Source organism: Xylocopa sonorina, chromosome 5, assembly GCF_050948175.1.
Source record: "Xylocopa sonorina isolate GNS202 chromosome 5, iyXylSono1_principal, whole genome shotgun sequence".
NCBI lineage: Eukaryota > Metazoa > Arthropoda > Insecta > Hymenoptera > Apidae > Xylocopa > Xylocopa sonorina.
The window spans coordinates 7125511-8164886 of NC_135197.1; the positions used below are offsets into that span (position 1 = coordinate 7125511).

The following is a 1039376-nucleotide window of genomic DNA, read 5'->3' on the forward strand; positions in this document are numbered from 1 at the left end:
TGCTCTTATGCTTGCCAGACATTAACAACAACCACGCCGGGCTCTTGCTGCGCGGGCCTCGTGACTCGAAACGTCACACAGGTGATTCGAGATTAAATTCAAATCCAGAATCTATTTCGATCTTCGTACGCTAAACGACTCGAGGTGAAAAGTGGTGGGGATTGGTGCGAATTTTTGGACACGGACACTTCGCCTGATGATTTTTACTCGCGAGCACAGTGATCTACGATACCTGATGGTGAATCGAAACGGTTCGCGAGCAACATCTGAGAAGTTACTCGTCAGTTGACAATTCGTCGCAAGAATATAATACACATAGACGGTAATCGAGAAGTGATATTTGGTGGAGAACCGATTCGTTGCGTCTGATCATCAATGTGAGGTTCGCGATTCCACTGGTGAACGTAGTATCATTAGAGGAAGAGTAATCGTTAGAAGAGTACTCGAAGTACCTCGAGTTCGAGGATCGATGTGGAAGAATGCGGAGGAAAGAAGTTTGATCGACGTTTGGAACTTTGTTGGACAGTCGCGGAGGTTGTCGGGATCGAGAGAACGATGACGATCGACGATTGAGGCAACTCTCGTGAGAATTCTGTGCCGGGTGATCGAGGGCTCGTTTCAGGGGGGGTTGTGGATATTATGTTAGCAAAGGGATTATGTGTGCTTCTGACGGTGCTGGCGCTGGCGGGAAGCGTCTCGGCGCTTCTGCCAGAAGACTTCGAAGATCGATCTACTCCTGCCAACCTCCAAGAGGAATGCGCTTCGAAATGCCCGGAACTCGACTTGAATCAGGTCAGAATCTTGCTATTCGTAACGTACATATCAAATTCTTGACGAACACGGAAGTGTAAAGTTCGCTTATCGTGTACGATACTTCTGCATAAGTCGCTAAACGAAATCTTGTCGATTGAACATTTCTAAACTCGCGTCCGAGACTTCGAAAGACGTAAGAAAGGAGCAGAAATACGTTCTCTGTCCACTCGATTTCCCATTTTGAATGCTACGTAACAAATTGTCTGGCCATTTGTCTCGAACGCGTTACCTGTTGCGTCTTCGATGCTTTACTCCGTTCGGGAAAGATGTCTTCCAGCGAGTGAAGCTGTAAAACAAGATGAACGACTTGGAAATCTAGGTAGAATTACGGCGAAAGGGAATAGATCGTTTCTGTAGATCTCGCACATGTGTATAAAATCGTGGTACTAAGTATTACAAGACGCTTGAAAAAATAACGCTATCTTTTCCGTCTCCTTTTTTGTTTTGAATATTTTCGTGTCGTTTATCAGCATCCCGCGCGATTACTGGTGGTATTATTGTACGCTCTTCTTGTTATGAAAGTGGCAGCAGATGAAAGTCACGAAGACTGTCGCGTGTCCGTTACGTCCGTTCCGTTACGTACGCTGAAACATGAAAAGTTCTCTAATACGCATGTTGGTTTGCTAAATCGTGCGTGAAATAAACGGACGTTTTTTCCATTCTATATTTTCACAGCACGGGTGCACTCCGCGCGAACAATACTGTTTATAGCAATAAATAATCGCAATCGCGGGAAAAATTAGTTTATCGTGCGCGATTCCATAGCGAAGAGGTCAGTACAGACGCGAAGTTCATGCTTGGCGCAACGGAACGAAACGAGACGAGACGAGAGGAGACAGAAATCGAACCGTGATCATCGCGTTACCCTTTCGATAGTTTTTTTCGCGAGGGGTGTTGATTATTTTCGTCCGCTGATGACGTCTTCCGACGTGTGCGCCTGTGCGTATACACGGGATTTTCTCGTCGTTTTTTCGCTCTCACGGTTCGCGGAGATATCGAAGTTCGTCTCGAGAAAGAAAGTAACGCAACTTCTTCAACGAGAAGGATACAGAAATGCAGACGAGGCAGAAAGATAGAGAAAATAGTCGATTCGTTGGAACCGCGAGAAGCGTTCTCGGAGCGAGGCGAGCGTAGCACAAAAATGGCTCCGCACGAAGGACGTATCAATTTAAGTCCACTCTCCATCCCGACTGTACCATTCATTAATTAACTTAACTACACGACGCGGCGCATCATCGCAGTCCATAAGCACGGTCTCGAGGATGAAAGACGAGTTGTAACAGATACAGGAGCTTCTAATCATTTTTCTCTTCTCTATTTCTCCCTTTACGCCTTTCCGTAAAACGTCGCTGAACTTTTGGTCGTCTCACGGGACGCGAGTACGAATCCGTTCAACCTCGAAGATCTTTGGAGCGAATCACGCGAAAGCGTACCTTTCTTGTCCGTTTTTTTTTTTTCTCATCTCGTCTCTTTCGGCTTCTACAAAGGGCGATTGAGACGATTGAAAGGATGCATCAGGAGTGATAAATGTAACAAAAGGCGGTCTGGAGGAATGATTAAACCGATCCTTTCGTGGAGAGTTTAATTGATAATTGCTGGCAATTTCGTTCACGCCAATTGCCGAAGACAGTGATTACCAGCTTTTTACCGGGAGCCTGTTCACACGAGAACCGCGAGAACTCTGTTCGACGGAGTTCTCGGAGCATCGTGGGTACCAGGAGACGGATTAGGTTAATTTCAACAGGGCGAGCGCGTTCATCGATATCTCCTCGAACGGGGAAACGTTCCTCGAAACGGTGCATTTCAATTACCCGCCGCCAGATAAAAGAAATCAACTTCTCGATCCCTTATCTTCCCTTCGTTCTCCGCTCGATCTTGCCCCTCCGTTTTTTCCTCGTCGATTTTCGTCATCACGAGACTCGAGAGAGGCAACCGTCGATACGAACGATAAGGAGGCTTCGGATCGTGGTTAGAGTTGGGCGAAAAAACGCGGCGCAATTTACAAGAATCGATTTCGATTAACACCCGTGTTTGTGCTGCATCGCGCACGGATGGCGCCCATGTTTCTAAACACCAGTAGTAACAACGACGACGTCGGGTTATCGTATCTCGAGGTGATGCCTAGGATGACCTTACCACGCTTGCATAACCCCGGGACTCGATTAGCTTTCTAAACTCGGGCGCGTCACGATTTCGACGTGGACCGTCACAGGCCGCTGGCTAATCCCGTCGTTTCTCACACCGTTTGCGCGAAACAATTTCGTGCGCTTCAATAACCCAGGTAAATTGACGTAATCGCTGGTTCGCGCGCTCGACTCAGTCCGCTCGATGTTGCCCGCTGGAATTCCTCAATTTCGAGGACGCGCCGCGCTGAATTTCTTCCCGTTTAATTGAAAAATAATTAGTTAAACGGCCCGTGCAATGGATCCCAGCCCACGCGTTAACCTACATACGATTTCTCGACGAGCGAAACGCGAGCGTACCGCGTCGCGATTCAACGGGCTGGCGATCTATGCACGAGGATCGTAAGCGAGCGCAGAGGCAATCCAGGCTACGATTTGTCGCTGACACGAAACTACGTAGAATCCGCAGGATCGTTCGACGTGCAACATTATATGTGTAGCCGTACACAATGAACTTCCTGCCGGCCACATCCTCTCACGTACAACGCGTGCCTCGTTACTTGCTACGGATTCACCGCCGAGTGCATCGATAATCGTGCGAAATTTTCGAATCGCTCCGTACGAATCTGTCGCGATCCTCGATTCTATTCCAGTTTCTCTTCTACTCCTTCATTTCGCGACGTACGATCGAAAAGAGGACGAAAGCTTCGCGTGGATGCAGACACAGTGTTCTGAACTCGAGTTTCGCTAATCACCGTCACAGCGTAAGCAGACGAATCCAGTTGGTAAAAGAAACAGGCTTTGTCAACTGCGAAGTGAAATCTCGTGTAATCGAGCCGCGATTAGGCAAGATTTATTTCAAAACGATATTGGAAGTTGAAGGATCGGATGATGAATGATATCGTAGGGAAGATTGATATCCGATTTGGGATTGTTCGAAGCGACAATGGCATTTCTATGTTCCACGCGTATATCCGTAGAATTCCTCATTTTTGTTGTTGTTTAGTTGAAACTGAATTTATCGAGGGAAAGTCTACACGGTAGGGGACGAGGAAAAGCCCTTCGCGCGGTTTTACGGTGGAATTCGGCGTTAGGCACGTAGGTATACGGGCGAGAGGCCCACATCTATTGAGATTTCGTGAATTCGAGGGAGTTTCGTTTCCAAAGCGCGATGGATACGGTTGATACTCTCTCACGATCAACGAATTAGTGATCCGTCCTACAAAGCGGTCGTAAATGGGTGAATTTCGAATCGTGGGGCTCGCTCGGGAAATATTGTCATTCATTTTAATAACGATCGAGGATCCCTGGAAACAGGAACATCGTGGAATGTTGTTCGTGGATCTAAGCAACAGATGGATCCTGGGAAGCTAAGCTTCGGCTCCTTTACATGACGTCATATCAATTAAAACGCATGCACGTTCCACGCAGACGTACACAGTACACCAGCGCGGTGTACATCAGTTTGAGGATCGTAACGAGTGGCAGCTGATGGCGGTTGTTTTTAATTCGTCCCATGGTCTTGAAGGTAATTAACGAAATTAAACGGCGACTGCGCGCTCGATCGCCTCGACGTGACTTTGTGATAGAACAAAAACTCGACCGCGCGTTCCATGATTTCTTCCAAACGATGGGAGGTTTCAGTTCGTCGCGTCAAGTTTTTAATAAAAGGTGTACGAGGTACGAAGAACTACGCTTTCGACTGGAACGAAGTTATACAATCGTCCATTCCACTGCGTTGAGCTTTGATGAGTTAGAGCCCGAAGAACTATTACGCAACTGTTATGCTTAGGAGCAAGACGTGGAAATGGTCTTCCACCGTAAACATCGGGACGGAAAATGCTTCCTGTTCTCCGTGGTAACGAGTGCAAAGTGAACCAGGCGAGGTGATGCGTATCTTTTTAATTCGTCCCGTAACGCGAGAATAATTGGCGAGGCTCGTAGACGAACGCAATATTTGCGTGCGGCCAAACGTTGGAACGTTGACTGCATCGCTCTTCAAACGGTCGGCGAAAGGTAAAGGGAGTGAGAGAAGAAGGGAGAGAAAGGGACACCGTTAAGGTGTTTGCCAAAGACAAACCTTAGACTTCAAAGGTAGATGTTCCATCCGAGTGGACACCGTCCGGTATACATTCAACACCGTGCGACCGTGGCTTATTCCAGACCGCACGAAAAAACTTGATACCCTTTACCTTCGACTTGAAACACCCCAGGACGCTTTCAGCGTGTCAAAGGCCTGCGAGCCGTATTGCTAGATGTTTGAGTTAGATTTCGATGAATTTTTCAGCTGTTTGCCCGGTGTTCACGGCTGAAGAAGATTAGCGCGAGCAAACATGCGATTCGAACTGGGCAACGCAACGATCGTCCACTCGAAGCGTAACGAATTAAAGTTCGATGGAAATCTGTTTGCGCGAGCGTTGGAATCGGAGGGAAGAACCGGTGGTCGGTCATTAGACCCAATCATGAACGTCGATGGCTCCACTTTGGGGGCGAGGTGCAACAGTTGGCGAACGCTTCGAAGCGTGACAAAGACGTTGAACATGACGGAAGGACGTACGGAAGGACGAGCAGCCGCACATTAGACGATTACCTCGGATCAGATAAAACAGCTCTTTACTGGTTGATTTCCGTGCTTGGAACCTGGTGCACCTTTTAGTGGGAACAGGAAGCTTGGATAGAACCGGCGCAATAAAACGGAGTGACTGTTTGAAATCCACTGACACGATAATTCGAAGCGATTCTCGAAACGATCGAGGAAGGAAACGGCCAGGCGCGCGGCTGGGCATGCTAGCGGAAAAGTACCAACGAAAAAATCAACCGTACAAGATTTCAATTACGCCGTGGAATGTAACGGCGAAGAATGTTCTAGCGAGCAGGATGGTAATGTCGCAGGGGTACTTGGTTTCATATGGTGTGGCAGTCTAGGCGGTTTGATTAATCGGGTGCAAAGTTAAACGAGCGTCGTGTCAGTCGAAGAGGCAAGGAACGGACAACGAGATTCCTCGACAATGGAAAGGAGAGATAGAAAAAAATTCATCGTAAAATTGATACATCCACGCCGAGAGGCGATAGTCGCGAAAACACTGCACCGTCTCTCCGGCCTTTCGTTATCACGCGACTCCGTCACCGATCGTGCTTTCTGTTCTTCCACTGGGAAAACAGAACACCCGTGCACGGTTCACGTTCATGCATGTTACGCGAATTTTAGCTTCCAAGTTTCGAGTACCAGATACAGCGAGTACTGATAAAAGGGCGCGGTCGAAGGCGTTCACCAGAGCTGCTCTCGCGAACGTTTGGCGAACGCTGGTGAACGCGCGTTGGAAAAAAGTTGGGATTCGAACGACGATAACGGCAGCGTGCGTGCAGGGGCCGCAGAAAATAAATTGAATCGCTTGCCAGCTTTAAAAGATAGTAAATTGTCTCATCCGGTTCAATTGACACCCCCGGTACACCTAGTCTGTCGCGAATGAATCGCCGAATAATCGTGCCAAGTCGCAGAGTCCTGGCCTACCGTTTCGGATAACGCGGTCGTTACACCGTTCGCACCTGTACGTTGCTCCGCTTCCGGTATACAGGTGCGCGTCCGGTTTTTAATGGAAACGATGGCAAATTGTTAAAAAGAGAGGAAAAGTTTTACGGAACGCGTACCAGGAGCCGAGTGGACGCGAGGGTTGCTGGCGAACAATTCCGGGGCTGATAACAAGGGTGTGAAGCCATGCGTACCGCCATGGGAATTTCGGGAGTCGACAAGTTCCTATGCATACGTAATTACCTTAAGGATCATATTTATTCAAGAGCAGCGCTCGTGTCACCTGTTGGTTCATGAATTTCAATCATCGCATGCTAAGTTGACGATGGATCGCAATCAGGAACCAACTGCGTAGCGTTTCGTCATATTCCGCGTGTAACGACAAATACTACCGCCTATAAAATTACCGTCAAATAATGTTTATTTTATTCTCTGGTTCCCAGAATCGAACGGACGACTCCAGCTCGAAATTGGGTTGCGGCGTGCGATGCAAGATCGACCAGGTGAGTGAACCAGAATTGCAATTTCTCGAGCGTGCGTTTAACAAATATACTCGACCATGGCTCGTGCGATTTCTTCGTCTCGCCTTTCGCTCGGGTAGCTTCGAATTTCGATAATTCACGCGAGAGAGACTCGAACTTCCGGAACTGTTCTCCGATCGCCTTCGCCAGGTCTGCAGCCGCCACGGGGACGGTTCTCGCGTCGGCTGTAGCGGGAATTTAAAGTTCGTCGGGGAGCATCGTCGAACGTTTATTAACATAGTCGAACGTCGGAGACGAAAATAAAGGGACGCCGGTCCCCTGGCACAATGAAAGTACTTCCGCTGCCGTCCCCGGGGTGCCTGTTCACTGGCTCGCTAGTAGATAGACGGTAAACGGCAAATAAAAACAAAGTCAGGTCCTCCGTCTCCCTTTCTCCTGGCTCTTTCTCCCGCGCCACGTTCGAGCGTACGCGGCCAAAGCCAATGAATGGATGAACGTGTATACGTATTACGCGTACGAATGAAAGAATGGCCGGGCTTGTACGGCTTCGTGACTTTAAATTGGATCGCGTACAAGTGCGTCCTATGGCGGATGTCGCCAAATTGCCGTGTGACTCCGGATTCACTCTCTCTGCTCGCTTGTCTCTTTCCGCACTTCAGTTACACGCTCTCTCTTTCTCTCTCTCTTTTCCCTCTTTCGCCCCGTCGCGGAAGTCCGTCGGGGAAATCCGCAGAAAAACGTCACCGCGACGATATCTCCGTGGAATGTTGATGTTTCCGCGTAAACTCCAGCTGAAACTCGCAGTGGAAGAAGCTAGAAATTGATCATCTCCCACGACTTTAACGAAATCACGGAGGATCGTTAACACGTTCCGACGAGCGCAAAGGGAAGAGACCTTCTGGGAAGGGAGACATGGATAGGGATGGGCGATGAAACGGAGAAAGGACCCCTAACGCGACCGGAAGGATATCCAGCAACGCGTGTCTCCAGGGTAGGAAACGAGGACCGCAATTAATGCTACGAAAAGGACAAAAGGGCCTGCGATACACTTAATTATCGCGTGACATCCAAAAAAAAAGGGAATAAAAGAGAGGAACGCGATTATTAAGTCTGGTCCCTGACGAGGATGTCATATTTTAATAGACGCTCTCTGGATCGTCCGATCGCGTGCGTATTAACCAACCTTGCGGCGCCGTGGTTCGCGTGTTCGGCTCGTAAAAGCCTCGAATGCCACGAGTCGCGGTGCGTGAATCGCTCTCGAAACGATTTCCTCCCTCGCCTCGTTTCACGGTTCGTACGTTCTAGTAACGCGCACGAATAACGGTCGGCTCAAGCGCTCGACACGATCCAAAAGGAAGATGCTCTACTTTTTGCTAAACGCAACCCTAATTGCCTTCCTCCTGTTAAACGGACGATTTTAACCGACGCGCGTCGCTAAACTCTGTCTCGTTTTACACGGTGTCCCCCTTTTTTGCAATTTCATAGATGGAAAACGAGAGTAACCAATCGCACGGCCGTATGAACTCTCGCCGTGCAAGTTCGATCGGGCGAGTTCGCGTAAGCTCGATGGTTCAGCTTTGATGCCTCTTCCGGTAATTTCACGGTTCGATAGCGGCCAACCGATAGCCATGGAATTCCTTTTGTACGTATATACGAAATATTGCGCTGCGCGTACCATTCTCGCGCAGAAACGAAAAATGCATCCGTGCTTGGTCCACGCGGAGACACAAGCATCCCGTTTCGAATGCATATCGCTGCGAACCAAAGTATACAAACGAGAGCGAAGTAAACGTTTCGGAAGCATCTTTGGCGAAAACGAATCTGGCAGACCTACTCCAGTTACTCGAGTACGCTTCTAAAGTGGCGGACCGTTAGCATCAAGGATCTCCGTGACAAACGCGGCTACTTGACATTGGCTACCAGAAGCTACTCCATTTTGTGCTTCCTGCAAACGATGCTTTCAAGACCATCCATGCTATTTGAAACTGTAACCCTCCTATTATATGTTTATACTAGTAGGCAGCGAAAATTGATGGCCCGTCAGTAGCGCACGAGGACTACCCTTCCACTTTCGAAATCGGACAATTAATGGACACGGTTCGTCGAGGCGCGTTGCCCCTTCGAGGCGTCTCATCGCTCACGTCTTGTCCAGTCGGAGCCCAGGGCAGAATCGGTGAACGGGGTACTGAAGCGAATCGTCGAGAGAACAGATAGATCCTCGTCCGTGGTAGGATGAAGATCTACGATCTACGGGGAGTCGAGTAGAGCGAGGGCCAGGCTGGGGCGTAATGTGTGTTGAGGTTTTAATGAGGAAGTGAGAAATTAGCGGGCGCAACGTCGAGCCGCTGCGCTTCAGCTGTTTTCCACCGTCTGATGGTTTTGTCAACCCCCATCGCGCGATCGGGACGTTCTCGAAACGGAGAAAATTACGGCCGTTTAACGAGCCGGGCCGAATCCGGCCGTACGGATTCGAGCGAGCGATGAAACGCTGCGTTTCGTGGCAACTAATTGAAAAAAGGGGATGGCGCTTGATACAGGCACGAAGCAACGAAGTGTCGCAAGGAGAATGATTAATTAAGACGTTATAAAAATTATCTTCGTCTAGGGTCGTTAGAGTGGCCGTTTTAACTATCGTGCATTCCCAAGATAAATGCCCGGTCGACGCTTCTTATTGCGCGCGCCACGATTCCCTTCTGTCGTATCTACTTTTTCTCCTCCCACCCGGTTCAAAATGATAAAGAAGATGGTTATATTTTTAACACACGGGATCTCTCCAAATAATTCTTCGTAACGAGCGTTTCTCCTCCCATTTCGTAGATCTGTCGCTGTAAATGCACTCAATTCACTCGAATCCTCTCTCTGTGCGTATCAAGCCTGTTCGTGTTCCAACCGCTCCGTAGCCGTAAAATCGAACCGTCACAAAATGTTTATTAATAACCTATTTATCTAACGTGCCGGTGGTCCCTTTCTTTCCAGACTTTTCAGAACAGTTGACCTATGCGATACCCTCGAATGCCATCGCACGCGTACATAATAATTATTGGACAGTCGCGTAAGACCAGATTTAATCAGGACTTCGAACGGCCGCTGTCCCGTTTATTCTGAGACCTTCGAGTTTAAGGCGGGAAAAAAGTTCGTGCTATCAAATTAATCGCGAGAAAAGCATTTCGACGCTCGACATGCTTGTCTATATATTCTAAAGCGACGCGTCTTTACCATCTCCTCGAATAGGAGGGAGATAAGTGTAACGTTATAAAAGACGTCGCGTATCATAGCATAAAGGCTATGGTTGACGCAGGTGGTGCGCTAATCCAGCCGAATTAAGCTTTCGATGGCGAGCTTATTATTCTAGAATGTCGAGCGTAGTATCATTTATGTGCGGCGCCTCTCGAACGCGGCAGAGTGTCGATCAGCCCGACAATTGGTAAATGGCTCTCTTGGATCTCGGTATACGACGCTGGAATAGCGATTTTACTAGGCACAGCTGTCCGCGAACGACGCGGAGCAACGTAACGAGGACTTCCATAACGGGGCTCTCGATCTTCATCGAGAACAGGATTAAACGTCAATTATCGCCTGTTACCGGGCAAAATTGGAGATTGGAACAGGAAACACGGCCGAAACGTATGGATTCATCTCGTAGAACACCGGAGAATGACACTTGAAAAGATGGAACGAGTTATATACGTAACATACAGCATAGTAACATATACATACAGCAGTCGAAACGCAGTACTTCAAGCCATCGAGCCTGCGGTATCACTTTTGTGTATTTACGTTTCGCCAAGCAGGGCTTCGCTTCGAGACGCTCACGAAGAACAGACCCATGGGTTTGCAACGTATCTTTCGTTCCCGCGTCCGTTCGTTTAGCTACCGAATTTCGATGTTTACCTTGCAACCATGGACGATCTCTGGTGCTTCTTTCCGAGTCGATTCTTCGCGTCGAGACGCGGCAACGTAAACCGTTTCAGTTTCATTTATTGAGAATTGTTTATTAGTAAGCGATCGGGGTAACACAATTTTTCCGTACGATAACATTGCTGATCTCACGGCACGGTTATCGAGAATTGAGAGGAGGCTAGAACCAAGCAACGCATCATAGGTCTTGTCTGGACATAAAAGTTCCAGTACGTAAACGATCGCGATCTTCATCGGAAAACAAACGCAGACGCACACGTGCTCATCGTTCGTTCGTCTTCTTCCTCGTCCTCTTCTCCTTCGGCTCACTTGTTGTAGCCGACAAATGCCCACATCCTCTCGTGCAGAAAGTTAATGCGTTAAACTTCGGTTCGCAAATCCATGCTTGGCACGAACCGACCGGCTGCCTTATGAACGTGGGCGTTACTTGAAGGCACGTGCCTCGTATATACGTTTCTCGTACATCTTTCGAATACGATTTCGCCTTACAGACGTTCCAGTTACTTCAATGCCAAAATGATGCAGCGCGCCTCGTTCCTTGCGCCAAGCGATTGGTCGTCTCGATTCAATCGTGCGCGTTTCATAAGTACTGTATCGAGGGAACGGAACGTTTCATTTTTAATGTCGAATGTTGTATAAACTATACAATTGCAAGGTTACAAATTTACAACAAACATAGCATAACGCAGGATCTCACACTCATTTCTTTTTGCGTCTGTTACAGTGCAGAAAAGGATGTGGAGCGTGGCAACGAGCACTCGACACGAGCTGTCAAGCAGTCTGCGTTAGTACATTGAAACAGTATTACTTCCTATCCTAATGTTAAACATCGCGTTTCTTTCCTTTTTCGTTACTTTTCTATTACTCGCATCAAGCGTGATCTTTATCAAATATTAACCCAGCTTGTATTGTTTATAGAATGGAACGCAAGAATTGCTGCCTCCCAAAGAATTATACTGTGTTCTGGGTTGTCACGACGCGCTGAATCGTTACTTTCAGCAACTGAAAGGTAATACACACTCTACTCGCAACAGTGAACCCCTTACAGCGTGCACATTTCTCTATGCACATAGCTTTATCATTGAACGTTACGATCAAACCTCGTTAGAACTTCGCAAACTCTTTAGCAAAACGATCAACCGTGTCCACTCTCAGCTGTTGCTCCTCGTAATGTTCGAAATTGCTGGTGTCATCCGGCGACGAGCATTTCGGTATGAAGCTGGGCTGAACTTTCTGATGATAGATCTCGTTCCAATCGATCGTCTGGAACCACCTGTGCTCTTTGATGTCTATGGGGCCGCCTTTCAGGTTCCCGTACCTCCTGGTCAGATCGACTTGCAGCATGTTCTTCACGATGTCCCTCAGCTCCTCGCCAAAGTGGTGAGGGAACTTGTACTTGCCAGCGACGATCTTCTCGTAAATCTTCATTGGGTCCCGCGAGTAGAACGGCGGGTATCCAGCGTTCATCTCGTAAATCAGAACACCGAAACTCCACCAGTCGACGGCTGTGCCGTAGCCCTTCGACAGGATCACTTCTGGCGCGAGGTACTCCGGTGTGCCGCATAGCGTCCACGTTCTACCGTCGATCATCTTGCAGAATCCGAGGTCCGTCACTCGGATGTAACCCGTGCTTTGGATCAAAATGTTCTCCGGCTTCAAGTCCCTGTAAATGAGGCTGCAATGATGAAGGTACTCGAGAGCCAGCGCAACCTGGGCGGCGTAGAAACGCGCCAGAGGCTCGTCGAACTTTCCCATTCGTCTCAGGTGCGTGAACATCTCGCCACCGTTTATATACGGCAACACCATGTACACGTAGGAGTTATCTTGGAAACAGAACTCCATGTAGACGACGAACGGGAACCTGACGCACTGTAGTATCCTCTTCTCGTTGTACGTGTGATCGACTTGCTTCATCTTCACGATCTTGGCTTTGTCGAGGACCTTCATGGCGTACGGCAGGGAGTTCGCTTTATACTTGACAAGTATAACTCGTCCGAACGCACCGGTCCCGACCGTTCGATATCGCTCGAAGTCATTCAGAGACACGTTGTCGGGTTTGTTAACCTTCCATCTTTCGTAGAACGTCGCTCTCAGCTCGTCGAGGATCTTCTTGTATTCAGCGAAGGCTCGTTGTCGATCCGTGGTCATCGCGTGTAATCGAGGACGACGCAGGCTTTGAGTTAAAAGTTGATCATCGCTTGATACGCGGAAAATGATGTCACGAACTTTACGACTAGCGACTTAGAGGCTTTCAGCATAAATAGTAGGGTTATGGCGGGCTGACGTTTGCGAGTGGAGGACACCTCTCGCAGTGTCTTTTGCCGCGATCGACTTTTGTCGATTGTTTGAACGTTCATGCGACAACGTACTGATAGTCATCGATGTGAATTATCAGCGGAAATAGGTACTCCACCGGCACCAGCACTGGTCGCGGATTCGTTGACCGCGACTTCCCTGCGCCTCGAATGGAAGGGAATAGACATCGAAAGACGTGGCGGAGGCATATCGTACTTAGTGCAATGGAGGTACGAGGAACTGGCTGAGACCTGGCAATACTGTAGGAATCAATCGTGGGGAGAGGATGATCAGATTCTGGTCGAGAATCTGCAACCGTACACGAAATACAGGGTAAGTTTCCTCTTGCAGATGACGAAGTGCTATTTGTGTATAGAAATCTTATGTCTCTTTGTCTTTGGTTGCAGTTTCGCGTAGCGTTGCTCCTAAAATCGTCACAGCACAATCCTGAACCTATCGTCTCCGCTCCAAGCGTCGTGATACGAACGCTGGCGGCTGGTTTACCAACCTCAGCACCGGTAATTGTAAGAGCGGTGGCGGTAGACAGCTGCCGCGCCTCTGTGTCTTGGGAACCGGGCCCTTTCCCGAATGGGCCACTTTTGTCTTATGTCCTGCGTCTGCAAGGGGCTGATCACTCCCAGCTTAAGGTATACGCCACGCCAGAACTTCAATAATGCCAACGATACTCTCGACGTTCGTTCGTCCTCCTGTGCTCTTATTATTGTTAGCCATTGCGTGTACATAGCTATTATTTTTTTTTTTCACTTCAGCGAGACGCAACGTTCCTCTCGAACGCGTTTCAACGTCTCAGCACACGTATTCTTTAAGCTATTGTCACTGTTTAGCGGCACACATCGACACGTTCGTTGATGCAAAGTCGATTACGCTTCTCTGTTCTTTCTAACTGTTGTAACAATCGACACTCTGTGAAGCAGCAACTGGTTCTGCAAGATTGTCCACCCTTTCCTATTCGGTAATAATGTTCGTTAATTGATAAAAGGGGATGAGTATGCTTGGGTTAAAAATGCACGACTTTTGAAAGCTGTTAGAATCTTTAGTAATCGTTCTGCATGCTAATGCGACTGCAATATGTAGCTAGCAACGATTTCTGATAAATATCTGCTTTAAACATTGCATCTAATTGATCGAGTTACTTTTTGCCCCACTAATATCAGCTTGTTAACTTGTAAGAACCAGATCTCTCACGAAATATGTTTCTGGCATGGCGTTTCTCTTCCTATTCGCATACCAATCGTGTACTTAGCGAGGGATCGAAATGGGCGGACACATTAACAGTCGGTTTAACACGTTTTACAATCAATCCACAGGATATACCAGTCTCCGAAAATACAGATCACTACATGTTCCAAAATCTCGAGCCGAACAAGAATTACTCCATAAGCGTAACCATGAGGAACGGAGTTGGCGAAGGTCCCCCTGCTGTAGTTTATGTCACGACTACTCCAGAACCGGCTGGTGTGTTTCATTGTCACGAGAATTAACAATTCGACGAGTTATCCATATTATTCGAAGAATACAATTTCAAACAAAATTCTTAACATTCCAGTGAAGGATACGCAAGAACCAATCTTGATTCTTGGCGGCCAACATGTGGTTATGAAGCAGGATGCGGACATGTTGGACGATCCCAGCGTGATTTACAAGAACACGAGCATAATTCGTGGAGTCGCGATTCACATAGCGTCTGCACAGCTGTTCATTTCTGACTCCCTGGGATACGTGTACAGAACGTCGATCACGAAACCCACTCAGCCCACGGTGATACTCAGCCCCAGTCAAGCAAACTTCAAGCCCCTCAGCCTGTCGGTCGACTGGTTGAACCTTCACTTGTACATCTTGGGCGAGGTGAAACACGCGACCACTGTCTGGCAGATAGCTAGATGCAATCTGGACGGAAGAGGTTTGACGGTGGCTGTGGCAGGTTTCTTAACGCGACCCACGCATATCGAGGTTGATCCTTACAATGGTTACTTGTTCTGGGTCACCAGGGGTGGTTTGTACCGTCTGGATCTGGCTGACATAAGTAACGGGGTGAAGCACGAGGTACGTTACGAATAATACCCTTACAGGGCTGCTTGCAATTTTTCACTAGTCTTCATTATCGAATATTCAATGTAAAATCATATATCAGATCCATCGTAAGTGTTCTCGCATCGATTCTTATAGGTTCAGCCATACTTAATTCTAGAAGACCCCGATCTGGGTGCCTTCACTGTCGATCACACGAATTTCCGTCTACTGGTACCTCATCACATCCAGAACACCGTGATATCAGTCTCCCTGGATGGTCGCGAAGTGTTGAATCTTCGTGGCAACACGCAACAACCGAAATTCAAGAACGTGGTCTCCCTGGCTATGGCGAACGGTCTATTTTATTGGACGAATGGGGAGGAAGTACTGATAGAGGGTTACCATTCCGGGCAGAATAGATACTTCCACAATGCATACCCCGATAGGTGGGGTTGCTCATTCTTATGCGAGCAACGTGGATGTCGATACAGTTGCCTCAATAAAAGCGTCCCTTTCAGGTCGAACGGTTCATTTGTCAGCGTCAATGTACTCATGGACGCGAGCCAGCCGGTTCCTGTACCGGTGAACCCGCCGACGGGCGTGCAAGCTGTCCTCGGGGTGGAGAGGGCCAAAGTTTCTTGGCAGGCGCCTCACCTTTTGGGCGGTCAGGGCAAAGGCGCCTGGCAGAATTGGTCCTACGAGCTGGAGATTAAAGACGAGTCCACAGGGGAGACGATCCGTCAGAAAGATATCGCTGGCTCGTCTCACACGGTGCACAAGCTTCGAGAGAAATCGGAGTACTCGATCAAAGCTGCAGCTTACACTAGCGCTGGCAGAGGACCTTGGTCCACTGAGTTCAGGGGCAGAACGTTGAGGTAAATTGTACACTGCTTTAAGCAACAAGGATAGGGATGTAGATCGTATAAAATCATTTTTTTTATCACTTTTCAGGTACGGATCGCACGCGTCTATTTTGTGGTCCGCAAACGAAGGTCTCTTAAGAAGCGATGTAACTGGAGAGAATATCGATACCTTGATCTATAAAACAAGCTTGAAGGAGACGGAGGTTGATTATCACATCGTTGACGTCAGCTGGTACAAGGACGTGCTGTACATCGTGGGCAACAATTCTGCATTGTATCGATACAATATCACAAACCATCAAAAATCAAAAATGAACATTCACTCGGTTGGGAGCGTTGCTGTCGACTGGATATCGAAGAAGTTGTACTGGGCTAACCCAAAGCAACAAATTGTAAGTAACGTGACATTCGCCTCGACTGATTCGATTAGTTTAAACGCTTCAATCGATATCAATATATCTTCCTATAATTTTCATTCAGATAACGAGAGCGAATTTAAATGGATCACACCAAGAACCCATGTCGATTCTGGCCATCGTTAAGGAACTGATGATCGACTCTTTGGAGGCGTATCTGTATTGGTCCACGGGTCACGCTGTTGAAGTGGCACGTTTAAACGGCCAAGACAGAAGATACTACCATTCGGATGAAATATTTAACGGGAAACAAGTGATGGGCTTAACGTTGGACACGGAAAACAGATACGTTTATTGGATCGTTCGAAGCTACGAGAGTGGGTCCATTGTTTATCGAGCACCAACATCCGAAAGGATTCCGATGAGTCGCAAGATCGTGCCTGAAAAGGTATGTCCCGCCAAATTTTCCAATAAAAATGGTTTTCCTCAATAATCTGGTTTCAGGTTTCAGCTTTGCAACATCCAAATATGCAAGGCCCCCTATGCTACTTCTCGGAACACCTTCTGTGGCTCCAAGACGACCGGAACGCGGTGATAGGTGATCTGTTTGGCCAGAACACGGCCATAATAAATGGTATCACTTTGTCTGGCCTTAATATGGTGGCAATCATGGATCCAGCGCTTCATCAGTATCCCAAGAACCTCACGTCGGAAACCGTGGTGGTGTTGCCAAACGCGGTGAGCTATAACAGTATTAGAGTGAAAGGGACCTGGCGGAACTTCAACATATCATGGGATCCAGTGGAGAACATCAATTACGGGACCGTATTCTACGAAGTGAAATTCGCCGATTACATCAACACCAACTCGAACCCGGAAATAACAACGGAGACCTCGATGCCTTACAATAATTCAGAGCAGATCTTGCCCTATTCGATTCTGGAGGTGACTGTGAAAGCGTTTACGTATTGGGAGACCGCGCACCATACCAGGAAGATACTCAGGTCACCGCAGAGTGTACCGAGCCAGCCAACGAATCCTAGAGCGTTCATAGAGTTTCACAAGGAACCACTTAGCGAAAATGTTGAAATATTTGCGATATTTAGGTAAGGAAAAGTAAAAGAATCATGTGGAGGATATTGTATTTTTAGAATTACTCTTTTGAAATGATCGATGGTTTTCTTACAGATGGGACCAGCCAGAATTCACGAACGGTCTGATCACCGGATACACGGTGCAGTGTTGGTTTAAAGAGAATAACCTGGAGCTACAGATATGCGGCCAGTCCTTGATCCCGTCTACGTTGCTGGAGCATACGGTCCAGGACCTCTTGCCAAATACGACCTACTACTTTCAAGTTCGAGCACACACGGAGATTGGCGCCGGACCATACACCGACGTGATCAACGTTTCAACGATATACGAGAATCCGGTACCGCAATTGCTGGTAGCCACGCTGGACGCGGTCAGAATATCCGATTTAGACCAGGAAGTGAACTACACCATCACGCGACACGTCGCGGTCGAGGTAACCTACCTGGCCGCGGAGAGTAACGTTTATTGGATCAACGAGATGCAGGAATTGGTAACCTCCGATTTGAACGGTGCGAACGTCACTAAAATGTTAACTCTGAACAATACCGCGCTCAGCATAACCGCTGATTGGGTTGCGAGGCATCTGTACTGGTCTGAGTCGAGTTATCGAGAAATCGGTGGTAAAATCATGAAGTTGGACCTGACCATGTGGCAAGCTGGAATTCTTAAGTACGAAAACATCGCTAACGCGAGCAGACGTATCGTGAATTTGGATATATTGCCATCCACAGGGTACTTAATAATTGCTTAAACAATTCCTTCTCCTAAACGTATTATAAACTTATCATGTAACCTGATTCAATTTGTTACAGGTCCTTGTATTGGATAGAACTGACTAAAAAAGACGGCGGAGTAATAATGCAGTCAGATTTGAACGGAAAAGCTCTTCAACCGTTCTTCAATCATAAGAATGATTGTTCCTGTCCGTTCAGACCGTCCGTGGTCCCTGTGATGACAATCGACAGTACGAATTATCAGAAACCAGTGATGTACTGGATTTCGATGGAAGGGCACCTGAACATCGCTGACATCGACGGATGCGAATGTAGTTTGATCGCTAGCGCTGGTTTCAACAAAGGATTGCCACCTACGTCGTTGACCGTCGACAAGATGAACATCTATTGGTCGAACACGACGGAGGACCAGATTTACTTTATAAACAAAAAGTATCCCGATGACGGAGATATCAAGCACTTCTATCTACCATCCGTACGAAGCATCAAAGCGCTAGGGAAATCTCTGCAAACTTATCCGATCGCGAACTGTCTAATCCCTCGCCAAGTGTCTTACAACGTGGAAGAAAAGAACAAAACGGCGAGCAGCATCACCGTCCGATTTCCGCAGCCTGTCCCTCAGTTTGGCTGCGAGGTGTACAGCTTGCCCACGACGCTGTACACCGTGTACGTCTCTCAATGCTTGGAGAACGACCCCAACATGTGCGAGGATAGTGACAGAACGAAGCTGCAAACTTACGAAACGACATACGAAGTAAAGGATCTGAAGCCATTCACGAAGTACAGATTGAAACTGGCGTTAAGTAATTACTACGCCGACTTAGAGTCGATGAGCTTGGAGTTCGGTTCGGGTGTCGTGTTGAGAACCGAGGCAGGCACTCCAACGGCTCCGGAAAACGTAACCGTCGAGGCTCTGACGCCAACTTCGGCCATCGTGTACTGGATGCCGCCAAAGGTGTTAAATGCCGCGGCGGTACGATACGAAGTACATTGGAGACTGGACAATGTGATTAATGGCGCACGGCAGAAGGGGGAACAGTTTATAAAGGGTAACGAACGCACAGCTGATGGGAGATTCTTCACTATATTGGAACCATGGCTGCCCGATCAAAAGTACATTGTGTTCGTTCGCGCTTATCCAGCTCACGGCAACGACAATTACAGCGTGAGTCTTGGGCAAGAAGTCATGATGTACCCGGAGCCGAATAATTTAACGGTAGCCGGAGTCAGCGTGAACAGTATGAACGTATCTTGGGTACCAACCATCGGCTTGATGGTCAGGTACACGTTGGAGTACAAGGACGTCGCCGTGGAGGATTGGCAAGTGGCGAACGATTCCAAGATGGAGGATGACAAAGTGACGTACTTCATCAAGAAATTGCAACCGCGAACTCTGTACAAATTCCGTCTGCTATTGAGATACCCGAATTATAAGAAGGACTTCGTGTGGCCATCCGATGGAAGGTTCACGTTTCAAACGCTAGGTAATCAACTTGACACGCGCTATAACGTTTAAATTGATCCTCGTTTCTTTTCTTGAATCGTGTAAACGGATCGTTTCGAATTATTTGTGAAATAGGTGATGTACCAAGTGCTCCAGGAATGCCTACGGTGACTAAACTCCGCAATTCCGTTTACCAATTGAACTGGGAGCCTGCGCAAGCTCACGGCTCGCAGATCACGTTGTACCGCGTTGGGGGTATGAAGATCAGCGAGATGAACGGGCAAATAGACTTCAACGAGAACGCAAGCTGGAAGTTGTACTACAACGGGACGGACAACTATTGGATAATCACTGGAGAGATGAACGACAAGTATCGGTTTCGTGTTCAAGCAAAAAATGCGTACGGATTCGGGGCTTGGAGCAGATCGAGCCCGATCATTGACTTAACGGAAGCTACCGGAGGAATACTGGCTGCACAGCAGCACCTCGGCTTAGTCTTGGGACTCAGCGTCCCCGTTATCATTATTATGCTCATTTGCTTCTGTTATTTCCTTTGCCGTAAGTGTATAACGATTCTAAATAAAGTGCGCTTTTTAAACGTTTAAAATAACTCTTGTCTACGCGGATGCGCTCGAAGCGCAGCTGATAGAAGTATAAAGGATACGTTTTATAATCCAGCAGTGTACCGGCAACGCAAAGAGGACAAAAAGGCGGTGTTACCTCCGTTAGTGAGCGACGTTGAGCTAGCGACTCTCCGTGAAATACCACGGGGGAATTTTGTTCAGTCCAACGCGTTATACGCTTCCACCTTGCAAAATGACCCGGATGACTCTACGCTTCCTAAAATCAGAAGGGAACAGATCACGTTAGCGAAGTTTTTGGGTAGCGGAGCATTTGGAGAAGTAAGTGGCAACGATAAAAGCATGGAAAACTCAGTTATTACAAATGAAAAATCTTTTAGGTATTTCAAGGGAACGCAAAGGATTTAGAGAGGCCAGGAGTAACGCCAGTTGCAATAAAAACGCTTCGAAAGGGAGCCTCGGCTCAGGAAAAGACAGAGTTCCTTCAGGAGGCTCGATTGATGAGCCATTTCCGACATAAACACGTGCTCAGACTTCTGGGAGTTTGCTTAGACACAGACCCACCCCTGTTGGTATTGGAACTGATGGAAGCAGGAGATTTGCTGAGCTATCTAAGAGCAAGTCGATCTTTACAACCGTTGGATCCACACGCTTTACGTCTACAAGATTTACTCGCTATGTGCGAGGACGTGGCGAGAGGATGTCGTTACTTGGAGGAGCTCCACTTTGTACATAGAGATCTCGCGTGCAGAAACTGTCTGGTGTCTGCCAGAGATCGAGAGAATCGTGTCGTTAAGATCGGTGATTTTGGACTTGCCAGAGACATATACAAAAACGATTACTATCGAAAAGTGAGTATCTCTCTGATCCACTAACTGATAACTGTGTCAGAAAATACAGAAATTGTTGGACTTTTCATTGCAGGAAGGGGAGGGATTACTGCCGGTTAGGTGGATGGCGCCTGAGTCCTTAGTTGATGGCGTGTTTACCTCGCAGAGCGATGTATGGGCGTTTGGTGTGCTAATGTGGGAAATTACGTCTTTGGGTCAGCAACCATATCCTGCCAGAACGAATATTGAAGTGTTGCACCACGTGCGAGCAGGTGGAAGACTGCCTCAACCTCTAAACTGTCCACCAGCCTTACATCAGCTGATGTTGCGTTGTTGGAGCGCTGCTGATTCGAGGCCAAGCTTTAAAGCTTGCCTTGAGAATATAGTTAGTCTTCGAAGTACAATAGAAGACGCGCCGTTGAGTCCAGTTCACGCTGGCCATTACTTGGCCAGAAGAGGTAAGTTCGGCTCGTACACCAATGTCTGCATTACAAGAATCTTTGGCATGGACCACACAAATTTTCGAACATCCATGACTAAAAGCCATCTTGTACCTTCTGTATATATAATTACGTGACCACGCGATTTTCACAATTCTTTGGATACAATTGAAATTCTAAACTAGCAAGCTATAGCTGCTTTATCATCTAATAGAAAAGTGATTAATATATAAATGTAACAATCCGCTTAAGTACATATTTATCATTGCATGGCTCATGCTTGCAGGCGTGTCTAACATGGCTTACTTTGCTGACGAGAATCAAAATCATAATACCTCAGGTAGGTTGCCTTTCTAAAAATCATCTACGTACACCGCTTCATCTATCGATATCTCTTTCTTTCTCACTTCAGCTCATGATAGATTTATTAATCAAGAATGGATGTAACATGCAATCGGTTGATTTTCCCAGGAAATTCATGGAAATCCAGCAGCTCGGAAAGCAGTCGAGATATGCAACCGTTCCTCCAGAATTCCCATAACGCAGCGCTTACGTCACAATCGGGTGAAGTACCGAAATATCTAGAGTTATTAGCGGATAACGAGGACATTATTCCAAGGGAGAATTCAACGAACGGATACGAAGTGCCACGGTCGGTTCATATCTCTGATCAAAATTTATCTAATCTGAATAAAGCTAGCTTAAACGCAGATGCGAAGAACAATTTGCATTCTGATGCATCGCAAGAGCAAAAGGATGCTTCGATCGATGCTAAAGAGCAGACGGAGAGAAAGTGTGATAAGAGATCGTCGATATCCAGTTTGAATTTGCCAGAACGTAAAAGAGCATCGATCGCAAGTATGACTGAAAAATGTAACACTTTAGATAGCTCGAAGTTAACTAATCCCACTATCAAGGCGATCTTGAAGAGAGATTCCTTTACGTCATTGACTGATCATCGAAAGAATAAAAGAAACATGTCCGAACGACGAGGATCCGAAATAAGCTTAGAAGGTAGAAGTTCTAGTTCTTTAAGCTCGAACATTAGTTTAGCTCCACCCACTCGACCTAGTTCATCGTTAATTAGTTCACAAAATGTTCTTCCGTTAAAGAACAGCGTTATTGGAGGGACCGGAGAATCAAACGACAATAACGTTACGAAGAGCTCGTTGCCAAAAATTCAAAGGACTCATTCCAACTTACAAAATGGTAAAGCTAATATTCCTTTGGTGATAAACAGTGCGCTATTGAATTTATTGAGGCAAACTCCGGTTGTTGAAGATAGTAATAATATAGTTACGTATACGAATATCAATACAGATGCTGTTAGAGTAAATGGATCGTGAAGATGTTGTCAGAAATCGAGGGGATTAAATCACTTGACGAGTCATTATACTATAATAACTATATCGTAACTGAAGATACGCGTGAAGTTCCATAGCTTTAAACTGCCATATATTAATATATGTACATATTTAAATTTTATTATCTGACATTTTAGACGAATTGTGGCAGAAAGTTTTTAATTGTAATTGTATTAGTTTTAGTTGACAATCAGAGCTGTTGCATAGCATCTCAGAAATGAGAACAGCTAGAGAGTATTAATCTGCGATAATTTTATACTTGTTACCGCAACCAATGTATTTATTTAATGTCACGAAAGAGAGTATGATTAAATTCTCACCGTTCATTGTACAAATTTCATATTTGGTGATAGTATATAATATAGTATGGAAATTGATATTCATGTTACGTAAGGATTTGTTAAGTTTTACGTGTATATTTAGTGGTCCTTTTAAAAATAGTACAATTAAGAATTAAGAATTTATACGACTGAATATTTCGCGAGCAATAAAATTCGAGGATAGAGACGAGATGAGAAATACTGTAAATAAATTTGATATTTTTTTAAATTTCAAACACTTTTGAAGTATTAAAATAATATTGTAAGTATCCATTCCCAGAGAATTAACGAGTTAGCATAGTAGTAATAGGAACGAAACCTGGATATGTACTTTCTGAAAATAATATTTTGGTAAATTAGTGTATTAAAAGGATAAGCGTTTAAAAGAGTCAAGGTCATTAAAATGTATACATTACAGCAACAGATACGTAATAATGTATAAACATGAAATGGATCCAATATCTGTGACTATTGATCAATAAAATAGTCCGATAAATTTCGCGAAACTTTTGGTAATCGTTCTATTTAAAAACCACCCTTCTATAATCTATATATTGTTAGTTCCTTACAAAGTATGTAAGTTTTAGATAGTAATAAGTTAATTCCTATAAATACCTTTAAAGAATATATTGCTAAGGAAACAATTATTGTATGAATTTTGTATATTTTATATATACATACATGTTTGTATCAACATGCCGGTGATGTTACAAGTTGCATATAACATATAAAATTTATTGTCTAGGTTTTGGGTGAATAAAGTTTTAAATGTAAATGAATAAATTATAATGTATTTCAAAAGTGATTTATTACAATCAATTTTTGTTTCTAATTACACAAAATGTAAAACTTGTGTACCAACAATTTGTTTTGCGAAGTTGGAAATTTCATTAGAACAAATATTGTAGTCATAAATACCCTATATAAGAATTGTACTAACTTTGTTCACGATAGTACTCTTTAAAGAAAAATCATAAACTAGTCCTAATAGGTAATATTATATTCTGTTAATGTATGTATTTAAAATATCATAATGTTTTAAATATTTTACAATACCCTGGAATATAGAATGTAAGAAAAATTAAATGTAAAAAAATTAGGTTTAGTAAGTATTAGAAATTGTAAAACGTAATGTTACCTATGTAGTGGTAGTAACAGTAGTTGTAGTTGTGGTACTTAAGGGAACATCATCATCTAAAGAATCGTCTTTGCTATGTTCATGTAGTAGAACATACTCTCTAGAGCTGAATCCAAAACGTACCACATCCCTTTCCAATAATTCATGATATCTTCTTGGTTCTAATTTTACATTATTTACAAACGTACCATTCGCAGACTCTAAATCTATCAGATATGGGCGAATTCGTCTGCCTTCTCCACCACCCTCTTTTTGAAAAGATACTAAACGATACTGTAAGACAGCATGTTGCTTAGAACACGATGGATGATCTAAAGGTATATCAGCAATTTTGCGATCTCTACCCATTAAGTATGCTGATTGTCTATGGACAAACAATGTAGGTAAAGCTTTTTCTCCTTTGAATGGATACAACCTCCATCTGCGCTTAGGTTTTCTTGCATCCGAAGGTTCAGCATACTTAATGACTATACCATTTACAGTGTTTGTATCTTCTGTTAATTTTCCAGATAATTCAAAATTTGGCTTCTCTTTCTCTTGTGGCTTTGGTTTAGATTCTGTTTTCACAGCTGGTTTACCCCATTCTGGTGAAGGATGATCCTTTCTCATTTTTGCATCCTCAAAATTATTTCTTCTTTCTTTATTAAAGTCAACGTGTCTCTTGTTATATTCTGTAGGCTCTCTGTGTTTCCTATTTTTCTCTTCGTAATCTCTGTATCTTGGTCGAGGTTCATCCCTTCTCTGAGGTGATCTATCGTACCTTCTTCTATCGTACTGCCTCTCATCTTCCCTCCTTAGATGCTCATGTCGGCTATCCCTATATTCCCTATCCCGTTCGCGTTGTGATCTATCACGATGCACATCATTATTTTCTCTTCTTACGTCTCTGCTAAATTTGTGGACGTCCCTACCTTCTCTACTGTCTTTGTAACTTTTACTCTTGCTGCCCGATTCCTTTCTGCTCGATCGTCTGTCTTGGTTAGGGCTCTCGTCGCGTCTGTGTTTATGGCTTTTCCGCGACTTTTCGTGACGGCTATCGTCACTACTTTCAGAGCTACTGCTGGACATTTTTATATTTTCATCAATAGAATTCTTTGAAAAAGGTATTCGCGTAAATCACTCTCTCAATATTTTCATTTGGAACGATGTGGAGCGAGCTAACCTATACTGGTGATAAATACACTTGTTACAAACACTGTGCTTAAAATATCTAAATTACCTCAATATAGGATTATCATAATTATTGTATTTTATGCTTACTGTGTCCTAGTTAATGTCAGAATGTTATTTATATTTCAATTTTTTTACTAAAACACCAACCTACTTCACTCGATTGCACTAAACGATATACGAACCTCCGCCATGAGTACCAACTTAAAAGATACTTGACATTATTAAGTATGCCAAATGTACCTAGACATTTGCACATTTACTGCTTACATTTTGTTAAACGATAATCATTGCAAAACATTTTGATGCAGTAAAAATGAAGGCATATTATTCTGCAGATATTTTTGTACTTAAACATATCATTCCACAATTTTTTAGTGGAATATTCGCACGTTTAAAGAAGAGTGTTGTGGGTCTTAAAGATGTTAATAAATCCATTATTATTAATTTCTAATATTACTACTGCCGATAGGATTATTACAAAAGTGTGTTCAATTGTAATTTCACGTAAATGAAATTTGAAAGGCACAAAAACAGATGCCTCTAACAGACTGCTAACAATGCATGTAAATTGCATGTGTTCAACTTAATTAAAGTTGCAATTAAATTCTGGATGTGCAAATTACTTTGAGCTGAATCGAGTCAACTAAAACTTTGTAATTACAGCTATAGATTGCAACAAAATTCAAATTATCATAGAGTAAATCCAAGCTTACGAAGTTTGTAAGCGTTACGCGAGGCAGAAGGGTGATCGATTTACACGTAAAAAAAAATTGCGTTTTATTTTGTATAAAAAAAAATATAAAATCAATATATACATAATAATACATAGTTAAAATATCTACAAGAATACTTGTATTTTTATGTCCTTTACCGTTCTTGAACCTTGTTCTGGTTTCATTGTAATCTTAAGATAACATGCGAGATGACAGAAGAATTCATTGTGTCATTTTCGGACTTGGCACGCTAAACCTTGTTCGTTTTCCATTTCCATATTAAGTGAGTTTCTACCGTGGTAAATACCACGGCGCTCATTTGTGTATCACTTAATATGATGGAAAACTTTAATCGCGAAAGGAATCAGTGTGATCGGAGTTACTTTCGGCAGCATCTACGAACGCTGTGGACAAGTCTCCATCCAGTTTGCTGACAGTTTGCGAGCCCACGTCGTACATGAAGATCTCCTTCTCAGCCTGCTCCGCGTCTTTTGGCCTGCAACACCGTCGCAAGGATATGTATTTATGAAAGCCGAAAGAAAGTGAAGCTCGGCGATCGCGATCGTTATTGCCAGGAGATGAATGTTCACGGAAGCGGATCAATAGGAGCGTTCATGGAAGATCTCGATGGAAGTGGATATGGCTCGTTAAAGAGTAATTGCCCATCGCCGTTTGAAGCGAAGAGGACGGAGTTAACGAAGGCAAACGGGTAGGTAAGCGTGATTAGTTATGGCATCGAACGCTCGCCTACCAACTTACATGGTCACCAACAGTACCACCGACTGTTTCTGCGGGTCCGTACGACTCTCTTGTTCCAACCACTTCTTGTAGTTCTCCGCGGTTGGCTTTTTCACCAGTTGCTTCAGAGTGTCGCCGGCGAGAAACTTGACCGCCTGCGCATCGCTGACCCGCCTGCCTTGCCTTGACTCGATCTCCTTCTCCTCTTGAAAGTTATAGTCGACGGGTGCTAATACGACAACGCTGGAGATCTTCCGACCATTGAGCTGTGGCACGTCCGGGATAGGGAACGAGGCACCACTCACTTTGAGCGGCAGATAACGATTGTATTGGGACTCGTCTCTCGGTCCCACGGTTACGGGATCCAACCTGGTAGCGTCATCGCGTATGTGCTGATCCGCGAGCGCCTGGCCTTGCTCCGTATTCGGATCGAAGCGTACTACTTTCATCTCCACTCCACCTGGCCGTAAAGTGGCCTGCTCGAACTTAGTCGAGTTACCAGCGGCCGTCTTCGTCGCCAAAACTGCCGAGGAAGTGGAAGACGCGTTCTCTGCCGTTTTCGGCTTCTTGACGATCGACGGAACCGGTTCGCTTGCAGCCACCGCGGAAGCGCCTCCGGCGCCGTAGAAATTCGCCAGGGCCTCTGGCGGTAGTTTCTCTATCGGTATGTCGCCGACCTTGTCGTAATCCAGTATTTGTATGTCGGCGTTACCCAAAATACCAGAACTCAACAGCTGCTCTCTGATATCATCCGGCACCTCGTCCGGTAGATTCGCAATGTTCTCTTTAATTTTTTCTTCGTTCTTTGGCGAAGGTGTGGTGGTTGTTGGCGCTTCTGTCGTTGTCGTTGTCGTCGTGGTCGTGGTGGGTGGTGTAGTGCTCGAAATGAACGATCTGACAGTCGAGACAGAGTTGAAATCCTCCGAGGGACTGACCGGTGTCGCGTAAATCTTTTGAGAAGGACTAGCATTGTTCCCAGAGAACGACGGGCGTCCCCAGATAGAAGGACGTTGAGGAGATGCTGGGAATCGTGGTTGTTGCTGTTGCTGTTGCTGATGATTCTGCGAGAAAAATCCTTGCTGTTGACTCTGAATGATTTGCTGTTTGGTGCTCAGACGTTGCTGTTGATCGTTTATAAACTCGTTCGGTGGATTTCTCAGGATGTCTGGCGGCGAACTCGGCGGTTGAGCGGAAACGTATTGATTCTGTGACGTGTCCGCGAATCCAGTTGGCTGAACCACAGGATTAGGTGGGAAGGGACCGGGGTGAAGTGGATTCTCTCGAATGGCATAATGCTGTTCGAGTTTCGGAACAGCTTTGAAAATCTCACCTTCTGGATTCTGATTTTGTGGCGGAATAGGTACTTGAGGCACATTTGGCACCGGTTGCGGTTGATTGTATTTTAACTGCGAACGATATTGTTGCTCCTGCAACAATTTCTGCTCCTGTTCCTGCTTTCTTCTGCGTTGTTCGTATAATCTCTGTTGTTCTTGCAATCTCTGTTGATCTTGTATCCTCTGTTGATCCTGAATCCTTTGCTGATCTTGAATCCTCTGCTGATCTTGTATCCTCTGTTGCTCCTGTATCCTTTGCTGTTCCTGTATCCTCTGTTGCTCTTGCAATCGTTGACGTTGATCTTGTTGTCTCAGTTGTTCTTGCTGTCGCTGCTGCTCCAGCAATTTCTGTTGCTCCACCTGTCTCTGTTGTTCCAAAAATCGTTGGTGCTCTTGAAGTCTTTGCTGCTCGTGTTGCCTTTGATGCTCGCGATGCTTTAAGAGTTCCTGTTGACGGCGCTGCTCGTGGTATCGTTGCTTTTCCAATTCCTGTTGCTTATATTGGGGCAAAGGCTGCGGCTGCGGTTGTTGCTCCACGTTGAACTGGTTACCTTGATTGTGTGGCAAAGGTTGATTTTGAATCTGCACGTTCTGATGAGAAACCGAGAGCGCAGGTGGGAAACCAGCTTGCTGGGGATGATTAATGTTGACACGATGAGGCGGTCCGAAATTGTTAAACGATGTCCGTTGTTGCACTTCTGGTAGACCTTGAATCGTAATGGGCAATCGTTGTGGTCTTTGCAACGGACTCCTCGGTTGCGACTGCGCGGCAAACGGTGGCTGTTGTTGCAAGAAATTCAGGGGCGGCTGTTGCTGAAGCGGCTGATGGAGCGGCTGTTGCTGCGGAAAAGAGTTGGCGATCCTCTGTTGCGGGAACGCTGGTGGCACACCTCTTTGATGCACCGGTTGAATCGGTTGGTACGGGCCGTGTTGCCTTTTAGGAGATCCCGGAGGCGTAGAGGTTGGCTTGGCCTGCTGTTGGGTAGGCGGTGTTTCTAGATCGCTTCGCTTATTGTGATTGTTCGGTGGCACTTGTTCGGTGCCAAAGGTGACGCGAATACCGCTAGAACCAGAGTGGTACACTTCACTGTCCGGTCGAATGATCGTCCTCAAAGTCGTAGAAGGCTCTGACGGTGCAGGTGTCGCCGTATGAACAGGTTCCTCCGGATAAGGTGCCGGGTTATCGGGTTTGATCTCCTCGTGTTCCTCGACAGGCGTCAACGCTGGGACAGGTGGGTCGTAAACGACGCGAGACTTCTCCCCGTAACCCTTTTTCTTCTCGTATTTTACGTAGAACACCTGTATAGGCTCTTTCGTCGGCCTTGGCGACGGTGGCGGTGGCGGAGGTACCGGTGTTGGCAAAGAGTCGTTCGATTCTTTGATGATAATTTCAATGATCGGCTCCGGTTCGGTTGGGAAGTAATTCAACGGTGCCTCCTCATAGAGATCGTCGCTCTTTGAGCTCGCTAGGGGATTGTAGAGCGGATCTCTCTGGGAATATTGAACGATCGGTTCCATCTGGACCGCATAGGGTGGCGGTCTGGCCCCTCTCCTTGGATAGAAGGCAACCTGTTGTCTTTTATCGCGGCCTTTCGAGGATTCATCTTTGGCAAAGGTCGCGACGATGAAGATCGCTACCACTACGACAATCTGGAAAGGTGAATCGGAATCTCTACTGTGTGGAGTATCGAATCGGGCGGATTCAATGGGAAGTGCGTATCTTAGCGCGAACGTGGAACGCGTTTGTGGAAACAACGCGCCTGTGTAACCGAGTGACCCGATTAATAAACGAGAAGAAGCATCCTGCAAGGCCTTAAGAGGCCAATCGATTGGTATTCTAGCGTCGCCGAATGGACAGTTACTGCTACCCTGATAAGCGATTCCCAACCGCGATCGTGTTCCCGATATGGCTAGGCCGAGTTACAGCACGTATCGGATATAGGATGTTTCTCGGGTTTAAATTGTACGAATAGAACAGAAATTCTTGCCGCTTCGTTCTTTACATGGCCATCGAGAGAAAGAAGGAGAGAAAATTTAGGTTTTAGATTCACGACGTGCGCGTTTCACCTCGAGAATTCGGTGACTCTCCTAAAGCGGGGAACTTCTTAATATTCCTCGAACAAAAAGGAAACCCGTCCCAAGCGTACGCGAACGAAATGAAATTTGTTTATCGGATTTTCGTGCTAACCATCGAATGAGTATCGCGCGACAATTCGGTTGGTCTTATTGGGGCGCAAATCTTATTAAAAAGTTTGCATACAATTTAAAATCCCTCGAGGCTGTAGCAAAAAATCAGGATGTGTTCCGAACTATTAACTAAACATACATAGACGCGGCGCTAATCCAATATACTTTCCCTTGCAAAGTAGCCAAAGGCGATACGCTGACTGATTACAAATGATAGAATCGCGTCGAACGTTTCCCGTAACCATGAAACGAGGCCTGGTTATTACGATGAAAGTACAAGCGGGCGCGTTCTCTTAAATGAGCTATCTACCCTATTAACGCGACACTCTCGGGAAAGAGTTTCTCTTGTTCCCGGGAACACTCTCGAAAGACACGCTCATTTGTGCAATTACCAGTTTGAGGGACCTCATGGCGTGTCCGAATCTGTCGCAGGTCGGGCCCTTTTTTTTTTTTTTAGATGTCGAGGTCACACTTCACCGACTTCACGTGTTAACTTTTGACGAAGAGCGGCTAACTCGCGATAGGCAACATGTTATCCGTAGGACCGGGCATGTACTGAACGATATTGAATGGAGCTTCGTATGGGTACTGAGGACAGATTGGGCCCAGAGGCCCGTTTCTCCCTACCTGATGCCACCACCACCTGAACTCTTCAAGAAGCTCCTCTCTAATATCGAATACGGTGGGGCACCTTTCTCTGACTCTGGTGGCTACGTACACTTCGTGCGACTAGTGTAAAGCAGCATTTCAAGCGTTCGCGTGCAGAACATACAGACGTGATTCGAGACAAAAAAAAAAGAAGGTTCGAGCACGAAGAGATAGCGTATGGGAAGGGGGAACGGGCTTAGCCGTTGTCGACTTTCTTTAAATCCGTCTACCGATCGAAAGGAAAGGAAGATGATTATATTAAACGAGCGTCACTTTTCCGTCGACCTCCAAGGCCTATCGAAACCGAAACCAACCTTTCTTCTAGGAGAAGGCCGTGAGTCCGTGGTTGCCCTGGTACAGGCCAAATTATTTGGTGGAAGACTACCGTCTTGGACCTTCGTAGCTTACACATTCACTCACTCACATATGTATGCACGTTTGTATGCACATGTACACTTTATCATTACTTTCGCTAAACGCTCGAAGCGGTTCCGAGTGAACGGTTTCAAATCATTTCCTGTATGTGTCTAACGATCTTTCTTTCACGACGATAAGCAAATTCCCGAGATCACTTTTGCCGTGTAATAGCGATCGTTTGACTCTCGATGTAGCTAATTCTGCACTTTTGCAATTTCACGCACGCATTGCTCGAGCATTACTAATAAATTCTATTCGGAAGTGCTGCGAGAATGCACGTTAAAATCTATTTAATTATACTTGCTATCGAGTTGAATTACATCGCACATAATCCCTCCATATTTAGATTACAATCCATTCTTGCATCTCTTATCCGTCTGTCCTGGCTCGATTGCGTATCTTTTCTCTTAGCAACAGGAACAGTCGGAGATTTTCCAACGAGCGTATCCCATGTGAAAAGATCGTGTACACTCTTTTCCGTAAATCGCGTTTCAGTTGATGTGAAAGGCAAGAATCTGGAATACCAGTTAAATGGGGATGACCTGGTAAAACCCTTCGTTGCAAAAGCTTCGATGATGCAAAGTTCTCACACTTGCGTAACACGCATTCCCGATCGATCTATCACGCAGCCTGCGAGATGGATCCTTTTCAAACGTTTCCCTATGGTCGTCCAGATCCCCTCTTTGGGGGGTCGGATCTGAACTTTAACCATTCGAGGAACAACGGAAAGAAACCGTTTTCTCTCCGTAGTCGAAAGTTTGTTCATAGATTGTAAAATTAGGTAACAGGTACGTTGACATTTAACGATTTCGATGGACCAACGTACAACGATGACCGACGGAGATGAGTATTCAACGAATATTCACGCACCGTCAGGATTCGACATCTCGTCCGTCCTACTTGGAAACTTTCACTTACGTTGGCGTAAGAGGTCCGAACAACGACCAAGAGATGCGAGCCGAACGGACAGAGAATCGAATGGTCAGTGATTTCGAACCGTGCAGGGAATATATTTCCTAAAAGAATCAATGAACTCTCTCGTTTAGGGGTAACATCGTTTATAGCTAGCTTTTCGCCAAGAGTACGATGTTACGATAAACTTGCTCGTAAATTGCGAAATTTACGAACTGTGCAAATGCTGCTCAGAATTATTCGAAGTTAATTGATTGTTTTCGAAACGATCAAGATCGAATGGATAAAGTAAGTGTAAAAAGGCAGTTTTATTATGGCGTTTGGCAATAATTGCAACAGCAGTTTGTGAAACAGTATTTAATAGAGGATTGCACGAATCTTAGTCCCCCAGTTCTCATGAAAGTCCAGAGATATATAGAGTGGCAGATGATACGGTTCTCCTTCTACGCTCGTACAGTTCGCAGATATATAGTTCTCGGAGAGCAGTGCGCTCATGAGCAATAACGTAACGTTGAAGAGTGAAAGTGCCGTAAAGTGGGACATGGCAAGAATAGCTTCGGATCCCTTAATTAATAAATAAAGCAAACAAACGGTTCTCATTTTTCCTGGCTTTTGTATTGAAACAACGGAAGATGTTCGTCGTTTCATAAGACCTTGGCTGAAATACCAAAATTTCATGCGGCTTTGTGGGAAAATTGCTTTCGACCTGATCGTTTCCTGAGCACGTTTGCCTGACGTAGGTGTCTTGGTCGAAGGCAAAAACCTAAACTGATTAGCTCAGAATTTTTTACATCCGGCAGTTTGCCGTTTTTCTTTTTATTGTTGACTTTCCTTTCGGTGGACTTTATTACACAGGCTGTATCAGTGGAGTTTATATGCTCATAAGTACGTTATATAATTAGATAGCATGCATGGTGTTAAACAAAAAGTATCTTTAGTCGGTGTTATGTCCACTGCACTTTCTATTTCCTACATAAAGAGTTGATTTTCAAACTTTGCATAACGCAAGATATCGTGAATAAACATTAAGAATGGATACTTCTAATAATGTTAAACGAACAAGATTCGCGTAGGTCCTACGTTAATTCTATGTGCACATATGACGTAAAGTATCGTTTGTGAATTGAATGTTTGCAGATGAATGAGGACAGATATTACCAGGCACATTTTAGAAATAGTAATTTAACCACAGAATTAGAACCACGTGGAGGGATCAGTTAAATTTCCGCGGTCGTTTCATAGCAGCGATGGCCGCATCTACAGACATTCGGTGCACATGTAGAGCTTGTACCAGAATTCGTGTCACAATTGATCAAATATTTTGCGTTCTAGATGTATACGGTTGGTTACTGAACTCTTACGTCGTGGTACGTAACATAAAAAATAAATCTTGCACCTGGCTCTCGTATTGAGCGACTACGGTGCACTTTCTCGGGATAGTTCGATATAACTACCGATGTGTGTTGTCTAATCGTAATGTGTGTCGTTAATCTCAACGAGTGATATGTTCGACAAACTATATAAGTTCTTTTTTTTTGTTAATACACAGGACTTTTTTGAAGAGAAATTATGGGAGAAATTGCCTAGAAGTTGGAGATTTGCATTACAAGATACATCTCCTCAAGAATTTGGTAAATGGTTATCAGGAGACATCTCGTGGTAGGTTTTCGTACTATATTATTCGAATTTAATTTCCTACTTATATTGTTATATGAAATTCTTTTTTTCAATTATTTGCATTTGCAGTACACGTGTATGGCCGTTAACATTGCTCGCACTTCGACAAGTGACTAACATTTTACAAGTCAATAGAAATAATGAAGATCCAAAAAGTATTATAGCTTGTGAATTCAATAAAATAAAAATAAATAATAATAATAATGAAACATTCAAGAGCCATAGAAATGATGTATTCAATGAACTGTATTCCAAGGATCACAAATTTAATAACTTGTTCTCAAAACACGTAAAAAAGAAAAAGAAATATGAAATACAAGAAATAGCTCAAGTAATATATTATTTCTTATTTCTATACTTATTTGTATGTAGCTTATATACTGTTAATATTTACAGGTGTGTGCAGGCTGTGCCTACAAAGCTAATTGTAAATGTATTGTTGATATCGGATCTGGAATGGGTCACTTAGCTCGTATTCTAGCTTTTCAGTATGGATTAAATGTTACTTGTATCGAACAAGATTGTACATTGTTGCAACAAGCTAGGTATGTAGCTTACTAGGAACAAACATGTTGTAGTTTATACTAATAATGATTTTGTTGTAGGAAATGGGATCAAGAATTGTCGGTGTCTATAAGGAAGCATATACCCAATTTCTACCAGAAATGTCCTCAACATTTTACAGCCAAATTGGAATCATCAAATTTAGTTGAATCAGAATTAGTTAGTCAATTAAAAGGATTATTTCAGAAGGAGTTTGATTTAACCGAGGCTGAAACTAAATTTGGCCTTATAGGTCTCCACCCTTGCGGAGATTTAGCTCCGATACTATTAAAACTTTACTCATCCAGAAGTGAAGCTAAATTTATATGTATCGTTGGATGTTGTTATATGAAATTAACGATACAGTTTGTATAATTTATTGAAAGTATTACTGTTAACATTGTTACGTTGTATAATACTATCAATTTTTAGTTCAGAAATAAGTGGATTAAAGGGTTATCCACTTAGCAAGTACCTGCTATTACGAAAGAATCATTCCTTAACTTATACGTCATTAGAAGTAGCGTGTCATGCTATTGAAAAGTATTGCGACAAATTAAAGAATGGAAATTATGAAGATTTGATAGTTAAGTCAATTGATAAATATAATCATAGTGGATCATGTACTATTAACCGAATTATTTGTTTCAGGTTCATACTTATAGAGCAGCATTAGAAATTATTTTAATTAAAAAATGTGAAAAATTACGCCACAGTCAATTGAGAAATGTTAAAGTATCAAGGGGAATGTCATTCGAACAGTTAAGTCACTGACATTTTCTAGTTAAAATTTAAACGTTTGGTAAGGCAAATGTAATAATAATAATACATCGAAATGTTTTCTCTACCTTTTAGGTATTGTAAAACAGCCACTTCACACTTTGACACGTGTTGGCAACCACAAGATTCCGATATAAATAATACAGAAATAACCGGTTTCTTAAATCGATGGCAACAAGTTATAACATTTGGATCACTTCGAATGCTGTTGGCGCCATTGGTGGAAACCATTGTTCTTTATGATAGATTTTTGTATCTGTCTGAGCAACACTTGACGCCAACATTGAAACCAGTGTTTGATAGTAGACTATCACCGCGAAATTTAGTGTTAATGTCTAGGAAAAATAACTAACCTACTTACAGTTTTGAATTATTTTCCTACAAAATCCTCGAATTTCTCCACACTTCGCAGCCGTAGCGTTCCTCGCAGTTTGTAATTCCCACGGTCACGAATCAAAGGTGTTTCAGATTACGATGTGCCTCTGATTGGACGACGTCGTACGATCGACGAGAAACGCGTTTCAATCACCGTTTGTTCGCACGATACTTTCGAACTTAAACAAATTCTACTAAAAATCTCAGCAGACTCGATAACCGTTCTTTTTGACTCGTTATTTAATAGCAATTTCATAATACGAAGACGATACGCGAGCAACGAGAGACGAGCCAATCGTGGAGTGGGGCAACCGCGTGACGCGCATGCGCGCGGTTCCGCCTTAAAGGTTCGCGAGCATTCGCTTAGTTGCGTCGGCAGAGTGCGCCGCGGTGGCCGGCTACTTCGTTTGGGGCAGAGACGTTCCTCTCCAGCAATATCGAGATCCAGTTTCCCTTAAGCCGCTCTCGCGCGTTTGTCTGTTCTCGTCGCGTTCGCGTCGTGTCCTACCGATTATTTTCTCCTTCCTCCCCCCTCCCCCGCCCGCGCACGAGATCGTCGACACGATAGAGAGCCGCGCGGTATACACACGGACGTGTCGTCGTAGCACCGAGTGCCCCGCTTTAAAAAGTAATTCGCCCGGTGCCGAGCCCCAGGATGGCGTTCAACGGAGACGGACCGCACTCCAAGAGGCAGCGACTCGAGGAATCTGGTCACAGGGTGAGTACTTTATGTGTATTTGTCTCGTTCGCGGTGGTGTTTCCCGGCGAGAACGGAGCCGAGCCCTTTGTCAGACGGCATTTATCGTTCCGGGAAACGTTTGCGAAACGTGCACGGTGAACGCGTGCGTTTCGGCGTGTCGCGTGAGATTTACAACCCGTGCGAGGCGGTCGGTACAAGCGGAGGGGGGAAAGTCGCCATTTATCCGGTCGCTTTTACCCATATCACCGCCACCGCGTCGAAACAATGGGCGATGCGCGCGCTCACCAAGGAGATTGTCTCGTGTGTCGTGGTCGTGTCTTGTATTATACGAAACGCACGTTAGCCTGATACGTAAGCTCGTGTTTCGACGGCAACCTGTTATCTCCGGTACTGTGTGCTCGCATTTTCGTTCGTTTCGAGGCCGATCCGGGAACGTCGAACGACGCCGTCGCCATCGTCGCGGAAAGGCTTGCCTGTTCCTATCGTCGTTATTGGCGACGGCTGTGCGCGAGGATGCACGTTCAAAACAAACCCCCGTCGGTGAACCGGGGTCGATAATTTCCATCGCGTTATCACCGCGAGACGAGGCGTTGTCGCGATGCTCGCTGTCTGCGGTTATCTTGAAGGGCAGTCTCGTCTTTATACCGTGACCTATGAGATACTGCGAGAAACAGAGGCCAGATAATATAGGCGACACTGTGCTCGTACGCGTTGTTTGTGGACTTGTAGGAGTCTTACGGCCGACGGCTCCTATGTTTCTATCAAACTGTTTGTTTGGAGCTACGTTCTCGTTCTGGAAATCGATCCGTGGTCATTCCGTTAACGTTATATTAACCGAATGTATCCGGCGAGGGTTTCGAAGGTACGACAATACACATCGATGCGCCCGTATCGATGATTATTTTTAAAAAATGTCCTTTCCTTCTCGTCTAATGTGTTTCATTGTTCTTTCGTACGTCGAAATGTATAGACATCCGAAAACACTTCCGTCTCTGCTCCGAACGCGTGTACACGTGTTTTCATTGAATAGTCTAGCAGATCTCGAGCGTTATTTCCGTCGGTAACGATACATATTCTTACTTTCAAATCAAGGAAATGTTTTCGGAATAGCTAATTTTAGCTATAGATCACGATATCGTAGATACCATGAATAATGTGTAATGCAAAACGAATAAACCGTGATCGTATGAATCACATTTATAAATCCACTTTATAAGCGATACATGGTCGTTAAACTGTCCACGGGCAGCAACGGAAGTGAAGTATGTACAGTCATTTGCGAATAAAATTATAGTAATGCATTCCATCATTATTCGTGATATATGCGAGCGATGAAAATGCTTTCGACGAATTATTAAAAATACGATTCTGCTTTCTCAATTTGTTCCTCGTTGTTCACACTTTATCGTCCCCGCTCCGATAATTTTTATCCCCCTTATCAGGCTTTTATGAATACTCGATTAAAGCCCGATAGGAAGTAAAAAATGAGACGAGCCAACCCAACAAAGACGGAAAAGGTCATTGTCACCACGATGCTATTCGGTGACCTTCGTTTCACGGTTGCTAGCACTGCATGCTGCTGAGAACACATGCCACAGATGATGTAACGGTAGGCGTAATGCGTTACATATGCATGTATGCCAATCATATCTTCACACGATGTTCGTCGGCGCACCTTGATCGGGATATTGAACTTTTATGGTTTTATTTCATGTAAACATTTGTCTTATCATTCTTTACACACACGTATCCCACTTGACACTGTACCTGTGTTATCAATCTACTACTCGAAACAGCTGTTGTTCTCTTGTTTCGTCTAAGAAATAAAATACGACGGTTTAAACGGTAAATTAGTTACGTGGAACGTGCTCTCAAATTAATTGAAGTTTCGTTGTCGACGCGCATACCACGTATACCCGGTAACTGCTTTCAACGTGGCCGATATTATTCTAATCTCATCAGAAGTTCGAGCACTTAGATACAGTAATGCTTGTTAGGTATGTTATCTATTGCTCTAATCACTTTTTGAAAGTTTCGAATAGTTCTAATCGCGAAATCTCGTTTGGATCTCTCAATAGAATGCGGGTATCGAGCATGTATGAAAATAGTACGCTCCGATTTTACTAGCTTCGTCATTCCACTCTGAACAGATCCGACAGTCGTTACGGAGTTAAAATAATGCTGTAACGATGGTCTTTCCGTTCCATTTGCGAGAAATCGATCTGCGAAAGGTCAACGGTATAGTGACTCGCACGTATTCCATGATAACAGAAGCAATCATTGCAGGCAGTTCTATAGGTCAGCATTTAAATATGTATCGATACATTTCCCTTCCCAGGTATATCGTATTCTCGTGGGACGAGCAAAAGTTGCTATCAAAAATTAGTCGCAAAGTATAACCCTTTTGAATACAGTCATAAAATTTTTGCATCGCTTCTGTTTCATAATTAAATCTGCATCGTACTGGCACGAATATTGCAAATATAATATCGCAGTAAAAACTAATTATGTCCAGAGTCTTTTGTAGTGAGAAATAAATTCACTCGCGCATGGGCGGATATTAAGCGGTTAGTAAGCTCGTAGCTGCCAAACATGATTCATATTAGCAACGTAAAATACAACACGAGAAGAGGAGAACGTATTTAATTATTTATTTTTTATACCAGCAGTAGTGGAAACGCTTCCGTATCCGAAAGAGTTAACCAGGAATGATATCTATTTATATACCCCGACCTGCCACGTGCATGTCTTCCTCGTTCGCGAGGGTGGACTGTGTTTTAATTTCCCACCCTTCGACGAAAAAAGTATCGTCGTACATCCACATACCTGGAATATCAATGTGATCACCTTTGCTTCTGCTCTGCGCTCCCTCGCAACCGCGTTCCATAATGCATACAGATGCCACTCGATTTCTCGGTTTCAGTCCTATATAGTCGTGTGCATGTCGGATCGATGCAATTCATCGTATGTTTTCCAGGGGAAAAGGTATGAAAAAAATGTGTATCACTGTCTTTACCGTCGTTGACAGTCGGAAATGTTTGAGGATCAAAGAGTTCGCTTCCTCTTCATGAAATATTCAACAGGAGTGAAAGAAAAAAAAATTGATATACAATATGTACGTATATAGACGTACGAGAGACGCTGTCTCGCGTTTACACGCGATTAAATCTTTATCGTACTCGATTATGCGAGTTTCGTAAGTTTATCTTGCTTTTGGTGTCTTTGTTTGAAATTCAAACACGATCTCGCGGAGCACAGATAGATAATCGCCGATGACAGAATGGAATTTGGACAGAGGCAGGCTTCAAGGTTATCTCTATCTTTTGTCAGGATCGATCATTGATACGACTCTTTGACGGGGAATAAGAATCGTCGTTAATCTCGTAGCTGGTCGTAATCCGTGACACGAATCTCGTGAAATTCATTCGAACTTTTCTTTCGGAGCGGAATGCTCGGTATTGCTAGTTGCAACCAACGACGGAAGCTACCTCGAATCGATATCGTTAATGCTAGACCACCGAAGTGTTATTTCGCGTTGGATAGGTTCGAGCGAGCGACTCGATCAATGTGCCATACACGTTTCATATTTCCACGAAAGCAACTGTGCGATGTACACCCCCGCTGAAAATTGTTAGGACACTTGTCATACGTATTTACAGGTCACGTCTTCGCCTTTCGGAAAATTGATGCGTGCAATCAGCGAAAGGCACGGAGGAATGTTATTTCGTTCGTATCTGTATAAGTGCATACGTAGATTTAGCACGCTCGCCACCTGCAGTAGAAAAACTTTCATTAAATCGTTACATTGTACCCAGTGTCTCGCGTCGTTTCACATTCGCTTACACAGAATGTGCCAACTGACCATGTTGCACAGTGTATCGTTCTTGCTTGAGGCTTAACGAAATAAAAAGATAGGAAAAGTTGTGAAATAACTAATTCGTGCGCGTCAGATAGATGTGGAATATTAATTTTAACACGTTCACAGGCATGTGTCATAAATATGTGACATTGGATTCTTAGAGTAGCAACTGTGCGTCACACTCGTCGTTGCTCATTTGCTACAGTAACGACACAGCTCTAAACTTGTCGTTCTCGAGTTAATTTTATACCTTATAGTAGCAATTTTTGTCAACGCCCACTTCTAATGATGAAAATCGCTCTTTCTAGAATAAATTGTACTTGAAAGATGCCTATCGTGTCTTGTTCCATGAGTTCCATCGCTAATTATAATTCCGTGGCGCATATAGGCTCGGTTAGCGTATTTGCACGTTTCAGGAGCAAAGCGAAAGGCTCCTGTGTTCGTAAATTAAAATCCGTTCGTTTGAACATTGCCAACGCGAAGTCAAGCCGTCTCTCAAACCCAGCGACACTGTCCGTTCGGATCTCGCTGTGTCACATCGACCGAAATATCTTCACCTCTCCTTCGGTATCCTTTGCTAGATAACTCGTGCACGTGCTCCTTTTAAAATCGGAATGTTTCTCAAAGTAACTCAGCCACCTCTGATACGATGATCCGACTGTGATAAAAAAAGGCGATCGATACGACTATCTGTCGACCGTGCACTCACATCGAGGTTGTATCGAACCGAATGAAATTCATGATCGTCGCTCGAGCGACACACGTCGTTTTATGGTCAGCAACTGGCTGCAATGACCCGATATCTTATGAAAGTTTAATACCACCAGTGACTCTATCGTTTTAACGCTCTTTGCGTTGGTGATCCGTTCGATTTTCATCCTTGGTTCTAGAAGTTTTACGGATGATTAACAATTTAATTGGTGAACACTCCGATGAAGAGAGTTTCTGCGCACCTAAATTTATGCGAATTCAGAACCACGATAGGTTCAAGCAGGAAACTTTCATTCGATTCTTAATGTTTTAATTAAAGAGCCGATGGTACGCCACGCGCTCCAAAAGTGCACGACGTCGAGTGGGTGCTCCAGAAATCCCCGGAGTAGGACAGCCGGTTCACGTTATACCGTGACACGTTCTTGACGTACCTTCGTATCTACGTTTTATTAAAATAAGCTAACGCAGGGATAAAGGCACAATCTAGCTTATGAAATTTATAATAATATTGAAATTGACGCGAGAACCTTCGGTGGTATTAGATAAATTTCAGCAATTATTTTCTTTAACTTCTCGTCGTTAAGTCTGACAACGTTTCTATAATACTCTATAGGAAATTGGTTTCATGACACTTAACGAAATTACTCGTTTCGTTAGAAGCACACTTTGTCCGCGAATCGTGGAATGCGGTATACTCCGTGCATCATCGAAATTGCTTTCGATATTATATGTATAATGGAATAATGCCTGGCTCCGATTGATAAGAGTGCACCGAATGCACAATAAATTGTCATCGATCTCGATATCATTGTTTCATCAATTCCGATTATTATTCGTGACACGAAAATAAACCGTCACACGATGCGCCGTAATGGCGTTGAAAGGACCATTGTTCGGACGCGTTGCAATTTTCGTTATTACACCTCTCGCGCGTGCCGATCGCGATTGCGCAGCCCACGCCCTCGAATCAAATTTCATTTCGTGCACCGCTTCGTCTCCCGTTCGACGATTAAAATTCTATTCGAGCGATCGCGACGTTTCAGCTCGACCGGGTACGGCCAAATTGAGAGTTAAAGTTCCCGAAAACGTTCCCGCAGCTCGTCTGGCAAATTGTTCCTCCTTAAGCCGCGAAATTTATGGATCGCTCGCGCGCGGAGAGTCCGGGGTGAAACGCCACGTGACGATTGCAAGGGGGTGAAATTCCAGTTGGCGCAAGTACGAGTTCCGGGATTGCGAATCAATCGTGATCGATCGTCGCGAGAGTCGGAGCTCGAATCGTTTCCACCCCTGAAACTGGTTATTTCCAGAAGGAAGCCCGCGTTCTTTTTACCCCCATGTCCTACGCTTGTCCGGTATTTTTGTACCCGCCTCCCGAAATAACCGTACCGAAATAAAGGCTTGTTCTCGTTAGCGTGAAATTTCTTTGTAGAGCGAACCTGTCAAGTGTTATTACGCAATCTCACGTTCCCGTTCTTAACAAAGGGAACGACTTTCGATCGCGTGACGATCTTTGGGCTGGTGAATTCGAGGCTTCAGCCGCGGACACTTTTCGTTCTTGATTAATCGTAAATTCGAACTTCCTTTACGTATCTCTGCGTATTCGTGTTTTATTGGAATAAGCTAACGCGTGCAGACACGATCCAGCTTATGAAATTCATGATAATATTGTGATTCACGCGAGAAGTTGCGGTAATATTAGATAAATCGACGCACGAGTTAATGTCAGTTGCCACGTCAAGAGGTCAATATCGTATTAGCAATTCTTTTCTTGAACCTCTCGTTGTCAGTCTGACAATGTCTCGCGTCACAATATACATATGCCCACGTATACGGTCGTACACGGAATGAGATTTCCAGGAGCGTATCGGGAAAATCATAGAACGCGCCGCGGGTACGGATGAGATTGCGAATAGAACGGCTCGGTGGGACATCATTCATTCGCGATTTCCGGCAGCGAATACGTTGAGTAGGATGTTCGAGTTAAAGTAGTCGTAGCCGGGGAAAATTTATTGGACCGTCCGTGGTCCTGGGACGTGTGATTATTTGCTCGAGGCGGCGAATTTGTCGGTCTCGACGTGACAGGGAGGAAGAATATCAATCGCCCGAAGGAATTCACCGTGGTACCTCCTTGGAAACTTACTCTTCCGCTTCTCAGCGTCCCGGTGGCGGCGGCTGCGTCGGCTGTAGCCACGCGTCAGGATCTCCGCAAGTTCCCCGGTGCCCACGTCGAAAAGTTATCGAGCTCGATTTTCCTCGACGATGCTCTCGACGTACTCGAGAGTCGGATTCGTTGCGCGGTCGATTATTATGATTAATCAGATTGGAGGAGTTCCGTCGCGGAGAATAATTAGAACAGTCAGGCGATTGTTCAATTTTCTGACGGGCGGCCTCCGGCATTGATTGCGATTATCGGCCGGCTATCGATTCAGCATAATTAATAGACGACTGCTAAGTGCCGCGCGGTGCAGAGAATTCTAATTACGCGAACGGAGGAACGCGCAGTGGCGTTGCAATTAGGCGTTCGGTCGGAATACATCTCGAAACAATTTCGTCTTCGCCTTGTGGCTGATCCGCGCTCAAGCTTGCTCTGGTGTTACACTGAAGCGCGAAGTAACGATACAGATCGATGTTTCAGCCATTAGCGAGTTCCGTTTAAAATTACATATATGCGCATGCATGTCCTAGACACGTCGTTGAATTCTCGAGGGTTTTAATCGCGTAAAAGGCATGTTTTTCATATGTAAATTGCTCGGGATACACGATACGCGAATGCTAGCCAGAAATGAGCGGCGCCAGGGTTTTGTTTCACTCCCTGTCTGTGAACAGACGTCGATTTTCAATATATTTTCCCACGTACTGGCCCCCATCTTCGCCCTCCTGTGCTTTTCAATTATCGAGCTCTCGTATGAAAGGTTCGCTTTGCACGTGCAGTAGAAAGCATCGTTCCATTTCTTGAGAATTCGCGCGTCACAGTTGCATCGCTTTTTAATAGATGCTCTCGCGTGTGTGCACGCGGTCGATCTTGGACCGCACGATTCACAAAGAGATCGAAATTACATGCCCGAGGGAACGAAGATTCTTTGCGTTCGAAAAATTCAGTAATGTAGTCCAGAACTTCGTATACGTAAAGTTTCCCCTGAAACCGATAGCGGATGTTATGCAAACCTTCTATTAGACTCCATATCGAGCAATTTACCCGGTCCTCGTTGCTTTCCGCGGGTGGAGGCTTTATCGAAGAAAGTCTCGAACTCCACCATAGCGGTATCTCATTAACGCCTGTTTACACCGAGCGCTGTCGAAGGTTCGCGGGTCGCGCGTGCACGCCAGTCCCCGTTGGAAACTCGCGCGAAAATTCACAGCGGCGAGTTAAGCGGGATTAAGGTCGTCGAGGAGTTAGTAAGGTGAGCAAAATGAAATTAGAACAGGCGGAAGTTCGTCGATAGACGTCGGTGGTCTCGCGACGCTTTCCGTTTCCCTTCCTGTTTCCCGTTTTCAGCAGTTTTGCCCCGTTTGTAATGAGGCTCGTTGTCAGAATCGTACGGCGAGACGGGAACGAGGGTGGAGGGTGATTCCTCCTTGAAAATGACCGGAGCCGGTTGGAAACGGAAATAATGAAGAGGTCATTATTTCTCGCGCAGTGCGGTTCCATCGATTTCCAGGGAAATTTCGCTCGTTATTCTCATATGCAAATGCGGATACGAGAACCGCGCGAGAAATGCGACAGTCAGTCGTTCGCGATCGCCTCTGACGCGTAACTTGGAGATCGTGGGTGGGATAAGGCTACGAAAAATACGAAAATACGCGGTTTCGAACGGAAATCGTAACGCCGTTCCGACCTCTGTTTGCGGAGGCGCAGATTAGGTTGTACGCCGGGAATTCTTGTGCCAGCTGATGCACAGTGCGTCGCGTCGACACTTTGGCTCGGTTCGAGTAAATATTTAGGTTGACGTGTTGGAGATCTTAACACTGCGTTGTGTGCGATCGATTAGTATGGTGTTTTACTCCTGTTCTGTTGACACTACACATTACACGAACCTCCGAGCTAAAACGGTTCCCTTACAAATTTTCATACATCTCCAACACTTTGCGACACCCTGAATGTTTATCGCGATCTCGATTTTCCGAGGTTACTTTTACGTGTAACTTTGTTCATCTCCATTCGTCGACTTACGACATCTGCGCTCGATATTCGCATTTTATTTTCATATCGTTACATCGTTTCATCTCCTCGTAATCCAACGATAACCTCTCGTTCGCATCTGCGTTTCACGAACACATCCAGCCAGGCGAAATAGCTGTTCCCTGTTGGCCGGACAGGCCCATGCGTTCGATACATGGATGTTTCGCGTTCAACTAATGATCACGCGTTTATCTTCGGCTCTTGGTGGTATAAATCTAGCCTTAGACTCGCCAATGGGTGGCCGAACGCGTCGAATTCCGCTAAAACAGAGACGACGATTCGCACGTCACAGATCGAGCGAAACGGGGAATTAAGTCGAAGCATTCCGTCGCGTGCTCGTCCGGTTCTGGTCTGGTAGAACTTTCGAAATTGATTTGACTACGGCCAAAGGATACGTGCCAGGCTCATTCTTATTTGGAGACCGACGACCTGACAATGGTCACCGTGGCCGACCTTTACAACCGATTGGAATGCGGCGAACCGACGAAAATGGGGAAACGATGGCGACCAGTTAAGTTTACGGCATCTTCAAGTGGAGTCCATCGACTTACCTGGAACCATACAAATTGGCGAGCAGTAAAAGGCATTATCGGTTGAGGTCAACAGTTGTATGAAACCCTTGGTATTCCTGAGCGTTGCCCAGTGTACCTAATCGATCTTGTTGTCAGCTTCCAAAACTTTTTACGACGGTATATAAATCAAGGTTTTTCCCTCGTTCCGTGTAATTAAATTGCTGGTTGTTGTAATCTATAGATTTATGTGTATCGACTCGTGCGGTTAGTTTTAGACATTCCATTTCGTAACGTTCTCCAGGAACGTAATCCGTGGTAGAAAGTTCGCAGGATATTAAATTAGTGTACGTCAAACTCGAAATACAGCTAGGCGAGTTGGATTCCTCCCCAAGCGGGTCGTTCAACGGTGTATGATTCCGGTTTTCCTCTTTTTATTTTAGAAAGGCATAGTTGGAAAGCGCGAAAAATCCCTGGCCAATATCCCCGCCGTCGGCGCTGTTCCTCGCGGATTCCACGGGTTCGCAGTCGAGACCAAGAGAATGTCGTTGACCGAATAACGCTTCCTCTTAATATCGAACCACTCGTTATTTCGCGTTCAGTCGGTGGCGAGCGAACGAAGCTGCCCGCGCGCGGCGTGTTGGCGGCGAGCATTGTTCTGCTCTAATAATTGCGTTCACGTTCAATTGGACGGAACGAAAAGGTTCTGCCACGCCGACAATGATTTAGGATCGACTGGATAGCTGACTCATTGGCTAGAGTTGGCTGTGCATCGACCAAACGTAATGAGGTGACAGGTTCGCGCCGTCACGATATCGCGTTGTCCAAAACGGTTTGACGGTGATCGACTGCGACTCGAAAAGTTTTCCTAGCAACACCTCTCTCTCTCTGTGCGAGGAACGTTGCTGTGCTCGAATTTCTCTGACAGACTCGCCTCGCCGCTGTCTTATTTGAAGCAGCGTCGTCGAGTTCCGCGCGAAAGGAGGTCACCGAAAAAGTTCTGCTAATCATGTAGCTTCGTTTCTGCAATCTAATCGCTGGGAGATATTAGAAAATATCGAACGGGCTGCTGAATTTTTCCTCCGAAACGATATGCCGTTCGCTGGGTATTAATATTTGAAAACGTGCACCGAATAATTCCTTGGGATCCTCTGGTATTACGAATACCATGTCGTGGACCGATATTCTAACTTTTTTTGTCGTGGAAAAAAGGACGTCTTTCTCGTACTCCTCCAGAGCCCTTTAATATCCATTCGTATGCTCGCGTCAGTTGGAACGAGATAAATTTTCTACTCCCAACTAGTTACGTTCTGAAGTTCTATTTTTTTGTTATAACACCTTGCTGCAACGGTATGCTCGTTATTTCGTGAAAGTTCCTTTGCTCCGACTAATTTTATCCTAGTTTCTTTACTCTCTGAACTTCAGTTTTTTACTGCATGACCCAATAAACGGTAGTAAAAGAAATTAACGGTATTTTATTACACGACCTGTTATCCTAGTCGTCGCGTTCTCCAGTAGATTCAAACAAATCGACAGCTAACTACTCGACTCCAACGGAGCAGAATCGATAAACAGACTTTATTAACCAATCGCCAGGCGGCGAATATGCATATTCTACATTCTGAACAGCTGCTGCACGGCTGGATCCGTTAATCCGAAGTGACGAGGCTAATCTCTGCTATTAACGCTGTTATACTACACCAGACTCCTTGTTCGTATCTTTCGCCGTGCAGGAATCCAACCGACGCGTGTGCATGTGCGGACAGTTTGGCGAAATTGTAGCATAATCAAATGGGTCGTGTAAAATTCATAGGCGAGGGGGTTAAACGTTGAGAGCGATCCTCGGCGTACGTCTCGCGTTCTGCGTGCACGCGCGCGCGCTAACCCACCCTTTGCTTGCGTCTGCGGCGGCGGAATTGCGGCGTCCCAATTATCTTGTCTGCTATGAATTACGCACAGTCTTGCGCCTACATGCATCTCGGGTATCGCGAAATATTCCGTGTATTTCGCCTTGATTCCCCTGGCGTTTGGAAAAAGCGTGGGACTCGGCACTCGCTACGCCTCGGCGCGTTGTTCACCGGAAAATTTCCACCCCTGCGCGAACGTATAGAACGAAGCTGGTAAAAAGTCGCACGATGTTCGGTTCTCGTGTCGTCGAAGGCGGATAATACGCTCGCTGGTTGGCAGCACGCTGGGGAATTCTACTGGGAATTAGCGGCTCATAAAATCGAACCTTGGCGCGGGTCGAGCGACTAGAAAATCGAAGGATGGAATAACACTTCCGCCGTTCGAACGATGATTCGTCGGGGGTGGTCGAACGGGGAGACGTCGTTTCGACGGTGAGACCGAGTCATTACCAAGCGTAACTATTGTTCTTGCGGTTAATCTCTTTATCAACGCGTGGCTGGCAACGGGCCAATCAAGTTTTTCGTAGACTCCGCGACGAGTTACGACGCCCTCGGCTTGTTTTGATTCCCCTTGTTTCTGGTTCGATGATTCCGTCCATTCCGATGAGTCAGGGTGTTTCTTTACCTCGATGTAGTGTGCCTGGCTATGAAATTCTTATTTAGATCGCGATTTTTTTTCTTTGGAACAACTGCACTCTCCGTAGCCGGTATTCTTGGACGACAAGAATGATGCGAGCGAGATTCTCGGTAGTCAAGCGGAAGTACGCTGGCAGCCAAAAATTGTTGATCACAGGAAATATATTTCGCGGTTGATTCAATATGCCATTATTCTTCCGTGCCTATTTGTCGTACAAATACACGTATTTTACGGATATTTCCCCCGTTGTTTATATGTCCACCGAGTTCATTTCTATTCAACGACGGCACAATTGTTGAATTTATATTTCTCCAAATGCTACAAGATTTACATACAATATTTGTGCTGTGAACCAACCAACCGACGTGGCATTCGGATCGCGCGCGTCCGGGGTCCCACACGTTTACAATTGGCATCGCGCATTAACTTGTCTCCGAATAAATTGAATTTCCAGCGGATATAAAATTTTGATCGCGATTTCATTCATATAATAAACATAAAGTATCATCGTGCATCGTTGTGCGGTGGCGAAACGAGCAGCCCGATTGAAGTGGCGTCTGTTTGCCTGTTCCGGAAATGAATTCGTGACCGCGAACCGTTTAATATATGGATCGCGTTTTGCATGACGGAACAAGTCCACTCTGAAAACAATGCTGAGAAAATGGCTTTAAAATTTAATGGTTCTAATTAATCCCAAACCATCGTGTCGCGAATGAATATACCGAAACGGTACTCTTCGAATAGCTACTGTTGCGCTATCAATCATGGTCGGACATACTGTTTTCCGCGACGATCGTCCTGATGGATTGGTTCTCTCGCGCGAGACAAGAAAACAGAAATTTCGCAATGCTAACGATTTGTCTTTAATTCGGCGAAAGAGTGAGACGGGAGCGAAGCTACTTGATCGAACGGATCAGCATTCAGAGTGCAGCAGAAAAAGCAATAGAACGGTCATATCCATCTCTGTGAATTATGCAATGGCCGTGTGACGTTTCGCGGAAATTCATCGGGAGCGCGGTGCATTGACGGTGATATTTTTTTTCGTGCGGTCGGTGCGATCCATTGAGCGTGAAACCACGTGGTTGGCGTAAGGCCAATGCCGAGTTATGTTTATAACAACGTATTACAGATTCTACGTGGGATTCACCGCGCTTCGTAACGGCGATACTATGCGGCCTGTACGACGTTGCGACGCGCCGCCAAAAATCTTGGACCGGATTCCCGCCGATTCCCTGTTAGCTTCCTTTTTACCCCTTGTCGATGAGACTTCGCTTGGCCACCTGCCCGCGTCAACTCTTTTTACGTTTTATTCCGCCTTGTTTTTCGAGAGTATTTGGAAACGTTTCGCGAACGCTCCCGACGTATCTGTCTATAGACTTTTGTGTCGGTGGACTTTTGTGTTCAACGGTAGCGTAAGGGACAAAACGACGCGTTTCGAAACAAGGTTATCGCGGCCGTAGGATCGATCGAGGAACACGGTGGACGCTACCGATTAGGTTATTCCGTTTGGCTCGTAGCGTTCGATTCGTCGGCTACGTTAGTATATTCCCCGCGGTATAATCCGCGAAATGCGCTTAAAGTTCACCAGGGCGGGTTGGAGCGTTAATCCTATTAGAAAGGGACTGTTCTCTTAATGTTTCACCTTTCGAATACTTGGCACGGCCCGCGCCTGACTCACGATGCATCGAGGCACGAACGAAAAGTTGAGAGAATTCCCGGGTCCTTCGGCTCGATGCAAATTCGAGTGGATCCATTAATTTTCGAAAAAATAGTCGCCAGAGCCACGATGGAATTTAAACAGGGCTGGGCTTGTTGCGACGCTTTAAAAATAGATCGGCAAAACAACGCCGCTCTGCAAAAGTTCGAATGGAAATTTAAGTGGCGCTTATAGGCCGTCTTTGAATGCAAAAGAACGGCTAATTGCCGCGACTCCGTTGGCGGACAATGAATGTTAATTTCTAACAGTGGCTCGTTATTCAATCGCCACGGTCGTTTCACTCTCCACGAATCATTCGGTGTCGATTCGCCACTAGGTGAGATTTTTTCCGGCCATCAGGGTCCGATGTCGTAAAATCGATCCGATTACTTCCGGTTAAACGACGATTAGGCAGACGTTGCCGTTAAATTTCGTTCCATTGGGATTCTCGTTTGATAGCGCTGGAAAGTTTTGGTCGAATACGATTCTTCATTTTCGTTCGATAATGAGAAGCAGCTAATTGTGGAAGATTGATAATCGACTGGTCCGGTGTTAGTATAAAGATAAAAGATCGTAGTCAAGCACGATTCATCGGTCTTATCCGAAAATTAAATAGCTGATAATCGATCTAAGTAGACACTGTTGATGCCAGAAGGTGCATAAGATAAGACTTAAATAATATACGAGTGTGTAATTTTCAAGTCGTAGGACGTAATGCCACGATATACATTGTTTGTATCGAGTATACGCCGTTAACTGAGATCGTAAATTATGGAAATGAAACGACTTTCGCAAGACTATCAGGCTGCGCCTGGTGATATCGTTTATTACCAGAAATTTGCATCAGAATATGGATGCTCCTTCGATTTTCTCGAGCGTTCATAACGCTAATTTCATCCGATTATATTTTGATTTATCGCAGCTGCAGCGTAGAAAAATTTCGCTCCGATAAAATTGCGTCTCTACTCTTCTATCACGCGGATATTTCATTTACTGAAACGTGACTCAGGCGTATTGTACCAAACAAGAACAGTCCCAATTTTGTGAACAAAATACCACCAAAGAGCGACTTCACTCTTACATTAATCGTTTCTACGTAGAATATACTAACCGTTTTACTGGAATTCCTGAAAAGTTTGCCAAGATTGGTGCTTAACCGGAGCTTAGTGCTCGACTATTACAGAAAGCAAGCTATTAACTTTCATGGACTGGATTAGCCGGGCTTCTGCGCGGCTAGTATATTACTCCACGTGTCAGGCGTATCCTCGATTCCTCTTAAATCGTCCACAAAGCACCGTGGGCTCACCGCGTTACATCCCGATAATCGATCGACGCGATGCCTCGCATACGCTTTAAGGGTTTACCCAGGATATCGTGCACCCGAACGCCTGCCGCCCCTAAACTGTCCCGCTGCACTATTTCCGTCGCTTTCGATGCCGTCGTAAAAAGACGCGTGGACGTTTATTAATAGATGGTCCGAGTACGCATCCCTGGTGACATCGCGTACCATCGAAATTCAGCCAAAACCGCACCGCGAATTTCTCTTACGCAACCGACCCGACCGATGCACCAGCAACGACGCGACGCGTCTCAGGAGTTTACGCGGAAGGCGAACCGCGACTGTCGCCGATATCAGCTGCGTGGAAATGTCGCGGTGCGATCAGGGATTTCTGGAGCATAAACTCTCGTCCCGTCTTCGAGCTAAGCGGGACGAGCGCACTGCATTTTTCTTCCCTCGTGCTCGAGCGGGCACACTTCGACTTTCCTACGTCATTTCTTGGAAATATAAGAGGCACCTTGAGTTTTTTAAACAGCTTGGCATAATTTTTTGGCCATTGCCTTGCTGCGCGTAAAAATACGAATTCAACGGTATATAAGAAAGTGGTCTCGCGCGGACCTTGAGTTTGTGTTAACAGTAGCGCAGCTTGTCTCAAGGATTTTTCTTTAGTTGTTGCGCAGCATTGAAAGAACACGTGTAGTATCCAAGCTTGCGTAAGTGCGAACAAAATGTGTCTCTTTTTGCAATTTTTTTTACCGCAACACGGCATCAAGGAAAATATGTGCGGCACTACTTGGAAAAGTAGAAGATTTCCTTGAATGTCGCACAAGATGTGCACCAGTAAAACTGCATACATATATCCATTATTCATGAAATGTAATGTATTTCAAAAATAAAATATTTTCTGATACGATTATTAAAATGAGTTACTCCAACGAGTAAATTTACCTGATTACACCGTAGTTTGAATTTGTTATTCGAGTTGTTCGTGCATATTCAGCATTAATACTTGGTTGGAATTTTACTGAAACATTGAATCGTGTTTGTTTCAGAATCACGAGTATGGCGGGTACGGAGACGAGCCGCGACGTAAAAGGTACGTATGCAAAGTTGTTAATTAATTTCTAGATTTGCAATATCCGATGGAAATTTGATGAGCGCACAAATCCTGAACTACATTTAACATTGTATCAATTATAATGGCGTGCATTCTTTCCCACTGACCTCATTCGACGATTGTTATAATATCGCGTGGCGTTACGCTTATAAGAACGTGAAATTAATAGTGATTTCTGTTGAACGCGAACCAACTTTGTCATAGATTCAAGCACTTGCGCGTACAGACACAACGGATCGAAGTAGTTTGACCAAAATTTCGATTCGCCTCTGACTCGACTAATCACGTTGCATCCGGAAAGACGCTGCGAATATGTTTCGGATGTTCTCCACCGAACGAAAGTCCCCGCGATTTCCATAGAGAGACAGATATCGCTTGATATCGAATTCCTGCCGCTCTGAATCACACTTAACGCTCGAGTTAACTTCTTATTATTAGACTTGGCCGGAGCCAAGGCAGTTCGGATCAGTCTGAAACTTCGCTGACCGTCCGCGACGTTTTAATTAATTTCGACGCGTACGCGGTGATCCGCTCCCCTCGTTATCACCCCGGCCAATTCCGCGCGCAGCTCGCGGGGCTCTCGACGTTCAAACCGACCGAGTCATCTTCGTCGACGACGGTTCGTTGCTACGCGGAGCAAAAACGACACACGACCGCTTGGCCACGCTCGAATGTGCCGGCGTTGCCCGCGGGAAAAAAAGGCTAAGATGAGGTTTTTCACGCGGACAAAGTTCCCGATCGATCGCAAAAACAGAAGTCCGTTTTTCCCGCCACGTTCCCTCGTTTCTTCTCTTCATTTGCCAGTTAGGGATTTCCCGCGGCGCGAGGAGTCGAAAGTTTAATCATTTAGAGTAGGAGCAACAGATTCGCCTGAGAATCGGCCGCTTTGAATTGCAGAACGGCCCCGCGCGCTCTCCTCTTTCCCGCTGGAAAAATGGTAGGCAGTTGAATTTCCAATTGGTCACGGAACCGGGATCAAGTGCGGCCCAGGGTGAAACAGAGCGGCGGCGGAGAACGAGGCGGAATACATTGATGCCGGGGCATGAAAAATGTATAGCCGAGCTATCCATCAATGGCTGGCTTCCGTTTCGTTGTAACGCGATGGGCGTTGAATCTCGGAAGGAAATTACCAGCGCGATTTTTCCTTCGTTTCTCTTGTAATCGAATACTCCTGGGTTGAACTCTACGGCCGGGGCCGGTCGCTCGCCCCGCCAGCTCTGATTTAATAAAAAATTTCGCCAACTGTGCACTTCCACGATGTAATTTGACTGCGATTCAACGGCGTCGCCGCTTCGCCATCTCTGTCGCAGGGAATTGCACGATTTTTTTGCGATCGCGAGCTACGGGCAACGATTGCGTGGCACTGTGTGCAACGGAGTTATATCGAGTTAGCCCGCCTTGCCCACGATTAAATTGTTACCATTATTCAATCGGTTGATCATAAGGAAAATTTACGCTCGCGTAGGTACGCACGATAAATGGAACGACGCGATGCGATTATTTATAGCGTTATTAGTCTTAACGGCGCCAAATGTATACGCGTACTTGGAATTGTTGAAGCATTTTAAGCGAACCTCTCCGGAATGCTGCGCGGGCCGATGTGCTAATGTTTCGTTTCCTTTCTTTCTGTTTCAGAGAAGACAATAATAAACCAAATCACGTTCTCCTCTTCACAATTATCAACCCAGTCTACCCCATCACTGTGGTAAGTGTTCCTTTGAAACTTTCGTGGTACGCTCGTGTATACTTGCGCCAGGCTCAGCCCGTTCAAGTACGCTTGTTCCTCGAGTGTGATTAAACACGTTCCCGCCGCTTTGAACTCTCTCTCGTGCCGATCGTATTTTGCCGCGTGATCTCAGCCAGTCGATGTTCCGTGATTCACCCGGGTGCGTGCGTTTTCGGCGAGACCCGCGCAAAACGCGACGTTTCGCGTATCGTGCTTATTCCGCGGACACGCTGTTCTCGATGGATGTAAAAACAGATCGAAAGGACGATCGAGAAGGGTGTTTCGCGCGCTCTCGGTCACGAGTGCCGTTGGACAGCTACCGAGCACTTGACAATTGACATTATCGATAACGCGAAGCGAGAGGAAGAGAGAGAGGGATGGGGGTGGAGAAAAATACGATGAAATATGAATCGAAGCCGGGGAGAAAAAAAAACAAGTGGGACGGGGAATAGTTGAAACGAAAAACCTAAAAGTATTGAAAACGAATGGCGGGACAAAAGTTGTTGGCACAACGCGAGCACCATACGTTTCACAGGCCGTCGCACTGCATTTTATTTCTGTTTTGCGCCAATAATAGATGAGCCCTGTCGCTGTTTCTGTCTCTCGAATGGTCGATGCCTGCGCGATCTGGCATTGTTCGCACTCCATCCATTCGCGGGTTCGCGCATAGCTCTCCGGTCACAATGCTTATTTTGCCCGCGTTTCCTTTTCCTTTTTCTTCGCCTCCCTTTTTACCCGTTTTGCGTCCGTCGTTATCTCCACAACAGACGCGCTAATTAAAGGGCCTCTAAACCGATCTCTTGTACGCGGGCTCCTCTCTCCTTCAGCGCGCGCCACCGTTTATCGTACCACTGTCACACATAGGCCCACCTAACAGAACCGGCATCAGTTTTATTTTAATTATCCTTGCCAATTACCGAGCTCGTGGAGCATCTGAAATTTTCATCTCGCTGTAATATATGCGAGCTCGATTGCCTCGATTCACACGAGCTTTGTACCAGAGGCCAGAGGATGGTTTCATCACGGAGGCGTCTCTTGTGCGGGGCGAACTCCTCCGTTCCCGAATAACCCTTCACTGTGCCTCGCGTTGGAACGATTTAACGATGCGGAAACAGGAAGACGTTCAATCCATCGAGAGATCCGAATTTCACCATTTTTCTCGCGGAATTGTCAGCGCGACAATAGAGCTCGCTTCATCCCCTTAATTTAATTAAACGCTCTTCGCCAAGGAAAAACAGACCGTTCCACGAAACCGAAGTTTCTCAATCTCGCATTGTACTCGCTATTCTGTTCGTGACACTCGAGCTTTTTAGAGTTCCGTTCGAACGCTTCGATTCGAATCGGGAGTGTCTGAAAGGGGTAGTATTCCGTTCCTTGGTCGCAAGGTAGATATCGTCAAGACTCTCAGAGACGTGAAACATCCGGAATCGTTTATTAAAACTTTCCTTGAAGATTCCAATCGCGTGCGTCAGCTGTATGGAAAAGCAACACCGCCAAGAGGATCTTAGCCGCAGGATCCTCGAAGATGGGAATACGGCGGCCGCGATAGCCTATCGGTATTTTCTCACGTAGCCGGCTAATGTCGAGGGAATTCGATTTCTTGCATTCGGCTCAGCAAACACGGTATGCAAATTGTTTCCAATAATTTCGTGAGGTTTAGCGGCGCGTGTTGCTGGTCTGATAAACGCCAGGCTGCATCAGGCCCCGTAAATCGCGCTCCTAAACACCTCATTCTCCGTGTCTCGAGTTTCGAGCAATTTTGCTCTATTTCGTTGCCAGTCACGCGATTCGATAAACAGCCTCGTATTGTACGAGAGGAAACGTATGGAAAGGCGAGCGCATCAGCTAGCGGGAGTGCCGCGCGACATGCATCATCATAACGCGAGGAATTTATTGGAACGGGTGTAGAACGCGCGTACGCTCGCGGTTAAGCCCATCGCGCACTTTGGAGAACGCGTGTCAAACGGAGAACACCGGGGCGTTCGTGTTCGCGCCTCGTTCCGAGCAGTCGGGTCAGTTGAATTCAAGCAAATTGCACGAACGGTCATTCGCTTGGCTCGGTGTACTTTTGCGAACTTCGAAGTCGAGGTTCGTTCAACTTCTTCCTTGGCTTAGCGTAGGTATGTTTCGCGGGGCGTGAAGCTAGTTCAGAGTCGTGAAAAGCGACTGTTACGAGCGAGCGGTATCGAAACGACATCGGAACGAGTAATTTTAAGTCAACCCGCTCGAATTCAACAAGCGACCGGAATTCTAGTGACATGATTAATCTGGACGAGGCGTTAGCGTACAATGAATCGCGTACCCGGAATTTCTTGGTGCGTAGACGCGGCGCATCTCGACGTATTTTCGGCGCAATTAGAATAAGCCGATACATCATCGTATTACGCGGAATTTAGTTAAGCGTCGGGAATTTGGCGAAGCTGCAGGTTAAGTTCATCACGTACTCGACAGAACTAACTGGCGAGCGCGATGAGTCAGTTCGAGGACCGTGCTTACGCTAGCAACGCTCGGTAAATATCCGGAGCTTTGCTTGATTTGTGTAGTAACACGTGAGTGCTATTGAAACACGTAAACCAGTGACAAATCGTGCACTTTTACCGCCGTTTTTCCCCTGCATCTCGATAAATCCACGTAATATATTCCGCGGAATTAAATTATTCGCTGGCACGTTGATAATTTACACGCGCTCTAAGAGGAATACCTTGGCCAGCGAGCAGATACATGTTTCACGGCTCGAATCGCGTACACGCGGCCACTGGGCCTAGACTTTTCCGAATTCGCAGTCAAGGATTCGAAGTGACAAATTTGGAAGGCACGTATGGAATAAGCCGATGGCAAAGGCACCCGACGAGCGTCGTTGAAAAGAGCGGCGCCATCAATCACGCGGCTCACGCTGCGTGTACGCGAGTCGAATACAGCGTTCGGCTCTGGTACTATTCGGCGATGGTTGGATATGTTCTATACGCAGGTGTCCTTATTCGTTATGTACGTTGGCTGAACCGAAAAGCTCGCGCCTGGCCACTCCGCTCCACCATGAATTTTCCCGCGATAACTCATCCACCGAGCCTCCCTCGAAGTCAGCGGATTAAGATTAACACCTTCGCCGTCCAGCGCGGAACTCCGTTCAGCCGGGTCTCACTCCCGTTGTGACGTGCTTTTATTTCAAATACCGAACTATATTACTTCAGGCCGGGATAGGTGTTATTTTAGAATGGCGGCGCTTCGTCGAATTTATACCCCGCTCTGTTTGCTGTTCGCGCGTCACCGATATCTCACACGGTTGCTCGAACGAAAATATTTTAATTGGCCCCGAGGCGATCTCACAGCTTCCTCCTCTCCGTCCCCACCGTCCGTCACTTGACTAAATATGAATTTGTTGACGATAGCCGCGTCGAAGTATGCCATGGTAAACCCGCGCGGCTGTGTTCCTCCTCGCGTCCCACGATTTCCAATCGAGAAACCAGCTGGCACGCTTTAACGCTCGCCGTAACACGGTAGTAACAGCTATTGCCGATCATAATTTTATTTGCTGGGTATATCTATTTAACGGCCTGTATCCCCGTAACGACCGAGCGTATACGAACGTTCTCCCAGCCGTTAAGTTATGTCGCGATGCGAGTATATTACCCGAATCATTAAATTCGTCCCCCCGCGACGGCGTTCAATTTACTCCGCCATAATTTGCCCGGCGAAATGAAGTTCGAAACGTAGGTGGAGGACGGGGACGTTACGTATATCCGTAAGCCACGGGCCTTCTCCTCCCGTGCCAAAGTGACACGTAGCCAGGAATTATATTCCCATACGCGGTGGCTAGGCGTTCGCCACGCGGTTTACGTACAACAGCGGCCTGCGCAAAACCGGCCGACGTTGTTTAATGCCCACGACCTACTTCTCCCTTTCTCGTTAGGGAGGAGAAAGGTTGCCCCGCGGATTCCCATTTCTTACGCCGCTCGCCGGCGATTCCGGATCCGAAGCTTGCCGGGACAGAACCGTCCGAGTGTCTCGCTGCACTAGCTGCCACGTTTCCCGTCTCCACGCCCCCGTGAAAAGCTTTGAATTTCGCCGCGGGCTACCGACTGCGCTGAAAGGGTGAATTTTCCCGTTGCGGTCAAAGAATCGGGCGAAACGAAATTTTAACTAATGACACGCCCTTTGACGTGCGTTCTGACCATTTCGTTTCATTATGCGCGGTACAGCGTATAGGGAAATGACACGATTCGCGATGGTATCCCACTGTAATCGAAACCTGGACTGTGAAATTGGAATTTACGAAGATTTTTCTGTATCGTTGGATTTCCGTTAGAAAATCTAGAGTCTCTAATTGAGAATTCCTCGACCTGTATTGTACGATTTCTATTTGTACCCTCGACATAGATCGTGTCAGAGTCGCACGACAATTTCCGATGAACAGATGATTTTGTTCGAGGTTAACAATTTTTACGTCGATATCGGAGTCGTTCAATTCGTCGCGATCGTTGTTGCATCCCATCTAGCGCAACCCTTAAAACGACTATCGTTTCACTTGATCTTCCACGTTCCCCTTGCTCTCCGTATTGAGAGTTCAAGTAAGTTAACGTGTTGTCTGGTTTATTACCAGGAATTGTTTCACTCTCGCGGCTGAAATCTATCCCCCTCGAGGGAAAACATGCAATTTCCCTGGACCGCATAACACGAAACTGGATTAAAGTGTTCCTGCTTACGCTCGCAGCTGTAGATTCCTTTCATTCTTTTCGGACAGCTCCGAAAATGGGATCTCATTTCGGACACGTATCACGCGTCCAAGGATGTACCTGTTCGCGATTTCAATTACGCCCCTCCATTGTCACGATTGCACGAACAGTCAGTGAATACGAGCAAAGATTCGTAGAGACGATTTATATGAACCATGTCGACAGAGCATCATTTTTAATCTCCCTCTAACGTCGCTTCGAAATAGTAACTCTAGACTGTGTTCTCATATTCATTTATTATTTCTTTTCCAATGAACTCGAGGTGTATAAATTGAACGTAATATATACATAGCAGAGAGTAAATATGATTAACGGGCATTCTTCTTTTCCGACAGAAAAATGGTTCCCGTCCAGCAGTTAATCAAGATTACGCGATGTTTAATTTCCCTCGAGTTTACTTTAGAGCGACGTACCGAACCGAACAAGAATGTTAGCCAGGTTACGTTCAACAAACGACCGGCTTCTATCTCCCGGTAGCCAGACGAATAATTAAGCGCGTACAATTAAACCAGACGCACGGTACACGGTGAACGTCGAAGATAAGGAAAGCACGGTAACAGGTAGCAACACGGGACCTTCGGCTGTTGAATTAAATTACCGCTTCAGCTTAGTTAGTTCGCGTTCACGCGGTCTAAAGTTCCGCCGCTTTTCATTTTTCCAGCCCTCCATTCTTACGCGAGAGCGGTTGGTCGCCGGAGGAAGCCGCCATTTTGGTCCCGTTCCCCGCGGTTGGTCGATTGCTTGTTTCGTTTCAACGAAACGCATTGTTTCTGTGCGATGAAGTACAGTGTTTGACGAAAAGGCGAGGTCCCACTGGGTGCGGCTAGACCGTGACTGAATGGCGCATATACGTATATATATATATTTAACAAGACGTTCTCCAGGTACAGATCCCATTGCGTCACATCTGCAGATACCTTCCATGGGAAACGCGTGGTTACCGTCTGCAGGGATTGACCTCTGGGCGGGGTGGGAATAGTTGGGTCAAACATACGGGTCGGGTTTACCAGTGACTGGTTCCAGCTTCTGTCTGTCTAAGCGGCGAGAAGTACGCCGCGACGAGAACGTTTTCTACAATTTAAATAGAAACCTACCAACGGGATCTGGTTACCGTGGCGTATGTAACCTTATCGGCCCGTTTCAATGCTCGTTGCAGAGTTGTCCGAGCACGACTAAAGTACTCGCAGAATCTCGCTCCGGCCGTGCCGTTACCCGAGTCTGGTTTGCGTCTAACCGCCCCGGCCGCCTTTGCTGTTTCTGATCGCGGTGTTTGCGCAACTTTCAACGAGCGCACGCTGAATCTAGGATGACACGGAGGTGAAAAAATGTCGAATCCGCTTCGTCTTCGGGAACGGCGGTTTCGCGTTGACAGTGGAAATCAGAGGAGAGAAATTGTAGGATCGAACGCTACGCGACATTCGATACGACGCGGACTCTGCGCGTTTCGAAATATGATTACGCGGAATTAGCGACTCGTTGGCGATTAAAAAGCGTGTGGAATCGTTTGCGAGATGTTGGGACGGTCGTATCGGGCCTGGTTCGGAACCATCGGGGAATCCGCTTTGTCGAAATGTACCCACGGTCGATTGCAATTTAAAAGGGAACGCGCCACGGTATTGTGGAGGAGGATCGAGAGGCGTTCTCGTGGACTTTGAAAGAATTGAACTTTTGAGGAGAGACTCGTGGAGCACTTTAAGAATGTTCCGGGCAAATAAAAAGGGGGAAGAAGGCTTCCGATGTTAGGCTCTTCTGCTCCCTTTATTCTCACTTGTTTTCTGCTCATAAGCTACTTCCTGAAGGCCGATTCTTTTATCCGGTGAACTGTTAACGCCCTGGTCGAAGTCCGGTTCTTTACGGAACGGAGGGAAATCGTATTAAACACTGAAATTATTCAATACCGTGAACAGTTATATTAGACGCTCGTGCATTCCGTGAATTCCAAATGTCATGCGGTTTAATTGCATCAATCTTCGTAATAATAGATCCAGTTAGATCGCCAATTAAATTATAGTACATGACTCAACGAGAAACGCATAACTGATTCGCCTCAGTTTCATAGAGAAATACCAGTCGTTTTCTTTATACATTTTTATTCACGATTAAGCGCCGCTACCGATTAGCATTTGACGTTAATTCGAACGAACGACTCCGCTACCACCCGTAACGGGTGGCTGTCCATCCGTAACCCGATGAAAGGGTTAAACCACGATATATCGCGTCGAGTCGTAAACGACAATTTGCCAATCAGCGTGATAGACTTCAGAGCGACATTTTGCGCTGTACACGAATTCACGAGCGGTGGTAACGCGGCTCGCGATCAAGATGGATCATCGTCGAGACGCGTCGCGTACGTCCAGAAGACTGGGACCTCTTGGGGGGAGGTGTCGTCGAGACGTATCTCGACTCGTGACGCCACCCGATCTTCCTCTTGGCGTAGATAGGCGGGATAATTAGGGACGGTTGGCGTTATTTTAGCGGCGCTGTCCCATCGCGACTGGAAACATTGCGATAAATTGTCGGGACGATAAAATAAACGAGACTCTCCCGAAATAATGAAAACCTGGGGGACACGGGCGCGCCTTCTGACGCGTCGCGAATTTATTACGGCCGCGATAATGAATTTCCGCAACGTGCTCAGCTCCGCTGTTCGCCAAGCGTTTTCCTCGACAAAGGGCAGCGTATTGTTGCGTCGCAGCGTTGGACACGGTCTCCGTTCTCCTTCTGGTTTAAATATTTCCGCAAGACGGAACTTTTTATTTATCATCGCAGACTGTCGCCTGCGTTTTCGTTCGCGAACGACAACAAATCGACGAGTACGCGTGGCGATGCGTCTTCGCGCGACAAAATTCAATTGCGATCGGTCACGCGAATCGCGAATCGTGCCTTGGGAACGCGAGAGCCAGACGCGGTGCGCAGGCAGGTCGGGTCACTCGCGATTGTCAATCGACGAACGAAACGAGGCTCGCGAATTGGAGCTCGATCGAATCGCGGCGTCCGTTTCGAATTGAACGATGAATTATTCCCGATCGAGCGTAATTGATACACCATACGGAACGATTGCCCGTCAGGGAGAGAACAGCGTGGTTCGTCCCGCGGACCGGCTCTCCGATGTAATAATCGCAGCGCGAGCCACGGTTCTCTGCGAGATCGATTAAAAGTAAACCGTGCCGTGCCACTCGGCGGCATCGAGCGTTGCATTAATGGTTTGTATCCGATGCCTGGCATTGTTGCCTCTGTTCTATTAGCCGGCCGTTTTGATTAATGTTCCTGTGGGCGTATCATAATGCATACACCGCGAGAAGATCCTTCGCATTAGTCGACTGCAGATTATTAGCTTGTTCGATAGCCAGAGAGGCCGCGGAGTACGTGTAGAGTACGTTCGTGGGACGCGATCGATTTTCATCAGCGTCTCGCCGTGGAAACGTGTCCGGGCGTCGTGTCAATATTTTTCGAAAAATCATCGAGGTATCGGAAAAATACGGAGGAGTAGAATCTCGGTGGAAATCTGGGAAAATCACGAGCATCACGCGGACGGGGGTGGAGGCAGGGGTATTGTAAAATTTGACGCTCGCTGGATAACCCAGTAATAACAAGAACACCAGCAGCGGTCGGTGTCGGGCGCGTTTACGATTTTCAGGAAGCGTGGAAATTTTCCTGGCCGCTTCTCTCTACGCTCTCTACCGCGCACACACTCGATAGCGTTCCATTTTAACGACTCTCGAACGGTGACCGTGGTAGGGTGTGGTTGAAGTAGTCGGGAAAAGTGGTAGGCCGTGTTTGAATCCATCAAGCCGTGCTCTTTTTCCGGCTCTAGTCGATAATCGATAGGAAGCCCACCCTGTCCTCCCCTCGCCCACGTTCTCTTGTCTCTCCTACTGTCTTTTCGCAGCACACCTCGAGGCGGATGGGCGTGGAGAGACAGAGATCTGCCCACACGTGCGCGCTCGTAGTCGTGAGTGCACCCTTCACCCCTCGTGAATCGCCCGTAAATCGAGGTGTCGCGATCGCGACCACGACGACCGTATCGCCCCCACGTTTTCGCGGGGGTGGACGCGGACCAGGCACCGTTCGACTGTCCCTCGGAAATTGTGATTCATCGCGGTCGACGCGGTTCTTGTTCTCCTCCGTCGAATCGACCCTACGCGACCTCTTTCCGTCCCTCTCGCGATAGACATCGGTACCTATCCCTTGACCCACTGCGGGTACACGTCGAGCGTTCAACAGCGGGTCATAGACGAAAAGAGAAAGACCACTTTCGAAAGTCGTTGAACAGAGTTTTCGTTAAATAGACACGGAGCCTCGTTTGTACTCGTCAAAGCTCGATTTCGCGAGCTAACTCGACAGTCGACGACGATGCTGAATCGGACCTGCCACCGAAATAGACCTGGAATGGTTGTCTGGTGGGGGCAGTTGACACCGTGTGCCATAAATATTGATTTTTCCGCATAGCGGGCCGAAAGTTCGCGACATATAATGGTGTGGAATTTCTGAACGCGCTACGGGTACGGTCGAAGGAACTAGAGCCACGACCTAGCCAGGCCAAAGAGAGAGATGGAGAGAGAGAAAGGGTTCACCTTTGGGGAGATATATAATCGTTTGAAATTTAGGAGACGTTCGTGTTGTGACAGCACACCGACCGAAATCATGTATCACAGAGTCTCCTGGGTCGTCGAGGTCTAAGCTCGTTACATTATCGCCGCGTGCCTACGCTTGATCGCTCGCAATCGCTCCAGCGGTTCGCGCACGAGGATTCGCACGCGAGACATATGGCGTGCATTAGACTGACTGGCGTTGCCCGATAGCCCGGCTCTGTTTCGTATTTCGCTGTTTAGCGGCGCGATATCGAACTGGCAACAAATGTCCCGTGAACGTGGATCGCGAAATTATATCTGCCCTCTGCGAGCAAAATGCAATTTTCTGCTCCGATAGTATCGGTGATTTATCCGACTGCGAACCGGCCTGCGCACTCCATCGAAGCCGCGGATTTAAACTCCGCCGATTTAAATGCCCCGGACGTTTTTCCGACGCGGACACGAAGGAGATTGTCCGGCGAGTGTCGAGCGTGGGGCAGAGTTGTAAATTTTAGAGCGCATTCGAGGATCGCGAGCGCGAATAGGACGCGCTGCGAGTACTCGATAAAAGCTTTAAATCCTCGAATAACTTTTATATTTATGCACGGGAACGACTTGTTCGTGATTCCATTTGCATCGTAAAATTAACAGCTACGCACAATTTCAGCCGGTCATTACGAGGCGCATCAAACAGCACGGAACGTGTGCAATTACAAAGTCCTCGACCGTATAGCTTTATAGCGTAATAATGCTTGCTCGCGCCTTCTTAGGGCTCTCTATATTTACGTCTGTTCGCGAGTAAATGTCACTCTCGCCCAGTGTTTCTGGCTCGGCCCGATGCGTTGTGTTCCCTTTTTGCCTGTACCTTTAAGGCGAGTAGCGCCGACGCCGGGTGGCGGAGCTCGAATTATATCGAGTGCCCCCGTACGCGTAGTTAAAGTCCGCGTTTCTATTCCCGGCTGTCGTAACGAAATTGGTCTTCGTTAGGAACTTCCGCTAGAGTTGCCGCCCACGATCGCGGACGTGAATCCGTTTATGTAAATCGCCACTCTTTCTTCGAGGGGGTGGCACCGGTCTAATACGCTCGGCGGATTCAATCCTGGAAGGTCGCGTCCTTTGAACGTTTCGAAATAAACGAACGTTCCTTTAGCGCCGCCTCCCAGCAAAGAACTCTTCGATTCGCGTTACTTCTGCCGGTGGCAACCGTCGGCCACGATTTCCATATAGATTAGTTGCGGAGTTGGTGAACTTGATACGGCCAATTTGAATGGTTAGAACCTGGTAGGTGTGACGCTCAGATTTATAGGATCGCCTGGAATTATGTAATGTGACGAGTGAAAGGGCTTAGAAGTCAAGGAATTTTGATAGAGGACGATTTAGGAACATCAACGACTTCGTAAATTATGCAGGGGATCGTAGAAGTCCGAAGGTACTCAAGATTCCGTGGCTTTAGGAGTTCACGGGTAGTCTTGCATGCTGTGGGACATTTAACGACCCCTAGGATTTCAGAATCCGAAACCCATCGGTGTGATTCTCTATCTCGGAACTTGCCAAGTCAGAGATTATAGCGTAAAGGTGCTTCGATGTTGGCCTCGTAACGTTCAACTGCTCCGTATTTTTATACGGTTTTTTAGTATTATTTTTTGTCAAATTTCATGACTCAGGAATTGTCACGAGGAAGTTTTACCGCTACACGACCGTTTGCGTCGAAATCGCTGACTTTAGTCTCGTTCCACGAAACCGGAATATCCAGTACCGAGTTCTCCAAGTCCCACAATCGTCTGCATTGTGTTCTCCAGGTTCTCCACCACGCGTGTCGTCACGCACACTCAGCGCGCACACTGTCTCTCCCGTCTCGAACACGTTTCCTCTATTTCGAACGCGCTTCCCATTGTTTCGACATTTTTTTTTTTTCACCCATCCACACGCGTTGCCCACTTTCCCTGGTCTACTCGCAGTCAGAGAAACGCAGCCCCCCTTTTTTCGTCCCACAATCTACCTACCGTCGCGATCCTCCGGCGTCTCTTCACCTGTCAACCCCTCGCAGCGTTTTCACGCCCCTGTTGCCGTCGTCCCCTGCCCTCGCTTCCATTTCTGTCCCGGCACGGACGGGGAAAAAAGGCGTAACGACGCATTTAGCAGCCGCCACACCTTTCGCTTCTAATTTTATCGCCAAGCATGCACCAGCGTCTGATTCGCGTCTGGATTGCGCCCGCCGCGTATTTAAACGCGCGTGCACCGCTTGCGTGACTGCATACAGATGCGTTCCTCGCTTGTTGCGTACGAGCCTACCGGCTTCGACGGTTGAATTCGCGAGCACGGAAAACGCGCGACACCGTGAATGGCCTGTGCAGCCCCCATGACCGTGGTTCATTTTTATCGGACGTGTCACGTTCGTGTTTACCTTCGATTAACTCGCCGGTGGACAGATTTAATTGATACGTCCCGTTTTTAGCCAGCTCACGTCGGTGAGACGAAGGCTCAGGATCGAACTACCTTGTCGACTCGACGAGTTCAACCCCATTCAGGGGCTGGTACGACCTGTCGATCGGATGATCGATGACGCGACGAATGCGTCACCAATAGTTGTAGGGGTAGCGGTTGGAGAGTGTAGTCACTCGAGAATGCAAACAACGAATAGATTATGGGGATAGTCTATTTTACCGGTGTTCAATTTATGAGCTTTGTGCCTTCCTTTCATAAATTGAGAGAGATATCGGAAATTTCAACCGCATGTTTTCCGGAGCACCTCGTGTATATTTATTCGTCGGAACCCAAGGTACAATTTTTCAAGATAGACTGCTGTATACGATACGTATGTATATTTATATCGATCCTTAAAGAAGCACTGTACTCGTCGAAGACGATCGTCGATCGCCTCTGCGCCTCCTCTAGAATTACGAACCCGCCGTCGTTATACGTGAAATTGATTTTAGCCTAAGGAACCAGGACACCCAACAGGACGCAGCTCGCATATCAACTCGTGTACCTGCTCGCAAAAAACGCGCTATCAAAGACGGTAAATTTAAGTTCCACGAGAGAGAGAGGGAGAGAGAGACAGAGAAAGAGCAAGACCTTTCAGTCCTTCTCTAAAAGACTGGTTCTCCGCTGAACGTCTACTTTAGCCGAACGAATCGATTACGAGATGACGCTGTAATTTATCCTGTCCATCATCCCCTGCTAATGCCAGGCCGGGTAATGCCGCGGTAAGGCACTACTTATGGCTCGCACCATGGCACTAACACGACACTATCTGATACACGCGACCGTAACAGTAGCCAGACACGATTCTTTCCTTTCCCGCCCGTTTCCAGCCTGCGAGCGTTCGTATTTCCGGTCGTGCGTGTCCACGAATATAGCCGCTCGGCTGAATTAACTGGCGCGCGCGCGGAAAAATTTATTCGCCATTCATAGGCCAGATGTTTTCACGCGGCGTTCAAATAAGCGGTCGAAGGTTGCTGAGAGGAGCCGTGTTGCGCGGCTAAATATATGTGTCGGATCGGCCGCGTAATGGATATCGGAACAAATGTTTTTATCCAGGCACCCCCGCCGCGAAAAGTGTCTCTAAATAAAGGCTTGGCCTGCACCTCGCTTCCGTGTACAAGCGCCGTTTGGTCAAGTCCATTCTGTTTGCCATTCCTCCACGATAGACGAGTGTTTCGTCGGTGTTCTCTCTCAGTTTCGTTCAACATCTGGTTGACGACAAGTGTCTCGAGAGATTCGATTTTTCACCAAATCATCGTACTCGTCTCTTGTCCTCGCCTTCACGCCAGCGGTGCGGATAATTCGCTTGATCACACGTCAGGAACGTCACGTAATGAACTTTGTTTCCTCACTCGCGTGTTGTTTTACACCAACTATTATCTTATCGCGCAGCGCGGCGTTGTATTTTATTATTATAACCGTGCACTGTGCGCCGGTACAAAGTGCCAAGCCGAGAAATTGTATCTAATGAATTGCAATTCTTTTCGCGAATAATTGCGAGAGGTTAATTCAGTTCGTTCGATTCCCCGGTTCGTTGCACAGAAGAGCTATTGTGTTCTCTGTGTAGCGGTTATTAAGAAAATTTGATTTTGCATCCGATATTACACAAGCCCCGGTAACGTGCCACGGTTACCATAATTTTGCTCGATCCCCAGTTTTCCATTTGCGATAACTCTTACTTTCGACAGTTCCACCGTGCTGTCCATTGCGGGCACAAAGGGCTCCCGTATCGGGCATCCATTATCAAATATTAATTGCGTTATTCTCCAACACACTCCGACAATTTATCTCCGGTAATTGCGCCATTCTTGTTTCGTTTGTGTCGCGAAAGATCTCGTTTGTGGCAACTTATAGGTACTGGAAATCTTATCTCCCGTACACCGCTAGTTACGTACTTTATGTTTGACGCTATAAAAATCGTACGACCTCGCACATAAAACTTCATATTCGACGGATTTTATGTCAGCCGTCGTTTCCCCGTTAACTTTAAGAGTCATTGTTTTCGAGTAAAGAGTCACGATTTGGCCGAGGAAAGAAGCAGAAGAACTTTGGCAGTAGGTGGTCCACACCTGCTCCTAAATCTCCACGGATCCAACGGTCTCGTTAACGGTTCGAAACTGCCTCGTTAAAGCCCCGGAAAATCGTCGAAGTCTGAACGGTATCCGATACAGCCCGCTTGTCAGTTGGTTTCCCGTTCCGTTTTCCCTTCTAACGAGCGCGCGTCCATCGCGGTGGTCGATAATAAATTTCCCTTCCGCCGGGACGATGGCACGCGCTTATCGCGTCGCCTTATTAACGGCCTTATTTCATCCGGGAGGAATGCCGCGACGGCGTCGTCGGGCTGCTCCCGCTGATTTATTCGCGATGCGCGATCCGTCAAAGCGCTGGCTGGAGATTATTACGGTTGGAACGGGACCGTTCGCGTCCGACCATTAACGTTGAATCATTTGCCGAAGCGAGAGGTACGATCCACCCGGATGGCATCGACCTCGACGTCGACGCCGCGCCGCTTCGTGCGTCATCCGCTCGGCGAGTACCGAGCGTTCTTCTTCCCGCGCGAGATACCCGTTACGTGCCGCAGCTTCTTAAATAGACGCGCGATAAATTCAGCGTCCATCGAACGCGGCCACTTCGCAACTGCGGCTTAACCCTTCCGCCGTGGCGGGTTTTAGTATGTGCCGCGCGGATCCAGAGACTTGGCTAGCAACGAGACACTGCGCGGGGGGGTTAAAGAGGTCGTGTACGTGTCGTACCTTGGTTCAAAGGTGTGTTGGGACACTCGCCGAGGTGCTGCTTAACAAATGCTCGCGAAAGTTGAGTCAGCCTGGGAAAACCTATGCTCGGGTTTCCTGAAATCTTATTCCATTCCCGAGCGCTGCGAATGGACGCCAGCTTTAGAGTTCCATTCCGGCTGACATTGATGGGACACGTATCGACGATGGAAATACTTGCTGCCTTTGAGCAGTGGCGAAATACACGCGCTCTCTAAGCTCTAGGCTAGACGGTCCTGAGTTTGAATGATTTTGACGCCCGTTAAGGCACCGCTTTGATCTGCTATCATAAAACGTTCGCCTTTCTAGCTCGTTAAAATGGCGATTATTCAATGTCCGCATATATTTACGCGCAACGTCGTCCCACCGGACGCGGAATTCTAGCGGAGACTGCTTTCGTCGGCACCCGGTGGTGGCTTTCAGACTCGCGTGTCGCGAGCAGAGAGGGTTGCCGAACGTGGAACAGGCCGCTGTTGCTTCGGCTTATCAACCGTACTTTAATTATCGCACTCACCTCCCGGCGAAGTTTAATCTTTCAGCACGAGACACCCGATAAATTCGTTTCAAGCATGCTCTGAATATGCAACACCTGACTGAGATTTGAATATTTTAACGTGCCCCCACGGAGCAAGAGTAACCCGACGTCGCGCGGGACCACCCTCCCTGGCGTCTAGGGGACTCAACTTGCAGCGAACTCCAATATCGTTCAAGTGTAAACAAAGATCCGATCGGGGTTGATTCGATCGGCCCCGACAGGTGATAAGATTCCGAGCGGGAGAATCGAGATCGTCTCTCCTTCGACGGATAGAATCTTGGGAAAGCGTCGTAGCAAGAATCGCCGCGTACCAAGCCACCCCCGGCGCTTCTCCAGTTTTATTCAACCGGATGCGCCTCGGGGGCTGGAAGGCGTTCAGGAATACATAGAAGCCACTCGACGCTCGCTGCTCCTCGGTCCCGGATATGCGACACTCCGTTAGCCTTGAACTAGTACGCCGGCAGTTTTCGCGGATCTCGCAAATTGCCCGCCGCGAGAAACCTCGTCCATGACTGCGCAACTATTTTTTTTTCACCTAGCTGGACGTCGATGAAGTCACGCGTATATTTTACGCCAGGTGGTTCGTTCGCGGTGAATCTCGTTTGCACGCGAGGCGTGCAACGATTCGTCATCTCGCGTGAAAAATTCGACGTCCGACCGACTGACTCCGAAGTTTAAACACGCTTGAGGTTGGTGTTCGATGGAACTTTGGATAGATATGCTGTTTAGTTTTTCTTTTTTTTTTTTTGCTTTTTACGAGATACTCTCTGCCCTGATGCGTTACAATAAACGCGCACGACAAACGTATGCATTGCAACCGTGAAAATCGCGCTGACACGAGAGATCAGTGAGTCACTTGGAGGTCTATTCAAGTTCGCTGAATCATTGGTTAATAATCGACTAATTTCAATGATCGGATATCTCAGTGTCCGCACGAGGGACGACTGTTTGCAGTGAACATTTCTCCCGAGCAAAAATTTCGCAACTCCCGTCGATTATTCATTCAGCGACTACGGAATTATTGACTCGCGATATCGCGGAGGAAATGGGATTGGACGATATTGCAGAGCCGCGCGCGGATATACGGACAGCGGGCGCACGCGAAAGTTGGATAGCTTGTTTGTCTGGCAAATAATCCGGCAATACTTTTGCCTCTCGTCGGAACCGGGTTCCTCTCAAACAGCTTCCAGAGCCGAGGAAAAGTTCGCCCGCCGGTTCTCGCGGGCTAACACGTCTTCCGAGTAATTCAAGGGCTGCCCCCGTTCTTTGTCTTTGCAGTCACTTTTTGCTCCGTTAGCCCGGGCCCGTGTTGACGAAAGCATGAATACATTACGCGTCCCTCTGCCCGTTGGATTTACGAACAGCCTGTAATTAATTCCGGACACAAGCGCTCCGGGCTAATAACGTGAATGCCCCGGAGGAGCCACCGCGCGCTCCGGTTTTACAGCCTCGAAACCATCGCCTCGTTTCAATTCCTTTCAATCCCTTGTCCCTCGCGCGACAACGATCGCCGAGTTGTTCGCGTCGAGTTAATTCGAACGAATGTTCCGACCATCGGGATGGACGTCCTTTTGGTACAATTAAACGAGCACCGTCGACATGGACCAGCGAGTCGTCTCTCCTATAGACAATTAATGGAGCAACCGATCCGAGCAGTCTCTCTCTCTTTCTTGCACCGTGTCTTCTATCTTCTCCCTGTTCCACGGCAAAGTTTCATGTCAGAGACTACGTCAGTCGCGTTGTTTTTATCAATATCTGCTCTCTTGGGCTATTATTATCCGCGAAGTCTTCAATGGGAAATTTCCATGAAGACACGACTTCCTGTGTATCCTCTGGTGTAATCTTCGTGCAAGTTAGATGCATTATAAAGCATGAGAAGATAACGCTTGTGTTTCTTATGACGGCATCGACGAACGTCGAACCGGGCAAGAGGGAACTTTTATCTTGCCCGCGATTCGAACGCGTCGATCTTTCTTCGATGTTCATCTGGTCGTCAGGGTGGTCGTTTGCTACGAGCAAGTTTGTTTTAACAGACCTCGTTTTTGTCTGTTAGCCGATGGTTCGTATTGACTCTTTTCGACACCATTCTTGTTTCACGGATCTTTCGAGGAAGCTGCACCATCGATGCGAATATTGTAACAAGAGAGTCGAGATTTAATTATCTCTTGCACCGCGATAATATTAAAGCATTCCTTCTAGCCTGCGACGTACGATGAAAGAGTCGAAGCAGACAAGAGTATAAGGACGTTACCTACTTGGAAAGTTCATATTCCTCCCGTGGCAGAATATGTCCTCGATAACGGCGAAAGGGTTAACTGACAAACTACTTCCTATCGCGTCGTAGCCGTTATCGAGCGTGGCCAAAAGCGCGTCCCTCGTGGATTTCTATTCCATCGCGAGTAACGCCGATGACGTTGTTATATCGTGGCACGGGTACCGCCCTCGGGCGACAATCGATATTTGTCGCAAAACCGTCTAAGCGCTCTCTGCGTCGGAGCACTCAAGCCGGCGGATTAGGTTGGATGAGTTCGAAATCCGGATTTAGGATAGACCTTTCCGCGCGGCACGGGTCCGCGAACGTTAAGTCCACACCGACACGCCCGCCCAGTTTCCGCTTTGCCCGCCGTGCTCTCTGCTCGTAACCAGTCGCAGCGGCACCATTTTATGGTCCCGCACGTTCGCCGCGCGTTGATGAGTTTCTACGCCCCGTAACGACTCCGCGGCCTGTTGCGACTCGCTGTTGAACAATGTCAGCCGCCGCGAATTGTTCGCTCGCCCGGCGGATTCACTTTTCGAACGTTGACATTAATTGTCACTGCGTCGTAAATTGTTGGCCGCTTTGTACGGTCGCATTCTTGGCTCGGCCGCTGCGCGATTCGTCCCGTGGAATACACCCCGTTTCGCGAGCGGATCGAGCTTTCGGACTATTAATATCGTTTATAGACGCAGGCTGGACAAACCGATTCTCTCATCGTTCCGCCTCCGAGTTGTTTCTATCCGGCCAGCTTCGAGCACACTCCACCGGTTATTAGATTCCGCCGCACGTATCGACGCGTTCCACGTGCGTCCCGGAGTATGTGTACAGCTGTTGCTTCCAGATGACGCGTTTTGCTCGCGCGAAACTCGCGGCACTGCTCGCGAGGCTTACGCTAGGCCGTTCGAAACAGGAGCTTTGCATTCGAACAAATATTGATTTTTGCAAGTTGCTCGCAACTGCGGGGAATGATGGTTTCACGTGGAATGGGCGAAGTCGTCCGAACAGAGGGAAATCGCGTTAATTCTCCTCCGCGTCGGTTCTCGTACCTCGCTTCTCACCCCAGCGATGGCTTTATTTAAAATTGGATCAGCCGACGCTCCGCGCTGTCGTTTATTAGGATCGAGCGCGATTCAATTGCGGTGGTTCTCGTCGACTCGCCGCTAAATTCGATACCTGCCACCGTGAGACTCGCATTTAACGCGACCAGCACGACCTTGCCATCCTCCGTACTGGTTCTATTCGCGATAAGCTAATGTCCGCTTCGAAATCTGTAACAAGCTCTCAGATAAGCTTGCGTGTACGCCTATAACCAGCCGCGAGTACTGTGTATTTGGTATTGTCGTTGGGCATAGAGAGCTGTTCGTTCGAGGATGGCATTGTCGCCCAAATGCCAGACAAGTATGGGACCAGCACCAAGCTTTTCTTGTCAAACCTTCTGATCACTCTACATAACCGAGTCGTCCTCATCGTCGTCGACTCGTTACGATTCGACGCGTTCAGTCCAAGTTTCTTTGGATCCCTGCTGAATGCCTCGAGAAGGCGCAAAGTATACGGTGCTCGAGTTAATTAGAGGATCGAGATTCCGGACCATTCGAGACCATGGCATTCTTGCGTCGAATATCCACCAGCATCGAGAACCGTGTATCGAAACTTTTAATGAAACTGACGAAACTTTCTCAACGCGATTGAATCGTTCGTGCACGATACGCGTTCTATCCTGATAACCATCTATGCACTCGCGTATATATATCGCGTGAACGTTTCTCTCGCGATATAGCATCGGTCGGTCGGTTAAGCAGAAGCACGGGCATAAACGCGGCACGATGCGCGAGCTTTCATCCGATCGAAAGTATTCAATCTTTCGCAGCGTTTTCGCGTACGAGCGAACGAAGAGCGGGGATACGAGGGACGTAGACGGCCATAAATCGGGGGCAGGCTCGAAACAATATAAAACGGGTACGTGATCACGGTCGCAATACTCGAGCGATCTCGGACCCATTGTAAATAAGCCACGAGAGAGTGGGTGCCCGCGACCAAGCCTCGTGGTCGTCGATTCGAGTCACGCGTTCGCATCGCAGATTTAAAAGTTTCCCTCCCTGTGATTACATTTCCGTTCGATTCCTTGGGTACCGTCTGGTCTCGCCCAGATACGTGTTCACGGACCAGGTGGTCACTTCGACCGACGAACCTTGTTACGCTCGTTCTCTACAGGGTATTAGTTTTCACTGGCCATACTGGAGAACGATAGATGATGTTACAGAAATAGTGGAGCGACACCTTCGCGTCTATCGTTATCATTATTGTACATCGAACGTCCCGCGAGATTTCATTGTATCCAGTTGAAACGGACACCCAGTATGTCTTTATATCGTCGGAGGGATCCTTTATCGCGTTTCCCTGGAAGGTAACCAGCCGTTGGCGATCGACTTCTTCGCCAGCCAGCCAGCCATCGTGCTCTCGGCGCACCCACACACAGGGCAACGATTAAGGTCAACCAGCACCCACCTCTACGGTCGTAGAAGCGGAACGATCTCCCTGCAGGGGTCTCGATGGAATTAGGGGAAAACCGTGCCGTAGAAACGGCGGTTTTCGACGACAGTCGAGGCGGTCGAGGGGTCCTCCGCGTCTTCCTCTGAAAGTCAGAGGCCCACGGGTTACGTCGTTCCACGGCTGGTTAGGACAATGAGGGGATAAATTCATCGTCCGGCTGTGCGGCGGCCGCAGCCACGGGTCAAACTGCCGGCGTAGCCTTCTCCTCTGAATGGTAATGAGCAGCGCTGCAAAGAACACCGGCTTTTTCCCTACCTTTCCCCGTGCGCCTTTTCTCTCGTGTCGGCCGAACAATTTTTTTCAAACGAATTACACGTACCCCAGCTGGGTCAAGATGAGCTTGGTTTCGTACCAAGAGGCTTTTCAAGGCGACGGAATTCGTATTCTCGTTTAGTCGAGGCGCGTGTGTATATCAAGGGATAAAAGTGAGCCGCTCGAAGGTTACTGGTTTCTTTCAAGCATTCGAGATGTCAGAGATCGATATTTATTGTAATTCAATGAATTCTGCCTTCGTTAGATCGTAGTTATAGAAATGTGATTAAAATGCCGCGGTCACGAGCTGTAATCACTTCTTATGTCGATCGTGCCACGATTTCAGCTTCCGTACTTTCCATCGTTCGCTCGTTTAATGATGATCGCGCGAACGGCCACGCCTGTGCGCGCTTTTCAGTTCCCCTGCGCACCGCGTAGACTTTCGGGGCGGAAGTTTCCCGGGAATTGAAGAGGACACGCCGCAGCTTTCGGTGCGCCGAGTTTCCCTTCGGAAAGTTGGTCACCGCGGTCGAATCCGCACGATTTCTGCGCGAGGTGAAAACGGGTGGAGGAGGTTTCGTTCGAAGCGGGTTGGGTCGCAGGAAAGTATCGAGTTAAAAATATCCAACCGCGCGGAAGCTTCCGCCCGCGACCACTTTAATTTCTTCTGTGTTGCCCCGCGAAACTTCGTAGCCGTTTCCATCGATCAGATGAGATGAAAGAGCACCTTGTGCTCGCGTGTGTGGGCAACTTGCGCCTCGTTACTAAATATCACGAAGCCCCGATTCAATTCCCTCTTTCTTCTTTTCTCTGATACTTACACTGGTTGGAGCGGCTCTTGGACGCGTTAGCGTGCAGTGTCGTCCCAACGTTACAAAGTGATTCGAACGGGGCCAACTAATTGATACAAGGCCGAAGGTTCAATTACGAACTTTTCCACCGGTGATTTATCCTAGCGTCCATGATATCTACCCTAGTTCTACTTCTTCCTCCTTTCATTCCTCCTCATTGATGTAGCCAAGAAGACGCACGGTCTCTCTAGTTTGAGAATGGCAGGCTGGATGATTAAAGAGTTGAGAGGAATTATGAGGGGTCCAGTTGTCGCGGTTTTCACAGCTGCGCCGTGGGTGTGTACGCGCGCGTTCACCCTTTGATCCTACCACCCGCCACTGTCTCTCTCCTCTCTAAAGTTAACCTACCAGTTGCGTTTATATCAGTCACACGGACGCACGGAGAGGAAGATGAAGGGAGGCTGAAGGTGACTGGTACGTGAGGTAGGTCAAACTCGTGGCAACCGCGTGGCGCGGAATAGAAATGAGGTACGTAGCCGAGGATCTCTCGAGCACCGATTACTTACCTTCAGCATTCTCGAGACCGGCCATTGTGAGAGGTTTCTTAAAAGCTGGAGCACCTTCTGCCCGGAGGAAAATAGAGAGATTTGCCGGAGTCTCTCTGCTACTTCACAGGCTGAGCTTTTTTTTATTAATCACACCGTACACTTACATGATTGTGGAGACCCACCCTTTGCGTCCGTGCGTTGGGTGCCTGACTATAGTACTTCAATTTTGGTCGAACTCTATCCAAAGTATATACCCTAAACCGTATTCAGATTCTTTATTATCGTTCTTGATTATTCTTTATTTCGTAGAAAAATGTTTCACGCGCGTTATATTCCTCGAAAAAACGTGGAATTATTTTCAGACGTTTGTGTTTCCTCCCAATACCCGCAGCGTACCGAGAATCTCTTCCTCTTTCTTTTTCGAGAGTGGAAACCGGCGCGACGTCCCGAGATAATTTGTCGCCGGTATTTATATCTAGGCGAGAAAGAAGCGAAAGAAAAATGCGAGAGAACGGTCGGGACCGCGATGAGGTAGGTCAGCCACAGAATCAAGGGTAGAAAAGAGAGCGAACGTCCGAAATGGAGCGTCGTTACTCCATCTGTTTCGTTCCGCGTTTCCTCGCGCCTACGCTCGCGGAACATTTTCCTCCTTCCTCGTTCCACGCGTCTTTCCTCGCCTCGTAATTGACGCAGTGAGCTCACCAGCGAACGCGTGCGACTGTTTTTCGTCAATTATGAAAATTTCAACGGACCAATCTTCTCGGCAGTGGCGAAGAAACAGCCAGACGCGCTCGGCTCTTCTCCGCGTATCGCGGCCACTCGTCGATGCCGGTTCCTATGCTCGCCGCCGTTGAAATTTCCCTCGAGAAATAAAAGGAGAATACGGAAATCCTTCTTGAAAGCCTCCCCGTTCTCCCGTGCCGGTCTAAACAGCCTTTATTCCCGTATTTCCATACTGGTACGGTAGATGTGTACATAATGGAGTCAAACGAAAAAATCTATAAACCCCAGAGTCGTCTGGTTCCAGTTTTAATCGAATGAACACGGTTGCCTTTCAATGCGTTGCACAATACGCTAAAAGTGTACAACGATGCGATACACGCGGAAGTTGAGCAACTTCGGAAATCAATTTTTTCACCGCGCAAACACTTTTGGTAGATGACGCGCGGCTATAAGTACGTCTTCGAGAACGTAGGCGTCGTAACGTCCTGTCCAGCTTCGATTAGTCCTTTCAATTGGACGTCTCGCAGACGCGAGCGTGTCACACTTATTATTTGTCGATCCTCGTCAACACCTCCGGCTTTTCCAGCATCGCGCGGACGAGGCTGAATGCGTGCTCGGTTTCGTACGCGCTTGGTACCTCCAGCAGGAGCGTACTCGAGGGAAATACGTAGGTTTCCAGTTATTCTCAGCGCACAGTGTCTTTGTAGAGGGGGCGGGCCGTTTCTCAGACCGTGTCGTGGCAAATTGACGTGGTAATTGTGGCGCTTCATCACTTTTTCACGCGCCTCGCCGCCGGTTGAATGGGATCCGGATGAGATTCCGGGACGGAATCGAGGAGCGCGGCCCCTAATAATAGAAAAGGCTTGCCGGGGGCCATCACTCGACGAAGGCGCTCGCCGCCGCGAAAAAGCCCGGGGTTCTTATTTAATTCATCAGCCGTGGCTCACGACGGCTTAACGCGATTAATCTTGGGTCATTTATAAAACTCGATCAATAGCGGGCAGAGAACGGCGCAGTATAAATCGGAGTAAACAGCGGCCTGGCACTCTTTTGTCGCGAGGACCCTATACCAGCTGCTGTCTTACTTCCTGCTCACGGATAGGTAGACTACAGTGTTTGTCTTGCATTCTGATGGATGAAGACAATTCAGCGATGGAACTTTACGTGGATTATTTTCTCGCGTCTCATTCAACATTTCATCGAATCGAAACTTCATCGCGTTTAGAGGTGGTGAGTTGCATCGAGGTTTCCAGGGGTCGTGTAAGTAGGTTTTAAAGAGCTTCGAACGGCGAGATTCAATTTAGACAGTTCACGATTCGCGGGGAACCTATTTCGGCGACCCTCGATTCGTGGGATCCAACTGTTACCACACTCGGATCCTCGAACCTAATCCCAGCAATCCCGAACGGGTGGGATCTAATCCCGGCGATACAGAGCCGCGTAGACTCGAGACAGTGGAACCAGTGATAGGTCGAGTTCATTCGCAACACAGCGGTTGCCTCGTCGCCTTGATAATCGCGAACTTCATCTTCCGCCACCCTAGTGATCTTTCGAACTACCCTGCGGACCGGGGCATATTTTTTCCTCGCGGGGAGTAATCTCAGCCTTGTCTCCCTCTCTCACTGATAAAGAAATACACGTATTACCTTAATTTCAGCCACTACTCAAACAACCACGAGGTTTCATTAAAGTCCTCGCTCCTTTCACGTCTTCTTCCACTCTAATCGTCCATCTTTCTGATTAGACCACTTTGAACGCCGTCCTCCTACCGTCTTCTTTTCTACTTGGCCCTTTTCTTCGCGGCCGTCCCGTTTCTCGGTCGTCCGTGGATTTTATTAAACCGCCTCGCGATACAGATTCCATTAGCATATCTGTCCAGCCGATATCCAACCGCGCGCGTTGTTCCCTGGCGACGAAATACGTCTTCCGGCGGAACAAAGAAACGGTCGAGGGATTACCTATATTCTTATCGCGATTCGTCGGCTCTCGCCTCCACCTCGTCGTATCGTTTAAGGCTCTCTCGCCACGGCGTGGGCGAGGCCTTTGTTAAAGATCGACGGGACGGGAGTGAAACGGTCGGGCGGGAAGGAAACGCGCTGCTCCACGGACGTAGACGCAACAAAAGCTCTTCTCATTCGCGTTTCGGACCAGCGCACAAAGGAGGTCTTACTTTCTTCGCCCCAGATGGAGAACGCCCTCGGATAATTAAGTCGGAGCCAGCGCTGTCGGACGCGTCTGCGTCTCGAGATGCAAACATCGCGCGTTACGCGGCTGGTTTGTTTGTCCTGGAACGTCTCTGCGAGCAGCGGATACTTCCGCGAGGTGTCGACCGCCTCGATTAACTCTTCTTCCTTCGCGAACGATCTCGAGTCTCAATGGATTTAAATCAGGATCTGGGGTTATTAACACTCTCGCTCCAGCTGGAGATCGAGGGATTTTAAAGCCGGTGGTTGGTCGCAGCGGCCTCCGCGGGGTGGTAACGTTCAGATCGCTGAAACTTTTCGATGCCTTTGCAATTCAAACGGCACTTTCGTCCGTGGACAACTCAGAATCGCGCTCGCGATATTTTCACTCCCTGAAACGTCATTCTCCTCCCCCGTTTGATGCTATTTCTTGTCCCGCTTCGCGCTGCGCGTTTTGTTGCTCCTATCGCCGCTATTCCCCGGCGCTCTTTCATTGTTCCCTCTGTCGCTGCAATTTTGTCCGGTCCGCTCGCGTTTCTCCTTTTTAATCGTCGAAATCCTTTTTTGGATCCTTTTGCATCGTCCCTTTATTTCTCCCGACTCTCGTCTCGCTCGCTTTTCCATCGCGTCTCCTCTTCTCTAAATATTGAAATTCCCCTTTTCTTGCCTCTCTTCTGGAACTTCTGTGTCTCTTTACGCGAGCCATTGTCATCCATTTCTTTAACCTCCCCTTCGACTCGCGAGATCCCTCTTCTCACGGTTAAACTCACCGGTTCCAATTGAATCTAACGGCTGTCCGTTTTCCCTACGCTGACGAGCGTAGTTACCATTCGAGGGGCGCGATTCAGCGGAAACGCGAATAATAAATGCGCGACAGCCTCCCCCCAGCGAGGTCCCGTGAAACGAGGGAGGAAAATAGACCCTGGCTGAGAGTTATCTTCGAGCCGCGGATGGGAATTGATGACGGGCACGATTCGAAGTTTGTCAGCCGTCCCGGCTGGGACGGGATCCGGATCTCGAGTAGTTTTTCCGGTTAAAGGGGATCATCGTTGGCCGCGATCGCTCTTCTCGTTCGCTGCGCCACCCCCTGAGCGTCGAGGACGCGAGGCGTCCCCGCGGAAGGAGTCGCGGGTTAAAAGTGGGCTTGGCAAGCAGCCACGCTGCGTCACCGCTCGTATCGCCGGGTACCCGGAGTTTACTGGCGCGAAGCTACAGGTAAACATCCACCTGACTCTAAAGCGTTTCCAATTATCGGTTCGCTTTCGGTGGAAGTGAACGCGGTGGTTTCATTCACCGTTCCCGGTGTCCTGTTTCGCGTTCGAGCGCCGGAATGCCGTGGCTCTGCTGGGGCTATCGCGTCTCGTAATGCCGGTTGCGCTGACGCGGACATTCCTCCTGGCAACTCTGAATTGCGCCGGCATGACCGGTCATAAATTTTGTCGGTTAATCGATTCTGGTACAGGTAAACGGCGAAACGCCGCGCGTTTCCTTTTTGTTCCCGCGCACGAGGCTCGTAAATTTTTCACCATGGATTCTCTTTTTACGGACGTCGAGATGTTCGTTCGCTTCGAATGCGAAGTGGTAAACGAGACTCCTTTTCTCCGTTCTTCTCCTTTTATTCCGAGCTTCCTTCTTTTTTTTTTTTTTTTTCCCCGTTTTATTTAGCATTTTCGCGAGGTTAGCTCGCGCGAACGGTCTCCGATGATTAAAATCTAGAAGCCGCGGAAGAAATTGTTGAACCTACCTCGCAAATGTACGCGCGTTCTTTTTCATCCCGCCCGTTGTCTCCGCTGGAAGGAAATTCGAAGACCAACGGGCGGTCGTAACACGAAACACTTTGCCACGCCAGTCACTTCGTTCGCGAATAGAGAAAAAGTTGATGAAGTGGTCGCGAGCGAAAAAATGACCCGGTTTCCGCCGAACGAGCGAAATAAGTCCTCGAGCCTTTTTTCCAACGGGCGCTCCATTATTCTCAACTATGCCCCACCGTGATGCTTATTACAAGAACGGAAAATTTAGTGCCGGTACTAAACATCGTTGAAAATTCAAGCCAGTCCAGCTCTCAAACCGGAAAGTACATCGCGAACAATTTTCAATACGATTTTCTCCGTTCCGTCGTCAGCTACACTCCGTATCGCGTATCATTGATCAGGCGAATTACCAAACGCTTGGTTTTCGCTGTCAAACAAACCGCAGTTTACGAAGAGATCGGCACGGTCTTGAGAAATTCAACGGAAACGAGATCGTTCTATATTCATATTGAACGCATATAGAACCTCGAGACTCGCCTTCGTGTTTATTGCTCTTCTGATCAACGGAGATTTACATTAAAATTCATAAACGTTTAGGTTATTCGAACGTATGCATAATTGTGGCGCAACTTTAACACTCCGCGTATACGTTGCACGCCCACTTTTCCATGAAACTTTGCTATTACGATTAGATCTTTCGTAAACATTCGATCGAAGTGGTAAATCAACGCGTTCTGTTTATTTAGATCTATTCCATTAAAATTCCTATCACTCTATACAAGATATGCCAGAGATAATACAGGTTGCCGCGGCTTTCAACTCGTTCGCAGTCAAAGAAAATTTCTCGTCGACGTTGTATCAATATTTGCATCTATTAGAACGTTTCATCCGCGATTTCACCTCTCGCTCTCTATTCGATTCGAAGCCGTCGCGTACGCGAAACGGCGAATTTACCGATTATTTTATGGGACACGTAGCCGACTGAAGGAAACACGCGCGCGAGGATGGCTTGCGAGGGTTTTTAGAGCCACCTTATTCCAGATGCGAGCGAGATCCGCGCGATGGGAACGTCGGATTTGAATTTGAGATACGACGCGAGAAATATTTCACGCGCAGCCTCGACCACTTTTACGTGACGCGTATATACCCTTTATTATTTTAGACGGCGGAATTTGTCTCGCGAACGCGTGCAACGCCGATTTCGCGATACCGCGCGCCATCGAGGACAGCCTCCTCTGATATATCTGTTTCTGTTCTCTGTTACAGGAAGTATTGCACACGATCAGCGCGCCCAGCGGGCAAGTCCAGCGCATCGTTATTTTCAAGAAGAACGGCGTTCAAGCGATGGTGGAATATCCTTTGCAATACAAGCGGCCTCGCGTTTCACACGTGCTTCGCCACACGAGCTTCCCGAGGCTCGACAAGCTCGCTTAAAGCTCGACAGGATCTCTTCATCGTGGCACACTTTAGTTTCCACCTCTTTTATTCTCCCGTGGCTTTTTTTTTCACCCCACAAAGCGACCAGGCGAAGTTTGTCGGTCACGTGCCACCGTTAGAACGCAACGAAGATTTATAAGGGGAACTCGCGGGTGACACGGTCGCAGGACCTTCCGGTGTCGGCGTCAGTTACACTAAGCCCTCTGATACCTCGGGCTTGAACATCGACCAGTAACTTGCGACGAACCGGATAAGCGTGCCTCGTTACAACCTTGTTTCCTTCTTTTCAGAAGTTGTCAAGGCAGCCTCTGGCATTCGAAATTCTCTCTGTCTTCCGTTCTGATTCGATGATCTCAAAGAAATTTGCAGAATTCGTGGTGGCTGCGCGTGTCGGTTTTTGGACCGTGGTCGATCGCAAAGATAAAAATTCCGTTTGATCCACGCGTAGACGGTTTTTATTAATTTTCTCCGTTGCTTTGAACTGAAATATGGACGGCTAACTCGTGGCATGTGCGATGAACATGTGCCCCGATATAGGCGTCCTCGCTCTTTGAGAAACTTCACATGGAAACATTGAAAAGTTTTCAAAACGTTCCCTCCAATTCTACGGTTATCGTTACAATTTTTCCGATACTCCACGCGCTGTACTCTCCATCGATCGAAATTCGAGCGAATTCACGCGAACGAATCGCGCGAACTCCTCTGAAAGCGTGTGCCACGTTGAATCGATGGAAATCTTGGTTGATCGAAACGCAAGCTTCAGGGGGATTTCTCAGAATGTCTCTTCTAGTAATTAGAAAAAAAAGAACGCGTCTATTGTAATCCTTAACCGAATCCTTCGACAACCACGTTCGACTCGGTGGAATCGGCAACGAGAGCGAAGGAGACACTTCACGGAGCAGACATATATTCCGGTTGCTGCACACTGAAGATTGACTTCGCGAAGGTGAGTGCACAAAATCGACGGCGTGTGTAAAAAGAACAAAATTGATTCCCTCCCCTAATCGCTGGCGTTCTGCGTCTCTCCGAACGAAGGTTGAAAAAGTGGCTCTCGCGCATAGAGTCTGGGCTCGGAACGTTGGAGGCCTTATTACGGGACGCTGGACGACCCTACGGTAAAGTGTATGGGGGAAAAAAAAGGGAAGAAAGGAAGGGGGAGAAAAAAGTAAGCCTCTTTAGGTTCACCGTTAATATTCATGAGAAAGAATCCGACGGAGAAATGCTGCGCAAATAATGGAAACGCTCTAGATCCACGGCTCTCTTACGTAACGGCGGAAAGGTGGGCCCTCCGTACTTATGGTACCGTAAAACTCGAGGAAATTCGCCGGTTTTCATTCATTTTACGTGCTCGTTACATATTCCAATTATCCGTGTACGAGCGCCGCGGCTTCCGCACCGACGACATTCTTTTCAATATTTCATCTGGCGTCTAATTAGCAAATCCAACAAATACAACTCGAGAACGCTCCTTTGGTAGGTGGAACGCGTTCCTCGCCGCCTATTCTCGCGGGCGTACTTTAGAAACCGGCGTACGTGCACCGTACGTATATATGTATATATATATACACGTACACCTTTCAGAGCGGGTATCTCTTGTACCGCGTTTCGAGCGATATCTTTCCACTGGCGTTTCCATACAACAACGGTAGGCGCAACTGTAAGCGGCGTTTATTGGAGTAAGCGAAACACAGCGCGTTTAGAAATTCTCCGGGCGAACGTATTATAATTCAAGTGCGATCGACGATTTTCAAGCTCTCGTTTGTTGCCGTAATTACAAATGCTCGCCTCTTGTCGGTACGGCTGTTTGCCCGAGCTCCCGTTCCTCGGCTAACCCTTCTGTCGCGTGAAAAGGATCCCAGTGCAAACACAGCGACTAGCTCCGCTCCGGAGGGAGTGAAAAGAAAATCACGCGCATTAACGTTAGGCCCGCGGCAACGAGGTCTTCCGTGTCGTTTCAAAGCGGGGGAAAAAAAGAGTGATTCGTATAGCAGTGACGCGAGCGTGAAAGCTGCTCGTTCTCGACTAACGAGTCAGATCTTGTTTCAGCTAGGTGAATCGTTGAATCGATCGCAACACCTCTTACAAAACGATACCAGACGTTTTCCTCGCGTTCCTGGTTGTACTTTACGCACATCACTTCTTTTCGCTAATAATTATCAAACCGAGCGATACACGAGCAAATAATCGAGAAGCCCTCGCAGACGCGTGTCTCGTTCTTGCGTTTCATGTTGAAACGCGTCAGGGCCTCGCACGCGAACCAATTTTTCCCCGCATCATTTTCGAAGCAAACGCCGTTTCATTTACCTGGGTGCACGCGTGTACACCGTTAACGCCGTTCCACGTCCGTTCCGCACCTAATTACCGATAATTGCTCGCCTCGCGTATCGCCTCTAATAATTAAATAGCCGGTAATGGTTGTTCGCGGTTCACGGTCCAAAGAGTCAACCGTGGCCGCACGTGATACGAGCGAATTTGTTTGCAACCCTCCCGCGATTCCACCCCTGGCATCGAAGCTCGAGCCTCCGCGTCGTACACAGCCCCGTGCGGGGATGATTCACGCTGGTAAACGCGCGTGTCGCAGACGTTCGCGAGAGCATCTCCGCGACCCTCGCGTGCACGCGAAACGTTATTTGGCAGATCTTTCCATTGGCAATAGTCGCGCGAAGGGTGGGATCGCGCGGCCGCGCAAGCTCCGCCTCGAAGTCCAATTTTGAACTTTGGGCAGCGGCATAGCCTCTATTTTCATTAGAAGGCGAACACTCGTTTTGGCAAATGCCTCCGGTCACCGTGGCCAGAACGTTCCCGTTCGAACGCGAAGCACCAGCCGATCGATGTCGAGCCGCGTTCCATCGATACCCCGTAAATCCTCCCGCTTTTTAATTCTCGAACAGCCTTCGGTTATGTAACGCGTTCGATGAGAGCGTTTTCATCCAGCCGCGCCGTAGCATCCGCCGATGTAACATGTGAGCGCAATTAAAGGGAAATTTCCTTGGGATTAGAGGAGGGATCGATCGATCGAACGCGACTAAACAGACGCACGGGGATTATATTTAATTCTCAGCGGCGCGCTCTTCTGCACGGTGAATAGAAACGTATCCGCGAGCACCGGTCGGAAAGCCATATCCGTTGCGGGGTTTAATCTGTTTCTCAATACGAATCGAGTCCCGATAACCGCTTATAGGCCACGGTGTTCGAAACTCTCCGCGACCAACAACTTCCTACCGTGCGCGTCGTCCCTGGAAATTCGCCGGATTCTGTTGCTTTTATAGTTGGAAAGTTTAAAAATCGAACGATCCAAACTTGCCGCTGAACGATTCCATAATTGAAATCTGCTAGCCCCCTACGGTCCCAACTTTCTAGTAACGCTGGCGATTACTGTAACGTTCGTTCGCGCACGAATGCGCGTTCGCGGATATCAAAAATATAAATCGATCGATCTCCTCGAGTGAGAAACGTTTGGAAATTCGTTCCGTTTTCATAGCGGTCGGGCCAATTTAACGAGCGTGCTCCGCGCGGATCCTCCGTTTAACTGGAAACGTCCATCATCGATAATGACGCGCTCGCAGTCGGCCAATGTACACCCGGGACGATGCGAATCGTTCGTGTTCGATAAATTTCCAACGGCTGCCCCCGCGGCCGCGAGAACGCCGAACGATGAGCGGGGCACGTAGCTACCCCTTTGTCAACCTGTCCACGCTCTCCTTGCGATAGTTTCCGAACGAAGTTCCCGCAAACGCCCAGCCCAACAATGTACACGTACCCTCCGCTCCTCGTTTCCCCGCGTAAATACCATTTTTTTCTTCTACCCATCGTTTCTCTACCCCATATTCTCTCTGTCCCTCGACGAACTTCCAAATAAATCTCGCCAGAGGACGACGCGTTTGATAGCGAGGAGAAGTAACCGCGTTAAACGGCTCGATCGCTTTGATATCGTCCTCGTAGCGGTAAAAACAGCCAGCGAATGAAGTGGCCGACCGCGAACTTTCGAAAGGCAATTATGGGAAATTTTCTGTCGGACGGGAGCCACTCGATGGACGCGACAGCGACGCGGGCGAGTTTCGACCGCGGCTTGTTTGCTCGCTCGAGAGGAGGGCCCGTGATTTATCGGAACTTTATAACGAAACGCAATTGTTGACGGTGGCTATTTTGGTATATTAGGCTCGAGGGTCGGGGAAATGCATTGTTGGCTTACTCGCGATCCGGTTGGTCGAGCGAGCATTTCATAAGCGAGGGATATTTGGATTCGGATCCTGCCTCGCGACGTGGAATCTTTTTTCGACGACGTTCTTTCCTGGGAAACGAAACGAGTCAGAATCCCCGTAACGCAGGATCGCCTGGACGAAGTTGCTACTCGTCCAATAACCACGGACAGCTCGCTGCGTCCCTTCGCCTCGAGTTCGAACCCTTTACCAACTCTGCGAAGTCGTGGCCATCGAGGGTGCCGAGCGACTCTTCCGTCGATGTTTGACGCGGTCGTCAGGAGAAACGTTACAAGAATCACGCAGGTCTCGGTGTATCGATCGGCTGGCGAATCTACGAGCCAGTTGTGCGAACTGATTAACTAGCGTATTAACGTATCGGGCAGTAACTGGTCCTCCGTTTCCCGCGTGTGCGTCGTTCGTCTCGCGAGCCATTTTGGCAGCCGCGTAGCTAATGATCGAGTTACCTCGGCTCCGGCTGTCTCTATAATTATACCTTACTTTGAACCCAATATTCGCATCAACCGAACGGTGACAATGAAAAACGGCCTGGCAATTATTTTCTCCCCATTCCCGGTCGCGTTCGCCCTGTCTCGTTGATCGTTTTATCGCTCCGCGTCCGTTTCGCCCCTCTGTACCGGCGTGCACCACGGCCGCATTCGAATCCCCGTTGATTCGACCTTTATTGCTTGTCCCGTGCAAACGCGATACGCTTCCTTTTGTCCCGATACCGTCGCGCTGCTTGACGAGAGAAAATTAAGAGCGCCTGTTAATTAGAACGCCGTTATCTGTGACGTTTTCGGGGCGACAGAGCGGGACACATCGGGGGTGCACAGCTAGGAGGGGGTAAAAAAAAAGGAAAAAGAGAAAAAGAGATTCTCGACAGTTGCCCGATGGACCGTTCCCGCAGATTAAAAGGGACGCGGCGCGAAGTAAACAGGAAATTAGTTTGGGACTCGGCTGTGTAACGACGTTTCATTAGTTCCTCGTCCACCCCCTTCGATGGTAACCCCTTACTGTCTCCGTTTTTTCTTCACCCTTTACTACTCGCGTTTTTCCTCGTTATCGTGTAATTACATCGATACGCTGTCTCCGTTTGCGTTTGACGCGTGCACTGCAGGCGAAATGGCACTGGGATCGAAAGAATCGGTGTCTTGCGAACCGGTCGAGTGTAATTCCAGATTTCTAATTCGAACTGCAGCATCGCGTTATTGGTATGCGATAGGGCGTATCGCGATATTCACGGCTCGCGCGAGCCGTGAACATTCTGCGTTTCGTCGCACAATCTGAAAGCTGTCGCTTTGATACGCGATAGACCGGAATTCAGACGATTGACGCCTGGGCAGAGCGGTTCGAGTATCGGCTCCGCCAGCCACCAGGCCCACTCGTCCCTCAAAGAAGAAGTATCGCCGCGTAAGATTTACCAGACACGGTCGATCGAGCCGCGCCGATTTCCGTCGCTCGATCCACTGAAACGGTTCCGCGCGCGAATAGTGCGGCCATTAACACGCGGATCACTCGATCGAGCCGTCGTTTCGTTCGATTAAGCGAACCGCTCGACGCGGACGGTAATTGCGTGAAACGGCACACCATCAAGATCGTTGGCTGCGCGCTAAATCGGCTCGCGAGCGTGTATCATGCTCGATCGGCGTCGTTATTAGACGCGTTGTTTCAACGAGAGGTGCTCCAACCTGCTGCTACTCTTTCTCTTTCCCTCTCTGCGTTTCTTTTTCGCGGCCAAGTTAATTGAATTCGTTATTCCGCGAGCTGGGAAAAAATGCCACGCGCGGACTTCGCGCGCCCGTTAATTGGCCAACACGCTTTCAGATCCACGCGATACACTCCGCTGTTAATTCTGTTAATTACCAGCCAGACCTCGGGTGCAAACACCTTTCCCAGAAAATTGCATCGCGACTAATTCTTCTTTCAGGTAATTAACTGTAGGAGATCGATGTTCCGCAAGAGGAACCGTGAACTTCGTCTGAAAGTCGCGAGAAACGTTCCTTTTATCAACTCTGATGTCGCGTTCGATCGAATTTACGATACCAATGAAAGCGTAACGATATGCGCGTATGATTGGACGATTTGTGAAATGGAAAACAGGGACTTGGCCAATGTTCTCGTTTCCGTTCGTGAATGGAGAATACGCCCCTTCGGAGATACGCAATCGGATCGTGGATTTTTATTATTCAATCTGATTATATCCCGCTAGGCTCGCGAGCGCGAGTATTATCCTTCTGACAGGATTCATACACGGCCCACCAGAGGATCCTGGAGCCATTTCCTGCGTATATTATTTACCAGCCGGAACACGGTGGCTAGATGTACGGTAGATATCGCGAGAATAGCACCGCGCCGTATTTCCTACGTACTCCGTATTCCATTTTCGAACGGAACGTACCTCGACGCTGGTGCTAACACCGTTAACCCTCTTCGCGGATCGACTTACTTTTTTAGTCTCGCATCTAGAAGGCCAGCCTCGCGCGAGTTCCTCTCGCCGTCGGTTCTCGACTTTCAAGAAAATTCGTCGCGCGATCCAATTAGTCGTCCGCGACAAATGCGTCGAGTCGCGGAGAGTGTCGTTCGAGAGAAATTACAGAGGGAATTTTCGTTTGTGCGATCGACGACCCAGTTTCCTCGCAGCTGTGTACAACTTTTCCACGGAAACGTCCATTCCGACGCCGATCCAATGAACTTTCCCCCGTTACACCAGAGGTGGTCCGTATTATAATCCGACATCGAGTCGCGTTACAAGTCATCGCGGCTAAGTTCATGAAATTTCTGGCATCTGCCAGTCACACGGTGCCAGCGTTCTGGCGTTGGTGCTCGCGCGGGAAATTCTCCGGCTGCTCATTTGAATTGCAAATCGAAGGGGGTAACAGAGAGAGAGAGGGAGAGAGAATGCGATTTCACCCCGTCCGACCGGATGAAGCTTTTCCGCGAAACGCTGCTGGAAGTTGCCGGTGCGCGCGCGTCTCGCCTTGTAATTAGACGTTCTCACGCTTGAAACGTTCGAAGCTGCGCGCTGCGAGCTTTGTTAGGCTGGCTCCGTTTTCGTCCGCGACTTAAGAGAGACGGGGGATTATGTCCCTGTCTTTGGTCTACATTGAACGAGGATTGCCGCTGCGATTTCCGCGGCAATTATATCGCGTAATTGTTCAATTACTGGAAGGGGCGAGCCTCGAGGCAGGGGAACTCGCGGAAGAATCGCTCATCTTTCGGAAGAACTCATTAACGCGGTCGTTACGCGGCCAAATGAATTTCCGACGGGGGAGGCTCCTGCGCTCGGGGAAGATGGAGACGGTTGAAGACGTTCAGCGTCTGTTTCTACCTTGGGGGTTGTTCCGTGCTCGCGGCTTGGAAGATGCAGCCTTTAGTCGCATTTTCTTTCGCTTTTCATTTCGACGTTCACCAAAATATTCTGCTGTAATACTAATAATAGTAACAAATATCGTCATAATCGCTTCAGGAATCGAATTATCGTATTCAATTATCATGTCGTATCGAATTCGATCGATTATCGTATTCAATTATCAATCGTATCGAATTATCGTGGACAAATGAGAAGTGGTTCAAGTTGAAACATATATTGAACATATTTTTCTTGATGTACTTGTTACGAACCGTCCAGAAATAGAGAGTGGTCGTATTGGTTGGGTTCGTATTGGCTTTTAGGTAGAATGAATGTTTTATGAGAGACCATGATTCGATCGGACGTAACATTACGAGACTATTCGAAGTGGAATGTGTGCCTGGGTATATTGGTTGCCACCTATTTTTACGAGTTTATTAATGCCACTTTGAGCGACTGTTGTTCCCGACTGTTTTTGGCCGAGCGTTAATACGCTTCGAGAGGTAAAACCAGGATAATGCCATCGGTGATTCATTGATATTGTACAAAGGATTACGCGCTGAGAGCGTTGCGATTCGACGCGATCGACGCAGAATCGTGAGAGCATCGATCGCGTCACTTAACGATCGCGAATTGGCATGGTGATCGTATGAGACATCGTGGTATCATTCTCACTATATCATATATCGACGCGTCATTAGTTCGATCTTTTGAAAGAAACTTCACAATCTTCTGCTACTTTACCACATCGAGGTATCCGTTCAACGTTATCGTTCTCCACTAAACAATATGTATTACGCTGAAACGAATCCTCGAGTCACGAACATCCATTCCACTGAAAACGTTCACCAGCGGATTAATCGATATACTTGATCAGCCTTCGAACCACCATGGCTGCGGGGCACCCCGAATTTCAACCCCTAATACGCGCGAAACGACTCTGCCACGGCGATTTACCCGCTCGATCGGAATGGTAAGCAAAATCCGCGGGATTTTACGATACCGTTCAGGTAAATACCAACCAGTCGGCTGGACTACTACCGTGTTTATACTCGAGCCGGACCGCGGTTTCGGAATCAAGTGGTTTCCGAATAATGCCGCGATTCACGAGCAGGAAATTAACGCACACGAACACACAGGGGCCACTGGTGCCCGCTCGGGCGTGGCGAATGGTCGCACGTTCGAATAAAGAGTGAACGGTCGATCGCAGGCTAGGTCGCGTTTCTACCCGTGAGCGATCACGAACGAAGCTTTCGTCGAACACACGCGCGTGCGAGTTACGCAAGCGACGGGCCGCGTTCCCAGGATTTTTCTGCGTCCTGGCCACGTTCCTTTCGCGGGGCAGCCGGCAGGAATACCTGCCGGAACGACACGCCGCGACCACTTTTTCCGCCCCCAGCCTCTCTCCAAGTCGTTCTCCTTCGTCGCAAAGAAACCACCGCGCGAGACCGTCGAACGCGTCGGTTCGGAGACACGCGTTTCTTCTGGAGATCGCTGGCTGCCGATATCTATTCATATTACCTCAGTCGAGAGTCGTAGCCGGTAAACTTGGAAACGACTCGCGAACCGTGAATTGCGCAATGATTTACGACCGTGTTCGCGTTCAGTTGCCACGCACCGCTTTTGCGAGCTCGTTTTCCCTCAACTTTCCATCCACGGCGCGAACCCTCGTGGCCCGATTCGAGGACGCGACTTTTACGCGCGAAGAAGTTCACCCCAGCGTCCCCATTCGAACTAACATCCTGCGAGAGCAAAATCGTAGAGGCAGCGATCAGAAATTGATACGCTATCCGACTGGTCGATCGTTCCAGTCGGTTCTCGCTGATCAGTGAACTCGAAACCGTCTTCTCGACTAATTCTCGAGCGCGTTCCTCGACAAGCTCCTCATCGATCGAACCCAGGTTGGTTCCTTGTTCTCGGTTGTATCCCAGCGAGAATGCATTCGCGAACATGGTCTACGAACTCGCGTCTCTCTTGACCGAAGACACGGTTCAGTTTTCAACCCGCGGAACAAAAGCAGTATCCATTCTCGTCACGTCGTTCATGTACGTCTTCGTTCTAAAGTATTGGGTCACTCTCATTCATTGTAATAAATGTCGTGAACAAAAGTGGGATATTGCACATATATCGAACAGGTCAAGTTGATAAAAGTCGAACCGTGCTTTTAAGGAAAGCCAGGATCCTTGTCTCGCGTGTTCGCGCGAGTCTGAAATATGTAATGGAAGTTCGCGAACGGGGGCGTCCAGGGAAGACCTTTGACCAGGTTCGAGTCGCAAATTCGAAGCGGTCGTTTCGGGGCCAGCGAGTCGGCCCGCTTAACTCGCGTCTCGAAGCCAACCCTCAGTTTCCGGACGCACCGCAATTTGGCACCGTTTTCGACAACTCGAGCAAACATTCGGCAAACATTCGCGATATCAGGGGCTGGAACATGTCGCCATTAGCCCTAGGAAGGTAAACGCGAGTTCGTGGAACCAGTTTGTTACGTAGTGGAGGGGGAGGGGCGATGTTTTAATTAGCAAGCAGCGCGGAAAATTCGAGCGGGAAATCGCGGCTGAGGGCCTGCGAGAGATCGGTCGCGCGTTAACCGGCTAAACAAACGACTGTACGGTGAGGATTGTTCAGTGGGCCGGTTACTTTCGACCGATTTACTTTTTCCGCTTAAAGAATCTTCGCGTCGGGGATCAAGAACGATCTATCAGCCTCGCCGTTTCTTTGTCAGCAGTTTTTCCGCGTTGCTATCCCCGTGCCCTCGATATCGCGCGTATTTAACCATTCAGGAGTTAAATACCTGCCTGGTTCGAAGTCGCGGTGGAATGCTTTTCTTTTATACTGGCTCTCTGGCCGACATTTCCCCACAGGTTTTATTCTTCGTAGCGAAACAGTACAGGATTCTTATCGTATCTCGCGGGTTGCTTAATTATCCTGCGCGTTACATAAACTCGCGTGAAAGTTGTTCGTCCCCGCGGTGCCCGCTCGCTGTCAATCGAAACGAGCGAATTCGCTCGATAAACGATCGAGGCGTATCGCGCGCGGCCACGTCCCTCTCATAATGCACCTCGCGCACGGGGGATGTTTAATTACGCACGGTTATTAACTGGGCGTATTTATACACGCGCGACGATGGCGTTCCGTCGAGCTCTGGGAACGCGCGAGAGCAACCTCGCGTATCCGATTTAACCGCGTTTCGTCAGTGAAACACCGAAACACCTTGATTACTGTCTGAGCCCGCGGCGGCTCCTTTGAGGCGTCCCTATTTTTAGAACGACCCCTCTTTTAATGACTTTTCCCCCTTTGAACAACCACTCCGTCGAAGAGCTCTTTCCCCTGCGTTGATCTTGCGACCCGAGCGTTACTGACGCTCGACCTACGACTCTGCTCGATCGATACGCCGCGATGCGAGCTAGCGTACGTTCTTCCTCGCTGAGATCACGAAACGTTTCACGTATTCGTGATTTGTGTGCTTTCCACCGTTGGTCCACCGTTGGACGGTTATTGCTGTCCGCAACTTTGCGCTATATCGTGCGCCCTGTCTTCACTGGAGAGAATTATCTAAACGCCTCGTATGACCTGGATTCGAAGATATTCGACGCAAAGAGAACGATTAAAATTCATATTGGGACATTTAAGCGACGGACCCTAGCTTCGACGGATGAACGTGGCTCTGTTGAAAATGAGAGGACAGGGGTTGCGTTGATAGCACGGGCGGAATATGACCGAATCCGTGGAAACAAAAGGCGCTCTAGTTATGTAAATGTTGGTCAGAGTGGAACGGTACCCTCGAAGGGTATTATGGCTCACGGAAGCTGCTCGTAAGTTGGAGACCGTCCGGTGGAGAGATTGAGACGGATCGCTCGAGATACTCGCTCGGGTAGAGGGTAAACAAGGGGTGGAATAATGAGGAATTATGCCAGTGGTGGCTTTGGTACACGCAGAGACATTAACTTGGCGCGCTGAAATGTATCCTCCGTTGAAACTCGCGGTAAGAGGTATTAAAAAAAAAAAAAGTATGGACGATACATAGGAATAGACGGCATAACTTCGAGGCTATGCTGGTTCCCTCTTTCCTCAATAAAATCCACCGCTGGAAGTAGCCAGGTAGAGGGCAAGACAAGCTCGCGGCACGTTCGCCAATTCTTCAAGCTGACTTTTCGACGAGTTCGAACTTAAATCCAGCTGATGGGACACGTGGAGCGCAACGAGGGAGCGAAGTTGCCCGGTGGCTGGCTCGTTCCCGAACCCAATCACGTACGTGTATCGACCAGCGCAGACGGAGGCGGGCGTCTCCTTTTTATCCTAAACGTGCCTCCGCGTTGACCTCGTTCGTCCCGGCTGAATTCGAGAAAAGAGCCGGTTAATTTGAATACCTGTTGCCGTGCGACGTGTGTCCAATCCTCGAGGATAAGAGATCGTCGACGAAAGCGTCCTGTTGTTTCGCGTCATAACCCCCCTGTAACAACATCCGGAGCTACTACTTTGTCAAGGTGGATCGAGTGTCACCGTTGCGAGATTAAACTGGCAGATTGAACCTCGATGGAGGCGGAGGAAGATTGCCTAGAACTCGTGCAACATGTGAACTGGGACCATTTCGAGAACGAAGGGGAAAAATTGCAAACAGAGACGTAAGAAAACTCCTTCAGCTGGGAGATATCCAAGGGAAACGCGGTAGGGTTTGCGAAATCCGAGTCGAAACTGGAAAATCTGCTTCTCTGCTGACACGCGAGGCCTTCATCGACTTGTGCATCACGCGCGGGATCTGTAATCGAACTGGAGCCCATACGTGCAAGATGATCGTAGCAGGTTGCAGAGATTCCGACCAGTGCTTCGCAGCTTCTCTTACTCGCTTACTTTGTGCGGGTGCTGAAACGACGGCTGGAAGCGTGGTGGGTTCAGAATAAATAGAAGCGATCCGTGGTATCATTAAAAGGATCGCAACCTTCCGGATTCTTTGCGAGGAAGTCTTCCAGTAATAACGGCACGATCGTTATCTAACCTTCAACCAAGAGAGACAGAGAGCAGAAATTGAAACCGCGAATTCACCATTGTCTCCGCGTTCGGAAGCTCGAGAACCGATTGGCCCGTGAAAGCAACCGAACCCACTAATGAAATTCACGGATCGTGGAACGCGATAACGCCGTTACCACGATCTATATACCCCGCGGAAATGTATTCACCTACATCGAGGCGCGTACGATCCGCGCGAACGTAATCCAAGAGCGATCCGGTGATCCAGGGACGAGTGTTAAACCTCGTCTGCGTTCTTAGCGGTCGCGATCATTCGGGAGAATTTAACGAAGAAACATTGACGATCGAATTTAACGAGCTTCCGGTTTACTGGCTTCCGCGGGTCGATCGTCGCGTGTAAATGGGTCGCGACTAGAGCGTAGCCGAGGTCAAGCGTTCCCGAATCAATGGCGGACACCGGGTGGAGGATGGAAACCGGTGCTCGTTCGGTCTTCCTCGCTCTCTGCTAAGCTCTCTGCATGCAAAGACGCGGAGAAAGCACCGGTTCCTCGCGTACCCACCTTTGTTCTCGCTGCTCGAACCGAGCCAAGCGAAGGAGGGCCGATTGGGAAACGCTGGTCTACACGCGAAAACGAACAGGGGACCCTGCGAACTGTTCAACCGGCCATTGAACGCGAGCTCGACTTCAAAGACCGCTAACATCCCGTCCGGAACGAGACGCGCTCTCTTAATCGCCGATAATGCCACGAGAGTCCGAGGTACGTGCGTTGGAATCCACGAATCGCTGTTATCGAGGCGAATCGAAGGTATCGAACGACCATTTACTTCGTATTCGAAGCGACTCCATTTCCTTTCTTCGTGCGCATCCACTGTCTTCAAGGATTTTTATCCTGGGTCTGTTAATTCCTTAGAAAATCAGTGGAACGAGATGATTAGCTGGACGAAACGTGCAACGTGCCAAGCGGCTAGCGTGTCAGCTGGTGACTACTGTGTCACGGGTGTCCGCGTTAGGGGGTTAATAGGCTAACTCGAGAGCAAAACACGTGCAAGCGTTGCGAAATTCTTCCCGGTTGCACGTAAGCATTCCATGCACGGCGGCTGGAATCGAAATGGCTAGTTTCGTTTACAATGGAACGCGGCGAAGAAAATCGCTCGTTGCGCACCGCGCGCACGAGCGGTGATTGTCCTCGGACACGGGCTGTTTTACCTCCCTTCGGCGCTTTCGACCGGCAGATGGAATAATTTCCAACGACCATGCGGTGGAAAAAGAAGTTTCGCCTGGGTTTCGCGTGACTCCGCGGCTCCCCTTTCAAAGTCGCGTGCCGTGACATCTCGTCGAGTTATCCGAGTAGATTATACGCAATTACCCTTGCCACGAGTCGTCGGTGTTCTCGAGTCGCTGGGAACTCCTCTATGTTAATTACATCACCTTACATCGCGTTGCTCCTATTTCACTCCTCGCTTCTCGTTCTTTCCTTCGCCTTCCTCCCCTTTCTCCTCTAAGTTGAGATTCAACGAAAAAACTTACTCGACGGTTAATATACCTCTGGCTGCCCCCGTTAATCCATTCATCGTCGACCACAATGGCGGTGAGTAGCGTGACGCGGCTGGGTAACGACGATTCGACTTCATTCCCGTAATGGCCGATTTTCTGGCTGCACGCGATACGATTTTCTCTGCCCGCGATCCATTTCTGTCCCGTGCGCCCCGGGACACGTGACCCATTAGCGGGTTGCGCTTTTCCACGGCTGAAAATAGTCGACGAGGAGCCGGTGAACGCCGCGCTGGGAAATGTCGGCTGTTGATAACGCCGAAGGGACGCGATACGTGACGTTCCAGTCACGTATAATCGCGATGTCCCGCGCCCAGGCCCACCCTAGGGATTTTTGGTTTATCGCGACCCGATAATGCGGTAATTTATTGCGCGAAAAGAAAAAAAAGAAAACGCGAGGTGGACACACCCTCTGATTTATTCGTTCCGGCTAATCGACTGTTATCGTTTTTATTAGCGGATCCGACGACGGTCCGCGCGTTCCCGTTTCGCTCGTCAGGGACTGGCTCTCGAACAGTTGTACACTTATCAGATGAAAGTTGGAATTGTTCGCGTTCGGGAGTTTAATAAATGCAGTCCTTGATCCGAATGTAAAAACGTTGTTTCTGCTTTCGATGAAAGCCGCGATACCGCCGCGCGCGATGTGTAATGGCCGTGTCGGTGTCTTCTTGATAATATCTAGACTCTCCTGTAATTACTCGTTCAAAGTTCAGCGTTTCGCGATACCAGAATTACACCGCGATACAGACGCGCTCTTTTTCTAATACCGCTCGCAGCCGAACTCACGATCCTCCTGTTCTTTACGCCTAACATTTCGCGATACCACAGTTCTCGTTATTGCTTCGAAAGTTCAATCGAACCCCACGATCTCCGCGCTCTTCGAATTCGACATGTTACGGTATCCAAGTCCCGCTAGGAACGACCGTATTTTTATGTACCGTTTCTCCAGCCCAATTAAACTCGATCGTTTCGCATACACGAACGTCAACATCTCGCAATACCAGGATTACACCGCGATCCAACCCATTCCCATTATTGTTTCCGCGTCCCAGCTAGAGCTCGCGATCACGTTACGCGAGTCACAACCGAGGCGAACCAGAACAGAGTTCCAACACCGACGTACAACCCATTACTTGGTTCCGCGAACCCACCAACGTCGCGTCGCGATTTCAGTCGACATCGCTGGAAGGGTTGAACGCGGAACCGGACAGAGGCAAAGCTCTTTCTGGTTCGATATCGGCGACCAACCGATGCCTACGTCAGCCAGGGTGAATTTTACGTCCAACTTGGTATCGCGCGAAACACGTGGACGCGCGGCCATTCTGCACGCGATTACCCCCGAAGCCGCCACATCCGCCGCGGAAGTGCACGTGCTACTGACAGCACTGACGTCAACCAATTGAAATAACGAACGGGCTCTCGCGGTGCTTGTTCCGTCGACATTATGCACCGCTATTTGCTCGCTACCCGTTTTTCTCCCACCCTCGTCCACCACCACCGCCACCCCCCTCGCATTCTTCGTTCTATCGCTATTTCGGACATCGCCGCCGCTGCGCTGACCGAATCTATTCGGAATTCGTCTGCGAACCCCGCGAACCGATCGATCAAAACGATGCTCGCGGCTGTTCAGCCTCGCGGAGGACGCGCCACGTCGAACAGGAATAAATAGAATCGAATTTCACGTCGTTAGGACGCTCTTGCGGGGTTTCTTGCCGCTTCGGTTAATGTCGTTTCTTGCTGGACGGTTCCTCGAATCGATGGGCTACTTGGCGAATTGATCGCGCAACTTTCTTTGACCGATTCCGAGGAGGACCGTAGCGCGAAGAAATATGACAAGAAGAAAGCCAATTAGACGGACAAATGGTTATTCGAGGCTTGCTGTAGCTGTTTCAGCGGAACGGCAATTAGAACGTCGAATCGATACCAAACGCTCCACTATTTCGCACCCTTCGCGAACAGGCGACCTCGCGGAGTTAGTGGTGGCTGAAATTGTACGTAACGTCGATAGCATTATGGTCATAGATATATCGAAGAATCACGTGTTTTCTCATATTTTTTGCACCTAAATTGCATCGTATCTGTGCGCCCCGATGGAGCTTGGATAAATCGCGTTTAGGCTACAGAGGGTTGGCGTTGATGGAAAATTCTCTCCCCTTCGACAATCTTCATCTTTCTCGACGCTCTGTCGCGTGCACGAATAATCGAGTGAATTAGAAAAATAGAGCGGATCGGATTTTCGTCGCGTCGAGAAGCGCTCGCGAAAGGGGTGGCTATCGCGAGATTTTAGAACAGCTCGCGAATAATCTTCCCCTTGATCGATGGTGCGAGGCGACGGATGAGCTGGAAGTCCGCCGAAAAAAAGAGGAGCTGCCAAGTGACGAATTGCCCCCCGATACCAACCCTCTTAGCTCTTCCAGGGGAGGAACGTCGACTCACCGTTACCCTTTCACCTCCCTTATTCACCTTGAACACTGTATCGAGACGGGAGACGTTCCATCTTCTTCACCGTCCGCTGGTATCCTCGGCTGTAAACAGTGTTGCAACAAGCAGATTTATCGGATCACCAGACGAGATGAAATTCCATTATTTATCGTGGCTAGCCACGAACCGACCGCGTCGAGTTTTCTCGCTTATTCCATCGCAAACAGTCGAACGTTTACGTTATCGCCGCGGGAAATAAGCTGGATCGATTGGATCCACGGTGTGTTCCTTTCGACGGAGAAAACACTGAAGCACCTCGCAATATGTGCACTGGCAATATGAAATAGGATTTCAAAGTCAATCTCGTATCTTCTTTAATTAAATACATACTCATATTACAATCACAACCTACTTAAGTACAGGCCACCTATTCGTACTGCACACTTTAATTATCTGGAGCGCAAAATTTATGCGTTTACCAGGAAGTCTCTAGTTTTCTACTAGTTTAACTGTAAAATAATTATTCCACGTCTCCACGAAGTGTACTCGCTGGTTCGAGTAAAAGAAAAACACACGATACGTATCCGTCGCAGCCGCGATTCCAACGAAACCCCGCTTCTCCTACATTTCCTCCGGCTGAATCGATTCGACGCTCCTCGTCATCGTCCACGTTGGTGTCGCCGCACAAGATTTCGAAGGCATCGCCCGAGGCGGCCGTAAATTCTTCCCGGAACGGTTGCAACTTTTCCCCGGCCACGTTCTCTCTCGTAAGGCCGCGTAAAACCGCGCTCCTTTTGTCCCGTCCTTTATGTCGGTGGTGCGCTGTCTGGTTCGCCTCGACGAAGGTAGCAGCCGAGAAGACCGGTTGCCGGTGCTCGCGGATGAAATTCCGTTATTTATTGCTCGTGACAGGGGGTCTCTCGCACGGTTCACTCGATAGCCGAGCTTCCGTGTCCATTGTGGGGGCCGCGTGTCGACTCCCGCGATTGAACGACCGCCCGATGCTCGAGTGGACGTCGATCTTGGAGTCGTTCGCGTTGATTAATCCCGGTCACACCCAGTCAGCGTTCCCAGCGTCCGGTCAGTCTTCCCTGGACTCGTTGGCCTCCACAGTTTTTCGCTCTACTCGATCTTATCCACGTTTTCACCGCTCCTAATCTTCCTAATCTATCCGCCAGTCCCTCCTTTCTTCCTTCCACCGTTCCCTCTATTCTTCTTGGTTTTTCCTGGGCCAGTGTTTCTGGTTTCATCCGTTCCCACCGGTCCACCCCCGTGCGAAATGCTAATCTCGAGGATAGCCGCTGCTGATCCTCGACGGAATTACACGAGCACGGGTTCGTCGAGCGTTATCTGGATAAAACCTGTGGGGCGACCTCGCGTCGACGCGAGTTAAGATCCGAGCTCGCGCTCGGCTGGACCATACCCCGTGGGCAGAGCGCGAACGGGGGTAAAACGAACTCGATTCGGTACCAGTGGACGGTCGCGCGTGTCGTTGGCTGACGGATATAGCCCGAGTATTTCAGAAACGTGACGTTGATGTGACAGCGTCTGACCGCGCGCTTGTTGCTCCCTGTTTATACAGTGCATTGGCCAGCAATTAATTCGTGGTATTTGAGTACGCAGGATGGCCGCGTTCTCGCGGGCACTTTAATCGCGGCGCAGGAAACGGTTCAGCTTGTCCGAGTCCCGGGGTATTAGCGTTTCTCGTCCGCGGCTTTAAATCGTGTTTGGTTTGGAAACAATCCACACAGCTCTAATAGACCGCGATCCTTTCCTCGTGGGCGGTTTTGTAAACGGTGGAACGGCTTGTTGTTCCGCGGTGGTTCGTTAAGAAAATCACCCCCGATGCCGTTCATTTCGCGGTATAATACCTCCTCGTGGACGGTCTAATTAATCGGCCGCGGTGGTAGCCCACCAATCCTCGCGTCCTCTAATTAAACACGACGTTGAATTACTCGACGAAGCCGTCCTCTCGACTGAAGTTGCTCGTATTTCTTCGCGAACCTCCAAGTCGGACGAACGGGGACGACGATCTTTCCTGATTTTCACACTTCTCACGCAGTCTTTGTTTCTTCTGTTCGCCCACTTCTTCGTCCCACTCTGCTTCAACCCTCCCTTTCTTTCCTCTCGGACCCGAGGGGACGCGTCGACGTAGAGCGGATGGAACAAAAACGACGCGCGCTGGAAGCTCAGGGAGAGACGTTGGGAAATACGGAGCAGTGACAGACGTAATGTCAATCGAGCGACGGAATGAAGCTGATCGAGGGGATTTAGAAATTTCCAGGACGACCTATATCGCGGGAGCGAGTCGACACCTGACGATCCATCGGTTCGCACCGGTTACGCGGACTGGCCCAAAGCCAGGCGAATCCCAGCCCCTTCTCGATACGAAAGACCGACTGTTTCTGGTTCTGGACGGACATCAAAGGAGCAGGAGAGATAATAGGATTGTTTAAGTAACGCTTCCTCTGCTTTTGAGCACGAGTCGTAGTCCGATGTCGCTACTAATTGGTCGCGAAGCTATTTCTTACTCGGCTCCGCGGTCCGACGTTTATTTAGAACCTGCCTGCCGTTGATATCGCCGCGCGTTCCGTCTGAGCGATTTCAATTTTACGAAACTACGAAGAAAATAAATAGGAAACGCGTCCACATTAATTAGAGGGTAATTTCGCGTGATTCTTTCTTCGTTACACGTTCGTATCGAGAAAGCGAACGCGGCGTAATTACATCCTTCGCAAGCACGAAGCGCTCGCGATTTCGCGCCGACACGTTTCGCCCACGAAGGAATCACGCGCGCGAAACGAATTATCGTGGGATCGAAAATATGCAAATCGGATTGCCGCTTAAGATACGCGAGGCGGGGTGGAGTCGGATTACGTAAGGATTGCCGGAAAACAATCTCTTTTGCCCTCTCGATCGGTTCGTTACGGCTTTAGGCGCGCCCGTGTGGAGTCGACTTGGCTTTCGTGATAACAAATATCGCTGGATAGAAAGCGCGCGACCGCCGATACTTTCTCGCGGGCGCGTAACCGAGCCGATAGTCCCGTCGTTTCCGCGTCCATTAATCCTCGTCTCGCGTTGCTCGTGTATTAGAAATCACGTGAAATCGATCGATCGCGATAACGCGCTCGTACCTCGATCAGAAGCCGGACGCGAACGCAAACGGACAGGAAAAAATTGCGGCGAAACGATAATTAATTTAGTAATGCAACCGGCATGCAAACGAGAGAGCCGCTTAACAATTCAAATGGTGCCGCCGTTCGTTTCGAATTCTCCGGGAAAATTGTGTTATCGACCTCGGTCACCGTGTTCGATTAACATTTTCGAGGCACCTGCCCCGGCTAGTTAAAACTGTAGTTACTCATTTCCGGACGTGCCGTTAACGAGATTCCCATCGTTTTAATCGCGTTCGACGCTGAGAGTCGCAAGTATTCCGCTAAAAACTTTGTCATTCTTCTCGCCCGTATCGAACGTGGAAAAGTTTCGCGGGGAACGAAAAATGGCACCCAAGCTTCGACCTCGACGGCAATTAACGTTCGCTCGAAAATACGCGTAGTATTTTTATCACGTCGATACGTACACGTAGCCCGTCCAAAGGCATACTACGATAGCGTTAAACAATTATACGTGTCAACGTCATCTTGCCATCGTAGGACAAGCTCGCGTCGATATTCAATCTCTCTGAACCCGTCGCGTTCGTAATAACCAAAAATTGTAGTCGCAGAGTCCTCGGTTTTCGTTCGAAATCAACTCGCGTCGCCTCGAAGAGGCAGCCTCTTCGACGGCGGTTGGAAAATATCCGAGAATTTCCCGCGAGAGCGTCCGACGAAAGCCGACGGGTTCGACGAAATTGCGGAAGCTTTATCGACGAGCGGCGTGCCACTTACGGCAGCCGCTTTTTTCCTCCTCCTCGAGCTGGCGGAGAATATTTCACGAAGCATCGAGTCGAACCACTGCCGCATCGTTCGTCGTCGTGTCGATACGAGCGACAGCATCTATTTCGCCGGCCAACGAAATTTACGGCCCCCGATCTCTTCGCAGCCACGCACGGCCGTCGACCGATCAATTTTTCTCCTCCGAACCGCGGAGGAATCGGCACCAACCAACCACTTTAGCCACGTTCCACGCGCGTACCAGTTACATAAATCCCGTTTATGGCGTCGTGAACTTGCCGCGTCCCTTTCGCAAGGGAAATTTTCGGGAATTATTGAACGTCCAGATTGTGAATCGTCCCGCGGAGCACAAAAGGATGGAGCCGATAGGGACGCTCGCTTTCGGGCGAATTTTCCGCTTCATCGAGCGAATTTTTATGCAAAACACTTTCCGCTGCTGCGATTCAGATGGAAAGAGGTCGATTCTTTTTTTTTTCACTTTCGGGGAACGAAGGTCGGCCTGTTATTTGCATAAAATTTATCGAGCAGGAAGCGGTGCTAATCTAGTTACACCACTTTGTGCTCCCTCGCGAAATCAAGAAAATATTCACGAAACTTTCTCTCTCTCTCTCTCTCGACGGAGTCTTGGCGGCTGTTCCGAACTAATGAAACGGTGCAATTACGCGGGACCGTCGTCTACTTTTTCCGATCTCTTCCGCGTCATCAGTCGCGGATCCCGGACGGAAGCTGGCGCGGAACGGTAACTCGCGTAGGCAGTAAATCAATTATCGTGCCATTTCTATGAATCAGGCCAGGAAGGTTTCTGCAAATCTTCGTTAGCCCCATTGTTCGTCCCCTGTATGTGGGTTAATCACCGTTCGACGAACTTCGTGGCCGTGTCGCCGCACCAAGTGTCCCGGCCACGGTCGGAACTCGTCCGTCCCGCCACCAGTTGCTGTTCGAATCGAATTCGAGTCCCGGTCGTCAACTCGCTCGAGTTGACACCGATCGAGCTTCCTCTCTTCCTTTTTCTCTCTCCCTCTCTCGATTCTCCGACACTTTCTCGTTTCACGGTTCCGTTTTCTCTTCGTTTTTCCCACCAGCAGCTTCCCTGCCGGGTCGTGACGAATTTCACGCGCGTCACGTTTCCACGACGAGGAGCACTGATCGCGGACCGCTCGAATTCGGACGTGTAATAAAATCGGTTTTAATCCCGCCACGGGACACGTTTCACTGTCTCTAACGCGTCGAACCGATTCGTACGCGACGTTTCGTTACTTTTCGAAGTCGATTGAAAATGATGGTCGCCGGTATTTCAATAGCGTTTTCGTTCGAAATCTGCGAGTAGACATCTAGCAGTCAGTTTCCACGTAATATCCTCGACGCGCGCTTTTCAGAGGCACATTTACTCGATGGTTGGAAAAAAACCGGTAACACAGATGGTTTAAGACATTTGCACGGTACTTTTCGACACGGTTACGCTCCACGAGATACTTGTTACCCCCTGGGACGACGGTTTCCTCTCGAACTTGTCCGTTCGAGGTACCTCGCCAGTCCCCGGGAATGGAGTTTTTATTCGACACGATTTTATTGCCCTCGAACGATGCAGCTCGCGCGCACCTTCGCCAGGGTAGCGAAAAATGTTTCGTGTCGCTTCCGAAATTGAAAAATTTGAATAAGAAGCGAAAACGCGATTTCGCGGACGAGCACGGGAATTCAATTTTCGTAACGTCAGTCAGAGATTGAGTTTATAATTGGCCCCGCGGCGTCACCGCCTCGAATCGATTAACCCGCGCTTCGTTAAAATGTTCAGCAGCATGTTTTCATTATCGTCGCGAAAGTCTCGAGCCCGTTTTTATTTCTTTTTTTCCCTAGCAAACGATACGATTCGCAAAAATTCGCTAGCCAGAGATGTTGCTGGCTCGGATGCCTCGAAGCGCGAACATCGCGATGTCTGTTTCCGACAAATTTTGTTATTCCTGTCAACTGCACGTCGAGGTGTTCTCCCTCCCTCTATTTCTCTCTCTCTAATAATCTTAATACGACAAATACAAGTTCGTCGGAACTCGCGAATATCGAATCGCGAGTATGCTCGCGGTCCTTCCAGTGAATTCTTGGCGAACGAATTAGCGTTGTAAAAAAGTGATAAGAAGCAGTGAAAGGAGTGGAAGACGCAAAAACGGCTGGCATAGTAACGACGAAACAATAGGTGGTCCCATGAAAGGGGAGCTCGTTAAATATGGTAACAAGCGCAAAAGTTTCTGTTAGCTCTTCCAGATTCGACGGTTCGCGGCGCAGAGGGGAGGTTGGCGGCCGGCAACTTCTTAAAACTTATTTCGCAGAGCTCGCGAAATATAGAGAAGCGGGACAATGTTAAACGTCGGTGCTCGCGTCGCGCGGAACTTCTAACGACACGACAATTCAACGAGCACCTCGCCACCCTTTTGTTGCTCCTGTCCTCCTTATTTTCGGCCCCTCCCATTCAGTGACACGTGTTTACACGCCGAGTTTACGAACTGTGAACAGCGCCGCGGTCAGGGGAAAAAAAAGGCACCTCGACGAAATCTCTAATGGGCCCTCGAGCGCGTGGGTGGTATTAGCTTTAGGCGCGAATCTTGGCGAACGCAAGTCTATTTCGAATGCACGCTGATAGGTACGCCACGGCTGTTACGCGCTCCTGCTATTTTTGCGAATTCTCGAACGTCGCCACTGAGAAAATTCAATTCGCCTCGCACCTCGTCTCCTCTCTCTGAGCGGCGTTTTCGCGAGAACGCCGGGACGCTCGATCGTTAACGAACTCGAAACTCGTAGCCGTTTGCAACTTTCGCGGAATATCACACTCAGCTGAAGGATTACAGGCGGCATCGAGTGGGTATCTCGAATCGGGACCAAGCGCGGCGAGCGACGCGAACTCGGGACCGGTTCTTCCCTTTCGAGCGTAGTTGAACGAGCTTCCAGATCCTTATTTGAAATTCGCTTCAATCAGAAACTTGGTTCCGCAACTTGTTAACCGACGGCTCGCGTTGGATCCGGTTCAGCCGGTGAAAATATAAACAGCTTCGTTATTATTCGCGCGTTTGCGGCGAAGTCCGGCCGCGGCTGCTGCAACTTTAAATCCATTTATATCTCGTAAACGACGCTGGGACACTTGGCTACATAAATTCCCAGTCAACGACAGCGCAGTCGAGTTACCGTCGCCGTAAACCCGCGCGATAACGATAACGGGGATATCGTTAAAGCGAATAATAACGAATACCCGCGAACGATTTCGATACGGTACACTTTTCATTTTCCAGCAGCGAGTCGCGCAGCAGTTAACAGTTAACCGTATTAAGCGCCCAGGCGGTTCGTTCGCCGCTGGAAAGAATTAAGTTGCCTGGTGGAAGATATCGTTCTCGCGACTACCGTGGGCGCCTCGATCTTTCACTATTCTTCTCCAGCGAATTTGGCAGTATGTCAACGTCCGCTGTGATACAGAGGTAACATCTGTTAGGTAGCCACGGTGTGAATTTGTTGGCTCTAACCGAGCGTTCAGTTTAAATTTATGTATCGTTGGTTTCCGCGCAGCCCGGAGAACACGAGAAAGCTAAACCTGTTCGCGGTGGAGGAGATTGCCCACATTTCGTTTCCCTTCGTTTCAGTCCGAAATACGTATCTTATCGCGTGTTTTTTTAACGCTTCGATATAGACTATCTGAAATCTTGATATCTGGGTAGCGCTGATCGAAAACGTTCGATCATAATCGTTCTGTCGCGAAATTCGACGTGTTCCATCGGAAGCAACGCGAGAAAAGCATTGGTTGGAACCGATTGGCGAGGGGAGAATCGATGCGGTGGACAATTTGCAGTGCAAGCGCAACAATTAGCTCGCGTGTACGCGAGTGCCCGCGCGCGGTTAAAGGCCAAGTGGAGAAGCCTGTCCGTCGTTCGATCGGCGGTATCTGGATAGAAGAACCGTGGCGGTGACGGTGGTACGCGTGACGCAGCGATTTTCACCGATACACGTCACAGCCGACGTAGTATTGACGTAATTAGTTGCGCGGTGCGGTTCACGGCGTGGTAAACGGAAATCGTAGAAATTAATGCATCGGTCCGCTAATGCTCGAACGGTTAACCGCGCCGCATAGCTGCGCGGACGCGGGCCGTGGCCCCCGTCCTTTGAAACGGCGTTGAATCGCGTTATAAATCACGGGCTCTACGAGGATCACCGGCCGGCTTTCAGGGTCTAATGAATTCCTGTTTGTCCGAAAGTAATTCAACGGATCGAGATTAACGGTCTTCGTGACGAGGCGTCGCGTAACGCGAGCTCGATAACGGCGAGCGCAATTAGAGGATAGGGTTGCCCGCTTTTCTTCCCCTGGTTAGTTTTCACGGTCTTCTTGCAGCAATCATTTGTTACCCGCTGTTCATCCTCGAGCTGTTGCTTTTTCCTCCGTGTCTATTCTTATTGCCTGGACCCACTGTTCTCCGCTGCGAAACTATCTCATCGTCTCCTTGTCATCTTCTCTAATGGCTCCCTCGGGTTGAAACGAAAGTTTTTACAGCTGTTCGGAAAATGTCCTCTCGCCGGGGCTGTTCTTCGCACCGTTTCGAGCCGAAAAGTTTATCGAGTTCCGAATGACCAGGTTTACGTTCTCTGGCACGCGTTAAACACAGCGGGCAGCGAAGGGACAACGCGTTCGATCGGTTCACAGGTGTGCCAGCCGCGTTCTACCGCGAGATGGTATAATTGCCGTGTTAATATTCATCCTGAGAGCACGCGCGGATTCCCCGCGTATTTGTGCTGCGCCGAAATTAGCTACCGGGTAAATTTGAACAAGCCCCGGTTTCTCTGAAACGGGCGGAGGATTTACGAGGATCCGAGGAGCAGCTTTCGCCTTGCGCGTACCCGCTCGCATCCGGCGACAATTAATGCGAACAGTCGGTTGGATCGACGGTTTCATTCATCGAATAAACACCGCGTCGAGGACCACGCGTCGTCGTCGTCGTCGACGACGACGGCCGCGATGGAGCCGAGGGCGTCGAAATAAATCTGGCCGACGTTGCGACAGCTCCGCGCGGAGCCAGCGTGGGCGATTTAATTTTCGCGATACGCTAGCGACCGGCCGACTCGGTTGATTCACGGCTGAATCATCGGCTCGCGACGCGCGCTTGTTGGCCTGGCTGCTCCCAGAAAATGATCGAACGCAGTCGCGCACAGGTGCATACGGCGGATGCAACGGCGGACGCAACGGCGGACGCAATGGCTGGCGTCTCCCACGCGTCGAAGGTACAGGGTAGGAGGGCGGTGGTAGCAAGGACAGCGGACCCGCGCCAAGTGGCTTCCGTCGCTCGAGCCGCGGCGTCGTCTCGTGGAACATCGCGCGACGCGCATGGAAAAGTTGCGGAGGATTGCGGCGTTTGCGCGCGTCGCATCGAGATATGGATTATTGATGCCGTATCGCGAGAGGCTGTATTAGGGACTGCTTCGATTGCTCAATCGAATCGATGGACGGTTGTGCGTATAGGATAGAAGAGTCTCTCGAGCGAACCGACGTAATACGAGTTCGTAGCGTGGATCAGTGAATCAGAGGACTGTACTGTGTACGCGAGGAGCGTGATTGCTTGATCGAATTAACGATTCTTCGTCTGAACGATGGAATCATTTGGGATGATATATATGGGCGATATAATTCACGTTTCGTTGTGTCGGCTATTAAAACTCGCCTTGTCTATACGAGCGAGAATTATTATAGTCGATGAAGTATATAGCTTCTCAGCTTGTTTAAAAGACTACACAGGAGCTGCTAATAATCGTTATGAATAGCCTGGTTGATACGAGAGGAACGGTGCGCAGCCATGAAATGCTTTGGTTCTTAAAAGAAAAAAAAAAACAAAGGGAGATTTACGACTGAAAAACCGTAGAGACTCGAGAGTATAAGTTCGAAGCCGCAGGTGTTACGGTCGCTTAATGCAGTAAAGAATCATTAAGGTAGATTTTTGCGGCGTTTCTTCGAGCGAAACTTTTCGACTCTCGAAGTTTGTGCACAGGGTGTAATTCTATTTCGCGCGGGGCGCACTTAAACTAATACTCGCGAGTCAATTCTCTTTATATACGTGCTCGGATGTGTGCTATTATGCATTCCGCGCGAGCATGCGCGCACCTCGTTCGTGCAAGATTAAACTGTTTCAAGATTGAAACTACTCGAACATTTAGATGGAACGTCGTTCTTCGCGAACTACCAGAGCTCTCTGTACAAGCGGACTTATAGTAGGCGATCGTGAAAGTCTGCGACGCGTATGGCCAAGTACCGTGGAACAGATGCCGCATGCGCTTGATTCGCGATACGTTCGAAACCTGTACCACGCGATTTTACGATTTTCTTTGACAATTTTTGTGTCGTACTCCCGTGGAAAATTTATCTTCAGTTACACACTCGAATTGCCTCGACAATGTCTGCCGCGTTCGCAGATTCTTGTTATCGATCGCCAGGGACTGTCGCAAGTCGGAGTACACTGCGCGAGACAGGATCTAATTAATTGAATATATTCGCCGTTTAATTAAAATTAATGAAACGGAGATCGAACGGAGCGGCGATCGTCGAAATTACGAGGCATCGCCCGTCATATTAATCTTCTCGGTCCTCTTTTTACGCTAATTGCGCACGGGTTGCGGTTTCGATTTTATCGAGTCGAATGAACAATTAGGAACTGATGCGATTCGCGATCAGCGAGCCCGGTTCCCAGTAATAACGATTGACGAGAAAAACGCGGGTTTATATTAACAGCTCGAAGTTACATATTCGTCGAATTGTATCGCGATCATTTCATGCGAATGAATAAAATTAAAGCGAGAATCTCGTTCGTTCGAGGGTGAAAAGTAAAAGGGAGAATGTTACGTCGTGAGAGGCGGTTCGTTTCGATAGCATTGCGCAACAGTTTCGGAAACGTAGACGGAGAAATAGATTTTTTTTTGCCGCGGTTTCCGTCGTTCACGAAAACAGGAACGAAACAGCTCGTTGGACTTTTCGTAGGTCGAGTGTGCGCGCACCTTTACCATTTTATCGTGGACAAATAGCAGCGGAACGTGTATCGAGCGCTACACTCTCGGATATTCCGCGATACAACGAGGCCGATAACAAGGATTATTCCGATAGGGACACTCGATTTCGTTCTCGCTTCGCGAGTGTATTTAGATCGGTCCGATAGGCGCAGATAGTACGTTATCGGGTCCGAACAACCGCGAACATGCCTAGCTGGGTCCCCTTCGGTCGCGATTTTTGTACAGAATTTTCTGTTTCGACGAAACGACTTGGTAACGAGGCATCGATGTAAAACAGAAATGGTCCACGCGCGAAGATTAAATGAATCGATTTCACTTGCCGTAATATCAGCAGCGATGTTTACAAAAACCAGCAAAGCAGACATTAAAACGAGCAAAGAACATCGACCGCCCCCTTGGTCGTTTTTTATGCGTCGCCTCCCGTCGAACGGAATTAATTGCACGCCCCTTGGTTGTTCATAAATCCTCGAGCAACCCCCGCGCGCGTCGGCCATGTCGTTTTGTCGGGCACGTCGGAAGAACTCTGAGCGGAAGCGCGATTCGAATCGGCGGAGAACCGAGGGATTGTCCGGCGGGACTGGCTGACGGGAATTAAACGAGAACAATCCACCCTTCCTAGCCAAAGCGCGAGATCATAAATCCATAATTCACCGTCGCGTTCGAGGACAGATAAGATCGGACGGTATTACGGTTGTACGCGACGCGAAACTTCTACCCCGTTTTTCGTCGCTTTTCATTTACTAAAATATTTTCACATCCTCCTGAAAGCCATAAAATCGCCTTTCATTCAGCCCACGTATTTCTTCGACGTCCACGAGTTTCTGCAACAATGGCTCGTCATTCTCTGTACGTTCTACTGAAAGCTGGAGAAGCCTCGACGTATTCTATCGGGGTATGCGCTTTTCACGGGATTCGGGGTTCCAGTGGTTGGATTTAAAAATATTTCACGTCGATCTGACTCGTTCGATTTGTAACTTCACTGCTTTGCGATCGGATTAGCTCGCTTGATATTCTAAAAAGACCTAGTTGTCGTATCGTCTCGCACTATCGTTCGAATAGTAATGATCAACGCCTGTTAACAGCGCACGGCCTCGCGAATCGAGAGAGCTTTTCAGAATCAAAGCAACGCGGGCTGACCTAGAAGCAGCACTAACAAAATGAGCGGCGTTGTCGCATATTCCCCGTGTCCCTCTTCTTGCGAGCCTCCGCTGCCGCTTTTGCCACCCTCGAAGCGGCGACTTTTCATTAAAAACGTAAAAACAAAAAAACCGCCGTGAAACGACGTCGAGAAGAAGGCAAACAGAGCCCTTTCTTCGCTAATGCGACCACCTTTATTTCCCGTCCTTTTTCCCAAATGGAAAAAAAGCCACCGTGGAGAGTCCTGTTCACACCCCCTCGTATCTGTCGCCCGTTTAACGTCACGACGCGCTCCGCGTTCTCCGTCTCGCCTGTTCGCAACCTCTTCGACCTTTGGCCGCGTAACGCGCTCGGAATCCCGGATCTTTAATTCAACTTTCGCCGGAAAATCCAATAAGGAGCTCGTTGCCGCTCGAGCCAGAAATTAGAGTATCCTACGGCCTCTGTCTCGAGCCACGTTCTCCATCTTGCGAGCGCGAAATTAGCGTTTCCCACCGACCGAGTATTTCCACGCCGCGGGAGAAAAGCGACCCGCCTAACCGGTTAGCCTTATCTCGCCGCTTTAATCATTTTCCCAGGCAGCCCGCAATTACGTTCCCGTGTTGTAACCCACGTGCCTCCCGGTACGTCCACCGTCTTCCTGTATTCCTCTCTATCCGTCTCTTTCACCCCTTTCCGCGCCCTTCCACGCGTTCTCGTTCATCGTTCGAGCTTACCAACGCGTTTCGCCGCGATATTTATACATCGCGCACGCGATTACCCGTAATCTCTCTTTCGAGCCGCGAAACGAGTCACGGTACGGACGTAGCAATTTCCCACCAGGTATTACGCGATCCGCGAATTCCACGAAGGTCGTCGAGCGGATACGCTTGGCGCATAAACGCGGATCGAGCGGAGAGGGTGGATCCCACGCGCGAGAATGGAATTGGCAACGAAACGGTTTTGGAAAGGTAGTTTAGGGACTGAAAAAGGATCAACCTTTTTTCGTAGATGAAATACGTGGGATAGGTCCTCATTTTCGTCAGCCACGGAGGTTAAGGCGATTTGAACGTCGACTTTATTTTGAGGCTGCTCGGAATTCCTGTAGGTACAGTGATTCATTGTATCGTCCAGAGTCTTCTCGAGTATACTCGTTACAAACGCGTCCCTGTAAACGTATAAAGATACCGTCGCCGTTTGGACGTAAAGTGGAGTATTCACGGTCTACGTCGAGCCAGCCCATGGTCGTGCCTCTCGTTCCAAGTGATTCGAAGTGACTCGTGGGCGAGAAAGAAAGCAACGAGGCTGACGAGTGCGAGGCTGAAATTCGGTTCGATCGGTTCATCGCGTTCAGCCAGCCAGGTTCTTTGAACCTGCGCGCGCGTGCAAGGCGAAAGAACAGTTTAATTCATACGAAAGTACGGTCTGCTGGTTTCAACCTTCACAAATCACCGCGTTCGAGGAACCGGGCAGGAAAGTTTCAGCAAAAATAGAAGCCTCGCGCATCGCGGCGTTGGAAATCTTTCGCAAAAGTTTTTAGCGCGTCGCGCCAACTATTTTCGCCCCATATTTTCACTCTGCTTCTGCCTCAACCTCCCTCAACCCTCGCCTATCTTTGCCTCTTTTTCTCTTTATTTCCCTCTCCGATATTTTTTTCCCTTCGTTTTCGATTCCCAGTTCATGGCAACAGCCCGAAATTTTTATCCGGTAAAAAAGTGTCCCGACAAAAGTGCAAGAGCTCGTTCCTTTTTTTTTTCTCTCTCTCTCTCTCGTTTCCCTTCCGCCAACCGGCACCGCGATAAATCACGCGAAATACCGCCGCGGAAAATGCATAGTCCCGCCAGGACGTATCAACTCGCGAGCAGTCGAGAGGCATGGCTGACAAGGGAGACGAGGGTGCCACGGGAGACAGAGAGGGTAATTACGGTTATTGTCGGCTCGTAGTTCACAGCTACGAAGTGGACAAATATCTGTATTTTCTTACGCCCGTCCACCTCGCGACGTTTCCACGGCGATGATGTTCGTAACGCTGCGGAAAGCTGTTACAGCTCGACGACCGCTTCTTTTTATCCCGCCCCCGTCCGGCTGCACAGTCGGCGGAAGGCATTCGTTCGAAAAGATGAAAGCGGGACGAGATCATTTGTTTTTTCTATCCCATCGAAATGGACGCGCGCATATTTTCTGCTTCGTTGACGAACGATCTCCCTCTGTGTGTTTGTTCACATGCAGGAGAGAAAGCTGGATCCGGGGAGGGTGAGTCTCTTATTTTGGGGGACGATTTTATTATCGAGCGGACGCGCGCCCGTCGTTGCTCTCCGACGGGGACGATCTTGCAGCGGAATAAATATTCAGAGCGATATCGATGTAAATTCTGGCGTTATCGCACGGTAGTTTTGACAGCTTTTTATTTTTTTCGACTGGCGCAGACTTGCAACGCGAATTGGAAGTTACCGTTGCGCGAAATTTCGCGATGCGTTGTTTCGCGTTGCACATTTCCAGCTGTTCGACACTTTTCTTTGTAAAATTCACCAGTTCGTTCTCGGATTTATCGTATCGAAACATATCGCACGTCCAAATGGAATTCCATTGACCACTCATTTTGATTGTACTTCTTTCTCGTGAATGCGCGAATCATCAGGCGTCACGAGCAGACTCCACGAAACGGTTATTCCAACGAAAAGTCCCGTTCGAGAAACGTTTCAGCGCTCCGTTTATCCCCGAGAAAGAACACCCTTTCGCCAAGTCGGCGGTAGTGAATTCATGGAAAGTAAGACGGAAAGGGATATTGTTCCACGGACGATGCGATCTACTTGCCTTTCGGATAAAGCGAATCGTCTTTTTCCAAAGAATCTTTGTGAATAGCCGAGCAAAGTAGCTGGTCCACCGCGAGCACCCTTAAAATACGATTATTCATAAGAAATTGCGACGCGCAGGCTACGTTAACTCCACCAGAGTCCATTTTGCCCTCGAACCAGGTTGTTCGACGGGAAATACGTTCCTCGCGAATTTATCGCTGCGACTAATCTCACGTTTTCCAAGATTTTATTGACCAGGCCTAGTCAACGAACGGAAAGGCGATAAAACGTTTCCCTGTTCGAGATTCGTTTCGTTTTAACAGCTCCACAGCGACTGCGAGCCATTCGAAACCGGCTTAGAGCGAGAAAATTGTGCTCGCCATCCTTTCCTCCCTTCTTCCACCACCCCCGTCGTACGTTTTCGTTTCTCCGCGTCAGTTTTCCGGCGAACAGCGAGCCGTTGATAAACGCAGACCCGTGTCTCGCTCACAGTATCCGCTCCCTTCACTTCATCTGGCCGTTTTGCTCTCCCCCGTCGTCCGTCGACGGAATTATTCTTATGAGAAATAAGGGGAGCCCGCCGGGCATTTGTTAAGCGGCGAGCGCCGCTGGACGTTTTTACGATCGTTGAAAACGCGGCCGGAGAGCACATCGGAGATTTACGGGAACGTTTCACGGGCAACGCGACGCGAGCCGGGAAATTTCACGCGCGAATCGGCTGAACGAAGTTAATCGCCAGACTCCGACCATTTACAGTCCATTCTTCAACGCGTTCGCGACGAGCAAGCCTCACCTTTATCTTCTTATCTCGGACCCTTTAGAGTCGTCGATGATACGTTCACTTCGAACTCGATTGTACTTGCAGATTTCTAATTCGTTAAGTTGATTCGAGGCTAGCTTCTATGCTTGAGAGTTAAGAATTGAATCTTCAAAGTGTAGCTGTTCGATTTGAAAGATTCCTGGAGAAGAGAAAAGATATAGTACCGTGTTGCGAGGTTCTAAATAATTTCGATCCGTCCCTCTGTACCTCTTTAGAAGATCCTTGGCGTTGTTGGCTCGATCAGTCGTTGAAAACGAGGGGAACAGTCAGGGGAAAGGAGGTAGAGTGAAAAACGAACAACATCCCACAGGGTACACGGAGATCAAGAATGAAATTTTTTTTCCCGACCAGCAGAGAGGAGAGAAATTTCAGCTCTGAGAGAAGACAGAAGGGGAGGTCGAGCGACGCGAGGGTGGATAAAAGGGAGGAAAAATGTTTCCCGAACCCTGGAGAGAACACAGTTTTGCGTGGCTGCGTCAAAGGCATCCGCGTATATAAAAGTGACGTGTAATACCGTGGAGTTGATTGAAATTGAATAGAACGCCCCGGAATACAGAGATCACGGTGATGCGTTTCATCGAGGGGGATGAAACAAACAATTTAACGACACTGATGCCAAAACGATTTCCGCCACGACGGGCTGATTCTCTCGAGTAATTCGTGCGAACAATTACCAGAGCGATCCAACGCTGTTCCACCCCATTCGACAAATCGTCATCCCCTCGACGCATTAAATTCGAAATTAATTTTTATCCACCGTACAAGTCGCGACGTTTCGCGAGACTCGACGAATCACTGGTCGCAGCGCGTGAGAAGGACGCCGATGGCCAGTCGGGGGTATTTACAACTCGTCATCAACGACACAGGCCACAAACTACTCTAGTCCCTCGCAGCAACCGGCTGGCTCTGCTCGTGTACTCGTATAATTCATTTTGCAACGGTACATGCATAGCTAATCGGGGATTTATGGTAGCGCGGGCGAGCGTAGCTGAGCCGCGTTAAATTCCCGTATTAATAATTCCGGGCACGATCGGCGAATGCTACTGCACGGAATGTGTTAAATTTCGCCGTGTGTCCAGCTTGAAATTACGAGGACTTAACTTCAGATGGTCCCTACGTGGACGCTAATTTCGATCGGATGATCTTGGAACACGCTGATGCTCGCTGATGAATTATTGGCACGTGTTCCTTGGTGCAGTCGTGGTCCGCGCAGAGGCGTGCTTATCGGAGCGTCCGACGCGAGCTGAATCGCGAACTCAGGTCCGACGCGGAATTTTCGTATCGCGCATTTAACTGGAGCAATAATTTTATCGACGTCGGTTAATGGATCGACCGTTGTACGGACGATCGAACGTTTTTACCGCTCTCTTTTTACGTCAGACCGTGGCGAACTGTTCCGCGTTCTAGCCACCGTGTATTTCTCGAGAAGCTCGGCTTCTCACGAATTCGCGTGTCGTAAAAAACGCGTAAAAAGCTCGCGCGTAAAGAGGAACGATACCCGTCGGACCGACGCGCGATGTCTAAGTAAACGCAACGGGTACCAGCGTGGAACACCCCCAGCCAGGAGGATTTCATCGCACGCTCCGTTAAGCACAATTTGTAGAAACTAGTCTCTCTTTTTAGTTGTCGCTGGAAACCTCGTCTCACCGTGTGTTCTCGTCTTTTTTCTGTTTCCAGCCCACCAAACTGAACGTGTACAAGAACGACGCGGAGAGCTGGGACTACACGACGCCGACGTTGGGTGAGTTCCCACCCTCGATTTCTTCTACCCCTCTCTATCTCTCCATTCTGTCTCATTTGTTTATCTATTTTTGTTGTCGGCTCGTACCTCGAGAACGAGCGTTCTCGTGCGTTTCAATCATCGGGTGTCACGTAGCGCAGGGGCTGCGTTATACACGCGTACACGGAATTCCCACGCGGACCGTAATCGTTCCTCTTTCAACCCCCATCGCCAGACCCAACGCTCGCCTCTGTTCCGGATTCGAAGCAGCGCGCGAGAAATTCGCGAGAAATTCGCGAGTTTTCCCTCCTCTAATTTCGCGGCTGTTTCGAACGGCCTCCTCTCTCGGCTTCTTCCATTTTCTTGGCGCCCTTGCTTGTCGGACATACGCGCGCCACGACCACGGTAATTGGATAAAACGTAGCCCGGATATACGACGAGCTTGGAGGGTTTCCATAAAACGCGTCCCTCGTTTAATGGCCGCGTAAGTTCGCCAGCTAGACGACACGCGGATACGTCGTTCGAATCGTTGAACAATCGTCGAGAGATTTCGACGGTCAAACGACGTTCTTTCGTCTGTTTCGCGGGGACAGATTAGACGTGAAAGCGCGTGCGGTCCATTGTTCGAAGTTTTCAAAGCGCACCGCGAAACTTGCTTCTTGAGAAATTGGCTGAACAATCGAATCTAAGTTCCGCGCCGGTTCCATTGAATTTCTTACTCTACCGTGAGAGTCGCAACTTTACAAGCGTTTTTCAATTTTATTTTCTTCGATCCGCTAGAATCCATCCAATAGTTGAACTCTCAGTGGTAATGTTTGTCTGGACTAATTTCCCGAGCAGAGGCCCGAAGAAACGAGGAACGATTCGAGTCCCGTTCCGCACACGAACAAATCATTCTCGTACATCGCCACCCGCATATCCACTCGAAACACCCGCACGGACGAACGCGTTGGAAAACGATTCACGCAACGAGACACCCGCTGGCCGCGTCGTATTTAAACAGGAAATCGACACGGAAACACAGAAATACCCACGGTGGCAACGGTCCCCGGGGTAAAAGTCGTGGGACGAGCGGCGTATCGACGCGGGTTGCGATCCATTCCAGCGAGACGATAAAGGCACTCGTTAGAGGGGCCGTGTTTCCGATATTTTTCCGTTTTAAATCACAATTACCCGACGGCAATTTATTTCGCTCGTCGTTCGCCGTCGCAAATTGGCGTCCGTTACGCGAGCATCGAACGGGGTGCGTCCGCCACCCCAATCGCGTCCAACGGAATTATCGTTTCGAAAATTCAGCCCGACCCAGTTCTCGTCGCTCGTAGCCGACGCGAGTCCAGTTTCCTCGGCGTAGCTGCGCGAAACGTTAGTTGCACGCGAGTTCTTCACGCTCGTTACCCTCAGACGATGCCCTACGATGCTCGTGGATTTCGTCCGCGATACTTGGACGGGTACGAATACGCCGCGATCGTTGCGCGTGCAATTTGAAACTGTCGAAGATTCAGAGCAGAAAATGCCACGGAGGCTCTGCGCCTGGCATAATGGCAGGGAAAATTAGCTCGCTTAGATGGGGCTGTTCCTGGGGGAGATTGCGCGTTTCTTTCAGACGCCCAGCATCTTTGTCATTTTAATTCTGTTTGCTCGTCGAGTTGAAGGGGAAAGCCAGCCGGAATACTTTGGCGATTGTAATTGCCTCGCGGAATCCGAACGGGTGAACCGACTACGTTCCCGTCCGCGTGCTGTCGTATTTTAAACGATGTTTGAATCGCTCGAAATCCTGCGATTAATCTAACCGAGAGTTCTCTCGCGAACGACCGAGGTTCTTGCGAGCCGATCGTAAGTACGATCTAATTAGAATTAATTCCAGAAAAATTCACGGAACTCCCCAGAGAGAACTTCCTCGGGTGTAATTATTAATGGAGTTTACGGATTCGACGGCTCGTCGTTCAATTACGGTAACCAATTCGGTGGCGAACGATTTGGCTCCGGATGGAGAGGAGTGGCTCGTTAATTTTCAATAAAATGCCTTCCGGAAATATTGGATCGTCGAAAAGTGGATTAAGAGGATTTCGACACTGACATCTGCAATCGCTCGATTGATCGTTCCGACGATTTCCAGAATCCATCGAAGGGTTTCGCAGGATATTTGCATTCTGGAAATAGATCATCGTCCTTCGACTTGGCGACGTTCAACGTTTACCTTATCGATGGTGAAAATAGATCGTCGGATCGTTTGGTAGACGATCATTTTAGCGGAGGATGACGGACTCGGTTGAAAGAAGAATTACTGGTCTCTTATTATCCGAACGACCCAGTTACCCGACCCGCCCTCATCCCCTCGCAGGTCCAAGTAAATGGAGTTCCACTGTAAACGTAACACAACTTAAACATCCATCACATACAGCCCAGCTTCGCTGTAATCAATCTTAATGCTACCTTTAATGAGTCCCCCCAATCTCTGTTAGACGCCTTCTCCTGCTCTGATCGCAGAACACTCGCGCTTATTCCGTTCTCCACCAAGCGGAACGATCATCGAAGCAATTAAACGCGTAACAACCGCAAGAAGTCGAGAATACCGCGTGGGCGCAACGGTCCCGCGAATCGTTCGCCAGATACGATGCACCGGGTGCGATTACGCGCGAACCCGTGGAATTCGGTCCAATTACACGCAGCCTGACGCCGCGTCGCTCATACGCCCTGGCGAGTACTTTCGAATCGCTCGAAATCTCGACTCTCGTGCCGTCTCGAAGAGCCAGTCGAGCTCGCCTGGTAATTGGTTCGTCGAGACTCGACGACTCTTCGATCGTCCGTTTATCCGAAGTACGGAAGGGTGAGACGCGGAGGCGATCGCAGGGAGGCTGCAATGGCGGATCGTTCGACGCGATTCGTCCAGCCGGACGATTTCTAGCGACGGTGTTCCTTTTTCCGTGTCCCTTGATCGAAGACGTAAAGGAAAAGTTTTTGAATCCGTTCCGTTGGACGTGCCAGATGGAATTGTCTCCGAACGGAAGGAAAGTTCTAACGCGAGTTGTTCGACACGTGCTCGCTGACGGAATCTTTTAATACGCGCATTATTTCAGCTCGGATTTGTTTGGATTTTTTTGCGATTTCGAACGCGTGTACCTCGCGATGGAATTCGAAGCGTTATATTAAGATCGGCTTTCAAAGACGGTCGTCCTTTAAGTAATCCGAGAAAAGCATAAGCCGAACCTGCTGAGGGCGCGTCTAATAAAATACGGCGAATAACTTAATTACTCAGACGCGACTTAGACAGATTTAGTACGTCAAATTGAATTCCCCCTCGGAATTGTTGGCAACGGGATTGGTTCACAGATCATTTCGCACTCTGTGCCTCCTCGCATTCCTCGCTCTGTCACGTGTACCCGCAAGCGGCTAACAAACAATTAACACTTGACAATAGCCTACTAATTCGCTTCTGCTCTGAAACGAGCCGAGTATTCCCAAGAAATTTGTCGTTTCTACTCGCTGCGCCCGTCTCGAGCGTGCAGACCCAAGGAAATGAACTCGAGCGTCGAGTAGGAAGCCACCGCGTTTAATTCGAGAGCCTCGTCGTTGGAAAAAAAGAAAAAACAGGAAAGAAAGAAACGATCCAGAGAAACCAATTTTCCTTGCGATAGATCTCACGAGTGGTAGCCTGTAAACTTTTCACGAGGAGCGAGACGAGGAGCGGATCGCTGGACCAATTAAGCAGAGGGAGAGGATAGGTCAGGTCAGCCGACTGCACTCCTAACCTTTTGCCCCCGACCATCCGAATCGCGTGAATGTTTTATTAGATTTCAGCGAAAGAAACACATGCGACGCCTTCGCGAACGTGTTCCCGTAATTCACCAGGCGTTCCTCGTGATACCAGCGCCCGTTTTGCCGCACGACATCAATTCGCCGCCCCGTACGGTTAAATCGAGAGTCGGCCAGAGGTCTCCCGTGGATTCTTGTTTGGACAACGAAATGAGTTTCGCCTGATAACGCCGGGATCGCGTCGCACAGACCACCCCGTCGTTCGAATCAGATTTTCCGTCCCATTTGTCGGCGAATTTAAACGCGGACTAAACGGTTCGAGCTGCTTTTTTCCCCTCCCTCGATCCTATCGTCGATTTCTTTAATGAGAACGACAATCGCTCGGACGTAGTTGGCTAGAATCGGTTCCTGTTCGCTCGTGAAATTGGGAAGCGACGATCGGTGGCGGACGTTGTCCAGCATTTTTCACGTTTCAGCGCTCGAGGAGTTTCGAATCAATCCGTGGATGTGCGACACTGAAACTGTGAAACAAGGAATTGCTTCGACGCTGTATCTCCGCTCCATTCGATTAATGTAGGTGTCATTAATGTGCAAACCGGTCTATTTTCGGTGCAACGCTGCGAGGGCGTTTATCGAGGGAGATATTATTACACGAGAGCGTTTATGTTTAATCGTTGCGTGTAAATGGTGGAGTACCATAGAAACAGGTAAAATTGCGCGAACGTTTTCGAATTGTTTCTGGTATCAATGAGGTAACGAGGTAAATGAATAGGGGTTCTAGAATCGTTAAGTAGACTCTCGAAATTGTCGGACAACGGTCCATTATCGTGTGGTATTTTTAATCTCGTTACGTGGCTGGTTGATGCGCGCGAGGGGGTTGGTTCACCAGAGAAATAAGGCAACGCGGAGGCGCGATTCGAACGCGTAACACGTGTCTGACAATTCGGATCCGCAATTGTAGATTACCCGCATGTAAACGTCAGCCAGGTAAACGTGGGAATATAAATAGAGAGGATACTCGAGAGCCATTTGTCACGTGCTCGAATATATTTAAGTTCGCCCCGTTGTTCGTTGCGGCGCAACTAGATAAAGCCGCGGGACCGATATACTTTTATGCAACTCCGGATACTTCCTGTTTTCGCGCCGCGTCTCTCTTTCGCGGTCGCAAATTCTGTTGCGACTCTGCCAGTAACGGAAAATCCCCCCGTCGTTTCTATCCTGATGGACGACGCCTTTTTATCATCGATATCGAAAGGAAACGGAGAACCGTTGCGCGAGGACGATACGTTACAAGTAAATTGTTTCATCGATGCCTGAAATAGAAAATGCGATATTTACGAGCCTTCGATTTATAAACCACCTTTCGCACTCTACATTTCATATATCTCTCCGCGTCACGCGATGCAATTACGATGTTTTTTCCACCTGATTACAGTACTTCCACTTCGATCAAGTCGTAAATCAAATATCTATCAACGAGTCTACTACTCGTGGCGATTAATAATCAATAGCATATTGGAAATACGTTGATAATTAAATACGATGATTCTAAGAAAGCAACAACAACGGTCAAAAGGTGGCTACGCGGGAACTAATTTATGTAGCCTTACGTGTCCGTCGGCTCGACGATGGTAACGGACTTAATGAATCCGTTGAACAGGAATGGTTTCGCATAAACCACAAACGTACGTCGTCACTCGAGACGCGCAGAGAGAGAGTACCATTACTTACACCGTATCGCGACTAGGATGGAATCGTCGTAGGAACATTACGAATCGAGCGGATAGGTAGACACTCTGCCTGCTGTCTGATCCACGTTAGTGCCGTCGGAGCGTAGCACGTAACCCCTCGAGGAAAGGTTGCGTCGCTTCGAGACGATCGCCACGACGAACCCTCCAAGAATAGCGGCTTTTAACGAGGCTAGTTAATCTTCCGATCGCGCGTTACCCACAATTTTCCGTCGTCACCGATCCTCCCGTTGTGTTTCGCGTTGGCACGACGATTGGCCGCCTCATCTGCCCCTCTTAAGTACGTATAAATGTCGCAGACCGCGGGAAGGGACCTCGATGTGGACGCGAACAAAGCCAACCTACCAGCCATCGAGATCTACTGGGTGTCTTATTCCGCGGATGAAGATATATCGAAGCAACGAGGCCTAAATCTAACGGGAACCGTTCGAGATCGCGTGTATAAATCTCGAGGCGGAAGTGGTTCGAGTTTCGCTTACGAGTATCGAACGACCAGCGCCACGACAAAGAGATGGCTGCCACGACGATGGCGAAACGAGTATAAACTCGATTGTCTACGAGACGCGAAGGACACGCGGGGAGGGTCGACGCGGCGTCGCGCGGGCACGCCACGATTGTGATCGATGCTTTTGCATAAAACTTTATGCCGCTGTCCGGGGATCGAACGATGGCGCGGGTTCCTCGAGATAAATGGCGCGAAAAATCGAGGCGAGAGAGGATCGAGGGTGGAGAACGGGGTCGTCGCGTTTCGCGCGAGCCGAAGAAGCTGCCGCTGGTTAACTCGCACGCTGCCGCGGTATTTTATCGCAGATCGCGGCCAAACGGGGCCTATATACGCGCAATAAAATCGTATCCCCGGGAGATCAACGGAGAAGGTTAATAAACTATCGATTACCGGGCCAACTGAAGCTTGTTCCGGTGGATCGTGGATTTAGCCAGTGACTGTGGTACCGCCACCCCCATATAGCTTCGCGTTCGATACCAGGGAACCGTTCTAATCCTAGTCGAAGACGATTGGACGCGTGCCCGTGTTGATCCTGTATAATAAAATATTCAGATCGAACGAGGGTGTGCTGCTCGCGGGGGTAAAGGGGGTTGGAAGAACCTGGCCGATATCGTTGCGCGAAATGAAATTCCGTCTGAAGACACCGGAGGCTCTCTTTACCCTTTGTCGAATTCAATATCCACGGCTGTGGAAATTCCTGCTCCGATAAGCTGCCAATTTAATGACACTCTAACGGCGGAATAATACGATCGCGCGGTGCGCTGAATTTGTTCGTCGCGAGGCGGTTGGCATACCTATGCATGGAATATTCAGACCTTTGAATATGCAGCGCAATATCGCGGATTCATGGCTCGCGTGGCCGCGGCGTTTTTTCACCGGCTTTTATTTTTCGAGAGGACTGCGAATGTTTTCATCCACCACGTCGCCGGGAACTCATTAATCTGAAGCAGGGATTTTTGCGCGGCGACTTCGCGTTTTCAAGGGGTCCCCGCCGAATATCTGGCATGCAAATACACTCGGCCGGACGTAACAGCGTTCGTCCGTCATGACAACGTTCGCCGCGTGTCTTATTGCGTTCCCGCGCGTCGCTTTCGGACGCCGTTCAGTTGGAAATCGGACGTTTCCGGTGTTTGTGTCCCGGTTTCGCGGGGAAAATGGGATGCTGGTTACCATGAATATTCGTTCTGTCGTCGCGGCTGCTTCGCGCGCGGAGGAGCCGCGAAGATTTTAATGGAAATAAGGCCGCAAATGCGAGCGACGTTAGAGAAATGTGTTCGGAACATCAGAGGTGATTCAGTGAAAGACACATCCATTTTCCTATTAGCCGTTGGCACGCTGAATCTGGAAGTGTCAATCACGCTCGAGCGTATGTAATCGCAGCGAGAGCACCGTTGGCTTATTTCGCCTGGCGAGACCGACGATTTCGTGATCGATTCGATCGCGAACCCATGCGTCTTTGTCAAAAATTTCGTACCCCCCCGTTAATCCAGCAAGCACCAACACGCTCGCGATGCAATTGAAAAAGTAAATTGAACGAATCGCGGAAATTCACTGACGTCTCGCCGCAGAAAAGGATTCAACCGCCGTTGAATGGAACCGGTTGTTTCGTTTCCAATACCCATTTCAATCAGTTGAGTCGCTCGCAATAGACTTCAGCGCCGATCGTTCCGCCCAAGCTCCAGCAGCCTGAAGCGCATAAATCCCTTCATATCCCGATCCTCCCACCAAGATCTTCGATTAACGACTCCATTCCGTCCTCAATACGGGAACTCATCCTAATTACCGTCAAACACCGGATAATTCAGCCGTATATCTTCCGACGAACATTCATTCTTAGCTTAATTTTCCTTAATCACCCTCCATAAACTTATCTCTACACGGCGTTATATCGCGACCGATCTAGCAAACTTGCGCCGCTTCAATTTCAGTAGATCCAAGATAACCATGTGCGTTCGGTTGTTTCGCGTTAACCGTTCGATGGACAGACACGTGTGCGAATTCTGTACGCGAACATCCTCGACACAGTCGCGCAGACGTCCCAGCTGATTCATCACTCTCTCTCTCTCTCTGTAAACTCCGAACGAAACTATTTTCAAAAACCGCCGTCATCGTTCACAGTTGGAAACTGGCAACAGGTGTCCAGCCAGCCTTTTTTCTCTCCTGTCCACCATCTGCGAGACGAGCGACTAATTAATTCATTCATCAGCTGAGAGACTCCAACGATGCTCGCCGCTGCTTCGACGTCGTACGCGAAACACGACGAGGGCGATATTTCCGGTATGTTCCACTGAACCGTGGTCGCGTTTTCCGCGTAACAGCGTCGACGTTAGGTAGCCATCGAGTCGAATTAGGGTTCGTCGGATGGAGATGGCGGGTTTCACGCAAGATTTGCCGCAACCCGCCCGCTCGGTGGCTGCGCGAGTGCATCGTCGCGCGGAAGCGTTAGAAACGCGGGTCAAAGTCGAGGGAATGGCAAAGAGAGGAGCAGAAACGCTCGAGGAACGGTCACGGCTGCGAAATGAATTTTTTAAATCTTCCATGGTCGTTTGCGAGCCCGTATCCCGTTGCCAGCCGCTCTTCGCTCGCGATATTACCTCTCCGGACGGAAGACGAATAAGTTCTCGGGAGCGAGTTTTGTTGTGCGTGAAAAATGCCCCCTCGCTAAATTTCCTGAGCCCGTTCTTTAATTGTCCGACGCCATTCAAGATGATGGAAGAGCTCGGAATTCAGTATGGGGAAGGAAGTTTCTTCGGTTCCTAGGTTTTTGCGAGCTTCTTTGTAAGTCAGTTGGACGGGTTCGTTTCTTGCGGTCCTCTTTATCGATCATTGGTTGGTCCCGCCATAGAACGAGAGCTCTGATTCTTCGATTGAGTCCGCAGGACGCGTACGAATCCTGTCGAACGAAACGTAAATGACTGAGCCACGTTTTCTGGCGTTGGAATTTTTCCATTTTACGCAACAAGAACGATTAAAACGTTTCCATTCCGCGGATAAATTGCTAGAGCGCCAAGCGACTGTAAACGGATCGATAACGAACCGGCGAAGGATCCGCTGGAAAGGGAGACCGTGTCAGCGTGACCATTTCCAAACGCGCCGGATTTACAGATGGAAATTTAACGTTTCCACCAGGCGTTTCGTCGCGTTCTTTGCTTTCTCGATTGCGACGATCGCGCGACAGGATAAACGGCGAGGAATTTCGCGAAGCCAGGAAACGAATCGGACGGAACGTAACGCGAGGAACATCGATCGATGTCTGTGGACACAACGATCGAGATTTTAGATAGCAAGCTGTTAATTCTGACAATTGCGTCTGCTTCAGAAGTTTCTTTTAGGAAGCAAGAAAATCTTGACGAGTACAATTTCGAATCTCTGATCATTATCCGAAGAAGTTCTCACTTTAAGATAATTCCTCCTACGCTTCCTATTCTCGTGAGTTTTTCTCTCGTTATCTCTTCAATTTGTCTGGTTCGCAACGTTTGCCTCGAAGCAAGTTGCAACTATTCGCGGCATCGGGCAACCGGAAAAGTCCGCGTTTCTTCCTGCAAAACTGTTTCTACCCTCTGTTCATTTAGCTCGAAGGCCATTGCTTCCGCAAACTTGCCAGGAACTGCTGTTCCTCCCTCTCGGAACCGCCTTCGACGGTCACGCTTTATCGCGCTGTAATATTCAATGACAAATCCTCCTGGAAACGTTCTATGCGACAAGTTTAACCCTTTCGCCGCGAACGTGCGCTACATTTAATCTATCTCTGTACAGGAACGACAACTATAATGGGCCACCCAGCAGCGCCCAGTTCACTCGTGCAAATACCATATTTTCTCCCCTCGACTATAAATAATCTCTCCACCAACGTCGGATATATTTCTGTACCACGAACAACGCTTTCGACAATTGCAAAAATTCATTTTCAAAGCGATAATTCCAGAAATCTCGAGTGAATCAGTTCTTCTCCTTCTTTCCTTCCAGGAGCGTCCGAAGGACATTACACGAATCGCTCTCATAACGACCTATTCAATTAAACCCCTGGAAGCTATCAAGTTTTTCAGTATCCAATCCCAGGAAAGTACACGCAATTCAGGCTTCCGTCGAGAGATAACACGTTCGAGGCAAGTTCGCCGTGGCGAACCGGTTAATCGTAGAATTTTTACCTGTTACGTAATTCCCTCGTTCGTTAGGAACGTGCCAGTCACGGTTGCTGCTGATACGTCCCGTCGACGACAACTCTCGTCCTCGACGTAATAACCCGCCGCTGGTTAGGTAATCTCAGGTATATTTTTCAGTAATTGGATCGTTTACCACCCCGGGGTCGCGTTCGCGCCCTCAGGTCCTCCGCGTCGACCCCTAATGCTCTATTACTGGCCGCTGGACGTTTTCGTGAAGCTGATATCACGAACGGTCGGATCGTGGCTCGACGGAAGCCTCGAGCAACCAACGTCGCCGAGTTATACGTCCGTTTTCCTGCTGAACGCGGAGAACGTGCCGCGGGGAGATAAGGAGGCAGGAGAAAAACATAACTTGGGCCGTTACCCACCTTCGCGAGCCTCCGCTCACTTGGCCCCCGAGTAATCAACCACTGGGACGATTTAATTAAATTCGATTCGTCCCTCCACGCTTCTGCGCCTGTCCGCTACCCGCTATCACCTCCCTCCGTAACCTTTCGAGGGTTTATATTCGTTACACGAATGAGGTTTACGGCGAGGACGTGATCCTTTCGGTGTTTCTGCAATTTTACAGCTAGCGCCGTCGCTCTGATTTTATTCGATAGCCACGGGAGAGAAACTGTGCCTCGAATTGATACGCACGTTCTGAATGGAAATTTTAGAAGCTTCCAGGGTGGACGATTTTTTTTCGAGATTTCGATCGAGTATTCGTGAACCTGGGCACAGGAAATTTCCGTGCGTCGCGTAATGTCGTTCAGCGACCCCCATGCGTGACCATCCTTTCCTTTGCCGTTATCGCAGCTATCCGTGTAACATCCTCGTTGCTGCGTAAAGCATTAGTCACGTAGCTGAGAAGTAAAGCGCTGTTTCAGCCGAGATCGAGGAAAAAGTAACGCGCGTCTCGACGCTCAGAATATCCTCGCGTGATGAACGGTGCATAATATCGGTTCGCTGGCAGATTGGAAAGACGAAGTTGAACAGGAAGCGGAGGAGCGACTCGGCCGACGCGCGGCTTCCGCGAGTGATAACGCGACAAATTTACACGGGCAGCGACTGTATATTTATCGGTAGGTGCGCGACACGGAATAGGCGGTCCGTAATTTTCGACCGTCAGGCTATTACCTGCTGGGCCAATCCGCGGGCCCCCTAGACCCGGTCTGATGCTGGCAAATTGCTAATTTGTCTGAAAGTTCGCCGGATAGGCGGACGGGGTTGCGGCAGATGGAGGGAGCGCGCTGCTCTCGTGGTCGCTGATGGGAAACTGGCTCGAAGATAGGGCTCGATCTTCTCCTCGTCGTAGCCAAGTTAAAACGGCGAACGAATTGCCCTTTTCCTTTTTTCTTCGTATTTTCACCCTTTACTTGCAACTACAAAACAGTTTGGCAGAGATTCAACGCAACGATGTTGCGAAAAGAGTCCCTCTATAGTAAACCTTTGAATGTAAAGTGGATGGAATACAAAAATTTCTAATTAAGATAGCCTCGTAGGCGGTTTTATTAGAAATCTCTACCTGCAATTGCTCCGGAAGTTTGAACAATACGGTTCGTCAAATGAATTTCCCTCGGTTGTGAACAATCCCTCCCAGCGAAGGAGCCAACCACGTCAGAGCTTGTGACTTGTCGCGGTACAATTTAAATAATGCGAGCGAGAGCACTCGAGGGTCTTTCGCGCGAACGAAGACGGAAATCCGCTGGTTCGACTTGGTCCCGTTTAGAGTCACACTGTCCTGCGTTCCTCTTTTGTACGGAGAGGCCACGTTTCCACGGTGTTTGTTCAACAGCGAACAATGGCGAGGTCGCCCAACGGTCGACGCGGCGTTCGCCAGCAGATTTCGTTAATTTATTTTTCAATTGTCCGAAACAAAGGAAACCAGCGGAGTCGTTCCGGTAATTTGCGAGAGTAATTCGATCGAACTGCAACAGAATTGGCGCACGTCGTCGAACCGTCGAGAGTACGTTCGATCGGTGGCTGGGCTCTGGAAATTTTTGTTCGCGCCAGCCTCGAGAGAGAAGCTCGAGGGACCGAATAAGCCAGAGACTAGGAATACTCGCGCTTCAAGATGGCAACGTGTAACACGTATCATCTCCGTCGGCTGTAAAAGCCAACAGCCGTCGCGCGACGCTCGATTTCAGTATCTCTTCGGTGGCCAGCTTCGACGCGACCCTCCCCATTTATTTGTGCGTGGAATCCATTTATCTGTGCCGTTCCATCTGGGGCGAACCTCACGGGAACGAGCGACCGTACGGCTCGTCGCAAATTTCCCATGAAGACAATTCGGCTTGTTGGTTCGACGGACACGGCACGCTCTCTGTTGCCTCGAGAGCCGTTTAACTCGCCCAGGCTCGGTTTCCAACGAAAGATTCAAGGCTGGCGTTATCCGCGCGGCCGGCACATGTGTCGCGAATTTATTAAATCCGATCCGAAACGGTTCTCCCGTTCGTCGTCGCTAACGGAAAACTAACTAGCTCGAGCAGAGCGAGACTCGCCACGGTTTTCATCGCGAACATTCTCTCTTCTACATCATCTCTATCTCCCTCTCTTTCTGTCCCTCGCGAGCTTTGCCGTTGGTCTCGCCAGTCCGCTTTCGGATCAGCTCCCCGGGCTTTCCTTTGCTTGTTTTCCCGGCGACGAGTGCAGCGCGGGCTTCATGCTCCGTCGGAGGCTTCCTCGAACGAAACAAACGAACCCCCTCGCGAATAACGGGCCGGTTATTTCGAACAGAACGTTCGACGTGCTCGATCATCCGGCGTCGCGAGGGAGCCGGGCTTCTCTCCTCATCGCGCGGCTATTTGCATGAAAGGTCGCCGCTGGAAATGGGTCAATGCAGTCTCGCGATCGAATTAAAGCCTCTTTCTACCCACTTTCGCGGTAACGAACGACCTTTGTGCCCGCGTACTTCCCGCGACGTTGACCCCCTTTTCTCAACCCCCGCTTTTCTTCCGCCCCACGCGCTCTGCCGGTCGCCGCGACGCTTTTCCGGAGGAACGCGGTCCGCTCCGACCAGCCGCGACGGTTTTAAACCAATGATGCGTCCACCCGGCTGCGAGGCGCGCGACAGTTTCGAATCCTCGTAAATAACGCTGACGTATCGCCGGTTTTATTGCGAGCGAAGTCGCGCGGCCGTTTTGGAACGCGATGCCCGGCGCGATTTTCAGCCGCGCACGGACGATCGATCGATCGATCGGACAGGCCGTCGAAACGACTGCAGCCCGCCTTTCTGTTACGGCTCGTTAGCTTTGTTTCGCACGCTCGTTTCACGGAAGTGTTATTCGTCATCGCGGCCGGTTCATTTTCTGGACCCCGCGGTGCCCCGAGGAGAATTTTCCGAGACAAAAGGAGATTCGGGTAAATTGAGGTACCACCGGAGTAGTTGCCACTGGAAAACATCGGGGTTAAAAGCTTTTGGAACGTCAAAGTGCGTCAGAACTCTGGACACTTGCGCCGCTGGTTCGAAGTTTGGAATCACAGTGTACACCCTGGTGAATGCTATAGAATTAAGGTTGCTCGCGGAAAAAGTAAACATTGCATCGTTGGATCGTTTACCAAACTGTAGAAGAACTTTATTCGTCCTCGTATAGAGAATGAACTATGTCGGAATCGTTCGATTGTCCACGATGAGACGTTTCAGCTAAGAAGCGCGGAGGAACAGGGTTCTTGCTGGTAGGTCGCGCCTAATTAACACCAGAACCGTCCTCGCATTCCATTCGTACTTATCACTGGAAGGCTGTCACCGCGGCGAATTCACCGCTGAATGGAATCTAATCGCGACCGAACGCCGGCCCACGAGCCTGCTTCCTCTCGTTCCGCGATGAATGCGAATCGAGTTCCGATTATCAGGCTGAGCAGACTATCAGCCGTGCTTCGGACACGCTTCTCGCCTGCTCGACGAGATCGACGATTCCGCTGGAAGTGAGCACACGCGCGCCTCTCTTCGCACACAGAGCCACCGGGTACGGTTGTGTGTACAGGTACACAAGCGGACGGCTAGGAAATTGCGAGCGGTAAATGGAGCGGGCGCGTCTGCCAAGCGCGCCTCTTCTTCCTCGAGCGCGTCTTCGAGCTCGCTCGCGGGAGCGCGCGTTTGACGCCAGCGGGGCCGGTAATTGAAACCGCCACCATCTCTTGAACCGCGGTTTCCCGAACAACGCCTCTTGTTCCCTCGTCCAAAGGCATTCTTTCATCCCCCGCCCTGTCCGCTCGCGCGGCTGCAAGGAAATCATTTTTTTCCATCCCTCTCGCGCATTTCCAGCCAACTCGCTTAACGAACCGCTTCCCTCGGCTCTCGACGTCCCTCATCCCCGTTGGATTACTCCGCCTCCGCGAGCTTACCTTCTCGTTAGTATTTTCCTAATTTCGGCTCGAGGATAAATAATCCTGGTAATATTTTTATATTATTTACGGTCTCCTCGTTCCGCTGGAACGCGCAAGGGTTGCGCTCCAGGTCTCTTGCGCTCCTGGAGAACGTTTTCCGTGACCAACCGCGTGGAGATACGCTGTTGAATTTCTTGAAGCATTATTTGTCACCGCGCTTACTCTTCGCGATGGTAGCCTGTGGTAGTTTATTCCTAACGAAACAACTTCTTAGATCCTCGTGTTTTCCACGAGCGAAAAAATTTGTTCTAAGAACGAGTGAGTTATTTTCAACTCGCCAGCGGAACGTAAATCACACTGCGGCGTCTCCGCGTTCTTTTAACTATCCGCTGAACTGCTTTTTACGACTCGAAGAATTAACAATAATGAATGTTCGCGAGCCAGATCCGTTCTACCGTGAACTTTCAAGTAGACCAAAGTATATACACAGTATACACACAATTCTCTCTCTCCCGCTCCCTCTCATCAGATCAAAACCAGCAAAAACGAGAAGCTCCGCTTCAGTCTACATTTACATCTACATTTACACACGTCACAGTTGTCAAATAAATGCGAGCTACAAAATAGAATCGGGTCGTCGAGAAGAAAGCAGGTTTTTACGGTTCTATATAGGATTTCCTTTTAAAGACTGGGCTGTCCTCTAAGGATACGTGTCCCAAAGACAGCTCGTCGAAGACAGCCGAAAACAGGGGCAAACGAGAAGGCACGGGTACGGTTTTCCCTCGTACGCGGTAGAAAAGGATTGGTTCGAGCGTATTTTTAGTGGAGCACCGCCAATCAGCGTCGCTGGCTGCGTGGATCCGTCCGTAGGACTATCGATCTCTCATACGCCGATTATTCCCGACCCATTTCCCGATACACTTCTCCCTGCGATGTGTTTCCCACGTTCGTGGACTATGTACACGTCTCTGATCCTCGCCAACCCCTCGCTCGCTCACCCTCTCCACGATTTTGGACGACGTCGAAGGTGTTCCACGATAGGAAAACCTCGGGCCGTTCGAAGGAAATCGCTTATCGGAACTCCTGGGAACTTTTATTTTCCTCTTTTTTTTTCTCTTCTTCAGGCCCTACCCTCCCCCTTTCTCTCTACCATCTTCGTTCACCCTACAGTTTCGAGGCAAAGGGTGCGCTCTCGAAGTTACTGCCGATTCGGGAAGTTTTCACGTCGACCGGAACCGATCGCTGGCTTCCGTTTCCAAGACGTTTGACCTACCCGCGGATAACGCATCGCGGCCACTGATGTATCGAGCGAGCCAGGAATGAATTGTTCCGTGGCAATGCATCGTTGATTCTTCCTTCTACTCCGTTGCTTTTTCAGGAACGTATAACGTTCGCAGTCGAGGTATTCGGGTGCAGTTTCGATGGGAATTTATTGGATCTTGTTGGTAAGTTTGAGGCGTCTGGCTTGGGTTCATTCAATTAACGAAGATCTATCGTTGAAAGTAAATTCTGTTTCCTGGATCGTGTTTGATGGCACTCGAATGAACCTGAAGGAATACTTTGGATTTTATACCGGTTAGAGGTCGACCTTTTTGTGTTTCAGTGAATTGTCGCGATAACGATTCTTCATTCGATTGGATTAGTTGTCGCAGGTTTTTTAAGGATTCGAATAGCGCAGACGCGAGAATGAAACGCTATTCGCCTCGTTCCCCATAGCAGTGTTGGTGAATTTGCTCACACTGGCGATGAAAGATTTACGAGTGCTCGCGATGACTGTTCTTAGCGCTTGTTCGACGACAGCTTGTGACGTTTCGACACCTGCTAACGATAGAATAAAAGTGTGAAAACGTGTCGAGATATCGCTCGAACTGTTCTACGATGATCCTCTGCACCACGTAAAACCACCGTCGAACCGCGAGTTCGATGAACAGGCTCACTGAAGATCACTGAGCACGTAATGATCTATGAAACGGTAGTCATCCGATGACACCGTGCGTCGTCTGAATATTGGATTTCATAAAGTGTCTGACTAATGGATCGCAATCGTTGATACGTCGTCGACAGCGTGTTTACACAGCGTACAAATATCCCTGCGCGATATAAATCCAAAGCTTAAAGAAGAGCAAAGAAAGAAACAGTCGCGACTGTGACGTTCCTGTTTGCCACGAGGATTAATCGCGACGCGGTGAATTACGCGGAGTTTGTTAGCAAAAAAAAAAAAACTCTCGTCGCTTCCGTATTATCGAGGAGTCGGAATGTTTGCTCGCGCGTTGATTCGACGAGACAAAATGGACAAAGAACACAGAGGAATAAAATCTGTTACTCGGTCGTGTTACGAATGTTCGCGCGACGAAGTAATCGACGTAGCCCGCTGTCCGCGGGATTTCATTCCGTTCTTTCTGCATGACACCGGCCCAGTTCTGCAGTTCCAAACCCCTTTCCGCTTGATCTCGCGTCGCATCTGCTCGTTTCATGCCGCCCTTAAAACGCGACAGGGACGCGCGGCGCGGTTCCACGAGAGAGGGAAAAAAATAAAACCGCGCGTACTCTCGAGCCTCTCGCCAAGAAACCACATAACGACACGTTACCAATCGACGACGTTCCGTTTTACGAGCACGCATTCTCGTCCGCGAAGTTCGCGTCGCGCGTGTTACATTATGGATGCCCTTTGTGCGTTCGCTGCGAAGTCGACTCGTTTCTCGAATGAAAACCCCGTGGAAACAATCACTTCCATTTAACAAGCAATCGTTTCGACCAATTTCAAAAAAGCATTCGAACGACGTACCTCAGTTTGGAACCAAACTCGTTCAAGGGGGTTGTTTTTGAAACTGTATATCAGAATGGAACTTTTCAGCTGACCAAACGAACGCACAACCGGCGATACGTGTCTCCCTGTCTTCCCTCCGAGTTTATCCAATGTCCGCCCTCTGAATGCCACACATTTTGTTACTCATACTCATTTAGGTAAGCGCGCTCAACGAACCACAGAATACGCAGGTTACATAAAAAGTCACGAAATAATACCACCACTCGCGACCATTCACGACTTTAATTTGAACCGGTGGCAACGGTTCGCCCCCGTGCACCGTGGCCAGAGAGGCGTGCTGGCAGCGAAAAATTTATTCGAGCACGCACACCCACGAATCCGCTGGCCCGTTTTGTTCCCGTCCCCGCTCCCCGTACTTTCTGTTTGATTTCGCGGGTAATATCGTAAACGACGCAACCCCCCGGCGAGCGCGTTTACCCGTTGACGCGAAAAACTGGAAGGCTCGTTCAGCGGTGAACTGTTTGCGTCTGACCGTAAAGGGTGTGCACTACTGAAAGGCGAATTGCACTCGACTCACAGCGGGCGAAAGTAAAATGGTTAAGTCATAACAGCTGTGTAATTAACCGAGGGTGGCTCGTAATTACACCGGGCCGAGTAAGCTGGGAAACGAGTCTGGCTACGTAAATTCCTGCGAAAATACCTTTTTTTCCTGTTTTTTTTTTTTTTTTTTTTTTTTTTTTTCGAAGTTATGATTCCGTAAAACGTCCAACGCGAGAGAACCGAATCTCGTTTCGCGCGGGACGCTGAAAATAAATTTATGTCCCACCGGTATTTTAACGACAGCGGAACTTCATTACTCGAACGGGACTGTTTAATCGAACGTTCGATTAACAATCCCGGCACGGTATCGGGCAATTAGAAAGTTACAGTAGTTGGTAACGCGGCGAATCGCGTTACGAACTGCCGTAAAAGTTCGCCAAGCTGCGTGAAAGCTATTAAACCTTTGCACCCTGATATATTAACGCAATAAACGATAATTCACCGGGCGAAATGTCGATGGTGGGACAACAGGTCGCTCGATCGCCGCCCCTGTGTGCAAGAAGAAATCGAGCAGCCATATTTATCGCCAAGGGAGACACACGCGGGGTATTATTCGCGGCTCGGATCCAAGAGAACCCGTGTCTAGCTGGTTGCACCCTTTGATGTCGCCAGTCGCGCCCTGTCTCGCGTTCTCAACGAGACTGCTGCACGACGGACACGTCACAGGGACGATAACGATTGAAACATCGACGTTAAACAGTTCATCGCGCGGTCTTTTCACCAGGCGAACGTCTCTGACGCGAATCACGAGCCGCGCGCTGATCCGTCCTGGATCCGAGGCGCGTACGAGCGAGCAGAGTCGTCAGAGTTACGAAATATCGCCGTCAATCAGTCCGCCTATTACCAGTGTCCTTCTATCTGGCGTGTGCTGTGGCACGAGCCCCGTAAAACGATGGAAATATCGGTGGCCAGGAGCTGTGCGCGTCTGTCAGCCTTTTGCTCGTCGCTTCGTCGAATAATCGACCGGCCAGAGAGGCAGGGAGGAACTGTAAAGATGGGAGGTAACTCGTCGCCGTTTAATTTATCGCGACAGTGAACGACCATCGGGAAAGTGAACGTTCCAATGTCTGTGCCGCAAGATTGTCGACGCTGGCTACGCCACGGGGTGATCCGCCATCGATATTTCGAGAGTACGCGGAAGAGACGTCTAGAGCCATTGTAACCTCTGTAAATTAGCGGCTGTGACGACTGCTCACTGTTGCTCGTGCCATTCCTACTCTGACCTTTGACCCTTTCGCTACCCAGGCCACGTATGCCCGGTATTCCTGCGCGAGGACCTGCAGAATCGAACGCTGAATTTGTTTCGCGTCCCCTTGAAGAGCTGCGGAGGGTGGCGTCGGTTATACTCGAGGATTTTTATTTGCTCGAATTATATATTGACATGTGCCAGTCTTTACGCATTTTTAGAATGTAATACGCGCTGTTTGTATAGCGAAAGGGTTAATTGCCAGAAACTACCATCGAGTAGTGAAAACAAGGGGTAGCTGGATGAGTAACGCGAAGATACGCGAAAGGGTTTCGGGTGTTTGAATTGTAAATTAGCGAGGTAGAGAGCGTATTGTAATAGCTTAGTTGAAGCAATGATTTTAGTACGTTTCTGATGTTGAAGATATTTGTTATAATCCGCCAGAGGAGGATTGAAGCTTCGCAGCAAGGCTAAGGGTAGAAAGAAGTTACAGCTTCACGTTTCTTGCTCGTACGCGTACAATGTCTCGAGTAGTTGGCTAAGAAGACGAATTTGCAAAATTCTATTAACCGATGCGACAAAAAAAGCAGCTCGATTTTAACTTCACCGAGTCGGTCGTATTGTTTAACGGAAAATGAACCGCGTTATTTCGCCTGGCTCGCGCGACCCGTTAGAGAGAGCTGTGTTCTCTCGAAACAAAAGTTGCCAGCCTTAACTCGCGAAAACATTTACTGGCTGCTCTCTCGCTAATGACGCCCCCTCTGAATAAAACACCTGTACAGCGTCCCCGGTTTTCCTCTCTGAAACGAGGACATTAAAATGTAATTTGTCATCGCGGCTATTTTTCAACCGGTCCCGCGTCCCGCGAGACTCTCCTCATCGACGTCTCCTATCGGGTCGCAAGAAGCCGCGCATTGTTCCCACCCAAAATAAATTACCTCGCGTCGAAATCGAGGATATTCTAGCCAATAACAGACCCGCACGCATTCATCATCGCGCGTCGCGCCAGGTACAATGACCAATACAGTTGGTCGTGATAGAGAGGGGCGGCGGGGACGCGTTACTCATCCAGGATTAAAGTCGCCGGGGTTGGTAGCGATATAATGGTATAAATCAGCGGCCGCGCGAATCGCGGATTAAAATTTTAACGTTGCCACAGCGTTCGACGACGATAAAAGCGGCGTTCGCGGCCACCGCGGTTGTTATTCATTTAAAACAATAACCCGTCGGACGACGAGCCGACGTGTTCCGCGAGACGAGTGACGGGGCAGACGCGCGAGAAGCCACGCGTCGACCTACATTTCCGGTTCCCGCGTTCCTTACGTCTCCTCGCGCGCGATACTTTGCACCCCCTTCTGGTCTGATCCGGGCGGGTTCGCGTGTGCGACACACCGACAGACACCGCGACAACGACACACCACAGTGACACGCAAACCGTCCCCGGAATACTTAATATTTTCACTTTCCCCGGTCCCGCTCGTCAGCATTCGCCCCGTATTCAGTGCATCGTGTTCAAGTGACAATTTACTGTGCCTCGAGGTTCTCCGTTCATCCACGTGTAAAGCATCACACCGAGCGACCAGCACGAGACACAAAACATCGCCCTCGAAGCATCAACAGTTAAATAAATAAATAAATATATATATATATATGTATATGCATTCGTACAAAAATCACCACGTGAATCACAACCAAGCACGAGACAAGACAACAACGGCACCCGCTCGTAACGGGTTAGACAACATTCATCGACATTGTTTGTAAATAAAACAAATATATAAAAGATATTCGACAAAACCAACATACACTGAGATGATCGATCCACACACGATCTACACGTCGACTAAAAGCGTATACGTTGTATGCGTATAAAAAAAAAAGTATACATGAAAAGTTAAAGGATTCTCCAAGCACATCACCACAGAGAGCCAAGCACTCGGCTGGCGCCACATCAACCGGTAACAACAACATGAATTATCTAACAGACATTGTGCGGAATCACCGTAACCGATCTATAAAATCACATCGACACAACAACCACCGACAAGACCTCAGAAACATCGAAACAGCCATATCATGTATTATAGAAACGAATCGACAGGACGGTATCGGTCCATCGACGTCGCATCGCCAAGAAGAGTACACAAAACGTTCCATCGCATTAATTGTCCCATTGCATCAAGATAACGTCTGCGTAATAGAGAAGGTACGTTTAAACGTACCTGCGTGTTCGATGATCGAGAAAGTAAGCGGTCAACCAGACGGGATCGAACGTGCGTCGATACGATCTCCATCGCTTTTCCATCGACGTTCCTGATGCGTGAATTTCCCTTTCTCATTTTCATATCCACGGAGGGAGAGAGAGAGAGAGAGTGAGAAAGAGAGAGCTCGTTTCATTTATACGACAGGAATTAAAAACAGCGCGATTATGCGATACACTCGATATTCGTTCTCGCGATAACAACGTGGCACAAAGTAACGGAGAAAATTGCTTCTCCGTATCTTCCAGTACCTCGTGTGTATAACAGTCGTTTCGAAAACATCTCCCATTAAAGGTAAAGAAGACGATTTTCTCGCAAACGTTTCGCAAATGAAATGGCTGCAGTCGCGAATAAGAGATCGCGATTATTTAATTCACAAAGGATCACAACCGCGCGTTTTTCTCCCCTCGAGTAGCACGAGAGCGTGCTTTCCACCGTTCAAAGGAAAGATTTCACTTCCGCGTAGCGTCCGTTCGAAGAAAATCGTATTTCATGCGTGACGATCAAACGTTTCCATCTCTAAATGCAACCAGTCCGCTCCTCGACGCTCGTGCAAACGTTGAAAACAACAAAATCGGAAAATTCTGTTCCATTGCACAGGCTGCACGAGGGCCATCGAAACTCGTGTGCTCGTTCGCGTAATTTATTCAGCGCGTTTTAATGCGACCGCCCCGGTTAGGTACAATAGTCCGTCTCCGCACGTGTGTGTGTGTGTGTATCGCATGAAACGTCGAGAAGTGGCCGTTCAATCGAGGAAAGCAGTTTATCCTACTTTTCCAACGAAACTAGATATCGAACAGGTTCTTGTTCCTCTTCCTCTTCCCCTCTCTCTCTCTCTCAATCTCTTTTTTCTCTTTCTCTTCACTCGCCTCGTTCACGTTTCATTCGTACTTCATCGGTGGCGTACACTAACGATACCCGGCTACAGACCGGGCAAGTCACATTTTATTTTTCCTTCGCGTGGATCCGTACCGAGGATTAGTGCCTCGTGTAATCCGGACGGCTAGCTTTTCCCCTTCGAACGATTTTATTTCCGACCGTGCAGCGAAATAAAATTCACGATCGTCCGGAGAAACGTCTAAGCGCGCTTTTAAGCGGAGCATAAAGGGGAGGCTTTCCGGGAGAGTGGTACCACTTGACAGAAGGTTGTTGCGGATAATGCACGCGAAGATGACTCGAGAGTATTCGATCAAATTCTCTCGATTCGACCTCTCAGCATTTCCGACGGCTAACAAATTCTACAAATTCGTTTGGAATCGGTGCTCGAAGAATTTTTCTGTACAAGTTAATTAACGATCCGAGGAGTAAAATTGCGGACACTCGCGGAAACTTATCGCTGCGCGCGGAACAAATTACTCGTCAACGTACCACCACCCATTCTAGGGCAGTTTAAGTGTACCTCTGTTCACCCTTCCGTGTCGTTATTCCACGGTGGAACGTAAGAAGAGATATTTTTCGTTCCGTTTCTCGGTCCACGATTCTGGTCACCCTTCCAAGCGCCCTTTTATCATCGCTTTCACCATACAACGCTCGTTTTATTCGTGGCTACATGCGCACGTGGTGTTCCGCTTCAGCTTTTTTCCGCCATAACTGTGAGAACGAAGTAGACGCGTTCCTCGGATACTCGCTTTCTGCAATGTACGATTCTTAGAAAGATCGGGAACGAGCTTGTCGTTGCGTACTTGCGACATGTATCGCGTTATTTCTTTGTTAAAATCGTTATATTTTTTTCCCCAACATCGATCCGCGAGCTTTTTCATGCGGCCGAGGCGAAGTTTAGCTGCTGTGGACTTAGATTAGTGTAATTGGATGGTTTCTTTTGTGCGCAGTATGTCCGGACTGGTCGCTTTTTGGGCTGCAGAGGGTGGACGGAAGCGATTCGCGCGGAAAAATAACGCGACGGTGGAATTGACCGTCTTCCATACTTCCCAAAGACGAAACTTTCCTCTTTCGATCAAACTTGGCACACAAAGATCAATTCCACTATCGCAGTAAATTCTTTCCGAGCGAAACAGTCCGGACGCGCGTTCGATCGATCCGAGGAACCGACAAAATATGTGCATCCGAGCGAAACTATTTTATCCGGTGACTTTTCAAAATCTTCCTCGAACCGTCCATCGAAACGCGAGAGAACGAAATTGGAAAAAAGCGACTCGCCTCGTAACGCCTCGTACGAAAACATCGATAAATTTCTATCGAGTCCCGGTGAATCGATTAATTCACTTTCGCCAGTGACGCACGCACCGGGGTCGGACGTACCGTGCGGCCACGGGGGTTGTTTTTCCGGTTCCTGTCCGCGCGGCGCGGGTCTCGCGAGCCCCAGCAGGCTGCGCAGAATGGCAATTAAGCCAGTCGAACGGCGGGGCTTCAATTATCGGGTGCATTGGTAAGGAAAGCGCCTGTGTATCGCGTTATAGAGATAGATACCAGAGTGTTACCATCGGAGGCGCGTTGCTGCCGTAATTGAAAGTCCCACCAGCAGCTTTTCCCGGTGTCGTCGGTCTTAATTGCGCGGAATCGATCGGAATTGCGCGCGAACCCTTCGGAATTTCCTCATCGACGACGACGACGACGACGACGCCCGTTTCCTTTCCATCGTCGAGGGTCCGCGTTTCGCGTCGTTCGATCTCTTCGATCCCCAGGACCGTGGTTCGCGATGGAGTCGATCGTTTCATTTCTACTGGTCCGATCGTTCGGGACTTAACGTTTTGCAACGCTACGCGAGGTTTACAATGGGATTGGGAAACGTTTTTTGTTTGCTTTTTAAAATGTTCTGGTTTTCCTCTTTTTTCGAGAAGAATATAGGGATTAACGGAATAAAATCGCGGGATTTCTGTGTTCTGCTTTTTATTTTCGATGGCTGGGATTTGTCCGCGTCGAACGATACCTTCTATGTCGGTTTACAGTTTATCGATACATACGAATTCCAAAGAAATGAACGGGAATTGAATGGGATATCCTCTTCGCGATATCCTCCTCGAGGTAGCTTGAAATATAACGGAGCGTAACGAAGGGTTGAGGGAACCAGACGCTGGCGAACCGCGGAAACTCGCGCGGCAAAGCGATTTAGGGAATTGGAAGCGTTAATATCCAAAATTAGACGCGGCGAATCGAATTGAGAATTATGCGCTAAGCCGTGCGCCTTCTCTCGATGGGATTCGCGGGGCTCGCTGGTGCGCCGCTCGGATCGATGCGTTTGAACGGGCAAACTGAAACCGTACAAACGTTTAGACAAGCCCCGTCCCGACGACGTTGACGCGTGGCTGTGACAGCGAAAGCTTCACACGCGTTCTTTCATCCCCCTCGGCCACGCCAGCTGCGAGCATCTGCGAATGCAACGTAGAGAGGAGAAAAAACATGGCCGCGACCAAGCGCGGCCGTGCAGTAGTAGAACCCTAGCATTGGGACGACACTCGCCCGTCTATTTTCACTTCTCGCGCCAGAGCCCACGGTGCTACAGTTTCTGTCCTCGCAATTCGACTTTCCTTTTTAAAGCCACCCCTGAATCGTGACCACTGCGACGGGAGCGTTAACGCGCGAATTCATACCTCGAGAGAACCACTTTTCTATTAGCAACCCCCATTAAGCAGCGGCGTTCGCGTCCATGTAACGTCTCGCTCGCGATTCTTCGTCTCGACCAATTTAATTGTGACGGTATTCCACGTACCAAGGTTCTAAGATTCGGATATAATGGCAGGTTGCGACAATGGAAGAAAAACTAGTCGAATAATTAGGGAACAATGGCGGGTCGGAACGGTGCGTTTCCATTTCACCCGGTTTCACGCGCGCGTTCCAATTAAATCAGCACAATGCACCGTTGGCATCGATTCCGTGGGAGGCACCGAGCGATCCGAAATGTTCGACGCCAGGTAGTAGTCGTCGCAGGCGGAGTCCTTTCTTCGCCGACGTAATACGCGCGCGAACTTCGCTTCCGTCGACTTGTCAAAGTTAATCAAGACGGAGATGCCTTGAAAAATCCAGGTTGCCGGAGGGCCTCGGGTTCCTTCTCTCTTCCTCGCACACGGGAAATGAATTTCGTTATCGGCGAGAAGGTTTTTAAGGCTTTCGCGATATCGCCCCGCTCTTTCTCTTTCATCCCCGTTCCCCATCCCTTATCGTATCCTCCACCTACCTCGTAGCTCGCCTCCGTGTCCTCCGTGAGGCATCGTCGTCGATTCTGGCATCGCGATAACCTTTCCTCGTCGTCTCTGATACGATCCCCTATCCCAACCGACGAGAAGTCAACCCCCTCCCATTTCTGTTAGCGAGGAGAATCCCTAATATTCCGTCGTTCGCTTGTCGTTAATCGACAATCGATATCGTCGATCCGGGGAAGGCTCACGCATCCCGTTTCACACTTCACGACACTACAGGAGAGACGTTGGAAAAGCGATAAACCGCCACAGAGACGAACACAGTGGGAGAAAGAGAGAACGTGTTGGAAACGATGGGACAGAAAACATCATGTACAACAGTCACATGAACAGCAACAACAACATGAACAATCTAGATAACATGTAGTAACAATATAACATAGTAACAACAACAGTAACAACAACAGGCAAGACAACGAACATGCACCACAATGTAGATATGCGATATATACCACACATTACGCCGTAGATCTGCCGGACCCTTCACCAATCATCGGGACGCAATTAAAAAAAAAATAATAATAATAATAATAATAATAATTTTCTACATATCACCACCGAAAATACAACAAATGCGCCCGATAGAGAGTAAAAAAAAAAATATATGTTTACCAACAATATAATAATATTATACAATGCAACGTCGAGAGGGTAACACGCTCTCGATCATAGCAAAGTATAGCTTGTGCCAAAAATACGACTCAGAGTCAACCCTCCAGTATATATCTATATTAAATGCTCACCACCACAACGTTTCGCAAAGGCTACAAGTGCACTCACAGACAAACATTCGATCGACCACTGTTACCGTCTAGAAATAAAGTAAAAAATAAAAATCAGGAAAAAATGTTTACGATGTAAAGTCGAACAAAACCAAAAAAAAAAAAGTAAAAAGTCAAATAAAATGTGTAACGTCCACGTCGAGATATCGTGGCTCTCAAAAGAGAACCACCCACCTTTGGTCACAACCAAGAGAAATCAGATTACAAAAACGACCACCCCTTTGTCGTCTACCCGTTCGGAAAAAAAAAATATATATATATATATTTCTTTTTCTCTCAACACATCTTTGTACGTGTACATATGCATCTATGTATACCTCTGTCCGTACACACATACCTGGTATGCGTATGTACATAGTCTTACGCACACAATCTCTAGTCGATCTGTCCTTCTCTTTGTCGCTTGTGTTATATCGTGTATGCACATCACAAAAATTCAGATAGCAAGAAAAATATATATATATATGTTCACACGAGAAACGGGATATATCGACCTCTACTATATATAATAATATAAAACTAACCCTCAGAAAGAAAGGAAAAGACACACATGTTTATATATATATATAGACGTCTACCTCTAATACGTACCCCGTTACGTAGACGGATTCCGAGACAGAACAGAAAACAACAGTAACAACAACAACAACATCAACAACAACAAAAGTATTAACAGTAATCAAAAAAAAAAAGTATATATAATAATACCGTGTACACGGGACGACCGGAGAGGCCCGAAACGATGTGTTGCCGCAGGAAAAAAAAAATACCAAACAAACAAAAATAAAAAAAAATAAAAATCAGTATATATGTATATATATATATATACACACCAAATAATAACTATACGATATATAGTGCCGACAATCGAGCGGAAGGAGAATCCGAAAGGAATTGTGGAAACACGAGAACATGGGGGTTGTTATGTTGGAATGTTTGTCTGTGTGCAGATGCAGCCTACTCGTTGTTCACTTGACGGTGATGATGGATTCACGTGGAACCGAGTCAGGGCCCGGTGATGAGAGAATGTGGGGCTTAGGCAGGTCTACGGCTCTTACACCCCTCTCCCCCTACTACTGTCTAAGAAGAGTCAGAGTGCATAGCATCGGTCTCGGTGAGAACGCGGACGCCGCACCCCTCGTCCGTGCGTCTCGAGTTCGAGTCGGACGGAACGGGGTGAACCGAGAGAACACGCGGGGTTAATCACGGTAAGTCAGTTCATAAAACAGTGTCTTGTTCATAAAACCAGTTTACCAGAAGAGTGTCTCTTTCTCTCTTTCTCTCTTTCAGTGTTTCTCTATCTCTCTCTATCTATCTCTCTCTCTCTCTTTCTCTCACTTTCTCTCTTTTTCTCTTTGTCTTTCCTTGATTATATATCTCTCTTTCTGTCTTTCTGTCTTTCTCTCTGTTCACCGTTCGCTGGAATGGGTATAATTCCGTTTGAAACGGTTTCGTCCGTTCTCACGCGAGCCCCGTTGGAACTTGGCGAGCTCTCGTGCGCGGACTTGGATGAGAAGCGAGTCCCGGGTCTATTCGAACCCGGAGTGGTTGACCGCAAAAATGCATGCGGCACCGGCGTATCGGAAAGTCGGGAAGCACGTTTCAATTTAGCGCTTTCTAAGTCGACCCGCAGAAGTTGATCGCGTTGATATTAACGGTAATAACTCGGCGTTTTACGAGCGACAGTTTTTTTTTTTCACCGGCCGTAACTGTTTGATAGCAAACAACGATCCCCGTGGAAAGTGTACGGGAATAATCGTGCGCGCGATATCGCTGGAACTCGATAAAAGAGTTCCGTTCCGATTTATCGCGAACAATACCGGGCGAATTCGAAATTCAGCGCTTTTCTTTCCTTCCTTTTTTTTTTTCCAAATCGTTTCGAGAAATAATTCATCGCGCGAAAAGTGCCACGGAACGCTCCATTTATCGCTTTCTGTTAATTCAACAGCGTCAATCATCCGAACAATAGCGCGCGGTACAACAGGTTAAATGGAAAAGAAAGAATTTCCGGGATTGCGCGACGGTGGAACGCGTGGCGAACATAGGACGTGACATTTCGGGGGTGGAAACCGCGCGACCATTCCCGCGACTCTACTTCCGCGTTTTTCAACGCGAGAACTGTCTGTACCCTGCGCGTTTAGTTAATGCAGTGAGATCCATCGCGCGCGATGCGATGCGTTCGATTTGAAGCAAGGAATTTCCGAAATTAAGCGACGCGGAAGACGCGACGCGACGCTTCGGAGGGTCGAGTCTGAGGAAGAGTTTCAGCGATCGATTAGTGGCAACAGGAGCAACGGGACGCGGTAAAGTTTGCGTTGCACGTTGCCATTCGATAAGCATCGCCAGGACCGATCACCAGTTTTTACTGCAGGCTGTATTATCGGAAACACGGTGATCGATGGCTTGTCAGTTCGTTTGGAAGAACGATGGCCGCAGCGCACCGCCGCGGAGATTAAAACCTCGGAATGAAGAAAGTTCGATCACTTTTGTGAGCGTTTGGAGAGCTTTTTTAAGGATCTCTGGGAATCGTTGGCTTCCATCGACAACAATCGGACGACGATCACCAAAAGTGCTTTATAACGACTGGTCAGAGTTCTTCAAACTAGATTCCGTCTTCCGATTGATTGAACGCGCAAAGGCATTTTTTCTCCAGCGCGAAAGTACTCGAAATCGTTCAGAGGCAGAGAGGTCAAACGTTCACGGAACATCTGCAATAAATTAGCGCATATGCACACGCGTAATATTATTAATTAATCGTAGGAATGGTGATTGGTCGTATTGTGTAAACGACCGTTCGAAATGACCATATCGCGTTTCTAATTACACGTTCGCCTACGCATAAAACGATGAACGATCGATTGGTTAGCGAGAATATGCGAATCGGCTGAAATAAAAGCCGGGGTTCTTTCTTTTTTTCTCTACTTCATTACGTAAAGCGACCCCTCCGTGGTACGCGTTTAATTATCGCCAGAGACATTCCATCTAACTCGCAGCCGCGTTTTAAAACAGAATTTTATCGGGCGACCTTTCACCTTTCCGTAGCTGCATCCTTCTGACATTCTGCTCCACGTTTATGAGCCTTTTCCCCAATTCGATTTAAGCCACGTTACACAGCTACGAGTTACGCGTCTCCACGACTCACGTATCTGCCCACAATCGTCAGAAACGAGATACGAAACGTCACTTTTGCCTCTCTCGTCTACTACTTTTCTCGCGAAACAAAGGCGTCTGCCTGCAAAAAACGGAAACAAGTTTTAGCTAAAATTGTAAAAGAAAAAACATCCCCGCGCAGATCTTTTACCGCGTTAAAAGTACGTCCTCGTGTTGCTCTAAACGACCAGGAAATTAAATACTTCACCCGAAGCACCGCCAAGGGAGGAAAATTTTCGTTTCTCCCATTTGAACCTGTTGCTCTCCCTCTTTCTCTCGGTGCTGCGACGGAAAACTGCGTGGCGCGTCGCCTCCTGGGAACGTGTGACCGGCCAGAGTTATTTTACGATTATCGCACTGCTCGCGACACTCTTGAAAGCTCCCCGGAAGCTAATCGCGAGGACGCTGGGCGCTAGATTCAACGCTGATTACGCGGACGGGCCGGCGAAGAAGCAATTACGAGCGCGTTAAGTTCCACGATGCGCCCGTTGTTAAGCAGCGACCCCAATTTTGCCTGTCATAACTCGCAGGACTGTGTCGCCGGCGATAATTCACCGTCCCTTTTGCAAGCTCGCGAAATTGTTACTTTTATCGCGCTAGTTTCCACGAGGAGATTGTTTCCACCCCCGCGAGGACGGGACGCGTAACGAACGGCTCGCGCGGAGTTCCGCGAGATATTGTTTCGAGTTTCACTTTTAATCTCCCGTGCGAGGCATCGCGAACGACGAACACCAGCCACGGTTAATCGAAGAGGCAGCAACGACGCGTATAAATACGAGCAAAATTAAACGTCAACGGTTTATCGAGTCCCCAGGCGGCTAATCAGCTGTTCCGCGATCGGCGAGCAGAACGTCAAACATCGCGCAACAACATTTGCGCTGCGCAAAATAAATTGATACGCCAAATGGACGGCGAACTGATAACATTCGGGACTCGATGGAGCATCGCGCGGCGAGTCGAATAACAACGATAATAATCCAACGAAATTGCTGATTTTACCCAAGATGCTTCGATACCGTTGGATCCGCTAATTAATACACAGGGACTATTATCGTCATTAAACCAGAGTTCGGTTAATTAGTACCAGAACGTTCTCTGTGCCTGCCTTATTAAAAATAATGATCATCGTTATCGATGAATCGCGACAAAGGCTTAGGACACTTCTTCCCTCCCACGCGATTATCACGGGACCGTGTATTGACACAGCCGAGAGTAACCAACCAAAACCACCATCGACGTAATTAGCAGCCGCGTACAGTCGATCACTCGCGATCATCCAATCCACTTATGGCGAGCGTTCACGGTGTCCCAACGCTCGGCTAACAGCCACCCATGCGGTCGCCGCGTGTTGTCTCTGGCGGGGCAATTTTATGGGGGTGCGCGTTGCCAGTCTGCACGGCGGCGGTGCAGGGTCGATACAGGAAGCGAGGCTGCGAGTGTCTACCAGTGACGCAAACCCCCTCGCAGTACGCAACAGGGTTGGCTCGTATATAATTGGGCTCTCGCTGAACCAGCCTTGGAAACGTTTTCCCCATTACGCGTGGGCGTGACCGTTCTCCACGACGTCGAGACGCGTCTGTCTATCATAGGTGATCGAAACCGGTCGAAAAATAGGATTTCGTCCCGCGAGCCGTGTCCACCAGGGAGACGAAACACCCTCGAGCGTTGTTTGCGGGAGGAAAAAGTGCCGCTCCAGTTTGTCCAAGTTTTTTTTCCCCGGAGATACGGTCGCGCGCTGTTAGAGACGCGGCTTTTTGCGAGGCCCTTTTTTTGTGCACTTTTGCTTCTGCGATCGTGACGTGGGTGTTTTGGGTATTTTTTATCGCTCGTGAAACGGGAGGACAAATGTTGCAGCTCGTTTAAATTCGTTCCCCGTTGGGAGCTCCGCGCGCGATTCTTGGGACTGAAAATTTTACGACGCAACGTCTAGTGCATTTTTCATTCGTCAACGTTCATCGTTAATGGCGCGCGAAGGGGTGTTTCTCGTTTGAGGGATTGTATTTCAAGAAATATTCTCGAGATAATCGTGAGAGCGTCGATGTATCGCGCGGATTATGGTACGCGGTCGAGTCGCACGCGTGGACTTTTTTAGATGGTTAAAAAAAGCAATCGATTTTTCATCGCTTCCGGTCCAACGTTTCCCATTAAACCCCTCGAGTAATGTAGTCGTCGCGGGCGTATGTCAGAATTTCGTTAACCTACCTGAGAAGCCATCGGTTCCAATATCCGATTTTAATGGTCTCCGAAGGGTCTGCGTAGGGCAATTTATAAAGTTACAGGCCACGTTATAGAAGGTAATGGATCGTTAGTATCATGGTGGATGAAGCAATCATGTGGAACGATGACGTTTATGCGGTTCGAACTACGTTCAAATTCCACGAACGCTCCTTTGTCCCGGAATCCTTTGACGGAACAATTAGCAAAAACCTACGGATCTCCAACAATTTCATTTTCGAGTTCACTTTTTGCGCTCGATGTTTCGCAACTCGAGCGGCTGAATTTACGTTAAATTTCGTTATCTCCAGTTGATAGAAGCGAAGTATTGGTTCGAGAATAGGTCCTTAAGGCTGTTTATGTGTTCGCTTGGAAAGTGACATTGTGACGTCAAATAGAGATTAAGATAAAGTTCGTCTACGACCGTGGTCCTGACATTGAATACGCGTCTAGCGTTAGTACAGTCTCGACGACCGTAGCGAGCACACGTGTCGCGAAATTTTGCGCCATTCGTTTTAAAGTTAGTCGTTTTAAGGCGAGTTTGATTTCGAATCGATCAGAAACTTATCTATACACAATGAAATTGGTGGTAGAGCAAGTGTAAACAGTGATGATGTATCGAGTGCGAGAAATAGAAAAATTAGAGTAATTGACAGTGAATCTGGAAGCAGCAGCGATGACGCACAAGACTCTGGTAATTCAGAATGCCTTGGTAAGTGATTTTTAAAATATCACATGAAACGCTACTACAGATCTTGAACCGTCCCACCTGAAAAAGTTGTCGAGCGCAGAGGGTTAATAATTTTTGCTGCAGAATTTTAGAAATTTAATTTACTTTCTCGTTCGTAGAGAGAGGAAGAGAAAGAGAGAGAGAAAGAGGAATGTGAAAAGGACAAAGGGTTTAAAAGGGTCGTTCAAAAATGTACTAGGGCGGCAACACGAGCCCACGCGTGTTCTCAATTGAAAAGCAGGGACGTGGGCGAAGCTTGTCGATCGAGGCAATAGCGAAACGTTTGTCCGTCGGACACGATATCCAAAATCGCAATCTCCAAGGTCCTCTGCAAGTCCTACAAGTGCCAATATCGAATTTCATAGACTTGTACGGGCCTCTACATGACCCGGATGTGCCGTTCTATCCCGTGGCTCGCTTAAATTTCCCGCGATGTTACCGTACCTCCGTTATTAAAATGTGTCTGCCTCTCTCTGACGTAGATTTCGACTGTCGACGTCCTCGCGGAATTTCTCTCGTACCCGGTCGCAACACGTTCGTGAAAAGAAACGGACTTAATGAAAAAAGTAATACACGAATGTCCCCCGGGGTGCGAGAAATTACACGCCCCACCGTCAGCGTGCAGGCTTGGAACGGTTTTCATAGAAAAACCAAGCCAAACGATGTGATTTTTACCAGCTAAAATCGAATGGAAAGCTAGAGTAACGACGTTACGTTCCCAGAGAAAAATGACTGCGAATATCCATCGCGGGTATGCGTGCGCTAGTGATAAGAGCCCGTTACTGGTGCGACGGGTGACGGAAATAATGTGTGGCTGCGGGCAAAATGGGCTCTCGCCAGTGACGCGCGTGTAGGGATTTTCAAAGTCGATTTTCTCGAAAACGACGCCACGATCGCGATTTTATTATTCTTCGTCCTCGCCTTATTCCAGCCCGCGGAATCCCTCTTACAATTTCCCATCGACGACGAAGCGCCGTGTTCCGTCTAGAAATTGGAAATGTCTGCGCGTGCAGAAATTAATATCTACGTTCTAGATGGATCCTTGCGCCTTGTACAGGCGGTTCTCGTTTATTATTCACGGTAACGGTCGTCTTGGAAACTACCGGTGCAACGGCTCTGACCTTTCGCAAAATCATTCATTAAACTCGGGGATCACTCGTTCGAACTTCACCCGTAGCTTCGCCACGCCGCTATCTTCCATCCGACAGCGAAGTTAAATAACCGCCTTCGTCGTCAATAAACTTCGCTCGTAGCCGAGGCTCGTAAATTATACGAAACAGGCTCTGGCCTCGGTTTTTACCCGTGCGATGCGTCGATTTCATCCGCGGGGCCCGCGTAAACGCGCGCGCGTCCCAACTTTCACGGATCCGCGGAAGTTATTCCGGCCAGTGTCCGTGACGCGTCCCAGCCGAAACTTCCGCTGGGAAGAGGGATCGATACTCCGTCGCACAGACGCGCGAGTACGCGTGCAACGTACGCTTGGCGCGACAATAGCGTCCTTAAATCGACGGAGTCGATCGTTTCGCGAGATAACTTGCCGCACGCGGAGGAGGCCAAGGGGTTGGCGTCGAAACGAGGAAGAGGAATCTTTATTTAGACCCGTGCGCGTCGGAATATTTCCGGGCGTAGCTGCTACCTCGACGTGGTTCGTCGGGGAATACGTGGATTTCGAGGAACCGTGATCGACGAGTACGCTTGTCCCGGGATCGTAAATCAAACGGGAACGCGGGAGACCGATCGATCTTAATATCGGTCTTCGTATGATCGGTGGACCCCTGATTTTCTACCCCGTCCGCTCGTACCCGGGGATGGACGAACGGTGTTCCGGAACAGTCCGCCAGCAGCCTGACGTCATTTATCGATCATTTGCCACGCGAGTGATGGTTTGTTTTCGCTTGTTGATAATCGAAATTCTTGCCGCGTGTTTTTTATTCTCGGCCTGTTAGTGTTTCGCGAATTTATTACAGCGGAACTGGGGTTGGGGGCGGGGGGGCTGTATTTACGGGCGCTCGTCCACTGTGGTTTCTGCTTCTTCGAGAGTTTATGAAGGTCTTGGTTATGTTAAGTGCGAGATAAACTCTCGCGGGAACGGAGCAGGCATGTGTAACGGTTATGGTTCCGTGAATTTAGTCTGTTATAATGTTCTACGCGGATGGGTAATTCGGTGGATTATCAGGGTTGGCTGGATGTTACCTGTTAATTTTTATAGGCCATTTACATAAGTTAATGAAAAGGTCCAGAACCCTTCGTACACTTTACACGCTTCTATAAAATAATAGACTGTGACGATAAACAGTGTCTGTAAAAATTAAAGCAGATCGAGAGGCAAAGCAAACAGTCGCAATTGTAACGATCAGTACCTGGGCATTAGCGTCAGAGTCGGACTCGATGAAACGCTGCTTCAACAACGACGCGTCGAATTGAAAGTCGCGTCGTAAAGGGAAGAAAAATGGTCGAGAGGAAGCGTGCCGCGGGGCGGCAGTTTAACGGGCGGAAGCACGCTGCTTCTTCCCGTCCGGGGGGCAATCAAATCAGCGCGGCAGGACGCCTCGCGACGCGCATACAGAGCCGGATCTATCCCAATGAAGATGCATCGTTCTCGACGGGGCCGTGCATCGATGCGTCGAGTGTGTCTGCACGCGATATCGAATATTCGAAATCAATATAGGTTACGAGAATCCGGCGCTCCCTGTGCACCAGCTCGCGGTCCTCGCGCGCATCCACGTGCCCAAGCTGTGTACGTAATGCGGTTTAATATAGACCAATTGTATACGCTCGGTTTCGGCGGAGGGACCCGTGAGATTGCATCTCCGGGCGACATGCGACAGCAGGTCGAAGGAAAACATTTGACAGGAACGGTGGCGGGGCTGGCATCGTTCGACGGGGGTGTAATCAGGAAACGGCGCGCCATTGTAGGCCGTTGGACGCGATCGAAACTCCAATATTTGTTACTTCAAGTGTTTCTTGATTCGCGTGCGGATGTATATTCATGGGCTGTAATTATTGAAAGCTGTCGAGCTCTTAAGGGTTCGTTTATGAATAATTGATCCCTCTGTAATCAAATATTTATCGATGGAGGAGCCATTAACAAATTTGTGGCCCCGACGAGCCGAGAGCCGTCGCGAGTTGCAGGCAATTTGAGGTTTACAGGATTGCGAGAATTAAACGGTTCTGCCCTTCCGTAAACGAAATTGGGGTCCCGCGGAAACTTTCTAACTACCGTTGCGACAGTACCCTCGGAGACTATAACTTCCTGCCATAAAGCCCCCGGGGACCGCAAGTTTCTTCCAGTTTTTCGAGCTGCGAAACCTAACCCTCGACAATCGCGGCTCCGCCCTGATCTTTCGCAACCACGGATCCCTTCTAATTCCTCGGGGACCGCCACTGTCGTAACGCTCGAAATCTGCGGAACAACCCCGGAACTGGGACTCGAGCGGATCTCTCGGATCCCTGACTATCCAATTTGAAATCGGTCGAGTTTCGCGAAACTGAAGTTGACAGCGTCGCATTCTGATGCCGCACGGCTGGTTCCTTGTCCCGCGAATCACCGACAACCTGACATCGCCAAAAGGGAATCGTCGCGCTCCGTGGAAATTGATTAACCCGTGGGCCGCGCGATGTGGAAGCGGGTCGTCGTCGTCGTCCGTGTGTCCGCGTTAGCTCCGATAACTTATTCAAGATTCGTTCGTGTGCCGTGTCACGGTGGGTAGAGGATCAATCGTAGATTCAATTTCGCGCAATTCCAACGTAGAAACGGATCGCTGCGATGCACCAGAGGCGTCGACGTCGAGAATAAATGCGTCCTCTAATTGTTGCTCGACACTCGGCAGGGAGAGAGTAAAGAGCCGTAGGGCTCGATACAACGACTGGTCGGCTCCATTTCTTGGCGAGCATCGATTTTTCATGTGGATGTAACGTTTTATTGAAACTGTCATTGCTACCTGTGATATGTACAAGCGTTCTGAATTTTGATAACACGGGATCGTACGAACAATGCGATTTTTGCGTACTCGACTGGTTATCATAGAAAATGTTACATACTCGACTTCGTTAAACAGTTCTTTTTTTTTTTAACATGGTAAATTTTCCAAAATTTCAAATAATAGAACAACCCAGTGTTTGCGCCGCGTGCTCTCATTTCGTTTTAAGAACCACGAAATGTTCAATTTTCTTTTTTTTTTTTACTTTTATCGTCGTGAAAAGAGAACATTGGAGTTATAATTGCGAACTTTTTTTTTTGCTGTTATAGGATCGAGTGCACACAAAAACGACGCGACAGGAAATGGAAGGCCGGCTCCCCTTTTGGCGGAACCCAGATACGGCGCCGCGCCCCAGCCGTACGGTAAGTGTCTCAGCAACACCCCCGCGCGCGCCCCTTTGCTCGTCGCGTTTCTCTCCTCGATAGTAAAATTAAACGAACTAATCGAGAAAACGGACGACGGGCCATCGAACGGGACCCCGGCTGCATTCGCGATACCTTCTCCTCGAGTACGCGCGAAAACGCTGAATTCGCGGTAATTGCGCGCTGGCTGGTATCGGTGGAAGTTTTTCCCAGCTGTAATTCTCATTTTACTAGTCAGAACGAACTGGCTCGTGAATAGCCTCGTTATCGGAATTATTAGCCCAGAAAAATGTGTCGTAATGGCCGTGCACGCTTCTCTTTCCTCTTTCTTCTCCTTTTTTTTTCGAACGACACAGTTGGTTCGAGAGTTCGATCGTTTACACGAGGCTCCACCGTCGCTTTTCTCCCGTAGACCGGAAACGAGGCGATATAAAAACTGAATGAAAAACGATTTCGCGCGAAACCAACCGATTTTTAGATATCGTTACGGATCGCTTTACGACGCGCCGTGGGAATTATTACGCTGGGCGTGAATCGCGTAATTTACTGGGCCCATCGCGGAGCGACACGATTCCGTTACGGTCCCCGTCGAAGTTACTGCCGCGAGTCGGATGGAAGAAGCAACGAGAATTGCGCCGGAGTTATGTCGCGATCGGGCCATCGGAACCATAACCGTGGGCGAAACTCAATCTCAGGAATCGTGACGTTCGTTTAAAGAATGGCGACCAGCAGGAGGAACTTTGATAGCGAACGATTCCTGGGCTCCATAGTTCAGATGCTCGCCAACGGAAATCGATTGCGTTACTCTTCCGCCCGACCACGTTACTCGCATTGCAATTTTCGTTGCAACTCCATCGAGGGGGGGGGGGGGGGGGGCGTATCGAACGTTCGCGAGAATCAAGTTATAATATCTCTAACCGCAATCACGATTGCGCAAAACGGTTATCAATCGTGCAGAATTCGTGGCATAGAAATTACGTGTCCCGAGAGCAGAGTGCGAGCGCGATAAGCGGCGTGGCGTAAAAAGCTCGGTTAGCCCCGTCCGTTTGGCCGTCAGTGCGTTAAACGAGCATTCGCCGGGAACGATTAATATTTCCTCCTGCCGCGTGATTAATAGGGACGCAACAGTCGCGCGATTTCCATAATTAGCGCGCACAGAATCCGCGACGGTGCACACGCGGAATGAAACCGTTGCCCGGAGCCGGGACAATGGAGGACACAGATGGCCCCGCTTCCTCATCCACGCGGTGTCTGGCTTTTGTTCGCAGGATCCACGCCACAGGTAACTTTCCCGCCGGGCGCCGGTCACGATCGTTACGAGGAGAATTTCAATGGACCAGCAACGTACGCGGAGCCGTACGTCGAGCGTTATGGCATCAAGAGCGATTTCAGCGGCCGAGAGCCGTTGCATCCCACGCCACCGCGGCCCGGCTACGTGCCCACCTTGGGACAGACGCCGCCTTCGAGCACGCAAGGCTCCGTCATGATGGTCTACGGACTTCAGCCGGACAAAGTCAACACCGACAAGCTGTTCAACTTGTTCTGCCTCTACGGGAACGTAACGAAGGTACGTCGAGCTTTTTCTTCCACCTGCTGTCCGGATTTTTGGTTGTTAGCTGGTGACGAGGGAAAGTTAGTTGGTGGTCGCGAAGAGAGACTCTCGTTCCACGAAAAGAACTTTCACGGTCGGAGCTTATACTTTGGTTGCACTACTCGGCTGGGGTTTTCAACCCCTCGAGCCGCTTTCAACGTTCCGCTCCCTGTGATTCGCGTTTAAGCTGCTTTCCTCGTATTACGCCGCCCAGTCGTTAGATCCCAAACGAAGCTCGCGAACACCCGTGTTTTCTGCGGCGCAGGTGAAGTTCTTGAAGACGAAGGAGGGCTGCGCCATGATCCAGATGGGCGACAGCATAGCCGTGGAACGGTGTTTACAGAATCTGAACAACGTGACGATCGGTACGGACGGAAGGTTGCAGCTCGGCTTCTCGAAGCAGGCTTTCCTCTCGGACGTCACCAACCCGTACATTCTGCCCGACAAGACAGCGAGCTTCAAGGATTTCACAGGAAGCAAGAATAACAGGTAAAGTTAAACAATCGTGTCTGCTAAAATATTCTAGTCCCCTCTCTTTCGAGAGGACTGTTCCACTTTTCATCGCGATCCTATTCTCGGATAGCCTCCGCGGCTGACGTTTTCTCAAACACCCCGACCTCGTTTAAGTTTTCACCCCTGACCGTCTCTGATTCGACCATTCCGCTGGACAGCTGTGGTTTCGTCGTATGATCGGATTGTTCGCGTCGAACTTGCTCGTCGGACTATCGAAGTGTCCAGCGTGATTCTAATCAGAGTTCGGTCTTTCATCGATGTTTGAATGAACGTTAACGAGAGAAAGAGAGAGAGAGAGAGAAGAGGGAAACTGTATAGCGGGTGGAGAACTAAAGGGAATGTTTCGCATTGACGAACGTGTTTCCTGTGGAACGAAACAGCGGTACGGCGCGCAATTAACGCCGTTCCCACTTCCGGAGATCTCGAGTCCCACTTCTCTGGCGGATTTAATATTTACTTGGTGAAAACTTAATTGCAACAGGGTGGTTTTGAATGCTCCTGTTCCGCAGCAACCATCCCGGGGCGTTGGTTACACCGATCGCGATAAAATTAATTGCGAGTCTCCCGGAAGCTCCAAGTGCCAGAATCTATGCCGGAAACACGTTCAGTCCATTGGGAATTGGATCGCACGATTCATCTGTCCCCGATGATACACCGCGCGGTGTTGTTATTTCCACGAGTTATAATTTATTGTACCCGTTGACCGGGAAAGCGTAACTTTTAAACGCGACTCGTTCGTTTCTGCGTTTCACACGCGCCTCGATTCTAATCGACGAAACTTGAGCGAGACCTGTTACTCTCGAACGTGGTACAGAAATTTTAATCGCATGGTGCGCGTTTCTGATTTCAGGTTCCTAAATCCAGCAATGGCCAATAAGAATAGAATACAGCCACCCTCGAAGATAGTCCACTTTTTCAACACACCCCCGGATTTAACCGAAGAGACCGTGCATCGTGTGTTCGTGGAACGCGGCATCGAGGCGCCGACGACAGTGAAACTGTTCCCTCTCAAATCGGAACGATCGTCGTCCGGCCTCATCGAGTTCAGCAGCGTCGGCATCGCGGTAGCCGCCATCATGGAATGCAATCACACAGCGCTGGAGAACAGCAGTAAGTACTGAACCCCTTACGAGCACGCGAATATCTTTCCATAACAAAATCAAGAGAACCGACCCTGACTCAACCCTCGAATTCTATTCTTCTTTTCGCAGACGGCAAGTTCCCGTACATCATGAAGCTCTGTTTCTCGTCGTCGCGCACCATACCCACGAGTTTCCCGCCAAGCAGCGGCAGCACGTCGAGCAATTCCGCCGGTAATGGCCACGCCAAAATGCAGCAGGACTCGGAATAGAACGGCGAGGTCCAGGGCCAGCAGCGTCAGCGTCAGCGCCAGCGTCCCTCTCTCGCCCTGCACCCGTTGTGTGCCCCGACGGGCACGGCCCTGCACCCAGCCGCAGCGATTACACTCTCCCCGGTCTTACCGCCGCCCGTGCCGCCGCCCTTGCCGCCCACCTGCGTCTTGATCGCCACGCCAACGCTCTATCCGACTGTACCACCGCCGCCACCGCCACCGCTGCCTACGTTCTGGCCGTACTGATGAGAGGAGCAGCGGGCCTACTACGCCGGACGTGGCAGCGACACACCAGACCTAGGAGAACACAAATCACCACCACCACCACCACCACTACTACCATCACCACAACTACTACCACCACCAGCATCACCACGTACGCGTATCCCCTGTTTCGTCTGCCGCTTTCCATCGCAGCCGCCGCCGCCGCCGCCGCCACCGCAGCTACTTGTACTCCAAATCGTCGCGCGGTGACCACCTGGCAAGGTATCAGACGCTGGTCGCTGGAAGAATCGGTTCCGTTTCGAGGGTCAGCAAAGAGGAGCGGTGTCTCAGTCTCGAGTGTCGTGGCAAAGAAGAAATGGATGCTCGCCAGGGTGAAGTCGACAGGGTGGAACACGTGGCATGGGTGAGCTGTTAGACGAAGGTCATCGAGGATCGTTCGCGTAGCCGGAAGTGGAACAGTCGAGAGGCGAAACACCGAGAGGCAACGATGTTCTTCTTTTTCTTTTTATCCAACCACCCCCCTCCGCCCCGTAATTACTGTTACGATCATATCGTACCCCATACTCTGTGCTGTTCTTTTCTCTATTTTTTCTTCTTTTCTTTTCAACTTCTTTTCTTACCTTTTCTTCGTTTCTTCCGAGTCTTCGCTCTACCTGTTCTTCTGTCTCGTTTCACCGTTTACTTTTCACCTTTTTAACTTCGTTCTTCTTTTCGTTCCTTGCGTTGCTTTGGCGAGGTCCGGGTATACGTGCTTAGTCCGTAGCGCGGAGGTATATACCGTATGATATGTACAGAAAGTGTGTCAGTATTAATGTCGGAACGGATCCTCTCACTCTGTCGGTGGGAATTCGTTGGAAGACAAGACAAGTGGATAGAAAGAACGGGAGAAAGGGTGATTAGGGAGTGGATTCGATTCGATCGGTCGTAAGGGATTGTCTTGTACATATAGAAAGCTCGCGAGTGACTCGCAGCGTCTAATGAGAGTCTGCCGTGGCCGACACGGATTACATATCAAGGTCTGGGGAAGGGAGACGAGTAGGTTTCGCGAGCAGCTGTCGAGGGTCGTCGCGAAAGCGTTTCAAACAGAGCAAGAAAAAAAGGAAACAGTGGATATTGAGAAAACCGACGGTTCCTCGCGAAGCGAACGGACCAGAACGCAACAGAATCGCCTCGACATTGGCCCAGCCATCCCGTGTCTTACTTCGCTGTTCGGTTCTGCGACACGCGCGTTTTCGCAACAACTGACTGTGGTTCGTGGCACGCCTGCGAACTGTTGCGAATCGATTTCACGTGGTGCACGCGTCACAAAAAGACAGGGAAGAACGGGGTAAACCGTAAGGGGAAGACCGCCGCCTCCACTCGATCTCGAAGCAGAGTACACCGCGTTCCTCGTTGACCATTTCTCCATGGGATCCAACTAAATCGGAGGTTCCTTATTCGACCATTAGAAGCTACGCACCGGACACGATGTCCCGTGCAGTGTTCAGAGGATCTGGATCAATCGTGCACGCGAGTAAATCCGTCTACGCGAGTAGCGAGAGGTCGCATCGCTCCGTTACCACCATCGACGATAGAACAAGTGAAAAAGATGGAAGACAGATAAAAAGTAAATTGAATCGAAACAAACGCATTCGACTCGCGAGAATCTTTTTTCGCTGTACAGCAAAAGAAACAAGAGAGCAAAAGGAAAAACAAAACGCTGGGAACGGGAGGCAAAGTCTCGTCGTTCTCCAATTCTGATAGCTCTGTCTGTCGTTGTTTTATGTACTCTGTACGTGTATATATATATTATATATTATATATATATATTGATATCCATACATGCGCTTCGAACAAATATCTATTTATGTTTTCATGTTGTTCAGATTTTATTTACAACGCTTGGAATTGTGCTCGCGGGAGGGAGAGAGAAAGAGAGAGAGAAAGTGAGGGAGAGAAAGGGGTTCTGTATAGATAAAACGTTCGAGAAGAAGCGTTTGCTTTCGCTCGCCGAATCTCGAACTCTTTAGATCCGTGATGTTTTGATTGTGCGTTAAGGGGTCGCCGAAAATTCGATGGTAGACGGGGTAAAAGGTCGAGGAAAGATGGATGCTCGCGGTTCGTCTCGAATACAATCGCTTCTTCTTTTCGCGTCGCACAGGGAAGCTTCTCGCGAGTCTCGATTTTCAGAGAAACGAAAAAGAAAGAAGGAAAACGATTAAAGGAAGAATGGAAAAAGGAAAGGAAATGGAAAAGTAGAAAAGCCGGAAAAAGGAAAAGATAAAGATCGTCTGGACTATTCGCGTTTATCGGGGGAACGGAGAATCGTTTATTGTCCCCTGCTTCTTCGATGAAACGGGAGAAAGATAGGGGTAGATGGAGGGGGAAACGAGAAACCGGATGTTCCCCCAAGCTGTGGTGTTCAGGTTGCGACGACGACTCCGGTACCCGTGCTTTGCTAAAGGACGAAAGGAAAAACGAGAAAAGAAGGGGAAAAAAGTAGAACAGAACCAGAATGAACGAGAAGGAAAAAAAAGAACCGATAAAAGGAAAGAAGGAGAGGAAAAACCGCAAGCAGACAAGCGACGGAAAGGTCGTGTTCTCTTCAAAGCGCTCGTAACACTATTGATCAGATCGCGGACTGTGAATTGAATTTTATATGAAGACAATGAAGTCGACGACACACACACACACAATATATTAGTGGTCCTACGGCAATATTTTGTCGGGCCGGGGGACGTTTTTATAAAGAAAGGTTTTAGATCTCCGATTTAAGAAATAAGAGTAAACAAAAAATGAATAAACGAAAAAAAAATGCCAAAAAAAACCGTACGGTTAACGTTAAAGTAAATAATATTAATAATGATAAAAGCATAAAGGTAATAAGTTGTGTTTTCGAAAGCGAACCAAATGACTACTCTAAATAAATGTAAAAAATGAAAGAAAACAAGAAAAAATAGAGACTTGACTCGGCCATACGTAACGTAAGATAATAAGAAACAAAAAATACAAACCAGTAGGGGGGAAAAAAAAGGGCTAAACATTGTCGGTTACCCCCTTTTTAAAGGATGCGTGAGAGAGTGAGCGAGAGAGAGAGAGAGAGAAAGTGAAAACGAGCGAGAGCGAGAGTGAAAGGGAGTGAAGATTTCCGCCACTTTTTGTCCATTGATCATGAGAGAGAGACCTAACTTACGCAAACGAAGAAAAAAAAATAATAATCAGAATTATAAACTTAAATAAGGGAATAAAAAAAAAAGTGTTTATATTCGAGGCAATATTTGTTACAATACAACTAGAAGATAAGTTGTATACCATTTTAAGGGGCTCAGTACACAAAAGCGAGGATCCTTGTTGATTGCCGAAATAAACGAGAGAAGAATGCGACGCAAAAAGATATTAGAGAAGAAAGGAAGGGATAAATTAGGAGAGATAACGATTAAAAACCATTGAGTAAAAGGGAGGAGGAGAGACGTAACGCACCACTTGCTGGTTGACGAGGGTGTCTCACTTTGAAGTCGAATAAAAATTGCTTATCAATCGTAGGGTGATATATGTGTACGTGTATATCGATGCGAGAGAGAGAGAAAGAGAGAGAGCGAGATTGAGAAAGAGTAACAAAGGTACTAAGCTAAGGAATTAAGGAAAAATGGAGAAAGACAAAGGACAATTAATTAAAAGAATATAATAATAAAGATGCACTATAGTTATATGCAGACGTGCTTGATGATCGTTGCGTTGATGATAATGATTGTTCGTTTGTTGTTTCTCGATTCCTGTTCACGATATTGTGTTCTGTTCCACGATTTATAGATATTACATTTTTTTTTCTTTTTCTTTTTTCTGTTTTTTTTTTTTTTTTAGGCGTCCGCGTCTAGAAGGACTGTAAAATTGTTTCTACATCACATTCTCGTACTTTTTATTACCAAGTATATAGTAGAATGGTTACTGTTATTATTATTACTTTTATTAATATTATTACTATTATTATGATTATTATTATTATTATTATTATTAATATTACTATTAATATTATTACGATTATTACTGCTACTATTATTATTAATCGTCGCTATTGTGTAATTATATATACATATACGATTACAAGGGAATAGGTTTCACCGTAGTGTAAAACAGTTGTATCACGATTTTATTCGACGAAAGAGGAAAGAAAGATATTTAGAATATTACGTTCTCAAAATATAGTGAGCAGGACCTAACGCATAAGGTAAAGTGGAAAAAAGAAAAAAGAAGTAGTTACTAAGCAGCTAGGACTTGTAATCATATCATAATATTTTGTAGATATATGTATATATATATTATACACACACACAACGTATATATATATACATATTAAATGTGATCTGCGGAGTACGGCGTATTTAAATCAAGAGTGTATCGTTTCGTAAATTCGTGCGACGACACGAGTGCTGTGCTACTAGAAAAGAAGCAAAGAACTTTTGTAATGCGAAACTAACTGCATAGCGTTTCGAATCTCGAGCTCGGTCTCGAACTTTAGACGATTAGGCGAGGGATTTCACGGTAATTCTTCGAGAACGAATCTGCACCGTAGAGAAAGACATTCGACCTACCACGGTCTTCTCCCCTATTTTCACTTCGACGTGTTCGCGATACGTTGCATTACTCATTCCTGATCGCATATTCCACGGTAGCGATGAGAAACGAGCACGCAGCGGGTAGAAAGGCAAATCGTTCGAAATCTCGCTGACGAACGGAGAAAAGAATCGAACGCGAGTCAGAGAGACTCGCGTTTAGAAAAAGTGGCGAACACCGTAATTGAATCAGATGCATCTTCGTTTTTGAGGAATTGCGTTTAGACGTCGCTTAGTTTCCTCTCTCTTAGGGAATTTAAACGAAAAACTAACAAAAAAAATAAATAAATAAATTCATAAGTAAAGGGAAGAATAGTTTGGCCGAACGATGCCCTCCTGATGAAAATCCCGCTCCGATGTGATGTACTTTAGGTACACGTTTTTGCAAGAGCAAAAGAACATTAAGACAGATTTAAAGAAGAAAAAAAAAAGGTTGAAATTAAGGAGCAAAAAAAAAGGGAAAACCACGAAAATACACAAGTAAAATATAAAAACGCGTATCGTATTTGAGAGGTCAAGCACGCATGCCAGACTGTCGCTTATTTTCTGACACTTTACCTGTACATGATGAGCGTGTGTGGTAAAGTACATTTTACGCTAGTATACACATTTAACACAACGAACACTTGGTAAAAGAAGAAGCAAAAAAAAAAAAGGAAACAAAAATTTGCGAAACCACACGTTTCTTCCCGTGCTGTGTATATTTCTATGTGTAACCACTGGACAGATGCAAGCAAGCAAGCAACAATCTCAGTGAAACAATCCCCCGCGAACATCCCCCACGTTCTTGTTCTTTTTTTCGTTTCTGTTCCTCTCTTCATACGTCTCGCGACGAACGGAGGTTCACTCTACTATATTAACATTAAACTACTGCTGCTACTGCTACTACTATTACTACCACTTTACATTTAGCTCTTCCCACCGTCGCGCGTAAATACTCTTCATCGATTAGACCGCATGGCACCTAAATTGCATCTCGTACGATCCCATCCCCCGCGAAGGGCATCGCGTGGAACTCTTCGTGCAAACGCTCGCGCGTAGAACGAGTTTAGAGGCGGGCACGCGGAGAATCTTCGTAATAAGAGGAAAAAATAAAAAGACGCTAACCAAAAGCCGCGATTGCATTCGAGCCGCGTAATAGGCAAACAACGGTTTCTAAAGCGGTAGCTGCTTGTCTCTCGACAGACGTCTCGCCTAGATCGACCGACGGCGGAAGGGTTAAATTTAAAGACACACACACATACACACATACGATTGCGCTGTTCCATCGGAGGACGACGATCTTCCACGAGCGAGGAATCCTCTTCGTTTCTTCGTCTCTTGGAAGCTCGACGAAAGACACTCGTGCACCGATCGCGTTCTTGGACGACGAGAAAAAAAAACAGAAGTACATACAAAAGAGATCGCGCGCCGCTAGAAAATGTTCGCGTTCGCAAAGACTTTCTTTCGGCCCAACTTGTACATAGCTTCTTAATAACTTCGCTCTGTGTGTGAACGCTGATCGCGCGACGCGAAAAACAGTGGAAAACGAGGAAAAGCGCACGTAGCAGCACGCTGCCAATCGATATCGCCTCGCTTTATTCGAGGGAATGACAAAAGTTGTACAAAGTGAAGAGGAAGCGCGCGGGTCGTCCGAAACGTTGCTCGCGTGTACGTGTATCGTTATACATATATAAATATATACATACACACACATATATATACATATATTTGTGTGTGCGTGGGTACGCGTGCGTGCCTCGTCCTCCGACGTCGAATAATCCCGATTGGAACAGATAGAGATTCTTCTGTATGTACAAAAAAATCAAATTGTAATTGTAGCACGTAGAGAGTCTGTAACGATACAGTATTCCAGGTAGCGTATCTAAATAGCACTGTGTAAACATACATACACACACTCACAAACACCCGACTATAAAAATGAGGAGAAACATGCACTCGGATGATTTAAAAAGAAAAAGTAAAAAAAGAAAAAAAAGAAAAATTGAAACTCTTATGAGGTTGTAAAGCGAGAGAGAGGGAGAGAAAGAAAGAGTGAAAGAGTGAGAGTGAGAGAGAGAGAGAAAGGGAGAGTAAAGCCATCCGTGTCGATAATTAATTATTGGGAGAGAAAAAAAAAAGAGGAGAGATGAATGAAAGATAGGGAAAAGAAAGTGATGAACACGTTCGTTTGAGTCTTAAAACACGAAAATACATATCCCATCTGTATGTATATATTTGCAGTTCGTATGAGAATTTCAATTATATATCGACGATTGATTGTGTAATTATGATTGATTAGTATTATTGCGACGATGATGATAATGATGACGACGATGATTATTATTAATTAATTAATTATTAATTATTATTTATGGTTCCGATTTTGTGAAAGTCGGAACGGGTTAAGTAATGTTACGACGATCGATATTGCGTTTAAAAGCGTTAGGTTTAATGTTTGTAGTTAGGTAATGTTAGGTAGATCGGAGAGTAGGTACATATCGTTAATATTGTTATTAATTAATAGTATTGCGAGAAAAGGTATTACTGCCGGGTGCGCTTTGATTTCTTTTGTGCGGATGATTAGGAACAACGGCTCTCGTTGCTCTCGTCAGCTGTGATGTTTGAGATTCGCGAGATCGCGCCGACCAGCCCTGCTCATTATTGCAATATTCCCACGCTGCTGATACGAAAGGATAAAAATGTCGAAGAAACGAAACGAATGAAATAGAACAAGTACCTGTGCTATACTAATAATCGTCGATCTGTCGAATCGGTCTCGAAGAAAGCGGTCGTTCCGATCTCGCGTCTACAGTCTGAAATAATTATATTTTTGTGCAATTAATCGGATGCGTCGATGCCACGGGTACTCGAGGCGTACCTGAACACGGGGATCCCGAGCACGAAGCAGAAAAAAGAAGAAAAATAGAACGCGAATACATCGTTCGCATGTTTCGTGAATTTCCTTTATTTTCTTTGGTACTCGCTGTTTGTTTAAAACTGTTCTAAACACGTTTAAAACATCGCTGCCCGTGCGTTTCTTTGCTACACTTCGCGGAACAGCCCCGAGTACCATAAAGCATCGAATAATCACGTTCTTTCTTAGTGGAAGACCGGAAAACGCTGGGCCAAACAAAATAAACCAAAGCGCAGTAACCTTTTTAGCGATCCCTCCTTCCCCCCTCTAAGTATTACCAAGTAACATATACCTGCCCCACATATCAGAGTCTTACGTATCCCGAAAGCACCACCATGCGTCATATCAGTGTTTCTAAGCGTTTAGTCCTAATGTGTCCTTTTTAACGATCACGTTTGTTTCGAAATTTTAGGCTGTTACCAATTTAAACCCTCGTCCCAACCCTTTTCGTCCCCCACGCCCCTCTCCCCGTCCCCTTCTATAGGAACAAGGAGGACGAGAAAAATCAACCCCCGTCACAAGAACCTTCTTGATCCTCCCTCTTCGTCGTCCCTTCTCATTCCCCTCGATCCCTGATAAACTGATCCACCTCGTTATTGTACATCTGAGCCAAGAAGGGTCTCTATGCTCTGTCTTCCCATCGCTGCGTCAAAAGACAAACTAGATGTAATAAGATTTGTTGACTGTATACATTATTATACATTGATTGTACACGCATCAGCAACATCATACATTCGATATACAATATATATAGAGGTATATATGTATATTGTACTCTCGACATCGCTACACCCACCACATGGACACTCACCACCACCACCACCTCTACACAGACACAACACACACACCATCGCACACCAAGAACCAACAGACAGCTCCTAAGCACTGCGTCAAGATAGTCCAAGATGGATCGGTAATGCTAACTCGTTCGCCGTTGGATCGTCGGCGATTTCAGGATCGATACAGAAGGGGGAAGCGATGGCGTCGAGTTCTTCCTCTCGCTGTCGAGGATCCTCACGGTGTACACAGCGACCGGAGTATTTTTTAAGTTCCGTTCAATTGAGATTTTCTTACCCTTTCTTACCCGAGACGCTTCGAATTCTGACCTGTTCACGAATTGTTTTCGCAATTGTTGTTACTTGGGACTGCTGGCTTTAAGTATCGTTGGAGATATTAGTCGGGAAGCGTATCGTTTCAGGTGTCTCTGAGCGATTCTAGTTGAATTCCACGTGGAATCGTAGCTATATCGATCTGGAATCGTTAAAGGCGATCCTATCTATTTTCTTTTGGGAGCCTCTAAAAGAGCATTAACTATCCATAATTAGTCTGTGATGTCGCAGCGCGCGTTCATTCGGGACATTTAAACATCCGATACAACACGTAGAAACGATCGTAGACATTAAAACACACACACCGTGTCCACACTGAACGGAGAAGTTAACACGGTCCACACAACGGCCAAGGAACAGAAGACACAGTCAGACACACTCCAATATATGATTACTCTTTAAATGAAAACAAAAGGATAAAAAAAAAATAATAATAATAATTAATGATGTAATGTGTATATTAATACTTGTATGTCGTACGCTCTAATGTTGTTTGAAGAGTTATTTGCGAGTCAATTATCTGTGCCTAGCAGCCCTGTGCACCCTATCAAATGTACCACCGTTCAGATGAAAAATTAAAAATAATAATGGGAAAAAAAAAGTAAAAGAAAGATACTGATTGAACCAAAAAATAAATAAATAAATAATTATAAAACAAGCATTAAACGAAAACAACAAGCAAACAAATAAAAATATAATACGAAACGAACGAAAATTAAACACTCTCACATACACACATACGAGAAACTAAAGATGAAACAGCATATGTATATAGATATACATAGTTTCGAGCTAAACCATTGAACGTACGCGCACGTGTGTTTCTCGCGACGACAGCTACAACAAAACCAACAGCAACCACAACATTAACAAAAAAGCAAATGAAACAAAAAGAAAACGACAACAGCAAAAAAAAAACGTATAAGTGGAAAAGGAAGATGATTAAAGAACAAAAAACTTGCACCCTGTATACATAGTTCGCACAATGATCTGTTCCTATTTTGGAATCAGTTTTTTCGGATTTGCCAAGAATGTATATCTACAGATTCTATATGAAAAAAAAAGAGATGAAAATATATATAGAAAAACTGATTATGAAATATAAGTAATTGAAATCCTATAGTTCTGGAATTGTTACCCTTTTCGACCGAATTGTCCGTAATCGTATGTGCCCAGCCGCGTCGTCTCCCCCTCGCCCCAAACCCATCAACCCGTGTACGAATAAACGAACGGAATATTAAAATCAATTAAAACGGGGACGCAAATCGAAAATAAAACAAAGAGTGAGAGAAACCAAACAATCGTAAAACCCTAGAGAGAGAGAGAGAGAGAGAGAGAAAAGAAAATGTATAAACACTAAAAAACGCAACGTGTATCGTTCGTGATTCGCTTTTCAGCGCTAACTAGCAGCCTAATTAGAACGCGAGTTATATACGTCCTGTTCGTTTTCGTGCAATCCTCCAGTAGTCGCGCTCGCTCATCGAGATCATCGTTACAATCGTGCTCGAATACCGCTAGAACGGTTGTGCTTTCTAATCGTGCACGAAGAAATATCACGAGACCAATAAATATCAAATTAACATAAAAGTGATGAACGTAACTCGGTGAAATTATTTAAGAAAATAAAAATGGGGGTCAGATACACGCAAGGGTGTAACAGCTCGTTTCTAGTAGCACTTTTCGATGAACTTTGTGCCCGTTATTTTTCACTTTCGTTTTTCTTTCCCGCGCGACACCGAGACTCCCCTTGCAGGGTATACATCACTTAGTGAGACGTTAGTTAAGCAAGGCATTAAGGGCATCCGTGAAACGCGAGACCCTCGAGAAACGACGCGACTGCGTCTCTTTTTTTCCTTTCTTTTTCCTCAGGGTAGAATGGCACACGGAGGAGAGTATCGTAGCGCGAACGATCGACGGGGTGAACCAGACGACGAACGCGATTTTTAACGTCTTTCACGCCAACGTCTTTAATCAGGACAAATCGTTGAAACTCGAGCGAAACGCGAGGACGTTCGTTCGAGCTCGAGCGAACACGCGAGTCTCGCGGTTTCCGGCTCGCTGAGAAATTATATACACGTACGTATATATATATGTGTATAAATTTTAAGAGTAACGACAAATGAAAACCCAGCAAAACAAATGATAAGCAAGAACGGAGTAAAACAGTTAATTAATACGTAGACCGTCACACACTGAACACAACAGCACAACCACCACGATCCACGCACATCCATGTTTATATACGATTATTATGTATGTGTATGTGTACAAAAAAAAAAAAGAAATCACTCATTCATTTCTTTGTGCGACCATCGCGCGATCCACACTCCACACTGTTTGACCACCCCTACACCACAGTCCTAAGGGTATGTGGGACGCTTGTACACGTGTGTCTATAACGAGAAACAGAGAAACAAAAATCATGAAAGAAAAAAGGGAAAACAAGAAAATACACGCGAGAAATCGATGTCTGCTTCGAGCTCTCTGTTCACGAAATGCGAACGAAACCACTTTTCGCAGTCTGCTTCCGGGAGTCACCCTTTTAACATTCGTCTCCTTCTCTCTTGTCGAGTACCTTTACCGCTGAGAGTTAAATCGCAGAACGAAAGATAGAAACACCGTGTACGTTTAAGAGCATTAAAATTGCGAGGAGGATGGTGTCCCGTTCTTAAATTACTCGCGATTCGTACGAGAATCGCTCGCGTACTCAGCACGGTACTCGAGGGATTCCTCGATCGAACGTTCCTTCGGTCGTCGACGGGATCGAGGGAGTTACGTGCTCGCGTTGGGGGACCGGAAACGCGAGGGAGCGCATCGATCGGGCGAGCGAAAAGAAGGCGAAAGCGAAGGTGGACAGAGACGTGACAAGCAGCCAGTGCGAATCGGTTGATGTTTGTAGAAGCGACAGGTTGCAAGGGACACGATAAAAAGGCAGTGAGACGAACAGGAAACAAAAGAGTGTGTTTAGGCAGAGAACAACATGAGTACGAAAGGAACATCGAGCACAGAGGAGTAACGATTACACGTAGAGAAAGTTTGAGAGGAAGAATGCGAGAGTGGGAGAGAAAGGGAGAGAGAGAAAGGTTGAGAGAATTTTGAGAAACAAAAAAAAAAAAAGAAAATACAGAAAGAGAGAGAGAGAGAGAGAGAGAGAGAGAGAGAGAGGGAAAGAGTGAAAGGAATACTAAAAAGAAAAAAAAGAGCACACTCACTGAGCGCCGCTAGTAAAAGACATGGTAGGCTATTATTATCGCTAAATAGTCGCTAGCCGATAGTGATGTAGTTTACCCTTTAGAGTTATTTTAAGTTCTTAATTATAATATGGTTACTATTAAATTTATTATCGTATCACATTACACACTGTAACACTTCTATTATATAATAACAAGAAATATTTACCTGTGCATATTGACATATTAATGGAGTCACATCATTAAACATATACTACTCAATATATTCAGCGTCAACGACTCGATTCATTGACACCCACACCATATACCATGCATATATATAATACCTTTACTATACTCAAAAATACATTTATTTTTCTCCCCTCAGAAGTCGCCAATGCGCGGTATCGTGTGCCAAGTCACCACCACCCTTTAATCACGACTACGATTGGTTCACGTTTACTTTTCGTACTCCTGTTTCCAACACCCACGTAACCACTTTTTTCTCTATTGTTTTTTTTTCTTATCTTTTTCTTTTCATCGACGATTAAAATTGAATCGATCGTTTCCAGCGACACGATGGTTTCTCGATGCGAAGCGCATCGGTTCCTATATGGTGATCGTGAATTCTATTCAAATGATCGATTCAATCGTATATTAAGTTTCGATGCGTCGAGTTCCTAGTTCCTTTGTTTTGTCGAATAACGATAGACTTGTACATTAAGTTTGAACGTGATTGAATTTGGTCAGATGGTTTTATTTTACTTTCACAAATAACTATGGAAACGAATGCGTTCAGTTGAAATGAATATGTGCAAGTTCTGAGTACTTAATCTTGGGCATCTTGTTAGAATTGTGTTTAGTTAAAATGTACATAGACATGTTTAATTTAAATTCCACGCGCAGATCCACGTACTTTTCCGACAAATTTCGTTTCGACGTTAATTAAAAGACATTATTTACAAGCCACTTTTTTGCGTTCCAAAAATGTGATTGCATGTTTGTCGTTCGTTGATTATTTGCAACCGAAAATCGGTATGCGAATGGCGTTGTTTTGTTACGTAATTCCGTTGAATGAATGACCCTGCTGTACCTATTATCGACGAGTACAAATATTTGTTTCGTCCGTTATTTGTTGAGAGAGAACGCGACATTTTAGTTCTATTCTTCTCTGTTGTACTTTATTTCCCCACGCTACATGCAATGCCTTCCAACCCCCCCAAAAAAAAAATAATAAAAGTCCTTCGAAACTGATACTCCTGATCGATCATGAAAAGGCCAAATAGCGTTTCCGCACGAACAAAACCCAAATCGTCGTTCATCTTTATTTTTCCTTGGAGAATTTCGACAGTATTTCGACCATCTCATTCTTGTCACAAAATCACTACTAGCAGACAAAGGGATACATTCAACGCGCCTCGCATATTTCTCAGCTCCTCGAGTTAAGCGTGAAAGGGAGGCAAGTCGCGGAAATATCGTGTAGTTTAACTTTCGCGAAATTCCGCCGCTCGAACAACGCGATAACACGTTCTCGTGCAATTTTCCCGCGGGAATGCGCGACAAATCTGGACATTTTATTGCGCAGAATGCCGTCGTAAATTGCATCGAATTTCCATACGATCGCGTGTGACGTCCGCGAAGCAATGTTGGCCAAAGGAAATTACAGACTTGTTCATTATTTAAAAAATATATCTTTAATCTCATTACTTTCTACAAACACCGCACAATATATTGAAATTCACATCACAGAATCGTTGAACCTCAATTTAGCTTTGAAACAAAACCTTTTATTCCCCAATTATCCCAAACGAGATCCCAAGAAGATCAATCATATTATAAAATGATGTGTAAACTTAAGAATATTGTTTCCCACACTTTTACCGTACAATACCGTAGTAATTTTTCCAAATTTCACCCTACGGTTCGAAAGACGTTCGCAACGTGATTAACATTTTCACGTTGGGAACGACAGAGCCCAGGCGTATCCTCATTATCCAACGCGCATAAAACGTTAGTAAGAAGCTAGGCTGAGTCCTTCGATAAAGCGAAAATAACGTATCTTGATAAGGGCTGCCTGAAATAGAGCTGCTTGAGCATGCAATCGATTCGAGCGAGCTTTTATTAGTAGTTATTCCTTAGATCCCTGGCCGCAAGCATGCGCACGCTTTGAATCCTCGCCCGTCTTCTGTCTTGTTTCCCTCGATGTGCACGGGAACCGGCCATGCACTTCCGCCGGATGCTTCGTCGCAGGTATTGCTACCGCATGCGGTGACTGCGCACAGTTGATCATCGAGATTTCGGACTCGAGAACGGTGCAATTCCGTGGTGTTACGACGAGGATCGACGTAGCGCGAGCGTGGCTTCGTATGGAAATGTCCTATCGAATTTATGTAAATAGAAGAGCCTGTGTATACCGCATCCTTGAGGAAAAATAATAAAATATTCGATGCCCGAGATATTCGGCTGCGAGCTTCCGAAGCGAACGACTTGGAAACGATCGAAACGCGGAACAAAATTTCCGTATAGACTCGACACCATGGAATTGAAGTTACCAAATTCGTGAGAAATGGTATCTCCGTTTCAATGACAAACGATCGCACGTCTTTTCTTGATGAATTATACGACACAGGACTTTTGACCACTACACGCGACACTCTCAACGGATGTATCAGACAAAACGTAACACAGGGTTACTATAATCCCATGGCATCTCTATGCAACTTAGGGTCCATTTATACTCTTCTAACTCTTCCAACGCTTTTGCTAAAACGTTTTTATCGAGCAAACGATTCAGACGACAAAATCAACCATCACTGAATCCCATGACACTCAATGTATATTTAGAGAGGCTTGCATAGTAATTGAACGAAACATTCACTGCGACAATAAATGTTACCGTGTTAAGCTATGTGCAGTATACATATATATATATAGGTAACTTTAGGTGAGAGTAATAAAAAAAAAAACAATATACCAAACGAGTCCTCTTTAGATTGCGATTAGGGGATGTTAAGGAGGGTACAATTCCAGAAGCAGCGATTAGATTAAAAACCGATGTAAGTAATATATTTTCATATTTACAAGGACTTTTAGTTGTAAGTTGAATAAGAGTCGTATAGTTGAATATATGGATGTATGTATACATATAATATGTGTTGCGCTTGTAAAAATATAAAGTGCGTTTTTTCAAAACGTATTTATTCCATCGACGTCGAGAAGAAGAACACCTATTGTCATCGGCGAGGGAGCGAGATGCGAGAGAGAGAGAGAGAGAGAGAGAGAGAGAGAGAGAGAGAGAGAGAGAGAGAGAGCGAGGATGAGGAAAGGAAGGGAAAACAGAAACGCAAACTATGACCCTTTTCTTTGATTTCCACGGCGAAACGTTCCATCGACGTTCTCATTGAAAACACAGTGGGGAAAAAACGAGCACTGAAACCAGTTTTACCGCTGTGGACAACGGGAAAAAGGAAGAGCGAGAATAAAAAGCAATTTCCGTTCGACGCAATGAGTACATTTTGAAAGAACGCCACGAATAGGAATGCTTTCACTGAAAGCGATTAATTTCCAAGAACTTCGTTTCGTATCCTCGACCATGAACCACAATAACATCGTTTTATATTCCTTTCTCGAATACATTTTTCTTCTCCCCGTGTGCACGAAGTAATTTATCAACGATCGAGTTCCCTCGAATTTTGTTCACCGCGAAACGAAGCGATCGTTCGATGCCTTTTGCTCGATTAGGTAGAAAAATTTCACGGATCGAGGAGATGCTACATGTTTCTTTCCCAACGGAGCTCTAGCGCGGGGTGTGCGCCAAACGAAAAGTTCCATTTTCTGCTCGTAGCTATCGAGAAGGCACGTAGTGAAGAATCGCTAAGGCGAGCAATATAAAAACGTTCCGACGGAGTCTGGACGAGGAGGAAAGATCATGTTCGTTGCTTCGATTATCGCGCCCGTTCCATCCCTCTCAACGCTTGACTCGGTACTCCCGGTGGTAGGTTCGCTGGTTCTCCGCCCCTCGCTTCCGGATCGTTGCTGGCTGCTTCGGAAGCCTTGAATCTCTTGTACTTCCCTGAAACGGTTCATCGATTGACCTTGCCGTTTTCAAAGCGAGACGATAACGAGGATCGTCGCCGGGAAAGGGTGCGAAATGGAAAACGAGAATAAAATCGACGATTTAAATGGCGGACGCGTGAAATGTGTCGCGAGCTTTAGTTACAGAACTTTCATTCTCCCTTATCGTGATAAGTGGTTGTTCGTTTTAGAAGGAACGAGGTTAATTCCATTTTTACCCGCGGAATATTACTTTTTCGGTTTGAATTATTGCTCGTTAGGGGAGCACGGAATCCCCCCTTGATATCTGGCACAAACAATCGAGCCGATTTCGGATCGATGATTAATATTACTTACTCGCTAAACGGACCAAAGTGACGCCCCACCAAATGCTCCAGCCCCACCCAACCAGGCAGAATAAAACGGTGAATAATTGGCCCACACCGACCACCAGGTTAACCACGAACGCGCCCAGCCTCGATTTCACGCCAGCCACCGCTGAGAATCTCGGTTGGCCTGTGCACAAGTTGAAAATACCACTCCAGACGGTGCCTGAAAGGAGAAGTACAATTAAGTTTCGATCCGAGCTTTCCTCTAAGAAAGGAGATGGCTGAATAAACAATTGTTTTACCAGAACCAGGCAGTAGAACATTCCACACCAGACAGAACCAGGCGAGAGGAACAGGTAGACACGGAATAGCGCCACGCATTAAGGAATTGTGCTCAACCAGGACATCGGGTATCTTAGGCTTCGGCTCCTATCATTCAAAGAGAACAAATCAATTGAAATAAAATAACAACCGGAGTAAACGATCGATTGGATCTTCTAATTCATAATTTACCTCCGATAATGGTGGCGGTGCAACGCTGGTAAGACTGTGCTTGGCACGTATGCTTCTTGTGCGTTCTGCTTCAACGTTTCGCTTGCATTTGCAATTGCCGAACAGACGGCGACAAATGGCGCCGAACCTTCTCTCCGGGGGACAGCAAACGGTGGCCTCCGCGGGCGCGATCCTCGATCTTCTTGAGCAACATTTTATTTCCCTGAGGCGTTTGCACCTGACACGAACAAACATATCTCATTGATAAATTGCGCAAAGATATCGTACTCTTCGAAGCAGTTAGAAAGCGATAATATCCATCGTATCGAAAGAGAGTTTATCCCTTTTAAGTATACTAACGAGCAAAGAAATAAAATCAATCTCTCAATGGTACATGCCTAGAAAGCATAACCATGAATACTAACTGGATGGTTCAATGGAACATCCAACCGTGACAAGAGTCATTAAGCTTCGTGCTCGTCTGAACTCTCCGGTGAAAGCCAGTATCCTTTGGAGATTCCACATCCATTCAGAATCGAAAACCATTTACCTGCATCTGTTCTTGAGCTTTGGCCAGCAACCAGCGGGCGCGTTGTCCGTGGCTGGCGGCTGCTCGTTTCTGCTGACCATCGCCGGGGTCCTGGCGTGGTGCCTGGGCCACGTGAACCCCTTTGGATCCGTGCGACAAGCCAGACACCTCATGCTTGGACAACAATCGCAGCAACGACTCAGGGACCTCCTCCAACGCGTGAAAAGCCTGTCGGACGGTTGCTCGCCGACGCCGTTCGCGGCTGCCAGCACCCTGCAATCGAAGGGCGGCCGCGCCCCGTGCTGTTAGCATTATTAAAAACGCCAGCTCGATCGATTGGCCGCGATAAAGGAGCCTTCGGCGTCGATTAAGACGAGAATGACAGGCGTCGATGGAGCGTGGCGCGGTCAGAGGAACCGGCGTTGCTTTCGCGCTGGTAGCCATTGGATTTCCTCAAGGAGACGCGCGAGGGTGAATCTGGGTCGAGGTGAAGTCGAGTCTGGGAGGGTGGGATTGGTTTATCGTGGAATTGGAGGGTGACTGATTTTAGAATTAAAGGGTTTCTTCGCGTGTTAGCAGTCTTGGATGATTAGTCAGCATTGGGGTATTATTTATTCCTATATTTGTATTAACTTGTATTATAGATTACAGACGTGCGTCGTGTTTTACAGTGGTTTTATAAGAAGGACTTCGTTACCTTTCTTTTGTATTCTAGTATATCGAAGTAATTATATTCGTGGCTGATAGAGTTAGGTTCGAAGTATGTACGTTCCCGTTCGCCTGACGTCGAGTGTTTCCCAGTGAATATGCACCGCGTTGGTCAGACACGTCCGACTGCACGCGGAGCGCGCGGCGGAAGTTTCTAGGAATTCGATTCGTTTCGCCTACAATTTCTTTCTTCCACTCACAGTCAATAACGAGCAGAATTACTTAGAACTAACATCAAGGTTCCTTATCTACATTTTTCCAATTACCAAAGTTCAATGACACCACGATTCGAAATATCAAAAATATCGCGCACAGTGGTACCGGAAATTAAGCGGCCATCAAGCGCCATCCAATCAGGCCTCCGTCGATTAATCAGCGACCCAATCACCACCCTTCACGCGACCCCCAAAATCGAATATCGTCGCACGACGATCGTGCACCAATTAAATCGCATCAATCTCCGGCCGTCCTACGCCCCCATTAATTCGCACTACAAGACATCACGCCTACGCTGGTACACACAAGTTTCACGTAGGATTCCTATCGATCGGCGGAAGCACAACGTGCACTAAATTCCCACGTGTTGCCACGAGCACCTACCGTTTCCTGTACGACTATCTTCCCAAGCCCACCCCCTCGAACCCGATCGTGAAACCGTTGAACCTTCGCGCGAGCGAAACCTTACTCTACTCTACTTACTTACTGCTACTCGCGGACTTTGTCGAGGCGTGAGATCTCGAGGGACCTCGCGATCGATGCTCAAGCGGAAACGCCGCTACTCACGGCGAACGGAAGTCGAGATGACCGAGGATGCTTCTCGCGAGCGATAGATCGATTCGCAGGGACCGTGTGAACGCGCGAAGGGAGTCGCAGGCCCTGTGAGGCTCTGCTGGCGAACGAGCATCGCGACAACCCGCTCGTGTGTCGCACGGTGATTGCGGGTACCGCAGTCCTCGGGGGTTGGGCCGCGCCTCAGGTGGACGAAGGGCGGCGGAACGAAGAGGGTGGACAGGCCGTGGTGTGCCTGCTGGCCAGCGAGCCCGTCACGCGAAGATTTTCTCCTTCGACCGCCTGCATTAAACGTAGCAGAGACCAACACCATCGCGCGACTTCCTTCGGTTGACCGCGAAATCGATACCGGGCACGGTGAAGTTCTTTACCTTAACACAGACGCTTTTTCAAGGCGCCCACGCGTCAACTGACCATCCCCCCTACTTTCAAGATAGGATTTTTTTCTTCCCTTTAACCCTGCCGTTGTCGTGACTCGATCGGTTCTCCGTTTGCCTTCGTCTTTGCTCAACTTTCCTCGATTCCAGCAAATATCGTGATATTGGTTATTGTTTTTCTATATTTTTTTTTATAATTCATGTCAAACGTTTCTTTGTAATTCCTAGATGTTCGATGCGAGACCACGAGAGGAGATTTATGATTTCAGTCGCGTGGAAAGAGATCGCCCGATTAGAAAAAGGAAAACGTACGGTCGGGTTTCTGAGCGACGTACGCACATGGAAAGTGAACGCACAGACCCGTAACGAACGTTTCAATGATACGAAGTTTTTTTAACTGCCTGCTCACTTCGACTCGCGGGCTACCCTCGCGAAATGTGTGCGTGCGGGTGTCGGTTCGCTCGCGAGACCCTGAAGAACTCTACGCGAACTTTCCCCTTTACCGCGTTTCAAAGTGTTATAAAAGTCGTGCTTTCCATTCGAGATGAATGAAGAACTCGTAACTCGGTATTGTAAAAGGAAAGGAACTAGCGTTAATAGAAATTAGAAGTCCATATCGTATACGCCAGCATTTTTCTCGGTCACGGCATCTGAAAACTGTCTTTTCCCGCGAAAGTGTTTTAAACGTACCGTTCGCCGACACGGTTGAACCATTCAGATGCGATCTTTATTTCAAGGCTTTCTTTATCTGAAAAAGTGGAGTCCCAGGAAAAATTCTCACAGTCGTAAAAGTGGAACGGATGATAACAGCGTCTCGTAACGCTGTCGTAGGACCGTGACGTAAGAAAACATATCATTATGCGGTTCCAGAGAATTATGCGAAATGTGGTGTAACGGTGTTCTGCGTGTACTGATATACTGCGCTTAGTCACGTGGCGTCATGGGAATTGTAGATACAACCCCTTTTAGAGCTCGAACAATTTTCTTCCCCTCCTTGGAAATCTACAGAAGTATCGTTGGACGTTGATAAGAAGAAAAAGGCAACGTTATACAGTAGAAAACGTTGTTAACGCACAGACGACAGAATAAAGTATCTCGACAGCTATTTTCCGGTGCAATGCATGCGAATTGCACTTGAGATTGTTGCGAATGCAAAGTTTATCGCGACGGTTGAACTTCGTGCACCCCGTTCTTCGTTGCTGTGAAGTATGGATACTAAAGCTCGATACTCAATAGTACGCGAGGTCCATCGATGTTTCAATTACTTTCGCAGAAGAATCGTCTCGCTGACAACGCGATGGGACGCGTGCACACGAGTATCCGGCCATGGGCAAGCGGCGCGTTAAACAAAACCATTAAAAGTTGGCGCAGAACCAGGCAGAAAGTTCGTACCGTGGACGTGCTACGATTTTCACGGCGATTATGGCATGTAGCCGCCAAAATCGTGCAGTTAAAAGTTTAGACGGTGCGCGGACCGCGGCGTCATTAACCCTTCAGGAGAGCGAAGGAACTTTCAGCGTCGTTATTACCTTGTTATTACTTTCACTTGCTCGCGAGCCGAAAGTCGTTGATGGCGCTTAAGGAAATCATCTTGTCCTATAAATCACGCGTCCGATCATCGATCCTACGTTTCGAAATTTCTAGCAGAACTCGCGATAACGTTGGAACACCGAACGAACGTGAGACTTTGCGTGGCTTCAGGCGTCGGTCGGTCTAAAAATCTCCAACAGACAACTGATTATGTAAATTTGCGGTTTTTAGCATCTCTCACCTTCGCATAAATTAGTTTGAACGTGAAAACAATGGAGCGCGTGATTCCAGGCGTCGACGTTTACAGAAATTTCGTAAAACCAGCAGGAGCATTTTCTCTTCCGCAATTATGTACGTGCTTAACTGGGTCAGTCGGTTTACGGTAACGCGGACACACTAATCGCAGCAGGAGTTACGTGGAGAATCAAAAGTGAAGAGAGAAAGAGAGAAAAGAAGCGGGGGAGAAACGCTCGTGATGTGCAATATTAAGAAACAGAGGAGACCCTATGTAACTTTTTAATTGCTCTTTTCCTTTACGAACTTCGCACAGCTGTGACTAACCAGACACAATACGCGCGATCCTTGATTCTCTGTTTTCCAAAGGATCTAGAGCGAAATTAAAAAAGTTCGTGACAAAGGAACGTAATGAATTTATCTCGCCGAAAGTGGTACCTCCTCTAACAAGCCATTTTAAGGGGAAAAAATGTCCGCGCCTTTTACAATCATAATATAGTATTACTATAAAGGAAAAAATGGAAGCAGTAAAATTACACGTGCCATGGTTACGGTGCGATGCTTGACACGAGAGCCAGGCGAATTAACATAAACAAGGGCTAAGACCTAATCGCATTGCAAATTCGACTAAGTAATCGATGACTCTGCGGTTTCGCGTACCGAACGCTCGTTTCCATTCATTCTCTGTTCGATATTTGATCCTCGCGTATGAATCACGGGGCGGAAACGATAAAATAATATGTGGCGCCGTTTCGCTAAAAAATTGGAGCAAACCGCGCGTGATTTCACGGATTCGACAAATTACGCGATTTCTCGGAATTGTTCTGGCGATGCTCGATGGAAAGGGAGGGTGAAAAGAGAGCGATTTAAACGATGGCGTGTGTGTATGTGTCACGGAGTGAAATTTGGATAAACCTGATAATTATAAATATATCCTTGACTCTCGTAATATCTTCGCGTCATGTCGAGAATAACGTGACGTTCTTATCGATGTGTTATCACCACGTAAATTTATTTAGAAGCTATTATTTAAAGCGAATTTCTGCATAAATAATTTTTCGACGGGCGTTAAGATCATGATATTATTCGCACGTTGTTTATTTCTCTATCACTGGATATCTATTTTATTTCAAAGCAGCATGGAAATATAAACTCTACAGCAGTATAGAAAAGAATCCACGACGATAGCGATCTAGGTAATTAAAAACAAAAATCTAATGGTTCTTTTTACATATCTCTTAATTGATCATTAATATCATACCTGCTCGGTCTAGTTATGGTTTGGAATTACAAATTAGATCAATAAACAATCTACTTTGCCCTCGTTCAGTTAAATTTAGACCCTAGTCGCTGCTTCGTTGCAAGTACATTACAGAATTTTAATTGATGCATATATTATACGTCGTGCACAACTATCCTTTTCGAATCCCAATGAAATGGAACCAATTTACAACGGCATACCCTTCCTGCATTCCATAATAAAGAAACAGTAACGTGCTTTCCCTCATAACCATTCCCTGATACACCGTTTAGGTATATTAACCCACTGCCCACGTTACAGAACTGAAACTGCCCGACGTCCCACACGCCAAACCATAAAACCGCGAAATGCAGAAGCACGCCTGAAAATTAACAATGTTCCAACCACAAAAAAACTAATGGAATATTCGCGATATTTTTAGCCGTCCAATTAGCATTGTCAACAAATAGAAGCAGCAGGTAAACGGAATCATAAACGTCCGAACGGTCTGACGTCAATGTCGCACGAAACTGGGCCAAACACGAAGGGCTAGTTCATCCCCAGCCACTTGGGCCCCCGTCACGCAACCGTCGCGCTACCCTTTGGATCTCGTCGTGTCCAAAAATCGCGGCTGATACCACGCGTACCTCCTGGGGAATGATGAACACCCGGATGCAGGATACGTGCGGACGAAGGAACCGTTCGGAGACCGTCCGAAAGGGCTGAAAGCTGTGAGTGAAATACATTGGGGGTGGTTGAGTCCCGACCTTGGCCGCACGCGACGCTTGACGGCTCCTCGGTCAGTTCGCGTAGCTGCGTTGTGTCGATTTTCGGTTGTACCGACTGTACACACATACATTCACACTCTAATTATCCGCCATGACGATCTTGCATTAGGTACGTTGATGACTGAATGATTGGTGGCGTGTAGCCATCGGTCATTTCGTTGCATTAGGTTACGTTTCGTCGCTCAATTCATGGAAATCTACGCGTTACATTTTGCTGCCCGACAAGTTCTTTAACAGTAAAGAATTTCTCGTGCAAGAACGTGGAGGAATAAATAGAGGGCGAATAAGGGTTGGAAAATAATAGAAAGGACTGAAGTTTTGTATTGTTATAGTGAAAGTTGAGGAGGTAAGGTTGAAGTTTTTTAATCCTGTCTTTATTGTGGTGTAACGATGCCTCTAGTGGAACTGCGAGGCAAATTGTGTCAACTGTGGAAAGGGTAGGGGTCGGAAAATGGTGGCTGAGAAGAGGAAATTGCCTGGAGCTTATTAAATGGGCGCCCTGGGCGCGCGCACTTGTTATCGTCGCGATAATTCGCATTAGATGAATAGTGTGCAGTTGCTTTAATAGCAGAAAACGCTAGCTTCTACGCTAGATTTTCCATAGACTACTTACTGCGCGTTTTCTTTCTCGTACGATTTTCCTATGCTTTTACGAAGGAAACATTCGTACGCCTCCACGTGTTACAAAAGATCGCGTTATTTAAACATTCTCCTACATTATTTACAAGATTTGTATACCGATTGCGAAATATTGATCCTCTTTACGTTGAAAGTGTGAAATGTCAGGGCATAAAACATTTGTTCCGTTCACGTTTCGCCTTGTCTCCGTCTTTGGCTTACGCGATGCGGTGCGCTCTTTCAACTGCCGCGAGAACAATCACGCTGCAGTGATTAAGTGCAATATGCACGAGGCGTTACTTTGCATTTTAAAGGAAATGTGGAACGAAGCCGCTTAATAACACGACTCTGTCCCATTCGCATGCACGCGTTCGTTAAACGACCGTAAACGACTATATTGCCTATTCAAACAAATACAAATCATTACCATATACACTTGGCGGAACAGATCCTCACCGCCCTATCGCGATTACATAGCGAACATTCCATCTCTCGACAGCAAATAATAGAAACTGAACACTTTCTAAGTTTCACCGAATCTAAGCATTTTCTCTCGTTTATCAAAAATTCCATGCGTACCATCGCCGCTCTGGGAACTCGACGGCAAGAGGTCGTCGTGCTATTTCGGAGCAACTCCCAAAGGAGAAATTTGCCCTCCAAAAACGGAGCGCTGCAGAAAAGTGGCACGCACAACGTCCAAGAATTCTCCGCTAGAACGTCGCGTGTTCGAGTGTCCCACATAAGAGAACACTTTGTCCCTTAAACGATCCAGAGTTCCTCAAAGTAACGCGTCTTTCGGTAGGCCGATGGAATCTTAATGATTTCGGAGAGCCGAGAGAAACTGGTTGCCAGTGACAAAGCAACCTGCTTGTACGCGGGACAACGCTGACGTACGACACCAATGTTTAATTAGTCGATGGAGGTTTCAGCGTTATAAACGATTAAACAGAGAAATTACCAGGGAAATATGTACGCGTGACAGAACAGTGGTTCGACGAAATTCAAACGGGTAACGAAACGGGAGGAAATCGATGCCGCGAACTGGCCTGCGTTTACGTTCAACAGGCCGGAAATGGCGTGCACGTGTAACCGTGTTTTTAGAGGAATCCCGTTCGCCCAGCGGACGATCGACTAATAATAGACGTGATAATATTTGCTCGACCCGTACGGGGGCTGTTCGTTGCTTAAACGAGACGATTGTGCGCGTCGCACATTTGGCGAAGATTATTTTCAGCGCCCCGAGGATTGGTACCTCGCCGTTAATTCGGTCTCCCCCCAATAATGGCAACGAAAGACGATCGACTTCGGTCGGCGAATCGATCGTTTTTTCGTTGCCGTGGAAAATGGGACTCGAGGATTTAGAATGACAATAAGAAAGGAGCAGTCGAACATTGTGGACGGAGAGACCGTAATTACAAGATTGGGAGCTCCCTCATTCGGGGCTGTAATTGAAAGAGATTAAATGAAATTGGAAGATTGTCTTCGCGATGGTAATTAATGGCCACTCGTTAAAGTCTCAACGTTAGTTACAATTTTAACTGAAATTTTCTATTACACGCGAAATTACAAGGCACTTCTTGTTGAATTTGTAATATCTTCATGAATTCTCTTCGCTCGAAATATTAAAGGGAAATTGTAATTATGCTTTAAGCCTCCCACTTATTAATCGGGTTACTTGTGCAAGTTACTTAATTTCGAGCAGCTTGAATTCGAGTTGCGTTACGATCCGCACTGGTGAAGCGGTCTCGGGTGACGAGAGCTCGAGTAATTTGCCAAATGAAAACGAGGCCTCGCAATTCCCGTTTTCAACCAGCGATCGGGAAAGAACAAACACCCGCATACGAACGATCGCAGCGTCCTGTTTAAATTCGAAAATTCAGTTCCCCGTTTTGCTGTGTTTAATTCAATGAATAGAAAGCTGTACGTCGGAAGAGCCTCGATGAATTATTCAATGTGTCGCTCGTCGTCGACTCGTACGTTTTTACGGGGGAGACCATTGCGATTCTGGGTTGGTACACAATCGTATTTAAAGAGACGTTACAGTATTCGCTCGCGATTATACGCAGCATCGTCACGCTATTGCGGTTCTCTGAGTCACTTTTTAACGTGGCCGGGTGTAATAAAATCTCGCGGAACGATTGCAGTCCCCGTGGGGCATGCCGCGTAAAAAGAATTTAATCTCGTTACAATTACGTTAATAACGGACCACCCTGGGCAATATCGATACGCGACGGAGTCACGAAAATGATGGAATTTAACTATAGCGAAAGATCGACGATATTTGGATTTGCTTGAGAGTCTGCGTATAAAAACATTAGAGAAAGCTGGTACAAAAAATTGCGAAACATTTTTAACGCGCGTAAAGTTGACGACGTTTCCTGTGCCGTGTAAAAAGTTGGCAAGTTGTTAAGATTCTATACGCAGAAATTTAATGCTGGCTTTATCCGTAATATTCATAAAGTGTAAAATCAATGTAAAACGCTGCATTGTTTTTGCCGTTGTAAGTTGTACATTTTTGTCACGACTCGGGTGGCAACTTGGTGTAAGTTTCGTAACAAGAAAAGACTACCGTGCAGTAGTCGTTAGAATTGACCGAGAAGAATGATGAAGTGAGAGAAAAAAAAAAACCCGCGAACTTCTTACATTCAATGTCCAGCGGTGTCATTAGACCAGCAGAGAGCAAAAGAAACGAGCAGTCGAAGGGAAGAAAAACTGGAATCGCAGATTAGAAGCGTGAATGATGGACACGGTCTAACAGCCTCGTGCTTTCGTTGTTCTCCTTTTTTTTCGCCTCCATCCTTTCCTTCCTCCTCTGGCCTCCGATTCGAGTTAATTAGTGACGCTCGTATAACGAGGCGATTCGAAATTCTGATTTATAATCCCCTTGAGCTAGGCCGTGGCGATGTAAATCTCCGCGGGATCGATAAACCCAGCTCGGTTGCATCGACCACTGGCAAGGGTGGTGCTTTACAACTAGCCGGGGTGAAGGAACTCTGTGGATCTTACGATGGGCCAAGTTTCCCTCGCGACCCTGTTGTCTACGACGCCAGTCTAGTAAGTGGAAGTTGTAGAACAATTTAATCACGACTCGCTTTCGTAACGATATCTGCACTCGCCACTCTACTAAACAACATCGTCCGAAATATTTGGAATACGGAAACTCCTTGCGTAAATACTGACTCGAGCATTCTTTTAAAACTGGTGGAGATGAAGAGCGAAGAACGAAGCCAAATGCGAAAGCGAATTAACAGAGCAAATAACAGAGAACATCCTATTTTTCTCACAACCGTAGATTTAGCTTAACCCACCTACCCCTGGGATATACGTGTAGAACAATTAATATTCGCTTAGGGAAAACACAAATGATCAAGAGTGGATTATGAGGGTTAACTGCGTGCTGGAAGAGACGCAGCAGTAAATAACTGCTCGGTAATGTACCCGTTTCGCGATCTTGCCCGCGATACTACGAGCTTAATGAAGCGCCGCCACTTCATATCGCTGATATTCCCGAATAAATCTCGGGGCATTCACTGGGCTGATTGCAGCGGTGGTTGGTAATTGATAAAGTGGAAGCTCGCGGGCAATTTCGTGGAAAAAATAGGCCTCGATGCGCGCGGACAGGCGAACGGCATATCTCCCAGGAAGACGGCCGTTTTAGGGTTTCATAATTCTCCCGCCGGAAGCCGTCGGCGATTCTTCTCGTTTGCCATGCTGCTCATCACGAAAGTGATTCGTTTTAATTGAGACTGATGCCTGGGTTTCGTGTCAGCTATCCCCCATTCTGATTCCATTTTCCGATCCGACGCACTCAGCTTCGTCCCAACCACCCTCTACCTCCTCCATATCGGACACGCGTGTCCTTTAACACGCATCCGCATCGGATCCGCGACCATTTATCGTCACTTCCGACTGGCATAAATTGCCCTCGAACGCTGTGTATCTTTCCTGATTAACATCTATCCCAGCCACTCGGTACAAAATGTGATGCCGTGAGAGTGGATGTCCGAAGTCGGAATTTTACGATCTGACAAGGGGTGATGCAAGGTAGTGTTCGATTTTAAGACAGTGAGGATATTCTACGCGATCACTCGTGAATTCAATACGATCAAATCTTCGAATTTTCCATACAGGACCACAAGAATATATATACAACGCAACGAGAGGAAATAGAAGTGGAGAAATGATACTCACGTAGGGTCTCCGTTTTGCTCCAAGTGCACCACGTTCCCGCTTAGCGTTTCGATCTCCTGCGGTCGTTTCACCACGTGCATCCCAGTTTTTTCTCTAGGCGAGGACACCCCTCTAACGGTGTCCACGCTCACCCCAGTGTCCGTGGACCGCGCGCTCTCGATCGAATCGACGGACACCCCCGCGGACGATTTCAGCGACGTACCACTTCCGTGATTGCTCATCCGCGCCTTCGTCCCAGCGCTGTTCACGTTTTTCGTATCGTTACTCCTCACTGCACCAACCACGCTGGACACGTTGTTCGCCCTCGAGCTAGTCGTGGACTGATCGGAACCGGACGTGTTCTTCGCGGTTCTCGTGGTTGCGTTCGCCACAGTCTTCGCCTCGGAGCCGTTCGTCGGCTTCGAAACCGTCCTCGCGTCCTCCTGTTTCATCGAAGCACTCGCGGCGGAAGTCATTGTCCTTTGAGTCTCGGTACTCGAGGAATTTCTGGTGGAACCGTTCGTTGGCTGCATCTCGTTCGCTTTGACCGAGTTGCTCGCCGACGAGGGTTGCAACGGAGTCGATTCCTCGATCTTCTGATCGTTCTTCCTCGTGTTCTGTTCGTTCATCGCGTTCTGGACCCTGTTCATACGCTGCGTCGCTGAGCCAGTTGTAACATTACTCGTAACGACACTGTTCACCTTGCTTGCACTTTTCACTGATTGACTGATACTATTGTTCTTCGAATGACCGCCGACTGTCTCGTGCGTTGGAACAGGCGACTCGTTTCTGCTGTCCGTTCCACTTCTCGTTTTGTTATAGTTAGCGTTAACTTTATTGGACTTTGACATCTGCGAGTTCGTTTGACGATGATCTTCACCGTTCACGACTTGAGAGTTTTGCGTCTGTCTAGTGGCAGAGTCATCGTTCGACGAGTTGGATGATTTGCTGTTGGAAAACTCTTGCTGACTCTTCGCCTTCTCCGAGTTATTCTTCCTCTCGCTGATCTCCTTCTCCAGAAGAATCGCGTTGGCGTCGATGTGCAACGGTTGAACAGCCGTGGTGGCAGTCGTGCTCACCACGCTGGAAGTACCCTTGGCGCCAGACGTCTGTCTCAGAAGATCCAGCAAATCCAAATCGACTCGATCGGAGTTGGAACCTTTCTCGCTCACGTGAGACTCTTTCGATCCTGCCTCGGACTGTTTGCTACCCTGACTGGACTCGTTCGTCTGTTCATTACTCGCACGAGATTCCTTGGACCCTTTATCGACCCTAGTTTTATCCTTGTCGTTCGTCTGATTAGAGATGTTGATGAACCTGGCCGGATTCAAGGAATTCGAGCTAGCCCTGTTCGTCTTCAACGGAATCTTCGACGGGGACGTAAGTCGTTCCTTGCTAGACACTCTGCCAGCGCCGGTAGTCTTCTCCTGGTTTTGTTTCTTCGCGTTCCAGGCATTCCTCGACGGGGACGGGGCAAATTTCTGCTGTTTCGACGGCGAGGGCCTCGTGGATTCCTTCGGACGGTCCCTTTTCGCGAACTTTGGCGTTCTTTCCGGTTTCGTCGGCGTCCCCTGGATGGGGGACAGCTTGCTGGGCGTCTTCGGGACCTGTCGACGCGTGGCGAGGTTCGTGACGCTGTTGCTGTTTCCGGAGGCGTTCAAGCGATTTCTGGAATCTGCTGCATTTAAGCGGCTCCGCGAGTCCACGCGTCGACCGAGCTTTGGCGAGGAGAGACGTTCCGTGGACTTGCTGAGGGACGTCGAACGATGCCTGGTTGGTTGTGGGATCAGACTTCTCCTTGGACTGTTGTGCTGTGATACTGAAACTGATATTAACGAAAGGAACGATGATTTCTTAATAATCGTACGCGAAGAATATGCTTCAGTATACAGTCGTTTTTCGAAACCGCCAACTTTACGGAAACGTGTCATAGATTTTAATACACAAGCGTTACCTCTCCGATCGAGTCTGCCCCTCCTTCGAGGATCCCCAGCCTCTGGTGACTGCGGTCTCGATTTGGATCGTGGCGGCGCTCCTTTGAAACCGCGTCCTCGAAAGGGAGAGACTCGCCCGGTAGCCAACGTCGGCGACGGACTCCTCCTTTCCGGTGAAACTGGCCTCGAGTCCGCGATGATCACGAAACTGGACCGCCTGTGCGCCCTCGAGGAAGACGTGGCGGAGGGCGCGATCTTGTACGGCTCAGGTGCACGCGGCGGCGGCGGCATCGCGTTGGGCGACAGGTAATTCCCGTCGGGTGCAGCGAGCACCCTGAACGGTGGCGGTCGTTGTGCATGGCCGTCGTCGAGCCGCCTCATCCTTTCGAGGCCCCGAAGCTGCAACGCGAGAATCACCACTGTTGGATTTTCCGAGAGCTTCCCGTTCTAACGAGCTATCTGCTTCGCGTACACCCTACTCTCAGCTGTCCTTATCTTTCCCAATTCTAAAACGTACACGCGGTTTCCTTGTTTGCATTCTGTCTACGCTGTTAAAACGCAATTTGCTTAACTATGATTCAGTGTTCCCTAAACAGGTCAACGGACGCTGTATCTGTTTTCATTCTCAGCTTCATAATTCTAGCTACGCTATACACCCTGTACAATATTTGCCATGATATCGCGCTATCGCTAGCTTGCTGACGCAGGCCAAACTTTCCAGTCCCTTTTACTTTGAAGCACGTTTGTCCGAGGAAAGTTCTACACGATACTGGGCGCGTTAATAACAACCCAGGCCCCATTAAACAACCGCCACTTATTAAGTGAATAGTGATCCAGGGGCTTGATCGAGATGGTTCAGACTAATTGCTAAGATAACGACGATCGTGTGAATGCGGAGAAAGCTGTGGTACCTCGAGTCCTTCATGCAGACGACCAAGATGCGGAGGACGCCAAAATCTGTTGTCGCTCTCACCTGGAACACACAAGAATCTTCCTTGAGTATTAGAAAGCCGTAGAATCAGCTTTCGAGAGTACCTGCATTCTTTAAAAGCAGGTACGATAATCGCATTAGATCCACGAGAAATTTTCAACGCCCTCCCGTTCTGCGCGGTTACGCGAGGATAAAAACGCATCTCTTGGTCCCGGAAGTGAGCGCAAAAAAACATTCCTTAAAATATTCAGCCCGTCTGCGCGTTCCTAACGAGCATACGGTGGAGTCTCTAAGGGCTCCCAGTTGCTTCTGGCCACTTCCTCTTCCTCTCTGCGTTACGTCTTCCGCTCGCGGAACATTTTCGAGCGTGGCCTAGCAATTAGCGATGCCGCGTGCAACATTCGTGATTATTCGTCGACTGTTGCGATTATTCACTCTAGTTGCAACGGGCCCTGTCGAGCGTACATCGGTCTCTACGCATTCTATTCACGCTCTCATACGCGGGAATGGTCGACTCGATCGCCTCGGTCTCGCTAGCTCGCAAGCACTATGCTTATTACCGCGATACCGTGACGCTGTTGATCTACATTCTCTATGCGCAATCCTGTAAGCTATTCTTCTACTTTTTTTCTAATTTTTAACGACGTAAGATGAATCTTCGTTGCGAAGAATTCTTGCTGAGAAAGTTGTGACGTTGGGAGGGACTTCCTGGAGGTGTGCGCGTAGAGGGCTTTTACCTTGCCTTTCTTGTTTGAAAAGTTTTCTTTGGGAATTTGGACCATGTTTCCTTTCCCAGTGAGTTTCATGTTTGGCTCGCGTTATTCTTGCGTTTCGTTCGTGGATTCTTCGCATATCTTTAGTTTCTTCGTCCATTAACGTAATACTCGGAGATAACAGATCGAAAAGCGTTCTATAGAAATCTTGATCCTTTCTATTTTTGATTGCGATCGAACGATAAAAGAGAGACTTGCAGGACTGCACAACCCGTAACGAATGATTCTAGACAGGCTTCTCTTTGCTACGAATTCTTTTCAATCTTGTTACATTGATATAGAGGAGTATGTAAAAAAAGCTTATTAAAAGAGCAGTTTTACGATCGGAATGTATTATGCATTCCGTGCAAATGATTCTGAACAAAGCGTACTAACATATAGGTCAATGGAATCATTCGAAGCGGTCATACGGTGTGCGTTATTATCGCGACCAATCTTATTACGGAATTTCGCTGTGTGCCGCTGTGTTTATTCATTCTGTTACAACTAACTGCATTAACCAAACGCCGTGTGTAATTCGTTACCTTGGGAAATCCGAAACGCATCCATAAAACGCGATTTCACTTAATTACCATTGGTTTATCGCAACGCGATATTTCGCCTCTAAACGCAGAGTTAAACGCTACAACCTGTTCCGATCGACCACCCACGCACGATCGATTCGCGAATCCCAAATACCACACCACTGACAGATACCAAATTCCACTTCCTTCGAATTCGACTTTCGAATAGAATTTAATTACCGCTGTATATCATTTCGCAACACTTATTAACAACCGTCAGAGAAAGAATAGAAGATAATCACAGCGGTAGCGGTGATCCAGGCGCCATCCGGATGAGACGTAGCCGACGCAACGCGAGGACGTTCTCCATGCAGGTGGTCCCCAAAGAATCTGCATCGTGTCCAATGACATTCCTCGAATCGCCACGGGACGACACCGGTCAGCATGAAGAATCGGCCGCGAACGAGCAGGAACGACCTCGTGGCCGAAATGTGAATCACGATTGCCCGCGTCGCGTTGATTTACGGCGGCCGCACTGTTTCGAATTAATGGAGAGGCCAATGGTGCCGCGATTTGCGAGCCGCGAACCCCGTACGAGTACGTTCCCCGGGAATTATTGCACGCTTTCTAGAAATCTGTCTCCCGTGAATCGCAGAAGCCATCTCCGGCCAACTGCGCTTCTGCTCTGACGGGCACCGATGCGGGAGAAAATGATGGAAGTGGAAATCGAGCGATTTTCTTCAGGAAAACTTCTCCATCTCCTTGCGGAAAATACTGGGCCGTCCGGTGGAAAGTATTTCTGTCTTCTCGTGGAAAACATTTTGACGGAGAATCTTCTCAGAAGAGAATCTTCGGTTCTTCCGTACTATTGTAGTCGACTGAAGACAATATCGATCGTTTCGAATGTGGAAAGTTGATTCGACGCAAGTTTTAGACGCGTGGAAGCAAAAGGAATGGTTGCACCGTAGCGATCGTGTCGTAAAGCACGGCTCGACTGTTCGAGAAACATTGGCGAGTAAACGAGGTGGTTTCCGGTAATTAGGTTGCTTAAATTGTTAATGGAGAACCCGCTGGACGCGTCTAGACACACGACTCAGGCGAGTGTGGCTATATAAAAATCGTGCGAAACGGGAAATGCTTAAGAACCGCTTTAGAAACAGTTTAGGAACGGTTTATCGTATCATGTTTTTCACATGAGTTATATTAAGCAGAAATATGTGGAATGAAAGAAATGTGCCAGCGTTTGGAATGGAATCTGATAATATTATAAATACGTTTACGATTTGAATATACAAATTAACACGATTAGTATGGAATGATATCATGTAACTCTGGGAATCGCTCTGAAAAAGCTTCGAGTCTGACCTTGGCGCCATGAAAACTGCACGTGAGATACGAATAGAGAAACCTGTGGTGTGATCGACGATTTTCCAGGCGCATTTGTATGCACAGTGCACTCTATCTAATTGCAATCGAGAATCGGAAATTACAGCGAACGCGTAAAGGGTTGAATACTGCGGCATTACGTTTTATAAAGTCACCTGACGACAATTATTAACGCCTCGCGATTGAAAAACGAATTGAGGCACTGAAATCCACCGGAAACGTATAAAATCGAGCGATCCATAAATCACCTCGTTATCCAAACATCTTTCAACCCACTTTCGAAATCTCAACAAACAAAACCGGCTTCATCCCATAACGCGATTAATCTCTCAATTACCTACACAGGGACCCTTGTACGACTCTCTCGCCGGTGTCCAAAAGGGAGAAACAAAGTTCGTCACCGATTACTCAATCAATTAGCCCCGTGACCGGAGGCGGCGGTAACTGGTCGCCTCTCCGCTCGGATTCGCCTCAATTTCGCGGCAACTTAACGGCTCGGCTACCTAATGAGGCTCGTTTAACGAGGCTCAGGCGAAACATCTCCCATGATCGACGTTATAAATAACGATTTAGCGGCGATGAGGCGTGGCGGAGCGACGTGCATCTCTTTTAATTAGCAACCGTTGCGCAACGTTTCGATTAACAGACTCTGACGCGGCTCCTCTTTCTTCCGCGCGTACAGAATCGTAAATCGTGCGCCGCGACCGCGGGACAACGGGGTGAGAAATGGTAAATCAACGCCGCCGTTAACGCCGACGGAAAACTGCTCGAATCGGCCTCCAGCGAGGGATCAACGACCCCTCGTTACTCCCGCGTTCTATGTCTACCCGCGTGTATTCCACTGGCCAAGGAAGTGCCGCGCGGCGTAACGATCATGTAACAGCCGATTATTTCGCGAGGCAGTCGAGCAAGGACCGGCGAATTAATTGTTACGCGAGTACGGACAACTGCGCGTTCCGTTCCTCTCGCGGGCGTTCGCAACGGGGCGCATCATTGTTGCCGGAGTTTCGTAACACTTTTATCGTTTACAAAAGTCCGTTCCATTTTTGCCGGGAAAGAGGAAGGGACCGTGAATGGATCTGTTGTGCTCTGGGGATAATAGGACGGGACAATGGGAAATGTTCGCAATAGCATAAGCTATTTGTATGATACAGTGTTTGTCGGAATAAGAAAATGAAAAGGATAAAGTAAAAGAGAGGAGCAGGTAGAGTAGCGCGAGAAAACTTCTCGCGTGCGACTTCGCGCCGCTGCTTTAACTCAAACGGGCCTCAGCGACACGTTTCTGTCGCAAGCGTTGTGTCCGTTGACAATCGTCATCGATCAAATGTGAAAATACAAGCGTGTGCATACATATTAATTCCGCGGTACCTTGGTCACGACAAAAAGCGATGCATTATAGAGGGATCGCTCCTCTGTCTGGATTCGGTTACATGCTTGGAACGCGGAAAAACGGAAGGTCAAGACTGTGTTCGAACTTTGATCGACTTCGTTAATCACTGTTCGAGAGGAAAATACTCCTCGATTCTTTCTTATTTTATTTTTCCCGTTTTACCGTATTATAGTTCAGTCAAGAATATAGGAAATACCTAGCTGAATTTTTCCTGGGTAAATGGAACGGTCGGACTTTTATCGATCTGATTCGAATCCGTTCGCGAAGACCGCCACGAGGGAGGCGCGCGACTTTTTCCTCTCTCAAGAAGAACCGTAAACGTTTCATAAACCTTTCACGCAGCGATTCCACTCGTCGATCTACCATATTGCAAATGCATCTTAAACATGCAAATTGGAAGTGAATTGAAGATTCATATATTCAAGGAGAAATAAGAAATCAGTTTAGAGGAAGAACCGCAACAAGTAACGATACGATCGCATCAAAGCACTCGCAATGAACGATCAACGCGAGCCAAGGTGGCCGTTATAATAATCACGCTGGCTTCGCGGCAGATGTTATCCGGCTAGGCCAAAAAAGGCATTACCCATGAAATTTCAAGTACGACCTCGTGCGCCAGTCACGAGAGTGGCTACGCGCCTTGCGAATTCCACCAATGCGTCAGCGTTTCGTAACAATTACCCCGTTACTCGAAAACTACCCCCGCAAACACTTCACCGCCAAAATCATCATCAACAACTAACAGTCAACTAGAAAACAAAATTCCAAAAAATTACTCGCTCGACGAACAACAAATAAACAGTTGCTCCTTAAGAAAAATTCCACGAGCCTCCACCTTGCATAGATCTGCAGTTAACTGCAAAAACACTTTGTCTTTCAACTTGATCCTCACTGTATCAACGCTCACGAAATGTTCCACCTCGCTCGCACACGAACCGATCCAAGCAACCCTCTCGCGTTGCGCTTGGTCAACGGTAACATCCGCAACGATCCAGCTCGATCCCCGAAACGAAAACGGAACGCTTCGCCAGAAGTTGGCCGGTGTTCACCGGGGCCTTACCTGGCTATCAGGTGGATAGCGGAGCGGTGTCGCCGCGCAGGGTGCATTTACGAGGATGGAAGCCTCGAGGAAGCGTCGGTGGTCGGCATCGACGTGCCGCGGCGTCGGTCCGCGTCTTCGCGTGAGCACGAACGCGTCCTTACTGCCGCGGGGTTGGCCGGCTCGTCTGTTCGTCGAGAAAGCGCGAGGGTACAAGCTGGTCACTCGGGAGGCGCTGGCGCGATGACCAGGCGTCGTGGAAGCGTGGCCTGTTATCAGACCACTCGAACGTCCAGAATATACCTGGCTGATAGCAGGATGGAATCTGAACTGTACCGGGCTGTGCATTGGGAAGTGTGCTCCGCGATGGAGGTTCTTGGAGGGAGTTCTGTTGCAGATTTCGAGGCTCAGGAATGTGTCTTGTTCGAGGGCTACGAGGCAGTGGCTCTAGGCAATGGCATGCGACCAACGGTTGGGTGAGATAAGTGTCTAGTTGTATGCTTGATAATATAATTAGCCGTAGCTGGCAAACGGCGGGACGAGGGTTGATCCGAGTACGTATTGGAAAATGTCCTCTGTGGTGGAGATTCTTGCACCGTTATAGAATGCTTTATTGTTTTATCTACATATATGGATAGATAATAGAATTTGATATTGCAAGTATGCTTTGTTGGTATAGGTAGCATAGTGTTGTATTCATTTGAACAGTTATCGGTGATTAATGGCGGATAGTTTGGAGATGTTGAAGTAATCTCAGGTTTATGTTCTTTATTGTGTATTCTTTACAGAGTATGTGTTTCCTCTATAGTAGTTTATTAGACGTAGAGTGTAGTGGTTAATGTGACACTTGAATTGTAAAGGATGGAAATACTGTTGTGTAACATGTCGCGGTAAATACCTAAAAATAGTCCAATATTATAAAGAAGCTCGTTCACTTCGATCTAAAGAGTTTGCCATTTTATTTATTCCTAATGCACGTTGAACTGTGTACATTCGAAGGTATAATCGAAAATAAACGGTAAAAAACAGGGTTAATCCTAATGTTCTTACACGACATCGATCGTCGAACAAAGTGCAGCCACTTGTCCACCCACGCACCGGATCGGGTACGCTGCGGGGAGTGTTACACCATCGATGATGGTTACAACGTAAGTATGTTGTACATCGCTCGAATACGCGTTGCACGGGAGAGTATTCTGTAACACGGTGCGGCAGGCGAGGCCGTTCATTCATTCATTTGCTAGAGCTAGGTCTGCTGGATCCAAATTATTGGAACATTAGCTTGATTGAAGCGAGCTGGGCACGGCCCGGGATCGTACGATCGATTTTATGCACGTGTGTGTTCTCCGCGGCCCTTGAAACCTGCCGCGGCGATTAAAAGCCGCTGAAATTTACATTAAAATCAAATTTACCGAGTCCATCCGAAGCGGATACGTCAACATCTATCAATTCGAATCGTGGCGCAGGGAATACATCGGAACTCGACGAACGATGTTAATTTCACGGTCCAATTACGAATGCAGTTCAGAAAGGAACCAGATTTTTAAATGCGACGCGATTTCTCTGGATGCGAAGACTGATTGTTCTCCAAGGGTAAAATCGATCGAGCTCCTTTTAAACACGTTTTATTCGATCGTATATGTACAGTTTACATGATCATCGTCGCCACGTTACATATGGTACATCCGACCGCGGATTCAAATGGGTAACTTTCTGCTATGAGGAATAATTTTCTATGGGATCCAAAGCGAGCAGTCCTCACTCGTTAGCGTCGAATTCAAACTTCATGCTTGGTCCTTCCGATTCTTTTACGATTCTTTTCCTTCGCCAAAGTCCACGGGATGTAACGAGGTAGTTCAGAAAATCAGTAACATCCCATTCGTCTCCCAACAGTTTTGCGATGTTGTCTGTCATTCGCCAAGTAAATCGAGGCGAGCCACACGTGCTCGTGCGAGCAAAACCGTGACGAACGATGCAATCTTCAACAGACGAATCGATAAAACTCGGTGGACCTACGCTTATTTGAATCGCACCTACGCATTGTTGGAACTTGATGCTGAACTTTACTGGTGGCTCTTCGTGGAAGTGGTTCTATACCGAACAAGCCAGATTAATGCGAAGTTCGTATCATAAGAAGCGGTGTTTCAGGAATTCATAACTGAGTATATAAATTCATTAAAATGTAAATTCATGCAATTAACGCTCAATTAATCAGGGAAAGCAGAAAATGTCTAAATGACTTTGAGATAGCTGATTCGCTAGTTTAAATTGAAAAATAATTGTACGAGCACCGCGAGCTTATTAATTCCTGAAGCACCGTTCATTCGTCTAACGATTTAATAACTCATTCACCAATTGCTTTCGTGGGCGCCACCTTGAGGAGACGCTTCGCCCAAGGAAAATTGAAATCGACGGAAATATACTTGGCGACGTGTTCTCGATCGATATTTTTCATTGCTCTTTGTATATTCAGTACTCGAGCACCGATATAAGCCGGTGACTCATGCACCATCCTTAATTAATGGTCGTTAACACAAAACGCGTTGCGCTCGACGTAGCCGCGATAAAAATCAAACGGTTTCGGGGAAACGCCCTGGTGTTTCGTACGAATTTCATCGCCTCTGGACTTTTCTGCATAGCTGAACAGCCGAAGAATTCGCAATCCTCTCGAGGTTCCGCTCGAACGCGAGGGACTTGCTTCTCCTCCGCTGTATGCGTGTACGTGGTGTATAATGCCTATGTATTTACAATTTCGCGTAAGTCTACAACTTTAACGTGTTGCCTACGACACGAATCGTTACTTTTGATTGATTTCCATTAGACGCATATATCTTCGATCACTGCGTTACTCCACGTAACTTTCTATTCCACGCAATATATTCTTTCTTATGTAATATCGAAAAAATTTGGAGAAACATCGTTCTGCGATTGCTTGTAACATTTTCGTTCGCAACGAAATTTAATACTGTCTCACTTTTTTTTTTGGTGAAATGCTTAAGCCACATGATCGGTTACTTTATTTAACCTTTAGACACTGCGGAACTTATTGAGATGTGTAATTATTAAAGTGGCCTCTAAACGATTCTCGTAAAGCCACTGATGATTAGAATTTTCTTTTTTTCTTTTTTTTTTGCTTTTTTAAGTTATATTTATAACACTGATGAATTCATTATTAGTCGTAATCATTTGTAAAAGTACAGTATAGAGAATGACTTCGAAGTAATTCGCTTTATCGGCATAGAAGAACGTTAAAATGCTCGTAAAGTAAGTGAAGAGTTTACATCTTTCCCGTCCTCATCTATCGGACTATCTTTTCACCTCGCATTTTTCTTCTATGAGATCGATCGTTGTTCGATCAAAGTACAGCGAGTTTGGATTAACATTGAAATCAAGTAGTGATCCAGTCCGATCAGTTTACTTCAGTTACATGATTGTGGTGTTAGAACTTGTTATTCTTCCCGCATATATTGACTTCTTTCAGATAGGCATTCTTTAAAAATAAACTTGTAACAAGACATGCAAACGAAAGGGGACCATTATGCTATCACACATTAATTCAAACGATACATTAAATAAGTACTAAACATATTAATTTCTCGACTTTGGTACCGTGATTACTCTTTTAACGCAGACGATAATCTTTGCGCGAAATAAACCTTTATTACACGTTCCTCGTGATCTTAATATCGTAAAACATCTCACGAGTATACCTTATAATAATTAATTCAACCGTAATATTGTCGTTACTATGTTCTGCCGTATCTGTACGAATATACAAGGAAAACATATATTTTTATATATTAATATCGTTCGATCATTCTCGACGATTATGAAAGAAAACTTGGAAATGTACGCGTTAACGTCGTCAAATACTAATCGTCCTCTCAATGTTTTCCTCGTATTAAATGAATTTTAAATGACATCTTAGCCTCAGGACGTAAAATCATCGCGTCGTTCGATTCTAATTACTGGAAGTAGCACACGCTAATGCACCGCACTATGGACATGATGTTCCGACGTTCTGACAACGAATTTTCTTGTTAAATATTGTCTGGTTTCAATACACGTGAACGCAACTCGTCCTATAATATTTTAATCGCAGTAACAAGAATAAAAGTTTTGTCGTCTAATTTAGTCGAGCTATGTTTCCGATCTAGATCGATCCTATACAAAACTGTAGAGAAAGTAGAAAGAAAAATGTAAAAGAAGAAAGAGGAAAAGCGACGCGACAGCATCATCTGTTGCACGCATCTTGCAAAAGCACTTACATATCGTTTAGATGTGGAAAGGATTTTAACAGAAACCTAAACGATTTCTAACTAGTTCGAATTAAAATACACACATTAACTAGAAATGAATTGACTAACGTAATCTCTAAACAATCGTGTACGCAGCAATGTCTCATGATTGCCGTGAAACTGAGCATTCATTTACCAGGCAATTATATTGGCAACTATACAAATTAAATAAATATAATTCTATATCTGCAGTGGTGTATAGAATGTTTTCACCTATGCTACTGATCTTGGTACAGCCTTAGTTTCACGTAGTTACAAAAAATAATGCTCTGTTATCTTTAAAGGAACTCCCTGCTGAAATAGTAATAGCTTCTCTTTTTTATCATTTTTTTTTCAAATATTTCGCTGGAATACTTTACATTTTTGATCCCATCTTATCGTGGCTCTTTTGAAACCTCTTATGAGCTTTCCTATACTTCTCGATCGTCAAGTCCGCCTTCTCCGTGCTCGACAAGCTTAACGCGACAGGATCTAAACTCGCTGCAAGCTTCAAGTAAGTCTCTTCCATTTCTTTAGTGATCTTCACTTCGTAACCGAAATCCGCAGAATCTGCTCTCTTCAAAGATTTAGGCAAAACTTTCTCCTCTTCGGATGGAACATCGAAAGATATTAAATCTTTCTCTTTCTCCGAATCAGCGTTATTTACAGACGATGAAAAATTATCTACACTATCATTCAAGTTCCCGTTTCCCAACTCTTGGCTATACATCACCGCGTTTTTACATTTGTTACTTTCCGGAGGATATTCGTACAGTTCACGACTATTCTCGATCGACTTAGACTTTTGCGATTGCTGTTCGTTCAAGTACATCAATGGAGGGTTTTTGTCCATTATGTTTTCGTTAGGCTTTAATCCTGTGTAATTCGACCCAGAATTATCCATGTGAGCCGACGATTGAACCCATTCGGCCACTCTTTGCAATTGATTATTGTCGTGCAGCAACATCGGGGAATTTTCTTCGCTACTCGTCGAGATCGACCGTTCAGAACCGGATCGAGACAATTTCTTTGAATGCACTAAAGCGGTATTTGGTTTGTTATTTCCACTAGTGTATAATACAGTTTTATAATGTCCAGCATTATCTAGGAGAATATTTTTCGATCCAGGCGTGACTCTAACGAGACAGTTCCTTGGACCAGATATTCTGCTTTGATTATTGGCTTTGGCGTTGCCAGTGTTATGCAAACGCATTCCAGTCGATTGAACGACGTCGCTAGAACTACTGGAAGGATCGGAAGTTGAAATTATTATACTATCGCTACTAAAACTTGGACTAGTCGCCACTTCCATTTGCCTAGAATCATTCTGGTGCGTAACGCTCTCAATGTTCTTGACCTCTATCAGGGTCAACTGCGTCGGATGATTGGTCTCTTGGGTTGCTCTATCGTTCTTCCAAGCCCTGTCATTAATTATATCGATCTCGATGTCACTGTTCGCTTTGTCTTTATTTTCTTTCGTATTAGACTGCGTTTTTAATTTCGTCCATTCGTTCTTCCATAACCTATCGTTAATAATATCAATACGACTCTGTTCCTTTCCACCGAAGTAATTTTTAGAATTCTCAGGAACTATGTTACTACAATTGGAGGATTTCTTTTCCGCTTTGTTCCAAGAGTTTGAATTGAATTTACTATCGGCTTGTAACTCGGATTTTTTACTCAATTTCGTCTGCTTTCCTTTTTCAGAATTCATTTTACTGTTAACACATGTATCGTTAATTTTATGAGGTATTGCCTGTTTAGTCGTGTTTTCGTTCTGATGTTGAAATATACTCTGAGATTGTGAATCGTTACGACGGATTGAATTTTTTTTATTCGTTTTTATATTAACATTTACACGGCTGTCCTCTTTCAGGTTCTCTACAGATTTCCCATTTCTACATATAAATTTATCTCTCGCGCATAGCGGTTGCTGGTTACTATACTTTGTACAATTATTCTGGTATTGCATTTTGCTACTAACGTTTTCATTTACTTCGTGATAAGCCAAGTGCACCAAAGAGTTCTGGCTTTCTTTATTTTGGCCATTTCTATCAGTATTTTTCATGTTATCAGAATGCTTCTCCATATTCTGTGCATACTTCATCGTACAATCATTGCAAGGGAATACATCTGGCGTGTTGGTTTGAGTTTCCGCGTCGATCATTAAAATACTTCTATGACAAGTACACGTGTCGCAATGCTTGCCAAATACCCGTTCCTTTTCTCGATCTTCCAAAACTTTCGCCATTATCGCCGCTGATACGATATCGACCGGTGGCTTCGATTCATCCGAGTCGTCATCGCTATTCTTTTCACCTGCAGGCTTAGTTACATTGTACACCATTGCTGTCGGAGGAAACGTCGATATTGGTACCGTAATACTTTTCACGTCGGGTGGTGTAGTATCACTTGAACGCTTCTTTTGTGCAATATATGTTCTAACTTTGGCTTGTACCTCGGTAGGTAACTGAAACGAATAGTTATTGCGATTTCGAATATTTGTTCAATGCTGAGAGAATTATTTTAGAATTTTGTATTTAATCAAACGCAAGAAACTTACAGAATCATATTTTTGTCCAACAAAATTAGAAGGTTTACATTGGAGAAGTTGTATTGCCAAGTTCACGTCATTTCTATATTTTTCCTAAAATGAAAGAAAGTATTTATAAATGTTACATTTAAAATGTGATTAAACATAATTATCACAATTGTACATCCAAAACATACATTATCTTGAGTCAAACGATGTATAGTATAATTTGCATCTGCTAATCTATGAGATAAGGTTGCAATATCTTTAGTGAAAGCACTTTTCTCAGTTTCGCATTTATCTACAATCTTCAATAATTTATCCTCAAGATTTTGATTTACTTTTTGAACACGTTTATGAGCTTCATGCAGTCTCGAAAACTTTTCTTGCCAGATTAATAACTCCTCTTTCATGAAAGCCAACTCTCCATTTGGAAACTTATCAGCTTCATTTAGAAACTGTGTCTCCATCGTTACAATATGATTATCTCTTTCCATTAGACATTGGCGTAAATTCTCTATTTCTACATGCAAGTGCATATCTCCATGTTGCTGATCATTTTGATTGCAACTCACACATTTGCAGCCACATTCCTGAAATATATACATACGTGTCTGGGTAAAGAACATTCGCATATGGTAGCTGATAATATAGGTACACGAAAGAGATCAAAGGTCAATTAAACGTAATAACGACACGTTTCTCCAAAAACAATTACTCCATTAATTGTTGCTCGATTAATTAAAATATTTATCATTTCTTTAGTACTTAATTGTTTGACAAGTTTTATAGAGAAATATTAATTCCTAATTATGTATAATCTTTGGATTTTATTTAAACACGTACCTTACATTTTTCAGCCATCGTGTAAGACGCAAATTATATTAAAAACACCGAAAAAATATTTACGAACAACGAGACTTCGAAATTGGAGCCTCATAACCCTGTTGTTCGATTCGAGTGAAAATCTGGATAGCTTATACGCGTTTCAACGCAATCTATTTTTTCAAAACATCATCAACTATGATATTCTATGCAGTAAAGGTTGTTTTTATGAGATTACTAACGTTTCAGGGAATATTATTCCGATAAGCTTTAAAATGACAGATTGTAAAGTTTCCTGTCGTCTGCCATGCAATAAGCTTCTCCGAGTAACTCAATCGTTAACTTAAGATTTCGTCCCGACATTTTTAACACTCTTTTTTCCCAAGCCCCATTAGATTGCTTCCGCAACTTTTTGCGATGCGACATGGGTTTGTACAAAGAGGAAAACAATTGTTAAATGAAAACTTGAAAATAAATTTTCAATAATGGAAATTGTACTTAATACAGCACTCGAAAGGAACCAATGAAACGGCTTAAAAATACGGTCGTAGTTCCTATTGGGCATCGACGGATAGCCATGTTGTCGGTCGAGTTAACGCGTAAAAACAGTGGGAATCAATGCTGCGTTTGAAATGCTGCGGATGCTGACGTTGCTGGAGAATTTGCGGGAATATCCATTAAGTATCTATTATATCTTGCATACATAATATTTATAATTAGAAAGTTATTAATGACGTTTAGAAAGCAATAATTATTTCGAGTACAATGCTTGCCGAAGCGACAAACTTTGCACAAATTCCATTTCACCTGAAAGAATGTAGATAGGATCGTGAATTAACGGCAACGAATTGCAGTAAAATTTCAATTTATTTTCATACATTCGGGGACAATATAATATGAAATGAAAGAACAACAATTAATTTGCAATCAATAATATGGTTTTATTATGATTTCACCATTTTTTAGTACAGATATGAATCTTCCTATTTAGTTGGTTTAAAATTTGACTGGTGATTAGAATTATTAGTAGTTCCACAAATTTTGATTATAACACTATAAATAAAGAGGTTGTACAATTAATGATTTATAATTATTTTGCTTGAATGTGTAATATAGTTTTTATTGGATAACACGAAACAAAGTATTGAACAGAGATATATATTTGAAGTTATGAAAAAATGCGAAGATCAGTATGGTTGTAGAACAAGATTATAGTTATTGCATAATTATGCAAGAAGTATTCTTATAACATATGACACAGCAGTGGTAGAATATATGTATATGTTTATATAGTGCCTTACCCTACAATCGAAATGATCCAAACGTTAATGCTTAATATCAAATACGTTTTCTCGGATATATTGTTTTTACACGATTATAAAGTACAGTCTTACACGATATATAAGAAAATGTACAATAATGAAGTATTAAAACTTTTTTCCCTACGTATCGATTACAGGAAAAAATGTGACATTTTGTACGGGAAACTAAAATCTTGGAGATTTATCTTTTAATACTGTAAAGCTTTTCCTTTTGAAAATGATCTAAAAGCCCTCAATTTTTTTGTACGCCAAAGCACTTTATTTCGTTTGTAAATGTATTAACGTCTAGCTATCGTGTATTTAATAAGAGTTATAGATATAAAAGAATTTCTTATATAAAAGGGAATATATTTGTTTCGCCCAAAATGTATGTAATTTTCTTTCTTGTAGAGAATGCAAATGTACATTAATACTACGTGTCTTATCACATGAATTATTTGAATATAGACTTCTTATAAAAAAATTGTTTCTGAACATTTCCGTATTATTTGAAAATGTTACTGTATGGAGCATAAAGTATTTCTTTCTCATTTTTCTTTTTCTTTTCTTTGTTTTTCTTTACAGATGAACACAATTAAAAAGTTTGGAACATTTCAAATGTTGAGCATTGTATATATTAATAAAAGAATATGTCCGAATGCAACATTGCTTAAATCTACATATACATTATAATATCTATATTCATATAGAATTTTCATATCTTTCATAACAACAAAATGACTTTTTCTGAATAAGTTTCAACAAATTGAACACAAAAATCACCTACAATAGAGCAAATTTCATGCGTATATTAAACAATACTAAATATGAAACATGAAAATTGCAAAACTTTATACTACATATTTGATTAAATTTTTCTCCAATACAATCTGTTTCATAGTATTTACGTTGTATCTGGTTATATTTTTAGAAACTTATCTAACCACACTAAATATATTTAGCGACAATACTCCAATTTCTGTCATCAATTAGATAGATTCATATTATGTAACAGATAGTAACACCTATACTATTTAATTTTTTATTTCTCACATCGCCATTAATTTTGGCGCTTCGGGGTGTTAACGAATATTTCTTAAAATGGTTGAACCACATAAATTAATAATATACCAATAAAATACACTTGCATACGGCATTTTACGTATTCCATGAAGATGTACACGTTACGCGCCAGTGAATTAACAATAAACCCGCACAAACGTAATTCTTAAAAGTAACTCTCGCAATAAAATCTCACACACAAAGCGTGAAAGTTACCTTTACGAATAATTTTGTGTAACAACATAGATTGTCAAAAAATTGCACATTTTAAGCACTAACGATTAATAAAACGTGCATGTGTGAAAGGTTCAAAAACCAAACAGTGTAAAACATTTAAATATAAAGAAGAGAGAATGCGACATTTTTGTTTGAATACTTAAATATGATATGTACAGTTACGCAAACATATTTGAACGGTAATTATAAGGGTAAATAATATGTGACAATGCTAGGGAAATTAACTATTGTAACGCTCGAAATACTGTACGAAGTGGCAATTAAAAGACTAAATTATTTCACTTGGTTTTTGAGTCCTTCATACATCGATAGATTCCAAATAAAAAAATTCTGCATATATTTTATGCTGTGTTAACAAAGCAAGAGAAAATATAGTTTAAGTAGGTATAAATTACTATGGTGTTTGTTACGAATTCTCTACAATATACAAGATTGAATGTACACAACATTAGCATTAGTACGATAGAATTAAAGTTTCAACTGCAATAAGCTATAGATCTACCAACATCGATGATGTATATTTCTTAAGTGCTAAATTTTTATTAGTTTCACTTAAAAACCATAAGCTCAATTTATACCCGCGTTGAGCGTAATTAAAATAAAAATTCGTTTTTTCGTAAACAGTACGTTAATCTTGAAGATCATGCGCGTGTTAATAATCTTCTAACGTAAGTGATTATTAATAGAATCTCTACTGGAGGCAGTATGTTTACATAACAGGTATGGTATGCTTTCTGAAGCAAAAATATTCGAAATTTCTTTGCCACCACAAACCTGTAAAATCAAAGGACATATCGTTTTGTCTGTTCGTTAGCACGATATAATAACACGTATATACGGTAAAAGATAAGGTTGTTGATTTGAACTTATTAAACATCATTGTCAAATCAGTGTTACTAGAATCTCAAAGTTTGCGCGGTTCGTCAATATCGTTATAGGGCATCGCTATCTAAACAAGATGGTACATTATATGTCTCTAAGTTCTCCGTTTTTGCGCCATAACAATACTGACAAATGAAGCGTGCTTTAAAACTCCAGTGGTTGGGAATACACTACATATATATATATACATTAAAGAAACAGTTCTTTGAAACTCTTTCTTCCTATTACGTGACGGAATTTGATACAAGAAATATTTATTTAACAAACTGAGATCGCCTATACAAGGCCCCCCGTTCAAAATTTATTACATACAATTTAATATGAGAAATTGTATCCAATTTTGAAAACCCGCTTAAAATCAATACTGCTCCCTTTTGAAATACCTACGATCTATATATTCTGTTGAATCATTCCTTCGAGGATGAATCAGACAAATGAGCGTCATAAATGATATGACATTTATCATCTTTTTTTTTGTCTTACACATCAATGACTTAATTCATTCTAATTAAATTCTCTCTAATCTAATATTTTACAAGCAACCTTGCATCCGGAATTAAACATCTATCATCCAATTAATTATTTATATATAACATGTAATAATGCAACATTTCTCGTCATAAAAAATCGTAAGCCTTAGTCGTAGTTCGAAGAAGGTCATTTGTAATTACAGAATAGGTAATTTTCGTCACTGAAATGTTAATAAACCTGTTCCTAAATCTAAAGGCGTTCGCGTCCAATCTTTTAAGAATACAATGTAAGTAATAGTATTAATAATAATTATAATAATTTTTGCGCAGTACTATTATATAAATGTCACAATATATATATGTGTGTTATGCATTAAAATATAAAATTTTTTAAATTGACGAAACAATTTTGTAATCTCATTTATAAAAAGGAACAGATTTCTTAACTACTTTCACAAAAGGAGGGACTGTTTACACTTTAAGAGTAGCTTTAGGAGACCAATGGTGGAAACGAGCAGGTCCTGTAGGGTAGGAGGGTGGGTGAATCCACTTATTTCCTCTATGCCCCACGAAAGGAGGTGGAGATGGACCACCCAAAAAGTGAGGAGGCATAATGTTATACCACGGTTGACTTATTGGATGAGGACCATAGCCCATACTGAAGGAGTGACCGAACCAGGAACGATTTCTGTTTACGTGTAGCCTTGGGCTGTTCAAATTACGTTTCCTACCTGTACCGTTATTGCTATGCTGTTGATTTTGATTAGCAGAGCTTAATGGTTTTGATTTTTGTTGCTGATCTGTGTTAGCGGTCAAAGGGGATTTCTGCGGAAGACGAAAAATTTGTTATCGTTAGATCTAATACTTCCATAATAGCAATAGTTTTTTTTAACAAAAACCAAGAAGACCGAATATGAATATGTGCAGAATAAAATATATACCAACCTGTATCTTAGGCGGCCCCTCAGATTGTTTGTTCTCTTTCTCCAAACCGTCATTGTGTCCTTGAAAGATTGGTACAGTATTTTCCTTATCATCAAACGATGCCAATGTACAGTATGATCCTTTGCTCTCTCCAAATCGGCAGCAAACTTCATTAGGATCAACCCAAAGTGTTAACTCTACTGGTAAAGATAGATCTTCGTATTTAACTCCAGCAGCAATGGCAGCACTCTCCAAAGTTGCATCCCTCCGATTGTGACCATTTACACGAATACAACGATAACCTTGGCCTTTAAACGGTTTGTCGGGAAACCAATGATTTTTAAAACGTTCCGTCAACAATTCCACCAAACGTCGTTTAAAACACTCCAATTGATCGGGACTAAATTTTTCGTTTTTTTCGATCAGCTGTACTAAGAATAGTACTGCTGCAGTAATCTCGTTTCGCATGTTGCCTCTGTCGTACACCAAGTTTACAATTTGCTGATGAAATCCTCCTTTGATGCTTTGATACAATATTCTTGAAAACTAAAGTACCATTCGTCAAAGCCGATGTGGAGCACATAGAGCCCTTCTGCGTAGTAGCAATGCTCAAATCTTTTATGATCTATGATGTTTCTCGTTTTCAGTTTTTTGTTTTCGTTTAGAAAATAGCTTCTGCTATGCTACTTTACTCCTTTTTTGGCATTCACAATTTATTCCAATTGTCCCTACTGTTTTTAACCTGCAATTAGACGAAAAGTATGATCACTATTACAAACCAGAAATTTAATGTCTTATTACTTTACAATCGTCCAAACAACTTGCACAAAATAATATTAATGCTCGAATCAAGAGTACCAAATAAAAAGTTTTAATTATCACTTCACATATGTATCAGTAAAGACCTTGTTTATTTTCAATGTTGCCTGTTTATTTAATGACGAAATTGGATGAAATATTCAGAAGAATGAGAAATCAATTTATGATTGTATCATGTACACACGACTTGTTGCATTACGTTATTGATATATACGTAGACACGTTGAACGATTGATTTCATTTCACAGTGGAAGTACACAACAATATGTTATGGGTATTAATTAGGTTATAAACCATAATAACTCAGGTTAGGAAAAACGTTTAAAGAAGGAGGATCGACGATTTGCATCGTGTTCACGGTGATTAGTAATCAGGAACAAGGCAAACGGCACCATCGTAATGCAGATTAAATATCAAGGAACGATCGCTTTGAAATAATGAGCACAACGAATTATGCCAGCTCATTCTTGTCGTACCAGGTCGTGCCGTGAGCGATTGTTCCTGAAATATCACAACTCACAGTCTTGATGATTATTCATTTATCGTAACGTTTTATCGTCCTCGCGATTGTATTTCCTGCCCGTATGTTTAAAAACTTAATACTAATATTAAATTGACCTTACGAATCAGTGACGAAAATTCCGTGTTTCTGGTGAAACTACTACGTCTTCTCTCTCTTTAAATAAACGTACTCGACCCAACACGTGTTACGTTGCATGAATGTCCATGAAGTATGTAGGAAAATATAGACCCCCGACAGTTACTTTTTTTATCACTTTTTACGTGCAGTTTTATCAGCGGAGGGAAAGTGACTTGTTGCAAAATAACTTTTAGAATCATCAACGCGACAACTTTTCGTTACTTTAACTAATGTAGAACGACGGATCTGTATTTTAGAAAATATCTAAATTATATAAGAAATACAGTACTAAACGGTGTACAGATTTGAAATAACCAATTTCGGTTTCGTAGCATTTTACGTAAAAATTACATAATTAAAGAAGTTCGTTTTAAAATGAATATAAAATTTCTGCGATTAATACGTAAACGTGTACGGCACAACACAAACACACATTAAAGACTGTTAATTAAAATCGGGGAATTTTTTTCAACATTCTTAAATCCATTAAAATGTAACTTATTGCTTACTTCTCATTCCACTGGTATCGCGTTGAAAATAAGTTATAGCGCCCTCGCGCACAAGTCGCTTAAACGTGTGTAGTAAACCTCTTAAAAAACCTGTTATTTTTTTTTAGCAATGTTTACGACACGTGATTAATTTTTATATTAAAGTAAGCAAACAATTGAATTGTTTGAAGATGATCAACATGAACAGAAACTCTCCAAACATTTTAGTCACAGGTAAACTTAATGAGTTATCTTTTTATAATAATGTTCAGAATTAATCGCTTTCCAATTTTCACCTTTACAAATAAAATTATTTATCTACACTTCACTTATAAATCCTACGATTTTAGGCACACCTGGAGTAGGAAAGAGTTTAATGTCTCGCATTTTATCTGAAAAAACTGGGTTAACCTGGATCGATGTTAGTAAATTTGCCATCGAAAAAGAATGTTTAGAGGAGTACGATGAAGTGTATCAATGCCCTATTTTAGACGAGGATAAGGTAGGAGAAGTACTTAATTGAATATTTATTTTATCTGTAAATAATATACATTTTCCAATCACAGTTATTGGATGAAATGGAAGGTCTTATGTGTGAGGGTGGAAAGATTGTTGACTATCACGGAGCCGATTTCTTTCCAGAGAGATGGTTCGACATTGTTTTCGTTTTAAGAACAGACAATACTATTTTGTACGATCGTTTAAGGGACAGGGGTTATACGGGGAAAAAGTTAGAAGATAACATAGATTGTGAGATATTTCAAACAATTCTTGAAGAAGCGAAGTTAGCTTACAGAGAAGAAATAGTTCACGAATTGACAAGTAATAACGTAAATCAAGTTACGGATAATGTAAATAGAATATGCCAATGGATCGAACAATGGAAAATAGATAATCAACAATAATTTAATTCTTTGGAGTCTTGTCATTTTTTTTTCTATTTCATATGATCACGTCTTTGCTTCATATGTATAATATTGCTTTAAAAAGCGTATAACACCTGAGATAAAAAAATGAAAAGGAACTAACAAAGGTAAGATGTTAAGAGATTGTACAAAGTGTAAGATAGAAATCATAGGTTTTATTTGTAAGTAATAAATATATTACAACATATAGTTTTCATATGTACAGTAACAATTTACATTTATACATAAAAATTGATGTATATATTACAGATATTTTGTACACTACTAAAAAACTATGTTTACTCTACTATACCTAGGTCGTGTTTTAATTTCTTCAATCTATTATTTATTGTATCATAATATTTCATTCGTATAAGAAGGAACTCTGCTTCCTTAATATCGTTTTGCCTAAATGCATCTGCTACCTTCCTATATAAAAGAACACACTTATTAGAATAAAGTGTACTAATCAATTTAGTAAAAGTAACATTACCTTATTAGGTCATTTAACACAGCTCTATTCTCTTCTGCTAACTTCTTTATTTTTTCTTCATCATCCGCAGCGTCGTCTACTTCTTCATTCTTTTCCATAATTTCCATTAAAAATTCTGCGTTCACATTGTCTGTTTCTTCTGATATTGTTATGTTATTCAATTCTAACATGTATAATCCTCGTTTCAATGGATTCGATAACGTGCTATAGGCTTTATTAACCAGTGATGATAAGATCTCTGAGAGTTCCTTTTCTTTCTGTAAAAATGAAAAGAGGTAGTCATATCAATTTACCACTAATTCTATTTCATTCCACCCTATTTCATTCTATTACATTAGATTTGGCACCAAATTTATCCGGATGTAATTGCTTTTGAAGTTCCTTGTATTTATTTTGAATCTCAGCAACTTTCACATCGTAACTTGCTGGTATGCCCATTAAATCGAAATAAGTTACATTTTCCGGTGGTTCTTGAAGTACTTTGCACTTTGAGCAAAATAAATCGGACTTATACATAAAATTGCAGTTCCAACACTTCAATGCACTGTCGTTAGAGTATTGCAATGCATTCGTTAAAATCTGCGAAGGATTGTAATTTCTCTCTACATTATGGAAATACACGTACTGTTGCTGTTGCACGAGAACCAAACATGAAATATTATACTTCTTTCTGAGATTGAAAAGTACTCTCCTGAGGTACATGCTTTCAGTACGAGGTTTGTCATAACCTCATTTCACGTACATTTCAAGTCAGCTTCTATAGCTGTGCAGTTTTTAATTAGACGCGAAAATTACATGCGCCAATTGTCAATGACTCTGTTGTTAAAATAAGCGCGATATATTTAACTAATTAAGAGATATCGTGATCAATAGGAATATGAGACAGCTCGTAAGATAAGCGGTATACCCGTGTACATACACGTGTACCCACTACTACAAGTAAACGTCACACTTATTACACAATTACCCGTGGTGCCTATGTAAAGTAGTTTACTTCGCTGTCGATAATTGTGTGCGACCAGTTTGAGCACTTTTCACAGAGATGGCGCCACTAGAGCGTCACATACAAAGTTCTACAGAACGGGAGGTCCGTTTGTGTACATCGTCGCTTGTGATATAATTAATTTATTTTAAAGAAAAATATCGCATAAACATGCCAACCTACGAAATGCCATTATTGTTACGTATTTCAAGCAAGGTAATGACGGTAACAAGTTTCAATATTTAATGTATTCTGTGGAAGATGTTTGGGCTAACCTATTTGTGAACTCTAAATATACATGTTTCGCATTACTGTTAATAACAAAGTAATGATTTGTAAACTTTGTTACTGACGAAGAAATTGTATTTGCAGGCAGAGTATTTAAATATTTTGAGGAACGTAGCCGATTCGATATTCGCAACAGGTGGTTTTATTAGAAAGATCGAAAATTGGGGTGAAAAAGAACTTCCATGCAAAGCCGTTGCTCATGGTAAAATGAATACACATGCTGCGTAAGTGTCGATTAACAATTTCTTTTACAAATTGGTTTTACTCTATTTGTTATATCTAGTCTATTACAATGCGTATGTTGCAATTATTTGTTATGGTTTTCAGGCATTTTATGATTTGTTTCGATATTCCACCACGTGAAATGGAGAACGTTCAAGACAACTGTAGAAGAAACTTAAGCATTATCAGATCACAGATATTCAAACAAAATGAACCTGACACTGAAATTAAATGTACATTGGAAGAAGAAATGCTACCTCCATCCTATAGGTATTTGCCTATTTTAACCAGCATTTTCTTTCAATTCTAATAGATATCTCATACATTTCTTTATATTTCAGGCCTAGCGTTCAAAAGCTTCTAGAAGTAGCTAAAAGAGATAGGAGCAAAAAGTTCAAATACAACTCTGGTTTGGATTATTATCCTTTCTTGAAATAAAATGTGTTAATCGTTACTGTTTATTGTAGAATGTATGATTTGGGAATAAAGTGTATGTAATGTGCATGTTAAGAGGACTAAGACATCAGGATTTGAGTAACAGGCTAACTTTTCATAGACAGTGGATCATTTTTGTGTATCTACGTGTAGATCATTTATTAACTCATATTTTATCAATACATTATGAAAAATTATTTTTATAATCATCAAAAAATATTTGTACAAAATACTTAATATAATTATATATCATTTATCATTATACAATAATTATAATAGAGCTATCGTCTCACGTGCAACATGAATTTTTTTTTAAAGTATATAATTTGGTTACACTGTAACTCGTAAATGGTTCCGCAGTAACAGTAACGGAGCAGCTAATAGCACCGGCTGCTCCGTTTTATAATTTATATCTGTAACATGTAACAAATACGGTGCCACCAATATCCAATTGTGTCCAGTGGCATAATATACTTTTTTATTTCTTACATATTGGGGATAGACCGTTCTCTCGTCGAAGACTGAATTTTTTCCAACAGTTTGCGATACATTGACAATGTACGTATTATCGTCCAAAGTATATTTATTCAGTTTTTACAGACCGAGCACAGATGCGCATAATACACCCCTGTCCGTGACTCATCGAACGTTTCATGGAATAAACAGAAAGTTTACGTTACAATTAGAGAACGAAGTTTGCCACTCGTCGATCGCTCGTATAGTAGAGAACATAAAGAAAAGGATGCTACTCTTTTAAGATTCAGTTTGTTCAAAGCTTTACAATCGTTCAATGAATGACGGGGGTGTACAGTGCAGCCTCGAGATCGCTCGTTCCTCTGGGATGAAACGGCGTAGAAAAATTTTATACTGCATCCCACTATCTCCTAGGTTTAAATGCGTAGAAAGTCTGGCACGCGCGAGGATGCGTTTTGTGCACCGTTTAGAATTAACTTGGACCGCGACAGGAAACATTATTGTACCAACGAAATTTTCTCCGTAAGTCTAGCGATTCGTAAGGATAAAATAATAGACGCGAATGATGAGACTGGAATTATTTCGATCGACGTTCAGACGTACGAGGAGTTTACATATGTCTGGTGTTCCCGAAATTAATGCCGCTCTGATTAGCACCCTTGTTGCTGCCGTACTGCAGACTGATTACACCCTGTCCAGCCCTCAATTGTTCCTCAGTGAAGTTGCGTACATTCTTGTCCGCTTCTTTTGGTCCGATGCTTGGTTTCCCATAATTACCCGCCTGAAAATGAACATTCCCAGTCAGAACATTATCGATTCGACATTAGAGAAACGCTTCGCGATATTAATATTTATTTATATTTTGTGAAACAAATGTCTGCATCGCGCATTCCAGGTGTAACGAGAAGCGCGAACAGTACGCCTCGACTGTAAGTATGAATTACAACAATCTGGACCGTCTGAGGAAGATAAGATGGTTACTCGTGTACCTTTCTGCCGAGGGACTGCAAGCAAATTACGACCGAATTCAGATTTTGTCTCTCCCAAAGATCAACAGTCTGGAAGGTCTCTTGGGCTGGGACGCCCAAGTTCTTCGCGGCCTCGAGGAACGCGTTTATGTTCTCCATGCATTTGAAGGCCAAGCTGGTCTTGTTGATCTTTTTCACTGAGCCTTCCTTGATGTCGTTCACCAGCCTGCGAACAAGAAACGATGGTTAGTTATCGGAAAACCGGAGGGACACTTGATCGATATCGTTTCGCCAAGTGTATGTACTTGCAAAGAAGGACCCCGTCTTTCAGTATCTCATAGAAATTGTCCATGTCCCCATTGGTGCTTATATTCTCGCCAGTGATCGTCTTGATCCATTCTAAACATTCCTGCGCCAGCTCTTCGCTGTATTTACTGTTAATCTGGAACAGAAATTCATTCGCCATCGTTAGACAAATACTACTCGACGCGTCGAGAATTTTAACAGTTTTAAAAACAGTATATTTCCCCTTTTTCTTTTTTTTTTAGCAATCGTTCTTGTATAATTCGCGTTTCATTGCGAGCAGAGATTTGAGGAGAGAGCCTGGCGAATCTTTCAGGCCCGAAGGGGCACGAGTCACTGGCGACAGGCTTGTTATTAATTATGCGATGTGCCAGTGATCCAAGTAACACATCCTGTAGGGTCTGCGACACGAGCGTGGCCGGAGTCACTGACCCAACTTGTTTCAACACTTCGCTCGTTGTTTCTTCGAGGTGCCTCGCAAATCTTCCACGTGAACGCAAGCCATCGTTCCGGAGAAAGTTCTCTGCGTTGCTTAAGCAGATCGGGAACGCGTTCCCACCTACTCTCGGACTCTTCGAGAAGCTTTTCAGCGGCAGACTTTGCTCTTGAATACCGTATCGGGAAGCAAACGGATCAGCTGTAGGAAAATTTGATCCTACGATCCCTTTTTGAGGAAACCAAACGCAAAGTGTGTACAATTTGGTACCAAACTCGAGGAGTTTTTAGAAAGTGGAATCGATTGGTCAGATTCTCCTGGTATTTAAATGAATAATGATTTTAAAATGAATTTGAGGAATCTCTAATCGTTTTTGTAACTTCACTTTTCAGGATGTCAGAGAAGACGCAACGAAGGAGCCACGGATAACAGTTTTGGCGGGGGTTCAGCGAGTATCCTGAGAGGACCGCGAGGAGCCGTGGAGAACGCGTAATGGGCGCACAGTTATCCACGTAAAGGCTACCTAAAAAGGAGAGGTTCGCAGGCATGGACCGCGTCGGCATTCATCCCGGTGCAGTATGCATATTCCGTTAGCCATACGGTGTCTCGATCGTGATGTATTTCACGTGCCCCTGTCGTAAAACGAGCAGTCTCGTGATCGTGCGCATGCAATTAGAATAATATACCAAGCTTTACCACCGTCTGGTACCGGCCAGGTACGGTTTAGAAACCGCCTCCGCCATTAGGAATTGTAAATTTCCCGTTTCCCTTTTACATCCTCGAACGTGTCCAAATCAAGCTCGTGTTTTTCCTATTCTCTCCTGGGTTTTTCTATTCCGACGTTTCAAGAGAAGCCACGAAAAGGCGCGCGTCGTTTCTTTCTCGCAACGATTCTTGTAAAATCAATTTTCCAAGTGCAAATTGGGAAGCTAAACAACGGGTAGGTCTCGTGTAAAGAAATTTCACGGTGGATGTGTGTTCACTTTCACCAAACGCTTCGTTCAGCTCGTTGAAATTGCGCCTTCCTCGCGAGGTAAGAATATGCATGAGCAATTACGATACGCTATCAACGATGCCAGCGACGACTGGTAAATTCGAAGCGTCCGGGCTTTCACGGGAGAGGAGTTTGTTAGCTCGTTTTATTTTTATTATTTTGCTATTCCGTCAGCTATCTTGTTATTGCTGCTCACCTCTGTCCACGAAACGTTAACAGGCACCGTGTAATACATTTGTGTACAAACGAACGAACCTTTTACCGTGTCTAAGCCCGTGTTGTTTCAGCATACGATATCATTTGCCAACGTTGGCTCTATGTTTGAACTCTAGTAGTTTCTCATGTCTTCGTTATTTGTTAACGTCAACTCTGTTATCACGGAATCACACGGCGTTATCTTATAATGACTCGATCACCGTGTCTTAGATAGTCGTTATGTTTGAGCAAGCGAGTATTACGTTATTGGTAGACAAAAATTATCTGTTTCCAGTCTTTCCTTTTTCATATAACTCCCTTATCGAGTAATCCAAATTCTTGTTAAGCAACAACCTTTTGGCAATCTAATACGGTAGAAACTCGAAAAGAATAGTAAGCAGGTTGCCAAATATTTCATACAATTGGTAACAGAAACGAGAGAAACTTCAAAAATAAAAATAAAATGGTATCTTCAATAATTCTTTTCACTTTTCAGCGGTGTAACAAGAAGGGTTGAAGCATGAGAATAGGAAAGCTGTCGACAAATGTGTTCAATCATCTGTGTCCATTTTCTGGTACCCGGTGATAACACGGGGATCGTTCCAGCGTCCAGTTCGCTATCACCGTGATAGGAGCGGACGGTGTCGAGGCACGACGCGAATTCTATATTTAGATATTAGGTAAGCGGACGATAATTTCATTAACGGGAAAAGAGTGACGTCTGACACGAGTAAAAGATAATGGCAGTTTAGAGCGGCCGGGTGGAACGAGGTGTACGCGCCTTCGAGCATCTCTGCCCGTCCAGCTTATGAAAGCACCTTTCAGATTACTTAATACACGGTTTATTCCGATTCCTTCAAGTTCGCAGATCCATCCTGGGCAATTTGCATAAACCCGCGCCGTCCTCGTTCGTTTTTCCGGCTCGTCGACGCGCTCAGCCACGCGGATGCATCGTCGTCGCGTTTCCCGTGGCCGGACGAACGGAAGAGGCAACCAGGGCTCGCGATAAAAGTTTCGTCTCGCTAAAATTAGAGATATCTTAGAAATAATCCGGTAAACCAAAGGAACGGACGAATTTAAGGAATACACAAGCAACGATCGCGCGTTGCGCGCCGGCGTCGAGTTATTTTATCGCGCGTAAAATAAATATAACTCATCCTTACACGAGATTCCACGAAGGCCGCGTTTAGGCCTTATGAAAGCCTCCGTGGTAAAACGAAAAGTTTAGGGACAGGGTGTGACGTCTACTACACGCTCGCACATATATGTATATACAGGATCCGTTGCATACCGGGCGATCTTCAGGTCTGGTCTCCTCGAGCAGCCATCGAAAGTTCGAAGGGTGTGGTGCAGTCCATTGTGTTGGAAATTATGAGGGGGTTGTGCAGGTCGAACCCTCGTCCCTCGTATCGTTTCCCTTGATTCTTTCTACGAGTGATACCTCCGAAAAGCGCACTTGAGCTTCTTGCAAAGACGCCATCGTCATTCAATTAAACGGGACAGGAAGAATAGTATTATACGCGATCATGGCAGACTTTACTAAGTCGAAACATAGGTTTGATTGTTCGAATCGTGCGTCGTATCGCGATCAAATAATAAAAGTTTTTTTTTAAGGAAAATAGATCAGATAGATTATTACGTTAGATAATACTACTTGATCGTTGCACTTCGCGATTAGATATCGCGTACGTGCTTAGAGAACGTTGATATCATGCTACTAATTAATAAAAATAATATATAAATTTCGTTTACTTTAGCTGGACGATTAGGAAAGGAATTACGATCGGAGTTAGTATTAAGTTAGCACCACTTTCTAAGTTTTAATTGTGTAAGATGTATTGTATATGAGTTTATACAAGTAATTTATAAAAATTAGCTTATAAGTCTTAGCTTGTAAGTTTTAGTTGTATAAGATGTATTGTATATGAGTTTATACAAGTAATTTATAAAAATTAGCTTATAAGTCTTAGCTTGTAAGTTTTAGTTGTATAAGATGTATTGTACATGAGTTTATACAAGTAATTTATAAAAATTAGCTTATAAGTCTTAGCTTGTAAGTGTTAGTCTTATAAGATGTATTGTAAATAGACTTATAACTAAAAATTAGCTCGTAAGAATACTTTTGTAGTTTGTAAATTGTTTCTAAGTTACAATAAATGATTCAATTGTTGTTAATTAATAGTTTAATCATTTAAATACCTGTCCAGCACTCCTAAAATGACCAATTCCAATCCTTAAACGAGAAGGTACTCGTAAAAAATAGCCCCAAACCCAAATAAATTAGTCGGAACTTTGAATCTTGGCGCCTGGAGTCCCAGTATGTCCAGAATTCCTGGAAAATGACGTCACTACCAGGAATCGCCGAAATTCCTGGAATTTTCGATGACGTCATTTCCAAGAAGTGGCACTATTCGGATACCTCCTATGACGTCATGTTCTCCTGATACATTGCCGATTTTTCGACCAAAATTTCCAAAAATCGACTTTGTATCAGGAGAACATGACGTCATAGGAGGTATGCTTGCCACTTCTAGGAAAATGACGTCACTTCCAAGAATCGCCAAAATTCCAGGAATTTTCGATGACGTCATTTCCAAGAAGTGGCACTATTCGGATACCTCCTATGACGTCATGTTCTCCTGATACATTGCCGATTTTTCGACCAACAATTTGAGAATCCAAGTTTGATGACGTCATAGGGGTTCTCAGTAATTCCAGGAATTCTTGATGACGTCATTTCCAAGAAGTGGCACTATTCGGATACCTCCTATGACGTCATGTTCTCCTGATACATTGCCGATTTTTCGAACAAAATCTTGAAAATCCGACTTTGTATCAGGAGAACATGACGTCATAGGAGGTATCCGAATAGTGCCATTTCTTGGAAATGACGTCATCGAGAATTCCAGGAATTTCGGCGATTCTTGGAAGTGACGTCATTTTCCTAGAAGTGGCACGCATACCTCTTCATATGTTATGTTCTCCTGATACTTTGCCGATTTTTCGACCAAAATCTTGAAAATTCGACTTTGTAACAGGAGAATATAAGTGGCGAGGAGGTATTCCTGCCACTTCTAGGAAAATGACGTCACTTCCAAGAATCGCCGAAATTCCTGGAATTTCTGATGACGTCATTTCCAAGAAATGGCACTATTCGGATACCTCCTATGACGTCATGTTCTCCTGATACAAAGTCGGATTTTCAAGATTTTGTTCGAAAAATCGGCAATGTATCAGGAGAACATGACGTCATAGGAGGTATCCGAATAGTGCCACTTCTTGGAAATGACGTCATCAAGAATTCCTGGAATTTCGGCGATTCTTGGAAGTGACGTCATTTTCCTAGAAGTGGCAAGCATACCTCCTATGACGTCATGTTCTCCTGATACAAAGTCGATTTTTGGAAATTTCGGTCGAAAAATCGGCAATGTATCAGGAGAACATGACGTCATAGGAGGTATCCGAATAGTGCCACTTCCAGGAAATGACGTCATCGAAAATTCCTGGAATTTCGGCGATTCCTGGTAGTGACGTCATTTTCCAGGAATTCTGGACATACTGGGACTCCAGGCGCCAAGATTCAAAGTTCCGACTAATTTATTTGGGTTCGGGACTATTTTTTACGAGTCCCTTCTCGTTTAAGGATTGGAATTGGTCATTCTAGGAGTGCTGGACAGGTATTTAAATGATTAAACTATTAATTAACAGCAATTGATTTATTTATTGTATATTAAAGACAATTTACAAACTACAAAAGTGTTCTTACGAGCTAATTTGTAGTTATAAATCCATTTACAATACATCACTTACAAGCTAAGATTTATAAGCTATTTTTTATAAATTACTTGTATAAACTCATATACAATACATCTTATACAACTAAAACTTACAAGCTAAGACTTATAAGCTAATTTTTATAAATTACTTGTATAAACCCATATACAATACATCTTATATATCTAAGATTTATATAAATTTGTAAGGGGTACACTATCTTCTGAAATTCTTCTTTATTCTTGATGCAAAAAGGATGTGGTAAGCACTGCGTGTTGGATTGTTTCAATATGTCAGCGTGTTAAGAAATAGAATCCTGGAAATGAATACTGAAGTGGAGGAGGGCTATCGATTCCAGCGGACCTCCAACGCAAAGGTAAGTTTGGTTGCGAGATCGTTGCAGAAAGTATGTAGATGAGTGCGTCAGTCGACGATGCAAGTGTCTGCAATTAAAGGATCGCCTCGTGTTTTCCAGGCAAGTTGCGACAACGACGCTTTTAATGGTGCTCTAGCTCGTTCACGGTCATGAAATTGGGTCAGAGGCCTGACCATCAATGAACCAGTGGGTAAATTGAAGGAATTGCTATCCTCGAACGTACGAGACCAGCATTGGCAAGATCGTTTCCCTCGTTACACCGTGGCTCGGTTAGATTAATTTACTGGCCGTGGAATTAACGTTGTTAACCAACTTAACGATTGGGGAAAGAAGTCTCTTAAGTAAAAGCTTGAAATCAATGGAAAACTTTGTATACGATCCATCGAGCGATGAGGAACTTATGCGATTGGCAGTTTTCTATAATTGCTCTCCAGCTATCGATTAAAGATAATTGTACTTTGTTAGAGATAAGAGTCGCGAACAGATATCGCACAGGATATTTTAGTAGCCACGGTGCTGCGGTTAATTGCGATTCAGTTGCCGTCTAAACGATAAGAATCATCGAATTGAACCGCAAAGCGATTTTTAACGAGCTATTATCAATTGGAATTGGTATCGAGTAAACGTCGTACAGATATCGAGGCGATATTGTGGCAATCGTATCAAGTTTGTACCGACTGGAAGCAGGAATTCATAATACGCTAATTATACGTAATAAACGCGGCGTTTTGCTTGATTAAAATGCAATCTCGCGCGACTTTTATTTTCACCAGGAACGAGTTCAGCTGGATGAAAATCGCGAGGTGGGTCCAGAATTCCGTTTCGCTAGTCGAAAAAGAAAAAGAGGGAACCTCGCGTCGATTACATCGATTCACCTTGATCGCGAACGCAAGGAGAACCGCATTTAAAGAAGGTCCCCCTCTTCGATCGACCAGTTTCCATATCGGTGCAAAACTCGCGCCGATGACGGAGGATTTGCTCCTGAAACGATCGAGCTTAACGATCTCTCGCGGATGGTGGACCACCATTAAGGGCGATTCGATTTGTCGTAGATCGATTCGATAGGGACGACCCACTTTCTAACACTCAACAATGTCATTCTCCATTAGAATACGTGTAAAAGTGTCCAACAAAATCGTGCGCAATTGAAACAAACTAATTAACATCGCGCAGTTCCAATGCCACGCTGTTACCACTCATCGCGTTAATTCGCTTACGTATAGAATGTCAAAATGCATTCCTCGATCGTTGAAATTTGCAATTGTTGATGAGCTCACCGAGAAAAAGCGCAATCCAGATTCAGAAAAATCGTTGACCCACTTCGCGACGGCTCACCATTGCGTAATTCCGTGGCACAGTAGCACGCGCGTGCATACTGCCGCGCGTTTTCAAACGTGAGCCTTCTCGAAGGTTGGCTGCTTCTCGTAGGCCATATAAGGACCTCTAAACGAGATGAAGCCCGAGCGGGTAAGGCGTCATCGTTTCGTGTCGGACATTCGCCGCGTGGAACTTTGCTAATTGAACAACGTCGCTCTTAAACACGTCACACGATTATACAATCGCCACGGAGGATTGCTCTAATCCGTTTCGCCGCTCCGTTCGCCATTTTCGTTGCGCGGCCTACGCTTTTCTTTTCGTTATTTCGACCCTACGATTTCGATCTTCTTGGCTTCTGGATGCATTCCAAATAATTAAGATCACGTTCGTTCAATTCCAAGTTCTAAAATGGGGACACAAACGCGAGACTTCGACCGATAGAAACCGCGTTCGAGATGCAACGAGAAGTTCACGGTAGTCCCTCGACCGTGAAACCCACCCTAGCACTCGTGGGAATTCAAGACTGTTAATTTGTAAGAACGCAAGGCCACGAAGGGGAGACCGTGTCGAGGCTGCTCTTGAGGGTCCCTGTAACTCGGTCATTTTTCGCGTGTCGCGTACTCTTAATTAATTAATTACTTTCTCAGCTACTTCGAACTGGTTCGGATAATTGCTTTCTCGCATGCCAATAGTAATCACCTCGAGCACGAATTCTACGACGTTTAACCTCGCGGAGAAGGAGGACGCTGCACTTAGGATCGAAATTCTATTCAATTCTCATCGAATCTCCTCGCGCACGAAGTAAAGTTTCGTGGCTGCAGGATCGTACGCGTATAATTAGAGGCATTCTAACGCGTCGCGATTAAGTAAGAAACCATTGACACGAACGATCGGTAATTGAAGTTGAGTTAAGTTGATGGATATATAATAGCTGGCGTGTTTATGACATAAGGAAGAAGCTATGTTCGAGTGACTCACGAGCAAGAGAAAGTTCCCTTGGACTCGTGCACTTAACTTTATCGCGACACTCTACTACGAAGAGCCAAGGGACTTGACGATTATGGTTCCCGTGGTAATTTCTTCTAAACAGCGTCCTCCTTCGACCGCCACCAGATGGTGATCAAATTTTAAATACCACGAGTGCATTCCGCGCACTTGAGCCGAGTACTTTCAATGATTAAGCATTGCTCGAGCGAGAAAACGAATGATAAATTCCGTACGCATTGAAATTAATATTTTATGGTAATTACTATTAAACGTTGCGCCGTTCAACGATTTTAAAAGAGCCATTAATCCTAGCGACTCGAACAGGAAGCATCGCTTCCTCGTACATAACTCAACGATTAGTCCGCGTACCGATGATCATTTTCGTCGACGATAAATCAAGCTAACGGGGCTCTACCAATGCGTTTTCATCGAGAACTCTTCGCGTTAGACTTCCGTCGAGGTGTCTCGATGAATCAGAGTCGCGGGGAACGTCCGCGGGCGTCCATTCTCGCGAAAAAGAGAACCGTCGAGAAGCTCATCGTCGATGTTGGATACGTTATTCCACGGGCTCGTATCCGAGACACGAGCAGCAGAATTTGTATTACACGCACGTTGTCCTTCGGCTCTATTGCCATGCTCAGCCTCGCGCGTCAACTAATGATTTGTGTCTATACAGATTTCCGTTGCTAACACGATGTTCTTCGTACTCGGATTCCACGACTTCGGATTGCAAACCGCGAGAAACCTAACCACCAGAGATTCTATCCACCGCGATAACGGAAATTCGATGAATTCCCACACTCTTCCCCGTTTAAAACGAACGGACAAATCCAAAAAAAATTCAGCTGCCAGGACACGTCGATCGTTCACCAAAATATAATTTGTAATTTCGTAATTTACGAAGAATTTTCGTTCGCGAATGGAGAGCGGTTCGCACGCGAAGATTCGAGAAGCGGAAGGGAACGGAGGATAGGGGACGTGAGAAATCAACGGAAGGCGGATGCAACAGCCTGAAGATCCCACCGTTAATCCGGCATCAGCGATCGGGCTTGCGAACGAAAATAGTAAGGAGCGAGTGTTTCTCCGTGTACGCCTTCAGCTATTCGTACCTAAAACGGAAACCACTTTATAGTGTTTCCGGTGGTTAATACAGATATCCTCCCCATGGGGATGAAGCACGCCTATATTTAGACCCGCAGCATAATGCCGCGCATTCATACCGGTCTACGTTCACGGAAACACGTGGCTATAATTGTTATCTCTATTTTGTAACGCAACATCGTGTATACACTACAACCGTATGGTGTGCCACGGGGAACGATCGCCAGTTGGGCAAAATTCGTGTAACGATCCACGAAAATAGTGCCCACAGATCAGGAGGGCGGAGCGTGTTTTAAACTGGGGTGCGATAAATAATTGTGGTATCCGATTTTAAGTTGATCGTTGGTATCGCGAGCGAATGGCGAACGGCTACGAAGAAAAACAAAAGAAAAAAAGATGCATTCCGTGGAAACACGCGCGTGTTTTACGTTTTAGTAACACTCGCACGTTCCTTGCCGATCGCGAAACGAGAATTTTCAATAGAGACGTTTCGTTCGAGATGATTTACAGAGAGTTTTCGATGCAGGAACGTCGAGTTGTACCTCTGGGCACCGATGACAATGTACGTTACGATAACAGTTACTTTAGAGCACACGCGGTACAACAGGTTTCGAAGGCTAGGCTGACTTGACGAATTTTTTCCCTCGAACTATCTGCCTCGATCGCGCGTGTGTGTACTACAATATATACCGTGGCGAGAATGATTTTATCCTTTGGTTGCTATGCGTGCCTACGGATTACTTGGACTCCATTGTGGTGTGTGAGTAATAATTTTAAGGGTGAATCATATTTTTGTGAAATAGCTTATCGAGTGATTAGTCAACGTGCGGTAATTCTGTGAGTTGTAATTTTCTGTTATCACCAGTTACTTTCCTCTGAAAAGAAGCGGACAAATCTTTCCTTGAAGAAGATCGTTGCACCGATTGACCCAGTAATGGAAAAATGATAATGGTTCGTGAAGCGAGCCTCAAGCCACCGATAACAATGCTATCGTTGACCTTTCGCCGCTCTGAAATTACCGTGGCACGTATGCGCATGCATGCATATTTATTAGCGGCAATTTTCATAAAATTTCTAAATAATTGCGTGAGCCTGTAGCGTTACAGTAATTACAACGATTCGTCGAGTCATACTCGAAAAATGGCGATTCTTAATCGCTGGATAAACATCGCTGTATCAGCAGAGAAATCGGCAAAAATATAAAAGAACCAGTTTACGAACCGCTGCATTCCAATGGCGATAAGAGTATCTTCGTAACGAACGTACGTTCCTCCGCGGGTGCCATAACGAGCGTCCTTCGCGCAAGCTACCCGCGGATTGTTTCACGAAAAAAGAAAAAAAAGAACGAGCTTGATGCCGTTGCACAACGAACCCCTTGTGCTGCGCCCTATTTTCCCCTTTTGTTTCATCGAAATCTTCAATATAACGTCTTCTTTCTTTTTCATCACAGTGTTCTTCGATTCGAAACCACGGTATTTTCCGCTACACAAGTGTACACAGTTTCTATCAAAACTTTCTATCAAATAGAGAATAGCGAATCAGAGACAAGAGTATTAAAACTTTAATTATTTTCACTCAAAATACCTGGCAGGAGGAAGCAGCCTCTTAAAAATCATGAATGAACTCACGCAAACCAGACGCTGCTACGTGTTCTGCTATTGTTTAGACTTGCGAAAGAGTAACGCGTAAACGTAACATCCTCAGGGTTGTATCATACGGGCCTGGAAATATTGGGGAGGCAAAAGGTGAGTAGGCAGGCGAAAGAAAGAAGAAGTGTACCATGGCCAGCGGGTTTCGTCGAGGGACGCTCCCTTCTTTGGCAACTGGGTCTCATTTTAATTCCCCGTGGCAGAGGAAGGCTCGGCTGGCAGCTGTTGCCCCGAGGGGCAAGGCGTGCACACGAACCGTGCGCTTACTTCCTAGGTAAATTCGATGGAAGAGCGTTGCTACCTCAGGTGTAACGAAGGGGACGGACGCGTCTTTTCACGGTATCGGAACCACGATAATCTTCCCGTAAACCCTCTTGCTCGCGCTCGACTTATCTGCGCTTACGTGACGGTTTACCATTTCCATCCGCATAAATGTGCTGATATATGTCACTTTGAAATTGCTCAGACCGTTTGTATCTTATTCCTTTTTATTTGCGGAACGATAAACGTTTCATTTTAAAAGTGGTACAACTTTCGAAAAATATCCCCCATTTAATGGTAAATTGAGGGACGTTTCTGTGAAAGATTGCGATTGTGTCGAGCAGTCGAGTATAAGAAAATAATCGTCAAATATATAGAATACTCTAACCAATTAGACGTGAAGTATAGCCTTCTGAATCGTTGCAAGGAAGGTTGCATTTTGGAGCGATTATCGGAGCGGAAAATTTGTCCGGTTTCCGCGACCTTTGTGGCTTTCTTATCGTAGAGGAATTGAATAAATAAATGAAGACTCATTCTTCTATCTTTAGTCTGTAAGAAAAGAAACTGAACGAAACGAAACTTGTGTTAACATACTCATAAATCAATTAATTCCAGAGAAGGTATGATTAGGAAATAACTCGATCACTTCGTCGTCGAGAATCGTGTTTTCGAGCCTTGAAGACGCGTCACGATATTACTATGGCCAGCAGCGTTCTTTCACTAATTACCTATGGGATTACTCCCCGATAGGCGTCGTGGAATACCTCTGATACACGCGTCTACTCTAATCTACAGACACAACTGATTGGAACGTACACAGAGCTCCAAAGCAAACAGGTAAATTGTCCCAATGTTTTTCCAGCTAGCAATAAAGTGGCACAATATTTACCAAATACAAATTCCTGTTTGATCATCCAAACGAAGAACGCGGCGGATAAAAGTAAAACGTAAATCCTATCGTATTTCGATAATGACCATTTCCTACTCGTTGCAATTGTAAATCATTTATCTCTCAGAAGACAGATGCAACGAACCCTGAGCATCGCGCGTGCGCGACCACCCTCAGTAGGTCGAGTACCTGGAGGGATGGTCTCGAAGTAGGTCACGAAGTACCGAACGAAAACAAGAAAAAAAAAGGGAAAGAAGAATAAAAAACAAAAGCAGAGAGATACGCGTTCGAAGGAAGAAGTTCGACGCTTACCTTTCTCTGCGCTTCCGCCGCGAATCCAGACTTGGTAGCCCTGTTGTTGGCCATCCTGGTCACCCTCGATTCGTTTCACTGAAAAAGAGACGCACAAACAGAACGAGGATCGAGAACGTTACGATCACCAGTACAACGACCTTTGCCGTTCGACGGTTGCGGTTCGACTGACGCGCCTTCGGGACCGTATGCCGATCGGCGGGAGTCCTTCCGACGCCTATTGGCTGCCGTGGGACTGGCCGAGTATTGAGTTTTCGTCTGACGCCACGACACGTGACCTCCGTTCTCCAGTCTGCCACAAGGGTGACGTCAGACGCCGTCTCTGACGAATTCCTGGAGCCGTTTTCGTGCCGAAAAATCTCTACACGAGTACATTCAGGAGGTATACTTAAGTCTTAACCGTGGTACCAGCGATTGCTCGTGTTTTACTCGCGGTACCAAAATGGATTGTCCTCTGGTTGCGCTGCGAACGAATAGAAACGGGTGGACAGTTTGAAAAGTAAAGATATTATATTGTATGTCAATTATTTTGTATACGAAAAGTATACCATGGTATAATAAAGGTGTTCGTAATTGGTTAAGTATCACTATTTATCCATGCAAGCGTTTAGTTGTCTAAGTATTATCGTTATTTTGTATATGAAACGCGAGACTTGTCAATTTTATCGAAGTCAAATGAAGGATTAATGGAAAAGGCGGAAATCTAGGTCGAAACTGACGGTGTCAGTTTTAAGTCTGTATATGGATAAGTGGGTTATCGAGGGCCAAGTTTTTTTTTTTACAAACGCTGCTTTGTTAATTTTGTACCATGTGACCAGAGTACGGTTGAATTGTGTGTACCGATGACGTCAGCTCCAGATGTAGACGGGCGAGTTCTTTGAATGGCACTCGCTACGTTTCGAAAGTATCAGAAATTTAAGATATGATAATGTTATCGTAGTTGGTTTTAGTCATCGACGAAACATTTCCAGTCAACAGAATTAACAAATACCTACTATCTGTCAATAGATTTTTTAAATTACATTTATATGAGTTTTTCAATGTTATTTTTAACGTTCATCGAACGTAATTTACGTCTAAGAAGAGAACTTAGGTAATATTTAATAGTTTTCTGGAAATAGTCACGAAAATGATCGTCGAGGTGAAAGAATACCAGTCAGGTCATAGAACCTACGATGAATACTGCACGATCCTTCGACTACCTTTATCCTGACCACTTTCTCGAGCCCCTCTGTTGCTTTAGGACGCTGCGACGAGAACTCGTTCTGGAAACGGAACTGGCAATAACACGACAAAGAATTTTTTACGCGTGCATCTCGGTTCGTTCCCTCTCTTCAAATAAATCCGAACTTTCCAGTTACTGCACGCACCTTCCACCTTTCCTATTCACTCTTGTAATACAAACTTCTTTTACAAACAATTCTGAGTAAAAAGAAAAAAATAAAAGAAAGTTAAGAATACTGTATATCGCGACAGACATTTAAAGCATGTTGCACGATTATTAACACTACAAATAATATTCCGTGCTACGATTAGGTGATGAGTTGTTCTGTCATGCGGGGCATTAGTTTACATAGCTTTGCATTTCTAATTTGTTCCTCTTCGGAAGTCGACGTTGGCCTTTACATCATCGATGAGTCAGTGAGACTTTTAGACGAAAGATTCAAGTCGATTTTCACTTGGATACTACAACAGGAGTCCTACGATATATTTCCTCGGCAAGCCGCATACGATGTGACCGTGTACATCGGTTTGCTCGCGTCTCCACTGTATCCTAAGGACGTTCAGTGCCCCGTGAGAAAAGCATTGCCGTAACCGAAGAAATGCATGGAATTCAGTTAATAACGAGGCTCTACGCCGTGCGACGCGCAGCTTTTGAAACAATCTATGCAAAGCATCTTCTTGCCGCGTCTCGTTAATTTCGTTTGCATAGGACAATTTATTGGAATCCATGTCGTAACGTGGAATCCGGCTAATTTCGGTGGTAACGATTACGAACGAATGGAACTTAATTTCGAGTAAGACTGACCTCGGTTATCATAATAGATTCCGATTGGTAATAGGTGTTTAATGGAAACATGCTATAATAGGAAACAGTTACACTCGACCTTCTCCAATCCTAACGTACACTAAAGTTTCTGCTTACGTATTTTCGTATACGTGTCACGTATCGATGACTCAATCGACTGTACTCGAAGCCCGACGAATGTATGATTTGTAGAAGCGCATCGAGCCCACTGATTCCCGTTCTACAGTCTTTATCTCTAATGGGATTTCTGAAATCATTGACAATCAATGACATCCTTATTCTGATATTAAAGGAAGACTGACGGTCTACTGAAATATTTGTAGATTCGAATATAGTGCATGGTATCTAAGAAATACACATTGCCTGCTATAGAAGAAGGCATCTGTTGCTAGGAGACATTCTGTTCGCCTAACAGGACGTTCAGCTCTTCTAATATAGACACGAGAGGCTCTATTACTATACTATAATTCTATTCAAGTAATTCCAAAAAATCATGATCACTGAAGTAAACTCAAGAATCCTCGCGTTCCACGAAACTATTTCAACTTTCACAGAATTCCAATTAATGGACAATGAATTCAAACTGGATTGAATTTAATTGCGCGGGAAGGGTCGCGGTTCGAATAGTAAATATGCGAGCGTACACGATTTCCCTCGTCGAGGAACGCGATCAGGTAAAAAATTCGAGCCTCACCTGGGCGTTACGCCACTGCGTGGGACGATGCACGGTGCAGTCGAGCGATGCACCAAGGTCGAGGCCACCAATACCAGTATCCGAGGAGAGTGCATCTTGGCTCGCGTGCATACGTGTGCGAGAGCAAACACGCGTCGGGTGCTCACGTTAGCCGCACGCGAACCTGTGTTAAGTGCAAGGACCTATCCTCGCGTGTCACGGGAATACTCGGTAAGGACCTTATTCAAAAACCATATGTTTTGTGCTCTTTAAGCTACAATTAACTACATTCTGCTAGCGTTTCGATCAGATACGGTTGGGATAGATTTTAAATCGCTAAAACATGCAAAGGGGAGAGGGGGGTTTTTACCTATTTTAGGCAAAACTCGTGGTAAACTTTTAACGGGGTTCCAGCGACAAAAGATGCGCCACAGAACGCTGTTTAAGCTGCAATTGGTTTTATTGCTCTAGCGCAATAATGCAATTTTTGGTGCAGGACTCTCGAATCGCTAGCTACGTTCTTTGACGAGCGCGACCCAGCACGGTTTACCATGTAATCTTCGCGAGGAAATAACTGTTTTATTTCCATTACTTCTCGCCTTACCTGGGAAAAGAAATTTTACATGGTATATGATAAGGATTGCGTCCGACAAAAGAGCAATACTCGTAAGCTGTTGCATTCGTAAATACATAAACATCCACCGGTTAGAACGGTAGGATATTACGTTTAAACACGTTTTCTTCGACTTCGTTTTTCCGCTCGGAGTCTCTAATCTGACAGTCATTCGTTTCAACACAATCTATATCTTATTTGTCGAACAAGCACGTTGGAGGAACGTTGCGCAAACCGGCCAGAAAATGTTAATGACTCTACTGGAATTTGATCCAAGGGAATGTTGCTTGCAAGGCTCGAAGACGTTCCGACGTAGCCGTTTTATTTGTTCGATTGTGATTCAGCCAATATATGTGGGTATTTTTGTGTTGTTTCCTTTCAGCACGATAAGATATTCTTGTTTTTGTACTATTTTCAACCAGATATCGATGTTACTATGCTGATTAATTCTATGCCCGGAGGTTCGCTTCTTTCTTCCTTGTCGTTTCACTTACGGTTTCCATCGAGGGGTGATTAAAAACCGGATCGAACGGCGTCCAGTCAAGGTAACGTCCTTGCGATCCGGATGGCCTGCTGGCGAAGAAAGCGTGGCCCTCCTGCGGTTTCGCGAGGGCTCATCGATCAAACTGCCGATAATTAATTGTCTGTGATCTCATTCGAGCTTTAATTATCGTTATCAAAGCCTCCCATTGTACCACGTACCCTTCAATAATGAAGAATTAACTTTTTTCCTTCTAATTTTCCCTCCTTGCTATAGTCTTCTACCATGTATCGAAGTACCTCTCCTTTATCGCGATAAGAGATGTTCAGCGCTAAAAAAGACATGCAATCACAATTACAATTTAAGTGGAGATACAGAGAGCGAGGTGATTATTTTCTAGACAACTTTATTACATATCAGAATACAGCCTACAGTTTGTAAATTAGATACTTATCGATATACTCTTAAATATAAGTAACATCCGGGCAGGCTTAAATAAGAGACATTGCCATCTAAAATCCATGATAAAAAATATGAAAAAACGATCGTAACCGGATTAAAAAATAAATTTGAAAGTCATTATAATGCACATTGCTTTGCCTTTGTTTTTATTATCGATTACAAAAAGTCCTCAGCGTGTACGTGTCCATCGTAACATGTGTGTTTGTGTTTCTCATGTATCCACGTATATTTATATATATATATTTATTTATTTATTTATTTATTCATTTATTTATATATGTATATGTATATAATGATATGCATGTACGTGTTTTCGTGTGTGAACGTGTGTCATCCATGTGTCGATGCAAACTTCCGTATTCACAAGGGTACGGAAAAGATGCCAGGTCTATATGTGAATTTCTCTTTCATACCTTCTGCTCTCTCTCCTCGTCTTTCCTTTCGCCCAGTTGTCACTCTTTTCATTATTTAACGCGCCGCCTAGAGTCATGTAACATGTACATCGGTATATGCTATTCAATGTCGAGGAAGAGCCCGTGGCAGTGAACAGAATGGGTATGTAAATATAGCCTACGATCTAGAATAGAGTACGTGATTTGATACATTGCTTTTGCATGCACTGTTAATGATATCTCCCTCTGTGTAATTTATCTTATAATCGTTACGTCTTCGTAATCATCTTCGACTCATCATCTCTTCCGTAATAAGTTTTCTTTTAACTACTAAGCATATAACAATTGATTCAATCTCTTCTCCATCGTATTTCGCGTGCGATTACGCTTTACGCATTTTTCTCTTTTTCTTCTTTTCTTTAATGATATGACGTGTCAATATGTAGTAATGTTACTTCCCAAGGAGCCGCCATAGTTAAACCATAATCGTCTTATTCGATACAATTTAGACTATACAACGGTGTATGTATATCAAAACTTATAAAATACCCAAAACCACTGTGGCGGCCACCCTGACCCTGCATGCTTTGTGTGATATTCTTCTTCCATTGATATGCGTTTAGAGCCAGGCTTCTTACGTTTGGTCAATTAAAACATCTCGAAACATCCGCGGGATCTCGCGCGCGCGCGCGCGCGCGTGTGTCGTGTGTATATGGCGCGGGATCGATCGGAAATCGATTTCGTTTTAGGTTCGTTTCGTTTCGTTTCGCGACGCTTGCCTCGATTTCGTTGAAATGTAAGACAGTACCCCTCGGAATGAGTTAATCGGCCGGTGATAACCGTTATTTGAAAGCCGGTGGTGGCGCCCTTTGCCCGTTCGTTTTCGACGTGTCCTCGCTGGTCATCACTGTCACCAGTTCACCGACTGCTTTCCCTAAGTCTCCTAAAAGAGAAGTATTTTAGGTCTACTTTCGATCTCGATCGAACCGAGCGTTCTCTACCGTTCGCTAGTGTTACACAAAAGTATTCACACGAAGATCGGCTACACTTGAACACAGGAGGACATTGTTATCTCACGTTTAAACGTTAATGCGTTTCAGTAGGTATATGTCATGCAGGTATACGTGGATGACGGATACAGTGCGTGGCGGATAAGTAGTTGAAATGGGGGAGCTCGTGACCGTAAGCACGTAGAGACGAAAGCGACGAGCAGACGAGATAAAAGTGTGTATAGGTAAATATTAATTGATATCGACCGATTCTCGAGTTTTGAATGCGACGAGAATAGCCTAGTCGGCACAAACACTGCGTACAAGAAGAATCGGCAGGAAAGAAGCAATGATAGTCTCACCTTACATCCATTCTGTGGCGTGAAAAACAGGAAAAGCATTGTTATTGTTAAGCAGAGACGAGGTCGTGCATGAGAGACGTTCGACATAGCAAATTCTGTTTTTATATAAATATGCTACATATACAGAAATTGATCGTACTAATTTAGTACACGATGAATGGAACGAACCTGCCATGTGCAAGAGATTGCCCACGTTATGGGCAACGCTGTGAGAATGCGGTGGCGGTGGTGGCCTCTCTAAACTGCTCACTCTTCCCTCGTTCGAGCCTCCACCACCTACGTCCATACACCCATACCAATAAGCTTTATGCTAATCTCCTCGGCACGTTATGAAACGCTCATTAATATGCGGTTAGTATCTAGCGCCAGAAATACCCTGCGCCCACTTATTTTTGAATAATGACCGTGATTCCATGGCTGGCGTGCATTTATGCCAGTATTGAAAATCGTTTACGCCCATGTGCGATGGGTGCGGAAGAGGATTTCGTTTTGCGTGAAATGGTTGTTTGGATCGAAATAAAAATTAACCCGAGGAATGGAGGTTCTAATTGTGGCGAGTATTGTTTGCGTAAATAACGATAGAAATTTGATTTTGTTCGCGATTAGGAAATCAAGGATTGCTCTTATGAAATTTTAATTCAACGCAAAGTCGACGTTCGGGTTTTCGCGTAACATACCTGGGGAATCGTGGTAGTGTCCGTTCATTTTAGCAGGCGAATCGGTTGCCAGTTGAGAAGCTGTTACGCTTCGCGTCTGCAGCGTGCCGGTCTTCGAAGGCGAGGAAGCGTTCGGCTGCGAAGCAACGAAAACGACAAGTTTTCAAATTTTCTGGAAACTCAAAATCGTCGCGACGAATAGAAATGTGTTGAACCAACCTCGTCCAAAAGTTGTCTGAGTCTCTGCAGTTGCGCTTCCAGCTGACGATTATGATCCTCCAGTATCTGCATGCGCGCTTCTAATCTGCCCTTGTGCTGTCTCAACAATTTCGCCTCGGCGATCATGTCGCAGTCAGGCTGTCTGTTGCCGTGGCCGTCCTCAGGCGTGGAGCCTGGCGTCTGTTTCGAGCGTAATCGTTCGTATTCCGCTTGCAGCGTCGCGTTCTCTTCCTCCAGCTCGCGGATCATCGCCTCGAGTTCCTCCCTTTGTTCAGCGTCGATCGCTTGCATCACCTGCACCGGACTCCTTGGCACGTTCACATTGTCGCCGCCGTTCAGGCTCTGGCAATAGTGCGCGATCAGCTGGTGCTCGTCGTCGCTATCCGGCGTCGAGTTGCTCCTTGTGCGCGACAGCTCGACCTCCGCCAGCCGGGACGCGTACATCTCCAATCGGGAGTGCATGTCCTGGCTGAGAGAGCTGTGCTGCGGCGACGGAGCGGGGCTCTCGAGCGCGTCGCCCTCCAACACGGTTTGCACCGGCAGATAACCGACCCTTGGGTGTTTCTTGAAGTATCTCTTCGACTTGAATTTGTTACGGAGCGCCCTCGTGAAGTCGCGCACGTCCTCGCCAGACGTGGTCTGTAAAACGAATAGTCGCGTGGTTACTGGTTTGCATTACGTCACTCTGCCTCGCATCGAAACGTCCATTTGCGAAATTTTCATTGCTCGCATATTGAAATTTTATTACATACAAGTTTTGACGTTCTACACGCTTACCGCAGTGCAATATTCTTGCATGGGATGAGTCAACTTGTGGTTCTTCGCCTTCCGGCCTGAGAAGAAGCAGTTCTGGCACATGTCGAAGTTGAAGCATTTCAAGCAACGATATCTGCGATCGAAAGAGGAGGATATTGAGTTGAAAACCTGAGTCGGTTATCGAGGCTTGAAAGTTTATGTACAATCTTTTTGCGGGAGTAAAAAAAAGTCGTACCTGAATCCAGTGATGGGATACTCCTTGCATATGTTACACTTCGCTTGATGCTTCGCGCTCTCTGCGGCGGAGAGTCTATGGAGCACAGGCAGCCAGACCATGCTCTGCGGCTCTTGTTGCAGCCAGCTCAAAAAGTGCACCGCCTCTATCTCATTTTTGTCCTTTCCAGCCTTCTCGAAGCAGCTGCGAACGCTTGGCTCGATGTTCGATCCGCCGAACGCCGCCACTTCTCCTAACTGCCTTGGCACTTGGATGCAGTCGTGCAATAATAAACCGAGTTTCCGTTGATCCACCAGTCTGTTCGGATCAGCGATTAGCCGGAATAGATCTGGAATAGAGCGGGAGGAACGTTGCAAAAAGAATTCACTGTTCGAAACAAGAGCGTGGAAAATGGAACGGATGGGAACTCACATCGATATTTCTCTTCCAAGTGTCCTTTGCACAACAGGACCAGACCAACCTTGAAGGAGAGCACGCGAATCTGACCGGTTCGTTGACTGCAAAAGAGAGCAACGATTTCAACGTGAATGTCATTTCGTCGGACGGGCAAAGAGGATCGGGGAAGCGCGATTTATTTAATTAATTGAATAAATGATGGGTCTGGCATCGGTTCGCGCTCACCTATCGTACACGTTGAGAAGCCAGTTGATGGCCAAATCGATGCACAACGGGACAGACACCTGCGTCGGATTGTCCGCCGTTATCACTTCGTACAGAGACGTCAGGACTGTCACCATGTCGGGAATGTCGATTAGTTTGTCGTTTTGCGCCCGGAGCCCGTGCGAATCGAACTGCTCTAATGCGGTGGAAAGGCTCAACATGTCCACTGCAACCGAAGAAATGAACGATGAACAAACGAATTAAATTATTCAACGCGAAAGCTATTTTAAAGCGTATTATATCTCAAACGAGACTGCAAAAACCGAAATGTATTTAAATCCACTGATAACCATGAGAATATTTCGTACTGTTTCCCGATGCAAGAGATCAGATCCATCAACAGCGACTTAATGAGTCATCGCAGCTGAGACACGCGATTAATTAAGAGAATTACAGCAATTAATGAATATAACTGGCAACGTAGCTGCCCGCAATAGGGCAAGAGTTCGAAGAATACTCACGGCACAATCGTTTTTGAACGGTGCGCAGCTTCATCGCCGTCCTGTACGCGGAAAATCGTACTTCGTTCAGATCCGCCAGCGAGGACATCAGCTCTATCATTTTCGGATGATCCCAGTGGGTGGTCTCCGACTGATGGCTGCAAAACGTTCCATTGGAATTAGTCCCAAGCCCGATCTCGCGGATTAAAAGATCCACGAAAATTTCCGTACAACACCCGCCGTGATCCAGCGCGGGGAAACTTGGCAAAGTCGAGGGAAGAACTTTGTTTAATCCTTATTAAATCCGGCCACGATTCTTGGCTCGAGTCGCCAACTGACGATTTTAAGAATTTATCTACGAGCCGAGTTTGAGGAATCATCTGAATATCGGAGCGAACCGAGATCAGCTTCAACCGTCGACTGAAGCGGACAAGATGGAGCTCGAGCGACTCGTACTGTTCTTTTTCATTAATGCATATTAATTAAACGGCACGGCTCGGATTACAACACACGGTAAACTCGATTATCTTTTGTTCCATGGAGATTAAACATTTCCCTCCCTCCAGCTACCATCCTTCGAGTACTGGTTACGCAATCAATATTCCAGAGCACCTCAGCTCGAGAGTTCAAAGCCGATCACTGATCTAAATTGGAATTTCTATCGTTTCATCACCATTTGCAAGCACTACCGACTAAATATTCGCGTCGTGAATACTCCGCGGACGACGCGGCAGCGTCCGCGCGAACTTCATGTCGCCTCGAGGCTCGATTATTCGTTTGTTCGCGTTTCAAGATCGCCACCAGCTGGATCACGCTGGGTGGCCACCCCCTAAAATCGAACGGGGCGAGAGGGCGCGGCGGGTGTTCGCTCGTGCGAAAGAGGAAGATCGATTACTTGATATAGTAAGGCACTTTGGCGGGTGTGAGGGCTCTCTCCCATGGTGGTTCCACGCTGCTCGCGAGGAAAGCCTGACTACCCGGAGTGCTGCCATCCTTTCCAAATCCGCTTAGCAACTTGTAACGCTCGTCAACCGCCACTTGCAGCACCTTCCACCTGCGAAAACACGCGAAAAACTTAGCGCCATCCACGACCGGAAGACAAAACGACGGAGCTTGGATCTTTCGCGAGCGAACTCTCTCGATGGGTGGTTCTTGAACGCGTGGCTGGAAACGTAGACGGTGAACTGGGAAATGGATCTTGTTGCCTGATCTTCGTATCGAGCAAAGGTATCGAGAGATGTGTTATTTAGGTAACTGGAGCGATAAGCAATGCCCCACGTCGTATGCAAATGGATTGTGTTGCGTGGAAAGAATGCGGGTCTTCTGGGCTCGTTTAACGGTTAGGGGAATATGTTAACGGGAACAAACGAGGCCTAGGTAGTTTAAAGAACTAGGTTAAACGCGGGGGCACGAGGATTTTGAGAAATTGGAGTGAACGTTAGTTCTGTTAGACTTGAACACCTTGTGAGTACTACGAAGATCCTCTCCATCGTCTTGCAGGTAAAGTTACCGTGCTGTAACGTGTTACAATGGCCACTGAACTGTTCGAACTCTGAGAGTAGTCGATATCGTGTTTATTATCATGTATAAGCACAGGATATCTCGCTCAATATTTAATTTCTGATGTCGCTACTGCACGATTGCAACATGAAAATCGCGTACCTTCGGACATTCAATACTTTTTAGCAAGTTCTTCTTACATTCTTCTCAGTTTAAAAAATTCTGAACGATTACTCGCGCGCGGTAGCCAGATTTCTCAGAGGCAGAAAGATCATCCGTACGTATCACGTTAGCGTAATGGATTTCAGCAAAACGAACCGTCATTCGCGGAATAAGAGTATTCAAGCGGCTGGGACGTACCTGGTGTTGAGATCTTCGAGTTTCGCCAGCAAAGCGTGAGAAACGATGACGCTGCTCGAGGCGAAGACGCTCGCCTGATCGTTCGCGTACTCGATGCTCCTCTGGATGGGCAGGAGTCGTTCCCCGAATTTCTCCAATTGCTTCAGCAATTCCGTCGCCTCGTTCGCGTCGCTCGGATTTTGCCAGCCGCTTTGGATCGCCTCGGCACCGGCCATCCGCGACGAGAGATCCTCCAGAGTTTTTTGGAAGACGCATATTTTCTGCAACGCAGAATCATCGAAATTTTATTCGCGCCACGGTCGCGACTGGTGCCCAACACGATAACACTTGGGACAAAGTTGGAAGCCAGGCAGGAGGCTACTTTCGCGAGCTGAGCATCGAAAGTTTCGCCGGTTTAAACGTTTTTCCTCGTCGCAGCGCGATTTTAGTGGAACGTTAAACGCCTTAACTGCATAACACAAGCGATAATTTCTGTCGCTGGTTCTCCTCCTTTTATCCTATCAGAGTCGCGCACCGGGAGAAAAATCTGCGTTTAATCTGTGCGCGCGGTTTTGTGCAGTTTCGAGCAGTTGGTAGAATTAATTTATCGGAGTTGCATTGGTTTGTTTAAAAAAAGAACGGTGCAACTGTAAGCTGCAGCTGGTGCATCGTTACGTCTCTGGAAAAAAGGGGTCGTGCAAAGTTGCAGAACGTTTTAAACGATTGAGTTCCCTTTTTTTTATGACTTTTCCAATTTAAATGCCTCTTGTATTGCTTTTTTTTCACTAAATTAATTGTGTACATATGTCGTACGTGTTAGAGTGGAAGATCTATTTCTCGCATTCCTTTGAGAAAAAATGATTGAGAAAATAACTTGAAACGACGAAGATTGGACACGTTTTTATCGACGAATGTAATCTCCACGCGCAGATACAGTTTAATCTTATCGTCCATTATCGGGGGTATGTCACCCGTTCAAAAAAGTATGTTTTGCAGGAAAGGTAAACCCGTGTCCCCGTTACAGCTTACTAGAATCTTTGAATTAAATAAAAATTCATTTTTACTATAAATTTCCTTCGACTTTTCTTATTAACTCGTCGTTTTTTAGTACGATTACCTTTTTCTAGGTTCGAATAAACAGCTTATACGTGTGTATTTTCCATCTACCATAATTCTCTTCGACTCGAAGTATCTTCCAAGTAAAGATATCCACCAACCAAGGTTTCCAAGAAACGTTTATCGGAGAAGGTTGGATAAAGGCGAGGGAAATTCGAACAAGGATGGCGAGCAGTTTCCGTGGTCGGGACCGAAAATAGCGTTTCCCGAACGAGCGGACGTCGTTCGTCGCGCGAACGAAAAGAAAGTTCCACGCGTGATTGTCGGCAGGTCAGAAGTTTATGATCATGAAAACCACATTTATGGTTTACCAGGATTTCGCGCGGCCCCCATCGTATACAGGTCAGCCGGTGAGTAATCGTTGCTATTAAAATTCGTAATAAATCGCGGTGGTGTCGCTCGTACCTCACCCAAGTTGGTGAAAAGGCTACAGCTGCGCACCGATAGAGACGCTAATGGGGGTGCGATGAAAGCGTCTTGTCCCACGATAAAAAGACGATGCAACGATGTTTAGAATACCAACGGAGAAGATCTCGTGCGTTGATCCTTCGGCGCGCGTCACATCCGTGAGATAATTGATTTTCTAATAGGCGTTTGAGATTAAAATGTTTTAAAGAACATCGCCTCGCGTTATCCCAGGTGCTTCGTTAAAGCGAGACAATGGAATTCCATTTCTGTTAGCCAGCTTCTTTTCTGACTGGAATTATCAAAGAAAAGGAGAAAGATCCGGACGAGAAATACATTGAAACAATTAAATTTCCTCGGTTTCGTTTTGTCAACCAGTTGTAATGTTGTTAGAAAATCGCCGGAGTTTTAATTAAACTAATTCGGTTAAATTGGATCGCCCCTCCCAAGGGTTGTTTAAACGAGACCCGAACGCGAAGCAACAAGTTAATAAATGGCTAATTGAAGAAAACTGCTGGAAATAATACCTCTATCTCGCTGTTTTACAACATTTGTATAGCGCCTGTTAATATATGTACAAACAATCCATCTGTACAATTTGTTCGAAAAGTTATTTTTTACGTTTCCAGTAAATATTCTCATTTCGTTGGATATTAAACTGGCAGCAATGTTTTTGCTACCGACGGGAAATAAATGCCGATATACAGACGCGAGTTACATTTAATAAACACGAAGCACATTCGTTTATGCTAAAGATATTTTACGAACGTATTGTCCGTTACAATTCAACACAGTTCGCGATATTGCATTTCCTCGAGCAGTTACGAGGGGGTAAGGAGATTCAGAATAACCCCCAATTTAACCCCGAAATTCGGCGGGGCAAAAGAGCTAACCTCGCGATTCTCCGGTCGACGCGCTACGATAAAAGCGCCACGGCGGCGACCGCCGAGATAACGCGCCCTTTTTCCGCTCCGATAAATTACATTCGACGCAGACTGGCTCTCGCGAACCGACGGGACAAAAGGGCCGCAACAATAACCCTTAAACAACACCTAGCATCCCTTTCAGCCTGGGTCCTGACGACGCGGAGCCATCCAGTCGCGCTTTCCATTCATTCGATTGCCCCCCATTCAAGCGCCGCGCACCCTTCCATCGACCACCCCTTCTTTCTCTCCGGTTAAGTCGCGCTGCCTCTTCGCGGTCGAGAACCACCCCGCGTCGAAAACACCCGTTTCCACTCGTTACGAGCGGTGGCAAGACGCCTCGCGCGCCTTCTTCTCCCTTTGATTACACGTTCCAACGGTTCGTTCAGTTGTTTTTAATTATGAGACGAAGGGAAACGTGTTCGTCGAGGAACGAAAAGAGTGTACGCATTTATTATGAATCAGCTGGAACGAATTAGGATTTTTTATCAAACGTTCGAGCGATTAATCATTCAACTGTTCTGTTGTCTGAAAATTTTGCCAAGAAGAACGCTTCAACGAGTTGACCCACGGAACCGGAGCTTTAGGGATCAGAAGGTGCTGCGCGTGTAGGCCTCGCAAAATTCGAAAATAACGCATTGAGAGAAGGGGTGAAACTAGCAGGGGATTAAAGAACCGAGAGAAAGGGTGAACAATATAGGGGGGACGAATGACGGAGGAGAGAGCAAAGCGACGAAGAGAACACGGAGTGGTAGCGTGGTACAGTGGAAGGAATGGCGGGAAAAACGAGAGAGGAGAACGAAAAGGAGAGGAACAGGGAGGGTGGGGGACGAGTAAAGGGCTGGTTGCGGAAAGAGCAACGGGGAAAACGAAAGTAGGAGGACCCGAGAGAGGCGAACAGTGGAAGAAGGGTTGGGGGAAGTCTGCATTTGCATTCCAAATAAACGTCGACGACGGACGCTAAATCGCTCTAATTAGTCGTCCCGCTATGAAAGTACTTTAAGCGCCGCTTGTTCGGCATCCAGTGCGCGTTCTTAAAGCGGAAAAGCGAAGAAAAAGCGGCGGAAGGGGCGCCGATCCAGCGGAAGCCGGTTCGTGTCGTTGACCACGCGGAAAGTGACGCCATCGGGAAGTCGATAGAGAGATTCATTGAACGGGACGGTGGCTCGTGCTTTTTATTCGTGTTCCGTTCGATTGGGGAATGCGTTGCGGGAGTGGACGGCGGTAAATCATTTCAATTGACAGCCGGAAACAACGAGACAAGCTCGAGGAACGGGGACTCGTAGACATCGGAGTAAAATAAAAGAAAGTAGCGAAGAAACTAATCGGATTGGCACTCGCCGTTGAAAGCGAGTCAGATCGCGCGATCGCAATATCTCGGCTCGTCTCAAGAATGCACAACTTCCAGATCCTATCTTGACTGCAATTTCGTACGGCCGTAAATTATAGACATTCCCTGATCGAGGTGAGAATAGAGAAAGGCGTGCCGATTGGTAGCCAGTTTTACTCGCGTGGGACACCGGCGAGAATTTAATTCCGGTAATAAATCCTGGCGGAAGGATCGTACCAGCGTCGCAAGTGACGCGTCGAAGATGAATGTATCGCTGAAAATAAGATTACACAGCCATCAATACGTCCCGGTTTCCTGAGGCTTCGACGCAGAGATCGTTCCAGCGAGCAGGCCGAACGAAAGCGGAACGAAGAGGTCGGAGAACGTAGCCGGCGAACGGATAAAGGGTTGGAGGAGCGTAGGAGGCGGAGGACGAAACAATTTTTCCTCCGCTTGGCCGTCTGCAATGTCATTTATTATGTAGCCAACCGGGCAATTAAAGTTAACTCGGCCGTGCTTTCCTTCTCCCCTCCTTTCCCTCTGTTCTCTCTCTCTCTCTCTCTCTCTCTCTCTCTCTCTCTCTCTCTCTCTCTCTCTCTCTCTTTCTCGCTCTTTTTCTATCACTCTTACTACAACTGCTCGTTCCCGTGTCGCGTCCTGGCGAACTTCTTCGCGGAATTTACCAAGCTAATTGTCTGGCGCCGTCCGATACTCCGTTCGCCGTGGCGAGAGCCATTCGATAATTAGCGTCGCGCAATTTCCTCGGGGAGGTCCCGCGGAAACGAATTGCGGGATCGCGTTTGGCATGGGTAACTGTCTGGCATGGCTGGCGGGTTTCTTGAGAATTAGAAACTCGGTAGAAAACAGTTGTTCCGTTTTCTGACTTCTAACGAGAGGTGTGCTCGAGCGAATTCCTCGTGTAATTAAGAACGATGTAGACATCGGGAGGACACTCGAACCAGTAACGATCGCCACATTGGCAAGAATGAATCGAGGAAAATTTCGGGCAATTGTTTCTTCAGCTTGCGCGAAAGTGAAACGTGTAACGAGTCTTTCGTCGAAATGGTCGACCGTGTTGTCATAATGTATCAGTGTCTGGGTAAATATAGCTATCAAAGTAACCCTTGGTCATTCGTGGAAAGAGACGGGAAAGGAGCAAAAGAGGGAAGTGGCAGAGCAAGGAGCAGTATGCTAAGATGATCACCGAATTCCTTCGTAAATATTCAGTTTTCAGTGGTCGTTTCTGTTATTTATTACGTAGACGAGCAGCTGGACAAAGAGAAGTCCTAACAGGGGTGACTAAAGCGGCAATATCGTGGCGCCTTGTCGTTGGCAGCACGCCACGTGCATCTACTATAAATCTGGCCTCGTAGCCCCGTCGAAGCACCCTAGACCTTCACCTTACCGCGTCTTCGCCGTGATTCTGACCCGCGTTCCATCGATTGTCCGGATAAAACGCTCCTCGATGCCAGACCTGGCCCGGAGGACCCTTCGATCTTTCATTTCTCACATGTTCCGAATCGCGCGAGCCGTTCATCAACCCGTTCTCCATGGATCTCTGACGACAATACGCTCGCGAGTAGGCAGAGCCGTAGAACGATCGAAAGTGAAATCGTACCTCGCTACCTCTACTATATCCTCAGGTTCGTTATTAAATTTCCCGACATTTATTAGTCGCACGCTTGTTTCTCGCTGTCTCTCGAGAATTACGATTAAAAGTTGAAAAAAATAGCGGTAATTAAAAAGTTAGAGATCTCCAGCGAGTGTAACAAGCCGGGTGACCTACTTTAAAATAGTTAGCAGCATAAAATTTCCCGAAAATATTACCCGCCGGCGTTTATACCTCGAATCGAAGAGAATTATCGAGGGGTATATTTCAGCCGCATATATGTACTGTCGCGGGACGCGAGATAAATTCATTACACCTGCTCCAGCATAGATAAATTCGCCTGGTATAATTAGCGCGGAAGTTCGCGCAACAAATGAATAATTTCTCCGCGTAATTATTCGACGATTTATCGTGATTATTTGCATGCGCTATCGCGAGCACGCCGGGCCATTAAAAGCAAAAAAGAATCGAACTGATCGATGACCGTTGATGAGACTCCATTCATCACTATCGCGTTTAATAAATGCTATGCTCGGAAGACGATCGGTTCGCCGAAGTTGAATGGACAGAGGGCCGCGAGGGAGCTCGAGACACGGTCGTGACCGGCCTGTAACGTGCTACACGCGTGCCAGGAATCTTAAAATCGCCCCAGCCATCGAGAGGGTTAGAGCCTCCTCTCCGCTGTTTGTCTTCTCGTTGGTCTTGAGGATCGCGAACGGGGAAAGTGAGCGTCCGTGAAAACGCCGATAAAAATAACATCGGCAAACGAAAATACACTTCGATTCGCAGAACTCTTCGCGGCTATCGTGCACGCCACGCGCGAGGTTTCGAGTATTGTTTCACCGTTTGTAGAATTCGAGAAAGGAATTAAAACGCGGTATAACGTTGCGTGCCTGGCAGTGTCGCTGTATTTTTGAAAAATTTTAATTGCAAATTCTGATATCAACTACAAATCACCAACAATCCTATATCAAAAGTTCCGCGGGAACAATATCGGGCGTATGAATGGACGAGTTGCCAGATTCAACCTAAAAAAAATATAACCAGTAGCTCGTATAGAGTCGTACTGTTGGAATCTCTACGAGAAAAAAAAAAAAAAAAAATGCGAAAAAGTTGGCAATATCGAAGCGAGCTACGTTATAGCTAGCAAAAATACTAGAGTGGATCTCGTATTTTGCAAGGGAGATACCGTTGTTGTGTAACCGCGTCAGTTTGGGGGTGGCGGTGGTCGGTTCGTCTGGAAACGCGCTAGGCATCGAAAAAAGGATCATCGATTGGCTTCATTTGCAGCAAGTCATTAAACAGGCCCTGCTGACGGTGTTGAAATATTCGTGTGTCGCGGACACGCTTCGATTGGCAGAAAGGTTTCGCGGGTCCCGAGTGCACCTCCGCCGGAAACGGCGAGCGGTGGACGCGTTTTACGCGCGGCCGCCATGTGTATTCCTGCTCGTTCGCCCGCGAAATCCCATTGTGCCAGCAGATGCTCTTAAAACGGTTGGATCCGTTTCGAATATGTTTCCCTTGAATAGGGGTTCGAGACGGGATCGAAGCGCTGTCACTCGATACCGCTGCCTTCCATCCCTCTTCATCCTGCTCGCTTCCTCGAGCTTTCAGTATCTCTTTGCGAATAGGAAACGCATTTCTTGCTCGCGGCGGAGTGCGATATGCATCCTGAAAACTCGCCCCACGCGAGTCTATTCGTCTTGATTTTTATCTTCCTCGATACTCACGGGTTTAAATTTGAAAATAAATTCTGAGAGACTCTTGAATACGGCAGAATTGATTTAATTTGCCCTATTAGAGAGTTGTTTCAGGTAAATCGCGGCGATGGTATTCCAATACATCGCTGTTTGTACATTATCCGATGTTGAACAATGTGTTTGCTCACCGCGGGATTAATTATGCTTTTGATGGGATTTGATTTACCGTTAAACGCGCTTAATAATTCCGTCGAGTACACGATACGTTTATTAATAATAATACGAACGGAAAGAATACGAGCAGCGTACGAGCGAGGGGAATCGCGTTCAATAGGAAGATTGAATTCGTATTCAATTTATAAATGGATACATCTCGAAAAGCACGTTGATCTAAAAGCGTCGACTGTGCACGCCGGCTAAATGGTTATTAGAATTTCATAGAGAAAGATCAATAGACAGAGGCGTTATGTGGACGTTTCATTGGCAATTTCGTTCTATTTTAAATGAATATCTCTCGCCGTCAAAAAGCTTCAGACTGTCGAACGAGCCGGTAACTTGTTATAAAAACATTTTGATACACATTATATAATTACTCTTCTTGCGTTCGATATTGGAGTATTCGTTCCTACAAACTCTGGTCCCAATTCAAGTTAGTTGGATAACATGGAGGATACCTATGCATCCGGACATTTTGATCGACTCATTTTTATTTATCGCGTCACGGTTGATCGAAAAATCGAGACATTTCATTCGTCGAAACGAAAACGGCCCGGTCACAGAATCGATAGAAGTATCGGGGAGGGGGAGAAAGGATGTATCTTTAATTGGATTTACTGTTCGACGCGACGACCGCGGAATAAGATTCTCCGGGCAAAGTAAATCGATTAGCGAGTACAAAATTAGCTCTGCAAATAACAGAGACGTAGCTGTACGAATCCTGGCTACGGTTTCGAGTGCACCCCAAGCCAGGAGGATCCGGTTTGAAGTCGTGAAAAATTCAATTCGCGCGAGTTGGTGGTACCAATTGAGTTTTATGTTGCTGCTACGGCAACGTACTGAAGTATTTAGTTCGAGGTGGAACAATCTCGAGGAGAGTGAAAGAGATTTGAAAATTCTGCGATCAGAGAATTAAGAAACCGGTGTGCTCGAGAATCGCGGCATTCGAAAGCGAGAGAATTATAAAACAGAATTTTACCGCGTGAGTAATTGAAGAATTAATTATTAAGGGATAGGCGATGATCAACGGGTTGGAGACAGAGGGGCGCTCAGAGATACGACATCCAACGACGATAAACACGATTCCTTGGTGTAATCACGGGTCTGGGGGATGCCTGTCGCAATATCAGAGCGTTATGAGGATCGTTTTCTCCTTTAATGTCCATGGTTGACGCCAGTCCGGCGACGCCATGCTGACGATCTTAATATCGCCTCTTGGAAGCAATAAATGCGTATTAACATTTATTACGCCTGGTCGATACATTCTTCCACTTAGAAATTATACGCGCACTTTTATTCCGTCCAGTAATGCTCCGTCATTACATTTTATCAACGAAACCGTGTTACTGTGCAATTCGAAGTTACGCGGTGCTACGTTTGCACGTTTTCTCTCTATGCCCTCAATTGCTGTCATCCACTCGCGCAAAACGACTGTCAGAAATGTAAAGACTGTACCAGTTTTTACTCGGCGAATTAATGCGGAACGTTACACTGGAACTTTCACTGCCATTATCTCGATCGACGGTGTTCCGACACGGCCGGCGAAGACAATAATCGCGGGGAATTGAAGCTGGCAAACGGCACTTATTGAATTTCGAAACAAGCCTCACATTCGAGGAACTTCGACGCAAAGAAAACGCGCCTGCCAAGTACGAAGACACTAGGTATTCCAATAAAACAGCAACCGTAGTTTCAACGAGTCGAAGTGGCAACAAAATAATCCGATTCAAAGACTGGGTGCATGAACGAGTTACGTTACAATCGTGAACTTCCAACTAAACTAAGTTTAAAGGTAATCTATCTGCACTTTAACCGGCACGCAACGCACGCCTCACGCCAAATAAAATTAAACAAGCTACTTTATGAAAGATGATCTCGTACAAACTCGACTCGCAACGATAACTCACTTTCCAAGGCTTACAGCCAACTAAACCCTTCAATTATCCCCAACGTTTGCAAGCCTTCGCAGGCACGCGAGACACCAAAATTTCACCCCTTTCGCAGCGCTTCGCGCACTGTTTCGAGCGGTCGCTGAGCAAAGAGGACTTCCGTTCGTTCGATGGGACCAGCCACCCCCGGGGCGGAGGATTGTCCCACGGAGCAGCGTTTCCTGTGCCGCATCATGTTCCCTTATCGCGATCCGGTCATCTATTCCTTATCTCGAATCAGTCATCTGGACTTAGCCGCGGCGGCTGCCACGAGGCTGCATGGAGAACGTTGCTACACGGGAATCGGATTAACAGTCGGCGAGACGGTAAGAGCAATTTCCGTAATTGTATCTCCCCAACAGCGGCGGGCGGAAAAGGGGGTTGCTCGAGGGGGTGGGAATACTGATACGCCCCCGCGTAGTGGCTTGTTTCCCGACGACGCCGTGCGCCGTGGTGTTAATTACGCCCGATTGTCTGTTAAACTGACTCGTCCGCATCCGATTAAGTGCGCCGCCGAACTTAACGTCCCGAGGCTTTCGGTTAATTAATTCGTCGCCGGTGTCCATCCCCCGTCGACTTTGTTCGTCCGACGTCCCGAGCGACTGTTGGATTAGCGGCAGCGAATTGAAATAGGGCGGCGGGCCGGATAAGTATCTCTCAGCGTGGCTACCTTAATCGTCAGACGTCTTCTTCCATGGTGTTAATTGTCCCCAGACCGCGGAACGTTGTTTCTAATTTCCGTTTAACGAATGGTAGGTGCGTGAGCATCTGCGCGAGGGCCTGCGAATTCATCAGCGTAACTCGAGAGAGAGAGCCCTTGGTGTAACCCCTTTTCATTGTTCGGCCATCTGCCTCTCTAAATCTCGGCTACGCCATGTGTAGCCTGCGCTAATCTGAATCTAACCGGTACGGATTCCATTTCACGGTGATTCAAAGCTATTCTGAAAACTGTTCTAAGCGCAGTGCGAGTTAACACGGTTTCGATGAACACAGTGATTTTCATAGCGAATTCGGTAACGAACAACTACCTTTGAACTTAAAGCCGCGTAGGCAGGCGAAATCAAAGTGCGATCGGATGTCGAGGCAGCTGAGTGGCGTTTTACCGAAATTAGCTAATTGTACTCTCTGCTCGGAGTCATAATACCCACAGGGGGTGATGCGTCCCGATCTTAGACGCGGCTGTTTCACCCTCTCCGCGGATCCACCCTCGACGGCAATCGGATTAGAGGAGACGGCGAAACGGTAAGTGCAATTTCCGCGATACCATCTACGGACCAGAGGCGATGGCACCACTCACAGCCACCGATACGGCTGGTTCGTCCTGCAACGACGACGTCCATCCGGTTGGTGTTAATTACGCGCAATTGTCTACGAGATCGCCGGCCCAATCCTCGCCCCTTAGATCGGTGAAGCTTATAACAAGCCCAGCAGGCGTACAGTAACAATAATTATCACGCTCGTGTTCTCACGCAACGCTGTGATTACAGGAGAGGCCGGACGTCGTCCCGTTGCTCACCCCTTGGGCTCGTTTTACGATCTCGATGACCGTGGCGATCATCGAATGGGCTCGTAACACTTTTAATTGTGACCGGTCCTGGAACTTCTTTAATGGTCGATTTGGAAGATTACGAATACGCGCCAAGGTTTTATCGCTCCTTTTTATGGATGAATTAAAAGCGGAAGGTTCGGTTGGGAGATCTGTTCGAGTCGTATAAGGCGAGGCTCGACGAAGGGTGTACAGTTTGAAGTTTCGAATAAAAGCTATACGATAGAGACGAATACTTTCTACTTCAGATAATTACTTTGTGGAGAACGCGATGCTTTTTCAGAAATATTTAGAGTGTTCATTTTATATAATAAATTGCACGCATGAAAAGTCTTTGACCCAACGCTTTGCGCGAGGTTTAAGAATAAAAACTGCAAAAAGTCCAGCAGAGAAAGGGGAGAAAAAAAGAATCACAAGTTCGCCCTCTCCCACATAATTAGCTCCAACCCTACGGCCATCTATGAATTTCCAAGCGGCACACGTACACGTTGTACGCGCGTGCACGCTCGCATCAGGCGCGTGTGTGCACGCGGAAGGTTTCTTGCTTCCAGGGCGTGCCTTTTCAAGAAAACTGGGACCGGAGGCGCGGACGTGAAAAGGGTCAAGATGGATGTGGAACAGGCGGGAAGAGGAGGGCGAACGGAGAACGAGCGAGATGTGCGTACACACGGCCGGCTCGGAAAACAGCCGAGAATATAAAGAAATGTTCGGTGTCGTCGCGAGGGCGGACGCTGGCGCGCGTCTTTTACGGGCCGACGTAGGCGGGGAACTTAATTACTCGGAGGGTGCACGCGTGTTGGTGCGAGCGTACGCGATCATTACCAAACGTAATTAAAATCTCGTGTCGTCCAGCGAATTAATTTCACGGCTAACGGGTTCCGTGTCGGCCGCGGAGAACCGCTCGACCGGAAAGTTTCGCAGCCTGCGCGACATCGATTAATCGTTAATTTATTTTTGCAGAATTGTGAAATAACGCGGAAAATCGGTAACGAGCTCCGCCGTCTCTGGCGAGTTGATACTGGAAGAGTGAAAAAGAGAGGAAGAGAGAGTGGGAGAGAGGGTCGATTGATCAACACGAGATATTAAAGCTACCTTTCCGGGTTCGTGTTGAGAATAGCAGCGGTAGAATTTGCTCTTCCGGCTGGCTCCTTCGGTAAATCGATGTAAAAGCAATTGAACTTTAGGATAAGAAGAGATTTTCTTTTCATTGTCTATGGAAGATGAAAATCAGCGACGATCGAACGCGTTTAATAATTAGTCCTCCTGCTTCGAGTTCTTTTCTATTCGAAAGCTTATGCGTTCAGGGGGTGGAAAAATTACGGAATATAAAAATGATCGTAGGAATATAAAAATTAATTAAAACAAGCTACCAGACCACGCAACAACGGCTAAAAATAAAGTTGCAAAATTTCTCGGTAAAATTACCCACGTAGAGATCGTACCGCAAACAACAAAGAGCACCAGGGGTAGAGTAAAGGGTTGGCGAAACAGAGGGGGAAGAAATTATTTTACACGGGGACATAGTCGCGCTGCATGACAATTGGCGACGTTATGCGGCGCGTTTAATTAAAGATTCAGCCCAAATGAGTTTCGCACGCCCCTCGTAATTTCACTCTCGGCCGTTTATTCGATTCGCATGGGCGTCGACCGGGCTCCCTTTCTCTGGCGTCTCTATAACTAGCGGAAAATCCGAACGAAATTGAAACGAACCGGCGAAAATCACTTTTTTCCACCGCGAAGAACGCGATTACCACGGTTATCGTTGGACGAATTCCCGAGGAAACAACGGGAACGGCCGACAACGGCGATAAAAAGTCGCGAAAATGGAAAACCGTAATTGCTGTTATATTAATTTGCACCGTGCACGCCGCTGCTCCAAACTTTTCTCCTTTTCCATCCTTTTTCCTCTCTGGTTTTTTCTCTTCTTTTTCTCTTGTTTTATTTTTTTATCAAACTAGGAAGGGGGAAAGAGAGAGAGCGAGTAGCGCGCAAAGCTCGCGATCCCGCGATTTACCTCGTCGAGAAATTCAGCCGCTACGAAATGTGCGCTTCTCACGCGTGCACGTCGAGCCCACGTAGGTACCTCGTGGAAGTCCAACTACACCGGTGTGTAAAGGGAAAAAGGGCAGCAGGTCTGGGTTAGCAGATACGTGTAACTTTGACAAAGCCACGTGCATGTCTAACTGGCCTCGATTCATCAAACTTTCGCCACGGATTCCGCTTAACTTTTTGTTGCCCCGTACTTTTCCTTTGCGCGGAAAAATTGGGCCGACCTTTATTGTCGTGTACTGCAGAATCCATTTAATCCTCCGCTGCCGAAATTACACGCGATTTTAATTGTCAACAATTCAAGTTACATACAGAGGTAGTTGAGAATTTATAAATGTTACAAATGCTCCCTTTCGTTCTTCTTTAACTAAAAAATCGTACGCGAAAGGACGTATCTTCCTCGCTACAAAACACTGCGGTGTATCGTTAAGTCATTGTAATCCAAAAGGTGCAAATTGGTAATCGCACGCCCACGACTATCCAGCACAGGAGTAAGACACTCGAACAAAGGACGAAAGATGAATGAAAAGGGGAAAAAACGAGGCACGACAATACAGGCCAGAAAATCAACACACAAACGCGGCTAATGGAAAATGTACACCCGCCTACGCGCGTACCCATTTTCGCGCGACTTGGCGCGTTCCACACTTGAACCCTGTGGTCTCACCCACTTCTCTCCCTCGCTTGTTCGCGACGTCCTTTTTCTTCCCGCGGATAACAGCGCGACGCAGGACGAGATTGCGCTGGTACTTAATGGGCCTTTAACCTCACCGCTCGCCCCAAGACTTCCGGTACAATTTTCCCATTGAGGAGAGCAGCCCTGCTGCCCCATTAAAATTCCCACCCTCCTCCGTTCTAGGCCGCGGCGGGGTCCAGGAGCCGCGGTTTCCCCGACTGCCTCTTGTTTTCTCGTTAGACCCCCGACTTCCTCTCGGATGAGCGCGATGAATGCCGGAGAACGGAAGGGAACCGGCGAGGTCGCGACGAGGAAATCGGAATCAAGGGATTTGCACCTTGCTACTCCGTCTTTTGTGGTGGAAATGTCGCGGGTTCCATGGCGAGGCAACGAATCAGCAGAAATCCAATGTTTCAACGAGCTGGGAAACTGGTGCCTTTTAAAGGTAATACCCTCGCAACGTGAACTGCATCGATGAAACGGCTATCGCACGGATAATAATAAAGAGTGTAAATCTTTAGAAAAACTGACCGAACCGTATCCGTTTCGCTGCAATTGCTGCAATATTTCAACCCCTTCTACGACAAATTGCACGTAAAAGTTTAATCGTCGTTCATCTTCCCTGGTAATTTCGCACGAGACACCGCTGTAAATTGAGTTTGTCAAAAGGTAAATTGGACGCGAAACGCCACGGCATGTTGTACGAGTGGCGCGGGGCGGTATCTCTGTTTTGCTTGGATGTTAAAAGAGAAATTGGAAAAGTACGACGAATAATTTTATTTGGAAACGCAACGCAACAACACTCTTGCTCCACTTCGACCGTAAAAATTTGCTCGCGAGCATTTTTGCGGCGTGAATCTGGAGCAAACTGCTTGGCTCTCTCGTGTAATACTAGTTGGAAGGACTTTTGAAATCGGAGACACCCAACATGACTGTCTACCCGTGTTGCTTCTGACCGCTTAACCACCGTGTAACCACCGTCGCCTTAGAAAGAACGTGTAACGCTTACGACCGTTGCGATTCGCTGACTCAACCATCTAACCAGCGAAGTGGAAGTCGATAATTAAATATTTAACGAAGACACAAATTTAATACGACTCTTCGCAGGTGTTTATCGAACGAAGTCAAAGGAAACAATAGGAAACTCCACGCTATCATTTTTCTCTATCGCGTATCGGTACTAACGACGCTCGTGATGAATCGTGATTTCACAGAAGATCGATTCTTACACCTTCTTCGATAAAATTGAAATGTTCAATTTTTGTGGACGATCTTCCCTCGGTAGATATACGTAGAAAGGACTTAACACACCAACAGAAACCACTGTACGCACTCCTCGATAACCGCAAACCGCACACGTTCTCACCTATCGGCCGTGAATAACAATTTCACCATCGCAAGCTCAAGTGTATCGTTCACGGTCGAAGATATACCAGCAACTTATAAAGAATTCCTGGGGACGAAAATAACCAAGAACGTCAATGCCTGAAATAGTTCTGCCAGGCCACGCCGCGACAATGATACGTCCACGCTTCCATCCAGACGCTCGCAGCGAAACGGGCCGGCTATCAAAAGGTTCTGCCTCGATTTGAAAGCCTGACCCGTGGCCACGAGTTTCTACGAACGATGACAGACGCGGCGGCCGCGAATTAAACGCGTACGCGCCGCGAACGTTTACGAGCTCGACAGCCGGTTATATACTTCACGGTTACCAAACCGTTCCAACAGGTTTCGAAGCGTGAACGCGAAGCAGTCAGGAACCGCGTTGCACTTGTCGAGCGCCGCGACAATGCTGATATTTCGCCGGGGGACGTCGAGGGGGAGAGAAAGTATTCGCAATATTTTAGCACTTAAACCAGAGCCGCGGAGATTCCGCGGCGGCAATAAAACGCGTAACATCTCGCCGAGATATTGAAACATTCTCCATTTTACCTACGTCGAGCACTTTCTAAGGGAGTAATAATAAACGGCCGGATATCTGGCTGGAAACGCGTCGAGAATGGCCGCGTTCAGGGTGCTTGCGAGTTTTATGCCGCGCGGATCAACGGTTCCGAGTGTTTCGAGGAAATTTTAGCAGCACCGTGGCGCAGGGTTCGACTGGAACCCTTCAACATCCAACGTATCCAACGTACGTGGTTTTCAACATTTTTAAAGAAATCGTCAAGAGTTCGTTAATACGACTCTTCAGCTTGTGCGACGAGGAGGAAATGATACGCGTTCGAAGCACCGCTATTCCAATAATATATATCCAAGACTAACACGCTCGACTGCTCAACAGCCGTAATTTCGTTTAAAATTCACTGCCACTTCGGGAACGGAGAAATTTTCGAGCACTTTAATCAGCGCGTTGCGCCGACTTTCGGCAAACACTCGATTTTCCCAGCGAACGATTATATTAACAACGACGATGCTCGTTCTCGCAACAATGCCCGGGACGCATTTAATCCCGGCAATTGCGCGACTTCGAGGGCTCGTTCTCGCTTCCGCGTGTTTCGCGCTGGCAGCGCGAAATTGCTCGAACCGGGACCAGACTAGGGGGCGAACAAAAAGGCGCGGGGGTGGAAGTGACGCGAGAGGAAGAGCGAGCTGAATAAAGAGAGAGAGAGCGAGAGGACAGACCGATCCATTGCGAACGAAATAAATTATTCATTGTTTACGAGCGAGTGCTCGAAAAGGTGAATACATCGACAGGGCTCGCAACTAACTCCCTACCGCCTCGTCCCTCTTGTTTCAGATCATTAAAATCGCGAAGGGAACAATTACGCTCGGACCGGTTCAACCCTCCGCGCCTCCTCCATTTTCGCTCGAGTCGTCTCGCAGCTGTTGCTGGACGATCGTCAAAACTATGAATAATGGCGATCGTCTCGGATTTGTTGCTGGGATCGTGACCCGGGAGCGTTTTCAGAGGTGCTCGAGCGAGGAGCCGATTAATTTACAGTCGATTACACGGGCAACTCGGTAGAGCCTACGTGAAAGTCGATGAACCCCTTGCTTGGCGTCGCGATACTCTCGCGCTACCCTTTACACGTGTTTGTTTCGCGTTGACAAATGAATAAATATGAAAATCTGCTTTGGTTACGTGGAATTCGAACAGTGGACCGTATGGTAGGCGTGACATGGTAAAAGGGGTGACCTCGTTTTGGGTGTAACTTGGTCGAGTTAAAGCCTCATGGTCTAATGATAGGTTGCGCGAATTATTCATGAATTATTATCTGTCTATTCACACTTTCGCAACAACGAGCCAGTCCCATTTTACACGGTTCCTCTTACTTGTTCTCCATGACAAAGACACTGGCTCGACCTCTTTCGTTCCTCTAGATTTTCAGAGCTTTCCTCAACGTGTACGTACAACAAATTGATAAGAAAATAGAGGAGGATATTACCGGGTGGTGACATCAAACTTTCCGCCAGTAATGTACGTGTTCTTCCAAAGAAAATAATCCTCTTAAGAGCGTTTCCATTTCGCGGTCCTCCCGCGACACTTTAATCAAAACTTATTTCCAGCGTGTAACACGCTCATGGCCCTCCTTAGCTTGGAGCTCGAGAATTTCACGACTTTCCGGTGGCAAAGCAACGCGAGCCACTCGAGGTGCATCGATTCCCGCGGACGTTCGAGGATCGCGAAGGGTTGTAACTCGCGCGAACACGAGGAGCAACGAAATCCATCGTCTAATTACCGCAAGACACGGCTTCGCTCGTTATTCTGATTACACGACCGCATCGTTTATCCTGCCCGCGTCGCGTAACATCGCGTCGAGGATAAAAAGGGCCGCGGGCGCAGGGAGGACGAAGAAGTCGATGACCTTATGAAACCTTAAGAGCCTGACGAGATCGTCGTCGCGCGGCGCAAAAGTGTGCATTGGCCCTATTACCGCCTCGTAATTAATTCTGATGTTAAACGGCCGGGAAGAACGGGCTGAAAGAAGCCCACTCTCCTCCTCGCGAAGAAAGCACCTTAAATCGCTCGCAAGAAAGATTCCTCTCCGCCTTCTCTACCCTCTGGCCGTCTCCGTCCCGTTGCACCCCTTTTCGCTCCACGTCGTCCTCGCGACGCCCTGCGATCGAGCAATTTGTGTCCCCGCGACGTTCCACGCGATAAGACGTCCGTTCGTTCGTTGAACAAGCCGGCAAAAAGGCGTGCACCAACCAACCACGCGCGATAATTTACGCTCCCCGCGCCGATACGGATAAATTGTAGCCTTCGAAGATCGAACATCGACCGCCTCTTTCGCTGGGGGTGATTTAGGTGAACGGTACACCTTCAGCCGAGCCTGTGGATCTCTAATTTTTGTTTAACCGTCGAATCTCCTGTGTACCTCGCGAACCGTGCACGTGCGCGTGCACGTTTTCTTATACGGGGATAAACAATTTCGCGCGACTCCAAGACCAATAAAACGTTTCCTAACTCGAAACGTTGACACGAACCGTTCCGCGTAGCGAATTTCAACTTCATCGAGGGAAGTAGGGTGGCAACGCTTGCGGACCGAAACCGATCATTAATCGTGAAACTCGGTAACAAGTTCCCAGCGGCGTCCAACAAGCTCTGTCGTGGACTTCCGGACCACGAGCGTGCAGAACCGGCGCCGGTAACGATTCCCCGCATATTATACACACGCGTCGTATCGAGCGTTCCGCCCGTGAAAGACTAATCGACGCGGTGCAGACGAATACGCGAACGATACAGGCCTGTTTCGAGCCGCCGCGCTGTGTAATTATCCGCGGATAATTTATCGCGGCTCGTCAGGAAACGGCCGTAGCCAGCGTTTTCGAGGGCCCTCGATGACCGATCGCGCGAAATTCGCGACCGTCGCCGCTTGTTAACACGCGGTCGTCCCTTAAACGCGCGCGTCGCGTCACGAAAACGCGGCCAGGTTTCGTAAACGAGCACGCGATGCGGCACGGGACGATGTTTATTCCGGTTGGTGAAATATCGACGTAATCTCGCGCAAGACGATAATGCCTGGCGTACATTATCGAGATACCGCAGCGGGCGGAGTGATGCTCGAAGAGCGTTTATGTAATTTCTTGCGGGGCAACATGAGTAATGCGGCTCGTTCTGGCTAGCATGGCTGCGAATAGCGCTCGTCTTTCACTCAGAGTCGAAATAATTGCTATGCTAATGAACGAAAGGATGGAAATGCGTTTATTTTTCTGGCGGAACGGTGAAACACACCGTGGGGATGATTTAAGGCGCCCCGCGATTGTGTTTGGCGCCCGCTTATAGACCGTTCTGGTTAGCATAATTAAAAATTGCTCGCGTCTCACAGCTTTTGCTGTTTAACGAACGGCGAGGCGAGATCTGTTGAAACACAGAAATCTAGTATCGAACCAGGAGGTTCTCGCATTAACATAAAATCATTTAAATCTCGCGAGATCGTGGTCGATGACAGGTTATTTCCGATGTTGGCGTCAGATGAAAAGAACAAGGGGAAAGAATTAAATACAGGAAGGGAGGAAATCCGATTTCCGGCGAGGGAACCTTCTTCCGTGCTTTCCACATGAATACACAAAATTTCTAGAATGGATCGTCCTCCCTATTCACCGAACGTGTCGACCCACCACCGCTACCCTGCCTCCCGGAAACTTCGCACGATTCCCCCCTTCGTTTCCAAGTCAAATCTATACCTACCTGAAAGGAATCTACCATTTTTATTCCTCGTCTAAACCTCACGATACACAACGTCCTCTTGTGGGACAAAAATCGCCCAATATCGCTCTCGAGGCGTGCATCGAACCTCACCCCGACAAATCATCCCCTCGATCAATCGAGAGATCGTTCAGCTACGCTCGAGGGCCTCCAGCCATTCGAATAATTCGTGGCAACTTCTAAAAATCGCAACGGAAGATCCTCCGCGTTTGTTCGCCGTCGAGAAAAAAGGGGGAAATAAACGGTGCACCTCTAAAGGGATCAGCGACATGATTAACAGACGCGTTGCGCTCACGGAGACCCGAGGAGAACGACAAGGGTACTAATTATTACAATTATCCGCGGACAATTACGACGTTAAATTACATTCCTGCCAGTAACGCTGGCCCCAGGGAATGCCTCGGGGAGAATCCGTTGTCCGTGCATCTGGAGCTGCACAGGGGGAAAGGCTGCGAGACGCAGATTGCTGCTGCTGTTGTGCTGTCTACGACCTACACGAGGAGAGAGAGAGAGAGAGGTAGGTCAGCTTATGCATACGAAACTCGGGACACTAGCACAGCCATTGGCCTAATGTCTTGCATTAGTTGACGGATGTTTACCGCGGCTTTTATCCGCGTTGCAGTGGTTGCTGCCTGGAAATTTTACTTAAGTTGCGAGGAATGGGTTCTCTGTGATTTTTTAGCGACAACGTAACGCTCGAGTCGCAAATCTGAGTTCTCTCTTACGGTAGACAAGATTCTGTATAATTGGAAGAGACACGGTTCCATCTAGTCCCGTTTGGGAGCCGTTTGTGGAACACCGTGGAGTTTATGGAAAGTTCAGCACGCGATGATCCGCGTTTTTAATCGAGAGGAAACAGTGCCAGAGCTGGGTGTGCGCTGGTCGTGACACAGAAATCGTTGTCCCACAATCTGTCCGGTGAACACGACGAAAGTCGGCGCATGATAATGCATCGAACGGTAGAATAGGTTGGCTGCGTTGCCTTGCACATTCCTCGCGTACCTGCGCGTCCCATCGTCGAATGCCAGGCCACATTTCAAGCTTTTCATCGGGCCCGGCTAATTAAGATCGCGTCGCGCCTCGATTCCGACTTCGCACGGGACTATCGGCTTCAACTTTTCGCGTTTCATCGAGCTTCGAACGTCGGAGGCGTTAAATATCGCATTGAAATTTTACGATTATCGAATGGGAATCGCGGATCGATCCGAGAATCTGTAGATGCGCGATGGAGTCCCTACGCTGAAATACCTCCGCGAATTCCATTTTATGGAACGTAATAACGTTCGAAACGTCGGGGGTGGTAAAAATGTTACATCGAACTTTTACTGCGGAATCGATCCAAAAATCTAGAGCGGCGACACAAATATCCCCGCAAATTCCAACGATTCTCACCTCCGGATCCATGAATAATTATTTCCGTAATAAAAACATACCGTACGTCGGTGGGGAGAGTGAAATGCGGAAAATTGCTGCGACGAACGTAGCAGAGAAGACCGCGGGCAATCAAATCAAAGGCTGTCGCGCGTAACGAATGAACAAGGGACCCTGCTCATTTTGAAACACGCCGAGACGACAATAAATAATTCAACCAGTCAAATTAGGATCATGCTTTACAGCTGGTACTGCGGGACGCGAGAGGGCCGAGCGTTTCCAACTGGCAGACAATTTAGTGGGCGTTCGTGTACTTGTATTTAAAGCGATAATCCTTACAGCAGTCGCGTTGCTGGTAACATTAGTTATTGCGTCCTTTTATCAGGCAACTCGTTCGCCTTGAAATCTAGTCGCTCATCCGACAGCGGTTCGTGAACCGAACGAACCGAACGATCAGCCAGAGACGGCCAGCCACGAATCGCTAATCATAGATAAACGGCCTCGAAACGCTCGCCAGGCATCCTTAGCCCTTAAACGGCGTAGCAACTCGTCGATACGATATTTTACGACATAGCGAACGCACAAATAATAAAAGAGTTGCCTCTCTCGAAATAAAGGAACGTATTCAATTGATGAATTTCATAAAAATTCATATTACAATAACCTGAGAAAATTGGCGACTGGATCCTTAACGTTTCGCAAATATCTTCTCTGAGCACAGATATGCCACTGTTCTTGAATTAATTACCCCTTAATTTTCTCTATTAGGGGACGCGTAAAATATAGAGTTAATTGAACGTTGTTTCTCGTTGTCGGTTAACGTTGCTTAATTGGTGTCAATTACATACCGCTTCTCTATTCTTAGACTAATCGCGAATTGGCTCAATCATTTTTAAGTAATCCACCTTTTATTGCCAAGATCGACTGGAGGGTCCGATCCGTTCGCAGGGGGTACGAAAAGAGGGAACGTGTCTCCGAAGGCCAAATCAATTCTCCCGCGATCCTATCCGTAACTGGCGGTAAAAGAACGGACCGAAAACAAGACTTTAATCCGAACGAAATAAGGCTTAGGAGAAGCAATCGCTGGCATGGACAGAGCAAATCGATCGAACCGGGGCGTCGAACAATCCTGGTAGCTGTAAACCGAAGCATCAAAGCCAGAGAGAGGAGAGCTGCTCCTGGCTCTTCTCCTCGGGCCCGGAATTACCGATACTGGCTTTAAACAGTTCCCAACTTCAAACTCTGGGACAATTCTAACATACTCCAGCGCCACGTGTACCATCCGTGGTTCAGGATAGTTCGCGAATGCTAAACTTTCGTTTGTCGTGCAAAAATACGCGTTTACCGTATGAATTAGCCTTCGTTCGATAACGTACGATTAACAGATACGATGCAAGTATAAACTTGACGAAGTGATTCTTGTGTAATCATCGCATCGCAGAGATTGTGTCGCGTCTGTAGCTATCGAAAGGTAATTATAATTAAGGAAGATTGAAGTGTGATTGCAATATTTTGCTCTCGAATGTAGACGAATCTCTCTCAGCCTGAAAGGAGTTAACCAAGGGTGGACCCAGACTTCCGAGACGCCGACGCGATATTCTCTCTTTCTCTGTGTTTCTCGTGACGCAATGACACGCGCGTACGTATGTAAGTACGCTCGTCAGATTAGCAATCAGAATGGAATGGTACATTAAAAGGCGTGTCAACGCGTGCACATATGTATGAATGCGTGTGTGCGTGTGTGTGTGTGTATACCTCTTCCTGTTCGAACGACGAGATCACTTCGTAGTAGAACTGCTCGGCCATCGAGAGATCGATCTTCAAAGAGGCGCGATCGCTCTCGTCTGGTTGCTCCTCTTCTTCCTCCTCGCCATTCTCGATATCGTAGTCCTTTATCACCACGCTCCTTCGAGACAGGATCTCGATCGCGTTGCTCTTTACTAGCTCCATTTCCCTTTTCTCTTCCCTTTCGCGTCGATTTCCCGATCTGCTTCGAGCGTGGCTCTACGCTTCGAACATTCGCGAGGGGACGCGCGAGCCTCGACTCCTGCGCGGATACACCACGATAGACGAGCACGTTTAAAGAGGGTTAAGTAGAGTAGAAGAAGCACTTGACACACGTTTCAACACGGTTACGTAACTTATCACAGCTGATTCACTTTTGGCTTACTTTCACTGTCTTCTCGCGTTTCGCCGCGTATCACATGTTACAATAATTATTTAAATCACACCGTTCGCGAGCAACAGTGACGACAACAGGAACTATACGTGGTCCTCCTCCCTTCGAATCGAACACCCTCGTACATATATCCTTCTATCGACAATTTTCATTAGATACTCCGATACACGTGAACGCGCACAGCCATCGTTCGATCTCGAAGACACCAGGTTTTGCCCCGCTCAACGAAACACTGTGCGATCCTCCTCCCTTCGCGGCGCGTTTCCTCATCCTGCGATCTGCTCGTTCTCTAAAATAAGAAGCTCCGCGAGTGAACGCACGCTCGGAGGGACGCTGAGGAAAGCTCGACGGCGCGAGCCGCGCGTGAAGCCAGCACGCTCGCGAGTGAACTGAGCCGAAGCAACGAAAGAGCACGTATAATGCAGCTTGTGTCGGCACCACGGTGTCAACCAACACCGACGCTAGATAAGCCCTACCAGCCGTGGCGACGTTCACCAGGCGAAAAAGAGATCGGCTTAGAGGCGCGCGCGCGAGACCTCTTGAAAACCGTGACTTACGTTAAGCTCGTCCCGATTATCGTCGTGATTTGTTTTATTGCGACGCTGGGATATCGCGGTGTCCGCGCTGGTGCACTTCGTAATCAGTTTCAACGATGATCTACGTAAGTACATACCGTACACAGCGACTGGACGATGCATTAACCCGTGTACCGCGCATTCCTTCGCTTCTTACTCGATCCTCATTCCTTTATTATTCATTAATTTTGTATTTTTATCAGGACACCTCCTGCGCGGATACATTTAACGTCTCGCACGTTTCTCATTTCCATCAGCTGGCTGAAAATATTGCACAATGCGTGCAGCTTCCATGGTATCTAATTAAAGAAGAATACCTCGATTTCTCTTTTTATTTACCTTACACGACGGATAAAGCGACGGAGAACAGTTTGCTTGTCCAACGAGAGTCTTATTTACGCCGATCGACGTTCAACAGGGACGGTGTTAACGCCCGGCAATAATTCTAAAACGATTACACCATCGAGCAGCGAGAGCCAATATACAAACTCTGACCGTGAGTGTTTTAAATCACTCACGCGTGCGCGAGTAAAGATTCGCGGGACCGTAGCGAGCGCTGGCATCTGGGAAATGGCCGCGATTCGTGAAGACGTTGGCAATTATACACGGTTGAATGCTAAAAACAAACGCTGAGGAGGCTCTCCAGATTCCGTATTGTCGGGGAATTCGACGAATGCGCGCGAGGATACAGCCGGCGGAACGATAACAGGAAACGGGAGAAGCAAGTGAAACGGTCCAGACCCGCGAAAACGGATACAGGGCGGGGGAAGTAATGGCGGAAGGAACGGAAGAACGGCGATGGCCGCGAGGAACGAAGGGATGTGAGTAACGAGCGAATCGCCGCGGCAGGATATGGCTGACGGTGTTTCCACGTCGATTGCACCGACCTGGTAGGATGCTGGTTTTTAACGGGGAAACGCGGAAACGTACGGTGCTTCGTGTAACGACGATTACGAGCGAACGTTTGGGAATTTCCGGTAAATGTAACCTCTGCAATTCATCGTGACGAGGGCTCTTTTTACCTGACTCGCTCGTGTTCGTATCTAATTGATCATACATTTCAAACTACCAATCGCAAAGTGCAAGATGGTACATCGAGTCTAATTCGATGTCCAGCTGCGAACTGGTTAATTCGATACAGACTTTTACCACGATATTCACGAGCAATCCGATGGAAAGGCTTAGAAGACCCTAATATAGTTGGGAAGCCTCTTGGTCGGTCACACGACACCGTCGACGAGAATCTAAGCGCTGTCTGGTCCGCGCTCTGCGACTTTTTTTGCAGTCGTTCACTGTCTACCGATTTCCTTTCTGCCACGCACACGCGTGGCGGTTAAAAACGTGCTCGCGACGTTAATTGACGGCCGATAAGGCGACTCGCGGACTCCGCGGAACGACCGGGAAGTACCGTTTAAAGATAGACGCAGGCTGCGCTCGAAAAATCGTGTCGATAGAAAGTGCTCGACGTCGTTTAATGAAACGTCCGATCTCGAAGCCTCGTTAACACTTTCCCCGGCGATAACACGCGGTTTTATACCCTTTTATTTGACCCCCTCCTCTCGCGGACGTGTTCCACTATCCGATAAGGCGAGGAGGAAATGGTCGACGTTACGTTACGCTCAATCGTTCGCGATTAATAACATCGATATACGTGCACACGGCGGATCTGTTACGCACCAGAGTTGAAAGGGGGCAATGAGGAAAAGTATTGGACTCTTTGAGCGAAAGAAAAATCGGAACGCGTTTTACGCGAGTAATCTTCGCGCGTATAGCATCGCGATTTCTCTCTGACTGTATTTTATTATAGGAACGCGCGACAGTCGCGGGTTTACGTCGTTCCCTGAGAAACATTGAAATTGAAACGCGGAAAATTGCGATTCTCATTTATGACGTGGAAAGAGGCGCGGTGAGATGAGAAAAAAATAAGGGGGGAAAAGAATGGGAATCGACGCGACCGCGAGGAGCGCGTATCGTCGGTGTCGTAAAACCGTATCGTCGAGTGGGCGCGTTTTCTCGCAGGAAATGCAGCGGGCAACGCGGAGGAGAGGAAGGAAAAAAAGGAAAAAAGAAGAAAAAACGCAAACGACCACGGTTGGAGGAGAACGGAGGTGGAGGAGCGATAAAACAGCGACGGAGTCGGCCGTTCGCTGCACCTTACATCGCGATAAAGCGTTTTCGAGGAGGTACGAGCTCGCGAGAGCGAAACAGGTGATCTTCGCGGGAGAAAACGCGAGGCGAACCTCCGGGTTTTAACCAATCGATGGGATCTGAGTCGAAGTTCCGTTCGATTTGACGTTTCCGTCGACTCCCCCTCGATTTATCGCTCGAACTTTCTCCCCTGCAAAAATGACGTTTCCTTTGAGAGAAGAGCCAACGAGATAGTATAAAGAGAGCAACGCGCGTGATTCGTGTGATTTAATCGTTCTGATGTCGATATTTTATATCGTCTGGACTTTTCGTCCAACTCCTCGAGCCCTTTAACTTCATGGTCGAGGCGTTAAATTCTGATTTTAATTATACCGGATTACGGGTTCGCGATATACGAATTCCGTGGTCGCGCAGCGTCATATATACCATTACACGGCCCGCGCATTACATTATGCGCCAGCTGCGTGGCTATTTTGTAGCTTGGATTTGGAATTTTGTCGCCAGCCGCTGAGTTTTTGGTGGCGAAAATCCGCGCGTCGCTTGGTGCTCGGAAAAAGCCGATCGATTGGAGTATAATCAGCGTTCTAAAAAATATTTCGCCGCGATATAGCGTACAAGATTAATTTTAATCCGAATACTTGAATAAATCGATGGGGGGAGCCAATGTTTGGCGCGACGAAGTTAGAAGCGAAGCTCTTTAACCGCATCACTGCGCCATTCGATCAATTCCCCGGGGGAATCTCGAGGATCTATAGAATCGAAGAGTGGGCCAAGCGCAAGTTAGAGTCGTTGATCAATAAGCGAAGAGGACTCGAGGATGCGAGCGGCCAAAGGCGAAGTAAAACGTCGATAGCATCTGCGAAACATCGCTGACAGACTGATCTTACATTGACTGCGCCACGGCCAATTAATTTCGAAAATGAAGCCGACTTTGTCGCGCAGAGCAAACGGGGACGGTTCAGGCTCTGTTAGCTTTATTATATTCGAGCGTAGCGGGTGAGTCTAGAGTGGGGCCCCGGGAAGTTCTGCAATTAGGTTATGGTACACGGTATGCTGGCTGAATCGAGCTAATAAGATGAATGGCGCGCGATTGTCCGGCTGCTTTTAATTAGCCTGGAACGTGTCTAGCTGAGAAATCACGCGCCAGCAGCTGGAAAATCGCTCGGCGAATGGGGGAGGGCGATGAAAAGAAAATTTAATAGCCGCTAGTTGAAACAATTAACAAGCGAGCTGATAGGTACGTGTGAACATTCTGGGGGAATTGTTTCATTCAATTCCACCGCTTTCAACGCCAACACGTTTTCACAAGGTGCATACTGGACAAATTACTATTACAGACATCTCTGGATTTTTATACCTGAACCGTTTGGACAAATTTTGGGACCGTCTCGAAAAATTGAGGACATCTGGTCACCACGATGGCACGCAGGGACTGCGTGTCATAAATTAAGATTTAAGGGTGGCAGGTACGACGACGAGGGAGCAGTCCTTTCCGTTCTCGAGGACAGGAAAAATGAAGTTTCTAAAAACTGAACGATGGGGAAAAGCATTAGAAGGACGGTGACGAGAAGTACTAGTCGATGGGTTTACGATGGGGTAATTTACCTCGAAGGATTATGGAATGCTTCCTGGACGCACTTGCTGCGTAAGAACGTGGGTTTTTCACAAAACAACGTGTATTCCCTTTAAAATCCTGACTGGTCGAAGTAAAATTAATTACGCGCCTGGCAAGGCTAGTGTCCCTATTATAAACCTGAATCCGTAAAGCTTGCTTCGACAACCATGCCTCCATAGGTCCGCTGAATAATAGCAACCCCTTAAAATATCGAGTAGGCACAATTTTCAACGTTCGAACGTGTACAAAATGTCGTTTTAATTACGATTAGGGCAATATAAAATGAGGCAATGAACGAACGATTAAGATAATCGAGTTAAGCATTTAATACGGCCCAAGATGGCATCCCAAAGACCAGTTATTAGATGACCACTTTCAGCGGAGGACAAAGGCTCATTGTCGCACAGGTTTAATCCTCGGCTGCCATAAAGAGTAACGGTAGGTACGTCATGGTGGCTGGATGGCCTCGTATTTCTAACCAGCTGTGCGTTTCACCGTGAAACAATTCTCGCGGTGTACAAGACAAATGGAGAGAGAGAGAGAGAGAGAGAGAGAGAGAGAGATGGGGTGTACACCAACTGTCATCGACGCAACTTTCGCGAGCCGCGGACGTCGAATAAAACCGTCGAGCGTAAAAAGGCTTTTACTGCTTCCTTGAAACTTTGATGGGGGATCGTCTCGTAAGAAATCAGCGATAACCAACCAAGGACAAGGAAACTCCAGATGCGTGACCTCACGAGAAAACCACATAAGGTGCCGCGTTTCGTTTTTAATCAAACACTTGAGTCATTCCACGACTTATGGAATTTTTTATGACCAAGCATCGTGCTCATGCTCAGTCGGAACACTCCTACGAAGATAACAATTCCTGACAGCTGGCATTCGTATCCGCAGAGATATTATTCTGCTCGAATAAAGAGTTGCGGTGTACTTTATCCGCACACGATCGCGAACATCGTGCATTCGTGCCCAAGTAAAAGTCAAGTTAGATTAGAAACCGCGTGCAGAGTTCACGCATTCTATTGCATCGTAGTTGCGTTAAATCAGTCGAGGCTGAGCGGAAATTCGCAGATTATACAGAGTTGGCCGACGTTCGAGCTTAGCTGCACGGGGGGGCGCGCCTCAGGAACGGCCCCGTAGAAAACCATTTGATTCTCGCGGGCCAATTCCGCTCGAATCCCCCAGCATTCCGCGGGCCGTTATCCCGGATTTGCTGAAATCTCGCGTACACGTGTTTCCGTTCGCGCGTCGCGACGTGCCTTTATCTGTTATCGCGCTGCTAGCTGGCTTGGTGCGCGCCCCAACGATGATCGTCGCCAGCCGATACGACGACCGTGCGAGCAGATACGAACGAGTCGAACAGTTGGGTGTATCTGGGCCCTTTTAACGAGCGGTGACGTTTAATCGGATATCTGGTACCGCAGCCTAGCCGAGTCGACGAACGAACCGGAGGATCGCGATCCTTCTCGTATCAGGGCATCGCGAAGTAGCCGCTCGAACGAGTACCGAACGGAGTCGATTGCGTTCCCATTGTACCTACGACTTTGCGTGGGTTTAATTGACGAGCCCGCCGCGTTCCAGGGAACGATACCGGTTCATTTTTTCCCAATTGCACCCGAGGAAACGTGGTATGACGAGTTGGAGCGTTTGAGAGCCGCGCAGGAGGGTTCGCGAGAGCAACGCAAAGGGGTGGAATCGTACGAGGTTCGCGCTGTAAGTACGAAGGCTTACTGCTGGATGCTTGGTAGTTTTATCGTTCGTACGCGAAGTACACGGACATTTTTGTGACTCCAAAAAAAAAATGAAAATGAAGGATAAGCAGCAACGCGTTAAAGGGGAAAAAAGATTCGTAGAGGGTAGGGAAACAGTGCGCGGAGGAACGCGACGGAGCAGCAGGTCGAATTTCAAAGTGGCACTCCCGCTGCGCGGGCCTCGCGTAAGTGATAAATATGTAAAACTAAACAGGAAGTCGTTTCGCATGGGGGCTCGCGTTAAACACAGGTTCGTACGGGAAATTATGTACCTGGAAGAATGAATACGCCCGCGTAAAAGGACCAGCAAGAGTGAAACGTGACACTGACGGGGGCCTGGCCGTGTCCCGCAAGGGTTTAAGGGTCAATTCCGAGCGTGCGCGTAGATAGAGTATCACGGAAACTATAAAACGATAGGGGGGGAAGGAGAGAACTTCGTTACCATCCCCCTCATGCCCCACGTCGACGATGTTACACGGTTATGACAGCCACGGGGATCGTTTCTAGCCGCTTGATCAAAAATACAAATTCACCGGGAATTTGATATTTCGCGCGGGCACAGGGAAACGTGTAACGAAACTATTCGCGCCGCGCGGTGCTGAATAACTGGTCGCGGAAAAATTCCGCGATACATTCGCGGATATATTGAAACAAATTGCACGCGTATCGGCGTATGTATTCATTAAGCGGACGTGTAACCCGCGTGGCATTACATCGTGTTAATCAGACTGCTCGATGCGTCCCGAAAAAAAAAGTAAGAAAAGAAATCCGGCGTTCGTTCGCGGATTCCAAAGCGCGAAACGACTTTCCATTTTTCTCAATCCGAAAACAACGCGCCATTATCGTACATTTTACTATCCGCGTGCATTTTACGCACGACCGTTCGTTGCCAAAAGTAATTCAGGGAAGAGGAATTCGCGCGTGGAATTTTACGAATAACGTTCGAGAAAAACCGTGTTCGTACTATTTACTGTTGGCCAATTAGGCACGTTCGAATTTCGATCACGCACGATTTACGCGATTTCCGCGAACACCACGGTTTTTCAGCCAGGTCTGGAAAGTTCGCGTTCGTAACGAAACCGTGGCGAACGCGGAGGAAGGCTGGCTGGCGTGCGAGACTTTCCAGCCAGTTCCACGATCGCGGTTCCATCCTCGTTCTGTTCTTAATCAGACACACGACGATGACAACGGCGCATCAGCCGCTGTGAATGGACTGTAACGTAATTAAGATTCCGCTGGACGACTGGGCGCGCGTGTCTTCGTCGTTTCATCGTGGAAACGACGATCGACGCAGGGGCGAAAGAGAAGGGAACCAGAAGAAGCCTTTTGGCACAGCCGCGTCCTTTGTCTCGCGATACGATACGCGCAAGAACCGCTATCGGTGGAATTACGCAGCATCCGATTAAACCGCGAGAATTCGACCGCGTTTAATGTATTCATTGTGCTGAGACAACGGACGAATTGAAACGCTCAAGTGTCTCTTTAACTGGTCCACGGTTTGGTGTTATTCGTTTGCCAGGTAACGCGACTCGCCAGAGTTTCGTATAGGCAGATGAATATTAATTATTACCATCGATGTTGGATGGTACGCGTTCGAGTTACGAAGAGGAGAGAAAATATCGCATAGCTGAACGGTGAATAGCTAATGCAGTATCGTTTCAACGAAGTAGGGAACACTTTTATCACCGCTTCCGGAACTCCTGCAAGTCACCGTGAGTCACGGCGAGGCATTCGGAATTTTAAGCGACGACGAGCTAAACGCGATCGTGTATTCCTGTCAGAGTTCTTTATCGGTTCGTCGAAAAACCACCCCGCGCTTCTTTTTACAGTAGTTCTACTAAATATCAATCCACCTCGGCTGCGCGAAGAATCTCGATATTTAAGATCCCTGAGGCTTGGAAAACGAACCTCCGTGTTCGTCTCGCGACGATCATTCCGCGAGCGTAGCCGCGAACGTGAAGCAGCGCGAGAGGGATAGACACAGAGGAGCCAGAAATAACCCAGAGGCTTACCACTTTCAAATAAAATTAAGAAAAAAGAAAGAGAGAGAGAGAGGGAGAGGGAGAGAGAGAGAGAAAAGGGAAGAAATGGAAAGGAAAGACGAAATCTCGTCGACTTCTCCCTTGTTGGGCGACCGCTTCCTTCGTGCTCTCCTCTTTTCTCTTCTCACCCGCTGACGAGTTTCTCGTCTGAGCACGCGGTGCACACCCTTTCCTCTCTTCCAGAGCTCTCTCTTTAGCCAGACACGGCCAGAATGCTGGCGAAGCGCCGGCAGAAGTGTCTGCGAGGATGTATTCATAATGGCACGGGTCAAAACAATTCGTGGGACGTGTTTCGACAAAGGAGCGGAGTAACCGGCCGTTTTTGACACCCAGACGAATCGTTTCGACGATCAAACACAGCCTGTACCGATGTGCCAAAGGGGTCGTTGGGCGGAAAGACATTCGAAAAATGGCAGAGCGAGCCTAGAATCTTGAGGATAGATTCTGAGTAAAAAATCGAGACAAGTTTCTGACAAGATCTTCCGTTTCGAGTCTGCGTGGTTTCATACTTTGAACGAGAGTATGGAATAATAATCAGTAGTTTAGAAACTTACGGAAGACTACTGCACGCAGTACATTCGTAACGTTACTATTTATAACGCGCGTGCATAAAACTGTCGCTACAAGAGATACACAAGCTACAGGCGTCCCGCGAAATTATCATACCCGGTTATTACAATTATAAACTGATTATTATGCAGCGCGCCGAGAATATAAGTAACCGATAAACGCGTACCATTTCGTTGCCGCGATAATTCCTATTTTACTGTTCGATTGTTCAAACGAACGGTATTAGCCACTGAACCGCTTCTCGATCGAGCATCAGTCGAGCGAAGAAATCGCCAGCATTATCGAGCGGAAAAGAAGAGACTGATAAATTTCTTCTCTCGATACGGAACGCAGCGATGGTCAATGGCTGGGGGGGGATTCGAAAGTCGAGACGGAAGGAAGCAACGGCGCGATCCGCGCGATTTCATGGCAAGTGAAACAGACGGTCGTAACGCGAGGCACAAAAGACCGTTATGCTGGCGAAGGCATTGCGAAACGACGGGACGAAGAAATGGGTCAAACGATTCAACTGTCGGCCGGCTCGCCGCGGCTCGAAGACGAAGAGGTCGGTGCAACGGCGTCCGATGCGTTCGCAGCGTCGTTCTCGAGGGGGCTAGGCGACCGATTCGAGCCGAAACGGAGCACGACGAGAGAGCGTGGCCATCGTAACAACGCGTTCACTTTCGATCGCGTCGAAGAATGTCCTTTCTTGCGCGAGGGGAGAAAGGACGCGTGCAAGGACCTTTCGGTACTTTCATCTTCGCCACGTGAATCTGCACGTTGCGGTAAGTGCTGGTATAAGAGCGTAGGAGGGTGGTGTTTCTTGGGGAGACAGGTTTCCGTCCATTTTTTAAATAAATTCTAACATGGAGAGAGAGAGAGAGAGAGAAAGAGAGAGAGAAATGAGACGAAGAGTGCGCAATTTTGAATGTAACATCGATCGGAAATCGGTAAAGCGCGAGGACACGAACGGAGCCGTGCGTTGGCGGCGAGCTTTTAGCGATGAATAATGCGTTTCGACAGCTTTTCCTCGGAGCTCGTAAAACGACACCGTCCTCTCCTCTCCCTGTGGGCCCATTTCATCGCAAATTGATAGCTACTGTTGGCCGTTCGCGGCCACGTTCGGTTATATTTTTCTCGAAAAACATTCTAATGGAAAGGTGGATACGTATATACGGAGATCGTCTGTAGGCTTTCGATGCTCGTACAAATTTTATACCTTTACAGCACGCTGCTGAAGCAATGGTACCCGAGCACAAACGAATATCGGACGGTGACCGATAATCTGAAAGGGAATGGGACAAAAAATTTGTCCTTTATTCCATCCCCATTTAAACAACGAAGGTCAATTCTCGTATAATCGAAATAAGTGAAATGCCTGCCCTCGGAAAGGGAGAGAGAAAATTGAAACGCGCATAGTTACGTGCCACGTTTTACGTCGCTTGCATAATTAGGTAATTAACGTTCCACGGCCGAGCTTTCAATAATCCAGGTCCGCGTCATTGTTTCCCTTCGATTATAAATTCCATGGAAATACCGGTGTGGATATTTACCTTATAACAAGAGCCTTCGTTACGTTAGACGGCAGAGAACTTCGTTAATCCGGACTAATTGGAAGTGAGAGGTAGTTGGAACTGCAGCCAAGTCAGAATTAACGTGGGCCACTGTTAAACAACCTTTCACCGATCATTACAGTTCATTTTGTGCCGTATTTTTCGTTATTAATCTGCTTGCGCCATTTAAAAAAAGAGAGATGGAGGGGGAAGAAAAAAGAATCGCGTGGAAAATATTTCTAGACTGCAGAAATTCGTTTGGAAATGTATCTGGCTTTCTCTCGAGCGTGAGGAAGGGAAAAAAGAGGGCCGAACCGGTGGGGGAGAAGAAACGGAAACGTGCGGAAGGCAAGGCGTTGCTTGAAATGTAAGAAGGCGAGCTCAAAGATGGGGAACAGACGCAAGTTAATTGTGAAAATTAGATTTCACCGGTGCGCCAAAAGAGCTGGGTGGAAAAAGTTGCTTCATCAAGCCGGTAGGATAGTTTCTGAATTATAAATACACTCTACCTCGTGGCTTACAGTGCCGTGAGTTCATTTAAAAGCGCTAGGAGAACTATCAATAGCTGCAACTATTATAAAGCAAGACAATAGCGCAACGATACGGAAACGAGATTGATCATGGTCAAGAGTTACAGAAACTTAAAGGTGCTCCATTTTTTATGCGTCCAGTGCTCCAGAATTCGTCGATAAGTAAACTAGAACGAGCGCAATTCCGCGCTTTTGTTCGCCGGACATTCGGCATTGATCCGCGGCGATATCAGCACTTCGCGTTTCCTAAGTGTCGGCCATTAAAGCGGAATTCAAGTACCACCGGCGAGCTCGAGGGAAAAAAACGACGCTCGCGCGGACATTTACGAGTTGTAAAGAGATCCATTTCGTCGAGTGCATTTGAACGTCGACAAATACTACCTTGAAGCGGCAGGAGGAACCTGAAGGAGGAGTAAACTCTTAACGCGGAGGCTGGAAGCCTTGAAACCTTCCCTTTCTCCCTGTCCCCGTCTCGTGGCGCACGTGAAACTGACTTTGACCAGCCGACGTATCTAACTGAATTATTGTCATCCCTGGATGACGCTGATACCGTCAACAGCTTCGACAGGAACGCGAACCCTTTTCCGCGTGCGCCGCTGACATTTTGGTACCGCCATCGATGGACAGATCTGCATAATTACAATTTTCACACCGCGTGAACACGCGCGGATCGCGTCCCAAATTCTAATCAAAGGCGAATCAACCATCCAGGAAAATCTGATTACGCGGCCGTTCATCATCGAATTATCATCACTCTGGTTCTCGCTAATAAAAACTAACGAAGCACAAACAGAGCGGCTTTTGATCGGCCGCGCTGGGAGCAGAGCGAGTGGAAAGGGTTAGGGGAGGCGATGGGACAGAGGGAAGAGGAGGGAAAGGGACGAGGACCAGGCCCAGTAACCGAGGAGGAAGGGTTAGTTTCGTATCGAAACCGGTCGTTTTCGCTGGCCAATTTCGTCGACGTATCTCTTCGCCGCGTCCGTGTACGACCATGACGTTCTTTGATCGTCGTCCTAATTAGCGACTACGCGGACGCGTCGAGAGCAATACTGTGCCCTTACCTAGCGATACGTCTCGTACCTCGTTTCAACCGTGCCTCAGAGAAAATTCAAGTACCGTAGGATTCGAGATAACTCTATCTCGTAGTTTTCTTTTGCCGTCTCGAACATATACGGCGCAACCCACAGCGGGACGTCAATTTTTATTTCGAAGCAAATTAGTAATTCGACGAGTGGATGACTCGAGGAAATATTAGCTTCCTAATATTCGTGGTAACGAACAGGGTCACTGTTTTAATGGTAGATCGAATCGTTGTCGGAAGCAGGCGACGCACCGCCATTCGCGTTGTCTGCCATTGCAATTAACATTAAATCCCTGCTGTGGCACACGCATTTTATTAGTCGCAGCCTCGATCTGTGGATTTACGGCGAGGTCTGCCTAACCGGAGTCAGCATCTGCGTCTTGTTTTAATGGCGCATTCATCGCGCTATAAAATCATCGATTTATGCATGGGGTCCATGCCGCGGTCCCATCCCCCGCGTCGAGACGGGACCGCGCTGGTTCTGTCGCGAGAAAACGAGAAACAGGAACGTTTTCCACGAATATTAATCATTATTTACATATACCAATTAATCCTGCACGAACGTTAATCCCTCTGTTTCGCGTCAGCGATTAATTTTAATTAGGTATCGTGCTCATTTATCGTTTCTTCGGCTCAGTTTGGCGATATTTCGAATAAATATCGTGCGCGCCGCTTCAATTTTATACTCGATCGTCGGTCGAGGTTCCACCACCGCGACACGGCCGTTCACAAAGCGAGCTCGACAAATAGACGAGGGGACAATAGACAGGGGAAATAAACAAGAACAAGTGATTACAGTCGAAAATAGAATAGGAACAGCTGTTTACATGATTCACGGTGCACTCCTTTCGTCTTGGTTCTTCGTGTCCTTCGAAGAGCCCCGTCGAAATCCCGGCCAACGACACTAAATCGGTATAAAAGAACACTCACCGTATCGCGCGAGACACTAATCCTGCATTTCTATGGGAACTTTTTCTTTTCTTTTTTTTTTTTTTCTACGCCTGACCTCCGCTCCACATATGTACACAGACACACACACACACACGTACGTACACAAACACACGGAGGGAAAGAGAAAGAAAACGCGCAGGCGCGATCGGCAGCGGCTAAAATCGCAGCGTTTCTCCCCCTCCGGCCGCTACTGTCACATTTTTCGATTCCAACACTCTCTCACGTGTGCACCAACTCTCGCGCTGGTTGTTTCGCCACTTTTGCCACTGGATCGGATCGGGACGGCGAATTCACCGATCACGCAACGCCGTCCACCGACGCACCGATAACCTTTTCGCGGAAAAGAAAAGACCCGAAGGCGGACCGTCGAGGACGGAAAAAAGGAAAGCAAAAAAAAGTAGGAGCAATACGCGAGAACAAGCTCCGCCGTTCGCGCCGGTCGAAGCGGAAGCCGGCTTATGGAGCTCGCTAGAGTCCCCTCGTGTATAGTCGTCGGCTGTTCGGCCGATCTCGGATACACTCGGCTCAGCTCGGTTCTGATTGCTTTCGTCACCGGGTATCGTGTTGGTAACAAGGTAATCGTCTTTACCTCTTGTAGGTTTGCTCTCGATCGAATTGAACGTTAATTGCGAGTTTAATGCGCGAGATCGTTTTTTAATCAACCCAGAACGAGGGGTCTGTAACGTGGAAAAATGAAAGGCCTCGATAAGATCAGGCCAGGCCAGCGTCAAAGCTGAGAGAAAGCGGGCGAACGCGTACGTTACGAGGCTAATCGATAATTAATTAAAGGTCGATCGAACCTAAACTGGTTGCTAAAGTAATAAAGATTTAATTAACTAGTAATTGGCCAACCACGGGCGGAGCAATTAGCGGTATTTTATCGCGAGGCACGCAGCTGCGGCGGCGCGGAGGTCCGATACGCGTTTCCTGCTCGCCAGTTTCGAGATATCGAACGGGCAGCGATATTTTTTTCGAAACTTCTCTCCCGCCTTTTCCTTCGAACGCGCACGCCGTTATTAATCCGAAGCCTGGTTGCACCGTGGAATGGCTGGGACACACGGATGTGTGCGAGCCAAGCCGACAGGAACGGCCGATGAGTAATGGTTCATTCGTCAATTATAAATACGATTTCAGCCCGTTGCGCAGCAAAGTTTAGTATTAACAGCCCTGTTCATTTATCTTCGCCAGTTTATTTTATATACACACAAGCATGATGCATCGGTCGTTTTATCCATTGTTGAAATTAATCCCTCGTTTATTACTGCGACTGCTTATCGCCGCGCTCGCGCTCGATCCTGCACGATTATACACCAACCTGGCGAATTCTATTGAACGCAGGGGTATTCCAGCCTTTCACCGTTTCCCGTCGTTCATCGTCGACGCTATTATTAACTCCTCTTTACGATCCGCCGTGTTTTTCCTGTTACGTGCCGCGTAAACTTTGAATAAATTAAAGAAGCGATTGTCCGCGTTGGATACACGCGTAGCGCAGGCATATGAATGGAAACGCCAGCCATAGCACTTTCGAGGATGACGTAAACCTCGTTGAGGATAGTCGCTGATGGTTGATTTTTCTTCTCTTTGCGCCCTGAGATCATCAGCCCTTTTTCCGAGTTAATCACGTGCTCAGCATGCCACTCGACAAAAAATATTACTTCTCGCGTCGTTGCTTTTTGCTTGAACCCTTCCACAGTCACGGCCACTCGGGACGTAACATTTATCATAGCTGTTCCTTTCAAAATACACATTCGTTCTTCGATTAAACGAACTTCTTCGAGCGAGAACGCATCGAGCTGCATTCTCGCGCCCAGCGTTGCTTCCCACCAGCTATTAGACGATTCCATCCGAGGCTGGAACAAATCGTTGTCGGCGTTTTCGTCATCAGTCCAGTGTCAGTTCCACGCGCAGCCGTAATCCTGTCTACATTTTCAAACGCGACAGAGAAACCGAAACGTGAGATGGATCCAGTTCACAGCATTATGGAGCATGTATCGTGACATCGTCCAGAGTTATTGCGATCTGGTCGTTCGCGAGAGCTGTACCCAGCGATCGGGTGCGATCGGTCCATTCGCACGAGCCAAGAGCATTCGCTGATCCGTTTATTCAGCCGTGCTGAAGGTAATCGCGACACGAGATAAGCGAACGATGCTGTCCTCGATAAAAGAAGACGATCCTGTCTCATTGAACGAGAAACTTCTCGCGTCTGCTTTCCGCCAGTTTCCTTCGGCGCATTCGATCTGATAAACTTTCACGCGATCGTTACGCGGCGAACAAGCCGTCGAACAGAACTAATTGGTGCTAATAAACGGTTGTCGTACGGTTTCAAGGAGGAAGGCTGGCTTCGAAGGCTCCGCTGTTTCAACTCCGATACCGTCGTGGCCCATTCAATAATTGGTCACATGAACATAATGTAAATTTAACAGCGTCGCGGTTCTGTATAGAGAGCACAATGCCGACATATAACTCATGTTTAATGCAACAGTCAGAGGCGTCAGCGCGCGATATTACAATACCGAGGCCGATTCCCTGATTTCCGACGGTGTTTTCGAACGGTCGTTCAATGCCGTCGCATCCTGCCTCTAAATCGAATCTCGAGTGCTGGAACATTGCTGGGCCCCCGTCGAGCCGTTTGTTGTAATTTAACAGCCGCTACCGTCGATACCGCAAACACAGCCGAACTTAATACCAGACGCGATATCGAATCATCCCTTAACGATTGACCAACCAACTCTACCTGCGGTACCAGAACTTGGAATGCAACGTTTCGATACCGATCAACTATATCTACCGATCGAATATAAAATAATTTTCGTCATTTTTCCAGGAACGAGCACGAAACGCGCAAGATTGACACGTCGATCACGTTGGAGCGTGAAGTGCACCGAGAATACAAGCATATCGACACGATCGTTGAATCGGGAGCAAGCTGGCGGTCACGTTGACCGCCGTTGTCAGCGGGTCTGGTGTCACGGGCGGTCATAACGACCGCCATTGCCCTCAAAGTGTTAAATTACAACGGCAATATCTGCATGCGTTCATCCACCGCCAGGGGGGGAGACCGCCGCGAAATCACTTAGACTCGACGACAAAGCCTGATGGAACGCGTATCCCCGCGATCGAGATAAACCCCAGCGCGCGTATATAATCAGCTGTTAATTGCGCCATTTCGACGCGGATTCCTCGCACCTCCTCGCTCGTTCGGATCGCGATCTCGAAGTTGTTCCACGGATGCCGCGACCGTGTTGGAATGCGACTTATCTAGTTATCAACGGCGAGGATCGGGCGGTGTGATACGATGGACGCCGCTGCGGGCGAGGGTGCGTTGAACTTGAAAGACGCGGTGGCCCCAGCCAGGTATATATTTGGACGCGAGACACGAGGAGAATTTAACGCGCGACTGAGCCAGCAACGCGGATAATAGGTCGTAAGTGTTTGCTTCCGGTCGTGGTTTTAATTCAACCAGTCAGGGGCGAAGGGATTCCCCCCGTGAATTCGACGATTGCTCCCGAACGACCGCCGCGTCATCCTGTCGAACCGGAAGCTCTGACGGTCGAGGTCTTCGCACGCGGTTCGAGGACAACGCGAACACGTGGACGAAACGAATTTTACGAGAGAACGCGAACTCCACCGCTACTTTCCTCTTCAATCTCGACGAGCAGCTTCTAAATTCTTTTTTCGTTCGAGGAAACAGGGATTTAAGATACTGGTTTATGCAAAGATACCAGCTGTCTTCTTCTTGAGGCTTCATTATGCCACGCGGCTCGGGATGACTCGAGCGAACTCACCCAATTCTTCATATTCTTGTGTACTACATTATTCATAAGAGTATGCCATCTTTTACGCATTTCTTTATACGCTCAACGAAGAGCTTCCACAAAGGATTATATAATCTCACAGCAGTCTGTTTTATTCATATTTTTATCGAATAGTTAGCAATTCTGAAAGTTGTTTCGAACGGAAGGTATTACGTAGGTCTTTTATACACCCGCCTAAAATTTCATATATTAAAGGGATCTTGTTCTGACCAGTTTGTCTCTTGTGTCTCTATTTTTAGATCTCGCGAACATGGGACGACCGCGAAGCTATGATACCACCCAGTATCCTTGAATTCGCGCGAGTTGACCCGTAACAGAAGAAGAATGACGGCGCTGGGCACGTTTTTCCTTCGATCGAGCACTCCGATCGACCAGCAGCGGGCTGTACGAGCCGTTGGCACGCGTATCTAACCGAACGCGAACTGGTTCATTATGTCGTAGCGGCCGTAGATCAGCCGGATAAATACATTTGTGTCTTAATGCCTGGACAAGCGAGGCCGTCCGCGTACCTTTCACCTCCCCCATATTCGTGATATACACGCATAAACGTGCGTGTCCCCGATGGCGCAACGCTATGCTAGCTACAAATTTGCCTGGTAATTAACCAATTAGCGGAACACTGCTAATTGACTGATTAAGTACCTACTCGTCGGGTACTAGATTGATACTGATGCGTACGATGCCCGGCTGCATTACCATCCCTGGATGGCTCCTCTATCCGCTTTGCGAATCCAAATTCGTACGCGTTGGTGTTTTCATGAAGAAAAAAGGAGGCAAAAAAATCTCTCCACAGCTGAGACGGAAATAAAGAAACAGGAATTTCAATATTTCGATCGAAAGATCTGCGCGCCAGTCAATTTCGAACGACTCTGCTCGCTGAATCGTTCCTGCGATACTTGTCCAACGCCGCGGCGGGTTTACTTTAAATATCCAAAAAACACATTCCGCCATCGTCGATTCGACGGGGTCCACCCTTTCCATTTCCCCGCGTCCTAATCTCGATGGCCATCGCGGCGATAACAGAACGCAATTTCAAGTGAAAGAGGGTCGAACAAAAGCGATCGATCGCAGTCCGGCTATTTTTCTATCATTTTCGCGCGCGCGCCCCGGTTCCTGCCGTTCGCGAGCGGAGGGCGCGACTCGCGACCCCGCGAAAATCGATTTCAGCGTTTCCGGTGCACCAGGCGGTCCCGCCTGAATTCGAGCGCGGCACTGGTTCCGACCCTCCGCCATCGCATCGACGCGACCAGCGCCGGAATATCTCGAATAATTCCAAGGATAATCCGATAGCTCGGTTATAATTCGAAAGATGGTGTGTTTGAGTTTCCATCGGGGTTCGCGAGTACGCGTGCATGTATATGCATTCGTTCACTCGTCCCAACTGCGAGGCACGCGTAACGTACATCGGCCAACGTGCGCCCCGCGTGTTTGGTTAGAACCACCGTCTGCTATATCCTCTGATTAGGGCTGGCCAAGCTTCGCGTTGCCTTGCCTGCTGCTTTGCATACCTAACTACGACGAAGGCGAACGCACTGGGATCGCGTTCCGTTCAGCCTAATTCCGTGTATAAATCGAGTTATCGCGCGATCGTACGACTGTCTGCGCTTTTTGATTAGCTTCCGCGCTCGCGCGAGCTCGCGAGGGTAGACACCCTTAAACGAGTATCGCCATTCGACTGACATCTTTTCTTCGGATCGATTTAACGCGTGGAGTAACTCGTGAATCGCGAGCTGTGGGTAACCTCGAATTCTCGCGGCATTCCTCCCTTTGCCTCGTTTTCGACGAAAGCTTTTCCCGTGGTTTAGGAGAGCGCGAGTGTTGCAGAAAGTATTTGCACGCTTCTCCACGGTCAGTGCTGTTGAACGTTGTTTGAACGTTTCTCATGAAGTTCTTGTCATTCCCCAAGTGGCGAGGAGAGCTTTCGATGATATTTTAGTCGACAGAGGAAGCGGAGCCACTGACCTCGCCGTGGAGAATCCGCGGGGCTGAGTCCTCGGAAAAATACGGGGCTGCTTTTAAAGGAAACAGTGGCTGGTCGAATATCGAGAAAACAGCAACACCATTAGACGTGCCTTCGTGCCGCGCCTTTAACTCCGTCCTCCTTGAACAAATTCCATTTCGCAACGGTTGAACGTGTCACGGCGACGCGCAATGATATCAACTGATGAATCGATAATTGTCGACTTCGACGCATGCTTAATACGCGTCGGATAAAAAAAAATGAAAGTAACCAGGAAGTTGTGCACCAATTGCTAGAAGGAGTTTGTATCGTCTCGCTATACCCAGCTTCTCGAACCAGAAAAACCAGATCGCAGACATACGAGGCATACGCGGTGGCAGTTTCAGTTTCGTTAGTCACAGGATAGACTCGTGTCGTAAGATTAAATCTTCAAGCCGTAAAAGAAAGTTCGTTCTCTCACGACTGTCCACGGACGGTGTGGTACACTGTTGCGAAACTGTCGCACGCGGTGCACCAGAAACGGTAACGCGGCGAAACGTCCCGAAACCTGTTACCATTTCATTTGCCCCGCTAACATGGGGCACAGGTTTACACACGGCGATTCTGGATGATTAGAAACTCCACGAGAATTACACGCGTGACAAAATCCAAACTTTCGTATCCCCCTCGACGATCTTAGACACGCGTGAACGCGTGCACGGGGCGCTTGTCGTGGCTGTCCCGGTGCCGTGTCAACGTCTGCTAGCTTCCGTGTCCTGTTATCAGATCGAGCTAAGCTCGTGCCGTGACCGTGCATTCGAACCACGGATTAGAATCGCTTTTTGTAGAAATCTCGCGATTAGCTTTCCTGCCTTCGACCCCGCTCGTGTCGCGGGTCGAATTAAGAACACAGAGTGAAGAGGAACAGCGGCTATCCTCGAAGACTGTTCGAAAGGTGAACACACGGAAGTAACAACGAACAGACTGTTCGTTATCATGGCACGCGACGGCAAAAGTCGATCGACTATTTCGAACGATCAGAGTATCGCGTTTTCTGGTGCGCTCGACTGACGCCGCTCGATTGGGGGAAACGGCGAAGGTGTCGCTCGTAATTATCGGATAGCCGATAATTAAGGCGCGGCGACCGGAGCACGTGGAATTTAAAAGTTAAATTGTGTTTCGCTCATGAATTATGCATCTGCGGCCAGAGCCCGCTGATTGCGCGGGAACTTTGATCTCCCGACTATATCGCGTCCCGGTCAAACGATCGTAAAGAGATCGTTCATTCGATGCACTTTTAATTGCTCGCCGGTGTTCCACCGGACGAGACATCTCGCGCGACTTGCTTCCACCCCCGGAACCCTGTTCCCCTCCCTCTCTGCTCGAGTGTCGTTTCAATTCCGAATATTAATTGCGAGCATACGTGTCCACTCGAGGGCGAAATTACCGTGAGATGCTTTCGAGAGTCTAATTTACCAGCGCGCGTGTATACGCGCCCGCCTCTTATGAACGTCCGCGTTGGTAAATTTATCTCGTTTCGCTCGTGTATCGATCGAATAATCCCGTACTTGAAACGAATTTCACATTTAATTCCTATATCGACGGGATCGTTGACAACAACGCGCGAGTAATTTAAACGCTCTATAAATTATACATTCGACGGACGCGTTTGGCAAATAATTTCGGACAGTGTAACCGCCCCGTTCTGCGAACAGATTTCGTACATTAGAGGGACACTTTTTAATTAAAATATCCTCGAAGCTACCTAAAGTCTGCTATTGACTCGCGTAGCGAGTGATGCGAAATGTCTCTCAGTTTTAATTATAAATCCATTGGGGGCTCGATTCGCGTACAAGTGCCAGGAGATTGATCTCGAGGAACAGCGCCATTTTCGTCTCAATTAGGACGGGAACGTCTCCTCGTGTATGCACGGGGAGTCGACAAAGGTTCCGTATTAGGAAGAATGAAGTTTCGCGAGAAAGGAAGTGGCCAGGTCCGGTCGGACGATGGAAGAAATCGCGGTTTCGAGTGACTCTCCGCAGGCTCGACGTGGAACCGTCGTCAAAGGGAGCCGAGTGTACGCGAAACGGATTTCGAGGGAAAAAGCGGACAAGCTCGCTGGAGAGCGCCGGTGCCCACTCGAATTATATTAAGACGAATTCCTCCGTCAGTCAGGCTCGATGTTATTTTAAGCACCGTTGAAAAGAAGTTATTACCTTCTTCGTCGAACTCGTTAAGTTCTGGGTTAAGCGGCCGACCTTTCGACGCGACCCAGCTCGCTTTGCCGTTCCGCCATGTTGGAAATAATGCGTTCGAATCTTCTCGGTGGCCCTTCGCAGCACTGGTTCCCCACGGTGAACCCACGCTCGCGTAGCTATATTACGACCTCTCGAGGAAGAATCAAACGATTACTTACGCGATACCGCCGCCGTTTCGACTTTGAACAACCCTCGTCAAACTTTTGACTAACCCTTTCCATCTGAACGATCGCTTACATCTTACCATCGTCGGGGATTAAGTCCCTTTATTCGTCTACGCGCGAGGAGGCAAGTTTATACAAGGATTATGAGAAACTTTAGAAACATCGCGAGTTCGATCTCATCCTGTGCCATCCCAGCGCGGAATCATAAATATATAAGACTATGCAAAACAACGCGTGCTGCACAAAGCTGTACAAAGCTTCCACCGGTTCTTTGAATCAAAATTCAGCGCGTAGAGCGCACTCGTATCCCCTGGTACGACAAAGAAGCAGCGACAATTACAGCTGCGTGTCAGAGGGCCCCCGTTTCGGCGCACTATCGATATCATCCACGTACCATAAAGAGGACTGTATTACGTACACGCATCACGAGTTCCATTGTACCAGGCACGATGTCGCGAAACCTGGCGACATCCGATCGTCGATGGTGTGTCTGTACATTCTACCGACAGGCGAGATGCAAATCGAAAAGCCGCTTATGAAATCAGAATTGAACGTAGCGACGAGGAGAGGAAGGAGAAACGAAAAGGTTTACGGAGCTGTGAAAAATGCATTCCGCGCAGACCCGATTTACGCCTCCCGGTTCTCGATACCGCTGGACGCGAGCAGATGAATCGGACGCGATTATCGATGCATCGCGGATGCTGCCTCTGTTGCTTAGTCATGGCTCGAAACGAGATTCACGAAGCCACCGCGCCAACCGTTCCTCGATACCTCGTACAGTCTCTACTTTGTTATTAGAAATTGCTGAATTTAATCTCTTGCTCGCGCACGAACTCTCAAAGCGTATTTCACCCTCCACTCCCGTATCCATTAACGATCACGATTACACGTCCAGACGAATTCGAATTGAGTGTTACAGATAAATTAACGCGACCAGGCTGTATTTACACCATAAACGCGAAACGCAATTACACCTGAAAGTACGAGAGAATATCCGCGAGAATCGTGGGAGAGAGGCAACGATAAGCGAGCGCGTCGATAATCACCCGACTTGTCGCGCTGACGAAGGCAATAACGCATTTTCCCCGGCCCCTATTAAACCTGGATAGCGACGGAACGAAGGTAATTCCGGTGTATCGCGGAAGAAGGAGACCCTGGCAGTGGACGGGGGTGGTACCGCAGGAATTTCGACGTCGTTACGCGTCCCAGAAGCCGGGTCCTTCCGTTGGAACGCGAGCCAACGAAAAATCGCCTTTACCACCACCCCAGCCAGTTTTCCCTCCAGGGCAGGAAGTCGTTCCGACAAATGGAACGTCCGCGCGATAGAGAAAATTGTACCGGCAATAATAAAGCGATACGACAGACCTTGGCGCTGGGGGGATGAATTGAACCGCGTCGCGCGACCAACCCCTTCGCCGCGCGATCCGCCAACCCCCGCTGTTTTCGCGTCGCCTGCTGATACCACCGATAAGTCCGAATGTTACCGTCCACTTGTTTATCCTTCGAGATGTACCGTTTAATCTGATTGTATTTTTTACAGGAAGGGGGCTGGAGGCGTTCGAGAATTATCGCCAGCCATTGTTTTCCCTCGATCAGTGCCACGGTCGCGCAGAAATATTTTTCTTTCCACGTTGCTCCACGGTATCGAGCTCGCGGGGTTGTTTCGTTGCTCCTGGCTCGGGGTTTTCGATAGCGAGAGATTTTTGTTTCAACTTTTTTCTGTTTACTTCTCTGTTTACGAAATCGAAATAGGACGACGCGATAAGGGCGACGCGAATCGGTGGAAAATTATTTCGCGTTGCGAGTGTATTCTTGCGGCACCAAGGTTCGCGCTGATGAAGCGAAATAGCTTGAACAACATTCCACTGCAACCTATTGCAATAATACTCCATCGTTGGAACGAAGTTCCGACTGTAGCGTTTCTGGGAACTACAATGTTAATAAATTCGCGGTCCGCCAAGTGAGCAATTCAAACTTCCCACTGCCGGATACTATTTAACTGAAAATTTGAATTGCCACGCCGGTTCGACGTCGCGGGGCGTTAAGTACAGCGTCGGGATCGCGAATAATTTCCACGGAAGTCTTCGTAAGAGCAGATCCAGCGGCTGTAAACGAAGACGCCTCGATTCAGCGTAATTATAAACGAAATGGCGATAGTCGTTGCTCGCAGTCGCGACTGCATTAGCTACTGCCAAGTAGAAAAACCTCAAAACAACAATAAAAAAAACCGTAAATCATTCGTACTGCTCGTATGTGAACAGTGCGCGTAACAGTAAGTGCATTTGATAAAAAGTAAAGGCATCGTTTCTATCGATGTTCCGTTGCAAACGCAGTCGCTCGTGAAATTCTGGAATAATATCCACGAAACGAGAGTGCATTACCATCGATGCTTAGAATTCTTTGGCAAACATTACGTTTCTAATTAAAAACCGTGGCATTATCGATTCTACGCTCGCGACAGGAAATTTCGATGGTTCTCGTCGGAAGGAATATTCGTTGGGGTAGCGAGGGGGGTAGCGCGTGAAAATGTGGGGTAATTTCCACGGAACGAGGGAGGGAGAGGAGCACGGTCGTCGATGGTTAAAACCGAGCCGTTCTTCTCGATGGCTCTAACCGCCCAACAGCTTTTGACGGAATCAAAATATTTGTATTCATATCGGGTAGTGCGGTTCTGGGCTAAGTGGCTTTCTGTGTTGGCAAAAGGAGGGTAAAGTACTCACGTTAGCGGTGTCGTCGAGTTTCCGCTTCCACGCATCGCTACGTTCGATTAGGGCGTTCCACTGCTCTGAAAGTTTGTTCACTTCCCGGCGAATGCTGCGCGTCAATTCGCGTGCCTGCTCCTCCGCGCTTCTGTAGCCCCTCGAATCACCATCCAATTCTCTTCCGGCTGAAATAGAACGACAAAGACGTGAGTCTGATATCCGCCAGCTTCGAGTCAATATTAAATGTCCGGACCCCACGCGACAGATGCGCTCGCTTCGAGCGAACTTTCGTTTCTCTTAACTGTTACACCGATTTATTTTCACTCCACCTGCTGGTAACATTCGAGATCTCGCAGCGAGGTCCAGCATTCGAAAGCAAAATCCGATGTTCGTCGTAGGACGCGAAAACCGCGTATTTTTTTTTTTTTTTCCATCGCGGGTGGTAACGGCGCGCGTAACGAACCGTAGAAACGTCGTTCACCGCGGTTGTATCCGTGTACGCGGCCTGGCGTTCGCCTAGGCCGTTCCATCGCCGGGAATTAATTGTCCTATGAATCACGCATCGTATCACGCTCGCGGTACGGTTTTTATGCGCATGTTTAGCATTGATAACGCCTACACCGACTCTACCTGCCCCGTTGCCTCCCTATCTGCCGCGTGTTATGATGATTTATGATTATGGTCCCGCCCTTTATCCCCGTGTGTCACTCGGTTCCGCGGTTACTCCCTCGATCCCCGGATTCGTAGATCGATGCATTCGCGCGTACGCTGGTAAATGGGAAAAACTAGCCGCCACGCTACGTGTCGTGTGTCACATCCCCTTTCGCGCTTGTTGCCCATTCCGCGACGAAGGGGGTGGAGAATCGCGCGGTCGGATACGACGAAAGCGGGAAGATCTTCGTCAGCGATACGTGAGAATTATTACTTCGTGTCGTGGGCAGCGATCGGTTCTGTTTGGGCGGGGGGAAGAGTCGTTTCACGCGGTTCTTTCTGATCGAAACACGGTAAGCGACGCGAGCGTGGAATTAATCTAGCGCATGATCGTTCGAATCGACGATGCAATCGTGTCACATCGAACGCTGCGTGCTGCTCCCGCGATCGTCCCTTTGGAAGTGCTCCAAACCATCTGTTCAGAGACACTGGTGGCGCATAGTAAAAGCGTAGCCCGCGACGTACGCCGCGACAGGTGGCTAGGAAATCGTATTCGTGAAACGCGATTGCGAAGTCGGGACAGGTAGGCGCGTCCGTCTAAACCGGGACGATCGTGTGGGACACGTCACGATTACGCGTGGAAAACACCTAAAAACTATTTCCACCGAATCGAATTAGGCGGTCGTGTTTTTCATCGGCAAGCCATCCATTCAACAGTTGCCGCATTCGATTTCCAGTCACGTACACCCCGGCTCTTCGCGCTCCTTTCTTTTTACCATCCACCGAGTCGTTTTCCCTCCTTCGCCTTTCATCCCCCTAGTTCCTTTCGCCTCAGCCTCCCTTTGCTGGGGCTCTCGCTTTAGAAACTGACCACGGAATCTGTGTAACCTCTATTTTCCCCCTGAATAATTCGCTACCCTCTTACGCGATGATTGATACGCTTATCGATATTACCATATCACATTACTTTGTTTAATGCTCTTCTCAGAATGTTGCTTGCAAACGAACATCAATTATTTATCCAAAATACTTATTACAAAATACAATTCTTCCACTGTTTTAAAAGAAACCAAATCCACCAACTTGAAGCATACAGTTCTCGCAGAACGCGATACAACAGCCAAGAGTGGACTCCACAAATCGTTCCAGAAGAACCATCTATCAAACACCGTTCCCAGGCACGCGCAATCAGTTCAGCGCCTTCGACTCCCGCGACGAACGACCGGAAAATTCTCGATCCATCAATCGGAGGGGCGAACAGATCGAGCGATTCGTTCAGGGCGTTATTACGTTACGCACGGTCGGTACCACTCGCAGGAAGTACGTACGATCTCGCGTTCGATGCAAGATAATCAACGTGAAGTGCATCGAGGGTGGGAGAGAGGCTGTCGAAGTGGAAGAAAGGCGACGCGGAGGGCGCGTCGCGGGACCAGAGGGTCCTGGGAGTTCGCTGGTAGGCGTCAGGGGCCTCCAGCGCGAAGACAACCGGCGCTCGATGGGTGCACGATTTCAGTCACTCGACAGGGAGTCACGTTCGATGAAACGTGCACGGCATCCAGCCAGTCCCGGGCGTTGTCGCAACGTCAATAAATTTCAACCGATATAACACGCGCCGCATCGCAGCACGCCGGCACCCAGATCGTGCAACGGCACCCTCCTATCGAGCCAGCTGCTCGGATTTGGCCCGTGAAATCGAATCGAATCGATTCGATTCGCGCCGTATCGGACCCAGCTCTGTCCACTCAAAATCGTGCCCACCCATTCTCTCGCAATTTGTAACTGGCTATCGGCAGCCAGCACGTGGTGCCATCGATGACTTCGACGATCGCCACAGAGGGTAGAAATAGTCGGAAAAGATCGAAAGTTCGAATCTGGATTCAGGAGACCGGGAGTAGGTCCCGATGAAACGCAATGCTCGATATTTCGGTCAATTCGTCAATTAGAAAATTGTTACCCTGTAATACATTCATCACCTTCGAATTGGTACCTTTTTTATTGCACCAGGCTTCGCTACATTGAGAAGTAATGAAGTTACTCTGAACAGCAACTATAGTGTTGCATCTTAACAAATGTTTGTCGAGCGTGTTTTCTTTACAAACGAAAGGCGAGGAGATGAAAGGAATGGAAGAAACGAGTATCGATATTAGAGCGAACATTCTCCCTGTGAAACTTTGCCAAGTTTTCGGATCGAATCTCGAGCATCCTACGGGACGTCTGCTCGGAACCTCACAAGCTGCTCGTCTCCGTTTACTTCGATACTCGTAACTCGATTGATTTGTGCTTCGTAGTTCCTGGTGTGGCTTTCGTTAGCATTGACCACTGAACCTCTTGTTGCTCTGTCGAAACATCGACGAACTGCATCGTTCGTTGTCTAATTGTATTTTAAGGCAGCAAGATGCTCTTAACCCAGAAAGGACGAATTTATTCTTAACGAGTATTATAGAAAGCGAGGAAATTTAAGGGAGATCTTCTCTCTTATCCACTTTACAGTTTCGATCTGACAGTCACCTCGTCCCAGAGCTGTCCAGGAATTACGTACGAGTGACAAACGTGTATTCATAAATTGCGAACTTTTCGTTTCTATTGGAACTTTCTGCACCGAAGCGGCGCAAAATTAAAACCACCTTCCTCGCGATAATTTATGGGCAGACTGCGGATGTTTATGCAAATTCCAATTTTCATAAGCATAACTAAAAAGAACTCGCGTGTGTCCGAAAAACCGTGTATTTCGCTTGGAAATATTCTGTATATTTCTGCATACCGTATGCACTCAATACATTATCGTGCATTATTACAGAGACTCGTAAACGCGTGAACATCCGTTCGTTTCTAAGCATCCAGTAAAAGGTTTCGATACGAGATTCGTGATCAGCGACGTGGGTCGACGTCGCGCGGAACAAAATGCATTTATCAATAGCAGAAGTTCGCGGTGCACGGGCCTCTATTTTCATCCGTCGCGGTTACATTTTTCATGACGTGAGAGGGGAAAACGAGATGGATGCATCGGAGGCACGGTCCTCTATCGTTCCAACCGGAATAAAAACGAGAGACGTCGGCTTTTGTCCGGCGAGCAGCAGGACCGTTTGTTTCTTCGCTTAATAGACGAGCCCGTTTTCTGGCAAGAACCCTCCCGGAGAATCCTTCTTGGTCAAATAACCATAAATTCCGTGTTTCACGTTTCTTAATAATCCCCCTTTCGAGAGGACGGAATTATCTAAATGAAATATTCAAGAGGGGCCGCGGTTACACGTCCGCCGCGGTTATTGTACGCGAGAGCCGGTGACAAGAACGAATGAAGCTCGTTTCCAGGGGCTCCTCTTGTTCCCGTTGGCTTAAGTAAAAGGGGGGGAACAAAAAAACCGTACCAAGCGAAAGAGAAAACTTCTCGTATTTTATCAGTCCACTTAACAATCCCCCTTCATTCTGCCGCGACAAACTCCCGCGAGGCGCCCACCCTTTGAAACTACAACTTTAATCAATCTTGCCTCCTCTGCTTTCAATCCTGAACGTTGACCCCGAATCAGCGAGGACGGGGTAACCAACCCCGCCTGGTCCCTGCCTCCGTCGAAAGGGAACTTAATATTCGACAATTTTCACTTTTTCCCCCCCGATTCTTCGTCGAAGACTCGACGTGGAAATTACTTTGTCAGGCTGGAAACTTTACGAGATCATTTAAGGAACTTCGGCTGGCAATTAATAACTACTCGATACCTATTCTTATATCCACTTGAAAATCGGAGGTACAATTTTCCAAGCCACGGGTCAATGTACCCTGAGACGAACGTTTCTTAATATTCCAAAGGCTTCTTTCCCCGTTTGTTATTCAAGAACTTCCGACGGGAATTTCTGAATTCTTCGTAGCGATCGGTTCGCCCCGTTTTCCGCGTCTAATTGGCACCAGAAATCGCGGAGGGAAGAATGCCGCGAATTACCGGAATCGAAAGCTCTACCAACGCCGCTTAATTACCAGGCCTCCGCGTTATTAACGAATTCAGGTAGCGCGTCGAGAATGGAAATTAACGAATATAGTCTCGATCGACTTTCTGCACCCTTTTGCGGGAGCTCTTGGTTAGCGAATTTCTGAACGCGTCACCGTGGAATTTGGGATTGTAAAAAGTTCATGAAAATAACAGCAGTGGTTTAAAGTTAGGAAGACCTGCGAGACGTTTCGCTGAAAAGTGATTTCAAACTTTCAGCCGGCACTGTTAAGTGGTATACTGTATTCGTTCTCTTTCTCTTTTTGAGGTCTCCGCGCGATTCTTCCTGCGTCCACAAAGAAAAAGACGGATTGTTTTACCTCAACAATTAACTCTATTTACTGAACCTTCAATTTAAATCGGAAACTGGGCTCGTTAAACTCGGCTTCGCAAAGCTTCACTCAGCTCCGCGAAGTCTTTAAAACAGCTTTAAGAGCTTCGAACTTGGTTATTTCTTCGGGGGGCGGTCATAAAGCGTGCAAACATGTTTCTTTGGGGGTTCAATTTTAATTAGAAGCAAAACTATTGTTTTTTTCCGACCGCTTCGCGAGGACTTTGATATTTCGATGTGTGCTCGTGAATTCCTTGGCCCGTGCTTCGCTTACAACTCGAGCATACGTACTTCCGTCCACTTCGAACTAATTAGCTTTGACATTTTTCAGAGACGCGTATACGTATGTTCCTCGTCTAGAATCTCTGAGATGATCCTCTTTCTCGTACGTGTAATCGACATCGTACGACGAACGTGTCAAGCATTATAACGTGTCAAGCAAACTAACAGATTAAGTGCTGTAAACATTAAACAGTTCTAAAATTCAACAACGGAATTCCCCGTTCTCAAACAGTTCCAGCCCCTTGGCACACGAGACCGAACAACTCAAATACCGCGAGCTCACCTTCGGAATCCGACGTGTCGGAGAGCGGCGGCTCGTTGGCGATGTACTGGCGTCCGCTCAGCAGGTTGTTCTCCACGATCGGTCGTTTGTCCTCGAGCTGCCTCCTGAAGCCGCGATGATCGTCCTGCGCACAAGAACACATCCACGTCAGGGACCACCAAGTGAAATTAAAATAAAAACGTAAGAAGCACAAGAAAACAACAACAAAAAAAAAAGAAATATATTCGAGCCACTTCAGCTCTGCACCCGCTCTCGTACACGCTCGCTGGAATAAGTAGGCTAATTCGCGAAGCTTTTTAAACCGCGACGTTGACGACGGTGCAGAGCCATCGACGTCGTCTCCATCTTGACGCGTGCATCCGTAATTTCGTTTGACAAGACATCGCCGTGACGCGAACGGCCGTACGTCGACACGAGTGGTTGACGAAAGGTTGGAAGAAAAGAAGAAAGGGGAAGAAAAACGCGCAGTTTTCACGATATCGCGTCGCCTGACGACTCAGCGTTAACGGAATTATCTCTTCCCCCCGGTTCTCGCGAGTCTTCAGAAAATTTAGACACCCCGGGACACACTTTTTAGCCCACGCTTCTTCGCTCGTCTCGAGCTCGTCGAGAAGAACGATTTCTTTTTTCGCTTCTTCTTATTTCCCTCCTCCCTCCGTCGAGGCACAGCCTCTTCTCCTTCTTTTTACTCCCGTCGCTCTGTATTCCCATGTTTTTGCCCCGTTCGCCGGACCAGCAACGCCACTGGGTGACGCGGGTCGGGGTGCCTTTCCCAGACGCGCGCGCGCGAAATCCTTTCAAACGGCCCGGAATAATTCACCTAGTTTCGTTGTTGCGACCACCGAGCGCACAGAGCTCTTCACCTTACGCGAGACTGGCGATGAAAACGGCGCGTTATTAGCGCTGGCTTAAGCCGACGTGTTCTCGCCTGACCTCCCCCGCGCAATTATTTTGGCTACGCGTTGGCCACCCCCGCTTTTTCTTCCCGACCTTTTTCTTCTGTTCCTTTCTTTCGCCAGTTAAACACGTTGAATAACCGTCGCAAATTTCCCTTCCACCGCCCGATGATTCAGCGCGACGACGAACAGTTACTTCTCGCCCTCTCTTGTTCCGCCACCCCCAAGGAAAATGAGATACCAGGCTGAACAGCGGATGAAGCGTTACTTCGCGAAACAAGGCTGATTTATCGACGACGAAATTGAGAGTGACTAAACCGTCGTTCATTCAATTGAACAGCTAGACGTTTTGTAATTGGCCGCGTCGAGATAATCGTCTTATCGAATTGGTTATCGGGATGACGGGTTAATTATGGCGCGCTGCTAGTATTGACGTGTACAGAGAGGGGCGCGTGGCTGCTCAACGCGGAGGATCCTCGTCGTTAGAGCTCGCGTTATCCGCTGTATCGTTAAAAAACCGTGGACGTTCGGTTCGTTTCTGCGGTGACCAATTTATGCGCCTCGATCTCTGGCGGAGATCCCGCGGATAGCGGTAGGAAATGGGCCAACGTTATTGCCACTTAAACTTGTTTCCAGCGCCCTGAGCGATGATCGTGACGCACAGATATAGCTTGCTGTCGTTCTCGTGCTATTTTACTAAATATTGGACCACGTCTCGGAATTATTAACAGATTCCACTCATGAAGATTGCAGACTGATTCCAAGAGAATGCAATTTACACAAGTTTGCGATAGAAATAAATACCATTTCACGAGGACGTCTGAAATGGATCTGGACGAGGAAAAAATCGCTGAAGCGCGGTCTAATTAATGGCGATAATTCTGTGAGTATCGGTAATCGAAGGAAGCCTAATTCGCCGGGACGGCGAGGCGTGCAGCGCGCCTCCATTGTCGCGTGCACGATCGAAACGCTCGTTGAAATCAATTCGCAGGCACGATAATCGCCGTTTCCTGGCCGTGCCTCGTCGCGGCTGTTCCTTTTTGCCCCGCGTGCTGGTCGAGTGCGTGCGCGTTCGATCGATTTCGCGTTAAGCCGCGCGCGATTTGCAGCCGAATATCGTCGCGTCGAGCGGCGACGAGCCGTTTACGACGAAACCGCGTTTTACGTATGCAACGCTCGCGCGAGCCGTTTCGACTTCGCGCGATAAAACCAACCGTGGAGACCTGGTCCGCGCGATAGTCTCGTCGGGTTCGACGACCATCGGTTAAGTCGAACGAGCTCGTGAAACTCCAAATGAATTCTGACACCGTGGTCGAACGATTTTTCCTTTTACGCATCGACTCTATTTAGTTGTCGTTCCTGCTGATTCTCGACAATGAATTGCAGCGTATGAAGTATTTAGAGCTGGTTAGCGCACGGTGCATAATGTATAGAGCATTATGCGCTGCGGTTAATGGATACGACGTGATGAATTCTGATGGTGCATTATATAGGACGTATTTTGCCGGGTACAGCCTGGCATTTTGTAGCGTGCGTAGCGCAGGGTGCGATGAAGAGAGTGCAACAGCGCAGGGTGGATCGTATGGGCTGCACTGTACAGGCTGCGTAGTTGTCTGTCCGTACAGGGTGCAGCTGTGCAGGGTTGCGCTGTACAAGGCATAGAGTGCACACGTGGCTCGAAATAAGTACTTCGATAATCAGATTGCGCTATGAAGCAGTGAATAAATCGTGAAGTACGAAATTTATCGTAATCTACAAAGCAAATACTTTGATAGGCGTTCTGTAGATCGAGCTACGTTTCCTATTCGCGTTTCAAACGAGGCGCAGGGGGGTGCAACATGGAGGTGCAAAGTGAGAACAAGATATTCGCGGTGCCACAAAGTCTTACACCGGGTAGTCGCGGCAGGTGACGCCTCATAATTTGCATAAATTATTGCGTCGCATCGCTCGTTTATGCGCAATTATTTGCGTGCGAATTAGAACCCCATTCGCGGAGCCATTCCGCGGGAATTCCAGCATTACGTTGCCCACTATATTGTTAAACTACTATCCAGCCGCGGAGAGTTCTGCTGGATTTACTCCTGGCACGGTCATTAGTCCGTTGCATTCGCGTCCCCCTTGGGTTTTCTCGTCCCTGCGTTAGTTCGGAACTTAAAATTATGCGTCCCGTATACATGCCCGCGCGTGAGATACTCGAATAGTACAAAACTCAACGATCCAACGACGACCACCTGATCCACTTTCTGGCTCACCCTTGAACGCCCATTCGGACCCAACGAACGGTAATCAGAGAGGTCTAATTGGATCTTGAAACGACACCTACGAACGAGGACAAGAACTTCGATCGTCCTGGTAAACAATTATATCCGAACGTTGCGCACAATGAGATTTCCTTGTTTTGCGACGCGACAACTGCTCGCACAACGTCCCACTGTTTCGAGCGTTGCGGTTCGCGCGCGCGTTGCAGCTGCGCGTCTTTGTGCAGTTTGCAAATACGATTCCAGCGGAAGAACTGGCGAATAGTTCGCATCAGGCAACGATATTTACAGCTCTGTAGAAATCGCGATATACGCGTTGCTAGTTTAAAACATTGCCGATCTAAAACCCGACGACTCGAACGTAGAAATTTTCAATTTCGAAGCAGAAATTGTTAAAACCTTTTGAAACGAAGATAGACGATATCGTAGCGGTGATTCTGTTGAATATTTCATGCATCGCGAATGCAACATCGTTGCACGCTCGTCTATTGTCGATACCACCTGTACCGCGATCTTTTCTCTCACCCCCGCGTTATCATCCCTGTGTACAGGCTAAACTATCCGATATCGAGCAGGAATACATTGCGCTTCGAAATCGTTCGTATAACCCCATAGTTATCCTCGCTTTCGCATGCATGGAATTTTCTGAATCTCCACCCCATCGTATTTCGATGACACGCGAAAATGTTCGTCCTCGATTCAACGCGAAAAACAACATTCTATACTATCACATCAAAATTACATGCTTTTTTACAATCTCAATGCGCGACGCTACACCCACCATATCCACTAATCACCATCGGAAACCACTCGAGACAATGATTCTCGCATCTCGTATCGACAGCGGAAATCCAAAGTCAACAACCCCCATCCAACACTGAGCGTCCCACTGGGCATCAATCTCAAAACAGATGCTCATCAATCAGCTCTGACTTCCCTCGACTCGGTCCCACGCTCAGGCACTGTCCTCCCGGAATGATCCCGCCGTCTGACTTACTTTATCGTCCACGGTAATTAGCAATTCCCGCCGTCCCGCAGGGTGTCGCGGCGAATCGATACCCTGTCTCGGCTCGAGCTTATTTATTCGTCCGCGTAATCGGTCGACCTCGTTAAGCCCGAGTGTAACCGTCGATTGAAAACGCTAGGCGGCTCGGGGCCAGGAGTGGGCCGATGCTCTTGTCCCCGATTAATATCCGCTCGATTAGGGGCCGGCTCGCGATAAGTACCCGGGGGCGCAGGTGTCGTCTGTCGATGAGCGTTCTCTGATCGGGATCGCGCGGTAGGTACATGCACCTTATCATCCCTGTACACTCGCAGCTCGGCAACATGCACGTTCTAATCTGGATTAGTCCGAGCTAGTCCGTCTTTGTGCGTGGAAACTGGGCCGTTGGGGGTTGCGCGCTTGGATCCAGCGATCCCTCCGGGTGACGCGTGCCCCTGCATGCCCGGTATTCGCGCGCTCCCACACAGCGCGAGTCCTAATTGCGTCATTTTCGTGTAATCCAGTCCATTCCAGTAGGTTACGGGGCACGCTTCAAGGTACACGAGCCCATTCGCCCTGGACAAGCTAGCGCGCTGTGGTCCCAGGGGTTGAATCCCAAGGTGACGACCACGATAATGTTTTAACCGATTCAGGGAATCGATTCCGCGCGTCGCTTCCGATGGAAACGTTCATTCTCTAAGGCTAATTGCGCGTGGATCGGTTCTTCGTATCTCACCTCTTGTTTCTGTAAGGCGGCTACGTCCCCGCAGACAGGCCCCAAACCGGTGAGCTCGGTGTCTTTTCTGATCACCCACTCGATCAGCTCGCGAAGCGACAATAGAAGAGCGTTCCAGTGTTCCGTGTTGCTCTCCAGCCGATTCCTGCGGAAAAGAAGGCGAAACGTTAATTAGAATTGCGTCCTGTTCAAGGAAGAAATTGTTCGATGGTAAAAGGAACGTAGAGCACCGCGGAGGGTTGCGTGGCGGCGGCTGTGAAAACGACGCGGGGGTGTGCACGCGTACGTCTGCTCGTAAATACTGATAAGGGACGGGCGGGCGCGCGCCGCGTCACGGGGCAAAGGGATATTTATTCTCCGGAGAAAGTGAAAGGCGGCGAGGAAATGAAAGAAGCTGGTGATGAATGGGGGAGAAGGGGGAGGGACGTACGCGTGGACGCAAAGCGAGAAACGCGAGGCGGGCCGGACGGGGTGGTTGATGAAAGGTGGAGATATTCAAGGTGAGCTGTGCGTACAAAGGAAAAAACCGGAACAATGAATGAAAGACAGACGGAAGAGTCGTGAAAACGGCTTTCGAAAAAGAAAAAAAAAAATAAAGAAAAAAGATAAGAACAATAGGAGGAACACAATTAACCCCTTGGAGGGCTACGAACTCGTATAACGAGTCTGCGAACAGCCATTCATAATGTCGCAACGACAAAAACGGCCCAGCGACTAATTGTTTTTATATTCTGTACTTGACGGACGTCCGTTTCGTCGGAATAATAACTAATTTCCCAACAATCTCGGACAAACTCGACGCACTTTGCATCGAAAGTAAAATGTTACCGTAACTGTCATCCTAGCGTACAAGCAGAGTGCATCGTTACTAGTCGTACAAAGTCTAGCCCTTAAAGCGTCAAGGAAGAATAAAGCACTGAGAACGAACCTTTCGCGCGAATCGCAAAACAGATAACCCAGACGCGAAGAAGACTTCGAGTGAGCCTTAACAGGAGTTAAACGACGGAAGGGATTTATCGGATCGCGAAAGTTGCATCTGAGGGGGTCGCAGCGAGAAAAATGAACGTCAACATAAGTATACAAGAAACAGAAGGCGGCGGTCGCTGTAGCTGACAGCGGTAAAGGGATGAGCGGAATAGGCAGGCGAGATGAATAAGAAGAGGAAACAAGAAATAGAAGGGATTGAAAGAAGCGAAGATCGAGGCGCGAGGGATAGCCAGCGCGAGGGGGTTGCTAGGAGGATGACGGCCTGGATTTAGATTTATATTCCGCCATTGTTGCGCCATCGTCGACGGGAGCAGCCCCCTCGCACCCTCGACGTCCAACTCCTGTCTTCCCATCCCCTGGCGTGTACAACCTTCCTTTTCATCCAAGAAAGCCGCGGACCCGTCGCCGTCTGGTATCGCGAAGGAACAGCCCCGCGCGGCCGGATATATTGCAGTTATTGTAACGTCGATGAAAAGTCCTGCGGAATTCCGCGGGGTAGCTCTGTACTTCCGACGGTTTGGCTGTCTCTACGTATACTACGTACGCTTACACGCAGACAGACAGACATTGGTATACTTGCGACGTCTTCTTCCTTCGCGAGATAAGGAGGGCCAAGATATATCGTGCGGATCGCGGTGAATACCCCTAAGAAGGATAGTTGGACTGCGTTTCTTTCTCTAAGCGGCTAAGAGGGATCGCGAACAGAAATTTGACCGATGCGAATTTATCTCGACGTCGGAGGGGATGTTGTCGAAAGGTAGCTATTATTTTGGGATCGATGGTTTCAGTTCGTTGGTCGGTACTTCTCTTTGTCCCCCCCTCTCGTCTTTATCGATATCACGTTGATCGGATTTGTATCGAGGATAAAAGGGTTCCTTGTTTGTCCATCCAAGTTAAATCGAGTTGGGGCTAGCCGCGATCAATATTATTTCTTCCAGCAGTAACGTCTCTTTTGTTCGCTAATTTCTGAGAACGTTCCGAATCTAATTGAACCACGCCGCCGATTCGAAGATCTCATTAGCTATTCCGATCTCAAACCCCGCCCCGTTCTCTCTGATCCTCTCTAAACAAACCGACCGCTGGATCTTCCAACCGCTCGAGCGATGGCTCCGCCAGCAGGAAAGCAGTTGGGGGTTCGTAAAAACGAGGGTGTTGATTTGCCCCGGACGATCCTCTCGCCGGAAACAAATGGCCTCGCGCTCGATCGATAGCGACGATGTCGGCTATTTAATCGATGCGGTCGTCGAACGATTAATTACTCCAAGTTCAGAGCAGCCTGATTACAGCGCGGCGGACGAGCAGGAGCCAGAGAGAAATAGGGAGATGGATAGATAGAGATAGACAGATAGATGGATAGATAGAGCGAGGTAGGAGGAAAGCAACGGACGTCTCTCTGGGTTAATGGAACATCAACGTAATCCGTGTTTGCGTTAGGGCATTGCAGTCACGAAAAATAGTTCCGAGGAACGTCCATTTGCCCGCTCGTCTTGCGACTGCTAGGAACAGAGGAGACCTTTAACACAGACGGTATACTTCGAGTTCGTGCGATCGCATTTCAATTGGATGGCTCGAGACGAACATCGGGCCAAGGAGTCCAGCCCAGCTCCCGTGGAAACGTTGAATACACTCCTTCTACTCGATCTTTACGACGTACCGACCTAATGTAACATAAATCACTGAGAAATTCCGCCGTTGAACACTGGCTGGGCAAGAAAACGTTTTCTATTCCGACCAGAAGCGAGCGAGATTTCTTCGAGGGATCAATTGTACGCGCGCGATAATTTACCTTTCAATCTCTGGTGAAATATTCGCGAGACCACCACAATTTGCCAACTCGAATCAGAATTTTGCTTGCTACTAATCGAAACAACATCTCGATTGATCGTTTGAACGCAATCTGATGCGCACGAAGCCAAAGTTCGTGGAAACGACAGTATTCGAGTAAATTTGGGTGAAAATAGTTTCCTGGTGATTAAAAAAAATTATGTGCAGGCCGGAAACGAGGAGAAAATATCGACGTCAGAGGGAAACTCGGTACGGACGGCAGAGGAACAAGGGGATAAAGAGTCTGATCGGATTAAGGGAACTTGGAACGATAACGCGGCACGGAGGGCGAAACTTTTGATTACGGCTCGATGTTGCGCGCGAGCGGACATTCGGAATAATTAAAACGACGAAACGGACGCGGGGTGGCAACAAAATGTCCACGCGGAGGCACGGACGCGGCCATCGGGGCCGATTTCAGATAAGCTGGCTTCCACCGTCGAGGCGTCGAATTTTCATTTTTTTTTCCTCCGTCGTTTTTTCCCTTTATTCCTCTCCCTCGTATTTATTTTACTCGTTTCTTCTTTTTTTTTTTTTCTTTTACCGGGGACCATCAGCTGAAACTGTCGCCCCTAATCTCTCGAATTAACGAACCCTATTAAAAGTAAATTTCTGCCATCCCCGCGCGTTCTCCCTAAATCTGCGAGTCATATTTTTACGCGAGCGGACAATGTTCGTCCTCCTTACAGCTTAACGAAGAGCTAATTCGCGAAAGGATGAAAGAGCCGGGGAAAAAGAGAGGGGTGGCGGAAATCGATGCGAGGTCGAAGACACTTTTCGGCCGGTGGACACGTTATTAAAAAGTTTATCATGCACAGGATGTCCGGGTTGAATGTATCCACAGAATTTTGGGAACCAGTGGGTGTCTATGGGTCTTTTACAGGCGAGTGGATGGCGAGAGAATCTTGTAGAGGAAACTGATTCACGGTTTAATGAAGTGCATCCTGCTTTCACCGTAATATTTTCGTAAATGAAGGTGCAACGTGCTATTGGATATTTTATTTAATAAGGTATTCTCATTCGAGGTTATTTTATGCACAGGAATATTACTTGGAGGAAATAAAAAATGTTAAATAAATTTCGATATATTCTTTGGAATAATTTTTCATCGCTTCCAGGAGAAAATTTAATTCTAGAATTTACAGAAGTTCGTCGATTCAATTAAATTCGTGAGAACAAGTTAAAACGTGCCATCAAATGAGCGTACTGGTTTACGATGCGTTTGGAATGGCTGCGGAAATTAACGATATTTCAGTACCATTTACAATACGAGGTAAAAGTTGGCATGGTTTTGTTGGATGGAATCGTACAAAGGAACTGCGTTACCTTGTTTCTCTATCAGCAAGTATTTTCGTTTAAATCAAGCTTTCAATGAAAGCAGAGCTGCCAGATAACAGCGATAATGAATTTAGAGGAAATTAATTGAGCCTCGTAAAAAATGTGCGATGGCTCGCAGATGGAATGGGCAGACAAGAAACTGATTCGATTACCTTGCAGTTCCGTTTAATCTTCGACCAAATTATTCTCATATCGCGTTCGATTTTTAAATTCCTTCGCCAATCTATTCTTCGCCGGAACTTTCCGAACGATCTCTACCCGCGAAATTTCTAACAAATTTCAGAACCTCATACATCTCCTACTCCCACCACCTTCCACCTCTGCATATCTCTCAACTTCACTTTCCATTCAATTTTCTCCCTTTCTCGTTTCACATTCAACCTCTAAAATTCATTCGATATATAATTCCTCCTTTCGGTTTATTTCCTCGATTTTTAGCCCCGATTCTGTAGTGAAATGGTGAAGTGGGTTAAATAGAAAAAAAGAACAAGAGATTTGTACATTTCCTACCCTCTTCCTTCACATATAACCCTTCTGATCGAATTAAACTCTGCGTGACCAAAAAAAAAAAATCGTTCCACGATTAATTCGCAGATCGATCTCCAAACTACCAACGGAAACTCGTACGGAAATAAAAAAAAACTCCCATCGCGAAGAAAGAGCCCACTGATTTTTACCAATTTTTCCCTCGACCCTCTTTCCCATTACACCGCTGAATTTCGTACATACCCACGAACGAGACCATCTCGTGCACTCGGAGGAAGAGAGGGTTGGTTCGCCAGCGCGATCTCTCGAACCCATTGACGAGACCACGGACCCAGACGTCCTGGTAATCGACTCTTCTCGCAGAGAAGCAGAAGAGGCGACGAGAGAGGAGAAAGAGAGGAGGAGAGAGAGAAGGAGAGAGAGAGAAGCAAGGCTCGACAAAGCCTTTTGATCTATCACCTCGTCGCTGCCGGGTTCTTCCCCGGCGTTTTCCGTCGAGCCCCCTCGGCGGTCTGGTACTCGTTCTACCGGTTAACGCAATAAAGTCGGCAAATGGAATTGCCGCGAACGGGCGGAGCGTTATAATTCAACTCCGGGGGACAATTTACCGGCACAATTCCAATCCGGGCAAGGTCGGCCCCGGGTACCGCGCAAAACCGATCCAAACTTGCGCGATAAACAACAAGGAGTGCCACTGTTCCTGTATCTCTGCACCGCGCGAACGCTCGCCTTCCGGTTACTCCGGGGACCACCCGCGGACTTCCTTTAACCGCGGTGATCTTGTGCAGGTTAGTTCCAGCAGCGATGAAATTTCGTCCCGATTTAACCTTGCTTTCTGGTTACCAAGTATTCCGCTTGTTAAACTTCCTGCGCTTTTTCTTTTATTTCTTCTTCTTGCATCCTCGTCGACAAAATGGAAACAGTTGTGCCACCACGTGCGCAGGATATAACTGCATCGATGATCGAGGGCTTCGAAAATTGATGGCTGCACACAGCCTCTGCAGCTATATATTTCTATTTAATCTTTAACCGCGATACCAACAGTTTTTCCAATTCCTCGTATCGGTGGCGAGTTTATTCTTCGAGCCAAGTTTCCTCGCGTAGCAGCGAGTTTCTTTTCATGGTCGAACTGTTGGGAACGAGAGAGAGAGAGAGAGAGACTGAACGCGATCGAGTGTACAGGTTCAACAGGCGCAGTCGAGCGAAGTTTAAATAAAATTAACCCTCGCGCGAGCCCCGTGGACCGCTCGCGAGCGCTCGCAATGGCGACGCGGTCGTGCCGTTTTATGGCGTGTGACGTTACGCGCCCCCGATAAACTTCCGCCTCCGCGGCGAGATCCGCACGGTTTACGCGGCCCTTCGATTTAATAACTGGCCTCCTTTACGAATCAGCCGCCCTGCCATCCGGCTGGCAAATTAAACGGATTAAGCAGCCTCGATAAATGGAATTTCCGGAACGGGCTTAACGGCCACGAATAGACCTTTACGATCGACGATACGCGAACGACGGGGGCCTCGATTGCGGTTGCGTAAAATTATATTTCGCCGGATGCGTCCGGGCCGCGTGAAAGTAATGGAATGATTTAATCGAGGGCTCCGTGAAAATGGTAAAATTAAATCGTCATTTCGTAATCAGATAGAATTACATTTACATTTTGAGTAAACAGGGAACACGCATCGATACAGCTCGCAGGTTTTTAATAAAAATCGGCAATATGCTAACGCATTGCGGTTTTCCTTTTTTTGTTTTTTTTGAATTGAAATATTTTGAAGGGAGTGAAAAGTATGGATCATCGATAGAATTCTCTGCGGGGATATTTCCACGTTTCTAGAGGGTTAATCTATTTTAGCCACAAAAAAGCGATACTATTGTTACCGCAAATCAAACAGCAATGTACCGGTTTCGTTGGTCGTATATCACATGGGCGTCCCAATGGAATTAGCGGAGTGTACGTTTCGCCAGACTTTGTTCTGGGTTCAATGGAACCCAATAAGCTTTCATTGCGATCGTAGTCGTGAGCCGTGAACCACCGATGAATATCCAAATCTTCTCGGACGCTGTCGAAATAACATGCAAATCCTGCAGGAATCTACTGTATGCCGAAATTCGCGCGTCTTCGTTGATCGAATTGAAAGGGGAACTTTCGATCGATCGAAAAACGTCGAAATACGATTCTAAATTCTACGATACCTTAAGTAAAAATCGCTTGGAAGAACAAATTCTCGCATCGATTTTCGATTATTCGAAGCGATCAAGCGGGCTCGAGCGCCGTGGTACCAAGTCGAAAGTCAACACGCTCACTCACAATTAATCCTCCGATCCCTATTCTCATTAGCGTGCGCATCTGTACCGATATTCCGCCTTGAAGTGCGCTTCCTGGTCGAACAACTGGCATTAGCAGGGTGTTATCGATTATATGGTGGTCGACGGAAATCGATCCGCGCGCTTCGACTGCTGTCAGGCGGGCCGTCGAAATCGCTCCGATCGGTTTGCGGTGTTTTTTGATGAGAATGCAAATAGACCTATTTACAGACGTCCCTTCTGTCCGCGTTTAAACTCGTCGCTACGGATAATTTGCCTTTCCACGATCGTCATTGACTGCGCCGATTTGTAACGGCGACACAGTCGATAATGACGACGAGTCGGTCCATCTGATCGGCGTTTCGTGTCGTCTGGTCGCGCTCGTTGTATTTATAATCTGATCAATTTATTGGAAGTCGTTCAATCGGACGATCAATGTATTTAACCCGCGCGCACCTCTGCTCGTCCTTTTCTCCCTTAGTTTTCCTCCCTTTTTATAGACTCGATGGCTAATTCGATGATCGAACGGGTGCCGATTTATTTCGATGGAACGGTTGATCAGCCGCGTGGGATCGCTATTACAGCATCCGTAATGAAGATTCATACGCTGGATCAGCTTAATTTGGCTTAATCTCTTGACAATGAAATTAATGACTAAAATCCCGCGCCATAGTCGATAGTCCATAAAGATGTCAAATTATTTGCTCTCGATCCACTTGTAAGATTCCCTGTACAACGAGATGCGAGTAAATTGCATTTGTCCAGTGCGACGAACTGCGAAAACCACGATTACAGTCCTCTCGTTCACCTTCGAGCGTCGGACGGGACGAGTGGCGGAGGCACAAGACGACGGAGAGCAACCCTTTCTCCCAGGGGCTGGCTTTTCGCGAGACGTTTTGAATATTGGATTAAAATCGCGACATCTCGACGACCCAGTGACCGAACGTTGCTCCGGCCCCGGTGGCGCGAACGAACCCTTTGTTCCGAGAGAAACTCATTTCAGATCTCCCTTTGAGCCATCGAGACCTCACCTCCAGGCAGCGAGCCATTCTTTCATTTTTTATCAACGCCCGCCTGGTGCTCCCCTTTTCAAAGCCGCGCGCATCCTCCTCTCAAGGGCTGAGACGCGCCACCGCCGCCATTTTCTCGATATCAGATTCTACCCTCTGGTCAACCGCGCGAAAAATACCTCGAGGTAACGTCCTCGACGTGACCACGAACGCCCCCAATCGCAGCGTCCCCAGGAGACCGCCGAGCGTATCCCTCATCCAGGAAATAGGGACAATTTCGGGGGATTCCGGTGTCCTTACGATCCTCCATCATGCCTCTAGCTTCGAACAAACCGGAACACACCGTCCCTTGGACCGCCATTTCCCTTGGACCCCGGTCTCCCAGACTGTCCTCTCTGTTTCGTCGCAGAACCTCGACTTTCTTCGATTTCACTTTGAACACCGGAGATTTCAGCCTGTAGGAAACAGGCCTTCCACGTTTTTCTAGCTTCCACCCGCGTTCTTTCGTTCACGATCAGTTCCACGGGTGAACGAGAATCTTTTGGACGATGGCGTCAATCGTGGTCACAACGGAAATTAGAAATTTCGGGACGGTCGTCTGAAACGTGACGCGTTTCACCTCTCGCAAGCGTCTTGCGCAGGGTTACAATGTCCTTTGCTTAACGCGAGGTATAACAGCGATTTCGCAAGTTTAATTAACTGAATAGCTCGCGGGAGCCGCGTTATTCCACCGCGTATAATCCGGGAAGCCAACCGATAAGCCATCTAACAAATATAATATCGAGCTACTACGCCACTCTAACGGTACACTGATAATTTGAAATCGACGTCGGCCCAGAAGAGACCCAATTCATCGGCGGTCAGATTTGATTACAGATCGAATTAATCTATGCAGATTAAACGCTTACCGGCGGGCTCCGGCTGCGAAACGCTTTTCCCCCCAACGGTACGACTCGAGCAGCCAGTTCGATTAAACGTACCAACCCCACGCGGGAGTTACCGTTCCGTTTCGAACGCGCAACGAGTACCTTAAATCGGAATTAATATAACCGATTTATTAAGGAGACGCCAGGCGCCGCGCTGGTTCGAAACGCCCGCGATAAATCGACGCGCCGCCACGCGAAATCCCTCGTTCGCCTGCTGTGCGAACCAAGCCAGGATTTAGACTGGTTAAGTAAACCGCGGTGCCTGTACAATTCTAAGGAAACGAGACGTCTCTGGGTATAATACCTGGGAATCCACGCACACCACCCTCTGCTACACAAAGTAAAAAAAAAAAAAAAACATTCTCAATGCTTCCAAAGATGAAACGAAGACTTCCCTGTCAACCCTTAAAAGTTCCACGTAACATCGAGACATCCTTACAGTAAATATTGAATTCCAAAGTCGATCACGAAGGAGACCGTAACGCGAGGTAGCCGAAAAAATGCATCGAGATCAGCAGAAAATACATCTGCCTGCGATCTTCTCGGGTTTACGAGCCCGTTCTCGTAAATTTCGATCGATTTCCGCGCGGTGGGAGGGTCGAAGTGTAGCTCGAGGTTGCTGTCCCTCGTCGAGGAACTCCGGAGACGGAGGGCGCGCGACGGTTAAGTAGACCGGTCGGGACGCATCTGGCTCGAACGGGACGTAATGCCCCGGGAATATAGACGTGGATACGCGTGGATACGGTTAGCCAAGGAGGAAGGCGCATTTAGCGAGCAGGGAGCTGGCGGCGCGGGAAAACCGACAGCTCTTCCGGAGATTAACGTTAAGCCACACCTTATCATACTTTAAGCTGCCGCTGGTATCGCGCGTCCGATACACCGCTGGAAACACGTAGCGGCACGGTGCCCCGTAATGAGTTACGACTGCTCCCGGGACCGGAAGGAAGGAAGCTTCGGCCTGAGCGACAACTTGATTTCGCTGCGCCGGTGCATCGTTGTTCGAGCTGCGCGCAGGGGTGCCTCGCGCGTTCACGGAACGCGTGAATGTTGCATTCGCCACTCTTGCGTTCGCTTTTCGCGGCATTGTTTTTGGTTAATTAACTGCGGGTGTTCGTTCGAGTGCTGCACACGCGCAGAGAGCCTTGCGGTTGCTTTCGAGCACCGTTTTCGGTTGCTAAACGTAGCTGGTAGAGTTCTTGGATAATTAACTGGAATGTTTTATTAAATGTTACGGTATATTCTTGTGTCTTGGTTAATTGGTTTGTGGTTCTTTTTCTTGTTTCGTTAGGGGACGATTAATTGAGTGTCGAAGATGATGGAATCTCTGGGAGACTTTGGCTTGAATGTACGAATTTAACAGGTGACTCGGACAGATATTTCTTCCCCTTTAAGTTAAGTTACATATTTGAAATGGTAATTGCTTGCTCCACTTTGGCTCGAGTTAAATTTTTATTTATCCTTTGGTTACTCTTAAATAATTCATAAAGTAAAGGTAACGAAGAACGATGGCTTTGTACATAAAGGGAGACCATTAGTTTCTCGCGGCGACTAAGGTGGTATCGGGCCTCCGTTCATGACCTAACCTACGTTAATTAAAATAAATGGAACGCGAGCTATCCGTGCAACAACATTCCATTTTTCTCTTTCTCGTCAAATCGAATCCACCCTCGACGTAAACGCATCGAGGATCCAAAGAATTACGTCATGATTCTCTCATAAATTCGTGTCGCTTTATAAATAACTACCCGATTCGTTCGACGGAGGGGTGGGACCAAAGAACACCGTGTCCTGGTGGCGCAAAAGCGCTGTACGCGACAGATTCAGGCGTGCTCGCGAAACCACGGCAAAAGGAGGAGGACAGGACGCAGAGAAACGGCTGATAAGGCCCTGGCCTTGGTGATTCATCACGATCCACGATTATCTACCTGTCACTTCCGGTTCGTCTACCGCGAGCGCGACGAATCAACGATCGCCCGTTCCTCGACATCGCCGCGCCCACCATTTTTCCCCCAGGCCCCGCTTCCGCGCGCGCCTTTCGAAATTGTCGACAGTTCAATGCCAGCTTCCTTCGACCGGGCTTTTAGACCCGTTGCCTCGCGGTATATAATTCAAGCTGACAGCCATTTCTCTCTTTTTTTCGCCGATTCTCCCGTCCCGACGTCCTTTGTTCCCTAATGCGTAATATATCGACTTCAACTGTGTCGTAATATACGCGGCAACTTTGACACCCATTGTCAACGGAACACGGACTCTAACTAGGGAGACTGAAGTATTTCTTCCGTGAATGTTCAATGGCGCGCGATCGAATTCCGCGTTTCTGTCCGTCGCGAGAGTCCTCTTTCTCTGGCCACTGGATTCCAGCTTCCATTGTTGGTGTTCGCTTGTGCGATCTGTCAACTGAGGACCCACGAATTCTCTAGCTAATCAGGTGTTTCATTTCTCTAGCAAATAACTGGATCAAAATCACGACGCGATGCGAGGTTCGACCGAAACGTCGCTTCGTTTCTGACGCGGTGAGAGCTTCCGCGAGGAAAGTCGCGGAGTTCGTATGCGAGAACAATTTTCAGCGACGAGCTGCATTTAATGGGGACGCAGTGAACGCAGGAGGACGAGCTTTGAAGTCTTTTCCACGGCGAATCACGATCCGAGCACGTCGCTGCTCCGCGTGTTTTATACTTCCAATGATTCGACGCGCGCGTCAGCTACACGATACTCGACGTATATATACGTGAACGCACGAGCGCGCTAATCGCACGGCGAGTAATGGCGTTGGCGTGCTCGCGTAGTATCTTTAATTATTCCTCCCGAACCGTGCTCTCGACTAACAACCCCGCCTCGTCTTTAGAGAGCGGCCGCCGTACGGCTGGGGCTGCGACGTCTCATCGTGTGTTTGCGCAATAAACCACTCTTTCTCTCCTACCGGTTTGTTCCTCTCATTTGGATTGGTCGAGATACTTTCCCAGTTTCCATTGCTGTTCCTGGGTAAAAACATTTGTAGTTGTCGCGTGTAAATACTGTGCGGTTATGCGTTATTCATTCGTTAACTGTCGTTAATTGTTCTTATAATTGAATTGCTCTATGATTGTATAAGCGTAGAATGTTGAACCAGGCACATCAATAATTAAATGCGAACTCTTAGTATGAAAATCGTAGGTGGATCGATCATACAAGATAAACTTCCATGAAAACTACCCCATACAACTCTTATTTAACGTACACGAGTATAGTCTCTGTCACGTGCTAAAAAATACCTGATATTCACTAGACATAATCAATACATAGACCCTCGAATCGATGGCGTCTGCGAGACATATAAAGTTTCCCTTCGAATCATCCTCTAACCGTTCCAACCCCCGCGGTACAAATTCTCGTGCAGCTCGAGGGAGGCTGTTTTTCTTTTTTTTTTTTTTTATTTTGCGCTAGCCGATTTGTACGGCGGGTGCACGTGGCTCTGTAAAAAAAAAAAAACGCGGCAGTCCCGGATGTTGAACAAGTCCGAAAGGTCCGCGTATCCGACTGCCGGATGCAGCTCCTGCCCCTTTCGCGTGCGTGCCACGGTAACTAATTGCCGCCGCTATTGATTTTGCCCGCCGCCAGGTATCTTGTTTGCGCGAGATCCGTCGTTCCTAGCCGTAGACGAAAAGTTGCCGATTTTTATCTCCGCCAGGCTTGCCTCGTTGTAAATCTCCGTCCGCCATCGGCGGCAGGGGGTGGTTTCCCGCGGCGCGCGGCAAGAATAAAATTTCCCGCGGCTTTTATTGTAGCCGCGCGAGTTTATACGCGCTGATACGCCCGCGGCTATAATTTATTTCGATGGTCAACGGTCCCGCTTCTTTGTTTCCCGTCCCTCTGGGGCGTAAAAAAAAATTTCACGCCGAGAGAAAGACGGATGCATATTAATTTCGAGTTAATTACGGGTCGCGGAAGTATGGCGCGGAATAAATGACCGGGGCCATTTTGATATTTCATTTATGCACGGAGAGATTGGACGCGCGCGTCGACGAGACCCGTCGCGGATGGTGAAACGTATAATTAATCTGAAATGTAACGTCGCGAACGAGGGGGATCCGAATTTCCGACGCGCGGTCCCGATCGAAACGTAATATCTCCAAGGAAGACAAAAGGACGCTCGCTGGTTGACGAGTTGCTCGCCGTTAGACTGGGAAGGAGAAAGGACTCGGGCTACCAATTCTTTGTTTGTTCGCGACAATGTAGTTTGCTTCCGAGTTACCCTTCCCTCTCCGTCCGTTGTTCTCCTGCAAACCTTCTCGAAATACTCGAGTTTCTCCGCGAGAGAGGAGAAGGATCGTGTAATTCGTACGGCAAACAGCAACGACGGGCAGCTGTTGCACGGCTGGTAAAAAGACCACGCCGCCTGCGTGGAACGAAAGCAGTACAAGTCGAGATTAGACTGGACTGTTCTTTCCAATAGAAATCGAATGATCGTTCTTTGATCCGTCGAATGTTTCTCTGTTGGAAGTAGGCCAGATCTCGTAAATTGTTCTTTCGATTCAAGCGACTTCTTTGGAACGAGCTTTTGAAAAGTATATCTTCAACGATCATTCGACAGCTCTGTGTCGAAACGCATTCAATTTTCTACATCCATACAACTTGAACAACCCCAGATCAGCATCGAGAGGTAACGAGAGGCAGATCGATCTAACGTCCTACCGATTAATCAGAAAACTGTTAACAGGAGCCTGGAAAAACATGGATGGGAATCGTTCCATGTACTTTTAGTACATCATCGAGAATCCACCGCGACGTTCTATTAAAAAGCCAATCCTCGATCGACGAGGTCGAACAAAGGCGAGAGGATACCATCCGCGGTACCATTCGCCTCTCCGCCCTTCTGGGAAAGCTGGTCGTCGCTTGTTCGGAACTTTTGCCACTGCGATATGACATATCGGTGGGATATCGGTGTTTCCGACTTGCTTGAAACCGGTGCCAGAAACGATCGTCGAATTATCAGGATCAGCGTTTCCAGAGCCGGTATTCGCGGTCTGATTGCGAGCTGACCTCGACGCTGCTCGTCTCCGTTCGCTGGCTGAAGATTCGGTTGCTGTCGATAAATATGGCGGACGATTCGTAGGGGAGAAAAGGGGTTGAAAAGGTTGGATGGAAAATGAACGAAATCGGGGGGAACAAGACTGCGGGAGAAAAAGGCGAATCGGTAGAGTGGGAAGGAAGGGTGGAGAAAGGAAGCCTCTGGTTCCGTTCGTAGCCATCGTTGCCCCCTGTCCTAGCACGAACACGCTCCCTTCCGGTAATCAAGCTCCGCGAGCTTCAGCCACGGACTAATTAATGGAGACTGATTGCTCGACTCTATCCGGGTTAACCTGGTGCTGACTCCGCTTTATCGGTGCTACTTAAATTTTCGGGTCCTTCCCCGCGTACCACGGAACGATTTCAACCCTTTACGTGAATACTTTAAGCCCTGGGAAGGGATTGAAATTAATTTCTCGACGGAGAAAGGAAAGCTGTCCCGTTACAGGGATCCGTGGGACTCTCTCTTTCATACTATCTTTCCGCTCGAGGATTGCAAACTGCGTTTAATAAAAAGATAATAATCCCTGCGATACCCTTTCGATACTCTCCGGCTGTGTAATTATTTTTTCACGGCGGTAGGATTTTATTGAGATAAGCGAAACAGTCTGAGAAAGAAACATGTCAAAGGGAGCCAACCGCCTTAGGCGAGATTTTGATTCCAGGGAGCACCGTCAAGTTATGATCTTACAAAGTGAACGGTTCAAAACCGCAGCAACTTCGAGAACGCTCAAATATTAAACCGCGCTCCCCCAGAGCGCGGCGTCTAATATCACTCGAGAGTACACAATCTCAGACGATATCAATAAGCAACTATCCGCAGGTATTCTTTAATAAAGTACAAACGTTTGCCAGCCCGTTTCGCTCCCGGAGAAATATTGCGGCGGGGCGATTAGTCGGTCCTCTCTCTATGCAGAAATCAACCATCCGGCGCGGGTTTACCGTTCCCCAAACAGAGAGCCTGGATCTTTATTAAACCTCGCGAACGACGAGCATTGTGCGTCGCGAACGTGCCACGAAACCGGCAAGACACACAACCACCCCCACGTTTCACGTCATGGAGGGTGCATCGAGAAAATTTCCCTTCGGCTGGTCACCGTCAAAGCGTTCAACTTCCGTCGAAAATTTCCGCCCCGCGTATCCGCATAGTTCGCCCGACTAGACGGAAGTTTACTGAGGGAACCACCCCGAAGTCTGGAATGAACGCCGCCATGAACTTCCCCCCGCGACACGGAATCCGATTATGTGCATTCGCGGCGAGCGTGTCACCAAAATTCCCCTGCGTGGAGGACCATTTTCTCGGTCGTGGTAGCGAAATAGAACGCGTGTAGCCAGGATTGGCGAGGAAGCGACGTGGGGCCCTAAATCTTCGTTACGCCTCGCAAAAATAAGCGGAATAGGGTGGCTCTTGCTGGACTCTTGCTTCACTGTGTCATATATTTTAAGCTGTTTCGAGAGTCGTACAAGATATCAGTAATGAAAAGGCTATTGAAAACTGGATCCTTTGAAAGTGACGCAGACTATCGTGTGGGTTGACTATAAGGGTGTTATTCTACTTGTCGTCTACGAATTCAAGTTGCGGTGTACTGCGTTATTACGGTTGATTTCACGAGACACATGGGAGGAGTACGTGTGTCGCATTAATTGAGGTTTGTTCTACTTATCATCTACTCTACACAGTATTACAGTTTACATAGTACTAACTAGAAACGATTAGAAACCCTGGCAATCTCAAGTGATAGGAAAAATCGTTGATTTTTACTTTGTACGTTTGCAAGGATTATTGTTGGCGTTCGCAACCTTTAATTTTCTTCGAGAAAACAGTTCGCCAGGAAAGGAAAGCGATCGAGATCGGTGCGTGACGCGGCGGTCGCACGCGAAGGAAACAATGGTTCGCAACTTCCACGGATGAAGATTTCAATACGTGGCAACGGTAATCCGTTTGAGCGCAGCCACGGAACGGCGATCGACACGGAAACTCGCGGACGAAACTTATTCCCGGGGAGATTTGCCAACTTCCTCGTGAAAGAAATCCTCGCAGGATTTATAATAAACCGGTTGATGCAAATCGAGCCGCCGGCTGGTCCCCGGTCGGATTTGGGTCGCGTTCTTTCGCCACGTCCACCTTCGCGAACGATAAAAATGGGAAATTGATTAAGCGAAACGGGAATAATAAATGAACATTGACTTTAGAATTTTCTTCCGCGCCGTGTCTCGCTCTCTTTACCCGCCCCGCTCGCCCCGCAGGTCTCATTCACCGGTTTCGCGTTTCAGGTCACCATGGTAATTTTTCATCGACGAATTTCAAAGAACTGGCAACGCTCTCTTTTCATCCTTTCGCGGGGAAATTTGAAGATGAATGGAGTTTTTCACCGGCGAACGGTGAAAAAACACCGTCGGCAATTTTTCACCCACGAAATCCACAAACCGGCGAACGCGCGCGCCCCTTTCGGTTTTATTCTCCTAAAAGGAGTACAGCGCGGGTAAGGTAAACAGAGAAACAGGGTGTGTTTAACCCGTGCGTTCAACCATACTCCTTGCTGAAATTTCGAAATTCAATTATTCCTCGCGCGATCTCGCGCCCGTTGCTGGACCAACCAAAGTTTCGCTGCCTTCTCGCGAACAAACCAAATTACAAAGCAGAAAAGACAGAGATATACAAAGATTCGAAGCCTGTATTGCGTCGACGAATCGAAGATCGTCCAAACGAAAGCAAAGAAGACCCACGATTACCCTCGCGTATATTCCAAAGACGTTTTCAACGTAGAAATCTGAGAATTACCAGGAACCATAATCCGTGCAACGCGCATCTAACATTGAACCGCTAAAATCAATATGCCCTTCGATAATCGAACCAGACACGGGTACACGTGATCAGAGGCGAGGCTTTCGGTGCCGTCGATGTCAAAGCAGCCCACGCTCGCGGCTTCAAAGATTCAGAGGGTGTCCTGCGAGGGTTTCATCACGACGACGATCGAGAGGGTAGATCACGGGGGTTGGAGGCACACGACGGTGCTCTTTCGCTCGCGACAATTTCTGCTTACGTATTACCGCGCGACGCATAACTGGTACGTTATCAAAGGAGAATGGCGCCCGGAGAATTTCCGGCTTCATAGTTAACCTACTGCGTGAGCGCGGGGCCGCTGACCCGGCGCCCGGCTTTGGAAATCTTTGGAATTGCTCGCGCGTCAAAAGCCATTGTTCCGGCAACGTTGTCACGAGAATAATTCTCGGTTTGTTGTTCAGCGGATTCTTTTTCCAAGATCCACCGCGATTTTATCCCACCCTGAACAGTTTCAACCTTTCCTCGGTTTCGTACAATTTCTCGTCGCGTCGATCGATGCGTTGATGTTTAAAATCACGCGTTCCTCGGTTTCAGGCGGTTCGTAATTTTTTGCCTGGGGTCCGTTGAAATTCTTTTGTCAGAGCAGAGGTGAAAATGATCCATCTCGTTGGGAGGAAAAGTTTCGCAGGAAATTTGGATCGCGTTCGAAGGTCGGTGTAACAGCATTCGCGTAAACGAAACGTTCTCCATTGTCGCGCGAGCGGTTTGACACCCGTTTAATACGTTTTCCAAATACGCGACGGATTAATAAATCGAGGGGCGGACGTGTTTGCGAAATGGAATCCGAAATCAAGTTTTTCGAAAGTGAACGGTCACCAGAAGTGACACAAGCGAAAAAGGAGAAAAATGGATAGGGAGAGAGGGGGGGGGGGGGGGGAGGGGGATGAAAAAATATTCGCGTTGTTTTCGGACGAGTCGGGAAATTTCTGCGTGACAGCGAAGAAAAATGCATCGACTCACAAATTTGTTTTTGTCGCTTGCTGCGAAATCGTTCCCGCGTGAACTTAACGCGCGCGGAAACAAATACTCGGGGAAGAGTGGATGGCAGGAAAATAGTGTGAAAAAGCTAGAGTTAAACGGCACTGTCAAACTGCGGAGGAAAGTACGCCGTAGCGAAAGGGAAATTACGAGAATGTACGACGCGATGAACTCGATACATCGCATGAATCTTACATAGCCGCGGGCGTTCGTTAGAGCCCGGTAATATTTTTAAATCAAAGTCCCTCCTTCTTTCCTTCCTTTTTCCACCACATTTCATCCCCTTTTTTACCTCGAAAATCTGTCCATTACACCGTCCTTTTTCTCCTACCTCTTTCGTATCCTCTTCTTTATGAACGCCGTACCTCTCGTTTCCGTTTCTACCCTCTTCCCCGTTCGTTAAGCCAGATACGTGCGTGTACAGATCTGATTTTATTATATGATTTAATGCACTTAATCTATTCCATTGTTCTGCTTAATTTGACGTACTGACAAAACACAGCGCACTGCTCTCGTGGAAATCTACCCTTGCACTCCTTTCCTCAGCCCCAGTTGTACTTTCAACAAATCATTCATCTTTCTTCTCGCTTCGCACAATTTTTTCTACGCTTCTATTTCGTTCTAAAATTTCATACGGATTTCTTTCACAATTTTTAACCCAAGTCTCCACCCGTCTCGTTTCGCCCCCTCCCTCGAAACTTATATCACAGAGCCGTCACGTTTCAAGCAATTCCGTGTAATTCATTCTTTCGTCCGCGCGACCTTCTTGCGCTGAATTCTCCGCGTCTCGACGGGCAGATTTCCGCGTACACGCAAAATGGAACGTCTGTCTAGAAAATGGCACATCTGGTACCGAGCGCGCAATAGGGCTGGGAACGCCGCTGTTACCACCTGTCATCGTTCTCACCGCTAATTGGATCGGTAGGAGTAGCGACGCGAAGAGAGAGAGGAAGAAAAATGGCGCGCGAACGAGACGAAGAATCGCGAGACTCACCTTATCGCCATGCTCTTCGCTTTCAGATGGTGCCATCGCTGGTTCATCTCGTCCAGTCGTCGTTGCAGCATAACCGCGTCATCCTGGCTGGCTAGGGAGCTCAACAGCTTCCGGCCCGTGCCGTTCAGGGACGCGTACACGTCCCGGTGCGTCTCGATTTCCGATTGGAGGTCCTGTAACGGAGAACCAAGTTATTCCACGTCGAACTACGAAACGGCGGATGATGGAATTATTTCGAATTACCCATCACTGAGTATAACTATTCAGGAACGAGATTCAGGGGATGCTTAAAATGTCTCGCGATCGTCGAACGCTGGTATTATCGAGAGAACGTTCGCGCTAGCTAGGAGCACGTTTGAACGTGGAAAATTTCAAGAATTTCCGCGATATCACTCGCGAATTTTCTCGATGGTAACTCGACGCGGAGACACGCTTCTCACGTGTATCACTGGCGAACGCTTGGCCAGAACTGATTAATGCTGGGTTGCTGCGTTACGTCCGAGCCACCTCTGATGTTGACGCGCGACGACACGAGCCAATGAAAATAAATCGAGGCGAGTGAATTACGAAATGTTTATTCACCCGAGGCAGTTCGTTTCTCGTTACTTCCGCGAAGTTCGCTTCGCGGAAACTGGATTCTTGGACTCGCTGAAGACGAAGTATTGTTTCATTTTTGTAAACGCGCGATGATCGACCACGTGTACAGGCAACACATTGTATCGTTTTCGCGCGCATTTTGATGAAAATCGCACAATACCGTTTGTATCGTTGCTGTTATTAATTCCTGCATCTAGGATTTACGTAGAATCGAATTACCTACACAGAAAAATCTTACGACCGAGTTTCGCACAAAAGAATTCCATAGAAAACCGCGCGCCATTGTGAGCGAGCACAATTCAAACAGGAACCGTACCATCAAAGAATGATTCTCCAACTATTACACAATAACGCCCGGTGAAAAGCCACCGCACGAAACATCCAGCCGTGCGATTCTAAACCGCGGACGTCCCTCGAAATCCAGAGGAACCTCTCTATTCAGAACCGCTACCCCCTCCATGAATTCACCATCGCGATAAAACTCGCCTAATCGCACCCTTATCGTACAGCGAGACCTGTCGCGGTGGATGATTAAACAGACGGCGGTATGTGTCCTACCAGCCATCAGGAATTCAGGTCGCAGCGGAGTTAAGGAGAATCAATGAATATCCAGAAGCAAGCTGTAACCGCGGCCACGGGTATTTTCCCTTGAAAAGAGGGCCGCCCGTACGTTCTTGCTTGGCGAGGGTGGTTTCCCGCCACCGGGGAGGTCGGACAATAATTCAACGGTCTTTCTTCTCCGGCAAGAGATGTTATCTTCTATAATTCAGGGTGGCACGGATTGAAAGTCGTTCTCGGATTGAATGCGCGTCGTTCAGCGCATCTTGTGTCCTCCTGCGATACGTGGCCATTTGAAATTAACCCCAGCGACCCGAAATAATCGATCGAGCGATTTATAATTTTATACTTTCCTAATTGTTGATCAGGCCCTCCAATTTTATTTATATTCATAGTAGTTTCCAGGATAGTGGGATACAAGGGTTGGGCTCAATAGAGATCGCTGGTTTTCCAACTTGGAATTTCAAACGATTCCTCCCTGACTTCTTGGGTGTCGATTTTTATTCGGATTCCTCTGGTGGTGCGAACGATATATTCCTTAACCGCGGTTCCCTCGAATCGAGTGATGCGTGTGACACGCGTACAGTTTGCGTCATAAAATGCAGACGAGCAGTTGGAGAGCATACCAGGACTGATGAACAGCCGTGGCAGAATTTATGCGGTCGATAACATTTTTGGCGAGACGGGACATCTGTCATTCGGGATGGAAGGCTGTTGCCGAATGGACCGTGTTGTTTTGCAAATCGTTTGTTTGTAAAAGGGGTTAAATCGATTTGAAATATTCACTGCGAAGGAGTACACGCGTTGACTGTTTCGAACTTTCGAAATGGAGCTTCCCTTCGACGTTTGCTCCTTTTTGTTAGATTATTCAGAGAAGGGACGATTGAAATAACCTGTACGATGAAAGGTAGCGATTTCTGAAAGGATTACAGTCGTAAAAATGATAGATAGGGACGTGCAGAATTAATTGTCACAGCAGAACAGCTGGTACGAGCGGCTCTTTCCCTCTCTCTCTCTTTTTTTTTAGCGTCGCTACGTGCCCAACTCGACGAAGTTACGTCCACAATTTATGATGGGACCTGTACACGCGAAAAAGTCCAGCAAATAAAGGCGGCAAATATTGTGCCGCACGGTGTGCAACGGTGCAAGGAAGCTGTCCGAAAAGCGTCAGGCTGCATCCATCAAAATGCTTTTCGTCGAAAGTGCTCGTCGAAAGCTCGGATCGGTGACGTTTAATTGGGACACTGGATATCTGTGACCGAACCGTGATCGCTACCGTCGGATTAAACGTCGAACGAATTTACAGGGACGTCCGCGCTTTTTTAAAAGCACCTGGAAATTCGTTCGAATTATATCGCTTTAACGCGACGACGCTAATGGCGACCGCGGTTTTTGGGATCGACGATCCTTCTCGCGGCTGATCAATTCTCTTTCTTGTTACCTCTGAAAACAATGATCTTTCCATTATTTCCAAGGCAGTCGAACAAGCATCCCCGGCGCTATTAAATTCCATTGAAGGAGAATTTCCAAAGCTGAACGCTCCTTTCGTGCTAGCCGACGTGAAGTATCATATCGTGGGAATACCGATCGATCTCGAACAGGATCGAGGCTGCGATACGCCGTCTTAACGGCGCACTTTCAATGCAGATTAAATTTCCCGGGTAATGGGCGTCTATAAAGTGACCCAGGCGAACCGGGCCAGCGGGAAAAGGAGCGTTTAGGGGAAATTCGATGGGTCGATGGGCTGGAAAATGCGCGAAATGTAAAGCGTTTTTAGCCAGTCGTCGACGACGGTGCTTCTTATCGCGGCAACCGCCGTGCAATTACGTGAATGGCGCGTTATCGATAATGCGTCACGGTCGATAAAAATCGTTGCTTTCCTTTTTTCCGCTATTTCTACAAAAAATTCCACCTCCCTCTCGCGGAGATAGCACGGACAGCCGTGAGAGAGCTTTGCGCCTGATTTCGTCCACGATTCGGTTGCACGCGCCCCGCTGAATTAACTGTTCGGTCGCTCGAACGCATTTGCAGGGACGATAACGAAACGAGCGAGTTGTAATAATCGCGCGACATCGGATGGGAGGCTGTTTTGGGTTCGCAGAACGCTTCGCGACGTTCTTCGAAGTTGTTGCAATTTTTGTAAACGCCACAGCACGCTCGTGGACGCTTCGCGACACTGTACGGACACTTGAGAAACTTTTACGACGCGCACGGGAGGGTGAGCTGTGTCTCGCAACATTGTTGCATTTTTTAAGTCGCTGAGAAAGGATTGGGAACGCGTGGCGATGTTCGCGCGACCCTCGAGAAGCTCGAGGACCTGCTTTTACCTGGTCGTCCGCGCGCAGCCAGATTTGCAACATTGCCGACAATTTTTCTAAGCACCCCTCGACACTTGCGTATAATTTACAGCCACATTGTGGCGCTTGGATACCAATGGAATACTACTACAGAGCTGTAATATCGCACGCGTTGCAAATTTGAAAAATGGAAAGGTACGTAAAGGAATTTTGAAATTTCAATCATTCCACTTTGTGTTACAAACATCGTTTCCACTTATTGACACGCTTGGATCGCCTATCATTTCGGCATGCTATCCAGACAGGATCTCCAAACAATTTCCAAACACGTTGCATCGTTATCAATAAAAATGGGGGGAATGAAAAAGAGCCAAAAAAAACGGAAAAAACAAAAAAAAAAAAACACGGATCGCAGCGGTTCTGAAACGAATTCAATTGTTCGATTATCCCCATGACGGTCTGCGCAAACATCGCTAATTAAAGCAATTCCGTGGGCGCCCGTGCGGTGGCCTCGATTCAATTAGAACCGCGGATCCTTACGCTCGAGTCGAAGTTCAGGTTTGCCCGCGGCGAGACGAGACGACGTGCATATTAGCTGTTTTGATGCTGAGCTAAGGACGTAATATTACGTCCCCAGGACGAGGCTGCTTTATTGCCTGGGCTCTCTGCGCGGCACCAGATAATATACCAAGCACATGGTGTGCACGAGTAATTGCCAAAAGGAAACGCGGTTACACCGCCGTCTCGCGAATGATATCCACTTTTCAATTTATCTCGTCACACGCGCCGCAAGATTGATGCGCGCTGCAAGATAATTCCACCGAGATACCACCCTCGAACGACGCTTGTAACGATCGCCACGCGATCGCGAATCGATACTCTCGGAATTGGTCATTAAAAATTCCACGAGACTCGAGACGCGCGGCTAATAAATGGACAGAAAATAGACATCTCTAAGACGTTCCGTGGTATCCCGCTGGAAGACGCTCCGTTCCGCTAATGGCGGAGGATCGCGCATAATTCAAGGGGCTTCGCCTTTCGAAGCAGCCTCGTCTGTTCCGCGTGACGTATTTAATCGACGGTGTCAGGATTAATCAATGTCTGACACTTAGGGCGGCCGTAGCCGGCGACGCGCATACCAGCGAGGATTTCTAATGAGGAATTGCCGATTACCCACCGGTACACCGAGATTCCACGACGATTCCGGGGCTCCCTGATCGAGGGAGAGAGTGAGAGAGGGAGGGAGGGAGCTCGTTCTCCTTCGAGGCGCCTACCCCCTCAGGGGACAAAGCCTGCGAATTTACGTGATCGATGGAAGATACCAGGCAAATGGGATTCCCTTGGAACCAGGAGCTTCTTAGCGGTTTGTCATGTCTCTGATTCGTTATTCGCGAACGAGCCGGGAGCCGGTGAAAAATCGTCGCTGCATTTATGAATCTCTGCCAGGGGCGCAGAAACTTCTCTGCGCGAACTAGCTCGTACGTAGGCGACGATTACGTCTTCAAATTATTATTTCAACTCGGTAATCGTATTTTTCTGTGATTCTTTAGGATATCGTTGGAGCGCGTGGAAGTTGCCAGCCGTCGATCCTTTTTGTTTGATTGGCGACGGTATGAATTTTTAAAATCGGTTAATTTTAGATGAAAATTGACTGTATCCTACAGGGGACGGGATACATTTCGCTGTCGAATTATTCATGGTTCCATTTGGATCTCGATTCCCAATTTTTCCAGCGATTCATATTTTTTTCATTTAATTAACGGTGACACGTGCGGCGGCCGCGAAAATTACCGAATCCGCATGAAAATCCGCCGAAGGAACTGTCTCTCCTTTTAATGGATTTTCAGATGAAATTTAATCTCTCCAACCAGTACCAATATAAAAAGTCTAACGTCGATATTACTTCTACACGTCCATCTTCCTATTTATACACTTCCTTTTTCTTTAATAAAATCGCAACAGCAATAATGACAATTCTTACCACCTTTCTCATTTATCACTTTAAGCTCGGACGACGTCATAAGACCAGGCAAACCCTGGGCTCAGATTATGTCTTAAGATCTCGCAGACATCATAGTAACGCTACAAGCAACGCATCTGACGCTTGACGTCTTAAGCTGCAGACATCGCGGCTAGAAAACCAGTGCAGCAATCTTCCCTCGCCACGAATTTCCAAAGAATGTCGCTCGACGTTACAGATCAATCTCGCCAAACAGTTACATTCTCGCAATCGAAAAGAGTTATTATAGCTGCAAAAAATGTGCGCGTCACGCACGATCGTGGCGCATGGTTTACCTGTTCGAAGAGATGCAGCTCCGCCAGCAGCGTGTAGGAAATGTAGATGTACCTCGCGTCGTCCGGTCTCTTTCTGCCGCGCGCACCCCAAGGGTGGTTCCCCTGTAGGGTGGCACGCCCGCCGGGCCAGGTGCCCCCTTTGCGCGCACTTTCACGATAATCCACCGTAATTACGTACCCGGACGTCCCACCCTCATCACCACACCTGTCCAACCCGCCCCTTCGACGATCTTCCACGTCCTCTACCTGTTCACCCTCTTCGATTTCGTCGTCGCGACACTCGACGAATTTACACGCGCACCTCCGCCACTGCTCCCACACATCCCTCGCCCTCTGGCACACCGCGTCACCGCGCCAACCATTTTTGCCCTTCGTGGTTCCAGCGTTCTCGTTCTACGCGCACAGTTGCGCGATCAACGCGCAGTTCTCGAGCGTGATCGCGATGGCAGCTGATGCACGCGAATTCCTCGACATTTGCGGCAATTATCGATCACCATTAAACGTTTGCAACCCGTGGGAATCGCGGGACGCGTTTGCTCGCGACACCTGCGTCGACACCTGTCGCTATTCACCGGTTATTTCGAAGGAAAGCTGTGATTCTCTGTCGCTTGAGTTCACGGCAAGGGTTGATCCGCGGGTGGAGCGAGGAAAAAGTCGAGCGAACGTTCCAAGGACGTGGCGTACTCGCGCGGATTCGTGTCGCGCAATGAAATAAGGGGCGTTAAGTACTTCGCGAGGAAATTGCCTCGAGATAACGCGGATACTTTGGCTTTTGTAAATTTGCACGTTTAACGAAGTCTCGGCTTGCTTTGGATTATGTTCGATTAACTTAAACGAAAGCGTCACTCATTCGGTAAACTCCGTGGCACAGCGAAACGTTTCAGACACTTTTCAGTCCAGCGGTTTTACTCTCCTCGCCTCGTCTCAGTCACTTCGAGTCCTTCGTTTAACCAGCGGTCTCAGTTCTATCAGGATTTCAACAGACAACATTCCACGCGTTCTTATCTAAGCAGAAAAACGTTTGGCTCGATCTACAAGCGCCATCGAATATATCACAGCGCAGAGGGTTACGTCGACTGCCATTGTTGGGAAGAATCGAATTCCTTCGAGAAAAATTGCTCTAATATCCCTCGAGAGATCGAACAAATGATAGTCAGTCATACGTGCATTATTCCTTTCCTCACAGAAGATCCCTCGCTTAGAGAACGTTAATGAGAGCCATATATAAAATCAACCCTAACGCAGGTAACGTTATTTCTATACTCGATCTCCATCGAAAATTCCTCGGATATTTAACAAGTTCAGAGCATAGAAAAGTATATTTTTAAATGCGAAACTCGTGCAACTCGCAGAGCCATCAAACATCTTGATAAAACCGACAGCCGTGCGTCAAGAAATTTCCACTCCTGCTCGAGAAACGATTAGTTTCTGCGAGCAACCATCACGTCAGGCGCACACGTTTCAGTCCATTGTTACACGGAATCCAATTCCCCCTGAGAAAAATTATCCCTCCGCTACGGAAGGGGCTCGATGGAACGCCGCTTCGAACCGGGTTGCTCGTTCCCTATCTTGTTACGAAATCAATGACGCGTGTCCATCCTCTACTTCCGCGCAGTGGCCGGATAAAACGTCGAGGGGGTTGACGGGGGTGGCGCATTCCGTCGGATTAGAAAGCGAGCCATCGCTCTGGACCCCGATTCGAACGAGGCTGCGGGTCTGCTCGCGATGGAAATAAAATATACGAGGCGCGGAAACGGGCCACGGGGATGAATAATGCATGGGGCGAGGCAGCTTGTGGTAAGTAACGAGGCGGATTTGTAAAACACCAGCCTCACCTCGTCACGACGTCCTCGATGAATCGCAAATAATTTAGCCGCGTTCCATCGCGACGCGGAAGAGGACTCGCCTAATTTCCGTCCCAGATCGATACGCCTGGACGCAGCTGTGATCTTTCGAAGGGGTAGTTTTCCGATAACAAACGCGATTATCATTTTTTATCAGCTGATTGCGCTCGAACGTTTCAAGCATCGTTAAGTGGATTCAGTCGAGTGTCGAATTTGAAAGATTTGTTCGACGAGTGTTAAAAGGTGGTGCGTAGAAACCGAGCGAAGTGTTCGACGTTGGAAGAATGAATGTTTTCCAACTTCGTTTCCTATTCAGTTAGTGTTTCGCGTATTCTTCCACCTTCTTCGTGAAATTTTCTGAAATTGATTGCATTTTCGCGAATCGCCAGCGAGTAACCCGCGACAATAATTCGATTCGAGATTAGCGCGTCGTTTCGCGTCAGAATCGAATGATATTCGCTGGGAACGAGGTTCCCAGAGATTTGAGAAAATTTTCGCGAGCATACGCCACGACCCTCCTCTGGATTGATAACAATTTCCTGAATGAAATGCAAAGTGAATGTCGTACTTCCAAACGAGTTCGAAGGAAACCCAGCTGTCTCTCTTTCGCTTGGGCCTCGACGAGGGGTTGGTCTCTCCTTTTTTCTCCCCTCTCCCGTCAGGTGAAGAAGAACGAAAAGTTGCCGAGGAATAACTCGAGTTCCATGCTCTTCAACGATGCAGATTTCTTCGTTGTTCCGACTAACTGTAACAATCGCGTCGAACTCGCGGCATATTTCTCGAGGAAAATCGCGCGGCAGTTTCTGCGATTGATTAAAAAAAATTGCAGTCACGCAGCGAAGAAACTCGCTGAACTTCGTTCTGCTTGACATTCGATAACCTCGCCAATTCCACGCGATATCCGATTTTCTAGAATTTCCCTACTTCGACAATCAACAATTTTTAAAATCATGATTCACGCCTGGCGATAGATGTTTAAAAAAAAACTATCGTCTTCAATCGATTCTTGAAATTTTGCTATGAAATACTCGTTCGACATTAGATCTCGACGTAAGACGGTTCTGAAATATTAATTCCGTATCAGAGCCAGCTAATACATCAGTCTTCGGGTTCTCGAGTGATCGACTGCTTTTCTAACGACTGTCAAAAGCTCGCGTCGTTCATTCCCTCATCACCGTCGACGAAACCCATTAACGGCGTCCACGGTTCGACACTCACCCCCGTTTCACTCTTCCCCGCGTTCGTCTCGACTCGTTTCGACGAGAAGAGCGAGCCTGCCAGCGTGGGCCATGCGTCAAAAACTGAAACCGTACCCTCTCCTCTCTCTCACCAGTGGAGAACGTGGCAAACGGGAGGAGCAGCGGGGAAAATTTCATTTTAATATCAACCAAATGTCACGACGGGGGGGAGGACTAGAAACGCGCGTTGACGGGGGTGGCGGCCGCCTGCGACCGGAAGAAGCGCCGCTGTCGTTTGTCTTCTGTCGAGAACACGTGGTCGAACTTTCGCGACTACTGCCAGAGAAACGAACGAGCGGATGAGGGCCACTTTGTTTGTCCGATTTCAACGTCATCTCGAGGAATAAGAAAATTATCGCTCGACTTTCTTCTCTTCGTTTCTTTCGGATACCTGCGATTCGATTCGGTTTGCAAACGAACAATCGCAGGAAACGAGGTTACTCGTGGGTGCGCAAGAGTCAGCTACGATCTTAGCTCGTCAACGATGATCTTGGCTCGACGTACGCGAAAAGATCGTGACGGATGTATTATGCTGACGGTTCAGGGTCTGATGGAGAAATTGGTGTACCAACCACCGACGTAATGTTACCGAAAGAGGCTGATGGGAGGGGCGGGTTTGGTTAAGCGGCTTGCGGGCGATTAGAGAGCGCCGCAGCAGCCATCGTCGCTCCAGCTTCATCCTCATTGGCGATCAAAACCCAACTACCCCGTGATTCGGTTAAATACAAAGTACCGTGAACTGGTCCCTGGTCCCTGCCTGGTTTTTCGTTCATCAGCGACCGGGATTTCCAAACAGGTTCACCGAGGACCAACTTCGTAGCTTTCGTTTCCTTGTGTTTCAACGTGCTTCAATTTCGAATGCGATATACTTTCCCTCTGCTGTACGCAAAACCCTCAAAGAGCAGCGTATCGCGTTCATTCTATCTTGGCGATCAACCTGAATTATTTAAAAGAATTTGATAACACGATCCCCTCTTTAATATAGATTTCTCTAAGGTCTGCTGGTTTTATTATGCTGGTTTATTTGGCGACAGATTAATTATTTGATAGTCTTCAGAAGTATCCTTCTTGCAGGTCTATTTTCGCTGGGTATTAGAAGCGGATTGCACGATTTCGATAAGAAATTTCGGTCGCAGTTACCTCAGAGATCGATTCCCAGACGAGCAAAAAGCGTTCACGCGAAACATGTCCATATCGGATATGAAACTTCCCTTGGCTGATGGAACGCGGGATACCGTCTACCATCGACCGTACACAGAGGGTGTATCTCAGGATTCGTAGCCAAGGTCCTTGGTAGGAGTTTCACGAAAGAACGCCGACAAAGCTCGCGGAAATGTCGGCTAAAGCCCGGTCAAGTGACTCGGGAAACTACCGTGGGCATGCCTTCGAAATCAAATTTCCTGTTCTCTGAGAGAGAAGCTTCTCGAGCGGGTTGCTTCCACCATCGAACGCGCGAAGCACTATCCAGTGTCGAAACAATTTTTCAAAATCGTACGCGTAGCTTTTCTCGAATCGTTTCCAGAAGAAATTAGAAGGGTGAATCGTACGCGTAGTTTTTTTCGAATCGTTTCCAGAAGAAATTAGAGGGACGAACAGTTTAAAAAGGAACGAGTCGGTGGTATAAAACAGAGACGGATCCGACAGCAGCGTACATCGTCGCGTTCGAAACCCGGGTTATCGGTCGCGTTACGATTTCGTACTTCCGGATTACGATCGTTCTGGTCGCGTACCGGTACGTACGCCTAGTTTACAAGCCTGTGACGAGGCGTATCACTGCTCGAGCTTTTAGCCTGTCGTAAACGTTTATTCGAAGATTTGTTACGCCCGCCGTGTGCACGCGTTACCTCGTTCGCGCTCGCAGTTTTCGAGGGGATTCAGGATCGATCCGTGACGCGCGTGGATCGCAAAATCAACCGTGGGAATTTACAGATTTCTAATTCTATTTGTCACGCGCGGATCGATTGGTACACAGACGCGACGAGCGTTTCCAGAGGCGCGAAGTGAAACTAAAAAAGCTGCCTGGTGCTCGCTAATATTTTACCAGGGGAAGCGAGCCGTTTACAGGCGGTTGTAACGCGGTAAGGGCGCGGTAAAGCAAGCAAGGGACGCGCGGCGGAATTCAGGGGTGGCAATTGTCGACAGAAGCCGCGCGTCGCTCGAGAGGGAATTTCAGCGGTGGAATTTTGAAATTTGACAGCGATTAACGGGTCGGTGATCCGGCGGTGTTCTTGTTTCGCGTACAATCGTCACGATTGAGCGACGTTAACGACGTCACCACGAGGTACACGACGGAGCAGCCGACGAATCAACGCCCTATTGATGTCCGCGTAGGAACAGCCTAAACGCGAATCAACGATCTGACGCTGTTTGTTCGCAGGAACCGCCGCGACGATGCAACGCGCGTGTTCGCGATCGCGTTCACCGTTGTTCATTCACCAGCAGGCTATTATTAACGCGATCGTTTGGAAAAACGCCGATGATTAGTCGCGCGAAACGAGTTCGACTGAACGACGAATCCGTCCGTAAAATTGATACGATTAAACTGTTGGCTCGTTCGTTCATTCTTCTATCGTGTAATCTTGTTGAAACGCGCGCGTCAAAAATCTCACGTGCTTCACTTCGACCTTTGTGTGCCTGAAATTTGAGTTTGCGTAGCAAGATTGATTAAGTTTCCAGTAATTATAATAGACAGTGTATACGGGTACAGGGTTCGATAAGTAAACTCGTTCGAGGGTAGCTGGAAACGAATCGACCCCGTGAAGCGGTCCTCGTTCCGTTTTTCACTCGGATAGTTAGCAAATAAATGAAAATCCGCGACGGTGATAGGCCTCGATCGCATTACCGTGTGCTCGAGCAGAATAAATAGTGACTAAAACGGGCAAGCGTCGAGGGGGGTGAATCGAATCGAGCCCAGCCGCCGTGTAAAAGCCGACGTACCTGTCAGCGTCAGCGAGTGTTCGTGCGTTTTCCGCGCGGAACAGCTCGCGTACTACCTACGTGGCTCTACGTGTACGCGCGTCCAACCCTTTTCCACCCACCTACCACAGTCACGACTCGAAACCTGTACGTGATGTTTATCAATAATTCAGGTCGATCAGAACTTCGATTCTTCGAGTTTGGTATCTCGAACGGCGAGGGTTCAAAATGTCTGGAACTTCTGCTTGGAAACCATTTGAGGATCTCGAAAAGTTAATTTCGACTTTTCCGACCCAGTGCCGCGAAGATGCTCTCGCGAAGAAGCGAGAGAAAGAGGCGAGCCAGGAAGTTCGCTTGGATTTTTGGCCTGGGCAGATTTAACGCCACTTACTCGCGCTACAATTTATCACTTTCGCGGAACGTTTTCATTTTCTCCGAGGTGAGGCTGGGACGGACTCTGCGCGAATTTCATTTCGCTGGCAGGGTGCAGGTAAGTGGAACTTTCCCGCTGTAACGATAGAGTTCCGCGGCGTTGGTCGCTCGCGGGGTTTCGCACTTTTCCATCGCGATATCGCGCGATATCTTGCTCAGTTTTTTTTCTCAACCGTAGAGAGAAAACCGTAGGATGATAGGCTGCGCGGAATCACAGCGGTTTCTCTCTTGCGCGGCAAATTTCGTGTCATCGCGTTGCGATAAAAGATGACAAATTTCGAGAATCCGTTCCCATCGAGATCGTCTCGCGACTTGTCCGAAACGCTTGCGAGCAACGTCTTCCTTTGAAAGATGGCACGTGATATCGTTGATACATATCCCATTCTGCGATTAGACTTGAAAACGTCCCGACACATTGTGTACCTCAAACTTCTCAATTTCCTCGACGGCACCCCGCAGCAAGAGCATCCGAGGCTTTATAACACGGCGCATCCATCCCTGCAACATTTCCCAGCTCCGCCACAATTTCTACGAGCTTAACTTCTCGCAATTCATGGAATTTACAACCCTATCAAATACCTCGACTAGCTGAGAGACCCCCTGAACTTGCCCTTCATTCGTAACTGCTGTGTTTCTCTACTTTACAAGAAGATCGACCAGTGCTTTCGAACGTAACGCGCACGATTGGAACGCTTATCTTCTGTAAAAGTATTTCACCATGAAATCGAACGATGACAACAATAATTTCCACTTCTATTAAACAATACATCAAGAAGACTTGCGAATCTTTTAACAACTAATAGCTGAGGAGATAGCAGGAAGTGTCTCGAGTATAATGCTTTTTGTTTCATCGCGATATCTCAAGCGGTTCCGGAGATATAGGCATTTAAAGATTGAGCCCTTTAAACGCATGGAGTTATGAATGGCGGTCGGCCATCTTGGCGCCGCCGTGACCCACTTCTTTTCCTGGAAATGCGTACGCGAAATAGTAATAGTAAAAATCCCGTTATGTCGTCATCGTTCATTGACCAGCGCGCAGCTGATCGGCTTGGGATAGGTCAGTGAAGAGTGTGCGAGCGAGACTTCCGAGTGCGCGACAAGGACGACAATAGAAAACTATTAGAAAACACCTTTGTCTTCGCACGACGATATCTCGGGAACGGGAGGAGATATCGACACGAAACAAAAACCATTTTACAGACGAAGGTTCTCTGCTTCCAACGAGACTGGTTTCATTCAAAAATAATTCCTAACATAGGAGCAGTGGTTCTCCAAAATTTCTTAAATTTAATCCATATTTTAGATACGTTTCAGGATGTATTAATGAAAAAATGTGAAAGTTTTAGGCAAATATAGTTTATAATAATTATATCAGTTACCATCAACGTTGAATAAGAGACTAACAAGGGCTACAAAAGGCTTTGCAAGTCTGAAATTGATCAACAGAAGTTAATAAACGATCTTCAATTCCGACAAAAAATTTCTCCAACTAAATTCCCGTTCTATCCTACAATTTAAATGACAATTTACTAGCTTCATTTCTATTAAAAGTCATCGTACGTCGAAATTCATCCCAACACCCGTTCAATCTTTCCTACGAATGAGAAAAAAAGACTTGGACCCGATGACTCCGTGAAAATGATACGTAATCGCGCCAAATCGTACGCTCGAGTGTTGATACCTTCGTGCCTCGCGTTTCATCCCTCGTCTCGTCGAACGCGCGACACGCGATCGACCCATCGTCTCTCGTTCGCGATCTCTGACCCGCTCGAGCGCAAGCGCGCACGCGATGCTCGAGAAGCAGGTGCAGAATCAGCAGAGCATTAGCCGGTGCCGTGGGTGTGCATCAGCACCGGTGGCCACCGTAACCGGCGAACGCGTCGGCTCCTCGTCACGTATTCACCCACCTTGTCCCTGTTCGTAGCCGCCTCGAGTAAGTAAACGCGGGTGCGCACCGCCGCGGGACCGAGAAAGATAGCGTCGAGCGAGGCATGACCGGTGCGCGCCCATGAATATTTATCGCCGTCACTCAGTGGCACGGCACACTTCTCGTCGACGCCGCGGCGCACGATGACGTACAGGGTGCTCGAAAAGTATCGTTTCATCCTGGACGAGCGGGGTGAACGACCGCGACAAGCCCACCCCCCCCGCTCTTCGACGACTGTCGCCCAGGAATCCGCCGATCGAACGCCGGATTTATGTTGGAATTATAATTAGCGGCGATAGCTTTGGCCACGGTTAATTGAATTGTTACGTGGTTTCACGGGGGGCTGATTGATGGATCGACCTGTCGAGGCGACGCCGTGCGCCCGCCGTTTTCGATCGCGCGAACGACGCCAACGGGGTTCTCGATTGTCCGTGTACTGGATTAGACGAGCAGTTTTCTGTATTTACAGAGACATCTCGAATATTCATTACGTTTTATAGGCTGTTCTATTTTCTTCATCAGTTTCGTTTTCTAATTATTTGTAAATACGACTGAAAATTTTAATTGTGTCTTAATAAATATGACAGTGAACAGAGAATGAGTGAATAACAACTATCATCCGATTCGAACAGCGAGAAAACCATGGCGTTGTCGCACAAGATACAATTCCGCAAGTAGTACGAGTCAACCATTGGTCGGACATTCACATCAGACGAACGTTCTACGTTTCTCTTCTCGACAAAATGAAACGTATCGCGTATTAGAAGCCATGCGAACAGAAAAAGTCGAACAGAAGCCATGCGTAATCTATGAAAAAGAAGAAGGTTGGTCACTTTTCGTTTAAGCATCGATGTGGATACCAGAGACGGGGGTGCATTTTCGTAATTCCGCGCTCGCGCGCGGCTGACGAGGGTGGAACGGGGTGTTTTATAAAACAGGAAAAGCGGAACGCGCTCGTGCAACTTTTAATCTGTATTCATGCTCTTCATTGCACCCGTAATTAGCTGCAACGGTGTTTCTCTGTCCCGTGAGACCGTTGGCTGAAATAGAATAACTACGCGGAGAGAAGCCACGCGTCGTCGAGCCAAGCAAGATTGGATCCGCGCCGGCCACCCGTTCGAGGGACAGCCAGCGAGAGTTCGCGTAAATCCTTCCAGCGAGCTTTTTACTCGCTTAACCCGGCCATCAGCTTGTTAATAATCGTAACGCTCGAAAATTGCGCGCTGTTTAATCGTGAACAGTGAACGCGACGCTGGAATAATCTGGATTAATTTACGAACAACCTGGCAGGCTTTAATGTCGGTTAATCATAATCAGTTACACTTGCGTTTAATCCTCTCGAGGGTTTTTAAAAGCGTTAGCATTTTTATTAGAGTCGATTAATCGACGGACCAACGCGAGCACCTAACATCTCGAGTATAAGATATCTCGAAGCCAGAAAATTCTGATATTTTCGTCTCTGCGTGGACTCAGGCTTCCCAGCGACGTATCGCGGATACGACGTCGTTTCGAACGACCCGTACACGTCTTACTTCGCAGAGTCAACACGTTTCCCGTGATATAAAAATAACGGTGAACGAAATCGAAGAACACGAGACAGCTTCTGTTGACTCCTGAACGATAGCAACGGTGGAACAGACGTATGTAAATAATGTAAAGGGAAAGGGTCAGTAATGCGCCGCGGAGATGCAGTTGCAGTGCATCAACGGGGGAAGCTGCGCGAGCCAAGAACCGAGAGCAGTTTCTTTTACCAAATACATCCGAGCATCGAATATTCAGCGATATTTCCAAGGATTTACGATCGCCCAGAAAAAAAAAGAGATAAAATACCAAGGAAAACCCTGGCCTCGCAATAAAATTTCCTGCAGATCCTGTTACCAAACGGGAATCAGGTTTTATCGGACGTTCAGATCGAGAAATAATAATCACTCGACTCGTTACAACGGATCGACGAAAAGATTTTTCGTCCCACGATCTTTACACATTCGAACCAGATAGAGAACAGTGGAGAAACGGAGCGAGGAGAGACGTAGAAACGACGAGGAATCGAAGACCTGTGTAAATAACGATAAAAAGACCGTCAGAGGAACGCCATGGTGGAATCTTCCCGATACGATCGCCATCCATCATATCGTTGCTCTCTTTTCACCGATCCATTTTGCGGCGCAATAACGTCAAGCTTTAAGCCCGCTGTAACATTTTCAGACGAGCACAAGACTCTCTCTCGTACACTTAATTAATTACTGCCTGGGCTCCGTCCCTTCTCTGTTCTCTCTCGTCTCGTACCAAAGGGCCAGCGCGGGCGCCATCGTCGAAACGCGGACCGGTACCACCCGCGAACGGGCCGTGAGCGCGGCGGACGAACGTGTACAATCATTCATTGCGATAACGGGCGATCCATTCCAGAAAAAGGCTTTTAATTAACGCCCGGACGGGCTGGAAATTCATTAAACTTTCCGCAAAATGGAACACCGCCGAGCACACCCCCAAACCCACCCCCGTCGCTTCTGGCGAACTCTAAAGAATAGCTATCGCGTCGGATACTTAGCGTTTAATATCTTGCTAGCCAGATTCGCCAACTTTCCCGTTTAAAAGCTGATCGCTCGCGGATCTGTCGTTGGCCTTCGATAGGGATTACTCGCGGTTCAGGAAAATACGGTCCATTGAATTCACCCGCGAGGGGATGGCGCGTACGAAACGCGGGACCATCGGGGTGGTGGTTTGTCATCCGACGCGTTGTCACCGTCCAAAGGGAATTTGTGTAACGGAGTGACGATTTAATACCGTCCGTCCGGGTCCCCTTTCTGTGTGGGATTATTTCGAGATCGGAAAACCGAGACGGTGCGAAGATTAAGGCTGAAAAGGCGGTAAAGCTCGGAAATCGGGGACAATCCACGGTGGCTTGAAAGCGCGAAAGTTCAAGGTACAAGATCAATAGCATCAGCTTAGGGACGGCTGAAAGGTTAAAAGGTAGAAACTCCAAGAGCTCACGTGTTGCCAAGTTTTTCACCACGTCTCCCCTCCCTCTATCAAACGAGCACTTTCTTCTTTAAACGTCACCTACGTTCGAGCACCCATTCTCCCTTTTCTACCGGTAGTTACGGGACGATCGATGAAAACACGCTCGTGTTCGCGTTTTACAATCGTCTGATGCTATCGATGCAACGTTTCAAGTGTACTTAATAGAGTTATCGAGTGGCAGAAATTTAAATTCATTTATTAAAGAGATTTTTCATAGACGATTTAACGTTTTATATTTCGCGACGATTAAATTTTTCTACCCTGCACGAAGAACGACCAGACGAAACCGATTTACCGACCCCGACGATGCGGTCGTATTAGATTATAATTTTCTAATTTCGCCCTGTCAGCGTGTCTAGCGTTTAACAACATTAGATTACTACGCCATAATTGCCAGCCAGCCGCTGTAATACCTTTAGCGCCCCTCACGACGTACTCTTTCGTTTTCCACCCCTTTGCTATCCTCCTACCCCCTCGTTTCATCCTCAAAGATAGTCACCCCCCAGTGGCGGCCAGACGCTTCAATTAGCGTCCATTTTACGAGCCGAAAACACGGGGAATATCGCTGTCGACGGGGGGTTTCTTTAATAATCGCGGCGTCTATTCTAATTTCCCGCGATTCAGTTTGCGTTCCGCGGTAAATTCAAAATTAATAGCCCTGGTCGGCGGTAAAAGCGTCGTTCGGGTGAACCTCTGGCCACCATAAAACACTGTGGTCTAGTCCGTAAAAAGGAAACTAGCATGATCATATCGTTAAACGGCGCGCAGTACGAAAGTCTCGATTGGGCATAAAAACCGCGATAAATCAGCGGCCGCGCCGCTGGCGCGGAAACGCAATTAAGCCAGCCGCTGGAACGGAGAAAGTTCGGCTGGCCGGATTGCCTGAAAGAGCTTTCGCTATTAGCGAAGATGACCAATGCCAGAGATCATTCTTGGCCCGCCGCCAGAACGGTGGCTTCCGTGGCGAAGATATCGTAAAAACCGACGATTGTTATATCCCAACGGAGCAGGGGTAGGGTGGTGGTGAAATATCGGCCAATCGAAGGTCGCTACGTTCGTGGAATTCGGTGGTAAAATTCATCGAGAACTGCGAAGTTCAAGTTCGTGGACGGGGAAGTTGGGAGCAGCCGCAATCTTTTTGATCTTCAAGCGCCAAGCTGGAATTATAGCGGTCGATGTGTGTTTTGCGATTGAAAGCTTGATTAAAAACTTGATTGAAAGCCCGCCAAAGAGTTGTGTGATTAAAAATTCGAAGGCTGAAAACCTAGACGAAGCTCCAAAGATAGGCTGAAGGAAATTTCAAGTAGACAAACTGTATCTAAATACTGGACGACAGGTTGATGTTAATAAGAAATGAATTTTAGTAGGTCACAAAAGTAGATTAATTTCGTAACTACGATGTATAATTTAGCCTGTATTTTATAGGTCGTTAATTCTTTAGGTAAATAGGAAGTCGATCAAATTGACGCCAATACGGGCGTCAATAAAATCGCCGATGAAACGATTACGATCGTTATATCGCGCTTTAAATGAAACGCTCTTATTGCGCCCCGGGCGACCGAAACACGTCCGCCATTGGCTCTAATCGTTAAAAATATTCAATTCTTAATTGCCACGCGAAATGAACAATTAAACCGAGATTCATGGACGCGGTCGAGCGCGGCGCGTGCGATCGCATAAACAAAAAAAGAATTCGATTATGCAAACACGGCCGCGGATCGTTGTTCGCTTTGAAAGCGTCGAATAAACCCAAGCCACGAGTTTCCAATTTTGTCCAATCAATAAATTCCGCATCTAATATCTCGTATCTTCCTCGTCCGCTCGCGACGGGGGTGGCCGTGGAACGATGCTGGCCATTTGGCTCGCGTTTCCATGAAATCGGCCGCGTTTTTAACGCCGCGAGACAAACGATACGGAGCTTTCGATCCTTGGAAATTACCCGTAATCGCAGCTGCGAGTAATCGTTTTGTTCCGCAGTCGAAGGGGGATGCACCGTCGATGTTGCGGCACGATACAGCGCAGCAGTCGCCTCGTTGCTGAACGATCCTGTAATTTTCTTCTACCTTTGCCCGTGCGTATCAATTGGAAATTAATCTCCGCTTCGAAATCGTATTTCTCCAGACGAACCACTGTTCTCCATGAGTGGCGAAAATGCTTCAAACGTATATCTTCGAAACAGCGCATTAACTAATTAAACGAGAACTTGTGCGAAAGTTGTACAACCAGATTTTCGAATCCATAGAAAGAAACAGCAGACCATGGCGCGTGAATAATATTCCGCGCGAGCGGTTCGTCCACGAATTAATCGTAAGCAATATTGCTCCCGGCGCGACGGTACGATAACGGCATTAACACGGGGCGCGCAGTAAACAGCGCAATTAAAATCGCTAACGAAATTGCGAGCCACGCGACGCATCGTACGACTGCTACGCCGCGTTTCAATAAATTTCATACGCGTGGCACACGGCGAACACGAACGTAGGGCGTCGCGCGTAGGGGTGGTCGGTGGTAATCGAGACGCGGAGGGACAGGGAGAATCGTAGAGATCATCGTTGTCGCCGGAAATTCATTGCCGCGCGTTAAGTGAACGCGAAACTCGGCATCGTTCTTCCCGCGTCGTTAATCGTGATCTCGCGATCGATCGCGACGCGTGTCCCCTGGTTTTCCAGACAATGAACGCGCCCAACCCCTGAACCTGGAGTTGGTTCACGCAGGTCGATATAAAGCACGATCGATTCTCGATTTATCAATACTATTATCTCAACATTTCTCCTGGCGCAGTTCCCGTCAGAGCTGGCTCGATGATGCATCGCCTCGGGCAGGTGCAATTCCTCGGTGCATAATTGCAACTGCATCGTTGCATCCGAGCGCGTCTATGCCCTATCGGTTCGCGGCGCAAACGATCGTGAGCGGTTCTCGCTGGCTGGCGCGCGCGCACGCTCGCCTCTGGGTTAGGGGCAAACATAGACCCGGCGTTTGGTCCACGGTGCATCAATCATCCTTGATATCTGCGACTATGTGGGTATACGGGGCTGTAATTTGTAGGAGATCCGTGTCTAACGTTCGATAAGGGAACCACCGGAGCAAGAAAGATGCTTCCCAGACGGGGACGTATCTTGGAAATTGTTCTATGGAATGATGGAGGAGATTTTCTTCGAGGGCTTCTGTCGGCTGGATTTGTAAATTCGTTCGAGGGAAGATGGAAACGTCTATTTTATCCGCGTTAAGTGTTCTCCGCTGAAAAGAATCGAGAACGATATCAGAACTAAGATTTTGAATCGTACCGATTTTTCGAAGGTAGTAAAATTAATGATCGATGAGAGTAGCTCTGTTATTTTTGGACGTTTCAGCTGGTAGGTATGTCGAGATTGAAATAGATTTCTAAAATACACATTCTTCGGTTGGCTACAGGGTGGGAGGCTGGAAAAAATACTCGAGCACCAGGCGCAGCTTAATTTCGCTCGCATGCGGAGTTTCGAGTGACCCTTGTGCTTTGTTGCTTTTTTTTTTTGCTTCTTTTTCGCCCACAGCGTGGGTCGCGCGCTGCTGGTTGAAAGAGTCGCGGGCGAATTAATTTATTTCGAGGGTATCGAGGGCAAGGTGGATTCCAGACGAGTGTATTTACAGAGAGTTCATAACTCGCTGGAGGAGTTCGTAATTAGCGATACATTCTCCCGGCTCGATGCGACGGGTGCGTTCCGTTAACGACCTAAATTAAGCTTACAATGACTCACTTTATTCCGCGCTGTTTCAATCACCGAAATTCGCCAATTTCATTCCAGAGTAACTTCAACAAGAACGAACATTACAGCCGTACGAGGACGTAGTTATCGTTGCGCAACACAAATGAGCTGCATAATCTAGAAGCTCGCGGATCAATCACCGTGCTGACAGAACGATAACCAACCAGCTACTGCATCCCTTAAAACTAGAACAGTTGAGAACGTGCAGAAACACGTACAGTCACACCTCTAATGTAACGCGATAAAAACACGAATTACTCGAACAGGAACGCCGCAGCATCGCCTAATCAAAGGGTTAATTACCGCAACTACAATCTCGATTCAACCCCTCAGATTCCGTCGTACGTCAAAGTACAAAACACAGAGAAAAACCACCACCGTCCATCCCACCCCATCCACCGATCCGTCAACCGTCGAAGATTCATCACCGTTGGCAATTTCTCGACGCATAATTGCAATCGTAGCCCGGACGCGGCGGCACTGTATCGGTTCGAAGTGCAGGCGACCGCATGCGCTTCAGGCGGCCTCTCCGAGAGAGGATCTCAACCCCTATTAACAGCCGGTTCGGATAGTCAAGCCGGAGGGTTGCCAGGGGGTGGGGATTTGGCAGCGCCAAGAGGCGGCTGCAATCGAGCCCTCCATCGAAGGGATGAGAGAGAGAGAGAGAGAGGGAGAAGGGGATGGAAGGGGTGGAAAGGGGTGGAAAGGGGTGCGCGTCCATTCCGACACCGCAAATGATTACATTGCGGCCGTCCACTAACTGGCCAGCGACCCTCCGCGGCCGACGTATCTGTCGATCAACAGGGGGATACCGAGCGAGGTGTTGATGTCCGTGGTTGGAGTTAGTCAACCCTGTCACCCCTATGGCCGCGCGATCGTTGCGGTCTTTCGACTTTTCGCCCGTGGTCGAGTTCGCCCCGATTGCCCTGGCCAGAGTGGAGATTGTTGTTTGGCTCGACTGTTCTTTTTGGCACTTGACTGGGGTTTTCGGTTTGTCTGGCCTGGGTGTTGATACGAGAGCATTCGCCAGGGATATGGATGAGTCAGTCAGTTCAGGTTCCTCGAAAGCCAACGGAGATTATGAGCGAAATGAACTATAAGACTGTTCCTCGGATCATTCGAGTAACTCGCAGAGTTTAACGAGAATCGACGTGAACAGAGTTTGTTCCTATCGGTTCATAAATTCTCAGCACAGTATTTGGAGTCACTGCGATATTAATTATTCTCGTCGAGTTCGATGAAAACTTCGTGGCAAGATCGAAGAGGAAATAAGAAAGATCGCGAAACGATAACGAGCTATTTGACCGTGGAGGAGTAAATCGAGGAATAATTAAAAAGCTCTGGCGAAGGGGTGGCTTCCGCGCGATCGAGCAACCCCGCGGCGTATTTCCCAACGCGACACGCGCAACGACCCGGGGATATAATCAGATCGTATTTCGTCTTTATTAAAAATAATCCGCAAGACACGAGAAGTTTGATGGGAGGCGATATAGCTGGAGGCAGAGGGGGAGGGGAGACTCGTCGGACGCGATTCGATTCAGGAACTTTTAAATCAAGTTCCCGAACTTCACGCGGCGGTTAAATTGACGGCGCGTCCGCGATTCAGAATTTTAATACGACCTCGATTAACCGCGAGTTACAAGCGGGATAATCCCTCGCGTCACGCGGACCGAGTTATTCGCGATCGTAATCCGCGATCGCGCTCAATCTGCTCCCACGTAATTCCATATTAATCGCGTGGGACGAGAGGAGAAAGGTAGCCACATTAGTGACACTGATAGAATTCAATCACTGACTACGATTCAAGGTTTCTCGAATCTATACCGTCATTTCGTACCTTCGACCTCTTATTCGACAAATTTCCAATTACGAGGACGTTTATCGTCCTCGCGAAAAAAGGGGCGCTACTTTCTCTCTCTCTCGACCGTCTCTACGGATTTTCGTCCGATCGTTCCACTGATTTCCCACGACCGCAGACCGCGACCGCAAACTGGCGACGTCCACTCCCAAGGGTCGCGTTTACGGTTTCAATAACCGCCTCTGACTCGGCTCGAATCAAGACGGCAAGGTCGTAAACCCGGTCGTTAGCCATTGTGAGGCATCGTTCCGCGTGTCTGTGCGCGACGCGCGGTATCCGGCCGCGGAACTGGCTGTGAATCGACTACCGGGTGCTCGCAGGGACGCGTCGATTATTAATAAACCGCGCGTATAGAATCGTGACGGCGATATCTGAAAGCGAATCGATGTTCGAAAGGCGAACGGGGAAGAATCGCAGGCTGATGGATCGGACGTCGAGACTGTGCGCGACCAGGAACGCGCGCTGGCAACGGGGAGGAGATGATGGATGGGAGACGACGGCCGGCTAATTCGTAAGGAGCCGCTTATTGTGGCTCTGTTCCGAGTTCTGACGTGGCGCTTCCGGCGAGCGTGTGCAACGCGATAGTACAACACGATAGGAGAGAAAAAAGGAGGACGCTGGGGGAACTGGTTAGGCTGATGCTGGGCAATTTGAGTGGGAAGAAAGATCCTGGGCAGAGAGCGTGTGCGGGATCGTAGCAATTATGGCGTCGCGGAATCACGAGCTGCAAGTGCACCTCGCTGTGGGAGGAGAAAATGGTAATGCACCGTTCTTGCTTCTCAGGGAGTTATATCGAGGATATTGTGTCTTGGAGCCTTTCAGTGGTTCGAGCGCGAGAGTTACTGTGGATATCGTCGAACCAGTTGTATCCGATGCTCTCACGCGTCGCTGGGTATCGCGTGTTATTACGAAATTGTTATCTAAGAATAATTTCAAGGGAATGATTCGATGAATCGTATGTTGATTAGCGTATGGAAAACTTGTGTGGTATCTCCTTAGCCATTCGCGCGGGCAATTAACGGTTCACGGAAGCGCTCGCGAGTATCTCGAGAGCAATTTTCCAGACAAGCTAGCCCTGAAAAGGCGCGCGATATCGCGCGCATGCATCGCACGCGAATGGTAAATTAAGTTCGCACACTTGGATTGCATCAGACCAGAGCGAGGTTTCTTTAATCGTCAACTGCATCTGTTTGTCAGTCCCGGCGAAACGGGCCACAGGCGGTCCCCGGGACACGTAACAAGCGTAGCGCGAGGGGCATTCATGATTCATGGCGTTACGCAACCACGATATCTCGCTCTGGAAGACGTAACGCGAGTCTCGAACAATATTCTATCCCGCGGCCGTTCCTCGCGAACGGCGACCGGGATGGAACCCGCGAGGAGACGTTGCTCGCGAAAAGCAACAAGCAAGAAAGAAGAAAAATGGCCCTTGTTATTTCCCGTTCCTCGCGTCGTCCTGTTTATCCATCAAGGCTGCCGGCTTTTACATAACCATCCGGGGATCACAGCTATTTTTCACCGTTATTACGATCAGCCGCGAGGCGATCGTTTCAAGAAAACCCACAGGGTCCGTTTCAAGCCTGGCGAATCGACGAACGGACAGCACCACGAGTGAACGTTGGGAACGTTAGCAGCGGCCGATTTTCTCGGATTACAAATGTCACGGCGGTTCCAGCGGCGAACGGAGATTAAAACCGAGCTGCCAGCTCGTGGATATAAATCAGCCGGATACGCAGGTGCGTCGCATCGATCAACCGAAATAACGCTGTTGGCCTGGCTAATCTGGCCGTGAAACGTGGTCCAGGAGCTGCGATCTGATGCTGGATGAAGGGGAAAGACTGTGGCTCAAGTCGTGTGGCGTCGATGTTCATCGAACGTTGATACATCGCGTTACAAAAGTATCTTTGGTACCAGTTCATCCTTTAAAGCCCAGAATTCTTTTTTTTTCTTTGCTACAACTTTTACGTACATGCGTGACTTTTATCTCCAAGGCGCTTGGTAAGTCGAGATCGATGATTGCACGCGTGCAGCGTAGTTCGACGCGAACAAGAAACAGCTGAAAAGCAACGTTTAACGACCCACGAGCGAATGCAAGATTCAAGACGGGGTGAGAGACACAGGATGGAAATGCATAGCCGTGCGCGGAGTCCCTGGTTTCTTTCAGGGATCGTTTCGTACTTAGGGAGATGGAAAAACATCTAGAAGGGCGGGGGACGCTGACGCGGTTCGTTGGAAAAGTATAGCAGGTAAATTAAGAGATGAAAGGGAAGGGGACGGCTTTTAGCTGATACGATTCGATATTTCTCTTTTCCCCGCGAGAATGCTTCTCCGTGTAACCCAGCTCTCGAGCCGCGTATTCCTCGAACCGTCCCTTCTACCTCCACCTTTTGCACGGCGGAATCATCAACGATCGAACGCGAGAATGATCGAGGATCACGCGTGATGTATTTGAACAAATCCCCGCAGCTGATCTCGCTCGATCGCGCTCGTAGCCTCGATTGAGTCGAATAAACTCGGCTGGAAAATTGAAACGTCCATCAGAGAGGGCCGACGCCTTCGTTTCCGGCGAGCAGAAGGCCTTGGGGTTGAGACGGAGATTGATGACGCGAGACGCAGCCGAGCGAACCAGTTCGAATTCGCGGAGGACTCGACGGTGGAAAAGAAGCCTGCGGCTTGGCCCGGCTCTTCGCTCGAGATTCCAGAGGAACAAGCAACCGTGTCGTTTCGAAACTCGCCCAACCTCGACTCGTAACAATGTTTGCCGAGGCTGCTTCCACGTGCCTCCATCAACGAATCCACCCCTTTGTCTGGCCTCGACCACGAGGCGCACGCTAAAGTGCTCTCGTTAATTGCCGTTGCTGAAATATCTGACCTCGCGAGTCTTCAGCTCGTCGGAGAGGATGGCGCAAAATCGTTGCGGTCGCGTGCGTCTCGCGGAATCGAGGGATGGATCGCTTGTGGTCATTCGACAAGTGGAAGAACGCAACTCTTCGGATACCAGTGTCGAGAGATAAGTTCGAATCGATGTAGAAGGGTCGATCGAGACCGTGAAACGTGAGCGTCAACGAACTCTCGTCCCATCCGGGCTTCCTTCCTAAACGGCAGACTTAAATCCCGAACAAACGAGCATCGAACTCCACCCACGCGTCACCCGAAAGAGGGGCTTTGGCTGCAGCGAGAGGTCTGGTATAAAAAGGCAGCCACTCCTCTCGCGATAAAATTCCCTCCGCGGCAGGGCGAACGACCGGCAACGAGCGGAAAACTGCGGGCTCCGCGAACTCGTAACCTGGCAGAGAGAGTGGAAGAGAGAGAGAGGGGCCTCGGATGTGGCGGCCAGTCAGCACCAGAGTCCCGACGTTATCGCGCGCGGGAGACGCGCGTACGCAAACATTTTCGTTTAATGCAAATGTAAAACAGGCAAGCAGATATAATGAAGAAGATTACGCGGCATGTGGTCAGCATAGATAACGATGCCACGAGTTGGTAGTCGGTCTCGCGTGACCGCACACGCGTGTGCGCCAAAGGGTTAGGTGTGGGCGTTGCGACTATGTTAATGCAGCTATAACCTTCCGCATTATCATATTCGATGCCACCAGCGGGACCATTCGGCATGCGCGCGAAAGTGTCGCGAGAGTTAATAAAAACCGCGGCTAGACAAGAATCGTTGGTGGAAAAATCGATAGCGTACGGCGGTTGGTAGCAGCGATCGCGGAGGTCGGTGGACGAGGAAGGTTTGCTCGCGATTTGTCAGGGACGTTTAATAGGATTTTATAGCTTACTCGAGGGCAGACGACGCGTTTCTGTTGGTTATAGACGCGTCCCAGGCACCGTTTCGATATCCGTTACGCGTCCGCCCCGCAAGGGGTTGATTATTTACGAATTTCGCAGCCTGTCGTGTTTAAGAGGCACGATCACGCGTGTTAATTTTATTAGCCGGACCTGTTAACGACGCGGGATAAATTTTCGTACACGGCAGGCACACGGGACCGGGCCAGATGTTCTCTTTGAACGCTGCCACCTGGCTCGCTGCATCGACGTTTTTACGATCGCGTTAATGCCCGGGCACGTTTATGCGCGCAACGATTAATCGCGAACGGTTAAGAGCCTCGACGGGTTGTTCCAGGTTTATAGTAGTGGATGTTAAAGTGCCCCACGCCGGAAACGGATCGAGCTGGTAGCGTGATTTGTTTTTCTGCCCCTGTTCTCTTCTCGATCTCGACGATCAGATAGGTTTCGTCGAACTTTAACCAAAGAGCAGCTACGAATACCACAAAGAAGCAAATCAAACGATTTAATCCTCGTTGCAAGTATCCATAGTTATATATCGACACGTTAGAAATTTCGTTTGGAAACATTTTATCATGGAAGCATCTCAGTGAAGACTTAAGGGGTGCACGAGCAACGATCGAGCTCGAAGACAACTCCAGTAAAAAGCTCCCGCGCATCGTTCATTATCCCCTTTCTCGACGCGAACAACTAGAGATTCCACGCCGTCGAGTTTCATAATGCGATTTGTAATTAATGAACCAACGATCCCATTGCCTGGCCGCTATCGTGCCCTATCCGGAAACGATAGCGAGCCAGCGCCAATATCCAGCAGGAATTTCTTGAAATTTTCCTGCTGGTGGCCACCAGCGTTACGATCGTAGCTGCTACCCATTCCCCAATAAGTTGCATTGCGAGAGCAAGTAAAAGTCGCGTGTGTCACACGTTCTCTATAACCACACGGTATTTCGATGGTAATAACGGGTGTCGAACGAGGAGTTAGTGTCTACCGTATTCTCTCGTTTATCACGGAGGGCGGCCATTATGAAAGAGGACACCCCTCCGTGAATATAAACGGAAACATTGAAATAAAAGGGGTTGGAGAAAAGGAGCCGCTTACGGTACGTTAACTGTACAGAATGAAACGGTATTATAGACACTGCCAGTGCGATATCAATGTGTATTAATTCGCTTGTTAATCGCTTTCCGGTCCATAAAAACCGCGATAAATAAGAACCGCAGCGATATAACTGTCGAGAACAACGGGCCAGCGGGTGGTACGGTTTCGAACCGCCGTAACTTCGACACGGTTAACCGCAAAAGTACAACTGCAACCCTAACGTCTACTCGGTTTACGTCAGAGCGCAGACCTTTTTCCTCCGTTCGCCACTCGCAACACGCGCCACCCCACATGCCATCGACCGGAAACCTCGCGAGAAATGCGTTCTCCACTCGCTGTTCCGCGGAATGGCCTCCGCCGTTAATACGTTTCAACTTTACTGGAAAATACGTTTCCAGAGGATCGACGACGCGAAACGATAATCGAGAGGCGAGAACTGCCAGAGGGGTGGTCCGGATCGACGCGATCTCGCGCGGACGCGCTAATGGGATACGCGTTGACGTCGTAAATTCGCTGGAAAAATAACGCGAAACAATATGGCCGCCGTCAGGGTTGCCATCGACCATTCCTCGAGCCAGGGTACCAGCCTGTCGCTGTATTTTCATGATCGAACGGGCATACGGGATATCGCGGCGCGGTATGGTCTTTAATCGGCCGTTATTCAACCGGCTGCAGTTAATTCGCTGAATTAATCGATCGTAAAGATATAACGAGACATCGCCGGCCGCTGTCTACGGAATATGAAATTTTTCGTTCTATATCGTTGGCTCGCGAAGCTTCCATATTCATTGGAAACGCTGGCTTGGCTTGACATTTCAATCGATTAACACCACCCCATTACGGTGCGCGTAGTCACGTGTGTACTTCGAGGAAGAGACGTTTCGCTGGGAGTTTTGATTAATGATTGCTCTGATGCGAGATCGGGTGTCGTTTATTCGGTTAAATACACAGGAAGAATGTGCGCGTTACGGAGGAACGAGCGGTGGGTCGCGTTTCGAGAGTTCCGATTGGGGGTGCGAGTGCAAAGGGGGCGCGTGAGAATCGATTCGCGACGTAACGTTAGCGATACTCGCGGAATTACGGGGGTAGTCGGAGAGTTATCTTCCATAATTGCGATTCGCCCCGCCTCCTTTTTGGCCCCTTAACCAATACGCGTAGCAAGTTCTTACCTGATATACATTCGCGCAGCGGAACGCAATTATCATTAAATGAATTACACAAAAGCAATTACACGAAAGTTAACGAAACAGGAAGCGTTTAAATTACGATTCCCAGGGAAAGCGTTTAAATCAAACGGAATATTTAATTCTCCCCGTTGATTGAATAAGGATTTTTCACGATCCCGAGGAATCCTCGGAAGAGCGAAAGGCGAAAACGCGAGGGATAAAAACGAGGAAAGGATTTCGCTCAACCCGATTACCGGTGCGAGTACAGATTAAACGAGGGCCACGAGAGACGGTGGGCTCTCTCTCTCGTTGTTCGAAAAATTTAACTCCCGTCCAAACTAGCTACCGTCCTCCCGGAAATCCTGATACGATTTCCAGTCGCGGAGCCATGAATCAGGGGCTGGTATCGGTGTTATCGAGTTCGGATTTCGCAAACGACCGCGAGAGTCAACGTTAACTTTCCCCTCGTAATATAATGCGCGATAACGACGCTGAAGCATAATTAAACGTTCATTTGCGGTTACTTTTTTTTTTTTGTTTTAAACGTCGCTGAGAGAGATCCAGGCAGAGAGATTGTAGAGAAAAATTACCCGCTAGCGACGAGTGACCAGCGCGGAAAAGAGGGGGCTGAAAAAAATGCGAGGGGAGGGAAATTCGAGCGTGGATTAATTAAACGGATGTAACAACTTTCGAACGTACAAATGTGGAGTCGTCAAAAGCGCTAAACGGTTGGGCAACGTGCACGTTAATCTCGCGGAGTTTCCGCTCGCTCTACAAGCGGAAAGTACATTTCCGTACGCGCGTTACGTGTCTCGCGAGAGGGGAAGACCGTGGAACTCCTACGAGTGTATTTCCTTTATCGAACGAGCCCCGTTTCAGGCGACCGCTTTATCCGCGGACCGCTTTTCTATCATTCGAAAAATGCTCCGGGCACGAGCGCGTAACGGGAACGTTAACGAAAACTCGCGAATAAAACCGCGCAAACTTTCTTCTCGCCGTTTGAAATATTGCTCGCGCGACGGCTCGCTTTGCGACGGCCGCTACAGGACAATTAAAACCACGCTTTCTGTCAAACGACATTTTATTACGGGACGCGCTCCACATACTCGTGCATGAACCTCCCTTAAGAGAAAGTTCACACGCTCGATGAAATATGGAAGGGACTGTAACCAGGCGACGAGCTCGTACCAGTAAATACCTGACAAGTTTTCTAACGCAACCGGAAAACGTGCTATTCAAATACGTCCTATTCAAAAATTCCATTCGCCACCGAGAGCGTCGTCTGTATATGCTCTAAGGTGGAGGAACAGCTGACCTTGAATGCCAATTTCATCCCTTGGCACTCGAGGGGGTGGTATCTTCCGTATAAATTAAACAGTTGGCGACGCCATTATTCTTCCTACACCTGAGCAGCTCGCGTGGACCAACACGGGGGCCTGAAAGGGCACGCTGACTCGTCTGGCGAACGCTTCGCCGTCGTATTTTTCACGTCGCCGCGCGCGATTTACCGTGAACACATGCCGGCGGGGGGAGTCGCGCCTTTTTTGCGACGGGAAACGTGTACGCGCGTGTCGAGCGCGAAACAGTGGGGCAAATATTTCGTCGAGGCACGGAAATCTGTTTGCGTTACCCGTTTCCGGGGACGTCGTGACAAATGCAAAACGAATACACGCCACGCGGTAATTCGCGAGCGTTATCTTTCCGATTCTGTTTGGCCGGGCGCGCGTCGATCGGTTTGCACGTTGGTTGTCGGTCTGTTTGCTGTCTTATTCCACTGTTCGCACGCTGAGATATTACTACTGATGCGTGGGATCATAGCACGAACGCAGAAGCGATTTCTCGTAGCTATCGTTTCCATTTTACTCGTAGATCTGCTCTCGATGTACCGTCGATGAAACAGTTTCGAGATAAAAGCGGATTTTCTTGTGCCCGCAACAGAAATCCAGGCCAATTAACATAACTCCCCGAACGTGCAACGAACAAAACGAATTGGACGAGTTCAACCATCCGAAAACTCTCTTTCAATCGTCGATTCCGAGATTCGAGCCAAGTTGGGGTCGCAATTTCACCGATCGCGTCCCTCTGTCCAGTCGTCAATTTAAATCGGACGCGACAAAACGCGGCCACGTGTGTGCGAGGTACTGAAGGGGGACACGAGAGGGTTGGGCGGGGTGGAAACTGGCTCAGATCGTAAAGCATCGAATCGGGACGATCGGCTGGATTCCAGGAAACGGTTCCCGGTCAGTGAACTTTCATTTCGTAGGTAACGCAAACGAAATCAGCCGGTAGCATCGCGTTTGCATGACTAAACAACCGGTTCAATTTCCTTTCAATAGCGTTGCGCAACAAGAAGGACCGCCCTCCCCACACCCCCTTCGCCGTTCCTTCCCTTGTCCACAAACTTTTTTCACAAACCCCGAACGACAAAAGATCGCTAAAGCCCCGCTCGCACAATCCCGCTCTGCGACTTTCGATCGTGCCCACCATTTTTCTGCAACCCCTTGTTCCCTCCTCCGCATACCGCCCTTATTTAGAGCGAATTTCACAACGATTTTGCTGTTCCACACTGAACTTTTCTAGACTGATGCTTAATGGTGATATATGCTTCGCGAATTTCCATTTTGTACAGATGTGAACGACAATTCCGTGAGGTTTTTAATGTCAACTATGTTAGAACATTGTTGGCTTGATTGGCAGATTAAAGTGCAAATTAGACGCGACTGACATTGATCACGGAACGTATCGGAGAAATATGTCAATTTCGTATCGGTTATCGACAGTTCTACAGGAACACAAAAACGCGATACCGCCTGGAACTGAAAAACGTAGAACCTGAAAGTACGCGTACATGCCAATACTTTTTACAGTAGACCCACGACGAGTTGGTAGATAAACAGTACGCAACAATCGACTAGATTTACCTACATCTCCCGTTATATGGTATCTAGAAGCGGTTTATTCGAGAAGCGACTCGGACAAGTCGAACTCGACCAAAGAAAGCGAAGAAGCCACGTCGAATTCGCTCGCGTATCGACCTGGTCCGCTTCGAGGGAAGCACTGTGCAAACATTTATCGTCGATTCGTCGGTCTCATTCCGAGGGAAAATATTATTTAATATTTTCCCGTCGCGGTAACGTTTAGTCCCGCGCGACAGACGAAAACCAGGCGGAGGATCCTGTCGAAGCCGCGTGGAAACGTTTCTTGGAGGATCGATCGAGTCTTCTTACCCGGGCGAAGGAGTCGAGCGACCGCGGAAGACACGAGCCATTGGCAAAGCTTGGAATCATCGATACAGCCGGCGGCGTCGACCGCGATAAAGCCTCTCTCCCTCTTCTTCTCTTCGTTATTTGAACGACGCCTCCTCTCGCTGCGAGCTGATAGAGGACCGCAGTGTTCCACGGGGTTGTTGCACACGCGACCCGCCCCCTCGAGCGCGCAAGAGGAGGATCGTCGACGCGTGGCAGGGATTCCTTTCGAACCTACGTCGCCTGCACCCTTCGAGACGGTCGATCGAGGCGAATCGGAGTGCTCGATCACCGCCGGCTATTCACCCAATTGGCCGCGAATCATTCGCATCCACGGATTCCTTTTTCCGCTCTAAATCACGTCTCTTTGGTCCCGGAGAAACTTTTCTTCTGGACCAGAGAACGCGAACACGGAGATGCATCTATAGATTAATAGATAAATCGCTGAACTTCTGCGTGGTGCAGTTTCAAACAGCCCCTTAGCGTTATATTCCACGTACGCTGTACGAGATTACAATGGTGTTTATTTTGTTACACGTTGCCAAGAAGGGCTACTTAGCGGCCGGTTAATGGAGGCACGAAATACGACCGGTGGCTCGCTGCAGATTGTTGGTAATTGGTTTAACTCTGTCCTTGGAGCAGCATTGCGCGAAGATAGTGCTTAAGGGACGCTGGATCGTGACTGCCTGGCTTTTACTCCGCGCCTAGCCGAGGGTGGGTTCCTTCCACGCTCGAGAGCTGCTTAAATTACCCGCGTTTTTATTTCCAATATAAATCGCAGGCATAAATCTCCATTCGTTTGCGCGAAAACATTTTTTTTCAATGAGACTGGCGCGCTTAAAATTTCGTTCAACACTCGTTAATCATTTTGCTCCGGTCCGTTTCATCAGAACTTGCTCTCGCGGTAATATATCAATTACAGCGATGATTATTGCGCGCAGCGTTTCCGGAAGCATCCGCGGATACGGATAGTCGATGGGGATTAAAGCGAGGGAGGTGTGAAAAATGTCGAAGGTAATTTACGCAGACCGCGGTCAGGGAATATCGCGTTGGCGTGGATTGGTTTCCTTTAATCCTCGAGATGTTTTCAATCGAGCAGTCGGGGTGGAGAAAAGCAGCCGGAAGTTGCGCGGCTCGGTCATCGACTCCGACGACACCCGTGCACGCGAGTCCAACCCCCTCGCGTCTATACGTATCGAGCTGACGCCTTTGAATTTTTCACCGACAACCCTCTCTACGGTTAGCCCCCGGGAACTTTCCAACTTTCGCTGTAATTTAAACAGAAATTCTCATTTAATTACCCCCACCGGCTGTTTGAAACTGTATCACGGCGTCACGTAGCGGGCGCAATGAATTGATTCCCCAAAAGTTACCGAAACACGCGGCTCCTCGGAGAGCTTTGGGACCGCCGAGTCGTTTCAGCCGTCCATTGTTAACCGTCGATGTGCAAAGTGCCGCGATTGTACGTAACCAAGTCACGACTCGAGGATTCTCGACTCGTTTCGAGAGTTAAACGCTAGGTCTCGCGTAGAAGCGTACGATTTTTTTCGAACGACGAGAAGTCCGTTCCACGAGAGGATCGATATTGGGGATAAATAGCGAAGAGGATCTCCGGTTACTATCCTTATAACGAAGATCCTGCGGATGATGCTGGCTTTCTCGTCTGACCAAAAATCCCAGAAAGCGATAGCGGTGGGTGTCAAATGCACGACTGTGGGCGAAACTCGAAGACGTTCCCTCTCATACCCTGCGTGGCGGCATCGAAACTTCGATCGTGGGATACGTCAGTGGTAACCGATGGTTAGGCAAACAAACGGGATTAGAACAGTCTTCTAACATAAATTAAAGAGAGAACGCGTTCGATCCTTTCAAGTAAACTCGATTCACCGTAGAATTCTAATAAAATACTCCCTATTACGTGTCTGGAACGACAATACGAGAGATCGTTCCTTTTGATATAAACCGCTATTATCTTCCTTTGCCGCGCAGAGATTGAACGATGGCCCGCCGTTTCTGATACCGATACGATTCAAATACGCGATTCCGCTCTGATTAATAGCCGAAATAAATCGGTGAAAAGTTCCGCGAGATCTAAAAGAGAACACCTTACAGTGTTTTCTAAATCATTGTACTCAGCAGAGAGCCGTAGAGCTACATAAATATATATATATATACACGTTCTTTGGAACGTTTCACAGTATCGCAACTCACGGCGATGGAGCACGGGTAGAGCGTCGAACAATGAACAAACGATGCGGCTAACACGGCGCAGATAAGCTTAATCGGTAACCGGTAGCTATCGGTTTTCGTTTCGCCGTGGCTCCTGCGAGGACTTCTCCCCGTTGCATCGAAACAAAACGCGGAACAGCGTGGATAAATGCGAGGAAATAGGGCAAAGGGGCTCGATACCCAACGGCGAGGACGAAGCCGCAACCGGCCGCGTCCCATTTGCCCGGAGAACGCCAATCACAACGGGGAGGGAAACACGTAGCCGTGTACCTTCCGCGCGATCGATCATTCCCACTGGAGGGAAGTCGGCTCGACGGCGAGCGAGAGGAGTGTTCCTGCCAGGTGTACTGGAAATTCCTCGAGACTACGTGACAGCTTGATCTCGATCAAAAATAGAAACAGCCCAACCCCGTCCTCGATACCTTACTCTCGACTCGACCCACCCCCTTCCTTCGAGGGTTCTTTTCTACTCTCTCACCGTGGTCCTACGTGGTGATCCTCGGATGCTTGCGAGCGAACGCGCTCGATGTCAGCGTATTTCGGGAGCGTCCTCGAGCGAGGATGATTCGAGATAAGGCTATCGTCGCTTCGAGTTTTCCTCGGAAGTGTACCCTCTATCTTTTCGAACGAACGTCAAGAGCAGGCAGCGTCGAACGAGTTTTAATGAAGACTAATCGGCTGTCTAACTTCAGACTTCCCACCGGACTAACCGAAATTCCACGGTGATTCGTGTCGTAAATTAGACGCGTATCGAAGGTGGTAGACCACCGCGCGACAATTGGATCACCGTCGAAGAGGGAGAGACGCGGCGAGGGTTAAATTACGCGATCAAGTGGCCATCTACTTGCGCGCTGCCCCGCGTCTGGAGAGGACCAAGAGTCGCGGACGAATTGCGGCCTGGCCGAAGGCGTAATTGCACGAGCACGAATACAATGGAGCTGGGCTACGAGCAACGGGAGACGGATCGGCACCGCGCGGATTAATAACTTCCTTCCTCCGGGCGAAGTTAGAGGGCCGTTGACTAAATAACACCGCGGAGAAAGAAAGTTCTTTGTGAAACATTTACCGGGCTCGCGAGCCCCGTCCCAACCCCCGCACACCAACCCCCGTCCACTCTCGAAGCGCGAAACTTATTTTCGATCCACTCGAGCCTCCTCCGCCGGGACGGAAGTTATGAGGATGCTGTTTACCGTCGACCTCGAAGACAGCCTGCGTTGATCCTTTCTCCATGGCGGGCGAGGCCTGAGCCTAGCATCTGATCCACCACGATTTTTAGACGCTCACTAGTATATACTTGACGAACAGGAGGTTAATTATAAAATCACTCGTTGCTTCGTAGAACTTCGTGAACAGTGATTTTCGCGCGAGAGAAAATTGTTTCTCGAACGAAGGGAGTCGAGGGTGGAAATCAGAGCGACGATCACGTTGATCGAACGAAGAATTTGTACGATGGCGCGAGATAAAATTCTATGCATGTGAAACGATCCGTTGAGGCGGATTATAAAGGCGAAGCAGGTTTATTGCGCGATTTTTCTAGAGACTCTTTCATTGGTGGGTAACGGTCGCGTGGGTCTTCATTCGTTCCAAGATTGTGGGGAAATCGAGTCGAGTTGAAACCGCGACTGGCTCCGTTTTAATTACCGACAGGTCCTTCGCTCGACTCCCCGATTTCCTGGCGAATTTAGCATTCTCAGTGAACCAGCATTTGTCCGCCACGCGGTTGTTTCCGTCACCGTGAATTCGCATTAACGCGGTCGACAAAATTGAAATACAGTCCGCTTGATTTCCATCTTCCCGACGACACGAGTACGAACGATCGCTACTTCATTGTAATAAACGAGGAATAATTAACGAGCGATCGAGCCTGGCTATTTCCGGCAATTAAAATTCAATTAAAGGGGCCCTGGATCCGGCTGCCGTTTCGACTGGCCGCGATTCCTCCGCGCATCCGCGATCCAATACCCGATTCCTCGGATCCGTTCAATTCACGCGTGTAACGCGAACACCGCATAAATCCAGGAAGAGCAATGGCCCCGCCCAGAAACTGCGGCCGCGATAACTCCTAACCGAGGCTGGAGACTTAATAAGAAAGTTATCGGTTATCGAGCTCACTAAATCCAGCAGTTAGCGAGTGTCACGGCCCATATTGGCTCGTTTATCTTACATGGTCGACTGTCTCCCCGATATCGGGTCTATTTGATATTCTGGCCCACGAGTGCGAGGCGTCGCTGGCCGTGCCTGCGACTTCCGGAATGTTTCAAGAGAATCCCCCTCGACTCCGCCATTATGTTCCACTGAATCGACCGCGTGAATCATTCCATTCGCAATCAATATTTTCCCGATCTCTCAATTCCCTCGCACGCTCGCGGTTTAATTAAAACGTTCGCGATCGAAATTACAAATCGCGTCTAAAGGGTGAAAAAATAACGGAGCGCGAACAGATTCGCTACGCGCTCGTTGCATCGAACTGGAAACCTACCTGCGATCATCGCGGTACACGCGAGTATCGAAGTGGATTTAATTAATATCGCGGTAGGCAGAGGCGTCGAGTCATCTCTAATTAAGCGCCACGCCAAGGGGTTAAACGGGGAATCGTTCGCCGAATATTTATGGCGCCGAGCGGGGCTCTTCGTGCGCTTACAGTTACCGCAAACATCTTCCCAATTGCAATTACCAAAGCTGCAACAACACCCCGGCCACCGTTCGAGCTAACTGGAATTCATTCAATTCCCGCGAATTCCGCTTTACAATTCAAAGAGACTGGGGAACTAATATACATTCTAAGAATATCCGCGTTCCACGGGATTCCAGCGATTCTATTCCACCGCGACGAGCTACGGGAGCCGGGCGAGAGGGTGAAAGCGAGGGAGAGAGAGAGAGAGGACCGCAAAGAGGTGGTAGTCAAAGCCCCGTCAGCTTGCCGCGAACAAGCGTTAATTCAACGAGCCATCGACCGTAGCCGGTGCTTGTCACCCGGTATACCACTTTTTCGCAGCTCGTCTGATCCTGGCGATAAATCCGCGAGGAGATCGGTCGAACGAAGAATCCACGGCTGCGCCTATAAATACACCGTCTCGCCGAGTGCCGTTCCCTGTTCTTCACCCTCGCGTACAACGTGTCACCACGCACCGAGATCGAGACGGTTCGTGTCCGCTCACGTCTACGAGTACAGAATTCTGATCGAGCATCGGGTATTCTCGATCGTTTCCATCGATTTCTTCAGCTTGGATTACGGAAAATTAAACGAATAAAAAAAAAATGCACAAGAAAAGGCAACGATGAAGATCGCGAAGCAAGCTACTCTCGTAACGAAGCTCAGTTTACGCCTACAAAGCGATAGTTTTTGCTGGTAGGTCTTGTCAGGATTAGACATGGCGTCGCTCAGGACGACGCCAGACACTTTTTAGGGTCCGCGCGCGGCGGTGAGTTTCGTTAGCGAACAAAACAGTCGAGAGGGAGGAGGAACAAGGCGCAAGGAGATGCATGGTAACGAGAGCACACCGCGCGACAAGACTGGTACCAGACGAGACGTGTTAGGGCAAAGCGATCTAAGCTGTAGCGACAGCTGCGTGATACACGGCTGGTGTGCACGGGCGACGACAAAACTGTTGGCGACAAGAAACTGGTCAATACCGCGCATCCAGCTGTAACAGACTGACGTACCAAACGGTTCGTCGATCAAGAATCCATTGCTCGACGCAGCATACGCGTCGCGATTCATTCCTCTCCAAATCGTTCTAAATCCATGCTCACGAGTTTCGAACAATCGCGAGATCCGTCAGCTACGAATCCATTTACGCGTTCTTCGCGTGCGCACGCTGCATCGAGAATATGCTCGCGTCCCTTTAAACGCAATCGCAAGCCGTCACGAGAAGTTTTAAGTGAAAAGTTACCCGGTCCAGCGGTGGTTTTATCGTAACAAGCTGCGTATGATACACGCGTGTCATCTCGCCAGCGCTCACGGCGATAAAATGCACAGGCGCTCTCCTGAATATTTATGAGCAACAGATTAAACGTCTCACGCCCACCTTATCGATTCGATACCGAGTGTTTCTGGCGTACGATAAAAATAGACGGCGCGATAAAGAAACGCAGAGCTGTCGGGAAGATCTACCTGGCTTTTCGAATAATTAACCGTCTCGAGACAGATATCGCGGTCGCATGTCGATCCGCGACCGATTACAGGCTGACGGAAAATTTCCACGCCACCGGATCGGCCTCTAATTATTCCCGCTAATTAGTCGAGCTCGCAGGGGCCACCTATCTCGCTCTCTCCCTTGATCCTTCGAAACCACTTCCCTTGATACCCTTCTTATCGAGGATCGTCGATTATTCTCTCGACTTCTGGGCCGTTGCACGCGTCGTCTAAGGATCGCGGCGCGTAATTACACGGCCGCAGGGCGAGCAGCCAGTGGCCATGAACGGGGCTACAGGGCAGGGCGACTTAAACTTAATCGACTATCGATGTTGCCTGTAATCCGACGAGAAGCGCACAGAGAGAGCGAGAGAGAGAGAGAGAAAGGCGAACTCTCCTACCTTCCTACGGCTGCTCTCTCTCTCTCTCGCTCGCGATCCTGCTCTAAAACCGAGGCGGACGAAATTATACGCGGCCATGTATGGGGCCGTCATTAATTAAAACACGCGCGGCGAGCACTTGCTTGGAATGCCTTAATAGTTCCCTGTATTATACGGACAGTCCTCCAGGCAAGATGTATTACTTCGCGAGGGTCTATTATGCGGCTACGAGCTGGACAGGAAGTCCACGGGTACCGTGTGGCTCTGGGGCGGACGATTTTTCCCTTCCTCCCTTTCAGCGGTTGCCATGGGACTCGGGGGCTTCGCCACTTCGCGCAGGGATTTCGAGAAGACCGTCGAGGAGGTCTGAACGTTGGTCCTTTTCAAATTTCCACGGTGGATTCGCGTGGTTTCACGAAGACACGCGAGGGGCAGGGTGGAAATTTTAATAAGCTGGAACTGTATCAGGAATAATTAGTTATTAATGAATGAAGTTCTATGCCGCGCCAAGTGTTTCAATACTCGAGATCTTAAACGAGAATCGCGCGGAGGCATCGCGCGTTACACCGCGAATGCTGAACTTACGAGTGATAAGAATTTATTCAAAACGGGCTCGCTCGTTTTTGTCAACGGGCCGCCTCCTTTGCAGCGGAGCACTTTCAGCTACGAGCGAGTGAATTTGAAGATAAGCTCCGGTGGAACGCGCATTCAACGCGGGATATAGGGTGCCCGGTGAAATCGGCTTAGTTAGCAAGTTACACCGAATACTTGCAATAGTAATTACGAACGAGTCCCTGAATCAAAGCAACTATTCTGAACCCCTTCCATCTCGACTGTCGTGAGGATTAGAAACGAACTTCGTCAAAATAGCCCAACGAATCTCTGTCACACTTAAAAACATTTCCATTCGACCGCGAGAAGCATAAACTGCTGCGTCTCCTGAAATGTTTCGCGACGAGAGCATGGAAATCGAACTTGGCGAACGGAAAAGAAAAAAGGAGCGAGAGAAGAACGTCTAATTCGAAAATTCATTTCCCTCGGTTGGTCGCAGTTAACGCGGTGATTGCGTAGCGACAGTCTCCAACTCCGTGGAAATAATTCCGCGGAAATGGAAATAACACGACGCGTCGATGAGAGACGAATGGCGCGGAATAATAACGTTTCGTTTCGCTGTGGCTCGGTCTGACACGTTATAAACCGCGTCTACTTCCAGTTTCGAGTTAGCAGGCTGGCTGGCGGCGCGTCATCGCATATTAAACGGGCGGTGAAAATGACGACGACGACGACGACGACGACGCCAGGACGCGGGACACACCGTTACCTGGCCCGCGATAGAACGCGGATAGAGAAGCATTCCGTCGATTCCGCTCGAAACGCTTCGCTGGCAGCGCGAGTACACGTACCACGGGAGACTGTCGTCGGGTTCATCTCCGCAAATCCCGTGGATTAACGTGCGCCGTCGTCGATACGCGATACTTTAATGCCTCGAATTTTTCCGAGCCACCCTGGCTTAACTTCTCTCCCTCCGCCCTTCGCTACTTTTTTCCATCGCTCGCCTGCTTGTGTTCCAACTCTTTTTTATTCCAACACAGTGGAGAACACAAACGTAATGAACATTTCCCGCGGATTAACCCTCGAGTACCGTTGGAATTACCAAGCGCCACGTTCAAATTACCAACGATGGTACCAAAAGAAAGAAAATTTCGTTCGCCAGATGAGACGTACCTCGCAAGAAACGAAAATTAACCGAAACTCCATCCAATACGAATCAAACACCATCCTCCCATCTTAAAACTCACGAAACGAAGGACGCTCGGGTTACCATTTTCACCCATCTTACCCAAATCGAACACTAACTCAGCCCCATACAGTTACCATTCAAGCGTCACCCGTCAGAATCCCATTCACTGATCACCAATCGATCGTACGGACCGAAAAACGAACCACTTTGAAACAGTGTACCAGAAGCCTGCTGCCATCACTGCACTATCTAATTACCGTCTGAATGCGGCGGCCGTTCGTCTCGATATCGTGAGTACTCGATAGTCTCGGCACGCACACGGAGGGACGAGCCGCAGTTGAAGCCGGACTGTGCTAGATGATGCTGCGCCCGACGCCGGTGTGGCGTCGTTAACGAGAGGTAGGGCCATTGTTTGCGGCCTAGTTCTGCCCATCCGCCAACGGCTTTCCACGCCGGAGGCCCCGCTCTCTGTGTCTGTCGATACTGCCACGCGGCACGTGCACGCAATTTAAGTATTACCTCATTACGTCACGTCCCCAGGCCGCCTCCAATCGGGTGCAACTTGCAGGGCGGCGCGCAGACCGGCTAATGGACAGCGCGTCGAGACGCGGGGTACGCGTCTACTTATTTGTTATGCCTGAGGACGCGTTTCCACCGTTGGCCAAAAGGGGAGAGAGAGAGAGAGAGAGAGAGAAAGAGAGACGGTGTTAAAATGCAGGGAGCAACGGCGTATCGGAACTTGGCTGCCTGCTAGATGGACGAGGCGGTGGTACGATTTTTTCTTCCATTTATGGAGCCACCCTGCGGACACTCTTCCGGATGTGGCGAACGGGGTGATCGCTCTTGCGCTGCCAGGGATAAGCGAGTGGTCTTCGAGAGGGGTGAGATGGGAAGTTGGTATCGTCGACTCGCGATGAGGGAATATTGATATTGTTAATGAGCGTGGAGTATATCAGAGGAGCCAATGTATCTGCGAGCAAATGAATTTAATATCACGAGCGTACGGTATTCTGCAACTGAGGATGGAAAGTTGTTGTATGGGGCTGTCGTTCAGAATCTAGCCTCGGACGCATCATCATCCCTTCTTTAATCAGGCTCTCGTCGAATCGAGGCCGCCACTAACTACAACGCAACTTCGCGCCTTTCAGTCGTGGAATGAAATCCACCGCGCACCATCGATTTCTCTCCTCCGCAACGCGCGTCGACTTGACACGCGTCAAGCTCGAGCTCGCGCAGCCAGTCTCAAGCGCGTATAAAAGGAACATTCCGCGGGCTCAGTGCGTGAAGAGCCATTTCCTCGCGCCTCCAACTCCATAATCCGCCACGTCCTTCTTTTTTTCTTTTTTTTTTTTCACCCCGTCCTACCTAGAGAACCGGCTCCCCAAGGAAACGCGGCCTGTGTCGAGCCGTGAAATGTTTGTTACGCGGACCAACGACTCCGCTCGCTCATAACAGGCGGCAAGATTGAATTCCAAGCCGGGTAATCCTTGAAGCGGCCGTGCCTCGTGGCGGAAACTGTTCGGAAACGACAGGGCCGCGTCTCGAGAGTAGTCTCGTCTCGAGACGGGTGCCCGTTCCTCCCACGGGAAGCTACGATTTCCTCGGTTTTATTTGGTCTCAAAACACTCTTCGCCGCGCTGGCTCTCCCGACCCTCTTTGCATTCCCATCGTGAACCCTGGCGCTACTCCTCTCCTACTTTTCTAGCCCCAGCTTCGAGCCACGGCCCCTTTCCGGTGCCCAGCTCACTCCAACGGGTAACAAGTTACACGTCGCTCGTGTGTCTTCCTTTGTGCCGCGAATTTATGCATTTCGGAGCCAGGCGAGCTTTCGCCGCGGCAGCTGCCGGCTACGACCCGGCCTGCTCCGATTCTTCGTCCCCGCGTGTGTTACGTTGGTAACAGGCAAATGGAGCGCGACGGCTATGGCCGCCAAGCAACCGCGACGGTGTTCCTAACGTCGCTAACGACGCCTACGGGACGCGTATCTCGTTTTGTCCAATGTTCCGGACGTTTTTCTCCGAATGGCGTCAGTATTCTCGGCTCGGGTGAATAATTCTCTGTCGTTACGCGGTACCACGGAAGTGTGACGTTGCAGATAGCTAGAGTACCGTGATACTGAACCAGAATTTTCTATCCGATATGCTATACCGCGAGTGTTTAATGGTAGAGCGTATTGTAAGCAACGGGCGCACAGTGGGGAAATTTTGCATGAAACACGGCTCGCCAGTCCCGTCAGGTTTGGGACGATGAATACGCAATGTGTTCGAGGACTATGAAAAGCCGTGGCGCGAAGTCAATCTTCTTAAAAAATTGGTACAGGGTCCCACGAGCTGGCCTGGGACGGTATTACAGCGCGATGTCCCTGGAATCACTGAGGAACGTGTTCAGTGAAAGAGAATGGGTAAGATCCGGGGGAAACGAACGAGTTCTGTCGGCGAGATACCGAAGAAGAATGTGTTTAGTCATCTTCAAGCTTGAGGGAAATTCTGCTCCCGGGAGTTTCAGAGACGACGGTGGATGTTGCCTGAGACGGCGAGCCAGAAGAATGGCGGCACGTGTTTTTCAAATAATTTACCTACCGCGAAATGTTATTCCCGCCATCCCTTAGGTCTCTCCCCTGCCTCCCACCATTGTCCCCAGACAAAGTGAAACGTCGTGTTCGGTTAAAAAAATTATTTGCAAATATTTGCGGCAACCGTTGTCGAACGATAGACAAAGCGACGAGTGGTACGAACGTTAATTAACCGAGTAATTGCGCCGGTCCACACCGGATGGGCCAACTATGCACGCATTTTATTTACACCGGCCCAGCTATTTACAAACTGTCGATCGCATCGAAGAGCAAACATTGCACTTTGCTCCATGTTATTTATGACACCGCAAAGCGTGTCCAATTACGAGGTCGCTGGCGATTTAAATATTTGACTGGACAACCGATTGATTAAACCTGCTCCCCTCCCCCTTGGTTCAGAACGCGTCATACTATTTCACGTATTTTTCCTCTGCCAACATTTTGCTCGCGAAAAGTCGAACGGTGTTACAAAGTTACACAATTAAAAGCGATTTACTTAAATTTCTAACTTACATTAGGTTTCTTAACTTGTACCTAAGAACGCAGTTCTCGAAACTGATTTAACCTTTCCTGCGAAAGATATGGTGGCGATAAAACGTTTCTCGGCCATGGAATAGTGCGTGGGCTTCACCAGTGCTCGTGTATCGCAGATTCTCACGTTCACGCAGAGCGATACACACACACACACACACAGCAGACGATCGTTAAACGAAAGTGAATATCGAACGAGGCCGTGATATCGTGCTAGGAAACTAACGGCTAACGAATTCTGAAATACAACGCGAAGGTTGCGGTCTCGTTTCATCCCCCACCGTTCAACCCCTTCCTTCCATCTTCCTCTACTCTCGATTCTCTTTTTTTTTTTTATCGACTCGACGGATCGAGTCTAAATCAATTTTTATGCAAATCAGGGCTCCCTGAAACCCGCAGTTGCCAAGGATTTGCCGTTCATTGATTTACAACCGTTTACACACGCTTAAAGCCGCAACTGGCGTCGGTTCCCGTTGATTTTTCGCCCCGGAATCCACGCGGGAATCGCGGCGCTCGTTACCCGCATACGTATCGTTAAACCGGCGGCTGGGTATTGATTTAATTTCGACAAATACCGCGCGCCCGCTACCTTCCCAGGCCGACGATTTATTCGCATGCCTTTCCTCTTTTACGCCGGCTGCGCGACACGTCCCCGCCATCTGTCTTTGTTACGGGATTATAAATTGTGGTTGCGTAAAGAACACACGCGATTGTCTCGTAACAGGTGGCGCGGCCATTGTGCGACGACGCGACGGAGAACGCGGGGACCGAGAATTCGCGGACATTCTCGGGTGGTATCACGTGGAATTGCGTGATGTCATTTCTGAACGCGATGCTCGAGCGGAAGTCGATAGTACGAGCGATACAAGCCGCAGTTCGAGGAACACTGGCAGGCTTGGCGCGTTCATTTTTGATGATCGTTCGCCATACGACTCTGCTCTCTGCCGATGCGTTACGTATTCAACGTCGTTCAGTGTCGTCGTGGCTGAAGGTTTCAGAAATTTGCGACACTGAGGAAAATCGTCTCGCACGAACGTGACAGATAGACGACGTTATCGATCTCGCTTTGAAAGATAAAAATTACGACGCGCGGAGGACATTTTGGAGAACGCACAGACTCTAAATAATAACTCGCTGCTCTAGAAAAGCTTCCAATCGACGATCAATATTATTTTTCATCAACGAATCTTCCTTTTTGTTTGAAAAAAAATCGAAGGATAGGTCGTAATCCAAGGTCATTACCGAGGTGGAATCCCATCGAGATCCCCAGCATCTTTCACGCCCCCGTCCCTTTCGTTTTCAGACGCGGTCGCTTATTGGAACGAGAATATACGGGCATTTCCGGCAGTCCGGACAGGCAACCTCGGTACACTGACCAGCGGTCTATCGCGAAACGATTACTATGGCTGGGGCCCCGCGCGGTACAATGGCTTTTGTTATAATGGAACGTTTGTTTCGCGCATTCGAGCGCCGCGCGCTGTGGGAGGAGAGGAACTTGGATTTTTCGCCGGCCATAATTCATCGCGGCCCACGCGGGGATTCTTTTAAAGGAGAGATCTACGGCCGGCGCGAGAGCCAGCCAGGCGACCGACCCCGGTGCACAACGTTCCCAACCGTTACAATTTGTTGCGGATCGCTTTTTCGTCGCGCACCCCCCGCGCTCGCGCGCGTACCACCAACGGTGGACGGTGGATGGCCAATTTACGGCTGGGTTCGACTGCCTTTCTAATGAATGCCCGGGAATTTCGTGGTAACTCGATGGAGGACGGGTACCAACGGAGGCAAGGATATGCTGTTTACTTAGCGACTTGAAATCTCTGATTCACGTTCGTATCCTGCACGCTAAAACTGGCGAACGTTAGAACGATAGGGACGAGCGTTAATCAGTTTTACGCGAACAGTTTGTTAAACAGTACCGCTGCTGGAGACGATCGCAGAGTACACGCTGTTCTGAAACTTCGTACACGAAAATGGTCGTCGGTCGTAAAGTTCGATTATGGGTGTTCATAGTTTCGAGTTAGTTTCGAGCGGTTACGTTTATAGTTTTATAGCGGTGCATTTAGCACGATTCGAAAGAGGTTCGACGGTTTCGTGCTCGAAACGAATACGTTTCGACTGGTCTTCGATGACAGAGAACCTCTTCGGTTGGAAACTCTTGGAGACCGTCTCGCGGAAGAATCGAGGCTCGCTCGTGGAAACCGCGGTGTAAAATGTTTCTCGTTGCATCGCGCATCTACCTTAGAGAGTCCAATTCCAACGAGTAATACTCATCCCCGTCTGACTCGCGTCTGAGTCTACTGTGTATCGACCAAATATTTTTAGAAGCACTTCGCGAGAGATGAAACGTTCGACGCGCCTGCGAATCAACCGTGCACCGACTGGCGCACTTTTAGCATCAGCAGAACAGCCTGCTGAAAACGACAGCGACAGCAACCCTGGTGAAATAAAAAAGTTTCGTCCTCGCGGGGAAACGATAATCGTCACCGATCACCTGTACCGTTATCGAGTCTTCGGTGGGTTACGTCTTACTCCCTCCCATCCGAATGTCGTCGACGAGGACACCAGACACTGTAAACGCAATTACGCTCGTTTACGGTTTTGTCACGGCCATTCATCCAGGGATTGCAGAGCAATGAGTTGACGAGCACCGCGTATTCGCAGCAGGCAATGATTTCTCATGGGAGGCGAACCTCAACGACGAGCTATCCCGTGCCTCTGCGTCCCGCTTCCCGTCCATCCGACAGGGTTTCTCGTGTCCCCGCGGGGGCCTCGCGTACCGAGACCTCCTCGTATACGAATCAAGTTCAAACCACCGCGTGTACCAGAAGGGATTTCGCTCTGCTCTACTTGTCGAATTAATACACGCAGGGCCAAGCGAACAACGTGGAAACGCGCTCGATTATCCGCCAGGCGTCCTCCTCGAACCTGGTGATCGGTAAAAAAATTCTCCAGCGCTGCGTATCGTCGCGTCCGCCTGGTTACCATTCTTCGTGGCTCGCTGTCTCGCGATTAATATCCCTGCGAACGCGGAAAACCGTAAAACGGGAGGAAGAGTCACGGAGGCCAGCCTCTTTTTCCCGTCCACCCGAGCAGGCTCGAGTGTCTGCGGGTATAACGCAGTATCGAGTGTCCCTGTGTCTGTCCTCGTACCTACGTACGCGTCCACCATCAAACCGATACGACGCGGTGTTGGATTTCTCGATTCCACAGCCGAGCAGGAAAACTCGTCCTCGACGAGTTTTCCAACCTCCTTGTCGACCACGTCCAATGGCCAACTCGGTGGAAGAGATAACGGAGAGTTTCGAGATAAAGCGAGCTGTTTCACGGTAAAAGTAACCCTCGTTCCGGATATGATAGCACTCGATAACGACGCAATTCCCGGGGATATCGTCCGGACACTTGGCTGAGGAATAGAATTCGAAGGGTGGTGGGATCGGTAAAGGGTGTACCTGGAGTCACGTGTCACGGTGTAACCGCGCCTCTTCTTTCTCTTCTTCGCCCTGGCGATGAAACACTGCTATGAAAATAAAATTTGAATGAAAAGAGATATCCTAGCTCTCTCACGAGTCCTTTATCATCCTGCCATCATATTTCCAGACACCAAACTGTCATCACCATCCCCCAAACCTTCTTCTTATCCTCTCCAGAATCGTTCTCCATTTCGACTCGAAATTAATAATCAAACGAGAGGAGTCTTCGTCCACGACGGGGATGTTCAGAAATTCGAGTCGTTTCTCACGTTTCCTGGGGGCGACTCCAGCGGCATTGTCGCCGGAACAAACGATCGTCTTCTTGCGTCACGCGTCGCCGTCGTCCGCCGTTTCGCGAGCAGACTCCTTTTTATTTATCCCAGGACAAACGACCGGCAGACAGCTGACGTGGGCGGACAAAGACGCCGGACAAGTTCGCCCGTTCCGCATAAAAGGGATACACGGATCGCCGGAGCGCGACTCGGTTTGCCCTTCGCCCTCGTCGGATCCTCGCCCTCCCGCTGCGATGCTGGACAACGCGCCACGAGATAAGGACGGCGAACGCCGTATAAAGGGGCTCGCCGTGGAGGATCCGTCCCTGTTTCTGGTTCCGCGGTACGCGCACCAAATTGTTCAGAGGCTGCCCCATTCACGACGCTGTTTGCTCTCTCCTCGGCTTCTGCGTTTCATTAACCGTGCCTCCGAGAACTCGATTGTTAGCTCCTCGAGGGTTACCGCACGATTTCCGTGTTCGAAGGACGACCGATGGACGTGCTCGTTCGTCAATTATGATATTTGTGCAGGAGCCTGCTCGCGAGCGGGTAACAGGTTCAGTTCGACGACCTGGGGATTTTATGAGACCTCTGACGAACGACATCGAATGCGCGCAGCCCTGGCTCGCGTTTGAAATCGCTGCACGCGCGCTTCAGACGAATGCATTAACATCCGGTTCGAAAGGCGCTGCGACTATTACTCTTAAACACGCGTTGTCTAGACGCGTCGCTATTGACAGCGGCCGTAACTAACGATGAATAATTTATGGCCACCGTGCGTAATAAGGGCCGTTACACCGCGAACGGATGCATTGGTGTAAGCAGTGGATATTCAGCTGTGATTTCGCGTCGTTAATAGCATCGAGTCGTACGCGTAAAAATAAATTAGCTACGCGAGGAGACGTGGAAAGACGACAACGTGATGGAGGCCAGGTTGCGAGTAAACGTCGAGGCTTCGAGGGAGATGTTTAACCTTCTCGAGTGAGACGTTAAAATCGCGCGTTATTTCGCGAGACGCGGAACGGTCGATTGCCTTGTACAAATTGTTCTCCGTCGAACGACCGTGAGAATAACGCAATTATCCGCACGAGCATCGCTGCGGCCTGCGTGACTGGTTTCTTCATTACGAAACGTAGGTCGTGGTAGGGATTACGTAAACGCGAGTAACCACGTGTGATGTAATTCAGTGGTACGAAAACATCTTGAGTTATCGTGTTCCAACAGAATTTTAGTTGTTTCGACGTGCGTCGATGACATTTTGGGATTCGTTCTAGCGTCGATAGAATCTAACTGCAGATGTAATTGCGAGCGACGATTGGACAATGACGGAGTGCTCGATATTTCTAGCGGCGATTAAATGGAAATCGAGACGACAATTCGATGCTTCCGAGGATTGATAGAGATTTATCGGATGACAATTGACCGCGGGTATTGTCGCGTATAATTTGATCGATGGATCGTCTGGTTGGTTTCGTGACGTTCGCCAATTCATTTTCCAAGACGCAGGTATCAGCGCGCGCCGCGGCGGATACGGAAATTGTTGCGTGCCATTCATCCTGACGCAACGTCTTCCCTCCCGGGCTGAGGGATTCCGTTCGCAGCGGGAACTTTTTGTATTACCGCGTCTGGCCGCGTGAAATATGGGCCGGGTAAAATCTCGACGGAACACGGGTGAAAATCACGCAAGAAAATGTCGGGCAGATTATTACCAGCTGTATGATTTGTGCCCGCGGTAATGGCGGCGGTCGTTACGACTTGTGTTCATCAGCGAATTATACACTGGTGCATCATCGGTTGCATGGAACCGTTTCCATGAAACCAGCGATGCGATCGCGAATTAATCGCGCGTTACCATCGTTTCTTCGAGGCCCGACAAGTGGAGTTACGAAACAGGACGATGTCAAAGAGAACAGCTTAAAAAAGGTTAAGACGACTAAATTCCCAAGTACGTTTGGCTGTGCCAAAATGTATCTCCCGAAAAACGAGCCAATTTTATTCCAGCCAACGGTGAATATCCTCTCCAAGAAGAGGAAGAAGAATTCATATTTCACCGAGGTGTTCGTAGCTCCGCGAGATTCTTCTTCCGGTTCCCAAGGCCGATTTACACGCTACATATTCAATCCCCAAATAATACACGTTTATACAGTCTGGCAACTCGCTGCGTGGCAAAGAGACGCTTTCCCGTTGATCTCGTTCCACGCGAGCACGTATCCGGTATTCGCATCGCTCGCTCGCCCCGTCTATTTGGTTTCCAATCTTTATCGCGCGGCTTCAACCCCCGCGGTCGCTGCCAGCAAGTTTCGACGTTCACCAGGCTCGCTCGCGGTGTATCCGCTCGTCGAGCTTTCTCCCTTTAAAATACAAAAAGCTCGCCGTCGCGTGCGCGGAGCCAGCCGGCTCCACTCGCTCGCACGCTTACTCTTCTCTCGCGGAGGGTTGCACGGCTGCATTCTGCCACGGTGCACGAAATATCGATCGAGTTCTTTTTAGACCGCAACGAGTCGACACTCTACCTTTCCCTCTACCTTTGTCTCCCTTCGGTACCCTCGCGCCACCCTCGTTCCTCCTTCGTTCTTTTTTTTTCTCTCTCTCTCCTCTTGCACCCTAACGCTTGCCCGCTTCTGTCCCTCTCGCGCGTCTTCGTTTCACTCAGCCACCGTTGCGTCCTCTTCTTTCAACCTTTTCTGTTTATATCTCCAACTTCCTGCCATTCCTCTCTCTCTCTCTTTCTCTCTCTTTCACTCTCCGTTCCTTTCCCTAGCCCTTCCAGAATATCTGGCTCTCTCATCCCCGGCAAGGGTGAACCCTCCCGGTGCGACGCGCACGTGGTTTCCACATCAAAGAAAGCTATTTGTTAATGAGGCATAATTATCCCCCGTTCACAATGCCAGACGGCGACACGCTGTCACGTTCTGTTCGAGGGGCGGACAGGGGTGAGAACAAGCCGAGAGAGGGAAAGAAGGAGATTTGGACGGAACGGGGTGCCGCAGGCACCGGTTAACGGAGCGAAAAAAACAGCCAGACGATTTCTTAACGATCACCACCGCCGTCGTCGTCGTCGTCGACGTCGGTGGCGAGTCTCATCCCCCTCGACTCACCCCATTCGAGGGCTAACTACGCGGATGAACTTGAATCCGCGAGTCATTGTGCGCCTCCTTGCTACGGAAGTTCAACGGGGGATGGCGATAAAAAGTGAGAACAGTCTTCATCTGAGGGCTGTTTTCTATGGTTTCGGGGGAAACTCGAGGGAATTGAGAAAACTCCGGGTCTAGTGGTCGTTTAGTTGACGAGTGTCAGGTAGTTTTTCTACGGACAATTGAAACTCTATCCTCGATATTCCTTTTCTCTCGATATCGCTGGTCAGATCGAGAGCTGTGTTAGAAAACTTGTACTTTATTTAGGCAATTAACGCGCCGCTGAATTATCTACACGAAACACATTGGGAATAATCGAAAGGGCGAAGAGCAGTGGGGGGCAAGCGGGAATACCAGGGTCGAACTGACCGATCGAAGGGCGTTGCGGCGCGTTATATAATAACGAGAATGTCAGGTTGGCTCGGGCCGCAGGTGATCATCACGCGATAATAGTATTAATACATCATCGCCGTGAATAGTATGCCTCGCCGCTCTCTGATTGCGCGGCAAGCTTCGCTGCAATATGCGTTTTATCAACGGCGAGCCAGAGGCCGATAAATAAACGCCATTAGCGGAGAACGGGCGACGCCGATCGGAAGATTAAGATATTACCATTTGTGACAGCGCGATCATCGCGAGCGATAAATGACACGGCAACGGGTCGCCAAGTTTTCTAACGATACGTAACGATTGTTATTTTTTATCGTCAAATCGTTGAGGAAAAAGGAAAAAAAATGGCTCTTTCCCGATCGACCTTCGCGATCCTCCCCAACGGGGTTAACGATTTTTACGTAACGCAGTTAGTAGTGTCCGGTACGTTACGTCACTATTCCGCGACAATCCACCGATCCAATTGGACGGATTTGTATTATCAACGACTTTAATTGACACGTCGGATTAGCAGTAACAACCAACGGCCCGTTTATGAACCGCTCGATGCGAAAATATCGAAATAACGCAGGTTACGCGGTCGTGTAATTGGCTTATAAAGTTGCCATTATCGCGGGATTACGATGCGAGTCGGGGCGGACACTCGTCGCGAGGAGCCTTTCAAACCGACGGACGATCATTAAAATAAAAACGACAGTCGTCGCGAGTACCGGTTGCGTAATTTTCATCTAAGAGGGAGGAACAGAACGGAGGATGTCGTGCCAGTTTTAAACGATACAAATTTCGCAAATACCAATTAGCAACGCCGTTAATAATTCGATCACTTGATAGGACCGTGTAGTAATTGCAATTTTCATCGTTCATGCGAATCGAAAACGGTATAAGGAGTAAGACAAAATTACAGTTGAAGAACTCCATCGCGTTGCAATAACGATCATAGTCCACTGGCGGGGCTTGATTGGGATCCATTTAAATGCCACTCGACGCTTTCAGTGAACGAGTTCCGGTGGCGTTCCATCGTTTTAAAGCGGCGCTTAAATAGGTGTCTCGTAGGGGAGTCACGAGCCCCTGGTTACCCAATTCGGGTCATAAATTAACCGTAACGATCCATAACTTCGTGACGATTCAATCAACGCGCGACACGATCGCTCCGAAACTATCGAGAAATTATCCGTGGGTCCGTGGGAATTCCTTCGATCTCGCAGCTTAATCCAGCGTGGACACCCGGTGCATTTCAGCGGGTGCACGTCGCGGTTATCGCGGTTGGATGGACAGTATCGCGTTTGATACCGCGAAGAGGCGTAGCGAAGCAACAAAACCTGTCGCCAGGACCTGGTATCTCTCCCCTGCCCTCCTGAGGAGATTCCTCGGCTAACCTTTTCTCGACGCCTTTTCCACGCCATTATTCCGCTCTGAGATACTTGGACACGGACCAGCGACGACATTGGCAGCGTTTTTTGAACCGGAACCAAGCAACCTTGCGGCTGACAACGGTTGTTTTCGAATAGCCAGATTGAAGGGGGAAAACAAGATTGCCAGAACGAGATTAAGCGACGAGAGAAATCAGTTTCCGTGGACTGCTCGAGTGGCGATCAAAAACTGCGACAGCCAGTTCTTCTCGCGATGAATCTGAGTAAAATTGGAACAAAACAGATCGAAACGACGCTAAAGGACTCGTGTCTGATTAGACATTATCGAGTTAAGATTCCGCGCGTTCCACGTTGACGATTATATCGAACAAGGTTCCATTGATCGCCAGATGATTCGATATTCCGATTGGGTGGCGCGTTCGTGTCCGTACGAGGGACTATCCGCGTTACAGATCGTACGACGATCGTCCCACGCCCACGCGGACCGGTTACGAAGCAGCTCTGGGAAAAGCGGCGGCCATAATTTCCATCAGTCCGTTCGATCGTTATTTGTTAACGTCGTTCGTTTCAGTCGACGCCTCTACGAACGAACCGCGGTTTTAAAATGGAACGATCGCGTTCAGCCGCTCTTTCCACTACCGATTTCCATCCTCCTGTTGTTAATAGCGATCTCGCACGAGCGGCTACCGACACGAATCGAGTTAGACAGTACGATCAGTTTCCTGTGAAACGTTTAACCGATTTAACGTAATCGGAGCGTCGCTCAGAATAATTTTCATTCAACCGAACAGGGGGACCGTTTCGTTCTGTCACTCGAAGAAACTAATTTGCGACGCGCGAAACGAACGAGCAGGTGCGACGGAGACCTCCGCGAGACTCGCTAATGAATTGTCAGGAATGAGTTAATTCCGTTAAGGAGAATCCTTCGTTCGAATATAATTAATCTTGAGTACTGTTCGGAGTGACTCGGAACATCGTCCTCTGCGCCAGGCGAAGAATCTTCCCGCGAGAAGAAATCTAATCTCTTCCGAGCCAACTTCGCGCGTATAACAAACGAGGGAATAAAAAAATTTCCATGCTTCCCTGAAGGAAGACAGGTACTCGACTCGGATTATGTCATTTTCCAGGTTAGTCAGTTCGAGAGCGCGAAAGGAAAACCGGTAACAATTCGATTTTAAATTCAAATATCAAGTCAGGGGAACTCAGTGAGCAAACAAGTCGTAGGATAAAGCCTTTGCTTGTTCCTCGAAGGATATCAACTTCCAATGGACACACGCAATCTCCTATCAACCGCTGTTCCGTGCAAATTTGTTATTCTAGAACCAGCGTGTCGCAACGGACTGGTAACTTCGCACAGCTTCAAGGCTGCGTACTCTCGTCACCATCCAAACGAGCGACTCGTTCAATGGACTTCTTTTTCCTCATGCGTTACACGATCGTTGGATGGTTATTTGATCAGCACGGCTGAAAATGCCTGAGGATTAGCCTGGACAGAAGTGCGCGTCTATTTCCGGACGCATCGAGCCTCGAGTAGATTAGAGAGTCAGTGGAAGAGGTCTGGTCGATGTCAGACACGAGCGAGACGATCAGCAGACGCGAAAAATCGGATCTATCTTTATGGGATCGGCGAACTTGCTCTCTCTTACTCGTGGTCACGAGTGTAGCTTCGATAAGCTTCATTCGCGATCGTTCGTTATTTTTAATGCACCGTGGAACGTCGCTTCGCGACTTTTCGACCCGAGTTCATCATCCGTTTCGAATGATGGCCAGATATGCAAATCGTTGGAAAATTGCGCGCTCCGTTATTGCGCGACATTGTACGGATTTAAACAAAACAAAAAAAAAGGAAAGAGAGGAATAAAATAAATTCGTGGCAGCCAGTTAGAGGATTAAAATATCGTTCGTGCGATTGCGCCGCCCTTGGTATGCATACACTGTCCGGGGTTTATTTAAATTTTACAGGAGGCTAGATTGCTGTTTAATTCTCCGTCGTTCGGCCGCAAAAATGTAACGCCATTGTTGGCCGGGATCGAGGGATTGCCGTTCGCACGGGGAATTTTTTGAAAACGGCTCGCACAAAACAGGCGAAATTCTCGCTCGACGGGGGAGCCATATTTAGATCGAGTTAATTCCCAGAATCGGCTGAACATTTCGCACGCCTCGAAGCATAATACGGATAATTGGACGGCAATTTCGACCGTTTAATTCCATTCGTGCCGCGCAGAAAAAAAGTCGATCGAATCGAACGAGCATCGCTTATGTTTCCCATCCTCGCCTCTTTCTCTCGGAGTCGAATTCAATAACAGCTGCCAATTCTTACGCGTTTGCCCGTCGAACGACGAGTGTAACGAGCGATTCTAAACACGAGAGAGAGACCTCGCAATTTTTACGTTACGACATTTCGTTTCGATTACCCGTTCTCCGTTACGTGGATCGAGCGAGACGAGAACAATGTCGCGAAACAAATCGCGTCGAAAGTAAAATTTCACCAAGGGAGTCGAACGATGGAGAAGTTTCCCAGCCGCGCCATTGTTAACGAATCGAATCAACGGGTAACTCTAGCTCACGTCGAGATCCCGTTCAATTCCGCCTCCTCCTCCTCCTTCGAAGCTGATTATCGATTAAAAAGTAAAAGGAAGAAAAAATAACCGAGTTGGCCATAAAGTTTCTGCTGGCTAGTACCAACGTCCTCGGGAAACCAGATTTCAACCGTGTTCCGGATTATCGACCGGCCATTCGGAAGAGTTTCTAAGTCGCCTCTAACAAGGCTGCTTCTCGTGTAAAGAAAGCCGTGGGAGGGACGAAGGGGAGAAAGGATAAGGATAAAGAGAACTTGCAGCCGGAACGGGGCCTTTCGAGCTTCGAAAAAAATCCCTGGTAGTTCGTAAAAAGAACGAAAGGGGTGGAAGAGGAAGAGTTTATCGATAAGAATTCATCCGCGGAGCGAGTCGCTTCCAGTGTATCGTAGCGACTGCTCAACTTCGGAAGAAGAACAATATCCCAGAGTGCTCTCCTCTGAAAGAGTATCCTCCCCTGTCGATCATCCTCGATTAAAAGGATACAGCGAGCGATTAATCAAGCTCAGTGAAAGTGAAACAGCCATTAATAAATTACAATAATCGCGTTACAACACCCTGCGCGGTGCGATGACTTATGCAAATACGCGTTTTAATATAAAACGCGATCCACTGTTCCCCATCGACTCTCGAAATTACATTTTCTCAGATATCCCAGATATTAATATTTGCTTGGAACTTGTATTTAGTTACGGCGCATCGTTCGAATCGCAGCTTCACTCGACACACAGCGTAACGGAACGAGTAAACGCGATTAAATCCGCTTTTTCGTCGATACTTACGTTTCGAAATAACGAAACGAGCGACGGAAAGTTGGAAGAATCGAGGGAAAACCGAGCTGCGAGGCAACGGGTTCGACAGAGATTCGCACCGGGGCTATTCGAAAAATTCGAGACGCCGGAAGAATCTCTGGTTCCGTGGGAAAGTTTCGAGGGTGGCCCCAGCCGATGTGTATCGTCCAGGAGAGCCGAGAACCGTTCGATTACGGTGTACCGAGCCGTAACCATCGTCGAGACGAAGTTTGGCTTCGCCGATCACTAATTGCGTGGGCGACTGTTGATTACTCTCGTCCGCGGTCTCTGGCCGCGCAATCGATTGCGAAACTTTAATTAAACCCCGCACCGTGACCGAAACGACGAAAGCCCGATAGCGCCGCTCCTTCTGCACGCGTCTCCCAGGCTCGCGTGGCCCACGGTGTGCTTTCGCCACCGGAACGCCACGCTCGAAAGCGACAGTATCCGATTGTCGCGATGCGATACTTTCGCTCGTGCCATTTGTTCAGCGGAGTTTGAACAGCATCGCGATGGAAACACGGGGCAAAACGAGCCGCGAATCTGATTATCGATATATCTGACGTAACGATTCGCCACGCGATTCCATGTGACAACGTCGAGAAACTCTGGAACGATATTTTTCGATCTCAATGGTCATCGTACAAATGAGATCGCAGTTATACTCTGCAATTAAGTAATTACAAGCCACCGCGTTCAATGTATTGTTAACACTATGACGTCGTTGGTGCCATGCGAAAACTATCGGTTAAGTGCCAATGGCACCACGTTGGTACCATGCGAAAACTATCGGTTAAGGGTTGGTGCCACCACGTTGGTGCCATGCAAAAAATTATCGAGCAAGTTTCGATGACTCCACGATGGTGCCACGCAAAAATTATCGGGTAAGTGCCGCTGGCTGTATTGTATGAAACGTATTCAGTATTCAAAACTGAACGAACAACAGAACGAAAGTTAATATTGCGTGTTCTGTTTAACTAACACTAAATTATGAAAGTCAATACCACCGACGCGACACGAAAAAATCTGGATTAGACGTGCGAATGGCACAGTGTTGAGGCAAGACGATTGCGGATCTGATTATCGACATGCCTGACGTAACAATTCGCCACGCGATTCCATGTGACAACGAACGTCGACTTCGAGAAACCCTGGAACGATATTTTCCGATCGCAGACTGTTTGGTCATCGTAGAAATGAAATCGCAGTTATACTCCGCAATATCGTAATTACAAGCCACCGCGTTCAATGTATTGTTAACGTTTGAACAGTATCTGCGAGTTTTTACTCCAGTTCCGGACGATGTTCGACGGCGCGAGATCGGACGAGGGATTTTTCCTGTCCGGAATACTTGTTTCCTCCCTTCAGCCGTTTCCTACGGTCCCGTTTCTTGTTTTTAACGAACGGCTGGCTCGATTTCGCTCGCGTTTCACCAGGCTGGCCGGGTTTCGTAAAATCGTATCTCCGCGATCCAGGTCGGACCAATTATAACGTTTCCCCGCGCGGCGCGGAAACCTGTTCTTTATTACGAGAGAGATCCCAAGTAATTTCGGCTGAATGTGAACTACATCGCGCGTAATGTTACTGAATACGTATTGTTAACGATCCCCCATCGTTGAATTAATAATTGAAGCTACCATCGACTCTGGGCGAGCGTTTAGCTTTTTTATAATTAATAGCCGCGACAGGGTTTTTAGGTAATTTTTCCGAATCGAATCGCGCTCTTTTGTTACGTCGCCTGGCATTGTAGCGCCGCATAATTGTACGCGTCGAGAGGCGGGTAGGTTTATTCTAATAGAGGCCCGAAATAATTCCGCGTTAAATGCAAATCGTGTCGCGCAACGTGCAATTAACATTCCCGTGTTTAATTCCTATTGGGCGTAAAGGTTCGCGCGGACCGTGCCTGCGAGCGGACAAAAATCGTCCCCCACCCTTCAGCTCTTTCCAAAACCATTGTCGTAATATTAATCTGCGAGTTTTGAAAATTGTTTCAGGTAAAGCGTGTCGAAGGTCTGTCGTCTCGTCATTGAATACCTCGTCCCCGTTTCTTACACGTGGAATTCGCTAACCGTGCACTCGTAATTGCGAACAGTTTTCTGTATGGAGCGTGAAATGCGACGTACATTGTTGCAAGGACGAACTGGAAAAATAAAAATTGCATTCGTGAATGGAAGTGGCGAGACAACGCGTACGACACTGGCTGCGGCGATACGCGCACAGTTGCAACTTTTAACAAGTGTTTCGAGTCTAATAAAATTTTCAACCTGGTGCGTATCGCGATACTAATTAACTGTCGCACGTAACACGCTTGTACTCGATGACCATGGAAACGTTAGATGAGAGAAGGATCGAGGAGCGAGCAACGAAGACAGGGGTGAAGAATCGAGAGGCACGGATGGGGATTTCTCGAATTAATTATCGAGATTTCGTTTTCGTTGAAAATTCTATTTGCACGAGCACGGGGCGGAGAATGCGTCCGCTCTTTCTCTGTTGGTTCTCGGCTCCGCGAGAAGGTAGCAAGTTATACCGAAAACTTTTCATCTGAAAGTTTCATCGGCTTCTTAGCCACCTCTTCAGCCCCGTCTACCCTCTCTTCATCCGTTTTTCGTGCTCCCTCGTTCGCAGACCTTCTTTACTATTAACTAGCTCGTCGGACGTAAACTTTAATAGGTGATTAGTAATAATGAAGACAAATCCCCGTGAAACCGACCGGTTTACCGGGCAACTTTTACGCTAATGCACGAAAACTTTCGCCGATTCGACGCTCCCAGGCGAAGAATAACCGTTCCCGCCATCAAATTTTTAACAAAGCCTCTCTAATTAAACGATTTTCGTTCCTAATTCAACGTTAGTACGCGTACCTTCTAATCCGAGCCGGCCATCTCGTTTTCAACGAGCCGCGCGAGCGAGCCGGAGGAACCCATCTTCCGGTCTCGTTCGAATTAAGACGCGAGCGAGCCCCACGGTGCTTTTCAGCTCTGCGAATTGCACTTTAAAATGGATAACCGTGATCTACACTTTTATCGCCCCATCCCCTCTTCAACTCTAACTGGAACATTGTAAATAAAAGTTCGAAATTTTATTGTATTATTAAAAAGACGGGAGTAGCTCCAGTGAGTTAATTAGATATTCGAGAGTAGCGAAACGAGAAGTTCGCGTTGAGGCCAGGGTGCTTCTCAATTTTTTAATTATTTCCAGCACGTTTGGAGCCTCGTTTTATTCCTCCCTTTTACAACTGCACTGTTACAGTCTCGCGTCTCCGTCGTAAAGCTGGCTAATCGCACTTTCGAAATGAATACGTGGGAAAAGAAACGAAGCACGGACGCCAAGTGTTCTAACTCGAAGTTCCACCCATCCAGCGCAAGAAGCGAGTAACGAGGGTTACGATATCCACTCGCACGGGAGTAGATTTTTCATCGACGAACAGGTACAGTCGCGGTGTCGAGTTCTTGCGCAACGCGAGAGACGTTATAGTCGCCTTTTTAATCGTCGACGATAACGTAACGGGGCCCGCTGCAACTCGCAGACTCGTAATCTAATGAACGTAAGCACCTGTGGCGCGATTAACCCTGGCGGAAAGACCCGACATCGCCGCTACCATTCGCGATCCGCGTGTCGATAAAACGTCACGCGTTTCCGCGCCGTCGTCCGCGATTCCACGTGCCGTCGATCAACCAGCGCCGTTTGGTTTCGCGTGTTCTTTTTATTTATACAGCGTGTGGCAATCGCGAAACGAGCCGTGCTCGTTGATTAAATATCGCCACGCGAATATTGATTTCTCCCTCTATTTTCCTGCATCGCGTCGAATAAACGATGCCACGCGATCCATGGCGATTAGAAATGTTAACAGTGAAGTCAACGGTATCGTCGAATCGTATAATCGAGGGATACGTTTCTCTGCTTATCGTCGTACGTTTAGAGAATGCAGGGATGTATAGAGATACGCGTAAGAACGGATGTTCGCTTTCGAATCGATAGAAAGACGAACCAATTCGACCAGCACGGCCAGTTAATTCGCACGGAATTAACGGAACGTTGAATCTGCGGCGAATGATTAATGGACCGATGGAGAGCGAAGGGAAAAGTTTCCATCGAGTGACCGTGGCGGCGGGTGTAGAAAGAAAAGCGTGCGGTTTAAGGGAAGTTAGACGTCCGGGAACAAAAAGGGGTGAAACGATATGAGCCGTCGAAGGGTATCGATCGAAACGGATTCCGATAGCCGAGGATACGGGGTTAATAAACCCCCATACGCGCGGTCATCGCGCTGATCCAGAACGCGCGCTGCTCGCGCGAGTGCCGACGCAGGAAATAGAGACCCGGCGGATTTTCAAGATCCTTCGATCCCCTTGCAATCTCCCAACGCAACGGTGTTGTTCAACGTCGATCGGTATATTACAACGAAACGAACGCTGCCGCTCGCTGATGAAAGAAGTCATTGTGTCTATCCGCACGGTAATTGCCCCGTTAACTAGCAACGAGCAAAAGAACGGGCCCGTCCCTCGTATTTCATTAGAGCGTACGCTCGAATCAGTCGCGAACGAGGTTTCAATGTTGGTCGCCGCTGGTTGCAGACGCGAGCCAATCGCGACTCGCTCCGAGAGGATCGTCTGATAATCCTGTGAACTAATCTCGAAAAGTTCTGTCAGTTTTGTTCAGAATTTTTGTTACATTTGTAGAAATGGAGGCTTTAAAGTTGAGACGTCTACGTGGTCGTTGATAGATGATGTTAGATTCCCTATCGACATAGAAAACGTTCGCGAACGGCGAGCTTAATAGATCCAGTATAGATCAGAAATTGATATTAATCGTTGGAAAGGAGAGGATCGCGCGTTCGAAAGTGATCGACTATCGTGGGAAGAATTTTGAAATCGAACGATTGCTACAGGTTTCAAGGGAGGTGGCAGAAACGATATAAATCCGTTCATGAGAACCGTGGCAGGTTTTAAGATCGGCCGATACGCCGCGTTAACTTAATGACCGCGACGTCTACCAAGACGAATGGCTTTCCCGGTATCTGGAAGATTCTTGAATGCAGGTACCTGCCTGCCGACTAAATAGCTCGCGAGCCATCGCTAATTCCGGCTCCGTTCCCCATTTTCCCGATTAATCGGGACCGATCCGAGCCGGGTGCGCCGTGATTACCTTCAATCGACTAGATTGCACGTAGATCGCTGGCACGCGTGTCAGCTGGGACCCTCTCAAATCGCTGTTAACCAAGATCGTTACGAACTATCGTCGCGTTTCCCTCTGAATAACTTTCTCGACGAGCTACCTTGACTCCACTGCTAAACTCGATCAGAAGAAGCCTTGAAACGAGTCAAATTTTTCGTAGATCTCGAAACGTCACGTAGATGAGAAGATTAAGAAAATCAAGGAAATCTGAAGCGAGTAAAATCTCGAAAGGTGATACGAAACTTTTGACTAGCATTGTACATTATCCCTTACAACGAAGCCCAATTACAGACCCTATCAAAAGCACCAGATTACTATGTAGAACATATTTAACCCCAAGCTGAGGGCCTCGTCGCAAAACTTCGTAACGCGTCGTTCCCAGCGGTTGAAATCGGGAAAGCGCGTCTCCTCTATCTTGAATCGTAGCTGTGCAATACTTTACCGATCAGAGGAAGCAATCGCGAGTGAGATTCACAGAGAAATATCCATCACGGAGAGGCACAGATCACAAAAACGACGGGTAGCGCGAGCACAGGAGGAACGTTTCACGCGCGAACCAACGCGAGCGTCCGAGGTTCGCGGGGGTCGTTCTCGCGGTCGCAGGAGCGCAAGGATCGAGCACGCAAGCGCGCGGGACGTCGTTCGAAAACTGGCGGCATCCGGCGGCTTCCTAGCCGCTCGACGGCTCGAGACAGTCCCGTCGTTGTCCGTCCAGTGTCGGATTTCATTTTTGCAAGAACGACTCCGAAGACACTGGCCAGGCTGTGTTCGATGTTGCCCGCGGGGTCGGCAATTAACGAGCGGCCGCGCGTGCGCCACCCGGTTTTTCGACGTCTCCCGACCGGTACGCGACTCGCGCGTCGCTTTTTCCCCGCGACACGGACATTTCGACTAACACTCGTCCGCGCGGAGGAACTCGTCTGCCTAGTCCACGTCCCCCACCCATTTGCTCGCGTCTTCCGGCACTCTGCATTGTAGGAAGTGTGCGCGCGTACGAGCGCGCCCTTCGACTCGCGCGCACACGCTCGTCGCCTCGAGTGAGCACGAGTTCCCCGCGCGAGCGTGCAATCGCCTGTATTCTCATTGATGCCGCCACTTTTCGAGCGTTCTCCTTCCGTCTCCGACGAGAGCTGATCCTACGCGCCAACGACGTTCACGAATACCGATCGGTCCCAACTGCGAGCCGTATTTTTGCGATAACCAGTTAACAGCTTCGTCGACGTCTCGAATACTCTCAGTCCTGGCAACCAGTCCGCGGTTAAACGCGACTCGGTCGTGCAACGTCGCAAGAAATCCCATCCGGAACTTCGTATCCACAGATCGAGGTTAAATCATCGTAACTGCGCACTGCACTCTCCAAGAGGCGAACCGGAAAGCACCGTCGAGGCACGGGTATATCCAGGGCTTCGCGTAATCAGCTTCTTCACCGCAACAAGAAACCCACTCCCGCGTTGCGCCAGTGTTCCTCTCCAGACCCACTCTCTTCTCTCAACCACCCTCGCCAATGTCACCAATTCCCGAGAGAGATCCTTCGCGCGCCCCGTAACACGCCAGCCGCGCATCCGACGCGAGTGATACACGCGCGAGTGCAGTATCCCACGCTCGACGATTTTTCGAACGATCAGCTGATCCAACGAACGATCCTCCCAAGAGGATAAGTAAATCGTAACGAGCGCGACGAGCGAAAGGGGCTGTTCTCGAGACGAGTCGAAATGTTCGTTCCTGTTAAACGGACCGTCCGATGAATACCCAGTTCCAGGGACAAGGTTCTCCTAGAGATCCTTGATTCCTCGACGACGACGAGGAGGAGGACGAGGTACGACAAGTCGAAGGCGGCGCGCGTTGCGGAGGAACGGAGATGCCTGGTGGCGATCTATCGCGAGAGAACGCAAGGCATGAGTGCGGAACGTTGTGGTGTGTACGCGGCACTGTCGTCCGTAACCCTCGGCTCCGTTGGCTCCACGCTCGAGCCACCGTGGCTCGACTGCTCCGCGTACACGTGTAACTGTCCGCGTGCGTCTGTGCTCGTGTCCACGAAGCGCGTTCGTGCGCGCCGCTTGCACACCCACGTAGGCGTGTTCCTCTGTTCAGGAAGAGAGCGAGCGAGCGCGAGAGAGAGAGAGAGAGAGAGGAAGGGGAGAACGAAAGGGGAGATCCGGAGGAGACAGGTAAATGGCGAGAGAGAAAAAGAGAGAGATCGTGGAGCGGAAAGTGGACGGGAGGGTAACGCGAGAGAGATTGTCTGAGAGGGAAATTAGAGGGAGAGAAAGAGAGATCGTACGAAGGAGGTGAATTGATCTCTGATCGTTCAGAGCCGTCGAGCGCCTCCTTCGAATTGCGAACGGTAGCGATTTAAATCGATCGAGACAATCGGGTTTTGGTAACGATAACCAGGACAGGGTGCTGCGAGTATTTTCGAGACAAGTGTCTATTGACGTAGTTGGACGTTTTAGTTATGTATGCAGGGGCGCGTGCTCCGCTGGCCCGCTTCCGTCTACGCTTAGGAGGGTTCTGTTTGGCGGACTCGATACAATGGCCTGTAATAATTGTTTATTCGGCGAAACTGAACAATCGGACGTGTATTGAACCGTGACGGATTCATTCAGGGCGAATCGAATGCAACTGGCTCGCAATGGCCCCGTCGAGATCGGCCTAGATCACGGCGTATCGTAACAGTTCGATTACGGGTCGAACCGTACCGAACTAATCGGAGCGAGCTGACTACGCCCGAGTCGAGCAACTCTGAAACGGAATTATTCGATCCTTCGAAGCTTCCTTCGAGCGAGATCGAATCGAAACGTGGATAGATAAAAGGCAAACACAGTTCCTCGATTCGATTCGATGGGGGTTTCGCCTACGAAGCGAGGCGAGGCGAGTTCGCCTGGGGCGTGATTGCGTTGCGTCAAACGGCGTCACGCGATAAGTAATTGCATGAAAACGTCGGTGGCGTTTCGCGCGATTGAAAACCCATTGTTCTGCCCCGCGATATTTAAGATAAGCACTGAGATAAACTCGCGAGAGGAGCGAGCGACGGAAAGCAGGGACGTAAGAAAACGCGAGGCGAATCGGCGGTGGGATCGGGTGGAACGGGACGAAGGAACGTTGATAGCGGGCAGAATACAGAAGGATCACCGTGGTGAACCGCGGAATGCAAAAGGACGAAGAGGAAGGAAGGATATGCACCGAGCAACTCTGGTCTCGCGTGCTCGAAGCGATCTTGCGAATCAAGAACCGATTCTTCTCTTTGAATCGTAGCACTCGAAGAAGAGAGAGAGAGCGTTCTCCGATTTTACGACGCATCGCGTGGGTTTCGTCCTCTGAGCATTCCATTGAAAACCAATTTTCTTCCTCGTTCGAGTATCACGCGAACGGAAATAATAATTATTTTTATTAAACGGAGGATAAGAACGATTCGATGCGAGGCTACTCGTCGATAAATATCCTTGATCGTTAAACGATATCCGAGAGCGTCAAAGAAACGATTCCATCGGGGATTCCGTGTCGATTTCGATCAAAGCGGAAGTCACAGAGGCGCAATTTCGCGGCTGCAAACAATTTTCAATTACATTCGAGCCCTGAGCGGCGCGCACCGGTTCTTCTGCAATTAACGCGCACCCGAACGCAATAAGCGGTTTACGAGATCAATGACTCGCTGATCGAATTACGCGCCCGCATTAACTGACATAGGGAATTAGAAGATCATTGAGGTATTATGTAACGTTGAATTAAAGCCCATTAAATCCCTACGATCGCTCAAATCTGCTCCTCTGTTGTCCGAATCAAATCGTTCGTCGCGTTTCCTTTCGTCTCCCTCGTTCATTAAATTATTTCCATTATCGACACCGTCTGGGAAATGAACCCGCGCTTTCGCCCACCTCTCTCTCTCTCTCGCACTCTCGTTTCGACCCTTCTTTTTTTCCAGCGTCCGCGGTCCGTCCGCCCGGAAGTAACACGATGAAAGTATTACCAACACCGCGCACGAGCGGCCCGCAAACGTGATTAATTAATAGACACGAATTTCGAAACTGCTCGTCGAGATGAATTATTCAAACCGCGTCCCTTTACGCGCAAACTTTTCGAACAATTCGGTGAATTCTATTTACCGGAAAGAATCTCGCGGCAAACATTTTGCTCGAGTTTGATATCGCCGCAGTTTTCGATATCTTCGCTTCGAACCTGCTTCGCGTTAAATTTCGCACGTATATCGGGATTTAGATCATTTTCTCGCGTGCAAAACTAGGCTTAAGCATCGCAATTACAAAATTTCCCTAGGAATCAACAATTCAGATGGAAAGGTGCGCAGCAGACGCGTGCACAACGAACGACACACATCCAACGGCACTTCGTCGTCGTGTGCTTGCTTGGCTGGTGCATTTGCAACAAAAATGCAAATGCGCGGGATGATAACGAGGCGAGCGAGCACCTACCGAGAATCTCGTCGCAAAGGAGGCTGCGGCTTCCATCCCTCGGGGTTTCGCCTCCTTCTCGCGGTGGTGCTCGTCCGAAACGTGGCTGAGGGTCGCGCGCGCCTCGCCGGTTCGAAAAAAGGAACGGAGACAAAAGAAGGATTCCTCGCTGGAGGGTCGAGAAGGACCCAGTCGAAATAATAAAGCCCCCGCGTCGCGTGAAAATGTATTCTTTCTACCGGTGGCTGCCGTCGTCGCGAGAGAAAGAAGAAAAGGAAAACACGCGCGCACACACGCGCGCGCGCAACCTTGCAATTTCTCTTTCGCTTCGACCAACCCTCGCCTACCCGTCCTTTCCACCCCTTTCGCCCAGGCTTCCTATCCGCCGCGCACGCATTATCTACCGTACCTCGCCTCTCCATTAATTGGCGGGTTAAACACCGGAGTTATCGCGTTGGAAATTAACCGCGCGGTTCTCTTTTGTGGCCTCTGTGTAACGTAGAGTGAAATCAGAAGCGTCTAGGGGGTTTCAAAGGTGGACGACCGGGGTCTTTGCCGTGTTTTTTCAGCTCTCGCATTTTTACCGCTGCGTATAAACGCTAATAATTCGTGGATCGTCTCGCAGAGAGTTCGCTGTAACGAGAATCCTTGGATCTTGCGAGTCGACTTAATGCCTCATCTCGAGTGGTGAAAAATGCGAGGACACCTCGTCATCGTTACGCCGTGCTGTCGCCTCTAGCAGCTACGTACACCTCCGGGTATTAGCATTTTTATCGAACTAATCTCCGCCACCGGCCATCCTCGCGGCACGTGGCAAATGAAATTCATAAAACGTGTAAAACAAGATTATCAACGGACAAATATTCACCGACGAGGGACGCTGGCGATAAATTGTCCGGATAATCGGAACGAACCGGGGGATTTTTGCGGACCCACTCCGGTGTGGATTAATTCCTAAACGATAAGTGGAGTTCGGGATAACTGCTTTATTATCTGAACGGCTGCCGCCGCTGGCTAAAAAGGCTTCACGAAAATGGCTGGGAACATTCCTTTTTAATCTTATCTACGCCGACGATCCCGCCGCTGAACCCTGCCGTTATAGTTTAGATTCCCCGCTGATCTCGCGTCCGAACGAGCCTCGTTCAAACAACCGTTTCAAGCCAAACGATTTTCCCAGCAGCGTGTACGGAAAAATCGAGGAACAAAAATGACAGATACTTTTCTTCTAATCCGCTCAGAGCGTCATTAGTTCGCCAACGAAGATCCCAAACAACGCTACACGAACTTGCACCCCCTGAAACCGCCCCAACTCGTTCGACCTGGGATGACTGCAATTTACAGCGACAAACAGTCTGGAGAACGACAAAGGGAAGTTCGCCACGACCGGAACAACGCGCTATTCCGATTCGAGGTTTCGCGAACGCGTCTGCGAGCCATCGAACCGGTTTAAAGGTCCTGAACTTCCTCGATGCGTCGCAAACCAACCCTTCGCAGCGTCGTGAACGACGAACGCGAGCATAACTAGGCGAGAAAGTTCGCCACGCGCATCGACAGACGGAAATAAAATTACAGCCGGCATCGAGGGTGCTCGGAGAGGGCGCGGGCGCGCACGAGGACCGCCAAATATTGGATTTCGCGTGCCGCAAGCCCACTTAAAGCATTTACGCTCGCATGAAATATCGCGGCGGGACGGTCTCCCAGCGACGCGCCATCGACCAGGATCGAATGAAAATTCCTATTTTTTTCTCTCCTTTTTTTATTCGCCACGCGATCGTCCGTGTATCGACGCTTTCGAGGGAACTGTGTCAGCGCAAATATCAAGAGAAATGGCGAATATTAACGCGTCGCATCGATCCGCGTCCACCACGGTAGGTACAGTCTCACGCGCGAGGATTTCGCGTCAAAAAGTGCGACGCGTGCTTAGAATCGTGCGCGAACCGAACATTTTCCAGCGATATTTTCCTTTTTTTTTTTTTTGGAACGTTCGCGTCTGTACAAGTAGGCAACTTTTTCATCGGCAACAACAGTTAAAACCAGAGAATTACCGCGCTGGGGAACAGGCGTCTGTGATACGCCCCGATGGACAGACTGAGGGTGCTTATGCATTCATGGGAAATTTAAATGTGCGAGCAAGTGCGCGGGATTCGTACGACGCGGAAAAATGTAGAATATATTCGAATTAAACCACTGGTTATAATACTTAAAGGGTGAAACAACTCTCTGGTTCGGGTATCGTCTCGTTGGTTGAATTTGTAAAAATACGAGTTCGCGCGAACATCACTGCGCTACTAACGAGATATAAAGGCACATCGTGGATAACGAAACGTAATGCGCTCTTTGATTCCGTGCACGCGAACCCACCGCGAAAGGCTCTAGTCCTTTCGCGCATCGAAATTTGTAGTTGGTAGTTCGCGTGTTACGTTAGCATACGAATCACAGAGGAACCGTGGGATATTTCACGGATACCCCAGGAAATTAACGATCGTCCGTTGATTATAAAAACAATTAAACCGAATGAGGAAGTTTGCAGAGGACACTGGTAAACAGGATGCATTAAATAATGCAATTTACGACGCGCGGGGGCAAGAAGCATGGCCGTTCATTGAATATGATAATGTTATTTCGCTCTGCTTTCGAGTTACGCCAATAAAAATGATCGCATAAATTACTTACTCGATGCTGGGTCGAGAAAGTGTGTCACCAGTTTACATACCTGAAACAATAAAACGACCAGCGTTAGATACAAGCTAATTCACTTTCGCGAACGTTAACCGATAAGTTCTCTCAACGTTTAAAGCAACACTGAGGACTGTCGAAAAGATCGACGCGAGCGAGAAGAAACGTAACGTAAAAAATTGATGATCACGATTTACGTTCTTCTTGTCGTTTGGAAATAATCTGGTTTCCCGTTAACTTCGCAGAAGGCATCCGTTTCATTGACTTTTTACCCCTCCTCGACGGTCCTCGCGTTTAATCCTCTATTTTCATCGCCTTTTTCCGCCTCTTTTATTCCCGCCAACGATCGCCGTCGTCGTTCACGAGCCGAAAAGTCGATCGATAATGAACTCACCGTCGCTGCGACCCGATCGAGACATTTGAGCGACCAGGGAGAACGTCGCGCTGTAATTTCAACGAGCCAATCGAAGCCAGACTCCTTTTTCACAGGTTGGCTCCCGTCGAGAAATGAAAATTCCATGGGAGAAATTAAACTAAAAATTAACCACTGCCCTCGAGCTTACGCTTATTAATTCCTTACTCTCTACGCTCGCCAATTTTCTGTATTTACGAGAGCACAAATTTGAAGGGGAAAGATCGTTACACTACCGAGAAGTAACGATTATGAGAAATTACGATTATGTCAGCGGCACAATATCATAGAATTTCATACCGATCCTCGCAACTTGGTGAAGAGGATTTAATAAGTTTGCCCAGCAGTTGCGTCGGGTCTAAGCATCCCCAGAATTGGATAGTTTCCGGCGGATCTGCTCAGCTTTACCGAACTCCGTATACGCGAATGCGTGTATTCAAGAGGGATCAACGTGTATTTGCATAGAGAAACGCGGCGATCGGATCGGTCAGACGTCCCGCGGAAACATTAAAATCTGTTTAACGGACAGTATCGTCGCGCGAAGTGCCGCCCCCGTGCAATTTCAACTGTCAGAAGCAAACGAAATTCCAGCTAGAAACGGTTGACACCAGCCGGGCAAATCCACTGATCACCCTTCAGCCACACCAGGGCTGGTTTCGAGCAAGATATAATCCACTTAACAGGTTACGACAGCTTCCTTCGAGGAGCACACCAGCCGTCCGAGCGAAACGAATCGATCCCAAGCATTACACCGTCAACTCCAGCCCCATTGTTGTTTCACCAGGCGACTCTTTCGCCCAATTGCGCTTTCCGCCTCTCCTCCGCCATTCGAGCCGTTCGAAACTCTTTCTCTTTGTAATCATCCGATCCCTCTGATTCCTGCAGCCCGATTAAATTCTCGACCGGACCTCTTTACAACCCCCTCCCCGTTCGATCCGCCCGTTTAATCAACCCAGAATATGCTCGCGTCTATCAGTGGTTCTTAATCTTTTCAACGTCCCCTTTTTCCGTCCCTTTTATCTTTACGCGCCCTCTTTTTCGTCCTGCTAAAAGTACGAATGGTACCAATGTCTTTTTCGCCAACTGTGTCGTTTGAAAGATACCTTTATCGCCTCTCGCACGCATACGACACGCGTACATCAAAAATGGCAATCTTTTGAAAAGTCGTGGACAGTGGCAAGGCTACGATTCACCCCCCAAAAGGGGTGGCTATGCACGGGACCAGATCTCTTTCACCTCTCGCACGCATACGACACGCGTACATCCTAACTGGCGATCTTTCTAAAAAGTCGCGGACAGTGGCAAGGCTACGATTCACCCCTCAAAAGGGGTGGCTATGCACGGGTCCAGATCTCTTTCGCCTCTCGCACGCATACGACGCGCGTACATCCTAACTGGCGATCTTTCTAAAAAGTCGCGGACAGTGGCAAGGCCACGATTCACCCCCCAAAAGGGGTGGCTATGCACCGGTTAAGAACCACTGGTCCAGATCCTTCGAGTCACCGGAGTAACTGGCTGGCTTAATTGAAGATCCAACCTCCGGCTACGAGGCGAGAATTCATGGGTACACGCTTTCACGCGGACTTTATCAAAGGAACCGACCGCCAGGCGAGTATCGCGTCAGCGAGCGCACCAGCCGCGCCGGCCAGGACAATGCGGGCTGGTTTTCACCCCCGTCTTTTCTTCCTGCGCGCATCGCCGCGTCGCGCTATTTTCGCGGTCGTAACAAAGGGTGGCGCGCGCCTCTCTGCGAGGGCCGACCAAGAAAGAAAGCCAGGAAATGGGACTGGGTCAGGCCAGAGTCTCTGATTAAAAGCACGCCGACCCGGCCAAGACATCCGGAAGGAAACGGCAGCACCTCGAGAGGCTTCGACGGTGGCTCCTTTTCACTCGCGGTCTGCTGCTCGCGGTTTATACGATTGGTCTCGTGTTTCCATTGAAATTTCACAGAAAACGGATCTTCGTTCCTTTTGCTGGGATCGATGGAAATATTTAATTCGACGCGACGCTGCTTATGTTATCGGAGTTTCCAAACGAATTTAAAGGGACCTTAAGAGTCGAAGCATCGATATAAAAATTATTCCAGTGCGTACGAATGGTTTATTCAAGAGCTTAATATCGTCGGGCACTTCATTCGCGAAATCAATTTGCAGCCAGAACCTCGCATCGCAGATCGGGAATATTAATTGTATAGTAGAAAAAGTGCATCGAGTAAATACTATCGGTGCAGGAGAGGCATTTAATTAACCTCTCGTGGTCGTCTCGTACCCAGCGTCGTCGACGTCGAGCCGTTTTCGTCGTTCAGAAAAAGAAGGAAAAAAAAGAGAAACCACGAGGACGTAGAACCTCATTAAATTTATGTACATCCCAAGTTCTTCCATCCATTATCATTCTCTTTCCAAATATCTCTTCCACCTTTTCCACCAACAATTTAAGAGCAGATAAACCATTAAAGGGAGAGGAAAAACCTCCCGATTATCTCAACGTACGTCGACTTAACGCTTTCAAATCCGCGGGAGCTTTGTTTTAGGTGGCGACGATTTTTAGACGTAACCGTGGCTCGTTACGGCGGGTTTCTCGAATTCGTGCCACGACCGACTCTTTCTTTTTCCTCGAGGAATGCGGAACTCGCGTGATGGCGAGTGGGGGACGAAAAAAAGTGGAAAAAATAGAAGAAAAAAAAAAGAAAACATAAAGAGAACCGACGAGGGGAAAAAAAAAGGGAAAAGCCGGAGCCATTACCACTTGACTCGAATTGCAAAGAACTCCTTCGTTACTCGGGATTCCACTTGACCTAGTAACGAAAGGTAACGATCCCCGATTCCTTGCCCACGAGCTCGACCACGTTTTTCTTCGCGTTTATTCAATATTCATCCGAGTTCTCGGTACCATACGCGAGCTTGCACATTCTCGCTCAAACGCGTGGATCACCTTCGAAATATTTTCAGAAGAATTTTAGTTATTCCGCCTCCATCGATTAACGTGGAAACATTGGATGGAAACATTGTGGAACGATCGCCAGGTGAACAATCGCACGCTGTCTGTCGATCGCGCCGCGAGAAACGGGGGACGCGAACGTCGAATGGCGAACAAAGTTCCGTGACGTTTGTCGAAAGCGTCATGAAAAATGGAGCGGCCAGTTATCGGTTATTTCGACGTGAAACTTGGCGAGCGTGGCGACAGAAACGCGGTTGGGATCTCCCGATCCGTGGAAGATTACTCGAACACGCCAGACTCGATTCGAACCGCGAGGAATCTGACTGAGAGTACCTCGATGTAACCAGAATCGAACGTGCCTGGTTAACCATTTGCGCTCGACGGCTTTTTCAGTTGGACGCTGGTGCATCCGAAACGATCTCGCGCGTAAACGAATTTATATACAAATTAGCATACGAAAGTATTATATTTTAATATATTATTTATGTGTACATTTTGAGAAACACAATTATCGGTTCTGAAAGTGCGTTTAATGTGGTATTCTGGAAAACACTTACCCAAGGCATTCTGAATTGCCAGAATCTTGTGGGTCGTTGCTGCTACTTCTGTATTCACTGTGTATTACTCTAATTTTTCTATTCCTCACACTCGATACGTCATCACTATTTACACTTGCTTTACCACCAATCGCATCACAGATAGAGAACTTTTTGATCAAATCAAAATCACACTCGCCTTAAAACGACTAGCTTTAAAACGAGGGGTGCAAAATTTCGCGACACGTGTGCTCGCTACGATCGTCGAGACTGTACTAACGCTCGACACGCATTCAATGTCAGGATCACGGCGTAGACGAACATTATCTTAATCTCCATTTGACGTCACAATGTCACTTTCCAACCGAAGACATAAACAGCCTAAGGACCTATTCTCGAACCAATACTTTGCTTCTATCGACTGGAGATAACGAAATTCAACATAAATACAGCCACTCGAGTTGCCACGCAAAACATGGCCAATGAGAGTCGCTGTTCGAGCGCAAAAGGTTCAAAGAAAAAGACACCAGCTGCGTAATGATCCCAACATTTCCCTCGCTGCTACTTTCCACCCCTTTTGACCAACCTTCAAATTAAGAGATCTCTCTTAAGAAGAAGAGGAGATCGCAATCGCCTCGAGACGTGTAAAATCCAGGAGGAACTGCGCGAAAGAATAACCGCGAGGGTGGACGGATCCTGGAGGAACACAATGAGACGACAGAAAGAAGAATGGATGGAGATACACTTCCAAGACAGCCGCTCTGAAAACAAAACTCGTGCACTGCGCGCGAGTTCGACGATGAAATTTCAGGTGAACGTCGCGCGAGTACAAAAGGTCCTCCACAAACGGCTGGCTCGCAAAACCATGGTAGTTACCTCGATTCGAGGCAGGTAATTCGTCCGCAGGTAAGCATCCGGCTGCAAATATCGATTCTCTCTCTCACTCTCTCTCTCTCTCTCTCTCTCCATCTCTCGTCTGGTGTTTACGCCTTCTTTTTACGCGACAGCGACGGAGGAGGCAAAGGGGTGAGGAGAAAGAGTCGAGTCGAACTCTCTGTTTCCTTTTATATCTGCCCCGTGGTCCGTTCCCGGTTCTGTTTTATGCAATTTTCCATCTCGCGGGTTCGGCGAGTATCTCCATTGGGACCTCGAGACATTAATTAATCCGCGAAGAGCGTCGACGAACGACAGACGACGGACTCGTGGATCCGTCTGCGGTGCCACGACGGATCGGATGGTACGCGAAGCAGCGTGACGCGCGTGTCGCCGCGCAACGGCAATTAATTAGGGACGAAATAATGATCCCAGCCAGCGGGCAAGGTGAATGACTGATCGAGTTTACAATTGGGTCGAGAGACGCGGGGCGACGAGGGCGGGACACGCGGTTTCCATGGGACGTGGCCGAGTGTGACGGCGTTGATCGATTCTTTCGGTGTTTGCGGAAGCGCGAAACGACCGGGAACGAAACGCAGCGATTCCTTTTTCTCGTGGCTCCCGGTGATCCCTGTCCAAGCCAGAGGAAAGGGTTTCGCGTTCGACGGGGGTGGCGAGGGTGCGATGTGGGTGCTCGCGAACGGACGCGCTTTTGTGTAGCCCCGGGTGAATACACGGGTGAATTAAAAGTGTTTTGTCTTTAGATATCGCGCGCGTTTTTCCATCTCGTCCAACCCCGCGTGATTTATTTCGCCGCAACCGTTTCGCAGGCGGGGATAGAATGGCGAGCAGGATTTGGCGATTGAAAAAATATGCGATTCCGCGAGTTTTCGCGGATGAATGGGGCTCGGCTGGAGATTGTGCTCTGTGCGGACATCGAGGCTGAAATAGCGGGGTGAGATTGCCGCTCGAAAGAATTTATGGACGTATCTTTTGTGGATGAATATTTTACTTTAGAGATTGCGTTCCCCGTACATTGATAATAAAATGAAGATAAAGAGAGACAGAGAGAAGGAGACAGAGAGGGGGATACAGAGAAGTTTCAGAACTCATTTGTATCGATTTATCAGGAAATAACTTCTGCGATTCGTCTTCCATAACTCAGACGATACAAATGATACAAGTTTCGAAGAATGGACAGCACGCAGAGTGTTTAACTTTAGGGAGCGATCAATTATTCCGTGGCAGCGTGAGTCGAACGGCTGAGCAACGAAATATTTATGGGGATCTGTCGTGTTTGCTCGTTCAGCAAACGGGGAGGATATTTCCGATTAAGTAGTATAAAAAGCCAGCCGGCGGTGGAAATAGAACGACGTGTCAAGTGTTTAATGGAGAATCAATAAATCGAGAAGTCTGAAATTCCCGGAACGGGAGGGGAAATTGATCCGTGAGTAGCGCTTCTTTGAGGAAACAGACAGAATTGCATTAATATGGAACAGCTGGTTTGAAGCAATTTAACCCGGAGGATGCACTTTGCATACCAATTCTCGGCACACAAAACGGGTTACCCGTACCCTAAATTGGCAAACGTGTATCCGTAGCGGAATTAAAACGTTCCACCAACCGAAAGCCACTTTCAAACTTCTGATAATCAACCGTCGAGCATCTTCCCACCGCATCCAACGATCTATCTCGAAATTTCTTCGCGTTCCTACCGCTAATCCGCACTCCGTGGCTCAAAGCGAAACCGGCCACCGGATATAGCACGCGAACGGATTAACGGTGGCCACGAAAAAAAAAAAAGAAAGAGAAAATCGTCGACTCTCGGGTTAGGCAGCGGCTCGAAGAAAACCACCGTTGCACGAGCGTGTTTGAAAATCGTGGACAGAGAGAAAGAGAGAGAGAGTGAAGCCACGAAGATAAACGGGAACACGGGTTGGCCCAGTCCCGTGCAAACGAATCCCTCCTGTACACTCCGCTCGCCATCGATATTCGTCGTTAATAAGTTTCCCGTTGCACCGTGGCCAGGTATCCAAACAGGTAGCTCGAACGCGCGCTCCTGTATACGCGTGCACCACCACCCCCTTGACTAAAGGGGTTCATTACAATATATGAATATTCAGTGGTAAGCCCGCCCTCGGTTGTTTCTCGTTTCTTGTTTTTTTTTTCTTTTTTTTTTCCTCCACCCTGTTCATTCTTCGTCTCCTTTCAAACGACAGAGTCTGGCCTGGCCTAACTACGTAGCCGCTCATCGGACGGAGAAGTTTTCGCGAGCCAGCTTTAATTAATTCCTATAGACGTAAAAATCTTCGTTAACGCCGGTTTTGCGTTAATTAAGACAAATTAAGGAGGCCCTGGAGCACGCGGTTTCTTCTTCCTCTTTTGTCTGCCCCCGTCTGCGATTGTTCTTGATTATTTTCGGTCTCGAGTGGCCAGCAATTATTCCTGGACCACTTGAAGACGTTGCATGGAGCCTCGTCTTCCTGGCCAGGTCGAGACTCGAGTCGCTGTCGCGATTATCATCGCGATGACTCGCTCTTCGTGGCAGGTGCACCAGCTGGACCGCGTTTCACGCAGGATACGCGGCGCTCGTAAAGTCGTCGTTCGATTCGCTTGCGTTTGGTATCATCGAACGCGTCGTCGTTCGAGAGACGAGGAGGAAGGCTCGAGACAGAGGTGCGTCGACGGGGACGTAAAACGTTAAATAGTATCGGTCGCGTGCGTCGTAAAGCGTTATTGAAACGGCGAGCTGAACGCGGTGTACGGCAATTTATTTGCGGGACGAGTGCCCGCGATTGTCCGCCGGGCGTATGCAACGCGGATCGCGTATGGCTTGTCTGATTTCATTGGCCATACCAGTCACGTACCGTCTCCTCGTGTTCTTATAGGATTAAGTTTACGACACGGTTTCGTTTATCGTCTCACGGACGGGGGGTAACTGGGAATTCTAATTAAAACAGAGAAAGCACTGAACCTCCTCCTTGTTCTCCACTGTAATTGAAAGAGTACCTTTCTAAACTTTGATTTCTTCATTTCGAGGCTCGATTCTCCTTTCGTGGTTCAAATAAATTTACAGAAAAATGTATCCGCTCTACCTGTGATATTCAGTGCATCTCTGTTTGTACGAATCAACATTAAACAAGCACCGCGTTATACACGGGAGACGCCAGCAAACATTGGTATCCCGGAATCCTCCGCTCGAAGAACGTTCGCAACCCCAATATAAAATCCCTCGCGATTCCATTCCCCGTGCGGATAAAACACGAAGACCCAGCTGTATCCCTCGACCCGTACCCAAGCCGCCATATGCAGGATCGTAAGAATTCGCGTGGCAAAAAAATCCGAACCATCCCTCGGACGACGGTATAAAATTCTTTCCACCCACGCTCGGTTCGTCATCCGCGACGCTTGGCCAACGGCGCAAGAAATCGCGCGCGATGGCCGAGCGGAAGCTCGCCCCACGGGAATTCTCGAAATAATTCCGCGACAGAGGGGCCAAGCTGGAATCTCTGTGGCGGCGTACCGGTTTTCTGCTCGAAACATGTTGCGTGTGCACGGGGGAACGCGGGGCGCAGCCCAAACACGGAAGTATGCCGACCGACAAACGGAAGTTCGAAATTCAATCAAGCTTTGACGACGGGCGGCGGGGGTGGACCACCGTTTGGCGAACCTTTGACCAGCCGGTTTACGTAACCGGCCAGGATGCGCGCGTAAACGATTCACGGATGGTAAATTCATGGCGGACGACCGGATGCAGTTTGCGCTTGCACGTGCAGTCGATCGGGGGTCGAAGAAAGAGGAAGACGACGACGACGATTCGGACGTTCGAATGCAATTTAATCGGGTTTGGCGAACGGATGGGTAGCTTGGGGGGGTGCTGGGATTGTGTACGAGATGAGATTTCCTGCTGGGCCAATCGATGCCCGTACCTTTGAGTTTTGTCGGATGTTTTACCAATGATGGCTTTATAAGCGTTGAAAGAAGGTCTGGACCAGTTGGTTGGTCTGCTACTTGAATCGAAACGGTAGTTTCTTTCAATCGTGAACTCCTGTCGATCGATGTGCCGTTGTAAATGGTAAACGGCACACGTTCGTGGATGTTTACGCGTTTAAAGGGAATTGAAATATGCTAAAAAGCGTGGGTGCCGCACGATATGTAAAATTATGCTAAATATTCGAAGTAACGCTCGCGTTATGACATTTAGAGGGTGGCATATATTCCTGTGCGTGCAGGTTGCGCGCATTTTCATAGTTCTGTTTAGAGAAATATGAATTTACTTTCATCAAATTTTTGCAGGCTACTCGTAAGGGTTTGGAAGATCGCATTAAAGAAATTCTATTAAACTGCGTGAAGATAGAATGTGTATTAGCGGCATAAATTTAGGACGATCGAATGTGAAAGCCACTAACGCGGATTAATAATAAATATTAGAAGTAGAGGACGATTAAAAATGAGGGTGAAGCGAGTTCTCTCATCAACGATTCATCGAGCGATTGTTTCAAATATTAACAACAGGCGCTCTATAAATTACCAGCCCGCAAACTCGCGAGAGGCAGAAAAAGTGGTGAAAATCAACGAATTAACCTGATTTAAACGTTTCAGGGGTGGAGATAACCGAGTGGAGCTGTGTATCAAGGTTTTTATCGGGATCATATTTTTCGGAGTGGCCGTCAACGCGCATTATCGGCCGCGAGCAAAGCGCGCCGTACAAATTTAACAAAGTGCAATTCACCCGGTCTGTCCGCTCGTAGGACAGCCGATTTCGCGGCTGAAAAAGAGACAGAGCGATGCGGGGCGAGGGCTGGGAGGGTGGCTAACACGCGTCGAACGCGGCTTGATTACATTGCGACAATTAACGTGCCAGATCCGAAAGTGAGTTATCGAAAATCGTGCTTGACCCGTGGCCGATGTCGCTTTAAAAATTCCCGCCAATTTTCACCCCCCTGCGCCCTCGGCCCCGGTATAATCGATTTGACTTCCGTCAAATTGATTTTGTTGGCACGGAACGGGAAATCGACGAGCCTCGATGTTGCTCGATTTTCTCGTCGATATCTATTAACAATCGTTAGACCGTCGCTTTATCGAGTCGCTGGTTGAATTGATAATTTCGAAATGCGGCTATTGCCTTTCGATGGGAGTGCTCTCTGTGAAACTCTGTTCCTCGTCGATCGTGTCACGCGATGGGGCTGTTAATGACCAATGTATTAAGCGACGCGTAAATTTCCTTTACAAATCGCTCGAACAAAATTAAGATAACAACGTAACCACACACTCCACCTACGAAAAATAATCTAAGACAGCGACAAGAAAAAGGGGGTGGATCCTATATCATTTACAGGCACATCCACTCGACCCAAAACCGCGAACAACCCCTCGAATCACCGGCACCCAAACAATTATCCACCATCCCATATCCACATCTCAACAACGAGAACCACTAGCCACCCTCGATCTTCACCCCCTCTGGTACCACCGCCTTACCATTCATCGCTCGACCTTTCTCCTCCGTCCCAAAACTCGAGAGTCTGACGTGCATAGAAGCACTCGCTGGATAAAAGCTCGCGGAGGCGAGCGACGAAGTCATAATTCGAAGCTCGTGACCGGACTGGCGCACGGGATAAAGGGACGAAGAAGGAGAAGAAAGAGGGAGAACGCGAGAGAGGAGCGCGGTGGCGTAGCCGGGTCAGGCCGATGCGGATTCGAGGCCCTTTGATTGCCTTGGCTTCAACTCTGTCGGGCCATGTGTGCTCATTTGCATAGGTCGGGATCTGGCTCGTTCGTTTTCAGCGCGCAGACTTCCGCCTCGCGTCGATGCGCATTAGCCTGCGACCGCTTCCGGTCCTCCCCCCCCGTTCAGCGCAGGGTCCCCAAGTTGGGCGCGGGTTATCGGGCGGCGGGGATTTAACATTCCCGAAGCGTTTATCGGGAACGCGGCGCCCGGTGGCCGGTTACAGGGAACGCGAGCGTATAAAGGTAATCAAAGGTCGAGAATCCGGCGTCGAAGCGATTGATTGCATTCCAGGTGCGGGCCCCGCCGGTGCGCCTGGATATTTCAGAGTTCGTTATTGGAAATCACTGTCCGTCGTCTCGTGCCCGGCCTCGTCGACGCCGCCTCCTCGCCGCCGCGCCAGCCCCTGTTTTATTGCGCTACCGCCCGAAACAATCGCCTGGTTTAATCTGTTGTTCGAAACGGCGTCGGGAAATAATGGCTGTGAAAACACGGAACGCAACCGTCCGTGTTCGCCTCTGTTTGCGAAACGTGTTGAGGATCGGTGGGAAAAATATTGAAAGGGATGAGCGTGATGCCGTTGGGTGGGCCCGTGGGGGTGAGGGATGAAGAAGTTCGGTTGAATGGAGAGAACGCGGGGTGGTAGATGAACGTGTCATAACTACGGACGGAGTGGGAAGATTGGAAAGAATGGGTGAGGGAATTGCGTTACGGAACGATGCTCTGTTGGATAGAGACTGGGCTTGGGGGTGGTTAGAGTTCCTCTGACGATGAAAGGGTGCTGCGAACGTGTCTACGTAGGGCTGCTAAGGAAATGTTTTCTTACCTTCGTACCGTTCGCTCGGGGAATTTATATTATATCCCGCCGGAAGCAGAAACGAGCTTTCTCGTAATCGATTAATATTACCAACGCTGATAAGCACGCGGACATATCGTTGAAGCATGATTCTTAATAAATGTCACGCGACGTTGATGAGTTGCCGGCAGGCACTATCGATCGGTTTACCGGCGACATTTATCCCGGCGATCAAACGTAAGCACGTGTATCGATCTGCAGCGCAAACAGCGCACGAATTGCAACCGTTAATTCGATACCAACAACTGACGTCCCCGATTTATCTCCCTTCCGTTTCGTTACAGCGTGGCCACAATTTTTACCTGCTATCTCCGAATGTGAAATTCGTCTCATCGCAGATTTTCCCTAAATCGTGACACTGCTATTTACGAGACCATCCACGATTCAAGTTAAATCGTGCATAAACTAAACCACCCCTCGCGACTATTGTTGCCATCCAGGATCCTTTACACCTAACCGTCTGCTATCGAGCAGAGATATCATCGTCCCGCGATAACACGCGTAACATCCGACTTAAACTCCGCGCACGGGACTTTTCCGTTCGAAGACGCGCGAATATCGGATTCTGCGATTTCAGAATTGCCCGGACGGTATTCCAAGCGTAGGGGGTTCGACTTCGCGACAGGTAGGTTCGCTGTATCGGGTGCTACGGTCTACCGGATATCAGCCCCGGATTCCACGACTCGGAGATTTCCGATATTGGGTGCTACGACTTAACACGACCATGGTCGCGGTGTCCTACGGATCGGGAACCGATATTGGGCTCGCTGATTTGCGAGTCGTTTCTCCACTGAAACTTGGAAGATGTGGCTATCTGTTCTCGCGATCTGACGATTATTAAGTGGGTCAATGTGCCAGCCGTCCAGCGTGGTTTCCACCTCCTCGATAATATTAACGGAACGCTGATTACACTCAAGTATCGAACGTGTATTTGATATAAGAATGATCTGACTTAAATAAAGAAGAATTCAATTGTCCGATCTCCACGATCTTTCTTTTCATCCAATCCATTCGAGGGCAATCTCGCCCGCAGACTGTTCCAAGTGAAGAACCACCCTTGTCCGCGAGATTTCGGATTTCCACGTCGCCGGAGCGGCTGGCGAACCGGGAGCCATGCTGAATCATGCACGAGCGGAGGTGCAAAACGAACGAGAGTGCCAGGGACAATATCGAGGGAGCCAGAGGACGTCCGAAGGAAATAAAACCGCGCACGCTGGCCCAGGACGCGGTGGACACGGTCAACAGCGAGAAATAGTGACCCCCGTGGGTCCTGCTGGAGAACGATACACTCTCAGGAAAGCGTTCAATGAAAAAGAACGAACCACCGCCGGTAACCAGCTCCGTTTACGCCTGCTGAACGATCCGCCTCTAATTGCAGAAACCTGGAACCTAAGAGGACCCAGCCGCGATTCATTCCCCGAGGATACCCGAGAAAACACGAGAAAGAACGCGAACGGAGCGCAAAGAATAGAATAATGATCGCGTGAAACGAGCAGAAGGGGCCCGGGTAATGGTTCGATGGTCGAAGCGTGGAAGGAGCGCGCGAACAGAAATAAGGGATGGCGGGTCGGCAAGAAAAGATGCGCCCTGGCGCGATTCGATGTGTGGTGGCCAACGGAAGATTGAAGAGGGCATCGAAGGGGGAACACGGAAGCTCTGTTTTTACGACGCAGAACTGCTGCCACGTTTAGTGTACCCTGCGGTGTTTTAGGTGGATCGAAGTTTCGCGACGAGGGACGCGAGGGACGCGGCGAACGCGGAGGAAAAGAGGACGCGAGGAAAGTATCGCGAGTTTCTTTTTGCCTGCAAGATATCGCGTGGCGACAGACTCGCGTGACAGCGTCGTAAAGACCCAGGATGCGGATGTAAAAAGTGTCCGATGACAAATCAGGGGATACGCGGGGATAAACTCGCGCGTCGACGTTCCCCAGATTCCTCGAGAAAAACGTACGCGTCGAAACCTACACCGGAGAGGGAGAGAGGAAATTTGATTTCTTACCGCAGCAATTCCGATACCTGCAGTACACACGCTCGTGGAAAGCAGCTGCTGCGCGAGTCCAGCAAGAAATCACAATTAAGCTCGGACAGTTGACTAACGGCGTCGATAGGTGGGACACGAGCGGCCGTATAAAAGGGGACAAAACTGCGGATACCAAGACTCGAAAGCCGGACGAACGGTCAACAAAGGGTCCAGCGAACAATTCTCGACGTAACGATACACCCCCTCTAAATTCGAGAGGGGTTAGGGGAGCAGCTGGAAGGACAGCCGAGGACGAGGATAGAAAGAGGGTTCACTCTTCGCGGCTGGCTGCCAGAAGAAGGGAATTCGCTCGAGTGTCCTGCCGGTGGAAGGAAATAAATCAAGATCCAACGGTCCACCTATCTCGGTCCCAAGCTAAACAAGATGATATATCGCTGCGTGCGACGACCGCTTAAAAATCGATCTTGTGTGTCTCCCGAGGAACAGTGTCCTTTACGGGAGAATGATTGGAGCTATGAAGGGTGGGGGCGAAAGGTGTAACACGAACGAATTGCTCGAGCAAACAACAGTGTTTCGATGCTTGTTCCATTGTCTTTTACTTAAGCGTTTATTCAACCATCCATCAGTACCAGGAAGAAAAAGATTCGAAAAATGGTCCCAAATTTGTTCGATACGAGGCACATAGGTGCAATGAATTTATCAAATATTCCAGCTGGTCTGAAAGCATCGAATCGAGCACGTGCGACAGAACAGAGCGACGATGGAGAACAGGTTGTCCGACGAATTCGCGGCTGTTCCCCCTTGTATCACCCAGTTTCCCGCAACCGCGGCTCTCCATAATGACGGGTATCCGATTTCTAATTGTAAGCGCACGGTGCTTGAATAATCAATAACGCGTGATGTTTTAACGACGTAGTGATTCAATTAGAACGCGGCGGTCGGCGAGGATGCTTATTACAGTTAACTGTTCCCAGAGTGCAGAAGTGTCCGTCTGGAGCGGCGAACGAGCTCGTTGGGGGTGGTAGCGGAGATCGCCAACACGACTACCGCCCCTCTCTTTTGATACCCCTAACGAATGCCTGGCTGTTCGAAACTTTATCCGGAACGTAACAATGCGAGAGTATAACGAGAGCGAAGGCGGATATCTGCGGCTGTTGAATCGATGCCGATTGTTCTAGAAAGTAGAACCGGAGGGCTGAAAAGTTTCGCGGCTGTCGGGCGAGCGATGCTGGCCTAATTCGCCGTTTTTCTTTTTAATCAACCGACGCATCAATGCGGTTACGCGGTTACTCGAAACGATATTTAAAAGATCGAAAACGAAGCGCGCGCAAATTTCGATTCAACCAGCGGTTCGTCGAGTACGAACGTATCAATCTCGCTGTTAGCGGGCGTACACTTAATCGAGCGATCGAATCGCGCCAGGCGAGCTTATTATTTCCCGTGACAAGGTAATTTTTCCAATTAATAGTTGGGATAATTTGTCAGCGGTCGGGGCGAGCAGCCGCGACAGCCCCGGAGAAAAATTGCGGTTCGAGCTTTATCGCGCGCGCGTTAATGGGACTTATTACTGCTCGATCGAGGTGCATTAATTACGGCCACGGTGGCCGTGATTTAATCAATCAATTACGTAACTCTGTAATCGAGGACGGGGCGGAGCGCGGTGCCCCGTGGTGGCCGCCGCGAAGATGTATCGCACGCTTTTGCGAACGAGCCCGCGATCCGATTAGACCGCGTCGCCCCCTCTCGTTTAAACTGCGCCGCTCCAGTGATCGTAAATCGAGTTAAAAATATGAAAACGGTTACCTCGTCGCTCGATACACGCTCCCGCTAACCAGAACCTGGCGCGGAACTTAGCGAATTCGATACGGTGGTGATTTAGAGCGATCGAAAGCCGCCAAAAGCGCACGGATGAATGGACGCGAATAAAAATCCTCGAGATCCATTCTCTCCGTCAACGCGTCCGCCTATTGCCGGGTGAAATAATTAAAAAAAATCACCGCCAGCTGTGAATAGCGGGACGTCCACGGGACCGCGAACGGAGGGGTCATTATTCTTGATTCGATATTTTCGCGGCGCACAATGGGCCGCGTTGAATGCTCGAAAATTGGTAATATTATATTTTCGGGGGTGTGCGTGCGCGCAACGCCGCGGCGAATGAAGGGTGGACGCGACGCGGACCGACGCGTTGTCGACGTTAATCAGGAAGAATACGGGCTGGAAATGTCACGCGGAAAATCCTGGACGATCCAGCTAGCACCGCACCGGACACCCATCCCGTCCAGTGATTTGATTAACAGAATATTTACGCGAGAACTTATACTGTCCTCGAAATTGCTACGCCCCCGTGGAAAAGGAAGAAACAAATATTTGGATGGCAAAATTAAAAAATAAAAGTGAAAAAAAAACTACGCTTGAAATTCGAACAATCTGTCCGTTTTTCTCGCAGGTTTCCGGCTGCGCGAAGGTATATCCGTCCGGACGACTTCACACACAGGCGTCAGCCCGCAACGCGTCGAAATAACGTCGGTGTAAATCAACGAGCGTTCAGCCGTGTCGCGATTGCATTATAAAATGCGGGTAAATTAATTTCAAAGGTGGGAGCGAAACGGAGGGTGGCAGGGTGGTTGGCGAACGAAAGTCAAGGGACACGGCGATTGATCCCCGCGCGCGCGCGCACCCGCCGCTCGAGCGCGGGCATCGAAATAGAAATTTATGGGTAACGCCGTGGCTGCATCGGCGGACGCTTCGAACGATATTTAATGGGTTTCCTGCGACGCAAAGCGCGGCCTGGTTTTCATTAAATTTCATGGGAATGCGCGCCGCGGGGAACTCGTCGCGGTTATTTTTCGAAGACGCTTTGAACTTGCGTTTGCTCGACATGCCACTTTTGCTTCCATCCCCAGCTTTTTTTCCCACGTGGTTTCAACGCGCGATTAAAGAGACCGCGTTTGCACGCGCGATTGGTACGCGGTGGAAATTTTCGCCGATTTTTATCGCGAAAGATTCACGGCCCAGCAATTCTCCAACGCTCTCCTCCTCCGTGTCATAGAGCAGAGGAGATAGAAACTTGCTTTTCCGATTTATGGCCTCGACTCTAATTGGAAAATATTTGATCGATACCTGGGGTGGTCGTATATCCGACGGTTCATTCTACGGGAGGCTGCCAGTTAATTCCAAAGCGCGGGGGGCAATAAAATAATCATCGGCTCGGAACGCGACGGCGGCAGCTTTCCCACGGAGCGCATTAAAGGATGATATTCCGTGTAACGCTGTCCGCGGCGGCATAATCCCGCGAAATTACGAGCGCAGGTACTCGGCTTCGGCTAGGCAAAGATTATGGGCTCTGCAAGTTCCCAAGCGTCGGCCAATTAGAATCGCGTAATTCCTCCGAGCTCGTGTAACAACGTTAGCTCGAGACTGGCGCCCGCGCGAAAAACACCGACGCTCGATCGGTGGATACAACCGCGACCGTGAACGCGAGAGGAAGCTGGAACGGCGAGAGGGTGATTCAATATTAGCGCAGAGGGATAAAGAGGGGCGGACCGGGGCAGGGGAGAAAAAAGGGTTTCCTTTCGTGGAAATCGTAGCGATTATTAGCAAGCAGCGCCTCGCAACGTGTTCCATATAACCGAACCACTTAAATCACGAGTGGTTCATTAACTTTGCGCCGGTTACCGGGCATAGATCGCCTGGCCCTCGAGCCGCCAGCCACGGGAGAGCCCAATTAAAATTCTGTAATTTCAATAAAGTATCACCGCTGAGAATTCATCCGCGGAACCGATCCATGGTCCCTGGAGTTTTTTCAGCGTTCCACGACCTCGTTGGGATTCGATGTCTATGGAGACACGTTTCATCGCTGGTTTCGTGAAATATTTCACGTTTCATTCGATCGATATTGCGCTTGCTAGTCTAGTAATTAGATGGAGCGTAACTTCTTGTTTTTGGTCTACGAAATTTGGAGCATTTAACCTTTCTAGAGTGAAAAGTGTTCTCCATAAAACAGCCCATCGTTTTCCACCATTTTGGATAAATACGAATACTTTCTGTACGCGTGAGATTCCATTGAACTTGAGAGAGACTTTGTTTAAACCTTGAGAAGGAATCGTTAGGCTCGTTCGCTTGGTAGCTTTCCTTCGATCACGTGCTGACTCTCGTGAACCCTCGCGGAAGGAAACGCGGGCTTCGCGAACCAAAGATTTCCATCGACAGCTACCAACGAAAATAAAAAGGATCGAGAGAGTGGTCGAGTGGGACCACTCGAACGATGTAATTCGTAGCTGGTGGCGCGGCCATTAATTCGCGAAATTAGCTGGATAAATCGAAGACGAAGCTGGAGGAAGCCTCCCACCGTTGCCTGGCTAATGGCGAGACCCGAGTAGCAAACGAGACGCGCCATTATTGCTTCCGCGTTCGACGAACTGCTGGATCATCGCGCTTTTTGCCGATCCAGGGATGGAAGCTTATTTTTCCCTTCAATTTCTTCGCCGTAGAAAAAACGAGTGTACCTCGACGTAATGGAGCAATCGTGGGATCTTTGATCCCTAATTGGCTCGCTGAGTGATCGATCGATCGGAGATGGGCCCCGCGATCAGCTCGCCCGTCCATTCTGAATACCCACTCGTGCCTTCCCGCGCGATGGACCTTATTTTTTGTCTGATTTCAACGGATACCCGTTCGTTTACCTGCGACGTCGGTAAATGATTCGAGAAAGAAAATGGCCAACCCAGTTACACCTAATTGGTAGCGACCAGGCTTCTGAAAGCGAACAATCTGCGTACATACGATCTTTGGGTGATCAATCAAGTTCAGATTTCTATAGGGTGGAGGAATCGATCAGACGAAGCTCGCGGGGTTGCAAACACAGCCGGATAATTATTGAGCGACCTGCTATCATCGATTAGCGGAAAACACGGGACGAAACGATGTGGACGGTGATGGCGAACGAAACAGGGTGTACCAAGGAAGTCTCTGTTGTTTATGCTCTTCGTTGTAACGACCTACGAAACGGTAGGCTATAAAGGAATTCCAGTGGAATTTTAAGGTGATCGTAAAGCTAGTTTATTAGAAGCTACATCCGCGTGTAGATCGTAATTCCGTGCGCGTTATCGCCGTCGTTATGGCTCGAAATAATTTCTGGCGGGCTACAACTATTTATCGATCGATAGACTGACGCGAGACAAACCGACAGTTCGGTTCGCGAGTCGTCAGGGAAAGTGTAACGTTCGAGTTTGGAAATGAGAGAGAGAGAAAAAGAGCACTCGTTGGTCGAAAATAGTTCTTCCACCCCTCCCCAGGGAACAAAACGGGCACATCCTCCGCGAACGAAATACTTGAAATAATTCCGAGGCACGAACTGCTTGAACGCACGGATTAAAGTCCAGACTGTATACAGCGGAACGGGCAGGCGTTTCGACGAATAAGTTATAACATAGTTCGTGAATAGTTGCGGCGTTATTCCGCGCTGTAGCGTGCACGGTTCCCGCGTTACCTCGATAACAATTTAATGGGCTACCCTGTAGAACTGAAGAGGAATTTCTTTGTTAACAATATTCGCGCGCTGTTAAATACCTCTCAGCAAAAGCTAGCATTATTTTAAACGATCCTTACAAACGATACTAAATACTCTGTTAACTATTTTCATCCCCTAAATGTAGACGATTGACCAGGCAAAAATATACCAGTCGAACGTACGTGTATTGGCGAACCTGGTTCTCGTCTAAATCCGAGGGAAATCGACGCGCGTGCCAGTCGCACCCGACACGTATCCCCCGCGCGAGAATGGAGGAAGAATTCGAAGGAGACACGAATTCGCGCGATTCCTCAGCCCTCGGCTTATAAGGCGTGACTGGCCTACATATCGGTGGCCTTAATATTTTATCGACGCTATCCCGGATTCCGGCGCGGAAAACAGCCGGTTGGGGATGGGGCGTGCATTGTCGTCGAGTGGCGGCTGGGGCTAGACGGACAGGGTTGGAACAGGTGAGTCGCACGGGAAGAGGGGACCGCCTGGAGGGTGAAGTGCGCGCGTTTGAAAGGTGCGCGATATCTCGACCGGTCGTTCGAGTACCATCGACCCCTCGTCTTGCTAAAAGGTGATACGACACGCCACCTCCGTTGCATTTAACAATCGGCCATCTCGCGGACGCGATCGTTCCTCGTCCTTCCCCCTGGCGAAACTCCTCGACCGGTTTTTGTGAAAACGCTCGTCGTTATTGAATATTACAGATATTTTATAATCAGACGGGAAACGTCCTTTCTCTCTTTAAAGGAGGGACTAGATTTAGCGTCGAGGACGAGCGAGGGTACGAGTGGAGGCATTATCATCCGGATAGAGCGGGTGAAGTGCATTCCAATCCGACAACGCGATACGGAAGAGGCGGACGAGTGGCGGAACGTAAAACAGAGAGGCGAATAAAATGTGCAGGCAACGATTGGAACGCTAAAGTTCCATTCAATTTGATTCGAGTGTTTCTCACGCCTTGAGCACCTCTTTCGCTAAAAGTATCGGAATGGGCCGGGCTCGTTAGATTAACTACGCCGAGTCATTGCAAAAATGGACTTACCGATACCGCGACGGGTAAAAAGGGAATGACTCCCGGATACACGTACCTGCAACAGAAGAATGGAAAAAGAAAAACCGTTAGAACGTCTCGTAGGAAGGAATGATCGAGAAGAATGTTTCCAAGATATGAAGTACGCGGCGATGTCGAGAAGTTGAATATCGTAGCGATGTTCGCGAGGGCGAAACAGAGAAATTCGTCCCGCATGCTACGAATGTTTTCATGACGCACACTTTCGCATATTCGACAGAAAGGAATGTCACGAATTTTTATACGAAAACTAAAAAAGAATCGGGGAAACGACACGGACGTGTGTGTCCCGTCGTTGCTAAATAAAAGCAAATTTCTCTCCGATTTCAGTATCGGAAATATTATCGAGAATGATTGATAAAACTCATCACAGGACAGGGAACGGTGGGTGTTACGTAAATGACGGGAGGGACGCAAACTTTTACTAATCACGCCGCCTATAGAATTAATCAAAGCCCATAATCCGCGCAGCAAATGAGAACGGCGATCGCTGTTTCGCTAAGCGGACGTGATCCACGGTGAACAGTTCGGCCGGCTCGCAACACGTCGTTGCCTCGTTGTTTAATGGTCGTTGGATCCGGTTGCAATAATAATGCCCACGGGTTCACTAACCTAACGCGATTCGTCTCCTAACTCGGCCAGGTAGGCGCGTTTTAAAGGTGAGCTAGCATCACTGCTGCTACCTTTAACCGCGCTCTTTTTCTCTCTTGCCATTTCCAAAAATAATCCCTTCGTCTTCATTCGACATTTTCACCAGTCGTTCCGAGAATATTCTAAAAAGAAAATCGAGAGAGTGACAGAGAGAGAGAAAAAAGTGGCGCACGGATATCGATCGTTCTCGAAACCAGCACCGCTAATCCCGCAACACGACCAGGCAGAGACAGAGAAATCGGGGGTTGGTTCAGTCCGAGGGGGGTGCGTTATCAGGCCAGCCACGGTGACGCTTCGGTTATGGTGGTAATGGCACCGTTTAGGGACGAGTTAAGTCACGGACGGCGGTTTCGAGAGCTTTTACAGAAACCGAGAGTAAAATCGTGCGCTCGCGCGCGCGTACGTGTGACCGATCGTACACACGTACGCGCGACAGAGTCGAGCGGAGCGCGAGAAATTGTCGTGGCGGGCTGCCGCTCTTCTGCCAGCAGCCTCGCCAAGTGGATCCTGAAATATGCAACGGACTATCATAGTCATATACCACTTCCAAGCTCAAATCCCGTGACTCTCCGTCCCGCCTCTGTCCCTTGCAGAAACGACCATGCGTCCTGGCTCTTCCTCTCTATTTTCGACCGTACTTCTTTCTCCGTCCCGCTCTATCGTCACGACGAAGCGTACCGCTTACGATACGCCCGTACAATGAACAGGGGAGGAAAAGTGGACCGACGGAAGATGATGTTAGAGTAAAGTGGCCGCGATACCGAATTCCAGCGGACGCAATATGCGCCAGCGAGTGTTTCCGTCGACGGATCGCGGGGGTGGAGATTTTTTGATCGCGGTTCCTCGAGGCTCGCTGAACGATTTCGACTAACGATCTCGCGTCTTTTTCCTTCACCTCGACTCCTTTAATGGTAGAAATGGATTAATGGTAGAATACGAATTTTTAGGGTAACTTTCAGGGGACATTTAGCCACGAAAATTCAAGGAGCTCGAGAACATTACGGGGCAGTTCCAAGTTAAGAAATCTGCTTTTCTTCGAAGCTACTCTCTGAGAGTCCTGAGCCGCGGTCTGAGTTTATTGTGTGGCGTACCGGTTGGTCCCAAGAGTGTGTAATAAAGTAGACTTGTTTCCGTGGCGCACTCTCTCGGGTGCGACGCAGCTTTAAGGCTCTTACTTCGTAGGATTTCAGCACACTGGGTCATTACTTATTATAGACTGCGTCCCATAGACTCGCGTAAACATCCACCCCCTTCCTGCCTTGGATCTATCTCCAGCGATTTAATCGTTACTGATCAAAATTGTACCTAAACACGAATCCCACTAATGTTCATGGGAATATCAGTTTGCGTTTCCGATTGGCGCGCGGATTAACTCGAAATTGTATGGAAACGAATACAAGTCCGCCAGGCTATCGTCGACTTGCTGCGCGCTTTGGAGCTGGTCCAACGACGAGCGCGCGCGCGGCCATCGAGGCGCGTCGCCTAACCCTATCGAAGCCTACCCCGATGGCATTAATTTCAGCGTCGATTCGCCGGAAGCTAGCGTAATGTTTCGAGGGACGGAAGCTAATCTCACGCTCATCGACGATCGAGACCCCCTTCCCGAAAGTTCGTTGAATTTCATCGCCTCGAATTACCATTAACGATTGATAACAAGTCTGACGCGAGTCCTGGTTCGCGCAGGACCGAAGAGGACAGAGCGTGTGCGCACGACGTCGATCGAATAAGAACGACGAGATCGAGAGGACACGATCGACAGGACGACGTAAGAAGGATTTAGTATTCCGAGCACGAGATTTATTGGATCTTGACCCTCGAACGGTTACGTGTCCTCTTTGAGATGACCTGGAAGCTCGAATTCTTCGCGCTCCACCCTCCTAGCGATATTCGTGGCGAGAACCGGGGAAGATTTAATGAATCGAATGACTCTACCATTCCACCAGCGAGTTCATTCAACGAGTCAAACGAACTTTCACGCCAGCTACGAACCCGGCAGAGAAGTTCCGTTTAAAGCAAAACCCATCGAGAAGCTTTTAACTCGCGAGTGGATGTTATACAATTACCGCGATCCGGCGAGAACGTGACAATCGCGTCTTCGTCGTCGATTCGTGCAAGGAAGAACAATACACGGAGAGCTCGCGGGACGGAAGAAAGCAGAAGAGAAAGACTCGCGATAGAAACGAACGTTGAGAATAGCACGCCGTGAGAACGTTAGGGTAATGGAAAAAGGAGCTGCGTCCATTTCGTTAACAACCCCCCACAGCTTCGCCTTCTCCTATTAAAATTATATCGAGCCTCGTTTAATTCGATTAGCCGAGTCGCTTTGATACAGATTCGCTTCGAGTCCACCGTCTAGGCACTGGCTGGTAATGCGATAAAAATCCTTGCTCCGCGCTCTCACCTCGAAAGAACTATCCGGGGGCTAATAAGATCGGGGCGCATTTGCAAGGGCAGCGGGTCTACCTTTGTCTGAGGCCGCAGTGACGCTTGTAACATTATTGCGAGCATTCCAGGGCGAGGTGGAATCGTCTAATGGCACGGGCACCATCGTTGCGTCTGCGAAGCAACGACTCTGAGAAGAGTCGCGCGACAGAATGGGGTGGGCGGACGTGGGCGCACGGGGGTGGCGGTGCTTTAAACGTAAGCCACCCTCCCAGAAGGCGGCAGGAGATAGGTGCGCCGGCACTTAAGATGAGAAAACCGTCGTTTCAAAGGCTCACGCGAGCTTTCGCCGACTCTCGCGTGATGCAGAAATTCTTCGCGTCTCCATGCGCTCCTCTGATAGGGGTGCAGTACGTGGGACGACGGCTCTGGGGGTGTCGCGGGGTGCTGCGCGCATCAGTTCGAGACAACCACGTGGAAATGGATCCGTTTTGTTTCCGTAATTCAATTCGAGGTTCAATTCGAGGTGTCAGGTTTACCAGCGAGCTTTTTGCGGTTCCACGCTATCGAGATGGATGCCGGGATGGAACGAAAAGGGTTGGAACTATTGATCAGTTTCCCGGCACTTGAAAGACAGATAGTTTGAAATTTTAAATTAGAAGGATGGAATCGAAGGAGGGATCGGTTGGTCTTCTATTTTTTGAATTTAAATTGACAATTTCTTCTTTTATATAAATTCGGTTGTTCCATGAAACTCCTTTCGACGCGTAATTCGGAATCCCAGTGAAACGTGATCCTCGAAAGCCATCAAATTCGACAGGAAAAAAAACCCAGGTCCATGAACTCTGTTCGCAAGCCTGCTCCTCTTTGAAAACCTCGTCTCGAATATACATTTTTCGGGCGTTTTCATTGCGATCCGCCGGCGGCGCGGAACGAGTCGAGACGAAAGAGTTAAACGGGCGAGAAGAAACAGGAAGAGCCCACTCTTTGAACGGGCTAGACAGAAACAAAGCGGCGATGTCATCAGCCGGGTTCCACAAACGCCGACGGAATTCGAAATTCAGCCGGGAGCCGGCGACGTTAGGACGTTAGCGTAATGCATCTGTTGCGTTCTTTCGTTCCATTTTCGAGCCAGGCGAATGCATTTCCCATGCGGACTCGCGTCCTCAGTTTTACGCCTCTAATAAATCACGTCGACGATGAAATACGAAATTTACGAATCGCGTATCAAAATTCCACGTAAATAGAAAACAGCTGACGCAGTCCTCAGCGGTTTACGCGTGCTTAAACGCGAAATACGAGACACTCGCCAACCTTTAAAGTTCTTCAATTCTTCTAGACAAGGATTAAGGGATTAAGCGTTCGAAATGTTCCATCCGCTCCATCCTCGCACTCGACGGCTCTCTCATTCGCGACGAACTTCCCTCAGACGCGTTTCTCTATATAGCAAACGCGGCGATGCTCGCCACAGTGAAAAGGCACGCGGAGAATCCTCTCCGCGGTTTTAACCCGCTGTCTGCCGGGGTATCCCGGCTCCAGCGGGCCGAGATCCGCTCCTCGCGAGCCACGCGTGAAGTCTCGAGGATCTCTTCCGTTGCGGGAAACGCCGAACACCGGACGGTCGAGAGAGGAAGCGTGGGAAACCGAGGCAGAAAATTGCATTCGCTCGCAGCTGGCGGCGGCGGACGCAAGCGTTGCCGTCGCGGCGAACCGCGTGTATGCGCGGGCTCAGCCAACCGTTTAAAGGGCCGACCGGTCTTCCCTGCGACCGGCGATTTAATCAAGTTCACCCGTGGAAAAATATTACCCGGCTGACTTTCAATCTGAACGTCGCGACGAATAGTTCGTCGACGACGACGACGACGGGATCACGCGATTCGTTCATTGTGAATTCGTGACGCGTTCGTCGGAGCCACGGAGAGGCCACGAGCGCTGTTACGCGTCGAAAAAGGAACGCGAGAGAACAATTGAAAAGGCGGATCGTTCTTATTCACGCCACGTTTGCCACGTGTAACCTCTCTCACGGCAAATATTTGGAATCGCGTAGTCGAATCGTCTTACTTGCTCGCTGAAATCGAGACTAATCGATTGCCCCGATCGAGCTGTTTGAATGGAACCCTCCGAATTCCATGCGAGCTTTTCCATTGGGAGATCCATCGAGTGCGAAGATTCGCAGTGGACAGTAACAATCATTGAAAATATGTATGTCGATGGTAACGAGCACTCATGAAATGGCTCTCGATCATGGTACCTCGCACGAGCGATGCACGAAGGAGGAAAGTTAAGGGAGAAGATTCACCTTATATCGCTCGAGAAAGTTCGAAGCACCACTCTTGGTAGTGGGTTCGATTGTCTCATGCATTGTACAGCGGCGAGGCATCGGGAATGCCACGGGAAATTGATATTGGCTGCTACGTCCGACTTTCACGACCTCGTCGAATTCGCCCAAGAATTTTCCAGCAGCTACTTCCAAACCCCAACACTTCTAGTATTTAAAATCATCAATTTAATTCAAAATCGATCCTCTTAATTAAGATGTATGATCAGAAGTGTGAAACCTTTCAATCAGTTATCAATGCAATGACTGCAAGTATCGAGATGTACTCGCAAAGAACACGAATGGTAGAAATCGATCCGGTTGAGCTCGTTGGTTCGAACAGAAGGTTTCCATGAAGGCGTCCAAGCCTCGTTGATTCCTTGTTTTCAACGAAACGCTTCGTCTCGTTAAAATTTTCCGGGTCGAAGAGACTCTTTCGGCGTGAACAGCGTTTCCGTCGCTCGTCGACGCGGGAAAGCAAGACGCGGCCCTCCCGCCGCCCTGTCCCTCTTCCTTTCGTCGCGGATGAACTCGTCAACCGGGTTAAGCACGCCTTTCACGAGATTCTTTCACGTGCTCCTTTCGATCTGTCGCGAAACGAACCTACCCCCTGGGCGTATGCTCGGATTCAGACCCGCGATGCGATCGTGAATGATCCCTAATTGGTGTAGTAGCTTAATTGGTTCAAGTTGCTGGACACTCGAGCGTTTTATGTATTTTTTCTTCTTTTTTTTTTTTGCCAGAAATTTCTACGCGAAATCGATGGAAATGAGAAGCAGAGGCGAAATCGAGGAAAATCGTCGTGTCCAATTACTATCATCTCCTTATTCCTTTTTCCTTCATCTTTTTAGAAAATTACTACGCGCTCGAGGATCTCTTCACATTTAATTAAACGTCATCCTTTAAAGATAATTTTATACATCGTCCCGCCGACGAGATTCACCTCGTCGACTATGAAATCTGGCTCGCGTGCGCGAACGTACGCCCAGCGCCCTTTGTCGAATATTCCGCAATTTTCTTTATCAATCTCTCCCCATTTGATGGAGCCAGCGCGAGCAGACCGGGTGCAACACTACCATCTCTCCCCGTCTCAATTTTTCCCTCTTGTTCCCTCATTGAATTTCAAGTCCTCCTGAGAGGGCGCGCGCACACCTCCTATAACGGGCGTAACGAATCGGTGGTACAGCGTGCAAGAGACTCGAGGCAGCGCGCGCGACCGGTGAATTCGCAACGAAAGTAAGTCTGAAGGGTGAAAAATCGCAGTAGTGACTAATGATTTCTCGCTTGACCTGGTTTCCGTTTCGCCCGCCCTTTGAGCGCCGCGTACGCGCGTTTTGTGTCCGCGCGCTTGTTCGTTTCTACGTTCCAACTACGGGGTCGTGGAAGGGGGTGGCTGGGTGGATGGTGCGAGCGTGGGAGAATGGGACGAAGGGGATGATTATTTTTCGCGCCACGCTCTTTGTCAGCCGTGAACATTCAATTCCACGGTGCGAAACAGCCGGTGACAGTAAAGACAGGGACGACAGTTGAATTGACTTTTTTCGTTCGATAGATTTGCGGACGGACAAATTTCGAAGCCGTGCACCGAATAAACGCGCGAAAGGTGGCAAGATGAACGAATTATTTCGTGAATTAGTACCCTCTCTCGAGGTGAACCGCGAGCAATCTACTCTCGAGAAAGAACTGCTTCAAAGGATAAAAAAAATACTTACAGACGCCAACAATGGCACACTTTACCGCGTCTCTGCCAGTCTAGAACGAGAATAAAATCGAGTTCCTCCGCGAAACCACCCCCAGCAGACACGCGTCTAAGGCTCGCGTCTAATGAACGTCTGTTATATCTGCAATTAGTCAAACTCTCGATTCTTCTCCGTACAGAACCACGATATCCGAAGATCGTGTATCACGAGCACTTAAACGCGTGTAAGCAGAGTTGTATCACAACTGTGTAATGAACGTAGCTACATCCCAGTCGCGTCATTAATAATGTACGAACGCGTCAAGCACCCCTTGAACTTACCCAAACTCCAGAACCCCCAAAACGCAACAACCCGGCAACGTATCTCCTCCGAAGAAACTCGACTCGATTGAATTCACACGGAAACCAACGGTTGGTTCTTTTAATCCACCGGCCACGTTCGATCGAACGAGCGCGCCAAGAAAGGCGAAATCAGATACGATCCACGCGATTCCGCTCGCGTCGTCGCGAGCCATTCGTCATAGCAGTTGGCTGAGGCCCAAATCCCAACCGATAAGGAGGCACTTAAGTGCGAACACAAGGAATCAATTTGCACGCTCTCCACCCACCCCTCGCACCGTTCTCTGCGTCCTTTTCTCCTTCGCTGGGAGAACGAACGTAGAAGAAGGAGAAACGGTTGGAAAACTGGAGACGATCGTCGCACCACGCGACTGGTCCAAGGATCTCGCGACGGTGTTTCCTCGAGCGACTCGTCGTCGCTCTGGATTATCGATCAACCACCATCCTGGCGGTGCTCGTTGAAAAATGAACGCGCGGAGAAGGGAATTCGCATGCACTCGCGCTCAGCATCGTCCAAGAATTTCCGTCGCGAGTCACACCTTCTGCTCGCGCGATGCACGTTTTCACCGTGGATTTCGTCGATTCCTCGAGTGCCTCCATATCGATGTGGCTGGTGATTCATGGAGGGTGAGATACTCTTCGATCGCTGGGGAATCGATTGTTCGCCTGGTCTCCTCTTTTCGTCAACAGGCAAATGGCCCGCGTAGCTGTCGTTCCCGATCGTTTCGCGCGTTCAACGGTTTATTCGAGGGGCGATGGTGGTAAAGATTTTACGATTGCCCTGATTCCTCTGACGAGGCTCGTTTCTGCCTCCTTTTTATGCGGCTGACGGATAAGTAGACGACCTCTCTGTGGATTCGAAACGCGAATAGCCTCGACAGCACGCGTCACTCGAATTGATTTTAGACTCCGGATGCTGAGGTCGCTACAATCGGAAATAAACGCTTCGATTTTGTATGAATTACCGCTATAAACCGACGCGATAGAAATAGAGCGTCAACTCCTGAAGCTTCTTTTCGAATCCAGTTCGATTTAACTTTACGTTTCACCTTGGATTCAGTGGTTTGATGGTGCATTTCGCAGACTCTCGAGATGTCCATAAAAAGAATACGATCCCTTCAAGACTCGTCGCTGATTGCCTAAGTAGAGTTGCATACTGATCGTTCGATCGCGTTCGTTAATCGTCGTAAAACGAAACAGTGGCAGTTTCGAGGAGGTTTGCGCTCTTCTCGACCAGCGCGGCAATGGAATATCGCTGCTGGCGGCCATGGAAAAGTACACGATGCTGCGAACTATACACGCCCTTTGTCCCAGTGAACTCTATTATGTTCCACGACGGCTCGTACGGATTTCTTTCAACAGCGTCCCACTTTTTATTCTGAACCCTAGCCGCGTCTCGCAGGCGACTCGTTACTGGAAATGGCCCCAGTTCACGTATATTCGGCAAATTTCCGGCGCGCTGGCCGATAACCGTCGCTGGGAGAATGAAAAAGCATTTGTCAGGGACAGGAAGGAAATACTTTCTTTCTCCTCGCAGTATTTATTCCCAAGCATCCTCGCCACTGTATCCCACGCGAATCTAACTGTTAACACAACGTAAAACCCGGCTTGAATTACTTTTATTCGTGTCGTGGGATTCGAACGATTACTCAAAGGGACAAAGTAATTGCTCTCTCCAATAGCATTCGCGTTGCGCACACTGTCCATCCTTTGGTGCAACGTTCGCGTCGACGATCGACGGATCCGGACGCCGAAAGAAGACCTCAGCCTAAGCTCGATTCGCTTTGAAACGAAAGCTGGAATCAGCGGCGCCTCGATCAAAGCGAGAACGACGCTCGAGAGCCCCGTTTGTCTTGTCTGACCGCCTGCTAGCCAGATCGATGTAGTATATCCGCAACACGTGGCCCGTGAATCGGACGACAGCAGAAACTTGCGCCCGAAGAAGTTGCTCGCGCTTCGTTGCCCAGCTCCGTGGGCAACTCCCTAGACTTCCTGTCTCTCCATGCTCGTCTCGCTCGCCCCTTTCACGGTAGAGGAAACTCGTTCGACGATAGACGAATCTTCGACGTGCATTTCGAGAAATGAATTCGAAATAAAGCGCCTCGACAACGGATGCGAGTTAAGATTTCAGCAAAGGCTTCTTCTTCTCGTCTCGCGAAAAAATGTAGGACAACTGGTCGAAGAGATTGAAGTAGGCGGTGGAAGAGGGAGGAAATAGAGCGAGACGTTGATACGAATCGTGTTTGGTTAGTTAATAATATAGAGAAACGACGAACGAAGTTGCGTCGGGCGATAAATGAGAAAGAGTAACAGAGAATCGCGAGAAGAAAGAAAAGACAACGCGAGAGGACTCGAAACGAATCGACATCGTAGTCTTGGCTCGAGGAAAAGTTTTCGCGAAGCGAAGGCGCGAGAACTTGAAACCGATTCGTAGACAGAAGCGGCTGTATTCGGGTCGCGTTTTCGAAACCTTTCCTGGGATTTGATTCGTTCGAATAATTTATAAGTTGCCGGTGCTCGCGGCTGTGGATACATTTTAAATCCCAACTGCGAGGAACAATGATAACCGTGCGCCCGTGGCGGGAGTTATAATCCTCGCTCGGATGAAATCCAGCCTCGTTACGCGGCGGAAAACCGAATATTCTCGCGGAACTTATTGAAAGAAAAGAGGATTACCGCGAGCCGCTCGAGTAACGAGTAATAAGATATAAGTCGTCGGATACCGACGGTCATGAATAAGAATCCTTGCATAATTGTGATTTTAATTTTCCTCGTCTCCGTCGGTTCGCCGTGCGATCTCTCGACGCTCTGACGAGGGCTTAATCCGAATCTATGCCTACGAAAGACGAGAACTCTATTACACCGAGTGGAGATAGTTCTCACTGAAAAATCCCGCCAACTTTTAATAACCAATGGCCCACACCGTACAGTTTCCCCGATATTCCGATATTCGATAATTGGATTACACCGAAACTGCTCGACGAAACCTTCCAAACATTCTTCGACGGCTGCTCGAGCGAAAATTCCATCTTCCGGACGGTGAAAACGGCGAGGTAGCTATTTTGCTAGCCAGCAGAATTCTCTGGCGCAGGGGGCTAACAGTGACTCGCGAGCCGAAAATGATCGGCGCGAATCGGGGCGGGCCGCGCGTCAGCCGATATTCCGCGATCATGAATATATCAGAGGGGAAGCGCCAGAGCCCGTGGTCCGTTCGCCCGTCAGGTGGAACGAGCGTCTTCCATTAAGCTTATTGGCTAATCCCGTGGCAGCTCGCTGCGCATCGCAGTTCGCAAATTGTTCAAGGATGGCAGAACCCAGTGACCAGCGCCGGATGGGCCGCATCAATGCGGGGGAGGCTCGTTTCGCTTTGCGCCCGTGCGTGTATCGTGTCCTCCGTGGATATAGGCTTGCTCGTCCGGATAAGGACCGTTTCCTGTTTCCCTCTCGTGTCTATCCGGACGCTAATGACGCCGCTGCTCATTCTCCCTTCGCGAGCTCCTCCAACCCTCCGCAGGGTCCCTCTTTGCGCTTCATCCAGCTCCGCGTTCCTCTGGCGACCCTCTCAGAAACCGAGCCGAGTCTCTCGACCCGGCCTCCGCATCTCGTTGCACGCGTATCCGGACTTCATTTCGACCGGAAGCACGAGAACCGATGGAAAGTTTCTTAATATCGGATGGAGCTGGCACGACCTCGTGCAAAAGTTCGCCAAGCCAGCCATCGTCGATGATCCATTGGCCCACTGGCAACTGGGATCCTCGAGGTGAACGCTCACCGTTGGGATAATTTTTCGATATTAAATCACGTGGCGACAGGAAGGGAATGGAAAGAGGGTCGACGCTTTCGTATCGTTTCGTAACCTGTTTTTAACGCGACTGGTCGACGAAGCTCGATCTTTTCGAGCGATCGAAAGCTGAAACGTGGCGCGCATCTCTGGATAAGGCACGCGTCCCTCTGGCGTCTACGCTCTTCGTTACTGACACTGCGGAATCTCTCAGCCTTGACGAAGGGAACGGAAACAGCGACCAAGCAAGGGCCACGGATCCTGCTGGAACGTAAATTGGTTTCGTTGGGGAACCGCCGGAAATTCTTGCTCCGCGGCTTCGATTAAACCGCAACCCTCGTTGCTGACCCTCCACCCGGCACTTTTCGGTCGTTTAATTGCGCCCTGCGTTTAATTCTTCTTCGTTGTCTTGGACCTTTCGACGAGTCGTCTTTATGAACGTCGAACTTCCGAAAACGAACGCGTTCACCGAAAATTAGCTCGTCGACGACAATCCGATAAGGAAGGGGAGGAAATAAGGCGAGGAAGCAGGACGCGCGAGCTCCGGCTGGGTGCATTATTTAGCTACCCACGGCGAAAGATTGCAGTCATAAAAAATGTGTACGCGTCCAGGGAGGAGAATTTTTCAGAGTCATTATATAAGGGGAATATTCATTGCGTCCATAACTCTTCCGTAACGTTGCATTTTAATAATACACGAAAAGACTCTCAGAGAATTGAAAAATCGCGCCACTTAACTCCATCGCCTGAGCCGGATGGGCCGAACCTACCCCCTTTTGCCACCCTCTTGCGCTTCTGTATCGTCTCGCGATATTTAGGAAATCATGTTCTCGACACTTTTCAAACACGCTCCCAATATTTTACCGCAATTTTCATTGATTTCGATTATTCCAGGGATTGTCGCGTAACATCCCTCTAAAGGAGCGGATACGAGATACTTTTCTCTCTCTGAGCGCAGACAGGTTACAGTTGTTCGGTGTAAACGGGTCTAACGTCATCTGCTAAGGTCTCACCGTGTGTATTTATGTCCTATACTCGTTAGTCATACGGGATTAAGTTGCGAAACGCGTAGGTTCAAGCGACCCGCTTACCGTGTACACAAGCTTGCAATACTCCACTAATTTGCATAATTTCCTCGCGTTAAAACGAGTATCGTTAAACCGTTAAACGAACGCGAACGCAAAGGCGTGTCCTCCGCGCGGCGTTTCAGCGAGTAAATACATTAGCCACTATATTTGTCGGGGAGTTTTTCGCGCGGTTCGCTGCCAATAGTTCTGTGGGGCGAAAAAACGAGACCGATTGGCTTTTACCAGTTCGCGACAGTTCCATTTGTGGCTTACCGTTCAGAAAATGTTACGAATCACGCATTTGAACGGCACGCTCGCCAGACTACTTTGCCAGGAGAAATATTTTCGATACGCCAGAGTTATTCGAGGTCCACGGAGGTATAAAGAGGAACGTTTCGTCTCTGACTGTTGCATTTCGCGCTCGCGGAGAAATCAAACGGATAGCGCGCGAAATTGTTAATCTACGGTGAAAATAAAAATCGATCGATTTCTAAACGACTACGAAACGCGAGTTTTCGAAATAGAGCAGAGAAGGATCGATCAAAACTCGTACGAAGTGAAACGGTAACTGCAATTACAGAAAGTTTCCCCAGTCAGCAAATAATCCTGACGCTCCTAACCTGAAGATACACGTACAAGTGCGCTCGAGAACTGGCGACATTAAACGTAACGCAATAACATTGACATACTTCCGGTAAATACCGGCAAATTCGCGTTCACGGATATTACCTAGATATCGAAACGTTTCCTACCGGCTCGATAAACACGGCGAAAGCAAGTAAATAAACGTCAAATAGCATTGATGTAACATCGCACTGTAAATTACGTTTTAAGCCCGGCCGCCTCGCGCGTCAATGTGCCGCGCATTAATAAAGCAGCCGCAAACCCATGAAAGGGTTAACCTCAGGGGTTTATCGACCTCTGTAAACCTATCAATAGCCGTGCGCGTAGTGTCAATCGTCGAACGACAAGCAAAATCCATCCCGGTTACGTCTGATCAACGACTATCAGTTTCTACTTGGAGCACACGACTGACACGTGTCAAACGATCTCCCTTAAGCTCCCATCGACCGAAGAATTCACCATCCGTGGGTGAACGTTAAATCTTCCGTTTTAATATCGATCTTTTCTCGAAGCAATTTCCAGATTGTTCGCAAGAAAAAGGTCGCATAAAAAGATTCCAAGGATAATAATAAAAAAAACTAAATAAATCTGTCAACGAAACGTGGGAGATCCAGGACTTTCGAGACGTCTCCTCTCTGTCGAGAGTTAAAATCGTACGAATCTCTCGATTCGATGGTACGGCTCGCGCAGAGGGAAAGCCCTGAAGAACGTCTAGTACTTGGACGCCGTCGTCCCAAATACGCTTCTTTGCGAGATTGAAAAGGACCAGGGGTCCGCGATGCGTCGGGGCAAGTAGCTTTTACCAGCGCGTCCGACCATATCCGGGGCTATTCTACTTAAAGCAAGGAACGCGCAGAAAAGCAGCGTGCACCGGCCTGCGACGTGTTCCCGGGGAGAAAGTACCGGAGAGCACCCCAGAAGGGTGTGTGTGCGCGCGCGAGAGAGAATGGTAACCGGCGAAAGAGCGAAAGGAAGAGGAAGAGGGATGTAGGTCAGTCTTCTCAGGCCACCTCTCGTATATGGGTAGGCGGCTCGAAATAATTTAGTGGCGATCGATGCCACCTTGCTGAAAATAGAGCCGCCTGCTCGCGAGGGATGTAATACCACGTGACAATCCACCCCTGCCCCACAGGCGGCGTGCACACGTTACTAATGGCAATCTCCCTTTCTCTCGCGCCAACGCTCATCCCTCCGTGTCCAATTATGTTGACATCTAGCGCCCGCATTCTCTTCTATCTGACATCGCGTGTACACGCAAATACGTGGGTGCAAACATCCTGATCGTGTACAGCGGTCTAGTTTTAGCTACATCCGAGTCAGCGATCGTTTATCGCGATTTACCGGATAACAGGGTGCGAAGATACGCGTTGAAGGCACAACTTTTTCCAACCCCCTCGCTGTTCCGTTTAATACGATCGCTGTGCTGTCGTTTCTGATGCACAGGTGATTACACACCGCGAGCGCGATTTTTAAGAAATTCGCGAACCGGCGCGCGACCATTTAAACTCGCGAGCGAAACTTTCCGTCGAAGCTAACAGCGAGACGGCACGGAGGACGTGGCCTGGTAGGCGGGCGCGTTCAGACGCAGCAACCGAGCCCTGAACTTTCACCTACCGAGCTTCTGGCTGTTTCGAAAATTGAGTTTGCCATGGATCGCCGCAACCCTCGCGACACACGCGATGTTAGGAGCGATGTTCCACGCCGCGGCGAGGATCTCGTTTCCGGGCCGCTGTCCGCCGGATTTTACAACTAACACCGAATATATACACACTTGCACCTGCGTAACAGGGCTTAGGGGCGAGTTTAACGAAATTTCGAGTCGCCGCTGCAAACTACGCCGGATGGGTTTCACGGATTTTCTGCGTGATGAATATCCCTGGCCATCCGACGTGCCACTCTCCTTTCGAGACGGAGGGAACGTTTAGAGTAACTGTGACAATCCACACACGGTAAGACGGAAATGTTTGATCGAGCCAGTTCGTAAATAACACGTAACGTCTACTCGAGCATCAGTGATACGATTTAAAATAAGGACGGCAATAAAAGAATCGATCGCGAAGGCTCTCTTATCGAGGCTCGCGAATTCTCGATCACATATCTATCCGAAAATCGTCGCGAGTCACGTTTTTCTTCGAGGCCATCGAGCGTCCACTCCGTCTCTTGACCTTTAATTTTTGTGTCAAACTTAGCTCGCGTCGACGAGGGTAGACGCGCGACTCTCTCGCGTATCTTTCGCTGATAATCGAGCGATACATCAACTGCAACGTGACAAGGGTATCCAACCCTTTCCAATTGAAGGAAACTCGTCATCTGGAACGAACGCGTCGAGCCACGGCCGGAACCAGGCTACAAGTGCTATTGAATATTCATCAATGGCAGCTTATTACGATGCAGTCGCCGGCTCGGTTATAACGAACGCACTAACGTCATCATTACCGTCATAACAATGCACGTGGGCTCGCGGTTTATCAATTGCGGCTACATCGGTCTACGCCTACGTCCGGGTAACTCGTTCGCTGGCGCAAAAGAATCGCGATCGTCTCTCTCTCTCTCTCTCTCTCTTTCCTGCGTCGACGACGATGTAATTCATACGCGTATAAATTACAGCCGTTAAACGGGTTTGATTACGTGCGCCAATTAACCGGGACGCGGGCAGCTCGCGGAGGCGGAAAATTCGCGAGAATTTAAACGAGCGTACCGACAACGCCCTTCGCAGGCGTTTCGTTTATTCGTATATCCGTTGGTAATCCAAATTCCGCCATTCTCTTTCTGCCTTTGGAAAAAATTCGTTCGAGAACTCTGCGCGCGCGCGCGCGCGTTTCGTGCCGCGCGACAGCGACCTTAATCCTTTCAGCAAGTATACGTAATGAGTATCGATTCGGTCGAATGGTAACCTGAATACTAAATATTGATCGAAAATCTAAGAATAAATTGTACATGTTCCTTTTTATTCCATTCTCGATGGAGGTTTTGTACGATGTGATAAATAGAAAAAAAAAAAAAAAAAAGAAATGGGGAGACTGATGATTCGTGCTGTGGGTTTCTTCTATGTTTCGTGTGGGATGCGAGGATCCGGTGAGTTCCGTAGAAGTGTGCAATGGTGTCGCTGGTCTATTGCGAACGATGAAGGGAGGATGATGAAGGGGACAAGATGAGTTTGAAGATGACTTTAACCTTGGGAAATAGTTCAATTAATTAGAGCAGCAAAGGGACGAACCAAGCGTTGACGTTACAGTGAATGTGTAATACACGCGGGCGAATCTAGCCACATTCACCGTGCTAACTAGCAATTGTCCATTAGCATGAAATTATAGAAATATGTTATAGCTTCCAATTAAAACGGACGGTCGAACGTGTTCTGTTCTAAATCCAATTTGCGTTCGGTTCCAATTTGAACGAAAACATTTTGCTCGGCTAACGTCGATTTGAACGGTGAAAGCGTACACAGAAAAATAATTATTCTCGCTCCAAGACTTTAGAAGAATATTAAAAACAAACAAAAAAAAAAGAGAGAAAAAAAGTGTATTATCTGAACGCACGAGATAAATGATTCCTTCAACGCTCTTCAACATCACACGAAACAAGTTCATCCACGCTAACGATGTACGGCAACGTTGAAATCAGAGAGTCATCCAGAATCATCAATCATCCACTAGCCGTGGCACACATGCCCCGATTCTCAGCGAATTCCACACACAATTAACATCGTCTGCCTTTTACATCCTTCGACGACCCCTCCATCGCGTGCACCAGGCTCGATTTTTGGCCAATTATCGTGCCACCTTCGCCAACAGCCACTCCTACGAAACTTCTAACGATCGAACCGATCCAACTAATCTACCAGACGAATAGATCTCATCTTCCTACGATACCCACGATCCTTCAGAAATTTCCCAGCCAAGCCCTTCCAAACTTTCTCTCAACTGCTTCAACTTCACAATCGCGATCATGCAATCCACTGTCGTACAATTCGCGCACATACGCCTCCCATTCACATAATTCACAATCTCCATCGGACGAATCCCCGCTCGTCACAAGAATCGCTAATTATCCCAAGATCACTGTTAATACCACACACGAGTCGCAGAAAATTACGAAGGGACCGCCTAAAACAATGGACGGCGATTGTTCGCCAAAGCGCCGCGCAAGAACGACGAGCCAACCACCAACCACCCTCCGCGTGGTACCTCGTCTGACGCGGAACTTCCAGGACGGGAAATGCAGTCTTAACAGGCGATGTCCAAGTTACCAGGGCGGATAGATGGAGAGGAAATCCTGGAGAGGTACGATGGTGCAGGGCTAATCTCCCGTTAATTAAATGAACCGCGGTGGAGCGGTACGACTGCGCTCGAAATGGCTCGGAGCGTCGTCTAATGAATCGAAGACGCTGGACGAAAATATTCGCCTGGGCCCTGGGCTGGGGGTTGTGTCTCGTCCAAACGGACCAAGAGTCGAACAGGGATCCCCGTGGATCGTAATTAAGAGGGAAACTCGACGATTTAGCGGCGGTCGGTGCTCCGCCCTCCGTCGACCAACTGCGAGAGACACTTTAAGGACCCTCTTAATGCACCCCCGCTAAGAAGGCTCGTCGTTCACCAGGCTCTGCCGTTACGCAGTATTGTCGTTTTGGCAACGGCAGTGGGACAAGTTCAGGGAGGTGAGAAACCGCCAAACTGTTCGTGGGAAATTTCGAGGAAGACGCTGATGAATGGTTAATGAAGAACGAGGAACCGTGAGACCGTTCTCCGCGGACCTGCGGAAGAATTTCCTGGGAGGCGTCTCCGTTTTATACGAGGGATTACGGTGAAATATGCCTCGAGTAATTAGCCCACGTCGAATCCATTGGAATTGTCGAATGATACGAGAGCTAGTGGAGAGAAGAATCTGTTCGCGAGTCATCGTTCTGCTGTCCTCCTGGCAATTCCACTCTTGCCAAAGGCGAGGAGAAAATACGATATTAAGAAGAGTTCGAGCGTATAATCGGCGAGCAACCGAGTCGAAATAAACACGGAACGCATTTCAGACGATGCGTTCCACGCGTGCACTTAGGAGGCATTCTTTATTCAAGGAAACGCTTCCGGGCCAATATTCATTCTTGTCTACGTTGTTCTGGCAGGCATCCAGTTGCTCTCGGAGCAAGGTTACTCATGGAAGTCGCTCGAGATTTATGCAGCTATTATTCCCACCGAAATGCACCGGCTCTCCCCCTCTAAACACGAGCGAGCACACTTCATAACCATTCGTTCCTACCGTCGCCTATCTTCGTCGCTAATAATGCGCCATTAACGCAGCGTTTCGATGCTAACCGTTCTCGATGTGGCCATCCAGCGAGGACATTAGTGGAAACCAATTTTTATCTAACGGGCAACCGTAAACTTGAAATAAGTTGGCTTCGATCGACCATTCGAGTCTCCATCGAAGGTCTAATCAGATTAATCTGAAGGGGGTTTCGAGAAGTCACGTGGGTCGTGGCAGCGAAAAAACTGCCCGATCGCAGAAGATCCCCGCGAAAATTACCCCGGCTTGTTTGATAGGAAGACTCTATCCCCTGATACCGAGTTTCTCGTTGATTTATTCGAGCAAGGAAATTGCGAGGTTCGATGCACGCGAGCGCGAGAGATTTGTGGAGAACCGGAGGCACCGGCCGCGTATTTCATGCAGAAACGTTCCACATTTCGGAACACAATCAATTTTCCACGGTTCCTTCTTTTTAGTAATTGAGCTCGACGCGGAAGAGGGATGGCTGGAATTCCGTTGAATGTTTAATTACGCGCGAGAAGAGGGTTTCCGGATATCAACCCTCGACGAATATCGGATGGTTCTCGAATTTTCGAACGCACCCAACCATATCGGTACCAAAAAAATGTTCCATCGCTACGAATGACGAGAGGATACGAACACAAGAGTTAAGAGGGCGAAACAAGTCGGAAATGAAGCCAACGAAGGGGGTGGTGAGAAAAGGGGAAGTATACGAGTACACAGATGGATGGGAAAAGCCAATTGGCGTGGTCGTGGAAGAGGAACGATCCGACGAGTCGCGCGGACGAATTAATTCGCGGAACACCCTCGTCGGAGACACTCGACCGCGTTTTCCACCGCGACTCACCCCCGACTAAGCCTAGGCGTTCCGAAAAGTGGCAAGTTCGACGTGCGTCGCGACATGCCCGGCGAAACTTTCAGCCCCTTTGGGAATTCCCGACGAATCCAACCGCTCGCGGGGGCGGAAACAGAGCGTGAGGGGGGCGAAGAAGGATCGAGGGTGGAACTCGTTAAGTAGCGGCAATATTTGTAACGGCACCGCGGAAGATTTACCGTGAAACGACGCACCTGTAACGGCGCCAACCAGTCTCGCGGTGACTGAGCTTTAATCTATGGAAATGGCTTCGAAGTTCGGCCGCGTTCGCCGATCGATCGCGATTAAGTGCCTGCGGTCGGCTCCTCGCGAAAGCGCGGCTCCCAGCCGGGGCGATCGATTCGAATTCGCCTGGGAAATGACGAACTCTGGTATTTTTTCGCGAATCAACTGACAGGGGAGCGACGTGTGAAACTTCGTTCCGATCGATTGCAATGAAACCTCGAAAGGATTAATAAATGAACGCGGAGACGTTTTAAGACTGGTCGGGTCGAAGGACGCGAAGGAGGATCGAAAGATACGTTCGCCAAATGAACGTTCGAAGACGCGAATGAACGAAACATCGAGGCAGAGAACGCGTTAAAAAGCAGTATACCTATAAACCCAAAACGAAGAGACATTTGTCAACAAAAGTCGCAAAACGCAGGTAGCGTCGAGCGTAAAACGGAAGAGCGGCGATATTAATAACCAACCGACTATCCGGTGATAATAAAAGGCGAATTTTGGAACTGTTCGTCACTGGGTAGTTGAGTTAACGATATTATTAACGTGTAGCGCGGGTACACGGATACGAGAGCGATGGAGGAGGGGAAGCGTAGTAAAGCCGATAGAGGAAAGCACTAAAAGCGCGCGGCCCTTCGAGTTTCGAGAGCGGAAACTGCCTCGCGCTCGTCGAGGGTATCTCGAAAATAATAAGACCATTTCACGCGAAGCCGTGCGCATTCTCTCTTTCCCGTCACGGCCCGTCCGTACCCGAGGCGCATCGGTTACCGCGTTCAATTGTTCCCGATCACAAAATAACGTACGCGCGCAGCCGGCTAATGAAGCCGTATTATTGCTAATTGCCTGCGCATAATAAAGCGCGGGGTGGCTACCGTCCCGCGCCGTGATCTACATAAATTTCGCGTAAACAGAGCGACGCCCGGTGTGTACTTAATAAAATATCGCGATTGATGGACAATTTCGATACGCGGGATTCTCGCGCGCGTCGAAACGCGGCTGGGCTGCGAATACCAGCGAGGTATTCGAGGCGATCGTTCAATTTCTGGACGCCGTTTAAACGAGATCCAACGGGCCCGTCCAAACACGCGAAACCTCAACTTCGTTCGTCGCAGTGAACCAACTCGCTGCAATTTCGAATCGCTTCGATTCCAACGAATTACAACCCCCAAGGAAGAAAAATCGACCAGCGAGCAATAATCTTCGCCAACAGATAGAAAAGCAAGTCGAGGCGAAATCTCTAATCGAGACGCGCGCGAAGAGGTTGCTCAGATTTTCACGGTTCATTCGCGAAACCGAAAGTCCTTCTCCTCGACTTCCCCCTGCTGCGCGAGTCGAGGGGTTTCGACGGATCTCACGGTCCCACGGGAATTCTGATTACTGATTTACGAGGTCCCTGAGAAGGACCGATCCCAGCTTGAGACGGCAGACAGAGCCAGGCGCAGATGCCACGAATGCGCTCCGGGATAGGTAAATCCTATCAGAAGTACTTAGAGTTCGGCATCGCCACTCTCCTGCTCCGTGGCTCGTCGTCCGTAACTGGCAGCGGTTCCGGCCTGGTTAACTCCCTCGGCTCGTCCTTTATCTCTCCCTATCGGGGCTTGATTGGCCTATGACCGGGAATTAACTCGCCGGATACCGCCTCGCGAGGAGACAGCTATAATTGAAGCCTGAATCCGTGAGCGACGCGTATCGATCCGCGACCCGATGTTACTTCGCTCCGCCGTTTAAACGACGATCCTCGAAACGATGTATCGCTGTTTTTTATTTGTCGATCGAGGGACGACGCTTTCTCGAAACGATCTTTTCGTTCGATCATTCTACTCGCGAGACTATCGACCGCGAACGATTGCGTATTAATGAGAATATTAAATATACAAGGAACTATCGAGCATGAGACTGTATGAGAGAATCTATCGGATATTCATAGTGAAATACGTGTTATAATATTCATAAAGTGAAACGAATTTTCAGGTACAAATTTTCTACTTCTTTGGTGGTGGCTTTGCAATCGATTCTTTGAAAAATTCTTACTGCAATCGCCGGTATCTAAATTCTCATGAACGAGGGTGGTAACGAAACGCTTTTCAACAGCTCAAGATCGTGAACTCTGGTTCAAGGGTCACAGTGGCTCCAGTAACTTCAGCGAATACAGTTTAAACTTTGGCTCGCGTTTTAAAACACTGCTGGCCGTGGTTCGGCTAAATTATTGCTTATGCCTCGAGAGTACGGTTATCAAGATTCGCGTTCGAACTTCGACTCTGCCCTGAGCATCGTCCCACCCCTAAATAGAAACGCCCAGCTACGAAGAAATAGTGGAAACGAAACTTACGAATCCCGTGATTAACAAAATCGCTGCCACCTTTTCTCCACTCGCGTCGAGGATGCTGAGATCCGACGAGGAAACGGTTTATTTATAACCGTGACGCTAACCGCCTTCATTGTCGCTGCTTTTTACTACGCCAGTTGCGGTTAACAGCGGACGAGGCCAAAAAGCGTGGAGAGTTAAAAAAAAAAAACAAGGGGGAGACAAGCTATTTTATTGTCCACGGGAACGAGGGGAGGGAACGTTGAAGAAGCGAGCTCGTTTATCTCGCGGGTAGAGCCGCACGGTCCACGGTGACCATCTTATGGCCACGCTGTGAACGCTCGGCTATGAATGGCCAACTGTGTACGCGTTAGCTCGACGAAAGAACGGAAACGCGCGCGAAGACGTGGAGCGGATGAGGGGCGAAGAAACGAGCAAACGTTGCACCGTGTCACTTGGCTTTTAACGGGAATTAATAAATGTTACAGCCGCCAGGACAAACGCTGCGCGACTTGCTCGCGAAGGAACGCAAAGCCTGCCGCGGACTCGTGAGATTAAAAAGAATTCGCGCGTCGTGCGACGCTCGCGTTCAGAACACGCCAGAGAAGAACAACGCTGGCCAGACGGAGTTGGGTAGCTAACAGAGATCGAGTTGGTGACAGAAATTCTTGCGAAAGTAACTTTGCCGTCGCGAGGGCGACTTTTGCGCGGAATCGTCGGACTCTCTGTAAATTGTGTTTCGCGCTGGGTACTCGCTAGGAATGCGTTCGCGTTCTTGATTAAACAAACACAATTTTCCGAAAGCGCAGCTACACAGCTGACTAATGGGATATGAAAGTTGGCCCCTTCGTGACTCGAATCTCGTTCCCCCTTGGAGGGAAAAATTCCAGTCGATCTCGCGCGCGATAAGAAAATTGCAAAATTCGTACAATTAATTCTGCGCTGGAAATCGCGAATACTGAGAGACTGAGAAACGCGGACGAATGTTTTCGCAGGAGAATTCCTCGCGGTGAATTAGTCTATCGTGGTGTAAAATCGCGGTACGTGCCGCAGCGGCGGACGCGAGGAACCGCTTCCTTGGACCCGCGCGTTCCAAGTAAAATATTGCGACAACCCCAGGCCACGGGGCGGGGAAAGTTTTCGCCGGGCAAACGGAAACGCGGAAAGTTTCACGGTAACGCGTGGAAACCTCGTTTCCGTCGCGCGAAACGCCACGGTCAACTACTTAACGTTATTTGCAATTTAACGACGAAACAGTACCGTCGCCCGCGGGTCTGACGGGACGCGCGTCCCACGGTGTGACAGACGAAACGATATATCGAGGACAGCGTCGAAGACGTAACGCCAGGACACGCGTGCACTCGTTACACTTCGTTCGTTGCTGGTGACACGCGCTGCGAGCTACATTTTCGCGTACCTGTCGACAAAACCGAGCGTGATGCATCGCGGATGCATCGACGTGACACGTCGCGAGTATCTAATGCGCGATGGAAAGAACCCAGCTGTTGGAGAGTGCGCTTCGAACCTGTGCCTCCAGACGACGTGTTGAGAAACGACTTGTGTTTGACGATGATCGGATTGAAAATCTTTTGCTTCTCGAAACGCGTCGTTCGTGTTCGAAAATTCGTTGTTTATTACACTCGAAGAGAGATAAATCTATTGTTTGCTTTTGCGTTAATATTAATTGAAAAAACTGGAATAAAGTGAATGCTGACGAGGAACAAAAAGCGTTGCGCCTCGTGGAAAACATTTGAAGCCCCCAGAAAAACGATCCCCGGTGTGCGTAAGTGAAAAAGAGGGGCACGTATGGCGCGCTCGAACCAGCGGGTATTTGTCAACGCGTTTAAAACACGCGCCTCAAGTCTCGGCAGTGCAATTGCCCCTAATTTCCCGCGGGCGTCGTTCGTCGGCTGATTTTACAATTGCGTCGAAAACTCTGAATTACTTTCGAAAGTGACGCATAATTCAGTCTTAATCGATCGACTGGGCTTTCGCGGCAATTCCTGGGGACGTTGAAATTGTTTAATTAAATCGACGCCGCCCCCCGGAAGCTGCGATCGAACCGACCCGATATTTTCGCGGAATTCAATTCGAAGTTTCGCGGTTCCGCGCGGCAACGAAACGAGAATCAATTCTCCGCGGCGCGCTCGGATCGGTACCATGAATTCTGATGGGGTGAAAAACGCGGGGGATGATGCAGAGGGGGCGGAAGGGCGCGAATGAACCGCGCGTATTATTGAATCTGGAATCTGGAACAGTCTTTCGCGTTTCCGGATGGAACGTTCTCTCCCTATCGGTTGAATCGCTCGGATGATATGCAAATTCCACCGCCAACCCCTGGCAACGACGAAATGGCTACCATGTGCTTACCTCTATTAGCTAGCCAACTTTATTTCGTCTGTTATACGCTGATTTCTTCGCGTGTCGGAAATATCTCGACCTCTGACTGACTCCTCTCTTTTCGGATATCTCCAATTACGTTTGAAACGTTGAGAATTTAATTAAATTTTAATACTCAAAGGTTTAAATATTCTCTGGGTCGGCATCACAGAGATATGTACAGAATTAAGGTAGATCGACTGGCACTGAAAAAGAGCACAATGCGAAAGGAAGGAATAATTTTCCGAGATTGGAGATGTTGAAGGGATAAAAGAGACTCCCGTGAATTCTTTCCACGAGGGGAGTGGAAAGAATGGAATTCCAGGGAATCGCCGATTAATTAAACAGTCAGGAATGCCGTGGTTACATGTGCTCGTTGGCAACGGATATTTGTGGCCACGGACCAGAAGACTTCACGTGGCCCGTGTAAATGCGGTCGACCAATTAGTACGCTATTTTCGGCTGGATTATCGCGTACCGATACATTATAATTATCTCTCTTCGTATAAGCGTATTTTTCTTGTCTGAACCATCGCGATGCATTACAACGTACACCGCTTTAAATGATCGTATTATGCAAACCGCCAGTGACACTCGTTGCTCGTGATATTTAAAGTAACTAACCGTAACTCAAAGCTTGCTCGATTTATCATCTATCGTCCTCTCGTCGACCCAAATTCAAAATGCGATACTTCGCGCGGTGTTAAAACTCCAGATGAAATTCGAACGCGAGCCGGGTGAATGAAAAAATGATTCGATACAGAGAGAGCCCCGGCGAGTTCCCACGATCGAAACACGGCTATCGAGGGTGGAAATGAAATTTCATTTCAAGCTCGCCTTTTTAATATCGTCGGAATCGAACTATCGAGGTGCCGCGCGGCCGTCAAACAACGCGGCGCTAACCGCAACACGGATTCCTCTCTGCTGACATCGCTCGCGCGACGAAAAGGGGTGAGACCAGAGAAGGGTTGGCGTAAGAGGCGAGTGATACTATCTAGCTAGCTTTATCCACGTAACTCATAAGCCTTCGACTGCTGTATCGAGGGCCTCGATGTATCGGTAATTTCAGCGCGTTGCGGTCTCGCAGGGGGTGCGCGCAGCTTTCCACCCTATTATCGGGGTACGCCGGAAAAACGATAGCAGCGTGCCGTTAGCGCTGCTGATAACGATTATTTAAGAGAGCTCCTCCCAGTGCTGGAGGAAACTGGCTTTTATTTAACGCGGAAGAAAAGGTTTCGAATAAAGATCAATCGGAAATGCCAGCGGGGGATGAACCCGCTAGAAACACCAACCGACTAACCGGGAACGTTATAGCGGCGAGTGAAATACGACTGTCGACATTTTACACGAACAGAGCGGATTATTAGACTGGAACAAATGAAAATACATTATCCGTTCCATTTTTCCTTTGGTTTTCCATTTTTTTTCTTCGACGATTTTTTTCTCGCTTCCTCCGCGCATTCTTTTTTTCGCCTCGCTCGTTCACGTTCGAAGAAGAACCGCGTGGAACCTGGACGAGCGCCGTAGATCAAACGAATGTACGGCTGTCGATACGGCTCCACCGTGTCTTCGGACGTTTGTAACGCTTAAACGAGATTCGCGCGCATTTTGAGGAGGGGATCGTCCGCGTTTCAGACAATCGACAGCGATACCTGGAACGGGATAGGCGCTTGCACATCCGTGCGCTCAAAATACACCCCATCGAGTTATCAACGTTAATAGATCACGCGTACGACGCTGTTTGATATAGTCTTTCTCGCGGTGATTTACGATCGTATCGCGTCTGTGATTCATTCGCAGTTTTTACATACGAATAGCACAAAACGGAGAACAACAAGCGATGAGAAAAAATTCTGTTCTCTTCCAACCAGCCATTTACCCCTTATATATCGTTCCTTAGCCAAGTTCATCGACCGTACTCATCAGACAGAAACTCCAATCGATCTATTAACTCTAATTGTGTAGTCACGCGGAAAGTACGTCTCGACAAAACGTGCCTGGCGTTATTTAAATGGCGGTAGACGATGTTTCGCAGTTCGACGTCCGTTCTCGACAGGTTTCAACGCGACTCTTATTCAAAGCAACGATTTCAGCGCGGAGTTTAAAAGGTTTCGAACAGGAGGACACCTGCGTTCGGTACACCAGCGGCGTTCATCGTAGCTCGTGATCGCGACGCACTCGAAAGCGAACGGAGCAATTTGCCAGCGGGGGCGGCGAGGGTGCGCGAGCGTCGCGGATGGCGCAGGTGCGGCGCGCCGCAACACACGCCCGCTTGAATTAATCACCCTGATAAATAATAACAAGTGGCGGCGTCCTCGCGCCTAGTTAGTTCGTTATTAATACGCAATTCATATTAAACGAACCCTTCGCGCGGCCATAACGACGGGCGAGCGCGTCCGAGCGCACCCCCTTTCCGCCTTCCGGCAGACGACGCCCTTTCCTCGTCAAATCTGCTCGCGTACGCCCGTACCAGGCCGCAAACTCGCTGCCAGCGGGCAAGTATCGCGCGTGTTCCCATAGCTAATGTCTCGTAATTAATCGATGGCTGATACTTGGTGCTGTGTCACCGTGTCGAGGGGGTTGAAACGGCTGGCTCGTAATGGGCTTCGCTGCTTGAATTTTGCACGCCTTTTCAAGGAGCGCTCGCTGGCGGAAGGCTCGCTAAGGAAGTTGGCAAGCTTCGAGTTTGATCGAGAACTTGAAGCTGCGCTGCTGGTTACTACGGACGAGTGTCTTGGGCAGCATTCTAATTACGGTACAATTAGCAGAGTCGCGGTAATAGCGATTCGAAATGAATTTGGGACCCCCTGGTACGAGTAATCCACGGTACACCTGAATAAATACGTAATCCATAGTGTACATTTTGCATCCTCTACCCGCGGACCCTCTAATTCCTTCTAACGACTTTGAACATCCACGCGGAAGGAAACCAACCGAACTGTAAAACAGTGTAAAACGCGAAGGTGAAAAACGGCGAATTTCAAGGGGTGGGCGACAACAGCCCAACGTTAAGGGACTCGCGTTTTCGTCGAAACGACGGACAACACGCGATGCTAAGTAAGAAGTCGGCTGACGAACAAACAATGGCGCGAAATCAACGTTCAAGCAATTACCACCCGGCAACACCGTCGCCGGTGTTGATAATTCCGCGACGAGACAATGGCTGGGGCTCAGGCAACACGCTGCGCGAAGCGCAGTCGGTTCCTTGCGAGCACCTACCCCGCCCAGCGCCAGAAAGGGCGGCGAGAGATAAGCTTTTAATTTTCCCGAGGCCACGACAATGCCGCCAAATTAAAGCGCCCCTTTCCCGCGGAGCGTGCAACCTCGGCTAGACGTCGCGTTTTGCATAATCATTTTACGAGCCGGCGAAATCCGCGGGAATTCCAGATGATTTTTTTCTCCTTTTTTGCCCTCCCACGACGACGAGACGCCAGCGTTATCGAACACGCGCGGGGAAATCTCCAAGAACGAGGTCGCCGCTGCATTCGCTCGATTTGCTCCATTTTATGCTCGATCTAGCTGATTCGGCTCCGACAAACTCCGCCATTAACGGGTACTCATGATTTACTGAATACGTCGCGATCGCTTTTTTTCTCTCCTCTCGTTTTTTTTTTCTGTTTCCAGCGCCAGACAGGAAACCGCATTCGAGTGGAAAGTTGGATTGATTATAGGTCGTGGGTCCGATGCAGAATTTCAGGTAATTTGCGGGAGCGAACGGGTCCCTTGAATGACTGCTGGCTGATCTGGTTTTGCTCGCGAGCTTTCGATACGATCGCGAGTTCGCGATGGAAACTTGAGGAAAGCGTTCGACCCTTCCGTTCTGTCACATAAATTGATTCGTCCGCGTTTACAACCGCGCGAAGAATTGTTTGAACGTAACGCTTGTTTGAACGGCTACACCGAAGATACACGGTGCATTTTCCGTTCAAAGTGGAACACAGGCAGAGAGGCAAAGCGCGACACTCGGCGCCCGGTAAAACGAACGCGGGGAACGAAATTCCTATTTAGACTTCCGGCACAACGAGTAGTGCCTTTAAACCAGACTATGATGGTTTGCCGTAGGACAGCCAGGCGAGGGAGAACGGACACGTAACGAGTTAACAAAGATAAAAGGCAGCGAACAGAAAAGCCTCTATTTTTTTCCTCGACTCGCGACGACAATGGACTGGAATTAAAAGCGCGGCGGCGAGGCTCGCGTAATTGTTTTACGAGCGGATAAAATTCATGAACGTCCACGCGATAGTGTATTTTCCTTCGAATCGATGGTCTCGAGAAAACCGTGTCCCATCGTCATCGATCGCCGCGTCTGTCGAACAGAATTCCCTCGCAGAATTTTCTCACTCGCGCTACGAAATACCTGCTCTTCTTCGTTTTTACTCACCGTGGCTAATTAAAAGCGCAAAAAAGTCCCCCTCAACGCGTATATAACGCGCACTAATTACGATTTACGGTAGCTCTCGGCTGTTCCCGCGACTTTGTTGCGTTTACCAACGAAGATGAAACATCAGCGCGGCCTCCTCGTCGTTGATTCGATGGGACCATTCGAGGGATCGACTTCCGTGCGCCAAAGTCGAAGATCGATAGACCGCGGAGAACCGCGTGGTCGCAAAATTTCATTTACTCCTTTGATTAAAGCTAGCCCCCTCTGTCCGCTCTCGCGAAAATTTCCCAGAGAACGAAATTGCATCGCGCACTTTCGAAATGACTTACGGCGACCAAAATTCGCGCCACTTGGGAAAATTGTTCTTCGATCCCTGACATACGTGCCCGCTGCAATGCGCCCGTTTAACGAGGGATTTATCGCGTTGAAATCACGGAAAGGTAACAACTAACCCCGCGAACAGTTATTCTTTAGCCCGCGGTCCAGTGCACCGTGCGTCTGACTAAATACGGTGTAATATCCCTTGCATTGGCCAGCAAACTTTCCCCTTACTGGAGACTGAAATTTCCGTCCAATTATTTACGTTACCAAGAAAAATAGCCAAGGATAGAACGCGAAACGTATTGCGATTAACTTCCTACAGTCAACCACCGCTAAATTTTTAGCAGAAATTAGTTGGCATCCGTTATATCGCAAGAGAAGCATATAATCTACTTCTCGCCTTCGCATCATCCCACTTTACATCGTAACGATGATTCCAAATCACCAGCAAACTTCCCAGCAATTGCTGTTTCCTCAAACGGTTGCTCAAACAAAAAACGCACTTTCAACCCTTACAATTCGACCTCGCCAAAAATGACACCTAATCGAATCTCACCCAACCTTCTCTCAACCGAGCGCCACTTCTCGCAGCGCCCAGTAAATCACCCCTTCGAATAACGAAACGCCATCAGAACTCAGAGCCATCAAACGCTTCATCATAACCGTCGACCAATAACGCGCCGCTTCCGAACTCGAAATTTGACCGACACGCCTGTCACCAAGATTTATGAGTGGAACGGAAGCCGTGCCACCCCCGCCGCCGTCCATCCCTCGGTGGTTCGAGGCCTCCCTTCGTGGCTGGTAACATCGTAATGATATAGTGTCGCGGCGGTGAAGTTAACGTTAATGGGACGAACGGGGGAGGGTGGGGCTCTCTCTCTCCTTGGGTAAAATGTGTCCGAAGTTTGGACGTCACCGGGGCGGCTTTAAGAAGTTGTCCCGCCGACGCTCCGTCGGGATAGGATCCATTGTGCGCGGAGAAGGTCGGCTGCTAGCTGGTCCGTGGGATGAAGCTGAGGCGGATGTCAGGAAGGAGAAGAACGCGGGTGAGAGGGGCCAAGTAAGGAGGAGGAGGATGAATTCGAGGGGTGAAAAAGGGGGTGGAAACGAGGTGTATAGGCTTTTGTCGGGAACTTCCCTTCCGGTCGGAGTTCGGCGAGTATATTGGCTTAGTTTTCGAGCGACGCGCTCGGATACACGGGTTAAATATATTCGTGGACAGCTTCGTCTGGGCAATAACACACCCCCTTGGTTAGATTCGCCGTGGCAAGTTTGCTGCGCGTCGTTGGAGGAATTGTTTTTTCGCAGCGTCGATCGCGAGTTTAATTCGCGACTCGCGAACGGTGGTTCGAATGTTGTTACGAGTTACTAGAAGCGCGCTGGGTGGTGTTCGAGGGACTGTTGGCGAGCGTCGAGGATCGTTGGAGCGCATCGACGCGGAAATTTCGAAGAGGGCAGTTGCGCATTGAATGTTAACGTCGAACAGGGAGGATCGTCGAGCGAGGGGTGTAAGTGAGACGATTTGTCTCGATTGGTGTGACGAATGGTGCGAAGTGATTTATAAAACAGTCGAGGGTTTTAATGACGAGAATTCGCAGAACGTTTCCACGGGATGTGGAAAGGTTCGCGGCAAAGTCGGCGGATGTTGATCACTGGAATATTAACTGGCGTAAGTAAACTTGACTCCGTTAAAAGTCGGACGGGTCTGGCATTAAAAAGAGGGACGCGAACTCTGTCCGCGAGAAGTGCTAAAAATTTCATTCGGATGCATTTTGCATGGGCCAGGTTTGACGCCATCCCCACAGCGGCAGAGAGCATATCAGCTGCTCGCGACTGCTAATTTCCTTCCTGTCCGACTGCCTGGTAGACGTCCGCTTATTGATCTCAATAGGATTACCATCGAACCGAGTCTGTTGTTAGAGCACATTACCTGTTCACCGTTCGTCTCGCTGACGTCTACCTTTCTCTGATCGCGCTCAGCCCTCGAACAACGCCGTTTCCCACGCGTTCATTTCACTGGTATCGCTCGAAAAGAGAATAAAGAGAACCTCGCGTCACGTCGAGAATAATTACCTTTAAATTACCATCGCCATGCACGATAGAAAGAAGAAGAGAAATTTTTACTCTTTACGACGCAATGCTAATTTTATATGACCAAGGAGCACGAGCCACCGCGAATCGATCCATCGTAGCAAAGTGTGTCTTAGAGAGACAAGAAGAACTGAAACAAGATGGCGAACTGGATAATCATTAGCGCCAAAGTATAATCCTCGAAAAATGAACGGGTGGCAAACGTTGTTTGTAAACTTTTAACGCTACACCAACGTATCCTGGGCCATACTCCAGGTTATACAGGCCTTTAATCCAGCCGCGACTTAGACGCATCCAGCTGCGCGGAAGCGCCAGTCCGGGATATACATATTTAATAAGAGAAATGCATAACAACGAGCACGGCTCTGGATACCGTGAGAGGCGTGCTTCTTCGCTACCTCTCGACACTCGCCGCCCACACACCCCTTCACCTTCCCGCGTCTTGATCCTTTCCACGTAAATTACTTCTCTCCCCCGACGACGGAGCTTCCTCTCTTCCTTTTGATCGCCTCCTAACGTCTTAACTTCCCATCGACTCGCCTTTTGTCATCCACGCGCCGGCACGTCACGCGGCGACGAGTCGAGCGGGCGAAAACGGCGAACGCGATATTGCGATTAACGAGGGGAAGGTCTGCATAATTACAATCGCGTATCACAGAATTCAAAGAGGATATACTTGATGCGAGGAATATCGAAGATATTGAAAAATAAGTCAGGCTGCGATTGACGTTTATGATAAACTGGAACGCATCGAGTTTCTTGGCGTTCATTGTGTTACGAAGTAAACAGTCGAAACGGGGTAGAAAAGGGGTGACTCGAGGTAGCTGAGGCACGAGTTCATTAACAAGCGAGTTAGGAGGATTGCGACGCTGTGATCAACGATTCCGTGTGTTCCCTAATCGATGGAGCGCTGGGAGTTGGTTCGCGATGACCGATTAACGTCGTTAAAGGGTAGCTTTGTGCGCCGTCCGTGGTTCCTTCGATCGTTCCGGTTCTTCCCGATAGTTTTACCAACATCGATAACGGCCAGTGGTTATATTTCGCGACCACCAGCTATCTGGAGATCGCTTTAACGGCAGAGCGTCTGGATTGAAATTTGCCAGGAATTTCCATTACTAGCCGTGCCTGATTTCGTGCCTGGCATAACATCCCCGACGGAGGCCCGTTGTATCGCGTTAACTCCGCAACTGCACCGGCCAGAACTTTCCTTCGGCCAATAACAGGCGACAGAATTCGGAAGTGCGCCACGAACGAACCGGAAGAGCTTCCGTCGAGCGGGGCGTCGTCTCGTTAAAATAACGAGCCGATTCGTTTGCTGGCGATCGCGAAAATCCTGCGGAAAATCTCGCACGTGGACGGATCGATCGATGAGAATCGACGCCAAACAATTCTTTCACCCCCTACGTGACTGACCGTTTCCTTCGACCCTGAGGAAACCATCTCTCAATCGCTGAGACCCTTCGTCTCAGAGTTTCGTCGAGAATTCGTTCGCAGGCTTTTCGAGCTTTTCGCGAAACACCCAAGTTACACTTTTCGATCGATCTACTGACGGGACAATAACGCCACTGTCTCTCTCCCTCCTTCTGGGAAAGTGTCGCGTGACAGGGCGCACATCGTGCTTTTAATAAATTTACATAAACCCCGCAGTTCGACCATCTGGCTGTGGAGACGCGACAACGAAAAGACTTTGCTCCGACAACAAAGCAGGAATCTCTGAATTTCTTCGACAGTCGATCTCGCGAAAAATCTTGTTTATCATTACGCTTAATAATTGAGAGCAAATACATATTAAACGTGCCAGTATATTACCCCTATTTTTTATTTAACGAATCGATCAGAATAGGGTTAATATTCATAACCATAAATGAGAACCTATTCATACAACAGTCAACTCGATGCATTGTTTCAAACGTTTAACGAATCGTATATGCGGATGTCACATTGTATGAAGGATATTCCATAAAGTGGTTCTTTCAATTCTCCGTAACGCGATAAATCAGCAAGGAAACGAAACAAATGAAAATCCTCCTCGTTCGACCATCCGTGGAACGCGTCGCTTTTTTCAACCCCCGCGAATTGAATCGGAAACACTGGGTTGGAGTTCTTGCGCGTCTCGCGATCTATTACAGTCTCGTTAATTCGGTACAAGCGATGACAGCCACCAGCTCGAGGTAAAAACCTAGAGAGTCCGAATTTCGCTCGTCTTTGTCGACACGCGACGGTTCTCGAACCGCGTCTGTCGCACGCGCAGAGGCAAAGCGCAAGGAACTCGCTCGCGAGCGTTCCCAGCGGTTGTCGCACGGCCGATCCCAGCAGTTGATCGACTATTCATGCTTTGAGACGTGATATTAAGGCTTCAATTAAACGCGACCGCAGCCGACTTGGAAACTAATATGCCATTGGGTAACTTTGAAGGATTCAAAACCGAGGCAACCAAGGCCTGCGAAACGGCGTAGACGAGGAATCGACGAAGGGCGGTCGGGGGATGAAACGGTTCCTCCTCTTTCTCGCATGATCAACGCCGCGTCTCATCGGATTGATGCAGGAACCGGGCATCGTGCGGCTTCCTGCGATGTGTATCCTTTGAGATCGCGAGACTGGTAAACGCGAACGCAACCCCCTCGCGAAAGAAACGAAAGGGTTGGCGAAACGACGGAAAATGATGCGAGCCCTTGTGAATTTCAAGAAATTTCGATCCAGCCTCGTCGTTATTCGATTAGTTAATTAACGGGAGTCGAAGCGCGCGAGAACGCGTTTCGAAATGTGATTAGAACATCAAAGTACAGGCACGGGTGATACTTTGCAGCAGCAGTTGCTGGAATGAAATTGTCGTACTCGGTTGCGTATTGAGATCGCCGCTCGGCGAGGTATCTTTTGAGAGAGCATCTGAATAGACAAAAGGAATACCTATGTAAGTATATATGTATTATATACACGGAATCAGGGCATCATTTTTTCTTCCGCATCCATTGTGAGCGCGATTCGTTTAATATAACATTCCGTGCCGCGAGACGGCGGAGCAATTGAAAGGAGAATCGTGAGAACGATGAAGTTTTAATGATATCCGCCTGCTTCCGGTTTTCACGTTCAACGTTCCTCTCTCCTGGCGTTGTAGACGAAACAGAGGAAAAGGGAAAAAAAATACGGGCGAACTTCGAACATTTCCCACGTAGCTCGAAATCGATCGATAATGGCGGCAGGAATTTCGCGTTACTCGCAGCTCGTCTATACAGATGTTACAGACACGTAGCGGCGGGGAAGGGAAAAAAAATGCGCAAACCGAGGTGCCTGCGAAAAATAATTCCAGAAACAAACAGTAAAAAAGTAGCAGGTATGCAAAGCACGCCGTTTGTCACGGTGATCTCGTGGAAACTTTTCCTCCGAGTCCCTTTACAAGATTTTAATGCCATTTACATACTTTTCTAAATGAAAGCGCGTATTTTAACCAGAACATACACAACTCGCTAAACAACCCTTTTTCCGTGCCATTTTTCCTCATCCACGACATTCATTTTCCACAGCAGTTCACCTCGTAAACACAGCTGACGAGAACTGAGAATCGATCGATCCAAGATGATACGAACGGCAACCAAAACGAAAGTCGTCGACCAAATTGCTCGACGCTCTACTCTTTACCCTTGCGAATCATTCTCGAAGCTACGCGCGCCCCAAAATCTCCACTTCTCTGTCTCTGGCGTAACTAAAACCATTAGGAGGCATCAATCTCGAAACAATGGTCCGGCCGTGGAACGGAAAACACGGTTCTGGGTGTGTGTTTCGCGAATCGGCCAGCCTCGCCGCGAATGGACTTCCCACGTAAACGTGCCAACTTCCTGGTGCATTATGCAGAGGCGCAGAGACGCGTGTGCGCGCCGCGGAAGTGGCGGCAAGTCGGGATCCGAGGCCCCTTTTAAGCCGTCGCGTGTAAATAATATCGCGCAACACCGCCGCGAGATCATAAACTCAGGCCAGAAACGAGAAGTTGCGGCTGGCTGGTTTTTCTCGACCTCGCCAGGGTTGGTTTCCCACCCCCCCGCTTGTCCCTCGATCGACCCGTCGAAGCGGAGCCCCATCGAACAAGAAGAAGAGGAGGAAGAAGCCTCGAGAGCAGAGGCGAACGCGGTAGCGACGCATTTATTTTTCAAGGCCGAAATTTATGTACAACGCCCGCGCGATGGATGCCACGGCGAAGATGGGATTCGTGCTCATCGTCGGCCGTTATCGATTTAAAGCGAGTGGCGGTACGAATCCCTTCGAAATTCTGACGGAAGTGTGACGGGCATCGACGTCGATCGAAACCCGGATTCGAGACTCCTGGAGATTCCGTGCGTCGCGCGAAGAGGACGGAGACGAATACGATCCGTTCCCCGTTCGAACGTAGAGCGACGAAGAGCAAAAGAGGAGTTCAACGTTGGTGCCTAGCGTGGAAGAGTAAACCAAGATGAGAGAGACACGATGAACACGAATCTTGAGAAACCGAGTTACGATACGTGATCGCTCGTAAACGGAAATTTCCGCAGAAAGAAACATTCGATTCGAGACTGTTGAGCCTGAATTGGTCCCAGGCGAGGAGGAACGAACGAGAACCTTAGCGAGCGAACGAGAACGACAGCAGACACCCCGGAAAGATCGTACACCGCGAAACGTCCGATCGGCTGCTCGATTCATTCCGCTAACACTCTCAACCAGACCCGAGCGTTCGAGAGGGCCTCTCTCTCTCTCCATTCGTTCCTTGTCGAAAATAAGACGAGGACGACGAGAACAACGACCGTCTTCGGAATCTTAATTGAACACGCGCCAGAAGGGGCGAGAAGCTCGGCACGAGGATCGATCTAAAAATACGAGAGAGAGGGCATGCAACACGGGCGCGGGTTCGTTCCTTTGCCACTGACCTTGGCGAACCTCTCCTGCGTGTCGAGGATCTCGATGAACAGCGATACCTTGTCGTCGACTATCTTGAAACCGTTCCTAGGCTGGGCGAGCAGCTGTTGTATCGCCTGGGAGGTTGTCAACGGCGTCGCAGGGCTGGTAGCAGGCGTGGAACTTCTGGTCCCGGAACTACCCGAACCGCCTGAGCTGCTGTTGTGCAGATGGGTGCATCCGAGGAAGATTGGGTTCCCGTTGGGCGAGACGCCGCAGTTAAACGGTCGGAAGGGTAACCCGTGGAACGTGGGACTCGGTCTTGGCGCGGTAACGCGAAGCAACGACTGTGCGGAGGGCAACGAGAGACGTCGCGTGGCCGAGTGGTTCTGATGGTGTTGCTGTCCCTGCTGCGTCTGCTGTTGCGACCGCGACGGCGACTTCAGGATCTGATAGTCGCTGGCGGCGGACGGCAGTGATCGATAGCCGGAATCGGAAGGCGATGCCGGCGGCATCGGAGCGGTCTGCGGGGTGGTGGCGATGCTATGAGGCCTGGATCGAAGTGCCGCGCCAGGTGTCCACGTGTTCGAATTACCGGGATTCGTTAGAATGCTCAGAGCGGGCCCTTGTGACGTGGGCGTGGGTGGTTGGGGATGTGGCAGGGTCGAAGCGTACGCCCTGCGAGGTATGGGTTGGTGCAGCACCATTCCAGAGGAGCCCCACTGTATAGGCTCGGCTGTTGCACGAGCGGACGATGGTACGCTGTTTGGTGTTGATGTTGCTGGAGCTGGTGAAGGCATGCCTGCTGGAGTTGTAACGGGTGTCGAGGCGATGCTGTGAGGCCGCCTAGGTACGGGTTGCTGTAGCTGCCCGTTCCATAAAGACTGGGGTGGTATAACGCTGCGAGTCGTGGGTCCCACTGTGCCGTTGACGGATGATGCTGGTGCACCGTTGTTGCCCCGTGGCTCCTGTTGACCGTTGACACCATTGACGACGCCGCTGCCGCTGCCGCCGCAGCCGCCATTGTTGTTACCACCGCAGGTGGGTACAGATACTGGAGTACCGGCGACCGAATGGGCACGCCGTTGTACCAGCCCTGATACAGAGGAAGCTGCGCCTGCTGCGCCTGTGCTTGGGCCAATGCTGCCCCACGATGACGATGCTGTTGGTCCTGGTGCGCCTGTTGATACGCTTGTTGCTGCTGCTGCTGCTGCTGCTGCTGGTGATGGTAGTGTTGACGTTGCGTTTGCTCTGCCACCGAGCTGACCAAGGGAGTGGTGGACATTTGAGACATGGTGGTATGGTGGAGCGGCAATACTATGAGGACGCCTCGGTGCTGCTGGCTGGGGTAGACCGTTGGGAGTAGAGCGAACTTTATTTGCGCCGGATGCTGGTATCGGGGCTGGTGGGGTGTACAATGGGAATCCGTGACCATTGTGACTCGGGCTACGGGTGGACAGCTGGTTGATCGGGGACGATTGTACGCTGTTGTTGCGTTGCTGTTGCTGTTGCTGGTGGTGGTGGTCGTTGACGATGTTGGTTGAGGTCGATCGAGGCGTGGTCGCAGGGTGTGTTGGGGCCGGTGGGGGCGGGGGTTCCAGCAAATTTTCAAGTTCTGCAGACAACGACCACGCTGGAGGTAGTGCTGATAATGGTGGTACTGTTGGTAGAGCTGGTAGCTGGACGGCGCCGGTTGCTGAATTGCCACCGGACTCGGAATTGTTGACTGCTGCGCCGCCGGCAGGGCTTGGCGAAGCGGACTTGTTGACGCGTGCGGCGCGTTCACCGCCGACGACAGCGGTGACGTGCTGTAGATGACGATCATTCAGGCCCGCGCGTCCGTTGACATTGCGATAGAAACCGGGACCCGGCGCTAGATTCAGGCTGGTCGGCTTCTGTTTCACGCCGCCGTTTGGCTGCGGAGACGAGGCGGGTTTCGGTTCGCCCATTTGGTTATTAGCGGCGTCAGGACACGACCGATTAGGTGCCCAGCTGCACGATCATCGTCGTGTCTCCTCTTGCCAGAAATCAGTCCGTCGATATCCGCTTTGACGCCTACCTCTCTCACTCTCTATTTTTCTCTTCTTTTTTCGTTTCTTTCTCTGTCTCTCTATCGATAGAGACACGCGCTTCCTTTATCCTAGGTTCTCTCACAGATTCCACGCGATCCAACTGAAACGCATACCCCGTTCGATTCTCGCGTTATAAACGAACGAGAAGCGGTAACATCGAGACGGTTAACGCGTCCTACACCAGACAGCGTCCAAGACGAATTCCCGACATTCGACGTGGTGATCGTCGCCCTGTGGTTCCCAGGTGGTACGCGAAGCAGCTTGTGCACATTTCGCGCGCGACATGTTGGCCCACGCGTGAGCAAATCGATAAGCTTCTCGTTGCTCGTCGTCTGCCGTCCGGGTTTAAGCGTTTCCTCTTTCGTTCGCGTCCCAAAGTCGACGATCGATCTCCATTTTCGTTCCCTCCTTTGATCGGGACGAATATTCCGAGCGACAAATTCCCTTTTTTCCCGCTTCGACCGCGTGGGAAGCGCTCGAGAACGCTGTTCCGTTCCCTCCCGCCGCAGCTCGTTATTTAGGCTCGATATTTATTCGTTCGTTGCATCGGTCGATAGGCCGATGAAGCTTTGTCCCGCCTCTGCCAGAGATCATATAATATTTCCCAATAACATTTGATTAATCGTACGCGGACGAACGTTAATTCAACGCTCGGAATTCTCGCGCGAATCGATCGTTATTAATTACTCGTCGATTGTTACTCGGATTAAAGTGCGAACTCATGACCATTATTATATTTAGAGTGCTGGCTCGTTAGCCAAACGATGCACCGATAGAAATTCAATCTTCTCGGTTTTGCGAATATTCCACTGCACTCACACCCTCTTCCTCGAGCCCTTTTCCTCTTTTTCTCTCTCCCCTCTCTCGTTTCATTCGATAAATCTCTTTCAACCGACTTTACGCTGACCGTGAACAACGGTATAAATCTCTCAAATATATTATATATATAGATATATCTATGTAATATATCGAAGATTTCTCGTACAATAAATTTTCACTATAACGACAACGATCACTAAATCCTCTAATAATGACTTTAATAGAACTTCGATCTACGACGACCGCAGGATGCGTAACTACTTCGAACGGGGGAGGATGATTCTTTTTTATGGTATCTCTATATGTCAACAATTTTCTTAATTCTTCTCGCTACTGATCCTTCTACCGATCGAACAACGAATTACTACGTGTGATTGAAGGTGTCGTGGCGACGATTCGATCTCGAGACACGTGGGTTGCGTGGTCGTGCGACGATCGACACGCGTCTACAGCGAACGACGAAAAATTCTTCGTGCCGCTAGGTTCACCCCCGCCGAACAACTCCGTCCAGAGTAGTCGCGTACGGTGTTTACTTCCGCCGTTGAACTCTCGCGACGGACAGATCCGCTTCGCGGACGCGCGCACTGTACACACCAAGCCACCACCCGGACACGAAGACGGCCGATACTTCGCACGGAACGTCCGAAACGCGAGAAACGAACAAACTCCCTTCGTTCGACTGCCCTCGACGACGCACTTCCCTCTCTTCCCTCGTCGAGCTTCGTTGTACTATTGCACTCGTCGGATCTCCATCGCGTAGGGATCGTCGTCGGTGTTCCTCGATCTCTGACGCTTCTCGAGCCTCTCGATGTTCGTCTCCATGACTCGTCTGCGAGATCTCACTGGGCTGGCGTGCGATTCGTTGAACCGTGGAGTCGAGGCTCGCGCGGACACCTAACACGGCCGTCGAGCGCGACTCTGCTCGAGGCTGGTCGCACGAGGGTGTCCGTGGTGGTTGGCCCGATTCAGCGTCGCAGGCATGGCTCCTGGCGACGGACAGCGAGCAGCAACACTTCCGGTGTCGGAGCAGCGACTGAGCGAGGTCCGCGCGCGCGGTCCGCGAGACTTCGCCGGTGCGAACCGCGTGAGTTCAATGTGCGCGGGTCAGGAATCGAAGAGGGAAGTTAGGGACAGGAGGTCAGTCGGGTGAGACTGACGCGTGGCTGCCGTGCCGGGGGCGGAGTGGCGTGTTCCTCTTTGGAATACGGCGGGATTCGAGCCGCGAGCAGCCGCACGCCTGCGCCTCGATGCTTGCCGTTTCTCTCTTTGTCCGTTCTACCACCTTCCCGGGGTGCCTCGCTTCAACCCGTTCTCCCTCATCCCTCCCACTTGTCCTCTCTCTTTGCTGTTCCCTCGGGAACATTGGTACGGCCCTGCTGGTTCCCTCCTATGCCTCCCGCGACCCCTGGCTCGTCCAGCCACCGCGAGCTGGATCGTTCTTTCCCTCTCTCTCTTTCTCTCTCCGTCTTTCGGCTCTCTTGATCCGCGAGGCTACGACGCCTCGTCAACGTCGACGACGATGACAACGACGACGAACACGCCTGTTTCTTCTGGCCGCCAAGCCGACGACGCGCTACCATTTCTCTCCCGCGGACCATCGGGGTGGAAGCAGAGACGATGGAGACAGAGGCGGAGGATCACCGTCTCTGAAAGGGACTGACGGGGAGGAGGGGCGCAAAAAATGTGATAAAGAAGAAGACGAGTCCGCTTGTATCTCCGCTTTGAGGACGAGCCGTGGATACGAGGGCTGGAGAACGGGCCACCCTTCCTTTGCCTCGATGATGCCCGCGCGCGTTCGCCGTTCCGCGCGCCTCTGTTTCTCGCATCTTCCTCTTTCCCACACCGCCTCCCTCCTTCCGTTTCAACCATCGCGCGAGCCTGTTTTCCTTTTTTCGACCCGCCACGCGAACAGGAACGACGCGACCATTAATTCCATCTCATTGATCCCACGTCCGCGCGTCGAAGGTTTTCACGGGTTTGCTTTCTTTCGACCTCGTTTCTCTGTTCCTTTTTTTCCTCCCCAGCCACCACCACCGCCGCCGCCGCCGCGTAATTATTCGAATTCAGAGACGGAACAGAGAAACGAAGAGGGGAACGAAGAGGGGAAAGGAGGACAGACACTCGAAATCGGGGATACAACTGGATGAAAAAGCACCGTCGTCTCCGTGTGCGTTTTTTCTGTTTCAATGTTTCAATACAAACAGGAGGGCGCGCGGAGAGGCGAGGGGAGATACGAGCGAAAAAGCTGACGGAACGAAAGCCAGGGCACACTGCCCTTCTTCTATCCATTCGCATCCCATCCATGTCCCTCCGGCCCTCGCCCTTTCATCGTCTCCCTTCGCTCGCCCAACGCACAGCTCTGTTTATCTATCCATCCCTTCGACGAGCGACGTGATACGCGCAGCATGCGTCCGACCCCCTTTTCCCGATCTGGGTATGTGGGACTCTGACCACGTTGCCCAGGGAAGCCGCGGATCGATGATGATAACGGCCACGGGAACGATAACGCCGCGATTATCACCGATAATCCTGGCCAGGGCGAAAAGAAATACCGTCACCGGGAAACCGAGCGACACACTCGGCATTTTATTGGTCAGGGGATGGACCAGACCATCGAGCTTCCGATTACGTAAATATCATCGGGTTATTCACCTCCTAATTTCGTTGCTCGAGCTTAAACTCGCATCAGCGCGACTGTGATTACGACGCCGGTTATTTTAGGATCGATTGAGTTACAGGCGAGCGAGTACGCCGCGTGGTCGAATACTTATTTAATCTGTCGACGAGATTTCTAGCAGCTGACGGAATAAAAATAATCGTAGATTCGTTCTTACGACGAGACGAATCGTAAAGTGTAATCGCAAATCGTCGAAACTGTCCTCCTACCTGTTCGTAACCGCGACAAGACGTTGGAGAATCGACAAGCAGAGGAGGGAGACCGGTCGTGCGGTGGCTACGAATTATTTGCGAAAGCGGCAGGTCGCGTAAATTCGCAGAGGAACGTTTGCACTCTCGCAAGATACACGGAACATCCTGCGAACGGGTATGGATAAAGCAGATTAGGAGACACGTTTGTAATGAAAGGACGTCGACCAAATCGACGTTAAGGGAATGCAGTCAGACGAGCGGGTCAATGGTCGTCCTGGACGTTGCAATTTTTTTATTGTTTTCTCTCGAATCTTGCACAGACCAGGGATTACCAACGACGCGTGACAAAAGTAGAATCGTTAACGCAAGGTGTTAGCCCAGAAAAGTAGTCGAGGTGCTGTGAAATTGATGCACCAGAAAAAGACAGAGTCACTCGACGAGGCGGGCGAAAGGATGGAACTCCATCCGCGAGATGTATTCTTACACACGGAATGCAACATGCAAATGAAAGTCTATGCGATTTTCGCGAACACGCGAGCCGTATGAAACGAACCGCGTACCCGATGCCTGGAGGAACTCTCGATATTTCATAACTCGTGTAGCGTTTTCCGTTTTCAATATAACCGCGCGTCTCTGTGCTCGACTTCTGTCACCACCACGATGTAACGTATCTGGGCGAGCAGGAAATGCATTCCTGCGGCGGCGATATCCAGTAAAAGTTTCCCCGCCCAGACTGGGAGTCAAACTTTCCGCATAAAGGGATCGTCAACACCGAGGGACGCCTCAACTTCACAACACAGGACATACGAAAAAGAAACACGAATCCGAACGTTTCGTTCTAATCCCTCTTCCTCCTCCGTCACCAGGAATTTTTCATCAAACATCTCGCATCCGTTTCAAAAATACCAAATTCAATTTCTGCACGAAGAACGTAACGCTCGCGTCGCATTAAGAACCAAACTGAACGACTCAAACTCCGTTACTCAATTCCTTTTAAACGCACGAGCTCCACAGCGATAAAGAGCAATCAGTTCCACGCGGTCCTCGCAAATACCACGTCCCTCACGGATAATAGATTAAGTGGTACGTCCCACGCGTGCACGATGCATCGAGTGGAAACCTCCCGCTCGACTCGAGTCGACGATCGTCAAACAGCTAACCGAGTTTTCCAATCACGGGCTGGTCGCGCGCCAAAAGCCATTATGGGATCGCGCTCGAATTATGCCGCAAGACACCACGTCTCGCGCGCACCCCCGCAATTTGCAGGCCGCGATCGCGGCAGTCGAGCATGTTCGACGTTCCGCGCAACTTTCAACCAATGGATACAAATGGTATCGACGCGAGACAGCCGAAACTTACTCGATCCGGCAGCCTGTGTCCAACGAAATTACCGGAAGTTCCGACAAGACACCAGCGCGACGCGGCTGTTGCTCGCGACGGATAAATCATTTCACCGCTACGTGCCCCGTGCGAAATCGTTACCAGTATGCAGTCATACAAAGCTGTACGACGTTCGATAAAAGAACACGTCCAATGCTAGCAGCAGGACGATAGTTTTCAGCGACGCACGCGAGAGCAAAGGACAACAGCGAGCGAGGAACTTGGCGAACGCGACCCACGAACCGTACCCACGGTAATGGTCCAACGCGTCGAGACAATTCCAAGTACTGGCAAGTACTCCGTTGGTGCGGTTTGCGGTTACCAGAACGTGGAGCCTGTCGTCAGCTAATATGATGTACTACCGCTTTATTACGCTGTGGAATCAGCGGAACCAGTCTGGTACGTTCGAATCGGAAGTGGACTTCGCGACGAATTCGCGCGCGCCTCGACTCGTCGCGTTAATATGCGGTGCGAGTAAAATTAACGCGAGTAACGAGTACATCCGAACGAAGAACAGTTTCAAAAAGTAAACTGCACGACGAGAACAGTTTAAAATTCGCCAAAAAGGCGGGAATAGTGTTATCGAATGAGTTTAACGCGCGAGAGAGAAAATTGAACGGTTTACGAAACACGTACCAGCGTGTGTCGAGGAACTGACGCGAGCCAACGACAGTGGCGGGTAAAAGCGTAAGTCGGACCTGTGCCTTTTGTGCGAATACTAATTAAAAGCGTGACGACAAAGAGGTAGAAATTGGCGGGCTCCCGGCGGAGCGGGCGAAGACGGTGGAACGCGGTTCGAAATTTTGCATGCGCGGCATTGTGCGCAGCGGTGTATTAAAGCTGCAAGTAACACGTGGGATTAGTCGAGCAAACGTTGGCCGAGTTGCCACAATGGGTTCGTTAGCAAGTACACGGTAACCGTAACAGACAGGAAACGGCAAATGAGGAGAACGAACAACAACCAGCCATCGAAGCACCGAACGCGGCCCGATCCGCGGCTCGTTTCCCACCTTCAATGCCCATCTGACGGTTCCTCGCTACCGTTTCTGCCGCTGCTCGACCTCCCCGGATTACCCGCCCGCGCGATTATCATTCTCGAAATTCGCCACGCTACGGTTGCCACCGAGGCGACGATCAACTATTTCAGATAGTCGTTTCGCAAACGGTCGGTTCATAGATAAGAATGGTGTAATTGAAGTTTACAGATCGGAACCGGATAATCGTGGTTACTTGCGAATTCTCTTTGCCGCGGCTAAATAGAAACGCGAGCGAACGATAAACGGCTGAAACATTAAGTGGAGAAACCGTCAGGCTAAGTGGCGTTGCTGTAAACGTTGACCTATACTACTGATTCCTTAAACGTTCTGTCTCCACCTTTAAACGGGCAAAAGTCTTCTTCAAAATAGAAACGAATGTTAAATTCGGAGTACAATTGCATAGAAAGTCGTACAAGAAAGTAGAAAAAAAGTCTCAGCTGCGTGAGGACGACGCAACCGCGTTTAACATTGATCTATACCGCTGCCTTCTTAACCACTCACCCTATCAATTGGATCTCATCGCGACATATCTCGTCCCATTACCAATGTATCGCGCGAACACGATCCCCTTGTACTCTCAACGAAAGAGCAACGACAGGGGAACACGGATCTCCGTCGAGAGGGTTAACCACCCCCAACAATCTAATCGCGTTTCTCTACCCTCCTCGAGAGGGATAAAAACTTAGGAACTGTACGCGTAGACCGTGGCGAACGGCGGTCTGTATATATTTAACGGTATCTTCGGTCCCGTGGTGGCGTGCAACGAAGACGAGAGTAAAAGGAAGCGACGAGGCGGAGAAGGGAATAGAAGGGTGGAGAGAGGATTTAGACGGAGAAAGAGAGCGAGTCTAGGTGTACGAGGTTACCGTCGTTGCCGCGATTCTTCGCGAGGTTAGGAGTGCCCTGGGCTGCAGCGACCTCGGCCGAGTATTTTTGCGCGGAACGAGTGGCTTTGTGAAGGAAGAATGGCCGGGGTAAGTGCTCCCGTGAAATATGGGTTAGCGAGTTAAGGGCGCGGGGTACGAGAGGGGGCGCCCAGGCTCGCTTTAATGATACATCCGGGCTCGCTTCTTTCGCGAAATCCCCCTCAATTAAATTTCACCCTCCCCGGATCCAAAGGTTCGCCGCCTGCCGCGAGTCTGAGGGCCCCAGCGCGCGCGATCGTCCGCCCTTTCTCTTCGGCTAACCGGTCGACGGACCGCGGTGGTCGACGTCACCGTGAAACGTAGCCAGGAGAGAGGGTGGTCGTCGATACACGCGATGGAAAATCCTGAAAGGCGACGCGCGCTCTTCTCTATACGACGCTGGAAACCGAGGCTGGCTCGCGTCGAACGCGAGGGCGAAGAAATGGTTTTCGCCTTCGGGGGGTTCCGATGAACACGTTTCAACGATACGCCTCAGGACACGAGCTGCCCTCGTGACCCGATGGAGAACGACTCGTTGATTTACGAGATCGTCGCTGCGAACATTTCGCGATCCTGTAGCTTCTCTGTGGTTAAATCCGCTGAATGATGAATCTTGCGTTGTTTTCGCTAACAGAAATATTAGTGTGCGATGTGTGTATACATTTCCATTTTATACATTTGTTGTGTATTCTTATAGACTATATCTCCATGCATCGTCTACGCTGCTCTCTTATTGTAATTTCGTAACAAACATTTTTAGAAAAAAAAAAAACAAAAAATGATATCTCCTGTATCACAACTGCAAAACACATGATCACTCCGATCTGCGTTGCGATCATTTCATGGAACGGTTCGCCAACTGGTAGTATACGAGAGCTGCCTTTGGACAGGCTAGTCGAAACGACTCGACTTTGATGCGATACGAGCGTATCCAGGGAAACAGAGACACCGAGAGAGGCTGCATTTGAAAGCATTTTTGAAAAGGGCGAAACGACAGGGCAGCTGGCCGCGCATCGGCTCGCTCGTTCCGAGTGATTTGTATAGGCCAGCGATAGGACCGTTCCGCTTTAATCCAGCGGAAATCTCATATCGTCCATTAACGCCTAATTGAAATTCTCTTTCGACCGGATGAATGGGGGGGGCCCGGTTCCCGTGCGATCGAACGCGCGCGCGTTCCGCGCCTAGGCGATCATACTTCAGACCAGGCTCGACCTACGCCGATGTTCAATTACCGATCGGAGCCAATTAAAATTCACGGCTGCCTCGTAAAAGTTAACGGCTCGCGACAGATACTTCGCTCGACGGCTAAATCTTCCGCGAATCCCCGCGAGATCGAACGGTTTCGGCTCTCGCGAAGCCCACTCTCGATGGAGAACGATAGAAATGGGCCGTGGGGGTGAAAAAAAGCAACGGTCGCGTGCTTTACTGGCGCGCGGCTGTGCCGTTGGGAACTTAAAATCGCTGGTAGAGAATCGTTCGTGGCGGAAACTCTACTCGAAATGTACGTCCAACCGTCAGAGCCGAACTTCCCGTCGAATTGAATTAACACCGATCGTTACTCGGATGGCCTCATTATACGGGGCGCGTTGCAAATGAAACGGTTATTAATTCTCTCGACTGGAAAAAAGTGCTACGGGATATGTTACTGACGTGACGGACTTACTTGGCTAAGCGAGAGAGCTCGCGCTTCGAACTCTCGCGAAATATACGTGGTAATTTGTCGAAGCTTACCTGTAACAGAAAAGAGAGGGATGCGTCGATTAGTATTTGTTCAACGTTACATAAACGATGGTTTAAGTTATAAATAATGGAGGAAGAAGGATGTTTTTGATAAATCTTCTTTAATAACCTATCGAAAATAAAACAGCTGTCCCGCTTTCGAAGAGTTGCGTTTTAACGAGTTTCAGGTGAGAGAACGCACGGATACTGTCCTTATAGCAACGACGCTAAATCCCAGCTGAACAACAATCGATTATCCCGCGAACAAAACAGCGAAGAATCGGGTAGCCAATACGTTTTCCATCTCGTCGTCGCGATCGAATAACAAATGCCCCCGTCCGCCGCGGGGCGGCCATTGAAAGCAACGTGCCGGGAATCTATTAGCAACGTATGCAAATAACAATGTAATATCAATGTTATCGGCGATGCTCCCAGTAATACACGTCACGTGTCCCCGGATTAACCGAAGCTGAATGCCTACAGGCGACGCAATAATCTAATGACGTCCCCCTGATACGGTCGTGATTAAAGAGCCCCCGATATATTCATAGCGGCACGCCACGCCTCCGCCGGAAACGATAAACAACCCTCGTTTCTTCCACGTCTGCGCGGTTTCTGCGAACGCGAAATCTCTTTTTCTCTCACGCTTTCACGTCCCAAGCTTTTGGATACGATCGAGTATAATAAGAACGGTTTTTTCATGGGCATTTTTCACTTTCGCGACCCGCGACCGGTTCCACGCGGGCCGATTTTACCCGTCGCGCGAAGAAACAGAGACGTGGAAATGGATGGTTATTAAAAACTTCATACCATTCCGCAGAGTCTATCGGTGCAAATATAAACAAAAGGCGATACTGGGCTGCGCGCCATAAATAATAGTTGATTTTTGACAGCACAGTTTTATGCACCATTTCCAGGTTTAGCAAGGGACGATGACGATTTTTTATATATTTCCAAATGTCACAGCCATTCGGTACCGAAACCGGACGACGTCCCGTAACGTTTCACTGTTTGGTTTTTACAACGTTAAACATCAATCATACATATGTATCTGCTATTAAATTTCGCTTCGTGCGACGGACCATTTAGCCGGTCAAAATACGCCCATCTATGGCTCCACCGCTATTCGAAGGAACGTTAGCAAAATCGTATCGATACGGATCGAGAAAAGTTGATAGCGAAAAGTGTTCATTCGTAATGGCGTTACTCGTGACGATCACGGCGAGATGCGACTGTTAGAAAAAAAAGCGTCGCTGTGAAATCGGTTTAAAAGTTGGTACAAACGAAATTGCTTCCGCGGATTCGAACGGGCGCAACGTTTCGACAGAGCGCTATTAGCGCATTTTTTTACCCCAGCGAAATGTCGCTGGCCAGTAATGAAACTGCCACTCAAACGCGTTATCATGGGCGCGGGCACGGAGCTCCATTGAAAGGTCGGCGAATTTCTTCGAGCCAATTACGTCGCGATCAACGAAACACGACGAGAGAGCGGTTTCAGCGGCGAAACTGTTGGACGCGAAAACGAGCGGTCGGATGGAGTGGGAAAAATTGTGCAGCTTCAACGCGAATTCTTTTGCCCGGTTTTTCCCGCTCTTTTTGTCCGGCTGTTCCCCGTCGACGCTCCTTTCCCCTCCGCCTCTCGCGTCCCACCCTTTTCCCCGTTTCATCGACGTAACGCGGCGGAAACTCGCGAACCGAAACAACGCGGAGGAAGCGAAGGAATTTCTCGAGATTAATTGCATTACAATTAGTGCGCGATGTTGCCAGGAATTACTACGGGAGGGAAGAAGGCTTCGCGCAAAAAAAAAATACAACCAACCCTCGAATCATTTACCGATGTATCCTGAATCGTAAAACCATAAACTCGTCTTTTCTCTCGCAAACTGTTGAAACAAATCGATTTCTATACAATCGCGTGCGATTAAAATTCATTGCGATTCGCATCTCTGTTAATCGTTTTATATTCCCTTCGAGAAATTTTCCTACCCCCTTTTGCCTACCTTCCTGTGCACTTAGCTGCGTTAGTTATTGTGCGAGTTGATACTTAGCACGAGCAAGAAAACGGCAGTTTCTTTAAAGAAGAGAGAGTTTCCTCGGTACAGGGGGAGAGAGAGTTTTAACGATGATAAAAAACCATCCGCCAACCCTTTGCGCGGCGCGGGCACGTACCAGCCTCGATCGGAAACTACTTCCGGGGTTAGGTAAAGTTTCTCCATCGCTCATCAACCGTCCCTTTTCACGGAAACCATCGAGACCTAGCTGGATGATGGTCGAACGTGTAAACCAAAGATCGCGCAGGAAAAAGTGATTTCGAGACTTTGAATAAACTCGGAGACACCCTAATGAACGTGCAAGGGTAGCGCTGCTGGTTCGACCGGATAAAACGGACCGTCTCTACGAAATTCCGTGATTTTTCAATCGCTTTTTCAGTATATCTTCTCTGTACGATCCCTAAAAGCTAAATGTTACGATTTTCGGTCCGAGAACGAAACGTTTCAATTTCGAATGGTACCAGCAGTGCCCGTTATCAAATCTCCCAACGAAAAACCGTACACGAAGCACTCTGCAACTTGGTCGTTCTACTTACTTCAACTAGCAGACGCTCCAATGGCACAGTCGTCGACAATTGACCTGATCAGACAATGCGGATACGTTCAGTTAAACCGTTCGAATCGCAGCGACCGACAACGAAAGCCCCAACGGAGCGAGTAGGCGAGCGGAAACGGTGCTACGTATTCGGGTGGAAACATCCGGTCGGATCGTGGTCAAGTGAATTTTTCCAGCGACGGTCGCGACGCGTCGGGTAAACGGGGCTCGCATAAATCGCGAGCGTAAATACGCGATGGATAAGAAGGGCTACGTTTTGAGCACAAATCTCGTTTGGAATTTTTCATTTCCTCGATGGCGATCGGTTTCGCGCAAAGATGTCGTCCGACGTAAATTCTCGATGTACGATCCGCCTCCGCCAACCGTAAGGAACTGCGACTCCATCGTGCACGCGATTTCATTCGACGATCGAATACGACGACGGTAAAAATTCGTTACTCGTCGGTTGTTACGCGATAAACTAATTACCAAGGGATTAACAGCGATTGAAAAATAATCATTTCGAGCAAGATATTTTTCAATTTATCATTTCCATTTATCCAATGGAAGCAGGGATTTGGTAGCGTTCAAATGAATTATTTGATGCGCGGATTTAGGTGGAAATTCTCGAGGTATGGGAGCAGAGAACATCTGTAACGTTCGAAAAAATTTCGCTCCCGTTACGAGTAAGAGAAATTTGGCGCGCAGCTGTACGGTCTAATTAAAAAAATAAAGTAGTAACATTATTCCACCGTACATTTAAAATAACCTTCCACTGCCAGAATGCAATAACATTCCACCTATGCCTCGCGAAATATCCCACCATCGAGCGACGATTAATCAAGCGAACCTGAAAAAGTACCGAGCGATAACCAGTAACGGTATCGATCGAAGAACGAGGCAGGGGGTATTTGAAAAATCGCAACAATTTTAATTGGATACCGCGTAACGAGGCGGACACGCGTGTCCAACTTGGACGATCCAAGGGTTGGGGAAGGACAAAGAGGCGGAAGAAAAAAGTATCGAATTCCGTTCGGTTGGTGGATGGAGCGAAAAAATTGGTGAATTTCGGAAACGACACGCACCGGACACCAGGGCTAAAACCGAAATAACAAGAGACACGAGGCCCGTAAAAAGGAACGTCGCGTTATCGCGCCCAAGCACAAAGCTGCGCGGCTACCCCCTTTTCATCGATATTCGCGCGATTGTTCCGCGCTCGCTGGCTGGCAGTTTCGAGGGAACGCTGATTTGACAGCTCATCTGACCTCTTGATCCCCCTGTTCCGATTCCTTTTTTCCTGCACAGCTAGTGTAACGCGCGCGTGCACACACGGGACCTTTGTCAAACCCGTGTCGCAGGGCCCATCCTCCCCTATTCATCCCCATTGTGCCACGCGCGCCGTGGCGCCGGTTATCGAGGCCTTCCGACAGGTCGACCAACCGCGCGCGATCTGTACACATTTTATTTGCACGTGAATCTCGTTCCTTGAATCGTCACTTCGCGACTTTACTCCAGGACCATTTTTTTTTTAAACACTCGACGATTACGCGCAATATTTCGCGTATCATTTGATCGCAGCCTCTTTTCGAAATTCGAAAACGATAACGTTATCGCGAAACATGGCACGATTTTATTATGCAATTCTCCGCTACAGAAATAACCGGAACGCATTTATATATGTGTGTGTGTGGTGCTTTTCAGCGAGGCTCCTCCGCGGAAGCTTGAAATCGATAACGCTATCCGTTCTGGTGTGGGAAGATGCAAATAAAAGCTCACTATTGTTAAACGATCTCGTTCTCGTCACGTGCACGTCATTAAAACGATACGTGCCGAACGATACGAGTGCCGCACGGTTCCCGCGGTGCTTCCTGTTTACGAAAGAGGAAGTCGAGCTCGCCGCGTTCCGTTCAAGGATCGTCCCAAGGTTGGGGAACAAGCGAGCGGAAAAATGGAAACATTCGAATCGCCAAATAGCTGGGAATATCGTGGAACACGAGGGAACACGTCCGAGGATGCAACGAATCGAACGAGCTCGTAAAGGTTCCACCGTTCGAATCTCAGCGGGCATCGCGAACGCTACCCTGTCTTTTAGTCCAAGTTTCTCATGCGTATTTCCGCTAGATTATAGAATGCGAGCATTCTCGAGTCATCGAGTCCATCGATACTTTCTGCGAGCTACTAACTTCTTTTTTATTCAGCTAAAATAAAATGAAAATTAGCAAGCTAGATTAAATCTGTGTACGATTCAATTATATCAGTGTAATTTCCTTTCTTCTCTGATCGAAACGTTTCACCCTTAAATTACGGATCGAAGTTTCAGCGACAATCCCGTCGAGGGTGCGGAAGATGGCGCGGCGACTGGACGCCAAATGACCGTGGCCGATCGCGTGGCTCGCATATTTCACCCCGTAAATTAAAAATGCATGGAAAAACACGAAATACCTTCCGCGATCCGGCCGCGCAAAAAGAGCACGAGGCGCGTCGGTGCATCGAAAATTAAAATGTAACCCGCACGCGCTCGCAGCTGCAACCCTTCGACGGGATATCGAACACGTCGAGACGACTCAAATCCACAGGGGTGATGCGCTGGCGAAGCGGAGGAGGGTGATCGCTGGCTGATATATATTCCTGAATTTTAACGAACCCGTTGCGACGGCCAATTAAATCGCCGCTGACCCGATTCCGGTGTCGCGACAATTAAACGCGGAATGTCTTCGATTCGTATCGCGGACCGTGTCGTTTGCGCGATGGCTCCATCTTTTATACATACATGCATATGCAAAACGGAAATTAAAAGCGCGTCGCTGAGGGGGCGGGAGATATTCGTTTATTAAAATTCATTGAATAACGATTAAAAAATTCGAGGCTTCGAAAGAATAGACGCGCCACGATATCCTAAAATAAACGGCGTTGATAATTGGGCTGTAAGTATGCACCCTCGCGTTCGCCACTGATTGCGCCGCGCCGTTCTCCAAGATTACGCACCGCGTAGAACGACAACCCTCTCGCGTTACGCGACTGCTCATCTACTATTAATTAAACTTCCCTTTCCTTCGATCAATTATTCATCCGTTCATTTTCTAAGAAGGCAATTTCGCTCGAACATTCACCTGCAATAAAATCCCCCCAAAATTTCACAGAAGAGGAAGCAAAGAGGGGAGGACCGCGTACACGCGTCTGGTCGTTGACGGATCGTCGTCAGGACGAGGACGATTTCTCGCGGCGGCCACGACGGGAAAGAGATGCCGGCGAAGGGGAAGTGTTTTTCAATTTAAAGCTCGACAGAGCGGAACAGGAGGACGAGCGAACGGATGGAGCGAGAGGGGGTGGGAAAGGGCAGCGAGCGGAGAAAGGAAATGGAGAGGCACGGCGAACGAAGGGAGAGAGAGGGATATCGAGGGTAAACGAGGGAAAAACCGAGTGGTGGATCGTAGGCAGTCGTCGGTGGGCAAGATAAACGACAGAAAGGCTTTAAACCTCGCGCGAGAGATAAATTAGTCTGTCCGGCAGGTGGCCTCGGTTTTTAGAAGCTGCCCCGCGCCGACAGGAATTGCGGATGGGAACTCCTGCTCGCGAATCAAGACCGCTGTTGGATCATTGATCGTCCCTGGGAAACTTGCAGTATCGCGGTCTGCGCGCGAGGATACGTCCTCGCGCGAGTTTTCCAGCCGCGTCGCTGGTAACGTCGATCGTGTTAAACGGTCGACGATCTCGCGATATCCCTGCGCTTGAATAATGGATCATTTCTACGGGGCGATGATTTTATTGGCGAAAATGTTGCTGTTAAAGAATTACACGTGCATACGAGTCTGGCGATAAGAATAATGAATATCGTATCATGCGGCTATATTATTCCACGGTTCGTTCGAAAAATAACGTCCAGTGGATATCGCGAAACAAATCGAAAAGTGGACGCTTGATTCGATTCACGGCTACAGAACACACAGTTTCCGTCAGAAACGTAGCAGAACGCGGCAGCTGCGAACCTGGAGAACGGACATGTGAATCGAACGAGGAGACGCAAAGGAAGCGGGCAGAATCGAGGCGTTGAATCGTCTTATCGCTCGAGGAACCGAGGGGAGGAATTGCACGGGAAATGCACGGACAAACGCGTTAAACGGAGACAAAAAAGGGGGCCAGAGGGAAACGTGGAGGAGTTTCAAAGAAAATATTGAAAGCGTCCCTTTGGAAGGGAGGGGGTTGCAAAGACTTGGAGGCAGCGAGACGAATAACGAATCTCTGGGCGCCATTAGTTTCGTATCGCAGACGATTGTCGATATCGGGGAGTCCGTTCCGTTTTACGAGGGTGGAACGAGGCGGGGAAGAAAGGTTCGGGAAGGTCCAAGTCTGTCGGCGAAACAGCGAAGGGAAAGGTGGAAGACACTGAAATATATCCGGGCGAGATACGGTTCAGTGACGAACGCCTAGAAACGGCAGCTTTGATGTCCAAATAATTCAGTTTATTCTCGTCGGCCTGTAACGCCAGGATGCGCCCCCTTCAACCCCCGCTTTGAAGTTCGAACAAGTTTTTAATGGAACGGAGTGGCCAAATCTGTTTGCTGAAACTTTGAGGTCGCGACTTGGAAATTGTGGAAAAATTGACTCGCGTCGGGGGTGGAAGAAACACGATGAGATTTGGGGTGCGTTATGGCTGGATACCGTGACGAGAAATTTCAGAGAATCCTAATGATATTACAATGGGGTCCTAACAAAGTTATGCTACGGTGAAAATTGTCCTGCACTGTCCACGACTGCTTCGAAACATCATTTAACAACGTTACAGACATTCCTAAGATATTTTAATAACATTAAATGATATTGCAATTACGTTTCCTCGCGTGTGTTTAACAATACTGGCTCATGCAGTAGACGATATTACACATTTTAGCTGATTGAAATGGTCCAGGCAATTACTTCCACGTATTCTACACCACCCTTCAAACATCTTACGCCAATTATTTTCACGTGAAACAGTTTCCGTGTCGAAGCGATTCGTGTGTTCGTCAGGTATTCTCGTATTAAACTTTCCAGCACTATGCCATCTCCCATTTCTGGACTCGAAAGTGAATCAATCTGTTCGAGGAAACGTAAAAAAGATCAATCCTCGATTACGCGGCACCGAGCACGTCCTGGTAAGGATTCTTGCGAGACGTTACGCGATGAAACGGATATTAAAAACAGCGTTCGCCGGCCGCTGGAACGACTAGCATCCCCCTGGAATCCTTAAGGCGCGTCTACAATGTCGCGGGCATGATGGATAGCGGGAAATCCAGGGTTCGATGCGCGTAAAACGGGCTAACGGAAATTGAAACGCTCGTCCCGCCAGCCAGATTCGAGGTCGCTCTCTAAAACTAACGCAGAAACTTCATCGAGTCACCCAGCCGTCGGACGTACGCGTGGGACGTGAGCTTCGCGAACATCGCCCATTGAAAACGGTTTCGTCGGCTAATTCGAAGCTACGCGACACGCTGCGACTCTCTTACGATGTATCGACCCCAGCTCGTGGCAAATTGTATCGATTCGTGCAGACGCCAAGCTTCCGTTTCTCAAGCAAAGGATCGATGCGACGAGCCGCCTCAAAGTAGAAAGTAAACGAAGCATTCACGCGTCTGTTCGACTCTGGAGGGCGCGAACTATCGTCTCGAATTCGTTATTCGAAAGAGGCGGAGTACGCGAGGCGTGGATCCTCGCAACGATTTACAGTGGCCGCGAAGGGGATAGATTCACTTTTAGATTAGATTAATAATTTTGAGGCAACGACCCAGACAATGTAGCCTGGTGACCAATAGCATCGTGGCTGGGATCACGAGATGCTACTGGGTCGAGGATGGAGACATTCCAGTCAATGTTTACGACGTCAGACGCGAGATGGGTTGCCGACTTGATAGCATCGCCTCCCCAGACCCTGGTGTCGCTACGAATCATATAGCGTAACCTCGATCTCCCTGATATCAAGGCCCCCTACTCGAATCTCCACCGAATCACGCCCAACGATCTTAATCCTGCTCGAACCGCATCTAACTTTTGCTGAACGAACCACTCTGCCATACGATTTTAATAGAAATCTTTAAAACTGTATACACATATACCTCGTCATCCTATTCCACCCTAAATTGCGCGACAAACGTACGATTTTCAGGCTTTAATCTCGAGAAACCGAAACCTCGCGCAAGTAATAAAACGCGCGTCTCCCTTTTACCCGGAGGATTCAACTTCCAGAACCCTTGGCGAAAAAATCGAGTTCCAAGGAGGCATTAAAAAGAAGCCCCGCGTTACCGTCGAGCTTTACGAGCGCCCGTAACAAAGACGAGACATCGAGAGAAAAGAAGCAGCTACCCGGGGCGCCAGTTCCGCCCTTCTTACCTCTTCTTCCGCCACGAGGATATATATATATATCTGAGAACGCGTGCAATGCGATCGATGCATCGAAATCGACGGTAACGTCCAGCGTTGTAACTCAGTTCGACGAGAGAACCTGTGAGAAAAACCGAGTATGGTAATGCGCGGCGAGTAAACGCGGTCCAGGCGGGTTCCCTTTCGACCGGAAGGAACCTCTTCCCTGTTACCCCCTCGACTAGCTCGCGAGTAGACGGTCGATGATGCCAACATTTTCTACCCGCTCGCTCGACTACCCTCGCAGCCAGCGCGGAACTATACGGCGTGGAATTTAAATAAAGCGAACAGCTTCGCCACTGAACGCCCCGAGCGGACGTCGACTTTTTTCGCTCTGCTCCTTCTGGGGTAGGTAAGTTCGAGTAAATAGATCGGTCGCGTGGCCCCGATGGGCACGTTTCAACTTATCTTCGGTCGCTGCAGTTGATTCCGGCTATTGGATATGGAAATATTTTCGTGGCGTGGCGTGTTTGAGCGTTTCCGATAGAACGGAGAGGATTGTTTTCCGATGGCGGTTCTAATGGGGAGAGTGTGGTTTTCCGATCCATTCCTTGTACGAATCGCATAGCAATGAAAATCAGAATTTCTGTAGACTTTTCTGAGTAGAATAGTCGCTGGTACACTATTCGAGGGTTTCTGGTATTCGTTAATTGACGTGGGAAGCCGCGAAGACCAATCGACGGCATCCTCCCTCTGTTAACCGGAAACTGTTGCGAAACTCGAGAGGGTGCTACCGAATCAAGCGCGAACTTAATAATTCCGACTTAATAAACTTGGCCGTGATTCAGTGACGAACTATAAGCAATGAACACGTCGCCAGGTGGTCCCGGTAAATTGTAGGAGTTTCGAAAGTGCGTTACCAAGTTTCGCCCCGTTTTACACGTAATTCTCTGCAGCCCAATAACCAGTTCCGGGCGATATTTTCCGTGCCGCGAGACCGTCTTCCGCCCTCGTTACCGCCGCTCTTCCGTTCGAATCCTTTATTCGCGTCGGACAACAAATAGAGAATGAGAAAGAACGAGGGGATGAAACGATATTTACGTGTATACGGAAGAGGCGTCGCCCTCCAACGCCGTGCGTCGTCGAATCTATATTCAGCCTTTGGAAACACGTAAAAAGGGGTGAGAAAGCGCGGTGGGGGGGCCTCGACGCTCGAGTGCACCGGGACGGTCCCTGGGGAACGCGTCAACGTCCATATTCAGAGGAAGACCGCGATTTTTCCGGGAATCCCTTATCTTCGTGGGACGTCGTAGCCGCGAGAATCGCCGGGAGAATTGGAAATGTCGACGTTTCAAAAGAACGCGACTGACCTGTTTCTCGCGCCAGAGGTTTCCTCCCTCGTCTCGACCGCTGACATCTTTCTCTCCCTCCCTCGATCTACCCTCTCCCCCTCTTGCTCTCTCCATTTTTCCTCGCCCTTTGTCGCGCAATTTCATTTGGCCGTTTCGCGCCAACTAAGCTGACTACAATGCGAGAGGGAACGCAAACGGTGAGGAGAGAGAAGGGAAAAAAAATTCTTTGCGCGGAATCCTCGTTTCGGGCCGCCATTACCTGGCCCGTGAAGAGAACAGCTGGCTACGCGCTTGATGATGCTCTTACACCGTCGGGACTTTTGGAGTGCGACCAAAAATATCACCTTCGCCAGAGGGTCGACCGCCTCGCGCTAATTATTTCCAACCGCAAAATAAAAGGGACGCGCACACCCACCCCCCCGGAAGGGTGGCTGCCGCGCGGATGAAAACTCGTCGAATTTCACGCGTTACCTACGAGCCACGATTGTTAACATATTTCCCGACGGTGCGTGCGTGCGCGCGGTAAACATTCGTCGTTGTCTGCTTTTTCGTATTTCTGCGCGGGGCGCGCTGCATATTTTCGCATTTGCATGCATAAAATGTACGTAACGGGGAAACTGGACGTACACAATAGGTACATCGAACAATGGTGTACAAGTTCAGAGAGAAAAATATCGCGCTACGTACGAATTCGCGTGTTAAATAATGAATTCATACGTGTCACATGTCTCGTCGATGCCCGCGACATATTAATTTTACATGCTCGCAAAACCACGTGTCGCACACGTGCGACGCGCTAAACCCTCAGACAGGAATTGATACGGATATCGCACGTGTCACGCGTATGTAACGCTCGCAGGAAACGTAATAACTCAAGCGCAATTATAGTCTTTGAAACGATACCTTTTGAAGCTCTCTCCTTCGTTCCCTGCGAAACTTCCTTTGTCCTTTGCGATGGCGGTTTGAATAAGTACGACGCGATAGCCGTTTCGGTGACCTCGCGCGTTACAATTGGCACAAAGCAACGGATAGTTGAAAAATCGCACGGGGTTTGTGCCTGACGCACCCCTTTTTTTCGAGTAACTAAGCCTTTTCCCCCCCAGCAGAATTTCTGGAACTGTTATCCGACAGTTTAGCGAGGCTGCTTTTGTCCTCGTTTTGGGACGACCGTACAAAGAGCTGCTGCTGCCGCGGACATACGGGCTGATACCGTCCGGAATGCACCGGAAGCATTGTCTCGCGTTGGACGAAAATGTACGGAGCGAACCGATCAAAAGTACAGAACAATCCTCGCGCGATTATATCGCGAAAATAACTTTGGAAACGCGAACAACAGAGAGGCTGAGAATGTCTGAACGGTTCTCAGGTAACGTCGACTGCATTATTTAAACAATTATCCAGCTTAAAATAACCTGGAACGCTATTTCGAAAGATATTCCATGATTCATTTTTGGAAACAATTCCAAGATATCTACTGGAAGAAAAGAGAGAAGCGAAAAATTCCAAGCACCGTTTTTAATTAACTCTGCAGAGAAGGGGAGAAGAGAGCTCTGCGCTGCAGTAAAGGGTAGTGAACGTCACGAAATGGTAGCGAGAGTGCATTCCTTTTATTGTGTATTTTTAATTCAAACACGGCGACATCGTGGCTCTAAAAAGCTACCATCCCACTCGATTGCTATTACCGTGGAAATTGCGAAAAATACAGAGGGGGTTGTAACGGTCTTCGACGGTCGCTTCGAACGACTCACCCCGTGTGGGCTCGTTGCAGAGTACGTTATTGTGAAATCTCTGAAACCCTTTGGTGGAACCAGCAGACGGCGACATCTGTTCGCAACGTTATCTCAGACGTCCTCGCTGATTTTCCCCTCAGTCGCGACTCTGGAGAATAAAAACTAGCAACTCTGGTGGATATCAGGGGGTGGAATGGACACTTTCGAATCGAATCGACTGAATATGCAAAAATGAGTGCAAATAAATTTACTGTTTATATACGAGCTACGTTGACTGACCTCGGTAAAGAAGTTCGCAGGATACGCGACTGTTTAATTACAAATGTAATTTTCCGCGGTTGCAAAATTTCGATTAAAAGCGTTTTCTCCGCGATATAATTACAAGAGTAATTACAACAGGTACATGTTGCATTTGCGAACCACGTGATCGTTCGTTCAGCAAATTCAATAAAACTAATTTTCCCGGGCATAAATTTCAAGGAGCGCTCGCCAGCCTGCGCGACAAGCGGTTTTATATTACGAATTATCTACTTAGTATTCAGTGAAGAAACTTTCAAACGAGACGCTTCCATGAACGCAATTTTTTTTTCTCCAGCTCCACCACTCGGTAAATTATTACTTAGCTATTTCGTTGGGATCGTTTTAATATTCATATCAATTTACCTCCACTTTGATCTCGTAAACGTAATCGCTTTCAAAGTACCCGCGATTAAGCTCAATTACCAGCACAACGACTTTCGAATTAAGTTTCCAATAAAATCGCGCTGAGATCGCCTTGAGAACCTTTCCGTTGGAAAAAAAAACGACTCGTCCGAGTATCAAGCACGATAAACGCTGGACAAAAATGGGTTGGACCGAGGGTTGGAAAAAATTCTGCTAACGTGAACGACAACCGTGAAAATTTGGATTCGTAACGCATACGACAAAACAAAAAGTATAAATGGAAAAATAAAGGTACACTTGCATCGGTGCAAACACCACGATAACCGAGGGTGTACACGCAGTATGAATTGTGGCGGTTCCAAAAAGGGAGTTACGATGTATTTTAATCGCGAGCTGTCAGAAAAAGATAAGACAAAACCGGCCAACTAGAAATAGGGGTGAGAAATAAAAAGCGGACAAATTGCTGATGTTTTTAAACCGTTGGGGAAAAAGGTTTACACGATTTGGTAAACGCGTCACGCGCGTTGTAATTAGACCAGCTCTTTTTTGCTTAAATGTAAATTAAATTCAACGCCGGGATATTATTCATCGCCGCCGCTCGGCAACCATTCCAGCGGGCGGAAAAGCGGCTCAGCCAATCGAGAATTTATCGTCGATGGCGGAAGTTATTGCGGGCCGCGAATTCCGAAATTATTACGAGATTGGTTTTTTCGAAACAATGAGGGTGACACAGCACCGCACAAAAGCGACAATATGGAGACTGTCAGTGAATCGATCCAATTTCAAGCACCCATAAATTGTTACCATTTTTCTCTACCACCGCGAATTCTTGCTGAAATCAGTCGATAGACCGTAATGGCACCGCTAAATTCGATGTACCCCTCCGGCTCTGAATTCATTTTTACAGCAGAGCATCAAATTGAAGCTTACTTTCGCGCGACTGATCAACTCGAATCGAATAAAATCGAGAAATTAAAAATGATCTACTCTTTGGTAAACTGTACCAACAAATAGTTGAATACCTCTAATCCTTTAAATCCAGCAACTGGTAATGCAAATGATTATCGAAAAAAGACAACGATACATTTCGCAATGTTAACACAAGGTAAAACGAAAAGACCAGCGGAGTGTACCATAAAATTGGAGCACGCTTTCAGTCACTTCCGCTATCGGCTGGTGGTTAGAATTTCGTAGAGAAACGGTACGAAGGCACCTGCATCCCGTTTGAAAACAGTCTTTTCTGCTGTCGAGGTACCAACGGATACCATCGAGACCCAACGTCGGTAACTGGAGTATCGTGTTTCGGAAACCTACCCTTTCGAGAGGGAGATCATCCCCCCTGCATTACCGACCTCGCGATTTCACGAACATCGTCGACTACCGCCCTCTGAAGAAGCCGAGAGCGCATGCGCGTACCGTTTCGATCGCAAACAACCCCTTCCTCGTCGAGTCGCGCGTATCGCCTAAGTTCTAGGGGGTTGGAGAGAAACTACGTACAAAAGAGGGTGCTACGTGCTACAGGGATTGAATTATTCGTTAGCACATATAACGAGGATATTGATCATTATGAACTTGTAGCTTCTAGAACGTTTAATCTTTGCAGAATTAATTTTAAACAAGACTACTCGTTAAGCTTGAAGAAGTGCAGAATTTGTACGATAAGAAATTAAATAAAAATCAGATATAAATGGGATATGAAAATTCTATCAAAGGTAGAATTTGTGCGAAGAGGAAATTGCTAAACTCTGTCAATTTGGAATACAGTCGAAGTAAAAAGGAAGCAAAATCTCAGAAGGCAAACCTCGCCTCGATACATTTAACGGTTCGCCTCTCTACAGCGTTCCATTTATCGCCGCCACTCGGAGGGCGTGAGGGTGAAGATGTGAGCGCTGTTGAATGAGAAACACCCGCCCCTCGAATTTCACCCCTTAATGGAGAAACTCGCCAGGAGCTCGCGTCCTCGCGCGCGTTACTTTTATATCCGCGTTTTACGATATACGCTTTCTCGGCTGGCAGCCGCCGCACCACCTGTGCCCTTTACGACTTCCGCGTTTCATTTTCGCCGTGGCCACGCGAAAGTCCAACGAAATCGACGACTAACCGCGAACTGCTGGTAACATCGTAACTAGCTTAACATCGATATTAACCCTGCCCCATCTGTATCACTCTGTTTACGAGACGATTACTGATTGCCGATACTGGCAACGACTCTGCCACCGATAACGAGACAATCGAACAGGGTTAGATTACTACGCCAGTAGCTACAGCTCGCTTTTGTGCGCCAAGCTGTAGTTTCGCATCGAACATGTGCTTCCTCCATATATGTATTCGACACTTCTACATAATGCAGACGTGATAATAGTAACAATAGCGAAATACAGATTGGGATTTGTCTCGACACGCGTATGACGATAAAAAAATCTGAACACGTACGAGGAGTCCCGTTTGAGCAAGTACTACAAGAAATCATCAGACGGAGAGAAAACAGAAGCTGCTTAACCCACGACGTCAGTGCGATAACAGGTGCGAAGAGGGGCGAAAAAACGTGGACCAGGCCGGTGAACAGACGCTCTAAACGGTCATTATCCGCTCAACGATTACACGGTGCACGTGCAACGATCAAACGGTGGATTCGAAACATTAATTCACCGCGGCGACCCGTAAACGCGAGACTGCCGCCTGATAAACGCGCTGAAAACGCTCCCATTCCGCTCGAACGCCATACGCGTAGCCACGGGGGGTGGCGCGTTAGACGCGCCTCGCTGTGCTCTCCCCGCGACGATTTTAAACATTATCAACGGCGAGAAAAAGGGAAAAAAAAAGCGGAAAGACTGAATGGGAGACGAGAAAGCGCGCACGCGTGCAGCGATTATGCAAAACAACGAGCCGGGAGGAGCGCAATTTTTCCCTTCGAGAGATACCGAGCGTGGCTTGGCTTTCGGATATAATTTCTGGCCGGAAAGAAAAAAGAGGACTTGGCGCCATGATTTAGTGGTCGGCTCCGTGGGCGTGTGTGCGCGCCGCAGCTCGCTTCCTCACCCCTATAAATTTCCGTTACGCGATGTCTTTTTGGCCACGAGGCACGGAATTCGTCGAGTACGCCACGCGTGGAGAAGAGAGTAGCTCCTTTCCTCTTCCGCGCCCTGCTGAGCCCATGGAAAGTACCTAGCCGCGCGCTTAAATGGAATAACGGCTATTAGGAACGAGGGAATATTATGGTCGAGGTAGCCAGCCGCGTTGCGAAGGCGTTCCTCTATCGATCGTTCGGCTACACTTCTGCCGGTGAGAGAGAAAGGGAAAGTGGCCATCCGATTCTTTCGCGTTCCCGTGATACTCGCCTACCCTCGCGAGGCGAAAAAGTCCGGCAACTTTGCCCGTTGTGTCCTGCCTCTGTTTATGCCCACCGCGTACACAAGAAGGGAACTTTCTGAAACAAGTTCTCGCGGGATAATACGAGGATACTCGTTCTTTCTTTTTTTCTCTTCTCTTTTATTTAATACGAGAGATTTAACGAGGAAGATATTACGATGCGATTACGGAGTACAATAAACGAAAATGATTTACAGACGTAGCTACGAACTATCTGGCACGAGAACCGTACGAGATGCACGTTGTTTTTGAAGATAGAAACAGATTTGTAGCGGCCATAAATTCATGGTCCCAAGGTAAAACTCAAGGTATGCAAGCGCTTTCATCATGGTCAGAGATTTACAGTAGAGACGAGAGACGTAGCAAGAAACGTTGTACATCACCGAAACAGATACTAAGCGTATGTATCGTGACGTGCTTGGAGTCGAGTGTACCGCTACCAACTACCCTTTGATTTTTAACGATCCCTGCAAGTAACCGCTGAGACATTAAAGTAGTAAAAATAGAGGAAAACTTTCAAGCACGTAACTCTTCGGATCGTACACGTGTAAGTCCTCGTTCCAAGCTACAGATTCGATATTAACCCCTTCGTGCAAGGTAGCGATATTTACACCAAGCACTCCCAAACTTCCACCCCATAAACGCTTCCCCTTTATCAGCGTCGATTTCGCCGACTAAAAAAAGGACAGGCTAAATCCCTGTCCCGGGGCGCCGCGGATCCGTTCGAGATTCACCATTGAACGCTTTAATACGCAACGAAAGGGGCAAATTGACCGAATGAAAAAGCCGACTACACCGCGTCGCAACCCCTTGGCTGGGAAATTCGTTACTCTAGTCGACTGCAATTTTGTACATCCCATTTGTGCCGCGGCGAGGGTGCCCTCGTGCGAAGAAGCGAGCGCATCCACGGGGTTGCTCGTCGCGCGGCTCGTTGGGGAACCAGAAAAGAGAGAAGATAAAAAAAAAAAAAAATAAAGAACCCGAGCGAAATTGCGTTAAAGCGGATTAGCCACGCTAGGCTTGATTTAACGAACCAGGCTCGCACGGTATGTTTACCATGAATATGAGAAAAGGGACAAGCCTCTTTGTCCGACCCGGGGGCGAAACGAAAGTTCGGGTCACGTAAGCGACTCGCCCGACTATATGCGCCCCCGTTCGATCGATGGGGACTCTACTTTCCGTGTAAACGGTTCGTAAAGCCATCGAACCCCTGCGAACGTGCAAAATGACAAGACCAGCCTAAAACCAACCCGGGAGGGTGTCGCGCCACCCCCTTGAAAACTCGCGACCCACTTGTCAGCCGTCGTTTCGGTTCCAAAGAGAAATACAGGTGTGTCTTGCAGAAATTTCGAACGGCCCTCTGACAAGTCTGCGGGTTGAAGGAGCTGGGAGACGTTGGATATTTCTACGAGAAGAAACGTGGAAAGAATTGCAACGCTATAAGGCGACTCCACGCTACTGTTCAATAAAGATGGACGAATTTCGCGTAGTTCATTTTCCTCTTACGATATTTCTTATCACGCTGCATTAAGATAATTTCGTTTCGCGTATAATTCAAAGGGAACTTTCCAATAAAAAATAATTCGAATCTAGCCACCCTTTGATGTTCCGTCGTAGCGTATAATCTACTCGGTACGTTCCTCGAGTTCTTCGAACGAAACGCGCAGCTTTTCCTCCTTTTTAATACCATCATCGCCAAAGATACACGTCGCATGGAATATTCCGCTGTGAAACGAGAAATGGAGGAGGCTAACAGGAAAAAAAGGCTGACTTCGAGGCAGAAGAAGAAACGAAACATCAGCCACCAGATCGAATACCACCCCAGGATCCCCAAGCAACGGCCTCCTCGATACGTAAATATTAATACCGCGAAAGAATCCCGACCTACGCGGGTGTATTTATTCACTGGCCCCGCTGGGAACGTATCGGAAGCTCGCATTTCGATTCCGAGTGATTCTAGCCGCGATCCAATATCGGCCAACCATAACTCGAGCACGACAAATCGCGACTCATGCAGACGAGAGAGTACGCCGCGAGCTGCGCGAAGGTATTACGAATTCCTACGGAAGCTCCCTCGAAAGACAGGGACGAGGCCCCGCGTATGCGCGAGTTACGTTCCAAGCGATCCTGGCTAATGAGTAATTAGTCGACTACGCGTCGCGCGCGCGTATGAAATTTACCCACCCAACAACGATTACAAAAGTCTTGCGCATTCGTGAGAATTGTATTTCGCGACGCGAGTAATGGGAATAAACTAGGATACAGTGAAAATCAAGGAATAAAAAAGGGTAGAAAAATGAGAGAGGGTGACACGTATTGAACGTTGAAGTTCGGTTGGCTTTTTACGGATGCCAATCGATAGCGCGGCTCCCACCTCGAAGTTTAATGAGTGGAAGCAGCTGTTCAGGTGGCATTAGTCACCGTGATGTAATTTGCAGCCCACGCCATGTTCCGTGTACAAAAACGCGAGGACGTAGACGATCATACGAACGTGCAACATCGAATAATTATAATCGTGTCGATTATCGAACGCGAGTTGGGCAAGAAGCTCGCCACGATGGCCTCGCTCGATACGAGAGTGTCTGTGGAAACTATTACGAAAGGGCAGACAGACCGCAAGGAAGATAACTGGTACCTCGACTGATCAACGAGCAGGTATGAATGCGTCTGTCGATTTGGATCCGTTGCAACGGCACGTTTAGACGCGTGCAGGCCGCGGAGAGAAATAGTACGAGCGGCGTTCGAAATTAATTCCTGTTTGCGAGCGAGCCAGCAACGAGATACAGTTGTGACCGCAACGTTTTGCGATGCACCAACCAAGTTAACAAACCCACCGTCCTGCCATCGTTGATTCGGACTCAGACGCGCGGTTCCTGCCAATTACTCGAAAGATACATAAATCCATCGTGGAACGATACGATGGGCCGTAAAGAGGGTGCGCGAGGGCGCGTCAACCCTGTCAGACGAACACGACTTCTCTTCGTCATGAACTGCGTTGCATTTCCAGAGAGCATTTTTTTAAACGCAATCAAATAAATTCGATAATTTGGTACAGAAATGGAAACGGTCGATTAAAGAGACACTGTGAACGAGGAGGTTAATAAATGGACGCTAAGCGAGTTGTTCGGTTGGCAAATACGATCATCGTCGAGGATATTCGACGAGATCGATGGAAATGGCGGCGATACGAAAACAGGAAGAAACAATGAGAGCGTGGCGTGCGATTCGGGAAGGGAAACTCGAGGAAGTTTCACTGAAACCGATCCAGCTAATCGTTATTGCGCGATGCAGCGTGTGTAATAGATATAATCAGGTAACAAGGCAAATAACATTGATTTTCAATGGTCGCTATTATTGGACAAGTGGTCGGGCAACGTGGAAACCGCACGGATGATTTCCCTTTCGCGTCTGATACCTGGGATTTGCCGAACGATTGATTTCAATCAGTTATTCAACTGTTTATCGAATAATCAACGCCGTCGTCTGTTCGTCAAATGAGGTATATGGAAATTGCACTTCGCGGACACGCGCGAGGGGATGAACTCGAGCGTAAATTATTAAACGTCAAGAAATATCTCGCAAAATTTAATAAACAATATAATCATGCAATAGACGATGAAAGGAATAAACGGGGATATTATCATAAAAAAATTGCTATCAGAGCACTGCTCGAACGCCAAAAATTGCACCCTTCGCCGCGAAACGAGCCAACAGAAATTGCCAGCGACGAGATGGGGGATGAGCGTCGTACGAAACACGGGGGTGGAAAGAATGGTCGACGTCGATATGTAGGGGGGCACAAACAATATTATAAGCTAATTTCCCGGAATCGCGTGCCGTGCACGTCCACTGCGCGAGAGGAACGATCGTAGATTAATTTCATCGCTGCAATATCAATTTGCTTTCGTGAACGGTCCATCGGTTCTGGGGATTTGTAAACAGACGCAATCGAGAGGGGGTTGGGATCCTAGTTCTGACCATCGTCATGAATTCGTTACGAGTAACCGTTTAACGTTCGCGTAATCACGCGATTTCCGCGGATCGCTTAAAACACCCTCGGACATGGCACGCCCAGGCCCATTCTACGATCGTCGACGGGCGAAAAGTTTCGACGACACGTGCATGCTAACACGCGGAGTTCAGGGGTGGTTAGTTCGCATTCATGGTATGTACAATGCACCTACCTTCTCTCAATGATTAAAATTGCTAATCGTTCTGGTTAAGGACGAGCGGGTAGACTGCGCTGTTTCTGGTAGAGGCTGGGAATATGTAAGTAGAGTTGACGGGATGTTAATTGGTTGGTGAAACGGTGTGTCGGGTTAATTGTCTGGCGAAATAATTGATTGCGAGGAACGAAGAGCGCGATACGAATATATCTGCAACAGTACAATCCAAGAATCACAGTCAGCGTGGTCGAAATTATTATCTGATATTTTTCTTTCCTCGATATTTCGTTATAAAAATGGAACACGCGGATACGCTTAGCATCCGCGTGAATTTTCACGATTTCGTCTCGTAGATAAAAAAAGAAAGGAAGAGAATGTCGACGCAGTTTTCGATTTCGTATGCAAGATTTTAGTGTCTCGTAAGAGGGCATCGCGTAGAACGAGAACGTTTCACGCAGAAACTGATGGACCGCCACCACGTTACATCGATACCCGATATATCGAGCGTCTTCCTTTTAATGGATACGCCGATAGACGGACTGCTACCTCCAACACACTTTTATGGCAATCAATCGAAGCTGTAAAACCTTCCCGAGTCAACACGTGACCCATACAGATCTGGTTTCCCGTCCTGACCACCGCACACCGTTATAACCCGTCTCGAGGAATGTTACGACCTAGCCACGCTTGAATTATGTCCGCCTCGTTTACATTCGAAACGTGTTGATTTTTGTGGGATCGAGCCCCCCGTTTCTATCGAGCTATTTGTCAGACACGCGGCGAATTTTATGGCGAAACTTCGAATTGCACGTCCAGGGGAAGTGGATCATTTCTCAAACTCTACCTTTGCTACAATTTGTTTTCTCAAAATGAAACTGTCCAGACGAATTTTTAACACAATACACAAGACCCATACAGCGTTTCATACGTCGAACAAAATAATAAATATGTGAAAAACAAGGTGCTTGGAGAAGTTTTTATGGATACGATAAAGTAAATGTGGCGCGACGTCGAAGTCGCGGCGACGAGGAGGAATACAAGATGGGATAATAAACGAAAAAAGCGTCGCAAGTCGCGAGTCGATGAAAGCAAAAATGGGACTTACCTTAAGCTGATGTTGCGGTCGTCTGAGCGCACCCTGGTCCCGTCGTCCGCCTAGTCGATCGGCCTCCGCTTCCAATCCCTCCATCGAGGACTCAGCTTCGCTCAACCAAGCCAAGAACTTGTCCAGGGACCGGTCGAAGTTGTGGAGGGAGTTCATCGCGGAGTGCAGCAGTTTTCCACGGTTAATGATACTAGGAACGATTTGATAGATATAGGCTTCGTCGTGATGCACGTTCGATTTCAATCTAAACCGTCCATTCCACGCAACCGAGTACCGATCCGTTCGAATAACACGAGGCTAGAGTGAGGACGCTTATTTCAAGCTGCTCTACTATTTACTCAAGTATCTTTCCGTCGAACCAATTACAAAACGAAACACTGGTCGACTCGAAATACAATAACAGACGAAGAGGACTTTACGAGTCGCTTCTCTAAACTCTCGATGCTATCGTTCCCACGAAAACGTACGAGACAAATATTTCGACGACATGCGTCGCCTTCTCTGTTATCGGTGTATTTGTTTTAAATCAGAGACCACGTTTACGCTGGGGGTCATCCTGAACCGCGCAGAAAAACAACATGGCGTGGCACTCGGCGTTAAATACAAGCGTCGAGGGTACTTTCGAATTATACGCAGGCGAGCTTTAAAATCGAAGCGATCGCACACGAAATAAAATCCGAGCGCAAATTTCACGGATACCACACGAACTTGTATCACGCGAAAATAAAACGGACGTGGGCTGCGAGCGTGTACCTGGTGTTCAGATTGTTGTATCTCTGGTTGATGGTCTCCGTCATTTTTTTCACACGAGTGGTGTCGTCCTCCTGATAAACGGCGATCAATTTCTGCGTGAGCTGATTGAACTGCTCGATCTGGTGCTTGAACTGGTGGAGCTCCGCGTGGAACGACTGTGGGCACGAACAAAGACAGGATGAAATGACGGGGGAAGGTCAAGCCTCGGTGGCGAGAAACTTATCTCGCGAGCAGCCTCGTCTTTCGTCGAGACGAAAGTCGCGTCTTTCGAGAACACTCCTTCCAGCAAAAGTAAAATCTTCGTATAAAATAAAAAAAAGTGACAGACAGAGAGAGAGAGAGAGAGAGAAAGAGGGGGGCTTTGAAACTTTTATGCCGGTATTCCGTGCCTGGAAAACTTTTATTTGGCCCAGCCGTGGCGACTGATTCGCGTCGATAAAAGTTACGATCATCCAGATTAAGCCCGTGAAACGAGAAAACGCGTTTTCGTTCGCTGCGTCTGTTCAACGAATTACCTTCGATCTTAATCCAGTAAAAAGGGTCGCTCCGGAAGGATTCCGCCGCCATTAGGAGGAATTAAAATGTTGTTCGACTGTTGAGCACCGTGAATGTTGAAGAAATAAAGCACAAATCACACACACACACCACTAGAATCACAGATAAAACGGAAGACGATCGTGGAAGCGTTGTACGCGTCGTATGCGAGTGACACGAATGTCGTAGATCATTCTCGATCGCTCGCGACCACTCGCGACAACTTACGACGACCCACGACCGCTCGCGATGACCTGCGACAACTTACTAAACACTTTTCGAGGATCGTGGACGATCGCAAATAGTCGCGAGTACACGAATGATTACGAACGATCACGATTGCTCGTCGATCGACTCCGAATTTGAAAAATTGTTTAAAACTCTGTTCATTAAATTTTTCTGTTCGCAGGTACGAATAAAATGATAAATAAAATAGAGGGTTGCAAGGGAATAACAGCAGACGGATCGGTTACTGTAATTTCAAGGGAAACAAATCGCAAGTGGACACAGCGAAACCAACCACTCGACGTGAAAACGAAACACACTCCGAAAGCAAGTTCTCTCGTTGAGCAAGGCTGGAGTATTGTTTTAGGACTTCTTGAAATCAAGAAAAACTCTCACGGTGAGCAATTAAGCTGTCTGAATATTTGCCAGACGTTGTCTCCCTGTACTGCCACTCCCACTGAGCACGAAATAAAAGGACAACCATTATTTTCTCAGCAATCTAACATAATTGTTGCTCAAAGCACGAACCGTGTAACAGAAAAGCAGTAACTACTTTCTCCGCTGTTTCTCCGATATAAAATGTAATTCTTTAAACCAAACGAATATCCGAATGTCGGATAATATAAAGAGGAAGATAAAAACGATAAAGGAACGAGGAGAAAATCACGAGAATCGAGGTGAAACCCGAACAATGTAATGCAAAATCCGAAAGATACACCGTTCCTTGCCGAAATAAATTATTCCATGAATATCTCACGTCGCTCTTTTGTAAATGTAAACGTAGCCGCAGTCGCGCGACGCATAATGCAACAACGGTGGCTGCACGATATCCCGGCGTTGATTGGGACTTTGGCCGTACCTTTCGCGGCCATTTTTCCCTTCGCGAGCCGCGTTATTCCCGAACACAAAAGCGGGACACCGTTAAAAAGAGGTTAGTAACTTCTGGTATGAATACCGTATCCGTTCGTCCTCTTTAATCGCGGTCGCGGCTTGTAACGAAGCTTCTGCTCGGTCATTATACACGCGATCGTTCCGTTTTACATCCACTCCTGGCCTTTTCTCTCTTTCTGCCCGGCGGTCTAGCAATTGCCGGGAATGCTCCACGGTTAGATTGTACAGCGGACTTTATTCCGTCGTTTTCGTAATTTTCTGACGGCATGTAATTAGATTACGCGATTACCGCGAGCTCTCCCGTCGGTGGATGAAATTTAATATCGCGGAAGGGTTTCTCCTGTTTTTTTTTTTCCTTCAGGGAACACACAGCGTTAGACGTTAGTAGCTCTGTGGACGATGACTACGCGCACTGGAGTGGCTGAGTATCGTGTGCTTGTACGTTCAGCGGGGGTTGAGGATGGTTATTCTTAAGGGTGGATAGCGAGAACGAGGAAAGTGGGATATAATGTTTCACGATAACGTAATAAAATTCCTTGCACTTCGTTTCTCACCCCTTTCGCCCTTCAATTTCGATTGCACTTTAACCCCCTGAGAATCCTACAACTCCTCCCTCGCGTAAAAAAATAGAGCCGTTCGTAGAATTCATTTATACGTATAAATTCAATTGAAACCGAGCCACCACTTAGCGCGATCACTTCACTCCGCCACTTGGCTTTCTAGTATCCTAAACGTCTTTGTCCTTCGCCCCTGCTAAATTCACGTATGGTTGATTCACCCCTACAATCCAGAGTTGACATCACTCATCTTCCGCGGGAATGATACAACCCTACCCTCCCTCTCGATCGAAGTGCAATCGTTCGAATCATCCGACGCAAATTTCAAACTCGAAAATTAATGCAAAAATTCAATCGGTCCCCGAAATCTCTAATCACAGTCGTCACTTGACACCACCCCAGTTCGTCTCGATATGGAGCCCTACTAAACGCTGCCAATAACACGAGATTCCCAGATGGTCACTCGTGCAACCCCCTCCGCGCCCCTAATCGTGACGAACGCAAATTGCGGCGATCAAACCGGAGAACCATCGCGCAGTCATTCGCACGGTGGGAATAGAAAGGGGGAAAAGGGGGAGGGGGCGAAGATAAAGGGAGGACGAACTCGAGGAGAGGTCGGTTTCCCGCACGCCGGTTAACGCGGAACAGGAACAGGCTACGTTCGAAGAAAAGGGGGATAAAATGGCAGCGTACCTTTTGTTCCCTGAGCTGAGCCTCAAGAACGTCGGCGGTGTGCCCGACGGCCCGCATTTTCTCCAGCCGGGTTTCCATTCGCGCCAGCCAGACCTCCACCTCGTTCCTCTTGGCCTCGTATCGCTGGCTGTCCCCGAGCATCGCGTCCAACTCCGACTTCCGCTGCATCATTTTCGAGTTCATCTCGTCCCAGTGCTCCCTCAGCTTGGTGACTGCAACACAACAATCGGTCGGACGGTGCCGTTACAAACGGTCCGTGTATGGATGTACGTCGAGTGTCTTTCCATAGGCACACGCGTCGTGGTGTTCCCTTTTAGCGTTCTCGCCGTGTATTACGAAATGGCGCAAGCGGATACGCGCGCGAGGGGGTAGACGTTACACACCCTTTAGAGAAGTTTTCAATGTTTTTAGTTCTTTAACAGCTTAGATCGGGAGGGGAACGAAGGGTAACGCGGTTGCGTTTCGAACTTCGTTCTCGAGGAAAGCTCGCCGAGTATGCGTGCACTGCACGGTGAATATTAATGGGACGCTGCGACGCGTTGCGAAAACCTATGCGACTGCCTGGAAGCAACCGTATTGCGTTAGTTTAGAGTATCCCACTTTCAGCGTTACTTACGCGTACTCGAGGCATTTTCAACGAACGAATTTGATTATTTTCGATTTTAGGGGTGGTTGATTGTTACGCGCCAGTAATCGATGATAAACCAGAGAATTGTTAAAGCCTTCGCGATTGAGTTGATATACGATGGTGTCTTCGATGCAGATGACTGATAGCGATAACATGCGCTTTTTACGATAGCTGATGATTTATGCGTTTAGCGATACCGGACGAGTAAGTTGAGTAAAGTATTCGTCGCATAGGTCAGATAAGATTGATCGGAGTAGGGTAAACAGGCAATAGAAGATTAGCTTGTTAAGGCATCGAGTTATGAGATCGTTAAACGCTTGATAATAAATGGTATAAACCCGACCTATCCGTCCTTGGACACTCGTCTCGTACACTTCAACCCTTCGCGTAAAGTCGAAGGCACGCGATCGGTTGTCGTAACAAATTAATGCTTGTCTTTCCAAAAAATAATTACTGATCTACGAGAATTATATATTAATCGTTCGTCTTAATTGTCGATGTAATTTGAGTAACAGACGTTGTATGAATAAATAAACCTGTCAAACCCCCATCGAAGAATCGTTCGTTCTTCCAACTGGCAGCGAATTTTATTATTCACGTTGCTCAGCGAGCGAAGCAACAGAAATTTCAAATAAATCGAAGAACCACACTCGATTCAACCGATTCAACGGGGCTAAACGTTCCGACGCGGAACCCACGCTCGCGTTTGGGGGTGAGAGGTTGCACGGTGGCTCGTTAATCGAACACGCGGAACCAGGACGCTGGCACGTGTTCGTTGTTTCAAGGAGCACTTATACGGAAGCCAAAATCCACGTTGAAATTCGCGCCAGCCGCGAGGAGTCAGCTGGATGGTGTCCAAGTTGGTGCAGCTTAGCGAATGGGGCGCGCGGATGGAAAAGCGGGACGCGGCTAAGCGTTGGCAGCGTTTCAACAAATCCGTAACAACAAAATTTCCACGCGTGAACAGCTGTATATGGGAGGAGTGGGCGCGAGGCCGGTTTCTCTGAGTGTACCTTTGATGATGCAACGCATGTACACGATGTTTCGCGACAGGGTGCCAGCGAACAGGACCGTGGCTAAAACGAAAACAGAGTAATTGAGAGCGCCGCCCTTCGAGCACGCTTTCATTAACCCCTTGCCATCAAAATACCTCGCGAGTCTCGCGATCAAGTATGCGAATTATTATTCCGACGGCGCGTTAAGAATCTTGTCGCCAACTAGGTCGCGAATAGCGTAGTCAGAAATGAAATAGCGCGGCAAGGGGTTAAACTGATCAACGATAGATAAGATTAACGCCGAGCGATTCGAAATTTCCACTCTTTTAGCTGCTTCTACTATTTTTACGTGACGATATGCATTTAGCCACTGTTGCGTGTAATCAGAAGCACAGGCTGCGTAATTACACGCGAAAACGGCGATCCATTTTCCAGCTGTTACACAAGAGGGCTAACAAACGCATAAACGCTCGCGATGATTTACATTTTAGAGCCTCACCGCTGGCAACGTCACGCCGCCGGTCCCTGAGGGGGTGTCTCCATTCGAAATGACACAGAGACACGTATTTCCGAAAATTCAAAAGTATATATTGAAACAAACGGTTCCGCAGAAATTTGTCAGCTCGCAGCGTGAAATATTCCGTACGTTGAATCATTGAATAAATCGATTTGCACGGGACGACCAGACTCGCGGCTGCGAGCTGAAAGAAATAAAAAAAACACGGCAATTTCATTCGCGGTAACGCAATCGAACGACGGAATTGTTTAAACCGCTCGGAAATGATATTTCCCAGGTTGATAATATCTCGGATTTCTGGAGCCTCGTCGGTTATCCCCGCGGCGTTCGCGTCGATGCATCAACCGGGCTGCTAATTTCCTCGCGGACAGCGAGCGAAAGAGTTACGATCCGAGTGCATTCGCACGTAACCGGAAGCATACGCCGTACGTCCGTAGACCGATATAATCCGACAAGCCACGCACGCCAGACTAATGCCGCGGAATTAAGAGGGAAGAGCACGCGGCCGCCGCGGCGGTGCTTACTACGTGAGCGGTGGATCCCGGGACCGGAAGTAAAGTGGCTTCATCTAGCGACCCCCTCTTCTCGCGTGGTCGCTAAAAGGGGTAGCGGCGCAAAAGACAAGGGAGTAGTCTCGTGGCAGCTGCACTCGATTACTTATTACGAGAGCAATTCGCTCTCATCGACCCCTACGGCGTGTCGTACCCTTCTGAACTCGTGTCGCGAGCGTGGCAAGTGTCCGGACGGACGTTAAAGATGGCACGTACACCCTTCAGGCCCGTAGACGAGCCGATCGCGCCTCTGAACGACGCGTTGCCGGTTCTAGTCGCGAGCGTCGCGTTTAAACTCGATCGTTGCTAATCTTTCGAATGCCCTGCCATTTTTTAATAACAATTAGTGGGGTATTCAACGTGGGGCGGATAGATAGACGAGGTTCATTAACGTTGATTATTAAATATAACTTCCCTTCGTGTTTGGTCTCTCTCGTGCGTGTATCCAGGGCTAAGAGAATAAATCAATGATTCGCGTCCGTTTGCGCGATGAATTACCGCGTTCCATCGCGAAATCAGTAATGAAGACGTCCCGCGATAAACAACGCGCGAGCCAAAATCGCGGGTACACATTATCAGCCGCGTTTGAGCTACGTGCAACGATCGCGAGGCGGTGTGCGTCAATCGAATCTGCCGACCGGTTCCCCCGCGTATTCTCTCGAGCCCGTGCGTGACCATAACTGACGATCCCGATATTCCCCGCGGGCTAACGGGTTATTCAGCCGCCCCAGCCTACGTGTAAACTTCGACGAGCATAATGCGTTTACGCGATCAGACTGCCGTCCGTGGATCCGTTCGAAAACTCGTCATTGTACTAAAATTCTATTAGCGCGCGACGGAAATGAAATCGATAACGCGGATCCGAAATAACATGCGCGAAGACAGCGACGGACAGTTTTTAGCCTGGTGAAAATATAAAATTCCGTAAGAGGATAGCCAAGAAACCGTGTCGACGACCCACGAGACGAGGGGGTAACGACGACGAGCGTAAGAAGCAGGTCGTGTTAGCAAGGACTCGCTGGCGCTCCCCCTCTCGCGTGCCTTTTATTGCCAGATGCCTAATGCACCTTCTATTAAATTCAGATGAATCGCCTAATGTATTCAAATTGGCGGGAGTCGCGGAGGCATTCCGATTGAAATCGATGAAACGCAAGAGGAGCCCTGGCGTGGAGGGTGAGCCGAGTGGGGCGGGTCGAGCGGAAGCGAGCACGGGCCAAGGAAGAGGAAACACGGGAGGGCGAGAGCCCGTGAAAGCAAGAGGGAACATCGGTTACTTCGGCGAAATGAAAATTGAAGTCAGGCAAAATCCCTCCCCCGTCAGAACGCGTTATCTCTCGGTTTGGGAACCGAGGGAGTTCCTCGTCGTCTCGTGGCTCCGTGCATCGTTTATCAAACGGACTGCACACACGCGGAATTTAATTGCGAGATCGTAACGCAGAGGGGGTTGAAGGTCGATAAGCTTGACCCGCGAACGAAATTGTCCACCCGTCGCGTTGACCACGGGTTTATACCGCTCCCGTACTGTCACCCTCGGCCAAGACTCGGGCGAATGTGGTCACAATTATCTGGAACGGTTTAACAGCACCGGTGAAATGTATTTCGGGCTTTATTAGAGAGACTGCAACCCGATGTCGTCGACTGAAACGGGAACACAGCTCGCGAGGAGGCTTCTCTGAGGCCAACGTGAAACGAAGAAACGTACGACTCGAGAACACGCTCACGTTTCTAAAGTAGAGAATTGGAAGATTGGAAGATTGGAGGATTGAAAAATTGAACACGCGAGGCAAGATCACGGACGGTGAGACGCGATCGATCGTAAACAATGCCCAACTGTCGTGTACAGGGCGATGTTGTACTCGAGCCTTCGAACTTCGTTAAGCAATCTCCTCGAAAGATTTGAACGGGCCCTTGGCAAGTGGATTACGTCCGAGTATGGTCAGACGAAGTTAGCCGACAGCTGCCGGGTCCGCAGTTCCCTCGGATCGGGATTTAAAGCTAGCAGGGCGTATATACCGGGACGTCAAAGTAAATAACGAAAGTCATCCCGCGAATCAGAAAGGATAGGCCAACGGGGGGAAAAAAGTAGGAAGAAGCACGGGGACGTGTACCAGCTTCGTTCCTGGGCGTAATTTCTCTCCTCTGCTACGTACACCGGGTATCTCCACGGGTTTGAGTGTCGGTAAACACCGGGTACGAGCCAACCGGGTGTTCGAGTGCTTCCTCGAGCCGCTGGGGATCGAGAAATTGAAGAAGTTCACTTGTTAAAATTCTAACGTTCGCTGGGAAAGTTCGTTTCGTTGCCTCGCGGGAAAAACTTCAATTAAACCGGGCAAGAACGGTCGGGAGGAGCCTCGAGGAAAGACGCGCGCACCGCGGAGAATGTGTTCGGATCACGAACGATGATTCGTGAAATACGTATCGCAAAGTCCGATTCGAACGACGGCTACGCTCGTCGTAAATCCCAGATTGCGAGAGAGAAAGATCGAACGAATTCTATTCGATTTTCTAATCATCCCCAGTACCCGATATCTTTCGAACTTCGAATATCCAGGAACGACTATCGTTCGTGGCTCTAACAGAATCGAACGAGCGCACGGACAGCCGCGCGAACCGCAAAGAGTTACGGAATGAAACTTTCCGCGCACGACGAAATGGGATTTCCGATAAACTCGACGGCTGGAACGTTGGCGACGGTTGCTTCGCGCGATTCTTCGCTTCTATTACCAACTGGCGAACGCGAGCATCTTCCCTCGTCGTTCTCAATTGAACTTGGAATCGTGGTACACAGGGAGAGAGAGAGAGAGAGAGAGAGAGAACGAAGATCGTTTCGTCGAGACGGACAAAGTACGGATGAAAGAGAACGTGGAACAGACGGATACGAGAGAAGCGAACCGGAGAGCGACATTTTCGGAACCGGTTCGCTCGTCAACCCCTTCACAACCCCTCCGCTATAAACGCGCGCGTATACGTCAAACGCGCAACCCCACGCGTCGTCCACTACCGCTCGAAACACCATCCTTGCCTTTCCTTTCGTATCTGCCCCGAGGAACCGGATAATAAAGAGACTAACGGCCCCCGTGTGTGCGCCTCTTGCCGCAAACTACCCAGGAGTTTGGGGACGCTCGTTCGCGGGGCCATTCGCGCTTCTCTTTGCGTGAAAATTTAACGGGAGACGCGCGCGACCGCCGGATTAAACGCGCGATGAATTTAAGCAATGAAATTCCAGCGAACCGTGAAAGGAGATTTCAATCCCTTCCCACTTTACGCGTGTTTTGATAAAACGTATTCGATTAAAAAATGTTTGCACATTTAATAGAAATTTAATGGAATCTTTGTATAGCTGCGAGAAAGGGGCATAATTTTTTGTATAAATGAAAAAATCGGGACGGTGAAAGCATGCGAGTGGAGAGTACTTAATCCAGAGTACCAAAAGCGCGCTTGGACCGAGTGTGTTTCACCGTTATCGCGTGAGTGAAGGGTGCGCGGCTGTCCAAGGGGTTGAAAAGGTTCCTACGAATATCTGTACACCTTACAAATATTTCTCAGGAGAAGAGAGAGAAGAGTAAAGAAAATTACGAGGGAGTCGTTCGAGAAAAAATTTACTACCCCTCCCCGCAATGGAGAGTAACGTCTTCGAAAAATCCCCGGGCTTTAAACCCCGAAACCCGAGATTCCCCAATTCCTCCGCGAGTTTTATAACCGGAAAATCTACCTACCGTGAATATCAGAATGTATCGCCGTCGGGCGCGATAAATCGGTCGAGGTTACGCCCGCGAATGGAACCCGGCTAGGGGGTAATTCGCGAAGCGGACAGGGGAACGAATGATAAAACGCGGCGGAGGAGGAGGCTGGGCACGAAACTTGTCCGGAAGTTTCGAGAGCCGAGAGTCGGGCCGTGATGTATAACGTCGCAGGGCGAGAAAAATGGAAGTTCGACCGCGAGAACGAAGCTGGGGGTTGTAGTTGCGAGGGTGGGCACTCGTCAAGGACAAAGGGAGAGCGCGGAATCCGAAATCTCATTAACGAAATCTCCGTCGCGGCTGTCCGATGCAGCTAGGCTAGCCATGGCCCTCTCCTCTCCCGTTGACCGGTAGAGTCTTCCTTCTCGCGTCCTCCGCAACCCCTCGCGCGACGCGGTCCCAGCGTTTTAACAATGACACGCTTTAAACGGGGACGCCGCTTAGCCCGTCCGATTTTCCTTTGCGCGGCGGAGCTTAAGCGGGATTTCCACGTGAATGTTATTCCCATCTGAGCGGCGAGAGAAAAAAGTCAAGATCCGGATGAGGGTAACGAGCCCTCGAAAAACCGTTCGCTTCCGCGGCTACGGCCACTTTCAGCCGGAACAATGCCGCGCGGAGAAGCGAACGCGAGTAACCGGTTTGTAATACGGCTGTTAGATTTCCAGTGGAACGAATGGCCACGAGGCAACGATGGCATTGTGGACAATTTCTGTCGCTGGTATGTCGCAGTCACGCGATTCGCACGGTGGATCGCGCGTTAAATCGTTCGCCATAGCTCGACGAATCTGCTGAACGTTGAAATCGAAATGTTTACCGATCCTATCGATATTCGTCGAACGAATAGCGCGACAAACGCACTCGCGATGTAAATTTATTTAGAGGGCAGCCTTTTTTTCAGCGATCATTGCTCGAGGGCGTGAACTACGTCCATTTTTTTGTTTGACGTGCACGATTTACGGACAGAAATTTTACACGCATCGCGATCCCCTCGATACCGATAATCGTTGAATATTGTTTTTCGAAAAATCAAAATACGAAGAAATGAACTTTGAAAAATTCCAGATACGAACGAAAGGGTAGTGCGATCCCTCGTTCTCGAGGAACAACGAAGCAACTTGTCCAGGTGTAAGCAGAGTTGAATAAGCCATTACTATCCATGAACAGCGTCGATAATCGAACGGCTCTGCGGGCCAGAGCGGCGTTAATTCGTAAATCACGCGAGAAGGAACAATCGAAAGGCTGAGCGATCGTGTAAACAGCGTGTAAACGAGGTAGTTCGATCGGGGCGCGAGTTATACGCCGGTCCCAGCGGTTTCGAACGCGTCGAACTTCCGGCCGGGTGTTCGTGGCGGAATTTCATTAAGCAAACACGGCCGCGCGCGAGACGAAACTCGTTACGCGAACCTTATTATCGCGGCGCTGTTACAAGTGCGCGAGGTCTGCGAGGATCGGTGAGCACGACCCGGCGGAACGTCGACCAAGAATAAAGCGAAAGAATCGCGACGATGGAAGCGAGAACAATGCCTTCGAAGTAATGAAAAGCGCACGCGTAGACCACAGATTATCGCTGGAACCATGCGGCGACAATGTGGAGTTAAGCGTTACGGTTCTAAGAACCGCGTGTTTATTGTTATCTAAAATTCGTAAAACTCGCAAGAGCAGAACAATTTTCATTGCGTCTAAAAACGCGTTCTATGAAAATGTCTGAAGACATTTTTAAAACTGCCACAGTTTCGCATTGAATTAGCGAAATACCAGAGAAAAGCGTTCCGCGGGATAAAAGGTACGACTTTAGAAGACAAATGATATTTAAGATCGCAACGATCGAAAGTTAAATCGATTAGGTAAAGGGTGAAGATACAGGGATGAAAGTTTCCTCGACGTATATGGCCGGTCTAATTGGTATTAGTCGTTTCCGTTGAAGTACTCGCGCGAGCTTCCACGCTATTTCGAGTGGAATGGCGCTATCTCTTTTACGCGGAAAATTGGCAGCTGGTTCCTTTTCCCTGCCCCTCCCGCGGCCCCATGATTGATCGATCTAACAGCACTCCGCCGCGGAGCTCGCCGAAATTACCCGGCGATTCGTGCAAATTGTTTGCAAATTGCGATCGATTCCGGGGCGTGGAATTGAAATGCACGGCGGCGGAGGAAAAACGACGCGAGCGAACGGCCCGCGTCGCCGTCTTTTCGACGCCTGTAATTTTAACGTTCGTTTACAAATCGTTTTATCGGTTGATCGAACGGAATCGCGGAGAACGATACGGCGCCGTGTAAAATCAAGTTGAGTACGGAATCGTTTAGGAGCCGCCTCGAATCTGAAATGTAAATCCGTAGGGCGTTCAGATGGATACAGACCGTGGACGAGTAATTTTGGACGCGGCACTGTCTACGGGCAGCGCAAGATTTTAACCCACGGTAGGATGGATTCACGGAAAACGCAGTGGGTCGACGGATTTCGCGAGAATCAGGTCCGATTCACGGCTGGATGGCAAAGAGAAGCACGCCTGGGAACTTTCAGTTGGCCTTAATGCGATTAGATTCCGAGATAGACGGAGGATGAATCAACCCCCTTATGTCGCCTCGATATAGACAAATAATCGTCGAAAACTAAAGTATGCTAGCTTTATGAAATTTAAAGACATATGAAATACGCGTAGGATGGACAGAGAACTTTGAAACGAGCTCGAAGCGTACGGCGATAGAAAACCTCAGCAACCCCCGTTGAAGCGCGTCACCCTCGATGCGCTCGATTCCAGGCAGAAACGAAGAAGCTCGGATGCACTCGCCGTTATTTACACCCGATTTGCATGGCGCTTGCCCCGCGATGGGTTAAATTGTGCCCAACACCTCGTTACCGTGGGGCTGTGCAGCATCGAAATATTTACGCTGCTCGTCTCGAGACGGTGGCGTGCATTAAGATGCCCGTGTCGAACAAGAGGCTGAGCACGCGGGTGCACGCGGGTATGAGAGGGGTCGAGAGAGCGAGCACGACGAAGCTCCTTAGCTTCGCATCGATTTGCATAGAAAGTGTCCGTTCCCGGTGGAAACGCGGCAGCGGAAGAACGCACCCGGCGCCAACCACCGGGTAGAGCCAATTAAAATGGCGATCCAATTCCGCCCGGTCTTTTACCCGACCGTTCTCATCTCATTTCGCTGACATGTCTATCCCGTGTCTGTCGTTCCACGATTGAAAACGCGGCAAGGGCGCGTTTCATCCCCGAGCCCGACATTTCCGCGAAATTTATACAATTTATTACCCCCGCTGCGTATCCAGAGCATTCGCAGGATTAGCTATCGCGACGTCGAACGTTCGGCTCGCCTTTAACGAGCATCGATTTACGATCGAGAGCAGAATGGTAAATTAGCCGCGTTATGTAAGAGAGTAACGATCTATCGGAACAGGGTTATTGGGGCTGCCTCTCCTCCAGGGTAACGGAGATCGTTAGACTATAGAAACTGTGTCACCATCGACAGGATATATAGGTTAAAGCTAACCCTTCCAATCTCTGCACGGTATACCTATCGTTCTTTAAGAACAACACTTATAATAATAACAGCAGAAACAATCTAATCGTGAATGTTTCATCGCGATTACCCTAGCTACAGTTAGACACAGCGCTACGTCAATGTGCGCAACTCTGTACGCGCGTGTAGAATATCAGCGTCCAGGTTCGAGCCGAACGGAAAAAGTTCGCGGAGCTCGTTACCGCGGAATTTCCCCGGAAAAACCGCGTGTTCGCGCGGACAATAAAGAAGACAAACCGCGCAATCGGTGCGTCGTAATGGGTATCGAAGTGGCCGCTGCGGAACCGCCGCTCGACACGCGAGAATTATCTACGGCGACGTGCACGCGATCGCGGCGTACGCGCGTTCATCCCCTTTCCATTCCTCTTCGAGCCGGCGCGATCTCGCCAACCCACCCCCCCAGAGCAGCCAATTTCGCTGTTCCGACACCCGTGTCGCGCGTCGCTCTCAGCCGACCGTGAAAGAAACGAGAAAGTCGAACGGGACGGACGAACGACCCGCCGAATTGGCCACGGCATCTGATTGTAACCCACCGCTAGAAAATTGGACCTCGAAGTCGTACCGTTCTGGGATGCGTCCACCGTGATCGAGCGGACAGCTCTCGCTACGGAAACCAGAGACGTTCCCACTCGTAATTGGCCTGGAACTTTTACGGGCTAATGGATGAATCGCAGGCGTGCTTTTTACGCCTCGCCTTACGATTTGTCACTGTCGAGGCTGCTTACGTGAGACTCGTGGTTTCTTGGAAGAATAGATGTTTCGAAAGAGTAAAAGAAATTAAGAAACTGAATTTGATTAGATAGATTGAAACGGTAGAAGTCTTGGTAGGAGAAACTCTGTTAGAACTACCCTGCGTTTAGTAATTCCCGAAGATGCATCGCTACGTGTATCTTAAAGCAGCCGGAGACATATTGCTTGAAGCTTGCAAACTAAGAACCTTAAATCTATTTAACCCTCAGCCAGCCCTCCGTCACCCACTTCACAAGACCTATCGTCAAGGTACACAATAAACCGAGGTTTTAACTCGAGCCAGGCTACGAGGTACAGATTTTCTAGGCCAGTGGTCTACGTACGGCACTTTATTACGCGGCGAATCTCCATATTTGCCGTGGAATCTCGTTTGTCCGTCGTCTGAAAAGCTGCTCGCTGAAATTCGTTCGTTTAAAGCGAGACTTCGCGTGCTCTGAGAGTCTTGCTGTCAACCGAACCGTCGATAATTCCTTATCGCGAGTGTAAATTAAATGGACGAGCAACGCGAGCTGCTTTTAACGAGAGTGTTCAGAATACGACAACACATCGTATCTCGAACGTCATTTCATATCCATCTAGCGCAGCAGTCTCTGCCATAAAATTTCGATCGAAACAGAGTGCGCTCTACATATTCCTCTCCGTAACGAGTTGGAAAAGAGGGCGAGCGCTCGTGATCCGAATACCGCGAAGCCAGTCTTCCGGATGACTTAGAGGTTTAATAAGGACGCGTCAGGCATGAATTTAATACAGTTTACCGACAGCTATTACTTATCGCTGCCGTCTTATTACGATTCCATCCGTTCTCTCGATCTTCCAGTGAAATTTCTTTTCTCCCTCGAAGAGGTCGCCCATCCGCCGATAGGGTAAATGACCTTCTATTGGCGGGGCACGCAAGACGGGCGAATGACGCCGATATTGCGAATGACTTCTCTGTCTTGGCAGGCCTCCCCCGTCCGTCTGACCGTAATTTATCCGAACTTTTCATCCCTTCTCATTCCCTTAGACAGACGTCCCGGACGTGACGAGAAAACGGCATGCGTCCGCGTGCACAAAGCCAGTCACGTGTATCCGCTGAAAGGAAACCTCTGCCCGGTGAACAACCTCTCCCGCACCACCGCCAATGAAGGTCGCTCGCGCGATTTCTCTACCCTCTAAGTAGACCCGGATCCTTTGCCACCGGACCAAGAATTTCGAGGCGACGCGCCTCAAATTTTCCCGACCCGGACTTGCCTCTTCTCGATAAAAATTCGCTCCCTCCGAGGGGGATGTAAAGATAAAAAATGAAGGAAGATAAAAAAGACAATCGCGCGCTATGTTTAGTGCGGACCTTAAAAAATGTCCTTAAATTATTCACAGTTCTCAAGAGCCTACAGCGGTAAGAAGAACTTGAACAGCTCGTGAAAAGCGCGAGTAAAAACCTGATTGCAGACGGGAGATTAAATTTCTTTGCTGGTGCTACGATGCGAATAAAAGCAACACCCCGGGCGGTAATAACCGCAAAAAGCAACCACGCGATAGCCGATAAAAACGGGGTGTATCCATTGAATTTCTCATTCGCAAATTCCCCGATTACACAAAAGCTAATCCGCCCCCATCCTCGCCGCCGAACACACCCCTATCAGCGGAGGAACACCTCGACAACGGGTGGTCGCAGTCCCTAAATCGCCAAGAAGTCGTGTTCCCACGTACGGGCATCGTTAACCGTGCTTACAAACGGACCGCTGGGAAATGCAAAAAATTTCATCTAGATGCAAATGGTCGGCGCGCGGCCAGATTACGTAGCCGAGGCGATGGAGAGAAGGAGAGAGGTAGAGAGAGAGAGAGAGAGAGAAAGGGAAAAGGAAAAAAAACAAAAGAGAGGAAAAAAGGAAAAACCAACGCAGACGGTTCGATGTGCACGGCAACACTGTTTACTATCTCGTTACCATGCCTGACAGTGATAAACTCACTCCGGCATGAAAGGAAGGCCGCGCGACGGGGGTGGCTTTCGCACGCAATCGTGACCTACGAGTCGTGTGGGCGCCCTCGCGCGATTCTACGCACGGACACCCGCCACCCTTCGCTCCCTGCCCCTTCTCATTCAACCCTCCGAGCCGTGGCCGCGGATAGTTTTTTTAGAACGCGACGGGGCCACAATGCCCGTGAATGACACCGGAATAAACGTTCTCAAACGCGGCCTCTGTGTCGTGTCTCCCTTTGAATCGCCCTTCCTCGCCACCCTCCACCGGTCCATCGCGGCTTCTTTCACCGTTTTGTTCAAAATCGTTACCACCGCGCTCTTTCAAGGTGAAGTTCGTCAGGATTCCGTCGAGTGCGCGCATTCTGTTGCACTGTCTACGCAGATTTGATGATGCACGCTCCTCTGAAGTAACCGACGTGCGCCTTGAAGCGCGTTTAAATACGCTTAATTAGTAACCGTACGCGCGTAACGTATCGTGGGCGCGCTGTATTGAAATATGGCGAATGTTCCAGCCCCATGGACAAGTTATACATGCATACGCGCGTTCTCGCTCCGTTATTCAACGTGTTAGGGAAACTTTCGGAGAATAACAACGTGAATACCGCGTTTGAAGCAATAGAACGAGGACGAGAAAGATATATCGAAGAACAGGGTTGTAATAGTGGGAAGACGTTCGAGGAAAGGAAGCGGTGGACAAAAGGATCTGTTGCTTCGCAATCGGTGAAATCAACTGGTTCTGGTTCGTTAATAATACACTCGATCGACCTGGCTCGCTCTGACGCTGCTCTAAAAAACGGTCGATCCATTGGATCATCAATGTTCCACGGCGCAAATGATGAAAGCGTCGCTACGCTCGAAAAGCGCGATCAATTATTCGGAACCGGATCGAGACTTCGACCCCGTCGATGAACCAGCACGTTTCGTGGCTACGCGCGAGCGGACTCGTTTACGTCTCGCTCCTCGCCGTTGTTCACTGTCTACTATGAAACTGGCGGTGAAATTAGCGTTCGTGAGAATTTTAAACGCGTCGCTTATCGTTTTAAACGACGCGGATGGACGCTTTTTGAATTGCACGCGAGACCGTGACAATTCGCCGGCAATCTGTCGCTCGTTTCACGAGGAATCGTCGTTCCCCGCGTCGGGGACGCGATACACCCGCCAACGACTGGGAGAGAAGCGGGAAAAAAGGGTTCCTCGAGCATCCGGGACAGGAAAATCGTTTCCGTGCTCTTATTTAAGGATTCAAAGGCGACCTCGAAACGCGATGAATATTTCACGGGGGATGGAGGGGGTGTGTCGGGCTATTAAATTGTACACGCGATTCGCTCAAAGTCTGGCGAACACTTCCTTTGACAGCCAGCTCGTGACTGCACGTAGCCGATACGTTTCCGGTTCACGTTACAAAGTTGCACGTTACATTGCGCCGGCGTGTTTCGAATCAGGAATAGTTTCGAAAGAACTTGCGAATCGCGCTGCGACGGACGCAAAAAGGACCTCCTTCGCGAATGATAATTGATCGTGTTCTGAAACAAATGAAACGATCGCACTCGACACTAAACTCGGAAAACATCCCTGTCAAAACGAATCGAGCATCCTTCAATCTAAACAGTCCATAACTCCTGAAATTACACTGGCATCGAATCAAAGCTTTGCGAGGACCGACCGAGGACGATACCGTCAATTTCATAGCCTAGAACTGGCAATCATTTGCGGTCAGTTCGATCGCGGGGCAATCCGGATAATTAACCGGATTGCAATTATCCCGTTCGCTGAACGAACGAAACCAAACGGAACGAGGCTCGAAAGGGAAAGCCGTGGAGGCGACGATAAACACGTAAAGCCGTGAAACGGCGTAATCCAGTCGCGAGTTCCTAGGTCGAGACCTACCCTGATGGGGGCTGTAGTCCGATCGTCGACGAGCACGGCCGTCTGGCGATCCTGAGGGACCCTCGGGCATAGGCGAGACGACGTCCGACGAGCCTCGCCTCGAACCGACTCCAGGCGAGTGTTCCGAGTCCCTGCGATGTCTGGCCACGTGGGGCGAATCCTGAGGGGTTCCGTGACCGGAACTCATTGGCGTTCTCAGCGGAGAACCGTGCGAGGAATACGGAGAGCCAGGCGGCTGTATCTTCTCAGCTCCTTCAACGGGAACGTCCGTGTGACGGATTGGCTGCGGGCATCGACGTACACTTGCTCGCGGATCGCGCGGGCGGACCGTCGGCGGAACCAGTCGAAAGTTTCGAGAATCGATCGTTTGATTGAGTTTCCAAAGGCTCGAGCGGGGACGAGTCGAACGTTGGGTCTCACTTTGTGTTTCGGGAATAGTCGCGAACGTGACAACGATACCAACGATGGGGTGCGCGTTAAAGGGTTCGAATTTAACAGAACGACGTTGGATACTTTTTTATTTAAATAGATTCGAATAGACGTTTTACTGGAATTTTTTTTGCGTAATATCGGGAGAATCGATTTACTCGAATCGAATACAATTTCCTTGAGATAACAGTATTTGAAGTCAAATACGGTTATAGCTAGTCGTATCAATGGAAATACTATTACTTCATCCTCCCGTTAGCCATGTAGAAATTGAGTAAATTGATTGGAAATGGGGTAGCTGGAATTCGCAAATAGAATACATAGGAGAGACAACGACGGGATAGATCGAACGTGAGACCTCGCGTTCGTTCTCGTACGTGGCTGCGGCTCGATACACGCGCAGCAACCCGCGAGGCTAAAGGTGAGGCTGCCGTTCATATCGGCGAACAAACAAACAAAAAAAAAGGTAGCAATTTCATTTTCCCGTCGAGCATGTTTCGCGCGCTGACTTTTAGAATAATTGAAAACGGCCAAAACGCGTGTAACGCTGAGTAAGCTTCGAGGTGATCCCTTTCAGTCCAGATTGCCCGGACGACCCGCACTGTGACTGCCATATTTTTTTTTAAATACACTTCCAACCGAAAATAAAAATGACGCGTTGCGAAACCAAGTGAAAAAGTGGTGACGCGTAATTTTCTTGCGATCGTGCCGGCAGATTTTTGATCGAAATATAGGGCAAAGTGTTATTAAACCGTTCCTCCCCCTCTCTTCGACTCAGTTTTTTTTTTCCACCCAGCGGTTTTTCGAAAGAGTGGTTACGCGAAGTGAAATGTAAAAATGGGACGGTTTACGGTCACAGCGATCGGAAAAATTCCGTGCGGCTGGAACCGTTTTATCCAAAGACGATCTTTCGAATTGATGGATACCATTCGGCGTTTTAATCGCGAACAGGTCGAACCAGCCGTATTTCATCTACGCGAGCGGTTCAATTACTCGGCGCAACGATCACCGCGAGATCAATGAACGTCCAATGACGAAATTCGTTGATATCACCCGCGACTGTAACCGGTCTATCCTATGATTGTTTAACGATCGCACTGAACGATAAACCGAATTCAATTACTACTTTTCCGTGGCATCCGATCGAGCAGCTAGAGTAACGCGCTATAAAAAGACAATTCCAATTCCAGCTGAGGAAAAAGCTGCCTCGAAACGATCAAAAATCATGCCAATTTTCCCCAAAAATCGCTCCTCCCCTTCTCAGGCAATCACGAGTTCTCCAGTTCTTCGCGCGACACTCCACCGTCATCCCACTCCCTATAATTACATTTAATCCCGCGTACAAGCACTCTTCCGACAAAAGGATTCGAACCGTATCACTGGGGTCAGCGTGGAACACGATGGACAGTACTGAATGCAACTCGAACAGTGTAAAAAACACGTTGTAATCTCCAAGAAAAAAAGAAAAAAAAACGATCATCCCCTACAAACGCCAGTCCGTTCGATCGATTCTCCTTTCGAACGACAAAACGAGCCATCCCCTCGAGCCACACGATTCGCCGGCGGTCCTCCCGGGCTGTTCTTGATCCACGCGAAGCGCCTAGTACCTTGGTGGACGACTGGCGAGTGATGAGAGATTCCGGCGAGGACCGACTGATGTGTAGGCGGAGAATGAACGAGACCAGCGGGCCCGAGAGGGTTGACGAACCCGTGGATCGGATTCCCGTGCATGGGATTGCCGTGGATAGAGCGCGACGGTACCATTCCTGGTAAAGGTATCCCCCTGGTTTGTACCTCGTGAGAGGCGGAGATGGCCGCGTTCGTGGCCAGATGACCGGGTACGGGGCTGCCAGCGTGTATGGACCCTCTACGGTGCTGCGACATAATTGGAATTCGATGACTGCGACGAGGTACGAGGATGGGACCAGCGCGACTACGGCTGCTCTGTTCGACGCGGAGTGCCTTAATGTTCCTCGCAGCCCGACGACATCTGTACGATCGAATCCGCCGATTAGACTGACGGCGCGCAACCCCTTCTTCGCGTCTGATATCGAGCAAGCGTCCTGGTATCGGGTCGACGTCCAAACGTTTCACCGTTCGAACGATCGCTTCGATTGTCGCATCGACGTGTTGGTCCTTGGAGTTGTACGGAAGCTCGAGTTGATTTATTCGACTGGCGTCCTCTTCTTTTTTTTTCTTTTTTCTTAGGAGAGACAAGACGGCTCGAAATGATCCCACGGTAATAGGAGTATCAAAAAATTGGTCGAAGTTCAGAGTTCTTATCGATAGGTTGGCTCGCTTGATTGGACAGGTATTGGATATTAGAAAAGTACGGTTTGATCCTCCGTGTAACGGCGATTAATAACAGGCTCCGGAGGTAGCTCGTCGAGGAGCGGAGACCAGCTTCCGTGTACTACGATTATCACGCATCCTTCCGCGAGAATAATTAACGCGGTTTACCCTGAAGGATGATGGTCCCTGGTGTGACGCGAATTTCACGGACTCTGCGTACGTGGATTTATCGCGAAACGTATTCAACCCCTGGAAGAGTCGAGCGGAGCCATTTACACCGGCTGGCCGTGAATCAGGTCGTGAATCAGCCCGTGGATCAGGCCGATATAAAAAGTTACGTAGAAATCGATACTACTGATATGTGTAGCCGGGAAATTTATCGTTCGCCGAACGAACACGGGCGCACCACGGTGAATCGCGATTGTCTCTGGTTATCCCCGTCGTATTTTCCACTCGACTTTCAGCCAGGCCGGTACGCGACGCGGTTCTCCAGCCAGCTTATCAATATTCGATGCGGAAAACTCGCGTGGAAGTTCTTCGGGTATCTCTTCACCGTGCATCGACCGTTCTATTCTCCGTGAAACAGTTTCGAAAGGCGACAAGTGGCCTCTGAAAAATCAACGGCGCGATCCTTTCCTCTCGCAGCTATCCGTTTCCTTCCGGTAGCGGAGGAAGGACGCGAGGATGGCGATCCTCGACGCGTCGCGCACAGCAGGTGGAATTCCCTTTCAATCGCGCCGCGAGAAGGGGTGAAATAAATTCCTCTCGCTTTCCACGGGACTCGTGCAACCGCCTCGTACCACGCTTTAAGCGTCAATTATTAACGAAAACAGCGCACGCGTTTTAGAAACGGGTCGGGCACGTGTCGGCAGTTCTCTCTGTCTCTTTCTCTCTATCCGTGCGTGCCTCTCGACGTTGATTGTTCTAACCCCCCGGTGCAGCTGCACCTCGTACAATCCTCGTTGAACGCTTCGTTATTACCCTGCACGAGCTCCGACTCGATCTTATCCGGGCAGAAAAGTTTCTCTTATCACCGAGACGTTACACGTTTATCCAACGATCAACCCCGATTAACACTGGAACGGGAACTTTCTTCACAGCCGGGCTTCCGTTGTCCACCGTGACCTTGCTACTTTCGACTTGTTGATTTAAGACACTTGTTGGTTTCCACCGTTATCACGGCCACTACTGATATGTGCTTCTCGACTGGATTAATATGCGTAGAATATAAAGGAATATAGGTAGGCATTCGATAAAAGAACCGACACATTCGATTTATATTCACTGATACAGGAATGGTACAAGGGCAAGAAATACTGCACTGAAACCTGCGAACACTTCGATGGACAGGAACAACCAAGAGATCCACTTCCGAGTATCCACGGAAGAACAACTACGTTTCTCAGACGAACCGATCAGACTCGTGAGAACAAACGCACAGCAGACGCCGCAACCATATCCACGGTTATCCACAGGTGAAGGCTAATAGAGCGCAGTTTTATGCGAGCAACAGCGGAGAAAGTCCACGTGTCAGCCGGCGCGACGAAAACCGGACACAGCCGGCGAAGCTCGTTGCGCTCTTCCGGCGTTACACCTGGGGACGCGTTGTCGCGCCTCGCGTCTTCCACGCGTTTTCCACGCAACCCCTCGAGAAACGATTCGCACGGGGAGACTAGCTACGTGTCGCGAGGCGTGAATCCCGGTGCAGACGCGGCCGCGTGAAACGAGCGAGCGACGTAGTCCCTGCAGTGTCTACCGAGAGAGGAGCGCGTTCCAACGGAAACTGTGCTTCTCTATCTCCCACGTTTTTGGCGGCGGTTGCGAGAGCGTCGCGACGCCGACAGCGTCGGGGTGAGTCGTTCGTGTGCGACAGGGAGCGGCCGCGCGAACACTGGAACCAACCCATGCCTCCTCCACCACCGGCAACACAACCACCATCGACGATGCCGCACCCTCTCCTCCATCACCACCACCACCGCCGCCGCCGCCGCCACCTCCACCGTTACCACCACCACCACCCACCAACCCCTGCTGCTACTGCTGTTGCTGCTACTACTACTACTACCACCACTACTAGTAGTAGTAGTACCGCTACTACCACTACCGACTACCCACTACCCACCACTACCCCTCCTCGTCACCGCTTCTACGCCACTACCACCAAAGCACTCGACCACCTATCAGCTATACCAGCCACTACCTACCACCATCTTCCTCTCTACCACCACACACTATCGCCAACCACCATCCTTACAACCACCATCAGCAGGAGTCTCCACCATCGGCACAACCCAGCGCCGGATTCTCTCCTCTACCCTTCAACCACTATCCATTGCCACCGTACCAGCTACCGGCACCCGTTTCTCTTCTGTAGCCGGAATAACCTCCTCGTCTAACCCCCCCTGACTACCCCGTTGCACCAGGTAGACACTGACGACGCTACTACTATCCATCCCCCTCCTTCTCTTCTTCTTCTTCTACGCCCTCTACCCTTCGAACTCTGCCATCCTCCCCGATATACACCGTCGTCTGCCCCTTTTCTCTTTCGCCTTCTTCCACACCCCCAACCCCTACCCCCTAACCCTCCTCGTTCCCATCTCGTTCGCTCGTTCGGCCTCTGGATACTAGACCCGGGGTACCTTTTCTTTCCGGCGCATCGAAAGGCTCTCGCGAGTGCCTGGCTGGTTGCGTACGTACACCTACCTTTCTATATACCCTTCACCCCTCGTGCACGCGTCTCCAGGCCAGAGCGTAAGCGAGGCGAGCGGATCCCAGCGGCAGGGTATTCCGGCCACCTTCGTCGCCCATTGTACACAAGCGCGTTAGGCGTGCGTAATTACTCGTCGGCGTCGTTACACCCGAGACTGCGATACCTAACCGCACGATGACGGCGGCGACGACGGCGACGGCGACGATGTCGAGGACTACGGTTCTATGTTAATGAACGGCAAGCTACAGTTAGTTTCTCGCTCTGGCACGGGTCGATGGACGTTCATAAGGTACTCGCGCGTATAAACCGCGATGCCTCCGCCGCCGCGATGATTACGTTCGCGCGCCTCGTTGAAATAATTGCCGTATCAGTCGCGACAAGGTTACTCGTTAAAATGGACGAGAGCATCGCCGACCTGTCCTCGATTTCTCTCGCCGGACGAGGAATAAATGATCCGAATCCACGTTCGAGCTAACTGACAATTAGAAAAGTTGCGTGGAACGCATTAGCCGGCGGTAAATTAATTTTGGGGAACAGCGACGCGCGTAACGGTTCTACCGCTGTGAAAGTTAATCAATACAAATTAAAGGGACGACCGCAAAGCGCACCGCGTGTCTGGCTAAATCGGTATCGACGAAACACGCGACGAAACGTTTCCACGGACCTAATAATCCTGTACGCAAACTGCAATTAACGGGCAAAAAGTTTAATCCCATCACGGGGCGATCGCGTGCGCGATTAATCGTCGTAACCGTTCGGTCGGATATTAAATTCCGCGCCGGCACGTTCCATTGTGTACGCGATTGGGAACAGTATCGGTAAAAAAACGACAGATAAATAGGCAAAGACAAGAGAGGAAGAAGAATAGGAGAACAGCGGACAGGGGGCGGCTGAAGAAGCGCCATTTTGCGGCTGTCGAAACTGATTTCCGTTGGCAACGAGAAACACCGCGATCCAATCGAGGATCTCGCGTCTTCCATCAACAGACGCTCGTAAAGAGGAGGAAAAAGGGACGAACAACGACGGCATTCGTTTCGGTAATGCCTTTCCACGGAACGGCGCTGGAATATTTCGTTCGCCGTCTGCGAGCCCAGAACCGTGCAAGGACGAGCCAAATTCTTCGAGTTATTTATTAGTCGAGAAGAAACACCGATGGTTACCATGAGGCTGATAGCTGGTACGGCTATCTCTACTTTTGGACACTTAATTGTACTCATAAATCTTGTTTCAACAAGAGGATCGTGCATCTATCGCTTCTTAGTTTATTTGGAGAACGATCTCCCACTTCGATACTTTAACGACCAACGCGGTTTCTAAATGAAATACACCGGGCAGTTCCGTCATACGAAACGACTCGTCGATAAGTACACACAAGCCGGCAATTTCTCCATTCGGATCGCCGGGACGTGAGTTACGTTCCCGTGCGCCGCGTAAACGGGCGGTTCTCATTGAAACGAACAGAAACGGAATGGAATAAATGCAGGCTTCGATCGTGCCGCCACCGTGCCCGACCTACTGCCTCTGTCCTCGTCCCGTTCCCCCATCTAACCGAGGCGAAATCGCCCACTTACATGAAATATACGAGCAGGCAATATTTTAAGATCTCCAGCCGTAATAATACTATCGCAGTCTCTACGGCGTTACAGCTGGTACGGCGAACAACCATAAAAATTCAACGAACGGGGATCGTTCACCGTCGCCCGTCGAGCGTTACACGGAAGAAGTTAAGCACCGCGTCTATACGTAATCTACCCTTATCTTCGCCAGCAGATTCGCGAACACTCTTATTCCGCGGAATGGCTTTCCTGTAAATCGGCCGTGAATCGTACCCGCCGCCACGGGGATAATCTCACCCTGGCCGCTACAGCCGGCGATACTAATTCACCACGCGTCCCTGACACGTAAATACCCTACCCACCCCTTCAGTTCGAGATTCGAGAACTCGAGCTGAGTTTGCTGGCCTCCACCACCATCTCTGACTAGGATCGAACATCGTCGATAATTCACTCGATAGTCCTCGATTCGCTACGATCGAGTTCGAGGTACGCCTTTCGTTAATAACCCTCCCTTACGAACGATAAGAAGGGACGCAGAAGGGGACCATCTCGAAGGAAGCTCGCCACGGATCGGATAACGGTTACGCGGCAATCTATGCCGGGATATTAAGCAAGGATTACGTGTTTTAAAAGTCGACGACAAGTTGGAAGCACTTGGAAGTTCGACGGGGCAGAGATACAAGTTTCCACCCCCGAAGCATGCGCCCACGCGGGGGCGCATCGATAATCGCGTCAACGATCCAAGTGAGCGCAGCATATTTTCGCGACTCGGATAGGAATTTGATAAGAGAGGGATTCTGATACGGACGTGGGCACGGCGCGGGTGGAGGGAGGAATGCCGGCTGCGCATACCGGCAGCTCATTTGTCTAAGAGAAAATCGTTAGCATTATTGGAATTTTCAATGAGTTTTGCCGGAGTGCCCCACCGTTCGATCTGCTGCGCGCCCGTAAAACTCATAACCGGGACATTCTCGTTCTTTAACCCTCGCCGCCTGGTCTCGTTTCGAACTGTACGCGCAAAGAAACTTTAATAACTTCCAAACCCCTCGAATTCTTTTCCACCCTTATTTAATGAATGTCCAGGTACCCGAACGCGAGGGAGAGAGTTGTTGGTGGGTAGTTTACCGGGCCAACGGACGCTCGTTAGCGTTTGATCTGTTCTTATTTCGTCGCGTGAATCGTGCCGCGAGAGGGGTGGTTCGACTGAACTCGACGTAGAGAGAAGAACACGGGGGAAGAAAAATTGTGTAATCTATTTGGTCGAGGACTCGCGCGGAAAGAAGCCCGGTGGAATTGTTTGTTTGTTAACGCGAGGCTTTGTGTACCTCTGCACGGCATTCAAATTCATTTCCCCACACTGGGCTGAATAATTACCATCTTAATAGCTTCCTACCTGGATCCCAACACTTTGAAGTTACACTGGCTAGCAGAATGCTAGGAGCTCCTTTCACGGTGGCTCCCGAAATCCCTGTTCGATCGAAAATAATCCAATCTACAATGTTGTCCAGCGTCCAACTTCGAAATCCTACGTTCGCGTACACACGCGCGTGTCAGAGAGTCGTATGCGTATGAATTATGAACACGATCGATCGATCTCGGACACCGTTCGACCTCTAATTCTGGCACGCGTTTCCTAGCTGATAGACGAGCAAACGGCTCTCTCGAGCGAAAACCGATGATTACACCCGAAGCAAGCAACGCGATCGGGCATCGAACGAGCCAGCCCACTTTTTACGCGTCACCAATTCCCCGTGTCGATCGACGTCGCTTACCTGTGCTTTACGCGTGTAAACGCGTTGTAATAAATTCTGGTTTGCCCAGAGGGCGCCCGTTATATTGTAATTTCCCCGCAAATGCGGTGTCGGCTTTGGAAATCCGGCTAGAACGGGAGAAATATACATATATACCTTTCTCTCTCTCTCTCTCTCTCCCTCTCTCTCTCTCTCTCTCCCTCTCTCCCAACTCTCGTACAGGCCAGTGATACGAATAATCGGATTTTCCATGGTTTTCAGCCGCGCTCGCGCTCCCCGGAAGTGCGAATCGCGATATATCCCGATGATGACGGCATTGTTCGCGCTTGTCAACACGAAGATTCCATGCACGCGCGGCGGGGAAGCATAATTACAAAACACGAGACACAGGGGCGCGGGTAAACGGAATAAAATTTTGAATACGGCTGGTAATGATCGAGATAAACGCGTTTCTACTTAAATCGCGTTACCAGCTGCGAAACAGTTGACGCACGCTGGAAAACAACAACGGCGAACGTAAACCCTTGAAACCTGTGAAATTGTTTTAAAACCGTGCATTACCAGCAAGAATATATCGTGCACTTTCGAAACTTTCAATGGAACACCGAATACGCCGATCAGGATCTTTATTGATCGAGGTTGGAATTGAATTGACGTCGAATCGAAGCTACCCGCGCGATCAGTAATACGTCTAAGTAGAAAGTTTCGTATCCACGGGCTCTCCGAGCCGTCCTCGGGTAGGCAACCTTTGTTTCGCCGCAAATTAAATGTCTATTACCTACTTAATGCCCCCGTTTCGCGGGCAAACTCATTACGATCGATTCGAGCGAACCGTTTCCAATCAACGCGCGTTTATTTCGCCGGCATTTTTCAACCCCCGTTCGAGAGCGTCTGCGAGAAACTTTCGGACTCGCCCGGGGCAAAGGAATTATCCCCCTTTGAATCCGTCTACTTTCGTCGTTAGTATTATTTCAAAGGGACAAAGGACAAACAGCAAAGGAGGAGGCGGATGCCTCTTTTAAGAAGAGTCCACTTTTTGCGGCACCCCGATGCTCCGGTGTCTTTTAATCCGCCACAAAGGATGTTTATTAGCGCTTATCAGAATCCTATCGACGTAATTAGGGAATTGATCAGGGTAACCCGTTACTCGAAACGTAAAACACGAAAAGTCAACGAGAAATTTGTTTCCAATGATACAGAATCGATCGATGATAAATATTACGGGAATTAATGGGGTCGAGGTGGGTGGGTTATTCGCGAAGAGGAAACCAGGAGCTTGCGCAAACCTTCGACCCTTTCTTACACTCCGCCCGCTATTTCTCTTGGCGAGGAGGAAAAAAAAAGATTGCAGAAGACGTGGCGTCGAGGCGGGGGAGCGATTTATGGTAGTCGAGAGAAGCTGGCTCGTCTCGAAGTATCTAGACAAAAATGAAACGCCCGGGAACCGGCTTGTTCGCGGAACGAATCTCCATAATAAGAATAAGTGGCATCCGCGAGACGTGGAATGAAAAGCAATAGGGGAGGGTGCGCGACGTCCTCGATGGTTTCACAGCGTCTTCTCGCGTCTGGTTGCGCGAAACAAACCGACGGGACGTAAAACAACGAATCACGTGGCGCGATTTAGTGTCGCACGGTGCGAAAAAAAATACGTCTCGTACGTAAGCCAGGTGCGGTAAAAAAAAAAAAGAGAAAAAGAGGGCACGTCTGGACGCGAGCGAACAACGTCGAAGGAAAATCTATAGATCAACGAATGACGAGGAATCAATGGAAAAGGAGGCGGTAAATAAAATATATCGACACACGGTCGTTCTCGTGCACCGAAAGCAAATTCCCCAGGAGTATTTCCTTGGCTGGCGTATCGAAGATTGCGTGACGTGAATTATTAAAGTTGAATCCACGAGAACGGGGGTTGCTGAAAAAAGGGTGCGGGAGGGAGGAAATCCTGCGTCTTATCGTCGACGTCCTGGATCGTAGGCGAGCGTGCCAACAAAGACTTTGTACTTTGATGATATTGTTCTCGACGGAACTGCACCCTCGATCGAAAATAATATTTCTAATACATCCACAGCCCTGATGTATCGTCGAAAGGATAAAATCAATAAAACGAACCAGGATAAAAACCACAGCTCCCTCGAATCTTTGGCTTAAATATGAATTCGAACGACGATATCCAAGGAACAATGATCCTCAGCGAACGTTCATCATTCGAGGCGGCGACGTCTTTTCGCGGCTCTCCTTTCCGTTCGCGATTTCTCAGCTTTCAGACCGCGTGACGGACGCCTGAATGCTAACTACCGGGTCGTCCCGTAATTAATACCGCAGCTATTTACGCGCCGCGAAAGGTGGCCGCGGATTCTTCGCGGCCAGGCAGCCATGAAACGCGACTTTTATCCCGCGGCTCGAAAGGAGCCACCGCGAACAATGCGCGGCGACGACGGCCAAGGCTGGGGCCAGGAACGCGCCGCGGATGCCTCGTATGGAGAACGAGTGCGCGCGCGAGAATGTGTAAACGTCGGGCAGGGCCGTGATTTATGACACGGCGCGCGGCCAACGAAACGGTTTACCCGGAATGCCCGGGGTCCGAAAATGAAAACGCTCGGATGACGCGCCCGTAAAATTGCCTCGGATGCATCAGCTACGTGACCAGAATGAAGACGGTGGTGCGCGGCACTTTTTCCATCGGATACCGCGAAAACGCCAGCAGAAACTGCGAATCGACTCCGCTCCAGTAGCGAGCGGCTCGAGTTCCACGTTCCACCGTCCACAAAGTGTTTTTCTTTCTTCTATATAGATATACATGTACATGCATTGTTTTATTTCTTCTCTTTTTTTTTTCGTTTAAATATCTCGAATTTGGAACGAGAATTTGCATACAAGCATGCGGTGCCCGTAGGAAGATGCTCCGAATTCTCGAGGAATACCAAGCCTTACGGCTAGCACAGAACAATTTCTAACAAATGGATAAATCGTGCAAGCCGTACCACGCGGCCAGCTGGATTTTAGGGACGCGGATCCATCGAGTTTTTGCGAGCAGGATCATCCGACTACTCGTCTGCCGCCAATGATCCGCTGGAAATACCTGAATTCCCCGGGGACCGAACAAGATTTCTCGCAAAGCCGAGCAATTCGGAGTTGGGCGCGTTGGAGGGATAAGGAGATCAATGAAAGAACGTATCCTGGCTTGCAAACAGTGGGAACGCGGCTATCGCGGCGAGCCAGAAACACACTCCAAGAAGTAAATTCACTCACCTTAACCCATTTCGTAACCCATAAATTTCTGCTTCCTGTCTATGAACAGTATCGTGAGCCAGGAGAATCCTAAACCCTTCTAGCCTCACGAACGAACGTAAAGGCACGACGCCGGGGAAAACTCGTCGAAACGTCGAAAGTTCGCGAGACATCGGAAGATGAAAGCGTGTCATGAACAGAAGGCTGGTAGCTGCATTTTTAAATCCAATTAGCCCGCTAACGTCGTAATAGAGCCGTGCACGAAACGACGCGCCGCCGTGTTTTCTCCTTTTTCAACAGAGAAAAGCAATCTCCCCAAACAGCGGCCTTTAAGCAGCTCCGCTCCCGCCGTGTGTAATGGAGGAAGCATAATGTCTCCATCAACGATTTCCCATTATGCCCGTCGCGGCGGCTTCTTTTTCGCCCCGTGCCTCGTCCTATTTTTTTCTTCCTCCTTCCTACCCTCTCCTTCGCTCGCGTGCTCTACCCACGTGAAACGAAACAGGAAAAAAAAGGAGTCGGAAGGAAACGTGGCTTCTTCGTCGAGAAATAAGCACCCTTACCGCGCAACGACGAGTGTTTCTGCATCCTGGAATGCATGGCCGTCGTCGATCGATCGCGGCCGTTCCGATAACGAAAAAGGGACTTTAATCAAGACCGTTTACAGTACCGGGAGCTCTGTCTGTGTTCGTTTCAATCCACGGGAACAATTCTTGCGATAGATCCAGCCGGGGAAGGGGGCCAAGGAGTTCTTTGATTCCAGAGCGATATTGGAAAACGATATTTTGTACGTTCCGTACCAAGCGCCACAGAGAATGATCTTCGATGCATTTTTCTGGTTAACGCTCGAAAATGGACTCTGTATCCACGGATCGACTCTGCGACAACACTGTGCATTCGTATCCGCGATACCAGAGGCGTTAACGACTGGTCGTTAAACGATTAACGAGTCGAGGGGAACGTTTCAGAGCCAGCACGATTCGAGAGCGAACCAGCCTTCTCTCGTGCGCCGAAAACGCCGCGAGCGAAAGGGTGTCGGTGTCGCGAGACGTCCCGGAAATACTTCTTCCTGCGGGAGGAAGCGAAACGCAGCTGGCTGGCTCCGCTGTTCCCCCATTAATTGACATAATTAAGCAATTAGGCGAGCGGCTGCCGAGACGCGTCTCGATCCTTAAGTCGCTATAAGTTACCCCAAGTACGTACAGTTTGCGCGATACGCGCAACGCCCCTAAGTCGCCATAGATTCGAGGGTAATTGCGAAGTGGAATAATGATCGCGGCAACGAGGAGGTTGCGTTCAGAAAAGTACACGGATCGCCCCTGAGAAGCGAAGAAAATCGCTGTTCACAGCTGAGGAGAAGACGAACCGTGCTCGAAGATCGCGAGGAAGAGTTACCAATGCATCGAGCTGAGATTCAGCGAGTTATCAGAGAAACGTTTGACTAAACTTGTCGACTGTTCGAAACGAGATATCCATGTTTCCCTACTATTAGCAACGGATCGTGATTGTACGCTTTTCATTTGATTAAACAGCGTAAACGCTTCTCTCGTGTCGTAGCCTCGAGGAGAGTCGCGGAATTCTTCAAATGGAAAAATCTACTTGTTCGTTCGTATGGTTTGTTGAAGAACGAAAACCGCGGCGGTTATGATGTAAAAGGACGTGCAAACACTCGGCTAATCGGGCCAGTGGATGGCACAACAGGGGTAAATGGGTGTCGATTACGAATAGACGTGTTTGCTTGGTATCAGTCGGTTCTCTGTTTATTCACTTGGACCACACAGCACCCCGTGTACATTGGATTCTGCCTGCGCAGGGATTATCGCGAGCCGCGCCAGCGCCAGCGTTCCTCTAAGCAAGTGGATATAATTTGAAAAAGTCGCCGTCGGTTTATCATTCGTCGGTAGAAAAAATGAAACACTCCGTCAGGCGGGTGAATTATTGAACAGCACTTTCGTGCCGCTCTTGGAAGAAACTCGGGAAAGACCATAAAAGTTAAGCCGATCGGACTCTTCCGCTCCGCGAGTCGTCAAAATTGAATAACCCTTGGCTCGCGGACCGAGTGGATTCTTTCCAAGAAACGCGGCCTCCTTACTTCATCGACTCCATTATGAAACGTCATCCGTAAGAACGGAATGCCAAGTTCCAACTTATCCGCAACAGGTTGCGCTTTCCGCGTGTCAACGGCTGTTACGTCGTTTCCGAAAAATGGAGAATCTCGACGGAACTCCAGCCTTTTATACGACTTTCTCGAACCAACGATTAACCCAGCGACGAGCTCCATAGAAATACTCGTCGCGAGGGCGTCGCGAAAGCGTCAAGGTTCGCGAAAGGATGATAAAAAATCGAAAATTGCGCGAGCCTGGCTTCCTTTCGAATCCCCGTTCGCATCGCGAAACGAAAGAGCATCCGAACGTCGACTACGTGACGCGACAAAGACGATACGGTTCATCCCTAGAGGCGGCTGCGTGCACGTAGACTCGTTCTACTGCGATAGACGCGCGCTCGCCGCTTTGAAGTAGCTCTTGCCGTCATTCCTCGGGCACGAGTCGGCTACTATCTCGCACACTGTCCTATCATCGTGGCCTGCGGACGTGCGCCTCGAAAGCCGCACGCAGGAATGCGATCAGCAAGCTTCCGAGCCAGCCTCGAGAATGCACGAACCCTACCGCGTTATCGTAAACCGAGAACGAGTCGAGCAGCTGGCGCACAACCCTGTCGCGCGATCGCTATTAACGTATCCGGAATTCGAATCCGCTATACGAATATCGTCCCCGTGGAATTTCGTTGATTTCGCCGGAGTTTTTGCGAACTTCGAATTCAACTGGAAGTGAACGACGCGCGAGGGAAATATTCGTCAATAAATCGGAGCTCCTTTCGCGTCTCGAGTTAATTTGATTTCCGGTTCACGGGGGATCCCAAAATCGAGCGCCCCATCCGGCGACGAGCTAATAGAGGGGTTTAATAAACGACACGGGAAGAATTTCATTTCGCGAGTTTCGGCAACAATCCAGACGAAGATCGAGCATTCGATTAAGCGACGTCACTGCCGTGGCGAGCTTAAAGACGACGCGCGGAATTCGCCTCAAAGAAAGTTTCCGTCGTCGACTGTGCCGTAACCGTCGGGACAAAAGCTGCCACGGTGGCTTATCTCCAGACGTTTTCCACCGTTTCGCGTCGCTTCTGGTGCCGCGTTATTCGTCAGAAGTCGCGGAAACGCCGGCGACGAACACGGAATCCACCGGAAAGGGGATCAATGCGATGCGCATCTTCGCTGAGATAAATCGACGCGAGAAGCAGAACGAATATCGCGCCTACGCGAGAAGAAAAACCGCAAGTATCCAACCCCCTGTCTGAATCGTCGAACATCGCGCGCGTGCCCTCCGCCGCGGCGAAAATCGCAAACTGGGGTAGTTTAATGCTCGAAGTGGAAACGTTCGCGTGCTACGGAAAGCACAGGCTGTTTCGGAAAGTTTCTTCGAAACGATTAACGTTTGATGACTCTGGATTGGATGGTTTTTGCGCTGCGATCCGTTTCGAGCGATCGACACGGGGGTGGTTAAACGAGGAAGTCGTAAACCTGTTAACGACGCTGCACCGTCTACGATTAATCATGCCAGAATAAAATCGATATAATAATCTGAAATTAGTCCAGCGCATGAAACATGCGCACTTTCAATTCTTCGAACGCGATACAAAAAATTCCAAGTGCATACACGGTTCTCTGGTAAAATGGTTGAAAGCACGAAGGAACTTGGGGTTGCATAATAGAGCGGAGAAACGTATCGAAGAAATAAAGTAGAAAACGCAAGGCCGTTTCAGCATGCCCCTCCTGTGTTTCGTGCTGGTAATTAAAGGCTGCTAGGTAACAGCGACACTCGCGGGCTTTGTATAGCTGCACATTCGCCGTGGTCCGATAACGTGACCGTTATGAAAAATCTGCCGTGCAAAAGGGACGGTCGAATCACGATCGTCTCTCGATGGAAGCGAGAGGGTGCCGTGTCGAGCCGGTTCGACCCGCGGTTCAATCTCGAGGAGGCACGTGCACGCCACGCGACGACGAAAAACTAGACACCCGCGGCTGGTGGAACGGCCGTTCGCCGTTTACCAGCGATTTTTCGATCGACAGAACCGGGGAACCCTTTTATTCTCGCGTTTACCACCAGCCGCGCGATAAACTTGGCCAACTTTCGACGTCGCTCTCAGGGCCAGCCCGTGCGAAGTTAAAGACAGAGTCGAGTGGAAAGTTCTCCACGTTGACACGACTTATACGGTATTAGCTCTTTCGTAAATCGTCAACCTGATCCGTGGCCCCCCTCTCGATATTTGAGTTGAAACGATTTATCGTTCGATATCCGACGGACAGGGCAGGGGAACGCGAAGGAGCGCGAGTCAACGATTGCAGGGCGGAGGAATGCGGGTTGCGACACCACATTGTGCGGGAGATGGGCACCAACCGGTTGATACGGTACGCGAACCCTTGCTTCCCCATTTCACGCGGAGTGGGCGGCCCGTTGAAAACAATGGACGAAAGAATCGTCTGGCTATAATGCACGGGGACCACCAGACGGGACTGACAAGTACCGGCACGCTAATATAGAAGGAACAATGCGACATCGACGGCAAGGGCGCAGAGAGGGAGGGAGAAAGAGGGAGAAAGAGAGAGAGAGAGAGAGAGAGAGCTTTTCAGGGCTCTTGAAACAATTAACGGCACCGCCGTTAATCTCCGCGCTCGACCCTCTATCGCGTCAATCCGCGCCAGATTCGCGTTGATTTAAAAACTTTCGAAATCAATCGAATTACCACCCACCAATGGTTGGCTAAGCTAATTCCGAAGACCGACGAGGTGCCAATTAACGGCTGCGGTCATTGTCGAAAAAGTAACAGGGTCTCGAGAGTGGTGATATATGCGATATCGCTTCGCAACTCGTCGCGCGAAGGGGTGTCTTTTACGGGGGTGCAGAGTTGGGAGAAAAAATTCCATCAGCTCCTTGAAAAATTTGGGTAATTGCTCGAGAAATGTCTCGTCGAAGACTTTTCAAGGATGGCATCGCGGAACAGGTGAAATAATCCGGTCGCTTCGCTTCGAGTCACCCCAATACGGACAAGCCTAGACAAATTGACGATTTCGTAAGAACTACGCTGACGCTGGGAATTCTCTGCGCGCGATCCATTCAATCAGACGTATATAAGGAACGATTGAAAAGAACCAGCCAGAAGTAGATACTTGGTATAACAAGTAGCTGTCCGGTTGAACAGATGGTTCAATTTATTACCGGCTCTGGCCGAGCAATCAGGGCCGATAATTAAACTTGTGAAATTCGCCGGAGAGCAGAAAAGTGCTTGCCAAGCAGAAACCGTGCTCGGCTATCAATTACGGCGACAAAAACTTATTAAGCTCCTTGGGTATCGATACGGACATCGACCCACCGCCGCGGCTAGATTCTCGTTACAAATTCCGCGTAACATCCATTTCTAAAGTCCTGCCCTACGTCCCTCGACAAATGAATTCAAATTAAACACGAGATATAAACCGCGCGAAAAGACGGGACGAAGAGTTGTTGAAGCGGAAAAATGAGCTTACCTTTTCCGTGCACCTGCTGTCTATTGGTGTCCGCGCGCAGCGCTTCCGCGGTGTGCACCAGCTCGTCCAGCTGCGGCTTTTTCTGGCCCAGCTCTCGCAGGACATCCTGTGCAAAACCATACATTCGCGTATTAACATAGCCATAAGAATATTACAAGAATGATCATCAAACCGTCTGCACGCGCTGTGCGCTTTAACATCCTTTTAATGAAATTTAAGAAATTAAATTTTTCTATGCTGTATGTACGATCGTGATTGGAAGCCTGAGAAGAGATTCGCAACGACTGGTCCCTCGTTTCTATTTTATCGCACATTTTCCAGGCATCTCGTCCTGGGGAGGGGGATGAAAAAATATTCAGAAATTTCCACGAACCGTGAACGTTTCTATCAAACGTTCCGCGAAAGCCTCGGGTCGATCACCTGTTTCTGCCTCTCCGTTGTACCCGCTTTCTGTTACACGGGCCTATCGATCGGTCGTAGGCATTCTAGAAACCGAGCTACCATTTTCGCAGCCCATTGTTGCGAGGCGCGGGCGCCACGGGTTTTCGAAAAGCTCATTAGCATATTGGTAACGGAACGCGTATTATTATTCGGTCCTGTCATCGCGTGCAATTACGCCGCGTAATAAAATCACGCGAAACGGTAACTAATTAAAACTTCTCGCTTTGTACTCGACGGAAAGCGCGAATGTAAATGGGCTGCCGGGGCATCGTTGCCGCCTCTCGATGCGACAGCATAAACATCGCGCGATGATAAGCGAACACACCAAGGCTTTTCATGGAGCGCATACAATCTAACACCAATCGGATTTATCACGGTGAATTTACACGATGTACTTCAGGATAATTCAGACCTGCAGCGCGCAAATTGCGTCTCCCAACTTTTTCCCACATTTCACTAAACCAGCGTAACTTTGGAACACGCTGTACCCAAAGATCAACATGGATTGCCCCACGTTGTCAAATACCATTTCCCCGTCATTCGTATTTGTCGTTCGCGTTCCATTACAGATCTCGTTAATCATTGGTACGCGCAGAAAATATCTGCGAAAGAAAGGGCTGGCGAAAAACGAAAAGTAAGGCGGGCAACGTCGCCACACGGAACAAGTTAATCACTGACGTGCGTGTTCGCGCAAATATTTCCATTGTCTCGAATCGGTGTTACGCGGCAGCGGAAAATGTTTACCGAAACTGAGGTATCCGGATTACGAAAACAATAACCATGTTAAGTCTTGCTAATCTGCGACAGGTCGAGATAAAAGGACAACCCAAACCGGCGGATCGTTCGCGCTCGAATACTCCACCGAGTCCTAATCCGATTCTCGCCTCGAATTAATTTTCCTAAGTTCGACTAAGCGCGAAGCGTTCGCTCCTCGCCGTCCACCCCCAAAAGAGGGAGGCGTTCGCCTGAGGCCTCCGCGATTCCCTTCAGTTGCGCGATACCAATCGAACTTCGTTGGCGAATTTTTATCCTATTAGCGAGAGAACAAGATGAACAAGTTTGTCGAATCGACAGAGGAACGATATTAACGACGATCGATTGTAGAGTACCTTAATGGCCCCCAAGAAGGGTACTTTTCATTACAGAACGGCATCATCCAATTTCCCTGGCTACGTGTCGTTGAATTAGCCAGATCTGAACAGAGACTCAGTTAGCTGAGATTACTCGGCTAATCTCGCTAATCCGTTTCCTTTCTTCTCGTCGCGAGATGATTCCTCGTTCAAGTTGGTATCGATCGAGCCGGTCGAACGTTCGCGAAGGAATCCTTCGAGTCTAGCGTAGCAGCTAGCGTTTGACGAGGAACGTCTAGACGGTCCGCATTAATTCATCCGTCCGTTACGAGGTCCCCAGATACGATCTTACGTTTTTAATCCCCACTGGCTGCGCGGTCACACACAAACCAAGTTATTTATAAGGCTCCCGTGCAATCGATCGTGCGTTACTTCCGTGTCACCGGCGGCACGGAAAACTCGACGTTGCAACGGGGAAGGCCCTCGAGAAAGGCTCGAACGTGGCGAGGCACGAAAATATGAAAACGGCCAGACGTCCGACGTAATGTATGGTGATGCATCGCGTCGTTATGCAAAATAGCAAGTTAAAGACGGGACCGCGCCGCGCGGTGGACGTTCGCGCAACGCCGGCTTCGTCACGCGTGAAACGAACTTCGCTAATGCCACGTGAAAATGCACCGCGATTTATGGGGCCAAGGGGTGGCCAAGAGGGCGCCGACACGCTCGAGATTTTACGCGAAACCGGTGCCGTTATTTCGTCACGCTGCACCGATGGAGAGGCACATTTTCGATTACGGCCCACTCGAATTCTCCGCGACACGTTAACTTCAATGGCAAATATCGCCGCGTTTACATTCGAATTTGAAAATTGCACGATTTCAACGTCGAATTGAACTCGAAACTTGAACGAGCGACACGGACGTTGAACCGGAATAGGACGTTCCGCGACTAGTTTCGTTTAATTCCTTTCGAATGGCCCCCGTCGTCCCGTTTAGACGCCCTTCGATACCTCGTCGAACAAAAGAGACGTTCGATGCCGATCGAATCGAAAAGGGTAAACGTAGGATGGGTCGACGCGTTAACCGAGCACTACGCTCCAATTCGTCGAAGATGCGACGCGGTCAGTAGACTGTCACAACCCCGTTGCCCTCCGCGTGCGATGCTAACCAATGAGAAACCCGTTGGATTTGATCCGGCGAAACCAGAGCCACGGGAATTCCGATAGATACACGGTGGCCTCGAACATTCTGAATGTTATCGCTCAACGCTGGAAAAGTGATATCCAGCGCGCCTCCTGTCGCGCCCATTTTAATCCGCTCAGTCAACGGGCCGGCTGAGCTTTCGGCTACGCTTCGTTCCTATATTTTATTCATCCTTCCCTCGCTGCTGTCCTGGCTTTTTTTTTCACCGATGCGACTTTTTACGTAACGAGTGCCACGGCACAAGCGTAATCTTAACAAACGTTCGCGAAACGGGGCTGGAAAAAGAGGAGCAAAGTTTGCGATCCACGCGATCCTCCTCTGGCATCAACGAGCCCGACCTGACTCGCGCCCCTACCTACCCCTTCGCGAATCGTTTTTTTTCACCTACCCCTCTTTCGAAGAGAATTATCATTATTCATCCGAGACGCGGCTCGTTTCTTTTTACGTCCCGTTATTACGCCATTAAGTTGATACAGTTCTGAAAAGTCAGCGGCTCGAGCACACGCGTAATCGCATTTCCATGGCCCATTCCGGGTGCGCACCGGGCTGCATGTTGTTTCAGATAAGTCTCGAGTAATTAACGAGCGCCGACGAGGCCGCTGCGAAATCGTAGGAAATTTCGCCTGGAAACGATAAATGCGCCGCTCGATGCCCGGATAAAACGTTAACCGACGGGCGATAATGTTCGACGTACATAGTTAAAAAGCCTGTTCCGAACGGTGTCTCGCGTTCTGCCATGATATCTGGCCACGTGATCTCTTTATCCGAGCATGCAAATAGAAATTACCACTGGCCTCGATTTTAATAACGCAAACAAACCGCATTTTCGTCGACCACGCCGATCTGATTAAGCCGTTCCGTGAACGCGAAATTGTATTTTACACTGATTTTTTAATATTTACCCGATTACTCAATCCCAACGTTCATTTCCATAATCGTACCTACGTCAGCCCTCGCGTTCGCCGTCCAGCACGCTATCGCCACTTCATTTCGCGTGTACTCCAACGATCACAAAGGATCCTCGTAAAGTCCGAAAATACCGATCGTTCTCCTTTGGTCGTTCGTAGAAAAACCCACGTTTCAAACGCGTACCTTTTAAAACTTCGAATGGGAGTGGAAAAGGTTTTCGCGTTCCGCAAAAAAACGCGCGGTAAAACTGTTAAAACTCTCCTGATTCAACAGACCTACGCAAAGGACGTGAAACGTTCGGATTCGAAAAATTTGCCTCGAAACAACGCGACTCGTTAAATATGAGAAATAAAACGAGTCGCAGTCGCGATGGCGCATCGACGAGGCAACAGCGATCTCCTAACGATCCTCTCCGGGGAAACTCGAGCTTCGCTCGAATAATCGCGGTGGGCGAAGGCCGACGTTCACGTCTTTTCCTCGAATCCAATTAAAAGGTAATTGAAAAGAGTGATGGGGAGGTTGTGGGTGGCGCTGGGCTCGCGAGGATGCTGCTGTCTTATCGCGAGCGGGGCTGCGCTTTTATTCCGTTCCTCCCAGCGCGAAGAATGCGCTGCGCCAGACGGACGTAAGATAAATTGCCGGTTCAAGTCACCCCCTAGTCACCGGCTCGAATTACTTTTCCGACTATGAAATATACCCTCGTAAGCGATACGACGTCGTCTGACGCCGCCCTTCTAATGCCGTTCATTACCGTTGCGCGATCCTTGCTAACCGTTCTAAACTGTGGAAACTTGCTCGATCGATCGATGAATTATTCAACGAAACGATCTCGAAAACGTACGTACACCGATCTTCGATTTCTTCTAACCAGGATCGCGATTTAAAGCTTCGTTGCGTGTGAAAAATGTCCTCGAAGCGGATGGAATTGTCCCACAATCCCGTGGAAGTAGGACGAGGACGAGGAGAAAAAGGCTGGACGACTCGGACGGCTGCGTCGTTCTAATTGTACGGTTGTACTACTGAATCCAGAGACTACACGGTTCCACTGGCAGATACGATGTTGGTTTCAACTTTTTCTGCAGCGAACTGTTTTCTATGGGAATCTGGGGAGTCTCTACTGATTATCAGGACCGTGATATCTTGAAAAACTGTCTGTCTTGTGACATCAGAGCTGATAGAGTTAAGTCGAATCTGACGTTTGCTAGAATTCCGTGATTCAAATAGACGAGGAAGCGCGAGCTTAAATATATCTCCTAGGCGCATCGAAGCACTAGCGTCGAACGTGAATCGCACGATATTATGGGATAATTTGTTTTCGAAGATTGACGTTTGATCGCAGTTCGAGGGGCGGTGCGCTTACCTGAAAAAAAGGCGAGGAACTAGCCGTTCGAAGATCAGGGACTAACAGATGACGCACCGCTGCAGGTGACACGTAGGCTCGTCAGGCGAAATTGAAATAGGGACGTCCACGAGACGTCGTTCTGCCGTGCCTTGCTACGAATTATGCGGACATCGCGAACACGGAGCTTGGCCAACGTCAATCAATCAACCCGCGCAGCTACTCGTTTTTAATAAAAAGGAATCAACGCCGTGTATTCTGTACGAGGAACCAGACGAGTACGATCCAGTTAATTGAAACATGGACACATTTCCAGTGGCTTCGTTAACGGATACTGGACTTGGCGATATTAACGAACACCGTTCGCGTCTCCGAGAGTGCGGAACAGAATCGTGTGTCCTGATGAAGACAACGTCCTGGTCGTTACCGAGGCAGAAATCCATGGACGATCACGTAGAACGCTCGATATACGCGGAACAGCGGTCACGGGCCATAATTCACGAGGCTCGACTAAATAAAACGACGTGTCGCGAATTTCAAAGCGCCGTGACATAATTCACGAAACTGTCTTGGCTGGCTATAAATGATCGTCGCGTTTCCTGAAATCGATGGGCCCAGATTCGTGTTAACCTATCCCCTTTGTGAAATTCGCTGGGATGCAATCGCGAAACCGATTTATGGAGCGCCCGCCGCTTTTCGATTCAAGAATTCAGGCAATCCTTTCCTCCGTTTTTTTCCCCCCTTCCCGTTACCAAAATCCTATATTGGAGTCAAGGGATTACACAGTGATCAACGTTCAATCCTGTTCGATCGTTTAACCCATAAAAAGAAGCCGTACAAGCAACCCCGGTAACCGCATCAGGAGGGCTCAACAGCTTCCGGGATTGATCGATAATTAAAGCGTGAATTACCGTCGCCGGAGGGAAACGTACGAGGAAGTTGGTCTCTCTCTCTCTCTCTCTCTCTCTCTCTCTCCCACTCTCGTCCAGTCTGCCCCACGGTCGGAACTAACGATCGCAAACTCACAAGAATAACGAGGCGAGGCTCCGTTGGTGGCGTGTGAGAAAGTTACGTTGCGCGATACGTGGCCGCGAAAAAAGGGCCACATACACGCTGCGTCTACGCGGACGACCTTTGCGGCAACGACCGCGAAGAGGGTGGCCAAGAGTCAGGTGGTCCCAGAGAAGGAGAGAGAGAGAGAGAAAGAAGGGTGGGTCGGACGGAAGAAACGCGTACAGGTGCAGAAGAAAGCGGTATTACGACGCAACAAAGGATAACCCTCTAACCAGGATCTCTAACGTCTTCACCGGGCAGAGAAAACTCAGGGCGCAACCAGCACGGTTTTTGGTAAAAAGATTTCCACTGACGTCGTTAATTTTCTTTTCTATTTGCCCGGTGAAGCGGCTCGCAGCGCGAAAGAGGGTAACGTCAAAGGGTGGCTCGTGGAAACGGTGTTATTGCATTGCTCTTGGTAAAGAAGCGGGGGAGGGTTCGAGGAGGAGGGGGAGAAAAAATGAAATTATCGGACAACAGGGCTCGCGGTCGTGGGATTTATCCCGGGGAAATGCGACCACGAACCACCCAGAGGAAGCGTTCCTCGCGTTCCTCCTCGGACAATATTCGCGCCAAATTCGCTCTCCCACCCTCGCATCAAAGGGAAACCGTGCCCTCGTCCGGCTTGATTTCATACGACGTCCTTTCTACCCCGACGATTCCGCCTGTCGATCGCGCGATCTCGTATCCTCGCGAGATTAGAAGCGGACAGGGGGAGACTTCTCTAGAGAACGTGGCCAGACACGAAGAACCTTTCGCGAGGGTTGACGAGGAAGTCTCGCGGCGTTTGACGTGTACCAGAGAGGCGCTGTGTACAGCAGAGAATATTGCGTATCGACTCGTATCGCCAATCTTTCCGTTTCTTCGCTTTAATATCGTATCAATGCCCTGACGTTTCCCTTTGATGTACGTCAGTCGAGTACAGAAATCGAACGGAACAATCACCTGCACGTTGCGAGGACCCTCTCTCCGAAGTTGACGGAAGAATCGCGCGAAAGCAACGCTCGGCGAACGCTCGTTACGACTGTTAATTACACTCGACGGAGCGAATTATACGAAGAACAGACGTCGAAACATAAGAGAACAGCTGGCGGTTTACGAGTCGCCGGTTAATAGCGAGTCCCGTAATTCTCCCGGTTTCTTTTTGCCCACTTGTCGCTGAGAGCCAGCGTCGTACGGAATAGCCTAGCAATAAATTCCTCCGCCAGCCACCGTCATTAAGCCTGTTAAACGCGAGCAAATATTAGTACGCGAAGCGCGGCGATTTCATCGTCGCGACTGCCACCCCCTTGCCGCGTGGCCCCGCGCGACAGTCGCGAGACAACCCGCGTATACTCACGTTGAATCGCAGAGTGTTCGCAGACTCGGAGGAGCTACTCGAGCTGCCTGCTCGTGGCTCCTTTCGATCCATCGCGCTCGCAACCTTGCACTTTGCACGCCAACCAAACGATTTCTCTGAATTTTCTTTCTTTTTCTCCACACCCCCGTCTCAACCCCTCGCTGTTGCTCCCTCGTGTTTGTTCGCGCAGACACGTTTATTTCGAGCTTCTTCGTGGCTCACCGGGACTGCTGCCCTCTCACCCCTTCAGGATCGTCCAAGAAGAACGACGGCTTCGTCGTTCATTCACGCGCTACTCACACGTTTTATACGCGTACGTACACGGATACGAAACAGACATTTCGCACGCGAATTCACCGTAATGCCTCTGAAAACGTTCTCATTGTTGCCTGCGCTGCTCGTACACGGTAAATACGAGTATACGCGAACGATGGCGGGGAGACAAGTGTCCTCGTGGTCGTAGGGGGTGAACCGTGCGTTCGCGTTCGTCTCGCGTGATCTTCGATAATCGATACCCGTCCGCGGCGTGTCCGAGATAAAACAAGTAACAGGCAGTTCGACAGTGACGGAGGAAACTAGAATTCTGGGACGTCGTTGCTGTCTAAATTTTCGTCCCCCGGATAGACGTGCGCTTCTTTTTTTACGCGAAAAACCGAACGATTCTATGCCACCGATTCAAACGATTAAATTTCGAAAAACAAATAGGAGAAAGCGAGCGTGCGTATCGGGACAAAGGAGTTCCCTTTCGCTGAGAGGGGACTCGAAACGACGAGACGTCAAACCGCTGTCAACCTGTCAAACCGCGTAGGCCTCTGCGGGGGTCGGTCGAGGTGTCGGATAATGCGGCCTGCCGCAATGTCAAAACTCCTAAATGAGCAGTGACAAGACGAACTGAGAGAGGGGGTGGAAAATATCGCGCGCGTATATCCGATATATCTGTAATGGATTCGATCGAGACTTTCTTCGCTAACGAATGGACAAGCGCTAATTGTAATTGCGGGACCTGAACTTGGAAATTACCGGGGATCACGCGGAACGGCCACTAATGTAATTAATCAACCGCTGCTGGTCTAGTAATAACGAATCCTAATCGAACGATATGCCTCGATGATAATCAGACCCGCGTTATAGGGGATAAATAATCCCATCCAGATTAGCTGAACGCGGTATCGCGAATATTATTACCGAATCGAGCCGTTCCCAACGACACGTCTCCCGGGCGAATCAATCGAAACATGAAATTAATCACGAGCGTTACCCCCGTCCGCGCGGTATTGAACAAAAAAAATAAATAAATAATCTCGCATAAAACCAATCGCCAATAATAGTCGAGTCGCGTGCAAGCTAAACGCGGCGGCGATAAACAATTCGAATAACATCCGAGCCAGTCAGAGCCGGTTTTATTCCGATAAATGCCTCTATAAATATAGAAACCCTTTCCATTAACCGAGTAAACGAATGCTAGAGAGTGGAAACCGGGTCATCTACGGATCCCTTTTAACGAAATTACACCTGGCCATGCCCGCGACAAGCCTCGCCGCTCGACTATGTAATTCGATTAAAGTAGAAAAATGACATTTCTCTGTGGCGGTTAGACACGCGACGAAGTACAATCAAACCTGCGTCGTGGCAGGATCCTCTCGATTCGACGCGGGGTGCAGATAGACGCGTGCGACTCCGTTTCGCCGTGTCCCTGGGACGATGACGGCGAAGAGGAACGCGAAGAACGGCGGGTGCCGCGCGAGCGGAAGAGGCGGAGGCAGCGAGTGCCGGCCAGCAGAGGCTGTATCGATTTTCGTTTCGTTTGCTATTTCGTCGGGCGCATCGTCGGCGAAATTTCATTGGCGCCCTCTCGTCAAAATCACATTATCAAATTCACGCGCTGATAACTAAGCGCGGCGCGTTGTTGCAGGTGAGAAAACGCGACACGACGAGACGGTGAGGGTTGCTTCGTTAGCGACGCTAGAATTAAAGTATCAACTGGCCGCGTGGCCCTTGCAATTGCCTCGCGAATTTCTCGTTAATAGAACCGTGGCAACCTTCTCTCTTTCTCTCTCCTCCTCTTTCTCTCTAAACGTTTAATTAATCAATTTATCGAAATAATTGTATCGCGCAATCCGACACAGCGTTTAATATATATGCGTCGGTGTGTAATCGATAGGTTTAACCATGAATAATTACGGACGAATTGTCTTCGAGTTACTCGCCGCTTCGTGATTCCGTTTCGCCATTAACGAATTACCGTCCACGAAACGCAAACGAACGAATCGCGTATTAGAAGCGAGATGGAAGCGCGGGGGAGGCACGCGTGATATTATTCACAGTTATTCGATGGATCGATCGGTGGGGGAAACTTAATAATTAAAATCGTGCCAGTTAGTAAAACGTGACTGCATGCTCTTCCATGCGCGAGTATTTCGATGGAGGCACGACGAGGAACTGACTGAAATTCGCAGCTCCATGGGCATCCCTGGTAGCTAGGGAATGGTATTATATATATACCAGGCTCTCTCTCCTCTAGCCTACGGGGTATAAAGTCTACGGGGTACAAAATTCGTGTAACAGAGGGTGCCGTTTAGTAAACGCTTTAAACCACCCTCAAAACAGACGTAGCAATTTCGTTACCGTTAGGGGCGGAAAATCGTGAACGTGAAACGACGACGGAGATTTCGTTACGTTTCAGGAAGAAAACAGGTAGGATCTTTAATTCTTCATTGTAATATAATACAAATTCTGCTAATTTTTGCTCATAGTCGATCGACTAATTAAATACTATTTTCCATAGCAATTTAACATCGACTGTTCCGTAATAATGAACGCATTTTCGAGGTAACTCTTCGATGCTATAAATTTAATCTGCAACTTTTCTATCGCGAGGAGGTCAAGAATTAAGTACTTGGTGAAATTATCAAGCGTGTGCTCGAGTCCCTCGCTGCCACGATGCCTAATCGGATGTCGAGGGGACAAAGAAGAAGCGCACTGCGCACTCGCAATCTACGCCTCCTCTGGCGTAATTGCCAACGATTAACCGGAATTACTTCGTCCTCGGAACATCGTTCGAAAAATCTTCCGGACGATCCAAATCCGTAAACATCCGAACGTTCGTTCGAAACTTGCTGCGGCGAAAAAACGCGGAAAACATTACAGCTTCCGGATATCGCGCATTGAATTAGCGTCGATGAATATATTCCCTGGAGCGGATCGTCGAATTTCATTCGCGCGTATCCGCTGGCTGGGAGGCAAACAGCGCAAAATATGATAAAGAAGCGCGGCAGAAATAAAAATTCGGCACGCGTTGAATAATGCAAAAGCAGCTGGGGAACGTCGAATGGCCTCGTCGATGCCGGATCGAAGTTAGACGTCAACCCAGGACGACGCGATTCGCGAAGAGGGTCGCTTTGTTTGATTTACACGCGGAACAATTAGAACAACGTTTCCGCTCGGCGTGATTTTATCGCCTGCCGCGATACAAATTCCATTACGCGCGAAATTCACGCTTATCTACCCGAACGTTTAGTAAACCATCGACTTCCCCTTCGAAGCTATCGGTTCAATCGAATACGCGATACTTCTATCGACTGAAAATTAGCGGAGCTTTAATTTTAAATAGAATATCGAATTCGAACGAGTTCCTTATTGACACAGAATTCGTGAGAATTACGTAGAGAAGCCAAGTAGCAGCTTTTACTTGGTCTATTCAATATCTAACGAAAACTCGACGGAAAAAAAACACGCTTTGGAACATCGCCAACGATTCAATTTTTCATCAGTTCACTCGTACGATAACAATGATCGAAAATACCAATTTCGAAGCAACGCTGAATAAAAACCTGTTTATACCACACGGTAGAGCAACAGTGTTGAGCTTTCGATCAAACTCCATTCAGCGTCAATGGAAATGTAAAAATTCGAAAAAGGATACTGTCAATTTGCAAATCAGAGAGGAATGGCGGTGGGTGCAGAGACATCTATGCGGATGACGCTTCGAAAAAGCGAAAATGATCCGCGCTTCGAAAATGATCCGCGCGTTTTCGCCGCGGATATTGCTAGAACGAGGACGACTCGGATCAAACGCGACGTCGCGACGCCAGCTCGTGAACACACTCGTAACGTCGCGTTTCTTCGCAAGAAAGGGAGAGAGACTCGCGAATTCTCGTGATCGCGGAAATATTCAACAGGAGAAGCCAGCAATTAAATATCCAGTTACAGTCTGCGATAGTCCGACGAACGGCGAACTCGAAACTTCGTCCAGGCGTGCGTGATACGCTAAAAGCTATCCTACACCAGTTGGAAATCGTTCGTAACACCCTGCCGTCCAGGTCTGTCCAAAAAATTCGAAAGTAATTACAATTCACCGTGGCCGTCTCGCGGGATACTAATTACGGAAATCGTTGCGCGAGCTGCTCGCGGAAAGTTCGTCAAAACTCGGCGTAATTAGATACCGGACGGTGATACCTCTTTAAGAGAATTCCAGGGGGTGAAACGAAGATCCTGCAATATTCCATGAATAGAAATGGTTGGAAGAATGGAGAGTGAACGAGGCGTGGAAACGATCTTTGAAATTTGTACGGTTTTCGGGGGATGAAGGAATCGCGCTGATCGCCGGAAGTTTCTTTAATCACTGGACGAATGTATCACGAGGTAATTAGAGCGTAACGATGATGATTAATGAATCGAGCGACTCTGTAAACACTCGTTGTAATATTCAACGATATATTTGACGATAATGCAGCCCCCGCTCGGAGACATTAATTAAATATCCAATTATGGAAGTTGAAATTTGCAAGTGACTCCGTCTGTGTTCCATCGCTTTCGAATTTTCATGTTGTACAGAGTAGCACGGCTGCAGAGCGTAACGCTGCGCGCAATTTTTTTCACTCCTCGCAGCGAAAATATAAAAACTGGTACGTTTAAGTGTACAAGTGTCTGGAAGTGGAATACGACTCGCTCGATATGTATCCGGGTTTACCAGACTTCCGTTTCGTTTCCATAGAAGAATACAGAACGCTAAAATATTTCCATATGCAAATTCTACTCGAGCAGTGGTATAATTACTCCGTAGCCGCGCATCGAATGACTTTAATTCCAGTAATCAGCAGCATTCAAAGAGGCCTACTATTCCTCTCTATGCATTATGGAAGACCCGCCCGTTTCAGCTCTCTGCCCGTCTCTTCCTTCCTCTTCCACTCGGCGGCCCTTTCATTTCTCCATATCTTTTGCTCCGGCTTCCCGATCGGAAATCAATAACAACACCGCCGTAACAAACCCATTGTTTTCCGGCGCCCTCGTGAAATCGTGTTCCGAAAACTCTGTCCGACGCTTTATAACGAGCGAAGAGCGCCCACGTGATCTTGCGTCGATCGCGCGCCATTGATCAACGGGACGCGCCGTTCCCTTTACCCGATCTTCTTCTCTTTCGCTTTTTCATTTCACGCGTAAAAATTCATCCGCAAAGGGAGAAAGGTAACTGAACTTCCTATTGAACGTCCGCATGGAAACTTTTCTTTTTTTCTCTTTTTTTTTTGACAGAGGAACGAAGAATTTGGAATACCATCAAGGGATGAAGGACAATTGCCTCCCACCGTGGTGTTCGCCAATTCGAATCGGGGGAAACGGTCCTCGAGGATCAGATGGAAAGAGAGGAAGTGCTCGTTCTGATACGAGCCTTCACCGTGGAGAGATGGTGAAAGGGCTGGCAATAAGTCTTAATTAATTCGTTCGTTCGTTCGAGTTTTATCGAGCCTCTCTCATCGTTTCGGCTCGACGTTGAAAAGATTACGACCCGCCATTGATACCGTACAAAGAGTTTTATGCGTTCTTTAACCCCCTCTGCTGTTGGAGCTGAATCGATCAACGGGACAGATAAATAGAACTCGCGGGAAGAGAGAATGGGATAAGTTAAATTTACTCGGGTTGAAAAATTTAGCGATGAAAATGGGTTCTATTAATGTAAAGCAGGGAACTCGAGTCGATCGTTCTTTCCTTATTAAGCGCCTGTTCACGTTCTGAATACGAGCAAATAAAAAGGAGAACACTTCCATCAAAGGACTGATTGTGAAATATACAAGAACCCATTTATAAGTATAAAAATGCAGTCACAGAATTATTTCAATCAGCGTGAAAAATAGTTCCAAATAAAGACAATGAAAATCGAACTATTTTTAGTATTTTTTTTTTTCTCGTCGAAGCAGAAGTCCGACAAAAAAGTCGTCTGCGAAAGGCACAGAACACTGCGCGACGCGGAAAATCGACGGTTGAGCAATCAATAGTCTGACGAGCATAACTATTGCGCGTGAAGCAACAATGTATCGTCGACGCACAGAGAGGAAGGCGTGGCAGCGTTCATTGGACCCTTAATGCCAATGCCAATGTCAGGGTTTTCCCGGTCAGTAACCCAGAAACCCCCACCATCAACCCTCGGAACGCCAAGAAAACGCCATCGCACCCTTGCTTCCGGGGTTGCGTCGAACTTCCCCTGGAATGACCTTCCATCGAGAAACCTTGGAGAACTATGCGTTGATAACGCAGGGAAGTTCAGTTCGATTTACCCTCCAAGTGTGGATAAGGGTTGGAACCGCTTGTTTTCAACCCTTGTGGATATTGCAGGTCGTGGCATTGCCGACGCAGTAACTTTTAGCTTTCCGTGCTCGAAGGACTGGCACACTCGATAAAAGACTTGTGCACAGTGAAGATAAGGAAGAGAAGCGACTTTCCTCCGATATAATAAAAAGTTCGCCAGAGTACCCATCACCCCCGAAATTTATGACGAGGTTAACGGAGAATCAACTTGATTCGAAGTAAGAAAAACCGAGACATCACCAAATTTTCGAGAGACGTCGCGTTATCGACATTTCCTACAAGTTTATAAATATTTAGGATGTGGCATGCGAAACGTAGAATCGATGGAAATTATCATAGAGCTGTCAGAACTCATGCATGATTCAAAGCAACGCGCATAATATACGGAGAAGTTGTGTCTCCAAAGTGGATAAGTTTGTCGTACAAGCGACGATAATCTGCTTACCGTTTGCTTGTCAAGCGCCTCCATAATTTCGCCGACATCGCCGACGACCACGGCCTGTTTCCGTAACATCTCTTCTTCGACTGCCAGCCAATCGCGTATCTAAATAAAGAACAAATCAATTATTTAATATATCTATTTAATATCTTAAAGAAGAGTCCATACTTGAAAAGGAATGGTGTCACGCGCGACTTTAACGCTTGCAAAAAAAAAGAAGAAAAACAGCAGTCAGAAAAAAAATACTCGAACGAGAGTGGCGGAATGAAAGCGGAAAGAAGTCATCGATCAGATGGCGAGGGCCGCTAACAGGATGGGGTCGAATCGAGTATTTACAACCGGAAATTAGCTGGGAGTGCCTGTCCGTAAGTGGCCGACTCTGTGTATCCTAATATCAGCGAGCAAGAGAAAAGACCACGCAGCAGAACACGATTGCTACCGGTGAAAACATTCCTCGTGTCGCGTTCATTGCTTTTCAAGGCATTGTTCCCTTAATTACCGGGCATTGTCTCCGTTAACCAGATTATCGTGGCGCAACGCGAATTGTACCCGCAAATACGCTCGTTTCAATAACAGAAGACAATACTTTTTGCTCGCGGAACCCGTAAACGCTGTGCGTGTAATTAAGTATCAAAGGCGCACCGCTTAATTACCGTTCCATTGAGGCGAACAATCGCGGGCCAATAAATGCGTTTCAATAACAGAGTCGCGTCCCACAATTCACGACGACGTTGCCGCGCCGCGGAGAAACCGGTTCGCAAACTGCAAGCTTCCGAACGAATAATTACTTTTGTACTAAACCTCGAGGGGTTTGCACGCTATTCAATATCCAGACGTACCTGCCGATGCTTTACACCGCACAGGATGCTACAGAGACAAATCTATCATTCACCCACAAAATTCTTTGGATCGAAGTAACGATCGACCCGCGCGGTTTTATCGATACGGGAACAACGGATGTTAATTAACCCGTTCGACATTCGTTGTAGTTAACAGGCTCGTCGATACAGATTGAACCACCTCGAATGAGGAATCTTGCTTTGCAAATTTAATTAACAATCAATAAATTATCGTTTCAAAGGTCTAAACCGTTCACCCGTTTGCAGTAGATAGTCTTCTTCTCTGATGGACTTCTCGCTTGGTATTTCAAGCGTGCGAACCAGACAGCTTCTAATGAGGGGGTGAATAAGTAACACAATTTTGTTGCAACCCAATTGCACCTTTACGAGAAACCATGCGATGCGAGTATCTTCATCGAGAAGAGAAAGGACAGTTTACAAGCGAGTAAAAAGCGGGCGAAACAACGATAATCGACTTCGGATGCCGGGTAACGCGGGCAGGAAACGGATACTCGAGGCACAACCAATGTTTCTCCGACTCGTGAGCGTGTAACTTTCTCGGTAGGTCGATAAATCGCGAAAGAGATAAGCCGGAATGCTACAGGAAATTAAGGTCTCGCTTGGGCCGACGTTTCCACCCTCCGGGTCCCTCTCTGCGGGCGCCCCGTGTCTGAGCCAGTGTCCTTCCTCTCTGGCTTTCACTTTAGCCCTCTCCGCTACCAACATAAAGCCGGGCTGATTAAGTGCATGTTGTCGAAGAACGATCATATCTCTCGTGTGGTTTTCTTCGCGACGGACTCTCTCTCCTATCTCCCTTATTTTTTTTCCCTCCGTTCTTGAAAGGGCCTCGACGAGAGGAGCCCGATGAAAATGAAAGGCCTAGACGTTGTCCCGCCCCGCTTAGTCCCTGGGGAGCACACGCGCGAGGGTGGTCGAAAGAATATATATCCGAGCAAGAAAATATTCCTGCGACTTCCTCGTATATATGCCACGAGACTCTTCACGCGACACTAACTCCGATATCCGACCCGATGGAAGAAAAAAAGCCTGCCAGAAGGGGATGATGATTATCGTTAGGTACATATCCGTCGTGCGGAATTTTAAGGCCGGGAAACAGACGACGAAATGCTGATAAATATTTAAACGCGTCTACAAATACACCATTGGGAGCGTTCCGCGATTCCTTCTACTGTTCTCCACTTCTCCAGCGCGCGATTCACTTGCGAGTAGGCTCCTCCGGTATGCACGCTTTGAAGCATCCCCTGCGAGCACACGCATTTTCGTACAACCGAACAAACAGACGCTGTGCATACGCATCGCACAGTCAGTGACGAGTGTATATGAACGCTCTCCTCTTGTAAAGAAATTTACGTTCGAGACAATCGAAGTCGCGAGTTGAATTCGCTTTCGCACTGACTCGAATCTCTCCTCGAGAGGCGATAATAATTGATTTACCAGGGACCTCGATCCGTGTTCGAGGAAACGGGAACAAGCCTCGTGGAAGTACATCCCCCTTGGGAATCGAATTCGCGACGACTTAATTAAAAATATCGGAAGGCGCGCGATCAGCGAGGTCTGACCTATATCGCGGCACTTCTACTTGCACCAGCGTGTCGCTACGAATAAACCAGCTGCTTAATTTCAAATATAAACGCAGCTGAGCCGAATCGATGCAAGCCTCGGCAGTCGATGAAAGACAGATAGAATTCACTTTATCGACGCCCGTTCAATCGAACTGGACGAATTCCGCGAGGCGTGAAAGAGTTTGAGGAACAGTTTCGAATCGAGTCTGTACGCGAACAAAAAAAAAACTGTGCGTTTACGGCGCACGAACCTCGAAGGGTCGTCGAATGAAAGACAGCAGAGAAGAAGAACAATCCCGAATCCTCGAGATAACAGGGTCGATATTAAATTCTTCGATGAAATCGGAATTATTTTCGGTCCTAATCGAACTGGCTCGATCGCGCTTCACCTCTGCTTCCTTTCAGCGAAACTGGCTGAAAGTCCTTGGACCCGTGGCGCGATTCGAGAGCTCAACGACCGTGCTTTTCGATATTTCAGCGAGCTTCCGTCGTCATCGTTCGATATCGTCGCTCCACCCTTCGTCGCGCTGCGAATCGTTCCGTCGTGCTGAAAAAGTTCCTCGCCTCCTTACGACGAGCCCACCTGTTTTACCTCGAATTCGTTAACGCTGGGTGGTCACAAAGCGGCGCTTTCAGAGCTACGCTTCAAAGCGAGGCGCCAAAAATGCGATCAGAGCGAAAAACGATGGGACGACGATGTAACCGGCGAGGGAACGGACGGGGCCAAAATGAGTTTCGTGTGTGAACACGAAGGGTGGCAGGCAACGCCACGCGGTTTGAGAGCTCGCGCGTCAAATAAGGAAACATCCAACGTAGAACGGACAACAAGAATCTAATAAGCTAGATACCGCGAGGCCCGCCTCAAAGGAAAATGGTGTACAGAATAGTTTCCTGTCGCGAGGAGAGCGCACATGCCGCCGAGGGTGTAGACACGGTCTGGGAAACGTGACGCTCAATTGCGGAGGACAGAGGAGCAGGAAGGTAGAGAATGGTCGAGTTTCTGACGCGGGAAAATAAAGAACAGCCACGCGCGCGCCTCTCTATGACGAATGGAAAATGTAGTTTTAAAAACCACGCTGGAGGTAAAAACGTAAGGTGAATAAATTAAGGCTTAAACGGGACCGCGCTAGCGAAATTCAACGTCCTATTTTCCTGAATCTCCCACGGATCGCTTTTTTTCTTTCTCCACCTTTTTCGTCCCTGTGGCTGTTGTTTCGCGCCGGTTGCGTCCCCACGTGAACGATCACGGCTGGCTTAATCAATTGCGGGACAGTAGCGGCGAGGCGCGCGACGAAACGAGGTCCGACGCTAAGGCAGAATAGAATTTCATCGGCGACTCGATTCCTGCTCGAGTCTCGTTACCCCGAAGCGTCTCGTCGCTTTATGCAAACGGCACAATACTTGTCAGCGGGACAGCGTAGCCGGAAATGGAAGAAGGGAGATAGCTGTTATGACGTCGAGCTAGGCACGAGTCTGACTGTTGACTCGGCGAATAGGAAAGGCACGCCGTCGGATCGACACAATGGACGTTCGTCGATGACAATAAAACCTAACCGAAGAAGATAATTACGAATTTCTCGTTATGCAGGCCGTTCGACTGGATGATCCAGCATCGTGACGTGGCGCACACCGGGAAAAGTATATCGCACGTTGCAGCGAAGACCCGGTTTCGACACTGAAACTGCCGCAAAACTGTCCCCGTTAAGGAGCGCGAGAGGCGAACTCAGAATGCTATTTTTGGAAATGCCAGGTCCCGAGTGTTCGAAATAAAATTCGCGACACGGAGAATCGTAAAATTTTCATCGACCCCGCGAGATTTTCCCTTCGAGTGGACAAACAGAGAGCGGGTAAAATTAACGCAACCGATAACCGATTTATCTAATCCGGTTTACTTCGCGAGTGGTTGCGAGGAATCTAAACATGTTCGCGAGTCGTTATTGTTCGGTCGAAGGTAATTGTTTGAAAAGTAAAATTGCACGCTCTACATTTACCGCGTTAGCTTTGAAACTGCGTGGTGCGCGACAAAGAGCCGTCAAAGCAACGTCATTCACATCGAATAAACGAAGAAACATGCGAACACGCGGAGCGAGATTTCGCGTGTAAAGTACCCTCAACGGGCGGAGACAACGTACCGCGAGCAGAGTTAAAAGGGGCTTGATAAAACGGTCCACGGTCCGCTGCACAAAGCTTCATTGTAAAGGAGCAGCTGAGGAGGACGCAATACCGAAGAAATTGCACCGAAAATAAGGTAAACGAGAACGATACGTGCAGCGTGCATTGATGGGTAAGAGAATGCCTTTTCGAGGCATGCAATGTAGTTTACTTAAATACCCAAAAAAATATCTCCTCCACGAAGGAATCCGATGCATTTTAATAAACTATTGGGATATACTAAGCGGAGCACAAAAGATGAAAGGCTCGAAGGATGTATTGTTCGGTCAGCCAGGTTATTAAACCTTTAATAAAGGATCCTTGGAAGGAAATTCCCTGCATTCGTCGAGCACGAATCTCGGAAGTGACTACAGCGGGAGAACAATATTTTAATAAGTCGTTCACACTGCGTTTGAATTGTTTGCAGAGGAGAAGAAACCCTCCAGCGAATACGGTTCGTGCAAACAGAGAACGAGACGCTGCCAGTAGTACGAACACGTAATAACGCCGACGGGCCGGGTTATCGCGCGACCGTGGTCCAAGGCCGAGGAGGAATTTCATAAAGGAGAAAAAAGGAAATTTGGCTGAAAGACGTACAGCGCTGTCTGCTGCAGGAATCTGATTTAACGGAATAAGAAAAAAAGCAAGAGAAAAGGGGTAGAGACGAGGGGGAATCAAGGTTACGTACGGAGACCGTATCGAGCGAATTTCTCGCGTTCAATTTCTGGGAATTTCGGACATCCTGCCGAGGAAGCCACTCCGATAAGAACGTTCCCGTCTCGAATATGGGACGAGTGAAGATCAGACCGCCGCGAAGGCAGAGAAACCGGAGAGTAACTCGATAAAATTGACCGAGTTATACGGCTGCATGAGCGGTTCGGCACTCCTGCGTCGTCTCCTCGCTGTCCACCGTCGCGCAAATCTAATTCCTGTCCCTGATAACCGAACTGGTGCCGAGCGTGGCAGAATATTCCGCCAGGCTCGCGCTTCTTCGAAATTCCACCGTGTCTCTCGATTCCAGACCGAGCACACGTCGTATCCGACTGGATAGGACAGGATAGGTCGGAAGCCCTCGACGCAACAAATAGACACAGCTAATACCGCGAAAACGAACGAGATTTCCGTCGAGAAAGACTCGTCTCTTGCCTCTTCATAGATTTTCATAGAATTCTCTTTCAGCGTGACTCTTTTTTTATTTTATTCCATTTCCTTTTGTTCAATGGAATTATAATTTTTGTTAACGTTCGCAACGCCAGCCTCTCATATCTTTTCAATTTTTTTCTACTATCTTTTGACGAGTGCGTAATCTCATTAAAAAGTACTGGATTCAAACAAGCGCGGAACGAGGTACGAGGGACCGGATTCCCGTTTATTCGTGCAGGGTTTTCCAGACGAGTGGAAATCAATCGGCGTCCGAGCGACGAATATCGAAAGGGGAATTAATTTCAGCGACACGCCGCGCTAATCCAGTTAGACCCGTCCCTTCTACTTTGAGAGGCGCGGAACGCGCGTTACTACCCCTTATTTCCACGTGCAGATTGCCCGTTGCAACGGCGTGTGAATTTAAATGTCCTCGACGAGCCACCGGCCAGAATTTACCCCTCTATGTAGCTTCCGAAATGCATGCCGAAAGAGCCGTACTCGCGATTCTAAATAACGCTTGTCCCCAACCACGTCGTGCTCTACGTGTTACCGTACATTCTCCCTTTGTTAGTGGCTCCACATCGTCCTCTCCCACTCTCCCTCTCCCTTCCCCTTCCCCTTAACAACCTTAGAAATCGATGTAAAAACAGTGGTGAAAAAAAATAATAAAAAGAAACGAATAGCGTAACACGCGAAATTCAATTTCTACCCTCCCTCCCTCCAACTTTGCTTTCCTTTGTTTGTTATCACTTTTTAAGGGCGTAAACTTGTTTTTCGCCCCCCTTCGCTCAATTGTTCTTTATCTCTCCTAATGGTATCCGTGGAATTTAATTTTTAAAGGGTCTCAAAAGAATTCCAAGGGTAGAGGGGGCGGGCGGGACTCGTCGTGGAAATTTACAGGGCAACCCGTACGCTGAACACCGTTTAACGAATTTTTTTTCACCAGAGTCCAACTCCTACAACGGCACCCCCCTGCGGCACGTCCGTCCGGTATGTTGGCCCGTATTCTCTCGTCACTCTCTTTCCACGTGGCCGTAATTTATGAGCTTTAATTAGCCAAGATGCCCGAGGCCAGACGGGGTTCTGCATTATCGTAACTAACCCTACCGCCATCATATCGCAGTTACCCCTGGAGAACCCGTTCCACCACCAGCTGGCTCGTTGTCATACTCGTCATCGAGAAAGACGACCCAGCCACCGTCAACATTACACTTGGAGCAAAGCTTGCAGAACCTCTGCTGGAATCTTTTACGACCAATTCGCATTTCCTTTTCTATAAACCGCGAGTCTATTGATTTCCGACGCGATCGTTTACGACCTAATCGGTTCAATTCTTTGGAGGTGATCGTTCTAGTCCAGCGGGCGTAGAGGCTGATGACTCTTCCTCCAGCGATACAGCCTGTTGCTCCGCACAATTTACGGGGGCACGTTATCGTTTTACGCGGCGTATTCTCGAGAATTTGCGAGGCCCTTTCAGGGCGGAACAGGCCAGTTAAACGGGGCACGTATAAATATCTGGGATGCTTTCGTGGGCATGAAAACTTTATCGAGGGTTGAACGGTTTAAGAAGACCGTTACCAGGGAAGTTTTCATCGTAGAAAAGTGATTTACCGTCCGCCGTTCGCTATTCGAACGTGCGCGATCGTCTGATGCGGTATAAATTCGTGGAAGACGCACAGCGCGATGCGCGTAGACTTACCTGTAGCACCGATTTATCGAGACCCGCTACGAGGGCAGAGGGTGAGGATGAAGGCGATGGCGAGGACGAGGGCGAAGTGGTGCAGACCGAAGAACTACTGGTGGTAACCGGGGTCGAGGGTGTCGAGGGGGCGGGGGAAGGTGTCAACCCCCGAGAGCCCCCTGCAGTTGCACCCGATGCCCCCGGTGCAGCTCCTGCACTCTTCTCGACTTCTGTAACAGAGAAACGCGATGTACATTAACAAAATGAAACAACTACCTCAACTGCTCGGTCTCCTAGTGATACAAGTCGATAAATGCGCTTCCAAGACTTGGAAGCTCAGACACTGGCTGTACATTAGGTCCAATAAACGTTTTCAACCATTGCTTGAGTTACCACGAAGTAAAATAAAATTACTCGAGCCATCAGTGAATCAGAATTATATTTTAAAGAAGTCTGGCTACTTAATTTAATATCCTACGATGGAAACCACCGATCTTCCCCAGCATCTGCCAGCCGGAATCGATATCCGCGAGGCAAACGGCACTCGAAATGGTACCTGGCGAGCCTCTACGTGTGAATTACGCAGAGTGGGCGTATTAAAAACCGCCGTGACCCATTTCGTTGGTCGCGACGCAGCGGGGAAACTTGTAATTTTCCGGTCCGTAGGCAACGTTGTGCTCCCTCTCGCGCGCGGCTATGGATAATAAGGAGGGAAAGGGAGAACTCGCCCCGGAGGAAGTCGTAGGGGGTGGAACTGGTTTCGAGGCACGTACCCTGGTCGAAGGCACGGTCAATTCATTGAATGGGAAAGTAACTTTCATAGTTTATAAGTTTACCCGCGCCGTGCTCGCCCCCAGAATCGAGTTGACGGGCAGACGGGAGAGCGCCGCGGGGAAAGAGAAAGGAGGAGGGTAGAGTTCGCGTAAAGATCGTCGAGGATGCGTTTAATATGCCCCGTTCTTAACGTAATTGAAAACTTTACGGTGGACTCGTTTTCGCTGCGGTCGATTTGCAACGCGCCACTCGAAAGCCGGAGTGCCAGCCGCGAGACTCCGCAGATTGCTGTCCCGATGATTGAAACCGTCGAAAATATTCCTTCTGTTTGCGTTCCACTTCCCGCGAGATAACGTTTCGAAACCCCGCCCAATTAGATGGATCTTCGAATCGCCCAGCCAGACGCGCTCGTGATTTATTGCCTCCCCGTGGAATTTTCGAGCTGATAATTTTGCAGGATACTCGCGAGCGTGTACAGACGCCTTGGGACCGAAGGAGTTGGGTATTACAACGGAAAGGGCAGCGAGGATGCGCTCGCAAAGGGGACCAGCCTCCTGACACCCCTTTATTACCAGCTGCTTTCGGAGGCAAAACTTCTGAAGTCATTCTTCCGTGTTTACGGTCTTCCTGGTACCTGTCCCCTCGCGTTTCCGATGGATTAATCTCGTTTAATGTTGATCCTTGGAAGGAGCAGTTGCTTAAGCACGATATTCCTATTCATTATTCTTGGGTTCATGTTTATGGATACCCTCTTTATTATTGCCGGGAACGAGAAATTACTGCCGCGATCAACTTTTGCGAAAGGTGCTAACGCAGGGGAGTTTAAAGTGGCGGTACACTCGCGGAGCATAATGAAAATCTGTTGCATCCGATTAGTTGAAACGAGGACATTCTAATAATTTATTCCGGGCTTGATATAAGAAAACACGACGTTATGTTAACGACGAAGGAGGTCAGGCTCGTTTTATTGACAAATTTCGTTGCGTTCTTGCCTGGCAGTCCGCGACAGAAGCCAGATAAATGGCAGGGAAATTTAAGGGAACTAGGCGAATGACAGAAACTCGTTTGCTCCTGTAATTACTCATGAACGGCGGAACTTTCGTGGACGAAGAAATAGTTCGCGAGCGTCGACAATACATTTTAATACCTTCGTAAAGCTCGTCCTCCCATTTTCGACGACAGGTTAATCGCGAGAGAGAATATCTGTCGACAATTGATATAAATTCCGAAAACTTCGATAACTCGTAAAATTTATTTCAAAGGGTTTCACAAATACAACTAGATGATTTATAGACGCAACGAAGGATTTGAATCTCGCATAAATCTCACGTTCCGCTCGTCAGCTACCCTTTCAATCCGATCTCTAATAAACGTCGAACGTCGCATACGGATACGACTGCAAGCACCGGATACTCCCTCATTCTGTCGTCGACGCGTCTTCAGACGCGAACAACAATACGAGCCAACGTGTCATACATCAGTTTCTGAGATTCCACGGAAGTTCGCGTACGCGTCAGAGAAAATTATCCCCGACGCGGAAGTTGAGCAACGTAATTAACAATGAACCCGTGCCGTGCGATTTACGGCGTAACACGAAACTCGCCAAGATACACAGTGGCCATCCGCATATCCGCGCGCGCGCACCTGCACCCTCTCCTCCGCGTGGTTAACGAACTTTCGAGGGCGCAGGTAAGACGTTCCGAGGGACCCGCCGCGCGCAAACCTCCAAGTGCGCCGCGAACTTCTGTCATAAGTTCGTCGGACCCGCTAAGTCCTCCTCGCATTCCGAACTTGGATAGCCCAGCCGAACTTTGTCACGCGGCTCGAGTTATACGCTAAATACATACGTAGCAACGCTTCGCGCAAATCCCCCGCTCCCTTCCTAACCGAGCCCTGTACCTAACGTTAGATTATGCTAATCGGGAGGGAAAATCCAGCCCCCGTGAAGAAACTGAACGCGGGTAAGGCCGTTTAAAATTCTCCTCGTCTTTTGTTCTTCAGGGGCTTTATAGCGGCTGACGCGTACACTCATACGTGACCCGTATCGCAAGGTGACATTTTTCTCGCACCGCGGAATCAGGCGGCAGAGGGAAATTGGCATGCGTGACGAAATACCGCGTCTACGCGTGTGCGTCACGGCCTCTTAGGCTCAGAATAAATCAAACGGAACCGTCCCTCGTGGGAGACGTTTGTAACGCAAGGGATCTGTTTGACTGGCGTTAACCTTGCGGATCGCCAAATGCTGGGCCACAGGGGGTTGCTGATATTCGGCGTTTCCGCGCGATTTCTGTCCACGCGAATGGTTCTCCGAACCAGCGCGTTCGCAGTAACGTCGAAAACGATCCCAACGTTGAGAATTGTGCGAACAGTGTTTGCTGTTACGCGAGGATTATCGTGGGTTCCGGGTGGTCCACGGAACCCCGGTGAAAGCGAGGGTGGCTCTCTGAAGAGGACATTCGTAACACTTGTCGCCGCGGCAGCTGCCAAGAGGGAGTTATTGCTCTCTCATAACAACGGCAACAGGGGTGGAACTTTTCCGACGGCGCGCTGTCAACGGGAATCAGACGCCTGGCCAACGTTGGTCTTTGAAAACGCGTCAGCTCTTTATCAAAGCTAACAAGAACCGTCGACTGCCACGTCGCTCCTAACCGAGTGGCTGTCCAACGAAAAAATCCATCTTCCAGCGTGGCTGTCGGGCACGAGTGCTCGTAAATCCACCCACTTCCGTCCGATTAGACGAATCGATCTACGATCGGACGATTGGCGAACCGGAGAAACTCTCTTAAATATCTAATCACCGACAGAGATTAAGAGCCTCGATTTTTCTAACGCGATCACTCGAACGAATCGAAAAAGCTCGCGATGAGAGGTGCGACACCTAAGAAAACAAGACTCAGTCGACTAAACAGAGGGAGAGAATCGCGAAAGGGGAGAGCGAGAGAGGGGTAGAAATCCCTTGTTAGCGGCGCAGGTAGGTCCGCTGAGACAAGTGCCGCGGGGTGGCACGCGGTGAAAAATAGGACGAATTTGCACCGGGAAACATCAATTCTCGGTGGCAGCAGTTCTATTCCGGGCAGAAAAACCGGCGCCTGGAGAAAGCGACCGTTGGGGGTGGTACTTGAAGCCCACTTCCTGGTGAAAAATAGGGAAGCCGCGCCGCGAGCTAGCTTAGCTGGCCCGTCCGTTCGTCCGTCCGCCTGTCTACCAGGGGGGATAAGTGATGCGACGGTACACCGGGACGGGAACGAACGGGAACCGGAGGGGACGAAGCACCACTTCGACGAGAGGACGCATAAAGGGAGCCGGTAAGATACACCGAGACGAAGAGAGGAAGGAACTGTTGGGCGTACGAGAGTGATAGATTGCGCGACGCCATCCTCTGACACGCTTCCACCAAAGGCCACCACCGACCATTGTACTCCGCGAGCCGGAACCCAACCGTTGGACAATCTAGGCTTCCGTTCCGCTAAACGGGACCACCCTCGATTCCCTTGCGCGCGAATACGCGTGTATACACCCCGTCCGCTTACTTGCAAGGATTGTCTTCCTGGTTCGCCCTGCGCAGCTGAAACGGAGCAGCAACACCTTTGTTGGGAGAAACGATATTGTTTGCGATGGAAATGGAACGAAGGAGGAATTCTGAGAGATCTGGCGTTTCTGGAGTCTGTTATCTGATATCTGACCAGCCAATATTTTTGCAATACGAATATCGTGGGATTATTGTTTGCGTGGGAAAGAATTGGTCCTACGTTTGTTGATTAGATGTGGTGTTTATAGAAGAGAGAAATAAATAGGGAAGGAGGTTGTAACCAGGATGAAGGAAGGAAGTACTAATTTGTTAATTATCGTACGTGACAGCAAGGGGTGGAAACCGGAATGGTACAAAGGGGGGAAAGAAACGGAAGCGAAAAAACAGAAAAAAGGATCGAAGCCATTTCGAGGCAACCAGCGTATCCGGTGTTCGCGTTCGAGTAGCCATTAAGCGGCGAAGAAAACCAAGCGGAAAATCGAATGAAAGTTCAGCGGTGGAAACGCTGGATTGCCGTCTGAAAATTAACACGTTTAATTCCGAGCGTTGGCGATCGCGTCGATCCGTGTATGCGTCGCGTAAAAAAGGACCAGAAAAAGGAAGCAGAGTAAAGTTTTCAAATACACTCGAACGTTCAATCCTGACAAACGCGTGTTAAAGTGACGAACGAGATCAATCGTTCACGCTATCATCGTTCGATGAAATTTACCCGATCGTTCGATTAGGACGTCTGAAACGTTTACTCGAATTTTCCGGCGATCAGAAACGAACGATAAATCCCGCGTAATCGACGGGGTAAAAATAAACAATGAGAAAGAGAGAGGATCTGGTTCCATTGGCCAGTTGAATACCAACAGCTGTACGATCATTAGCGAATCAAAGTAATTAGCCAGACCGGTTTCGTCGCGAGCGTCGAACAGAGGGCGGTAAATCGTTCCAGTGTCGAGGAACGCGAAACTCGGGGATCGTTCGCACGGACGAATCGCCGTCAATAAAACGCGGAGATATCGAGCGGCGATAACGAATGTAAATGAATCGATAAAATCTTGACGGACGGGAACATCAGCCGGGAGGATTAAAAGATTTCCACGGATGAACCGGGAGGGCGGAAACTCTTTTACGCGCGGCCGCAACAAGCCACCGCCCCCCACGAGTCGAAACCGTGGCCGGACGAGTGAATTAAAATAAAGCGTCAACGCCGGCTGCTACGAAGAATACTAACTTCGCGGGAGCTTAAAACCCTACCCAGCTTCATGCTAATACCTGCCCTCATTTCCCATGATTTTCAGCGAAACTATTTCGTAACGTTGAGTAAATTCGCCGACGGTTACCCGCCGCGGTGAACTCAATTTGCTTCACTCGGAGATTCCGCGCGCTGCATATATAAAATGCCGTTTTATAAAATACAAATTTACGCGCGTCTAAGTAAACCCGGCAGAATTAATTAAATTAAAAGTGTAAAATGGTAACGAGCTCCTCTTTTTGTCGACCAAGTAAAAATCGTCATGGACGAGCAATCGATGCGTTTAATGGATAAACGGGAATCGAAAACTGTATCTCGACTACATTTTATTATCTCGATTATGGCTCGAAAATCGCAGCGTACGATTCGTAAACATTTCACGCGTTAAATGCAAACGCAGAGATTATGTAAATAAATCTGTTAACTTTATCAGTTTAATACCGCGCACCACCGGTATCCACCGTCCACGAGAGGAGACATCGAATTATTCCCGTTACATTATTTCAATTTTCATCTGTTCTCGAAACGTGTGCGTCTGTTGGCGAAGTTAAACATTTACCGGTACTTTACCACCGCGCTGTACCCCGTGCATGTTCTAAACGCAACACGTCCCGGATGTTATTACTTTCACCTCGCTCTACCTTGCGTAAACTCGACCGTTTTAATATTAAAGTGCCAGCCAATTTCATTGCCGCGAAACGTTATAAACTAACGCTCACGTAATAAACTAACAATCTTCCCAACGAAATTATCAGGCGACCATGCCTACTTAGTATCACCGCGCCTACTTAGAATAACGCGCGAGCGACGGTGGCTAATTTGATGGAGCGAGGCGACGCGACGCGTGCACCCTTTCGCACGAACGGAACCCGTTAACCGTTCCATCGAAAGCGAAACGGACGGACGGGGGAGGAAAAAGGAAAATAAAGGAGAGGTAGAGGGAGGAGCGAAAAGGAAAAAAGAGAATAGAAAAGAAAGGGGGAGAAGAGAAGAAAATGGACCGATGCTCTCCTCCCCGTGGAACCATCACGGCAAAGGACGAATTAATCTGGCTTCACGCAGAGCGAGCGGCCCTTTTGCCCCACGTTTTCGATGTAATTGAATCTCTCGTCTTTGCCAAGGCAATTGTTCCTCCCCTTCTCGCCCCCGGCCGAGAATTCAGGGCTGCTCTCTTACCGCGAGAAATTAATCTTCTCTTTCGCGGAAGCGATTCCACGAACGGCGGCGGGTACACGCGTTAGGGGTTGGAGGAAAATAAAAGTGATAGAACGCCCGGCTCGCTCCTCTCGATCGGCTGCAAGAGCCGTTCGTACCATTCCCAGGCTCGATTGAAAATAAATTCCCCTCGATCGGACCGTTCTCGACGCTCGCGCGGCATGATCCTAGACATCGCGATCGTTCGTTTCGTATAAAAAATTCAACACGACAAGAGTAGCGCCGGAGCACGGTTGAAACCTTTCAATATAAGCTTTCGGTAGGAATCTTTAAAAGAACGAACAGCTATTACGGGAGGATATGGCAGAGCGTGAGGGTGGTTGAAAAAAAATGGGGGACGCGATCCAACGGTCGAGGCCCATTAGACCTTATCATATTTGGGATAATAGGATTGCTTTCGTCGTGATGTCCACGGACAAGAATTTCTGTTTATCAGCGAGAGACACTCCCATCTCGTTCTCGGTTACAGTTCGTTCGGCAGGTACGCTCGAAGACAACGGGGACGGCAGCACAGAGGGTGAACTGCGGACGAAGAGAAGAAGAAAAACGAGGAGCGCCCGGAGAAAAATTACTCTCGCGGCAAGACGTGACGGAAATGCTTGAGCAAAGATTGCAAAATTACGGGGCGTATTTAAATATTGCCGGGTAACGTCGGGGAAAGTTTATCGGCGACGGGACGAACGACGGCGACTTTCGGCGGGAACTTTCAGCGCGAAGGATGGCACCTGTGGGTCGAAATTACCAAGATTTAATAAATCTCGTTGCACCCCGGGAGCGGCGTAAAAAGTTTGTCGACAGAGTTTGGTGCGGGAGTTGGGAGATCACGGTAAGCCGAAAAATGTAAGGCAGGCACGTTAACCTCTTCACTGGGACGGTAGGATCGTTGTTTAAGCGATCTGTTACGCAATTTTGACTCTAGACCTCGACGGACGTAATAAAAATGTTAATTCGACGGCGAAAATGTATTCGTCGTTCGAAAGCGCGAACAGTCTCGAAGCTGAGGAAAGTGCGGCGTCGAGGAACAGTCGCACGCTTGAACGGCGCTCGGTTCTCGCGCTAAAAGGTCTATCAAAAACCACGACGCGACACGAAGGCGAGAACGCATCTCGCGGCATGTTCCATAAGCGATAAAAGCAGATGAAAAACGTTCGGGGCCGGTGTGCGAGTAAAAGGCGCAAACTGGAACTCCTTCGTCTGGTTCGTCGGCAAAGAATATAAATCATATGCTTAAGGAAGTGGTACGGTGGCCCGTTCTGCTCCTTTTGTACCGAAGATTACGGGGTGCAAAGGAGTTTCCTCATTTTTCACCGTGGCGACCGCCAGAATTAACATATTCATAAGATATTTATCAAGGTATCTCTTTGACACCTATTTTTTGAGCGCGCCGCTTATGAAACGAATAAATTAGACGCGGCGGGGAGCCGCCATTTTACGGGCAGCGTGAAAGGAGAAGAAAAAGGAGACGAAGAAAAAAAAGAAAAGAGCGGGAACCAGACGACGGACGCTTGAACCGTGTTACATAAAATGCACGATGTACGTGTTCTGACTGACCGCGAATTTCATTATTAAAAAAGAAAGAATCGCGTGCGCGGAGGGCGGACGGTGGGAGGTGGAGGCAGAAAAAGTGTCGAGAAAAGTGGAGGAAAAATGTGAAAATTTCAGTGAGAACAAGAACGAGGTAGACGGGCTCGTAGCACGACGCGAGCGTTTAAACAGGATAATACCCCGTCTGTGCAAGCTGGTACGCTTTTACCCATGCTGTACGTGCACACAAAGGTGCATACGTAATTCCACGACGTCGACGTGGTGCCTGGAGACCCCGAACAGCCCGTGTTACGCAGTCGTCTTAAACAGCTTTCGTAATAGAACCGTGGATTTGACGCGAGGGCGATCACTGGTAACGCTCCCTCCTTCTCTCTCTTTACCTCTCTGCGGTGTACACATGCTTGCATACGCGGCTGACTACGTTCGTCGTGGGGTGTGCAAACACCAGGCTCGGTTAACGGCGTATGCATAATTCAGGAATGCGTGTGTCGTCGATACGGCAGCGAACGACGCACGATAGTTATGCATATGTTCCGTGCGGATGCTGCGACGCATACCATCTCCTCTCCTATCTCTATCTCTCTCGTCGCCCTTCTCCTCGTTACAGGCTTCTCGTTCAGCCCATCTCGGTTCCAGCCACCTCGTTCGATGCACTCCGCTGATTTTTTGGCCGTCCGCCAACACTGGCACCGCCAAAGAATCCCGCGCGCGTCACTGGAAGCTGTTCCAGGAGGACCTCGACCTCTTCCGGAAAGAAGTTTGCCCGTTATTGCTACTCGAGAATTTGCGGAGTGTCTCGGACCGTTAAGGGGATAAATTGCATTGACCAATGCGAGCAGACTAGGTGAAATATTCAACAAGCTCGCGCTCGAACGAGGAAACCACTTACTCCTCGCTTTGTACCCCTTGAACGTCGTCCAGGGGGTTAAGATCGCTCGAACATCGTTCGGAAACCATTCATGGTCGTTCCGAGCTCATTTGTGGATCGCGCGAAGATCGCATCGAATGTTATTTGAATGTTATTCAAGATCGTTCGAAAGCCATTTAAAGATCGTTCGAAAGTCGTTTGGAAATCGTTCGAGGACACTTAAAAGTTATTCCAAGCAATCTAACCATCGTATAAAGTGATTCGAACGTGATCAAGAGGTAACATTTCTCACGGATTTTCGATAATAACAATTTCGACAAACGATCGTTTTTTTTTTAAGCAGCGAATTCGATCTCTCCTTCCTCTTCCCGTCAACGCTCTATTCCAATCATTTCTACGCCTCTCCCCACGACGGCCATCTTAATCTCGGAAGTTGCCAGACGTTGCTGTTTGCTTAGTCGTAAAACCGTGCAAAAATCGGGGGTGGGAAGATTTTCGAAAAGTTCGAACGATAATCCCAGCGTGGCGGAGCGCGCGACATTTAACGGTCCGCGTAAATGGCGAAGTTTACCATCTTGGCTTTCATTTAGAAAGTTCGGGGTAGCAGTCGACGGCCACGGAGCTCGCGAAGTCGATGCACGCACACGCACGATGCCGTACGAACCCGGACACACCGTAAAAGGGAGGCCACCCTCGGCCACTCCAGTAAATAATTAACCGTATAGCCGGGACTCGAGTGTTCACTCCTCGACTGAAGGAGATCCCACCCTTCCCTCCATCTTTCGACAGCAGACGTTACCTGGACCCCGAAGATACCATCCGCGTGCATCCACGCGATTCTCATTAAAAATACCGCCTCCGCGACAGATCTCGGCGCGTGATTTTATTCTGAGAAACGGGAGACCAGCAAACCGGAGGAACAACAGCGAGAACAAAGGGGATGAAAATAGAAGAGAAATACTTTCCTTTGCGGTCCGTGACTCGGACGAGTTCTTTGTAACAAAAATCTTTCTCCTGAACGTACTGCACGAATCGGTAGTTGAATGTTCCGAATCGCTGGCGAATTGGTTCGTGAGATTCTCGAATTGCAATGGAACTATTCGTTGCATTTAATATCGTTCCATCGAGAAACTTCTTCAATTTTTCAGGCTCGCGAGCGTTTATCATGGCGCGGGTAATTGAACGGAATTCTTCGAATCCCGTTTAACAACGGTTCCCGAGAGAAGGGCGACTTTAATATAGAGTCGTGCCACTTTAAGGAGATGAAACCGTGCCTGCGCAGACATTGCTCCGGTCCGTCGTCGACCAGAGCGCACGATTCCTGTGTTCCTTACCGGAGAACTTGGCATTTTCTCGTGAAATGCCAAGGCGACCGGCTGGTGCTTTCGGTTTATGAGTCTCGTTGCTACTTTATCGCGTGTGTCGAGATCGATAACGCGTAAGGCGCAACAATTTATACTCTTTAGGCGATGCCTCCAATATTCGTGTACACCCATATTCCCCGCCCTTCCTTATTTTACCAAGTCTTTCACACGTCCCACCAGCGTGAAATAACCGATCCCATCTAAATTTTCCACCGCGTCGTTCCCGTTTGCGTAAAATTTAATGGAACACCGAAAAAGCGTATTGTTTTTCGACGTACCGCGAGAAAGAAGCTTTTCTTATATACCAGTGGCACGAATAACCGGCGTGGTATAAAGAAAAATGCTCTGAATGCGGAACTCGGAAGCTTTCGAGTTGGGAAAAAATTCCTATGTACGTTCCTCGTATACCTCTGCGTTGCTGTGCCTTTGCTCTGATTCCCTACTTCGCGCTAGCAAGAGTCCGCGTTAAAAGAAACGACTCTGCGCAACCTCGACCGACCAGTGGATTAATGAAGCGCAAGTAATGCGCGTAATGACGTTCACTTTTTACAGAGGTGCATAAGGAAATTTTCAAAAGCGCGTCAAAGTTCTACGACTTCGAATGAGTTCTAACGAAACACTTGTTGGTACGATTCATCGCGCTGCAAATACGATAACAGTTCGGCCGAAGCGTTTGGACGCTTCATCGGAAATATTCATTCGCGTAAATGAAATAGTACAATAAAGAATGATAACGTATATAACAAGCCGTTGCGAGCGCAGCTTCTGTGTATTGTTACCGATAACAAAGCTACGAATAAAATGAACGAGAAATACGAAACAAGGAAAATGTACCATTTTTACTCGAACAAATCTCCATTGTTCTTTTTAGAATTGACATTATGGCTCGTAAATCATCTTTTTACATCCAACGTCGGAATGGCAAAACGTGGTATCCAAAAAGAATGGTTCTATTTTTCTAAACTACCTACTCGAGCCGTCTAAAAGTCACGTCGCGTTGTCACGAAACGCGGACGGAAATAATTGAAGACGGTTACATCGAACCGTCGAGCCACCCCGTACGTACGACGAAGCTTGTAAAATCTGCTCCCGGAAGAGTGGCAGATAAGGAAACCTCGCAATACTGGCCGTAGGGAGACTCTCAAATCTAATAATGCTCATAAACGCCACCGCTGGCTCCGCTTGCACGTGCTCGAATATTAATGCTTTGTATCGTAAGAGGGATGAGATGATGGTGGGCGGATGATGGGGCAAGGGTTGGGCGCGTTTGGTATTACGCGTGCAAATAATACGCAATGGCGTCGAGCCTGGAATACTGTCGTTCAAGTGATTATCGACATTTAGGCATTCCCAGCCGCCGACAGCAATTTCCGACCGCGCGTGTACGCGCCGCGTACAGCACACGCTGTGGAAGCTCCAGGTGCGCGATTAAATTGATCCGCGGCACGTTGATTCGCTTAGGCGCGTGAAAACGGCGAAGCTGGTGTGCCCGCCTTGGGAAAGGGGAGATTATCGACTTAAGTTGATTAGCAAGCCTGCAATTGTTGCTCGCAACTGACACCTATAACGGTTAACCCCGGCTCGTGAACCAAATATTGGTATCGATTGTCCATCCAATATTCTCTAATCGTGTTACCAACGCAAAAGAACGATTCGTTCTACACTTGTTGCACGGTTATAATACGCGCAAATCGAAAGGCGACGGAGAGTTGATCGCGCGATCAGTGGAGAGATTTCTTTTGGTGTCTGGTAAAGTCAGTTTAACCCCTTTGTCACCCCCGTCACGTTATCGCGCGGCAACGAAAACCAACGGCACTTAGGGGATGTTCCATCCCGAGGAAACGGTATTGTCAATTCGAGCCCAATTTAAGTTCCGAAAAAAGTTTTAATGACTTCCACCCCATCAGGGATGGCAAGGAGCAGGGAAACGAACAGGTCGGAACTACGAGCTGATTTCCCGGGTGCGAAGGCAATTTATTCGAGCGACGCCTCGCGATATTCCGCTAATCCAATGGCTGGCATCGCAGGGTGGTTCGAGAGACCGGCCTCGAGGAGGAATTTATCACTGGACCACGAAACACGATAAAAGAAGAAAAATAAGCTCTCAGATAACAGAATTAATCCTGGCTGGTCCGTCGCGAAAGAAACGTCTCTGACGGTAAAACGAAATTGCCGGCGAACGAAGTACGGAAAGAAATTGCAGCCTCTGTCCTCGGTAACGGTGGGCGAGGCAGAACGAACGAGCGAAGGAAAACAGTAGTTTCACGGGAGGGCGATATTTACGGGCCGGGGGATGATCGAGTGTAGGAGCTGAATCCAAGTTTCGGTACGGAAACTACCGTTTTCGATGTCCCCGTAGAAATCGTAGGGAAACGTGGCAACCACTGGCTGTCGTGTCGCATAAGAGTGGCGAGAGGCGGACAGAGAGTAAGAGCTAACGTGTGTTCGTGCATGCCTGTGCGACGGGGGATGCATTCAGAGCAGAGTACCGTCGTGTATCGAGCAAATATTGATTCTGAAGCATACCTGTTTGCTTGACGGCCGCCCCATCCTATCCCCGTGCATTTCTCTCTTCTCTTCTCTTCGCCGATTTCAGACCTCTGCCTCGCATCGCGAGGCGCCTTCACCCCCTGGCCCCGGCGCGTGCACCCAGAGGAGAACACGCGCACAATATTATGAATGTAAATAGGAGGAATTGCTACTTTCTGCCGTGCCTGCTTCACGTGAAGCCGTACCAACAAGTATATACGGCGCCGCGCAAAAGTCTGAGGCCACCCGTGCCATTTACTTTTAGCGACGATCGAAACGCTCCCTTCGCATCGCGATACCGTTACGCGAAAATTAACTTCCACCCATCGAATCGTCAATTTTTGGTTCCTTTGCCATGAAAGGAGTCTGGTTTTTAATTTCAGATTGAAATTGAAAAGCTCCAGGGGGGAAAAACCGATCGCGAGCCATTTCCGTTACCAGGCAATCCTGTGTTACACGCGGAAACGCGACGCGACCTCATCGCGCGGCGTGTCTATACCAGTGAAGTGCGCGCAGTTTGAATGAACGGCGAACGAGCGAAAAAATGGATCGGTGACTCCCAAAGCCATTAACTCGTTTAACCACGGACATCAAACGGACCGCGAAGACCGATGGTCCGGCTTTCTGCCGGATGAATCGATTACCTGTCACTGGCAACACTTAAAACATCGAGCTCCGACAGTTGACTTATTCATCAACCAGGAGGATCCATTAATTGGCACCGGTTGTCGTCGGATCGATCCCACCTCGGAGGTAACGCCTCGGATAGAGAAAAAGCAGGGACCTAAGTGATTTAACTTGAGGCGATACGATTCGTGGATGCGCGTTCAGCGCATTCCAAATAAAGAAACGAGAGAAACGGGGAACGCGGCAGAGCCAAGGGGATAAAATCCAGCAGGAAGTTGTGGCGCGAGCAAGGGAACAAGCTGGGATCTTCGAACGGTAGTAAAAGTGTGCACCGAACCAATAAATTTATGCAAGTTTTCCGTTTTGTTTTCTTTTCCTTTCGTTTCCCTCCTTTTTTTATGATCTCGCTTTCCTCCCGCCCCTCTATTACAGTCGGCTCGCAAGCAACGTGATGTGCCAGGCACCGAGAACCCGCCATTAGACCAAGTTCCCCTGTATAAAGGGAGGCATCTCCACAAGGTAAAAGCAGCTGCCGTGGACTCGTACAAAAGCCTAAACTGCATATTTCAGGAAATACACAAGACGGGACGGGACAAGACGCGCGTATAACCGCCGTGCTTTATTTATGAACACCTTTCCTGCCTGACTCTCGAACGCCCAGTTGAACGCGGTACTCCCCGGTATCGCTTCGAGAATTTCCGTCGCTGGAATTTCTTTGAACAGAATAATTCGATAGCGGAGCACAAATTTCCAAAGGCGGCAAAAATTCCTGCGCGAAGAAGGTTTACTTCGGGGCCTTGGAAACTTCGAACCTTAAAATTCCAAGATCCTAGAAACCTAGAACGCTCTAAACCGAAAAACCGTAGTCGTTGGTCGTAAAAATGATTTAATTTCACTCGACGAATACCTGGTTAGAAATTCTCCGGGAAATTTCCACCGGCAACGATGTTTCAGCGTGCAACGAGATTGAGACACAGATTAGGCAAGTTCTGGAGTAGGCGAGAGGGCGGAAAAGGTCGGCGGCGTCTTAACGTCGCGAGGAGCGTGCACGAACGAGCGAACTACCCTTAACGCGTACACGTGTGAAGCTTCAGTGTCAACACCGCACAAGTGCGAACCACGTGTGCACGAGACGAGCGTGAAAGACAAGAGTGCGAGGGATTTTACAGCGCGATTCCAACGATCCCCTTGCGGCCTGCGGTAAAATAATCCCATGCGGCTCGTATCGCATGCGTAACAACCCCCAAAGAGATCGAAAAATCGAATCCCGTACTCGTAAAGTTACTTGGCTTCCGCGCCCCGTAAAAACCGGAGAGTACGTCCATCTCACGTGACACCGTGTAACCTCGCCCCTATAATTACTTCTGCCTCATGATCGCACGCTACTATCTTTCACCCCAGTTCGTTAAATTTCCAACAGCTTCTCAGCGATCGCAATCGTTCGCGAGCAGACAATTTGAAATTAAAATGTCACATGCCCTTTTCTCAAATATTCTAGATGGAAGGTGTAAAAATTTCCATCGAGAATGTATGGAAAATGGGATGAAAGTCTGGTGCGCTATAAGTCAAATTTTTATCGCACAAGAACGACAGAGGAAAGCTTCACAGATTCACGGAAACGATAGTTTAATGTGGCTGCATGGACAAAGCCCAGGTGGCAAAGAGGAGGCGATAAAGAAAGAGGGCAGTGCATCTGGTGCTATTTGTCTCTGACATCGTTCCAAGAGGAAAAGTCTTGTTCCGCTACTCTGGTCTAAGCTACTTCGCTCGAGCTATCCACTGGCACACACTGTCGGGCGTCGTTTTATCCCCTGACGACAGAGGATGTCTGGGCGACATCATTCTAGACTGTTGGCTTCAAGGACAAAAACTCGAACACGTCGACTAGCAAAAAGGGGACTGAAGGGGCTCGAGTTTGAATCTTCCATCGTCCTGGCGAAAGCGCGACGCGCGGTCAATGACTAAATCTGCGATGAAATTCTGAATCCCGGCAAGAGAGGAAAATCTATCGACGCGAGAAACATTCGGACGTGTATGAAAAGACAAGAGCGTCGCAGAACGCGGTTGCTTTGAACTGGATGGTAATCTTGTACTTGGTTAAATCCCAACAACTGTTGTTCCCCATCTTTCTTGCGGATCGTTCGAAGCATCAGACCGTAACTAACCAGAAAGGGGATTAAAAAAGCAATGCAATCAAGATGCACGCGAGATACCTCGTGCCCGCGTACCTTTTCTTCGCCGCTATCATCTCCTTCGTAACGTGACCCGACAATCGCGGGAACATTCCCTCCAACTGGCGTTTTTCATCTTCCAGTTTCCGCTCCTTTTGTATCCGCGGTGCGGCGCGAAACCCTCTTTCATTCTACCCCAATTCTACGGAATACAAGAAACTCCCCGGCGAGACGAGGCCTTACCCACCCTTCGCTGCTTTCAATCCGATGATGATACTCCAGGTAAAGCTGCCTGGTGCAATAACGAGTTCCGGAGGCGAGATCCGGCATTGATTTTTATATGTGTAACACGGATATCCGGTGGGTAGCCGCCGCCTTCAACACCTATCCCTCGGCTCTCTTCCTATCCGCAATCGCAGCCGCTACCGCCGCCTCTTCCTCGTCGCCCTCTTTCGCCCAGTTCAACCATTGTTCGCGGATTTAACCGGCCTACCGTAGCCACTGCGGATTGCTTCGTTTCAGCCGCACTAAGTAACCCGTCCTCCTTTCCGCGTCCGTGCCACCGCGTTCCTGCCCGATAAATAACTCTAATAGCTCTCCACCGGTTAATTAACCTACCCATCCAGCTACCCTATTGGTGAACCAACGTAGTATTGGACGTAAGAAATTTCATCCGAGAACGGAGGGCAACGGGTGAACGGAAATGGCGTTCGATTGATTTCTACGCCGGTAGAACCTGGCAATTACGTGACCGTTGTTGGATATTAGGATCGTGACCGAATGCATCCATTTATTATGGGATACGTCGGAAATATGAAACGTAGCAATACTTTCCTTGTCTCATCGTTGCTAATCATTGAAACGTACGCGTGCAATTTTAAACTGTTCATCCATTACGAGCACATCGTAAATATTAACAAAGGATAGAGACGTAGGGACGAGAACGCATCGGACGGATGCCTTTTTAATCCCCGTTCGGGAGAAGATTTTACGGAAGCCTGTCCGGAGAACACGGGGACGATACTCGAGAGGGTATTTTGTACACGGAATAGTGAGGAATGTTGTGTACAGGCGAAGCAACTTCCTGGCTGCGCAAACAGGCTTTAAGCTCTACCGGGATGTTTGCGTAAGCGGGTAACATATGTGCAGCTAACTGTAGGATTACAGTTCGCGGGGAAAAAGGGTGTAAGATTTATCGTATGGAACCGGTTAAGCACGGGCCATCTCGTATTGACCGGTGTCCTTCTCTATTAGGCTCCGGTTCTCCCCTTTAAACACCCCCGGCGCGGATCGATACGATCGTCGTCGAACGAAATTAGAAACGGGACGGGGATCGAACGAATTCGCTGAAACTAACCGGAAATCGTACTTCTTTTCACCGACGATTTCCCTCGGAAATACTGGTCGAGGCTTGCACGCCTCGATGCGTCCCCGCGAAACGACTTAAACGTTCACTTCGTCCGTCATTTACGACGCTGCCGCGATAAAAGCTTTAACCGCGTTATTTCGCCGGGAAATGTCCGCAGATTGGTCCAAAAGAACGAAAAAAAGTGGAAAAGGAAAATGGACTCGCGTTTTCGCGGATACTTCAGACGGCACGCTCGTCGCGTTCAACGTCCATTGGCCGAGATATTTAACTGGTTCGATGTCTAATGCTCAGGCGAAATCTCTGAGAATCCAATCGTTAACATTCTACATCGATGAGGTTCGATTATGGAGTTTCTACGTGCGTGCATAAGCCTCGTCGTTAATTCGATCGACTTATTGAATTCGCAAGCGACCGGCAATTTAACGGGGCATCATCTATCAGTGCGTTAACTTGGGATCCCAATAGCGGATATACGACCATGAACGGTAAATCACTAACCGGTCTGATCAATCCGCATCAACTATTATAGGTGCACGCGTAACGTATAGGCCAGTCGTTGCCCTGAATCTCCCCTAAATCCTTCAAATCGCCATCAGACCAACCAAGAATCGATTCCATTGCATTCGAGTAGCAAGGTTCGCGCTGAGATAACGGCACGAGGATCGAACCAGCCTCCGCGCAAGCCTATTGCAGTTCGAGGCAGAAAGTTAATTGGTAAAATAAGACGCGCTATCGAATTGGAACTCCATTCAGTAACGAGGAAAGGGGAATATCGTATTTCTGTGTTAAGAGACGAGCGAAGGGTGCAGTGGAAAGGAGGACGCGGAGGCCTCCGGAAAAGTGGGACGATCAATCCAAGTTCAAATAGAAATTCGTGCGTTTTAATCATATATTTAGACTAGATCAAGTTACCAACGAGATTAATGCGTACGAGTAATTCGATGTAATTGAAATTATACCTCTATTCGTTAGTGTTTAGATTGAATGCAGCTATCGGACGCGTTGCCTAATTATTCAAACGGCGAACCGTCGAAGCGGCACCTTTTACGCAATAACCGGCTCGCCAATCAGCCAAAAACAATTAGAATCGCTTTGTCGAGTACCGTGGGGCATTCGATCGAGTTACGCTTGTTACATCGCCGATACACGAAACAATCGCTCGGTACACGTGCCACTGATGGCTCCGTGTGTATCACCAGACAACGAGAGCAAACTCGCGAAACTTCATTACATCCGGATCGACGTCACGCATAAATGAATGATGCGAGACGATGCCTGACTGTAGCTGGGATTCGATCAACTGTGAGAAGAAATCGGAGGAAACGCGAGACAGTAACGATCGCATACACGAACCATAGTCAGAAAGAGGGAGTCAGGTAAAACAGAAAGTGTCGAACGCCAGTCGTCGTAACGACGTTAAACGCCTTGCAAAGCCATAAGAAGCACCGGGGAAATCAAACAGCGCCAATCTAACATCAAAGGCCCCTTCCTTATACCCTTGACACGAGACCCAATTAACACGTTTGCCAAAGCTCGCGAGAACCTACGAAATTCGAAAAGTTCCGGTCAAACGACGGGACCGGTGGAACTCGACGTCGTTTGAAGGTCTACGCGTTGACAGAGAGCACGGAGGAAGGGGTGCATTCGCGGAGGGGGTGGTTATCAAGGGTCCCGTTGAACGTTTCTTAACTGCGCGCAAGTTTGCCTAAGGTTTCGTTAACTTAAGATGCCCGATGTTTCACCTGGCGGCCGCAGTCACTAATTAAAACGTAGTCGACGGGGACGCAACTCGAGCTCTGAATTCAAACCGGTTCCTCGTACATTTTACGATTACACAGCGGACGCGCGTGAGCGTGACGCGTTTGAGAGCGAACTCTCTCACCCCCTCGAACCTCGTTAAATGGAACGCCTGCTCGCAGGTATACACAATATCTGGCTAGGCAAGCGACCTGGGAAAACTTTCGGAACGCGAGCGTCAGTTCTTGCACGATGCTTTCCGATGCGCTTCGTTTAAAGCACCGCCCGCCGCCCGTCCGTTGATAATGGACCGCGCGTTACTTACGATAACGGCGGCAAGTTGCTCGCCTTGACGCGGAACCGTGTATCCACGCCCTGTTTCCCGCGTCGTGGAACTTACCTAGAAACGGAGAAAACAGAGACGGCGAGCGCGGACCGTGGCTTGAATAATGCTTGGGCGCAGCTGAACATCTTAACGACTCGCTTAAGCGGCACGAGGACCTATTTGTTTATTTTAAGCGTACGATTTACGGCACGGTAACCTGGGGCTTAATTTATTTTCCACGTTTAACCCGGGTAACTCTTACTGGGCCACCGCTGACCCCGCGCGTCCCGAGATTGCACGCAGCTGCTAGGGGGTTTTGCTCTTTTCTCGATGGTCGTGCTGGTTGCTGCTACTTTATCAACCGGTGGATTAAAATGTTAGATACTACGGGAGGAGTGCGGAGAGTACTACGGTTACGAGTGTCAATCGAATGGAGAAGTACGAGGAGTTATGAATTAAAATCATTCAAGGGAATAGCTCGCGTTCTAATTCAGAAAATGATGCGCAGCATGCAGACCTCGCTCCGTCATCGCTTACGGGCAAAGGCACCCTGCACAAACAGAAATCGCGCGAGCTTTCGTTGGAACGCGAAGTGGAATGCAACGGCTCAGGTGGAAGCCAACTGTTGGAAATAGGGACGGTTCATCAACTAAAAGCAACAGGGCGGTATTCCACTGGCCCATATACGAGACGAGACGAGGAAGCTATCGCCTACCACCGCCCTAATCATTCTCTGCCGCCTTTTCTCGAAAAACTGGAGTATTAATGGGAACGGGCAGACGTTCCGTCGTCCCTTTCAACGGGCAAACCACTCGTTATCACTCGGCTTGCCAGGCTTTCCTACGACTATCCGCGGAACGAAAGCCGGCACGCGTAATTGAAGATGCTGCAACGCTCGTAACATCGAAGCTCGCTGGCGAACCGGGCAGAACGCCAGTGCTCCGTGTGCCGATCAAATAACTGTTTGGTAATTGTATTGGCTGCGGGGTAATTCAATTGCTCCATTTGTACAGTTCGATTCGGTTATGTAAATCCAGGGCTTTCCAAGTAAATCCCTCGGTTGCGATGGATAACTAAATCTATTACTTCGAAAGGGAACAGCACCGTGAAGAACATTAGACGAATAATTAAATCTATTACCGTGGAACGAAACATAGGTAGCAAACGCGAGCCAGAGACGGTAACAACGAGGAAACCGCCCCGGGAACCAGAAACTACTGCGGGTAACAAGTTCTATAAAAATACCGCGTACGATGCTCCGAGAAGTCGTGAAACCTCATTCGATGTCCGTCTCGATAGCTCACCCGTGAGTTCAGGCGAGTTCTCACGTCGTTTTCCCTCGTGAAAACTCTCGTCAGAAATTGTTCGCGGTGCGTTCGACTTTCTTCCACCCTTTCTCTCGTTCCATTCTTTCCCCACCCACATTTTTTTCCTTCTTTCCTTTTAATGCACGTATAACTTCGTACCGGTGGAGCCCATCGTCGAGTTCGTCCGCATTCGCCCACATAACGGAAATAAAGCGGCGAATAAACGTTTCCCAAGCAGATGGACCGAACGTACAGGAAAATCCCATATTAGCATGCCCAGCTGCCCGCCTAGTTCGTGTTTCTTCCCTCTTCGATCCACTACCCCGACTGGCTCTTTCTTGCTTCATCCCCCACAGTTTTACGGACGTACACCTTTTTCCTCTCCACCTCTATCGCTTACTTCGACGCACGCCGAACGCCTCTCTACGCATTCGAGCATCCATAGAAATTGCCCCTTAACTACCCACCCACATTACCATATCCCAATCAAGATAACACAGCGTCTACTGGAACCACCTTCGAGCTCCGTTTCTCTCCCGTCTCTCTGGGACAGTTGTCTCTTTTATCGGTAGGATTTTCGACTCGTAAATAGACTTCCACCCGGTGGATGGAAACCGAAAGGCGGGTCTTAAGGGCAGACGCGAAACACAGTTCCGCGGAGATTTACCGCGGCCAAATAGGAACTAATTTGCCCCTTTTTGCGATTTGTACAACATCATTTCACGGGCGAGCTGGAAAGCTGGAAATATCAAAATTGCTCGAGAGAAACGAGACGAATTTTTGAGAACTCCGATCCGACGTACCGTTGGATATTAGAGGGTGGTTTTAAAATGTCGAGCCTCGTTAGCCCCGATCCGGTGTGTGTTATCAAATGTGGATAAATAGGGCACGGTAGGTGATGCGTAGCATTATGCACAAACGCATGCTCCGTGAGAGATATTACGTACCGAGTCAGAGGATTAATTGTAACAATATTCAGTGGATGCAATCAATTATGCCGCGCCACACTCCGACGAATCCACAAAGGGAATGCAAGCGACGGTGAGGCTGATAGGATCGAATGCTTGGAAAACACGGGGGATTTCCACGAACGAATCGAGCGAAGGATGCAGGTTCGTTGAAGGATCCGAACGTCGTAAAATTTCGAAATCATCCCCCTGACCTGATGGTCCCAGCAGCGGCCGGATAATTTCCGCGACGCTATGAAATATGGATCTAGAATATCAATACTCGTACGAGCGATCCGTGACAGGCGTGAAATCGATGAGTGTGCACTTTTCGTCGCCTGCGCTGCGCGTGTCTGGATGCGTGTACAGATTAGGTGGAGCCTGGTCTCCAGAGAAATTATTATACCGTGTCAAAACAGCGTGAAGTTACCATTCCCAGCAGACATCCGCTGGGAATGCAAAGCTATCTGCGTTGCGCCGAGATTCCGCATATCCGCGTCGAATTTCAAACGAAATACGCTGCTTAAACGCGTTGGTAATCGTTTGCGGTCGATTTGACGCATATCTTGAAACGAGACCGTGCACCAGTGAACGCTCATCGCCGAATCAAATGTTTAGATTCCTGTTAAATCAACGATCAAATCGCAAAGTGGATATGCAAATAGATTAATTAACGTATATCGAGGTAATCCTGTTTTTACTCCGCAACAAAACGCACGCCAGATTCGATTAGCATAGAATGCGTTTGCGTAGCGATTCATTAATGACGAAGAAACAGAGCGGTCTGCTCGTTTGAACTCTGAACTGGAAGTCAAACACTCGCTAGCAGAACTGATAGGATGAGGTCAATTTGTCAATCCGCGGGGCGGGGTGTGTGTGTGTACACTTTGGCCAACTAAACACGCGGGAGCACGCATATTAATGCCAGATTAACTTGTCGCGGAACTGCGCAAACTGGCCGGGTCCCTTTGACGCCACCGGTGGCAAATTACAAGTTAAAACCAAAAAGCCACCGGCGTGACACGGCTCCGACCGAGGGTCGCCCTAAGAGAAGCATCCCCCCGGTGCATCGCGAGAGCGTAACGCGATGCTTTCCGAAAACCGATCACGCGCACGCTGCCCACGGGGAAAGTTCGAAATCTATGCAGTCCAGAACGCAATCCCGCACAGTATACACTGCAAACAAATGATCGAAGCGTGACAATGCCGAATACCGTTTATCCTAGAATGTCTAAAAACCGTGGAACAAACAACCCCCTCGCTGATGGTTGTCCGTATGAGAGTGGACTCGATCGGAATTCTGTCTGCGACGATCTAACCCCCAGAATCACTGAATCGCTCTATAACGTTGACGCGTTGCACGCAACACAAAATCTCATAAAAAATACCAGCACACTCTCGGGACGTTTTCTATGGACCTTCGTCGTATGATCATGTTGTGGAAACGATAAGGTATTAATTGCCACGTTCAGATCACGTAACGCATTGGATCTAGATAGGGTACGATCAGTAATAGAACCCGTCGCGACGTCTCGCGCGACATCATAGGTATGCAACGAGGGATCGTGGTAGCCGGTAGGTGGGGAATAAGGGTGGTTTGAAGGCACGCGTGTCGGGGTAGTTTACGAGGAGCAAACACGCTCGGCTATTTCGCACGATAGGGTCGAATGGACAGACACGCGCGATTCCCTCTTCGTCTGCCATTCCAGCCCCTGTCCGTCTATCTCTATATCTATCTGCGGCCGCATCCCGACACGCATTATCTGCAGGACGCACTGATAACGGCTCTGCACCCTCGCCGCTACCCCTGCGCTCGATTAATCCGTGTGCTCCCGAGCAAATCCGCCCCTAAAAACGGATACACGCGGAGCACAAAGCCGTCCGTATTCGGATCGCAGACAACGACGACGACGACGACGACGACGACGACGACGACTGCATTTGGTAATTAAACGAGTCGAGCCCAGGCGGTCTGGGATCTGCGCGCGATAGCCCTCGCTGGTATTTTAATCGTCCTGACATGCAGAGTTACGCGCGCGCCCTCGAATTCCAATGCTATCGGACGACAAATGTGCTGTCCCTGGCTCCATTAACTCTACGTGACAATTACTATTTCCCACTAGTTAGTCGGAATACAATTCCAATCGCTGTTTTTTATTTCAATTTGAACCTTGGAACTAACTCGAAATTAATCGAGGTAAACTCGACAGCCGCCGTTGATCGAAGTCGAGGTTTCTCTGTAAACGAATGAGTGGTAATCCGAGGAAAGTAACGACAGTCCCGGTATTTCAACCGCGTTAACCGAACGTCGAGATTCCTATCCGAAGAATGGATTGCACGCGATAGTTCGAAGCAAGTTTCGCAGGCTTTAAAACACCGCTGCGCCTTCCCCAGTTTCTCGCGGGACAATGATCCGGCCGCGTAAAAAGAATACCCGAACCTCATTGATTTTCTACGAGCACGCCCCTGCAATAGCGGTACCATTGTTTATACCGTATCTCGGGTAGGTGATTTCAGGGAAGAATCGCGCATTGTTTTAGCTAAAGACGGTGAGCAGGGGCGCGTACGGGGCGAGGGGTGGCCGTAAAGGGGATTTGTCGTGTATTGTCTCCCGAACTAGCACGAAACTAGTCCGTTCGCCGTTGCCTGTTTTCAGCCTGGGCTGCTTTAGTTCCATTAACTGTGCTAATTTGCAAAACGAAACTTTCCATCCCGCGATCTTTATCAAATGACGTGTCAGCGTAATAAATGGCTGGGGTTCGCCCGGTAAATTAAAGTATTTACCCTCCGCGTCGCCTCCTTTCCGATACACCGTGGCGAGCTTATCGGCAAACTCTTATCGACATCGGCGCATCCCCTAAAACTTCTTACGAAGCTGATTACAACCCAGCTAACGGAACGCGAACTTCCTCGAGAAGCCTCAGACGCCATTCATGCATGACAAGCACCGAGAAATTTTCAAAACTTCACTACTTGGCTACTGTTACGAGCAGACTTGCCGATCCTCGTGAAAATTCGTATCGTTGCAAACAGAGTCGAAAGGAAAACGATCTGAACGGAGAACAAGTTTCTCGTTAAATATCTGTCGATCAAACTAGTCACCAGGCGAATTGTTCGATCAAAAATTGCGCGAAACGACACAGGGTGAGTCGCATCAGTCGTCGAGTTAAACTACTTTGGCCCCCTGCGTTATTGAATTCTCAAATGAACCAATATTGATCCGCCATTAGCTCGGTAATAAACGGGACATTGAAAACGTCGAGAGGCCGGGAAAATACGGGAGAGTGTCAGCTTTCAGAAATTACGTCGAACCCCGGCGCGGGTCTCCGCTAAACGTGGCAAATTTCCCGATCTCTTTCCATCCGGCGCGGTCCGTTCGCCATCGACCGCGGAACGGTAGTAATAATTAGAACTTACGTGGAAACCCGCCGCGTACAATCCGGCTACTCTCTCCGCGAGTGTAACCCGAGCCGGCGAGAGCGTGGCAGATATATGGAGCTTTCATCGCGCGCAGGGGTGAACGTTTAATTCAACACAATGGCGGGGTCGGTGCGCCGTGGGTCTGTTGCATTCAACGAGAGAACGAATCGATGCCGCGTTTCGAATCGGGCGTACTTTGAATAAGACCCAGCCGAGCGAGGGGGGGTACAAAATGATGAGATGATTAATGGAAAACCCGTCATAAAATTCAGCCGCCACCGTTTCTTCTATCTCTCACCCCCTCCCCATCCCTCTCAATTTCTCCGCGCTGTCTGGATGGCCTGATTCGCACACGCGCTTAGTAAAACGAACGCCTGCGGCTTTTACGAGATGCTTCTTTTTATTTCTTGCAGGATTTTAATGACGCGCCCTCGAAAAAACGAGAGAGATAGAGAGATAGAGAGAGAAATAGAGAAAGAGAGAGAGAAGATGAAGAGGAAAAAATCGGGTAATCCTTTTTACTCGAACGCGATCGAGCAATCCGAATTAAGAGAACCGCGGTCGCGTCCCACAGATTACCATGTATTTGTAACAAACCGCATCGATTTTCTACCGAACGAATCTGACAAAGGAGTTCCCGTCGAATGAGATCCTGAATATTGGATAATCTAATCTCGTTGTTGAATATGTAACGCTTCCATTTGTATTTTAATATGCGTTTGATCTACGCCCAGAAAAACTGTGAATACGAAATCATCGAATCTCTACAAACGACTTAATCGAACGATTTGCCTCTGCCATTTGTTTGCTGGAAATGTCGTGAGGGGTAACAAGGATCTAACAACGTTTGAAATGCGAGCTTTCGTCAACGAGACTCCAAGAATCACCAGAAAGCTATCATTTATCTTCGAGCGGTATCAGAAAGCACGTGACACGTGAAATCGAAAGACCGAAGCTTCTGTACACCGGTGTACGACTGAACGTTCGTTTCCAAAGGAACGCACCGCGTGATCGCCACGTGCGAGTTGTATCGCCCTCATCTTTGGCTGGTGAATAACGTTGCTTTGAGTCTCGACATGTGTTGCCGTCCCACGGAAGCGTTTCGCTTTCGATAGCCTCCGTCGTTCTGGCAAAGCGAATACGTAAACGGGTGCTTTCACCCCTGCGCGTACACCCCCGCACAGTATATTCAGTTTAAAGAAACTGAAAAGCCGGACAACCGGGCGAAAAGGTAGCAATTTACGAAAGTAGCCGTTAAAATGGCGCGTGGTTCACAAAAGTCCGTGGCTACGAACTCGAGATCGCTCTGAGCACAATTCCGTAAAACTAAACGTAATCCGCGATGCTCATTTTGACGCGAACAATTTTGGGCTATACAAAAATCTCTCCAAATTGCACGATTCGCTGTGCGAAAATTTCCGACGATGCTGAAGCCTACCGATTCGATTTACTCGGACAATTTCGACGGATGAACGGGAAACAAACAAATGGCCGCAGCGAGCAAATGGGGCGAAAAGAAGAAGGGATGCCGGGCATTCGAGAAGAAAGAAACGAAAGGAAAGGGCTTGTCGCGAAATTAATATCAGACCTGGCTGGTTCTAAAAAGGTATCGCGCGATTCTCCTCTTCCAGCTTTAAACACGGATGTAAACGAATCGGGAATCGGTTAAAGCCCTGTTTAAATAAAGATGCGCGCTTTCTGCTAACGGATTGCTAATTTAAATCTGGATCGACTCCCGTCTAAGTGTAATTAACTGATCGATCTCACCGTGAATTACTCTTCTTAAATCTTATCGCTGTTCTCTTAAATCTACGAGCCGTAGGAGAGGAACAGTTCCCTATATAAGCGCACAAATATCCACCATTGATTCATTAAATTTCCATAAATGGTAATCGTATCGCAATTATATCTCATTGAATTTATCGTCGACGTACGAGCGCAACGCAGAAAATAATTCATTCAACTTTACCCGAACGGGATTCGAAATATCCGCGAAACGCGCAGAATGCAACCGGGACGGAAACGCGCTTACTTAGCTGATACACCGCGATAACATCAGCAAATCCAAATTAACGTGGCACGTGATTCGCTTTGCCGCGTTAAGTGTTAAACTAATTGCGCGGAACACGCCACTGTCTACACCGTGTGGGAACGGCCGAATTTTGTTTGCGGTAATATCAACGCCAACGGGAAGATTGAAGGAGCGCTACCCGTTTCCAGTAGAATAGGGACAGGATCGAAATTGGAGCGAGCGCAGACGTTGTAAAGGAGTACGATCCGCGGATTCGTGATACGTCAATAGCGACGTTCTAATTTCCACCAGCTGGTAATTTAATCAACACCCGGCCTCTCTCAAACGGCCGGTCTCTAGTCAGTCATCGAATAAATTAATTTCAAGTTATTACAGGCGGCACGTGAATAATCTATCAACCTAGAATCCCGGTTAATAACGCACCCGTCGGCGTCGATGATTAAACGAGGCGATACCGCGGGGTGGGCCCACCCCTTCGCGATTTTACAACGCGAGTTCCTCCGTACGAAATTTTCAAACGCGATCGATCGCCCGTAAATATTTTATTTGGCTATTTAGCGACACGGCCAGCATTGAAATTCCAAACGGGGAGCACCCGTGGCACGCGGCCTGAACCCAGCCACCGCCTATCGGTAATTAGAAGCTCCATTTCGATCAATTAATCGTGAACAATTAACCGTTACAAATATTAGTCGTACCCCCATCGTCTATCGTACACGCGCGCTGGGACCAAGCGTCGATTTAAAATTCAACGAATGCAATAAAAATTTTGCCAGTTTCGCGTACGAGTCCCATCGGTATGATTGAAACAAAAAAAAAAAAAAAAACGACAGCGAGCCCTCGATTTTCTGTTGCTGCGTGGATGTATCGAGTATCGAAATCGCTGGTGAAGCTCTACCATTGTCTTCCAAGTCAGCGGCCATTCGAACGATCGACGGTCGGCTGTGCATACGAATTGTCGAATATGAGACCGCGCGTCTATTCAGCCGCCCCGATATGCAGAGAGTCATGAAAGCCTCGTGAAAGCGGAGATAAAACGAGCAGGAGGTCCGCGTCTTATTCAAGTCCGCCTACTAGACCGAATTAAACCGATAAGATTAGGTCCATTGAAAGTCACGTATTCGTTTTTTGTATCCCCTGCTCTCGCGGCCGTTTCGATTATCCCGGTTATGAATTAAATCGTATCTCGAAAATGCAACATTAATATGCGCGTGCACTTCGCCCGAGAGAGGGAGGGAGATGAGGATTATCGGGCAGAAGCTATCGTATTTATAATTTCTATCTTTATATGCAGGGTTAAAGCATTCCCTTTTTCCCCCCCTTATTATCCATTATTCTCTGATTCTTCTCTCGATTCCTGATCAATTAACAAATACACGTAACGGTGAACAAATTTCCGAGAATCACTCGAGGTGAAACGTAACCGTCTCCAAACGTGGAAAAACCGAACGGAGATGTGCTCGAAATGCCGGGGCCACGAGGTGCCGGCGAAATCGCAGGACCCGGTAAACACGAGCCCTCGTTACGATTTTACCCCGCTGAAAGTAAAACAAAACGCCGTCTACCGTCGTTATACTTACATGGGATATTTCATAACAAAGCCATGCGACTCCACGAGAGACGCGGCAGGGACACGTACGCACGCAGTCCACACACTTGCTCTCACCCACCACAGAAAAAGGAACGAAGGTGGAGAAAAAAAAGAGAAGAGGTAACGACGATGGACCGGAAGAGCTTAGGCGTATCTAACGAGTACCACGACACGACCAGACGTTCCCGCGGGGGAAACGACCCTTTTACGCGCGTGAAACGGGACCAGACGCCGGCCAGTTACCTTCGAGGTACCCGCACCGTGGCGAGTCTCTCGATCTGGTCAACGAGAACGCGATCGACTATCCGCGGGAACTTGCTCGAGGCGAGGAAGACGGAAACTCGATGTTTTTGGTGGACGTGTCGTTATCCCTTGGCCGTCCGGGGTCGTACTGTGTTTTACCCCGTCGCCCCTTTCTTCGCGAACCCGGCTGCACGAGAACGTCCCGAGCGCAAGCGCCGTTTCCACGCGCCAGCGAAAACCTCGTCGACCCTCCACGGGGGTTGCACCCGCGGTCAATGTCACCCGACATCCCTGACTCCGGCTCCTGACACGAAGATATAGCCACTTTGGAGCCAGAGACGGTCCAAATCGGCCCATTTTCGACACCTATCCCATAACAATTCGGAAAACGCCCGGTAGATCCACTCAGCTCGAGAGATTCGACGAGTCCTACCTGTGAACGATACCAAAGAGCTCGCAAACCGTTCGGATGCTTCGATCCGTTGGACGTTTATAGCTGAACGTGGTATTTATAACTCTCTATACCGTTAATCAACACTGAGAAATTAACTTCAAGTTACTTTCACCCCTGACAGACGAATAAAATTTTTATTACAAGGGTGAGGCACGTTCGCGGTAAAAAGAAACGAGTGACTCTTAATATGTCTGAGGAGTTTAGGTAGATTGGAAGAGATACAATCTGTTTGGAAGTTTACACGACTTCGATTGAACAAACAGTAGAAGGGCGCACGTTACCCGAAAGTGTGTTCGATAAAACTTGAACGATAAAATCCACATGGACCATTTCGCTGAAAGTATACTTCACCGCAAAATCTCAGACTGGGATCAATGCGCTACAAGTGTCCTCAAGTATACTTCTATTCCACCGCAAGTACAATAAGAGTCTTCGAGTGCCCCAGCGAATCAATAATATTCCAAGTTTCTCCTTTTTTTTCTCTTCTCCTTCTTCTTTCCAATCCGTAACAAGTTTCCCAGTGAACGCAACTTTTAACTCCCCACGAAATACCACCCCCCTTTTCTCTTAACAACTTCGTTCCGCGTTATCTGAAATTCATTGGTCTCGCTCAACGGTATTGGAAATGTTTATTGCACGACTCGAATACCAAACACGTTATCGTTCATACATCCTCCACAGATTCAGCCGCAATCGTAATCGTTTCAATCACAATGCAACAGCGATTATCCATCTGCTAATTACAATGACGGAATTCAACTCCTTCCTACTTCGTAATCAATATCGTCCCGATCATTTTTCTTCGACTCCCATAAATTATTCAATCGTTTAATTTGCCTGAATACCGAAGAACGCGGGCGGGACAGTGGTCCAGGTATCATAAATCTCGCGTAACACGAATTAATGATCGAGGTGCCCAGCCGTTTTAACGCGGGACAGGTGAAACAACTAACGTAACTAACCGGTCGCCGTTGTTCAGAACGTTATTTCAGAACGTTAATTACCGCATTTAATATCAACGGCTTGAAGTTGAAGTAATTAATTCCATCCTCGGAACAGACTATTAGACATTAATTCGCCGGACCGTGGGCGAACTCAATTTGCGGAGCGCATCTACCGGAAATGATCCCAGTCGGAACGAAGTGCTTTCGGTCGATTAACGGGATCGACATCGCCTGGCATTTCTCATTCGTTTTAAACTCTGGTGACAACGCAACGCCGTTTATGCATGCAATATACATGAATTATAAACCGCCGTGTCCCATGCTCCCGGCGAACCGCTATCCAATCCTATTGAAGTTCGTAATCGAGAGACCCTCTGCCATTGACACGATCAAGCTCGAGTAACGGGGGATGGAGAACACAATGGTTGAACACATTTTCACGGAAAAAAAAGAAATCTGAACTTTTAATTGGTACCAGTATCGAGGATGAAGCGTATTAATCTTCCATTGAGGGTAGTTTGATCAACCCAACTGTGATACGTAATTCACTGTTCGAAGATATCGAACCCTCTTTCAATAATTCTACATACTACTGGCTTGTATCCTCCCTTTTTCTATCCTTTCATTTCCTTTCTGTTTTTTTTTCTTTTTTTTTCACAACGTGGGGAAATGGTTGAATTTGTATCGAACAATGACCAATACCTATTCTGTTGCATCAACCATGCACGAGTGACCCACTTTGCACGATCCTTGATGAGAGATTCGATTTCATCCCTCTGTCGAAGCTGTCTTCGTAACGGAGACACCAACTATTTTTTCACGATCAATATTTGTGAAAGAGTACTGCGCGCACACACGCGAAAAATACTCATTTTTATTCTCTTCTATTGTTGAGAATATTCTTCGACTCTTTTTCCTATCCGTTTTTGTTCGACATAATAACATCTTTTTAAAATACTGCGATCACTTCCTAAAAGTCCACTGCACCTCAAGGTGATGAAGAAGGCAAAGTACAAAAAATAATATAGGGAGGCTTTCTTCTGATGGAGAAAAGCTCTTTTCTATCATGGCACGGACGACAGCCAACGAGACATCAGAATCCAAACAATTCTCGGTTCTACTGAAACCTTTTTCGTTTGGAAATCAACGAGAATAGAGTATTGGTGGGATGAATTAAAAAACTGCAATATTTTCCTTAAGGATATCATTCTTGCCATAGGACGACAAATTTAAAGAAAAAAAAATTGTACACCTTCGATCACGACCGGTTTCGCGATACATCTCCTCCGATTTTACAGAAGAGAAATCGGCAGCGTAGAAAAATGATTCAGGAAAATATTACCACCGCCACTGTCCGCTTTTTATCGTCGTCGATAATTCCGCGAGAAATGATCGCCGTATTTCACAGGCTACGCTGTAAAAACCTGCTGCCTGATGGAATAGCGAAGGGAAGGATGGAGGGAGAAAGATAAAACTCGCGATACTGCCTTCTAGAGCTGCGCGGAAATGCTCCCGCCTGGCCCCGAAGCGTTCCAAAGTCTCTCTCTCTCTCTCTCTCTCTCCCTCTGTCCTTTTTGTTAAGGCTTCTGTTTCACGGGTTGGCGATAACACGATTTTTCTCGGATTTCCACGGATTTCGCGAGTGAGAAGGACGAAGAGGGGCGACGACACGCGGCCACGGGTAGAAGGCTGCAAGATGCAGAGAGGCAAGCGAAGGGCCAGGGGGTGGCACGTGGAAAGGCGCCAACAACGGGGTGCGCACGATTTACGAGGTGTCCCCGGGGAACGCACTGATTTCAAATGTTTCCAACGTCTCACCTTTACCTTGCCAACCCTCTATGATCGTGCCAATATCGAGAATGATCCTTGAGCCAAGAATGTATCGCGTTATGAGCGCAAGTATGGCGCGCCTTGTGCGAACAATTGCAAAACATACGAAACGGTATAGAAATTTGCGTGAGAATATTTTATTTAAAGCCATGAACACGAGTCGCTCGTAGCAAGCTTCTTCGAAAACATTCTACCTCTCCCTCGAAGATTATCGATTCGTGACAAAGGGTGAACTTTTCCGATCGATTCGAATCACAAACGCCGCTCATAAGTCGAGCACCTTCGTCGAGATAAATTCACGCGGCACACCTGCCACCATTCGTGGCACCCTCGCGCGCATTTATACCGGGCAAGTAGCGGACGAGAAACGTAGAGGAGTAAAAGCGACGTAGCAAGGGGTTCAAGGGGAGCACGTCAACGCGAGCCGGGGATTTTTCAATATCCTATTCTCTGGTTCCTCGTAAGTGCAGAAACCAGCAACCCTGCACGCGATGTCGTTCTCCAAATACGTCTCGAAAGTAAACCAACTTCCTCTTCCTTCCTCGATTCGTATTTCGTTTATCAATTTTTCTCGAAGGGATCGAGTCAATCCGTTGAGGAAATTTTTATCGGCAAACACACGAATGGACAACGACGAAAACGACCGACGATCGAACGAGAAATTATAGCCATCCATTAAAATTCTCGATTTGCGGGCTGGATTGCATTTAGGGTGGACCACCGCCGCCATCGATATCGACGAATGGCTTTCGACCATGCGGATAAAACGAACCTCAATCTCGCGCGATCTATTTCCGGGTTCCTCGCGACCGAGGTAAAGTAAATAGGCAATCAAAACTACTTTTTTCAATAGCCCATTCCAGCCGTGAAGGACATGCCACGACATGGGACAATACAATTGGGACTTGAGAATGATTTTCAAGCCCTATTCCATCAAATGAAAGGAAAAATCGGTACGAGCGGATTTAATTAAATCCCTCCTGTAATTCGCGAACGCTTACAAAGCGCAGATTAAATCACAAGCCTTATAAATCATTCCCCTGGCTGCGATATCGGACAGCACTCGGACCCAAAAATTCCTGCGACGCGAATGAAATATGCCCGTGGCAACGGTGCGAGGATTTTCCAAACTGATTCCACTGGCTCGCCGTTAATATGAAATTCTCTCCATAAATGTTCCAATAATCCACCGTCGCGATGCTTACCGGCAACGCCGCAAGACAGATTATACAAACCCGACCTCTCGTTACGCTTGTGTTGGGATCCACGGAACTGGCTCCGCGCTCACGCCATTTCCCATTAATCTTGTCCATTGTTCCCTGCGTGCGAAACTCTGGATTCTGGAACGGCCGCGTATTATTCCACCCTTGGCGGACGTACTCGCCTCGCCTCTGCTTGCACAATCGCGCGAACTTCTGCCGGGAGGGCGTCGCGGGTTGCGACGACCACGGGACCGTCCTCCAAAAAATAGAATGAACTGCCGCGTGCCGGTGCTTTCCACGACTTCGCCACGAGAATAATAACCTCGTGCCGTTAGTTTTCGTACACCTGTGCGTTGATCTCGAAACAGTCATCCTGCTTACAGGCGAGACTGAACAGGAAGAGGAGCAAAGTTCGCGACAATCTTGCCGAGTAATTAACGTGCTTCCAGAGAGAAGTTCAGCCTGATTTCCGCCACAGACAAGTATTCTAATTCCATGGAGCAACCGCCCTACCTGTTCGATGACGAAACAGCCGCCAGCTAGGGCAACCGACGAACCGCAGTCTCGTGCGAAAGCGGTCGCGTGCAAGTCAAATCAAAGTTTCCCTCTAACCTGATGCTACTACCCTCTTCGGGAAATATCCTTTTCCATCCTCATCCCCCGCGCGGAACTTGCCTCGCAGGAAGTTCGCTCAACGGACACCAACGTGGCGAATTAATCGCGTCGTCGGTTACGGAGACGAAACGAAACTATGCGCTCGAAGACGATCGAAAGGAAATAAGTTTCGAGGACAGATTCGGCGATCGTGACTCTTGGCGGACATTAACGAATCTATACGATTGGAACTCGAAACAGATCGAAACGACGAGGCGAGTTCTAATTACTCACCGTCACGCCAGATCGACATTATCGCCCGTCTGAAACCATAACGAGCAATAAGAACGCCTGACGAGCGTCAGAGAGGACTACTCCTTCGTTCTGAGGTTAGCGTTGCAACGTTATTGAACTTCTGCGACGACCTGACTCGATAGCCATCGCGGGATGTCTTCCTCGGAGAAACGAAGGGCAGCGTTACGTCCTTTTAACGTCGCTATGAAAAAGTCGTCGTTCGCGTAACGATGTCGACGCTATCAGAGTAGACCCCCTCCGGCTGAAGGAACCCGTGGAAACGGTTGCACGGGACCATTTTAAGATGCGAGTATACCTGCCGTCAGTCTTACAAACTCGCGTAAAACTATTATCGTCGAAAGTCTACAAGGGACCAGTAAAAAATTACCGTCGAAATCGTAAAACGAATATATTCCCAACGTGAGGGATTCTCCGAGAGGTACGCGAACGGTACGACAACGTACGAAAACAGGAAGGGCGGTAAAACGAAGGCGTACATGCCACGAATTACTTCACGGACAAACCAAGCCCCCCGAGCAAGTTTAGCAAGAACCTCGCGAATCCTAACGTCGGAGTAACGACGCGAGGATGTATCGAGGTTTGTTAGGACGGTACGTATTGCACTTCTATCGTGGCCCGGCAGTGAAAACAGTAATCAAACTTTGGTTCGCGGAGGCAAAGCCACCCCAAGCCGGAGGTCGGCGCGCGTTTAAGGGGGTTCTTCCCTTCGCATCAGTAACTTCTGCTTAGCCCGTCCTCCCGCGCCTACCCCGGATACACCCGTGCTCGCGATGCTCTACGAGCACCGCGTGTACAACACCACGTACGCGCGTGTACGGCAATTTGTTCGAGTACGTACACAGAGACAACATCGTCAACTTGATGTCCGGCTCGCATACCAGTTACCACCGCGGTAAAACTTTCCCGTACAACAACAGGAGATACACGTGTTAAGAACAAATGCGTGAAATACACCGTGGCGTTAATTCGCTGTCGGAGAGTCCGCTTCCCCGATGATATTTCAGCCTGGCTGTCTAAATACCTCGTAATTAAATTACCCCCGATACTTGCGCGGCTTAACGTAACCCCAACTGCTGGAAGGAATAAAATTCCTGAACTGCGACGAGCCGTGGCGCGTCCTTAGAGTGATCCGAAAATAATGACTCATCTCGGTCGTGAACAAATAAAGCTGACCCCATCATCGACACACTAGCGACGTACCACTTTGCGCTAGTTAGAGACAACACTTGGGACCCTCCGATTATTCCAGCCTACAGAAGGCAAACATATATATATATCTCACGGACACGCTGGATAGGTTACAATCGGTCACCGGATAAATTGGAAGGGTGCATCCGTTCTGTTTGCAGAAAACGAAGGAAAACGGAACCGGGGGTCGAACGAAATCCAAGTTCCGCGAAGTTCGAGTCGGCTCTGGGGCTGACCCCGGTAACAGCCCTTACGGAGATGGCACAGGGCTAGCATTAGTAAGCCAGCCTGCTTCCTATAGCACGACCACTAACTGCTACCCGGTCTTAATGGACCGTTTTACCCCGACCAACCGAACGACCCACCACCGTCAGATTACAAGCCTGACCGCCGTGGCTACACTCGCTTAAACCACCCCTAACTCTGTCCGTGTGGCTCCTGTCGCCCCCCTCAAACCCTGTCCCTCTCTGCTCCTCTTGACCGTGGAACAGGCTGATTGTCGGTACAGTAATGAACGCGGCTTAGACGGCTTCGACGAGGAGGCGAAACCGGAGACCGGACCAGCCTCTCTTCTTCGACGTGTCGCCACTAATTGTTACGGTTCGCCCTCTCACGGATCTCTGCAACGATGCAATCGCCGCTCCTATCTGGTTGCGCTAAGTCTGCCTCGAAGATACTCCCATCCGAGGACAACAATCTTCGTTCGAGGCTCGCAATTTCGCACCTTGTCCACTTCGACAACCGAAGATCGAGTCGGTTGACGTCCAATAGAGGGGAAGTTGGCGGAGGTACCACTGTTTTCGAACAAACGAGAAACATCGACCGTACCGGTTCGTGTCGGGTTAGGTTTTTTGCGAAGAGTAAATGATGCCGTATTGGTACTAAAATTTCGAGGTAAATATTAGTTGGATATAATTTTAATTGAACGAATTACGAATTGTATTAATGTAGATAGAGAGGAGAAGTTGGATAATGCGAGAGACGCGTATAAATTGTTCCTGGTAACCTTAGTCTACTGTCATACGTTAATGAGTAAAATATACCGCGCGTTCGTTCTTAATCCCGCGCGCGAAATCAGGATCATTGTCCGTGGCAAACAGAACGATGGAGGCATTTAAAATCGTGGAAGCATTATTATCGTTGACGTTACGTTAATGAGGGGATCCTGTCCATTGTCCGTGAAGCACCTGACGATTCACTAATGAATTGCAAGACTAAGAGAGGGTGAAAGAATAGCTATGGTAGAGGTTTCAGTGTGGCGGGATGAATGAACGAGTAAGCGTCGGTAACTCTATAGATTCGAGCGAAACCTCTTCGCTTCGTCGCGAGAGTGGTTTTCCAAAATGGAAAAAAATAAGGGCACGAAGTGAAAATTTCTACCATGAAATCGGAAAATAAAATCCCGTCGAAAGGGTGAACCCAGCCTGGGAATTGGTCGTCGAGGCAATCGCGTTTCCATAATTCTGTTTGAGAAATATCATAAGCAACGACCGCTAGATAATTCGCGTCACGAACCTGTCGCGTTAAAAGAAATTTGAAGTTTCAGTAAATGAAGGAAAGCACGGAGGTAACGATCCTTCCGTATTGCTGGCTGACTGTATGCAAAACGTTCTTCGAGCGCTACCCGAATCCGTACGCGTCTCACGTCTTGACAGAGGACACGGTGCATCGAGAAATTAAAGACGGCAAACTGTTCAACAAGAGAATATTCCTGAAGACCGTTTCCACCGCTCTGCCTGATTTATTCAAGAAGCTTGTGAAGAAACCTCAGGTATCCCACTTCAGATTCCACTCGTGTCCTCGAGTGCGCGACTCCAACGCTCGACGGTTGGTTGGAACGGAACCCTTTTTCAATTTGGGGGGACGAATTAACAGGTACTGATACTCGAGGAGGTTATCGTCGACCTGTACGCGAAGCGTTTGATCTCGTTAACGAGGAACCTCGAGCACAAGAAGCTGGTGGTCGCCTCGGAAACGACGGAGTACATACCCAGCTACTTCGATCCGAATAAAACTGTGATGACGCGGCGTACGACCATTCGATCACCTCTGAAAGGTCTCACGGGCCGACTGGTCGAAAGGGTTTGTCACGTCCGCGCGATCACGAACGCCAGGAGGGCTGTACAGGTGTGAAACGCGAAATATCGAATCCGATTACCGACCAAGTCGTTGGAGCAATCGCTACTGTTCACACTGATGTGATAACACGATAATTCTAGGGATTCCTGTACATTCTTGCTCGTGACAATGGAAGAGCCAGGCGAGGTCGAGACGTCGCTTTCGGTTAATTTCGTGATATGGCTCTACGTAATTTACGGTATACTACAATTGTTGGTTTTTTTGTTCGATTATTTTTTATGGACGATTAAATTTCAAGTCAATTCCGATTTATTGTATCAGGATATGTTTGTGAATTAAATAGTATTTTTGTATGTAAAGGAATAATAGCTCTTGGAAAATTGTTTACTATTTTTTCGTACGACTGAGAGATAAGAAAATAATCTGAAATCGATTGGAGCTGGCGTGCATTCGTTGCGAAAGTGAAGTTGCTTGTCCAAGAGTCGAGCCGAATATATCCAGCGGGCGGAATGGAAGCGGATATACGAGAAACGCGAACGAGACCAGCGTGTCCCAATCGGTTAACGTTGAAAGAATCTATGCACTTGATCCCATCCTAGACAAGAAATTGTATTTTTACGTTCCGTCGAATCATATTCCCTTTGAGACCGGCCGATACGAGTCGCGAGTCGAGCAGAGATCTGTTTATCGAAACAGTAAAGAAATCCATCAAAAATTCCTTCCGCGCGAGCTGTTCCATAAAAATGTTTACATGTACGCGAGGGGAAAGGGCGGGCACGCGGCGAGGTTAATGCAAAATTAACATTGAAAAGAAGCCACGGAACGGGAATTTAAATAACAATTTCGCATTAACCTTTAATACAAAATCTCATTCCCGGTAATGCGCGGTCACCACCGAGTAACATATTTCAGCGTCCAACGCAGCCCCAAAAAACCATTATTTCACTCATCCGTCCACCCCTCGTCATTCGTTCTCTACAACCTATGTACCACGGTTGGTGTTGTGTAGACCACCGCTGTCCTATATTACGCACCACCCACACGGCTACCCCAGGAGCATTCATGCGTACCCGTAACGTATGGCAGGACGAAACCACCCTCCATCGGCACTGGAAGCTTTTTCGTAGTACAATAAAATTTCACGGCTAAGCTGGCTCTTATTAGATCCCGGAAAAGTGGCCCTTCGTCTAATATTCCGCGTAAATCCCAACTCTCTTCGAAATCGATCGGAAGTGCTGTTCCAAATTTAGAGTAACGTTTATCGACGATTCTTAAAAAGTTTCTCACCCCTTTTTCACGAGCTAAATGTGTCACGTGGTTCACTGATTTAACGAAATGACGTATAGCCAGAAGACTTAATTGTTCGAGCTCCGGATTCGACGCATTGTCTCCATTAGTCCCCAGAACGATCCCTGAATTAACCAAACCGCGTGCTTAATAATATTGTACTTTTCTCCTCGAAGGACCCTCGAGCTGTCGCAAATTTGCGTGAAAGCAAACCCCGCGGAACAATTGTCGGGTACAAAGGACAGTGTACCTTGGTGCACGTCGAAAAGCGGTTTCCATCTCGGGATTCATTATTCAGTCAAGAGTTTGAAGGAATTATTACCGAGGGTGCAAGGGGATGGCGTCAGGACACTGCGTGGAGGGCATTTCTGAGGAAAATTGGTCGGATGCGCGCTTTGATACGCGAAATTCAAAATTCGCGGCGAGATAAATACACGCGTTCTACTGGGAAGAGGATTTTGTTCGATAGGAGGACGCCGGTGAGAAATAATAGAGGGTCAGCTGCGCGGGGCGGTTGTCATTACCAGTCGCGGCATAAAAAGCTGTCTCTCGTACAACACCGTGGTGCAATTAGCGCAGTGTCATACAATACATTCCCTGTGTCAGCACAACAGCGCAACATCCGATATTTCTCGTCCCCGCTCGTGTCCACGGTTGCGCTCGAAAAATGTTATCCGTTTTTTATTGTCGCCACCGACGCACCGCCGTGCAGAACAAACACAACGCCTCGAATTGGCCAATTTCGACCTATGCTATCATAAAGAAAAGGGTGGAAAAAAAAACGGGATGTCGCAAAATGGCCTACGGCCATTACTTCAATCGTATAATATTTTATAGCTATTGTATTTTTTTAATGCCAAAAATGATACGTTAAGCGAAGATTTATATCGTTCGTAAACCGTTTAACTCTTGGCGCACCAGCGGGTACGCGTACCCGCTAAATTTACATTTCAACCGTAACAAATGAAAGGCGGAAGAATGAAAAAATAAAAAGCCGAACACATCTCTCGCATTGATGATGGATGCTAAAAAGCACTCTATAGAACGAAAGTTTCGTGCGTTTCTTCTCTCTCTCCCTCTCTCGCCCTTTTTTTTTTACTCCCTTTTCAATCCATGCTGCTACGCTAGGCAAAAAACGTGACCACAGGAACATGAAAGTCTTAATGAGCTCTCTCGCTAACGAGGAACGAGTTTGTTCAGGTGAACATCCGTCCCTCGTACTCGACGAGGCACACAGGCTAGACTCGTTGAAAGCAGCTTTTCTGGGATCGACGTAATTCAGCGTTAACGTGATCACCGCTCACAATATATCCCGCTAATCGGAGACCGGCTCGGATCAACCCCCGATTCGTTTTCGCATCAAAACGACGGAATATTATGTTGCACAGAAGTTACCAGGGACGCGATTCTGCTAATCAGCTTTATTTCCCCGTGTTCTGTTTGCGTATGCCGCGACCTATTCAGTTATTCGTTAATACGCCAGCTAATGAACATCTGAATATTCACTGGTTAATAACGAACGTGTAAACTTATCCGATTATTGGCACCATGTATATTGACAAACATATGTTTGAGTTTTGAAAATTTACAAAAACTAGATACGGATATTGCCGCGCAGTAATCATCGCTGACAAACCAGAATCAGTCGGAGCATCGACTAATGCTACATATTTAATCACGATAAGGGTCGAACCGTTGGGGATGATTCGATGCAGGAAAGACAGCACGAACTTACTACCCATGTCCCCTGCGTTCCTTGGGGAAACATAAAAAGAGACCGCCTAGATTTTTTCGCTAATCGATCGGACACAAAGAACCCGCCTATCCTATTCCACGTATCCAAGCAATGAACACGCGACATCCACGGTGGCGATGAAATGTAAAACGTACAAGAATAATATTATTTCGCGCCACAGATCACTAGATACGAGCTTAATCCGTTTGTAGCCCAGGCCCCTCGAGAACTTTCGTCAAACGTGCCTGATTTCATCTTGATGTAACGCCGCTCGAAAGGGAACTGGGAGACAACGGAGGAAGGAAGTAAGCGTCAGTAGCGGAGGAGCAAGGAGAACGGAGGACAACCAAGACCTAGCTATCTTCAGCCTGCCGGTGTTCTACCACGACTACATTAGACGGCTTATCCGCTCATTATGCGGCCCGACGATCGCGCTTATACTACAGACCCTCGACCTTTCCGTTAAGCTCTCCGCTTTTGGATCAACAAACTCACGTTCTTCCTTCCTGAAACCAGCTATTATCCCGACACGATTCTGAATCATGCGCCACACCGCAAAATTTTTATTCGACGCGTCGATAGTCCTCAGCTGGGACGCGCTTGGTATCTTTAATGAAGGAACTGGAGGATTTTAACAGATCGAGCGTAAATTGAACTGAAGCTTTCGCGATTATCGCTCGTAACGTTAAAAGAGCGAGCATTCTGTGCTTATAAATAAGAAGAGATGTTCTGTAATTATAAATCGCTTCAGATTTGATTAAAAAATGATGATAAAAGTATACGTAAAATGAGGTATGATAACCAATCGGTAAATATCGTCAGAGAGTGTTCTGATTAAAAGCGCGACGATTCAGCCAGGAATTTATGGTGGTCGACGGTTCTGAATGTACAGGGACGACCGAGGGATGAAAGTAAAAGAAAGAAAGCTCGCTACTCGGTGAAAAGACTGCACTTAACGTGAAGCATTATATATCGTCCTATACGATGGAGTGGAAGTGATATGTGGCCAAGCTTATCGAACCGGCTAAACGTGCTATTTATTGAGCAGTTGCGAGCTTTCTTTCAAAACTCTCCAACAGACGCACACGTATATATTTAGCAAGCGTTAAAATGGCTTTGACCAAACTCCGAATTTTTAAAGAGAAGTTTTAAATAAAACATTTGTATATGAACAAACGATGTTCTTTAGATAGAATAATATTCAAATTCAAAAGGAGAAAAGAGCTTTCATCAACGTCAACTGATACGCCATCTGTTGTCCACTGTCGAACATATGCAAACTTTCAAATTAAACTTCTTTCCCGCACAATGAAATTTAATGCGTAACTTTGTATATAATATGTAAACCGTTACGATATTTATGAAATTTTTAGCTTATTTTAATGTTAGAAATAAAAACTTACCGATTGTTGGCGTTGTTCCGCCGACGACCACTGACGCTTTAACTTCATGACTCTGCGATTCTCCATTGTTTTTCACAAGGTGCCAGTCTTCCCTCAGTTTCTTCAATTTTTCCTGTAAAATGTTACGAAGCATAAAGCACAATTTAACAATAATACTGCAAGTTTTAATATTTGTCGATTATGTAATCGTTACTACATTACAATAAATTATTTAGATATCTACTTACTTGCAATTCTACAGAAATCGGTTGCTTTGCAGACTCGCATTCTTTCTCCAAATTTGTGTAATTCTCTAATACATCTTTCACCTCCATTTCTCGATCTTCAACTTTAGTCTGTCATATAGAATATCATCAATTTGTATTTGTATATAATTTTTTATAACATCAAACAAATACTTAACTACTTACCATAACATTTTTAATAACTTCGGCTCGCTCTTGCTGCGGTAACTCCCGAGAAATGTTTATTCTCGTTCGAGTTTCCATGACCCACGCCATAACGGCGTCCAAGGTACAGATATATTTTTTAAGAGATGCGAGTTTGTTTTCAACATATTCACGGTGACTGGAAAGACTTGTATTAGCCTACAACATTAATTTAAAAAATTGTTTGCGCTTATAAATTGGTCACGTATTATTTCGATTCATTCCAAATAAATTTCAAATAATACCTTATCCATATCTGCAAGTAATTTGTTACATTCATCTTCTGCAGAAGGAATACCATTTTGATTTACTAAATTCTGTAGAGCTCTCTTGCGGGTAAAAAGTTCTTCTTGTCTGGCCTGAAAATTTTTGTTATATTTTTACGTCGATACTTTTGTAACATTCGTAGTATATTCAAAAATGTTTAGTAATCTATAATTGATGATAAAACAAACAAAAAGTAAGAGTTCATTGCTATTTATGTCTTGGCACACTTTAGTTTGTGAAGTCATGACATGGGAGGTATTATTAGGTTCACTTTCAGTTTGTTTAATAACGTTACAATGATAGTCAGCTGTTTAAGAAAATTAATTTTCTGGCCAGAATTTTATCTAGATTTAAATATTGAAATCAAATTTATTTTATAAATACATAAATTTACCTTTATTAATGACAACCTAATTGATAAGGAAGTTTCATCCGAAGGATTTGCTGCTGACACCAGTAACGAATTTATTTGCTCCAAAATGTTATAAGCACATTCTAAAATTCTGCCTTCGTTGTTCACTTTCTTTTCCATGGGAAAATATCTTTAATAAAACAAAATATAATTATCAAATACTACCCAGACAACACAGCAAATCACATAACACTTCAAAAAGCACCAGTGTATCACGGTGGCGCCCCCAGGTTCCGTAACGCCACAGGGGTATCACCACGATTACACGCATTGAAATGCACCAGAACAGCACGCGATGCTGTTCCAATGCTGATATCATTTGCCAATGCCATTTATTCATGAATTTTGTCAGCAGTAGTGATGGCGTAGGATGACACTTTTCCATCCGCATTATAAACGAATATTAAAAATAATAAATACTGCATATTGTGCTATTTTAATAGGCAAAGAGCTTTTGAACCTCTATTGTATACCATCATATTATATATCATTTTTATGACAATTTGAAAAAATATATATATATATAGCTTTCAGTAACTATAATTGTTAGCTAACAACAACCAAAATGTCTTTCAGTACTTAATATGTTAAATATCTGCTGAGGTCTGACGGTTTTAATTTGTACAGAAACACAGTTTCTCCGTTAACAAATGTCATCCTACGTCACTACTTAAAAAAATTCATGAATAAACATATAACACGCATGATACGTTAGTGGTACTATGGTGCTGCACCGTGTGATACGCTGATGCCCCAGGACGTGCTGTTGCGGCGTGCTATCACAACCATCGTCGAGTGCGAACGTAGATGGCTATGGAAGTGATGTCACGCGGCGCAAATGACATCACAGTGCTCTTACTGTGACAAAGTTGTGTTGTCGTGATGCATATTTCAATAGTTTTATTGAAACTATTAGCAATATGTACAATAAATTACAATATATTAGTTTCATTATAATTAACTATATATTTCAATAGTTTTATTGCAATTTATTGTATATTTCCTCAGTTTTATTGTAATTTATTGCATATTTCTCGCTTTAGCGGTAAGACAGAGAAAAATGCTATAAGGAAGAGTGAGACAGACGATACCGACCCTACTCTAAAATCCCTGGCGCCATCTCTGTGAAAAGTGCTCAAACTGGTCGCACAGCGTTATCGGCAGCGAAGTGAACTACTCAAGAACTACTAGCGACATCTCTTGGAAGAGCGCCGAAACTGGTCGGGTATTAGTGTCACTACTTTCCGCAGAGGTGGCGCTAGTAGTTCTTGAGTAGTTCACTTCACTGTCGATAACGCTGTGCGACCAGTTTGAGCACTTTTCGCAGAGATGGCGCCACGGGTTCTAGAGTGGGGTTGATAGCATCTATCTCACTCTTTCTTATAAAATATAAAAAGTCATAATTAATACGTACTTTTCTTTTCGTGTGGTCAAGTCACTTGAAATAATTTGCCATCGACGTTTTATCGATTCAATCATGTCTCGAAATTCTATCAAATCTTCAGCTTTTGCACGAGTTAAAATACTGGCACTTGAAACGTTGATGTTATTCATTGTTCTTTGCATTCTGGAAATTTCTTGTTCCAATTCAAATATCTTCGTTTTTGAAGTTTTAGAATGACCGAGCGAATTTAATTTCTTCAACGAATCTTCCATTTTATCCAGCCAATCAGAAAACGTGCGGCACGTGTTGCAAAGCTCCTTCCACTTGTCGTAACATTTATTCCACCGGTTGTACCTTTCCACGTAGCTTTGATTAACATTTATCCATTCCTCCCGCAATTTGTCACTTAAACGTCTGATTTGTTCAGCCTGTTCTCTTCTTAACTGGGAAGCTACGTTTTCAAAAACAGAATTGATCTCTTCAATGCTTGGCTTAAGAATACTTAATGCATTACTAATTTTTTTCAAACACTCCTCTTGACTCGAGAACATTTCGTAATCATCACCATTCAGAGGCACGGAGTTTAAAGATCGTGTCACGGTCACGACAGCTTCTCTAATCTTATTAACCCTCATAGTAAATTCTTGCATATCCACTCCCCCCACATCCTAAAATACAATAAAATAAGATCAATATAAAAACTATGTTTAACAAATTCATCAATTGAGAATAGAAAATGAAGACATACCACTTCAACCTTTTTATCCGTTACATGCTTGTCCTTGTCCTTACTACCACTAAATCTTTTAAATTGTGAACTAACTTCTTGCCATCTACTGTTAATGCTATAACGTACAGTTTCAGAATATCCAACATTTAATCTCTTCAATTCATTAGCGATATCATTTAATTTATGAATCTGTCCCTTCTTGGCATCAAATTCGACAGTAAACGACTCTAATTGGCCTTCATAATTATTCACTTGTTCAAGCTTCAGTGGCACATCTCTAAACCAGTCTTCAAATTCTGCTACTATATTGTTATATTGTCGTAGCATCTCTTCTCCTCGCTGTGCTTGTACACGCCTCGTATCTATTTCCGACATGACTTGATGCCATTTACTTCTTAATTTATCCTGGTGTTCGTTCTTTATCTTCTCAGCCCTAACAGGATCAGATGTGTGCACTGTCATGACTAGACCGTCGCCTTTACTTATCAAAGCTGCTGCATCTGGTGCAAGAGTACTAACTTCTCCCTTTAGTACCTAAAACATATGTACATTTATTGCATAAAAATATATACTATAGTTAAATGTCAAAGGTATTTAGAACTCTTTTATTTCAAAATGAGTTCTTCAGAACAGCAGGAACTTTCAACATAACTTAATTACAAACCTCCAAACGCTTAGTAGGATCTTTTTCGTTACTGATGCCGCTGATGCTCATTAGCATAACATCCATCCTATGTAACATTCGTTGTGCAGCTTGTTCAAACTCCAAAATGTTTTTCTCCAAGCCTGTTCTGGATAAACCGGGTGATACTTTAAAAGCTCTCTTATCACCGGAACTTCTTGCCTCTGCTTTATGTTGTATTTCCTGTGATAATTTTTCTGCCTGTATCTACATATGACAAAATGATTAAAAATTGTAAAAGGTATTTAACTCTCTTCGTATATATACGGTAGCCCTCACCTACTATTATGTATCTACAAAAGCCTCAACTTGTATTAATTATTACTGTTACGAATTGTATTATTAATAGCGCATAACATACACTGTAAAACCTACAATGGCAAGTTAAGTGCTATTAGAATTACCTTGCCCAAGAGGTGCTCAACATGTTCTCCTAAATTTGGATCTTCTCCATCCGAACTGGAACTTCCAACATCAATCTCTGTGTCATCAGAAAAAATTAAAACATCGTCGGTTTCTTTATCGCTTCCGTAAAAGCTTTCACAATCCTCTAACGTATCATCTTTTGAGATACTCCTAGTACGTTTGTAAAACGATGATCTCGTAGCTTTCTCGCAATCAACGTTATGGTTCTCAGTGGCACGTAACTTTACAAACTCTGGATCCTTTACAGATATTGAGTCTTTATCATTAACGTGTTCTTTCTTCCTTTTCGTGGAACTAATTGCTGGTGTAAGAGAAAGACCAGAGGTACTACCCTTCGAGCTTAACTTTGCACTTGCTTCTCTATCTTCGAGTATAAGATATTCAGCAACGCTATCCTTATCTTTCAATGCAGCATATTTCTCAGATTTATTTACTTGACAGGAAACTGAATTGATTGAACTCGACCGTACAACACTTCTATCTTTTATCGATTTGCTACTCGAAATCTTTTTATCCGGCGATATACACTTAACGTCTAGTTTAAGAGTTAACTTCTTAGCGGTTTTTGCAGAATACGGATCTATTACCCTCTTCTTCTTTAAAATAGGGATAAGCTCCCTCTTTTTATTAACGATCTGATTCCCACCACTAATTCCACTACAACTTATTACCCTAGTGTCTTTATCTTCCGTATCAGTATCTACTGATTCTGGCTCTGTTTCTGTATCCTCTGCTTCTGTAATCTCTACTCTCTCTACAACTTGCGGCATTAATCCTACACTGACATTTGCACTTGGTAATATTACATGATCTTCGGGAGATGCAATCGATTTAACTATTTCCATTTCTTTTACTTCAACGATACGAAAGGGATTCGACTGTGTATTGTACACGTTGAATAGTTTTGTGTCTGTGGTGACCAGTGTATTAGAAGAAACTTGAGAAAACAATGTACTATTTTTGGATAAAAAGAATTCCTCATCGGCCATGTACGCATCTAGAGTGTCTGGAGATGAAGAAGGTAGGTCATCATCGATTTGAACTATCTGAGGTTGAGAGGTTTGAACGACATCGGGTACAGAACTCATATCTAACTTTCGTCTAACACTTCTACCAGTATCTACAATTTTAGTCTTTACTTTCTCTGATTTTGTGGAAGATTTCCGACTTCGATGAACTATCTCAATTGGCGAACTCTCCGGCGTACGCACAACGTTACATTGACTTTCATCAAACGCAGGATTAAGATATCCTATACCATATATCTCCTCATTCTCATCTATCAATTTATTCTCTTTTTTAACTAGCTGCGCCGAAGTTTGATCCGGCTGCCTAGACAATTTAGCGCGTCCATAATTGTCTCTCCCCTTAGTCTCTCCCACCTTACTTTTTATTAATAAACTGTCTGTGATTTTGTGGATCCATTCCTGTGAAAATATGATTGGGTAACAGAAAATTCATGGATAGGCAACAGTTAATTTGAAAGAGCGTTGTTAATAGTGTGACAATATCAAGCATGGCCAAAATGAAAGTGACAATGCATTTCACTGTGCAAACAAAGCTTTTCCTTTGCGTGTATCCATCACCAGTACAAAAACTCGGAATATATTTCTGTTCATTCCTTATTCGTTTCGTTTTGCTAAATCATATTCAGATTCCTGTATAAAAATGTATACAAGGGGAGAGACAACGTCAGAGATGATTGATCGATATCGAGTTTTTCCATCCACCAAAGTTTATAACTGCATTTTATTAATAATGACAGTATTATTTACATAGATAGAGACACCTCTTGGACAGGATCAAAAAAACTCCAAAAAGTTCATTACTAGGCACCAATGTAACTTACATATAATACTCATACAATGAAGTGCTAAGAATATACATAATAATAATGTGACCAAACTTAAAAAATAAAAATATACATGTATATATATGATTTATTTATATATCCATTGATTAATACTTTAAAGAACTATATAGTAAATTTATCATAATTGAGTCTGCCAGAAACTGAACTGAGAGAAAATAAATAATAACTCTATGTTATAGACTAATAGTTTATATGTATTATTAATATTAGCAATAAAAACAAAAATTCAAACGTAAAAATTTGACGTATCTACGGTTTATATATTTAGTGGAATTAAAACGTTCATTTTCGAAAATCACATAAAATATTATACTGTTATAATATATGTAAAAAAAATTAAAAAATTATGCAATATATTACAGAAAATTGTAGTTGATGAGATATACGTAATGGTACTATAAAGCACAAGCATTACATATACCAAATGTTAAGGTAAAGATTAAGCAATACAAGCAATGAGGAAACAAGCGCGCAGTGAATGATATTTAAATATATTTCATAAGTACACTTACTTGTATTCTATTGGACATATCCTCCCACTTCTTGCAGACATCTGCTACTTTCTCATAATAAGTATAACGTTGTAGTTGATTGACTTTAGGTTTTGCTTCAATCATTTCGCTTTGAACAGCCTACAAGAACCGAAGTAAAAGCTATTAGATAAATGTTAGATTAAGATGTTGTAATACATAATAGCCTTAAGTCACCAATTACTTTGCATTGTTCAAAATGATTTTCCGTTAATTGATCAATGGGAACACTGTCTAACTTATTCAATTTTTCTTCAACTTGTAAGAGCCATGCATTTATTTCATCGACATTAGGTTCTTCCTGGAAAAACAAAAATTTAGTTTTTTACCTGAAAAGTAATAATTGTTTATATATTACAAACTTACCTCTAAAGTATTACAAAGTCTTAATCGCTTTTCGGTATTCGCTAATCTGATAACAACGTCTGACAACTTCTCTTTAAGTTGCTCCAAATACATAGGATCACATAGTTTGGAAAATTTTTCTTGAGAATGCAATAACTTATCTTTGACAACGTTCAATCGAGGTATTACTTCTGTCAAAGTTTCCTAATTAAGACATTACATAGGCATTTAGTTTCGTACAAACTGTTTTAACAATTTGAAAACTCCACATTCAATTACTGTACATTAACATACTTACTCGTACATATATAGCGTTCACCGGAAGGTCGGGCATGTTTTTTTGTGTATCTAATTCTTTATTAATACTGTCTATGGACATGTTAATGTAAGACATATTCTTATACATATCACGCGACAAATCCAAGGCTGATTCCAAGCATGCTTTTGATTCAGTTATATGTAAACCCAGCTAGAACAAATGAATACATGTAACATTTTACGTTAGAAATAATAGTCAACGAATTCACGTATCAATGTAACATATATATTACCCTATTATATAAATCTTTTAACATGTCGATTCGTCTCGAAAATTTCTCTGGTTCAGCAACACTTTTTTCTTCAACTAATTTTCGACCAGTTATAATAATATTTTCTACTTCGCTTTTAATTTCGCTTAATGTTTGATAAAAACGCTATAAAAAATAATAAATTACAAATATTCATACTCCTTGAAATTATATGGTGAATAAAGGAATGTAAACGAAATAATTAATTACCAGACAATGTTTAAGTTGACCTTCAATGGCCTCTGGATCCTCTGATGCCAATTCTAGTAAACACGTTGCTTCTTCTATTCCCCTAAGTTCGCGCAAAGCTCTGGATAATCTAGGCTCTAAATTTGTCGGACAACGAAATCGTTGGAACTTCTTTTGGACTTCAGAAAACTTTTGCTCGATAAGGGTTAATTGCTCTTGCAATCGCAATGCGGCTTCCTGTTTTCCAGACGCTTTATATGAATCAATTTGTAATGCCATTTCTTTAAGCGTCATGCGCTGATGCTCCATTTCTTCCATTAATTTCTGAATTATTAATGTATACAACAATTAACATTAATTTGATATTTATATTCATACACGATGTACAGACATAAAAGTCTGTACGTTAAAGATACATGTATAATGCATTATACATTACGTATAATTTATATTTTTTACGAATCTAAAAATTATTTTCCTTTCGTCATGCTTCATCGCAATAATGTTTTATATACAATGTTTGTAAATACGACGGCAAAAAATTAATTTAGCACGTGTATTAAAATTCACATTATGATGTATTCATTTACAGATGAATTGAAAAATTTTATCTGATAAACGTTTAGTAAACAGATAACAAAAATTTCACTAACAGACCTGATAATCATGAGGCAAATCATCGGCAGTAAGGTCGCAGTCAAGACGTGCAGTTAGTACAGAATCTATTTGCGTTAAGGAGTGCTGAAGAGCAAGAATACGTCCTTCTGATTGTTGTGCTTGCTTCACGGATCCTTCCAGCAGCTTTGCTCGCTGCCTTGCCTACTCAAAATACAACTCTAATTTTCTATGTAACTTAATTAAAGCAACTTTGTCGTATACACGTATTCGGAGAATAAGAAAAAAGCTGCATATAAATATGTAGTTATAAACTAAATGTCTGTAGAAAAGGTCATAAACTTAAGAAAAATATATACCAATGATATTGAACTATTGAACTTCGTCTAATGTTGTAAATTCACACGAATATAATTCACAACGCGTAAAGAATCATGTAGAACGATTATAAAATAAATAAAAAGCTTCATAATTCGTACAAGCAAGAGCAATTTCTCAAAGCAGAATAATAGATAATGTCTTTCAATGGATATAACTAAATAAGTATTCAAGACTTCTTTAGTAATGATGCATGCAGTTAAAAATAAATACAATTTTTGGTTACAAACAAAATTTAAAGAAAAAATAAAGTTAATATATAAAAGACCATGGTATTGTACATAACAGTTCATACCTGATTATTCAAGGTTTCCCAGCGACTTGTTAAACTCTCTACATCTGTTTGGATGGACTGTGTCATGATATTACTTTCAACTAATTGTTTACCAATTTCTTGAATCTTTTCAAGTCTAAATTCTGGATGATTTCGTATGTAATTCTCCAAGTCCTTTTTAAAGCACAAAATAGCACGTTACTTATCGAAACAGATCATACTGTACAATTTTCTCCCGTATTATAAAATTTATACTTACATCAAGTTCTTCTGATATTTCTTCAGCGTCCGCAGCACTTTCCGTCGATCTCTTCAATCGTTTATCTAATTTATCCAACCAATCACTCTCTTGCGCAACTAAAGCACGGAATTCACCGTACTCGTGGCTAGCATTTTGTAAATGTCTATAACGTTCGTAAATACGATCTGTAACGTCCGTCCATCGAGCATTTAAGAATGTAAATCGTCTACCAAGTTCTTGTACCGAAGATCCTTCAGAGCTTAACAACTTATCATTACCCATTTCATTAAGATTCCTAAATTCTTCTACTCGTTTATCTATTTTTTCTTTCAATGTCTGATATCGACCGCGAACTTGAAATAGTTCCACTGAAGACGTTATGTTGGTTTCTATTGGTATTTCTTTTTCTAAAGCCGATAACCACTTTGTAAAATCTTCTATTCCATTTATTATTTCATCATTTTTTTTCAAAGCATCCTCGTAGTTATCATTTAAACTTTTAGCACCATCAACGATAGCATTCCATTTGTGCGATATAACTTCTAATTTACTGTTCAATACGTTCGCAAATTTTGGTTCAGAATTCTCTAGTAGCCTATTTGTAGAGGTTTGCAGTCTTTCTATCCTCGGCTTTGTTCGATTTATATCTTCGCAAAATGATTGAATCTGCTTCAACTTAAGCTCCATTGCTTCAATATCATCTGATGGATTACCTTTTGATAATTCTTCCAAGTACCGAGATGACCTTTCAAGCCAATTCTCAAGATCCGAAAGCTCATTATTGAATGTCTTTAGGGCTTGTATGTCTACATTAATATTAGATACATTACAGTAAAATATATTATATATGAATTTTTGAATAATTACAAACTTATATTTAATTATACATACCTTTTAACAAGTTTTGTTGGCGTTCTTCTAATATTATAGGTATGTCGCTCCATTTGGTGTTAAGATCTTGCAAAACATCTTTAAGTCTCTGTCCTTGAGAATCTCCATTAGTTTTCATTATTAGATCATGTCCAACACTATTTACGTAATTGAAAATTTCTTGATGTTCCTTTAAAGAATGTTGCAGATCGCTAAACTTTCGTAGCTGTTCCGTCATTGTCTTGTCGTCCGACATCACTATATGCTCTGACAATAACATACTTTCGACATTGTTAATAAAAGACGTAAGATTAACAACTGCATCTGTATATTTCTTTGGTGGTGCTTTGTCAGCAGCGTCATTTAATTCAGCCAACCTTTCGGATAATCTATAACGGTTAAAGAAATTTATTAAAATAATTTACAAATGGATTTCTCATCCATTAATAGCAAAATGAAATAAATATATACTCACACTTTGTATAATTTTTCCCAACTAGAAATAAAAGTTTGCATATCTGCATTTAAATTAGCGGATTCATTAATACCAGTTTGATCTTCTGACAATTCTTTGGCTTTTTCTAACAATTTTTTTATACGGTCTTCATGGGATTTCATTGATTTCAGTTTTACCTAAATACAAATCATGTTATAAGATAATCATATTTCGTTTGGACCACCCAAAAAATTGTATGAAAAAGAGAAATTACCCTAAATGGTTCCACTTGACTGTTTCCTTTGTTTGAATCGAACCACTTAGAATAGCTATCCAACATTAAATTTAAACTAGCCAATTCCGTTCGAAACTTTTTTACTTCTTCCAGATAAATTATACGAGTTTTTATTTCATCGAGCCGATTATTAGTTGCCATCCAGCAATTCTGTATATCTTTAATTTTTGTTTCCTCTGCGTCAACCGATTCGTTAGCATCTTTTAGCTCATCAAGAAGCTGTTTCCCTAATTCCAAAACTTTGTTATAATCATTTTTATGCGCCTCTATATCAGTTATCGTATCATTGTACACTACTTTTTTCTCTTCAACGCTCAATTCATTAAATACACCTTCAGATCGTCCAATTTCTAGATCAACGTAATCGAGCCATTTATACAGATTATGTAACGCAGACTCAAATTCATGCCTAGTTGTATTATCTACACGGCGTTTCTTTGAATCACTATGAGGTGTTGACTATGAAAGAGCAATAATACAAATAACGACACATTATTTACTGATAATGAAAAGTAGATAAATATTAGATAACAGTCCTGTTGAATGTTTCACAAACATACCGTTGCAGAAATTTCTTCCTTATAAGCGATACTCGTTATCGTCTCGGACATCCATTCATTGCCTGTAATTACTGTTGTCTCTCTCTCAGTTTTCAAATCGAATTCAAATCCAGAGTTTGTTATCTAATATAACATAAAGGTATAGAATTATATTTCTTACGAATAATGTATTTCAACCAAATGCTGTAGATTACCCTTTGCGTCTGCACTTCCATTATTTGCCCCACCGCTTCCCATCGATCTTGTAGATTTTCGATCTTTTCTAATATATGAATACATTCTGACGATGTACTTTGCCCTTCCAGTTCTTGAATTGATTCTTGCAGAGACGCCAGCTTCCTCTGATTCGCATCCATCTCCATTTTTAAAATTTGCAATTTCTTTATTCGTTCCAGTACTTCACCGATCTCAGTCGCTGGATTTGCCTCCATTTGTTTCAACGTGATTTCAGTTTCGTTCAACCACGATACTAATCTTTTGTAATCGTCGTTAACGTTTTGCCAAAGCGAGGAGAAAGCCTGTAACCGTTGCCTTCTTTCTTCTTTCCACTGACAAATATGGGTCCATCTTTCACCAAGAGCAGATAATTGATCTTCCATTTGAGCATAAACTGCTTCAGAGTTCTCTTCGTCTACAACGACCACCATATTTCTCATTCCATCGACAATTCCTTGCTGCGCCTCGATATCTTGCTCTAGTTCGTTTAATTGCTTCAGTTGCTCATCCAAGGCAGATTGGTTCAATTCAATGGCTGCCATTAACGAAATCCTATCCTCAGTCCTCGTTAACCACTGTCGTAATGCATCCAACTGGCCTTGTTGCATTTGCATAAGAACCTATAATTACGACGGAAAATGATTAACATCGAGAAAAAGTAACATATAATCGGCGATGCTTAAACCGGACGCAACCTCGTGAATTTTCGTTTGCCTTTCCATCGCCCGCATTCGGAGTCCTTCCCATCGAGAATTTAATAACGACATTTGAACACGAACTTCGTGCTCCTCGTCCTTATGTAAACCACCTTCCGCCAATAATCTCGCGCCTTCTTCCAGCACAGCACCAACTCCGTCCTGATGTCCGGACAGTTCCATTAAAAACGTTTCGTGCTCGTGAAATTGTTGTTTCAATACTTCTAAACTAGACCCCGGTTCTGGAGCGTGATTCAATTTATCCTCTGCTTCCAGAAGCCAGGTTAAAACTTCCTCGAGAGCGACTTGGTAACCACCAAGTTCCACCGACACGTTCGTTGCTAGACTCATTGGCCGCGATGCTGGCGTTCCAAAATTCGTAAAAGATAGCGTATTCTGTAATAGGCATTTTTCTTTTTTTTTTAATGGAACACTACCTCATCAAACCAGAAATACACTTATGACATTTTCCTGTGAGAGGAAATTGCAATTAGTAAACGTTATGAAATCGACTTAAGTACCTCTGCGCCTGGTGTTGTAACTGGGCTGTTATCGCTTGTTACTGGGAGATCTAGTTCGCCTATATCGTCTCCAGAATGAGGTAATGATTGGAAGAGGCACATAACGTACATCATTATCGATTTTTTATCTGGTACCGATGTATTTACATCTGTGATAAAAAAATATAGACTTTCAAATTCAAAGGATGATAACAGAAAACTAGTATTACTCTGATGTTTCATTTAATTTACCTTCTGGATCCAATAGGCGTTCGATACCTAATTGTTCCTGAGCAATACGGAACGCATGATCTAATCTAGCGTTCGGATGTTTACGGGCTATATTATTAAAATCAAATAAATGTGGTTTCCATTTGTGAAGGATCGCATTGAACGCTAGACCGTCCGACCAAGATGTTGTGAAGTTTTTAATATCAACTCCAGGATAATTCTACGAAAAACATACGTTCCATAATTTTACCATCGTTGGTACGTGTTGTATCGATAACAAAGAAAATTAATTTTGCAAGCAAGGATTCACCTGTGAATTCTGGCGACACCATGCTAAAAGAGTTTTTTCCAAATTTGTCTGTTGCAGTTCCGTCATTAAATCCTTCAGATGATAATGTACCTATATAAATATATTCAGTATACTTTCAAGTAAACGAGAAATTAAAGGGGGCCGCTCACTACATGATTACACGGATGATCAAGTAATAAAAAGATATTTAATGTTCGCTGATAACTTTGCCATGCTTGGCGAAATGATCCAGCCATAAAACTGACCTGCCAGTGTAGAATAATGCTCCATACTAATCCGAGTGTTAGCTTAGGATTTCCGTCAACGATATCGTTACTGCTGATGTTTACAAGTTTCACCTAAGAAGGATAGAAAAATCCATTAATCCGCGCTTACTATGCCTTCCCTTATAAAAAGATGCGACGTTGGTAACTCACGTTGTTCTGTTCAAGAATTTGCAAAGCTTTATTAACGTTATTTAAATGATGAACTCTCATACGTCCGCGTTCTCTTTTCTGCAAATAAATCAAATTAATCAACGTCGACACGCTATTCAAGTAAAGCAACAATCAATATCAATAATTATAATTAGAGTCGCTATTAAATTTTCGAAATCGTTGAATAAATGCAAATTGGGAATAAGTGCGACTTAATGAGGGAGGCATTTAAATGAAGTAAATCTTCCGCATGGATAAAGACGTCCGTAAAACGGCACAAATACACGGAACGACGCATATTTTTCGCTCGGAATGCTTTTACGCCTACTGTGCATAGATAATCAGCACTCACACGCGAATATTCGTAATACTCGATAGGCGCACCTGCTCGGAATTCTATTAGTACTGCTCACATAATGTAAATAGGAAACGCACTATTACAACCACTGGGAAGCGGATAAAAAAAGAACAACTGTCAGAGGTATATTTAATAAATTACATCAGCTGCGAATCGCAAAATAATTACTCGTTATTAAAAATACTGTACTTACGTAAACTTTTGACGTAAGAACTTCCAAGAGGGACAGCAACCGATTGCCATCTCTTAAGTCGACGAATAAATCGGAAATTGGTTCGTGATGATTCTGTATAACGATTCGATTAATTCAGTACCATAAAACGATCATGTTCATATTTTTGATCGTACGATCTTGGACTTTATATTCAAGTATAATGCATTATTATTCTTATGATTAGTCTTAGATAATTTAATACTCACTTTGAGCAACTGCGAATTGATCCATTTTGCAAACGTTTTCTTTTGTACGTCCTCTCGCTCATCTGCAACATATAAGCGTAACCATTAGAACGATCAGAAAATAGTGTGCAGAATTTAAGAAGATTAATTTGTCACACTCGTATCGTTGAGTAGACATAATTTAGAGCAATAAACTTAATCCCTACTGTGATCGTTTCTCCTCGTCTGTCTTAAAAATATGCATAGTGTTCGAAATGATTGCAGAAATCACGATTCGGAGCAATCAGGAAATTGTAAATGTAAAGGAAGTTATAAATAAAAAAATCGTCTCTCGTGTACTTAATGGGATAAGAAGTACTTATTACCAATTACAATGTACATCATATAATACACGTTTAGCGAAACTGTTCCGTAAAACTTGCAGAAACGCAGAAAATTCAAATCTCGCAGTGATTACAATTCAGATGAAAAAAACAGCAAAGAATCTTGATCTGAATATCTTATTTCTGCGGCAACAGCAGTGGTTTCATTGTCATTCCGACACCACCGCGAAATTATTGTCGACGTGGCAACGACGGCTCGTCATCTATCGCGTTGACACTCATTGACCTCGGTGCAGCCAGCAGTAAACTCTTGAAATTTAGGTCGACCAACAGAAAGTCATAAACACGGTGCTTAAATACCTGTACGACTAGCGACTTTTCACGAACCATCGGAGATCTCATTTTACGACCATACGATATATCGATTACGGAATGAATAATCCATCCGACATCCGGTGGCTCTTCATAAATATATGACGTTTAAGTTTGCTCGAACAATACACTTTGTACTTTGACCAAAATAGTCTTCCATTTATTCTTCCTGTCTTCGCAGAGTCCTTCGAAACCCGACAGAACCGCATATATTATAGCTCCATTTTTACAAGAAACCAGAATATTCAGATTCCAATCCCTATTGCTTTTATCCCAGACAACGCTACGTAAATTCTTTCAAAACCAACTCTAAGAAAACCCTCTCTCAAGCTTATTTATACGATCTAACATCCCGCTTCCTTAGCGATCCTCTTAGATCGTCTATCCTCTCTCCCATCTATCACCATTCATCACTGCCTTCGACTGGATCTCCACGTTCCTCGTCGAATGCTCCGAATTATTGCCAAATGAAACATCTCGACATCATGAACTCCGCGAACACCGCCAGAGAGATTAATCATCGGGAGTCTATCAGAATCCCTGGCGCTAAGCAGTTCGGAAAGCAGTGTATTCTTCTTCACCCTACATTTCAGCGGACTCGAGAAGCCACGCGGACGTCAGCGTCCATCGATGAATGAACGAACGGCTGTGCTTATCTTACGACCAGAAGGGGTACGAGATAGCAGTGGATGGTAGGGGGCTGGAGGGGGTGCGGGAAGGGGATCCAGAAATCGCGGATGACGATCACGTAGCCGAAGCAGAAGTATGCCGTAAGATACGCGCACGAGAGCGCGCGTCTTTCCTGGCCTGGGCATCGGCCAACGTGGAACTTTCCTTGCGAAACCGTGCCGCTTCCGAATATGGTGCACCGAGTTCTTTTGCACCGGATCGTACGGATCGCCGGTTTTCTTTCCACGATGACTTCGTTACCTTCCCCTGGAAGGCTGAACCTCCGCCCCGTCTTCGATCAAAAAAATTCAATCGCGACACGTAACAGGGCACTTTCTGCGCAGATTCGATCGGCCATCCTACGCGATCGAGAGTAACGACCATTGGCGCGATTGTTCGACACAGAGGAGCGTTTAACCACCGCTACTAATAGGATGGTATTTGCTCGTTAACTTGGGTGGATGAGTTAACTCGTTGTTTAAAAATATCCTCTCACTTGCCACGAGCAGGATGATTCACCGTAGAAATCGATTGCTGGCGGATTCTGGAAATATTTTACCATTTCAGTACTTTTACCTTTAAGTATTACAATACGAATAATTACAGTAAAATTATTAGTGAATACCTTGCCTTTTCGTGTACGAGTTTTCAGTAGAAGATTTGATGTCCATTCTATTCACATACGATGTTAACGCCCTAGGCCCGATGAATTTTAAAAAGGCATTTCCTGCATTGTTATAATCCGAAGGGGTAGAAAATTTTTAGAAATAGTTTACGAGAAGAAACGCGATGGTAAATCATAAATAACGATGACTGCACATGATGGATATAACGGAATTCCATAGCCGAGGTCATCCAACACGAAACGCGGACCTCAACATTGTCACGATCACTGTCGGAGCGAAGTCTTCCTGTTCACTGGTACCGGTTATTTCTATGTCAACGGCAAAATGCAACTAGATTTTTCACTTTAACTGGTGAGATACGGTTGAATTAAAGCCCATTAAAGAAACAGGTAGAAAGTCGTTCATCCGACTAAATACCATTATTGCAATTACACTAATAGCAGGATAAGTTGTTTGAATTACAAGATCGATGTTGAAAACTGTATACGAATATAAATCGAATTCCTATAAACGAAGAGATATGACAGATAGCTGTAAGAATACAGGAAAAATCATTTTGATCTGTCATCACTTGAAATGATTGACTATTTATGACTGGACAGTTTATATAACATAGCCCCATGCATCACTGGTAACAGTAAAGTGCTTGGTATCCATCAAAAGTATGCATCTAACTCATAGAACCGTTATGTCGTGTCAGTCTTGGCTCTACTGATTTTCGAAGTACTTATGTACATGCGTTGAAAACAGCGTGCTTGTGTATTGGTTCATATGAAATTGAATGTATCAGGGAACGAGACAGCTGTACGCGTACGTCGCATAGACTATCTATATCGAATTTCTCAAACATTTCCCAAAATCCAAAGCTGGATGCAAGTGTTTATACATTCATGCACATCTGCCGGTTCACTTTCAAAGCAACTAACGTAAGCAACGGTGGCCTAGTATGACGCGCGCGAGGAAACTATCTAGGTATGTGTATTCATACACTATTACTTTACATGGAAGCGTAGAACAGCGCAGAAAATTAATTACAACTTCTAACAACGTAAAAACAATACTGTTGTGAATACACGATGAACGTACCAACATTATCGTAACAAAATAGAACGAAATTGTAAAGTAGAGCGTAATAAAACTTAACTTCCAAGTTGGATATCATCAACGAGAACGAGTATGTAAGTTGGAGCAAGTACTAGTTTCGATACCTCGCTACTCTGCTTCCCAAATAAGAAACAATTGTCAGTAACCACCCTTTCCCTTATTGCGAGGGTTGAACGAACCGCAAGTTCGGAACGCGTAATGCTGTTAACGCCGCGATAATACATCGCCGAGGAAACAGTGTGCCAACCATCTGAAACCACCGCTAAACTTAGCTAAACGCACGCTAACACGCGTTCCCTTCTTCACCATACGCGCTATTCATTAGAGCAAATCAACGAAACAAATATTTCGCGGCAAAGCGCCGCTGCTACTGACACTTATCAAAACGAACTTTCTAAAACGAAACTTTGAATCCTTCATCATTCCCGTTTTGCCGTTCGCAAAAGGCATTATGAGTCACTTTACTCTGCAAACTAGCCAAGGATAACGTATTTCTTTAGATTATCTCATTCTCGAAACTAACCAATGGACGCTTCACCCCAGGGGTCTACATACTTCAAACAGTGTATTGTCCGATAAGGAAAAATTAGATCCCTGAACATAATAGAGATTTTATGTTTACAATTATGCTAATCTTTTCATTACATCAGTGGCCATTACGCCATCGATAGTGCGCTAGGCTTGCAGTATCGCTGGCGTAGCGCGATCTCGAGTGTCAGTTACCTCAAGGACGCGGAATTTTTCCCGTATCAACTACCGCTCGCGAGAGAAATGCTCTCCACCTATGTGGATATCTTTATGCTCACGCTCGAATCTCTTGTAGAATTGTACACGGTGGATCGTAATTTCACGTCAAGCTGTACCTCGTACCCACCATTTCTTGATGAACGCTAATCGCTCGGCAAACTCGAATTAACTCGAACCTGATTCTTTCTTTCCCCATCTCTCTCCACATATATGAATTACTTCTTTTTCACTAAAATCGTTAAGCAACTTTACAGAATTTCCTGAGCAAGGTGCTCGAAACTACTTAACGTCGCCTTTACATTAAAGAGATGCAGATGTCGAGAAAATAAGAAGAGGTGAACCCAAAAGACGCAGTAAGTTACACGTCAGAAATGCGAAATAGTGACGTTATACGATAAATTACCTCAATTTCGTTGCAAACACTGTGCCTGGCAATCGAGAAACTTGTAACCCTTCCGCACACCGGAAAATTAGTCTATAAATATCCTTAACTCGACGGTCTGCGGTGGCTACGATTAATGTTGGCAATTTTATGTCATAGTCGCAAACAATAGGAAGACACCATAGTTTGCCTATAATCAATTGGTTCTTGTGAGTTATTTCCTCTCCATTATAAAGATATCGAAGCAAACATTTTCCAAAATCTTCTATTATATCTAAAAATGTAAAAGGATTTTAAAGAACACCAAAACCTTATAGAATAATTTAATATAAGAATGATAGATGTGCGGTAAAAAGAAAGAGTAGAAAGTAACTATTGATCCATACAACGTAAAAAGCAATCTGGGCCCAAAACACGCTCATTTACCGGATATCAAACGTATTTCGCGTGTCCCTATACTTCAATAGAGTGTATGCAACCTTACACAACCGTTGGCACAAAAGGCGCAAAGCTTTTAAACGCTTTTCGGCTATAAGCCATTCGATGCCGCTGTTTCATTCATTGGCACCAGGACTGAATGCAAATCGAGCACTTTGCAAACAAGCCAACCACCTAGGATAACCGGCAGCGTGGCGAACAATCGTTTAAACGAGATGACAATGCGGACTACCGACCGTCAGAACGGCTTCTCCTCTGGTGTGTATACTGGAACGCGTGCCATGGGCCCCGTACGCACCACCATCTGAAGTTCACAGGTCAAATGAACCGATGGGACCGCGTAACGTTCATGCCACCATTCTACTATATATATACATGCACGGCTTAGAACTCATTTTCAGCCACTTGTTGGTATGATAATCAGCATATAGATATCATGCAGTTCCTTCTATTGATTTATCCTGCCTTAGTACGAATCTATGAATAAAACATTGCCAATTATAAAAAATTCATTGCACTCAAGTAAATTAAGTCAGATTACGTAGAATTAAAATAGAATTCAAACCGAACGCGGTCAAAGAAAATTGCAAAGAATCAAACCAATTGAGAATGTTTGACTTGGGCGGCGTCAGTAAGAGACTGATTAAAATCAAACTAGAGTAGGTACCATGGCGAAAGCTTTGAATAGCGAGGAAAATTATAAAAGTTTAGTGATGTAGTATTATAATCTTTGATAAATATCTCGAATGAAATACGTACCTATCTTTGTATAACGAAGAGTAACGCGTTTCAAAAATCACACAGCACAAAAAACGCTCCAGATAACCAAATACACGGTACCATAAACAATCCTCCATACATTCAATTTTCCATTCACAACATAACTGTTTTCTTCCAATTTAAGCTTCTGTGAACGAGGAATACGTTCCTTCCGCTAAAATAAATTCATTGAAATCAGGAAAACAAAGAACTTCATTATTTTGACACGTGTTACCGTGAGTCATTCATCTCACAATACCAGTTATTAATTCTTAAACAAGAAGTACGTGAAATATGTCGACATTTAAACATTGTTTACAACAGAAATAAATGGGTACAAATTTATCGAAGAACAGTGTTACATACCTACATGAACGATAATTTCTGCTAAATATAGTGCGTTCACACAGCAAACACTTTAATTCAACTATCTTGACAATTACGTGAGTACTTGTGTGTTGATGAGCCAATTAATGCAGACGGCCTTACGCGAATTATTTAACAAACAAGATTCCAGTTTTTCCATGAAAATACACCATTGTTCTCGTACATAATAATTGGGGAGGCTGTCAATGAAGACACATTCAATTATCGTTACCCTAGCAAAGTGAATGAAATACAGAAATTGATTAACATATCGTTATTAATCAGAGTATACATATATGTAAAAATTAATCTGTAAAATTTGTTGAATTTCAAGAAATCATCGTACAAAATTCGCACGATATTTTCAAATTTCATTAAAAGTATATAAGCATGTTTATCAAACCTACCGCGTCCTAATCTAAATGACACCACTTACGCAGCCCAGTTATCATTCTTGACGTGCACGTGTACCGCACCTCTTTCTTGACGTATACATACGTTTCGCGTATATGGTGAATAAATATTTTAAAGATTAGATAAAGCATACCTTAGAACATAGATAGCCTCATTGCCTACTGACGGTGAGAGTAGAAAAACGTACAGGTAAAAGCTAGAATAGTCTACTTCGTTAACGTTTATGACATTTTTCCACATTTTTCCATGAACTATGTACAGAAGTAATGAGATTTTAAAACCTGAACGTCCCTTTCGACACATGTGCAGTTACTTATCAAATATATTAGAATAAACACAGACACAAATACAATTTAAATCGTAATGAACACAAATAAAATGAAACTCGTGCCAATAAGAAAGTCAAATACTAACGATTACCATAAAGATCAGAACATTCTTCGATGTATAATACTAAGAATGCAAGGGTCTCCTTAAGATTTCGAAAGAGACAAAGAAAAATGAAGGTTAACTTCCCTACGTTGAAGCGAAGCCCTCGGTACCAGACGAGTCCTTACCTAATATCAACATACAACGTCATAGGACATAAGAAACGATCGTCTGATAAAAGTAAAATCAAGACGTCGACTCGTACGACGCCAGAAACGATTGCAAAATGCAAGTAACAACAATCGAATGATCCCGCGGGCAATAAGGTCATAATTACGGACTGACATACCTATGTAAACGACTTCCATCTTGAGACGTTGCGGAGACGCAGCCACCGGATCGGCGACGTAACAATATCCAAGGGCACAGAAAGAATAAAAGCACAGAATATCACATCGATTACAGCCGCCACGTTGGGCGGGCTGTCACAGATTGCACGTACGAGACGCGAACACCGAGAACAGCAACGATCTCAACTGAATCGTACCGAGTGCCTGAGCCGATCTCGACGATGAGGTTAGAATCGCGCGCGCACAACGCGCGACAATGACGATCCGTACGCGACACTTGTTGATTCCACACTGTCAAGGAGACCACTACATCCGTATACGCGCAAACACGTCGTCACTTACAGCCATGGGCTTTTAACTTTCTCTCTCTCTCTCTCTCTATCTCTTCAGCTCTCTTCCTCTTCCTCTCGTACACTCTATCGCACTATTTCTGTCTCTCCTGGTTATTCGTCTCGTTCTCACCAAGGATTGCGTTTCTTTCGAGCCTTTATGATCTTCGTCGCGATCGAAACTTGGACGGCGTGAAGCCACGATATCGTTTCTCGTTCAGGCAAACGGTACGTATCGGGACACAACAGGAGAGTCGGAGAAAAACAACTGTTCGGTGACAATAAGATGAAAGGATGTACAAACGAATGATGGCTGATTTGCGAGCCGAAAATACAAAACGGGAAGAAAAAAGAAATTGACAGGCGTTCTTACTTTCATACAAGCGTCCAATAATCAATCAAACGAAGTGCACACCGGCCGAGTCCCGTGCAAACTGGCAACCTCGGAGTTCGAGACAAGTAAGGCCCAACTTCCCCCACCCTTGCCCGCCCTCTAGCGATGTACACTTCCCCTCTGTTTCATTTCGTCCTTCGCTTTGCTCCGTCCTTTCTTTTACCCTCGAATGGTTTCTCTCTTGCTCTAAGTAAATATCGTGAAATTTTATTGATATCCACATTGGAAAACAATAAAAGGAGTATTAAAATTTCGGCTCAGCTAGTTGCGAATTAAAGTTGTTCAATATATCGATTAAACTGATACTTACGAATTTAAAAACGATTCTCCTGATCATTCTTTTAACTCTATTATATCTCTCAAGTGTATCAGTTTCATAATATTTGTACGATTTATAAAAAAATTATGATAGATAACCAATTATTTGACAGAACAGAATATTCATTAGTGTCTAAAAATAGTCAAGAAGTGTCAAACGGACATAGAAAAATCATGATCTACGTGCGCTGGAACAGGCCCTCGGGCTCCTCCTTGTGGACCGTAAGGCCCAATGTATCACAGGTAAACAGGATCTCAGAAATCGAAAGAAGTAGTCTCTCGAATGGAACAGGTAGAAAGAGGCGGGTTGTATAGCTCGACAATATGTACGAGTTGTACATTCTATTCATCATCGGTACCCTACTATGTAGAAATCAAATTTTTATATAAATATAACAAATATAAAGATAAAAGGGTACATATAATAAAAAAATGTAATATAATCTGCATAACATCAATAAAAAAATAAAGCCAATACGACATAGATATAATAATAAGCATTTCGATATGTAATAGCTAATTTTTTATCTGTTTATGCAAGTTCGTGTATATATTTAATCATCAATTCACCTTTTTAAAAGCTATGTTGAAAATCAAGACGTAATACGATTAGTACAATTCTTAGAAATGCCTTTACATCTTTGTATCAAAGACCTCCCACAGCGTCACGTTTCCAATTCTTCAACTATGTATAATTCGATCAATCTCAGACAAAGATACCACAATCCTTCCACGAATCTAAATACGCATGTAGCCAACATGATTAAATTTCTATAATTATAAAGGCGAAACAAAGATATATTTCATTATTTAAAGTACTTACAAATATCATTATCCATAGTAGTTTTCTCTTAGATCCACATTTGAAATCACTGAACATTAAGCATTTATATATTTCGTTAAATTAAATGCACAAATCATCACACATATACACTGCAACATACACTGCACGATTACACCTTGCACCACGTTGATAAATCACATCTCTTTTTACAACGTTGAAACTGCAAATAATATCATTATTTACATATATTTGACTATTCCACATACATCACATAATATAATTCGCATTTTTATGTTATATTTTCTCGCGAAACTGACCAAATTTTCGGATATTTAAAATCAATGATTATATTATACCGTAATTATAAAAATAACGATATCATATTTCTACTAACCACATTTCAAATTTTTGAAATTTTAGAAAGCATCTCTTATTCAATTAACAACGAATACACGTTTTCAAGCATTATTTAAGAGACTAACTGATTCAATTAATGCGCACACATGGTTCAATATCGTTTAATGAGATTCTAATGAATAGCACTATCCAGTATAATCAGGCATAGATTTCGTTAACAAGGAACAACCTCATTCGATGCAGTCTATCGCGACACTGTAAGGTGTTGAGAAGCTTGCCTTGTAGGCGATCTTCTTTCGAGAAGTCAGCGCCGACGCATAAAATATCAAATTTGTTCGAACATCTGAACAATACTTTCAATACCACTATCTCGTTATAAATTTGACGCTAGAAATGTTTGTTATAAATATAGAAACTGTCTAACGATAAACATAGATAGTTACATTCAGTTTAAAAATATTGTAAGATGTTTAGGTTCATTCACACTTTGGAGACAAAGATTTTTAGAACTTCGGATTGCATAGAACTGTATGCAATTAAAATGTTTGATTTCAGGGTTTATGCACATCCGTTGCTGTTCTTACTGTGAAATGCACTTACCAGAAATATCGCACATGCTCTAAAAATATCGTCACGTGCGAATTATAAGCAAGGAAACTGAACAAAGGATGATCTTTATCCATATCAAAAAATCAATCAAAAAGTTAACAGATATAGCGAATACTTAAACTAAATTAATAATAAAGGAATGTATCTTAAACATATAAAAGAGGGAGAAATGTATTGAATTGGGAAGATAAGCACAGACAAATTATTTCTAATCAAAATTCAAAAGTAGGAGTTTAGAAGTACTGTTCAAGAAAGATTCTCAAGGTCAGTACTTCAAATTTCACGATGTGATAAGGCGCAATCATCGATGATATTCCAACAACTTCACCTTGAATTATTAAGAGAAATCTAATAAACTTTGTGCTATGTATAAAATAGCAAAATAATAACTAATAGTTGTGCCAAAACAATACCATTATGAAGAAGATATATTGGAAAAGTTCTGTGAATGAATTTATGCATTTAAAGAAAGTATATGACATCAACGAGGTTTTTTAAACTTGCATATTTTTACATAACGAGACAAGGTAAAACGTGCTATGAAACGTGATCGCGACGTCGATCATTTCTATTTATAATTACGTAAATAACATATAACGTCACAATAGTAAGCGTACCTTCCTAATAAATGAATGAAATTTAATAGTACTTATCAGTGTGATATGTACTATTGAAACCAATAAAACGAGTAAATAACATCTTATTTCATTATTCTATCATTAAATGTATACATATATATGGCTGTGTGAATGCTCCAAAATGTAAGAGAAATATAGATTTCTTTAACATATATTTTGTAACATTTTAATTACCTTTAATGGAAGTAATCTGATCCTCAACGCTTTCACCTTGCCATGGATCTTCCTCGACTTGAACAATCCATCGAATTTTTCTTGGTTGCATCTGAAAAAATATGATATCTGTTTATGAAAAAAGAAACTCCGTTCGTAGCGAACCATTGCCTGTATAACATCGAACTGTACCAGATTAGTAGTTCAAGCTAGTTTTAAAGTCGATGTATCGGTATCGGTATACGATTATTTTTTATATGTAGAGTGTTTACAGATAATGCGAGTTGAAATGGATTTCTTCGATTATAATTTTAACTTCTATGGCCACATTATTTTGTCTAGCGCTTATCTTTCTTTTCAACGTGCTTTAACTTTTTATCATTTATCTGATATGTTTCTTAAAAATTAAGTTATATTTCAATTTTTTGTAATGTTTCACAGTTAACCAGTTATTGAATACACGTAAGAGAAATTAATGATTAAATAATTAGTTAAAATTATCCAATCTGTTCTCTAAATATAAAGCGTAAACAGATAATTATACTATTGATATAAAATTAGGTCGATACATGTCCATTGATGATTAGATGTTAATGATTAGTCATGTAGTAATTATGAATTAAGCTAGAATGTAAATGATCATCCCACTCGCATCGAATAAACTCGTGAACGTATGAATAACGCAAAAATATAAGTACCTTCGGATATCGTCGAAGAACATTAGAAAAATGTTTGTAAACGCAAAATTTACAAGATCGCGTCCAAATACGCCTGTTGCGGGCAATACTCGTTCCACTCTGACAATGATTTGTCTGTCAACGGAAGTGACACTCTGTATTATGACTATCTGGCGGTTCGTTGCATTGACCATGCGTACTTGAATCTCGACTTCGCTAAGAAGAATTGTCAGAACTTCTACACCCACGGAACTGTTAGTTACGTGTGTGAACAACCAGATCTATCATTCACGAGATATTCTGACGCAGGCATAAACCACTCTTAAATTCTTCTCGGTTATTAACTGAAGAACACCATTCACTGTCAATCCCTTTAACACGCATAATATACCAGCGCTATGACCGCGATTGAAGTTAATCGAACATAATAGCGAACGAAATTTTTTCAACCTGCAACTTCAAATTTCCATTAACATTTCTCGAATTCAAAGAAAAATTGATGAATAATTTGTCATCGATTTAAAATAATTGTTACGCATAAAAAGATCATACTACCTTAGAGTGTACTTTGTAGTTAACTACATACATATATTTAACGGTCGAAATTTTCAGACCTTAGATATACTAAATGCATGCCTAAAATGCAAGCTCAAAATGTATGTTTACGTCATTCTATGAAATGAAACTTTTAGTTTTATGAGTATTTCAAACATAATTACCATTATATCTGCATACTTTGTAAAATACATAAGTTATTATCAGATTAGAATACTGCATTTAGTCCGATCGTTCTCCTCAACGGTAAAATTTTGAAACTACTAGTTAGACAAATCGATCTGGCTGGTCGATCGAGTTATTATCGAATCACGCATGCGTTAAAAAAGTGATGGGAATGAATGATTAACCACGAGGTAGAAATCGAAAGTGAGTGCAAAATATAACCTATGTGAATTAAGGCAAAGAACAGTAAAGATTAACAAATAAATATGTATTTAATGTATTATTTGAATGAAACTGGAGATCGAGTATATACGTTAAAGGTAATAACTACAAAATATTTGTTATTATAAAGAGAAAGAAAGAAATTAATTATAAGTATATGTTAATTTCAAATACCAAAGGTGTTTCTTTCCTATGTTAATGTTATTTTGTTTTGCGTACTATATTCTTCTATTTATTTTTGTTCTTATATTTACAAATGCGTTTTTGTCTTATAGAAAATCGATCCTTATGGAAAACCGACCCTATCAGCTCATCCAGGTAAACAAAAAAAAAATGTTGTTTTATAAACCATTACAATAAATTAATTTAAGAAATTATTCTAGCTCGATTTTCTCCAGAAGATAAATATTCCAGGGAAAGAATAACATTGAAACGTAGATTTGGATTGTTACTCACGCAACAGCCACTTCCGACTTATTAATATTTCTTTCACGTTTATAATTAAGTGTATCTGTACGTACATACTGCAAAAAATGACACTAGAATTATAATATTATATGTAAAGTAAGATTAAATATCATATGAAGTATTAAAAAACATGAAAATGTAATACATATATGTATATCTGAAAACTCTGCGTTCCAGCCTTATGCATAAGTTAACTTTCCACGCCTACAACTTCCTTTCTTGATAATCTAAATATATAGTTCTAAATGACAACTTATAATATGTATTTGAATTCGTACTTAAATTATACTTTAAATGTAATACACATTTTTACATGAAATGAAACAATTGTTTACCTTATTTTATAAAATCTTTTTTTATTCTGAATTTAGATTTGTCTTAACATGTACATATAAAAAATAAAAGTTATATTTTAATCTATTATACAATGCCTAATTATTGTGAATAGGATACAATATTATCAGATAATGTATTCATGGAATTACATAAAACCCAGTTTTTTAAATTTATAATCTTAACATTATATCAGAAATACTTTAGAATTTTTTGGACAACTGCTTATGCTATTAATAAAATTAAAACATTTTAAATTGATACATACAATAAAATATCATTGTAAACCCAAATATTGTATTAACATCTCATGACACTTGTAGTTCTCATTAAATACATTGTATTAGACTTAAAATAAAGAATAACAACAGGTATTGTATTTAATGCACTCAAATATCTTTGTATACATATGTTCAAAAAATACATATACATGTACTTTTTATTCATTTTTGTCATTTAAAAATGACATTTAAATATTCTGAATTAAAAATAATTTTAACATTACACTCTCTTAAATATTGTTTTAATTGCAGGTGAATGTGCCTAATGATTAATTTATATTTTTGCTACCTATCTATTAATTAATAAATAATATAGAAATAAACATATATTTTTTTCTTGAATACATGTAGTATCATCTAAAAATATTATGTATATATGTCCAGTTTCGACATTTTTATATATATAAATATCAAATTGAGTATTGTAATAAGTATATTATTTACATGACGAATGAAAGCAAACCATTTAATTGAAAGGTGATTTTCTAATTAACATGGCAATATCATAATTTGCTTTGCAATATTCATATTTAGAATATTGAAACTAAGAAATGAGTGTAACATAAATAATATTTATCTTGTTCTTTTTATATACTTACATGTACTTACATTTTTGCACAAATATTTATTATAGTACACAACATCTTTATCCTTAAGGTAGATGTTAACTATTTCTCGCTGTATTTGTGTACAAACTATATAATTTCATGCTCTTATTCAATGTTATGAGTATATTCTTGATGAACATCTGTACAAATTGTATAGAATTGTACTTAAAAAAAAAAAGAATTAAATATTCAATCATCTTAAAACTAAAACAACATAATTTGTGAAGATTTAAGAATTAAATATAGTTATTGTGAATGTTTTAAAATGAAAATCTGACACATGTAATATTTATATTAAAAAAATTAAATACTTAAAAAACAAAAAACAGTTTAAACTATTTATGCTATTATATATACATAATGTAGAAAAGTTATATAAGTACATACTTTTTAAAATAAAAGTAACAAATTTTTACAACTTATTTCAAGTTAAACAGAAAAATGTTTTTTCAAATTTTACACATAAACTGTACAACAATATAAAAAAAATGAAGACTTCAATTAGTTCACTAGAATATAAATCACATTAATGCAGAAGAAGAAATATTTTTCACCAATAAAACTTTTAAGTTTTACCTACTGTTTATAATATATTGTCATATCATTTTGTTTCTTTCAATGGCAAAACTTATAAATTAATAATTACTTATTACTAGTAGAAATAAACGACAATGCAAATTGAAATTTGACTTTTGAACAAACGTTGTATGAACATAACTTAATCCAAAACATATAACTTTTCTTCACAATTCAAATTTCAATTTAAGAAATATAAAAATCATAAACAAACCAGTGATGATTGATAAATGAATAATAATAATAATATTACTCAGTATCATAGAAATATACCAGAATGTAGAAATGGTCTTGATCAATATGCATACAATTTGCATTCTATAATGTTGCAGATGTATTATGTACTTATTAATATCAATATTTGCATTTAGTTTACTTCTGAAGGTGCCGCTGGTAGAACATGAACTTGCTGTGCTTTACTAGCATTGTAAACTTGGCCAGGACTGAATGGTTCTAGTCTTGAACTAGAAGCTATTTCACTTTTACGAATCGTATCTTAAAAAAGTTAATTAATGTTAGCAATATGAATGGATGGAGATATAAAATAAATTACGTTAAGATTTAAGGGACATAACATTCAAATAAAGAACAAGGAACAAGGTGTCTCCAACATTTCAAACTTTTTCAAAAATTAAAATGCTTACCACTTTTAGACTCGGGTGCTGGAATATATCGAGACAATCTAACAACGGGAAGAGGTAAATAACCGCTGGTTAATGGCATCACGTCTAATGTGACTCTTTGTTTTTTTAATACTTCCAAAGACACAATACCAGCAGTACGACCACATACAGCCCACATAGCTTGATCGGCAAGAACCTCATACATTAATTGTGGTGAAGGATTTGGATTAGGAGTAGGTAACATACGTGTTACTGTGAGATAAAGATGGCACATGCTACCAGCACGACAAAATTCACCTCCATTTCCAGCTGGTTCAACTTTTGAAGACACTGTAAATAAAGTCTGGAAAATGATATTATAAATAGAAACTCACCTTTTCAAAATATTTGTTTTAAATAAATTTTTATATTTTACATTTTTTATCGCAATTGAATTATTGATAAAGAGAATTTTTACAGAAGTTAATTATAAAATACAGATTTTTACTAACTTATATCCAATAAACGAAAAGCTTAAGAAGTAATTTATACCCTTACCACATAATCTGTAATGTCAAAATAACATCTATAAAGACTAGATGCTTCTTCCATTCTTTGTAATGTGTGTATTTGTAGTGGGTCATCGTTGGTATGCAAATCGTTAAATTCTTCAGTATCACTGATTGGTATGTATTTTACACGAAAATCAGTCTTTATTGGCATCAGAGACTTCTCATCTTTACCAATTTCAAGTTCCCACATAAATGATACATTTATTCCATTACCTATTACTAGCCTCTGGCCGGCAATAGGATTTAAACTTTTAAAATTAACATCTATTGATGTTACTGTCATTAATTCTGGTTCAATTAGTTGTAGAAGTTGACTTGTTAATCCTGTCACAATTATTTGAAGAAATTTTCTTTGTTTTGCTGTGTGAAGTTTCATATTGGACATAAGTGGTGGGCCAAAATGCAAAAGTATGCTTTCTTCTGAACCCCATGGACATTGAACATTCAACTACAATATTGATAATCATCAATATTTAAAAATTTTTGCTCCCTTTTCATATACCTATTATTTTCAACTAATAAAGCATATAAAATAAATGAGAAATATACCTTGTGTTCCATTGATAATGCATCTTTCTTTGGTGGTAATTCGGCTAAAACTTTAAATTTTAATCGTATTGTTTGAAATGGTTCACAAAGTGGCAGTGGTATTTCTAATTCTTTAGACATTGCTCCTGTTGAATTATCCATTTGTATTACTAATCCTCTAGATGTACGTAATTTAAGTTTCATTTCTTTTGTTATTTTTATACTCCCACTCATAATAATCAAATCGACGTTTTGAATAAGGCCTGCCAATAAATCTCTACCACATTTTAACGAAATCGTAGGTTGGGTTTTAGCTACTTCGTAGCATAATCGAGGATTTAAAAAGGCCGATAAAAATTCTAATTTTTCCTCAATAACCAACGACAGTTGGCCGACTTTATAGAAACCAGGTTGATCGACGCGTCTGGTTAACGTGAATGTATTTGTACCTGGTTTTACAATAAATTCGTTACATGATAATGCTTTACTAAAATCACCTTTTGCATTAACAGATGGTTTTCTATGTTTTGTACTGTCAGAACGTCTTACGACAGGTTTAGTATTTCTATGCACCACACTAGCAGATCCAAGACTTTTGTCTTCTTTATAATCTAAATACGAATGTACTTGTAATTGAAGTAAACTTGGATCAAACGGTTTCATATCTTCTAAAGTACATTTTGATAATAAAGGAATTGATGGTTCAGGTGGTAGTTTTGAACCCTTTTTCTTATTAGATAATAGGGGTTTTTGAATTTCTTCAACAGATATAGAAGCTTTAGTACATTTCACTTCTCTAGGAAATAAACTTTGCATACATATCTCAATATTGACAACGCAATCTTGCACTACTTTATCCATCACTTTAACTTCCATACTGAGTATCACAAAAGCACATCCAAGTTCAATGAGTAATGGTTCTGGTGATGAGATCATTTTCATGTACCCAAACATTTCTTCAAAGTATGTATTACGGACAGTGATGTGCAGTACATCTAAACTAGCAATAGAGGCACAGACTTTCGTGTATTTCTCAACATCATCCATTCTTTTATAACATTGCGCCAATTCAAGTTGAGTTTGTGCTGCTAAGTGATTCCAACCTTCACTACTGTAAGTTTTCAAAGCATCTGACAAAAATGCCACTGCTTTTTGGTTCTCGCCAAGTTCGCTATAAAATTGTGCTAGTTCTTTCCCTATTAGTCTGGCTGATCGAATCCGACCTACATGCTTATAAGTACCCATAGCTAATTCTGCATGTTCAAGATATTGTTTCTTAAATGCCTCTTTTGACGAAAGCGCCTCTTTCAATTTATCGGTAGGTGTTAATTTTCCTTCTATCTGAGGCTCAGAATCGCCCATACCAGCAATAAGATAAACAACTGTATGCAGTTGTTCACTAGAAGGTTCACTTCCAGGCATTAAACCACATAATTTCCCTAAATTTCCCAGCTGTAATAGATTCAAATCAAGTTTTTAATTACTAAAGGTATTGTCTCCTACTATTAATTTTTAGTAACCTTTGTAATAAAATTATTCACATACAAACACAATAACAACTTACTTTATCCCTAGCAAGAGCCCATAGACTGGCTGTATGTAAAGAGCAGAGGTCTAGTTGTTGATTATTATCAATATTATGGGATGATAATTGACAGGCTTGCAATACCTCTAATGCACAAAGAAAAGACCAACATTCAATGGATCCTTCAGGTCGTTGAACTTCTAATATACGTAGTTCGCTTAATGTGTTATGAACAAATGATAAGCACCTTTGCGCAACCTAAATTACAGTTATTATACATATCAGTATTGACAGCAAAAACTTCAGACAAAACTTTTTGTAATCAAAATAGAAATTCGATGATTACAAACCTCCCACGGTTTGTTAAGCGCTAGTAACATGGCACACTGTCTACTGAATAAATAACTTCTAAGATCTAATAATGATGCTTTACATTCAGCCAAAAGATGTCTTAAATGATGATTTGTACCATTGCTTAAATTAACACCACCCCAATTATTCAAAGGAGTTTGAAATAGATTTAACCAAATTGGTGTATCTACAAATTTTGTTCATAATATATTAATTTTTATAACTTTCAAACAACGTATAAGGAAATAAAATAAAAATATCATACCTCCTAAGTTTGAATTAAGCACAAATTGTGTAAAAAGAGCATCTAATTCATCATATTGCACTAATGCTTCATCGTACAATCCTAACATTTGCAGAACAAATGCAAGTTCTTCCTGAAAAAAGTAAACTTTGTTTAAAAACTATATATTATATTATTAACATGTAATACACTAACATCTAAAAAAGCAGATACATATACAAAGATAATGGTTAAAATTATGGATTTTAATTTACCTGTAATAAAAAGTAGTGACAAAAATTCCAAGTTGGATGATTTCTACTTTCTCTTTGTTCCCTAATAACATCTTCAAAGTGACATAGTCTTTTATCATATGCAACAAGCATTAAATAACGAATGCGAACAATTAAACTTCTCCATGATTCAGCTGAACGCATCTCTGATTTTATTGGATTTATTACAGCACAACATCTATATAAAATACAACATATAAGATATAACAGAGCTGCATATAAGAGTATTTAAACTTATCAAACATTTATTAATTAATTATTACTTCACCTATCACCATTTCTGGCAGCAAAATCACTGCGAATTTTATCTAGAACCGTTGTTCTAGGTAATAACTTATTAGTCTTTTTTATATCATAAGTTTCTACTATAACAATCATCCACTCATGAATGTGATATTCTCCTAATGTTTTTAACCACCTATCTATATCCTCCCTGACACTTGCTTTGTAAGTATCTATGTCCTGTAATCTCAATATGTACAATCAGAAAAATATGAAACAAATATATAAACTTAATGTATTTATAAACTGTTTGATAAGTAGACTATTAATCTACTTACAGAACATTCAGTCCAATAGATATGGAATATTGGTTGTTTTATCAAATGCCAATCTTCCTCAGTTGGCAAAATATCCTTTGTGAAGGGCACAAAAGTTGCCCCAAGTTTGACTTGCTTAACTGGTCTGCTAAATGATCTACGCCATTCCGCCATATCAGCAGGTATGGCTTGAACCAAACTGTTCTCCAATGTAGAAAATAATTTGTCATCTCCTGCATCTATAGTGGAGAAATCAAAAGAGCAGTGGATGTTAAACGATTGTAAATGAAAAATTATTTTTACAATATAGTACTTCATAGATGCAATTAATTGATAGGTTTTTATGCAATACACTTGATACGAACAAAACAAAACTAAAACGATTTAAAGAAAAGTAAGAACGTTAACCTATTTAAAATAACATATGTTCGTCAAGAATGAATACTGACTGTTTAAAAAATTATAATTACAAAAGAAATTATTACTATATGTTAAACAGCTTTAAAAAATATCACATCATATCTCGAATAATTCCAATTGAAGAAGAAAAAAGAAACATCATGAAGATTGACAGTTCATTGAGGGCGTAAATAACAATGCTTAACAATAATGTCATCGCAGATAAGAGGTTAAATAAATTAATGTTTTAATTAATGAACTTACACGTAATAATTGGTTTGATATCCATAAAGTTATTCAATCTACGTTCACCACCCAAAGACGACTCCCCATTGCAATTCATTTCTAAAGATCGGCAGTTGCTTCGCGAACTTGCTTTCAATCATTACAACTTTACGTCACTTTTATTACTTTATACAAAAATTATTTTTTAATTCCTATTTATATAAAATATCCTATAATTGAATTATCTTTTTCCAAACTAAATCAAGGACGACAACCTCATTCCTCGCAAATAGATAAAAATTGAACATAATATAATAAATTGAACATTTTATTCCAATTCTTCGGATAAATCCTATTGAGGTTGGAATTGAAATCTTGGTTTGACCCACGAACAAGGCATAATATAGATCTATCGTCCTATGTAAATTTACACCACACGATCCGTAACCTAGGTTAGCATTTTCATGTCACATCCGACATTATCGATTTAGTGTTGAAGAAGACAGCGCTACAGTGATACATTAAAATAGTACGAAGGATCTAGAGTTCTTAAATCCCGAAATAAAAATGCATCGGGTGACTGATCTATTCTATGCATCGTTGCTGCCTCAACTTACAACCTCTATAATTCAAACTAAAAGTTTTTATAAGGATTTCAGTCAACAACAAAGTTTTGTTTATATGTATTTAGATCTGCCCTATTCCACATTTGTATTTTAACACGTGCAGTAACAATAGTTTTAAAGATTTCGGTATCGCGTATTTAACTTGTACATATATGTTTTGTTTGCTTCGATCTTCTGTTGGTTGAAAATGAAAATGTGTTCTATTTTACTTAGTCTCTCTACATATAGCATAAATTTATAATTGTGAGAAATATGTAACGAAAATTTTACTCATAGTTGCAAGAAAGAGTATAATATTTTTATTATTTAATATTTATCAAAGTGCATAATGTTTCTATCCACCCAATTATATTTCAATACAATTGTGGGTTATTTTTTTTGTGGCTAATATAATATGTAACTTATATTTTTAATATTATAACTACAAAAGTTTGTCTATCTATATGTGTGAAAATAGTAATGTATCTTCTGACTCCAAATGTATTTATCAACTGGCTGTACTACAAGTTTAAATATTGTACATTCTGTTGAAAAGTTCATTTTCAAGTTCATTTAATGTGAAAGAAATAAAGGCATTAAAAAGACAAATGTATCCAAAGAAAATAATTAATAAAATACCAGGTGATCTGCCATCCCCTCCTAAAAAAGAAAATCAAGGATATATCGAAGATTTGGGAAGAAAATCAAAACTTGAATTAGAAGAATTATTGCAAAGACAAGATAAAATTCTTAGTAATAAGTAGGTATGGGTTGATGTATAGATTATGTTATTAGACTTTGTTTTCATAACACAAATTTTTCCAGAGCATTCATCTCTAAACTGCCAGACAAAGGAGAAAAGATTACAGTGTTTAGAGATAAGTTATTAAAAGAATTAGAGCATAGAGATGAAGTTGAAAAAGCAGCTAATCTTTTGTCACGATTGAATTTAGCATCCGAAGGTAAAGCTGCTATGAATGAATTGGAATGGACGGGTAAATATAATGAAGTAAAAACGACTACTAAATTTGTACAACTAGATAGTGATGATGAAGAAGACCCGTTGAAAATATTAGCGCAAGTTAGTTTTATATTACATTGAACTATATCATGTCTTCCATAACTTCACTCTTTATACATGTTGTTTGTTGTTATTAGCCTACAGGATCTGGCGTTCATAAAAAGAAAGTAATACATTTACAACCAGAGGAAAGCTTAATTAAGCCAGAAGACTTAGAGGAAATAGAATCTTTTAAAAGAGAACCTGTTGAACATATTACATACATCGTCAACAAAATTGAAAAACCTTTAGAGAAAAAAAATAAGGAACCATTTAAACCATATAAAACAACTAAGTCTAATGTTCATGATCCAGAAAAAGAAAAGCAAAGGAAACAAAATAAACATTGGGAAGTTACAGCAGCAACACCTCCACTTATAGTTCATGGCGCAGTGAAGACTATAAACTTAAACGAATCATTGAAATTACAAATAGAACAAGCTGAAAAACTACAAGTATTAATTTCGTATATTTTTTAAATATTACCCTAATAATAATTGTTCTAATAAACATTATGTTGTGTTATAGGAAATTCAAGCTAAACATGCAGCAGAAAGATTAGCTGAACAACTTGGTTTACACAATATTGGTCCACTACCTGAAAATGTAGGTAATTATCGTCTACAAGACGAAAAAGAGACTAGTTCGTCTTCTGAAGATGAAGAAGAAAACGAAGTACACGACGAAGAAGATAATGATAAAGCAGGAACTGTTGTTTTTACAGTAGATAGTATAGAACATTAACTTAATATCAACCACATATAATTTTGAACATTCTGTAAATATGTTAATAAATTGATAAACTTTGTAAAAAATTATAATTGTTTTTTTATGTGGGGTTGTTGTGTATTATTATAATAATAAATATTTAAAAATGATCAAATTCGCTATGCACTTAAATTAAAAGATTCTGATAGTAAAAGGTTTATGGAACTTTATTATTTTTACAATTTTTATATTAATTGTATCCAAAATTATTAATAATGGCTGTGTAAGGTGCTGTAGCCTTGGAAACGGTTTGCCCAGCTTGCTTGGTAAGTTTCTGGAATAATAAAAAAATATGTAAGAAAGAAATCTGTTGATGTAATTTATACTTTCAATATTTTTGAATATACCTTGAGTTTGTCTCTCTTTTGAACCTCCAAAATTGATCTGACGCGTCTCTTATTTTCCAGTGTGCGTACCACAGCCTTGTATTTCCATCCAACTTCATGAGACAACCTACCTACATGACAATACTAAAAAAAAATTGATATTAGTAATATCCACATCTTTTTGTACATCCAACATGTATTTCTGAAATGTTTACTCAGTTAAATATCACATCAAAAATTATATTCAGGCGCAAATTACCAAACATCATTGTAGTGAAGTAAGCTATTACAAAGTTACATTTTTTCATTAAAAATTAATGTTTTACTTTACCTTTCTACCAGGTTTAAGACACATAACTCTCATAGCACCTGGTACAACAACACGTTTCCTGTGATCATATGGTGGTGGACAACCTTCATAAATTTTTAACCGTCTGAGAGCATCCTTTCCCCTTTGTGTTTTGTGTGGGATCATTCCTGCAAATTAAATAGTATTTTTAAGATTTGCAACATGTAAATTGCAAGTCTTTCAACATTCTGTAACAATCTCATATAAAATGTGTTTTTCATTATGTTATCAAATAATGTAGGTAAGATAAATACATAATCATTGATTACTAACAAAATATGGAATACTATATAGATAACCAACATTTGAACATACCACGAACTGTTTTCCAAAGTATTTTACTAGGTGCACGGAAATGAAAGGGTCCACGAGCTGGATTTACATTACACCTCTTGCGTAAGAATGACATAAACTTCAATTTATTCCTAAAATAAAAGTTACGTATAAAATAAGCTGTAATATCTCATATGAAAATTTAATATTCATTCCTACTGACCTGAAGAAATTACCAGAGATATTAAGTTGTTCGCTACGAACAACAATTACTTTATTGCCTTGCAGGATCGTTTTGGCAATAATTGCTGCCAAACGACCGAGTAGATGGCCACGGCCATCAATTAATATTGGCTAGAAACATATACATTTATAATAACTTTCTTTCTATTACACATGAACATAAATTACAGGAAAAAGTATTAATACCACATTTTATGCATATATGTATAAATATTTCTCATAGTAAGTTTCACTTAACAAACATACCTACATACGATTACTTATAACAAATAACACGTGTCAATTAACAGAATTAACATACAAATTAATTATTCCTTTTAATATTACAAAGGAAGTATTATTTTTATACCGAAAAGTAATGAAATATTGAATTTGTATTATTTAAGGTATAAAAACAACAAGATCCGATTGTAGGAAACACGTGTACACGACATAGAAAACCGTGCAATAAATGATATACTTTCAAAAAATTTACACTAATAAATTGAAGAAACTGGTTATTAAACTCTTCTGCATAGTATACAGATTGGAATAAACATATTTTATACTATAAACTACTTTATACATCTTCAAATAATAAAACGTAACGTTGATACCTTATTACTGAAGCCAGTCATTTTGTCACCGTACCGGAAAAGGATCCATGAACGTTGAAAAGTATGCGACCTCTTACCGGAAGATATTGTAACGTAGCTCACAGTGCCTCCAACATTACATTTGTTCCTAAAAATAAAACGATTATTATTTGTTAAGAAATTATTAATGTAACGTTATAATTATTTGTTTTTCATGTTACTGAATAAAAAGATATAACGCGTGTTATATTTATTACTTCACATAAAGATACTAAATATACATATAATCAGATATATGGATTTTGCTTCTTCTGGAACATACGAAACATGGTGACTACCGTATTTATCGAATGATAAATGGCTTTAGCTAGTAACATCAAAAAGTTTCATTTGAAATATTCGACTGCATTCAGTTACTCTAGATAGCACTACTCTCAGAAAACAGATCGTTGTGCGTGTAGTTTGTTGTGATACATTTGTTGCAAAACACAATAATTATATAAAGTATTTAACAAATTATTCGCGTAATTCAAAATCTTGATAAGATGAAACCTACGCTGGTAGCAGATGAAATGTTTCCCGAAGGTGCTGGGTCTTACATTGAATTGGAAGAGGTGCGTATTAATTTGCTAAGGTTATGTTTGTTTTGAAACAAATTGGTATTAATAGTTTATAACATATATAAACAAAAATTAACGCATTGATAAAATTACATACTAGTAAAATTGTTATAGGTCGGTGGTAGTCGATTATTAGTTGACCTAACTGCAAGTGAAAAAGCAGTTCATGCGGATTTTTTCAATGGTAAGTAAACATAACGTTCAGTCACAAAATAATTATTGCTAAATAACATTAAACTTATAAATAATTATTTTCAGATTTTGATGATCTCTATGATGATGATGATCTTGAATAAAAATTTAGTAGTTCTTTCAAAATCAGCACTTTTTGTGATTATAAAAAGAGAAAGAATCTTTCAAATATGGTAATTATACATTATGTTCCATAAATTTTATATTACTTTTAGCACAAAAGTTGAAGTACAGAAACATGAAATAGATTCTCATTTATAATTTTATAGAATTAATTTATCTTTTTCTTTTATTCAAATTGATTAAACAACAATAACAGATTTTCAATTAATATAATGCACGTAAATGTATGTAATCTTTACAAATAATTATAAAACAAATTAAAATAATGCTTCATAATATATATTTATAAATTATATTCTGTTACAATTAAAGCCTAAGCAAAAATTTCTGTCGGATAAAAAAAAGCAGTTAAACATATAAAGGTAGAGAATTCGATATACACAGTGTGTTAACATTATTACAATTTATTATTTTTAGTTTCGAAATTGAATTTGACGTGCGCCCATATCCAGAATACCTTTCATCCTGGTACATTAGCACGGGCGGATATTAATTATAAACGTGCCATAAGAAAATGAGTACTGGTCATAATGTCTCGTACACATTAATATCGATATCATTGTAAAGATTATAATTTACAATACATAGATGCTAGTCATATAAACCTGTTAAGATGATGCACAATTCAAATAGCACCCCGGGTTTCAGTCGCGCCGCATAATCATGGATCCTGTCGATCGTCATGCATCGAGAGTCTCCTTTTTCAGACGAGACGGTCTGAAGCTTTTAGAGTTTTATCCCTACACGATTTGTTACTTGTTTCTTTTTTTTATGTGTGTGTGTGTGTATGTGTGTGTGTGTGTGTGTTTCTCCTTGGCCCCAATCGACATTTAATTCACTTTTTGACCATCCCTCATTTCACATTAACAGACGTTTATCAACAGTAGCAACGAGATTCCATTTTTAAGAGGACCTCGATTACCACTAATTGTTCGCATCTTGACTGCGGATAAGAATGACATTTTTGAGAGCGATATCGATGACGACCATGTCGAGTACACTGCTAACAGTGACGAGTATCCTATAAAATAAAAATACTTTGTTGCTTGAGTTGAATCATTTTTATCGATAGACTTTACAAATACCTTTGTGCAATACTCACCCTGAGTCCAGCCCCGAGAAAATCGTTCGGAGTGCTAGTTAACTTCGAGATCACTATCGGCTTGGTCATCCTGATCAGTTTCTTCTTCTTCATCATCCTCTTCAGAATATTGCGAGGGTGGCGACAGAACATCCTCTGAGAGGGAAGTATGAGAAGATGAAGGTGGTCGAGAGCCTTCTAATTTTGTATCCAGGTCTTCCATTGAAGTACTTGGTCCAGGAATGGTCACTGGGATGAACTTTTCCAAATCACCAGATGCCAATTCTAATATAGTATGTTAATGCAAAATGTTTACATCATGATTATTTAAACATTAATGTGTAAAAGAATGTTTAAATTATAAGTAATACATACGTTCTACATATTTTTCCAGAGATTTTGGAACCATTAATTTGGCTTTTCGCAAATTTTCTTCAGTGCACTGCCCTTTTTCTAAACCTGTTCAAATGTTACATTTTATTAATGAATTAGATTCATAGATGTAAAGGAAGATACTAAACAACTTGTTTACCGAAAGCTAAACCCATTTGCTTTAGAACTTCAATATCGTCATGAATTTCAAACTTATCGTTAAAATTGAACAGGTACTCGGTTCTATAACAAATATCATTTGATATTATCAATTAAGGTACGGTAAATACTACGAATAATAAATAACAAGTTATGCCTATTAAGTGTCATACTTGTCATTTGAAATGCTGCAATCTATGACAGTCTTTTTGCTAGTATTCACAATCAGGAATGGCAGCTGTATGGCAGAATTTGGTTTTGGTGGGCCGCGTAGACTCTCATTGGCACGATTACGTTCCACCAGATTCTTAAAAGAAATATGAGAGAGAATCAACTGATGTAATTGTTGCGTTTTCGCTTTGATCCTCTCGATTTTCTTCTTTTTATCTTTTTCAAGCGCCAAACATTCCTGAAGAGAGTTAGTTGGCAAACCTAACCACCTGATTTCTTTTTTTTCTTTCGAGATGATATTCATCGCCATTAAAACGTTCAAAGCATCATAAACACGTCTTCTAATGTTCTTCTGATCATATTGCTGTAATAAAAGCAAAAAGGTATAGTACTAATAGTAGTCTGCTTACATTACCTCGGATATGAAAAGATGGAAAAAATTCCTACCTGGTCTGTTAAGGAGTTTATATGAGCAGGATTAGTAAATTCTCCAACAAGTTCATCTGCAACTTCGTTATACGAGGTCGTTCCTTTCTTTTTAACTTTTTCACAAACTTTCATTGAAAAATGGCGTAATCCTTTACCTACTTTTTCTGTTTTTCTCCGTTTGCTGCAAAATCAAAATAAAAAGTAAATTATGAAAAATATGTTAACAAGCATCCTAAATATATTTAATTTTATAGGTTACATTTTTTTTTATACAAGATATTGAAGAGATAATTTCTTTGCAAGTATAAAAATTATTTATAAAAAAAAAGAGATTAAACTTATACGCAAAAAAATATAGGATAAATTCTTACTCTGGTACAAAATCACCACCCTCAACATCTTGTCTTTTCCTAGAACCACTGTGATCCAATATTGGACTGATATATGTTTTACCACTTGCATCTTTGACAATTTGTTGATTACCAGACTGTTGCTGTTGCTGTTGTTGCTGAGACACTATTGCCTGTTTTATATCACTCTGTATAAGAGAAAATATACAAAACAATTAAATTATATATCATTTAGGTTCCTAAATAAATTCCATAATAAAAGTCGATAAAAAAGTAATTGTTTTAAACACATACCATTTGTGCAGACGTTAATTGTATAGTCTTGGTCAGTACAGGCTCACCAGACTTGGTTGTTGCCAACTTCGTATTCTGTAGTGGGATTGTAACCAGTCCTAAGGAAGTTATAAAACATTGTTTTTGTTACATTTTTTCTAAAATTAGATAATGATAAATTATACTTCCAAATAAAAGTTAAAATATGTAAAATTTTATAGATTACCAAAAAAAAAAAAAAATATATCATTACTACTATTACTACTCACTTTGGCCAGGAGTTGAAGGACTCTGCAGACTGATAGTTCTAAGAACTTGTGCGTTAGATGACAAAACCTAAAGAATATAGTAATTTGAACTAAATTCAACAACAAAATACAAAGCTCAATTATTTTCTTTATATATAGTATCAACAAGAGGATTCAAATAGTACAAACATAATTCTTATAAATGTATTCTACCTGAGATTCTTGGCTCGGAGTCTTAAAGACTTTAAGGCCACCTGCATTTGTTGTACTGACGATACCACCCAATGCCTTATTGGCTGTACTCTGCACTACTTTTATTACTTGTGGATGACCTAAAATGGTATCATGTTTTTTTATTAATGTTTTAATAGTTAAAGAAATAAGTATAATATAAAGATATGAACTTTTGATTAAATTCAAGATTATTAAAATTTACATTTCTCTTAATAAGAAAGTTTTATAGGTTCAATAACATAACATTAGAATTCTACTATAAAACTTACAATAATAAAAACATTTATTGACGTATCACATATCAAATCCAAATACATCAATTAATAATAATATACTAACAATCGAACATTTCAAATTAACTAAATCAGAGGAGTAAGCTGATGATCTTTATGTCTCAATTTACATTGGGGAGTAAGCTTGACCTTTTCGAATGAACAATGAAGAGGAGCAAGTACATACATTCCTAAGCAACCTAAGATACAATAGCTTGAGAGTAACATAGTTTTATTTGTATAATAATAGAATAGGGCAAATAAAAATGTGTTTTCGTAAGTGCAACAGAAACAGTTTGTACAAAAGCAGGGTACAGGACCAGTGTGAATATGAAAAAAGAAAAAGGGTCAATAAGGGTTGTAATTGACAAGAATTGAGCAGAGGGTTACAGAAGCTTAAGCATAAATCTAGGAACAGAACGGCAGGGGTAACAGTAAATGATGTTGAAGGGAACGAAGGAAAATCAAGACATTATCATTGAAGTGAGGCATGCTGATAATTGGCGCGCACTCGGCGTACTTACCGTTCGCGTCATGTATGAGAAAGTTCATCGTTTTGTTTTGTTGCGTCATCCTCGAGGTTAGAATTCCGTCCCGGCGTCACCGACGATCACGACGATCGACCGAATGCCGAGTGAAAATAAAAAGATCATAGGTACACTCGCTAATCTTGGCTCGGTCTATCACCAAAATGGCGACTATGATATAGAACCATTTGAGAACAGAATTCAACGATATACAGATCAAAGGATATTTTATTGCACGCACAAAATCAAAAGCCAGCCGTTTCTTTATCGTACTAACGCAACCATTATGAAGAAACGTTCATTGACTTGCAAAAATATCGCACGAAAATCTAGCTTCCGCGTGCACAGTACAGAATAGAGACGAGCTTGGCGGCACGACAAAGTTAAACAGCTGATTGGTTGCTTTCTCAGTCACGTGGTCCCTCCTGTTCCACGTATGGGCACAGTAATCTAGGTAAGAAAAAGCTGTCTCTAGTGTACGATATAATAGGAAGGTGTTCCGAGCGAATATCTCTACCTAGGACACTTTTTGTGACAATTACTAGATAGTACTGATGGTTACCGCTAGAGGTATTATAATCATAAAGGTGAATACAAATAAACAGTTGTCGAGGTTATAATAGTAGCCATTTTCAATCGTCAATCGAAGCGTTGCATATAGTACTTTAGAGTGAAAATACATGCACATCTGTGTATGCGTATACAGCTTTTTTAGATTCGCGCCTCTAGTGGTTGCCAAGTGTATTATCGGCGGAACATCATAAATAATCAAGGGACATTTGAATATTTATTTATTTTACACTGTGCCCTAACATTATAAATTAGTATTGAAATTTTATTTTTGATGATAATTTTATAGTAATAGGTATTTATTCATTTTTTTAATACAAAATAAATAACTTGTGCTATAAACATTTAACGAATAAGAAATAGCGTATAATACTATGCAATTGGTTTTTATATCTATAGATGTAATAATAAATAGAGAGAAAAGTAATTTAGGGGCATTATTTTTAGCGTCGTTATTAATTTCAGGCGCAATTTTCAAAAACAGTAATTGCCTTATAATTTATTAACTACTAACAATTTTGAATACGTACAGAGAAATTTAGAAGTAAGATAAGCATTTAAAGTTTTTTATACTTGAAATGTATTTCAAATATATATATTAATTAGAGGAACTAATTTTATAATTAAATTTAATATTATCGTCTTATAACAAATATACTTTGCAGTAAATACTAGTACATGCTTGATGTATCTTTATATAAAAAATGTGCACCACAAACACACATACACTTAGCTGTATATATATATATATGTATACGTATATAAAAAAATTACATTAAAATTAGTGCATTCAAATAATAGAACTGCATTCTAATTAAGCGAATTAAGTCGTGATTTTATTTTCGAAGCTTTCCAATTGGTTGGAATGAAAGTTTCTAGATAGTCAACACCAATAATGTTTTTGCAGGCTCAGCGTTAGTCGTGAAAGAATTTTGATAAGAGACGTCACAGAATCGTGCAATTAGTTAAAAGTTTTCAAAGATAAATAATTTATTTGTAGCATTCTTTAATAAAAAACTGCATCGGATTGCGTAGAATCAGACTTTGTTATTTATAGAGTTGTCATAATAGTAAAAATTGTATCATTCTCAAGAAATATCGAACTGAAAAGTAGCTGCCTTATTTTTTATGTGTGCTTTTAAAAGAATAGTATAGAATACTTCGAACCGAGGCTGAAGATTCGTTCAGGGTCTAGCTGAATGGTAAGATTATTTTAAGGGTCGTGAAGGCATTTGAAACGCACAGGTTAAAACGTTTGCTACCTCTTTCAACGAACTCGTAATTAAACAAGTTGCAACTTAACTTCTGTTGTTTCTTTAAATCGTTGAATTTTTATTTTGTATTATTCATCCTTTGTATAAAAACGTGTGAGAGAATGTTATACCGCTTTGTTGATTTTCTTTTTTTTTATACCTGAATCTGTATATCGGTATTGTATCGTTGATCAACTTGATACACGACCTCCATTTTTGTTGCAACTATTTCATTCGGCATATTTCTTAGTATTTCTCGGTTGGACTACTTTTGGGATCATTTTACAATTTTCCCATTAAAACTCTTCGGGAATCAAAATCTTTAGGTTAAATCTAATGTCTACTTTCTGAAAAATAAGAGTAGTCATAAATTAACATTTAGAAGATCATGTTTGATGATAATAGATCGTAGTCCGCAACAAATTTGACATTTACATCTGTAGATATAACCTGAAGGAGTATGTTTAGCTTCAATTGCACTGCGAACCTCATAATAAAAAACATTTGTCAGGAATATATTATACGACAAAAATTTGTTACGCGAATATATATGAAAATAACGCTATTATAATTTTGAAATATGAAAAATTGTATGCATGATCTCTTTTCATTCAAAATTTGGAGCATGTATCATTACATAAATTGTATATACCTGTATATATAATAATCACGTAATTTTCTTAATCCAAATCTTGCATACCTGTTTTCTCTGTTCTTCAATCTAATTTCATTATATTTCTACATATGAATTACAGAAATAAACGTTTTAAAGTTGTAAAGTACTTTGAAATGTATATAATAGTCTAAATATATGGAAAATTTAATTAGATCAAAAGTTTATGCGTACAAGGTACTTGTTAGAACAAAAGGTCTAACTTGTTTTTATTGTTTTTATTCGTACTGTAAGGTCTGTACATTGTGAAAAACATGCCTCTGTTCGGAAAGTCTCAAAAGAGTCCGGCGGAGGTGGTGAAAGCTCTTAAGGAGGCTGTAAATGCATTGGAGCGTGGTGATAAGAAGGTAGAAAAGGTATGTTGTGAGACCATATTTCGGTTTCTATGATGCAATACGTTAATTTTTAGGCTCAAGAGGATGTCAGTAAAAATTTGGTACATATAAAAAATATGCTTTATGGAACAGCTGAAACAGAGCCCCAAGCAGATATTGTTATTGCCCAGTTGGCACAAGAATTGTATAATAGTAATTTGTTGCTTCTACTTGTGCAAAATCTTAGCCGTATAGATTTCGAGGTATGTTTAAATATATTTGCGATGAATATAACAGCAAATTATAAATTTCTGGAAAATTTTTTATTAGGAGAAATAAATGTATCAAGGTTTCCAATGTTAGTTACTTTAAATTTATTTTCCTCTGGTTTTAAAGTATACTTATTATTTGTCTGATAATATGACATATGTTGATAGGGAAAGAAAGATGTCGCTCAGGTATTTAATAATATATTACGGAGACAAATTGGAACCAGGTCACCAACAGTAGAATATATATGCACTAAACCAGAAATATTGTTTACCCTTATGTCTGGGTGAGTTTTTGAACAATATTTAGTTTAGTTTTATCATTTCTTTCTTTATATTAATCGATACTATATCATTTTTATATAATTGAAAAATAAATTAGCTAATGTATAAAATTCTATAAATATAAATTTCCTAATATATAAACATCAATTACAGATATGAACACCAAGACATTGCTTTAAACTGTGGCACTATGTTAAGAGAATGTGCAAGATATGAGGCCTTGGCAAAAATTATGATCTATTCGGATGACTTTTACAATTTTTTCAGATACGTTGAAGTGTCAACATTCGACATAGCTTCCGACGCGTTTTCTACGTTCAAAGTAAGCGATGATAAGCGCATGATATATCATACTTAAAGTAAAGCATACTCTTGGTGCATCCGGTACGTTGATTTTTAGGAATTACTTACCAGGCATAAAATACTGAGCGCTGAGTTTTTAGAAATTAATTACGATAAAGTTTTCTCTCATTATCAAAGGTTATTGAATTCAGAAAACTATGTTACACGACGACAGAGTTTGAAACTGCTAGGAGAACTTTTACTTGATAGACATAATTTTACTGTACGTATAATTAGTAGCAATTATTTAATTCATACATGTACACATTTTTAACAACATGTTAATTTAATAATGTTGATATTTCAGGTAATGACACGATATATTTCAAATCCTGATAATCTAAAATTGATGATGAATATGCTCAAAGAAAAATCGCGTAATATTCAATTTGAAGCGTTTCATGTTTTTAAGGTATATTCACGTAACATTAGTATTATTACTATTACTTAAGTTCAGGGAATAATCAATAAAATTTATTTCTAATCTGTTAGGTGTTTGTGGCGAATCCAAATAAACCGAAACCAATCTTAGATATATTATTGCGTAATCAGGAAAAATTAATTGAATTCCTGACACGCTTCCACACTGACCGTTCTGAGGACGAACAGTTCAATGATGAGAAGGCGTATCTTATTAAACAGATTAAAGAACTTAAATCTGTACATGAGAATTAAGTCCAAAATACAAGTTATTGCTACAGCTCTACCGTTAACTACTACTATTGAAGTCTATTCAGCTGCTGTTGCTACTGTTACACCATCACAGTCATCGATGTAGCAAACTATCATTTTTCTTTCTATCTTCCTCTCTTGCTGTCTCTTTCTTTCACTTGTTATAGTTATCGTTGATCGATTCATAATGATTCGATTACTATTAATTATTATTATTATTATTATTATTATTATTATTATTATTATTATTATTATTATTATTATTACTATTATTATTATTATTATTATTAATTATTATTAATGATTAATTATTATTATTATTAATTATTACTATTATTATCGCTATTACTTTTATTTGCGAGTAGTTCTGTAAATAAAGTTTTCGTTTAATTACGCATTATTGTATATTTACACAAAGATAATTCTGTGCCACATTCATATACTTCCACCTAAGTATCCAATTAAATCAATTGATATGAAAGACAAAAAAGTATTCATTCTTAAAGTTAATATTGATTTATCGATATAATTATTATGTTATTTGATGCTATTGTAGTTATACTTTGTCTTATATTTTATATTGTACAATACTCCATACAAAAACAATGCAACTTTAATGTTTTAATTTAAAATTTATAATTGTAAGGAAACTAAGTATTTGGTATTGAATATTATTAAGTTAAGTTTATTACGTTAACTTCTATTACGGACAATATAATATGTAAATTAAAAAATTAAAACAAACATTTGTAAATGTCAGGAACAGTATGTATCAAGGTAGTAGGGGTGTCACGTGGTTATTTGGTGACAGCAATATCATGGCGGTCAGTTTAGGCTAGTCAATAATGATCAGTATCGGCCAAAAAATTTATTGTTTGCGTTAATGTTTTATGATTAGTTAGAGAGCGAGAAAGTGAACCAATAATAATTTTTTGCTTGTAAATACCTACCAATTTGGTGTCTCAGTGCAATTGTAGAATAAAAGGACTTGAACTTATAGATGGAACTCATCAAAGTTGAATTGAATTCGTATAATGAAAATTCAATGAAGAACGAAATTACATGAAATCGTTCTGGTCTGTGATGATAGGTGATATACTTGCTAGTAAAGAGTATGAAATAAATAAAAATGTTCGTAAAAGACCCCTGTGGGATTGTGTGTATCATAGTTACGTACGTTGCTGTCTTCTATGCAGATTACGTCGTCGTACGTTGGGTTATCCTGCATAGTTTACAGGACAGGTGCATTTAATCATTCTCTGTATCTGTGATTCTATTTAATACCATAATTTTTATATTTATTTGTACGCATAATCAATTTTGCATAAACTTATTTCAATATGTATATGTGCGTTTCAATTTTTTAATATTTATAATTTAACGTATGAACAGAAAAATATTTTTAATGGATTGTATTATTTTATTTTATTACATTATTACACCTTTACTATAATTAGAAATGCAATTTCAAGGATAACACTCGCTATAATTATATAGCGATTTGTAATTAATCTTATTTTATGTATTATTGTGCACAGTTTGTGGGGTCCCTTTCATGTAGTGGCTTTCAATACTATCGTATTATTGTTGATAATGTCACATCTGAAGGCAGTCTGCAGTGATCCTGGTGTTGTACCTCTACTACAAAGTCGTATGGACTTTTCTGACATTCATACAGATAATTCGGAAACAAAAATTGAATGCGATGAGAGAGACAGTTGGACAGTTTGTACTAGATGTGAAACATATAGACCTCCTAAAGCACGTCACTGTAGAATTTGTAAACGATGTGTTAGGAGAATGGATCATCATTGTCCATGGTATGCTATAATTTACACAAACAAAAATGTTTATAACTTCATAGTAGTCAAAGTAATTAAACTTTTCTTTCTTATGTATCTTATATTTCTTGTACTTCTTTATTGTAATTGGTTTAGTTTTCATTACATAAATATTAACCTCCTTTGTTCTCAGAAATGAGAAACAAATTTTAGGTACACTTTAATGATACTTTCTTTTAAGATCTTTTGTTCCCAATACATTAAATTTGATATAACATTTGTAACAATGAATTTATTTATAATGCTGCTCAAAGGATAAACAACTGTGTTGGAGAACGGAATCAAAAATACTTTATTCAATTTTTGGTCTATGTTGGACTATTGGCCCTTTACGCACTAGGCTTGGTGATAACATCATGGATTTTAGAATGTTCTCGATGCAGTAGTGATGTAGCTGTCAAACAGAGTCGCATGTACGTGTAAAGTTCATTTGAAAATTAACAAAAATGTTTGACATTTGACAGAAACCTAGATCTCAGAAAGAGAAAGAATTAATAGAAGTTTTTTCTGCAGCTTACACTGTGTTATATTGGTATTGGAATCAGCACTGTTTGGCATGTTTGTCATCATAATGCTGGTAGACCAATTTCAAGGTATCCTGGGAGAAGAGAACACAATGGAACATATGCAAAATAATCATCATTATAAAAGAAACAGTTCACGCACTTTGCTGTTACTTTCTCAGGTTTGTGGTAAGAGTCATCCAATTTTATGGATGTTTCCTTGCCAAAACTCACCGCGTTACACTTTTCGAAAAGATACGTACCTGATAGACCATGAGGTTTAAGTGAATTCTTGATCCGAAATTGAGGAGTGAATGCTTACATGATGGCATTATTTGCCATATACAAATACTTTTTTATATGTTTGAAAAAAATTTGTATTATTTAATGCATACAAAGTACAATTCATGAAGAATTGAGGTATTGTGAATGATAGAACCTGGAAAGTAGAGGAGAAAGACTTACATACATTGTATTATTTATCGTAGAATTAGTATTTAAAACTAAAAAGTGTTTATAGTATTATAATTTTCTTAATTATTTTTAGCAAGAGTATATTTTTTTTTACAAATTTTAAAATAATTTACCAAAGTGCAAAAGGGTAAATATAAAAGAGCTATTTTTTTAAATTGAAAATTACATAACTATTGTTCAATGATTATCTAATCCTTCATTAGATCATACTGTGCAATAACTTAAAATGAATCATTAAATCAGTATATTTTGTAATCTTAGTTTCCAAACCATTCCATAAGATAAAAAATCTAAATATACTGACAACTTTAATACTCACATGATTAAAAGATATGTTAGTAATTATATTGGATATAATAATAATGAATGAATATTCAACAAAATCTTAGTTATGCTTGCAACAAAATGCATGTAAACAAATTGTTCAATATATATTTCACAGAAATTGGCATGAATGTATACCTTGATGAAATATTCTAATATTTGTAGACTTTGGTGCTAGACTTTAGTTTTTAAAAGTATTGATAAAATTCATTTATATTTGAATTGAGCAAAATGTATATTTTTTTTTTATGATACTCGTACATGTATTATGAAATTATTACATATGGAAAAATATTATACACCATGAAAAAAAAGCTAGAAACTTTTACTTTAAATTAATAAAATTTATTTATACTGTAATTTTTACAGACAAGCAGCCATTAATCCAGCAACATTTTCAAAATCAATTTTCTCTGTAATATTTTTTGTTTTAATATTTTCATCTTGATTGGCGATAAAAATAATGGATTTGCTTTCTTCCTTCCACCCATATTTTTTTACCCAATGTTTTAGTGTAGTATCTAGAATAAATTATTTTATTAGTATAAACTTATATTTATACATATTTTTATATGTTTTGAAACAGTCTACACTGTATATTATATATAGTTTTCTAATAGATTTTATCTTAATTTATTATTTTATCACATATGCACACACACGTAGCATCTTTTACAAATAATTTCATAATTTTATTTTAAAATATCTTAAAAAGTGTACAAATAAAATTACCATCAACACCTCCAAGTAGTAATGCTAAGAGGTTCTTATCTATTGTCTGGAATGTGATCCCCACTACATGGCAAACAAATTTTCGTATAGAATCTTGAAATCCTACAATTCTATCACAAAGATCAGACATGGAAAGAACTCTATCCCAAAAATGTTGGAAGTCACATTGTTCTAAAATATCTCCCAAAAACATAATTTGATTGATAGGACTTTCTTGCATCTGTAGGAAGTAATTTTTAAGTTATTAATTAATTTCTATACTTTATCAATATCAAAGCAAAGATAGTAATTTACAAGATATTTATTTATGTAACAAATGTAAATGAGAAATTATATATATTTTATATGAAGTGTTTTATTATCTATTACAACTGTATGTCTATTTTAAAAATTACATTTGACCAACATATAAATATATTTCTTTATGATAATATAAGAATTAGAATTAGGAATTAATAACTTACAATTTGTTCGCTGAGAAGACATTTGCAAAGAACAAAATCCGTGTGTGGAAGATTTGTTAAGGCTTTCAATAATATTTGACATGTGATATCCATGTTAAATTTTTGTGGATTCAGTTGATATAGTTTTAAAACTGCCAAATTAGCCTCTAAATCATATGCATTTTCTCGTGACTGTATTTCAACATATTTTTCTAAACTTGCTAAATTATCTGGATTGTATCTGAAAAATTAATTTTGCTTGAAAATGTAAACAAAAATTGAAAATTACATTATGTGGTACGCATATTTGATTCACACGATAGTGGTATACTAGTAATATAATAATCCATAAAAGATTTTGGACAAAATATAGTTCTTAATCTTTCTGTTAAATATATTTAATTTTCCAATAATCTTTACAGTATTGCACCAAGCCATATAAAAAAGAATGGTTGAGGTTAACCGCTTGAATAAGGAAGAATAAATTTATACCTTTCAATTCCCTTTAACATTCCAGCTACCGTTTGACGCATTGCTTCAGCCATTATAACCAGAAAAGTATTCCTTGTGTTTCTTACTACAAGTAACAAATTATCTTCAATTTACAAAAGGATATATTGTTAGGTTAGAAAAAGCAACAATTCCTTTTTCACGATGATGTGCCTTGCAAGGCTGCCAAATTTGATTTACTATATCGACTATACTTACATATAATACCAACCTAAAAAAATTTTTCAGAAAAGAAAATTCAAGTTGTAACCAGGCATTTTTCATAGTCATACTGTACACGTACTGGGCGGTAGTTAAGTAATTTTTTAGATTAAATCAAAATGCTAAGATATTTGTTTTTAATGCACATTAAATTGAAAGAAAATAATGATTTACAAGGTAACCCATTTATCATCTTATTTATGGAATTTTCAATTACACTTACTTTGAAGAAAGAAATGAATGGAATTACAGTTACTTATACGCATACTCTTTTACGTCTATGGACATGGATGTTTTATAAAAGGTATAAATTTAATAACAAATGTTAATTTGTCACAGTAATAGTTTCGAATTTTATGCTATGCTTCTCAGTGTCTGCCATTACTTTTATGTGTTCTTTATTCAATGTATCTTCTTTATGCTCATCAAATTAATCGTTTTAAAATATCTCCTAGAATCAAAGGTGGCTTGACTCGTAAAAAAAGATGTGACCCGCAAAGTAATTCTTAACGCAGTTCCCGCGCCACTTCCCGCATATCCTCTAGTCATTGGGGATGCTCCCCTCTGCCGTGCTGACCGTTAACGAGCAATCAAATAGTGCGCGCTCGCGCGTACGCTAAGTATAAAAATTAGATACACTAAATATCTCTTCTTTTTGCGATCAAATTTGGTAAGATACGAACATCATCCATCATATAGCTTTTATACAATTAGCAATTGGAAAACCTGTTTTAATTTGCGCGGAGAAACTTTCACAAATACTAATTCTCTTTTTCCCTCTTTCGTTTTTACTTCATTAAAAAATAATTAAAAAATGTAAAAAAAAATTCTTTTAATTTTGCTCGAATATCAATTCGATTTCATACATCGAAAGGTGGTTTCTGTCTATAGTGAATGCTTTGGGATTTGTGTGAGATAATGTCGATCATCCTGATGATCTATATTACAGAGTGTACCCAGAACGGATGTAGCGATAGAACGGTGTCACGTGAACCCTCCGGATATACTAGCTTCCTAGTCCTGCTCACCTACTTCATCGCACTCTTCCATTTCATCAGAAAGTACAGAAAGAAACTTACTTATTCATACATAAAAAAAGAAAAGTTGAATTGTAAAGACAGTAACCGTGGAAACTTAGTACTAATACTGATTCAGAATTTGTGAAAATGTTTGATATATTGTTCGAGTAAATCATATGATCAATTTTTCCACGAACAGTGGAATGCTGCCTACAGCATTTAAACAAATGTTCTTCGTACTGTAAGATTAGTTTCTCTTTAATTCAATGAACTAAGATACCCTTCACACAATTGATATCTACAGCTAAGCATTTTCCTGTATATTTACAGAGAGTATCTCTTCATTTATTCTGTTGCGATTTGGAGCATTTCAAATGGACATCCAATCGCGATACAACAGCACCAGCTAAGTTTGGAAAATCATCGATGAATAACAGAAAATAGTCACGCACATGTATCGAAACAGTGACAATAAAGGGCACAGCATCGTCGATAGCCGTCAACTTGATGATGATATACTGTTGCGATCTTGGTGACCCTCTTTCTCCTTGTTTTCCTCGCCCCCTCTTACTCCGTACGCGCGGGCAAGCACGAGCGAGCGCGCGCGGAATAAACGCGTGACACCGATGTAAACGACAAGGGTGGACCGCGGGGAAAAAAAGGAAAAGGGGGATCCCCCGATTTCGTACCCCCGATATTTTAGCTAGTTCGCCGTCGAAAGCGAACACCCGATTCCAGTTCTGAGCGGGCCGGCTGAGCATTCGCATCGTCCCTCAGACATACACTACCTTTCAGATCACGGCGTACGAGACAGGCGAAAAAGTTCACTGAAAATAAGGGAAAGCAAGGAAGGAAACGACGAGTAGTTGCAACGTCTTTATCGTTCATGCAGATCGTACGTAATAATCGATGATCATAACGTCGCTACAGCCACCAGGATCGAGAGAACACATCAGCTTTTGATCACCGAGTACAATTTTACTGGATCAAGGTTCCATTCAATCGAAGTGTTACGCTTTTTTCAAGTGTCACTTTGAGAACTTGTTTATAAATCGGAAATGCCGCCGATTCGACCCGATCGAGCTGTTGCGTGAAGGAATCAAGAGTGTGCAGTGCAGTAGTGCATACTGATAATTGATTTTCGAGAGAGTTTCATCAAATCGGCGTTCCACACTCGTGCGGTCGCTTCTTCGCTTCCTTCCTTCCTTTTCGAACCGTTGGAAACACGCGCGGAGGAAGCACTGTGACCACGGAGAAGCGCAACTTTTAAAAGGGCTGAGACAGTGTCGTGCAAATTGATAATCGGCCCATAGTTAGGTTTGTATACAAATTTTATTCTCATGAATTAACTTATCGAGGAAAGGAAACGACGATCAGGTCGAAAGACTTTTGACATGTGCGAGTAATTTAACATTCTTTAGGGCCGTCGTTGGCCGAGAAACGAACATCTAATCGACGAGAGGAAGAATCACAGGAAGGAGTTGAATCGCGGATTTAAAAAGGGAACAATTAATAGTAAGCGAGAAATTTAAGATCATAGCATGCTATGCGGAACAACGCATTCTGTGCTAATTAGAATATAGCTGTTTTTTATGAGCGTGGAAGAGGAAGAGGGAACCGGGCAATAGATCGACCGCGAAGGGGCCAGAGAAGGATGAGCTTTGGGGGAACGTGTACGGACTGGATATTCATTACAGGGTTCCCCAGCCGGACATTCGTATTTAACCACATTGCATCGATGTTACTTTTACGCCTTAATTTTTTCTTATTGATCTTGACGTCAAAAACTACGCTGTTCTTCGCTTCTGCTTCGTTCGGTTCTGCGAAATTGGTACCCGATTATTTAAGTACTACTAAAACATTATTTAATATCGTCGTATGATTAATGTATTCGGTCACATTTATTTTTTGCCAGCTCTGAAATATTTATCAAAACGATGTAACATTATAACTTCGAAACTTACCTCGGTCTCAAAGTTAGAATTCAGATTTCGTACTGGTTCTGATTCATCCAGCTCTGCCCAGCTGGTATCCTTGAATTTCGACGTATAATAGGTTTCCGCAGATTTTCCACACGACGAAACTCAAATCGCGTCCAATCCCGGAAAAAGAAGTCGGTCAAACTCGTACTCTGCAAACTACATCCTTCCAGCGAACTTTGCAAAAAATTACTAATATATAATCTACTCGCATAGCGCGAACTTAACAAGTGTTTCTCTCACAGAAACTTAAAGAATCGAAAAAAAGACGAACAAATACAAACTGCGACATGTATCATTGTCAACAGAAACACTGTTATGTCTCCGCGGTAGTTCCGCGACCAATAGAGAAACACGCGGAAGAGATCATCGGAAGCAGCGGTACCTTTCTACGGCGAACGGAAAAAAATTGAACAAAATGACAGAAGCATCCAGGGAGCCGGAACTTGCGGACCCTGAAAATCCCGACAAAACTACATTGAACCTAACATCCACCTCTAATAAAATGAAACCACTGCCAGACCGTGGTACATGGAGCACCAAGTTAGATTTCATTCTGAGCGTGGTAATTTTTTGCCTATATATAATATTCATTTTTCTTGTTCATCACATTTTAACGTTACCAACGTTATTAATTAAATTTCATCCATTCGTATCCAAAGGTTGGTCTAGCAATTGGTCTGGGGAACGTGTGGAGATTCCCATATCTCTGTTACAAGAATGGCGGTGGAGCTTTCTTAATCCCGTATTTTTTGACGCTAGTTCTCGCTGGGATTCCAATGTTCTTTATGGAATTAGCGCTTGGTCAGATGCTCACTGTCGGTGGCCTCGGTGTCTTCAAAATAGCGCCCCTCTTTAAGGGTATCGGATACGCTGCCGCCGTCATGTCCTGCTGGATGAACGTTTACTACATCGTCATCCTTGCCTGGGCTATCTTTTACTTTTTCATGTCGATGCGCAGTGGTTAGTTCAATTAAATATACACCATTCTATTTAAAAATGAAGTAAAATTAAATAATTCCACGAACTTATGGCTGTTTTCATATTTAATTAGAATTGCCATGGGGAAGCTGTAACAATTATTGGAACACGAAGAACTGTGTAAATCCCTACGACAGAGATTCGTTGTTATGTTGGAATCAATTTAACATGCATTATGATACTGTTAAAGTATGTTCTGTCAATGACGTCAATATGACAATCTCCGAGCTTACTGATCCAGTTAAAGAATTTTGGGAGTAAGTTTTTAATTAAGTAGCTCATGATATAATGTAACATTTATTTGATCTAATAAAATACTATCTTCTAGGCGTCGAGCGCTGCAGATCAGTGAGGGTATAGAGCATGTGGGGAATATTCGTTGGGAACTAGCCGGTACTCTTCTTTTGGTGTGGATTCTTTGTTATTTTTGCATTTGGAAAGGTGTCAAATGGACCGGAAAAGTGGTATATTTCACCTCTTTATTCCCTTACGTCTTATTAACGATTCTTCTGATTCGTGGGATCACTTTACCCGGGGCTATGGAAGGCATCCGATTTTACATCAGTCCAAATCTTTCTAAACTGAAAGAATCAGAGGTAAATAATACAATACATGTATAATTAATAATATGTGAATCTATATATATATATATATATATATAGAATAATATGTAAGTTTTTAATAACGATTTACTAAACTTCACAGGTATGGATAGACGCGGTTACTCAAATTTTCTTCTCATACGGATTAGGTTTGGGTACATTAGTCGCTCTCGGTAGTTACAACAAATTTACAAATAACGTTTACAAAGATGCTCTTATCGTCTGTTCGGTGAATTCCTCAACAAGTATGTTTGCCGGTTTCGTCATATTTTCCGTGGTAGGCTTCATGGCGCACGAGCAACAGAAGCCTGTCGCAGAAGTCGCTGCTTCCGGTCCGGGATTAGCTTTTTTAGCTTATCCTTCCGCGGTTCTGCAACTCCCTGGAGCGCCTCTTTGGTCTTGCCTCTTTTTCTTTATGCTCCTGCTTATAGGTTTAGATTCTCAGTTTTGCACCATGGAAGGATTTATCACTGCCATGGTGAGTCATCCTTGAAATCTTTTTGGAATGTATATTTAACAAATTCTTTTTAATCTTTATTATCTTCAATCTTCAACTGTTTAAAATTTAAGGTGGACGAATGGCCGCAATTACTTCGTCGGCGTAAGGAAATTTTTATTGCGATCGTTTGTGTGCTTTCTTACATTATCGGACTATCTTGCATCTCGCAAGGTGGCATGTACGTTTTCCAAATCCTGGATTCGTATGCGGTTTCTGGATTTTGTCTCCTTTTTCTAATTTTTTTTGAGTGTATCTCAATAAGTTGGGCGTTTGGTGTCAACCGATTTTACGATGCCATCAGGGACATGATAGGATATTATCCTCTAATGTGGTGGAAACTCTGTTGGACTATTACTACCCCTATGATTTGTGTCGTGAGTGAATCTTACCTCCGCTTTCTTTTTTTTTTTGTAATGTATATGTTTCGCCGTTTCAGCTTGAATTTATGTAATTAAGTGAGAAAAATATATATTGCGTTCTAGCTACCATTTAAATGCACTAATATTGCTAATTTGTGTAGACATTATTACATGAACCTTTGTCTATTTTTATAGGGCGTTTTCATATTTAATCTTGTACAATGGACACCTGTAAAATATTTAGACTATGAATACCCGTGGTGGTCACATGTGCTTGGCTGGATGACCGCCTTATCTTCGATGCTTTGTATACCTGGTTACATGATTTATGCTTGGATGAAAACGCCAGGAGATAGGTCTACGGTAGATTATATATGCTTATTATTTTTAAGAGACCGATAAATATCTCTTAATTATTAAAAAATAATTTGCTTTACATATTTCTGTGTAGAAATACAAGTTATTAGTGCGAATAGAGGACGACGTAACAAGTCTACGAATGAAAATGGGTCAGCCATCGGTTGAACTGACACCACTTTAACTGCCACAAATTCATTCTGATCCTGAGAGGGATGTATTGTTCTAATCGTTACTATCTTCCGATTATGATTAATTAATTTAATAAGTGAACGATCTAGCAATATCTTTTAACATTATCACTTTCGTGTAACATTTTTTGTAAAAAATTAATTTCTCCATCGATTCGAAAAAAGCTTCTATTGTGTTCCTGTTCACAAAGATTCACATTATTTAAATGAACAGTTTTAATAATCTAGATAATAATTACTAGATTTTTATCACAAGGGAGCTCCCACAAAATACAAGGCGACTAAAGTGTTCAGAAATCGCGTTTAGTCTTAGTTTAAGTGTATTTAAAGTAATTTATGTAAGTATAAGAAATATTGGCATACACGAATAGTTCACCAGGAAACTAAGCTCAGAAAACTAATTGGTATTATTTTATATTTTTTAAATCGATTCTGAAATTTTAAAAATTCTAAAACTATTCGTGTGAGCCCTTAATTGCAGATTTAGCTGCTAACTTATTTTAGCAATGTCGGGCGTGTACCATAAACGAAAACTACTGCACATTTTAAATTTAATTACAAAGTACACATATCTACGCTGCCATAATTATTATATTTTACTGTTCATAGAGAAGATATGGTAGTAGATATTCATCATACTATTAGTAAGAAAATAATGATTACTGATGTGTATTTGATTAAGTCAAGAAGTATTTAAAAATTGTTTTTTGGCAAAATCTACTATTGAAAATTAATATAGCTAGCTATGTCAATAGTATTTGTTGTAGTGATATATGTTACACGTGTTTCTCTTGTAAGAAATACAATATGCAAAATAAAAAATTTAATTCGATGCGAGAGACGAAAAAAATGAAAAAAGAAAAGAATGGGAAATCTGTATGGCAAAGTTTTTGGTAAATAAAGATAATTACTAAACATCTTTATATGTTTCGTTAGAAATATAACAATACGAAAGCTATGCTATTTATTTTGAATATTGTAATTAATTGGTGCACATGTAAAGAACCATAGAATATACAATATATAGTTAGGATGTACAACATTCAAGTTTTCATATTCTATTTAATTACATATTTTTTTACATTGATTGTATACTAAGAACATTTTTTAATACTCACGTTCTTCATAACAATAATTATAGTTTTTAATACATAGTGTATTACTTTCATACAAGAAAAATAATTTGTCAACTATCAAGATGGCAGCGAAGTTAATCTAACGGGTGGAAAATAATTAGAAGTTGAGTTCTGTATGAATAGTGTTTAGAAGTACATTGAAATGATGTTTTTATGTGCATTTTAAAAAGTAGCCAAACTTGTGTCTTCAATAACATTAATTTTGTGTTTACCTCTTAATAAAGCTACGTTTTATAACTAACTATTTTATTCAATAAAAAGTAGATAACATGATAGAAAAAAATGAAGAAAACGCCGACAGTGACAGCAATCTTGTCAGGATAAGATTAATAGCTGATAAAAGAACGTTTTTAGAGAAACAGTTTTTGCAGGTAGCTTTTTTTTTATATATGTTTTATTTGATAATTATATTTGTAATAATTTTAAGGTTATGATGATTTTTATTCTCTTATATATTCATAATTATTTTTTCTTTGTTAAATTTCATTATAAGTATTCTATAGCTTCAATAATGTTAGGAAAAACAATCTAAAATTATATTTCTTTAAATAATTAATTGATTAATTGCAATTGCATACGTATGCGTTATATGTCATATAGCTAAGATAATACAATTAATTTTAAGGTGCAAGAAGAAATTAAAATATGCTTTGCAAAGTTGGCACAAACATTGTATGCTAGAGAGAAACAACTTCTACGACAATCAGAAGCCATTTATAGACAACAGATATCTTTAGCATTATCCAGTCACGAAACTCTTTCTCCATCTATAGCAATATTAAATGAAAGGAGTGATCTTGAAGAACAAATTAAACAATTCGGAAGAATAGAACTCACCGGATCTAATACAACAGCAATAACTAATTTGGAACCATATAAAATTGAGGAATATCAAGATATAAATAAAGATCATGTTTGTTTCGATAAATCTATCAAGAGTACAGGAACAAGTCCCACTAATACGAAAGCTGAATTTCCTTGCATAGCAGAAGATCGAAATGTAGATAATATTTCCATCGGGTTAAAATCATCTAGCGTAATAAATTTAATGGGAAATTCCACTCACATGTCTAGTATTCATGAAAAGAGTTTTGAAGAAAATATTGACCAGTTTTTTAAAGTAGATACAGAATTACAAAAATCTAATTTTAATATTCAGGCTGATAATGTAAATGAACAAGAGAATGCAAACAATTATAAGAATTCAGGAAAAAGTCTTATAGAAGAACAACACAATTCTCATAGACACACGGTGCAAGTTCAACAATGGTTGGATCAGATCCTTCTGGAAACAGAGATAGAACCAACTATTCACGAAGTGGAAAAATTACCTGAAATATCGGAAACTTATGTCTGTACCAAGTTCCAATTAGAAACGTAAAAATTAGATTCAACCAATCAATCTTCTTATTACACTGTGTAATTTTTCATAATATATTTATTTTTTATTTTTCGTAAGATAAGGGAAATCTCAATATTTGGGAACAATTTTTTTACTACAATTAAGTTATTTATACATAATTTGATTTATTTATTTATATGATAATAATAATTAGTCACAAAATGTTCTCTCTAATAATTCTAAATTAGTAACTCTATATATCAGCAAACAAGTTTGTACTTCCACTAATATCAAGAAGCTGCTAATCATAAACTTAATTATTAATTATTAATAATATTCTTAATGTTCATGAAGTACGAAGAGAGGAATACTTTAATATTAACTTACTTACTTAACATGCATACATAGTGATATTAAAATAACTTGTAATATTTTGTATGTTATTAACATAATGTTAATAACGAGATAGTTTTTTAGATTAATTATATACTTATAGATATAATACTTATATCATTTTACTTACCAATGATTGAACCTTTTTTTAATTTATATTCCCTGTTTCAGCTACTTTTATTTTTTCATTTTAACAAAAAAAAAGGGAAAATTTAAAAGATTGGAATAAAATATAAATATAAAATTATTTTTAGTTGTCAAAATATTGAAAAAAAATAAAATTTTGTAATTAGGTAATTCTGTGTACATCCCTTAACCCTTTATTACTTCATACATTTATACCTCATGCCACATTTCGTGCTTCTATGTACATCTACAAAGTATTAACTGTTTAGTAAATATCACTAAATGCAATTTGAATTTGAAATATATTTAAAATATATGTTAGTAGAATGTATCAGTGTATATGTGTGATTAAAATTTTATGTAATTCTAACTCTGTTTTATTAAAGTTATTCGTACAGTAATTTATATGTATTGCTTTTTCTGAATTTACTTGTAATGAACTAATGGGTAACTTAGTTTGATTATTGACAGTTAGTAGAAAAAATAATTGTGCACCTTTGTATAGTTTATTAGTTACTAAACAATTAAATAAATACAGATAACCACCACCTTTTGTATGTACAGACGCCAGCGTAGTAGTGTCAATTGGGATTTCATGTCCAGCACCGGGATCGTTTCTTTCATGAATCGATTTGTTAACAAAAAATCTGCGACTAGGGTCGAATCTGGGTCATAAGGGAGAAAGTGAATTGTGAATATACCTCCCGTGAAACCCCGGCGTGCTAGGTTTAACCCATCATTATATCCAAAATTTTTACTTGGTAGAAAACCCAATCTTCGAAGAATGAAGGTACAAAAGCACTATCTTTGGTAAATGTTACGGGTACGCAAAGATCGGAAAGAACTTCTTCATACATCTCAAGTGATTGTGGACAAGATGCTCCATTTCCCTATAAAACAAAACAAAAAACTATTTTCAAAGTGAATAGTAATTTTTCTTTGAAATTTTACAATGATACAAACAAATGAAGTAAGAAATTGTTATCAAAAATTCTTCAGCATTTTCTTACATACATGAGTCATATATTTTCCTGTAGGCTTTAGAACTTTCATTGAAGAGTTCAGGATTAATCTCATGAAATCCCATGCATCTCCATGTGGAGTGGGACTAATTGGTATGTCTGTAAGGTCACCGAAGACATAATCAAATTGTCTGCCTTCTTCGATCATATGTGCCAAAGTTTTTGCACAATCCCCAACAATAATCTACATAATTTCCAAGTTCTTCATTATTTTGGTAATTTGTAATTATGCGAAAATTAATCTTACTTTTATAAAATTTACCTCATAATTTTCTCCCTTTCTTTTATCTAGGCAATCCCCACATATGCTTCTCATATGTTGGCTACACGCTTTTATTACGACATCATCAATCTAAAATATAAAACAAATTTTGTAGCAAAACCATTTCTTAGTATATATTGCAATTTTTTTGGTTTTCATATTGTTAGTTCAACATACTTCTAGCATGGTAACAAATTTTGGTTTTTCTTTAAGCAATTCCCAAAGTAAACCACCATCTCCTCCCCCTAAAATAACTATTTCTTTTCCTGTATAATTTTCTTTTCCACGTTGCATTAGAGTTTCTGTATATATCAGATCTGCTTCAGATATATCTAAAAATCACCAAATTTAGTTTCATACATTTTCTGATTTTAGATACGGCTCCAAATTTTTTTGGAAATATAAAATTCTTTCTCCTTACTTTGTAATTCATCAAGAACCAACAAATTTCCTAGTGATTTTGAATGGACAATTTGCACTTTTTGATAAGGGGAGCGTGCCTCAAATACCAACTTATCTATGTCATATTCAAGTAGTCTGTCATCTTTAAAAAAGAAACAATTTTTATTGAAATACTGAAAATTTACACGATTTAAATAACCGCATGAAAAAGCATTTAATAGATACATGCGATGCAAAAGCACAAATCTGTAGAAAGAAAAAAATCTTACATTAAAAATAAAATTAAGAATGAAAATATTGCACATGTAGGAGTTTCATACATGGATCACTAAGTCTATTATATTATTTATATCTATCAATCTTATATATATTTGATATAGCTTAAAAATTAGAAAACATAATTATCATTTGCTCTTAATGTACTTTTAAGAGAAGTAGTAGTTTCTCACTGAATTATAGCTTTCACAGTTATTGAAGGCTGTAAATCTGATTTGTATAATTTTTTGTACTTGTATCCTCATTTTAATAACTCATATATAGATATTACATACTGCAATAACAGAACTGATCAAGCAAAGAAGGCAAAATAGTATACATGATGTTTTTTATTTAAAGAGGAAATGAAAAATGATGTATGCGAAACTGGAAGCAAATACTGGAAGCGAAATGAGGCAGAAATTGAGACGAACCATGTACCGTTTTAGTAATTATGAAGCAATAAACATTGATATATCTTCCGCGCGATGAATAACAAATAGAATATTGAATAACAATAATATAAATCATGTATAACCGTGGAAATGAATTAGAAGCATTTTTCGTTAACGACGCATGATTAAATGAAAAGTTTTGGCGGACATAAAATATGCCGCTCATACCGTAAACAGAATAATAAATAAAAAACTCACCGGCGGTAGGAAAGTATCTCTCAAAAGGTCCGCCGCGTTTAATTGGTGTAAGCGAGTGCGAACGCGTAGAGGCTGCTGCCGCCTGCAACGCCGTCTCCAATTCTCTGGCCAACTAAAGGTGGCCGCGATAAGCGAACCGACGAATAAAAAAAAAACAGAAACTATCTTGTTAAACCAATCGTAACAACTCTCCCTTTACGTATGAATCAAGAGTCATTTTGGTATCCCTTTTGCGGAAAAATTAAAACGAAACAACAGGGGGAGGGGCAGGGGGAAGTTCGCAAAGTACACGACGACCGAAAAAAGTAATCGATCGGAGCTCTTGGCATTTTAGAGTGCAACGGAAACGATTCGCAAATTTGTAAGGTGCTATAGATAACTAAAATATTGGAACTAATTGGGGAAGTGGTTTCTACCTGATAGTGTCAGATAGAGGTCATATATGGTTCCTCGCCTTATTGGTGGCAGGCGCTTGCTGCGTTGGCTGTTCAGAGCCATCGCAACGTCCGCTTCCAGGTATCGCCACTGCTACAAGGTCCTCTTTGTTACGCGTGTTTCTTCCGCATATAGTAAAATTTTTACTTATTTATATAATAGTATTTCATCAAAGGATGATCTACAATACATCTATCTTGCAACTTGTACGTTCAGCGGCAAAAAAACGGGCAACGAAAAATACTCGCGAATTGGTTTAGCAAATATGACTTCGCATTTTCATAGTCTTTTTAGATTTTGTTTAAAACGTTTTAGAACATACCATATTTATGGTATATCATTAATTCATATGTAACAAGATGTACCTTGTAATGACCCCATGTTTGAGAGATACAAAAGCTGATTTTGTATTTGATATCCATGAGAGGCAACTAAATATTGTGAAATTTGCAACTAGGTACTTGAAAATAATTATTGCAATTAATGTAAAGGACTGTACCTCAAAATCCAATAGCGCTTCCTCGTCATCCCTCTTATAATATTCAATATTAACAGTGATTAAGCCCTCAGTATATCCTCTGACAGTAATTAGACTACCTTGGGGACCTGTATACAAAACTAAAAAGCTTCCATCAATAATGGACTCAGTCAATGGCTTTAGATCATCAAAATGTTCTTGAAGAACATTGGCAATTGCCAATTTTAGGTTGGAACGTTTCTCTACATCGAGTATTACATCTGATGGAACTGTGAAGTCAAGAAGCACAGTGTGGGCAACCATTGTATATAAACCTGAAATAATTTTAATTGGTTATTAGTTCATGTTACTAAACATTATAAACAATCTTATAGAAAGTTAAACAGGCTACTTAATATTTTTGATACTTGTAAAATGCATTTCTATGTTTCAGTACAAAAATAAATGTAGATTAAGTGTCATTAAAGTATTAATACCTGTATATTAGGATGATATTTAGAAAATCAAGAAATTTTTTCCTTGCAATTCTTATATAAATCCTCAAATTGCATAAACATAAAATAATTTGTAGAAAATTTCTTAAACTCCTTCTACAAAACAGAAAATTTATAAGGTTATGTTGCAGCGCGTACAAAAAAAAAATAGGTTAAATCGTTTTAACCCAATAGTTCAATCACGAGCAATGAGTTAATTGACTTCTATTAACTTATCACTGACAACTTTTAATTGATTTCGAAATGTTTTAGATAAAATTAATGTTTAAAAAAATGTATAACTATTTTTTCAATGTTAAAAGAAACAGATTTCTCAACAAAAATAAATATTATGCTTAAATTAATAATTAAACAATAAAATGTAATGGTTACCAAAATACTTAATATACATGAGATTATGTCTCTAATCAACGTTGGATTAAAGGTATACGTAATTATGAAAGAAAAATTTAATTAATAAAACTATATTGTATATTTTACTTAAGTTTGAAAGTAGAAAAATAATATTTCTTAAATAGAGCTTAACATTTTCCATGCTCGTATGAATACTGGTAGGTGTAGTTAAGACATATTTATGTGATTAAGAAATGCTATATTAATATAAATAGAAATATACTCACAAATTAGTATACAATAATTCTCAATTGCTCTCAATAAGAGCAATAGTTCGTAAGATGAACTGCTTTCGAGATACAGATTACTGTTACGAACCAGTGCTACCAATTATTTGTGTAGAAAAGTTTCCAGATTAAATAAATCGTGAAAAAATTATGGAACAATTTAATAAAACAATTATACGATGATATTACTACCGACAAGATATTAGAATAGACTTAACATACATCTTATACAATTCTGTATCACGTGAACTCTCAAATACGTATTTTGAAAAAAATTAGTGGTTACCTGCGCCATCTATATTTTGAAGTGATGATCTTAAGAATCAGATTCAAAATCTAACATTTGAAATTGATAAAATTATGCAAAAGCAAAGATATTAAGATATTGTGCTTTATTCTTTTCCTTTGATGATCAGACTGATTCTCAGTCAGAATATATGTTAAGAATATTTTACAGAAAGGGGAAGATAATATTCGAAAAACGGGAATACTATTTTATTAATTTATATTACAAAATCAGTGTATTTTAATAACAGTATTATTACTTCAGTCGCTAGCATTATCGCCCTGATTGTCATCTTCTCTTCCACTTTCCGAAGCACTTCCAGAATTTGATTCCTCATCCGAATCTTTAAGAACTTTTCCTTTAATGTTCTTCTTCGGTCTTAACGTTTCAAAGTCTGAGCCCTCTTCATCTGATGAATATATATTTGATGCTAAAAATGTAAAAGTAAATAATTTTTAATCAATGACCTATACAAGTAGTTTATTTTCGTGTATTCAGGTAATCTAAGTATAAGTTGTGTACCTTTAACAGGAGTGTTTATTCCTTTCTTATATTTGTTTTTGATTGCTGCAAGGGAAATAGCACCTTCGTCATCTGAGCCGTCATCGTGATAAGTGTCACCGCCATAACCACCGACAGCTCGTCCAGTAGTTCCTCTACCTGCAGTGCTCTTTTTTGTTTTACTTTGAACTCGTATTGCCATACGTAATTTCTCTTCTTCTTTCTAAACATAATTATAATAAATAATTAGTAAATTCAAATGCGAACTGAAAAAGTTATCTTTGCAATACACCAAAGAACCTGTAACGAAAATCGTAAACAAACTTTTACAAGACAAAACTTAAATATAACTTACCTTAATCATCTCATATCTATTTTGATCTGGATTGGTTCCTACTTGCGATAATACTTTTATACCGGATGTTTTTTGCGATCTATCCGCCAAAGACATTGTCATCTTTCTATGAGTGAAAGATTCTGTAGAATGTGGACGGAATGTTAGTTTAGTTCTAAACACCGCCTGACCTTGAAGACCAGTTCCTTGGCGGATATAAAGGTGATTGTGATCACCCTGAAGTGGCTGTTTATATACGTCAAAGATTTCGGAACCCAGATGTAGAGACATGCTGCCATCAGACCATTTTACAAACCTGGCATTGCTTTCTTTAACAACTTTACCATGATCATCAAAGGTTTCTTTCCAGCGAAGAGTATTTTCAACTTTTAACTTCAACCTAGCCCGCCCTTCTTCGTCTAAAGTTTCTTCTTCGTCAATTTCATCTTCATACGTTTCTGTATCGAATGGCCGCGTTTCTACTGAAAGGAAATTTGGAAGTTTTACGAAATGTATTTCCCGACCTAAATCGGTGGTGATTTTTGGAATTTCTACATCAATTCTTGTCTCTGGCGGAGGTTCTGGTTCTTCTTCCTTTTCTTTTTCCACATCCTAAAACCAGTATGTTATAAATACCTTTATCTGTGGAGAATTTGTTTATTAATAAAAGTGACTATAATATGGTATGCATACATCTTCAATAACTGCCTGACTAGGACCTTCGCCACCACTATCGGATCTGTCCGGGCTTCTACTCCTACTTCTATTTTTACTTCTGCTTTTACTTCTGCTTCTGCTTCTGCTTCTGCTTCTACTTCTGCTTCTACTTCTACTCTTGCTACGACTCTTTTCCCTTTTCTCATCTTCCTTATCTTTTTCATCATCTGTACTAATATCACTAGCATCTCCAAACAGAGCATCTGCTGTTGGTGCTAGACCTTGTTTATCTACTGATTCACTTTCTGACTCTGAATCAATTAATGCTTTCGCTCTTTTTATACCACTCTCTGCTTCTGAAGCAGATCCGCTATTATCTTCTTTGTGAGCTGGACTCCGCTCTCTGTCACTATCATTCGATTTTATACTACCTACAGTATAATAACACAAGCAATGTTTAATTAATTATTTGAGCAAAATATTTTGAGTTCCATATTTTTCTTTTTTCTACAAACCTCCTGTCTTCAGGGACCTTTCAGAACCATTATCATCTTTAATTTTTTCAGGACTTTCTAACTTTTGCTCAGAATTTAGTGGTTCATTTCTTGCAGAATTAGGAGAATTTACCGTTCTAAAAATATGAATATATACAATTGTTTCATTATAGTAAATGACAAAATGGAAATGTTATTAACTATAAAAAATTATTCGATACAACTGACTTTGGGCTATCATTTTCGGATTTGTCAAAGCTAGATTTCTCATTATGCGTAGAACCAACGCTTGAATGTCTAGAATCTGATCTAGTTGGAGATGGGCTTTTGGAATTTTGTCTAGAGTTTACTTTTTCATCCGCAGATTGGCTGCTAGATCTAGAAGACCTTCCGCTAACATTGGAAGCTGGAGCCTGATTTTCATCATCAGAATTTCTGTCGCGTGTAGAATCTGCAGCATTAGAGTTGGGTGTTCCACTACGACTTGATCTAGAAGATCCTGATTGATTATCCAAGTCAGAACCTAAAAAGAATTTATTTTCAACATATTGGTTTTCAAAGAATGTTTACTAAACAAGATATTGTTAGATTTTTACCTGAATCCCAACTGGAATCATGTTGATTTTTCTTAAGTGGTGACATGTGGGTAAGTTCTTTTATTACCTTAAAAGTTATTTAAAAAACACACACCAAAGACATGACTTCTGTATATTTCATGCATTTAATAGATTAAACAGTAACTCAAAAGAGTTGAACCAGTTCGATAGAACCAGTGTGCAAAATATTTGAGTACTATAAAAGTTACTATAAAAAGTGTTGTAAAGTGGAATTATAGGGATTTCTCAGTGGAAAATGATTGCATAAAGCATGGACTATGATCAGGCATGCTATGTTTCAATGATGTGCTCTTACTGTGACAAAGTTGTGTGGCCGGCATGTATATTTCAATAGTTTTATTGTAATTTATTGTACATTTTATAAGTTGCATTGTAATTTCTTGTATTTTTCAGTAGTTTTACTTTAATTTCTTGTATATTTCAGTAATTTTACTTTAATTTCTTGTATATTTCCCGCTTTAGAGGTAAGAGAGAGAAAGATATATAAAAAAGCTATAAGAAAGAGTGAGACAGATGTTACCTACTCTACTCAAGGACCCGTGGCGCCATCTCTGTGAAAAGTGCTCAAACTGGTCGCACATCGTTATCGACAGCGAAGTAAACTACTCAAGAACTACTAGCGCCATCTCTGCGGGAAGTACTGAAACTAATTACCGACTAGTTTCAGCACTCCTCCAACAGATGGCGTTAGTTTCGCAGTAGTTCACTTCGCTGTCGATAACGATGTGCGACCAGTTTGAGCACTTTTCACAGAGATGGCGCCACGGGTTCTTGAGTAGGGTAGGTAACAACTGTCTCACTCTTTCTTATAGCTTTCTTATATATCTTTCTCTCTTTTATCTCTAAAGCGGAAAATATACAATTGGATAAAACTACTGAGATAAACACGAAATTATAATAAAACTATAGTAATATGTACAATAAATTACAATAAAACTAGTAAAATAAACAATAGATTGCAGTGGGAAGTGGGAAATGTACAAAAAATTGCAATATGTATACATATATAGAGGTCTTCTTTTCATTTTTTAGTTTAATATAAATACATAATATATAAATGAATAAGATTAAGATAGTGTGTATGTTGTTACTTATATTTACTTGTCATTGTCATTTAGAAATGCTGGATTATTATATGCATGATTTGCTGAGCCATTAACCTGTGTAATAGTGTGTATATTTTGAGATTGCATTTTATTATGTTCTGCCAAGATATTTGAACGACGTCTTTCGAATGCCTCCATTGTACCTTTTGGTATCCTTGAAGATATTGTTCTAGAAAATCCTGAAATGATATAGAAATATGATACATACTATAATACACAAAAATCTACTATATATGAGCATAAATACCAGATGTATTAGGTTCTTGTAGCTGCCTACGAAAAAGTACTTCTAAATTGGAAGACATCTTTGGTGTATTTTGTATATCTTGTATTAGTTCTCGAACAGTTTTACGTTTACCTGAAGAGTATGTAATATTGTTCTTTGAACTAAATATTGTCTGATTTTCTATTGTATTTTGAAGACCTTCAGCTATATTTTTTGCATGTGTATTAGTAATTAAGTCATCTGATGCATATTCCCCCTAAAGAAAAAAGTTAAAAAGTATTATTATGAAATATAAGAAACGAAGATTAGTAAGAATTATCCTTTTACCTTATTCAAACAGGGTAGCTTTAATTTGACATTAGCCAGTACATGAGTAAACGTATTCAACCTATGGTTTAACATAGCTAAGAATTGAATGAGTAAAATGAAAACAAATGCAACAATGAAGAGACATCCAATTGGTTCTAAATACATATATTTTTTGTATATATGTATCTGAAAAAATTATTCATTAAAGTTACATTAATTGAAAGTGATACTTTTAACAAATATCACCTTTTATATCAAGAGAATGTTACATACTTCATAATCGTCAACATAAGTAATATTATATTCGATAGAAAAAGGCCATTGGAGATGCAAAATACCTTTGTTCATTTGTAATAAGAAAATTGCTACTATGAACAGCGCATTTATTATAAAGAATTTTAAAAGACATTCATCACGTATATGTATTAAACCTTTGGCAATTTTTTGCTGTAACAAAATTGAATGTTTTATAAAAATTTTCAATGAATTTTTAGATTTTAATAATTTATTCTTTTTTATAAATCATACTTGTTTTTCCATGTCATTTTCGATAGGGTGCAAATATAGTTTAATCAATTGTTTCCAAAATCCTTCCTCTGCGTAAGAAAGAAAATCTATTTTTCCATCTTTCAAACGCTCATCTTGAATCCAATAAGGGTTTATTAAGTAATTTGTACCGTCTTGATAATTATCAGTAGAGATCTGTTCTGCAATTTCAATTTCAGAATCTCTAGCCGTATCCGAGTGCTCAATAACTTGTACACTATATGTTTTACTTTGGCTACTATTTTTATCATCTATGTTATCTTTCGATATATTGTTGGCCTCAATTTTACTAAAATTTCAAATTTTGGTACAATATATTCGTTATTCCAATTAATGCAATTATTGTACTATTTATCTTAGTAATTTAATACCTTTCTATCTGTTTTAAACGAAGATTGATTTCGTTTATAGAATTATAAATGGACTGTAAATACTCTTCTTCTGCTTCTGAAATTTTGCATATGCAAGAAGTACATTTAAATAAATTGAATGAAGATAATTTTGTCCACATATTCTCAGTAGTTTCATCATGTTGTTCAGCTCGTGATTTGTTCATGCTTTGTTTTCCTGGTAACTAAATAAAAATAGAGATAAATGAAGAGAAATATTAAAAAAATAATAATATCATTTTTTTGGTAACATTATACTTGTCTCTGTGATTTTGTTTCTCTAGTTCCCCATGTAATATTATGTAAATTAAAAATAGAGAAAATGATGAGTAACATATACATTGATGGCACAGTAATATAATAAACAATTCCATTGGGTAAACATGATATTTCTTGAGGATGCACAAATGCTGTTGCTACAAATTGACCAACCACAATAAAAAATAAGAGAGCATTGGGTGCAATAAAACCATCTGATGCTATTTGAAGCACTATTCCAACTAGCACAACCATCATTACTAAACAATATATGATTGTGATAACTTCAGCTGTTATGAGCTGTAAAAATATTAATTGAAATATATAATTTGGTTCTATAAATAACTGTTAGCTTTACATGAATGACATACTTCTTATTTATAAAAAGTATATATAATGCATAAGTATAAATGTAATTACCTGCATGCGTACTTTGCAAAAAGAACATACTAAAATGAAAATAACAATTGGAATTGAGTTAATCCAAAAACTCAACCAATTATCTAGTTGAAAAGAAGTTTGAAATGCTCCAACCATCATTAAATAGATGAAAGATGGCCCTATAATTGTGCTTCCTTCAAAAAGTAATATAATTAATACTTAAACATATATAAATATTTTCCAAACATTTGGATATTAAAGATAAATTACCTGTTAAAATCCATTGATAAGCTATGTAAAGCCATGAAATATTGTCATTTAATTTTCTGGTCTCGCTTGAGGTACCCAATAAATCAAAAATATTTGCCATAGTTGATGGGATCCATCGCCGACGTTGAATGTAGAACTCTTTGAATGATTCTGGTGCATGTGTGTAAGCATCACTAGCTGCACAATATGCTACCTAATTGAAATTAAACAAATGAAGAGAAATGATCAAAAAACAATATTTTCTCACTTCTTGCAAGAATAATATATTTCTATTACAATTGAAATTGTCTTACTCTACATCCAGCTTGTAAAATTAATGTACAAAGCCACCGATCTTCTCCTTGATCATACTGAATATAATGTTTGGGTTCAGTTGACTTTGTTGCATATTTAGCTATAACATTATGTTGCATTAAAGCTTTAGCTCTGAAAAGAGAAAAGCAGCCAGGACTGCAGAGAACAGAACCTATTGTATGTTCGGTTGCCTTTTGAAGCCAATGTCCTATAGCATATTCAAATTTTTGAAACCAAATCATTGGACCTATATGTGAAAATAAATTTTATAAACTTTAATATTGATTCAGAAGAAATGATAGTAATACACTTTTACATATTATGCATAAATATTTATAAAGATACCTTTCCCTATAGGATGTATTCTTCCACAAGCTGCACCTAATTCTTTATCTTTTTTCATTAAATCTATCAATGCTTTAACAGCTTTTGGGCGAAAGTCAACATCTCCATCTAATGTTAAAATATAGGTATTTTCTGCTATAAGTTCCTTAGCATCAACATCTATTGATGAACCCATTAATCGATAACCAAGAAGATAATACATGTACATGACCTAAAATAGTACAATAATTAATTTGAAACAAAGAAAAAAAAATTTCTTATATCCATTAATAATGATATCAGTAATATTAAATACACCTGACTCCATCGTTTTCTGTGTCTAATTTTATTTTTATCTTTAAGGTGTACAGTCAAACATGTCTTTCCAGGTAAATTCCAAATTAGTTGACCACCATAAGGTGTTGGACATTTAATTGGTGGTAAATCAAGTATTCCAAGACTTTTTATATTTTCCTGCATTGTTTCTATAAACGTTAGTACATATCTATTTATATGCGTTTCATTCTCGTTATGATCACAAGATTCTATGCAACCGTACATACAGCAAAATGCATCATCAAAGATTACATGTGCTAAAACATTCATTATATAACATTTATTCAATATCTTAAACATACTAAAATTCAAGAATCTGAATAAATTTTTATCATGAATATGTTATTTACTTTCAAGTTTATAGTAATCTTTGATATAAATTTTATAGTATTCCTGTGTAACTTTCATAGCACATTGATCTTTATCTAGTCTTAGGATACTTCCAATTAGTTGGTTCATTTCTTCTTTATCTTCATGCCACATTGTTGCACAAGCATAAATTTGAGTAATACAACTATTTCTTTTACTATTTACAATATTTCTAGAAAATGTTGATGAAGAATTACTGTAATTTTGTATATTTTTCGAGCTGATAGTCTAAAATAAAAATTACATTTTTAAATTAATAGTTAAAACATTTTTATTGAAAAAAATATAAAATAAACTAAAACCTCGAATTCAGTAATAGAATTTGAATCATCTTCCCTGACAACATGATAATTCTCATGTCTTCTCTTATTTAATCCCAAGAATTGATCAATCAGAAATGAATCATAGCTAGAATTATAAAAAATTTTTTCCACGGGAGCAAGTCTATCATTCTCACCAAGCCAGATTTGCACTGTAATCCACATTTGTGACAACCACCCTACTATCCAGCACCAAATGCGCCAACTTAAAAGAAACTCTTTAATAGTGTTATAATTGGGTGCATTTAAAAATAAATAATCTGGCATTAAATCATGAAGAGCACATGATTGTTCTTCTCTTACAATACAAAATGTCATGATTAACAAAACTGTTCCTGGAGTAACTAAACTCATGGGAAGAGCAAAGCCAAATTTATGCATTTGAGTTTGGTATGCAAATTTAGCTGTAAGGATATTAAATGATTTTTATATGTCTCAAATATTTATATTGTACATATATAAATTTATGTCTCACCTGCTTTATATGTAAAAAAGGCAAAGAATGCTTGTATCAAAAAACTATAAAAAGGTACAGAAGTATCCGTAATAGTATCTATAATAACACTTTCAAGCTCAAAGTTTGTTTGTTGCCTTGACATTTTAATTAATTCTACATAATATTCATTCTCCCACATAAGTTTAAAAAATTCTTGTATTTCAATTTCCTTAAAATATGAAATTACAATAGCACTTGAAATGAAAATTAAGCATCTCCAGAATGCTACATATCCCTGTAATACATTGCTGTTGTCCATCAAATCTGTTTTACTTCTCGCTAGGAAATTAAGAAATCCTACACACACACACACACACACAAAAGATTACAAATTTTATTTAAAAAATAATAGAAAATTTAAGAAATAACCATGATATAAAAATATCTAATTACCACAGCAATTAGTGTAATCTACGTAATTACACCACCAGCGACAAGAGGACAATAATAGTGCTATTAGAAGGATCCATATTAGGGGATCTTGTGTATAATTTACAAAAAGTTGCAAAATCACTCCTGAACCTTGGGCAATTAGTGCTATAATATTACAAACTAGCACTAACATAAACATGGTAGTCTTTACACTTGTATATTTTTGATACTGAGTAAATAAATCTGTAATAAAGGTATGATGTTATTAAGTACTTTTTCATTTTTGCAAATCAATTTATATACAAATTTACATACTTAGTAAAGTAGGAATGAAACAAACACAGCTAGAAATTGCTGCAGCATCTATGGAATTAAGATTTGGAAGGCTGTAGAAAGTTAATAATGCTATACCTATTGGATGAAATGTTTCCAAAATAAAAAGAATCGCAGTGCTTTGCTTTCTAGGTAATTTTACTTTTTTTTTGAAAAGAAAATACCATATTGCACGAGATATGGTCAAACACTCTGGTATAAGGAACATAAAAATAATGTACCATGTCCATATTATTTTACCTTTTTTAGTCATTCTGGCTATCATGTTTTTATCATATTCTGCAGTGATAAATATTATTATAAGTAACATAATTCTTTAAGAAGTTTATTTATAGTTAACAATTTTTAGTACTGAGATGCAATTAATAAAGATAAATAACAACATTTATAAATTACCTGAATAATAATTGCAAAATGGTATAGATTTTCCATCTTTAAGCTGCGATATAGCAAAAAATACTACAAATTTAGCAATTAAACCGCTACAGAGGACAGTGCAGAAAAGAATACCATATACAAGTACTTTAATAATGCGTATAGAAACATTGAACCATTTTTTATTTTGCATAGATGCACTTTCTTTTTTCAAAGGGAAATATTTAAATGCATCCCAAGGTAGAATTTCTTTTGGAAGCCTAAGATGGAATAAGTAAGTTTCAGTTAAGTAATTGTTATTTTTCAAAACTTTGATTTCAAGTATTTATAATACAAATTATTTCAAGCAGTTAAAACTTGTAAATATACGTTCATACTATATATAAAATCGAATAATCGAGAATTATGAAATAAGTAAATTTTCTTACGAATTTTGCGAGATGTTATCATCTTCAATTTCAGAACAATTATCCTCACAATTTCGAAAATCAATAATTGAAGTATTTAAACTATCTACTTCTATCTTTAACATGCTGAAAGAGGAATACGTTACTGATAACTTTAGTCATTTCTGTGTCACCTATTGCCGAAATTTTCATCGATATGTGGAGCATATTGATAAAATTGATAAGATTTCAAATTTGTTAGAGGTATTAGTGTCCACATCGTCTGCTACCTCTATACATAGTTATGATAATACATTTCTTTCTAAGAACTTTTACTCCTTTATTAAAAAATCATTTTTTATATAAGTAGTAGATATTTTACATAAATTACATGAAAATAGATGAATAAATGTTAATCAAACATGTTAATTGAAAAGACACTCATCGATTGTATTCATTTTAAAGCCGTAATAATATTTTCATTCATCACTTGTTTTATTGAACAGTATGTGTATACTGGAGAGAGAAAGAGAGAAAGAGAGAGAGAGAGAAAGACAGAGAAATTCTTCATTGTATATACCAAATTTTTAAAATACTTTTATTATATTACTGATATTTTTTGCTCTCCTCAATTTATCTTCCATAGTTAACAATTAAAATTAAACAACTTATAAAATAAAAACTAATTCTAATAAAATTGTAATTTTGATGTCCAAATTCAATTATATTCTTTTTATGAATACATATGTTTATATGCGTTTAAATCTCACTTTATAAATAAAATGTATATAATTTTATTTCATCTCCATAAATAATTTAAAACAATGTATGTATAACTTCTTGCTCGTAACACATTCTTATAACAATGATAAAACAACAAAATAAAAAGTTACAAAAAGTTTTAAAAAGTAATACACATAAATCTAAGATCAGCCAAATTTGATTTTATGTTCGAATATCTTGTACGAATACAGATATAGTTCTTTGAACTGAAACGCATGTATTATATTGTATATGCTTCACAATCTTCTTAGGTCTTACTTATGATACGTTTAACAACTAAAGTCACGTTCATTCTGAAGGTACAATGAAAATTTATAAAGCTGCTAACCAGAGGCATTAAGCATAAAATTTTGTGTGTAATCATATTCAATTGTAGGAATTACAGATTGAACAAATTTTAAAAATATTATCAGATACATGTGTACTCCAAGCTCGCGACCACCTTCCATTACAGTTTCAATAATTTTTTTCATTACTTCAGCATGCCTGCAACATTGTATTTTAATCAAAATTTCTTGAATTCGTAGAAACATTTAATTAAGAATTTGTTTATTTCAAATTACCTGCAAGGATGAACTGATGCCATTAGTGGTCCAGGTATATGGGGATGTACCTCCATTGTAACAGTTTTTTTGGCATGATCTTGACTAACATCCTCATACATTTCTTCTACTCTCAAAGGTTTACGATTCTTTTATAATGAAAATGATATTAGAAATTAAAATCTTGTTACATAAGTAATCACTGTTATATCATATATATTTTAAATATATACATTGCTCGTAATAGTTATAAATAGATATAAATGAAAGACGAACCTCATCATATCCTGAAAGCCACAATCGAGGTGTTTGATAATATTTATCATATGTGATGTATAAGTCATATGTACGTGTATGAATAATTTCTCCTTCAGAAAATGAATCCCATTTTTCCTTAGGTGATTTCTTTGTACTTTTCGCTGCATACTATGTAATTTAAATTTAATCAAATTTCAATATTATTTTAAATACTAAATATTCTTTGAATATAATATAAAATTATATATCAGTTCTGTTATAATATTCACTGAGAATTGAAAAGCACCTTATCTTGTTCATCTAACATTCCACTGACTTCAAAAGCTTCCATATCTGCAGCATCTTCATTATCATCATCATCGTCTTCATCATCATCATCATCTACATTATTTTCTTCGGTACTAATGGATTGAGAAAGTTGTGTTTCATCTAATGTCATTTCTGTCACTCTATCTTCAATACCACCAAGACTAGTATCATAATGATGTGTGTCAACCCAACCACCTTCTGGATCATCCGCTTCTATGATACACTCGTGTTCTTTACTGTATTCAATCTGAAATTTAATTACAGATTAAATACTTGTATTACATAAATATATAGAAATTCAAAGAACTAATATAACCAGTAACTTTTTGAAAAATTAATTTTTCATCTATTTAGTTAGCTGATTATTACTTATTACACATATTCAGTTGTTACTAATTGTTAATTATTAAGAAAACAATACCTGTTTACATCTGCGGGTACATGGAACGTTATGTGTTAACAAAAATTGTTTATTCTTGGGAAGATATGACTTTACTCTATCTTCATCGCCTGTAGCCCATTGCCATGTTGGACAATGATGTACCAAATGATCACCTGCTGCCACAAACTCTTCTGGTGTTAATACTCCTGTTTCTCGAAATTTACTTTCCTTTAATAATATAAGTTAAGATAATATATAGATTAACGTTATATCTTTTATTAAGTATGCTTCATTTGCAGATATAAGTTACATTTGCATATGTAATTGCTCTAAAAAATACTTTGACTAAAAGTATGTATAGCACAAAAAAATAAAAGGGTATGGTAACTTAAATAATGAGAAAAGCATAATACAATAAACATTAGAAGCAAAAAGTAAAATAAAAGGTCTATATATGCAACAAAATTATTTTTGAAAATTCATTTTATTTTGATATCTTGTTACATAGAAAACTTGTAAATGAGGACATAATATATATAATAAATATTATAAATAAACATTATTTCTATGTTATTCTTGTAAAGTTAATAACTGTATACTATTTACATCACAATTACAGTTACATTAAAACAAGAAATTAAATATTTACAGATTTATATAAAAAGTTATCGTTTAAAATTTTTGTACGAAAAATCATATAATACATTTGTTAAGCATTACAAACATAACAGCAATAACATAAACATACAATTAAATGGCATGTAATAGCAATGTATTCATTCGCAGAAAATTCTGTATGATTTTATTATATGATATTTTATTTGTTTTTAATATACGAGAGCATACCTTAAGCACAGGGGTTAAATACTCGGCGAAACCAAGTGCAGTGCCTTTTACGGAATTGATGACACTCTGCATCGCAATTCTACAGAGAAAAACAAGGGATTAAAATTTATTAAAAGCGAAGAAGATCAAAGAGAACGGTGGCTAAGTCCAAACATTCGTATAATATCAACAGTTTCCAACGTATTATCGATTTGGACGAACATGGAAGTCATATATGTAGTATCAAAAAAACGCCCCTTTCCATTTAGTTCCCCTACTATCTTTTACTGCTTTTCTGCTATATTTTCATAGACTAACTGTGAGCATGCGCGTTTAAGATTGACAGTAATTTTTATAATTATTTAACGCAAATATTTTTAGAAGCGCAAGAAAAATTTAATGAAAAAAATTCTAGCTAAACTTTACTTTGGGACATCAAAGTGAAATAAGTAAAGTAAGACAAGTAGATAAGATTTAAAAATACGGATTTTAACTTTATTTTCAACCTAGTGATTTAAAAGTTATATGTATATAACATAGAGCATTTTTAGCGTATTTTATATATAATATATATCCCTATTCACAGTCTAACTGGTTGGCACAATTTTACAGCGCCCTCTTTCGCATATCCAATTAATACCATAAACATTTAAATGATACATGTTCCTGACTACTGTCAAGCATTTGTATTCTATTCTATCTTATTTTATTTTCTATGTTTTGTACGCGCGAGCGATTTTAATTTTAAAACCCTGCAAGTAGCAGATTAGAAACAGATTGAGTAATTACATTAATATTAACATATGATGGTAAACATACATTTTTTATAAAATTTATAGCTTTTTCAAGTCTTATGTTTTTCAGGTGTAATGTATAATTCCATTGTTGAATAAAGATTCAACAGTTACCACTTTTACTTTCTTTACTACTGTTTCCATAGAAACCATTCGCTTGAATATAAAAACAATTCCAACAACCCTTTCAAGGAATGAATTTCAATGATTAATGATTAACAGTACATATACAGTACGTATAGGTATATGTATATAAGTTGAAAGTGTGTTTAAAATAGTAAGTAATGGTTTTATGCCTCTTTAAAAATTAATACTTACAAGTTTATCGTTATATATTACCTATTGTACATGATTATTGATTCATCGATTATTGTTTCATTTTACGCAGATGGTTGATCATACTGAAACTTCAAATACGAATTTAGATGATATTGCAAAAGCTTTAGAAGATATGGACAGTTTAGATATGGAATTATTTAATGATTCATTTAAAAAATCAAAATCATTCACCAATGTTCTCAAAGATTCTAATGCACAATCAGATGGAGAAATAAAAAAGAAAGTTATATTTAAAGGTGGTTTATATACTTAAAATAAAAACACAACATAAGCTGGTGATTTATATTTAATTATATTTTTTCTATTAAAACGTTTAAAATTTTGATAAATGTATGTCTGGAATTAAATATTTAAATTGTGATTGATTATTATAAGTAGTGTAGTTATTTTTTAAAATCACATTGTTAGTATTATATTATATTAGTTAGTATTACTTACAAATCTTTTTCATATGCAGAGTCCAATGAAGATGATTTATTAGCTGGTTTGCTATCTGACGAAGAAACTTCTCTGAAAGAAAAGAAGGATGTATTTGCATCCAATAGTAAAAGTAGTTTAATGGAGAATCTGTTTAAGATTAAAAGTCCTGCCACGTCTACAATCAGTATTAAATCAAGTAATGAACCAGAGTCAAAGTTATATTTTGAGCAAGTGGAAATTAATCAGTTGTTTTCACAGAAACCAAAAAGTGTCACAACTCCTAAGAGTAATATTACTACATTGCATGGTGAACTGTTTAAAAACAGAAATGCACAAGAATTAAAAAATATATCTAAAAATGAAGAGGATATTCTAGAAAATTTAATTGATAAATCAGATATAGTGGATAAATCAAGAATATCCTTAGAAGAAAATTTATTTGATAACAAATTATATTTATCAGACAATATGGATTCTATTACTCCTAAAAATATTAGAAAAGCTGAATCAGACATAATATTGTCAAATACTATACAAGAGTTAAAATCTGATACAATCGAACCAACAGTTAAACTTACCACAAGAGAATCTCGTAGAGGTAGAAGGAATACAAAAATTATAAATGATCCTCTTGGTTTATTATCTGGTGACTTGGTAACAGAACAAAATCTTGAGTTGGTAATTATATGTAATTCATATAAAACAATATAAAAAATGTACATTAAAGAAGTATGATTGTTAAATATATTTTTTAACTTTTAAGAAAACATTAGAAAAAGATTTGCCAGAATGGTTGGGTGGTTCAAAAAAGTTGGAAACAAAAAATGAAGAAGCTCCTAAAACCAATAAAACATCAGCCTCTAAACAAAATGTTAAGATTCATGATATTGATGGTGCAATAGATACAAGAATAACTGGCACAAGTGATTCAGAAGGTGCATCTATTTTTCCAGAACAGTTTTCGCTGTTGCATAGTACACAGTTAAATCAACAAAGTGCACTTATAAATATGCAACAACAAGAACACGAATTAAGAACAGCGACAATACTTTCACAACAAAATGAACAGTTAACTAAAATATCAAATGCTCAACATTCCATGCTGCATAATCAAGAAGAACAATTTAATTCTCTCTTAAAATTACAATTTGAAAGGCAAGCTGTATTAGAGAAACAAATAAAATTGCAGCAAGAACGCATTAATCAATATATTCAGGTTAGACTTTATGTACCATAATATAAAAAATATAAAAGAAATTAAAAAATTTGTACATTTTGCTTTTTCAGGTCTTAATGGCACAGCCTGTGCCAATATCAAGTACCACATCAGTTTACACAAGTTGTAAATCGAACTCAGATGAAAAAGAAAATGAATTTGCGAATGAAAAGAAAGAAATGGAAAATATAATACAAAATTTAGAAAAAGAAAATTCAAAATTGCAGACCAAATTATCTACTATAAATGAAAAACATAATCATGAAATAATATTTCAAACAGAATTTTATGAGTGCGAATGTTTTTACTGTACAATATATATTTTGTTAAATAAGTTTTTTAAATAAAACTGAAGTAAAATAACATTTTTTATAGGAGACAAATTTCATTTTTAAAAGAAGCAATAATAAAATCAGAGGAAAGAGTTAAACAGGAAATAGAATGTTTAGAAACAGATTACATAACAAAATATGAAAAGTTAAGAGATGATAAATTTCAAGTAGAAAGTCAATATAAAGAGGAAATTCATAATTTAAAGGTTCAATTATTTATATCCCATAAGTATAATTATATTTATGTAGATAACAATATACATATATAATCTACACTACCAGTAATTATTAACTTGAATACTTAATATATTTTTGAATATTTAACATTTCTTAATTAGAACGAACATGCTCAACATGTAGAAGAACTTTGTAAATTACATTCTGACAACGTAAAACTTCTTGAAAAAGAATATTCCATTATAATAGAAAGCATATCTACAGCTAAGCAAACTGAAGATCAAATGATAAAAACTATGACCAGTCGAAAAACTGATATAGAAAATATGTTGCAAAAAGCTACAGTTATTATTGAAAGTATGGTAGAAAACAAAAAGAAGTTGGAGAATAAACATGATGAAGTAACGGAATTCCAAAAAAATACTTTGAAAATCTATGAGGATAACATAAAAGGTATATCAAACAAACAATAAGTTATAAATTCTCTTAGAATGCCCATTCTTTTTTCAATGTGTATGAGTATAGTATAAATAGTGTAGTATTAAACTAAAAAGCATACTTTAGTGTGCTCTCACATACTATCTAAGCTAAAAGTGTTTTTAATGTTTCCACAACATTTCTAGCACAGAAACTTGAGTTAAAAAATCAAGAGAGCATATTGAAGGACTACTGTAATAAATTTATGGAGACAACAGACAAACTCGACACTCGTTTTACACAACTTATAACTGAACTTCAGAAACAAAATATATTGTTCAACCAAGCACAGGAAATACTTGATAAGAATACAACCAACCTGTTGAGAGAGAAGGAATTATTTGAGGAGAAAATGAAGTGGGAAAGAGAGTATATGCAGGTATTTTTAAACCAAATTTTACATTAAAGTCAGGATTATCATATTTAGAAATACTATGTAATATAATATTACAGACATTAAAAGAATTTTGGATGAAAGAAAAAGGGAATCAACAAAAATTGCTTGCAGAAGAAAAAGAAGCAATAGCAGCAGAGAAAGCACAATTAGAAGTATTAAATAAATTGAAGAATAACAATAATGAAATTGCTAAAGTTGAGGTATATTAAATTGTAAAATAGTATAGATATAAATTTTGTAGCAAACAAAAATACAATATGATGCAACTATTTTAAAAATATAAGAAACTTTAGTACATTTCAATTATTGTTGTAGTTGGAAGCTGCAATTAAAACTGCACAAGAAGTAACTGCAATTGCCAATCTAGAAAAACTAGAATGGCAAAAAAGAAATGACGAATTTAATCTTCACAAACAAGCTTTAATAGATAAAGAAAATTTACTTATATTACGTGCTAAAGAACTTGAGAACCTTACACAGGTAACATTTAAAAATATTTATATGCCAGTTGTAATTAATCTGATAGAGAGTCGAAGAATAATAATATGTAAGTATATTTTAGTCTGCTTTGATTAAAAAAGAAGAAGGAATGAGAGCATTGCAAAATGCAAAGCATTTGGAGAATCAAAATAAAGAAAAATTTAATGAATTACAATTACAGATTCAAGCATTAACAGAAAGAGAAAAAAGAGTTGCAAATGAAAGATATAATATTACAAAGTATGTATATAGTCACATGGTCAACCATACAAGAAAAGTTTACTTCAAAATGAATTTTTGCTTATTCTAAGTTCATTATTGATAATTAAGAATATTTGTTGTACAGAGATAGAATGGTTTCCTTGGCCTACAAAATTGAAAAACCAGAAAAGGATGTAAATGTTTCAACTAATTTTCAAAATGACATAATACCATTCTCCGAAGTACAGTCGAAATCTGAGATCACTACAGAACTAATGGTCAGAAAACAAAATTTAACATTATTCTTAAAAATATCTTTATATATCAATAATTTTCAAATATTTCTTATTACAGAGTATGATAGATCCAAATTTATTTATGTTAAAATTAAATCTAAATAATGAATTTGATTCTATTGACAAATATATATAAACTGTTGAATATTACTACTTATAGAAGATTTTAATTTTAACAACTATTATCATATTTTCATATTTCTATGTCCTCATCTGTAAATAAAGAATTGCATTACAAATTATATTGTCATAAATTTAAAATTTATTTCAAGCACTAATGTACCAAGGTCTAATGATACCATTTAGGTATAACTAAACTGTTCCTAATAAACATGGTAAATTATAAACATTTATTTTATATTCAAAAGACCTCTTAAACCTAATATACTATCTAAATAATATTAATTATAAAATTGAGCTTACCGTTATTAACTAGACAACATTCTTGTAACATATCTACATTTGTTTGTAATGTTTTAACATCAGTAATTAAAGACTTTATTTTATAAAGTTCATTTCCTACTCTATTTGCACAAGAAGTCTGAAAGAATGTTGCAAATTTTTCAGCACTTTTTTCCTTATACAATTAACATAATGTGAACTTACAATATTTTCAAGAAGATTTGTAGGATTAATGTTATTTTTCTTGTTATTATTATTACAATTTTTGTACACACTTTGCAGTTTATTTATAAAATCAGTTCCTTCTGATAAAAACATGATTGCTTGTCTGGAAAAACATTTTTAATGATTTTGAGATGTAAAGAAATATAGAATTATTTATAAGAAATATCTCCTTAAAAATACAGCATACCGATGATAATCATGAGTGATTGGTAATCTTGGAGTACTGTCTGCATTCTGAATGAGTTTACTTATCGAGTGCTTATGTGTTGTTAAATGTTGCAGATTTTTACCAATATTTTCTTTACAATTGTTTAGTTCATCTACAAAAAAGTAAGAGATATAATTAAACGCATAATTGTAAACATTAATCCTTAAATTATGAAAAGAATTTTGTTGCATGCAGAAATCAATACCTTTTACAGTTTTTAACTTATTCATTAGATCATTATATTCTGCGATCTGTTTTATTTCTTCGTTTGCAAACTGTTTTTCGCGGATAGTTCTTTTCTTACGCAAAATTTCAATAAAATCTTCAATGCTCGACATTTTAAATCATTTCAATATATAAACAGATGTAAAGTGTTAGACTTTTACTGGTATAATAACGACACCACAGATTCAAACGTTTTTATTCTTGTCGAGATTCCATTTCATATTAGTTTTTTTACAACCGCCAATTCTTGGCGTCTTTAGCGTTGCCAACTCACTTAATCACGCTTATAATAAGTATCGGTAGCGACATCTCATGGCAATCGAATATCCCTACAATGGAACTAATGTTTCTTACATTTATTGAGTACTTTCTATAACTTTCTTGTATCGAAGGAATTGTTGATTGTTGATTGTAATATTTGTTATTATATATACATAGTCACAAAAATGGCAGACATCTCATTTTCTAGTCGGGCATACTGTAAAATTATCCTACATGCAGCTAAATATCCACACTGTGCAATAAATGGATTGTTGTTAGCCAAACAGAAAAGCAAAAATGATAGTAAAAATGTCGAATTACGTATCGAGGATGCAATTCCACTGTTTCATATCTGCCTTCACGTCTCGCCTATGGCGGAAATTGCTTTAACCATGGTAAATATTTAATTGCTATGCACTGCTTAACATAGAATAATTGCAATAACTTCTTAAACAATAATATTTTTAGGTTGACCAGTATGCTATGAACAAAGGTTTAGTACTGGCGGGTTATTATCTTGCAAATGAAAATATAAATGACTTGAGGTAATTTATTATTTACTTTAAAGTTTTCATAGAATATTTTTGTACTTTGTAGTTTAATACAAATTTCGATATAGCACAGATAAGCCAGCTCACAGGATAGCAGATAAAATAGCAGAAAACTATGGCAATGCCATACTTGTTGTTGTACGTATTTCATAGGATAAGATTCGTTAGAAAATTCTTTTCCCTTTATTTTCTCCTCTCTTTTTACATAGGTGGACAATAAAGAAATAACACTTGGTATGAGTTCTAATCCTTTGAGGGTGTCAGAATTTATAGATGGGAAATGGAAACTCAAAGATATAATAGAGTAAGTTAGTACACTGATCGTGTGTAATACAATATTAAATTTGATCCATTTGTCCTTGTAGGGTATCCTATGATAAAGGAGTATTACATACAGATGCAATGTATTCTCTATTACAAGCAGAACAGTATAGAAATCTTATTGATTTTGACAATCATCTCGATGACATTTCTCTTGACTGGCAAAATCGTAAACTTAACGAGGTCATAGAAGAGGCCATAAAATACTGTCAGTGAGATACAAGTAAGATCACTGTAATTCAAATATATTTTAATGTGAATAAGTTATCATTATTAAATGCATTTAGGAAAATTTTATGTAAATAGACTAATAAATAAGAGTAACATATTAACAAATTTATTAATGAGTTATTAATGTTAAAATATTTATCTACCTACAATTTATATTTATACAACAAGATATTAAGGACAAATTAATAAAGATTATATTTCCTTTATTCTTCCTCATGAATCATATAAAAGTTAGTTCTTTTCAGTGAAACATTCTTAATTTCCTTCTTAATTTGGAACAATGATTTGCACAATATTTATTATATTGTAGTAGTGTACCTTGATTAAATTTTTTTAAAGTTTACCTTTATATTGTGAGATTCCCTTTATACTTAATTATCCTTTTCTAAAGATTAATAAGTTAACTAAACATCAATGAATCACAAGTATCAAAGTAAAATAAGATCTTGAGGTTAAGCGATACGTGAAATTATTTTTGATTATGACTGATTTATTAGAACAACATAAATTCGAATGTCGGTAAGTTATAAAAAGTATACTTGTATACAAGAAAAATTAAATTTTGATATGAAAGTTATAGCAAATTTGTGAATATAAGTTAGTACATAACCCTAAAATTTTGTTCACAATTAAAAATACTTAAGAAATTTGTTTTCAAAATCTGATTTATATTTATCTGTTACTTAGGGTTAGCTCAGTTTTAAACAAGAACAATCGACTTTATGGAAAAAAGTACATGTTCGATAATTGTTCTGAAACATGTTGGAATTCTGATGCGGTAAAAAAATTATTTCATTTTTTATACATTCAATGTATAAGACCTGTTCATGAAATTGTAACACTAAATTAGTCAATTAACATGTATGTATTATATGTATTATTCAATATTACAGGGATCACCGCAATGGATAATTATTGACTTTGAAAGAGAACACGAGTTAAGTTCATTTCAAATACAATTTCAAGGTGGATTTGTAGGCAAAGATTGTTATTTAGAAGCTGATATTAAAGAAATTAAATTTCATGAATCATTTTATCCAGAAGATAAAAATAACTTTCAAACATTTAAGTTAAAAAATCCAGTGAAAGCAAAGACTTTTAAATTTGTATTTAATGAAAGTACAGATTTCTTTGGCAGAGTAATTATATACAAATTATCTTTATATTCGTGAAATATACAATTTACTTTATTAAATAAAATGGATATATAGTCATAGAAATATCACATGTTTATTTAGATACAGTAAAATATAAATAAAGAGAAAATGAAAATATACATACATAAGCATTATGTAAAAATAATAGACAGAAACACTCTTCTCTAAATTATGTTATATCATAGCTTAGATTCATGTTATATGTGTACATTTTTGTACAATACCATAGTCATCATTTTGTTAATTTATACATATGCCTAACTTCTAACTTTATAAAGGTCTCATACGAAGGCGCCTAGAACCACCTAAGACGTTTCTTCGTAGCTAGTACTAAATTAAATCTTAAAGATATATTTTCATTTAATATATCAATTAGCAGAAATAGAAGGACCTAATTGTCGCATTAACTTGTAGCATTCTTGAAGACGTTTTCTATCGCCCACTCTTTCAAGAGTTTTAGCAGCTTCTGCAAGCATACCTGCACGTTCCCCAGGAGATGCCAATAATAATGTAGGCAAGTGCCTACATGCTAAACACAAAGCTACTGCGTGTTCTCTTTCACCGCTGTATTGTTCTTGTGAACGATCTTTTCCACAAATAATTGAAGAACGTGAATTTCTATGATGTAAACTACGATCTAATAATATTTGAGTTTTTACTGGCGTTGCTCCTGCCATTATACGTGCTGTGGCTTCATAAAGAAATAACCTTGCTAGTGTAGACTGAAAAGTATACATTATTCAAAGTGATGATTAGAGAAGGGAAAGTGAAATTTTTTTACGGAACTGGTAAAAATATAAGAACCTACCGGGATATGTTGACATAATTTTCTCAGGCAAGCTAAATCACGCTGGAAACCACCAAGAGACAGACTTGTAATTGGTCTTTCTAGATCATTATCTAATTCTTGCCAAAGTATAGTTCGCATTTCAAGCAACCAATCACACAACCATAATTCAGTAAGCTAAAACAATGAATAACAGTGAGAAAATGAAACTTAAAGAAGAAACAAACATTAACTTATTGTAAAAAGAATAAAAATCAGTACAAGCTTTATTTATTATAATATTGGATTATATACATAGATATGTACGTTATTATATTATGGTGCCGAGACTTGCCACAGGAGTTGCACTGTAGAAGTATTGCATAGTTATATTTCATGCAATGCAACTACAATGCACACTTGTAACAAGTAAGCAATTGCTTAAATATATGCATGAAAAGTTACTAAGTATTAATTTTTCAAAAGATATACTTATTTTAAACACAATTTTATAAGCCTTTCATTTACGTGAAAGAAAACGAATTTATTAAAAAATATTTTCCTTTAATGCACATAATTGTTTATCTCAAAGGTTGTATATTAATATATAAGTCTTTATATATCTTACCAAAACATTTTGTGATGACTGTTGCTTGCAATTATAATAAACTAAGCACTGTTCAAGTAATATTCCTGCTTGATCGATAAAACGTGTGGAAGCTGATTTAGTGGTAGCTTTTGCTGCTTGTAATGCATTCAGAACAATATGTGGCAATGGACTGGCACTGTTATTGTTATTATTGCAAAGTTGATAATTTTTTTCGTAAGGAAATTTGCTTTCAACAATAGTCCATGCTTGTGAATCATCTTCTTTCAATCTCCAACATGCTGCTACATAAAGAACTGCTCCCCACCACAATCCGATCTCATCTTCACAATCTAAAATATTATATTTAAAATAAATTTAATATCACTGTCAATTCATTAAAAAAAAGTATACTCTTCAAACTTACGCGTAACCGTTACTTTATCAGTGCATAAAAATCCAGTATCTACTCCAGCAGAAGCCATAATAGTTTGACTATATTCTAGTATTGAAGATAAATGAACGTCTCCTGCGGTACCAGTTAAAATACGTAAACAATGTCCAATTAAATAATCCCTGTATGCACGAGACGCATACGATAGAGGATCAGCTTTACTATTTTGAGATGTAAATTCATTATCTGGTTGTTCTCCATACTGCCATTTTTGGAATGCTAAAAACTTAGCACCCTCGTCATTCATTATCCATTTCAATTTTGGCGGAACTGCACACGATGATAGTAATATACGTGCTTTACCCAAGTAATATTTATGAATAAACGGAAAAAGGGACTGTTTAAAGCACAGTGCAACATTAATATATATTTCTGCTAATAGCGATTTTGGAATAGTTTCACCAGTGGCTTCTGCATAATTCAGCGCAGAAAGAGCAAGATATAATGTCCCCTTTTTGGACCCTTCTGATAAACGTAGACATAACATATGCTGATAAATAATAGCTATTTCCATAGCTGATATTTCCGCTTGCTGTCGCGTAATTTTCTCAGAAAACCATTTGTGAGTGTACAAAATCCATTTTCCAATCCATAATTTATGAAGAAGCTGCCGTATAATCTGCCACATAGTTGCGAGCCAAGTTTCTGTACGCGACGATGGATACGGACGACCAAAGTACTGCAAGCATTGATGTAAATCCCGACACGCTTGACCATACTCATTTTTTGATATATTAAATTCTGCTTGACGTCTCCATCGATGAAGTTCAAGAAATATTTTACTATCAGAAGGTAATATTGGATCACCATATAGCAATAATCTGCAAAGTCCGCCAATTAAAAGTATAGCATTTGTCAGCCATAAAAACACATTGCTCCATACTGGATGTTCAAAATCTGATTGATCTAAAAAAAAAACAGATTAATAATATAATTTATCTCACATACAATATTATTTATCATTACATTACATATTATTTGACCGTATTATATTTGTGGTATTAATATTACTGTACCTTGATAATCAAGAATTGTCCTACCATCTAATTTTGTATTTATATAATCAGAGTTGAACCTCCCAACATTATTTATGAGAAGGCCCAATGGATTAAATGCTAAGAAGAGTAGCATGAATCCACAGAGTGTAAGCCTGGTGTGATCTCTCATTCCTTGATGATTAGTAAGAACAGATGTTGAATGAACATTCTGTAATACATCTGGATCATCCTTTATCGAAGATGGGGAAGATGGAGATAATGGTGCTGGTGCTGGAGATAAAGACGGTTCACTTGAATCTGACCTAGGAGGCGTAAGTTCACCACATCCTAATAAATCGCGCAAGTTTGGCCTTTGAGCAGCCAACTTCAATGACATATTTTCTGCTTTTAATCTTGCATTAGAATTTTGAAGAAATCTAATGTAATCAATAGTTTTTCTCAAAATTGCTGATTTGTTCAACTTAGCATCTACTCCAACAATGATGTTCTTCAATTCAATGATTTTATCATTAATTGATGTTCTGTAACGTCGTTCTATAGCATTATGAGCACTACGTTTCACTTCTTTTACTCTTGGCATACCCACATGTGTATTTGTACTTAAACGATTGATCTGTATTTTATCAGTATCTAACACAACTGGTATACCTAGATAAAAATTGAGAGATTAAATAAATTTCATAAGTATCATATAACATAATCAAATAAATTGTTATTTTTTACCAGCAGTTAAAACTGTTCCATTAGCAGTGTTAACTAAAGTGTGTATCTGATGTGGTACGGAAGCAGAATTAACTGCTTGTGATGCTCTGGAATAAACAACCGATTCTGACTTTATAAGTTTAGCTGGTAGAAGCAACTGTTTTTGTTGTGTCACTGGTGCTATTGTCACAACTGGTGATTGGACACTGATGTTTACATTTTGTGGAATAGCATATTGCGAACTAAATACTGTAGGTGCTGGAGTGACAGATATCCTTTGTGTTCTATTCTGTGCAGGTACTATATCTTGTAATTGTGGTTGTGGTTGTTGTTGCTGTTGTTGCTTCTGTTGTAAAGATTGTTGAGGAACACAAGGAATTTGCTGTGCACTTTCTGTCACTGTTGGAGTTAATAGTACATTTCCATTTGGTACAGATTTTATGATATTTGCATCCTCTAATTCTTGGAATTTATTACAATCCTTTAATTCTTTACTGTTATTAAAGTTTAAAAAATCCAATTCCTCAGTATCCATGCCTAAAGGATCTTCCAATTCCGATAATAGCGCTTCATCGCTAAATAAGTTTTCATTTTTTAACAATTCACTTTCACAGTTTGTAAGGAGCTCTGTAAAGAAAATGAAAATTTAAAAAGAAGGTAAAAACATTATAAATTATACAAAATGTTATAAAATTCTATATTAGTTTTAATTCAAGAACTATACTAGTGTTCTTAAAAAATAAACAAATTAGATGAGGAAAATTGCAACTGTTCATCTATTTGTATATGTATATTTACTTGAGTAATCGTTTAAGCAAGTATACATATGATACAAATCTATTATTTTTTCTCTGACTCTTGATCCCTAATGACATATAGTGTTATTCTTTTATATCAAAAACATTAAAAGTTTATTAACTCCATTTGACAGTCATCAGAGCTAAACAAAAAAACAAATAACAAATAACAAATACTATAATTTAAAAATAAGAGGAGTTCCAAACTATTTCGTTACATCTCTTTAAAATAAGATAATAAAATTTAATTCGAAAAATATTAAAACAACATACCATCGATACCAGTTACTTCGTTTAAATTAAAACTATCGTTTGACTGAAAATTAGAAAAATCGTTGTCTTGTGTTGCAGACCAACCTCCAGGATCTGCCATTGTGGCGTATTGCCTGTCAAAAAATATTTATTTACAAATGATATTTACATATAATGATTAAAACAAAAACGACACTGATATGTCAAACGTAATAACTAACAAATTACGAACGGTCATCCGACCTTTACCGCGTCCAATCACAGTAGTTGTAAAGATCGGATGATATTACGTCAGTATGTGTTGCTAAACTAACAATATTTATTACAAAATTTAGGCGAGTTTTTATGAAACAAAATCCTCGCGTTAAGTAATTTTAATCATTTTATAAAATGCAATATGAAATTACATTCAATTTACATTCTATTCTTGAGTAATATGACAGTATCACTAACAAATAGCATTGGAAAACATTTTACGGTTATAAATTTTTAACAGAAAATAATGGTAAAAATTTCATAACAAATATTATTATAATTTCTAACAAATAGTTTAATGTTCAAATTCCATTTTTTTTTAGCATGTAGGTTATCAATAAATATTTATATTAATTGTAAGTAATATGTTTTAATATGTTTTTTAACATATATTTACATGTAGATATCTGCACGATATATGTTGCGAAGAGCGTCAAAGATGTACTATTTATTAAAGAATTGTGAAAGCTAGTTGCTGATATATAGTTTATCTGTTCGTTATCGTACTCTATAATATTCTATATCCGTGAATATGGTTGTGGTTTTTTTTTAACTTTTTGGAGTTTATTTGAGCATGTTCAGTTATAGATAACCATGTTTCGTGCTCTTCGCAAGTCAAGTCGAGCCGACGTACTATCAGCTGTTTGTAATTTCCATTCAACGGCAAGTTGTTTGCTTAGTAATGTTTAAAATAAAAACTACTTGGTATTTTTCATTCTATATTTACTTTTTCTTTTAATATTGAAGCAGTTGCAATGTGTCAAAGAGAAGACCTTTTCTCAAGCTCTAGAGAATGGACCTGACCTAGAGGATTTTATTACTGGAACTTACAAAGAGTATGACGGAAAATTGAAGTTGGAAAAGGGCGATAAAACTCGTTTGAGATTACCACCCTGGCTTAAAACAGAAATACCAATTGGTAAAAATTTTAGCAGATTAAAGTCACAATTAAGACAGTTACGATTAAGCACTGTATGCGAAGAAGCACGATGTCCTAATATTGGGGAATGTTGGGGTGGTGATAAACATGGGACAGCAACTGCAACCATTATGGTTTGTACTATTATAATGTCCCCTTATTTTCTATGCCTTTAATTGAATTTATTCATAAAACTAAACTCGTTATAAAAATTTGTTACATTACTATTAAGTAACAATTGGATGTCTCTTTCTTCCTTTCTCTCTATATCTTATTCGAAAAGATTATTCTTAGTAATATTATAAAAATATGACAGTTGAACACCATTTATTATAGTTAATGGGCGATACATGTACACGTGGTTGTCGTTTCTGTTCTGTAAAAACATCACGTTCACCATTGCCATTAGATCCAGAAGAGCCAGTAAATACAGCAACTGCAATATCAGATTGGGGTTTGGATTATGTTGTACTTACATCGGTGGATAGAGATGGTTAAGTATTTTTATATTTTTTCTATTTACGTACACAATATAACATGCACTTGTATATTTCAATAGATTTAAGTGATGGTGGAGCTAGTCATATTGCAGAAACAGTGAAAGAAATTAAGAAAAGGTAGATAAATCACCTTTTTTTTTTTCCATTATGTTCATTTTAATCTGTATCCACTATTACTGCAATATATTAAAGAAATGTTCATTTTATAGAAGCAACATTTTAGTGGAATGTTTGGTACCAGATTTTAGAGGAAATGAAAATTGTGTGGCAACAATTGTTAATTCTAATCTTGATGTGTTTGCCCATAACATTGAGACTGTTGAACGTTTAACACCATTTGTTAGAGATAGGCGAGCTGAATATAGGTAAATTATACTTTCCAATTTTTAAGTTTTGCTTTGATAAATTGAAAGACAGTCTACATATTTTCATCTGTTGTTTAGGCAATCTCTGAAAGTCTTAAAGGCAGCAAAAACATTTAATGCAGAATTAATAACAAAATCATCAATAATGTTAGGATTAGGTGAAAGTGATGAAGAAATTGAACAGACTATGAGAGATTTGAGAGAGATCGGTGTGGATGCTTTAACACTTGGACAATATATGCAACCTACCAAAAGACACTTGAAAGTTATTGAATACATTACACCCGAAAAATTTAAAATGTGGGAAAAGATTGGTAACGAATTAGGATTTTTATACACTGCAAGTGGACCATTGGTACGTTCGTCATATAAAGCTGGCGAATTTTTCTTAACAAATATATTAAATAAACGTAAAAATAAACAAGCTGAAAATCAATGAATATTGTATAATTATAATAATGAAGATATTTGTATCTTCGTGTATATTATAGCATAAATTATTGTAAAGTTGTGCATACAAAAATGCTATTAAGTTATAGAAAAATTATAATTGTTATAATAAACAAATGTATCACGTATATTAAAAATGAACAAAATTTTTGTGATCCATGATACTCTATTGTTCTATGCAATGGTAGTAAAAAATACAGTTTTAAACGTAAAATGTAAGTTCATATTGAACATATGCATAAAATACATTATAAAGTATATTACATTATTTTTAATCTGTATCCATTGCAACTGCAACTTGTGGATCTTGTGGACCCTCATCAGAAGGTGGAGGTTGTGGAGGCTTAGAATCTTGCTCTACATCTGGTTCAATATGTTTACTACGTTTATCAGCTTCAATTTGAGATAAATAGATGGACATTGAATCTTCATCAAGTAGTTTGAAATCTGTGCCTTTTCCTACTACCGCAATAGAGACATTCTGTAATAAAAAAATTATTTCTTACATAACACTTATTTTCTATGTACTACGTGTATATGATAACCATATATGCTACATATATTATTTGTAGAATTGTTAATTTACCCTAACTGACAAATCAACTTCGTTCGGCAATGTATCTCTTAATGCACGAAGACCATGTTTTATCAATTCATCAAGATCACATGATAGAAGTTCATTAAGATGTTTCTCCAAGTATGTGCGAGCACTTTGAGAACGTGCACCAATAGCCATTGCTTTACAATCAAAATAGTTTGATGATGGACATGTTTGATAAATATGCGGTCCTTGATCCTTTGCAAGCAAAAGCAGCATCTCAATGATTTATTTTTAAATAAATAACCAATAATTCCATAATTACTTACATCATAACCAGCTATAAGTAAACCTACACCGTACGGTCTTCTATCATATCTCTGAGTACAAGTTTGTAATTTATTTCCTAATGATGCTAGTAAACGGCTCACAGGTAGTACATCGTCATGAGAATATTTATAGTTCAAGCATTCAGTTCTCATGTATCGACTGGAAAAACACAAATAGAAATCATTAATCTTAATTGATTAAAGACTTTAAAAGAGAATTGGGTTGTTATCAACATTAATGTACTAAAATCTATGTCTTGTAATATACGATGTACCTTAGCATTCTAGCATCAGCTGTTAAACCTGAAATAGAAATTCCCATATGTTTATCTATAGGGAATATTTTCTTCTGATGTGCAGAAAGTTCAGAATATGCTCTCTTGAGAGCAATAATGACTGCGTGTGTTTTATTTTTAAGTCCTACAGTGGCTGATCCTAATTTTACAGCTTCCATTGCATATTCTACTTGATGTAACCGTCCTTGTGGACTCCAAATTGTGACATCGCTGTCGTATTGATTACGGAACTAAACATTTTCAAAAATTTGCTTTCTCATTTGTTGGTTTGTTAATGTTTCTAACCGTGATCATGAATTATAATTTTATACATCATATAATTTTATTATTGTATACAAAAATAACATACCATTATTTAATACTATTTGGTTGATATTTAACGCCAACGTTGATAAGTAAAATTGGAAAAATTTAACGTAAAATTACTCGCAGCAATAACTATTCAGAAAACAACTGTCATGCAGCGGTATTATGACTGAACAAGTGATAGAGCGGAAACGTGTTTCATTCTTGAACTGTAATCTAGCGAATAAAACTGAAAGCTATCGTGTGTTTAATTACATGTAATTTGAAATACCGACAGATTCAATTTAATCGATGGAACAACTTTTAACAGCCGAAACATTTATTTAAAAATGATTAAATAAAATTTATTATAGAAGAAAATTTACATAGCTGCATATCGAAATTACATATCGATTATTATCGAGTTTTGTCCAATGACTATGAGATTGCCGTTCTTAGATTCTTTTTTTCAAAGGCGCGAGTGACCTGTGCTTGCATTTTGTACGTGTAACAATAATTTTAAGGAATTTTTAAACATTTATATAACAGTAGCCTTACATTTGTTTTTATTGTATTATACGAGATCATAGAATTTGTATACGATACACCTAACTTTTAATTTTAAGACAAGAAAATCATAATTTCAATTTTTGCGTTGAGACGCACGTGTCAATATGCGTTATTCATGCATACATATATGTATACACATATATTAACAAATTTTTAATAAAAAATTAAGTAAAATATTCAACTCGATTGTAATATTCGATAAAATTTAACATTGTTAACTATAATGTTATATTACTTTATGTTAAAAAGAGTCTAGTCTACTTAACATAACCAATTTCGACTACTACCAATATGTCTGAAAGTCAAATGTGTTTTGGATAAGGAAGTAACTATATATATTTATATTATAGGTTGAGTTGTCAGTATGACGAATTCAAAGGGTTATCGCAGAGGAACGAGGGATTTATTCTCCCGAAAGTTCCGGAAACATGGAACAATTCCGCTGTCTACATATATGAAAGTATACAAAGTAGGTGATATAGTTGATATCAAAGGTAATGGTGCTGTCCAGAAAGGAATGCCTTATAAAGTATACCACGGCAAGACTGGACGTGTATTCAATGTAACACCTCATGCTCTTGGTGTCATCGTCAATAAGAGAGTACGCGGACGAATCATTGCAAAAAGGATTAACGTTCGTATCGAGCATTTGACACACTCTAAATGTAGAGAAGATTTTTTGAAAAGAGTAAAGGAAAACGAAAGACTTAGGAAGGAAGCAAAGGAAAAGAATATTAGAGTTCAGCTAAAAAGGCAACCTGCTGAACCTATGCGCGCACATATTGTGTCAGGACGTGAGAAACCGATTCAACTTGCACCCATCCCTTATGAATTTATTGCTTAAAATTTAAATAAATAAATTTTAAAAAGATCAGAGAGTCGTTCCTGTAAATATATACCATTTATTTTTAAAATAAATTTAAGATATCCTTTTAGCCATTATATTTATAATTGCAAATATTTTTTACTAACATTTACTTACAAGAGAAGCATTACTATTTTTTAATAACAATAATTTTACTTTTAATAATATACTTTCACACATATATAGAATTTGTTAGTATTCCCAACATTTCTAAGTCAGACAAGTTCATCTAAAACTAAAATAAAAAATACTAATATGAACTAGTTTCTGGTAAAGTTTAAAACAAACATATTGTTACATAAATCATGATTTGTTACTACAACTTCATTTCAAAGATTAATGAATCCACAAGACCATAGATCTAATAACTTTTTCTATATTTTACAAACAAAGTATAATTAACTATATTTATACATATTTCATTTTTATAAATAACCTAACACATATCCCTAATTTTATACACTTTGCTTCAATAAAATACGAAATTACCATACATTACCGTGTAGAATTCGTTTAATTTATTCTATATATTTATAATTAATTCTAATTACAATCTATTGATTGGTAGAATAGAATATAACCAGTTTCAGAACTTTTTTGAATGTCTGATGTAAGCCCATAAAAGTCTTCTATTGTAGATGCATCAATTTTCTAAGAAATAAAAATTTTACATGTAGAAAATTTTTATACGAATGTAAATAAGTGTCATAAATATTTTAATTGTAAAACTTACATCAACCATATCATCATCAAAGAGTAACCAAAATCCATGACTTTTCACTATGGAAATATAATGTCCTCGATTAGGCCCACTTCCACAATGTATTACTACGGCAACCAGATCGTACAATCGATCTGGATTTACCGCATCGTCACTCTGTAAATTATTACGTTATCAAATAGCTATATGACTGTATGTAAATTAAGAACTTGAATGTTAAGAAATTCAATAGTAAATGATTTAATATGAAACAGAGAAATAAATATGTAATACTCACGGTATTGAAGAGTCGAAGTTCTAATGGAAAAACTACCCTGTGAGAAACTTTAATGTGACGATTATATTGCTCCACGTATTTAAATCTTTTCAGATGCAATGCTAGTATCATTGGCAACTTTTTAACTCTCATTCGTTTCTATAATAAAGAAACTTATTATTCAGTTGTTTTTCAAGGTGGAATAATTAAAAAAATTTTTATTTTAAGTACTTGAGCCTCTTGATAACTACTGCAGTGATCGCATTTGAATTTGTTATCACTACAAAGTGTCTCAGTATTGGAAAAACATCTGAGGCAGTGCGTGATTGAAGTATTTTGATCTACGTCAACTTGTAAATCAAAGAAATCCTCATCTTTGCTAGATACAGTCTCACAATTAAGGCAACGTGTTTCTGATGTCAGAATTCCTTGAAATATTTCATGAACCCATGTAGGCTCAGGTGGTGAACCAGCATCACCCGCACCGCATTTTCCTCCAGCTGGTTTACTCTGGCTCCTCTCAGCTGAAATGTTGAATACAAAAGTTATTTTTCTAAGAACATGTTGATACATATATGTATGTATGTACATATATTCACAGAAATTTGCATACCTAAAATAATCTCATTTATATGATTTATTAAGAAATTTAGAAATTCATGTGCATCTTGTTGCATATAGTTATCAAATTCCTCTGTAAAAGATTATATACATACATTATATATTTATACTCATATCTATAAATATCAATACACAGAAAATATTTCAAACAGCTGATAATAAGTAATAAAATAAAATTGAAAAATAATACATATTTGTATCAACCTTTTTCTTTTCTCAACCTGGCAATAAACTTTTTTGGAGCTATAGATCCAACTTTCTTTTTTTGAGTCGCAATACTGTAAAACAAGTCTGCTAAACATGTTAACAGTGTCTCCTTGGTTCTCTTATTTCTAGCTTTGTATTCTAGAACTTTTTCTCTAAATGGCCGACAAAAGTATAAAGCTTGTAATACAGAATTGCTATAACACGTATTTCCAAACTGTAATAATATATTTAAGTATAATAAGAATGATAAGTTAATTAAACATATTTATGTATTATTATACTTTATACTTACATTAACTAGTCCAAAATAATGTTCATTAGGAGGAAATTGATCAGAGCCAATATCTCTCTCTAGTTGTGATATATTTGCACCCTATTATAATAATAAAAATAATAATAATAACAATAATAATAATAATATAGATGTATAGATTTTCATAGAAAAAAACACTGTCATATTTTCAACATTTTTCTCACTGAAACTAATAAAATAAATGCTTCTAAGACTTTGTTCTATTGTAAAAGGGATTTTGAAATAGGTAATTAATAACAAGTATACAGAAACAAATATTAAGGATAGTAATCTGATATCTAATGTATACTTTCCTATTTTTTTATAGTTACAAATTGCTTCTTATCTATTACACAGTATCCGTAAAAAGAAAAATGGAACAAGTAGCAATTTAAGAAGGTAGATGCAATTTGTAATATGCATGATAATATTTGTATTTAAATTATAAGGTAATACAACATTGTCGTAAATACTCGTCGATTATGAAATTCATTTGGTCTTACCATTTTATGATGATTTAATAGCTGTTACTGACCACTGACAAGCATACAGCATGGATTTTAACAATAACAAAACCTCCATGGTATTCTGACTTACAGATTTGTTGGTTAAATTAATATAATTGCATAATTGTTTTTAATTCTAACAATAGAAACAAAAACACTGCTTTAGTAACGATAATCTGCACAATTTCCACGCTTGTTATTTACCTTATTTATTAATATGTACTGTGAAAAACATTTCTGTCGATTAAATTATCAGTTTTCCCGAAATGACCAGAAACTACCGTCATACGTACCCAAAAGCATTAAAAACAGTATTAATGTCGATCTTTAAAAAAAATGCGATCTTTATGACAGAAGATGTCTCTAGATGGAAAATAGATTCGTTAATGTACAAATGTTTGTTTCGTGTAATTTATAATTTCTTGAAATAATTATGTTCAAATTTGATGCTTTTACGACCACTTTTCTACAATCAACATCTTTCCCGCGCTACTTTACTTACAATACTTTGACAATAAATATTGAAACAAAAACTGGATACGTTCAACGTGAACCGAAAGATTTTTTATCGTTTTATTTTGTTTTCAATAAATGACAAACATAAAAACGTTTGTGGCTCTTTGGTGCGTTATAAAAAATCCAATTTTGTGTTTTGCACGACCATCATAGCGTCAATTTGAAAAAAAATGGGAAATAACGTAATATTTTTAATTTATTACATGTGAAGTTTGATTGTTACTTCGAATTACTGAAACAAATAAAACTTGTGAGGTGATCATTTCTAAGCAACTTTATTCACACATCTAGAATACATGTAAATGCTTATTTGAGCATGTTACAATTTATTATTTTTCAATACGTAACGTAAAGGAAAAAATTGATCAGCAAGATGCTTCCATTTTCATAACCATCGTGAAATATAACAAATGACATGTAAACATATACATCTTATAAAGTTATTTGTTTTTGTTTTGAATATACCTATTATACACAGTTTCTATTTTAATAAATTTTTTTTAGATCACGTGTTAATTTATAATTGATATAAAAGAATAAATTAGTATAAATATATTTATATTTGTTTCAGAAATATAAATAAAGAAGCTTGACTTAAGTATAAAATTTTAAGTGGCAAGATGACAACACATCAAAATTTACCAAGTATGTTAGCAAATTCCAGTATACGTACACCACCAGTAACTTCATCGCCGTTGAGGCGTAAGTCTGTGATTCCACAGAATAGAATTGCATCCGCTTTATTAGAGAATGATGACGAAGCAGAACGTTTGGCCCTTCGCCATGAAATTACTAGTACACCAGCAAATTCTAAAACTTCAAATAATAGAAGACGTTCCTCCTTAGGAATTGGTCTTTTAATGCACATGCCAGTTTCTCAAATGAATGAGCGTATATCGCAATGTGTAAAACTCAGTACGGAAAACAAAATTAATACTAAAAATGCATTCAGTTTACAAATGATTGATTTCATGGTATATATGGTGAAGAAAAAAGATGCTAATATGACTGATTTACAAGTGGCTAGTACATCTTTAGATGTAAGCACTAAAATTTATGGATTCCGTGTTGATGGTATACATATGGATATACTCAAAATGATTAGTGGACAGGATAAACAACAGAAAGGTATCAAAGACCTAGAGAGTGTGGAAGAGATGGATTATCAGATAGAGACAAAAGATAATAAAAGCATTTCAAGGAAAGAAAAGAGAAAAAATAAAAATAAACAATGTATATTTACCACTGCGGAAGCTTTAAAAATGACAGTTGCAAATGAAAAACCATCTTTAATGACTATGGAAGCAGATTTACAAACCACAGACATGTTGTATCAAGCAATATTGCCAAACCATGCAAATTCAAAATTTTATCTGCATCCTTATAACGACATTTTGGTAGACAGTGTAAATAACAAAGGTACACAAAATAGAGATACAGTATACAATATTCCAAGAGTCGAAGATTTTTCTGAGGGGGAAATTTGTCCACCTTTATTCTTTTTTGATTTCCATAGTTGGAATGCAGATGATGAAGAATCAAATGAAACTCAATCAGAACAAAATAATGAATCTAACTTCCAATTTGATCCTGATGTAAGTTTATCACATAAGGATGAACATATATTTACTACAATGAATCAGATTACTACTGAAGAAACACAAGAAGAAAATGTAGATAAGTGCGCTGCAATACCTAATCAAGGAGAAAATATTGTAAATTTCTGTGAAATTTTAAGTAGTACAGTACCACAAGTAGTTTCAGAATATTCATTTGTCCAACAAAATTTACATATAGATGGGACTGGCCCATCCCACTGGAACTGCAGTAGTTTAAAAAAATCTTCATTTGATAATAATACAGAGAATAAAAAATGTTGTAATGCAGAAAGGAAAAAGAGAAAGGAAATAGAATTGCGGTATGATAATGATGCAACAAGAAATGTGGATAAATTTTTACAAAGTGAAAAAGTTAAAATTCATACCAGAACAGTTAGGACAGAATGGAATGAAGAACTATTAATATTACCTCCCAATATGCGTTATGATATTACACAAGCTAATAAATTATATTCCCATAGAATAACTCTTAAACAACCACAAATGAACCGTAATACAAGTTCTACTTCTTGTCTATCGGACAACATGCAAAATTACAGTCATGCAAATGAAAGTGATACATCAAACCATAGCTTTAATGCAATGAATGAAGAATATCAAAAAAATGATAATAATATTGCAAATGATTGTGTTACCAGATTTGATACGTTAGGGTCACAAATGCCTTTTACTGGGACCAACCTAGTTAGTGTACCAAAACTTACAAATAAATTAGTTATTGAATATTCTGTACGTGCAAAGAAAATAGATATGAAACAATTAAAACAATCTATTTGGAAGTGTATAACAAGTAAACAAAGTAATTTAAATGAAGCAACATTAGAAAAATCAATACACCAAAGTGACAAAGTGGATGATTGTAAATGCTTTAGTAATGTTTACAGACAACTGCCAAGTATGTTAACTAGAATTAATATCGAAGCTTTAAGCTTTCCAATATCTTTTATATCTCTGCTGCACTTAGCAAACGAGAAAACATTAAAAGTGAGTCCTTCCCTCGATATGGCAGATCTTATCATAGAACAAGCCTAAATATATACATGTACAAACTATTTTATATACGGTTAATAGTTAAGAGGAAAATATTTTGTTTTATTATATGCGAAAAATACTGGCTATATTTTATACTTAATATAATGTCGCTGTAATACATAATAAATCTTTATTAATAAGTTCATTTAATTACAGTTGACTTCTTTTAGTTAGTCACAAAGATTTCTATTTAATTATCTGTATCTTGAGAATGAGGTATATTAAAAATAGCAATGGGAAGTTAAAATCAACAACACGCAAAATTTGCTTAGTGTAATCAGAAAAAAAAGACTACAATTAAGAAGGAAATATGTAGGAAAGAATGAATTCTTTTACAAAATCGTGCCTATACCAATTTTATCAACGCTGGTGAAAAATACTTGGCAGTGTTATCTTCATCTTTATAGATCTATAACGTTGGTAAACCTGAAATCGTAGTGAATGAAAAATTGATGAGCTGTGAGGAGCATCTGCAGTGCGCGTCGTGTGTTGTGTTGTGGATAGAGTTGCGAATTAGTTAATTTCAACTGAATTGGCCTATTATTTGTAACTACAAAGATGTATACCCATAATACTTAAAGGTAACATGCATACATTGCGATTCAGTATTAAATATAAATGAAAAGGGACTATATTTCAGTAGAATAAACGTTCCGTTGCGACGATATAGCTGTGTTGTTCGTAGAGCGGGAACCGTTAAATATCGTACAATGGCAGATTTCGACGCGATTTACGAAGAAGAGGAAGAAAATGAACAACATTTGGAAGAACATTACGTGACAATGGTGCCGGATCCTATAGTTATTCACGGGGCGGGTAATATGACCGTGTAAGCAGAATTCTGTTATTTTACACTTTTTTGCGCATACAGCTCCAACGCGACTCGCTTCCAGAACAAAGAAACGAAAGCTATTCATTATTTTTGTAGCGAACGCTTTTATCGTTAACAACTTTGCTCTTTTCTTTTTTTCAATAAATGTACATATATTACAAGCCATGCTATTAATTCAAATTTGAACGATTATACTTATTTTACTTTTTCATAATTTTATTTTACACCACAGGAAAAAAGTATGCGAAACAAAATTCTTCACACATGTGACGCTTAGATACGCAATATATGATTAGATTTATATTATCTGTAGATAAAGAAATATGTTATTTGTATAAATTATATTAAAACATACTGTGTAATCATTTATTTTAGGTTTGGACTTAGTAATCGCTTCGAGTCGGAATTTCCAAATGGCTTGGTGTCACGTGTCGCTCCAGAAGAATTTAAAGCAACTGTTATGAGAATAAACAGTGTGCTGAAGAAAACATTACCGGTTAATGTTAAATGGTTATTCTGTGGTTGCGTTTGCTGCTGCTGTACATTAGGATGTTCTCTTTGGCCTGTTATTTGTTTGAGTAAAAGGGTAAATACTTTGATTTTCTAGAAATGTATGAACAACAGAACCGGTAATGCAAATAATTATGGTTTTACATCTTCAGACACAACATTCATTAAATAAATTATTAGAATGGGAAAATAGTAGGCTGTATCACAAGCTTGGATTACATTGGAGGCTGGCAAAACAAAGATGTGATACTTCGTCCATGATGGAATATGTAAGTAAAGAAAAGCATACAACTTTTCTCATTTATTCTTGTATTATGTAATTCATCTTAAAGATAAATTCTTTCTAAATATTTAGTATACATTTATATTATAATTATTATTATGAATTTTATCAGATGAAAATTATTTTTTGTTCTTTCTTATCTGCTTTTTGAAGAACAATCTGTCCATCTATCTGATTATGTAAATAGTTGAACCGTATTAGTACGAATAATCTTCTACTTTCAGTTACATCATCGACTAGTATTCATTCTTTAGTATTGACCTGTGTTTGTGTGTAAGCGTGCACTTATTTCTTTTTACCTTTCATATTTCAGGTTCTTTTAATTGAATTTATTCCAAAAATACCCATATATAAACCTGATTAAAGAAAAGATCTGGACATTCTTATATGACCCATGCACATAAATTGGTGCAAACTGTAAAGTGTGTAAAGCCAGCAGTCTGTGGCTTAATTTTGACATAAAAAAAAATGTAAAGTGTTACCAGAGATGGCACTTATGGAATGATTATTTTTGTAAATACTACACTTAGGATTGCACAGTACAATAATGAGATACAAATGCGAAACAATTACAATATATTAGTTTTATCATCTAAAATATGTTTGAGCAGATATGAAATATCAACAGTATATCTATTTGCCACCTATAAAAGCAAATTTATCTTTTTCTTTAATTTTAGATTATTTAACAAAAAGAGAAACATTAGGTAAAATATGCATCAGTTTGCACAGAAAAGATCACGAAATGGGATTATACATGAATTAAAAAGATACTGCTTGATATCTAGTTTACTAGTCATTAAAACATAATTATTGTCAACAATTTTTGTTCCCTTGTTAATAATTTTTCAAAACCTATATTTCAATTAGATATTAAGCTTTCAGGTAAGAAATTAATCTGATACAGTACAACGAATGCGTTATGAAGAATTTGAGATTCAAAGGGGGAAATAATTATCAAGGACTTCTTACATGACTGCGAAATGCAAAAAATCTTAAAATACCTATTTGTACATATTTATGTATACAATATAAAAACGTATTTTGTTCATAGGTTGATTTCTTACCAAGGTGATATTAAAAAATATGATACATATAAACATGTTTTATTTTGTGACATGAATTTAACATAATTTAAGGTATAAAGCACATAGCTGGTATTGAGAGATAACACTATTTTCAATTCAGATACAAATCATTTTAAATAATGTTTCACATAGAGTATGGGATGAATTATTTTACAATGAGAAAAAAAGGAAAAAAGTACAATCATTGTACAGTATTTAGAATCAAGTAAAATATTATTTTTATCAATACACTTGTATTACAGTGTTTGATGGATTTTTAATAATTTTTTTATTCTATATGTAATATCTTGTACAACATTATATGGTTCTGCACAGACATTTCTCTAAAAAAGAATCAGAAACAATGTTTTTGTATATAAATATGGATACTATTATCATTATATGAGAATTAAATCAAGGCTCATTGAAATTAGCTATGACACTTTAAAAAGTATTAAAAATGTTTTTCTTTCTATTCAGTGGCTGTGATTGAGAATATAAGACTAGTTTTCAATTCAAATGTATATACTATACGTGTCTCGAAGATTACATATATCCCCGAGCTTCTAGTATAATGATAAACATCAATAAACATCTTTATGTCTTTCTAAGGCCTGTACTTAATTTCCAAAATGATCAAATATGATTTTTTTGTACTATAACTAATTTAATATCTGTATAGTAATTCATGTAAATACAAGTTTTGAAACATTATTTTTGTTTTTTTTTTAGTAAATGTAATTATTCTTCCTTGAAATATTGATATGTTTGAAAGCATATAATTATCACCAAAAATTAAAATGACCAGCAATATTATCTCTATTACATTCTATATACCGTGTAAAATCCTAATGCCTCATCTGAGATGTACTGTGCAATGGAACCATGGACATGAAAAAGAAATATTTTAACTTTTGCGTTCATTTGTATTTGCGGGATATAATTATAAATGTAAAACTGTGCAGAATTGATAATTGTAAAGGTCATAATATGCTTTTATGCTGTGTAACAGTAATTTACATACTCATAATCGTAAACGTACATCCGTTCTATTTGTTTGTTTTCATTTGTTCTTAATTGATTTGTACAGAGCAAGTCCTTTTCTAATGTTATACTATATAGAGAAAGGATAAAGGTAGCGAAGCAAATTGTTTATTGCTCGAAAGATGTGGGTTTGTTTCCTAATTAATTATTATAATTGTATTTTGATAAGTTCGTAGAAATTAAGAACTGCATTTCATATTTCGTTCATATACATTAACGGAATGCATAATCAATATCTCGGATTGTACTTTTTTTGTAGATAAATGATGGATTGCACATTTTGCGAGTGTGATTGTATATATTAAGAGAGAAACTTATATTTAAAAAAGTAAAACACCACCCCACGTACACAATGAATTAATAGTTGTAATAAATTTAAATATTTTCAAAGTAACGAAATTATTAAATTGTTTCGAACTGCGTATTGAATCTGACGAATTTACTAGTATTTGGGCAAGATAAGCATTGTTATTAAGAAGAAATGAAATTTTTCCCTTGGAAATAGATGAATTTATTTATATATTGGAATTATAACAGAAAGGAATGTTGTAATAAAGGATGGTATGAAATGTTAAGTCAACTTATGCATTAGACTTGGACAGATGCAAAATTTACAAAATTTTGAAATAAAAAAGGGGATATATTTTTGATAGTCAGGAAAGTAATGACAAATAATAATCTCCTTAGAAATGTAATATTATTTTTGTTGTATTTACATTATATAATGATACGTTAATTGTGTTTCGTGAGAATGTAATAAAGAAATTTCTAGAAAATTATTTAAAAACTATAATTTTACTTAACTTATCCCGACGGAATAAATCTTTAAGGATAGCGTGAAATATGTTAATGATAGGACTGAATATTATGATCTATTATTTAATACATGAAAGAAAGAGGAATAGCATTAAATACTTTTGTAAAAATAAATGATTAGGCTATCATTATTTCGATACGTGCCTTTCACTCGTGGATTTGTGTGAATTACATATGTACATACAACGGTGATTAAAATATATTAAAAACTACATTTCTATCGAGTGATAATAATTTCTGTCCAAAGCATGTATATTTAAAAATTTGTATTATGTTATACAAATTAAATTCGCGTTCTACGCGAAAAAGAAAATATATACATATATACATATTATAGAAAGTTTCATCATGGAACATGCAGATCTGCATTTAAGTGTACACGAAATGCAGGTCTGCTTCTAGCCGTGTACAAGTTATAAGCTGTTATCTGCATTGAAATGATATTTGCTAAGAATAATTCTATGTTATGATAATTGACAACAGGTGCCTTCGCAGCTCTTAATGAGAAGTAAGACATCATTATTAGTCATGGTAGTGAAAAGGTGTTTGACAGAAGGAGGTATATAAACTACAAGTAAAAATATATATTACTTTCAATATCTACATCTACCTTTAAAATTATAAAAATACGTATTTCCGAAATATTAATGCGCAAAAATTTCCGCTAATTTTTTCGTAAAACAAACTTATGTGTAAATGTGTACAAATGGTTTCATTCAGAAGCATAAATCTGCAACTCATATTAATATTAAACGTGCTACTGCAATGGATACAATCTACAGAAGCTTCGGTAAAAAATGAAATCAGGTGAGATAGAATATTACGATGATTAAAATTAGTTACAAATGAACGTAATTAGTAGAAAACCGTGTACATCTTATTCATACATATTTTTATGCTGTTTCATATACTTTTATTTATTTGTTTATATGTATTACACAGTATTTACGTTAGAGGAAACTTATCATGCCCACTACCGTTAACAACTTTGGATTTTATTTACAATTTTACACAACCCAATTTAGAAGTTATATGGCCTTGCGAGGCTCGTTTTTACTGGTTAACATTACAACCATTTGTTAAATTCGTACGCTTTTTACTTAGCTACATAACGCTATTCATTATAGTAATGGGTAAGCAAAGAAAGAAACTAAATATCCTTATTAATTGTATTAATTAAATTCTTTCCTTTTTTGCTTAATATAATACAAACTTCATACGATTATATTATGATATTGTAGTGAATAATCAATTATTTACATAGGTGTACTGTTAAATACTATTTCGTTTGTCATGTTAAGCACACCTATACTGTGCGAATCGAATTTATCGATTTATTTAAAAGCACTTGCATTATCTGACAATGGAGCATTGGTATTTAATTATGCTGTGGGTATTGCAAAATCTCACTTTATGGTTGTTAATAATCTATTCATGGTAAGCGTATTAATTTTTTTTTTACTGTGCATGGTGCATACCATAACGATGCATGCGATGATCATTCGTGCCCGACACGACGTTTGTTTCCAATGAAAAATTAATTAAATAGCCTGAAGAAACTTTCAAGCTTCAGAAAAAGCATCGAAAATGCCTGGACACTAATGATCCTTGTATGTACATCAAGGATGAAATTTTAACTACATAATTTCATTATTATCTGTAATTAAAAACTTAAGTTTATCGTTTTCGTAGAATAGTAGGTTTCTATGCACCTTGAATTCTATTACTATGGAATTCTTTCAATTTACATCTACTTGGCTGGTTGTAGTTCTTACGTGGACGCGACTTTTTGCTATTATCTTCCCTTTCGGAATATATGGTCGTTATAACAATTGTTCCGAAATGATAACTATTACTGTATTGATATGTATCAGTTTTATAATATCATTGACAAAGTTACATTCAGGAGGTAATTACTTAAATATACTTAATATCCTATTTCATTTATTAGTGTCATAATTTTTTATATATTCGTTAAAAACCGTATTATATAATAATGATTTTTAAATGTCAAAATATTTTGTTATTCAGCACACGTAATTTTGGCCAATTTACAGGCTACGAAACGGACAGTGTTTTCGAATTCATACCATGTCAACAGAAGATAAAACCGTGGGGTAGTGCTATGTACTTTTATATCGCATTATCTACGTGGTTACCATTACTTTTTATATTTATCGGGAATATTTTGTTGATCGTGCATATGAGAAAAACCGAAAAGATTCGTTGCCGATTAACTCGTAAGTGAATTCTTTAAATGGAACATTATAATTAACGAGTTATGAATATATTCAATGATATTATTCCTTAGAAAATTTCAGACATAAAACAAATAGAACGCATCATACTTCCAGAACATTATTCGTAGTCTCGACTGTTTATTTAGTGCTATTATTACCCCTTGGTATAGTGGAAACTTTGGAACTCTATTGGGATGTTATTTTGATTAAATTTCCTGCTGCTGAACCAAAGAAAAAAGCAGAATATATACATTGGTATGAATTAACACAGCGAATATATGTGTATATGTACACAATAGCTTACAAAAGTATTCGAATGCTATTTAAAATTGTATGAGCGTCCGAACACTTTTACACGTAAGTTACTGTACGTAGTGAAATAAACATATTTGCTTTATTACGGTTAATTATTTTCCAGGTTGAAAGAAAAAATGTTATTGAAATGGTGCCGCGGCTTATGCTTTCACGTATACCATTGGAATTTTGCGATGAATTTTTTTCTGTATTGTCTAACAGGTGAAAAATTTAGGAACGCTGTGATACAGACATTAAAACGATTTAAAACTGATATGTTCTCGATCTTCTCTAAACATGTTAACAAATGTATATCGTGTTCAAAGTATCCTACATATTTGAAATCCATGCAGTCTACAAATGTATTACTGATAAGAGCTATCGCACTTAACGAACATTCTGTTTCTGGCAGTGTTTCCGTGCAAAACAATAGAAGCACTGTTGAAAATACAACGTAATCGATACGAAATGAAATATATATAACAGAATTTACAAAGACTGTTAGCATTAAATATCCCGAAATCAGTTTTGTGTCTCGACGTGTTTTTATTCTATAGATTATTGTGTATCACACGCAAAATTTTATTACCTTCCATATTTCGACTTGGTCACGTTATTTTAAATTATTTCTCTCATACATTCTCATGATATACAAAAGTTGAAATTGTTTAGACATATTTGTAGGATTTTCAGCATTAATATTATTCATATATTGTATTAGATAATATATTTTATACACTTGACAAAAATGACTATCAATGAGGTCGGACGTTACATCGCATGTGCTCTAAAACAATTCTAGAAACCATTGTTAGTTTTCCTTAAGTTAATTTATATCAATCAAATATCTGGTCCCCATCATAAATTATGGAATCGATTAAATTATTCCTTACTAATACTTTGACTGAAATCTCTATCGACATTTCTGTTAATTTTATAATAATTTAGTACATTCTATAAATTGGAAAGCGCTTATTTTTATAGATACATAGGCATCTTTAGAATAGATAATACATAATTCTTTCTAATTTTTAAGATATGCGCAAATTAGATGCGAAGAATCAAATGGAAAGACAATGAAAGACTTAATCAGATTCATATTTTTCGGAAAAAAAAGCACTATCAGAGAAATCTATCCAAAGTGGTCTCTCATAGGTTTTCCTTCAATTCTTTATATTTAAATATGCTTCACATTATAATAAACATGTAATTAAGTATTTACATTCAAATGTGTGCATTTTAAATACGACAAATTCAATATATAATATATATAAATTATACCATTACTTTCGTATTGGTAACTTAAGTCGAAATATTACAAAATACAATTTGATATATAATTAATGTAAATGACACTAGAAATAAAATATGATATACATGTTGCATGCATTAGCTACACGATTTTTGTTTTTTGTTACAGTTACTTGTCAAATGAAACAACTATATAAATTATTACTTTCTCCATATACATTTAAAAGTATAACATTAAATGTATTGGAAAAATCAAAACGTTACATGCTTAATTATAATTCAATATTAACTCTAGTAAGTTTGAAAAATTATATGTACACATGAAAAAATATAAATATTCGTTTTACATGTTATTTATATACCAATTTATTGTATTTTAATAATTATTATAAGTTAACAAAGCGATACGTTGCTCAAAAATGAGATAATAAAAATATTACTGATTTTCTTCAAATAAAAATTAATTGAAAGAAAATTTTAATCACGAAAGCTTCGAAATATTATTTAACAAAGTATGATACTTAAGTATCTCAGTTTTGCTTATACGTATAACTAGATTGGTATTTCTGTTACTCACAGATAATTATTATAAAGTTTTGTATTATACATTATACGTTTATATCTTTCAGGCACATATAAGTGCATTTTATAGCATAAGAAACTATATTACATAAATATCGAATAATTCTAATGTTGAACAATTAACTATTTTTAAAATGTTAAAAAACATTTCATTTAGATCATTCTTATCCAGAAGGAAAATTAACAACATATTTTAATTTTTAGTGGAATACATCTTCATAAATTCTTACGACAAAAAATTGGAAAAGGCTGACTGTCTTGTTGAGAAATTGAAATGTACAATTACTTAATTCTTTTAGTCTTAAAAAGTTTCAAAATGTACATTTTTTACTTCCAAAAAATTGATTTAAAAACTGTTAAAAATATATATTTTCATTACAATTCCCAAGGCAATATATAGTTGTATATAATTCAGTCTTTTCGTAAATAGTAATTTTCATGAAACAAACATTTAGTTGTTTAACGCAAAACTATAAAAACATGATTTCAATAATAAATCCTAAATTTTGTATTATTTGCCATAAAATATCGTTACAAAAATACTAGACAGGAAGAGTACCAATGAATTTACAATAGAGAAAATTCTGACATATTATCCCCCTTGTAATATAGCACAATGTATGCAAATTAATGCGACAATTGAAAGTTATATGGAACTCTATTTACGTAATTTACTGGAAACTGTCCTTTTCGTCCTCCACACTCGCCATATAACCAATCTTGAGATATTCTTGATAGAACTGTAATTGTTTCTCCTTCCTACATATATAGTACATACATAGTACATATTAAAAAAAAAATAAAACAGGACTATTATCAAAGAAGAGGATATGTCGTCCTATGTATGCCAAGATCATGAATATAAGTGATTTGAGAAAATCCCTTTTATTCATGGTATTGATACATAGAGGATGATAAGAGGCAGTAACTTACATCAAATGTTAGATCTTCTGTTGTTTCGCCTTTGAAAGGATAAATAGCAGTAACCACATTGTCTGGAATCTCAGGCAATGGTACTTTTATATCAATGAAGTTAACAGGAAATATCCCTTGCTCATTTCCTATTCTACCCTCCATCCAATCGTTATTAACTTTTCTGATTAAATATATTACATCGTTTTCTTTAAAAGATAAATCGCCTGGATGTGTTAATGGAAAATCATACAGAGCGATGCCATAAGGCTCTTTCCTACCAATCTAAAAATAAAAAACGAGAATGTGGTAACTATTTTAATAAAACGATAACTATTGATTGACTTTTAATAACTTACTGGAAGATCGTTATTTATTTCTGTTAAATATTCCACAGGTGGTGTAGGTGGTGGTATTGTGGGCATTGGCGGTGAAGGATCATCTGGCCATGAATTAGTTGAATCTAATATCATCGACTTGGCGAAAGGCACTCTTTTATTTATAGGGATCAAGTCGTTTTCTGTACAATTAAATTTTTGTTCTGTATTCTTTTGTAAAATCTTCGGCGCCGGTGGTTTCGGCGGTTTTGCACGGATGATAGTCGGCATTGATTGAGCACTTTTTAAAGACGCCTGGTAAGAAGGCACTTGATTGTTAGCATGATTGTTCGTATTAAAAGCAAAAAACCGTGCATCACCTACGTGATTTACAAATTGCAATGTATTATTAGTTACGTCTAATGGCCCGAATGGATCTGCCACTGAATTAAGTTGCCAGGAATCCGTTTGTGGTACTTTCTTAGTGCACATTCCAAAAAAATCAAAATCATCTTCGAAAGCACTTTCTGTTTGAGACGTGCTTCCACTGCTTGTGAACACAGATGGATTTGAATTACCATCGCTGCCAAAACTGTCGATACTAACACCATCGCTACTTGACCGAGTTGTGAATGTTGGTGATCCAGGTGGACTGAAGTCTATCAGACAAACTGACCCATTTGTATTCTCTGGTTGTACCGTAGTGTGTAATTGACTATTTAATTGTGTTAAATTTGAATGTGTGCTTTTTTTCCGTCCAAAAAGATTGGTCAAAAGATCCCCTGGTCTTGCCTATTTAGATTTCGCATAAGAAATATTAAATACCATTCGCGAATCTCAAAATCTCATTGATTTCTACATACCGGTCTTTTCAGTTTGTCCTTTTGCAAATAATTTTGATTAAATTTTGGCGGTGGCGGTCGAGGTGGTGGCTTCTTCTTTTGAGTAGCTTGTTGCGTTAATGTAGATCCAAAAATATCATTTCTACGAACATTGGAGGACGTTAATTAAATTTTTAAATATCACGAATGCTATTTTAAATTCTATATAAAATTTAAATACGCAATAATAAAATATATATAAAACAATTGACAGAGGATAAAAAAGATCTAGCTAAAAGCAATTAGTGATCTTACGTGCTATTCCAAAGAACGTTTCTCGTCGAACTGACAGGTGGACGAGGCGCAGAACGTGTAGGAATTCGCATCTCTGAAAGCAAACCGTGAAATAATGAGATACCTCGGATGGAATTTTCGTAGCGATATATTATCGTGCCGCGCAATGCACAAGTAGGCACTAATTGCACCGATTCTTTCCAATACAGTCGTGCGTATAAGCGTAGACGTCTGAATACAAACGCAAAAAGAAATCAATGAAAAACAATACCCGTATTCGCAGTACTGAACCTCTCTCCACAGCACGGTTATACGCCCATTACTGAGTGTCAGATACTTTTTGACGCAATACCAATTTAAAAGGCGTCACGATAACGATTAAAAAGATAATAAACAGTGATACATATTAGATTTGACGTAGGAATGAAAAATGTGTCGCAGCAATTTCATTTAATCGCAATGCTAAACACGTGGACAACAGATTAATATTAATATCTTCGTATGTACACCTCTCTCCATCAAACGGATCGGTTAATTATCCTCGAACGGCAATTAACACTATTGACAGGTTTTCGCATACTACTCACCTGTCCTTACGTTTGCGGCCATTTTTCATTCGGTACAATTGCAACTTATAATCTATATTACTTCGTCGTTTAATGCGTTTAAGATAAATATGTATACACATATATATTAAATGACAATCAGTTTGTAGCACAACGGACGAGTAGTTTTATATTAGCGAAAATCGTGGTCGCAGATCGAGCGTCGAGGAAAAAAATGTCGATCGTTTCATAACATTTGGTTTTATTAGTATTGAATGATTTCATTTGTCCAGGAAAAGCAGTTATTGCATCAGTGACGTTTAATGTTTGCATTTTGCAAATGCATGGCCATTTCTTTCTAAATCATATCGTTCGAGTCTGTTCATCGATTACACGCTGGTGCTTTTCAGAGTGCACGCTCGCGTGTATAATAATTTTAAACCGAGTACAATTAATAATCCATAATGCATTAAGTGCATATTTATGAAGTTACAACAAATCGATTTTTATCATTCATTCCCCTAAATTTTTAATGAATCTAGGCACATTATGTTCGCTATGGTGGCAAAATTGCAATCTTATCTCTTAACCTCTGCGTGACAATATTTTTATACACTTTTTCTTCGTCAGTTTAGTCATCTACGATGCAATACGTGTAATGAAACAAATTTTACATTCTTTTCGTCTATATAATGCAGATACGTATTATTATATCACTCACATATATGTACAAAGTAGTCCATTCAAGATGCAACCATACGCGTGAGAGGTGCGAAATGAAATGGCTACGAGTGTTAGAAATATTTAGGAAATTTTCAAGCAGGACAGGAAGTAAATTTCCTTCTTTTATTTTCTCATATCATATATTTTAGTAGCCTCAATTTCTGTCACGTTCGTGTATGCTTTAAAATAAATATTATTGCAATCAAAATATTGCGAAATTAAAAAAAAACTTTTTATTACATGTGGCGCCATCTCTGTGAAAAGTGCTCAAACTGGTCGCACAGCATTATCGACAGCGAAGTGAACTACTCAAGAACTACTAGCGCCATCTCTGTGGAAAGTACTGAAACTAATTACCGACTAGTTTCAGCGTTCCTCCAACAGATGGCGCTAGTTTCGCAGTAGTTCACTTCGCTGTCGATAACGATGTGCGACCAGTTTGAGCACTTTTCACAGAGATGGCGCCACGGGTTCTCGAGTAGGGTAGGTAACATCTGTCTCACTCTTTCTTATAGCTTTCTTATATATCTTTCTCTCTCTTACCTCTGAAATATCAGAGTCGCGGGGCATTTAAGTGTCCGACTTCTATTTTCTGCAGTTTGCACTTGTGATTTTAAAATTTTGTAGACTTCTACTTGGATTTCCGTTGTTGGACATATTATTCTATTTGATAATTTATGTTAGAGGCAACGTTTGAAATGAAATGTACGCAATTCAACCACGATTTATCATAAACGCCACTTTATTTGCCTATGTACATAACTCTTATTAATGTACCTAATGAATATTTATTAGGATTTAGTAGGACTTAATGGACTGAACTTATATACATGTTTTAGCGCTGGTGGAACGCTCTCACCATTGTACCCTGACTGAAACGATACGAGGAATCGTGCACTGTAATCGAACGTACGGTACAACAGTGCACGGAGCGAATTGCATTACAAAATATAAAGGAAAAATGTCTCTTACACACTTGTCCAACGCATACATCCGGTAATTCTAGACTTAACTTTATTTTCGTGGGAATTATAAAATAATTTGTATAGGTATCAGATAACAACGTTTGGTACTTTCTTCGAACCAAACCATTAGCGATGATCAGGGGTTTAATCGTTAAACTTCTCCTGTGTAACTTTACTGAGAATGGTTTTTACGAGGGAAACGAAACAGAAGAAAAGAAGAGAATTTTTCAATCTTTTAAAATTAAAATTAAATGTGATGCTTGTTTACGCGTAGATAGCTTCTAAATCTATTCAGAATTTATGTACACTGTGCAAAAACTTTCACGCCTCGATTGTACGAACAAAAATTTCCAGCACACCACAACTTTGCTCTGAATTTTCTAATCAGCAAATTAATTTTTTACTATTAACGTTTGCTCTCCTTGTCTTTAACACTGTCTGCAAATATGCACGTATTTCTATTCTGAGAAGGGTGTATACATCTCTTACATGTAAATGAAACCTAATTTGTCTGGATGTTAACTGATCGTTTGCAGAGACAAAGACACACGAGCATGTAGATTAAAAAAATAAATAATTTCGACTAAAAAGATATTATATTAGAGCGATATTTCTTCTCGATAATATATAAAACACTTTTAAGAACGCCTCGGCGTTTCGAAGAGAGAACAGATTGAATTGCAACAATAAATAATCGCTCGCAGGTCTTTGTTAACAATAAAACTTAATTAACGATCATCTCATTGGTTTCCTTTAACGTTTCCCGATCAAAATCGCAATACGCATACGTCGATCCTTATATTCTAAGCCGTCCTCCTTCGGCGTATCGACGAAATAAAACACACAAAAAAAGAACGAATGATTCGGGACCGAAACGATCTCTTCAACTTTTAATCCTTTATTTGGTATCTTTCCAATAGGTAACATGGCTCTTACACGTGATCTGTGCATAGAAAGAATATATAAAACTTATACATACATAGTTACAATTTAAAGAACACAACTTTAACTCTTTCAGCTTCCAAAATTTTTGACAATTTGTTTGTTTGCCTTTTCCAGAATCTTGGTCTGTATATCGATTGTACGAATTCTTGACCAACTTCATGGGCTCGTGCTGCCTGCACTTTTTTCAGCAAAAACTATGTGTCCATCTACGGATGAAATCACAGATAAAAACGAAATCAATTTTTTTGTGGAGGCTCCTCTTATCACTGTCTACTAAGCTAAACACACAGATGCTTCACCGCACTCGTAAAATTCTACGCAACTACTTAAGTACCATTTTCTATTTCTTTTTGGTCCAGAATTATCTTTCGTTCGAGTTTTTGGTTTTAAAAAAATAATATCATATAAACAAGTCTGTCTTTTCCTTGACATTGATTGTTCCCAGTACAGAATCTTGAACGAATTAGCGAAAGTAGCGATTACGGCAAATTAGGTGCAATTTAATCATTCTTTACATCAGCCAATTTCTCTCTCGTCCATTATTTTCGTCAAAGAAACATTTCTATTTTGTTAACTTCTCTTTTCAAACTCTTTCATCCACCGTAGAACGATCAGCGACCAAGCGTCTGTACCTTAACGTTACGTCCTCGCAAAGTGAAAAACCAAAGGTGAAGAGAGGATAAATAGCTGAACAAGAAAACAGAAGCCATGTGAACGATTCGAAAACGAACCCCCCGCGTATGTCTCGTCCAAATAAAGGATTAATAAGGAAAGCTGGGTCCAGCGCGCGCGGAATATATCTTCTTCTCTCGGAAGAGTCAGTCTTGAGGATTGTTAGGTAGCTCTGGTACTATCTGATCCTGACAGGAGGATCTGCTCGACGCGGTGCAGACCCGCAACGGTTTCGCCAGCCAGGGATGCCTAGGCACGTCCTCCGCGTATGGCCTCTCGGACGGTTCCTTTCTCAGGAGCGAGCGGATTAAGCAGCGAGCACGCGGTGTGAGGCCCTCAGGCACCGCAAAGTGCCCGCGCGAGATCTTGGCGAACAGGGACGCGTGCTCCGCGTCGTTGAACGGATAACGTCCAACCAGCATCGTGTAGAGGAGCACGCCAAGCGACCAGATGTCGGCTGCCTTGCCTGAGTAGGCTTGCCCTGAGCGCAGCACTTCCGGCGCCACGTAAGCCGGACAGCCCCGTCGGTCCGTCAGTTTGTCGTCGCCACCTTCGACGATCACGACATCCTCCAGACTTTCCAGGCGGAGTCGTGTCCTGAAATCGAAACAATTGACAGGCGTTAAAACGTGCAACGTGTCGATCTCGCGTTCACGCCTCCTTCACATCGCCTCGAGTCGCGTCCTCGGCTCTTAGCGGATTCAGGAAATGCGATATAGCATGATCGCGGTGGAAATAGTAGCGGTCTGAAAATAAGACAGAAGGATGGAATGTTATTCATGATTCGCAAGTGCGGCAGGTCTAGAAAAGAAGCGACGGTGCGTCAAACGAACCCTTCCGCGCACACCCCTTCCTCCGGTTCCATCGGGAGCACAGTGGTCTGTTTCATTCTACATCCTCTGCGGATGCGTCATCCTCGAAGAATAAACCGAGATCGTCGTCCAACGTCCGCGTCATCGGCCGGACAATTTATATAAAGCGAAGTCGATGGTCGCACGTGTAATACACCGCGGAGGCAAAGGGGTATAACGAGACGCCGCAGCGACCGCCTGGGATCGTGTGCAACCTTTTACGTACGAGGTATTTTCAATTTAGTAACAGAGGAGGACGCGACATCGCGATTGAGCCATCGCGTCGCCTCGCGTCGCCTCGCGTCGCCTCGCGTCGCGGAACGAGCCGCAATGAAAGCACTGGTGAAAGAAAGAAAGGAGAGTGAGCGCGCACAGTTGATCAACCTGCAACGCGGAAGTCGCGGAACGCGCGTATGTACGTAATAATCCCGGCTCTTAGGTAACCAGTAAGCTTTCCACGATGCTCCTTTCCTCGCATCGATTACGATACTCGGCGAGGCTTCCATCTTTTCATCTCGCCGTCTAGTTTGAAGCGACGCTCCGTGCACGTTGCGAGATGGATGTTTGTCGTATAATTTACTTCTGGTCGAGATGATTCAGAATTGCGCGGTGGCATTTTGCAACAGGACCGTTGTGATTTATTCTTGTTTGCATATTATTTATGCACTTTGCAAGTTTGAGAAGACGACAGTCAAGGGAGGTGGAAAATGGTGGCTGTACAATGGAAGCCTTGTAATACGATTTTTAGGGCCATTTGGCATCGGTTTGTGCTATTTCGAGATGTTGAAATGCAGCAGGAAAGCTTGTGGATTTTTATAATGTCCTATATATATAGCACTAAATTATCACTGTTCCTAATTGAATCGTTATTCAATTGTTCGCAGCCCTTTGGTCGTTTTAACCGAGGCTAACGTTATTTATTCTGATACTCGTAAATAATATCTTGCCCAACAGCGGTTCGAATTAAATGTCGTTTGTAATATCAAGCTACGAGGCGGAGGAAATTCGAAATCAAATTATTGCCAACAGTAACGTTCTTAGAATACATTTAAAACAGATTGGCGACAGTGCGTGCACGTAATATTCTCGGGTCTTGAGCAACTTTAAGCTCTCGTATCGGCCGAGACATTTGGTCGACATGTAATGTTGTAATCGTTCGGGAAGTGCACACACACATGGAGACGAGATCGATATCACGGCGAAATCAAGCGACAATGTACGCTAAATAATCGTTTAAAATTAATCACGAACACAAAATTCTGTTCTCTTTCGTGCGTTCCACTACTAGTTGTATTTACGGTGCATACTTTCATTGATTCATCTGGTCTCGACGCTCCCCGAGGAGAGAAGAAAGGAAAGGAGGAAGAGAGAGCCTGCTGGCACGATCTTGAAAATCCGATCGAGTGTCAACGGCCTCGAGTCTCGTTTCCTAGAAGCAACCCAGTTTCTCGCGCGCGTTCTCCACTTTGGACGCGCTCGCTCGAGAGACGCGACGAAGATTGAGGATTGGACACCGTACAGCTTTCTTCGCAAACTTTCACTCGTAAGCAAACAACCACGACGACTCCTACGACAGACCGTGGGGTTCAAGAACCTCGCGTCGCGCGGCCGATAAATTCGCCGTGGTTTCCTCCAGAGATTCGTATTTTCGAGACCGGGCTTGTGGAATGGAGAGCGTTCCACGTGAGGAATTACATTAAAATGTTTAGTCGAAAGAAGAATGGTATTCCATAGTCACTAATAAACGATAAATACCTTCACAGATATTGTATCTTCTTTCTTTCTTCTTATAAAGATTGCACGATTATATTATTAATAACGATATTATCTTTGTCAGATATCATTCCCTGGGTCTACATGTAGCGAGCATTTAAGTAGCTTTTTATGCGCCAATTTAAATTCGATAGCGATTCGCAGAAGCGATAACAATAAAAGGTAAACATGATATTAATAAAACATTTTAATCGCTTGTTGCGACAGCTAAACAATTTGAAGAATTTCTAGCAACTTGAAGAATCTTTTCCCACTCGAATATGAAAAGAATAAGAGAAAAAGTGCCGATTACTCGAGTATAATAAGAAGGCGAAGTTTGCCCAGATGCGATGAACTGAACAGCGGACCATAGATGCACAGGAAAGCTCGAGGGACTTCCGGCCGAAGGAAATTATTCCTCCTCGGCGTCGGTCGACGCGTGCATCCCTTTTGTATTATCGGCTGTTCCGTCGTGACACTTGAACTCCGTAAAAAGACGCATCCGGGAAATCGCTGATTCGATCAATCGATCGGTCCTCGCCGTTAGGAGGAACGGAAGAAGGAACACGACAAAAGCGTCAAGGACTCGAATGGAAATGAATTTCTGGCCGGTGGCTATCGGTCTGATCGAATGGTCCGCGAGCGCTCGAAGGACGATCGGAGCGGAACGCGAGAGGGGCAAACGCGTGAAAAGAAGGAGCGTAGAGTGTCAAGAACCTTGGCGTCAATGAATTTCATATGATGCTGTACACCAGAATTAGACACGGGAGAGCGTGTCTCGTTGCCCGTCCGCCAACAAGTATCGATATATCTCGGACGTCGTTGGCATTGTTGATGGACAAAGATCTTCGCTTATAAGGATATTGCCACGTATCTGTCCGCGTCATCGTGCGCTGCGTCACGCGCGTACTAAGGCAATAGCCGCGCGATGGAACGTTTAAAAAAGGAACCACGCGTGCTCAGCGTAGCGAAGGACAGAATGCGTAACCATCATTGACAGCTACAATGGATTAACCCTTTCGGAAAACGTAAGAGAGATTCTGTACTGTTGACTGTTCTGTTATACTGACACACTACCTGCGATTGGAGATTACATTGGGACGTTGCAATTAACGGAGCGCAGAGCTTGTCAGTTTTTTGTTCCGATGGTTTTGGTGTACTTGAAGAGCAACGAAATTAATGACAAAATGTTTCGACCGAAGATGTCGCAAATCCCATGCGAATCGTGACGCCATCGATAAACGTGGGCCAAATGGAACAAGGAAAGTGTAACCTTCTGCTGTTTCACGAATATGATGCTAAATGATATTTACAGGTAGACATTTCGATTGGATAAAAAAAAAAACATAGGAAAAAGTTGCGATACCATGAGGAAAAAAGGCGATGCAAATCTGAGGCCAGAGGAAACACAAGGATATTTGCATAAGCGTGATTGCAGCAAGATACAAGGATAGTTACGTATCGGTATTGCGCATTGCAACCATCGTAATTATATTTGTAACAAAACGACTGACACGAAACCGATGCATATCTATCGGAAATGCATTTTTAATGACACTCCTACGCAGATTCATTCCATTACCGGAAGCATTCACCTCGAAAGCTCGTTACCCCCATTCGAAGGTGTGACAAGCTTTTCAGATACATCTCTTCCCTGGAGTATACCCTGTATCGTTCTATTTAGAAGAAAAAAAACCACAAGGATCTCACGTTTGGGGTCAACGGATCTGTACGGTGCAAGTACACGCACGGCTTGTAATGCAATCGTGCGAGTAAAGAGACGTACGCCTGGACGTCGACAAGTTTCTGGGAGGTGGAACGAACCACGCGTTTCCTAATTATACCAGCATTTCAAAATCTCCCCAGCCGATGAACCAATATGCTTTTCTGGCTTGCAACATTCCCCGTGCCCTCCCCTCTGTCACCACACCACCTCCTCCCTCGGCGTGTGTATCTCGCTGATCTTTCCTTCTCGCTTCTCCTTATTCTACGTGCGGGAGCAGCTCACCGAGCGGCAGGAATGCGAGCGCAACGCGCGATTGGCCAACATTGAACCGACACTGTGCGCTACACACGCCGGTGGCTTTCTCGTTCTCTCAGCCTTTATCGTGCCGCACACACGGTGCTTGCACCATACTAGACAGAGACGGCAAGCACACAGGGTGTCTCCCGGCAATCGTGACATAACCAGGAAGGGGATGATTCACTTGATCAATGAATAGACTGAAATCCAACGATGAACTTTTTTTTTTCTGCAACGCGAACGATTTTCAAAGTTTCCGTGTTTCAATCCACTGAACAACATTCCACGAATATTTGTTACATTAGTAAGATGAACGTTGGAATGTAAATGGAATAACTTTTTTCTTCTAAAGAATTATTCAAATGTCGGTTGTGTGTACTGCGATTGCTGGGACACCCTGTGTACACCCTGGTGTCTCGCCCATTTGGTATCTTGGTTGCTCGGTTGCCCTCGAGCTCGTTGCACTCACCGCCACGGGTAATTCGCGTGTAGGTGCGTGGTATCGCGCGAACAGTCACGTTTAACCGCGGGAACACGCCTTGCGAATAGCTCGCCGTGGCGTGGTCCCGGCGTGGTCTGGCGTGGCGCGATCCGTTCGTTCCACGAATTCATTCCGTCTGCATATGCACGATCGAGATGTCACCCACCCTGTACACGAACCGGAGGACAGTAGGGTGGGATTTAAGCGATCCATGCGGGTTAACAAGTGTGACCCCGCTTCTTAAACGTTACTTCGTTCCACGGCGACAAATTTTTGTCTAGTCCGCGATGGAGTCGAGACGAACGTTCTTCAGTTGAAAGATAATTTCTAATCGAGTTGTTAAGATTACGTTAAGATCGTAATTCAGCAAAGCCATTATTAATCATGGGGAACTTGTACAATCGTACGAATCGTTTAAGTCTTCATCAAGCTGCCCTCGGTATCGAGTGACACGGGGACAATAGTTACATTTTATTGCACCGTGGAAGGTTGGCAGTGTGTAACAGCTCTGGCTTCGAATAGAGTCAAAATGACCTACATCGCGCTTTTATAGCATTGTGTGCCTGGGTGCGTTTACTAGTTGTCCACCTGAGACTTTATGCACTGTTGTTTGCACCGTGATTGAATGGTAGTTACGATAGTTTCTGTTTGATGGAAGGACTGTGGGGAGTTGCCGCAAGGAGTGTAAAAAAATAAAGATTGACAGACAGATGTAGATTGAAATTCAACTGTTAAAGTCTATACCTATTTATGTGACATTTTTCAACAGTTAATCGGAATGTAAATGTCAGATAAATCGTAGACTTCATATTTGATTTATTTTGCTCACAGTATCCACTAAAAGTGTTATGAACGAACACGTTGAATATTCGCGGGTAGGCAATTTTCTTTCTGCTGAGAAGCCATAGAAAAGAAAATCGCCGATAAATTCAATCGAAGAATAAGTCGGAAACAGAACGCAAAAGGCGAGAGCCATTCCTTTGGAATTCAACGTTAGACCATGTCCCAGAATATCGATTACAGATAAAAACATTTTTACAGAAATTGTTAAGCGCTGGAATCTATCGCAATCCCATTAAATCGGGAACGTAGCTGAAACCTCCGTTTCGAATGCAACGGTGACAACAACTTGTCGAATTCGCAATAAATTGCAATAAATAATGCCGGGTTGGAATGAAAACAAGAAAATAGAACGGAATTCATTAACCGTCCAAGGGTTACGTATTGTGCCGGTGTGTATCGGTCGGTGAAGGGGAAATTAATTTATGTAGGCGTGGAAGTACTTCTTTTCTGAGGTACACCTCTCCCGTGTAACCGATGGTGCAAAAGAATTACAGGCGAATATGGAAATGAAACGAATACGAACTGGTTTTCCATGACTGCAACGTACGCTCTCTCTCTCACTCGCTCTAAGAATGCCACAAATGATACGTGGGCGTAACGTATCGTTGACAGTCGTGTCAAATTAACGACTAGTTTGTCACTTCGAGGCACCTTACTTTTTTCCATGTTAGAGACGTATCATTTAAATCAATATCTGAGCTCATTTCTTAATGGAAGTCGTAAGCAGACCTGCGAAAGAGATTACGAGCTGCCAAGTTCTGGAGATACCGAATTATTGCTAATTACGAGCTCTTTATCACTTCTTCTCGAGAGTAAAGCAACGAAATTTGCAAAGATGTAACTTCTCGGTAGTATAAAGTGTAGCTTTACCTACATATGTTTTGCGGTGCACGTATGCGTAGGTAGATTTGTGTAAAGTAACCGGTTTTGGAAAATCGCAGTTTCGCAATTTCACCAGAATGTTTCTAATATCGTGTCCACCAATGTTAACCGACTCTTTCTCAGTTTCGTTACGAAACTGTATTTTATTGCTCCTCACCTTGCTTCATCGGCGAAAACGAACTTCCGGAGCTTCAAATCTCTGAGCACGACCCCGTACTCGTGGCACGTAGCCACGGCCCTGGCCGCTTGCCGGAAGAGCCGCCTCGCCTCCGGTTCCCGCAGTCTCCTGCGCGCCCTTACGTAGGCGTGCAGGTCGCCGTGGTGGCCCTCCAGCAGGAGATAGCGTCGACCTCCGGGTCCTCCCACTACACCGGCGATACCGCTTGCCGCTCCGGTGCCTTCCAATCGAATGTGAGCCTGTAGCAGCGCCTTGCAACCTTTGTCGTCCACGGTCAACGCCTGAAATTCAGCAAAATCGTTGCGTCACTCACACCGTCGTCGTTTCCATACAACTGCCGCCAATTAAGGGATAATCTCCCCGAGTAAGGACAAATAATTCGTGTTTCACGTGGCCACGTCTGCGGGCGCTCGCATTAGAACCGCTGGGCATAACAGAGGGGACACTGCAGTTGGATCGCCTCAGAATTGGAATACTCGTTTCCGTCGTACATCGCCATCCGATATAATATATCATTCGAAGCCTGTATCTGCGAGGCGCGTCGAATTATAACATTGAATTATAACTCCGACTCGGATATCGTTCACTTTATTACTAAACTGCCCCGGCAATTGTACTGTATGCAAATACCTCCTCAATCTTAATACTGAATGGGCTGTCGCACACAAAGTATGATGGCAAGGGGGAAGAGTGAGAGAGAAGTAGTTCTTCTACATGGATCCCTTTAAGGAGCAAGTCATGCGGACGCGGTATGTTCTCAATAACACGTACAGTATCTGCCATTGTGCTAGATAATTGTACGTTAGCATTGACCGGTTAATACGGATATCCGCGGTGAGCAGACAATACAAATATCCGGATCCCTCGAACCGGCCACTTTGCTAACGTGCATATGGTTAACGTTTCCTCTAGGATTATATTTTTCCTCCGTCTGATTAGACAATCTCTTTCCGCTAACATATATCGGTACCCAGATAATCCGGCTCGTGATAAATTCCATTTGTAACAATGATGCTTATGTATCGCAAAGTCTACCTTTCTTTTTGCGTTATCGCCTATCACGGATTGCGTATATGATCAACGATTGAGAGCGCGTAACGATTCCACGAATTTATCATCGATGCTCATTGATGGAACATATTGCGATAATAAAGATAGATGGGAATGAAAATTTAATAATCCGTTAAATTTCATGATTATCAGACAGATGATCGCGTAGGGGCAGTCGAGAATAATTTGTAATTCTAATCGCACGCTACAGTGCAATATTTGATAAATTTTATAAAAACGAAGAAATGGTTAATTACTTTTTCGGTCGTGAATCTTCAGCGTAAGTCGATCATGGTCGATGTTCAAGGCTCCGTTCGCAATTGCATCCGGTTACACGGGACACCGAAGAAACGGTGGGTTTTGCTTTCCAACGGCTAAGTAATTAGACTAATTGCGATGGAATTGACCGGCTGATCGGTTAAGCACCAACGAGAAGAGCAAAGTCTACGCGAGTCGTGTGTGCGCGAGCTTATCTCTACAGTGTTGCTGGTAGAAGAACAATTAATATCCTAAATATCGAATATAACATCCATTGTACAGAGATACTGAAATTGGGAAACAAAAACAATATTCTAGGTATTTTGTTTGATTGATGGATACTCTACGAAGAAGTCGAACTCGATCCAAATATGACGGTCGAGTCTTTTTCATAGCGACAGCCGTATTAAACGCATTAAAATAATAACCGATACACCTTGCGCAATAGCGGCAACATTTTTTTGTCGCCAGTCACAATTTACTTGTTTCAGAGGGTGTGGCCAAACATGCCGATGCCTTGAAATAACAAAAAGTGGTATAATTGTATCGTTAACCTTTTGGAGATGTTATTTGCCGATCGATTAAACAATGCACCAAGAACGTAAATTCTTGTAATTTCTTTGGTGTATTTTTAGAGAAGATGTACTTACGCTTATTTATTTGTGCCACAGAAAACGATTAATTATCATCATCGTGGGATAAAATGTTACAATGTGGCCTTTAATCGCGAAGGGTTAACTATGTATAAATTAAAGAGAAATTATGCATGTTTACAGTGTTTCTTTTAAGATAGATAAAATAGAAATTGGCGAGGATGTTATAAATACACCAATGCATAAATTATTTACCATTCAAGGAATTGACGTTATAGAGATATGAGCAACAGAATTAAGTTCACGAAATTAAACGGGTGAACACGTGTCTGGCTTCGACTAGGCAAAGAATCGAACTGTAACGACTCGTAAACGCCTTGCCTTTTCAAAACAGGTCGATAAGAGAGTAACACGAAATCTTGGCTACTTTTGAAACTTTGTTCGTCCGGCCGTTCATCTCGCGTGTCGAAACCTGACATGGTTTCGAAACTCGAGTCCCATTAGTTTAATAAGGGCACCACTGCGTTCTTTACGAAATCACCCACTGCCGATCGATCATTACCTTTACGATGTTCAAACATCTATCGAATACGCCGAGGGAATTTTGCGCGTGACTAAAATAATGTTTCCTACGCATCGTCTATTTTAATGATCCGAGTTACTTGGAGAGGGAAATTTTACAGCGCGAAAGATTTCAATGATGAATTGTATCATATTTATTCATGAACCGAATATGTTATAGAATTGAACTTTAAATGACTTCTCTTCTTTGTGACGAAAAAATTCTCACATTAATAATCGTAACGATTTAAATAACACGAAATTGATCTGTCATGATCGACCGAGTACTTAAAGTTAATCGTACGTTCCAAATCGATCGCGATATTAAATATTTGCGTCTCTCTTTCAACGAGAAAATCCAGGCTTTAATTGCTTTTGCTCTCTTTCGTCACGGCCTTAACGCAATAGACTTTTTCACAAGGTCTCTCGAATTTGCTTTTCGATTGCGACATGCGCGTTCTGTTAGACCCTGGTATCGAGCAATTTATGGTTTTCGTTGCGTACGGACCAATGATTCGAATGGAGCTCGAAAAAGAAGAATTACTTTCCTCTCGACACCTTTAATCATTTAGTTAAACACGTATCCTCCGAAAAGCAAACACGGGGATCGCTTTGTTTCCAAACCAAGTTTCCAACGAAGCAATTGCCACACGATTTCCAGCGAACTCTTCTCACCATAACCGACTTTTCTTTACAAAATTTGCCGCACAATTGTATTCGATTGCGCCACATTAACCGGTTAACCCATGCTTCTGTGCGCTTACAACTTTCCTCGAGAAACGTGTCGATTCTCGTGTGCCAGGTATAGAACTGAATTTTAGACTTAATTTTAATATACATTAGCTTTAGAATATATAAATCTGACGCAATAAATGTGGACTAGACTTCACAAATTTCAACAAATTATAGCTATCAGATTAAACGAATCGATGAGTGAACGAAAACTACAGTGACAAGTTGAAGTAACCAAATTTAGCTGGAATTTGAAATGGAATTCAATCTTATCTGTGAATCGCACTGGTACTTTTATCTATGAAACATATTGTTCAGTTTGATGGTTTCATTATTTCGAAAGTCACTGTGAGCATCATTTATAGATTACGGAATTTTCCGTGTCATTAAACCTACCAACTTACACACGTATCAGTTAATCCAGGAAAACAGTTAAATTTCCTCTCTTGTAATAGATATTTGATTTGTTAGGAGCAACGATTAAAGCAGCTGTCTATCAATGAATGTACTCGACAAACATCAGTGTTTAAAGGGTTAAAACACGTTATTCAATACGACATTAACCCAGATATGTCCATCGTCCTTAAAAAAAAAAAGATGACTGCAAGCTAAATTTATACAGCGATTGTTATACGTATGACCTCATACATAATTTTGCAAATAACACTTTAACACTTTCGATTTGCATCAAAGAGGTCTGTAGCTGATAAATACGTACGAAATAATGTTTCTAGTAACTTACACAATTCCAGTGTGCAACGATTCTTTCAGAAAGTGGCGCGTATCTGGTGTAACTTCTCCCAAATGATCCCAAAGTCGGCCAATAAACTCCAAGGGAAAAGGCTGGTGAAAAAAGGTGGGCGCGATTGCGAAACCGTGTCACGCAAGCCTCGATGTAATCGTCAATTAAATTAAACGGCCCCGGCTTTAGGAACGATTATGAATAACGGGCAGAGCAGGCGATACGAGCAAGTAACGGCGAGGTGAGGCAAGGTGCAGCCTTGTGTTTGTTGGCGCATGATGACGTAAGCGGTGCATTGTATAACGTGATGATTGTAAAACGTTAATGGAAGCGCGACGAGCAGCTGCTTCTCGCGACTACCCCTACGCGTCGGAGGGTTTCCGTGTGCCCTGGCGTTTCGCCTGTCGAACGTCGCGACTATCGAAGGAAGTATGACCCGTAGCTGCTGACTAACGCTGTCTGCAATTCTTTTCGGGGAAGAAGATAAGGTGATTACACTGCGTTTGTGAATTACGAATTATTTACAGGCGCGGTTTGCCTGCAGCTGGCGGATGAAGGGGAAACTTCGAGTTCCTCGCGTAGCAGGGAGGAAAGAATATTTATATCTTTTACTGGTGCTCTATAACCTACAGGCGCATGGTAATTTTAGTGTAATCGACAAAAAGAGTTTATACCTTACAAAAAAATTAAAGTCTCAAGGAATTATTTACGTCAAACCATCACCAATGATGTGTCGTCAGGTAATCTAGCTAGTCGACCATTAGCCACTGAACTTCGTCCCGAAGAGAAAGATTTGCCCGGCGACTAATTAAATTAGTTACATCGACGATCTCGCAACAAGTTTACCAGTGGAAGCTCCGATCAACCCGATCAACATTAGCGGACCGTTACGTCTTGTTGTATAATAACAGCGGTTCTGTTGGGAACAGTGCAGCTGCGCAATGTGTGCGCCGTTCCGGTTGCCGTTATTCCTAACAACGGCTGCCTTAACAGAGGGATTTTTAATTCGCGATATTTTACGCGGTTGCTGCGCTCTACGTGCATAATTATTCGGCACCTGCTTTAATTTCGTGTTATCTAACCCTTCGGCTGATCACCAGTCCTGGTTTGCCACGTGTTGCAACGGAAACTTGGATCCACAGACCATGTTAATACGACCGCTGCAGATCGACTCAGCTCGGTTCGTTCGAAAATTGGAAAAAATGATTGGAATTATTTAGACAAACTTTACTCTTTGTTCAATCGTGGATCGTCTTGAGCAGATACTACGCGTTTATGTACAATAATACGAGCTGTTACTTATGTAATGCATTTCACGAGCCACCATTCTAAAAATCGAGACACCGAGACGTTGCAGCTATTATTAATTTTTTCTGTCTAATTTAAATAAGAAATTATAACAAATTCCATGCAGATCCATGCTCCGCTAAAACTCTTTGGCATGTGAATGTAACACTTTCTAACGCGATAAGTAATTCGGCTGAAATTTCTGGAGCGCGCGCAATGTTTTTTCACCGGCGAACACAATGCTACCCGGAAGATTAGTCGCATAACGAAATGCACGAAAACCTCAAATAAATTACTTCGAATTATAGCAGCGAGTTACGTCAACAACCTCAGAGGAGGTTTTATATAGCGGAAGCAACGACTGCACGATCGGTTACGACGGTGCAACGTGTTGTATAAAGCAGTGGTTCTCTACGCCAATGCTCACCCTCGTCCACTCTTTTGGATTTCTAAGGGAAAATCGATAAGTGAAACATTTGTCTCGAGCAGTGCGCGATATTTTTACGAAAGTAACACCAGAGTAGTATCAGAATGATAATGTATATACAGAGATTTCCAACGACTGGCTGTTGCACCAAATTTTCCCTTTAAACCAACTCGCAAGCCGAAAGTGACGATAAGAACCGCTGCAGGATACTCGATTCGTATTTGTATGGTGCAAGCGCAGCAGAAGGTGGAGAAACGGCAAAAATTCTTTCACAGAAATTCACTGCACTCCTATTTCTTTTCCGTTCGACAGAGACGAAACAAATACGCGACCTCGAAGACGTCGTCCCGAAGTATTCGAGATTCCGAAATCGTTAATACGACGGCAGCTAAAGGATTTCATAAAGACCGTTATGTGACTGCAAGAAAGCTAACAACCGCATAAAGTACAAGTCTTAAAGGATTAACCGAATACGAAGGCTGTGACTACACGGAACCGCTAACAATGATCTATCATTTTCTTATTTGCGATCCTGTCACTAGTAAATCAATTCTGTGAACAGCTTTATCTTTTCCCGGAAAAATTTACATGAAAAATAAACGTTCGTTATAATGAACAGAGATAATCATATTTATAACTAAAAGGAAACGAATTGGAAACCGGAGTTACTTTAAATATATGAAATTAATGTTAGGTAACACGAGGCATTCGCGATGGATGAACGCTTTTCATTATGGGCAAGTATCGGAATAAATTATCTATAAGTACTACATGTGGTTAATTCTATGAATCGACTATTTTATAAATGGATAACTTATCATTGATTCTATTGGCGATCATTGGATAATTTCTTTGAACAGAGAAATCTTTAACAGCATACGCATGTCTAAATCAGAATGTAAATCCGGATTCTCTTATTTGTCAAGGAATTGAATTATTTTGATTACCGATAAATTCATCGTGCTTAAATCAATAGCCTGTACGAATACAGATGTGTTTGTACATATAATTAAAGATTTCGATAATGTAAAATCAATGTTTTAAGAGACAAGACTAAATTCGATTTCTAAGAACTACTTATAGGAAGATAGAGTGGTGATGATATGAATTGCAGAGAACCGCGTGATTCAAACCCGGATCTTTCGTTTCCCGGACAGCTACTTTATTGATTGAGCCATTCAGACCACCAACAATTCTAATATTTCAGATCAGTCGCAGACTTTGAATTGCTGATCGATCGATTTCAATTACCTTTTGCTATTTTGGATCAATCTTTCGTTACAGATCACTAGAGTAAATAGACGAATAATTGCCAAATGAACAGTCGAATCAACGCTAATGTCTCTGCTCATTACCTCATCGCGAATCCACTGCAACGATTCACTCGTGTCGAACATCCATCGACACTAAACCAATGAGATGCAGATCTTAGCGATTCTAGATCATCTCTATGGAATTCGAAGTCTTTTTCAAGTCTGAAATAATAATATCCATCGTTCGAAGGTGAAACACGTTGCAACATATCCAAGGTTCGCGTTCTTAAAACAGCAACGTTCATTAGAAATGCAACAACTATGGGATTTAATTGCGAGAAATGCGGTGAAGGTTGACGCAATAACATTCTGAACAACTTTTCTCAGAGAGTGACACACGCGTCCCTACCAATGAATCTTATGCCACCGATGACAATGGAAATAACAGTTGTTAGTACCGCGAGAAGAAACACCGGATACTGAAGAGGATCCGCTACTTTTTCCTCTAAACGGTATAACCGTACCTGCGGACGCGCTCTAAAAAGTATGAGTCTTCTGCAGAAGGCATTTCATCTCGATTGCCATTGGATACCGTTTCTATTTTTCCAATATCTGATTATTTTAAGTCAATATAAGAAAGAGCAAGATTGGTTCCACAAGTACAATTTAAAGTTTTTAGTTTTGGCAAAGCAATCGATAAATAATTCAGTTTAATGCAAAAATTAATTATTTCTTATTTCATTACTTGCAAGTAGTGTATATTTTTAGTGCGCAAAGGTTTTTTATATGTTTTTTAAAAAAAGTAAAAACAGGCATTTCTTACTCGACATTTTTTACAGGTACACTAACGTTATGTAGGTCAGTTTCATGGTTCGATTTTAGTTTTTGAGAAACTTGAAGCTAAATTATATGATATTTCGATTTGTGCCTGATATAATATTGAAGTAGTAAACTTTTGACAGATCCAGTTACTAAGAAAAGTGTAGAGGAAGTAGAAGGCATTGTTTTGCAATAACTTCGATATCAAACATATTCCCATTTTGGTAGCAAAGTCCTGTACGTTGCAAGATACTTCCGAATACAGAAAATTAAACGTTCTTCCACCAATGTGGAGTACGTGCCTATGTACACGTGTAAGGATGTGTCTATGTACATTGTCGTAAAAACAAGAAACACATGACGCTGAATATGAATATGTGGATACGTAATGTGTGTACCAACCTTGAGACAAAAAGCGCAAATAAAAAATAAGAAAAGAAATACGCAAATAATCCATCACGAACCAGAATAAGGTACAACTAAGTTTATAATTTACAAATATAACCATAAAAGACTATCGCTTGACGTAAAGGAACATTTAAATTCGCTATCAGAGATATTCCAGAAGGAGGAATAATTATTTCCGGGTGAGTGTTGATTTAAAATTCACCAAAAATAGAGATGACTAGATTTTACACGGAGGTTTTTAATTTTTGTATATCCGGGATTATACGAATCGGTGGCATCGACCGATAATGCGTGAACCATTCACGTTCGACCCGAATCCCAACGAAATAAGCCTGTAGGCGACAGTTTAGAAAGGTGATTTTCACCGATACACCGTGTAAACTTTTATTGGACGTGTTTCTGCACGTTGTTACACACCTGCCTCCGAGTCTTACGTGACACATATCCTGGAGGCAGGATGCGTTTGTTCTATCAAGGATAAACGACCAAACGTGTTTCGAAATCCATTCGCGACTATTTTTCTTCGTCAACAACGTTATTCGAGAAATCTTCAGTTAGGTACATTATTCTGAACATCTCTATCGATGATTTCACAATTACTACGAAATCCTTGCTTTTATAAAAAAGACCTATGAATGTATACCGCTATATCCTATTGCAAATGTGTGGAACTTGTATGCAACATACAGGGCAACGTACTAATCGAATTAAGTTTTTGTAATGAAGGAGAAGTAAGTTTTGGTAAGTTCGTGATTAAACTTATTCAAGAAGATATGGTGGGAAGATAAAACGTGCAACAACTTTTAGCCGTGACTGTCTTCGTTTCTCCGGATTACTTTTAAATGTTGCAATGACGCGGATAAAACAAATGGTCTAGATTTCTAATAAAATGCTCGAGACGATTGAATAAAAAAAGTTGCAACTTTTAACTACGTAATACCTTTATCAATTCGCATTACGTTGCTACTCTTACATAACGTAGATAAATCTAAGAATTTATCTTTTTTATTTACAAGTTTTCTATAACGATGTATTGTGAGTAAGTTTATGGCAAAAATGAAGATCATTTACCGACTATCGATACTATAACAAAAGGGATATTAACAATCGGGCACTAAACATTGCCCACGTGGGAATGAATAATGGATCGTTCGGTTACAGTTAATTAAAACGTGAATTTTTATATTTTAGAAGACAATAAGAACGCAATTCGACATTTCCTTGAGAAGAGTACACAGTATGCAATGCTATTGTGGTCTGAAGTCAACAAGTGTTGCACAATTATCTATAGGGCACATTACAGCATGCACTCCGTTTGTAAAATCAGTTAGTTTTTCATAGAGTAAAAGGAAGTAATTTAATTAACAAAATAGAACGAAATCATCTACGAACAGCGTAAAACACATCGTAAACAAGAGTGACGTAAGTCAAGAAGGTTAGAAAACTGAATCGCCGCCATACTTGCATTCTTCGCATTGAAAACACCACTTTAATCGCCAATCACAAGACGATTAAAGAGCTGTAAAAATCACTTTATTAAAACAAATTATTTGAATTATGGCCTATACTTGAAAACAGTTTCGAAACAATTTTAAAGCAATGAAATAATTCTCGTCTACTTTTATGTAACCGAACCTTAGCTTTACTGGTAGGGATGTCTGTCAATAACACTAGCACTCACTTATGTCACTCTCGCGTAAAACAGCACGTATGCAACGATAAATGGATTAGAAACTACACGTGTTCATTCAGTACATAAAACAAACCATAACATAATAGAAACGAGTATAAAAAGCTTCAAAACTAACCTTTGCGACTAAATGTTGACCGGTGTGAACGTCGACGCACCGGTAGAGAGTACTTCCTTCGGCAGGTCCAAGAAGCAGGTACCGATCTGCGAGTATGGTAGGCCCATGATGGTCGGTGGGCAATGGTTCGTAACTAGTGAAGACAACCTCCGGCACCGACCTCGTCTCGTCGTTCGTCGGCTGTTGACTGATGTCCTGATTATTATTTGAACTGACCAGGAACTTTCCATTGTTGGTACGAGCAACTTGCAGATGAAGAGAATGCTGCTGTCTGACAGCGGCTGTCACTCTCATATTGCGCCGTTTTCACACACGCACCGTTCCTTTTTTTTTTTTACACTCGCGGCACTAGTCTGCCTCCCTTTTTATCTTCTTCTCCTCCTCCTTCTCTCTCGAACCAGTTCGTTTTTAGCGAAACGAAACCCGTGTTGTTCGTTCCTCGTAGTTCGATCGTATTTTATAGAATTACTCGTAATTATTGTCAATGGACCGTTAAAGCAGAAAAGCCTTTTGAACACACTTCACGTCACAAGATTACCAAACGCGGTAGCTGCGACGATTATCAATTGTAACGGGCCGATCTGAACGCTTTTAAGCTCTATCGGTATAAACGCGTTGTATAGCTTATACGGATTAATTATTAGGTAAGAATATCACTTGTGCTCGGGCCCACGCAGCGTTGCTTCGTGCTACCGCTGGGTCCTTGGACGGAGATCTTCGTGGGTGACAATCGGTCACTCTTTTTTACGAAAAAGCTCTGTGACAGACAAGAACAAGAAGAAGGTTATCGTATGACACAATATGTTTGCAATTTGAGTGCAGTATTTTATTACATATCGAGTTTGAGTATACAGAAAATCGTAATGGTAAATCATATGTATTCAGAATAGGGCCTGGATGACAAGGGTTCCGTTCATTAACTCTATGTGATTCACGGACAATTTCAAAAGACGACGTTTCGACACTCGTCCTGCCTTGTGCGCAATTTCTATGGAGAAGGGGACACTGTAAGGTCAGGGATATCACTGTAAGGCGGTCGTTGCGCTGTAACGTTCTATCCAGCAAAGGAAACCGAGCCGCAGAAAAATTATAAAATGTGATGCAACCAACTCTCGAGGGCATTATTAATATAGCTAATGATATACCGAATTTTTATCGAAGCCTCTTCTCCTTTATTTACACCTCGTTGCGCATAACAAGCGATAACTGCATACCGTTCATTATCATGTCTCAGATATCACATGCACTTTGGTACATATGTGTACATAATATCTTAGTACTGTTATACAATTTTCTAGTATGTTCAATCCTTTGCCCGCATAATATTAACTTAAATTATGATATTTTTCTGAAGTTCTGTTATAAAAGTTGTAAAGTAATTATGAAACACGTTTTTGCAAGCGACTCTACTGTAAAGAAGCAACTTTTTCTTCGCAAACATCGATTTTCCAACTACGATTGCCGAAACCCGACGATATATAAATTCAAGGTTCTTAACGCTATGCAATTTGAGGTACATCGTGTTTCAAGTCGCGTGAGCTTCGAACTACCGTTCGCGTTTACTTTTTGCGACACGCATTCGTCTGGTTTCAGTCTCAGTTTATTAATGCTTCCAGATAATGCAGCAAAAACAGCGAAACCGGTCGGTAATCAGAAATTCGAATTCCACTGCCTCGATTGTTCGACTTTATCGTTTGTACGGATGCCGACTATCGATATTCGCGAAATCGCGCCATTACGATATCCACGCACTTGCGCAAAACTCCTACCGTTCCAAAGATCAGGGATGTGCGTTAAACGTTTCGTTCCCCGGTTTCCTCGACGAAAGGTAGTCAAGGTTCGAACGTGACTCCGATCCGTCATCTCTGCTCGATGGTTTACCGAGGCATGCATTTTCCTACGGAGTACTCGATCGTTTAAAATTGTAAGGTCAGCGGTGTAGCGACAGGTGCGGGAGCTCCGCGCTGGAACTCGGGTAAGCATCCCCTATGCCCACGATCATTGAATGAACGAGAATCTGACGAAATAGCTCGGTTGGAATTAGTAAAGTGTTGCGTCCATAACGGTGGCGCGTGTCGAAACGCGTGTGTACACGTTCGCACGCATACTATCCAAGTAGATAGCAGATATCCTTCGGTAAGGTCAAAATGGCGGAGTTCCACAGTTGTCACGGCGATATTGCGGGCACCGGTTGCATTAATAGCGCGCGCGAACGTGACGCAATACCGCGAAATAAATTGCCTAATACGTCCGCTCACGCAGTCCATGACTTTTACGTCGATGGATCGCGTCGGCGTTTCTCTAACGACTTCCGACGCGAACCAGGAACAAAACGATAACGATGGATTACCATTCTTGGTGAATTTCTCGGGACAGGTTTCAAGAATTTTATCGAACGGTCTCTTAAAATACTGGACGGAAATATCCGTGAACTTTTCATGGCATTCGCAGAGTAGTCAAGCTAGGAATACCGATTGGTGGTTGTCGTGGTTAATTGCGGCAAGTAAACGACCCGATGGGAAAGCTAGAAAGGGGATGCACACTGATATCAGGGCAAGCGCACCAAAGTAAATATATGATAGAACACGCGAAGAGGCTGACATCGATCCGCTACGCGTCGGTAATAATCACTGCACTTTGCACTGTACTCGCGCGGAGCTGATACGCAAAATACGCGCACACACATCGCAATAATTCCCTTCTTTCTCTCTAAATAGATTTAATCTGTGTATGTAAAGCAGCAGGATGGCACAGGACATTACCTTTTGTATGTTCTTCCTGTTGTCGCCGTACGTTCCTGAACGGGTGGCTGGGGTGGAGAAACGATCAGACGTAATCCGTGTTCCCCCCAAAGACGTTGTTGATTAACCGCCGTCTGCTCGAAAAACGTACACCCGGTTTCCGCCGGACGTATCGGTTTTTCGAATAGCGAGCGCGTCGGATAAAACCTGGCCTTCTTCTTGTCGACTCTACCTGGATGGTTGTCGGTAGTGTTCTTTCTGTCGTTCACGGCTCTCGCAATTCGTCTTCCGAGCAGCCGTCGTTGTTATTGTTTCTCCTTCGTCACACAGACTGCGAGGCTGGATAATTCGAGAGAAACAAAGTAACGTGAGGAGCTGAGCGGTTACGAACGAGGGAGACTGTGCGGTAAGATTTATATCCCGCGCAACGGACGGTCCAACGTTTTGGGCCGGCCCTCCGCTCAGAAACGACGGCGGCAGCAGAACGAACAAGTACAGACCGATCGCGCCATTGTGCAGCAAACGACTGAGGGTATGGTCGCCGCCTCGGTTTAATCCGACAGAATCGGTAGTTGTTCGCCGAGGGAGTGGAGGATAGTAGCGCATGCGTTCTACGCGACAGTGGCGGCACAGGAGCGTCGCGTAGAGCGGTACCTTCGCGTGTTTTTGTGCTCGTAAAACGTGATTCAAATTTTAGGAGCCTATTTATAAAGGAGGACAAATTCTTTTGTTTCGAGTTTCCTGTGGTGAGATATCTTTTTGTTTTTTTAATCATCAGATACCGATACCATTCGGAGAAATAGAGGTTCCACGAATTATGAGACGGAAAGAATTGTTCTGTTGGTTTTGTACGGTGGAAACGTGGTAGAGAGAAAGAGAGAGTACTCTTCTTCTCCCGAAAATATATTAAAAATTTATACGTACGTTTCGAATTTCTGTAGGGATATGTGATTACAGTTTCTCCGCCATACCAATTACGTTACTGATTTAGTATTTTAGCCTCTAGCTTTTACATGCCTTGCAATATGCTCTTGATTTACATTTAATTTGCATCAATGATGCAATATGCGGCGGAATTACACAGAAGATTGTTGAATAACGACGGAATATATAATATCGAAGGAAGCTTAGTATCATTAATAGGGCCTCGCGAATTGATGATGCGTTACTGGCCACATCAGTGCGTACGTGGGCATCCTAAACCGCGACACGCGGTCGTATATGTAAATGTTTTATACGTTTACAACAAACTATCTGTGACTGTAATTATTCTTACATTATCCCGTGTACCACGACTTTACCACTAATTAAGTTGATTAAATATCTATTTTGAAATTCGTCACTCCTCGATAATGAATTACATTTCACCATAAAAATGGACATGGCAAATGTATTTTTAAATATAATAAGCTAACGCGGCAAGTTTTACGATTTGGTATTTTTTTTTTCACCAGCAAAAAGAGTTCGTAGAGAGTGCACTTTTTTCAGATACTCATTTCGCATAAATTACATGCCCTTGACCTACCTTAACGTTCCTTAGCAACCGCGGGAGGTACGCTTTAAACAATCGGTGGCAACTAGGGGCACGTAACCTCACCCACGTACTCCGCTATGGCCGTGAGAAAACGTATCATCGTAGCATATATTTTTTGTCATAAAAAAGTAGAGGCATGGCGTTACTCTTTAGTCATTTCTTGAAATACATTTAGCTTCTCGATACTTCGCTTCTATAGACGTAACGAAATAACATTAAACGCGAAGGTAACTCGACTGACGATGAATAGCAACGCTACTTAATCTTCCTTCTTGTTGTGTAGTTTGAAATAAAAGAATCGTGAAATATCGAATTTTCAGTTTCAACGGTAAAATGCTGCACACTTCTTACGCGATTCATCTTTTTGGAAGTAAAAACTATTGGAAAACTTCATCTACGAGAATGGATTATTATTTCAAACGGGAGGTTCCCTACAGGGCTATAACGTACTGCAAAATGTTGATTGAAAAGTGTACATTTACGATGGTATAAACGAAGATATACGGTGGATCGTGTGGATCACGGGCTGAGCTGAAGCAGGCCTTCGAATTTCCAAACGAGCTCAGCCCCAGACCGGATATTGGCCAACCTAGTGCTTTTTTTTAACGCACTCGATTCTGCCACTTACGTGGGTGCCGGTTGCTTCGTTTCGCGGTGGGATGATTCAAGCCGACCATGTATGTCAACGAAAACGGCGGTTTGGATGCGCTCAGGAAACGATAGATCTTACTAAACGTGCCAATTATCTGATACCAACCAGTAGATCCTAACTAACCAGTGTATTTCGATAAAATCGATCATTCGATGCTTTTGAATCGTATCAATTTATCTACATACATTTTCATTTAGAGTCTCAAAAGCGTTATCGACCATCGAATCTTTGTGAATCTAAAAATATAACGAAAGTCCGAGATAGGAAAAGTACAGGGAATGTGAAAGAGCGAGGTTCTGCAAGCACTCTGTTCTTGAATTTAACCCTGATTAATCGCGGTTAATTCGTTCCTTTTGCTCCGTTTTAAATGACGACATCAGAATAATACTTGTTTTCAATTCACGCGCGATCTTTCGCCGGATGTTGCCGTAGAAATTTCGTCATGCGCGGTGGCTGAAGCGGCCTCAAGGTTGACGAATATTTATCAAGAACGTAATTTCGATAACGGATTACAATCTTCGACTGATTGGACTTTGTTTTCGGACGTCAGAAACGCCTCCAGATTTCTTTTTATTCGACCGATTCTGGACTCGATTGGTTCCCGCTATTGTTGTTCCTGAGTACTAGCATCGATTTCCGGAGATTCCGTTGAAATATTTGTATTTTTGCACGCGATATTTATTGGCCGACTCCTTATCTTTTATCGCCGCCTACCGAAAAACGTTTCGTGACACGACACCTTGGTTTATTATCTAGTTAAACGATAAGAGGAGTGTACGTGATTTTCGTAAACCTACGAAAGTCGACGCTTTCTCGTAGGGATAATGATATTGTTCCTGCTGAATGAATCGTTGCAGCTGATAAAACGGATATTATGTTTAATTTTGTCTACCGTAGATGCGAGAGACCTGTAAATAAAACCAGATACCGATGGATTTGGAAAGTCATTGACCAGCCGTGATTGCGAAAGGCTATCTTGGATTCGAACAAATACACTTGGCGAGCGACCTTCGATTCTCGTCGACCAGTTTTCTTCTTCGCTCCGTCTCGTTCCTTTCTCGTTCTCATCCACCACCTTCGTAAAGATATTAAAAAGGTGCATATCCGTTCGGAACTCGTTCACAGAAATATTTTCGGAGCTGCATCATCGTCGTACCTTCGCTCTCGGTTAAAAGAAGGCTCTTCGTTACGTACGTAGTCGACCGGAAACGTCGACTTAATCAACCGTATTATTTTTGTCCGTCATATTCTCTCCTTACTATCGCATTACTAAAACAGCGAATGCGTCTAGTTCCTTTCCAATTTGAAAGCTCGCGCGATTTCGAATCGCACGATTTCAGAAGTCAGCGGAAAAAAGCGGACCTTGAAGAATTCGGTTTTAAAATCACTTCTGACTGCGAGATAGATAGGAGGTCATTAGGTGGCTGGGCTGATAATTGATACGGATAGACGGTAGAAACGTTAGGCAAACGTGAATACGTGACGCGAGTCATGCATAAATTTCGTTGGGCATCTCTCTGTACGTTACCTTTGCTCCAGGCTTGTACACGCGCGTGTATGCACGCGTCGAGAGGAATTGCCCGACCGTGGCTCGATTACTACTCGACAATTAGTCATCGGTAACTACTGCGTTGCTGACTGACTCGTCGTAGACAATGGGTGATGAGAGCACTGTGTACACACGTATGGTGATTCCAAAAATTTCAAGAGTTTCGAAAGATTCGACGGACTTGCGCAACGCCTGAACACTTCCTGCGTCCCGAGAAACGTGATTAATTAGTTATGCAGAGATTCGTGGATTTGCGACACGATTTTAGGTGTGCCTATTATTGATTGTCACGAGTGGATAAAGTGAAGCGAGACATATCATTTGATAAATGAAAGTTTCACGGTGTTTCACTGTCTTGAATCGATGAATCGGTGTGACTGGACTTGGATTGTGATAAAGATTATCTGCGTTTAGCTTGATGTAAAAGTAAACTAGCATTGCATCTTGCTGGGAGACATTCTGAGCTGAATTGCGTAAGATTCGATATCGTTGTTCGTGATGTTTGTTTTCCCTTTTCACTAAATCCGGATTAGAAGTTTCCAGAATTTTTAGTTTCTGCTAATGATTTTTTCAACTGTCACATTACAGTTACTTAGTTACAAGAGGTATAGGTTGTGGGATTTTCGATAACTGACGTAATATAATAATATTCTGAGTAAGCTGTCTTTTGCGTGCGTATCTAAATGCTACACGTTCCCTCTTCAAAAGACAAGAGAAATCGAAGAGAATCGCAGATGCAAAGAGTTTCGCGACAATCACCGTCTCGGGACTTTCTGCAAGTCCTTTTGCAACAACTTGCATGGTTCTTCTGCGGGCATTCTCATGGTAAACGTGCCGGACGCACGATTATGTTCACGGTCGAAACTATTTTCGCGGATGTCTCGCGAGACCGTGATTGCGCTGAAGGAAAAAGTAACGACGTGGGCAATCGTTGTCAAAAATTGTTACTTCCGGTGATTATGAAGCCTGCGGTCTTTGGTCGGTCAACTTTCATAAATAGCATGCGGCTGATGCGTGCCTCGCAGTTAAGAAAAATAGCGCGAGAAGTGATGTATTCGAAGAAACGTCGATGAGCAAACTTGGACGTAACAAATCGTAATAAATCGCAATGCATCTGTGCACGTTGTTTCTCAGTGCTTTTGCATTTTTATCCCGTGTACAGTTTGTTCGTGTAGCTCCGTCTTAATCAACGTGTTCCTTATCCAATTTATATTATCCTGAAAAGTATTGCAAGAGAAAAAAAGAATACGCAGTAAAGAGATACAAACTCGATGTTTGCCAATGAAGAATCGAAAGAATTCCGACTTAACTAATCTCGAGCGTCGTTAAACAAGAAAAAACTATCTCATTTCGTCCAATTAATGAAAAAATTCAGCAAACATGAAGCGACCCCGATAGGGTAATCTGACGTAAAGCAGGAACAATATGCCGTCTCGGTCCTATCACGAACATACGCATTGGTAACAAAAAAGGGAGCATGTAGATAAGTTCAACAACAAAAATTACATGTTCGGCGTTATCACACGCGAATAATGTAACCGATTAAGCTTAAGAAAAGAAGTGAATCCGCAAGATAATGATGTAATAATGAACGGAACGAAAAGGCTCGTTTCTCGTTGGAACGGAATTGCAAAGGAATTGCAAAGGAATTGCAAGGGAACGTCGCGTTGCGAAACGAATGCACACACGGCTGATGGTTGATCGCGAAACTTGTTCGCATCCAAGATTGCGGGTAACCGTGTCACTTCTGTCTGTTTTATTCGCGTGAGAGAGACGATCGTCGTCAGGGCTACCATAAATCACGGGGACGGAATTATCGCGAACAAAGGGGCTGCTCGGGAGCGACGCACGAAATTGTTTAAACGAGGCGAGGCAACGACGAGAAAGTGCAAATTTACGATACAATATCGGTTGGTACGTACTCGGTTGGCTCCTTGGACTACGCGCGTACGTGCGATACGGCATGCAGCCCACGGCATCGGTTAATCTTCCGGTCTGTTACCGCTTCGAAGCACGAAAATTCACGCTGATTACACGAATTAAGATCGCACGCACTCGTTAATCTTCTGTCGATCGCGGCCCATGTATTATGACTGCCCTATTGGGAAAACTGCGACCGACAGATATACCCGCCAACACACTCACAATGTGTCATTGTGTGGGAACATAGCGACGTTTGTTCGTATACTTTTATGGGATGTAATATGTCGAATGTATGTGTTAAACGGTTTAATGTGTTTAAGACTGGGCTTAATAATGGATATTTAATATTTGGGTTAGGGAAGGTGTATTTGGTTCTATTTATTGCGTCATGTTGCATTCTCACACCTTTTTGCAATACGTTACGACACGCTCGAAGGGCTTTCAGTCATTCACAGAGATGTCATCAGCTGTTCGAATCTGAGAAAGAACAGGGAAAATCAGTTCGGATCTATGGATCGTATTAGAAACCTATTTCTCGATTTCTGAAGAGTAAAAAATTATCTAAGCAGTGCTTTTTAATTTTATCTGCCTCATCGCAACAACAATTGCTTGAACATTTGTTTTGAATCGGTCAAGCACATTCCGTTACGCCCACGTAAATTTATCGAGATTGAAGTGCAATTAAAAACGTTCTCAAAATCTTTTAATCAAAATTTTATCTTCTATCAGTTGTAGTATCTGTAAATACTTTCCACTTAATTGTTTCCATTAACAAATTGCACCGGTTATTATATCAGAGTGGTACAGCTTGTTACATACTGCATCGGAAACGATTTCACAATGGAAATTGCGAAGTTTTGCGAGCAATATTGAAAAATTTCACGACCAACGTGATTTCTCGATTCCTGTTAATTGCATCAGAGTGACATAGCGCATCGCTCCCACACTAAGTACTTAAAAGTAGTCGTCGCGACAGGTCACGTTTTTTCGTAAGAGGGAGCAACTTGTATCATGGTGAAACGTCTCGTTTAATCAATTCGGATTGCACCCGATTACAAAAAACTGGCTTTTAGATATCCGATTCCACTGAATCGTATCATTCTCCATTTTCGCAACCGCGAGTGCAACATTCCCCGTATAAATAGGCATCGAACGAACGTAAACAACGAGCAGCACTAATTTTTCTCGATCAGAGACTCGTTCTTCTCCTCTGTTACAAGAACTATCGCAATCAAGTTTTGTTACAGTGTTGCACAAAAGTGTGGTCGAAAAGTACGATGTTACGAGCAATCTACATTAGTCATAACGATTACTCTCCTTTTTCCTTCGAATTTCATAATTTGAATTCATAAGTTTGCTCAGCAATTTCGTTCCCATCGATTCGCAGCACAGTTTTTCCAACAGAAACTTCTGAACAATAAACTGAAGTTCGAACGATATCGGTATCGACTTAGTCATTGTCTCATTCTTTTAGATTTTCACGAACAACAGGTATCCATTGTATGAATTTTTGTGCAATCACTTTCGCGTGTGCGATAACAAATGTCGTAATTGCGTGTCTAACACGTCAGATTGCGCCGAGTTGCAACTAGCGATTTATCGATCATCCATCGATCGAATCCGTAGTACATATAATGAATTAACGACTTCATTTTCGTTACCTATGCTTCACACGTTGAAGTGACGTTACCTTTTTTCACTTCACATGCAACACACAGACAGGTGTGTTAATGTATTACTTATTAGGCGCTAAATGGCACATTATTCGGTAATAAAGAGCGCCATCGTTCCGTTCTTCGAATCTGTCTAGTTAAAGTAGCTATTTTTCCACATAGAAACGATGAAAATGAACGTAGCATTTTTTAAATAAATATTCACCTGTTAAAAGACACGTGGCGCAGGGATTTTAAATTTCCCTAGTTTCTTACTAATAGTAACCTTCATACGTCTATTGTGCGTGTGTGTTTACCTGTATTTCACAATCTTACAACATATGCGAGATTGCAAGTAGCATATTACAGAATTGATATACGTATGCTTTAAAAATTCCTTGTGGAAACTTAATATTTGCCACGAAAATCTAACCCAGGCAGTTGACGTGACGTATCGCGGAGATATGCGGCTTTTCGTAAGCGGAAAGGTTTATCATGCCGTGTTTAGTATGGCCGACACACGAATCGCGATCGATTGCGAACATCGTGTTCCAGATGTAAAATCGTTGGCCAATCTAGATCGAATATGTTGTTACGCTTTTTCCGATCTCGATTGCACGAGTTAATGCAACTTTCCATTCGTCGTGGGACGTGGTTCACTGACTCAGTGCCCATGGACGAGAGAAGACGATGCACGGAAAATTGTATCATCTCACGTCGGTGACCGTGAAACCACTGTTTCATTCGGTGCGAGCCACTCATTAAATCGTCCAGTTCTTATGCAATTCTTAAGCAAACGAATTTAAATGCCGAGTTTTTTCCGTCCAGAGCCACTTCCGCTGGTATGCACGCGTGGCGATAACGTTCCACTTTAAACTCGCGTATCTTATTCTACCTTTCTGCGTGAACAAATGGCGGAAGCAGCGCTTTTCTGAATTACGATAACACATTTCAAAGTTCGAGCTGCATTAGATTGGGTACAACCGATTATGTTACAACATGAAGGTTTATGAAATACGCTGCCTCTTTCGCGGACGTATTATTCCCAAAGAAAAGGTCTCCACGTGTCGATTTGAATATTGCTTTTCTACCTAGAGGCCCGCCGTTGCATCACGTTGTATAATGTGTTTGTGTAACTTCGTCGATGGTCGTTATACGTCGGAATATAAATTGAGATTATAACGACGATTGAGAAACGGTGATCGTGTTGACGAATCGGATATCGAGAATTAGTAGCCCGGAATCAGCTGATCGCGAGGAAGCAGTCACGATTCCGTGATGTCAGCATCGTTGACGACTATATTTCTAGGGTCGTAATGACCTTTTTTAACGAGCCTGCTTTTAGCTATGTAATTTGTACGAGTGTTAGCATACTTCTGGGAATCTTGAAGACGATTAACGACCGCTTCTATTTTGGAGCTGCTCTAATTCTTTCAAATGGGGCAACCCAATTTCATTAATTAGGGCATCTGTTTCGTTCAACGTTTCCAAGTACACTGTTAGATGTACATTATTCACTGTTGCGCGTGTATGCACACGCGTGTCTGTATTGTGTATCCATCTTTTTAAAATACAAATTTTTCAGATTTCCATTTTTAATAAATTCTACATCCGTCTAAACTACTCTACCTTGAATAAATTTACAGTAATATTAGTCTCGCGAACCTAAATTTAATTTACGTCTCTCATAACTCGCATAATAAAAAATAATAAGTAAATAAAAATACTGAACCAACCGCCCAGACGCATAATCAAGTAACCGAGAAGCAATAAAGCTACCCAAAATCTCCACTTCTTAAACTACCATCGAACCCGCATGATTTACGGCCAGAAACCTGGTATTTTCGTTAATTACCGATGGCCTAATCACGGCACAATACCAAACGGTCATCCACCTGGGAAACCTCGAGGCCTCTATCGATGCTCGAGCAGCAGTCACGGGTACAAGTGTACGGCCTCCAGGCTCTGGACATCGTTTCAGGGCCTCGAGACACGTCTCTGCGAGTTGCAGACTTCGAAGCGGTCACGTTTCCTCGATTAAGCCAACTGAGGATGGCGACGGCGGCGGCGGCGGTCGAGGATACATCGACTTCCGCTGCGAGTTTGCCTTCCTTCGAAGGGTACTGTCGCAAGCAGTCAAACTGAGATCGGCTCCATTTGTGAATTCGTTTAGAATGCCGAGTGTGCGATTAGTGCTCGAGTTTCTAGTAATTACTCATCTACGCGTGCATACATCCATTGATACCCAAGAATGATGTAATATTGGACTAAGCTATCGTTGGATTTTGAACGTTGGTCAGCTGTGCGGTAGAAAAAGATTTTAAACTATGAAGTAGGCCCCATCAGGAGGCGAACCGTGTACAGGACTGTTATCTGCCCTCGATAGCGGACCCCACCCGACAACAGGAACAGGAACATAAACGAGCGGGTCTCTGATTGGCAGACGGCTGCGTTTCCGGTGATACGCGCGGCCTTATCGGTCGTTCCGGAAAGGTTTTTCGATTAAACGCTTGTTTTTCTTTATAAGTATTTATTTTGGCTTTCGGTAGGTCCGTTCTCGGAAGTGGTTTGATCTTCATCGACCACGTGTTCTGGTTAACATTTATTTGTAATGATTCAGCTTTGCTCGGGTACGACACGCAGTAGTTCTCGTAGAAAAACATGAACATCGAAGTTATAGATTGTTTCCTCGCGCGAATACCTCCGCGACGATAGATGGATATGTATAAGTTGCAAAACGGCAAAGTATCGCGATTCGTTATCAGTTGGCAGTAAAGCAAGTAAGTAGATAGTTCCACGGTTTCGCCTTGAAAAAATGCGGATCGCTTAATCTCTCGTGGACGTTGCCTCACATAGTGACACGTAGCCGTTTTAGAGAAAAGAATATTCGTTTGATAAACCGATAAGTTGGTATTTTCTGCCGAGGACAAAGGGAAGATACGCGCGGCAAGTGTAAACGAAAATCTTTTTTACCAGTTATCTGTTGATCCTTCGAAAAGTCGTCGAGAGACCGCGGAGACCACGAGACGGATCGTGGTGTGTGTCGTAACGTTGCCGTTTCTCATTCGTCGGAGTTCGCTCTCTGTAATCGCAATTGCGACCAATTCCCAGCTGTGCACATTGTACTTGCTCAGTTTGCTCTATCGTTCGCGGTGAATTGATACGTCAGAGTGTCGGTTCGCCCGTTTTATTTAGTTTACGAAGGCTCGCTCGATACGAGGGGGTCAATGATTCCTTAAAGCGTATCCCTAATCTACCTATTACTTAATTCGAAATTATTTTAGGAGCGATACGAGATAGCTTCTGATTTCTCAATCGGTGATTAAACATCAGCTCTTTGTTACATCAGACTGGACCTGATGATTGGACAGACTCGGACGAGGAAGATTTTGGGAACGCCGTACGGCGTTCAGATCAGAAAGGAACGCGTGGGTGCGATTATGGTCGGTGGCCATTACGGTCGCATCGCAGCTGCATCTTCGTGGGGAATCAAAGGGAAGGACGGGCCTCGAAACCTCGTGAATGACCTCGCTCGAGGCGGATTGCGACATTCGACAATGACGGTCGTAGTCAACGTCCATTCACCGTAACATCCGTGGATTTCGAGGCGACGACACTTACGGAATATAGTTAGCCGTGTTAGTACGGTCTCGCTCGAACTCAACCCCTTCGCGGGACTGTTACCATTGTCCTGCGTCAATTTTCGATGTTTCCGGGTTAACTGGGATTAGCCGTGCTTCCTCCTGACGGAAGGGTGCCTTTAGGGAGCAGGTTAGTAACGGTGCAAGCAATATTCAAATGAATCGCGTATCTCGACTGAGACTTTAATACAGTGAAAGTTGACTGATAAATGCCACTGGTACTTATCGTGCAAAGTAAAATTAGAGTTTGTATTTAAACTCCAATCGCCAGTGAGTCGTGATAAGTCAGTGGCTCTGGTAGTTATCGTTCCAAGTAAAATTAGTATTTATATTTTAATTCATAATTACGTCAATTGAGGTCACTTTTTTTTTTTGTTTTGTATCTAAACATTGTGAACTTTCCGATTGAAACGCTCGCATAGTCGGATGGTATCGTTAATGAATGAATTAATGATCTTTTCGAAATAGTCCTTTTCGAACTACAATTGTTTCTTGAATCGACTGTTTAAAGTAGCGCATTCGATAGTTGTGTTGTTAGGCTAACTACGCTGGATAGGCTATACGTTTCACAGTGTACATAGGTGCATATCATCTATTATTGACTTGTATCCGATATCGAAAAGCATGCCGGACATTCACACGCGCGCGCACATCGAGACACGGTGACACACATCTGTGTTCCATCGGGATCGATCAAAAAGTATCGTTGTAGAGTCTGCATTGCGCAAACTGCACCTGTGCTCGGGATCTGCACCCTCGAAAAAAGATGCAGGCTGCTTCTAGGTATCTTGAATTGTCTTTTCGCGAAGACCACAAGAAAACGTTAAACGGTATTTACAAAAACAGTGGTAAAAAATAAAAGTTTTCCTTGGGACGTTCTGTAAGAATCGTCGATATAAATGAAACAAAGTTCACTTTTTCAAATACATAAATACACATGAATATTAGAGATTCTATCGTACCATTTATCTATGCATCGATCAACACGAATGCAGCAACGAAATTCGTCTCCTGATTCGCATTCAAAAATATTCAATTTACGTCCAGACAGGACGTCCAAGGTAGCTGAATGTTAATTCCAGTCTCTCTAGAGAGATGTATCCCTTGTTTGTGCAAGAGGCTGATGCTTATTACAAGTATGCGAAATATATTTCGGTTGCGCAAACAGAGATTCGCGGACACAACTGTCAGATGTTAATTTGAACCTCTGAAGGAAAAAGAAGTATTCCTTTCCCTGACGCAATAGAAATTATTTAATATCGCGGTTGTAGCTTAGATCCGAGGCCCTCGAGACTCTGTTCCAGTTCGTCTGGCGACGTACGAAGTACGTTAAAATGATTAATTCAAGGACTCGAGTTAATTAGTGTCGCACAGAATCGCTGTGGCAAACAACGAGCAACTGTCCCGTTAAATGTTCGTGCACCACGGAGCGACGTTACACCTACTTAAGTAGGTACTATTCGCAAGTGAGATCATCCGTCGTTGCTTGGAAAAGGTTGAGAGTGCAAGCTTACAGTCATCGAATACGCAACCGATAAAAGCCCGCAGTTCCAGGAACGATCGTTTCGATGCTTATTACTTCATTCGCAGATAAGAATTACGACGTATTCGTTTTACGAAAGATTTCGATCAGGAGGTCTATTGCGAAACGGCACCAGTGATATAACGTGGTATTACACCGCGAAACGAGAAGTTTTGAAACGAGCACGGCTCTTCAACGAGACGAAAAAGGGTATCGATCGTAGGTTCTTATATTTTGAGCACCGGTCGCATATATCACTTCTGACTCGACATCGGCACTCTGTCGCAGAAATCACGTACGTACGTATGTGTCACATGAAAAGCGATAGGATTGAACAAGTTGGACAAGTTTAAAACGTATTACATGTACCAGCGGAGCACACGTAGATACGTGCAGAATAATGTAAACGCTCGAAACGTGATAAAGTTGTTGAAGCGAATTTTTTTTTTTTTTCAACGTGAAACAAGCAATAACTCCAGGCTGAACGTCAAGGCGAGCTAATTAATGAATCGTTAGTTAAATCGATTGACACCAAATTTGTGTCAAGGTTGATACGTATACGATTTTCCTCAAAACCCATCGATCTGCATCGCTTATTCGCGCGATGTACGCGCGGCGGACAAGCGGATACGAACGCCGCGTATTCGTGACACGAATAAGTGGTACGAATTCGCGTATCCGGAATGGATATGGTGATTTCGCGAAATGCACCGCGAAACAGCCTACGCATCCTGCGACGTGGAGGAATACCGGTCTAAAGTCCGGGACTGGGGGCCGACGAAAAATTCTGGAACCGGTTCGCCGGCATTTTCGCTCGTGCCCAGGCCACGTTAAGGATAAATAAGTCGATGGGAGAAGCCAGCAGGAAAAGGAAGAAGCACAGGAACGGGCGCAGCGCGACTGTTTCTCTAGCGATGGGAACGAGACGCTTCGAATCGATGCTTCGATTGTCTGACTCAGCAAAATGCTCCCAAGGATTTTCCCCAAGTAAAAAGGATATATTTCAAAGACTTGCGTCCCAGCACGTGGCGTTCGATGTCGAAAGTAGGGTCTTTTTAATTGTTATTACTGCACAACTTATCTTATATACCGAAGAAATAAACCTTCGAAGCTCTAAAGGATAAATCTACGTAGACGAACTATTCTCGTACAATTTTAATCGACCCTAAAAACTCTCGGAAAATGATAAATTCCCTAATGAATGATCACGATTCCGTAAAGAGTCGAGTGCCCATCGCTGGCAACCTTCTTCCTGCGAAGGACGGTAACCTCGAGGCAAAGTGCTCGAGACGGGGTGGATAGGGACGAAGGAACTTCGGCAAGGATACACGGATCCTCCCACGCGTACATAAGTGATGTTCACGAACGACGGAAAGGCGGTACCGAGATAAGAACGGGAGATATCCTAGCAAATGGATGCGCCTTGGCTTTCATTTATCGATCCCGGAACCGTGAGCCGGGGACTGGTACACGTTCTCTGCGACCACGCTTTCTCCTGTCGCGGACATTAGGGAAAAGTCGATCGCCGTTTGTCCATCCCGCGGGAGAGATCTATGACCTTTCCGCGACGCGTGGACTCTGCTTTCTCTATCTTCGTGCCCGACAAAATGGCCGGCGATCATTCCTCGTAATTCGCCGCCGCTGCACGTTCATCTCATCCCCGATATTTCACGGAACGTTACGAAACCCTTTGTCGAAGCCTGTCGGGTTACATTGCTGATTGTTTTGTAACTATCCAGTATGTAAGTAGTCACGGTGCTAGCGGCGTTTGTGGGAAGAAAGGATTCGACTCTTTGCTTCTAGAAAGTTCGATCAGCGACGCGAAATTTGAAATTGAGATTTGCTCTCTGGACGTCACGGATTGTTTTTTATTCGCAAGGATTTTATTCGTTCAGGAATCGAGACCATTGTAAAAAAAAAAGAACACCGTTGAAGGGTTTCGGAGAAGAGCGTAAGGGTAGAGTTAGTTTCGGCAGCTAGGTAGATGCTTTGCATACCTCTTCGAGCAGATGGGTTCACCGGATTCCTTTCATGACGGAAAATAATGTGCCACGTGCGCATGGGTGGCGCACGTTTCCATGGGGTTGCGGTTAAATCGAAGCGGAACGAGTTGGATCCCATGCCCAACTTTCTCGCTCGTTCTTTCTCTCTTGTCCGGTTTCCTCTATCCAGCTGCTCGGCTGTGCAACGGCAAATGGAGACTGTAAGTGGGCAGGATGCGCGTATCCTTTCGAGAATTCGTTTCGCGTGACACGTTTCTGTTTGCATTGTGATCCGCCGTGTTGTTACTCATCACAGGTAGAGTCGTTCCTCTAGGATTTGTCGAGAGGAAACACTCGTGGATACTCTTCTACGGGTTAATCTGTTTCAGAGCTTTCTGTATTTCTTGATTAATAGAACAATTCTTCGTTCGATCCCTGCGACTCGATGCGAAGTCAATGCAAGATTTCATCTTCAGAAATAATATGCATTCATTGTGAAACATTGACCGTGATCTTATTTATCCAATCTTTTGCATATGCTAGCAGGCAAAGTAGCCACAACATTTCTTCAAAGACATATCTAATTTATTCATTATCACAAACGATTATTTACACAGCATCCTCTTACACTCGACATCAGCTTAGATTCTGCTAATTCTCATTTGCGGAAGATAACGTATGAAATTTCCATATCGTCACTGCAGCTGTTAAAAAAAATCCCCCGTAAGATAAGCCATCGGTTCGCTTCACGACGACTTACTTCTCCGAAAGTCCCCTTTCCCAGTTTCCCCGGCTGCAGAAAGCCCCAGTGGATGAAAAATCCAAACGCAGACTCATTATCGTCGCGTAAACTTTCCATCCCGAACTCAGCCGCGGTATGATTTCATGCTGGGACATTCTTACGTAAATTCCGATTGTTTCAGTGACACCGTAACGATCGGAACGCAACACGTTCCGTGACGTTCCCTCGCTGAAACGTCGACCATTGCACTCACGGAGGCACGTGTAAGCGTGTTGCACTGGTATGCGCCTACTGATTCATAGGCAACAATAAACACAGTTCCATCGCGAGCCCCGGTAACGTACACGCCTACTACGATCTTATCGGTAACGGGTATCGCGTGATTGCGTCAGATTGTCGTTTAGAAAACGGAAAGAAACGGAGGCGCGGGAAAAATGAGAGACGAAAAAAGATGAAAGGGAAAGATCGGTCGGATAGCGATCACGTGCATGCCTCAGGAGGAATGACTCCGGCCGATCGGCTGCTAATCATCGATGCAGGTATACCGATTACGTAGACGGATACACGCGGTGGATACCAGGGAACTGGACGATTCAATTTCCTGGTAATCATTAACTCTTAGATGCCAGGTTTTATTCTATGAGACGCAGACGAACTGGTTTTTGTGGGTTCAGGAAAAATTGTTGTCGTCGAGGAAAGAAGCGATAGTTGGGGAATCCAGAAGTCAAGTATTCATGTTCGATAGCAACCGCCGCTTAATAATTCCATTACAGATAAGACTGAAGCCACCACACCTTACCGTAATGATTAAGGCCAAGAAACGAGTAAACGACTTCCATATTTCGTTCATTTTCGAGGTAATCTCTCTCAGTGGAGCAAACTAAACAAGAGGTACGAGTGAATGCCAATATTTAAATCTTAGTGGTGAACGTGGGGCCCCAGATTTGGAAAATGTTTTACGTGCTAAATCGTTCCTCTCCCTTTATGTCTATGAAAGTATAAATAGAGTTTCTAAACAAATTCTTGAAACGTGACCATAAAGCACACCCAAGCAAACAGTCCGCCACGTATGCGTTTCTCTCGAAACGTTGGAACACATACCGGAAGCAGCGTGCTGCAATCGTCTTTTAGGTAGTATCGTATCGTACGCTCATTCATTCGCGTTGAACTCGGCTAGTCTGGCAGGTTTTACTTGGGTGAACGAAGGCCAGAAAGAGAGAGGAGCACGTAAAGTAGGGACAGAAAAGGATTGGTAAATCGTGCGTCATTGAAGACTCTCGATCCCTCGATCGTCCTCGAACGTAAGACTATGCTACCTCATCCGCGAATATTCTCCTTCAAAATGGACTCTTGCAAAATCGTGCTCTTCATCTTACTGTTTAATCCCCCGTGACGTTGTAACTCATCGTTTCATAAACTCTCTCCTGGACCGTATCTCGTTGTACCGTTGCATTTTTTGTTTATCTTACATCGCTACACCGACACTGGACGATACATCCGGAGTAATCATTAATTCCTAGTTCTCCGCTCGAGAAAGTTGAAGGTATGAGAAATTGCATTCAATTAGAATCCTTCTCTCCTCTCGTGAGAAGAAACGATATTCCCTACTTACGCGTAGAGGACTCGATCGCTTCCGTCCGTTGAATTTATTTAAGCGAAACATCGGCGACGAGCCACTATTTTTAAGCGCCGCGAGATATAATTTATATTCGCGTATGTGTGTGGGTTAATCGGTTCTGGTCCGCGCGCCAGGTTTACCTTGAACGTTATTAATTTCGGAAGACGAAAGAATATTGGCCGCGTGTGTTCATTGAGGAACGAGACGGGACGCGAGTTTGACGCGAGCATCTTCTCGCACGAGTTCTCCGTTGTTGCGACACCCTGATGCAACCAGGCGGGTAGAACGAAAATATGAATAACAGTTATCACGATATGTTTCATTGACTGTTGCGAAACTAGAGCGTACGCTGGCGGAGCATCGCTAGTTGCCGCTGGGTATTATCTAACGTTATCTCGATAGTTTTTCGCCTTTCTTTCCGTTTTTATTGTCCAATAAAATGCATCCAGCGAAGATTACCGTAAAACCAGCACGCTGATCGTAATAAATAGTTCTTTGTTCGTTTATACAATTAATTCATTTGTCTGAGGAGATCCTTCCGCATGCGTTGTAACGAAATAGCGATGAATTAACTGAATTTATGGGATAAGAGGTACGGGGTAGCTAGGTTAAACGTTTCGCGTGAGTATATTTTCCAAACTGTTCCTAACTTCCTCGTGGTACGAAACGTTTCAACAGAAACCACAGGGTCCCGTAAATCTGGTCGCAAACAGTTCACGTAAAAGGTCCTCTTTGTCGGAACAGCCATGAGGAGCGCGAAAATTCGATTTCCATCGAAGGTAAATGGGGGGGGGGGGGACGAGTAATTCAGAGCGGAGGCGAGAGAAACGGTGGATTTTCTGGATCTCGTTATCACGGCCGTTTCTCAATCGGTCACCTCGCGCCGCGTGGCACGTGAGGAAATCGAGCCAATCCCCTTGGTCGTCGTTCACGAGCCGCGGCTCGTTCTTTCGCAACCGTGAACACAGCCAAGGATCGGCGCACCATTCCGCACACGATAAAGGCACATCATCCCACCTTTTCCTTTTTTTTTTTCCCAACCGCGGCCACACGAGACCTTCGCTCGTCTCGAGAGTCCCCAGACACGTCGGATTCGGTCGAGCAGGACCGCGTCACCGCGCTCTTCGCAATATCGATTTCGAGGCCGTGCCGATCTTACGTTTCTAAACCGAGCTAACGAACTGTTGCCCCATCGCGGTTGCCACAGGGTCACGATTACTGCCCGAACACGCAGTTTCGTGGGTACCTTGGAGCAAAAGTACCATTTCCGATAACCAACCTTCGAAAAATGAAGCAAGATTCAAGGTGATCGTAGCGATGTGGTCGTTAAATTTATTCGCGGAGAAATACTCGCACATTTCTTTTCTCTATCGGCTAATTAAACAGGAGTACGATCAGTGGGGAATTTAGGAGAGCACAATGGCGCGCGATATGTAAAGTAAAATATACAAATGATTAGAAAGGCGAGTTATCGGTTGTAAATCTGAGAGCGTACGGATTATCGATTACTTGATCGACCGTGGTATTCCTACGAGGCAAGTCACGAGTAACTCTTTCGTTCGCCTCTCTGCGAAGCTTATTACTAATTCGCAAACGAGAAAAGGAATGATATCATTCATTGTTTTTAAAGGTCGAGCTTAAACGAATGAATTATCGCGCTCCGATCAATAGGATACCGCGAGTGGGTAGTTTGCTGGTTTTTAACAAGCAATGCGATGCATCTTGGGGATATTGCGAAACACGAATTTGGTAACTTAATCAGATACCATCGAGAACCGTCAGTACGCTGAGGAAAAGAATCCATCTTTTAGTACGGTAAAAAGAGAAAAACATGCAGACTCTTTCTGCAAAATTACTTTTTCTTCAAAGTATGTCTCGTCTAGTTTTCCAAAGTTTTTACTTGTCAATCGTTCGAGAAATGGAGCGAAACAATATGGCAGGGCAATAAAAAGAAGTTGCCGCGAAAATTAGATCAGTGGGAGAGACACGAAGCATTCAGAGCTCGGGCGAACGATTCAGAGGGATCTAGAGTCGAACTTGACATCGCGCGAGGTTTTCCTCGTGGCTCCGAGCACTCGATAAATTGCATTCGCGACGTATCCTTGCTGAGATGACCCAGTTACAGGCTCGAACCCCTTGAAATCGTATGTACGAGAATTTATCGAGTGCGGCTGAAGGCCGTCGAGGGAATCTTTTCTGTTGGTCGGTAGCTAGCAGCCGATATATCTTGATTCGATGGAATCAAATATCCGTCCAGTGTTTTTTACATTACTTACAGCGACACTTCGCGCGCGGTTATCGTTTTTACGATCGCCTCTCCTAATGAAACGCAAATTGCAATATCGATGCAGTAAACAGAAGTACCGATTTTTTTCGGCTCACGAAGAATTAATAACGGACACACTCGCGTTATTAAATTATTCGTACTACGCTCGATCGCAACTAGTAATTTAATAGTAAACGTAATAGCTTGTTGGCAACTTCGAGTGCTATTAGAAGGAGCACACAGGTGAAGCGAAATACTATTACTATGAAGGCGATTTATTGCCTTGCGAAGTGAAATGTTACGCAGCAAATGGTGAACAGGATATATTTCATGAGTTTCTGTTGAACTCGGTTTAACGTGAATAGCTTTCGATCAAAATGGAGATAAATCAAGTGATAGAAGATTTGTGAAATAAACGCAGACTTATTAAATAAACTGACAAACGCAAGTACAGTGAAATCGAACGAATTCGCGAAATTAACAACGAAACAATTTAATGGATGGATGGTTAATAATCCATCGAACGTCTAGAAAATCAACAGGTTATCGATTATTATCTCGTTTTTGTTCGATGCGCAACGCATTTCCCAAGCAGATAGTCTCACTGTCGGAGTGATTTGTTGAGTAACGAACATGTAAGTATTCTTTCCCCTGGTGAAGAACTTAATGTGTCTTCATCCGCGATCCAGTTTTACTCGTTCTTCCTGTACACCGTGGGACTTTTAACGGCGAATTAGAGACGAACCGGATGCAACGTATGTTTCGCTGCCGCATCGTACATTCGCGGAAATTGCAATTGTGTACGGACGCGCGCGTGAAACTTCTTGCCTCTGTCATCACCTTTCACAAGTTGCACCGTGCCTCTCTACTTTTTTCCTTTCTTTCTTTTTTTTATCATGCATCGACCTCGCAACGAATGGTAAAAACGTTCGGAGCAAAAAGGGTGAACTCGACAATAATACCTACTTCCTTGAGATTACTACCTACCAAGCCTTTTATAGTCTTTAGAAATTTTTAACACGTTCGTTTGCAATACGAATTACTTTCCGATAACCCTCTGGTATCTTTCTTCGCTGAAACGTTTAGAATACAAAAAAAAGTCTACATTATATTCACCGGGGTTTTCCTGTAATTAATTTTTTCAACAATGCACACAGTTCCCACTTCGAACTTACGTGCGTTATTTCTACGAATGCGCAAAAGCGTGATTTTCAAGTAAAAAATGTTGATAGAATTGTAAATTCATTTTGTACAATGCACTGGCCGCGTTTCCTCGAAGTTCTAATGGTTTTGCAATTATCCATTATTCTATGCTTGTAACATCAAGAGGACAGTTCGGTTCAACGGGAAATCTGTTTAAGTCTAACTAGTTTTCCGTTCTCCGGACACGTGGCGCTTGGTGAACGCGAAAAACTTCCGTGTATCGAACAATAAGCTCTAAAACCGAGGCGTTATCGAGTTCGCGAGAAATTGCGTCAGGCCAGAGCTCCGCTGACGGAAATGATAAGCGGCGCGTTCGCGAGCGTGCGAGAACATTCCCACGTTTCCGATAGCCGTTCGTAATTGACCACGACGAGGGAGGACACACGCCGGATTATGTCCGCTGACAATGAGGCTAAGGATGGCAGAAGCGGCTGAACAAACAGATTTCAACGATACCGGACTCGGCTGAATTAGAATTCCACGGCTCTCATTCCGGATATGACGGTGTCGCTTACAAGGCGAGCGCTTCCGTCGCAATCGTACGATACAACGCGCGACATTTCTTGTGAATAACGTTATCCTCTGCCTATCTCGCTTTTCCTCATCTCTTCTTTCTCTACCCAACTGCACGCGCTGATAGTTTCGTACGACTATCGATAGAGAGTAATTGGAAAGTGTGCTTCTACGAAATGCACTTTATAATTAATTACATTTTTAATTAAGTATGATAGCGGTTACATTTTCCTCAAACTTCACGGTTATTCCGGCAAGTATCGAGAACGAGATCCGCCTTGGAAGGTCTGTACTTGCAGGGGATCAAGAGCTCTAATCCTCGTGGCAAATTCGGAACAGCAAAGCCCTAGGGCAACTTTGAAGAGCGGTTAAACTCGAACACGAATGAAGTCGTGTTTTCCGGGGGAATCCCCGAAAAATCGGCTCGAACACGCGTAGTTCCGCGCGTAGCTGAAGATCGACAGCGATTTCTGCCCCATTCTGGGTGACAAGCGTGTGCACACGCTTCCCTGCCGTTTCCTACCTTCAATTTCGAGCGGCTTAAAAACGCCGCGCCTTTTGTCGCCGCCGGAGATTGTCGTCGATCGCGGCCACGTTTTGTCCCGATACGAAAATCCCGGAAAAGCGGATTTCTCCGGCTTGGAAAGCGGCACGGCCGTACAATACGCCGGATGCGAGAGGATCGCTTTACAGACGACTTCCGGGGCCGTTTTCGGTCTACCTGGTCGAAGGCTCGATGGTACGTTTCAGGATAGGGGGAAGAAAAGGGATGAAAAGGGGAAACGAACGGGCCAACTGCCCCTCTTGTGGCCTATTCGCTCACACGGCGCCAGAAAAATATTTACCCTCTTCCTCTAGGTACCCATTGTACCGCACGAAAATGTAATTCGTGGTTGCAAACTCTGGCTTTCCTTCGTCGTTAAATTCCTTTCGATATTTCAGAATAAAATGCATCGTCTCTCGTAACAACAGTTTTAAGTACAGGCTTTGAAAAAGTTTACCTTGGAGTGTTTATAACGTGGAATATATTCCTAGGATCATTAATCATAGCATGATTCGTTTTTTAAGAGCGAAAAAGATGAACAAGAACAGCGTAATTATCACTTCCAGTTTAATTAATCGAAGCTATGTTAGATACTGTACGCATCGTACATCGGAGGTTTCGCGAATATCTTTCATACCTAATTATAGAAATTATTCCACTAGTTTTGTAGGCAACTTCTGGTAATATTGACATAGTTATTGTCAACGTTATTACTGGCATTGAAAACAATGACGTGATCGTAGAAAGAGCACAAGTCAAGGAATGCAGGACTATTGCATGGTGACAGTGAGTGTTAAAAGTATTTAAGCGTAACGAGTTTCAGAATCAAAGATGACGATACTACCGATGAGTAACAACGCTGTATCATCGACCAGAACTATGCCTGCGAGTTCATCGTCCTTCGTTCCTGAAAACTGCCTTTGTTACTTTACATTCCGGAAGTTACGCGTCCCGAAAAGAATTCAATTCCTTCTGATCTAAGCGGTGATAATTCCGAGAACCTCTAATAAAATGATTTGGCTTTAATCGTGACTAACACGATCAAGGTACGAAATAAAAATATTTCATGAAATTTGCAACTAATCGAGCAAACCGCCCTGCAACCTTTCGCTTCGAAACTAAATGCTTAGCCAAATTTCTCTCATAATCGATAAATATTATGCAGCGCCCCTAGCTATTTTAGTAGCGAAGACTTCACGCGGACTTTTGACTGCGATGAAATTTCAAAACGTTCGCCATCGCCGCAATAAATCGTTCTATTGTACAACACGATGCCACGTAATGAGTAACGCGCAAATACAGCAACGCACACGCAATCCGAACGATTTACCGATAAGATCGTGATCCGGAAGAATAGAGAGAGAGAGAGCCGTTTCGATCTCCTTTGTACCCCTGATACCGCCTACAAATTGTTTTGCCATCACCTGGACGGACTGTCGACATGAGAACCATACGAAAGCGAACGGGGAGATCCTTTCTGAATCAGCAATGCAAACGAATTCGCGCCTCCTTTCACGTCTCTCGACGAAAGGTGGAAGAAACCGAGTGTGCTTTCGCTGAAGAAAGAACACGGTGCAACGAGAGTAATTTTTGCGATGCCCCGGCTCTTTCGTCGTCTCGAGACCATCTACGGCCCGTGGATGGGTATTGGCAAATATTGGGCACGGGTATGTCACGAGCACGTTTGACTTCTGTTTGGATTGCCAAATCGGTTGGAGCCGGCTATGGGGTATTACCAAATCCCTTTTGGATCGTGTGTTACACGCATATGAAACGAACCCCGGGCTACTTAGAGGCGGGGAGAGTAATTTACCGGTATAAATTACGTGCTTTGCAACTTTCGTAAGGATAACAGGTTCTGCACGATCTTTACAGCTGGCAACCGCATAATTTAGAAGCTAATTGGTCGGTGTATCCATTTGAAACTGTACGATGTCTGAAATGGAGTACAGTCTGACACACAATATTTGCATACCAGCAAAATTAAACTAAATTCGAGTTATATCGCTTGACGTGTCCCTCCCTTACCTCGATTCTCCGTGCCTCCGTATTTCTCAAACTCAACGCACTCTATGTTTTATAACGTTTCTAAACCTATCATCAAACAAAAAAATCTGCTTTATGAAGCAAACTATCAGCCTCTTGGATCTTGCGTGCCGTCTTCCGTAAATATCGCAAGTACGCTCATTTGCGACTGACAGTATGTTAGCATGTGCACCTGAGCATACGCGAAATAATTTTCCGACTCGTTGCCAGTGAACATTACGCGTTTTGCACATTAGGTGATGAATCGTGAAAAGAATGCGAGACGCGATACAAATTACCACAGCTTGCCCCTCGTAAGGAATCCTTCGATCATCTGGAGCCACGTGTCCCTGTACACGGAAACACGCGTGGAATACGAGCTAAGAATAAACAGGAGGGACCAAGAAATTGAGTAATGACTATGTAGAGCGCGAATTTTTAACGTACGGAGACCGCATATTTTTATCATTCTTTCCTTGTAACACATACACGAGACGATAATACTCCCATGGACTTGCTATTGACCTTCCTCCTCTCGTTTCAGGTATTTTTGGATTAATAAATATTTCATTATACGAAATCGCGAAAGCAAAACCGCGTTCCTGAAGACGCGTAAAGAACTCTACGTTGTATCTTTTTCAGCTTGTTTTACGTGTATGATAACCTTTCATCGTCAATATCTTCTTTTAATGTCTCTAATACGTTTGTTATCTTTGTATATTGGTTTTGTCTGTCTGAGTGCGCGCGTTTGCATACGCAAATTTACCTGAGAAAACAAGGAATTTCGAAATTTCGCGGAGAGGAATCTATCTAATCGTTTTGATTTAGCAATGCGTCTCAGCCTTGTAAAGAAAAAATTTTCCTCTGTTCAAAAGATCACGCTCGTGAACGATCTTGCGTTCAGAAAAAGCGAAACCAGCGAAAGAACTAGATCGATCGATGCGTTGCGAATATTTTCATAATTATAAATATTAGTAGATACTTAACAATATCTACACATAGATCGTTGATTGAAGTCTCATGATTTCTTATCGATCAGTTAACGCAGTAGTAGGCTATATCGTCGAGTCGTTACAGTAGAACTGTGACATTTATTACTTAAAATATCGTACATAAGGTGTTACGAAGAACACTTATTGAGATTGAAAAGCAATTCTTAATTCTCTTTAATGCAAAACTTTCTTGGTAAATCTCTCACAACAATGTTACTTATCGTTTCCAACTATTCGCTTTTTCCATTACTCTTCGGTCCTACACTCTCTAATCTAGATCGTCCTCCAACTTCAACTCCTCAGGACTTATCTCGTGCACGCCTGCGAAAACTTTCACGAACACCCTCAGAGGACATCACATGTCTCAAAGCGCCTACTTTACAGACCGCAAGTTAAGAATCGCTGTCTTATACCGTTCATTCAAACCACCCCAGAAACACGAGTTCACATCCACAAAAAAAAAATCTAAAACGGTCCACGTATATGTACGGCCCATCTTCGCCCCAGCCCCTGTGGTGAAAGACACGAAAATGAACGACGACACGTTCCGAAAGGAGGCATTTTGCCATTCATTAGCCTGTGGAAATTCTATCCCGGTGTTCACGTGAAATACCTTTCCGATATTCAGCCCCTAATACGGTCTGTCGTTGGCTAGGCAGGGGAAAAAGGCATCGGCTGTGCACGAGACTCGATACTCCCTAGCAGCTTGCCTGTTCTAAGGTATCCTTCGTGATCCCGGTTATCTCGTGCCTGCGTGCCTCTGCATCGGCCTGCAGGCACATCTGCCGAAGAAAGAGGAAATTGCCGCGAGCAGGGCCCGTGGAGAATGAACCTTGTGTTCTTGGACCGGTACGGTGGATATACCCAGCACCTGCCTCTGTAAGTTATTCCGTTCCTGGTCCTCTCTTTTTTCAATCTTTATTTCCCTTTCTCTCTCGACTACCTTATGCCATCGACTGCGAGCCAGGGAGAGAAACAGAAATAAAGGGCTCCGTGGAGAAGGGCTCGTGCTACTCCACCACCCGATCCTCTGGTTACCTGATCTTTATACGTTTCATGGTCAGCCTTGGCTCATCCGAAATTTCCGGAACTTGACTAGTCCTTTCGAATACCGTGGTTTTGTTCTTGGGAGCAATCTTATTTTCGATTTTCGGGTTTCATAAGGTGGCTCTTTGTTTTATTTTATAAATTATTCGTAAACGCGCTATTATTAGAGAGAACTTTAGAAAAAAGCAATTCATTTCCAGTAGATTGTTGTAAATTTTGCTGGCCATGAAATTAGTGGGCCTTTGGTGTCCAAAAGTTAAAGTCGCGAGAAAGAAGTAACTATTGAAGGAACACTTAGATGAACGTCGGTTCTACTATCGTCGGATGGGCAAAACGTTAATCCGCGACAGAAATATTTCAAGTAACATCAGCACGAAAGTGAGTTTCTCCGCGAGTGGCAAGACAATGCATCATCGATTTCTCAGGCCTTCCCCGTGGCCGAGCGCGAGCACGTCGATCGAAGGCTGCATTTATTTGGGTCGCGGACACCGGCGAATTATCTCCTCGATCCTTCCGCTCTTACAACGTCTCTGACCCCCATTCCTTCTTTGCTATCAACGTTTATCATGTATTTATAGACGGCTTGCGGTTAGTTGTTCATTGTTTTTACCGATGCTTGCGAACATTTGCGAAATCGCCGTCTGCACGGCGGCTGAAGTCATTATTGCGAACGGACTAAATATCTCCGTTGCTCCTTTTGCTGATAGGCACAGTTACAAGGAAAATGAAGTTTCGATAGCGGTCGACGATGAACCGTTCGTTACGTTTCACAGCAACCAATCGATTTGATGTCTTAATGTGCTTAATATCTTAGCAGGTTTTTATCTCTCACTCTATTGAAGACTGAGTTCGTTATATTTATAAATATCTACATAATAATTTAACTTAATTAGATACAATTTATGTGCTCTGCGAGATAGGATTGAAACTCTCATTTGCCTTTCTTCGCCGGAGAGAAAGTTGAACGTCTTCGTACGCGAGATAAAGTAAAACCGTGATTTTTCTTTCGAAGTAATCTTAGAATATGCACACGCGTGAATGTATATATGCGGATTGCAAACGATGCTCTTTGATCAAAGAACTTTTAGTATACAAAATAAAGTTCGTTATCTAAATGATTAGGATTCAAATTCCGCTGAACCATTAACCTAATAGTTTTTCCAACCTTTTAGTTGACCCATATCAGAAGCATCTCGTAATATTTGATAAGTTGCAATAGATGATAGCTGTGGGATGACTCACCGTGTTCCAGATTTTCCAAAATGTCGGGGGACGGTTCTCGATCACCGTGTAAGGAAAGACAGGAAGATAAGACGGATCCGGGCGCTAGTAGGCACGGGAACTTCATGAATTATTACCAATTCCATCCTGCGGAAGAGCGCGTGCGACAACTTCCGTGTGGCGTGTGGCGGTCGGCCCATCCGGACCGGAAATACGTAGGCCTAGACGTCGGCTGTAACGCCGGGGTAAGACTGAAACAGCTGTCAGACGAAATAGGATGAGTCGACCGTGATCCGAAATTACAAACGACAAGCGTCTAACAAGTCTAAATTTAGTCTGTATTAGTCTCTTTTCGGCGATCGCTCGAAATTTCGCCCCTTCCGGGAACTCTTCCCTATTTGCTGGCTATAATTATTTCCTCATTTCATTATATTTAACTTTCCAAGACCTAGTTACATGCGTACACCCATATACTTGCTGTTTCAAAGAACGTTAAACAGGCTTTCTCAATGAACCTTTAATGTTACTCGGGTACTACCATTCAGATCGGTTGTGCAAAGTAAATTTTTTCAGAGTAACTCGAAACGGACGCGGAAAGAAACCAAGAAGGAACAGTTCCGTGAGCAAAGACGTCGCGTGAACGTTGCAAATCGTATTAATGATTTCAGGACTTGACATTCGTGTTGCACGACTTCCTCGAGAACGCTTTATCGGCCGATCAGCCGAAGGAGATCTGCCTGCTCGGCGTGGACCTCGATCCGATCTTAATCGAGCGTGCACGGGAACGTAATCCGCGACCGGATCGTATCGTTTTTGAATGCCTCGATTTTCTGGCCGAGGATCGTAACCGGACACTGGACGAGCACCTTCGTCGGCTCGAGAAGTCACGCTTCGACGTCGTGTTCTGTTTCTCCGTTACCATGTGGATCCACTTGAACCACGGGGACGATGGGCTAGTGGAATTTCTACGAAAGGCATGCTCGATCGCGAACATGATCGTGATCGAGCCACAACTCTGGAAGTGTTACAGGAACGCCTCCAGAAGGCTAAGACGGTCGAAGGGCGAAGACTTTCCTTTGCTGAAGACGTTGAAATTCACTGGCGATCCAGTAACCCACATCGAACGTATATTGACTGAATTTTGTCACTTTCGAAGAGTTGCAGTTACCGAAGATAACGAGTGGAAGCGGAGGCTATTAATTTATGCGAGGACGTGAGCAACCACTCCTGAGATTGACGCATTTCCGTACGTTAATCGACGTCTAATGAGAGAGCGACGATTTTTCTTTTGCCTGCACACTGTTGGGAATATTAATGGCGACTGTTGAAGTAATGTTTGGAAGCCTAAGTGTGGCACGTGCGGAGATGAAGTTGCGAGGGATAATGCATTTTCTTTATTATAGGTGTCAGCCATTTAGAAATTAATAGAGTTACAGAGATTCCCTTCGTGCGCATTATAAATTTCCATTTTATACAAATAAATACTTGATAAATAAATTTTATCTTCTTGTACATTCTTTGGATTTCATAATTGCGAATAGATTATGATGAATGTCGGTAATATATTATTCAAACGTTCTATAGTTAAAATCTTGATAGATATATAAACTCTGTTTCTAAAATGATTGAAATGATCGTGCGATCATTGCAAAACATACCAGTATGTGAGTCATACCTTCGGATCATCGATTTGGATACTGTTTATATGTACGTATGCTTCGATATAACTTGTGGAAAAAATCGAGTCAAATTTTTTGTGTATCAAGAACGAAATGTCCTTCGTCAACCCTCTACAGGGTGACGTAATAATCGGAAAAGAGAGGGGAAAGAGTAAATAATGCGGACAAGTAGAGGTTATAATTGTTTAAAGGAAACGATTCTGAGAACGACGCGAGATGGCAATACCGTACGAACATTTGTTCGGCTGATGGCGAGGTACGGCCGCAACAATCTGACATGAACTCTGCGAGCAAGGTAAGCGAAAAGGTGGCCTTTGTCGCCGATTTTAGGCAGTTTCCCGCCATATAACACTTAACGGTCGTTCTCCCCCACCGCTCGTCTTCCTTTTTCTACGTGAGTCACGTGCTTTTACCCTCGAGTACTCTAGCAATGGAGTCTGTAAGCGGGCATAAGGTTAGGTTATGATCATTTCTAGTAAAACTTTTTTTTTCTCCTCCGTGACAGAATCCAAGTTCGATGTATATCGGTGTGAATTGTGTTAATTTCAACGCTCGACGATCCGCGCAGGAAGTGGAGTTCAACTGTTAATTATGTGTTTGAAATATTTACTAGCATCTTAATTGTTTTAGGTTGGTGAGATATTCACCGCAGCCGGTGCAGCATTCAACAAACTAGGAGAATTAACCATGCAATTGCACCCTACGACAGACTCGCCGGCAGGGTAATTGAACGAGAAAGATATACCATCGCTTTTGTCATAAATAGCAATGTTTTTAACGCTTTCGGCTAAGTTTACATGACAGTATGTACGTTAGATAAACGCGGGAGAATGTCACGTGGTGTTGCTTATTAACCAATAAGATACGTAACTCTACAGCTTTATACAAATTAGAACGCGTGAATAATTTATATTTGAAAATGATCTATTGCTTTAATATTGTTTTTTTTTTAATTATACGAACATGGTACGACTCTTCTTTCTTTATAGATTATATTACGTAAAAAGAGGGCAAATACTGTTTTCGTATGTATCACGTTTTACTCGCGCAATTGCATGTAGGTAAAAAAATATTCGAAATTTTCGTTGCGTTTTAATATCATTCGCAAAATGATTATGAACAGTTGCATCAATATTGCTTTTATACAAAAATTGCTGGCTGTACTTTTACATAACTCCTTGTGTCGCTTAATCTGTAGTAAATGGACTGACGAGGAAATTGAGATGCTCCGTCACTCGGTAAAGACCTTCAGTGAAGACTTGAACAAAATAAGTGAACACATCAAGGGGCGAACGGTGTAAGTTAACAAGGCTGCATCGAGCCCACGGTTGTTCCTCAATTTCTCTGCGTCAGTCTTGATCCGATATTAACCGGTTAATTCGATTTTTAGCTCTCAAATTCGTACGACGTTGAAAAAGAAAGCCTTTGAAGAAGCCGGCGTGCCCATCAGGCAACAAATGCTTTCTCAACAGTCGTCGCAATCGGCAGTCGTTCAACAGCAAGTATCGAAGCAACAATCTGGGAATCAAGGATTAATGGGAAAGTCGGCAGAGGTGACGCTAAACATGTTAAACGCGCCAGAATCGGAAGTGGATGTTGAAGGACTACCGGACGAGTGTCAAGTGAAGCTCGAGTTCGAAGGCGCAACGGAAGAAGTTGCTTCTTAATGAGCCGAGAGAAATTTCTCAAAGTACCCCACTTTTCATATCTCGGTCTCTAGATCTAAGATAATTATCACATAATATACGCTTACTGTTAAGTAACTACTATGGACATTCTATAAGTTATGTTTCTCAAATAAATTCGCAAAAATCAACATATACGGTTAGTTCCTTCGCAGCTGTTTTCTATTTATCGACTTAGCTTCGCTAGTGTTTTTAATGGGGGCGCCACAGACTGAAGACCAGTGATGAAGAAGGGTCAAGCTGTTGGCAACAATTTCATGTTTAGTATCCATTCGGGTGGATAGAGATTTTCGTGTCGGTACTTTGGTACTCGATAGTTTCGCAGCCTACGTTAAGTTGCTTGCGTGACGCATGTGATTGACAGATAAGCAATGACACGACTGGCAGCGCACCTAACTTGTTCAAGTTAGTTAATCAGCTGGGTTCACAAGCTGATCTCGGATTACGATACTCTCGTTTCTCTTATATTAAATCGCAGCTGTGCCATTTTAAAGAGGGATTGAAGCTTATACGTATTTTATCGATGTGTGATGATTGTTACGGTGGACCCGAGTGAACGTCTGCAATTTGGGGCACCTGTGGCTATGCCAGACACTTGTAAACATTAAAATATCACCACAAACACGACGTAACAATGGAAGGTGGCATATTAGAAAATCCAGAGATTACTCTTGACAGGATCGACGATGAGATCGCTTTGCAAGGATTTTGTAGTCCTAAAAAGCTACCATACAGATGTCTCGGACTGGCCCTGATGTGTTTATTAGGCTTTGGTACGATTATGATTGCAATGTTAATTTTATAATGTAATGACCGTGTAACCATTGTTTATATTCGAGCGTCTTTTTATTTCTACATATTACGATCTCGTAAAAATCATTTTAATTCGTACTATTTTGAATGAAGAACATTTTGAATTATATTAAAAATTTTTATTTAGTTCTTCAGAAAATTATTGAAACTGTTGGACGCAATTAGTTCCTTTTTACTAAATTTGATGACACATATAAGACTTCTATTAAAGTCTGCATGAACATTTAGTGTTTACATTATATGTTTATTGAAGTATACTAATGACTTTAGAAAATTTTGCAAAATTATTATATATTTTTTGTTATTACAATAATGTTAACAAACGAAATAGCTATAATTTTTACGTGCTTGTTATTCACTTAATTTTTTCTGCAATTTGTATAAATTTTACAAACGTTTAACTTTTTAGTAAAAAACAATTTATGTGTTATTAATTCGAAATTAGTAAAAAAAGATTGATTTAAAACAAAGGAAGTAAACATGTTCAAGGTATGTGAAATAATTACACTCTATATGCATACTCCTGATAAACGCGTTACTCATCTTCGAGTGATGCGTGAAAATGTAATTTTATCTCGAATGTTTCACAAATCTGCCCAATTTAAAACTTTAACATAAATATGTCTTAATTTTTCTCCGTTACTTCTTTAAGTAATGAGGAGGATAACACAAATTTACGTTCACATTTACCCGTACAATCCGTAAGTGTTGTGTAAGACATGTTATGTTCGCCCGTTTTGCATAATGTCTCGTGATAAGCTGTATAATCCATGATGTGTCAACTGTTTTGCACTGGAAATTTCTTGCTTCCATCAATTAATATGTTTAATACGATCTTAGAATTCATTTTTAAAAATAATATAGATCGTGGATACGTGAATTCGAATTATATACGAATCACGTTCGTGCGCTCCTTTGAGTATCTTCTTAAACTTTAAACGATCCGGTCATAGACCTCTCTAAGATGATTCGCTTATCACGCGACAGCACAACTTTATCCGGTGCGCCAATTAATCGAATGAAATGTTTCTGTTCGCAGGTTCGTACTTCTGTTTCGACAACCCTGGCGCTTTGCAAGATAATTTTAAAGTTGACTTGCAGATGTCAACTAGTAAATTCGTTCTATTGTACTCCATTTACTCGTGGCCAAATGTGATTCTCTGTTTCATTGGCGGATTTTTACTAGACAGCGTGTTCGGTATACCTCTAGGAACAATTATATACATGGGATTAACTATGGTTGGTCAGATCATTTTTGCAACTGGGGCATTAGTTAATGCATTTTGGGTGATGATGCTTGGACGCTTTGTTTTTGGGTATGTTCCTTCTTGTAAGGTACTCATAACATTAATTAGTAATGCTTAGTATTTATTTTTTATATCTTTTGCAGCATTGGCGCAGAATCACTGGCTGTTGCTCAAAACAGTTACGCCGTTCTATGGTTCAAAGGGAAGGAGCTGAACATGGTGTTTGGTTTGCAGCTGAGTTTTGCCAGAGTCGGATCAACCGTGAACTTTTTAGTAATGGAACCAATTTACAATTACGTATCTCAGTATTACAAAGGGCCAGAATGTATTGGCATAGTTCTCTTTCTTGCTGCTCTAACCTGCGTGGGTTCTATGATCTGTGCATGCTTGTTGGGTCTTATGGATAAGCGTGCTGAAAGATTATTGAGAAGGGGAGAGGGAAAAGAACCCGAGGTCGTTAGCCTAACAGATGTTAAAGACTTTAAGCCAATATTTTGGTTGGTTGCTTTCATTTGCATTGCTTATTACGTGGCGATATTCCCGTTCATCGCCTTAGGAAAGTAAGTATGAATAAGAAGAAATGATCATAATTTTATATTTCACATAACTGTCTTTCATGTTATATAATATTTTTCCTTAGAGTATTTTTCGAACGGAAATACGAGTTCGAGCCAACGAATGCGAATACAGTTAATTCTCTCGTGTATTCTATATCTGCTATTGCGTCTCCTATCTTGGGCTATCTCGTTGATAGAACTGGGAAGAACGTTTCTTGGGTGTTCATCAGTATTCTTGCAACTATAGTCGCTCACGGATTGCTCGCATTCACTTATGTGAACCCTTACGTGTGTATGATTCTTATGGGGTTGGCATACTCTATGCTTGCTAGTAGTTTATGGCCTTTGATTGCTCTTGTTACACCAGAATATCAGCTTGGTACTGCTTATGGAATGTAAGTAAAGCTCAATACATTCCTTCCAACATAATGTAGTGAGGTTTTTGTTTCTAACACTAAAAATCCTTTGTTTCCAGTGCACAGGCTGTACAAAATCTAGGTTTAGCCATAGTTTCGATTGTAACCGGTATTATTGTTGACAAGGGTGGATACTTTATGCTTGAGATGTTTTTCTTGGGTTGGCTATGGAGTATGTTTTTCTTTTCTATATTATAATATTAATAATATAGATGTTTATACAACAATTTATAACTATCATTGTTTAAACAGTTTCCTTGATAACCTCTGTTGCAATTTGGGTGTCGGATATAACGACTACTGGTGGTTATTTGAATATGACACCAGGTCAGAGAGAAAAGTATGAACAAACTCGTCCAACACCAGAACGTCTCGAAAGGGAGAAATTATTGGCTCCAGAATCTACTTCCGATTTATCGACCGACGATCTCTTACAAACACAATCCGATATTAACATCAGAAATCGTTATTTATATCGAATTGGAGGAATGGTAATGTTTTATCATACAAACGATTAATTAACAGAATATAATTTATATGTTTGCTTTTGTATTGTAGGTACCACCTAACACAAAGGCACCAATTCATCGGCCTTTACGATGATGGATTTTAATTAGAGACAAATTTTAAATATAAATAGCTATGATTGTTCAAAAATTGTTAAAAGGATTTGCTCACTGTGTCTTCCTCTTACACAGCATTGATCTGTGATAATTTTTCTTAATTACTCTGTTTGATGCCAACTATGATACATTTTTGATAAATTGACAAGTAAATCTTTTATTACTTAATTAATCTGTCAATTGTTAACAAATGTTAGAGATGCAAGTCATTTATTTCTGGTATTCATTGTAACTTTCAATTTTAATAATAATATAACTTTGTGAATCATAATGATTTTTATAACATAAAAAAAATCATTAATTATTTTCTACCTCTTCTTTAAAAGAACACACATTTAAAGGTCTTTAATTACTTTCTTAAAATCTATATCTAATGAATTCTAACATGTAGATTTAATCATATGTAGTTAAAGCAAAAGTCACGTGAATTGCATTGCATTGCTCTCTTTTATACCTATTAACATTAATTTAGTATGCACTACATTGTACAATTTTTTTATAAGAATTGAATATTCAGTTATTATATACACGTAAGACTAAATAAAAATACAAATCTATTAACTCCCTTATGTTACAAACTATACTACAATAAAATGTATTAAACAATGGATGTTTTTTAGTACTTTTTGGACAAAAATTTTGTATATGCAAAACCATAATCGTATATGATACTTTAAAAAATGATGACTATATGTTTTATGCTATAAGTATAAAATTAGCGTTTATTGTGTTGTCTTCTCCTTATATGTATAGTATGTCTTTCGTTTGCGAAATCAAAGTTATAAATATTTAATAAGTAAAAATGTGCAAAGTATATTTTCTGTTTAAATAAAATCAGCGTTGGTGACTGTACTAATAGTTTGAAAGAAAAAACGATCAACGTACGATCTGACAATGGATTACACAGCGGAGCTACGCCATTGGCTACGTCCTGTCAAGACGCTTATTTATACACAGCTGTAGTGAGCAACACGTGCGTGCCCGTATACACGTTTACTGTTCGTGTCATTTTTACTTTAATTTTTGACGATATGGGTGTTCACGACAATGCAGATTCTAAATACAGTGTTATGGGTACTTCGAGTTTCTCGAAATTAGCACCCAAACGACCTAATACTGTCGTGTTTAACGAGAGTCCGAGCAAAATCCAAAAGCACGAGGACAGTCAACAAAACGTTCAGACAGAAAACGTGGATAAAGGGAACATTACTTTACAACAACAAAGGAAATCATTACCAGTCTACAGGCTTCGTAAGCGGTTAGTTCTGCATTACTGTTTTTCGTGTCTCGGCTGGTTTCTGCCATTATCCTTTGCTGTGAGTAATTTCTTCTATACGTGCATGTAGAGTATCGTGAAACAAAATGGAGAATCATCGACTGTGCCAAAGTTGATAACTTGCTTGCTTGTTGTACAGATAGCAGCACCGTATGGAATAAAAAACCCGCGCACTGAAAAGGATTTCAAATAATTGTTAAAATCTTGCAATGTTAATGTACTATGTAATATTATGTATTACCTAATTGTATCGTAAAATATATTATTATCTAGGGCTAGATTATACGATGGAAAACATTTAAGGGAGATTAAATAACTATTTGTAGAACGTACAATATTTGCTATAAAATAGTCCAAGTCGGTTGCAAATGTTCTAATTTAGAAGAATTTTTATAATTCTCTGTGAATATGAAGAAAATCAGGGGTATTTATGAATATTTCAAGATACAAATACATGTAGTTCTCTCCGTTTGTATTATTTGTAGAAACAAAGTTAGAGAGTTCGATCGATTATCAATATGGCGACAATAGAAAACTGTTGCAAATGAAATCAAACGTATTGAATGAATCAGCTTGCCGTTACTTGAGATATTCTAAATTATATTCCCTGCTGTGCATTAACAAAAGTTTACGCAGACAAGCACTTTCATTGTTAACTACAAGTATTAGAATATTGAAGCATATGAAGAACAAACAATTTACGAATATTGTACGTTTGATCACCATACTAAATTTCGATAGATAAATTTTGATAAGTTGGCTTTTAATATTCTGCGAAAATCGAACAATACGGATAACAAATGACTGTAGAATTAATGAATTGTCAAGTGTACCTGTAAGGTGATTGCGATAATGGTGAATTTATGGCTTGAACACAACGCATTTAATATCACGCGACCATTCGTCATGGTGGACCGGTTGAAACTATTTGAAATATAGTTCCAACTTTCAACTCGTACTAGCGCCAAGCTATAGATTATACTACAGCTCCTTTAGTACTACTTAAATCGTGCATTTACACGTTATTAATCAATATATAGATTTAGAATCATCCAAATAATTGAAAAGAATTAGATATTTCCAAATATTATTTTTTTAAATTATATATAGTTCCTCACATTTTAATTAAACATTTTATTATCGTTAACTTGTACAACACAGTGCACGAAGGGTCATGAACAGTTTGAAATGGTAAGAAAACTTTGCTTTACTTTTATTAATTTATAAATGACTAATAATTACACTACTAAGTTTCATTACGTTCGTTTTTAATTTGTATAAATTCGAATCGTTCATGGCTTATTTATTTCTCAGTGAACAAGAATCAATTGCAGTCTACAGCAATTTATAACCCTATTTATTTCCTCGCAAAACTTTGATGCTCTCAATTACAACGATCATTATAATAATGTGTGCTTTCCTTTAAATGAATTAACTTTTATACTGTTTTTGTGAGAGACAAGCACCGTGACGAGGCATATTTCATTAAACCTAACATTTCGTTCGTTTCATCCAAGTAACAAGCCCCTTTGTATGGTCATTTCAGACTACTCGAAGAGATTCGCAGGAACAGTACCCTCATCATAATCGGCGAAACGGGTTGCGGGAAGACCACGCAAATTCCACAATTGCTTCTTTCTTCGGGGATTGCAGGAGCTTTTGGTTGCATCGGTATCACTCAGCCGCGTAGAGTGGCCGCGGTAAGCGTGGCGCGGAGGGTTGCCCAAGAACAAGGGGTGGAACCAGGGAAATTGGTCGGTTATTGCGTGCGTTTCGAGGATGTGACCTCCTCCCAGACTAGAATCAAATACCTGACCGACGGAATGATGGTTCGCGAGGCGATGACCGACGAGATTCTGTCGGATTACTCGGTGGTGATTCTTGACGAAGCTCACGAACGGTCGGTGCAGACCGACGTGTTGCTTGGCGTCGCGAGAAGGGCGCAGAATTTGCGTAAACTTAAGAATCTGCCCCCGTTGAAGTTGCTCGTGATGTCGGCGACGATGGACGTCGATAAATTCGCCAAGTACTTCCAAGCACCAGCCGTGTACTTAGAGGGTCGTCAGCATCCAGTGAAGATTTATCACGCTGTCAAGACGCAGGAGGATTATGCGTTTTCCGCACTTGTTACCGCCTTTCAGATTCATCGTGATAACCCTGCTAAGTAGGTATCATATTTTGTTATTTAGTAGATTACTATTTTTTCTTCTCCTTTGAGAGGGACGGAAAATACTAATCGATATACAGACACGTACACATTTTCTATAGTGCAAAATTTCTGCTTAATCATTCAACCTGTATTAATCTATATTAAATTATTAATTATTCATCCTTCGTATTTGCGCGCGTTGAAAATACAAAAGATCAATTGTCATAATAACGATAGTTACCCATTTATGAAAATTCTAACGCACGATACTATGTTCAAATGAAACAAGCCGCTTTCATATCGCGATCGTATTTTGTTCTCGTTTCAAATTTAATTGCAATCCTCCTGTATAATGTGATACCATAAATAGTCCATTAATTTCTACATATTTCCTATGATTTTTCAATTGATTATCTTGCAATAGGATGACAAAAAATGTTTTTTCCAATCAAGTAAATCAATTGGAAGATCTCTATGTGTTTGCATATCGTTACTTTTATTAGATTAGAGGAGAGTTAGTTTAGATACGAAACTCGGGAAACTGGGTCGAAAGGACAAACAGACAATTTCCTGAATTTTTCTGTTTTTTTGCTTCAGTGAGGATATTCTAGTTTTCTTAACCGGCCAGGAAGAAATAGAGGCCGCGGTTGTGAGCGCGAGACAAGTAGCTAAACAACTGGACGGACAGGGCTATCCACCGTTGAAGGTCTTTCCATTGTATTCGGCTTTGCCAACGCATCAACAATTGGAAGCCTTTAAACCATCCCCTCCAGGACTAAGGAAGCTCGTTTTATCGACGAACGTGGCTGAAACTTCCGTTACCATTGGTGGTGAGTATAAATTAACTTAACGAACAAAGTAATTCACGTTCCTGCGTTTTTCCTCTTTAATCTCATTAGTGGAGAGTGAGATACAGAGAGATACATTTTTGTGTTATTCCTAATTGTTCACTTAGTTTATTTTCTATTCAAATTGCGGTTTCATCGTATACATTTAATAATAAGGGCTAACTGTATAGTATGAACATATTGGAAATTAAATTCTCACGCGGCAGTATTTAATATCGCCTTTTTTTATTTTGTTAAATCGCGAAAAACCGGTTTCGTCGTTTTTCGTTCCTTTGCGACCTGTTATTGGCGACATCGGAGGAAGAATAAATGGTAGATCTCATCTAAGATGAGTAATTAGATACAGAGTCGGCGAAAGAAAGAGTTCCCTTTCGTTTGGCACAGGATATCATTTCATAACCGGTTAATTCGCAAATTGTTTGTCAGAAGGACCAATTTCATTTTCCGCGGGCGGCGCAATCTGCTAATACCACCAGCTGAACGGCTGGTACACTCGTTTCGCGACAGACATGATTACTTGGCCGCGTTTTCGTGATTACATTCGCGGGTGGGCCCGGCAGGGACGTTGGGTCGTTTCTGGAGACGCGCAGTGATTTCCCGATGAAATTACACAGGAATTCGACACGTGATCGACACCGGGGTGGTCAAAGCGAGAACTCATCACCCGACAACCGGATTGGATGTGCTCAGGGTGGAGAAAGTCTCAAAGGCACAGGCGTGGCAGAGAACAGGCAGGGCTGGCCGGGAATCGCCTGGCAAGTGTTACAGAACCTACACCAAGGAGGAGTTCGAGAGGATGAAGGAGATGCCAGTCCCGGAGATACAAAGATGTTCCCTCGCGGGAGTAGCCCTCCAGCTGCTTGCCATCGGAGTTGATATCACCACCTTTGATTTTATGGACAAACCGCCGAAGGAGGCTGTCGAGGTCGCGGTGACTTGTTTGGAGAAGTTGGGCGCTGTTAAGGGTGAGTGTCATTCTTTGTAGAACGAAAGAAACTGTAGATTGAAACCTAGACCGGGTTGTTCTGGTCGTTTGACCATGTTTCTCTTTGTGAGCTGAACCATGGTTTAGATCTTCATGTCCGTTTGAAGCGAAAGGTATTAATTATTATGTGATTCTGTCCTTCTTGGAAGGATAATATTGTAGTAAGTAGGTTAAATATGAATGATAATTTGAATAATGCCAGCTGGATGTAGGTTATACGAGTAACTCATAAATTAAACTTTACGTCCGGTGCACTTAGTATTCCAGAAGCAATATTCACTTGCAGTTTATTTAGTTTGATAAATGGTGGTATTCTACGTTACGTGTGAAGCCCAACATCCGAAAATTAAACATAAAGTTACAAGGTTCTGCACTGGAATTTAGGAAGAGTAACTAGCTTGGTCAATTAAGCTTCTGCGCCCAGATTTAACTTTGAGTTTCCCGTGTGTTAAATCAAATTGTTTCACTAATTAAGTTGTCCGAATTATAGAAAGATTTCTTTCCTTTGAAACAGTTTGTTGGATTTTGTAAATTCAATTTGTTTTGCGTTTGAGAATTAATTTTTGACGACTAAAGTCGAACAATACGGATTCAATTTTATATCAGCCCTGAAAACTGTAGATAGAAGGAGCATTGATGGATTGGTTCGGTGCAGTGGGATTTCAATTTATTAGATTTTGCGGTTGTTCGATCATTTTACCTTGTCAATTGTTGAAATTGAATAAAAGTGGCTATCATTTACAATTATTTTTATCCAACTTCTATCTGACCAAAAAATAAAAATATGAAAAATTAGTAAAACAATACAAAATAAAATATAGCGTTACTTGCATGGTTCATTAGCTACTTCTCACAACTCGTCGAGTGCATTCAATTGAAAATAAGACCAACTGTCAAGTGGCAAGTTTGTTTTGCCGCGAACTTCCGAAAAGATTTTTGAAATTCAAATAGCGACATCGGCTCGGCGGAGAAAATATATCCCCGTCCGTACAAACAATACGTTCTCTCACTTTATTTCTTTTTAGAGCTGCAATATTTCATATCTCACACGTTGGTTGTTATCGTAAACTGCATCGCGTCTATCTGAAGTGAAAATCACTGCAATTTTATTCGTTGACGCTTATGTTGTCTGGAAGGGTATAATTCGTCAACAAATAACGTTGCTTTATATTCGAGTAGGAAACTTATTTGAGTCATAGGGGATGTGGGTAAATGAATTAAAAAATTACAGAACACGATTATCAAAGTTTAATTAAAGAAAAACCACCTAAACTTGACATAAGTAAGAGTTGAATCGAAATGACTCGGAATCGTTATTTTTCCTGCAATTTCTAGTCCAGCAAAACGTTGCCATACGGTATTACCATATCAAATAAAATTTTTTCATTTCATTTTCGCGCGAACAGGTTCTCCGCCGCAGCTGACTACCCTCGGTAGGACAATGTCCTTATTTCCATTGGATCCTCGGTTCACCAAGGTGATTCTTGCATCGGTGGAGCATCAGTGCCTCGAAGAAGCCCTCACGGTTGTTGCTATACTGTCAGGAGAGTCTATCTTCACCGATCCACCCGCGAAAAGGCAGCAAGCTTACGTTGCTAGATCGAGGTATCACTTTGATCGATTTTTCATGATCTCGATCCTTTTTTTAATATTGCACTTCTCAGTGTTCTCATACTGAATTATTCAGCCCGTTCAAAACTCGTTTTTTCCTCGAAAAATCAATCTTCGGACGATACTGCAGGGTTTATCCATTAGTTTTTGGCTTATTTTTGTCCGTACTATAGTTCACAGCCGAATTCACAATTCATACGTTACGAATACATACATACTGAACGTTGCAAAACAACGGGGGTTTAAAAAACCGTGTGTCTATAAAGAAAAAAAAAGAAAAATAAAAGTATACATGGCCGGCGCGAATGTGGAGCAGGGGCCGTGTGTTCCCTCAAACGTCAAACAGATCTGCCCGTGATGTGATCGATACCTTGTACCTTGTTACGCTTGTTTCGTTCGTTCCAGATTCGCCTCACCCGAGGGAGACCACGTCACGTTTCTGAACGTTTTCCGCGCGTACACCGGCACGAAGCAGAAGAAGGTCTGGTGCCACGAGAACTTTCTGCATCACAGGAATCTGGAGTACGCCGCCGAGGTGAGACAGCAGCTAGCCGCATTGGCGGAACGTGCGAATTTGGAGAAGGCCAGCTGCGGGACGAATACCGAGCAACTCAGGAAAGCGCTCCTCGAGGGCCTCTACGATAATCTCGCCGAATTGCAGAGGGACCAGACATACGTAACTGTGAGTACATTCCATCCCCGCCCTTTTATTTCATTTTTGGGTTTCCCTTTATCCATTTCCGCGATCGTCGATTTTTATCTGTAACTGCTCTCGTTCGAATGACCGTCTCAAAGCGATTCCATGTTTTGTCACACGTACTATGCCAGTGTACAAGTGCACTTGAAAAACATAATTCGATACTTAAAAGTGTAGAGAGTTGTGATAAATACTTTGTTTTGAGTTCTGTTAGTGTTGATTTAGTGTCGAGTTTCCGAGGATCTGATAGAGTGTTGAAGTTTTGCAAGCTTAGGGAAATCGATGACTTCTTGTGTTTTAATTTCGTTCAGTTAAAGTTTTAGTAAAGACGTTTTTCTGTGGAAAATTTTACAACTTGTTTTTGCTCTAGCATGTAGGGTGTCAATTTATTCTAAAGGTCTATTAATTCATTGGAACGAGATATTTGGAAAATTCATATGCAGTATTTATCTCAGGAGGTAATTTGATTACACGTCAGACGACTACATTCGATTTCTTCCGGTAAAAGGGAGCAAGATCGCAGTAAGACGAAAAACTTGACGGTGCGAGATTAACGGAGGAGTTTTTAAACGAAAGGGTTCAAGGGTGCGAGGGGCGTTATTTTGTTGTCATGCCGGGAATTTAAAGCTTAAACAAGTTTCTCCGTAGTATAAGGCGCAGTTTAAGTAAGTTTTCTCAAACGGCGACTGGGTAACGAGAATTTAGGAGTAATTGGATTGTACGTCTGTGTAGGTGAGCTCGAAGCAGCCGGTCTCTATACATCCTTCCTCGACGTTACACAGCAGCAAGCCACCGTTAATATTGTTCACGGAGATTGTAGCCACCGGGAGATGTTATCTCCGCGGTTTGTCTGTCATTGAGTCCACGTGGTTGACTGAAAAAGGGTCCAATATTGGAAAACACGACTAAACGGGACAGCTTATTTGGGGTTTCGTTTGTAAAATGGAATTGGGATCGTGTTTTCAGCGTTCCTTCTTTTTGCTCGAACAGCTATAATCGAGAGGAATCGACGCAGCTCGTTTTTGTACTCTGTACAGTTGTTTAATAAAGATGTGATTACTGTTTCGTGGGAGATACGTCTGTACGAAATACTTCGTACTTTAGAACTCTATTTCGCGCTTTACTTAATCACTGCGTGCTAAATACTCTGATCTTTACCCTATCGCTGCCCGCTAAACGCTGACTACTTCCGCTCCTCAGATTCACCTTGTTGCCCATGCATTCCTCATGCATCTATTCCACAGACGCTCGCGGTCACATCCACACCATCCTTATCATTCTCAGTCCTGTCGCCAGGTCCTGTAGCTCGGTTCAAAACACTCTTCTTTCGCACCTCGGCCCCTCGAACCCAGTCGCACGCAGTCACTCCACTTATTTCCTTCCAAACACTCTTCTCGTCCACGCATATCCATTCGCACACATTTAGACATAGTTTTTAATTCGCCTTTGTTAAAGAGGTATCAGTCATTTATGGACATTTGGGTACTCAAACTAGCAGTTTTTATTGATTCATCCTGAATAATAGAAGGTATTCGTTGCAAAGCAAAATTGTCAGTCTCGTCAATTTGGAGAACATACGATCCACATAGTAGGTACCACCGGAAAATAAAAAAAAAAAATCACACCAACAAGGAACGGTGTTACTTCCATCAATTTTTATCTCACGCCCGAGGCCGGTACAAACACGTTCCGTAACACGTACACATGCCCCTTACCTGTCCCGGAAGGGTTGAAGCCAGCACTGGCACTTGGCCGCGTTCCGAAGTCGTTAGCGGCAAGCTAAAATCGATTAATCATAGCCGTGGCGGCAACCTGGCCGGTCTCCTATTGGCCTCTGTGTGCCCCGTGGTCGCGTTTTATACAACCTGAACGCGGGACAACGGAAGGTATTCGTAACGGATCCAGGAAACATATAAATTGGCCCATTCGCGCTGGGTTTCCCTGGTCGATCAATTATAAAGGCAAATAATTCCATACGGCTAGGCTCGCGTTGGGACCCATCGAGTCGCTTTTTTTTTTTTTTCAAGGGCAATCGTTCTCCCATCGGTGCGCGATTCAGATGATGACGGAGAACGTTGAAACGGTTAATTAACACTGTGCAAACGGGTTTGTTTGACGAGCACGAATAGGCAGGGAGAGCATAGTCGTCACTTGGGTCGGCGCATGTCACCACAACAGGTGGCCACCTCGACGGAATGTCAACGCGATGCCATGTAAATTGTGTCTGCTACTACTACTTTCGACGCGCCGCTACGCAATTAACCCCTTGACCTACGTACTTTTTATGGCCACGCGAGTTATAGGTGGTTACCCGGTTCTCGATTGGACGTTCTCTGTTGAAAATCGTTGAAGTATTATTTGATTCTGCTAAATTTCCTCGCGCTACGTGTTTTGTCGAAATTTCCCCTGCTAATGTATTCAATAGGTGATTTTGTGAGTAGAGTAGCATTAAACAGAAAGCTACTTCATCAGAGAAATTGATATTAATCGTATCGATATAATAGTCAAAGAAATTCCAAAAGTAATTGCTCATGAATTATAAATTAATATTCTAATTAATATTAATTTTAGAGTTATTATTCTAATTTAGCTTGAATCGTATCTCATTTACGATTGAATTATTTAAAAGAGAGCTGTGAAAATAATTGCCGAAGGTACGCAAGGCAAAAATTCATTGGGTTAGTAATCGATTTCAGGATCAATTGAAATCCCACGTTGTTCCAACGGCGAAGTGAAATTATTTAGCGACCGTTACAGGTGTTACCAGCATAGGTGTTCACTTATTGGCATTAATACATTATGCCGGGCACAACGCCATTCTATAGGCTTGCATAAATTACTGTTTAGCGGGGAAATATTGAATTTTCATTGCACAAGCCAATCCTCGGTCAATGGCGGGGGAACAGCGTTTTGCGTGTAATTGTCCCGTTGTTTCTTTAATAATTGTCTTAAAAATAGAATTGTATCTTCTATCGGAAGCTTCTTTTATTTGGTCGACGATCGATACATTCCACCTCGAAACTTACATTGTACATCTTACCAGCTACAGTTCTAAGATCTCGCGTAACTCGGTAGACACAAATTTACGCGTCCCAACTTCCTTGCCCAACTTCCATTTAATCATCAGCGCGAAGTGCATCAAACGCTTGGCGCTTCGCGGCCATATCACCCCGATTCCGGAACGAAACAAAGGTAGCATCGCGTTCAAATGGAGCATCGCGGAAAATACGAGATCGTTCGCGACAATTACGCGGATTAAGCCGCCGTCGAATAATTCGCGCCCGGCCGGCCCGGTTGCAGGCGTCGTTGCTCCTGTAGCTATCGAGTTATCCGTTCGTCTTTGCCTCTTACGTCCTCGTCGCTTTCCAGATAGCTGTTTCTCGGGCTTCTCGTCGTCGAGGAAAATCGCATTCCACGGTGTCGCGTGGTATTAACCGTATCAGCAAGCTCTATCGTATAAGGTTCTCCTCCACACGCCCCTCTTTGCCCTCCTTAACTCATCCCTCCGCACCCCGCCCTTCTCTGTCTCGATTTTGCACGGCGTATTACGCTTCGTAGTGCGCTCGTCACCCCATTTGCCGGGAAACATCCCCTTTGTTCCGGGACACGTTCCACGTAGAGAAGAGCCGCTCCACCTTGACGAGCCGTTCGCCTCGTGCTCCATGGCTGTTCCAGATCCACGGAATGCTCGATAACCATATTATTTTCCGCCATTCTTCCATCGATGATAAGAGAGACCGAGATAGAGATTCTCATATCCGTTGCGCGAGCTTTTGATCTTTTTCCATCGACTCCTGCGGTCGCGTCGCATTAAACGGTCCAAGTCGGTATTAAATTCCACGGCTCCTAATACCGGTTAATCGAGATACGTGAGCCGAACGGCGATCGACCGTTTTAATTTATGCCGAGGGCGATGCGCATGGACTTTCAATAATTCATTTATCACCGATAGTCTTGTCGATTTCACGATTTTCAACCACTTTTATGCCTTTGCAATCATACATGTAGAGAGTTTTTTTCTTGTTCCCTCTATGGGGAGGGAAGGTTGTGACTGTTCATGATTTTCCATTGTCATGGGAACAATAGATTGCGTTTTGGTGAACATTTGTAAGGTATATATACTCGTTTGCTTGTGAAGCGCATTTACATCTGAGACTGCTACGTGTGGTGAGATATTCCCGTTTAGAGCGACGCGTAACTTCACCGTCTTAGCGTTATACCTCTGTTGCGGTCGCACAAGTTGACCTACCGCAACTGAGCTGATCGGTGACTGAGTCAGCGTCTTTTTACCATTACCATGTAGTGTCGTTGTACGCATTTCCAATAGAATAAGTGGGTCACACTGCTTCCAAGAATTCGGCCGACCGCGCCATTCAGTGTCCCGCGAGTTTCAGCCCGCGCTTTGCAGTCTTCTACTACTGGAACCGATAGAGGTATCACGGTAGGACAAGTCCCTAGGTATGTCTCGAACAGTTTGCGATAGGAAACTTAATTTTTTTATATTTTAGAGGAGTATTATTTAAGATTTAATGTTAGCTTCATTAGTTTAGTATTGATTTTGACTTGAATTATTTCTGGATCTTCTGGTTCATGTTTATTTAAACGAGACACTTGTTAACGTCTATGAACTTCCACTAAATTAACTATTAAAAGTTCGAGAAACATACCTAGGGACTTTAATTTAAAGACGTAAGTTTTGTATCTCGTTAAGGAAAAATTTTTTTAATTGTAGGTTACGCAGCGTGGGGAAAGTTACAGGATGGTGACAAATTTAATATTTTCCTTAGCCATAATTACACGGTCCTCGGGTTAGCTGCATAAATATCGAATTACACTCGTTGTGTTAACAAACGCGTAAATTTTAGATGCAATAACGTGGGTAGCACTCGTTACAGTTGCGAGAAATATCGTGTAAATGCGTTTCAGCTTTACGTACTGTATACGATTCTTAATGAGAGGGGAACTAAATATGAAGAAATACATTGAAAACATTAAATAACAAGTGTAAGTAATTATACAGTAGGGAAAAATGTTTCTTTTTAATTGCAAAGCGTGCGGTTCGGAAATAGATTTCTCTTTCTCTGCAATATCGTTATTTGTGCGCGCGAATAGCAATAATTTATCGGTATACGAATTTATTATATCTCTTTTATCGTATCGCATAAAATATGGCGTAAAATTTTCGCCAAAGTATCCCCCATATTACGTTACTCTCGCACCCCCTTAAACGTCGAACAAAGAGTTTGATATTCAAACAACGATACATTTGGCGTCAGACGATCCCCTTTATGAGGATGATAAATCGTGCGCCATAATCTATACGTTCCGTACTGATGAAACTTTCGCCTGGCATCGATCTTTCGGCCATTCGTCCAGCCAAACTCGTAATTATTTCTACAGCATCGTTACCCGTGATATAATGAGTCCTTTCGTGATACGAGATATTATAAAACGCCGTTAGTAGCAATAAGCTTGCATCTTCTCTTCCTCCAATACGAATTAGATAGATAGTATAAAAGTAAAATTATAATTTTCCTTCGATTTCTTTGTCTCGTGAAGAAGTTAAACACTTTTAATGGAATTTCATTTTTTAAGCTTAAATATGAGTTTAGGACGATGGTGTAAATAATCGCCGACAATGGCACTTTGTGTGCCATTTTCAGTACGTCGTCTAATGCATTCATCGCGATAAATTTTGCAGATGCAAATTTTCATACGTAATGTGTAGACTGGAAATGTTTATACATTCATCAGGAAGTTAAGTAAGTAAAAAATTTGTAGAACGCGCATCATATGTAAAACTGTACGGAACACGTGGAAGGTAAAATTTGCCTTATAATATTTATAGGGCGAAATAAATCTCCATTTAAATTCCATTTCTGTGGATGTCTATTTAAATGCAAAAATATGAATGTGCGTATAATATTAGTGATGACATGGTAATGTGTGGTAGAATTTCTACATGTGCAATAAACATCGAGTTAAAATGGATGATACTGTTAACTCTGTGAAAGCGTTTATGGGAGAATATTAAATGGAAGATGATCAGAGTACAGTGAACCAATCAGAAAGTGTGGTATACGCGACTCGAACTGTTATTTCGAATCGATATCGAAATACGCGCACAATTAAGCAAGTAAATTTAAGTCATACGTATCGAGTATGTTTCGATTCAGACTCAACACAATTCTCGAAATTCTAACCACGCTTCGCTTGCGATGTTGCCTTAATTATTGGAATAATTCGTAATGCGGTTTTGGGAGGAAAGCACACTCTGGGTGCTTTGATGTATTCGACGCGATCGATGTTACCTATTAATTGGTGAATAGAAACGATCATTAGTTGTAAATTATTGGTGATGACATTAGGTCGTATAAACATAGCGGACAGGTATTTTTATTTGTAGAATTGATCCCTTTCTTCGTACAATAGAAATTTCTCGATTGGCTCGCATGTAGTGCAGCGGTTAAAACATGTTCAGGTGCTGTTCAAGTAGCGCGAATAAGTAGTTGAATTTTTTAATTGCCTTACTTTCGTAAGTGATGAAGGGCTCGTTAGCTTGTGTCGCGGTACCGGGTGTTAAACATCGGTTTCCTTGGTGGAGGCGATTAATTAGTGACTTTCCGCGATGATGGATACCTGCAATGGATGCATATTTTCGAATGGATGGGCCCCTTTGTACTGTGCAATTTTGTATCTGCAAAAATTTCTGTGAAACTTATAGTTTCGAAGATATTTGGGGTGCTAATAGTTGCTGCCTCGCCCTGTATATATGTACGCTTTAAACTTTAAAATTCATTTTGATCCAATGCATCGCTTATAATTGAGCTTATATAAATACTCTATACCGGGAAAAGCTCATTGAAGGGATACAGGACAGAAAATTTCATTTCCATTTCACCGTTTCAGCTGTACTGTATTATACATTCGCATAATAAACGTAAAATCTGAACTTAGCTCCACGGAAATACGATACGGTACGGACGTACACAATTTTGGAACCTGTATCCGTTCCAACGTTATTAATATTACACATTTAATCTCGTTTTCTGCGTTTCAACGACGGAAAGACATATTTTCACTAATTAAAAATCGCGCGAGCTCTTAACGGATTTACTCGGTTCGCCCATTTTATATGCGTTTCAAGCATTCGGTTTTATGAAAAGCCTGGCAACGATTTACAGAGCAAGGTTCCGCGTGAAACAGGAATTGTAATTGAATATTTACATCCGATATTTTCATATTTTTATTTAATGCTTCAAGCGATGGTAAGATTCACATGTTTTGGTATTCAAAATGTTACCAAATCTGCAAAAAGTAATCACCAATACGTGCATCGAAACTCGTTGAATTAAAAGTTCGACAGTTGCAAGTAGCTTAGCTCAATACTTCGCCTCTCGACGTCTGATCAATGCTCGATTTGTACCACTGTAGCGCCTCGGGTTTCATGCGACCAATTACTCGATAATTACTGGTAAACAAAATATCGTCGTTGCCTCGTCTCTAACAACATAACTCTAATCACTCACGCAAATTAACCTTCGTCAATGTTCCTTAAAAATCACAATAATTAGTTATTTTCCCTCGTGCATTCCGATCGCATAAAATCTTCGTTTCGCTGCGACTAGACTGCGATCGTGAGACGTTCGTGATGCATTTTGATCGTGATTGAGAGTCCTACGTACAGGACACGATCGTTCGATGCATAACCCGCAGTAGCAAAAGAGATTGGCTAGGACAGGGCTAATTACCCCGCGGTTTAAAAAGAATCGCCTAGTACGTCGCGTCGGTTAGTCAACTGGACCATTCATCCGACGCGACTTGGGTACACAATACCACTGGGACACTGATACATGGGGCCACGATAAAGGTGGAAAAAAAGAGGTCTGAGAATAATCACGGTGACGTAGATGGCAGACCAGAGACGAGCGAACAGAGAACCACCGTCAACCCTGGTTTCCGTTTTTCCATTCCGACGTCGTTTGACGATGCGCGTGCACGTACGTAGGCCGTCTGATTGAGAATTAAATATTCACGGGCCAGTTATTCGACTCCCGTTCATAACAGTATGAATAGGAGTGGCCTGAAAAACAGGGGGTTGAAAGAGATGAAAATAGGCGCTTCGTTCGCCTGGTTCTTCCAGGAGGCGAGAGAACGTCGGTGTCCCTTTCGTCCCCTTTTTTTTTTTTCTATGCTCGCCAAAGGGATCACGCGGACCGTTCTCCGTAAGACGATCTTTAAGAGCTGCTTAATAATGAATTCCCCTCTGAATGGCGGGGTCGCGCGGCTCCACCCTCTTCTCTGCGTCCTTCCTTTCTCACCTGTATTTACGCGACCTTTTTTTCTTCGATGACTCCGCGTGTGCGTGTATAAGCGGCTCGAATGTGTGCACCAGTCGCTGCGAATACCCAGCGCGGATGAGTACCGGTGAATGATGGACTTCCGGGTCCGCGAGCTAACTTCTGCTCCCTGGGTTCGCGCAATTCCGTTCCTTTACTCTTTTTACCTTGCTCCTTCTTTCGGGAGAGAGTCTGGTTATATGTCATTTCCTGAATTATTTACGCAGTCGATTTTACAATCGTTTGCGAGTGTGCAGTTCATAGAAATTTACTTCGATGGATTTTACTTGGGTTTGCGTGGCAAAGCATCGACAGAAGATTCACTTCGCCAGAGTATTCACGATCGTTAGCGATCTCTCTTCCATTCGTTAATCGATGGATCGTTTGGCGCGATTTACGCGGTGTCGCGAAATTCTGTTTCTACCCACGAGTGGTACGGTTTCTCTTAATTGTTCTGGCACGTTCGCGCACGATCTCGCAAGAAGAAGAGCCCCTTTGCGAGGGACTCATCAGCCAGTGGCCGGCTGTACAAAGGGGGCGCGTGTAAACGAAAGTCTCTAAGATCAAGGGTTGAATGCGAAGGCGAACGAGGATGCAGCGAAATAAACGTGTTCCTTGTGCAGTTCGTCCGTACAGAGGCCGTAGTTTCCGCGGCGTTTAATCAACATCTCGCTTCTGCTATAGGCGAGACAATGTCAACAAGTCGTTCGAGGGGTGAAAGGCGGGAAGAGATGCACCGGTACGGGTTGAAAGAGGGAAAAAATAAAAGAACGGCAGGGGAGGCGAAGGTCCTCGTTTCACGCGAGTTTCAAGCGTGATACATAAATGATCGTTCCTATTTCCTTGCCCCCTATCATTTCGCCTTTCATCGTCCTTCTTGTGCCTTTGACGAGCCCAGGCCCTCTCTGTTTGATCTTCTCCGCGCTCTTCATACGAGCCCATTCAGGACTTTCAATCCTTTCATAACCGTCCGGCCATCTTCTTCTTCTTCGCGAGCTATTCAAGCCTCGATGAAAGAGATTTCACCGCGGATCGTTGAATCTAACGAATCAAAGGGATACGATTAATATCGAGTATTTGTTTGCGGCTGGAGCAACGCGGCGAGAAGCATCCCTTCGATTGGGTCCCTTATTTTCGAATGATCGCCAGAAGAGGAAGGGTTTCCCTCGAGAACTTTTGTCGTTCGGTTAATTATGTACCTTCGACGACTGATTGTTGGGATAGCACGGTGATTCTATTGGATTATGTTGAGATAGTGTTACTATAATGGTATTTGCAATTCAATGTGCCTAGAACGGTCCGTTCGATTACAAAGTTAAATTTAAGGGAAATCTGTTAAGCGCTGGACTACTTTAAATGATAGAATTTAGTAGTTTTGCTATTTCAAGTGCTTTGATATAGGAATGGAGTTGTTTTTTTTTAATATTTCACGTCAATTTCGTAGCAAAACGAACGCCTGATTTGAATGAATTTACACACTCGTATATTACTCTTACCTGCAGTTCTATCTGAAACGTAAATATCGCGGAGATCTATTTTATTAACATAATGCGACGACAGTGGCGCAACATTCAACATATCAGATGCGTGCATTATGCGAGCGGTATAAAAGCGCTTGACACACCATCCGCGCAGCTATTCAAATTATTTCGAAATTTTATGCGCGGCAAGGATTGAAATATCGTATACCAGTAGCTCTGTTCCTCGCACGCCTCTGTCTACGGTTCTCCACCAAAGCGGTCCAGAAATTGTCACTCTTGGTAACGTCAAGAATTCCGCGAACGTACGGGTTCCTATGCAAACTAAGAATTCCTGCAGGAACGTGACGTGAAACGTGACACTCGTTGCAAAATGAAAAACTCCGCGTTCCATTCCGTCTCATACGGTTCGACGTTGCGGCATCGGTAGTGCTCTAGCCATAACACGAGCGTTTCACTTCGCTGGGAGAGTCGGTACGTAACTGCGTCAATATGGACTGGAAAATGTCTGCGGAATTCATCAAAGAATCCAGACAATCCCGCTAAACTCTATCCACTCGTAGAGAGTGTACATCGATCCTTCCCCTTTCTCTATCGATACTCCCTGGGAGGAACGCTCGAGGAGTGGAGGAACGCGTCGATGCAACGCGCTGGAGAAAGAGGGCGAGGGTGGAACAGAGGGAAAGTGGAAGCTGTAGCAACAGGTGGCATCAAAAATTCATTCGCGATGCCCGCTATCGACTACAACGGACACCTGTTTCTGGGGATCGATTGCCGCCCTTAATTCTAACCCCGAACCGTCTGCGACGCTCGCGTTACCGTTGGACCTGTTAACCGAGCACTGTCTCGGCAAACAGTTCTCCTTCGACCGCGCCTAATATCTCGACGGATCGATAAGCGTCGAGGGTTGCTGCGTTGGGATGCGGGAAGTGCTCGGTTAGGGCTAACGAACAGGGATTAACTATTACGAGCCCGATTTTACGACGCCCTCGCGACACCCTCGACACGATTCCTCCATAAATCAGGCTGGGCCTTTAAGGGTTGATACCATGGGGGAGGGATAAAAGATCTGGTCGGCTTCTGAATCGTTTAATAACTTAAAAAATTTGTAATTTTTACATTTCACATAAATAAATAAATAAATAAATAAATACATATCTCCATACGTGTTAGAAATAAATATTAAATACATATAACTGATCGTTTGCGAGAAACACAGTTTCGAACAACCCTATCTTAGTAACGGAATTATTATTTATGACTTTAATTCTCATAAAAGACTTGTGTGACATTTAACATACTTTATTTAAATGACTAAGTAAAAATAATTAATCTATTAAGTACGTACACCTATAGATTGAGCAAGAACTTGTCAGTGTTCGTACGGTGAATTAGCAATAACCAGCAAATACCGCTCAACCAATCACTCTCCGCGTCTCTCTTCGTCCGAAAATCACACTAAGGAGACATAGTCCACGATTCACAAATCGATCCAATGGATAGCTTTGCCCACCAGATAGTCCTTGGTGCAGGCCAGCGCGCTGTTCGACTCGACGAAGTCCATGAGTTGTCTGCCCACGTTCACGAAGAAGCCCAGGCCGCTTAAAAAGCCCATAAACGCCTGGCGAAGATAGAAGAGCACCCCCGGCTCCCTGCTAGCCAGTCCACGTGTCTCGACTTTCGCCGTTAAGGATCGTCGACCTTGATCCTTAGCGGGCGACGATTGACTCGCGCTCGAGTTTCGTGCTGTTCCGCCTCTCCAGCCACCGTAATCCCCCATAAATCGCTGGTAGCCGACGGGAGGTAACGAAGGCCGTCCCGTGGGATGCGAAATTCCCGGCTTTTTCCCCGTTCGCAGGCCAATCGACTTCTCCGCGAAGACGGCACGCTCGCCACCCCAATACGTATCATCGTCTCTGCCCAGTAATTGTTTAGAACTGCTCCCCTCGCTCAAATCGGTCTCCCATTTCCGGGCCAGCTGCTCCCCCGATGGATCTTTCAAGAGCACGTGGCTCGACGGCCCGCGATACGTTTCCGGTCTGGCATCAATTTGGCGGGAAGAACCGCTTCCTATTCCTCGGAGGACAATAGAGGATGGTTCGAGGGTTGCCTCCCGGTTTGTCGGACGAGTGTTCCTGTACCGCTTTGAATAATATATCGGAAGTTTGCTCGAGCTATCGATCGCGGTCCCCAGCAAGCGTTCAACGCTCCGCTCGAACGCCGCTTCGTCGTTCCTGGGGCTTATCGATCCCGATTCGATCCCGCTCGGCCAGACGCCGTACCCGGGAGCTGTGTACTTCGTGGAAAATCTCGGATTTTCATCGAGAGACGTCGGATTATACCGAGAAGCTTTCGATAGAGACCGAACGGGGCTGCCTCTTATCCGATCATTTGCGTCACGTTTACGACGTAAATTTCTTCGGTAATTCCCTCGAAGGCGTCCCAGCCGGTGTTCCGCTCTCTGGAATTCGAGATTCGAAGGGCGAAACTTCTTCCGCCCAAGAAAACCGTCGGGTTCCCTATTATCCACCGGTTCCACACTCGTCCTGCTGTCCGTGGATCTCGAATTCAAGGACGCGATCTCTTCAGCGGGGAACGAACGCGATCCCCAACGTTCCGCATGCCCGAACCGCGAGGAGGTAACGCGGTTCGCCCTTGGATATAAAAGTTTACGACGCGTATCCGCTCGCTGGTTCCTCCCAGACTTCCCAACGGGATCGCCTTCTGCTTGGCTTCCTCGAAATTCCGCCTCGATCCCCGTTATCTTTCCGCCTTTGCCCACGGCTCGACGATTATCCCGGCTCGCTCGTTGTTCTTCCGTCGATGAAGATGGAACGGCGGACGAAGGGCTTCTTACCTCGTCGCGGGACGAAAATCGAAGACCTCTGCGACAGTTTATCGACCTCGTATCAGGGCCAACGGAAACCTTTCGCTCGTTCGACGCGAGTTTCACTTTGCTGCTCTTCGAGTACCTGTTGGTGCCTGGTTTCTGCTCGAGAAGCCTTTGCTCGGTGTTTCCTAAGGAGATATTCTTCGAAACGTTTCGAGTGCTTTCTATGTTTGAGATTGTGCGATTGGAGAGTTTCGAAATTTGTTTGATTATGCGAACAGAGTAATTTTGTCGAGCGTCCTCGAGCGCAGCGTGTTTCGTACTATCTTCCTCAGGTTCCATATCCTTAGATTTGAAATTCGAATTTAGCTTGTTCGATCTGAATTCGATCTTGTCGGATTTTAGGGGTGTGTCCGAAATTCTGGTCCCTTGATCGGGGCTATTCTCAGGGATCTTTGAAATTTCTTTTATAGTCGCGTCTCTGGAGTTCGATATTCCGGAAAAACGTCTGCCAAGGCGTAGATCCCTGGGTAATCTACCATATTTTAAAGGATCGTTGTTTCCACTGACCACGGAGGTTGGATTCGTCTTGTTTAGTTCAAAGTTCACCCGATCTCCGTGCAAACGCGTATTGGAGATCTTGGATTTTTTAATGGAAATTTTCCTCTGAGAAGTCTTCGCAATCTTTTTAGAAACCTTCGAGATTCCCTCCCTTGCGGATTGCGGATTTCCATGAAGGGATTTCCTGCACCTACGTGTACTCCAAGAAAACCTATTTCTTCCTCGATCGTTGCCCGTTGAGGATACAGAATTCGAATTTCTTTTATCCGATTCAAATCTTATCCCGCTGGTTGTCGAATCCGTATCGGTAACCAGAGAATTCTCGACAAGATCCTTCGATTCTTCCAGAATTTTTAAATTTCCTTCCACTCCCGTAGAGTTTATTTCTTCGTAGGACTGCTTGCCACGCTGACGTTCTCCATTAATATCCACCGAATCAATAAAATCTTCTGCCACAGAAAGTTTCTCACCGTATCTAAAATTTGAAATCGACTCAGGTTCCTGAACGATTCTCGAATTCGAGTAATTATCAGAACCTTCCTGAAAAATCTCGGAAACCCCGCGTTTCTTCTTAGCGTCGAGCATTCGATAGGATCGTTTGCCACGACGGTAGCTCGGAACACCTTGCACAGGAGCGACCCAGTCGCTCGTCCAAAGTCCTTCGTCGAACGCGTTAACCGCCACAAATTTTCCAAAACCGTGTTGCTCGACAGCTGGCACGAAATCGGGTGCGAACTCTGGCACGAGATTTGGCCCTGGATGATTCACGATCGGATGTCCGACGAGCGGCTGCGCCATAACGGGCACCGTGTTGTTTTTCGCGTCCTCCTCGCGGTGCAGAAAGTACTCGGCCCAACAGTAGCCGAGCACCACCTCCTCCTCGTACGTTTGATAGATTTTCCGCCAGTATTTAAGGGTGCCGCGTATCAGCGCGAACAGGTCCATTATCTCGCCAGCCTCGGACACCGGTAGCGGCGGTACCAGGAGAAGCGAGAGCACCAGAACCGGAGGAATGGTCGGCGACATTGGCACCGATGCGAATCAACCAACGGTAGAGACAAACTGCCGGGACCAGTCTTGACAGCGGTTTTTTTTCTCGCGATCGTTCGATTTTCAACGAGCCCGACCTCGTCGCCTCTCCTGTCCCCTCTTCGTCTGTCGCGGATCTTGCTTTCGTCCGGTTGAACGGCGTCTCATGTCTGGTAGGGTATATCGCTCGCGTGCAACTCGGGACGGTCACTTCGGGTTTCTTTTTCTCGCCGATCGCAATCGTTCCACGGACGTGGATTACTTAACTCAATTGCTTTTCCTCGAACAGTTTATATATATATTTTTTTTACGTAGAAATTGGTTACTGGAAGTAATTTTGATGAATTTCTGGATTTGTTCTTTCATCCTAGATATCTCATGTCTGCTGATTTTGACTTCTTGATCTCGAAATTTTGTAGGCTATTTCATTATGCTCTTCTTCTTCTTCTATGTGCTATATAAGAGGGAATTGAATACGTGAGACTGTGAAATTGAAATTTGTGATTAGTTTCTAATTAATTTCTAATTTTTCGTTTGAATTTTATAGTTATCCGTACGTCTAGCGTAAAAGTTTTCTTTAAATAGGAACTGAAGCAGTGAAGAATTTTGCTGCTACCCTTTACGGGTCAATTGTTAAACTTTACTTTCGAATCGACTCACCTTTTGCTGCTATCACGTTTTCAGAGTTCCGAGTTCCCTTTTATGCTTCGCGGTGCTCGTCGCTGTAAAGTATGAAAGAACGATGGAGCTCGTTAAGCAATAGTTTAAACGAGAGAACTAGGTGAACTTGCGATACTCTTTCTACTAAAATATAACTACATCGTCGCGATTATCAATACTCCAACATATACCAAAAAAGCAAAATTCAACAAACCACCATAATATCAATCACCGATAGCATCAACTCGAAATAAACAAATAATATTCAACACCCACGTCGATGAAATCTCGTTTCACTTCTACAAGTTCACCAGAAAACGATTCGATCGATACAGAAACGATACAACAAACTTCCACCGCCGCGAGATCTAACAAATCTCTTGAAACCGCTGATTTTACCTTGCGTCGAACGAGAAAAGTTTCGAATGGCCTCTGTGCTAGCCACGATGCGGACCGAACGAACCGATTTCGACCATCGTCAACCCGATCACTGTGGCCCGATGGCCGCGTAGACGAGAGCGGAGGGTGCGTTCGCTGCGGATTTAACGCTCGGAAGGCCGCGCGACCGACTGACTGGATTTTACGACACGGCCGTACCTCGTACGCGCGACGATAATTAGCTTCTGCGCCAAAAGTAAGGAAAGCACGTACATAACCTGCCTCGTGGGATTCCACCGCGGTCTTCTGTGCTGGTTCAAACACGTGCGGGTTGGGTGGCGGCAGAGGCACGGGAGTAACGGGACACGTTCGGCAGAAGGACAACGCGTAACCTGCATACCTGCCGACATCGGTGGCGGGCTCGATTTCGGGATCAATGAAACGAACGTAACTCGTTCCAAGACGATTCTCCGGGTCATGAAAGACGGTTGCACTACTTTCCGTTTTGCGTTCACCTCATCTGATGGAACGGCGAGCTGCGAAGAGCGCTGGGTGGGACGCGTCGTTTCGTTTGCCGATTTTGGTCAATTCGATTGATTCTTCTTAACGGATTAACTGTCTCTCGGTTTTCTGACGCGAGGATAAAGTATCAGCGATGCGTTGAGTTTCGTTGGAATTATTTTCAGCGATGGAAAGGACGGGAAATATTTAACGCGCGTATTCGATTAGTTTTCCAAGTATTCAGGAGTAGATATTTCGGATATGTAATACAACTTCGATGACCAATAGCGATGTACGACTACATAGATCGTGGTATACTTTCGGAACCTAACTTCTTCTTCTTCTTCCATTAGTCAAATCGTGCAGCGTTTCAAAATTCCGTACGTGTTATGTAAATTCGATGCCTAACGAAACATATATCGCCTTCTTGAATACAAAGTATTCCATCAGCACTCCTCTACACACCGTGGCGCGTATGCTTGGATTAACCATAAATTCGTGTGGCTATTCCCGACCTTTTTTCCACCGCGTAACTGGATGTTCCCTGATAGGCGCTCGAAACGTTCGCCAGCAGGTTCGACTTGCTACGCGCAGATTTCTTATCGTTCGATGCGTGGCAAATTGAGTGTAACACGGGGGAAACAGAATGCACTCCAGGTGCGATACGGGAGAGGAAAGAAAGAAGGCACGAGTGTGTCAGGTGAGGCGAGCGATTCCACGTCCGCGGAGCGGAAAGAAAACCAGAGAGAAGCAGCATTGACGGAATGCGTGTAAAAATGATGTGGCATCGTTCCGAGGAAGTTGCGTACTACTGACTTCGAGCCATCGAGTTCTGTTAGTCCAAATACATTTATTATTCCATTAAGATTCCTCTCGTCGTTTCTGCGTGCTCGCTTTGCTCGCCTCCTATTCCTACATAGTAATTCCATTACTGTCAGTTATACACTTTTATGCACGCTCCCGCATTTTTTTCAATATTTTTAATATCAACAAGGATACCGGAGTTATATCCATTTCTGCGTAACGATTCTGCACGTACTTTCATTTTTCTTCCAAATTATTTTGACGATAAAATATTTATTACATTTTTAATATTGACGACGATGCTCGTTTCGTATGCATTCCTGCGTAATGGTTTCATTAATATCGGCTGTAAATTCTCCCGTGCGATTTCATTATTTTTAACGATAAAATATCGCCGCACACATTTAATATTAATAATGTTGCACGTTCAATCATTTACGCGATTATTTGGTCGATATTGATTATACAAACTCGAGATGCGATGGTTTTATCGAGAACGCCAGCTGTTTTCCCGCTATTAATTCGAACATCAGGTAGACTATTATATTGCCACTAGTTGCTCCTTTGCTTCGACACTCTTCGATTCCTCTTTCGCAATTTACTAATTAACAGACTCGTTAAAGCTAGCTTTTACAGTTCAATAGATCCAGTTTTATCGCTGTCCTGGTTTTTTTTTACCTTCTTTGCATTCTGTTTTATTCACCTATCCTACGCGCTTCGCTGATTAATCAATGGCAGAAGAAAACGTTCGAAAATTCCTCTGATACAATTTATAGGCGATTCAGCTTCTAATTTGAAGTATTCGCAGTTTTGTTATTCGTTCTAATCGTATATTAAAAAATGCAATTTCCAATTGGAATCAGTTTAACCAGATCCACTTAACAATTCCAAATTCCATTAGTTTGGATTTCATCTTTCACCACCTCTTGAAGTCGCGACCCTAATACCCCGTCGTGTCTCTTTCAAATCTCGTTCCTCGGCCCTTTCACAGAACCCTTAAATTAATCAACGAGGACGTCCTTAAAATCATCAGGCTCGCGAATCCCATCTCGTCTCCCCGAAATGTCGCAGCTGCTTTGTGATTCATCGTTCCGGACGTGACGCCCAGGGACCCGACGCCCTTTCCGTGGCAAGTTTACGACAGCCAATCTGCACAACTTTGAAAAATCCCCCTTTTTTTCTCTCTCCTCGGGAGAGAAGAGGCGGTAAAGATGTCGGCGGAGAACGTAACTGTAACTCGCCCCGATCCTCGATCCTTTTAACTCCACGAAACGCGGGTGATGAAAACGATAGCTTGTTCCATCAATTCTTTCTCCTCCAACGCAACGAGATTCTTCTCTACTCGATAAAATATTTTCAATTGTTCATACGATAACATCTGCGAGAAAGCTTGCAGCAACTCTTGGTTAATAAGTATACAATGTTTTTCTATAGAGTGCAATAGTTAGACGCGTAAATAGCCTAGGATAAACTATCGAGCGCCAGTAAATAAGTCCTCTCAAAGCGCCATAACAATAATGGCCCTTGATCTATCCCTTGGACTATCCAAGTCCACTTTTCCCTCTGGCGAACAAGTAGTTCCACTTCGTCTTCCGGCGGACAGTTACAGCGACACCCACTCGTCGCGAGCGAGGGGCGAGCCAAACCGTAGGGGAAGCTGCCGTGGCTTCTAAAAATAAGGTTTTTCACGTTTTGGACCAGCCAAGCTCTGGTCAGCAAACCAGACCCAGGCCTGGTTTATTACGGGAATAAAATTGCAGCTCTCGATGGTCCACCAGGATCGAGTAAGGGGCAAGGGACGGTGTACTCGAGTACACCGGTGTCTTGTCTTCTCTGGGAATCGATTGGCCCCGAATCGGCGATTACGAGCGCTATTATTGCCGCCAGGATTGGACCGGGACTTGGCCCCGCTGGATGGGCTCTGTAATCCATATCTGCGAGATGAGGACCCGAGAATAAACTTCCCCGTGGCCAGAAGAGTTAAAACTGGTTTTCAAGTAGTCCTTTGTCGAGCGAACCGATATTATGGGATGGCAACGGTGCAGTTCGTATCCGTTATGCGACGGGGTACCAATGATCTCGTTAAAAAAAAAATCGGCTATCGGTTGAAATTAAATTCGCATCTGCGAAATTCATTTATTCTGACACTTGTTCCACTTGTGTCTGTATATACGCGTGACGTGCACGTTTTGTCAGCCGATAAATGTTTCGTAGATTGGTATTCGAGTATAATTGGTGGATAGCTTGATATCTATCGCGAGCACCACTTCTTGCGACGAGTTTTTTGACATTGTAACCGAGGCCTTGGGAATAGGCGATAATTATAACTATATGGTAGGAATAGTGGAACGGATACAGGATACACCGAAAATGTAATTCCCCATATTTCGTTGACGTTATTTTCTCAGCATCTATGCCATCAACGACAAGCAGTAGAACCTGTTCTCTCGCGTGATTTACTCATTTTTCCAGCGATTCCATACTCAGCTGATGACACACGATTGTCAACCGGCAGGGTTTTGCAGTCACGAACGAGAATACCGCCGTTCGTTTCGCCGTGCACGCAGCAGTTTTGTTCTGTCAAATGTTTGAACGAAAAATCCGTGTTGTCCCGAGTTAAATATCAATTTGAAAAGTTAGCAGAATCGCCCCCGTTTGATATCGATAATTAAATTACAGCTGAACTAACGAACGACGAGTTATATAAATCAAATGCGCTCATATTTCCAGTGCTAATACACCTCGTTTGTGCAAACAGGCAACAAGCTCGTCCGTGTGTCGCGTTCTTTTTCTCTCGATCGTTCGTCTCGGATAAATTGATCGCGTATTTAGGTAATGGAGTTTCGTTCGAAGCGAAATAAAATTAATTAAAACGACGGGAAATATGCTCGCAATTAATTTATTCGCCGCGCGTACGGCACGATAACGAATCGAATTAAATCAATTACTCCTTCGTTTACCACGAAACGGAGCGTCTCATTTCATTTCGAGGAACGCGGTTCTTTTCTTATTAGACGAACGCATCGTCTTTTTTCACTGTACTTTCGAACGCTCGTTCGATGTCAGCACTTCTACGAATATTTGTCAATTCTCCACGGGCGTATAAACGCGTATTTATTTTTTTTTTTTTCACACAGTTAATAACATATGTATACGCGCATACGTATTCGAGCGCGAACGCATCGACGAAAATGGGTTACGGTAAGAAAAAGCGAAGGCGAAGAGGATAATGAGCACGGTTACTGGAGTATTACGCGAAGGATGCCAGAATAATGCGCTTAAAAGAGTTTCAGCGCAGCTGGATTGACGTTCACGGATTTTTCCGCGCGTTTCATTCGTATTGTGCTTCTTGTTTCGACAGCTACATCCACGCACACTTAGCCAGGACGAGTTTGACCGGCTTCGCGAGGCTTCGAATCCTCTAAATATAGATTTGGCTCGTCCCTCATCTTTCTGGTTGGCAACTGCACTTTGCGTAGCATACTTTCCGCCAGAGGTGTCTCTGGGCCATTAAAAAAAAAAAGAGAAAAAAACAAAGAAGAGGGAAAAGTAGTAAAACGCGGCATAAATTACTCGAATCGAATTACGCAAAAAACGGAAATGAGAAATTTAGTGTCCGTCGAGTCGTTTGAGATGCAGTTACCGTGAAGTAATACAAAATGGAGGATGTCCCGCGCGCCTCGAAGAGGATTCTGAAGCTCGATAAGACGCTCACGATTAGGCTCTCGTAGTATACTAGTCACTGATCACCCGTGTTTCCGTTTGTCGAAACGGTGTCGATAGGTTTCCGGAAACTATATCGAGCGGATAACGATCCAGGGGCTTATCGTCGGTGTTACGGCTGAGCGTTTCGAGCACCTGCGAATAGCTCTGAATCGATGTGATACTGTTGCTATTATAGTCGACTATAGATTCCTGCGTTTTATCCGTACGCTTTTATTTTCGCTCTTCTGCAACGTGGACGCGTTTTCTACTTGCACGTACGATGTCAGATAACTTTGAATAACCCTACGTACTTTTTCTCAGCTACCATCGCGATTCTCGCTTACGATTATTCGAATGACTTTTAGATACGTGTCATTGGACTAATTGTGAATTAAGGTAAAATCAGTGAGGAAGTTTTGAGATATTAATCGATCCGAAGGAGGTTCGCGATTGAGAGGGGTGGCGGAGGACGTGGAAAGGGGTGCAGAACTCTGAAGGGCTGACATGTAAGGACGGCGTGAATCGGTCGCCTGACAAGTCAAATGCGAGGCAATTTCAGGAAATCGTGGCTTCGTACTCGAATCGATGAGTGCTTTCCTTCTTCATCTGCAGGTGGCTTCCTAGATAAGAGCAGTCAGCAATGCGTCAATAGGGACGAGACGTTCCTTCGAGACGTTTCTAAAGCAATCTGCATCGATCCCACAGTTACCTTTATACGGTTCGTTCGCGCCACGCTCGCTAAATTCCCGTTCCTTCGATAAACGTTCACCCGAGGGTCCCTATTATCTTATCCAGATAAGACCAGTCGAACGCTGAGGAAACTTTGTAGACCACGAGTTTTTGGGGAAGGGTTGCGAAAGTTTGATCTTCTCGTTATACACATGTTTCTATTGAAAAAAAAAGAAACGTACTCTTTCATTTCATTTGAAATCCAAACAAATTGGAAATAACGTTTTTGCGTGTCTCGCGGGTCATTCTAAACGCGTGTGCATGTTTTTCTTCTGGTCCCCGTGTTTTTATCCCGGTCAAATTCATTTCGAAGGCCGTTTTACATTTCCTGGATCGTTTATCTCCGCGGTTATTTCGGTTTTGTTACCACGTTTCTCGCGGTCGGAATGTCAAGTACAGACGACCTAGAAAATGACGAGGACCGAGAGAAATTCTATCGTAGGAAATTGCCAGGACGGGGCTCCGCCGTGGAATCGTTGTCTCGTAACGATTTGTAATTGCGCCGGCAGAGATGCGTTTAACGTTCGCCGCAGATGTTTTGTAAGTGTAGCGACATTTTTACATAAAAATGTAAATTCGAACGTGTAATTTACATGAGAATGCTTTCGCCGTTGAACGCGGAAATAACAGCGCGAAGTCGTTAAAGCAACATTTATTAATGTTATTCATGAAAAAAGTGCAAGAGGATTGATCAGTGATGTGGCAAATAATTTTTTACACAGGATACTCTGCTTCTTTTTGTTTTTCTTTCTACAATATTATTTATGGTAGCAAAAAAATGAAAAAACTGTTACATTCACCGCATCGCACATTTTATTATCTCTTATTGGCTTTTGCTGAGTTATTAAAATAACTTTTATAATCTTCCTTATTCAGAGCGGTGAACTTTTCGTTCGTAGAGGAAAATAGAGGAATCAATAGCCGAGGAAAAGCTAAAAAATCAACGCGAGGGAATAGTGCATAAAAAGTTATTGAAGTTTCCACCCTCGTGGATGGAAAAAAAAAGAAAGTATACTCGAATAGATTTCATATATTTCGTTTCCTTTGCCGTATAGACCAAATCGTGTTTCCAATAACGTTCGTACTCCCCCGCGTCTGTTATTTTTGTTAAAGCACGTCCTCGGCTCTCTGGTTGACGTATCGAATTCTGAATGGAGCAACGGATGTTCCAGGTTAGAAATAAATCTCGATCTCCGACGGTCCTGTTTGACAATTCGAATCAAAGCGCTCGTATATGCGCGTAGCGTGAAATACCCATTTCGCCTGAGAAACGTAGCCTTCCTTTATTCGTATTTCGCTTTCGAGCCTTTCCACGCGATGGGAATTAGCTCGCATTGTCTACGGTTTGATGCCAGACGGTGAGAACCTTTTGAAAATAAATAGTAACAAACCTCGAGTTGCCAACAGTAGTATCACGCAGGTTTTAATTAATTTAAGCTCGGCTATTATTGCTTGAACATCACTGAGCAGCAATCGAGAAGCAAAACGAAGTTGAACAGGAGTAATTGCGTTTTAAGAATTAATTTCGTTCGAAGAAAGAAGCCTGCGTTTCGTACAGATAAATAATCATACTTGAAACGGAAGAAGGTATTTGCCGCTGGAGAGGATTCTGTTCGAGTAACAGAATATTCGAGATACATTGGCTGGATATACGAGGCACTGTTGTATTCGGAAACTGTTATTTAATTCATAGTTGAAATTGAACGCGAAATGCAGAAAATCGAACGCGAGAAATGAAACGCGGCGCGTTCGAACCACTTGTTTTTTGTTTGCGAAAGAGATCACGTGTTAGAAAACACAACAAGGGTAAACGAATGTAAAAAAAAAAACAGCTGGTATTGTCCACCCCATGTTATGTGCACTTTATTTTTTATCACTTTTTGTTATCCTGTATTTTATCGTAACGAAGTAACTTGCGAGAACTTAACGAACGACAATTAATTTCCCAGTTCATCGTTTCTATAACTGTATTGGTTTATTCGTTGGGGCACAGTGAACATAAATTGTTCGCTTTATAAAGCTTTCTGTTTTCAAAGCCATCGGAGAAAGTACTTTTGACGCGTTTTAAGAGCACGAAGACGAATATTTAAGTTACTTACGTAAAGACCTGTTCAGTCACTCGAAGTCCAGTGCGATTAAAGAGTGGAAACGATTATTTTTCCCTCCTAGACAGTGGAGTTAGAACTTCACGTGGCATAGTGTGATTCAAAGGAGCATTGGACCCGCGAGGTATTGATTTTGCGCTTACACTGTTTTCCGTTCAAACAAGGTCTTGTCGAGGAGACCATAGAGCAGATCGTGATTTCGTTCAATCAGATTGTGCAAATTAACGCTCATTCTTTCGTGACAGAGTAATTACCATCATAATTCGATTAAATCGATGATACATAGTCATTATCAAACAACTAACATAGTCGTGCAATTTAATACACTTTCCCAAACGTATAAAAATCTCGATCTCTTTCTTATGGATGTAACGAATAACACGATTTCCTTTACTCGATATTTCGATGTCACGAAAAGACGCGCCTTTTAAAATGTTGAGTTAGCCCCATAATAATATGATGTAATTCAGTTCCCTTCATCGAGCTGAGAGAAAGAGAGGTAGTAAATTCTGTAAAGTAAACTTTATAACATTAACGATGCTACTGCACGCGGTTCGCTTTTATCTCGAAAAATGAATTTTCGTTCTTTCGATAGCGGCAAAAATACTGCTCTGCACGGAACCACAGTTTTACATGCCGTCTTCCTTTTGCCGCCAGATGCGCGCGCATTTGGCTGGACTTCCGCCAGTCTCGACGCGAAAAATAGTAGAACGCGCGAGTGTCCTTTGACAAGGCACAATAATCGAGTATCCTGTGCTGTAGCGACGTATACTCTTTCTACCAGGAATTGTACGTGCGTTTCGTTTCTTGGAACGAACTTATCGGTTTGCGTTGTGGTCCTACAGCGTGGTCTAAACGCGCGTTTCTACCCAATGACGCAGAGGACGATCAGTCGTGCTTCGCTCGTTCTTACCGCGACATCGTCGCGAGCTTCACGTGTCACGTAAAATGTGCTGATAGTGAATAATTGCGAGTTCGTTTTTCGTTTAATACCGTCGACACCATCGAAGCAAGATACACACGTGTGGTTTTTCGTTGATACGTTTTGCTCGCCCAAAGTGTTGCGAATCTGTGTCGCGTTCGCCAGGAAGCTCGACGACTTCGAGGAGCTGGTATCGTGCGGAAGTTGATGGCCCTGAATACCATAAAGCATGGTCAGTAATACTTAATGTTTACTGTAACAATTATTTCCTTCATTTCTTCATGCGTTATTTGTTTTTCTGTATCGTAATCAATTGATGACTTTAATCAAGGTTTATGTATATCGTGTATAGGGTGGATTCGAGGTGTATTTAATATCTTCAAGGATTAGATTAAGAATAATTATTAAAGTATAGTATATTAATGCATAGATAAAGGTGGTTGTTAATTGTAGTAACAGTGACTATTGCACTTTGTCTGCTTATACAAATTACTCTCGAAACTCTGATGTTATAATCCACGTGTTATTAAATATTTGTAGGAGTGTATTTACGACAAAGTGGACAAAAAGATGAGTGGACGTACTAAAATTAATATTTTAAAAATGAACCGTTCGTGACGAGAGATATTCAACAGGTGTTTAAAAGTCTCTTAATATTTAATAATCCCTGTCGTATTTTAATTCTCGAAACCTCTTTGAATTATGCACGATATTTATAGTTCCAGAACAGGCATACACAAATAGAATTGTGAAACAATAATGCAATGATGTATAAATTGATACTTGAAACTGGCAAAATGTTTAGCACGTGCTGATTTGTATCTTTAAAATGTTTTCTTTTAACATTTATATTTGAACGACAATACGAGTAACATGCAATTGTAATATTTCCACGTTTTCTGCGTTCTATCCAAGGCTATGCATTTTGGGGTCAGTAACACTTCGTTTATGTTTGCAAAGCAGACCTTCGAGAAATTTTACAATCTGGCTCCCTTTTCTTATCACTTGCCTCGAATTCTCGTGTTCGTGCTCTCCTCTCTGTTATCTATTTTCAGTCTGCGTTGTTCTCGCTACTCTCATGTCCTTCCAAGGATTAAAATTTCCGTCCCGCGAAACTGTTTTTCGTGCACGTTGACACATTACACGTACGAGTCACAAAAACGATCGTTTCCACCCCTAGTTGAGTCGAAAGCGAGTCGACGTGCAGAAAAATATTTTCAGCAATGCCCAACGCTGATTTCAACCCACGTTTTTCCTCTGGACGTACCATTTCGATGGCGAACACAGTGCCGTTCCTGCATTAACGTCGAACTAATGAAATGTAAATTAAACGCCGTTGTCGCAGCGACTTATTCCATCGCCTAAATTCCCTCTCGATAGTTGCGAGTTCCTCGACGCAGCCGTTTAATTAACGGCGTTTCCTTAGCGGGACAAACAACGAGCAGTCCAATCTCCACGCACCCCAACTGTACTTTTTTTTCCACCCCGTTCCGTTATCGAGTTGGTCGCTTCATAAGTTACAGCTACCCTCTGCACCCTGCATCTATCCAGAGGAGGAAATTCGATCTATTTGTCCGCGTTGGTAGAAGCATCCGGGTTTTCCCTTCGATTGCACGGGATCGAGAGGATCTAATTAACCGCGACGGGAATCGATCGACCGTCTCGAAGGAGCGAGGCTGCAGAGATTTTTTTAAATTTCCCGTCTCTCGAGCCCGTGACGAGCGTTTTGTCCAACTCTCTTGATAGAGACGAATGGAACAACTAAGGAAGAGTCCGGCTGTACCGATTCTCCTCTGTTTTTAGCTGAGGGCCAGCTGAAGGGGGTTGTTTGTAGGTAGTACGTTTCGAAAAAGTCGATGGCTCGTTGATGGGTTTTGTTCAGGAGCGTCTTATACGAGGATCGTCGTCGTCCGATTTGGAATCGATTTTGTCGTCCCCCCCCTTTTCACGTGTGTTGCTAAGTAGTCGAGTTTAAGAGGGTGGAAGCGCTTCGTTTTTGTCCCTGGCGCGTGATTCAGCGTCGAGATCGAACGCTCGCGAGAGGAGTTGAAATTTCCAGACGGATAGATCTCGTGCAATTCGTTGAATGCGATCGCGTGAATTATCGTAAATCTAGATACGCGATTAAATCGCACGTTTGGAGCTGGATTATGAAATAGATCGCGTGTCATCAATTTTGTGAATAGCCCGCTGGATCGAAGGGATAGCGAAGCTACTTAAGGGGTTGTGCAATATTTTTTTTCTCGCTTATAAAGACTTGTTTATAACACGAGATAAAAGCAAGCGAGACGGATTTCGTTTTCGCTAAATTGTGGGCAGGTATTCGGGAAAATTGTTGATTTGGATATAATTATTTATATGATATAATTTAATGAGTACCGCGGTTAGCCAGATGAAAATGTTTGACGGTAATTAAATGAAAGATTTAAAATATTTTAATTTACTCGGTAAAAAAGCTTTTAATTAATAATGGAAAGCAAAGCCAACTCCATTTTCGACTGCGTCCACGGTAAAATAACTAGTTAATTATTAAAGTTTCGTGCTCGTGAAAAGTTCGTCAAATTGATTCGTTAGTGTTCGTGCAATAAACAGAGCGGTAGCGAGGCTTAATTCTGTCATTTTTAATTCGAAGGGACGAGTGGGGATTAATAAGCGAGAAAAAGTAGGATAGCGAGGTTCGAAATATCGACGATCGAGGGAAACGAGTCGTTATGGCTGTTGTCGTTGTAATTTAAGTGTATATGGAGAATTAAAAAATTACGGAAGTGACGGACCGTTGATACCAATTAACTGGTCCGACAATTAAGAGGATTCTACGCGTGTAATCTGCACGTGGATATCAGTATCGAACGCGCGAAAGAACATGAAAGTTAATTGGAAATCGAACAGCTCTCGCAAAAAAAGAAAGAAGAGAAAAAGGGAAACGTGACAGCGTGAATTGAAAATCGAGTGAAATCGAAACTGATTTCAATGGGAACTCTGGGAATGAAATGTAATTCGCGATAGCATCGCGTTTCTTAGCGCGTGTGGAATTTTGGAAAAATTAGAGAACCTTGTCTTTTATCTCCTACTGTCGTCGAAACAACACGTGCAATTAGTTAATCAGATAAAATCTAGACAGAAAGAGATATCATTTATAATCGAGGATGACAAAAAAATAACGCTAGTTTATCGTCAGACTTTGTTTTCGTGTTTCACACGCTTTCACGAATCTTTCCGTTTACCACGCGCGGTATATTCAATTCAGAAGTTCAATTATGAACACCGAATCGCATCAGCGATACCGTCCGATAACTACCCAGGCAAACTTCGTAGCAATTTCGTGAATGCGATCAAAATTCTCGCAGCATCCGAACTCTCTCTCTCTCTCTCTCTGCGTACCATACGTACCATATATTTTCATCAACCAGTCGAGGCAATTCGATGTTTTATAGAGCGGAATATCTTTCAGCGTGCGCTCGTCTGTATTCGCATTCTCGCCCATCGATCCGGCACGCGAACGTACTTTCGATCGGTTTAAAGCTCGTTTCGTCTTCTGTTCTGTTCTTTCTTCTTTTTTTTAAGAGTCGAGCTTGCTACGGAAGTACCTATACATCGAAGCGGTTAAGGGTAGTTGGGGTCATCATTTAAGCTAGCCAAGCACATCCATGCTTTAAACGTAGGATAATGGAGTCAGGTCAGAAGTTACTGTATGGGAACAGGATGGTTAAGCGAGTACTTGCTGTGGAAACTGTTGTGATATGATCCGTCTAGTGGCCAGTAAACCAGGACCACTTCCAAAGGGGAGAACTATAATAGCCATGGACGTGGTTTACATTTCGAATCGTCAAAGGAACAGCTTGTTACCGATTTGCTGGTTAAATTGCTAAAAATAAAGCGGTACGTCGAGGACGAAACGAGGGGGTTGTTCGTAACCGAATCTCGCGACAACCCGATGAACGGGGAGAGCGCGAGTCTTCGCTCGTTAAACCACGCGATTAATGATAACGACGAGGATAACGAGGCAATTTCTGGTTACGTTCGATCCAGTTCTGTCGTGGCGCCGATCACGGCCATTCGAATGCATTTATTTACACAGTTTCTCCACCCTTCTCGCGCGTGGCTACGGTTTTACGCGTTCAGTTACAAAGTTTCCGGTTGCTTTGAATTCGCCCGCGGTATTTTACGCTGATTGGAGTAGAAGCAGTATCATTTTAATATCTAACGAGCTTTCGCGCCCGCTGAGCTTCTTATCGAGCGATACTCTCCTGAGAATTTTAGTTTACGAGCGATCGTCGATCGTTTGAAATATTGATGCAACTTTCCTCCTTGAAATTGGATGTCTAACGGCTTATCGGGTGGTTTTGGTGGACGAGTTAATTAGACGTTGTTGGTACCAGTTTGAGTAAAACAGGGTAAGAAAGGTTTGCGATCAGGTGTTGATTAATAAATCTATTCTATGCGTAAAATGATATTTAAAATCAGTGATTTACATGCGATTATTCTTAAGCGTTCGTACGAATCGTCCATTTAATTTGACGAACGATTACCATTTTCTTGCAACCGCGTGTGTGTCCCTGAAAGATGTTTCATCGTAATTGAACGAGAGCTGAGCGTGACAATGACAGAACGGTCAAGGTGAATTAATCTTTTGTTCCTCGAAATCATTAGATGTTCTATTGTCGGAGAAACTCACTCGAAGAATATTGACGAAGGGGAGGAAAAGCCGCGGAGGATCCACGATGTGTATAGTAGAATTAATGGCGGCGAGATCGGAAGTTGCGCGGGTATCGAGTTCGACGGACTAAAAGTTCTGAAGGTTTTCAACAATTTCCAATTAAGTCCCGCCCGTGGCAAGTATCGAGACACATCGACCGTTACTCTTGTTTCGAAAATAATAATTCACATTTTAGTACACCGTCAGCGGGCCTCGATCGAGTGGAGTTCGCGCGCACAAAAGGCGGGCGATCTTATAAATCAGACGAGCGCTTCGAAACTTTTTCCATAAACAGCCAGCGAAAAATTGTTGCCGTTTACGGAGTCGCATTCATCCAGCAACCTAATAAAACCGCCATCCATCGGCTCGTTTGACGCTTAATAAACACGCGATTCCTCGAACATCGACGTTCGTCGAACCCTTCCACCTTTTCGTCGTTACAGAGAATCGCGAGTCAAGCTAATTCAGTTCCCATTAGCGTATCTCGATCGTATCCACGATGTTTACTAATTCTCGACGCGTTATTTATCTCGTGGTGGACGGAGCCGAAAACAATCGTGGCGTTGGTCCACTTTGAAAGTGCAATTGATCGCGCAGTCAGCACCGGATAGCGCAGCGGTACGGACTTAAGGCGTGCATCGTGGACCGTCCGTCCGTTTCCAGCCAGAGGGCTGTCTGTTGCTGCCAACGTCTACAAAGGGAACGTCTCTGCCGCCTCTCTGTTCCCATCCTCCATTTCTGCCCTCTGTTCTTCGTCCTCTCTCGAGTTAGCCCTCGGTTGGCACGCGGAAGCTAAACGAACGCAGCGGTCGAAACAGCGGCCAGTATTCGCGAAGGATGAGGGGTAGAGAAAAAGGGAGAGGGCGAGGAATTCACGAGCTCTGCTCTCTGAACATAGAAACGCCGTCGGATGAGGAGGAACGATGGGTCAGATAGAAGAGAAGAGTGCACCAGAAAGAGAAAACGAAGAGTAATATGCTCTGTATGAAGACCAGAAGAGAATCAACAAGGATAGGAATGACGAGACGGTAGCATTGGTAGATCAAGGAAGCAAAGTATAAGAACAAGCAACGGACGAGGATAAACCAGGAAAAATAGAAGAAATAGAGAAAGGAGAAGAAGCAACGGTGATAGAAGAGAGGAGTGAACCGGAAGAGGAAGCAAAAAGGAGATGGAAGAGGAAGAAAATCGAGCAGAAGACCAACGGAGGAGGTGAACGAGAGAGAAACGCGTGGAGAGAGGAGGAGAAGAGCCGGAACGACCCGGGGGTTGCCGTGGCGTTATCGACCGGACTGGTGGTCGGTACGAAACCAGGCGTCGGCGCCGTGGATGTCCCGGCTTCCTCGAGTGCCGGACCGTCATCCACCTCCAACGCTGCCACCACCACCGCCTCCACCACCACCGAGAGGCAGCAGCAGCAGCAGCAGCAGCACCAGCACCAGCAGCAGCACCAGCAGCAGCGGCAGGCACCACCAGCAGCAGCAGCAGCACCAGCACCAGCACCGCCACCTCCATGGAGGTCGCGCGGTTGGCCATCAGTAGAGCCCGGGACAGACTGCCGATCGCGCACACGGAGGGTGCGGGTCGTCCCTGGGATTGGTAGTCGGGATCGGGTTTGGTCGGTCGGTCGGTCGCGGTTGGTCGCTCGTTCAGAAGTCGCGTTGTTCGTCGCGACTTCGTGCGCGCGGATCGAGCTCGTCTTCTTTTCGTTTTCTCTCGTTTCTTCTGCCATCTTCGGTTAGTTTCTCACCGTTTCGTTGTTTGTTTCCCTCCGCTTGTCCCTGATTGCTCGATGCGGGGGCTACGAACACGATCAGCTAGCGAAGTTGTCGACGGGTATACCATTGAGAGGAGTAAAGCGGCGTCGTGAGATACTCTCGTGTTTGGGAATAGCAGTGACAGCGGAAGAAGAGCGATCACGAGATAATGAAGACACCTCGTGGGTAGTGGTTGTGAGAGAGGGTGCAGGTGGTGGAGTGGTGGACGAGTTTGTTCGCGAGCCGAGCGGACGGAGTTGACCTGCACGAGTGCGTGGTGAACTAGACGTGAAATACGAGACCGGATCTGGATCGTGTTCCCTTCGATCGTTTCCACCGCGATGTGTACTGGCTGCTGGCTTTATCCAGCCGCCTCAGACTGGACCAGTTCGTTGCGAGATGGCTGCTCTCGTGTTATGGGATTTCCGTCGCGGTTGACTCGCTGAGCGTAGCCGGCTGGAAGCGTTCGCGTCCCACCGTGTGCGCCAACGGGACGTCCTCGTGGAGTGGCCACTCTGTGAGATTGAGAAACGGTACGTCTACTCGACGATGAGGAGCGATCGTTTTGGAACGCGCGAGGGTCCAACGCGCGGTGTTATCGTTGTCTGATCGTGTAAATTACCGACAACCTGCTCGTTCGTGGCTTATGGTTTAATAGTAAACTACTTAGCGAAGTGTTAACTTTGTTCACCCCCCTCTCCATTTGGAGCCGTTTAAGTTCGAAGGTATGCAAATACGTGGTGGATGGAGAACTTTTAGTTAGCTTACAGTTTAATCACGGTTGAAAAGGCTCCGTTAACTTCCTCCGCTGTTTCCCTGCCTCCGTTACGGGATTCTGAATAACAGCTGGTGAAACGAAGCGCCAGCTTTTCTGTGGATTCGTTCTTTTTTTTTCATGCACTCCCGTCGGGGCTGCTCGAAGACTTTTCTCAAACCATCGCGGAATTCGAAGTCTGGCACATCCATTTGGAACCTCGAATCCTATGGCGAGCTCGCGAAATCTGCACGTACGATAAGTTCGATAAATACTCGTTCCTCGAACGATCGAAACTGTAACGATACGCTAGCTGTAACTCAGTCAAAATTCCAATCGATTATTATCGTTAATGGACATCGAGAAGTCAGCCAGCGTGCATCCTGGCGACTATCCCCGAACGCATAATCGAGTCGGGGTCCGTTGGGTTCAAAATACAGGGATTTCGAGCGGAAAATTCACGGGTCGATCGTGTCTCGCTTGTCTCCCTAATTCGACGAGGATCGATCGCGTCAAGGTGGAAGTTCGGACGGACAGAGGCTGCTGGCTACGGTGTATTATTAATCGTCCCCAGCTGTCCCCTGCAATTAGTGCTGGGCTAGGAATTTAATTTCGCCGGGAACAACTCGTCCTTCCCTGTTCCTTGTGTCCCGTTTATCTCGTCGATCGTACGCGTTATCGATACCTCGGCCAGTGACAGAATCAGGTCAAAGATAGACAGATCGCGACGAATCTGACGCGTAATCCGGCGACACTTTGATCCCCTTTTAGAGCAGACGCGCGCTGCAACCGGAACTCGCCAGGATGTACCATCGTTGACGAGACAAGCGCGTGTGGCATTGACAAAATTTGTCGATTCAGTCCATTATCATGTCTCTATCTCCCTTTTTCTTCTTCTTCTTCGTCTTATTATTATTATTCTTATTATTATAGCAATTTCATTTTCGTTTGCAATGTGTGTTTAATTCATTGTGCAATCTGGCTGAACTGATCGTCTTAGCCGCGATGATTGAAGCCCTGGATTGGCGACAAATCGGCAAGTGGTTAGCACACGATTTGATCCAACTTCGGAATTGGGCTGTTTGGGAAGTTGAGGGAAACGCATCGGTTCCCTTGGATGGAATATAGAACAGAGATAAGAAACGGGCGTCGTTTGTCGTCGTCGAGACGAAGCATCAATTCTCACCTCAGAAATAATTCAAATATTCCTTAAACTTTTCACATCACGAAGACGTAGCGGCGAATATTAGTTGATAGTCATTTTTATCGAAGCAGACGCCTTGAAGAGCGTTGTAAAGTATTTGATATTTGTAATTTGACGAGATTCTCGAATGTCTTGTTTTATTTTCCTTGGTATATTCGAGGTTCCATGAAATTCGAACGTGTATAGTATCTATTACATATTTCATTTTCCAAACTTAATTATACATAAATCTATTAGGATGTGTCGTATTCTCTAGGTCATCGATGACCTACCTACAAGCCATAGCAAGTAGTAGAATCTTCACTTTGCAAACGTGACTGGATACCTACTCTTAATGTAAATATGAAAAAAAAAAGAACACCAGTCAAGAATCCACTTTTGGACCCATTTTTGTGAAATTATTTATCGTGCACCACGAGTTGGAAGCATAAAAATGCACGAGCGTTCTTTCTATCTTGTTACGTTGTTCCACGACACGTACGTGTTCCGTTCGCAGGGACTACGTTCGTAAAGTCTTGCGGAATTTGTCTCGCGTGGACGTTATCCAGTTTCGCACGCTCCACTTTGACGTAGATCCTTCTTTGCGAAGACGTATTTAAATTCCGGATTACAAGGCTTCGACGCGAACTCGTGGCCACGATCAAACGTGGATCTTCTTTGGACCGCGCTCTGCAATCTGCGCACGCTGTCGTTGGCAATTTTCTTTGGGCGTTCCAGCTTGATTTCTCGCGTAAACATCACGATCGACACCGCGAGGGCAGACGCTCGTTAATTAACTTGGCTTCTCTTTGAGGGCGCGAGTTCTTGATCGAAACTTGGGGCTGTCACGCGAGACTTTGAAATTGGACATTCTCGCATTGCCTGCGAGGCTGGTGTGTTATTGGGTTCTCGTGTCATTAGCGGCGGCTCGAAACCGACCCCGTTTCAAATTGAGTTGTCCACCGTGATTCCCCGACGGGCTGAAAAAGCCCGCTAAACGTCTGCAGAAACGCGAAACAAAAGCGAAAACCCCGCTGGTTTTTGGCCGCCAGATTGTGATATTATTATTCCATTTGTCCCCGACGGAGTCGCGCTTCATTTCCATGCAATGCAATTCCGGTTCGAGACTAATTTGTTTAGAGGCCTCCGCGTTCCCATCGTGGATTCGCGCTTTCGAATTAAAGTACTCTCAACACGCATTGTCGAGGCTATAAAATATGCTCGTTTCGCAGAGGTTACACTGAAATGTCCTAAAAATATCCTCACGCTTTCATATTTAATACCCTTCACGGATACTTGTCTCGGTTAGGTTAATCTCGCAATATTTTATTCCTGGATTACGCAACATTTAACTGACCTGTTTGCGTTTCTCGTTGCAGAAAACCGCGAGCGAGCCGTCTGCCTGAAGACCAGCCAGCGAACAAACTTCTAGAGTACGAACAAAGTCAAGGAATTGATTAATAGAGTTACGATATACCCTAATAAACAAGAATCCGAACAGAATCGTTCCGAGTACTGCCAGAATCGCTTCTCCCCCCTCAATTCAGCTCTGTATCGAAGCGTAGAAAAGTTGGTGGAAACTTTTTCCTCGTCGAGGCTCGACCAAAGGAAGATTCGTCTTCCTTGCACGCGGTCCAATAGAACGGGTGGCACTAGGTGTAAATCGCAGCCACGCCGCCGATGCTTCCCTCAAAATCATCCACCGACGTCGACACGAGCTCGTCGTTCATTGGACGAACGGCGACCGCGACGACGACGACGAGCGCGACATCGACGAGAAACAGCGAGTCCCAGGCGACGCGGAAGCTCGTTGCCGGCTACGCACGTCCTCGAGGATGGAACTGAGAGCCTCGCAGCCGATCAGCGCGCTGGCACCGATCTTACGTGAGTTGACGCTCGTTAATTGCACGAACCAACCGAGGGTGAACGGTGGGCTGTACCGGGAGCTGGCTGTGGGCAAAGACCGCGGAGAGACGAAGAATAGGGCGAGCGGAGCGGAGGAATCAGCCGAGCGGATATCGACAAAAAAGGTAGCAGCGCGAGGAAGTTTCAATTGGAGGGCGGTGAAAGAAGTGGTATCGAAAGTGGTGGCAGTGGACAGTCTGAAAAGGGTGATAAGCAGCCTGAGAGAGGGACGGTGTAGGAAAAACAGAGGAGCCAGCGAGGACGCGAGTAAGAAGTATCTAGCAGCCTCAGAGAGAAGCGAAGAAGAAGAAGAAGAAGAAGAAGAAGAAGAAGCAGAAGAGGAAGAAGGAGAAGAAGAAGAAGAAGAGGGACGACCCCTAGCAGGAGGGCCCCACAGATGCGGGGCCCGGAGGGGCCAGTCCGCGGCGGCGTGACGCGATGCGGACGTCCTCCTCCTCGTCTCCGAGGAAGAGGAAGAGGAAAGACCTCTCGCCTCTCGACCCTATCGAAGCCATCGAAGGGCTGTCTACTCTGGACAATAGTTGCCGGTCGTTTATCTTCGACGATGAGTGTGTCGACGCTGTCCTGCATTGTGATCCGGTGTACCAGCGGTGCCTTTGCCGGTGCTCGGAAACTGCTGCCGATTACAGGAAGCACGGGCAGTCTGTCAGGCTCGAGGATCGTTCTTCGCGCGACAAAGCCCTCGAGGACGAGGCGGAACCGTGGCGCGTCTACGACGGTGACGAGGACCACGATCACGAGTCGTGGAGGGACGGAGAGACGCGGACGCGTTGCGAGAACAGGGCTGACAAGTCGAAGAAGTGTTTGGCGACGATCGTCGTGTTCCTCGGGCTGTTGTGCGGACATTGGTGCTCCGGCGGGGCGGAGGCGCTTGCTGGTAGCCAGAAGTATAGCACGAGAACGGTCAGGACCCGGTACGGGACGTTGCGCGGCGTCGAGGCCAGATCGTCGACTTCCGTCGAGACTTATTACGGCGTGCCCTACGCCACGCCGCCGATTGGCGCGTTGCGTTACATGCCACCGGTCACGCCGACGCCGTGGCGCGGCACCAAGCTGGCGGACACCATGCCGCCTGCCTGCCCCCAGAATCCACCAAGACCGGACTCGAGCCTGCCGCGATCGAAACGCGCCTACCTCGAGAGGCTAGCCCCGATGCTGGCCAACCAGAGCGAAGACTGCCTATACTTGAACCTCTACGTGCCCAAACCTCCACACGGTGAGTCGAACGCGGATATTCTCGTATCTCCCCACTTTTACGAACAAACGCCGTGGGATCGTTATTTTTGCTCGTCGAAATGTACCAGCGATGTTTTTCGAAGAGAAACGCGTATCTACGCGTATAAAACGGTCTGTCGCACAGCGACGTTGGGGGTGGAGGGCTCGATCGAGGATATAGGGTGGATCTAGATAAAACGTTTTGCACGGTAGACAAAAAAGGGAGTAGGTTGTCGATTAACGGGCGCAGCGTTCTATAGCAAGGTCTTGGGGGTGCCGATTACCGAGCTCTGGATACCCGTGTTGTCTCGGCGTTGCTTCTTTTTTTTTTCTTCTCCCTCTCTCTCTCTCTCTGTTCCTGTTTCGTCGTCGTTCTTTTTTCCCTCCCTCTTTCCTACGCTCCGATTTCGTCGGATTTCGAGGGGAGACGCGCGGGGGTTGCGCGTCGGAGGACGTAGGATGGGTGGTGGAAGGAAGGCGGAAGAAGAAAAGAGAGGAGCAGGTCTACGACAAAAGAACGGCATCGATCGGTCCGTCGCGACGCTTTTCTGATTGCGAGCCAAGCGAAACGAGGAGGCGACGCGAAAATCCAGACTACCTTATTCGCCGTTAGCCTCGAAGTTGGTCTTTAAACGACTCGGGAAAGGTGTCTCCTCGCGATAGAGAATTTTTTTCCTTTTTTTTTTTTATATCTGCGAAACTGTTTAGGTTTTTAAAACTTTGTATAACGACGGATCCGAGCGTTAAGCGTTAAGCTGGATGGGAGAGGTTTACTTAACCAATGTTGAATTTCTCAACTTCATCTACCTCTTTCTCTCTCCCTCTCTCGATACATTGAAGAATTTTTTTTAGAAAAGGTATATTAAATATTCGCAGGAATTATCTCTATAATAACCTCTGATAAAAGTGTATATACTTGACAAATTCACCGTTGGATAAGATAAAGTGCACCTTTTAAACTTCCCTCGAACGATTACCCGTTGGTTCTCGCACGTACTTATGGTGGGTTGTGTAATTCTTCCGTAATACCGATTTAATAAAATCGATTGTCAACGCGAGAAAAATATAACTATTATCTATTATAAGCGGGAATATTTTTATCGTCGTTAGAGAAGAGAAAGTTGTTGCACGCGGGTAGATAAGCGCAAGTCGGTTCGTGTTAGCGTCACATCCAATAATAATAGCTGGGTACGGCGTTAAATGGAGAGGTGAGCTCGCAAGCGCGATTAGGTTGCTTTGGTAAATACGATAGGTGAACGGATGAACGTGACGGGCTCGTTTCATTTTATTTCTGAAATTTTTATGCAGTTAAACTGATCTATTAATCTAACCTGTCGTATAACGCGTGCACTCGCGATCGAACGAGAGTTACTTGGGAGTTTCCGTCATTTCTGAAGTTCAAGTATGTGTGGAGGATTCAAAGGAATGAAAATTAAACATCGCAATTAATTGTGGCTATTTTTTACATTGGTATAGAGAGAAATTCACGAAATAGAAGAGTTTCACAATCGTATAGAGAGGAAACTAGAAATGCACGTCGCGTCTGACCATCGATACGTTATACTACTTGCGATCCCTCCAGCAACGAGCAGTAAAGGTCGCGTTAAAACGGATGAACGGCGAACTGCTTTCCAATGATCGCCACGACTTCAATTCATAGCTCCAGATATTAACAAACGCTTTTGTTTATCGCGTGCCGTTCATTTCGCCCTGAATTTATTCGCGACGATCGCCCGCGAGCTTTATCGCGCGCGCGCAATTTTTCCAGCATGACAGATGCGATTTAGCCCAGTGATTTAGGTTCGATCCCGTCGAAAAGAGGGTCATGCATATAAATCCGTATTTTATTAGTTGTTCGAAAATCGAAACAGCGCGTTGTTCGCGCGAAATGAAATTGGCTGGGATCCAATATTTGGCTCTTCGGGAGCGATGAAAAGAAACGCGGCCGTGCAAGAACGAAAATAATGCATATTTCATGAGTTTCGGGAAAAATCCAAATAACGTATCATCGGCGAGACCATCGAACTAAGAGGTCGGGGTGATGAAGTTCCGGTCAGGGGAATTCATTCGCCGGACTCGCGAGCTGGTAAATTCACCGTTGTCATTCGCACCAGTCGAGCTGCAATTTAAGAGTCGCGCGATTCGCTGATCTCGATGCTACTTTTTCATCCCCCAGTTTTATCTTTCGATAATTTATTAAACATTAAATTTCGCATTCAAGATTCGCACCTCTTCTTTCAACAATCGCGTCGCGTTTGGTATCATTTAAATGGAAAGCAGACATCAATCGTTTTTATTTCCGTCGCTATTCAAAAAAACGATCGCGCTCTTGGAATACGGATATCGAAGATGTTACGTAAGTAATATCGTGGCTGTAACTCGGTAGAATTTATCAAACTCGCAATTAATGGATCTTTTAATATTCTGTCGGGCGCAGAAGGAATTGGTGCATAAAATAAAGCTCGGAGAGCTGCATCGCGCGAGGCTGGGAGGACGTTAAAAATTGCATCAAAGATGAGAAAGATTTACGTTACGCTTATAACGATTTTCCGTTAGATGTAACACTACGAGGATTAAGGATAACGACGGCGCGCGTTTTTGTTTTTCTCTCTTTATCGGTTCTTTGCCCCGTTTCTTTGTGAAGCGGAGGGATTTATTTGCAAAAATTATTTGCCAGCCGAGATTTTATTAACGCATCGTTGCGCCGCAGCAGTAAAACAAGCATCGGGAGCTACGCAACGGTTCGTTCCCCGGTCTGGAATTAAAAGATAAAATTTAATGCTTCGATTCATTTTTCATAAGTCGAACACCGCTGGTACCTCGTCATGGTGATAGGACACCCGTGAAAATTGTTGAAACGTACCTTACTCTATCGATAGACACATCTGAAGCGCGTTGCTTTGGTTTTGCTGCGGATGAAAGAGTGAAAGAAAGAAAAAAGATGGAATAACGTTTCGTCCTGGGCCTGCTAGTGGACTTATCAGTGCGTCCACTCCAGTAGCAGTCCCTGTCTTAGACGCTGGTATATTAGAAACAAGTCAGAAGTCGCATATATTGGAACGAATAAGTAATTGCACACTTTCGAGGAACTGTAAACGATGATGTCCCTCTAGTGACGAGTGCCACGCATCACGCCACGCATGTAAAAAAATGTCCATTAGCTACATCTTTTACCAATCAAAAGAGTCCCTCGAAGCAGCCCACATATCCGCAAAACGTTCACAAATTCCTACAAGCAACGATATCATAGCTCTCGAGCGAACGAGCCGAAAACGTCGTTGGTCGAAACCATCATGTCACCGTTAACAAGGATCGTAGCCGGTCGGAATTCGCTTACACAAAGTAGATAAACGTGGAGTACGCTTTATCCTGGGTAGATTCTGCTCCGCGAGGCGAGACGGACTTTTTCCAGGCGATATTCCAGCCTGGTCGTCTTAGCCGCGCATGGTTGCGCGTCGCGTTCCTCGAAAACGGGTGCCGTTCTGCGTGCCCCGGGTCGTCTGCACGTAAGAAGCTTTACCCGCCGTCCCTGCGTTCCGTTCTCCACCCTTCCGATATAGCCACGGGGAGAACCAGTGAACCGTGCGCGGAAAAAGAGGGAGGCTGCCAGAGGGGTTCTCCTACGGGAAGAACGAGACGGTGGTGGTGGTATTTCGGTGGCTATACTTCCGCCACTGGAACGGTCTCCTTCCCCTCTCCCACGCCTTCTACCAGCATTCGAGAGCGGTCCAGACGGGGTATTTAAATGAGATTCCCCGGGCGAAACGTGTTTGACTTAACGCCCGCTCGCAGATCCTTTTTCTTGGCCGAGCGAACCGTGACGCTGTTGGAAATGGGTTTACGGCCGCAATTTAATGACGACAATTAACGACGCTCGAGGCGGGACACGTGGATCGCGAGATTCCCAGGGCACGTCGCGTGCTTTTTCCTTCCCACGGCTGTAATTATATTGTAATTACGGGGAGGAATCGCGGTTTCGACTACGAAGGAAGCTCGAATGCAACCTTCTTTCGCTTTATTGCCGATGGGCTGTTCGCCTCCGTCGAGCGGGGATCCTTTTGGCAAACGGTCGTTAAGGGTAGCGTCCGGGATGTCGCAGTAAGTATCGGGTTTTAGGTGGATGCTACGTCTTTATTTGCCAGTCGTAAGGTGTGCATAATGGGGTCGTAGAATTTGGATGTCGGAAGGTCTTTGTTCCGTTCGACGGAACAATACGCGGGGTCCTCGTTAGCAAGTTTATGGTACGTTCGTGAAGAAAAGCTGTCTTTCGGATTGGGACGTTTGCGTCTCGTCGCTCGTAACGGTTAACGTGTTTTTCCTTCTTTTTTTTTGTTGTTGTTTTACAACGGAGTACTTGGACATTTTTTCCCCTTTGCGCGTTTCTAATAGCCGTGGACGTGTCGTAGAATTCGTGGCGCGAATAAGGATTGGTCGAGACGAGAGATCGACCCGAAGGAAATTCCATTTCGCGTGTCGTCGTATTGTAGAATTTTGACAGGATGAATTATTTGGCGTACTGCGTACACGTGCACAGGCTCAGTCTTGACGCGGTCGTCTAATTAGAACTGGCTGTATCTACCGCGCGTTGTCCAATTGCGAGTAGCTGTATCTACCGCCATCGCTTCTCATTGGGCGGCTGGCGTTGCTGCGAGCATTAGCTTCTTGCATTAGCGGGACCAGCGGACCGGATGATGAATTTCCTACGTTATTCCATCGCTGAGTATCAGTCGGTGAAATAAACGTGCTTACATCAATAGGACGATTCATCGACGACGCGATGATGATAATCTGATGGAGGCGCGCGCGCACAATCGACACGGTCGAACGCATTACCGCTAATATTTGGGATTACGTAATTTTCCGTGTCCGCGCGACGTGTTAATCGTTTTAACGGATAACGTATTCAATTTTCCACGAAAATTAGTGTCACTCGCGACGCGCTCGTTTTACCCGCCTCGTTTTAACGCGAGGCTGAGGAGGAATATAAATAAATAGAAATTTCATTGGCACGGGATCTCGTCTCCCGTTGAAACTTTGACGCGATAATGAAGTATCGCCAATTAAAAAGTTTCCACGATCCAGTAACTGCGTTCAAGCTCGCGAGCACGTACTTCGCCTCGAAATGTTAGTCACAGTCTTGCGGATTAATTTTCTGTTCACCGTTCCTTCTCAACGTCGTTTCGACGGTCGTGGCATTGCATAACCCACACGATACTTCTCCTCGCGTTTCTACAGTCGCGAAACTTTTTTCGCTGCAGGGGATCGCGCAAAAGTAGCATCGCAAATAGTAGCTGTTGTTCCTTTTGAATAATTTCCGTTCCGTAAGTTCCTGAAGATATTATTCCACATTTCCGCGCGTTTGCACAAGACAACTCCCTTAAATATTGACGTAGCCCGTTTTCAGGTAGCCGTGCGATGCGCACGTTCGCGCATACTCGCGATACGAGTGATATTTTGTCCGCGGTTACCCGAAATCTTTCGCCCCTTTGCGAGGAGGATTGTTCGCGCTCCGCGAGGCGGAAAAGCGGGACGAAAATACGAGAGGGTTGGAGATGGGTCTGAGAGGCTCGGTAATTTCGAACAGCACCCGCTGATGCGTTCTAATTGAACGTTCTGATTAAATCATCCTGGTAGATTCGGATCACGGCTCGTGTTCCTCGGGATTAGACAAAGGGGCGCTTCGTAAGTCACAGTGTCAGTGTCGAAGCGTCGTTAATTTATCGTCGTCCCACCAGCGCGATTGTGCTCGACGTTAATGTTAATCTATTCATTGCTGCGTGATTAGTGGCTCGATCCTTTTGTTTGCTGTCGAGTAATACGATAACGATGCGTATCGTTTCGCGTTCTTTCGTTCGAGAAAGTTCAATTTCTTAGAAACGAACGAATATTCGCAGTCTATTGGTACCATATTCAGTTAAGGGGACGTAAAATGCGTTTCCTAAGAGTACGAGGCTAGTTTACGCGAATAGAACGTCGATAAAGGTTATTGCATCGTCGACTGTCCATCGAGGGTTTTTACAGCTCTACTTTCAGTTAGCTGCGTTCGTGTAACAACCGTGTAAATTTGTAAATTGCGACCATCATTTGCCTCGTGAATGACCGGTTTAGAATGATACCTCGAAACTGTAATCTTTTATCGCGTGTGTAAAGATACGTGCGATACATCGCGTCTGTTACAGCTATGTCTGACCTCTTCGTCTTCCTTCCACTGACGCCGTTCTCCACACAAGTTTCCCGTGATGAAAATCATATTATTGAATTATGGGTAATAATAAATGAAAACAGTCCAATGTTCTTTATAGTCTATAACTTTATTTGTAAAGCTTGAATGAAACGTTAGCACGTTCTCACTTTGAAGACTCTGCTAATTGTGAGGACTTCGCATAGGAAATTTGGGGTCCTCCCTCTCAAAGAAATTGACGACGCATTGTCTGCACGTGTTTTCCTATCATTAAGAACTATTTAGAGTCGATAGAACTATTTCACAGTTTATATACTGGATTCCATTTCCTAACACAAGATTCATTTTTGTTTCTCAGTTGACATATAATTCAACACACATCGTAGACGCGTATCGCATTGAATTTTTCCCTGTCTCGTTGACAGAAGTTTGTTCGTACACTCGAGTACCGGAGCAACGTAACGACAATCGCGATAATTATTATAAAAGATCGCCTGGTTTAGCGCGGCTAATCCTTCGGGCGTCATTTGGTATCACGAAGCGTACAGCAGTTCCAGTTTCGAAGTTGCTGGCGAAGTTTCGGTCATTGGAGGATTAAGTTTTCCCGCCCCCCCACGGATTATTATGGCTTCGTCGAGCGGCTTCGCGTTTCGCCCGGATACGAATATTTGTTGCTGGAAAACGTAATTGGCGCAATTGCCGCTGGAGAACTTCTGAATCGCGACATCCGGCCGCGCAAACTCTAAATAAGGATGTTCTCGATCGAAAGCGATGCGATTTGTACAAATTCACGCGTCTACTTCCGGTAGAAGTTGCGTTACATCAATTTTTTGTTAAAAGATAAAGTGACGAAACTTCACCGCGCTATGCAGCCTCCATATAAACGCGTTGTTAATTGAAACTGTGGGGTTTGGCATGTCAAAGGATCAATAGGGGTTGGAAAATTTTGCGCGAGTAGAACAATCGAACAGCGGAGCGTTCAATACAGTCTGGTGGTCGAAATCACGGTTAACAAACCCCCATTTGCCACGGGACGAATTAATCGGTAGAAAAGTTGCACACAGGTAGTTCGCGTGTTGTTAATTGAATAACGTATCGAAATAATTAAGCTGGCTCTATTTTAATCAAACGCTCGCATGGCAGCTAATTATCTGGAATAGTATCGATTTTTCATGAAAGACCATATTATTCTATTCACAGTGCAACAGAGGACATTTCGAAAATTCGAACATCGCTACTTTTATGTTAATTTTAGCGAAACACACGAGCGTCAACAGACTCTTTCAAAGGTTACCAATGTAACTGTGTTAAAGAACCAAACGAAGAGCCGTTTTTGCGTGGACTCGTTCGCAGGGGGTTGCCCTCATCCCACCCCCACGTTGTGGTTCACGATTTCGCCGCTCGTTAAGGTCGAAAGTGTCAATTCCCTCGGTCCTATTTTCCCCTCGTCCGATATCCCGTTCGTTCGTGGTGTCGCGACCGTTAAACCTGAATGGCTGGAATTGAAAGGGTTAATTCAGTGTTATGATTCATGAAATCAGTCCGCCATGAACGGCGCGCTCGCATTCGAGACGGCAGCGCCGCGCTGGCAGGAGATAATGTCGGATTCTGGAAGGTACTCCCCGTAGTAAGGCCACATAATAGATCGCATTGAAAGCCGCGCGGGTGGTAAGCTGTAGCTACAGCGTTAACAGCTTTCACGGTGCGCCCGTCATTTCCTGCCGGTACAAATTTTCTCGTCTAATAGAGCTCAAAGCTTGGGATTGTCCGCGTTGTTCTATGAATAGAAATAAGAGATACGCGTCGAAGAAAGCGCTCGGTTGTTAACTGACAATGCGAGTCTCGGATCGTTCTTTATTTCTTGTCTTTCTCTTCGGCTGTTCAGATCGTTTCCGTGTGTACGACGATCCCAAACTTTTGGCCACTGGTATACACGCAGACCTGTTATTTCTAGCGTTGCCATGGCTGAGGGGAGCAACAATTAATTTCGCGTACAATCGATACACTTTGCATGGAGAGTGAAAAATTACTCGATCCATCACACGCGAGTTACAACTCATTTTTTTTAACGCGTTACTCTTTTTTACAAAATTTCTCGCGTACGCGTTTCTCTCACGATATACAGAAAGGTTCGCACGTTTTGTTATTCGCTGCTTTTCTTGGGACATTAAGCAGCTACGTTTATTAATCTTCCGGAGAGGCGGACGTGTAGCCACGCGTAGTCGTTCCATTCGAAGCGTTTTAAAGGATCGCCCGTTGTCAGCGCGATGGTTTAAAGCGTTTCAGCCTGGCCGAATGGACAGCGTATTTTGCGGAGGTCCGGTTAAAGAGGCTGGCGTTATCGCGTCGAGCTGGCCCGAGAACGGCTAATTAAAAGTGATAACACTTTGTAGCGCAGCTTCGTGCTCGAAACATAACGCCTTTTTTTTTTGCTTCTCACCACCGAGGAATTAACTCGAGTGGAGACGCGAGCGTTAAAGCGAAGCCTGAACGCGCTTTACGTGACGCGGGGAAAACCGCGCGGACGTCTAGAAATTTGGTAAATTAAGGGAGTCGCCGTTGTGACGTTTAATGCCTGAATTAGAGATGGGGACAAATGACAGAGGTGGCGAGACACCTGCTAAAAACGGTCCAAAACGTGACTTGGTTCACGAAAACACCGTCTGTAATTGTATAAAACACACTGGTAATTATAGTTCTCCAGTTGGTGCGTTTCGAATATGCGAATTTTTAACCAGACGATGCAAACACTGCGTCTCGGTTGAAAGTATCTGGTTTTAATTACCCTTTTGCAAGTTGGTTTCCACGAGCGAGTATGGCTCGATCGTAACAGTTGGTCGGTTTGTTAACTGGCGTAAAATCGCGGATCGTAATGGTAGTAATTTTAAGGATAAAAGGAGTTGCGCGTAATCGACAAGTTGTAGTTGGCGCACGGAGGGCAAGGTAACCTCTCGTCGAAACAGTTTTCCCGCAAGAGAAATGTTCAACTCGCCCCCGTTGCTCTTTGGTAGCGGGGGCAAACTTTTCCGAAACTCTTAATCCAATTTCTGCCTCGAGATTTCACTGGCGCGTAACGCGAAATACAGAGAAACACCGTCCGCGCTGGCTTTTATCCTCCCTTGAAGTTCGATCATTTCACCCCGGCTGCGCTGCGCTCGTTATCCGCGAATTACTAAATTTCATCCGGTTGTAACTTCCGCCGATATCCGCTGAGAAGTCGAACACGAGCGGGAACGTAGTTAGCCTAATAATAAAAGATCTGTCAGATCGAAATGATCCATTAGGAACTTCACGTGAACTTTTTTCTTCGCTCGCGGTTATTATTATCCGTATCTTCTCTATTTTATTTCCACCCTCCTTTCGAGGGAGGACTTTTCAGAGTCCTCCTCCCGAGTTACCATCTCTTTCGCGAACTCTGGCGATATTAATTGCTGTTAAGAAGAGAAATTCGATCGGAGAGCATCTCGTGCTAGACAATTACTAAATAACGCGGAATAATCCGATATTCCTCCTTGGTAACGGAATTCGATTTGCCAACTTGAACTGAAACTTATAAATAATTAAACGACAAGCTAAACAGCACGACGGGTTCAGAACGTTTCATTTCTCTGCTCGAAAAAAAGTGGCATCCAAGAGGGACCGGGATCAAAGGAGACTCGAATGCTTTTAGCATTAAGTAAGGTACAAAACTTGTGTACACCTTCGTTTGAGTTCGCAGGAGGGTACCATTTCCTGGATTTGTCTACCGCAAATACGCGTGTCAAATTCGCCAGTGTAAAATTCTCGTCTCGCGAACTTCGCTGGCGGTTAACGACTCGCGTTATTCGACTATACTTCCCCTTTTATACCTCTTCCTCCTCTCTCTCTCTCTCTCTCTCTCTCTCTCTCTCTCTCTCTCTCTGTTCCACACCCCCTTTTACCCCGCGCCATCCTTCATATACCACGCTGCGTGTAATTTCTCCGCGACAATGCATGCACGTATCCTCTTGTACGCGGGAATATCGCCCCGCGACATCAAAGGGAAACGGGCAGGGGAAAAAAGAATGAAAGCGGATGAGAGGTCGGGCTTATCTGGGAACCGGCGAAAATTGCTGCCCTCCTCTCTCCATTTATAACGGGAGAATTGAACGTCACCCGGCAAGAATGCCCGGGGTCACGGACGTGAAAAAGGGCACGCTGAACAGGAGTGATAAGAAGAGGAAGCTGCGGAGGCGGAAGCGGGACGCACACCCTCGCGCACCCCTGGACCGAGTAAACACGCACACGCGCGGCTGTTACGTTCGTGGTCGCGTTGCTTCTTCAATTCCGTAGTGCATTGCAGACGATTATTCGATTAACGAGAGAGAACCTGCAAGCACCGCGGGAGTGAGGTGGCCTCGCGTCTGATCGACGATTGCTACGACCCCCATCGATGGATCACGGACGCTGCCTCGAAGAGGAGGACATCCGGGGAAGAGGAGACGCTGGTAGCGATTTAAGGGTAGCCGTGCCTCTTTCGAGCGAATGTACGATCGCAAGTCGTTGGATACTTATTATGGAATTTATTGTACGGGAGAATCGAATTGTTTATTCATTTTTGGTGAGACGTTTTTTGTTTCAAGTTATTCAAGTATCCAGTGACTTAAGGATAGGGTGCAAGATTGATTGATTAAGGTTTTAGAGAAGTAAGTGTTATGGTATTGTATCGGGCGTTTCGAAGATATTTTTTAACAATCTATGTGTAAAATAAAAGTTTAGGTATAGTTTCGTAGAGCCTAAGAGACTTGTCTAGAATATTCCTCGTAGAACTAGATTAGACATCGCCGTGTAACTAGTCGAAATAAAGTGACGTTGCATACTTGGTCAAAGGAATTTCCACAAACTGATTTCACAGACTATTTATACTTTGTAAACCGTCAGGTTACGCTAGATTGATAAAACTTCGGTTACATCGTAGCTGTAACGCCAGAAAAATTTAATGAGCGTGTGATGCAGTTACCATTACATCCCCCTCGGTATTTTTAGTCGAAGGATCTATAAATTGCGTCATACCGAGCGGAATCATCGGCTCGTAGCAATTTCGCCTCGTTCAGGCGATATTATCGAAGAATGGATTCAAATGAACGTATCGCGAATTCTGATCACCAAGATCTCAAGAAAGTAATCGCAGGGAAAGCGGAGAGGAGTGGAATTTTCTATTTCACGGAAGTAATCGATTATCCCCATTTCCATCGGTGTATTTTCTGAAAATTGATTCATTTCGCGCGGAGCGCAGCTGAGTAAAAATCGAACGAAAAGGGTCAGAGGGTTGGAAGGATTAATTCTTCGCGGAAACCATCCTCGTTCCCCTTTTCTCGCTCTCCCCTGTTTTCCATTCTCCACCCTTAGCCTCGTTTTGCATAATACCGTGAAATGTAATTAAGGCAGACCAAGTAGATCCACGTCTCCTCTGAACCCGTTCCTATGGGATATTTTAAATTCGAGCCACGTCCCTCTGTCTGGTAACGATTCAAGATCCCTCGTTAAGTTCTCAGGACGATTGGAAGTCCTCCCCCTCCGAGGGCGAGTGTTGTTCACTTGACGAATGTTAATCGTCCACCGTTCGATCTTCTCTTTTTCTTCTGATTTCGTGGAGTCGAATACCTGAACAGATTAAATGCAAATGCGATTCTATTCAAATTCGTCCTCGTACCTTCTCTCCTCTAAACAAATTTTATCCTCCACTGTGCTTTCGAGATTACTCCTTTCCAGTCAGTTCTTCCAACCAAAAAAATTAAAAAAAAAGGCACTGTTAGTAAACATATTTCATATAAATCAAGATAACACGCTTCTCTATTCGCGAAGAGAGTAATTTGCGATCGAACCTTCCAAGAAGAAGGATCAGGCGGTTCAGAATGCGAGTGGTAGGACACGAAGTAACGGATCACTCGTACATTTCTCACGAATGCGACCCGCAGGACCACCTCGAAAGGGACACGACACGAAGATAGTGGTCGCGGTCTTGTCAGCTATCTGTCCGCCTTGGCAGTGATAGCACTGTGTCAGAACTTGCAACAGGTGTTTCGTCTCCTCTGGCATCGCTTGCACACGCCACGGTTACGGCTCGTTCGCGGACGATTATGCGATTTCGTGAATCGCGAACGTGACGATGGGCCCCCGGGGAAAATAACTTGCCCCGCCGTGTAATAATGCAACGGCAACCCTTTGGGGCGATTCCGTTCGCCACTTCGCCTCGTGGCCAATCGAGCGTCGCGGAGGGTTCGATTTTCCTGCGCCAAAGTGAAAATACTTTCGTCTCTGCATCGCGAAATGCGTGTCAATGGCACGACGAAGAGGAGAGGACCACGAAATGCCAGTGTTGTTGATAATAAATACGCAACTGATCTCAGGAGTCGAGTTTCGTTCGTCTCGATCGATTTTTCCGATGTATCGAAGCGGAGTTCATAGAAACGTTGCAGGGTTGTTGGTAGTTGTATCGATGCTGGTCCCGCGACTTTTTTTGCGCCATTTAGTTCGACATCGTCGTATCGATTTGCGACTTCCGGAAAAGTTTGGAGCCCACTCACGGGCTACGAGTTTCGGATATAAAAACTTCAATCGGCTGGAGCTTTTAAAGTAGTTGTAAGTTTTTCGAGACTGATCGGTGTGCTATGGAGTTCGCGAAAGATTGACCGAGGTTCTCGAAGTTTGTTGAAACACCAAGAAGAGAGCATATACGCGTTCATGTATGTACATCTGTGGAGAATATTATTTTCATAATTTCATAATTCGTCGACGATTCGTGTCCACGCGTCGGCTCGCGATTCTCTTCTTGCAAGATTGACCGAGGATTTCGAAGTTTGTTGAAACACCAAGAAGAGAGCATATACGCGTTCATGTATGTACATCTGTGTAGAATATTAGTTTCATAATTTCATAATTCGTCGACGATTCGTGTCCACGCGTCGACTCGCGATCCTCTTCTTGCGCGAGCCATTTATAAATTGAAGCTGGCGAACAGTATTTGGCTGCTTGCGATCCGTTGCACGAGAAACGCGGCGCGTTATTCGCAATTGCACCTGAGTGGTTGGCTTGCTTTTAAGTTAATTGCTCGGCTGTATTTCCTAAATTGAAATTATTTGCCGCTGCACTTTTACGTGGACCGTTTTAAGGGTGCCACGCGAAACGCGCGACAAGGTGGACGTTTCGCTCCTCTAATGTATTCGTTTCAGCTGTTACTTTGCAGCTCCTTCTCGAGTTTCTTTTTTCGCTGCGATCCGTTACGTTTTATTTGTTCGCGCAAACCGTGGATACAACGTTCCACTGCCCTAATGAAATGTTCGTTTCCAGAGTTTTTTTATCAGACGTGAGAAACTATCGAATACCTTGACTTATTTTAAAAGTTCGTTTTACGAGCTCTCGATTGCGCTTTAGAGTCGTGAAATTGCTGGCGATATAGTCAATGAAATTGTTCGTGAGATTTTCCAATTTCGAGCAAGAAAAATTTCACGTCCTTCGACAATCGTTCGAACGAAAAAAAAACTTTGCTGCCGTGAAACTTCGATCGGCTAAGAAACTGCTCGCGAAGCGAGTCAGCTTTGAGCATGGAAGTCGATCGTTTCCCTAATCGTGGCCACAAAAAGGAACCCGACTCGCTGCTCTTTACGAGCCGTTTTTTTTCCTGCGGCTTGTTTTCGCATGAGAGGCGGCCGATATCGAGGAACCATTTGTAACCCGCATTAAATATTGATCCGCTTTTCCACGGGGGTTGAATTTCGATTTCTGGCGTACACTACTGTACAGTATCGAACTTTCGAGTCAAATATTACCAAAAATCGTTCGTTTCGATTATGTTTAATTTAGTATTCAGAATTTTCGATTTTCTGTCTTTTTGTTGAGGGTGCAAATTGCTTTGACTGCGATCTAATAAGTTTCTTTTGCTCTCTTGCGTTTGTATAAAAAAAAAAAGATCAAATTGTACCGTTGAATGCATTCGAAAGTGTTACAGCGGGGTTTCCATGTTTTATTCAACGCAGGAAGCGGTTTTTTTGACGTAGCAAAGGGAGGTGTGATACGCGAAGTGGATCACTTGGAACCACCAAGCTTGATTTACATCAATATTATTACTTCTCGTGGAAAATAGGTCGTATAAAAGATGCATACTTTTAAAAGCGGCGTAAAATGGTTTCATCGTTCGCGCGAACGGATACTTTTCAAAACGATCGTGTTCCTACAGATTTAAAGGTAATTTCTCTTCTATAAAACGGAAACTTATGTTCTCAGCAAACTGGTAACAGCAATGGAACATGACGACACATTAGAATCTGTTTCCTTTCGTGCTGAAATTTAATTTAACATTTGCTGGAAAAATTTCATTTCCGTCAATTGCAATCGTTTGTTACCACAATTACTCGATAATTGCTGACTTTATATCTGTGGCTTTTGTAAATCGTACCCTTTATCTTCGTAAACGTGTTCGCCATTTTGTATCAATCAGTCGATACAGAAGATCGCGATTAATTCGATTTTTATACATTTCTACGATCGTTTAAACGGCCACAGTAATGTAACGTCGTTCAATCCATTTTTAATTGAAAGAAACATGCTTTGCACGCTAACACGCGAACACATAGAGACAAATGAAATGCCTGTTTAATTATTCACATTTATTTTTATCCAGCGGATATAAAGCACTTGGATTTCTATTAAAATACTTTTGTATGTAACGTTCTGTCGCGGACACGGTTCAAAGGACCCGTTTCGTTACTTGCAAATGCGTGTCATGTAACAAACAGAGCTGTGGTCGTTACAGCGTGCGCGGTTATTTTTCACGATTTTCCCCTCTGTCGCCCTTTTAACGAACAAACAGTGCCGCGTTCAAATCGTGTGTTTTTCGTTCTGATCTCTCTCGCTGGCTTTATGAATTATCGCAGATTTTCAATTCAGCCGCGTTCGAGCGGGGCAAGTTTAATTAGTAAAATTGAACCGTTCTACGATTCAATTCGTCTTGCAGTTCCATTTTTCGCGCCCCGTAAACGGCGGGCGCTCGCAGATTTTTATCGATAATGGACGCTGCGCACGGTTCGTTCCTGGGGGTGAAATTAACTGGGTTCCGTTTCGCCGAAGGCTATCGACGAGGGCCAGCGAAACGTTGAAAAATGTTCCTCCAGATGAGATTGTCTGCGTTAGAACACAGTCACGTTTTAATCCCTCCTGACCAGAGCAGGACGAGAAAATATGGTTGTTTATATGTTTTACCCCTCGTGATCGATATTGATTTCACTTGCGAGAATCGATGGAATGAAAATTCGAAACGTTTTACGACTGCACGATAATTAATGGCTATTGTTCGATGTTTTAGGTAGTACCGCAGACCTATTGCCAACCCTTCTTCTCATTCACGGTGATTCCTATACGTGGGGCGCTGGGAATTCCTTCGACGGTACCGCGTTGGCTGCTTACGGTCGTCTCATCGTCGTGTCCATTAATTTTCGTCTCGGTATACTCGGTAAGTATCTCGAAACTTTACTAAAAACGCGATAATTCTCTCAAATTATCCATCGTTCGGATCACGAGCGTCTGATTTTAACATTGACGAGAAAACCGTCGTAGAAATGCGAACACTGCGAGTAAACAGGTTTACAAGCGTAACGTTCGTCGATTTTCCTGCTTTACAAACTACCCTAAAATTTTAATGTTGTGTATCCCCTCCTCGTCGAGTTTGAATTTCATAAAAATGTAAAGAGGAACAGCGTTCGACTTGGAAGCATTATATACTGACGTTTGACTGTTAATATCGCGACATCTTTACACGCGAAGCTTGAGGGATGCATAAAAGCGGGATTAGAATAGGCGTATCGTCGCGAGGGTGCTTCTCGAGTAAAGTCTTGGGGAGTTCTCGCTCGTTACGGTTGATTTTGTTCTGCTATCCTTTGCTTCGACTGTCGACAGCGAGCAACCGTGGATTTCTTTCTCAACTTATATTAAACCCTTGGTCAACGATTTTACGCGCAACTTCGAACTTGGCCAATGGCTGGTCTGTTCTGCCGGTGAAAATGTTAATCGATGGGGATGGAGCCTCGTGCGCGCGTATTCTTCCTGAGGGGAGAACATCAAACGAAAGATGAAGAATCAATAGTTGTTTATTCTGAGAATTACGTGTTTCTTTGGGAATTTAATAAATATTATTTCGAAACGATAGGAATTTAATTGTTCGAGCGATTCTACTTAAACCAAAGTGGGTTCTAAGCTGTTAGAACCAGCGACACTTTGCGTCGAGTAATCTACTTCTTTCTTTTTTAATTATGCCTGTTTTCGATGTGAAAGGGAAGCTAAGAGGCTGCTCGAACAACGTAATTCGCCGCAGTTATTTAATTTTTACTCGCCAAGGTGGAAAGTTCGAGAGGAGCTTAATTAAAGGGGGAAGAAAGGAACGCGGGAGGCGAGCGGAAATTGATATTGTTAAGTATTCTTCGAGTTATAATAGGGCACGAGCCACCGTTCGCCTAAAAACTTGCCGTGGACAAGGAACGCGGTGTACAAAAGAGGATCGTCCCCTTGTCTACGGTTCCGTTCTCGCGATGGTTCCGCGTGCAGGTTTTTGTTTCGAGTTCGCGTGGCTCGTTTAAGGGAAATATGCGGATACCTAGCCCCGGAACAGGATTAAACTTCTAATTATCCACGGTCAGCACGTTCTAAGTGGTTCCCGCAGACCAATTCAAAAGTTTCTCCGCTCGTTCTTGAAAAACAGAGGGCCAGAGAATGCGTGCCTGGGCGAAGAGGCTTTTTACTTGTTAATGAGTTTACTTTCGTTTTTTTTCTACCGTTTGCGCGAGCCGCTGTTTATCGCGGCGCGCGGTCAATGGTAATTGGAAATTCGAAGGAGGACAAAAAGAGAAGGACGCGACGTTTCTCTTGGTGGAGAAAAAATGATATTTCTTCGTTTTCTTCGTCCTCGTCGCGGCTGCCCTTTAACACTTTTCCGTTTGTCCGTTCGCTCGCCTCCGCTCCTTTCCCTATTGGCCCTATCTCACCCCTTTCTTTCTCCTCCCATCCAGCTTCCCTGATTGCAATTTTTTCGTCTTTGTACTCTTTTTTCAGTCGTGCGTTCCCTCCACGCTGCCATGTTTCCTCGTCTGGCCCCGCCCTGGTTGCTTTTTACTACCCCGCTGTATTATTTGCCGACATACGCGTCGCTGGGAGCAAGAAGATTTGTTGGCATCGTTTTTCACCCCCGCGCGTTTAATTTCATTCGCTTATGGAATTTTATTCCGATAAACTGCGAGATATTTATCGATGGTCGTAATGGTACACGAAATTAATATATCAACGCGCCCCGTGCTTTCTTCTTCCACCACTGCTATACATTCACGTTCTCTAGGATCATTTAACACACACACACACATGCATCGATTAAATTGCGCGTGTAATTAAAACACTCTTTTATAACGCACGCGAATACTCGAACAGGGGTCTGAACAGAAGATGGGCAAAGAAAAACGCGATCCATCGACGTCAGAGGGAGCAGACCATCCCCGCGCGACAAGGAATTCTTAATTGATCAGTGATTCCAACCCCTGCCTCTGTCGACGCATGGCAAAGGGAATTTTCATTAAAAACGCACGCATCGAATGGCCCGTGTTTCAGCGTGGCAATTTTCACGTGGAACCACCGCGATTCTCCAATCCGAGACGTCTAACCCTGCCATCCCCATCACGCGTCCAGCTTCTCGAAGCTGGACGGCTTAGACCGTCGGTTAATCGCCGCGTGAATATTTCACCGAGCAATTTTCCGGCTGAATAAGGAGCAAAGGGAGCCACTGCGAGGAACCTGTTACCGTTTACTCGCGCGAGGATTGCATCAACGCCAAAATGGGGCTCCTCTCTTCGTGAACGGCCCTTTGGAATCTTAATCAGAAACCTGACCCCAAGTTCGCGCAATCTTGGCTGGCAGCGCTGGTTGCCAGACGATCCAGCTCGAGGGATGTTTAGTCACAGCGAGAGGAACGCGGGCACGGAATAATTCGGGGAATTATGGGAGATTGCTGGAGCTGGGCTCTCTGATACAAAGTTTCCACGTTTGTATACACCGCCAGCGATCCCACGGTCCGTTGCTATCGGGGACAAAGGGTTGAGATAATGGAGGAGGAGGGGTGGGCGCACTACTGGTGGTGCAGAAAAAAAAAGAGAGAGAGAGAGAGAGAGAGATAGACTGGCCTGCTTCGAGGCGGATACTTGAACGGGCTAAACGACAACTTGAATGGCACTTGTACGGGCATTCAACGCAGCAAATGAACCCTCGAATACGAAATTAGACGCGCAAAAGAGGGGTTGGGCGGTTTCAATGGGATGACAGAGGTGGATAGCGGGGAGAGACGGTTGGGGGACGGGGAACTGTTGAATGTTTGAACTCGATTCCATGGCGATCGTGTTCGCGGCAGTATTTCGGACGCGAGAGTTTAAGGGGCGCTGGTTTCCGTGACTAGTCGCTATTAAGGAGTTCGGTAATCAGTTTTCCAACGGTTCACCTGAATTCACGGGGACTCTCGCGTGCTCCCACGGATGTTTTCGAAGTTGGATTTAAAGTTACGCGTAGTTTTACTATTGTCGACGGAGGATCGATATCCTCGTGTGCGATCGACGCTGGACATCGACTTTCTTCTCCACCGTTGGTCGCATCGATCTCAACGGACGAGTCAAAATTGCTTGTTTAATTATTCAGTCGGAAACTGAACGAATTAGAAGGAATTCTCAGCGATTGTACGCGCTGGCGAACAAAGTGAATGCGATCCGCAGCGATCGAGCGATCGCTGGGTACGTTTCCTCGTCGAGCGTATCGAGGAGGATCGTTTTTGTTTGGCTCGTCCGCGGGATAAAGAGGATCGTAGGAGAGCGGCGCTCTCGTAGCGGAGTAGAAAACGAGGGTGGAGGGGCGCTGAACAAAGGGGTAAAGAAAACAAAGGGAATATAACGACAGTAAAAATACTCTCCGGCGATAAGGCGAGATTCAAACGCGAAACGGGTCCCTCAATAAGCCCTCGAAAGCCTCGCTTCCTATATCTTTCTCTCGCCCCCACCCCCTGTTTCGCCGTTTTAAAGCAAACCCCTTTGAATTTCGCGCAACACGACGTGCGCGGCGATCGAGGATTCCCCGGTTAAATCGACGCTGCTAAGCGCTGGACCGGAGTTACGTTTCGTAGCCGTGAGAGACGACGATGGAATTTTTAATTAACCGACCGTCGAAAACGGGGGGAACGAAGGGACGAAAAAAAAAAAGAAGATATCACGACCGATCGGGGTTTAAATATTCCCGGTGGAGCAGAGACCCTTTGTGAACCAGCTCGCCTGCAGTATTCATTTTGCACCGCGCCAGAACAACCCTTCCATCCGGTTCTTCTGGTAATTTTCATCCGTCCGCGTGTTTCGTTGGGAATTAACATTCTTCTCGTCACGTTATTTACGTCGGATCGGTTTTAATTTGAGACACGAGGATGGTGAATCGATTTGGAAGATTAACCAGCGTAATTATACAGCGGAGAGAGGGGTTAACGAGGTTTCAATAGCGATCGTGGGATACATACATCTTTTAAGCTGCTAATGATCGAAAGAGGGTGAAGAGTATCGAATCTCAGCGAAGCGAGAATGATGAACAAGTGGAAAGTAAGCAACTCGCGATCTCACTCGTTCGTCGAACGGTAATTGAGCCATCGCGGCGTGTCGCGATGGCGGGCATTAACGCGTGGCAGATAGGCGCGCCATAAATCGAGGATAAATCGAGCGGCAACGCGGGTAGCGTGTCCTCTATTCAGGGTAACCCCCGTTTCCCGTGATACAATACGGGGGTTGTTCCGTCGAGCGGTGGCGCGATCCTCGCCCCCATCCATTCGCTGACGCGCCCACGGCGATCGCCGGAGGAATTCGAGGGTTTCGCGTGCATTCTCGATGGAAAAAAGGGAGAGATATGGGCGCCATGCGTGGCAAACGCAGCCTCTGTCTTCGTACGCTTTAAAATTCCACCCCTTTCGATGAAGGGACGCGGTAATTTTGCCAACGAGAATTATCGCATAGTGGATTTTTGCGGGGGATGTTAGAACACCCTGTATGTAGTGTAGAATCAAATTTCAGTTGTACTTTTTTCTTCTTTGCAGAGAATTTATTTTTTTAAAACGTCGAAAACTCGATATGGAACATCGTTCGGCTATTTCGTTAAATAGGACGGAATTTCGACTTTCGAGGGGAATGTTCGATGAAACTTTGATTTTATTAAGTAGTTGAAATCGTTGGAATGTTTGGATGCGTTACAGAACGTAATATCATAGTTCCACGGTCTTTTATTTGATCGAAGGTGAAACGAAGTTATTCAATGAATTTTTCTAATATAGCTACGGCAAAATGTATCGGAATTCTTCGATTTTGGATGAATTCGATTGCTTTCGATTCACCTGGCGCGAGTAATACTTTCGCACGAATTCTCTTCGCTGTTATATTATTTTTTACCAGAAACAACCCCTTTCCAGCGTCACTGTCGATCCTGGACCATTTTAATTCGCGATCGAACGTGCATCGATTGCCTCGACGGTGGCACGAAGTTAGGACAGAACCGAAGTATAATTTCTCGAACACTAGCACCCTGTCAACTGCAACTATCAACGGGGGCTTGTTTCGTCGCTACCCATTGTTAGAATAGAACCGTCTCGGCACGTTTCGTTCGCCGTCGATGCGAAACAATACGGCCACGGGCGTTATCCGATATGCCGCTGTCGCTCGACTCGATTTCTTCGTGTTTCTTCGCTACCCCGTTTTCCGCCCCGTTTCGACCACCAGGATAGTTAAATTTCCCGTGGCACGGCTAGGAAATGCTGTTTCACGTCGTCGCGAGAATAATTCGACGTTTGTCTCGACTGTTTCGCGTCACGAGCCACAGCTTTCGAGGGAACTGATAAAAGATAAGCAGATCGAAAACCAAGAATACCAAAAGTGTATTATATCGAAGCAGAATTTAACTCTGCTTTCTCGCGAAAATAATACGAAACCGTTCCACGTATTTCTTTCGAGAGTAATTAATTGTATTGAATTATATATCGCTGGAAGAGGAGCTTTTGTGCGCGGATGAAATCGACTGGGTGAATCGAATCCATGGTTAAACCGTGAATCACGGCTGGCAGTAAATCTTGACGAGAGCCTGTTCTTGTTGAAAGGCGAATTCGCGAACAATCGGTTCGGCAAAACCTCGATGGCGGAATCTCGTGTTCTTGTCACGTCGACTCGGTGCCAGCATCGAACTTGGGGACGCGGCTGATACAATCGTGCGTCGAATGGCGGAGGACCACGAATCCATGCAAATAAGATCGATACGTCTTAGGGTCTCGCGTTCGCCAGACACGCTCGTCGTTAGTCTTGAACATCTGGTACCAATAAATACGCTTCGAGTTCAAATTAATTTTGGGCAGCTTCTAATTTTATTTCTGTATTTATTAAAGATTGTAGACTTTCTAGATTCGTTGGTCCCTGTTTTCTGTCGAATCTCGCGCGATTAAAATTTCCACCACCAAGCAAAACGTGTGCTCTATTTATTTTAAACGAATCGATCGAAGACGCGGCTGGTTCCGCGTTCGTGGAAACGGGGATATAATCGCGGCGCGAAATTGTCGAATCTCGACGAGAGGTGAAAATTTGCATTTTAATTGAAAAGTTCCTGTATCAGCGATTCGTGGTTCAGCCGTCAACCACGCTGGGTTGGGGGGTGCAATATCATCCCCGTGGTAGTTCCTCGCCGCGAAGTTTCTGATTGCTCTCTATGAATAACCTTGAACCAGCGGCTCCCGACTCGAGTCGAATCTAATGAAACGAGCGATAAGCTTCGAGTAATTAAAGGCTGCGCGACGTAACATTGTTAGGGTAAATACTGGAATTAATCATGCCCCGGGTCTCTGCTCCGTACCAGTTGAACCAGCCGCTCTTTGCTGCTTCGCGGTATTTGCACAAGGAGCTAAGAAGCTGGTAACTCGCGTCACGCTGTTAAATAGTTTGTACCTCTTCTGTTTAAAAAGAATCCTCTCGTTTTGTTACTTTTAGACATCTTTCTCGAGATAAGTTTAATAATAGCTTAGAGAAAGAGAGAGAGAGAGAGAGGGAGAGAAACTCGAGATAGTTAATAAAACACTTTTGACTAATTTCTCGAGTACACGGTTGACGCGAAATGGTCGCAACGCAATTATATCGCGCGTGTCCTTAATGCAGCCCTTAATGCGCGCGTTAGCTCATAACGCTGAATTCTGTTCCGTCCGTGAGCAGGAGGGTTTTTGCCAGTTTATGATGCGCTAATTGCAGTTAAGAAATAGGGGACACCTCCGTCTTGCAAGTTTTAATTAGAGTTCGGAATTTCCTTGTACATAAAGTGGCTGGGAGGGGGTGGAAAGTACCGCGGCAATAAAGCGAGTAGAGTTTCAATTTGTAATGTAATAAAAAGCGACGAGCTGGATGTAGCTGACTGTAATATCAACAGTAACACGTTTATCAATATTTAAGTAAAGAACGCAGAAGGAAAAAACGTTGTATCTCGTTTTACTGGAAATTCAATATTTTATTCGTGAATTTCTCGTACCAAGCGAAGTCTTCTGTTACAACGGCGAACTTTTTGGAATTTCTTTGACACGTCAGGGTAGTAATCTTCCTCGCGCGTCGAAATAACTATCGCAAAGTGAGGCTTGTTAAATATAACAAGCTGAGAACGCTGTTAATTACGATAATCGTGAATTTAACGAGAAGCAGGCAAACGACGCGCAAAGTATAGGAGAAAAGCATTTGGATTTCACTTTAATCACGGTACAAAGGTAATTGTATTACAGTCAGTTCGTTAGTGTAGTCGCAGTCTATTTATCAGGGCACGAGTAATCAACCTCGCATAATTTAACCCTCAGAGTCTGTGTAATCAAAAACTGTCTTTCTTTTTACTCAGTCTGATAATCGAATGAGTAATAAGTAGTAATAAAAATTTATTTCCGTAGAGACAACATTATCATTACAAGAAATTTCATGAACGTACTTCTCAAGTAGTAATAGAAGTCTATGGTCAGACGTTACCAGCTTAAAGTATTAATAACAATAAAAATTAACAAATGTGTGAACCCAGTTTTTCTGCAAATATTTATATATTCCATCGAGCAACGTTAACGTAATTTAGCTGGTTGCTCGTTGATCGTGGCAATTTCTGCTGCGTGGAAAACGCAAGAAAGATCGCGACACCATTTTCGAAGCTGCTCGTAAAACGTTGGCGTGTTCGCGATGGAGAAAGCATAAAGGACCTCTTTACGCGAGCAATAAGAAGCTCCGTGTTCACAACTGCCGGAATTAACCACCTCTGCGTCTTGCGAGCGGAATTAAAACGTGCGGTCCCCGCGAAATTCTCGACGAAGTCACGAAGCAACAACTCCACCGCCCCGGAACCGCCAGAATTTATTTAACCGCCGCACGAATTCGCCTCGAGCATCGTATGCTCGAGTTTCTGACACTCGTTGAAACTGATGGCTCGCCCAGATAAGTTTTTCGAAACTTTCCCCACCGACCATTCCCAGAATTCGAAAAGATTTAACGGTTTCGCTGGAGCACCCAGTCCCGCCATAACGGACGGGTATAAATGTTCGATGATTAAGACGGAGACGAAAACTTTGGGTTCTTTATCGGTGTTTCCAGTCTGCGTCACGTATGTCGTAACACGAATTCCACATTTTCCGCTCGAAGTTCGAGCTTTTCTCGCGTCTCTGTATCTTTTGCGTCGCCTCTGGACGCGCCACCCCAAAGTTTTCGCCACGCGAACGCGAACTTTCGAAACTTCGTAGAAAGCGTTTGTTAATCAGTCCTCGGACACCACGAGCTTGACAACATACATTTCACTTAACGAGCTCGACGAGCCTGCACTCTTTTTCCCTACATTTCCTTTTCTTAAGTACCGTTTAATTCCCATTTAATTAGCGAAGGTACTAAAATGTACGGTTAAGGGAGGCAGATCGTTGGACTGTTTTATGGGCGGACGTAAATTACGTATTTTAAGAGGAGACACGATTTAATTCTCGTTAGAGGGGGCGATCGTAATTCGCATTGATTCGTTTGAATTTGCTTGCAGGCTTTCTTAAGACAGGTCCAAAGGGGAGCGCGCAAGGAAATTACGGTTTGATGGATCTGGTGGCAGGCCTTCACTGGTTGCACGAGAACCTCGGCGCTTTTGGCGGCGACCCCGACCGACTGACGCTTTTTGGCCACGGAACTGGAGCTGCGCTCGCCAATTTTTTAGCCGTCTCACCCATGGCCAAAGGTAACGCCACCTTCTCTTCCTTGTAGTAACGCGAGCGTATGGTCAGACACGGTTTACGCAGTCACCTCGAGATAACGATTGCGTTGCTTCTTTTTTTTTTTCTCTTTCTTCCACTTAAATCGTACCACACGCATCAGTGCTATCTACAAGATTCACCCTTTCTAAGTAGTAACGCTTTCTAAGTGGTATGGTCAGACGTGGTCTACGCAGTCACTTCGAGATAACGATTGTATTGCTTTTTTTTTCTTCCGTTTAAATCGTATCACAAGCATCAGTGCTATCTACACGATTCACGATTTCTAAGTAGTAACGCAAGCGTATAGTCAGACGTGGTCTACGCAATCACTTCGAGATAACGATTGCATTATTTTTTTCTTCTTTTCTTCTTTTCGCTTAAACCATATCGCACGCATCAGTGCTATCTACACGATTCACGCTTTCTAAGTAGTAACGCAAGCGTATGGTCAGACGTGGTCTACGCACTCACCTCCAGATAACGATTGCATTATTTTTTTTTTTAAAAGGTGATTTGTTAAAGTCGAAAATTTACACGACGACCCCACGAGCAGGCTGTTTCGTATTTCACCGCGCGATGGCGATTCCAAAAGGCGTCAGGACGCCTCGCGTGGCGAGCGCACAGTCGAGGGGATATCCCTCGACGATGACGGTGTCATCGTCGTCTCCGTTGTCAACGGCCACTAGAGACCTTAACAAGCTTCCTCGAGTGTAGCCTTCCTCGCGACAGAGAATAAGGGTAACAGAGCCCGGGGGTGGGATCGTGGCGCTCGTACCGCCTTTCTAGATTGCACCTCCATTCCGCTAACGAACCCACCTCGCGTCGTCCTTAATGCCCTTCCACGATGCGTTCCACCCTCTCGCACCCCTTTGGATTCACCCTAGTAATGCCTCGACAGTTTTGGCCGCGAGCGTTCCCCTTCTGCGAGACCACGAGTCGAAAATTGTTCAAATTCCGTAAGAACTGTAGAAAATGGATTTTTTGATACCTTCGATTTGGTGAATTTGCCACTGCGATACCCTGGATCGAACGAGGCGCAAACAGAAGGGGGTGTCAGTAAATTTCGTCTCGCAAGAAATCGATATGATCGTTTTTGTCGATTATGGGATCGTGTTACACGAGACGACGTCTTTTCTGTTTCAGACCTGATCGAGAGGGTGGTATTACTCGGCGGTTCTGCCCTGTCACCCTGGGCCATACAGCGTGAACCGTTAATAATAAAACGTCGCGTCGCCAATCAGACCGGATGCCCCGGTGACGTTGAGGCTGACGACATCGCACCGTGCCTTCGTTTAAAGAGCCTGGAAGAGCTTCTCCGTGTGAAGTTGGACCCGCCGAGGTTCACCTCTGGATTCGCTCCTTTCGTCGATGGGGCGGTCATGCCACCGCCGACCAATCAGGTACCAGACGTTCGTAAAACTCTTCCGTCTCTTTCATACCTTTCCTGTATACTCCTACCCTTTTTACAAAATGGTAATACTTCCTTTTTATTACGATTCGAGTTCAGTTTCTCTTTCGTTCCGTATATATTGACACGCGCAAACGAGGCAATCGAATTAATCGAGAGAAGAAAGCTTCAGTATCGTTCAAAGTGTAGGGATTCTATTAATAAAAAAAAAAAACAAATTGATCGAAAGAAGAGAGTTTCAGTCGCGTCCAAAGCGTAGGGATTCTATTAATAAAAAAAAAAAAAATGGTAACCCAAAAAAAGATTGAGAAAAATCGGGGCGAGCAGGGCGCGCGCTCGAGCAGCCGGGTCGCCAGACATTTGGACCGCGCGAAATAGCGGACGAGGCGACGGGTAAGCGATGAGTTTGCTAATTGAACCGACAACCGACTGACAGACGTCGAGCCATGGAAGCCGGGGTATTAAGTCCTCGGCTTCGCGTCGCGGCTTCCGCCGTTAATCGTGCGCTTCCGCGTCGCTCGATCCACGTCCCACTTTCTTCTATTTTTTTTTTTCCCCCTGTTTTCTCCGTTCCCCCATCTCGTAATCCCTCCTCTCTCTTTCCCATTCGTTTCGAAAATCGAGCGAGAGGGATGTAATCGGCGAGCAAGATTGCTCGTCGTCGAACTTTTAATTAAAAGCCATAAAGTATACGGTGTAATTGCAATTACCGGGGCCGAGCCCTGCGGATCGGTGGCTGGCAACCGGAGATCGATAGTTGCGAGCAACTTCCGTCTCGCGGGCGTTCTCTTAATTGCGCGGGCGGATCGATTCCGGCTCTGTTTATCTACCTTCAGGGAACCTTTTCCCGTTCTCTCTGTTGTCAAGAATTTCCAGCCGACCGCCTCATCCTCGGGGTTGATGCCTCTGGTGCCTGGCCCGGGCGCTGAGTTCGCCAATTTCGGTAATCGAGACCTGCTGCTCGGCTTGACGTCTAAAGAAGCCTGGGTGAACCTCACGGACGCGGATCTACAGGTAAGCTGGAGGCGTACAAGTTCAAATAACGCACGGTGGTGGTAAGAAATTGTGTTTTGGGAAACCTACGTGGGTGAGGTTGAATAATAATTGTTCTGAGTATCAAAAGAAAACAAATAATTTGTTTTAACAGATAACGAACTCTATAGTCGCTCTATGTCTGGACGCTATGTTGCTCAAACTTTAAGTAACCCTTGAGGGTTGCTTTCCCTCGCATTATATCTATTTTCACCCCCTCATTTCGATGCAGAAAACGTCCTTAACCCTCGAAGACGAAGAGAAAGTTTGGAGTCAAACATATGTTTAATATCTCCAGTCTTTTCGCTTCGAGAGTCAAGTCTTCTCTTCCGCCACAGTGTAAAAATTGCATTTGTACAGGTCTTTGAGCGGCTGAACGTCTGTTTCAGTAATAGCGATCAACGATTTCTGAAACTTTTAATATAAAATAATGAATAATCGTTTTACATTTACAAAATGAAGAATAGACGAAGAATAATAAAAGAAGATATAAAGGATAACAAGTTTAGAATGAGTTTTGTCTTGAAAGTCTGACGAACCGTTGACCGTTACTACTGAAACGGGCGCTTAGTCGCTCGCACGCCCATTCCAGTGAATTAATACTACCGTAGCATGTTTGGAAATGTAATGACGTTGAAATTCGTCGCGATGTATGCTTTAGCTTTAGTATAACGGTGAGACGAATCTCAGCTCTCGTATATTAGGTCCTTGAAGTATTGATGAACCTTAAGCGAATCAGTGGAACGTGTACTTTACTCGTTCCACGCTACAGGCGACGTCTTCGAATCTGTTCGTCATACCTTATTCACTTTGACGAGCTTGCTTAAGCTCTGGGGTTGACGTGTAGCGTTGACGTACCTGGGAACGTTTGATCTTTCTTAAATTGGGGTTATTGATGGGGTAACTGTTACGAAAAATGCGCGTCTACCACTTCCTCTTCTCTCGTTACGCGAAATTTCGTTGCGATAGCATTTTTAGCCGAAATTTTTAGCTCGAAATGAAATATTCGCATTAATCGCGAAGAGATTAGCCTAAACGAGAGGAACACGAGCAGGCGGTGAAAATTGAGCCGATTTATTTTTAATCGGGGTTTAACGAGACGCGAACGGCCGACGCGCGCTCTGATAATTGACACGAACTCAATAAATTACTAATTAGCGGGCGCGCAGTTGCAAAATGTGACCACCGATTCGTGCGTTCGGGCATTATCGACGATCCAACGGTCACGGTCGACGGGTGCCTCGCTAAAGCGTATTTCCGTGGTTCCTTGACAATTTGATAACCATCGAACGCTCCGCGGTGCCATTTCAATTATTCATTTCCAGCCACGCGTGGCCATAATTCGAGGACGCGACGCGATAATTTTCCATCAAAGATCTCGTGATCCATCAACATTCAACCTCATCTGAATTCATTGCTCGACACTTTTAATTCATTTATCAGACATTTATCAGACACCCAGCGAGACATCGTTCCATCCGTAAGCACACAGAAAAAAGAGACAAAAAAAAAAAAGAAAAAAGAAAGAAAAACCAAGGACCATCGTATAAGAAAGTTTTACGAGGTCGCGTTGCCAGAGTTTTACGATCGCCTCGAAGAAGAAATCCCGTCGTCCGCGTCGTTTACCCTCATCGCATCGGGGCCGTCCATGATTTCAGAACGGTCTGAACGAGACGAGGAGGGACCGTATTCTGCGCACTTACGTGCGGAACACCTACCGTTACCACCTGCACGAGATCTACTCGACCCTCCGCAACGAGTACACCGACTGGGAGAGGGGCGAGCAGAGCCCGTCTGCGATCTGCGAGGGCCTCCTGTCGCTGCTTGGCGATGGCCAGGTCGCCGCACCCCTTCTGAGGCTGGCGCTCCTCCACTCTGCTTCCGGTGGCCGCGGCTACTTCCTCCACTTCCAGCTCGACGAACGGCCGAGCCAGAGGGGCGAGGAGGTGCCCTATCTGCTGGGCATACCCCTTCTGCGCGGGGAGGTCGCGTCCGCTTTCCTCACCCAGACCAACTACACTCTGGCCGACGAGAACTTGTCGAAACTGCTGATCCACTACTTGGCGAACTTCGTGAGACGCGGGTGAGTCCTTCCTACCCTTTGTTCCTCCTTTCTGCTCCCCTGCTACACCCCTTTTTACTCCAGAATCCTCTAGGATTGGTGTCCATCCTGCTTAGCTGTCGAGTCGGCGACGCTCGATTGAAACCTCTGTCGAGAACTTTGCTGCGGTTGTGCTGACAATCGTGGTCCCTAGATAACGTGGCGCGATTAGGTTTTTCTATAGGGTGTGCATAGATTTAGAGAAATGGAGAAATTATTCCTGTTGGGAGGAAAGTTTCGAATGAGGAGGGTTCCATGTTTTTCGTTTAATCGTTGCACGAGAAATGGCGAATCCGCGTTTCGTTTGCACCGTCGTCGAGGACGCGCTTCGGTTGTTTCAGAGACAGGATTTCGAGCCGCGCTCGAGCTTCCGTTTAGAGATTGGATTCGCTGAGAAGTAGCTGGGTAGTGGGTCGTTTCGAGCGCGATATAGAGCGGTTGATTCGAGGCTCGCTGGCTTTCTTTCGAAGCTGCGTGGAATAATGGGAAATGTTTGCGTATCGGGTGTCTTGTTGGGGATCGTCGTGTTTCGTTTTAGGGGATGGTGCCTTGTCGCGTTTCTGGAGCCTGTGTCTTTTGAAAAATGATCGATATATAATTTACAGATTAATAATTTATTACGTGTACTTAAGATCGTGAGGTATTAACTGTTAGTATACGTTACTGGAGTTGTTTTTTATTTTCTCAGAAAACAGCTAGGAGGTAAATTCCTTTAAAATTAACTATAAAGTCGAACGCCATCGTACGTTGCGGATGTTGGTTTAAGTCGCGAGAAAACACTCGGAGGGTTTCATAAAACGGTGCAATTATCGTTAAAGGAGATTGCTCTGATAAAGCTGGCAGATAACAGCTCTGATTTTATTTGCCATTACGCCCGGCTTTAACTTCTGATAGCGTTTGGTCAGCGTTCTCTTGGCCTTGCCCGGGCGTGAAAGAGATAAATCGCGTTACAATGGTCCCAGGAAGAAACACGGTTCAAGTCGATCGATTCTGCCCAACCCTCTCCACGTAGAGCACAATTTTTGCACGCGAAAATCATGAATAACGTATTTAATTGGACTAACAGTCGAGATGATTAGTCCCTCACGCCAGTGCACTAGGTAATTTCCATGCAAATACAATTTGGTCCCTAATCGAGCACCAACCCGAGCAATTTGAAGTTCGTATCAAATTTCTGTCCCGTTTAAAATTGCAAAATCAGACATTTCAGTCCGCGCGCGTTGAAAACGGAGGAGACGCAGTTTTTTTGTTCAAATTTTCAAGAAACTTTTCATCGACCGTTCAAATAAATTCAAATTATCGTTGAGTTACTTAATATTTAAAAGATAAACACAGAGGAAAGTAGTTTAATCTTTTTCTGTTAATTACGCTTCGACCAAATAAATGGAAATTAGGTACAAATATGAGACGAGGGTCTGAATTGTAACTAGAATCGATTTCTCAATTAGTTTCGCAGCGAGATGTCGTGAATTCATCTTGCGAACCTTTCGCACCGCTACCTCGTCGAGTAGGATGAACAAACTGAAGGCAACACGAAGAAACTTAGGTTTTTACTTGGAAACTTGGGTCTACCCGAAGAACCACTCGCCACTTCTTCGAACTCGATGAAAAGTTAACCTACACGATATTCCTATCGATATCGCCACCAAAATATTAACGTCTTAATTAACGCCGTTGCAGCAGTTCCGATCGCGAAACTTTAACGAGCTCTTTCGCTGGAACTTTTCAAATTACGAACGTCCCTCGGTTTCCCGATTGTAACGAGTCGAAATGGCCGCTCGATAGACGGGACCGACTGTTCCCGCCAATTCCCGTGATTTCAACCAAACGAACCGAACTGCTGCGTACACGTAAAAGATCGACGAACCATTCTTATCGCGAGATTGATTTTTCTCGCGTTTCTCGCTTCCATCGAAGCGAGTGCCTCGATCTTCTTGCAGATCGTCAAAGGTTCGTTTGCCCTTGTATCGATCTTAATTATTGATCTGTTTTTTCTCGCGTTTCTCGCTTCTATCGAAGCGAGTGCCTCGATCTTCTTGCAGATCGTCAAAGGTTCGTTCGCCCTTGTATCGATCTTAATTATTGATCTGTTTTTTCTCGCGTTTCTCGCTTCCATCGAAGCGAGTGCCTCGATTTTCTTGCAGATCGTCAAAGGTTCGTTCGTCCTTGTATCGATCTTAATTATCGAACCGTGGCAGTCGATGCTCCCAGCGATTCCTCCTGCCGTCGAATCGCGGATATCCCAGTTTGGCTCGCACGAGAAAGGACGCGATCGCACGGTCGTTTTTCACGCGAGAGAAATTCAGGCAGCGCGCGGGGAGATAGAAAACACATAATGCGATTGCGTTTGTATCCGCGCGATATCGCGAGCACACCTGCTGGGCTAGGAGAAAGCCAGTCGTCCGGCGAACTCAATTTCGAAACGCAATTTCCGTTCGAGTTCCTCGTTCTTCTTCGGCTATACAAATCGAACAATGAAACCGGGTATTGGTTCTCGTGAAATAATTAAATGCAGGGGGAAATGGCCAGACGTGAGGAGTTTGTTTTAGGGGCGATTTTCAGGCTGTTCGATTTTGCAATTTTTATATCAAGAAAAAAGGACATTTAGATCAACACGTATTACACTTACAATTTCGTCTACCTTGAAATAAAGGTATTCAAACACGTCCCTTCACATCAATCGATCATTCTCTCCGATTTTGCAATTTTTATATCAAGAAAAAAGGACATTTAGATCAACACGTATTACACTTACAATTTCGTCTACCTTGAAATAAAGATATTCAAACGTGCCATTTTATATCAATCGATTATTCTGTCAGATTTTGCAATTTCCATATAAAAAAAAAGGACAATTAGAGCAACACGTGTCATACTTACAATTTCGTCTACTTGAAAATAAAGTTACCCAAAACGCGCCATTTTAAATAACCCTTATCCAGCTACGCAAAACCGTCGAACAAACCGCGAACAACGTCCCCATCTCGCTATCTCCTCGATCCCTGGCAGCAATGATTCAGTTCCTCCCGTCCCCCGTCCCATCCACGGTCCGTAGCGCAATTTCCATCCGGTAGCAGCGATCGGTTGATCGAGTACGCCGTGTGTGTTCCGTGGCACGGTGGGGATGTTTCAGGGACCCGAACGGCGTCAGCCCGCTGACATCGGGATCGGACGGGCTGCCTACGAGCCCTCTGTTCTGGGATTCGTACGATTCGATAAATCAGCTCTACCTGGAGGCTGGTCGCAGGACGGAAATGCGGTCGCATTACAGGGGCCACAAGATGTCCCTGTGGTTGAATCTGTTGCCGCAGCTCCATCGACCCGGCTACGAGATCAGCATGCGTCATCATCACCTCGCGGAGAGCCCAAGCCTGTACGAAGGCGCAGTTCGCCCGCAGACGATGGCGCTGCCGTTGCCAGCGCCGCCGCTTCCGGTACCATCGCCAACCGAGCCGTCCTCCGTCTCGAGCATGATCTCGACCACCGAGTGTACACCAAACGCGACGGTCGCGACCACAGTGGCGACCACGTCGAGGACCATGCAGCATCCGAACCTGGGCCCAGGACCCAACAATCTGCTGAGGAAATTAGCCTCGAGCCACTATCAGAGCTACACCACGGCTCTGACCGTCACCATCGCCGTTGGGGTGTTCTTATTGCTGTTGAACATACTGATCTTCGCGGGGATCTATCATCAGAGGGACAGAAACGCGTCGAGCGCGACAGGGGGTCTGTCGTCCGCGTTTGGGGATAAGAAGAAGGAGGAATTATTGGAGGCGGGCTGTTCTGGTATCGAGATGTCTTCCGGGAAACAGAGGCTGTCCTCGTTGAACCTGATGGACTCGCCGTCCTCGAGTCCGCCGCCTCACAAAGCGAAATTGGCGCAGGAGTTGGAGTTGCAGCTGCAAGAGTTTCAATGCTCGCCACCGCCTGGTGGGGGGAAGAGGATATTGGAGCCACCGTTGTACAGCAGGAGTCCTTGCGTCCAGAGGACCCGCACTCCGTCGCCTTGCGTGGACGCGACCACTGCCAGGATGGACGAGGACGACGACGACGGGGACAGCAGCAGCGACGAGAACGACGAGAATCTACCGGAACCGCCGCCACCACCGAAGGCTCCAGCGCCCAACGTGGGTCTCTCTTGTCCAGGGATCCTCAGGCAACCGGGAACACCCGGCAGCGCCAAGAAACGTGTTCAGATCCAGGAGATTTCCGTCTGAGGCGAATCTTTTCGTCAAACGAGATCTACTTGTTGGCCCTTGGGATCATTCGTGAGCCAGAATCCTCGATCGTCGCCTACTGCTGGACAGTAGTCGACGAATCCTCCGCATAGGAGGCGTTTCGAACGCATTGGTCAGCGTTCGATGTCGGAGGCAGCTGTTAGACCGCGCTATGGATTTGAGGAATTGTTCGTTCGAGCGAGTCGCAAGCTTTTCGAGACGGTTCTCGAGAATATCGCCTAAACGGGGGCTGCGAGCACCAGTCCCTGATTTCGTGGACGCACCAGTTCGTATTTATGGTTACATTGGATTTTGATCGTCGAGGGACACGCTCGTAGTCGAGGATCGTACCATTCGCTGTCGTCGATCCGAGCGACGTAACGGAGACACGCGAAGATGGAGAAAATAAAGAGCACAAATCGATGGCCTTCAACACGCGTTTTCTCGTAGACACGTCCCAGTATTTGTTAGAACGCGAAGGTAACGGGACAGAGGAAGCAACGAGACGAAGGAGGAAGCCCAAGAGGAAGTATCCTATCGGACACGATGTTCGCCAACGATCCTATTGATCGTTGATCGCGATGTTTCGTACGTTCAAGTTACGGTAGATTAGATGAAATCGAAAGAGCCACCGGATTTTATAGAATGCTCGACAAAATGTATCGACTGTTCGTCGTGGTTGTTGAAGATGCGTCGCGCAAGGGGGCGGACGTTCGAAAGGGCAGCGGAAGACGTTTCGCAAGGAAACTGATGGCCATCGAGAGAGAGAAGGAGCAGAGGTTCTGGTAGTTTTGTCGAGGAACGGTGGAGGAATCGTCGCCGTGGGGCCGTCGCGACGCTCGACGCCGTGAAACGAGGGGATTGATATAATCTCAGGAACCCAAAAGACGGGGCGCGCGCCGAGGAAGCCCGGCAGGACGCCTCGGGCTTCCTTTATCCGGATTTGTCGGAGCACTAAGTGGAATTATTCGAGGAATTGGAAGGTCGTCTGACCTCGACTTTTTCGGGATCTCGCGGTTTTACGCGCGAGAGCGACGAAGCCGGACGGGGTGCGACTACGACCCGATCAAGCGAGACTCTGCAGGTGGGGGGGTGGCAGAGGGAGCCTGCTAGATAACGAATTGGTGAATCTGAAGTTCTCGTCAGTGTAATCGCGTGTGTCATTTAGTTAGGCGAGTGAAAGGGGGTGATTCGAGGAGACGGGTGGCTGCGGGAGCGAGAGGAACGAGAGAGAGTGAGAGAGAACGGGAGAAACGTGGAATGAGAGTCGTAGCGAGAGGGTGCGGTGATGGAGTAACGCGAAGAGTGCTCGGTGAAGAGTGGACAATGGAAATTGTAAATTGTATCCGGCGTGGGGGTGAGTTTGGAACGTGGACAGTGGTCCGGGGTCCATCCTGAGTAGAGTATTTTTGTTTTCTGCTGGGTGCTTGCAAGGACGATTCCTGTTGGATTTCAGGGTTGCCTTGGTGAGTTAACGTCTTTTTTCTGGTCCTTTTATATTCATTTGGTAAACGTTTTAACGCGCGTAGAAACTCGTTATGTCGTTGAACCATAATAAGCCATATATCGCACACGTACATTTCTTTTTCTTCACTTTCTCGCGACAGATATCGATAATTGGACTCGATCGAAATTTCCAATGTTGATTTTCAAACGAGCCACTTCAGAAGCGATTTAACTGTTATTCTTTTCTGTCGACGAATAATACGTGTCGATGTTCGATCGACGAAGATACACGGCCCTCGCAATTGGTAGTTTTCGAACGTCAGAGTACCATTTCCGGTGTGTTCCATTCGCGGTGACAAATACCGCTGTTTACGCGAAACTGTTCCCCCGATCTCTCGAACAATTAGCCTTGATTACGTTTCGCTGAACGCTGGGACGAAGTTAGACGATTATCGAGTTGATAACGAAAACGAGCGTCGACTCGCGTAAGGGTTTCACATTCGGCAACAGGATAAATTGAACGTTTTCCAGGGAATAAATCGTGTTTTATTCAATTTCTATTCGATGGAGAGTCACGCCAGACGAGCACACAGTCGCGACTGCGAAAGGAATTCGGTTTCGCCGTAACTTTCAACCCTCTGCGAGTTCCACCCTCGCGAAACTCGAATCGATGACTTACAATTTATGCAAGTTTCATTTCATTCTACATAAATTACAACAGCGTCGAATCACCAGGGCTGTCATAAATTTCAACCCCTTGAGTCCTCCTCCTTCGCATTTCTACACTTCCACCGCCATTCATCAATATGCCAACGCACATATTTCCAATACTTTGATACCCCTTCGAAATGTTCCTTATTCTTCGTTCACCCCACTTTTTTTACGATAAATATCAAGAACGGGGGAAGTTAAAACTGGAGAACGCGAGGAAGGGTACGATCGATGCGAGACGCAGCTGGAGTCACGAGAATAAAGGGCGGTAGCGACAAGTCGTTGTAAGCATCCCTGCAAGCATCAGCGAGTTAACGTGCGCGTCCACCTCAGAGTCGAATTATCATTCTGCTCTTCAAACTCAACTTTCCTACACTTCGATACCGTTTACACAACCAAAGAAACAACTCGAGTAATTTATTTCATGCAAGACAAGAATGTTCAAAACGAAAGAGGGGAACTCGAGATCCATTCTGTTATCTGAAACAAAGTTCTCAGTGAAAACTCAAGCACAAAACAACGGAAACCACTAATAATAACACACATAGTACAATCCTCAAGTTGATAAGAAAATTAGCAGGATGTTCCACGCGAAGTAACTCAAAACTTCTAGTAGAAAGGTAACTTCGATTCTCGAGAGCAACGTATGATGGTTTTACCCTTGGATGGACGCGTACGCGTGGGGCCAGCCGTAAGAAAAACCTTAACTGCTAATCTAGTTTAGTCGAGGAACGCTCACCTGAGAGAATACAAAAGGAATCGTGTCTGCTTGGCACCTCGAAGAGGAGACGAACGAATCGACGATTCGATCGAACCACGTGGCGAAGGCATGATTTTTTTTTTAAACGAACGAAAACAGGCTCGCGTGAGTAATCGTGTGCGTGGGGATGTGTGCGAAATTGGGCGAGGAAGAAGTTTGAAAGTCCTGTCGTTGAGATACCCGTCGATTCATCGACGAATCCTCGCAGTCCGTTCCGTTCAGCCGGCGTTTCATTTTTCGACGGATCGTTTTTTCGAACGACGGACACGCGTTGCACGTGTTTTCCCACCGTGGACCCGGGATTCTCGATGAATTAACGCGCGGAGCAGCGACGTTTCAGCGTCATTTACATACAGAATTAAAAAAAAAAAAAAAAAAAAAAAAAGAAAACGTACACAGAGTATACACAGACTGGCGTATACACAGACACACATACACACGTACCAGATACCGTGGTAACACTGCGCGTACACGCGTACGCGATTATCAATGTTTGGAATGTTGGGATTTGTTTAAATAAATACTTAAAGCATTTAAAGCGTAAGCATTGGTACTTCGATTGCGGCTATTCTGCTTGAGATCCTCCCTTGTCGCCTCGATTTCTATTACGCTCTCGTTTCGAGGGCTATCCGTTTATGTGTTACCAGGTGTAAACGATGATTTCATCTTTGATTTTGCTCCATTATTCGATTTATCAATTCTGATGATCCCACGTCTGATTCGAATACTTTTAATTATAGAAATCGTCATTTTCTTTCAACTGTTTCATCGCAGAGCAGTCGCGACTGCATCCACTTAATTGCTGCTCGTCAGACTAGGTAAGTGCAGAGTATATTTTACAAAATCTCCCTGGTTACTTAATAAACTATCGTGTATGTGTGTGTGTGTGTGTGTTAAATGACGAACATTTTCTGTCCCAGAATAGAAGACAAAATAATAACGCAAGAGCACGTGTACATACGAGCCCTCATTCGACTTCATAAATTAATTCGGCTCCAATATCGCGCAACGTTTGAAAGCGGACTTGTTTTCGACCGTTTCGACTCGTTTCCAGCGCAGCGGAAAAAAGAGGAGGACGAGAAGAGAAGGCGGTGCAACAACGGGCCAAGAACGAGAACAAACGGTAACTCGAAAAATAAATTCCAAGAGTCCGACTCCTTAGAGCTCAAACAAGCCGTAAGAAGCGAGGAGAGAAGAGATAACAAACGGAATCCAAGGGGTAGGAAGGGTCGAGGAATACCGTGCATCTCGCGTGAAAGGTGCGCGAAACGCGGCGTCGTGGAGGCCTCATCCACCCTCCTTTTCCTTCTCCCCGGAGGCGGTGCTCCGTTTCCTGCTGGTGCGTTTCGATCACCGTCCCTCCGCCGCCGTCAAGCCACGCCAGCTGCCTTGAAAACCACGGAGACACTCGATGTTTTAGGGTAATGGAAATTCCGGTCCCCTCGCGGCTCCTCGAGAACGAGCAATCTCGAGGATCGTTTCTGGTCTCGGCTATATACCGCGCACCTCCTTGGCCTGCCAAAGTGGCACGTGTGACGAACCCCCCGTGTCTGCGCCCGCGTTTATACACGCGCGCGTCTCTGCTCCTCTGCTGGGCGTGTCGGAGAACGGAAGTACAGCCAAGAGGCAGATAAACTGGTCGAACGGATGTTTCCTTCTTTTTTTTTTTTATTTTCCAATCGCTCCAGGGTGGAAGGGTCGAATAAGGGCGAGGAATTAACCCCTTCCTGTGCCATTTAGCTCGACGAGCTATCCATAGCTCCATAATCCAAGCGATTATGTTTACGTTTCGCCCAAGTATCTGCCCGCGACTTTCGTGTTTGGGCCAAAATCTTTATCGCGAGTCTGACTCGCTAAAGTACAGGAAGGGGTTAAGTGAAGATAGTAAGAAATGAAGTAAGAGAGACTAATCGATGATTCGAAAACTCGAGAAGTGTCGAACATCAAGATATTGTTATCCATCAGCCAGTAGAAAAATCGTAACCGCAAATATAACCAGCAGCATCGACGATCCAGGGAACCCTCGTTCGTTTCCCTTCCGCAGCGTCTCCTTCAACCATCGCGACGTCCTCTCGTCCTCCCGTCGACCGCGTCGCCGTCGTCGTATTGACGTCTCGCGGTCTTCCTTGCGGAGGGTGGTCGAAGCTCGAGCTTTAATGGGGTGCTTCCCGCGCCTCTTGAGAGCCGAGCCAACGAGATCTGCCGCGGGCTGAAGTATAATTAGTCATGCCATACAGTCCCGTGGCATAGACCGAGTGCACCGACGGATATACACACCGCGGGGACTCGTATCGTAGTCGTTGCACACCCGGTGGCACGAATGTAAATGAACGCTGGTACCGCGTGCGCCCAGGAACGTCTAGTTTCACCCCTATCGAGCTGGTCTCACCACCTTGGCCCTCGCCATTGGCTATTGGGGCTAATTGGATCGTGCTTCAGACTCATCTCGAAGGGACACGGATTCGCGATGAGCGATCGTGAATCGAGGGACGTTTGCACAATCTTGGTTACGTTCATTATCATCTCGATTGCGAAGGAAGGTTGATTCATCGATGGCGGATGGTTGCTCGTGGCGCGAGGGTTGTTCGTGCTTCAGACTCATCTTAAACAAACATGGATTCGCGATGAACGATCGTGAATCAAGGGACGTTTGCGCAATCTTGGACACGTTCATTGTCATCGTGATCGCAGAAGGAGGTTGATTCATCGGTGGCGGATGGTTGTTCGTGGCGCGGGGGTTGTTCGTGCTTCAGGCTCATCTCGAACAGACACGGATTCACGATGAACGATCGTGAATCGAGGGACATTTGAGCAATCTTGGATACGTTCATTGTCATCTCGATCGCAGAAGAAGGTTGATTCATCGGTGGCGGATGGTTTCTCGTGGCGCAGGGGTTGTCTACAGCCGCACGGAGGGCGTGACTGGCTCGATATTGTCGCGATCGATCATTTTTACCCGCGTGCTCGCAGGGTCGTTGTCTCCCAGGTTTGTCCCGCGACGGGAGACGCTCGCGAACGAATCGCGTTCCTGTGTATGCTGCTCGCCCCTTTTGTTTCACGGAGACGCGACCGCTTTTGGGGGGTAGCGATAGGTTCGAGTTTGTTGGGGTAGCGCGTGCAGACCCGCGACGGGAAACAGATAGCAGAGTGGCGGCGGTCGCGAGGTTTCGCGTTCACTGGGCTTCGAGAATGCTGTCCCGGGGACCTGGTTGGAAGTTTAATTGAAATGGAAAGGACGATATTGTGTTGCGAGGGGAACTGAATTTTGTTAGGAGTTCGCCAAGTCGCGGGTATTTTCAGCCAATTATTTCTGATGTTTACGGGGTATCGCGAATTCAATTCTGGGATTGTACCTGAAAATTGAATTCGCGATACGATATTGGATTACCAGCGAGGTAAATTCTGTCGCGATCTACGACTGCCAGGGTGCGGCAATCTGAAGGGAGTTAGTCTGCAGTCGCGGCAGTTATTTCGTATAAGTATGGAGGAAGGTGGAAATGAAACATCGGGGTTGAAACGATGTTTAGTGAAGTTGTAGAAATTTTGTAACGATATTTCAGTGGTTTAGAAGTATTTGGAAATTGAACTTTAGCGATATTGCTATGAATTTTGTTGGAATGAAATTCGTTGCGGTTCTCGATTCGAATCGAGATTTTATTCGAAGCGAATTTCCCGTGGAATAAAGAAATTTCATCAACGTCCTGCAGAAGAAAACGCGCCGGAGGACCTAATTTCTACCGCAGCGGAAAATTGTCCGGGATTTTTTTTCATCTGACAATTACATAGATACAGCGCGTCCCCGAAAACAGGATAGAGACAAATGAGAATGCATTTTATTTGCACGTGTACATATTTTTTTCGCTTCTCGGTTCGATTCATCCCGGCTGATGCGCGTTTACGAGGAACAAAGCGGTACGTACGAGTTTTACAGGGGCTGACTGATGGCCTCATTTGTGCTAATTAATTGCTGACGTTAAGTAGCGTTCCAAGATAAACGACGAATAAACGGTTCGCGTTCCGACTGTGAAGCGCTATCAATTAGGAATGCCTTCCATTATCTGTGCACGAATAATTACCATTATCGATGAAAAAAATGAGCACGACGTTGGGACATGTCGCTTCAGTGTCAATCATCATCGTGCACTGAACATTGAGCGACTTCGATCGATGCTTATCGAATTTGCCACACGTTTATTTATTTCGCTACGAAAAGCGCGATAAAAATGTAATAAAAATGTTTTCAAGAAAAAATCGAGCCTCCCCGAAAAGCAAATTTTACACGGTAGGGAAAAGCGAATCGCACAGGTTTGATTTAAAATTTCATTCGCACGCGAAAGCATCGCCGTTGCATCGGAACTTTTTCATCGCAACCCTCGCGTACATTGGTGCGCGTTTCAGTCGCGCTGGCAGCCTTGGAAAAAAAGGGCAGCACGAAGGAGAGGAACGGGTTTCCACGATGGTATTTGGATCGCGCACGAGCACACAAGCCGGGGCTTGAAGTATTTGACGGTCGTTTACGAGCAACATACTGGGCTCGCGGCGATAACGCCCACCCGCTATGGATATCACCCCCGTTTTATGATCGCATGAAAGGCATTTTTGAAATAAAATCCACGGCTGCTCTACTGCCGTTAAAGACTACATTGTGATTTTTATACGCCCGCTGCGTTTGACAATCCTTTGAAACGGGGGAATTCCGTTTACGCGACGATAAGTAAAACAGCTGGGACAGTAATGAGCAAAAATCGCGAGTGCCTCGATTATACGATTATCAAAGTTTTTAATTGAATGAAAATCATTTTGGCTCGACGATCGATTTTGACGTAACGTTCCCACGTAGATGGGAACGATGGATCTTTCGTTGGACGAGACTTTTACACGGTCAAGCACTTACACAAACGTATAGTGTGCTTTCCAGATGAACGTCGATGAAGTTGGTCGTTCGTCGTTTAAAAGGTTTAGCAAATATTTCCTCGAAAGAGTGCTTCCTCTTTCTTTATGAAGCGCGTGGTATAAGTTGAGAGAGGGAGAGAGAGACGAGAAAACGTAACACTTCGCTAAGGTTATACCCTCTGTGTTTACGGTGGTGTAAAAAACACTTTTGACACGAACTTTTTACACGTTACGAGCTCGAAGCGGTATTACGCGGGCAGAGGGGTTCGAGGCAGTGGGAAGGATTTTATTTGGCCTTTTAAGGGAATTTGTATTTGAACGGAGATTTATATAAACGTCGAACGGAATATTGGCAGGAAGTTAGATCGATTTTTAATAGACGTTTGGAGAAATGTTTGATTTTTAAAGAACCACCCCTTCTCGACGCGAGAACTAAAAGCGATTCGAACTGTTTGGCGCAAAGTTGATGAATTCCAAAAAAGCGTACACGATCGTCGATTAAACCATACGCGAGGATTTATGCTGGATACGGTTGGCTTCGATGTTTCAGACACGATTAATTCGTAAATTGTGGTCCACTATCGGTCGATTTTGCAATTGAACAGAATTATGTTTGGAGATTCGATTGTACTGGCGGCCATTACTAGTACAGTTAGGGAATAATTAGATAATACCCACGCATACCTCATATTACAGGACATTAACGGATTCGTGTGTCGTGCAAAGCTCGATAATCCATAATAATGGCGGCACTGTTCCCTTACGCTTACCATTCATATTCAATTCTTAGCGCGACTTTGGTTCAGATCCTCAGAGATATCGTTTTTAATTAGTTTCATTTCTATTCGAATTCTGGCCTGCTGGATACTGCTCGTTATTTATAGCATCTATTTATAATTGATATTGTAATTCTCGTGCACCGTGCGCACTAATTTGATATAATAGTCGAACGGAAGTTATTATGGTTCGTTTGTTTCCCGCTTAATTGCTCGAAAAGTTACACCGTCATATCTCGCGGGTGGTCTAGAAATTGAAATTCGATATTAGTTTATTGGTAGTCGGCTCGCGTATTTCGGGTGTTATCTAATGACAGGGAGAAACGTAGCGCCATAAATAGACGCATCGAACCTGTAACGTCAGTTACCATAATTTATATCGTAATTTACTTTCGTTTCACAAATTACATTCTCCGCCACGATTTACTATCCTATCGAATATCCCATCGAACGTTACGAGCAGTTCGTTCATTTCGAACCAGAAATTTCGTCGAAGCTGTTTAATCACCAAACATGACCGAACAGAACCAATTAAAAATACACATAACAAGATATTCAAGATAAAATTCATTTCGTGCGTTACAAGATATTAAATACGACGTACATCTTTTTTTTCATGCCTCTCCTCGATTATTGGTGTCCCTTTCTTCGAGATAAATTAGCTTTTCTCGCGTCTGCGAACAGACACCCATCGGTTTTACCCGCGAACGGATTCGACGGACGACGAGAGATAATTAGATGATCGCAAAGTGGTCGTGGCGAACGCGAAGGAGGCTCATTGCCGGTGCTTGGGCGATTCGATAAAAGGCGAGGGTATAAACCACGCCCGTCGTTAGGGCTAACAAAGTGGATTAACGCGGCTGGTGGCGCTCTCGGCGCTCCATCGAGCCCGTTTCATCCCCCTCGCGAAAGGAGCCGGCTCTCCTTTTCCCACGTTCCGCGGCGTGGCCGGACAAACTTGCTAAGAAAATTGTTTTCACAGAGCTGCGGTGCCTTGGTGCGGCTAATTGTAAGTTAATGCAGCTTAAGGGAGCCTCTTCTAGTTAAGATGTTTGTCGTTGAAGGGTGGGGGGCGTTTGACGGCCTCTCATTGAAGTTCCGCCGACTTCCTTGTTCCCCTCTCTTTTTTTTTCACCCTTTATTTTTTTTATCACAACGATTTTCTGCTTTTAATTGCAGAGAGGTCCAAGAACAATTCTTGCAGCCACCACGTTGCATAATACAGGTTAGAAACGCTGGTTTCGTTTGAGGGTTTCTTTGAAGAAGGGCGGTCTCGTACAATTTTACATCTGCTTGCCACCTTTGTAAGCGAATCTCTTTAATATTCCACGCTGTAAACTGTCAAAGATAATTCCATGACCAGCGAAAGGACCCAATCTTCCAACCAAAGACCCGCGCAAGCGTTAAACACCAATAATCCCCGTTGGTAATTGAAAGCCAATGGAGCAGGTCGCTGATCGAATTAATCACTCTCGTTTTAAGAGGGACTGTTCACGGGGTGAATAAAACGGACGCTGGTAAAAGGAAGCCGAAAAATGAGGGGGTGTGCGATGCGAGAGAGACGAAAAGAGGGAAATAGGAAGAGATGGGGGATGAAAAGCGATCGAGGAGTGGAATGACGGACGCTAGATGGAAACGGGACGCGGCCATCGATGTTCCTTCGCGAGTTAGATCGCAAGGGGGGTGGAAATTCCCTTTTGGTTACATTCTTTCACGGGCCTCGACGCTGAATTCGACGCGTGGGCCATTTAAATCGTTCGACGGGCACGTCGATCCGGCACGTGCACGCGCGCCACCCGAAATGACTGATTACCAGGAATATATCAGGGTGGAACGTGCGCCCCCGCGTACGAACCGTTTCATTCGTCAAACGGGGACAATATTGTTCGGAATACGTAGGTTTCCTACCCTTTGTTTTTTTTTCCATCCCCATCTCTCTCTTCCTCCCTACTGACACTATCTTTTTTGTCTGCTCTGTCACCTCGAACAATGGAACTTGATATACCGACGACGGGGAAAATCTGTTGGCCACCACCCTTCTCTGTGTCGTCTGTTTCACTCTTTGGCAACGTCGATAAAATGCCAGACGTTGTTGTTCGAACGTGGTTACGTCTGGTTAATTAACTGTTGCGTTGGGATCGACGAGATACCTCGCGATCCATCCTTCAAGTCGTGTCGTGTAAAAGTTGACACAGTTGACTTGAAATTAATAAATGTTACAGTTCTGTCGGGGTTTGCCTCAGACTTTTCGTGTTTTGTTACGATAGATCCGCTTTAGGATCGATGAGGGAAAAGAGTAATGTATTTAGTTTATAGCTCGTAACTCTTTTTTCGATGTTTCGTGTGTACTCTATTTTTCGAGGAAAAAGTGTGCAACAATGCTATCGGATAAGGAAAAAGTATTTCGTTCCTTTTTTTTTTTATTTACAATGAAATTTATAAATCCCCTAAGGATTTTAGCGTTGGATAAAAACGGAGATTAAATGGAGCTTTTAGGTTGATGCGGCCCTTGTATACGCGTATTTTCAACAATCGGGGAAACTCTCGTTTTTCGTGCTCCCTCGCCATTTTTCAGAGACTCCTCTCAAACATCAATATTTGTAATTCCGGCGAATTCCATTTCTGTTCATTTAATTAGAACCGCAATTTGTATATTGGGTCTTTTTCCTTGCCCAACTACACGATTTGAAGGTTTCTTTTTTTTTTCTTTTCTTTCAACGCGAAGAAAAGGAGACTGAAATGGTAAAATGGCACGTGAAATAGCGGTCGAAGCAAATGAATGGCTCTTTTTACTTGGATTTAGGATCTTACAAATCTTTTCGGATTTTTCTGTTCGATGGAAATGATGGTAGACCCGGAGATAAAACGGTGCTGGTACGTTTCGATAATAAATTTCATTTACGAACGAACTTCCGGCGAATAAGTCCAGCTGGGTTTCCTCAGATGTTCTTTTTCGTTTAGGAAAATGGTGAAGCAGTAAGTTAAAAGGTTTATCGGTCGACGAAATTGTTCTCTTACTGTCCAAAAATTCGTGACATTCTTTTTACTTTCGTACGCGCTGTTAAGTTTTTATTTCTGCTAGCTCTGTTCGATTCGATTGCGACTTGTTGGTCGACAAAAAAGCACCTAATCTTTTCCTTGTAGAGGAGTTTATCCTCCTTGGAGGACTTCCTTCGCAGAAATCCCATCGTAGGAGGTAGTCGGTTCCAGCAATCGATTTTGGTTTACCACAGAATTCACGAATCATCCGTACCGATAAAACTACCGACAACTTATCTATTCTACGTGAAATCACCAGATCTCCTCTCGGTTTTCGATTCGTTTCTCTTCTCTGCTGCTTTTTCTTCATTTACTTATACGAAGACTTAATTTGAGGAAATTATTTTTACAAGTAGGATTTCTGGATAAAATATTTCTCTAAATTCATCATTTTTACCTATTTTGGCTCGTGTAATTTACGTATCGTGACGCAGCAGTTCTCGTTACATCGTATTTCGATTCTCGTTTCGATTTTTCTCCAATGACGAAGCATCTGAAACGATGGTGGTTAATAAGACTAGCTCGAGGGTAAAACTGAGGGCTACGATAGAATTTCGCGAGCACCTCCGCGGTTCCTATTCGACTTTTTTCATCCCCCACGCGTGACAGTCTATAAAAGAGGCCTCCATTTTCCGGAAATACGCGTAGAATGGATCCGCATCCACGGCGTTCCTGCACCTGTTGAATTAGGACATCGATCGGGTCTCTCCTTACGAGCAGATGAATACCAGCCAAGAAAGGAGAGGTCGGCTCGCTTCTTCGGCTCGAAGCCACTGAATAAAGCGATAAATTCAACGGAATACGAACTCCCCGACAGTTTTATCTGGTTCTTTCGTTGCTCTCTTAGCGACGCGGGGGTTAATAGCGAAACCGTGGAGAACTTGCGCGAGATCGCGTGCTCTCAGACGACTTAGACAGAAAAGTAACTCTAATTTCGATAATCCCTAATCTTTTACAATAAAATATCAGGATACAACGCTTAAATTTTAAGGGTGCCTACGCGGGTGAGATTGAATAACGAATGTTCGAAGTAACAAAACAAATAACAAACTCTACACTCGCTCTAGCTTTGGACGCTGAGACGACTTAGACAAAAAAGTAACTCTAATTTCGATAATCCCTGATTTTTTACAACAAGATATCAGGATATGACGTTTAAATTTTTGGGATGTCTACGTGGGTGAGAAAACGAATAACAAACTCTATACTCGCTCTAGCTCTGGACGTCACACCGCTCGAATCATAACTAAATCTTGAGGGTTCCTTTCCCTCGCATTATACCCATTTTCACCCCCTCATTTCAGTATCGAAAAGAAGGAATCACATTCGCAGAAAACATCCTTAACCCTCAAAAACGAAGACAAAGTTCGCAGTCAAACATATATTTAACATCCCCAACCTCTTCGCATCGAGGGCCAAATATTCTCCACCCTGCGCCACGGGGGTGCAAAGGCGACTACGATGGTCGCCAGAAATTTCACTAGCAAACGCTATAATCCGCAGTACCATCGCGAGTTTATTTTACGCCATCGAAACACGTGTCGTTCGCCAGCGAAAGCAATGTCAATCGGTGTAGACGAGTGTGTCGCTGGTATAAATCCGGCGAGCAAACAAGTCACTCCTATCGACCGTTTGTGTATACCGCTCTGATAGCAGTTAACACGCAGGAATATTTGATTGGTCAAAGGAATCGATAGGTGTCATAGGTAAGGACGTAACAGTGGTGTGTAGAGCGTAGAGGTTGCGCGGCAGTGTGTATCGTGCTGGCATGCCGATCGTACGCGTTCCACGACAGACGACAGTGCCTCTGCTCGTTTCGTAGCCGATCGAAATAATGCGTCTCGACGGATACATTGGAAATCGTGGCGATTTTTCTACCACTGTGCGTGTCTCTAGAAGATAGATCGAAAAGGAGGGCATGGTCTTCGTTTGGACGTCGGAACAGTGAGTACTTCTGATTACTTTCTCGTCGAATCGATCTCGTTCTTCGTCTCGAGGGGGTGGTTTTACTTGTGACTAAGAGAGAAGCGCAGAAATATAATATTTTTGTTATATCGACGATTTGTTTGCGATGTGCTTGTATTTGTGTTGTGATAGAAAGTAATGCTTGTTGTGGCCAGAGAAATTTATTCGACTCTCGAGCAATGAAGCGTCGAGTTCAGTCGTTCTCGTGGCATTGAAACGAGGAGTAGGTGCATTGATCGGGACGATGAATTTTAAATCGTTCATGCTAATGAACGTGGACAGGTGATTCTGATCTTCGTTGCGTACACGTTGGCTTTTGCGCTTTGCAACGTCAATCAATTAAACAACGTTTAGTGGTTGGAAGTTTGAAAGTTGCAAGGTGAAGGAAGGAACAGGCTTATTATAAATTTAACCAGTGAAAATATGGGTGGGATTTTCTGTTCCTGAAAAATTAATGTTTATGGCGTTGGGATTCGAACGGAGAATTTAAGGCTTTTTAAAAAAAGTTCCACGAATATTTATTAATTTAGAGGAATTAGAGTTTAAAAATCGCGAGGTCTGAATTTTCGAAGCTGTCGTAAGACTTGTTGACGTTCGAGTGGCAAAATTGTTGAAAATTTCTTGGACGATGTCGAATGTTTATTAATATCTGTTTAGAGGAATTAAAGTATAAAGATCGCGAGGTCTGAATTTTCGAAGCTGTCGTAAGACTTGTTGACGTTCGAGTGGCAAAATTGTTGAAAATTTCTTGGACGATGTCGTAAGCTCGCGACAGAGGGAACACGCTCAAAGGGGGTTGAATCTGGTCCGCGTAAGTACTCCTGTCACGGTATATGTTACGCAGTAAGAGCTTACTATCTCAATCGTGTCACGTTTCGAGTTCCAGAAGCGATACTCCAAGTTCGTATTATATCGACTACCACTTCGCTTCCAATAAATTCCACTTGCTTTCGAACCTCTGTGCCCCACGGTGTAATATGATCGTCGCGTGTGTGGGTGCATCGTATCCTACGATTTATACCGAGCTCCGCACTTCCGCTTGGTAGTTATTTCACGTGTTCCCGTTCTCATCGGTATCCATTTCGAATTAGTCATGTCGAGGCTCTCTCTTCGTTGCCCTTGCCATATAAATCGATCAAAATTCCTTTCGAAAGTGGAATCATGTGATTTGGTTATATCGCGACGATTAAAAATATCTCTATCGATTTATAGAATTTCACAAACATAGCAGAACATGTCAAATATTCTCAGAAAACAAAAATAGCAACCTTACAGCTCTAAGTTTCCACACTGCAACGTAAGAGGACATTCGATAGCATCAGCAAACGGAAACTCCCTGAGATATTCTTTCAAAGATTCAGCTGATACATCTACACTGTTACACGAATAGCCTAGAGTCTCGAAAAACCAGAATTTTCACCACGATCGCATTCCATTCGAGGAGCAATCTCGCAGTCCCCGTCTCCCTCGTCCGAGTTTTCCACCCCTCGCGAAAGTTTGCGCGACTGCCTCGCGAGCGTCCCCTAAAATATTCGCTGAAAAACTCGGCTTATCGAGTCACCGTGCAAGTAATCAAAAGTCGGGAATAATCTAAGAATCGGCACGAGAAGCAATCGCGTTCCATTCAGGCAAAAGCGAGCTCGGGCAACCGCGATTCCAGCGATCGACAATTTCCCAGCCGCGTCTCTCGCCGCGGTGGATCTCGTTCCAACCCCCTCGCCCAGTCCATCCTTCGCTGACCACCACTTGGCTTCCTATAATTCTGTTTACCTCGCGTGTGCATCCTGCGCGCGATTGCGGATCGAAAGACCGAATCTCCACTCGAGAGAGCAGAAAAGAGTGTGCATAAAGCCGGGGGAGGGCGGAACGGGGATGGAAATTGAACGTCCCTGCGATAAAGAGAGAAAGAGGGAGAGAGAACCAAGAGGAGAGAACCGTGGAATGTCACGACGGAAAATCCGTCGTTAGCTATCGTTCGTCTGATAAACTGGAAATACCGTGGAAGTAGACTGCACGCTAAGAGGGTCGCGATGTGCACCACAGTGTTTTTCGAGGGTGGCTCGACGCGTTGAAATTTGTATTACGATATATAAGACCGTGGGCCTCGCATCGAGTTATGCAAATTCCAATAGGTATCGGTATCAGTCCCTACAGACTCAGACGGTGTACTCAGATGGATGTACAGACAGTCGAGTACACTTTAAAAGTCTCCATACGTGTCTCGATACTTTTGGCTAGTCCTTTTTGGGGGTTGGTCGAGATAGTAGCGCGCCAGGAAAGTGAATGCATAACTTTAGGTAATAGTGGGTATAGTTTTAAACAGTATTTCCTTGACAAGACGAAGTGGTTGAAAGCTGATGGAATTTCTTGAATAAGTCAGTGACGGACCTAGCAGAATCGATATCGCGTGGCTTATCTATGGTTCAAACGAATGTGGTTTTGTGTTCTCGCGAAATGAAGAGGTTTTGAGAATCGCGAGATTCGATGGTTAATTTGAAGGGGAGAGGTGTAATCGAGGGGAATTAAATTTGTTTCGATAGCCGACGGATTATTAGATTCGTCGACGAGGGGTGGTTCGACTCGTTTCGCTGGCATTTTGGAATCGCGGGACGAAAACGCGGCTTTAATCGCCGCGACGCTGTGAATAATACATAATCCAGGAACGGGGACGCGGGTCCCGTTGCAGTTAGTTTGGCAAAAGCTTCGCGTGTGCTTCATTATTTCGGTTTTACGTCGGACGTTCGACGTGCCACGCGCGTTACTCTTTCGACGCGAGTTTCACCCTTTTAATTTCATCGGATACTCCTCGACGAGGATTTCATTAGCGACGATTAACGCTCGCGAAATTGAAAGCGGAAACGTTTTCGCGGGGACGCGATTACAATGTAAATTGGGAGATCGTGGATTCCCGTCGAATGAAAAATTCACGAATCTCCGGTCGATTTTAATTGTGCCCAAATTTCTGGTCGCGATGGAACGCTTGGGGGTAATTTCATTGGCTGTCGATTAGCGATTGACACGGTAATTATGTGTTATTAGATAGCTACGGCACGTGTCGACGCTTTGGTCGTCTCTTCCGGTTGGAATTGTACAATATTACTGGCATCAGCGGGATGATTCATCGGCCAGGAGTAAGAATTCGCATGGTCGTTGGAATAACTGAATGAATACGAATTTTCAATTTAAATCAGCCATTATGGAAACGAGAGAAATAATGCGTGAACAATGAAGCATTCATCAGAGACAGTCGCCGCGCGTTAAACGTTCAAATGGGCTCGCGCGAATTTGTGAGTCAAAAAACATGGATTCCAGGCATACCGTCGATTCAGTTGAGACGCAGCCCACTGGTCCGTCCAAATCGACAATTGTTTAACGGTTATGCAAACCGCAAACCATTTTGGAATTTGATTTCGTGAAATTTAGGTGGTATCTTTTTTTTTACGTGAATAACAAACGGATGGAAAAATGATTGCTGGACAGACTTTTTATTTTTGGCCAACGGTTATTTCGAGGGAACCATCGAGATTGTTACGAGCAATGATTTTCATCGATTCGCAAAATGAAATCTCCTCTGGAGAATTAGAAGGGCGCGTTAACAACTTTGTAAGGGCGACAAGAAATTCCATTAAACTTTCTTAAGGATCAAGCGCCTCAATTTTACCTTTTCGAAAGACACGTTTCAGCCAGCTTTTTCATTTCACTCCACTTTCATCTTGCACTCTAAGAGCCGCACGTGAGCTTACATAAATTACAGAATTAATTATGTATACACGCAAACAGCGAATGTTGAATTCAACTTTTTCCTGCAAAAAAAAAAAAAAAAAGAAAAGAAAGAAAAAATGAGAAGAAGTACATGGTAGATTTAATGAAAACGTTGTGGACGAAGATAGGAAGAAAAACCGTAGCATAATATTTTGTTCGCGCAAGCATTGTAAAATTGAATACTTAGCGGTGTTCCTGAGAGATGAGTTCCTATTTCATTAGTTCCTCGACAGAGGCCCTTATTATTCCAGGAGACAAAGCTAGTTAAACTCTAAACTATTTCTATCTGTTAGTGACAACGCGGAGGATTACTTGCCCTGCGGTATGCGAAGGTGGAGCGAAAGAAGCTCTCCAAATTCCAGAGCTTAGCCCTCTACCCTATTGGCTTTGAATCTCGAGCGTAATATCCTCGTTACGTATTTCGATAACAAAATCCTGCATTACAAAACCTCAATATTCTCGCCACACCTGTAACCAACATCTGTGACATTTATATTCGAGTAACTTACGATCCCAAGATATACGAAAAGTTGTCGAAACGTCTCTCGCTCTGTTCATCCTTCGAGCATCCCCATCTGGTAACTTGTTTCAACTCCTTTGGTACCACTCAGTTCTCAACCAAGAAATCCCTGTACCATAAATACAGCTTCGACGTTTCGTAGTTTACTTTCAGAATATTTTGCTGAAGGATATCGAAATGGCCATGTTTGCTTAAAACATCCTATTCTAATCCTTCAATTCGTTTCTTTAATTCATCCTCCATTCCCATCTAGTAACTAGTTTCAACTGTTCTGGTACCACTCGGTTCTCATCGAAGAAGGCTCCCTGTACCATAGATACAACTTTGACGTCTACTTTCATATCGAAATGGATATCGAAATGGCCATGTTTGCTTAAAACATCTTGTTCTAATCCTTCAATTCGTTTCTTTAATTCACCCTCCACCCCCATCTAGTAACTAGTTTCAACTGTTTTGGTACCACTCAGTTCTCATCGAAGAAGGTACAGCTTTGACGTCTGAGCAACGCGCTAAGCCGACGCGGTGTTAGAGCAAACGTAACACGCGCTAAACCACGGCGTTTGGGAAATTCCTGGGAACTCGAACGTGGCTGAGCGTAGCCGAGCAGTCGAGGGTTGGGCGCCGATATTGGCAGGGGCCAACAGCCAGCTGAGAGGGTGCCGTCGAATCCGAGCAGCCATGAGGACGGCTTGCGCCATTTGTCAGCGTAATACCGCGCGAGCACGGGACAGGACACGCGGGGGTGGTTTGGGAGCCGCGCAGGACCTGTCGCAGGACCGTTTCATCGGAGTATATCCTGCAGCCTCTGATATGGGTCTACGGGGTGTTCGCGCCACGTTAAGTCGCCAATCCGCGAGTATATACATATATAGTCCCATCATTCCGTTGAAACTGAGGCTGCGAGGGGTTGAACGTAGGGACAGAGAGATACGTGTTACGTTCTACACGAAGACAGCAAAGCATATGCGACTTGTGTTCTTCAGTGGTATGGAAATTAAGATCGTATTTTGGAATTTACTACGAGACGCTCTGTACGTATATTGAAAATTCCCTTGCGCAAATTCTGTTTATAATTTACAGTAGATTTACTCATCGATCAGGCAGGATACGTGCCACGTTAGTAGGACCAGGATCTTCCAAATAAAATTCTAAATGAAGTTCGAATTGTCCTGGAAAATCGTATTACATAATTCACTCTGGTAACGCGAAAGGAATTTTTTCCATTACGCGAATGGCGAGCCCCAGAATGCAGCCGCGACAACCCTCACCTTGGGCTCCTCTTAAGCTCGTACAGATTTAATATACACCCCTCAGTCCCAACTCTTGGAATTTTTACATTCGCCAACTTGGTTTTCCCCGCAATTCTCGTAAACAGATCGCTTTAATTGCGACAGAGTCGCGCAGGTCCCCGCAGATGTTTCTCGAATTAATTTCCCGCGCTGTCCACCGTTGTTGGCAGCTTGCAGGGAAACCTGTACACCACCCTGCGAGTGTTTTTCCTTCGTCGAGTTAGACGCGACGTCTTGCGTGTATCGTTAGAGGAGTCCCCGTGAAATCGAGCCCCGTGAACAGTTATTTCGCGTTCCACCCCTCGCAGTTTCCCTTTGTGTCGTCGTCCCACGCTGGAGTTGAATTCACCCTCGCGCAGAGTCGCCGCGACAAGACCTGAATTTATATTCCTCGAACTTCCTCCGCCTGGCACGCTTCTTCTTCTTGCGCGCAGGCACAATTGCGGAAAGGGAATATAATTTGCAGGAAAAGTGACGCAGTTTAGTTAATCGACCGTGGTATAGCGCGACGGGGGTTGATTTTGGGGCTCCGTGCTGTTTTGTTCTCATCGTCTCGAGGGTGGAGGATTTCCGTCTATTTCATCCTGCGAACAAGATGGCTGCGGTTATATAAATTGTGTATCATACTCGCTCGAGTGTTTGTCCTTTTAAATCGCTCGAACTATGCTAGACGAGCACAGGATAGACTTGTAGCGGTACTAATTTAAACTTTTGGATCTTAACTCTCTGCTCTTCGCTCGTTCGTCTCTTTGATTGCTCTTCACCCTTTGACTCTCGGATTCTAACTTAATTGAACTCGTTGCTTAATGTGAACTACACTTTCGGTGGTATCGCACAGAAGTGACGCGGTTCTATTTGTGCACGTGTCCAATCTCTGTAATTTATTTAAATGAAAGTGCAGAATTTTTTTGACAGTGTTAATTTGTTACACGGATTTATCCGCTCGTCGATCTTCTCTATGGACGAAGGAGATAAAAGCGTGTATTTATTTTCGTTACTCGACGCGGAACGTTTTATGTAAATATGTAACAGGCGATCTGTCTTGGTGTAAGTATCAACATTTTTGAAACCGTTTGAAGTAGCTGGACAGCTGATGTATCTTGTCGAGACTTCGTCTGAGATGGTGAGCGATTAAAAATTTGAGGATACACGCGAACGCGATGCAAAGTCAGCCAGGCGAGGTATTTCGATTTTGATTGCGTTAAATTCGCGATATCTGCGTCTCGAGCTGAAGTATTTCATCGAGCACGGATGATTGAAATGTTATTTCACGCAATCGCTTGTATTTCTGCTATAACCGCGTTTTGCTCGTGACAGGGTCGTCCGGCGCAACGGCAAAACGGAAAATTGCTGTCTAGTTGAATAAACGGTGGAAAGATTTCGAGCGGTGTGTGCAGCGCGATGTATATTTTATATTCTGAAACGAATCGTGAAATATATTTAAAGGAGGTTCCTGATCCCCGGTAAATCTTGCCTCCATCGCTGGGCTTTCTCTGCCCGTTGTTCCTCCTAAGCGATATCTCTTTTAAATCGACTCCATTTCTGCCCGCGTGTCCGGCATTCTGAATCGAAATTTCATTAATTTCTTACGCTGGCGAAAATAAAATGAGGTAAAAAAAGAAACGACGATTTTTTCGTGGACTCTCGATCAATTAAAATTTACAGATGATTAAAAAAAATAATCTGTAAATTCGATAAGTGACTTGGCTGTATAAGCGAAAAACTGATCTTGTTAAGCCATTTACTGGCGAACAGAAGGAATTACGTATCCGAAAAGTTCCACGAGCTTTAATAAACAAAAAATTCGGCTCGCGTACCATTTCCACGTGCTGGGAAGAAAATGAACGTGAACTCGAAATTCCCACCGACTAACGATCGGGCCAGCAAAAAATTCCAATTCAACCCAACATTTTTACCCTCGTATCAAGCATCCCCTTGTATAGAACAACCGTCTGTCTGCGGTTGTTCGTAGAAAATTACAATTAATTCTACCCTTTTCCCTTCTCTCGTCGATTTGTACAAGAAAATAGAAACAAAAAGAAGACAAGCTTGCTTGAGCGCGAAATTCCATTAAACGAGTGATCGAGAGTCTCCTGCAACGATTTTCGACGGAGATGACCGGAAGGAAACGCGCAATTATCGATTATAATTAAACATCATCCCACCATACGAATCGAAATCATCTTTCCTGATAATCAGCCGCAAAAATTAAGCAGACAACCGGAAGATGGAAAACGACGAGCGTTCGAATACAATTACGCGACTTGTTAACGTGGCACGATGGACAGAAGGTATTTTATAGTCGATTGGCACAAGAAAATAGAGACAAAAAGAAAACAAACTCTCTTGTACACGAAATTCCATTACTCGAGTAATCGAGAGTCTCCTGCAACGATTTTCGACGGAGATGACCGGAAGGAAACCCTCGATCATGGATTATAATTAAATATTATCTCGCATATGATTCGAAATCGTCTCTTCTGATAATCAGCCGCAAATTAAGCAGACAACAGGAAGATGGAAAACGACGAGCGTTCGGATACAATTACGCGACTTGTTAACGCGGCACGATGGGCTGAGGGTATTTTATAGCCGATTAAACGTCACGTTGCGCGTGACGCGATTCTGATGCCGCGTGCGGGGGATGAAATTTGTGGCCTGGCCGATAATTCGGAGGCCTCCAGGCTGATCGAGCCACGTTTGAAAATTTCCACCAGGGTATGTATCATTTTCGGTTTGCTCGCAGGCGAGATACGGGACGGAACGTTGCTCGGAATTTTTATTAACTTGGAACAAGGCTGACGGATTTAGTTCGGACGATTACAATTCAGTGGATGGCGTTCAATAATATTTTTTAGCCACTCGACGCGCGAACGAGTCGTTTGTTAAAAAAAAACTTTTAATGATGTTCCATTAGCCACGTGATTAATTATTAGCCTGCAGATTGTTAGGTTAGTTAACTATAAATCCTCCATGTATTTCCTCCACAATTTTTGACATATTTTATCTTCTAATCTCTCATGTGACGGCTTTTCGACAGTCGCCATTAGACGAACAGCACTGTTTACAGTTTCCTGAAAGCAGCCAATGACCTATCCGTTCCAAAATATAGAAGTTCTGACCTGTCCCTCTCTCTTTCTTCCTTCTTTCCTCTTCCATTTCTATAGCGCATTGAAGCAACTCGCTTTATTCACATCTGATCAACGCACCTTCGATTTTATGTGAACAGATCGTTTCATACACTTCGATTTGGACCAGCTACATATTCGCTCGGTTAAATGTTGCGAACGGTCATTGGGATACTTTCACGAGCCGCTGCGCCAGGCACCATAATTCTTCCCTGACAAACGTACCGTCGATTGTCCGAATTTCGAATCGATATTTTCGAAAATATCGCGGCTGCAGTCATTTCCATATTTTCGCGAATAATAGCGATAAATAAAAACGGCGATAGCGGTGCCAGGAGCAGAGTTAAAAGGAATTGCCGCGGGAACGAGCGCGTCCAGCTGAAAATTCGTTAGCTGCCCATTGGAGCATCGAGGGGGATACATAAAAATCGGCGCTATCAGCTGGGGATGACCATCGTTTCTGTAAGTAAAAATTCGCAGCCACGTTAAACAGACTAAGTCCAAATCGATGCGTTTTAATCCGCGATCGTGGCTGATAGAAATCGTTTCGCGTATGCTATCAATAATTTGAACGAGAAAAAACAAAAGAAAATTACGATTTCCAGTGATTGATCGTCCAAGGGCGACGAGCAGCGTTCGATCGACAATCGACGGGACGCGCGTATGGAAATCGAATGGAAATCGAATGGAAATCGAATGACTACGGATAGACAAGCATCGACTTCTGCATTTTTAATGGTAAATTGTCGCACGATTTCAACACGCACCAACTGACCAAGCGAAATAAATCGCGTTCGATAGAAAACGCGCGTGCACGAATCGATCGTCCCGATCTCCGATCAACGAGTCTTCGATTCGAGTGACTTAGTTAACGACGCGAAATTATAATTGCACTCGAACGATCGTTTTATCGATTAATTTACCGTTCCATCGGTGGGCAGAAGTTTATCGTGCAATTAGTCGCCTCGATTTTGAATCGATAACCATCGGTTGTAATTATCGAGCCGGCGATTTCTAATGATCGGCACCGATGGAAACAAAGTGCGCGCGGGAATGTCGAGTTCGCAATCACCGGTGGCCCCCATGAATTATTTCGCGGCGAGTTCGTTTGGGGTCGCGTCCATGCGCTCGCATAATTTCCCTATTCATCATCCCCCTTCGCGCTGCCGAAAGAAGGGGCCTCGTACGCGTGAATTCGGCTCGCATACGTGAAATTGGTGGCAGCTCGGCTGGAAATTGCAATCGAGGTTCCTGCGGTACCGTTTTTTTTTTAAACTTCGCATCGGAAATAAATCCCACGGTTAGTTTGTTCCCCTGCGCCAATCGTTCGCGTCGACGCGGATGGACACAGAGGAACTGTTTATTCGGGAAATTAAAATAATTGTCGAAAAAAAGGGGACAGGATGGCACGTTTTAATAACGCGATATTCGAGCGGAAATCGAGCATTCGATTCGAGCCCTGAAGCCATGGAGAAAAATTGTCGAACGCAAATTGTTGATCGATATTCTGGGTCCAGTTCGTCGTCTAATCGTCGCGTAAAATACGCCAGATAAAATACGAATAAATTTGAAGGTTACTCGAAACAACGCGTCGAGTTATCATCGTTTGGAAATACGCATGGTGTGTGTGTGTATTGCTTGCTGAGCTTCGCAGCGTCATCAGCCAAATCAATGATTTACGTTCGATCTGTTTGAAATTATCAGACGCAACGTCAGCGAAACAATTCTGGGTGGTTCGACGTTTTCTCCATGGTGTCTGTAATTCCAAAAGTACTCGAATTCCATTCGAAAGAGTAGCTTAGGACCAATGGTAGCTTTAATGTAATTAAATGCTTTTTTTTGGATACATTTTACAGCAACGACGTGTTTTATTGCTGTTGGAGAAATTTTTTGTGTCGCTGCATTAAGTAAAAATTGTTGAGACAGAAAGAAACGCAGAAAAGTAATGGCGTAACGCGAGAGCGCATCATGGTTTTCAGAGTATTTTTCTGAAGAATATCGAAACGGTCATGTTTGCTTAAAATATCCTGTTTTAATCCTTCGATTCGTTTTTTTAATTCTTTTATTTTCAGCAGATGGTTTGGAAAATATTTTCAACTGCTCAGAACGACTCGTATTAGAGGTCCACGAGCTTAATTAACACGATCTGTTTACTTGTGAAATGCCAAGCGTAAGACGATGAATTTTTATAGGAATTTTGCCAGTCGAAATTCAAAAGCGTTACGGGTGCATTTCGCGGGGGTAATTATTCATCGCGGCCTCGACTTCGTCGGGACGTAAATCTCAATGAAAGTGCGTGGAAGATTATCCGAAAATTAAAATTAATGGTCCGTATTTGCATGTTCGCGGCGAAGTTTAGCCAAAGCACCCCTAATAAGAGCGAGACGAACGTGAAGAAAGCTTTCAAAGATTTATCAATCCCTTGCACCCTGGGACTTGCATAATTTACGACGGTTTTCGCCGTCATTCCAGTCTTCGCAACTTACCACAACCACTTACCAGTGGCATTCTCTGTTTCCTCTAAGAACGATTGAAACGTGCAAAAACGATACTAAATTTCCATTACTCCAGATTAAAAAAAATTCTCCTTCGCAATTTAGACGATTTAGCGTAGTCACGATAGGTGTGAATTCGCCACAGATTATTTCCTCCGCAAGTTTACTTTTCATTTGCATATGTTTATAGGGAAAACTGTTTGAACGTAACACCAGCGAGAACCGCGCAATCCGATTACCATAAATCTAAACGAAAAGAAGGAAAGCGAATTAATTCTTGAACCGCGAGCCATCGCGAGCGAATCTATCTCGCGGACGTAATTGTACGTAGTTTCGCGTAACTTTCGCGATAAAGGAAAAGAGCGACGGAATTTGTGCACGTGAAAGACGAGGATTTGTTCGCATCACAGAGATTTCGTGCGATCTCGACTCGGCTCGCAAGTAGCCTTCGTCAGTGTCAATTAGCCGTCATTATCGTGGCTTGAACGTAACTCACAGGAAGAAGAGAACTCGAGGCACGCATTGACGAGCGAAGGAAGGGATAAAGTCGTGGCGAATGTAACCGAGATTCTGCTCGTCGCTCAGCCTCTTCTCTTCTCAGACACGGTGTCATTCTTATTCGCGAATCAACGAGCGACGATCGTTCTTTTCAAACGATCAAAATTCCCAAATGCCTCGCTGCGTTAACATTAATACTTGATAGAAATGTCTGCAAAATGTCAGCTGCAAAACACGAACATCAGAGGTCGCAAGGGATAGTCATATAATTATTTCATTGGAAGCTGAGGACTCTACAGTTAAGAAGCTCGCATTCAGAGTCTCTTTTTCAGATTATCCTTAGCCTGGTATAGCAACGAACATTTTGTTCTCTTCTACGCGAAATATATGGGACGTTTAGAGGAAATAGGGCATTTAAATGAAAACACCTAAATATACGCGGGTCCTTGGCGCATCCGCGAAGAAGTTCTTTCTTAAAACTAGGTCGCTGTTGTTCTCTTCCTCCCTGTAATTCATTTCTCTATTTCCTATTCGTGTCTAACCAAAACGAACCTACAAACAGTAGAAGCAAATTTTTTCGATGTAACCGACACGCTGCGCGAAGATATTTCAATTAACGTTCCAGCAAGTTGAGGGTCCGCGATGCTTGTCAGTGCCATTAACGCCGAAACAGAAACCGCGTGATCATTGACCAGCGGACACTTTCGAGTGTGCAGGATTTAATTGAAACGCGCGTCGACAATGCGTCGCCTCTGTTCGCGGTTCGATGGAAGCGGAAAAATAATCCGGCTACGCTGGTATCGCCGATAAACCAGAAACTCGTGCACACGTTACTCGCACGAGCACTCGATAAAGTATCTGTGGAACGTCTACCGTTTCCAACGATGCGTCTTTTCGCGTTAAATTATGCGCGAAGTTATTCTCCCGTATACCACCCCTCTCTCGTCCCACCCCTTCGCGCGCGCAACTTCTTCCTCCGCGCGGATCCGTAGGCTTTTATTCCTCGAACTCGAAGGAGCAATAAGTAGGTTGAGCCTGTATGAAATAGAGAAGTATCGCGGTGCGCATAACCCGCTGGATGCGCGCTCCTTTATTCTTTAGAAGTGGGCGAGAGAGAGAGAGAGAGGTGGCTACTTTCGCCTGGAGGAAAAATGGGGAAAGAGGGAAGAGAGGGGTGGAAGTATGCACGGGGTTCCTCGTCTCGCATAATTTCTCGTTTAAGGGGTTAATAAACGCGTTTCTCGTTTAATGAAGAATTCATTAATTGCACCGTCTGCTTTCGCACTTTATGTACACGCTTCACTGGCGAGCGTATTTAGGGAAAAATTTGTACCAGCGCAGCCTTTCTTAGTCTCGATGGTCTGGTTTTTAGAGAAGAAGAAATAGAGTGCGAAAGTCGGTTGTTATCAGAGGTAATTGAATTGTACGCGATCGACGCGATGTTTCAACATTTTTTCCAATATCTTGATGTTTGTGTGAGTAGATTGTTATTCTAGCACGCGTGACAGAAATGCAACTAATTAATCTAGAGTGATGAAATAAAGTTGGATAATTTTTTCTAATTACGACGACAGCGGTCTACATTTTTCTCGTGGTGAAATTAATGGTCCCGTAATCCTTCCATTAAGGGATGAAGGTTTTTGTCATTTCTCTATCAGAAGGGTTTAATATCGCTGGAAACAATTTCCACGGCGGCTTACGCGTGACGTTTACGAAGGAAGTGTTGCAAAGAATGTCGAACGTGCGAGGAGACATTTCGTGGGAGCACTGAAAATTTCACGTGCTAGGAAATCCTTGATCCCTCCATGGCCACAATTTCAGCCGTTTGCGCAAAAAGGGGATGCGTCCAACGCTCGACCTCTTCAACTTCGATTTTTCTGCCACGTATCCAATCCAATATCGATCCAATGTCGATCGATTACTTCGTTCGATTAACTCTGAACCTTCGATACTGGTCTAGGAAAAACACGAATGTCTGAAAGCGAAGTCGCAGAGCGTTCGTCTAAAAGAATTATTCGCGAACAATTAGCCCCGGTGCATAGTTCGCCTGTGCAAACTGGAACAACAAACAGTCGAAGCGCGACGTACACTTGGCGAAAGAACTGGTTCTTTCCAGTTCCCACGCGTCACGTCTCCATCTTGGTACTCTGGAGCGCACTCGTTACAAATTAATACAGAGTAACACGTTCAGTTGGCGCGGTACACTCGTGACCAGTCACGAGTCTATTTATTCTAAATTAGTGGCTCGAGCCATGCAAATATCTAACACTGTCCAATAAGCAGCCTCGTGATGTCTCGCGAAACTCGACGACTTTTTCCTCTCACTCGTGAAATGTCGCACGCGAGCAACCTCTTCCTGCAAAACAATGACAGCGTCGCGCGTGATCGGTCTCGGTCAGTTAGCACAACCAGAAACGCTGCTATATAATTAAATGACCAAACAACGGTGTCTTCTAACTCGTACGCGAGTTAGAAAATATCGAAAGGCGTGAAATGCGACATCGCGACTGGTTCTCACTGGTATTCGAAACACGATTCTCCGTACTCGGAACTGTTTACGTGCGAGCACGTCCACGTGTCCATTCTTGAAAATACGCGAGCTTTCGTACGTCTACTTCGTTTCGTTGGCGTATAATTACGCATAGATGCGATATTTTAATTTGGTTAGAAATATTTCGCGCACAGTGCCAGAGGCAAACGTGTTCCTCAGCCTCTAAACGATGGTCCATTCTCGTGACCGTATAATTACTCCGAAACAATGTCTCTCGCCGTACATGTGACCACTCGTGACAGAAATACGTCATTTATTCAGAATTAGAAATTCAAATTGTTTCTCTAACGTGATCCGAGCCAACTCGTACAATTATATCCTCGGGTCGTTTTTTCCAATTTTCACATTGTTCCTCGTTAATTTCCTTTTCAAAGACGCTGGGTCTCGATAATGCGTCATTGGAACCACCACTCGACGAGACAAACAGCTTGCTAATTTCTTTCGTTCTTTCATCGAATCTCTGCTTTCAATTTTTTCTTTCTCTTCTTCGAGCAAGCAAAGAATTTCCTTCTCAAAGACACTGAGCCCTGATAATGCGTCATTGGAAACACCACACGACGAGACAAACAGCTTGCTAATTTCTTTCGTTCTTTCATCGAATCTCTGCTTTCAAGTTTTTCTTTCTCTTCTTCGAGCAAGCAAAGATTCATTTGAAAGGGTACTGCTGGAGAGTACGCGATTTCGTACACGAAATGCAGGACGAAACTTTTTCGCCCACCCCCTGGCTCGAGGTAGGGGTTGCTCTCTGCTTGGCGCGCGCGTTTTGGCCAAACAAATTGCAGGCATATTTTTCCGTCGCATTATCGTTGGCTGAAATATAGGTTACAACGCGGAGGTGAGACAAGAAAAGGAAGAAAAAAATATATGAAGTACCAGAAGCGGATGGCTGCGCGGTCAGCTGTGCGCGTTCTGTTCCGACCCGTCCGAGCGAAAAACAATTCCCACCGGGGCAATTTTCGCGGCAGCGATAATGAGAGCTAATAATTGGCAGTAGTCGTTAGCGGAAATCCGCGACGGAACGATCGCGACTGCAGGAATAATTCTCTGACGCGATTATTGGGCCACGCTCGCGGCTCTGCGGTTCCTGTAACGATTCGGCTCGTTAAATCTAGTCGCGAGGATCTTTAACGAAGATCATCGACTACCAAACGTTACGTTTTCCATCCACGATCGATTGGAACTCTGACCAGTTCGCTAAAATTCCATTTATTTTGCTTATCTTCGAGTATCGTCTGATATAAATGTAGAAAATATGGTATATAAAATAAGAACAAGTATTCTTCTACCACCCCTTCGTTCTTCCATGAACTACTGAATCGCATTAAAATTCGAGACGATGCAGAGAAGAGAAGTTGAGGCGCAAAAAAAGTAGAAAACTTCCGCTCGTCCGTTACATTATCAGGCTCCTAGCCAGAATAACAAGCGCGCGCTGTTTGCCATCGTCAAACGAGGGGAACGTTAGAAGTTGGCGAATTAATTTCTGATTTTCTTCTCTCCTCGCGGGAGCTGATAATTCTGTGTAACCATTTTACAAAAAAACGCGCAACAACGAGGACTCGATCCAGCGCTGTTCATAAATTCAGCCCCGTATTCGTTCGCGCTCATTTTCGCGGCGCCCCTGGAAATTTATCGTATGATCGGTTCGCCAGTCGTGTTTATAAATAACGCCAGTGTAAAATTGCACGGCTATTCCAGGCGCGCGATGTTCGATGCGCAAATTTTCCCGCGGGAGGATCCGTGAGTTATCGACGTCGAGGATCGACTGGATCGAGTCGCGAACAACTGGGGAGAAGAAAGAGGGCGGGGGTGGCCTTTCGATAAATATTAGCTATCGAAAAATCGAGAGCAACCGTTACTTTTTGCTGTAATTAATAACCGTGTACTTGAGAGAAAGGAAGGCGGAGAAGAAAGCAGGCGAGATTTTCCTTGCGATAGTACAAACTGAGAGGAAGGAAACTTTTGTAGCCGTGAATCGAAATTAATAATCGAGCAGTGAAAGAGGAAGCGCGAGCAGGGGGAAGAAAAATTTGTTTGGAAGGAGGAGAAAAATTGTGCGCAATAAAAGATAATTAATAACTGTCTCTGAAAGAAGTGAGAGAGGAGGGAAGAAGAATTCGTAGGGCAAATAGTAGCTGACTGAATAATGAAGAAAGTTTACGGGCGAGGAAGGTGACAAGAAACAGCGTCGACTCCGACGGAAGGGCTGTTGAATTTGGAAAATCGTAAAACAGGAGTCGGGAATCTGCCACGTGTTCGTGGAATTTCGTAAAAATGCCGTCGCGGAAATAAAACCGCGGTGGATCGTAGCTTTTCCTCGAGTAGAACGATATGGCACTGGGCTGCGACCAAGTTGCGCGGAGGTAAAAATAAATTCCGGTGTTTAGGGTAAGGGAGACGTTAGGAGGAGCTTTCCTGAAGCTTTTCGACGCCCTACAGTGGGGGTGGCTGAAGAGAAAAGGGAGGGAAAATGTGAGTTGTGTTTCCGCGGAGGCATACGGGTTCGGAATTCCAAAGTCACTGGAGATATTCAAATGAGGATAATATGTGGCAGAGGATACGCGGGTGGATATTTTCACTGAAAATTTGACAATTTTCCGACGGAGACAGTGAGATTTTCATTCAATATTATCTATGGAAAATAGAAAAAACAAAGTAGGTCGAGGACGATACCATATCCTTTCTTCGAGCACAAACACATTTTGCAATCGAATCGAAAACTTAATTTCGAAAACGTCCCCATTCGTTCAAGTACCATTTCGCGAGGTTCGAACAGAGTAACTTCTGAATAATAACAGCGTCTCTTCTAATTTGAATAATGCTCTTCCTCGATCTCATCCTCTGCCCTCTCTTTTTCTGATCCTCCTCTCCACTGAATAATTACAACACGCAACAGCTGCGACGTAAAATGTCTAACAGCCACTCCCTGCTGGAGGGAACTTACAAAACTACATTTCAAATTAGCAGTCGAATGAATATCGCGAAACTAATTAACATTGGTGACTAACGCATTATGTAAAACAGCTTCGATGGAAGAACCAGTTCTCAGAAGAACTTACCAGCGGGAAGTTCGATTTGAAATCATCGAAACACAGATATCGCGTGTCTCGACGAAACGGCGCGACACGTTTTAGCGGAGGGTGGGAAAAAAATGTGCAATTTTCGGGGGAAATTTAATTAACGCGGCCGTGGCTGTGTGCGGAAGATGGCGCGCTTAACGCGCCGACCTTTTATCCCTTAAATTCCGGCAAACGAGCACGAAACGGTTGCCCGTGTCCACTATGAATCTTTCATACAGATTTTTCCTCGCGCCACTCTAATGGAGTAATTGAGAAATAAGCGTTTGCGTAATTGTATTTTAATTGAGGTTCGCGAGAGGCGACACTTTAAGTTACCCCTTCTCGAAACTCGTTCTCGTACAAAGTTGTGGACGAGCAAATTTATGCATCGTATCTTATTGTTCGAATGTCAGATTCTAACTTGTTTATGCAAAGAAATGGAACCCAGAAATGGAAAATTTGCTCTCTTTTACTGTTTCACATTTTCCCAACAAATTTCCCTTCTAATACGTACGTCTCGCGTGTGCATTTCACGGAAGGACCATTCTGCGTACGTTTCGCAAAATGTTTGGAGCAGCTCGCTACGATGTTGCAGTAAAATCTTGAACGTTGCCACGCATCGTATCTGCTCGTGCTTAGTTCTAGAACTTCGTGCTTAAACTGGCGTATTTACCGCACGAAACACAAGGCCAGTTGATATTTCCACCCTCGTCCGTTCGTTTCTATTAAAGTACGCGTGTTTCAACGATAATCTCGACGCGTTCTTCAATATCTCCACAATACTCGAAACGCGTCCCATTCTTGAAAGTATAAAAGCCTCGCTAAACCAAACAACGGTACACCTTTTAAAATTTTACATCGCCATCAATCCAGCCGGCTCTCCACGTCGCTCGCGCGCGTGAGAACCCCATACAGAAAGCAAACATTTTCCCACCGACATAAGTTCCCTTCGTACTCGTTTAACCACGCATTTCCATAAGGTCTTCATAAAGAGTGGCCATCGAGCGGCTACAATGCACGCCAGATACGCTGGCGATGCTACGAACGACCCCGTAACGTCTCTCATCGTTGCCCGTTTCGCGAGCAAGCTGAATGATCATGGCGCGGGATAATTGCACGGCACACGCAGATACCACGAATAGTTATATTTAAGTCTGAAACGCGAGTACTCAACGCAGAAATTATCCACGATTTACGTCTGCCTGTCCCCAACAGGGAAGTCGAAATTACTTAACCTTCGAAAGAACAGAGAAGTATTAAACTCGTTTATTAACCGTGGACGTAAGTTACAAAATCCATTCCATACAGCAGCTTCGAGAATCTTCAATGATCGTGCCTCAACAGATTTCTCGTATCTCTTCTAATTCAACCCCGTACCAAGCTTCGTACCACTCGTAAAATGTGAACCAAACAAGCCAGCAGAGCCACCCACCCAAGTTCCTCTGCCGTATCGGCCACCCTTCCTTCGTTGGAGCGCCATAGAGCAGGCGGACATTTCCCTGGGAACGTAACTTCCTTGTACTCGTTCGACCGCGTCGTCTTCATAAAGAGGCAGCATTACACCGTTACAATGCACCCGGATAGGCGCGTCGGTGTAGTTGAACCGCGTGTCCGTCTCGCGAGAGTCGAGCGAGTGATCACGGGCCGCGCGGCAGCTGCAACGATGTACGCGGCTCATCCGCGAAGGTTGTCGCCGAAACCACTATACTTTCCGTCGCCGTCTGGCAGCCCTTTATCTCACGGTGATATACGAGACCCAGGCCGTGCTTTTCCGCGTTCACCGTGCGCTCGTTGCCCCGGGCTTTTAAGCTAATTCGAGGCGCGCCAGCAGCTGCAACAGCACCCCCTACACGCCCCAGCCACCAGCTCGTACTCCGCGTCACCTAGCCCGCCACTTTTTCCCTGGCCCTGGTTCTCAGCCCTGGATTGCCTTGGCCACTTGCCTCGGATTGTCCACCGCCAGTTGATCGGGCTAATTTCTTGGATTGAATAGGTTTTGCGCGATCCTCTGTTAGGGGTTGGTTGTGGTGCACGCTGGATTCTAGCGTTGATGAATCTCGTGGAGGGTATTCGTCTGAAGAATATGGTTAGAACGATGGAAGAATTTAAATGTTGTTCATTTTATACCTTTTTTTGTTAATTTTCATAGTGAGTTTAGTTTTCACGAGGTATTGCTTTGTCGCGCGATCTTGAGTTGAGGGTGGGTTGTGTTGGACACTGGATTCCAGCGTTGATGAATCTCGTGAAGGGTATTTGTCTGAAAGATATGCTTAGAATAATCGAGGGATTTAGATGTTATTAATTTTGTAGCTTTTTTGTTAATTTGTACAGTGAATTTAGTTTCTATGGGGTTTTGTCGCGCCTTTTGACAAAGTAGATTAGATTTAGTGTATATCGAAGGGTTTTTCCAGTAACTCGCCATCGTCCGTGAGATATCGATTATCGAAGAGGAGGCGATAGCTAGTCGGAGTTGGAAAAAAATCTTTGATTGACCGGCTACCCTTCGGCTGCAGTTTCGATGCAATTTCCATCTCACAGATGAGTTGCTCGGTGTTAAAACTTGTTAGCAACAACTGCGACGCCGAGGTGCTCACCTCTTAACAAAGTTACCGACCTAGATGGTGTAGTCGTCAGTTTTCTAACTCCATTGCTGAACCTGTTATAAAAGCAATAATTCTGCAATATTTCGTTTCGAAATGTCTGCGTCTGTCGCCTATCGCGCGCATTTTCCCGGGTTAACTTTCCCTCGAGACCGTTGGACAAATTTTCACCTCATTGGTTCGCTTCGTACGGTCGAAGTTTGAGGTTTTAATCGATAAATTTCTTTTTTTTTCGTCTTTGAAAATAAACCTTCTTTTATATATTTATTTTCTAGCAAAAAAAAAAAAGAGGAGTCAAAGTTTTCGCTAATAATTTTACTAAGTGTGTCAAAAGAAACAGAGTGCGTTTTGGTGAGAAAAAATTCGGAAGTTTTCAATAATTCATATCCTACGCTATCGATGTATTTGGTTTCCTCTTCTCACTCGATTCTCGCAATCAGACGCGAATTAACTTTCGTGATTTCGCTTGGAGGAAGAAAAGGATAGGCGAACGATGCGACCCGCTAACAAGACCATTTTTAGAGCCCTCGCGTGAATTCCTCCGGGGGTCAAAAATACTAACCATCGTAGAGAATGACGTTGACACTAATCTACGCGTCAATATGCTCATTTTATTAATCGTGTTGACCGCGAGACTACTTTTCTGACAATGTCAACTGACTCGACAGCTCACGTAATTCATACACCCCGGTGTATCTATTTAATCAACAATGTGGACAGAAATATGGGAATCTTTGTACAAGTCATTCGACACAGCGAACTATGTCACCGATCCTAACGTAGTAATGCAATTCAACCAAGTCGCGTTTGAACTTTCAATTACCTCGTCGACTTGACTAATTAAAAAAAAGAAACGATTACGACAAAATTACCTATCACAGATCCAACCAAAAAGGTATCATACTATATAACCAATTTATCAACTCAATTGACCCACCATATTCACCTTGCATTACCAATTCAACCGAGTCGCGCTTGAACTTTCAATTACCTCGTCGACTTGACTAATTAAAAAAAAAAGAAATGATTACGACAAAATTATTTATCACAGATCCAACCAAAAGAGTATCATACTATATAACCAATTTCTCAACCCAATAGACCCACCATACTCACCTCGCATTACAAATCGTCATTACGAACCGAGAAATCGAATCTCCATACGCGTTGCCCAACGATTTAACCATGACAATTCATCAACCCACGCAACATCGCACAATTTCTATATACATACACATATAGCCCTGCCATCTTGTATCCGAGCACACATACCCAGCGTTTAATCGTTCGAAGCGGAACCACGCGTGACCCACTGTGGAGAGCAGCAGGCTCGCGCGTGTGCGTGCGCGTATAAAAGGGTCAGTCGGATCGGCCGGACGAGGATCAGAAAGATGGATCAAACGGACTAGAGAAACGTGGGGGAGGGATATTTGCAATTCCAATCCCATCTTCGACCTCGTCCCTCCTCCGTCTGCCCCTCGACTGCCGTCCACGTTCATCCGTTCAACCGCGTGTGTACGTCGAGGCACGGACGATTCTCGCGTGACTGCCATCGTCGTCGACGTCGTCGTCGCGGCTGCGGAATGCTCGATGAAGGACGGAAATTCGCGTGCGAAAGCGTCGCGCCGCAGATCGCGAACCACCTAGCCTCTCAAAAGGAACGCGGCTCGCGAGAATTTCGAAGTTCGCAGATCACGTTCGAGACCACGAATGCACCGCTGGAAATGTGATACCACGCGTCGACGGAAACGGGAATCTTGTCGAGTTTTCTTTCGTCGCGAGTTCGATCGAGGGACCAGGTATCTCGAGTGTTTCTTTGGCTGAAAGTTGATCACCAGAGATTCTTGGAGGGAATTGTTGAGAATTGCAGGGAAATTGGCGAGGCTACTACGTTTTTCACTGATTCTTCTGCAAAGTAGACGTTGCTTTATGTTTGTTATGTTAGAGTTAATGATCTCCTTCGTGTCTAAGTATCTCTAGAAATTTTTTATAATATTTTTAATTAATTAAAAATGGGTATCATCACGATCGTCGATAGAACAGAAGAACAGATGACACTTTTTGCTTAAAAATAGTCTGTCGCACGGCACGAGGCGTCTGAAATATTCGATCGACAGATAAAAGTCGGCCAGACGATCGCACACGCGCGCGTATTCACGGCTAATGAAGAATGAAAATTCGCGACTTCCGCGAGGTCGAGTAGCGGCGCGGGTATGCGAAATCATGATTAGGTGGACGACAATTCGCGACGCGTGCGCTCGTTACCGATGAAAAACGTTCCTTCTGCCGGATGGTTATGGAGAAATATGCGTTTCAAGGCAGTATTCGCGCGTATCTCTGCGTGAAAATGCGAATTATACACAGATCGATTCGAAAAGGGGGCTGAAAACAGGGGTGGACGAGGGTGTAACTTCGCAAGGTTAAGTCGCGTCTTTTCGAGGCAGCTTAAGAAGTGATTCTTTTATTGTAGACATCTTCTTACATGCATTAACGCTGATAACACTTGACTACGCGTTTACAGACTGACAACAATCGATAATTGAGGTTCCAAGTGTCGCATTACGTATCTCGAGGAGCAGCTTAAGACGATAAAGAAACGATTGCTGCGGTCATATGATTCGAGTTATCTTGTTTTTATATCTATGCAACGAGAATTCGAAGGCAATCGATACTAAGACTTGTTTCGATCACGGATTAATAATATTACGAACATTTTAATTGTTGTTCGACACACTCGCGGTCGTAGCTTATTATGATTGATATATAATTAATTTTACATAGCGTATGAAATATAAATGGCCGTGCACGTGAGACGAGATTTATATTTCGTAATCGCTGAATTATGATACAACGCGAAATATAGTGTGTACGGATTAATGAATATCCGAGTGGGCGAAGCTAATTTGTTTTTCATCAAAGCAATTATCGTATGCGAAATAATTAAATCGCGAGAAAATAATGGTCGAGATACTTTTTAAGTGTAATTCTAATTTCGATTGTCTTGATATTTACGTTGATGAAGCACCTGGGTATTTTTAGAAGATTTCAGTGAGATACCCGTGTAGTTATTCTTATCAATTATCGTCGATTGAACGGTGAGACCAATGTTTCGAAAAAAAAACGTCTGTAATTCCATAGCGCTCGTGTGGTCGTTGAAATTTGTACGTTTCCGGTTAGCGATCTTTCGGAAATTTGCATTAGAGGAAGCGCAGATACAAAGCAGTTTCCTTGAGCAGGAATAACGCATTCACAGCGTTATTTCACGATTCATAGAGTTACCTCACAAGTTACAAAACACAGATCGCCAATCTCTCGCGGCACGATTACAGATATTACGTTCGTCTGTCATTGTCATCGATTTCAAATCTCCATTATTCATACACATCGATTCTCTTAATTTCCCTACATATCTATTCTTTAAGAATTACTCAAAATAATACATTTCTACAATCAACACCTCTCATTCTTGAAGCACATCTTCAACCCTTAAACTATGACTGCTCGCTCATGACGATACATCTCACGCTCGATACAATTAAAATAAAAAAAATCAGAAGCAACAAGATTCTCTCACAACGTTAATTTCCTTAAGAATTATTCAAAATAATACATTTCTACAATCTTCACCTCTCATTCTTGAAGCACATCTGCAACCCTTAAACTATGACTGCTCACTCATCACGATACATCTTACGCTTGATAATTAAAATAAAAAAAATCAGAAGCCACAAGATTCCTTCACAACGACCAACGTTGACGCAATCCATGCTACGACAGGGATCCATCTGGCTCGAAACACGTCCCTGCTCCAGCCTAGGGTAAAATTAAACATCGCGAACGAACGCAAAGTTTTAATTGCACGCGTTCGCGGATACTTCCGTGAGTCATCGCTGGTAGAGGGGCACGGAAGACGAGTAATTAATTCTGAACGCTGACCGTGATAATACCGGCGCAATCGAGCCGGCGGTAGCGTGCGTCGCGTTCCAGCCCAGCAGGAAGATGAATCGCGTCACCGGATCAGAGCCGACGACCGTCCGCGGGTGCGCCTCCGCTTCTATTCCCCTGCGTGTCACCTGCTATCGACTAGAAGCAATTAGACACGGAATTCGAGCAACGATAGCCGATTAAATCGCGACCAACCGACCCCCTCGACGAACCCACCGCGAGCGAACACCTCGCCTCGCGTTACAGAATCAACCGAATTAACGTTTATCGAGCCACCCTCGCTGGGGTGACGCGCGTTGGGTGATCCTCGAGGTTTCTGGCGATCGATGGGCCGCGCCACCACCGATTAACGCGTACGATCCGATTTCGCGCGGTTGTCGCGTGTCGAATGCGATCTGACGGGATTCGCGATCGAAATATACGCGAGCCTCTGACATTGGACGTTCCTACGAGTTTCTGTGATTTCTTTTTATGTAACGGAGAGATAAAAATTGCTGTACAAGGGATAAGTTTCAGGTATTTAATCGTTGAGAAGAGAAGGTGGAAAAAGGTGGTTTTTCTCTCGGTTTAGCAGCACGTTGTGTAATCAAGGGAGCATCAATTAAATTTACAGGTCGTTTCTTCGTCCCTTGTTGCGACTGAAGAAAACGGACGATTAATTACGCGAAAGAACGATCAGCTTCCGGTTTTTCGAGTCTCTTCCGGCGGGTACGGTTAGTGCCGCATCATTTCGAGCGAAATATCCGCGGAAACAGGCAATTAACCGCGAAACAAGCACAGGGGGTGAGCGTAATTTGCCTGGAAGTTTCTCAGAATCGCTCGACTGAACTTTCTTCCGTCTTTTCTCGTCGCACGCCGTAATACGGGCCACCAATTCTGAAACGCGAGGATCGTGGGCGCCATTTTTCTTCCTCGAGCTTTTCTGGCGATCGAGTATCGACAGGAAACAAGCGTCGATCCGTGGATGGAAAACGTGGACCGCGTTTAATATTCAATACTGGAAATATTTATGGCGTCACTCTCGGATCTACGTCACGCGAGCAATTGTCGATGGCGATTTGATTGATGAAATAATTTGAGCGTACATTGTGCCATAATATATTCCTGGTATTAACAACGAGCGAGGTGTGAACGATAGGGTGTTTAATATTCGAGCGAGGCAATGATTGGATTTTAATTCACTTTGAAAACAAATTGATTCCATCGAGTTAAATGGTTTCGTTAAGCCGCAGATCCTACGACAATTCGCGTTATTTTTCTCGCGATCTCTCTCTCTCTCTCTCTTTCTTTAAAGATAGTTGCGCGTTGACATTTGAAAAAAACATTTTTGGCATCGCTGATAACGGCGAATCGTTAAAAGCACATGACCGCCAGTCATGCGAACGGAAACAACGTCGTACTTTGATCTGAAAGCGAATCGAAGATAACATTCTGTTCGAACGCCACGTCGAACCGCACTACGATTCTTAAGAACCGCTGAAAGTCGATCATTTTTTATTAAACTCCCGCGCTACTAATTACAGCCGAATAAATTACAAATAATTGCACGAAGAAATACGGGCTGTTATTATTTTTAACGCGAAGTGAAAGAACGTAGCATCGTTATTTTAATTAAAAATAATTGGTAACAGGTGTGCATTGTTTTCCGCGACATTTTTTTATTTTCCTGCACGGTGACAATCGAGTATTTATCACTGGTAAATATTCTTACTCGAGCTTGTACGTTTTAGCGATTAGAGTGTGTCGATTTCGATCGTTCGGAAGCGCGTGACAACCAAGTCAGGCGTCGTGACTAATTCACACGCGACAGCACGCGTAACATTCCGCTGTCCAATAATTATCCCCTCGTAATCAGCGCAATTAATCTGCTCGACACGGGAGACGCTTCACCCTCGAGAGATAGGTTATCGTTGGCTTATTACGATGCCCGTGGAAATCGCAACGGTGATTCCCGATACGATCGAAGCAGGCATTGCTCGAGCTTTCTCTCATAAAATCTCGAGCTTAGTTTCTCTGCTGTGTAGAAAATTCGTGAACTTAAAGAATGAACAGACACGTATCGAATTAAATAAAAAAGAGTGCAAACGAAAAGGCAAACTCGCTATTTAATTATTCGCGCGATACCTTTCAACGAAACTTACGAAAATCCACGAACTTAAAGAACGAAGAGGCACGTATCGAATTGAATTGAAAAAGGGTGAAAACAGAAAAGCAAACTCGCTATTTAATTATTCTTCAACGAAATTTACGAATAGTAACGTAAAGAAAGATACGATACGATGTAGTACGATAGAAGTTGCAAGTAACAGAGACCAGTCTACGTAAACACAACATTCTCGAATGCCATCGCTGCGGTCCACAACACGTATCGCCGACACGTATCTTAATTTTCCACTGATCAATTTCTGCTCAGACCCTCGCAGCATATCAACAAACGTAAAAGCAACACAGTTGGCAGCGAATGTTGACAGCGAATTTAGGCGAGTCGAGGTTTAGTGTCCGCGCGCTCGTGCCACGGGAAAGATCGAGCCGGTCTACAGAAACGTCACCTGTTTGGGCACCAATTAGATCACGAGTGTGAAACGGTTTTCGCGTCGCAGTTTCATCGCCTGTAAGACACTTTCGAACGCGAGCTTCCATAGAAAATGTGCGTGTGTGTGTGTGTGATAGTTGCTTGAAAAGAGAATCTGACGAAAGGGAATGTAGATACCATTGAAAGATCGATAACGTATCGGAGCACGCGATACTTAAGAGAATATTATCGAACCGAGTAGAAAGCGTACGGTATTACATCACAAGTGATATCTGAGAAAAATGTAAAAAAGAACTCGAATGACAGAGGAAGGTATGACGAAGGCGATCGAATCGCACGTGGTTCTGTAAAAATGGATGGCGGAAAATTGCTCTAAATTGGAGCCTGTGTAACTGTACCAGAAATCGTTCGATAACTGTCGAGATAGCACGCGACAGAATTAGTGTTCGATGGATTCGTTTCCCAACGAGACGACGCGTGCGAATTAAAAATTAACCCGTCAACGAAACAGGCTGCTCTCCATCGATGTGCAACAAGTGACGATACCTCCAGTTTCGACGATTGCGTTCACGCGTATTCGACTCAACGTAATCAACTCAAAGGAGACGTAGAAGAGGAAGAAGACGAAAGGTATCGAGGAAGAAAGTAGTCTCTCATAAAGTAGAAATTCGTGCGATAAATAATTCCATTAACACTTTGACGCACACGTCTAGTCGTGCGATCGCTCTCTGAAACGCATCTTTTTTTTCGATCGTTTATGACTGCCTTTTGGAAGTGAAAATGATCACATTTTACCACAGTTTTTCTCAAGAAACTTACGACTGCTACAACCGTCATTTGCTCAGCACGTCATTTTTCTACTCCTGAAGCAAATGACGACTGTAACCGTCGTGACGACTATACATCATTTACTAATTCATTGTATTTACTTAATTCATGAAAAAAATACAGAATAAATGGTTCGTCTTCCCAGAATCATCTTTCAACTGCTTTCAACTGGAATCGACTGTTATAGCAGTCATTTGTCTCTAGATACTCAAACGTTCCAAAGCAAAATAAAGAACAACTAATATTCTATCTAGCATGCTATCACTTTTTTTCTAGATGCGTTACTCGATAATTTAACAAGTGTACGCGTTAGTACACTTCGTCGTACTGTTCTTTTGTTATTAATTAAAATCTACACGACGGCTATAACCGTCATTTGCGTATATATCGCCAAGGATCCGACGGCTATAGGCGTCATTCACGTCAAAGTGTTAAGGACTCGAAACGAGCCTCCATCGGCTCGCTAAATTCGCGATCGCCTCAGTCGTAGCCGCTCCTCGTTCCTCCGCGAATCTCGCGGATCTTGGCAAACGAGCGCGTGGCGGGTCGCGCAGCGTCGCGTCGGTTACGATCCAGGGCACGGCGGGTCGCTCGGTTGGGTTAGGCCCCGAATTGGCTGTCAACGAGGCGTCCAGCTGTGCCCATCCTGTGGAAACGCGGTGTAACAATTAAATTGCCGCGGCCTGCGTGTCCCTCCTTTGGACGGGCCACTGCTGCAACCACTTTTTACGAGCCCCACCATTTCGCATAAACACCGAGCCCCGCGGGTCCGCAGCAGACTTTGCCGCGTTTAGTTAGTCGCTAGTTAACCGTGCTCGTTCGACAGCGTACACTCGTTTCCGTGCACCGCGTAACAACTCGACAGCCAACTCGACGACCGATCCGCCACGGACGAGACCACCGCCACGACGATCTCGCCACCGATGCATCTGGATTCGGGAAGGGCCAGTCGCACGTCTCCCAGGTGAAATTCATCTGAGTGTGTATTAACCTTTACGCTGCTCTGGTACCTTCCACTTCGCTATTTCCAAGAAGTTTCCATATCGCTCGTATTTTTCTTTTTTTTTCTACACGATACCACAGAGTGATTCTTCAGTATTCCAGTCTTTCATTCTTCATTCATTCTTCATGTTTCGCGTTACTAACATAGACACACGTAGGGTATCGTTTGATGTGTATTAGCAGTGTTCTCCACTCGAGTCGCGGCACTTATCGTACGTTTATCAATAACGTCTCATTACCATTCTCGCTAACCTGTCCGCGATCGGAAAACGAGGATAGAAAAACCGTGAGAGGGGGAATGTACGTTGCAACGACACGTGGATGGGCACACAGTCGAGCACCCCGCGGAGCAACGGTGTACAGCGCATATATCAATTTATTTGAGCCGAATGTCGCAGCGTAAAGGTTAACAGCTGGCGTTGCCTTGAAAAACGGAAGACTGCGCGACGACGACGCGACACGGTTCACGCGAAATCGGCGCAGAACTGTCTCCTCGCTGGGAGAATCGCGGCGATCGTCGGTAGACGACACGCTGGACGGTCGTGATCGGCGGAAAACCGCGGATCTGACGCGGGAAACAGCCGGAATACTAACGAAGGGAAGCGAGTTAGAGCCGAGAACGCGCGCGCAAGCCTTGAATCGTGATCTAACGAGGTGAACAAAGCTCTCTCGCAGCGCGTCGGCGGAGAGGATACGCCGGACGGTGGAACCGGGTCAAGGTATCGAAGACGTCGAGCTGTCGTCGAGATATCGACGCTAGGTGTTAGCTAAGGCCCCCCTCCCCTCTCGAATCGGGAAAACAAAAGCGTCACGCGACTCTTTGTCGAACGATCTGTCTGGACACCCTATCGTAAGTCCGCGTGATCGTTTAATCGACGATCGGGGATCATCGTGTTTGGACTTTCACGGAGTCATCGTCACGCGACTACGACCACCACTGTCAACGGGTTCCGCGCTGGGAGACCTCGTCAGCTGCGATCGTGAACCGCGCGAGTCGCCATCGGCAGTCAATCGTCGGGAGTTGTACGCGACTCGCGCGTTCCGCTCCGGTTGCTCTTCTCGAACGATCCTCTGCTTTGAGAGGCTCGCATCCTTGCTCTTCTAGAGCGCGACAGTCTCGCGTGTCTTCTTTAAATAACTTCGTATGTACATTATACATGTTTCTATTTTCCGTGGACTGTTATTTGTGAATGAATTACGCGTCGCGAATGTACGCTGTTAAATCGGTTCTGACGAGGTGATCGAAAGATTCGCAGGTGTTCTCGCGCTCTTTCTGGGACCGCGGACTGTTAGACGAGACTTGAACTCGTACTCCATATTGGGTACATGGATTCGCGTTGCTTCAGTGGAATCGAGGAGTCGAATCGAGAACCCCCGTTCGACGAGGGAGTTTGGAAGTCTGTTGGACTCACGTAGCCAACGGTGGACCCTTTTACCTGGGTACAGAAACATCGAGAGGCTCGCGTAGCCGATCTCCTTTCCTCAAGAGCAATCGTACTTCAAGAGCATCGCCGAAAAGCACGTTAAAAAACATTACGCACGATCCAATGCGACAACGATCTCTGTGAAGACTTCGCCACTGATCGATTCGCGTTGAATCTCGAGATCGAGAGTGGTGTGGACCGTAAAATCGAGCCATCCAGCGGGGGACGCCGCTTATCCTCGTGCATGCGGCGGCTTGATTAATTCTCGAAGACAGAGGTGAACGCGATATGGAAGCCGACATGAGCGGCAAAACGAACAGGTCGAGCGAGGAATTAGCCAAAAGGCGCGTCTCTATTAGCGATCAGATCGTGGGCATGGATAATCCGAGCTTCGAGCATCATCGACGTATAAGCGCCAGCTCTGAGCACAACTCTGATCACGGCCGCGGGAAATCGATACTGCAGCACGGCGGAAGCAGCCACGACAGCGTCGAGAATATACCGCAGCACAAGTTCGATCTCGAGAACGGGAGGATCAACGGGAGCAGGAAGAAGTCCGCGTACAGTCTGACCAGCTCCATCAGGGAGAAGATCGAGTACTCGGAGGAGCTGGAACGGTGAGAAATTTTTCCCGGATCATTTTCTTCCGGAATAAGCGAATTTTTTTTTCTCCTCTCGGCTTTGTTCTGCTTTATCGCGGATCGAGGCTGTTCGATCGATTTTTTTCCTTTCTTTTCTGATCGATGGGATGGTCCTGCTCCGTGGTATTGGGTTTTGCGAGATATCCGACCCCCCCTCGACCATGATAACTGGGACATTTTTCGATTCGACACGACTTCTTCGATGGGTGTTATTAAATGGTTTGGTTGTTGGCGACGTTGTTTTGTCTGTGATATGTAATAACGATTAGATCGTTTAGAAGTAGGTTCATCGATTAACTGATTGACCCGTGATCGAGACGCAGGCAAATTTACAACTATCGATTTATGATCCTTGTACTTAATAATACGATTAACCTTGATGGCGTTAATATCGTTTTAGTGCGTGGATGTATTTCGAGATCTCGTAATCCGCAGTATTTCTCTGGTCTGAGTAAGCTTAATGCCAATTATTGTATGAAACAGGATAGATAATGAAACGAGCGACGAGGTAGATAAGGTTGCTGTACGATAGATATAGAATTTGGGAGAATCGATCGAAATAAGCCTTCGTAAGTCTCGATTGCACAGGAGGCGCAATAAAGGAATGGAATTTTTTTGATAGCCATGCGAAAATTGCTTCTCGTTTGAACAATAGTCGGTGTTACGCATCGATGATAAAATCTGGTATCAAGAAACGCAGTTCGAAGCATTTTTTCAGCCAACTCGTTCATCACAGCAGACAATTGTCTTTCAGTTTTGACTTATGGAGAACATTATGACACATCGCGTTGTGTGATATTAAAACGAAATGCTAATAATCTGGCAGACGCAAGGATTATCGAATATCATGAATCGATCGATTTATTATTCGCACTCGCGATTAGCCGCGTCGTTGTATTCGTCGCGACTCGATTCTTTTTTACAGTGCACGAGAAAATGAATGAAAACTATATTCGTGGCATGCGATCCTAATCTGGGGAATTGTAACGGATCTAGGAAGCGTAGATCGTGATGTAACAGTCAGAGTTACAGACTCTGTCATTTCCAATCGCCTTGATGCGATCATAAAGTCTAATGCGATTGAATCAAGCTTCGCGTTAAGTTTCTTATGCAGTCCTTGCGTGTGGACTTTAAAAGGTACGCGTTTTTCTCGACGATCTCTGAATCCTCGAATCGAGCTTTTACTCGATTCACCACGTAACGATCGACTGTTGCTATAAACATTTGCTTTAATTCGCACGCGTAAAAAGCGTCGACTTTCAAGTTACTTGAGAAGCATGTTTCCTCTCGACGAAATAAATCTCGCAAACAGGTGTTGTTTTTAAATCTTTTAAGCGCGCGTAATCCTTTACGGAAGCACGAACTTTCGGCTGGTCCTCGGACCTCGCCACTAAATTTTCGCGTCAAATATTAACGCCCCTGTTGACAGTGAAAATACGGCGCACGTGTGATTTACAGAAGGGTTTCGCCTCGAAACTTACCGTGTTATTCGTCTTGCAGTGTATATTGACTTTCCTACTCCTTTATCCACCCGCGTTTCTTTCCCCGTGCATCAACTTCCTCCTCTGTTACCGCATTTCGCTCCTCGACTTCCGCTCCTCGACTTCCGCGTCAGCGCGGAGAACGCCCTCGCGCGATCCTTTTAATAATTCGATCCTCGTGCTACAGCTTCGAACGAAACGCTTCGCAGACGAACTTTTAATCAAATTTAACGGTGTATTTGTTACAATTCGTTTCTCTTTCGTGTAATCATTACACGCTGCGGAAGTTCGAGTGGAAGAAGAGCAGGGAGAAAATCTTCTGGGTTGTATTATTAAATTTTGCAGAAGTTTCGCGAAGAATTCGCGCGAAACTGCTGTTACAGTAAAAAGAACGGCTCGTAACTCCATAAAAAAAAAAGTTCCCTTTGAAACGTGTTCTTACTAAAACATTTAGCTCACCTCGACACGGGTACCTCGACTCGAAAAAAACGTCTTGCTCTAATCCACGAGAGTTAAGCTGGTCTCTTTTGGAGAACAAAATTGCTCTTTGCTCTGCGGATTGTTTAAATAATTCCTCTGACCAGCATCGTTCCTTTTATCGCCGCGCTATTTTGCCACCGCGGACAAGAAACGGGAAAATAAATTCTTAGAGGATCGGAACTTTACCGTGCAATTAACCGACCACAAAAAACCGTGCTCGACTCTGTGCCTCGGTGTTAATGCTCTATTCGGGACTCTAGCGGTGTCTGTCTTTCGCGCTAACCTAAACCACAAAAAGTACCGCTCTTCTCGTTCCTTTTTTTCCTCAGAAAAAAAGAAAACAACTCCACTCTGACTCTATGCGAACCACTTTAATACTGTAGCGTCCATTCGCATCCGCCAACGCGAGCCTACGGTTAAACGGGTGAAACGAGTGAAAAAACGAAAGTAGATCGCGTAAAAAAATTTGCTAAAAGTCTGAATAGAAGAAAAAACAAGTTGTATATTGTTTCTAATCTATTTTAATGTTCGTTTCAGGTCGTGGTTGTACCTATTTTGCGCGCGATGCCACGGTCGCGACGACACACCGTCCTGGGAGCCGCCAGGCTGGAGGAGAGCCTGTCCTCAACCATTTTGCCCGAGCTACAGAAAATTCGCTCGAGTGTTGTGCCTGTGCCTGTTAGGGTTGTTGCTATGGGGTATCGTGTATTCGATAATGGGCGAGCCAGCAGCCCCTGGCGGGCAGCTCTTCGGCCTCGCCGCCCTTTGTTTGGCGGGCCACTTTGGCGGATGGCTCTTCTCCTTGACCAACCTTCCCGCCCTAATCGGCATGCTGATCACGGGGATTATTCTGCAGAACGTGGGCCTGGTCTCCATCGAGGGCAACTATAACGTGGTCATCTCGAATTTGCGGTGAGTTTCTGCTCTTTGCTTTCTCCTTTTTGTTCTATCGTTTCTTCTTTCTTCGTTTGGAGAACATTGTCGGATGTAAAAGTGGTCACCTCGAATTTGCGGTGACTTTCTGTTCTTTGCTTTCTCCTTTTTGATCTATCGTTTCTTCTTTCTTCGTTTGGAGAACACTGTCGGATGTAAAAGTGGTCACCTCGAATTTGCGGCGAGTTTCTGTTCTTTGCCTTCTCCTTTTTGCTCTATCGTTTCTTCTTTCTTCGTTTGGAGAACATTGTCGGATGTAAAAGTGACTTTTTGGTTTTATAAAAGTGTTGCACAACGCTAGATCAATGGTATCTTCACTTTCTGGCTTGCCAGATAATACTGTCGCAGATTACTACGCCTCAGACACATCTTCCACGATCAATTAAGTCTGTTCTTAGAACTTAAGCGTCACATATTATAAAATTTCGTTGAGCTCGGTTCCATTCGCGTAGCGCGTTTGTAGCGGAGGAAAAGAATCGATAAGATTATTTGATCGAAGTTAATTGGACAATTGATGGATTTATTTGATTTTCAATCTAGTCGTCGCTAAGGGTCGATGCGCTGGAAAAATTCGAAAATGTCCAACGCTTTTCTATCCGATGCGAGAGTTGTATTAATAGGCACGTGATGCAGAGGCACGGTTGATAATTTTAGCGCGATCTATAAACGCTACACGATTTCGTTGGCCACGCGAATATGAATGATAACTGAATCGAGCCGTGCCATAAAACGTTACAGTTTACAAGTATGAGACATCGAGGCGGAATGTTTGTAGTTGGTTGAACGACATCGTTGACCCAGTCGGGCTAAGGGGTTAATTATTACGCTGTTGCGCGTGACTACAGTTAGACTTAAATGGGCACGTGATTAAAATCATGTGCCGCTACGTACACATTACTTCCACGGATGAATTTGTAAATGGGACTTCATCATTTCGTAATTGAAATTTATTCCGCGGTATCATGTGATAATATTTGTTCCTCGTGCTCGCCACTCTATCGCTGGAATCAATTATTAGAGGATGCGGATCCTCACGTGGGGGAGTCGATCGCGTCTGACTGGTAGAAAGCTTTTTCGTGGCGCATCGATGCATCATTTTGCAATCGTTACCAAGAGTAACCGGTACGGATATTTATTGAACATCAGATTTTGCGAAACTCTTCGATTTCAGATTCTCTGACATTAAGAGTTCAATCATATTAAATTTAATTATAGAAGCTACGATTATGGGATAAAAATTTCTAAATTGAAGTTTCACTGCTTCGACAATGAGTCCAACTCACAAACTAGGAATCTCTTATTAAACATCAGATTTACGACACCCTTCAGTTTCAGATTCTCCAACGTTAACAGTTCGACTATATTAAATTTAATTATAGATCATCAAACAAAGATCTCTCTAAGCTACGATTATGAGATAAAAATTTCTAAATTAAAGGTTCACTGCTTCGAACAGCGAGTCCAACTCACAAACTAGAAATCTCACGCATTGGAAGAATCTGAATTGTTCTCTAAAAATGGCTCGAGTTACCCTGAAAATCGAATCTCACGGGCGAATATTAAAAAATTTACTCGACGAACGATAGATCAAGCGCAATAACATCTCGGCGATATTGCTCGGGACTTTTTGCGTCCCCTTTCTCTTGGTTGATTTTTATTGCTATTTACACGGGAAACGGAGAACTCGTTTCGATCGAGTTAAGGGGTGCGTTTTACGAGCGACAGTAAGAGCCCGTAGCCGAGGCTCGTGGATCGTGCGATCGAACGGATTGATGGACGAGAAACGGGACACGAGTGATGGATCAAAAATAAAAATAGCGGAAGAGGGGGGTGGTGGTGGCTGCGAAAAAAAAGAGGAGAGTGGAGAAAGAGCACGAAGAAAACTGGATAAAATTCTAGCAAGCACGCAGCATATCGAGATAAGATATAATAGAGAGATTTTTCGTTCGTCAGCTATTTCGTCCGGGATTGATAGATCACGCGGGAACGATATCGAAGTTTTAAATCACAGCTTTGCGCGCGCCACTTCATTCCCATCCCGCGAGGAAAAGGGTATTACTACCCTTCTCTACCCTCTTCTCTTTCCTTCTCGTGTTCGCTCCTCGTTCCACGTCTCGTGAAACGCGCACGACTATCGAAGCGTTCTCTTGTCCCAGCGATTTTCCCTCGAAAAATGTTCTGAGCACAGATTTCGAGATTCGAACGACTCGTCAGGCGGGAACGGGCGCTCGTTACGACGCGGAACTGGGCAGCTAAAGAGAGTCATTCGGTCGTTAACTTTTGTCAAAATATTTGCCTTCTTAACTGTCCGTTTATGCGCCCCATTTTGGGGACCAAAAGTCAGGGTTTACGCGAAGCGTCCCCACGGGGCGCGCGGTCCACTGTACGTTCTCGTTAAAGTAGCTCTAATGGATGTGTACGTTGGACCTTGCAAGCTTAACGAAATTTTCTTGCTAATTAAATATTTGGCGCTGTAGATTTTCCGTGAATTTTGAATATTATTCTTAGCGAAGTATAGTAACCGTCTGCCATCGTAGCTTAAGTTTCCTTCAATTTTGACCACCCATTAGCTCTCCCCTAAATGAACAACGAAATCAAAATCAATTTCGAACACGTACAATAAGAATCTCTATTACACTCTTCTCGTTTACAGAACGCGAAGACATACGCGTCTCATCGAAGAATAGTAACCTTCTGCCATCGTAGTTTAAGTTTCCTTCAATTTTAACCACCCATTAGCTCTCCCTTAAGTGAACAACGAAATCGAAATCAATTTCGAACACGTACGATAAGAAGCTCGTTCCGTTACACTCTTCTCGTTCACAGAACGCGAAGACATACGCGTCGACTTAGCCAGAGTAACGACGATCGATGCAATAAAACAGAAATTAAAGTTAACAGGTTGAATCACGATTTTATTGAACGCTTCCCACCGAATGGTAATTTACGCTGTCCGCGTCGCTTTCAATTTCTCTCGATCAAACGGTATCGTGGCAATATCAGCCACGTGTTCTCTCGTTCGAGCGAGCTACGCGATCAATTCTGGGCACAGCCAAGATGAGTATTAGACACGGACCAGATTATGACATTTCGTTGGACGATTGCGCGATCCTCGTCGTTTCGTTGCGACTCACGTGCCGCGCGACGAGCGTCGCTGCGGAGGGCTTCTTCTTAGAAAGTCCTCGAGGCGAACGATCGGCTCGTCGCGATCGTAAGGTGGGCCCCCTTTTTTAATGTCGAGGCCGCCCAATGGCGATCCGCTCGCGGTCGTACGCGTCGCGCGTCGCATCGCAATCGACGATTCCAACGACGAGGCGATCGCTGGTGTATTCAAGGTGCATCCTCGATCGGTTTTAATTGAGCCGTTTATATCGAGAACCGTTCCGTACGCGCGAGCATCTCGAGCGACGTTCCTCCTCCTCCTCCTCCTCTTTTCCACCCTCTTCGCCTTTGGAGAACCTCTCGCTCGACGGTATTTCCAGTCACGGATGCGTCACGAATTCGCGACCGTCCTCGACCCCCTCGTAAATCACGAAACTTGGCGAAAAATCTTAAAATTCTCACTGGTCCCAGCAATTTTATCGACGACTGGAACTTTGCATTCACTGCAGCGTAGGCCGTGCATCTGCTGGGAATTTTAGGTTTACTTGCTTCAGGGGGTGGGTCTCGGGATTAAAAAGTAATTAATCGTGAAATATGATCGAAGGTAGTTTTTTTTATTTCGCACAGATTGGAAATCGGGGATTGTTTCTTTGATCGAGAGGATTATTTATTTCAATTTCGTTATTTTTGCGCTGCGAATTCTAATTACTTTTTGTGGGAATTTTTCAATTTTCGCTCAGCCCCGGAGAAAGATTATCTTTGTTTCACGCGAGAGAGAATTCAGAGTGGGAAATATTGAATTTCTCTTTAAAGCAATTTAAAATTCTACTTTTCTTTCGTTATATAGAGGCAGTATTATTATGGATGCAATATTTATCTCCCTGTGTGTATATTTCCCGACTGGATCGGCTCCCTCCGGGATTTTATCTTCCCATAAGCTATTTATTCAAGATATGCAATGCGCGCGAAATGTATTTGCATATACTCACGTTTTTAAATTAGAAATTTTTGCGTCGCGTCTCTTACATCTCTCGTATCAATCCCTTTACTCGAATTCAAGTAATTGAACTAGCTAACCCCAAATTACACAAATCTCCATCCATAAAAATGAAGAAAAATTGCAGGCAAACACTTGACATGTTCCAAATTTTCTAATTACACCTCTCCAACTTCTCTCGTTCAAACAACTTCAAAACCACCCTCTCGAGACGTCATCGTTGGACCCTTTAAAATCACGAATCCTTTATTATCAGTGAAGAAAGAGAAATTCTGAGAACACGACGAGTCCTGAACATAAACGATCATTACATAAACCCTGCGAAAAATTTCGTTGTCCAGTGTCGCGAAAAATATCTCATTGAACATCAAACGCGACGATCGTTCGCGTTAACTATCCTCCGTTTCAATTTTTATTCGATCTCGCGTGTCAGCCTCGATATAATAACAGCAGACGATCTTCTAATAACGCACGATACATGATCCACTATAGACGCGTGTGGTTCATTAAATACATCTACATACGTGAGTCGAGCGTCACGTTGCATTGGCAAATGTGTTTTGGTAAATTTGTGGGAAATATTGGGTGTTGTTGATTGGTCATGGTTTTGATCGCGCGTATCCGTGGTCAGAAGAATAGAATACGAGGCAAAAAGTGATATTTGAGGAGTGTGGAAAGTATTTGGGGTCATTAATTAATATTTTATTGTGTTATCGATTGCGTTACGATTGACAAGTTTTCTTCGATGGAATTTATGGTTCAGACCATTGGTAGTTTGAAACGTTGCCCAAGGGAACGAGTTCGACAATTGTTCCCCGCTTAAAATGACCCTCAGGTACCGATTCGCAATATGTAGGCGATGTAAATTCGATGTTCCCTGTACGAATCAAGGACTGGCCATTCGAACGAGGTTAATGATCACCGATTGCGTAATTGACTGTAGACGAATCCACGAATATTGAATAACAGGACCGGTGGACATGACTGAAATCGCATTTAATTAAGTACACAATTTAATTTATCAATAAATTCGTTAATTGTGTGCCGAATTACCCTGGAAACGGAGGAACAATAGATCGGCAAATTGATGGCGCTTGTTGCAATTAGTCTCCGTTAATTGTCCCCTTTTTCGCGTGTTTAACGCTTCCCTCCCTCGATTTCAGCAACGTCTCCGCCTCATTATGCTGCTCGTCGTGAAGATTTACCTATTCGCAATACACGAATGCGTGGCTTGTAATACAATGCGGTGTACTTGCGCAAAGTTTCACAATGTGTATTTAAATGGCTCTGAATTTGCATACCTTTAGAGCGTACAATTCTGGTGTGCAATTTTTCGTTTCGCACGCTTGAACAAATAATTTTACGCGATCGCTTTCAACGCTTAAAGACCACTCTTCTTTAATCACGTGAAATTAAGCACGAAAATTGTTTAAAAAATTTAGAACGTATCCAGACGCGTTAAGCTAATGCTATACATAAATTTTATCGATTATATTTTCTGCAAAATATGGCGCGTCACAAAAGAGAATTTACAACTTCCTTTGAGCACATTTCGTAATCATAAATCATCGTTTACGCGCTCCCAGATATTGAATTATGTGTATACGCGTATATACAGCCGTGTCCTGTCTAATTCCATGTACCTATCCACATAGGGGCTTGTAATATTATCAGAACATGGAATATACATTGGTTATGGATTTATTAGAAAATGTTGGCAAGTTTTCCCCTCCAGATTTATCGATAAATTTCTCGAATCATAAAATGTACAAAACAGACACATTCACAAGATCCAAACCAAAAAACAAAAAATTTATAACCTTTTCAATTCTTCGTCAAAGGAATTTTAGAACTTTAAAGTGTTGGAGAACGCTTGCTCTGACGCGGATGCAACGCGTTCTCCATTCGATAGGGAATGAGGCAAAGTGACTCCAGATTTACTGATAAATTTCTCGAATCATAAAATGTAGAAAGGTCCAAATATAAAAATACAAAATGTACAATTTTATTAATTCTTCGTCAAAGGAATTTTAGAACTTTAAAGTGTTGGAGAACGCTTGTTGTAACGCGGACGCAGCGCGTTCTCCACTCGATAGGGGATGAGACAAAGTGGCTCGCCTGGTGCGCGGCTGTAAAAAGGAACAGAAGGCACGGGATGTCGGTCGTATTAATGTACAAATATGAGGACGGTATGGTCCCGCGATTCGTGAAATATTGGCCGTCAAGAACGGTGAATTTATGCCCTTGACGCACAGTATTCGTATATCACTTCCCCATTGCTGCATCACCGCTGTGGCGGTGGTGCATCGCGTTGCATTACGCGCTTGCATCTATACGTGTCGTGTCGGGGCTGTATCCGATTTTCCCGCGATGATATTCGCATCGATATTCCCACGATTTCCCCAAAACCCCGCCTAGAGACTTACGACCGTTTCGATACAGCGAGGATCGTCTGTTGCTAAAATTACTAATAATAACGAAGGGGTGTACAATAAAAAAAATATCCTTTTTAGACAGAAATTATTTAAATTTTGAATTTTCATCGAAATCGACAGAAAGAGGAAATTTTCTGAAAACATTCGCTACCAATATCGTCAACAGAGTATACATTTCAGTAATTCTAAGGGTTGCATTCTTGCACACTTTAATCAATTAAAACACCACATCGTTAACATCTCGAAGGACTTCTACGCGCGATGCGAGAGCGAAACAACGAGGGAAATCGTAAACCAGACAGTCAAGAAAACAAACAGCGAGCCACGTAATATAATTCATAGGAAAGTTAATGTCGAGGCAGACGTAGCGCATTATCCAACGCGAGTAAAACGGGCTCGAGGCATTTTCACGGGCCGCAATCCCGGCGAACGACGTGGCGTCGCGTCGCGACCCTTGGCAGGAGTTACGAGGGCGTTCTCGCGGGGACGCCCTCGTTGTTCATCCCCTTTCGCCCACGCGACACAGTCGAGCAACGGTCCGGCTGGTGCTGGGTCCGTTTTTCCGAACGCGATCCACGAGGGCTCTTAATTTCCGCGGGGCAGCGTCCGAAGGGGTGAAACGCTGGCGAACGCGTTCGTTAAACTCGCGCCAAACGCGACAAGAAGCGCTGCTGCAAAAAATTCCTTCGTGTTTACCCGTCGCTGAGGGTAAAAATTACGGCGTGGTATCTTCTCTTCCGTTTCGTAGTCTCAAATTGTAGATTGTGGAGCTGTTCAGAATTTGACTGATCTAATTATTCGATGGTGCTTTCAGAAAAACTACGAAGTTCGCTTGGACGTTTCATTTTGGAGGCGTTTTCACTTAGCGAGCCTTCGAGATCAGCTGAACTTTTTTCATCCCTCTCTAGGGGCAGTCTTTGCAATTTCTTTCGTTTCTTTGCCAGTCGCACGATTGGCTAAGTCTAGGTCTCTTCTTGCACCCTTAGCACGTTTACTTGGAAAGGTGGCAGCGTTTGGTGGGGGTGCTTTGTCTAGTTAAACATTTGGCAATATAGCTGGGCCTTGTACCTCTCACGTCAAGGCTTTGGCCTCTTGATTGGGCCTAAACCCCTTTTTAGAAACCTCCGATTTATGACGCCTGCATATTTTACTGAAGTCGTCGACTAAGATTTGCAACTAACATATTTGGAGAAAGTTCATTGAGGACGTTTCTTCAAAAGTAACTTTACTTAGTAAAGTTACTAATTAGCTACAAGATTAATTGTAGAATTATTTTTTGAAATAATCGAACTGGGACTTTTAGAAGAGGCACAATTAGGGGTTGAAGCGGTTTGGTTCATTTTAGAGCGTGACAAAGTGGATCGCAGGTTCATGGACAATGATTTTACGTAGGTAAAATGGAGTAAGGGAACAGTTCGATGTATTTTTCCACGGCAGGACACAGGTTGGATCGAACAGGAAGCCGTATCGTGCGCCTCTTCGGGAAACTGTCAGCTCGCTTGGGACCTACCAGGAATTTCCTTATAGAATGCTCAGGGAAGGTACAACGTGAATTTAAAATATCGTCGTCAGATTGCTCTGGGATGATAGAACGAGCTCCTTCGAGCGATACATCTTCTCGTTCGTCGATTAGGAACACACACTGGCCATTTACAGTGGTCAACCCCGCGCGAAATTCGCGAAACTGTCGCCTCGATCGACAATTAACACCCTTACCGTATTCAACGAAAATCGTTCAATCCTCGCAAATCATTCACGATCTGATAATCATAATCATAATAATCATAATCGAATAAACAAAATTCGCGAAAGTGAATATGTCCAAAAGAAATTATCAGATTAACGTAACCCACGATCTGTCAATCACCAATTGTAGAACCTTGTCGAACGCTTGTCAATTACAATTTGCTCGCGACCAATCGTTGCACCAAAAAAATCTACGTAATCATGGACCACTGTTCGAAGTCCATTTTCGTCGCTGAAAGGAAGAAGCTGACTGTTCAGAGCGGGGTTTCGCGACGTCTGCGGCGCGCAGGGGTTGCTGGTAGGTAACAGAGCGGACGGAATGCGGCATCGGGGAGCAGTCTATAAAATTCCTGCAGGAGCGCACCCGGGAGACGCCCATCCGTGCCGTTCTATCTCGTCGCGTTTACACGGGAACGAAGTCTGCGACGACAAGACGTCGCAGACGACGAAGACACAGGGTCGTCTACCTACGGCTTCCGGTTTGGCTTCTCGCGATTTTATTCCCCTATGCACCTGCCAGCCGCGCGTTATTGAAACATTTACACGGTGTCGCAGGGCTTGTAACCTTGCGTAGACCATCGTGTCCCTTTCTCGTCTTCTCCTTCTTCTGGCAAATTCGCCTCGAATTTTGTCGAACATCAGCAATGCTCTTATCTCTGTCTATTCTTCAGATAGGAAATTACTCGACCGTGAAATAAGTCGACTTTAATACTATCATAGAATGACGTGCAAGTGGACAATGATGCGCGATAATGCATCGTGATGCTTGAAAAAAAGACTGCTTTAAACAATATGTATTGTTCGATGTAAAACGAACGAACGAGAGTAGTGGTGTTGTGGTATTTTTATAATGTCGAAACACGTTGAGGTAGTTTCTTTTGATAGCCATACAATTCTCCATCGTGGTATATTTTTAAAACTCTCTTCCCTTTCTTTCTCTATCTCTCTCGAGTAGAAATCTATATTGTTTAAAACACTTTCTACCCTTTTTAAACTAAATTCGTCTCATTTATCGCTGGCTTGGTTCTCCAGCAAATACGCGTTCCACCGGATACTGAAGGATTAATACGCGTCGATAGAAGTTATGGCTGTTTAAAACTCGCGAAAGTAGCCAAGACACGTAATTTCTCACTGCCGCTGAAGACGCAACGCGTTCACGTAAATTTTTTCTTGCCAGCTAAGTGGGCTCTCGATCTTTGAACGTAACCGTCGACGGTATACAGTGTAACACGGTTACACTGGGAATGGAGTCGTCGAAGACGCCTCTTCTTGGACGAGTTCCAACGTTCCGGCTGATTGATGAACCGCTGACACGTCCGCTTGGCCGTTGATCGATGCTGATTGACGTTAAAGCTCGTTGGTGTTGAGGAGTAATTAGAAGGGCTCCGAACCGCCCCCATTTTTTGTCAGCAGCTTGTAATATTCGAGTAGTTAGGTGATTAAACAGCAAAAAGGATCGCGTACAAAAACAGTAAATTAAACAGCGTTGACGTATTTAAATGGAAAACTTTTTTACAAAAGAAAAATGGGGTAAGTTGCGAATTAATTGTTTATTTCATTGTTGCGCGTTTCATATCGTAGCGATAGGAACAATAATATTGTCGGATCGATTGATTTTATCAAAGTAAACAACGCGTTATCAGCGGTGGAACGTCGACAATGCGAATCAGAGTAAGTACCGCGGTAGAACTGTTGTTAACAATTTATTCGATAGCAGCAACGGTGCAATAACTCCGCGCAATCGCCATTTTGTCAGCGCAGCGTTCGCTCTTCGAACTTAAACAATTCGTTCGGCCGTAATATGGAAAACATTTAGTCGAGCGAAGTGAAAATATTGAAACTTCCTCCACACGCAGCACTGTTAATAAACTGTGCATTTCACCGTGTTAGCGGATTTTCATTTCTGTTTGCAGTGCTTTTTTTTTTAAATTCGCAGCACTTTTTTTCAGATCGAATCGCGTCGAGGCTGGCTTCGACTCGTTGAGACTCACAATTCCGTGAAGTAACGTCGCTGCTCGTGTAGCAGAATTTCCAGCAAGTCGAGAATGATCGCGTCCCACTTTTTTCAACTTCCTCCGGATGATTTCCAATATTTTCGAACTTCCATCGAGGGAATTCCAGAAATACACGACGTCGCCTCTCTCGCTCAGACCTTAAAGAATATTTTCTGCGTGCAAATCCTATTAGCGTCGAGCGGTGATACAAGTAACAGGGTCGAGCACCCACTAGAAACATTGTCGCGATTCTCGTGTATCAAAAGTTGGTCCGTCTACGGAGCCTGGTATTAGTTGGCTCACAGTGCCGCGAAATACTTGCCCCCATTTAACCAGCGCGTATTAATCCATTTTAAAATTCAACCACTCAGTCTCGTACGTACCGTGTAATGTGTACACACGCTGCACTCGATCCTCGAACACTCGAGGGTCTCTCTTTATCCCCCCAGCTTCGACCTCGTCACGAGTCGCTCCTCGAAACGCTTTTTTCCTCCTTTTCGGGAGCCACGCGCGGCTACGTTTGAAATAACAGGATGTAACGTACGAGCGGTGGTTAATCGAGGGTTTAAGGGTGCGCGTTGGTGATCGATTGACGGTCAAACGGCTGAAATTAAATCGCGGATGGCACGTCGAAAGAATCAGGACGCGGCGTTAAAGCGATGGACTCTCGCGTGGATCACTCAAGGATGCGATACTCGAGGAACTCTACTCTTGGATGTAAGTTTACCTTAAACGTTTCTAATTTAGGAGTACGCAAAGTTTCGTCTGAATCAATATCGGATACCTGCTGGATATTTCTTGTTAGCGTACTACTTTGGGGTAGTTAAATATTGGTCAGCTTTAATCGTGTCAGTCGTCGAAATACACGTCTCGAGAGTTGGAAGCCTTTAAAGAAGTCGCGGAACTACTTCGTTAAGACAGAATTACTTGGCGAACTAATTTCATCGTGCTGGTTACTATCGTTCGAAGAATCGTTGAGATTTCGCGTGAGTAAAGGGTGACGCGATAGATCGTTCTTGAATCAGGGTCTGTGGTCGATCGTTTGGAAGCGAGATCACGCGAGCATGCACGCTGGATGCGATCTTTAGTTAAATATTTCGCGTTGAAAGAGTAACGCGTACGTAAACGCGAAAGTAAGACAAAGCACAGTGCGCTGGGGATGCGAGAACGAATGACCCAATAAGGGAAGCACCGCTGCGTTGAATACAGGGATAATAATCGACGACATGAGAGAACGCGCGAAGAAAAGGGGTCGCGGAGACGGTGAACGATTTCCATCCGAGCAATTAGAGAAATGGAGTCGAATGAAACGCGCACGATATCATTATCATTCCCGTTTCCGTGTGATTTCATTAAAAGGCTATCGAGAGGATCGCTTCAGTCGAGGTTCTCGAAGCAACAAACCCGCGCAGATCGAAACGCGAACCCCCTTGCATATACATTCGCAGTTTACACGTTTAAGCGTCGAACGACTCCTATTTGGATATGCAATCGAAATTTACATTTTTTAGAAACTATTGGATCGATTGATTTCGATTTTTATTAATAACGTTTCGTCTAGAGACAAATATAATTGAACATGATTGATATAATTGACCTATTAACACTTTGGCACATTTCTGGCCATGCGATCGCTCTCAGAAACACTTTCTTTTTTTCGATTGTTTATGACTGCCAGATGAAATCGTAAGTTGTATGTTTCGAAGTGAAAATTATCACATTTTGTTACAATTTTTCCCAAAAAAACTTAGGACGGTTATAACCGTCATTTGTGTACATATCGTCAAGGATCTGACGGCTACAGACGTCATTTAGGTCAAAGTGTTAAGAACCGATATTTGCGCAGGCATTCAACCCTCTCATCATTTGAAATGAATCCTGCATTTCGAAAACGCAAACGCATTACCAAGTATTCAACCAAAGTTGAGCCCCCAAGAGAGTCGAAAAGACAATCCGTGCGACGCGGACCAACACGCGGGCCCAATCGCGTCGCGTTTCGATATTGCGTCCGAGTTATCCGCACCGCGTCCGATCCAAGCTATTACGGCCCGCGTAAATGTCCCCGTGGCGCAAATCTGTCCGGGAATGGCCGACCTCGAAATTGTACGGCCTAACCGACACCGCAGCTCATTAGGCCGCTCGTCACCGCGATATAGATTATGCAACGCCGACGCTACGACAAATCGTTCCATTATGGCAGAGAAAAATAGGAGACAGTCGCCTTTTTGCATTTCTGCGGCTCCAATTAACCGTGCCACGGCCTTCGTTTCAGTTGCTTTCTGTTTTCGAAAGAATTGAGAAACTTCTGAGTTGCTATCGAAACTTGCTATTGTTATCTAGAATTGTAACGATTACTTTTTGGGAAACCTACGCGGGTGAGATCGAGTAATAAATAATTTATTTTAACGGATAACTAACTCTACACTCGCTTTAGTTCTGGACGCTATGCCGCTCGAATCTTAATTAACCCTTGAGGACTCCTTTTGCTCGCATTACGTCTATTCTCACCCCCTCGTTTCAGTGTAAAAGAGGAGACACGTTCGCGAAAAACGTTCTTCTTAACCCTTGAAGACGAAGAGAAAGTTTGGAGTCAAACGTATGTTTAATATCTTCAGTCTCTTCGCTTCGAGGGTCAAGTCTTCTCTTCCACCCTGCGCAAGGGGTGCAAAGGCGACTACGATGGTCGCCACAATTTCGATATTTTTTGAAGCAAGAGGAATTTGAAAAGAGAGATTTTCACGTGCTCAACGGGACGTTGGGATGTTACAATTTTTGCGATGGTCTCGAAAGGGTTGTTAATAAGGGGTGTTTCGAAACACGCGATAGGAAAACGAGCAGAGAGCCCAGTTTTTTTTACCAACGAGGGGGGAAAAATAAATTGAAACGGTGAAATAAATCGCTCGCGAAGTTTTCGCGGTTGGGATCGTTGATTCATGGAGAGCTCACTTTCTCCCTCGATGGATGTTTGCAGAGGTTTTCTGGCTGTCCGGAAGTGTTTACGAGCAGATTAAAGGCAGTCGGTTGCGTGTTGGAATTATTGTTCGCGGCTCGTTGTTTATCGGCGAATCATTGACAATTCTGTCGAAGCGGGGAGGCGAAACCGAGCGTGGTTATCGGTCCACCATTTTATGGACGCTCGTTCGCTGTGGGACGCAACAATTTTACGTATTAATAAAGTCGCAGGAAAAAACCAAAAAAAAAAGAATAATTGTTTCGCCACGGAGACACACACGACGCGACGAAGTTCCCACGAAGCATACGTGGTCTCGAGTATATCTGACGTTCAGTAAATCGATTTCCATGCGAGTCGCCACCAGACGTGATCCGAATACCAAAAACGCGACAGTGAATGAAAAATAAAGGAAAGCGCCCTACGTATCCGTAGGACGGTCTCGTACTTGGAATTTCTAATGCCCCCGCTATTTATTTACTAATGAAACAGATGGCTGTGAATATAAAAAAGCTGGAGTAGCACGCGTCTCATCCCACTGCGTGCACGAATTGTACCTTCCAATAGTTTGCTAAGAACTATATAAAAATCCATCGAACCCCCGCAAGCTTCTCCTCTCTAGTTTTCTCTGGAAATTCAATTTTCATCTGTAACGTCGTGTCTCGTGACATTTTCTATAAGAGCGTATATACATTCGAGTAACGAGCGTTTATCGGATACGAACTTTTCAGGCGCCTTTCGACCACCGCTATTCGGAAGTTGCGCGAATTTTTATCTCAATCGTCCTGTCCACCTGCACGTGGATACGGTAGCCGTGCATTTACCTCCATTTGAAGCACTCTCCTTGAATTCGTCCCATCGATCTCTCGTCCCATCGATCTACGGTGCATCGCGTATCACGCTAGAACGTTTCCATGCCGCAGCGGGGTAGGTCGTGCATTTCTCCGGTGGCGGCGGGCATTTAAATGCAAAACCCCTCGCGCAGAGGAAGAATGGGGCTCGCGGACGAGTCTCGAGGAGCATCCCACGAGCTATACGTACCGCCGTGAAAAATGACCGGACGGCCGCATGCGGTTCCGCGATCGCGACGAATGCATATTCTCCCTGCTTGACCTGCTCGTCGAGGTGCTTCCGGCTTGTAGAATTTATATCGCGTCTGTCCGCAGACTCCGCGCCTGATGGAAACGGCTGAGCCGCGCCGTGCGCGAAGAAATCATTTCATTTCGCGTACTCGCTCGCACCAACTGGATAACGCGTCCATTAACCTCTTTTAATCGAACAATGGAAACTTCACGATCTCTTTAAAAATTTATCTTCGATCTCTTTAAAAATCTACATTATAAAATCTTAGAAAAAATTCTAACACGATCTCTTTAAAATTGATCTCCGATCTCTCTAAGAATCCCTTCAAAATTTATCTTCGATCCCTTTAAAAAAAAATCTATATTACAAACCTTGGAAAAAAGTTTCGAGACACGTTGAACCAGCATCGAAACTCCAACGTTGAACAACATCGATGGTAAACATGGCGAAACGTACAAGAGAGGAAAGAACGCTGGACGATTCAGCCGAATCGCAGCAATCTGAAGAGCCGCTCGACCCTGGTCCGCGAGCAAAGCGAGGCGAATCGAAACGGGAGCAAGAGCTCGAGGACGCGAATTACGAAATCCTAGAGCACGTCCTTCGCAGGCTGGTGCTCTGGCAGGATTCCTTTGATCCTTGGAGACCTATCGCGGCGTCGGGAGATGCTCGTTAAACGGAGCCAGCGCGGTGCTCTCTTTCACTGGTCCCAGCGATTCCGCGGGGTCTACGGGGATCGTAAATCACCGGCTATCGATGCCACGTCGAACACTCGCCACTCTGTCCGATCGGAGGCCGTGGGAGGAACGGAGAATTCTAAAACCGTGACCTGAAACCGGCGCCCCCGCCAGGCGGTTCAAAGTTTCGTTTACCATAAAGCCCGCGGGAGTGTGAATTTATTTCGAAGGGAATTTCGAGAGAGACTTCGCTTTCGACGGAGGATGGCTTGATTAAACGATGCTTGAGATTGGGCACTGTTTGAGCACGCGTTACGATGAGGCGTATTTTCGGTTGATAAGTCGACGAAGGGCGTAAATGATCGTCGCGAACCTTTTCGTCACCATTGCATGTGTTACAGTAATGGGGAAGTATATGTTATATTTAACTCAAAATGAATTGACAGAGATTGAGTGTTTTTTTTTGGGGTCTTCTGATGTGTCTGAATCTGAATTTCTACTAAGTCTTTGAGCGATGAAGTTAGAATGTTTTATAGTGAATTCCTGTGGAGAAGTAGTCAAGGGTGTGGCAATTAGATGAGACGTTATTGGTGGAAAATTTGTAAATTTTCTTCTTTTTCGGAAACTGAGAGGAGACAAGAAGAATGAGACTCGCGAAGAGTGGGAGTAGGGGTTGTAGGTCGGTGGCGACTAATGAAAGAAGCAGACAATTGCAGGATTTGTGAAATTACGAGTTTAGTAGCCAGATATTTCATTAAATGAATTATGACGAGTGCCTGAATGAGAATGAACGGTTTAATTATAGCATGAATCCTATATTTGTCGCAAAACAGAGACTACGATGGTTAGATACAAGAGCAACGATGGTAGGAAGAAGTATCTGGCGTATCCTTGCGTATGTTAATTAGATTCAGCGAGCCATTAATCATGGATGAGTTAAAGAAATCGATTGGTAGAAATCTCACGAATTCTATTAGATTAACAACTCACCTCAAGTTCCCATAACTCAGCTGGGTTCTCTTATTTATCGCCACGCACTGGGTTATTTCAAAGCCAGCACTTCGCATACTTCTCTCTTGAGGTAAAGAGCGGCCATTAAAACTGTCTGCTGAGCATAGTCTAATAAAGATAATGCAAAGTGACAAAAGGGGAGGACTTTACGAGGTACAGCGTAAAATCTGAGCACGTGAGAATTTTAAGAACCAGGTTACTCCCTGTTCTAAAAAGTAACGATTCGATAATTATTTAGGGGGTTGTAAAATATTCGAAAACCACTCGAGAACGGAAGTACAGTTCAAAAGTGACGCTCGATGGGGGACGATAATTTCGATGCGTTTCGCGAATCGTTTCGAGGGAAGAAAAGAAGATACGAGAAGATCCTCCATTGAAAAGTTTCATTCTCGCCAGCCATTTCGCGATACGTCGCACGAGGATTCACCGGAAGTTCGCAAACGAGCTTACACGGGCAATTTCATGGGCAGATACATTGTGCTCTCGTCGAACGTTCGATTTCCAAACGAACGAGAAATTTTCTATGTGAAGATCGCGTAAGAAACCGTGCTACGTGACGATCGCAGCGGAAGTCTATCTTATTGTCGTGATATAACGTTACGTTATTGGATTGTTGTGACACAATTTTCAATCTGTTACAACACAATCGCGATAGCGGTTCACATTGAAATTTATTCCTGCTAAAACCAGGGTGCGAGTGAGCTGAAGTTTGAAAGTACAAGATGGTTAATCCGGGAGATTACATTGTCAGAATGATTTTAATAGGAAATCTCGATGGTCATTGCATATCGTAGGCATGTGACGATTGCGTTATCCGCGAGCGCTCGTACGTTTCGTCTATCTCGACCTGATAACAGATAATTAGATTCGCACGACTCTGATTCACAAATATTGAAAGGAGGCCATAAATAAATGAGACACTGTTTCAAAGAGATTTCAATGATTGAGAAAAATGTGTATGATGTAATTAACGACACGCGAGATCTCGTTTTCACTCGATTAATCATTCTTTAGTCCAGGGCGACGCTGCACCCTTTGCAGACGCGAGACGAAAGGTGTCAGCGGTCGCTGCGCGAACGATAATGCGCTTACAATGCTATATAATAAATTATGTTTGACTTCGCGACAGCTTTATCGATGACATGCATGCATTACGCGAGTAATATATAGGAGTTTGAATGTAACAGGATCTGTCGATTGGAATATCGATAACTCTAGGTTAATTGATATAGTAGAAGTATGAAATCAAGACGTATATAATTGCAAGTAACTCGACTAATCGAACGAGGCTTAATTCGAGCTTAAAAGATCGTTTCGAGTCAACCAGACAACATGCTCGCATTGCTATAGCGATTTCGAATTACCTCGATCCAAGTAGGTTGGATTCAAGTAACTCGACTAATCTGAACGAAGCCTTACAGAAAGGGGATTATACTAAACGCTTAGACTCCCATTGCTGGGGGTCGTAACGCTTAAGATTTCTAAGTTACGCGTCACTAAAGAGACGATGTGACTAATACAAATACTATACTACTAATAAAGTCGAAAACGAGGTAGTCGCATGTCTCAAAGACTGTCTTCAATTTTTGACTGTGTTTAAAAATTCGACTATCATCTCTCACTTAAAATCGAACATGCAACAATACATTTCGCAATTCATCGGAAGATTTCTCAGCAAACACACTCGTCCACATCATCGCAATCTGCCCATTGTCCCCACATTTTTACGCGTCTCAAAAACAAAACACTATTACAGATCACCACGCCACGTGTCTCGCTATCAGACGAAGTTCAACAAAAAATCATTACGAACGTCACATCGACGTGTGGCTGATTGTTTAGTTGAATTTTATCATCGAACGACAATGGAACCGTTCGAGCTGAAAACGAGAAGGTTCCTCGTGAGCCAAAAGCGTGGCACACGTGGACGGGAACGTGTTAAGTGGCGTGGCCGTGGGGTGCGAGTCTGCAGCAGGGCAGATAAGCAAGGGGCGGCTGATCGTTAGCCAGGAGGCGGTAAACGCGCGTAGATGCGCCTCTTGCGCGGATCGAGATTGTCGAGGGACGCGGAGGCATGCCAGGAATCCCATCGCGTTTCTGGGTTAGGGGCGTTAAGGCCGTTTCGTAGGGTTGCGCGGGGCCAAACCACCCTCTTTCGATCGATAACGCCGCGCTCGAACGCGGACCTTATTCAGAGCGGCGATCAGAGTCGATCGCGAGCCACGTTCTCTCTTTGGCTTCGATTAATTCCGTTATCGATCGAGAAGGCCGCGTTTGTCGATCAGGCTTTAAGGTTACGCGTATTTCGACGCGGAAGCGTTCGCCAAAGTTCGCAAAGCTCGAGGAAGGCCACTGTGGGATTCGACGTAACCCTGAGAGCCACCTTAAGCCAATTGTAACGAGATTTGCTGACGAAAAAAGAGTATTTCTAGTGGCAAGTCCTGCAGTCCTTTAACACGTTCGATTTGTAGTTGGTTTACGAAATTTCGACGATGCGCACAGCTTGATGGCTGGTAGGGAACGAAGAACGCGCACGTTCGCCAAAATGGAGGACAGATTTGCAATCCAGTTTGGTCCCGGGCAACGGGGTCGGGGCCAACTACGATCGAAGGTCGAACGATTAAATTCACCGGCGCGTGAAGTTCGACTGGCGGCTGTTGCGTTGTTTTCTGCGCATTACAGTGAACCATTAATCCAAATTAGGCCACGGTTCACCGGTGCCACGCGAGATGTGGGTCAAGTGTTCTTCGCGCGACACATTTTGGCCGGGAAACAACGAACTGGCCAACGAACGGCCCCGCCAAATGATAATAATGCGAGGGACGTTTTGTCCAGGTGCTATTGTGTCCTCTCGCAAGAACTTCTCGTCCGTCTCTCCCTTTGCTTTTATACTGCGGCATTTTTTTTTCTCGCTAGACAGAGATAGAGCCACGAGGAGGCACGTTGAAACTTTTATTGGCCCGATGTCCAATGGATTTCGTACGATTACCACGAACTCGATACAGTGCGCTGGAATATTTTTATTTCAAGTTTATCAGTAACGTATAATTTATTTTTTAAATAACAATCCTCTGCACCAATGTAAGTGCACACGTGCAAATACATGGCGCGTATGATTTCGTACGATTTGTACGTTCGAACGTCAACGTGAACGAGGCGCATCTTTATATTTTGGTGAGGCGTACTAGGTCACAGAGAAGAATGGAATTGTAAATTCTCCTGATATTTGTTCCGTCCGCACACGTCGTTTAAGTCGGTGAAGCGCGCCAGAAAGGGGACCACCTCCCACGGGGGGTGTGGAAATTTGAAATATTTAAATAATCGTGCGGCAGGCAGCGGACATTTTTCAGCTGGACTGGTTTTTAAATAACTTATTTTTCGAACGACACGGCAGCGTTCGATACACGTTTCGCGTTTACGCTCGAGGACCGTCTCTCCCACGGGACAGCCCAATTGGCTGGATAAATCAGCCGAGCATGTTTATCGTTGTGTCGCCATTCCCTTCGCTGTTTCATTGATTTCTCTTCCCTCTTCGCTATATATTTTTTTTTCCTTCTTCTGTTTCCGTTTAATGTATCATCCCAATGACACGTGTGCACGAATTTACGACGAATATTGAAACAGATATACGGTGATTACGATAATGTAACGAGCTGCTGGAATATTGACGAGCGACTGATGAATTGCGTTTATTTAATGATGATTTTAATGACGCATCTCCACTGGATCGCAGTCGATATTTTCGTTCTCTTAATTGTCGCGTTTCGCGTGAGCGAAGGAATTGTGATTTCGAACGCTCGAAAAAGATGCGCGAAAAACTCGAGGGGGGGATGTTTAAACATAATTGGCATGTCTCTGGGAATTTGAATGGATTCAACTGGAGTTCTTGCAATCCATTTCAGTTCCACGCTCGTTTCCGGCGAACCCGTACCAGGCTTCATTTTCCACCGCGTATCCTATAGTTGGCTCGTAAATTTCCGCTCTGGATTTCGTTTTCTGAATTACTGTAACTTCGTTACTGGATAAACTTCGACCTCCTTGCGAATGGGATTATCCGGTATTCACCGGAAACTCGACGTTTTCCCGGCGAAATTTTCCGTTTCTTCGTCGTTCTAATCGAAATCGATGCTCCTTTCGATTCTTACGAAACGTACAACGATGCATATCTGTTATCGGATCAGAAATGAAAATCGTACAACGCATTGCTTCCATTCATTCGACACAAAACACTCAATTACCACGTGTATGAATAATACTACACGACAATTACTTTTTTAAACATTTGTCGCGAGTAACGGGTACAATGATCACGGTTAACAACTCGTGATTGGTGTCGAGCATGACGTAGCGATAAAACATACAATCGTACAGCGATAAGCAAATAAAACAATATTTGATAAGCATAGTCACACGTCGGTATTTCCAAATCGCGTTCGAAGCAATTACGCCACGATGGATTTACGATTACGGCATTTCTGATTAACTTTAACGTAATAAGAGTCTTTCATTGTTAACCGATAGTGTGTAGATCGCTGCTGACGCTCGATACACCAGTTACATCAGTCGAATCGATCGCTTAATTGAGGATCCATCGTTTCTTTCGAAAGTATCGATTAATTGCTATCTCTCGAACGAGATCTGACCAGCTGACATGGGACATAAAGGAGTTGATAAAACCCCGTGGAACAGCGATGCGCATTCCGTTCGATGTTTATCGATGAAGCGATAAAAATTGTCACGAGACGGTTGCATCACCATCGATCAATTATTACAATCGTGAACGACGCCTGCGTTTAAAAAAAAAAAAACGGGTTTCCGTGGGTGGATATTTTGACGAGTACAGATTTGATCGATCGATCGTGTCGGATAGTCTCTTAATTCTTTCGAGTTAACGTGCTGTTATATGATTTTTATTTCATTCGATTATCAATTGTCACAAACGTTTCGTTAAATGAAACTGTTAATAAACGTTGATATTAAATTGATGGAGAACGTAGCTGTGAAATGCGTGGGATGCAAGTGATCGCTGCAAGAGTGCATCAGTCGTTTGGAGCATTAAAGGATCGACGTGTTTGCACTTTTTAACACGCGACACGTGTTACGTTCGTCTTCGAATCCGAAATTCCGTTTTCGAATAAAAGTCACGGCGATCTCCTTGAGGTTAATGGAAGTTTTAATGAAAACGATGAGATAACACTTATTTAAAGAGCCTATTTCGTGTGCGCGATAAAATAGGATATTTTCAGCTCGAGACAGTTTGACAAAAAAAAAAAAGAAAAATAGTGAATTACTGAAAGCATACGTTTGAATGGCACGAGTGGATAACATCGAATCGAGAACTATTATTGAACACACCTGCGGATGTACGGTTGACGAATTAAACAGTTGTGGGTTGTTGCACTCGCGTTACAACAATTTCCTGGTTTATCGATTCTACTGCGAGTCTAATTTTCCGTGACGTTACTTATTTCTAGCCCTGAATAATAAATCGAGTTGCCACTGCACGCTGTTTCGCTAAATAATGTTAATTAATTCACTTAACATCGCGTTTACATTCATACAAACTCTCATTGTCTCTCCTTTTTTGTCAGCTGGTTTTTCGTCCAACTTTTTTGCTCTCAACGATCGTAAAGATTTCTAAATATGAATCGCACGCCCGCCTCGTTGCAACAGCTGTTTCACTCCGTTCAATTAACGAAACGTTGCCAATCATAAGCGAAGACACCGAAGGAGTTAATTCCTCTTTTTATCAGTACACAAAAAAAGCACTCTAAAAGTAATTTTCCTTCGAATTTAGAACGCGTACCTCCGATTGCGAGGCAATTAACATTCGCGTAACGATTCGCGCGAGTCTAACTGTATCGCGTTGCAAATATTTACCATCGTGAGAATAAGAAACAAAAAGGTATTCTACTGCAGAATGCAATCGTAGAAAGATACTTTCTCGCAGCCATCGCGAAAGTGTTCGATGTTTCCAGGACGCGACAAATTTTTATTAAAAATTGCAGGTTGTATCGCGAATCGTAACGAGCAGGTGACAATCGACAGGATACTCCTCTAATTCCGTGCGATAACAAAGTTTCCCCTGAAATGCATCGTGCGCGGCGAACTTCCGTTCGCGAGAACTTCCTGCGAGTTCGGGCTGAAAACGATATTATTCTTCAATCAGCGTCCAGGCAACCGAGGAAGCGGACGGGAACCAAATTTCGTTCGAAAATTCCGCGGAGCTTGTAAGGAGGAAGCTGCAGGAAGAAGAAAAAAGGGACTGTAAGAACCTCGTTGAATTTCAATTCGACGCGATCGAACTCCGCGGGCGCGGAACTTTTTCCCGTTGCTGAGACGCTTGAAAATACCGGACCTGGCGATTGTTAAAGCCCTCCTTCGAGGCGAAAGCTCGAATTAAATGTTAAACGTATCCCTCGATATCGTCTCGCGAGTTTCGATTTGAATAGAGCCTGTACTACTCGGTTGTTTCTTCAAATAACTGTATTATCGATGGAGAACGCGGAGAACGGTGGTCCCCGCCATCGTGGAAATGTAAAGCGACCGGAAATTTGTTCGAAGTCGATTGCTTTCGTATGGAATCGCACGTTTGGCGTATTTAAAACTTTGAAAGTATAAGAATTACAAAGACACGGAGGCTTGTAGATTTACACAGTACACAGTGTACATTTTAGTGAACAATCGCAGCAGCCATTGCGAATTCGGACCATCAAACGAGAGCACATTTTCATAATGAAGAAGTTGTATTAAATCGTGCGTAGAGATCGTTTGAATTGCAAAGCGACGAATGGATCGATTAAATATTCTACAACCTTCAAGTTTTAATTTATGCATTGCTTTTCTTTTTTTTTTTTTTGCTATAAGACCTTGCAGGAGGGAGGAAAATTAGTCATGGCGCTTCGACTGTTTTACTCTCGTTAGCATACAATTGACGTTACTCGCATCACGCGTTCAGAAGAAAAGAGACTATTGAAAATCTCTCGCTTCTTGATTGTAGAGAAATTTCATTGAATTACGTCCCATCTTCCGTCCCTTTCTCGCACTTGAAGGTGTACTTTGTTAGTTTTACTAGCTATTTGCCCTGTTTCGTCGAATGCCTTTAAACGTGCTCATGCATGTTGATGCATGGCAGTTCGAGTAAAACGAATGCAAATTAGAAAAGCTTTCGTCATCTTATCTTTCGACCATTAGCAGGGACTGGGTATTTTGTGCTGAATTTCACGGAAAGCTTCAATTATAATTCCTCGTCTCTTACCGTTACATTTTCTCATCAACCATTAGATATTACAGTATTATGGATTGAAACTTTCAACCCCATCGACAATCAAACAGTTTTAATCTAAAAGATATCCTTTACACAAATGAATCTAGAGGACCATTTCTTGTTTATTCATCAGTGCCTGTATCCTCTGATTTCGAAAACGATGCGACCATAATAGAATCTAATCAACAAACTGCGTTAAATACTGTACCATTCAACCCCTCTAATGAAGACAAACGACGCAGACTGCTAACCAGTATATTGTTTCACAGTAATACATTCAGGATGCACCTACGTCGCTTAAAATGAATCTCTGAAAGCCCACTGACTTAATCTGAAACTCGAGAACATATTCTGCCACGATTAAACGACAAAAGTCCGAAGAATCTTCACGCGAAGCATCCCATGGACACTCTCAAAAACTGGAGAACATATTCTTCAATGCGAAACTTATATTCATCTATTCAAAGACACCTCATGGACACTTTCGTAGATTTTCTTCGATCCTTTGAACTCCATCGTGGACGCGAAACAACGGTAAACGAATCGACTCGAAAGAAAGCGATTCGAATGCCCTCTGCCCAGCCCCAGATCCTTTCAACCCCATCGTGGACGCCAAATGCGTATCCTAGCATCTTAGACAGGGCCTGCTACTGGAGTGGACGCACTAATGAGTCCACTATCAGGCCCAGAACGAAACATTCTTCCCCTCTCTTTTCCTCCCTTCTTTCTTCTTCCATTTCTATAACAACCTGAAGCATCGTCGTATCATCAGCGATTCGAATGCCTTCTGCAAATGAAAATAAACGAGGCGAGGGTTTCGAATGCCCTCTGCCCAGCCCCAGATCCTTTCAACCCCATCGTGGACGCAAAACGCGTATCCCAGCACCCCAGGCAGGGCCTGCTACTGAAGTGGACGCACTAATGAGTCCACTATCAGGCCCAGGACGAAACGTTCTTCCTTCTTTCCTCTTCCATTTCTACAGCAAACTGAAGCATCGTCGCATCATCAGCGATTCGAATGCCCTCTGCAAATGAAAATAAACGAGGCGGGGTTGTTCGAGTCTGGAAAAGCTGGCGGATGTGCTCGCCCAAAACTCGAGTCCCGCGGATGGTTAAAGACGGCCACGAGCCAGCTGGAACTTCGCTGAACCGGCTCGCGGAGTCCGAAACTTATCCTATTACGAGTTTCCAGCGACGAAAGGGCCGGGGTGCGGAGGGCAAGGCAAAGAAGATGCGCCTCGGTCCAGCGGCCGTGTCTGGTTCTTGCAAGCCATCGGCAATCTTCAGGAAGCGCCTCGAATTTACACCGGACGACGCGAACTCGGCCGATAACCTGATCTTCCGCTTCGAGACGGAGGCAGAAAGTGGGGGTGCACGCTCGAAACGGAAGCCACAGTGGTCTCTTGGAGAGGATGTTCTTGTCTCGCGAACTGGTTGATAATGGACGATGATTGTTTGAGCACGTGTTACGATGAGGCTTATTTTTGGTTGATAAATCAATGAAGGGTGTAAATGGTTGTCCACGAACCTTTTAGTCACTGTTGCAACGTGCGCACTAATACGTGTTACAGTAATAGGGAAGTGAGTGGATAAAATTGGAATTGACACGATTTATTAACAAACAATTATATTTAACTTGAAATAGATCGATAAAGATTGAGTTTTTTTGGGTCTTCTGATGTGTGCGGATCTGGATTTCTATTGAGCCCTTGAGCGATAAGGTCAGAATGTTTTATAGTGAATTCGTGTGGAGTAATAGTCAAGGGTGTGGTAATTAGATGAGCAACATTCACAGCTGCATACATCAGCGAGGAACGTAGCAAACATATTTGTGCTTCATTGTTAATGGAATTGATTGAATGGCAATGGAAGTCTCTCTGTTATTAGAGTTATTGGTCCATTTCATCATCAATCTTCGACTCATTCTATAATTTTACAAGTGCTGAGAAATAAAAATCGCAGTAACACTGTTTAAGGAAAATATTCGAATATTCTACTAAAAAACTGCAACTCGAACGTATCGAATATTTCACGATGAATAATGCTTTCGTTTAATACAGAATCCGGAAAACGCGCGCGCTGTAAATTGACCTGTTTTATATCGAATGAATAAATGCATGTTATTTGTATTTACCAAACCGTGGTCGTCGTTCGCGAAGGTACATTCCACGATAACGCTGACCAGAACAAACAGGGGGACGTTATCAACGATGAATCGCACGTGAAATTATCACAACGAAAGCAGATATTTTCCCAAACGCTGCTTCTGTGCAGACGTCGATAACGTGTCATAAAATCGACTCCACGATACGATCGAAATCACTGCGATACAAATCGAATTCCTCGTGCTGTGATATTAACATCTCTCGTTCTCCCCATCTTTCAACATTTACGATAAAGATCGTGCGACAGCACTACTTACAATTTCCCAAAAATACACAAACACCTATCCTACGACAAGGACCTGCTACCATTGCGCCAATTAGAGAACAAACTAGGTATCCAGCTGGAAAGTGGACACTTAGGTCCTGGATTCAAGTGCATGTACCATTACTCGTATAGTTCAACTTCTAATTCGCTCACTACTAGAACCAGTTGGATGTACACTGCGAGCTACGAATGAAAATAGAAGAGAGAAAGAGAGACGAGACGTTTCGTCCTGAAGCTTTGACAATTCTGTGTCTCAGACTCGAGAATAGTGTAAGATCGAATCAGAAAGTTCTTTTAGACGTGTGGCGGCCTTCTGACACTCGCCACTGTTTACAGTTTCCTGAAAGTACCCGATTTCCTTTCCAATATATAGAAAATTCTGACCTGTCCCTAATACGAGATGTTTCATCCTGAAGCTTTGACAATTTTGTGTCTCAGACTCGAGAATAGTGTAAGATCGAATCAGAAAGTTCTTTTAGAGGTGTGGTGGTCTTCTTACATTCGCCACCGTTTACAGTTTCCTGAAAGTACCCGATAACCTATCCTTTTCAATATATAGAAAGTTCTGACCTGTCCCTAATATCCCAGCGTCTAAAACAGGGCCTGCTACTGTAGTGGACGCACTGATGAGTCCACTGTCAGGCCTAGGACGAAAGTTTCTTCCCTCCCTTCTTCTTCCTTCGTTCCTCTTCCATTTCTATAGCACACTGAAGCAAAGCGCTTCAATCGAGCAAAACAATTCTCAACGAGTTCTTCATTGATGTTCCTTTTTTCTTTCTATTTGCAGAAAATTCGCCCTGGTCATCATCCTCACCAGAGCAGGTTTGGATTTGGATCCGAACGCCTTGAAGAGGTTAAAGGTCACCGTACCAAAGCTTGGTTTAATCCCATGGGTGATCGAAACGGTGGTCCTGGCGGTGCTGACAAAGTATCTCCTCGATTTGCCTTTGATATGGGGCTTCCTGCTCGGGAGCGTGATAGCAGCCGTTTCGCCAGCGGTCGTTGTGCCCTGCCTCATCAGATTACGTGGCAAGGGTTACGGGGTGGCCAAGGTAAGACTGAGTTATCACGCGTTACCAGATTATTCGTTAATTGATGCCTCTGTTCCTTTTTGTCGCTGGCTAGCCTGCGAGTAAGAGACGCGCTGTACATAATTGCGAGTCAAGCTCGTAAAATACGATAGTCGTTAGTTGTAAGATCGTGATTAACGATGCAAATTATCGTCGAATATATCGTGTATCAACGAGGCATCTTATAACGCAACGAGGAATTACATATCGTCACGAGTTCTCTTTTTATATCAGATATTCGAGTGAACCTCTCGTAATCTCGTAGCTGAAAGTTCGCCGCTAAACGGTTTAGAATCTACTCAAAGATTTCGCATCGTCGAGTCGATATCGGTGAATTTAAACTTTGTCGCTTAAACTTTCGATGCTCGCAGGAACGTTGAAATTTTTTTTCCATGCGAATCTTCGAGGAACGCTCGCAGTTTATTATTCAGAGAATCGTTCGATTCTCGAATTTCGAGGATTCGTTGAAATCGAGGGTATCTTGCGATCTCGAGGAATTAAGAGCGTCACGGAATTTTGGTATCGCTGGTGCTTCGAAATACCGACGAAGTTCGGTAGTTCGAAGTTCTGGCGACTTGGAATTCGATATTATGGAACATTGGAGTTTTGCCATCTCGAGTTCTTGGTATCGTGGAATTTTGCAATTTTCTCGCCGATGAAACAACGCGAAACGATCGCTCGCGATCGATATCAGCTCGATCCACGTTAATATAATTTACAACCGAAACTCTAGCGGAACTATTCGATAGACAACGTTCGTCGAACCGTTCCGAGCTGTTTCGAATTCTTCGAGGCAGCTCAGCTCGTGCGATTCGCGGCGGAGTTTCAACGCGTCGAATTAGGGGCGTCGTCGAAACGACGATATCCCTTTGCAGCGTCCTCAGGTTTGGGACGCATTCATAAGTAATGCCGCGTAAGTTTCGTCTGTTCCTCGTCAGACATTGCCTCCCGTTACGAACTTCTCGAATGCAAACGGCGACATTAATTGAAGTTTCTTTTGGACACCAATTCGCTCGTTCCTCACTGCAATTCCTTGGCGAAAAATTCGAAGCTTTCTGAACACCGTAGTTTATCGAACAACACGACTGGGGTAGTTTTGAAAAAGAAAAACATTCCCTCTGTGAACAGTTGACCAGACAGGATGTAGTTTTCGCTTTACAGACAGTTTCGTGGAATTTTGTTATATATTTCTAAAGGTTTCTCGTTTCGTTAATGTAGAATTTGATAATAGAGATAATAGAATGCAGTATAACTACAGTATCAACGAGCAAAAACCGCCAGTCTTCGAAAACGTGTTCGCACTGTAAACAGTTGGCCAGACAGGATATAATGTTCGCTTTGCAGACAGTTCTATAAAATTTTTTCTATACTTTGAAAAGTCTCTCGTTTTATTAATATATAATTCGATAATAAAGATAACAGAATACAGTATAACTACAGTATCCAGTTGGTAGAATTCATTGGGAAAGTCAACGAGCAAAAACCGCCATAGAATTAGTTGTAACACGGTCGAGCTGGTTCGATTCTCCTCGGCCAGGGTCCGTCGCGTCTTCTGAATCGATGCGGAAAACGAACAGCCGGTTGTAGAATGGCCAGCTTTATTCCAGTCGAACGGTCGAAATAAGAGGACTTAGTGCTGCGGTCCGTCCGCGCGGTTTCCCCGGCTGAAACACGAAAACCTGAGGGGGTCGTCGCGGTGCTCGAGCAACCCCCGCGCTGGAACGCTCGATGCTCCGAGAACCGATGGAAATAAATTCGTCGAAAGGGCGGTATGCCTGCGAATTAGATCGCTGCCAGAGGATTAAACAGCAGTCCGTAATTGTGGCGAGTTACAGTGGTCGTTGGATCCAGCGGGAACCTCCTCTGTTCGACTCTGCAGGGTGGTTTCGAGGGAGAGTGTGTCGGGTAGTAAATGAGTCACAAGTTTCGTGACGCGTTTATTCGATGTAGCAGACTCTCACCTTCAACTGGGAGGGATCTCTGCGATTATTTTATGTTTTACGAATTTTTTAATCGACAATCAGCTTACTCGTTTGTTGGTGCCGCCCTTCTTGTTGCTTAGGAATGGCGAGGGTAGGTTGGCGGGGGTAGCTGATGTTGAATGTTAATTTTCAGTAATGTAGAGAGATTTCCAGAGGTTTGCTTACCTGAGTTTATGGCCATTTGGGCCTATGGAGGATGTCGATTGAAGTTTATTTTTCTGTTGCTTCTTAAAAATGTTAAAAACTAAAACGCCTCCTCAAAGGTAGTTTAATTATCCTGCACACTATATTACTTTATTTTTACTGCTGCTAATGTCTTTTTTTTTATATGTGTGTAAATGGTTGTCATCTGTAATAAGTGGAGTGGAATTTGGTATTTTGAATTTCTCAAGCTTTAGGAAAAGAGGTTGAAATGAATTATTCGATTAATGATTTGAATATATCGTCGACGACAGGGTAGTTTTGCAACAGTTTTAAATAGACTGGCCCCAAATTCGAAGGATCTGTATTTTCGTGGAATTACACGGGATTAGAGTTGGAACAGCGTTTCGTAATTGTTGAAGATTACAGTGGCGGCTGAATTTAACCAGATCCTTATCGGTGGAGTTTAGTACACACATTTGCGCTTCGTCGTTAACTACACTTCCGTAACAGTGTCTTATTGCTGTAAAATAACTGTGCTGAAACTCGTGTGCATCCACTTGTTTTCGTTAAACGCGATATTAAAATTATTTAGTTTATCGAAGTTTCGTCGATGTTGCTTGTCTCTCGTTCTCATCAGAGGATCTTCTCCAGCTGTTTATTCGTTCTAAAAACGAACGAGCCTGAAAGATAATCCCTGACGCGGCTGGCGCATCCCTCGGTTTCTTATATAAAGGCTGTCGAAAATATCGTCTGTCGATGGCCGTGTAATCGATATTCAGACGGCAGACTTTATTCGCAAGGCGTATCCCCTCGCCTTCAGAATGGGCTGTCAGTAACAGTTCTTATTGACAAATCGGCGTATTCATCAAGCCTTGGCGTGGCGCGAGGGAATTTCCATGAATGGCTAATTCAATACCGCAGGCGTCTGACCATAACGACCCGTGACTACTTGTCCGGCCTTCCAGCCACCAATTGACGGATATGGACCCAATATCGGTTCACCACGCGAGGTAATCGAGTTCGTCTTCCTCGATCTCGACGTACATCGAGTTTTTTAAAACTTACCAGTTACGTTCGTTCATTTTTCAATCTGAGAACCACTTGTACACGTTTCAACCATCTACGAGAAGTCGTACACATTCTCAGAACTTCGAACAGTAGTACCAGAGCTCATTAAGAACCACTTCATCGGCATCTGATCCACATCTCTCGTTTCTTATTAAGTACAAGGGCGCATTAGGAAATAACGAGGTTATCACTGAAGGAGAAATAAGAATTGTGCACAAATATCTAGATCAATCTACAAACCAAACTGACCCAATTAATATAATTAGAGTACCAAACAAAAAGTCCCCAAAATTAATTCTCCAATACTAAAAAAAAAAAATAGTATCACAAATTATAGCAATGTCAAATAAATCTCACACAAATTAACCGATTGATAGCAACGAAATCCAACGAAGTTTCATTACGGTTCAACGAACGTTGGTAAAAAACGAAGAAGAGACTCGCTCTCGAGGGATCGGATTTTACGGACGTCCCCGTTGGCCGGAAGTTCGTCGACGGTGCGCGACACGGCTGGCGTATATCCGGCAGGTTCGCCGCGGCGCAACGATGCAGTCCTACTTAAAATGATAATGTCAGAAATAGCGGCGACAATGGACGGAGGGCTGAGCAACCGTGGCACGCGGATGGCTGAGAGGAAAAGGGGTGAATAGAGAGAGAGAGGAGGGGAGGGGGAGATAGCGGGATAGGGTGGACTTAAATAATTCAGTTTAGAAAATGGAGTGGAAGCTGTTTGAAGAGTGCAAAGGCCATTCCCGGGAATGCGATATTCATGAGCTGAAAGATCTAGACGGGTGGGCTTTTTGTTTATTCCTTGGCCTGCGGTAGGAACCAGCCGCGGCGCTGAGAAAGAAATTGAACGCGCTGTCAGGAGCGCGAGTGGTAATTCGCGTTCCACGCGAGATCAAAGCGGTCCCGGCCGTTGTTTCACCGGAAACGGAATCGAGAGGGAACGCTCTACGACCGGTAGTTCGATGGAGGCGTGTCGAACCCTTTCTTCGTCTTCCCTCGCCTCTACCTCTCTCTGTTTCTCTCTCTTTCTCGCGTTACGAAGTGGCTCAGCTTCCTCCTTTCACAGCGACCCGTTTTTCACGGTGAAATTTTCCATTCGCGGTTAGATAACGCGACGCGAGAGGGATGCCACCCTCTATTTAGAGGCTTAAGCAGAAATTGGAGGGGACTTGTTGCGAATCGAGGCGGATAGGAAGAGGTGGGTAGCGGGAAGCTCGAAGGAAATTGCGTTCGGCCTTTTTAAGCGCCGTGCGCTTGTTTGTGCTTACAGAAACGGGATAATGGAAAATTGAACGGACCCGACGTCTCACTTTTCGGAAGTTAGATCGTCTCCCCTTCGCCGAGCGTGACCTCGTTCGATGGGTGTCGAAGAAACTTGTAATTTCGATACGCGACGTTGGTCGAAACAATCGCGAGACGTACGAACAGCAGTCGTGAACGTACGTAACGGGAAACAAGACGTGCCGCGAATCGCTGACTAACCGAAACGTTTATCGAGGGAGCAGTTCGCCGCGACTCGATTTCGAGAGTCTCTGGGACGATCGTCGAACTTAAATCCCGTACGAGCTATCGCGACTTGGGATAGCTTTTCGAAAGAATCGCGCGGTCTCGTTAGACCCACTTCTCTCTCCCCTTTAATTCTCCTTCATTTTTCTCGGCTCCACGAGCCAGCTTCTGGCCCTCCTCCCTCTTCAACCCTGTTTTCTTTCATCCGTCCGCGGGCGGATTATTTTTCACTGACCCCGAACGGAACGGCTTAGAGCTCCTTAATGGTTTTTGAAGTTACCGCGAAGGAATCTGATTGCGGCCGATAATGAGGTTTCCACGAATCACGAATGTTGCGACCGCGTCGTTGGAAAATAAGGAACGCCATGGAGGGTTGGGGGTGGCTGGAAATACGGAAATCGATTGGTGTTCAGATGTTGTTCGCGACGATCGAACGCGACCAGTCGAGTGTTGTTCGTCGAGGACCCGCTAATAATTCTTTCCCTGATTATTTTACTATTCCACGGGGTGCAATCTCGTATTTTTACTCGAATCTAATTCAAGTTGAAGCCTTCAATAATTGATTATTAATTTCTTATCGAAGAGTTTAATTCTAGAGAATAAAACGCAGCTTGGAGATTGAAATAATGGATAATAACTTGCCTTCTCTTCGTTTGCTTTCAGGGCATCCCGACTTTGATCATCGCCGTGTCAGGAATCGATGACGCAGCGTCCGTGGCGATCCACGGTATCATAAAGAGCATCATGTTCTCGCACGATGCACTCTGGTACCAAATCCTCCAGGGTCCCATTGCCATCGTTGGTGGTCTTGGATTTGGTATCCTTTGGGGCTGGCTGGCGAAATACGTCCCTGAGAAGGGTGATGTAAGTACTTTTAACCTTCGATTAATTTTTTAGCGATCACCAGTTCGTCTCGATTGCAATCTCGATGTTCTCGTCTTCTATACTAAATTTCTATAGCTCGATGTTCCTATTATACGATATCGTCGTTCCATTAAAAGTCCAATTCATTATACCGCGGTGGGGTTGGAAAAATATTGGCTGACTCAGCTATCGAGTCGAATTGGCCACACGTCAGGCCACACGCCTCGAAGTCCGATTATAGTAAGGAGACACGATGCCAAATCCACGGGAATATCCAGGATCGTAGCGACGGGCCAGCTAATAGCTCTCTTAATGCTATTGGCGTTGTTCGACGCGGTGTTAAACGCACTCGGCGAACCGTGTGACTCCCATCGTTTCTGATTTATCGACGAAATAAAAGACGGGGGAAAAGGAACGTGTTCCGTTCGCAGAATCGAGCGTTTGATGCGCGCTTGCTTTGGCGACAGGGACGCCACGGGAACTGATTCGATGAGACCAGGAAGCAAACCCTGTCTCTGTCCCGCTCTTCGTCAACGTACGATATTTTTTGCTACTTTAAATTCAATCGCAGCTTCGCTCTCAACGACGAGAGCAAGCGATACAGCTCCCCTCTCGAGCGAGCCCTCTTCGCGTTTTTATTGAAATTTGTTTGCTTCCTTTTTGAAAAAAGAACTGAGTACAGAGGAAACAGTTTCTTTCTCTTTTGTACGGTTTTTGTTTCTTCTTTCATCGCGCTTGTGCGAGGTGTTTATTCAGAAAAACGAGTAGCAGAGTTCGACGCTGTTCAGAGTACCGTATCAGTGATTAATTATCATTCTCTGAATTATAAAAGCTACAAAATTTACGATAAAAGTTGGTCGTTAGTTAAAACTGGATACAGACAGCGATAATATCAGAATCTGTTCTCGTATCGAATATTTCGTTGCAGCGCAAACTCATTGTAACAATACTTTCTTCTGTTGTTCTTTAGATTCGTATCTTTCGGGTTGAAAATTAGATAAAATTAGAAAAAGTCTGGAAGCAAACCCAATAAGTCTTATAGAAGCTTTTCACCTCCACAATTGCACGGTATCAATCACCATCCGTCATGTCGGACAATACACCGGTCCTGAGCAGCTTCGCCAGCCAGCAAGTAGTAACGACCAGCGTATGGTCAGGCATCTTTCAAACCGCGATCCGCTTCTAACTAATCGCGTTGATAATTAAAATTCCATTCTCGTGCCAACGCGAGCTTCCCCAAAATACACTTCGTCGACCCGTAAGACGCGAGCATTATTCAACATTCTTGGAAAATTTACAGCCAACGCTGGATTTACTTCTGTAACGGCGGTCTCGCAGTTACCCTTCCGATTTCGCCGGCGAACGAACTTTAATGAAAGTCTTCCATTATGAATCTTTCCATTATCAAACTTATCCGTCGGAAAGAGCTTTATCCTGTATTTCACAGCGCCTTTATACTTGGAACAACCGTGTAGAATTTAATAACCCCCCTTTCGCGAGCCACCCTCGGTGTAGTCGGCCTGAAAATCGCAAAAACCACCCCGTCACGGTCCTCGAACGTTTCTGAGTCCGTCGTTCGACGAATCGTGGCCGCAGTTCGCGATCATTCTGCGATATCGCAACGCTTGACCCGGGTTCATCGCAACAGAAGATAACTCTTTGGCACTGAGCCGACTCAATTCGACCCTTTAACGCCGCGGCAGCGCTCGAAGCAACCCTCGCGGATGATGATCCGATACGAGACGACTGGCAATAGCTCGTTGCAAGCTGGTTACGCGAAAACGGGATCAACGAGCGAGCCTGTTTTTTTTTTTTTTTCTCTCTCTTCCCTCTCCTCGCGAACGAAAACGGGTCTAGAGACTCGCGCGAGGGAAATTGGGCCGATTCTTTCTTTCGTGGCTCTTTGATCGCGCATGGTTCTGACAGTTCTCAAAGTGAGTGACGGCGATGCGTTTGCCAGGGTTCATTTTTTTCAGTGGTACCGTCGCTGACGCGGGTTCGCGGGGTTGATTAACGAGGTATCGATTAATTAACGAGTTAATCGAGGCTTCGAGCGTTGCGCTGTGATGCGGGATTTGAGAATTGATCGTCAGAAAGTTAATTCTCTTTCAATTATTTGTCTGTTGAACGTACAATTCCTCTCTCTCTCTCTTTTTCTTTTATATCCTCTTGGTTATTCTTCTTTTATTACTCTTCTTGAGGGTGTAATACATCCAGAGAGGTATAAAAACTCTCGCGTTGCTCCAAGTTTTATTAGCAGTGAATGAGGATCGTCCTGGGAATAATTGAAGTTTAATCAACATTCTACTGAATGGTAACAAGGCTACTTCGAATAACAGGGCACTCTAATTTTAAGGAAGATTCAAGTGTACTCAGATGTACGTTCCCTTTTCCATACTTAAAAATTATCCTTCGTTTATTTTTTATGATTTTCATAGAACTCGAGAAGCTATTTTAAAAGTACTTTAGCGCAACACCTCCTTGGGATAAGATTTTTCCTGTGTAATCTTAAGAAAACAACTTAAAATTCTGACTTGAGAACGCTTCTACGATAACGTTCGCGGCAAGCTCTCTGAAACAGTATTTTCGATCATACTTCACTACATACATTATATCTATACGTTCAGTAATTTTTTTTTTTTGCACATCTGGAATTCCCATAAATGTATAAGTATTCGTGAATTAACACTTTGACGTGAATGACGTCTATAGCCGTCAGATCCTTGGCGACATGTACGCAAATGACGGTTACAGCCGTGGTGCATATTTTAATCAATAAAAAAAGAAATTTTAATTTTATTTTAATCAATAAAAAAAGTGAAATGTGACCATTTTCACTTCCAAACATACAACTTACTTTTACCTTTTGAAAGCGATCGCATGGCCAGAAATGTGCGTCAAAGTGTTAAAATAAGGTGATCGCGTCGTGGTCGATCGTGATGCGATCGTGGTCGATCGAAAAAATCGTTGATGTCTGCTGAAAAAAGCTCGCGAACACGTATTTCATCGGACACGTGAAGAACCGCTCGCGCGTTGGCAGTTCCCGCAGGCTGGCCGCGCGTATATCGCGCCGAGATACGACGAGCCGAGCCAGCGAGAAGGAGCTGACAGAATTTATTATTTGCCTCGTGTTTCGACGTAATTTACGCCAGCACCGCGCGCGACTCTTTACGCAAATTGTACGTTATCCATCTCGTCGCGTCGCGACGCGGCTGAATTAGCAATTTCGAGGCGAAACCCTGCTCCACGGCCGTGTTACGTTCCCACCGCCGATAATTATTGCCGTTGTCACCTGGCGACGGAACTCATCCGAATTTCCAACCGACTAATCTCTGTACTCGATAAATATCCGACCAACGTTCTCTCGAGATCCTCGTTAAAAGTATCTGCTGAAATATCCTGACGCAATTTTTCCAAAATCCCAATTTATAAAACCTCCCACTCAATGCAAGAATCTATGAAAATTCCACAGTGGCGCTCTCGTACACTATTAAAAACGTAAAAGGAGAGAAAAAGCTTGAGATCTTCGTTAAAAGTGTCTTCTGAAATATCCTGACGCAATTTTTCCAAAATCCCAATTTACAAAACCTCCAACTCAATATAAGAATTTATGAAAAATCCACACTGGTGCCTGTCGTACACTCTTAAACACGTAAAAGGAGAGAAAAAGCTTGAGATCTTCGTTAAAAGTGTCTTCTGAAATATCCTAACGCAATTTTTCTAAAATCCCAATTTACAAAATCTCCCACTCATTGCAAGAATCTACAAAAAATCCACAATGGCGCGTCTGGTACCCTCTTAAGGACGTAAAAGGACAGAAAAATTGTCGAGAAAACGCAGCTAGACAATCCTTTCGATGGTACCGATTAAGAGACAGAGGTGTAGCCTCGCACACGCTCGCTGATCGAAGCTGGAACTCGCCGGTTCTCTCCTTGGGGGTGGACGAACCGTGGCAAACTTTTGCGCGGCGGTAACCCGAGGCAAGAGGGTGAGCCAGTGGGTGGCAGGCGGAGATGGCGCGGTGAAAGAGGGACAAGGGAGAAATCGATTCTCCCAGCAATCGTTGAAATTCGCTTCCGGCCACGGCAAAGTGGCTCGTCCGCCGCGGATCCGAGGGAGCCAAAGGTGGAGTAGGGTGAAAAAAAAAAAGAAAGATGCGGGAAGGGAGACGCAAAAAGCGGGCCAGTGGGTCGATCGGCGTGCACCAGCAAGAGTTTCGCCGATGTTGCCCTCTTTCACGCGAGCGTCTCGCTTGGAAATGCTCGCCTCGCGGCCTCCGTGAAACGAAAGAGACTGCCAGCGAATATTTTCCTTTTTTCCCTTCCTCGCGTTCAACCCTTTCGCTGCGCGTGTAAGAAAAGTCAAATCTCTTCGATGCACGGTGGCGGAGGAGCTTGGTCACGGGATGCATTCAGATGTTTGCCCGTGTAGGAGGTTCGTTAAGACTCGAAAGGATTTTTTTATTTTATTTTTTGGATGTTTTGTTCGGAACGAAACCGTGGACAAGGGTGGTCCCGATCTTTTGGGAGTACAGGTATAGTTTCTGGGGTTGCGCAAATTTGCCGATGCTGAAGAGAGTTCGTTAAGGGTGCGATGCATTGATGGGTTTTGGCTCCTTTTTTTTACGTTTTTTGGTGGCTACGTTTCTTTGAATTGATGCCCCTTTTGTAAATACGTGTACTGAATTTAGGTAATTTTCTACCATTATTTGTTTGGCAGTTTTTTGGGTGAAAAGGGGAGTAAATTTTATTAATATTCATCCTCTCAATGTAGGGTTGACAAAAAAGTTTTGCGTATACGAGAGTACCTCTGACAGATTTTATATAATGTAATAGCACGTTTATTGTGTTACATTTTCATTTCATACGAGTTCATCGAGTTGTTTTCCACATTAAGCTGGTCTCGACTCTATCATCAGTAGAGGCTGCTTTTTTCATTAGCTGCATTTTGTAATTTGCGAAAAATGTTTTTCGACGATTAAAAGTTGGCAATTAAATAGCAATTGCATTACTGCTCGCGCGTAGTCGCTTCAAATCTTTGCATCTGAAATTTTCCACGAGTTTTCCAAAATAGTACAACCCTGGTTTAAAATGAATGTAACGAATGGGCTATTTAAATTCGTGAGAAATCTTTTTCGAATATTAACCTCTCTCCAATCACGGTTCTTAATTACAAAAATTAATCGACTAACTATGTCGAATAAATTGGAGTCCAAAAATTTACCCCAGTACTGGGCGAAGCAATTAAAACGTATCGGTGAAAAGAAATTAATTCTCCTTTTACGGGAACGAAGAAAAAATTTGCTCTAAATCAATGTTTATCTGTTTTTGCTGAAAAGTTTTCCCCGTTTTCAACAGTCCGCTTTCCACGGGAAATGTGTAGAAGACGGTCATTAACTTTCTCCGGGGTATACCTCGGTGAATTCGTAGCGAACAGCAATTAACGTATCGTGAACCCAAGTGGGTGCTAGACACCAGCAAGCGTACTCTAAGATTTATAGGTCAGTTTCTCAGGATTAGGAACTAGTGTAACATCCTGCGTAGAACACAGTTGCATACCACGTACAACTGTTTTAGGATCATTCGTCAAATCTGGTTTGTTCAGTTTTCACGATTCAGTTTAAGCTTGAAAAAAATCGACTACTTCGCTTAATACAAATGTACCATTTTTTTACCATTAAATTATAAATAGTCTTAATACATGATAACATACATTCATAGGTCAAGAGTTGGCAATTTTTTTATACAGCTTGCTTTAAATAATTTAATTTGGAAGAAAATAAATGTATACTTTTTTAACAAAGTGATATAATATATTGTATGCATACAACAGCAAGAAAATTGGAATATCAGAGGTAAAATTGTCTGGAGGAAAACGTGTAACTAGCATTCGCCAACTCTCTAAAGTTCGCACATTTCACAGAAAGTATAAGTCCTGGGAATCGAAACGTGGCGCGATATCAAAGCATCGGATCACAGGGACGCTACTAAGAGGGATAATTGTCCGTAGAAGAGTAATGTTGATCCGTGATAATTAATCCTCCGGATGAGCCTCGATCCTTGTTTATCCAGCGTAGCAACTGGATCATTTCGCGAATTTTACGGAATACCAATTTCATCCGCGCGACGGAGCAACTCCCATTTCAACGGTGCGATTCGTTTCAGAAATTCCGTTTGCGTTTCACGAACCGTTACACGACGAGCGAACAAAACGAGAATCTGTAAAACGTGTGGCTGTTAAAGAATTCCTGCAAATTTTCCAAGTGACGACAAACTTGACTAACTCCTGAAGAATAAATTCGAGGATGAAGCGTGGTGGAATTTACGATTCCACAAAATTCGACTGTACAACGATGTTCAAGACAGTGCACCAGCGTTCTCCGTTTTTGCGAGAACCCAACGCACCCTAGATATAGAGGTTAGCGGGTCAGTGTGCAGAACAGGGGTCGTTCGTTCCTGCGCGAGTCGGATTGCGCGTTCATTCCGTTGGTTCGCGAGCAAAGGGATGCCCGGACGAAGCCACGTTTGTCGTTACTGGCAGAAGGAACGTGGCGAGGGTGAATCTACCCTCGTAAATCGCACGTGGTCGCAGCACTTTCAGTCGCAGACGTATTCTTAGCGTAGATCGAAGTTGGACAGACAAGGTCTAGCAGCGACTCGTCCATGGAGGAGAGATACGTGACGAACATACCTGGCTAATGATTCGACGGCTAGCCATTCGATGGCAAACTGCGCGAGAAGTTCTCGCTGGAGACCTGTTAAAGCTTTGGATTTATGGCACGGGCCAGAGAGTTATTTTCGAATTATCGACACGAGACGGAAGGTTTCAGCGCTGGCTAAACTCACCAGTCGAGGGCGAACTATCGACGATTTTGCGAACAGCTTGAAATGTGCCATAAGTCGAGAGTTGGCAATTTGCGATGGCTGGGAACTCGCGAGTCTACGCGGAGGAACTGCGCGCTGTCGCGAAACGTCCGCCTGTCTTAGCTTGGGACAAGTGCAGTCGTCCCAGTGCGCGAGCAAAGGCGCGATGGTCCGCCGTGGTGACAGTTCGTAACTGGATGTATCATAACTGACAAGGACCTGCTACCATTGCGCCAATTAGAGAACAAACTAGGTATCCAGCTGGAAAGTGGACACTTGGGTTCTGGATTCAAGTGCATGGACCATTACTCGCATAGTTCTGCTTCTAATTCGCTCACTACTAGGACCAGTGTGGATGTACACTGCAAGCTATGAAAGAAAATAGAAGAGAGAAAGAGAGACGAGATGTTTCGTCCTGAAGCTTTGACAATTCTGTGTCTCAGACATAAGAATAGTGTAAGATCGAATCAGAAAGTTCTTTTAGAGGTGTGGCGGTTTTCTGACACTCGCCACCGTTTACAGTTTCCTGAAAATACCCGATATCCTTTCCAATATATAGAAAATTCTGACCTGTCCCTAATACGAGATGTTTCATCCTGAAGCTTTGACAATTCTGTGTATCAGACTCGAGAATAGTGTAAGATCGAATCAGAAAGTTCTTTTAGAGGTGCGGTGGTCTTCTGACACTTGCCACTGTTTACAGTTTCCTGAAAGTACCCGATAACCTATCCTTTCCAATATATAGAAAGTTCTGACCTGTCCCTAATATCCCAGCGTCTAAGACAGGGCCTGATGAGTCCACTAGCAGGAAACGTCTTCCCCTCCCTTTTCCTTCCTTCTTTCCTCTTCCGTTTCTACAGCAAACAGAAGCACTTCGCTTCAGAGGACTTGTAAGAAAGCTGTCCTGATGTGAATCCCACAATGGCGTCTGTAAGGGTGGTCTGTGGAATGGTTTCGAAAGCTGATCGTATCCTCCTGAGTACTACCAGAGTCCCAACTTGCTTCGAACGACCACGAGTATTAACAAGGCCGTCATGGAAATTTTTGAATGGAATTCCTCGCTCGTTCGGCTGGACTCGATGGTTCCAGCTTTGGTTTCTTGATTGAAGGGTCGAGAGTGCGTTAGGGGGCTGGATGAGATTTAGATTGCACTCTGATTCGATTTTATTCTGATGGCGTTTTTGAGAGTGGGAGCGGCGGCGAGTTATTGGAAAGGGTGCTGAGTTATTGGATTTTCGACTAGGGGCGAGAGTTATCAAGTTTATATTTGTGCCTCGATTTCATGGACACTTGTTACCGTTCTTCCCTTTCCAGCACGATTCAACTTCTTTGAGCTGCGTTGCTCGATGAATTTTCAAAGTTTCCAAAACAACTTTTCACAGAGGATAAAATAACAAATATAAATTTGCAACAGCGTACAACGCGCGTATGTATATTACAATTAAAGTACAAGATACAGAGGTATGATGAGAAAAAGTTTGCAAAATGTAATCAAAATACAGAGAGCATGATAACTCAAAAAATTCGCTGAAAACCATAAACCACATTACGAGTGTGTCTCTGATACAGAAATTTGCTATTCTGACGAATTTTCTATAGAAATATGCATTCACGTGGAATGCATACAGTTTAGTTAGATAATTTAGAAGGGGTTAAGGCAAACGATACCAGACGAAACAATAAATACGAATGATGATTCAAATGGAATCGTTGGCCGGCATAAATTCGATCGGGAAGACGGGACGAATTGCCTGGCAAGAAACGTGACTTTCATCGGGGGTTGCGAGCCAAAGGAAGGAAAAATGGGTGGGGTTGCGCGAGAAGCGGGCCAGTAGGTCGATCAGCGAGAGAATTGCACGATCGTTTCCATTCGAGTGCGTTTTCGCAACGGGGATAGTGCCGCGCAGTAAAGCTGAAATTGTTACGACGATGATATTCCTATAACTGTTTATGATGCGGTTCGAAATCCACCCAGAATTCGGTGGATAAAAATTCAATTGGAATTGAAACGGGAATTTTTACCGCTCGAATTTATTCCCCGCGATCAGAATTTCTTGATACCTCGATCGGTATCAGCCCTTCGTTCATCTCTTAAAGAAAGTTTCCCCGTTTCAATTCTCATATCTCATCACAGTTCACAGAATAATCAGAAGGTCGCCATTGATATTGAGCTTCGATTTTCGAGATGCAAGATCGTTCTTCGTCCAGATCGCGAGTTCGCAATGATAACGCGTCGCGTTTGCCACCAACGCGCGAGATGCATCGGATGGTCCTCGAGGGATGGGTGAAATTAAGCTTCAGTCACGATCAAAAGGTCAGCATTGAAATTAAGCTTCAGTCACCATTGAAATTGAGCTTAAATTTTCAAAATGCAAGATCTTTCTTCGTCCGGATCGCAAGATCGCAGTGATAACTCGTCGCGTTTGCTACCAACGCGCGAGATGCATCGGATGGTCCTCGAGGGATGGGTGAAATTAAGCTTCAGTCACGATCAAAAGGTCAGCATTGAAATTAAGCTTCAGTCACCATCGAAATTGAGCTTAAATTTTCAAAATGCAAGATCTTTCTTCGTCCAGATCGCAAGATCGCAATGATAACACGTCGCGTTTGCCACCAACGCGCGAGATGCATCGTATGGTCCCCGAGGGATGGGGTGCGAACAGAGAGAGGGTTGGCGCAGCCATCTCGTCACGCTGCAAGACTTTTCGTACGTGCTCGGTGTACGTATGCACACGGGGGCGCAGTCTGGTCGAATTTCAAGCGGCAAGTGTAAATCTTTCACCGGGTGGTGTCGGAAGGCGTCGTGGCTCGATCTGCCGGAAATGACGGTGAGGGGGATCGACGGTGTATCGAGGCACAGCCCCCGGTGCGAGAACAGTGAAACGCGGCAGGATTTTTATGGGATACTAACGCGCGACTGTGGAACGGGGCTCGAGTGACGACCGTGGAATTCTTTGGTTCGTCGAAACGAACGCTGCTATCCGACAATTCTAATGGCGGAACGGAGGGTGGGTGAGTTTCGTTCAACGCCTCGCGTCGCGGCGCGGAAGATCGATTTGACGCGTTGCGAGGTGATCTCGAGACACCTACCCAGTTTCTCACTTCTTTTCTCGAGGCTAAAATATTATATTAAAACTGACGGACAAATTAATCGACGATAATCAGTTGTTTCAATTAATTTCAGTTCGTTGTTTGTAATTGCACCTCGATTTATGTCTTTTATTAGCAATTCCAAAAGAGAGAATCAGCAGACTGCGAGGCTACTCGTTTCACAATAAATGGTATTAAACGTTATTAAATCGCTAATCTTGATATTACGTTATGATTTAATAATCGTGATTTCACACTGAAACCAGGTCCCATACGTTCAAGTTAACCGCACTCGGTCTGTTACAGCTATAAACCTCATATTCTCGCTGCTGTTCCTAAACGATGGTACCCAATTAAATCGTGTAACTCGTTGGAACGATGCTCGTGTCTTTAATTTTCCACGTATCGCGATTTTCCATTGATATGGATAACTACGATGTTAAATGCAGCGAATGATATCGATCTTTCGTTTTATTCGCTCGTCTGAAATCATCGTTTTCGTTTCAAACACCTGTAGCCAAGACACCCTTTCTTACCTCGAGGTTTCCTTGTTCCATAACACGCAACGTTACGTTCACCCTCGACTGCGTGACTTTAATAGAAATATTGTTTTCAATTTCCATTCCCTTGGCCGGTCACGTTTTTAGTCCCCGTTCAGCTCGACTCGCCCTTTTTCCACGACGAAGCACCAGCAAATCCACGAACACGTCGATTCGTTTTATTCGAAGGAACGTGTTTGCGTGGATGAAATTTTATATAACACACAGCTCGACGTCTTCCCTGTTCCGTCTCTCGAATATATTCTGTAAATACGCTCCCGTCGAGACGACACCGTTGCGTCGCGCGCGAAATAACGCGAAACATTCGACGACAATGAAAAATCCTTAAAACAGAAGATCGTCTTCGAGCTGGTTTAGAAAATACCGCTCTTTCGATAATTGAAAGAGCGACCAATATCGTTTCAGGAGTCGCGCGAAGCGAAAGAAAATTATCTGATATTAATCTTTCGAATTTTCTTGTCAGCCACAGGTGGGTCGAAGTGGGACGATTAATTCTGGAAGTCGAAATAAGACGAGATCTAAAATCGGATTAGAAGCTTCGTTCTCGAGAGAAATAAGTTTGGGGCGCCATAAAACAAACCCCCGCGTTGGTTGGCCTCGAGCGCAGTTTCATCTGTTTCGTGTCTCGTCCTGCTTTACGAGGGTGTCTGCGAATCGTGGTACACCGAATTAGCAACGAATCCACCGTCGATGGAAATATATAATTCATCGTTCGATCAAAGATTCATTCGTCTACCTGTCGTATCGGCGTTTAATTCCTTTCTCGAGATGCGAGGTTTCCCGAATTCACTTCGACAGATTCCAATCTCGTATCCCTTCTGGTGACACGTGCTGCTGACGCAGGCTTTCATAAACCTTGTCGTCGACATTATTGACACCAGATTCGACGAAAAATGTTACTTTAATGCGGCCACGGTATCCACCGTGATAAATATTCCGATCGCCCTGTCAATTTTCATTAAAACGCTACACCTGTCGCCTCTCGCGTTACTTAAACTTCGACCCCCTCGACGCCTCTTGTCTTCTCTCGCGAAATTTAATTTCTTCCCATTCGTTTCTTCGTTCGTTCGATCCATTAAATTCGCATCGCGTGTGACCAAAGCTTACGAATCAGAGTCAGAAAATGAAATTGATGAAAGCAGCTAGATGCTTTTTAGAATTCTCGATGCACCTTACGAATTCGTAAGATCTCACGCTAATCACGAGGCAATATCGATAATGTATAACAGCATTATTACGTAACATAATTCCTTATAAATTTATGGAGATTAAACAATTTCAATGCATACGTTGCCAGTGGTAATAACCACTAATACCCTAACAACAGATTACACGTTTAACCATACTTGAAATTCAAAAAAATTCCCTCTGTCTTCTCATTAAATTATATCCTGCTCGTGTTTAAAATGTAAACAATACTCAAACAGTGAATGATTCAAGAGACAAAAGAAAGATCAGAAGTCGATGATCGTTCGATTTATTACTCGATCTGTTCGAGATATAATCCCTCGTGTTCGAGGGATCCGGGTGCAGCTTAAATAAAGGCAACGCGACGCGAAGAACATGGCCAGACAAGTAAGACAGGGTTGACGTGGTATCCTAGCACGATGCGGTCACAAAAGATACTACTGAGGACAATATGCTGTTCCACGAGCCCTTTCCATGCCCCTGGAATCACAAATACGTGGATCCAGCTATGGTTGAAGCTTGGTAAAAGCTGGGTGAAACCATTGACTCGCTCTCTTGAATCAGACGTTGTAAAAGCATCTCCTCGCGGAAAGGAGACGAGCAGAAATTAAAATGTAGGAAGAAACAGTAATAGATGTGTGATGGCCTCACGACACTCGTTGCTAGAGGGACATCATCGTTTGCAGTTTCTCAAAAGTAAGCATAATTACCTGTCGATTCCAATATATATAGCTTCTGATCTGTTCCTAACATCTTAGAGTCTAAGACAGGGCCTGCTATTGGAGTGGAGGCACTGATGAGTCCACTAACAGGCCCAGGACGAAATATTTTTCTCTTTCTTTTTCTTTCTTCTCTCCTCTTTTATTAACAGCAAAACTGAAGAAACGCGCTTCAGATCGATGATAGTTGGATCGTAGATATAATATCCCAGTGTCTAAGGCAGGGCCTGCTAGGTAGCCTTACTTATGAGTCCACTAGCAGGCACAAAACGAAATGGTCTTCTCTCTCTTTTTCTTTCTTTTCTCCTCTTTCATTTGCAGCAAAACTGAAGAAACGCGTTTCAGATCGATGATAGTTGGATCGTAGTTATCTATTCGAAATTTCCGCGAGAATGCTAAAGTATCGCGAGATAAAGTACTCGAGAGTGATCACAATTTTCAGTCTTCAAGTAATTCTTTTTAATTCCACCGTGGAACCTGGCGCGATAAAAGAGTTGCTCGTATTTTAACTTCTATCGAGTATCGAATATTTCACAGCGACATCGAGCATAGTCCGAAAATATTTTCAGGTTACATGATATTTAAACGGAAAAGCAACGGCTGACGGCGAACTGTAACCGATATCCACGTTCGCATTTTATTTGCCGATCGTATTTACCCCTCCACGCGCGCGCGCGCGCGTAAATTCAATTCTCTATGGAGCGCGGAATGTTAGGGGCATAAATTGCGAGCGCACATAAATCCGGCCTGTTCCTCGATCAATGCATCGCTCCGTGTCATAATCGATTCAATCAACGTGTTACGTTATTTGTACACAGGCCTCTGTTTGCTTTTTCATTCGCGTCGCCCAGTGGATCGACGAACGCGCGACGAGAAGCGTCTTTTTCTCGCACCCCTTGCGCCCCATCAACCCTCGATCGTTTCAACGAATCGCGACCAGCGTCGAATTAAGAAGCCGTTAATTACCAATTTGAAGCTCGATCGCGAGAATTCAGTTTCTTCGCGGTTATTGTGTAGCTCGTCGAGTAAATCGACGAGCTCGGTCGCTTCTTCGTCGAAAGTTGCGCAGGTCGCGCAAACCGATCGACAAATTGGCCAGAAACTAAGAAAATACCTGACTCGAGGAACTTTTAATCGCTAACCAAACTAAAGTTATTAGCAAAGTAAACGGGGGAAAGTCGAAAGTAGGGCTCCCAGCGAACTCCGTTTCTCGATGTTGACAAAGGATTCGCTAGCAGCCAATAGATAAGCGAATCGTGGCCGAGTAATAATTAGAAGTTCAATTTTATTGATTTATGTTTCGTTCTCCTCGTTCGTCTCATCGATTTTCGATATCTCGCCCATCGAACGACACTGGCTGCGTTTTTACCTTCGAATTGAGATTAAAACATATTTTTTTTTTATATATATATTGATGATAATATGCGTTAATTGTTGCTCGTGACGGGTGTAGTTAATTTTCTGTGTTTACGTGAACGAATAGTTATTCAACTCACTCTTGACGCCCCCAAAGGATGCTCGAATTGTGATCAAAATATAATTTCTTTTATTTACTGATGATAATATTCGTTAATTGTTGCTTGTGATAGGTGCAGTTAATTTTCTGAGTTTACGTGAACGGATAGTTATGCAACTCACACTTGACATCCTCGAAGGATAGTCGAATTGTAATCAAAATATAGTTTTTTTTATGTATTGATGATAATATGCGTTAATTGTTGCTTGTGACGGGTGTAGTTAATTTATTGGGTTTACGTGAACAGATAGTTATGCACCTCACGCTTGACACCCCCAAAGGATACTCGAATTGTAATTAAAATATAATTTTTTGTGTATTAATGATAATATGCGTTAATTGTTGCTTGTGAAGGGTGTGGTTAATTTGCTGGGTTTACGTGAACGGATAGTTATGCAACTCACGCTTGACGCCCCCGAAGGATACACTTTAGGACCTTAGTAGGCCACTCCGTGCAAAGCACCCCCGACGATCCGCCGGAACACGCTTAAACCTAAGCAAACTTTGATCCTTGATTAAATTTGTACGTATTCGCGGTCGAATAGCTCCGAGGTCTGGTCAAACATTTGCTGGAATGTGTAATTGTATTTACGCTCCGCAACTAGTGTGTCGTGATTAATACTTCACAGGTGAACGGAACGAATGAAAGGCGTTGAACGCGTAATCCCGTCTTAATCCACGATAAACGTGTATTTACTGATGAAAATTCGAACGAGAAATAAAATTAAGTTCGCGTGCGATAATAATCGAGCAGAACTTTTTCTTGTTCCCAATCGTACAACTGTGTGTCGCTGGGTTACGTTGGTAATTATTTGGTTTGGCGGTTCGCTAAATGATTTGTTTTGCACGCTTGGCTATAATATAATAACGGGAAATCGAAGCTCGATCGAGATTTCTGCTGCTCTTGTTTGACCAATTAATCGCCTGATTAGTTACGAATAGGCAATTGTTATCGGCGAGGAACGGACGCTTTGTTAATCATTTCGAGCACACGGATGGCTCGTTGCGAAAGCAGAGCGTTATGCTGATCGTGAAACGTATCGAAGGAGTCCCATTTACGATTTAATGACGAGAGTTCGCCATTCGTATTTAAAGCGGGCATCCAGGCTGGCGCAGAGAATTGCAGAGGTAGCCGAGGCGAAATTGTTTTAAAGCCATTTTAACTGAAAACATTATATTTCTCGTTTATAAACTCTTTCGATAAATTGCAAAAATTGCCAATTATAATTTATTACGAATATAAATGCGATGTGGTCAATTGCAACTTAGTTTTGGTGCTGGTGTCATAGCGTTTACGACATGAGACTGCAACAGCAAGGTCTGAAATAGACACTGTAACACGTTAGACAAATAACGCCCTTCGTTAAACACCCTAACGTCACAATTTCTTGCCCACATACGCGTGTTCATTAGTCACGCGAGATTAAGTTCGCTACACATAAGCTATCGAACCTTGGCATCGCGTGCAGTCCAAATTAAGACCACTGAATATCGAAAAACAGAACGCAGAAAGAGAAACACAAAATGTTTCAATTACAAATCCCAAATAAATATTGAATATGTAAAATCGAGCCAGAGAAAAAAGAGCAATTATTATATTTCCATCCACCCGCATTCATTTGTATATTTCTACATTTCTTTTTTTTTTTAAATAATTCATTCTCCTCTTCACGAAAAGCGTAGGCAATTAATTCTAAAATTTCCTTTCAACTTGCCACAACCATAAAAATTACAATTCCTGGTCGTTTCCACAACTGTTTCGCGTACCAAAACTCCATCGCACCCGACGTTCGCCAGCAGAAAGAAAGCAGCTGAAGAAAAACCATCTCGCCCAGCAAAGTTCACCAATCGAATTCCACGATCATAGAGACAACTCCAACGTATCTCGTCCAGAGGGGGTGGCCTGGTGGCCGCGACATTTAATTTGCGAGCCGCGTGACGCGTACGCACCAGCCGTCCGCGAGATATTGATTGCGAAAGATTTGAAATTCAATCGAACCTGGAGGGCTGGCCAGCGAGACGCGCGGCTGTCTATCGATTTGCGCGAATTAAATGTTTGTGTACGGATTCGGTCGGAGAGCCGGCCAGCACTTGCTTGCCGCATCGCCACCTGCATTGCCTCTCTCGTGCTCGTCCGCACCCCAACCGCCCATTGGCTTCTGTGCAACCGGTCGCACCCCAACAACCCCTTCTCGCGCGGCTCACTTCGAGCCGCGTCCTCGCTTGATTCGTCCCCGTTTGACAGAATCGAGTCCACCAGGACGGATCGTCGAGGCGACGATGACGAGCGTGCCGGATGTGGGGGTGGTTCGAGGGTGGCCTCCCAAGGAGTCTTCGATTGGAACGTAATTGTGTTGGAGGAGTTCGCGGCGAGTTATTTCTGGTCTCGTTGATTCGGGGATGATTGGATTTAGACGCTCGTTACACGGGGATTTCTACGATATCTGATGATATTTTCGAGATATCTCGATGTCAGCGTTACGTGGTGGTTTTTGATGTTTTTTTTTCCAATTTTTCTTTACGATTTTCGTATCGCGAGCGATTTGGGTACGCAGGTAATCTCGTTCTTGGATGTTTTATCGTAATCTTCGAAACGAGCGAGGATTTAAGTAATAATCATAAATCCTTGGTACTTCGTGGACTAAGGTAATTACTGATCGCGAGATTTTCCATACGAAATGATACTAACGCGCGATGCTAACCCGTGTCTAGCTAAACGGGATTATACTCGATTACGGCAAGCTGGATTCGCTGTTTTAAGATACGCAAACGGTGCACTGTAAATAGAATTGCATTACGTTATTGTTTGAGCAATCTGAACGATTAAACGCGAAACGAAAACGCAGCCAACGCTATTGTTCGACGCAGCAAACCCCCTCAGCTAGAATGTATCCTTGCTCCCCTCGTTTGCTCCCCAAGAATTTATGAACTGGAGAAACGTTTCTACGAATCAACATCTCGCATTGATAAAAGTGTACATCTGAATCGTTAAATCGAACGTGCTATCGATACAAGTATCAGATTTCGTTCTCGAATCATTGGAAACATCATTTAACTGTATTCTCGTGAACGTTTATCATACTTGGTAGAGATAGACTCGCATCGCTCGAAGGATTTTTCTCTTTTCCTTTGTCTCGTCGTGTTCCTCTGTGCTGCACGGGTTTTTATCCACAGAATATCGAGGGTTTCCTTCTCGATAGATTCGAGCCAAAGAGAAATAAAATGTCGCGACATCGGTTCGCCTCCACTCTTGTCTCCCTGTTCGTGTCTCGAAATCCGCGATCCTCGTTTCGTTCGCGTCTAATTCGAGAGAATAACCAGAAACTCTGTCCCATTTTATTTCTCTTCGACGGATTCGTACGATATCGAGGAATTAGAGGGAGAATTTTTTTCGATCGTTTTACCTCTCGCGAGTGTAAGCGCGCGGTCTTGAAGTCCTTATTCCTCAGCAAATGGCGCGCGCTCGAAATATTCGAAGGGACGAGATATCGGTGTACGTGGCCGCATTCATCGGGAAATCTTTTCACGCCACCGTTTCCACGTCCCAACAATTGGAACCACGCGACGATAGTCGAACAAAAGCGGCGTTTCGATCCCCCAAGTCACCCCCGATGTTCGCCCTCCGCTTTAATACCACCCTTAATGGAACGCAATAATCGGTCGAATTTCTGCCACGGCTTCTGCTCCCCCAAGGATTCGCGAACGAATCGCGCGAGTCGTTTATCGACGCCAAATCGTAGTTCAAAACTCGTGTTCTCCGGCTTTTGGTTAAATCGACACGTTTAGAGTCGCGCGACTATCCGTGCGTTCATTGGGTTCGCCACTGTACAAGGAATCCACTTTATAGACGCGAAATCGTCGATGCAAGCTCGTGTTTTCTGCTTTTTGGTTGAATCGAAACGTTCAGAGTCGCGCGAATATTCCGTTTGCCACTGCAAAGGATCCACCAGGCTATTCGAGAATGTAAAAAGTAAACGCGACAGTCGAATTGGCGATCAGTCCTATAAATTTCGCTTCCGAAATGCCGGCAGACGTATTGTTTCTTCGTCGCGTCGCAACTTCTTCGCGTTTCCGCTCGCAGCGCCTTCAACCTCCGGTTGAACAGCCGTGGGATTAACGAGGAACGGATATCCGGCTTGTACAAGGAAATACCGCGCCGTATTTTCCACTTGTTTCCGCTCCTCGTTCCTCTCGAGTGTCCAATCGCTTTGTAATCCTGTAATTGATTATCCTACGGTTGGCTCGAATCGTGGATTCTTCGAAAAGTTCCCCCTACTTTGGGGATGGACTGCTGATCAAGATGGATATCGTTCAACCGCTCTTTCGAATTTGTTCTACGAATTTACTGACGGCTTATTCTTTCCTCGCGTAGATCTCGTTTCTGAAGTGGCATCGCGATGTCGAGATATGGATCGATGCTAGGTTTTATAACGAATTAACAAAAATTATATTCATTTTGTATTTATTTTCGAGGAATCTTTTAATGCACAAGCACAGTGCGCAGTGGCAGACATTAGAGACTTATTAGAAGTTTAATTGACAAATTCTTGATCACTTAGTCCTCGTGAGAAGATTGTTCTTCGAGCAGAGTTGATGCATACGTGAACGCTCTTCGCGATCTGAAACGATCACAAAATTAATCGTGAACTATATGTGCATCGTATAATAAAAAATACGATACTACGGATTACTGAACGTAATCTTCGTTCAGCACTCTCATTTCTCCAGAGAAATAATATTTCCATCTGAAATGTACGTATAAATACCATTCTTTAATCCCTCTCCCCGAGGGCCAATAAATTCTCGCAGCAGTAAGTAGAAGAGAAGTAAGAAAAAAAAAAAAAAAAAAAAAACACGGTGGAGAATGGTATGCATAGAGAATAGCAACGAAGAAAAAAGCGAGGCGATGGTTCATAGATATTGGAATCGAGTCCTTCCGACTGCGTTTCTTGCTGAAGATCGATTACGAATGAGAAAGGAAGGGAGGAGGGGATGAAAAAAAGGGCGACCAAAACGATTCTGTATGATCAAAGTTATTCACGTGGTAGCGATGGGAATAATGCAGCCCAGAATCCACATAAAAAGCTTTGAAATATTGCTGAGAATCTATGAAAATTTTCTGAAGGATGTCGAGTTCGCAAAGTTTTCAGAAATTGAAGATTCAAACGCAAACAGCATCTATTTAATAAAAAATTCCAACTAAATCGCGAAGCACAAAATGGCAAAAAATCTGTAACGTTTTAACATCACTTCGTGCTCTCCCAAAAATTATGAAAAATATCTTTTCGTCCCTCGCCAGCTCTCTGAACTCGGAATCGTAGGCAATATTTCGATGGAATCCACGTGAGGGGACGCACGCATCCATTGAAAGTCCTGTGGGACGCGTTTACTTATTCATACGCGTGCACGTAACCCTGCGATCGCCACGAGAACGCAATATTCAGCGACTTATGGCAATATTGCGACGCGTATGGGGGTGGCCACGGGAGATCACGTGTAAACTCGACTATGATCGACGTGAACACACGTGCGAGACGCGGGCGGCTTTGAATCGCCGTGATTTGTGGACGCGCGGAAATTTCATAACACCCTTGCGACGGGACAACAAATGGAAACCGCTTGTTGCGGTAGACGGAGACACTGGATTTCCACCCCCGGCTGTCCGAAATCTCATCCCGTTTAATTCTATTTACAGCCAGCTTCTTGGCCCGCTGGTCGTGCGTTTCGTTTCTATTATTCTGGGCGGAGAGAAACTTCTTGCGGTTGTTGCAGGAATGTTGAATTACGAACTCTGGTTTTGCGCGCGATGAATAACGACGATTAAACCACGATTCTGGTTCTCCACCACCTCCTCCCTCGACTGGCGGGCAGTAAAAGGAGGCGAGGCAGAAATTCTTGGCCGTATCGAAAAACTGAATTACTCGCGAATTAAATACGAATCGAAGTAATCTCGTTACTCGCGATAAGGAATTAGCTCTGTCGAGCGGCTGAACGAGAAAACGATTCGAGGGGGGTGGTGGATGAAAGTTTACAGCGGACAGAACAGGGCGGTGGGGACACGGATCCGAGGCGTTATTGAATTAAATTCGCAACGGAAGCGGATCTCCGATGCGCTCGAGGGGGTAGCGAAGAAAAAGGAAGGCGAACGGACGAGGGGGTTGGATGGCGTCTTATTCCGTGCAGTTTCACAAAGTGTGGCTCACTGTTAACGACTCGCTCGTTAAAAGCGCTCGATTTGCTGGCACCGATGAAATTGCCCAGAGATGAAGCGGAACCGTGAACCGAAAGAGTTCCTCCACATGGCGTGGAGGAAGGGACGAGGCATCGGGTCGAGGCACTTTCGAGGAGGTCAAGGTGAATAATTTAATTGAGAGCTGGACGCGAAAATGGCCGCGCTGGTACCGAAAATAGGGTTGCTCCGTGGGGCGAAGGAATTTCTTAACGACTTTAATCGTTTCGAGGAAGGATATACGAAATTAAAACAGTGAAAGCGTTAGAAATGTGTACGTCAGGTTTTGAAGGAAGTAAATGTGACGAGAATTGGAAGGATTTTTAGCAGGATCTTGTTAGAGACAAGAGGGATTTCGTGGCAAAGGGTCGGCATTTAAAACAGGTATTAGAGTAAGATTGGGTAGCGGGATTCTGGTTAAAAGAGGGATAAACGTGCGTGGGTACGGAATTATTACCGTGGAATGTTTCCAGAGAACAGGATGTTAACTTGAAATTACATTATCCGTATTTAAAATGATAAATCGAAGTCTCGAATTGGACTGGTCTTCTGGCGAACCACAATTATGTTATCTAAAAGCAAATGTCGTTTTGCTTCGAAACGTTCATCCTGTGGAGGTTTGGTGAAAGCAGAGAGAAAAAAAAACAAGAGGGAGAAGGGACGCAGTCCTCCGTGAAATCGAAGAAAATATCCGGGATCAGCAGAATAGAGAAATCGCCGTCAAAAGATGTAAAAGAATCTGGAAATTTTTCGACTGTATTAGAGAGCGAATAAACATCCCCGGAAAGCGGATCCAACGAGAGGAGGGAAGTCGTACGTGAAACGCTCGTTCCATCCCCCTCGAGTAACCGAGAGATACGAGAATTTCAATAATAATGAATGCCAGAACATGAGAAGGATATTTGATTCGGGTTGCCTTCCATCCTTTCTTTGTGCCACTCGCGCGGTGGGCCAAAGATGAAGCGGCGCTCGCTCGTTCCGTCTCGTGTGCACGGACGTGCACACGAGACTTCCGTTCGCCATCGATCGTGAAACACTCGAACATGCGGACGCCAGCACGGAGTTCGCTACCTGTTCGTTTGCGCGCGAGAATGGAGGCGACGTGACCGTCTCCTCTCGAATTATATTTGCCCAATTCATTCTCGACTTCGAAACTGATACTCCGAGTCGGTTCCTCGATCGTTCTTCGGATGAAGTTGAGGAAACGAAGCGTTTTCTTGGAAATCAGTTTCTGGCAGGCGAATATCGGGGTAGATTTCTTTTTATGCGTATTCTTTGCTGAAAACGATCGTCTGCGAGGACAGTTCTAATCGATCCTTTAATTCGCGATGTTTCAGCCTTTTATAGTGCCCATGAGAGTGCTGATGCTGTTAGGGGGTGGACTGCTGGCAGTGTTTGGAAGCGAGGCGGTGGAGCTAGGAGGTGCTGGACCTTTGGCAGTGGTTGCAGCCGCGTTCGTTAGCTGCTACTTCTGGCAGAAACAAGGCTGGGAAGTTGAGGACGTAAGTACATTTGCATATTTGCAACGAAAGTTCGCTGAAAATTATTTAATCCCTCGGCATGAAGGAGATTTCACAGTTTTCTCGTTAAGCCAAGCCTCCATAAATATGAATAAAAGAGAGAATTGTGTTAATAATGTCATTGGTGTCAAAAAAAAAAAGAAAGAAATGTAGTTGCTCGAGTAATAATAATCTGATTTAATATTTGCTCGTATCTCTGCTGATAATACGCGTACCTGAATGGGCAACGAAGTAGAATTGGATTTGTTGAGTGAAATAACTGGCAGAATTTTAAGCAATGCACCGGGGACGCTATTAATGCTGAAATTAAATTACATCAGTCAGCGTTAAATTAAATTCGCTTAATTAGTGAAAATAAGCTTATGCCGGGAGAGGATAATGTGTATTTAAATGGATGGCCATCTAGAAACCCTGCGGTACTTTATGCTGCTTATGTCAGGACTCATGTGAATCCGTAGATTTCCTCTGCTGTAGATCCGCGAGTTTAATATCACGGTGATTAACGTTATTCTACCTTTAAAGGGGAGCTGAACGAACAGATAACACAGTGACGCCACAATTATGTAACGTCACGTCTCTTTCTAGCTTTGATTTTTTTTTACTACGCGCGTATTTAGGAAAATTTATAGGAAACGTTGCTGGGGGAAACGTCTAGCGAGGTGATTTAAAACGCATTTGTTCGAAGTTTAAACTCAGAGTGGCAATATAATACCACAGATGCTAATGGAAACGGTCCGCAAAATTTATGCGTATTGGAAATATTTTTAACCCACTTGTATTTTCCTCGACGTTATGCCGCGCGTATATATTTTTTACTGGTTAGTATTTCGATATATTTTTAATAGATTCGTTTAAAAAAAAAATAACATACATCTACTCCATCTCCAGTTTTATATTTCCAGTGAATCAGAATTTCGATTTTAATATTTTTAATATATATATGTACGAACGTTGTCATTCGAGATTTAATTATTTCGATTTCTACCGCTTCGACAATATCAGTTCCGTTTAAACGCGTAAACAACGGCGAAGCTTCCGGTTCGACCGCAATGTAGCGTTAAATTGCATCCAAGCCAGCATTTTGCATTCCGATCCCAGCGTGAAATTTAAGTACAAGGAAAGCGAAGCTCACAACTCGAGAACTACCATTGGCTTCCCACTTGGTACACGGTGTAATTTGTTATTTAATCCCAACGAAGCGAAGACGAATGGGTTCCAAAAGAGTTCGAATTCGGTGAACGATTTATTCGTTCACGTTCCACGTAAACAACGCTAAATGAAAGATATGGAGAGTGTTTATTTTCACGCTACACGAGCTAGCTATAAAACAGCGAACAAAATTATGCGATTATAGGGGATGTTTATCGTTTAACATATTTCTGACGTTGATTGCTATCGCATTGTTAATTCCTGGGCTGTTGTTTCCCCTATTGCAAATCAGTTTCCTGGCTGCTTGCTAATGGCGTAGAACGTAATAACACAGCGGGAATCCTCGAGCTGAATAAACGTGGGTCACTATTGTACTCTTACGGCCGAAATAACGTTCCCACGGGCATTTATTTTCATTGTTAATTACCTACATTTTATTCCCTCGAAATGTAGCCTCCTACACTCTTACAATTCCTATCGCGAGTCGCAATGACTCGATTAATTAGAATGCTAGCCGCGCGTTCCACTGGATTTTACGTACCAATCCTCGCTGAACGTTCGATCAATCGGTTTCGAATTCAGACAACGTTTAACTCGATATCGATAGTGAAACGAGACGTGGACAAACAATAAGAAATGGTTAATTAAATTTCACCGGAAAAATCATTTGAAAAATCGATGCATGAAACGACGACCACCGCTCGTTGCAGCCTCCAATTTCGAAAATTAAATCGCCACAGCTCGCGCGTATCAGAAGACAGACTTCCGGCTGATCGATCGAAGCTGCGTTCCCTCGAAGCTGTATCGCGAATCGCAAGGGGTCAATTTTTGCCAGCGACCTTATCCTCCGCGTCCGAGCCCGCTCGAATTCAGCCGTTCGGCTCGTTTATCGGCGTTGCACGCGGCGTGATCGGCACAAGCTCGAACGCGGGTCGCACTCGAACAATCTCCACAGCCCGTTTTATTTTTCAATAAACCCAGCTGACCAGCACGCCTCGACGCCGCTGAAAGCGCGCTCTCGCTTATCGTCCACCCCCATGACTTCGACGGAAAAATCCGCCATTGGTCAACCAGCGTAACGCCAAGCGTGTTAATATTTCCCGCGGATCCATCGATTTCCGTAGATCCATCGACTCAGAGGCGCGGCACGTAGAACAATATCGAAATACGATTCTCGTTTACGTCTCCGTTCCATCAACCGCGATCCTCTGCTCGCGAAATTAATTGCAATCGGTAGACGCCACTGACTCGAATCATAATAGTATTTCTGTGTCACGTTCGTTCGACTGGATCGTTCGACTTCCAGTGAAATCCTCTCCGTTATCCAGCATCAGGTAGCAGAAGTTTCAAGGAACAACCAGCGCGTCTACCTATGCGAGGCAATGCCAGACAAATTCATCCCTCGATAGAAAGCGCGCACGGTTCGACCCTTACAAGTTCTCGCGTATGTTTACGACGTCCTCGCGAAACTGGTCGACTGTTAGACCGGGAGCTGGCTTTATCGTCGAAGATCATTCCTGTTTTATTGGATCGACGCGAGTTTTACGGCGACACGAGGGCGGAGGGGAATTGAAACCTATCGAAATGTCTGCTTCCTCGCGAGCGACCCTGTTGTTGCGAAGGGATGGGACGTGACCGTGGTTCCGCGACGTGTCCACGATCGACGCATCACCGATTCCTCCGTTGTCCCTGGTTATCGGAATATGGAAATAGAATATTTCGAGGCACGCCCGTAACTGGCGGAATCCGCGCTACCCCTCGACCATCCCCCCGGATATTTACTGGCCGCTGTTTACCCGCTATCCGGATTACGTAACGCCCATGCCTTGCCGCATGTTGATTTATTTAATTTAATTCCCAGCGATACCCGCATTATGAGCTACGTGATCCTTTATACGGCGCGCACGGTAATCCAGGACGATATTGCGTGGCTGTTTCGATCGTTAAAGGCGTTCGCGTGACCCACGCCAACAACGATATCGATAGGCTATGAAGAAGACTGCGAGAGTACTCGATGGTCCCTTTTTTCTAAATTCTCGATACAATTTTTGCGAGGGGTTTGCGAGAGAAGTTTTTAATCGCGTCGCTTTCTGTCGATGGGATATGATATTTGTTTTTAAGAAAATATTTCACGTTTAATTTAGATATTTTAATGACGAGTAGAGGATTAAGTAGTTCGACTCATTTTAATCAACTTTCACTAATTGTCAAACTCATAGAAGCAGTGAGACGTTTCGATCAATTCGCAGCGAGTCATTAATAATTCAATAGGACGCGAGGCAACAACGGAAGCGCGCTTAAAATTAATCAGCCCGATCTGGCAGCAGATCCGATCGCGCATTAGCTGAAATCTGTTCCGCTTCGAGGTCCGAAGCGCGACGACTCCGCGGGAGCTTCGAAAGCCATCAAAACTCGGGATAGAACCTGGGAACCTGGATGTTTACTGGGCTCGTGGAATAAGCAAATCCCGCCATTTCGCGCTGGATTCCATTTTCCAGTCGATGTCGCGGTCGAAGTTTAATGCGCGTCGACAGAGCTCTCTCATCCTCGAACTTCACCGCGTCGCACGAAGCATCTAGTCGAAACGAGAATATAAAAAAAAAAAATGAAAAGAAAACGTTAAACGCCGCAGGAGTCACTCGACGTTCGCGTAACTTTTTAATTAAAGGTCGAAGTAATATTGTCAGCCGTTTTTTTCGTCGCGAGCGTGTTAATACTTACTCGCGTCGATCGCGAGCAGAGAAGCGAAACAGAGACCAACTGGTGGACCGCGATATCTCCGATTTAATTAGTCGAGAGCGCGCGTCAAAGGGCGGACTTTGACGTGCTGACGCTTTCAGCGCGACGCTGGTACGCGTAAATCCTGATAAAAGGACAAATGGTCCCGGACGGTTTCGAGCGGGGAACGGAAAACAACGGGGCGAACGAAGTTACGGCGATGCCCGCCGGGGAGGACAAGGGCGGCGGTGATCGCGTTCCGTCTCGGAGGGTTCGTTGTCTTCGCGGTGTCGATGTTAAAAATGCAGGAGGAAACTTCGTTTCGAGAGACGAAGAGTTTTCGTTGGATAAAAGGCTTCCGGTTGGGAAGCTTCCGGGGTAAATTTGATTCGTCTGTACCAGGAATTGAGGGTGGCCTTGTGTCGACGCGGGAAAATGTCTGCGATCGATGATTTCCAATATTTAAGTTCCGTTTGCGAGTAACGCAAACATCTTTTTAGAAATTTATTACATATGATAACGCTTTTGTTGGAGATCGAGTATATTTACTCGATTGCAAGATGGCAAGCTCTGTCATTTTTTTAGTCGAAGGCTTGCATGGATGAGACGAGCAATTAAACCAGCTCGCTTAAACTTTCCCAATTTCCGTCCAAACGAGCCAAATCTGGGAGCAAAAATGTTGTGCAGAAAATATTTTCCCCGTCTAAGCGAGGTTTCCTCGGCATATCCGTCATTTTGGGGGTGTCCCCTCGGCAAACAGAGTGGCGCGCGTTAAATGCTGCGAAACTTGCTCGAGAGCAAACTCGAGGGAAGATCCGAAGGAAAAACAGTGGGTCCGTCGACTCGATAAGCCGTCTGTTTGCATGGCAAAAATAGCGCTACCGAGCTTGCGGGGTGACCAACCGGAAGCAGCCTGGCGGAGGGACGTCAGTCGTTCGTCCGCAGTTTCCGGCGCGCTGCAAGTTACAGCAAGTTTCTTCCCTTTGGTTAAACTCGCCGATAGCAACTGGCCGTAACTCAGTTTGCCACCATTTAGGTTGAAGGCTGAAAATGTCTGGTTATTGCTAAATTGATCTACAGTGCAGTGTTCTCCACTCTAATTGAAACGATGCCATCCGCCAAGTCCTTTAATCGCGAAAATATGTATTTACAAAACGACTGTAACGCAAAAATCGTCTGGTTACTTCGTTAAAACGGTAGAGAATAAACCAGATAAATTGTGATATGCGGTGAGAAGTCGAAAATAACCTGTTAAACGTGAACGATTAAATGGAAAGTGAAAACGAGGGGAAATGAGAAAAATCGCGGGGTAAATTGCGCCCTCGTCGGGCAATAGACGCGTGCCGATCTTGCGATTAAAACTAGCGGAAGGGCGTCGTTGTTCCCCGGCGTAGATCCGATAAATAAGCGACTTTACACGGTAATGCAACTAGCACACAAGCTTGCGCGCGCCCCGAGGGAAAGGGTGGACCGATAGGGAACGGGAGGCGGGAAAAAGCGTCTCGCGATCGACGGCAGAGAATGGGAGCGGTTCGTAATTAAGTACTGGAGGTTATATAATGAAGTTCGCCTTCCTCGAACGACGATCGATTTCATTAATTATGCGAAATACCAAGGGTTGCTCTGGTTACAGGTCGTACTGAAAGCACCCTCGCGAAAGTGCCGCTGATAAGACGAAGGACGGAAAGAGAGAAAGAGAGAGAGAGAGAGAGAAAACAAGAAAAAGCAAAGAAGGAAGGACAGAGTGTGGGGTGAAAAAAAAAGGGTGGAGGAGAAAGTGAGGGAGGATTGGAAGGAAATGGAAAAGCAACTCGGCTGTGATTCGGTGGAAATGAAAAGAACTGGCAACGCCTAATTAACTTATTCGATCGGGCCGCGTTAATTAATGCATACCGGGCGTACAAGCGATGCAATTCAATCGCGCGAAATCAACTGGCCCGCTCGAATTGTACGGCTGCTTATGTCGAGGACCGACGACAGAATCGCGATTTCAATGCCGGAAAAACATTATAGCGGGCAATTATGACAATACAATTATCGCAATAACGATTACCGGTGCATTGAAATGAATTTTTGTTCTGAAATTTGAAATCCACCCTCAGTTTATCGAACAATGCTGATACCAACGATATATTATAAAAAATAATAAACTAGAATTTTCCATACTATTTTTCAAAGTTTTTCAAAATTTCTAATTAGTATTAACAACGAAGAAAAGAAAATTCTTGCGATATAACACGATCGTCTCGCACCCCTTTCAGTCAAGACGCTCGATGCAGAGGAGGAGGCGAACTGGTAAAGCCCCTGGCGCGTTGTTTGCGATATTAGGTGGTGTTGATTTACAACGCGAAAGAGTGAGGCCGTTAAATCGAGGTTATTAAGTGCCGCAATATCCAAGGCGAAATATTAATTATATTGACAATCCATCGCGGCGGGGGATGGAAGAATAACGACGCGACGCCTGAGCGAGCTAATTGTATCACGACATAGCAAGCAGCCGTGATTCATGACGGATTCGAAGCCTATTTTAGCTGAGATTTCCTCCCGAGAAAATGCCTGTAACGTGAAACTTTAATTATCAACGGTCTCCGGTTCCCAGCGTTATATATATGCTTGTCCCTCTGGCTTAGTTAGGAAAATTGAAGATTCTCGTTAGCGATCCGTAAAACGTGACGAAGAGATTGACTGTGATTCTTTCCACTGACCGAGGGGGTGGAAAACTGACGCTGAACAAAATCACTTAACAAAGTGAATATTTGTAGTAGAGAAACTGAATAGTTTCCACGATCGTCTTCTTCGTTTCGTGTCATTCTTTTGGTGCCTTTAAGTTTAAGAAATATATATGTATACTTTTTTCAATTTTCATGGAAATGTAAAAAATGAAAATCGAAAAAACAAGATCGCGTAAACGTTGAACGGTTGGATCGCAATTCTGTAAAAGGATACTCCTATAAGCTTTCAGCGCCCCATATGAATTTTTGTTTCTCCCATTTTTCACGATACGATCGGCGAACGCTTAGACCGTGTCACCGTCACGAAGCAGTACTATCGCGTAAGAGGATTAGTCCTTGGGCGAGTTGTTCGTGTAGCGTATTTGCTTGCCGGGAATAAATGGCAGTAGTATATCGCTGATCGAATAACGAAAACTCGAACGCAGCCGAGAATCATGAGTCCCCGACGAACTCGAGGCAAACTGCCGCTCCTCTGTATCTGGATTATGTTGTCAAAAGGCTTTCCTCCATCCACGTGAATGGTCCCAGACTGGCAATTGAAAGTTGAAAAATTGCTAGGCTAATGTCAGTCGCTATCAAAACCGAATCGAGATCAATATCGAGGCGAATTAATATTCTCAATAACAATCACATACCCTCTGCAAACTATTATCTCTTTAATCTTCTCTCGAGCTACAACATTATCGAGATCGAATAAAATCTGTTGCAACTACTTAAACCCTTCTTTAAGTATCGAAACGTCTCATACTACTTGACCAGTTAAGTGCGTTCGACGTGTATACACGTCGCTGCTCGTTTTTAATATCGCACCCTGTGGTGGTCTTTTGAAACGAAATTCCACAGTTAACTGGTTAACTCGTTAAATCATATCTTAAACACATTATGAAACCCATAGAGCGATAAAAACTCCCTCGAAATTACAACAGCGACTCTTCACTATTTCAGAATCCAGTGGCAACAGCGTTCGAGATCTTCTGGATGATCTTCGAGCCGATCCTCTTCTCCCTGACAGGTGCGCAGATAAAAATCGACGAGCTGGAAGGTAAAACGGTCTACCTAGGCGTAAGCTGTCTCCTGGTGGGCATCGTGATCCGTATACTGGCGACGATCCTGGTAGGCGTCGGCTCGAAACTGAACCTGAAGGAGAAAGTGTTCATCGCCCTGTCCTGGATGGCGAAGGCGACGGTTCAAGCGGCGCTCGCGCCGACCACCCTCGACAAGGTGGACCCAAACGATCCTGTGCAGGTGTACTACGCTGAGACAGTGGTGACCATGTGCGTGCTCTCGATTCTGCTCACCGCCCCAACTGGCGCCATCATTATCACCCTGACAGGACCAAAACTACTGACGAAGACCACGGCTCCTGTGACGCCGCCTGAGGGCTGGAAGGCGCGCAGACCCTCGATCAGAGACATCTCCATCATCAACGAGGACCCAGACCTCGAGGAGACCGCAAACGAGAGGAAGCCTTGAGGCGTTCCGCTGTTGGACGTGATCGTTTTCCCCTATTTCTCTCCTTCGTAGAATCTTCGCGCGCTGCCCACGCCAACCGGGGTTCAGGAATTTCCATACCGTCTGTATTTCCGGGACGAACCTCAGAACGAGTACGGCTGACCTCGCGAAATTATCGATACGAATAATTCCGTGTTTAATTGGATTTTTGCCGTTCCTCGGTTCGATGGTTCGAAGTACCATTTTTTGCCATCGAACGGGACGAGGTTTCGTGATTGTAGGAGAAGGGTGTTTTCTTGGATTCAACGGAGGGCACATTAGATAGGCTAATTCTGGTCAATCGAGAATTGTATCGAGAACTTTGTTTTAGACAGACGAGGTTTGTCGCAGTGTAGTCGAAGCTTTTTAAATTTGTATCTTTTGACGTTGTAGAGTTTTTAACACTGATGAGGGAAAATCTTGTTCTACGCGTTGCTCGTTAAACAAATCACCCAAGTTAAACGATTTTAACTTTAGCTTTGATTTCAAATCGTCGACGTTAAAATATCCGTTTCTTTTTATCTTTTGGACGGTTCGATGATCTCTGCGATAGACTCTGTATTTAAACTTGCGAATCACATCTTCGAAATTGCTCAGTTTTTCGCGAAAGCTCGTATCTTGGAGCTTACTCGTCTCGCATTGGTTGTCTCTTGTCTCAAGGTGCAGATTTCATTCTATTATTCGAATGTGTGTTAAGTTTCAGCCCCGCGCGAGGAAACGGGGGTGGTGATTGGTGTCGTTCGACGAAACGAGCGTCGACGTGTACGTGTGAATCGAAATGACGTGATCTCGCAGCGAAACGGTTCGAAGAAGGTTAAGGGGAGTGCTTTCTCGTGGAGGCTCTCGTAGCTGATATTCCTACTTGCGCTGTGGTGTGAAAGTTATGTTTACGAAGCACGAGGATCTGGTATGTTGTCTTGAATACTTTTTCGGTGTGCTCTGCGAAGCGTGTCGGATGTTTGAAATCCTAAGTAAATATTGGATAACACCTTCTCACATTTATTTGATTGAGGAGTTATTGGTAGCTCTGAACTCTAAAGATTTCCAGAATCGATTCTTGCGAACAAAATTCCAATCATTCCTAATTCGTTGTTCGAATAGTGAAGTTAAACCACAGAGAAGGATATAAAATGAAATCACCATTTCTCTGCAACTAAATAATTTTTCGTAACACAAGCAATGTTAATCATTGATTTGGATTAGGTTCGTCGATATTCAAGGACATATTGGTACTAATTAGAAATCAGTTTTATGGTCGTTAGCTAATTTTTTAATCGATCAACCGTTCACGCAAGATTATTTATTGGCCCAGAAAAACGTACGATATGTAAATTGACAAAGTTCGGCTAGAATATATTGCATCGGTGTGTCTTCTGTCTCGCAGCGCTGGCTCACGTCTTAATAACGTTCCGAGGGGGTGATTTATGCGTGCAAGCCTCGAGCAGTAATTGAACAATTCATCCGTGCGCTCCGTTTCCGGGATAAGAACATCTTGCCTCGCTTACTGATTTCGAAACGGTACGCGTTTATTTAATATCACAACTGGTCAGCGTGGTTGAAGCGAATGAAAATGTTTACCCTTGTTTCGAAATTCGAAGCTCAGATCTGCTGAAATTAAACGGATGTTTCTTTGCGAAACGAAGCGTTGAACACACTTTTCATCGATGAGTCAAAACAATTTAATTAAATGCTACCATTCGATAGGACTAAAAAATATTGGACACTTGATACTATTAAAATTGCCTATCGAACTAGCCCCTTATCGTTGTAGTATTATCTTAGAAAACGGTATAATTTAATTCCCTGTACGGTGCAACACCATCTCGTAACTGTAATATAGATTTTATTATTATTTTAAGCCTGTTAAATGTCCAGTGACTTATAAGTGAAAGTGTAACGAGTGAATATCGTAACGCATTGTATACTATACTTGTAGAAAGAGAAGGGGAAAATAGGAAAAAAATGAAATAAAGACTGTCATGATTTAATAGGTTTGATCGTCGATACGATTCGTCGATGTTAATCGAAAGTTTTTAAAGTTCCGACATTGTTAATAGTTCTGCGAGCAAAGAGGAACTTTAACACGGTGCACCTCTTTCGACAATCATTTAGAGGATTTTTCTTAGGAGAACTTGTAAACTATGTGGATGTCGTTTAATTTGACAATTAAGTAACGTTGCTGATAATATTTATAGTCGAGTCGCAGCGATGGATTCGTTCGAAACAGGAACAGAACGCAGATTATTTCCAATCGGACATCAGTTCCACGGATATCGGTTCTCCGAAATGGCGGCCGTTTACTCGAGTCACGTAACTCGCAACAGCGGACGCTGTAGTATGATCCTGGCAGTCAGACAGTCAACGTCGTACACGTTGCACTGTCTACGGGTTTACGTACCTCTTTTACACTAACAATTACATCCTAAATTAAATCTATTTTCGGATTATTTATGTAAATACTTCTGATATCGTAAGATTATACATTCACGTTTCAATAGGTATAGTTCTAGAATTTAATTAGAGTCAAGGATATGGGGATAACAGAGTCGTTAAGCGTTCTACATTTTACGTGATTCATGTTCTTAACAAATTTTAAGTCACATAATACACATTTTGTCCTGCTCGACTCAACAAAGAACGTAAGTATTGAATAATTGATTCATATATATCTGCCGATAAATGAGTAGGGAACGGATAAAGATATGTTTATACGTACATGTGTTACACGAAAATATACGGTATAATACCACGTTCCAAGATATTGTTTTAACGATGCTCGTTGTAATTAACAAACGCGTTGAACGAGTCGATGTGTATGCGTGTGGGTGGGAATATTTGTACGTTATTCTTTGCCTGTACGATTAATCTTGAATAAGAGGATGCGAGAGGAATGTATTTTAGTAGGATTAACAAATTGATTAATCGATTGACAGAGATTCGAAGTAAACTGTGTAAGCGCGTAAATTAATCGATTAATTAATTAGCTCGAAAGCATTTTGGGATTAATTCACAAGAGGGGAGATGATGACTGCGTGTTAAAGTAGAATTTTATCGTTGAATATTAAATTCCCAATTCTCTCCGCTACCATGTTAAACATTAAAGATAATATAACTCTAGTTATGAATTTCCACGTCTCTCCACTTTCTTATGGTCATCCCTTATACTCGAAGAACTATTTTGAAATATACTTTAAACATTTCTTCTTAATTTTTCTCCACTCGAAACGAATAACGAAATGAAGCGTACATTATTATCAAGTGACATGGAGGCCCGGATTTTTTTCTCGATTTCAATTTCGCTGCATGTACATCCGATACGAGAGATGCAAAAAAAAAAAGAATTGCAACACCAGCTGTGCATCGACGCGACGATGAAAGAGGGAACCGCAAAGAGGCAGGAAAATTAGTGAGGAAAAATCGACTTTTCGAAGCTGCGAATCTTCGAGCCGGAAACTGGCACGGAAGTCGTTGGTTACACAGAAGAATGAAGGTAATAAAATACCAAGAGTAATCGAGCCCGCTCCGTATCAGATAGAACCGCAACATTGTTCAATTTTTCAAATGGAGAAAGAGGGTATCATCCACGTGAAAATTTCAAGATATCCTAAAAATATCGGAGCACCCTTAAATTTTCACTGTGCGCGGACAAAAAATCGGCAATTTTGTTTAACGTCAACTCGCCCTCTCGTCTCGTCGATTCCATCAAGTTTTTCGCGCAACAATCATCCCTTCGCGCACCCTTTCTCGTCGCGCGACACTCGAACGATTGGGTTCTTGGAGAACGATTAATTAACTACGATTTATTGCGTAGCAGGGCAGGGGTAATCCTCGATATCTGAGTGGCCATTCGCCAAGAATCTATCAACGGCAAACTAAACTATACGAAGGGCAATACTCGTTGCAATTGCGCCACCCCCGCAACTGTCAATATTTGCCTAAAGAAAGATCCATTAATAATGCATCGAACTAGCCAGGGTAATGTTTATTAATTTCCGAAGGCATCCTCATCCCCGATACCTCCACTGTCAATATTCATTCCAATCTCTCGACAATTAAGGGGCAACGACAATTAAACTCTCCACCGTGTGTGCCCAGTTTTCATTCATAACTCGAAACAACGTTCAACAAGCGAACACTTTGACAGGTGTTGTACGAGATAGAGGAACTATCGGTTTGTTAACGTGTACCATGTACCATAACTGTCCAAACTTACTTCTTTTAGTAGTCGAGTACAAAATAAATTCATTATCTTCGTTTCTAGATTGAAAATATTGGTACTCTACCAGTGAAGTGTATTAACAGACCATTTGATCGAAGAAACCGAGGTAATCATCGTAAGGTATCGCGTATCTTCAGCAATAAATAAACGGAAAAGTTCCTCTGGTTACGCTCGATATTGATGCGCTCTTCTTGGATCTTTAAAATTCACTGCTCGAGCGTAAGCTGTAAAACTCCCCTGTCCTTACACGTGTTTTTATAACTAAGGGGTTACCTGGAACGTGGAAACTTGTTTTAAGGGCCCCTCTGCAGCGGAAAAGTTTTGGAAACGACCGTCTAAAATACGAATCTATTGCGGAGAGCTACTCGTTCGTGGATCCACCGCGATTTATGTTACTTTCGAGGGTTAAACAATAAAGAGGAACGCGAGGTTGTCGCGGTGAAATGGACGAATTAATTCTCAGCTGAGGAAGGAGACGATTTGAAAGCAACAGTTACATTGGAGAACCGAATGATAGAATGATGAAGAGGCTAAAGGGCGCGAAATATTGGGGCGATTAAGGGAAAGAGGGAAAGAACGAGGGGGTTAAAGATGGGCGAATATTGGGCGACGACGTCGACCGATTGGATCGCTCGATACGTTGTCACGATGGTATTTGCGTGGGAATTCGTGAATCTGTGGCGAGGTTTTGGTGGAATCGCGCGATTCTCAGTAATTTCGCGCAGGCGTAACCAACGTTCCCAGAATGTCGAGTGTCGTTTGCCGTGATTATTTTCCTTCGCCGCGCAAATAATCGGCGGAACCGTTTCCACCGCTGCCGTGATACGGATATAAAGCTTTCGAAAAAGCCGTTTATCGCGCTTCCGGCGTGATTTAACGCCGGTTTAAAAACTGCGAGCATTTTTACGGACGTTGGATCGCTTTTGTGCTCGAAGCTAAAAGGACGTGGTGACTCTCTCTGTCTTTGAATTCCTCAACTTTCCCGTCACCTGTATCAGTAATTAAGAACTTCGGGTGGCTGAACGAGAAATGTAACGTCTAAAATCGCCACAGGTTTCATTCGTCATTTTTCTACGCAACATTTTTAATGGAATTCACCTTCCTTAAGACGTTAACTTAAATAGAAGACATCGAGAAACGTTCCATTCTTCTTTTCGCGCGATTCATTTAAACACGATTGAGTGTCAGGTTTTAATTATGAGAGCCTGAAGTTGGACACGGTTCGGGTGAAATTACGCAACGTTCTTTAATTTTTAAATGTTTAATTTGAATTAACAAATCGTGATCGTTTCTTGATTACACCTGTGAGTCGATCGTACGCGTGCACACGTGTATATATGAGAAAATGGACGCAGCATGAATAATATGTACTCAGGTAAAGAAAAACTAGAAATATGCACACAGTATCATACTAAAATCTTACACATAATAATATATAACAAGCACGTAACAACGTATCAACGAAAATTAAAAAATATGTATATCCTCTTTATCCCTGAGGTTAAATTAACTTAAATCAAACGTTACAAGTCTCTCGACTGTTTATTTCATCTTTTAGGAACACATCAAATTTACGTGATAAGAAGACGTGACAAATAAAACGCAAATCAAAATTTGTTCGCTAATTAATTTTAGCCACGCAATCCTTAAAGATTCGCAAGGGAGAGAAGGGGTTGCAAATGATCCCTGCTCATTTTTTCGCGGTTACTCGTCGACACCGTTCGTCTGAAATATTTACGCGAATTTCCATCGTCGATGATCAGCGAAACGTGAAACCATCGTTGTTTAACACGCTCGCAATTAGCTGCAAGTACAACCAAAATGGTCTCGCAATAATGAACTCGCGAATCTATTCTCTTGATTTTACTGGAGATCGAATGATCAGCTGATGATTTGTAAATCAATTTAAACGGGACCAGATCTTTTTTTACTCGTTCCTCAACATTCAAATATAGTTGTGCTTTATATTATGAATTATATTTGTAATATTTAGATAATAATATTGGTGACTATATAGGGAGGAGATAAAATATTTTATAACGTTTAAAGAAGAATAAAAATATTATATAAGGAAGGAAGAGAGAGAGAGAACTAATTGACTTAATGAAACTTTACATTTTGTACAACTCAAATCGATAATCAATTGTGGCTATAGATTCCTACGAATCGCACGATCTATAAACCTGAGATACAATTGAAATAAAAGATAAAGAAATTATATTTACAATATTAAGTTAGTGACTTGTTCACGATGTTTATTGAATAAAAGTATAAAAGTAGAGAAATAAGTAAAAATATTGCACAGAACTGTCACAGAATGGGACAGAGAAAAAGAGGTCCTCGAAGATAGAACCTCGTATTTAGCTACGTCGATCTAATTAAATAGACATAACATTAGACGCCAATTTGGAACATCAACAAATTCGATTCTCTGTGCTTTTGCGTATTCCAGCTCTATTCTTTGATTTGCCTGAAATACTCTAAATCGTTCGATTAACGTGGCAGTATAGTAAAGCAGCATCTTGGTGACAGTGCAGAGCAAGAACCGGAAGTGATTTCAATTCGACACCGATTCATAAAATTCTACGTTCCAGAGATCCTCGAATATACTCTAAAACACTTGAAGCTCGTTAAACCAAGCATGAGCAACTCGTTTCCTCGCGTATTTTTAAATAAAAAAAGGCGTGCACTTTTTTTACTATATTTTCTTGTCCAATATTTTTCTCATCGTTATCCCTCAAATAAACGTCAATACACCATAGATCTTCGCTCGAACAATATTCGTAAAGGTTCTGAAATGAAAAATAATTAAGAAAACTGAACAGAAACTTCCGTGCAGGTTTACCACCTCGTTGCGCCCTATTTCCGGCCCAGCTAGTCTTTACGCTCGCAAAACGCCCTATTACAGGGCCGCTGCTCACGACGTGGCTGTCTTTGATCAGCACGAGTTACCCATGCCCCTGTTACACCATCGTCGCCAATGGACCATGTCCATTCTAAATCGCAGCGCTACAAAGAAAACGATATACAGAAACGTGGCACAGGACGATTCGAACGACGCGTAGAGAGCGTGAGGGTTCGTTCGCGGGGCACGAAGAAACGTGGTCGAGATCGAGGACACGAAGAGTGCGAAGATGCAAGCAGAATAACTGTCTGCGATATGGAATTTATTCTCTGTAATCAGGGCGCGACGCTAACCGCGAAGCTGGACGTTAACGTGCTGCTACTCGCGCTTTTCTTCACTTTGTAAGGGTCGTGTAGCATCGATGTACCGTGCGAGGAACCGGACACCTCTGAGGCGAGGCCAAGGCGCGCCTTCAACGCCTGATGAACTCGAGGCTTCATCACGAACAAAACGAATATCATCACCCCTTGAAGACAGTTCACTATATCCGACGCGTAAAATACTTCCTCCTTGTACTTCAGTTCAGTATAGTTGTTGACGAACGAGGACAGCAGCTCCGTCACCCAGGTTATGCCCATCACGATGAACAGCTTCACGTTCATGATGAACCTGGATTCGTAACGACATCACGTTTATTACATTATTCAGTTTGTATAATATACATATATATATATATATATATATATATATATATATATATATATATATATATATATATATATATATATATATATGTATATATATATATATATATATAGTCGTGATATTTAATGATCAACTGAAAAGTGAAATGTTTTGTCAGTGATTGGAACCTAGCGAGGAAATTAACATCGTATTGACGAGCACATTTACGAGTGGTTTGAATTTAGTCGATCAAACCTCCACTTTGTGGCCACGGTTAGGGAGTAACCGATCGACTCACTTAGTTTTGTCAGCGTGAAATCGTTTGCTCCTAGGGTCCATCGGGTCAGCCACCCTGCTTATCTCAGCTTTCACTTTGTTACACTGCTCCGCAGTGAGGATGAAGAACACTACGTTCGATGTCAGCTGAACGGCGACTGGGCCTCTGAAGAAAATCAATTCGCCGTGCTTGCCTGGAATATCTGCAACGTGAACGTGCTCGTGAGTGATCGACGCCAACATTTTCGAGTACACGGGAAATAGAATCTCTTTTATCGAGTAATTCCTCTAATTTTAATTAACGGACACTGGATCGCGAAACTTGCAGCCTCGTGGAATCTCGTGATCCCATTCCCCGCGTATGCGAGACGAAACCAACAGGAACGATCCGCGTTTAATTCAATATTTAAGTCGAAAAAAACGCGGAATCCGCCGCTCTGAAATTCGTCCCGACGATCGTGGAAATCCGGGGGGAGCACGGGGGTTGTTCTTTTAACGCGACTACCCAGTATTACATCGCTTTAATTCCACGGATTTAAACGCACCCACGGGAATGCTGAAAAGACTGCGATTCGCGCGAATCGCCGGGCAAAAATTCTGGTTTCCCGACGCGTGCACCCTTTCTCCCCGCGGCGTGCGCCATTTTCAGGTAAGACTAGGGGTGTGCTTCTTTTTTTGCGAACGAAGATCGCAGCTACTAAATTTCTGTGCGCGAATTTGTATACAGTCGATGACCAGAATCTTCGAACATGTTTAGAAAAGTATTTGTGCAAACGAGAAACCGGTTTTTCTATAAAAGTACGATAATTGGTACTTGTACTAACTGCGATGAACATTTGCAGGTACTCAACAGCTGGTACCCTGATTGGTGAATTGAAAAGGCAGTGGAGAAGAATTTTTAGAAAAAGCTTTCGCGAGGACACACATGCCAATCACTACTGATGGTTCGACTGCAAGACAAGCAAACTCATGGTCTGCTCATCTTTGCTAAAATACGACAAGGTATGTACTCGATAGAGATCAACATTTAAAATACCGTAAAATTGTCGATCTTGTCGCTAAAAAATAATTAAGGGGCGTTCTATCTTGTTTAATAAAACTCTGAGCATTTAGTCGATCAATACTAAAGTTTATAAAGCCAAGATGGAGAAACGTGAAAGTTTTATGAAATTGAAAAAGAATACACAGCCGTCTCGACGCACAGTGATTGTATTCTTAATTATTCGGGAAAAACTCTTAATTATTGCGGGCGATTACGAGTTTCAGTGTTATTAATGGAACTCGAGGATTCCCTCTGTTATTAAAACGAACCAACGTAAACATAACGAAAGCAATGATCCGTGGTAACGAATGGAAAACTCGTTTACTCGAACTGCTCTCGGTTCTATCGTCGATCGTATCTGTTCACGCGAACTCGCGATTCATCACAGTGAACACACAAGACTTATGGTTTCCAGTCGAGGACTCACCAGCGAACCAGCAGCTGTCGGTGCCAAAATTTGGCCGCAGAGCTTCCGGCAAGAGCTGCATTTTGTCAGTCAGGACAGCACAAGTCGCGATGAACATCGACAGACCAAACGCGTACAGGCAGTAGAAAAAGAATTTCTTCGCGTGGCCTTTGCCTCTGGTCAGGTTACCTTGCAGCCTCCTGAGAAAAGAGAGATTTTCTTCTTTTTACATACGAGCAATTCGAGACATTCCACGACTCTTTCTTCACTTTCCTTCGTTCCACTTTCAAGTACGTAACGTTTTATACACCCTCGCGTGTTATCTTCGTTGCGCACTTTTATTAGACAATTAAGCCCCTCGTTAATGCATAAACAGTCCAGTCGCGAGATATCCACGAGCCGTGCACTTTTATTGGACCATACTTTCACGTGCAGTACAATTAACGTTGCGCGCATAATGGTATCGCGGTGTGTTTCATAATGCAAGATAAATTCCGGGAAAACCGGGGATTAAATAAGAAAAAAACGGAGGGGAGACAGGAAAAGGATCGTACATTTGACTGCAATAATTTTGTACACGTTCGTAAGGGACTTTCCTTATGGACGTGGCATGGCGTTACATCCACCGTACATTACCACCACAATGGAGCTGTGCGAGCGTAACTTTTTCCCAGCGATTAACGGAGCATGGAATGGTACATACACGGTTATAAATTGCGCGATTAACCTTATAAAGGTTCATTAAAATTCATTGCTTTTCAGTTGAATCACTTTACCAAGCTACATTCACAGTATCATATTTTTTTGGAAAATGAATAAATTGTTGTTTAGCGGCAAGGATTAACTAAACTTGTCCCTAAACAATTTTATTCAAGATCGTACATAACATCTACACGTTTACTTCTTGATCATCAGAATTCCCCGCGCAATCATTAATTATGCAATCATTATGCGATCGTTATGGACGTTCTAGCGATAGCAATCGCTAATCGTTCTCTTTTGTCTTTTGTGTAATACCAAACAATCTGTGAAACGCAAACCGTTCATAATAGTATAAAAAAGGACGTGATACAAGCTGTACGAAAAACTTTTCACGAGTTACGTTGAAAATTGTTTAAATCCTCGTATCTCGTACGATCTTCTGCCTGTACGTGTACAACCTTGGAAAAAGCCTTTTGCGCAAGGCCATCGATGGAATTAATAACCAATTTGAGGAACCAGAAAGTAGGGAACGTTTATTTGCAGGGAAGTCGGTTGATTAATGTGTAAACGGTTCGCAGGATTGTAATTCCGCCCACTGTATTGTGATTCCATATTAATACGTTCGGATGCTGAGTAAGGGGAAGTCGAGGAACTCGTTTTCTTGGCATACGATGCACCAGATGTAATACGTAATTGTTCGCCTCCCTCGATTTACATTATTACCAGAAAACATCTTCTCGAATAATAAGAATTCTTGGAATTTACAGAAATACAGTGAATGGTAATTATTGAATCAGTAGAGCAAATCGAAATCGATGTCATTAAATCGCCAGCCACGTGCGTTTGCGTATAAATATATAATTTAATTAAAATACTAATTTTTAGAAGATTAATAGTCGAGCATATGTCAGTGGATCGTCTAGGATCGTCGTTCGCTTCTTTGACCTTTTACTTCCCCCTTTTTTCGCTTGCCATGTGGCAACCAAATGTACGAGAGATCTCATAGGGTTTGTAAGTTTCGTTCACACCTACTCGATGCTACCCAGTCAAATACATCGCTCTATCGCACAATATTCGAAAAATACGAACGTGTAAATATATTAAGCGAAAAGAATACATTGGTGAAAAAATTATCGTTACACATCGGCTATTAATCGAGCAACCATGCCCAACTGAAATACACTCGGCAATAAATAACATCTACACGGTCAAAGCGGTACAAAATGTATCAAGGAGTAAAACTGAAGTTACACTTTCAATAAACAACGTTTCCAGGAATAAACACTGTTTTTGATAAGTTGAATAATATGCCAAAAAAATGCGACAGAGCAATATTTATCATTTTATTAGCTTCTTTTCCAGGGAAACCGTGTTTAAAACGATACAGCGTTCGATCGAGATCGAAGTGACACTCTTGATAAACAACGTTTCCAGCAATAAACACTGTCTTTAATAAGTTGAATAATATGCCAAAGAAGTGCGACAGAGCAATATTTATCATTTTATTAGCTTCTTTTCCAGGGAAACCGTGTTTAAAACGATACAGCGCGCGTTCGACCGATTTGCTCTGCGACGATTGAGATCGAAGCGGAATATTTCGCGTTGGAAGAAACGTTCGTCAAACAACGGGGAAACAATTTTTCTGGTCTCGACGGAAGAAACGGAAGACGTCCATGCGACGATCTCCCGCTCACGTGGATCTATTTTCTCCGTGTATTTGTATATCCACCGGTTAGAATAACAAGCTGGAAACACAAACTTCCACGGCGTGCACGAGACGAGGGACTATGCGTAGGAGCGTTTTCAATGAATCAAAATTACTCGCGAAACAATTGAAAATCGATCGTATGATATCCACCCATTCAACTTTCCAAGTTAAACACTGCAACAATTGTGCACGCTGCAATTTATCGCCTAAAAACCGATCGTAATACTGGTGGTAACGTTATAACTTAAAAATCAAATGTGTGTTAAGCTAGATAAAAAAAAGTCTAGCTCTGATTTATGCGAATAATTTACGAAGCAATTGTTTCAAAGAACAATTGATTTTTTAGTTTATTTTGCATTTATGGAGGGAAATATTTTCTAAATTCTAGTGTCGAAGACTGCAGCTAAATTTAATTCTTAGTTATTTGCAGAAGATAAAGCTTCTATTTTAATCCTCTCTTTGTCGATTTACTGAAGATCGGGAGACTCTCGTGCAAGTTCCTCAAGCACGATACCCAGGTCTTTTACCTAAAAAATTCGTACGAACTGTACTCGTCATTAACAGAAAGGTACGAGACGTTAAACGTTCCTAGAAAATGTATATTCACTTCTATTTCTAACGTCGAGGTCCATTTCTAGAATTCGATAAATTTCAACGTCGCGAGTAAAGAGAATGGAATGTCACGAGCACGCCGCTGCTATTACGAAAATACTACTTTACGCTATCAAATTTCGGTATTTTAAGTGACGAAATAGAAATCTGTAAAAAGATAGAGATAAAAACCTAGGGAAGAGTGTATCGATTCGCGTACGATAACTCGCGACTGCGAGGGGTAAAACTGATCACGCGAGTGGCTGGGCTCGAAACCGGAAATTTACCGATCCGGTTCGCAAAGTTTACTCTAAACATCACGTTCGACGCGCGTTACGCCGCTCGACGTTGACACTTTATCGTAGTTTTAACAGCACCTGGTGTAATTTGGAAATTAAATCTTGGTAAACATATTAGCGTCACGTGGACAGGATCCGGGATTAGTGTCGGTTCCGTTACTGTAGAACGCCACTGAGAAGGGACCATTACATAATAGATGTCACGTCCCATAGAAAATTCGTAGCAAAACTTTCTCTTCCGCAGAGGATCTCGTCGTTTCGTTTCTATTAACTTCCCTCTCGTTATTTGATCGTAGATAGCCAAAAAAAAAATGGTCCCATATAACTCTATCAGTAGTTCACGAGGATAAGTTGAATCGAACGAAAAAGTATTCCTACGAGCCCTATCATGCAGGTAATCTATTATGCCAAGGACAGTTGAGAAATTGCGACGTGTAAAGTACTTCTCGCATTAGTCTTGAAAAACTTTCAGATAAAGATCCTCCTTAATCGCGCGCCTCATTGACAGGGTCGATCTTTCTTGCATTAGTCACCGTATAGTGTACCTCTCTTATTCGTCGACTTATTCCCTTCCTATTTCGCTCAATTTAGAGTCGAATTTTGTTTCCTCTCTCTCTACGATCCGTTTTGGAAGTTTCTTTGCGCGGAAATTTAACCAGATTTATCAGACAGAAGGAAAGTAAAAAAAAAGCAGAAAAGAGCGTAAGAGAAGATAGATCGAACGAGGTGTCTGAGGACGCGATTACACGGTCCGTTTCGATTAAAGCGCACGGTCGAATCAACCAAATTTGGGCGTAAAACGAGCACCGTAAATCGCAGTTCGATCGAGGCGTTGGATCGAATTTTAATTTACGCCGCTCGCTTTATTTCAATCCGAGCGCAACGCGAGGGCGAGGTGTTAAATGACTAATAATATCTTACCCGAATGTCCGCCATATATCGAAGCACATGACGTTCAACCAGCAAAAAGCTGACAGGAAGAAGAAAAGCATGATGTACCCTGAAAATGAAGATAAATGGTTCCGTATAGCCGCGGCAGAGTACTCGCGATCTCGGTGTGTCAAGTAGCGATGCGATTTTTTTGTTAAATTTTCCACGGATACAGCTAGCCGTTGTTTCGTTCAATTTGATTGGTTTCATCGAGGTTATGCAATTAAGTAGAGCCTCGATATCTGTATCGATGTTAGCTCGGATAATAGAGTCGAGAGGCGTTTCGTCTGTGGCGGAATATTTTTTCAAACGAACAATTCTGAACGATTCCATCCGATTCGAAGGTATTACGATTTATTGGATTTAAAGGGGCCCAAATGTTTCCATTAACTTCAGTACGATCGACTTCTACAGCCAAATCGATTCGATCTCTACTGTTTTCATGCTTGGACTTTTCAAGACGGATCTTTTTGCTCCTTCAATCGTGGATTTAATTTTTTATATCTATCGAAACTTGTAGACTTCCTTGCGCGAGGTTGAGGGTATCAAAGGAACGATAACGTACCCAGCATTGAACACGAATAGGTTGCGTCATCCCTCCCTACTTCCGGCGTCATCCATGGTATTGCTGCGAGCGAAGCGTAGGCCACCAAAAGGCTCGCAGAATGGCACATCAGAGTTTTACCGTGCAGATTCTGCAGTGCTGGTAGACAGGCGTAGACGATCAGCGTTAGAAGCAAGAACAAACAGCTGATCGACAGTAGGATGGTGGTAAGCACTGTTCTGAAATCAGAGGACGAAGAATTTCGATTTCATAACGGTTGCTGTTACTTCCTTGTACACTCGACAGTGGCATTATACAGTGGAGCCTCGTTCGCTCGAGTCAATCTTGAATTAACCATTAGAACTTTTTACTTGGATGGTTCCATTCGATGATGAGACGATAGCCACTTTTGGCGTATCAACCCTCGATCTATTCCCAGAAGACCATTCAATCAGACATAACGTGACTATTTATATCGCACGGTTACCGTTTTCCTCGCAAAACTGACCCAATTCCCGATTAAACTTTAATGGATAGATTGCCTCGAATGCGTACTCGAGGACGCTTAATTTACGACACAGCCACGTGTCCATTATAAAATTCTGCGCCATCGTATCTCGAAGCATAATCGCGGATAATAACGTGATTTTTCGACAGTAATAGATAATAATTAGGCAATAATATAATTTAAATTATCCAACCATCGAGGCAGTCGCGATACAAATTGTCTACGTGAAATATTTTCATTCCAGATGCAAATTACCTAAATACCATGGAGGAACACGAGCAGCCACGCCCAGAAAGGGAAGTCAATTAGGCAATTATAATTCACGGCGCAGCCTGTTCATTACGCAAAAACGTAACCAGTTTACGAAGAAAGGGAAACGATCCCACCAGCCAGCTTCGATTACAGCCAGCTTCGGTCCATTATCCAGCAAGGTCCGCTAATTGAGACCGAGATTCATTGCCACTTGGCGCCTCCCTCGTAAATTTCGACGCGATGCCAGTTGGAAACCGATTCGAAGGGAGAAGAACCTTTGACGAAACGAATCGTGTCCTGATCTTAGCCGTGGAACGTTGAGAACGCGAGATTTCCAGCAACGAAGCGCACGTTATCTCACGGTTGCTCAAACGGTGGCGAACGCGGTGAAACGTACAAAGGGAATCGTGTCCTCGTGTAAAGTATCCTCGTTATCACGGCTGGGGAATATAAATCGACTCATTCCGTACTGTTCCATCGCCACCGCTGCGTTAACATGATCGTTAACATCGATTGATCTTTATTTATGTCAAAATTAAGGAAATTCCACGAGGTCCGTTCATCTAAGAGAGACCAAACGAATCGACTCGACTAATTTTTCTGACAAAGATCGTAAAAGGATCGTAAAATTTGGGACAGCACAAATATTTCATAGTTGAACCACGAAATATAGAAAGAAGCTCTGGTTTCTTGGTTATTAATTATTGTAGTGATCGATATAGGTGAGTGGTTGAGCACACTCGTGACATTTAAATTAATTCCAAGTCAGTTGTTCCTCTTCGTTTTGATATTAGCAATAAAGCCCTCGTGTCTGAAGTTTTAATCAACCATTCTTGTGTGGAATTGAGGCACAGAAACTTCTTTCATAAGCGGTGAAAATTCATGAAATTTCACAGGGGGGGCTGAAGTTAGTTGGAAAACTTGTTCATATGCTATATATTAATTTACGTCGCGTCGACTGCACTTGGGTGAGGGTACAAAATTCACGAAGAATGCGCTCTTCCGCGAGGAACACAGGATATATTTTTTGTCCGCGTGTAACTGTGCCGTAGAATGGCAAAATTATATTTTACAGTCGATTCTAAGGTAATTCCAACGTTTATTCGATGAAACAAACTGATCACGCTTTGCGTCCGCAGTGTTAGCCTTTCTAATCCGTCGAATTGCACATTTGTACACGCGCTTAACACAAGAGAGGAGACAAAATCACGGTAAAATCCGAATGAACGATGCTCGAAAAAAAATGGAGCAATAAAAAAACACGAAAAGATAGAAGAAAAAAAGAGGAGAAAGTGCACACACACGTATATTATAGTAAAAGCGAGGCAAATGAACGGAACACGGATGTACAGCCACTTCGTTACGACATGTCCCGGTGAATGGCCCTTCTTCTATTCATCAGACAAATGGACTTGTACCATTGTTATTTATTCTTCAGCTTGAAGATATACGATCGCGCAGATTGTCCGCATGACTGGCGTACAACGTGGCTATTTGGCATTGATGCAGCCACAATATGCACTGCCGCGAAAGATGTCGGTTTCCGGTTTGAACGGTTGACCAGCATACGAGGACGAACCGATCCTCCGCGTCTATCGCTTTCAGAAACAACCCCTTAACAAAGGCGCCCTTAACGTAGCGATTCGATATGATTCGACAATAATTTAAATAAATCGATTCACCAGAATATCGTAAAATAACAAAAGAAATTATAATAGTTGCGTTTTCATTTACAGATTATACAGTTCGCCAGTGGACATTAACAGCGAAGTTCAGCTCCACGGGAAGGCAAAAGCTCGACAGGGATTAGCCTCTAAATAAAGTCGAGATACCTGGAAGACGGATGTCGCGAGTTTCGAGGGGACGAAAAATTTGTTTAGAAGTTGCTCACTGGACGCAGTTCTCTCCTTGGTGGTCACGCACACGTAACGAAAAACAGAGACGGGCCAGGGTGGAAGTTTCGCAGCCAACTTCTATTGGATCTCGCGAATCTCGTCTAGTTTTACTTGTTTAAACTTTGCAAAGTCAAACAAACGGGTTCCGGCAATAAATGGCGGCCATCCATCGGCTTAGAAGTTTGAAACGCGTAACGGATTTGTACGAGCGAAGGGCGCGCGAAAGCGGACCGCTTCGAATGGGGCGCGTACCCCTTAAAATTTCTAAACGAGGAATTTTATACGTATCGATTGTCCAGATACTGTGCAATTAAACGTTAGATGTATGAAGCACATGTGAAAGTGCTCGACCCGCTCTTACCTGGTGTAACTGTTTTGCTGCTCGTACCGATTGTTACCAAAGCAAATGAAGGCGACGAAGTCCCGCGATTGATTCTGATTGTACACGTCTATGCAATATTGATTGTGCAACAGCGGTTTCACGTTTACGTTTAGGTACAGGTTTCCTTCCGGTGACAGACCGTCCATTTCGTTCCGTCTTGAGGAGTAGAAGCCATTTGGACACTCGAGTCCGTACAGCACGCCGTAATCTGAGGAACGAAACATACAAACGTAAACGTGTAGAGTGATACAACGAGTATTTCCTTGCGTCACAATTTTTACGCGTTAACAGACCCAACAGCAATATTTTTATTCAGTTTCTAGCTCAATGGATGAATTAAGACCAACCCTTAAGGCTTCGAGATGTAATGAGATCCTCAACCTCATCGTAGAACGTCGCGTGCGGTTTGTTCGCGTGGATTCTTTCACACAGCCAATTCTCGTCCTCCTCATCGTCGAGGCAACATTTGCTTATACATTTATGGTCCGAACAGTAGTCAACGTCCCTGCATATTCGAACCGCGAGACGACGTTTCGATCGAGAATCCGGCGTCAGGTCCAAACAGGTGTTCCATTCGGTGAGGATAAAATTCTCCTTGGTTGCAGAATCCGTGGGTAATTTTACCTGAAAGATAATAGAGGGATGTTTTACGTAATCCTGCATTTCAGAAATTTTGAAATGCACCGAGTGACTCTTCCATTCTTGAGCAGCTCTTTATCAAGATTTTTACAAGACACGATTGTACATGGTAAACTTTTGATTTCCAACAGAGCGACATAAAAAATACCACGTATATCTAATGATCGCGTGGAACACGCGATAACAATCATCTGAAACGTCCCCGTGAAGCAGCTGGATTTACAATGCGGCTTGAATCTCAAGAGCACGCACAATTTTTCAGCTGGAAAATTCACGGGAATACTTGGCATAGCCCTGACAGAAGGTGGATCGTCGAATCGTCGGAGATTTACGGATTGAATATCCGGAACCGTCGTCGCCGGGTCCCGGAACATTCCTGAAGCGCGGGCGACTCGCGGCACCGTGAGAAGTTTGGATTGTTTTGACGTTCGCGCGAGAAACCGGTCCGACGGGTGGATTCTTCGAGAAGTCTTCGAAAGTTTCATTCAGCGACGTTTCCGTGGCATTCGAGGAGACGCGCAAAAATCCGAGCCCGACTTCATACCGGATCAAACGTCGCAGGTAGATTAAAACAGAGGAACGCGGGGCGTGTTCGAGGGGATGGGAGTGTACGTTCAGCGAGTTCTTTTAAGAGAGCTCGCGAATTTTTCCACGGATGTTTGGAAAGCGGACTCCACGTTGCCTCGCAGCATTCGACTCTAACACAACCTGCGAAATTTACCGCGATACAAAAGTTTGCTTCGAGACGAGCGAACTTAAGCGGGACCAATTGGTTCGTATCCGCCTCCGCGGTCCTTGGATCATCCTGTAGGAGTAACAAAAAGTATGAAATCGCGACTCACGCGGGACATAACGGAACCAGGTACACGGATGAGATAGGATCCGAATGGCCATGAGAATTTCTCTCGCCGTTACTGAGAATTCGACTAGGAAACCAGGGATCCGAATGGCCATGAAAATTTCTTTCACCGTTACTGAGAATTCAACTAGGAAACCAATTACATACCGCACGTCGGCACGTATTCTATACTGTTTCCTTGCGAGCCTGCAAGATGAACGAACGTCCATTGGAGCCAAGATAACGGGCGGAACATGGTGTTCCACGGAAATAAGATTTTTGCAGCAACGGAAAGGAGAAGAAGAGGAATAGCGGAGGAGGGAAAACGGGATAGTTTGGCGCGATGCAAATGACACAGAGATTACCAGATTCGTCATGTCCCGCGGAATGGCCTCGTAAATTCGCCCGAATCTCCTCTATTTTCTCTGTAATTTTCATTGTAAGTTTACGATTTTCGCGATATCTATTTCTCATGTTAACGACGCGCTATCCATTTCGTGACGCCCGTAATTGCTCGTTCTCGTGTCGACCAATGGCGGTTTACCCAATTACTGCACGCTACGTCTACGATCTTCGAAAAGAGTTCGCGATCTCGCTCGTTCCTTGTGGATTTTGTATCGCGAATGAAATTCTAGGTTGGCTGTCTTTAGAGCCAGATGACAATACAACTTTCCTTTCACTTTAGAAATTTATACAGAAGGAGTGTCCTCCTTAAACTGTATGCTTGCTTGAACACGTATGGACGATTAGTGTTTGATATTTGCCGTTTATTTTTTAACATTAATACATAGATTGATCAAAGTATTGAAGACTATGGGACGAAGAGGTTGAGAAACACGGCCTTGAATCTTTTCAGACCCACTTCACAATCTGCTAAAAAAAAACCACCCTCAAACTACCCCAGCTCATGGATACTTCCAGCTTTCCTTCTCATCCCCTTTTCGTCCAGCTTCCAAAAAACTTTGACCCCGTTTTTTCCACCTCCCTTTAAGAACCCACTAAATCTCTTTCGAACCCCAACATGTACACCATCTCCTGAAAGTATCCAGATACTAACTCATTCTCCACAGAACGTAATCTCATTAACAGCGGGATAAAATTGATTTTTAACAATTCTCATTTTCAAGTCGTGCGAGCAGCTGTTCTTCCACGAGATGATATTTTGCAATTTCTCGATATCTGTATAAATAAGAGTCCAGAGGGGGGACATAGAAAGCGCGGCGATCCAAACCCATCGCAGCCTAGCCGTCTCCTCGGCCAGCAAAGTGGCTGGAAGGGAAAACTCGACGAAGGGGAAAAGAATTCCGCGTCCGGATGGCGCGTTATTAGAACATGGCGTCGCAGCTATCGACTGTGCAAGGGCACGCTCGATTGAAACCAGAGACCGAGTTTCCATCCGACACCGTCCGCAATGCGGTCCTTGGTTTCACCGTCGGCGCATCGTTGCTACGCCATTGCACACCGGTGTGCAGACGCCACCACCACGCCCCGTAGATTCCACGGCGATGAGTCGGATTTATTTACCGCGTTCGTGTCCTTTTTCTGGCCAGGATAAAGCCCACGCCACCCCCGACTACCCCTGACGAGGACTGGACCCAAGGAATCGTCGATATTTACTGTTGGACGGCTGGTAAATGAACTAGGTGTTCGTCGTGCTATCATTTCGATAATGAACTTATATGGACGAGGGTGTCTGTGTTTGTCCATCCGTTTGTTCCACCAAGGGTTGATACTACTGATCAGAGTTGGGTGGTCTTTCGTTGAATGAGGGACTTCATGGGTTTTGCTTGCACTTCTGGCTCGTGCATCGTGATTTGCAGAAATTATTTGTATTCACCCCTTGGATGTCTTGTTAATTTTGGATATCACTTATATGAAGCATAAGGAAATTATCTTAATTTGAAAGTAATTCAGGTTTCAAATGTTATGTGCGAGAGGGAATGTGCAGAATAAATGAGCTTTTCGTGCGAATGCTTTAAAACGATGGAGCAGTTGTTTGTTAGCAGTCTTTGGAGTAATATCTCAGTCGAAAAGTACTATCTGAAGATTTACAAAATCTTGTAATTGTCTATAATAACAAATTTCCTACATATATGCGTTCTATGAACATCGCGGAGGAATTGATTGTTGGAAGTAGGGATGTTGATTTGTAAAGGCTATGAGATTTGAAGAGGATTACAATGAAACATTTATCGCTTAAGCTATTTGTCACGTGTAATTTAAACAGACGAATCTTCACTTACGCAATTGCTAAGTGTGCAAAGGAAATCGCGCGGAAAAAGTCTGCCGCGTAAATGGAGGAAGTAGTGCGTTTAGTTTGAAATGAGTGGCGTTGGTGGATGGTTTGTGTGTTTGTGGGAGAGGTAGGGTACGAAATGTTTATTTGATGGAACGAGTTGAATATTATCGCGAACAGGGTGTTAATTGTTGTTCTATAATTGTCAATATCTAAACACAGAGGTTTGCGCATATATTCGCTTTGCGGTAGGACCGAAAACGAGTATGTAAAACATTCTTTCAACAACAACAATCGTAAATATTGGCCTTGCGTTCATAAATCTCGCGCGATGTCGCGTGTTTTCAGAGAGAAAGAGAGAAAAGAGGAAAAAATAGCGTAACACTTTCCCGTACGAGAGATTAATGAAAAAGTTTTTTATAAAAATCAAGATAAAAGCTGGCTAAAATTTAATCCAATTTTTCGTTCGCCTCGTTGCGATGTTGTAAATTGGAGAGGATCGTTGAGAGGGTGTCCTTCCATCAAATTCATTAGCCTTAAAGTCGTAGAGCGTGAAATATAAAGTTCAAATATCAAAACCTGAGCTGATCTGGTCCGGTTCTGGGTATCGAGAAAAAGTATCGGAGCATGTATCGACAAAATGGCTGACCAAGCATCGCGTTCAGCAGTGTAGAATACTGAGAAATAAAATTTACTCGTATAAAATTGAAACAGGTTCTGATCTTTTCTATAAAAAAAAAAACAACGAGTCTCGATGTAAAAACAAGATAACTTTACTCTTTCTTTTTCAATTACAAAACTTACTCGATTTAAAAACGATGGTATACACAGCACGACGATGCGACGACCTAGTTAGAAATTTATTTTGGGAACGCGAATAATTTGTGGCCAGTCCAAAAGAACCATTCAAAATGAATGTTGCAATGTTCCGGTGTAATCTCGCGATCAATGGATAAGTGAATCGAACAAAACCGAAGAGTCTTTCATTTCATAAGAAACTCATCAGACGTTCTGGGAATTCAGCGTAAACTATCGATACGAAAACAGAAAGTCCCGACCAAAGGTCTGAGAAAAATACAATTTTCTATGAAATGACCATGTAACCTTGGGAAACGAATGGAGTGAAATTTCTGAACTTATAATCTAGAACCAGGTGTACGTTCCACTTTTACCGCGAATTTACATAAACATTATCGTACATAAAATGTAAAAGGACTTTTTAAAGCCTTACTTCGACTTGAATAGGGGAGAGACAGGAATAATGAGTTAGCATGCTAATTACGTTAATCCAGTCTGAAAGCGAGTATTAGCAAAAGCAGAGGACTTAATTGAAGATGCATGTACAACCAATTCATTAGCGTCGTTAAAAAATCATAAACGATACAAGACAAATGTTTGTAAAATTCGTGCCGCTATGTCTGTCGTTTCCAAGGAAAGCTAATTAAGCAGAGCATTATCAAAGCACCATTACGCTCGATTACAAAGTGAATGAAAAATCCATTACGACTGCAGCCTAAAAAGTGAAGCCCCTACGCGTGCCTGCTACACAATTCATTAAATTTCAATTCTCAAATTAATTACTGAACCGACCTACAAATGCGTGACCCAGAAAAACACCATTTGGACTTATCCTATCTTTAAACGCCTTCCAAAAATTTCTAATCAGGAATAGGGAAAGGGTGTAAACGCGTTGGAATAGTAATCGTGAGCATGTCTGTCTGAAACGAGGCTGAAAAAAATGTAAGAAGAAACGAGCAGGGATGGAGCATTCTACGAAAAAGAAAAACTTGCTATTTCAAGCATCCCTGCTATATACACGATGGGAAGAGAACGGGATGCTCTCGTGGAATAACGCATTCAGGGGAAAAAAGGCGAGGATGAAACCAGCTGGGCGGCTGGCTGCCCTGGAACCCGGAGCGGATTAACGCAGGCGTCGTAACTTTGTTTATTATAAACTAACGTAAAGCCGGCATGACTTCATCGCTTGTAGGCGAGCTGAAAGAGGAAATCCCCTGGGTTCCTCGCGTAAACGTGTCGGAAGAAGCGTACGCTAGATAATTTTCATTCGATTCGCGTTAACACGAAATCGTGGCAGTGATTCCGCGTGAAATCGGTACGTTCCAGTAATTTCTGTACACCTTGAGAGGAACATTAACCAACAGTTAAAAGTTTAAAACGTATTGTTGTCAAAAAACACGTGTATCTAATATTTTAAATTACTATAACGAGAATCCAATTATCTAGAGATCGGTATGTTCGAATTAACCACGATCCATCGTACATTGAGAGCTCACTCGTCTCGTCGTACTTCGCAAAGAGGTTCAGTCAACATCCACTCGTGTTGATATTAAAAGTACCAAAGCAATCTGGTGTAACGTTGTACGCTCACTTGTTAATGAACAGCCAATAGACGATCGTGTGAATAGCCGCGACAACCGGTTTTTCCGACCTCTCCGCGTGCTGTTATAAATGAATAAAGTATGCAGATGAGTTATAATAAGCAGACATGTAGAAGCAGCGGCTACATCGCTGGATTTTAAGGAATTCTGTGCAATTGTCTGTCCTCGAAGGTAGCGTAGAACAATTTTGAGAATATTCCACGAGAATATTCCTCTATTTAGTAGAGGATGACGTTTAGGGAATTGCATTTATACATGTAGTCTCATTCATGACATATTTTACGGTACAGGTGCGGCGAGTGATAAGAAATACGCGTGATGTCGGCCAAGTTATTAAGTGTCCTCAATCGCCACCCTCCATTATCGTGTTAAATCTTAATAATTCATAGCACGTCAACGGATTAATCTAATTAATTGTGAAAAGGTACATCACGATTGTCGTTTTTTTACTCGATTGATACGTTTTTTTACTCGAACTCGTAGAAATGATATCGATAACGAATTTATTTCTGATTTGAATTATTCGATGCTGAGGATACGTTGACTATAAATTCACTCGTGTAACTCTTACGGCTTCAGTATAGTAGAGAAACGATTTAGAGAGATTTCTACATCTGATCGCATCCACTACACGTAGCAAACTGCTTGTCCATGAAGAGGAATCGTTTAACGAGACTATGAAATTTTTTTAGTGAAATCGAAATAGCCATCGATGCTGCGAATGGTTGTCATTTTCTCACGGAATTGAAAATTCATGGAGAAGCTTATTCGTAGAAGCATCGCTTTGAATAGCAAGTATGTTAACGAATCAAGCGTTGATAAAGTATCTAAGTGATTAATTGACGGTTGTCAGTGCGCTACCAAGAATGTGATTTAACGCAGTATCGGAAGCATCTTGGACACCGTGACTAAAACGTACAAATGAATGTAAATGCTTCAATCATCGTCGCGTGGAGCCAGAAATAAAACTGCCTACGGCGCAACGAGAAGCACGTGAATTTTACAACAGCTATGACCGCGAAAAATTCCATTCAAGGATCGTATACAGGCTGTTCCACAGCCGTCGAAGAGAGACGAAATTGAAAAAGAGTAAAAAAGAAAGGAAATTACATTTCAGATTTCGTTTTCGAGAAATATGATCTTGAAAATCTGCTCAGAGATGGCAGAGAACCAGTATTTTATGCAACGAAAATTGCAAATAGCTTTGTGCAAGCACCCACGTCACGATGGGTGCTTGTTGCACATTAATACGTTGCATATATTTCTCAGAATTTTAGTCGTTTCTCTCGAAAACGGAGTTTTAGGCAAATTTTCGTTATTCTTGATTTACGTCTTATTTTAGCATCTAGAATCACCCCTTAAATTTTCCACCAACAGGTGCCGAACAGCCTGCGTGATATCGAATTTGTCCGTCATCAAGCAAAACATTTATTTTCTTTCCCTCGCAAGGTTCTTTTTGTCTGATGAATATTCCCAGAAGCATGAGTTCCTTCTCCAACTTTCACGTACACGTACGTGAACTCTGTCGTGTGGAGAACACGTGACGTTCGATTATCATGCAATCTAAAATATCTACAGCACTGGAAATATTTATTATCGTGGTCCTATGTTGAACATAATTTATTAATTGCAATTCTGTTATCTTTACTTATGCAATGTTTAAAAAAAAAAAATGTTGAACACGAACGCGTGAATGTAAATAAGAAATATTTCCAGCGCTGTATCTTTGCATTCGAATAGCTAAAATTAAAGGAAGACGAGCGATGGGTGACGGTTACGGAACCTTGTTCTCCAGATCCTTGTGTTCTCTGGTAATGATACTTGTTTTATAATTATCGTATACTGGCATTCATGATTTATGCTTGCTTGAATCTCGGAAATTTTATTCGATTGCGCAATAATTATATAAGCGAATTTCTACTCTGCTGGCACAAAGATACTTGCGAGCATGAGAACACGAGACGACGGTTATTTGACATTTGAGATAAAACGAACCTTCTACTGCAGCGACTATTCCAATACGAGCTATTGTTTCTAATAATTCAGTATTTATTTAAAATATTGAATATAGACTGTCTCAAGAATGTTGTGAAGTGGCTACTTAAATGTGTATACATTTTTACACAGTCGTTACTTCTGTTTGCATATTGTTTCCTTCGTTCTCTTTGCCCCTATTTCTAAATCGTCTAACAAAGTTAATCGTGTTTAATTGGTGCTATAACGTCACTTGGAAGGTTTTCCTAATACATTTCCAACTATTTGTAATTCTATCATCTGATTCCAGGCCGCGAACTGGTCTTTTACACTGTTCATTTTGCTTCATCATGCTTCCTATTTTGATTACAGAACGAAGATAGATAAATAATAATAACAATAACGACACGAGGAACGCTCAACTAGAGTGCTGACACACATCAGTATCGAAGCTGACCTCAACGCCTCTAACCGATAACACCATATCTCCATGAATGAAGTAACATCGAAATAAACGAAGCGAAAGTATAGCTCCATACTTAAACATAAAAATATATAATATCGGAAATGAACGTGCTCATGCGTTAAATCAGTCAGATATCCTCGATGCTTGTTTTCCTGCGTGCAACAGAATGATTTTTCTCGCGATTCCCATAATCCACCAACGAATTTGACCGTCTACCGATCTGCATTACATTTATACGTGCTACTAAACGTAACGTGTGACCATGCAAATAAAAAAGGAGGTAAATATATTTGTTATACGAATAAAAGATGTTCGTTCGTTACTCTTGATCAAACCGTTGTGCAGGAGTGGCGATGCACGTGACACGTTTGAGAAATTAATGTAAACTTCTGCATACACCGACACACCTAACGAAACATCAGAGTCTTTTTTTACAGGCTGCAATATAAACGCAAAATATGTACGTGCGTCTAACGAATCATCTAGATGAAATTTCATAGCGTCCCATCCCGTTAACGCCTTGCTCTTTGGGGAAATTAAGAATGGAAACCTGCATGTAAATTGACTCGTTCAATTCGGTCGATTCGAATTTACTGGGAATTAGGTGGAGAAAAAATAAGAATTTTTTGTCAGAGTCGTGAGAGTCTGAGTCCTCTTCTTCTTCCAATTCCTCTTCTTTTTTTTTCAACGTGTTGTCTGGGCAAGTGTCTAGACGACATAAATTCTTGAGTCGTACAAAGCAAGATTTCCTTGGAAGGTGTCCCGTAATTCAGTCAGTTGGGTAATGAGTTGCAATGTGGGTGTGCGCAAGGTTATTTATCGTCGAACATTATTTTTTTTCTCGGTAAGGACACGTGAAGTTACAGGTCAGGGTTGCTATCGTTCTTAATCTCTTCGAATAAAATTTCCACTGTTACGAAGCCAACAGATGAAACAGAATGCAATGCCAATACTTTCACTATTTACAGATCAAAATTTCGAATATTTAAAAATTGTTAGCAGTTTCTGTTTCAAAACAGTAATTAAAAACTCGCAGAAATTACTTCTGCGTGAAACAGAACACCTTCGTAATGTCTGTGGAAATTTTTGGCTCCAAAACTCCTGACGAGTTATTCGTAAAAAATTGCACATTTGACAGAATCATTGAATTCAAGTACGCGTTTACCTGCAAGATCCTATTTGCAAAGACGATATCGTCCTCGTCGATCTCATAAGTGACGATCGCTCCTGTACACCTGGGCGGCCCCCTGAGTACGCTCAGAAAATCTAGTTTGTCCAATTCTCTTGGCATCAGCGACAGAAAATCGTTCACTTCCGAATAATCTTCGTAGAAAACGTCCAACACAGGCTCGCACCTCGCCGTGGTCACGTTAAAAACTGTATTATTCATGCAACATCTTCTGACGGTCAACGATTGCGGTACTGTCGTAGCAACGTTCTGCAACTGTGTTGCATTCCTATCTTCGTTCGATTTGCAGTACACAAATATGGGAACGCTATGGTGAATGGCTTGCTCGTGTAGAATTTCGATACAGGAGGGCTCCTGTAAACCAAAAACGTTCGCTTATCTTACTGTTCAAGCAGTCCTCATTGGGTGAAATACGAAAGTGGTTCCTCGATAAAATTGGTAATTTGATTTCTCCTCGTTAAATATGAAAAAATTATATAATCTCAATTAGAAGGAGAAGAATGTAACGTTCAGAGTTAACCGCTTGGAACTGAAATAAAAAAAACAATGTGCAAGAGGAACGCTTAAGAACCTGTCCCAGCGTAATCAATCAGATCCACGCTATAGCTGAGAGGCACGAAGAAAAGCTGCGGTAAGCTCAATCAATTCCGCGCATCGTGTTCCGATCGAGAATTTACGATCAATGGGGATTTAATGGCAAATTGACCAATATGTCACTTACCTGCAGAAAATCGTTGGGGCTAATGTCGAATAGGGTCATTGTGGTGATGTCCTCCGGTTTCTCGCAGGGAGGAATCTCTCCGTAAGTAACGCTCTTGTTGCTGAAATCGACGATGTAAATTTCCGCTGCTTGTCGAGGCGTTGGGACGCAATTCACCTTCGACAGCCCCGAGAAAACTTCGCCATTTGGGCAACATTTGTTAAACGCGCCCCAGACGCCCGCTGACAGAGACAGTGCCGATAAAACAACGATGCATTTCGTTATCATCGTGAACAAACTACACTTTGGATCTTCGAGGAGCTAAACGATGGATAAATTCACTGATCTCACCGATATTTCGTAGAGAATCACGTTATATATCCCACGAACCGTATCGTCGCACTGATGTCACTTAAGATCAACTTGACTTCGCTTATTCAAAGTTAAAACCTAGAAACAGCTTTTTTTCCCACGGTACAAGAGCCTGGCTCTGTTCGATAGGACACTCGAACACCCGTGGCGTACACTCTGGGAACGTTTGTACAAAGCGCGTTTACACTGCACACCGGATGTCCGTTATTTTCCGTCTCCAGCCATCGAGATCGTCCATCCGCGAGCCGATCGGGAACGGTTTGCTCGATTGAGAATCGATAACAGTCAAGGCGACTGTTGGCCGTCGATACGATTTCCGGCAAGCTCTGAAGCATGAGTCTCGACCGTCCTGCAACCGTTGCTTCGGGAGTTTGACTCATTTGAGTCTGATCCCTATCGCCAACGCATGGACCTTCCTGGAATCGAGAACTAAAATTGATCCGTCTATCTACGTGGAACCATAGCGCCGAATCTACTCGACTTTCTCTATTTTTATATTATTTTATTACACGTGCCCCTTTGATCCATCGTCCGTCGATCGTTTCGCGAGGATGTTGCACCCTCCGGAGGACCCGTTTCTTTTTACCACGACTGTAACTGTCGAAAATAATTTCCGGTGCCGGCGTGAACCAACGGGAGAGGAGCAGCAGTTAAGACGGACATGGTAGACGGTAAAGCTGAAACGACAACAAGCTTACAAGCTTTAATAGCGTATCGTTCGTTTGATCGTGTTTATCGCGGCATTTATTTCAAACAAGTCGTTCCAGCGGTCCTGTAAATTTATCAAAATACCCCCGTATCGGTGTTTAACAGCCGCCTTTGTGCTTGCCTAATCGATACTGTTGTTCGTTGCTCATCTCTGCTCGGTCTCTAACTCGCCGCTGTTAAATCCCACCGGTAAGCTTCGAGCGATTCAACAGAACCCGTCTGTGGTCGATTAAATCGTCGCGTTCGTTGCATAATGCATCGCGAAACACACACGCAGCTGCATCTTAGTAATCCCCAGACATGTTCCGTACAATTACGAAGGAGCTACCGCTAGAAATTAGCCGGCACGTTTTGCGAAAACTAGCGTTTTCGTGGAATCGTTAATGACCAGTTTCAGAGGGTTACTCTACCTTCGACTAGAACGTTTTCTCAGTACGTTGGTCGAGGGCTTTTTTGCAAACTTGCTGTCGCAGTTTCTTCAGGTAATTGTTCAGATATATTAATATTCGTCTTTTCTTTGATTTTGTACAGTTTGCTCATAACAGTCTCCGTCAGATATGTATCGTGATTAGAAATAATAATATAAAAATGTATTTGCTTGTACAAATATCATCGACAGAACACACTCGTGACCCTATTTTCCCGTTAGTTTTACGCTGGAAAAATTTCATTCATCAGATTTAACGCTCCTTCCAGCCTCTACCGTCGATTAATTCATTCAATTATCATTTGCAGTATTATTCAAAGGCGGGCGTTAATTATTCAATTTAAAATTCGCGTTCAGCTCACGAACGCAACTCCGTCGCCTTCTTTTCGCTCCCCTTGATCACGTTATTATTCCACTGCTTCATTTCCCGGCTTCCTTTGCCCCCAGAGGTCTCGCAATCTCCGCCACCCCTCCCACGAATTTATTACCACTTTACACCCTTCTTTACGTCGCACTTTCTTTCCCCCCTGAGTTATGATTATTCCGCGACCGCTCGACTTTGCAATGCGAATCTATCGCGCACCACCGATCCTGTAGCCTGTAATTATTTTAACGACACCACCAGCTACTTCTCGTCTCCAATCCTTTCCGTACAACACACGTGTATTACCCTCCAAACGATCGATTAATCTTTGAATGTCTCCGTTTACCAACACCTTGCTTTCCCTTGTTTCTCTACAGAAAGTATTCAGCTCGATCAGCACTGCTGCGCTTTAGGGTGCCCTTTGCTTCTGGAATCGATCCACGAGTACTGTCACCGCGTCGTTCGATCTTCTGGATCACCAAAATCGATCGAATTCGCAGTTCGAAGTTCGTTCACCTAACTTAATCTTTCAGCTTCCAATTTACCCCATTCACTCTCGTAATTGTCAAACACTCGATTACACACGTTTCGAAACTTTTACAACCACCTTTCGACCACCCCTCACACGTTTTCCAGTACGCACCAAAGTTGAATAGAGGTGTATAAGCGAGATCTTGTCAAAGTATCGATCCGTTATATCGATCAGGTTCTAGTTAGACCTGTTCGCAGTAAATTCCGTCGATTTTTATCGATATCGATTACTTGTCGCGTATCTAGTTAGACCTGCTCGAGTTTACAATATTGTAATTTTCACAGTCGTCGCAAACAGTCCAAAAGCTTCCCACGCGATGCTCCAAAACTAAATAAAGGCACACTGGTGACGTTTTGCGGAGCAGCCGAATCTTTGTACCGATCAAACTAGACGAACACTTCCTAGAAAATTTGATCGACGTTAAATCCTTTCGCTGCTCTGCCAATATTGGCTAGCTTATCGCTTATCTACGGCGAAGCTCGCTCAAGTTCCCGCGAACGATCCGGCATATCGAAAACACGCAACGATGCGACGAATGCGGACGCAGAAACGCGACTGTACGCTCCCACGAACGGACAGCAAAGATCAGAGAGAAATTCGACTGTAGGCTTGCCGCGGGAACGCAACGACAAGAAGACTATACGCGACGCGCCTCTATCCGTCTGGTCTCCCTCTCTAACCCTGAGGATTCCCCTCTACAGGAGTTTCAGCGTTTTTCCTTCGCTCTTCTTGTTCTTCGTGGTGTAATCCGGTTAACCGATCGATTAAAGCCGTGGCGTACAGGGTTTTAAAAACACGTACGCCTGGCCGCGGAAATGTGAGCGTACACAATGGCTATAAAAAGCATTGGGACGCCGCTGTATTTATTTTAACAACGCCGCGATGATTAATTAGATAGGAGCGTGCGAGTTTTAAATTTCTCGTTCGACAGCGACATTTTTTTAGCGGTCTAATCGGTAATTTATCGAAACGATTATTTTGCTAACTTGCTCGAAAATTTGGTGAGGTACACGGTTCCCGATTGGCTTGTCCTCTTTTTAGAGCGATTGCGAAACAAAACGCCGACACGTATATACGAGAAACGTTTTAATACCTGCGTTTTTATTATTAATAGTACACCGCGTTCAATCGTGATATAAGCTATCGAGCATAAACCTGGTGTCTGGTACATGGGTTTGTTTTTTTTCCCAAAGCTGAGTCAGATTCAAATTCGTTAGCGAGCTATTAAGGAAACAGGATACGATGAGTTCATTCGCACGTGACATTTAAAAATCCTCCTTCTCTTCTTCGTTTTTAAAATAATTTTTCTCTTGTATAAAATACGTGAAACTTTGAAAAAATATGACGTATGAAACGAGAGTTTGCCAATTGATTTTGATCGATTCCATCGTTGTTCGTTTCTCTCCGTAGCGAGCAAATTAAAAGAGATATCCCATAAAGTGGTCTTCTATCGAAGAAGAATACAAATTAATTTCCGTCCGCAGGCCTTCTGTTTACCGCTCTGATTAATCGTCTTTGCGGTGGGCGACGCTCTGCCTCTTTCCACCCTCAGTCCTCTCCCCTGAAATCCACCCCCGTTCCATCAGCAACAGCTACCCACGCTCTGTTCGTTCATCTCGCACGAAAGAATTTGTTTAACCTCACCAACTCATTCGTTAGTCGCGCAGTAATAGCATGGCCCGTGGAAACGGCGATAAAACTTAATACATAGTCGAGGGTACATAGCTCCTTGGCCAGGATGAACGGGAGACTTTCTAATTAATTTCCAAAAAGACGCACGACCCGGAAACAGACCTAAAATATAACGCGAATGTTTCATTTCGAGCACCAGAATCGCCATTCTAAGCTTGCAGCGTTTGTACTAGGACCGCGATTTTCTCTTCCGTAGCTCCTCTTCTGCAAACAATAAATCTACTTTCTTCTAACTAATTCTAACTAATTTTAAACGGTATTAAATTCAGAGCCTGATTCGTCGAATCCAGTAAATATTTACTCGATTTAAATAAATTGTCACGTTTTAATTCGACTAAATGTTCCTCCATCACCTTCTAAAAGAAATCATTTACCCGAGTCAAGTTAAATTTCTTTTATAAACTCTGTTTTTCTCACGCCCTCTGCCTTTTTCTCTCCACACGCCGCCCTTATTTCTGTCTCTCCGCCGTTTACTTAACACTCGTCCTCGCAGCTCTTATTTCCCTTCGATCCTCTTTTTGCGCCTCGCGCCAGTCCTTCTTCGTCCCTCTTCCTGTTATTTCACCCGGTGCTCGGCCTTCCTTCCGCTCCCCGGCTCTCCAGCCCCGTTTTTTACAGGGCCGCCGCTGTTTTCGCCGGTGTACGAAAATTATGAATCTTTTCGAGCATCCTTTGTAGCCGGCCGTTTCTTTACTCGCTCTTTTATTCGCGACTTTAAATCTCTCGTACCCCCGCGTTAACTGCCTGGTCTCGGTGCACTTTCGTAACAGCGCCGTTCCATGCACCACTCGCCATTTTGTTTAACGCTGGCTGCTGGCCACTTAAACGATTCCCTTCTGTCTCACTGGCGCACTGTTTCCACCAATTTTTTAATTTTATCGTCCACAACAATGTTATCCATAAATGTATGGAATATTGCTATTCGTCGCGTTTTTAAACATTGCAACAATTTAAAGGATCAGAATAAAATTTTGACAACTCTGAACAGTCTTCAGTTTTACTGAGAAAGGAAAGGATCAATCGTTTGGGACATGCTTTCCCTTATTTCTTCTGTTATCCGATGATCTTGCTCGCTTCTCCTGTCTGACTCGTCCCTTTCCCACGATCCCATTCCCCTTGCTAACAACTCGGCCGTGTCAGAGTGCTGCGTAACTTTTCAACTCGCCTCCTTTTCCATTATCTTGCAACTTGCCTACCCCCACACTTCAAATTTCATATCCGCGAGACACTTTGATCTTGTTTTCCCGGGCCCTTTTCACTCGCCCCCATCGCGATACAGTTTTTTCCTCCCCGCATCTCGCGAAAGTTTATCGCAACGCATCGAAATTTTCCCTTCCCGTACTTTCCTCAGGGGAATTTGTACCATTACTCGAGGTGCGTCCTCTTTCGTTCGTCTCGTTTTATTGTATTAACATTTTAATTGCCATCTGGTTATGCCTGTAACTTTCGAAACAGTTTTCGAAACACCGCAATCAACCAGAGAGCCAAGAGTTTTTCACTGCCTTTTTTTTACGTGGGAAACTGTACGACGTAATAAACGTGTACCTTGGTTTCCTTGCGCCTACGTCGATACTCGAGATAGCCGGCTGAGGAATGGAAAGGGAAGAAGAAAGGTCGCACGTGATACGCAAATGTAAAGCGACGAGAATCCGTCGATGATTCTTGTCTAGAATCTCAATTGCAATCGGCAGTTCGTTACAAGAGGAAGGAGAGAATGTGGTAGGGGGTGGGACGAGAGGTAGGTAGATCAAAGGGAGAAAGTTTCCTTGAGTGGACAGGATCGATCGTAATTTTGCTTTTCATTTTCTCGATGTTCCCTCATCAATCTTCCCCGATATTAAAATGAGATAGAGATATTGGCGAGGCGTTCCACGTAATATTTAGAAGAATTCAATATCGTGGGAAATAGGAGGCTGAAAAAGAGCAGCAAAGGTGGTTGCGAATATGGCCAGAGGAATTTCAAGAAAGCACCGAGACGCACTACCAAGCTATTGCTGTTTAATAAAAATGAGTGTGGTGTTACTCATCGAGGATCTGGTGATATTAATGATTTATTGTCGATTGTAAGATATAAGGGGATCATAAAATTAGCCATTAATTATCTTGTTTTTTCAAGTCGTATCTTCTACGATCAGAGTGTCCGTAAATGGCCCATTTATGCTCACGGGTGGTAATGCCTCTGAGACAGTAGAAAATTCCATTCGACACGTGTAACTTCATTTAACGCAGCATGTCTCGCCTTCGTAGACACCATTTACCCGGTAATTTCCTAAGGTAATAATCATATTGGAATTTACGACATCTTTATTAATTTCACTTCCAAGTATCAGATACAAGGACATGCGTGGATAGTACAAAGCAAAGAATCATCGAATAGTCCAAGGGTCACAAACGCACGACCAGTAATAATACCCATTTATACTTAACAATAATTAATAACTATCAACCATAATGAAAAGTTGACTAAATGTAACGTAATTAAAAACCAAGGTCCACGATATCGCTATTTTTATTACGCACTATGGAATACCGATTTAAATCCACATACAGTCTAATTACATAACAAACAGCCAGCCAGGCTCTACGCATCGCCGTACTCGACGGTCGTTCGTTCGTTATCAAGATTTAATTGGGAACTTCCGGCTGTATTATAAACGATACCCGTAAGAACAGCCGGTACTAATAATAACCAAGTGGAGAATGCGGGCGATACGTTAATTCCCGCCAGGTCCAGAATTCGTGGATCAGCCAGCGTCTCGTCTTTCCACGTGGCGTTTCGTTTCATTGTTTCGAGCTCCGCCATTTTGCTGGCAGGGTCGAAGGCCCGGAACGAGGGCCAAAATGGACCGATAGACACGGTTGAATTTCAGGGAAACTCTGGGATCTCGCGTTTCCTTCGCGTAACCGTGTTCCTCCAATTCTCGAATACGTACAGGCGGAATCGGAAATTCGTTCACCCCCGCCCCCCGCGTGCACCCATCTCTGTCGATTCCGAAATTCGTTTGCAGTAGATAAAGTTGTGCCAGAATGGAGAAAATTTTCTTCCATTCTTCGCGAGGCGGAAAATTGCCGTCGAACTTCCAATGACTTCACGTTCACGCAATTCTTACCCGAAACGCCTTTCGTTCGCGTGTTTCCTACTTTAATGGCTTCGTGTGGGGGGGGGGGGATTGAATGTTGTTTTCCGCATGGAGATCTCTGGATTGAATGTTTCTCGCGAGGTAATTTCATTGTCGATACCTTTACGATTGTCAAAGTAAACGTGCAGGGTGTAATACACTGAAATTGTTCGATGACTTTGTTTTATAGAGCGTAAAACGTAGAATTAAATGATGAATATACAAAGTTACAAACATTTGACTGGTATATATCGCTGTTTAGAGTATAAGGAGATTTCTATTTGAGTTTTCCTGCAGGTAAAATGCCTCATAGAACAGGTTTTTCCTTTTACCCAGTAATTTACTATCCCATACGTAACACGATAAACACAAGTGTAAACCTGTTTGCAGGCGTACAACCGCTACTTTCGAAAAATCACATGACCAGTGGGCTTCCAGTGGCGTATCGTGTTCCACGACTGCGTTAAATTGCTCGTAATTATGTATCGCAATTTCCTGTAATCTTTCCGCCATCTTCATAGAAACGCCAAGGGCGTATTAAATGGCACATTCGCGGAGAGTTAAGCATAATTTCTATCCTCTCTAATTTATCGAATTATAAAACCTTTATTCGTCGATTATCCGCGACGAGTACGATACAGCATCGAAACGAATTTTTCGTTTCTCCTCGAAAACGTACTTACTCGCCTTGGAAAGTTCGAACGCGGCGAATGAAATTCCCATCGCGTTCGATTATAACTGGCGATTTAATGGTAAAGTGGCATGCCATCTCGTTTCTTCTCGCGTCGTGTGCCCCGCCGTTTTCCTCGTACACGGAGCGTGAAACGGCACCTGAAACGGACGATAGAGACGTGCCAGAAGGGTGGATTTCACGGAATCTCATTACACCTTCCCTGGTAACTTCGTTCCATCTCCTTTGGCTGCTGGGCGTGCATATCCGTCCGGTCTGGAGGTTCATGGAGATCCGAAAAAAATTTCCCACGACCATTCACGGTAATGTAGTTACATCTAATTCATTAACGAACTGTCCAGCCGACGATACTTCGCGTACCAATCGATATCAAGCCATGGGAGCAGGAAATATTTCGAAACTACCTAGCTAATTTTCTGGAGAACGAAGGAATTTCAAGGCATTTTGCCAAAGTTTAATCTTGCAACAAAGTTAGTTCTAGTGAAATTTTTCTCTTCTGCATGTTCATTTCAGAAGCAGATTCGTACGAACGCATGTTGTCATAAGAGGGACGATATTTCTTGTAGTTGGTGAAATCAAAACTGAGTCACGTTGAAAACAATGTTCCCACAGGAGGGTTTGCGATGATCGTCGCATCCGCGGTTGAACGCGTTGTGTACGGACCCGCATCGCCTTCACGAAGAGTGAAACGAGTCGTGAAACGAACGAAAGAGTTTAACAGTACCTGAGGAACGTGCCGTGCACGAGGCTGGCTGCCAGGAAATTCTTCCCCAGCGATGGTTCCCAGATTTCGAGGTAATAAAACCGTTTTTGGCGCTCCCCCTTTGAACTTATCGAGCAACGCCGTGCTCGAAAAGTGAGTCTTATGTCATCTACGGTGAAGTTCGTGCTGTACTCCTGCATTTTATCGTTATCATCGCGGCGCGCTTGACAGTTTCGTGACATTTGAAATTCTTGATAATCAACGGAATTTTCGAAGTTACTTCCTCGAACTAGGTTTTCAACCAAATTAACTGATCCGTTTAATTTTTTCTGAACCTATTAGAGATTAGTAGACATTGATATATTAAAAAAAATGTAATTATACACGACAGGGTGTTGAAGTAATATTTCAGCTGAGTAACGATGACAACAAACGCAGAATTCGCGTGTGAGAAAGTGAAATGTAACGTGAATTATTTGTGCCCGACTACAAAATGGAAAGATACATCTAATGTAATTATGCGGTGCTATGGTCATTATTAAGGGGATAATAACATAAAGGTTGCGCTTATTTTAATTAAAATTATTCGTGCATACTCCCCTTTCAGTCCTTTTTATCAGTGAATTATGGATCCGACTGAGGTATTACAAAGCTAAAAGAAGAAATTAATTTAATTATTCCTTCTCCAAGATACAACTTTTATTAATATCCACCGTTCGTTCGTTTCGAAACATTCGCATCATGTTTCTTCTCTTAACATCAATACATTTACCTCAACCAGAAAATTCTCGTCGAAACGTAACATTTTTTACTGTATTAACCAGCGACGTTGTTTCGTTGGGAAAGGAAACTGAATTTACGTTAAACGCACAATGAAAAACCTCGAAACCTCTGAATTTACGTATAAATTTGAAAATGGGAAAGGTGGATCATTCTTATTTCGCGAAATCGTATCAAATTCCGATCGCATTCGCGAGCATTAGAAGTGTAAATCATAGGTCGAGCCGTTCATTCCAGAAACCGTCGCTTAATGGAAGAAAGAGAGAAAAAAAGGACGAAAAAGGAGGGGAGGGCTGTGAGAGGAAAAAAAAAAAACGTTCGCTCTTCATTTACTCCTTCAAAGTGGAGGCCATTAATGAGCCACAGAAATATCGTTGGAAGTTGGACGGCCTTGCGAGGAATCCTCTTTCCTTCATCCCCCGTCCGGTTCTTTTTCTTCTAGCGGACGATCCCTATAGGTTGATTAATAAGTCGCTATCTCTTCGTCTACTGACGGTGCTTATTGTTCCGCTTTTCCTCTGCTCGTCTTCGTCGTGCACTGCCCATGAAATGGAACACGAAGCTGATGACAATGTAGACTCGGAACGAGCAATCTTCCCCTCCTCGTCGACCCAAGCCATCCACCCTCGACCACCCTGCGGTAGTCATTTTACTTTCCTACGTGGTACAATAAAACGACAGTCGTTTATTTAATGTCTCGATTAACCTTTCAGTTATCTTCGTGGAATTTATGCCGGTTCCAGGCAGGATGTTCGACCACTTTTAATAGAAAGCTTAACGAATTATTCTGAGAGACAAAGCGAGACGAAAATTAATAATAAATTGCGGTTCTATTTGCTGAAAGCAGTAATTGTAGGAGCAGTTATATATATATATTATTAAATATTGCTCGAGATTACTTAAACGTATATCATTATATGTCCTGGCGATCTGACGTTGTATAATAAAATAATTATTCATTTTTTCAAGTGAAATCGATAGTGGAGAATGAATTACCCGGGAATAAAAGGTTGAATTTCTATCTGTCACGTTTATCGGAAACTGATTACGGAAGAACGTTCATAATTGATCTGAGGAAATTCGAGCTATAACAGCGGGACGTATCGGGGCTATAAAAACGTGATTAATTTGACAGAGAAATTGAACTTATCGGGCGTGGAATTGTGTTAATTCAATATCCGATAGTGACAAATGTAACGACATTTCATTTTTTCGATTCGCAGTAACAATTAACCCGCCGATAATCTGCCGATTGAACATTCTTACGCACTTTCTATTCGAAAGTTCAGTCTCGCGTCAAGTTTGAAGCGTTTGTCCAACAACGAAACATATTTACAACTGATCAAACACTTCAAACCTTTTGAGGCTGTGTGAGTTTAGTAGGCAGGAATTTTACTCGACACGAGTTCTAATAAAAAATATATTTCAATACTGAGTATCAGAATGAACTACCAAAATAGAGGGGAGGAAAAAATTCAAAACGAACCAGGAATAACAAATGAAACGAGAAACTCTCTGGTAACTCTCGTAATTATTATAGTTAATATCGTAACGCAAATTAACGCGGTTTTTCATCGCTCGATAGCAAAGCAATATCGCGAGGGACGTTGAATCATCGTCAAAGAAGGAGCCACTCTGTTCCCTGAAATTATCGGGGACACGAACCAGCGATAATTTAGAAAATTACGGTACTAATAAAGAAGATCATTTAGAACGTGCTCTTTAATTTATCGCCGAACTTCTACGACACTTTGCTCAGCGTTTTCCGCGAGCTCTTTTTCGTCACGTACCTCCTCGGCTCGCTAATCAATATCCGAACGTTGATTAAACTATTCATTTAGTCACCGATCGCTTTCACGCTCCCACGACGTTCCCATCGTATTTTCTACTACAATTTTACGCCCTTAATACTGATCCTCGGACTTTCCACGCTATCCACTTCGATTAAGGATGTCCTTTCAATGGCGTCCATTAACCTCACGGTATAACGAGCAACCTTGACTTCAGATCAATTACAATTATAAATTGCTTTCGAACAGGAAATGTCATCTCATTGGAAAAAGACATCTCCTTCTTTTCAACAGACTTTTAAAGACCACAGAAACGATTGAAAAAAATGATATAATCAGAATAATATTCGCAACGTGGAAGATATCTTGTATCCTTGAAACGTATGAATATCTTCTTTGACAAGTAAATAGAAAAATGATCAGAGCTCTCGCACACGTGTTAACGTGCCTGTGCAAACAGTGGAAGCGTTGTAAAGCGTTCTGTTTCAAAAATCCGACGATTTTGTACTGGATTCATAAGCGTAAATAGCCCAAACGGATCCGCTGGTGTGAATATTATGCAACAAGTCCTGGCGAACACGTACCATCGGATCCCTTAAAAATTCTTTTGACGGCTCGCGTGTCTGTTAAATAATTCATTTTTGTCCCTCCGCGAACTAACTTCTCCGCTTCTCTGTCGTAGTCACGTTCATAATGTATGCCGGGCAACGTAATACATATTAAAGAACGCTGGGCAAACCGTTGAATGACGTGAAATATGGGATCCCTTAAGAATGTCGAACAAAGCTCGCTTGTTGCACCGAGCAGCAACTTATCGATTACGAAAGAGCCACGAAGATTGAAGTGGCGGAGGAATAAGGTGAACAGGAAAAGCGGAATGGAAGAATGCTCGCTGAATTGAGTTTAATTCGATTCGACGCTTAATATTTAATATCGATTTCTACTTGTAATTTCGATACTTCCGTCTATAACGATATAACGTGGGGAATTAAACGGCTTGCATGTATGATAAATTTGCAGAGTCTCAGACAACAAACTGACGAACTTTACTTAAACTAATAAAGTAATAAAAGAAGCAGCGAGAGATCGAGTGATATAATAATGAATATTTTAAGTAATCGCAATGAGACTCGCGATATATGATTGTAGAATAATTTACAGAGGGAAAGTTGCGCGATTAATGTACTCGCGACACGAAATCGGAATTTTGCTAGTAATAAAAAAAGGTGCGAAAAACCCCGTGAACGACATGCAGGAAACGAGTCATAGTTCCATCCTGTGTTCATTAACGATATCGATTTAATGATCTTTCAACTTGTTGCTCGCTCGCTCGCATTATATGCGAGTTGGTTCAGCCGATCTAATCGGATCGGTCTGAAAATAAATTACCATCATGTTTCCGTGAATTAAATCTTTTCCTTATAGTTTTACGAATGGTTAAACTACTTTTATCCTTCTTGGTCAATTTCTTATCTCGTTGAATACAGAAGTTCCAGCAAATTTGTTCTATAACCGCGTTGCAACGAACGAGCCATCCTTAAATCGGTCTTTGCCATCGAAGTGCACGATTAATTAAATTTCGTAAGCATTTATTAGCGTTGTAGTCGAGCGCTGTGTTACATTTCAATTGTGATTTCGTTTATTGTCAAGCGAAGAATTTCCTCGTTTTGCGACGCGAACGCAGGGCAATTGCAGACGGAATGAAAATGAATGCCCGACTCGTTAAGATTCCAGATTTTCACGAAGTCACGAGCTAAGTCCTCGCGCTCCAATTGCTGTCGCCTCTTCGTCGTGGCGAGGACAGGACGGTACAAAACTCCACCAATTATCCTGGCGTTTCTACTTGTAACGTTCAATTTCGCGCGTAGGTAAAATATTAATTATCGATTATTAAAACTGATAGTGTAGCGTGTCGAAGAACACCATGCAGCGAAACGAACCTCTCAGTTAGTATTTCAGAGGAACCTGTAAAAGTCCAAATGTTTCCAGACACTTTGGGGATGGAAATATTTTTTAAGGATTATTACTGTTAGCTTCGCGTGTCTACTGTACGTATTTACATATGTATGAAGCCTTCAAGATCTTGAGATCGCGGTGATTAATTGCACAGCTCGTCGACGCCCTCGTTATGTGCAACCCTTGTCACGGTATCATATGTTACCACGAAAAAAGTAAATGTTAACGGATTTCCATTAACTGTGCGCCCCTAATTGAAGAATACACGTATTAACGCGTGACTCAGTCTGTACATATTATATTTGTCACTCGATAAAATTGATTGTTGTACGCGTGGAGGGTAATATTGCTATCGTCTGCGACTTCTATACTGTGACATGTACGATGAAATTTTTCATTTACTTTGAAATTAATTATGCTTAGCACGAGATGCGATGGTGGTTCGAGATGTTCGATTTCTGAATCGAATACAACTCCGTAGCGGTACTCGACGATTAATAGCAGGCGCATGGCTGACGAACGGAGAACGACGACGTACCCGATTGTCACTGGATCGTCGTTCGAGCAACCCTACGTGTGTGTAAAACCCTGAAACAGGTCACGCTTTGTCTTTCGAGAGACTCCAGCTCGTTGCTCGAGCACAGCTCGATTTTATCCAATTATACGGCACGTTACTGACATCAGTGTTTCGTAGATCATCTTGAAGAGGCCGAAAAACGTGGGACCAGCGATATTCACGTGGTAAGTGGTACTCGCAGGTAAATCTACCTTTTTCTTGGTACCCACAGACTTATACACTTATAGAGTAGCTGGAGATATTGGACAAGTATATTTTTTATTGGCAATGGCCAAAATTTAAGAGGATGACATCGAATAAAAGTTAAAGGAACTGTAGCGACGCAACATCTGCACGCGTTTTCCTTTTGGGCCCTCAGGAACAAACAACTGGAGGCTCGCATAAATCGACAGGACTTCTTTGCTGTTTCCTTTCTCATCAAGAATAACTTCAAAGAAGAATTTCGAAGAATAGTTTATTACTTACAAGTTTACATAAATTTTAGTTGTATAAGATGTATTGTATATGAGTTTATACAAGTAATTTAGAAAAAATAGCTTATAAGTCTTAGTTTGTAAGTTCTAGTTTTATAAGATGTATTGTAAATGGATTTATAACTAAAAATTAGCTCGTAAGGACACTTTTGCTACTTGTAAATTGTTCTAAAGTTACAATAAATGGTTCAGTTGTTGTTAATTAATTGTTTAATCAATTAAAGACCTGTCCAGCGCTCCTAGAATGACCAATTCCAATCCTTAAACGAGAAGAAACTCGTAAAAAATAGCCCTGAACCCAAATAAATTACTCGAATCATTGAATCTTGGCGCCTAGAATACCAATATGTCTAGAATTCTTGGAAAATGACGTCACTACCAGGAATCGCCGAAATTCCAGGAATTCTCGATGACGTCATTTCCAAGAAGTGGCACTATTCGGATACCTCCTATGACGTCATGTTCTCCTGATACATTGCCGATTTTTCAAACAAAATCTTGAAAATCCGACTTTGTATCAGGAGAACATGACGTCATAGGAGGTATCCGAATAGTGCCATTTCTTGGAAATGACGTCATCAAAAATTCCTGGAATTTCGGCGATTCCTGGAAGTGACGTCATTTTCCTAGAAGTGGCACGAATACCTCCTCACTACTTATGTTCTCCTGATACAAAGTCGATTTTTGGAAATTTTGGTCGAAAAATCGGCAATGTATCAGGAGAACATGACGTCATAGGAGGTATCCGAATAGTGCCACTTCTTGGAAATGACGTCATCGAGAATTCCTGGAATTTCGGCGATTCCTGGAAGTGACGTCATTTTCCTAGTAGTGGCGCGTATACCTCCTCACTACTTATATTCTCCTGATACAAAGTCGGATTTTCAAGATTTTGTTCGAAAAATCGGCAATGTATCAGGAGAACATGACGTCATAGGAGGTATTCTTGCCACTTCTAGGAAAATGACGTCACTTCCAAGAATCGCCGAAATTCCAAGAATTCTCGATGACGTCATTTCCAGGAAGTGGCACTATTCGGATACCTCCTATGACGTCATGTTCTCCTGATACAAAGTCGGATTTTCAAGATTTTGTCCGAAAAATCGGCAATGTATCAGGAGAACATGACGTCATAGGAGGTATCCGAATAGTGCCACTTCTTGGAAATGACGTCATCGAGAATTCCTGGAATTGCCGATACCTCCTATGACGTCATGTTCTCCTGATACATTGCCGATTTTTCGAACAAAGTCTTGAAAATCCGACTTTGTATCAGGAGAACATAACATGTGAGGAGGTATTCAAACGTGCCACTTCTTGGAAATGACGTCATCGAGAATTCCAGGAATTTCGAGGATTCCTGGTAGTGACGTCATTTTCCAAGAATTCTGGACATACTGGGACTCCAGCCGCAAAAATTCAAAGCTAGGACGAATTTATTTGGGTTCAGGGCTATTTTTTACGAGTTCCTTCTCGTTTAAGGATTGGAATTGGTCATTCTAGGAATGCTGGACAGGTCTTTAAATGATTAAACAATTAATTAACAACAATAGAACCATTTATTGCAACTTTAGTACGATTTACAAGCAGCAAAAGTGTTCTTACGAGCTAATTTTTAGTTATAAATCCATTTACAATACATCTTATAAAACTAGAACTTACAGGCTAAGACTTACAAGCTAATTTTTATAAACTACTTGTATAAACTCATATACAATACATCTTATACAGGTACAACTTACAAGCTAAGACTTATTTAATAGAGAATTAAAAATAACGCTGTAATTGGCATGGTTTAAATATAAAACACGTATGGGAATGGCTGACAGAAAGCATCGCAAATTTTCACTCGCCCCAGCCCCAGGACCAATAACGTGGACCATAATCCTTAACGAGTTGAAGCTGTCCGAGGCAACTGCTCTTTACCAAGTCTCAGGCACCACCGCCGAGTTAACTAAACGCGCGGATCCACGCGTCTCTCCGCCAAAATTCTAATATATAATTCCGTGTTGTCTGGCGAGGGTCCTCCCTCACAGTTAAACGCCACGTAAACTACGGACATCCACGAGCAACGCGCGCGATTCTAATTGAAACGCGGGAATACACCGAGTGAAAGGTATGAGAATTTAAATTTACGAACCGCTGGCCAGCTTCCGGGACGCGACGATTATCATATATCGACAGCAACGTTGCCCAGTGATAATTATGTAGCCGATTAAGTAGCAGCAGCGCGTGCACACGCAGGCTGCGTGAATGTCGACGACGGCCATCGACCCGAAATCGCGTGGCCTTTCAGAGAAATCAGCTGAACCGCGAAATTACCCCGTAATATCGCAGTGGCCGTGGCCAGCTCGCAGAGTAGCCTGGCGAAAAGAGAGCGGATCCGGGTGGCTGCGGAGAAAATCAATGAACCGGGATAACGTGTCGCTCAACTGCATCCGTGGCCCACGCTCTTCCCACACGGCGAATCCTCGCTTTTTTCGCCTGGCCACGGCTAATTTATCGAGGCTTGTACGTGCGCACGGTTCTCTCGCGAGAAATAGAGAGAGAGGACAAGAAACGAGAAGCGCGTCTACGTCGAGGATGCGGCACGTACCGCGCCCCAAAAACCCTCCAGACGTATTCGACCGCGTTCGATCGATCGATCCGCAAGTAAATTGGCCGTTTCGAAATGTTTCATTACTTTCCGGAGAGGAATCGCGCGTGTAAACGGTTAATTACCTCCATCATTTTACCCTCGCCCGTGGCAACGACTCCGCGCGGACCCAGGACTGCGTTAATAATTCCCTGAAAGGGCGCCGCCGCCACTCGAGCGACGCGAAAGACCACCAAAGCGAGCCGTCCATTTCCAGCCGTTTTTCCGGCCCCGCACCGAGTGGCTCTGCATTTTCAAATGAAACGAACAGCGGCCAACCAGGTTGTCCTTTCTCGCGCGTACTGCAACATGTTCCGACGCCTCCGTCCGGGAAACGTTCGCGAGATCGCGGCTGGGAACAGCCGGGAAGAACGACCAGGAATTCAATGCGCCGGCACGCTTCTAACCGGGCGGCGAACTTTTTCCAAGCTGTGTCCAAAAAATGGAAAGAATGGATCACGGCCACGATGAGGGGACTGGTTCATTCAGGCTTGCGACAGATTCGTCCACAGCCCCTTCGTCCCTCGACTCCTCGCGCCCCTTTTTCATCCCCAACGCTTGAACCTGGTCCTCTGAATTGAAGCAATTTTAGAGCAGCCGTGACTCGAGATGGACCGGATGCGAAACGACTCGATATAACGTTGTAAGCTCACAGAAGGAAGGGATAAACTGCGTTAAACTGTTGGTCAACGGGGAACGTTTCACGGAGTTGAACTTTTGGCTGAATAATTCTGCGATGATGGCTTTCATCTATTCGTCATGGTTTAAGGTACTTTGTAGGGAAAGATTGTTGCTGGATGCAACAGATAAAAAGAATAGCGATTACAGATATAAATTAGCTCGTGTGAAGATTGTATTGTACATTGTCACTCTTCGATCTTCTGTTTTGGTTCTTCCAGGTGGTCGTTTCATCCCCTCAGTGCTTCTTCAATTCTGGCAGAGTTTTTTCGAGGCTCCAACAACGGTTGAAATGTCTGTAGACAAAATGTAGAAGTCAATGATTTAAAATAAATTTCATTTATAGTTAGAATTGCATTATTTTATTTCTATATCGTCCAGTGATCCAAGTATTATCCGTACCACGCGCAATTGTCACGATTAATTCGCTATCGGTGATGCATCGATCGGTTTAATCTACTTACTCGCTGCATCGTCTGAATTAATACGGACTTATACTACTGCAACCACCTTGTACCACTACCATGCACGGTTTCTCTGCTTTTATTATTAATTGACAGGTGTAACGTTATTGAAATATAAGCAGAATTGCTGGTCACAGAGTTTAATTTGTAACATTTACTTTGAAGCTTATGAGAAAATTGTATAATATATATTTAATAAATTCACTTAGCTGGCGTAAGGAAGATGATTCGAGGCTTGCAATATTTACTACGAACGTATACGTATTTGGTAACATCATTCTAAAAAAAATCAGAAATTAAATAAGAAAGAAATGTTTACTTTGTTCCAATGAAACAACCTTCTACTACGCGATTAATTCGTATCGCGTCGCATGAAGACATGGCACAAGAAACTCAGAAGTAAAATATAAGTCAGTTCAACTCGTTCCGCGTTACATGAAAATTGCATTCTCAGAGCAGCGAGTCACGGATGCACACGGTCAACCCAATAGTATCGCATTCCCTGCAGACTTCATTAATTGGAGAAGTGTACTCTTGACACCTCGTTCCTGATACAAAAGTACACAACATCTCGTCGATTAGAATTAAGGTAACCATTCTCGCACCGTTTCTGTGGTACGCAACGCGACTAACGAGCAACCCTCGACACAGCCCAATTGAACCCCAGAAAGAGGGGAACCCGACATCGTGTACCGAGCTCAGCGTTTCTCCAGCTGCGCGAAATAAATTGCAATCGATACACCGCAATTGGGTTGATATCGCTGGTAATACGCGACCTCCGCAATTTCGAGTTAATGTTCGACAAGGAAGCTCTCTCCGTCTCCCTCGCGAACCGAACGAATCGAAACGCGAAGCCTCGACGCAACGACGGAAAAAATGATACGGAAAAATATGAAATTTTGAAAACCGTTCGAGAAGGACTCTCGCAAAGTGGATACCAGCAGACAGTTCTGGTAACAGCGATGGAAAAGTTATAACGAACACCGCCAAATGGAAGAATTTACCTCGCCCTTTGTATCTAAACTGTTCCGCGCATCAACATTTCCATTTCTCGACCGAGTAGCTGCCAATTCTGGGATCAGAATTATTCAGTCCCTTAACCGGCGACGGTTTTTCCAAAATTTCCACGTTTTACTTCCCCGTGTTTGTCCGCCTTTCGTTCCGACGAGCAACGCGAAAGCATTTTCGTCCGTTTCCCTTCGCTGGGTCGCTGTGAAATTCGAGGGTGAAAAAAGGAGACGAGCACACGCGTGACGCGAGCGGGCGTCGTTGCTTTTAGAAAATATAATTTCAAAAATAATTACCACCGCTGTTATTTGCTTTCCTCTATTTTCTGCTTCCCTCAGCTCTCGTTCCGCAACGAGGTGAAACGTATATTCCACCATGGAAGTAGTAAGGAAATATTCCACCCTGCGGAAGATTAGAGATGTAGTAAGATCGTGGTGAATTCAATTCCACGAGGGTTTACCGCCAAGTGAAATCAGTGTCGGTAAACCGAGGGAAGGTTCTCTAATTAAATAAATTTCTATGTTTTACGTCTCTAAACGAGAAGTAAAACTTGTTCGACAACGATTCCTTTCATTCTACAGCAAATTGCAGCTTATTTGCACCATATTTAATTAATTTATTTATATACAATTAATTTTTTACTACTAGCGCCATCTCTGTGAAAAGTGCTCAAACTGGTCGCGCAGCGTTATCGACAGCGAAGTAAACTACTGAAGTACAAGTGGCGCCATCTCTACGGAGAACGCTGAAACTTCTCGACGATATAGTTCACTGTTTTCCCGCCAGATGGCGCCACGTGTGCTTCTGTAGTTTACTTCGCTGTCGATAACGCTGAGCGAGTAGTTTGCGAACTTCTCGCAGAGATGGCGCCACGCGTACTTCAGTAGTCTACTTCACAGTCGATAACGCTGCGCGACCAGTCTGAGCGCTCTTTTCAAAGATGGCGGCACGTAAGTAGAAATACTTGAACTCGATACCTGGTGAATCGAAGTTTCGAGATAAATCGATACACGCAGCGAGCAAAGTTAAACCTGACGTCTAACGCGGTCGACTTCAGCCCGCTTGCTTTTACCATTCTCACTCTTTCTCTGTTTCATCAGACGAGCGTGACGGCGATTTTCCTTCGACGCCTTTGGCCCCGTCTTCGTTCCCTGTCGCATCTCGAAACGGACTCCCCCTGCGCCCTGCCCAGCGTCTGCGTGGTTTCTCACAGGAAGAATAAAAAAAGGGACGCACGGTATTCGCCAGGATAGGACAGCAACCGGAGTAGCACGGCGTGTCAACGATGACACGGTGATGGTAGCGGATCCTCCCGTTCCAAGTTCGAAGAACGCGCGAAACGCTCCTCGAGGCTAACGGTATCTCTGCAAGTGTTATCGTCAACAGCAGTCCCGATTTACCTCCCACGATAACCGCGGACACGTTGTGCGTCAGCTGGTGCGCGCTCGAGAACTTCGATCCTCCTGAGGGAAACCGCGCCACAGTGTCCTGTCGAGACGAATAATGCTCCTCTCGCGGAGAGGTGAAAGCTTCGAAACGGATTGCTGCGCGCTGGACGAGGCGAATTAACCTAGCTGGAGAGTGTTCGCGCTACGAGGAGATGTCGAGTTCCGTTCTGTGCCACGGGAACGTCCTTGCTGGAGGAGCGGGTTTCGATGGATCCGAAGCCATCCTGAATTATTGAACGTCCTTTCCCTTTGTTTCATCGGACAGCCTGTGCGCTAACGTCAGACATGTTCGGCTGCCCTAGAGAGGCCGTGCGCGTTAAAGTCAAGGTACGGCTAAGCATTTCGGCACCCAATGCCCTTCGTGCACCTCGTTTTAACATCCCTCGCCACTGGTGATCAGTGTATATATACGTTCGTATCTCATGTAAGATTTCAGCGAGAGTTCATGCGCGCAAGTAACGCTTCGTTATTGCGCACGAGAAAATGTATGAACGACTGTTATCGGTGCCACAGATGATTACGCTCTGCTGTTGTCACCCACATTACGGACAGCCGGGTTTTTCACAGAGAAACTTGTCGGTAAAATGTCCTATTTTATTTACAAATGACTCACTCTGATCGTGGATGTTCTTTGTTTTGATATGTACGTGTGAATAATTTGATGTAACTTTTGCAGTACGCTTTTAGAAGCTTAATAAGGAGAATTAAAGACGCGATTCGTTGATTGGAAGCGCGCTCCACGATCGAGGCGTGCAGACTTCGGACAGTAAAATGAATTTCACTTTCACGATACTTAGACGGTCGCCAAACCGTTGCCAAGTGTTAGAAAGTCTTATCGGTGCATCTTCTTCATTTTTTTATTTTTCTTTCGACGTGGCTTTGGCGTCAGGAGAGCGAACGTTGCCGCGATAACGTGTTTCGTCTCATGTTTAAGGTGCAACCAGCGTTCTGTAAAAATAATTGGAACACGTCGCGCTGTTTCAGCCGGCGCTTCGCGAAATATTCCTGCGGCATTGCGGGTTGAAACGTCCAATTGGAGACGGTCGTCACGCGTTTCCCGTGCGGACGTTTTCAAACCGTCTCGACCATGCTAGCTAAGAACAGATGCCGCAGACTGGCCGTCTTCGTCGAGCTCTGTCTCGTGTTTAAGCAGCTGGCAAGAATTAACATTTATCAGCGTTGGCCTCGACGTTCGAATTTCATCCGACTGTACGTCGGGTCTGCGTAACTTTCCTTTCGTTCTGCTCCCGTTTCAAATTGTCGCGTACGCGTATATTAACAGTCGACCCTCTGGAAACGTAAACAGAACTTGTTCGCATTTTTTTATGGAACACCAAGGCGAAATACAACTCTTGCCGCCCATCAAGACAACTCGACACGCGTTTGTAATATACCGGCTTAATCGTTTCGCCTCTTTAAATGTTTGTATTCCACGTTAAATTGAGGATGTTAACGATTCCGTTACGGTCTATTCAGGAGCAGAAATTCCGCTTTGTATGCGCGATGGTATAACGTCTCGCGAGACGCGTTAAGTTTTCATGAATTCATCAAGGACTCGAAGGATGATATAACTGGACCGATGCTATTAATCAGAACCGAAACGAATATAATTAGAAGAACGTTTACATAACTGATGGAGCTGTTTAACTGCCAACTTAAACCTAATTCTAATAGCGTTAGGTGAAACAGTTCTTTTAAATATCTGTGTTACTTAAGTCGTCTTAACTCGACTGGAATTAATCAATTTTTAGTTTACTTTTACTTTCGATTTTGTTGTTTAGATTTCCTGTTCAAGCATTGAAACGTATAACTTTGAATACGACTCGACTCTTCGTTGTCTACCAAAATGAACGTCAAGTTTCGCGAGGTCTAATATGCATCGATTTAGTTTGTCTAAATATATACAACACCCATGCGCGATGAGAATCTAAAGTTAGTGCAGAAAATCTCAGATAGCACGAAAGGGGAGAGTATTAAAAAAAGTTTTCGACTTCGTACGGTTATTGGTGAACGGGTTCAAGGCCAGAGCCACGTATATGCCACGAGAACGACATTGAAACAGTTTCCTCTTCTCGTAAAACTAAACTTCATGCCCCGAGTTGGATTCGCGTCAATTAAAAGTGGAACACGATCTATCGATTGCTTCGTTTTAATTTTGCCAGTAAAAAAAAATGGTAATTAAGTAACGCGAAAGTACGCGTAACGATCTTTTTCTCCCCGCTGCAATTCTAGAATCGAGATACTCCGGGTAAAAAAATTAATAGCATCTGACAGTAATTAATAACGTACACCTTTTTGCTGATTTGGCCTTTTTCTAGTTTCATAATAAACTAATCCGGCGGTAACGTAAGCAAAATCACGCTTATTTGGATTAAACACGTATCCTGCCTATTTGTTCGATTGGAATCAGATCGGATCCTGTTTTATCGGTTACATAACCGGGATTAGCTCGCTACACAAATCCTATCCGACCTAGAGGTTCAAGCCTCGAGGGATCTACAAGTTTTACCCAGCTCGTATTACGAAATACGGAGGGAAAGCTGGGCAACTGAAAATCACAACGAGAAAAATCGACCGTAAGAAAGAGAAATGATTAAACAAATTCGACAAATTTCTGTTTAGAAATGCGAGACACGGCATCAACCGGAGTATCGAAAGTTCAGCGTGGACCCGCAGATAACATCCATCGAAGTGCTTCAGAGCATACTCATCAAAGCGTTCGACATCAAAGGGTGAGATACGGTTATTGTTTGAATAATGAGTGGTCGTACGAGTGTATTACGTCGAGTATACGGCAAACAAAGGAGAGAACCTTCGACTAACGGACAACCGACGATTACCGTTTATCTGTGTAATTGTGCGCGCCTTTCGTTAGATTAGAAACGCGAAAAATTTCCGATGAGTCTATCGCCCTCTGCCAACGTTCAGAATAATACGGAAGCAAAATATTTGCTTTGTATTTGATTGCCAGAGAAAATATTGTCACGAGTTAAATGGAAACTTTATACGTAAGAGGAATATCAATTATTTTGTACAACGAAATTTGTATTCAATTTAAATATTTTTCAGTTTCTTCGTACTCGCGACTCGTTAAATGCGTCATTTGATGCATCCAGCACTGATCTGAGAATCAATAATGAGTTAAACGCTGAGGAAATGTTGCAATCAAGTTCGTTCGGTTTGGGATTATGCAAATTGAACTTGATGGTTATTACCATGAGAAAGGGATCGGTGATTAATTTATCAAAGCCGCGGTATCGTGATAAGTAGGATACGGATCGAGGGATACACTTTCACGTGATGTTAATTGAATTTTCTGTTCACTTTCAAAAGGAGAAACAGCGTTTTTAGTTATTACGGGCATAAAGTAATTAGAAAGAACGGTAGCTCGTGGTGAAATAAATTGCAACAAATTCTGAGTCAGCTTTCAGTTATGATGGCCTTGAAATAAATATTTTTGTTTCATCGCTGCGTCTGCTATTGGTACAACCAGTTAATTATACATATAGTTATGCAATTATCTATCTTCCATGAATGATTTATCGGTTGCGATACAAAACGTCCGTCTGCGGTAGTTCGAAATTAGAAAACCAATTGTCTAAGTGAAACCTCTGTTGCTCAAAGGTATATGAAAGAATTGTATGTTACGTAAATTATAAAATACTGCAGACTATTGGAAATATAACTTAAAGAACGTTAAGTATGACGCGCTTTAAAAATTAGGGAATTTCTCCTGTGCAATATAAATTTCCTACAGCTACGTAACGCGTTACAACTCAATGTTACAGATCATTCGTACTGGAAAAAATTGCTGAATATTACACGTAATTAATTAACGTTAAAGATACATAACTCTCCCAATCTTTTTCCAGAGAATTCACGGTTTCTTATCGAGCAATCGACGACTATGGGTCCGAAACGTATTTATTCCTGCTTTCCGATTGGGATTTGGATGCAGCGTTTATTAGGTAACGCGAACTTCAATGTAGATTAGATAGATGATAAACGATAAAATTGCTTATCGATAATACATTCTTGCGTAGCGCCTCTGAACCGTATCTATACCTACAAGTAAATCTGAAGCCGTTCGGCGAGACAGGCGACTGTGAGTGTTACTGGGATCAGAATGCGCAGGAAGTATCGACGCGGCAAGAAACCGGGTTTCCATACAAGACGCCCAAGTTACCTGGTCTCATAATGAATAAGGCGAGTGCTGTTACTTTCTTCGCTCACCCACGATTCACAGTAGGTTATTGCACAGTAGCTTATCGTTCTCTTGAGTTAGCTTTTAACGGAGTATATGCTTGATACTATGAGTGTAATATCCAAAGAGATTCATCGAAGTATAGAATATTCTCGCTGTTTATAAAGATTCACGTTTTAATTACATATGTATTTTTGGGCATTTGTTATCATAGTTAAGTTTCATCGTTTACAAAAATGACGTACATCGCAATTTTTTGAAACCTTAGATGGTGGCAAGTTGTAAATCGAGGCATTTATTTGCAGATGGAGAGAACGTTGAACATGGTCCAACGTGCTCTGGGTAACTTGGGCGAGGAATCGTCGCAGCAACAAAACTCTCAACCGCCACGGCTACCATTGACGGACGCAGAGTTTCGACGGTTCTTAGACCCCATTGGGCAAGTGATACACCCGAAGGAGTTAAGAGCCGTTATATACTTTGGCGGGATTGAGCCTAGCCTGCGGAAAGTCGTGTGGAAGCACATTCTGAACGTGTACCCCGAGGGCATGTCTGGTCGTGAGAGAATGGATTACATGAAGAAAAAGTCGCAAGAGTATCAAAATCTTCGGGAGAGATGGAAATCTCTGGTGCAAAAGGGGCAGAACGTTGGGGATTTGGTATACGTGACGAGTATGGTACGAAAAGACGTTCTAAGAACGGACAGACACCACAAGTTTTACGGTGGTTCTGACGACAACCAGAACACGGCCAGTTTGTTTAATATTTTGACCACGTATGCTTTGAATCATCCGAGCGTCAGCTATTGCCAAGGTATGAGCGATCTGGCTTCACCACTGTTAGTGACAATGAGAGACGAGGCACAAGCGTACATATGCTTGTGCGCTCTAATGAGAAGGTTAAAAGATAATTTTATGCTTGATGGAATTGCGATGACCACGAAATTTGCCCACTTAGCCGAAGGTACGTCAAATTTGATTAAATAATTATCGTTTTGTAGTATGAAAAATGATCAAATGTCAGGTATGAGACAGATATGAAATAATACTAATTAAATTAGCAGTTAGAGCATGAATTATTAATCTTGAGTTCACGGCTTTTCAGTCGTTGAAACCTATCTCTGCTTTAAGAAGTAAACGCTTCGGGGAATAATAATTACTTTGAAACATCTATCATTTTTAAAGGTCTGCAGCATTATGATCCCGATTTCTATGCTTATCTAAAATCTCATCAAGCGGATGATTTGTTGTTTTGTTATCGATGGCTGTTGTTGGAAATGAAGCGTGAATTCGCATTGGATGACGCTTTAAGAATGCTTGAGGTTCTGTGGGCCGCTCTACCAGCGTCACCGCCGAACGGTGAACTTAGTTTAGCCGAAGTACCGTTTCCTCCACCGTCACCCCCGCCAAGTCCAAACGTAAAACATATTCGTGAGAACGCATACACGAAAGTATGCGCGATCAGACGGCAAAGTTCTTCCGCGAGTATCGCGACCGCTGGAAAAAGAAAAACTCTGAACATGGAAGATCCACTGTTGCAAAGTTCTACAGAGACTAACGGCGATTCAAAAAGGTACTTCTATGCAAATCGATGCAAAGCAAAAAAAGTAACTGAACTTAGAACGATAATATAAAGTAAAAATCGCTATCTGCAGATCGAGTTCTCCTTACGAGACGTTTTCTGAGCCAGAGAATGACTTGACGACAGCGAAGAATCGAAGGAATACAGAATCCACGGAAAAGTGCCTAAGTACAGATTCGCTATCTGGTAAATCCAAGCGCGTGAATTTGCTGGAATTGAAAGAAAGACTATCGTTACCTAATAAAGATCAATGCAAGAGTAACAATGACCAGAACGATGGCGAAAAAAAGTGTGCTCGAGTAGTGAAAAATCTGAACGAATTCTTGAACTTCACCAGCCTTAATCGTAGCAAAGTAACACCAAGCGATGCTGAACCAGAGTTGAGGTGAAACAATATACTTCCAAATATATTGATCATACAATATTTTTACGTATATCTTATTTCTTTTTTCTTTCGGTAGCAAGTAATAAAAATGGTTTTATAAACGATTGTATTATCATCTTTTAGACGAGTTTCGAGCGAAAGCGGAGTGATTAGAGTGTTAAGAGATGAACCGAGTTCTCCGGACGATCCAACAGATTTCTTTCCAATGACTACTTCAATGACCAGAGAATTAAGACTGGAACTAGAATCATTAGACCGACAAGTCTTCGGACCATCGCCGCCAAGTGATCAACAATGTGATTGTGTCCTTTCTAAGAGGGAAAGCGAACTAGCCGATAGTGAAACTGATACGGAATTAGCAAGGTGTAGCCCAGCTGCGGATGTGTTCGTGTGGGAGAACCCTCTGCACACATTACAGCAAAAGAATCATCCAGCCACCCCAGATGAACAAGCAGAACTCGAATACGATGGTGAAATAATGGAAGACCAGAACGGTGTTAAATCTGTCACTCCAATTAGATTGCTGAAACGTACTACTAGGTATGTATAAACAAACTTCTTGTATAAAAATCTTTCTAAAACTTATCTAACACTTTTTGAAATTAAGAAGAAAATTGTATAAATCATATTTTGAAGTACGATGACACATATTTAGAGGTATATATGATGCAATCATACAGGTCCGAGTCCGCTTCGGATAGCGAAGAAGCGGAGAGCTGGCATCAGAATATGACGGTACAAGAAAGTCCTACCAAACAGACAGTACATGAACATTGCGAAGAAGCTACGGAACTTACTAATCTCATACCAGCGGGTACTTGCGAAGACCAGTTAGGGGAGAGTTCTTTACCACCGCCTCACGAATTTGGCGGTGGAAATCCGTTTCTTATGTTCCTGTGTATTACATTGTTACTGCAACACAGAGATTTTGTCATGCGTAATCAAATGGATTACAATGAGATGGCGATGCATTTCGATAAAATGGTCCGCCGACACAACGTCATCCGAGTTCTTAATCAAGCGAGGCAATTATTCGCTGGTTATCTTAGAAGGCATTCTACATCGTCATTAGCAACGAAATCAGACTCCGTAAACGTTTAATCTCGTAACGCTTGAATGTTGTACTTATCGATACCACATAACATGGAATACGAAAATATGGACAATTTTCAAATATATTGTACCGTTTAAGACAAATCACGAGAGAAACAAATTTAAAGATATGTTTTTTAAATCGGAAAGACGAATCAAAACGCTTCTGTACATGAAACAAAATATCAGGAGAAAATACGTATCAGTGATAAACTAGGCAATAAGAAATTCGAATAACCTCTTCAAGGTGCTCCTTTAATCTTCCTGTATTCTCGTAAACTTTTTCGTAATTATTTGAACTTCACTATTGTTTAATGAAGAGAAATTACGAAACGATACTTTTTATATTATTTATTTGCATTTATCTACATTTTACTGCCCATTAATGAGTTTCTTGTTAATAAAAGTTTATTTTCTTAGAATGAATAATTTTAGCTTGAAAGGAATGAACCTTCCCGACGATCATTTATAAGCAAGTACGATTACGCGTATAAATCAATGTAATAACCTCAAACAATTCTTATACTTCGCTTTACTTGTTTTTTTTTAAGCATTAGCGAGTACGATCTTTGATACTTAACGTGTAACATTTGTTGCATACTTAACAGAAAAGTCGAAAACGTATTTGTAAATGACATGGCATTTAATCTGTTCCTTCACATGCAACACCATTCCTCTGCACTATGCACAATATCAATTGCACTGCGCGTATCAACGAACCCTTTCACCAACTTCGACTTAAAATTAAGAGAGAGTGATTAGCTTAAATTTATAAAAAAAAATACTTAAATAATTTACTTAATAACCGTATCTTAGTTTGTTCTCAAACTACATGCTTGAGAAACGACAATAAACTGCATTTAATTTTATCGCTAATAATTTGAAGTTTCAATTTCGTTACTCCTGACGCATTGAAAAAGTCTTATTTAGGCTTTTTATATTTTATTTTAAATAAGTTAATAATTTACATTGTAGCTCCTAATAATACGACATAAAGCATATTATGTAAGGTTGATTTATTACAAATTAATTTCGAGTTCAATTCTAAATCATCGCGTATCTTAACCACAGTATAAAGTTAAGATCCTATAATTTTTTGTGTTGGTCTACCGAAACAGGTGGATATCCCCATACTTACTTTTTCCTATTTGAGCCTGCTACCAATTGGAGAATTCTAACAAAGATATTTATCGCATCCAAGTAAATAGAAATCGCGCTGAAATAAAAAGTGTGATAATACATGTAGATATGCAAATGCATTTCTCACCTATCTCAGATTTTTGCTAAAATTACTTACTTATTGATAGGATCGTATGGTTTTGCAAGTTGACCATAAATTGGATACGTTTCTGCTTGCTTGATAATTCTCTGAGTATCGTATAACAGTAACATGGAAAACAGTATTAAACCACCATATAAAGTCATTGAATACAAGCCTGATCCTAGAGCCGTAGTAGGTGGCAAAAACATTGATCCAACACTACTTGCGAACACAACTCCTAAACCAATTGCTAAGGGGCCTCCCATGTTTAGAAACTTTTCACTTGGTGCACAAATGGCAACAGCTGATAAACCACCGACTACACCAGCAGTGTACCATGCAGCTCTAAGTACCAAAGGTCCTCCAAGTAAAGATAGAGGCGCGAGAATTGCACCAACTGTACCAGTATGAATTAACCATGTTATTTGTTTCATGCCAAAGCCTTCTTTGTATGGAATACTATGTAACAACATTCCAGTGCCCCAAACAGATGCAATAGTAACCAACATGGCAACCCATCCTTGACGCATTACCATGTTCATAACAGTTGGTGAGCGCAAACATAGCATAGCAGCTGTAGCAGTGCTTGCTACTGATGCACCAACATACATATATGTGCTTTTAATCCTATCTTTTACATGTTGTGGCCATAATCTACAAAAGACATATACGTATATATTTATATCCATTACTTTGTTTATATAATTTCTGTTACGGTATAAGTTAAAAGAAAGTACTTCGCATATTCTATGGTTCCTAGAGATGGTGACAGACCCAAACCGTAATAACATAAAGAACCTAATCCTATTACAGCACTACCAGCAAGAGCTCCCCTACCAATATTAATTGCTAGAAATACAAAAATAATGTTGTTAGTAATATACTTCACATTTCAGTGAACAATACCATTCGATTTGTTTAAATACACATACATAAATTTACTTCAGGACTATGTCAACTGACTTTCTTTAATTTTTAGCAAAAAATACTAAATTTTAGAAAAATGATAATTTAAAAGATGAATTCAGAAAATAACCCTCTGTAATAATGGAGAAACAATTTGTAACAACGTATTTAAGATAACCTTTACCCCGTGTCTTTTGTCATGATTGCATCATATTGCATGCATCTTTCATATTACAACTTTCCATTTAAATCATGTTTGTCAATCGAATGTTCACCTGTATTTCCAGCAGGAGCCACCGCCTGCTCCGTAATAGTTTTTGATCGGACACGGGCCGACCTTGCATACGCACTTCGTGCATCGTTAGCGAATAATCTCGAAGATTGAATCCTCGGGATAAACGGCTTTGAATTAACTGGAGCCTTTAGAAGACTGACAAGACTTGGTGAAGCACCACTTTGACAGACTCTGGCGAGCAACATCTTGCCATATAATTATCTGCAGAATAAGACGTCGTTTAGTATGAAAAAATAAAGACAGTATTGATACGTTAACGGAAGTTACACAATTTGGGATATTAAGTCTTCAGAATCCGAATTACGCTTACAAGACTAGAAAAACTTACTGGAAATTCGAAATTATTACTTCTTCGCGAAAAATTTTTTGCGATTACTCGCAATCGAATTACAGTGCATTTGTTCTCGACGAATCGATACTGCGAACTGCAATGTTTCAAGTAGCAATTTCGCTTTACATATGCGTCTTAAAATGAACATAATAAAGATAGCATAACAGAATGTCCGCGATTGCAGCGCCATCTCTGGCACACTTTAATACTAAAATTACTAGATTTTTAGTTTAATACAATTTAGAGTTATTCCAAGTTAGTTTTTTTCCCTACATTGATAACCAAGATCGAAAATTAAAAATATAAGGTCTTATTCTTAATACTTATTTTGCTGTATCGTACCTAAAATTAGTGGAACTACTGCTCCAAGAGAAAAACAACCTTCCCCTAGCACGTCGGAATCGGTACTGCGGAAGCGTCAGTTCTCCCTCCCGCTCAAAGTCTTGCGCGCAGCTTTCTATGTGCGCATGCGCACACAGCCAACAAACTACGTTTGAAACCATAAAGCGCACGCTTCTATACAAAAACTATTATATCTTTTTCATAAACTGGGGAATGGATATTGAAGTTAAGCTCAAAGATTTTATATTGTACAAGTACAACGAAAGAATTAAATAAAAAAGGACTCATCGTATTAAGTATAATCGATAATATCAAATGAAAATAGGGGGTGCTGCAATTCCACAGTGCCAGCACGCGAGCAGCCACTGGTAGGAGGTAAAGAGTTCCAAGAGAAAATACGAACGCTTTCAAATATTTAGTTCAAGTATTTAACATAACAACGTAGAATATAATTATTCTAAACATATGTTCTTCTACGAAATAATAACCAATGTAATAAGTTAATTTTAGTCTAATCTTTTAGAACCCATGTTCATCAAACACATAGTGCGTAATGTCATTTCCGGTAAATCGTATTTGTCGTCTGCGGCAACGTGAATTAACCAATCAAGTTAGCTTTATTTCGTCTAACGAACCAACCGTGTCCTTAGGAAGATGTGACCGTAACGTACCGGAAATGATGGCGGAGAGTGGGGGCAGTTCCTCTAGTAGGTCTACAACTTCGCAACTTCCTTCTCTTCGTTGTCAGACTCCATAGTGAACGGTTCGTTTTGCAGAATAGTCGAGAGTGAGTTAGTCGAGCTCGTTGTTCGCGAAGAACTTTGCCTCTTGGTAGTCACCATTTGAGGCGAGTGTAGACTTAAATTTGAGCGAACAATGGCAGGCCCCGAGTCACCAAGCGTAAAACAAGAGCCGCAGAACGAATCTGCGGAAAATAGCAATGATCATCCTCGGGAGCGTAATCCATACGGCGGCGGTGGAGGCGGTAATCGCGGACCGCGTGGTCGAAGAGGAGGAACACGTTTTTCTGGCGGACGTGGCGGCGGAATGGGTGGAGGGAACAGGAATAACGATGTGCCGGTAAGAATTTTAAATACATATTTCTTCCCACGCTGTACAGGTCCTAAGGCTTGGCGTTGTTTGTTCCGCCATATTTGCTAATCTACATGCTGATGCGCAATATTTTAGTCGGCTGAAAAATTCTTCATAATTCCTCGAATGTTTCTACAATTTTTCAAGTATTATTTATGGTATATAATGCAATATTGAAGTAAAACGGAGATGCTTCTGCGACTAAGCGCGAACTTGTACTTATCCGCATTTTGAAACTTGGATAAACGTTTTAAATATACTTTCTTGACCCTACCGCAGAAATAAGTAACTTGGGCGAAGTTTGCAAGTCTTTTCCATCGATTCAGATTTAATAGCCGATATTTACTTATGTTTCGTTAGTTCTAATAGTTTTTATCTGTTTCTCTGAAATTTATAGCATTGGAAGAGAAATACGGTAGTAGAATAAAAATGAACCTTTTTATACCAACAGATATGTGTATTAGATTTTATTAACTACATTTCACTATGTAGTTACTTATCGAGTTAAAGGGAATCAGTTTTTTCAAAATCACACGGCAAAGGAGACTAAAATGCGTAAATATTATTCTTTTAGTCTAATTTTTACGTACTCACGGGTAGTAAAGTGTATCGATTTTTCCTTTGGTAATAGCAAAATGGCGTATACTAAAATAAGATGGCGGATAAGTATCCGTAAATTACGGAACACGTGGTTTTATGTGTTACAATCAATCATGCACACATTTGAGTTTTATATATTAGTATATCTATATATAAAACATAACAATATTTGATTATATTTACTTAAATTAATATTGCTTTTTTTTTTTTAATTAGGATCGCTTAATGGAACGGATTTCGGCTATTAGTGGGCCCACACATGACCTACCACCTCAGGAAACTACGGAAAAGAAATTTAGCGGTCGTAATCGTTTGTACATTGGCAACCTAACAAACGATGTTACAGAAGAGGAGATCCAACAGATGTTTCAACAGTATGGTGAAATATCTGAACTTTTTGTAAATAAAGAGAAAAATTTCGCATTTCTCAGAATGGTAAGTTTTATAAATATTGATTTTATATGTTTTCATTTTTGTACATGAAAAATGATTCAAAAAATTACCGTTTGACAAAAAGTGATAAGAATATTTGGCTGCATATTGGATATGATAGTTCATTCTATGTATATGTTTATCTGAACACAATCTTGAAATGTGATGTAATCAGTTCTATTTTGTAGGATTACAGGGTAAATGCTGAGAAAGCTAAGCACGAACTAGATGGCACAATGCGTAAAGGACGTGCGCTTAAAGTGCGTTTTGCCCCACATCCTTCCACAATTAAAGTTAAAAATTTAACACCTTGGATTTCAAATGAATTGCTTGAAAAAGCATTTAGTGTCTTTGGTGAGATCGAACGCGCGATAGTTATAGTAGACGACAGAGGGAAATCTACTGGAGAGGGAATAGTAGAATTTTGCAGAAAACCATCAGCCCAGCATGCTCTACGCAAATGTACAGAAGGATGCTACTTTTTAACTGCGTAAGTTCTTAAGAAATATAAAAAAATTATATACCCCAACGCCACGCTTGTTTGATGTATTTAGCTTGTCAACAAGTGCCTAAATAATAAATATATTGGGGAAAATAAAATTAATTCCCAGAGGAAGCATGATACATTACTTGTATTGTGTGCCAAACAGAGGAATACAAAACTTTTTTCAATTTGATTTTGTATAGATATATTCTTTCCCAATGAAAAAATTACTGCAAATATTTATATGAAATACTCTTACTATAGCTCCCTGCGTCCAGTGGTTGTTGAGCCATTCGAACAAATGGATGATGTCGACGGTTATCCAGATAAAAATTTACCGCGGAAAAATCCGGAATTCCTCAAAGCTCGTGATATTGGACCAAGGTTCGCGCAAGTAGGAAGCTTCGAACACGAGTATGGAACAAGATGGAAACAACTTCATGAATTATACAAACAGAAAGAAGAAGCGCTGAAACGGGAAATGGCAATGGAAGAAGAAAAGTTAGAAGCTCAAATGGAATTTGCGCGTTACGAACATGAAACGGAATTATTAAGAGAACGTAAGCAAAAAAAACTATAAAATATACTAAATATAAAACTTCGAATACGCGCAGCTCATATAATTGATCATTCTTTTAAATTAATTATACATTTAATTATAGAATTACTCATGCGTGAAGCCGATCGTGAGAGACAGAAGAGAGAATGGGAAATGAAAGAACGGCAAGCAGAAGAACAGAGGACCCGTGAAGAAGAGTTACGAAGAAGACAACAAGAGGAAATGGCAATTAGAATAAGAAGACAAGAAGAAGAGTTACATAGGCGCCAACAGGAAAATAATTTGTTTATGCAGGTAACTTAATCAAATAATTTCAGTAAAAAAAAAAAGTATTTCTAAGTATTCAAGAAGTTGTACTACTTTGATCACTATTATTGAAATGTAGATGGAAAATCTATATTTGATAAAAAATAATTTTTTCTTTTTTTACTATTGCTATAGAAAAATGAAATAGAGATAAACTGAAAATGCATTACTAATTTTTATCATTTCATTTATGTTCTTTACTAATGCTTAGGGTTATGTTCCATTTATATTTAAGGAACAAGCAATGAGAGGAGGTGGCGGTGGTGGAATGGGAGGAAAAAATTACGATTCTGTTAGTAATAGTGACCGTGATGGATATGGTCAACCTGATGGTAAGTTATAAGCAGTATAATGTCTTATACATAAAAAATGAATATTATATTTTACTAATCTTTTGCATAAGATGTTACTTCTTAGGAATTTCGATATATGTGCTTATACATATAAACTATTTGATAGACTATAGGGCATCATAAATTTTATTTATTTTTCATATAAAATAGTAATTGGAGATTACTAAGAAAATGTTCTAATTGCAAATTACTCTTTTTTACAGGTGGAAGCAGCATGCCAGTGGTAATGTATCCCTTTAAATTGTTATTTTATATACTTTTTCTTGATAAGACAATTATTTGTTCGTTCTTAAAGTATTTGATTTCAATTTTTCATTTGACGCTACAACGAAACAAATTATTACATCTATGCGCGGGAATTCTTTCTTACAAAAGTTGAACTGTGTTCTTGCATGACGAAAAAGAACCAGTATTAGTGACAAATTCTGCGGAAACAAGAATACTCGGGCGGGGGGACGTTTTTATGAGTATTCCCAAGGAGCATGCTTTCCAAAATAGCAGAGTTCTAATGTCTGCAACAATGCCAACTCTATTAATTTGATATCATATATATGTACATATTAACTTCGTATGCATAACTTAATTGGCTATAACATGTGGAGGAGTCAATGAGCATTAAAATGTTCTACTATATAGGGAACTGTTTCTCAGTGTCACAAGTGCTGAATTTTGAATCTATTTCATTGTCTGTATGTGAAAATAGGCTACATAATTGATATACCAATAAGAAAAGTATTTCAGTTTTATCGTAACTTTACATTTATCTTAAAGTTTATTCATATTGAATAAAACATGCGGGGCCGTCTCCTATTTTTACCTGTTAGTTGCTATATCATTGGGATGTCGTATCTATACTCCTCATATTCAGTATTTCGGCTTCTGACAAAAAGAAACTTTTGAAACTTGAAAATGTTGTCAGTAATTAAAAGTTTCTGCTGTTTGCTTCGAGGAAGTTTTAGGAAATTTTTATCGACATTATAAAACTTGTACTGAATAGTACAAAATACAAATTGTAAGCAAATTGCAAGGCAGGATAGGGTTTCTTTGAAGAATTCATCTCCCTGTATCTTCTGTTTTAAATGTACCAAAATTTCGGTACATTTATGATTTGAACAGAAATTATTTGCTCTATCTGTTCGGTTCAATTAGAGGTGGGAAAATATCATTGGTTGCAATAATCGAAATAGTTCAAATTGTAATTTGTTTAATCCAACATCTTGTAAGTTTAATTGTTTAACGCGTGAATCTGCTATTGTAGCTAATATTATTTTTTTCCTGAAGTCTGTTGTCCGTCCAAAAATAATTCGTGCCATTTACAATACAAAAATGCTAAGAAGATAAGTGTTAACAATGAATACAATATATTGAAGCATGACGTATTCACAATTACAATACAAAACTATCTACAATAATCGATATATTATCGATATTTCTCCACCACTGCTATACGCAATCTAATTTTTGAATATTATATAATGCGTGATTTACAAACGCTATTTTCCTAATTGTTTAAGGGATTTATTATTTTGTTGACAATGTCAACAATATAATTTCACAAGTATCGAACGGGGTACATTTTCCAAATTCTTGAAACATTACAAATAAAATACGAAGGATTTATGTATTCAATTTGAATATAACCTTCATAAACTACATAAAATTAAGAATTTAAAGTACTCTTATGAGTATACTCGTTAGGTATCCACCCAGAAAATTAATACCAAAACTAAATTAATACTTCTATAGCCACATTGGTTTCTCCATATGCTTGCAGGCAGGAGGCTCTGTCTTCTCTTTTCTCTAGTTACATTAAGAATTAAGTGTATTACATACTGTGGAACTAATATATATATATATTTCTTTTTTTATACAAAATTTAGAGATTAGAACGCCAAAGAAAGAACTTTTAAAAATTTCTCATAATCATAAATTTGTTTCATTATGTGTAGTTCCATGGTAATAATTTGGATATTTATTAACCAACAAATGCCCAACTACATTAAATTTTAATCAAATATGATTCAGCTGTATTCAAAAACCATCCCTTTAATTTAAATATATTAATAATATAAGTCTAATAATTTATTAGAATATAAAACACAGTTTGTATGTAGTTTCTGAATACAGCAAAATATCAATAATAATTTAAAACAAATAACTTAAGTTTTAAATGAAGCTTATTTGTGATACAATGTATTCCAGGGGAGGATTATAAGTTTCTAGTATTACAATTATTTTCGTATGTACACGTACTATTCTACGATGCATATTTTTGAATACTTATCACCAATGCATAATTCTGTGGTGTAGATATTGTATAAAGTTCGCTTAGAGGCCTTGATCACGTCTCTTCGCTGCTTGTACTAATATTTAAACTTCAGAATTATATGAAATTCAAGCTTCTGATTTTTGCAACGTTACCACTAAAAAATGCTACTGATATAACTAATTTGGCTCGATGCAGCGTTTCTTAATCGTCTGCAATAAAGTCTCACTTCAGAGATATTGTGAACACGTGTCAGGCTACTTAGGTTGTGAGGATGTCGTAGATAGTTCGCAAGCTCTCTAATTGCTTCTATATACGCTTACTATTTTATAAGAGTTTCTCGTGCACATTTAACATTGACAACACTATGATATCAAATATGGTATCCGCTATATAAACTAGAATTGAAAATATTTTCAGAGAACTCTTGGGGTGCCGGATGACGATTCTAAACACGATTTAGTTAATTCATTTTAATAGGAATTGACTGATATATTTACACTCCTTAATTCTGGAGAGTAGTACCAGATCTACAGCATAATAACTCTAATTGAACCTTGAACTATATGCAATCTTATGAAAGTGAAACTGACTGACATCAATATTGGTCATGAAAAATCTGTTACATGGGAAGAAATACATGTAGATGTAACTGTAGGTTCCTCTGATGTGTTTCACCAGATATATACTGACCTCGACGATGTGGAAACAATAATACCATCGTTGAACCGTATGTTGGGCATTTGCTTGGTTTAATAAGGCTAACCGTTGTCGAGAAAATGGCATTATTATATATTTCGAAGCCAGTGTATATATCATTTGTTTTAGCGCGTGTATTATCCATACACGTAACTCCATTCTACTAATGTTGTACGTGCAAACAACATCTAACATTGTGTTTTCCCCTTTCTTTTCTATGTGATTTGACGAAAATTGACGATGACCTGTGCTGCTGTCAAACATGGATGGTCGCCCTGAACCGTGAAATGTATTTATGGTACATCCAATATCTACCGCAAAACATCGTTCTGTTCACCGTGTAAACGGGAATCGTTGGGCATTCACTTCAATATTACCGACACATAACTCTCGACTGTTTCGACTTAAAAATATCGTTTTTTATTTTTTATTTTTTTATTTTTTTATTTGTTTTAATTTTGGTTCATTCTCTACGCGCTGTGACCGAATTTCGACGTTATTCGGAATAATCATTAGGATCCAAAATCTTTTATGGATGCTTATAACAGTATGGATCGCGGTAGCCGAGGGGGTTACAATGATGATCGTGGTCAAATAATGGATTTGATGGATATGAGGGTCGACATGGGTAACATGGGTGGCGGTCGTGGAGGTGGTGGCGGTCGAGGAGGTAGTGGTGGTAGTGGTCGTTGGCAAGGTGGAGGTGATCGAAATCGTCAAGACGATTACCCTAACAAAAGAAGACGCTATTAAAGTTATCGCAGTATTAAAATGAATTTTTTTTTTTTTTTTTTTAAATTAATCGAGAAGAAATAATATTTTGTCCAATAGTTCGTATTGTATTCTTCAGTCATTTGTTTCCAAACAACTTTTGCTATCGATCATCTTTCACGTTTTATATATATATCGTAGGGAAAAGAACATCAGCGAGAGTGAGTAGGCAAATATGAAAAAAAGGGGATACATGGAGATTGTGAGAGAGAGAAAGAGTGATTTTATATCTTTCATATTGGATCTGACTTCATAACATCGCGAATCATTTTTGCTGATAAGAGACTGCTGCGTTTTATACAGTTTTTAAGTTATCAGAACATAAACGCGCGACCCTATTAAATGTGCAAAAGATATCTTTAAAAACATTAATAGTACTAGTAAATTTGATACATTGACAAATTCTGTAGATTTTGAGACATATATAATGAATATAGAAATCGAGAGTACCACTTAAAACATTTATTACTAACATTAATCATATCATTTTTCGATTCTTATGTGTGAAAGAAAAGGACACACGCCCTTTTTATTCGCGGAAGTTCTTCTCTAAAAAAGTGAAAAGCATAAAAATATCCTTGAGTTCACAGTGTTATTTCATAGACTTTATTACGATAACGTATCGTCACGTAGAGGGGCAAAGTATATTCATTGTCAATTAGATTAAATAAAACAATCACATGGAAGTGGTTTTCTCCATGGAAAAAATGTAAATATAAACAGTAACGTAGAATATTAATTTTTGTTACTACTGTACTGTCACTATTATAATTATTATTCATAGTTTGTGATTTCGTTCGATTCGATAGTTTTTAAAGCGAAAGTAGTATGCTCTGATCGTATCTTTAGATTTGTATTTTACGATATTACAGAAGATTATTAAATTAGTCTATAAGTAAGAGAGTGCGTTTAAAGTTGCCAGGAACTAATATCACTCATTTGGTAATTTATCTGTCTGATGAGAAGTGAAATTGCTCAGACGCGTATATAACATGTATCAAAGACAGTTTTACTTAGTGCATTATCGATATTCGTACGTACGTGTCTTTAAGTTAATGATATGGCGATGAAAGCATCATCACGGGAGGGGAAAGAGAAAGTACATACAATTTCGGCATTAAGTTGAAGCTTTATAAAAGTAATTATGTTAGAATAAGACATATATCAACAGAGTAATCTGAAATTGTGCTACTTGAACTTTGTGAAGGAATTTAATTGACAAAAGATAATTTTATGAATAAAGGTCTATATATATAAATATATATCCACACGTAGGAACTATTTATTTAATTATCAATATCTTTAACTGTGGAATCTTAACAAGTATTTTATGTTTGAAGAATGATGCGAAAATGTATTACATACTCGCTACCTTCCAAGATTATATCCGATGGTCACTGACTACAAACCTGAATTTTAAGCTATATATCACAGGAACGTATTTCCTATTAATTCCTAATTACCTTTACATAGGAAACCAAGTTACGCACTACATAAAAGATATGTTTTTGCAGTTCTTAACTCCGGACAAAATAATTCCAATAATTTTCTTTTCACTTGAAAAGAACTACATAGGTGAAAAGTTACTCTGAAAGAACTGCATTTAAATTCATGTAACATACATATTGGAAATAGTATTTGGACGTTAAACATTTTTGCAACTCATCTGATCAGTCCAATTAAATTTGTATAACATGTGCGATATCTGAATTTTCTAAAAGGAAACTAACAACACAGATACTCAAATATGTTACATGAAACAATTATGAATATGTGCTTCCTTCATAAAGGAACCATCTGCTCCGTTTCTTACTATAACTTTATTCCAGAAAATTTCCAACATAATGTTATAAAAATATTTTACGTTTTTTTCTATTAACATTGTATATTTATTTGTGAATGTAAAACGGATTCTAGCAGCATATTCATAAAATTCCATTTAGATTGGTCATACTTCAAATTTTTTCCATCGCGTTTTGCTCACTTCACTAATTTTCTAGTCTTAATTTTTTCCACGTCGTGAAGATTAAATATGAAATTTCGTGAAAAGTTTCCCATTTATCTTGAGTCTGTTTTTTTTACAATTTTGTCCTTATAGTATAAATACTTAAATTATTATTTTATAACTAACATATAATATGTTACAGACTACATTTATCTATACATTTTGTGTCGGGCCCACACTGCTATACACAAACAGTTTGTAACTAATTTACTGGCAATGTGGACACTTACGAACAAGGTGCAATGGACAGTATTCATTCTGGGTCAAACGATTTGTTCACAAAATCAAACCGTATCTGGACGCGTTCAACTTTGCCTTTAAGCTTCTTATTGCAATCAATCTATTGTAACAGTTACAACACTGTCATCTCCCCTCCTTTTTCAATGTATTTTCTCTTACTTTCGTTAATTTTTTGTTTCTATTACTTTTAATTTTTGCTCTGAACTTCATGCGAGCCTTATCGCCATAAAAACATGGTACTTTTTTCTGTGGAACTGACAATTCCTTACTGGGGAATAACGATAATATTCCCTCGTTTAATTTTCTTCCAAAACTTAAATTCTTGGAAATTCTTCCATCGGAAATTCTTTCTTGATACTCAAGAATATTTTACTATCTATTACAGCTAGTAAAACTTTATAATTAAAGAACTTGCTTTCAGAATGTACAGGGGCCTATAGAACTACATCTTTGCCATTCCCAAACATAGTGGAAAATTCCATAATTTGTCATCTAAACTAGACACATCTTCCCACTCTTCTGGTGTTGTAGAGATATAAAAAATATATATTACTGAACATGAAAAAATGGAGAACAAAGAAGACACAGAAGGTGATTTTTTAATAGATGCAAAGAACATTATGAAGAATGTACTGATCAAGAATCATTCTCTCAATCTAAAGGTATTGGGAACAAAGAATGTGATGTACAAACGATGGAGATATATCAAGTTGTGAAAGTTGATAGACATGAATATATATAAATGAAGATAAATGTTCTGCGTTTGAAGAATATATGGCACGAAAATGACGAAATCTAATACTCAAATTGGCATTGGCAATATTTTATTCCGATTGGATTTAAATCGTTCTGTCTTCTGACTACGTCCTCACTAGTCCAACTATATACTGAGTAGTTTCTCACAGTCTTCATATGATATTCTGGTAAAGTTTTTGAGTCCACCTTCTTCTGTAATTAATTATTCACCAAACTTGTTCCATACATACTACAATTGATTTTCGTTTTGAAAATTCTCTGTCTATGCCGGACGCCTCCCTTTTCTACTAATACTTCCTTTATTATTAAATGTGCAGCTGATACGAGCAACAAATCTTCTCCAGACATTTTGGCAAAGTGATGTATATACGAGCAAGATCAACAGCGAATACCGAACGAACAAACTTCTAATTGTGATCTATTCTCGAGCTGTTTGCTAGTTCACTGTGGACACAATGCAGTTTCTATTCATGAACAATTCTGTTCAGTGTGGACCCGACATTAGGTACCTTTAAAAAGAGGTATTGTATTTGCTGAATGAAGCTTGATCTTGCTGATAGAATTGGAAATACTGTATTCATTCAACAAACACATATTCTGCATACTACCTACGTTTCAAAATGTGTGCATCATATAAAAACATACATGAAATTCGTATGTTCGAAGGGGTCTTTAATGAATGAACCTGAGTCTTAATTATTTCAAATGCATTTCTAAACTGACAATGCAAAAAATAATATTGTTCGATTATAATTCGTTTTGGTAATTTCTACGGACAACTCACTGTGGATATGTACGATACATATGTATTTATTGCAATCAAACTATTTATCTTTGTCGAAGAACACAACTAGGAGTGTATGCGATTGTTCACAATCGCGAAATAATGCGCAATATAAACTGACCGTTATTAATCAAGAATCTCTTAACGGAGGAGAGACTACGATCACAAGATAGGCTAACTTAATGAAACTACTAGTCAATGAATCTACTGGTATGAGGTGAGTAGATTTTGTAAAACTGTTATTATGCGTAATTCTATTTTAATCTGCGGGTGGGACATTTATGCGAGCATCTGGTAAAGATTATAAAAGGCAAGAATTAAATGTTCATTAATTTCTATCTACATGTATCATTAATTGTAAGTGAAATGCATAGAACATAATTCTGCATCTAAGTACATTCACCCTGCTTCTTCTCACCTTACTTTATCTAACATTTAATATACGTAAAATGTTTCAAGTGATTTTATGTTCGTGAATCCATTTAATGTTTCAATTTATAATCTTTACCAATGAAATTCAATTTGTATAACATTGTGAGTTTTCAAAACATCAGCGAACAGATAAGACGTTTTACGATCTAAAATTATTCATATTTTTAACTGGATTTAATACGTATATATGCTATCGACTTGACGCTGAACCTGAATATATAATTCTGTGTTACGTAATTATGGAAACTTTATCGTTTTATTGCACGATTCTACAAACAGCTGATATTTGTATATAAATTTACCAGCCTAGACCGTGTTTTTACCTACGACAACCACAATCTATTTTTATACCAACTTTAGCAATGGTTGTCTAGGTTTATTATTGAAATCTAGGCTGATGTGACTATAACTGTTAATTGAATGGTAAAACTTCAAGATATCGGCTATTCTACTTGGTCTTTGGGTGGTAAATACATATGGGTCACCATTCAGCAATGCTATACGTAGCAATTTATACAAACTACTGTAAGAAACGCTTTAGAAAAACTTGTATGTTCTAATTGATGTATAGCGTCTGCAATTTGGCAGATTGGAAATATTTCCATGTATAACAATCATGCAAGAACTTAAATCTTTATTATTTGGAAATGAACATGTTCTCAGTGTATAAGACAGCATATGCAATGTATGTGTTTTTCTGGTACTGTATCTGTAGTACATTTTCACCAAAATATCTAAGAAACTGATCGACGACGAGACTTTTTCTTTGTATTATACAGTTATTAAACGTGTATTATTACGTAACATATAAATCTACATAGAATTTTAATTATTAGATTAGTAGAGAATTTCTTTCACGCGGGGTTATTCATCTTTATAGCTAATATTAAAGCATTCTTAAAGTTTATTTTCTGAAACATTCTCAATAAAAATAATATTTCATTAACTTTATCCAACAGGTTAATAATCATTAATAACTTGTGTACAAAATAGTAATTTGACAATTCTGGTACTAAATGCTTCATGAAAATACAATGTCTTCATGTAAAATATTCATATTATTTTTTATGCTTACAGATGCTCATAACAGTAGCTGGTTGAAGAAGTGAATGAAGTATCGAGAGATAACAAGGTAAATTTTACAAAAGTTATTCCAACCGATATTCCATGTTATACACCGTTAAAGCTAGATGAAAAAGCCTTTGATATTATAGAAATATTGCTTGAACAATTTTCTTCTTGTATTCTTATATTCATACACTGAGGATTTCAGAGAATGAACCAATCTGTACTTAAGTCTTATTTCTTTACTTGTACATATAAAAATATAAATTCGTATAAATACTTGAAGTTTAGCCCTTGCTGAGAAGTAGTTAGTATGGAGTTTTAGAATATTTTTATATAGTGTTGTGATGACCCTTACTCATTCTGAATTCTCTGATCAATATTTGTAGTCCCAACGTACTGATTACATAAAATTAAGAATAATTACGAAGATACTAACTCATCGATCTTTTCTTATAACAAAATTTATATTTACAGATCTTCAAGCGTATGTGTTTCATCATCCTGCACATATTCAGGATATAGAAGAAAAATACATGTACAAAGGAACTTCCAGATGTTTAGGTTTGTTCCATTATTTTTTCTTTTTACATTTTTTTAGAGAACCTGTAAAATCATTATGAAAAATGCTTTCCATGATGCTAACTAATCAATGAGATATATCGATGAGTTGACTCAACGTGTTCTGAATTTATTGCTTTAAAACATTAATTGGTCTATCGTTTATGCATAAATTGAACAAAATATTTGTTTTATTTGTAGATGGAAGATCCGCAGGCATTGTAAGAATCAAGGAGTAAAATACTGCTCACTATACCGTGACTGTTTTTACGATGTGAAGTATAAATAGATGTCTAATTTCAGCTTACAACTAAAGATTTTAAATCGAACTTAATACCTTACCAAATTTAAAATTATCTGAGATATTACATTCATTATTTCGATTGTAAATGCTTTTTACATTCTTTAGCAGAAACTTAGATATCTAATTATGCATATCACTCGAGCATCATAAGCACTTGGACTTGGATTTTTAACATCTAAGGTAATATATACTTCAAAAGTACTTAGTACTATACTAGAATTATAAATATATAAGTTATGTAAATGATGATTTTCTTTCGGGGCTGAATTCGTTGACGAAAACTTCAGAAACCCTAACGTGTACCATTTATCACTGAGATATACACACATTTACAAACTTTACCACCACAAGGTTTTCTATTCTTAACAAGATTTTTTTTCTTCCAGAATGCGAAGAGGAGTTTTTCCATGGTATATCTGAAAGGTAATTTCGTCTTACGAATATAAAGTATTACAATCTTGTTATATACAACGTGAATGGCAAAAAATAAATGCTTAATTTTTGTAAAAAATTATGATGACATTTTGGCTAGAGTCCTGAGTAAAAGATGACAACTGCTGTTCACATGTCCCACTGATGTTTAAAAAATACGAATAGTACATTCAGTACAAAAATTTATACAAACTCAATTTTTTAAAGAGGGTTATTTTTTTGTTACAGTGCATTGATGCCAAGTCAGATTTCATGTTACACGTACTTCAATATATTCATAGCAAAATATTTTATAATGCAAAATTTATTGTATTGTTTATTTTCATAATAAAATATTTAAAAAATGTATATAGTAATATTGAATATTTGTATATAGTAAAATTATTCAACTTGTTATTGCAAGGTATTACAAATTTTCTGAATTTGATTCTAGACAAAATGAATATTCCTAACACAAATGTAGTTGATAAAAAAAATGAATAAAAAGCAAAAAAATGCGAACATTAAGCGTATTGTATTATTTACTTTTCTGTGTGTGTGAGTGAAATATAAGATTCTCTTGTACGTATGCAAATAATACTGAGATAATTTCCAAACTTTATCTTTCCTTCTGCGCACAGTTAAAATAAAGCTAAGAGAAATATATTAACGATAATTTAGGAAAAATTAATTTTGCACTTATAAACCTACTAAACTGATATCTCCCTTGCATAAGTTCGTGAATAATTAATATTGTCTTTTACAAATAGAACATTGTTTATTTAGATATTCAGTATCAATCTTTCTTTCTGTAAAAATGGCTACGATTAAAGCTTTTCGCTCAACGCACAACGATTTTCAACATCTACGTCATAGTATAATACTAATCAGCGAAATATTTTATACTGTTTGCAATTTAACAAATTGATGCTCCGATGTTTCTTAATATATATAGATAATCCGAGTTTTTTTTTGTTTTTAGTAATACAGCAGCATAAGATTCATTAAGATAAAAAAGATTTTCGTCTTCATGGTGTGTGTATATATATTATCGAATTTTTAACGCATCGCGTTTCACATTGGATACATTTAAATACATTTAATTATTGCATAACGATTAACAACACGTGCGATATACTTTCTTTTTGCGTTTTAAACGTTACCACTAGTGATGGAATCGCGGAAGATTTATTTGGAATATTTCAAATGTAAACGATAAAGAATACTGAAGTATCAGAGTCTATACGTTTGAAGAGAATAAGACATCCAGATTTTTTAAAGACTCGAACTATTTAAGTGATTTTACGTGCTTCATATAAATAGAAATACCCATATATAATTTTTATAGTTCAATTTAGACTCGATCATATTCATTCTACGTTTCGTGGTATTAATAAAATTTGGAAAAGTTACTTTTAAAAGGTGATGAGAGAATCTTTCGAAATTTTCTGAAAACTCGACTGATTTTAAACATAAATATCAAATATCCATCACTGATCAATATAGACTTCAAGAGAATGATCAATAAATATTATACCTTATATCGATCATTTTCTTTCTTATTTTTTCTGACCATACGCAACGCACGATAAAATATAATGTACACATAAATAATTACATAGATACAATTAGGCATAGTTTGGTTTTTTATATACAAGATACACGTAACGCAGAGAAGTCGTTCGATTTTTCGCGTTGAGGATATTCGAGAAACGAAATTCCGTCGTCCTCGTGTTTTCGCAAAGTGGCATTTTCTTTTGGCTTTTGCTTACGAGTATTTTGTTTTGGTACCGATTCTAGACACGCCTGCGTGACAAATGCCCGCGGTACTAACATTTTATTATTTAGTCCTCGCAATAGTTGTGTATCTAGCATCTCTCTTAAATTTTGTTATCGATAAATTAGCTTCAATTCCACCTTCTCGTTCAGCCATCTGTTCCTTCAAATAAAAAGCTGTTTCATTTGATTAATGCATTTGCATATGTTATTGGTATACATTGTCGTAAAACGTTTAAAAAATTCAATGACGCATTATAAGACATTAAAAAAAATTGTAGTCTTTAAAAGGCTTCAATGAATGAACGCGTTACATTATCGATAACAAATTATTCAGATACATATAAAGATACACATATTTCATTCGATTAACACAAAGCATTACCTTTGAGATTATCTTTTTTCTCAGATTCAAAAGTTGCCTATCAGTTTGCATCAAAAAAGTCACCCGTGATTTTGTGCGATCCGTGATAGACAACTAAATTACAATATGAGGATTATACACAGAATTGTATACCTTCAAGTTAAATTTGTCACAATATGTGTAAGGACTTGGACAATAGCATCACTTTTCTTCTTTTAATATACACGTATGTACGTCTTTGTAGTATATGTTACACAAGACAAATTGCAAAAGGGTAATAACCACAATAAATTACTCTAAACGAACTTAATATCATTCATATTCTTCATCGCCTTATCTATTTCCTCATTAATGAAGAAACAATCTAATTCGAAGAAAAAAAATAACAAAGTAACATTTCACGTTTGAGTGATACTATACAGACAAACTTCAATCCCTCCATCGTTCCAATTCGAACGACGAAATAAATATTACTATTTATTTACGCGTGGAATATATTTATAAAAGTTGTAAGGTAACTGCGGAGTATATATACGTATTGAAATTTTGAATGGTTGCTTCAAAAATTACTTTTTGTATGTATCAAGAATTTAATGTTGATCTTCATTTTCGCTCAATTTTTTAAGTCCTAAGTACCAAACATGCATAATCGAATAGTCTCGTTTAAGGATTCAGAGCTCAAACATTTATAACTCTATATATGATTTGGGAACATTTAACTTTCGTTAAGCAGTACAAATTACGCGGGCAAGTAACATGTGTAAAATTCTTAAAACAGGAATTCATGTGAAGCGTTTAACTATATGTAAACAGATAAACATAAGACGTTTCATACAAATTATTATATATTGACCTATATAATTCGCCGCTGTTATGTACAAATCTTCCGGCGACAATTTATTTTTTTTTCTTTTTTTCTTGTATGTATATATACACATGTATGTACTTTCAACACGAGGTTTCTTATAGTAACCTTTATCTTTTGTCTATTATATCAGGGTTTCAGGAATATGTAGTCGTGGCTTTAAACAGCGCAGGCAGTAGTGTAACATTGTATAATGTACAATACCGCACACAAATCCTCATGCAGAAATGGTCAACAAGTTTTACGATGTGAAAGCATTTCCTTGTAGTATTTCTACCTCGACCAAATTGAACTCATGAAATGCTAATAGAATAATTCAGGATTGTACTAACTAGCAATCAAATGATAATGCAATTAAATTACTAAATAAAAAGAATACTTTTGTTAAAGCATGATTGCATTCAAACCATCTCGGGTACTACTAACAACGCAAAAATGGAACGTATTCGTGCGTGACCAAGAAAGATGAAGTATTTAAATTAAAATGGAAGAGACAGTAAGCGAGAGAGAGAGAGAGAGAGAGAGAGAGAGAGAGAGAGAGAGAGAGAGAGAGAGAGAGAGAGAGAGAGAGAGAGAGAGAGAGAGAGAGAGAGAGAGAGAGAGAGAGAGGAGAGAGAGAGAGAGAGAGAGAGAGAGAGAGAGAGAGAGAGAGATGAGATAGCTTGAGAAGGAACAAATTTTCGTACCATACTTAACGATAATCGCCATGCCATATCCTGCGTCGTGCAACGATGAACATCATCTCTAGTATACTCTGTATGATAGGATATATCCGATTATTTTAGCACTAGTACTATTAAGTACCAATAAGCGCACCAACTTTCAACGACAGCACTTTCTTCGGCTATTTCTTTCTTGCACAATACAATCATCGCATATTTCTGCTGTAGACTAATCCCCATTTTTGTTGGATCATTTAATTTTTCTCTTTATTCGCCCAATATTGGAATATAAGGAGCTGTTTTCTAACTGTTTATACATTGAATCGTGTCTCAGATCCGTCAGCAAGCATTAACGTTACTGTTCGATTGTTTATCCATATCAATCGTGCTAATCGCATAGGGTTTAACCGTGCTACATCGTTAATGGGTGCGGTACTATATGATTTCACACAACGTGTCTGCGAATTTCCTAGGCCGAACATACCGCTACTTATTTGCTGGAAATCGGTTTGATATAAATTATTTTGTTAATCAGAACACGATGAAGCTTGTGCATGGTATCTAAACTGAACGACGATATAATAAATATTGCCATAGTAGATAAACAAGTAATATCTCACCTGCCAGAAACATAATTTATTTTCCGTACAAGAATAGCTAACCAGGAACTTGCCTTCGGGTGAAAATGCTAATGCAGTCACAGGCGCTGCATGAGCAGGTACTGTTTGGCACTTAACATTTCCTCGCAATTCGTACAAGGCTAGCTGACCATTGCGACTGCCTACTGCTATCCTGCGCGTTGCTGGGCAATGACTTACCTGAAACAAATATTATACTTTGTCAGCAATCAAGTGCTTGAAACACGTAAACAATATTAATATAAGTCAACTGACTTGGTTGAATCTACATGCTGCTGGAAATACTTCGTTCAATGATTTAGTTTTAAGATGACCTGGGTCCAGACAATGTAAGATAATGTCCATGACCTATAAATGGTGATTATCACATTAATTATATAATAATGCCTGCACTAATTTAAATCATTCTCACCTCCACTAAGAGATCGCTCATTTCGCTCTGCATTTTATCAATTAATTGTTCAACGATCCTAAGTATTTCCGGTTTCGCTCTAACCAGAACGCTCGCGTTCATATTTACATTTAATGTTTGCGCGTTTTGTTGCAATGTATTATATCTAGCCACTTCTCGTGCCATCGTGGTTATGAACGCTGCTGGTCGGGCAGTAGCTATTAGAGTTAAAGCATGCCGTGCAGTACGACACGTATCTGCTTGAGGTGTAAGCGGAAGGCCATAGGTCATATTTGGTACTAACTTATCAGCATCGCAACACATCTCTAGTAATCCCAATAATACCTATATATCGGGCAGCGTGAGATAAATGAACTTTTTCTTCGACTGTTATTCATTATCTTAACACCTTAACGACCTTAACGGGTATTATTTCTTATTACGAACAACATTCATAAAATAATGTTAGATATAACTTTCCGAGTCAACAACCTTGTCGTTAAGATGTTAATTTCTTAATACTCCTCTTACTTTTGACACATCAAGATACGGTTCCCAAACTGTAAAACCTCTACCAATGAGATCAATTGCTGCTCTTCGTAATGCCGTATGCAAAGGTAGTTTCGGTGAATGAGGTGCGTATAACAAGTGCGTGAGTGCCATACTGGTATGCCTTGCGAGATTATTATTTCCTATACCGAAACCTTCTACGATTGAACTTGTTCGTCTCTGTTCGTTATCCCTTCTTTGATTTGTGGTAGTAACATCTTGCCCAAATTCAGCGCCTATCACACCTAACAGTACGACCGCTGTTGTCTGCTTCCGTTTCAATTCTGCCACACTGGATGGTTTCCTAGCTACATTTATTTCTGCTAATGTAAGTACGTAATGTAATTAAGATATTTTTCACAAATATTGAAATAGAGGTACAAGACAAATTTTTTTTATACAAATTACCTTCTGCCAACTCTTCCTCCTCATCTTCCTCTTCTGGATTTGATTCAGACTGTGGAACTGGACTGCCAGGAACTGGTGGACTTTGGTTTTGTGATTGTGGTGCAATAGGTTCTTGAGTGCTATACATTGGTAAATATTGTGACCAACTATCTACGAGCGCTTTCCTTCCTTTTGGACCCATTCTTCCTAATTCAGCAAGTAGTAAAGCTTGTGCAGCTTCGCGGATCTAAAGTGATATTGTTTTATATAGCACTATACGTTTCATACATTCCACTTTAGATTTCAGACAAACCTCAAGACATTGATGTTGCCATCTGCGAGCCATCATTTCGACTTGAGGCCGTTTAAATGTTTTTACACCACCTTGTGAGACTATTTTATCGGGCAAAAGTACGCAATGCAGTGTCGCTAAAAGGGACCAACCTTGTTTAATTTGTGCTTGTTGCGCTGTATAAATTTCTTCATTCTCTTCTTCTGCTTTGTTCCAATTAACTGTAGATCTATTAGCAAGCCTGTATAAAGTGTATCGTGAAATTTATATTACGTATCTTGATATTTTTTATGATTATACAAAATTACGAACCTATGCATTTTTCTATTTCGTTCTTGTTCAGGTACAAAAGTGGCATTGTTCATTGACATTAAAGTATTCGCTAATGCTACTACTGCTAATAAATGATTGCTGGTTAACGTAGTGGATAGTACCCAATGTGCTCTCGCCGTGAATGCTCGAGTAAGTCTTTCTTGTCTAACTAATTCTGCGGGTAACCGTTGTTCTAATTGAGTTGTTGGTTCACCCATCGGTTCCAATTGTGTTTGCCAAGTTGGTAATAATAACGACATATAGCCTGCAAGAAAAATAATTGATTAAAAAATGGAAATAAACAATTTATAAAAGATGAAATTTTAAAATAATTAATTTGCTTAATCAAACAAAAGCAGTACGCTAGGAGGAAGCAAAGAAAAGTGCCTTAATTGAAAATACCATATGGAACAATCACAGAATAATGAGGAATGTCGTGAAGTAGATGGAACCAAAATAATTTAGTTGTAGAGTTAGGTCCTCAGTATAGACATCTTTCCATGAAATCGTGATTAGCATTCCATAGATCTAAGTGAAACTCGTGTTCTTTATTTAATTTACACACTGTTGAGTACCTAACTGTAGAACCATTCTATTTTATTTCAATCTACTATCACAATTTTCTTCCTGTTTATATGTGCTTAGCTATGCGCATCAGTGGTACCACTTTTACTGTCACACAATTCATTTAATTATACCTCCTTTAGATAATACTCCAAATGAAACAGGAACCATAGGTCTTAATAAACCCAATTTTCCCTCACAAACACGATCTAAATCTGGATCAATACCCCATGCGTGTAATAGACTCAATATAAGTTGAGCAACTTCCATAGTTGCATTTGGTTCACTAAACGCTCCATTTCGCTTCAAATTATTTTTTGCAGCTTCATTATTGTTCCAGTTCTCACCTGCAAAAGATTTTCTTTTTAAATTATTAAGTTGTGAATTTTATATTCATGAAAGGGTGCACTGAAAAAGTGATGTGTAATACAAATGAACTTACGATTTATAAACTTTTCATACATTCTTATATACTTATTTTCTTTAAATAAGACATGTAGTCAAACAAAAAAATAATAAGATTCATTTTAAAACATATTATAGATGTATGAAAAATTGTATAACACAATATACACATTGATAAAAAATCTATAAATAAAAACATGAATATATTAGGTGAATAAAAATTCGTAGAATTATGGGAAATTATATGATTATATGGATCCAAATAAAGGTTTTACTATGAACTTCTACCTATACTGTATAAAACAAACCAGTAGTTAAATTGTAAATATATTAATAAAAGAAAAAAGAAACGGAAAAGTAAAATAAATCTGCAATATAATAGAACAAGATTGGTAAACGCCCTAAATAACTCGTATATCGGATACAAAAGTGAAACGATAAAATAGATTTTACGCAAACAAACGAAAAGAATGGAAAACAAAGCGACTAATCTAAACTAACAAAACAAATCCATGCCACGAAATTTCAACAGTAGAAAATACAATAATTTTGCCATCTTCTTTAAATCATGGCTAACCTTTGCCATCGAGAGTCGACGGCTTGAGGCCAACGCTTTCCACCTTGGCCTGAATCTTAGTGTGTACGTTCTCTGCACCCTCCTTCATTTTAGCCAATATACCTACAGAAAGAAATTGGCTTTAGACGATATAATAAGAGAATATATCTTTTCAAACACCAATCTTCTAATGACTACAGCTGAAGTGTGGATTAAATGCACTATGAAACCTCCAATAAATATTATGTGAAAGGAACATTCCAAAAAGGACACATGTAAATCACATGTGAGAAACAATGTATTAAGTATAAAAGAAATACTGCTAATCGATAGATAAACTAAGAATACAAAGCACTGCTTTGCAATGAAATGTCTTTTTTAAGCTTATTGAAAGTTGGTTGAAATGAAACAATACTGTGAAACCATACTTGAATAAGGTCGTCTTGATGCAGAATTTCACTGCATAATGAATAGTATATTACGGATTAATAATGTATGTAAATTTGGCTACATTCGTGGACATGCAATTACGAAAAAAAGTTCATGTGTGTGTGATTATGTTGAACAATTTGTGCTAAACGAAATGTGTGAAATCCGTCCAATGATCCTATATAGGATCCTTGCAAAATTTTTGCTTTATAAAATATACAAAAAAAAGTCACACGGAAACTACAGCTTGCAAAATGAAACAGTAACAGAGCACAATACCGTGGCGATCCTTCTCCTTTAAAATTCGTTCAACGTCGCCTGCCTTATCCTTGACGCGACCGAAAAAGTCTATAAAGTGGCATGTTAGTACAAGTTGTTGTATGCTAGTTTAGTATATTAATATAGACGAATGTAACTATATAACAGTTGTTTAATGAAGGAATTTTTACCTGCAATTTTCTTATGAGCATCTGGACTAGCAGATTGTGTAAGTGCTGCAACTTTTTGATATTCGGAAGCTGAAATTAGACCCTGTGCTTCCAAAGAACCTGGCGACATTGCTCCATATTCATCACTAAGTAATTGTACTATACCAACAAAATAAAAATAAGCATACTTTAAACAACTTTACATAAAACTTAATTCCTTACACACGGAAACAAATAAAATATTACCTATTAATGCTTCTATGTCAAAAAATAAAATGTGACTTTCTGGATCCTTAGGATTACTCCTAAAGCCTTGAATCATTAAAGGTGTACCCTTTGCTTTTATTTGGCTTCCATGATCAACTCCGTGTCCACCATGAAGTTGTTGCAGTTGGTGTAAGCCTCTTTGAGTCGCATGCCTTATGGCAGAAAGGTTTCTATGCCTCAAACCTCTGAACAAACAAACCAACACAAAGATAACAAAGATCAACTTTCTACTATTCTCCTTCTCATCATCTATGTACCAAAATTTTATTTACCTGAAGAAATGAACAGCAGGGTTAGCTAAACCTAATTCACCACCTGTAGCTGATCCACCAGTTGCAGCCATTGTATTTTCATCACATGCATAGAGTACTTCTTCTGCAATAATACCTATAAAAATCTTAGTTACAACATTGCAAAAATCAAATTTAATATGTACATAATGCTGTAATATTTAATTTTGCAAGAGTAACAAAGTTATAATCATAAAATTAATAGAATTTATATGTACCGTGCAATACACGATCTAGGTGACCAGTTTCCATTTGCCATACATACACAGCTCCATCTGAACATCCAACAATCATAAAATCATCCAATGGTCTCCATTTTATCGTGACAACTGGGAATAAATGTCGAGAAGCAAGAACAACACACTTTCTTTCTGCTAATGATAACAAAGTAACACTATGATCCGATGCAACGCTGCAAACACACTTCTGTATTCTAGGCTACAAAAATAATGACATTGTAATTATGTAATAAAAGTATAAAATATTACTAGTTAAATTGAACATACACTGCAGTTATCAGGTGGTACCATTAACTGTGTAATTTCACCCGCATGGACACAGAACCTATGAATGAGTGTACCAGCATAAAGATCCCATAAACATACAGCAAAATCAACAGACCCAGACACGAGATGTGCTCGATCGTAACGTGGAGCTGCTCCATGTGGATATAGAAGACAATTCACTCGACCAGAATGGCCCTCAAGTATTTGGTGAGGTGGCCAATCTATAAACCACATAATAAAATAAAAAGGAAGAAGTATGATTCCAAACATTTGATTAAACATTTTTAAATATCAAAAATAAAAAGATGTGATATTTAAAGAGATATGGATTCATATCTCTCTTATGGATATTATTACCCTAAAAATTAAGCTTGTTTGAATTTATTTTCCCCTGCCCCTTCACGTATAATATAGTTTATCGTTGAAGCAAAATACTATTGAAAAAAATATTATTTTCATATTAATAAATTTATTGTACCATCATATTGTTGATGATTGCCGTGAAGTAATTGAAGCATAACTGTTTGCGTTGCAGGAACAATGACAATACTGCCGTCTTCGCGGCCGACAACTAAACGACTCTGTTGCGGTAAATATATACAAGCTGTTAACTTTATGCCGTGGCCATCTCCACTATCTAACTGATCTAATATTCCGACTGGTGATGGTTTCATTTCTTCCCAAGCGGCTGTAATGCTCGTTTTTACTGCTGGTGACAATGAAAGTGGAGTTGAACGATCGTTCTGACAAATTTGAATTAATTGTTGACTTGTTACTTCTGGTACCATCCAGAGAACAACAACTCCTTCGCTATCACCACGTAATAAATACTTAAATGTTTTACTTTGCTTTTGAACTGTAACTAATCGCATTGCTGGTGGACACGATAGAGGCTGAAATGAAGAGAAAATATAAAATAAAAATAACAGTTCCATTAAAAAGTAATTTCACACTTACTTTATCTCCGGGTTGCGTCAGAGTGCAGTAGAGGTAAGGTTGATCATATTCAGCACCCGCAGTATGAAAATTTTTATTGTCTGCAACGCTGCTATAGTATTAAACAAACAAAGAATAATATATTACTTCATTGATATACTATATGTTATAACAGATAGCAAACTATCAAATTAAGAACACTTTATAATCTGTAAATAGTAAATAGACTCCTGTATTTATTAATTTCAATAGCTTAATTTTTTTACATACCAGTATTCTTATATTGCTTAGTTATATTTAATATATATCAACTAGCATTAAAGCGCTTCATAAATTATTTAAATAAATGTACACAATTATTGTTTTAGCATAATTGCATAATAATTTGTTAAACAAATGCATGAAAAGGAAACCTTCTTAATACATAAATTTATTTAAACAATAAATGCAACTAAAATAATATAGCGTAGCTTACTAAGACTACATAAGCTGGCATAGCACTACTACTTTTTAATGAATTGCTTTTATTATTCACATACATAGTTCAAGTAATAGTGACACATATAAAGCAACTTAAAACAGATAAAACATGAAAACAAGATGTGAAATGCGGCAAGGTATAATACAGTAGCATAATATTTTTGTTTAAATTGCTTCAAAAAGTGAAAGAAATAGTAGAATACAATAAGCACAAGTATGTTTCAACTTGCATGTAATTTGCATATTTAATTGTTAAAAATTTGTCTTTTTTCCTTTTATAGTGTTGTGAACACAAAACTATAGAATGTAATATTGTCAATTCAAACCTACAATTAAAAAGTATCTGTATGAACCATTGATTAAATTTATGAAATGAAAGGTGAATATTGTTAACAGTCATTTATTATATCTGCTTATGATATTTTGAACAACACATTTCAGATTATTGGTTTTTTATTTATGCAAATGAGAAATTGATAAGCAGTTCTAGTTTATTTGTTATACTAATTGGGCTTTGGGAAAACTAGTGAAGAAGGTAAACAAACCTGTAGAAACGTAATTGCTTAGCAAAAATGGATACAAAGAACATAAGTAAAGAGACAGAAATTACAGTGAAGAACGCAAGAAGAAAGTGTGTAACAGAGATAATGCAGGGTTACCTGCTAAGAGCCTTGCCCTTCAACTTGCTAGAAGAACACCAGATCCACCGTAGAATGCAGTAGATGTGTATTATATGAAAAAGACACATCACCGTAAAAACGAGTCGTTTCATGATTTATTTGTGACATGTAGAAATTAGAGAAAAATACATTTAGTTATAGTATAATTAATTACAACAAAATCTTATTTCTAATCAAACTTTGATTCAATTACTTTTGGTGTTCTCTTTTTTTTCTACTGGTTGAAGAAAGTTCAGAAAGAAAGAACTTTGATATATCTATTAAGGATTTAATAATATAATTGAAAATTTCTTCACCATATTAATTTTTACATGGAATAAATAGTTTAAAATTTGTATTTCTTGTTTAATGACTGAAAATGAATGTTTATGATAAATGAAGTAAAAAGAAATATAAGGTAACAAAATACTGAATGTGCATTGCCAGCAAGTGCTTCTATAAAATAGCATTTAATTTTAAGAACAATAAATTGCAGGGTTTAATTAATTGGAGCAATAATGTGTTTGCTTGAGAAAAATCCACCTACATATCTAACAACAAATATAGTATAATATATCAAAGAAAAAATGATGAATTACATGTGACATTAGTATTGAAACAAAAAACTACATTTTAGTTGCTTTACATTACATTTTAAAATTTGAATATACTTTATAGCATTGTATTATTTCCTCTTAAATATATATTACAAACATAAAATAGAACAATTAATTTTCAAAAGATTTTCTACATTAAGTAGAAATCAGTACTGTAGCTTTTAATTATACAATTTTCCTCTGTTTATAATGTAATTTTTTACTTTTTTTATGCTTTCTGTTAATTGTAACAGTATTTGTTAGAGCACATTAGTTAGTATCTCTTATCATGCTATTGATATTTTTTAAACTTCTCTAATATGTTAATTATTATATATCAGAGAAAATTTACAACATTAAATATAGAAACACTACCTGTCAAAGTGTACCAGAACCCTATAAGCAACAAATGAATTATCTATTATAAATTTATATTTTTTACTCATATTGGGTAATCTTTCATTTTATAAATATTTAATGCTGCGCATTACTCATAAAATTTTTTATAACTCTTAATTTCTTCATAGCTTATAAAAGTTCCAAAATATATAAGATAAAAATTTGGAATAAAAAACTAGATAATAATAAGAAGAAATAGTATCAATTCTATTGTAAAACGTACTTAGCTGGAAGTTTATAGAGATATCCGTGACCTTCGTCACTCCACAAAATAACTCTATCTGCGGCTAAGAAGTCTCCAGCCATCCAACGTTCACCACAGGGTGCAGTGATTGAACATAGAAGAGAGAAATCGCCAGCATCGTATATCTAATGCAAGCAATATATCAGTAAAATAAATGTTTATGAATTTAAGAAAGTACAGCAATAAATAGAGCCATACCTGCCAATGTTTGGAGCACACAATTAATACGGTCCTCTGATTATACGGGCAACAGGTCATTGCAAGAGCATTTAAACACCGTATTTGTTTACTCTCGTGTTCGTAAAGAGGTTCGCTGTTACGATTTTCATGTCCAAGAAGTGTCCACACCTTGACTGTACCAGTTGTCGTTAATGCCAGCACAACGTCGTCTTTAAATGAATGGAAGCGCCTGTTGCGCGTTAACTACATCTAAGAAGGTGTCATAGCTTTTTAAGCAAAAAACTTTTTGACAAGAATCACCAAAGTGACGCTTTATAATTATTATAAATGCATAAAGTAACATAATAGCAGTTTAGTATTAATAAACAAATTTAGCAAAATACAGAAAAAAATATTTAAAACAGATACTAATTACACCAGCTGAGTCTCTCAGATGCTACTAATCAACTTCACTTCTGTAAATTTTTCACCTTTAATATCAAGTATATAATTAGTATTTGACCATGCAGAAAGTAAACGACTAACTTTCACAGAATTAATTAGTTTAGCATCTGAATGATTTGCTTAATATCTGATCCCTTATAACATAAAGACACAATTCAATACAAAACAAAATTCTCCATGTTAAACAATTATATCCGTACAAAGTCTCAACCCATGCTTACTTAAATCATGCACAAAACATTTAGTTTACAATTTTTGATTTCCCAAAAGCTTTATTACACAAAGAATATAATGAATAAAGAAAAGGTCCACTGAGACACATATTTTTACTGTTCAGATGTTTTATATGTATTGAACTTTTAAGATGTCATATATTAAAGAATATAATGAAATTGTATTAATGTTCAAGCATTGAAAAAACTCTTGATCAATTATGTACATGCAATTATATTTTTTTTCATATTATTTACATTCCTTTTTTTAAACCAAAATAATGTACTTTAGAACTTAGTACAATAAATATGTTGCATCTATAATAGGAAAGCAATATTGAACTGACATTTCTTATAAGTGCATTCATTACATACAGACACTAAACATATCATTGAAAAATTGTCAATTTAAGTATATACTTACGATAGATATAGTGTGTAATAAATGATATGATAAAATGATTAATGTTGGCAAATGCAATGTATGTTGCAATGATTTTAATGAAAGGAAATGCAAGTGAAGGAGATTAGCACAAAAGGAAGGTCTGTTGAAGTATTAATGCCTGCTCATTTGATCTTACTATTAAAAAAAAAAAGAAAAAATGTGAAAATTAAAAGTTGAAAAGAAAGAAAATATGAAAGACATGAGAGAGTCTTGTCTATCAGTGCAATAGCACTGATTTGTCTCCATATGTGTTTCATTAACATGCTGCAACATTGTAACTTTTATTAAGACTAATAATTTTTAAATTATCACCACCAAATAGTATATCACAAAGTACATTAAATAGTATCATCAATTTAAATAATTACAAGATACCTACAAAAAGATATAGCTAATATACCCAAAGCATGAAGCTTTTTTTATTAGTTAATTGCTTGAAAAGTTAGCAGAAAATTTTAAATCCTAAAAGACAAAAAGTATGTGTACTCAATCCTTGTTAATAATTGCACTAGAAAGAATATTCCGATTGAGTAAATAACACAAAGAATATATACTTCAATTAACAACTTTTTTTAAATTTATAAAACAAAAACCTGTTCAGAGCAGAGAAATAGTATAATAAAAAATTAATAGGCCAGGAAATACCAAACATATTGTGCAAATGAATGCTTTGTTTAAAATCCAAACAAGATAATGTAATTGTATCAGGATGAAACAATAATTTTCACTCTCTCTCTCTTTCCCCCACTCTCTTTTCAAAACAACAAACTTTTGCACAATACAGATTGGTAAAGAAGTCAGAGAAAGATAAGATAGCAATTTATGGTATAAAGTGTAGATGTGATGGAGTGTAACTAACTTGTGTGCACGTAGAACCGACCTTTCCGTTTGGCCGGCCGCAAAACGTGCAAAGCACTGATCCAATCAGGGTTAACACGCGAACTTAGGGTAAATAAAACTTCCAAACTGAAAGGGTCCATCACTAAAACTTCAGGATAGTACCTAAAAATAACAAAAATAAGTATTTTGAAAATTTAATACACATATGCACATAACTACTACATACCCGGAACAAAAAAGTCTAACATCTTCTCCACCAGCTGAGACATAAGGCAACATTTGTGTATGAACACTACTGAGTTTTACAGCTTCCCTGCATTTTCCATCTACCAAATCCCAAGTACACATTTCTCCACTTTCACTGCTACTAACGATATAATTTTGTTCCATAATAACGCTTGCTCGACTCAGGCACATTATTGGAGCAGTATGACCGACAAGTAAACATCTTGGATTCATCTTAATATTCAATTACCAAAGTAATTAGTGAAAGTTTCTCGTAATATTAAAAAAATTTAATTACGAAAATAATATGTTTACCTTTAATGTTTCTGGATCTACTTGCCACAAGCAAATTTGACCATCATAACATCCTGTTACTAATGTTTTTTGATCTCGAGATAAATAAATACAGGAAATACAATGAGTTGGAGCTATACGACCCCATAATACTATGGGCACTACTAAGCTTGTACCCGCTGTCATTTTTAAAATTCAACCTATAATATATTATAGTTGAAGTTAATTATGAATTAACATATTTTAGCATCTGTTTAATTATCTTATACTATTAATAAACACAGTCACTCTAAAATTGAACATAAAATTGGGACATATTAATATAAAATTAAATAAAATTCTTGGACAATTTACTTATGTATTTTAAACATAATCAAAACGGTAAAATAATATTATTCATATTTGAATCACATACATTTTAGAAAGATCCTAATATTTACATGTGCAATAAATGTCACATATTTATACTTGAATCGTATCATGTTATAAAATTTATCCGTAGAATACCATTAATATACGTTCAATAACAAGTTTCATTATGTAATGTACATTTATTTATATATTAGTATAAAACATTATTCATCGAATATAGTTTCATCTAAAATGTATACTCCCTCTTGCACATACACACAATGTATATTAATTTGTCAGTTAGTTAAGTGAAAATTTTTGTTTTGACAATATAAAAACACAATACATACATAGGCTATGCACATGTTTTATTCGCAAGAATATAAAGGTGCAAATTGTCACGTCTATAATATACGTTTCTCTGATGGCACATAAGATAACAGTAATTCAAAGTAACAATCTAAAGCAGGTCATTAACTGGCAATGCAACAAAATAATCCCGTAATAAATAAATGACAAAACCTTGTTATAAAGTAGTCGAAGTATAATCAGTGTTACATCAATATTAATAGCGGATAGTTTCGTCGATAGCAAATGAATCCCTCGTCCGTAGCAAAAAGGGCTTGACAAGCATCTACCACAAAGGCCATCGCAACAACGCGATACACTAAGTCTCGAAGAAAACCTATTAAAAGCAATTAGAGGCGTCTGCTATATCACGTTCACGAGATGTCACTGACAATTTGTAGGGTTTCAGTTTTATCTCATTCATATGTAATTATTACGACAAATCAACGCGTGTTCTATGTAAAGAAACATAGAAATATTTACCGAAAATATTGAATATTAATGACAACGGCTCCAAACGTCGTAACTGGCGATATATGCCAAAAATCATACAACCCTTACTGCACTCTCACGACCGCGGCCATCTTGATGTTGAGAATAGTCGACGAATAATGCATACAATCAGCTGTTCCACGTCAAAAGATCCCTAGTAAAATCTCCTCTAATTCGATATAAAGTAAAGCAGAAGTTACGACACGTTTCATTTCAAGATCGAATATTTCGCATTACAAAAGACTATTTTGAATTAAGAATTGCATTTTAATTATTAGGTTAGCATCGTTACTAGTGAAATAATCACGTGAACAACATGCTTACCTCATTAATCTAACGTTTGACAAAAATTCATGGAAAAATATGTCAACCTTCAAATACGATTGTTGATCATTTGATTGCAAAAGTATTTCCGCTACCACTCGAAAGATAAACAATGTCAATGTTCATTTGAGTCCATACTTTTTGTAAATTTATGTAAAATCCACAAATATGCATATACCATATAGAAGTTTGTATGTACAATTCCTGAAGTATAGATCATAAATCTTGGAATAAATTTGACAAGTGTTTCGAAGCAAAGCCAACTTCATGCACGCATGTTCTCTATGTAAAAATACATAACCTGACATTTCAATTTCATTATATCATTCAGAAACACTCGGTAAGATATCTTTAAACCTATCGATGTAAATAGATTTTAAACCGTATGCAACGTGAAAATTTGTTAAACTTATTAATAAGCGGCTGTGTACACACGTGTCTGTAATATGTACAATTTTTTACTAACCAATTGATATCAATACAATGTGATTTTCTTTTAGCATATGATTTACATACATTTATATTGTGCGAGGTTACGCTACAGTTTATAATACCCTAAGTAGGCGATATTATTTATTATTACAATGAAATGTTATTACGAGGTATTGGCAGTACCACGAAACGCTTCTGATGATGACATAAAGAAAGCTTATAGGAAGTTGGCATTAAAATGGCATCCGGATAAAAACTTAGACAATCCTGAGGAAGCAAAGGAACAATTTCAACTTGTCCAGCAAGCCTGGGAAGTGTTAAGTGATCCTCATGAACGCACCTGGTATGACAATCATCGTGAAGCAATCTTAAAAGGTGGTATTGGTGAAGATTATAAGGACGACTCGATTGATCTCTTCCAATATTTTTCAACTACCTGTTTCAAAGGATATGGGGATGATGAGAAAGGATTTTACACAGTTTATCGTACTGTATTTGAAAAATTGGCAGCTGAAGACTTAGAATTTTCAAAGGAGGGAGATTCGGATGAAGAAGTTCCAGGATTTGGAGATTCGAAAAGTTCATATGAAGAAGTTGTTCATAATTTTTATGCTTACTGGCAAAGTTATAGCACAAAGAGATCGTTTGCATGGTTAGATCCTTATGATATAAGGGGTGCTCCCAATAGGCGTGTAGTAAGGATTATCGAGAAAGAGAATAAAAAATTTAGGGACAAAGCTAAGAAAGAAAGAAATGAACAAGTAAGAAATTTGGTTGCATTTGTACGTAAACGTGATAAACGAGTACAAGTTCATGTGGCGAAGCTTGCTGAACGTGCAAAAGAAAATCTAAAGAAAGCAGAAGAGAGGAAAAGACAACAGGTGTTAGAAAGACAGAAACAATTAAAGGAACTTAAAGTGTCAGAATGGTCAAAATTTTCAAACATAGAAGCTGAACTTAAAAATATTGAAGCGAATCTGAATCAGGAATTCGGTGAAGATTCATCTTCTGATGGTGACATGGATGATGAAACTGTGATATCTGATAATTCTCTTTATTGTGTTGCTTGCAATAAAATATTTAAAACACATAAAGCATTTTCAAATCATGAGAATTCCAAAAAACACAAGGATAATATTACAACAATGAAAGCTTCTATGGTAAAAGAAGATGAAGAATTTGAAACTTCTGATGAAAATGAAAGTGACACATCAAGTTCAGAAAGTGAACAGAAATTGGCTAGAGACTCACAAATGCCTGATTTCTTATTAAATCCTTCACAAAATAATATACAGAATAAAGATAATACCAAAGAAGAAACTTCAGAAGAAGAATTAATATCAGATGATGAAGCCTTTGATGAGATTAGAAAATCAAAAGTTATAAAATGTTATCCAGAAGGGACTAAACTTGCTACAGGACCTCAGATGGATGATGCTTTTTATGTACCACCTAAGGTAACAGAAGAGGAATATCCAACTTCTGAAGATGAACTTATTTCTGACCAAGAGGAAGAGGAAAATGTGCAACTTAAAAAACAAAAGAAAAAGAAGAAACGAAAGAAGAATGTTCAAAATTTGGTAGTGGAAGAAGATAGTGATGAAGATACAAATATCAATGAAGATATATTATTATCAAAAAAACAGCGCAAGAAACAACAACAAAGAAAAGCAATGTTAAATAAAATCGTTGAGAATAATGATAAGACAGAGGAGTGTGAAGAACTAGACAAAGAAGCAAATGAAATAGAACTGTTGCAGGAGAATCTAGAAACAAATAATGTAGTTAATGAAAATTCTAAAAGTAAAAAATCGAAAAATGGAAGGAAAAAATCATTAGAAAAAGAGGGTGAAAATAAAAATAAGAAAGGATCACAGATTACTGAAGTTTCAGACTTAGCACATTGTTGTGTCACATGTAAAAATGAATTTCCTAGTAAGAACAAACTATTTGAACACTTGAAAAAAACAGGACATTCTGTGTATATACCAAATTCAATGAAAAATAAGAAGAATCAAGAAAAGTCAAGTAAAGGGAAGGGGAGCAATGATAAAAGGAGTTAATTGTACTAAATAATTAATGTATTATTTAACTCAGTTTAGCTTAATTAATGAAAAAATGTGACAGATGTTCAATTAATAAATGCTATAAATTGCAATGTATTATCTTATTTTATATATATATTTTGAATTTATAAGTAGATTTGATTTCGTAGAGAGATGCAGAACTTGATCTCAGCGATTACATTTTAAGTTCGTTTTAACGAGATATTACGAGTATATTATATGTATATATCCCATAATTAATTTGACATTGAAGAAACATAATAGAAATCTTTATTTGCGTTAAAAGAATCGTAATAAAATTGATTTTTATTTTATGCAAATGCCTATTTTATTGTATTAAGCGCGTGTAATAATATTTCATATAAATTTGTACATAATGTACAATTTAAATCCTACTTTCTATAGTTTATATTCTAATTTTAAATATATATTATTCTTTATGGTATTTTGCAAAGTTCATACTTAAATTTTTCAGGTCTGAAATAGTATCAATGTACAACTAAACATGAATACAATTATTCAATGTGCTGCTAGTCACAAGTAAGTTTTGTTTTGTTAAATTACTTTTATAGAAAAGTATGTTAAAAAAGAAACAAGTTATAAGTTAATAAAGGAGAACAGGTCATAATATACATAATAATAGTTACTATGTATATAATTATATAAATAATAAGTAATGCATTGGTCTCTAATTTAAGGTCTAGCATCCTGGCTGCCAAGAAGCTTGTATATCCTGCAGCTGATCGTAATAAGGGACCAATACTATCAGTTCTTCAAAAGTATATTCAGTATGGTACACCTCAAACATTTTTGGAAATTTCTTCTGGTAGTGGACAACATATAGCCCATTTTGCGCCACATTTTCCTCACATTACATTTTATCCTTCAGAATATGATCCGAAACTGCTAAACAGTATTGCTGCTTATACAAATGAATTTTCAAATGTAAAACATCCTCTAAAAATAGATATTACAACAGATTTTCATATTTGGGGTGATGGCATTTTTAAAGAAGCCAGTATCGATTATATATATAATGCAAATATGATGCATATTTCACCTTATGAATGTTCTATTGGTTTGTTTAACAATGCGGGCAAATTGTTGAAAAATAATGGTATTTTATTTACGTACGGACCTTATGCTATAGATGGAAAAATAACGCCAGAAAGTAACGTTAATTTTGATAAATCTTTAAGATCTCAAGATCCAAATTGGGGTCTCAGAGACATTAATGATCTGATAGAATTAGCAAAAAAGAATGGTATAAAAATAGTAGACATTATTGATATGCCTGCTAATAATAAAACTATTATATGGAAAAAATGCGAGAATATAAAATAACAATGAATCTACAGTAATTATGAAATATCAACTAAGTTCTACTATATTTGAACATGACAAATCTTATAAACAGTATTTTATATTATTCCACATATAAACAAAATGTATATGTAATATCTATATACATTTTAATGTTATTAAATTTATATCAAGTAATTTTAATGATAATCAAAGAAATTAAAATTTTCCAATCCTTCTGGTAAATAATTCAATCCTGATTGATCTTTGTGCTTCATATTGTATCCTTTGCTGTATCCTATGATCAAATTTATGCAAAATATTGTACATTGTTAAATGTATTTTGTATAATAACCAATAATATATGATTACCTAAATTTTTCATAAGTTTTGTTGGAGCATTTCTTAAATGCAATGGCACTCCTGGCTGAGGTCCTTTATGTTCAGCCACTGCTCTTTGAGCAGCTCTGAGTGCATCCTCCATTAATCTAGACTTTGGTGCTCTTGCCAAATATGTTGTGCACTGTGCTAAGAGAACATCGCATTCTGGCATTCCTATCATTTTACAACCATGCATTGTATGCACTGCAATTTCTGTAAGTTATATTATAAATAATTCTTGTATTTGATAAGAATTTAAATTAAGTAATGAATATTATGAATTTTTTTACTACCAAGAGCTTTTGGATCTTCTAAACCAACGTCCTCGCATGCCATTCTTACTAATCTTCGAGCAATGTAAACTGGGTCTTCACCACCTAATATCATCCTTGTTAACCAGTAAAGAGAGGCATTTTCGTCGCTGGCTCTAACAGATTTATGTAATGCTGAAATCATGTCATAGTGCTGTTCACCCTTTTTATCATATAACATATGGGATTTCTTAAGACTTTCTTTAATATCATCTAACGTTATAGTGGCAGGACCAGCTTGAAGAAATTCTTCATCATTTGGTACTTTGCACTGAACTGCTAATTCTAAACCACCTAAAGCTATTCGAGCATCGCCATCAGATGTTTCTGCTAACCATTTTATGGTTGCTTCATCTACAATGAATTTTGGTACTTTCTCAGTGTCTTCCAATTTCTTATTCGAATTGTGTATCATTCCTTCTAGTGAAGACACAGCTCGACTTAGTATAGAGGTTAAATTAGATAGATTTAATTTCTCCAAAACAATAACTCTACAACGACTAAGGAGTGCAGAATTTAAACTAAATGATGGATTTTCTGTTGTTGCACCAATTAACGTAATAGTACCAGATTCAACATGAGGTAAAAATACATCTTGTTGAGCTTTGTTAAAACGATGTATTTCATCCATAAAAACTACTGTGCGTCTACCAAATCTTAACTCATTTGAAGCTATAGTGACTACTTCTTTTACTTCGTTTACGCCAGCCATAGCTGCAGATAACTTAACGTATCTCATTTTACCATTTGATTTATGTTTACATATGTGAGCTATAACATTTGCCAGAGAAGTCTGAAATTAAATTTACATGCGTATATTCGCATATATAAAATTTCAACAACTTAATAATTTCACAAAAGTAGTGAAATTAACAGATTATATTTCATTACCTTTCCACAGCCAGGTGGGCCCCATAAAATTATATTTGGTACTTCAGATTTATTTAACAACTGATAGAGAACTGTAGATGGCCCAAGTATATGAGACTGTCCAACGTATCCTGAAAGTGTTGTAGGTCTCATGCGTTCAGCAAGAGGTACATGATCATTTTTTGATGACTTTTTAATTTCTTTATCTATCTATAATTTAATATTATTAACAATCATATGTTTCAATATTATTATTCTCTGTTTCATAACATAAAAGAAAATAGTTACATTGTTGTAGGATGAAGCCTCCGATATTTGGGAATCTATATTTATTGTAAACGAACCCATTGAATTATCTTTCTTTTTCACTGATCCTAAGTCGCTCTTTTTTGCTTTTGAATTATTCAATTTTATGTATTTCCTTGCTGGACTTTCATCTTTGAAGACAGGTGAAGATTCTTTGCTCGTTGATTCATTCAGAAATAAACATTTACTAACATGATTTTCTATTGTCGCAGAAGGAAATTCTTCAAAACATATAGGACAAGAAATCTTATCACTACTCATTCTTTGGTCTGCAACAAGTATGTAAATGTAAACAAGAAGCATTTAATAATTACGATGCTAATAAATGATTAATAATCGCAAAAAAGGAAAAATATAAGAGCAAAGGGAAATCAGTTGTATTTATTCTATTATTTTACTTACTTTAGAAAACAAGTACCGTACGAGATTACCGCGTGATGCGCAGAAGGGGTAGTCAAAGGAATTTTCGGTGATAGTACCGTTATATCATATTATTGTACTGTACAGACTGAACCTGATGATTGTTTTTATCAATTCCACGTCTCACATGTTGCCGACGTTTTGTCGTAATATTGAGCAACAACCAATATTTCACAGACAGGTAAAAATGTCAGAGTAACATTTACCCAGAGATTGAAATTTTTATAAACAGGACAGCGTTGACTTGAAGCTATTACTCGATTGATGACGTGGGTTAACGATAGACACCGAGTAGTGGTCGGACGTTCTTCTCTCCTTGTTGACTTTTTTGAAATAATAATAATCAAGGGAACCAAGGTACGTAATATATATTACTCTAGCGTTTTACTAATTAGAGATTTATGCGATGGAAGTTCGTCGAAGGCGAAGAAAAACGATAGACAACAAACAGTCGTGGATACAAAGCGCCAAGTTTGATTACGAACATATTCCGAACAATTATGTCGAGGACGGTCAACGAGATGAGGTAAATGTTATTCATTTATACTTAATCCTTTATTTTGTATTATATCATTCTTGGGATTTTTCTTTTATGCATTTTATTTAATGTTTTGAATTGTTAATTACAAAATTTATTGTTTATATCTTACCTTTTAAAATTTGTACATGCTTATACTATTTTATGGATTTTTTAATAGAAAGATAAAGAAATCGTCTCGGATACGGTCGAAAAATTCAGTTCTTTGGAAAAATCGGCAAATACAGTACCGAGGGCTCGAATTAAAATAAATCTCGAAATCGACTTAGTTTCGGTTATATTGTTATTAACTGGAATTGTTACTCGACTTTATCGTTTGGAAGAACCACGAAGCGTAGTGTAAGTTATTTTCTATATATTAATGGATACATATATTTAATACTTTCTATATTAATAGATCGCTTTTTTGAATTAAAAGTTTGTTTTATAAATCATTGAATGATTTCGGAAATTTTCGTATATCTCACACGTTTTATTTTAATTAAAATAATATTAATTATAGGTGTTATTTGAAACAGGTTTGATGAGCTACATTACGGAAAATATGTGGGACTTTATATGAAGAGGACATTTTTTTTCGATTCGCATCCTCCATTAGGAAAACAACTTATTTCCGCAGTAGCGTATTTAGCTGGTTTTGATGGTCAATTTAAATTCGATAGAATAGGAAGTCCTTACGCTGAATCCGTTCCTTTGTTTGCGTTACGATTAGTACCAGCATTATGCGGGAGTTTTTTAATCCCGACCGCTTATCATCTAATTTTAGAATTAGGTTTGAAACAGTGGTCTGCCGCATTGGCAGGAATTTTATTATTACTCGGTAATTTCCCTTCTCTCTCTCTCTCTCTCTCTCTCTCTCTCTCTCTCTTTCTCTCGTCACATTGTTTTTTATCATACAAATATGTAAGAATACAAATTTGGCTATATTGCTTTCATTCTATATACTTCCATTACTATTTCAGATAATGCTTTGTTAACACAATCTAGGTTTATTTTAATGGAAAGTATCCTAATGCAATTTTCATTATATGGATTGATATGCATCATAAAATTTAGAAAAATAATGGATCAACCAACATCCTTGTCCTGGTGGATATGGTTAATCTTAGGCATAGCAAACTTAACATGTGCACTATGGTATGATTTAAATAGATATTATTTAAACATTTTTCATAACTAAATTTATTGCTATAAATATAATAAAATTTCTTTTAGTGTAAAGTATGTTGGACTATACTCATTGATGTTGGCATTATTTTTAATTGCCTACGATTATTGGAATTTAATACCAAGGAAAACTTTATCGAATATGATATTGTGCGTTCATCTTGCAATAAGAATATTTGTAATATTGACTGTTATCTGTACTGTTTATTTGACTATCTTCTACGTACATTTGACAATACTCTCTAAAGCTGGGCCACATGATTCAGTGATGACAAGCGCTTTTCAAGCAAGTCTTGATGGGGGCCTTGCTAGTATTACAAAAGGTCAACCTGTAGAAGTTACACATGGATCACAGATTACTTTGAGACATACTTATGGAAGAGCTTGTTGGCTTCACAGTCATAATCATATGTATCCATTAAGGTATCCAGATGGCAGAGGAAGTTCTCATCAGCAGCAAGTTACATGTTATTCATTTAAAGATGTAAATAACTGGTGGATTGTAAAAAAGCCAGAAAGAAATGATTTAGTTGTTACAAAACCTAGTGAACCAATAAAACATGGTGATGTAATACAATTAGTACACGGAATTACAAGTCGGGCGTTAAATTCACACGATGTTGCCGCCCCCATGACTCCTCAAAGCCAAGAGGTGTCTTGTTACATCGATTATAACGTGTCTATGCCCGCGCAAAATCTTTGGAGAGTAGAAATAACTAATAAAGATAGCATCGGTGATGTTTGGCACGCGATTCAAAGTCAAATACGTCTAATACATGTAAATACGGATTACGCGTTAAAATTTAGTGGAAGACAATTGCCTGATTGGGGTTTCAATCAGCATGAAGTAGTGGCAGATAGATTGGTAGATCAAACAGACTCTATATGGAATGTTGAAGAACATAGATATACCAAAAGTGAAGATCAAAAGCAAAGAGAAAGAGAATTGATCAATGCTGAAATGATTCCATTACAAGCTACTACTTTAAGTTTCTGGGAGAAATTTGTGGAATTACAGATAAAGATGCTCTTCAGTGGACAAGAAGGGCAAAACAGTCATATGTATTCTAGCGATCCTTTAGACTGGCCGTTAATGTCTAGAGGAATTGCATATTGGGTTTCTAATGACAGTAATGTAAATATCTACGTAAATATCTAAATTTATTAATATATTATAATAATCGTCAATATATTAATTTTTGTTATAGGCACAGGTGCACCTTTTAGGAAATATAGTAATTTGGTATTCTGGAACAGCCTGTGTAATTATATATTCATCCCTTTTAATATTTTATGTGTTAAGACGAAGACGAATGTGTTTTGACATTGCACACCAAGAATGGAACAAATTTTCTAATGTTGGAAGCATCTTATTGGCTGGTTATTTGTTACACTTTTTGCCTTTTATGTTTACTGAAAGAACTCTATTTCTTCATCATTATTTACCAGCGTTTATCTTTAAACTACTGCTTACGGCAGCAACAATAGAACACCTATATTACTTAATTGGGTATGTTGAAAAACGATTAGGTATGAGGATATATCATTCAAGTCAGACGAATCACACTTTTTCTTTGTTGTGTCAAAAAAAGACGACTGTTTGCAATTGCATAAGATGTATATCTATATAATTAATTTTTTTAAATTGAACTTTACAAAAATTAATTAAAATTTTTTATTTCCAGAACTCGATATCGGAACAATTTTTTGGTACACACATTAAAATTTTGTACTGCTATATGGGTGATACTTGTCCTTTATGTATTTAAAAAATTTGCTGTACTTAGTTATGGTACAACTCATTTAAGTGCCAAGGAAGTTTTAAAACTAAGATGGAGAGATACATGGGATTTTATTATACATAAAACATAAATAATAGAACATGTAAAAAGTTCTTTTTACTATACATTTACAAAATTTTTATTTATTACTTGTACCAAAAATTATATAATGCATTGCTTATATACACTTTAAATTGATATTATGACTCATGAATTTTTTAATAATTGTTGCAAGAGAATTAGTTCAAGGTACAAGTATATTTAATATACACATATTACTTTTTTTTATTTTTTTACGTTATAAAATGCTTAATTACACAGACTGACTACACTTTATAAAAATTTATATATATGCAACCACAAAATATGTTATTTATAGTACTCGTATTATTGAACATATAAAGCTATATAGAAAAGTAAGTATTTATATGTTTAAAACAAATTATATATATTTGTGCATTGAAAATATTAAGAAAAAGCTCTGAACATAATTCAAATATAATAGATAACGTTATATATATACAAAATTTTGTAGTTATATTGTTATCTATTGAAAAGAATATATTTTTTACTCATGCGTAAAGCAGAATAAAATTAAGTAACACCAATAAATAAATAATGATTTATACTATTAGTATAAATATAATTATGTTTTTATATTCATCAAATTTCAATCATTTTTTGTATAACATTCTTTTATACAATAACAATTTATTAAAAAATATAAGATGGTATAACAAAAGTAACTTTATGTGAGAAATGAAAATATATATTACATTAATGTGCAATCCAGAACCTAATAATATTTGAATTGTAAAATTCAGACTGTTTGTGCAACAAACGTTAATAACAAACGGATTTAAATTTTTTTATGTAAGCCAATTTTATTATTGGTATTACATATTAACACCATGGTATGTAAAAACTATAGATCGAATAAGACCATCTCGTACATTATCCGAACTATTACCAACACCGAACGAGAAGAATACAGAATCACAGGCCATATTTTGAGTACAGACTCCCATTGGATACCGTCCGACTTTGTTAAAAACTACCCCAACTCGATAAATCTGTAGTTAAAAAAAAGAAGAAATAATATTCTTCATAATATTTGTTAATTTTTGTTCTTTAATGCTAAGAACTATTTCAATATATAGCTAATGTACCTTATGCTTTTGAATATAAACAGGTCGATTGAACGTAATTTCCACGAGAGTATTAATATTTACTTTTGTCGTAAAGTGTGTATAAGTTAATCGAGTATCATCAGAATCGAGAAGATGAGCATACAAAATTTCAGTATACGAAGTATCAGAATCAAGAACATGATTCATATTGTTAGTCTGTAATAAAAAAAAGGAATAGTGTGCCACAATAACATGAAATCTAAATGTTTGACACGAATATTATTTAACTTACCGCTCTAGCAATTTGTGCAGGTACTTGTACGCCCAGAACACAAATATTTTTATCTACGCTAAAAGTTACAGAACTGTCTAATACATTGGTATTAAGACATTCTGATAGTTGAACTGCAGACCTTAGACAGTAATGTTTCAGTCCTTGTCGTATACCACTTTCAATTACAATAGGATACACATTGTTTACATTAGATAAACTTCCATCCAAGTTTCTTATTCCACTTTTAATCACTATAGGTGATTCATAATAAACGGATGGCGAGGACAGATGGGGTAGTGGAGATACTAAACTCTGACGTTGCTTACACATCTGCAAATGTCGAATTCTATGAAGATCATTGAAAATCCTACAATTATCGCATAATCGGTGGAAACGATATAGGTCATAAATTAAGAGGCTCAGTGAAGACACCTATTGCAGTTGAGCTCAGTATCGCATGCGTTTTAGCCTGAATCTTGTGTGACACAGATACGATGAAGGCGTGTGAATAAGTTTGAGGCTGCAAACGTCATTCGAACCAATTCCAAGGTATATTGAACGTCATAAGTTCAGATCAAGCTCGAACACCCTTATATTTTCCCAAATGTTTGTTTTAGGTATCTGCAACTGAGGTTCTTTCACGTCTGACAAATTGTACAATCACCTTTATATCGCTTCTACCAACTATACGAATCACGATATAGCATGGTCGTAAGTTTAATTCTTGAAAAGTGATTCATACTATGGATTATATAGTAACTAGAGAGTTATTGCAATTCAAATGATGTGTTATGCGATACTTTTGTTTCATACAGGATAAACGTTTTTTGTTATTTTTTATGGTTTTTGGTCATATTTACTTCGTTTTACTATACATTTAACATATAAGACAGTCAATTTTATAAATACAGAACTTCATCTTTATATCAACTGATCAAAAGTTCAGATCCGTGACTTTTCCTATTTTTATCAATTACTTATCGAAATATTTAAAACATGTTATCTTTAATTTCTGACCAATGTTATGACCACACTATATTGTAGCTCAACTATACTAGTCAACATTTACACAACTTACAGATATATAATCCATACGTGTTTGTGGAGCTTTTACTGGTTTAGCTCTACTATTTGAATTAGTTGAGTATCCTTCAGGCATAGGCATTTTATTTTTGGTGCTTATGCTCATGAGAATAGCAAAAGTTTCATCTTGTGTAAGTAATGGAGACATTCCCGGTCCTTCTGCAAATTCCTGAGGACTTAAACTTAAAAACCTAATTTTTAATAATGCATTACCAATTACTGCTTTTAAAGACTTTCCTTCGTTAGGATCAAGACATTTTCTTGAGCATTCAGCTTTTGCCCAACGTTCCACAGCAGTAAATAATTCCATTTCGCTGCTTATTTGCAATTCTTCCTGTTCTAACACTGTCAACAATGTCCCTAATTCAACTTCTTCCCAATTAGGTTCTTTCAAAACTTCATTTGTTTTTGTGCAAATAATTTGTAGACACTTTTCCATTAGTATGTGCTCCTCGAATAGTTTAGCAAATTCGTAAGCTCTACAAGCCTTTTTAGGAGATACATCTGACCATATATACTTTGTGCATTCTTCTACCAGAGAAGGAAGCATATACTTTTTGGCACAATAACACAGTTCACAAGCCAATTCAAAAGAACTTAAATCAACTCGATCTGTATATATATACTCCAAAAGCGCCTTAAAAGCTTCTGGTTGAACATCCTTAATAGGTATCAAATCACTTTTCTCTGCCATACCACCAAAAAACATTGCTTCAAACACAGGACTAGACATAGCTAAAAATAGTTTGTGTCCTTTCAGTGTTTGTTGATGTGGTTCCTGTCCAACTATAAACTTGCAGTCAGACCATTGTCCTGTCTCTAATAGATACTGACTGCGTTCCAAAAGTTTATGTTTGTTGATCTGCCAATCGCAAGGCAGACTCATTTCCACAGAATTCGAGTAATTAAGATTAACAACGATTCACACAATCACGCGTTGATTAAAACTGTAACAATGAAGTTACAAAAACTAAAAAAAAAAAAGCAAGATATGAAAGGAGAATGAGTTCTAAGAAAGGATCCAAGTTATTGCAAGAGCAACACTCTGACGTATTAAACTTGGCGACTATACGTACCTATCTATTTGCGATACGTATTTTATCGCTATAAATACAAAATATGACATAAACGGTGCCAAAAAAAAATCCGTAGAACAGTTCAATGGGCATCAAAATACGCGCGGGAAAACTAAGAATTTTTCCATATTACAGGTATACGTGACGCACCATACGGATTAACACTGTGTAGCTTGTTCAGAATTACGATTCTGAAAACGATTGTTTGGTTGATTAAAGAAAATTTTTAATTATAAGTAGACTGTAGAAGTGCAAAAACCCGTATCTCACTTAAGTGCGTTGAATACTACGCCATCTTGGTTATGCCCGCACTCCATTACATCGTTTTTCCGAAGTCGTTGATGCTCCGTCTCAACGACTTTCAACGCAGTTTTCGTTAATTCGCGGAACTTTCCGTGTCCTATTTGATCCAAATAAATATATACGCACGAAGAAAAGGTGATCTTTATGTTGTCAATCTCAAAACAACGAACATTCAAATGGTGTTAAGTACAGTGCAAATAACCAAACATCTCAAAGATGCTACTATATTTTCGAATTTAACAACGTGATAATCCACATCTGTTATAAGTGCTAGTTTTCTTGTACAAAGTCCAAACGATTGTTCTCGATCGTTGTGCATGTGTTGAAAAAACGGATAGTATCATTTTAAGTTTTCCGCGAGCTTTTCATTGGCTTTTGATGACCGTTGTGAATTTCCCGAATGGCGCATGCACGGCTCAGCTGTGTGCGGTCGCGACCAATTTACGTAGAAAAATAATGTATTTTATAGTATTTTTATTCGATTAGACGGAGTACTGGACATGGTATTCGTGATATTAGGTACGTTAGATGGAATTTTCTCTTGACGTTAATTAACCATCGGCGAAAAATAGGATATATCTAGAAAATCTTTTGTGACGGATTCAGAAGCACCTGCATGGGATCCACCTTAGCTCTCCAAGCTTCCTGACAGACTTCTTTTACTTGTCATTTCGTGAATTTTTCATATTTCGTCCAACTATTAAAATCTGAACAATAAATTTTCATTCGTTTAATGATATTTACTATTCATATTCTTACTACAAGAATTTTTTTTCACGTAAGTAACAATATGAACTGGTATTATTTCGTTCGTCTTGTTGTTCGATTTCGGGTGAAAAATACTAAAATAAATGTTAGTTTTAAATCTTCTACTTTTCCAAATACTTGAACATTTATTTATTTTAAATGTTTTAGTTCATTGTTTACTAATAATCTTCCTTTGTACACAAATCATGTTGAGTCATCGTGCATTACATTTTCCAGTATTTTTTCACAAATTTATCTGTATATTGAATTTGGTTACATACTCTTCCGAATAATTATATGTTCGTAATACTTAGAAACAGTTTAATGTTCTTAAACTATGTTTGGTAAGTAAGTTACTTTAATATTATATCTAAAAGATCATTTACATTTTATTTCAATTTTTATATAACGATAATTATAATGTAATATAATGACTAGTTATTAGCAATTATAATTAATAATTTCTTATCTTCATCATCAATATTCCTGTCCTTATTATTTCAGAAAACATGGACTGCCCATCCAGTATTGCAACAATGCATAAACTGTGCTTATATCACATATAGCCTTTCGTACTGCATTGTTTTTGATGCATCAGAAAGAATATTACATTTTTGAGGGAAATTATTCCTAGCTTCTGGTAGAAGAAATGGATGTGGTAAGAGATGAGGACAGGCGCAGGCGCCTGAGGGTGCTGGAAGAACGTATAAAAGATCCAAGAAGCATTACAAATATCGATTGCTTATTGGATACAGTCCAAGCCCTGGTGGCGGATTGTGATCATCCCAGCGTAAAACGTATGAAAAATATAGAAGCGTATATGAATAGATGTAAGTACTTTATTTCCCATTATTATAGGAAGTAGTAAAATAAAAGATGACTTCATATAGTATAAATAGAGATTGTTAATGTGTCTGTTAGCCTAACGTTATGATTGCATTAATTTTCTAAGAAAAAGTTTAATAAAGTCTATTTACGTTTTCAGATGACTCAGTGGCTCAAGATATTTGTAAAATGCGAATGCGTACAGATGACTTCACTCTAATAAAGGTGATAGGTCGTGGGGCATTTGGTGAGGTACAGTTAGTACGGCATAAATCTACACAGAAAGTATATGCTATGAAATTACTCAGTAAATTTGAAATGGTAAGAAATATATAAATATATAAACAGACAAATAATGCATACGTTGTACATTTCATTCTTGTACAATTTACAGATCAAACGATCGGATTCAGCTTTTTTTTGGGAGGAACGTGATATAATGGCACATGCCAATTCTCAATGGATAGTTCAGTTACATTTTGCGTTTCAAGATCAAAAATATCTATACATGGTGATGGATTATATGCCAGGTGGTGATTTAGTAAACTTAATGTCAAACTATGATGTGCCTGAGAAATGGGCAAAATTTTATTGCGCTGAAGTGGTGCTTGCGCTAGATGCAATACATCTCATGGGATTTGTTCATAGAGATGTAAAACCAGACAATATGTTACTTGATAAATATGGTCATTTGAAGCTTGCAGATTTTGGTACTTGTATGAGGATGGATACAGTATGTATACATCTTGCAACTACAATGTTATATGAAATACAATTTAATCATTATGTGTACATTTTTTAGGATGGTCTTGTACGATCTGATACGGCAGTAGGTACACCCGATTATATATCACCAGAGGTACTTCAATCTCAGGGTGGTGAAGGTGTATATGGAAGGGAGTGCGACTGGTGGTCAGTTGGAGTGTTTCTCTATGAAATGCTTGTTGGTGACACTCCTTTCTATGCGGATTCATTGGTTGGAACATATTCAAAGATTATGGATCACAGAAATTCACTACACTTTCCACAAGAAGTTGATATCTCTCATTCTGCCAAGAATTTGATATGTGGTTTTCTCACGGATAGAGCTAAGCGTTTGGGAAGAAATGGCGTGGAGGAAATAAAGAATCACCCATTCTTTAAAAATGATCAATGGACCTTCGAAAATTTACGGGAGTGCGTGCCTCCAGTAGTGCCAGAACTCTCTGGCGACGATGACACTAGTAATTTCGATGATGTTGATAAAGAGGATGGACCAGAAGAAAGCTTTCCTGTACCAAAAGCATTCTCTGGGAATCATTTACCTTTCATTGGCTTTACGTATTCAGGGGATTATCAACTAATGGCTTTTAGTGGCAAAGAATTGGTCGATGGCTTGCAAAATCATATCAATAATGGTACAAGCGACGATGTTAAAATTTCTCAGTTAGAAAACTTATTGGATAAAGAGAGAAGGCAAGTAGAGTCTTTGGAGTCGAGGCAAAAAGCATTGACAACGCAATTAGAAGTTATGACGCTTCGAGAAACTGAGTTACGCGAGGAGATAGGTAGAACAGACAAGGAATTGACTTTATTAAGACATAATTATAAGGAGGCGCAACGTAGGGTAGAGCATGAAACAGAAACGCGTAGAAAAGCGGAGTCGTTATTTGTAGAGTTGAAAAAAAAGTTCGACGAGGAACAAACGAAAAGAGCGCGCGATGTGAGTAACTCACAACAAACTTCTGAACGTGTGACAACTTTAGAGAAACAAATTAAAGAAATGCAATCGAAGCTAGAAAGAGAAACAGAAACGGTAACGAGGTTACGGAAGCAAGCTACGGAATTTACTGTCGCTCGTCAAGCCGCTGAGCAAATGGCAAATGAATTACAGGTGGCAAGAGCACAGTTACAAGCACAACGAGATAATTTACAACAAGAAGTGGCTATGCTACAAGTAAGTATTTGTATTTAAGTAAATATCAATTAGAAGTAGTCAAATTTAGTAATTACATTGTTTTACTTTCCACGTATAATTTTGTAGGGACAATTATCAAAAGAGCGAAGTTCACGATCACAAGCATCCTCGTTAACTGCCGAACTAGAAACCCGTCTCTCTGTTCTTCATCTTGAACTCCAACACAGTCGAGAAAAAGAGGAAAAGGCAATCGTCGATAATAGACAACTAACTGAGAAAATCTCAGCATTGGAGAAGGAAGCTGCAAGTTTAACTCTTGAATTGAAAGCAGCGCAAGCTAGATATACTCAAGAAGTTGTGGCACATCAAGAAACGGAACGTTCACGCATATTATCCAAAGAAGAAGCTAATTTGGAAGTTGTTAAAGGTAATTTTATTTATTTTCACATTTATATAATTGATATATATTTTTATTTTGATATGTGTATATAGGACAGAAGAAAAAAATTATCATTGTTGTATATATATCAAATATCTTCACTATTTTTCTTTAACAAGAATATAATATGTTATACAATTTAAATATTATGTTGCATTTAAATATTATCAATTAATTAACATTTTGCATGTTTTAAAAGTCTTGAATTTTTAAAGTTGCATTCTATCCATGTACGTATATTTACTCAAGATCTATAAACAATTATTCTATTTTCTTTTTAATCTATTTTATTGCTAATTGTAATTTTTTCAATTTCGGAATGCTTACGCTCGATGGTATCTTTTTACGTATGTATGTTGTTACATCTAAATTTGTATATCTGTTGTCAGTACAATGCTTATACATATTAGTAAAATATTAACAGCATTACAAGCAAAATTAAGCGAAGAGAAAAGCGGAAGACAACGTGCTGAATTGCTTGCACAAGAGAAGGAAAGACAAACCTCTATGCTTTCCGTGGATTATCGACAGATACAGCAGCGTTTACAGAAATTGGAGGGTGAGCATAGGCAAGAGGTGGAAAAGGTAAAAGTGCTACAGGGTCAAGTTGAACAAGAACAGCAGAAACGAAACGTTCTGCAGACTGATTTGGCACAGCAGTCATCTGAAGCGGGACTATTACGAGCCAGGGAACAACAATTAGTTGGCGAAGTTGCTCAGTTAAGGGAAGCGAAACGACAGGTAGAGGAGGACTTGCATCACTTGAAAACTCAAAGAAATGTGGATTTATTGCAAACTAAAGAACTACAAGAACAGTTGGAAGCGGAAGCTTACTTTTCGGTAAAATTTATATTTCCAAACACAGAACTTTCATTGTTCTACATATTTTTCTATCCTGATGTTCTTTTCTGTAAATGTTTATATTATTTCATTAGAATACTGTAAATATGTACACATTATTTATCGTCTTTTAGAAGGAACTTTATTCATAATTGGTTCATTTTTCGATTATATAGTAAATATACTACAAATAAATTTCAATTTATTATTTTCAGACTCTTTATAAGACACAAACGCAGGAACTTCGCGAGGAACTTGATGAAAAAATACGATTACAGCAAGAATTGGAAGAAGAACGTACCTCTTTGGTGCATCAATTACAGTTGTCTCTGGCGAGAGGCGATAGTGAAGCTTTAGCAAGATCAATAGCTGAGGAAACTGTGGCGGATCTTGAAAAGGAGCGAACAATGAAGGAATTGGAGTATAAAGACGGGTTAACGAAACATCATCAAGAATTAAATGCGAAGGAACAGATAATTAATCGACTGAAGGATAGTGAGAGTGAACTTAAGAAAAATGTTGACCAATATCTTAAAGAAAAGGATGATCTGAGTAAACGGTATAAGGAATTGCAAGACCAACTTTCGAAAGCACAATCCAATGCGGAAGAAATGGAGAAGCTCAGCAGTAAATTGAAAACTGAGCAATTATTGAAACAACAAGCAGTTAATAAATTAGCGGAGATCATGAATAGGAAAGATTTATCGTCCAGCGGTAAATCTAAGAACAAAGCTTCTGCGGCAGATTTAAGGAAAAAGGAAAAAGATTGCAGGCGTTTGCAACAGGAGCTTACTCAGGAGAGAGAAAAATACGGGCAAAAGGCAGCTAAATGGCAGAAAGATTTACAAGAATTACAAGTAAGTAGAATACTAAATGTTAGAAACCTTATATTTGCAAATATACATAACTGTTGGAGTTATTGTGTATTTCTTGCAGGCACAATTGGTAGAAGAGAATCAAGCGAAATTGAGGTTACAAATGGAGCTTGACTCGAAAGATTCCGAGATAGAAACGTTACAAATGAAAATCGCATCACTCAACTCGGAAACTGCCAGCGTTTCGTCCGTAGAAAATGACGGGGAGGATTCTGTTTTATCGGAACATGGTACTATGCGACTGGAGGGTTGGTTAAATGTGCCAAATAAACAGAATATTAAAAGGCACGGGTGGAAGAAACAATATGTTGTCGTCTCTTCGAAGAAAATACTATTTTACAATAGCGAGAACGATAAACTAAACGCTGATCCAGTTTTAGTACTGGATCTAAATAAAGTCTTCCACGTGAGATCTGTTACTCAGGGTGATGTCATCCGAGCCGATGCCAAAGATATTCCGAGAATTTTCCAGGTAATTAATATGTTGTAGCTAGGATGTTTCAGCACTGTCAGATGTAGATACTTTCGTATTTTTTCCGGTACTGAGTAGGTTTAGCAATCAAAAGTATCGATACTAAAGATACTTCTATTTCCATGGAGCGGAACATTCCTAATCGTAACATTAAAGTAGTTAATCTTATGATAATCTTAATTACTTCTGTTATTCTTCTTTCTTGTAGTTATTATATGCTGGTGAAGGCGAAGCAAGACGTCCTGGTGACGAGGGAAACACATTACCTGGAGTGGAACTACCACAACTTACGGATAAACCAGGAACGCAATCGTTAAAAGGTCACGAATTTGTGTCAATATCTTATCACATGCCGACTACTTGCGAAGTATGTTCAAAGCAACTCTGGCACATGTTTCGACCACCGCCTGCTCTCGAGTGCCGAAGTAAGTGCGCCATTACTTTGAAGCATTTCCGATGTGACTTGTTGAAGATAAAATTTATTCATAATATCAAATTATTGCGTTATTATACAGGGTGTCGTATAAAAGTGCACAAGGAGCATTTAGATAAAAAAGAGGATGCCATAGCGCCGTGCAAGTTGCACTATGATCCAAATAGTGCCCGTGAATTATTAATCCTGGCTGGTAGTCCCGACGAGCAAAAATATTGGGTCACAAGACTGTCTAGACGCGTGCAGAAATGTGGCTACAAGGCAAATTCGCATATCGACGGCACGGGGCAGCGTGTCTCGCCAAGGTAGCGTAGCCGTGCGACTCAACGTAACTGGAGACTAAGTAGCTCTCTTATATTGTGGCATCGCATGATTAGGTGTAGCGAGGTTAGAGTCGTTTGATTTTTCTTGCACTCCTCATATCATTACACGTGAAACCAATGATAAGTTTTCCAACAGAACACTAGAATACAAAACTAGACACAACATAACACGACATTCCGTAAGTGCATACAACTTTTTAAAAGAAAAGGGAAACATGAGATATCATTCATTAGGTTTTAGTTTGCCTTATGTTCATACTACTTTTTTCCAATTTGGAAACACTATTAATAGATTTTAGATAAGCTTGCACGAGTGTGTGTGTAATAGTTTGAAATCGTTTTCATTGGAACATTGGAGCATTTCAGGAATCGATCAAATCAGTTTTTGAATTTTTTTGTTGTAATGATTAATTGGAGTACTGATTTTTATTTAATTTTGTTTAACACTTGAATAAGTCGATTTTTAATTGATTTGACGCAATGACCAATTGCAGTGTGCTTAAGTATTCGTGTCATTCTTATTGCCGTTATAATGATTTTCAAGTAAAAACGCATCTTGCGCAATAATTGGAAATTTTTAGTAGTCGCACTTTCATCTCCAATTATTTCTTGGACGCTTACATTTAAATATATAGGGTGATTCACTACACGCGTGACAAATTTTTACAGCTGACACTACACTTCAAATGCAACAAAAACCTAGGTCCGATTTGTAAAAATGGCAAAACGTTTTTGTTGCATTTGAGGTATAGTAAAAATTTGTCACACAAGTAATGAATCACTTTATATACCATTTAAAGGATTTGTATAGCTTTTCAGAAACTGCATGTTAATACTTGAAAGATACGATACGTAAATCGATAGATCATATTTTATGTCGTGCACGGCAAATATTGGATTCCATGAATGGATAAATTTACACATATAGGGTTTACTTTTAATAGTAAATTTATCGTGATTATTATAATTCATCCTAACAAGTCATATTCCAAGACCAGAGAGAGAGAGAGAGATATGGTTTAAATTGCAAGCATTGAAGAAAGTAAGCCCTATAATTTTAAATACGAAGCAACAAAATCATAAATTACAATGCTTTTCTTGTTGAAATGGGGCTTTTATATCTATTTCTACCATCTATTATAAACAAAAAACTTCTGCTGTGCTTCTGGAGCTTTTTTTTTGTATTAGTCCATATCTCCGATGTTTTTCGGGAAACGCGATATTTGCGAGCCCTTTCGAAATTAAATCTCATCTATAATGATTTGCACGTTTCAGAGAGTCTACGAGATCCACCTTGAAGCCATATTTAACGGTACAACAACGATCCGCGACCCTACCAGCAAATGCCAGCATGGGCAAGTGACCTTAGCTAGCATCGATAATACTCGATTGGAATTTGTTGCTTCGACGTCCTTCCTAATCGATCAGTTTAAGCGAATAAATTCGATCAGTTGCACGGGCAAATCGTTCTAAACAGGATTCGAGTATGTGGCAGAGTAGTTTTCGGGGCTCCTATGTCATCTAGGGAATGATCTGGAGTAATCCGGAGCTCGTGTGTCTTAGAAACATCCGATCCGAATATACAGAAACACGCTATTACCAACTTTTCAACAAGTACGAGGAAACTTAACGAAGTCGTTGACACTTTTCACTTGTATCGATCATAATTTGTAGATACATATTTGTTAAACGAATCAAACGTGCCTTTGATATATTCAGACGATGATGGAATTCGGAATGATCGAAGGGGAATTGAAGAATGCAAATGCCATGTGATGAAAGAAGGCGCCAGGAGAAAGAGACGAATGATAAATAATATTTATACGGAGGAGTGTAGAAATTCTAATTCCAATTGAACACGTGTTCCCCGGATTCGCCAGACTGTGGCATCATATTCGATAATATCGTACTCGATCAGCAAGCTCGTCGACGTTTCGCGTAGTATCATCAAGGGATCATCATCATCATCACGTTGTTTTTATAAGTATCTTTCATACGGGCGAAATGGATTGAGTTTTTATGGTGATTTGTTTTTCACGTAGACGCTTACATTTAAATATGATTTCTTTGTACATATATATTACATTCTCGTAAGAACTATTTTTTTCAGTTAACCGAGCGGCTCGTTCGTTGATTTTCATGACAACATCACAGAAAAAAAAGCAAAAAATAGTAAAAAGGGACACGAACGTCGCGACGTTCGTGCGAAGGGAGAGATCGTCGTTTACGAAATGCATACAGTTCGCTCGTTTTCTTGGCAGTTATTTAGAACTTGGTAATATTGTGTATGTACTACACCAGATCGATAGTATTATTATTTTTATACGTTTCGAGATTAAAGTGCATGGATATTTAATGATTACTGCGTTTAGAGGAGGTGGAAAAGGAGGATCGATTCGTGAAAGACGCGCGTTATTCAGCTAGCTAGAGCGGCTGCCAAAGTTTCCCTTTTCAATGCGAAAGACGCGTTATCATCTTTTAATCGAACTGCTAGAAAATGCGTCGATCGGTGTAAACAGTGGAACGTTTGAAAGTATTTTATCGCGAATTACCAGGGGGGTGGGGGGAGATACATCATTCGAGCTTTGAAACTCACGAAAGTTTCAATCTGTTCTACATTTCCAATCTGAGCGTATGCCTGTCTGAAATCCTCGTATCTTTTAGATTTTTCTGCTTCTCGTTTTTTTTTATATTGCCGGGCTAAAGTTGTTATTTCGAAGTCTTTTTAACTCGTATCTTCCAAGGCTTTCCAAGTATGTTCAAAGATTGGGCTGACGGCACATTTTATAAATCCTCGTTCCTACTGTATCGAATTCTTTAGAGTATACATATATGAATTGCGGCTAAATGGCAAAAAATAGGGGCAGAATGTAACTGCGGGGCGCAAACAATGTGGGAACGCGAATACTATATAGAACGAGCACAATGGTGAAATACTAAGTATCAGCGCCACGAACGAGCTTCATTGTATAGTAGAGATACGCTATTTACAGTTGTAACTTAAGAATTTTTTAACACGATGTACGATATATTCGCTATAGATTGCTGGAAGGATGGGCGAGACGGAACACCGAGAGAAAAGAGAAGTGTAAAAATCACGCTCGTAATCAACAGAGGCTTAAGAACGATATCGTAAAGTCGGTGCCGGATAGGAGAATATTGAGAATCGTTTCTCGCGACAGAGAGACAACAAAGAAAGTAAAGAAATAAGAAAGACACATGTAACGAGCTAATGAAACAGTTTATTATTATTATTAAATCATCGTCGCCGTTTGTGTTCTCTCCACGGTGTACCTTAACGACGCCTATGCGTGTTCACGTTGCTTTTGGATGAGCGTAAAGCAAAATTTCACGACCTGTTAACTGGTCGCGCATCATCGTGGGTTGCTACGTGTTCCTACGTGAAACGTCTTTTTTAAAATGGTGCTCCCTCCCTTCTTCCTCTTTCCCCTAACCAAGGAATGTGGAAATTGGCTCTGAAGCCAAAACTCGCTCCCACGCTCCAGACGTGTCTACGGGTGAAGCCCCTCCGTGAAGTGATCCATTTCATGTGGAATTACCCATGAAAAATGTTTATACCGAGCGTGAAGCGTTGTTTCACTATGGTAATGGAATAGAACGAGGGAACGTGCTTTGGCCTCTCGAGCCGTTGTTTGGATACGTTTGCCCTAACTTCACCCTCCCTCGCGTACCATATCTTCATTGCTCGCCTCCTACATGCCACTCTCCTTCGGTTTTCGAGGAGGAATCTCTGGAAGTTTGGTACGCGTGTGACGTTATTCATTGGTTTTATTAATAAGCTGTGTGAGAGGAAGAGACAGAGAGAAAGAGAGCTAAATATAACGAAACGTTTAGGATATGATGATAGGAACGCCAATCACTTGACTAACTGCCCCGTGCCTTCTTCCTTGTTCCGACTCCACGTCGGATATTTTTTTTTTCTTTTTGAGGTGAACTGGAAAAGTATCTTTGACAACGCGAGTTAAGAAAGAGAGTGAGAGAGAGAGAGAGAGAGAGAAAGAGAGAGATCGAGAAGCAAGAAGAAGCGGAAAAGAACCTTGTTACAGCATATTTTATTATTGTTTAGTTATTTATATATATACAATCTGTATATTATTAATTAATATTACGATTAAAGTATTTTGTAGATAATACGCGAGTCTATGTAGACACGTTCACCATCATCGTCGGACGATGAAAATTCGATCTCGTTCATCGGATAGAGTAGATCTTTTCAGGATGATTCGCGATCTCTTCTATCCGATAATTCTTTTCTTTTCTTAGGTGTCCCGAATGATAATTTTATTCGATCGTGATAATTTATGGTAATCAACAGTAAGAGATGGCACGCAAGATGAAATGAATTTGTGACTGCCATTTTTTCCTGTTTCCTTTCTCTTTTCTTGTTGAAACGAACATACCTTGCCTCGAGGACTGTTTGCGGATCATTACAGAGAAATGCAGAGATCTCTGAACGATGATTTTGATTAAACGTTTTATTGTTAGATGTTATATCGTATAGTTTACGATCTATACGCAGATAAGCAATTTCCTTCTGTATTTCATATTTCCTTTTTTCCTCATTGTCTTTCTTTCTTTTCTTTTTTTTTTTGTAATCAATCTACGTAGTACAAAAGATTATTTCGTATTTCGTTTTACATTTTTTTATATAGCGAATCTATACGATTTAGTTTTGACTGTAATCAAAGTCCTGAGATAAAGCGTTTTACAATCCAATCCGTTCTTCTTTTTTTTTAAGTAGATATACGTCCAGTTAATACGTTGAGACATTTTGGGATCACAGATTGTATAATAAATTTAGAAAAATAGTTTTTGAACATCTAATTTGTCACAAACTAATTTTAATGATAATTTATATTGAGTTACGATTTCTTTTTCATATTGTAGTGAGAAATTTGTGAAAATGTTTCCTATTTGTTGTGTGGTGCTCACATCGAGTTTATAGAGTTTTTCGACGGTGTTTTTTTTTGTACGAAGATACTCAATCCCTAATTAGAACGCGATCAATGGTTAATTAGCGACCCCTGCTTGTTTATAATGCGTGAACGAGCCGAGGTGATGCCTCGAATTAATAAAAGGGTCCTCCGTACGGCGAATGCGTGTCAACGACCTCTTAATTATTCCAAGAGATCAACGCTATAATCACGTTGCTTGTTTCTTATCGTGAAAGCTTGTGACACGCTTACTTTGGAAAAGATATAATATTTTTATCTGCAGAATGCGATAATAATTTTCAATTTGGATAATTTCCGCCTATTCTTCGTTTTTTCATGAAAATTTGAAGGCTATTTTTTTCCTAGTCTTTCCAAGTAGTAGAATTTGATTAGCTTCTTTCTTTTCCTAAGTGGTACAGAATTTCAATCTGGAAGATGTCTCTGAGATGATTCTGATTTTAAAAGAAGACGTTCAGATGTTATTTAAAACATTTGTAGGACGTTACGAGCGTTTTGAATGCCTGAAAGAGGACTTCAAAACTCGTACCTTTTTGCTATTCAGACATGTTGTTCCTCGTCAGTTCTGAAGGGGTGAATAATACGGTGTTATTTCTCGGAGATTAAACATTCTGTCGTTTATTTGTCGCTTACTTGTTCGCTTATAATAATTCTTCGTATCGCTGTTAAGTGATTTCACGCACAAAGGGGTAGCGCAAATGCGAAATCAAGGGACTTTTAAGTTCGATGGATAATACACGTTCTGCGTTGTTCTTTTCTTTTTTTTTTTTTTTTTTAAACAAATTCACTGTACCTGGTTGATCCTTAATGTACGACCTATGTATCTACATGAAAATCCGTACGTGAACAGTATTATGCAAAACTCGGGTAATCCGTTTCAAGTACACGATTAACATACTTTTGATTACGCTTTCGCTAAGTCTAAAGTTGTTTTAACGGGCGGTCGACAAAGGAGTAGTTTCTGTGAACTCTGCATAGTCAGTTCTTCGTTCCTGTTCGAGTACACTTTTATGGCTAGTGGACTTCTTCTTTCGTCTTCGATCTATCGGCTAATCGTCTTCTTTCGTCTGTTCGATCATCGTTTTCCGATACTTTAGAGATATGTAACGCGTTCTTCGTTCTCTTTCGTCGCGCGCGGCTCGATGTATCAACAAATTTACAAAGTACAGTGCAACAACTCCTCCATCCAAGATTCATCTCTACTAGAATGCAATCAAATTATTAGGGATCGAATGACGCGAAATAACTCGAAGGCCAATTAGATATTAAATAACTACAGCCGTACGTTTCGATTAATTATCATTAAAACGTAAATTGAGTATTTTAATGGTACATTCACAATCGTTAGTATTGTGTACACGGTATAAGGGGAACACACTCTCAGCTCACATCGAACGAATAGACAAAAAAAGTATCAATTTTCGTTAATACGTGAATACACGAGCAAAATTTGTATCCATTACAGTGGACAGATCTGTTCTTAGAACGTAGGACCTCGTCCTGAAATCATTTGATTCTCTACAGTTAGGAAACGATACAGTTTTCGGTACCAGTGCCTCGATGCTGTGTATTTCTGTACAGAATGAAACTCGTTTATCGATAGAAGTGTGGAGCATGATCCTCGTGACTGTAACTATCGCTGGTCTAGTACGTACTCCATCGATTTTCAACATTTATTCAGGGATTTACATTGAAGTATGCGCGAGATGTTGCTCGTTTGGCGTTTTTTCATGGTTTTATTTTTACAAAATTATCGTTACGCACGCGTGTATGTACAAATGATCGTGGCCATCTCTTTCACAAGCAAATCAAATGGAAAAGAAAAAAGCGGCACGCGTCGACTTCGCGTAAGGTCGATTTATTCCCTACGAACTTTATTTGTGCATGCTTTTGATTAAAATTTATTTAAATCCTTTGAACACGAGTAAATTACGTGGGATAGGTAAAATAGGGTGGGCCGAGAGAATTGGCTGATAAAAAAATGCTATTTTTGACCTGTGTTCTTAAATATTTCGCAATGACGCACATCGCATGATCGCGCGATGAAAAAAGAAAAAGGCCACGTTCGTGGCTCTCGTAATTGCCTTCCTTTCGCTTTCTCTCGTGCATATTGCATCGTTGACCTTAAAATCTCTC

General features: G+C 44.1%; 61 protein-coding genes across 134 annotated transcripts; 32 read left to right on the top strand and 29 right to left on the bottom strand.

The window, feature by feature from the left end:
- The first annotated feature begins 345 nt into the window (after window positions 1-345).
- On the top strand, window positions 346-23612 carry Sev (receptor protein-tyrosine kinase sevenless). 4 transcript variants are annotated; one of them, XM_076894839.1, is made up of 21 exons: window positions 346-792; window positions 6909-6968; window positions 11590-11649; window positions 11784-11874; window positions 13261-13493; window positions 13568-13807; window positions 14489-14636; window positions 14728-15224; window positions 15348-15637; window positions 15710-16066; window positions 16143-16446; window positions 16535-16858; window positions 16915-17516; window positions 17599-18237; window positions 18318-19723; window positions 19819-20241; window positions 20362-20585; window positions 20645-21115; window positions 21189-21552; window positions 22006-23080; window positions 23114-23612. In XM_076894839.1, the coding sequence occupies exons 1-20, from the start codon at window positions 640-642 to the stop codon at window positions 22878-22880; spliced, it is 7761 nt and encodes a 2586-aa protein (XP_076750954.1). In that variant the 5' UTR covers window positions 346-639; the 3' UTR covers window positions 22881-23080; window positions 23114-23612. The 4 variants fall into 4 exon arrangements, with proteins under 4 accessions (XP_076750954.1, XP_076750955.1, XP_076750956.1 ...); XM_076894840.1 differs by having other exon boundaries at window positions 20365-20585; XM_076894841.1 differs by having other exon boundaries at window positions 347-792; window positions 13568-13678.
- LOC143423812 (cAMP-dependent protein kinase catalytic subunit 1) lies at window positions 11970-13013 on the bottom strand. The gene has a single exon (XM_076895393.1). It carries the CDS (start codon window positions 13011-13013, stop codon window positions 11970-11972), a length of 1044 nt encoding a protein of 347 aa, XP_076751508.1.
- A 402-nt stretch (window positions 23613-24014) lies between the features above and the next one.
- Window positions 24015-25723, bottom strand: LOC143423477 (uncharacterized). Of its 5 annotated transcripts, none has more exons than XM_076894847.1 (3): window positions 25677-25723; window positions 24357-25523; window positions 24015-24275 (listed from the first exon to the last, which is right to left on the bottom strand). In XM_076894847.1, the coding sequence occupies exon 2, from the start codon at window positions 25422-25424 to the stop codon at window positions 24357-24359; it is 1068 nt and encodes a 355-aa protein (XP_076750962.1). In that variant the 5' UTR covers window positions 25425-25523; window positions 25677-25723; the 3' UTR covers window positions 24015-24275. The 5 variants fall into 5 exon arrangements, with proteins under 5 accessions (XP_076750962.1, XP_076750964.1, XP_076750966.1 ...); XM_076894849.1 differs by having other exon boundaries at window positions 24357-25518; window positions 25617-25714; XM_076894851.1 differs by having other exon boundaries at window positions 24357-25518; window positions 25681-25702.
- Window positions 25724-26405: 682 nt separating this feature from the next.
- Window positions 26406-30911, bottom strand: LOC143424039 (uncharacterized). The gene is made up of 3 exons (XM_076895847.1): window positions 30894-30911; window positions 27002-30183; window positions 26406-26738 (listed from the first exon to the last, which is right to left on the bottom strand). The coding sequence occupies exons 1-3, from the start codon at window positions 30909-30911 to the stop codon at window positions 26591-26593; spliced, it is 3348 nt and encodes a 1115-aa protein (XP_076751962.1). The 3' UTR covers window positions 26406-26590.
- A 2803-nt stretch (window positions 30912-33714) lies between these two features.
- LOC143423474 (methyltransferase-like protein 25B) lies at window positions 33715-35838 on the top strand. The gene is made up of 8 exons (XM_076894844.1): window positions 33715-33845; window positions 34028-34137; window positions 34225-34486; window positions 34552-34700; window positions 34761-35063; window positions 35131-35284; window positions 35350-35459; window positions 35554-35838. The coding sequence occupies exons 1-8, from the start codon at window positions 33726-33728 to the stop codon at window positions 35828-35830; spliced, it is 1485 nt and encodes a 494-aa protein (XP_076750959.1). The 5' UTR covers window positions 33715-33725; the 3' UTR covers window positions 35831-35838.
- A 400-nt stretch (window positions 35839-36238) lies between these two features.
- Sm (heterogeneous nuclear ribonucleoprotein L) lies at window positions 36239-156471 on the top strand. The gene is made up of 11 exons (XM_076894845.1): window positions 36239-36571; window positions 52384-52427; window positions 54084-54153; window positions 81587-81672; window positions 82607-82703; window positions 115565-115628; window positions 152178-152270; window positions 153539-153837; window positions 154127-154350; window positions 155225-155484; window positions 155586-156471. Exons 1-11 carry the CDS (start codon window positions 36509-36511, stop codon window positions 155723-155725), a joined length of 1440 nt encoding a protein of 479 aa, XP_076750960.1. The 5' UTR covers window positions 36239-36508; the 3' UTR covers window positions 155726-156471.
- Window positions 156472-171174: 14703 nt separating this feature from the next.
- Stum (mechanosensory transduction mediator stumble) lies at window positions 171175-191817 on the bottom strand. Of its 5 annotated transcripts, none has more exons than XM_076895320.1 (9): window positions 191549-191817; window positions 186417-186478; window positions 185526-185904; window positions 183593-185396; window positions 173139-173390; window positions 172610-172826; window positions 172399-172525; window positions 172125-172319; window positions 171175-171786 (listed from the first exon to the last, which is right to left on the bottom strand). In XM_076895320.1, the coding sequence occupies exons 3-9, from the start codon at window positions 185884-185886 to the stop codon at window positions 171659-171661; spliced, it is 3084 nt and encodes a 1027-aa protein (XP_076751435.1). In that variant the 5' UTR covers window positions 185887-185904; window positions 186417-186478; window positions 191549-191817; the 3' UTR covers window positions 171175-171658. The 5 variants fall into 5 exon arrangements, with proteins under 5 accessions (XP_076751435.1, XP_076751436.1, XP_076751434.1 ...); XM_076895321.1 differs by having other exon boundaries at window positions 185526-185924; XM_076895319.1 differs by lacking the exon at window positions 191549-191817 and adding an exon at window positions 188015-188415 and having other exon boundaries at window positions 172610-172787.
- Window positions 191818-194851: 3034 nt separating this feature from the next.
- LOC143423473 (uncharacterized) lies at window positions 194852-199661 on the bottom strand. Its single transcript, XM_076894843.1, has 4 exons — window positions 199184-199661; window positions 198535-198930; window positions 198368-198451; window positions 194852-198274 (listed from the first exon to the last, which is right to left on the bottom strand). The coding sequence occupies exons 1-4, from the start codon at window positions 199199-199201 to the stop codon at window positions 196181-196183; spliced, it is 2592 nt and encodes an 863-aa protein (XP_076750958.1). The 5' UTR covers window positions 199202-199661; the 3' UTR covers window positions 194852-196180.
- Window positions 199662-200245: 584 nt separating this feature from the next.
- Window positions 200246-205674, bottom strand: LOC143423916 (protein BTG3). 3 transcript variants are annotated; one of them, XM_076895560.1, is made up of 3 exons: window positions 205481-205674; window positions 204060-204780; window positions 200246-203939 (listed from the first exon to the last, which is right to left on the bottom strand). In XM_076895560.1, exons 2-3 carry the CDS (start codon window positions 204504-204506, stop codon window positions 203586-203588), a joined length of 801 nt encoding a protein of 266 aa, XP_076751675.1. In that variant the 5' UTR covers window positions 204507-204780; window positions 205481-205674; the 3' UTR covers window positions 200246-203585. The 3 variants fall into 3 exon arrangements, with proteins under 3 accessions (XP_076751675.1, XP_076751676.1, XP_076751678.1); XM_076895561.1 differs by having other exon boundaries at window positions 205476-205674; XM_076895563.1 differs by lacking the exon at window positions 205481-205674 and adding an exon at window positions 205334-205472.
- Ak6 (adenylate kinase isoenzyme 6) lies at window positions 205444-206904 on the top strand. Its single transcript, XM_076895565.1, has 4 exons — window positions 205444-205588; window positions 206114-206219; window positions 206336-206487; window positions 206552-206904. Exons 1-4 carry the CDS (start codon window positions 205574-205576, stop codon window positions 206888-206890), a joined length of 612 nt encoding a protein of 203 aa, XP_076751680.1. The 5' UTR covers window positions 205444-205573; the 3' UTR covers window positions 206891-206904.
- Window positions 206905-207064: 160 nt separating this feature from the next.
- Window positions 207065-208202, bottom strand: Hsc20 (iron-sulfur cluster co-chaperone protein HscB-like protein, mitochondrial). Its single transcript, XM_076895564.1, has 3 exons — window positions 207717-208202; window positions 207384-207640; window positions 207065-207319 (listed from the first exon to the last, which is right to left on the bottom strand). The coding sequence occupies exons 1-3, from the start codon at window positions 208083-208085 to the stop codon at window positions 207190-207192; spliced, it is 756 nt and encodes a 251-aa protein (XP_076751679.1). The 5' UTR covers window positions 208086-208202; the 3' UTR covers window positions 207065-207189.
- A 263-nt stretch (window positions 208203-208465) lies between these two features.
- Window positions 208466-209389, top strand: Mrps6 (mitochondrial ribosomal protein S6). The gene is made up of 4 exons (XM_076895131.1): window positions 208466-208581; window positions 208738-208877; window positions 208981-209145; window positions 209217-209389. Exons 1-4 carry the CDS (start codon window positions 208537-208539, stop codon window positions 209311-209313), a joined length of 447 nt encoding a protein of 148 aa, XP_076751246.1. The 5' UTR covers window positions 208466-208536; the 3' UTR covers window positions 209314-209389.
- A 53-nt stretch (window positions 209390-209442) lies between these two features.
- Window positions 209443-223538, bottom strand: Chd64 (transgelin calponin-3). Its single transcript, XM_076895130.1, has 4 exons — window positions 223347-223538; window positions 211058-211194; window positions 210774-210978; window positions 209443-210565 (listed from the first exon to the last, which is right to left on the bottom strand). The coding sequence occupies exons 1-4, from the start codon at window positions 223398-223400 to the stop codon at window positions 210395-210397; spliced, it is 567 nt and encodes a 188-aa protein (XP_076751245.1). The 5' UTR covers window positions 223401-223538; the 3' UTR covers window positions 209443-210394.
- A 4515-nt stretch (window positions 223539-228053) lies between these two features.
- LOC143423471 (dystrophin, isoforms A/C/F/G/H) lies at window positions 228054-589796 on the bottom strand. 6 transcript variants are annotated; one of them, XM_076894833.1, is made up of 54 exons: window positions 586727-586870; window positions 586024-586621; window positions 579127-579188; window positions 578900-578992; window positions 578349-578426; window positions 578178-578270; window positions 577933-578022; window positions 577644-577842; window positions 577413-577561; window positions 576892-577287; window positions 576175-576816; window positions 575981-576103; window positions 575400-575879; window positions 575165-575322; window positions 574711-575078; window positions 573838-574625; window positions 573600-573752; window positions 572969-573130; window positions 572333-572635; window positions 572105-572248; window positions 571852-572022; window positions 571575-571757; window positions 571393-571509; window positions 571191-571310; window positions 568784-570232; window positions 568362-568586; window positions 567716-568231; window positions 566998-567635; window positions 565566-565713; window positions 565150-565263; window positions 564887-565063; window positions 564704-564811; window positions 564477-564588; window positions 522628-522839; window positions 515219-515317; window positions 500842-500947; window positions 468742-468953; window positions 465842-465996; window positions 465089-465278; window positions 309653-309825; window positions 290917-291061; window positions 286045-286168; window positions 280539-280705; window positions 234174-234433; window positions 233209-233367; window positions 232335-232471; window positions 231835-232039; window positions 231625-231710; window positions 231214-231541; window positions 231000-231111; window positions 230223-230861; window positions 230025-230139; window positions 229516-229623; window positions 228054-228939 (listed from the first exon to the last, which is right to left on the bottom strand). In XM_076894833.1, the coding sequence occupies exons 2-54, from the start codon at window positions 586040-586042 to the stop codon at window positions 228839-228841; spliced, it is 12411 nt and encodes a 4136-aa protein (XP_076750948.1). In that variant the 5' UTR covers window positions 586043-586621; window positions 586727-586870; the 3' UTR covers window positions 228054-228838. The 6 variants fall into 6 exon arrangements, with proteins under 6 accessions (XP_076750948.1, XP_076750947.1, XP_076750949.1 ...); XM_076894832.1 differs by lacking the exons at window positions 586024-586621; window positions 586727-586870 and adding an exon at window positions 589628-589796; XM_076894834.1 differs by lacking the exon at window positions 586727-586870 and having other exon boundaries at window positions 586024-586636.
- On the bottom strand, window positions 579496-581520 carry LOC143423718 (uncharacterized). The gene is made up of 2 exons (XM_076895231.1): window positions 581095-581520; window positions 579496-581013 (listed from the first exon to the last, which is right to left on the bottom strand). Exon 2 carries the CDS (start codon window positions 580851-580853, stop codon window positions 580545-580547), a length of 309 nt encoding a protein of 102 aa, XP_076751346.1. The 5' UTR covers window positions 580854-581013; window positions 581095-581520; the 3' UTR covers window positions 579496-580544.
- A 1348-nt stretch (window positions 589797-591144) lies between the features above and the next one.
- On the top strand, window positions 591145-591940 carry Nop10 (Nop10 ribonucleoprotein). The gene is made up of 3 exons (XM_076894930.1): window positions 591145-591323; window positions 591501-591543; window positions 591609-591940. The coding sequence occupies exons 1-3, from the start codon at window positions 591270-591272 to the stop codon at window positions 591704-591706; spliced, it is 195 nt and encodes a 64-aa protein (XP_076751045.1). The 5' UTR covers window positions 591145-591269; the 3' UTR covers window positions 591707-591940.
- Window positions 591941-593396: 1456 nt separating this feature from the next.
- Window positions 593397-599353, bottom strand: Sidl (SIDL trafficking protein particle complex subunit 10). Of its 2 annotated transcripts, XM_076894915.1 has the most exons (11): window positions 598788-599353; window positions 598146-598363; window positions 597854-598047; window positions 597568-597763; window positions 597335-597446; window positions 597069-597256; window positions 596758-596976; window positions 595215-596645; window positions 594652-595113; window positions 594136-594457; window positions 593397-593986 (listed from the first exon to the last, which is right to left on the bottom strand). In XM_076894915.1, exons 1-11 carry the CDS (start codon window positions 598864-598866, stop codon window positions 593859-593861), a joined length of 3549 nt encoding a protein of 1182 aa, XP_076751030.1. In that variant the 5' UTR covers window positions 598867-599353; the 3' UTR covers window positions 593397-593858. The 2 variants fall into 2 exon arrangements, with proteins under 2 accessions (XP_076751030.1, XP_076751031.1); XM_076894916.1 differs by lacking the exon at window positions 593397-593986 and having other exon boundaries at window positions 594229-594444.
- Window positions 599354-599803: 450 nt separating this feature from the next.
- On the top strand, window positions 599804-601274 carry Polr2m (RNA polymerase II subunit M). Its single transcript, XM_076894931.1, has 4 exons — window positions 599804-600113; window positions 600179-600434; window positions 600512-600868; window positions 600942-601274. Exons 1-4 carry the CDS (start codon window positions 599962-599964, stop codon window positions 601155-601157), a joined length of 981 nt encoding a protein of 326 aa, XP_076751046.1. The 5' UTR covers window positions 599804-599961; the 3' UTR covers window positions 601158-601274.
- Window positions 601275-601330: 56 nt separating this feature from the next.
- Window positions 601331-603085, bottom strand: Rpl13a (ribosomal protein L13A). Its single transcript, XM_076894933.1, has 6 exons — window positions 602969-603085; window positions 602353-602483; window positions 602172-602281; window positions 601839-601984; window positions 601529-601651; window positions 601331-601455 (listed from the first exon to the last, which is right to left on the bottom strand). The coding sequence occupies exons 1-6, from the start codon at window positions 602987-602989 to the stop codon at window positions 601372-601374; spliced, it is 615 nt and encodes a 204-aa protein (XP_076751048.1). The 5' UTR covers window positions 602990-603085; the 3' UTR covers window positions 601331-601371.
- Window positions 603086-603368: 283 nt separating this feature from the next.
- On the top strand, window positions 603369-604932 carry LOC143423487 (COP9 signalosome complex subunit 9). Of its 3 annotated transcripts, none has more exons than XR_013101830.1 (4): window positions 603369-603561; window positions 603682-603751; window positions 603826-603932; window positions 604300-604932. XR_013101830.1 is itself a non-coding variant. In XM_076894861.1 (3 exons), exons 1-3 carry the CDS (start codon window positions 603493-603495, stop codon window positions 603861-603863), a joined length of 177 nt encoding a protein of 58 aa, XP_076750976.1. In that variant the 5' UTR covers window positions 603369-603492; the 3' UTR covers window positions 603864-604030. The 3 variants fall into 3 exon arrangements, 1 of the variants encoding a protein (XP_076750976.1); XR_013101831.1 differs by having other exon boundaries at window positions 604753-604932; XM_076894861.1 differs by lacking the exon at window positions 604300-604932 and having other exon boundaries at window positions 603826-604030.
- Window positions 604673-608415, bottom strand: Dp (transcription factor Dp). Its single transcript, XM_076894859.1, has 11 exons — window positions 607996-608415; window positions 607179-607297; window positions 606987-607053; window positions 606739-606836; window positions 606466-606632; window positions 606113-606275; window positions 605668-606029; window positions 605496-605578; window positions 605339-605422; window positions 604985-605248; window positions 604673-604903 (listed from the first exon to the last, which is right to left on the bottom strand). The coding sequence occupies exons 1-10, from the start codon at window positions 608042-608044 to the stop codon at window positions 605019-605021; spliced, it is 1422 nt and encodes a 473-aa protein (XP_076750974.1). The 5' UTR covers window positions 608045-608415; the 3' UTR covers window positions 604673-604903; window positions 604985-605018.
- Window positions 608416-609469: 1054 nt separating this feature from the next.
- Mo25 (calcium binding protein Mo25) lies at window positions 609470-612493 on the top strand. 4 transcript variants are annotated; one of them, XM_076895540.1, is made up of 8 exons: window positions 609470-609770; window positions 610729-610850; window positions 610904-611071; window positions 611246-611364; window positions 611516-611684; window positions 611763-611927; window positions 612012-612116; window positions 612197-612493. In XM_076895540.1, the coding sequence occupies exons 2-8, from the start codon at window positions 610749-610751 to the stop codon at window positions 612377-612379; spliced, it is 1011 nt and encodes a 336-aa protein (XP_076751655.1). In that variant the 5' UTR covers window positions 609470-609770; window positions 610729-610748; the 3' UTR covers window positions 612380-612493. The 4 variants fall into 4 exon arrangements, with proteins under 4 accessions (XP_076751655.1, XP_076751657.1, XP_076751658.1 ...); XM_076895542.1 differs by lacking the exon at window positions 609470-609770 and adding an exon at window positions 609793-609813; XM_076895543.1 differs by lacking the exon at window positions 609470-609770 and adding an exon at window positions 609913-610147.
- Window positions 612494-613066: 573 nt separating this feature from the next.
- Window positions 613067-616039, top strand: Dnz1 (DNZDHHC/NEW1 zinc finger protein 11). Its single transcript, XM_076895544.1, has 4 exons — window positions 613067-613618; window positions 613915-614196; window positions 614472-614630; window positions 614731-616039. The coding sequence occupies exons 1-4, from the start codon at window positions 613506-613508 to the stop codon at window positions 615002-615004; spliced, it is 828 nt and encodes a 275-aa protein (XP_076751659.1). The 5' UTR covers window positions 613067-613505; the 3' UTR covers window positions 615005-616039.
- Eif3k (eukaryotic translation initiation factor 3 subunit K) lies at window positions 615842-617345 on the bottom strand. Its single transcript, XM_076895545.1, has 4 exons — window positions 617186-617345; window positions 616715-616934; window positions 616251-616470; window positions 615842-616039 (listed from the first exon to the last, which is right to left on the bottom strand). The coding sequence occupies exons 1-4, from the start codon at window positions 617236-617238 to the stop codon at window positions 615882-615884; spliced, it is 651 nt and encodes a 216-aa protein (XP_076751660.1). The 5' UTR covers window positions 617239-617345; the 3' UTR covers window positions 615842-615881.
- A 1209-nt stretch (window positions 617346-618554) lies between these two features.
- On the top strand, window positions 618555-624325 carry Gat-a (GABA neurotransmitter transporter-1A). Its single transcript, XM_076895538.1, has 12 exons — window positions 618555-618664; window positions 618754-619318; window positions 619450-619740; window positions 619845-619938; window positions 620711-620967; window positions 621065-621365; window positions 621457-621640; window positions 621712-621979; window positions 622089-622463; window positions 622556-622858; window positions 623039-623206; window positions 623295-624325. The coding sequence occupies exons 5-12, from the start codon at window positions 620821-620823 to the stop codon at window positions 623382-623384; spliced, it is 1836 nt and encodes a 611-aa protein (XP_076751653.1). The 5' UTR covers window positions 618555-618664; window positions 618754-619318; window positions 619450-619740; window positions 619845-619938; window positions 620711-620820; the 3' UTR covers window positions 623385-624325.
- A 252-nt stretch (window positions 624326-624577) lies between these two features.
- Window positions 624578-626276, top strand: LOC143423464 (uncharacterized). The gene is made up of 2 exons (XM_076894821.1): window positions 624578-624898; window positions 625153-626276. The coding sequence occupies exons 1-2, from the start codon at window positions 624797-624799 to the stop codon at window positions 625906-625908; spliced, it is 858 nt and encodes a 285-aa protein (XP_076750936.1). The 5' UTR covers window positions 624578-624796; the 3' UTR covers window positions 625909-626276.
- A 599-nt stretch (window positions 626277-626875) lies between these two features.
- Window positions 626876-631152, bottom strand: Sms (spermine synthase). Of its 3 annotated transcripts, none has more exons than XM_076894824.1 (9): window positions 631006-631152; window positions 630372-630485; window positions 629917-630209; window positions 629399-629510; window positions 628094-628216; window positions 627850-628004; window positions 627673-627762; window positions 627403-627594; window positions 626876-627278 (listed from the first exon to the last, which is right to left on the bottom strand). In XM_076894824.1, the coding sequence occupies exons 3-9, from the start codon at window positions 630196-630198 to the stop codon at window positions 627117-627119; spliced, it is 1116 nt and encodes a 371-aa protein (XP_076750939.1). In that variant the 5' UTR covers window positions 630199-630209; window positions 630372-630485; window positions 631006-631152; the 3' UTR covers window positions 626876-627116. The 3 variants fall into 3 exon arrangements, with proteins under 3 accessions (XP_076750939.1, XP_076750938.1, XP_076750940.1); XM_076894823.1 differs by lacking the exon at window positions 629399-629510 and adding an exon at window positions 628983-629094 and having other exon boundaries at window positions 631006-631151; XM_076894825.1 differs by lacking the exons at window positions 629917-630209; window positions 630372-630485; window positions 631006-631152 and adding an exon at window positions 629783-629854.
- A 337-nt stretch (window positions 631153-631489) lies between these two features.
- Atu (Another transcription unit) lies at window positions 631490-634030 on the bottom strand. The gene is made up of 7 exons (XM_076895539.1): window positions 633878-634030; window positions 633510-633804; window positions 633303-633418; window positions 632824-633218; window positions 632152-632742; window positions 631818-632019; window positions 631490-631725 (listed from the first exon to the last, which is right to left on the bottom strand). Exons 1-7 carry the CDS (start codon window positions 633921-633923, stop codon window positions 631556-631558), a joined length of 1815 nt encoding a protein of 604 aa, XP_076751654.1. The 5' UTR covers window positions 633924-634030; the 3' UTR covers window positions 631490-631555.
- Window positions 634031-634907: 877 nt separating this feature from the next.
- On the bottom strand, window positions 634908-641172 carry LOC143423710 (chitin synthase chs-2). Its single transcript, XM_076895217.1, has 19 exons — window positions 641031-641172; window positions 640624-640862; window positions 640210-640506; window positions 639916-640137; window positions 639502-639819; window positions 639009-639430; window positions 638688-638934; window positions 638320-638594; window positions 638023-638233; window positions 637677-637924; window positions 637384-637576; window positions 637153-637307; window positions 636733-637032; window positions 636457-636659; window positions 636068-636374; window positions 635813-635986; window positions 635558-635725; window positions 635252-635486; window positions 634908-635183 (listed from the first exon to the last, which is right to left on the bottom strand). The coding sequence occupies exons 1-19, from the start codon at window positions 641132-641134 to the stop codon at window positions 634996-634998; spliced, it is 4506 nt and encodes a 1501-aa protein (XP_076751332.1). The 5' UTR covers window positions 641135-641172; the 3' UTR covers window positions 634908-634995.
- Window positions 641173-641758: 586 nt separating this feature from the next.
- On the bottom strand, window positions 641759-644370 carry Atg3 (Autophagy-related protein 3). Its single transcript, XM_076895312.1, has 6 exons — window positions 644109-644370; window positions 643302-643490; window positions 642858-643127; window positions 642590-642739; window positions 642335-642462; window positions 641759-642257 (listed from the first exon to the last, which is right to left on the bottom strand). The coding sequence occupies exons 1-6, from the start codon at window positions 644178-644180 to the stop codon at window positions 642095-642097; spliced, it is 972 nt and encodes a 323-aa protein (XP_076751427.1). The 5' UTR covers window positions 644181-644370; the 3' UTR covers window positions 641759-642094.
- Window positions 644371-645152: 782 nt separating this feature from the next.
- Twy (fas-binding factor 1 twitchy) lies at window positions 645153-649359 on the top strand. Of its 2 annotated transcripts, XM_076894914.1 has the most exons (13): window positions 645153-645158; window positions 645270-645456; window positions 645678-646318; window positions 646404-646856; window positions 646928-647148; window positions 647232-647394; window positions 647527-647818; window positions 647989-648221; window positions 648296-648439; window positions 648555-648719; window positions 648802-648959; window positions 649066-649198; window positions 649275-649359. In XM_076894914.1, exons 2-13 carry the CDS (start codon window positions 645270-645272, stop codon window positions 649350-649352), a joined length of 2868 nt encoding a protein of 955 aa, XP_076751029.1. In that variant the 5' UTR covers window positions 645153-645158; the 3' UTR covers window positions 649353-649359. The 2 variants fall into 2 exon arrangements, with proteins under 2 accessions (XP_076751029.1, XP_076751028.1); XM_076894913.1 differs by lacking the exon at window positions 645153-645158 and having other exon boundaries at window positions 645364-645495.
- Window positions 649360-649409: 50 nt separating this feature from the next.
- On the bottom strand, window positions 649410-650429 carry LOC143424040 (uncharacterized). Its single transcript, XM_076895848.1, has 6 exons — window positions 650257-650429; window positions 650031-650163; window positions 649823-649946; window positions 649640-649757; window positions 649500-649505; window positions 649410-649429 (listed from the first exon to the last, which is right to left on the bottom strand). The coding sequence occupies exons 1-6, from the start codon at window positions 650387-650389 to the stop codon at window positions 649410-649412; spliced, it is 534 nt and encodes a 177-aa protein (XP_076751963.1). The 5' UTR covers window positions 650390-650429.
- Window positions 650430-650658: 229 nt separating this feature from the next.
- Window positions 650659-651745, top strand: Emc8-9 (ER membrane protein complex subunit 8/9). The gene is made up of 5 exons (XM_076895330.1): window positions 650659-650932; window positions 651006-651082; window positions 651157-651226; window positions 651298-651392; window positions 651454-651745. Exons 1-5 carry the CDS (start codon window positions 650723-650725, stop codon window positions 651623-651625), a joined length of 624 nt encoding a protein of 207 aa, XP_076751445.1. The 5' UTR covers window positions 650659-650722; the 3' UTR covers window positions 651626-651745.
- Window positions 651746-652107: 362 nt separating this feature from the next.
- On the top strand, window positions 652108-652873 carry LOC143423774 (nuclear receptor 2C2-associated protein). The gene is made up of 3 exons (XM_076895331.1): window positions 652108-652159; window positions 652328-652418; window positions 652534-652873. Exons 1-3 carry the CDS (start codon window positions 652122-652124, stop codon window positions 652810-652812), a joined length of 408 nt encoding a protein of 135 aa, XP_076751446.1. The 5' UTR covers window positions 652108-652121; the 3' UTR covers window positions 652813-652873.
- Window positions 652874-653073: 200 nt separating this feature from the next.
- On the bottom strand, window positions 653074-657657 carry LOC143423505 (sterol regulatory element-binding protein 1-like). The gene is made up of 8 exons (XM_076894882.1): window positions 657574-657657; window positions 657374-657486; window positions 656325-656930; window positions 655620-656249; window positions 654577-655509; window positions 654192-654502; window positions 653606-653761; window positions 653074-653519 (listed from the first exon to the last, which is right to left on the bottom strand). The coding sequence occupies exons 1-8, from the start codon at window positions 657588-657590 to the stop codon at window positions 653166-653168; spliced, it is 3120 nt and encodes a 1039-aa protein (XP_076750997.1). The 5' UTR covers window positions 657591-657657; the 3' UTR covers window positions 653074-653165.
- Window positions 657658-658150: 493 nt separating this feature from the next.
- Las (lipoyl synthase, mitochondrial) lies at window positions 658151-660003 on the top strand. Its single transcript, XM_076895622.1, has 6 exons — window positions 658151-658270; window positions 658355-658660; window positions 658863-659019; window positions 659086-659143; window positions 659236-659391; window positions 659470-660003. The coding sequence occupies exons 1-6, from the start codon at window positions 658202-658204 to the stop codon at window positions 659828-659830; spliced, it is 1107 nt and encodes a 368-aa protein (XP_076751737.1). The 5' UTR covers window positions 658151-658201; the 3' UTR covers window positions 659831-660003.
- On the bottom strand, window positions 658828-661511 carry Prosalpha6 (Proteasome alpha6 subunit). Its single transcript, XM_076895620.1, has 6 exons — window positions 661354-661511; window positions 660984-661234; window positions 660709-660868; window positions 660428-660637; window positions 660106-660322; window positions 658828-658962 (listed from the first exon to the last, which is right to left on the bottom strand). The coding sequence occupies exons 1-5, from the start codon at window positions 661354-661356 to the stop codon at window positions 660113-660115; spliced, it is 834 nt and encodes a 277-aa protein (XP_076751735.1). The 5' UTR covers window positions 661357-661511; the 3' UTR covers window positions 658828-658962; window positions 660106-660112.
- Window positions 661512-661735: 224 nt separating this feature from the next.
- Rpl21 (ribosomal protein L21) lies at window positions 661736-662730 on the top strand. The gene is made up of 2 exons (XM_076895621.1): window positions 661736-661790; window positions 662210-662730. The coding sequence occupies exon 2, from the start codon at window positions 662224-662226 to the stop codon at window positions 662701-662703; it is 480 nt and encodes a 159-aa protein (XP_076751736.1). The 5' UTR covers window positions 661736-661790; window positions 662210-662223; the 3' UTR covers window positions 662704-662730.
- A 139-nt stretch (window positions 662731-662869) lies between these two features.
- On the bottom strand, window positions 662870-665659 carry Usp12-46 (Ubiquitin-specific protease 12/46). Of its 2 annotated transcripts, XM_076895618.1 has the most exons (9): window positions 665532-665658; window positions 665325-665463; window positions 664822-664902; window positions 664527-664743; window positions 664315-664395; window positions 663933-664225; window positions 663723-663860; window positions 663458-663601; window positions 662870-663375 (listed from the first exon to the last, which is right to left on the bottom strand). In XM_076895618.1, the coding sequence occupies exons 2-9, from the start codon at window positions 665325-665327 to the stop codon at window positions 663268-663270; spliced, it is 1065 nt and encodes a 354-aa protein (XP_076751733.1). In that variant the 5' UTR covers window positions 665328-665463; window positions 665532-665658; the 3' UTR covers window positions 662870-663267. The 2 variants fall into 2 exon arrangements, with proteins under 2 accessions (XP_076751733.1, XP_076751734.1); XM_076895619.1 differs by lacking the exon at window positions 664315-664395 and having other exon boundaries at window positions 665532-665659.
- An 805-nt stretch (window positions 665660-666464) lies between these two features.
- Window positions 666465-668601, top strand: LOC143423946 (condensin complex subunit 2). The gene has a single exon (XM_076895617.1). The coding sequence runs from the start codon at window positions 666491-666493 to the stop codon at window positions 668492-668494; it is 2004 nt and encodes a 667-aa protein (XP_076751732.1). The 5' UTR covers window positions 666465-666490; the 3' UTR covers window positions 668495-668601.
- A 311-nt stretch (window positions 668602-668912) lies between these two features.
- LOC143423591 (cysteine-rich hydrophobic domain-containing protein 2) lies at window positions 668913-670942 on the top strand. 3 transcript variants are annotated; one of them, XM_076895029.1, is made up of 5 exons: window positions 668913-669075; window positions 669135-669323; window positions 669702-669912; window positions 669989-670105; window positions 670433-670942. In XM_076895029.1, the coding sequence occupies exons 2-5, from the start codon at window positions 669205-669207 to the stop codon at window positions 670481-670483; spliced, it is 498 nt and encodes a 165-aa protein (XP_076751144.1). In that variant the 5' UTR covers window positions 668913-669075; window positions 669135-669204; the 3' UTR covers window positions 670484-670942. The 3 variants fall into 3 exon arrangements, with proteins under 3 accessions (XP_076751144.1, XP_076751145.1, XP_076751143.1); XM_076895030.1 differs by having other exon boundaries at window positions 669138-669323; XM_076895028.1 differs by having other exon boundaries at window positions 668914-669323.
- A 2499-nt stretch (window positions 670943-673441) lies between these two features.
- LOC143423717 (uncharacterized) lies at window positions 673442-676380 on the top strand. The gene is made up of 7 exons (XM_076895230.1): window positions 673442-673853; window positions 673989-674179; window positions 674311-674483; window positions 674739-674955; window positions 675104-675286; window positions 675358-675541; window positions 675705-676380. Exons 1-7 carry the CDS (start codon window positions 673735-673737, stop codon window positions 676036-676038), a joined length of 1401 nt encoding a protein of 466 aa, XP_076751345.1. The 5' UTR covers window positions 673442-673734; the 3' UTR covers window positions 676039-676380.
- Window positions 676381-677897: 1517 nt separating this feature from the next.
- On the bottom strand, window positions 677898-680434 carry L(3)05822 (SH3 domain-containing lethal (3) 05822). Of its 3 annotated transcripts, none has more exons than XM_076895227.1 (6): window positions 680345-680434; window positions 679779-679851; window positions 679506-679626; window positions 678685-679434; window positions 678347-678610; window positions 677898-678172 (listed from the first exon to the last, which is right to left on the bottom strand). In XM_076895227.1, exons 1-6 carry the CDS (start codon window positions 680364-680366, stop codon window positions 678041-678043), a joined length of 1362 nt encoding a protein of 453 aa, XP_076751342.1. In that variant the 5' UTR covers window positions 680367-680434; the 3' UTR covers window positions 677898-678040. The 3 variants fall into 3 exon arrangements, with proteins under 3 accessions (XP_076751342.1, XP_076751343.1, XP_076751344.1); XM_076895228.1 differs by lacking the exon at window positions 680345-680434 and adding an exon at window positions 680267-680291; XM_076895229.1 differs by lacking the exon at window positions 680345-680434 and adding an exon at window positions 680029-680053.
- Window positions 680435-682852: 2418 nt separating this feature from the next.
- Window positions 682853-703821, bottom strand: Trbl (tribbles pseudokinase 2). 3 transcript variants are annotated; one of them, XR_013101872.1, is made up of 5 exons: window positions 703318-703821; window positions 700556-701312; window positions 690597-690898; window positions 683158-684204; window positions 682853-683108 (listed from the first exon to the last, which is right to left on the bottom strand). XR_013101872.1 is itself a non-coding variant. In XM_076895808.1 (4 exons), the coding sequence occupies exons 2-4, from the start codon at window positions 700847-700849 to the stop codon at window positions 683754-683756; spliced, it is 1047 nt and encodes a 348-aa protein (XP_076751923.1). In that variant the 5' UTR covers window positions 700850-701312; window positions 703318-703821; the 3' UTR covers window positions 682853-683753. The 3 variants fall into 3 exon arrangements, 2 of the variants coding, with proteins under 2 accessions (XP_076751923.1, XP_076751924.1); XM_076895808.1 differs by having other exon boundaries at window positions 682853-684204; XM_076895809.1 differs by lacking the exon at window positions 703318-703821 and adding an exon at window positions 701701-701871 and having other exon boundaries at window positions 682853-684204.
- On the top strand, window positions 702336-731376 carry LOC143424017 (putative RNA methyltransferase CG11342). Of its 9 annotated transcripts, XM_076895812.1 has the most exons (5): window positions 702336-702530; window positions 718675-718828; window positions 718898-719097; window positions 729954-730167; window positions 730591-731376. In XM_076895812.1, exons 4-5 carry the CDS (start codon window positions 729964-729966, stop codon window positions 731137-731139), a joined length of 753 nt encoding a protein of 250 aa, XP_076751927.1. In that variant the 5' UTR covers window positions 702336-702530; window positions 718675-718828; window positions 718898-719097; window positions 729954-729963; the 3' UTR covers window positions 731140-731376. The 9 variants fall into 9 exon arrangements, with proteins under 9 accessions (XP_076751927.1, XP_076751931.1, XP_076751926.1 ...); XM_076895816.1 differs by having other exon boundaries at window positions 718675-719032; XM_076895814.1 differs by having other exon boundaries at window positions 702340-702484; window positions 718675-719097.
- Window positions 731377-731641: 265 nt separating this feature from the next.
- LOC143424020 (BPTF-associated chromatin complex component 1) lies at window positions 731642-733421 on the top strand. Of its 2 annotated transcripts, XM_076895821.1 has the most exons (4): window positions 731645-731896; window positions 732232-732323; window positions 732800-732898; window positions 732992-733421. In XM_076895821.1, exons 1-4 carry the CDS (start codon window positions 731879-731881, stop codon window positions 733266-733268), a joined length of 486 nt encoding a protein of 161 aa, XP_076751936.1. In that variant the 5' UTR covers window positions 731645-731878; the 3' UTR covers window positions 733269-733421. The 2 variants fall into 2 exon arrangements, with proteins under 2 accessions (XP_076751937.1, XP_076751936.1); XM_076895822.1 differs by lacking the exon at window positions 732800-732898 and having other exon boundaries at window positions 731642-731896.
- Window positions 733422-733621: 200 nt separating this feature from the next.
- Window positions 733622-737317, top strand: LOC143424015 (lysosomal dipeptide transporter MFSD1). The gene is made up of 7 exons (XM_076895807.1): window positions 733622-734059; window positions 735139-735415; window positions 735490-735906; window positions 735987-736298; window positions 736379-736491; window positions 736572-736810; window positions 736878-737317. Exons 1-7 carry the CDS (start codon window positions 733921-733923, stop codon window positions 736920-736922), a joined length of 1542 nt encoding a protein of 513 aa, XP_076751922.1. The 5' UTR covers window positions 733622-733920; the 3' UTR covers window positions 736923-737317.
- Window positions 737318-737873: 556 nt separating this feature from the next.
- On the top strand, window positions 737874-745580 carry Ath (ATP-dependent RNA helicase DHX33). The gene is made up of 7 exons (XM_076895789.1): window positions 737874-738200; window positions 739765-740382; window positions 740965-741197; window positions 741830-742180; window positions 743607-743805; window positions 744217-744493; window positions 745241-745580. Exons 1-7 carry the CDS (start codon window positions 737974-737976, stop codon window positions 745415-745417), a joined length of 2082 nt encoding a protein of 693 aa, XP_076751904.1. The 5' UTR covers window positions 737874-737973; the 3' UTR covers window positions 745418-745580.
- Window positions 745581-775009: 29429 nt separating this feature from the next.
- Window positions 775010-813357, top strand: LOC143424005 (neuroligin-1). Its single transcript, XM_076895786.1, has 8 exons — window positions 775010-775535; window positions 778319-780081; window positions 795581-795727; window positions 804340-804528; window positions 805688-805944; window positions 806820-806966; window positions 808643-809067; window positions 812219-813357. Exons 2-8 carry the CDS (start codon window positions 779283-779285, stop codon window positions 813303-813305), a joined length of 3051 nt encoding a protein of 1016 aa, XP_076751901.1. The 5' UTR covers window positions 775010-775535; window positions 778319-779282; the 3' UTR covers window positions 813306-813357.
- A 41652-nt stretch (window positions 813358-855009) lies between these two features.
- Window positions 855010-922227, top strand: Nha1 (Na[+]/H[+] hydrogen antiporter 1). Of its 2 annotated transcripts, none has more exons than XM_076895793.1 (6): window positions 855010-855064; window positions 859666-860040; window positions 886538-886802; window positions 892193-892393; window positions 913896-914060; window positions 921623-922227. In XM_076895793.1, exons 1-6 carry the CDS (start codon window positions 855024-855026, stop codon window positions 922148-922150), a joined length of 1575 nt encoding a protein of 524 aa, XP_076751908.1. In that variant the 5' UTR covers window positions 855010-855023; the 3' UTR covers window positions 922151-922227. The 2 variants fall into 2 exon arrangements, with proteins under 2 accessions (XP_076751908.1, XP_076751907.1); XM_076895792.1 differs by lacking the exon at window positions 855010-855064 and adding an exon at window positions 856761-857143 and having other exon boundaries at window positions 921623-922226.
- A 7276-nt stretch (window positions 922228-929503) lies between these two features.
- On the bottom strand, window positions 929504-950240 carry LOC143424041 (G-protein coupled receptor Mth2). The gene is made up of 9 exons (XM_076895850.1): window positions 949914-950240; window positions 949169-949546; window positions 939799-940075; window positions 939431-939659; window positions 936436-936653; window positions 935862-935940; window positions 931662-931840; window positions 930215-930395; window positions 929504-929901 (listed from the first exon to the last, which is right to left on the bottom strand). The coding sequence occupies exons 1-9, from the start codon at window positions 950178-950180 to the stop codon at window positions 929568-929570; spliced, it is 2142 nt and encodes a 713-aa protein (XP_076751965.1). The 5' UTR covers window positions 950181-950240; the 3' UTR covers window positions 929504-929567.
- A 20190-nt stretch (window positions 950241-970430) lies between these two features.
- On the top strand, window positions 970431-978000 carry LOC143424139 (TBC1 domain family member 25). Of its 2 annotated transcripts, none has more exons than XM_076896041.1 (9): window positions 970431-970636; window positions 972932-973041; window positions 974182-974277; window positions 974353-974554; window positions 974819-975476; window positions 975698-976085; window positions 976168-976479; window positions 976603-977019; window positions 977160-978000. In XM_076896041.1, the coding sequence occupies exons 1-9, from the start codon at window positions 970595-970597 to the stop codon at window positions 977578-977580; spliced, it is 2646 nt and encodes an 881-aa protein (XP_076752156.1). In that variant the 5' UTR covers window positions 970431-970594; the 3' UTR covers window positions 977581-978000. The 2 variants fall into 2 exon arrangements, with proteins under 2 accessions (XP_076752156.1, XP_076752157.1); XM_076896042.1 differs by having other exon boundaries at window positions 974353-974515.
- Window positions 977908-980264, bottom strand: LOC143424140 (growth hormone-inducible transmembrane protein). The gene is made up of 4 exons (XM_076896043.1): window positions 980014-980264; window positions 979570-979681; window positions 978869-979486; window positions 977908-978787 (listed from the first exon to the last, which is right to left on the bottom strand). The coding sequence occupies exons 1-4, from the start codon at window positions 980216-980218 to the stop codon at window positions 978706-978708; spliced, it is 1017 nt and encodes a 338-aa protein (XP_076752158.1). The 5' UTR covers window positions 980219-980264; the 3' UTR covers window positions 977908-978705.
- A 1160-nt stretch (window positions 980265-981424) lies between these two features.
- LOC143424012 (hrp65 protein) lies at window positions 981425-994118 on the top strand. Of its 6 annotated transcripts, none has more exons than XM_076895800.1 (9): window positions 981426-981786; window positions 982615-982833; window positions 983019-983320; window positions 983579-983874; window positions 983977-984167; window positions 984391-984511; window positions 984736-984755; window positions 993563-993617; window positions 994028-994118. In XM_076895800.1, exons 1-8 carry the CDS (start codon window positions 981583-981585, stop codon window positions 993584-993586), a joined length of 1377 nt encoding a protein of 458 aa, XP_076751915.1. In that variant the 5' UTR covers window positions 981426-981582; the 3' UTR covers window positions 993587-993617; window positions 994028-994118. The 6 variants fall into 6 exon arrangements, with proteins under 6 accessions (XP_076751913.1, XP_076751915.1, XP_076751914.1 ...); XM_076895802.1 differs by having other exon boundaries at window positions 981427-981786; window positions 984415-984511; XM_076895798.1 differs by lacking the exons at window positions 993563-993617; window positions 994028-994118 and adding an exon at window positions 988014-989357 and having other exon boundaries at window positions 981425-981786.
- Window positions 994119-998799: 4681 nt separating this feature from the next.
- Window positions 998800-1011778, bottom strand: Rbcn-3b (WD repeat-containing protein Rbcn-3B). Of its 17 annotated transcripts, XM_076895767.1 has the most exons (27): window positions 1011644-1011761; window positions 1011335-1011497; window positions 1010483-1010661; window positions 1010169-1010401; window positions 1009962-1010104; window positions 1008020-1008210; window positions 1007801-1007946; window positions 1007554-1007574; window positions 1006583-1006609; window positions 1005465-1005555; window positions 1004986-1005400; window positions 1004508-1004728; window positions 1004220-1004439; window positions 1003984-1004098; window positions 1003691-1003896; window positions 1003466-1003603; window positions 1003296-1003364; window positions 1002609-1002710; window positions 1001761-1001973; window positions 1001063-1001327; window positions 1000772-1000991; window positions 1000480-1000705; window positions 1000054-1000394; window positions 999544-999867; window positions 999387-999479; window positions 999114-999311; window positions 998800-998990 (listed from the first exon to the last, which is right to left on the bottom strand). In XM_076895767.1, the coding sequence occupies exons 3-27, from the start codon at window positions 1010645-1010647 to the stop codon at window positions 998805-998807; spliced, it is 4569 nt and encodes a 1522-aa protein (XP_076751882.1). In that variant the 5' UTR covers window positions 1010648-1010661; window positions 1011335-1011497; window positions 1011644-1011761; the 3' UTR covers window positions 998800-998804. The 17 variants fall into 17 exon arrangements, with proteins under 17 accessions (XP_076751882.1, XP_076751888.1, XP_076751884.1 ...); XM_076895773.1 differs by lacking the exon at window positions 1011335-1011497 and having other exon boundaries at window positions 1009983-1010104; window positions 1011644-1011778; XM_076895769.1 differs by lacking the exon at window positions 1011335-1011497 and having other exon boundaries at window positions 1005465-1005552; window positions 1011644-1011778.
- A 42-nt stretch (window positions 1011779-1011820) lies between these two features.
- LOC143424019 (methyltransferase-like 26) lies at window positions 1011821-1016851 on the top strand. Of its 2 annotated transcripts, none has more exons than XM_076895819.1 (3): window positions 1011821-1012090; window positions 1014961-1015014; window positions 1015173-1016851. In XM_076895819.1, the coding sequence occupies exons 2-3, from the start codon at window positions 1014980-1014982 to the stop codon at window positions 1015816-1015818; spliced, it is 681 nt and encodes a 226-aa protein (XP_076751934.1). In that variant the 5' UTR covers window positions 1011821-1012090; window positions 1014961-1014979; the 3' UTR covers window positions 1015819-1016851. The 2 variants fall into 2 exon arrangements, with proteins under 2 accessions (XP_076751934.1, XP_076751935.1); XM_076895820.1 differs by lacking the exon at window positions 1011821-1012090 and adding an exon at window positions 1012184-1012316 and having other exon boundaries at window positions 1014950-1015014.
- LOC143424008 (dnaJ homolog subfamily C member 21) lies at window positions 1012176-1014570 on the top strand. The gene is made up of 2 exons (XM_076895791.1): window positions 1012176-1012316; window positions 1012477-1014570. Exon 2 carries the CDS (start codon window positions 1012561-1012563, stop codon window positions 1014469-1014471), a length of 1911 nt encoding a protein of 636 aa, XP_076751906.1. The 5' UTR covers window positions 1012176-1012316; window positions 1012477-1012560; the 3' UTR covers window positions 1014472-1014570.
- Window positions 1015844-1018174, bottom strand: LOC143424011 (ATPase WRNIP1). Its single transcript, XM_076895797.1, has 6 exons — window positions 1018047-1018174; window positions 1017627-1017913; window positions 1017360-1017548; window positions 1016451-1017261; window positions 1016149-1016370; window positions 1015844-1016074 (listed from the first exon to the last, which is right to left on the bottom strand). The coding sequence occupies exons 2-6, from the start codon at window positions 1017903-1017905 to the stop codon at window positions 1015977-1015979; spliced, it is 1599 nt and encodes a 532-aa protein (XP_076751912.1). The 5' UTR covers window positions 1017906-1017913; window positions 1018047-1018174; the 3' UTR covers window positions 1015844-1015976.
- Window positions 1018175-1018464: 290 nt separating this feature from the next.
- On the top strand, window positions 1018465-1021877 carry Rt (Protein O-mannosyltransferase rt). Of its 2 annotated transcripts, XM_076895787.1 has the most exons (7): window positions 1018465-1018590; window positions 1018763-1018941; window positions 1019121-1019422; window positions 1019565-1019739; window positions 1019818-1020904; window positions 1020978-1021279; window positions 1021455-1021877. In XM_076895787.1, exons 1-7 carry the CDS (start codon window positions 1018471-1018473, stop codon window positions 1021639-1021641), a joined length of 2352 nt encoding a protein of 783 aa, XP_076751902.1. In that variant the 5' UTR covers window positions 1018465-1018470; the 3' UTR covers window positions 1021642-1021877. The 2 variants fall into 2 exon arrangements, with proteins under 2 accessions (XP_076751902.1, XP_076751903.1); XM_076895788.1 differs by lacking the exon at window positions 1018465-1018590 and having other exon boundaries at window positions 1018803-1018941; window positions 1019105-1019422.
- Window positions 1021878-1022408: 531 nt separating this feature from the next.
- LOC143424014 (BTB/POZ domain-containing protein 6-B) lies at window positions 1022409-1025256 on the bottom strand. Of its 2 annotated transcripts, none has more exons than XM_076895805.1 (5): window positions 1025114-1025256; window positions 1024033-1024984; window positions 1022973-1023284; window positions 1022720-1022896; window positions 1022409-1022623 (listed from the first exon to the last, which is right to left on the bottom strand). In XM_076895805.1, the coding sequence occupies exons 2-5, from the start codon at window positions 1024921-1024923 to the stop codon at window positions 1022447-1022449; spliced, it is 1557 nt and encodes a 518-aa protein (XP_076751920.1). In that variant the 5' UTR covers window positions 1024924-1024984; window positions 1025114-1025256; the 3' UTR covers window positions 1022409-1022446. The 2 variants fall into 2 exon arrangements, with proteins under 2 accessions (XP_076751920.1, XP_076751921.1); XM_076895806.1 differs by having other exon boundaries at window positions 1024033-1025007; window positions 1025114-1025252.
- Window positions 1025257-1025797: 541 nt separating this feature from the next.
- Window positions 1025798-1036419, top strand: Rock2 (Rho-associated, coiled-coil containing protein kinase 2). 5 transcript variants are annotated; one of them, XR_013101868.1, is made up of 13 exons: window positions 1025798-1025935; window positions 1026668-1026993; window positions 1027149-1027309; window positions 1027383-1027721; window positions 1027791-1028924; window positions 1029012-1029312; window positions 1029749-1030164; window positions 1030380-1031021; window positions 1031101-1031511; window positions 1031720-1031936; window positions 1032027-1032249; window positions 1033543-1034289; window positions 1034378-1036419. XR_013101868.1 is itself a non-coding variant. In XM_076895784.1 (12 exons), exons 2-12 carry the CDS (start codon window positions 1026813-1026815, stop codon window positions 1033628-1033630), a joined length of 4113 nt encoding a protein of 1370 aa, XP_076751899.1. In that variant the 5' UTR covers window positions 1025798-1025935; window positions 1026668-1026812; the 3' UTR covers window positions 1033631-1036419. The 5 variants fall into 5 exon arrangements, 2 of the variants coding, with proteins under 2 accessions (XP_076751899.1, XP_076751900.1); XR_013101869.1 differs by having other exon boundaries at window positions 1033543-1033881; window positions 1033987-1036419; XR_013101870.1 differs by having other exon boundaries at window positions 1032027-1032331; window positions 1033543-1036419.
- Window positions 1036420-1039376: the final 2957 nt, after the last annotated feature.

What these genes read in the sequence shown, in the direction of transcription:
- Sev (XM_076894839.1), top strand. Translation starts at nt 640, where the DNA reads ATGTTAGCAAAGGGATTATGTGTGCTTCTGACGGTGCTGGCGCTGGCG. An exon ending in CTGATCACTCCCAGCTTAAG is followed by an intron (nt 13,808 to 14,488) that starts GTATACGCCACG and finishes ATCAATCCACAG; the next exon opens with GATATACCAGTCTCCGAAAA. An exon ending in CTTCTGTTATTTCCTTTGCC is followed by an intron (nt 20,242 to 20,361) that starts GTAAGTGTATAA and finishes TTTATAATCCAG; the next exon opens with CAGTGTACCGGCAACGCAAA.
- LOC143423812 (XM_076895393.1), bottom strand. Translation starts at nt 13,013, where the DNA reads ATGACCACGGATCGACAACGAGCCTTCGCTGAATACAAGAAGATCCTC.
- LOC143423477 (XM_076894847.1), bottom strand. Translation starts at nt 25,424, where the DNA reads ATGTCCAGCAGTAGCTCTGAAAGTAGTGACGATAGCCGTCACGAAAAG.
- LOC143424039 (XM_076895847.1), bottom strand. An exon ending in GTGGTACTGTTGGTGACCAT is followed by an intron (nt 26,739 to 27,001) that starts GTAAGTTGGTAG and finishes ACGGTGTTGCAG; the next exon opens with GCCAAAAGACGCGGAGCAGG.
- LOC143423474 (XM_076894844.1), top strand. Translation starts at nt 33,726, where the DNA reads ATGGCCGCATCTACAGACATTCGGTGCACATGTAGAGCTTGTACCAGA. An exon ending in TATATGAAATTAACGATACA is followed by an intron (nt 35,064 to 35,130) that starts GTTTGTATAATT and finishes ATCAATTTTTAG; the next exon opens with TTCAGAAATAAGTGGATTAA. An exon ending in GAAATTATGAAGATTTGATA is followed by an intron (nt 35,285 to 35,349) that starts GTTAAGTCAATT and finishes TATTTGTTTCAG; the next exon opens with GTTCATACTTATAGAGCAGC.
- Sm (XM_076894845.1), top strand. Translation starts at nt 36,509, where the DNA reads ATGGCGTTCAACGGAGACGGACCGCACTCCAAGAGGCAGCGACTCGAG. An exon ending in TCTACGGGAACGTAACGAAG is followed by an intron (nt 153,838 to 154,126) that starts GTACGTCGAGCT and finishes TCTGCGGCGCAG; the next exon opens with GTGAAGTTCTTGAAGACGAA. An exon ending in CACAGCGCTGGAGAACAGCA is followed by an intron (nt 155,485 to 155,585) that starts GTAAGTACTGAA and finishes TTCTTTTCGCAG; the next exon opens with ACGGCAAGTTCCCGTACATC.
- Stum (XM_076895317.1), bottom strand. Translation starts at nt 188,123, where the DNA reads ATGTCATTGGACACGATGCAGATTCTTTGGGGACCACCTGCATGGAGA. An exon ending in AAGCTCAAGAACAGATGCAG is followed by an intron (nt 172,827 to 173,138) that starts GTAAATGGTTTT and finishes TGTTCGTGTCAG; the next exon opens with GTGCAAACGCCTCAGGGAAA. An exon ending in CACTTTGGTCCGTTTAGCGA is followed by an intron (nt 171,787 to 172,124) that starts GTAAGTAATATT and finishes GAACCGTTTCAG; the next exon opens with GGAAGTACAAGAGATTCAAG.
- LOC143423473 (XM_076894843.1), bottom strand. An exon ending in ATCGTTTGACTCAAGATAAT is followed by an intron (nt 198,452 to 198,534) that starts GTATGTTTTGGA and finishes CTTTCATTTTAG; the next exon opens with GAAAAATATAGAAATGACGT. An exon ending in TTGGACAAAAATATGATTCT is followed by an intron (nt 198,275 to 198,367) that starts GTAAGTTTCTTG and finishes TATTCGTTTCAG; the next exon opens with TTACCTACCGAGGTACAAGC.
- LOC143423916 (XM_076895560.1), bottom strand. Translation starts at nt 204,506, where the DNA reads ATGCGAAACGAGATTACTGCAGCAGTACTATTCTTAGTACAGCTGATC. An exon ending in AGGGGCCGCCTAAGATACAG is followed by an intron (nt 203,940 to 204,059) that starts GTTGGTATATAT and finishes CGTCTTCCGCAG; the next exon opens with AAATCCCCTTTGACCGCTAA.
- Ak6 (XM_076895565.1), top strand. An exon ending in TCCAAACATTTTAGTCACAG is followed by an intron (nt 206,220 to 206,335) that starts GTAAACTTAATG and finishes CTACGATTTTAG; the next exon opens with GCACACCTGGAGTAGGAAAG. An exon ending in CTATTTTAGACGAGGATAAG is followed by an intron (nt 206,488 to 206,551) that starts GTAGGAGAAGTA and finishes TTCCAATCACAG; the next exon opens with TTATTGGATGAAATGGAAGG.
- Hsc20 (XM_076895564.1), bottom strand. Translation starts at nt 208,085, where the DNA reads ATGTACCTCAGGAGAGTACTTTTCAATCTCAGAAAGAAGTATAATATT. An exon ending in AATTTGGTGCCAAATCTAAT is followed by an intron (nt 207,641 to 207,716) that starts GTAATAGAATGA and finishes TCATTTTTACAG; the next exon opens with AAAGAAAAGGAACTCTCAGA. An exon ending in GTGTTAAATGACCTAATAAG is followed by an intron (nt 207,320 to 207,383) that starts GTAATGTTACTT and finishes TCTTTTATATAG; the next exon opens with GAAGGTAGCAGATGCATTTA.
- Mrps6 (XM_076895131.1), top strand. Translation starts at nt 208,537, where the DNA reads ATGCCAACCTACGAAATGCCATTATTGTTACGTATTTCAAGCAAG. An exon ending in TGTTACGTATTTCAAGCAAG is followed by an intron (nt 208,582 to 208,737) that starts GTAATGACGGTA and finishes TTGTATTTGCAG; the next exon opens with GCAGAGTATTTAAATATTTT. An exon ending in AAAATGAATACACATGCTGC is followed by an intron (nt 208,878 to 208,980) that starts GTAAGTGTCGAT and finishes TATGGTTTTCAG; the next exon opens with GCATTTTATGATTTGTTTCG.
- Chd64 (XM_076895130.1), bottom strand. Translation starts at nt 223,400, where the DNA reads ATGGCCAACAACAGGGCTACCAAGTCTGGATTCGCGGCGGAAGCGCAG. An exon ending in CGGCGGAAGCGCAGAGAAAG is followed by an intron (nt 211,195 to 223,346) that starts GTAAGCGTCGAA and finishes TTTCTGTTCCAG; the next exon opens with ATTAACAGTAAATACAGCGA. An exon ending in TGCAGTCCCTCGGCAGAAAG is followed by an intron (nt 210,566 to 210,773) that starts GTACACGAGTAA and finishes GTTCATTTTCAG; the next exon opens with GCGGGTAATTATGGGAAACC.
- LOC143423718 (XM_076895231.1), bottom strand. Translation starts at nt 580,853, where the DNA reads ATGGTCGTTACTCTCGATCGCGTAGGATGGCCGATCGAATCTGCGCAG.
- LOC143423471 (XM_076894832.1), bottom strand. Translation starts at nt 589,718, where the DNA reads ATGCAACCAAGAAAAATTCGATGGATTGTTCAAGTCGAGGAAGATCCA. An exon ending in GGCAAACGAAAATTCACGAG is followed by an intron (nt 576,817 to 576,891) that starts GTTGCGTCCGGT and finishes TCGTAATTATAG; the next exon opens with GTTCTTATGCAAATGCAACA. An exon ending in AGGAAGAAATTTCTGCAACG is followed by an intron (nt 575,880 to 575,980) that starts GTATGTTTGTGA and finishes GCTCTTTCATAG; the next exon opens with TCAACACCTCATAGTGATTC.
- Nop10 (XM_076894930.1), top strand. Translation starts at nt 591,270, where the DNA reads ATGTATTTAATGTATTATTTGAATGAAACTGGAGATCGAGTATATACG. An exon ending in ATCGAGTATATACGTTAAAG is followed by an intron (nt 591,324 to 591,500) that starts GTAATAACTACA and finishes TTTGTCTTATAG; the next exon opens with AAAATCGATCCTTATGGAAA. An exon ending in GACCCTATCAGCTCATCCAG is followed by an intron (nt 591,544 to 591,608) that starts GTAAACAAAAAA and finishes AAATTATTCTAG; the next exon opens with CTCGATTTTCTCCAGAAGAT.
- Sidl (XM_076894915.1), bottom strand. Translation starts at nt 598,866, where the DNA reads ATGAATTGCAATGGGGAGTCGTCTTTGGGTGGTGAACGTAGATTGAAT. An exon ending in TATCAAACCAATTATTACGT is followed by an intron (nt 598,364 to 598,787) that starts GTAAGTTCATTA and finishes TCTCCACTATAG; the next exon opens with ATGCAGGAGATGACAAATTA. An exon ending in AGCACCCGAGTCTAAAAGTG is followed by an intron (nt 593,987 to 594,135) that starts GTAAGCATTTTA and finishes AACTTTTTTAAG; the next exon opens with ATACGATTCGTAAAAGTGAA.
- Polr2m (XM_076894931.1), top strand. Translation starts at nt 599,962, where the DNA reads ATGTATCCAAAGAAAATAATTAATAAAATACCAGGTGATCTGCCATCC. An exon ending in GATAAAATTCTTAGTAATAA is followed by an intron (nt 600,114 to 600,178) that starts GTAGGTATGGGT and finishes AAATTTTTCCAG; the next exon opens with AGCATTCATCTCTAAACTGC. An exon ending in AACAAGCTGAAAAACTACAA is followed by an intron (nt 600,869 to 600,941) that starts GTATTAATTTCG and finishes GTTGTGTTATAG; the next exon opens with GAAATTCAAGCTAAACATGC.
- Rpl13a (XM_076894933.1), bottom strand. Translation starts at nt 602,989, where the DNA reads ATGACTGGCTTCAGTAATAAG. An exon ending in ATCTCTGGTAATTTCTTCAG is followed by an intron (nt 602,282 to 602,352) that starts GTCAGTAGGAAT and finishes CTTTTATTTTAG; the next exon opens with GAATAAATTGAAGTTTATGT. An exon ending in ACTTTGGAAAACAGTTCGTG is followed by an intron (nt 601,985 to 602,171) that starts GTATGTTCAAAT and finishes TTTAATTTGCAG; the next exon opens with GAATGATCCCACACAAAACA.
- LOC143423487 (XM_076894861.1), top strand. Translation starts at nt 603,493, where the DNA reads ATGAAACCTACGCTGGTAGCAGATGAAATGTTTCCCGAAGGTGCTGGG. An exon ending in CTTACATTGAATTGGAAGAG is followed by an intron (nt 603,562 to 603,681) that starts GTGCGTATTAAT and finishes AAATTGTTATAG; the next exon opens with GTCGGTGGTAGTCGATTATT. An exon ending in TCATGCGGATTTTTTCAATG is followed by an intron (nt 603,752 to 603,825) that starts GTAAGTAAACAT and finishes AATTATTTTCAG; the next exon opens with ATTTTGATGATCTCTATGAT.
- Dp (XM_076894859.1), bottom strand. Translation starts at nt 608,044, where the DNA reads ATGACGCAACAAAACAAAACGATGAACTTTCTCATACATGACGCGAAC. An exon ending in TCCTTCAACTCCTGGCCAAA is followed by an intron (nt 606,837 to 606,986) that starts GTGAGTAGTAAT and finishes TAACTTCCTTAG; the next exon opens with GACTGGTTACAATCCCACTA. An exon ending in TGCAGCATTTCAAATGACAA is followed by an intron (nt 605,579 to 605,667) that starts GTATGACACTTA and finishes TATTTGTTATAG; the next exon opens with AACCGAGTACCTGTTCAATT.
- Mo25 (XM_076895540.1), top strand. Translation starts at nt 610,749, where the DNA reads ATGCCTCTGTTCGGAAAGTCTCAAAAGAGTCCGGCGGAGGTGGTGAAA. An exon ending in GTGATAAGAAGGTAGAAAAG is followed by an intron (nt 610,851 to 610,903) that starts GTATGTTGTGAG and finishes GTTAATTTTTAG; the next exon opens with GCTCAAGAGGATGTCAGTAA. An exon ending in TTGATAGACATAATTTTACT is followed by an intron (nt 611,928 to 612,011) that starts GTACGTATAATT and finishes TTGATATTTCAG; the next exon opens with GTAATGACACGATATATTTC.
- Dnz1 (XM_076895544.1), top strand. Translation starts at nt 613,506, where the DNA reads ATGTTCGTAAAAGACCCCTGTGGGATTGTGTGTATCATAGTTACGTAC. An exon ending in CTGCATAGTTTACAGGACAG is followed by an intron (nt 613,619 to 613,914) that starts GTGCATTTAATC and finishes TATTGTGCACAG; the next exon opens with TTTGTGGGGTCCCTTTCATG. An exon ending in ATGGATCATCATTGTCCATG is followed by an intron (nt 614,197 to 614,471) that starts GTATGCTATAAT and finishes TGCTGCTCAAAG; the next exon opens with GATAAACAACTGTGTTGGAG.
- Eif3k (XM_076895545.1), bottom strand. Translation starts at nt 617,238, where the DNA reads ATGGCTGAAGCAATGCGTCAAACGGTAGCTGGAATGTTAAAGGGAATT. An exon ending in ATGTTAAAGGGAATTGAAAG is followed by an intron (nt 616,935 to 617,185) that starts GTATAAATTTAT and finishes TTAATTTTTCAG; the next exon opens with ATACAATCCAGATAATTTAG. An exon ending in ACTACTTGGAGGTGTTGATG is followed by an intron (nt 616,040 to 616,250) that starts GTAATTTTATTT and finishes AATTTATTCTAG; the next exon opens with ATACTACACTAAAACATTGG.
- Gat-a (XM_076895538.1), top strand. Translation starts at nt 620,821, where the DNA reads ATGACAGAAGCATCCAGGGAGCCGGAACTTGCGGACCCTGAAAATCCC. An exon ending in TTTCATGTCGATGCGCAGTG is followed by an intron (nt 621,366 to 621,456) that starts GTTAGTTCAATT and finishes ATATTTAATTAG; the next exon opens with AATTGCCATGGGGAAGCTGT. An exon ending in CCAGTTAAAGAATTTTGGGA is followed by an intron (nt 621,641 to 621,711) that starts GTAAGTTTTTAA and finishes ACTATCTTCTAG; the next exon opens with GCGTCGAGCGCTGCAGATCA.
- LOC143423464 (XM_076894821.1), top strand. Translation starts at nt 624,797, where the DNA reads ATGATAGAAAAAAATGAAGAAAACGCCGACAGTGACAGCAATCTTGTC. An exon ending in TAGAGAAACAGTTTTTGCAG is followed by an intron (nt 624,899 to 625,152) that starts GTAGCTTTTTTT and finishes ATTAATTTTAAG; the next exon opens with GTGCAAGAAGAAATTAAAAT.
- Sms (XM_076894824.1), bottom strand. Translation starts at nt 630,198, where the DNA reads ATGGTTGCCCACACTGTGCTTCTTGACTTCACAGTTCCATCAGATGTA. An exon ending in AAGCGCTATTGGATTTTGAG is followed by an intron (nt 629,511 to 629,916) that starts GTACAGTCCTTT and finishes AGGACCTTGTAG; the next exon opens with CAGTGGCGATACCTGGAAGC. An exon ending in CAGGAAAATATATGACTCAT is followed by an intron (nt 627,279 to 627,402) that starts GTATGTAAGAAA and finishes TTTGTTTTATAG; the next exon opens with GGAAATGGAGCATCTTGTCC.
- Atu (XM_076895539.1), bottom strand. Translation starts at nt 633,923, where the DNA reads ATGTCACCACTTAAGAAAAATCAACATGATTCCAGTTGGGATTCAG. An exon ending in TCCGAAAATGATAGCCCAAA is followed by an intron (nt 633,419 to 633,509) that starts GTCAGTTGTATC and finishes TCATATTTTTAG; the next exon opens with AACGGTAAATTCTCCTAATT. An exon ending in AATAAACACTCCTGTTAAAG is followed by an intron (nt 631,726 to 631,817) that starts GTACACAACTTA and finishes TTACATTTTTAG; the next exon opens with CATCAAATATATATTCATCA.
- LOC143423710 (XM_076895217.1), bottom strand. Translation starts at nt 641,134, where the DNA reads ATGTTAAAGATAGAAGTAGATAGTTTAAATACTTCAATTATTGATTTT. An exon ending in TTTCATTCCTACTTTACTAA is followed by an intron (nt 640,138 to 640,209) that starts GTATGTAAATTT and finishes CCTTTATTACAG; the next exon opens with ATTTATTTACTCAGTATCAA. An exon ending in AAAATGACATGGAAAAACAA is followed by an intron (nt 635,987 to 636,067) that starts GTATGATTTATA and finishes ATTTTGTTACAG; the next exon opens with CAAAAAATTGCCAAAGGTTT.
- Atg3 (XM_076895312.1), bottom strand. Translation starts at nt 644,180, where the DNA reads ATGCAGAGTGTCATCAATTCCGTAAAAGGCACTGCACTTGGTTTCGCC. An exon ending in GTACCCGCAGATGTAAACAG is followed by an intron (nt 643,128 to 643,301) that starts GTATTGTTTTCT and finishes ATTAAATTTCAG; the next exon opens with ATTGAATACAGTAAAGAACA. An exon ending in GGCTTTCAGGATATGATGAG is followed by an intron (nt 642,463 to 642,589) that starts GTTCGTCTTTCA and finishes TCATTATAAAAG; the next exon opens with AATCGTAAACCTTTGAGAGT.
- Twy (XM_076894914.1), top strand. Translation starts at nt 645,270, where the DNA reads ATGGTTGATCATACTGAAACTTCAAATACGAATTTAGATGATATTGCA. An exon ending in CAGAACAAAATCTTGAGTTG is followed by an intron (nt 646,319 to 646,403) that starts GTAATTATATGT and finishes TTAACTTTTAAG; the next exon opens with AAAACATTAGAAAAAGATTT. An exon ending in ATGAAATTGCTAAAGTTGAG is followed by an intron (nt 648,440 to 648,554) that starts GTATATTAAATT and finishes TTATTGTTGTAG; the next exon opens with TTGGAAGCTGCAATTAAAAC.
- LOC143424040 (XM_076895848.1), bottom strand. Translation starts at nt 650,389, where the DNA reads ATGTCGAGCATTGAAGATTTTATTGAAATTTTGCGTAAGAAAAGAACT. An exon ending in ATCACTCATGATTATCATCG is followed by an intron (nt 649,947 to 650,030) that starts GTATGCTGTATT and finishes ATGTTTTTCCAG; the next exon opens with ACAAGCAATCATGTTTTTAT. An exon ending in CAAATCTTCTTGAAAATATT is followed by an intron (nt 649,758 to 649,822) that starts GTAAGTTCACAT and finishes ACATTCTTTCAG; the next exon opens with ACTTCTTGTGCAAATAGAGT.
- Emc8-9 (XM_076895330.1), top strand. Translation starts at nt 650,723, where the DNA reads ATGGCAGACATCTCATTTTCTAGTCGGGCATACTGTAAAATTATCCTA. An exon ending in GCAATGCCATACTTGTTGTT is followed by an intron (nt 651,227 to 651,297) that starts GTACGTATTTCA and finishes CTTTTTACATAG; the next exon opens with GTGGACAATAAAGAAATAAC. An exon ending in AAACTCAAAGATATAATAGA is followed by an intron (nt 651,393 to 651,453) that starts GTAAGTTAGTAC and finishes TTGTCCTTGTAG; the next exon opens with GGTATCCTATGATAAAGGAG.
- LOC143423774 (XM_076895331.1), top strand. Translation starts at nt 652,122, where the DNA reads ATGACTGATTTATTAGAACAACATAAATTCGAATGTCG. An exon ending in CAACATAAATTCGAATGTCG is followed by an intron (nt 652,160 to 652,327) that starts GTAAGTTATAAA and finishes TCTGTTACTTAG; the next exon opens with GGTTAGCTCAGTTTTAAACA. An exon ending in CATGTTGGAATTCTGATGCG is followed by an intron (nt 652,419 to 652,533) that starts GTAAAAAAATTA and finishes TCAATATTACAG; the next exon opens with GGATCACCGCAATGGATAAT.
- LOC143423505 (XM_076894882.1), bottom strand. An exon ending in TGGAACAGTTTTAACTGCTG is followed by an intron (nt 656,250 to 656,324) that starts GTAAAAAATAAC and finishes ATTTTTATCTAG; the next exon opens with GTATACCAGTTGTGTTAGAT. An exon ending in AATTATGTCAACATATCCCG is followed by an intron (nt 653,520 to 653,605) that starts GTAGGTTCTTAT and finishes TATACTTTTCAG; the next exon opens with TCTACACTAGCAAGGTTATT.
- Las (XM_076895622.1), top strand. Translation starts at nt 658,202, where the DNA reads ATGTTTCGTGCTCTTCGCAAGTCAAGTCGAGCCGACGTACTATCAGCT. An exon ending in CAGCAACTGCAACCATTATG is followed by an intron (nt 658,661 to 658,862) that starts GTTTGTACTATT and finishes CATTTATTATAG; the next exon opens with TTAATGGGCGATACATGTAC. An exon ending in GTGAAAGAAATTAAGAAAAG is followed by an intron (nt 659,144 to 659,235) that starts GTAGATAAATCA and finishes TTCATTTTATAG; the next exon opens with AAGCAACATTTTAGTGGAAT.
- Prosalpha6 (XM_076895620.1), bottom strand. An exon ending in TACTTATAGCTGGTTATGAT is followed by an intron (nt 660,638 to 660,708) that starts GTAAGTAATTAT and finishes TTGCTTGCAAAG; the next exon opens with GATCAAGGACCGCATATTTA. An exon ending in AAGTTGATTTGTCAGTTAGG is followed by an intron (nt 660,323 to 660,427) that starts GTAAATTAACAA and finishes TTTTTATTACAG; the next exon opens with AATGTCTCTATTGCGGTAGT.
- Rpl21 (XM_076895621.1), top strand. Translation starts at nt 662,224, where the DNA reads ATGACGAATTCAAAGGGTTATCGCAGAGGAACGAGGGATTTATTCTCC.
- Usp12-46 (XM_076895618.1), bottom strand. An exon ending in CAGGTTGAGAAAAGAAAAAG is followed by an intron (nt 664,396 to 664,526) that starts GTTGATACAAAT and finishes AATCTTTTACAG; the next exon opens with AGGAATTTGATAACTATATG. An exon ending in TTGATGATGATATGGTTGAT is followed by an intron (nt 663,376 to 663,457) that starts GTAAGTTTTACA and finishes TTTATTTCTTAG; the next exon opens with AAAATTGATGCATCTACAAT.
- LOC143423946 (XM_076895617.1), top strand. Translation starts at nt 666,491, where the DNA reads ATGTTAGCAAATTCCAGTATACGTACACCACCAGTAACTTCATCGCCG.
- LOC143423591 (XM_076895029.1), top strand. Translation starts at nt 669,205, where the DNA reads ATGGCAGATTTCGACGCGATTTACGAAGAAGAGGAAGAAAATGAACAA. An exon ending in TTATTTGTTTGAGTAAAAGG is followed by an intron (nt 669,913 to 669,988) that starts GTAAATACTTTG and finishes TTACATCTTCAG; the next exon opens with ACACAACATTCATTAAATAA. An exon ending in CTTCGTCCATGATGGAATAT is followed by an intron (nt 670,106 to 670,432) that starts GTAAGTAAAGAA and finishes TTCATATTTCAG; the next exon opens with GTTCTTTTAATTGAATTTAT.
- LOC143423717 (XM_076895230.1), top strand. Translation starts at nt 673,735, where the DNA reads ATGTGTAAATGTGTACAAATGGTTTCATTCAGAAGCATAAATCTGCAA. An exon ending in GACAAAGTTACATTCAGGAG is followed by an intron (nt 674,956 to 675,103) that starts GTAATTACTTAA and finishes GCCAATTTACAG; the next exon opens with GCTACGAAACGGACAGTGTT. An exon ending in AAAGCAGAATATATACATTG is followed by an intron (nt 675,542 to 675,704) that starts GTATGAATTAAC and finishes ATTATTTTCCAG; the next exon opens with GTTGAAAGAAAAAATGTTAT.
- Trbl (XM_076895808.1), bottom strand. Translation starts at nt 700,849, where the DNA reads ATGAGAGTGACAGCCGCTGTCAGACAGCAGCATTCTCTTCATCTGCAA. An exon ending in GTCAACATTTAGTCGCAAAG is followed by an intron (nt 690,899 to 700,555) that starts GTTAGTTTTGAA and finishes GCTGAATTTCAG; the next exon opens with GCGTTGACCGTGGACGACAA. An exon ending in GTTTTCGCCGATGAAGCAAG is followed by an intron (nt 684,205 to 690,596) that starts GTGAGGAGCAAT and finishes TTTCGATTTCAG; the next exon opens with GACACGACTCCGCCTGGAAA.
- LOC143424017 (XM_076895810.1), top strand. Translation starts at nt 703,091, where the DNA reads ATGCACACTGATATCAGGGCAAGCGCACCAAA. An exon ending in ATCAGGGCAAGCGCACCAAA is followed by an intron (nt 703,123 to 729,953) that starts GTAAATATATGA and finishes ACCGTGTTCCAG; the next exon opens with ATTTTCCAAAATGTCGGGGG. An exon ending in ACGTCGGCTGTAACGCCGGG is followed by an intron (nt 730,168 to 730,590) that starts GTAAGACTGAAA and finishes TAATGATTTCAG; the next exon opens with GACTTGACATTCGTGTTGCA.
- LOC143424020 (XM_076895821.1), top strand. An exon ending in ACGACAGACTCGCCGGCAGG is followed by an intron (nt 732,324 to 732,799) that starts GTAATTGAACGA and finishes CTTAATCTGTAG; the next exon opens with TAAATGGACTGACGAGGAAA. An exon ending in CACATCAAGGGGCGAACGGT is followed by an intron (nt 732,899 to 732,991) that starts GTAAGTTAACAA and finishes TTCGATTTTTAG; the next exon opens with CTCTCAAATTCGTACGACGT.
- LOC143424015 (XM_076895807.1), top strand. Translation starts at nt 733,921, where the DNA reads ATGGAAGGTGGCATATTAGAAAATCCAGAGATTACTCTTGACAGGATC. An exon ending in CCGTTCATCGCCTTAGGAAA is followed by an intron (nt 735,907 to 735,986) that starts GTAAGTATGAAT and finishes ATTTTTCCTTAG; the next exon opens with AGTATTTTTCGAACGGAAAT. An exon ending in TTTCTTGGGTTGGCTATGGA is followed by an intron (nt 736,492 to 736,571) that starts GTATGTTTTTCT and finishes TTGTTTAAACAG; the next exon opens with TTTCCTTGATAACCTCTGTT.
- Ath (XM_076895789.1), top strand. Translation starts at nt 737,974, where the DNA reads ATGGGTGTTCACGACAATGCAGATTCTAAATACAGTGTTATGGGTACT. An exon ending in CATCGTGATAACCCTGCTAA is followed by an intron (nt 740,383 to 740,964) that starts GTAGGTATCATA and finishes TTTTTGCTTCAG; the next exon opens with TGAGGATATTCTAGTTTTCT. An exon ending in GAAGTTGGGCGCTGTTAAGG is followed by an intron (nt 742,181 to 743,606) that starts GTGAGTGTCATT and finishes TCGCGCGAACAG; the next exon opens with GTTCTCCGCCGCAGCTGACT.
- LOC143424005 (XM_076895786.1), top strand. Translation starts at nt 779,283, where the DNA reads ATGCGGACGTCCTCCTCCTCGTCTCCGAGGAAGAGGAAGAGGAAAGAC. An exon ending in CGTCTCACCCATGGCCAAAG is followed by an intron (nt 804,529 to 805,687) that starts GTAACGCCACCT and finishes TTTCTGTTTCAG; the next exon opens with ACCTGATCGAGAGGGTGGTA. An exon ending in TGCCACCGCCGACCAATCAG is followed by an intron (nt 805,945 to 806,819) that starts GTACCAGACGTT and finishes TCTGTTGTCAAG; the next exon opens with AATTTCCAGCCGACCGCCTC.
- Nha1 (XM_076895792.1), top strand. Translation starts at nt 856,815, where the DNA reads ATGGAAGCCGACATGAGCGGCAAAACGAACAGGTCGAGCGAGGAATTA. An exon ending in TACTCGGAGGAGCTGGAACG is followed by an intron (nt 857,144 to 859,665) that starts GTGAGAAATTTT and finishes TGTTCGTTTCAG; the next exon opens with GTCGTGGTTGTACCTATTTT. An exon ending in AAGGCTGGGAAGTTGAGGAC is followed by an intron (nt 914,061 to 921,622) that starts GTAAGTACATTT and finishes TCACTATTTCAG; the next exon opens with AATCCAGTGGCAACAGCGTT.
- LOC143424041 (XM_076895850.1), bottom strand. Translation starts at nt 950,180, where the DNA reads ATGATAACGAAATGCATCGTTGTTTTATCGGCACTGTCTCTGTCAGCG. An exon ending in TTGCAAATAGGATCTTGCAG is followed by an intron (nt 940,076 to 949,168) that starts GTAAACGCGTAC and finishes ATTATCTTTCAG; the next exon opens with GTAAAATTACCCACGGATTC. An exon ending in CGACAGCTGCTGGTTCGCTG is followed by an intron (nt 930,396 to 931,661) that starts GTGAGTCCTCGA and finishes TTCACGTTGCAG; the next exon opens with ATATTCCAGGCAAGCACGGC.
- LOC143424139 (XM_076896041.1), top strand. Translation starts at nt 970,595, where the DNA reads ATGTTCGGCTGCCCTAGAGAGGCCGTGCGCGTTAAAGTCAAG. An exon ending in AAAGCGTTCGACATCAAAGG is followed by an intron (nt 973,042 to 974,181) that starts GTGAGATACGGT and finishes ATCTTTTTCCAG; the next exon opens with AGAATTCACGGTTTCTTATC. An exon ending in TCGCTCACCCACGATTCACA is followed by an intron (nt 974,555 to 974,818) that starts GTAGGTTATTGC and finishes ATTTATTTGCAG; the next exon opens with ATGGAGAGAACGTTGAACAT.
- LOC143424140 (XM_076896043.1), bottom strand. Translation starts at nt 980,218, where the DNA reads ATGTTGCTCGCCAGAGTCTGTCAAAGTGGTGCTTCACCAAGTCTTGTC. An exon ending in GGCTCCTGCTGGAAATACAG is followed by an intron (nt 979,682 to 980,013) that starts GTGAACATTCGA and finishes TTGTATTTCTAG; the next exon opens with CAATTAATATTGGTAGGGGA. An exon ending in CCATACGATCCTATCAATAA is followed by an intron (nt 978,788 to 978,868) that starts GTAAGTAATTTT and finishes TTTTTATTTCAG; the next exon opens with CGCGATTTCTATTTACTTGG.
- LOC143424012 (XM_076895798.1), top strand. Translation starts at nt 981,583, where the DNA reads ATGGCAGGCCCCGAGTCACCAAGCGTAAAACAAGAGCCGCAGAACGAA. An exon ending in ACAGGAATAACGATGTGCCG is followed by an intron (nt 981,787 to 982,614) that starts GTAAGAATTTTA and finishes TTTTTTAATTAG; the next exon opens with GATCGCTTAATGGAACGGAT. An exon ending in GGATGCTACTTTTTAACTGC is followed by an intron (nt 983,321 to 983,578) that starts GTAAGTTCTTAA and finishes CTCTTACTATAG; the next exon opens with CTCCCTGCGTCCAGTGGTTG.
- Rbcn-3b (XM_076895765.1), bottom strand. Translation starts at nt 1,010,647, where the DNA reads ATGACAGCGGGTACAAGCTTAGTAGTGCCCATAGTATTATGGGGTCGT. An exon ending in CTCTATAAACTTCCAGCTAA is followed by an intron (nt 1,007,575 to 1,007,800) that starts GTACGTTTTACA and finishes TGTTGCTTATAG; the next exon opens with GGTTCTGGTACACTTTGACA. An exon ending in CCTGCTGTTCATTTCTTCAG is followed by an intron (nt 1,003,897 to 1,003,983) that starts GTAAATAAAATT and finishes TTGTTTGTTCAG; the next exon opens with AGGTTTGAGGCATAGAAACC.
- LOC143424008 (XM_076895791.1), top strand. Translation starts at nt 1,012,561, where the DNA reads ATGAAATGTTATTACGAGGTATTGGCAGTACCACGAAACGCTTCTGAT.
- LOC143424019 (XM_076895819.1), top strand. Translation starts at nt 1,014,980, where the DNA reads ATGAATACAATTATTCAATGTGCTGCTAGTCACAA. An exon ending in CAATGTGCTGCTAGTCACAA is followed by an intron (nt 1,015,015 to 1,015,172) that starts GTAAGTTTTGTT and finishes CTCTAATTTAAG; the next exon opens with GTCTAGCATCCTGGCTGCCA.
- LOC143424011 (XM_076895797.1), bottom strand. Translation starts at nt 1,017,905, where the DNA reads ATGAGTAGTGATAAGATTTCTTGTCCTATATGTTTTGAAGAATTTCCT. An exon ending in GCCCACCTGGCTGTGGAAAG is followed by an intron (nt 1,017,262 to 1,017,359) that starts GTAATGAAATAT and finishes ATTTAATTTCAG; the next exon opens with ACTTCTCTGGCAAATGTTAT. An exon ending in AAAACTTATGAAAAATTTAG is followed by an intron (nt 1,016,075 to 1,016,148) that starts GTAATCATATAT and finishes ATTTGATCATAG; the next exon opens with GATACAGCAAAGGATACAAT.
- Rt (XM_076895787.1), top strand. Translation starts at nt 1,018,471, where the DNA reads ATGGAAGTTCGTCGAAGGCGAAGAAAAACGATAGACAACAAACAGTCG. An exon ending in AGGACGGTCAACGAGATGAG is followed by an intron (nt 1,018,591 to 1,018,762) that starts GTAAATGTTATT and finishes ATTTTTTAATAG; the next exon opens with AAAGATAAAGAAATCGTCTC. An exon ending in CACCTATATTACTTAATTGG is followed by an intron (nt 1,021,280 to 1,021,454) that starts GTATGTTGAAAA and finishes TTTTATTTCCAG; the next exon opens with AACTCGATATCGGAACAATT.
- LOC143424014 (XM_076895805.1), bottom strand. Translation starts at nt 1,024,923, where the DNA reads ATGAGTCTGCCTTGCGATTGGCAGATCAACAAACATAAACTTTTGGAA. An exon ending in CTGCACAAATTGCTAGAGCG is followed by an intron (nt 1,022,897 to 1,022,972) that starts GTAAGTTAAATA and finishes TTTTTATTACAG; the next exon opens with ACTAACAATATGAATCATGT. An exon ending in TTTATATTCAAAAGCATAAG is followed by an intron (nt 1,022,624 to 1,022,719) that starts GTACATTAGCTA and finishes TTTTAACTACAG; the next exon opens with ATTTATCGAGTTGGGGTAGT.
- Rock2 (XM_076895784.1), top strand. Translation starts at nt 1,026,813, where the DNA reads ATGGATGTGGTAAGAGATGAGGACAGGCGCAGGCGCCTGAGGGTGCTG. An exon ending in TAATTTGGAAGTTGTTAAAG is followed by an intron (nt 1,029,313 to 1,029,748) that starts GTAATTTTATTT and finishes AAATATTAACAG; the next exon opens with CATTACAAGCAAAATTAAGC. An exon ending in ATATTCCGAGAATTTTCCAG is followed by an intron (nt 1,031,512 to 1,031,719) that starts GTAATTAATATG and finishes TCTTTCTTGTAG; the next exon opens with TTATTATATGCTGGTGAAGG.